Source organism: Ursus arctos, unplaced genomic scaffold (assembly GCF_023065955.2).
Source record: "Ursus arctos isolate Adak ecotype North America unplaced genomic scaffold, UrsArc2.0 scaffold_24, whole genome shotgun sequence".
NCBI classification, from domain to species: Eukaryota; Metazoa; Chordata; class Mammalia; order Carnivora; family Ursidae; genus Ursus; species Ursus arctos.
The window spans coordinates 41,190,955-42,224,896 of NW_026622919.1; the positions used below are offsets into that span (position 1 = coordinate 41,190,955).

General features: G+C 41.2%; 15 protein-coding genes, 3 long non-coding RNA genes, 3 other non-coding genes and 10 pseudogenes across 44 annotated transcripts; 11 read left to right on the plus strand and 20 right to left on the minus strand.

Annotated features, from left to right (window-relative positions):
• The first annotated feature begins 30,001 nt into the window (after positions 1-30,001).
• Positions 30,002-35,881, plus strand: CRYBA1 (crystallin beta A1). The gene is made up of 6 exons (XM_026517754.2): positions 30,002-30,032; positions 31,369-31,433; positions 32,746-32,864; positions 34,042-34,183; positions 34,927-35,069; positions 35,734-35,881. Exons 1-6 carry the CDS (start codon positions 30,002-30,004, stop codon positions 35,879-35,881), a joined length of 648 nt encoding a protein of 215 aa, XP_026373539.1.
• Positions 35,882-36,916: 1,035 nt separating this feature from the next.
• On the minus strand, positions 36,917-68,103 carry NUFIP2 (nuclear FMR1 interacting protein 2). Its single transcript, XM_026517753.4, has 4 exons — positions 67,715-68,103; positions 60,878-62,602; positions 48,117-48,149; positions 36,917-45,477 (listed from the first exon to the last, which is right to left on the minus strand). Exons 1-4 carry the CDS (start codon positions 68,004-68,006, stop codon positions 45,425-45,427), a joined length of 2,103 nt encoding a protein of 700 aa, XP_026373538.1. The 5' UTR covers positions 68,007-68,103; the 3' UTR covers positions 36,917-45,424.
• A 5,792-nt stretch (positions 68,104-73,895) lies between these two features.
• LOC113268832 (40S ribosomal protein S3a-like) lies at positions 73,896-75,040 on the plus strand (annotated as a pseudogene).
• Positions 75,041-95,801: 20,761 nt separating this feature from the next.
• Positions 95,802-146,763, minus strand: LOC130544738 (uncharacterized). 3 transcript variants are annotated; one of them, XR_008961279.1, is made up of 4 exons: positions 146,492-146,763; positions 106,819-107,008; positions 102,093-102,364; positions 95,802-96,368 (listed from the first exon to the last, which is right to left on the minus strand). It is a non-coding gene; the product is annotated as an uncharacterized LOC130544738 (long non-coding RNA). The 3 variants fall into 3 exon arrangements; XR_008961277.1 differs by having other exon boundaries at positions 102,093-103,339; positions 146,492-146,742; XR_008961278.1 differs by lacking the exon at positions 95,802-96,368 and adding an exon at positions 101,633-102,009 and having other exon boundaries at positions 102,093-103,339; positions 146,492-146,742.
• Positions 146,764-146,888: 125 nt separating this feature from the next.
• On the plus strand, positions 146,889-297,127 carry TAOK1 (TAO kinase 1). Of its 2 annotated transcripts, XM_044390773.3 has the most exons (21): positions 146,889-147,565; positions 196,659-196,806; positions 203,699-203,920; positions 231,764-231,835; positions 234,946-235,047; positions 236,312-236,357; positions 236,894-236,990; positions 238,666-238,779; positions 241,675-241,766; positions 249,487-249,580; positions 251,645-251,726; positions 255,092-255,259; positions 257,118-257,321; positions 259,012-259,146; positions 266,144-266,380; positions 268,340-268,468; positions 271,062-271,265; positions 274,115-274,354; positions 277,908-278,120; positions 279,380-279,562; positions 287,828-297,127. In XM_044390773.3, exons 3-21 carry the CDS (start codon positions 203,789-203,791, stop codon positions 288,287-288,289), a joined length of 3,006 nt encoding a protein of 1,001 aa, XP_044246708.1. In that variant the 5' UTR covers positions 146,889-147,565; positions 196,659-196,806; positions 203,699-203,788; the 3' UTR covers positions 288,290-297,127. The 2 variants fall into 2 exon arrangements, with proteins under 2 accessions (XP_044246708.1, XP_026373540.1); XM_026517755.4 differs by lacking the exon at positions 196,659-196,806.
• On the minus strand, positions 165,527-166,378 carry LOC113269068 (40S ribosomal protein SA-like; annotated as a pseudogene).
• Positions 168,063-169,010, minus strand: LOC113269069 (L-lactate dehydrogenase A chain-like; annotated as a pseudogene).
• On the minus strand, positions 174,173-174,279 carry LOC113269206 (U6 spliceosomal RNA). The gene has a single exon (XR_003321369.1). It is a non-coding gene; the product is annotated as a U6 spliceosomal RNA (small nuclear RNA).
• LOC113269214 (U6 spliceosomal RNA) lies at positions 251,519-251,609 on the minus strand (annotated as a pseudogene).
• On the plus strand, positions 253,495-254,032 carry LOC113269070 (60S ribosomal protein L34-like; annotated as a pseudogene).
• A 2,442-nt stretch (positions 297,128-299,569) lies between the features above and the next one.
• Positions 299,570-307,427, minus strand: ABHD15 (abhydrolase domain containing 15). The gene is made up of 2 exons (XM_026517763.4): positions 306,432-307,427; positions 299,570-304,205 (listed from the first exon to the last, which is right to left on the minus strand). The coding sequence occupies exons 1-2, from the start codon at positions 307,298-307,300 to the stop codon at positions 303,680-303,682; spliced, it is 1,395 nt and encodes a 464-aa protein (XP_026373548.1). The 5' UTR covers positions 307,301-307,427; the 3' UTR covers positions 299,570-303,679.
• On the plus strand, positions 307,206-313,389 carry TP53I13 (tumor protein p53 inducible protein 13). 4 transcript variants are annotated; one of them, XM_026517760.4, is made up of 8 exons: positions 307,206-307,306; positions 308,898-309,175; positions 309,687-309,755; positions 309,988-310,029; positions 311,851-311,979; positions 312,105-312,299; positions 312,383-312,941; positions 313,030-313,389. In XM_026517760.4, exons 6-8 carry the CDS (start codon positions 312,141-312,143, stop codon positions 313,140-313,142), a joined length of 831 nt encoding a protein of 276 aa, XP_026373545.2. In that variant the 5' UTR covers positions 307,206-307,306; positions 308,898-309,175; positions 309,687-309,755; positions 309,988-310,029; positions 311,851-311,979; positions 312,105-312,140; the 3' UTR covers positions 313,143-313,389. The 4 variants fall into 4 exon arrangements, with proteins under 4 accessions (XP_026373545.2, XP_044246663.1, XP_044246662.1 ...); XM_044390728.3 differs by lacking the exons at positions 307,206-307,306; positions 308,898-309,175 and adding an exon at positions 309,283-309,498 and having other exon boundaries at positions 312,105-312,215; XM_026517762.4 differs by lacking the exons at positions 307,206-307,306; positions 308,898-309,175 and adding an exon at positions 309,284-309,498.
• Positions 313,390-313,742: 353 nt separating this feature from the next.
• On the minus strand, positions 313,743-329,049 carry GIT1 (GIT ArfGAP 1). Its single transcript, XM_026517757.4, has 20 exons — positions 328,861-329,049; positions 323,125-323,258; positions 322,576-322,688; positions 322,360-322,465; positions 321,625-321,842; positions 321,445-321,539; positions 321,066-321,108; positions 319,036-319,084; positions 318,525-318,597; positions 317,817-317,914; positions 317,328-317,439; positions 317,062-317,195; positions 316,756-316,908; positions 316,399-316,629; positions 316,255-316,308; positions 316,000-316,086; positions 315,805-315,878; positions 315,518-315,700; positions 315,330-315,393; positions 313,743-315,174 (listed from the first exon to the last, which is right to left on the minus strand). The coding sequence occupies exons 1-20, from the start codon at positions 328,910-328,912 to the stop codon at positions 314,962-314,964; spliced, it is 2,286 nt and encodes a 761-aa protein (XP_026373542.1). The 5' UTR covers positions 328,913-329,049; the 3' UTR covers positions 313,743-314,961.
• Positions 329,050-333,025: 3,976 nt separating this feature from the next.
• On the plus strand, positions 333,026-351,313 carry ANKRD13B (ankyrin repeat domain 13B). 2 transcript variants are annotated; one of them, XM_026517765.4, is made up of 15 exons: positions 333,026-333,218; positions 344,460-344,595; positions 344,716-344,840; positions 344,916-344,961; positions 345,548-345,691; positions 345,782-345,971; positions 346,048-346,114; positions 347,135-347,216; positions 347,978-348,042; positions 348,270-348,400; positions 348,521-348,678; positions 348,845-348,997; positions 349,126-349,289; positions 349,372-349,448; positions 349,921-351,313. In XM_026517765.4, the coding sequence occupies exons 1-15, from the start codon at positions 333,105-333,107 to the stop codon at positions 350,156-350,158; spliced, it is 1,890 nt and encodes a 629-aa protein (XP_026373550.1). In that variant the 5' UTR covers positions 333,026-333,104; the 3' UTR covers positions 350,159-351,313. The 2 variants fall into 2 exon arrangements, with proteins under 2 accessions (XP_026373550.1, XP_026373549.2); XM_026517764.4 differs by lacking the exon at positions 349,921-351,313 and having other exon boundaries at positions 349,372-349,893.
• Positions 351,314-351,320: 7 nt separating this feature from the next.
• CORO6 (coronin 6) lies at positions 351,321-359,344 on the minus strand. Of its 4 annotated transcripts, none has more exons than XM_026517766.4 (11): positions 359,127-359,344; positions 357,758-358,018; positions 356,243-356,365; positions 355,653-355,782; positions 355,378-355,559; positions 354,079-354,198; positions 353,531-353,635; positions 353,296-353,441; positions 352,871-352,928; positions 352,531-352,761; positions 351,321-352,436 (listed from the first exon to the last, which is right to left on the minus strand). In XM_026517766.4, exons 2-11 carry the CDS (start codon positions 357,953-357,955, stop codon positions 352,314-352,316), a joined length of 1,416 nt encoding a protein of 471 aa, XP_026373551.1. In that variant the 5' UTR covers positions 357,956-358,018; positions 359,127-359,344; the 3' UTR covers positions 351,321-352,313. The 4 variants fall into 4 exon arrangements, with proteins under 4 accessions (XP_026373551.1, XP_044246668.1, XP_044246667.1 ...); XM_044390733.3 differs by having other exon boundaries at positions 357,758-357,957; positions 359,127-359,341; XM_044390732.3 differs by lacking the exon at positions 359,127-359,344 and adding an exon at positions 358,797-358,868.
• Positions 359,345-362,600: 3,256 nt separating this feature from the next.
• SSH2 (slingshot protein phosphatase 2) lies at positions 362,601-603,797 on the minus strand. 6 transcript variants are annotated; one of them, XM_026517768.4, is made up of 16 exons: positions 603,484-603,797; positions 548,959-549,039; positions 507,740-507,783; positions 427,619-427,722; positions 425,039-425,103; positions 416,731-416,852; positions 411,724-411,792; positions 410,874-410,939; positions 406,902-407,096; positions 403,214-403,307; positions 402,949-403,077; positions 393,671-393,717; positions 389,426-389,572; positions 381,817-382,017; positions 372,183-373,017; positions 362,601-369,602 (listed from the first exon to the last, which is right to left on the minus strand). In XM_026517768.4, exons 1-16 carry the CDS (start codon positions 603,544-603,546, stop codon positions 367,539-367,541), a joined length of 4,326 nt encoding a protein of 1,441 aa, XP_026373553.1. In that variant the 5' UTR covers positions 603,547-603,797; the 3' UTR covers positions 362,601-367,538. The 6 variants fall into 6 exon arrangements, with proteins under 6 accessions (XP_026373553.1, XP_026373557.1, XP_026373556.1 ...); XM_026517772.4 differs by lacking the exon at positions 548,959-549,039; XM_026517771.4 differs by lacking the exons at positions 507,740-507,783; positions 548,959-549,039; positions 603,484-603,797 and adding an exon at positions 467,418-467,756.
• Positions 374,933-381,537, plus strand: LOC123002024 (uncharacterized). The gene is made up of 3 exons (XR_006411503.3): positions 374,933-375,142; positions 375,787-375,875; positions 379,433-381,537. It is a non-coding gene; the product is annotated as an uncharacterized LOC123002024 (long non-coding RNA).
• On the minus strand, positions 420,828-420,894 carry LOC113269222 (small nucleolar RNA U2-30). The gene has a single exon (XR_003321380.1). It is a non-coding gene; the product is annotated as a small nucleolar RNA U2-30 (small nucleolar RNA).
• On the minus strand, positions 421,257-421,333 carry LOC113269224 (small nucleolar RNA U2-19). The gene has a single exon (XR_003321382.1). It is a non-coding gene; the product is annotated as a small nucleolar RNA U2-19 (small nucleolar RNA).
• On the plus strand, positions 602,687-789,441 carry EFCAB5 (EF-hand calcium binding domain 5). Its single transcript, XM_044390696.2, has 24 exons — positions 602,687-602,781; positions 620,767-620,816; positions 621,358-621,420; positions 622,396-622,480; positions 656,528-657,104; positions 679,209-679,365; positions 688,373-688,421; positions 693,714-693,784; positions 719,557-719,712; positions 733,699-733,798; positions 735,181-736,062; positions 737,756-737,830; positions 737,930-738,022; positions 741,422-741,636; positions 743,176-743,332; positions 761,573-761,862; positions 763,382-763,551; positions 764,045-764,273; positions 766,700-766,852; positions 772,175-772,278; positions 775,381-775,634; positions 776,807-777,093; positions 777,514-777,610; positions 789,101-789,441. The coding sequence occupies exons 1-24, from the start codon at positions 602,775-602,777 to the stop codon at positions 789,292-789,294; spliced, it is 4,515 nt and encodes a 1,504-aa protein (XP_044246631.1). The 5' UTR covers positions 602,687-602,774; the 3' UTR covers positions 789,295-789,441.
• LOC113269080 (tubulin alpha-1B chain-like) lies at positions 630,453-631,999 on the plus strand (annotated as a pseudogene).
• LOC113269081 (40S ribosomal protein S20-like) lies at positions 652,571-652,935 on the minus strand (annotated as a pseudogene).
• LOC113269082 (60S ribosomal protein L39-like) lies at positions 662,374-662,527 on the minus strand (annotated as a pseudogene).
• Positions 789,442-789,913: 472 nt separating the features above from the next.
• Positions 789,914-797,498, minus strand: LOC130544739 (uncharacterized). The gene is made up of 2 exons (XR_008961280.1): positions 797,194-797,498; positions 789,914-792,539 (listed from the first exon to the last, which is right to left on the minus strand). It is a non-coding gene; the product is annotated as an uncharacterized LOC130544739 (long non-coding RNA).
• Positions 797,499-797,530: 32 nt separating this feature from the next.
• On the plus strand, positions 797,531-849,701 carry NSRP1 (nuclear speckle splicing regulatory protein 1). 3 transcript variants are annotated; one of them, XM_026517778.4, is made up of 7 exons: positions 797,531-797,586; positions 798,792-798,885; positions 838,445-838,501; positions 843,774-843,902; positions 845,265-845,472; positions 846,415-846,523; positions 848,135-849,701. In XM_026517778.4, exons 1-7 carry the CDS (start codon positions 797,567-797,569, stop codon positions 849,174-849,176), a joined length of 1,659 nt encoding a protein of 552 aa, XP_026373563.2. In that variant the 5' UTR covers positions 797,531-797,566; the 3' UTR covers positions 849,177-849,701. The 3 variants fall into 3 exon arrangements, with proteins under 3 accessions (XP_026373563.2, XP_048082977.1, XP_026373561.2); XM_026517776.4 differs by having other exon boundaries at positions 797,543-798,046; XM_048227020.2 differs by lacking the exon at positions 798,792-798,885.
• Positions 830,297-830,376, minus strand: LOC113269216 (small nucleolar RNA SNORD116; annotated as a pseudogene).
• Positions 849,702-862,616: 12,915 nt separating the features above from the next.
• Positions 862,617-897,588, minus strand: SLC6A4 (solute carrier family 6 member 4). 5 transcript variants are annotated; one of them, XM_044390760.3, is made up of 14 exons: positions 897,316-897,583; positions 885,057-885,511; positions 882,812-882,946; positions 881,482-881,711; positions 880,543-880,681; positions 879,853-879,987; positions 879,435-879,538; positions 878,239-878,366; positions 877,151-877,263; positions 876,410-876,541; positions 875,300-875,399; positions 873,668-873,768; positions 869,484-869,651; positions 862,617-864,898 (listed from the first exon to the last, which is right to left on the minus strand). In XM_044390760.3, exons 2-14 carry the CDS (start codon positions 885,327-885,329, stop codon positions 864,824-864,826), a joined length of 1,833 nt encoding a protein of 610 aa, XP_044246695.2. In that variant the 5' UTR covers positions 885,330-885,511; positions 897,316-897,583; the 3' UTR covers positions 862,617-864,823. The 5 variants fall into 5 exon arrangements, with proteins under 5 accessions (XP_044246695.2, XP_026373564.2, XP_048082967.1 ...); XM_026517779.4 differs by having other exon boundaries at positions 881,492-881,711; positions 897,316-897,582; XM_048227010.2 differs by lacking the exon at positions 897,316-897,583 and adding an exon at positions 886,226-886,955 and having other exon boundaries at positions 881,492-881,711.
• Positions 896,967-902,826, plus strand: LOC130544705 (serine/arginine repetitive matrix protein 1-like). The gene is made up of 3 exons (XM_057317767.1): positions 896,967-897,568; positions 899,909-900,085; positions 900,984-902,826. The coding sequence occupies exons 1-3, from the start codon at positions 896,967-896,969 to the stop codon at positions 901,465-901,467; spliced, it is 1,263 nt and encodes a 420-aa protein (XP_057173750.1). The 3' UTR covers positions 901,468-902,826.
• Positions 902,827-908,673: 5,847 nt separating this feature from the next.
• BLMH (bleomycin hydrolase) lies at positions 908,674-962,053 on the minus strand. 2 transcript variants are annotated; one of them, XM_026517784.4, is made up of 12 exons: positions 961,809-962,053; positions 961,293-961,490; positions 957,614-957,723; positions 956,649-956,790; positions 955,531-955,619; positions 953,948-954,040; positions 931,085-931,240; positions 930,023-930,181; positions 929,796-929,863; positions 928,247-928,364; positions 925,565-925,634; positions 908,674-909,616 (listed from the first exon to the last, which is right to left on the minus strand). In XM_026517784.4, the coding sequence occupies exons 1-12, from the start codon at positions 961,819-961,821 to the stop codon at positions 909,465-909,467; spliced, it is 1,368 nt and encodes a 455-aa protein (XP_026373569.1). In that variant the 5' UTR covers positions 961,822-962,053; the 3' UTR covers positions 908,674-909,464. The 2 variants fall into 2 exon arrangements, with proteins under 2 accessions (XP_026373569.1, XP_057174119.1); XM_057318136.1 differs by lacking the exon at positions 908,674-909,616 and adding an exon at positions 914,903-915,387 and having other exon boundaries at positions 961,809-962,034.
• A 23,048-nt stretch (positions 962,054-985,101) lies between these two features.
• Positions 985,102-1,000,380, minus strand: TMIGD1 (transmembrane and immunoglobulin domain containing 1). Of its 2 annotated transcripts, none has more exons than XM_026517785.3 (7): positions 1,000,325-1,000,380; positions 998,481-998,584; positions 996,137-996,415; positions 992,661-992,936; positions 987,093-987,196; positions 985,991-986,031; positions 985,102-985,218 (listed from the first exon to the last, which is right to left on the minus strand). In XM_026517785.3, exons 1-7 carry the CDS (start codon positions 1,000,369-1,000,371, stop codon positions 985,215-985,217), a joined length of 855 nt encoding a protein of 284 aa, XP_026373570.2. In that variant the 5' UTR covers positions 1,000,372-1,000,380; the 3' UTR covers positions 985,102-985,214. The 2 variants fall into 2 exon arrangements, with proteins under 2 accessions (XP_026373570.2, XP_057174120.1); XM_057318137.1 differs by having other exon boundaries at positions 998,481-998,587; positions 1,000,325-1,000,379.
• A 17,455-nt stretch (positions 1,000,381-1,017,835) lies between these two features.
• Positions 1,017,836-1,018,298, minus strand: LOC113269183 (uncharacterized; annotated as a pseudogene).
• Positions 1,018,299-1,033,942: the final 15,644 nt, after the last annotated feature.

Here is a 1,033,942-nt window from a genome sequence, read left to right on the forward strand (position 1 = left end):
GCAGAGCTGTGTGGGCTTGGCCAAGTTGCTCAACCTCTACTTCCGTTTCCTCCTCTGCTTAAAGGAGATAATAATGGTATTTACCTAATAGAGTTGTATGGCTTATCTGAATTAATATATGCAAAGGACTAAGAAAAGCGTTTGGTGCATACTAAGTGTTTCACAAATATTTGGTGGGTTTTTTTTTTAAGATTTTATTTTCCAGAAATCTCTACACCCAATGTGGGGCTTGAACTCACAACCCCAAGATCAAGAGTCACATGCTCTACTGACTGAGTCCAGGCACCCTCACCCTGGATATTAGGTATTTCTATCTTTCCTCCAAACCTACTCTTCTTCCCTTCTTGGTGAATAGCACCGCGAACCAAGTCAGTATCCTGGTCGTTACCCATAATTCCTCCCTTTCGCTTCTTATCTGCTTCTAACTGCTGACGGAGTCCCCTAAATGCTGCCTCCTTAATATCTCCCACGTGCATTGCCTTCTCATCAGTCCCTGGAATAGCCTTAGTCCAGACTTTATCTTCTCTCCCCAGGATCGCAATAGTCCTAGTAAGCCTCTCTGCCTCCAGTCTTGTGCCTCTGGTCTACCTCCTCAATGGTTACATTTCTTTTTTTTTTTTTTTAAAGATTTTATTTATTTATTTGACAGAGATAGAGACAGCCAGCGAGAGAGGGAACACAAGCAGGGGGAGTAGGAGAGGAAGAAGCAGGCTCCTAGTGGAGGAGCCTGATGTGGGGCTCGATCCCATAACGCCGGGAGCACGCCCTGAGCCGAAGGCAGGCGCTTATCCGCTGTGCCACCCAGGCGCCCCTCAATGGTTACATTTCTGAATGCTCATTTCATTTCCCTGATTAAAACCCTGCAATGGCCCTCAGGATAAACCCAGCTCCCCAGGATGGCATCGCGACCCTCCCCGATATGGCCTTTGCCTCCACCTCCAACCCCGTCTGGGCCCTTCCTACCCCCCAGCACTTAGAATTCCTGGAAGTCCACACATCCAGGTAGCTTCATGCTCTGAGCAGTTACTTGAACTATTCTTTCTGCCTCTCCAGCCCCACTGTCCTTCCAGCTAATTCTTATCTTATCCTCCAACACTCAATTCAAGCAGTACCTTCACTAAAAAATTTACCTAACCTCATCCCAGAAAGGACCACACTCTGAGCTCCCGCTTAGCAACTGTCGGCTGTACGTAATGTCTGTCGTTTTCATTTATTTACATAAAATCATATTTATTTACATAAAAACTTAACTCAATGCCTCGAGGTGAATCACTGGATGACAGGGACCAGATCTTATTTGTCACTGCTCCTATGCTTAATGTGACTTTGGTGCTTGATGTATGTTTATTGGATGATTGAGAGAGAGGCCTGGGTTCAAATCCTGTCTCTGTCAGTTGCTAGTCCTGTGATTGTGGTGCTGATTACTCAAATTCCGGGGCTGTCCTCTTATCTGCGAAGTAGAGATTTTAATACGGAATTGCGGAGACATCGTGAGGCTTATAGATTATGTATTTAAAAAGCTGCATGGGGCGCCCGGCTGGCTCAGTCTGGGGAGCATGCAACACTTTTTTTTTTTTTTAAGATTTTATTTATTTATTTGACAGAGATAGAGACAGCCAGCGAGAGAGGGAACACAAGCAGGGGGAGTGGGAGAGGAAGAAGCAGGCTCCTAGCGGAGGGGCTCGATCCCATAACGCCAGGATCACGCCCTGAGCTGAAGGCAGACGCTTAACCGCTGTGCCACCCAGGTGCCCCTACACTTTTTTTTTTTTTTTTTTTTTTTTTTTTTTAGAGAGAGAGAGCCAGAGAGCTCAAGCGGGGAGGGGCAGAGGGAGAGGGAAAGAGAATCCCAAGCAGGCTCCACGCTCAACACAGAGCCTGATGCGGGGCTCGATCTCATGACCCTGAGATCATGACCTGAGCAGAAAACAAGAGTTGGATGCTTAACCAACTGAGCCACCCAGGTGCTCCTGGAGCATGCAACTCTTGATCTCGGGGTTGTGAGTTGGAGCCCCACTGCAGGTGTAGAGATTGCTTACAATTTTTTTTTGAAAGTGTTAAAAAAAAAAAGCTGCTTGTCCAAAATTCATAAAGGCAGAAATTAGAATGGAGCCCCAGAGGCTGGGAGAAGGACAAATGGGGAATTATTGTTTAATGGGTGCAGAGTTTCTGTTTGGGACCAAGAAAATGTTCTAGCCTGGGGCACCTGGGTGGCTCCCTTGGTTCAGCAGTCGGTTAAGCGTCTGACTCTTGATCTCAGCTCAGGTGTTGATCTCAGGGTCTTGAGTTCAAGCCCCTCATTGGGCCCTACCCTGGGTATAGAGCCTACTTACAAAAAAAAAAAAATCCTGGAAATGGACAGTGGTCCTTGTTGCACAACATTGTGAATATACTTGATGCCACTGAATCGTAAACTTTAAAATGGTTAAAATGGGGGTGCCTGAGTGGCTCCGTCAGTGAAGCGTCTGCCTTCAGCTCAGGTCATGATCTCTGAGCCCTGCGATTGAGCCCCGTGTCAGGCTCCCTGCGCAGCAGGGAACGTGCTTCTCCCTCTCTGCTCATGCTCTCTCCCCCTCTCTCTCTCAAATAAATGAATAAAATCTTTTAAAAAATTAAATAAAAATAAAATGGTTAAAATGGTAAAGTGTATATTTTACCCCAAAAATATTTAGATCACCCAAGGGAGTTAAAGAAAACCCTTACTTAGTGGGGCGCCTGGGTGGCTCCCTTGGTTCAGCAGCCGACTCTTGATTTTGGCTCAGGTCATGGTCTTGGGGTCCTGGAATTGATCCCCACGTCGGGCTCAGTGCTCAACAGGGAATCTCCTTGAGATCCTCTCTCTCCCTCTGTCCCTCCCCCACTTGCACATGTGCTCTCTCTGTCTCTCAAATAAATACATAAATCTTTAAAAAACCCAAAAAACAAAAAACCAGGGTGCCTGGGTGGCTCAGCCAGTTAAGCGTCTGCCTTTGGTTTAGGTCACAATCCTGGAGTCCCGAGATCAAGCCCCGCATCGAGTCTGCTTCTTCCTCTGCCCCTCACTCCACTCACTCTCTCTGTCTCTCTCTCAAATAAATAAATAAATAAATAAAATCTTAAAAAAAAAAACCACCCTTACTTAGTACCTGTCACCAGTAGGTGCTCATTATAAATAGAAAAAGATACTGGAAACTCCCAGTGAAGCTATTCAAATGTCCCCCAGGAAGCAGGTACTGGAATGCAGCTGGCAAATGTCTGCCTCCTCAGGCAGGGAGGAGGCACTTGGGGATGGAAGCTTCTGGAAACTTTCTTCTCCTCTTGACAGGACAGCCAGGAGTTGGTAGCAAGAGGAAACTACCTGTCCCCCACCCTCAAATGCAAGAAACCAGAACTGAGCCCCATCCCTTTTGATTTGAACACTGGCAGGAGAAGGAGTGGAAGAGAAAGAAATCAATGAGGCATAGAAATAATTAGGGGGAAATGCCAGCTAGCCCAAGAGGAGATGGGGACTGAGAAACTTATTTTCTATCTTGATAGCTAAAGGGGGGAAAAGTTCTCAAATAACAGTATGAGGGAATGGAGGTAGACATTTCTGGTTGTCAGGGCTTTAAGGCAGTGGATGAGAACATAGTCCCCCAGGAGAGCTTTGAAAATGGGGCAGAGATCTCTCTGTGCAGGCCAGAGTTTTTCAACCTTGGCACTGACATTTTTTTTTTAAAGATTTTATTTATTTATTCAACAGAGATAGAGACAGCTAGCGAGAGAGGGAACACAAGCAGGGGGAGTGGGCGAGGAAGAAGCAGGCTCATAGCGGAAGAGCCTGATGTGGGGCTCGATTCCATAACACCAGGATCACGCCCTGAGCTGAAGGCAGACGCTTAACCGCTGTGCCACCCAGGCGCCCCTGGCACTGACATTTTAAAAGAATATTTTATTTATTTGAAAGAGAGAGAGAGAGAGAGAGAGAGAGCACAAACGGGGGAGCCGAAGGCAGACGCTTAACCTCCTGAGCCACCCAGGTGCCCCAGCCCTGACATTTTGGACAGGAAAAATTTACACTGTAAGGGACCATCCTGTGCATTGTAGGGGGTTTAGCAAACTCTTTGACCTCTATTCACTAGCTACCAGGGGTGGCCACCCCCCAGTCATGACAATCAAAGATGTCTCCATTACCAAATGTCCTCTGGGGAACAAAACTGCTCCCCATTGAGAACCACTGGTCTAAGCTAAGCCAAGTATTTTCCTACTTTGAGGCAGAGGATGAAGGAGTTGACGTTCAGATTCTAGGATCCAAAAGGGAAAACTCCAGAAGGGATAAACAAGAGGCTGTGACCAGCATCTTCAGGGAGAAGAGCATAAGCCCTGTATCATAGGAAATGGAGATGCTGCAGCCAGGGGCATCAGCCACCGAGGTCACGGAGCAGAGTCAGGGGTGAGTCCTCAGGCTGGGGCAGCTACAGCCTTCTACAAATCAGCACCCAGGGTGGGTCCTGCTCCTTCTCTGAACTCAGATCTTCCGGGGTTGAGGTAGACAGCTGGGCAGGCTCCCCTCTCGAAGCCACACAAATCACAGAAACCTGCAAGAAGAGCCAAGGCATGAATATTTTTAGCTCCAAATCTCAGAGTGTCCCCTCCCTCCCCAGTGCCCTAGAACACAGGCCCGGACAGTGGCCCCGATGGAAGGTTCCTGAAGTTCCTCTAGTCCCAAATCAATATTAGGGACTTTTCCCTTAGTCTCGGGCTCCCACGTGGCCGGGCACAATACTGTTACTGACCCTGTTTTTATAGGAAACGTTATTATTTTGCTCAACATAGATTTTTTTGGCATTCGTTTTAATTTTTAAAATATTGTGGTGAAATATTCTTCATCTAGATTATCGAGTGTTTCGGCATCCCTTAAATTTTGTGCACTCCCCTCGCTCTCTCTTCCTGGCCCGCTCACTGGGTCCCCAACAGGATAGCCCACGAGGCCCATTGTGAAGGCACAGGTCCCCAGCGGAAGCCCATAGGCCAAATTCTGCAGATAAACGTGCTTTGTTTGGCTCGCTCTGGGTTTTGAAAAATGTCTTGATTTGTTGCCAATTTTTTTAAGTCGAGAGAATCCCATAAAAACCCACATTTCTGCTTTCTTTTGAAAAATTGGGCGATCTGGCAATACCTCATACCACGCACAACAGCTGTCGGGACCTGATGAGGGGCTTCCCATTTAGGGGAGGGGTGCTGTCCCTCCGCCACAGCCAGCCCGCTTCTCCCTCCTACAAGGACCACCCGATCTCCTGTGCAGCAGCGCGCCCGAGAGGGCTCGTTCCAGCTCCCAAGAACCGACTATCAGATCCTCGGGGTGAGCTATTGAGCACAGCCGCCACAAAAACCCAAATTCTGTAAGCTTGTGGCGCTGGGGTGGCTCAGCCGGCTAAGCGTCTGCCTTCAGCTCAGGTCGTGATCCATGATCCCGGGATCCAGTCCCGCATCGGGCTCCCTGCTCAGCGGGGAGCCTGCTTCTCCCTCTGCCTGCCGCTCCCCCTGCTTGTGCTCTCTCTCTCTTAAATGTAGATGAAATATTTAAATAAACAAACAAACAAAACAAAAATATAAGGCTTCTGGACTAAAAAGGCAATAACTTTCTCTTCTGCTTCTCCCCAAGTTCCTGTGCCACGTGGTCCCAGGACAGACACCCAAGAATCCCTCAACCTACAGAAAGTCTCTCCGAATCTACCTTTCTTCCAGGGAAGGAGGGGCAGCGACTACCTCCCATGCCAGGCTCCTCACGTCCCTTCTTATTGGGGTCCTTCCCAACAGCTCACTGAGGGGGACGTGATTATCCCCATTTTGCAGATGAGAAAACTGAATGGCGGAGCCAGGATGTCAGTCGAGGTCTGCTGCCCCCACAGCTCGTGCTCTTTGCGCGGTGCAGCCTCTCTAGGAGACATGAGCGTGGTTTAGAGGTGGGAGGGAACAGGAGAAAGACCTGTACATCTCTGATCCCAGAGGAGAAAGTACCATTGACCTGGTCCTATAAAGAAGGCCTGCTCTGGAGCGTTATACTTCTTCCCATCAGCAAGGCATTCCTTCCGTCTATTTGAAATCCCTCCTATCATGACTCTGGATTCTGGAGACCCCCAGAGCCAGGCCCACCACTCTTTAGCCTGAAGGGGAGTAGTTGTCACTGAGAACTGGAGGCAAAAAAAATCTGCCTCTTGCTCAGGGATGCTGCAGACCAGGAAAGATGCAGACAGGGCTGTTGATCCCCAGCGGTGGGGGCCCTGCAGGAGGAAAACTCAGAAAATGCTGGAAGACACAGTGGGCATCCCTTGTGCTCAGAATCCTGCCTGCTCAGCTCAACAGAAGCTGCGAGAATACCCCCACCTTCCAGCACTCAGGACCTAGCGGTGAGCACTGCCTTCCAGATTCAGGAAATTGCCTCCCCAGTTGTGGATGCCCTGAGGGTCCTACCGAGTCCCCCATATGGAGGGAAGGGTGAGATCTGGCCTGGAAACCACCTGGCCCCCAGGACAGCTTGGCGGACATTGGCAGGAAGGAATCAGGATCAGGGGCGATTCCACCCCCAAAGCAGAAGTTCCTTCCAGTGCAACCCTTTTCTCCCAGCTTGGTGGAGGGGTCTGGGGAAGCATGGGGATGAAGTTTAGGAGTGCCTCGCCAGGATAAAGCCCCCTTCTCCAGGAAGCCTTCCCAGTTTGTCTGGCGCTCCTGACTTCTCTCAGCATCGGAGGCTGCAATCAAGGGCCTCAGGCTCCCACTTCTTGGGTGACTTTGGGCGACTCACTCTACCTCTCTGGTCCTCATTTGTGTAACAGACCAACAAATGCTGGCCGGCTTCCCACTGCCAGACTCATAGGAACTTTGCTTTCCTCGCCGCACTTACATCTTCCCTCCAGCCTCGTAAGGCTGGCATTAGGATCTCCACACTGCAGCAGAGAAAGCTGCGGGGCTGAGAGGTTAGGTAACTCAGCTGGGGTCACTCAGCTGGAATTCAGACCCAGGTCTAGGTGACTCCAACTGTGCGGCTCCCATCATAAACTGTCAAGTGCTTGACACAGGACAGCAGGAGCCCCTCTCTCTACAGCAGGGTACAGGACGCAGACGTGAATTTTATATCTGCATTAAACTGCATAATTCAGTTTGATTCCAATCCGTTTTAGGTTCCCCCTTCCGCTGCACCAGAACTTTGTCAAGGTGTCCCGGGGCCGGGGTGCAAACACTCAGCCCTCTACGTCACCTGGCCCTGACGGGTGTCGCTGGGCCATCTACTATCCGTCCGGACACTGATGGCATATGGGTAACTGCTGAGATGCCCTTTATTTCTTCTCTGGTGGTTCTCTTTGCTACATCTATGCCAGGCCTGTGGGCCCAGGGTGCCTGGGGGCGAAATTTCTGTCTGCCCCACCTCCCCGTCCCTCCACTCCCTCTCTGCTTCCCCGGGCTCTAGCCCCAGGACACCACAGGGTCCCCTTGCTGGGTCTCTGCTACCTGCTTAGCCATCCCTTACCCTCTGTCTCTTCTCCCCTCAGCCTGGAGGAAGCTTCTGTGGTTTCTGGAGGAAGCCCCACGCCCCTCAAACTTACCTCACCCAGCTACCACTTATGGTGTTTTCCTCGATTTCCCAGTCTCTGATCAGAGGCCTTTGTACTCCCCTGAAGCCCAGGTTTCTCGAGAGTTAGGCCGGAAAGCGACTTTATTCCTGAGGCATCATCCCCTGAAGCAATGAGCACAGGACACTCAGCTCCTTGAAAGAGGGCAGTGGTGGGGATGAGGTGTTAAAATACCAGTTAAAAAAATGAGTAAGAGCCCCCCAAATTTACATCAATAATCATGTACAAACTTATTACTATTCTTTTCCCAATTCCTCTTTCCTTGGGGGCAGAGATGTTACAGACTTGCAGGGCTTGGTCGTGGTAACAGTAAGCAAAAATGCAGAAGAAACAAAAACAATAATAATAATTGTTGAGTGCTTATTATGGGTCAGGCACCACGATAAGTGCTATCCCCTATTTCACTTTAATTTCATCATAGACATCCTATGAGGCAGTTCTTTTTTCAAAATATTTTACTTATTTATGTGAAAGAGAGAGAGAGCATGTGAGAGAGAGAGAGAGCATGAGCAGGGGGGAGGGGTAGAGGGAGAAGCAGGCTCCCCGCTGAGCAGGGAGCCCAATGCGGGGCTCGATCCCAGGACCCTGAGATCAGGACCTGAGCTGAAGGCAGATGCTTAACCTACTGAGCCACCCAGGCGCCCCTATGAGGCCGTTCTTATCATCCCCATTTACACGCGAGGAAACTGACCCTTTGAGAGCCTTGTCCCCAAGCACACACATCCTGTAGGTGTAGACCCTGGTTCTCACCCAGGTTTCTGATTTCAAAGCCAGGGAAGAAACCACCGAGACACAGGGTTCAGAAGCACTGTAGAGACTCTGGCGGCAGCCGGCCAGGGTCGCGCTGGGAAGCACGGCCTGTGCACGGGTCTGACAGGTGAGGACGCGATGGGGCGGTGGTGTGAGCTGCTTTCATCACACAGGAGCAGGAGCATGGCGAGTAAGGAGCTTCCTCCCAAGGACCAGAAGACCAGACTGTAGGTCCTTGGTCCACCTGGCAGGGGCTCCTCAGGCCCCGTGTTCCAGGCTGACGCCACCTCGGGCCTGTCTTCTCTCTTGTCTGGAGGACGCTGGGAAATCACTGTCCTGTCGGGGGTCCCCTCATCTACCCAGAAATGAAGGCAGGTACCAGGAAATAGCTGTTAAGGGAAGCGGGTGCCCGCAGTCTGGCTCTGGGAGGCAACGGGCCAGGTGTGACCAAAACTGAACATTGCAAGTCCAGCTGCTTCCTGGACATGGGCGCGCGTGCGGCACGCGTAGGGACAGAGACTGCTAACCTTCTCCTAACGTGACGTTGCTTTTCTTCTATAGTGTTAGAACTTTTTATTTACAGCTGGGCAACTTCCACCCAGAATAAAGACCTCTTGGGGCGCCTTGGTGGCTCAGTTGGTTAAGCGTCTGCCTTTGGTCAGGTCATGATCTCAGGGTCCTGGGATCGAGCCCCACGTCAGGCTCTTTGCTCAGAGGGGAGCCTGCTTCTCCCTCTGCCTCTGCCTGCCACTCCCCCTGCTTGTGCGCTTTCTGTCAAATATGTAAAATCTGAGAAAAAAAGTAAAAAGACCTCTTTCCCAGCCTTCTTTTCGGGAGAGGTGACTACATTCTGGTCAATGGATGTATGTGAAACAACTTCCAAGCTGGGCTCAACTGGACAATTTTCCCCCCTTGTGCCATTGACGGAGGTCCCCCAGCAGTGTTCAGCCGGCGCATGGCTTGGCTCGGAGGGTCCGAGACAGCTTTACTCACGTGTCTGGCACCTTGGTGGGAGCAGCTGAAAGGCTCAGCGGGTACCGTCACCTGGAGCACCCATGTGGCCGACCATGTGGACTCCCCAGCAGGGTGGCCTCAGGACAGTGGGATTTCTTATGTGGCAGCTCAGGGCTCCAAGGGCAAGTGTTCGACGATCAAGACAGACACTCCATGGCCTTTGGCAACTGAGGCTCAGAAGTCACTTGGCAGCGCTTCCACCCACTCTGTTGGTCACAGCCATCACGAGCCCACCCAGGTTGAAGGAGAACTTCTCAATGGAAGGTGTATCAAAGAATCTGCAGTCTTGGGGCGCCTGGGGGGCTCAGTGGGTTAAGCATCTGCCTTCAGCCTAGGTCATGATCCCAGGGTCCTGGGATCGCGCCCCGTGTTGGGCTCCCTGCTCAGTGGGGGAGTCTGCTTCTCCCTCTTCCTCTGCCCCTGCTCCTGTGCTCTCTCTCCCTCACTCTGTCTCTCAAATAAATAAATAAAATCTTAAAAAAAAAAAAAAAAGCATCTGTAGCCTTGTTTTAAAAACACAGCACCAGCCCTGGGCCACTGAGGTCTGGGCTTAAAGTCAGAGAAAAAAAAGAAGCTTCTATCTTGTTTAAACCCCTGTTCTTCTGGTTATCTGTCACTCGCAGCTGAATCCAATCCTAACAGACACACACATGTACACAGACACGTTCCTGACACGCAGGGTCCACGTAGCCCACAAGGCACAGGAGGGCTGAGACTCAAATCTCACAGGATTAGGAATATGCATTCCGATTCACTCCGTCGGCGCACCAAGTTCACAGCTGTCTTTCCCCGAAGCTCTTACCTCATTCCTTCCTTCCGCATCATAGCGCTTCCCGTGATCTATTATAATTACCCATTTGCCTGTCCATCTCACTCTGGCTCTGTTTGCCTCCGGGACCATGTCTGCCTTGTTCATCGCACTCACTTAGAACCATGCACAGGACCTCAGTGAATACCTGACCAGCTTGCATCTTGCAGCCTGCAGGTGATGCCTTGGACTGCTGCGCACTGGAGACTGAAGAGCAGTAAGACTGGTTAGGAGTCTGTAATGCGCCTGGACATGTGATTCCCTGGACCGAGGCGCCAGGGGTGGGGACAGGGATGGAATGGAGAGAGAGCAGGAGATGGGATTGACGGGCTTTGGTGATGACAAGTGAGAGAGAGGCCAGAGTCGTGATTAGCACCCAGATTTCCAATCTGAGTAATGGAATAATATTTGTGCCTCCCCCAATAAAAAATAGATAGATAGATAGATAGATAGATAGATAGACAGACAGACAGTGGCACCATTTGCTGAAAGAGAAATCACAAAAGGAAACTAGATGACCGGGAAGAAGGTAATGAGCTCAGTGTTGGCACTCTGTGTTCCCAAGCCTGGGAGACATCCAGGTGAAGTCATGCAGGAGGTAGCTGGACACACAGAGCTGGACAGACCGAAAGACGGGTAAAGACACGAGTTTCCATTCAGAAACATTCCCACCTGTGTACATTCATCGTTCATTTACAGGTGTTGGAAGAAGAGCCTAAGGCAGGGCCCTGGGGTGGAGGTTGGTGGACCACATTCCCATCTCCACTACAACCCGAATGTCATCTTGAGCAAGAGACTCTGCCTTTCCGGCTCATAATTTTCAGCTTTGTTGTAAAGATGAGAGGAGTGCCTCGGACCTGTTTCCTTCCAGCTCTCCCATGCCATGATCCTTGGTTAAATATTTGAAATATTTGAAGGTCTACCCTGTGCAGGTTACTGGACACTGACCCCATTCCTGCTTCACCCAAAAACCGAACCAACAAGGATAAATAGAAGGTCAGGGGCGCCTGGCTGGCGCAGGCGGTACAGCAGGCAACTCTTAATCTTGGGGCTGTGAGTTCAAGCCCCATGTTGGGTGCAGAGATTACTTAAATAAGTAAACTTAAAAAAGAAGAAGAAAGTCAACTGCAGGAGGAGCCTGGTAGGTAAAGCTTCTTGTAAGCCCCCCACCCCTGACTTCTGCCTGTTCTTCCTGTTCCTCATTCCTTGAACGCACGTCTCTATCCACCCAATAGGCCAGCAGGCCCACCTTTGATCTCCAGGTTCCTCCAGCCATTCCTCGCCTGACCCTCTTCTCTACCCCCAACAGCCATTTTCTCGAAGACCACCTGGGAGTAAAAGTGATTTGAATCCCTTACATGTGTGTGGCACGTTACATTTCTCCTTTCTCCAGTACAAATGACGTGTGCAGCACGGGAACCACGTGGTAGGCAGCGGGCCAGGCTCCGAGGCCGTGGGACAAAGAAGCCATGGGCCCTGCCCTGCTCTCAGAAAGCCGGGAAGAGAATTAGCAATGCAGGCCCATAGGATACAATCACGCAGGGGCTGTAGGAGCCTCACAGGACTCCCACCCGAGCTGGAGAAGCGGAGCGTGTGAGTGTCTCTGTGGCCATGTGTCTGCGTGTTCAGGAGGGTCCCCCAACACCGGGAAGTCTTCCTGAACCATCCGGCTGGAAAGGGTCTCACAAACCAGTTAGCTCCACTCCCTCATTATGTGTAAGTAGAAACCAAGGCCCAGGGAAGTGAAGTGACTTACTTGCCCACCGACACACAGCTGGTGAGAGTAGCAAAACCTCGCCTGCGATCATATCCCAAACTTCTTCTGGTTTTCATCCACCATGCTTTTGCCACCTCACCACACTCCCTCCTGATTATTCAGTAATCATATTTTCAGCTTCACAAGTGCCAAGATACAGCCAGGCACCATGCTCAGCTCTCTACGAGGGCTGCCTCATTTGTGACTCACAGCAATTCTAAGAGCGAAGTGTGCTTTTATGATCTATCATATGATAACATTGAGTCTTGGGTTAATTGACTTGCTCAAGGTCACCCAGATAACATGTGAAAACGTCAATATTTGAACACAGGTAGTCTGAATAGAGAACCTTGTGCATGGAAAGCAAGAAAGCAAGAATGAGAGAGAGAGGGAGGGAGGGAGGAAAGAAGAAAGAAAGAAAGAAAGAAAGAAAGAAAGAAAGAGAAAGAAGAAAGAAAGAAAGAAAGAAAGAAAGAAAGAAAGAAAGAGAAAGAAAGAAAGAAAGAAATCACCAGGCAGCCTTGTTTAACATAAAATTCCCAGACCCTACCCCGAGCAAGTCTGATTCGGTCGTGCGCGGTAAGTAAGCTGGAGCCAACGTTTTAATCGCGCACGCTAGGTGATTATGATTTGGTGGTCCTCGGCTCACACCCTGAAAAACCCAATTCTCTTGTATCTTTTTCCTAAATTCAGAGTTTTCTGGCAGAGCCCCTCCCTCCCCTGGGGCCCTAGGAAGTGTCCCCCCCTCCCCCCAGGAACTGGCTTTGGGAGACCAGGAGTGAGGGTGCTCTAGGGACAGGCGTGTGCCCCCTGGTGGTCAGAGATTAGAAGCCCGGCGGGGCAGCCCAGAGGCCCCTGGTCAACAGCACAGACGTGAATTTTCCCGCAATTCCGTTCAGCCCATGTTACGGAGGAGCCACTATGTTCCAGCACTGAGCCGGCGGAACACAGGGCGCCCGCGAAAGAGACAAGACTTGCAAGCAAGGCGACCGGTACGAACGCATTCAGTGCAAGCTACAGCTGGGCAAATCTCATCTGCTCCGAGTAGTCCTGTCTGACGACACAGGGCTCTGTGGTTTCGGTCTTTAGGAAGGCTGCGAACGAGTTTCTTGAAAAAGACTGAGCCCACGCTCTGGAATGAGAACACAGGCACGTATCTGCGGGGCAAAGAGCCCAGGCTTTGTGCTCGGGCTGCTACAGCTCTGCCCTCCAGGCTCCGGGACCCTGGGATGGTTTGTGCGTCCCTCCTGAGCTCCAGCTCAGCGGGGAGCCCGCTTCTCCCTCTGCCTCTCCCCTGCTCATGCTCTCTCCCTCTCAAATAAATAAATAAATAAATAAAATCGTAAAAAAACAAAACAAAACAAAAAAAAAAACAACAACCAGCCAGAAGCTGAGGAATACATACGGTATGATTCTGTGTATATAGAGTACAAAACGGTCAAAACGAACCTAATGCTGTTAGAAATTGGAATCGTACTTACCTTGCAGAGCACAGTAGTGTCATGCCCAGAGGCAGCACGAAGAGGCTTTGGGGGGGACTGCCAGCAGGCTTTTTATCTTGATCTGTGTGCCAGTTATACAAGTGTGCACACTTCATAAAAACCATCAGTTTACTCCATGCACTTTTTTTTTTTTAAAGATTTTATCTATTTATTCGACAGAGATAGAGACAGCCAGTGAGAGAGGGAACACAAGCAGGGGGAGTGGGAGAGGGAGAAGCAGGCTCCCAGCAGAGGAGCCTGACGTGGGGCTCGATCCCAGAACGCCGGGATCACGCCCTGAGCCGAAGGCAGACGCTTAACCGCTGTGTCACCCAGGCGCCCCTCCATGCACTTTTCTATGAGTATGTTAGATGTCAATAAAAACTTTACCTAAGAAACTCCTGATGGGCCTCATGACCAGTCACACAATACACTCCGGTCTCTCGTATCACAAGCCAAAGCCATTCTGTAAGGTATTATTTCTTTTTCTGTTTTTTAAAGATTTTATTTATTTTTTTAATAATAATTTTTTATTATGTTATATTAGTCACCATACAGTACATCCCTAGTTTTTGATGTAAAGTTCCATGATTCATTACTTGCGTATAACACCCAGTGCACCATGCAATACGTGCCCTCCTTAGTACCCATCACCGGCCTATCCCAATCCCCCACCCCCCTCCCCTCTCTGTAAGATATTAGAATCAGAAACAGAATGTCCCTCTGAGGACGGAAGATGCGGCCCCAGGCCCATGAGATGGAACCAGTTTTCCTGCTTGGAGCCAAGAACGAAAGAGGTCTTGTAGATAAAATGGTTTCTAGGAACACTGCACCAGTGGGCCATGGAACACAGCAAGAGAGCTCATCGTGGGTGGAAAAATCAGAACTCTAACACCACCCATCCCAAAGCTAGCACCCGAGCACGCGCTACATGCTTGCTGTTTGAGAGCCCCAGGCCAAGAGATTAGCAAAAATTGGCCTGGAAGTAGTGAAACTCATAGAGTACTAGCCTAGAGAAACATAAAATAACCTCATGGGAATCCTCCAAAGCCTGAAGAATGAACAAGACCCCGCCCTCTGAAGAAACACGTAGATAAAGAAGTCAATGTCATGATAGAGAGATGGCAGATGCAATGAATGAGAAAATTTGTAACCCAGGATTTGCAGGTAAAAGGACAATCTGAAAAAAATGTTTCAGTTCATAAAACATGAAAGAAAGTTAATTTTAAATAACTATGTTTAGGGGCACCTGGGTGGCTCAGTCAGTTAAGCATCTGCCTTCGGCTCAGGCCATGATCCCAGGGTCCTGGGATCCAGCCCTGCATCGGGCTCCCTGCTCAGCTGGGACTCTGCTTCTCCTTCTCCCTCTGCCGCTCCCTCTACTTGTCCTCTCTCACTCTGTCTGTCAAATAAATAAATAAAATTCTAAAAGAAAAAGAAAAAAATAGAAAATCTTAAAAGGGAACAGACTACTTACAGAGGAACAGTATTCAGATGGATGGTGGATTTCTCATCATTGCTACTGTTTCCAAAAGAAAATGACATAAAATTATCAAAATACTGAAGGAAATAACTGTCAATCAAGAATTTTATTCCCAGCTATCCTTACATTCAAACGTAAGGATAATGGGGCGCCTGGCTGGCTCAGTTGGTGGAGCATGTGACTCTTGATCTTGGGGTTGTGAGTTCGAGCCCCACTTTGGGGACAGTGATTACTTAAAAATAAATTCTAAAAAAAAAGGTAAGGGTCTAATAAGTTGTTTTTAGACATACAAAGATTTTTATTTTTAAAAAGATTTTATTTATTTATTTGAGAGAGAGCATGCACGCAAGTGAACACCAGTGGGGGGAGAGGCAGAGGGAGAGGGAGAAGCAGACTCCACACTGAACAGGTAGCCTGATGAGGGGCTCGATCCCAGGACCCCAGGACTGTGACGTGATCCAAAGACAGATGTTTAACTGACCAATCCACCCAGGTGCCCCGACATACAAAGATTTTTAAAACTTATTACTTATAGAAATTTGCTGACGGCACCTGGGTGTCTCAGCTGGTTAAGTTTCTGCCTTTGGCTCAGGTCATGATCCCGGATTCCTGGGATCGGGTCCCCCATTGGGCTCCCTGCTCAGTGGGGAGTTGGCTTCTCTCTCTGACCCCACTTCTCTCATGCTCTCTCTCACTCTCTCAAAATAAATAAAATCTTAAAAAAAAAAAGAAATTTGCTGAAAGAACTATTAAAGAATTACTTCACTAACAAGGAAGAAAAATCCAGAAGGAAGGAGTAAAATGCAAGTAGGAATGGTAGTAAAGAAATTGGTGAATCTAAATATGTGTCGATTACTAAGAAAGCAAAATAAAATAAGGAACGGAACAGTAACATAGAAGATGGGAATGGAAAGTTTAGAATTAAGATCTCTATCTTATTCAGAAGGATAGAGAAGCTGGACACTTCTAGGATGAAAGCATAATTATAAAAACATCAGAAATAGAATGCATGACTTTCTTTCTTTTTTTAAAAGATTTTATTTATTTATTTGACAGAGATAGAGACAGCCAGCGAGAGAGGGAACACAAGCAGGGGGAGTGGGAGAGGAAGAAGCAGGCTCCTAGCAGAGGAGCCTGACGTGGGGCTCGATCCCATAACGCCGGGATCACACCCTGAGCCGAAGGCAGACGCTTAACTGCTGTGCCACCCAGGCGCCCCAGAATGCATAACTTTCAAACCAGATTCTCACCAACCAGATTCAAACCAGTTCTCAAACCAGAGAATTTAAAAACTCAGTTAGAAAGTAGGAGTGGTGGGGAGAGGCACAGAAGATCGTGATAACTAGAAGACACAGAGACACAAAGTAAGACTGCAAATTGTTGTACATTTGTACTATGGATATCATATGGTCCATAGAATGAGTGAACGTGATTTGCATGTATCAACACGGACAGATTTCAAAAAGATAATGTTGAAAGAAGAAAGTGATTTTCAGAATTGATGTCATGTACGTTTACATGTATGTGATTTACATGTACATTTTTAATGTATTTTTTTACAAAACACACACAAGAACTAGACCTATGTTTCGTAAGTATGTAGTAAAAATATACAAACACAGATGGAAGGCATACACACCAACTTCAGGATAGTGGTTGCCTCTGAAGAGGAGAAGGGAGAATAAGACCAGGGAGAAGGACAAAGAAATCTTCCATTTTATCTGTAGGATTTATTTCAAAAATTAACTCTTGTTAATTATGGCTAGTAAGTCATGAGGTCTGGCTATTGGAGGCTGCTGGAAAAGTTCTTCCTTGCTTTTTAGAGAGCCACAGGAAGCTACTCTCTCTCCCTTTCTCTCTCCTGATGGATGTGAACAATGCAGCACATAGCCCCAGTTGCTACTGGAAAACATCCAACAGTCATGAAAGCAACCAGGCTTAGAATGAAGCCAACACTAAAATCAGTAGAACAGAGATGGAAAAAACCCAGGCCATTGAAACATCAGTGGATCAACCAAGCCTGAAGATGACCTTACTGCATTATTGTCTGTTAAGTAAACTAAATAATTTTCTTATTGTCCCAGCGTAGAAGACCCAAGGGTTTTCTATTACTTGCAGATGAACTTACAGTTACTGATACAGTAGGGATGCAGAAGCAGGGATTTATAGAACTACCGGAGAGGTAGAATTAACAAGATTCAGCCAAAGGCTGGTTATGAGGGTGAGAAAGAGAGAGAAGTCAAGATTGATTCCCAAATTTTTGCTGTGGGTAACCGTGGATGGTGGCTCCATCTCCGAGATGGCGAAAATCAGAGGACGATCAGGTTGAGGTGGGGGTGATGGTAGAGATAATCTGAACAGCTTGGTTACATTGGGTTTGAGGAATTGACTGAAAACCAGCTCATCAGAGACGTCCAGGAGGTAGCCAGCTACTCACACTGGAGTTAAATAATGAAGAGTGTCTCCCCAAAATTCATGTCCACCTGCAATCTCAGGATGTGACCTTATTTGGAAATAGGGTCATTGCAGATGATTAAGATGAGATCATATTGGATTAGAATGGACCCTAAAACCAGTGATTGGTGTCCCTCTCAAAAGGCCATGTGAAGACACAGAAAGACACATGGAGGAGAACACTGTGTGAAGACAGAAGCAGGGCCTGGGGTGATGGCATCTACACACCAAAGAATGCCAAGAACGTCTGGCAACTACCAGAAGCCATGAGAGAGACATGGGACAGTTTCTGCTTCAGAGGCTCCAGCAGGAACCAACCCTACTGACACTTTAAGACTTCTAGCCTCCAGAACTCAGAGAAAGTAAGTGTCGGTTGTTTTAAGCCGAGGTCATGGGGACTTGTACAATAGTCCTAGGAAACTGTTACCAAGAGAGATGTCTGAATCTGAAATATGGATTTGGGAGTCATCAGCATAAAGTGGTTGTTGAAGTTTTGGGAATAGGTGCGATTACCCAAGGAGCATGTAGAATGGGAAAGGAGGGTCAGGAATGGACCGTAAGGAAGACTGCCATGGAAGGAGGAGCGGGAAGGGACAACGAAATGGACCAAGAAGATTGAGGAGGAGCAGCAGAGAGTGGTGACTCGGAAGGCAAGGGAAAAGAGTGTTTCTAAAGAAGGACATGCTCAGAGGGACGGATATTGCAGAGAAAAAAGGGGTCCATTGAGTGTGGCAATATGGAAGTCCCTGGTCTCCCTAGCCAAAGAAGTTTTGGAAGAGTGGCGAGGACAGAACTAAGTTTGCTGTTATTGAAAGTGAAAGGGGGTGAAGATGTTGGAACAGTCACTACTTCTTTAAGACCTCTGGCCATGAAGGGGGGAGGGAGTAATGTCCAGAAGGGGAAGCAGAGTCGTGGGTGGGTTTGGGGTTTTGTTTGAGATGAAGCTTTAAGCCCATTTATAGGCTGAGGGAAAAGAATCAGTAAGAGAAACGTCAAAAATGATAGGAACAGAACATGGAGACTGGAAAACAGAAACACAAACTTCATCATTTTTTAAAAAATATTTTACTAATTTATTTGACACAGAGAGAAAGAGAGAGAACATGAGCAGGGGGAGGGGCAGAGGGAGAGGCAGAAACAAACTCTCCGCAATTTGGAGCCAATCCCAGGATGCTGAGATCATGACCTGAGCCAAGAACAAGAGTCAGATGCTTAACCAGCTGAGCCACCCAGGTGCCCCAAACTCCATCACTGATGAAACTAGAAGACATATATAATTTCTAATTGGACCTTTAAAAGTTTTTAAATTTAAATTCAATTTGATTAACATACAGTGTATTGTTAGTTTCAGAGGTAGAATTTAGAGATTCATCAGTTGCATGTAACACCCAGTGCTCATTCCATCACGTGCCCTCCTTAACACCCATCCACCCAGTTACCCCTCCCCCCTACCTCCCCTCCAGCAACTCTCAGTTTGTTAGAGTTAAGAGTCTCTTATGGGTTGTCTCCCTCTCTGTTTCCATCTTATTTTATTTTCCCTTCCCTTCCCCTACGTTCATCAGTTTTATTTCTTAAATTCCACATATGAGTGAAATCATAAGATATTTGTCTTTCTCTACTAACTTATTTCGCTTAGCATAATACCCTCTAGTTCCATCCATGTCACTGGAAATGGCAAGATTTCATTCTTTTTGATGGCTGAGTAGTATTCCACTGTGTATATACACCACATCTTCTTTATCCATTCTTCTGTCGATGGACATCTGAGCTCTTTCCATAGTTTGGCAATTGTGGACATTGCTGCTATGAACATTGGGGTGCAGGTGCCCCTTCGAATCACTGTGTTTGTATCCTTTGGATAAATACCTGGTAGTGCAATTGCTGGGTTGTAGGGTTACCTCTAATTTTAACCTTTTGAGGAACCTCCGTACTGTTTTCCAGAGTGGCTGCCCCAGCGAGAGAGCACAAGCAGGGGGAGCAGCAGGCAGAGCGAGAGGGAGAAGCAGGCTCCCCACTGAGCAGGGACCCCCATGCAGGGCTCACTCCCAGGACCTGGGATGGTGACCTGAGCCGAAGGCAGATGCTTAACCCACTGAGCCACCCAGGCGCCCCACATCAGACAAATCTTCATTGAGGGTCATTCTATAAAGATACCTGACCTGTACTCCTCAAAACGGTCAAGGTCATCAAAAACAAAGAGTGTCTGAGGAACCGTCACAAACAAAAGGAGCCTAAGGAGACATATGGTATCCATGCTGGAATCTCGGACAGAAGAAAGACATTAGGGAAAAACTGAGGAAATCTATATAAGTATAGACTTCATTAATAATAATGTACTATTATTGGTTCATTAATTGTGACACATGTACTATACTGATGTAAAATGTTAATAATAGGGAAAACTGGGTGTGGAGCATGTGAGAATTCTCTGTACTGTCCTCATAGTAATTCCACAAATCTAAAACTATTCTGACATTTTAAAAAGTTTACTTTATAAAAAAAAAAGGGAAGGGGCGCTTGGGTGGCTCAGTCAGTTAAGTGTCTGGCTCTTGATCTCGGCCCAGGTCTTGATCTCAGGGTTGTGAGTTTAAGCCCTGCATTAAGGCCTGCATTAAGCCCTTAACGAACGAACGAACGAACAACTAACTACCTAAAGGGAATGGGGGCCCCTGGCTGGCTCAGTCGGTAGGGCACACCACTCTTGATCTCAGGGTTTTGAGTTCAAGCCAATGTTAGGCAAGGAGCCTACTTAAAAAAAAAAGTGAATGGGGACTGGTAAATACCCCAACAAAAAGGACAGTCGAGTCTAAGAGAGGGCAGCAAGGCACATCCATTGGCATTTGGAAAAGGGCCTGGAATCGGAGGCACCGACTACCCACGGGCGGCTGGGTTACACAAGGGGGCTCAAAGCAGGACTTTGTGAAGATCTGTAGAAAGAGTCGCTAGCTTTCAGTTCCCCCACCTTCCCACCCACTGCATGGTTGAAACCCTCCGGGAGATAAGACCGTGTGGACTTTGAATCAGAGGGGCTGCTGGCGACAGCACACCGGGCACAGAGGAGGAGGGAGGCGAGCTGCTGAGCTGAGACCGGGAAGAGGAAGTGAGAGTCTATGCTACACCTGTCCCCTTCCACCCAGCTCCAGAAAACTAACAGCCAGAGAGATAATCATTGTCCCCAGAAACTGAACCAACCCAAGGAAAACACCTACAGATACCAATCCCAACAAAAAACCGGGTGACCACCTCTTGTCCTATAATGAAACCTTCCCATCGACCATCTGCACGCGGGCGTCCAGTGCTTCTAATCGGGTTTTCCCGATCAGCTTCCAGGCAGATTTTTCTTGAATAATAAAGGACACCCACAGATCATAACACATTTGAGAAAAGCCTCCAACATAAAAAAAAAAAAATCAAAACAAGCAAACAGAAGTAAAGGAACCCAAAGGGAAGAGAGAGAATGTCAGACGAAGAAGAAAACATCAAAGAAGGAACAATATCCTCAGAGAGAGAAACGAAAATACTACAGCTATGAAACAAGAAGAGAATGCTTTTAAAATGGAACAGAGAGAACGAAATTGGCTCTTGGCCATTAAAAGCGTGATAGTTAAAACAATAGCTTTGGTAAAAGAGTGTGTGGTAGACAAAATAACAGACCTCCCAAAAGGTTCACTCTAGCCCCCAGAACATAGCGGTATGATCCGACAGGGCCAAGGGGCTTTGCAGACATGGTAAAGGCACTTGAGGTGGGGAGAGGAGGCTGGATTATTTGGGTGTGTAATCCCCGTGTCCTCGTGAGAGAGGCAGGCAGGGAGATCAGAGTCAGAGAGAGAGAAAGAGAGAGAGCTCAAAAGGGGACACTGCTGGTTCTGAAGCGAGAGGGAGGAACCCCGAGCCAAGAACTGCAGGCGGGCTCCGGGAGCTGGCAAACCAGAGCAGCAGCTGGCGTCTCCCCCAGAGTCTCGACCAGCAGCGCAGCCCTGCCTGCGGCGCTGGGAGATCCGACACCTGCGGCATTGCGAGCCCCGGGGTTGGGGTGGTTTGCTGCGGCAGCGAGGGGACGCTAATACCGGAGCAAAAGATAACATCAAGGGAATCTCTTCGACGTCGGAACAGGAAGATTAGAGACAGAAAACTAAAACAGAGCTATAAGGAGGAAGCCAGAGTACCGGTTCGGGAGGTCCAACGTCCGACCAAGACAAGTTGCAGACAGAGACATTTCAAACCGAGGTCAGAAAGCGATCAGAGGAATGATGCAGGAACGTTTCCCGTCGTGGAAAGAGATACATTTCCTGAAGGTGGAGTCAACCAAATGCCCAGAAAAGTAAAGGGAAAAGATTTTCACCAAGGCAAAGCCTCAGGAAATTCATCTCATCGGGGATTTAACAAAATAAATAAGTAGAAAGACTCCCAAAGCTGCTAGAAAGAATATAAGAAGTCTCACGCAAAGGATCAGGAATGAAAATGGCACCACACATAAAAGACAAAGGGGAAATGCCCTCCTAATTTGTAGAGAATTTGTCAATACTCAGCCAAAATTCAATCACATGTGATCATACAAAAATACATTTTTGCACATTTTAATCGTAAAACATTCATCTCCAGGCACCATTTCTCAGGATGCTATTACAGAATGTGCTTTACCAAGTCAGACAGGTGAGCTATGAGGGGTGCCTGGCTGGCTCAGTCAGGAGAGCGTGTGACTTCTTGATCTCAGGGTCGTGAGTTCAAGCCCGACGTTGGGTGTAGGGCTTACTTTAAAAAAAAATTTAAATAAGAAAATAAAGACAAAAAAGTAAACTATGAAAGAAAGATATGCAATTCAATCCTGGAGCATAGCACAGGGGATTCCCAAGGTGTTGGCCAAGAAAAGTCCCTGGCCAGTACCTGGGCAGTGGCATAGAAAGCAATTTCTTCCGGGGCCCCTGGGGGGTGCAGTCAGTGAAGCCTTAGCTCTTGGTTTCGGCTCAGGTCGTGATCTCAGGGTTGTGAGATCCAGCCCGGTGTTGGGCTAAGCACTTGAGATTCTCTCTCTCCCTCTGTCCCCCTCGCCCCTGGCTCTCAAATAAATAAATCTTTAAAAAAAAAAAAGAAAAGAAAGAAAGAAATTTCTTCAGACTGCAGCACCACGACAGAGGTTTCTGGGGGGAAAATATGGAGCCAACAGGGATCTGACAAGGTCAAGCATGCAGAATATTTTATTAGAGGTATTTAATGAAAATGCTGGAACACTGAACCTATGAAAAAATGAGTTAATTTTTAACTCCAGGAAAAGCAAAATATGGTTCAAAACAGGAAATGTGGGGCACCTGGGTGGCTTAGTTGGTTAAGCGACCAACTCTTGATCTCAGCTCAGGTCTTGATCTCAGGGTCGTGAGTTCAAGTCCCACGTTGGGCTCCGTGCTGGGTGTGGAGCCTACTTAAAAAAAAAAAAGAGAGAAATGTTATCGTGCATTACTTGGTCCAGTAATAAACAATATTTACAAAGTCACAGAAAGAGATTCAATAAATAATAAATACAATAAATTTGTAATATATCTATAGAAGGACAGGGAGGGAAAAGAGCTAAAATCCTATCTGCCAAGATAGGAAATAAATATATAACACCTAAAATCAATGAATACCAAAAGAAACGCTAAAAGAGTTGACAGTGGGAGCCTCTAGGGAGCAGGGCTGCTGGGTTTGTGAAAAACACTTATTATACAACTTTTATTAATATATGATTTAAGTTACCTATACTTGGTAATAAAATATAGGGATTACTTTTTAAAAAAAGATTTTATTTATTTGAGAGAGAAACAGAGAGCACAAGTCGAGGGAGGGGCAGAGGCAGAGGGAGAAGCAGGCTTCCCGCTGAGCAGGGAGCCCAACTAGGGGCTCCATCCCAGCACCCCGGGATCATGACCTGAGCTGAAGGCAGATGCTTAACCCACCACAGATGCCACCCAGGCACCCCTTAAATGAAATTCTTAAGAAGGTGGAAAGGGTGTTACCCAGGACCGGAAGCGGTAAGCATCTGGGGCAGGCGGTGAAGAGGTGAGCGGAGCTGTAGAAACGGTGTTGGGGTTGCAGGTACTGTAGGCTCCAGGGGCAGGCAGCGGAGGAAGGCCGTGGCTGACGGAAACAGGATGTAAGATCTCCGGCTGGGAGAAAGGGGAGTATAGGTGGGTGAACGGGGGAGCACGAGGAAAGCACAGAGCAAGAAGCAACCATGGACATTACGGCTGAGACATTACAGCAATAGATACTAGAAACCCCGCTATGGGTTTCTGGTATGTGACACTTAGGGGCCAGACCACTCTGCAGAAATCTCAAAGGAGGTGTTTGAGATCTGATTTGATGGCTTTTAACCCTCCCTTCTTACCCCCAGGATATATAGACTCGGAGACATGAGAGGCAGAACTTCGAGACAGTTTTTGGACAAAGCTTGTGCTGTGAACCCCACCGCCCCTCAGGGGAAGGAGGGGAAAGAGTTTCACCTCAAGGAAAGAAGGCTCCAAGGCCCCTGGGGAAAGCTTGCTATTGCCCTTCCAGCTAGAAATCCAAAGGTTAGACGTTGAGCTGGACAACTGCTGAGGGACGAGGGAAAGAATTTGCCCTGGCAAAGGACACGCGAGGGTTTTCCATAAATTGAAGGAGGGTCGTGCCTCAGAAGGAACTGGGATGGGTCTGGAGTAGGTTTAGTCCAACAGACGTCCCGGAGGATTGATGGGTCCTCGTCAGAGTGGGTCTAGGGCCCTAGTGGAGATGACTAGACCAAGGTCAAGGCTACTGCAGGTGGGAGCTCTCCCAAGAACCCCTCAGCGCCCATAAAACATGCAGCTTGGAAGAGTTACCAGGTACGGAGTGTGAAGCATCTTACCACAGGACCATCAAGGGAGAAAGGTTCTGCTCTCCTTCCTCTCCCATTCCCTCCAGCCCTGGGAGGATCAGAAACCAGTGAGTAAGGGGAAGAAGGAAAAAAGCATGTGTGTTCCCTGGTTGCAGGCTTTCTGTCTAAAGCAGGTCCTAGCTAGGGCGGCAGGGGGAAGACACACCTTTGAAAGGAGATTGAAGTTTGGGTTACGACGGTGGACTGAATGCTCTAATTGAGAATCGTGGCTGTCTTTTGTGATTGGAAGTCAACCTCCAAGTTTTTATGACCCAAAAGTGACCAGAAAACTCAGGACACTGCCCAAGTTTCCATCCGACACAAGGGAGAGAAACTAGAGCCACTGAGTACAGGAGCAGAGCAGGTGAAAATAAAGTTGCTTCTATGGCTATTCCCCGGAGCCACGCTTGTTCAAGCGACTGAAAGGCAAGGGACTCCGAAAGCAACATGGTAAAGAATATAGATTTTGGCGCCAAAGAGAACCGAGTTTGAAATTTGGCTCTGCCACTTCCTAGCTACGTGACCTTGGGTAAGGAACATGACCTCTCTGAGTCTTGTTTTTCCTGCTGTAAGAAGAGTTCGTTAAGCGTATCTCACATAGTTATTTGGGAAGATTATATAAGATAGCATTTGGGAAAACACTTAAAAACATATTCTCGGGGCGCCTGGGTGGCTCAGTCGGTTAAGCATCTGCCTTGGCCCAGGTCATGATCCCAGGATCCTGGGATCCAGCCCCATGTTGGGCTCTCTGCTCAGTAGGGAGTCTGCTTCTCCTCTACCCCTCCCCCTGCTTGTGCTCTCTCTCTCTGCCAAATAAATAAAATCTTTAAAAATTTTTTAAAAAGAAAACATATTCTCTTCCATTCTCCTCTTTGTTATGGGACGTGGGCCCGGGTATGCGAGGGAAGGCTTCCTGAAGACGGTATCTTTTTGCACTGACTTCTCCAGAGGATGGAGGAGAAGCAGAGAGGCAGAGGGGTATCACAGAATGTTCCAGACAAAGACGGAGGGAGACTAGGATTGGCAGAGAAAGGGCAGGACATCGGGTTAAATTTGAATTTCAGGGGCACCTGGGTGGCTCAGTCGTTAAGCGTCTGCCTTCGGCTCAGGGCATGATCCCAGGGTTCTGGGATCGAGCCCCACATCAGGCTCGTCCGCTGGGAGCCTGCTTCTTCCTCTCCCACTCCCCCTGCCTGTGTTCCCTCTCTCGCTGGCTGTCTCTCTCTCTGTGTCAAATAAATAAATAAAATCTAAAAAATAAATAAATACTGTTTATCTGGAATTCATATTTAAATGGGTGTCCTCTATTTTGATTTGCTAACTCTGGCCTCTCTTATGAGCCCGGGTTGGGCTGCTGGGCCGTGGGGAACAGGGTGGGCTGGGCGCCCCCCGTGAGGATAAGACCCGTCCTTGTACCTGTTTTCTAAGTTTTGTGGGGTTTCAGCTGAGAGGACAGGACTTCAGCCACAGCAACACGAAATTCGGCGAGACCGAACTGAAATGCCCTCGAGCCAGCTACGCAGCGAGGGACGCTGGCCCTCAGGACAACGGCTTCCCCAGCAGGTGGGGGTCCTTTGCTCCTGGGCGCGGAGGAATGGATGCCCAGAGCAAGTGCTCAGAAAGAATGGGAGGCTCTGGATGCCCCCCACATTCTCTCCCAGCGCTTGCGCCTTCTCGGGCCCAGCCAGGCCCTGGCTCTCCCACTAGGGCTAGGGCAGAACGGGTCCCCCAGAAGCAGCCCCTTGTGGGGGAGGTAGGTGCTGGCTGAACGCTGACTGAGCCCTTTGCTTTGTACCCATCCTGCTTATTCCCGAACAACAGAAGTGCTGCTCAGCCGCCTGGTCAGCCCCATTATGCTCTTGCCACAAAGTGCTGAGTCCAGGGGCGGCCCTGGCCCCATGACCTCACCCCTCCTGCACTGGGCCTCATCCTGTGAGGCTCCCTGGACCCAGAGGCAAGGCCAGCGGTCAGAGCCGTCTGTAAGATTCTACTGCGCTTCTTCCATGCATGGCCTGCGGCCCTAATCTTGAGGGGCCCGAAGCTTAAAGGGACCAGGTGGCACTTGGAGGGCTGTCTCGTTCCCCTGAAGGGCCTTCATCGCCTCCCAATCAACGGCCCATCCCGCTGGACAGCCAGTTGTCCCCCGCTGCGTCCTGCAATGAGTAGGTAGGCTGAGAACACGGTTCACAGCCCACGTCGCCAGTAGATCAGGACCGGCAGAGAATGTGACAGAATGTACTGCTGAAACCACGTAAACCCACACAACAACAACAACAACAACAAAACCCATATAAACAAAAACATGGGGGAAAAAACCTGAATGAACGTGGTCTTTTCCAAATTCAAAGAAAACATTCTTCTTTTTTTTTTTTTTTAAGATTTTATTTATTTATTCGACAGAAATAGAGACAGCCAGAGAGAGAGGGAACACAAGCAGGGGGAGTGGGAGAGGAAGAAGCAGGCTCATAGCGGAGGAGCCTGATGTGGGGCTCGATCCCGGAACACCGGGATCACGCCCTGAGCCGAAGGCAGACGCTTAACCGCTGTGCCACCCAGGCGCCCCAAAAGAAAACATTCTTCTGATCCGTTTTTCTAAGATCTTTGCGGCCTGCTCGCACTTGTCTCCGAGAGAATCTGGCAGCAGACGGCATCTGATTTGGGACAATCGATAGCACAGCTGCCGTTTGCTGAGCTCCGAGTACCTGGCGCTGCCCTCAAGCCGTCCTGTCCCTCCGTCCGACGGCAGCGAGTCGGGCAGGCGCTGTCACCCTACCCGACGCCAGAGACGCAGGGCTGCCCAGAGAAGGACAATGGTGTTTCGAGTCAGACAGACGTGTGTCCAAGTCGCGGCTGGGTTCCCTGGGCCGGGACGTGGCCCCTCAGAAGCTCAGCCAACTCGTAGGTAAAGTGCGTATATAATGATCAACTCCGTGCGGCTGCTGGGAGGGTAGACGAGGTCCTGTCATGACCACAGTAAAGGCTCCGGGCGCTGTCGGCGTTGCTATTAAGAGTGAACAGGAGAGACCCACACCCCGCTTGGGAGAAGGAATTGCAAGCTGGTTGCTCCCCTCATTTCCACTCCCGGAGCGGCTCTGCCCGACTTTCCTGGAACGAGACGGTGGAGGGGGCTGAAGCCCCCAGGCTGTAACCACCGCAGGGCAGAGGAAGCAACAGTTCCAGACAACGTCAGAGGGAGAATCCTCTAGAACTTGGTTACAAATCATATGGAGGTGATATTCGGAAAGCATAACGGTTAGTTGGAGATCTGGTAATCCTTCTCCAGCCTCCTCAGGCCTCAGGTCACTGAGGAAAGCAGCAGGAGGACAGGCTGGGCTGCTCTTGACTCCAGCAACATTGGACGGATATTTGTGAATTGTTCGCACAATAACCCTGACTCCCGCCCCACCCCCTACACACACAAAGTGTGTGTGTGCTGGGGCTTTTTGATCAAACATAAGAGCCACTTTTCTGTAAAAAGTATAAACTGGCTCGATCAGGGCGCCTGGGTGGCTCAGTCAGTTGGGCGTCTGCCTTCAGCTCAGGTCATGATCCCGGGGTCCTGGGATCAAGTCCCACGTCAGGCTCCCTGCTCAGTGGCGAGTCTGCTTCTCCTTCTGCCCTTCCTTGTGCTCTCTCTCTCTGTCTCAAATAAATAAATAAAATCTTAAATAATTAATTAATTAATTGGCGTGATCAGTCTTGGTTGTACTAACACTTAAATGGGGTGTAAAGCTCCCAAAGGAAGATGCTGAGAGTGTACAAAGCAGAAACACAACCCAAGCAGGTCAGCTGTCACCAGGGTAAAGGACTATCTCACGGTTACCTCTGTGCCCCCGGAGGTACTAAACGTCATCAGAGGGTGTCATTCATGTATCCGTCCATTCACTCAAAACATATCTACCGAGCTAGGAGTCATGCCCAGAACGGAAGATGTAATGACAAACGAGACAGGCAGTCCCTGCCTTCCCGGAGCGTGAGGTCTAGTAGAAGAGGCTGATAATTCAGCAATTCGGCTTTTTTCTTTTCAAAAATAGCTTGAGTGATTTTGATAGCAATTGTGTTCACGTTGTTCAAAACTCAAAAAGTACAGACAAACACACCGTGAAACATTTTGTCCTCTACCTGAGCCCCCGGTGCCTCAGTGGCCCTCCTTGGAGCCCAGTATTTCTAGTTTCTGAAGTATTCTCTGCAGTGTCACCAATGCGATCGTGGGAGAAGTGCAGGGTGCCACGAGAGCACATTGCCAGTCCAGGGGGCAGGGAACGAACGAGTAACGAACGACGAGGTAGGTGTTTTCCTAAGACCCCAATTCTGTGCGGGAAGAGAAGGAAAGGTGAGGAAGAACCAACAGCCACGACAGCTGGTCCCTTAAGCCCTTGCTCGGCCACCAGCCGGCCAGAGCCTGCCATGATCCCCAAGGCAACTCTGTCCCTTGCCGGCCATTGATCCAGACGTCACCAATTAATAAGCAGCAGAAACATGCAGGGTGGCACGTTGTGCTCAGCATCAGACCTATATGTTTGGAATGTTCGGCCCAAATCTGCAAATAATTGTATCTATATCAGAACTCGCCCCCCGGGTTTTGGTTCTACAAAAAGGGGGCTCCGACAAATCTTGAGTCACAGGCTGGACCCGAATGGCAGAGAGGGATTGGGAGAACTCTACTGGGAGAAGTTTCTTCCTCTCTCCAAGCTGCTATGGAATTTTCTATAGTATCTGTCACCAGAAAGAGAGGAGGGTAATAAGCAATAATGAACCTGTAATGTGTCAGGTAGATATGATCTCCTTTTGCAGGGTTGAGAGAGGCTGAGTGACTTGCCCAGAATCACCCAGCCAGGAGAGCTGGGATCTGAACCCATGTTTGCCCACCTCAGGGCCCTCCTCACCCCTGCTTCTCATAGCAGCTGTGATGACTGAGCAGCACGTCCTCCCCCCAGGACTCCTGGGGAAGCCCATGATTCCCCTACACTCCTGTCCCCAGATGCGCTGAACCTCCAGGGAGAAATCATCGTAGCCTTTAGGGTGCTAGAGGCAGAATACCTTGGGCCTGTGAGATTTCCAAGTTCCTGAAACCGTACAGTTAACCCCCAAAGATTCACTGGCCCGCAAATTTTAAAATAAAACTGCAGAATTAATTAGAACATTTACTACAATAGCTACAGAGAGATTCGTGTCCACTTGTCAAGCACCATTGAATTAAACTCTTACAGATTTTTTAAAATTTAAATTCAATTAATTAACATATCATGTATTATTTGTTTCAGGGGCACAGGTCTGCGATTCATCAGATTTCTATATAAATATAGTATAATAAAGATTCCTGAGAACACAGTGAACCTTTTCTTTTTGGGGGGGGGCTAATAAAGTTCAGGATGTCTATAGTCCTTTCACATTTTTTCACAAAAAAAAATGTATAACGTGGGTGGGAATTGAGGTGCATTTTGATGTGTTGGCCAGGACGTGGGGTCCGAGGAAGGTCCCAGGGCAGCGCAAGGAACTTGGAGAAGGGCAGGGGACCCGCACTCACACGGGGACCCGTCCTCACCTTGCGGCTGAGATCAAGACCACAGCCTCCGAGGTCTGCAGCCGCCAGCCTTGCCCACAGCAGCCGCGCCTCTTTGGATTTCTGTTTCCCCAGTTTAAACAAAAGCCTGAGGGGTGCCTGCCCAGCAGGCTGAGCCACCAAAGCTCTGGGGATCAGGGGAGACAAAAGCCGAGGGAAGGCAGAGTGCTGACAGGGCCAGAGGCCCTCCGCCGCAGGGCTATAAAGAGCAGGGCCGCGGAGGAAGTGGCAGCAGATGGAGACCCAGACCGTGCAGCAGGAGCTGGGTGAGTAAGGCCCTGCAGGGCGCCCTGGCCATTCCACTCCTTCCCCTACACACACACACACACACACACACACACACACATGCACACACGCACCCCCCCCCCCCCCCCCAGGATGGGGCCCGGGCTTCTGCCTTGTGCTCCGAGCCTCCTGGCCTGGCTGGAGAAGAGTAGGGAACTCTGGGGGGGAGGCAGCCTTCTCTCGCCACCCCAAGAGGAGTCATTTACATGGCACTGAGCCCGGCGTCGCCATCAGGGCTGGGAGGGTACGTGGGGCTCCAAGAAATGAGCAGGCTCCCGGGCATAGGGAGAAGGTCCGGGGGGCAGGAGCTGGGAAACGCTCAGTCAGAGGGGCAGAACAGAAGGCTATATCACAGTTTCCATGTGCATCAGCCCCTGGGCCGGGTACGAGCCAGGAAGAAGGGCGACCGATGGCTGTGTTGAGCCACGAAAACTGCCTGTCTTCTTCCCTCCTTCCCTCCCTCCTATCCTTGCTTCCTTTACTCTTGCTACCTTCTTTTCTGTCTACCCAACCTCTGTGAGCCTCAGTATTCTCACCTGTAAAATGGAGAGAATGACAGCACTTCCCTCATAGGCTTGGTGCAAAGATTCGATGTATTAACGCACACCAAGCATCTGGAACGGGGTCTGGCATAGAGTGAGCCATTGCTAGCTATGATCCCCCCCCTTGTCTTGCTCACTCTCCTTCAGTAAGACTTTTTCAATGCCACCCCTCCTCCCCCTCGGCCCCGAACGGCCAGGACTTGGGCCCAGCACGGCTCCGAATCCGTAAGTTAGGAGACCTAGGCCACGCCACTGACGGGTTCACCCAGGACACCTTCGACAGAGAGACAGACGAGTGCTCTGACGAGCGCTGGGGACAGGGAACGTGAACGAGAAGCAGCCCGGCTCTCTGGGAGCGCGTGGCCGTGAGCTCACGGCGGCGGGGGTGTCAGGCTGTGACTGAGCAGGGTGGGAGGGGACCCCCGCTGCGCAGGGACGGGGTGGTCGCCCAGGGCTTGATACTGGGGTAGGCCAGACGGAGGCAGTGCTGCCACCCAGAGGGGGTACCTGGAGGCCGGCAAGAGGGCAAGGGCCGCACAAATCAAGAGGTCACGCGGCCTGGGCGGCAGCTTACCTGCATTGCTGCTTCAATGCCCCCAAACGCCACGCGTGGAAGGTGCCAGCAGGAAACACGGAGGCTCAGCTAGTGAGAGGCGCAGCCGGGACCCTAGGCAAAGTCTACCTCCTGGACTTCAAGTCCCCTATCCTCCCGCCTGTGCTGTCACCTCATCCTTCACGCAGAGGCCGTGTCACTGATGGGTGTCTTGTCTTCCAGAAACCCTTCCACCCACCAAGATGGCTCAACCCAGCCCCATGCCGGGGTCCGTGGGGCCATGGAAGGTAAGCTCACCCCCATCACAAGGACTACTGAGCGGTCCCACGGCGCAGGGTGTGAGATGCCACCCCAGAGCGGCCCCGGGGCTGTGCTCTTCCATGGGACAGTGGCCGACCGACAATATACCGGTTTGAGGGGAAGGGGCGACCCAACATCCAGATGCTGTCTCAGGAAGGATCTTGCAGAATGCCCCATTCCGACGGAAGGAGGACCCTGGAAGCCCACGATGGGTGGAAGATGACACCTAGTTTTCTAGGTCACCTCTCCTCCGCACTGCTAAATTCATCTTTTTTTAAAAAAAGATTTTATTTGTTTGAGAGAGAGAGAGAGAACACAAGCACGGGGAGAGGCAGAGGGAGCAGCAGACTCCCCGCTGAGCAGGGAGCCCGATGCAGGACTTGATCCAGGACCCTGGGATCATGACTTGAGCCAAAGGCAGCCGCTTAACCGACTGAGCCACCCAGGTGCCCCTGAAAATCATCTTGAAACAGAGCAGCCCCGGGGCACCTGGCCGGCTCAGTCGGTAGAACATGCAGCCCTTGATCTCGGGGTTGTGGGTTCGAGCCCCACGCCAGGTGTAGAGATTACTTGAAAATAAAATTTAAAAAAAAAGAATTAAAAAAAATAGAGCAGCCCAGAGTGGAATATGCCGCCGTGGAGAAACTGGGGGCCCGGAAATGAAGACAGATTTGCCACCAGATCCCAAACCAGATCCTGACTCCCGACCTGAGGCCGGAAGCGGCTGATCCTCAGCTTTTCACTGTTTCCAACACCCCTACCGTCTTCACTGCGTCAACTCTGAGGACAGTTCACAGCTTTGGGAGATTGTCCTCTAGCCAGGTTCAAGAGCCAAGTTCTAGTTCAAGGTATGAAAGGGGTTTATCACTATTCTCCCTTTACACCGTGCGTTTCTGTAGTGAGTGTGGCTGGAGAAGGTAAGAAATAATCGACAGGAAGGCCTGGGAGTCCCAGAGTCCTTGCCTCTGGGCCACACTTACGCAGAAAGTATGGTGGAATCGGAGTCCACGAGTCCTTGATCTGTCCACTGGGCCAGGTACTGCTCCAGGCAAACCATTCCTATCATAAACCCATCCCCACACTTCATCCCTAGCCTGGGCATGTAAACACCACCAACCAGTGGTATTAATCCAAGCCCCTTCCTATCCTGTCTATACTGGAAGCCACCCTACCAGACATCCTGGGCTGCAGCTAATGATGGAAAACACAGGGTCAGACAAAAGTTAAGCTCTTGACCTGGGCCTCTTTCTTCCTGATGTACCACGTTCTAACTCTGTTTGCCCATTCAATTCCATTCAGATAACCATCTATGACCAGGAGAATTTCCAGGGCAAGAGGATGGAGTTCACCAGCTCCTGCCCGAATGTCTCTGAGCGCAGTTTCGATAATGTCCGGTCTCTCAAGGTGGAATGTGGCGCGTGAGTACGGACCTCAGCAGAACCTCAGGGCCCTTATCTGTGGTCTCTGTAGACATGGGCCATAAAGGTGGGGATCAGGGAAGGAAGATGTCCCCCCAGAGTCTACTCCGTTCTGGGAGAGAGGCCTCCATATGGATGTAATCTCAGAAGAAATCACTACATGTGTAATTCAGTAACTCAAAGCTAGAAGGAACATGAGATTCCTAGTGGCTTGGTACTGGCTTTGGGCGCCGGGGGGCAGCATTAAAGAAATGTAGACCATGGGGAGGGGCAGTGCCAGTGATCAGATCTGTGCCTCTAGAGCCCGCAGGCCACTACCTAGGGTTCTCTCAGAATAGCCACAGGACCCTTTAGTTTGTGTTGCCTGCAGAAAATAGAGGAAACCATCAAGCTGCAACCTCTTTCCAGCTAACTCCCTCATTTCTCTGTGTAAAAAGAAACTCAACCCCAGGACGTAAGAGCCATATTAGGTCCCAGTTAGTCTTTCTTCGAGGAGTTTCTTGTCGATGATTCATTTCTTTCACAAGTTAGACTCTCGCTTTGTTTTCTGACTCTTTGGCAGGATAGTTGAGGCCTTTATCATCAGCCTGAAAACACAAGGAAAGGACTCTCTTTCGGCCTAAGCAAAACGGGCTTTGCACAGGGAGAGGCTTCCAAAAGTTGCAGGCCACCAAATTGAGCTAACCCTTTAAAGGGAGTAAAATACTTTGAGGTGTCATCGGTAATTGAGACTTGGCTGTGAAAAGTTGATGTGAGGTGTTTTAATAAATAAGGAATCGGTAGGTATGTGACAGTGGGAGCAAGAACCCACAAAGTTAAAAGGAAACGGGAGACTGGCTTCCTTAGGAAGAAGCCAATAGGTTTGGCTGAACCTGGAGCTCCAAGTAGAGAATAAGGTAACTTGGAGAGAAAGGAGATATAATTTTAGACTGACTTTGCTCATACACGTTACTTAGGTCAGTGAAGCAGACCCTTTCAGCGGATAATCCCAAAACAAATATTACATTTACAAACCTATTAATGTAGCTGCCAGCCCACTCCCCACCTCTTGTGACATGGCTCCATTGGAATTGGCTTGATATTTTACCGGACTTTTAACATCTAAAACGAAAGATGCCTTCTCCCTGAGGCCACGGAGGCCCTGAGCGCCACGAACACCACTGCTTGTCTTCGGCAGCTGGATTGGTTATGAGCATACCAGCTTCTGTGGGCAACAGTTTATCCTGGAGAGAGGAGAATACCCTCGCTGGGACGCCTGGAGCGGGAGTAATGCTTACCACATTGAGCGCCTCATGTCCTTCCGCCCCATCTGTTCAGCTGTGAGTCTCTGAATTTTTCACTTCTGTGCATGGGGGGGGATGGGGCAAGAGAGGGTGCATATGGACTGACACTTCTCATCAGTTATGCTGAAATGCAGCAGGAAGGATAAAAGTAAAAAAAGAGAAAAGAACAACACTGGTCCCTCTGTTTCTAAATCTGCCATTTGGTTTTTTCCTACTAAAAGGTATTTTCATTAAGCTAAAAGAGTGGCAGGAAGTGGATACTCAAGAGCCCAGGTCTTCAAAAGTGCAGTAGGGTAACTAGTGAGAGCTAGTTTTTGTACTTCATACAGGTTAGTCTCTGCCTTAATGCTTGTGTAGTATTCATACCCCCTACTGGACTTTAGGTTCTTTCCAACACCGTACACACAACACATACACACACGGGCTTACTTTTTCTATTAATTTCTGTGATCTTTTCTCACATTAGTGAATATTAATCCCTTGGTTGGCTGTGTGTTGCAAGTATTTTTTCCTGCTCTTATATTTTCTTCCTCCATCTTTTGTTGCCCCGTAGTATTACATCAGTTATTTGTACATTTTAAATGTTATGGTACTACGTTGGATTGGACAGGATTAATTCTTCCCTCCGTATTGCCTGAAATATTTTTACAATCAATGATCATGTACCTCCTTCTGTAAACCACAAGTGTCTTGAATTTGAAAAATATGATCATCAAAGAATTAAGACAACAGCCTTTACCACTGGTACCAAACGATTTTTTTAAATTTCTGGATTACAGAATCATAAGGAGTCTAAGATTACCATCTTTGAGAAGGAAAACTTCATCGGACGCCAATGGGAGATCTGTGATGACTACCCCTCCTTGCAAGCCATGGGTTGGCTCAACAACGAAGTTGGTTCCATGAAGATACAATGTGGGGCGTAAGTGCAAAAACAATGTTGGGGCACATTTCAAAGTAACTCTTGCAAATGTAGATCTTGTGAATACTAATCCATCAATGGTTACATCTTACCAGATTTCACACATTAGTATATTGTTTTGGCTGGCACATTCTAGTTATTAATTTTCAAATTTCAAGCTGCTGGTACCAACTATCAGTTTTACCTACTATCAGTTTTACCAGCTTAAGTTGGTACCAACTTAAGGTCAGTTTTTCCCCTCTCAAATATTTTTGTAAGGAATTATGTTGACTACTCTTTCACCTTTTTTTTCGAGAGTGAGCGCACGCATGCGCATAAGCAGGGGGAAGGGCAGAGGGAGAGGGAGAGAAGCAGATTCCCCACTGAGCACATTGCTCCATCTCGCAACCCCGAGATCATGACCTGAGCTAAAATCGAGTCAGACGCTTAACCGACTGAGCCACCCAGGAGCCCTCTTTTACATTTTTTTCATGATCAAGGTTAATTTTCAACTAGCGTAGCCGTATTATGCTCACAAACAGTGCCTGGCACAATTAGGACGGCTGTTATTTCCTAAGCCTAAAGGCATTCTGTACCAATGGTGCTGAGGAAAGAGGCTCGGGTTTTAGGGTAATGACCACGTTCCTAACTAGTTTAATAATCAAATGTGCTTTGGATTTTCTAGCTGGGTCTGCTACCAGTATCCTGGATACCGTGGTTATCAATATATCTTGGAATGTGACCATCATGGAGGAGACTATAAACACTGGAGAGAGTGGGGTTCTCACGCCCAGACTTCCCAGATTCAATCAATTCGCCGTATCCAACAGTAGCGGATTAGAAGCTCCAAGAGAAACCTTGCTAAGCAATCTAGAATGAGTTTTATGTTAGCTGCTGAAATCCACAATAAATGTCATTAAAAAAAAAAACTGTGTAGACTGAATTAGCTACCATACTTTTATTTTTTTTTCAAAGATTTGAGAGTGTGCATTCAGTGGGGGAGGGGCAGAAGGAAAGAGAAACAAGCAGACTCAGTGAGTGCGGAGCATCTCAAAACTGAGATCAGGGCCCTGAGATTACAACCTGAGCAGAAACAGATGCTTAACGGCGCCACTAGTGGAGGCCAACATGGGGCTTGAACTCACGACTGTGAGCAAGACCATGCCCTGAGCCAAGAGTCGAATGCTTAACCAACTGAGCCACCCAAGCATCCCACCATACTCTTCTATAAATCACACCTACGGGGCTGAGAATTTTTAAAGACGAACTTCAATAAAACCCCAAATTCCCTTTTGCATCCTTGCAGGTCACTCACCAGGCCAAGGACAATTATTCCCTAACTCAAAGAACATAAAAGCATATGAAATTTATCAGTCTATATAGTGGCAGACACAGTTTTGGTCAATGTTTTTACATCTCTTCCCCTCATTCCCTACTCTAATATGTTGATATTAGCATTGATTTTTTTCAAATTGTGACAAATCAATGCTACACAAACTTAGGAAGTTTCTCAAATATGCATTGCCATGGATTTCTACATAAAATTACAAATAAATCCAGAATCTTGGCAACTTATTCTAGTTGCTTAATTGCTTAGCTCAGTTTTGGCTTATTTCAATTGGAAAAACATAAAGCTCAACGGGCATGCAAAAAGGTAGGATAGCTATTCTCACAGCTCATTTGCACATAAATATGCCAATTCTAAGCTCTTTGATAACCTGTATGATGTCTTATGACAAATGACCATGGCACATTTAAGACTTAATTTGTACATTTGACCCTTTGAAAAAAATATCATTATCAATGTCACAATCTTAGTTTTCAGATTTTTAAAAAAGGCACACAAAAGATAACACAAACGCCTCAGAAACTTTAAAATTTTTTATTCAACAATGTACACTTATTGTCTCTTAATTTGATCTACAAATTTCTCAAGGTTTTTTTTTCTGATAAAATAAGTAAATCTGGGTATGGATGTAGAGTGTAATTTATATTTTTTAAAACACTGAACATGGAGTAAGACATCAATAAAGGAAGATCATGTAACTGACACTTCCTCAGAATCCATGACATCAGAAACAGCTATGGCAGATACCTAAGCAATTAGCAAAAGGGTAAATTTCTGGCCACTGTTCTTTTATCTAAAAAAGGCCTTTTTGACTGGGCAAAACAAACACTGAAAAAAATTTCTTTTAATTGGGGGAGGGAAGGAGAAACATCGCCCAACATAATTGGCAGTCCACTAATTATCCTTTCCCACAGATCAAGAAGAGGTAACTCGGCTCCTAAGTGCTGATGTACACAAGACAGAGCGTTCTCTGCTCCTTCGACATGTTCTGAGACTGAACACGAGCGAACTCCTGACAGACGCTGCGGGGTAGCCACAGCCGTCTAAGATGATGCGACACTCCTGCATCTCTGCCTCTGAAGGCCAAGCGTGATGGGCTGCCTTTCCCATCTTGACTACTAGACTTAGTGTTTGACTGTCACTTTCAGAAGGAAGGGTTTTGCTGTTTTCTAAGTCAACAACATACATCAAGAGCACACTTGATGATAGGGAAGTAACCCTCTTCTAAACACAGGAAAAAACTTACAAATCAGAAGTATTTCTTTTACATCGAGGAGCATGGGGAAAATACCATTAATATTATCTTCTACTTAAACTTATTTAGCCTCTCTATGAAAGTTCTAAGGAGATTACAAAATAATCTTTTAAAAGATCTGACAAACCTGGCCAGTACATCTACACAACCGTTTAAAGTACACATACATGTGAAGTAAAGCTATTTAGTACATGCAGACTGCAGCAATTTAACCAAATTCGCCCAGTTTCTAAACTTTATTCTAATCGGCTTGGGCAATTTTTAAAAGATACACATTATCTTTAAAACAACCTGTGCTTTGATCTTTAAACAGCTGAATGATTCTAATCACAAGTCATTCATTCAGTAAAACCAAACATATGCTAAAGCAATAAAGGGAAAAATGTTATCCTACCTTTAAATCAGGCTTAAGACACAGAATTGTCACAGAACTCCATGTGGCAAAGGTCCTTCCCTCATATTTGAGTTACCTCCCATTACTATTTGATCAAATAAACCAAAGTTTCCACGAGGAAGTAAGAGCATCCAAAAGTTTGTAAAGCTGATAAAACTGCCCTGTTTCAAGAAAAGCCCTTTAGTAGATACAAGTCCAGCTCTCATTTAAACTGAAGTTTATTAAAATAGGTGCCAGTTCTCCTCTCTTCTAGTTCTACTGATGAGCTAGCCCAGAACTATTACTTTGAGCCATGTTTCTAAAGATGGTAAAGCTAGGAACAGCAAAGTAATAAGGATAGGTCACTTTTGGTAATGACACACAAATTAAACTTTCAAAACATGTGCATAGCTTTATTCATCTACTTAGATCTAACCTTTTCATGGAGCTTCAGCAAAATTCGAGTGTGCAAAATGCATTTCTAAAACGTAATGCAAGCAAAGCTTTTCACATTTACACTGGCAGGAAATACAGAGAAACTAACAAGTCACATTAGGGAGAGTTCAGATCTTTTTTTTTTTTTTTTTTTTTAATGACAAGAATTGCACAGTTCATTATTTTGAGACAATTGTTGCAGACATAAATACTTAAAATTTTCTAAGCCAAGGTGCTTTTAACAATAAAAATGTTTAAGTTGGAAAGAGCCAGTAACTTGGATCATAGCTCACACAGAATCCCAAATTAAAGTGGGCTCCGTTATCTCCCTAGATTTCGCAAACAATGCTTTTTATAACACTTTTTTATAACACTAAAGGAGACAGCAAGCTGAAACTTTTTTCAAAGCACACAAGAAATGGTGTCATCACATTACTTGAAGAAGGTGCTGAGGGGGTAGGGACAGGGAGTGAAAAACCCTTTTACTATTTCCCACTACAGAACAGCCACTAACAGATTAAGAACAAAAAAGAAACAACAAAAAAAGTAAATTAAATCACTTCCCCGGTTTATAAAATAGTTCCAGTTTGTGACAAGATCTATAACTTTAAACAGAGAGCACCAGTTGGGCGATAGAATGAGCATTTCATACTGCATAAAAATTAGTGAGGTGGTAAGAACCATCAACTATCTCAGGCATTACTACATGGCCTTTCCAAACTTTTTAAATATACATGCAAGGCACATTGATATAAAAATAGATCTCTGGCCAACAAACATATTAAATAAGCAAATTAAAATTTTGGCTTGGCAATATTGGCAACATCAAAATATAACCAGATAGCTTTGGACCACATATCTTTCTCATATTCCTCCACCCCATTTGGTGTTTTCTCCTCCATTATTTTGGGTTCAGTCTCCTTCAAGTTTGGGTATGTGCTTGAGAAATGACTTCCTCTCGTCAAGTAGCATTCCTACTAAAGTTTATCTTTGCTAAGTAAAAATATTCTAGAGAAGCAGAATAGTTTTGATTTGATTACACTAAATTGGATTGGCTCTGGATAGCATTATTTCTCCTGTATACAAACGAAACAGTCCCCAGCTTATATAGACGATTGTTTTCTTTCTAAAAGATAAATCAGCAACAAACCAATGATACTTCCTTGAAACCATTCTTCCCAAATCCTCTTTTCGAGGCAGAGAGGGAATAAGAGAAATCTAAGATTTAAAAGATTTTCAGTAGTAGAAGACATTTTTAAGGCCAAAAAACATAATACTAACAATTTTTATTTTCCTAAGGTATTGCCCATCATAGGCCAATACCATAAAGTTTATTTGTACTAATTTCCTCCTGAAGAAAATTTTTTAGTTCATTCACTTTTGTTAGTGGCTGTGCTACAGGAAAGGTATTCAAAGCAACTTATAAAGGTATGGTATATAGTAATGTAAAAAGTGCATCACATTCTTGATTTTCAGTTTCTCATAGCAGCAGCAGGATTAATCCAAGACAGAAAACAGTTGTATTTTCACTCTAAAATGCAACAACTCCTAATGAAATGTATTCAAGATTATGAAAGGATCCTCTATAGAGGATAAATGAAACAGACTAAAAATAGACAAACAGGGGCTAACTGAAGGCATTCATTCATATTTACATAGTAAAACCATTTTTAACACCAAATCTTTACATCTAGCAAAAGAAATAAACTAAGAATAAAAGACATTACTAAAGCAGTATCCATTTTTTGGAGCCTTTGTTTAGCACCTGAGGAAAAAAGGGTATATGGAAAGCTATATAATTTACCTCAAGTTGGATTCTTGGTTTATAGAGTTAAACTTTGATATACAACAAAAGTGAAACTGAACTGGAAAATGTTTGTAGCTATTTTAATAAGGCTGTAGAAAAGGGATACTGCATTGGAGTATGTTTGTAGCTATTTTAGTAAGGCTGTAGAAAAGGGATACTGCAGTATTAGAAAATGGCTTTAGAACTCTGGACATAAGCAAAATTCTATGGATAAATAGGGAAGTCTGAATCAGCAATCCCAACACATGTGAGGATGGCTGTTCCATAGGTTCTTGCCCATAACTGCTATTTGACACTCCCAGAAATGCAAAAGCAACATACCATTCATGCTTCACCGGGTGTTTCTATTACGCAGACAACTTAAAATTCTACTTATTCTTATTGAGTAGCAAAACAGTGTGAAATTTAAAACTCAGTAAAGCAGTGCACTTGAGGGGAGCCAATGATTTATCATTCTTTAAACCAAACCAGGGTGGTTCTGGCTCTCATGCATCTGAAAAGATTTAAGTATATTTAAAAAGAACATTTTAAGATACTCAAAGCATAAGCCCATCTTTCTCACCATAAAATAATCCTGGTGCTCTGTTGATTAATCACAATAAAAATAATATCAGTATTAAGGACTGATGATAACCTATGCATCTGCAAACTTAGAGCAGCTATTACACATACCTCTAGTTTTGTCCTCTGACTCCCCTCTTTAAACAAGTATCAATACTTTGGGGAGGAAGAGGAGCAAATCCTAACCTCTTTCAAAATGCAGCAGTTCAGTTACAGGTAGGATTATCAAAGGACACTGCCCAAACAGAATCTAACTCAACTAGTACATCGTCGTAACAGACCCGATTAGAAAAACTGTCCATAATATGTACCTGTCCTACTACAGCCTATTTTGCAGTTAGCATAGGTATGTAAGGATCATGTGTCGAGGATATGGCCCAGTGGCCTAACTATACTCCTAATCCTTGGAAATGGGACTTTTGTACCTATTTTTCTGAAAAAAGCCTTGACAGAATGACTCCCTCTTTATTTACAATTTAAAATCAAAGTCCTCTTCCAGTTTTCCTTGCCTGTGGCCATTGGGTAGGACATAAAATTTCACACTGAACGGCTTTTTGGGTTTGAAAGTTTTCAGAAGATAAACCATTAGATGCCTCCAACTGGGTTAGCAACAAGACTAAAAACCGAGCACGAAACTACCGCTGCTATGTAATGTTTTGTGAAGAAACACGTTTTGTATTGCGGACAATGCTTGTAACTGAGGTTTGCCATATTTTCCCTAGAAACTGTTATTTGAAAAACCAATGCAGCACTTTTTTTCCTTTATAAAGTTTTTGCAGATTCTCAAGGACTAGCTAAGCAGATAACTAAGGAGAACAGCAAAATTCTAAAATGGAGATACCTTCTCTAGCCATTTATTCCAAGAAAAAACAAACTGGCATCAACAAATTCCTAATTATTGTCTATCTCCTCCCAGAAAGGAGGAGGCAGGGCTAACTACAGATGCTGTAAATATACTTTGTGATAGTTCATTACTAAGAAGTCAGAGGAAAGGCTATGCAATTAACTTCAGTTCAGCAAAGTGGGGGTGAATAAAGAGAAAGATAAATACACCCTGTCTTTTGTGGGGAAGGGGAATTATTCAAGACATCTACAAGAAGAGTGGTATGTGACACAGAAGCCTACAATCAAGACAGATTAAAAAAGAAATCCTCACCCATAATTAGTATCTTCATAGCTATTAAAAAAATAGGTCACGATTTCATTCTTAGTGCCATTTTTCAAATACTACCCTTTTAAGGATTAAAACCACCTGACTTTTATTCTGTGTAATGAAAACAAATGGCACAAAATAAATACAAGTTCATTCTCTGAATACTAATATAATGTCTTACACACATTCATTTACTAATTTTTTACTATCTCCCTCTGTCCCTCACACATACATACACTACACACACATACATATACACACACACACACACACACACACACACACACACACTCCTTTTTCAGTCTTTATAATGGAGGGATGTTAAAAATCCCCTCTAGACTGTATTTGGTTTATGCTACAGTACTAATACTCTGAGTTGAAGGAAAATTCTTTATACCAAACAATAACACATTAATGTTATTTAAATGTGCTAAATTAATCACAGCTGAAGTTTGTTTAGAAGCTTACACAAAAATAATCAGAAAACAGATCAACTCTTAAGATTTTTTTTTAATAAGTGCTCTGTAAGGAATTGTGTGAGGACCTAAGGAGAAAGATTGCGACAAGTAGAGTTAAGTGTTACCAAACAGCACAAAGGAGATTTGTCCCAAAGTCCTGCTTGTACCTAGGCAATTAAGTCCATTAACCCAATGCCCAAAAATACTGACAATTAATATGATGGGGCAGTAGGGTTCCCAGAAAGAGACATTCCTAACTATATACCTCTAACCATATAATCAAGGAAATCTCAGTGGAGAAAATCAAGGTGAAATGTTGCATTGTTTCATTTAGAAGTGAGACTCTCAAAAACCTTTGGACAAACAGGTAAGGGATACATTCTCTTTTTGGCTTCTCTAAACACGGAGGCCTGAGGGCTATGGAAGGGAAGTAGGAAAGCAACAAGAGATTTCTAAAGATATTTTTTAAAGTGTTGCTTCTAAATTAGAAAGCCCAATTCAGATGGGGGCTGTTGTGGGTTTTTTTTCCTTTTTAAATATATATTCATTCAACCTCTATGTCACAAACCCAGAAAGTTTCTTGTGAGTTGTGAGACAGAAGAGCTTTTAAATTCCAGGCAAGCAAAATGGACGTTTAAAAAAAGGGGCGTGCAGGGGGAATCTGGCCCTAAGGCGACAAGTGGTTACACAAGGCAATTGAACACACAGCAGAACTTTAAAACCTATAAAACAAACTGGAGCCTTTTTTGTCCTTTAATCAACCTTATATCTTTTTTTTTAACTTTTTGAAAATTTTTATTTAAAAAAAAAAACACAAAAACACAGACTTCTTTCACTTCAGTATGTGGTATGTTGCATTTTCCAGTTTGTTCAATGCTTTAAAGCTCAAGGATGCCTCTGCTTTCAATTGTACATGGGCCTGAAGCATCCTAGCTTTTGGCAAGCAGGCAGGAGACTCAACAAAAATCAAAATAGGAACAAGGCGGACTAAATGCAGGGCACATCTGTAAACATATTATACATTTGAAAATTACAATATCAGTAAAAGTGATACAGTTTACAGGTGAAATGAAACTATCTGGAACTGGCCTACCACAAGTTTCTGAACCTGGACTGATACAATAAGTTATTATATATATATATATTATGTATAAAAAGTTTTGTTTACATCAAGTGGAATTGGCAATCCATGCTTATACTTTTAAAATCTAAGCAGGGCAGAAATCCAGACTAAAGATATTTTCTCTACTCTATGTTGAGTCCAACAGCTTCTTCCACAAACTACTTGTTAAAAGTCTCAAATAATCAACAAAACAAGAAAACTCATCCATACTACAGTCTCTCAAAACTGGACATTTCTTAAGCAAAGGGTTTGAGCAAAAGTAGGTACCTTCTTCCCCAAACACCCCAGGGGATCCAGTCTACTTTTATTAGAAGACTACACCTCTCTATATAAATGCCCTGCTATCTTAACCTGTATTTGACATACATGGATATACTAATTTCTGCTGTGTGTGTGTGTGTGTGTGTGTGTGTGTGTGAGAGAGAGAGAGATGTGATGCTATGTCAGGCCAGAGAACTTGTTTTTATGCCACTAACATCACCCAATCTTAAATTGGACCCTTAGTTTCTGCACACACACAAAAACTTATTTTAGCATGCTATATACAAGCTGCAGTGCAACAGGATGGCAATGTGATGATAAGACAGGGCTAATGCTCTTCTCTGCCCAAAAGAAAATTTCCAGAATTTCACATTATTTTCCTTAAAAAACCCATTTTGCTCTAGTAATAAAATATATTTATTAAGATATAATTAGAAGCTAATAAGCTCAGAAGTATAGTTTGCATGAAAACACACCTTCTATAGGCAGGGTTTATTACCTCCTCACTGGCTAAAAACATGAAAAGTTTTATAGTTTTCATGGAAATTTTTCTTCCCCTTTTAGATATTTCTGAGAAATTAAAAGAGAATTTACAGAAAGGTACAGAAGTTTCTCTTTAGATGTTCAATGAAAAACAAGGAAAACAGCACATTTAGTGTTAGTGACAGAGAGCAAGTCTGGAGCACCTACAGTTGAAAAGCAGAATATATTTTTGCTCCCACTTATATAATTACATTAAAACATGGGCAAAGGAATATTTTTCCGTATTATATATCTAAAGCCAATTGTTTGTTCTGTAACTTTTCTTTAAATGACACTCATGGATTCTTCACTTGTTGAAGTCCAATATGTAACCAAAGCCAAGTGAACTATGTACCACCAACTATTCCAGAATTATAGAACTTCAATGCCCTCCCCTATTCCCACCCCACAAAAAATAAAAGGAAAAGAAAGAAAATATTTCCCCAACATCCCACAGAGGCTGCTTAACTCCTGGCAAGACATGCAAATCATATTCGCTAAAAAAAATACACCCCTGCAAACTTCAAGGCATTTATCCAGCATTCTCGCAGGGCTCAAAGTATAACCAAAGATTAAGGGAGGAGTGGGGGAAAATGGTGAATCATTCTGGGTTCCCCGTGATTAGTGTATCACTTTAGTCACAGAACAAGATACAGAGATCTTTTAAGTGGATTTGCCTTTCCAGTGGGTCATTTGTTGCCCAAGTTGATGACAGCAGGAACTTTAGAACCACGCTTGTTAATAAGTCTGTATTCATTAATCACTTGCATTCACACTTAAAAACAAAAACTAACAAAAGAAAAAAGAAAAAAAAAACTATTCAGTACCGGAGATTAAATAACCATGTGTAGTCTCTTGAAATAAATTTGATTCCTTAAGAAGTCTAATTACTTTCAGTTGCCTTTTTTTTTTAAATAACTATATATATATATGTATATATATATATTTGTATATATTATCCTGTGATTCTACTTATGGTTCCTCTGCTGCGTTGAAGTTCTAGGAGCATAAAAGCCTTGTGTCCCCCATGAACGGTGGCTCTAATGCTGCAGAAAGGTTACAAATAGGCAGTCTGGTCCTTCATTGATCTGGACTATCCATGGCTTCATTGTAAGTGATTATCCTTTTGGGATCTGGAGAGAAGGTTAAAAAACAAATACATAAATAAAAAATAAGGTCTGGAATGCCAAAAGGCCAACATTCCAATAACAAATCCTAAATAACCATCATCACTTCATCTGCCTTTTTTATGAAAACACAATCTAAAGACCACTTCTTTGGGGCTCCTGGGTTGCTCAGTTAAGCGTCCGACTCAATTTTGGCTCAGGTCATGACTTCAGGGTTAAGAACGAGCCCCGCTTTGGGCTCCCCACTGGGCTCTGTGCTGGGTGTCTGCTTAAGCATTGAGCCTGCTTAAGATTCTCTCTCTCGGGGGCGCCTGGGTGGCACAGTCGTTGGGCGTCTGCCTTCGGCTCAGGGCGTGATCCCAGCGTTCTGGGATCGAGCCCCACATCAGGCTCCTCCGCTAGGAGCCTGCTTCTTCTTCTCCCACTCACCCTGCTTGTGTTCCCTCTCTCGCTGGCTGTCTCTGTCAAATAAATAAAAAAATAAAATCTAAAGATTCTCTCTCTCGGGGCGCCTGGCTGGCTCAGTTGGTTAAAAGTCTGCCTTTCGCTCAGGTCATGATTCCAGGGTCCTGGGATCGAGGCCTGCAACAGGCTCCCTGTTCAGCAGGAGCCTGCTTCTCCCTCTCCCTCTACTCCCAGCTTGTGCTCTCTAATAAATAAATAAAACCTTAAAAAGAAAAAAAAAAAAGATTCTTTCCCTCTGCCCCTTCCCCTCCCCCTCTAAAATACATACATACATAAAGACCACTTCTTCGTATTCACACATATATGATCTACTTTTCCACAACCTAATAGTTTGGCATCTCAAAGGATTTTCAGCAACAGTGTCCTCTAGCCAGCAAGGGCTTCAACTCCTACAGATCAGAGAGGGGCTGAGTTCAGCTAACAAGGGTTTATGTGTTTCTCCCAATTATAAAAGCTTAAATCGGCAATAATCCAATACTAAAATAACATTTGGATTTATTTTTGTTCTCAGTAAAATCAAGGTAAAATTTACTTTAATCTACATGGACTGTCTACTAAGGAACTGTTCAAGGCACATCTAGCACCAAAAACTTTTGGTTAAGTTTGGCAAAACTATCAGTTCAGACCTAATCATGACTTATTTCTTCCTTCCTCCAAATTTCCCATAGCACCACCAGTCTTTATTCTCAGGAATGTGCATAATCTAAGATTCAGGTGGTATTCTAAATTCCAATTATTTAGCTGTATGCTACCCTCTTCTGGAGAGGCAGTAATTTCATTACATGCCATTTCCACCTATCGTTTAAGAACTTTTATTAAAAGTACACATGCTTTTAATAAAAAAGAGAAAACCAATAAAACTTGTCACCTAATGGAAACGTATAAAGGCCTAAAAATAATATTAAAGGTCTCAAGTTCACCTGAGCCTAACAGTCAGCCCAATTTAGTGCAGAGATAATATAATATCCTTTCTAGGACTGTAACAGCCATCCTCTAGCAAACTGCCATGAAGATAATGCTAGTTCTTAATAGTTAAATAGCCATTTTACAGTAAATACAGGAGGTCTACTTTTGCAGAGTATATTTTCTGGTCTACCTTTTTTTTTTGTTTGCCTTTGAATAAGAAGGCACACAGAAAGCAACTCAAAATAATTTAGCTTGCTAGTTATCTTCAGGCCACAGCTGTGTTAGACAAGTAAGACCTGGCCTAAGTACAAGAGAGAGATGGAAGGAAGAGCAATGCGGGGCAATCAGGGAAATCTACATTTTTTAAAAGATATTATTTTTCAAGTAATCTCTACACCCAATGTAGGGCTCTAATTCACAACCCTGAGGTCAAGAGTCCCACGGCCCTTCCAACTGAGCCAGCTAGGCGCCCCCAGGGAAACCTACATTTAATCTTGCCGCTTTCTAGCTTACACAGTGACCTCTCTGACTTACATTAGCTAGCAAAGTGGGTGGGAAATGGGATGCAATTCAGTTACGGGGTTATAAAAGCCCAAATCTATTATGACTAGTTCTCCAGACTGAAATTTACTTTATTTCAGGTATTCCACAGCTACCACATTTTAATATATTTGGAAAAGCACACAATAATTAGGATAACCAATTTAAATTTTTTGAAAATTCCAAACAATCCAGATGCGGACTACTCAGTCCCTTTGCCTTCCTGCTATTCACATCTTATACATGTGGTTTGTGAAGGAAGCTAATCTGCTATTCTTTAGATTTTTAACCATTATTTCAGAGAATATACAGCCCAAATAAGGCTTCTAAACAGCTAATATTTTCCTGAACTATGAATTTCAGTTCTTAGGCTACCACTTGTCTACCACACAAATACAGATAAAGACTGGCTGTAAGTGGAAACACTTATTCATGTTGGTTTCCTAGATTAAAAATACTTATGTTCTGTCTTACTTTCATAATCAGAGGGGGAAAATATTCATGTTCTTCACCTAGCAGGTGAAGAGTATTTTCATATACTCTTTTCATTTACAGTGTTACCCCATGTTCAGCAATCCTGGTACAGCAGCCAATGTCTTTTAACCGCAGTTATTAAATAATTCAATATAAAGCCTGTACACTTGGTGGGTCACTATTTACGTTATTTCACCCGAACATAACATACACGAATTAGTCACTAGCACTAACATTTTAGGTAACCTAACCATTCTTACCTTGCTTCTGCAAATTCCAAACAGATTCCATTTCTGCAAAGAAAAAAAAAAAGATTATTTTATACACTAAGTTTTATAGAGCAAAATTTAAAGCTATGCTTTTCACTTTAAACCTAAAAAACTTAGACTGGTTATTGCTGGGCTGGAGGTAGGGTTGAAATTGAAATAGCACAGTTCTACTGAACCTTAGACAAAAACACTCTTATTTTCTTGGAATTCTCAAGAAGTGTCTTTCAGACTGCCTTAAGTTGATTATAGGAAGTGAATTATTGGGGCGCCTAGGTGCCTCAGTCGGTTAAGTGTCTGCCTTCAGCTCAGGTCATGATCCCAGGGTCCTGGGATCAAGCCCCGCATCGGGCTCTCTGCTCAGCGGGAAGCCTGCTTCTCTCTCTCCCTCTGCCTGTTGCTCCCCCTATTTGTGCTCTCTTTCTGTCAAATAAATAAAATCTTTAAAAAAAAAAAAAAGTGAATTATCATCTGAAATCAAACTACCAAGAGAGCAATTCTATCTATACAAATAGCAAAGATATGCTTAAGCATGCTGTAGATAAAATGGTATTTCTTGTAGAAGCTCATTGTTATTAAAAAAAAAAAAATGAAGTATTTTTTGGCAACCTACCATAAGCCACTGTGGTACTCAAGTCTTCTGAATGAAGCATTCAAATTTGATTAAGCACTATGCTTAAAATGCCTTACTAAAATTTTACTTAACTCAAACCACACCTACGCTTATTTTTAACCCATAAGTCAAAATGCCAATCCATACCCATTTATTAGTAAACACAATCCTCATTTGTCCCAATTCTACTGAAATGTGATCACAATGTGCTTACTTTGATAACTTACGGTGAAGAAAATATGTACATGACGAAACTATAGTGACAGTACAGGGAAAAGGCAAGAAAAATTCTATCTGGAAGCATTCCAGAAAGCTTCACAGAGGGCTTATTTGAAGGTCTGATGAATAAGACAATAGATGACTACTATACCACAAGAACCAAAGAACAGGAAAATAGGAACTACAATACCTTGAAAGGAAATACTCTACTAGGGTTACAATGTAAACACAAAGACCACACAGTAACAGGAATGAACTATAACTATGACTGAGAATAAGTGCTCTTTCCATGGCCATACAACTGCCATTTTGAGAAGACAAAAAGGTCTGTATAATTGGATTTTGTGTAACTGTATTCCACATAATTTATCAGCAGTCAATTATAGTTAAAGAAAAATACAACTGGAGCTCATTAAGATAGGATATATCTGGACATGGGTTATAGTTAAGGTACAACATAATCTCTCCCCAGGCTAAAAGTGTAAAAATCTCAAATTATTACTTTTTCATGTTTATAGTTGGAGGAAGAGAATGGTAGATCATACTCTCCCTGCTCCCCTCTATCCCCCACCAAATTCATTCCTAAAAAACTTCTAAGTTTCGAAAATTTGTCAGAATTGGATATTTGGAACAACAGGTTAATTATTCAAACTAAAGTAATTCTAAGTAAAATTGCATTCAAGGTATCACAATAAATGCCTGATTAAACAAAGACTGGGAAATAATACACTAGCTGTCACTTGGTGCAAGAGCATAGATGGATGCTATGGGCTTTAAATCACTGGACAGTGGCGCCTGGGTGGTTCAGTCAGTTAAGCACCTGTCTTGGGCTCAGGTCATGATCTCAGGGTCCTGGGATCAAGTCCCCCATTGGGCTCCATGCTCAGCGGGGAGTCTGCTTCTCCCTCTCCCTCTGCTTCTCCCTCTCCCTCTCCCTCTCCCCCCCCCCCATGTGCTCTCTCAAATAAATAAAATTTTAAAAAGAAATCACTGGACAGAGAGCCATCCAAAGACTGGCAGGAAAATCCCCATCTCCCAGGTCTAAGAAGGGGAGAGAATTGTGATCAATCTAATCTGGAAAAAAGAAGATATATCAGGAAGGTTATTCCAGTCATGGCACTCATAGCTATCCCTCTAATTTCTACTTCTATTAGTTTCGGACAATTAGAAATAGCTGAAATAGTCATTAGAGCCATTATCCTGCACATTTCTGTATTTCAGAATGGCTTATTTTAAGAAGTCCAAACATAAGCCTTTCTTGGTTGACCTGACTTCAAAAACATTAATCCAACACAAAAATTTTTTCTTTTAGTGAAAGTAAAGAAATCTCACATTTTGCAACAAATAAATTCCTGAGTTCTGTATGTACTGATTACTTGGTGCTCATTATTAAGTCTATTTAATGTAAAGATAAATGTGTACTTGGCTGTATGTTGAGAAAAACACAAACTTTTCATTTTGACCCCCTATCCTCTAACATTTCTTTTTCTCTTCCCTACCACCAACCTCAATCTGCCTCTTCCCCTCCACCCTTTCTTGGTGGGGAAGACCGGGCAGGGGGAACTACACTCAGGAGTCCATAAAAACTAAAGTACTTTAAAGGCAAACATGTAAATTTTAAAGACAAAAATAACTATTTGCAACCACCCAAGGTCTTTAATGGATTGAAGACATTTCCTTTAGCTTAATCCAGAACATTCAGCTTTAGGTTTTAAACACAGATTTTAAATGATTTCTGATAAGAAAGTCTTATTACAATTAAATAAGGGGTAGTGAATTTGATCATGCTTTTTGAGAAGAAAGGGATGTGTGACCTAGCTAAAAAAAATTAGTCATGAGCCAACCTAGCTTCAAACCAACAAATAAATCAACATTATCTGAAGTGCTGAACTGAGAAATGAATGCAATTCCCCTTCCAGTTATTTAATACTAAATACTTCTGTAACTAGTAGCAACTTGATGTCCTTGATTAGAATTTCAAGTCCATGAAACTTAACTGAAGATGAGAAAGAAGAGGAAATAAATCAAATATTGTCTGCATGATTACATGCTATGCTTAAACAACCATACTAAGACTAACAAGAAGCTAGTAATATCTAGGAAAGGAGAAAATTGTATTTTTGCCCTCTTCTAAGTTACAGAAGCCTCCATGCAGATTCTAAATATAAAACAAGTTACTTTGTGTAACTGTTTTTTAACTACCCCACAACAGAAGCTGAACAAAATAAGGCACATTCAACTATACAAAATCATAACACAGCAATTAATCTTTCTACTTTTAATACTGCCCTTGCCCCCCCACTACGAGGTCTTTTACTTCCCAGTTCTTTTTAAAGTTTGAGCCCAGCACCCAATTATGCAAATAGTTATTGAGAAATGGCCACAGGACCAAATTTACTAACATAAGTGAAGGTTTCTGCTTTTAAAATATACCAAAGTAGGCAATTTTGTTAAAATTCTGCTATTTAGACTGCCACCATGCAAATGTTAAATTTTACTATATAAAATTTTTCAAATATTTAGTTATGCCTCATCAGTAAAGACAATTTAACATTCAATTTTCTAAAGCAGACTACTTCTACTTCCTACATAGCTCCCTACCACAATGCTCCCTGTAGATGTCCAATAAACTCCAAGTTCTAAATTCCAAGTGGATTAAAATGTACTACTTAGGGGCTAGAGATATAGATGTGAAACCAGAAAGGCTGTGCCTCTGTAAGCTCAGCAGAAGAGACAGCTTTTCTAGATAGAAGCACCAGCATGAACAAAGCTTGGTGATAGTAAAGTACAAGGTTTGCTAAAGCAGGGGTCAGCAAACTGATTTCTACCCACTGCCTGTTTCTGCAAATCAAGTTTTCTTGGAACAGAGCCACACCCATTTTATATATTACCCATGGCTGTTTTTGCGTACAAGGCAGAACCATGTAACTAGAATTGCAAGGAGACCGACCCCATGGCTCACAAAGCCTAAAATATTTACTATCTGGTCATTCATATAAAAAGTTTACTAACCTATGCTTTGGTGGTCACAATTATTTAATAAGGCTGGATGTCACTAAGACAAAAAGATTCAGACAACAACACTATTCAGGGAACAGAGCTAAAAGTCACTAAGAAGGAAAGATTCACACAAAGATAAATGCTACTTTGCTACTCATGGGATAGCACAAAGGCACATACAAAGGGAAGTTTACTATTTAAATCATCTAGGGAAAGGAAGTCACTGAAAATATGAGATTATTGTTCTAAATATTAGTAATAACTGAGGTAACTGAAGAATATGGATGAAGAGATAATACAGTAGTCCCCCTTATCTGCAGGAGATAAGTTCCAAGACACCCCCCCCCAGGGGATGCCTAAAATTGCAAATAGTACCAAACCCTACATATACTATGTTTTTTTCTATACATATATGCCTATGATAAAGTTTAATTTATGAATTAGGCACAGTAAGAGGTTAACAATAAAAAAGAACCATTATAACAACACACTGTACAAAAAAGGTTATATGAGTGTGGTCTCTCTCAAGTATCTTACTGTACTTACTTACCATTCTTCTTGTGATGATGTGAGATGAAAAAATGCCTACATGATGAGATGAAGTGAGATGAATGACAATAGGCATTGTGATGTAGCATTAGGCTACTACTGACCTTCTGACGATTCAGAAGGATCATCTGCTTCCAGACCGCAGCTGACCGCGGGCAACTGAAACCGCGGAAAGCAAAACCACGGATAAGGTGGGACTACTGTACAGAGAAAGAGCCCAGTAAATGTTACTGCAAAAGTGAAATTAGGACGGTTGTATTAGAGATAGAAAGGAAAAAATGGGTATGTTAGAGACAAGATCCATATAACCTAATAATCAGGGTTTGGAAAAAAATGAATTTAGTTTTATATATAAAGAATTAGAGTGGTTATGTTGAATATATGTGGTCTGAACTCAGAGTAAAAGCAGTTGAAGTTTTGAGCTTTAATACACAGCGACAGAATTGGATGAGATTACTCAGAGTTTGAGTAGCATGAAAAGGAGACTGAAAGAACACCAACATTTGAGAAAAAGAGAATGATACCAGGAAGGTTATGCTGAAGATGTAAAAAGTAGGAAAGTAGATAGAGTTAAGGAAATGCAAATTAGAGAATTTAGGAAGGGAGTGTTCAACTACTGCAATTTTTATTCAAAGTTAAGACACTTTTAACTTTCTAGTCACCCTCTTTTTCTCCAGCCAAATGTCACCGCCTGGTTCAAGCAGTGGTACCTTATGAATATTTCTGCAGTGTAATCTTTTAACAGGCCTCTCTTGCCCTTAATCAAGTCTCACTTTCTATCTTCTACACCATGACTATCATTCTCTTCCTCTAAAAATATAAACCTGAAAGGGACCAAAACATTTCAATGGATTCCCACTGCCTACAGGGAGACTGGATCGGTTTGTCTTGTATAAAATTTTTAGCATCTGAAACAGCTGTACATCAATAAGTAAACTGGATGACTAAATTAAAAGATTTTTTAACTTGCACCACTCACCTTCCTTGAATCACTATGAATGACCAGCATGTTCAAATACTATTCCATTTCCTCCACCTAAAATAATTATGACTTTCCTTGTACAATAAATAAGCCAATTTCCACTTCTCTTTTGAATACTGACTAGCCTTCCCTGACTCTCCCATTCCCCCTTAGGGGTTTCTCTATGTTCCAAACACATTTTATATATTTTTCTAAAGAGCAGTCACACTAGTCACGTACTTCTTTTCCATGTATGCTTCCCTACTACACTGAACTCCTTAAAGACATGAATCCTCTCTTTTCATCTACTTATCACAACTGCTTCACACAGAGCTTAGTGCAATTTATGTAAACATTTGAACAAACACTACTCATAAATCAGTCAGAAAGTAATACTATAACAAAGTAGTATTAGGCCCGTTTGAAACTGATATGCAACCTTTTCTGACCTACAAAAACAGCAACTGCATACGATCCAACCAAAATTTCAGCATTTAATTCTTCAAAGAAAAAGACTAATAGTAGCTAAGACGGTTAAACCCAACTTGAGGCTTAACTTTTTTTTTTTAACTTTTAAAATTGAATGACAGTATTGTCCCAGTTTAACGTAACATTTAAGGGGCACCTGGGTGGCTGCTGGTTCAGCATCTGCATCTTGATTTTGGCTCAGGTCATGATCTCAGGGTCATGAGATCAAGCCCCACACTGGGCTGTGCTGAGTGAGGAGCCTGCTTAAGATTCTCTCTCTCTCTGCCCTTCCCCACCGTCCCCGCCCACACAATCTGTCTCTCTCTCAAAAAAAATATTAGTATCTTAAAAAATCCTTTGAAAACATTTAAACATTTTAAAAAGCACATGTCTCAGGGCAGCTGGGTGGCCCAGTCAGTTGGGCATCCAACTCTTGGTTCTGGCTCAGGTCATGACCTCACATGGGCTTGAGCCCTACATCCAGCTCTGTGCTGGGGGAGTCTCCTTGAGATTCTGTCTCCCTTTCCTTTCGCCCCTATGCATGCACTCTAAGTAAGTTTTTAAAAAGTCTAAATAACAAAAATAAATAAAAAGCATGTCTCCCCACCAAAAAAGGAAATAAATCAAATATAAGGCCAAACAAGGGGACTACCACAATTGAGAACCCCCAGATCAATTTACCACTGATCTTGCCTTCCAATCCCTTATCAGGCCATTACTGGCTATCTCATCACCATGTTTTGCTATTCTGATTTCCTTCCCCAACCAATTCACAGAACCCCCCTATTCCTTTGCAAAGATGACTCAGAATCTTCTCCCCACCCTTTTCATTTCCATTTTGACTATACCAGAGAATTAACAACTTATTTTCTTTTTTTAAAAAAATGTTAGGGACATCTGCCTGGCTCAATCAGTGGAGAATGCGACTCTTGGTCTGGGGTTTGAGTTCCAGCCGCATGTTGGGGGAAGAGATTACTTAAAAATAAAATCTTAGGGGGAAAAATGTTTAAGTAACCTCTGCCCCCAATGTGGGGCTCAAACTCACAAGCCCTAGACTGGCTGAGAGTTGCATGCTCTACTGACTGAGCCAGCCAGGCACTCTGATAACAGCTTATTTTCAAGTAAATTTTACTAAAGTCGTTAGAAGTCATTACCTTTTCAGGAATACCTAAAAACTCTTCATTGCATCAATTCCAATCTTATATTCCCGATTTGGAGCTACACCAAACCAGACTAAATAGAACTGTCTGGACCACCTCTAAATACATACATTAGAAACTTGGAGCTTAAGGTTTTGTTTTTGGTTCATTTCTACTTCTATGCTTATTCTAATCCAGTTTACTTTTAAGGTAAAATATCAAATTCAAGTTGCTTGGAACGGAAGTGCTACTACTAAGATAGCAATAGACCATTTCTGCTTTTATAGCATGGGTGGTTCTTCCCTTACCTTCAGGAGGTAAGCTAATAAAATCTGCAGGTGAAATTTTACCTTCTATAAATTCCTTACAAGTTACCTTTCAGACTAATACCAAAGTAAATTCATTACTATTGCACTCATAAAGTAGACTTAATGAAAAATCAAGCATCCATGCTCAAATGGTAAGTCACTGGGGAAAAAAAGGATCTCACAACCACATTAAATTACTTGTTACAAATATTCCTGTATGTCCCATATTATAGAGGGGGACTAACGGATCCTTCACCAATCTAGGAAATTCAACTAGGGCTGAAACCAAAGTCAAATCTGTAGGCACCTGCTATGTTAATAAATGTTAATAAGATTATGAGAAAGACAGCTGTGATGCCATAAGCAATCACGGAGAATAAAATGCAGTACAGGTGAAAATACTTTTTCAGCGTTCTGTTAAAAGGAGAAAATTTAGTACTCAGATCCTTCTGTAAACAAAAGTCTGAACTGTATACATGGTCCCCCCCCTTCCCTTTGATGGATTAACTATAACTTGCCTCCTGCCTCCTCGTACCCTGTAGATCAGCTTCCTCATTCCCAAACCTAAAATGCTTTTTAAAAATATTTTCAGGGGCGCCTGGGTGGCACAGCGGTTAAGCGTCTGCCTTCGGCTCAGGGCGTGATCCCAGCGTTATGGGATCGAGCCCCACATCAGGCTCTTCCCCTATGGGCCTGCTTCTTCCTCTCCCACTCCCCCTGCTTGTGTTCCCTCTCTCACTGGTTGTCTCTATCTGTCGAATAAATAAATAAAATCTTTAAAAAAAAAAATAAATAAAAATATTTTCAGATAAATAATACATTCATATGACTGCAAATACAAAAGGGAAATCTTGTTAACCCTCTGCCTAGACTATTCCAAGAGTTCATCAGAGAAATGGCTTCCAACCTACCTTACAAATTGGTGCCATACTAATCTACCTGAATGCAAGTCAATTAACAACTCCGTTTTTAAAGCACTTCAGCACAAGAAACACATGCTGATATGCTATTTTATACGTTTAGAAGCCCAGGCTTAAAAATGACAAATGGTTTTTCTCAGGTACACAGGAATTAAGAATACGTCAGTATTCACCCCCGTCTTCTGTGCAGTTTAAGTCACTTCCATTCCACCAGCCCACCTCCCTGATATTCAGTGGCTCCCCACCTACCTCCAGACTGATCTGATGGATCTGGCAGCACTTACCTTCCTTCTCTTTTACGTCCCCTCACCACATCCAAAGCAGAACCCTTTCAATATTTACATTTACTCAGGATTCTCCAACTTAACTCTTCTTTATCTTCCTCTTCTCTGCATTTCCGTAAGTCAAAAAATCTTCCCCATCCATCAAAACTCAGTTCAAATGCTGCTGCCTCCATGAAAACATACCCTGCATTTACTCCTCCCACCTTTACTCCATTAGAAATTCTCCTTCCACTAAAGTCTTCTAGTTATTTATATCTGTATGACACTTAAAATCTTGCCTGATAAAACTTGTGTATTATTTTCGCCTCTACGTAAGCTCTTCAAAGAAAAAGACTCACCCTTTCAAAATAAGTCTTCCATAACTAAGCTAAGTGCTCTGCCTGTAAGTACATCATAAGGGAAAGGAAAACACACACACACACACACACACACACACACACATATATTACTACACAACTGTGACAGAGAAAAGAAAAAAGGATTAAACTGAAGAACGCTCTCTAGACTTAAAGAGTTCCCAACCATAGCTGGCAATGAGAACCACCTAGTGAGTTAAAATACATTTTTAATTCCAGGGTGTAGCCCAGATCTAGTGAATCAAAGCATTTATGCCAATAACCTATGGAAGTAAGAGAAACAAATTCTTAAAGCTTCATACTGTAGACTAGTGTTCCCTCGAGGATATTTTATACTAGATAACCGTCATGTTGACTCACTTCAACCATCAACAACTACACCTTACTTGTTCATCTCCCCTTGCATCTCTACATGCTGGGTAAAATTTACCTTATCAAATTATTTTTTCATGAGTACTCCAAAATATCAGCATTTTGAATGCTTGATAACCTTCAGTGCAGTATTAGGCAAGATAAATCAACCTAGTTTAAATGAACACTGACCAAACACACAACTCACACCAACCTAATTTCAACAGATTTGGCTTCAAATGACTTTTTTGAATCAAATGACTTCAAATGACCATTTCAAAATCAAAGATTCACCACAAAAAGTTAGGGTCCAGTGTTACAAGCCTCTGAAAAGTAAATGCTTTAAAGGAGGCAACAGTTATATGTCCTGCGTATGTGCATTAAAAGCTATCACTCTAACATAACACAAGTATCATCTAGCAAAATGTTAGGATACCTGCAATTTGCTCTTGACACTCCTAGCAAAGAAAGCCTGAAGGCAGATAGGTTAAACAAGAATGACTGTGCTTTTTAAATGTTCAGGCTGGACGATGGTACACTGGGGTTCATTACAGGTTCCACTTTTCCAATTTTTTCATAGTCAATTTAAAAACATATCACTTTAATGGGGCGCCTGGGTGGCACAGCGGTTAAGCGTCTGCCTTCGGCTCAGGGCGTGATCCCGGCGTTCTGGGATCGAGCCCCACATCAGGCTCCTCTGCTGTGAGCCTGCTTCTTCCTCTCCCACTCCCCCTGCTGTGTTCCCTCTCTCGCTGGCTGTCTCTATCTCTGTCGAATAAATAAATAAAACCTTTAAAAAAAAAAAAACAAAACAAAACATATCACTTTAAAGTTCTACCCTTAATAGCCACTTGAGAAAAACAGAAAATAGGACCTATGTCTCACCATAAATATTAATACTGCTATGTAATGATACAATATCCCCCCAGATAATATGAAGATTAACCCTCCTGCTTCTTAAGAAAAGTTAATAACATAGTATGTATCACAAGCTGAAAGAAAAATCCCAAGAACTAGAATTCCCACCAATCCTTTTTATGCCTCACTGTATCTTTATTTCGTATCCTCAAATGTACTGAACATTCAGATTTTTAAAAAATCTGCAGTACTTCTAAGGCTGTAAGTAATTAATGTTTAATCTAAAAAATGCACCATTCCTACTGAACTGACACTAAGCACCCTCTTACCTACTATTTCCAAATAAAGTTGTTGAAGAGCTTATTTTTGAAGTTAGGAGGTATGTATAAGAACTTCTATTCCTGAGCCTAACTTTAACTCAGTAAGTGATTGCCTTTGAATGTTTAAAGAGAAGACTACACTAAAGAACCAAGAAAATACAGGTGCTCTTTTAAAGAACAAGCCCAACTGTGATTATTACCTCTTTTAGAGTTTAAGACAACTTAAAAAAAAAAAAAAAAAAAAGCCAGCCTTCACTTATAAGATCTTCAGATCTTCAAAAGGTTGTAATTCAAAACAAATTCAAAGAAAAGAGATATTAGTGACCTAACGAACCAATCCACATTTGGCAGTAATTCAAAGAACCTGCCACTTTGGAACTAACTGAACTGAATGTTATCCATTGTTGCGGGGGAGGGGAGGAAAACAATCAATACCAATTTAATCTCAATAATATCTAACTACAAAACTCAAATTGATGCACTTTACTAACGCAAATCATTTGGTAATATCAGCAAAATTAAATATTACTGCATCCATGTAAGGGTATTCGGCTCATCTAAATACCGCTGACTTCATATCTACTTAGCCTACACGTAGGAAAAATGCATACAGAATACCTAGAAATAAACAGGAGTTAACACTCCCATTTAAAAAGGCTTACAATTCTCCATAATAAAAATCTATATAAAACCACCAAACAACAACCACTTAATGGAACAACCTGTCCCAGACTTTTTCGCAGGTTGTGGAAGAACATAACGAGATAGCCTCTCAGGTTCACACAACGACCACCAATACAAAATACTCAGTAAAGATTTTCCCAGTAAATGTCTCTGGAGGGCAGATGGCACAGAAAATACCACCAAAAGCACAGAATTTAACTTGTAATTAACCACAAGTCTTAAGAAACTAAGCAAAATTTTTGCCCTAACTTTCCTAAAAACATCCACTTCCTGGTTAATTCATTTACTTCCAAACAGCAGTGCTGGAGAAAAAAGAGAAGACAGGTAATTTTATCTGCTAGGATTACTACTCCTAAACTCCCATAAGGCAATACTACTACTTACTCCCATTTCTTAAAGGAAGAAAAATAGAAAAAGGACATCTGTTCATTTTACTAATGTCTTCCAGTTTGCAGATAAGGAAAGGTATGCAGAGGAAGCAATTTGCTTAAAAGTCACATAAATAGCTTTGTTATTCATCTCTGAGGCAGCGATTCTTCTAGGGAGAATATGGGAATTACCTCATCCCCACTATATGATATGCTGCCCCTTTCCTGCAGTTCCAAGTCACTGCCTAAACGAGCCAACGTTAAAAATGGGAATGTACAGCATATCTTACTTAGGTGTATGCATGCATGAGGTATAGATTTCTGCTAGGGGAGGAGGGGAATATGGAAGACTGAAAACCACTCTTCTCAAAAGCACCAAGGTTGTAAACATCATTCACTAAGCCTCATTTTATTTGCTGTAGTGATTTAAGTAAGTTACCATATACAGCAAATTTTTCTTTAAGACACAAAGAGGGGCACCTGGGTGGCTCAGTCGGTTAAGTATCCGACTTTGGATTTCGGCTCAGGTCATGATCTCAGGGTCCTGGGACTAAGCCCTGTAGTGGACTCTCCACTCAGCAGGGAGTCTGCTTGTCTCCCTCTCCCTCTCCCTCTCCCTCTCCCTCTGCCCCTCCCCACACTTGCTTTCTCTGAAAGAAAAAAAAAAAGACACAAATAAACCATATTCTAAAAAGGTTATGAGAATGGAACTTGAAAGATATTGTATTCCTCCATAGGCTTTGGGGCTATGAAAAGTACAGACTCTAAGAGCCTGGCTCCTATGATGCTAATTGGGCTTGCTGTTGCAGTTATTGAAATTATTTTCCAGTTACCATTCAGCACCCATTATTCCTTCGTATAAGAGAAAAAATAGTTTGACACTCCATCTTTTTGGACTCCTCCTCAAAAACACTGCTCCTACTCATTTTACACAAATTAGAACTATCAAGTGAGCTCACTAATAAGGAAGCATATGATATAAAAAGCAAAGGCGAGGGAACATCTGTTCAAAGAAAAATTTTAAAAAGAACGCAAGAGAAAATATAATGTCATCCCTTTAGGCACAACCTCACCCCTCTTCACTCTCTTCACGAAGTGCAGGAAGTCAAATATACTTATACATATTTTTTTTTTAAAAATGCTTTTATGTTGAAAAAATGAACATTCCTTCTAAATAGTACTATTTCCAAAGACCCTGAATTAGTTTATCAGCTGCTTATTCACTGTTATTCTCAACTTAGTTCCCAAATTCTTGAGAATCTCAAAGTAATTTCCAAAATTCACCCTTAATACACCACCTAATAAATGTATGTTTAATCGACCAATAAGAATCTTTATATAAGAACAAATGAGTTACCTTTAGTGTGATATACAATAGCAGCCCTCAGGTCAAAAGAACCCCAGCTATCATTTCTTTCTAGGCCTCTCTGGTATCTCTGTTCTTTGGCGGAGCCTAACAAAGTGTTCGTAGGAGACGCCAGAGGATTTTGATTTTCTATCTCGTAGTCCTTTGAGAGAAACACTAAAGCACCTTGACTACTGGTGTCTGCTTTTTGCAGGTCACCTATATGACTGGGTTCCAAGGATAAGGCTCCACTCTCACTAGTAGTCCCAGATTTTAGAATGCTACCCAGAACTTGAGGACTAGTCCGTTTTTCCAGCTCATAAGCCTTGGGAAACACAGGATGCTCAGTTCCTGAGGGGATTATTTCAGCACCCTGTGAAACCAAAGTGGCAGGATATTCCCCTTGAAATGTCACCTCCATCACTTTATGATCTGATGACTTCCCAATAACAGTCTCAGGGCCAGCACTGGGCTCATTTATAAATGATAAACCCCACTGATTCTGGAAGATATCCCCCAGGTTTTGCTGATCTGTCTGAGAGGGTAGATCCACTTGTGCTGTGCTCAACAGCACAGTTTGCATATTTGAAGGATAGATAAAAAGGCTAGATTTAATTTGTTCAACAGCTGCTGAAGTCAGACTCATGTCCTGGAGAACTGAATCAGTCCCAGAAGAGATGGGTGTTAGAGTATTAGCAGCAGTAGTTAGCAGTGGCTGACCCCCTGGAGAATACACACTTGCATCAGTCCCTGCTAGAACAGGCCCATTAGAAAAGTTGGCCGAAGTAACAGATTTCAGCGCTGACATAGGGACCTGGGATAACCGACTTGAAGATTGGGTCTGAGTTTCCCCAGTAGATGACGAAGAGGATGAAGATGAAGATGGCGACACAGAAGAATTCTGTACAGTTTTGTTGAGGTTTTCCTTAACTTTGCTTGCATAACTTATTTTAGGAACTATTTTAGCACTGCTATTGTCCACTGGAAAAACTGGGGGTGGTTTAAATAGGGTCCACGAGTCCTCTTTGGAGGTAACAGCAGAAGCATGCTTTCCTTTGGGCCGATCATCAAACTTTTTGCTGCTCACACCAGGTTTAATATCAGAGCTTTTCCGCAGCGTATCACCCACAGCAGGTTTTCCTCGATTTGTTCCTCCAGGCCCAGTTTCGTACTTCCAAATGGGCTTCGAACCATCTACTCGATTTCCCTTTTGTTCACTGTAGTCAGGCTTGAAAGTTTCAAGTCCCTGTTTTAAGGTTGGGACACTGGTCTCTTGTTGCATTATTTTGTCCTGAACTAAATTAAGGTTTTCACAACCCTTGGCACTATTGCGCCTAGCTTTCCTTTTTTTAGGAGTGGTATATCCACTCTCAGATCCACTACCATCATTATCTGCTCCTTTGCCCATATAACCATTAGTAATATAGCCAGAATTATTTGTTACAACACCATTTGGAATGGCTACCGTATCGGTCTTGTCTACAGACTGGTTCTCTCCAGATTTATTTTCATAAGATTTCCCATTCTTTTTGTCCATACTGTTTTTCTGAATGAAATTCCTGGTTTTAATTCCTGCTTTCCCAAAGGTGCTGGCCTTTACAGTCTGCTTCAGATTAGTGTCTACAATTTGTTGGTTGCCATTGAGGACCCTGGAAATAGGGTTGGTAGTTTCATCAGAACCCAGGCTCTTTAGAGATATTTCTCGTTCTCCAGCATTACCATTTAGTTCACCATAGCCTAGAGAGGGGGGAAAAAAAGGTTTTTTTACAATCAAAATATATAAATTACAATAGTACCTAACATTTAAAGACACTGCTATGAGCATAAGCTTGACTATGTTATTATTTCACAACTACGATAAAACAGTTTCTGAGCCCCTTATTACTGATCCGAAGTCTACCAAGCAAGAGACTGAACCAAGCTGGGATTCAAACCAAAGTCTGAGGTCAGAAAGAACAAGATCTCTTAAGCAGTATGCCATAATACCTCTCATCTAACAGAATCAACTTCCCCATTGTTCTCACAAGGCTGTTATAAAATTTCCTTTACAATTAAGAGCGCAGCTACCTTCTGGGCAAAAATCAAGTTATGTCGATACATTAATTGTATGTATTACAGGGAAACTAAAGAATCCCTTTCTAGGGGCGCCTGGGTGGCTCAGTCAGTTAAGCATCTGGCTTAACTTAGGCCCCGATCTCAGGGTCCTCGGATGGAGCCCCCACATCATCAGGCTCCTTGTTCAGCAGGGGGTCTGCTTCTTCTTCACTCTCTGCCCCCTCCCCCCTGCTCGTGCTCTCTCTCAAATAAATAAAATCTCAAAAAAAAAAAAAAATCCGTTTCTATGAAACCGTAAGTGGCTGGTAGTCACCATAAGCAGTTTCTACTGCATTCTACTGAACAAAAATCTAATACTCGTGAACTTTTTCTATAGTGGTCTTGAATTTATTTTGGTATTTCCTAAACAGTAGATCATATTGTTAATGTATGAAACCAAAACACCTATGTACCGATGTTTCTAACTCTTTTAAGATATATTTTCTTCATTTCACATCTGGGTAAGTAGACTCTCAGAGAAATTAACCTGCCCAAGTCACAAAGCAGAGAACTGGAAATCTGAACTCCAGTCTGCCTATAACACAGTTTCCTATCACTATGTAATACTGCCTACAAGTGACGCAGTATTATTTACTAACAAAACTACAATGAAAGGTATCTAATTTTAAAAAGTGTTATTATGTTGTTCAAGTTTAAGACCTTCAACTGCCATAAACAATTCATTACTATATGTTATTCAATTAGGATAACGACAGCTTTTCCCATTTCCTTACCAGTAAAATAGTGATATTAGTTATCCACCGTTCTATGAAATGTTCCCAAAAACATTCTGAAGTAATTAGAAACAGATACATAATAGAAGGATATACACACATTCATTTAAGGCAGCTTTTCAGGGAATTGGGGGAGGGGTGTCCAATAAGAATACCAAATAATCTGCCTTTGTCACTTTCCTTCATTCTTGTAGGCCTTAGCCTGTGAAGTTGGCTAAAAGAATTGTGAGCTGTATATTCTTGTTCTGAAACTGTTTTAATTCCCAATATGGTAAAGATCAATAGATAAAACTAACAGTGAAATCTCTTTGTGAATTTTAAAAGCATAAGGGATCTAAGTTTTTTTTTTTTTTTTTAACAAGTGTGAGAACCATTGTTTTAAAAAGAATTTGCTGTGGAACAGAACATAGTCTGGGAAGATGCACAACAGGATTTACTATAATTTTAAGGCACTCATTCTGTATCAGAGAAAAAGATAAGGACCCTGGGATGAACAAATAAAGGCATTTTCTTCTACTGTATTAACTTTCAGAACATAACTCAAGACTATAATTGTTCCTAAGATTGAGTGCCACAAAACTTGTACCATAAAAAATTTATTTTGTTAAAGCTCTTAACTTCTGTAGTTATATTTTCATTTTTTTGACTTCTGAGTTTTTTGTGTTTTTTTTGGATAGCCAATCAAATCAAACTTTTGGTGGAAAAATTCTTAAGTATGAAACTACCAGTCAAGAAGAGATCACTGCCTAGGATGTTTTCTGAAAGGTTCTTTTTTTCCTTAGGAAAGCAGCAAGTTCCTAAATAGAGGTTCTCAACGTTTTTAACAGATCCAAGTTTACCTGTGTACAACTCTAGACTAAAAACTACATATACCATTTAAACATGCTAACAAGCTAAACAAAGGTTTGTACTCTTGGGCTCATTAGTCACAACTTTCTCAAAGGTAAGCAAGCAGTCTTAAGAAAAAAAAAATTCCAATGTCCAAACTAACTTGGACCAAAGCCAAGACTTCTAAGTGAACCAGAATAATTTTTCCTAAAATTACTAGTATTTAGTGGTTCCAGCATCAGGAATCACCAAACAATTTAATAACAGCTCAAAAGCCACTATACTTCCACTCCCAAGTTTTAGTAACAAAAACCATTTCTCATTTAACTGAAGTTTTTTCCAGGGGCACGTGGGCGGCTCAGTCGGTTAAGCGTCTACCTTATGCTCAGGTCATGATCTCAGGGTCCTGGTCTCTCGGGCAGACTGCTTCTCCCTCTCCCTCAGTGCCACCCCCCACCCCCGTTGTGCTCTCTCTCTTTCCCTCTCAAATAAATAAAGTCTTAAAAAAAATTCTATGGTAACTTTGTTGGTATGCGAAGTGGACCAGAGACATTTTCTTTTAAAAACTTAGGTATTTAAGAAAAATGCAAACACCACAGAATTACTGAGAGAAATCAAAGGACTCTTTGCACTTTTATTACTCAGGTTTGCCACGCTAAAGCACCTAACCCTACTTCAAATGGACTCTGCAAAACTTCAGTCCTGATAAATCTAGCTTTTGGATTAGAAACCGAAATTACTAACACATTTGGCCCTCTCTTGCGCCCTCTTCTGGAAAAAGAAAACAGGTTCCTCTTTATAGGTTTGTGGGTAATGGGTCATAAAAGCCCGCTTCAACATGTTACAGATATATTTCAAAAATGCTTTTAGTTTTCTTAGTAAATTAGTATTATACATTTCGAAACAACAGTACTGTGACCACGCCACACATGGAAAATTGTTCATCCCAAATTGTTTACATTCTCTCAAAACTGCTAAGCCCAGTTTCTCCTCTTTATTCTCTTCCTGGTAAGACCAATTTGAAGAATGCCACCTTGAATGGTTCAGGGGCTGCTTCCATATGTAGAGACGATTCCTGCAGGGGTATGTTAATACCTGACCAACAAAATAAAATTTTCCAATCTGAACAGTAACACTCCTTCATATTCCAAGCAATCATAATAAAGTAAGATTTTCTTCTAAGTTGAAAAAGACCTAAGGTTAAAACATTTAGTGTTGTATATTTTCTAATAGTTTTCGACCTGTTCCAAATCCGTTAAGATTAAATACTCAATACATTTATATGTTCATTTCTACTGCACACCTGATGTCCCCACCCCCCAAAAGTGGAAAATCTGGCATTGCAATTTCAGTCTTCAAATTACATTAAGTCTTCAATAGAACAGCAATTTTTCTCCAGCTCTCAGTAACTGCTTATATCACATTTGATATGCTGGGTTTAACATCCATTTTCCTACCATTCCCTTCATTTCTCTTCAATTTATAAAGAACCTTTAATTTGTAAAAATTTGCCTGGTTACAAAAGTTCATTTCTTCTCAAACGTTTTCTAAAACGACTTTTACCCTCAATTTAACATTTGTCCAAACCAAGAGTATGGGGATCGGCATCAATTCGAAAATAGGAAAACACCTTTCCTTTTAACAGGGAAAAAAGCCTCGTCCGAGGCAAGATGGTAGTGAACCAACCTCATGGATGAGCCACCTCGTTTCTCCTTTAAGGACAAGAAATAGGGGTCAAAAAAAACTCGCCCTCTCCCCCATCCAATTACTCTTCTAATCTCTCTCCTCGGAATCACTACCCAAGCCCAGAAGGTAAATGCTGGGGGGCTTGAGGGAGCTAGAACAAGCTTTTTTTGTAAAAATGAGCTGCTAGAAGGAAAGGGCCCGAGTGAAAGCCTGAGAGGCGGAGTCGTGAGCGAACCTGGCAGGAGACGAGGTTCCTGTGGCAGAGAAACTCGTGACCGGGGAGCCTGGTTCCCGCTGGGTACCCCACCCGGCCTTCAGGCACCGCCTCTACCCAAAATGTACCCCCCCCCCAGCCCTCTTGCCCCAAAGAGCGCCGCGGCCGCCGCCCGCGGCCTCCTGCTCCCGACTCCACTTCGAGGCCGGCTCCCCGCCCGGGCCGCCCGCGCCTCCCGCCGCACCCGGGAGCGGGAAACGCGGCCGCCGGCGCGCGGGGCCCGGTGCAGGCCGCTCCCCTCGTGGCCGCTTCCCTCCCCCACCCCAACCGCCCCCGCCCCTCACCCCAGGGACCCGCCCGGGGCCGCGCGGCCGCCACCGGGTTACACAACCCGGCCGGCGACGGGGGGAGGGGTGGCCACGGGCCGGGGGCGACGGCGCCCCCGCAGTGCCGGGGGCAAGGCGGCCGCGGGTGGGGATCCCGAGCCCCCCAGCTCCGCCGCGCCGAGCCCCCTCGACACCCTCCCCCCTCCGCTCCTCAGTGGGCCAGAGTCGGTGACAGGAATCGGCTTCCAACATGGCGGACAGGAAGCGGCCCCGCGAGGAGGAGAGAACATTCCAGCCGCGCCGGCTCTGGGGGGAGCGGGCCCGGGGCGCCGGCCTCGGGAGGAGCCGCGAGGGTAGACTGCGGGGTCCGGTGTCCAAAAGGGGCGTCTAGAGGTGGAAATGACTCGAGAGACGAGGGGTCCCGGCCGCCCCCCCAGACGGGGAACCCCAAGGCCACAGGTGGGCTTGGGGTGGCGGGTGAGGGAGGACACTTCCTCAACTCTGCCCACCTACCCTCGCCTCGCCGCCTGCAAAAGGGTCTCGCGACACCACCCGAGTCGGGATTCGCTAGGCCTTCTTGAGATACACCCCGAAGGCTTTTGGGGGGGAGTTATGTTCACCCCAACTCAGGGCTGCCAAATTAAGGTTCCTGCGGGGCCTCAGGAAGGTAAACGGGAAAGGAATAATGAGGCTAGACTTCCAAGGCCGACCCTCCGGGTCTCCCTCCAGCCCGGGCGGGGGCCGGGAAGGTCACACTGGCCTGGTTGGGGGAAGGAGAGGGCGCTGCAAACCCCGCGGCCCAGCCCGGGCTTTGGGAGAATGGAAGGGGGCTTCCCCAGAGCCGCAGAACACAGACACACACACACACCACTCCGACCGCGTCCGCGCTTTCCACATCCAGCCCCACCCCCATCTCCTCTACCCCCCACCCCCATTCCCCTTCCCCCACTCGTCCTCCCTCCCAGACCTGTTTTCTTCTTCGGCGTTTCCTGGTGCTGCTGGAGGGCGTGTTTCTGCTCATGTTTCAGCGCCTTAGGCTGGGCCTTGGGGCTGCCCTCGGCTCCATGCTGCAGGTATTGGTGAGGCTGCTGGTGATGGTGGTGGTGATGGTGGTTGTGGCTGTGGTTGTAGAAATAATAATGGTGGTGGTGGTGCGGCGGCTGCTGCTGCTGCTGCTGCTGCTGCTGCTGGGGGTGATGGTGCGGATGGTGGTGGCTGTGATGGTGCTGAGGCTGTGGCTGGCCGGGCTTCTCCTCCATTGAAAGCGGCTGGGACTCCCTGGCTGAGGCTCCGGGCTGCTGCACCGTCAGGATCTGAGACTGCTTCTCAGCGCTCACTCAGTATATCTGAGCGCGTCTAGCCAGCGCACTGGTTAACCGAGCGATTCTGCGAGATTGGCAGCGGCGCTCCAGCAATCAGGAGCCACGCTGCGCCGCAGGCCCCGCCCCTAGCCCAAATCCTCTTTCCTTCCCCTTCGCCACTGCCTCCTGGCCAACGCCACTTACCCTGTGCAACCTCACAGGGCCGGGCCTTCAACGTCAGCACTATGGCTCTCTCTTCTGTCGCTTTCTCTCCCTCACCGCGCAGTCTGCGAACAGCACTTTCTACACTCCTCACCCGCAAGCAAACTCACGTCGAGTGTAGCAGATTCCACTGGCGATTCCACTGGCAGTTCTACTGGCTCTGGGAGCCATCTGTTGGTTTTGCACCTCCTAGATCTGTTGGCTTTTTTTTTTTTTTTAATCCTTTTCCGGGTAACCAGAGGAGAAGCTCAGTTCCCTTAACCCTGAGACCACTAAAGGGGCAATACAAAAAGAGGAAATAAATACATTTTTTAAGAATACAAGAGCTTCACAATCCAGTAGATCATTTTGTATTCTGGATTCATTTTGCTTTGTATTCATATGCTAATCTCTTCCTTTCCACGAAGGGATTATAGGGTTCCACAATGGGGTATCTGTGTAATTTTCTAAAAGGGCACAAAGGGTTTAAATCATTGTTTCTTTGTAGTTGGAGGCAAGGGAGAGCGGGAGGAATGAAAATCTAAAATCTACAGTGAAGTAATTTTGTTGTTGTTGAGTTGTTGTTGTTGTTAACTCCAGGTGAGGTCAACTGTAGAACCAAGATAAGTTGTAGAATACGAAGAGTTTCAAGAGGAAAAGACAGGGGAAAGGGCACTTAAAAGTTATTAAGTTTAAAAAAAAATTGCGTGTATGGAAAATATTGGAATTTAAATACTCTTGCTTTTGTAATGTTGGTTTAATTTATCCTACATGATCACATCACAACCTGATTTTTTTTTTTTAAAGATTTTATTTATTTATTTGACAGAGAGAGACAGCCAGCGAGAGAGGGAACACAAGCAGGGGGAGTGGGAGAAGAAGGAGCAGGCTCTTAGCAGAAGAGCCTGATGTGGGGCTCCATCCCAAATCGCCGGGATCACGCCCTGAGCGGAAGGCAGACACTTAACCGCTGTGCCACCCAGGCGCCCCCACAACCTGATTTTTAAAAGCAAATGTTAGTCAGGAAGGTTGTGAGTGAGAGTGATGACTCAGGAAAGAAGAGAAGTGTTGTGTTGGGGAGGGGCACAGGGGTACCCTTTGATAGTACTTTATTTCTTGATCTAGATGGTGATGATACATGTATTTGCTTTATAATTACTTCTTAAACCGAATATATATATATATATATATATGTATATATGTATAATACACTATTCTCGGTGTGTGTTATATTGGGATTTTTTTTAATTTAGCATAAAACGTGTAATTTTCCACTTTAACCATTTTTAAGTATACAGTTCAGTGGCAGAAGGTACATTCACATTTTTGTGCAACCATCACCACTGTCTATCTCTAGGACTTTTTTTTTTTTTAATAATTTTTTATTATGTTACATTAGTCACCATACAGTACATCCTTAGTTTTTGGTGTAGTGTTCCATGATTCATTGTTTGCGTATAACACCCAGTGCTCCATGCAATACGTGCCCTCCTTAATACCCATCACCGGCCTAGCCCAATCCCCACCCCCCTTCCCTCTGAAGCCCTTAGTTTGTTTCCCAGAGTCCACAGTGTCTCTTGGTTCATTCCCCCTTCTGTTTACCCCCCCTTCATTCTTCCCTTCCTTCTCCTTCCGATCTTCCTGGTATTTCTTATGTTCCATAAATGAGTGAAACCATATGATACTTGTAGTGAAGAGAAGGGCCATATGCACCCCAATGTTCATAGCGGCATTGTCCACAGTAGCTAAACTGTGGAAGGAGCTGAGATGCCCTTCAACAGACGACTGGAATAAGAAGATGTGGTCCGTATATACAACGGAATGTTACTCAGCCATCAGAAAGAACGATTACCCAACATTTGCAGCAAAATGGACAGGACTAGAGGAGATTATGCTAAGTGAAATAAGTCAAGCAGAGAAAGACAATTATCATATCTCTAGGACTTTTTAAACATCCCAAACTGAAACTCTGCACCCATTAAACAATAATTCCCCCATTCTCCTCCCCCACATCCTTTTATTTATTTTTTTAAAGATTTTATTTATTTATTTATTTATTTGATAGAGAGACAGTGAGAGAGAGGACACGAACAGGGGGAGTGGAAGTGGGAGAGGGAGAAGCAGGCTTCCCGATGTGGGGCTCAATCCAAGACCCTGGGGATCATGACCTGAGCCAAAGGAACGACTGAGCCACCCAGGCGCCCCTCCCCCACATCCACTTTTAACCAATATTTTCTTTTCTGTTTCTGTGAAACCTCATACAATTCGAACCATACAGTATTTGTCCTTTTGTTATTTCACGTAACACATCTTTGAGTTCGTAGTATTGTGGTACGTATCAAATGTTCCTTCCGTTTTAATGCTGAATGACATTCCATTGTATGTATATGCCCCATTTTGTTTATCCATTCATTTGGCAATGGACATACGGATTGTTTCTTCAATGTATATTTTACAGTTTTTAAAATGTGGCTTGCGTAGCACCTAGCTGGCTCAGTCAGTGGAACATGTGACTCTTTACCTTGGGGTTGTGAGCTTGAGCCTCAGGTTGGGTGTAAAGATTATTTAAAAATAAAAATCTTAAATAAATAAATAAACAAACAACAAAATGTGGCTTGATTTAATACAGCAGGACAATATTAAAGGAATAAAGAAGCTTTTAGGGAAAAGTTTGTGCTCTGAAATTAGTGAATATCAACACAAATCATAATTAAAAGGTAAAAGCCTTTTTACAACAGCGTATATCACTGAATCCAGACAACCATGACCAGATCTTGACTCGTTCTTTTTTTTTTTTTTTAAAGATTTTATTTATTTATTTGATGGAGAGAGAGACAGCCAGCGAGAGAGGGAACACGAACAGGGGGAGTGGGAAAGGAAGAAGCAGGCTCATAGCGGAGGAGCCCGACAGGGGGCTCGATCCCATAACGCCGGGATCACGCCCTGAGCCGAAGGCAGACGCTAAACGACTGAGCCACCCAGGCGCCCCTGACTTGTTCTTTACAGTGAGGATTTGTGTTGCCTCGCTAAATTTTGAAGAAAGACCCCTTTTAGGGTGTGGTGGGGAGAACATTTACCCAATTTTGAGAGCTAAAACCCCAATAACATTGTGACAAATAAGTCTTTACCATTGAGTAGTATTCCACCACTTTCTCATCTATTAAAGAAGAAATAAAAGTGCATGTACAAGTTAGAATTATGTTGATAGGGCTGTATATTCCTTTCCTGACTTAGACATTTAGTTGGAAGGCAAGAATTCCTGAGTTCTAAGTTTTCTCCATTTTCTCCGCTATAGTTGCAGGCAAACCAAAAGCATTTCCTCTGAGCTGCTGACTTACCACACCTTAGCCTACCTTACTTTCTTCAGATACAGTTGTACGAATTTTAGACAATTAAGACTTGGCTTCAGGCGCTTTGGTTACTATGGATGTTGCCTTGGTAGCATGCAACAGTATGGAGAAAGGCTTGTGATATAATGTAAGAAAAAATGCAGAATATTAAATTCAATGTATGCTAGCATCATAACCTTGTAAAAACATGAATATTTTAAAAATAAGTATGGAAATACAGCAGAATACGTACTTTTTCTCCCATCTGGTTTTTCTAAAAGTTTTATGTAAAATATATTTGAGATCTGCCATGTATTTGAAAACAATGATGCCATAATATTAAACCTCTGTGAAAAGAGAATAATTGGGTATACTTATTTCAAGCATTTTTTAAATAGCATCTGTGCTAAGGAGGAAGACACAGCAAGAAAATATAACAAGTCTGGTAAAATTATGGATGCTTTTTTTTACCTTCTCTCTATTTTCCAAGTGTTCTGTTATGTAGTTATTACTTTCCATAATAACATTTAAAAAAATTAAAGTAATAAAAAATTGAATCTGTTCAATCCTTTGAAAGTCATCTTACAGCTTAATTTACCTACAGTCAAGGTGCGAAGTTACAATGGAGAGAGGAGTTTCCTATATGTGGTAGGTTAATGTTTTAACTATTGCTATAACTATAGTTGTTAATATTTATTGAGCATTTACTATGTGCCAGTAACTGTACCAAGTATTTTCTTTGCTTTCATTTGTAAGTCTTTAGATACTAAGCCCATTCGACAGATAAGGAATCTGAGGCCTGAAGAAGTTAAGAGACTTGCTTATAGTGAAAAGCCACAAAATTTATAACAGGGCCTGAAATAGATTCCAGGTTGGCTGGGTAGAAAGAATTTCTAACATGATCAAAGTGATCATTTCGAAAATTTTAGTAAACTTCTGAAACCATCTGAGCTGCATCATAATCTAATGAAGATGGTGTCTGGTTATTAACAGAGGTGGGTATACTGTGAAGCTAATGAAGATTCGGGGTCCTTCTCTGCACAGGCCCCTTCAAAGCCCTAGAAATGACCTTTTGAAAGAGCTAAATGTGTTTTCATTATTTTGTAAAATTTTTTTAAGTAATATATTTTTGTATTTTATTCCTTAATGAGGGAGGGCTCCCCAGACTGAGGTTCCCCCTGGTTAACAGTCACCCCTTGTTTTGTTTTTTAAAATCCATTTCTCGCATTGATTCAGTTTTGGAACTTGGTTAAATATATTTGCAAGACTGTCTTAAATATCAAATGAAATCACTTTTTACACACCTTTAATCTTACACTTTGGGTACTATGACAACTTAAGAGATACAGAAATATTTAACTCTCTGGACCTCAGTGTTTTCTGCTCTAAAATATGGAGAATGGGCAAAGAGGCCTCCAAATTTCTTCCCATTCTGACATGTCATGATTATATATCTCTGCTCTTTCTTCCCAGATTAGCCCTTTGTGTCATTATAATAAAACTATACAACAGCAGGAAATTTAGCTGATAAAAGTTGAGTTTTTCAACCGTAACAATTGATTATAACTTTACAGAACTTATAATCAGAAACAATAGTATGTAGTTCTATGTAAATGGAAATTGGCTTTCTGATGATAGTTCCAGTTTCAAAATGAGGCAAGTCACTAGTAGCATCCACTGTTTTATTTCAGCAGGGAAAGAATTTTATTCATGTATATTTCCTTTAGATCTTAATATTTTTGCCTAGAGACACTAACTTCAAAAAACTTTCAAAGGAATTGAACGGAGGTATGAGTAAATTAGGTTAGTCTTTTAATAACCGGAATATGACAACTTTTCTAAATACGAAAGTTTTAAAAAATGACATTTTGCTTTTATGAAAAGTATTATGGGGAAAGTTTGAGGGAGAAACTACAGCAGAGTGGTATAAGTTTTGTAGTCAGAAATGAGATGGGATCTCTATTCTGAAAATGCTTAGCTTAATGACCTTGTTTGGGCAAATTATTTAACCTCTCTAAGCCTTAGTTTACTCAGCTGAAAAATGGAAGTAATACTCGTGCCTAAATCACAAGGTGTAGTGAAGTTTAAATAATATAAACAAAGTTGTTGAGTATAATGTTATCATATTAGTAAGTGGTACCAAATATGAAATGTTAGTGATGCTAAATTATTAAATATTAGATATATAAAGGTAAACTCTCCAATACATTTCATTAAAGAAACCGAGTTTCAGAGAAATCAATTAGCAAGTTAAGCAAGAACAGCCCCAGTTTTTGAAGGGATAGGCAAATAGCCTTTTGGCGGGCTGAGCAGCACCATGGCGGGAGGCACCGAGCACTTAATGAAAGGTAGCAAAAAGGTTGCCAAGACGAAAGTGGCTAATCCATTCTCTAGAAATATGGTATGGTGTGAAAGCACCAGCTGTGCTCAATGTAAGAAATAAAAACACTAGTCTAGAGCACTCAAGGAATGAAAATTGCATTTGATGGCCTCAAGGGTAGAGTTTTTGAAGTAAGCCTTGCTAGATCTGCAGAATGATGAAGTTGCATTTAGAAAATCCAAGCTAATTACTGAGGATGTTCAGGACAAAAACTGCCTGACTAACTTCCATGGCATGGATTTTATCAGTGATAAAATGTGCTCCGTGGTCAAAAATAGCAGACCATGGTTGAAGCCCATGTTGATGTCAAGACTACTAACGGTTATTTTCTCTGGCTATTCTGTTGTTGGTTTTACTAAAAATCTCAATAATCAGGGGCGCCTGGGTGGCTCAGTCAGTTAAGCATCAGACTTTTGATCTCAGCTCAGGTCTTGATCTCAGGATCGTGAGTTCGAGCCCCACATTGGGCTCCACGCTGGGCATGGAGCCTACTTAAAAATAAATTCTCGATAATCAGATTTGGAAGACCTCTCCCGCTAAGCACCAACAGGTCTGCCAAATGTGGGAGAAGATGATGGAAATGATGACCTGAGAGGTGCAATGAAATGACTTGAAAGAAGTGGTCAATAAACTTATTTCAGACAGCACTGGAAAAGACATAGAAAGGGCTTGCCAATCCGTTTCTCCACTCCATGATATATATATTTTTAAAGATTTTATTTATTTATCTGACAGAGATAGAGACAGCCAGCGAGAGAGGGAACACAAGCAGGAGGAGTGGGAGAGGAAAAAGCAGGCTCATAGCGGAAGAGCCTGATGTGGGGCTCGATCCCACAACGCCGGGATCACGCCCTGAGCCGAAGGCAGACGCCCAACCGCTGTGCCACCCAGGCGCCTCCACTCCATGATATTTTTGTTTGAAAAGTAAAGATGCTGAAAACCCTGAGTTTGTACTGGGAAAACTCACGGGGCTTCATGATGAAGGTGGTAGTTCTGAAGAAACGACTTAGAATGAGACAGGGGCTCAAGTGGAAGAAGTTGATAGATATGAGCCACCAGTCCAAGAAGCGTTTAAAATTTAGACATTTAATGGTGACCAAACGTGTCATTGGAGACGTTGAAGGAAAAAAGATAAGCAAATGTCAACGAAAAGCAAGTGCATTCAGTCTCAATAGCAGTCCTCTCCGAGTAGCACGTGCAGAGTCGACTCTACTTTCTTTTCTTTTGCTTTTCTGTTTTCTCTAAATGTTGTACATCAAGCATTTATTCCTTTTATAAAAAGAAGAAAGTATTTTTAAAAAATGAATGAATTCAACATCTATCCGGTGAACATTGTTCCAAAAAAAAAAAAAAAAAAAAAGACCGAGAGAATTAATCTGACATTTTGGATTCCTTTTTGAGGCCCTAGTAGATAAAATGAATTTGTTTGAATGAATCAATAAATATTTAGTTGTCAGTATGTATGCTCAGTTTGTTGGAGTCCATAATTAGATGCATCCAGAAGTTGTATAAAAGGTCACTCCCTAAGAATAAAACTGGTAAGACTCCACATAAACTGGATGAAATTAACCACTAATAGGGAATCTAGTCAGTGTGATTAGAATGCCTAAGAAGCTATAAAAAAAAATAGTATAGCCATGAAAACTACAACGTATCAATTTTATCCCCCCCCCATTCTCTTTGGGTGTTTTACTTATGTATTGCTGTGTAACCATTTACCCAAATCCTAGTGCCTTAAAACAACAAACATTTATTATCTCATCATTTCTGAGGGTCAGGAATTTCTGAGGCTCAATTGCTGCTTAGGTGGGTGCCTCTGGCTCTCATGAAATCACTGGGAGCAATCTGTTTCCAGTCTCACTCATGTGGTTGTTGGTAGGATTCAGTTCCTTATGGTGTGTTGGACTGAGGACCTCAGTTCCTCATGGGCTGTTGACTAGAGGCCTCTCCATAGGCAGCACACAACATAGCAATTGTCTTTCCTTAGAGTCAATAATAGAACAAGAGGGAGCACTCGAGGGAGCATTACTCGGTCGCCTGGGTGGCTCAGGTGGTTAAGCGTCTGCTTTTGGCTCAGGTCATGATCTCAGGGTCCTGGGATTGAGCCCTGCATCGGGCTCCTTGTTCAGTGGGGAGTCTGCTTCTCCCTCTGCCTGCTGCTCCTCCTGCTTGTGCGCTCTCTGTCAAATAAATAAAATAAAATCTTTAAAATAAATAAATAAATAAAATCTTAAAAAAAGAAAGGCAAAAGGGAGCACTCAGGATGAAGCCACAGTCTTTTTGTAATTTAATCTCAGAAGTGACATCCCATCACTTCTGCTCCATTCTATTTATTAGAAATGAGTTCAGCCTGGGGTGCCAGGGTGGCTCAGTTGGTTAAATGTCTGCCTTTGGCTCAGGTCATGATTCCAGGGTCCTGGGACGGAGTCCCATGTCCGGCTCTTTGCTCAGCAGGGAGCCTGCTTCTCTCTCTCCCTCTACCTGCCGCTCCCTCTGCTTGTGCTCTCTCTCTCTCTCCCTATCTCTCTCTGTCAAATAAATGAATAAATAATAATAATAAAAGCATATATATATATATTTTTTTAGAAAAGAAAGAAAGAAGTCCAACCTACACAGGAGGGGAGAGATCACAGGAGGGTGTGAACACTACACTCTCATCGACGGTCATCTGGGAGGCTGCCTACTGCAGAGATAAAAACATTCATCAGACTTATTCTGCTTGCTATGATGTCACCACCCAGCTGTATTCTGAATATAATTTCATATTATATATGACTTGCCTGTAAGGTTAGAAAGTAGACTGATAGCATACACAAGTTCCTTATTCTTCATTAAATCAGTAAATATTCTTAAACAGTTGAATTTTGTCATTTACCAGACTTATGAATTTGGTTACTGTGTTTGAGTGTTGCTAACTCTGGTCATTACTGAACCAAAACTTGTGACCAGGCCCAGGACTGTTGTCCCATCTTGAGAGGGCCCATGTGAGCTGCCGGGAGGCCTCCTTGTACAATAGGAATGGAACTATAAAATGCCTACATGGGCCAGGCAGGTAGCTTAAGTTGTGTTAAGTTACTTGGATATAAGCAAACTTAGAAGTAAGAAACATTTCTCCCAACACAGCATCAAATTCTACAGAATACATATCTATTTATCTTAAGAACTGGGTAACCCAATTTCTCAGTCTAATATTTGCATTCAGCTCAACTAAAAGATAATCTGATATACACTTTCAAAATCCTTAATCCTATCTTTTCACATAAGGTAACATTTACTCTTTTACCATATAAGATGCTTGTCATAGGTTCCAGGGATTAAGACACGGACACATCTTTTGGGGGGCAACCATTCATCCCACAACAGGGCCATTGTCTATAAAGAATTTTAAAATAATAATAAAACTGACTAAATGTCAGTCTACTTTTTATTATTACCACATGCAGGCAATTTTAAGCAACGTCAGTGATAAAATTCTCCCCATAAGGGCAGACCACTGCCAATACCTCCCCTACCCTGGGTGTGCCACTATTAAATATTCCAACATGAGCTATTCAGCCTGCCTTAACTTCTCAGGACCAAATACTGCATAAAACAATTTGGTGGATCATCAGTGGCCAGCCACACCCCCTAATCTTGGTATGACTGACTCCTGGTCCTTTAGGAGTCAACTTAAGTAAATGTCACCTACTCAAGGAACATTTCCCTAGACGTCTAGATTGGAAGTGGCACCCCCCACTTATTTCCTGTGTTTGTTTCTTCCACGGCACTTGCCACACTTTGTAGTTATTTTATTTGTAAGTTAATTTTTTTTTCATCTCCTTTATTAGTCTGCAAGCTCCAAGTCCTGTAAATCTTATTCTTTGAGCTATCCCCAAAGCCTAACACAGTGCCTGGAACATGGTAGGGACACACTATATGCGTAGTGTCAGTGCATTCTCCTCAGCTTGCACACAACCAGTAAAGTACACTTACTAAACGTTGAACAAATTATTCTTTCTTCATCTCATGTCCATTAGAAAAAAGAAATGGCCACTTGTCTAAGACTGGTGACATAGAGAACTATTTATCTCCATAATTCAGAAACAGCTGCAGCGTCATGGATCTTAGTGGAGTTTTCTCCTCTTCCAAACTCCAATTCAGCCATGATTAGGAATGTTTTATTCTGAAAATTCGCAGTTATCCTAAGACTGAATTTCAAAATAAAACATAAATAGAGCATTAATGTTACAAAGGGGACCTATACATTTTGTCCTGGCACCACCAGAAATGACAAGAATCCAGCAGTACCCCAAACGTCTCAAGTGCCAAAGATAAAGCATCAATTTACTCTTCAACCCTCTTGCTCCTCTTAATCTCCCTCAGTATTTCTTTTAGTAGCCCAACTCTTCACCTGGCTAGTTCTCCAGACTTAATCTTCAGCTCTCTTTTCTTCTCTCTTTACACTGTCTTCCTAGGAGATCTCACCCATCTCCAAGACTAAAATATTATCCCTACGGTGTTATTCCTTATGTCTGACCCCAGTCCTCTCCTCTGAGCTCAGACTCCCAACTGTTACTTGTTATACTTTCTTCCTTATACCACAGGCATTTCAAATTTATCATGTCTGAAAAGCAAACTCCTATTTTTTCCTGCAAACCCTTTTCTCTCTGACCCTCTCCATCTGTAATGACACTGCCATTCACCAGTGGCTTAATCCTGAAGCCCGGGAGTCTTCTTTGACTCCTCTCTTTCTCTCATCCCCCACAGTTAGTTCATTCACAAGTCCTATCCGCTCGACGTACAAATATATTTGAATTGCATTTACTTCTTTCCATCTCCACTACTTCCTAGTCTAAGCTACTGGTCTCTCTACTTCCATTCTTAGCAAAATAGGCGGGGTTACCTTAAAATATGAATCCCATCAGGTCATTTCACTCCATACTCATGTTATGTCACTCTGCTCAACCATCATGTTAGACCATCCGTTGCGCCTTTCGCTTCTTTGCACAAGTCAAGAACCGTAGCACATTCTGTTTCTTCTGGTGTAATATTTCTCCTCCAGCTTTTCCCATTAGCGGGTTCCTTCTCATTCTAAACATTAATGTCAGTGTCACTTCAAAGACTCCCTTCCTGCCCTATTTAAGCAGATCCTTCCTCTTCTACTTTGATTTGTGTTTACTGTATTCCATACATTTCCTTCATAGCATCTTATCCCAATTAAAATACCTGATTAGGGAGCCTGGGTGGCTCAGTCGGTTGAGCATCTGCCTTTGGCTCAGGTCATGATCCCAGCGTCCTGGGCTCGAGTCCCGTGTTGGGCTCCCTGCTCAGGATGGAGTCTGCTTCTCCCTCTCCCTCGACCCCCCCCCACCTCGTGCTCTCTCTCACGCTCTCTCTCTCAAATAAATAATAATGAAAGTCTTAAAAAAAATAAAATACTTGACTAGTCTTCCCTACTAGATGTGAAGCTATGTGAGGGCAGGAACTATGTCTTGTCCACTGATGTATCTCTAGGTCCTAGTGCAGGGTCTGGTACGTGGCAGGGGATTAATCAATTGTTGAATGAATGAAGGTGCCCTGTTCTATTTTAGCCCATGTTACAAGTGTAATTTGCACAACATTGCACAGAAGGGAGACATTCTCATTTCTCCATTTCATGTCCATTACATGTCCATTTGTCTCAGACAAATGACACAGAGAGCCATTTAGCTCCATAGTGCAGAAACAGCTGCAGTGTCATGGATCTTAGTAAAGACAGTATTTTTTCCCATGATTAGGAAAATTTCATACTGAAATTTACAGGAATTTCATAAAGAAATTGAATCATAAAATATAGAAGGACTTACTAGTTGTGAAGAGGTAGAACCTGGAAAGTTTTCCCCGGCGGCAACAAGATATTTTCTTCAAGCTTCCAAGGTAACTGTACGGATGTTTCTCTTTGCACACTTTCAAATCATCTCACAAAGACAGACATGTGCCGCCTTTGCTGGCCAGAAGTACTAAAGTGGTTTATTAAGGCATGATTCACCCACCCAGAGGCTTTCATTTTCATGAAAAGGAGAGGCAAATTAATTTCAGATAAGCTTTGCATAGTAATTTGACCTAACAGAAAAGCGGGTCCACTTTTACCACTCTTGTGGGTCTTACACCGCACGACAGCGTCCAAAGCAGTGTTCCTTCCCAGCTACACTTCAGAAATGCTTCACGTATCTGGGCTTCGCAGCAAGCGGACCTCTTTTGCTATCCCCCCAGCAGACACTGGGCTAGCTTGAAAGTGCCCAAAGCTATAAGAGCATTCAGACAATAACCAAAAATCCTCAGATTTCTTTAGTGTCTGTCTTTGAACAGTTCAAAGAGCTTCCACATTTGTTTCTTTCTGGTGTTTCCCCTGTAACACTATGACGTAAGAAGATCTGAGATTAGAGAACCTGACGTTCAAATTGTTTGTTTAAAGCCACAAGTGAAATTACCTATCACAATCAGATTCCATTCTCCTGACTCCCACATGGGGTTTGAGACCCTTTATGAAACATTTCAAAACCACATATAATTATGAATCTTGAGCATTTTTTTTATTGCTCTCTTAACATAGAGGGGGAAAATGTTATTTTGTGGGTTTTTAAATAAAATGGCTTTGTGAGGACAGGCTTCTAAGTCACCTCATTCTAAATTTACATAGAAAAGATCAAAGGAGTAAACATAGAGGAGAAGTCTTCCGCATGCCAGGAACTTTGAGGAACTTCTGTTAGTTAGAATGTAAAAGGACTCAATTAGAAGGAAGGGCTAGTTCAAGATTCCACTTCTGTAAAATCTATTATCATCCCAATAGAATTCCATGAGCATTCTCTTATTCAGGATTGAAGGCTAGGTGAGAGCGTGAGAGCAGGTGGAGAGATAGTCAAGGCACACACTCAGACCCATTTCAATCTCTAACAAAACCCACTGTAATTCCTACTTAAATATTAACCAAAGCTGGACACACAGAGACCTCTCTCTGTTAAGATGAGCAAATGGAGAAAAACCATAGGAGCGTTCAAAGATGCCTCATTCAGGGTGCCCGGCTGGCTCAGTCACTAGAGCCTGTGACTCTTGATCTCGGGGTCATGAGATCAAACCCCATGTTGGGGGTACAGTTTACTTAAAAAAAAACAAAACAAAACCACAAAGATGTCACAGCTCAAAGTATGAGGTCCCCTTGAAAAACAGAACAAAAGTGGGTGATACGTAGAGCAGATTCAGGAAATCCAATCAACAAAATGTAAGCATTTAATTCCCCAATGATGTTTCCCCACTACTGAAAACAGTGCCTAGCGCAGAGTAGGTGCTCAATAAATCTTTGTTGAATAAGTTGGCTGAATACATTAGGAATCTCAGAAGGTGGGGGGAGACACCTGGCTGGCTCAGTTGGTGGGGCATCCAACTCTTGATCTTGGGGTCATGAGTTTGAATCCCACATTGGGAGTAGAGATTACATCAAAAAGATGGGGGGAAAAAAGGGATCTCAGAAGGGGGAAACAGGGTAGGAACAGAAGGAATAACTAAATAATTATCCTAAGACATACACCTGCTGGCAAAATGAACGAAAAGAAACCAATGTCTAGACTAACCAAGGTGACGTTTTTAAATATTTCAAAGAGAAAGAAAAAAACCTTCAAGAATCCAGCCAGGGAAAAGACAAAAACAAAAACAAAAATAAAACAGATCATCTCCAAAGGAACTAAACTCAAGCTGGCCTCAGAATTCTGCAACTCTATAGGACAGAAGTCAAAGCACATCGTACAGAATTCTCAGGGTAAATGTTTATAACTTAAGAATTCTAGGGGCACCTGGGTGGCTCAGTCGGTTGAGCGTCTGACTCTTGGTTTCGGCTTGGGTCATGATCTCAGAGTCGTGGGATTGAGCCCTGCATCGGGCTCGGTGGGTGTGGAGTGTGCTTGGGATCCTTCCTCTGCCCTTCCCCCCATCAAAATAAATAAATAAAACCTTTAAAAAAAAAAAAAAGGAATTCTACACTTAGCCGAGTTGTCATGCAGTTGTGAAGACATCAAAAATAAGTGTTCGGGTGTAAAGGCTCAAAAATTAAACCTTCCAGGTTATCTCTTCTGAAAGAAAAATCTGTTCAAACATATACCGCTGAATTAGAGCTCAAGAAGAAAGAAAAAAAGTCATGGCATGAAAGGACTTATGCTTAAAAGATCTTTATTTGAGTGTCTAAAATAACTCTCATAAGAGAAAATACATAATGTAAAAAAAAAAAAAAGAAAGAAAGAAAAGAAATTTCTTTTTCCAAGAAGAATAATCAAGGTGGAAAAGGCCAGATTGTGCGAATTAAAATCAAGCTGGGAGGGGTGGACAGTGGGAGGTAAAGAATGAGGGTAAAGAATGAGGGGAGGGGCACCTGACTGTCCAGTCAGTAGAGTACGCGACTCCTGATCTCAGAGTCATGAGTTCAAACCCTATGTTGAGTGTAGACCTTACTTTAAAAAAAAGTATGTGAGGAAATAAAAGTTGCCACAACTTGCACTGTAGAAATCAAGAGCTATTATTTCATTGTGGTATTGAAAAGAGGATGTTTTTCTTTTTTCTTTTTTTTAAAGATTTTATTTATTTATTTGACAGAGATAGAGACAGCCAGCAAGAGAGGGAACACAAGCAGGGGGAGTGGGAGAGGAAGAAACAGGCTCCCAGCAGAGGAGCCTGATGTGGGGCTCGATCCCATAACGCTGGGATCATGCCCTGAGCCGAAGGCAGACGCTTAACGACTGCGCCACCCAGGCGCCCCGAGAGCATGTTTTTCTTTAATTTAAAAGTAGGCAATTTTATTTTTTAAAAGATTTTATTTACTTAATTGAGAGAAAGAGAGCACACAAGGAAAGTGAGAGGCGGAAGCAGACTCCTGCTGAGCAGAGAGCCCGATGCAGGGCTTGATCCCACGATCCCAAGATCATAACCTGAGCCGAAGGCAGATGCTCAACCGACTGAGCCACCAGGTGCCCCAAGGTAGGCAATTTCAGAATAAAAACAGGATATATGGGGCACCTGGGTGGCTCAGTCGGTTAAGCATCTGCCTTTGGTCCGGGTCATGATCTCGGGGTCCTGGGATCGAGCCCTGCACTGGGCTCTCCACTCATCGAGTAGTCTTTTTCTTCCTCTCACTTACCCTCTGTGCTCTCTCTCTCTCACTATCTCTCTCAAATAAATAAATAAATAAATAAATAAATATCTTAAAAAAAGAGTCTGCTTCTCATTCTACCCCTCCCCCTGCTCAAGATCTCTCACGCACTTTCTCTCAAATAAATAAAAATCTTAAAAATAAATGAAAAAAAAGCAAAGAATACATAGCTCATGTAATAAGAGATAAGAAAAAGAGAAAATTATGCAGAATATGAAAAAAAAAAGATTGAGAAAATAAGATGACAGAAAGAGTCTGAAACATCAGAGCATTTACCCAAGCTGTCCTTTACCAAAGCAGTGTATGATAAATAATATTTCATTCATTCATTTATTATTTCATAATCTTATGGAATATCAAAAAGCCATTAACATTAGGTTAGTAAAGGATATGAAATGTTGTAGAAAATATAATAAAAAGCAGGATCAAAATGATTTCTACAGTAATTCCTAGTTTTGAAGAGGCAGAAAGGGACAGGCAGCCCTGCAGCATAATGGCTGATTACAGACTTTAGAATCGGATCTAGATTTGTGTCTCAGATCTACCGTTTACCGACTAATGACCTCAGGCCAACAAATTAACACTCTCATCCTCAATTTACTCACCTGTAAAGTGAGAATGATAATATCTTCTCAGAGAACCCCTGAGAAGATTATAAGAGACAATATGCATAAAAAGAAAACCAAAGTATCTGGCATACTCAGTAAATGATAACTATTATATATATGTGTGTGTTAAATATAAACAGATTGTAGATTATATAATTATATATATGTATGTACACATATTGTATATATGCGCCCAAATATTATATAATGTATATATATATATGTTATGTATAGTATATTATGTATAATATGAGTGTTTGTGCCTGCACACACATAGACATAAAAACAGGCCCGAGAGAAACTATACCCAAGTGTTAACAATGGTTATCTCTCGGTGTTGGAATTTTGAATGATTTTTGTTTGTTTATACTTTTTGTTTCTCCTTCCTGCTTTTCTGCATTTTCCAAAATTTCTACAGAGAATATGCTTGCTTTTTTGCAATTAGAAAAAAGTTATTAGTTATAATTAAAATATGTAGTAAAATGTTTGTAGGGTATCAATATAAATAGAGAGAATATACTATAACCACCCAAAAGCAATATCCTTTCTTAGATACCTAAAAGGCACCAAATTATTTGTAAACACAGCAGTGTCTTTCATATAGCCTGAGTTCAGTTTTAGCAAAGCAAAACAAATATCTTTTTCTCTGAATGGTGAATGCCTTGGAGTTACTCCAGAATAATATTGAATTATTCACATTGAATGGTGAATGCCTGGAGTTACTCCAGAATAATATGAAATCAAACTTTATTTCAGTACGGACTTTTAAGCCTGAAATCCTACAAATTGAATCAGTCCTGGTACATGTACCCGTTCCAAAAACCAGTCTCTAAATTGACAGAGACCAGGTCTGGCATTAGGAGATTAAGATGTATTAGACAATTACTACTTGATGGTGAGGATAGAGGTTTGGGAGAGAAGGTGAGAGTAGAGGGTGATGAAACCCACCACCAATCATTAAAGTATTACTAGTAACATCCATTTTCACTGCAAGCTATCCTTTTACCAGAATAGTGTGTGAAACATGACATTTCATCCATTCGTTTATTCTTTCAACGAATATTTATTTACGAGCCTGTTGTTACACACACAGCCCTGTACTACACAGTGGCTCTGCAGTGGAGGATGGGTTCCCTGCATGCATGGGGCTGAGAGCCTAGTGGAGAAGACAGACAAATACTTGTACAAATAGACATATAATGGGGCACCTGGATGGCTCAGTCGGTTGAGCTTCTGACTCTAGACTTCAGCTCAGGTCATGATCTCGGGGTGGAGAGATGGCATGCACAGTGAGATCGAGCCCTGCATGGGCTCCATGCTCAGCGGGGAGTCTGCTTCTCTCCCTCTTCCTCTGCCCCTCCCCCTGCTAGTGCTGTCCCCCTGCCCCCCCTCAAAAAATTAAATAAATCTTTTAAAAAAACAAATAGACATATAATTGCAAATTGTGACGAGCCCTATGGAGGAAAATACGGAATGTTATGAAAGAGAATTGGGGGAGGGGACGTTTTAGGGTAGGTGAAGAGAGTGGTTAGACATGACCTCTCTGAGTAAGTGACATTTCACCCAGAACCCAGAAGATGAGTAAGAGTTAGGGGAAGGATGAAGAAGAGTATTCCAGGAAGAGAAAATGGCATATGCAAAGGCCGTACGGTGGAAACAAAGTCTGGAGCCTTGGGGTAATCAGAAGGCCAGGGCAGGCTCCTATGGAAAGGCATGTCCAGGCTCCACGGTTGCTCATGTCGGTAGTCGCAGAGCACGGCGCCGTGGCACAACGCACAGGTCTTACTCAGGTCTGCCACTTAGCTGTTCTACTTTATTGGTGGGCCTTGTTTCAACATCCTTGAAAGGAGAATTAATGGGTTTCCTTCTGGAACCTCCTGTGGAAATGCATTATATTTCATCTGTAAAACACTTGCCCTTTTTATGGCCTTACTTAAGCATATGTGTAACGGAATAATCAACAAAATGTGGCGTTTTTACTCTTAAAATGCCCATTCTGAGGAAAAGAAATTGGAACTCTCCACCAGTTTAGGAGAGTGAAAGAGGGAGCTGTATTTGCTCATTTGCAGTTGTCCTTCAGTTCCAGAAGTCTAATTACGATCGTGAGATAGGTCATCTGTTTTTGTAGAAGTAAACTCTTATGTACAAGGAAATGGTCTAGTTGAAGCTTTGTCAAGGGGAACCCAGTGGCTTAGCCTGAGAGTTTCATTGTGAAGTTTCTAGATCTTCATGGCTTTAACTCAAATATAATCTTGCTTTAAACCATGTGGTGCTTAGGTAAGTGTCAGGATCAAACTGACAAGAATATATCTAAAATCTCTCCCCCCGACCATCCCCTCCTTGCGCTGGGCCTAACCCCCATGTGCCAGGCATAATGTTGAATATGGACACACAATAGTTCAATTAAGCCTTGCTCTGGCAACCCTATGAGATCCAATCAGTTCTCATTATTTACAGTAGCTATTCTATGATGTGACCCTGAACACTTAATTAGTGAATAACAAACCATTGCTCCTAAGGGAAATACCAGATTAGGCTCCCATGAGCCTCTGGTCATAACATTTTTGTTATGTGTGTTTCTGTTTCAAGACACCATATTTAACATATACTGACTCCTAACATTGAGCTCATAGCCAACAGCACTGTAACTCAGGCCGGAATGAAGCTTACCTAACACGCATATTTTCTCCATCTTCATGGCAGCCTTCCTGCACTTAGCACTTCGGCGATACGCTTGGAGGCCATTTTACTTGGTGAAATCACCAACAGAAAGCGTAAAAATACAAAAAACATAACAGCAAATAGACCACTAAAAGGACACTCGTTTAAGGTATGAGAGCTGAAACAAGAAGGCAGAGTGTTGCTTTTTCTCATCCTCAGCCAGGAACTTGCAAGTGGGACACCTCAAAATTTTCACCGCTCTGCCCCCATCTACAAAGAGGCACAAAAGCACCCCAGTATTGATTCGGGAATTACAAAGGAAGTTTAGCAAATAGGTAAATTCACGAACACAGAATTTGTAAATAATGCGGACCTACAGTAGGTTGATGAAGAAATTGAAGATCAGAGAGGTAAAGTCATTCCGCAAGATCATTCTAATAAAAAGTGGTGAGGGGGGGCGCCTGGGTGACACAGTGGTTAAGCGTCTGCCTTCGGCTCAGGGCGTGATCCCAGCGTTCTGGGATCGAGCCCCACATCAGGCTCCTCCACTGGGAGCCTGCTTCTTCCTCTCCCACTCCCCCTGCTTGTGTTCCCTCTCTCGCTGGCTCTCTATCTCTGTCAAATAAATAAATAAAATCTTAAAAAAAAAAAAGTGGTGAGGGGCGCCTGCCTGGCTCAGTCAGTGGAGCATACGACTCTTGATCTCAGGGTTGTGAGTTCAAGCCCCATGCTGAGTGTAGACAGTACTTCAAAATAGAATCTTAGGGGTGCCTGGGTGGCTCAGCTCAGCCAGTTAAGCAGCCAACTCTTGATTTCGGCTCAGGTTGTGATCTCTGGGTGGTGAGATGGAGCCCCGACATCGGGCTCCGCACTCAGTGCCAACTCTGCTTGTTCCTCTCCCAGCCCCTACCCCAGCTCTCTCATTCGCTCTCTCAAATAAATAAAATCTAAAATAAATAAATAAATAGAGGCCCCGAGGTGGCTCAATCGGTTTAGCGGCTGCCTTCAGCTCAGGTCATGATCCCAGGGTCCTAGGATCCAGCCCCTCATGAGGTTCCCTGCTCTGCGGGGTGCCTGCTTCTCTTTCCCTCTGCCTCTCCCCCAGCTTGTGCTGCGTCTCTCTCTCTCTCTCTCTCTCAAATAAATAAATAAAATCTTAAAAATAAATAAATAGGGGCGCCTGGGTGGCTCAGTCATTAAGCGTCTGCCTTCGGCTCACGGCGTGATCCCAGCGTTCTGGGATCGAGCCCCATGTCGGGCTCGTCTGCTGGGAGCCTGCTTCTTCCTCTCCCACTCCCCCTGCCTGTGTTCCCTCTCTCGCTGGCTGTCTCTCTCTGTCAAATAAATAAATAAAATCTTAAAAAAAAAAAAAACTTAAATAAATAAATGAATACATAAAATCTTAAAAAAGAAAAAAAAAATACAGGCGGCCTTTAGAGTCTCCCAGGACCTGCAGGCCCTGAGTGGTGAACCCTCCTGGTGGCGGCCTTGGAGGAGGTGAACCGTGCAGCTCGGAGGACTTCAGACCGGCATGGAGCAGCATGATGGCAAGAGCATCCAAAGATGCTGCAGGCAGGAGCTGGCCCCGACCGACGACCGCGGCAGGTGGAAGCAGTCATAGGAGAGGGGCTGGAGCATATTAGCGTATTAGTGAAGGGTGTGTGTTCATCTACTGCCAAGGAGGAGAAACACCTTATGGAAAGATCCAGATAATGACTTCAGAAAAAACTTGAAAGTAACAGCCGTGCCTACACTCCTTAAATAGGGAACACCTCAAAAACTGGTAGAATCCGAGTGTCTTCAGGCCAGCCTCACGGAGATGATGTTCTCTGAGGATTAAGATTTGGTGATGGCAAGTGTCTCGATTTGCTCCAGTATAAAAGCGACCGTATCCTTGCTATGAATTCACGTTACCAATAAGTAAATAAATGATGATGTTAACAAATAGTTCATGTCTAACTAGAAGGTGTTATTCAAATGCTCATGAACCCTCATAAATAAATAAATAAATAAATAGTGATAAAGATGGGATTCAAACATTTCCGCTCAATTCCAAAGCCAAATGTGCCCAACCACTGTTATCTCCTGAAGTCTATTAATAGAGAACTAGTTAAACACATTATAATAAATAAAATTCTGCAGAAAGTTATGTAAGGTGATGTGTAGGTGATACTTTAGCACTTCATTCCTATTATTTAACGAGTTACCAAATGAAGGCTTAGGTGTTATACAAAGATCTTTCTATTCATTTTCTCACTTCATTCTAACAATCACCCTGTGAAGTAGGTGTTGTCTGAATCCCCATTTGCTGGATTTGAAAATTGAGGCCCCGTGGAGTGACATAACTTGTTTAAGATCATCAAGCAAATAAGAAAAGCCCATCTCGAGCTTTTAAACCATCATATTATTCTAAATCCAAGAATAAACATGTGACCAAATGAGTAACAAAAAGACAGAAATTGAACATTGGGAAAAATCTGATAAAACAAATAAAGATTATTTGAAAAATAAGACAGAAACACAAAGCTTATTCAAGCACTTCTAGTATGTGACTAAGAAGGAAGGGCAAGGGGAGGATGTGCTTGTGCAGTGAGAATCTATTTAGTATGCAGTTAACAGAGATTCTCGCAACATTTTCATTTCTGCCCCTTAAATTAAACTTTGTTACTAGATAAAGGGATGAGAAAGAATAAACAATAGCATATATCATTGGGATTATGCTAAAGAATGGAATGTTCCATATGAATCTTTGAGGAAAATTTATACTCTATCAAGCAGACCGGTCCAGATGGTGGGAAGTGTCAAATCAAAGGCCTATACTCCAGCCCGTGCAACACCACTGGGTTTCCAGAAACATTATGTCAAGCTTCATGAGTGAGCTAAAGGAGCGTTTAGCTCGCTGTCTTCTTCCATGAGCTCAAACTCCATCCAAATTTGTGGAAATGCGGTACACGTTATCTTACCCAGGCAGAGGGCTATTCCTCTTAGGGGAACTAGGCTTATCTTAGAAAATGTGTGGACTAAAAATTTCTCTGGGCTGTCTTTCTCAATTAGGCTGCTTTTGGTTGCAAGTAACAGAAAACTCCAGCTCAAATTATTTTAATAAGGAAAATTTACAAGTGCTGGGCTGGCTCAGTTGGTAAAAAATGCAACTCTTGATCTCAGGGTTGTGAGTTCAAGCCCCTTGTTGGGGCTTAGAGTTTACATAAAAAACATAAAATAATAAAAAAATTAAATAAATAAGGAAAAATTATTATCTCACATAATAGGAGATAGGGTGGTTATTAAATTGGTTAATTTAGCAACAAATGACATTATCATGGATGTAGGAGGTTTGGGGGGTTCTTGCTCCCCCCCCCATCTTTCTCCTCTGTCATCTTTAGCATGTTGGCTTTTATCCTCAGGCTTATCTCCTCATGGTTGTAAGATGGCTGCTGCAGTTCCAGGGTGTCTCATGTAGACGTTAAGCGGAACCGTCTCATTCTGTATGTCTTATTATTAGCAAGGAAAAGTCTTTCCCCAAGGGTCTCCCGCCCATCCCAGCAGACCTGTTTCATGTATCATTAATTAGAATTATATATATATATTTTAAGATTTTATTTATTTATTTGACAGAGAGAGAGACAGCCAGAGAGAGAGGGAACACAAGCAGGGGGAGTGGGAGAGGAAGAAGCAGGCTCCCAGCAGAGGAGCCAGATGTGGGGCTCGATCCCAGAATTCCGGGATCACGCCCTGAGCCGAAGGCAGACGCTTAATGACTAAGCCACCCAAGCGCCCCCTAATTAGAATTATATTACATGCCCATGCCTAAACCATGATTGGCTTAGACCAAATTAAAATTCACCTTCAGGGGATAGGAAGGACTGAGGTATCCATATCTCAATAAAATTGGGGTTCTGTTAGCAATAAAAAATGGGAGAAGGGAGCAGCAGTTGGGAAGGCAACAAACAGGGTCAACCACACTGCTAAATAGCAATTATTTAATGTCATCATGCCCATAGGCTAGAGTCAGAAAATACACTGCTTGGATACTAATATCCTGTACACTTAATAGATGCTATTGATAATGGAGCTTCTTAATGAGTCACTTCTTCAATGTCATAAGTTTACTTTTTTCTTTTTTTTCTTTTTTTTTTTTTTGGCAAGCATAATATGAGTAACCCCTCCCCATCCCAATCCATTTGGGTGAAAGTTGTGAACATGATGTCCCATTATCCACAAATACGTTTGAGTGTAATTCCTACAAACATGGATATTTTTCTATATAGCCACAAATCAATCATCAAAATTGATAGAGAACTTCCATATCATACTCAGAATCTATTCACGTTTCACCCGTTGTCCCAATAACGTTCTTTGTAGCTATGGAGTCCATCTAAGATACGTGTTGCATTTAGTTGTGACCTTCACTCCATAATAGTAGCTCTTTAATCTTTCCATGATTTTCAATACCTTACGTATTTGAAGACTATTAGCCAATTATTTTGTAAACTATCTCTCTTTTTTTTAAAGATTTGTTTATTTGTTTGAGAGAGAGGGTGAGAGAGCATGGGGGGGGGGTGTGCAGAGGGAGAAGCAGAGTCACCCTTGAGCAGGGAGTCGGTCATGAGGCTCAATCCCAGGACCCTGGGATCATGACCTGAGCCGAAGGCAGATGCTTAACCGACTGAGCCACCCAGGGGCCCCTAGACCATCTGTTAAGTTGAGTTTGTCTGATGTTTCCTTTTTTTTTCTTTTTCCTTATTGAGCAGGGGCTGGCAGGCCCTTGTCTGCTATCTCCTAATGATTAGATTCAGGTAATGCATTTTTGGCAGAATTATCACAGAAGCAATGCTGTATTTTTCTCTCACTGCATCCCATCAAATGGTACACAATTTCAACTTGTGCTATTACTGGTGATGGTAACTTTGATCACTTGATTAATGTTGTATTTGCCAGGTTTCGCCGCTCTGAAGTTTCTCTCTTTCACTTTGTAATTAAGTATTTTGTGGGGAAGTATTTTGAGACTATGTAAATATCCTGTTTCTCATCAAATTTTCACCCATTAATCTTAGTATTCACTATGTTTCTTGGCTGAATTAACTATGACTACTATGGTTGCCAAATGATGATTTTCTAATTCTAGTCTTCTTTCTGCAATTATTAGTTACCATTTAAGTGTAAAGAACATCTTTCTAGTTTTACCGTTTGTTTATTCATTCATTTATTTATACCAATACGGACTCATAGATTCCTATGTTGTATAATCTATTACTATCATTATTTGTTTTGAGGCTCTAATTGTCCCAGATTTAGCCCCTCTGAGCTGGCTTCTGTGTCCTTTTGACATAACCCATTCTTTTGAGTACTGCTTTTTTTTTTTTTTTTTTTGGCACAATAAGATATACCAAACTTATTTTGTATTTTCCATATCCCAGCCTTGGAATATGCTGTTTCTCTCAGCATCCCTGATAGCTCTCTCCTATTTTTTTTTTTTTTATGTAGGCTCCACATCCAGCATGGAGCCCAATGTGGGGCTCAAACTCACGACTCTGAGATCAAGAGTCGCACACTCTCCCGACTGAGCCAGCCAGGAACCCCTTAATGAGGATATTTTAACTCAAAGAATTGTGAGTGAAAACTGTTGGACGCTGTGACAGGCCAGTGGAAGTTTTATTTTGGAGGAAGCAGATCCTCATGACGATCTTTAAATAATAAGGTAAGTGTAAATACTTACAGTTTAATGTGGATTTGGTTTTTTTCTTCTACAAATTTATGTTCATCATTTTTACATTAAAAAGAGTCACATCACTAGAGCCTTGCTACTCAGTGTGAACCACAGCCAGCTGCATCAGCTTCTTCTGGTGTCCTGAATCTCAACCCTACCCTAGAGGACTCGGTCAGCATCTGCACTTAACAAGATCCCCCAGGTGATTGGTCTGTACATTAAAGTTTGAAAAGCACAGAGTTTGAACATTCACCAGTTAGGAGCAAAATCCATCCTGGTCTCACCACAAAACGTATGTAATGAAAGTCAGTCTTCACTAGGTCCAGAAGTTAAAGATAAAAATAAATACTCCCTCTATCTCCCTTTCTTTACTATTATTTTTATTCCCACACTCCCTTTTCCCTGCCTAGCTGCCTGTCTGCTCCCTTCCTTCTCTCCTTTTAAATGTCTAGTTCCCCTAAACAGGTGGTAAACACCTTTAGAATAGGAACCATTTGACCCATAAGTCTACAGTTTAGTAGCCTGATACCAAGAAGTCCGGCTAGTGATTCACAAACTAACTTCTAAGGAAACTATATTTAAAGAGTACAGTGGGGGCACCTGGGTGGCTCATTCGGTCCTGGCTCAGGTCATGATCCCAGGGTCCTGGGATCGAGCCCCAGTGTTGGGCTCCCTCCTCAGTGGGAAGTCTGCTTCTCCCTCCCCCTCTGCGTGCCGCTCCCCCCCCCCCCGGCTTGTGCTCTCTCGCTCTCTGTCAAATAAATAAATAAAATCTTTAAAAAAAAATTAAAAAACTAAAGCATATAGTGAAATAAAATCCAGTTCGATGACTCTGCTTTCAGAGTTAGCTTCAAATGAAAGAACGGAATTATTTTCGATTATCTTCCTTATAGTGAAATGTCAGCATTTCAACTGTGGAGTCGACAAACCTGGATTGAGATTATCAATCTGCACCTTGCTGGCTGTGTAAATTTGGGCAAGTCTTCTAAACTCTCCAAAATTCCACTTCTTTTTTTGGAGTGCTTCAGTTCATGGGCTTTGGAATAAGAAAGCCTAGCTTTGAATCATGCTTCTTCCTATACTTTGCTATATAGACTTGGGCAAGCTATTCAACCTCCTTGGTCCTCAGTAAAACCTAGAATCACTTCCGAGGTTCGCCACGGGAAAGTGCATGCCAAGTGCATGCCAACACCTTGGCACATCATCTGTATCCAATAATTAAGCCTATGTTCTTTTCTCAATTTTGAAATAATGATTATCATCTGCAACAGAGGTTGTTGTGATAGTTTAGATGAGATAACACAGGGTCTGAAGAGTGTCTGGCACAAAATAAGTGCTCAGTAAATATTGGCTACAATTGGCTCACAGGGTTACTGGGAGGATCCACTGGAATAAGACGATATGAAACTCATAGCCATTATCATTTCCTCCCAATAAGGGATAATTCCTACTCTGGGTATTCAAGAATTTTGACTAGTCCGTCTGTAACTTGCAAGTTGTTGTTGTTGTTGTTGTTGTTTCCCCAAGCCAGTCTACATTTTACTTAGTCCCTATACTTCTCACTTATTTATTCACTGGGACGCTTCAGAAGGCAGAAGTTGGACATTTCCACTAGGATCTGGCTGGGTAAAGCTCCTCTGTTTCTAAGATCCTGCTCCTGAAATGGTCACACCATCCAGTTCTTTCCAGGTGAGTGGCTGGATTTGGACTATTAAAAGGGAAGAGGCAAAGCAAGTGGAAAGAAATGTTCCAAAATCTTGAAGATAAACGGCAAGGATGACATCTGTCTAGGAAATGATTTCTTTAAAGACCGTGCAAAGGATAAAAGGAGGAACAGTGGAAAGAACAGCATCCAATTGCTATGGCAACTGGAATTTTGCAAACAAATACTTCAGCATAGCTTGTTTCTCAAACAAACTGACCTATTCTTTCCGTTATTTGGTCCCCCTCCTGTTTCCTTATTCTCCCTTCATTATCGTACGCCCATTCCTATCATACCTTGGAATAAAAGGAAAAGTACTCCTTTTTGAGCCTTTTAATCCCCCCCCAAAAAAATTAAATCTGGCAACACGTTGTTTATACACCGAGACAGGAAGTGTCCCTATTATAAATCAGGAGCTCGGTCCCTTCACGTGTGTCATCATACTAAGGTCCTGGGAGGTTTGGTAAGCCGGGAACCTCCCCCAAATCCTGACAGTCAAAACAACAAAAGTCTACTAATGACTTGTGAGTCACCAGATTTCTCCAAGCTTCCCTTTCCCGGTGTGCATGAAGGAAATGCTGCTCTAAATTATAGGAAATGTGGGCAAGATCTGGGTCATTTGTATTCATATTCAACTGACCCAGTTTGGACTCAGACTCCCTTCCCAGCCTAAGCGCTCACTGGTCTCCTGTGCTTTAGCCAAACTCGTCTACTTGTTCCTGGCACACACGCTTTTGTGCCTTGGCCCTTGCCATTCTCTCTGCCTGGAATGCCCTCTCCCCTTCTCCCCTTTTCCTCCTTCTATTTTATCAAACTCTCATCTGTCTTCTTATATGTCTAAAATCAAGCAACACCTCTTCCACAAAGCCTTCTCTGATTTCCCTAGCTGGTGCAGATCTTGCTTTTCCGGTTTGTGTTCTTTTCTAGTGTTTGTACTTGTTTGGTTGCATCTTTGGTCCACACCCCCACCCCTGGAAGAGATTAAGTCTGTTGAGAGCAGAGACCATATAGTCTCCTTAATTCCCCACAGCATACCAAGCTATACATGACCTTTTTACTTCTATGTATCCCTCCTCAATCAACGCTTGACTTCTTTTTTTTTTTTAAGATTTTATTTATGTGACAGAGAGACAGCCAGCGAGAGAGGGAACACAGCAGGGGGAGTGGAGAGGAAGAAGCAGGCTCCTAGTGGAGGAGCCTGATGTGGGGCTTGATCCCAGGACTCCGGGATCACGCCCTGAGCCAAAGGCAGACGCTTAACGACTCAGCCACCCAGGCGCCCCTAAAGCCACTTTAAATAGGGTGTTATAAGTAGGCTTTCTCGACCTCCGTACTTATTGTCATGTTGGCCTGGATAATTCTTTTGTGCAGGGGGCCGTCCTGTCCATACTAGAATGTTTAGTAGCATCCTTAGCCTATACCCGTTAGATGCCAGTAACATACAACCCCTCTAGTTGTGACAATCAAAAATGTCTCTAGACATCGACAAATCTCTGGGGGAGGTATGCAAAATGACCCCCAGTTGAGAACCATTGTAAACACCTCTTTGAGCTTGTGACATGAGTTGAGACCTGAAAGACAAGACAAAAATATGCCTTCAAAACTAGTGAAGTGTATTCCAGTTAGGAAAGTAGACCATCGCACGTGCGCGCACACACACACGCACACACACACACAAATAGTGGTTGAAGATAATGAGTGTGGGGGGAAAGCGATATATGATGTGATTGGAAAGGGAGGCAAGAGCCCAATCATACAGTTGCTTGAAGCCATATTATAAGGAAGCTTAGATTTCATTTTAAAGCAATAGAGGCCATTAAAAATTTTAAACTGGGTGGCTTACTCGGTTAAGCGTCTGCCTTTGGCTCACGTCATGATTTCAGGGTCCTGGGATTGATCGAGTCCGGCATCAGACTCCCCGCTGATCAGGCTTCTCCCTCTCCTTCCGCCTCCCTGCTTCTCCCTCTCCCTCTGCCTGCCACTCCCCCTGCTTTTGTGCTTGTTCTCTCTCTGACAAATAAATAAGTAAAATCTTTTTTAAAAAGAAAAAAAAAGAATTTTAAACAGATGTAACATGACCTACTTTATGTTCTTAAAGCTCACTCTGACTATAACATGGCAAGTGGATTGGACAAGAGTGGAGCAAGGAGACCAATGAACAGACTTTCGGAACAAGGCAGGTTCGAGATGATGAAGCTTTAGTCTGGGGTCGCAGCAGTCATAATGGAGATAAGTTAACAGATTCCTGATACTAAAGACATCTAAGGCAAAGACTACCCCGTGAAGTTAAATGCTACCAGCTCGGAACAAGACAAGCTATGAAGTGGTAACAGAGGTTTCTTGCTCCACGTCTCCTAGCACTGCTTGGTCTATTGTCTCCTTTTTCCCTGCAGTTGAGCTTCTGTGCTTCCCCAAACTTTAGCCTTCACATGGCTTTGGTTTGCTATGGCCTGACCTCTACAGTCCCTTTTTGGTCAAGCACACACCATCCACCAATTACCTCAGTCTCTCAGCATCTCAATTCCAAATTCCTGGGAGAGGGAATCTGATTGGTCCATTTTGCTTCAGGTTACCCCCTCTCCTAGGGAACATGGAAAGGACAAGTTCACTAAAAAATGGGATCTGAGTGAGAAGACAATGATTGAACATCTACTGAACGTGGCAGGGTTTTTTTTCTTCTTTTTAAACGGTGCTAATTTGGGGGCGCCTGGCTGGGTCGGTCAGAAGAGCATGTGACTCTTGATCTCAGGGTTGTAAGTTTGACCCTCACATTGGGTGTAGAGATTACCTAAAAATAAAATATTTAAAAAAAATTTTTAAATGTATTTATTTTTGCGAGGGGGGAGGGGCAGAGGGAGAAGAAGACTCCCTGCTGAGCAGGGAGCCCGACGTGGGACTCGATCCCAGGACCCCAGGATCATGACCCGAGCCGAAAGCAGACGCCTAACTGACTGAACCACTCAGGCGCCCTAAAAATAAAATACTTTAATAAATAAATAAACTGTACTAATTTTTTACACATATTTCTTATTGTGGGGGTGGAATATACCTAACATAAAATCTGCCATTTTATCCATTTTTAGGTGTGAAAGTGAGTGGAATTAAGCACATTTATACTGTTGGGCAATCGTCACCATTGTCTGTTTCCAGACCTTTTTCATCTCTATACCCATTAAACAACAACTCCTCTTTCTCCCCTCCCCCTAGCACTTACTAATCTCTATTATATTTTCTATCTCTATGAATTTGCCTACCTTACTTACCTCATATAAGTGGAATCATAGAGTATTTGTCCTTTTGTGACTGGCTTATTTCATTTAGTATAATGTCCTCAAGTTCATTCTTGTTGCAGCATGTATCAGAACTTCATTCTTTTTTAAGGCTGTATAATACTCCATTGTGTGTGTATACCACATTTTGCTTATCTGTTCCTCTGTTAATGGGTTGCCTCCGCTTTTTTGGCCATGGTGAATGATGCTTCTGTGAATGTGGATGGACAAACAGCTGTTGGAGTTCTTGCTTTCCATACTTTTGGGTATACACCGAAAACTGGAATTGCTGGGTCATATGATAATTCTAAATTTAACTTTTTGAAGAACTGCCAAACTGTTTTTCACAGTGGCTGCGCCATTTGTAATTTTTGCCACCAATGCACCAACACTTGTTTTCTTTTTATATAATAGCCACTCTAAGTATGAAATGGTATATCGTGATCCCCAGATGGTTAATTATGTCAAGTGTCTTTTCATGTGCTTCCTGGCTACTTGTATATCTTCTTTGGAGAAATGTCTATTCAAGACCTTTGCCCAATTTTAGGGGCGCCTGGGTGGCTCAGCGGTTAAGCGTCTGCCTTTGGCTCAGGGCGTGGTCCTGGTGTTAAGGGATCGAGCCCCACATCAGGCTCCTCCGCTAGGAGCCTGCTTCTTCCTCTCCCACTCCCAGTGCTTGTGTTCCCTCTCTCGCTGGCTGTCTCTATCCCTGTCAAATAAATAAATAAAATCTTAAAAAAAAAAAAGACCTTTGCCCAATTTTAAATTGTTTTTTGTTGTTACTGAGTTGTGGGAGTTCTTTACATATTCAGAATATATTTATCAGATATATGATTTGCAAATATCCCATTCTGTGGAAAAGATGGCAGGTTTTTTTCTTAAACCTTTTAAAAAGATTTTAGACCTAGTGTCTGCTTAGGCAACTGCTGTGAAATAAATTCACCCAAACCAGCTCTAGTCTTGTTGCAGCTTGGTCCAGAAGTCGGGGTCACGGTGAGACTGCACAATGGCTTTAAACAAATTCAAATCTAGTCCAGAGAATTCCCCGAGAATCTGGTTGTGTTTCAGATTTACCCCCAAATATTTTCTTTTCTTCCTTTGAGGATCAGAGGATCTGGACACAGGAAGCCATGCACGAGAGCATCAAAGTAAGACTAGAAATGAAAGACTGTCTTATTCTTATCACAGGCTACACTGGATTATTCTGTCTTATTTCCTCAATTTGTCTACAAGTTTCTTGATGGTAGATTTAAAACCAGTACTCTATTCAACACCTAGCACATCAGCCTTTACATAGTAAATGCTCAATAAAATGTTGTTGATTAACTTACTGATTGATTAGCTTCCTATTGTAGCAGATTATTACAAAGTAGTCTAGATTTTCTCATAAAAAGAGTAACAGTTTGAATTCCTGAGTATTTGATATCAAATAAATTTAAAAACATTTGATTGACCACACTATGACAGGAAAGAGAAAATTATGAAATTTAAAATAATTTCTCAAGACATAGTTATGTTATATAGTTTATAAAAATTTCTTAACAGAATCCTAATATGGCCTCCCAAATTCCTAGTTCCTAGTACATTTGCTTTTAGGTAAGAGGGTAGGAAAACCAAGCTGTCATAGGTTTTTCACTAGTAAGGCACTTAGGAGTTTTTTAAAAAATCAGAGGGAGAAAAAAGTCTCAGAAATTTGTATATCTGAACAGCACAAATAATTTAAACTGAGAAAAAAAGGAGGCTAAAGTCATCTTAGAGAGACCAGTGGTTGGTAGGAAGGTAATTTCCAGAAGGATATTAAAGCTAATTAAAACCATATTTTAACTAGAAGTAAGTTTGAACAGAAAAAGGGGTAGAAGTTCTAAGTTCAACCTAGAACATGGGATCAGAAACTATAAAATAGCTTGCAGGAGCCACTAAGTGGAAGGAGTGGATGGCAAATGGGCAAAAAATTCTGACTCCTAATTCGTGAAGATCTTAATTGTATTTCTGAAGTATTATTTTGCCCGCTTTTTTTAAAAAATTGAGATATAATTGACATATATTAATTTCAGGTGTGCAGCATGATTCACTATTCCACATATAAATGAGATCATACAGTATTTGTCTTCTTCTAACTTACGTTACTTAGCATAATACTGTCAAGTATTCCTGAAGTATTAATTTGCCTGCTTGTTTAAAGATTGAGATATAATTGACATATATTAATTTCAGGTGTGCAACATGACTCGCTATTTGTATATATTGCAAAATGATCACCTCAATAAGTCTAGTTACCATCTTACAGTTTTTTTCTCCTGATGAGAGTGTTTAAGATCTACTCTCTTAGCAACTTTCTAATATGCAGTATGGTATTATTAACCACAGTCGCCATGCTGCACGTTACAACCCAGGACTTACTTTATAACTATGTTTGGTTTTATTTGTTTGTTTTGGATTCCGTATATACGTGAGATCATACAGTATTTGTCTTTCTCTGTCTAACTTACTTTACTTAGCATAATCCTGTCAAGGTCCTTCTATGTTATCGCAAATGGCAAGATTTCCTTTTCTGTGGCTGAATAATATCCTATTGTGTGTGCACGCGAGCATACCTGAGCATGTGCACACGTGCGTGCATGCATGTGTGTGTGTGTGTGCCACATTTTCTTTACCTATTAATACATTAACGGACACTTAGGTTGCTTCCATCTCTTGGCTGTTGTAAACAATTCTGCAATGAACATGGGGGTGCAGATATCTTTTTGAAGTAGTATTTTCATTTCTTTTGGATGAATACCCAGAGGTGGAATTGCTGCATCCACACATAGATCTATTTTTAATTTTTTGAGGAACTTCCATTCTGTTTTCCACGGTGGCTGTACCAATTTACATGCCCACCAAGAATGGGTTCCCTTTTCTCCGCATCCTAGCCAACGCTTGTTATTTCTTTTCTTTATGGTAATAGCCATTCTAACAGGTGTAAGGTGATATCTCATTGTGGTTTTGACTTGCAGTCCCAGGTGATTCGTGATGTTGAGCACCTTTTCACGTACCTGTTGGCCATCTCTATATCTTCTTTGGAAAAGTGTCCATTCCGATCCTCTGTTCATTTTGTAATTGGTTTTTTGTTTTGTTTTGTGGCTACTGAGTTTTATGAGCTCTTGATCTATTTTGGATATGCACCCTTTATCAGATATATGGTTTGCAAATATTTTCTTCCATTGCATAGATTCCCTTTTTGTTTTGTTGATGGTTCTCTCTGCTGTGCAAATGCTTTTTATCTTGATGAAGTCCCAATAGTTCATTTTTGCTGTTGTTGTCTTTGCTTTTGGTGTCAAATCCAGAAAATCATCACCAAGACTGATGTCAAAGGGTTTATCATCTACATTTTCTTCTAGGGATTTTATAGTTTCAGGTCTTACTTCCAAGTCTTTAATACATTTTGAGTTGATTTTTGTGTGTGGTGTAAGATAGTGGTCCAGTTTCATTCTTTTGTGTGTGGCCGTCCAGTTTCCCCAGCACCATTTATTGAAGAAACTGTCCTTTCCCCACTTAATATTCTTGGCTCCTCTGTCATAAATTGATTGGCTGCATATGTATGGGTTTATTTCCATGCTCTCTATTCTGATCCATTGAGCTATGTGTTTTTATGCCAATATCTTAGTGTTTTGATTACTATAGTTTTGTAATATAGTTTGAAATCAGGAACTATGATGCCTCCAACTTTATCCTTCTTCCTCAAGATCGCTTTGGCTATTCATGGTCTATTGTAGTTCCATACAAATTTTAGGATTTTTTATTCTATTTCTATGAAAAATGCCATTGGTATTTTGATAGTGATTGCATTGAATCTGCTGATTGCTTTGGGTAATATGGACATTGTGGTTATATAAATTCTTCCTATCTGTGAGCAGGGATTATCTTTCCATTTATTTGTGGCTTTTTCATTTCTTTCATCAGTGTTTTATGGTTTTCAGTGGACAGGTCTTTCACTTTCTTGGTTAAACTTATTCCTAGGTATTTCATTCTCTTTGATACATTTGTTTTTGTTTTGTTTTGTTTTTTAATATTTATTTATTTCAGTGACAGAGAGCACGCAGGGGAGGGGGCAGAGGGAGAAGGAAAGAGAGAATCTCAAGCAGACTCCCCACTCAGTGCGGAGCCCAACATGGGGCTTGATCCTAGTACACTGAGATCAGATCTGAGCCAAAACCAAGAGTCAGAAGCTCAACCAACTGCACCACCCAGGAATCCCTCTTTTTGATACATTTGTAAATGGGATTGTTTTCTTAGTTTCTTTTCTGAGAGTTTGTTATTAGTGTACAGAAATGTAGGGGTGTCTGGGTGGCTCAGTTGGTTAAGTGTCTGCCTTCCTCTCAGGTCATGCTCTCAGGGTCCTGGCATCGAGCCCCACATTGGGCTCCCTGCTCAGCAGTGAGTCCACTTCTCCCTCTCCCTCTGCCTCCCCTCTCTGCTCATGCTCTCTCTCTCTCTCAAATAAATAAATGAAATCTTTAAAAAAAATAAAGACTTAAAAAAAATAAATGCAACTGATTTTCATACATTGATTTTGTATCTTACAACTTTACTGGATTCGGTTTTTAGTTCTGACAGGTTTTGTGTGTGTGAAGTCTTCAGGGTTTTCGATATATAATTTTCATATAATTTGACACAAAATGACTGATGAAAGTGGAAAATCCAGAGACTTGGGGTTTGTAAGTTTTGAGTATTTTTAAAATGCTCAGAAAGCCATTGAAGGAACAAACTGAAAAGTCCTTCATGGAAACCCAGTTTATGTTGGTGCAGCACAGAGCAAAGGAGAGAGAGTCTGAATTAAAGAACAAACCGAAAGTTGCTGGAGGGGAGGGGGGTGGGAAGGATGGGGAGGCTGGGTGACGGACATTGTGGAGGGTGTGTGTTATGGTGAGCGCTGTGTATTGTGTAAGACTGATGAATCACAGACCCGTACCCCTGAAACAAATAATACATTATATGTTAATAATAATAAAAAAAATAAAGCACAAATTTGAGCAAATAAGACAGAGTAAACTCACCAGGTGCAAAGGTGCTAATCTTTATGTGAAAAATGTTGAAGACGATATTGATGATAAATGACTGGGAAGAGGATTCTCCCACTTGGGCACAATCACTCGTGTCAGGCTCATAAAGGAGGCTGGCTGCAGCAAAGGCTTTGGCTTCACTTGCTTTACGTCTCCCGAGGACGCTAACCAGGCCATCATGACAACGAACGGAAGAATTGTGATGGTCAAACCACTGAATAGGGCCATTGCACAAAGCAGGAGCCCCAGGCTCTCCTCACCGAGCACTAAATGGAGACAATGGAGAGTATGAGGACCGGAGGTGATGCTGTAATCCACTCTCATAGGCAGCAGCAACATCATCAGGTAACTTCATGCTAATTCTTCTTCAGCCTCCTCCTGGAAGTGCACAACTTCGCAAGCCTGTGGTCAGGGCCACACCTCATCTGTCTCAATATAAGTAGTGTGATCCCCTCAGACACAGCACCTAAACCACCACTGAGCACCTTCAGACCACTGAGAGACCCAGCTGTCCAGTCAGCCTATGAGATCACCAATATAACAACCCTTGGCTCTTCACATTCTAACTTCTGCCTCAAGACCATGTCTGACTCAAGGAGTCAAAAAAGTTGCAGGTGTTGCAGGTGTTCGCAGCCCTCTACATTTTAAAGTAGAAAGACCAGCATCCATCCAGAAGCCTAACCCTGTTCGTATGCAAGGTCATGACATGTTGAATGTGACTGTGTTGGCATCAGTGGTTACTCAGAAGATCCTGGGTGAAAAGCTGGTTCTCCTGGTTCAATCCAATCACCCAACTCTGGCTGGAGAAATCTCTGGCATACTGTTGGAGAGGGATGATGCTGAAATTCTTTTTTTTTTTGGGGGGGGGGGCGGGGGGGAGATTTTATTTATTTATTTTTACAAGAGACAGCGAGAAAGTGAGCATGAGCCGGGGGGAGGGGCACAGGGAGAAGCAGACTCCCTGCCAAGCAGGGAGCCCAACGCAGGGACTTGATCACAGGACTCTGGGATGACGACCCAAGCCGCAGGCAGATGCCCAATCGACTGAGCCTCCCAGGCATCCCTGATGCTGAAATTCTTTATATGCTCAAATATCCTGAGTGTCTCCATGCCGGAGTTGATGAAGCCATCTTTATTCTACAATCCAACCAAGCTCAAGATGCTGCCCTGAAATCTGCTAACAGCTCTCCCAGTATTCGACCCGGGTAAGATGAAATTCCTGCTTGCACAAATGAAAATTCCTAACAATGAAAAACAGAAATATTGGAGTAAATGATGAGAACAAAATATTTTATAAAGAAAACTAAACTGACACTTTGCCAAGAAATATCAAGACAATTATTGATTGCCTTTTTTTTCTCAATAAATTTCCTGTAGCAAGCAAGCAGAGGCAATAAAAATCAGTCTAATGACCTTCAACCTGTTTCTAAAATTAGAAGCTCCATAAATATTGTGGTTGATGACTATGGCATTTCTCCTATGGAAAGCATTTTTAAAGTAATGGCTGATCCAATATTCTCCTTTTCACTTCCCTCTTTCTGTGCATATGCAACTCTTGGATAACAATTCAAGCCAATGATCACATCTCATCTCCCTTTAACTCCCCTAATACCCGAACTGGTTCAGGAAAGGGCATATGTCCCAAGACAGGATATTCAGGGCTAATAAGACTAAGTTTTGGGACTCTTGTTCCAGCTATCAGGGAAATTTTTTCTACCAGATGGGTATATATACCTCCAGAACTTGTTAGCAGTCAGCTTGGCACCAAGAAAGGAGGGCCTGCCTGAGAAGGGAGTCATTACTAAGGAAGTAGACATCGTTTGAGTTCTGGGTCAAACTCCATCAGAAGTAGGAAACTGTTTCGAGTGGTATGTGAGTCAATAAATTTTTGTTTTGTTTTGTTTTGTATTTTTGTTTGGAAAAAACAAAAATATGGATTTTTCTACAATTTACAACATGGAGTCCTATGTGATACAATTTTTAACCTATGAAATTACAGTAACCATGTTTTTTAATCTAAAAGCCTATATTGCAACTTGGTATAGAAAGATACAAATTTTTAAAAAGATTTTATTTATTTATTTGTGAGAGAGAGAGCACAAGCAGGGGAGTACAGAGGAGGGAGGAGAAGCAGGCTCCCCGCTGAGCAGGGAGCCCAACGCAGGGCTCAATCCCAGGACCCCAGGATCATGACCTGAGCTGAAAGCAGATGCTTAACTGGCTGAACCACCCAGGCTCCCCTAGAAAGATACAATTTTAAACATTAACTCAGAATTCTTGGTACTTTTTTAACATGCCATCACTCCTTACTTTATTAGAAAACCATTAAAAATTTTTCCATATCATAAATAAAGATTTTAAAAATCTATTCAAAATTCTATTCAGAAACAATCTTGCCTTGGGGCACCTGGCTGGCTCAGTCCATGGAGTGTGCGACTCTTGATCTCAAGGTTGGGAGTTTGAGCCCCACATTGAGCGTAGAGCTTACTTAAAAAAAAAACAACAACAGATATTTTAAGTGGTACATTAAATCATTTGCTAAGATTGATATAAAATGGGTTTCTGACTTGCTATATAGTATTGTCCTTCCTTTACATAAAAACTAGAAACAAAGGAGGAAAAAGGTTAAAAAAAAGTGAGATATAGATAAGTCTTAAATAATAATCATCACTAAACTGGGTGGTATAATGTAATAAGTGTCATATAAGGGCTATGTGCAAAGTGCTTTTGGAAGCACAAAGGGTTGAATAATGCTGGCAGAGCCAGAGAAGAAGTGACATTTGAGCCGTGTTTAAAAATGAGATGGAGGGGCGCCTGGGTGGCACAGCGGTTGAGCGTCTGCCTTCAGCTCAGGGCGTGATCCCTGCATTATGGGATCAAGCCCCATGTCAGGCTCCTCCGCTGTGAGCCTGCTTCTTCCTCTCCCACTCCCCCAGCTTGTGTTCCCTCTCTCGCTGGCTGTCTCTATCTGTCAAATAAATAAATAAAAAATCTTTAAAAAAAAATAAATAAAAATGAGATGGAATTTGTCAGGCAAAAAAGAAAAAAAACAGCCATACTATGCATAACTAAAGGCATGGCATTTTGAAAGTCGGTTACAGGGTTAAACCTTCTCCTGTAGGTCCTAGAAGCAAACAGCAGAAAAATTACCTATTACTATTATTAGAGTCTAGGGTTGATAACTATAGCGGCAGTGTGGAAGATGGGTTGGAAGAGGGAAATTCTAAAATCCTGGAAACCTGTGATGATATTGTGGTCATCTAGGCAAGAGGCACAATGAATCTGTTGAGCTACAGAAGAGAACAAAGAGCTACGGAAGAAGTTGCCTATTGGCTGCAGCGTGAGCGATGGGGAGTGGTTGAAGATAACTCTCAAGTTTCTGGCTTCGCAACTGGATAGATGGTACTGCCATTCTCCAAGCTAAAACACATAAGAGGAGCAAGTCTGTGGACAATAAAGAACCTAAATCCATCTCTTTTGTTTTTCAGCTACATCTAGGGAAAAGAGTATTTCCCTGAAAGTATTAACTCTAGTTTAGAAAGTTGACTTTTATCTGTAATATAAAATTTAAATTTTGCTTCTTCTTTTTGAAATTTTTAAATTACTGCATGATATTCCATTGCATGGATGTTCCATAATTTATTTCACAAGTGCCTTATTTATACTGTTTAAAGATAATTTTAAGGGGTGCCTGGCTGGCTCAGTCAGTAGAGCATGCAACTCTTGATCTTGGGGCTGTGAGTTCGAGCACTACACTGAGTGCAGAGATTACTTAAAAAAATAAAATCTTAAGAAAAAAAGATAATTTTAAATTAAAAAAAAAGAGTATCTCTTGTCCATATTTTCTTCGATAGACATGTACCACTAATTTAGTTTTTAAAGATTTTCTTTTTTAAGTAATCTTTCCACCCATCGTGAGCTCGAACTTTTAACCCCAAGATCAAGAGTCGCATGCTCCACAGACTGAGACAGCCAGGTGCCTCTAAATTAGGTTTTAAAAAGTAAAAGAAAAAGCAACCATGTTGGAATTTTGAGTAAGAGTAACTGGAATCATGGTGCTGTCATTTATCAGTAAGAGGGAAGTTGGAAGGATGAACACTTTTATTCTGGACAGGCTTGGAGGTGCTGAATGAGGAACTAATGTCTTCAGTTTGGAACAGGTTAAGTTTTATATATTCAGGAAAATCAAAATGTAAGACTAGAATGCAGGAGAGACACAAAATGAAACATACAGATTTGGTGTCATCCACAAAGGGAGAGTTGAAATCATAGAAAGAAGAGAGTACAGAGGGAAAGAAGAGAAGGTAAAGGAAAAGAGTATACACACACACACACACACACACACACACACACACACACAGAAGAGGGGGGAGAAAACATGAGGGTTGTTAGTTGAGTTCAAATCTAGTTCCATAAATTACCATGTATTCCAAAAATAGCTAGCTAAGAGTCTTTAGACAAATCAGTTAATGTTTTTTTTCTTTTCTTTACTTTTTGTTTGACCTGCTCGATGTGGTCTCCTCTCCACATTCAGCTGTAGAATATGTTCTGCCAGTCTTCGGGGTGTTCTCTGGGTTATTTACACTGATGTGGGTGCCAGCTAGTTGTATCCATGGGACAAGGGGAGCCCAGGATCCCCCCCACTCCGCCACCTTCCCAGGTACTGTTTTTGAACCTCAGTTCTCTCTTTAGCAAAATGGGTATAGATAATACCACTTACCTGAAGTGTTGTAAAAAATAGAGGAATTAGAGGGGTGCCTGGATGGTGCAGTCGTTAAGCGTCTGCCTTCGGTTCAGGGCGTGATCCCCGCGTTCCAGGATCGAGCCCCACATCGGGCTCCTCCGCTGGGAGCCTGCTTCTTCCTCTCCCACTCCCCCTGCTTGTGTTCTCTCTCGCTGGCTGCCTGTCTCTGTCAAATAAATAAATAAAATCTTTAAAAAAAATAGAGGAATTAGGGAAAGTATTATATGAGGTTTTTTTTTTTAATTTTTATTTTGTAGATGGGGGCGGGGCAGAGGGAGAGAGAGAGAATCTCAAGCAGACTCCACACCAGCATGGAGCCGACGTGGGTCTCGATCTCACAACCCTGAGATCATGACCTGGGCGGAAATCAAGAGATGGATGCTTAACCGACTGAGCCACCCAGACGCCCCTAGTTATTTTTTGTTGTGCAACAAATTGCCCTAAAATTTAGCAGTTGAAAACAGCCATCTATTGTTTCACCGATTCTGAGGGTCAGGAATAGGAATGTGAGCTGCTCGCTGGCTCAGAGTGCCTAGTGAAGTTGAGACCAAGAGGTCACTAGGGGCTCCAGTCGCCTGAAGGCTGTAGGAACCGCTTACAAGAGGGCTCATTCATACGGCTGAGAGCGGAAGGCTACAAGTTCCTCATCAGGTAAATTTCTCCACAGGGCTGTTGCGTGTGCCACCTCACACAGATGCTTCCTCCAGAGCGAGCGATCGAGAGAGAGCGAGGAGGAAGCTGTAATGCCTTTTATGACCTAGTCTCTGAAGTCAAACACCGTCACTCCGGCTATAGTCCATTCATTAGAAGTGAGTCACGAAGTCCAGCCCACATTCAAAGGGAATGGGATTGAGCTTGAAGCGAGGAGTATCGAAGATTCTGTGGATATATTTAAAAACCACAACAAATATCTAGCACACTGTTGCTTCTTGAGGCTTCGTCCTGGCCCCTCTTTTATCAGCCTTAATTTCCTTCCAAGCCTGATCTTCCCATAGCTTGCCCCTTCTTTTCTTTTTTTTTTTTTAAGATTTTATTTATTTATTTGAGAGAGTGAGAGAGAGAGTGAGAGAGAGAGAGAGCACGAGTGGTGTGAGGGGCAGAGGGAGAAGCAGACTCCCCGCTGAGCAGGGAGCCCGATGAGGGGCTCGAATCCCCAGACACTGGAATCATGACTGGAGCCACCCAGGCGTCCCCTGGCTTCCCCCTTTTTTTTTTTTTAAGATTTTTTTTTTATTTATTTATTCGACAGAGATAGAGACAGCCAGCGAGAGAGGGAACACAAGCTGGGGGAGTGGGAGAGGAAGAAGCAGGCTCATAGCAGAAGAGCCTGATGTGGGCTCGATCCCAGATCGCCGGGATCACGCCCTGAGCCCAAGGCAGACGCTTAACCGCTGTGCCACCCAAGCGCCCCTGGCTTCCCCCTTCTTAGCAAACAACACTACCATCCACTCGGTTACTGAAAACATTTTTTTATCCTTTTCTTTGAGCTTCCATTCCCTAAGAAATTCATTAGCAAGTATTGTTGGTTCTACTTCTAAGATTATAACTTTCATTATATGAAAGTTGGGCAATTCAGTAGGGCTCTACTTGAGAGGTAGCGAAGCAGAAGTTGGGTATGGTTCTCCTGCCTTCCTAAGGCAGCTTTTCAAGTGTACACATCTCTTTACATGTGAGTATAAAGGACTGGGAGAGGGCGATCAGCGTTGCAGAGCTGGAGATTGCTTGCTAGAAGAAGACCAGCCACCTTTCCCCCCCAGCCTTGAGATATAATTCCCATATAATATTACGCAAGTTTAAGGTGTACAATGTGATGATTTGAGGGGCTCCTTGGTGGCTCAGTTGGTTAAGTCTTGGACTTTTGATTTCAGCTCAGGTCATGATCTCGGGGTCATGAGATTGAGTCCCATGTCCAACTCCATGCTCAGCAGGGAGCCTGCTTCTCCTTCTCCCTCCCACCGTTCATGCTCCCTCTCTCTCTCTTTCTCTCTCAAATAAATAAAATCTTAAAAAATATATTGAAAACATTTTAAAATGTGATGATTTGATACACACATATATTGTGAAATGTTTATCACAGTAAGGTTAGTTAACACCTTTTTCACTCCACATAATTACCACTTTGTTATTGTTGTTATAGTAAGAACAGTTAAGATTTAGTCTCTTAGCAACTTTCAAGTATATATTACAGTATTGTAACCATAGGTACCATACTATACCTTGGATTCCCAAAACTTACTCCTCTTACAACCAAAAGTTTATACCCTATGACCACCTTCACCATTTCCTCCACCCCCCAGCCCCTGGCCACCACCAATCTACTCTCTGTTTTTATGAGTTCAGCTTTTTTAGATTCCACATAAAAGTGGATCATGAAGTATTTGTCTTCTCTAACTTATTTCACATAGCATAATGTTCTCAACTTTCCATGTTGTCACAAATGACAGGAATTCCTTCTCTTTTTATGGCCAAATAATATTCCATTGTATATATATACCCATATTTTCTTTTTTCTTCTTATTTTTTACATTTTAAAAAAGATTTATTTATTTATTTATTTATTTATTTTTGAGGTAAAGAGAGAGAGAGAGAGAGAGGAAGAGGAAGAGAAAGAACAAGCCAGAGGGAGCCGCAGAGGGTGAAGCACACTCCCCATTGAATAGGGAGCCCTCAGGACTCGATCCCAGGACCTGGGATCACAACCCAAGCTGAAGACAGATGCTTAACTGACTGAGCCACCCAGGGGCTCCCCTTTCTTCTTTTTAAAGATTTTATTTATTGGGGTGCTTAGGTGGCTCAGTGGATTAAGCAGCTACCTTTGGCTCGGGTTGTAATCCCAGGACCCTGGGATCGAGCCCTGCAATGGGGGGGGGGGGTCCCTGCTCAGCGGGGAGCCTGCTTCTCCCTCTCTCTCTGCTACTCCCCCTGCTTGTTCTCTCTCTCTGTCAGATAATTAAATAAAGAAAAAATCTTTTAAAAAAGCTTTTATTTATTGTGAAAAAAAGAGAGGGAGAGGGGACATGTGAGTGGGGGAGGGGCAGAGGGAGACAGAGAATCTCAAGCAGACTCCATGCCGAGCACAGAGCCTGACATGGGGCTCAATCTCACAACTGTGGGATCATGACCTGAGCCGAAATCAAGAGTTGGACACTTAACTGACAGAGCCACCCAGATGCCCAGTACCACATTTTCTTTACCCATTTATCCATCAATGGATATTTAGGTGGTTTCCATGTCTTGGCTATTGTAAATACTGCTGAAATGAACATGGTGGTGAAGATAACTCAATGAAATAGCGATTTCATTTCCTTGGGATAAATACCCAGAAGTGGGATTGCTGGATCATATGTTAGTTCTATTTTTCTTTGTAGACCCCCCCATACTGTTTTCTATAGTAGCTGCACCAGTTTACAGTCCCACCAGCAGTCCACAAGGGTTCCTTTTTCCTCACATCCTCCACAGCATTTGTGGTATGTTTTCTTTTAAAGAAGAGCCATTCTAACAAGTGTGAGGTGCTATCTCATTGTGATTTTGATTTACGTTTCCCTGATCATTAGTAAAGTTAAGCATCTTTTTTTTTTAAGATTTTATTTATTTGCTTATTTATTTACTTGGGGGGAGGGGCAGAGGAAGAAGGTGGGGGAGAATCTCAAGCAGACTCTGCACTGCCAGTGGAGCCCACTGTGGGGATCTGTCCCACAACATCAAGATCACGACCTGAGCCTAATCAAGAGCTGGATGCTTAACCGACTGAGCCACCCAGGAGCCCCAACTTAAACATCTTCTGGGGGCTCCTAGCTGGCTCAGTCAGTAGAGCACGTAACTCTTTTTTTTTCTTAATCTTTTTTTATTTTTAAGTTTTATGCATTGAAGTAATCTCTACACCCGATGTGGGGCTCAAACTCCTGACCCTGAGATCAAGAGTCGCACACTCCGACTGAGCCAGCCGGTGCCCCTAGCATGAGACTCTTTTTTTTTTTTTTTTTTTAAGATTTTATTTATTTATGTGACAGAGAGGCAGCCAGCGAGAGAGGGAACACAGCAGGGGAGCGGGAGAGGAAGAAGCAGGCTCCCAGCGAAGGAGCCCGATGTGGGACTCGATGTGGGGGACTCGATCCCGGAATGCCAGGATCATGCCCTGAGCCGAAGGTAGACGCTTAACGACTGCGCCATCCAGGCACCCCCCTAGCATGAGACTCTTGATCTTGGGGTCATGAGTGTAGGGTGTAGGGGTTACTTAAAAATAAAAATTTCTTTTAAAAGCTAAGCGTATTTTCACGTATTTGTTGGCCATTTGTATATCTTCTTCAGTAAAATGTCTATTCATGTTCTCTGATCATTTTTAAGATTTATTTATTTAAGTAAACCCTACACCCAACATGGGGCTCAAACTCATGACTCCAAGATCAAGAGTCACATGTTCTACCACCTGAGCCAGCAGAAGCCCCATTCTCTGCCCATTTCTTAATCAGATTATTTGGAGTTTTTTGCTACTGAGTTTTATGTGGTCCTCTTATATTTTGGATATTAACCCCTTATCTTATATATATGGTTTGCAAATATTTTCTCCCATTCCATAGGTTGCCTCTTCATTTTGTTGATTGTTTCTTTTGCTTTTTTGTTTGATGTAGTTGGTCCTTTTGTTTACTTTTGCTTTCATGGCTTGTGCTTTTAGTGTTGTATACAAAAAATCATTGCCAAGACCAATGTCAAGGAGATTTTTCCCTATGTTTTCTTCTGGGAATTATATGGCGTCAGGTCTCACATTTGAGTCCTTACTCCACTTCAAATTAATTTTTGCAACTGGTATAAGATAAGGGCCCAGTTTTATTCTTTTTTGTGTGAATTTCCAGTTTTCCCAACACACTTATGGAAGTGTGTTCCTCATTTTTTCCTCATTGTGTGTTCTTGGCTCCTTGTCAAATATTAGTGACCGTGTATGCCAGGCACCTTTTGTTAAGCATTTACTTTTTGCCTTGCAGTACACCAAGTAATTCACATGCATTATCTTATTTATTATCACACCTTTCTAAGAAGTAGCTGTTACTATTCCCCATCTAACACCCTTGCTTAAAAACCTATTTTTCGCCATTATAAAGATAATCTATCTTCACATACATACTTCTTTATTCTGTTAAATTGTTTTCTTAGGGTAATTTTCAGAAGCGGAATTACTGGGTCAAGGAATATAAAGATTTTAAAACTGTCAATAACTTTTTTCCTATTCTCCCTTAGAGGACGTGTCTACTCCCTTTCTGTGTATTTAACTTTTCTATTAAAAAAGAAATATAGGGTGCTTACAAGGCAGAAAACCTTGTTTTCTGGGGCAAAAAAAGAAAAGTGTGCTCCTCCACTTCCTGATGACCTGCCCAGCCTAGAGCCTGATAGTAAATGCTTAATAAATATTTATTTCATGACGATTAAATACATTTAGAGTATCTGATTTAAAGGCCCATCTAAGAAAAATGACTAGTTCTGTCTTTAGTGGAAATTCCAGGATGGGGCTTTACAGAATCACCTTATTTTAATTGAATTCATTCATTCATTCATTCATTCATTCATTCATCCATAGTTTGTCTTCTTGCAAAGAAGAACTTAAGGTGGCTTGGAAAGTTGTAAAAATAAATAGCAAGACAAACTATATATAAGAAAGGTGAAGCTAAAGGGAATATAAGGGGAGACAAGTAAAATAGAGCCAGGAATGAGGGAGTCACAGAAAATGCATACCAGGAAGTTCTATATACTTGCTAATAAGGTCAAAAAACAATATTTACTTTAAGCTCCCTGACAACTAACAAAAAGATGAGAATGTGACCAGCGGCAACAGTATTTGCACTGTTCACAGGCAAAAACAGCCTTGTTTTTAGGAAAATCACTACCCTTCTTGAAGATAAGACTTGACATAAATTTCTCTTGTGCTTTCTCTGATTGCAAATCTCGTGAGCAATGTCACCTTCATCAGCACCCTCCTTATGGTAAGCATGGAGATAAATTTTGAAGGGCTGTTTCTTATAGTGCCTATAGTAAAAGCTGAAAACATTACAGCCATCCACAGTTCAGTAAAAGCAAATTTTTATTATTATTATTATTATGCTGCCCAGAAGATAAGCAGCTCTCTCCTGGTTTTATTAGATCTATGCTTCTTTTATTTATTTATTTATTTATTTATTTATTTATTTATTTAAGATTTTATTTATTTATCTGACAGAGATAGAGACAGCCAGCGAGAGAGGGAACACAAGCAGGGGGAGTGGGAGAGGAAGAAGCAGGCTCATAGCAGAAGAGCCTGATGTGGGGTTCGATCCCATAACGCCGGGATCACGCCCTGAGCCGAAGGCAGACGCTTAACCGCTGTGCCACCCAGGCGCCCCTATGCTTCTTTTATTTAAAGGATCTAGTGTAAAAGTTCTTAATCTGGGGTTCATGAGGAAGAGCGAGGGTATTCTAAATTCTCTAAAACTGTATGCAAAATACCGCGTCACTTTGAAGGATTATGATGTGTCGATGTAGATTCATCAGTTGCAACAAATGCACCACTCTGGTGGGGATGTTGGTAATGGGAGAAGCTGTGCATGTGTGGGGGCAGGGAGTATATGGGAAATCTCTTATGTCTTCCTCTCAATTTTGCTGTGAACCTCAAACGGCTCTAAAAAAAGTAGTCTTTTTTAAAAAGGAAAAAAAAATGTGTCCATGAGTAGATGCATCTTCCTGGAGGAAAAGTCTAGAGCAGTAGTTCTCAAGTTTAACTGCACGTTAGAATCACCTGAGGGAGCTTTTAAAAAGAAAATTCCAAGGCCAAGGACTCTAGATATCCTGATTTAGTCAGTCTTGGGGAGCCTGGATCTGGTGTTGTTTCAAAAATTGGCGCCTGGGTGGCTCAGTTATTAAGCATCCGACTTTGGTTTGGGTGGTGATCCTGGGATCCTTGGATCAAGTCCCAAGTTGGGCTCCCTGCTCAGAGGGAAGCCTGCTTCTCCCTCTCCCACTCCCCCTGCTTGTATTCATTCCCTCTCTCTCTGTCTCTCTCTCGGTCAAATAAATAAATAAAATCTTAAAAAAAAAAAAAGTTCATGAGGTGATTCTAATGTGCAAAGTTAATATGAACGCCAAGCACCTAAGGGTTTTGTTTAAATGAAGATTCTGATTCAGTATGTCTGGGGTTAGGCCCGAGAGTGCATTTCTGACAAACTTCCAGGTAACACCACTGCTGATCTTCAGAACATCCTTTGGGTAGAAAGCCTCTGGAGCAGTCATATTCAAAGTGTGATCTGGGAACCCTTGGGGAGGGGGGGAATGCCTTCTATGCATTGTAATGCCAAGATGTTATTTGCCTTTTTCCATTGAGTTGACGTTTGCACTCGGTGCTTAGCAGTGGTGGGTAAACAGGCAAATGCCTTCACACAAGTCAAGTGGTGGCACCAAACCATACTAGAACTCACTGTATTCTTTACTGCCATCTACTTGCAATTTTTTAAATTTTTATTTCTTTTTTTAAGATTTTATCTATTTATTTGTCAGATAGCGAACGCGCAAGCAGGAGGAGAGGGAGAGGGAGAAGCAGGCTCCCCACCCAGCAGAGAGCCCAGTGCGGGACTCGGTCCCAGGACCCTGGGATCATGATCTGAATCCAAGGCAGACGCTTAACCGACTGGGCCACCCAGTCGTCCCTTACTTGCAATTTTTTTAAAAAAAGGATGCTGTTTTACTTAGAATGTCCTTGATGAAGCAGTGAAAATTAGTGATTTTATTAAATCTTGACCCCTCAGTAAACGTGCTTTATTTCTTATGACACCAGTGCCACATGTGGAAGAAAAACCGACGGTTATCTTGAGGAAAAATATTTATGTGATTCATTGAGTTGTGACCTGAGGTAGGTGCTTTTCTCATTGACTGCCATTTTTACTTGAAACAATGACTAACAAACTATGGCTACTCAGACTGGTATATTTGGCTGAAATTTTCTCAAAAATGAACAAAATGAGCCTGCACTTCCAGAAAAATAACTGACAGGATTTGTTGCCAATGATAAAATTTGAATTTTCAAACAAAAGTTGGCATTTTAGAAAACTTATTTCTACCACCATGAGCTTGACAGCTTCCCCATACTTAAAAGACATTTCTGATGATTATAAATGTGATTTTTAACATACTGTATAATGAAATATGTCAGCATTCGGAAGATCTGCATAACTCAGTGAACCAATATTTTCCAATGACCAATGAATACGTAAAAGATCCATTCAAAGAGCAAGAAAGAACAATGGATTTTCATGAAACAAAACAAAAAGCTCATTGATATGGTTTCAGATTCTACATTGCAACTACCCTTTAAGAAATTACCACTTGTTAAAAAAAAAGAAGAAGAAATTACCGTTTGTTGAATTTCCATGTAGTATCAGACAATAACCACAATTTTCTGAGAAGTCTATTAAAATAATTCCCCCTTTTCCAACTGCATATCTATATGAGGCCAGATTTTCTTCATATACTTCAGCTGAAACAACATATTGCAACAGACTGAACGTGGATGCATGTATGAGAATCTAGCTAAAGCGGACATTAAAGAACTTTGTAGGGGCATCGGGCTGGCTTAGTCGGTAGAGTGTGAGACTTGATCTCAGGGTTGTGAGTTCAAGCCCCACGTTAAGTTAGAGATTACTTTAAAAAAAAAAAAGAACTTTGTAAAAATGTAAAACATTGACACTCTTTTTATTACATTTTTTGTTGTTTTGGAACATATAGCTACATTTTGTAAAAATATGTAATTTATGTTAATAGGTAATAAGTTTATTATTTTAAAATAAAATAATTATTTCTTTATTTTAACTACTAAAACAGTAGTTATTGATAGATAACCCACATATACAAAACTCATTGTTTTTTAAGGCTTTTTGGATTGAGAACTGCTACTTTCATTAAATTTCAAAGAGATCCAGGACCTCAAAAATACCTCGAAATGGTTAGGAACCACAGATCTTTAAAAAGAAACCAATGAGGGACCCCTGGCTGGCTCAGCTGGTTAGTGTCTGCCTTCTTCTCAGGTTATGATCCCAGGGTCCTGGGATCTGGCCCCACGTCAGCGCTCCCTGCTCAGCGGGGAGTCTTCTTCTCCCTCTCCCTTTGCTCTTCCCCCACCTCTTACTCTCTCTCTTGCTCTCTCTCTCAAATAAATAAAATCTTTAAAAAATAAAATAAAATAAAAAGAAATTGATGAAAATAAATAAATAAATAGAAAGGGATGAACTTATTTCATATTCTCCACAAAAATTATTTTTCTCAGTTAAGCTTTGGAAAAGTATGGAATGGCAGTGAGTTCTAGACTATATTTCTAACAAGAATGTGGACAACAACAGTTCTGGGCTGCCAATTAACTAGTTAGCCTTAATATAAATGGGTTGAAAACAACCCTTAGAAGCTCAGATCTAATTCCCTAATATCATATACAAAGCAACATTATCAACTGTGCTATATAGGAATTAATCCATTTAACTCATGACAACTCCATACGGTAGGTACTCTTACTATCTCTGGTTTGTACATTTTGTTGAATGAATGAATGAACGAATACGTGTGTGAATAAAATAAAGGGCTTTTAAAAAAAATTTTATTTTTAAGTAATCTCTACATCCAACATGGGGCTCGAATTTATACCCCCAAGATCAAGAGCTGCATGCTCTACCGACTGAGCCAGCCAGATGCCCCTAAAATTAAGTCTTTTTTACCTGTATACAAATCCAATTTAGAAAAGGGTTCTCAATACAGTTATAGTCAGCCAACTAGTGCTCATTTTCTATCTTTTTTACGCAACGTTTGCCTATCTGCAGTTTCCCTCTGCATTTTTATTGCCATCTAGCTCCCACAGTTAATTCCTTTCCTTATTGGGGTTGAGATCTATTCTTCCCTCTAAATCTCCATGTACTTTTTGAAAATAAATACAGGGGGCCTGGGTGGCTCAGTCGGTTCAGCGTCTGCCTTCGGCTCAGGTCATGATCCCAGGGTCCTGGGACGAGCCCTGCTTCAGGCTCCCTGCTCAGCGGAGAGCCTGCTTCTCCCTCTGCCTGCCGCTTCCCCTGCTTGCGCGCTCTCTCTGTCAAATAAATAAATAAAATCTAAAAAAAAAAAAAAAAAAAAAAAGGAAAAGAAAATACAAACACCACAGTGTCTATCAATTAGCCCCACCTCACTCACTGCACCCCAGCCCTTATGCCCCCAATGGGACCATGTGCTCATCCTATCAGGCAGATCCCCTCACCCATCTTCTGGTAACACTAATAATAACAAGAACTAACATTCACTGAGTAACTAGGTGCTACATGCTTTACTTCATGAACTTACTTAGTCTTCATTGGGTAGCGATGGTAATTACTATTTTTATCATCCCTATTTTAGAGATGGGAAAATAAAGATTTATGCAGCTGGAATAACTTATCTAAGTCTCATAGCGAGAAACTAGTATAGCCAGGATTTGATTTAAACCTGTGTCCTTCCCCACACCCCCACCTGTAGTTTTATTGGGGTATAATTCACAAATCATAAGATTAACCTACTGGAAGTGTACAATTCAATGATTTTTACTAAGTATATAGAGTTCTGCAACCACTGCCAAGATCTGCTTTTAGAATATTTCCGTCAGCCCAGAAAGTTACCTTGTAGTCAATTCTTGCTCCCTCTCCCAGCCCCAGACAATGACTAGTCAACCTTCGGTCTCTACAGAGTTGCCTTTTATGAAACATACATTAATGGAATCCTACATTGCATATAAATAGAATCCTTCGTTATCAGGCTTTTTTCACTTAGCATGTTTTTTAAGTTCATCCATGTTGGATAACGTGTCAGTAATTTGTTGCTTCTCACTGCTGAACGGTATCTGTTGTATGGATATACCATGTTTTGCTTATCCATTTACCAGCTGGGGTACATTTGGGTTGTTTCCACTTTGGGGACCTTATGAATAATGCTGCTATGAACATTCATGTGCAAATTTCTGAGTGGGCATGAATACTGTCATTTCCCTTGGGTGGTGCTTAGGAGTAACATTTCTGACTCCTAATTAAGTTTATGTTGAACATTTTAGGAAATTTCAAACTATCTTCCAAAGTAGCAATATCATTTTATCTCCCCATCAACAATGTATGAAGACCCAGTTTCTTCACATCTCATCAATCCTTGGCATTGTCAGTCTTTTTTATCATAACCATCCTAGTAGATGTGAAATGATATCTCATTGTGGTTTTAATTGGCATTTCCCTAATGATTAATGATGTTGGCTATCTTTTCCTGCATTTAATAGCCATTTATATATCTTCTTTGCTTGGAATCCTTGACTACAAAGTTACCACCACCCAGCCAATGCCTCCCAAATACACCACATTCACTCTTGCCTCTTTGCTTTTGATTATGCTCTTCCTATAACTTAAAACGCCCTATTATTTTATAATCCCAAATTTATGATTTTAAAAATTCAGTTCCAGAGGCACCAGGGTGGCTCAGTTGGTTGAGCGTCTGCCTTTGGCTCAGGCCATGATCCCAGGGTCCTGGGATAGAGCCCCATGTCAGACTCCCTGCTCAGCTGGGAGTCTACTTGTCCCTCTCCCTCTGCCCCCCCCCAATTCATGCTGTCTCTCACTCTCTCTCTCAAATAAATAAATAAAATTTTTAAAAAATCCAGTTCCACATTCACATTCACTATAAGACTAATCCTGGCCCAGCCTTTCATACATACTATCTCCCATCATTCTTGCATGTAGTGAGAATCCAATTAACAAAAGAACCTAGGGGGCGCATGGGTGGCTCAGTCAGTCTGTTGAGTGTCTGAGTCTTGATTTCAGCTCAGGCCGTTATCTCAGGGTCCTGGGATGGAGCGCTGCATCAGGCTCTGTGCTCAGCAGGGAGTTTGCTTGAGCATTCTCTCCCTCTCCCTCTCCCTCTGCCTCTCCTCCCACTCTCTCTAAAATGGATAAATAAATCTTAAAAAAAAAAAAAAAAGAATCTAGGGGCGCCTGAATGGCTCAGTTGGTTAAGCGTCTTCCTTCGACTCAGGTCATGATGCCAGGGTCCTGGGATCAAGCCTCGCTTTGGGCTCCCTGCTCAGCAGGAGAGTCTGCTTCTCCCTCTCCATCTGCCTCTTGCCCTGCTCATGCTCTCTTTCTATCTCTCTCTCATATTTTCTCTCTCTCTCAAATAAATAAAATCTTAAAAAACTAAAAATTTTTTTAAAAAAATCTAATAAATGTTAAGTTTATGAATGGACTTTACCCCAGTTAAAACAGACAAAATTTATTCAGTATCTGATCAGAACAGATCCTCAACATATATTTTTTAAAAACTGATGCTGTGGAAGATATAAAGATGAATAGAGCAAACTAAAGATTATCATCTAGTTAATCATGTAGTATGATGCAAAGATACAGTCCCAAATAAAGCAAAAGTATATCCTCTGAAATTATATCTTTACTTCAGGTCTAAATAAAACCTAGTATCCATTTAAGCATCAATTTGTTTAGCTATCATTTCTTGAGTATCTCCAATGTATCAGCCACTTCGTAACTGCTATTGTTAGAGGGAGAATACAGTTAAATAAGTTTTGATCCTTCAATTTGTTTATAGCAAAATAAAGGGAAGCAATAGGTAATCGAAAATTTTAATACAATGGTAAGTGCTATAACAGAGGTAGCTCCAATGTGGGACGACAGAGAAAAATGTTATCATATCACAAAAGAGATGGCTTTGATTTGGTTCTTTATGAAAGAATATTAGCCAAGTGAAATGTAGGGCTTCCTGGTAGGAATCTGGCCCATCTCTGGGTTTTTCTCTCATCTCAAGGAAGTCAGACTGTCAAAAACCTGATCCAATTTTGGACTCAGTAAAATAATTAGGGCACAAAAAAATGTCCTGGACTGACCTGGGTTTCTGGGGATATTAGGATAATATTAACAATAGCACCTCTCCTCACCTTTTCCTTCTTCTGGACCCATTTCTGAGCACTATCCTCTGAGTTTTTAGGAAATGAACAGTCACAGAAATCAACAAGGGTAGAAGGGCATGAGTACTAGGTAAGAAATGAACCTCTAGAAAAAGGCTCTTTAACAATCTGATCTCTTCAAGCCTGGAGGGATAGCCTAAGAGCTGGGGGCTCTGTATAAGGTTAATTGTTAATTGTTACTGGGTGCAGCCATTGGGGTTTTTTTCTTTAACTGAAATATAGTTGAGATACAATATTATATTAGTTTCCAGTATACAACATAATGATTCAGCATTTACATATATTATAAAATGCTCCCATGTAAGTGTAGTTACTGTCACTGTGCAAAGTTATTAAAATACTATTTACTATATTTCCTGTGCTGTACTTTACATCTCTGTGACTTATCAGTTATTTTATAATTCAAAGTTTGTACCTTTTAATCTCCTTCACCTAATTCATCCATCTCCCCTCCCCACCTCCACTCTGGCAATCACCCGTTTGCTCTCTGTATTTATGGGTCTGTCTCTGTTGTTTTGTTTGTTTTGTGTTGTTTTTTAGATTCCACATATAAATGAAATCATATGGTATTTGTCTTTCTCTGTCTGACTTATTTCACTGAGCATAATACCCTCTAGGTCCATCCATGTTGTCACAAATGGCAAGATTTCATTCTTTTTTATGACTGAGTAATATACTGTATTATATATATATATACACACATACCCCCCACATTATCTTCTATTGATGGACACTTAGGTTGCTTTTATATCTTGGCTATTGTAAGTAGTGCTGCAACAAACATAGGGGTGCATATATCTTTTCGAGTTAGTGTTTTTGTTTTCTTTGGGTAAATACCCAGAAGTGGAATTTTAAAACTGTTAGGTATTTAGATTCAAAAATTCTGCCCACCTGTATTTGGTTCTAGACCATACTGACTTTTATATTAGTGTTGGAGGGCTTAATCTGAAAAAAAAAAAAGTGGATAATGGCCAAGGAACCAAGTTAAGCATGAACGGTAATATTCATCTTGGGAACTGTTATTCTAAGTAACTCTAAATAGGAAACTGTTTCTCCTGTCATTTACCTTGTGTAGTTAAAAATATTCAGATTTCAGTCATAATTTCAACCCTGACTCTGAAACCTTGGTCAAACCACTTAACTCCTCTAAATCTTAATTTCTTTATCAGAAAAGTAATGCACTTTTAATTCTTTATTGAAAATTAAAGGAAGTATATAACAACCTGTGGCTATCTACTTAATGATGGTGATGGTAACACTAATATTGCCATAACTACTAATAGCTAACATTTATTGAACATTTTCTATGTGCCAGGCAGTGTTCCAAAATGCTTTGTATGACAATGATTATTTGTTGAAAATCAGTTCAAAGCTACATCCATATGAAAGACCAGTGGATTCTCAATTGTCTTTGTCAGCTCAGGCTATTATAACAAAATATGTAGACTGGGTGTCTTTTTTTTTTTTAAGATTTTATTTATTTATTTGAAGTGGGTGCAGGGGAGGCACAGAGGCAGAGGGAGAAGCAGACTGCCCGTTGAACAGGGAGCGCGATGTGGAGCTCGACCCCAGGACCCTGAGATCATGACCTGAGCTGAAGGCAGACACTTAATGGACTAAGACACCCAGGTGCCCAGACTGGGTGTCTTAAATGGAGACACTGGTTCCTCACAGTTCTGTAGGCTGAGAAGCCCAAGATCAGGGTGCAGTTGGGTTCTTAGTGAGGTCTCTCTTCCTGGCTGTTAGACAGCTGCCTTCCTGCTATGTCCTCACATGGCAGGTAGGGGAAGAACTCTGGTCTCTCCCTCTTCTTATAAGGACGCTAATCTCACCATGGGGCCCCCACCTTCATGATATTTTTAAAGTCTACTTGGCACATGATTTTAGATTAGTTTCAAGTATACAATATAGTGATTTGACAATATGTATATGTATATGACAATATGTATATCTATATGTTATGCTATGCCCACCACAAGAGTAGCTACCATCTGTCACTATACAATCCACTATTACAATACCATTGACTATATTCCCTATGCTGTATCTTTTACCTTCATGACTTACTTATTCTATGAGTGGAAGTTTATACCTCCTACTCTCCTTCACCCATTTTGCTCATCCCCTCTCCCCTCCCCTCCCCTCCCCTCTGGCAACCATCAGTTTGTTCTCTGTATTTACGGGTCTATTTCTGCTTTTGGCTTGCTTATTTATTTATTTATTTTTTTAGAGCCCACATATAAGTGAAATCATATAGTATTTATCTTTCTCTGTCTCACTCATTTCACTTAGTGTAATACCCTCTAGGTCTATCTATAATGTTGCAAATGGCAAGGTCTCATTCTTTTTATGGCTGAGTAATATTCCATTTGTGTATATATTACATCTTCTTTATCCATTCATCTACCAATGGATACTTGAGTTGCTTCCATATCTCGGCTATTGTAAATAATGCTGCAATAAACATAGGGATGCATATACCTTTCAAATTAGTGTTTTTGTTTTCTTGGGGTAAATACTCAGTTAGTGGAATTACTGGATCATATGGTATTTTTAAAAATATTTTCTTTATTTGAAAGAGAGAGTGAGAGCGCGCACACACACAAGTAGGGGAAGGACACAAAGAGAGGGACAAGCAGGCTCCCTGTTCGGCAGGGAGCCTGACGGAGGGCTAGATCCCAAGACCCTGAGATCACGACCTGAGCCAAAGTCAGACGCTTAACAGACTGAGCCACCCAGGTGCTCCAGCATATGGTGTTTCTAGTTTTAATTTTTTGAGCAACCTTCAATCTGTTTTCCACAGTGGTTACACTAATTTGCATTCCCACCGAAAGGGCACAAGTGTTCCTTTTTCTCCACATCCTCACCAACACTTGTTATTTCTTGTCTTTTTGATGCTAACCATTCTGACAGGTGCGAGGTGATATCTCATTGTGGTTTCGATTTGCATTTCCCTGATGATGAGTGATGGTGAGCATCTTTCCATGTGTCTGTCGGCCATTGGGATTCTTCCTCGGAAAGAATGTCTATTCAGTTCCTCTGTCTTCTTTAATTGGATTACTTGGGAGGTTTTGGTGTTGAGCTATCTAAGTTGCTCATATATTTTGGATATTAACCCCTTACTGGATATATCATTTGCACATATTCTCCCATTTAAGAGGTTGCCTTTTTGTTTTGTTGATGGTTTCCTCCATTGTGCCTAAGCTTTTTATTCTCCCACCCTCATGACTTTGTCTAAACCTAATTATCTCCTAAAGGCCCCATTTCTAAATACCATCACATTGTTGGTTAGGGCTTCAAGATACGAATTTTGAGAGGACACAAACATTCAGCCCGTAACACCATCTTAGGAGTTGGTTCCCCCTCCTGGCTGCAAATTAATCATCTAGGGAGCTGTTAAAAATATCAATATCTATATACTACACCAATTAAATCTGAATATCTGGGGGTAGGTATTCATTACAGAATAAAGGAGAATTAGAAAGAAGTAGCATTGGGGTGCCTGGCTGGCTCAGTCAGTAAAGCATGTGACTCTTGATCTTGGGGTTATGGGTTTGAGCCCCACATTGGGTGTAGAGATTACTTAAAAATAAAATCTTTAAAAAAATAAAAAGAAAGAAGTAGCATTCACTTTTTTTTTTTTTTTTTTTAAGTAATGAACTTAGGGATGCTTGGGTGGCTTATCTGGTTAAGCATCTGCCTTCGGCTCAGGTCATGATCCCAGAGTCCTGGGATCGAATCCCACATCAGGCTCCTTGCTCAACAGGGAGCCCGCTTCTCCCTCTGCCTGCCGCTCCCCCTGCTTGTGGTCTCTCTCTCTCTCTAACAAATAAATAAAATCTTTAAAAAAATAAATAAAATAAAGTAATGAACTTAAGTTGTAATGAACTAGGTTTCTTAAAGACCTGGCAGTCAACTCAAGGAGCCCTGATTTCACCCAATTTTCACTTCATTCCTGGATTTCTCTGTTTTTTCATATGGGAAGAAAATCCAAAAAGAGATTTCTTGAGGACTTCTGTGGCTTTTGAAGAAAAGATGTATCTGAGATATGGCTAACATAGCGCCTACCTTTTTTCAGAATCCTATCGGGTGTCTTTTTACTAGTTTCCGGGACAAGCTTTGAATTTCTTTCAGAGATGTTCTGTTCTGGCTTTATTATTTTGATTATTACATATTGACTGTATACCATGCATCAAAAGCTGTGCTAGATGGTGGGGATTTAAGGAAGAATACCGGGGCGCCTGGCTGGCTTAGTCGGTGGAGCATGCGACTCTTGGTCGTGGAGTTGTGAGTTTGAGCCCCACGTCGGCTGTAGAGATTTAAAAAAATTTAAAAATGGGACACCTGGGTGACTTAATCAGCTGAGCGGCTGCCTTCGGCTCAGGTCGTGATCCCGGGGTCCTGGGTTGGAGTTCCCCATTGGCTCCTTGCTCACTGGGCAACCTGCTCCTCTCTCTGCCTGCTGATTCCCGTTGGTACTCTCGCTCTCTCTCTGGCAAATGAATAAATAAAATCTAAAATAAAAAAATACAGAATAAAACAAATCCTTTATCTCTAAGGAATTCACTCTTTAGGATAAGAGACCCACAAAAATAACACAGATAAAACGTGGGAACTTTTATGTAAAAATATTGTGAAAGGCTTTGAGAATGCTTACACGGGAGCAGTTAATTATGGGCTATTAGGAAAAAACGGAAGAGGAAATGTGCCATTTGCACTTGGCTTTAAGAGCAAGATGATAACAAGGGATGGGAAGCGGATAGAGAGTGGGTATTTCTGGCAGAGAAATGGTGTGAATGACGGACTGAAAGTGTGATGGTTGAGTGTTTTAGGGGCACTTGAAAGTAGGGCATTTAAGGAAATCATAGAAAACAAGAATAGGATGACAGGGGCGCCTGGGTGGCTCAGTCAATTAAGCATCTGCCCTCGGTTCAGGTCATGATCCCAGGGTCCTGGGATGGAGCCCCAAGTCAGGTTCCCTGCTCAATGGAGAGCCTGCTTCTCCCTCTCCCTCTGCTGCTCCCCCTGCTTGTGTGCTCTCTCTCCCTCTCTCCCTCTCTCTCTCTTGCTGTCTTTCTCAAATAAATAAAATCTTTAAAAAAGAGAGAGAGAATAGGATGGCAATTTCTGATCAGATGTTAAGGAGGTGGAGATTAGAGAAGGTAGTTTGAAGAGAGTCTGTCATTTTACAGAATGAGAAAGGGAGTTCACTAGAAACAATGATATCAGCTACCATTTATGAGCACTTACTATATGCCACACGATGAACATGGTCCCTGCCTTCCTGGAGCCTCCTCCAACATAGTAGAGAAGCCAGACAACAAATAGGTATATTCCAAAAAGATAAAGCATTATCATTTGGGATAAATGCCAGTGAAGAAACACATGGTACCATGACAAAGAATAATGGTTAGAGATGAAGGCCAGGTTGGAGAAGGGGAACAGCTTCAGACCAAGGCTCAAAGGATAAGAAGTAGACCATACCAAGGGCAGAAGGAAGAGCTTCTGCTAAAGCCTCAAAACAAGAGTTTTGCATTTTCCAGGAATTGAAAAGAGGCCAGTGTGGCTGGTGCATGGCAAGAGAGTGGCATAAGATGAGAGTAGATGTGTGGGTAGAGGCCAGATCACTCAGGGTTTCTTCTAGGTTCCAGTAAGGAAACTGAATTATATTCTTAGAGCAAACAGAAGTTGGGGACTGGTCTTAAGTAGGGGAATAACATGATTGGCTTGGTGTTTAACATTGTTTTAGTTACTAAATGGCTAGTTGGATTGTGTCAGGGCAGTCAGGAGACGTAGGGAAATTTTAGAGAAAGGGTGCTTCTATCAGATGAAGTACTGAAGGAAATTAAGAACACAGTGTGGTTTGGTGAAGAAGGTGATGACATAGGTTTCGGTTTTGTTGGCTTTGGGGTGACAACACTAGTTATTTCTCCCATGACTCCAAGTTGGACTAAGACAAGATTTATAGCTTCAGCAGAGAGAATTCCAGACTGTGGATACCAGTGTAAGGATAAGGAGGGTCCGAGAGGTAATGCCAAGAGTGGGGTATAGAGAAGCCAAGGTACTTTCTCTACCTGGAGCAACTTTTACAGGGGTACCAGATGCCTCACATCATCCTGTCAAATATGTTCCACCAACACCTGGACTGGAATTTAGGAGAGATGTCTGACTGAACCTGTGCAATCCAGGTTGTAGCTTACAGCAAGAAGTTAATTCATGTTTATTGAATGAATAAGATTGATGTGGTAATTATCCATCTGGCAGGGAGAGTTGAAGGTATAGGAGTAGTTTAAATTACTGAGGGAGAAAAGAGAGAATATGAAAAAGAAACAACTAAGAACAACTAATTTCTGATTGAAATTGATCTGGCAGGAACTGAATGGTGTGGCCACAGAAAAATTTGGGTCAGACTCTGAGAGATCCTAAAGCTGGAATTTTTATATTTATGATTTTTAAAAAATTATTTATTTGACACAGACAGAGAGTACAAGCAGGGGGAGTGGCATGCAGAGGGAGAGGGAGAAGTGGACTCCCTGCTGAGCAGGGAGCCTGACATGGGGCTTGATTCCAAGATCCTGGGATCATGACCTGAGCCGAAGGCAGCCACTTATCTGACTGAGGCACCCAGGCATCCCTAAAGCTGGAATTTTTAATAAGAATGGGAGAATATCTATTAAAGAAAAACGTTTAATTTCTGTCTCTTATACCCAAAGAGATTTTAAAAAATAGACAGTTTACCCGATAAGTAGGATCCCAAACATTTTGTGACATGATTTTAGTAGACTGGCATATACATATTTTTATTTATTTTTTTAACTAATTAATTTTTTTAAAAGATTTTATTTATCCATTTGTCAGAGAGAGCACAAGCAGGGGGAGCAGCAGACAGAGTGAGAAGCAGGCTCCTCACGGAGCAGGGAATCCAATGCAGGACACAATCCCAGGACCCCGGGATCATGACCGGAGTCGAAGGCAGACACTCAACCGACTGAGCCACCCCGGCATCCCTATACATATTTTTAAATTAATTAATTAATTGAGTAAACTCTGCACTTAACAGGGAGCTTGAACTCATGACTCCAAGATCAAGAGTCACATGCTCTGCCAACTGAGCCAGCCAGGCGCCCCAGTAGATTTTACATAGGTCTCACCAGGACTAACTAGGAGTTTAGAAACAAGAAGATATTGAATAAAATGGCATTCATTCATTGGGAAATTGTTTCTGTATAAAATGGCTAAGTATGGTCTCTATAAAGAATTGTAATTAAATGGGAGTGAGAACAAATTCTTTGCTTACAGTTTCAGTGGCTTTAATTAAAATATATTTATATGGATGCGCCAGGCCATTTCACATGCAGTATGGATCTAACGTACTTGGGTTTAGAGTTCTAGCAAACACACCCAAAGATGGGAGAGTAGATCCGTTATTCGTCTGCTTTTCTGTAGCAGAGGCAGTATAACCCAATTGTTAAGACTGATAGCATTAGCACTAGACAGACCTGGTTTTGATTCCTGCTCAGCCACTTCCTGGCCCTGCAACCTTATGTAAGTTACTCAACCTCTCTAGGCCTAGTTTTCTCATCAGTGCTACATAGAAAATGAAACAACCTACTTCAAAGGGTTATTGTGAAAATTAGTTGAAAAAACTAAAGCTTTTAAGGGCCATCTCTGACACATTCCATTGTGGAAAGACATAACAGAGACAATATAATATCCAGTCCTTATTATACGGCAGCTACTGTACTTATGTGCTTCTAATACATTCTCTCATTTAATCCTTTGAGATAGATACTATTTCTTATCTGAATTTTACTCATGGGGACACTGAGGTTTAAGGAATTCCATGTAATCACACAGCTATACAAGCCCCTCGTTAGCACAATCACCTACAGGTGTACCCAATTTGATGCAAGACTATGCATGCATACACACATGAGGACATTTACATGCCACTGCTGCCAGTCCCACATTTCCTGGCACTCCTATCTGGAATGGGTGGTGCCGGAACAGTACGGTGGCGAGAGTGGAAATGGCTGACGGAACACCCACTCGACCAACACGAGTGTCTTCATGAAAAGGGTGATGTATTGCGAAGAGCGCAGCTCTGTCTCTAACTTGCCCTTGGACCTTCAATTTAGTCATTTAACCCAAGTCTTCGGGCCTCAGTTTCCTCATCTGCCAAATGAGGGGGCTGGCTCAGTTCTAGAATCCTCTGAATCTAAGCGGTCCTCAAGACTACCACCGTGATAGGCAGTTCTATGCAAACACTCTCGCCCCCATGGCAACGGCCACCCAACTCTCAGAAGCACTGGTATGCGCTCCACTCCAGCCAGCAGTACTATTTCCATCGCAAATTCCTGGGTGAATAGAGGGCTTGAAAGGGGGAGGGAATCTGTCGGTCAAAAATCTTAAAGCCCCTGGCTTTAAAAGAAGTTCTGGAATAAATTGTCTCTGGGTGGTGTGTATCTGCTAAATCAGAAAAACAGCATCAGGGTTTAATTCCCAAAATCACCCTTTTAGCAGGTAGAGGAGCTGTCTTAGCCGAGATGAGATTTAAAGGGTCACTTTGCCAGTAAGTGCTGAGTCAATGAGTGGAGGAGACTGTGGCCCAGGTTCATTAGCACACAGGCAAGGATGCCAAAGGAATGCTGCCAGAGAGTGTTTAAATCAATCTAGGTTTTGAGAAGTGATTCCAGTATTCATTTCCAAAGTACATAGACTAATAAGGCTCTCATTATGACGGACATTATCAGAGCTTCATCTTAGAAGCACAGGGACTCTGGGATAAAGAGACAAGGATAAAGGTATGAGAGAAGGTGAACATATCTTTTCAGGAAAAGCAGGAGATGTCCTTGAAAAGGCTACCCTATATCTGCCCGCTCTCTATTTTCAAGGCTTTGAAAAGTTGTTTTCCGGGTCTGTTGCTGGTAATGGTGAGGATGACAATGCTGAATTCATGGAGAGGAGGAGCTCCTGCCTTTTCCTCCTCCACGTCGCTTCCTTAGATTTGAGCCAGAGAGTAGAAGGGGGTTCTATCCTTTTATAACTTGGTTGTAAATGAAGTGGATGCTCAATTAAATACAAGTTTGAAGAACTCACTTTCTAAGAGGGAGGGGTTCCAGGGGAAATGCAATGTGCACTTCACCAGGTTCCCACCTGAGGGCAGCAGTGCGAGCCTTTGCTGCCTCCTTAGGGATGCTAACTGAGATATGCATTGTAAGGGCATCAAAGAGAGGAAGAGCGCGGAAGTCCACATGGGAGGTGGGGAACGAGGCTGGTGAGAGTTCTCAGAAGAGAAAACAGAGTTGTGTCCATGAAGCTGGGGGGCTTCTGGAATGAATGGAAGGTCTGTGCTGAAGACAGCAACACAGCTTGCTGAGAGATTCGGGAGCTGTGACATTCAGGGCAAATCTGGCTGGCGGCTCCTTCCAAACCTGTGGAGTTGGAACTTGCTGATTTTTCTCTGGCCACTAGAGGGCAGAATGTGAAAAGAAGATTTCAGCTTTCTCACCCTCTCAAATTGGCTTATACAGCCCTGGAGGAATTCTAAATTTCAGAAGGCATAAATCTTGATCTTGCTAACATGTATATTTGGTCAAGCCATTTCCTTGCTTACACATTTTCAATGGCTCCAGAATAGAGTCTGAGCTGATGAGAATGGCACACAAAGCTCTTTCTTAACTGTCTTTGGTCTTCCTTCCTAACTCTAAGAGTTAGTGGCCCACCTCACCCCTGGCCCCTACCCCCGCTCCCCCACCTGAACATACACAATCCTAGTGGAGTAGTGGGGTGGAAAGGGGAAGGGTGTTGGAGCCAACCACAAGCCAGCAAATCATCGCAGACTTTATCATGATTCTCACATTCAACTTCAGGAATTCCTGTCTATTCTCTCTCAGATAAACTCTGAGGGCAGAGACCACATCTACCTTGTATCCTTAGTGCCCAGCACTCTTATAGGAGCTCATTAAACATTTATTGATCAGAGTCACAAATGAATGAGTTCATTTACCTTCCCTAGTCCACCTTACTACCATCTCTCTCGGTCTATAATAGGAAACCAGGTGGTCTCCCTATGACCCCCTTTGCTCCTTGCAATCTGTTTTGTACTCCGCAGCAAGTGATCTTTCTGAAATTCAAATTTGTTTAACATTCTTCATGGTTCCCATTACTCCCATGCTCCCATTGTTCTTAAAGACCAAAATCCTTAACACGACCCATAATATAAGTGTAACTTAGAAGTTTGGGTATGTGTTAGTTAAGGGATCATAAGAAAGTTACTAGATCTCACTGACACTTCGTTTCCTCATCTAAAAAACGTAAATGATAGGGATGCCTGGGTGGCTCAGTCAGTTAAGCGTCTGCTTTTGGCTTGGATCATGATCCCAGGAACCTGGGGTCGAGTCCCACATGGGGTTCCCTGCTCAGCAGGGAGGCTGCTTCTCCCTCTGCCACCTGCTCATGATCTCTCTCTCTCTCTGACAAATAAGTAAAATCTTTTTTAAAAATGTGAGTGATAGGGGCGCCTGGGTGGCACAGCGGTTAAGCGTCTGCCTTCGGCTCAGGGCGTGATCCCGGCGTTATGGGATCGAGCCCCACATCAGGCTCCTCCGCTATGAGCCTGCTTCTTCCTCTCCCACTCCCCCTGCTTGTGTTCCCTCTCTAGCTGGCTGTCTCTATCTCTGTCAAATAAAATAAATAAAATCTTTAAAAAAAAATGTGAGTGATAATCATTCCTGCCTCACTCACTCATAGGGTTGTGGGATTAAATGACCTAATACACATAAAATAGCATAATGTTCAGGTCTATGTTCAGTAAGTGGGAACCACAACTTTTAGGACCTGAATGATGACCTGCCTGCCTCTTACCATCCCCTCTCATTTTTTGGCAGCCTCATTAAGCTACTTTCAGATTCTGGAATGTGTCATGCTCCTTTTAATTTCCACCCATCCTTCTCATCCCAAAATTGACCTTCCTTCCTCCAAGAAAGCTTTCTTTGCACCTCATCGTCTAGTTCAGGTGGCCCTGCAATAGGTCCCCATAGCAGCCTATGTAACATTTATCACAGTATATGTTATCTACTCCTGGCATACTGATTGGCATTTAACGATGCCTCAATAGGGGCGCCTGGGTGGCTCAGTCGGTTAAGCCTTTGGCTCAGGTCATGATCCCAGGGTCCTGGGACCAAGTCCCAAGTCAGGCTCCCTGCTTCTCCCTCTGCCCCTCCCCCTGCTTGTGCTCTCTCTCTCTAATAAATAAAATCTTTTAAAAAAATGCCTCAGTAAATATGTTCAATCGATTCCACTGCATTTCTCTTTTCCATGCTCTTTGTATACATTATTATTTCTTTCTGTTCTAAACCTGACGTCATGGCTGCTACATCCATAGCTCTTTCCTAAGAGAACCCTTCCCACCTGCAGCCTCCGTGGAAGAGGCAGCCCTAGGTAGCCACAGTGCATGTGCGGTTCGTGGAGGTACCTCTGCCTGAGCTGACTGGACCGGAATTGGCATCTGGTGCAACAGTGGACAATCCAGAACCTGGCCAATAACTTAAAACATAACTGGCACCAACAAAGAAGTAGGTTGATCAGATTCTCACTCTCTAAAATTTGAAAGGAAAGAATGAGACTTTTAAGGACAAGAACAAGAGCTAAAAGGATACATAACGAGAGGCCGTGAAATAAATTCCGAGCCCTGAGGGGTCGAGGCAAGCTACAGCTCTGAGGAAACAGGAACTGTGAGGAAGAGAGCATCAATACACAGCAAAGAAGAAGGAACCAGTTGGTATTGGTGAAAGAGGCTCTGCCAGGAGGAGAATAGCTAAGTCGTGCTAAGGATTGAGTGTCACGATGACACTACCTAAAATGCTGTCTCTTGCTCTTTTGGGCTGTTAGTTGACCTGGGTTTCTATGGCAAATACCTTTAAAAGAAAATTATTGAGATAAATGGAATGAGTTGTCCTTTGCAACGCAGAGTGCCTAACTGATAAATCATCTCTCTGATTTAGGAAATCATCCCAGGCATCCTTCAGGGCTGAATTTCTGGCCCCCTTCTCTGTTCTCTTTCTCCAGAGAAGCATGTGTCATGTGATCTATAATGATTGGTTTGTCTGTCTCTACCAGGTGGATATCAGCCCGTGAACTCTTTGAGGACAAGGTAATTTGTCTGTTTCTCTGCAACATACTCATCTAGAGGCACACTTGATATATAAAACCAGGTACTGATTGAAGTACCTTACGTATTTAATCCTCATGAAAACCCTCTGAAGTGGATACTATTATCCTCACCCTTTCATGAAGGGGAAAGTGAAACAGAGACAGCCTCGCCAAAAGGGCAAAGTAGAGGATAAAGAAGGGATTCGAAATAGGAATTTTGACATCAGAATCCATAAGCTTAACTCCTATGCAGTATGGCCTTGAGCTAAAGGGTTTTGTGGACAGGGAATAGCAGTTAGTATGAATATTTGAACATTTCTATACAGAGTATAAAGTACTTTCACACATATTATATATGAGAATATCAGGAGTCTTCTCACCCTTTGTTGGAAACTAGCCAGCAGCGTAGCCCTGAAATACCAAATACCCAGATTCTTTCTACAGGCTTAGAAAAATGAAGTATAGAGGAACATAAGTCGTATTTTGTAAACTCCAGGAACCGTGAGAGATGCTAATACCTGGTAGGCTGGATAGATTACTAGGCTAGTGTGTAAAGAAAGGATTGCATTCAAATAAGAGAACCTTTCATCTGGGGCAAAACAGTCACTTTCTTAGCTGTTCCAAGAACTAAATCTCTTCATAAAACCGACAACTGAAGGTGTGTACCTAGTGTGGTGGGGAGGGTGGAGAGTGGTGATTCCACTTCCTACTATTGTTTTCAAAAGAGTCTGAGTTTAGGGAGCTCTTGCAGATGCCTGTATTGGCAGCTTCAACCGGTGCTCCTGGGTTGCCATGACAACAGGAAGCCAAACTCTTGGGGCTATTTATTGGTGAGTGATAAGGAGCCAACGGAAAGGAAAACTCTTCCAGGAAGCCTGGGGTTGTTTGGAGATGGTGGTAGAGCAAGGTGTTTACGTCCTGGTAGAGGGTAAATCCAGATGCCTCCTGGCGTGATGCACAAGTGGCTTCCTCCCAATCGTGTGTACCTCAGAGATCTGAATGAGTGACCAGGGGAAAGGTCTGAAGGTGACAACTGAGAATGCTCTTAAGTATTAATGGTGCTGTGTAAGGACAGGAAGAGTCTTTGGTTTTTCTCTGAAAGTGAGGGAACAGCAGGAGATGCTTGTACCTGAGTAAAATTCACCAGCGGAGTGAGTGATATTCGTGTTTAGGCTGAATTCCTGGTGACACAGCCCTATGGCTTTTGCTGACTGCCGTACTCCAGAAGGTATATTCCTTTCATGGAGCAGCTAAAGTATGTCAAGGACTGTGTTTTCCTCACTGTCACCTTTAATCCCTCCCCCATCTTTATTTATTTATTTTCTTATTTTTTTAAAAGATTTTATTTATTCGACAGAGATAGAGACAGCCAGCGAGAGGGAACACAAGCAGGGGGAGTGGGAGAGAAAGAAGCAGACTCCCAGCGGAGCAGGGAGCCCGATGCGGGGCTCGATCCCAGGACCCTGGGATCACGCACTAAGTGGAAGGCAGACATTTAACGACTGAGCCACCCAGGCGCCCCCTCCCCCATCTTTAAGCCAGAACGCTTAAAGACTCAGGAGCCCCTACCAATCCTTCCAGCCTGACCTCCTGCCCAAGATCAAGGATCTTGATACTTCTCCACATCTCTGATTTTTGTCCCTAGAGTAGGAGGCTCCAGGGGACCACAGCTGACTCTGCCAGGCACAGAGGGTTGAGTCATCCTGCAGGCGTCAGAGCTGTTAGCAACAGCTCTGCTGATCTGTATGCAGCTCCAACTCCCTCTCCAGTTCAGAGTTTTGGAGCCGTCTTGTTCGAAAGTAAAGAACAGAACACAGATGGCTGGTAACAGGATCCCACGGGGGCCTCCTTTCCCACTGAGCCCATCCTGCTAATCCTTTTATAGAAAAAGAGAAAATAAATGGTGAATGGAGCAAAAAAGGAGTATCAGCTTCTGCACCATTCTTGGGGTGTAGGTAGAAGGCCTCTGAGAACAACCTCCAGCTACCCATTACATTTCCCAGGCATATTCCCTTCCTGGTCCTTATTTCTTCTTCCACTTCTTTTCCCTTCCTTCCTCCCATTTTCCATCCCGGTTCCCTAGTCTCTGTAGCAGCTTTGAATCTGATGGAGTGTTCTGCTGAATGCCTTGTATTTAACCAGGTAATTGGAACCCATACATGTATAAGAAAATCAAATGAACTAGAAGTTCAGAGGGGCTGATTTTATCAGCTTTATCTCTTGGGAATCCCTTTAGTTTCTTCTCTTCTGAGGTTAGGCTAATGCATTACAAAGAATACAGACTTTGGAGCCGGAAAGAAGTGGGTTCCAAGCCCTGTCCTGAAAAAAAAAAAAAATTAAAAAAATTTTAGCCATGCCTGGCTGCCTCAGTCGGAAGAGCATGTGACTCTTGATCTCAGGGTTGTGAGTTTGAGCCCCACCTTGGGTGTAGAGATTATGAAATAAATAAATAAACTGTATTAAAAAAAATTTTTTTTAAATCTCTTCTGCCATTTACTAGCTGTGTCCTCTTGGGCAATTTACCTAACCACTCTGAGTTCCAGGTATGGCATCTGAAGTTGTATATAATAGTATTTAGATTGCCAGTTGCTTTATAGATTAAATTAGCAGCCATAGTATCTAGAACATAACAGATGTGCCCAATACATGTTAACTGTCTTTCCTCCCATCTCTTGCTGCTATAAGTAGTGGGTCCTTATTTTCAAGAATCTGAAAAAAAAATTTCCTGTTGAGAAAGTTAGCATCCTTGCTCAGGTGCTGCTGATACAATTGAAGAAGGAAAGACAAGCGGGAAGTGTGAGTGTTTTGCAAGACTAGAGGACCAAGACTTTATAAAAACTAGCATGTGAATACTCTAATGTTGCTTTCCCCCAGTGTAGGGATTCTTGGTGATGACTGCTGGTTTCCTCACATTGTCTCTGCAGCATGGTTGACACAAATTAATTTTCCTTGGAAGATAAGATGCTGGGTTGCTGATTGACTGTGACTTTAAGTAAGTTATTATCCTTCTCTGGGTTTCACCAGAACAAAGGATCACTGCTCCTCTTCACTCCAGGAAAGGAGGAGGATTGTTTGAAGTCTGTGTAAATTCCAGGAGAGGAGAAAAGTTAAGTATGGCTTGGTATTATACTTGGCACTGAGACTATCGGAAGTGCCTGTACAATCAGATCAAATGCCACTGTTCAATTTATGTGATTAGCAAAGACTCAGCTGACACAGGACTGTGGTCTGACACGGTTCCTTTGTTCCAGATAATAAACATGTGTAATGTCAATTATACTAATGTGCTGTGCTCTAGTTGAAACAAGAAGGAGGTTGATGACGGGGCCAGCACACTGTACCTCATTCTCTCTGACCAGGAGCTCTCCGACAACACGTTTTTCCCGTCTCTCTTTGTAACTGGTAATTAGGTTCTCAGCTGAGCTGTCAAGAGTCTTGACAGGTTTCACAGGCAGTCACCATCTGACAATTTACAACTATGGGCTTTTCACAGCTGGCATGTTCCCTCCCAGGGAACCAAAGTTTCTCAGTCCTAGGCTCCTCCTATCATTCAAAGAGGCTGATCTGAGAGGAAAGCCAGCTTTCTCAGTGCATTATCCAATTCCAAAGCAGAATGTTGTGGCCAGTGGTGGTGACGGGGAAAACCTCTGTATTCATGTTTGTCCTCAGCGGGAAGGCCTGGCTCTATGGTTGGCAGTAGAGTAGGGAAGAGTGGGAGTGACTGGAGCCGGAAGTGGCATGGGGCTATGGTGACTTAACAGAGCCTTTTAATAAAGTTGCTGTTTCTTCTATTCTTCCAAACCGCAACTCCTTTACACCCCCAAAAATGGAAAGCCAGGACTCAAACAGATACACCCATGTTCATGGCAGCTGCATTCACAGTAGCAAAAGGTGGAAACAACCCAAATGTTCATTGGCAGACAAATGGCTAAACAAAATGTGGTATGTACATACAATGGAATATTATTCAGCCTTAAAAAGGAATGAAATTCTGACATGTGCTACAACATGGATGAACCTCAAAGACATTATGCTAAGTGAAATAAGTCAGTCACAAAAGGACAAATGCTGTGTGATTCCTCTTATATGAGGTTCTTCAAGTAGACAAATTCACAGAGACAGAAAGTACAATGGAGACCAGCAGGGACTGGGTGGGTGGAGGCAGGATGGGAAGTTGTTGTTTAACAGGTACAGAGTTTGAGGCGCCTGGGTGGCTCAGTCGGTTGAGCACCCGACTCCTGGTCTCAGCTCAGGTCTTGATCTCACGGTTGTGAGTTCGGGAGCCGTGTTGGGCTCCATGCTGCGGGGGGTTGAGCCTACTTAAAAAACAGAAAATAAAACCCAAAAAACAGGTACAAAGTTTCCATTTTGGAAGATGAAAAAAGTTCTGGAGATGGACAGCAGTGATGGTTACACAACAGTGTGAGTATACTCAATACCACTGAACTGTACACTTTAAAATGGTTCATTGGGGGTTGCCTAGGTGGCTCAGTCGGTTAAGTGTCTGCCTTCAGCTCAGGTCATGATCCTGGGGTCCCGGGATCAAGCCCCACGTCATGCTCCCTGCTCAGCGGGGAGCCTGCTTCTCCCTCTCCTGCTGCAGCTCCCCCTGCCTCTGTGCGTGCATTCTCTCTCTTGCTCTGTCAAATAAAATTATAATAAATAATAATAAAATAATTTTGTTAATTTTGTTATATTTTGCCACAACCCCATTTGGATCAGGGTAGTTGAGGCAACACAGTGGAAGTGCTAAAGATGAAACCAGGGCATTTGTGGGCATGGAACTAACTTTGCTTGAATTCAGACTTCACTCTGGACTTTTTAGTTTGTGTGAGCCAAAATATTCTCATTTTTCTTAAACTACTTTGGGTCTGATTCTCTGCCACTTGCAACCAAACCGTCCTAAATGATTTAGAACTGTTTATGTGTTGGTCTTTCTCACTAGGCTATGATCTCAAGAATAGTAATGGTATCTTATTCATCTGTATATCCATAGAGCCCAGCATAATGCACATAACTGACATCCTGTAAATGTTTGCTACCTATCAATTCACTATCCCATAAACATTTATTGTGAGTCGTCTATATGTCAGAAATTGGCTTAGGTGTAGGAGATGGAAATAAGAACGAGTGACTAGAGGCGCTGGCTGGCTCAGGAGGTAGAAAGACCATGTGACTCCCGATCTCAGGTTTGTGAGTTCAAGCCTCATGCTGAGCATAGAGCTTACTTTAAAAAAAAAAAAGAGTGAGTGAATAAAAACTGTTACCTTGGAGTATTAGGAAGAATAGCAACCACAAAGGCTAGTGTGATGGAGAACTCTCAGAAAAGATGCACACTTACGCTGGCGTTCCCAGGAAGTTGATGTCACCTTGGCACTCTGTGCCTGGCTGATGGGCATCTTCTGGGCTCCTGCACATGCCAGATATTCTCAGGATTGCCTAAGGCTTTGAGAATGTCTGGAAGGCGCCTCCCTCCCAAAATAGTGTACATACCAGATTTATACCTGGTCCTGTCATATGAACTGTTGTCGTTTTTTTTCTGCTGTGCTTCTCTGTGTTGCTTGAGTCTCAAAAACATAACCTGTAAAAGGAGTATGCCCTGCCCATTTCTCTGAGTTATGGTAAAGGTCAAAAGACCTCATCGACCTATGAAAGTTGCACTGTATCCAGGTGACGGTTGCTTTCTTCTACTTGGGCTTAGTAAGTGTTAATACATTCTACTCTAGCTAGCATGCCCACAAAACCGTATCATTTGGCCTCACCAGCAGTTCTATTCTACTTGTAGTGAACATCTGTTGTTTTTGTCTGTCCAGAATCGCTCCCTCTTCTTCTGGCAGAAAGTACCCTACATTCCTTTGGGGAATTTCCTCTCCATCTATTCCACTCCGTCGACATCAATTCTGGGTAGTTCTTGTGGAGCTGTTACTCTGAGCCTTTTGCCACAGGGTGATCACGGAATCCCAGCTAGGCAATCAAAATGTCTCATCCTTCGGTGAAGCTACTAGCCCACAGAAGAGCATATGACACAAGGCCCAAGCTGGGACACCTGCAGCTATTCCTTTGTGTTTTATAAACTCTTATGAGAGAGTGAGAAGCTTTTCTTTGCCTTTGGGGTCAGTAAACTGGGACAATGTAAATCTGAACGTTTGTGGCCATTCCTCCCACTCCATTCTGCCCCCTGCCCTGGTCCAGCATCCCTCTGACGCGTGAAATAAACTAAGATGGAAGTCCACCTTAGTATGATCTATGTGAATTCTGCTTAAGCCTCTCATGGAAACATGTTCATGGTCCATAAGCCCCAAATTCTGATCTGTTCAGCCTCACAAAGTCCCAAATGCCTTCAATTTCTACATTTGCCGTATTTTAATATTTCGGTATTGAGAATATTTATGAGGAGGAGAAAGGACGAGCTTCATGATAACCATTTATATGGTACCATTTGATAACCGGACTAGACCTCTGTCCCCTGCTCAGAGGTTTTGGCAGCAGGTGGGAGAGAGCAGGTTACGCAGGAAACATCACACAGCAGGCAAGTGGAAGTGGAAGTATAAACCTGAACTTTGGGACAGGGGCTCCTATCACAGCGATCACAACACAACATATCAGTAAAGGAAGCATCTGGTTAAAACCAATATCAGAAAACTTGATTTGGGGCGCCTGGTTGGCTCAGTCAGAGCATGTGACTCAATCTCAGGGTTGTGAGTTCAAGCCCCACATTGGGCATGGAGCCTATTTAAACACAAAAACAATTCCTTGATTCATTTCCTATGTGTAGACAGTAGCAATGGCAGCATTCGGTGTTGGGGTATATTAAACTAGGTGGCAGCAGTGGAAAGCACCTGAACCGCCAGTTCATAGACAATCTCATAACACAGACAATCTCATAACAAAATCCAGTCTATAGAGAAAAATAACCAAGCAATTGGGAGCTGGGGATGGTATGTGGAGAGAGAGAAAAAGGGGAGTCAGATACCTAACAAAATTCTTTCAATTCCTGAGGCACTGCACTTTTCAGTTACATAAATTTCCTTCTTCCCCCCTTAAGCTGATTTAAATAGTCACTTTCAACCAAAAGACTTCTTACTAGTATAGTATGACTACCTAGTAAAGATAAGGCTAAGGAGGAGACCCAAAGACAATCCCAGGCCAATAAAATAGCAACTTATTTTATGTTTTGATTGCCAGCTGTTTGTTTCATATCCTATGTGGCACAACTCTGGTGGGAATTAATGTAGTGTCTTTTTTATTTTTTTGTTTTTTTGAATCCTGGCAAATGTCAGCCAAAGAGAACGGCATGACAAAATCACCAATTGGTCCTGAAGATAAATTCCAAAAACCTCTCAGTCCACAAACATGCTGCCCAACCCTTCCCACATTCACAGATGTCTCAGACAATCATGATGCACTGATCATGGGGTGCTTGCCAGAGGGTGGTGCCGGAGCAGTGGGATGAATATTTACATCTTTACACGTACACGGTAAGAGCTAACACTTGAAATAAACAACCTAATGCACACAGCTGAAAATGTATTCTTGTTTGTTACTTCAAAAATCTAACTACATTACCCTTTATTTATTTTTTAAGATTTTATTTATTTGACACAGAGAGACACAGCGAGAGAGAGGGAACACAAGTAGGGGGAGTGGGAGAGGGAGAGGCAGGCTTCCCACTGAGGAGGGAGCCTGATGCGGGGCTCGATCCCAGGATCCTGGGATCCTGACCTGAGCCGAAGGCAGACGCTTGATGACTGAGCCAACCAGGTGCCCCACTATATTACCCTTTAAAGAGAGATCCTAAGCACAGTCACCTAACAGATTGCATTCAACCTTCTAATTCTTTTTTTTTTTTTTTAAGATTTTATTTATTTATTCGACAGGATAGAGACAGCCAGCGAGAGAGGGAACACAAGCAGGGGGAGTGGGAGAGGAAGAAGCAGGCTCATAGTGGAGGAGCCTGATGTGGGGCTCGATCCCAGAACGCCAGGATCACGCCCTGAGCCAAAGGCAGACGCTTAACCGCTGTGCCACCCAGGCACCCCTCAACCTTCTAATTCTTAATTTCCAGAATTCTCCTACTGAACATCTGATTCCCAACCATACCCCTACTTCCCAGGTTCATGAAAATTGTATCTTTGCCTCTTAGGTTTTTTTTTTCTTTTCATCTCTACCTCTAGTCACAGAAATAGGTTTTGTAGTTCCATGTACTACAAAACTGAAAGTAATCAAACAATAAATTCTTAATATATCTCTCACTTAGACATTATATATTTAAATAATTTGCATTTCAACCTCCCTGGGAAGGGCATAAGTACAACACTGATAGCACCTCCTCTAGGAAGCCTTCCCTGACTGACTCCCCCACCTGGGTGCTGGATTAGGAGAGCTTTCGTGTGCTCCCAAAGCATCCTGAGCTCACTCCTCCTGTAGCATTTGCAATGCAATATTTTAATTATCTGCTTCCTCACCTGTTTCTCCCAATTAAATGCGATCTCTTTGAGGAAAAAAAAAACCCACAAAACAGAGCTAATCCTTTAAATGGGGTAGGCACTTCACATATTACATTTAATCCTAAATACCTCTGAGGAAGGTAATGTTTATTTATTCATTTATTTTAAAAGATTTTATTATTTTTAAGCAATCTCTACACCCAAAGTGGGGCTCGAACTCACGACCCTGAGATCAAGAGTCACACACTCTACTAACTAAGCCAGTCAGGTGCCCTTGAGGAAGGTGACGTTCACCCCATTTTGCAGATAAGGAAAGGAACTCTGAGCCTGGTTATGACACTCACGCAAGGAGCATAGTGACGTACACTAGGAAGTGACAGAGGTGGGCCTCCACAGTCAGTGCCCGCTGCTGCACTTAGCCTTCTTTCAGACTCCGGAGCAGCTGCTTTAACTTATTCATGGCTTGCTGCAGATGCTTAGCTGATAGATACCTGAGACCGAAAGGTTTTTAGGTCAGAACTTTATTGAGCTGAATTGTATTCTATTCTCCTTAGGGTACCTTGGCCCAGCATTTTCCTATTCCTGTGGGTTAAAGTGAATGAATCTGGGGCGCCTGGGTGGTTCAGTCGGTTGGGCATTCTGCCTTCGGCTCGGGTCATAGTCCCAGGGTCCTGGGATCGAGCGCCCCATCAGGCTCCCTGCTCTGCAGGGAGTCTGCTTCTCCCTCTACCTCTGCCTGCCACTCTCCCTGCTTGTGCTCTCTCTCTGTCTTTCAAATAAATAAATAAAACCCTTTAAAAAGAAAATAAATAAATAAAGTGGGCGAATCTGTTGCCTCCACATGCAGGGCACTTTTCAAAGATGTTCACAAAATGAACTCGATTACGTGAGAGTGCGGAGCTCAAGAAACAACTTTATACATGATGAGCTTTATTTTCCAGCCTGTGGAAGCCATACTTACGTAAGACAGCCTTATGTAGACATGTCTGAGTGAGGTATGACAACCAGACTTAAACCTGCCTTAGTTGGTTGGTCTTGGAGCCTAAAGACAAAATCTATGGATGAACTGATAGCCCAAGATGCACTGTATGGGCTGCTGGTAACATACTGATTTATTTATTTGTTGATTATCAGTTTCATGGAGTGCCTCACCCCTGGTTTCTACAGTGAAAATTCTAAGACACATCCTTCTCACCAACTACCCTGTCATGCACTCAGCTTCAATGGTTTTTGCCTTCTAGTGTAAGGAGATAGCGGGGTAAAACACCCAAAGAAGCGTTTCTTCTTTGTTTCTAAATGTGCATGCTCGCGCACACACGCACACACACTTTGGAATTCAATTTATCTGTGTATGTTATTTGCATCATTCCTGTAATTATAGATTTTTGAACTAAAGGATTCCTGAGATCATTTTTAGTCTATTACACTTAGATAGGAAATTGAGGCCCAGAAAAGTATAAATTAAGGTCTGGTTCTGTGCATCATTTGCTAATAGGTAGTTCTGCATTGTTATTTAAATTTTTTTAAAAAAGATTTTATTTATTTGAGAGAGAGAGAGAGAGAGAGAGAGACAGAGAGAGTACAAGCAGGGGGAGAGGCAGAGGGAGAGGGAGAAGTAGATTCCTCCCTGATCTGGGAGCTTGACCTGGGGCTCGACATGGGGCTCGACATGGGGCTCGACGTGGGGCTCGATCCCAGGACATGGAGATCATGACCTGAGCCAAAGGCAGATGCTTAATCATCTTAGCCACTCAGGCGCCCCTGTTATTTAAATGTTTTGTGCATGCAGATCTAATCTCTCTAATAGGATTCTCTTTGGGGGGGGGAGTGCAGAGGGAGAGAGCAGGAATCTTAAGCAGGCTCCACACCTAGTGTGGAGTCTGATGTGGGCTTGATCTCAGGACCCTGAGATCATGACTGAGCCGAAATCAAGAGTCAGACGCTTAACGGACTGAGCCACCGAGGCACCCCTCTGATAGGATTTTGAGTTCCTAGTATGGGGAGGGATTTGAGAAAGGGAACCAATAAGCAGTGGAAAAAAAAGCGGCTTAAAGTTCATGCTGAACCTGTACTGTACTTTTAGTTCTCCACGCTGAGTTGCACAAAGTTACTTAATTTTTTTGCACTTTCTTTCTCTCTATTGGGAGTCACTGTCATCGACATCATCCTTTTTCAGGGTGTTGGAAAGATTAAGGGGATCATCAATGTAAAGCCCTTGCTTCATACGTTTCTTGGCACAGAGTAACTCTATAAACATTAGTTCCATTTGCCCCTTCTGTATTTTACTTAAGCCTAACATACAGTAGGAATTCAATAAGTATTTGTTAAATTGAGATGAACATGACTTGGTCTTTTACTAAGTGACAACACTGAAAAGATAGTTTAATCAGACAGATTCCAGATCGGTCAGTGCACCCATCTGCACATTGACAAGCTGCCTTGTCACACATAGATACAGCATGACAACAAATATAGTGACATTACACATGGTCAGGCATCTCCTACACACAAAAAATATGTGCATGACATCAAGCTGTCCCCGGTTGGTCGTGCCAGGAGTAGACATAGTGGAAGGAGAATGTGGTTTAGATTCACTCACCGCCAGGTTCAAATTCTAGCTCACCACTTATTAGTTGTGTGATCTTGGGCAAGTGACATAACTCTCTGAACCCTAGTTTCCTTACCTATAAATTGGAAGTAATAATAATAGAACTTACTGCACAAGTTTGTTGTGAGGGTTAAATAAGTCAGTGTATGGAAAAAGCTTATTCTTGGTTTTGTCACAGCTTAGGTAACTTTTTTATTGAGGCCAAAACATGTTTGGTACCCATTCTTCACCCCACAGCTTGCTTGCTTTCTTTTTTTAAAAAAATTTTATTTCAGGTAATCTCTCCACCCAATATGGGGCTTGAACTGAGGACCCCAAGACCAAGAAAGAGTGGTGTGCTCTACCGACTGAGCCAGCCAGGTGTCTCTCACCCCACAGCTTTCTGACCCCTATTTGTAGGCTCAAGGAATACCTAATTGAGATATGAGAAAGCCTCTCACAGAGGTGATATGTGAGCTAAATCTTGAAGGATATTAGCCAACCAGCAAAGGCCTTTCAGGCAGAGGAATGCAGTGCCACATCCTGAAGACAGCGTATTAGCAGTTAGCAGAAGAGTGAATAATAGTTCAGGATGGTGGGAACATCCTAATTAAAGTTAGAAAGGTATGCAGGGGTTTTATCTGGATTTTATTTGGAGGGTTTCGGGGAGCCATGGAAGAGTTGTTTTTTGTTTGTTTCGTTGGTTGGTTTTTTTTTTTTTTTTTGCCATCGGAGAGTTTTAAGCAGAGAAACGACACATTCAACTTTTAGAAACTGCACTGTAGGAAGATTAAAACCATTCACCTCGGTATAGAGAATGGGGCACCCTCGGGGTAAGGAGAGTAGTTGGAAGGCAATTACAGCACCCGAGGTTAGAAACTGAGTATGAATCACCATAGCAGAAGCAGTGGGGATGAAGAAATGGATGAACTAGAGAAATGTTCAGGAGTTAAATCACAGAAGGTGCAAAATCTGCAATTGTTCTAAGTATTAAGTTATTTTTCTACCATTGACGAGTGTAATTTTCTTGTTTGGATACAATTTTAGAAATTAAATAACATATGTTTTGCGGTAGCAACGAATGATACTTTACTGTTGAACAAATTTGACAGGATAAGTCCATGCGTATGTATGTATGTGTGTGAAATTTGAAGAATTTAAGGAGGGAGGGCTCTTAGTACAAGATCATAGGTAGATATCTGGAATAATAATTTTTTAAGAAGACAGCCAAGGTCTCTTAAGATACACTGTGTGCTGGGGAAACAGAGAGGGGTGGAGCAAAAATTTATGGTAGAGGTGGTGTTAAGAGGGAGAATGAGGCAGTAGCAGACACAATATTATAAAAAGAAACAGTACCTATACAAGAGCAAACCTTTAGATTTAACTATCAGTTTATAAGAAATATGGGCAATGAAGCAAATGTCAAATGACCTTGTGAGGATGCAACTGGCAAGTCCAGAATGTGGAAAATTCTACAGGATCTATAATCTGATTTCTTAGACAAATAACTGCATACAAAAAGGAAAGAAAGAGGGGCTCCTGGGTGGCTCAGTCAGTTGAGAGTCCGAGTCTTGGTTCTGGCTCAGGTTGCGATCTCAGGGTTGTGGATCCAGCCTCGCATCAGGCTCTGTGCTCAGTGTGGAGTCTGCTTCAGATTCTCTCTCCCTCTCCCTTCTACTCTCTCTCAAATGAATAAATAAAATCTTTAAAAAAAAAAAAGGAAAGAAAGAAGGAAGAAAAGGAAGGAAGGAAGAAAAAAGGAAGAGGGAACTGTTATACATGAAAAACAATATAAGAGACATAGCTATTAGTCAAATGCAAAGTGTAGAATTTCAGATCCTGGTTCACACAAATGGACTGTAAAATGACATTCTGGAAACTTTAGGAAAAACTGAACATGGGTTGGGTATTAAATAATAAGAAATTATTGTAAAGGTGTGATAATGATATTGTGGTTATGTTAACAACCAAAGTATTTCTCAGAGACACATATTGAAGTATTTTTGGGTAAAATGCTATGATGGTTTACCAGAGATTTACTTAAAAATATATTGGGGGGGGCGGCACCTGGGTGGCTCAGTCGGTTAAGTCTCTGACTCTTGATTTTGGCTGGGGTCATGATCTCAGGGTCGTGGGATTGAGTGCCGTATGGAGCTCCACACTCAGTGTGGCATCTGCTCCAGATTCTCTCCCTCTCCCCCCAACCTCCGTGCTCACTGTCTCTTTTGCAAATAAATAAATCTTAAAAAAAAATACATGGGGGGGGAATACACTGGGGAAAAAAGGCTGTGGGAGAATAGGTGAAACAAGAATAATAAAATGTTGATAATAGTTGAAGTTAGGTGATGGACACATGGAGGTTTATTACCATATCCCATTCCTTTTGTGTATGTTTGAAATTTTCCATAGAAAATGAAGAATAAATAATATAGGAAAGCCTGAATTTCTTTCCATTCCTAAAGGTATGAAATAACTAGAAGAGAACATTCTTGCTGTAACCGTCAGAAGAAAGAATCAGGATTGGAAGGGCATCATTTGAGGGGTAGATGGAGGAAGAGAGGCTCCAAGGACTAGAAGGTAGAAGGAAAACTTGTTTCGGGTGGTGTTGGAAAGCCAAGGAAGAACACAGTTTCAAGATGGAAGGAGTACCAACCATGTCAAATATTGCAGATGTCAAGAAGGATTAAAATGACTCCGCTAGACACAGCAAGTAAGAGGTCACTCTTGACCTTTGTAAGATCAGTTTCAGTGTAGGTGGGAAGACAGACAACTTTTCCAAGAAGCTTGGCTTTGAAGGGGAAGAGAGATGAAGATCGTAATCTTTTTTTTCCCTCCAAATAAACTAGGGTATGTTTTTATGCTGAGGGGAAGTTGACACCTGACAGTAGTTGACAACATAGGTGAGAAGAGGACTGACTGACAGAGCAAACCCCCTTACTACCAGAAAGCGTATTTAGAACAAATTATATGTATAACACATTGAAGTGGATATTTTGTTTTTCTGGTCATAGCCAGTTTACTTTCCTAGTTTACTGTAACTATCAGTTGTTCTAGAGTACTCATAAATCTCAAACAACAGATCTATTTATCTCACTACTTACCAGATGAGAAATCAAGATTTATGACTGCACTTGAGACACACTTTTTGGTTCCTGAATAAAATTGCTCTCTTTATAGTCCACTGAAGGAGTTCTCCTCTAAAAAATTTTTTTCACCACAAAAAAAATTTGAAGCTCTCTTTCCTGCGTTAGGACGCGTGGGACCCTTTCGCTTGTTTGCTGCTCCTGTTTCCAAAATTTATCGTCACTCAAACTACTAGAGACATATACCAAAACTTCTCAAGAATTTGTCTCTTTCCTATCATTACCAACATACAGGGTGGTTTAATCTGTATTCTCAACTCTTATTACCGTTCCGGAAGTTATTATAAGCTTTTAGAATCTCAAAAACTCAGCTACGTACTGATTGCACTGCCCAGTTTACCTCTGAATTCCACGGAGTAGTTGAACCGAGGTGTGTAAGAACTGCATATCCTACACGCCAGGGCAAGCTTCTCATTCGCACGGGTATGGGGGGCGGATGTTTTTGAAAGTGAGAACAGAGGAGGAGAGCTGATAAACTCTTCTTTCTCAGATTTCTGGGTGAAATGAACGCATCTGACGCCGGCGAGGCAGAAGAATACAGCCAGCTGAGCGCGGCCCGGCTGGACTGAGGCTGGGACTCGGGGTGCCCGGGAGACCCCGCCCAGTGCAAGCACTCGCGCGCTCTCGTGAGGGCGCGCACGCGTACGCAGTCGGGTCTCGCGCAGGGTCGGGCCTGTCAGGCGGGAAATCTCGCGAGATCGGAGACTGGGATGACTCTCGGGAGGAGGGGAGTGGTGTCGGGGAAGGGGGGGGAAACCTGGGCAGCGGCCGGGCTCTGTGGCTTCAGGGCTCGGAGAGAGAGAGAGAGGGAGGGTGGCAAAGATAGTGAGTCGGTGCCGCCGCCTGTCTAAGGAGAGAGGAGGGGTCCCGCTTGTCTGCGCCCTTCGCAGGCCGAGAGCGCGAGGCACCCGCGAACCTCTGAGGCCTCCCGGCCCCTGGGGACCCCGCCCCGCCGCCGGCCGGCCGGCCCGCGGCCTCTCTTCCCTTTGTGAGCGCCCCCTTCCCAGGGGTGGTGGTGGTGGTGGCGGAGGGCTGTGCGTGGGCCCGCCCGTCTAGGGGCCGTGGCGGGGCACAAGAGGGCCTCGGCTGTGTGAGGACGGAAGGTGGCCGAGGCCCGGGCCGGTTCCCCCGAGGCGGCGGCGGCGGCGGCGGCTCCCAGCACTTCCCCGCGCCATCTTAGCTGAGCCCAAGCGCTGAGGGCGCCTCCTCGACCCCGGTCGTCCCCTCGCCCCCTCCCCCCCCCCGCCCCTTGTCGCAGAGCTTGGGCTGGGCGGCTTGCTGGGGCTCGGGGGGGGGGGCGGCGGTCGGTCGCTAGGCCCCCTCCTCCTCACTCCTCGCTCTCCAGTGTAGCGGCTACCCGAGCGCTGCAGGGGGCTGCGCCTGCCTACTCCGCCCCAGACCTGTCGGCGAAAGGGTAAGGGCACCTCTGCTTTGGGAAAGGGAGACATGGAGGGGGCGGGGAAATTCGGCCCACTCTGGCCTCCGAGAAGGGAGGTGGGGGTGGGGTAGGAAGGGAGACTAGGAGGGTCTGTGATTCTGTGGGTGGGGTGAAGAAGCTGGTGAGCTAGGCGCCCTCCCGTTTTGAGGGGCAAGAGCAATTACATTCCTCTTTCCTGAGGGTCACCGGAAGGGGTGGTGGAAGGGGATGTCTCGAGGAAGGTGTGGCTCTCTTGGGGAGACTGGGTTGATGTGCACCCCGATTTAAAGGCGCGAGGTCCCTTTCCCTTCTGATCCCTCTGCTCCTCCCTCTCCTTTGTAGTGTCTGTATTCTTGGGAAGGGTAGCCTGCTGGGGGTCCACCCCTGCTCAGGAAATCTGTACTCCTATAGGGGTGATGGAAGCGTTTCTCTCCCCCTACCCTTCCCCCTTCCCCATCCTTTAGTCTACTGCAATGCTGCAGAAGTCCAAGGCAGTTTCTTCATACACAGGCCCGTGTATACACTGAAGGGAGGGGGAGCTAAAGAGGAAGTAATGGCGCTTCCCTTGGAAAGGTTACCCTTTTCCCTTTGGTTTTAAATCGATAACAGTACCGGTTTAATATTCCTCCCCTGAGATCTGTTCCTGGGAAGTGTAGCTTTCCTGTTGTTATTGTTGGGAGATACGGCCTCTCGAGAGGGACCCTGCCATGTTTGAACAGTTTTGATGTCTCTCTCGCTCTCTTTTAAACACTAGATTGACATTTTTTTTGGTAAGCATATTGGGTTTTCACTAGGATTCAAATAGAACAATTTTGTGCTCTTTCATGTCCCTCCCCTTTTTTTTCTGTGATTTTAGTAGTTCTTTAAGAATTATTAAAGATTAATGCATATAGACAGGCCGTCTGATGGGCATTCTCCCTGACCTGTGAATTTTTAGGGTTCATACTGTTTTGTATAACACTGGAATTGGAGTTTTCTGAAAATGATTAGGTTACAAACCTTTCTGTAGAAATGCTTTTTTTCTTAAGGAAATGAGAAAACAGACACTAATTTGCCTAAGTATGTTGTGATAGGATCTGTGTTACGTGGTCAGTAAATCACTTTTCCACTTCTTTTGCTTCATGTCAAATTTGTTTAAAACAGATCATCTTATCTGCTCTACAGTAGTACTTGTTGGTTTTGTCCTTAGTAGAGTAGAAATAAAAATAAAAAATTTAACATTTTGGAAGTTTGTCGCCGAGTGCTTTTTGTGATCAAAGAGTAGTCTTGAAGTCTGTTCATACTTTTTTAAGTATTTAGATTTACTGACGAAGTGATTTCAAAATGTTTCATATATGAATGTTCTAGGATTATTATTTTTTTACAAAGCAACGAAGAGTAAAATATGTACAGATATGGGTTCTTTTGATATTTTACTAATAAGTTGTATTTGGTGTTTAAGCTTTGCTTAGTGGGTGACTTATTTTAAAATACTTTCGAATGCCGTGTATATTTAATGTTGTTGGTCAGAGCTTTATTGGTGTGTTTGTTGCATTTTGAAACCTGTTTTAAGACAGGGATTTAAAGATGTTTGTAGTGTTAGGCACAAATTTCATTTCTGTCATCTCATTTCATGATTTTGATATAGGGAGGCATATTAATGATATATCAGTTTATTTTTCCTCAGAAAGTAGAATTCTTCTTGCTTTCTTTATTCCCTTTTTATTTTTATCCGAATTCATTTTGACTTAAACAGCACTTCTCATTTGAATCTTTATTTCATGGCACAAAGCTGCATGTTGTGGTCTGTAGTTTCCCCTTACATGGGAAATTCTGCCATAAAGTCTAATTCTGTATGTTATGGTTTGTTGTCGATAATTCATATATACTAGTATGTATAAACTCAAGCATACTGCTCAGCAAGGGATGACTGTTTTTGTCTTGGAAAGATGCAGGCAGAGAAGATTTGTCAGTAAAGGCTACAAAACTTAAGGATGTACACAGAATATAAGTAAACTACTTGCTCTATTTCAAAATGCATGCTGGAACTAAGAGATATTCCTAAGGACAACTAAAAAGAAACCTTGTTTTCCATAGCTTGTAAGAATTCTAAAAGTGGTAAAAGTATGTTCTTTATCAAATAGATAAATTCATTATCGGGGAAAAACTGCCTGAGGGTTATTTCAGCTGACCTCGATGCCACTGTCAGAATACTGAGAGCTGTTAAGTCTGGGTTTGGTTGATTCCAGTTTAGTATGGTACTTATGTTTCTAAATAGTTCATCTACAAAATGGCAGTGTACATCACTTCCTGTTCTTTCACAACTGACTCTTTCTCTGGATTCCCTTTTAATGACTTAACTTTTGGCATTCTGATATCTGATTTGTTAATTTGGTTATAATTCTCATGTTTTTTAGATGGAAGAATTTCTAAGAATCAACTGGGTTTAATAGTCTAAGATTATCTTGACAGTAACTAAACTTCCTTCCAAAACTACAGGATAGTTGCTCAAACATATTTAAACTATGAGAGGTTTTAAAGAAGTATAACAGTGTACAGGACCAAAAATATGAGTGAACTGAATAGAAAATAATTATTGTATTTTCTATAATAGAGATTTGGGAAGAACGATGGATATGGCAATTAATTGAATGTGTGTTAATATTAAACAGACTTTCTCTATATCAAGGCACATACATATTTGGTCCCATGTTATGATGCCATTCCATTAATAAGAAGCTGATTAGTTACAGAACACCAGAAAGACTAGATGTTCTTTTTAAATTTTAAATAAATAAATAAGTAATTATTTTTAAAGTAAGCTCCACACAGAGCCGAAGATGGGGCTTGAACTAACGACCCTGAGATCAAGACCTGAGCCTGAGATCAAGAGTCTGACAGTTAACCAACTGAGCCACCCAGGCACCCCAAGACTAGATGCTCTTATCTGAACATAAAGAGTATAATTTATTTTTTGTAATTTGCTGGTACTTAGTGGATATAAATACTTAGTAAATCCAGAAATTATCGAGGGATGAACTGTTGGCATTGAAATTAGATTTGAGATTAATCTGTTATTCACATTACCTGGAAATAAATTCTGTGTTTTTCATTTGACTGATTTGTGTATTAAAATCAGTTAATTTTTTCTTTGTATCCCTTTGGTTATCAGTAGTGTCTGTTATAATTGCATTCATACTAATTTAACCTTTGATAGGAGTTTTTTGGTATGTATTAGCTGTTGTTCAGTTCAGGATCATACGTGAATGAGTCTTTTCTAAAAAGTGTTGTTTCTGTAGTCAAGTCTTGCATAAAATTGAAATTGTTCTGTTAAACGGATTGCCAATGTTATGTTTGTCTGCCTTTAGGTTTCTGCATTTGTTCATGGCTGGATTATTTTTTTATAATAATAATAAGATTTCAAATTCTAAGGTGTAAGTGAAAAAGATACAAACCTGTATTATTTCATTCCATTACATTCCATTTTTGGATTAAAGTATTTTAAATTTTAGTGGTAAAAATTGATGTTTAATTTCATTAAAGATGTCTCAAACCTTCTAAAAAATCCACAAGAGGGGTGCCTGGGTGACACAGTCGTTAAGTGTCTGCCTTCAGCTCAGGGCATGATCCTGGAGTCCTGGGATCGAGCCCCACATCAGGCTTCTCCGCTGGGAGCCTGCTTTTTCCTCTCCCACTCCCCCTGCTTGTGTTCCCTCTCTCACTGGCTGTCTCTCTCTCTGTCAAATAAATAAATAAAATCTTTAAAAATAAAAAATAAAAAAAATAAAAAATCCACATGAATTGAAAAGTTGTGTGGAGGGACTAGAAACAATTATTTTCAATTGGGATGTATCTGTCAACATTTGGTAACAATTATTTCTGTCGGTCTCTTCCATTTGTGCTAGAAGCAGATTTTTTTGTTCTGAAATACAGTCAAAGGCAGCATCTTTTTACCTAGTGATAAAATTAAGTGGCCTATAAAAGGTGGAAAGGTTTTTCAAAATATAAGTACCTGGCGTGTAAATAAAGTAAATGAAAGTACAGGTATATAGCTTGTTAAAAATGTCAATGTCAGTGATATTTAAACATAACTACCTTTTTAAAAAAAATTTTTTTTTATGTAAGCTTTAGGCCCAAGGAGGGGCTTGAACTCATGACCCCAAGATCAAGAGTTGCATGCCCTACTGATTAAGCCAGCCAGGTGCCTCTAAACATAATTACCTTTTTTTTTTTTTTTTTTAAAAGATTCATTCGTTGGGGCGCCTGGGTGGCTCAGTCGTTAAGCGGCTGCCTTGGGCTCAGGGCGTGATTTTGGCATTCTGGGATCGAGCCCCACATCAGGCTCCTCCACTGGAAGGCTGCTTCTTCCTCTCCCACTCCCCCTTTTTGTGGTCCCTCTCTCGCTGGCTCTCCCTCTGTCAAATAAATAAATAAAATCTTAAAAAAATAAAAAAGATATTTATTTATTTATTTATTTATTTAACAGAGAGCAAGCACAAACATGGGGAGTGGCAGAGGGAACAGGAGAAGCAACTCCCTGTTGAGCTGGAAGCCCTGACTTGTGGCTCCATCTCAGGACCCTGAGACCATGACCCCATCTGAAGGCAGACATTTTTTAACTTTTAACAACTGAACCACCCAGGTGCCCCTAAATATAACTGCTTTTAGTTGACCTCTAACTTTATCTTTAAAGTTGAGAAGGGGCTAATTTTTCCTTTCAATAAACTTATTCAGTGTAATAGTTTTGTTTTTTTTTTTTAAGATTTTATTTATTTATTTAACAGAGATAGAGACAGCCAGCGAGAGAGGGAACACAAGCAGGGGGAGTGGGAGAGGAAGAAGCAGGCTCATAGTGGAGGAGCCTGATGTGGGGCTCGATCCTATAACGCCGGAATCACGCCCTGAGCCGAAGGCAGGCGCTTAACCGCTGTGCCACCCAGGCGCCCCCAGTGTAATAGTTTTATGCAGATTTGGAAATAGATGAATTATTCCATTTAAAAAAATATGCAAAATTTAGTTCTGAGAAAAGCACTGACAAATAATGGAATGGAACAAGATATTCTGATTTGCAGCCACTAATAATAATAAAACTGGCACTTAATATATCTTAATTTCACCATTTATTAGCTGTGTAATTTCTTTATGTAACTTTTTTAAGCCTTACTTTCCTCACCTATAAAATGAAGATAGTACTTACTTTACAAGGTTGTTAGGTATAAATGGGATGACTGTTCTTAAGTACTTAACATGTTGCCTGATACATAGTAAATGCCCAGTAAGTTATTGCCTATATCACACTAGCACTAGCTACTTAGTAAATGTTTACAAATGAATACAGGGATTCTAATATTTAAGACTGAAGTGCATCCCATAATTTTGATTTGGATTAATACATTTGAAGCTCAAAATATGTTTTTGAAAGAAATGATTAGAATTTCTAATCAAGAATAGCTTACAAACTTTTTGTACCTATATAGTAGACTACTATGTAGTTCTGTGAGAGATTTTTCTTTGTGGATAAAGCGTATCCTAAAGAACGAACTTTTCTTTCCCTTTGGTTCTTTATTTTTATGTTTAAGAGTCAGTTGATGTCACTCTTCTACTTCCTGGAGCTCTTTTCACCTTCCTAGCTTTGAAGGCATCCAAAGTACTCATGCTCTCCTAGGCTTATTTTTCTAGGTATCCTTTGTGTGTCCTTACCATGAAGTGCTTTGTATTCCACAGTGTATTAATTAACAAACATTAAGTGATGATCATATTCCAATAATACATGGAGGAATTCTTTTCTCATTTTTTCCACCTCCTGAATATTTTCTTTAAGTAGGTACTTATGAAGGTAAGGAACTTCAATGGTCGTCAGTTCCTCTAAGCCACTGCTTTTCAAACTTTAGGTTATGACTTATTAGTGGCTTGTGAATTCAATTTAGTGGGTCACAAAAACAATTTTTTAAAATGAAAAATAGTAGGAAATGAAGGAATGTGGTATGTAAGTAAGGGTAAGCATTCTAATGAGAAACTTTTTTTTTTTTTTTTTGCTGTATTTTTGTGTGTTCTGGATACACAGTTAAATTTTCTTGAATTTTCTTTTTCAACTCATCCTTTTTACTGTTTGTTTATTAATTATAGTAATCTCTACATCCGACGTGGGGCCCGAAACTCAGAGCCCCAAGATCGAGTCACATGCTTTTCCACTGAGCCAGCGGGGTGCCCCAGCATCCCTTTTACTTCTAATGTCTCTGAAGTATGATATATATATTTTTTAAAGATTTTATTTATTTATTTGACAGAGATAGAGACAGCCAGCGAGAGAGGGAACACAAGCAGGGGGAGTGGGAGAGGAAGAAGCAGGCTCATAGCCATAGTGGAGGAGCCTGATGTGGGGCTCGATCCCATAACGCCGGGATCACGCCCTGAGCCGAAGGCAGACGCTTAACCGCTGTGCCACCCAGGTGCCCCTGAAGTATGATATTCTTGTTCGTTTTTTTCTTTTGGTAAGTCCACTTTCAGTCTCTCCTGATTCTAGTCTCTAGTCTGTTTGGTAATTATGTTATACATATTTACCTTTCTTAGACCTCAGATCTTGTTAGGGTACTGAGGACTTTGTCTAAAAGATCCTGGTTAGGGGGATGCTGGGTGGCTCAGTCAGTTAAGCATCCGCCTGCTGATCAGGTCATGATCCCAGAGTCCTGGGATCAAGTCCTACATCGGGCTCCTTGCTCAGCGGGGAGCCTGCTTCTCCCTCTGCCTGCTGCTCCCCCTACTTGTGCGCACGCTCTCTCTCTCTCTCTGACAAATAAATATATAAAATCTTAAAAAAAAAAAAAAAGATCCTGGTTAGGGTACCAGCAATTTTGGGTATGATGGTAACTTTTGAGTTTTTTATATTGGTTTTTATATTCAGGAACCTGTGTTACCACGTATCTAGAGTCACATCCTATGTTTATGAGTACAGTTTCTTAGGAATTGCAGAATTTATTTTTGGGGCACCTGGGTGGCTCAGTTGGTTAAGTGTTGGACTCTTGATTTCAGCTCAGGTCATGATCTCAGGGTCCTTGGTTGGAGCCCCACTTTGGGCTCCATCAGTGGGGAGTCTGCTTCTCTCCCTCTGCACCTCTCCCCCACTCATGCTTGCTCGCTCTCTCTAAAATAAATCTTAAAAAAAAAGAATTTACTTTTTAAAAAGAAAAACTTTATTTGGAACATATTGAGAAAATGTCTTTTATTTTTATTTGGGCCATACATGGATTTTAAAAATATTGGAACATATATTTTAATAGGATTTATAAGTTGACTGTTTAAATATATTAAATAACTATATTAAGTATATTTTTAAAATTTCTGTGTGCTTCAGTACCTGACATCTAACCATATCCTTATGTTTTGGTTAATGTTTTTAGTCCAGTTGTAGTAGTTATGAGTCTCTAGTTTGTATTTTTATTTTTATTTTTTAAAGATTTTATTTATTTATTTGACAGAGAGAGAGGCAGCGAGAGACGGAACACAAGCAGGGAGGGTGGGAGAGGGAGAAGCAGGCTTCCCGGTGAGCAGGGAGCCCGATGCGGGGCTTGATCCCAGAACGCCGGGATCATGACCTGAGCCAAAGGCAGACGCTTAACAACTGAGCCACACAGGCGCCCCTGTTGTTTGTATTTTTAATTGATTTCTTCAAATTTATTTCCACTGAGACTGAGAAATTTCAGAGAAAGTTGATGAGCAGCATTTACTGAACAAGCTCAAGGTTTTTCCTTTTTTACACTTAGAAATTTAGTTTTACTCAAAATTGGGAAAGCTTTCTCTCTTTGCTAAAAGCATCTATATTTTTGATTGTAAAGACTAAAATTACTTATATATCTGTGAGTGTATTTGATAGGGAAACTTTACTCTTTATTGTTGCATAGAAACTCAGTATAGTATGTGTGATAGTATTTAATATGCAGTGTTTCAGTAATCTCATGCTGTATATATGGTAGATGATGACTGTTGTTGTATGGACCATCACATTATAGGAGTATGGTATTTGGGGTTTATTCTTCTTAGAATTAAAGGGTTCTGAGTCCCAGAGGAGCAGTATAACATGCTCACTTTCAGATTCTTTACCTTTTGGTGGGGAGGGGCTTAGGGAGGGGGAGAAAGAGAATCTTAAGCTGGCTGTGGCCAGATGCAGGGCTCAGTCTCACAACCCTGAGATTGCCTGAGCCGAAATCAAAGAGTCGGATGCTTAACTGACTGAGCCACCCAGGCGTCCCTCCGATTCTTTACTTCGACATATAGTTGTTGGTGCTAATTTTTCTGTTATCTAGAAAAGCAAAAATAATTTGAAAATAGAGTAATGAAAAGATCCTTTTATTTTCAGTTTAGATACTGACAAATATTTTTGTGTATTATGTGTGAATGTTCAATTCTATAAAATAATGTTGTAAAACTTTAGAGTAAAGGGATTTTAAGGAGAAGATGTGAAATTTTTCTATTTAAGAAAGAGATGTCCTGTAATAGACTTGGTTATTAGCAATGGAAAGTATAGAATTTGGATATCTTTTTGTTTACATGACGTTTTGATTGAACTAATTATACATAAACATACAAATGTATAGTAAACTGGTGGGAGAGAACACTGTGTTCATGAATAGCATGGCTTGAAAGAAAATAAAAATACTGATGTACGAATTTTGTTTTTGTAATATGTATTAGATAATTCAGTAAGTTAGAAGAATAAGTTTTATAAGAGTTTATTACTATAGGGAAACATGTTATTCCAAAATCCTAAATAATGGGTTGTTACCAAAAGAATTTTTTTCTTTCTGTGGTTGAATGCATATGAAGTAGATGCTGTTTATTATTTAATAAATAAATAAATAGGGTGGTGGGGATTTTTTGGTTTATATTTTACTTTGATTTTGCATTTAGTAGTTTTAGTATTGGAATTGATTAGATTTTGTGCCTGTAAAGAGGGCCAAATATGATTTTTGATAATCAACAGGAATGGACCTACTTTGAAAGTTGCCTGTTTTGAGAACTTTAAATAGGAATCAAAAAACTTTTGTTTATCAGATTTGGAATGTAGATATTTTAATAATGTATCATTCTTTAAAAAATTTGCCTTCAGTTGGATAATTAGCCTCCTGATATTTTACTCTAAACAACTGAATTTAACAGGCATCTAGTTAATTTGGAAGTCTTGGAAGTACAGATTTTCATTCAACCCTCCAGGTGATGGTGTGGAATATATTAGGGTAGGAATGGTGAAACATACAATAAGCAAACATCTAAAATATCTTTTATGACTGTCTTTGAGGGGGTACATCCAGTCATTAACAACAAAATGTTTCTATTTTTGAGATATGAAATGTTATTAAGTAACAAAAAAACTGTTTTTGACCATTTGTTAAGGTGCACTATTATTATGTTAAATTACACTGGATTAAAGTTAAGTGGAATGGTATCCTAAATTTTAGTGTGCATTATTTTACTCTATTCTGGTCACGCTGTGATATGAGATTAACACATTTTTTTGAAAGCGTTCTTTTTTTAATCCTTTTGAAACATAGTCATTAAGCTGTTCAGTTTACTCATGCTTAACAATATGGAAATCAATTTCAATTTAACACTTTTGAGATATTCAGGTTATAACTTATGTTTTATTGGCGTATACTATGAAAACACCAAATTTATTGCATGGTGCAGTGGGTGTTATATGCAAGTAACGAATCATGGAACATTGCATCAAGAACTGGGGATGTACTGTATGGTGACTAATATAACAAAATAAATATTATTAAAAAAAAGAAAAAACACCAAATCAAAATACTTTAAGTAAATAAATAAATAAATATCTTTGGAAGAAAAAAATAAAGACTACCAGTTTAGCCAGTAAACTGTGTAGCTTTAGCTTTATTTTAATCAAAAGATTTGGTAATAACACATGAATTTATTATAGATCTTTGATTCCTATATTCTAGGTACTGTGCTTATAATGACATCTATTTATTATACATTTTGAGTGCTGTTTGCTAAGTACTGTGTAGGACTTGATCCTTCCTGTTGTTCAGTTTAGTAGGTATACGGACTTGCAGATAAGTACATATGATAATATATTGACATTTTAGGGAGGATAATTAATTGTTATGGGCGTCTGTGCTGTGTATTATAGGATATTTTGGAGCATTTCTGGCCTTACCAATTAGATGCCAGAAGCACCCCCCCCCCCCGTGACAATCAAAAATGTCTCCAGACATTGCCAAATGTCTCCTGGGGAACAAAGTCATTTCTGATTGAGACCCACTGGTATAGTGAATGCTAAGGTTATGGGGAGTGGAATGTACAAAGAGTTGTAGCACAAGTGAAGATAGAGTTAAGTGATATTTAGGTGGAATGATCCCTGAGGGAATGAGATTTTATGTAGGTCTTGAAGTACGAATGAAAAGGATATTAAATACCTGAGAGCGTGAAAGATCAGTATCTAAGAGGGTGATTACTAATGGTTTGTGGCTATAGGTTATTTTTGTGGTTTGGGATGAATATTTGGTAAAATGAAGGTGAAAAGTACTTTGGGGCCATCTAATTTCCTTCTTTTTAACTAATTGAGACATAATACAGCAGGGTGTAAATACTAAGTGTAAGCTTGTTGAGTTTTTGCAGATGTATACAGTCATGTAACCACCATGCAGAATATTTCTAGCACTTCTTACAGTTATTTCTTGAAGGACCATTTTTGCTGTGCTAGTAACTGATGTGAAAATCATATAAAAGCAGGAGTGTGATATGATTATAGTTATGTTTTAAAAAGATTACTCTGGAGATATGGAGAATAAATGGGAAGAGATTATATTTAGGAAGACTGGTTAGAAGCTTATTACAGAAGTCTAAATAAGGAGGAGAGCTGATATGATGGATTTGAGAGAGATTAAAGCAGAAAAATTGATGGGATTGGGGGTTTACTAGAGGTAGGGGAAGGATATATTAAGGATGACTTTGTTTTGTAAGCATATAAGCAAAATACAATGATTTTGGCTTTGGTTGTATATTTGTCGGGAGAGACCAGGTAGTGTTATGGTAATGGACAGTTCAAAAATGTTAGTGGCTTTTAACAGGACATTTTTTGCTTGACATGCTATATGTATCCTATGGGTTGGTGGTGGATTCTGCTTGTTTTTGCTATGCAGGGTCTCAGATTGATGGAGGCTCCATCTCAACACGTGGTTCCATGATCTCCATGGCAATAGGAAGGAGACTGTCGCTAATAACTCACTGGCTCTTAAACTGTCTAGAAGAGGGTCCTGTCATTTTGTCGTATTGTTCATTGGCCAGAGCAAGTCTTACGGTCTTAATAGATTTCACAGAAAGGGTAAGGAAGTGCAGTCTTACTGTGTGTTCTGAAGAGAACTGAGATATTTCAGCCATGGTAAATATTTGCCATATGTTGAGTTATAGGTTATTCAGTCTTTTAAAAAGTGAATTATGTTGAAATTTATGGTAAGAGTTTTAGTAGTAGTAAGAGGTGCCAGTTATTGATAGAGAACTAGTTATACTCTACTTGGGTAAGTAGAATTTATTTGGCAGTAGGGTGGAGGGAGGAAAAAAAACTTTTTGATTGATCAATCACATACTGCTAATTTTTAAAATTTTAAAAAAAAGATTTTGTTTATCTGAGAGAGAGAGAGAAAGCTCGCTTGCGCACTCACAAGCAGGACGAGAAGCAGACTTCCTGCTGAGAAGCCCGACGTGGGGCTCTATTCCATGACCCTGGGATCATGACCTGTGCTGAAGGCAGACGCTTAACTTTGACGGAGCCACCCAGTTGCCCCTGTTTGTTTGTTTGTTTGTTTGTTTGTTTTAAATATTTTATTTATTTATTAGAGAGAGAGTGTGTGTGCAAGCATGGGGAGTGACAGGCAGAGGGAGAGGGAGAAGCAGGCTCCCTGTGGAGCCAGGAGCCCGGTGCCAGGCTCCCTCTGAGGACCCTGAGATCATGACCTGAGCTGAAGGCAGATGCTTAACCGGCTGAACCACCCAGGTGCCCCCCCTCCCCTGTTTTTGTTTTTGTTTTTGAGATTTTATTTTGTTTTTGTTTTTAAGATTTTATTTGTAAGTAATCTCTACACCTATCTGGGGCTCGAGCTTAAAACACTGAGATCAAGAGTTCCATGCTATACAGACTGAGCGATGAGCTCAAACCTGCTGTGTTCATATTCATTCATTCATTTTTTTTAACCATCTTGTTATGTCTGCCTATATCATAATAGAGTTTTTATTAGTGTTTGTGAAAATTTTTCATCGGTTCTTTGTACATGAAATACTAGTAGTGTATGTGATTTATTTCTCTATTACTCTTCCTTAGTGAGAATTTCCTTTCAGGTGTGGGAATTGCTAGTCTTGGGGGTGTTGGTAGTTAGAATAAGAGGAAATCTGGCTGTTGGGAATAGAAAAGTCAAAGAAGACTGAGTCAGGATTTTGTAAGAAAACCTTAGGAAAGATTAAAGGAAACAAATCTGATTTGTAAAACTGTCTTCCTGTCTCTGTTGAGGGAAGGAAAGGGCTTATCTTCGAGGGGCTAACAGTACTTTGACATGAAGTTAATGGGCAGAGCCAAGACTCTCTATAATGGGAAAGGCCTGTGAGAAGTCAGTCAAAGCATTTCTATCATACAAGCTATCCATGCATCTTGGGACTATGGTTGTCTTTGGGAAGTCATTAGCTTTTGCCTTAAAATCAGAAAAATCTTAAATAATGGAAAAAAGTTAAATTATTTAAAATAAATTTATAACTGTACATGATATAAAATTCAAAATATTTATAAAGATATACCATGAAAAGTAAGTTATCCTCCCATGTCTAGCCCCTTCCCATACTGTACCCCTTTGTACGGATAACCACAATTTCTTGTGTATCCTTTCAAAGATAGTTGATATTAAACATTTGAATGGTGGATTAGGCATCAGGAGAAAATGCTCCTACTATGCATGTCTGCAGAAAAGTAGTACACATTTACAAGCACTTCATCAAAAATTCTGAGGAAAGACATGAAAAATTTATAGTTAAGTCGGTAGAGCTGGTGACTGGTTCAGTCGGTAGAGCATGTGACTCTTGAGAAATTACTTAAAAATAAAACAATCTTTAAAAAAAAGAAAAATTAAAGTTAGTAAATTAACTTTGTGGTACACATGGAAAATTTAGGCTATGTGAATGTAATTGGTATTCTCTTAGTAATTTATTAGTGTATGCAAAAACATGCAAAAAAATTTCTAAGAGCATAAATCTGGTGACCTTAGTTGTTCCTGACTCTGTTTTCTTTTTTAATATTTTAAGTGCCTAAAAACGTTAATTTATTAGGTTGATTTTCAGGGAACAGGACTTTGAGTTTAGAGAGATGCTCTTTCCCTGTTTGCAAAATACTGTGTTAAATGCTGGGAGATAAAAGGTGTTCATGAAAGACATTTTAGAATTCACAAGGAAAATAAATATTCATGTGTGGTCCTCAGTTTCTTCCTGGTGATGCTTAACACTATTAATCATCCCCTTCCTTCTTAAAAATTTTATTTTACTGACCCCTTACTCTAGATGTCTCTTAGCACTTGATACTTTTCTTCATTTATATCGCTGGTTCTCTTTCTCTGTCCTCTTTCCACTGCCTCTCCCAACTTCATTACACCCAACTGCCTACCTGAGAGGTCTTACATTTCTTGGATATATCATTTTCAGCACATATAAAATGAACTCATATTTTTCATCTCCCCTTGCAAAAGGTTCCCCTTATTTACCTATTTCAAGGTTCCCTCCTTTTGCCCCTCCCCCTGCTAGTGCATGTGCACATTCTCTCTCAAATAAATAACTAAATCTTACTTTTTTTTTTTTTTTTTTTTTTTTAAACTCGAGAGGCGCCTGTATGGCTCAGTTAGTAGAGCATGAGACTCTGGATCGCAGGGTCAAGAGTTTGAGCACCACATTGGGGGTAGAGTTTATTTTAAAAGTAAGTAGGAGCGCCTGGGCCACTCAGCCCATTAAGCGATCAACTCTTAATTTTGGCTCATGTCATGATCTCAGGGTCCTGAGTTTGAGCCCCACATCCCGCTCTGCACTGTGCAGGGAATCTGCTTGAGATTCTTTCCCTTGCCTCTCCCCTTGCACTCATGTGCTGTCTTTGTCTCTCTAATAAATAAATAAATCTTAAAAAAAAATCTTTAAAAATAAACATTTTAGTCACAGTTTTAAAATTAAACAAGACTAAAAGATGACAAATGTATACCTTCAGCTTGTATTAAGGGAGGAAGCCGCACAATATGTGTATTCAACTTAATTTCCAATATATAACCACCCCTTTTCTGATGATCCAACTATTTTCTCTAAGACTTCTTACGGAATAACTACATTAGTTTTTCACCTATTAAACCTAGTCTGCATTGTGAATCTTATGTGTGACTATTTCTCTCACCTTATTTTGAACAAAAGCAAGGAAGAACAGACAAATTCTCAGTCCCTTTCTTTCACTAGTAAATATGAAAATATGTTAAGAGGATAGCTCTCATGTTAAGTGTTCTGACCAACAAAACAAACACACACACACCACAAAAGAACACAAGTCAATTTTTGGAGGTGGCGGATGTGTTTCGTGCCTTGGTTGCAGTGATGGTATGTAAGCAAGTGTATACTTATGTACAGACTCATCAAAATGTATACGCTAAGTATGGGCAGTTTTTAAAAAAGATTTTATTTTATTTTTAAAGATTTTACTGAGAGCATGAGTGCGGGGGGGGGGGGTTTGCAGGGCAGAGGGAGAGGGAGAGAGAATCTTAAGCGAATACCCACTGAGTGCGGAGCCCCACGCTGCATATCACAACCCTGAGATCATGACCTGAATGAAATCAAGAGTCAGGCACTTAACCCATTGAGCCACACATGCACCCCAAGGCAGGGCTATCTTTCATTCATCTTTTATTATTTAATGAATATTTGTTAAATGACATTGCAGTTGTTCCTTTATTTCCCTTTCCCATCTTATCATTTCTGAATCCCCAGCATCTGGGATGGTGCCTGGTAATTGGTAAAGTCCTAGTAAATATTGAATGAATTATGCTTATTTTGGTTTACTGGTTTGTTTTGATATTGTCCTAGTTAAATCAAATGAAAGTGGTTTAAGCTTAATAGAAGAATGCTTGATCTTCTTGTAGTATCTTTTCCCCCATGAGTTACTGTTTATATTTGGACATTGGAACGTGAAGTGTTATTAAACTTTAATGATTTGCCATGATAATTATTTCTTTGAACAAATGATAAAAACTGATATTCTAAATTTTTACGGATGTTTTGCTTTTTTTTTTTTTTTTGGTGATTGTCCTTTTGCTTAAAGAGCTGTTACAATAATTGCTTAGAATAAAACGCATCTCTCACTTGCTAATATTCTGGCATATAAAAATTCATTAACTGTGAGGGTCACCTGGGTGGCACAGTCAGATAAGCATCTGACTCTTGGTTTCCCCTCAGGTCATGATCTCAGGGTTGTGGGATCGAGCCCGCATTGGCTCTGTGCTCAGTGCAGAGTTGGCTTGAGGGTCTCTGTCTCCCTTTGCCCCTCCCTCTCTGTCAAATAAATCTTTTTTTTTTTTTTTTTTAAGATTTGATTTATTTATTTGACAGAGCACAGCAGGGGGAGCAGCAAAGGGAGAGAAGCAGGCTCTCCCCTGAGCAAGGAGCCCAACTTGGGGCTCGGTCCCAGGATCATGGCATCATGACCTGAGCCAAAGGCAGACGCTTAACTGACTGAGCCACTCAGGCTCCCCAATAAATAAATAAATCTAAAAAAGAAAATTCATCGAACTGTGAAGGAGTAAATATTGTGAAAATTTAATATTTCTTCCATTGGATTAATTATAGAAATCAAAGTAAGTGCTGGGATATCATTTTAATACATAGCTCTCAGTAGTTAAGGGGTTATTATAACTTTGGAGATTTCACTAGAATTGGTCATTCTTTTTCATATTTTTTTCCAGCTTTTTAATTGATACACTATAATGTGTTTTAAAGATTTTGTAATAATACTAGGCTTGCAGAAAAGTTGCAAAGTTAGTAGAATGTTCAGATATGCCTTTCAGCCCTAATCTTATATAACCATAGAATAATTACCAAGACAAGGAAGTCAACATTTTATAATATTATGAAGTTAACCTTAGTCCTTACTTGAATTTTACTACTTTTTTCACTAGTAACTCTTCTCAGTTTCAGGATCTCACACTACAGTTTATTTGTCTTTTGATTCTCTAATCTGTGATGGTACCTTGTCTTTTATGACTCCTTGACACTTTTTTTTTTTAATGTTGATGCTTGGTGAGTACTGGTCAGTTGTTTTTAATATGTCTCTCAGTTTGGGCATGTTTACTGTTTTCTCATGATTAGTTTGAGGATATGTATTTGCTAAGAATACTGCAGAATGATATGGTGCCCTTCTCAGTGCATTATGTTAGGGATATGACACATGATGTTGATAGGTCTTATTACTGTTGATGTTAACCTGGTTCATTTGCTTAAGTGGTATTTTCCACATTTCTCCACTGTAATTACTGTTTTCCCCTTTGTAATTAATTAATAAATATCCTGAGACTGCATTTCATGGTACTTATGTCAAAACCCAAACTGACACGTGTATATTACTTATTAATTAAACTGCAGACTTTATTTGGATTTCTGTTAATATGTTCTCTTTCTGTCACAGTCTCCTCTGAAATGTGGTTTCTCAGTCCCTTCTGTTCTTATTATTTTTCATAGCTTTGATAGTCTTGAGGAGTGTTCTCTGTGTATCTTGAAGAGTATCTCTCATCTAGTTTTGTCTGATATTTTTTTCCTGATTACCCTGAGGTGATGGGTTTTTAGAAAGCATATCATAGGGGTGCCTGGGTGGCTCAGTTGGTTGGTTGATCATCTGCCTTCGGCTCAGGTCATGATCCCGGGGTCCTGGGATCAAGCCCCGTGTCGGGCTCCCTGCTCAGTGGAAGTCAGCATCTCCCTCTGCCTCCCCCCACTTGTGGTCGTACTCCCCCACCCCCCCCCCGCAAAATACAGAAAGAAAGAAAAAACAAAAACAAAGAATACCGTGGATGTCTAGTGTCTTCCCCAGGACATCCTGTCTGGAGGTACGTGATGTCCACGTGACAACACTGATGGTATTAGCCTTCCTCACTTGGTTAATGTAGTGTTTGCCAGCTTTCACTACTGTGAAGTTATTATTTTTCTCTTTCCTTACTCTGTTTCTTTGGAAGTGAGCCACCAAGTTTAGCCCATCCCTTGAATGGGGAGGGGGCTCATGTGATTTTGATTTGCATTTTCTCAGTGTCTTTTCTTGTGCTTATTTGGGATCTGTATTTCTTCTTTAGCTAAGTGTCTGTTCAAATTATTTGACCCTCCCCTCCATTTTAAAATTGGGCTGTTTGTTATTATTTAGTTATGAATTTTTATATATTCAGGATTAAGCCCTTTCTTTATTAGATACGTGTTTTTTTTTTTTAAGATTTTATTTATTTATTTGACAGAGATAGAGACAGCCAGAGAGAGAGGGAACACAAGCAGGGGGATTGGGAGAGGAAGAAACAGGCTTCCAGCGGAGGAGCCTGATGGGGGGCTCGAACCCAGAACACCGGGATCACGCCCTGAGCCGAAGGCAGACGCTTAACGACTGAGCCACTCAGGTGCTAGATACGTGTTTTGCACATCTTTTCTCTCAGGCTCATTTTTTGTTTCTTAATATTATCTTCAAAAAACAGAAGTTTTCAATTTTGATGAAGTTCGGTTTATCAGTTTCTTTTATGGGTTGTGCTTTTGGTTTTATATCTAAGAAATCTTTGCATAAATCAAGGTCACAAAAAATTTTGTTCAGTACTTTCATATAGAAATTTTAAAGTGTGAGGTTTTACATTTGTGTGTGTGTGTGTGTATACACGTAAACTTTATTTTCCATCAACCTTATTTCCATTTTGTTTGCCTTTGTAGTAGAGCAGCTTAAGACCACTCATCGATTGTTCCTACCCATTCAGTGGCCTGAGCAGTGGGAGCTACAAACCAGACTTCAGTGCCAGGCTGGATGTTCCAGTCCTCAGTAGGGAACTGCAGAATAGGCTCAGAGGGCACCTGCCTGCCTTCAGACTGGTCTGCGACTTCAGGTTGAGTAGCAGGGAACTTAGGACCTCGAGCCATCCATTCACCCTGAAATTCCTTCTGGGTCACAGTCTTTTCAGCTGTGGCCTGCTCTTCCTTTTCAATCTCTTCAGAATCTCTGTGGAAATAGAGATCAGGCATGACCTCCCATGGATGTTCGTGGGAAATGGTGCCACATATGTGCAGAACTTCCTGGGCCAGCATCCACCACATCAGACCATCTGAGTGAGCTCCCTTGTTGCAAGGGATAGTAATGTCCACATAGTGCAGAGGAGAGTCTGTGTTACACGGAATGATGGTAGGCAGGTTAACATAAGATGCCTCTGGAACAGTAACCACCAAAAGTCTTGGCTCCCAGAAGGCTGCATGCATCTGGTTAGTGAATTGTTTCTAAAGTGAAGTGGCCAACAGTAGGAGTGGCTGCAGTAGCAGCCGCAAACATCAGTACAGCTTGCTGGCCAGTATTCCTGGATGATATGACACTGACTTCAGCTGGGTTTTCAGTGGTAACAATGGCACAAGCTGCCAGCAGAAGCTTCTCTCAGGTTCTCTTCAGATTTATGGTGTAGATGCCATCATTCTTCCTTTTGTAGATGTACCGTTCCATTTGGAAGTCAACCCACCTAAGTGGGTTCCTGCTGCAGGGAATTTGAGGACAACCCCCTCCTTCATCTGCAAGACAACATGAGTTGTCATTTTGAAGAGCATTGACCCTTTAGCAATATTGAGTCTTCCAGTCTACCACTGGGGTCTCTCTCTCTCCATTTATTTAGTTTATTTTTGCTTTCTGTCATCAATGCTTTGTAGTTATCAGCATACAAATCTTGCACATATTAAATTTATCCCTGAGTATTTGAAGATTTTTGATGTTATTGTAAATGTTACTTTTATTCCTCCAAATTTCAATTTTGCTAATACTGTGTAAAAATATAATAGATTTTTGTGTATTGATTTTGTATTTTGCAACTTTGGTAAATTCACTTATTACTAAGTTCAGGCAGCTATTTTATAGATTATTTGGGATTCTCTAAGTAGACAGTTATATTTATGATTAAAGACAGTTTTATTTCTTCTTTTCCAATATGAATGCATACCCTTCCTTCCTTCCCTTTCTCACCCCCCTTCCTCCTCTCATCTCCCCCTTTCCTCCCCCTCCTCTCCTCCTCCTTTTGCCTTATTGCGCTGGCTAGATCCTTCAGTACAATCTTGAATAGGTGTGGTGAGAGAGTGGATATCCTTGCCTTGTTCCCCATCTTCTGGGGAAAGTGTTTAGTCTTTCATCATTACATATGATATTAACTGTAGGGCTCTTATAGATAATCTTTATCAAGTTAAGGAAGTTCCTTCTATTTTCAGTTTGCTAAGAGTTTTTGTCAGGAATGAATTGAACTTTGTCAAATGCTTTTTTTTTTTTTTGCCTCTACTGAGATCATATGATTATGCTTCTTAAGTCTAATATAGTGAGTTCTATTGATTGATTTTCACTCCAGGGATAAACTTTGTACTTGGTGTGATGATACTTTATTACTTTCATAAGTTGCTGGGTTCTACTTGCTGATATTTTGTTCAGAGTTTTTGAATTCATATCTATGGGAAATACTGGCCTGTAGAATCCTTGTTCATGTCTCTGGTTTTGGTATCATGGTATTGTTGACTTCATAAGTTAAGTTAGTAAGTGTTTATATGCTAGACAAGTTTATGTAGAACTGATGTTCGTTCTTTCTTTCTTTCTTAGTTTCTTTATGAGAAGCAGGGAGGGGCAGAGGGAGAGTGTCTCAAGCATCCCAGGATGTGGTTGGACTAGACATGTTGGGTGAAGGAACCAGGAGTTAAATAACACACAGTAAATACATATCTGGTTTGAAGAGCAACTGCAGTATATGCAGCACTGGTAGTGGTGTCTCTGAGGTGGTGGAACTATTCTACATTAACCAATTCAGGACTACATGAGATTGGTATCATCCAGCATCAGAATATAGCTGCAGGGTTTTGTGAACTGTTCCTATTTGTAACTTTAAGAAACTGATGTTTTTTCTAGGTCATTTTAATATTTCTAGAGTAACAAATAATAAGGACAATAATATATACAACCTCCAACTAAAATTCTGTTGTAGTATAGATAACGGAGTGGTACAACATTAGAAAACTTTATTTATTTTTAAATGCCTTTTTTTTTTTAAGATTTTATTTATTTATTCGACAGAGATAGAGACAGCCAGCGAGAGAGGGAACACAAGCAGGGGGAGTGGGAGAGGAAGAAGCAGGCTCATAGAGGAAGAGCCTGATGTGGGGTTCGATCCCATAACGCCGGGATCACGCCCTGAGCCAAAGGCAGACGCTTAACCGCTGTGCCACCCAGGCGCCCCAACATTAGAAAACTTTAAAACAGCAGCTCTTTTTGGATTCCCCCCAAAGCGTGTCTGTACTCTCCTTCAAATGGGCCTCTGTCTCAGGGGTCGGATTCACCTTCACTAAATCTGAGATTCCATTCTGTCCCAAGATGAAAGGAACACAGAGGAAGACATCATCTTTTATTCCTTAGAGACCCTTAATCATGGTGAAAATTGGATGCACCCACCTAAGATTCTTCATTAGACTTTTGTCAAATCTGCCACAGTTTCGTGGCCCAGGATGTGTAGTCTTTCAGTTTGATCACCTCATAGGCACTGTCGACTACGTGCTTGTGAACCTCTTTCCACTGTTGCTTATCTGTATCAGTGCCAAAGTCAGGGCACAGATTTTTCTGGGAGACACCAGCAACATTTACTCCTTACAGGTACACTAGAGTCTCCATGCTCCCTGAGTACCCACCCATGGCAGTTGATGGGTGAACTACCTACCCCATTAGGTAATGGAATTGGACTGAATCCAGATTGCAACCACTTCCAATAACAAGGTATTTTGGGAAAGCTGCTTATATTTCAAGCCACGTAGGTCAAGATATCTACTGGATTGGAGACAAGCAACTTGTAGTTTAGGCTGTATTTTACAGTATTAGGGATGATGAATTTAAAGGTGTTTCTTTATGCTGGGCCAAATTAAGATGGCTTTCTCTGTCTTGCTGACATGCCCCAACTGTGATAATAACCAGCTTGGAGTTTGCAGTCATGTTATAGTTTTTGCCAGAGACAATTTTTGGTACAAGGAAAAGGCTGCCATGTTGGAGATCCATCATATCTCCCTTCAGTTTGTCTTCCATGACATCAACAAGAGTACGTTCATCTGCCAGGTTCTTCAACAGCACCAGCCCCAACAACTGTAATCTTATTCTGGGGGTATGGTCTTCCTTATAAAGATTCTGAATCAGCTAATCCTTGAGAGTTGCCATATTGGATTTAGAACAATATGGAATCAGGGTACACGTCTGGCAGGCAGGCAGGTGGGCCGGCGGGCAGCGTTGGATTTAGACTTGGCGACAGCAGCTTTGGTACCCTACTATATCTTATTTAGAATTGTTTGGTTTCCAAATATTTAGGAATACTCTTCTAATTTAATTTCTTATTCTCTGTGGTCAGAGAATGCACTGTAATTCTATTTGTTGAGACTTGTTTTATGGCCCAGTATATGGTCTAGTTTGGTTAATGTTCCATAAGCACTTGAAAAGAATGTGTATTTTTTTTTTTTTTTAAAGATTTTATTTATTTATTTGACAGAGATAGAGACAGCCAGCGAGAGAGGGAACACAAGCAGGGGGAGTGGGAGAGGAAGAAGCAGGCTCATAGCGGAGGAGCCCGATGTGGGGCTCGATCCCACAACGTCGGGATCACGCCCTGAGCCGAAGGCAGGCGCTTAACCGCTGTGCCACCCAGGCGCCCCAAGAATGTGTATTCTTTGTTGGATGGAGTGCTTTATAAATGTGAATTAGGTCAAGTTATTTGAGTGTTAAGTTTCTGTATACCTGTTGATTTCCTGAACCTGTTTGCTCAATTATAATATTGAAATATCAACTATAATGATTCATTTGTCTATTTCTTTTCAGTTTTGTCCGTTTTTCTTCATGTATTTTGACGTTTTATTAGGTACATACACATTTAGAATTGTATATTTTTATTTTTTAATTAAAAAAAATTTTAAGGATTTTATTTATTTGAGAGAGAGTGAGAGGGCATGAGCGGGGGTGGGGGGAAGGGGCAGAGGGAGAGAGAGAAGCAGACTCCTTGCTGAGCAGGGAGCCCAACACAGGGCTCGATCCCAGGACCCTGGGATCATGACCTGAGCTGCAGGCAGGCGCTTAACCAGCTGAACCACCCAGGTGCACAGGATTATTGTATATTCTTGAACTGTCCTTTTCTCATTATGAAATAATCCCTTTTCATCTTTGGTAACACTTCATCATTCTTTAAACAATTGTGTTAAAATATACATAACATAAAATGAACCATTTTAACCATTTTAAAGTGTACGGTTCAGTGGCATTACGTGCACTCACAGTGTTGTGTAACCATTGCCATTATTCATCTCTAGAACATTTTTATCATCTAAAACAATGTATTCATTAAAGAACAGCTCCCATCCCAATCCCACATTCCCTGGGCCTGGTAACCTCTGTTCTTTCTGTCTCTGTGAATTTGCATTTTCTAGGTAGCTAATATAGGTGGAGTCATAGAGTATTTGTCCTTTTGTGTCTGGCTTATTTCACTTAGCATAATGTTTTCATGGCTCATTTGTGTAGTTGCATATCTTACAATTTCATTCCTTTTTAAAAGATTGAAAACTACTCCATTGTGTGTGTGTATCTCACATGTTCGTTTGTTTATTCATCTATTTTTTTAAAGATTTATTTACTTATTAGAAAGAGAGACGGGAGAGGGAGAGAGAATCTCAAGCAGACTCTGTGCAGAGTGCAGAGCCCAAGTGGGGCTCAATCCCATGACCCCAAGATCATGACCTGAGCCGAAATCAATAGTCGGATGCTCAACCAGCTGAGCTATCCATGTGCCCCTGTTCATTCATCTATTGATAGACTTCGGATTGTTTCTACCTTTTGGCTATTGTGAATATTGCTGTTATAAATAGTGGTATACAAGTATCTCTTTGAGCCCCTGCTTTCAATTTTGGGTATGTACTCCTGTATTCTTTTTTTTTTTTTTTTTAAAGATTTTATTTATTTATTATTTGAGGAAGAGAGAGATAGCAAGAGGGAGAGCACGAGCGGGGGTCGGGGGGTGGGAAGAGGGAGAAGCAGGATCTCCACTCGGCAGGGAGCCTGATGCAGGGCTCCATCCCAGGACCCCGGGATCATGACCTGAGTCAAAGGCAGACTCTTAGCCTCCTGAGCCACCCAGGTGCCCCTACTTTAGTATTTCTTATAGTGCACATCTGCTGTTAATGAATTCTCACAGATTTTGCTTGGTTAGTATTTCACCTTAATTGAAAGAAACATTTGTTTGATGTAATTGTAGATTGACATGCAATTATGAGAAATAATAGAGATCTTGTCGACTCTTTACCCAGGTTCCGCCAGTGGTAACATCTTGGGTAACTATAGTGTAATAGCACAAGTAGGAAATTGACATTGATACATTGACATTGGCCTTATTCACATTTCACCAGTTTGCCTGTACGCCTTTGTGTGTGAGTTTGTTTGTTGGGTTTTTTTTTTTAAGATTTTATTTATTTATTTGACAGAGAGAGAGACAGACAGCAAGAGAGAGAGTATAAGCAGGGAGAGTGGGAGAGGGAGAAGCAGGCTTCCCGCCGAGCAGGGCTGGATCCCAGGACCCTGTGATCACTACTCGAGCTGAAAGCAGACACTTAACAACTGAGCCACCCAGGCGCCCCTGTTTTTTGTCTGTTTGTTCATTTGTTTTTTTGACAGAGAGCACAAGCAGGGGGAGCGGGAGAAGCAGGCTCCCCGCTGAGCAGAGAGCCCAACGTGGGGCTCAATCCCAGGACCCTGGGATCATGACCTGAGCCGAGGGCAGTCGCTTAATCGACTGAGCCACCCAGACACTCCTGTGTGAGTTTGTATATATATTTAGTTCTCTGCAGTTTTATCTACATGAGTAGATTCCTGTGACAGCTACCACAGTCAATACAGAATAGTTCCATCACAAGAATCACTTGTGCTACCCTTATTGTCACAGCTACCTCTCTCCCTTACACACCCCAACCCCTGGAAGTCATTTGTGTTCTTCATCTCTACAAGTTTGACATTTAGGGAGTGTGTGGAATTATACAGTGTATACTTTTGAAATAAGCTTTTTTTCACTTAGCATGCTTTGCATGAGATTCATCTAAGTTGTTAAATGTACCAGTGGTTTGTTCTTATTGCAGAGTAGTTGTTTGATGTGCATGGACCATGTGTTTAACCATTTACCTACTGAAAGATATTTGGGTATTTCCGTTTTTTGTTATTACAAATGAAGTAGGCATACAAATGGTATAGGTTTTTGTGTGAACCTAAGTTTTGCTTATCTGGGATAAATATCTAAGAGTTTAATTGTTGGGTCATAAACAACACACATGTTTAGTTTTGGAAGAAACTGCCATACTTTCTAGAGTATCTGTAACAATTTACATTTTTGCTAATGAGGGGAGCCTGGGTGGCTCAGTCTGTTGAGGGTTGGACTCTTGATTTCAGCTCAGGTCATGATCTCAGGGTTGTGGGATCAAGCCCTGCATCGGGCTCCATGCTGGACATGGAGTCTGCCTGAGATTCTCTCTCTCTCTCTTCCTCTCCCTTTGCTCCTTCCCCTGCCTCTCATGTGTGCGCTCTCTCTCTCTCAAATAAGTAAATAAATACCTTTACATTTCTACTAATGATATATTAGTAATCCAGTTTCATCATATCTTCACTAGCATTTTTTTTATTGTGGGAAATATACGTAGCATAAAATTTACCATTTTAGCATTTTAGCCATTTTTAAGTGTATAGTTCTGTGTGGGGCGCCTGGGTGGCTCAGTTAATCATCTGCCTTAGGCTCAGATCATGATCCCAGGGTCCTAGGATCGAGCCCCGAGTGGGGCTCCCTGCTCAGCGGGGCGTCTGCTTCTTCCTCTCCCGCTTCTCCTGCTTGTGCTCTCCTTTTCTCTCTCTCTGTGAAATAAATAAAATATTTTTTTTTAAAAGTGTATAGTTCTGTGACATTAAGTACATTCACATTGTTGTGCAACCTTCTCTACCATCCATTTCCAAAACTTTTTATTTTTCTGCAGTTAAAATTCTATATCAATTAAACACTTACTCCTCATTTCCTCCTCTCCCCAGCCCTTGGGAATTATATAATATTTGAAAGGAATCATACAATATTTGGCCTTTTGTGACTAGCTTATTTTATAGCATTTGGTGTTATAATTTTTTTTTTAAAGATTTTATTTATTTATTTGACAGAGAGAGACAGCCAGTGAGAGAAGGAACACAAGCGGGGGGAGTGGAGAGGGAGAAGCAGGCTTCCAGCAGAGGAGCCTGATGTGGGGCTCGATCCCAGAACTCCGGGATCACGCCCTGAGCCAAAGGCAGACGCTTAACGACTGCGCTACCCAGGCACCCCTATAATTGTTTTTTTATCTTAGCCATTCTGATAGGTGTGTAGAATCACCTTCAATTTTAAAGTATATTTTTACCATGTATGATAGTCTAAATCGACAGTGTTTTTAGTACACGAAAGATGTTATGCCATTATGTTTTTGACTTGCACAATTTCAGATGAGAATTCAGCAGGCATTCTTATTTTTGTTTCTCTGTAGGAAATGTCTTTTTTTTCTCTGACTAGTCTTAAGACCTTTTTTATTATTGATTTTTCGGTAAGTTTACTATGATGTACCTTTATCTTGATTTGAAGTTATCCTGGAGGTGTTCATTGAGTTTCTTGAATCTGTGGGATTATAGTTTCCATCAAAATTAATTTTTGGTCATTATTTCTTCTAATAATTTTTTAGTTCACCCACTCATGTGGTACTCCAATTGCATGTATGTTAGACCACTTAGTATTGCCCCACAGTCACTGTGATCCTGTACATTTTTTCTTTTTTTTCGTCTGTGCTGTTATATGGTTAGTTCTTATTTTCATGTCTCCATGTTAAAAGATCTCCATGGATCTTTTAAAAATTTATGTGTTTTCTTCAGTGTCACATATGCTATTAGTCCCATCCAGTACATTTTTAAATTTCTGAATTGTATTTTTCATCCTTTGAAAAGGATCCATCCATTTTGTTCTGTTTTGTTTTTTTTCCTTTCTTTTTCCTCTCCTTATTATGTGTATGTTCTTATTTAAATGCTTATAGATATTTAGAATAACTAATTTAATGCCCTTTTCTGCTAATTTCTCTTTCATTTTGAGGTCTATTTTTGTTGATCAATTTTTCTGCAGGTTATGGATAACATTTCCTGGGGTTTTTGGTATGTCTTTTTTTTTTTTTTAAATGATTTTAATTTTAAGTAATCTTTAAGTAATCCCCAATATGGGACTTCAATTTACAACTCTGAGATTAAGAATTGCATGCTTCACTGACTGAACCAGCCAGGCACCCCTGCTTTTTTTTTTTTTTTTAAATATGGAAGGCTTCATGAATTTGCATGTCATCCTTGCACAGGAGCCATGCTAATCTTCTCTGTATTGTTGTAATTTCAGTATATGTGCTGCTGAAGCCAGCACTTTTTTGGTATGTCTTTTAATTTTTGATTGAGTGTAGTATGTTGTGACTTTTTTTTTAAATGCTGAATTTTTTGTCTATCTTCAAAGAATGTTAAACTTCCTTCTAATGGGCAATAAAGTTACTTGTGGATCAGCTTAATCCCTTCAGGGCTGTTTTCAAGCTTCATTAAGGTAAAGTTAGAGTAGTCTTTCTACTAGGTCTTATTTAGCTTTACTATTAAGTTATGACCCTTTTGGGGGTCTCTACTGAGTGCCGTAAGTCTTCAATAAGGACTCTCCATTGTGGTTGAGTTGGAACTCAGACATCTTCCAGCCTGTGTGACTTCTGGGAGTTTAGCTCCCCAGTAGTTGATCTTTGCCTGGCCTTATTGGAGTTTCACCCTATGTATGTGGAACTTAGTTCAGCAAAATATTGGAAGGCATACCCTAAACAGTTCTGGAATTCTTTCTCTAGAAAGTCCACTTTCTCTATTTCAGTTGGCTTAGCCCTCCTAAACTCTTATCTTTGTCTTCTTAGCTCAGAGAGTGCTATCCTTTACTTGGAATGCCTTTGCCTGTGCTGCATTCTGGGAAGTGTTTCTAGGTGGAAAGCCAGTAACCAAAGAACTTACCTTGTTTCACTTCTCTCAAAGATGTGGTTATCTGTTGCCTCATGTTCAGTGACTAAAAAGGAATTTTATGTTTTTCCAGTTCTTCAGGTCTTATGACAGGAAAATAAATTCTGTCCCAGGTACTTTATCATTGCTCAGAAGCAGAAGTTGATCCCAAATTTGCACACACCAAGTTTCAAAAACAATTTGATTAGTTTAAAATTTTTCATAATATTATAGCCAATATTGTGATATTATCCTTTTTTTTTTTTTTTTAAGTTTTATTTAAGTGATCTCTACACCCAACTTGGGGCTTGAACTTACAACCTTGAGACCAAGAGTTGTGTGCTCCTCTGGCTGAGCCAGCCGGGTGCCCCTGGTGATGCTATTCTTTTTTCTTTTTTTAAAGATTTCATTTATTTGACAGAGAGCACAAGTGGGGGGACTGGCAGGCAGAGGGAAGAGCAGGCTCCCCACTAAGCAGGGTGCCCAGTGTGGGGCTCGATCCCAGGACCCTGGGAAGGCAGATGCTCAACCAACTGAGCCACCCAGGTGCCCTGGAGATACAATTCTTGATTGAATTGTGACAGCATATACTTGACATATTTCTACTCCTCCTTTTGCCTTTTGGAAGAGTTAGTGGGGTCAGTGGAAGAATATAATCCATATAGAAATAAGTGAATGTAATATGTAATAAAATAGCTGCAAAGTGGCATGGAGATTTTTTTTATTTAAACAATATCTTGGTGTGTTAGTGGAATTGATAAGAATTTACACACAAGGGAATAATTGAAGTCGATTTGGAAGGGTGGATAAGATTTATAGGCAGAGATGGTGGGATTAGCATTCCAAGCAGAGAAAATAGCACTAGTACATGTGATGCTGTTGGTGAGAAATAAGTTCAAAAATGTCGGTTGGACCCAAATGGGGAGAACCCTGAAAAGTCCCCCTAGAGAAGATTGTAATAGTGGGAAGTTGTGGGTCATTTAAAATTTTTGAGCAGGAGTATTGAGTTATACTTTCAAGGGTCTTTAGAGATCTTAAATGAGTCAAGAGTGCTGTATCCATTATGGTCTTTGTTTGCCAGCAGAAAAGTGACATTGTCTTTCTTGAGAAGAGAAACTTACTTTAGGCTACTAAATTGCTCATAGACTCAAAAGGAAGGTCAGAGAGTCAGTCTGGCAGTTCCTGGGATGTTGATATCAGGAATGAATTGACAGGTTTTGGGGGTTTTTTTGTTTTTTGTTTTTGAGACAGAGGGAGAGAGCACAAGCACAGGAGTGGGGTGGGGGACAGAGGGACAGGGAGAGAGAATCTTAAGCAGGCTCCACGCCCAGTGTGGATCCCCATGTGGGGCTTGATCTCACAACCCTGACCTGAGCCAAGAGACCAAGAGTTGGGCACTTAACTGACTGAGCCACCCAGGCGCCCCATGAATTGACAGTCTGAACAGGCCACCAGAGTAAATTAGTGCCACCCATTTCCCCCTCAAACTTGTCATTTTGCTCAAGATTTAGGATCCTTGAAAACAGAGAGTGGGGTTGGCTTAGCAGGGTTCATGTCCAATGATCTGTGAGGGCAGAACTAGTGCTATTTATTTATTTATTATTTATAAAATTTAATTTTTAAAAATAATCTCTACACCCACTATGGGGCTCAAACTCACAACCCCAGGATCAAGAGTCTCATACTCCACTAACTGAGCCAGTCAGGTGCCCTAGAACTAGGCATATTTATATGTAGTCCTGTCTAGGCGGAGGAGAGGTTATTTCTCAGAAGGAAAACAGTACCTTTACTAAAAAGTGAGGATAGATTCTGGGAAGCCAGTAAACAGAAACAGCTGTACATCATAATGGATTAAGGGGGAAAGACTAGAAATTAGAATGCTTGTTTTGGGGGCATCTGGATGGCTCAGTCAGCTAAGCGTCTGCCTTTGGCTCAGGATCCTGGGATTGAGCCCTGTGTTGGTCTCCTTGTTTAGCAGGAAATCTGCTTTTTCCTCTCCCTCTGCCCCTCCTCCCTGCTTGTACTTGTGCTCTCTCTCGGATAAGTAAAATCTTGAAAACAATAAGAATGTCTGGGAAGTTTTTTTTTTTCTCTAGAACAGACAAGAGGTGACAGAGACCTAAACAAAAGGTAGTGGCTGTGTGATTGCAGTGAGGGTTTTGATGTGAAAAGCACTGTGAAGATGAAATTCAGTGGCAAATTTTTCTTATTCAAGTGCACATGATTCTAAAGTGCCTAGCTGACTGGAAGAAAGTTGATGATGAGGTATAGTGGAGACCTGGCATTGTTACTTACCCTGTGATAGTAAGCAAATTACTTAACTTTTCTCAACCTCAGGTATAATTTGGGTTGATAATTATTTTAGGACAGTTGTGAGAATTCAATAAAATAAGTAAAATGCCTGGAATATAAAATAAGAATTCAGTGTTAAGCAGAAAAACAGGGAGGATTTCTTTTGATTGTGTTTGGTTAGGAGGTGCTTTTTTTTTTTTGTTATCTCTGGTTAGAATTTAATGCCTTTCTGGTAGGGAATGTTATGCAAACAGGAAGCATTCTGGATTAGAAATTAGTTTTAGATTTAGAGTTTTTAAAGTAAGCCTTTTATTTTTATTTTACAATTTTGATTTACAGAAAAATTAGTACAGAGTTCTCATGTACCTTTCATTCAGCTTCTTCTGATGCTAATGTTTTAAATAAGAATGGATATATTTGTCGAAATTATAAAGTTAATACTGATACAAAACTATTAACTAAATTTATTGACTTTATTCAGATTTATCCAGATTTTTCCACTGATGTCCTTTTTCCTATTCCAGGATAAAATACAGGATATTACCTTGCATTTAGTAAATTTAGATTTTTAATTCCAGTTCTGTTAGTAAATGTGACCTTAGGCAACCACTCAACCTTTCAGGCTCTCATGCATAATGTAAATATTGACTAAAAGGATATCTAAGGTACCTTTTATAATTCTGCCATTCTGAGTTTTATATCTGTCATATAGTATGCTCAATTTTTCTTTCGAAAGAGATTTTAAGATCTAATCAATATGCCAGATCTTGTTGACAATAAAAAAAAATCAATTTTTATCTAGTAATTGTACTTAAGTATTAAAGGAAAACTATATATTCAGATTTGGGAAAACTCACAAGAGCTTTTTCTTCTATTTGAACAAAAAAAAATGACAAAAAGGCAGGGTTTGTTGTGTTTTGACTAATTTTTCTCTGCAAATATTAGTTTACAAATTATCCATTAGTTGTGTAATGATTGAAGGGAAAGTCATAAAATACGTGTATTGTTAAATTGTTTTTTGGGGGGGAATAGTAAGGAGGACACAAAGCTTAAAAATGTAACTTAAAGGTGGATCTTACTATAGTGGAATATATAATGGAGATAATTGAGAGCAGTTATGTCCTAAATAATCCAAGTAGTTTATATTTTGTTGTTTATAGTGCTTCTCAGGTTTGGGCATAATTTGATGTAGGTTAAATTGTTTATATTTTAAATTGTTGCCCCTTTTCACTTCCAAACTAGGTTAAGGAGAATATCCTATTAGAAATAATCTCCAGACAGTTGTATTTTATCCCTCAGATTCTCCTATTTAGAAATGTTGAATACAACCTACTAGTAGTCTTGGCTTAATAATTGACTCTGATTCAATAGTAGGTTCAATTAAATGACTTCATTACTCTTAAGGACCTTGAAGTGTAATGTTTGACCACTGTATTATTCATTTTCATAAATTATATTTAGTGATTGTGTTAATTCATTATTTAATCTAGCAACTTTCAACCTTTGGTTTACAAAAAAAAAAAAAGTTTATGAAAAATTGTAGATCTGTAGGTTTGATGAGGGGCCAGAGGTATGCATTTTAAAAACACACTAGGAGTTTTTACACAGGTGGCTGTAGACCATACTTTGAAAAAAATGTAATTGTACATAAAATCTTTTTATTTGCTGTCACAATTCTTGTATTAAGACCGTATTTTTCATTGTTTACCTGATTTCTATATTCACTCTGATATTTCTTGAATGCCTACTATCAGAGTCATTGTGTTAGGTACATCAGATTCAAAGATTAAGATAGCCTCTGCCTTTAAGGAACTCACCTAGTAGTAGGGTGAGGTAGATTGGTAAACAGTTCAGAACAGTGAGATAAGTGTTGATTGAGTATTAGTAAACCTTATAGAAGCATTACACACACACATAAAATCAGTTAATTGTGCCTGGAAGAAGAATTGGGTTGGGAAAAGTTTCCCAGTGGAGATGATAACCAGAGATTGAAGAAAGTAGAGGAGTTTTAGACAACATCAAAATAAAAAGCTTCTACACAGTAAGGAAACAGTCAACAAAACTACATGGCAACCTACCCAATGGGAGAAGATATTTGCAAATGATATATCTGATAAACAGTTAGTATCCAAAAATATGTAAAGAACTGATACAGCTCAACGCCCAAAAAACAAATAATCCAATTCAAAAACGGGCAGAAGAGAGGTGCCTGGCTGGCTCAGTTGGTAGAGCATGTAACTCTTGATCTCGGGGTCATGAGTTCTAGCCCCACATTGGTATAGAGCTTACAAAAAAACAAAAGAAATAATGGGCAGAAGACATGAACAGACATTTCTCCAAAGAAGACATACAGATAGCCAACAGACACATGAAAAGATGCTTCATCAAGATGACTTATCATCCGGGATATGCAAATCAAAACTATAATGAGATATCACCTCATACCTGTCAGTAAGGCAAAAATAAAAAAGACAAGAAATAATAAGTGTTGTCAAGGGTGTGGATTAAGAGGAACACTTGTGCACTATTGGTGGGAATGCAAACTGGTGCAACCACTGTGAAAAACAGTATGGAGGTTCCTCAAAAAGTTAAAAATAGGGTGCCTGGCTGGCTCAGCCAGAAGAGTACAACTCTTGATCTTGGGGTCATGAGTTCAAGCCCCATGTTGGGTGTATAGATTACTTAAGTAAATAAAACTTAAAAAAAAAAAGTTAAAAATAGGATTACCCTATGATCAAGTAATTGCACTATTGGGTATTTACCCTCAAAATACAAAAACACGAATTCAGTGGGATACATGTATCCCTGTGTTTATTACAGCATTATTTGTAGTAGCTAGATTACGGAAGCAGCCCACGTGTCCATTGATAGATGAATGGATAAAAAAGAGGTGATATAGGGGCTCCTGGATGGCTCAGTCAGTTAAGTGTCTGCCTTTGGCTCAGGTCATGATCTCAGGGTTCTGGGATCTGGGCCCACATCGGGCTCTCGGCTCAGCGGGGAATCTGCTCCTCCCTCTCCCTCTGTGGTTTCTCTCCCTCTTTTGCTCTCTTTCAAGTAAATACTATATTGGAATTAAAATAAAAAACTTTAAAAAATAAAGAGAAATAAACAAGAAAAGATAGAAAGTAGAGGAGTTTGGCATGATGTGCCTACTGGTTATGAGCAATGTGTTCTCTACACATATATTTTTTTAAAGATTTTATTTATTTATTTGACAGAGATAGAGACAGCCAGTGAGATAGGGAACACAAGCAGGGGGAGTGGGAGAGGAAGAAGCAGGCTCATAGTGGAGGAGCCTGATGTGGGGCTCGATCCCATCACACCGGGATCATGCCCTGAGCTGAAGGTAGACGCTTAACGACTGCACCACCCAGGCGCCCCTCTAACATATTTCATTTAACCCTCGCAAAACCCCCATGACATAGATATTATCATTTCCCCTGTTCTAGAGTTGGGAAAGCTGAGGTCAGAGAGATTAAGTTGCTTCAGAGTTAGTATGTTGGCAGATCCAGTTTTGGGACTTAGATAATATAATTCTAGAACCTGTGTTTTTAATTACTGTGTGTTCAAGGCTCTGTGGTAAAAGCATGACAATAAACTGAGAGGCCTGTGTTATCAGAGTGCAGGAAGTTGGAGAGTTAAGGCTAAAGAGGTAGGTAGAGTCAGATCATGCAGTTTCTTAAATGTGATGTTAATGATTTTTGTTTCAAATGAAATATACTGTAAAGGCATTGAACACCTAAAGGGAATGACATAATCAGATTTGCATTTTGAAAGGTCATTCTGGTTGTAGTAGATTGGATTTGAGAAGGGCCAAGAGTGGATGCAATGACACCATTTAGGAAGTTGTTACAGTAAGGTAGCCTGAGTGAGCTATGGTAGTAGCCTGGATGGAATGAGGAGGAGATTGTGGAGATGTAGTAAAGTGGGTCGATTTGAAAAGTTTTAGGAGGACAGATCTACAAGACATGATGGTGGATTGGGTTATGAGTAAAGGAAAGGGAGTTGTCAAAAAATAACTTTAGGTTTCTGAATTGCTGAATTGGATATATTAGGTTGGTTCTCTTTGTTTTATATAGGACACACAAAAGGAAGACTTGTTCATGTTGAGTTAGAAGTGCCTTTGAGATATTCAAGTGGAGATGTCAAATATATAGTTTTATAGTATCTTTGATCTTTCTGTGTAGTAAATAAATGGGCTGTCCATTCTTCTGTATATAATAACATAGCTGATTGGTACTTTTCCAGGGCTTTATCACAGTTGTTATCTCTTGAATTACTGTTACTAAAAAAGAATGTAAATAGAGTTTGGCTTTCAGTTATTAGAGCTAATAAAAGGATGTGAAAAGATTTTGCAATCTAGAAAGCAATTAAGACAAGGCAGAACTAAGAATATACATTGCAAAAAGACTAGGTTAAAAGAGTGCCAAAAAGCCTAATCTAACTCTAAAATAACAATTTAAGAGCTATCTTTATCTGTTTGAGAGAGAGTGCGTGCACGCAAGCAGGGGAAGGGTCGGAGGAGGAGGAAGAGAAAGAATTCAAGCAGACTCTGTGCTGAGCTGGATGTGGGGCTTGATTTCATGACCCTGAGATCATGACCTGAGCTGAAACCAAGAGCTGGATGTTTAACCAGTTGAGCCATCCAGGCGCCCCTAAGAGCAATCTGTTTTGAATATTGAGGTTAAATATTTCCTTTCTTTTGTTAATAAAGGAATTATTCTTGGCTTACCTAAACTACAGTTATCCAAGTTACTGTAGGTGTACAATGGGAATACTTATACCAGAAGCAAATTGTATTTTCTTTATTTCTTCATCATATTTATTTGATGTTGCACTGCTAAATCACCATAACATTACTTTATACATTTGGGTATATTGGGTATTTCAACTATTGTCTTTATATTGTCTTGAAAAACAGAAGATAATTATGACTGATATTTCTTTAAATAATTTAAAAACTATCATAAGATTATTACATTTTGTTTATTGAGCTTTGATCAGTAGTTTCCCTTTATCAGAAAATGTTGCCATTCTTGAAAGTACTGCGATACTGAACTAACAGGACTAAGCTTTTGGGGTGCCTGGGTGGCTCAGCTGGTTAAGCGTCTGCATTTGGCTCAGGTCATGATCCCAGCGTCCTGGGATCAAACCCCTTGTAGGGTTCTCTGCTCAGCGGGGAACCTGCTTCTCCCTCTCCCTCTGCTACTCCCTCCTGCTCGTTCTCTCTCTCTCAAATAAATAAATAAAATCTTTGTCAAACATTGTGGTACCTATTTTAAAAAAAGGACTAAGCTGTTGATGCAGATTTTATATCTTCTAGGTATTAGAATATTGATATTTGTGTTACTGATATTTTTTAAAAGATTTTATGTAAAAAATAGTGATTTTATTTTTAAGTAAGCTCTACACCCAACGTGGGACTTGAACGTACTACTCTGAGATCAAGAGTTGCATGCTCCACCAACTGAGCCAGCTAGCCCCGTGCCCCTGTGTTACTGATATTTTAAAGTTCTCTGGAAAAAATAGTTTTAAAAGTAATTCATATATAAATGTAAAACATTTGAACGATAAAAGCCATCACTGATTTTTCCACCTAGATATATCACTCTTTTGGTGTATTTCCTTAACTATTGCTTCTGTGTATTTTTAATGTATGGGCATTGTATAGCATAATAGTTTAAGAATGGAGATTCTAGGGGTACCTGGGTGGCTTAGTCGGTTAAGCATTTGGCTCAGGTCATGATCCCAGGGTCCAGGGATCAAGCCCCACATCAGGCTCCTTGCTCAGTGGGGAGTCTGCTTCTCCCTCTCCCTCTGCCCTTCCACCTGCTCTCTCTTTAATAAATAAAATCCTTAAAAAAAATAAAAAAGAATGGAGATTCTAGAATTAAATCCCCTAGGTTCAGATTTTTGTTCCACTTATTAGCTATGTGATTTTTAAAAAAGATTTTATTTGTCAGTAAGTGAGAGAGGGAGGGAGAGGGAGAAGCAGACTCCCTGCTGAGCAGGGAGCCTGATGTGGGGCTCAATCCCAGGACCCTGGGATCATGACCTGAGCCGAAGGCAGACGCATAACAGATTGAGCCACCCATGCGCCCCTTAGCTATGTGATTTTAGCAAATCACTTAATTTCTGTGAATCTTGAGTTTCAAAATCTGTAATATGGGGATAGTGAAAGTAAATATTACTGTTTGCTCTGTGCCAGGTACTTTACTAAGTGAAAAATCTGATTCCTCATAACATCTCTACTTAAGAGCTACTTAATAGTGCCTTTAAGAGAATAAATTAAGGGGGTGCGTGGGTGGCTCAGTCGGTTGAGCATTTGGCTCTTGATTTCCACTCAGGTCATGATCTCGGGTCCTGAGATCAAGAGTTGCCTTGGGCTCTGTGGTCAGCACGGAGTCTGCTTGTTCCTCTCTCTCCTCCTCCCTATGCTCGTGCTCTCTCTCAAATTGATAAAATCTTTTAAAAAAATAAATAAGGGGTACCTGGGTGGTACAGTCAGTTGGGCAACAAACTCTTGTTTTTGGCTCAGGTCCTGATTTCAGCGTTGTGAGATTAAGCCCCATATCAGGCTCCTCACTCAGCGAGGAATCTGCTTGAGATTCTCTCTCCCTCTCCTTCTGCCCCTCTCATTCTTGCTCTCTCTCTCTCAAATAAGTCTTAAAAAGAGAATAAATTAGATAGTGGATATAATGTACTTAATATAGTGCTTAGAATATAATAAATGTTATTTATATATATTTTAAAAATTGCATTTGTACGATTTATTGAAGCTTCTATTGTGGCCACATTCCCATGCCATTAATGTTCTTTCAAGCTGGAATTTTTAAAATGGCTTACAGAAATTCATCAAATGGATTTATTTACTCACGTCTGTAGTGATAGACCTTTAGATTGTTTCCAGCCATTTTGCTCTTATAAGTAGTGCTGTTATGAACATATTCATTATGATTATTTATTAGTTCCTAGGGGAAGAGTTGACTCAAAGGACTGGAGGGTTTTTATATTGATGCCTAGTCCTACATTGCTTTCCAGAAATGTGAATCAGTATACATTCTTATTTCTCATACATTCTTTTTTTTAAAAAAGATTTTATTTGTTTGAGAGAGGGAGCACAGGAGAGTGAGTGCAAGCTGGGGGAGGGGGCCACAGGAGAGGGAGAGAATCTCAAGTAGACTCCAGGCTGAGAACAGAGCCCGAGTTGGGACTCCATTCCCACAACCCAGGGATCATGACCTAAGCCGGAACCAAGAGTCAGATGCTCAACTGACTGAGCCACCCGGGCATCCCTGTCATACATTTTTGCATATGTACCTTTGAGAGTCCTAGGTTTGGCTATTAAATCCTTGAAATTTCAATTTCTGAAAAAAAATCATTTGTTTTCATATCTGTTTGTATTGGTATGATTTTATTGGTATAGTGTAACCTTGCTTAAGAATTGCCTATGTTGTTGGTTTTTTTAATTTGCATGAGCTCTTTTTAAATAGACTTTATATTCATATAAACTGTTTGAAAATATTTTTAGCAGTTTGAAGTTTGTATTAATTTTCAGCAGTGTTTTGAGAAAACTTAATGTTTTAAAATTTACATAGGTATTAACTGTTCTTTTTTGTTGGGGTTTATTTTTATCTTTAGTTCTTTTTTTAAAGATTTTATTTATTTTATTTTAGAGAAAGAGTGCATGAGTTGGGGTGGGGGCAGTGGGAGAGGGAGAGGATCTCAAGCAGGCTCTGCACTGAGCCCGTGCGGTGCTCGATCCCACAACCCTGAGATCATGAACCCAGCTGAAACCAAGAGTTGGGTATTAACTGACTGAGCTATCCAGGCGCCCCTTTATCTTTAGTTCTTATGATATAAGGAAAATATTAAAGTCATTTTTTCTAGTTTTTATTTATGATTAAATCATCCGTCTACCTCTGGTTAATTTTGGCATATGATGTATAAGGTATAGGGAATCTAACTTAGCTTTTTTGGAGTAGAAAACTTGGAAATGGGAAATAGGTTTTGCATTCTACTTCAGTTCTAATGAAATGAAGGAATGCTGATAAGGACTGGAACTGTACTTAGACCTTGAAGAATGCTGTGATGGATTAGTAATGTCTTCCCATGAGGAGGGGTACTGAGAGGATAGTGAGGGCATTCCTATCTGCAATCTGAAATTTGTTCCAGTTGTACTCATTGAATATTCTCTTGGAAATACCACCTTGGGGTGCTTGGGTGGCTCAGTTGGTTGGGCAACTGCCTTTGGCTCAGGTCATGATCCTGGAGTCCCTGGATCGAGTCCTCATCGGGCTCCCTGCTCAGTGGGGAGTCTGTTTCTCCCTCTGACTCTACCCTCTCTTGTGCACTCACTCTCTCTCTCTCAAATAAATTAAAAAAAAAAAAAGGAAACACCACCTTTATGTGAATTCAAAGTAAAATTGGTTGGTTCGTTCTTGTTTTGATGTTTTCCCCTAATAAGGGTTTTGCCAGTGTCAAAACAAATTTAAGTTTTCCTACCTTTCTGCTTTAAAGTTTGAAAGTAATCATCAATAAAATTACCACGATTTATTTATTTATTTATTTATTTATTTATTTATTAAAGATTTTATTTCAGAGAGGGAGCGAGCGAGTGCAAGCATGGGCGAGGCGGGGGAGGGCAGAGGGAGAAGTAGACGACACCTTGCTGAGCAGGGAGGCAGACTCAGGGCTAGATCCCAGTACCCTGGGATCATGACCTGAGCCAAAGGCAGATGCTTAACCAACTGAACCACCCAGGTGCCCCAGATTGCTGCGTTTTACATTATAATTGGAAGTAATACTTTCTCATTCTTTCAGTGAGCGTTAGTTATTAAACTGTTGGACTTTTAGGTTGTTTCCAGTTTTCCGCCTTCCCCAACTTTAAATTTTTTAAATTTAATTATTTTTGTCCTTTAAACATTTTAATGGCAGGAAATGATATAGAATAACTGCCAAGTCACATAAATTAACTTTTTTGTTAATGTTTATGATCTCAGAAAGAACACTCTTATTGGTCAGTTTAAATTGTGTGGGAGTTTACGTAACTGTCTGGGTTTGTGACTGAGTGTGGTTGGTAGACCCATCTTTCCGTGGTTCAGAGAAAAGGGCAGCTTCCCTGTTTGGCATGCTTAAGGTCTTCTGTCTCAGGGAGTGGCCTCTGATCTTGGTCTTGAGTGACAGAGATACTCTAGTAAGCGTCGATCTGTTTCCCTTGGTGACCTCTGACAGCTCTCCCAGGTCAGGTTGCACCCAGTCCAGTTTGTCCAACACATTGTCCTCAGATTTTGCCTGCTGTTTGCAACAATGAAGAAATAATCTCAGGCTGGAATAATTAATGCAGGCCCATTATTCCATAAAGGCTCCACATTGGAAGCCTCATCTGTCCAAAGAAGTCCAAAGCACGCTTGTTCACAAGCTTGCCTTTTTTAAAACACCACCACAGATCTCTTTCAGCAGCAGAGCATGAGTTTTTTTTTTTTTTTTTTAAGATTTTAAAGTAATCTCTACACCAAACGTGAGGTTCAAACTTAAACTCTGAGATCCACAGTCATATGTTCCACGGACTGAGCCACTAGGAGCTCCTGGAGCATGAACTCGTTGTTGGGTTTTTCACACTGAGCTCCATAGTGATGGGCTGCAACTTTAAGCACAGAACTTTTACCTCCTGTGCTTTTGGATCCTCCAGAGTGGGCAGCTTTGGCATGATAGTGGTAGCCTTGACCTATAGGAGGCACCCCAGCCTTGTTGCCCTTATCTCCTAACTTTTTATTTTGAGAAATATAAAATTGATTGGAAAGTTGCTCTACTTGTATGATGAATACCCATTGTATTCCTTATGAAGATTCACCAATTGTTAACATATATAACTATTGCTATAATATATAGACACTCACTTGATATCCTCTGAAGTGTTTGAGTTAATTGCCGACATGACTGTAAGTACTGAAGCAAGTATTGCCTGAAGACAAGGACATTGTCTCACTAAACACAATAAAAGTGCCATAGTTAGAAAATTTAACAATACAATACTCTTATCAGATATACAATGTATATTCAGATTATTCCAGTTTTATTGTCACAATAATGTCTTTTTAAAGATTTATTTATTTATTAGAGAGAGAGTGAGAGAGCGATGCAAGCTTGAGTACAGAGGGTGGGGGAGGAGCAGAGGGCGAGAGAATCCCAAGCAGACTCCCTGCTGAGTGTGGAGCGGGACACAGGGCTTGATTTCACAACTGAGATCATGACCTGAGCCAGAATCAAGAGTCAGACGCTCAACTGACTGAGCCACCCAGGTGCCCCAATAATGTCTTTTAAAGATGGATTTTTTTCCCCCCAGTTCAGGACCGCACATGGCATTTAATTGTCATATTAAGGTAGGAAATGTTGGGGTTTGGAGCTGATGGCCAAGAAAGGATTCTTGAGATGTCTTCGTTGCAAAAAGGTGTTTTTATTTTTGTTTTTTTTAAAGATTTTTATTTGAGAGAGAGCATGAGCCAGGGGGAGGGGCAGAGAGAGGGGGAGAAGCAGAATCCCCCCTGAGCAGGGACCCCAAAGCTTGGCTCGATCCTAGGACCCCCAAGATCATGACCTGAGCTGAAGGCAGATGCTTAACTGACTGAGCCACCTAGGTGCCCCTAAAAAGGTGGTTTTATTAAAGCACAAAAACAGGACCTGTGGGCAGAAAGAGCTGAGCTGGGGTCATGAGGACTGGCCGATGATGTGCTTTCAATTTGGGAGGGGGTTAGGAATAGCATAAGTCTCTCAGGAATTTTGGAAGCAGGGTTTCTAGGACCTTGAGATGGCTACCTATTGTTAGGCAAAGGCTGTTTATTACTGTCTAATAAAACCTTAGTCTTGAAACCCTTCAGATGTATGTTGGTGGGCCACATCCTTGGGGAATGATTGCCAACACTTATCTTGGGAGGGGGGTAGAGATAAAGGAAGTTTCCAAAGGAATTTTTATGTTTTAAAGAAGACTTACAGGATTGCCAACATATATCTTGGGGTGGGGGGTAGAGATAAAGGAAGTTTCCAAAGGAATTTTTGTATGTTAAAGAAGACTTACAGGATCTTGGGGGTTGGGCTAAGATTGCCTTTTGCCCTTAGGGAAGTATTAACATTGAGGCAGCTGAACTTCTAGAGGAATGTCACTCTGCCTGGGTCAAGGACTTGTCAGTGGGCTTATAGTAACAAAATTTAATTTTTCTTTTGCCTTTGCTTCCTGCATCAGTATGTCTTTAGTCTTCTTTAACCTCTAGCACATTTCCCTGGTCTTTTTGTCTTTCATGATATTTTGAAGAATTCAGGTTAGTTGTTTTGCAATTTATTTCCATTTTGACAGAAAATAATCTTTATGAGATTTCATGTAAGTTTCATGTAAATGCTATGGCCAGAAAATGAATTTTTCTTATTCTAATAGTTAACATTTGTTTTTAAATGGGAAAAACATTCACCATTCGAAAAATACAAAATAGTGTAAAGTCTCCCTGTCATTTTTGTGTCTCAGGCTCTCGCGTCCCTTCCTCAGATGCTGGCCACCAGTGCTATCAGTTTCCAGTCATCTTCCCAGAGACAGTTTTTATGTGTACAGGAAAATTTGTATATGTCACAAAATACTTTTTAAATGACCTGATTATTTTAGTGTGATTCCCTATAATAATACTAACATTTATTCAGTCATACCTTAGAGATATTGTGGGCTTGGTTCCAGATCCCCACAGTGAAGTGAGTATTGCAATAAAATGAGTCAAATGAAATTTTTGGCTTCCCTGTGCATATGCAAGTTATGTTTACACTATATTGTAGTCTATTAAGTGTGCAATAGTATTATGTCTAAAAATGTACATACCTTAATTTAAAAATACCTTATTGCTAAAAAATGCTAACCATTATTTGAGCTTTCAGTATATCATAATCTTTTTGCTGGTGGAGGGACTTGCCTCGATGTTGATGGCTGCTAACTGATCAGGCTACGGGTTGCTGAAGGTTTGGGGGAGCTATGACATTTTCCTAAAGTAAGACAGCAGTGAAGTTTGCCACATTGATGGACTCTTCCTTTCACAAATGATTTCTCTGTTATATGCAATGCTGTTTGATAGCATTGTACCCAGAGTAGAAATTTTTCAAAATTAGAGTCAGTTTTGCCAAACCTTGCTGCTCCTTTATCAGCTATTTCTGTGTGAAATATTTTAAATCCTTTGTTGTCATTTCAACAGTTCTCTCAGTATCAGTGGGAGTAGATTCCATCTCAAGAAACCACTTTCTTTGTTCAGGCATAAGAAAGCAAATCCTCGGGATGCCTGAGTGGCTCAGTTGGTTAAGCCTCTGCCTTTGGCTCAGGTCATGATCCCAGGGTCCTGGGACTGAGTCCCGCATCAGGCTCCTTGCTCTGCAGGGAGCGTGCTTCTCCCTCTGCCTGCTGCTCCCCCTGCTTGTGCTCTCTTTTTCACTATCTGTCTGTCAAAATAAACAAATAGGGGTGCCTGGGTGGCTTAGTTGGTTGGGTGTCTGCCTTCTGCTTAGGTCATGATCTCAGGGTCCTGGGATCGAGCCCTGCATTGGGCTCCTTGCTTAATGGGGAGTCTGTTCCCTCTCTCTCTGCCCCCCCCCACCTCATGCTCATGCATGCTCTCTCTCTAATGTATGAAATTTAATAAATAAATAAATAAAATCTTAAAAAAAAAAAGCAACTCCTCACCTGTTGAAGTTTTATCATGTGATTATAGCAACTTAATTATATCTTCAGGCTCCATTTCTAATTTTAACTCTCTTGCTATTTTCATAACATCTGCCATTACTTCCTCCACTGAAGTCTTGAACCCCCCAAAGTCGTTCATGAGGATTCAAATCTACATCTTCCAAACTCCTGTTAATGTTGGTATTTTGACCTCTTCCCATGCATCACAGCTGTTCTTAAGGGCATCTACAATGATGAATCCTTTTCAGAAAGTTTTCAGTTTACTTTACCTAGGTCCATCAGACTAATCAGGGTCTATGGCAGTTATAGCTTTAGAAATGTTTTGAATTTTTTTAAAGATTTATTTATTTTAGAGCGAGTGTGTGAGTGGGGGGAGGGGCAGAGGGAGAGAATCTTGAAGCAGACTCCCCGCTGAGTGCAGAGCCTGATGCAGTGCTTGATCCCACAAGACCATGGATCACGACCTGAGCTGAAACCAAGAGTCAAATGTTTAACTGACAGAGCCACCCAGGGGCGCCCCTACAAATTGTATTTTCAAATCATAAGACTCATAAGTTGAAATTACTCTTTGGTCCATGGCTGCAGAATGGATGTTGTATTAGCAGATATGAAAACAACGTTAATCTCATTGTATATCTCCATGTACTTGGGTGACCAGATGCATTGTCAATGAGCAGTAATATTTTGAAAGGAATTTTTTTTCTGAGCCATAGGTCTCAGCAATGGGCTAAAAATACTCAGTAAACCATGTTGTAAGCAGATGTGCTGTCATCCAGGCTTTGTTCCATTTATAGACCACAGGCAGAGTAGATTTAGCATTCTTCTTAAAGGCATTAGGATTTTCAGAACAGTCAGTAAGCATTGGCTTCAGCCTATAGTCACCAGCTGCATTCGCCCCTAGCAAGAGAGTTAGCCTTTCGAAGCTTTGAATCCAGTCATTGACTTCTCCTCTCTAGCTATGAAAGTCCTAGAAGGCATCTTCTTCTGATATAAGGCTGTTTAATCAACATTGAAAATCTGTTGTTTTTATTGTAGCCACCTTCATTAATTATCTTAGCTAGATCTTCTGAATAACTTGCAGCTTCTACATCAGCATTTGCTGCTTCACCTTGCACTTTTATGGTATAGAGACACCTTCCCTTCTTAGACATGAGCCAACTTCTGGTAGCTTCAGACATTTCTTCTGCAGCCTCCCCAACTCTGTCAGACTTCATACAGTTGAAAAGAGTTAGGGCCTTGCTCTGGATTAGGCTTTGCTTAAGGGAATGTTGTGGCTTTTTTGATCTTCTATCCAAACCACTAAAACATTCTCCATATCACGTTAGTATCCAGAATATATAAAGAACTTATATAATTCAACACAAAAAAACCCTCAAATAATCTGATTTAAAAATAGACAGAGAAACTGAATAGACATTTTTCCAAGGAAGACATACAGATGGCCAATAGACATGTGAAAAGATGCTCAACATTACTCATCATCAGGGAAATACATATCAAAACCACAGTGAGATATCACCTCACACTTATCAGAAAGGCTAGCATTAAAAAGACAAGAAATTGGTGTGCCTAGGTGGCTCAGTTGATGGAGCATGTGACTCTTGATCTTGGGGTTATGAGTTTGAGCCCCGATCTTGGGGTTGTGAGTTCGAGCCCCACATTGGGTGTAGAGATTACTTAAAAATATTGAAAAAAAAAAAAAAGAAGAAGAAGAGGACAAGAAATAACATATGTTGGTGAGGATGTGGAGAGAAAGGAACCCTTGTACACTGTCGGTGGGAATGTAAAACTGATGCAGCCACTGTGGAAATTCCTCAAAAAGTTGAAACTAGAAATACCGTATGATCCAGTAATTCCACTACTGGGTATTTAGCCAAAGAAAATGAAAACTTAATTTGAAAAGAGACGTGCATCCCTATGCTTACTGCAGCATTATTTACAATAGCCAAGATTATGGAAGCAATCCAAGTATCCATCGACAGATGAATGGATAAAGATGTGGCAATACATATACAATGGTATATTACTCAGCTATAGAAAAGAACGAGATCTTGTTATTTGCAACATCATAGATGGACCTAGAGGGTATAATGCTAATTGAAATAAGTCAGAGAAAGACAAATAACATGATTTCACTTGTATGTGGCATATAAAGATAAATTAATAAATAAGCTGACAAAAAGCAGAAAGAAACCCATAAATACAGAGTACAAATTGGCAGTTGCCAGAGGGGAGTGGGTGGTGGAATGGGCAAAATGGGTGAACCAGAGTTGGAGACACAGGCTTCCAGTTATGGAATGAATAAGTCATAGGGACAGAGGATACAACATAGGGAATATAGTCAGTGGTATTGTAATAGTTTTCTGTGGTGACAAATGGTAGCTATACTTGTGGTGAGCATAGAATAATGTATAGACTTGTTGAATCACTATGTTGTACACCTGAAACTAAGGTAACATTGTGTGTCAACTATACTTTTAAAAAAAAAGAGGAACAACAAGAACAGTATACCCAAAAACAAAAAACCACAAAACAACCACCACCACCCCAAAACACCTTCATATCAGCAATAAAGTGGTTTTCCTTCCTTACTGCTCATGTGTTCACTGGAGTAACACTGTTAATTTCCTTCAAGAACTTTTGCTTTGCATTCATAACTTGGCTTTTTGGCACAAGAGCTCTCGCTCTTAGCTTTGCTTTCAATGTGCCTTCCTCATTTAGCTTAATCATTTCTAGCTTTTGATTTAAAATGAGAGATGTGTAACTTTCTCACTTGAACACTTGGAGACCGTTGTAGGGTTAATAACCATCACGCACAGGTAATCTGTGCAAGGGTATGTCAGAAATAGGGGTATTTGGGGGACTTATTTTTTTCTTGTGAATCCTTCCTACCTTTCAAAAGTTTTGTTCCCCAAATACGTGTATTACTTTTTTTTTAATTTTTAAAGAGAGATAAGGTAATATTCTTTTCAAGAAAGTCCTTAATTATATAGTCTTATCAGTTACCATTTTATCTATGTATTCTTGTTCCAATTAGACTCTGTAAAGGGACAATTTTTCTTTCTCTAAAGAGATTGAATGTTTGATTGAGTTGGCTGTTTTCTAAGCCTGAGCCCTCTGATTAACAGATGTAGCGAAAAGGGCTTTATGGTATTGAAGCAGTTGCTTAAGACCAACAATGTCCTTTTTGTGAAAATCTGAAGGTTCTTAAAAGATGGAATAGCATGACATCATCACTCTTCATCCAAGGAGCATTCCTCAAATAATACTGAATATGCTGTGATTATCAGTACCCTTCCCCCATCATCTTTCTGTTGCTTTGACTGATGTTATTGTCAGTTATTTGACTGTGTTTTACAAATGTGGAATAGTTACTTTATTCTGAAAATCATAATTTGACCTGAGATTTTAAAATAAATTATATTGGATTTTCATTGGGCTTTCTTAGATAAATGTTTTAGGATTGAACAAAATGGTACCACCCATAAAAATTGTTTATGTCTTTTACATTCAACCCTAAATAACCTAATAAATGATAGGCTTCTTTGGTCTGTTTTTTGTGGAACCAGAAACAAAGAAGATCTCATTTGCTGTTTATAGGATTGTTAATTTCATTTTACTGCTCTCTTTTAGTAAGAAGGATTTAAGTTACTGTAATATTTTTTTCCCTACTAAGAGATGAGATATTTAAACAATGTGACCTAACAGCCTGTTTGTTTTTTTAAAGAAGATTGCATGTATAGTCTCATAATATCTTTAAGAACTTATTATAAATATTTATATCTTTTAAACCTGACTTGTAGTTTATACAGCTGTATTAGTCTTGTGTGTCGGGTATTCATGTACCTAATATTCATTTTTAGCATACTGGAGAAATTATGGCGTTTATGATTAGGGTTGCTGTGAAAGCTCCTCTGTGCTGTTTCTTTTCCTGTATTTATTCATGACAGATTTTTAAAATGGACAAGACTCAAATCCAAGTGCCTTTGTCAGTTTTAACATTGATGACTCTGTTTAGCAATATTCCGAATGGGTGCGGGGCAACCAAGATGGTGCTAAATTTTATAATAAAGTACTTTACTTTTGGGAATTTGAGGATGTACAGAAAAGCAGTTATGCAATAGATACTATAAACTCTAGCCTAACAGTGTAATGGAGTATTTCAGGGATTTCTAACATTGGAGTTCTCTTATTTGTGTTCATTTTATTTTTAATTTTTTTCTGTCTTCTAACAGACCAAAGAATGTGCACACGTGGCGGATATTTTTTCTTTATCTTTTTTTCTTGTTGTGGAAGTTGAGCATGTGATTATTGTTGAAAATTTGGAACATAAGGAAAGTATAGACTTATGAATGTTGTCCATAATACTGGCCATAACTACCTAAATATAATCTATCTATACCACTTTGTTGTATTGCCTTCTTTGTGAAAACTACGGTATATATAATTTTTGTTTTCATTCTTTTTATTGTAAAATCAAACAGATCCAGAAATTTGGCAAACATACAGCTTAATGAATTATAAATAAAATTCCTTTGTAATAATCACTACCTAAGGCAAGAAATGGAACTTTGCTAGCCATTCTAGATGTTCCTCCTTATGTCTCAGCCCAATCACAACCCTTTCTTTTTCCTAAACTAACTACTATCCTGACATTTACTACAGTAAAAACTTCTGGGAGTTTCTTCATTGTTTCATCATCTAAGTGTGCATTACTGTGCCCCAGTATTGGGTTTTGAGAGTTCTTTATGGATTTCAGATACAAATGCTTTTTCAGATACATGATTGGAAAATAATTTTTTAGCAGCCTTTGGTTTGACTTTATTCTTTTAAAAGTGTCATTTGCAAGAGTAAAGGTTTTTAATTTCGGTGAAGTCCACATCATCAATTTTTCCTTTTTTATGGATTACACTTTTGGTGTTACATCTAAGAACTCTTTGACTAACCTAGGGTTACAATGATTTTCTCCTGTGTCGTCTTCTAAATGTTTTATGTAAAGTATTAACTTTTACATTGAGGTAAGTAGACCATTTTGAGTTTATTTTAAGGTATGAGGCAAAGTTCATTTTCATGCATATGGATGTCTAATTACTGTGGTGCCATTTTTCAAAAGAGATCTTTTCTCTATTGTACCTTTGTCAAAAATCAGTTGACCATATTATTCATGAGGGTCTGTTTCTGAACTTCTGTTTTGTTTCATTGGACTATGTGTCTATCCTTTCATCATTACTACACCATCTTGATTATTGTAGCTTGGTATTAAGTCTTGAAATCTGGCAGTGTGTGAGTCCCCCAACTCTATTCTGCTTTTTAAAAATTGTTTTGACTAATTTGGTTCTTTGCCTTTTCATGTACATTTTAGAATCTGTTTGTTGGTATCTACAAAAAAAATTCTGTTGAATTTTGCTTAAGATTGTATTGAATCGATGACTCAATGAATTTTTGGACCAATTTGGGGAGGAATGACCTCATAACAGTATTGAGTAATTTAGTCCATTAACGCGGTACATCTCTCCATTTAATTTTTCTTCCTTTTGTTTTCTTTTTCTTTTTCTTTTTTTTAAAGTAAGCTCTACGCCCAGGGTGGGGCTTTAACTCATGACCCTGAGATCAAAGTTGCATGCTCTGAGCCAGCCAGGCACCCCATTTATTGTTCTTACTATATAAATTCTATCCAGATATTTTTAGACATATCTAAATATTTCTTATTTTACTATTTTGTATATTCCTTGGGATTTTTCATGTACACAGTAATGTCAGCAACGAGAGAGTTTTCTTTCTTTCTTTCTATTACATATTTCTTTTCTTTTTCTTTCCTTTATTGCATGGACTGAACTTCTAGTATGATGTTGAAGAGGAGTGATTAGAATAGATATCCTTACTTAGTATATAATCATTAGGGAAGTCTTTGTCTTTAATCATTATGATGTTAGCTGTAGGTTATTTGTAGATACCCTTAGCCAGGTTAATGATGTTAATGGAGCAACAGGCCGAGGGAGAAGCAGGCTCCCTGCTGACCAAGGAGCCCAGTGTGGGACTTGATCCCAGGACCCTGAGATCAGGACCTGAGCCAAAGACAGACGCTTAACCGACTGAGCCACCCAGGCATCCCAGTGATGTTCCCTTCTAGTCCTAATTTTTAAAAACATTTTTATCATAAATGAATGTTGGATTTGTCAAATCCTTTTCTGCCTCTGTTGATATGATCATATGTTTCTTTTTTTCTTTAGTCTGTTTAGAATGATGAATTAAATCAGGAATTTAGAGCTATTCCTTCTCCTTTCAGTGTTCTAAGAATATGTAGTGATATTTCCCCTTTGATTTCTGTTTTTGCTAATTTGTGTCTGTTCTTGTTTTCCTTGGTTAGTTTGGCAGAGGTCTTTCAGTTTTGTTGAGTTTTTTTATTACCCAAAGGAACCATCTCTTGGTTTTTTTGACATTTCTATGTTGGCTTTTTGTTTTCTAATTTCATTGTTTTCTATTCTGTTTCTTTAATATCTCCTTTCTTATATTTATTTTGGGTTTTTAAAAAGATTTTATTTATTTATTTGAAAGAGAGAAAGAGAGACCACGAGCAGGGCAGAGAGGAGCAGAGGGACAGGAAGGAGCAGAGGGAGAGGGAGAAGCAGGCTCCCCGCTGAGCAAGGAGCCTCATGCGGGGCTCATTTGGGACCCTGGGATTATGATCTGAGCCAAAAGCTGACGCTTAACTGACTGAGCCACCCAGGTGCCCCTATTTTTGTTTTTGCTTTTAAAAATATTTATTCATGTATTTATTTTAGAGAGGTGAGGAGAGGCAGAGGGAGAGAGAATCTCAAGCAGACTCTGGACCGAGCATGAAACTCCACACGGGGCTCATTCTTAACGATCCTGAGATCACTACCTGAGCCGAAACCAAGAGTCTGACACTTAACCAACTGCGCCACCCAGGTGCCCCTGTTTTTGGTGTTATTTGCTTTTCTCTTACTCGATTTTTTTTTTTTTTTAATGTAAGCTCCATGCCCAGCGTGGAGCCAAATGTAGGGCTTGAACTAACAACACTGAGATCAAGACCTGAGCTGAGATCAAGAGAGTTGGACACTTAACTGACTGAGCCATCCAGGGGCCCCTCTCTAGATTCTTAAAATAGAAGTGTAGATTATTTATTTGAAATCTCTCTTTTTTTTTTCCTAATATAGATTTAGTGCCTTAAATTTCTATGTAAGCACTGTATTAGTTGTATCCTACAAATTTTATGTTGCATTTTTATTTTCATTTAATTTGTATTCTTTTTTGTAATTCTAAGTAATCTCTACCCTGAATGTGGGGTCTGAACTCATAATCCCAAAACCAAGAGTTGCATGCTCTTTAGACTGAGCCAGCCAGGTGCCCCAATTTATATTCTTTTCTAATTTCCCTTGAAATTTATTTACTGACCCATGGATTACATAGAAGTGTGTGTTTAATTTCCAAATTTGGTGGTTTTTTTTTAAAAAGTAATATTTTGGGGGATGCCTGGGTGGCTCAGTGGGTTAAGCGTCTACCTTCAGCTCAGGTCATGATCCCAGGGTGCTGGGATCGAGTCCTGCCTCGGGCTCCTTGCTCTGCAGGGAAGCTTGCTTCTCCTCTGCCTGCTGCTACCCCTGCTTGTCCTCTCTCTCTCTCTGACAAATAAATAAATAAAATCTTTTTTTAAAAAAGTCATATTTTTGTTACTGACTTTAAAGGTAATTAATTACACTGTGGTCAGATAACGTATTTTGTATGAATTGAAATTTTTTCATGCTTGTTAAGATTTGTTTTATGGTCCAGAGTGTAATCTGTCTTGGTGTGGATATCATATTCGCTCTTGAAAAGAATGTATATTCTGTTGTCAAGTAGAGTATTCTGGAAATGTCGTTAGGTAAACTTGGTTGATAGTGTTGTTCTGTATATATTCAGACTACTTTTTCTTTGAATTTCTGAGAGAGGAGTGTTGGAGTTTCCCAGTATAATTATAGACTTGTTTTATTTCTGTTCTCTGTTGTATCAATTTTTGCTTCATGAGTTAGAAGCTCTTTTGTTAGGTGAAGACAAATTTGGGATTTGATGAATGGAATCTTATCATTATATAATGTTCTTCTTTATCCCTTGCAATTTTCATAGTTCTGAAGTCTATTTTGTCTGATACTAATGTAGCTACTCTAGCTTTCTTTTGTTTAATATTTTGTTTTTCTTTTAAAGTAGGTCTGTTGGCAACAGGTTCTCTTAATTTTGCATCATATAAGAGCCTCTCCCTCCTTCATTCCTGTAGAAGACTTCTGCTAGATAAAGAATTATGTTCTGGGTTGGTAGTTCTTTCCTTTTATCACCTTAAAGATATTATTCCACTTTCTGTGGACTCTGTTTTTTAGCAAAGTCTCTTGTCATTTAAATTTTAGTTTATCTTTTTCTAACATTTTGATTAGATGTGTCTAGCCTGATTTTCTTTGAATTTGTCCTGTTTGGGGTTTGTTGAGTTTCTTGAATCTCTAAATTTATGTCTTTTGTCAAATCTGTGAAATATTCAGACATTACTAAGAAAATTTTTTTTCTCTACCAATTTATTTTTCCTCTCCTTAATAACACCAGTGGTTTGAAACATAGCCAATTTGATATTGTTCAACAAGTCACTAAGGCTCTGTTCAGTTTTTTCAATCTTTTTTTCCTCTCTGTTCTTTAGTTTCATTAATTTCTGTTGCTGTGTCTTAAAGTTTACGGACTCTTTCCTCTGTCATGTCTTCTCTGTTGTGCAGTTGAGCCCCTGCAATGAGTTTTGGGAGTTTTTTTGTATTTTTTTTTTTTTTAATAAGTAATGTGCCCAACGTGGGGTTTGAACTCACGACCCCAAGATCAAGAGTTGCATGCTCTACAGACTTGTCAGCCAGGTGCTCCTCATTTATGATACTGTATTTTTCAGTTCTAAATTCTTCATGTGATTTTTAAAAAATTTCTTTTTTATTTCTCTACTAAGAACTTATATCTTTTCATTTGTTTCCAGAGTGTTAACCATTACCTCATTTGTTATGGTTATAATAACTGCTTTAAAGTCTTTGTGTGATAATTCCAACATGAATCATCTCAAAACAGGCATCTGTTGGTCCTCTCTTCCCTTGATAATTCGTCACATTTACCAGTTTGTGTGTGTGTGTGTGTGTGTGTGTGTGTGTGTGTGTGGTTTTGTTCTGTTTTGCATGTAGAGTAACTTTGGATTTTATCTTGGACATTGTGAATATTATGTTGTCATTTTTGAGTCCTTTTAATATGCTCTGGAGAATGTTGATTTTTCTTTGTTTCAGTAGACACCAACTGGTTTAAATGGGAAGTTCTGTCTCACTTTCTGTGAGTGGTGGTTCCAGTATCAGTTCTATTTCTAAAACCTTTGCTGTGGTCTTTGGATTTGCCCTGTGCTGTGCCTCTCAGTGATAGAATGAGACCTGGCAGTGGTTTATATTATAGATTAGTTGTCTTTAATGTAGCCTTTGCTACACTTCTTTGAGTCTGCTTTACACAAGTGCAAATCAGTATTTGTTTTGGCTTATACCAAAATAAAAGAATTAGGGATCTCTTTTCCAGCTCTCTCTTCTCCATGATTTTCCTCCATTTACTCTTCAATTTCCACTGGACTTTTCCCTGGTTCTTATCAGAAAGACAGGTTTTTCTCTGAGCATTTACAGTTCTCCATAACTGGGAGTCCCCATAAGTGAAATGGGGAAAGAAGAGAGGAGTTTAAAAAAATAATGGGAATTCCCCTCATACTTTTTGGACCAACAGAGGGCCGTATTTTGCAATTTTTCTCTCCAAAGAGAGGTTTTCTCACAGTTTTTTTCTGTTCCTGGGGCAGTGCAGTTCTGTGGCTGGGGAGAGAAAAGAGAAAATAATGGCTCCCCTCTGCCCAGTCTTTTAGATCACAAGATCTCCTTTTCCTGGTCCTTTGGACGGAAAGAGGGGATTTCTTCATGGGTTTCCTTGCTGTAATTCAGGGCACTTTTAGGTCAAAGCCACCAGGAGTTAAAGGAGGAAAATAGAATCCAAAACTCATGGCCATACCCATCAAGTTTTAACTTCTCTCCCCAGTAATTTATATTACATGTTTATGGAATGCTGACATACATCTTTTGAACCGTTATTTATATGTTGGTGAATTAACTACTTTCTGAGTGATTTGAATGATGTTTATATATTTAAGGAATGTTGATCCTTGATTGTGTTAGCTCTGTAAGTTTCAGTTTTTCTGTTTGACTCAATTTTTTTGACATACAAAATTGTAAAATGCATAAATCTTTTGTGAATTAAAAAAAAAATGTGGATAGCCTTTCGATGTTCTCCCTAGTCAGAGTATGTATTCTTCTAGTTCTAAAATGTTCTATTTTATTTTTCTCAAATTTAAAGTACAATGTAAAGTAAATTTCTTAAAATTATAAAAGCAGTCGCTGTAAAAATTCAGGTAATACAGATGCGTAGGCTAACAAATAATGCTTTTCATGGCTCTACTTTATCACAGAAAGTATTAACATTTCAATACATATCCTTCTATACCTTGTTCATAAATTTGTACTATATAGAGAGTGTGCATGCAAGAGAGCATATATATATGGTACTTAGATTTAAAAAAAAAGATTTTATTTATTTGGCAGTGAGAGAGAGAGAAAGAGAGCGCACGCACGTGCACACACACATGCGCGCACAAGCAGGGGGAGCCCCCGGGAGAGGGAGAAGTAGGCTCCCTGCTGAGCAAGGAGCCTGATGGAGGGCTCTATCCCAGGATCCTGGGATCATGACCTCAGCTGAAGGCAGACGCTTAACCCGACTGACCCACCCCGGCGCCCCTAGTACTTAGATTTTATGTCTGTGTATCTGGCACTTAGATTTAAGCCATTTAACTTTTTAAAGTTAATTTCATTGAAGTATAATTTACATATAGTGAAATGTATCCATTTTAAGTGTTCAGGTGTAGTTTTAGAACCCAGTTGCATAATATAATACATGATACAGGTGTATATATTTACGTAATTCACTACCTCAAGATATAGAACATTCTCTCATCTCCAGAAGCTCCTTTGGCCCTTTTGTCCTTCATACCCATCCCAAGTAACCATGGATCTATTACTTCAGACCAGTTTTGCCTGTTTGAGAATTTATCAGGGGAATCATTAAGTACATACTCTTGTTTCTGTCTTCTTTTACTGAGTGGCATAATGCTTTTGATATTCATTTGTGTTCCTTCATGTATCAGTAGTTTATTTGTTTTTATTGCTGTGAATAGTATTTCATTGTGTGAATATACCACAGTTCTATTATACATTTATTTGTTGATAGACATTTGTATTATTTGCAGTTTTGGACTATTATGAATAAAGCTACTATGTGTGAGTTTTTGTGTGCCTGTGTTTTCTTTTCTTTGAATAAATGACAACTAGTTCAGGAATTGCTCCTTCATACAGTACATGTTTATTTTTCTTGATAAGCATCCGTTAAACAGTTTTCCAAAATGGTTGTATCATTTTACAGTCCATGTATTGATTTCCAGTTCCTGACCTTGTGCATTTATGTTTTCTTATGTTTTCTATAAGTATCTTTGGTATTAATTCCTTAAAGTGGTATTTTTATGTGAAATGATAAGTGCCTGTATGTTTTTGCTAGATTTTTCTCCATAGGGTTTGTACTGTTTTTTCATTACCACTATTAATGGATGAGTGCATACATATTTCCCTTCATCCCACCATCAGCATGTGGTTAATTTTTGTCTTTCTGATAGGTACAAAATGAAATCTTAGTATAGTTTTAATTTGTATTTCTCTTAATTGGTGTGATTTTGAACATATTTTCATGTATTTGATGGTTGGTTAGATTTTAGCAATTTATTTTTTTAAAGATTTTATTTATTTGAGAGAGAGAGAGCACACACAAGCCAAGGGGGGGAGGCAGAGGGAGAAGCAGACTCCCTGCCGAGCAGGGAGCCTGATGTGGGGCTTGATCCCGGGACCCTGAGATCATGACCCCAGGGGAAGGCAGACGCCTACCTGACTGAGCCACCTAGGCACCCCTAAGCAATTTAATTTTTTAAAGTTGTTAATTTAATCAAAGTTAATTTTTTTCCCTGTGAACTACATGTATCTGCTGTATATTTTCTTTGCTGTTTTCAGAAACTTTTCAGGTATTAACGATATCAGATTTTTTGTTTTTTTTTTACTTTTTACATATTAGGGATATGAACCCTTTGTAAAAATTAATTTCAAACTCTTTTTCCAAGTTTATCTTTTATCTTTTTGTTTGGAGTGTTTTTTTCCATGGCCCCTTGTCCCAGGTTTTCTTCTTTAGACTGTTAAATATATATCAGTCTTCGTCATTGTTGTTTTGGATTTGGATCATAGGAAAGTTTCCTCAATCCTTGATTACAGAGGAACTTACTTCTAGTACTTATGTATAGTTTCATTTTTATTAATTTTATTTATTTATTTTAATGAATAATAAGCCCCACTCAGCATGGGGCTCAAACTCATGACCCCAAGATCAGGAATCACATGTTCTTCTTACTGAGCCAGCCAGACACCCCAGTTTCATTTTTTATGATTGTTTTTCTGACCCACATGTAAGTTCTGGTATTCAGTTTGAGGAACAGGTCTCAAATTCATTTTTTCCTCATTTATTCAGGATGTCTCTTAATCCACTTAGTGGTAATATTTACATAAGATATATGATAGGATTACAATTTTTATATATTTTTTTCTGAATGGGTTCTCAGTTTTCTCAACATTTATTTCTTCTCCTTTAGTTGTATGCTAAATTCCAAGATAGACGTACACGGGTTTGTTTCTGGACTGTCTTTTAGATTATTGATTTGCTTGTCCTATTTTTAGTATTCTGAAAGATGCCATAGTTACTTTTTGGTATTTGATAAAGTAAATGGTCAGTACCCTCATTATTTCTTATTTCTCTGATTTTCTGGAGGATGCTATCCCATTCTGTGGAATAGGTTCTATTCAGTGTACAGATTAGGCAAATGAAGCTACCCAAGCTCACAGTTTGTAAATAGTGTTGCCAGGATTCATGTCGAGGCATTGTCATTCCAGAACCCAGGTTCTGAAGCCTCTCAATTATGACAGCTATTTTTAAAATTGAGTAATTAGATATAAAGGAACTGATAACAGAACATCAGGAAATTTACTGCTTAACTGTACTATCTACTTGTCTAATGATGCAGATTTGATAAAGGCCATATTTTAATGTGAATCAGGTTTATGGGGAAACGGTTATCTGTGTGAAATTTATTACTTTCTCCCATTGTAGTTTTCTTTGGAATGTCTGTATTAGAGTTGATTAAATACTAGCAAATGGTATTTGAAAGGAAAAGAAACAGCTTACTGAATTAAATCTTTTGTGTATTTTCTTATATTTGAATATCATTAATAGTTGGGAATCTTCCTGGTGTTAGAGACATAGTATTGGTCCATCTTAAGTTGTTGTGCACGTTTTTCATAGCTTATGTGTTATCTCTTCTGATGGGTGCACTGCATCTGGATTAGACAAATCTTTAAGTACAGATACAGAAAGGCTTCTAAGACATAAGGTTTGTTTAATTTTTCAAAGTGTATATATAATATATAGTTATATACTATGGATATTAAGAATCTGGGTTTTCTTAAAGGACCACAGGTGATTGTGATGATGAGCTAAGTTGAGCTAGTAGACCACATTTCCTTCTCAGTGAAAATCTAGGCCTGAGATAATTTTGTATATGCTGTCAGAAAATGATCTTATACTAATTATTCTTAGCAGCTTTTGCTTTTCCTGACTTTTTTCTTTTCTTATTTCTCTACAATAGTTTATGCCAGCGTGGCTTCATTCATACAGATGAACCAAGGATTGGGATAGCAGTATAAAATTAGAATCAGAGAACTGATTGCCCAGCAGGATGCCATCAACTAACCGAGCGGGCAGCCTGAAGGACCCTGAAATTGCAGAGCTCTTCTTCAAAGAAGATCCAGAGAAGCTCTTCACAGATCTCAGAGAAATTGGCCATGGAAGCTTTGGAGCAGTGTATTTTGTAAGTGTTAAAGGCTTAATGTCAGTGACCAGCATTTACTTAGTATTTAGTCCCAGCAGGGTAAGAAACAATAATATAAAGAAACATAAGCAATAGTCCATTTTATAATCACTTGCATAGATATATGTGTATAATATGAAAGTAGATAGTTTTATTTATTGAGCTTTTTGGATTGTTGAAAAAATGGGAACGAATTTTATTTTGCTTTAACTTACATATGGTTTAGCATTTTAGCACAGTGGGTTGAGAAGTCTTGAATTACTGTAGAATTAAGTATTGCAGAACACTGACTTCTGTAGTCTCATACACAGTCAATGTTAGTGTTGTGGAAATCTAGAATTACTATTTGACAGAAGGCTATGTACCAAAGTCTTTTTTCTTGTGTGTATATGTGTGTGTGTTGTGCTAAAAGAATCATCAAATTTGCCATTTTAACCATTTTTAAGTGTACAATTTGTGGTGTTAATTACGCTCACAATGTTGTACAACCATTACCATTTTTTCCAAAACTTTTTCATCACCCCAAACAGAAGCTCTGTATTAGCAACAACTCCTCCTTCTCCCTCTACTTAACCTCTAATCTACTTTTTTCTATGAATTTGCCTACTCTAGATATTTCATATGAGTGGAATCATACAATATTTGTACTTTTGTGTATAGCTTATAACACTTAGCATAATGTGTAGCATAACACTTTACAGGTCAGCCATGTTGTAGCATGTATCAGTACTTCATTCCTTTTTATAGCTGAATATCCCATTGTATGAATATACCACGGTTTGTTTATCCATTCATTTGTTGATGGACACTAGATCATGTCCGCCTTTTGGTTATTGTGAATAAATGCTATAATGAACATTGGTGTACAGATATCTGCTTGAGTCACTGTTTTCAAATTTGGGTGTGTACCTAGGAGTGAACATACTAGATCACATGGTAATTTGAGAAACTACCAAACTGCACTGTAATGGCTACACTATTTCCATTCCCACCAGCAGTTTACCAGAGGTCCAGTTACCCCACATCCTCGCAAATGCCTGTTATTTTTTGTTGTTTTGATTATAGCTGTCCTACATGGTGTGAAGTAGTATGTTGATGTTTTGATTTGTATTTCCCTATTGACTAATAATGTTGAGCATCTTTTCATGTGCTTATTGGCCATTTGTATATCTTCTTGGGAGAAATGTCTATTCAGATCCTTTGCCCATTTTAAAAATTGGGTTGTTTGTCTCCTTGCTGAGTTGTAAGGGTTCTTTATGTATTCTGAATCTTAAGTCCTTATCAGATACAGGATTTGCAGATATTTTCTCCCATTCTGTAGTTCATCTTTTTCACTTTCTTGATAATGTCCTCTGATGTACAGAAGTTTTAAATTTGGATTAAGTCCAGTTGGTCTGTTTTTTGTCATTGTTACTTATGCTTTTGGTGCCCTAAGAATTCAGTACAAAATCCAAGGTCATGAAGATTCACCCTTATGTTTTCTTCTAAGAGTTTTATGGTCTTAGCTCTTACTTACAGGTCATTGATTCATTTTGAGTTAATTTTTGTATATGTTGTGAGATAAAGGTCTATCCTCATTCTTTTGTATGTGGAAATCCAGTTATTCCAGTGCCCTCTATTAAAGAGACTGTTCTTTCTCTGTTGAATTGTCTTGGCATCTTTATGGAATCAGTTGGTCATATTGTATAGTTTACTTCTGAACTCTCAGTTCTTTTCCATTTGTCTACATAGCCATCTTTATGCTAGTATCATACTGTTCTGATGACTGTAGCTTTGTAGTAAGTTTGAGATCAGGGATAACTTTATTCTTTTTCAAGATAGTTTTGGCTATTTGGGGCCCCTTGCAATTCCATATGAATTTGAGGATTGGCTTTTCCATTTCTGCTGTTGGAATTTGTTAGTAATTGTTTAAATCTGTAGATCATGTTTGGTAGTATTGGTGTCTTACCATTATTAAGTCTTACTACCTTCTAAATGTCCTTCTAAATATTTAGGTCTTCAGTTTTGTTCAGCAATGTTTTATAGTTTTCAGTGTACAGGTGTTATAATTCATTGCTTTAGTGTAGTCATCAGCATGTGACTCTTTTAGATGCTATTGTCAATGGAATTACTTTCTTAATTCCCTCTTCAGATTACTCATTACTGGTATATAGAAACAGTTGATTTATGTGCATCGATTTTTACCCTAAATTTTGGTAAACTTATTAGCTCTAGTATCTTTCATGTGGATACTTTGGAATTCCATATATAAGATCATGTCACTTACAAGTAAAGGTTGTTTTACTTCTTCCTCTCCAATATGGATGCTTTTTATTGTTTTTCTTATCTGTTTGCTCTAATTGGAACTTTGATGGTGGTGATAAAAGTGAGCACCCTTGTTTCTGATTTTAGGGGGAAAGCTTTTTTCAGTTTTCATTATTGAAGATGATACTAGCTGTGGGGTTTTCTTAAGTGCCCGTTATCATATTGAGGAAGTTCCTTCTAGTTCTAATTTTTTGAGTGTTTTTTTCATGAAAGGTTGTTACACTCTGTTATATACCTTTTTGATATCAATTAAGATGATCATATGGTTTTTCTCTTTTGTTCTGTTAATGTAGTATATTACATTATTGATTTTGTTAAATTGAACCACTCTTGCATTTCTGGGATAAATTCCACTTTGTCATGGTTTATGATTTAATATGGTTTGATAGTACTTTGAGGATTTTTACATCTGTATTCATGAGAGACACTGTAATTTTCTTGTGATGTTCTTGGTCTGGTGTTGGTATCAGGCTAATACTGGCCTCATTGAGTTAGGAAGTTTCTCTTTTCTTTTTTTTGAAAGAGTTGGGGAAGAACTGTTAATTCTTTAACTGGTAGAATTCACAGGGAAGGTATCTGGTTATAGACTTTGTTTCTGATTACTTTTTCAGTGTTTACTTGTTAAATGTCTGTTGCTATTTTTCATTTTCTTAAGTTACTTTATTTGTGGGTTCTAGGAATTTGTTTCATCTCGGTTATCTAATTTATTGATGTATAATTGTAAATAGTATTCTCATATAACCCTTTTTATTTCTGTAGGTTGGTTGTAATGTTCCCGCTCATTCCTGGTTTTAGTTATTTGGCTTTTCTCTCGTTACTTTTTTATTGGTATAGCTAAGTCTGTTTTCTGTTGAATTTTAGCTAGAATATAGTTTGAGATTTTACTAAGGGTAAAAGACCCTTAGTAAACTTTGCTTGTTTCATATAAAGATGTATTATATCACCTTTAACTGAAAAATGAAAAGCATACAGAAACCATTTCTTATAATTATTTTCCCTTCAGATAGCCTCTGATAATATTTCATTTACATCTTTTCAGCCTTTCAGTTATGTACATATGTCTAGGATGACTGTTATCTCAATTTAACCAAGACTTCCAGTTTTAGTGGTGAAAGTCCCATGTCCTAGAAACCCCATAGTCCAGGGCAAAATGAGATAATTATTTATCCTATATATATCTGTAACATGTAGTGTTTATATATGTTCATTTGCCATTTAATTTTTTTTAATGATTTTTTATTATATTATGTTAGTCACCATACAGTACATCCCCAGTTTCCGATGTAAGGCTCGATGATTCATTAGTTGCGTATAACACCCAGTGCACCATGCAATATGTGCCCTCCTTACTACCCATCACCGGTCTATCCCATTCCCCCACCCCCCTCCCCTCTGTGGCCCTCAGTTTGTTTCTCATAGTCCATAGTCTCTCATGTTTCATTCCCCCTTCTGATTACCCCCCCTTTCTTTATCCCTTTCTTCCCCTACCCATCATCCTAGTTCTTATGTTCCATAGATGAGAGAAATCATATGATAGTTGTCTTTCTCTGCTTGACTTATTTCACTTAGCATTATCTCCTCCAGTGCCATCCATGTTGCAGCAAATGTTGAGAACTCGTTCTTTCTGATAGCTGAGTAATATTCCATTGTGTATATGGACCACAACTTCTTAATCCAGTCATCTATTGAAGGGCATCTCGGCTCCTTCCACAATTTAGCTATTGTGGACATTGCTGCTATGAACATTGGGGTGCATATGGCCCTTCTCTTTACTACGTCTGTATCTTTGGGGTAAACACCCAGTAGTGCAATGGCTGGGTCATAGGGTAGCTCAATTTTTAACTTTTTAAGGGACCTCCACACTGTTTTCCAGAGTGGCTGTACCAACTTGCATTCCCACCAACAATGTAGGAGGGATCCCCTTTCTCCACATCCTCTCCAACAATTGTTGTTTTTTGCCTTGTCTATTTTTGCCATTCTAACTGGCGTAAGGTGGTATCTCAGTGTGGTTTTGATTTGAATTTCCCTGATGGCTAATGATTTTGAACATTTTTTCATGTGTCTGTTAGCCATTTGTATGTCTTCATTGGAAAAGTGTCTGTTCATATCTTCTGCCCATTTTTTGATTTGTTTATTTGTTTCTCATGTATTGAGTTTGAGAAGTTCTTTGTAGATCTTGGATACCAGTCCTTTATCTGTAGTGTCATTTGCAAATATATTCTCCCATTCCGTGGGCTGCCTCTTAGTTTTTCTAACTGTTTCCTTGGCTGTGCAGAAACTTTTAATCTTGATGAAGTCCCATAAGTTCATTTTATCTTTTGTTTCTCTTTGCCATTTAATTTTTAAAATGAAAATGGTATCATTTGTTTTTAGAAATTTTGCATTGCTGCTTATTTTTCATATTAATAAGTGTACATGATAATAATGTATCAGATTTTATATGTCCATTCAGTATATCATAATTTGCTTAATCATTCCACATGATTATTTAGGTTTTTCAGTCCTGCTTCCTGTTTTTACTGTTAAAAATAATACTCTAGGGGGTGCCTGGGTGGCACAGCGGTTAAGCGTCTGCCTTCGGCTCAGGGTGTGATCCCAGCATTATGGGATCGAGCCCCACATCAGGCTCCTCCGCTATGAGCCTGCTTCTTCCTCTCCCACTCCCCCTGCTTGTGTTCCCTCTCTCGCTGGCTGTCTCTATCTCTGTCGAATAAATAAATAAAATCTTTAAAAATAATAATAATAATACTCTAATGAACATCATTGTATTTCCTCTTAATGGATATGTTTGTTAGTTTGGAGGGAAAAAGAAGAAAAGGAGAATAAAGCAATGTGAATAGCCTAGAAAATAATGAAGAATATTAAATAGACTGTTGAAGGGAGCCCTGGATTATCAATTATTAAAAGACTGTGACACAGTAGAGGCGCCCAGCTGGCTCAGTCAGTAGAGCTTGCAACTCTTGATCTCAGGGTTGTGAGTTTGAGCCCCATGTTGAGTGTAGTATTTATTTAATAAAAAAAATTTTAAAAATACTACAACGCAATAATTAAAGCCATATGACATTAGTGCCCCAGGAGGCAAAGAGAAGAAACAGAATAGAACTAGAGTGATATTAATTTAAAGAGCCTGTTTTGTTTTGGTTTTTTGGGGGTTTGTTTTGTTTTTTTTTTCAAGAGAGAGCAGAGCACAAGTGGGAAGAAGCAGAGGGAGAAGGGGAGTGAGCTCCACGCTCGGCATGGAGCCCGATGCAGGGCTTGATCTCACAACCCTGAGATAGTGACCTAAGCCAAAATCAAGTCGGTTGCTTAACCGACTGAGCCACCCAGGCACCCCTGGGGAAAATATTTTATGGTGTGTATCTATTTGGTAGTTTCTCGTACACATTAAAGAAGACATCTTTTGGCATAAAACTTACTGATGGGAGAAAGTAGTTGTTTTTTTCGTTGTTTAAAAATACACTGCCATAAGCAAGTAAAAGATTTATATATAGGAGTATGTGGCTGGGGGCGCCTGGGTGGCACAGCGGTTAAGCGTCTGCCTTCGGCTCAGGGCGTGATCCTGGCGTTGTGGGATCGAGCCCCACATCAGGCTCCTCCTCTATGAGCCTGCTTCTTCCTCTCTCACTCCCCCTGCTTGTGTTCCCTCTCTCGCTGGCTGTCTCTATCTCTGTCGAATGAATAAATAAAATCTTAAAAAAAAAAAAAAAAAAGGAGTATGTGGCTGGTTCAGTCAGAAGAGCATGCAGCTCTTGATCTGGGGGTCCTGAGTTCAAGCCCCACGTTGGGTGTGGAGATTACTTAAGTAAATAAATAAAAATTTTAAAAATATATTTATATACATATATTTTCTGTTGAGAAGTGAAGTTGCAATACTTCATAAACCTGAACAGTTTTATCTTAAGGAAATTGAGGTGAAGATTTTAAATTAAGTAGAGATATTTATTTTATTTATTTTTTTAGAAGATTTTATTTATTTTTTAGAGAGAGAGAGCTCACGAGAGAGAGCACGAACTGGGGGTAGGAGCAGGAGAGGGAGAAGTGGACTTCCACCTGAGCAGGAGCCCAACACAGGGCTGGATCCCAGGACCCTGAGAGCATGACCTGAGCCAAAGGCAGGTGCTTAACCGACTGAGCCACCTAGACACCTCAAGTAGAGATATTTAAAAACATTTTTTAAAAAGACTTTATTTTTCTAGAGCAGTTTTAGTTAGGATCACAGCAAAATTGAAAGGAAGGTACAGAGATTTCATATAGTCCTTTCCCTCACACATGCATAGCCTCCTCTATTATCAGTATCCTGCACCAGAATACAACTGATGAACTTACATTGACAAAACATAATAACCGTAGTTTACATTAGGGTTCACTCTTGATATTGTACATTCTGTGGGTATAGTCAAATGTATGATAAGTACCCATCATCAAACAGAGTATTTTCACTACCTTGAAAAATACCTCTGTGTGCAGGTTTTTGTGTGGATATGTGTTCACCTCCTTTGAGTAAATACCAAGGAGTGCCATTGCTGGATTGTATGGTGAAGTATGTTTAATTTGATAAGAAACCACCAAACTATCTTACAAAGGAACTGTACCATTTTGCATTCCCACCAGCAGTGAATGAGAGTTCTTGTTGCTCCATATCCTCATCAGTACCAAAGGGTACTGTCAGTGTTCCAGATTTTGGCCATGCTAATTGTGTCTAGTAGTATCTCATTGTTTTAATTTCTATTTCCCTGTAATACATGTTATGAACCATCTTTACATATGCTTATTTCCCATCTGTATATTTTCTTTGGTAAGGTGTCAGGGTGTTAGGCCCATTTTTAAATTGGGTTGTGTGTTTTCTTATTGTTGAATTTTAAGAGCCCATTGAGTCCAGGACTTTGCTTTATTGGAAAATTTTTGATTACTGATTCCGTCTACTTATAATATGTAGTAGTATTCAGATTTTCTGTTTCTTTATCGCTTAGTCTTGGTAGGTTTTGTATTTTTCAGAATTTGCACTTTTTATCTTAATTTGTCGTCATATAGTTGTTCATAATACTCTCTTAAAATCCTTTTTATTTCTGTAGAATCAGTAGTAATGTCCCCTTGTTAATTTCTCATTTTAGTAATCTTTTTTCCTCAGGCCATCTAGCTTAAAGATTTGTCAATTTTGTTGATCTTTTTGAAGAACCAACTTTTGATTTCATTGATTTTCCCTATATTTTTCTGTTCTCTGTTTTGCTTATCTCTGCTTTAGTCTTTATTATTTCCTTCCTTCTGCTAAATTTGGGTTTAGTTTGTTCTTTTTCTAGTTCCTTAAGTTGTAAATTACAGTTAGGTTGCTAATTTGAGAACTTTTTTTTTTTTTTTTTAAATGTAAGTGTTCATAGCTACAGATTTCCTCCTGAGCATTTTTTTTACTTGGCCCATAAGTTTTGATATGTTGTATTTTTGTTTTCATTCAACTCTAGGTATTTCTAATTTCCCTTGTGATTTCTTCTTTGATCCATTGTTTCAGAAGTATGTTGTTTAATTTCCCCAACTTTGTGAATTTTCTAGTTTTCTGTTTTTTGTGTTTTTTGTTGTTGTTTGTTTGAGGGTGGGGAGGGAGAGGCAGAGGGAGGGGAGATGTGGAGCTCGACTTTATAACCCTGAGATCATGACTGGAGCTGAAATCAGTAGTCGGGTACTTAACCGACTGAGCCGCCCAGGCGCCCTTAGTTTTCCTTTTTTGTTACTAATTTCTAACTTTATTGCATTGAAATCAGAGAAGATTCTTCGCTTGATATCTGTCTTTTTAAATTTATCGAGACTTGATTTGTGACCTGACATATGTTAAGAAAGTGTCCTGTGTACCCTTGAGAAGAATGTGTATTGTATTGTTGAGTAGAGTGTTCTGTATATGTATATTAAATCTAGTTGGTTTATTGTGTTAAGTTCTCTGTTTCCTTGCTTCTGTCTGGTTGTTCTCTCCATTATTATGAGTGGGGTATTAAAGTTTCCAACTATTATTGCAGAACTGTTAATATCTCTTTTCAATTCTGTCAGTTTTTACTTCATATATTTTAATGACCTGTTATTAGGTATTGTAAATGTTTATAATTGTTATATCTTCTTGCTGTATTGAACCTTTATTAGTATATAATGTCTTTCTTTGTCTCTTATAACCTTTTTTGACTTAAAAGTCTTTTGATTTATAAATCTTTTTGTGGACTAAATTTTTCATTTCCCTTAAGTATGGATGGAATTGTTGGATCATAGGGCAGGTACATGTTGAGTTTTATGACCAATTGCCAGACTTCTTCATTAAGAAGTAAAAATTTTACACTCCCATCAACAGTATATGAGAATTCTGTTTGCTTTATATTCTCTCCAACATTAGGTGTTGACAGTCATTTTAATTTGAATCATTCTGGTAGATGTGTAATAGTATTTCAGTAGGGTTTTAATGTACATTTCCCTGATGATTGGTGATATTGAGTATTTTTTCATAGACTTAATGGTCATTCACATATCTTTGGGAAGTGTTTGTTGAAATGTTTTGCACATTTTTAAAAAATTGGGTTGTTTTTCTTTTTGAGTTGTATGAGTTCTTTAAATATCCTGGGTACTTATCAATATTATGTGTTTTGTGAATATTTTCTGCCAGAACTGGAAAATTACATATATTCTGCAGTTTGTTGGGTGTAATGATTTTTGCATGTCAAGTAGATAACATACATTGATTATATTCTTCAGATCTTTTGCGTCCTTTCTGATTTCATTTGTTTTTGGTGTGCATGTTCTATCAGCAACTCAGAGATGTATTTTAAAATCTCTTCTGATTGTGTATTTATCTGTTTTTCCTTATAGCTCTCTCTTGTTTAACTTTATGCATTTCTAAGCTGTGTTATGAGGAATATATAAATTTCGGATTATTGTATCTTCTTGTTGAATTGTCCCATTGTCATTACAAAATTTCAGTCTTTATCTTTCATAATATTTCTTGCTTTAAAATCTATTTTGATGTTAATCAGACATCTTTCTTTGGCAAATGCTTGCTTGGTATTTCTTTTTCCATCTTTTTTCATTTACTATTTCTGGATCCTTATATTTAAAGTGTTTCTTGGGGTGCCTGGGTGGCTCAGTCAGCTAAGTGTCCGAACTCTTGATTTTGACTCAGGTCATGATCTCAGGGTTGTGAGATCAAGCCCTGCTTGGGGCTCTGCCCTGGGCGTGGAGCCTGATTAAGATTCTCTCCCCCTCTTTCTTTGCCCCTCCTAAAAAAATTTTGAAAAATATTAAGTGTTTCTCATCTTTGTTGTCTTTTTCCCCCCAGAATTTTTTCCACCTTTATTGTGATGTGATTGATATATAATGTTGTGTAAGTTTAAGTGTACAGTGTGTTGATTTGATACATTTCTATATTGCAGAATGATAACCACTATAATATCATTAGCTAACACCTCCTTCCTGTCACATAATTATCATTTCTTTTTTGTAGAGAACATTTAAGATCTACTCTCTTATAGCAACTTTCAAGTATATAATACAGTATTATTAGCTGTAATCATGTTTTCTTCCATTCCATTGATTGCTTTTTCATTTTGTTGATTGTTTTGCTGTGTGTAGCTTTTTAATTTAATTTAGTCCCATTTACTTATTTTTGCCTTTGTTTCTTGTGCTTTGGGGAAAATTGCTGCCAAGAACAAAGGGGCTTTTTCTCTATTTCATCTTTGTTTTAATTGTTATTTTGCCCATTTATATTTTATGTAATTACTAATTATAGGTGGGCATAAGTCTTATTTTTTCTATTTGATTTCTGTTTATTCTGTCTGTTTTTTTGTTATTCTTTGTTCCTGCCATCTTTTTTTTTTTTAAGTGAGCTCTCTGCCCAGTGTGGGGCTTGAACTCACCACTCTGAGATCAAGTCACATGCTCTACTGACTTAGCCATCCAGGCACCCCTGTTCTTGCCATCTTTTGAATTAATCAAGAGTTTATTACTGTTATTATTATAAATTTAGGTTTCATTCATGTGTGGGGATGCCAACAGATCAGGTAGCAACAGCCGCCGGAAAGATGGTATGTTATACTCAACAGATCCAAGAGAAGGGGGCATGCCACGCCAGAGGGGGCCATCTGGGGAAGCATTGGTATCAGTGAGGAAGCAGAGGAAGCAAGGGAAAAACATGGGTAAGAGCATTTAGTGTGGTTTCTGTAGGAAGAAATAAGTGAGGCAGGGTAGGCAAGTTTAGGATTATCTAAGGTTTTGGTTTTTTAAAGATTATTTATTTATTTATTTATTTGAGAGAGAGAGAGAGCACATGCCAGCAGGGGGAGGGGGCCGAGAGAGAGGGAGAAGCAGACTCCCCACTGAGCAGGGAGCCCGATATAAGGCTCAATCCTAGGACCCTGCGATCATGACCTGAGCCAAAGGCAGATGCTTAACTGACTGAGCCACCCAGGCACCCCTTGTTTTGTTTTGTTTTGTTTTAAAGACTTTATTTTTAAATAATCTCTGCACCCAGTGTGGGGCTCAGTTCACAACCCCGAGATCAAGAGTCAAATGCTTTACCAGCTGAGCCAGCCAGGTGCCCCTAGGATTACTCAGTTCAAGCGCTTTCAGCAGGCTCTAGGATACAGTCATCCATAGTGGTCTAGTATCTGGCCCTGTGGTGATTCAGTCAGAGAATAGAGGCCCTAGACTGTGAGGTTGTTGGAAGTAAGGGCTCTGATTGGTGATTTGTATATGAAAGATATGCTTGTTTGCTCTCTCTAGGAATTAGCTAAGTCTGGAAGTGGCAGTCCCTTCCTGTTAGCAAGGCCCCAGACATCAAAGTGTCATTACAGCAAATAAAAGGCATGATGGGGGCACCTGGGTGGTTTAGTCAGTAGAGCATCAACTCTTGATCTCGGAGTTGTGAGTTTGAGCCCCACATTAGGTGTGGATCCTACTTAAAAAGAAAAGACATGAATAAGATACATTTTCCCACCGTAAAAAAATACATATATTTATACACACGCATGCATACATTTTCCCCTTTATCAACCTTTTGGTTATCCATTCTTTTATTCTTTTAATCGTCACCCCAGAAATTATATATTCTTTTCTTTTTTAAAGATTTTATTTATTTATTTGGGAGAGAGAGTGAGTGTATGCACATGCAGGGGGAGTGGGAGAGGGAGAAGCAGGGTCCCCACTGAGCAGGGAGCCCCATGTAGGGCTCAATCCTAGGACCCTGAGATCATGACCTAAGCCGAAGGCAGACGCTTAACTGACTGAGCCACCCATGAGCCCCAGAAATTACATATTCTTGACTTACTATAGTTAAGTTAGCACTTATACCACTTCTCAAACAGTGTGAAAACCGTACACTATTTCAATTCTGTCTTTCTCCTGTACTTTGTGCAACTTTGTCTTTTTCCTATTCTTTGTGCAGTTTTTCTAAAATATCCATTTGATTCTTTTTTTTTTTTTTTAAAGATTTTATTTATTTGTTTGACAGAGATAGAGACAGCCAGCGAGAGAGGGAACACAAGCAGGGGGAGTGGGAGAGGAAGAAGCAGGCTCCTAGCGGAGAAGCCTGATGTGGGGCTCGATCCCATAATGCCGGGATCACGCCCTGAGCCGAAGGCAGACGCTTAACCGCTGTGCCACCCAGGCGCCCCCCATTTGATTCTTTTTTAACATTTTATTTATTTTTAAATAAATAAAACCATCACAGGGCTCGATCTCATGACCCTGAGATCATGACCTGAGCTGCTGAAATCAAGAGTTGGATGCTTAACCAGCTGAGCCACCCAGGTGCCCCTAATTTACATTTTTTTAAGAAAAGATTTTATTTGAGAGAGGGGCGGGGGGGGGGGGAGCGAGCGTCTGTGAGATCACGGAGGGGCAGAGGGAGAGGGAGAAAGAATCTGAAGCAGACTCCGTACTCAGTGGGGAGCCTGACGCAGAGCTCGATCTCATGACTGAGAGATCATGACCTGAGCCGAAACCAAGAGTGGATGGATGCTCAACCAGTTGAGCCACCCAGGAGCCCCTGCCAATTTTTGAGCTGCTGCTTTTTCGGCTCCCTTTTTTGAGATGATACATTTTAAGTCTCAGACATTTTGGAAGCTCCTGTCTCTGGCCTCTGTCTCCTTACCCTAGCTTTCTTCGTGGATTCTATTTTTCTTTACCATAACCTCAGGGATGAAGCTGGAGTAAATTTACAACTCACCTTGTATATTGTTCTTCTTCTCTCAAGCATTCTGGTCTCTAAAGCCTTCCTGCATTTGTTGCTCTTCAGTAGTTTCATGCAGTCATGCCCTGTTTTTATATATTGCCTGCTTTTATGGTTGTTTTGGGCAAGTATTAGTAGTGAGATTTTCCTAGGTTAATGTTTGATATTATGTGGATTTGCATGGACTTTCCTTTTTTTGTAGACTTTATTTATTTGAGAGATAGAGTGAGAGAGTGAGAGAGCACAAACGGGGAGTGGCAGAGGGAGAAGGAAAGAGAGTAGCAGGCTCCCCACTGAGCAGAGAGCCCCACATGGGCCTCAATCCCAGGAGCCCGAGATCATGACCCATGTCCAAGGCAGGTGCTTAACTGACTGAGCCACCCAGGTGCCCCTTGCATGGACTTTTCATATATTATTATGTAAATATGTGTTTTTGGAGCAATTGGTATTTCATTGTTAATAATGAAAAGTACAGAATTTCTGTAGATTTTTTTCTCTTCTTAAGACCTGCCCACATGATCTGTCTGGTGGAGAGACTAATGTTATGATCCTTTTCGTTGCATTAAGGTACTGAGTTAAATCACATATTAGCAAAATATCAGTGATTTAAAAATTTTAAACCTATAAAATTATATTACCCCAAATCCATAACTTGTCAGTGGTCTTTATTGAAGTGACTGAAGCAGGTAGGTTTTGAATTAAGGTTGTAGTGGGGACTGAGGATGTATCAGAGAAAGGTAAAAAGAAAAGGTAAGCAAGGGCTCTTGAAGACAGCCCCCTACACTATAGTAAGAAATGTAGATTTGATTCTGAAGTCTTTAGGGAACCACTGAAGTGTAAGAGAAATATTGTATTTCTGTTTGTGATATAGAAGTTTATTCTTGCAGCAATGTGGAGGGAAGATTGGTGTTGTCAAAGATCAGAGAAGGGATGCTGATTTTGAAGCTTTTCTAATAATTTAGGGAAGACATACTGAGGGCTTGGGGTGCCTGGGTAGCTCAGTTGGTTTAGTGTCTGATTCTCGATTCTGCCCACGTTGTGATCTCATGGATTGTGGGATGGATCCCCGCGTGGGACTCTGCTGTCAGCGGGGTGTCTGTTTCTTCCTCCCTCTCCCTTTGCTTCTCCGTGCATGCACGCTCTCTCTCTAAAGTAAATAAATAAATAAATCTTTTCTTTAAAAAGAAGAAAGAGATACTGAGAGTTTAAACTAGATATTGGCGGTGAGGGTAGAGAGGTGAATACACATTTTTTTCTTTTTTTATTAAATAAGCTCTGTGCCCAGTGTGAGAATACACATTGAGAATACACATTCTCACCCTTGATTCCAAAGTACTTCTTCATTATTTCTCCTGATAAGAAAAACATTCTTCTCACCCTGAGATCAAGAGTCGCATGCTCTATCAACTGAACCAGCCAGGCACCCCATGAATACACATTTTTGAATTAAAGTTTGAACTGATACAATAAGAGAACTTGTTTTCTGATAAGAGGGTGCACACTGTAGTGCCTTAGCCCATGGAAGAGAATTATTGTGTATGTAGGGGGTGATTCCCTAGTGTGTAGACTTCCTTATATAGTAGTTTCTGGAGTTGTCCTACCCAGGCGGGAATATTTCAGAGATCCTTGGCTGGGAGAGAAATTTCATAGTGTCCGAAGTAAGGATCTCACAGGAGCAACAAAAGCAAATTGGTCTAAGCTAGATATCAGGAGTTGGCTTACAAGAGACTCAGTTAAACACAATGTGTGATCCTAGATTGGAAAAAATTCCTGTAAAGGACACTATTAAGATAATTGGTGGAATTTGAAGATGGACTATATATGCTCTAAATAATAGTATATCAGTGCTAAATTTCCTAAATTTGATAGGGTTCTGTGGTTATTCAAGAGAATGTTTTTCTTATCAGGAGAAATAATGAAGTACTTTGGAATCAAGGGTGAGAATGTGTATTCTCAAATCCTCTTTAATAATAAGTAATGACAATGTGATGATAACATGTATCTTAGAAAGTTTCAGTGCAAATGTGGCAAAATGTTAACCAAAGATTTATCTATAGTAGGGCCTGGGAAATTATGGCCTTTGGGCCAAATCCAGCCTGTGAACTATTTTTGCTTTACTTCCAAATTAAGAATGGTTTTTATAAGGGCACCTGGTTGGTTCAGTCAGGTAAAGCATGCGACTCTTGAGCCCCATGTTGGGTGTAGAGATTACTTAAAAATAAAATCTTTATGGGGCACCTGGGTGGCTCAGTCGTTAAGCGTCTGCCTTTGGCTCAGGTCATGATCCCAGGGTCCTGGGATTGAGCCCCACGTCGGGCTCCGTGCTCCACTGGGAGCCTGCTTCTTCCTCTCCCACTCCCCCTGCTTGTGTTCCCTCTCTGCTGGCTGTCTCTCTCTCTGTGTCAAATAAATAAATAAAATCTTTTAAAAAATAAAATAAAACTTTTAAAAAATGGTTTTTACATTTAGAGAAAAAAGAAGAAAATACAATGGAAAAGAAAGATAGTATGTATTTGGCCCACAAAGCATAAAATTTTTAGTATCTTGCCCTTTATAGAAAAAGTTTGCTGACTTCTGACCTAGTGGAAGGCATAACAAAGGTTTACTGAGCTATACCAACTTTACTGTATGTTTGACATATTTTCATAACAAAATGAGTGAGAGAAACAAGATAAATGCTATTTTAGGAAGTCAGGAAACCTAGGTTCAGGTTAGGACCGCTCATCAGGAACCATTGCATGAAAGCATCAAGGAATCAAGGGGAACTGCTCAAAGCAGGTGTTTTCTGCTAATTGTTTTGATGTCTTGGAGACATGCACCAGGTAGATGAGCAATGAATGTTTGAATGTAGCCCAAAATTGAATATTTTTGCCATAATTCCATTTCTAGGTCACTAACCTTTGTTTTTTGTGGTATTAAATAAACGTGTGTGTGTGTGTGTGTGTGTGTGTGTGTGTGTGTGTGTGTGTGTGTTTGTGTGGTGGTGCATGCATGAATGAATGCTTTGGTTTTTGTTTCCTCTCACCCCTACCCCATGACAGGGCTTAATGTGTGGTGTCTGCCTATAGGGTATACAAAGGAAGGACCCTCTCATCGAATTTTTTTAGTTGACTAAAAGTAGTTTTATAACCTTTCTGAATTTTCATTAATTGACAGTAAGGATGACCTTAAGTTTAAAAATACTCCAGTTGAGCCAGCTATGCTGTCTGTCTCATCAGGCAAGCTAATCAAGCAAGGGCTGGTATTGTAAGTATTTGAAAGCAGACCAAAGACTCAGATGTCCAAAAGAACTACTGTGTCTAGGGGCGCCTGGGTGGCTCAGTTGTTAAGCGTCTGCCTTCAGCTCAGGTCATGATCCCAGCGTTCTGGGATCGAGCCCTGCATCGGGCTCCCTGCTCAACGGGAGGCCTGCTTCTCCCTCTCCCACTCCCCCTGCTTGTGTTCCCTCTCTCGCTGCCTCTCTCTCTCTGTCAAATAAATAAATTAAAAAAAAAAAAAAAAAAGAACTGTCTCTAGATTGCCAGGAGATAAAAATTTCTCTTTTAGTTTCCAGTACCTTAAGTAGAACCAACATGTCAGTAGATGGGTTACAGAGCACAGGCTTGGAGGCCAGGTAGCTTGCTAACAAATATGACAAACTATGATCTGGCAAATTCATTTTCTTAAGTTATTTTTCTTCGTTTGAAAAAATGAGATGTAATATTTACCTCTTTTTTCTACTGTAAGATTTACTAATATGTATTCTTTAAGGGGTTTGGCAAGTTTTATATTTTCAATGGTTACAGCAAATTGTTAAGTGTTAATAAAAGGTATAGGGAGACTGGGTGGCTCAGTCAGTTGGGCATCCAACTCTTGATTTCAGCTCAGGTCATGGTCTCAGTGTTGTGAGATTGAGCTATGCACTGGGCTCCGCATTCAGTGGAGAGTCTGCTTCAGATTCTCTCTCTCCCTCTCCCTCTGCCCCTCCCCTCCGCGCGCTTGCTCTCTCTCCCCTTCTCTCTCTCTAAATAAATAAATCTTAAAAAAGAGAGAGAAAATGTAAATATATGAAAAGATCTAGAAAGACCATTTACATATAATTAATTGATGGTGATTTCAGATCATTCTTATTCGTTCATTAAAATAGCTCCTGAATGGATCTTCACAGTTTCCTGGTTTGAAACAGAATGATTAATTGTATATATTTTCTTTTTCCTTCTCTTTTTTGCTCTCTACAGTATCCAGTTTGTCTTTAGACCTATAGCCAATTTTGACTTTACCTTTACTCTCAAGCAGTGAGAATAGATGACATGTAGTATTGTGCTCTTTAATTACTTACAGCTCAAGTATTTTGTTATGTATATATATAAACACTTGAAAAAAAAGTTTCTGACTATTATCATCTTAATCTCTATGAGAGGAATATCCCATCCTCTTTTCAGTTCATTTGTTAATATTAATCACTTCAAGAAAAATGTAGAAATCATGTACTCCTCTCTATATCATTTATGCTATTCTTGTCTTATGTATTATATCTGCATACATTAGATTTATTAAAAAAAAATTTTTTTATTTTTAAGTAATCTCTACTCCTAGTGTAGGGCTTGAACTCACAGCCCTGAGATCAAGAGTTGTGGGCTCCACCAACTAACTTAAGCCAGCCAGTGCCCCACATCTGCATACATTCTAAATCAAGAATTCAGTGTCATAATTTTTGCTTTAAACAGTCATTTGTATTTTAAAGAATCTAAGAGAAAAAATAGTTTTAAGATTTATCCACATATTTACCTTGTTATATATACAACATGATAGTTTACTTTGGAAATTCCCAGTTTATAAAAGGACTCCCAGGACTAATAGGTGAGGTAGCAAAGTTGCAGGATACAAGAGCAATATACAAAAACCCATTGTATTTCCACATGTCATCAGTGAACAAGTGGAATTTGTTTTATGCTAAAATTACTATTTATAGTACCCACAAAATGAAATACTTGAGTTTAAATCCAACAAAAAATGTGCATGATTTGTATTCTGAAAACTATTAAACATTGAAAAAAATCAAAGGAGACCTAAATAATTGAAGGAGGTATACTGTGTTGATGGATTGGAAGACTAAATAATGTTATCTCCAAATTGATATAGATTCAATGCAATCCCAATCAAAATCCCAAGCAGGCTTCTAAAATAAATATTGACAAACATATTCTAAAAATTTTAGAGAAAGTGAAGGAACTAGAATAGCCAAAGCAATTTTAAAAAGAAAACAAATTCACGAACTCACATCATTTGATTTCAAAAACCTACAGTAATCAATATAGTATGGTATTGTTGAAAAGATAATTACATAATAAACCCACCAAACAGGACAGAGAGTCCAGACACAGACCCATACAGTACAGTCAACAGATTCTTGGCAAAGGTGCAAAGACAAATCAATCAAGAAAGGATAGTCTTTTCAACAAATGGTACTAGAGCAACTAAACATCCATATGCATAAACTTTGAGGGACACCCGGCTGTTCAGTTGGTGGAGCATGCAACTCTTGATTTCGGGGTTGTAAGTTTGAGCCCCATGTTGGGTGCTGAGATTACTTTAAAATATTTTTAAAAAATAAAAAAAAGGAGTGCCTGGGTGGCTCAGCTGGTTAGGCGTCTGCCTTTGGCTTGGGTCATGGTCTGGAGGTCCAGGGATTGAGGCCCAGATCTGGCTTCCCACTCTGCAGGGAGCCTGCTTTTCCCTCTCCCTCTGTCGTGCACACACACACTCTTTCTCTCTCTCAAATGGATGGATAAAATCTTTTAAATAAATAAAGTAAGTAAATAAATAAATAAATAAATAGACTTTGATTCAGACCTTATATAAAAATGAATGCAAAATGGATCATATTGGGGGCGCCTGGGTGGCACAGCGGTTAAGCGTCTGCCTTCGGCTCAGGGCGTGATCCTGGCGTTATGGGATCGAGCCCCACAACTGGGCTCTTCTGCTATGAGCCTGCTTCTTCCTCTCCCACTCCCCCTGCTTGTGTTCCCTCTCTCGCTGGCTGTCTCTATCTCTGTCGAATAAATAAATAAAAAAAAATCTAAAAAAAAAAAAGATCATATTGATAAATTTAAAGCCTACTATAAAGCTTCTAGAATGAAATATAGGAGAAAATCTTTTAACAACAGAAGCATTATCCATAAAAGACAAAATTTATAAATTGAATTGTATTAAAATGAAAAACTTCTGTTTTCTAAAAGCTACTGTAAAGAGATGAAAAGGAAAGCCACAGACTGGCAGAAAATATTTTCAAGTCACATATCTGACAAAGGATTTGTATCCAGAACATATAAAGAACTTTGGGGGCACCTGGGTGTGGCTCAGTTGGTTGAACATCCAACTCTTGATTTTGGCTCAGGTCATGATCTTGGGGTCCTGGGATCAAGCCCTGTGTTGGGTTCCACACTCAGCAGGGAGTCTGAGGATTCTCTCTTGTTCTCTCCCTCTACCCTTCCCCCCACTTACGTGTGCTATCTCTAAAATAAAAATAAATTAGAAAAATGAAGAACTCTCACTGCTCAACAGTAAGAAAATAACCTAATAAAAATTGAGCAAAAGGTCTAAACAGACACATCCCCCCAAAATACAGATGGTTATTAAACATGTAAAAAGATGCTCAACATCATTAGTTTTTAGGGAAATACAAATTAAGACCACAATGAGATACCACTGTATGCCTATTAAAATGACTTAGAAATAAAGATGAGCTGAAAGAAATACAGTGCCAAATACTGATGAGTATGTGGAGCAATTGGAAATTGCATTAATTGCTGGTAGGAATGTAAAATGGTCTTGTCTCTGTGGAAAATGGTTTGGCAGTTTTTAAGTAAAGTTAAACGTACTGTTATCATATGACCCAGCATTCCCACTTCTAAATATTAATCCAAGAGAAATGAAAACTAAGGTTCACACAAAAAACTATACATGAATGTTTAATGGTAGTTTTATTTGTAATTGCCAGAAATTGCAATCTACTTCATTGTACATTCCACAAAGAATGAATTTTACCTGTTTACTAAATGTTCATTAAGTTTTAAAAAAATTTTTTAAAGATTATTTATTCATTTGAGAGAGAGCTAGCAAGAGCATACCACAGAGGAGGGGCAGAGGGAGAAGGAGAAGCAGAATCCCAGCTGAGCAGGGAGCCTGATGTGGGGCTCAGTCCCAGGACCCTGGGATCATGACCTGAGGCGAAGACAGACACTTAACCGACTGAGCCACCCAGGTGCCCCTGTTCATTAATTTTCATCAAACACACGCAAACGCAAACTATGATAGGGAAATACAGACGGACTACCGACTATAACAAATGAGCCTAAGTGTCGTGTAAACGAATAACAAACACAGAAGTGGGTAAGGGAGAAAAGAACTAATCTCAAATGATTTTGGAAACCGTATTTTGGCTGAATAAGGTTAAAGACAAAAGGAACTCCAGTTACTTTGTTATTCACTGGGATATGGTTTGGCAATTCTGAAGCTATATAGTAGATTTGAATAAATAAGTAAGTGTATTGTAGATAATGAGAACCAGTTTTCTTACTGTCCAAGAAAGAAGTTACAAATAAGAAAAGGAGAAGGCTAGGTAATAACCCTGTGGTTTTGGATTAAAATTGTGGAGGTATTAGTAGGAACTTAATTTCTCTCACACACCACAGATACATATAAAGAAAAAAAAAATATATATATATATATAAAGAATACAAATTCCTTTTATTAAATGTAGAACGACTAAGGGAAATAATTGTTGCAACCAAGATCCACTGATAGATGCTAAAATTAGTGGGTTAAAGTCTGAGGAGGAAGAGGATATATGCATAATCTGAAGTATAGCCCCAAAGATATTTATTAATTGAGATGGGAAAATCAGTGGAGACACCTGGCAGACTACCTTAACCAAGTGATCAAGGTTAATATCACCAGTGTCCACATCATGTACCCCCTCTCTGACATAACACTGAGGACACATCATTTTTGTGTTGTTCTTATTTTTAAAATGCTGAATTTAAATCATGAGGAAATAAACTCAAATTGGGTAACATTATACAAAATAACCAGTACTCTTCAGAAGTGTCAAAGTCATAAAAGAAGGGTTGAGGAATTGTCACAAGCTGGAAGAGACTAAGGCAACATGATAACCAAGCAATGTAGGATCCTGGAGCAGAAAAAAAGTTATTAGTGGAAAAATTGGTAACTTCAAATAAAGCCTTAGTTTAGTTAATAGTTTTACCAATGTTAATTTGTTAGTTTTGATAATGCCACTGCATTATGAAAGATACTAACATTAGAGGAAGCTGGGTGAAGGGTATATGGTAACTGTACTAGTTTTGCAACACTTCTGTAACACTTTTTTAACTTTGCAAAGTTAAAAAAAAAAAAAAAGCTCATTAGTAACCAGAAATAGGCTTTTTCCAAAAAAGAAAAAAGGGAAGTAAGTGTCTGTTGACTTTTTTCCCTTTAGAGAAATAAATACTTCATAAATAAAAGGTTCCAGGAGATAAAATTGGTAGTTAAAGAAACATGTTTATTATTTTAAAGATTGTAATTTTAAAATTGAGCCAATGAACTATTTACTCTAAAGCCATAAAACATCTCTAAGAATTCCTTTCTTAATCTGTAGGGAAAAACTCCACTCACTTATTTCTTCTTCCTATTAAAATTGCTCCCCCCCAAGCAACAAATATTACACGATGTTTAATATTTTGGCAGTATTATGGATTTAGGTTTTTTTTTTTTTAAGTGGGCATCTTCAGAATGAAACCACAATTTAAAATATTATTTCCCTAGAGAAAATGTGTTTCAAGTTCTTAACAATTTGAACTTTTGGTTTATAACCCATTTGTAAATTGGATACAAAAAGAATAAAGAATATAGTAAAAACTCCATCTATAATTTCACTACCCAACCACAGCTATTATTAACATTTAGGTATATATCCTTAAAGAATCTTGTTATGTACACATGCTGTATGTGTGCATTTGTTGTTCACATTTGTTTAATTTCCAGATTGGACACAAAATGAGGGAAGAGGGACCTAGAAAACATTTCAAAAATAACCTTTTTTTTGTTATTACAGATTTGTCTGAGTTTATGTTTGTCTCTTCTCCATTTACACTAGTGTGGAGAAATATAGAACAGAGGGAAAATATACATAGAATCTTAGAATTGGGCCCAATAAAAGAACCACACTGAGAAAATCCTGACATGTAGCCCATTCATTGTGCTGGTAGTATTTTTTAAATTGACTGATTTTACTGAATGCAATTTATGTACAGTAAATGTACAGACACTAAATGTATAGTTTAATGAAATCAGATAAATTATGCCCCTATACAATCAACAAATCAAGATACAGAATGATGGTAGTTGTAGTGGGGAATGGAAGGGAAGAGATAGAGGATGGAATGATACTTGTTTGAATTTACCTTTTGGGTAATAGATATTCTATATATTTAAAAATTAAAATTTAATCAGTATATATGGGGGGCATATCAAAGGCAAACAGCAACAGTGACTCCAACAGTATTTCAGATATAACCACATTGGAGGAAAGAATAGAACTAATACAAGTATGTAACTTTTGTACGTAATATTTTAACTGTATGCAGAAAAGTAAACTGCAGACAATTCTTCAACTTTTTTTTTTTTTAAAGATTTTATTTATTTATTTGACAGAGATAGAGACAGCCAGCGAGAGAGGGAACACAAGCAGGGGGAGTGGGAGAGGAAGAAGCAGGCTCATAGCGGAGGAGCCTGATGTGGGGCTCGATCCCATAACGCCGGGATCACGCCCTGAGCCGAAGGCAGACGCTTAACCGCTGTGCCACCCAGGCGCCCCAAGTCTTCAACTCTTAATACATTTGTTTCATATTGGTATGGTGTGACAGTTCTGAAACTATGTGTTAAAGGATTGAGCAATGAATAATATTGATATTATTTAGAGTTAGGATCCTGACTATGAAAGAAGAGAAATATGGATTCAGGGAAAGTAAGGAAGAACCCTGTGGGATTCGATAGGTTATATCTCCCCCCTTGTATATATATATGGTTATATCTGCCCCCCCCCCCAGTATATCTCCTATCTCTGTCTGCCACAAGATTGTCATTGCAATGACACCTCAGTATCAGTGAGCACATAGATTTTGAATTCCTCGCTAAAGGGAACAAGAGCTCCTTGGAGTGATGGCTCATTCTATTTCAGGGACAGGGAACATTAAAAGATAAGCCTTAGAACATCTTGTGCCAGAAAGTTAAAAAGTGCTTTAGGGGAAAAAAAGAAAGAAAGAGAAAAAGAGAGAAAAAACGTTGGGGCCTTTCAAAAGGACACGAGAGCCAGGTTGAGGGGGCTGCCACTGGCCAAATCCTGGAATATAAGCATCAGTATAAAAATGATAATGGATTAATATAGCCTGTTCAATAAAATAGGAATCCGTTATTTGCATGACAGATGATGGATGAATGGATGGATTAAAAGAGAGGGCTTTTCCTCATGATAGAATGCTGACTGTTAAATGTGAAGGAAGGGAATGGTAGAGTTGAAAAAAAAAATCAGCATTTTATTATCATCATAGTGAAGATTGGGGCTAGAACATTCAGTGGTTGCTAAATCTAGAGGGAAAGTTTGATGAGCAGGATGTTTACATGATTTAAAAGTATCTCTTCACAGATTACTTGTTAGATAGAAGGTAGAAAACAGTAACTATAACTATATACATTGGAAAAGAACAGACAATGCCTTGAGTACATGATGAAAATTAGTAACATCAAGGTGGAACAGACAGACATTGTATACCTACAGATATGATACCCTGAAAAAGACAGTATTACTCTTGTAGTATTTTGGCCAAGGATGTATAACCAGAATCTAATCTTGAAGAAGTGCTAGACAAGCACAAATTTAGTAACGTTCCACTGTATATTCTTCAAAAATGCCACTGTCATGAAAGACAAAGAAAGGTTAAGGAATTGTTCTAGATTAGAGGAGACTAACAAGACATGATAATGAAGTACAACATGTGATCCTGAAGGGAGGGGAAAAACATGTTTGTAGACATTATATATGTTTATTTATTCTTTTTAGATGTAGTCCCCAGAGGTATCTCATTTTAATTTTGTCCTTAAATTTTAATGTAACATTACTAATAAGTTTGGATTTTAATAAATTATAATCATTTTCTAGTTTAACTTACTATTTTATTTTATTTATATAAGATTGTATTTATTTGACAAAGAGTAAGAGAACACAAGCAGGAGGGAGTGGCAGGGAGAGGGAGAAGCATGCTTCCTGTTCAGTGGGAGACTGATGCGGAGCTCGATCCCAGGACCCTGGGATCATGACCTGAGCTGAAGGCAGACGTTTAACCCACTGAGCCATCCAGGCACCCCTAATTTACTATTTTAAAATAACATTACAGGGGTAATGCTGCTCAGCAGGAAGCCTGCTTCTCCCTCTCCCTCTGCCTGCCCCTCCCCCTGCTTGTGCTCTCTCTCATTCTCTTTGTCAAATAAATACAATCTTTTAAAAAATAAAATAACATTACAGATTTTGTAGTAATAAAGAGTTTCCTCTGTAATTATCACCTGGTTCCCCTAATGTTAACATGTTACATAACCATGTAACATGGTTTTGTCAACATTTTATTTATCATTACATTTATCAAAACTAAGAAATCAACATTGATCAAATGATACTCTAAACTTACACACTTTGCTCAGATTTTCCGTTTTTCCACTGTTTCTTTTCTGTTCTAGAATCTAATCCAGAAAATTGCATTGCATTTAGCATACCCACTTTTATTTATTTTATTTATTTATTTAATTTGAGAGAGAGAAAAGTGGGGGAGAGCCAGAGGACATAAACTAGGCACCTCCAATATAGCCACTTTTAAATCAGGCTTTGTCTTAGGCTAATTAAAAGTGCGCCTGGTGATGTGCCTGGGTGGCTCAGTTGGTTAGGCGGTCGACTTTTGGTTTCATCTCAGGTCATGATCTTGGGGTTGTGGGATTTAGCTCCAATGTGGAGCTTCACCCTCAGCAGGGCTTCTGCTTGGATTCTCTCTCTTCCTCTCCCTCTGCCCTCTGCCCTGCCTCCCCCCCCCCCCACTCATGTTCTCTCTCTCTCAAAATAAATAAATCTTAAAAAAAAAAAAAAAGAAAGAAAGAAGAGCTGCTTGGGATTCTCTCTCCCTCTCCCTTTGCCCTTCCGCCCCTGCCCCCAACCATGCTCGTATGCTCTCTCTCGGTCAAATAAATAAGTAAATCTTTTTAAAGTGCATCTGTTTAATGCAAAACAATAAAATTGGACCCTTATCTGATACCATATATAAAAATTCAAAATCCAGATCTAAATGTAACTGTCGAATCTATAGAACTTTTAGAAGAATGTTAACATAGGGGTAAATCTGCATAACCTTGGTTTATGGCAAGGATTCTTAGATATGACACCAAAAATATGAACAACAAGAGAAAAAGTAGATAAATTGGACTTCATCAAAATAAAAAACTTCTGTGTTTCAGAACATTGAAAGACAACCTATAGAATAGGAGAAAATATTTTTAAATTACATATCTGATAATGGATTTGTCTAGAATATATAAGGACCTCTTACAACTCAATAAAGAAAAGACAATTTAAAAATGGGCAAAGGATCTGAATTGACATTTCTCCAAAGAAGTACAAATGGCCAGGAAGCACAAGAAAAGATGCTTAACATCATGAGTCATGAATCTTAAAAACATTATGCTAAATGAAAGAAGCAAACACAAGACCACATGTTATGTGGTTCCATTTATATGAAGTGTCCAGAATGGGCAAATCTCTAGAGGGACAGAGAGATAAATTGTTGCTTAGGGCTGAAGTGGTGGGGAAAAGGAATAAGAGGGCGATTGCTAACAGATAAGGTGTTTCTTTTTTTTTTAATAAAGAAAAAATTTTAATGTAAAATACACATAAAATTTAATTTATGTAAATACACATAAAATTAAAAATTTTAACCATTTTTTAAATGAACAATTTGGAGTTTTCTTTTTGAGGTGATGGAAGTTCTAAAATTGTAGTGATGGTTGCATATATCTTTGTACTAAAAGCCATTGAACTGTACACATTCACGTGTGAATTGTATGGAATGTATACTATCTCAATAAAGCTGTTACAAAAGAAAATATTGCTGTTAACACCTGTTGATTAAAATCAAGGGGCTCATCGCAGAGAACATTTTGGAAAAATAAATTTGTTGAAAAATACTCAAGCAGGACTTCTGTGGCTAGATCCACTTTACACATTACAACAAGTGGTACAAGTTTCCATTAACCAGGCCACTACTAATTGAAATAAAATGTCATTAGTTGTTCCCAATCACAGTGTCTTTTTTTAAAAAGTTTTGTTTTGAGAGAGAGAGCTTTGGGGGAGGTGGCGTGGAGGGGAAGAGGGAGAGAGAGAATCCCAAAGAGGCTCCATGCCCAGCACAGTGCCCAACACAGTTTGGCTCAATCTCACCACCCTGAGATCATGACCTGAGCCAAAATCAAGAGTCTGAAGCTTAACCCAGATGCCCTAAAAAAAGTTTTTTTTTAAAGCAACTTTTACAGGTATAACTTATGTATGTACTATGTATTTTTTTAGCAAGTTTATTGAGGTATGAGTTACATGCCATAAGTTCACCAACTTTGTACATTTCAATGATTTTTAGTAAATATGATTTATAGTCATCACCATAATCTAATTTTAGAACATTTTAACTTTGGGAAGTCATTCAAGTCTAAACTGAAGATCATTTCTTCCACAGGTGATTTGAGGTGGTTCTGACCCTTTTACTAACTCATTTTAAGTATTTACAGCTATTCTTGTGTGCATGGGTGCATGCACGTGTGTGTGTGTATAGTAAGAATTTGGCTCTTCTTTTCCAAAGAGTTTTTTTTTTTTTGAGGATTTATTTACTTATTTTAGAGACAGAGACAGCAGCAGGGAGAGAGAGAGAGAGAATCCCAAGCAGACTCCCTGCTGAGTGTGCACGCGGGGCTGGATACCACAACCCTGAGATCATGACCTGAGCCAAAACCAAGAGTTGTTTGCTCAACCAACTGAGCCAGGCAGGTGCCCCTTCCAAAGAGTTAATGATCGTATTTCTGTTAAATTTTTATCACTTTGTTTTCAGAATTTCCACAAGAGTGGTAAATAATTATGATATCATTGTAGCAGTATTAATTCTGATTAACCGTTGTTTACAATAGATATGATTTGTCATGTTGAGAAATTACCTTTCTAATTTAGGTTTTCTAAGAGTTTGACGTTCCGTGTAATTAACATTGGGCCCTTTCTGCATTTTCAGCATTTATTGAGCACTGATACATATTTTTTCCCCTTTGACTATTAATAAAAACATGGTAAATGAGGGGCACCTGGGTGGCTCAGTCTACCAAGCATCTGCCTTGAGCTCAGGTCAGGTTGTGATCCCAGGGTCCTGGGGTCCAACCCTGTTGGGCTTCCCGCTCACCAGGGAGTCTGCTTCTCCCTTTCCCTTTGCCCCTCCCCCTGCTCAGCATGTGAGCTCGCTCGCTGTCTCCCCCTTTCTCCCTCTTAAATAAATAAATAAAATCTTTGTAAAAATGTGGTAAATGGTGAAATGTTTTCCTTCTATCAAAATCTTTTGCATTTCTGTGATTATAGTATATTTTGTCCAAGTGAAAATTTAAAACCCTTTGTAATATTTGGTTTTTAAATTTTATTTAGAATTCTTTTGTCTATATTTTCAAATGAAACTGGTACTGTCTATTTTGTACTGTTTATGAGGTTTTAGTTATTGGGTTATACTGCCTTCGTAAAATTAATGGGATAACTTTTTGTTACAACTTACATCTTGGAAAGTTCCCCTGGTAAAACTATTTTCCACTTAGGATTGTTTTAAAGATAATTAATTGGTATTCTTTTCAATCTGCCACTGTTGTTTTCCTCACATTTTTTCTTTGGATCAGTTTTAGTAATTTTAACTAGAAAAGTGTCCATTTCATTGAGATTTCAAAATTTATTACCAAGACCTATTTATATATACTAGTCTTGTTTTGTCTCTGTTTATAGAACTATTAACATTTCTATATTTTTTCTCTCAACTAAATCACTGAAAGATAAACCTGCTTTAGTTTTCTCTCCAATGTATGAGCTTCTGGATAATTTGATAAGTTTAATTATATATTGATTGTTATTTTTTAAATGTGCTTTAATAGCACTTTTGATGTCCTTTTTGATATGATAGCTTATAAATGCTGTAATTCTCAAAGAAATAATTGCCCAGATTTAATCTGTTCATTTTTACAGTGGTCCTTGCTTTTTTTTTTAGGCACGAGATGTGCGCACCAATGAAGTGGTGGCTATCAAGAAAATGTCTTATAGTGGAAAGCAGTCTACTGAGGTAGGTGAAATATATACATTCTTAGTCGCATATTAGACATGCTGTTTTTAATGGGGGTAGATGGGAATTCTTTCAAAAAGTATTCATACATAAAGAAAAGTATACAAATATTAAGGGTATATCTCAGTGAATTTTCTTTCAGAAACTAAATATACCCATTAAAGTTGTACCTAAAGCCATAAACAGAACGTTAATGGCCTCCCAACTTGTGCCTCTTGCTTTTAATTTTTTAGTATATGTGCTGCTGAAGTGAGCTTACTTTTTAAAACTCTGGTTTAATATATTACTTTATCTGTATTGTAGAGGAATCACCAGTTTTTTAAAAAGTAAATTAGAATCAGATATATTTGACAAATTATATTGTGTATTGTTTTTTAATGGTTTAGAGATTGTTAAGGCTTGTTTTAAACAAACTTTAATAATCAACAGGCAGTTATATCTAGTCTGAAAAATAGGCAGTGTATAATAATTTGAAAAAATTATTGATACTATATTGATACTGCTTTAGTTTGCTAATATTCTGATTAGTTCTCTTCAGATTATATTTATTCTATCTAGTTGTATAAATTTATTTTTTAACATGTATTCTACTTTCTAAATCTAGGATCTTTAGGCTTTAATTTTTAAAGTTAACTATTTTAATTGTAAAATGCACACAACAGAGTTCACCATCTTAGCCATTTTTAAATGTACAGTTGAGTGGCATTGAAGACATTCACATTGTCATGCAGTCGTCACCACCATTCTTCTCCCGAACCCTTTCATCTTGCAGAACTGAAATTCTCTGTTAAACAATTAATTCCCCATTCTCTCCATCCCCCCCACCCCGGAAATCACCGTTCTCATTTCTATTGCTATGAATTTGACTACTTTAGGTGTCTCATGTAAGTGAAATCATGCAGTATTTGACCTTTGTGACTGGCTTATTTTACTTAGCATAATGTCCTCAGAGTTCATCCATATTATGGTATGTGTTAGAATTTCCTTTTTAAGGATGAATAGTGTGTGTGTGTGTGTGTGTGTGTGTGTGTAAACCATCACATTTTGTTTATCCATCCATTTGTCAGTGGACATTTAGGTTGCTTCCACCACTTGGTTATTGTGCTGCTGTGGTCTAGCTATGTAAATATTTCTTTGAATCTCTGCTTTCAGTAATTTCAGGTACATGGCTAGAGGTGGAATTGCTGGGTTAGTCTTTACTTTTTAAAGATTTTGGTTTCCTACTTTTTTGGAATTTCTATTTTATGGTAAACCTTATTTTTGTGAAGATCTTTATTTTTTTAAAACATTCTTTTATTTAAATTCAGTTAACTAACATATAATGTATTTTTGGTTTCAGAGGTACAGGCCTGTGATTCATCAGTCTTATATAAAACCCAGTGCTCATTACATCACATGCCCTCCTTAATGTCTGTCACCCAGTTACCCCATCCCTTCACCCCCCTCCCCTCCAGCAACCCTCAGTTTGTTTCCTGTGATTAAGAGTTTCTTATGCTTTGTCTCCCTCTCTGGTTTCGTCTTGTTTTATTTTTTCCTCTCTTCCCCTGTGATACTCTGTTTTGTTTCTTAAATTCCACATATTGGTGAGATCATATGATAATTACCTTTCTCTGATTGACTTATTTCGCTTAACATAGTATCCTCTAGTTCCATCCGCATCATTGCAAATGGTAAGATTTCTTTTGATGGCTGCATAATATTCCATCGTGTGTGTGTGTGTGTGTGTGTGTGTGTGTGTGTGTGTGTGTATACGTACGTACGTACACACACCACATCTTCTTTAACCATTCATCTGTTGATGGACATCTGGGCTCTTTCCATAGTTTGGCTATTGTGGACATGGCTGCTATAAACATTGGGATGCAGGTGCCCCTTTGGACCACTACATTTGTATCTTTGGGGTAAATACCCAGTAGTGCAATTGCTGGGTCATAGGGTAGCTCTACTTTCCACTCTTTGAGGAACCTCCATACTGTTTTCCAGAGTGGTAGCACCAGCTTGCTTTCCCACCAACAGTGTAGGAGGGTTCCCCTTTCTTCCCATCCTTGCCAACATCTGTCGTTTCCTGACTTGTTAATTTTAGTGATTCTGACTGGTATGAAGTGGTATCGCATTGTGGTTTTGATTTGTATTTCCCTGATGCCAAGTGATGTTGAGCATTTTTTCATGTGTCTGTTGGCCATGTGTATGTCTTCTTTGGAGAAATGTCTGTTCATGTCGTCTCCCCATTTCTTGATTAGATTTTTTATTCTTTGGGTTTTAAGTTTGGTAAATTCTTTATAGATTTTGGATATGAACCCTTTATCTGATAAGACATTTGCAAATATCTTCTCCCATTCTGTAGGTTCTCTTTGTTTTGTCGACTGTTTCCTTTGCTGTGCAAAAGCTTTTTATCTTTATGAAGTCCCAATAGTTCATTTTTACCTTTGTTTCCCTTGCTTTTGGAGACGTATCTAGCCAGAAGTTGCTGGGGCCAAGGTCAGAGAGGTTGCTGCCTGTGTTTGTTCTAGGATTTCGATGGATTCGTGTCTCATGTTTAGGTCTTTCATCCATTTTGAGTAAAATCTTTAAAGAAAAGGAGGGGGGATGCTTGGGTGGCTCAGTCAGTTAACCATCTGCCTTTGGCTCAGGTCATGATCCCAGCATCCTGGGATTGAGCCCCATGTCAGGCTCCCTGCTCAACAACGAGTCTGCTTCTCCCTCCCCCTACTCTTGCTCTCTCTCTCTCTCCCCCTCTCAAATAAGTAAATAAAATCTAAAAAACAGGGGGGGATTTGAACTGATGTAGAAAAATCACTAAATATGGTATATAGTTTTCATCAACGTGCTTGGTGTGTCATTATAAAATTTTAATGAGACTCATTGATGATAAATTTTATCAAACTAAAATTTGTTCTACCTTGAATAAAATAACTTTATAAATTATGAATTGAGTTTAAACTGTATAAATATAATTTCTTTTATGTTTTCTATTTTAATATTACAAATAAAGCAAAGTTCTATGTTCTCATTAACCCTGCTTAAGCTAGTAATTACTTTTTTCTTATATAACTTTCTAAGGAAAAGCAACTGTTCATAATTCTTTCCTTTATTCCTTTTCTTCCCCACAGAAATGGCAGGATATTATTAAGGAAGTCAAGTTTCTACAAAGAATAAAACATCCCAACAGTATAGAATACAAAGGCTGCTATTTACGTGAGCACACAGCATGGGTAGGTGTTTGCCCTCTCCTTGCTATAATTTAGTTGGTATTGGTTTAGAATTAATTAATTCAAGAATGTCTCAAAATGGTTTTGTAAAGCCATGCAAAAACACCTTGAAATGTTAGTTCATACTGAGAGAGGAAGAGCAGCTTTTCTTAGAACTCTTTGGCAATAAGGAATAATAGAACTTTTGCAAGTTTACTGCAAAAAAAATTTGGCTGACCTTTATGTGCGTGGTAAAATGTTCTCTGACATTTTTTAGTGTCATCATTTTTCAAATGGCTTATCAAGCATTGTACAATAATCCTATTATTCGAGTATAAAGTTAGCATATCTTTTTGATGTAAATATATGGTAATCTGTTTAACCACAAAGATTTTGGTAAAGTCTTGGTGAATTTTGGTGAAATATGAACTGATTGTAATTCCTTGGCTGAATAATACTAATGGTAGAAAATTGAGACACTTTCTTCCAAGAAGTGGAGATTAATTTTCTCTTTTTACCATTGAGGTGACAAGGTAGTATTCCAACAGTGGTATAGGCGTAATAACTGTATCTTTAAGGAGTAAATTTTCAGGGTGCCTGGGTGGCTCAGCAGTTAAGCATCTGCCTTCAGCTCAGGTCATGATCCCAGGGTCCTGGGATCGAGCCCCACATCAGGCTCCTTGCTCAGTGGGGAACCTGCTTCTGCCTCCACTCTGCCTCCCTCTGCTCCTCCCTCTAGCTCCCTCTTTGTCCCTCTGTCTCTCTTCTCAAATAAGTAAATAAAATCTTAAAAAAAAAAAAAAAAGTAAATTTTAACAGAATTGATCCCCGAGGATAATAATAGGGCCTACCTTATAAGGTGGTTGTGAGGATTAAATTAGTTAATATATATAAAATATCTGGCACACAGGAGGTGCTCTGTGTTTGCTTTAAGGAAGCATTTAAACTATAACCTAACCTTTGTACAATAGATCCAGAAGACAGCTTTCCATTTCCTAACAGTTGTAATGATGGAACTGTATTCCTTTATAGTTTTAGTTAGTAACTATAGATGAAATAAACGTTTTGTACAAGTAACTACGTGTCAGCATAAAAGATTAAGGTATCATTGGCTTAACTTTGTCATTTAAGAAATTGCTAAATATATAAATATTTGGTTTTTAAGGTAAATGATGACTAGCTTTATTTTACTTCAAACTATCTTCTTGATCTTCTTGGTGAATTTATTTTATCTCACGTAGAACCTTTTTACTAATTCAGTGCTTTTATAATTTTTCTTCCTGTTTAGCTGGTAATGGAATATTGTTTAGGATCTGCTTCAGATTTACTGGAAGGTAGGTTTCCTTTAATTATTCAGGGAAAAAATGTATTAGCAAAAATATAATGAGAATTCTGTATGATTTTCTTAAGTAATGTAAAAACTTTCCAAGAAAGAGTAAAAACCTTCACCTTTTCTAGATTCTCATCATGGTATGTACTGTCCTGTAGTAGCATAAAATAGGTGAATTTTCTTATACTATGACTTACCAAGCATTTTTTTTCATTCTTTGTCATTTAGCTTAACCTATTCCTTCTGTTCAGAATGAAGACGTGTGAGAATAAAGGGAGAACTTCTCTTTTGTTACTTTTGTTTTTATAATCAACTAATTGTTAAATGTTGTTAGCTTAGAGGAAAATTGGCTGTGAGCTATATAACAGCTAGGTACAACTGTAATTCCAGTTATAAAGTTCAGTAGCCTTGTTTTTTGTTTTGGGGAGCAAATCTTTTCACTAAATGTTAGTTTTTTTAAATTGCCTCAAATATTAGATATGTTTATTTATTAAGCAAAAATATTCTGTATAGTAATTATTTTCCAATTCTTATTTTAAGTTCACAAAAAGCCATTACAGGAAGTGGAAATAGCAGCAATTACACATGGTGCTCTCCAGGGATTAGCCTACTTACATTCTCATACCATGATCCATAGGTAAGCACTTTGACAATTATCATGTATAACAGCAAATGGTTTATTGGACTTATCAACTGTGGAACTTATTAATCCTGTAAGTTTTGTTGGTTATAGCCAAATAAAAGCATTTCAGAGTCTTATAAACTCACTTTTTTGGTTGTCCTACAAACATGCCAGTACATTTGATCTCCTTTTAGGATCAGTTTTTTTTGTTTCCCCGTAATGATAAAAGATTTAATTCAAAATTAAAGAATTTTCCTTTTAGGATCAGTTTTATCTTTGTCTACACGTGCTGCTGGGCTTTCTGACATATGTGCACTTTATAGATTTGTGGTAGGAATTTAATTGTAGAATCTTTAAATTTGTAAGATGGAAAAGACATTAGGGATTATGTAGTCTTACTTTTTTCATTTTACAGATCAAGTGATGCCCCAGTTTGTGACTAATTTTTCTGAAGTTTACAAAGCCAGATTAGACTAGAAACAAACTTAGGTCTTTTGTCTTTCTGGTAACTGATGATACCAGATTTGTCCATTGATCCCATGACATGGACTTAACACTCTCTTAATACTCTTTTGAGTATGAATCCTTGATGATCCTTAATAATGGATAGTAATCTTAAGGTTGAACTATTTTATAATGCATTTTTAGCATTGATGTAGGTTTTGACTATTTTAAAAGGAAAGTAGCATTTTTTTAATCATATATGTGGACCAGACAATACATATTCAACTATATAGTAGAGTCATTGTGAGCTAAATGGCTTACCATTTTTTTTGAGATGAGGATAGTAAGATCCAAGAGAAAGCTACATGCTAACAAATAAGTGAATGGAAGAGTTGGAATTAGAACCTAAGGTCTTACCAACCTCAAAATATCTCTCCTCATTTAAAAAGCAAATGGAAGGAAAAAGCTTTATTTAATATTATATCCATTACAAGTACTCTAGTTAGAATTGACAAGTGCTTGGAAATTTGGTTGGGTTTTTTTTTGTTTGTTTGTTTGGTTGGCTTTTTTGTTTTTTTTTAGTTTTGTTTTGTTTTTTGGAAAGGTTAAATGTATATTATGGTGCCAGTTGGACATACAGTCGTATTATATATAAATACCCATAATCTTATTTTGCATGGATAATATGTTTGCTGATTTTAAAAAGTAAGCTTGGAAGTAAATTTGGATCATTAGATACTACATTATCCATGTGTTTCAGTTTTCGTTTCACGTTTAGTTAGGAGAACTATGCTAAGGTTTGGAAATGATAAGAATAACCTTTAAAAAAAAAACAAATTTGGGGTATGAGATCTTTCTTTTTTAACTTTAAGTGGTATACTCAGAAATCTTAAAATTATGAAGGAATAGTCAGCTAATTAAATTCTATTTTAAAAACTATTATTTGTATCAATAAACAGGAACCTCAAATATAGACTATGCTCTAATTACTTGGTTTTCTGTCTTTTGTCTTTACTGCTATTTTGTCTTCTCTTTTAGAGAAGAAAATTATCATTGTATATTTATATCACTTCTGAATTTTTACTTTTGGATCTTAATTCTCATTCTCCTCATTGAGAAATTATCCTAGGACTTAATTATTTTGATTTCTCCTTCCCTATTTTAAAATTTTTTATTTGATTTGTATCATTTTCAACACAATCTAATGACAAAAAGAGAAATAATTTTCTGTGTTCCTTAAACCCAGAGATATCAAAGCAGGAAATATCCTTCTGACAGAACCAGGCCAGGTGAAACTTGCTGACTTTGGATCAGCTTCCATGGCATCTCCTGCCAATTCTTTTGTGGGAACGCCATATTGGTAAGAATAATCCTATTTGCTGTTGATCCTCATGATTAAAATAGGAAATGTGTGATTATACTTTCTCAGATGTCTTTTTCCTGGTAATATAATGCTATTTTGAACATTTTAACTTTTAAGCGTAGTTAGTTTCAAATATAGATTAGGAGTGTTGCCCTTACATCTCCTATTTTTTCATTGTCCCCTTGACATTTTCTTCTGTATTATAACCTGCATCATATTTTGGGTGTGAGAGTAAAAAAATTCAGTGAAAATCCAAGGAAGGAGAAAATAGAAATGCTAAGTGGAAATTTGTGTGTTTTCCTTAGGTTTATATTTACTATATATCAGTATCTTCAGACTGAGAGTACCTGAAGACTGATAGCTGATTTGGAGTTTTTTGGTTTGATTTTTTATTATGGAGAATTTCAAATAAACATAAAAGTAGACAAAAGTATAGTGAAGCCTCACATAATAGTCACCCAGCCCAATAACAATATCCCATGGGCACTCCTGCTGTATGTACTCATTTTTCTCCTCCCCGCCCCTGCCATTATTGTGAAGCAGATTCTAGGCATCCTCTGTTTTATCCATAAATAATGCAGTATTAATGTCAGCAAGTTTGAAGGGAATAATTGTCCAGCTCTTCAACTTCCATGTGTTCTTCCATATGATGAGAGTGGTGTCTTAGGTCCACTGCATCTTCTTTCCCACGTGCCTTTCAAATCTCCCTCTCCTGCTTGATAAAAAATAGGATTCCTTACCCATCCTGAATATTACAATGATGCATTGGTCTAGGATGTAAAAGTCTCAAAGCAACACCAGAAGAACAATTTGAGAATACACAGTGACCATCAGAAATATTGAAGAGTCAGGACACAAACTCTTGGCAAGGCCTTGTGCCTTTTCAGTCACCTCCCTTCCCTTCCTTTTACTCCTTGCTTTTTCTCTCTCCTCAGTTGTTTCCCCCCTTCTTTTTTTCTAGTGTAAAATTCATAACTGAGACGGTTGTCATGGGGACACATTAACATGTTATTTGCATTGAAAATGAAGTCAGACTTTTTTGACAGAAAATGATTCTGATTTGACTGACTGATATGACAGTGAAGACTGGCTTTGCTAATTGGGTTATACAGCAATGTGTTCTTTTTTAGTAAATCAAATGAGCTGACTGTGCAGCTCTGTGTTTTAAATATCTTTAAATCACATATATAGTATACATATATATATACACACATATATGCTATACATTATATCCTTTACAGCTATTAAGTTTATAAAATTTAGGTAACTCAGAAATGTGCAAGGGGATAAATAATTTTCATTAGAGGCAAACAAATTTAAAAACTTGAAGAATTTCTGCTCTTCCACTGCTCTAGATGACCAGAAATTTCTTATGTATGTAGAACCGTACTCTAGTTAGACTCCCTTTCCCTTCTGTTAAAAGGATTCTGTGAACAAGTATTTCTTAATGGTTCTCCTATATAAATTAATGATGAAAATTAGATATTTAAAATGTCCTGAAAAGTTCTGCAATAAAAAATAAAATTACTGTTTAACTCTGCCTAAATTAGTAATTTCCCAAACTTAACTTCAACATCTTAAAGAACCTTGGGGGGCACCTGGGTGGCTTCGTTGGTTAAGTGTCCAACTTTTTTTATTTCGGCTCAGGTATTGAGCCCCACGTCAGGCTCCACGCCTAGCATGGAGCCTTCTTAAGATTCTCTCTGTCCTTCTCCCTCTGCCCCTCCCTCCTCCCCCCCCTCTATTAAAAAAAAAATCTTAGAACCACTCTGGTATTGACAATTGAAAATTTACTTTGTTTACATATTCATTAATTTGTATATAGTTTATTTGGAATGTAGGAGCTAGGTACATAATTTAGATGTCTTTATACTTATGCTTACACACACACACTCTCACACTCACACACACTGGGGTATATGGTGATAATCCTACGTAAGCATCAGCAACTGTTCTAAGTGTCTGTGCTTAAAAACAAATACAAGTGAAGTATACATTAAAGTACCATCAAAAATGTTAGACTGTAATTGAAGACATGAATTAATGTTCCATTTTATAACCAAGACACCTGTAAGGTTAATAATTGTGTAATTGTCTTTGTTGTGAGCTGCTCTAGCCACTTTTATCATGGAACACTGTTACTGTTTAAAAGGTAGAGTGACAAAGTATGGTTATTCAGCATTGGTTATTGTGGCAGATATTTTCTCAAATAAATGGAGTGAGCTTGTCACTTCAAGGAAAACAATTGACAGTATTCAGTGCCAATGATAAAAATTCCATCTTTCAAGCGTAATTCAGACTTTCATAGTAGGATCCTGAGACCAAAATATTTAAGAATCACTAGCCTAAGGGGGAGTGCCTGGGTGCTTCAGTCAGTTAAGTGTCCGACTTTTGATTTCAGTTCAGCTCATGATCTCAGGGTCCTGAGATTGAGCCCCAAGTTGGGCTCCGTGCTGGGCCTGGAGCCTGCTTAGGATTCTCTCTCTCTCCCCCTCTGCTCCTTCCCTACTCTCTCTCTTTCTCTTCAACAACAACAACAACAACAAAAACTATAAAAAAATAACAAAAAACCTCCACTGAGTTAAAAAAAAAAAAAAAAAGAATCATTAGCCTAAGGGTTATACAATATTAGACTATGCAGCCCTGCTCTGGGGCATCCTTTTTTTAGGATGCTGTTACATGATCATGACAGATGGTGAGAATGAGTCTCACAGTATATATGCAATGGTAAATATTTACCTGATGACTTGTAGTGCATTTATTTCTCATTATAAAAATTCTTATCTAGACATGATGTCTAGAATTCACGCAGGTGTTCTCTCTATAGATGGTCATTACATTTTTAAAGAATAGTATACATTTCTTTTACTTAAATGACATTTTATGTTTTAGGATGGCCCCAGAAGTAATTTTAGCCATGGATGAAGGACAGTATGATGGCAAAGTAGATGTATGGTCTCTTGGAATAACATGTATTGAACTAGGTAAGCATTGTTCTTTATTATACAATGTAGTGAGTTGTGATCAGTGTTTTACCTCATTTTCTGTACCAAATCACAGCTTTTTGTTTTTATGTCAGTTACTAAAGGGAGCAATAAATCACTTTGGTTATCTTATAATTTTTATATATATAAGGTGAGGTATATTATATTTGCTGTGTTAAATTAGCTCTAAAATAATTTTCCACTGTGGTATTAATTAAGTTTGAGGTATTTATGTCTAATATTTAATGGCTATTTGTTCAACATCTAAAATATGTCTGTGATTACTAGACTTACCATCTGTAGAAAGTCTTTACGGCATTGATGAATTACTTACCTCTACCTAGGATACTTATTACTTTGAATTAGGTCTGAGAATTAGATGTCAGGCTGCATGCCATATTGTTAACAATTTGATTTTATGCACACATTTTATTCTGTTGCCCATAAAGGGAACTATGCTTAAGTCATTGGACCATCATAACTTTACTAACATTCCCAGTTGTGAGCCAGGTAGGTAATTGAATTGTCACTATAATTGAAGATGATGTCCATCTTCTTGCTCTTGATTCTCCAAGCTTACCCCCTCCAGTCCTATATCCTTTCTTTTTTTTCTTCTTATAAAAATATTCCAGGAGTACCTGGCTGCCTCAGTTGGTAGAGCATGCAACTCTTGATCCAGGGGTTGTAGGTTTGAGCCCCATGATGGGTGTAGAGATTACTTACAAATAAAATCTTAAAAAGAAAAAAAAAGAATATTCCTTTAAACTTTATTTAAAAGTGGGAAATATTGGGAATATTTAATTGAACCATTCTAGAAGTGACCACAGATCAAAAATAACACATTAAAAATAGAATCCATGTGAGGGGCACCTGGGTGGCTCAGTTGGTTGAGCGTCCCACTCTTGATTTTGGCTCAGGTCGTGATCTCAAGGCTGTGGGTTCGAGCCCTACCTCGGGCTCCAAGCTCAGTGTGGAGTCTGCTTGTCCTTCTCCCTCTGCTCCTCCTCCTGCTTGCGCAGGCACACGCTCTCTCTCAAATAAATAAATAAAATCTTTAAAAAAAAAGTAAAATCCATGTTGTAATTTGGTTAAATGATTTTCAAATTGAGTTTATCAGTTTTGTAAAATAAGTAGGTAGGGAAATTGAGGTAAAATAAAATCAAAAGCTTATTATATAGTGGATGAAAATTATTATTTCCATTATAAACCAATTTCTTGCTATCTTACAGTCTAATATTTTTCCAAAGTTATATATTCTTTAGATATTTTTGCTTTTATTTTAATTCCTACATTAACCATTCCTTTCAACCTCTATATTATTTTATTTGTTTTATTTTAAAGTGTGACAGCATCAGCAAACAGATTTGGAGATTACCATAATGTCATTCTCTTCTGGTCACTTGGTCTTCCTTTGAGATTTGCAGAATGTTTTTTCCATCTGAAAGTGTTTTAACCTCAGTTCTTTTAACCTCAGTTCTTCCTGCAGGTAGATCCTAATTAATTTCTTAAGAAACCTGGGTATAAATGTAGAGAAGCTGGTTAGTATACTCTGCCCATGGGGTATTTTTACATACTTGTGCTGGTTGATACATACATATGCCTCTTGGTGATAGTGAAATTGCTTTAATGGTGGTGTTAGATATTATTGATATATGTTAATATTTATTTGATTAGAAAGTATTCATTGACCAGTTGTACTGCCCAGAAAGAAATCTGTCTAAACTCCAGTTTCTGTGAAATGGCTTATTCTTCCAGACTTTCTAGCTTCTTTTTTTTTTTTTTTTTTTTTTTTTTTTTTTTTTTTTTTTAAGATTTACTTATTTAAGAGAGAGAGAGCATGAGAGGGAGGGGCAGAGGGTGAGGCTGAGCATGGAGCCTGACTTGGGGATCAATTTCATGACCCTGAAAGCACAACCTGAGCCAAAACCAAGACTCAGAGGCTTAACCAACTACACCCAGGCACCCCTCTAGCTTCTTTTTATTATAGCTAATAAAATAGAATTCCTTCACAATGAGAGTCTTTACACTTAAAATAAAGCAATATCAGAAGATGAAACTGCCTTTAGATAATTTTAAATGAGTAAGACATTTAAAGAGATTTTTTGAGTTTTAGGCATACTTTTGGCATCTTGAGCTTTTATAATCTTATTTTATAATCACTTTTTAAAATTTTACTTACAAGTATTTTAAATTATGAAGTGCTAACTTAGGAACCACATTTTAAGCCTGCTTCTGGTTCCAGAGAAAAGGTCTACAGTAGCACAGGCCAATAAAATTTTCTGCAGTGAAAGAAGTGTTCTGTATCTGCATGGCTTTTGAGCACTTGAAATGTGGCTGTTGCAATTGAGTAAGTGAATATTGAATTTTGTACCATTTAAATAAATTTACATTTAAATAGTCACATGTGGCTAATGGCCACCCTGCTAGACAGTACAGCTCAAGAGGCATGATTTTCAATGCAAATTAGATCTTTGCAGTCTTCAGAAATAATATCTTTTATATGCTTTTCAACTTTAAAATAGTTAAGGATAAGTAAAATCTTTAAATAAATTAATTAAATAGTTAAGGATAATGAGTTAAAGCAAACTGTTCTTTTTAGTGCAGGTAGGAGAACAAATGTAAGTCAATTATACTGACCCTGGTCTTGATAAATATAGTTACTAATAAATACTTTCATACTTCATTATCATAAAGATTGAAGTAACTTGGTTATTTATGTCTTGTGACCAAGAAATCTTAAAGTACAGGATTTTTCATAGGTGAGTTTATATCTTTGTTTACAATTAATCCTATGAAAAAGTTCCCTAGTTTGTTGTTTTTCAGGCTTTGTGCCTAATTGTACAATTGTGTCTATAAAAGTAAAATTTACTTTTTTTTTTTTAAAGATTTTATTTATTTATTTGGCAGAGAGCAAGAGAACCCAAGCAGGGGGAACTGCAGAGGGAGAGGGAGAAGCAGGCTCCCCACCAAGCAGGGAGCCTAATGCGGGACTCCATCCCAGGACCCTGGGATCATGACCTGAGCCGAAGGCAGATGCCTGAGCCACCCAGGCGCCCTTCCATTTTTTTTCTGATTATAAAGTGTATGTCGAGGACATAAAATTTCAGAAAGTGAAAGCAGCAAAAAGAAAATAAATCAAAATAACAATAACTACAGTGATTTGTTAACAGATATGCAAGATAAAAAAATGTTAGTTGTGGCATTAGAAACATAAAACATGGAGTTTGGAGAGTAAAAATGTAGAACTTCAGAATGTATTCATACTTAAGTTGTTACCAACTTAAAATACACTACCAAAATATAAGTTGTTTTATGTAAGCCTCATGGTAACTACAAAGCAAAAACCTATAGTAGATATAAGATCAAAAGAAAGGAATCTAAGCATACTAATACAAAAAAATCATCAAATCATAAAAGAAAAGATTAAGAGAAGAGGAAGGGAACAGAGGAATTACAAACAATCAGAAAACAATGAACAAAATGACAGTAAGTACATACCTATCAATATTAATTATAAATGGACTAAATTCTCCAAACATAGGGTGGCTGAACAGGACCCATCTATGTAATGCCTACAACAGACTCATTTCAGATGATAAGGACACAAACAGACTAAAGATATTCCATGTAAATGTAAACCAAAAGAAGGTGCAGTAGCTATATTTACATCAGACAAAATAGACTTTAAAATAAAGACTGTACGGACGCCTGGCTGGCTCAGTTGGTAGGTCATGAGTTCAAGCCCCTTTGAGCTGGGCGTGGAGCCTCCTAAAAATTAAAAAAGTAAAGGGGCACCTGGGTGGCACAGTTGGTTAAGCCTCTGACTCTTGGTTTTAGCTCAGGTTGTGATCTCAGGATTGTGAGATCGAGCCCCACATCGGGCTCCATGTTCACCCCAGAGTCTGCTTAAGTGTCTCTCTCCCTCTCCTTCTGCTCCCCTCCTCCCCCCACCGTGTGCTCATGCACAGTCTCTCTCAAATATATAAATAAATCTTTTTTAAAAAGATTTAAAAAAATAAAACAATGACTGTGGTGAGAGACAAAGAAGGGCATTACATAATGGTGTAGAGGTGAATCCAGCAAGAAGAGACAACATTTGTAAATATTTATGCACCCAACACAGGAGCACCTAAATATGTAAACCAGTTTTGACACACCTAAAGGGAGAAATAAACAGCAATACAATAATAGTAGAGGACTGTAATACCCCACTTTTATCAATGGGTAGATCATCCAGACAAAAAAATCAATGTGGAAACATTGGCCTTAACATGTTGAAGCAGATGGACTTAACAGACATACATATACAGAACATTTCATCCAAAAGCGGCACAATACATATTTTTTTTCAAGTACACATGGAGCATTCTCCAAGATAGATCATATGTTAGACCACAAAGTAAGTCTTAATAAAGATTAGAATCATATTAACCTTCTTTTCCGACAAAATGGTATTAAGCTTAAAACCAATTATAAGAATAAAAACCAGAAACTCCACGAATATATGGGGATTAAACAACATGCTACTGAACAACCAATGGGTCAAAGAAATCAAAAGAGAAATAAAGATGTCTGAGATAAATGAAAATGGAAATACAGCATACTGAAATGTATGGGAGGCAGCAAAAGTGGTTCTAAGAGGGCAGTTCATAGGATAAATGCTTACATTGAGAAACAAAGATCTCAAATAACCTAACTTTACACTTCAAGGAACTAGAAAAAGAACAAACTAAGCCTAAAGTTAATAAAAGGAAGGAAATAACAAAGATCAGAGCATAAATAAATGAGACTAAAAAGCCAATAGAAAAGATCAATGAAACTAAGAGCTGGTTTTTGAAAAGATAAACAAAACAGACAAACCTTTGTCTAGATTTACATGAAAAGAAGAGGACTCAAATTCAGAAATGAAAGAGGAGATGTTACAACTGATACCACAGAAATACAAATTACCGCAAGAGACTACTATGAATAATTAGACGCCAACAAATTGGACAACCATAGAAGAAATGGATAAATTCCTAGAAACTTACAACCTACCAAGACTGGATCATGAAGAAATAGAAAATCTAACCAGACTGATTACTAGTAAGGAGATCAAATTAGTAATCAAAAACATTCCAACAAACAGAAGTTCAGAACCAGGTTGTTTCTCTGGTGAGTTCTAACATATCAAGAAGAATTAATACTAATTCTCAAGCTCTTCCAAAAAAATAGAAGTGGGAACACTTCCAAACTCATTTTATGAGGCCAGCATTACCCTGATACCAAAAGGTCTCTTTTTAAAAAGAAAAGGACACTGAAAGAAAAGAAAATTACAGGCCAATATCCTTGATCAACATTGATCCAGAAAACCCTCAACAAAATATTAGCAAACTGAATTCAACAATACAGTCGACCCTTGAACAACATGGGAGTTAGGGGCAATGACCCCCTCATATGCCATGGAGGTGGCTCAGCATGGGGTGTCAGAGTCCAAGTAGGGTAAAGAAGTGACAATAGGGGAAACTTCCTATCCTATAGGGTCAGAGTCTAAGGAGAACATCTATATTTGGGGTGGCCTGATACAGTGTTTGTCCCTGATCAAAAAGAAAAGAGCTTCCCTTATGAAGACTGATGAGGAGGGCCACACTGCAGAGAAGTGACCCAGTTTAGGTTGGGTTTTAGAAACTGAGTGGATGGGGCGCCTGGGTAGCTCAGTTGTTAGGCGTCTGCCTTCGGCTCAGGGCGTGATCCCAGCGTTGCGGGATCGAGTCCCACATTGGGCTCCTCGGCTGGGAGCCTGCTTCTTCCTCTCCCACTCCCCCTGCTGTGTTCCCTCTCTCGCTGGCTGTCTCTCTGTCACATAAATAAATAAAATCTTTAAAAAAAAAAAAAAAAGAAACTGAGTGGATAAAGAAATGTTCACACTGTATGGGGTTGGAATGGGGTTTCAAAACTTGTGCAAGGAAAAACAACAATAACGAACTTATTTATTATAAATAAATAGAGAGGAAAATGAAAGTTTTATGAAAAAAACAGGATGTTTACATAGATTCAAAGTACCCTCTCAAAAAATACTTATTAATTACAAAGGAAACAAACTTACCATGAAGACTGACAGACAGCTTTAATTGGTCCAGTGTGAACACCATCAATAATGGAAGCATTCAAAATCATGCATCATCTCACAGAATACAGTGAGAAAACTAGAACACTTCTGTGATGCTCCTGCCCAAGATGTATAACCCAAATGTAATCATAGGACAAACCCAAATTGAGGGACATTCAGGAGTCTTGCATACTTCAGAATTGTCAAGGTTATGAACTTTAGCGGTTACCTTAAGAGACTAGAAAAAGAGGAGCAAAGTGCAGTTGACTGGCTCAGTCGGTAGGGCACGTGGCTTCAGATCTTGGGGTTGTGAGTTCAAGCCCCACATCAGGCATGGAGTCTACTTAAGAAAAAGAAAGGAAAAGAAAAAAGAGGAGTAAATTCAACCCAAAATAAGTAGAACAAAGAGAATTTGAAAAAATCAAAGCAGGTGGGGTGCCCGGTGGCTCAGTCAGTTAAGCGTCTGCCTTCTGCTCAGGTCATGATCCCAGGGTCCTGGGGTTAAGCCCCGTGTTTGGCTGCTTGCTCATGCTCTTTCTGTCTCTCAAATAAAGAAGTAAAAATTAAAATCAAAGCAGGAATCAAATAAAAAACAGAACAATAGAGAAAACCAGTGAAACAAAAAACTGGTTTTCTGAGGTGCGTCTGGGTGGCTCAGTCGTTAAGCTCGGGACTCTTGATTTCGGCTCAGGTCATGATCTCAGAGTCATGAGATCAAGCCCGGCGCTGGCTCCATACTCAGCGGGTAGTCTGCTTGAGATTCTCTCTCCCAACCCTTCTGCCCCTCCTCCCCTCCCCTATGCTCGTGAGCTCCCTCCCTCTCTCTCACTAAAATAAATAAGTAAATCTTTAAGAAAAACTTGTTCTCTGAGAAAATAAAGTTGATAAACCTCTAGCCAGATTGATCAGGAAAAAAAGAAGACACAAGTGACCAGTATCAGGAATGGGAAGTGACATCACTACACATTTTACAAGTATTAAGAGGATTATAGGGAAATATTATGAACAATTTTATGTTAATTTAGTAATTTAGATAAGATGCACACTTTCTTTGATGCAAATGATCAAGGCTTGCTGTTGCTACAAAGGACATCATTGGAACATTTGATTGAAGTTTGAATGGGAGTTGAGGATTAGATGATAGTTATGTATCAGTATTAATGGCCTGATTTAATTATGGTTCTTTAGTGGAAGGTTCTTATTTATAGGAAATATACACTAAAGTATTTGGGGATGGTAGGGCATTAGGCCAGCAACTTAGTGTAAATTGACTCACTTGAAAAAGATCCTAGCTCTACATGTAATTTTTTTTGCTAAGTTTGAGACTTTACGAAAAGAAAAAACATTGAAATTTTTTTAAATTTAATGTAATTTAATTTTTTTGAGAGAGAGGGGGCGAGGGGCGGAGGGAGAGGGAGCAAAAAAAGTCTTTAGCAGCCTCCACACCAAGCGCAGAGCCCAACTGAGACTCAGTCTCCCGACCCTGAGATCATGACTTGAGCTGAAATCAAGAATTGGGCGCTTAACTGACTGAGCCACCCAGGTGCCCGCCCCCCCAATTTTTTGATCAGTGTTTGCATGCCCTTATATAACAGGCACATATTTTAACAGGAAAGTTTCTTTCTTTTACAGCGGAAAGGAAGCCTCCTTTATTTAATATGAATGCAATGAGTGCCTTATATCACATAGCCCAAAATGAATCCCCTACACTACAGTCTAATGAATGGTGAGTATTGCTGAGATATATATTACTCAACATTGTATAAATTAGATACTTTTTTATAATGTTATGAAAATGATTTTATTTCAATTAGGTGAAGTGTATTACCTGAAGAGATACTAAATTGGTTTATCTTACCCTTACATCATGTTTATCTTCTGTTAACATCTGCTTTTCATAACATATATGTAATTCAGTTCAGAAATAAAGGATAGATGATGCCACATGGAAGCAAAAAGTATTGCTTTTTACAGAAATTTATATTTTATTTTTCTTTGAACTTTAGAAACACATATAGCCCTGATTATATAATAAATAATAGATATAATAGATATAATAGCATAATTTAAAATTAATATTATATAACTAAAATACATAGATTGCTACAACCTATAGTGATATTTTATTGGGGAATGGTTTATAATTTATCAAGTATAAAACATAGGTAAAATGATTTATAAGAATTATCAGGTAATTCATAACTTTGGGATTGTTCTAATTGTTATTATGATATTTATATTCAGAATACTCTGTTACTCCATCTCCTGGTACTTCCTTGATTTGATAAAATTAAATTCATTTATGTAAAGAAGTTAATGGAGAACAGATCGACAGTTTTAGAAAAGTAGGATTTTTATCAGTGATAGAAAATTTTGGTATATGTATCTAAATGTATTCAAGAGTGTCTAACATTTGAAAAATTCTAGGGGGATATCAAGCATGCTAAATAAGTATTTTTAAATTGACAAGTAGATGCATAAATTAGTGAAACTTGATTTTTTTAAAGATTACATATTTAAGGTGCATTCATAGATCTTTGCTACCTGTTTAGAGATACTTAGAAGGAACCTTTTGGCACAGAGTTTAGCGTTATGGTACATATCAATAGTACATATATTAAATACAGACTGTCTTTACACTATCTGATATTTGGGGATTCAAAAAAGAATTCTTGCCTACGTGGAACTTAAAATCTTACGTGAATATGAAAGACAAACACTGATAGAGTAAATATTACTACCTTCCTCACTGAACTCTCATCAATAACACTGTGTAAAATAATATGTTGCAGATTTCTAATGTTTTAAAAGGTATCCTAATTGATTTTGTGGGCTTAATGGAAGATTTATCCATTTGCTTAGAAATACATAGGTACAAAACTGCTCCCTCCAAAGCAAATAGATTGATGTTCTAAAAATGCTGCATAGAAGATGACCCAAGGGGCAGACAGGAAAGAGAGATGGCTTAAAGAAGAGAAAAAAAATTGAATGTTATCTTAAATTTGAATGCAAAGAAGAAAAAATTGGCTTCCTTAATTTTGCCTAAATATAGAACAAGTTACACTATTTAAATATGTGGGAGTGGGATTTTTTTAAAGTTTTTAATTTAAATTCCAGTTAGGTAGTGTACTATTCGTTTCAGGTGTACAATATAGTGATTCGGCACTTTCGTACATCACCCCATGCTCATCATGACAAGTGCACTCCTTAGTCCCCATCTCCTATTTCCACCATCCCCCCACCCACCTCCCTTCTGGTAACCATCAGTTTATTCTCTATAGCTAAGGGTCTGTTTCTTGGTTTACCTCTCTCTTTCTCTCTCTCTCTCTCTCTTTTTTTTTTTTTTTTTACCTTTGCTTGTTTGTTTCTTGAATTGTGGGAGTGGGATTTTTAAATAGTCCAAATTTATTTTTGGAAAATGGTACAGATTCATTGGTTGCTTTAGATGGCTTTTCATAGACGTATATAAAATCTGTAGTATATTGTATTTGCTTTATTTATTATTCCTTTTCTACTCCCCCTCCCACCAATAGGTGCATGCCTTGATTTATGGATTTTTTAAATTAAGTTTTTATTTAAATTCCAGTTAGTTAATATACAGTGTAATATTGGTTTCAGGTATAGAATTTAGTGATTCAACACTTACATACAACACCCTGTGCTCAAAAATGTACACTTCATCAATTTCCATGTCATCCTTGCCCAGGATGCTAATCTTCTCTGTATTTTTTATGAATGTGTTTTAAAAGGAAATAGCAATATGTTCACTTGATACTTTCCTTTACAATAGGTCTGATTATTTTCGCAACTTTGTAGATTCTTGCCTCCAGAAAATCCCTCAAGATCGCCCTACATCAGAGGAACTTTTAAAGGTCAGTTTTACTAAGTCTGTTTTCTACCCCTAAGAAATTATTTTAAAAGATGTATTTTATTCTTCTTTGATTTTGAATCAATATTAAATATGCTCTATTAATTTTTACCAAAATACTAATTTTATATACTGTTCTCTTTTGGAACTTTTCTTAGGTACAAAGTTTTTTCATTTGTGTTTTCAGAATTAATTAAGTGCTTTACCATGTCTGAATAGAATATATAAATATACCAAATAGTACCAATTGGCTGTTTATATGTGTAAGAATGTATTCCTGAGTTATAACTCCACATTTTAATTCATGTGAAACAATGTCATATTTTAAAGTTAGTAAAACATAGTTTAACTTTGGATTTACTTTTTATATCTGCCATATTTTATATATTCATCTGTCCTATATTAAAATAATATGAAAAAGAAATGTATATCTACATAAATATTGTGGGAGAAAAGAGCTTTCAAAAAAATCTTAAATATGGATATCATGTTTCTGTTTCCTTTTTAGAAATGTATTTTTCTAACTTGGCAATGAAAATATTTTAAGAATCATGTAAATTCTGTTCGGTTTTCAGTGGGTTTGGTAGCTTAATTTAAATACGTGATTGGTTCTAAAAAATTTATTATTTCATTTGGAGTTTGACCATCTTATTAATAGCAATAATAATATTGTTGAATGTAATATGGTTCTTAAAACATCTAGATAACACAATAGTAAGTAGGATTTGACTCTTTCTCCTTGTGTCCCTCAGGAACATTGTTGATTTTTCACTATAAGATTTAAGCAGACTATTTTTACATGAATGTTTTAGAACTTCAGAGAGGTTCAGTTTATTTTCACCAACACACATCAGTTAAAGACACAAAGAAATTGAAAAGATCTTATGTGTGTGTGTGTGTGTCTGTATATATATATAGAGAGAGAATTATTTGCCACCACGGTATATATAAGAACAGTAGAGTTTCAGTAATGCTTGTGGGATTCTAGGCAGTAAGCTCACTCATAGTCTCAGAAATGAAAGCCTGAATAAATAGGTACTCACAATAGCTGCAATAGGTACTCACCTAGCTTAGTATAGCTAGGAATTATGTTAGTGATAAATAAGCAAGATCTGTATGTAGAAAACTATCAAACTTAGAAATTTAAGATTTATTATTTTTGGATAAGAAGATTGAGTATCGTAGATAGTGATACATACCAAGCTAAGGCTCAGGAAAAAGAAAAAAATCTGACTGGCTTCTTACACTTGCCTTATATAAGCAAAAGAAGTTGTTTTGGTAATAACCCAACCCACCAGGGCCAGATATTTGGTGATGAGATCCCAAGTCTGCATATAGTATTCATTTTCCTGATTTATAGCAGGAAATTGAAAATGATAGGAAGTATCTATCAAGTACTTCTTTCTCTTTGGCCTAATTATATTTCTGTTGCAGTTTATCATGGAAAGAGTTAATAGAAAAAATTTTCAATGTATGAAGCTATCTCAGAATTAAAAATTGGGGGAGCTTGGGTGGCTCAGTCGTTAAGTGTCTGCCTTCAGCTCAGGTCTTGATCCCAGTGTCCTGGGATCGAGCCCTGCATCAGGCTCCCTGCTCAGCAGGAAGTCAGCTTCTCACTCTTACTTTTTTTTCAAATAAATAAAATCTTAAAAAAAAATTAAAAATTGGAAATAACTGTCTAGAATTAGGGTAATGGTTAAATGATTTTAGCATAAACATTTGATGAAATAATCAATAGGCAATATGTTTATGAACTTGAAGTAACAAAACGACAATGAAAGTAGAATAAAATATCGTATAGTTAAAATTCTTTAGAGAAGCTTTTTCCTCTTCGGGGGATGACATCCATAGGCATTCAGAATGGTCCAGCATTTGACATACTGTTGAATATCAGGCAATACAGTGTCTAACAAAACTAGGCTGTCCTGAACCCCTGGTAATAGAGTCATTTACCTTTATACCAAGAAAGCTGGAAAAGCACCCAAATCCGCATGTGTTGTGCACCCAGGCCAACTTTGAGGAGTTCATGTTATGACATCTGCAGTTCTTACTAGATTGTCTAAAACAAAAACACGTCAGTAGAGCCTGTGGTGGTTCCATGTGTACTGAGTGTGTTCACGACTGGATCAAGTGTGCTTTCCCTATTGAGGAGCAGGAAATTGTTGTGAAAGTGTTGAAGGTACAAGCACAGCGTCGGAAAGCTAAATAAAGAGGTGCCTGGGTGGCTCGGTTGGTTAAGAATCTGGCTCTTTTTTTTTTTTTTTAAAGATTTTATTTATTTATTTGACACAGATAGAGACAGCCAGTGAGAGAGGGAACACAAGCAGGGGGAGTGGGAGAGGAAGAAGCAGGGTCCTAGCGGAGAAGCCTGATGTGGGGCTCGATCCCAGAACGCTGGGATCACGCCCTGAGCCGAAGGCAGACGCTTAACGACTGCGCCACCCAGGCGCCCCAAGAATCTGGCTCTTGATCTCACCTCAGTGTTCGATTTCTGGGTCATGAGTTCAAGCCTTGTACTTAAAAAAAAAAGGCTAAATTAAAAAATGAAGCTTTTTTGAGTAATTAAAAAATCACAAGGCAAAAGAAAAAATTCTTTAGAGAGAAATACATTTGAACTACAAAGGTAAAAGTATTATAAGAATTCAGGTACATTTTATAGAACTCAAGGCAAAAGGTGTCTTTCTGCAATCTATATGCTAACTATGTACCTACAAAACAAGATTTATACATAGAAAATTTCTATAAAGAAATAAATCAATATAACAGGGATAATTCTAATGGTGTAATTGTTTCTGTTTTTCTGTGTTAGTAAGCTTATTAAATGTTAGTAGTAAAAATCACTAATATAATAGCTTTTAAATAACTGCTAGTGTTTTATGGAGTACTGTTCATGCAACATCTAAAGGAACTCATAATATCCAAGTTTATGTTACATAATTCACCATAAATACATTCCTGTTGAAACCTAATATAACTCAGAAGTGAACATACCTTTTCTACGAAATCCGTTCTAAGAATTTGTAAACTTTTATTTAGCCCTTATTTAGGGCTCTAATTGGACTTAATTCTTAGTGTTTAATTAGACTATTTGATTATTTCAGCATTGCATTTTCAGTTGGCCAACAAAAGTATCATGTTTCCATAAGATGTACAGGGGTAGTTATGTATGCCCAGAGTGTATATATGTAGATGACAGTTTTGTAAATACAAAAAGTCAAAAGTGTAATAGAATTAGATAGCTATAGGTTATATGTGTTATCTATCGTGATTACTTAAGACAGTAACTACAGTCTGAGAAAGGAGTACATTCGTACTAATTGAAAAAATATACAGGTTTCAACTTGACTTTTACCTTCTGTTCTTATCCAGCACATGTTTGTTCTTCGTGAGCGCCCTGAAACAGTGTTAATAGATCTCATTCAAAGGACAAAGGATGCAGTAAGAGAGCTGGACAATCTGCAGTATCGAAAGATGAAGAAACTCCTTTTCCAGGAGGCACATAATGGACCAGCAGTAGAAGCACAGGAAGAAGAGGAGGTAATAACTTAGAAACGACTCAGATATTGAGCTCTGTTTCTTTATTGGCTTCTTCCCTTATGCACCTTGTCTTGCCATGAATGTTTTATGTTAGTGCTTCCCAGATTGTGTTTTCTTAACACTGGTCCTGTAAGATCGCAGGTGGGAAAAATGGTTTTGCATTCTTTAAACCCAGCCCCTTTGTGGTGCTCATTGATATAGTAAAGCTCTGCAAAGTATTTTATTAAAGAACCCTATTCAACTTTAATCCAGTCCCCATCAAATTTTTTGGATACTGACCCCTCTTTTGCCTTATTGTCTGATTCCATGGGACATGCTTTTGGAAGTATTTTAAATTACAGACTATGGAAGTTGACAGTACTCATTCAGAAGTCTTTAGAATTACCAAGCATTGTGCTCTAAGGGTACTTGATTCTTTTCAGTTCTGTATGATTTCATTCCATCTGCACAGTTCTAAAATACTCATTTTACAGATGAGTAAAGCAAAGCGCAGAGTAGTTAACTCATCATAGGTTAATATGGGTTCGGATTCATGTATCTCACTCTCAAGGCTAGGTTCTTTCCATGTTGCCATATTGCCTTTTAGAGAGTATGGAAATATAAATTTGTAGTAGAAATGTTACAGAACTTCCTCACAAGAAAATATATATATAGAACTTATTTGTGGAGCTATCTGCACTTAGTGCAGAGTCGGCTTGGGATTCGCTCTCCCTCTGCCTTCCCCTACCCCCACCCCATGTTCTCTCTCTGTTTAAAGTAAATAAATCTTAAAAAAAAAAAAGTTATTTTGAGCTTTTTTTGATATATAAAATATTTCAGGAAAACAAAATTTAAAAAATTCTAATGTAGTTAAATCTATAACAGCATCTCTTTCTTTTAGGCTAGGGATGTAAGAAAAGTCCATTCATATATATAGATATATATATATATGTGTGTATATATATATGTGTGTGTGTGTGTATACACACACACACACACGAACTTTTATGTGTGTGTGTGTGTGTGTATATATATATATGTCTGTATGAAATTCTCCATATCTTATAGAATCTTGGTATGGTAAGACTACTAAAATGTTGGTGCCCAGACACCATGGCTTGCCTGGTTACTTCATAAAAACATTTTTATGAATGTGATTAAATGTACAGCTAATATATATTTTTTAATTTACAAAAAATAGATGGGAATTAATGTTAAATTGATGAAAGAAGTATAGGCTAGACAATATATTCTGAGGAAGGAAAATATACTTAAAAGTCTTCCTTAAAAAATAATGACTAAAGGGCGCCTCGTGGCTCAGTTAAGCCTCAGACTCTTGATTTTGGCTGAGGTCATGAGATTAAGACCCTGCCTCGAGCCCTCGTGTGGAACCTGCTTGAGATTCCCTCTCTCTTGTTCTGCCTCTTCCACCCCACTTGGGTGCACACGCCAGCACTCTCTCTGTAAAAACAACAACTACTAAAAGTGGTTATTTATAGGATTAAAAAAAGGTTGAGGTTTTAACCATGGGAATTATTGAGAAATGACCAGAATCTCTCTATATACCCCATGAGATGTGTGGTAGAAATGGATTTCAAAAACTGTCAAACAATTTAGAGAAAATTCTACACTTTGGAAATACCCGTAACTGATTAACTGAATTTTTTATATGGTTGGGCTTTTTGTTATTTACTTGTTGATTATTTTTGTTTGCTTTTCAGTTGGTAGACTTCCTGGTTTTGGCAAATACGGGAAATTTCTCATGGTAGACCTCTAAGTTTCTTTCTAAAGACTGTGTGCTAAGCAGTGTGATAGGTGATTATAATTAGCAATGTCAAAAGAGATACAGATATTTGAATCTATTGCTCTTTTCCCTTAGGAACAAGATCATGGTGTTGGCCGGACAGGAACAGTGAATAGCGTTGGAAGTAATCAGTCTATTCCCAGCATGTCCATCAGTGCCAGTAGCCAAAGTAGTAGTGTCAACAGTCTTCCAGATGCCTCAGATGACAAGAGTGAGCTAGATATGATGGAGGGAGACCACACAGTGATGTCTAATAGTTCTGTCATCCATTTAAAACCTGTGAGTATCTGGATTACAGTGAAAAAAAATTTCAACTTTGGTAAATAATTTTTTTCAACTTATTAGTTAAATTAGGAGATTGTCTTGGATGTTTCAGAAGTTTGGAACATATTTAGGTAATTTATTTTAAAATGGCAATAGGCTTATTTTCCCAGTGTAATGTCTGTATTTGGGAAACTAATGTTTTAAGAATACAAAAAGAATATTTTTAAAATCTTAGAAGAAAGAAATACAGAAACACTTTGTAATATATAATTTGAAGTTAGTTTCATGAAAAATAAAGTATTTAAAAATAGCAAGTATACACATGAAAGTCATGATAATGGTTCTTTTAAGAGAAAGGGTTAGGATGGGTAATGATCACAAGTGACTTGCACTCTCTGTAATGTTTATATCTTTAAAATAAAACTGAGTGTAATTTGCCAATAATTGTAAATTCTGGGTTTAGAAAATAAGGGTTTTGCTACATTATTCTTTACATTTCTGAGTGCAGACTTTTTGATTTTATTGAAAATATTTTGAAAGTTAGGTAACGTTTTTTAGCAACCAATAGGAATACTTCCTTTTTAACTTCACAGCTTGTAATATTGCCCAAAAACTTACTAGGCACAAGAGCTAAAAGGTAGAACTAACCCAAGTATTCTTCAACAGATGAATAGATAAATAAACTATGGTATATACATACAAGGGAATATTATTCAGCCATGAAAAAATGAAATTCTGGTACATGCTATAACATGAGTGAATCTTGAGATATTATGCTAAAAAAGAAAGAAATGTTATGCTAAGTGATATTAAGCCAGATGCAAAAGGACAAATATTGCATATTTCCACTTATATGAAATATCTAAAATAGGCAATTTATAGAGATGCAAAATCGATTAGTGGTTACCAGGGACTGAGTAGAGGATAAAACGGAGAATTTTTGTTAGCAGATACAATTTCTGTTTTGGCGATGGAAAAGTTTTGGAAATGGTGGTGGTTGTACAACATTGGGAATATAATTAATGCCACAGAATTGTACATTTAAAAATAGTTGAAGTGGCAAATTTTATATTATATATGTTTTACTACACTCACACACACAAAAAGTGTTTAAGAATGATTTAGTTGTGTAGTAGTGTTCTTCCGGGTAAACTCATATTTAATTTTTATATACTTAGGGAATAGATCAGCAGTAAAAAAGATTATTCTCATAATTAGTTGTTTGCTACTTAATTGACTTCCTCTTCAGTTAATAAACTAAGGCATATATAAGGAAAGACATCAATTCTTACAATTTTTCCAGTTATTTTTTGATTACTTATTTGGACGAATGGCAGAAGTATTATAAAGATATTTTTAAGATATATTATTGCTTTGAAAACCCAAGAGCCTTAGAGTAACTAATTTTTTTACTGCTGTTTAAAATTATTAAAGCTTTTCCGTTTTCTATTATAATACATTGTGTATTTAGTACTTTGCCTGATACATTGCCTAATCCTAAATTTGTGTTCTGTTTCATACACTGAGGGAATAATGTTTCCTGATTCTAATTATGTTGAAAATAAAGTGTCAGCATTCACAACTTTTGTTCTTTTTAAAATTATGTCTTTAAGTTAAATTGGTTAAATTATCTTTAAGTTTTCTGGGAAGTTCAAATGAACTGTATTTGTTCACCTGAAATAGTATTGTTTCTTTCTTTGCCTAGGAGGAAGAAAATTACAGAGAAGAAGGAGATCCTAGAACAAGAGCATCAGATCCACAGTCTCCACCACAAGTGTCTCGTCATAAATCACACTATCGTAATCGAGAACACTTTGCTACTATACGGACGGCATCACTGGTATGTTCTTCCCCTGAATTAGAATACGTTTTTCGGGGTGCCTGGGTGGCTCAGTCATTAAGCATCTGCCTTCGGCTCAGGGCATGATCCCAGCATTCTGGGATCGAGCCCCACATCAGGCTCCTCGGCTGGGAGCCTGCTTCTTCCTCTCCCACTCCCCCTGCCTGTGTTCCCTCTCTCGCTGGCTGTCTCTCTTTGCCAAATAAATAAATAAAATCTTTAAAAAAAAAAAAAAAGAAAAGAAATACGTTTTTCATATTGGACTGTGGCACCTGTACTAAAGTATAACTGTATCTTACTTTTTTTTATTTGGGGTTCATTTTGCAAAACACTCATTCAACATTTAAGTGCCTCTTATGAGAATGATATACAGAATATTCTGAGAGATGTTAAACTAGTAATGTCTTCAAGATATACACAAATAACTAATATGTTAGAATATATTAAGTGCTTAAGAGGGCTAGAAGGTACTAAATAGGAATTCAGATTACTTTTGATTTGGGGCATAAAAGAAATATTTATAAAACAAATTGTTTAGGGATGTCTGGATGGCTCAGTCAGTTAATCATCCCACTCTTGGTTTTGGCTCAGGTCATGATCTCAGGGTTGTGAGATCAAGCCTCAAGTGGGGCTCTGCAGTCATCGTGGAGTCTGCCTGAGATTCTTTCCCCTTCCCTCTCCCTCCCTCTGCTCATGCTCATGTTCTCTCTTTCTCTCTCAAATAAATAAAATCTTTTAAAAAATAATAAAAAATAAAACAAATTGAGCTTTTTCAATAGTTTGTTGGTTTTTGGCACAGAGAGGAAGAAAAATGTTATTTCTACATAAGAATTAACAGTAATGAAATACTGAAGCTAACCAAAATGAGGGGAAATGTTTGGGAAATAGCGAGTAATTCAATTTGATGTATTCAAAATGTAGTTCTTTTGATTTCCCAAAAAACAATAAAAATGGATTATAGGGGGTGCCTGACTAGCTCAGTCGGTAGAACATGTGACCCTCTATCGTAGGGTTGTGAGTTTGAGCCCCAATTGGGTATAGAGATTACTTCAGAAAAAATGGATTATGTGTCCATTATAAGGATGTTGTTTTAGCAGGCTACATATTACCCTGATCAGTCAAAAAAGTAGGACCAACACGTGATAAAGGATACTAGGGATAAAAAGAAATTACGATATCATAGGAAAAGTAGGCTGATAGAAAATATGACAGGAAGTATAAAAGATATATCTGAGGAAAAAAGTTATCTGAGTTATCAGCTGCATAAGCATATTTTATAAATCCCATGCAATGGCCCATGAATCTAATATGATTGGGGGTCAAGAATGCCATCCCCCATCCTGAGGAATCAGGTCATTCCTGCTATTCTGCAACATGCAGATAACTTTTTGAACAAAGCAAGTGGCAAAGATTGTTTAATGGTTTTTTTTCATGATTGTTTTAATAAATGCCTAGAGAGGTATTACCTAGAGAGAGGCCAACTCACGTGACTTTGTGACTTGGCATATATTAAATGTTTCCCAAACAAGTTCTGTCCCAGTTTCTGGCTCCTTCAAATAAATTAAGGGCACACTTTTTTTTTTTTAATTGAAGTATAATTGACATACAATGTTTTATTAGTTTCAGGTATACAACATAGTGATTTGACAATTCTGTGCATTATCAGTGCTCCCACAATAAAGGTAGTCACCATGTGTCACCATACAACATTGACTATATTCCCTATGCTGTACTTTTCATCTCCATAATTTATTTCATAACTCCATCACCTATTTCATCCATCCTGCCACCCACCAGTTTGTTTTTTGTGTATTTTAAGAGTATGTTGATTTTTGTTTGTTTTGTTCATTTGTTTTCTGGATTCCATATGTAAGTGAAATCATATGGTATTTGTCTTTCTCTGTCTGACTTATTTCACTTAGCATAATACCCTCCAAGTTTATCTATGTTGTTGCAGATGCCAAGATCTCCTTTTTTATGGCTAATATTCCGTTGTGTGTATATATATACCACATGTGCTTTATCCATTCATTTATTGGTGGACCCTTGGGTTGCTTCCATCTCTTGACTATTGTAAATAATACTTCAGTGAACATAGGGGCGCATATATCTTTTCAAAGTAGTGTTTTCTATTTCTTTTTTCTCTTTCTCACTCCCTTCCTTCCTTCCTCCCTCCCTCCCTTCTTTCCTTCCTTCCTTCCTTTTTTTTTTTTTTTTTTCCTTAGAGATGGAGTGAGGGGAGTGGCAGAGGGAGAGGGGGAGAAAGAATCTTAAGCAGGCTCCTCCACCCAGCACAGAGCCTGATGCAGGGCTTGATCTCACAACCCTGAGATCATGACCTGAGCCAAAATCAAGAGTGGGACACTTACCCAACGGAGCCATTTCGGTGCCCCAGTGTTTTCTGTTTCTTTGGGTAAACACCCAGCAGTGGAATTAATAGATCATATAGTGTTTGTATTTTTAATGTTTTGAAGAACCTCCATACTATTTCCCACAGTGGTTGCACCAGTTTGCATTCTTACCAACAGTACACAGGGGTTCCTTTCTCTTAAGGACACTTCTTAAATTATGGATTTAGAAAGCTTAAGATCCATATTCTTAAACCTAGTAATTCTGTTTATTTCAAATAAAACATTCAGAGTGTGTGTAGATTTATGTACAAGATAACCATAGCTGTATTATTCAATATAACTACCATGTACCATAACTCATTCTTTTGCCTTGGGTTGTTTTCATACAATAAATGGATATTAGATATTCAGTTTGAAGACTTTTTACAATGGTTCATGCCTAAGTTAACCATCACCTAAAAAAACAAGATACATAAAATTTCTGGTCATCGCAATAAGTTCCCTTCATACCCCTCCTTAGTCAGTTTTCCACTCACATGAACACCATTTTCTGTCTTTTCACTATTATTAGTTTAAACTGTTTGGGTTTCATATAAAGAGAATCACAGAATGTACTCTTTTGTATATAGCTTATTTTGCTCAACTTAATGTTTTTGAGATTCATCCGTGTTGTGTTCATTAAAGTTCTTTTTTTTTTTTTTAAGATTTTATGTATTTATTAGAGACTGAGAGAGAGGGAGCAGGAGCTGGGGGAGGAGTGAGGGAGAGAGAGAAGCAGACTACCCACTGAGCAGGGAGCCCGATATGGGGCTTGATCCTGGCCTGAGCCTAAGCCATACACTTAACCAACTAAGCCCCCAGGCACCCCAAAAGTTCATTCTTTTTTATAACTATAAGTAATTTTCCATTGTGTGAATATGTAATTTTTTTACCCATTCTTTATTGATGAACATTTGGTTTGATTACCCTTTGGGCCATTCCATGTAAGATTGCTATAAACTTTCTTATGAAAGTCTTCATGTGAACATGATATTTTAATTTCTTTTGGGTAAATACTTAAGGTAAAATAACTGAGTTGTAGGGTATGTGTATGTTTAACTTCGTAAGAATTTATCAGTTTTCCAAAATGGATGTACCATTTCATATGCCCATTAGCAATGTATAGGTTCTGATTGGTTCACATTCTCTCCAACATTTGGTGTTGTTAAGTTTTTTTTTATTTTAGCCACTCTAGTGGTATGAGATGGAATCTCTTAGTATTTTTGCATTTCCCTGTGACTAAAGAGGTAATCATTATAAGCCCCTTTTCACATGCTTATTGTCTATTCTTGTATCTTCTTTAGTGAAGTGTTTCTTCAAGTCTTTTGCCTTCTTCCCTTTTTTTTTTTTTAGGATTTTATTTATTAGAGAGAGAGAGAGCACGAGCTAGGGGGAGGACTGGGTGGGGGTGGGTGGAGAAGCAGACAGCCTGCTGAGGAGGGAGCCTGATGCGGGACTCTATCCCAGGGCCCTGGGATCAAGACCTGAGCTGAAGGCAGGCGCCCAACTGACTGAGCCACCCAGGCACCCCATCTTTTGCCTTATTTCTTATTCAGATGTTCATCTTTTTAATATTGATTTGTAGGTATTCTTTATAAAGTTTGGTTATAGTATTATATCTCATATATATCTTGCAAATATTTTTTCTTCATCTGTAATTTACCTGTTCTTTTTCCTGCTTGATGAAAAATTAAAATTTTTTAGTTTTAAAATCGAATTATAACAATCCAATTTAAAAAATGGATGGGGGGTGTGCCTGGGTGGTGCAGTTGGTAAGGCAACCAACTCTTGGTTTCAGCTCAAGTTGTGATCTCAGGGTGGTGAGATTGAGCCCTGCCTTGTGCTCCCTACTCAGCGGGATTCTTCCTCTCCCTCTGCCCCTCCCTCCTGCATGCTCGCTTGCTCACTGTCTCTCTCTCTCTCTCTCTGTGTGTGTCTTCCTCTCTCTCTCTCAAAATAAATAAAGCTTTTTTAAAAATGCATAAAGTGGGGGGTTCCTGGGTGGCTCAGTCAGTTAAGTGTCGACTCTTGATTTCAGCTCAGGTCATGATCTCAGGGTTGTGATGTGAGATCAAGCCCGGTGTCAGGCTCGGACTGGGTGTGAGTCCGGCTTAAGATTCTCTCACTGCCCCTCCCCCCCTTAAAAATATGGATAAAGGTCTTGAATAGACATTTCTCCAGAACAGATATACAAATGACCAACAAGCACATGAAAAGATGCTCAATATCATTAGTTATTAGGGAAATGTAAATCAAAACCACAATGAGGAACCACCTCATCCCACTAGGATGGCTTTTAAAAAAAAAGAAAAATAATAATTGTTGGAGAACATGCAGAGAAATTAGAACTCCTGTATGTTTCTGGTAATATGTATGTAATAATATTGTAATTGTGTATATGTTATATGATTGTAATATGATTCAGCTTCTGTGGGAAACAGTTGACAGTTCCTTAGAAAGTTAAACATAGAATTATCATATGAATCAGCAGTTCTGTTCCTATATATATACCCAAAGAATCAAAAACTAGTACTCAAACAAGTACATTTACACACATGTTCATAACAGCACTATTCACAGTAGCCATATCCATCAGCAGATGAATTGATAAATTATGGTATATGCATACAATGGAATATTATTCAGCTGTAAAAAAGAATGAAGTACTGATACATGCTACAACATGGACGAACTGTGAAAACAGGCTAAATTAAGGAAGCCAGGCATAAAAGGTCACGTACTATATAACTGTGTGAAATATCCAAAATAGATGTGAATCCATAGAAATGGAAAATAAATTGGTGGTTACCAGGAGAGAATGGGGAACAGCATTTCTTCTGGGATGATAAAAGTTTTGTAATTAGATAAAGGTGGTAGTTGTATAACATTGTGAATATACTAAATGCTATTGAGTTGTTCACTCTGAAATGATTAATTTGGGATGCCTGCGTGGCTCAGTTGATTAACCATCTGGCTCTTGGTTTCAGCTCAGGTCATGATCCCAGGGTCCTGGGATCCAGCCCCATGTCGGGCTCTGCACTTAGCAGGGAGTCTGCTTGAGGATTCTCTGCTTCTCCCTCTGCCCCTCCCCACACTCACTAACACACTCATGCACTGTCTCTCTAAAATAAATAAATCAATCTTTTAAAAAAATTATTAATTTTAAGGGTGCCTGGCTGGCTCAGTTGGAAGAGCATGTGACTCAATCTTCAGGTTGTGAGTGAATTTCACCTCAATTTAAAAATCCAGTTTATACATTTTTTTCTTCCAAATTTTTATTTAGATTCTAGTTAGTTAACATATAGTGTGATACTGATATCAGGAGTAGAATTTAGTGATTCATCACTTACATATAACACCCAGTGCTCATCATAACAAGTGCCCTTCTTAATCTCCATCATCCACTTAGACTGTCCCCCACCCATGTCCCTCCCATCAAACCTCAGTTTGTTCTCTATTGTTAAGAGTCTCTTATGGTTTGTCTCCCTCTCTGTCTTTCTTTCTCTTCCCATATGTTCATCTGTTTTGTTTCCTAAATTCCATGTATGAGTGAAATCATATGGTATTTGTCTTTCTCTAACTTATTTTGCTTAGCATAATACACTCTAGCTTCATCCACATCGTTGCAAATGGCAAGATTTCATTCATTTTGATGGCTGAATAATATTCCTCTGCGCGCACGCGCGTGTGTGTGTGTGTGAGAGAGAGAGAGAGAGAGAGACATCTTCTTTACCAATTCATCAGTCGATGGACATTTGGGGTCTTTCCATAGTTAGGCTATTACATTTTTTTTCTTTATAGCCAGTGTCTTTTGTGTCCAAGAACTACTTGCTTACACAGTAGTCGATGTCTTCTTTTGCTTTATGATTCTAAGTTTTATGTTTAGGTCAAATGTTTCTTTTCAAATTAATTTTTGAATATACAGTGATATAGGAGTCAGGGTTTATTTATTTGTTACAGGGAGCTAGTTGTTTCAGCAGGATTTATTAAAATACACTTTCCTTGGGGCGCCTGGGTGGCTCAGTCATTTGGCATCTGCCTTCAGCTCAGGTCATGATCCCAGGGTCCTGGGATGAAGCCCTGAGTCAGGCTCCCTGCTCAGCAGGAAGCCTTCTTCTCCCTATTCCACTCCTCCTGGTTGTGTTCCCTCTCTCAGTGTCTCTCTCTGTGTCAAATAAATAAATAAAATATTTTTTTAAAAAAACAGCAACAACAAAAAACACTTTCCTTTTTGAATTAACCTGAATTTTTGGTAGAAAATCCAATTGACTGAGTATGTTTGGGTCTATTTCTAGATTTTATTCTGTTCCTTTGATCTGTCCTAATACCAATACCACATTGTTTTGATTGCTGAAGTGTCCATCTTCCAACTTTTTCTTCCCCCTCAAGATTGTTTTGGATATTCTTGGCCTTTACATTCCCATATAGATTTTAGAATCAACTTGTTTATTTCTTTAAAAGACCTGCTGGAAATTTAATTGAAAACTGCTAGCTGGAATCTCTTAAATTAATTGCCTGCTTAGTTAATAGCAGAGTGATCTAAAATGCCTTTGAAAGAAATGTTTTGCTTTATTTTGTTCTTTTCTGTCCATTGTTTGTATGTCTAGGTTACAAGGCAAATGCAAGAACATGAGCAGGACTCTGAGCTTAGAGAACAGATGTCTGGCTATAAGAGAATGAGGCGGCAACATCAAAAGCAATTGATGACTCTGGAAAATAAGCTAAAGGCTGAGATGGATGAACATCGCCTCAGATTAGACAAAGATCTTGAAACTCAGCGTAACAATTTTGCTGCAGAAATGGAGAAGCTTATCAAGAAACATCAGGCTGCTATGGAAAAAGAGGTGGCTGATTCAGTATTATTAATTTGTTCTAGCTTGTGATCGTCCCAGAATTAGCCAAGATAACATTTCGGTGTTAGAGTATCTCTTCCCCGGAACCAAGCAAATCGATTAGAGAGAGAGACATTTACATAACATGTATAATACCAGGTACTGAGTTTGGGAACCAATAGACATGGGATTATTGCCTGATACTTGATAGATGTGTAGTGTCACAGTGGGTAAGTCATTCATTCATCTGTTCTGGGCCTCAGGTACTCTGGTTATCTGAAGAGTTTGATAAATCACCTATTAGTAACATGGTTCAGGTCTCAAAAAATCATTCATGATTCCCTTTTCTGTGTATTTTTTGGAAACCGCCCTTAAATTTATAGCAGTATTTTTATATCAGAATAATTGAAGATAGAGAGAGAGAATGTTAAAGATTATAAATTAAGAGATTCAGATTAAGGTTTAGCCCATTTGTTTATTTACAAATAAGTCTCATTTTACTATATGATAAAAGCACATTTTTTAGGATTCTTGTTATGTGAAACTTTTTCTTGTAAAGATTTTTGATGTCCCATGGTTTCATCTTATTTTGATAGTCACGTTTGTCAAGTAAAATGTAAGCTTCACAATAAATTCACAGAATATCTTTAGATATGCCTGGCTAGTCCACATTAAGGCATTATTTATCTATAGCTAGCCTGTTCAACCTTCCTCCCCCTGAAAAAAAAGAACCACTCTATTACAATAGTAGAGAATTTAGCAAAATAATTGATGGTTTAAATAAACATTTGATTTTAAAATAATTTGGTGAGAGAATTATCCTGTTGGTCATTGGGTAGTGTTTTTAATAACTTAGGAAGAGGTAGATACTAATAGATTTAGGAAAGCAGTTCATGAAACGGGATGTAGAATATGATTACAAATTTGTTTAAGAAATAGATGTGCATGAGAGACTATGGACTATGAGAAACAAACTGAGGACTTCAGAGGGGAGGGGGTTGGGGGAATGGGATAGACCGGTGATGGGTAGTAAGGAGGGCACGTATTGCATGGTGCACTGGGTGTTATACACAACTAATGAATCATCAAGCCTTACATCGGAAACCGGGGATGTACTGTATGGTGACTAACATAATATAATAAAAAAATCATTAAAAAAAAAAAAAAAAAAAGAAATAGATGTGCATAGGAAAATTAGGAAGGTGATACACCAGCGTGTTTATATTGGTTATCTCTGGGTGCTAAAATCATGTAATATTTTCCTTCTTTGTGTTTTTCTATACTTCCTTAATGTTCTGCAATGATTATGCATTGCATGTATCATCAGAAATAAGGGGTGCCTGGCTCTCAAGAGTCGGTGTAATATGCGACTCTTGATCTCCGGATTGTAAATTTGACCCCCATGTTGGGTATAGAGATTACTGAAAAATAAAATCTTTAAAAAAAAAAGTATGATACATATGTCTAATATTTAATATTTTCATATTATTTAATATATAAATAAAAGGTCAAGTTTTAAAGATAAATGTATTACATTATTTCATATACAAGTCAACTAAGATAAGAAGTCATGATTAAATTATATTTGTAGATAAATGTGTTTGTTTTTTTATGGGGGGAGTACATACTCTTGTTAAAGGAGGAAAAAAAGGTAAAAACATTCTGACTCTGTACAAGATCAACATTTTAAAGAAGAGTTCCATTTTATTGGTTCTCTGACATTGAAATAAAGATGCTGAATACTCCAGAAACAATATTGCACTATATGTTAACTGCCAGAAATTTAAATAAAAATAAAAAAGGATGCCGAGTAACAAGTATTAATAATTTGTTGAGTATTCTCATTTTGGTAATATTTATACTGATTTTTTGTGCATGGGGAAAAAGTGGTATCCTTGGTAGTGTGTATTCAGATGCTGCTTTGAATCTATCAACTTAACTAATTTGATCCATTTTTTAAATTTTCTATAGGCTAAAGTGATGGCCAATGAGGAGAAAAAATTTCAGCAACATATTCAGGCCCAACAAAAGAAAGAGCTGAATAGTTTTTTGGAGTCACAGAAAAGAGAATATAAACTTCGAAAAGAACAGCTTAAGGAGGTACTTATTTTATAAACATTTTCAGGGCAGTTATCTGCTTATTGATTGTATGTAATGTTGATCAATGCATAGAACCATGAAGAGAAGTTTTTCTTTTGTTGTTTGTCACCATGAAATGTCTATCAGTTTGAATGAAGACATTGATGACTGAGATCCTCAATAGAGGAGGCTGTAAAAAGAATTATCTCCTGAAAACATAAGTTATTTTATTTATAATAGCTTTCCTAAGCACTTACTTAAGTAACTGACTGATTAGAAATAAAAATATGTGATGGGGCGCCTGGGTGGCTCAGTCGTTAGGCGTCTGCCTTTGGCTCAGGGCGTGATCCTGGAGTCCTGGGATCGAGCCCCACATCAGGCTCCTCTGCTGGGAGCCCGCTTCTTCCTCTCCCACTCCCCTTGCTTGTGTTCCCTCTCTCACTGGCTGTCTCTCTCTGTGTCAAATAAATAAATAAAATCTTAAAAAAAAGAAAAAGAAAAGAAATAAAAATATGTGAGCTGTGGGGGAAAAAGCCACACATTGCTTTCTTTAAAAGTAAGCCATTTTGGGGCACCTAGGTGGTTCAGTCAGTTGAGCATCTGTCTTTGGCTCAGGTCGTGATCCCGGGGTCCTGGGATAGAGCTCTGGGTCTGACTCTCTTCTCAGCAGGGCACCTGCTTCTCCCTCTCCCTCTGCCTGCTTCTTCCCTTGCTTGTGTTCTCTCTCTCTTCCTCTGTCAGATAAATAAAATAAAATAAAATCTTTAAAAAAATAAATAGAAGCGAACCATTCTTGGGGTGTCTGGGTGGCTCAGTCGGTTGGGTATCTGACTCTTGCTTTCAGGTGGGGTGGTAATCTGGGGTCTTGAGATGGAACCCCGCCCCAGGCTCCATGCACAGCAGGGAGTCTGCTTGAGATTCTCTCCCTCTGCCCCTTCCTCCGTTCATGTGCACATTCTCTCTCTCTCTCTGTAGTAAATAAATCATTAAATAATCCTTTAGTTGTATAACGCATGTATGCATGCGTGTGTGTGTTCATTCAAAATAATGATTCTCAGTATAGAGGAAGGGACATGCTAGACTTTTGGTGGGGAAATTTCCTGGCAGAAGATTTTGAGAAAGATACCAGGCGATTCTCAAGAAACAAAATAAATGATCATACAGGAAGGGAGGGAAAAATAATATAAGATGAACAAAATCAGAGAGGGAGACAAACCATAAAAGACTCTTAATCATAGGAAACAAACTAAGGGTTAGAGTTGTGGAAGGGAGGTGGGTGGGGAATGGAGTAACTGAATGTTGGGGATTAAGGAGGTCATGTGGTATCATGAGCACTGGGTGTTATATGCAACTGATGAATCACTGAACTCCACTTCTGAAACTAATGATACACTATATGTTAACTAATTGAATTTAAATAAAATAAGTAAAAAAAAAAGATACAATGTGACCCTCTGTTTGCGCCTATATTATCCTTGTCTCTTCCTTTAGTGTATGTGCATTGCACCCTCATTTGAGAGCTACTAATTTATGTGCTTTTTATTTTTATGTGTTTTAATATCTTATGACTTAAGTTATAAAGACTTGGTCACTTTCTTTAATAACAGGGGAAGGACCGTAAGGTTAGTAGTCTCTGAAAAATCAACTCAGTAAAGATGGCTGATTTATATTCTCTGCAATATTTATGGCTTTTTAGGTTGAAAATACACTAGTATTGGGGCGCCTGGGTGGCTCAGCCGTTAAGCATCTGCCTTCGGCTCAGGTCATGATCCCAGGGTCCTGGGATCGAGCCCCACATTGGGCTCCCTGCTCTGCAGGAAACCTGCTTCTCCCTCTCCCATCTCCCCTGCTTGTGTTCCCTGTCTCGCTGTCTCTCTCTGTCAAATCAATAAATAAAATATTTTTTAAAAAATGAGAAAGAAAATATACTAGTATTAATTAACATCCTAGGGTTTGCCTCATTGAGTATATAATGAATGTTCTCATCTTGCCCAGTATAAATGCATTTTTCATGTAGGTAGTTTTTGAGATGATATTTAAAATGCTGTAGAAAAGCATTGGTTTTGTTCAGTGGTTATTAATGCTAAATATTAAATACCACTCATAAAAAAGGTCTCCATTCTCCCATGGTTTTGCTGATTTTCCATTTAATTTCCAAGTTTTTTATATTGAGTACATCCATAATCTTGCCAGAAGCTTGATATTTAAATTGTTAAAAACCAAGTGAGACATAACTGTATTTTAGCCCTAATTTTAATTTACATATGATTTTTACCTGAAAGCAATACCTTCTATCTCTATTGGGAAGGATTTAAAGAAAGATATGTTTTATTTCATTTACCAGTCATTCTGTGCTTTTGAATCATCATAAGTGTAGCTGTGCAAAGCCAAACGTTATGCATATTTTTTAATGTACTTCTCTCTTTTTTCACTGGTCACTTAAGAAAAAGGAAAACTATTACCTGCCTCCTTAATGTCATTGCCCTGCCTGAGCACTAGAGAGGGACAGAAGTTAAATACTTTCATTTAAATTTACCAGATACCAAATTTTACATTAACTGTATTCATGTAGTTAATTTTTATGGATTTTGAACTGAGTTTTTTATGTTACCAGGAACTGAATGAAAACCAGAGCACCCCAAAAAAAGAAAAGCAAGAGTGGCTTTCAAAGCAGAAGGAGAATATACAACATTTCCAAGCAGAGGAAGAGGCTAATCTTCTACGACGACAGAGGCAATACCTAGAGCTGGAATGCCGTCGCTTCAAGAGAAGAATGTTACTTGGACGCCATAACTTGGAGCAGGACCTTGTCAGGGAGGTGTGTTTGAATGATGTGATATCAGAAATAAATCTGTCACATCTCAGCTGCAAGGCCTTTGTACTCATAATTCCCTGGCCTAAATCCTTCTTTCCCAGATATTTAATCCACAGGGCTTGCTTTCTCCCTTTAAATGTTCTTCTTTGCACTTCTTTCTCCTTTCTCTTACACATATACACTTTTGGGGGGAAGTCTCTCTCCCCAACTAGAATGGAAATTATATGAAGTCACAGGTTCTGTTCAGGTCTTTATATCCCTAGTGTCTGGCCCATAGTAAGCATACAGTATTAAATATTTATTTAATAAATATTAAATCCATGAATTATGAAGAAAGTATTAATTTTTAAATGAGAAAATTAATTGGATGATTTATGCCTTTTGATCTGAAGTGAGTGCCATGAATTGTGTGTTACCGTTTAATACATTTTTATAATTACATAATTATTAACTGGGCAAATGTGGAAACTCTTATCACAATGAAAACAATTGTTTTTATCATCAGGGACACCTGTGAGCATAGATAAATTTATTTCCAAGGTGGCATAAAATAAGCTTCAAGTATAGCATAACTGTTAAAATTCAGTGATGAAAGTTAAAGAATTTCAAATTAAAACAGTTGAGGGACGCCTGGGTGGCACAGTTGGTTAAGCCCCCAATTCTGTTTTGGCTCAGGTCATGATCTCAGGGTCATGGGATTGAGCCCCACATCAGGCTGTACACCAGGCTCTCTGCTCAGCTGGGCTCAGAGTCTGCTTGAGATTCCCCACCACCACCACCACCCCTCCCACTCTTGCTGTTGCACATGCTCTGTCTCTCTCTCATTCTGTCTCTCTAAAATAAATAAATCTTAAAAAAAACAAAAAAAGTTGTATCAATTAGATAAGAATAATTAAAAAGGCTGTTAACATGGAGAGATGGGCAGTATTATTAAGTACGAAGTATAAACTGATACTGCCTTTTTGGAACATAATTCAGCAATAGCTTTCTTTTTTGTAAGATTTTATTAATTTATTTGAGAGAGAGAGAGAACGAGCACAGAGGGAGAGTGAAAGGCAGAAGCAGACTCCTTGCTGAGCAGAGAGCCTGATGGGGGGCTCGATCCCAAGACCCTGAGATCATGACTTGAGCTGAAGGCAGATGCTTAACTGACTGAGCCACTCAGGTGCCCCCCACAGCAATAGCTTTTTACTTATATTTTTACAGAGAGAGAGAGCGTGAGGGGTGGAGGGGCGGGGAGAGGTAGAGAGAAAATCTCAAGCAGGCTTCACACCCAACCTGGGGCTCGATCTCACGACCCTGAGATCATCACCTCAGCTGAAATCAGAAGTTGGATGCTTAGCTGAGCCACCCAGGTGCCCCAGCAATAGCTTTTCAAATTTAATATACACATATGTTCTTACCCACCAAATCCACTTCTGGAACTATATGTTAAATCATAACATGTGATGCATCATGCATGCATATTTACTTAAAATTTGTTTAAAGCAAAAGAATGGAAAAATTATGGAATCGTAAAGCAGAAGCTTCCTATTGAAACATTAAAAAAAAGATCTTTATGTACTGATCTATTTGGGATCTATGTCTATTATATTTTTAGTTGAAGAAAGCATTTTATATGCCTATAATGTATTTTGGTATTTAATTTAAAACTGTATGTTTTGTATAATAGATGTATCACAGTAAGCATGAGGGGAATTTTGGGAAGCATTTGCACCAGACTGTTCTTGAGCTCTGGAGAAAGGGTTTGCAGAGGCGGGGGGGCAAGTTTGACTTCCACAGTGTGTGTGTGTGTGTGTGTGTGTATTACACTTTTTTTTTAATTGTTTTTAAAGATTTTATTTATTTATTTGACAGAGCCAAGCAGGGAGAGCGGGAAAGGGAGGAGTGGGCTTCCCGCTGAGCAGGGAGCCCAACATGGGGCTCGATCCCAGGACCCTGAGATCATGACCTGAGCTGAAGGCAGATACTCAACTGACTGAGCCACCCAGGCGCCCAACACTTGTTCTTTTTGATCTGCAAAAAAAATTTATCGAGCGTGATGTGCTAGGTATTATTCTGAGACCTTTTCATTCATGATGAACGTATTTCATCCTCACATTGAATCTATGAAATAGCTATATTATCTCCATTTGAGAAGTGATGAAGCTGAAGCAAAGAGTTTAAATAACTAACCCAAGGATTTGCAGGTCATAAATAACAGAGCTAGGATTTAGAATACAGCCATCCAGGGGCACTTCGGTGGTGCAGTTAAGCGTCTGACTCTTGGTTTCAGCTCAGGTCGTGATTACCGGGACGTGAGATCAAGCCCGGAGTAGGGCTCTGTGCTTAGCACTGCTAGGGGCTCTCTCTCCTCCCTCTGTCCCTCCCCACTGCAGGCGTGTTCTCTCTCTCTCTCAAATAAATAAGTATTAAAAAAAAAAAAAGAATACAGGCAGCCTAGCTCTGTAGTTCATGTTCTTAGCCACACATTATACCGCGTATGCTCCTAATAGAATTGAACAGTATACTCCTAAAAAATTCAAAGGATGGCTTAGGAGTCCTCTTCAAATATAAAACTAGGAAACAATAAAGGAAGGAAAGAGGAAAGGACAGTAAACCTCTTGAGACAGATTTGATAACTTTTAAACTTATTGCATAAAGTAGTGTTAGTGAGTAGTAAATGAGCAGTGTAAGAAAATGTGTGCTAATTGTTCATTTACTACAGTAAATATTATTAAACTGCCATACTTACTATGTAGCCATTACTGAGTCAGGATTACATCTATTTCCTGGTTGTTCTGTTTCTTAGGATTTTTTTTCCTGGCATCATACAGCAGTATTATACCTTTGTCTTTTGTGTTACGGATTAGGAGTTAAATAAAAGGCAGACTCAGAAGGACTTAGAGCATGCCATGCTGCTGCGACAGCATGAATCCATGCAAGAACTGGAGTTCCGACACCTCAACACAATTCAGAAGATGCGCTGTGAGTTGATCAGATTGCAGCATCAAACTGAGCTGACAAACCAGCTGGAATATAACAAGCGAAGAGAACGAGAACTAAGGCGAAAGCACGTCATGGAGGTTCGACAACAGCCTAAGAGTCTAAAGGTACCTTTAACTTAAAGCTTCTTGATAAAACGGAAGAGACATAAAAGGCATTTGTGTAAACAGCAAAAGTCTAAGGTCTGGCATAAAGAAATTGAATAAACTTTTTTCTTTTCATTTTAAGAATGTTTGGATAGTTTTAATGTAGCTGTAGACTTTTTGCTTATGTATTTCTCAGCAGTGTACCAAAACTTTTAACTGTAGGACGTGCCATAAATAAGAATCAAAATTCTGATTTTTAATGTACCCAAATGTCCAATGTTGATATTATAGTCGGCATGTGAACATGCTAACCTGTTTTCTTCTCTCTGTTGCTCGAAGTAATGTAATTTTGGAATTGTGTCTACTCTAAATATTATTTGTTTCCAAAAAAGACACTAAGTTCTTAATCAGCACAGAAGCCAATGATAGAAAATGTCTTTTTACTCTCTCTCCCTTCATTGTCTATACTTATCTTAAGAGGAACAAGGGAATCATCACAGTGTTACTTCAGTCTGCTTGCTTGCTTTCTTTGCTTGGTAGTATGGGTAAGACCATGGCATAGCATAGGTAGTTGGGGTATATAAATATATTTTTAATTACCACATCAGAGTTGAGCAAGTTGTTATATAGCCCTCCCCCCCAAAATAAATAAAGACACGTGTTTGTGATATATAATACCAAAGGACTTGAAATTTTGTATTTACTTTGAATACAGGAATTCATTCACATAGTCTGAAATGTGAAGGATACCAAAGTGTATTGTAAAGATTTCCCTCTGTCCCCTTGTCTTTCCAGACGGCTGGTCTAGCCCAGAGTCAACCAGAGTTAACAAATCCAGGACATTTTCAAATTTTATAACTTGTAATAAATATTTGAAGGAATATAATCACATTAATCTTAATGAGCAAAAATAAAACCATCCACTGCATAGGCTGTCGTCTGTAGTAGTACCTCAATTAATTTGGATAGGTCTGCAAATTTTAAACTTTTATTTACGTCCAGTAAGGCCCATATCCCACAGTATTTCCTTTTTAAACTTTTCCCTACCCCTTTTTATTTGAGAATTTAAGTATAAAACTGTTCTTTGTCTTTAACTGTCCTGGAGTGAAGTTAAATTCGTTCACAGAGGTAATCTGTGCTGTATCTAATTGTAACTCTGATTCCCACATAACTCCATTCTAATAGACTGACTCGAATGAAATATAGAAGCAAAATTAAGATGGTTTATGCTTTCCTTGTGAACTGGGATAAAATTTCACTTTTTTGTGTCTTCAAAATAGCTAATTAACATCATTTACAGAGTAGCTTGTGTTGACTACCCATATAACCTTCCTTAGTCATTACTTAGAAAAATTGGAATTCATAATGATTTTTCAGATTTATTTTGTCTTTGTAATGAAGAGGGTATATACTCTTTTGGCTACGGAACAATTTTCCACCAAAAGATTTTTAAAACAATAGGTCTGTAAAATGATTGTTTTAAAGTCAGTAGCACCCAGAAGTAAACCAAACTGAAAGCTCTTTAGCTTTCTCTAGTCATACATAAATCTGATATGATTGCATTTCTCTGAGACTTAGAATTGGTGGTTGTTTGATATTTAAACCTTCCTTTCTGTTTCCTCTTGTTGGAGCCTTTTTAGTTTGAAAGCTTGTAAACACTAAATTTGATTTTTACAGATACTATATAAAAAGTGAGGAGAAAAATAATATTTCACAATCATAGTCAGACTTTGAATGACTTAGAATGCCTCCTTTGATGACCAGTGAGCTCAAGATTTTCCATGAAGGAGATTGTTTTGTTACTGTAGTAGGGAAGAAAATCATGGTGTTCCTCTTAGTTATGTATATCTATCTACTTGCTCCATTTGAACAAAACAGACTATATTTTAACACCAAGTTATCCCATTTTTATATGCCTAAGTCATAATAGTTATTTCTTCCAACTTCCTTCAAGACTTTGATAGGGAGTAGGGGGACTTTAGTTTGAGCACTTGGGGTTCCTGTAGAATGGGTTGAGTAAACACATATTGCCTACTCTGCTCTTTCTTCATCTGCCATACATATAATCGTGTTAAATGAGTATAAATGAGTAGAAACAACTGTAACTTTGTTCTTGTTTTCACTTGGGTTAACTATTAAGGGATATAATTTATTCTTGATTATAAATGTTAACTCTTCTTGTTGAAAAAAAATTGCAAGTTCTTTTTTCTCATTAAGCTAATGATATGGAATGATTACAGTTTTCTTGGTATCCTATTTTAAAAATAATAACTTTTAAAAGATTGAATGTTATACCGAGGCAGGAGAGAATGTCTAAATTTCATTGTTTCATTCCTAGCTAACTTGGAAGAATTTTGTTAACCAAGGACAGTATTTAAGTGTGGTGCTACTGAGCATAATTAGACCAAGAGTTTCTCGTTCTAGTTACATAATTCTTGACCCTTCACAAAATAAAGTATTATGACTATGACCTAGTGCCTCAGTTGGTGTGAAATATGGAAAAGGTCTATTTGATGTTGTAGTATTACAAGAGGTGGTGAATAACTAGTTCCTTGACAGGTGTTTTACTTTGGTAAGATGTGCATTTGTTGCATACTGAATCAACCAATCAATATCTGGCAGTATTTATATTAAGGTAAAATAATTTCAAGTATAGGTTTTGTCTTAGTGTAGTAAATGAATATATTCTCACAGGCTCACTCAATATACTTTATAGAATTATATCTCATCTTATTAAATTTTATTAAAACCTGAGTTCTTAGGAAAACCTGTGATTAACAAAAACCAAAGCTAAAACTCTTCTGTCTCTGAACTCATTTATTTTATCTCAGAAATATTTACGTAGCTCATGTCTCTTATCACTCCCAAGAAAGTTGTCCTCTCCCTTGCCCCATAACTTTTGTTTGACCTTTAAATGATGAGTTAACCTGACTGACTTTCAAGTTTTAGCTTATGGTATTAAAGAGTAAACCATTACTAAGTATGTTTCTATCTAGTCTATTCCCTTAAGGAAAAGATAATTACTTGTAAATAATATTAGTTACTAATACCCTGCTTTTGTGGGGTCTGTTACACAGTATGTAGTTAGAGTTGAAATTGTTTTTAAGAGAAATTGGAGCGAAGTGTCTCAGATAAGGAACAGAGTAAATACGCTTATTTTCTCCCTCAGAGATCTGATAAAATGTTGTCTGGCCAGTAAGATACTTTTATATCTACTGTTTAATGCATGAGAAGAAATTTAATTTTCTGTCATCAGTATACACGGTAGTCAAAGCTAATTTTTATATTTACTCAGGTCACCAAATTTACTAACAAAATAACAAGTACTGCTTGAAGTCCTGTGATAAATGAGGTTCTGGATATTTTAATGTTTTATATTAAAGCTTTTGTTATAAAAATGCATAGAATCCAGTGGTTTGACCCAAGAACCAATTCCAAAAGTACCTGTAGCCTTATGATCTGACCTTTTTGTTTTTCATCTCCCTTTCTCCTGTAGCCTTTATTTTAATGTAAGCCTAAAGTATACCAAATACCATATATTAAAACTTACATGCATCTATTTTTTTCTTCCCAGTCTAAAGAACTCCAAATAAAAAAGCAGTTTCAAGACACCTGCAAAATCCAAACCAGACAGTATAAAGCATTAAGAAATCACCTGTTGGAGACGACACCAAAGAGTGAGCACAAGGCTGTTCTGAAACGGCTCAAGGAGGAGCAGACCCGGAAGTTAGCCATCTTGGCTGAGCAGTATGACCACAGCATTAATGAAATGCTCTCCACACAAGCTGTGAGTTTGTTTTATTTAGGCAAAATAGATTTGATTAGTGCTCCTTTCCTTCCACGCAGCAATTAAAATACTAGTTAGAAATGATAGTTCTCCTGCAGCTTGGGAAATAGTAGTGATGGTCCATATTCTTCCTTCTCTGAGCATTGCTTGGAAGCATGCATGATGTATATAGAATTCTCATTGATATATTTAGACTTGAAGTTTTAAACAGGCTCTCTGCCAGTGCCTCTCAGGTGTTTAGCACATATCCCAATAGCATATCAAGATTGGAGTAGTAGCTCTGTTAGGTAGTGTGCAAAAAGTAGTACTGTATTTGGAATCCAAATGGTCACATTTGAGTACAAATATAAAAGTCTTTCTTTCTTTAAAGATTTATTTTCTTATTTTAGAGAGAGAGTGCGGGGTTTGGGGGGTGGGCAGAGAAAGGGGGAAAGCAGCAAACTCTCCGCTCGATCTCATGACCCTGAGATCATGACCAGAGCCAAAACCAAGAGTCGGACACAACCAACTGAGCCACCCAGGACCTCAAAATATTTTCTATATAAGTTTTGTAAACATTTTCTTAAAGGGCCAGATAGTAAATATTTTAGAGTTTGTAGGCCAGGAGGCAAAATTGAAGATACTATGTGGGTACTTATATAGCTATTTAAAATGTAACTATTTCCAATGTAAAAACCATTCCTGGGGCTTCTGGGTGGTACAGTTGGTTAATCTCCAACTCTTGGTTTCAGCTCAGATTGTGATCTTGGGGTTGGGAGATCGAGTTCCATGTTGGGCTCCGCACTCAATAAGGAGTCAGCTTGGGATTCTCTCTCCCTCTCCCTTTGCCCCTCCCACTCGTGCTCTCTCGCGCTCTCTTTCTAGTATAAATAAATAAATCTTTAAAGAACAAAACAAAACAAAACCCAGGCAGCTGCCCAGATTTGGCCAGTAGGCTGTTTGATCATCCTTATGCTATAGTTATTTCCATTGGAGAGAAAACATTCAAAGTCTTACTTATATCATCTGATCATATTCTTGATTTTTCTTAAGAAAAATGTGGTTATTTAGGCCTCCTCCAAAGAGCTCCTGATAGCTTTATCTTCCTAATGCCATTAATGGTTACTAGGCCTTCCTTTTTCAGAGATGTTTACTCCAAGGCATGAGAGAGAACAATTGTGCATCCTACAAAAGAGTACTCTGTCTTCTCTCATACCTCCTCTTTTCCATAGGTGAGGAATAGATAACTCACAGTAGGATATTTTCTTTTTCTTTTTCAGCTACGTTTGGATGAAGCACAGGAAGCAGAGTGCCAGGTTTTGAAGATGCAGCTGCAGCAGGAACTGGAGCTGTTGAATGCATATCAGAGCAAAATCAAGATGCAGGCCGAGGCACAACATGATCGGGAACTTCGAGAGCTTGAACAGAGGGTCTCCCTCCGCAGGGCACTCTTAGAACAAAAGGTATAAGTAATATGAGGAAGGTAATTGTGCTAGTGTTTGCTTTCAGCAGAAGCATTTTATAAATCTTTCTTCATATTGACAGGTGGCATTGAATTGAATTGTTTTCACAGTATCGTATCACCTTAATTCTGGTTTTGGTAGTGTTTTTCTTTAAAATTATTGATTCGGTAATGAACCTTACAATTATTGAGTACTAATCATCAAGGGAATATAATTAAGTAGTAATTGCTAGAGGAAGGAATATGAGGTTATGTGAAGACAGTTGAATTGGGAGAGAGTAGCTCTGGCTCTGTGTTCCTCACTTCTTTTATGCGCCTAGCTCTACCTAAGGAGATTGGAGAAAAACTTGGATAGTGAAGAAAAAGAATGTTAGTAGTTGTCTGGGAGAAGCAGGGACAAAGGATCAGGAATATCTACTTTACTTGTACATGTGGACCTGCAACTCTACAGACTGATGGAAGATAGAGGACAGAAAATTATTGCCACGCAGGTGAAAAATGAGGCTGAAAATGTTACTTCTAGATGTATCTTTATTTATTTATTTATTTTTTTTTTTTTTAAAGATTTTATTTATTTACTCGACAGAGATAGAGACAGCCAGCGAGAGAGGGAACACAAGCAGGGGGAGTGGGAGAGGAAGAAGCAGGCTCATAGTGGAGGAGCCTGATGTGGGGCTCGATCCCATAACACCGGGATCACGCCCTGAGCCGAAGGCAGACGCTTAACCGCTGTGCCACCCAGGCGCCCCTATTTATTTCTTTTTTATTCTTTGTCAGATATATTAAGGAATAGAACTAGAATCCCCAAATTCATTTCATCCTTTACAGTAGTAAAGCTGTGTGTGTGAGAATGTGTGTGTTTTGGGGGAAAGGATGACGGGCAGATTTTTGAGAGATAAAGAGGAAAGCATTTGTTGTTAGAAAGTGTAGTTGAGGGGCGCCTGGGTGGCACAGCGGTTAAGCGCCTGCCTTCGGCTCAGGGCGTGATCCCGCCGTTGTGGGATCGAGCCCCACGTCAGGCTCCTCTGCTATGAGCCTGCTTCTTCCTCTCCCACTCCCCCTGCTTGTGTTCCCTCTCTCGCTGGCTGTCTCTATCTCTGTCAAATAAATAAATAAAATCTTTAAAAAAAAAAAAAGTGTAGTTGACCCTTGAACAACGTGGGGGTTAGGGGCTGCGACAACCTGTCCAGTTGAAAATTTGCATATAACTTTTCTTACACGTATAAAAGTGACTGGAAGCCTTACCGATAATATAAATAGTCGATTAACACATATTTTGTATGTTACGTGTATTATATACTGTATTCTTAAAGTAAGCTAGAGAAGTGAAAATATATTTACAGCACTATACTGTATTTATTAGAAAAAAATCCACATGTAAGGAGACCCATGTAGTTCAAACTCGTGTTGTTCAATGGTCGACTGTAGTAAAATATCAGTTGTATCCAGGATTCGAAGCTGTGTTTAAGAGTTCCTGAGCCATAAGTTCCCATCAGCTGGTATAGTCTTAGGTCCATTGTAAGTGAATACTTGCCTAATGGTCTTGCTTAATGAAAGTTGTTATTGTTTCTGGATAAAAATACAATGCCTTCTTATATTTAAAAAATAGTCTTAAAAAATCCACTTAACCAAGATGTTACTATTTCTCTGGGACAGCTGTCTTTATTACTAGCTTCTTTGAGAGGTACTTGGCTCTAAAAATTATCTTGGAATGAGAAAACACATACAAATTTTGAGAAAAATCTATAGTTTGTTAGATTTATAAATCTGATTCCAATTTGAACACTTAAAATTCATTCTGAAGTTCTGTCGCTTACACTTCGAAATTATCACTAAAGGGAAAACCTCTTTGGTATTTTAGAAATAGTGTCATGAAAGAAATATTGGTACTATTAAAATATGTTTGTATTTTTAGCTCCACCTAGTGGTTCAGAGTTAAACAGTGCTAATTAGTAACTTTGGTACAGTCTTACTTCAATACATGAACCAAAGTCTACACGTTCTACAAAGCCTGGTTTAAAACTGACAACCAGGGGAGCCTGGATGGCTCAGTCGTTAAGCGTCTGCCTTTGGCTCAGGGCGTGATCCGGGAGCTCTGGGATCGAGTCCCACATCAGGCTCCTCCGCTGGGAGCCTGCTTCTTCCTCTCCCACTCCCCCTGCTTGTGTTCCTCTCTCACTGGCTCTCTCTCTCTCTCTGTCAAATAAATAAATGAAATCTTTAAAAAAATAAATAAATAAAATAAAATTGACACCCATCGGTGAAGGGGCAGTAGTACTCTCATACACTGTAAATGCATTTTGAAAAGCAATTTGGATGTATATATTGAGTTTTGGAATTGCTAAGCATTTGAGACTTTGAGAATTTAGTCTAAGGAAAAGAAATCCAAAATATAGGGGAAATTATGCATATAAATGGTCATTATAACATATTTAAGATTTTATTTATTTATTTGAGAGACAGAAACAGTGACAGAGAACCTGAGTGTGGAGGAGCTGGAGAAGCAGGCTCCCCACTGAGCAGGGAGCCTGATGCGGGGCTCGATCCCAGGACCCTGGGGTCCTGTCCTGAGCCAAACCAACTGAGCCACCCAGACGCCCCCATAATAACATATTTTACAATGATTTGAAAGATCTAACCATCTAGGTTGCTGAAGAGGAGGTGGGCGGGTAGGTGGGTGGGGGGATGGGTTAAATGGGTGATAGGGATTAAGCGCACTTGTTGTGATGGGCACCAGGTGTTGTATATATAAGTGATGAATCACTAAATCCTACACCTAAAACTAATACTAATTACATACTAATGACAATTGTAGTGTAATACTACACTCTGTGGTAACTAACTGAAATTTAAATAAAAACTTGGGGGGCGGGGAAACACCTAATCATCTAAATAGAGATATAATTAAGTAATTGTGGCCAAGCCAGTGAAATCTTAGTCATTTAAATGATGGCTACAAACACAGTATTAATATGGGAAAATGCTTATGATGTGTTGAATGAAAAAAGACAAATTACAGTGAATTAAAAGGATGCTAGTAGTGGCTGTGTTAATACAGTGGATTTGGTCTGTGCATAGTTCTACCTTTTTAAATATTGCTTTGATAATAGAAAATGCTTGCGATTATTTAGTATTAAAAATAATAAAAGAACAACAGGATGATAAATCTTTAGTGCCGTGGGTTGCTGCTTGATTTTTAGGGCTAATGTTTACATTTCAAGTGAAGTGCAGGATTGTAAAGCAGTTTGGGTCAGTTGGCAACTACCAAATCCATGTACCCTCCCTGTAAGAACTTTGAAAATTTTTAACAGCTGTTTTTCTGCATTTTGTACTTACTGGTTGTACAGAAAAGAAACAGTCATCTGAAAATAAATAGAGGTGGAATCCGAGTGAACGTTAGTTGTTTATAGATGAATAATAATTCTGTTTGAGGATTGTTTTCAGCCACCAAATGAACCAAAAACTATTCCTTTAGGTTGAGACACCAACAAAGTAAGCCTCACTTGACTCACATGAGGTTGTAATAAGTACAACTTTTCTCATTTTTCATTTACGGTAAAATTTCAGCAAAATAACATCGATATACTAGAAATGTTAAATCCCATATGAATTTTATACATGCATGAAAAGTGTCAGTATCTCCAAAGTATAAATGGCTTTTTTGTTTGTTTTATTATTTCCTTTAATTTTCTCTCAGTATTTCACAGCATCAACAACATGGTTGGTACTTTTAAAATAAGAATTGACAGTTGGAACATTTTATAGGATTTGTTGAACTAAAAATATTCACACAAAAATACCACATTTGATTTCAAAGGAGATAGGTTGAAAGAGCCTCTCAAGGGGCGCCTGGGTGGCACAGCGGTTAAGCGTCTGCCTTCGGCTCAGGGCGTGATCCCGGTGTTGTGGGATCGAGCCCCACATCAGGCTCCTCCGCTATGAGCCTGCTTCTTCCTCTCCCACTCCCCCTGCTTGTGTTCCCCCTCTCGCTGGCTGTCTCTCTGTCAAATAAATAAATAAAATCTTTAAAAAAAAAAAAAAAAAAAAAAGAAAGAGCCTCTCAAAAGTCTTAACTGTGGTAACTCTTATCTACCCAGTGAAGCCACCTTGCTTGCAAAAATAAGTAACATGTTTTAAAAGAAATGGGAATTAATGTAGCCTATCACAAATCTTAGTTTCATTTTTGTTATGAAAAATGTTCTGAGATTCTTAAATGACAAAACTAATCAGCAAACAAAATTGAAGCAGTGCTTACTAGATTAAAGGTTGATAAGCATTAATGTGTTTAGTATTTTTGTCATGAGTTTCCTTTAAGATAATATGCAAAACATTCACATCAGTTATATACTCAGCATAGTCCCATCGTTTATTAGATCTCTTGAATTAAAATAAATGCTTTTAGTAAATGGGTTTTTGGAAGTTTTACATTAAAAATAGTTCAAAGATAAATTTGAATTTCTTTGAATCCATAGAGATACGTAAATTCTGTATGAATTGGGTGTTTTATATGTAGCTATTAAAAGTGGAAAATTATTTTATAAATACACAGTCATTTTTCTTAAAACTTGACAAGTTTAGGGGCACTTGGCTGACTCAGTCATTAGAGCCTATAACTCTTGATCTCAGGGTTGTGAGTTTGAGCTCCACATTGGGTGTAGAGATTACTGAAAAAATAACAGCAACAACAAAAAAACTTGACAAGGTTAGGAAAACATAAATAGAAATTAAAATGTCTGTAGTCCCACCACTCAGAAATCACCACAGTTAACAATTTGTTGTCTTTCTCTCAGAAGCATTCATGTCTAATCTTCTCCTTCAGCCTTCATATGAAGTGCTCACTCCAGAACTTTGTAACGCTTTAGTATGTAGAACGTTCAATAATTTTCAAACGCTTCTTACTAGAATCCATTCTGGCCCAAAGACTTCTTATTTTATCATTTTCCCATGCCTTTGCACATGTTCCTTTGGCTGAAAATACCTTTTCCTCCCCTTTCTTTTCCTGGGAAACTTGTATTCTTCCTTCACGGTCCAGTCTCTACCACCTCCTCTGGGAATACTTTGCCCCCATCTTTCTCCCTTATAGAATGAATCACTCCATCCCTTTTTATTTCTGCTATACCTTGTAGATCTGTTATTATGCTTTATCACATTCTGTTGTGACTTTTTATTTGCATGTGTCTCCCATGCTAAACTTCATGTTTTTTAAAAAGGACACTCCTGAAAACCTGATGCATAAGAACTAAACATATTTGTTGAGTTAGATTTCTTCAGAAAACAATGAGTATTGGTTTAAATCCTCAAATACCTTGATAACTGATTTAATGCTCCTTTAAAAATTCTCTTTATTTCTTATTTTTAAAAACTTTTTATCATAGAAATTTTTTTCTTTTTTTTTTTTTTTAAAGGTTTTATTTATTTATTTGACAGAGAGCCAGCCAGCAAGAGAGGGAGCACAAGCAGGGGGAGTGGGAGAGGAAGAAGCAGGCTCCCAGCGGAGGAGCCTGATGTGGGGCTCGATCCCAGAGCTCCGGGATCACGCCCTGAGCCTAAGGCAGACACTTAACGACTGAGCCATCCAGGCGTCCCTATCATGGAAATTTTCAAACATACACAGAAGTAGGAGGAATTAGTACAATGAAATCCCCAAGTACTCACCACCCAGCTTCAACAGTTACCAATATTTTGCTAACGTTTTTCTTATCTGTCTCCCTGCTCCCCACACACAACTTTGTGGTGGAGACAGGAGGTGGGGAAGAAATTTCAGCATACCCTTATTTGACTCCAAAATGGAGATAAGGACTTTCTGACTTTAATATAACCATAATTCCATTGTGATATCTAACAAAATCAATAGTGAATTTTTAACATTATCTAATACTCAGTCTATGTTGAAGTTTCCCCTTTTATCTCAAAAATGTCTGAAGTTGGTTTATTTGGATTGGGGCCCAAAGTCCAGACATTGCATTTGGTTAATTATCTTTTAAGTCTTTTAGTTTATAACCACTCCCCCCCTTTTTTTATTGAGAATTGGATCATTTGCTCTGTAGGAATTCTCACATATGGATTTGGCTTATTTCATCCTCGTAGTGTCATTTAATGGATTCCTCTCTTCTTTACTTCATATTTCCTGTAAACTGGTAATTAAGTCTAGAGGCATGATTATATTTAGATTAAGCTTTTTGTTTTCTTTCAAAAAATTTTGCAGGGAATTTTCGTAAGGGTTATAGTGTACTTTTGCATCACATCAAGGGATACATAATGTGTAACTGTCCCACTTTTAAGTGCTATTAATACTGATCAGTGGATTCGGGTTTTGTCAGTCTGATCATTCATAAAGTTCTCCAACTTTTTTTTCATTGTCTATTGACTTTATTATGTATTTTTTTAATATTTAAAAAATTTATATACAGTCAACTATATTTGTTTGTAGTACTTCCAGTTTTCCAGAACTGATTATGATGGCTACCCAACTATGAATTTGTAGCTACACAGAATCTCCTAACTTCAATGAAAACTTTTTTGTTTGTTTGTTTTTACTTAAGGTTTTGTTCAATCTGGAATGTGGTGTAAGATGGGGTTCCATTCCCATTTTCTTCTAGATGTTGGCCAAATGTGCTTGCACTATTTGTTTCTCCCATTAAAATAATTATTGCTTTTGTCTTGCATTAAAAGCCTACAAACTGGGGCTCCTGGCTGGCTCCGTCAGTTGAGTGTCTGCCTTCAGCTCAGGTCATGATCTCAGGGTCCTGGGATAGAGCCCTGTGTTGGGCTCCCTGCTCAGTGGGGAGTCTGCTTCTCCGTGTCCCTCTGCCCCCCCCCCCCGGCTCATGCTCTCTCTGTCAAATAAATAAATAAATTCCTATAAACTGAGATCTCATTCTGTTTCTCTTTTACTAATTGTCTGTTTCACACCAGTACCATAGTTATTTTAAGATTGATTTATTTACTTTTTAGAGAGAGAGAGCACGAGCAGAAGGGACAGAGGGAGAGAGAGAATCCCAAGCAGACTGCACTGAGCGCAGAGCCCACCGTGGGGCTGGATCTCACAACCCTGAGACCATGACCTAAGCCAAAATGAAAGAGTCAAATGCTCAACCGGTTGTGCCACCCAGGCACCCCTCATATTTATTTTATTAGAGTGACATTATGGGATGTCTGATAAGGCTAGTTTCCCCTTACTCATTTTCTTTTTCATTCAACTTTTTACCTAATAGATTTAGTAGCCATTGATCATAATTGCCTGGATTTATTCTTTCAATAGAGATTATATTACCTTTGCCTTTTTTTTTTTTTTAAGTAGACCGTGCACCCAGCATGGGGCTTGAACTCATGACCCTGAGATCAAGAGTCACATGCTCTACCAAGTGAGCCACCCAGGCGCCCCTGCCTTTGCTTTTAGAAACTTGACAGTCGGTACGGCACATGACCCTTAATCTCAGGGTCGTGAATTCAAGCCCCATGTTGGGCTTGGAACCCACTTTTAAAAAAAAAAAAAAAAAAAAAAAAAGAACTTAATTTTTACCTGAAACTAATGTAACATCAGCTATATTCAAATGAAAAATAAATAAATATAAAAACATCCGATTTAATTTTTAAAAAGAACTTGATCTTACACTTTTTTTAAAAAACATTTTGTTTATGTATTTTAAGAGAGAGCGTGAGAGAGAGTATGAGCAGAGGGGAGCGGCGGAGGGAGAAGCAGATGCCCCGCTGAGCAGGGAGCCGGATACGGGGCTATTTCCAAGGACGCTGGGATCATGATCTGAACCAAAGGCAGACATTTAACCAGCTGAGCCACACAGGCACCCCTGATCTTACACATTTTAAAAATATAAATTATGTACAATTCCTACAGTACATCTCTTTAAGTTTTATTATAGAATTTTTTTAAAGTTTTTATTTATTTATTTTTAAGTAAACTCTATACCCAACATGGGGCTAGAACTTCTGATTTCAGTTCAGGTCATAATCTCAGGGTGTGAGATCAAACCCCGTGCTGGGCATAAGAGCCTACTTAAGATTCTCTCTCTGCCCCTCTCTTTCTCTTTCTCTCCCTCTCTTAAAAAAAAAAAAAAAAAAGAGTTGCATGCTCTTCAGACTGAGCCAGCCAGGTGCCCCACTTCAATTTTAAATGTACATCCATAAAGTAGCCAGTGTGAACTTTTTTATGATTCACTTCAAAGCTGTGTAATTATTGCTTCCTTAGTTTATAGATTTTTAAAATAAATCATCTTTCTTTTTGCTTCTTTCCCCCAACCCCGAACAGATTGAAGAAGAGATGTTGGCTTTGCAGAATGAACGCACAGAACGAATACGAAGCCTGCTGGAGCGTCAAGCCAGAGAAATTGAAGCTTTTGACTCTGAAAGCATGAGACTAGGTTTTAGTAACATGGTCCTTTCCAATCTCTCCCCAGAGGCATTTAGCCACAGCTACCCGGGAGCTTCTGGTTGGTCTCACAATCCTACTGGGGGTCCAGGACCTCACTGGGGTCATCCCATGGGTGGCCCACCACAAGCTTGGGGCCATCCAATGCAAGGTGGACCCCAGCCATGGGGTCACCCTTCAGGGCCAATGCAAGGGGTACCCCGAGGTAGCAGTATGGGAGTCCGCAATAGCCCTCAGGCTCTGAGGCGGACAGCTTCTGGGGGACGGACAGAGCAGGGCATGAGCAGAAGCACGAGTGTCACTTCACAAATATCCAATGGGTCACACATGTCTTATACATAACTTAATAATTGAGAGTGGCAATTCCGCTGGAGCTGTCTGCCAAAAGAAACTGCCTACAGACATCATCACAGCAGCCTCCTCACTTGGGTACTACAGTGTGGGAGCTGAGTGCATATGGTATATTTCATTCATTTTTGTAAAGCATTCTGGTTTGTGTTTACTAATTGGGATGTCATAGTATTTGGCTGCCGGGTTTTGTTTTGTTTTTTAACTTTTGGAAAAATTTTGAAAAGGGGAATTGATGTGTGTATATAAAAAGAAACCAGCTAGATTGGGGGTATTTACTGAACGCTGAAAAAATAGAATGCAGCACAGTGGCTTGAGTCATCACTTTGGGGCAACTGTATCCTAAGAAATTTGTGAGAAGATCTAAAGCCTTTCTCCATACCCCAGATTCTCATGAGCCATTCACGGCAGGCAGCATATGCTGAAACAAGTGATTATGGAAACACACCTGTATCCCCTCATCAGTGTATTTTCTTTATTAAATTGGTCTGACTTCTCAGCCTCATTTGGAGTAAAAAAGTGGAAATCCATGAACACTAAAGGGTTGCATTGACTTTTTCAGAGAGTAGAAAACAACTTAGTTCTTTTTCTGAGTGCTGCATAGGTTTGTCAGTTTTTGTTTTTGTTTTTTGTTTTGTCCGTTCAATTGTGCCTTCTTTGTGGCATGGTGAGATGGAGGTGCTTCTGGAGATCACTGAGTTGTGTGGAAATTGTATCAACAAACCTGTGAGCCTTCAAAGGGGAGAGCAGAGGGTGAGAGAGGCCCCTGAAAGTTCATGTGGTGGGTATGTTCAGCAGCAGAGTGAGGAGATGAAGCCTATATATCCTAACGTTTTGTTGCTTATACTGTGATATTCTCATCCTAGCTAAGCTCTGTAACTCCCAAGACCCCAAACAGTACTTTTACTTTGTACAAAAACAAAGACATATAGCCAATACAAGTCAAATGCCAGAGGCATTTGAATGATGCCATATTTGCAAACTGCCATCCATTGGAATTCTCATCACACTACAAAGACATAATTTGATTACCCCCCTTTGGCTTATGGGATTTCCTGTTTACAAGTAGAATAGCCATTTATTTAAATGTGTAGTTGCCATAGTGAACCAGGAGTCACTGAGCCAATGACTTTACCAGCTGCTGACTAAACCTCATCACCACTGTAGATTTTGCTGCATGTGCAGGTCCTTTTTTTTTTTTTTTTTTTTCCTGGCTGTTTTTGTTGCTGCAATACTTCACAAACTTCTAGTTCCTTGAGACTTAGTGACCTTTTGGCATCATGTTAACATCACACAATAGGAAACACCACTTCCAGAAGTCTCTAGCCTCAGTGCTAAAGTACTACTGAAAAGGAGCTAGCAAGTTTGGCAAATTAATTAAAAAAAAAAAAAAAGTAAGTTATAGTGGTCAGGGAATCTATTAACGAAAGCTAACCTTTTTTCCAGAGAGGGGCGTATTTTGTTTTGTTTTGTGTTGTTTTGCAATGAAGGATCAACCCAATGCTAGAAGTCAGATGTTAGTTGGTATTCCACAGCCAGTGTGGAAGTTGAGTTGAAGGTGGGAAAGGAGCTATGAGTAGACTTGAAGGAAAAAAATGTCCTTTCCAGTGAGATTAGAGTTTCTTACAAGTTACTTCTCCTGCCCCCTCCCCAGTTGTCTTGAAGAACCCTTGCTGCTAACTCTGGGTCCTACTTTTCATGTGGTCAAGTTAGAATTCTCTAAGTCCATCTCAGTGATACTCTTCACCTAGACCTGACTAATGACCAAACAGTAATCCATCACTGTTGAAATCTTGGTTTTGTCATCCAAATTTAAGTCTTCCCCAGGTATGTCAGCCCAGTCCCCATGAATCCTCCCCTTTAGGAGTTTCTGGCATTCATTTAAAGGTAACTGGAAGAAAAATTAATATTTTAATGTAAATCTTTTTAAAACCAAGATAACAGTAGAATTCACGCTCAATTTTAGGCAGTGTTTCAGGTAGCACTCAGATACATTGTCCTTTTGGCCATGCTCAAGATTACCAGTTTTTAGGTGAACATAACATGCACTTGTCCTGTCTAATGAAGGGGGCTTTTAATTTTCTCAATAACTTTTTTTGCATTAAAATATATAGTATTTCAAAAAAAAATTGAGAAATGTGTACCTGTTTGGAAGAAAATCATAGGAGAGGTCTTTAGAATTAATTAAATGTCCAAAAATGTAATGGAATTTGATACCTTTTAAAAAACTATTATTCAGTCTGGCCCATCTGTACTACCGGAGGGGTGGAATAGGGGAGCAGATTAGTTTCACATACAAAACTCTTTAAAATCCAAAACACTACCAGTGATACATGTTAAAGTCTACTTGTGGACTTAAATTAGTCAAATTGAGTTACTGAGTTCATATATACTTGTAAAATTGTGATTGAACACTGACTCCAGATGTCTATCCAGTAGGGCTTTGTATCTGATTTAATTGTGTGGCAACCAGTTTTACATGTAGGTCATGACTATACCTGGATTATTCCATTAAGTTAATTTTAATTAAAATATTTATAGTTTGCAAAAATAATTCCAGTTAATTGGTTTGTGTGTGTTTGTAAGATCTAACGTCTGAGGAATCTCATACGTGGTAGGAATCATCAAAGAGTAAAACTTGTAGCAGGGCAATTTGAAAGGTTTTGAGAGATCCTAAAGAAAGAAGCAGGCACTTTCTGAATCGGTGTACAAATGTCAACATTTGCAAATTAATACTACCTCCTCCCCAGTGTTGGTGTTCACTTGGTATATATGTATTTAAGAAAATAAAAAGTATGGGAAATTTGTCCAGCATATCAGAAAGTTGCAATGCTATATCTGGTATCCAGAGCTTGGCAGTAAAAAGTTTCTTGTGTTCACTGTCTCTCCCTTTTTTAAGTTAGCATTTTAAAAATGCAAAACCTCATACCTTGAAATATATTACTCCTAATTGGGTTCCCTTCCTTTTGCACATATGTTTTCTCCTTTATTAAACTTCACTCTAACCCCAAATTATAGTATCTGAAAGTATTTTTGTTGATACAGATAATGTTAGCTGGAAAATGTGTTTATATTATTTTTATTTAGAGCTGCCATTCCCTTTATTCATTTCTATGCCTAGAGATGAATAGTCCTGCCTTTGAACCACCCCCACAGGTATAATATGCTTGGCACCCAAGGCCAAGGATTTATTGGTGAATTGAACTTTTTAGCATAGTCATGATTTTCAGCTGCCTAGACATCAAGTCAAGACCATTGAGTACACTAAAACTGTCCTTGACACTCCCTCCTGTTTTTCTTCACCCTCTATCCAAAAATTGAAAACTCTATGAGTATCTTTTTCAGACCATAAGGCAGACTTTAGTAACTTTCTACTTCTTTAAGTACTAAATGTCTGGCATTTTAAACTTTTATAGAATACATTGTGTTGGACACTGGAATAATACTGTTTATTTTCACCTGTGAAAAATATTGTACTTGAAACACCTCCTTTGCATTTCTCCATGTGTGCCATTCACTAGTGGAAATAAATTGTATTATACCATGATCTACTGGCTTTTTAAAACTGTGTTAAATATGCACATTTTGGTATAGCTATTATCATTTGTATGTATATATTGTATATACATATGAGTGTCTATATGTGTGTATAGGTAGGTGGATGTAACTCATACTGTACATTTCCATCAGGGCGCTTAAGGTTCTGTTATTTTGTTTGTTATTTCAGTCCTCAGTTAGGGCAAGAATGCAAGTGTTTCTTAAGAATGAGTATTCTGGGTTGATATTATGAGAAGGTGGTCATTAGATGCAATCTTTTCTTTTTACTCCCTTCTTAGCACTTATGTGGGTGGAAAGAAAGTTAAGTAAATGTGGAACCATAAGTTGCAATGCAGTAAAATATTGCTGGGGGAGGAGCCAGTCAGTGTTTCTGTGAGTTTGTGTTGTGATGCCATAAAAGATAAGTGATGCAGAGAGAAATGAACCGTGGAAATTCAAAACCCTGGTGGTGATTCCTCTGCAAAGATGATGACAAGAACCAGGAAGTCACAGTCTCCTTGTGCGCAATCTAAACGTGCATCTCAGGAGTGATTCCATTGATCCTCTTACTCTTTTTTACTCCATTAATACTAATACTTACAAATTTTGCTGGGCTGAAACAGCCACCAAGAAAGGAATTACTGCTAAAGCATCTAAGGTTCTCCTAAACTATGAGATCAACGGGAAATGGCCACTGGGAGAGAAGGATATGGTATTGGTGTGGGGCTTTCTCCCTTGAGCTGCCTCTTCTTGCTTGCTGTTAGTAAGTTCTTCGTGCACCTTCCAGCCCTTCTGAGCCACTACTATTCAAGCACAGATTTGGCCCAACACAGCAACCCTTTCCTGGGAGGTTTATATGGTCCTGCATTCTGTCCCATGCTCACAATGTGAAGTGTTTAGTGTGTATTCAAGTCAGAAAATAATATATCAAGGTGTATAAGTGTGAATCTCCTATAATGATGGAAGAAGAGATTCTTGTTTCTTAGATAGAAAACTACCTTCTCTAAGGAACAAAGACAAAACGTGGGCTGTCATCTTTGAGCTGCTTACCAAAATACAGATCATTATTAAAGAGAAATGAATTCTATTTTGTTTTTCCCTCATCAACGTGATAGTGCCCCCAACCAGGTTGTAGCATTGCCTTTGAGAAGGCACTCCCTCACTCCTAGTTAAGAACTGGAAATCTCCCATCCTCAGATTCCTTAAAGGATGAAGTGTGTGCTGTACACTTAGCAGACTTGCCTCTTGTATGCAAGGACTACTGATTGAAGTCTATTTTGCTGTGTGTGTGGTCATGTTGTCTGCACTTTTATGAAATCACCACAATAGGTCTACATTGGAAATGACTATTAATTTGTAAGGACGTAAGTTTTATTTAAACACTGTAGAGCAAGAAAGTGAAGCTGAGAACTCTTCCGTTAATGTACATTTATATTTTCTACTGAATTCTGGTAGCCCCCTTTCAAGTCACGTTGACTAATTTTCCCTCGTTTATATTCAAATTTCCAAAATTTCACTCACGCAAGGGAAGAGAGCCCATTTGGCCTAATGATAGTTTTCAGATTATAAGAAATAGAAATTAGTATGCACCTTATCTGCCTGTTGTGGGTTTCTTAAATTTGCACTTCCCTCCCACCCACCCAAAAATAGATATCCTTTAAAGAAAATAAAGGCAGAGAATTAAAACTGGGGAGCCACTTACTATGTCACCATCACTGTTAACTGTTTCCCAGCAAATCCTTTTTGAAGTTTCGGAGATTTTTTTTTGCATGTATGTATGTGTCTGTTTGATTATGTCGGGTTTATTTTTTTATTTTTTAAATATACAAGAGATTCTTCTTTAATAGAGAAAAAAGTTAATCCTCTCTGAAACAGGATGCCCACTGGATATACCAACCTGGACATCTGTAGGTAGTTTGCCATGAAAAAGTGGAGAGAAGATGAGACTTCTGAATGAATGAAAAGGGTATCTTGACGCCCAAGGATTCCCCCCAAAGTACGGGTAATTCAGCCTGCACAGTTTCCTTTTCGCTCATAGTTTTTAGCAATTATGAGTGAAAAATCATGTAATTATCTGTAAATATGTAGCTAACAAATTGACCTAGTTTCTGTATTTTTTTGTTTTTGTACTAAAGTTTATAAGTCTGTGTGCCAGCTAGAGAGGAGTTGCTGTCATTGCCAGTTGTGGTCCTAGCATCTAATCCTGAAACCATCCTAGGTAACATTTTTAGAATTAATGCTTAAATGTTGTTAAACAGGGGAAAATGAAGCTTAATCATTGGTCAGGTTTTACATCTTTTGAAGCAAAGTCATTTTATTTAATATAATGATTACATGTTTTCAATCATGAATGAGGTAGGGAGCCTCCCTCCCCCAGTGGCCATGTTTACAGAAGTGTGTTTTGTCTATAAAGTGCAAGAGTTTTAATGTTTATGTAAATTATGCAGGTGATAACATTATGGCTTGGAACTGTTTATTGGGCTCTGTAGCTGAATTTTCAAATGAAATGAACTATGCTAACTGCTGGCACATTGATCCCATTTCTGGAGCATTTTTCCTATTTCCAGAATTACATATGTTGCTTTGTCATTATCCCCACTAAACCTTTCTCTGAAATGCCTTGTAGCCTAAAGTATGAAAGGCTGGTAAACACAGACGAGGGAAATGCATTTTTAAAAATCCATGAGCCCTTATTTGTGTGCTTTCAGTACTCCTATGTTTCAGTGGCGACTCTGAGGTCAGTAGAGTTTAGAAATGAGATACCACTGTTAATGAAAAGTGTGTACTCTCTGCTTTTGCATGGCGTGGCTTAGCTTCAAAGATGTATTAGGGCCACTTGAAAGCATGAAGACCAGTCATGTGGGAACAGGTTTCTCTCAGTGGCACATTTTGCTTCTTCTGAGCCCTCAAATACATTGCCTCAGCATGAACATTATTATTATACATTGCACATGGTCATGGAGTGAATTATGTGATTTAAAGATGTAACTGCTTAATGTTTTCAGATTCTGGCTGGTCCGTGTGACTATTTGGCACATATCAAACAGTGAGAGGTTGGGGGTCCTGGAACCCTTCTAACCCTCTTTTTGTCATAGACAACTGTGTTTAGTTTATTAAGATGTTGGCTGCCCCTGGTGTGTTGCCAGATAGCTCTTTTTTGGTGCCCATTCCAAATGTGCTTCCTTGCATTTTGTAATATCAAAGAAACCACCACCCCTTCTCCCCAACATTTTACGTGTTACACCTTTTATTCCACATTAAATGGGAATCGTGCCTACTTAGAGTGCCCCATCAATTAGTTACGTACAGGTGTTCTAAAGTAACCCAAGCCAGAGACAAAAGGTGGAAAAATTAAAAAAAAAAATAATAATAAAGTTCCTCTTGAGGCCAGTAATTTATCTGACAAGATATTTTACCACATTATCTTGACACTTGATATATGGAAGTTGCAGGTAGTTTTATAGGGCAAAATCCAAGTGGAGAGGATATGTGGGGTTTCTATTAGAAGACAGTTTTGTTCTTATTTTACCTTTCCTTTTACGATTCTTCTCTGCTAGTTTAGAATAGGTTAATCCTCCAAATTTATTTAGTTTTGTTTTTTATCTCTTAGAGAAATTTTTACAAAAGCAATGGTCTGATGTAAATAACATTTTAAAGTAATAGTGCACATAACTTTCCCAGACTATTCCAACCAGATAATTTGTAAATGCTTTAGAGTTTTTTAAATTAACACTTGTGTTGCTAAATCCTATTTATGTAAGTCTGCTAAAATTTTTAACCCATTTAAAACTTAAGACAGACATTTAAATAATGGATGGGTTACTCGGAGCAATCTAGCTTTCAGAACCCCCTTGTTTTAGTATATGAAAAAGATAGCCTAATGCGCATTAATGAGGTTGGAGAGACTTTGAGAAATATGTATAGTGTATATTTTAAAACAGCTTTGCTTGTATTGTGAAGATTTAAAAACAAACTTGAGATTTTTAATGTAACTATTAACACAGTTTTAACATAAGTTATCCCACTGGGTTTAAGAGCATCTTGAATGTATAATCCTTTTTGTAACCCAGGTTGGTTTCTGCTTTCACCAGTCATCCAAACATATTATTTATGTTTTTAGTTTTATATACTCATTTCCCTTTGTTTTCCTCAACCAGCATGATTTTTTTGCACATGTATTGTAGAAATTTTTAAAAAGAAAAGTTAATACATCGTTTTCTCTGAATTTTCTTCACTTCTCTCTTCCTTTCTACTAACTCCTTACCTTGAAGGCCATATCGCTCCATTTGCATTATTTGTGCAAATGCCAGGGTTGGTTTTTATTTTTATTTTTGCTATTTACCTAAAAAAAAAAAAAGAAAAATGCTTCAGTCAATTGCTTTTTTATTTAAAAAAGAAAAAAGAAAAGAAAAAAAGCTGTAACCTTATCATTTCTGAGTAGACCATTGAGAGATGAATGCACACCTGCAGTAGCCAGGACCAGCTTTGGTGGCTAAAGGGAATATTTTAACTAAGCAAGAAGTTCTTTTCTAAAAGTGGTATGTATTATTCACAATCTCTTTCAGTTATTCCCACAAGTCAGGGGTCCAGATAAAATGAGGGTTATCAGCTAACTGATACGTTATCATTGAGGTTCATCAATGAATTTGTACATTTCTAGTTCCCTTTGGTGAAGGGAAAAATGATGATTTTGCAAGACCTAGATTTTGGCTTGGTTTCTTGCCTCCTTTTTTGGCAGCCTTCATCTTCTCATCTCCCAAAGCCCTTGAGCCTGTAGGGTTTTCGTGGTAGACAAAGGACTTGTGGTCTTTTAAAACTAGGACTGATATTTTGGTGAGAGATTATTGTGTTGACTAAGTGATGTTCTGCCACTTTACCAATGACTAATTTTAAATATACACAGTCCTCTCAATTTTCGGACCAAACAGACGCCCACAGTGGAGGCTTATTATCAAGGGTTGCAATGGGGAGGAAGCCTCTCCCTCACTGTCAGCACCAGCTGGTAAAGGTGACTGTACAGATGTGCATTTTCCTTTTGGTAGAAATGGTCCGCAGCACTAACTGGTAAGGCTTATTGTACAGTATATTGTCAGTATTCTTCTGGTTCAACATACCTTATAGTTCATATATAACCTGTATTAATTGTATAGATTGTGCATTTAAAGCTGTTACCAAGTTGTCAGAACATAAGAGCGAAAACAAGGTCATATGTAATATTTTGTTTGTAAGTATCCTTTGTATCATAGCAAAGGAAATGTTTAAAAAAATCAACTGTAATAAAGTAATTTTAGTACACAGAGTGTCTGCTTAGCTTTTTTAAGTAATTTTATTTCCAAAGATAAAGTATATTTCAATTAAGTGACTATTGGATAATCTCAGACACTGTGCTGGATGTTGGTGTTATTACAAAAATGTGGAGGAGGTGGGTAGGAGTGAACTCCCTGATGTGGACGTAAACCCTCTGGTCTAACTGCCTCCGATTCTCTTGGCCCAGAGAATGAAGTGGCCTGTTGTGCTGTGGGTGTGGGGTGACTCTACTTTAGGTTCTGATGGTCTGATGCAGGTTCTTCCGTTTTGTGCCGACCCGTGTTCCAGTCTGTAGGATTCCACTGCCTCCCACACACATGGACACGTGAGAGCATGCAGTTCTTGAACCTTGTAAAAACTTCAAAAGGTGGTCTCACCTTTTGATGATTTGAAAATCATATTTTTTGCCCCTGTATGGGACAAATATCTAATCTAGGCCCGTTGCTTAAAACATTGTTAAAGTGACCATTTTTGTAAGAAGGCTAATTTGGGGAGAAAGAGTTTCATGTTTTTTAATTAGGAAAGTTGTAAGTGTCGTTTTTAAAAGTATTGCCTATTTTATTGAATAGAATATTGTCTGGAAAAGCACTTCCAACTTTTAACACAGCTTTTTAACTCCTAGTATGTTGATACTGAGCTATTTTGAGATTAACGTTTTATGTGGTGTAATTTGCCTGGGTTAAGCAACTAGGTGGGAGAGCCAAGATTAGATCCCAGATCCCCTATCGCCAGCATTTCCAACATCCTACCTTGAATTTGGAGGAACTCAAAAAAGGGTTAAGAAACAAGATTTCTTTCTGCTTTGTCCCCACATTTGGGCTCTTTGGGCTATCATGGAAGGAGAGTATTGTAAAACTTGTAGCCTGTATCCCCTATCAACAACTCAAAACGTCTAATTTGTCATTGTCTAAATGCATCAAAGATGCTCCGAGTTAGGAGTCAAAGCCCGTCCTACCTGACAGTAAAAGAAATTTGAACATAAATAAAAATTTACCACAGCATTTGGCTAGCTCCACAGCCCCAGTGGTGATAAGCCAGCGCTGTCACTTCCATCTCAGAGATGCCAGCAGCAGAACAAGGGCTTTCCTGTATGTGTTGTGGTCAATTAGTGACTTTAATTGCTACTATGTCTGCAGATACTTGTTCTTAATGGTAGAGGGAGAGAGAGTTGCGGACGGTGTTGAGGCTATGCAATAAACAACTTTAAGGGTGCCATTTATAGATGAATGTGCATGGCTTCCCCACAGAGTTGCGTATTGGGGAGCTGCTCTGAGGATGAATTCTTTCCCCTTTTGTTACCATCCTTTACATTATGAAGTCTGAAATGAGCATTATTGATACTGTCATCTCAGCCAGTGATGGACTAGGAGAAGGCAAAGTATTGATAAACAGCGCTGATTTGGGCTCTGGTGTTTAGCTCCATCACTAAAATGGTGAGATCTTAAAGGCACAAGGTCTTCTCTGACCAGCATTTTTAAGAACTAGGAACACAGATGGATTTTGGTCAGTGGAACAAATGAACCAGCGTGAAACCAATTAGCTATAACAAGGTTATCAAATTGTGTATGTGCACACGTGCTTGGGAAGGAGGTGGGGAGAGTTTGGCCTCAACTGGGCAACCCAGGACCCAGCTCATGTAGGCCCTTCCCAACTTTGCAGTGGAATAACTGGAACTTCTTGGCCTTATAAGAATTGGAGAATACATTCAGATCTGAAAGCAGATGCCACCTCATCATAGAGGTCTTTGAGCTCCAGTTGATGGACTGTCCTAAATTAAGGCCTATTGGGGGCGCCTGGGTGGCTCAGTCAGTCAAGCGTCGTCCTCTTGATTACAGCTCGCCTCATGATCTCAAGGCCCTGAGATTGAGTCCTGCTTTCGGCTCTCCACTCAGCAGGGAGTCTGCTTCTCTCCTCCCTCTGCACCTCCCCCTGCTCATACTCCCACTCTCTAAAGTAAATCTTTAAAAAAAAAAAAAAAAATTAGGGCTTATTTACAGTCTCAGTCTTTTCATATGGAACTTGTCAAATAACTTTCCCAAAGTCACACAAGTCACAGATAAAGTAGGAACTAGAACCCACATCTCCAAGCTGCTTCAGTACTCTGTATTCAATGCCCAAATCACTAACTGCTCAGTGGGAAATATCTCTATGTAGGTACCATTGATGATCAGGGAATTTTGAGCTTGCTGGGAAATTATTAGCCCAGAGCAGGAGGCCTGGTTGTTGATTAAACAGAGCTGCCACTGGTGAGTGTCAGGAGACACAAAGCTAGATGTAGCCAAGTGAAGCAACAGCCAGTGAACAGAGAATGTGCAGGGAGGCTCTGTTAACTGCAGGTAGGTAAGCATGTATGGCTCAGTACACATAGGACTTCAGAAGACAAACAGTGCCTTTGTTTCCGGAGATTTAAAAAATAATGACATTCCATTGTTGCAGGGAGACTGCAATTTATTATTCAGAAGCAAACAAGTTGGAGAAGTTTTTGTTCAGCCACACTAGTGATAAGTACTAGGGTATTACCTCATTACACAGGAAGGCTGGAGGCAGAGGGGCTAGAGACATTTATTTTTGATGTGTTAGTGTCTTTTGTTTGTTTTAATGAAATTCCACTTTTCCTCAAACTCTTAGTTCTTCCTGGACACTTTAAAACATCCTCTGGTCACTTTGGCAAGGTTATTTTCATTAAAATCTTTATGTCTCTCCCAACTCCCGGAATCTGGATCAGGTCTGTGATCTCCTTGATTCTCAAGCCAACCAAAAGTCTTTACGACCCACCGAGCTCATTCACATTATTTCGGTTCACGGACTCCCAGATGAGAAGAGACCTTCTACCTAATCTAGGCCACCCTGGGGGCGCCTGGCTGGCTCAGTCGGTAGAGCATGCGACTCTTGATCTTGGGGCTGTGAGTTCAAGCCCCATGTTGGGCATAGAGCTTACTTTAAAAAAAAAGAAAAGAAAGAAAGCTCATTGAGGACACTTATTTCTTGGCATATGTCCCACCATGATGTGTGCCGAACAGCAGTCTAGCTTGCATGTCCCACCAGTGATGTGGGAATTCCTGCTTCCTGAGGCATTCATTCTGTCTCCGGGCACTCCCTGTGTATGACTTCTCAATCTTGTCTCTGCCAGTGGTGATAACTAGGGAAGATTTCTTCATCCTTTGTGGCTTAGAGAATCACAAATACTCATTGGCGTTGTTACCAAATTCTACCCAAGTGGCCAATTGTATCTGCTTGTTTAAGCAGGGAGAGGAATTCATGCTCAAGTTCATTTCTGAAGGAAGACACCTTGGCATTACCAAGCGTGGCTGACTGACGAAAGATCTGTGGTCTGGATGGGAGATAAGTAGAGAGGAGCTTCTGACTCTGGGGTAATTTTGAGGTTGTCTATAAAGTCAAGCTGATACTTCCTGTGTCAAGGCCTCTTTAACAGTACTCAGGTCTTAGAAAGGATACCTTCACTCAAAACAGAGATGATATCTCCTCAAGAAAGGATTTGGTGCTTCGTTCGGCATACTGTCATCTCTGGCCAAGTCACCCTGGAAACCTACGTATAAAGAACATAAAATACTAACTCTCTCAAGAGAATTAAGTTATAGCAAGCACAGTCTTAGGTCTCAGAGATCCGAAGCCTTCAGAGGCAGTCCTTTGCTTCCTGCATTCTGAACCAATGAGAGGAGACAGAGGACTCCATCTACATCTGAGACCATACCTCCTCTAAGCCATTGTGTTTTGGGGGGTGTTGTTGTTTTCTCTTACCACTTGAAGGTGGTTATAAATAATGAGACCAAAAGGAAGGCAAGCAAGTGAATGAAGCCCGCAAGGATCACTTAAGACTCGAGACCTGGAAAACCAATTCAGTGGTACTGCTTTGGGTTGTCTTAGTTTTATTTTGTTGTTTCTTGTTTCCTCAAACTCATAACGGGATTTTGTTCAAGGGTCACATATTGTCTTAGAATCGTGTGCCCGGGCTGGGGCGCCTGGGTGGCATAGCGGTTAAGCGTCTGCCTTCGGCTCAGGGCGTGATCCTGGTGTTATGGGATCGAGCCCCACATCAGGCTTCTCCGCTGGGAGCCTGCTTCTTCCTCTCCCACTCCCACTGCTTGTGTTCCCTCTCTCTCTGGCTGTCTCTCTCTCTGTCAAATAAATAGATAAAAATCTTTAAAAAAATCGTGTGCCTGGGGTTCTTCCAGCTGGTTTCATATGATTAGCTGTTCACCAAAGCAGAGCCAATATGGGCGATCCCTTCAGTGTTAGACTGAAGGTCAGGGTCACCCAAACCTGCTTGAACAAGAACTGCACATTCTTGGCAAAATTTGCTGAAAAAGCGCTAATGGGATGATGAGAGAGAAGCAGGTTCCTAAGATAGGTTATAAGCACACGTGGCACAGGGGACACAGAGGAGAAATACCTTAGGGTCTAGGTATTAGGGCCATGGGTCCAAGGGAATGAATGAAGCCTGGGCTGTAACCAAAAGAAAAATGTTCTATGTATATACCGATGCGCCACCCCTGCAAGCTTACTTTCTTATAAAAAAGGGAAAGAAAACCAACCACAATTTCTCCAAAAGCTATTACCTTAAAGAACCAGAGTCCCATAGTATCTGGCCTAGAGAAACAATCCAGAGCTCAGCCCTTGGGGCCCCGTAAGCCCCACAGGTTAAAACCCACTGGGCTGCTTCCCATTTTGCAGTCACTTCTGAATGATCCTGGGGTCCTGCATGGGGGTGGGGACTGCAGCACCCTAATTAACTGAAATCCCTACGGTACCAGATGCTGGGGAAATGGAGGTGGCCAGACATCAGTAATTCCTCCTCAGCAAGCCCTATATGGGGGCTATAAACCAGCAGTAGAACGGCTTCTTTAGATTTCAGTTCCTTGTTATTTCCCCTGCTCAGAAAGGGTGAAAGAATGTCAGATGATGAATGTGGAGGAGGGGGAGCAAGAAATGAGGAAGGAGGGAAGTGATTTTTTTCATGACAGGATAATGTGCCTTAGATATAATAGAGTGTTGTCTGCATTCTGGGATAGTTCAGAGTTTCTTCCTATTTGATCTAGAACATGGCTAGACTAAGATTATCCAAACCTGAAATTCTGGCCCCGGGAATTCCTCATACCGAGCCATAGGACGTGGCTTTTGATAAACGTCTCTCCTTTTTAAAATTGGTTTGCTGTTTGTGAGGGCAGGAGGGACCTTCCTGTCAAAACAGGTGTCTTCTTTCTTGATGACAAATTAAAACAAAACTTTAGGGAAAAGCTCGTAGCAACACATAGAACTAGATGTCCTACGATATCGTTTAATGGCCTCGTTCAAACCAGGATGTGGGATCATTCTGTACCATGCTTTGTTTTACTCTGATCTTCAGCATTATTCCTCATAAAACCAAACACCATAAAACCAGCCAGTGAGTGGCCAGATCCAGGAAGAAGCTTTTTCTACATCAACACGGATGGCCTTTTGAATAAATTGAGCAGAAAAAGCGTGGTAATGTGAAATATTCATAAATCACTGAGCAAGCACTGGCCAACCTCTTGGAACTTTTGTTTTCTCTGGTCCCAGATGTCTCTCCAGGCTCTGGAAAGGAAGAGGCCAGTAGTAGTGTCGGAAAAAAGGGCAACGAACCAGAAAACACCGAGGATAGCAGATTTATACTCTTTACCACTTAGAAGAAGCCCGCTTGGCAGAAGAAAAACAGCTCTGGGTAGGACTTTCTGGATTAATCTCAGGAATGGTACTGGAGGGAGCAGCCAGAGTGCCTGAGAGGCCAGCAGACCCTGTGTGCGAGGACTCCCTCTTCCTAAAAATCATCCTGAAGTTCTTTCTAGGCTTGAAGTCCTAGCCTGAAGCCCCAGATTAGCCCAACTGAGACCTGCAGGACCTCAGCCTTCCGGAAGACCGACACACACTCTTTATACCTTGTTGTCCTCACCAACCCAGTCTCAGCACAGCACTTATGCCTCGGCCGCCTTTCCCACACTCACGCAAGACTGACGCAGCCCCGCGGCTCTAGGAGGCTGATTCCACAGCGGCCGCGGCATGAAGTCAGCAGAGTGCCACAACCACAGAACCGAGTGAGGGAAGTGGGACTGAGACACAAACATCCTGTCCTCACGACATTGAGTGGCTCCAGCTCGAGAATCAGGGTCAGAGAGCTGATTATTTATGTGGGACAGAGCTTCCCAATGACGCACATACACCCATTTTCTCTATAGTCCTTGCTAGTGACAGAGCATTTTCTCCTGAGTCCATAGACTGTAAGGGTGCTATTCTTTGGCTTATGAGCTCAGTGACAGGAGAGCGTGACAGTGACAGCCCAGCTGCTGACCAGGAAGAGCTGGAATGTGTTGAGCAAAGCCTAGGGCAGGAGTGTTCTCAGGGTAAAGTGAGCACCAGCTTGCTGGAAGTTCCATCTCTTTCCACAGACCAGTCTAAGAGAGAAGGGGCTGAATGAGCAGCAAAGGGCTCGGACTGCAGGCCCACTTCTGTCCTCACGGCCGTTTCAGGACTCTGGCCTGCTCAGCTCTGCTCTTGGGCCAGGCCTCACCTCGTATACGATCGCTTCCAGCTAAAGATCTCCTCCAGATTGGAAGAGGGAGAGACCTCCCTCTTCTGCAGGGTTCCCCAGCGACGCCGACCCCCTAGGAACGAGGCCCGGTGCCTGCTCAGCCCTTTCATCCTCTCTTCCGTTCGGAAGAACTCAGTCAAGGCCCGGAAGTACTCCAAGATGACCTCATGGCTCCAGGCTGGCAAGGGCTCCTGGCGCAGGAAGCCGCAATGGCCTCCATGGTGACTGAGCAGGAGGAAGAAGTAGGGGTTGCTGTGAAAGAGTTCCGTGGGCAGAAAGTGGTCCGGGGGCCCACACACGGGGTCGTCGGCGCTACAGATACACAACACAGGCACAGCGGCCTCGTCCACATCCCGGAGGGGGTCGTTGTGGTCCCAGTAGGTGTCCCAGCTGATGGGGAAACTCTTGGTGTGGCAGAAGAGGGTCTCCTCAAACTCTCGCAGGGAGCGGCTCCTGAACAGTTTGTGGGTGTCCACTGTGTCCTGCAGGGCTGAGGCGTACCTGGCAGCATGAAGCAGAACAGGGAAGGTAGGAAAGAGAGGGAAGAATGAGAAAACGAATTGACTGCAGGAGTTCCAGAGGGGCAGGCTGCAGGCCAGATTCTGCCCACAGAAGCATCCTTTGGCCATAAATATTTTTTTAACTTCCATTTCATTGTCATCATTTAAAGATTTTTTTTAAGTGAACTCTGTGCCCGAAGGAAGGCTCGAACTCACAACCCCGAGATCAAGAGTCACATGCTCTACCAACAGAGCAGGCCAGGGTGTCTCATCGTCATCATTTAAAACCAGGAGATTTCACATAAAATGCAGGTATTTGGGTTCTCTAGGGAAATGGAAAGGTCTGGCAACATGGGCTGGCATTCAGGGCATCCCCCCCTGCCCCGCCCCATTCCTGTGTCACAGCTCTTAGCAGGCCTGCATTCATGGCTAACCTGCCTAGCCCTGGGGCAGCAAATGACTTCACAGCTGCTGAGCCACAGTGACAGCTCTCCTGACCTCAACTCCCGACCCTCTGTAGGCAACCTGCTTTGACCTGCCACCTCCTGAACCCCTCCTAGAACCCCCTGGCTCAGACTATCCAAACCAGCAGGTGACATTCCCCCCCCCCACCACCATTATTAACATTTTACTTCAGGTTATAATAATCCATTTTTTTATTAAAGATTTTATGTATTTATTTGACAGAGAGCCAGCGAGACAGGGAACACAAGCAGGGGGAGTGGGAGAGGGAGAAGCAGGCTCTCCACAGAGCAGGGAGCCCAATGTGGAGCTCGATCCCAGGACCCTGGGATAATGACCTGAGCCGAAGGCAAACGCTTAATGACAGAGCCACGCAGGTGCCCCATTAGTCTATTTTTTAAAAGCTAACGTGCTGTCCAGATAATGGCAAACCTTGAGCAGTGGTACAGGTATTCCTAGAGAGGGCTGAGCAGCAGAGGAAGTGTCCAGGAGTATAATTACTTTACAGGGTAATTTCCCACAGGGAAGCCTGAGAGCCAGTGCTCTGGGGAAGAGGGACATTTTTGCTGTTTCCACCTCCACGGAGAGAGCCTGGCACCCTGACACAGAGGCCGGGATGGGCAGCTCAGTGCTTTGGGTGGATCAGTCAAGACTTAGCCAGCTGAATTTGGATGTGTGTCTCTGGGAAACATTCAAAGAGGCTTGCCCCGAGTTTTCCGTCCCGAACTTCCATGGGCAGGGCAGACCCTAAAGGCCCAGATTTCCTTTCCACTTCCCTCACCTTATCCTCCAGCTGGTGCCTCGAGTCAGCACTGAGGGGGAGGGATCACTTGGGGATGGAAACTGGCAATTAAACCATATGAGAACACCCTGCCTTGGACGGCTCAGATGCCTGGGCTGCCATGACAGCACTTTGGGCCATTGTTGAGCTCAGGGTTTGGCCTTCTCAGAACAAAATGGGCCAAGGAAAGAAAGAGAAATCACAATTGCTACCACTTTTTGAGCACCTATCCAGTGCTAGGATTTGAGCCGAAGTGGGTCTGACTGCATGTTCCAGGTCTTTCTGCCACACCACACTTTCTGCTTGAATGTCTTGGACCTCATTTTGCCACCTCCTAGGAAGCCAACAGTGCAAGCTGAGGCCTAGTCATTTGCTGTGGGAATGTCACTCAGGCCTCTTCAGTGCCAAAGCCTCACCTGTCACCCTAGTGGTGGATTGCTCTCCTTTTGGAAATTTTTTTTAAAGTATGTTGACATATTCTTTACATTTTTTGGATCAATATGGAGGAATATGCAAAACCTTTGTCAGATCCAGAGAATGTTGGTAAACTACATACCACCAAATTTCTGATTCCTGTCACCTCCAAGCTCAGACACTAATAAGGAAACATTCTGCACAGATATTCAGTTGTAATTGCTTCCAGAACCCTCTTTGCTGATTTGACAAGCTGTGGGTTAAGTGGTAAACGTCTGTCGCTGCCTCTGCTGCAGGTGGGGCAGGTGCTCAGGTTGCTAGGACACCCTGGGGCTGACCTGAGGCCATGGGGCCCCAGGGCAGGAGTCCCTGTTCTAGCATAATGATGCTGAGTCCGTCCATGGCTTTTAAACCTGTTTCCCTGTTTCTGTCTAGACTAGAGGGTTTGGACAGCTTTGGAAAGTGGGCGAGGAGAACTTTGCCCAAATTGCCCTAAGCCTATGTGATTGGATACAGGCAGGGCCGTTTCTTCGTCCGCCCAAGACCCCCTTGCTGGCCTCCGTTACCCACCTGCTGAGGGCCATCTTCTGCTGCAGCAGAAAGCCCCGCTCATAGGGCCAGGGCAGGCCGGCCTCAAACCACTCGCGGCAGCGCAGCACGGGCGAGATGCAGGCGGCGCCGGTCACATAGCTGGAGGAGCCACACTCACCCAGGTAGGACAGCAGAAGCGCTGAGCCCGAGCCCTCGCTCACCGCGAACAGAGGGGCCGCCGGGTGTCGGAAGCGGATATAAGTGACCGCCTCCTTGAGGTCGGACGGGTCCCCGAAAGCCTGCAGCCGGGGGCTGACCAGCGGGCAGCCGTGGTGGCCACGGCGGTGGAAGATGACCGGGTAGTAGCCGCGCTCCAGGGCGAGCAGGCAGAGGCCGAGCACGTTGCGAGTCAGGCGCCCCCACGCATTGGGGATCACCAGCAGCACCGCGGGAAGGCCCCCGGCGTTGGTGACCCGCCGGCCCCGGGGACAAGGTCCCACGACCCAATCCAGGGCCACCAGCCCGTCGTCCGCTAACTGCAGGTACTCCCGGGCCAGCTCAGGCCCCGGCCCCACCGGCAGCACGAAGTGGCAGAGGGTCTGCAGGTGGGGCCCGGAGAGCCAGGAGCGCGGGCGCGGCTCTAGGGCGGCCGAGCGTCGCAAGGCGCTCAGCAGGCACTGGGCCAGCGCCGACGGTTTACAGATGAGCCTGCACCCGCCGGGCAGCGCCTCCCGCCGGTCGCTGAACTGGTCCGCGGCGCCTTCGCCGTCCGCCTCCTCCTCGTGGTCCTGGCCGCGGGCCCCCGGCAGAGTCCTCGCTCCGACGGCGCGCAGGACCCGCGGGGCCAGTAGGCCGAACAGGGCGAGTGCGGCCAGGAACAGGGCGAGGGCGGCGCCCCACGGCGGCATGGCGAGGTAGGAGAGCCCCCGGCGGGTGGAGGGTGGCAGGCGGCAGGCGGCAGGCGGCGGGGCCGTCCCCTCGGCGAGCTCCCGGCTCTGCCGGCGGCTCCGCCCGGCCGCGGGCGGCTGCCCAGGGCTCTTCTGCGCGGGGGTGGGGGGGTGGGAGTGGGCGGTGGGCGCTCCGGATTGGCCGTGGCCCGGCAGAGGCAGCCAGTTCGGGCCCGGCTCCCCTCGCCGCCCCCCCCCCCCCAATCCCGCCCCAGGCCCTTTGTACAGCGATTGCGACAAGCTGGAGCAGAAGGTGAAAGGCGCCTAGGCCACAAAAAGGGAGCGAGGACGCGCCAGCGAGCCGGAAGGGAGTGGGGAGGGCAGCAAGCCGAGTGGGGTGTTGGCGGCAGAGAGTGGGGAGACTAGGAGACCGAGGAACTGGGCACGGGGATAAGCATCAGAGTCCCCGCCGACCCCTCCCCTCAGCCCCGCTTGACGTGTAGCTGCGGGGAGAGACCCCGAGTCGCTGCGCCGTCAGGGGCCGCAGCTGAGAAGCAGCAAAAGGAAGAAGTGAATAAACCCCAGCTCCGGGCGCGGGCTCCCGGGCTCCCGCGGGGCCGCTGCAGCTGCAGCGGGAGCTACCAGCCGCTCCTCCCTCCCCAGGCTCGGCCGCGCTCTCTGACCTCGGTGTTTGTCTCGGCCCTGCGGGCACCCTCAACTGCGCTAGAGCCCCGCCAGGCGGGGGGTCCGGCTCCGGGCCAGCGGGGGCTGGGCCGGCGTCCCGCCCGACAGCGGGTTTGCTGCCGAGGGCTGCTCGTTCCCTGGCCTGCATCAGCGCGCCGTCCGGATCCCCCCGGGAGCATGGGGCTCCCAGGAGCCTGGCTTCAGCTAATGGAAATCCTCAACACCGCTCCCTGAGAAAGACTTCCCCAGAAGCAACAGCCCCAAACTGGGGGAAAAGATGCACTCAGGCGCCCTGCCGGGGGGGGGGGGGTGCCTGTCACCCTGCGATGGGGCCGTGGCAGGGAGTAGGTTGCAGTCGCTTCATCACTTCAGTAGTCGACAATTACAGGGGAACGAGGGAGGGATGAGTAAGTAACCCCCTTGTAAGTCACGTTCTTGCTCTATTTCGAAATAACCCGTTTTCGCTCTATTTAGAAGTTTGAGGTTGGGCACCTCAACCTTCGCCCTCCACCCACGTTCCCGTCTTTCCTCAAAATCCTGAGCCGGGCCAAGGAGAAGGACACTGGAAAGGGGGCCCGGAGCCGGCGCCCCCCCTGCAGGGGAGGTCTGGCCAGCGCTCCCTGCTGGGGGCGAAGCCTGTGATTCCTCCACCTCACGGTGACAAACGTCTCCCTGGGCACACTCCGGCCATCGTTGAACAAACGAGGACAAGAGCGGAGGCGCGCGTGGGGGAGCCAAAAGCACCTCCAGGCCCGGCTTCGGCCTCCTCCGACTTCTGGGCCTGGGGAGGGTGGAAGCCTGAGACCCTCCGAAGCTCCTCTGGGTTCCGGCACTATTTGCGAGGGCACGGGTGGGACGGACTGAAGGAAAAGCTCTAGAGCGGAGACCCTCTTTCTTCCGCAGCTCGGACCTCTTGATTCTGCCCCTCTTCTAGTTGCAGGTCACACTGACGTGTCTGAAGCGGGTTGCCGGAGGAGCGTACCGGTCTCCCCTCCGGGGCCACTCGGTCCACTGGGATCCCATTTCCCGCCCTTCGCCCCGCTTCATGATCCCACCCAGGCACTGCAGCTGCGCTCTGCAGGCCGCGGAGACGCGCTGGGACGAAAGCGCGGGCGAAGGAAGGGTCCCCTCCGGTCTCGCAGCGCGGTGCACTGGGGCCGGGATCCTGCGCAAAACTTTTCCGGCTTCGACTTTAGGACGCGTGCGCGCAAGGTCCGCGGTTGTGGGCGGGCATTAGGGCGGGGCGGAGGCGGGGCGAGAGTAGCACGCAGCTGCGGGGGCGGGGCGAGGCGGGGGGCGCGCGATCCTGGGGCGACGGGGCGCGCGGTCTGGGGGTCGGGGAGGAACGGCACGCGCGCGCGCGCCCGGGGTCTACGTGGGCACACGGACTGCTCGGGGGGCGACGCGGGGGCGCGCGCTCCCTGGCTTGCCGCGCGGCGGGCAGATTCCCCGCGAGGGCCGGGATGGCGCCTCCTCCGCCTTCGCCCCAGCTGCTTCTCCTGGCAGCCCTTGCGGGGCTCCTAGGTCCCAGTGAGGTAAGGCGACCCGCTCCCAAGCAGGCTTAGGCCTGAGATCTCAAAGCGCTTTGCCGAAAGTTCGTCCTGGAAGGAGTGGCTCGTGGAGAGAGGACTAGGAGTCCTCCCCTGGCGGGCTGGGCCTGGGAGGGAGAGGGCAGGGCCCACGCCGAGCCGGGTGCCCCAGCTCCTGTGCCTTGTACCCACAGGTGGTGGCTGAGCCGGAGGAGGAAGCGGGAGCCCGTTGTCCCGAAGGCCTGTGGCCTCTGCCCCCCCAGGTAGGAGCCTGGCGGGGGGTGGGAGAGAGGGGTGTGAAGTTGCAGCCCAGCTCCGCTCTGGCCTCGCTGCGCCCTCCGCAGTCACCCTCTGAGGACCTCTGCCGGTTCCTCTGGCCGTCACTCGTCGGCGTCTCCCTCCCAGCCGGCGGTGTGGGGCCTGCTGTCCCCTCCCCTCCCCCGCACGGAGGCCCCCAGCTCTCTAAGCGCTCTCCTCCCCCCCCCCCATGCATAGGTGTCACCGAGAGTGACTTACGCGCGGAGGAGCCGATGGCAGGTAAGTACAAGGCGGGAGCCATCCTCGGGAAACGCGAGCTCCTTGCAGGCTTTCCCCTCGTTCTCTGCTCTCCAGCTCCATTCCCCACCACTTCCCTCCGGAAGAGACGGTGTGCTCAGCCCCAGCACAGGGAGCCGCGGGCCTCCGCGCCGTGCGGCCGTGTCAGGAACGCTGTCGAGTCGCTCTCTGCCCGTGGGCAGGAGGCTGCAAGGGGAACTCTGACCAAAAGGAACAACCCATGCCCCAGCGCTGCTGTGTGACTGTGGGAAGTCTCCTGACTTCTCTGGGCCCCGGTTTTCTTGAGAGATACTAGTAACTCCCTACTCCCGAGGACTAAAGGAATTGTGTGTGTTAGTTCTGGGGGGAAGTCGGAAGCTGTATGAGGTAAAGAGTGTGTCCGAGGTTAACAGGCACCAAACCGTGGGTTCACCTTGCATGGCCGCCTCTGTTTTCATTCCCTGTCCCTTTGGTTTTTCCTTTTGAAACATCTAACTTTTTTTTTTAAGATTTTATTTATTTATTTGAGGGGGGAGGGTGGGAGCAGGAGCGTGGGGCGGGGGGAGAGGGAGAGGGAGAAGCAGGCTCCCCTCGGAGCAGGGAGCACGGGTGTGGGGCTCTATCCCAGGACCTTAGGATTGTGACCTGAGCTGATGACCTGAGCTGAAGGCAGACGCTTAACCAACTGAGCCACCCAGGCGCCACGAAACATCTAACTTTTTTTTGAACCTTGTTAATAGCTCCAGGCCAAGAAACCTCATGCCACCTACTTGATTCCTTCCCTCAAACACCCTTTCATTAAATCATTCCACTGTTCAGAAACCTCCAATGGCTCTTTATTTCTCATCTTATCATGGCCTCTCCCCACCCCCACTCCCAGGTTTTCAGGTCCTGCTTAAATAAACCTCATCTGACCTCCCCAAATCTTTGGTTCCTCTCCACTTGTGTTGGTCTGCTCACCATACATGTGAGTTCCAGCCTCATTCCCACTGCTGTAACGTTGCTGCTGCTGACTCTCCACACCCGGCCTATCCTGACCTGAAGCTGAAGTGGGCGGCTCCCCGCCCTCCTGCGTCCAGCCCATCCACCTCCACAGCCCAGTGCAAGAGTCAGCTTTCTTGAGAACTTGCCTAATCATGCCAGCCCTTGCTCATCACCTGCTCCAAATTCATGTGATGCTTACAACTTAGCTCTTATAATTGAGCAACTAATCACTTTGAGTTTTATTAGTTTGCTCTTTCATTTGCATTAGTTCTGTGGCCCTGAGTTTCCTTTACATTCCCTGCAAGCAGAGTCCAGGAGTTGTCTCTTGGCATCTCCTGTAGCATCCGGCACAGTGCTGAGCGTCAGGTCAGCTCAATCAAAGAATAATTAATAATTGATGACGTGTTTCCATCATGGGATTGTGCACCTGCTGCCTGAGTGCCCTGTATTTGGATGTTTGGGAGAGACTGAATATATAGATAGAGTCAATAAATAGAAGACCTGGTCTCCATGTGGGGGATGCGTACAGTCTAGACTGGGGACCTGTGGAGCCATTGTTGCAGGTGCAGAGAAATATAGCTGCAGAGTGGGGTCTGACAGCAATAACCAGGCCTGCAGTCATGGAAACTGAGCTTTGAGGGGTGGCACCTGGTGGAGAGGAGGGGTGAGAGGAACACTCGGAGGCAGGCGGGAATGCTCTTTGTCCTTTCCTGAGCCCTGAAGGTGGGTCATCTGGGCCACCCCGGGAATCCCTTGAAGCTGGCCCCCAGGATGGGAGACCTTGGGATTCTCCGAGAGTGCCCTGGGCCTGGTGTGATGTCTCCATGCTTTTTTCTCTAGGCTGAGGATGTCGGCTTCCTCTACCACCCCTGCGCGCACCCTTGGCTGAAGCTCCAGCTTGCCCTCCTGGCCCATGTTTGTGTGGCCCAACCCTCACTGGCCCCTGACTCTAGCCTTACTCGGGAGCGGGTAAGTGGTTGATGAAAGGTGGTTGTCTGGCTCTGGCAGAGGCTATAGCCCCATGTGCAGGGGAAGGAAAATTCAGGGACTTCCTCTTGCTTGTCCCCACCTTCATCTCAGCTCTCCTTTCCTAGCCCCTGGCGCTGGCAGCGTGGGGGGTGGCGCTGGAGATGGCGTGGGTAGAGCCGGCCCGGGCTGCCCACCTGCTGAAGAGGAGGAGACGGCGGAGACAGAGGAAGGAGAAGGCATGGCTCTGCTCTGATGGGCTTTCTGGGTCCTTGGTGCCAAGGCCAGGTAGAGGGAGGCTGTGCTGGAGAGGGTGTGTGCAGGTGAGGGGTGCTGGGCTTGGTTGGGGGTGGGGTCATTGGTTTTGGGGGCAGGAAAAGGGTGACTGCTGTCTCTCTCCCCAAAGGCTCCAGCTTTGGCCTTTCCTCTTCGGAGCTGGCGGCCCCCTGGTGCAGAGGAGGCAACTAGAGGGCCCAGGCACCTCTCTCCTGGCGGTGCCAAGAGGCGTGGGCTGCGGGCTGCCCTCGGTCTCCAGCCCACCCCCTCAGGCCTGAGGTTCCCCTCTGCTTCCCCCAGGAGCCTGGAGGCCAAGCAGCCCATGTTGGCAGCCCGGGGTGAGAGGGGTGATGCGCCGTCTGTTCCCACTCTCCCCTTGCTGCCTGAGGGGCTCGGAGGCAACGCCAGCTCCAGGATAGGGGCTCAAGTGCCCAAAGGGCAAAGCAGCCCAGGGGGCTGCACCTGTCCCGGGGAGGCTTCCCCAGCCCCTCGGGCAGCGGCACCTCCTCCACGGGTGGCCCGGGGCCCCACCCCGCGCACGGAGGAGGCCGCTTGGGCTGCCATGGCCCTGACCTTCCTGTTGGTGCTGCTTGCTCTGGCCACGCTCTGCACTCGGCTGCACCGGAACTTCCGGCGCGGGGAGAGCATCTACTGGGAGCCCACAGCGGACAGTCAGGACACGGTGGCTGGTGAGCAGTTACCCTCCTTACACCCAACCCGGCCCTGGACCTCCCTGGCATCGCTGCCATTCTCTGACCGGTCCCACCGTGCCCGTAGCTGTGCTGAAGCGGAGGCTGCTGATGCCCCCGCGCCGGGTCAAGCGGTCCCGCCGGAGACCCCTGCTTCCGCCCACGCCGGACAGCGGCCCGGATGGGGACAGCTCGGACTGACCTGCCCCAGCCCTGCCGGGGTGGCCGGCTTGCTTTGTCTGCTGGGAGGCCGCGACCTCTGCCACGTGGACCATGTGCAGGGCCGCCCCCTGGTGGCCAGACGGAGCAGTCCGCCTAACCATTGCGAGGGGCCCTGCCCCTGTGGTGTGGTTTGCTTCTAGCCGTGGGGAAAGGGGCCCTTTCAGCCTCCCTTGCCTGTATTTCTAATTAAATTATTTTGGTAGAGTCTGGGGTTGAACCTGCGCATCGACCACACAGACACTTCCACCCAGGACACCGTCCTAGGCCATTTAGGTTTTGTTTGAAGTGGACCTTTACAAAATCAAGTTAGGCACCCACCCGCCCACCTGGCCTTAGCGGGAAGCTTTAGGAGCGTGATAGAACCCTGCCTGCTACCATGGTGGGGAGAGGGGGAGGCGGTGGTAGCTACAGAAACCTTCTTTCCCAGCTCCTTTTCTAGAACACAAGGGCTTTCATTCTGAGTTCCAGGTCCGGAGCAGTTGGAGACTTCATTTGCTTCATGTTCTTGCCAGGTTGGTCTCTCTGCCACGTCCCCAGTGCCCCCCAACCCCCTAAATTCTCTAAACATCAGCAACAGCACATGGTCACTTATTTATTTTTGATACAAATGTACATGACACACGTCTTGACAGCCCACCCACCACCACACAGGTAGAGCCTGGCCCCTGGGACAGAGGCAGGACAGGGAGGAGAGCTGGTAGGCACTGCCATCTGCCTCTCCAGCCTTCCCAGGCTGCAGCCCAGATTCCAGATACCCAGATACCGCAGGGCAGGTGCTGGCCTCTCAGAGGTTATGGGGAGGGGGCTCTCAGCTGAGTCAGGGACCCCGGGGAGCCAGCCCCAGGCTCAGGTGCTCAGTTCTCTGCCCCAGCCAGCATATCCCCCTCCACAAGGGAGGGGGAGGAGAGATGCAGGGAAGTGGTTTTTGTTGTTAAGTTCCTAGAGAAAGGGGTATGAGTGGGGGGACAGATGAGAGGAGGCAACAGGTTGGACCCCAGCTGGTTACCAGCAGTCCCTGGCCCCAAGAATGGGGAAGGAGGGCTGACCCCCAACACTGGTCCTGCTGCTCTGGTCCCCTCACCCTTCACAAAACTCCAGATGGGCCAGGCCTCCGGAACGGCACTGCCGCCCCGCACACTCACACGCAGGCACGCAGGGACACTCAGTTACCACAATGTTAAAATTAAGGAGTGGAAGAGAAGAGAGAGAAGAAAAAAAAAAAAAAAAGACATATTCCAGTGTTTGCTGCTAGGGACCCTGGGAACACAGGTTGGGGCCTGTGCTCTAGGCAAGGGCCGTTTGGCATTAAAGGAGAGCAGCAGGGGGGCTGGTGGCTACAGGGCAGGGACATCCAGAGATTATGTACAAAGGAGGGGATGCCCCCGCTCAGCCCCCAATAGGGCTGAACTGGCTCATGGGGGTGGGGTGCCTGTAGGGGAAATGGCCCCACTTGGAGTGTCCCCACCCGACCCTTTGTCAAGGGTGCCCCAGAGGGCAAGGGGCTGGGAGTGATGCCTTACAGGCCCCTGCACGCTAGAAGGAGGGTTGGGGGAGGGGAATGCTATGTACAGGGGGAGGTGCATGGAATGTGGGGGACAGAAGCTCCTGCCACCCCACCTCCCCATCCTTGGGGGCTTGAGGGGGGCGGGCACCAGGGCGCCTGGCTGCCAGGGGAGTGTGGCAGCACTAAGGGCACTTGCGCCAGGGGATCTGTTGGGGTGGGGATTAGTGTCTGGAGTGGCCCAGCTCCCGTGGCCAGTGAGGTCCCAGGGTGCAGGTCAGGGTGCAGGGAGAGTGGTCACTGCTTCTTTTCTCGGGTGGTGATGGTGACCAGCTGCTTGGCAGCCTTGGCGATGTCATAGGCGCACTGGATCACCTGCTGAGTCAGCAGCTGGAAGTCCACAGGGGCACCCGGCTCCGGGGGCACGGTCTTCCGGCATTCACTCTGCAGCCGGTAGGCGCTGGCATTGAGCAGCCGCAGTGAGCTGCGCACAGGCTCCAGGGCTGGCCTCTGGAAGGGGGGAGGGAGTTGGGCCTTGGACTTCAAACCATGAGCCACGAACATGGCTCAGTGTGTCCTCCTCTCCACCCAGGTAGTGGTCACGTTCCCTGTACCTGCCCCACCCGGAGACCCTCCCAGTCCTGCTCTTCTTTCCAGCCCTGTACCTTTGGGAATAGAGAGGCCATCTCAGTCACAGCCAAATGGATCTTCTCTGAGCAGGGCACAAAGCTTTGGGGGGAAGGGAGGGTAAAAATTAGGAGGGTTTGCAGGGACAGTGGAACACTGCCCCCTCCCCCGCTTCCCCTCCGCAACACCCAGGGGCTGCTATGAGCCTCGTGTCCCACCCCCATACCTGTCATGCTTGAATTCTTGGGCAGCCCGCAACAATTCCTGAATGTTCTTGGTGACCTGTTCCGTCTTCAGGATGACATCCTCCGTGCTGGGAAGCCCAGGGTCGAGGTCTCCATCCAGGCTTTCCAACTCTGGGTGGAAGTCTTCTTCCTTGCCCAGCTCAAGAAACCTCTTCCCTTCCAGTCTGGGGTGGGGGTTAGAAAGAGACATTCCAGTGGTGAGACCGCTTGCCTGCACCCTCACAGACACTCCAGAGCCCACTCTGCCTTTTTCCCTGGGGTGCCTCACCCAAGCAGTGGGTCCCCACTTTGCGTGTTCTCATAGTCACTGTCGGCACCGCTACCGTGGCGGGAAAGCTTGCTCTGGAGGAACAGGGAAGGGGCAGTAGGTGACGTGCACGTCCACAGACCCACACAGCCCATCGCTTTCCACGCACACATCTCGTTCGGCATGTCCCTTGGACACTGGGGATGGGAACGTTACCGTGTGGCGGCTTCCTTCCTGGGAGCAGGACAGGAGTGGGGAGGAGGGAGTGAAGGGCACGGCGGAGGCCGACACCCCCTTCCGGATCTGAAACCCAGGAGGGCTGGAGTCAGTTTTTCCTCCCTGCCACCCGCCTTCCAGCTTCCCGGCAGCGAGGGTCATCTCCGTGCCCAGCAGCCAGCACAAAAGCTGGCACCCACTGGGGCTCAGAACCGATGTACAGACATGGGCCCACTTTCCCCAGGCCCTGCTTACCCGGTAAAGGCCAGCAGGGACATGTACGGAATAGATGGCGTCGTCCTCCAGCTCCTGGGGGATGGCACAGCAGGCATCAGGGAGGGCCCACAGCAGCTCCAACCCTTGGTCTCCCCCAGTCCTTGACACCCACGGGCAACTCACAGTGCTGTGGAAAGGCTGGAGCCGGGTGGTGAGCTCGTCCCCAGGTGGGCCCCCAAAGGGCTTCAGGGCGGAGCCTGGCTCATACATGGAGAAGGCCTGGCGGTCCCTGCGGTGGGCACTCCCGCCGGGCCCCATCGACGTAGGCTCCGCCCGCTCGCTGGGCGGCGGGGCTGTGGGCACTGGCCCCGGAGGCTGCCGGATCTGCAAGTTCTCTGCCTGCAGCTTGTGGATCTGAGAGCGCACGGAGGTCTCAGAACCTCCAGAGGCTCCGGGCAGCACCCCCACCTCCGGGAGCAGGGGACCCTCCCCGGCCCGGATGCTGGAAGCCCCCGCTCGCGCCAGCGCTGCCGCCCTTACCTCCCTCTGCAGCCTCCGGAGCTCGTCGCTCAGGCTGCTGTTGACCTTCAGGAGCTGCTGCACCTTTGCCTCGGAGGCGGCCAGAGCCTTCTTCAGTTCCAGGTACTCCTGCAGGGTCACGGCCCCGTCGGACAGGTCTGAGGAGTCCATGCTCTGCAGAGTGAGGCAGAGGCCAGTCAGCCATCAGGGGCAGGGGGGAACGCCCACAGAAGGCTCTTCCCAAGACCGTAACCAGCCCACTTGTCCCCGGAGCCCCGGGCTATGAGGGGATAGAGCCGGAGGCCCGGGCTGGGGCAGTGCTCAGACCCGGGCACGGTTGTTCCTAGTGGCACCAGCGCTGCGCAGGGGTTCCTGGTCCGTGTCCTCGTCCGAGGCCACACTGTCGTAGTCGTGTTGGTCGTCGAGGTCACTCTGGCTCCGCGCAGAGAGCTCGAGGTTGTCTGAGGACACAGTCCTGCCACTTAGGATTCAGCCACACAACCCTTCTATCATGCCACCCCAGAAAGGAGCCATGAAAGAGAATATTCCAGAGAAGTGCCCACTGCCCGCAGCCCTCTCCACGCCCTTCCCACCTGTGGGGCTGCTCAGGCTCTTGCCCTGCTGCCTCCGCTTGGCCTCGCTGAGAATGTCTATGATCAGGGTGGCAAACTCTCGGGCATTAAAGCGGGCCAACTTCTGCCGCCCCTACAAGGCAGAAAGAACCGGGCTGGCATGATGGGCCCCGTTACAGCTGAGAGACGGGTGGTGGGAACAAAGCTGCGAGGGACGCCCATGTTACCCGGCTCATGGCCAGAGCAGGGGGTCAGGGGTGACAGATTCTGGGTGCCTAGGGGAGCTCTCGAGAAGAGGCTGGGATCCCCCAGACGCTGCTCAGCAAGTCCTCAAAAAACCCAGCCTCTTCCCCAGTCCCACATCCCAGCGCCAGCACAGCCCTGGGGGAGGCCGGGGCCGGGGGAGAAGAGCAGGCCAGACGGCAGCCGTGGAGGAAGGGCAGCGCTCACAGAGCTGGCGACCCCTGGAGGGCAGGAGACCGCCCCAGGCCCCCCATCCAGCCCCCTCACCTGATTCCGTGTGGCTGAGTACTCGGGGTTCACAGGCAGGAAGGGCACAGCACTGCGCTCCGTAACCAGGGTGCTGTGGTTCTGGGTAGCCAGCCACACTGTGGGGGAGGGGAAGGGAGCAATCGTCCCGGTGGCCGGGGCCCACCGGGCGGAGGTGGGGAGGTGCTGAGCGCAGCCTTCCTCGCTCCTCCCCACGCCCACCAAGGGCTGGTGTTCCAAACAGGGGTGGTCTTCAGACAACGGAAGCAAGGCTGGGGCAGGGCAGGGCAGGGCTGGGCGAGCCCGGCTAGGCCGTCTAGGCCGATGACGAACAGAACGAGGCGACTCCTTGCCAGGCCCAGCCCAGAGTTTGGGCTGGAATCTGGCTGTGGCCAGGAAGGAGTGATGTAGGGGGGCGGAGTGGGACTGGGGAGTGAGCCAAAGTGGGAGGCAGCCAGAGCAGAGATGAGCACCAGCGCAGGGGTGGGGCGGAGGAACAGGCTGGCTGCCTCCAGCTCAGCACGCTCCGCCTTGCCGGGGACACTGCCCAGGCCGCTCACAGCCAGCAGGGGCTGGTCCGCAGACCTGCTGAGCGGACCAACCCCAGGCACCCCCTCTCGGTCCCCGCCAAAGGACCGGAGAGCCACAGCAGGTCCCAGACCTTCCCCGGCAGGTGGGCAGGTACCCTCATCGCATCCGCCCATGACCTCAGATGCCCTCCGGGCTCACCGGCGTCATTCTCTCTTCTATCCACCTCGTCATACACATCCATGGCAAGTTCCTCAAAAAGCCGGTTGCTGAGCTAGAGGCAAAGAGGGGGAGCCAGGCTTTGTCAGATCCATTGGTCCCCAGTGCTGACAAGGCCAGCTCAAGCAGGAAGCCATAAGAGGTGGGAAATGGCTTGTGTCCCGTGCGCTGCCCAGCCCCCAGTCTCAGCCCTGGAAACTGGGGCAGAGGTCTCTCTGTCCAGCGCCACAGTGGGAGAGGACAGAGGGAGGCCAGAGCAGACAGTTAGTGCCCTGGTAGGTCAGAGGCGGAGCTAGGGCTCCGGGGCCTGCAGAGTCAGAGTCAGAGACAAAAGGCAGGGAAGTGGGGGAAGGGAGCCAGGAAGGCTACAGTGAGGGGCAGGTCCAAGACTTAGAAAAGGGTACCAGGTCAGAGGAAGGGGGAGCGATGGCAGGGGTTGAGGGTCAGAGATGGGGACAGCTCCAAGTATTAGAGCCTGTCCAAGCGGACTCACCGCCTGCAGCTTCTTCTTGGCGGCTTTGGCCAACTCGGACAGGTCTAGGCTGTGGACGGAGGAGGGAGACGGGAATGGGCAGACATGAGAGGTGGCCAGGCCCCCGCCTGTGATCCCGAACATGCAGGGATCCCGGGAAGACAACATCCCAGATGCCGCACACCAAGCCTTCCCCCGGCCCCCTGCCCCAACCTCCAGAGCCTGCTCCCAGGGCAGGCACCATATACCTCTGAGACATGCACTTTTGCCGAGATCTAAGTCCAGAGAGAGGCAGCAGAGGAAAGAACAGGACAGAGGCAGCGATTACCCAGGAGCAGGGCAGCGCACGTCTGCCCATGGCAAGCCCACACCCGGCTCCGCGCACACGACGGAACTCATCTCCCTCCCACCCTGCTCCTACACCAGCTTGCTCTCTCCCTCTGAGCCCCACTCACCCAGCACCAGCGTCTGCTCTCGGGGGTCCCCAGAAATGCCCTCACCCTCAAGCCCCGGGGGAGCTTTCCCCAGGTTCTGCCATCAGTCCCTCTTCCCCGGGGCCTTTGCATCAGTTTCTTCGTCCATCTTCCCGCTTCTGGGCTCGCCCCTACAATCCCTGTTCCCAGCGAACGGCCCAGGCGATCTTTCCGACACATCGGGCCACACCACCCCCGGCCTCAAAACCAACTCAGTGACAAAAGAGACGTATGGCATACTTCAGCTGTACTCCAACAACAAGCTCACTTAAAAAATACGCTACGTGCTTGGCATGCGTTATCTTACTTAATCCTCTCAACAGCCCAGAAAAGGTAGGCACTGTTGCCCTCGTTTCCACGAGGTAACTCAGACTCAGAGCGGTTAAGCAGCCTGCAGGAACTCAAACAGCCAGTAAGTGGCACGGCTGACTCCACACATCAGTGCTTGGAACCCCTCTACCCTTGCGGGGCTCACAGGATTGGCCATTCTCTCGCCTGTTTCTATTCCGGTCCTGCTCCTGGGACTCCCTGCTCTTTTCTCTGTGCTCCGGCTGCAAAGGCTGCCTGCAGCTCCCGCATGGCACTGCTCCTTTCTACCCCTTTCTACCATCTCTCGCGCAGCGCCCCCTCCCCACACCGAACTACAGCTGTCTGACTAGGCTGCGTCCCTCTCTAGACTGCAGGCTCCTTCAGGGCAGAGATCGTGTCTGAGTCACCTGTGCCTCAGTCACCTGTGCCTCGGGGCCGAGAACAGTCGCTGGCGCAGGGAAGGTGCTCAGTTACCATCTCACTGAGTACACGCCCAGACGTGTTTGGAACACACACACCAGCCATGCACGCAGGTACACACGCCAGGCAGAATAAGACCAGAGAAGTAGGAGGGAGTCTCGGCGTCTCAGAACAGAGTAGGTCTGGGTTCAAGGATCCAAGGGGCCATCCCTGTCTGCCCACACTGGCCACTGGAGAGGGAGGGAGCCTCCTCTCTCGGAGATCCAGGCCAGCAGGCAAAGCTTGGCAAGGCTTGGCCATCCAAGGCGGCCGCCAGGTGGCGCCAGCATCCATCTTGTGAGCTGAGCGAGTGCCAGCCACAGCCTAGGCGCCCGAGGCTTTTCAGATCAGAGGCGGAACCGCCTCCATTGTGCTGTGCCCTGCCCCCCCGCCACGGCACAACTTCTGAGCACACCACAGAGGCCTGGTCAGTAGGCCCGAAGTTAGCCAAATCCCTGGAGCCCACCATCTTTTCACGGAAGAGCGGAGGTTTGTCTAAAGATTTTACAGTGGGGTGAGTGCCACTGGAAACAGAAGCCAGCAACCCACACTCCCAGGGCAGGTGCTTCTGGTACTCAAGCCTGCGTGGGGGAGCCATGGGGCTCAGGCCACGTGCTGAGCTGACATTCTCACCCGCCCTGGGGCCCGGCATCGGGGAGTGAGGACGGGACAGAAATGCTTGTACTGCCAGCCCCCCCGAGGGTGAGGGACCCTAAAAGCCTGGGGAGAGGGACGGGTGGAGGCTCTGGGGCTCAGGCACCCACATGACATCCGACAGCCTCTGGGAAGGGGCATCAGGTGGGCACTCACCTGTCAGCCATCTGTGGGATGATGTAATGCCCATTCTTGTGATCTGAACAAAAATAAAAATGCCAAGTCACTGGTGCGGGGTGGCCTTAGCAGCTGGGAGCCCACCTCACTGCCATGAGCAGGGCTTGGCACCCAGAAGTGTCAGGGGACAGGGAGGAGGGCAGGCCACCCCCAAGAGCCCTGGTCGCTGACTGAAGTTAGGCCCACCCCCACTCCCTATCCCAGTGTGCTGTAGCCAAGAGCCTGCATCAATTTCACAGGAGCCAGTTGCCTAGCAACACTGTTCCCCAGCCGGCTTTGTCACCATGGCACCTGCTGCTGGGGTGTGTCTGGGTCCCACCTGCCTGGCCCAGCCAGACCTGCCCCGAGCTCCGCTCACCCGGCTTGCGTCCACAGAGATAGAAGGCCAACCGGTCAGTGAGCTCATACTGGCACTCGACTAGCCTTTCCGCCAGCTCATGGTGCCCCGCCTGCCTGTGGGGAGGGGGCATGCCTCAGCCCTGCAGCAGCAGTCTACCACCCCCACCCGTCCAAGCCTCACCCATCATCCGACCCTCACCTGGCGTAGTCAATGGGTGTGCGGCCATTGACATCAGGGGAGCCAGGGTCAGCCCCATACACTACAAGCAGCTCAGCCTGCAGTGTCTGCCCCGCCTTGGCAGCCACATGCAGAGGTGTGGTGCCCTTCTCTGGATGGAAGAAGTTGGCCTGGGCACCCAGGGACAGCAGGCGCAGACACGTCTCCAAGTTGCCCGTCCGCACGCTCGAGTGCAATTGCTGCAAGGAGCAGAGTGGGCGACAACTGTGTGTGTGAGCCCCCCCCCCTCAAGCTGCACCGAGTTAGGCAGCTGCTGGGGCCCCTACCAGCTCCAGGGGCCCAGCTGGAGTAGGGCTGTCAGGAAGGACAGAGGACTTCCTGCTATCAGTCACCATCCACCTGTGCCGTGACCTCTGCTTGAGACAGAGGTTGTCTATGAGGGAGATGCTGTTATTTCTTTCCCATTTTACAGAGCAGGAAACTGAGGCTCTGAGTGGCTAAGAAACAGCCCCAAGTTCTCCCAGCTTTTGAATGGCAGCTGGGGGATTTTAGCCCCGCGGTGTCCACGGAGGAGCTGAGGGGCCGTGGCCACGTGCTGCCTGACCACGCAATCTCGTTCCCCTGCTGTGCCCACTACTCTTGCCTGACCTGAACGCCTCTGGCGCCTAGGGCTCGGTGGTGACGAAGGAGAGGCCCTCAGGGTGTCGTGGGTGACAAGAGAGGAGGCCCACCCATCCCCCACGGGGCCCCTCCAACCTTGCTGAGGTCTTTGGCAGTGACCCCGTCATCGTCCCGGCAAGGAAGCTTGTGCACAAACGCCAGCATCTGGTACTTGGCCCTGATGAACTCTGACTTGATGGGGCTGGGTAGGGCAGTGGGGAGGAGAGTGGGAGAGGCCGGTCACCCGGCCACCTCTCGGATCCGCGTCCCAGGCCATGCCGTCCCTGCCACCACCCCTCCAGCCCAACTCACTGGACTTTGTCTTGGGGGCTGGCCTTGCGCCGGCCGCTCTGCACTTGCGCGGGGTCCAGCAGGGAGTGCTCCCAGATGGAGTTGGCCCCGTTGCTGGCGAGTGTGTGCACCATCTGCAGGAAGAGGTGCCAAGTCCGAGGGCCCGCTGCGCACTGGCTATGGGGGGAACACCTCCACGCGCTGGCCACAGCCGGCGTGGCTGGAAACAGGACCGTGGGGCCTGCCGTGTCCCTGCCGCCATCACACCGCCACCCAGTCGGGCCGCCCGAGCACACGGGTCCCGTGTGGTACTTCAGGCCGCACGGCAAGTGTGCCAAGGCTCAGAGAAGTTAAGCGGCCTGCTTGATGCTATGTGGCCAAGCTAGTAAGTGGCCAAGCTGGGGAGAGGGCCCAGGTCTGGAAGACCCCAGTCTTAGAAGCCTCCTGTCTGCACGGCAAGCAGAACGGGTGGAAAGGGTCAGGGCGGGGTGCTGCCCCTGGAAGCTGCCAGATCCAGAGCGGTATGCGTGCGGGGGAGGGGGCAGTGTGCAGGACCCGCGCCGGCCGTACCTGCAGCAGCGTGGGAGGCCAGGCGCTGTGGCGCAGGTGCTTGACGATGGAGATGTGGCGGCCCAGGCTCCGGTGCACGCTGCAGCACTCGTCACACACCAGCACGCCCCTGCTGATGGAGGCCCAGCCGGGGTCTGCCGGGAGGGAGCGAGGGTCGGCCGAGGCCAGAGCAGGGGCAGAGTCTCCCGGGCACCTGCTCTGGGCCCGCGCTATGCTGCCCCCTTCCCTCCCTCAGCCGCCCGAAGCCCCAGGAGCTGGGAAGAGACACACAGGTACCGATGAGGAAGCTGAGCCACGGGGTAGGAGGGATTTCCCCAAAGGCACACAGCAGGTGACTGACAGCTGTGCCTCTTCCTACGCATCTCTGCCTGTCTGGGGGGTGGGAGGGTGGTCCCCAGGGCCGACTCAGTGGGCACATCTTCCTGTCCTGCAGCCTTTCCCAGGGAACAAGACAGCCAGCCCAGCCCTTCCCCAAGGAGGCAGGAGTCCCCACGGGGATATGACACTGCTGTTACCTGCCAGACAGCCCTCGCACTCTTCCTGCATCGGGGCAGTGCCACATCCCTCCTGCTCCCAGGCTTCTGTGGGACCCAAGGGCCCACCGGCCTGACCCATCGCACCCTTCCACGGGGTCCTGCCTCTGCCCTCATCTTGGCAGGGAAGAGGCCTTTTCATGCTGAGCCTCCTGCCATCATCACTGATGGGCTGAGCTGAAGCCCCTCTTAAATAGGGCTGGAGAGGGCAAAGGAACTAACGCTGGATACCCGCTGTGTACAAGCTGGACCCGCACGCACGACGTCTCTCGCACGTGTCAGGCAAGGCAGGAAACGCTCTCCTTGCTTTACCAATGAGCAACAGTGGCTCAGATGGGTTAGAGGGCTTGCTCAAGGTCGCACAGCTAAGGAGCGGGAATGCTGGGACGCACACCCAGGCAATGAGATGCCGGACACAGGCCATGTTCATACCCACTGCTCTCCCTCTGCTCTTGCCCCTAAGGGGGAAGCCCCACGTGGGCAAGGGCCCTGGAAGCCACTCTCCACCCCTGGGGAGAAGCAAACTTTGGAGACAAGAAGGAGGGGCCGGGACAGGGTGGGAGCTCCTGGGATCCTTCTCAAGGGCAGGGGAGATTCACCCATCCAGGGCCCCTTGGGAGAGGGGGAGGAGACAGCTGTATACAGCTCAGGCTCTGGAAAGGTCATGGGGGAGAAAGCAGCCATTGTGTGCCTCCAGAGAGTGGGGGCAGGGAGCCTCTCTCCCAGGACACTGTGCTCTTCCCAGGCCCCCCGCCCCAGTCTCAGGAAGCCCTGTCTTGGGGGAGGGGAGTGATGAGTGGGGGACTGGCTCTCTGCCTTGCCTGGCAGTGCTCAGGGAGTCCAGAAGTGGGCCCCCCAAGGGAGGGACAGGCTTGGGGTAATGAGAGCCTCTCCAACCAGAAGGCGATTCTCAGACTCTTTCCTTCAAGGACTTCCATAGAAGTTCCCAGAATTGTAAGGAGACTGAGTCAGGGTGCAGCCTGAGTTCTGCCTACAGCAAGTATCCCCTCTGTGGGAACAGGAAGAAACAAGAAGCGAAGGAGGGGGTTCAGTTCTTTGGGTCTGGGCTTCTTTAGGCATTCCCCCCCCAAAAAACAGGGCAATGAGCTGCCTGCCATACACCTTGCTGGGACTTGATTCCAGGGGCCCATGAGGAAGAGACCCACTGCCTGTGCCAAGAGGGGGAGCCCTAGGACATTCTATTGGCTTTACTCAAACAGGGAGGGACCCCAGTGAGGCACATGGAAAGCTCCCTCCCCCCACTCCCAAGCACCACTGGTTGAGGGGTCTGCCCGCACCACCTCTGGCAGCTCAAGCAGGAAGCTGGAAATGACGCAGCCTAAATTCCTCTTGTTGAAACGGTGGGGTTTCCTGTAAGTGGGGAGCCGCCCAGGCCGGGATCATAAATGGGCCGCTCTGAGGCCTCCACCCCAGGCCCACGGTCCTACCGGAGAAGCCAGGCCTGAGAGGACTGCACAGATATCCAGAGCGGGCCAGACATGGTGAGCCTCTGAATATGGCAGTGACCAAGAGATCAGGATTTGGGGATTAGGGTCCCAGGCTTTGCTCGGTATTCTCCCAGCCTGGGGGAGGGGTCCTACCTCGCCTCAACGGTGACCTGAAATAGGAAGGTTGAGCAGGAGACACTGTCCTGGCCTGGGGCACACCGTGCCAGCTTGGTTCTTGATTACACAGATGAAAAGTCCACCCTAACCCCGCTACCTACTTCTTATACACCCAGGGGCCTTGGGCCCACCCAGGACGGAGGCCCTAAGCCCCACTGAGGCCAGTTCCTCAGGCCGGAAGGGTTTCTGTAAGTCAAATGACTACTGTAGTTTAAGGTTAAGGGACCCTTGCCCCCAAGAGCTCCCTAGATCAAAGCTGGGATAGAGAGGACAGGGACATAAGGTGTTTTGTTTTGTTTTGAGTACACTTCATGCCCAACGGCCCAGTGTGGGGCTTGAACTCTCGACAGCAAGTGTCGTAAGTTCTACGGATGGAGCTAGCCAGGCGCCCCTGGAGAACAGAAGGTTTAGGAGATGTGCTGACCTTCTCTGCACCCTGCCAACCTTGCCCCTGGGCTTCTGCCTCGGGCTGGGGGTCTGGTATACGTGGGCAAGTGGTAGAAGGGATCCTGGGGTAACGTCAACCATGGAGGCCTCGCCTAAAGTGAATTCATGTCACCATCCAAAGCCATTACCGGCCTCTAGGGGCAGTAAGCCTGCTATAAAGGCCGGGGTCTCCTGAGCAGAGCCTCACTAGAGAAGAGGGAGAAGCCCACCATCTTGAAAGCAGGCAAGAATAATCCATGGGGATAAAGGTCAGGATGGTGGTTACCTTTGGGGGCTGTTGACTGGGAGGGAGAAGAAAGGCCCACAGAGCGATAGAAACGCTCTACCTCTTGACTGGAGTGGTGGTTACACGGGTATACAGACCGTCAAACTCATCAGGCTAAACAGTGAGGTGCAGGAACTTTGCGGTATGTAAGTTAAACCCAATAAAAGAGGAAGAAAGCCCCCCATTCACCCCACCCCACAATCTGCATTACAAAGAGACAAAAGGGCCTGCAGGTTTCCAAATGTTCCTAGCCAGCAGCCATCCTTGCTCACTATAGGAGAGGCACCCTGAGGTCTTCACTCCCAGGACCTGCGCTGCAGTGCAAAGGTTGAGATGGAGACCCACGGGAGCAGGCCCTTGGGCTGAGCCAGGACTGTGCGGCAGAGCGAGTGGAGGGGGAAGGACGGGGGGAGAACACATTCTCCAGGGTTCCTTGACTCCTGCCCCTCCCTTGGACTCCGTGTACGGCGCCTGACGAGGAGGCCCTGCTGCCACTGCAGCCACGGCACGTCCAGCCACCTAACGAAACACACCTGTCACCTGTATGCCCAGGCCTGGAAACAGAGGGAGGACGAGGACCTCCGGCATCAGCCTGTACCTCGACTTTCACCTTTATGGCCTCCCCAACTTAACCAACCACAAACCGCCACTCCTAGGGCTGGAAGCCCCTTCAGAGAGAGAAGCCTATGACTGCATAGGAGGCATATGCCCATGCGGTCCCAACTGTTGACAATCCTCAGGCCTCGTCCCTGGGCTGCTCCAGTTCCCACGCCGAGAATGCCACTTCTCGCATCACACGGTGGGGGAATGGGGTAGCCCCAAGTAGCCAGCTGGGGTCCTGACAAGCATCCAAACACTCAGGGAGTGCCTGCCACGTGCCAGACACCATGCCAGATGCTGGGGCAGGGTGACGTGTAAGACTCTGTCAGCACCCTGCCTACCTCACCACCCTCACCCCTGCCTCTTCCTGACCCGTGTCCTGGATCAGGGGCAAAGCAGGTACCCGGCGCACAAATGCCTCCACGGGACAATGACTGCAGACAGGAACCGAGCAGTCCAGACATCAGATATACACCACTCCTCCCTGAACCCATTCAGCATCCAGAGGCTTCAAATAGTCCAATGCAGTGGAGAGCGCGCAACTGCCTTGCTGATTCTGCTCCATGCCCCTTTAGCTGAGAATCAGAAGCACAGACTTGAAGACGGGATGGTCTTCAAAAACCATTTCTACTCCAACTTCTTTGCCTCACAATCGAGGAAACTGAGGCCCAAAGTAAGGAAAGTCTTGCCATGGGTCAGACTGAGTGGATAGCATGAGTGTCTGCTAAGCACCCTTCTTCCCAGTCCTTCCGGACCCTCCCCCTCCCCCCCATGCTACGCCTGCCCCAGAGGTACAGAACAGCCTGGGACAGACAGAGAAGGCAAGCTCTTAGCCCTTCCACCCCCAGACCTGCATGTGGGGGGGGGATCATAATTTCTGGCTCATTAGGGTAAGGATACATCAGCCCTGATATCTTCTTCAGGGCCCTTCCAGACCATGACACGCCCTGAGAGGAGTCCCAGGGTCACAACCACTCACAGAGTACCCTGCCTGTGCCAGGCATCCACAGTTACCCAACACTAGCTTGGAGCCATCAGAACCACCAGAGTATCTGTGGTTCTCAAACTGTTGGGGTCTTGGGCCCGTCCAAAGGGTGGCTGGAAGTTATGGGCCCACGGAACAGCACTTCACACTCTCACACTTAATTGAGCCTTCAGTCCCCCTGGAGTTCACAGACACCCTGAGCCTGCCCAGAGGTCTCCCAGGGAGATAGCTCCTTTTTAAAAAAGAGAACGGACAAGAGCCAGGGCTTCCTTCCCTAGGCCAGCTGCTGAGCCCCTCACTGGCAGTGTCCTCCCACATCAGAAGGTAGCAGCCTCCCAGGTCACTGCTCCTCACTTCCTCAGCAGTTCAGGGGGGTTCACATCAGCCTGGACCTGACTGTGCTGGGAAGAAGGCAAACACCACAGTAAATACAGCCAGGAGGCAGGCCGGGAAGCCAGCCCGATCCTGGGAATCTAGGCACCCCAGGGTACTGCTCCCTACCCATTTCTGGCCAGGCTGGGCTATGGGGCTAGGAGGGGTCTGTGCCCAAGCTGGGACAAAGCTCAGCCCAGCTTCCCAAACAGGCCTTCCTGGGGCACAGCAATAACTGAGTCTAGTTGCTCCCAATCACCAGGCAGCCTGGGGATGCCTCAGAGGAAGATGCCCAAGCTGAACTGGCCCTCAACACTAGGCCCCGCAAGGAGCCCCGGCCTTGGGAACCAGGGGTAGCGAGACGTAGGAGCAGCTACCCCTTCATCTGCTCACAAGAAAACGCTATCCAGGCCTCCCCTGGCCCATCTGCCCAGCTCTCTGCCCCTTGACCTCCGCCACCTCAGCGGGCGCGCAGACCATGCGAGCAGCAGGTGCAAGACGCGGGGGTGGCACTGAGATGACACAAAACCACATTCGCCCCCACCTCCTAAACCTTGCTGGCCTCCGCCACAGCCCTGCTGCCACCCCAGGCTGGCGCTTCCGCTGGGATACAGAGATAGAAAGAAGGGGGGGGGCAGCTAGCTGCCTGCCTCCCTCAGACTGAGGGGTGGGAGGTGGCGCCGGGAATGTCCTTCCTCGCTCGTCCACGGACGCGAGGGAACCGGGGCCCCCCAGCCGGCCCTCCCGCCAAGGACGCGGCTCCGCAGTGGCCCGGGCGGGGGCCGAGGCCGGAGGCCGCAGCCCCCAGCCCCGCCCCGCCCTCCGGCCCCGCACGGCGCTCCCGCCAGGCCCCGGCGCCCGCCCGGCGGCCTCGCTGCGCGGTCCCGCCCCCGGCCAGGCCCCGCTTACCCGGGGCGCTGCAGTCCGCACACACCTCCGCCCGCGGCCCCTTCCGGGACATCCTCAGCGGCGACGCGGCCGCAGCCCTCTGGGCCAGCGTGGGGGGCGCGGGCGGCGGGCCCGGGCGGCGGCGGCCCCTGCTGCCCGGCCCGGCTCCGGCAAGGCCCCGGCTAGGCTCCGCGCGCCCGGCCAACCGTCCGCCCCCGGGGCTGGCCCGGAACCTGCCGTGCCCGCCTGCCCGCTCGCCCTCCGGCGCCCTCCGCCCCGCGCCGCCCCGCGCCGCCCCGCCGCCGCTCGCCGCTCGCTCTCTCCGCCCCCTGCGCGGCTCCGGGCCGCTCCTGCAGGAAGCGGCGCAGGCCCTGCCCACCGGGGGAGGGGCAGCCTGCACACCCGCCCAGCCGCCCGGCCCTGCGGGCCGCGCCTCCCGGAGAAAGGAAGCCGGGAGCGCGGGCGGGAGGGGGCGGGGACGCTTAAAGGGGCCGCGGCCGCAGCTAGGCAGGCCCGAGAGGGCGGCGTCGCCTGCGGCCCTGGCCTCCGCTCCCGCACTCCCCGGCCCCGCGGCAGTGTGAGTTACCCTCACAGCTCCATCCCCTTCGCTTTCCAGGTGGAGGGTAGCCCAGGGGCCTCAGGTCTGGGGACAGTGACCCTTGGGGAACAGGGAAGAGAGTAAGGAGCTGGAAGCCCAGGCCCCCTTCCTCGTCAAAGGGCTGTGGTTTGGGGTACCCGGCTATGTCTGGCTGAGGTGAGGTGTGCGACCTGGTCCCCAGTGTATCCACATCTGTGTGTCCAGGTGTGCGTGCGGTCACACCCTTGCTGATCCCGCACAACGCCAACAATATGGACGCCCAGGTGTTCCCCTGCCTCCCAGCTAAAAATACATCTATACCTCATCCGTGCTTCCATCCCGAGGGGAAGGAATCTGGGCAGTTTTTAAAGACCTCCCGAGGAGTGACCACTGCGCCTGTGTGCAGTAACACCCACTCTGCACTCGTCTTGTACACTTCCACGGGGTTTCTGGGCCACCGCAGGGTTGTGTGTCCATAGAGCATACAGGGACCTTTTCTTGTGGTGGCCTTTCTTCCTAGACTTCACACGGAGACGGCGTAGGTGGGGGGACAGGAAGCGGAGGCGCAGGCCGCACGTGGGTGCACCCCTGCACTGAGCATGCTCCCACATACACGTGTGCCCCGCGTGCACCCAGCCCCCATCCCTGCAGCAGCAAAATGCCAGAGCACTTTGCTTGTGGGGAGAGGGCAGGGGTGGCCAGGACCAGGCCTGGGGGCCAGGTCATTGGTGACAGAATTAAGGAAAGATTCCCAAGGGGCAGGGAGTCCTCAGTAGCAAGGGGGGCGGAGGGGACTCCTTGGGCAGGGGTTTGGGAGTTGGTCGATTTTATCCCAGCGGTGCCAGAGCAGCAGTGACTTGTGGGTGGGCAGGCTGCTTCCCTGGGGGAGACAAGTAGTGCTCATGAGTCACACCGCCCGAAATACAAGCAAAGCTGCCTCCATCGCCTTTTGCTGCAGCCCAGATTGACAAGTTTGTTTGAAATCGCGATCCACGGGGTATATTTATAATCGCACCTTTAAGAAAAATCTTTTTGCAGGCCTCCCCTCCCCCCACAGCCAGCCTCTCGGCTGGCGGGGCTTCTGCGAGCAAAGATACCTCGCGATGGGGGTGGGGGGCGGCGGCGGCGGGGGGAGCACCACCTGCCGCACCGTGCTGCACCCGCACCAAGGAGTTACTCTGTGGGCTTGGTGGCCCCAGGCTGGGCAACGAAAAGGAGCGGCCTGGCCGCTCTTCCGGGGGCACAGCCCACCAGCGGGGGCCGCCCGTTCACCCCCGATCGACCCCCAGCTATGGAATTTCATTTATTAAATGTCGAGGCGGCTACTGGCAGCCCCATCGCTTGGCTGTCTTTGTTTCTCGGCTGTGTGGGCGCGTCTCGAGCACGTGGCAGCTGGAGCGCGCAGACCGGAGGAAAAGCGACCTGGGTTTGGTCTAGGGCCGGCTGGCAAAGAGGCCCGGCTGCTAAGGGCACAGGTCCCCCCATCCAGGCTGAGCTCCCCCCCTCCCAGAGCTCCAACACTTCAGCAGGATGATTCACCCCGTTGCCCCCTCCCGCCCGCCAGCTCCACCTCCTGGCTGGCCTGGGGACTACCTGGGAGTGGCCCAGGAAAAGAGCCACACTCCCCAAACTTTGTTCCGGAAGCCCCCAGCCCCGCCACTGCAGTTTCTGGGCCTGGGACTAGGGATAAAAGGGCTTCGGGATTTCCCTTTGGAGATGTCGCCACCTCAGGAAGCGGGACAGTAAAAGAGAAATCTCAGACAAGGTTCTAAAAACAATTTAATGAGGAAATGTACAGGCATTCTCCCGGCCACTCCTAGCCGTCCCTCCCCCGGTTCCAGCCCCCTCCCCAACTCCGGCTGCAGCCACAACACTCTGCTGACCCCTCGTGGTAGAGGTGGGCAGCGGTCCCCGGTTGCCGAAGACGCCAGCTGGCTCCTCCCAGGCTGGAGAAAGGGGCGAGGCAGTCCACTCCTCCCTTATCCTTTCCCGCCTGGGCCTGGCACCGCAGGGTGTGGAGGAGGAAGGAGAGAAGACCACACAAAGAAACCTGAGAGAGGCGCAGAGAGTTTGCAAGCTTTTGCTAGCACCTCCCACACAAACACTTCTTGGATTGTTCGAAGTAGGGCTGGTATGGAATCCCTAATTCCTGTCCTGTTCTAAGGTGGACTCAAGAAGGCACTGTGCCCGGTCCCGCCACCTGTCTCTACCCGCCCGGTTGCGGGCTGGATGCGCCGTTTCCCAGGGCAGTTACTATCCTTAGCTCACCCCAGTAGGTAGTATTTAGAGTCTCATTTAGAGGTGAGTTGTCTGAGAAAGAAAATTTAAGCAATTTGCTTACGGTCAGGCGGTTAGTGAGGAGGAATTCGAACTCTGGTTTAAGATCCCAATCCCTCCTCCCTCCAGGGACTGGGCCACGCCTCTAGGTCCTTCCAGCCCCTGCAGTAGGCAGCCCCAGAGGTCAATTACACTTTTACCACGGCGTCTGCCGGGCCCCTTCTGGAAGGACCTCTCTGTCCCGGGGTTATTCAGGAAGGAGGCAGTCTCTGGAATCAGCCACTTCCTCTCCTGAGGGGAACCACACTGAGTGGAGGTGGGAAGCTGCCACCTGCTGCTTTCTCTGCCCAGCCCCACTCTGGTCCTTGCAGAGGACAGCAAATGGGGGGAGGGGACTGCCCTTCCAGCCTTAGTGGTCATTCCCCTTCGAATGTCAAGTGTGAAAGATGGAATTTAATTTTCTAAGAGGGCAGGGAAGACCCCTACGTAATATTTCACGCGCCAGATCCCTGGTTTTGGAGCAACCTTTGGTACTAATGTCCCGCATCTTTCTCAGGAGTCCCCCCATCACTCTCCTTGGAATCTGGATCCCTCAGGTTCCACTGGGACCCAAACTCCATCCTGAAGGCCACACCTTGCCGCGCCCTCTAAGGCTTGAGCAAGGCCTGTAGCCCCTTCCCTCTCCCTAAAAAGGAAAATGGCCCGTGGGTGGGGGTGCGCCCCGGCCCACCCGGCGTCAAGACACTGTCTCCGTTCCCGCCAGGCCTGACTCCCTCCCCACACGCTCATGGGAGCAGGGGGTCAGTGCGGGACCCTCTCCCGCCACCGGCCACCCGCCACCCGCAGTTCCACGAGGCGAACTACATGCCCCATGATGCCACGGGGCCGAGCTACAACAAGCTCTGCCCCGGGCACCCGGGTCTCCCTCCTCTCTCCCCCGCATCCCCGCATCTCTCGCCGGCCGCTCGGGCTGAGGGCCCGGCAATGCAGCTGCGGGGAGCCGGGGGCGGCGGGCGCGCGTCCCTGCGGCGGCGTCCCCGGGGTTCGCGCCCCGTGCGCCCCCGCGCCCGCTGCGGGCGCCTGCTCCCTCCGCCGAGCGGCGTCTTTGTGTGCGGGGGTGTGGGAGGTGAGGCGCGAGTCCGCGCCGCGCTGCCGAGCGCCCGCTCCCTCCCCGGGCGGGTGGGGGCCTCTCCGCGCCGCCCGCCACCGCCTCGCGAGGACGCCCGCGGCCCGCGCCGCCCGCACAGCGCCGGGCGCGCCGCCCCCGCCCGCCGGCGCCGCTCGCACATGCCCGAGCCGCAGCCCTGCGAGCAGGCAGCGCCGGCCCCCCGCCCCGCGGCCCCGGGCCCCGGCTCCGGCGCCGTCCCCCCTCCCCGGCCGGGCGCCGCGGCCCTGGCATGAGGAGCGGGCGATGATCCCGGCCAACGCCTCCGCCAGGAAGGGGCCCGAGGGCAAGTACCCGCTGCACTACCTCGTGTGGCACAACCGCCACCGCGAGCTGGAGAAAGAGGTCCGCGCCGGCCAGGTACGAGCGCCGTCGGGGCGCCGCGGGGACCCCCCACGGCCGGGCACGCCCGCCGGGTGTGGGGAGGGGGCGCGGCACGGGCTGTCCCGCCTCCCCGGCGAGTTTGCAGCGCTTCTTTGTTCGCAGCCGCGGCTTTTGTGCTTGTTGACCGGGAGAGGGTGATGGGAGCGGCCCCCGCCCGCTCCCCTCCGGCTCGGACGGACGGCCCACTCGTGCGCCGGACCCTCCCAGGTTGGGGGTCGGGGACACTGTGCCCCTCCTCGGCCGAGGCCGAGGGCTGCGGGGAGGGGCTGCCGGCTCGGGTCTGTGCCCCATGTGGTGGCAGAGTCCGCGGAGCAGCCGAGTGGCGACACATCCCGCGTGAGTGTGCGGAGGTGGGCAAGGCCTGCGTCGGGAGGGGGTCACAGGTCAAGGATCAGAGAATAGGCTGTGACACTCCCAGGCATCCCAGCCCCACCCAGTGCCCTCTACCCCCAGGGGCGAGCGCTACATCTGTTTGCTCAGATTGGGCAGAGCCCCTGGATCCCTCAGAGCCCAGCGCCGGCTCTGGAATGGGGAGTGGAGAAAGAGAGACACCCCCCCCCCCCCCCGCGCGCTTCTTGGGGAAGCCCTGAAGGGCCTTGTCCAGGTGCTGAAAGGAGCTCGCCTGCCGTCTGGTGCTGGGGCCTGGCGCTGAGGAAGCTAGGGGCCACTGGCCACAGGAAGGCTTTGAGGTTCTGTGCACAGGGCGGGCTCCTTGGTTCCTGCCAGTCAGTGAGAACGGGTGGGTCAGCCAGCTTTGGCTGGGCAGTGGCTTCCCAGAGGACCGGGTAAGGGATGGGGTCTCCTGGTCACTCTTCAGGACCAAGGCAGGCACGGTTCACAGGTAGCTCCCGACTTTGCCTTTGGTTCTCCAGGCCACAGATGGGCATTTGGGGTGTGGACAACTCACCCTCCAGGGTGGGGGAGCTGGAGCTGGAGCTGGGCCCAGCCTGCCCTGGTTTGCCTCAGGCCAGCAGACTTGCTCCAGATCTGAGACCCTGGGGGCATGGGAGTGGTTCATTCAGCAGTTGTCCCCTTGGGGAATATGCCTTTTGAGGGCCACTTCCTGAGTCACAGGAAGTTCAGTTTGAGGAGCTGTCTGCTTCCCAAAGGAGGAGTGAGGTGGAGAGCAAGGTGAGGGTCAGAGAGTGTCTGAAGTCCACCGCCGAGCCCTCAGAGCGGGAAAGCGTCCGCTTCTGCAGAGCAGTCCTGGGAAGTGCTGGGGTGACCTGAGCCTGCAAGCCTCTGGGCTGGTTGGGGTGTCCACTTACATTCTACCTCTGCTTAAACAAGGGCACTCCACATTGCTCCTCGGACCATGCCTCTGTTTATCCATCATAAAGGAAGTGGTTTGCAACCATAGAGCCCTAATGAAGGAAGCGAGGCCTGAGTGGTAGGTCCTGGGGGACGAAGATGAACAAACCAGACACATCCCCTGCTCTCAAGGAGACCCTGTTCTGGTGATGTGAGCGTGAACAGGGATACATAGTAGGATGTGCGGGGCGCTAAGACAATCCGGTCTCTTCTGACTCTTTCCTGTTTTCCTTCCCTGAGGGCAAAAGACAGGCTATGGATACAGGTTACAGCTGGAGGGATTTAAATCTGGTTACAGCTGGAGGGATTTAAATCTGATCGGAGAGGAACTTCCTGATGGGGTGATTGATGATTGGTCCAAGGACTGTTAGGCAGAAGGCGAGTGGCTGAATCTCCAGAAGGTCTCAGTTACACTGCCTTGTCTGAGGGCTGGGTGGTTCTTTTCTTGCTGAGATTGGAGGGAGGCAAAATGCCCTAGAAGAAAAGACTCTCACCTCGGCCTCTCTGGTAGTACTCAAGTCAGCCATCTTGCTGGAGTGAGACTGGGGTGGGGAGCCCGGGAACCCGCTGTATGTGGGGGTGCTTTGGGCTGCTAAGTGTGTTCCTCTCTCCCCTCCAGCTACCACAGAAACTAGGCACTAGGTTCAGCCCTATCTTCACCCTCCCATCCCTCCCAGTTCCCTGGTGTGTTAATGTTTCCTTGAAACTGAGGGACAAGGAGGGACACCGCCTTCCCTGATCCAGGATAGGGGGGGGGGGGTGTAATATAGGGCACTGGTTGAAGTTAACCCTTGTTCAGCCACAAAGGAGTCAGGCCAGTCCTCTCCTTTGCTCCAGGGGTGCCAAGAAGGGGAATGCCAATCAGTCTGGGTGAGAGAGGCTTCTGGATGTATCTCTACTCTAGGACTGACCCAGAGGGGCCCTTGCATCCAAAGTGTGCACTATTCAGTCCTCAGGGTATCAGGGCCCCAGGGAGAGCTGAGGGTGCCCCACCCAGCCCTTTCGTTGCCCCAGGGATGGGCCTGGGGGCAGCCACCTATCATCATAGTGAAACCCCATAGACCCTAGGCATCCCAGCAGGGGTTCCCTGACCTCTGGTCCCCCTAGCACTCACTGTGCCAGAAAACATCCAGGCTTTCCTCAAGCACACAGCAGCTGGGTTTCCCTGGTCTTCACCTGGCATAGCTGCCTCTTCTGCGCTCCAAGAAAGCCCCGCAGAGGCCCTCCCATGGGCAGGCTCGGCAACACTGGCAGGCTGGGGAGGGGGGTGGCATGGCAGGCTTCAGAGCGGGTTGGGTGGCTTTGCTCAGCGCCCCCACCCCCATAGCTCTTCTTCGGGGCTGGAAGCCGGGAGTGGTGGGGAGATGGGAGGTGCTCATCAGGTGTTTTGGTGAAGGGAAGGGTCCATGACCACCCCTGGCTGGCACCCAGCAGGATGATGGTTGCTGGGTACCCTGCTTCCTGTCATAACGCGCCCTGCCAGGTCGGGAAGGGGCAGGGGCTGTAGGCCAGTGCATGTGCCAGTTTCCCCTTGGCTGGCGAGGCCTTGAGGTTGGCTCAGCTGGCTGTGTTCTTGAGTCACAAGCCCCTGGTGTTCCCTGGGGGGCGGGAGGTGGAGGTTAGGCTCTAAAGCTCCCGGTGGGAGGGCCGAGGGGAGCAGGGTTCTTCCCCTGGCAACAGGCACTCTGGAGGGGGCCAGACTGTGTTCCCAAGGAAACATTTTCTTTCTTCCTGGGGCTGCCTCCATCATGGTCCTCCTCCCTGGTTTCCTCAGTTCATCCTCCTGACCTAGAGGCAGGTGAGATGGGATTGTGGGGGCCCTAGATGCTCAGACAGAGGCTACCGCACCGGGGGTACCTGCTATGTCCCAGAGCACCTGGGACCCCCTCTCCCCCTAAAGTAGGCATTCCCGCAGCTGACGAGCTGGGAAGCTCAGAGAGGGACCCGGAAGCCCCGAAACCCAACATCAGTGCGTCTGGGAAGCAGGGGAGGGGCTGCGTGGGAGGAGAGGCAGCAGGGGCCACCCTCGGCCACCCAGCTCAGCTCAAGGAGGCATCCCGCCTCCCTGACCCTGAGTGAGCCAGGGAAGGCTGGGAAGCAGTGACCAGCCCAGCCTCCGGTGTTCCTCCTTGGGGCTGGGGGAGGCAAAGGGGCAGGGAGAGGAGACCAAGGCTGAGCATGCAAGGCTCTGTGCTCTGGCCCTTCACCTTTCCTTTCCAGCTGTATACATTTGGTGTGTCCTTGTAAGATTTCATTTAACAAAAGGGTTCTGCTAATGCTAAACAAGTTTGCAATATACCTTGCTAGTGCCCGTGGGCTCAAGGGTACGCGGAGCGCAGATACGCTGGCCATGACCGTGCGTGTTCCTGGGCAGGAGATGCCTGCGGATCCGGAGGGCGGCTGAGCACGCAGGTGCTGGTACACCTGGGGGGCGCATGGACCCTGAGCCTGGCGGCAAAAGGAGTAGCACTGGGTATTCCTATGGCACCTGTTCACGGGTGTGCCTGTCCAGGTGTGTGCCCGAGCGGAAGCAGGGAGTCCCTCTGCCTAGGGGGCCCCAGCCCCTAAGCTCAGTAGAACCCCGCTTTTGTCCAGCGGAGGCCTGCTACGGTGCAGAGTTTCATTCTCTTGCTGGGGAGGCCTGGGTGTGAGGTTTCATGGGAAACCTTTTCATTCCAGCAATGACAGAGCTGCAGGCCTTTGCTGAGGAAATTAATGAATTCTCCCACCTGGGCCCGGCGGCAAGGTGCCATTTCCACCGCAGGCCCTGCTCTGGGCGGGTTGGAGGAGCTTCTTTGGGGGTTGGCTGGGTGTATTCGGGGCCCACGTCGGCCCTGGCAAACAGCAGGGCCCTGGAGACCCTGGGCAGGGCCCCTGAGGGGTGGGGGGAGGGAGGGGCAGCCGTGCCCAGCTAGCAGTGCCAGCCTCTCTCCAGGGCCTCGAGGTGAGGCACCGGAGGGGGACGGTGGCAGGCAGCATCTGGAACTCCGGGGCTGGGCGGGGTGCCCTGTCCGCTCCCTGGGGCCTTGTTAGCAGCGGCGGCAGCGTCTGGGGCAGGGCTGGGGGGACGCCTCAGTGGCTCAGCTGCAGCCCCATGGGAAGACTCCTCCTGACTTTCCCAGCTCAGGAGCTGTGGATCCTCTACTCCCACCCCAGGACTCAGGGCCCCCCCAGTTCGGACGCCCAGGGGCTCAGCCCATCCCGTAACAGGTGAAGAGTAAACGGTGCTCTCCCTCCTCTGTGGGGAGCTGGTGTAGAGGAGCGTGGGGTGGGGGGTGCTCAGATCTCTAAGCCACAGCTCACAGGGCCACGTGGGCCAGGCACACTTTTTTTTTTTTTGAGGTTCCCAATATCTTTAAAAAGGAAGAAATGAGGGCGTCTGGCTGGCTCAATCAGTAGAACTTGTGACGCTTCATCTTAAGGTCATGTGTTCAAGCCTCACATTGGGCGTGGAGCCTCCTTAAGAAATTAAAAATAAACAATGAAGAAATGCCAACACGGGGTTATAAAAATTATATAAATTACTTAAATTATTTAAAAAAATTTTTAAGATTTTATTTTTTTATTTGAGAGAGAGAGAGCATGAGAGAGAGAGATAGAGAGCACGAGAGGGGGGAAGGTCAGAGGGAGAAGCAGACTCCAGGATCATGACCTGAGCCGAAGGCAGTTGCTTAACCAACTCAGCTACCCAAGTGCCCTAAAATGTTTTGTTTTTGACAAAGGAGTTCATTTTCAAGTTTTAAAACATATTTAGCTGCTGTTAGAGGCTTGTCATTAAAAAGCAGCAGTCCTCACTCCAGCCCTCCCCACCTCTCTCATTCCCTGGAAGCGACCACTTGGAACTCTAGGCTGTTCTGTTTTTTACCTCCATAGTTATACACAATATACGTCTACGACTATTTGTCGTAGTTTGTCAGTTTTACATGTTATTGCCTTCCCGTCCCCATGTCCCTTAAATATAATCATTTGTGCATTTGTTGAACAGATATTTATTAAGTACCAGTTGTGTGCCAGGCACTGTCTAGGGACTGGGGATGTAGCGTTGAACAGAACACACAGGGACCCTCCCTCTGTGGGGCTTACAGTCTAGGTGAGGGAGACGACGAAAAAATGAACAAGCAATCTCACGTGGGAAGAGGACTAAATCAGGATCAGTGGCGACAGATAGATACACAGCAAGTGTCATTTAAGACGGTTGTTAAGGGCAGGCCTGAGGAGGTGACATTTGAGGGGCTACCTGAATGAAGTGAGGGAGGCAACGCTGAGGCCTCCTAGGGTATGGAGCAGAGTGGAGTTTGGAGGAGGGGTGGGAGAGCACATGGGTTTAAAGAGACGTCCGGGGCTGTTGGATTCTATTCCAAACAGATGGGAAGCCTCGGCAAGGTTTTGAGCTGAAGGGTGTCAGGACCCGAGGTACATTTCACAGGATGATGGGGACTGTGATGGGTCATGTGGAGAACGGACCTCAGAGGCCAAAACAGGAGTGAAGAGACCAGTGAGGAGGCTACCAGGCCACCAAGTGAGAGACAGGGTGGCTGCCACCAGGATGGTAGGCTCAAGGTGATGAAAGCTGAGAAGAGTCTGGATCTGTTTTGAAGGTAGAGCCCATAGGTCAGGTCTATGCTGATGGATTAGACGTGGAAGGTGAGAGAAAAGGAAGAGAGGAAGACCGTTACAAAGGTTTTGTTTGTTTGTTTTTGCCAAAAAAGGGAGTGAACTGAGGTAATGTATCCTAGACGGGAGAATTGGGGCAGGTACAGCTGTCCAGGAATGACTGGAGCGAAGAGGGCAAGGGAAAGATGAGAAGTCGCGGGAAGTCGGGGTGTCCCATTTTGTCTCATGAGTTCTCTTATCTTTTCATGTATTTCTGAGGACGTCAATTACTGTTTTCCCTCCAGAAAGTTTTCTGTCTCCTGCATTGACAGTGTTTTCTTTGGGTTTTTAGCATCTATTTGCATGTTTTGATATCTCTCATGTTGGTGGCTTTCCTCAAATGTCCAACCACCTTTGACTGTTGGGGCGTACTTAAGAATGGGGGTGTGGAGGGGCGCCTGGGTGGCACAGCGTCTGACCGGTTTCAGCTCAGGTCACGATCTTGGGGTCGTGAGATCGAGCCCTGTGTTAGGCTCTGCGCTCAGTGCAGAGCCTGCCTGGGATTCTCTCCCCTGCTCCCTCTGACCCTCCCACTCATGCGCATGCTCGCTCTCTCTCTCTCAAATAAATAAATCCTAAAAAAAAAAAAAAAAAAGAATGGGGGTGTGGAATTTGTTGATGTCACTACTATGTAATGATTGGTTGGCAAGCTGGCCTGCTTATTGTAGGGTCCTCACATGTCTGTACCCAGAGGTCTTTGGTGCCTCTGACGTCTCCAGAGAAGAATCCTCCAGTCTCCTGCCAGGGGTGGGATGGGGCCGTGGTGTGTACTGTCGGGCTGTCAGTAGTTCAGGACCTGAGGCAGGGAAAAACCGTTCACTACTTTTTAGCCCTGTGACCTCATCCTCAGGCCAGTGTCCCCACATCCAGTGCATCTCAGGCTGAGTTTCGACTGAGAATAAATAATAAATTCCTGGCATCCTGTGGAGGGGAAGGGGGGGCATCTCCCAGCTTTACAAGGTTCTGAATTTTAACCAGCTCCCCTGTATTTAGCTCTGAGCCTCACCCACACCTCTGCCATCCCCGCGGTCTGCATGCTCTAGACATTTTAAGGGTGATCTGGCCTGACACTCACTGGGGGCTCCCCTATGTGGATGCTTGGGTTCTAGTACCCTCGGCTCGCCTAAGTCAGTTGTAATGCCCCGGCCACTTGCCACGTCCTAAGATGTATTAACATTTCTCATCTGCTAACATCTCTTCTCTTTACTCTTGTGGGTTTTAAATATTTTATTGACATTCTTATAGTTACTCACAAATTTTCCTTTTGGGGCACTCTTCATTCCTTTGTACGGATCTAAGTTTCCATCTGTTAACATTTTCCTTCCACTTGAATAACTTCCTTTAACGTTTCTTGCGTGTCTTCTGGAGATAAATTCTCTTAGCTTTTTTTGTTTGTCCACAAAAGTCTTCATTTCCCCTTCATTTTTGAAGGGTATTTTTCACAGGATATAGAATTCTAGGCCAACATTGTTCCCCCAGCACTTTAAACATTTCGTTCTATTGTTTTCTAGCTTGCATGGTTTCCCTTGAGAAGTGTTCGGTATAGTGTGTGTCTTATTTCTCAAAACGATTTTAAGATGTTCTTTTTATCATTAGTTTTCAGCACTTGATTGTGATGGGCTTGGTGTTGTTTTCTCGGTGTTTACCTTGCTTGGGATTCGTTGAGTTTCTTGGTTCTGTGAGTTTATCATTATGTTAGTTTGTGCAAAAAATTACCACAGACTGGGTTAAAACAACAAAATTTTATTCTCTCATTGTTTTGGTGGTTGAAAGTCCAAACTCAAGGAGTCAGCAGGGCCCCACTGCTTCCAGAGGTCCAGGGGAGAATCCTTCCTTGCCTCTTCCAGCTTCTGGTGTCTCCAAGCATTCCTTGGCTTGTGGCTGCATGACTTCATTCTCTGCCTCCTCTTTACATGGAACTTCTCCTCTCTTCATGGATCTCTCTTTTGTAGGTCTTATAAAGACATCTCATTGGATTTAGGGCCCACCTGGATAATCCGGGCTGCTCTTGGGGTGCCTGGGTGGCTCAGCCGGTTAATCATCTGCCTTCGTCCAGGTCATGATCCCAGAGTTCTGGGATCGAGTCCCACATCGCTTCTCCCTCTCCCTCTGTCCCTCCCCCCATTTGTGTTCTCTATCTCTCTGTCTCTCAAATAAATAAATAAAATCTTAAAAAAAAAATCCAGGCTAATCTCGTCTTGAGATCCTTAACTTAATTTCACCTGCAAAAACCCAAGTTCCAGGGCGCCTGGGTTGCTCAGTCAGTTAAGCATCCGGCTCTTGGTTTCTGCGCAAGTCATGATTTCAGGGTCATGAGATTGAGCCCTCCATCAGGCTCCACACCCAGTGGAGAGTCTGCTTGTCCCTCTCCCTCCCCCTCTGCCCTTCCACCCCACCCCACACGCACATGTGCTCACAGGCTCTCTCACTCTCAAATAAATAAATAAAATCTTAAAAAAACAAACAAACCCATGTTCCAAAGAAGATCACATTCACAGGTTCTGGGGGCTAAGGTATAGACATATATTTCAGGGGGACACCACCATTCAACCCTTTATAGTAATTTTTAAAAAACTTTTGGAAAAATGTTTACTGTTACCTCTTTAAATTTAAATTTCTCTTTAAATTTATCTCTTTAAATTTTAAAAAGATAACATCCCTTTAAATTTAAATTTTATTTATTTTTTTTAAGATTTTATTGATTTGAGAGAGTGTGTGAGCAGGGGGAAGGGGCAGAGGGAAAAGCAGACTCCCCAGTGATCAGGGAGCCTGCAGGGCTCGATCCCAGGACCCCGGGATCATGACCTGAACTGAAGGCAGACGCTTAACTGACTAAGCCACCCAGGCACTGCTAAATTTAAGTTTTAAAGAGATAATGTTATCTCTTTAAATTTCTTATTTCTCCTACTTCCTTATCCTATCCTTTGGGGACTCCAATTACACGTATGTTAGGACGCTTTACAATGTCTCACAGATTGTTGAGGCTTTCTGAATGTTTTTCAGTACTTTTGTCCTCCTCTGTGCTCCATTTCTATTCTATGTGCTATAGTTCTGTTGTTGTGTCTTCAAGTTAACTGATTTTTTTTAAATTCTATAGTATCTAATCGAATGTTAGTTCCATCCAATGAATTTTTCATTTCAGCTGTTATACATACCTCTTATTCTCTCCCCATGAACATTGTGTTCATGTGTTTCTGTAAATTCACAAGCACATTGAGCCATTCATCATCTTTATCGTGTCTTTTTTTAAAGATCTATTTATTTATTTGAGAGAGAGAGCGCACGGGTGGGAGGGGCAGAGGGAGAGGGAGTGAGAGTCTCAGGCAGACTCCACGCTGAGCAGGGAGCTCACGACCCTGAGATCATGACCACAGCCAAAACCAAGAGTCTGACACTTAACTGTGCCACTAAGGTGCCCCGTCTTTATCAGTTCTGAATATCTCCCGATTATGGGTCATATTTTCCTACTTCCTGGCATGCCTAGTAGTTTTTCTCTAGTAGTTTTGTAACCGGGTATTAGATATTGCGAACGTTGTCATGTTAAGCGTCTGGATTTTACGGTCTTCCTTTATTTATTTATTTATTTTTAAGATTTTATTTATTTATTTATTCGACAGAGATAGAGACAGCCAGCGAGAGAGGGAACACAAGCAGGGGGAGTGGGAGAGGAAGAAGCAGGCTCATAGCGGAGGAGCCTGATGTGGGGCTCGATCCCATAACGCCGGGGTCACGCCCTGAGCCGAAGGCAGACGCTTAACTGCTGTGCCACCCAGGCGCCCCCTACGGTCTTCCTTTAAAGAGCGTCAGGCTTTGTTCTGACCAGCGAGGCTGAGTTACTTGCACATCAGTTTGACCCTTGTGAGATTACTTTTCATCTTGGTTACACTGGATTTAGATGGGCCTCTTCTCTCCGGCTGGTGCAGCCCTACTGCTAAGCCATCCCCATTCCTGGGTCTGTGTGGAATACCCTGGGCAAACAGCGAGGACTCTCCACTCTAGCAGGTGGGGGTGTGAATGTCTCCTTGCCCTGAGACAGGAGAACTGCTGAGAATTTGCCGGCTTATTGCTCCTTTTCCGTCTAGTGTTGCTGAGTTCCCCTCCACACAGGCCAAGTTTAATGTTCAGCAAAGACTCGGACGAACCCCGTGCAGATTCCTGGGGCTCTTTGTTTGCACAGCTCACTCCTCCCTAGAACTCTGTCCTGCAACTTCTTGCTACTTCAGCCTCCCTGAACTCCTGTCTCTGTCTCCTCAACTCCTCAGCAAGACTACCGTGCTCTGCTAGAGATTCCCCTCCCCGAATTGCTGTCCAGAATGTTCCTCCAGGTAGACATCTAAGCAGTCATAAGGCCTACGTTGTTAGTTTCTCTTGCTTCAGGGATCACAGTCCTGGACTACTTGTTGCCTACTGTCTGGAAAGAATTATTTCATGTATTTTAAAGCAGTGGTTTTCTCTGTTTATGGGAGGATGATTTCAGCTTATCTCATCATGGCTGCAGTAGAAGTCTTTTGACTGGCATTTTAGTTCAGTTTGGGGAAGGAGAGGAGTAGCGTGCATGCGGTCAATTCACTGTATTTAGCTAGAGGCTTTAGACTCCCGAAATATATTTAAATATGTATGTTTAACAAACATGTCTTTATCACCCAACAAAAATCTCATTCAATTAATCATGCTATTCACAAAACAGTAATAGGATTTGTAAAACAAAAACAAAAAACAAAACAAAAAAACAGTTAATACATGGTGTCGCACAGGCAAAGGACGTGGGTTTGAAGTGGTGCCATGAACATAGTCGTTCACTGCTGTCAATGTGTTACAGCAGCTGTTTGTTAAACCTCACTCATAGTGAGAGTAGAATGTCAATGACCTCAATCGATAGCCCTTCCTGAAGGTGTGATCTTGGACCTGCAGGCTCGTCCTGCCGCAGGTGCCCTCCTTGGCCAACAGCCTTTCTAGAGCGCCTTCAACCCTAGGCTTACTCTTTACGGGCAGCCCGCTTTGGAGCCTCGGAGGAGTGAACCCAGTCAGGGGACCTAGGCGGACGGGAAAGGAGGAAGGTCCTTCCTCTCTCAGAGCTGCTTCCTGCCCTGTCCTGCAGGCCTCTTTGCACCCCGGCCCCTGCGCATCGTGTCTGTCTGTCTGCGGGGTGGGCAAGGCAGGGCAGCCGCGCGGTTGCTGGCAGCCTAGAGGCGGTTGGGTTCGGACGGGCTGCCTCCGAAGTGACCGGGGATACATCTTCACCTCCTTCTCCAGGTGGACATCGAGCAGCTGGATCCCCGCGGGCGGACTCCCCTGCACCTGGCCACCACACTGGGACACCTCGAGTGTGCCCGCGTGCTCCTAGCGCACGGCGCCGACGTGGGCAGGGAGAATCGCAGCGGCTGGACAGGTGGGCGCCCCTGCTCACCCCAGCCCCTCAGCCAGGGTCTCCCAACTTCATAGCCTGCCCCTCGGTTCACAGAGGGGGGCCCGGGCAGGGTTGTGCCCTGTGACGGTGCTCCCCCCCCAGTCCTTCAGGAGGCTGTGAGTACCCGGGACCTGGAGCTGGTGCAGCTGGTGCTGCGGTACCGGGACTACCAGCGGGTGGTGAAGCGCCTGGCGGGCATCCCCGTGCTGCTGGAGAAGCTGCGCAAGGTGAGGGCCGCCTCCCCGCCGAGCCCTCGGACCCTGTCGAGCACGGGCTTAGGCGCTCTCCTTCTCCCTCTCCAGGCCCAGGACTTCTACGTGGAGATGAAATGGGAGTTCACTAGCTGGGGTAAGGGGGCCGAGGGGGCCTCTCCGGGCTTTCTCCCCGCTCAGGGCTTTTGTACCTGCGGCTCTGCCGGCGTGGAGCTCTGTGGCCATAGCTCCTCCCGGGGCTCCTTCTCATCGTTTAGTTCCCAGCTCTGTGCCACCTCCTTAGCGAGGCTTTTCCACGCTGCCTCAGACGCCGTCTGGGTTCCATCATTATTACTTCCTTCGCTTTGTAATGAGTCGCTCATTTGTTTGTTATTGTCACTCCTTGCTGGAAGGTAAGCTCCCAGAGGGTCCTGTGTTGTTCAGTGTTGTATCCTCAGTGACTAGAACAGTGCCTGGTACACAGTAGGTGTTTAATAAATATTTGTTGGAAGATGGGATGAAAGACTGAGTGAGTGAATTAACACGTGGCGGCCCCTAGGGACTTGCTAGCGGCTGGGACGCACCCGTCCCCGGCTTCAGGTCTGCTTTCACGTGGGGGGAGCTGGGGAGTTCTCCTGTCCTTTCCGAGCCACACCGCTGACGCTGACCCCCGTGGCCTGAGGTGGCCCAGGTTGGGTGGGCCAGGCAAACTGAAGCCACCTCTGACCTTCCCTTCCACTCAGTGCCCTTGGTGTCCAAGATCTGCCCTAGCGACACCTACAAAGTATGGAAGAGTGGGCAAAACCTACGGGTAGATACCACGCTCTTGGGCTTTGACCACATGACGTGGCAGCGAGGGAACCGCAGCTTCGTCTTCAGGGGCCAAGGTCAGGCAGGCAGGCGGTGGGGCAAGGTGGGAAGGCTGGGGACACCCCCCTGCCACCTCTGACACCCCTGTGCTGTTCTGCGGCCGGCAGACACGAGCGCCGTGGTCATGGAGATCGACCACGACCGCCGGGTGGTGCACACGGAGACTCTGGCGCTGGCCGGGCAGGACCGCGAGCTGCTGCTGGCCGCCGCCCAGCCCACCGAGGAGCAGGTGCTAAGTCGGCTCACCGCTCCCGTCGTCACCACACAGCTCGACACCAAGAACATCTCCTTTGAGAGGTGAGTGGGCACAGCCTCCGTAGCCTCAAGCCAGCCTGCTGGGGCGCCCCTCACCTGGACCCCTCTGCTTCCCCAGGAACAAGACCGGCATCCTGGGCTGGCGCAGCGAGAAGACCGAGATGGTGAACGGCTATGAAGCCAAGGTGAGGCTTGGTCCCGGAGAGGCCAAGCTCTGGCCTGCCGCCAGCTGGGCGGGCCTTCCTGCCCCCCGCCCAGGTGCAGAGGCGATGCAGCGTGTGGGGGGAAGGGCGCTAGACTATAGGCAACCGATGCGGACGGCCAGAGTTTATTGAGCACTTACTGTAGTCGTGCTCAAGGCACTGTCCCCGCTTTTTATTTGTATGTATGTATGACTATGTGGCAGGCGCATGCGCACACTCACACACGCACACACACACCGTTGAATCCCAACAACGCTTATTCCTGTTATGCAGATGTTTACTGAGCCTTTCCCACAGTATCCCACTGACTCTTCGCCAGGGCTCCGTGGAGGAGGGTGCTGGCCCGTCGTCCGATGAGGAAACAGGCTTGGAGCGGTCACATGACCTGTACAGGGTCGCATAGCTATCAGGGGCAGAGCTGAGGCTCCGACCTGGGCTGTCTGAGTCCAAAGCCAGGCCTTTACCCCTGAGGATACTGTGTTGGTCTCTCTGGGACCCCTGGCACCCCCATGGGGCCTCGGGGTGGTGCCAGTGAAGGCAGGAGCTAATGCCAGCGGCGTGGCTCTGCGGGGTTTCCTCCTGGAAGGCTTCCCTGGCCTGCTAGATGGGCTAAGGCCTCTGCTTTTGGTTCCCACAGCCCTGTGCTCCCCCCACCAGAGTGGGTGTCACACTGTGTTATAACTGTCCCTTTTCTTGTCTCTTCAACTTGTGTGTGAACCTCAAATGGGTGGGGGGATTCTAGGCATGCTCCTTCACCACTGTACCCCTGATGCCTGCCTCAGTGCCCGGCACATAAAGGCTCCTCACAAAATGTTTGTTGAATGAATAAGAGAATGGATGAATGACTTCATATATTTACTTGGCCAGAGGCTGGGAGATTGGAGCAGACAGCTCCCCCATCCCCCAGTGGACCCTCCCTTGCAGCAAGTGTTCATGATGCCCTTGGTGGCAGGGGGTGGGGTACCAGAATTGTCTTTGAGCCCTTTCCTCATCTGTCCCCAGGTATATGGGGCATCCAATGTGGAGCTCATCACCCGGACACGGACAGAGCATCTGTCAGAACAGCACAAGGGCAAGGTCAAAGGTAATGAAGCAGGGGTGGATGGGGGGAGGTGTGAGGGAGCAGCGCCCACTCCAGTCCTTCCATCCATGTTCCCTGCGACATCCCAGCAAAAGCCAGGATAGTTTATTCACGCAAACATGTTTCAGTTCAAGTGCCAAGTGCTAATAATTGAGAGTGCCTGGAATGCAGCTAGGAAGATTCTAGGCAACATTTGGGCTCACTGGGAGGGAACGCTACAACTGGTAACTGATGTCTGCGTTGGATTTGGGGTCGACGTGTCACGTGTTTATTGGCTGGCCCAGTCTGGTGGGACGTATCCTAAGCAGTAAGTCAGGGGGCCTGCCACTGACCCTCTGTGCCTCTTGCCGCCACACCAGACTCTTGGGCGTCAGGGAGTCTGTCTAGAGTAGAGAGACGGGTCCTACCTCACAGGGGAACAACATGAGGGAATTAAGACGGAAGTGCCTGAAGGAAAACACACACTGACAAGTGCGTACCCAGCACTGTTCTCCAAGGGCAGGTATTTCTTGTCCAGTGTCACCAACCTGGACATTTTTGGAAGTTTCTCCAGAGCCCCAGGCCTAATTTTATTCCTGCTGTGCTTGTTGCCGTCCTGGTCCCTGTCCCTTGGAGTCCTCAGTCCCCTTCAGATGCAGGTGCCCGAGTGTTTGGTGTGGGTGAGCGGTCCTCCCCGCCTGCCAGGAACCAGCCTCCTCCCTAGGTCTCGGGGGCTGGCACTTCTGAGGGTGGCAGTGTCCTCTGAGATGCCACATTTCTTGTAGGCTGCAAGACACCTCTGCAGTCCTTCCTGGGAATTGCTGAGCAGCATGGGGGCCCCCAAAATGGGGTGAGTGCATGCCAGGGGTGCCCTTGTGTGGAAGGGTATGGATGTGGCTCAGGAGGAGGCCTGGGAGGCATCCTACCTGGCACGGCCCGTGTGGAACCACTTTCCACACTGCCCAGGGCCATGTCAGCTCCACGGTGCCCCGGGGGATAGCGCCGGGGCCGTGATACCAAATGGTTGGCCTGGCAGCAGAGACTGAGAGGGGCTCATGGGCACCTCCTCATGTACAGACCCTGATCACTCAGACTCTGAGCCAAGCCAACCCCACTGCCATCACCGCAGAAGAGTACTTCAACCCCAACTTCGAGCTTGGCAACCGGGACATGGGCCGCCCCATGGAACTGACCACCAAGACACAGAAGTGAGGCCCCCTGAGGGTGCTGGGGGGGTGGGCTGGGCAGGGCTGGGCGGGGTCTTCAGAAGGTACTGGGAGGCCATGGCTTCTACTCTGCCCCTCACCCCTTGGGATTTGGGGGGGCAGGTTCAAGGCCAAGCTGTGGCTGTGTGAGGAGCATCCCCTGTCCCTGTGTGAGCAGGTGGCCCCCATCATTGACCTCATGGCTGTCAGCAATGCGCTTTTCGCCAAGCTCCGGGATTTCATAACCCTTCGTCTGCCACCTGGTTTCCCGGTCAAGATTGGTGAGAGCCCACCCCCATTTCCTGTCAGCCGTGTGTGTGTGTGTGTGTGTGTGTGTGTGTGTGTGTGTGTGTGTTCGGGGCGGGTGGGGCTTAGATCGGGTAAGGATCGGGGTGCCTAAGGTGTGAGAAGGTGGGTGGTGGCCCCCGGCTGTTTCTTCATCCTCAGAAATCCCCATCTTCCACATCCTCAACGCCCGCATCACCTTCGGGAACCTCAACGGCTGCGATGAGCCGGTGCCGTCGGTGCGAGGCAGCCCCAGCAGTGAGACCCCTTCCCCGGGCAGCGACTCCTCCAGCGTCAGCAGCTCCAGTTCCACCAGTGAGCCCCTCCCCATCTGCGCGTCCGCCCTCACGGCCCTGCCCGCCGAGCCCTGGCCGGCTCCCTGCCCGGGGGTAGGCCGGAGGGTGGGTGCGGCCGCGCTCTGACCCCCAGCCTGGCGCCCTCAGCCTCGTGCCGCGGCTGCGAGATCTCCCCGGCGTTGTTCGAGGCCCCGCGCGGCTACAGTGTGCTGGGCGGCCAGCGCGAGGCGGCGACCCGCGATGACGACGATGACCTGCTGCAGTTCGCCATCCAGCAGAGCCTGCTTGAGGCGGGCAGTGAGTATGACCAGGTGCGTCCCGCCGCCGCGCCGCGCTGCTGCACCGGGAGCTGCGGTGCCACCCTAGCCAACCGGTCCACGTCCCTCCCTCCAGGTCACCATCTGGGAGGCGCTAACCAACAGCAAGCCGGGCACTCACCCCATGTCCTACGAGGCTCGCCGACAGGACAGGTCAGTGCCTGCCAGTCCTGACCTAGCATCCCTTCCCCGAAATAACGCACGCACGGAGCCCCTGGGGACCCTGTCGCCGTGGGTGAGGATACCCATGGCTGGGCGGCCCCTCGTGGCCCCGAGAAACCCTGGTACCCTCTGTAGGGCCCCCACTGGTTTGCTGAAGGCTTCTGCCCCCACCCTTTCCTCACCCTGGGCAGTACTCCAAAAGCAGCCTCAAGGCCTTCAGATGTTAGGGCTGGGGTTCTAGAAGATGCCCACGTGTGCCGGTCCACCGTCAACTGCGAGGATAGGCTCTGTAGGGGCTGAGATCTGTCACAACGGGGTGGGAGCCAGGGAGGTGATGCAGGGCTCTTCGCCTCCGCCGGAGGGTGGCGAGGCCTCCTCTGTCCTGGGGCCTCCACGCTGTCTCCCGGCCCCGCTTATGGGCAGGTGCGCCCCGGAACCCTCGACGTATCTTACCCGCCCCCAGGAGCGCCCCGCCCACGCCGCAGCGCCAGCCCGCGCCCCCCGCCGCCCTGGCGTCGGTGCCCAGCCCGCGGCCGAGCCCGCGCCCGGGCTCCGGCGGCCACGTGTTCCGGAGCTACGACGAGCAGCTGCGCCTGGCCATGGAGCTGTCGGCGCGGGAGCAGGAGGAGCGGCGGCGGCGCGCGCGCCAGGAGGAGGAGGAGCTGGAGCGCATCCTGCGGCTCTCGCTGACCGAGCAGTAGCGCCCGCCCCGCGTGACCCGCCCCGGAGCGACACTCGCTCGGGCCCGCGTGCCCGCCGGGCTGCGGCCGGAGACTGGAGCCGCAGCCTCGGGGGCGAAGAGGCGCCCCTGGCGCCGGACGGGGAGGGGTTCGGCGCGGCCGCGGGGTACCTGTCCCGGCCAGGGCCCTGGAGGCAGCTCGCACGGCCCGGTCCCCCTGCTTTGCCGTGTCCGGACGCCCAGCACTCTATCCTGGGCTCAGACTTGTCCGAGAGGGCCAGGCCGTCCTGAGGGGGAGCCGGGTCCTTAGAGGAGCAGTGTCCCCCATCCCTCGCTCCTTCCGGCCGGTCCTCCTTTTCTGCTCACAGAACCCACTGTAGGACACTGTCCGTGAAGCCTTTGCATCTCCGCTCTTCACCCCAGGGGGGCAGCTGAGCTCCCCACGTGCTGTGTTGCTGCTTTGTCCCGGACACAAACCAGCACGTCAAGGGCCCAACTCCTCCTTCACCCCGGCATTTCAGCGTCAAGTGCACTTAGCGGGGTGCCCGGCTTCCCCAGCCCCCCCACACCCCTCCCGGGTCTCAGGGTGGTCCCAGTTTCTCCTTGGGCGGCCAGAGGTTGGAGTCCCCATCCCCAGGGCACGCTTTTGTGATCAGGGAGGGTGCCCAAGGTGGCCCCCTGGCCTGGGCAAGGCCTGGTTCCTTCATGATGTCTTGGCAAATGGGGGACAATATTTGGGCTGGGGGTGAGCACTAGACCCTGTCCCCTGGCCCCGCTTATGGGCAGGTGCACCCTGGAGCCCTCTCACCGGCTTAGGGCCCTGGCACCACCACCCACCCCTTCCCACCAGCTGCTGCTAGCCCTCTGTGGTCGTGTGTCCCACCTGCCCCCAGCCAGGGGCTGACTCTAAAACCCTTCATCCAATGGTGCTAACCCCCGGCTCTCCCCTGCCCCACCCCACCCACCCAGAGAAGCACAGACCCCGCTAGGGGCAGGGGCCCAGCGCACACCCTTGTCCGCCTTCTCTCAGGCTGGCCTTCCTGGCTTAGCCGGTGAGGCTCAGTAGGGACACAAAGGGATGGAAGAAAAGAACAAAGAGAAACTGTTCCTCTCACCTCCTTCCCTGATGCCAGGGGCACCAGACTGACTCTGAGGCACAAATAAAAGAGGCTTCGAACCCGACGCTTTTCCTAGCCGGCTTTACTGGGGGAAGAACGCCCACCTGAGGGTTTGGGGGCTCCTTGTGAACCTCATTGTGGGGAGGGCTCTGAGGTAAAAGAATGCCTGGTGGGTCCTGAGCATTTGTCAGCACCCCTGCAAGCCTAGGGGTACAGCATTTGCAGAGGCGGGGGTCTTGGCCCCTCACCCCCACGCATGCAGGAGGCACAGAATGAGCATTAGTAAAATATTTCATTCGGTAAGTCTTGTTTTCTGCCTAGAGTCAAGGCCACAGCAGAGGGCTGGGGGCAGTTGCGGGGGGGAGAGGGGTGTGAACCTGCTTCCATGCCAGTTTTCTGATTAGTTCTCCGGCGGGGGTGCAGTGAGGAAGCCGCCCTCTCCCCTGCGGGTGAAAAGAAGGAAGACAGCCCTCTGCCATAGACTGCTGGGTGTAACCGGTGGGTTCGGCTCTACGGCCAACGGGTTGTGTATGTCTGTAGAATTGGGGTGACGCCCATCCGTTTTACCACTTAGGGTAGTGGAATCAAGTGAGCCGATTAGAGGGAGAAGCGTTGCAACTTTCCCCAATCGGTCTGGCGAGCCCCGTCGAATCGCCACCCCTTTGAGGTCAAAGCCCAAGCTCCCCGCTATCCCCAAGAATAGCGCTAATACTAAGCACTTCCCCTGCCCTGGGCGGGAGACAGAAGGGACGCCGCCTCGCCGTGCAGCACCATTGCTGAGGTCCCCGTCACCCCGGGCCTCCCAAGGCCAGCTCCTGCTGAGTCCCTGACGAGGCACGTAGCCAGGCGGGTGCCAGACAGACGCGAGTCTCCGCGACGCTCCGTTTGTCCAGGACTCGCGCGAGGGGATGGAGTTCCCTTCCCAGTCCCGCCCCTGGCCCCAGCCCCAGCCCGGAGAGGCGGGGTCCGGAGTTCCGGACCAAAAGCCGGGGCGGGGCCGAGTCCTGCTCCCCGCCCGGCTTCGCCCCCCAGGCTCGGAGCTGCCCCCCGCGCGCCGCACTAGTCCGTGCCGTCCACCAGCTCGCACAGCATGTTCTCCAGAGCCGTGATGCGCTGCTCCTGGGCCTGCACCTGCTCGCGGAGGGCCTTGATCTCCTCCAGCAGCGTCTCCAGAGTGCGCTGCTGCGGGGGCGCGGAGGACAGACGAGGCTGTGTCAGGAAGGGGCGGGAGGGGAATGGGTAGACTGGGCCGGGGTGGAGCGGAGCCGGATCTTACCGATAAGGGGGCGTCGCTGGCCGACTGGCTGCGGCGGGGGCCGGCTGGAGGGCGCACGTCCAGAATATTGCGCTTGGTGACCCGGAGCTCGCGGTGCTTGGGAGGCACGTAACCGTCCCTCAGCGAGATGAGCACGGGTTCGGCGTCCTGGCCAGATAGCCATTCGTCCGCTTCTAGGGCCGGCTCGGGGCCGGGAGTATCTGGGTATAGGTCGTCCTGGAACAGGTCTGACTGCGGGGGTGGGGGGACAGGAGGACTAGTGTTAGCAGAGGGCCGGGCCTGCTCCGTTCCCTTCCGCCTCGGAGCCCTCTCTGCCCAACCCCTCTCCGCGCCCCCTCACCTTGCGGGGCACAGTCATGACGATCGGCTCACATTTTCTTTCGTGCAACTTGTAGAACCTGTAAGGGAGCGGGGGTCAGCACCCCGGCCGGCTCCCGCCCCCTTTTCTGCCAGGGACCAATGGGTTGGAGACCAACACTTGCTGACCGCCTACCATGCACTGCACTTCAAAACACATTATTGGTCCAGCTGATAAAACATCTCTGATGGGGTGTCTGTCATCATTTTACACATAAGGAAACTGAAGTTTAGAGAATGTTAACGCTGGGGCTGTCACCGAAACAAGCCTGTTTGACACCCTCCACCCCCCCCCCGGCAAAATACCCCCCCTCTTTCCCAAAGATGACACTATTGGAGAAGCCCCTGCGTCTTTCCCGATGGCAAGTGGGGACAGACGTGCAAGCGAGAAGGGTGAAGGCTGCTGACCGGGCGATCTCACACTTGCTGACGTCCAGCCCCCGCTTGGGCATGAAACCCATGCCCCTCTGTGGCTCCTTGCTGCTGAACGTGTTCAGGTAATGCACGAAAGGTGGTTCGTCGGTAATCTCAAAGTACCGAATGCTGCTGTCGCCCTGCAAAACCAATCGGTTCAGAGACGCTCCCAGGCAGGGCCCTCAACATCTCTCTCCAGCGCCTGTACTCCCCTGCCGGCCCCAGGCACCTTGCCGCATAGGTAGACGATGCTGGAGTCGCGATCGTAGAAGGGCAGAAGGACCCCGTTGCTTGTGTCCATCTCCTGCAGTGCCACTGGCTCCTCGAAGTTGTTCTGCCCGAGCACAGGAGGCGTGACCAGCCCTGTCCTGGCCACCGTGCCACTGCTGGATCCCCTGAAGCCCCTTTACACTTCCTACCCGCTCCAAACCCCGTGCTTCCCAAGGCAACTCTGGGGAACCGAGCTGCGGGTCCCGCCCGTGGACACATCACTCACTCCCAGTGCCCCGCACGTATAGCCCCTGCGCCGCCGCATGCAGTCACCGCAAACCACCCCCAGGGACTCGGCATCACCAGGCGGGGGTGCCCGCGTGGGCTCCTTCAGGCGACGCAGCAAAACTGGGCAGAGGGGTGGGTGTGGGGATGGCAGGCGCTGCAAAGGGGGCAGCAGCCTCCAGCCCAGTCCAGGTGGGCATGCCCTGCGGGTGGGGGGCGTCTGGCCCCTCTCCCGTGATGCCAGTCCCCGGGGCACACACCCCAAGCTTCCAGCTGCGTTACCGGGTCCCACAGGCCCAGCTCTCGCTGGCTCATGCGGGTGAAGCCCGTGGTGAAGATATGACCCTGGCGCGTGAAGACCGCCCGCATGGGCCTCATTCCCTCGTGGGCCGCAAACCTCTCCTGGGGGGAGGGGGAGACAGGGAAAGGCGTCACCCGGCTGCCTGCCCTAGGGAGCCTGGAGGGACGAGCAACCAGCTTGCTGACTGGCGGGGGAGAGGCGGGGAGAGGGGCGGGGGGTCGGAGACAAAAGAGGGCCTAACTACTCAGCTTCCTGGGGGGCCCCGGCTGGCCCCCGGCCTGGAGAGCGTCTGGGCCCGGAGAGAGCGGGAGGCGCGCGCCTCTCGGCGGGTCCCGGGCCCTTAAGCGCCCTCAGAGGCTGATCCCCAGAGCAGGCGAAGTCGGCCGGCTGCCCGGGGTCGCAGCGAGGCTTCTCCCAGCCAGGAGCTCCCCGCTCCGCTTCCGCCTTCTCGGGCGCCGGCCACGGCCTAGGAGGGCGCTCTGGGCGGGCCCAGCGAACGAGCGAGCGCGCGCACCCCGCGCGGCCTGGCCTACCGGGTCCCAGAGCGCGAGTTGCCGCTCACTCATCCTGCTGAAGCCGGTGCTGAGCAGCTTCCCGTCCGCAGTGAAGACGGCCCGCAGCGGGCGGGCGCCCTCGTGAGGCCGGGCTCGCTCCTGCTCGCGGGGTTAGTGGGTTAGAGCGCCCGCCGGCCCCCCCCCGCCCGGGCCGCGCCCGCCGCGCGCACTCGGCGCCTACATGCACGTGCCCGCGCCTCCGCGCCCCGCGTCAGAGGGAGGCTGCTGAGGCCGGTGCCGCCGCCCTCCCAGCGCACCGAGCTAGGGCTAACGAGGCGCGAGGCGCGAGGCTTGCCGCCTGTCCCCCTCGCCCAGCGGGTCGACTCGGGCAGAAAGGGGCCTGCCGGAGAGCCCGGGTCGGGCCCCAGACCCTGGAAGATGGCGTTGGGTGCCGGCCGAGAGGAGAGGGGTCCGGGAGGTGTCATGCAGGTTCTGGTGGAAGGACAGAGCTTGCAGCGTCTCCCCTGCTCAATTACAACTCGAAGAGCACGGCTCTGAGCTTCTGAGATGCGGGGAACGGACGGAACAGGAGCGGGGCAGAAGACTGTGGGTTGTGGCCTTAATTCGGGCTGGGAGCCGTGGTTGCAGACACTGGGAGGGGGGATTGCCTCGGGTGGGGGTGGAGGAGCGAGAGCTGGGGCTAGGGACTCGGAGGATTAAGGGTACAGGGGCCTGACGGTTGGTCCCTGGGGTAGGGGCTGGGGAATGGCCAAGCCAAGCACTCACCGCCACCACCTGGCCCTTGCGGGGGTCGATAATGCGCAGGGTCTTGTCCTTGCAGGTGGTGGCTAGCAGGCTGCCGTTGCTGTTCCAGCACACGCTGTGGATGACGTCTGGGTGCACGTCGTCTAGACTCAGGAGCACCTCCCCAGTGCCCACGTTCCAGATGATGATCACATTGTCACCACCTGCCCAGAGCAGCCAGTCACCGTCACTTGGGTCCTGCCTTTGCCAGCCCCCCACCCCATCTACAGTAGGGACCCCTCCCTAGGCCCCCAGACCTGCACTGAGCAGGACATTCCGGGCAGTGGGGTGCCAGGAGAGGATGCCCACACGTTTGGAGTGGCCCTCAAGTGTAATGATGGGTTCCGTAATGTTGCGCATAGGGGTATAGTCTGGAATCTGCCATACCTGGGAGGGAGGCAAAGGCATAGGGTGATTGGGATGAGGAGTCGGCTTCCTCCCTCTACTCCTCCCCAACTTTGCCCTCCCCCCACCCCCCACCTCCACCCCTACTGGCTCTCTTGAGTGGTAAGGGTCAAATGCAGGGCAAGATGTAATGATGCCTGCCCAGGACAGAAGCAGCTGGGAGCCAGGAGGGGGCACTGTCAGCTCTCCAGGGACCTCTCTATACACCCCAGCCCGGAGACTTCAGAGCACTGCCCCTTGCTCTTCAGGCCTCAAGTTGGCCATGGCTATAATTAGTCCTAAGAAGTGCATCCTGGGAGGGGGTGGGCATGTGGCTAAATATAGCCGGGGAGCTGGGCTGGGCAGGGCAGGGCCCTCTTTTACCACCTTCCCTAGCGCAGGTGAGGCAGCCCCCCCCAACTTCCCCTGCCCCGCTGCCCCACAGCATCCACCTGGTTCCTACCATGACCGTGGTGTCGTCTGAGGCACTGGCAATGACGTTGTCATTGTGTGGGCACCAGTCGATGTCCAGCACAGGAGCAGTGTGCCCAGTGACCAGTGGGTAGTTCTTATCCACTCGTCCTGTCTGGAGGGGTCAGAGAGGGAGCTCTGGGGTCACTTTCCTGTGTGCTTTTTGGGGGTGGGCCGTGGACCCGTTTACATCTCAATACTCTATCACCTGTTTTCTCTTTTTAAACCCCTTTCTGCACCTCCAACCCCATCCAACTATTCCTGTACTCCACTGGAGGCGGACGGAGGTGAAGCCATTTCATATCAGGGAATCAGACACAGAGAGGTAGTGACATAGCCAAGGACACACAGCAAGATAGCGGTGGAGCCAAGACCTGGACTCTCAGCCCAGCGCTCTTGCAAAAACACCTGCTTGGAGGGGTTGTTGTTGGTCCTGTCCCCCCAGCTAGAATGTCTGTAGGAAGCCGCTGGTAGAAGAGGTCAAGGTGAGATGACATGCAATGCAGAGGCCAACAGCCCTTTCCTAGCCACCCTTGGTAGATCACCCCCCTTGTCACTGGCTTGACCTTGGAGCCACCAGCGGCAGACTCTCCTGGTGCCTGCTGTCCCCCAACCTGAGCTGGGCCTCATCTACTTTTGGTCTTTATGGGCTTTTTATGGGGGCTCTGAGACCTTTGCAGGGGCTGGCATCAGCCTAGACTGGGCAGTAGGGGAGAGGGGTGGCCGTGTGGCACTGGAATGGCAGTACTGGGTGAAGGAGGTGGCTCCGGCTGAAATCTGAGCCCCGGGGATGGTGTCCTTGGATGATGTCTGCATTGTCCCGGAATGAGTCACTGGCTATTGTCAGGCCTCTTCCTGACCCTGCCACCTGTGGGGTCTCCCTTAACAAGGTGTAGGGGCCAGATCAAGGTCATGACTTGGGGTGGCCATCCTGGGGGTGGAGATTTCCAAGGGGCTTGAGGTTACTCAGCAAAGGGGGTGGTAATTGCCTGCCCCCATCCCTGGGGTAGGGAGGGCTCTGGCCTTATGTGTGATGTCCCCCTGCCCTTTGTTCTCATTCTAGCTCCTGTAAGAACCATAGTGGGGAGGTGACCAGGACTCTGGAAAGAGCTTGACTCTGTCCTCAGTGTGCTGCTCTGGGGTGTGATTTAATCAAATGGTCACTGTGCACTGGGGGAGAAAGATCATGAGGGGTGTGGCATTAAGAGAGCTAGGAACAGAATCTGAGTCAGGCCCTGGCTCCACTGCTTCCCAACTATCTCCATAACATCCTTCTGGTCCCTGCTGGAGACAGGGTGCTGCTTGGAGGAGGGGACGGGCTATGTGTGGGTGCAGATCTCTGTGCTGCTGCTGTTCTGGACAGGGTGAGGGAGCCTCGAGTTGGTCCCCAAGGGCTTGGGGAACAGGGAGCAGCCAGTGAACAGAAACTGCCCTCCTGACTGAAGGAGGGGACCCCAGGGGCCACAGCCAGTGTCTTCCCACCTGCTTTCTTCCCCTCATCCCTCACCTTGGCCAGAGGCAGGACAATGAAGGCACCTCCACCTCCAGCCTCCACGATAATGGCCAGGAATTTGGGGTTGACGGCACAGAAGGAGCTGTCCCATGTGACCTTGGACACACGGATGTCCTCGTAGGACTGGTCAGCCTTTGCCGCCTGCCCAAACACATGGCGGAACTTGCTCTGCCGGACCACACGCCGGCTCATGGCTGTGGGTAGAAATGGAGGATCTCAGGGCCAGGGAACGCCTTTGGTCCTTAGTCCTGTGAGCTGTGGGAGGGAGGAAGAGCAGGGAGGGGGCGGCAAGTGAGATGGGTTATCTGGCTACGAGTCAGGTCCTAGAACATGGAGCTTTCTTCCAGGTCTTTGCCACCTATAAAGTGCTGCTTAATTCAAGGGGTTAGGATTTGGGGCCTGATTTCTCCTTTGAGACCCAGGCAGGGGACAGTGGACTTTGGGCCTGAAAGCTTCCTGGAAGTTGAAGTGGTTCTGGGAGGAGCCTCCATGCCAGACAGCCCTCCTGCTGCCAGCCTTGGATGAGCATCTCTTCAGGAAACGGTTTATCTCCCGGCGGCACCTTGTCCAGAATCAGAGGCCTCCTGGGATCTTGGCTCAAGGCCGGCTATGGGGCTAAGACTGCAGCCCCCCAAGATCCTGAACTCTGCATCTCTAACATAGTTCGGACAGATGGACTTTTGTCTTTTTTCTAAAATTTTGCCAAGGGGGAATTCTTCCTGACAGCTAACCCCAGTCTTTCCTGCTACTGTTTTCATCAATTTCCTCCCATCCTGTTGGGGGACACAGTGTAAGGTGGATCTCTCCTTTTTCCACTCCTCTCTTCGCTGGCTTCTCCAAGAGGTCCTAACCGTGGTCTGGCTTTTGCCTACCATACTTCCGCCCCGCTTCTCCTTTGGGTCCTCTCTCTTGCTGAACTCTCCTCGGGTGGAGTCCTCAACCTCCGTGCCAGTGCCAGATTTGCAGGAGTGGGGAGGGTGAAGTGCCTTTTCTTAGCCAGGGTCTGTGCTATGCTCTTCCCCAAGGGACTCACCGAGCTTTTCCAAAGCCCCATCCGCTGACTCCTGCCCCTCCCCAGCTCCGGGCATCCCTGTGCCCTTCACGCCGCTTCTGCGGCCCCAGGCCTGAGGCCCGGGCCTCCCCGCACCCTCCTCCGGCCTCCTGCCCCGACTCTGCGTTCGTAGGAGGCGAGGTGTCGGTGCCGTGCAGGCGCGCTGGCCGCTGTCCGGCCAAATATAGACACCAAGCCAGCCCCGCCCGGGACCGAATTTGGCGGCGCGGGGGAGGGGGTGCAGATCTCTGCCCCCTCTAGTGACCCCGCCCGCTGCGGTGGCTGCGGTGGCGGCGTGGGATGGGGGGGTACCTGGTCCTGAGTGGGCCGAGGGGCGCTCACGCTGCGACTCCTCTGCAGAGGGGGCTAGGGGTGCGCTGGGGGCCGAGGGAGTCAGGGTGCCGGAACTGCCTCTCCGGGTGTCCGCGGCGTCTGGGGCCCGGGTGTTCCTCTGCGCGTCGGGCCGCTGCTTGCGGCTCTCCGGGGCCCGGCGTCGCTGCAGTCCCAGCTGCCGCTGCCATCAACCTGCGGAGGCGGGGCCTATGGCGGGGGCGGGGCCGCAACTGCCCCGCCCCTCCAGCGGCGGGAAAGTCGAGCGCCGCGGACTCCGCGTCGCCAGCCTGCAGGGCTCAGAGAACTGTCAAAAGTAATTGAGTGTGTACCCGCCCTCCGTGCCTCCCGGGTGGGCTGGGCAGACCCAGGTTCCCAGACGGGGCTGGGCGCGGGCCGGGAGAGCCGGCAGCCGCGCAAGATCAGGTGCCTTCGCGCCACATTCCTGCTGCAATCGCACTCCCAATTTAGCCTGTCCCGGCTGGCGGGCCCCGGCTGTGGCTGTGGGACTGCACGTCCAGACCCTCCTGGGGAGAGGTCCCTGAAGATGCTTTGAGGGAGTCTTCCCAGCCCTTGGATGAGGGCCTGGGCTCGCCCAACGCAGCTCGAGGGTACCCGACAAGGGCTGTGAATGTCACTGTTATTGTTATTAATAGCTCTACGACCACTTGAGAACCTAAAACGGCACTTGTAACTAGGCGTTTCACCCGGTAGAGCGGATTCCATGGAGCAGGGCAGAAAGTAGCCTAAAGACTCGGTGGGGAAGTGAATCCACCCTGACCCCGTGGGAACACGAGGTTCAAGGAGAAGCTGCCGCCACAGGCCTTTGGCAATCAAATTTTATTTTTTAAATTTATTTTTAAAAAAGTATTTATTTGAGAGAGAACGCAAGCATGGGGCAGGAAGAGACAGAGAGGGAGAGGGACAAGCCGACTCCCCGTCGAGAGCGGTTGCAGGGCTCCATCCCAGGACCCGGAGATCATGACCTGAGCTGAAGTCAGATGCTTAACCAACTGAGCCATCCAGGTGCCCCAGCAATCAAATTTTAGATGCCCAGCCTAACTCCTAATTCTTCTGGGACTTGCTTAATGGTGCTCAACTGTGTTCCAGGGAAGTTCCAGCACCTCCCCCCCCCCCAAACACGGATCTGAGTATTGATCAAGGTTAAGGAGGAAATAAAAACAAACGCGATCAAAATACAGCCCGTGAAGAACAACTAGTCCCTGAAGCTGTTGGACATCCAGCTCCCACCCACTGCCTGGATTTCTTGCTTTGGATCATAAGGCCCTGGAGGCAGCATGAAGCCAGCTATTACCTCCTATTCTTCAGGGAACACCTGGGAATCGATGGAACAGCCTTCCGGAGGGCAGAGATTAGCACTGGGAGTACAGAGGAGGGAAGGTGGTGGGGAACCCCAAAGGCCCACCCAAGGCTCCTTCTCAGGAAGAGTCCAAGTATCCATTGGCTTGTGGGAGAACAGAATCAGAAACTTGTAGGTGCTCCGGAAATACTTCATGGCAAGGAGAGCCATAAGGGTAGATGAGTCTTCCTTTTACCTAAAGATTCCAGGCACATGATTAGGAGGGAAAGACCTGGGTGACTCAGTTGCTCCTTAATAACAATAGGTCACAGTTATTGTGTGCCAGACACCGTTCTAAGGGCTTTAGATATTAATTCCATGCTGAAACAGCCTTCTGTGATAGCTACTCTTATTATTCCTATTTTATAGGTGAGGAGACTAAGGTACAAAGAGATTAAGTAGCTTACCCATCACTCAACTGGTAGTTGGTGGAGCTGAGACTTTTATCCAGTGGTCTGACATCTGGGTCCATGCTTTTCGGGACCATGCATTTCTGCTTCCTCTTGAAGGATAGTGCCACCTTATCTCATAAATGCTGATACTAGAGTTACTTCTTGCGGCACAAAGAAAAGGATGCTTGGATTAATTAGAAAATTGGAGTTCCAGCCCTGGCTCAATCACCCCAGTTTTGCAGTTCTCAGAGCTGTACAATGAAGAAGGCTGGGTCAGGTTCTTTCCAACCCTGCACCACCAGGCCACCTCCTACCTTGAAATGACCTTTTCTTTCCCCTTTCCTTTCCTCCTCTTTAAAGAGCACTCCGTTCTAGAGGCAAGATTCTGAGACTAGGAAGTGGAATCCTCTAATCCACCCCGCCTTCAGTTCTATCACCTGAAAAGAGGGGTGCTCTCCAGGTACAGGAGCAGGGACTCGCAGGTATCACTTGGACCAGGCGTGCCTCAGCCCTGCCCTCTGGGCTTTCTTCTGGCTGCCAAAGCTTGGCAGAGAGTGGGCGGGCAGAGGCAAGGCATAAAGAACTAATCAGGGGAAGAAGCCACTTGGGCTTGGTGCTTTCCTCTGTGGTTAACCATTTGAACTATTAGCTGGGCTCTAAACTACAATCTGTAGAAGACAGGCATGGATTTCATCTTTCATAAAGTCATTTTCTGGAAGAGGTGGTCTGGCAACTTAGACATGATTTGCTTTGGCTATAAAGACTGAGCTTATCTAGACAGGTCAGTGACTCCAGGCACCCCTAGAAAACTTTGTGGAATGACCTTGCTTTCACCGTCACGCACTCTGGCACTCTGGCTAGAGACCAGTGATGTGCCCCTCCTACTTGGTTTGGACAATTCAGAATGCCGACTTTAGTTCAAGGCAGTATTATTTTCTCTAGTAACGTCAGTACGTTTGTCAGCTCTTGGAAACTGAGGTTTCCCTAGATAATAGTGATGCCTTGTATGAATGGTACCGCTACATAGCTCGTGATGTGTCTGTGGAGGAGTGGGAGAAGTGGAGAACCGCTCCCTCCCACACCCGGCCTGTTTTGGAGAACTGCCTGTTGACCCATCTCCCTTCTTCCATCATTATCCAGTTCTTCTCTTCTAATGGCAGGAGAGGGTGAAAAGCTTTTACTTCTTTAGAAAGTCATGCCCCATTTCTAGAAATCACTCTGTGAGCTGAGGTGGCTTGTGCTGAAAGTCTGTGAGCTCTATCTCACTAATGTCCAGAGAGGTCAGCCACCCAAGAAATCTAGTCCCTGCCGGGGCGGGTCACAGCAGCTGTCCCAGAGCAGTCACTGTGTACTGCAAGTGGCAGAGGAATTTTGGTCCCTTTGCTTATTCATTCTCCTAACATTCAGGTGGTGGCTTTGGCAAGAGCCTCTTTGACCAGGCAAGTTCCCAGCTTGGTCACTTGATTGGAGCCACAAAGTCTGAAATAATCTTTGGTGATTCTATTTCCCATCCAGTCTTTATTTTTTGGGAGGTAGAAAGCTATATCTCCCCCCCCCACCCAGCTCAGCTCTTAAGGATGTGCGTGATGGAGATCAAGGAGAACTGCTCCATGTTCCCCGCTGCTCACCAGTGATCTCTTCCAATCCCTCCACCTTCTCTAGCACCGCCTCCCCCCCCCCTTTTTGGACTTGATCAAATACACGTTTCATCTTCAAAATAAAAATTTATTTAATCTGTAACAAGAACATTGAATCTGCACATTTTCGCACAAGTTCACATTTAAAAACAGCAGAGCACATCAGTAATAAAAAAAATCTATGATACAAGTGGAACATCCCAACCACCAGGAAGATTAAGGAAGGAGATGAGACCACTCTTTATATTCTGCTTCAAATGCCTCAAAAAGGTCCCAGAGATTCCAGGGAGCACCTGCTTTATTTAATAAAATGTGAGCATAAAAGTTTGGACTGGCCTGGGGCAAAGGTAACAGTCAGTGGGAGAGTCTTTTGGACTTGTTTTCTACATTTAGAACAAGTCCTACAAAATAAAGTAGAAAGAAAAAAAAGGCACCTTAAGCTATGCCAGGCAACCCCCCCTAAAAAAAAAATCCCCCCCAAAACCAAACAATTCCCTGTGGGCCTGTTGACTGAGAATCATTTCAGGGCCAGTTACCCAGTTTCCAGATTGGGTCATCAGCTTGAATTAAGCCCTGGGTATTAGTTCTGCATGTGCACAGAGGATACTACCACCAGTGTCGCTGTGAGGACCCAGATGGCAGCACTAGTCATATACCCTTTGAGGCATCTTCAAGCCAATGAGGGATGATTCCAGTTTAGAAGTCCTGTCCTAGATCTCCGGGGCACTGAGAAAATGAGGCTGGTTTTCTCTTCATAGCAGGAGCCAGGCCCAGTCAGCCTCCACTTCCAGGCTGGAAAAGTACACAAGCACCTTGCAATAGCTCTCCATGGCAGCAAGGGACCCCAAAGCCCTGGGACAGGGGTTAGGAGTGTGCAGCTTCCCGCTTTGGTGGCAGGTTTTTTCCTAACATGGGTGTCAGATGAGTTGAGGCAGCAAATACATTTATGCCTAATACATGCCTTGATCTTTTAGTTTGGAAGGGAAAACAAAGTCCAAGATACCTTCAAGTTGGATTGGTGCTGAAAGAGCTAACATTTCATCTACCATCAAAAAGCAAAACAAACTTAGACAAAAATGACACTAGCCATTCACCATTATAACCATCACTGTAAGACACACCATCACTGACTGAGGAAAGGGCTATTTCCACACAGAGTGTTGAGCGGGAGTGCAGCGCACAGGTGGAAGTCAGCTCCGGTCCTCCCCAGTTCCCCGTGAGTAAGGCCTGACCACCATGGCCTTGCTCTGCGTGAGGACTCACAGGACAGCCGGGGCTGGGCGCCTGGAGGAGGGGACTGAGTGGCTGTCAAGAGGATGCATATTTTAATTATCACAATGTAAACAAAGTATCCACAAGTAGTTGTCAAAGAGAGCCAAAGAATGGCTTTAAAAATTTTTAAATGCCCTTAAAAGTGACCCTCTTTGCATGATGCTTTCTTTCTTAAAAGAAAACTCCCACAAAAACATCTCTACCAAACATGCCTAGATCACTTTAGAACTGAAATCCTCAGATGGAACAGGTGAAGATTTTTGTGAGCTGCGATGTTTGAGAAACTTCAGGTCTATCCAAAAGTATCTGTCTGGGGCCCTTGAGCAAGACGGCTGTCCTTGGGGCTCTAGTGGTTCCCCAAATGAGGACGAGTTGGGATAAACATACAGAACCAGGAAAATGCTAGATAAAGAGCCGGGGGTGCTAAGAATGATCCCAAACATTAAGACTCTAAAAGGCAACCAAAATGAGGAGAGATGACTGTTATAACCGCACAGTACTACGGGTCTACTATCGTATATGCCCCCCTAAGTGTTTCTAAAATCAAGGAAAGGTTGAAGTTTCTCTCCTTCCTACTGACCAGGTAACCCTCCAGATTACAGCTCAAAAGGTGCGTGCTCCTGGGGCTTCTACCCCATGCACCAAAATGTTACTTTTCAAAATATTTTTGCACATGCGCACACACGCGCACACACACACACACACACACACACACTCGCTCTTTCTCTCTCTCTCTCTCTCTCTCTCCCCTCCAGAGTAACTGAGAGTCAGACTATGGTGATTTTCAAAATAAAGAGAGGCACTGAGCAAGATGTTAAGACTTTTCCTACTCATCTCTGCCAACGTACCAGACCTGCTGTTCCGGGTCTGAGTTTTCCATGAACAGAAAAGGGAAACAGGCCATCCGAGATTATCAAAAAGTCTGAGGACAACAAAGTCTGAGGAGTTCTTGATGGCTCATCATGTACTTCCCCTGGACATCGCTCAGCTATGCAAATAACACAAGAACACTCAGTTGTGGGGGTCTGAGAGGGCTGGCACAACCCCGTGGCAGGAATTACAAGACCCCGAACGGAGGATGTTCACTGAGGCAGGTAAATTAAATGATAACCAAGAATGTAATTTAAAAAAGGGAAGGCAGAGCAAGACTATTTCTTTTTCCTTTAAAAAAAAAGTTTTCTTCACAGCATTAGAGGAATCTCCTCCCCATCTCCGTTGCTACTTAATGCAGGGATAGTGAGCATTAGCCACAGCTGCAGGGAGAAGAGAGAACAGTGCCATACTGTCGATGCTGCTTGTCCTTCTTAATGTGAGGGATGCCACCATTTCAAAGGGTTAATGAGGGGACACCATTCTCTTCACCTCCTGCAAATCCTTCTCTCCCCACCCTGCCACAACTTCCTGTCCTTTCCCTATCATATGGGTGGTGGCGGAACGACCTCGGCAAGACAGGGCGGCTGAGATGGACGAGCCCTGGAAATTCTTAACCCTGTCCTGCAAGCCTCCTCACGCTGGTACACACCACCTAACAAAAACACTTGACAACACGTTCAACACCCGGGAGCCACAGAGCCGTGTGGAGGACACATCTGAACATTTAAAGAAACTGTTCCAGGACAGCACAGGGACATATAATTACTACATCACAGAGCCACTTAGAGCAGGAGGTTTCTGTCCAGTCCACCTCCTGGCAGCGATCTGAGACCCAATCACAGCGGCCACACAGCAACTGGACTCACAGCTCCCCTGGAGCACCTATGAATGGCCTCGGTCCACCTTTTCTCTCTCCTGGGGTCACCCCACCATCTGCCCCCACCCAACGCTGGCCTCTGACATCCCCTCGACAGTCTGGGCTTCTGTCTTTTCCTCTCAGTGCTGTGATGAGCCAAAAAGCAAAGCCCAGGTCTGCACTTGGTCAATGTCTCAGCAATGTGGGCATCAACCAAAGCAAACAGGAAGCGCATCTGCAAACCTCTTCAGTTTTGATGAGCCGCAGAAGGTGTTTCATTCCAGGCTAAATGTTTTCTGTAAGCAGCCAAATAGGCTTGTTTATGGCAAATGCTCCCGGGTTAAGGATCTCCACAATAGCAGCAAAGCAGCAGCACCCTAAATGGAGTCATAGTGGGTGCCCCCTTGGCCGGGGCCTCCCCACACCCTTTCAGCCCAATCCATTAGAAGCTTGCACCCTGGGCGGCAGTAAAGCTCACATACACTCCCTGGCGGTGGCTCAGCTCCTGGCAAACAACACGCTCTGGGATTTCAGTCTCAAAGAGAAATCGGCTTTCAGTCAAACTGGGATCTAATGGGAGCCTTCAGGGGTTTCTCTGAGGAGGAAGTTACTAACACATAATTTGGCAGGAGCTGGCAATCAGAAGTCTCCATTTAAACAATTAAAACCACCATCAATATACTCCACAGATTCCTACCAACACCCATCAGTTTTGTTTCTGTGGCGTCTGTGTGTTTTCTCCAGTTGCAGCTTTACTCCTTCTTAAAAAGATTAAATAAAAAAGATCCTACGACATCAACAAAACACTGTAAGAAAGTGACATTATGTACATAAATACTGTGTATAAACTAGAGAAGTGACAAATCTTCCAGGAAAAGAAAAAAAAAACATGTCAAGTGTTAACAGTGATAACATCGATAAGAAAACTCTGCGTTCAATGGAGGTTATACGTAGGTCATGTAACAATTCAAATATCACCTATGAAATTTTAATAAAAGGGCAGCACTGGGAGAAACAGCATGAGGGAGGAAAGTAAATTGGAAAAAAATATGGCCATTAAACTCAGAAGGCCCACAGAATTATTCAAGTAATGGAAGTGTTAAAACCCTACGTACGGCTTCATTTTACAAGAACACACTGACTTTCAATTGCTGTTTTTCAAACGTGTCCCTACTCTGCTTAGTTGAAAGGATGCTGCGGAGCACACTGCCCGGCAGGCAGGGCCAGGCGACCGCCTATGCGGAGCCCGCTGACCCGGAAGAGACCGGGTCATTGCAGCCGCCGCCGCCTCCGATGCGTTCCTCTACACAGGATCCCTCAGATTCCATTTGGGGTCCACTTTTAATTGAAAAATTATGTGCCTGGGGGGAAAAATATTTGCTTGGTAAGTTTACAAAGCCAGCCATTATCATGCCTTTCGGTAATGATATATTCAGGAATCCAGAAGAAGTGGCTTCTGGAAGACCCCCCCCCCCTTGAAAGCAAAGCAGAACTGCCCACTTGGGGAACTCGCAGTGGGCTGGGGCCCGAGGCTGAGAACACGCAATCCCATGCATCAGGTCTGAAGCCCAAACCATCATCACACAGGCCCAGGGGAGCGCTTCCGATCTCTAGCTTCACCCCCACCCTCCCCATCTGCTTCCTTCCTCAAGCAAGCACGCTTTTTCTCAGAGGGCAAAACGAGGAGCAGGTGGGAGCTGATTGAAAAACAGCAATTTGCCTTTGATAAAGGTGCTCTTTGAAAATGATTATTTTTTGAGGTTTGAATTTTCTAAAAATAAAAAATGCTAAAATGGTCTTGCTGGCCAAGTCAATCCCTCTCTCTCTCACACACATACACAGAGAAAAACAAAACAAAACAAAACCCAAACCCTGCATGCGCCAGGAACAGTAAAATGACCAAAATATTATAAAATTAACCCATAAAGTGCATGTTCCTTACATATTACACCCGCCCCCTTTTACAAACATTTCTTTTAGAAAGTCACATGTGTGGGCTCAGAATCACATGGTATTATAGAAGGGGTTGGTTGTCCGTTTTTTATCATTTGCTTTTTTCAGTCTCCTAAGGGGGTGAGTTCTGCCGTGCTGCTGACGGGGCGCCACAGCCAGCCCTGGAGCTGGGCCTGCACACTGCGCTCCCTGGGGTTGTAGCAAAGGAAGGCCTCCTTCAGAACTAGTCAATTCGGGTCCTGCCCTGGGGAGCAAACACTGCGGACTGTGACCAAATTCTTTGGCATACTGTACGATGGGCTTCTCCACTGGCTTGCTCTGCGCGATACACTCTGTTGTTTTCAGTTGCTCTATAAAATACTTGGTGGGCTCTAGGTTCTGGGGGGCATCTGGGTTTTCTGAGGGCTCCTGGGCCTCCATGGCATGCATGCCTGAGTCCGTTCTGATGAAGGGCTGAAGCAGTTTGAGATGAGGGGGATCAGAGGAGACAGGCTCTCTCTCCGATAAACAGTCTTTACAGAGGTCCAAGTAACCTAACTTGGCGAGGGAAGCTGAATGCCTCATTTGGGATGGTTTGGTGAGCCCTCCCTGGCAAATCGCTCGGGACTCGATTTCTTTAGTGCGCTCCTTCACCACACTGGGGCTATGGCTGAGACCCTTTATACTGTCACTACCAGAGCTATGTGGAAGTTGACATGCTACAGGTAATGGGTCCAGTTTTTCTTGTAACTCCCCAATATTGTCACCGAGTTGGCTTAGGTCTTCACTAGTTAACTGGGAGTCCTTGTATGGCACTTCATTGCCGCTGGAAAGGGGGCCCTCACGACCTCCTTCCCAGCTGCCCTGCTCTGAGGACGGCTTGTTGTCTGCGGTGCTGCTTTGCTCTGTGACGCCTTCCAGGTGAACTACGGTCTGGGGATGTGCGCAATCCAAGTTGGCAGATGGTACATGGGTTGTGTGACTGACAAAAGGCGCTCCTGTCTCCAGGGCTGTCGACAGGCTGTCGTCCCAGGCTTCAGGGCTGCTCAGGGTGGAGGTCAGGTCGGTGGGACTGTCGTGCTCAGGCGGGGAAGAACGAGGCAGAGGTAGCACGTTGGGGTGCAGAGGAGCCTGGGTGGGGCCCAGAGTCCTGTTCAGATTTTCATCCAGTGCACAGAGGACAGTGATGGAGTCCTCCACTTTCACTTTTCTTAGTCCTTGCTCCCCAATCTTTTTGCTGGTGGCTCTTTCACCCCCTGGCCCAGGGTGATCAGGGGTTGTAACTGTGTGGGTATACTCAATGATTTCTACCTTCTTCGGAAGGGAAAGAGCGACTGCCTGTGTCTCAGATCCCTGGCATGAAACCACAGTCCTCTGCTCCTTCAGAACTCCTTCCTGCTTTGTTCTAGTATCTGACCCTGGGTGCTCTTGAGACTCCAGCAGCTCACGTGCTGGAACAATGGCATCTTGCTCAGAATGGAGTAGTGAGCCAGCTTCAGACCCACTGCACTTCCCTTTGCTCTTATTAATCTCTGGTTCCTTGGGGACAAAAGAATGTTCAAGGGTAGCTTCATCACTCTTCCCTTTTGGTGCTAGGTCTGCCACAGAAGAATCATTCTTGGAATTCTTACGAACGGACAATGAGGTACAACCAGGGGCAGCACCATGGTGCTCTTGCTCCTGTCGCAAGCGCTCTTCAAACTCCAAGGTGGCTCGCCTCACGGACCCAGGGCACCACTTGGCACCTGGGTGCATTCCTGGGCCCCAGAGCTCTTGTTCCTCCTCAGCTGGTTCCTCTTCTTCCAACTCTGTGGTGGATGAGTGTGTAGTTAGGCAGCCTTCTAGGTCCCACTTCCCTGAGTCTTTGGCTAGTTCAGGCTGGGCTGTGTAGGAACCCTCGTTCTGCTCCAGATTTCCAGGTTTGTTCTCCAGGGCCTGGGCCCTCTCAAGGGGTAGCTCATGGATGGTGTGCTTCTTTGGTGTATGGCATGGGTTCGATAGGACGTCTCCTTTCAGTTGAATCTGTCCGACTCCTTGACTGATGGATTCAATCTCAGTAACGATTTCTTTGACTGAAACTGCATTTTCTGAGTGAGACTGCACGAAGATGTCTGGGCTGACCAGTTCTGAGATTGCCTAGGGAGAAAATAGTGAGATGGTTATGGCAAACCACAGTCTAATTAAAAATGCCAGATGTTTTGCTTACTAATCTTCTAATCCGGGAGAACCTTTCGGCAATGAGGACACAAATCATGGAGTGCCTGGGACTGTCCTCTGCATGGGACTGTCCTTTGGCCATCTGTTTTGTCATACAAGGAGAAAAAAAAAAACAGATTCATCAAAGGAAGAGATACAAAATTTGTTACAGCTTATATCATTGTCTACTAAACTTTTGTTGTGTTTACTCAAACAGAATTCTAACCCAGTATCTTGCTCCAAAAATGAATAGCGGATAGCCTTGGAGGAGGTGCCTATAATCCTTTCATTTTTTTTGAAGATTTTATTTGAGAGAGAGAGCACGAGCGAGCACAGGAGCAGGGGGAGGGGGAGGGGCAAAGGGAGAAGCAGACTTCTAGCTGAGCAGGGAGCCTGATGCGGGGCTTGATCCCAGGACCCTGAGGTCATGCCCTGAGCCAAAGGCAGACACTTAACCGACTGACCCACCCAGGTGCCCCAATCCTTACTTTCCTAAGACCACCAGCCTTCAGGATTTAGGCCATACTGGGGTAGATGAGATTTTTCTTCTCTGGCCTATCAACTTCCAGTTTGATTCTAACCTAGTTCAAGGGGAAGAGTTCCATTCAAGGCTCCGTGGCCACCTTATCTATGCCCAGTGTTAGGGCAAGATGAATGAGGTTATCATCTGATGTCTGATTTGGAGACTCACTACTCTCTTCTCTCCTCTGTCTGCCAACTTTCATCCTTACCCTCCCACTCTTGGCATCTCTTGGCAGTAGCATTCCAGCATGTGAGGGCACTCTGTACCTGATCACACAATTTCCAAGTTTCACATGGCTCCTTCTGGGAAAGGTTTACTTGGCTTACGGAGCCACATGCCTAAGCAAACTTAGAAACTGCGACTTTCTGACATATTACTGTTCTACCAGTTACAAATTCCTAGATGGATTTACAACGAGGCAAAAGAAAATTAGCCAATATAAAATCAAGTCCTATTGTTAAAAAAAAAAAGATAAGGATTTCAAAATCTGAAAATGGCTGTTGCACATCTCTTAAAGTGGCATTGTGATAACCATCAATCTACTTTAATATTTTATTTTTTATTTATATTTTATTTATTTTGAGAGAGAGAGAGAGCACGAGCAGAGGGGAGGGGCAGAGGAAGACGGAGAAGCAAAATCCCCGATGAGCAGGGAGCCCGATGAGGGACTTGATCCCAGGACCCTGGGATTATGACCTGAGTGGAAGGCAGACACTTAATGCACTGAGTCACCCAGGTTTCCCTACTTTAACATTTTTGTAAGCCTTCAAAATATAATATCTCCCTAGGAATTGTTCTGGTCTTTCTCCTTCAAAAGAAAGTCAGAGGTAGTACAAGCCAACAAGGTCAGTTACACCTTTGGGAGAAATCTGCTGGGACATCAGGCAGAGGTAAACGAGCCAAGACTGGGAGAGAAGCCACAGCAGGCCCAGTGTGTGCACAGGCTGTGGAGAGAATGCTCATATGACAAGGGACTTTGCAGAAAAGCTATTTCTGTCAGAGCTGCTATACCCACTGGTCCAAAGGTGAGCTCAAGCACTCTGATTTCCCAGTAAAAATGAAGCAGAGGCATAACCTTTGGGGAGAGAAGACAGAAGCAGAGGCAATGACTGCCCTGGGGTAAAGAGAGAGACAAGGTAAGTCATGGACAAGGTGGTATGTTTAAGCAGACAGATATCACGAAATGTCAAAAATGTTGTCACCGCCACTGAAATCATTAAGTGAAGTTTGGTATCCATTTACTGTCACCATTTACTTCCCAACTACTGTATTACACTGATATAAGATACCATTGTTTTTAAGATGCATCCCAATTTCAGAAGTGTCAAAATGAGAATAAGAGTGAGTCTTAGAATTGATGATACACAGTAGTTCCTTCCCTGGTCTGAAATGGCTCATACGCCACAGAGAAGAATCTTCAGAGTCTGTCTGTTCTCAATCATTTCCCAAAACTATCCCTCAAGTCTTGGATACCACAGGGTCTGAAATGAGGACCAAACCAGAAGCATTATTAATAGCAAGAACTCAGCATGGGTTGCTACTCTAACAAGTATTTACACCTGTCTAGTCTGAACTTTCTGAGACAGAATTTCCCGAACAAAGCCACCTCCTCAGAGAGACTCAGGACTTCCTCAGGCAGCATGTCAGTCCCAGGCACTTCATATTGGTGAGATCCGATTTGAACCACAGAGGGCCAGGGAGGGGACCTCTCCTTGTTCAGGCAGGACATTTGTTTTGGCTAATCCCCCTCTCCCCTCCACCCAAGCATGCCCTCTCAGAAGTTCTTCCAAAGACACCAAAAGCTTGGAAAGATAAATTCCTCAAAAGGCAGTGGATTTAAAAAATGTTTAAACCTTAAGTTTTCAAGGAAAGTGTCAGCCACACTGTCTCTCCCATACTGCCTTCCTAAATCTTTAGCAACATCAAAAATAAAACACAGCAGAGTCCCAAATATTTTGCCTTCCAAAAGAACTTCATTAGGTAGAGACAGTTTTTACCTTTGACTGTTCCTCATCTATTGAAGATTCTTCCGATGCATGGGGAGTATTACTCAAAGAGCTGCTTCTCTGGTCATCAGCTGTCCCTTCGGAAGGGGCTACTTCTACCACTGAGAGTCGACCGCTCTCACTCCTTCCTCCACCCAGTTCTTCCATCCTTGAGTGGGAAAAAGACCGGGCCCGGGTTTCTTGGGAAAGCTCTACAAACTTTTCTAGGGCGCTAAAAAAATCAATGCGATCTGTACTGAAATCTGAGACTTCAGCCTGGCAACTGGGTTGGGGGCTTGGTGATTCAGGATCAGGGGACATGGGGAGGTCTTTCAGGCGAGATGTTAATTCTTCCAGAGGCAGTAAGTGGACGTTCACATCTGCTTTCAGGGCATCTGTCTCCAAATCTTCCACTGTTAAGTCTGGGAACTTGCTGGCAATTTCTGGGGCCTGTCCAGGTTGGATTAAGGCTTTGGATGCATGGCAGTTGTCAAGAGGGAATTTTGATTCATTGAGACAACACCCTGATGAGCATCCATTGATGTCATTTAGGTTTAATTCATCTTCAATCTGTCCAGCATGAAATTCCCTAGAAGTAAACTCCAAGCAGATCATTCTTTCTTTGGTACGCAGGCCCTTCTGATTTTCATCTTGTGGGACGACATGTTCCACAAAGACAGGAGGTATGGGTGGGTGGTTCTCCAGGGTCTTCACCTCGGCAATCTGGTCTGCTGAGGTGGTGATCTCCTTCTTGTTGAGCTCTAGCCCTGGTTTGCAGATGGGTTCGTGGTGGTCTGAGAGGTCGCTGTCTGAATGAGATCTCCAGAGCTTGTTATGGCGCTGTTTGCTGTGGAGGACACACAAAGGAAATGCCTTACTCTGGTCTATGAAATCAGTCAACACCGTCCCAGAAAACCGCTCCCAGATAAATGTAAATCTTAACCTGCAAAATGCTTTGTTAATACCCAATGGAAGAAGTAGGTAATAAACATTTGTAAAGATGCTCAATTTAACTAATAGCAAAAAAACAAAAACAAAGCAAAATGACAACAATAAAAACAAATATGAGATCTGATTTTTCTACCTATCAGACTGACAAGAGCTTAAAATGGTTGCTAGCGGCTAGTATTGATGATGGCATGGCCAAACATGTCCTCTCATATGTAGTTGGCAGGAATGTGAATTGTAGAAATTTTTTCTTTTTTAATTATTTTATTCATTTATTTGAGAGAGAGATAGTGAGAGATAGAGCACAAGGAGGGGAGAGAGGGAGAAGCAGGCTCCCCACTGAGCAGTGAGCCCAACCTGGGGCTGGATCCCAGGACCCTGGGATCATGACCTGAGCCGAAGGCAAACGCTTAACTGACTGAGCCACCCAGGCGCCCCTGTAGTGGTAGAAATTATCAGAGTGAAATCTGACAACAGCTCTCGAAATTTAACACTTTAACAAACAATTCTAGAGAAATACTATAAGTACACAAAGATATAGATATAAGGATGTTTACTATGTAATACAGTGGTACTAAAGGATCAGACACCAAAAAAAAAAAAAAAAGGATCTATTTAAATTACAGGCCATATACTACATGCCATGCATGAAGCTATTAAAAACAAGCATTTTAGTGGAGTGTTGTCCAAGGTATACTATTAAGTGAAAAAGCATGATGACCACATCTGGAATGGTCAGTTTCCATGTTACAATAATAACTACAGGAAAACACCTGGAGGAACATCATCAAACAGGTAACAGGGGTCCCTTCAAGAAAGGCAGAATACTTTCGGGGAGGGCGTTACTTCCTATACTCTATATTTCTATAAGTTTTAAAATTTAAAAATAATGAGCATATTTAACATTAATAACCGGGGGGGGGGGGAAACTAAAACAAAACAGCATCTAGGCAATACAAAGAGAAATACTCTATTGGAGCCCATTACCAGTTCTTACACTTGGGATAAAGAGCTGATACAGGATTAATCACTGAAGTAGAAATGTGAGAAGGGTGGTAATCTTTCTTGAATTAGAAAGCAAAGATGAGGCTGGTAAATCCACAGAAAAAGGTTGGTATGGAATGGAGGAGGATATGCCTAAAGCATAGGGTCATTTCATAAGGATCTCTGGATAAAGACCATCAAGCTAAGGGGACACCTGGAAAAGCAGGGGGCCCAAAGAAGATCACACACACATAACCATCCTTTGGCTTATTTAATGCACGGAAGTTCTTCTTCTTCTTTTTTTAAATTTTATTTATTTATTTGAGAGAGAGAGACAGTGAGCAAGAGAGAGAGTACATGAGCAGAGGCAAAGGAAGAGAGGAATCAGACTCCTCCGCTGAGCAGGGAGCCTGATGTGGGGCTTGATCCCAGGACCCAAGAATCATGACCTGAGCCGAAGGCAGACACTCAACCAACTGAGCCACCCAGGCACCCCTGGAGAGAAGTTCTGATGGGATGAAATTTCATTTCAAACCATACTAACAAGGGAGCACAGTTGCCAAAGCCCTAGCCGAAAAGAAAAAGGTGGCCCTGTGGCTGGTCAGGATCACCTGCCCAGGAAACAGGTCCCTAGATGTGGCATGTAGGGGTGTGGTTTCCATGACTTACAAGTTGATGAAGAGTTACCTAACTGCAGAGTGTAATGGGAAATAGCCCCAAACAATTTACCGCGGGCTCAGGGCCACGCCTGCCTGTGAATCTCTGCCGAGTCATGCGCCTGCACTAATGTGAACCCCTGTTTGTTCTCAACTCTGCACCTGCTCTCAGCTCCCCCCATCTGTCTGCTGCTTGGGTGGGGCTCTCTCTGACTCAGGCCTGCACAGCAGAAGGGTGCTTTTCCTGGTAGGGAACAGGTCATTCTGTTTATGAAGACAAGCTATAATCAATAGCTGGGAGGAAGGTAGGGTTTTTACCCTTTCCAAGCTGCATGACCTCCAGCCACCCCTAGGAGGAGACAACATATCACACATCCCAAACAAGTGAGTGGCTGTGGGGAGGGGCAAACTTAATGGTTGGAGAGGTGGGGCCTGAACTGTACACAGTGATCCATCCATGAATGCCCTGTGCTTCCCTTTAAAGTTTCTTTCATATCTAGATACTCTTGTTTCCTGACCTACATATGGCTGTGTTCTCCAGTTTCTATCCCTCAGCTATCACGAGGATGTTCAAACCTGTACCAATTCCTCTTAGCCACCATGGCAGGACAATTCCTGTTGATACAAATGACTGGGAAGACATCTATCTCAGGGAGTAGCTGTTCTCACCTTTCTAAGAATATAAAAGAACAGCTTATCTTACCAGTCAACAGGCAAATGGGATTTTTCACGATCCCAAGAACCTTCCAAAGTATGATTTTTTAAAACTGCCTGCAAATCACTAATCAATCAGGAGGGAATGAGACTGAAATTATGCCAATAGGTACCAACAATGTATGTTTCAGAGGAAGTGGCTGACATTACAGCTGCTTTGCCCAGCAGGGATTTCCTTCTCTTCCTGGGGGAGATAATCATCAGAAAATATTAGGTCAGGGGTCTGGAATTAAACTGACACCTACTTGTAAAGGAGAAAGAAAAATCCCAATCCAAAGATAGGTCTGATTCTGCTGGCTTTTTCATTTTTGCAGTAGGACCTGCAGTGGTTGAGAGTGGTAGACAGCTCTTTGATAGAATCAAGATACTCATCAGCATGGCCTTTGAAGCACTACTATGCCAGGTACCCCTTGCTGCTCCCTCCCTTCCTCCTCCCACCTCAGAGGTTTTAGTAAACTCTGTCCTGAATTTTGTGCTTATCATCCTCTTTCTTTATAATGTCATCATGCTTTGTTCTCAATATACTGCTTCGTTTTACATGTTGTGAACTTATATAAATGAAGTCATACTCTTTGTATATATTCTTCCACAGCTGCCTTTTGCCTACACTGTTTTTAAGATTCATCAACGTGTGCAGCTGTAATTTCAGAGAGTGTGATGAATATACCACAGTTTATTTACCCGTCCTGTTGATGGACAGGTTGGCTACTCTGAACAGCACTGCCATGGACACTCTTGCACTCGGTGCATACTTTGGTTTCTAAAAGACGTTCTATACAGGAGCGGAAGCGGGGGTCACAGGGTATACGTACACCGTCAGTTTTACTCAGTGACACCAAACTGTCTTCCAGTGCAGCTTTTTCCCAAGTCAGTTTATTCTGATGCTCTATCACTAGTAGGGACAGATGTAAGACACTGGATCATACTTATTATTTTAAACTGTTAATGTTTAAATTCAACTGACTTCCTCCACCTATTTCAGGTAGGCATCAAGTAAACAAGTTGCCAAAGAGAATTTCAGAGTTGGTTTATGGCCTGGATGACGCAAAGAAGTCTCAGGTTCTTTTCTCCCTCGAGTGATCTCAGACCTATATTTGGCCTTTTACTTCATAAATGAACAATAAGGAAATCTAAGTGACAGGATACACATGATATCCCATTCTCTTGCCTCCAATTTGCTTTCTTTCTTCTTGTTACATGTTTGGTAAAGCACCAACTTTGAGAAAGTTACTGGGAGGAAAGTACTGGTAAAAATGGAGTATCATTTATAGTAAAATTAGACTGTCTGTGGTTACCTCTTAGGACATTAGGCAGCCTGTAGAAAGGAGAAGAAAGAAAAAGCAACAATTGAGCATATTCTATGTGTTGTCCGTGGTCCCTAAATGCTTTAAAATTATTTCACTGAAAAGCTATTAAGAAAATCCTTTAAATCTCAATTCGGATGTGGGTTCATTCTCAGGTTCCCTCCTGCTGGCTGACCACTGTGCACCAGCTAACTAGACTTCAATGTCTCCCCACCAGCAAAGCAGGGGAGTGTGACAGACACCTCGGCCTCCTCTGGCCCTGGTGACAGGGGTGTTCAAAGAATCAAAACTGACATCTATGAAGACATGTGGCACGAACTCTCCCTGGCTACCACCCAATGTTTCTTCTCTGCCCCTTTACACTGGAACTTAATATCACAGACACATGGTCCAGCCTGCAAATGCCTGAAATATGAACTTGTCTAATGGAACAAAAATCTGCCAGATACCTACATGATCAGAGTACAGAATAACAAACACGCCTGTTGGCAGTTTAATGGAGGGTTTCAACACACACACACACACACACACACACACACACACACACACACCCTCTTCCTGTCTTACTCCCATCCCCCAGCTATAAAAACATAAAAAATAAAATTAGATATGAACAGTATCAATGGCTTTATGATATCCTCCCTTTTAGGTCCAAAGGATTATATTAAATATTAGCCCTCCCCGGGCTCTTAAAGAAATACTGAACTATGCAAAAAGTCCCTTGCATTTCAGATAGGTGGTCACTGTTTGGCCCATAAGAGACTGTAACCAGGGGTGCCTGGGTGGCTCAGTTGGTTGGGCGTCTGCCTCCGGCTCAGGCCATGATCCTGGGATCCTGGGATCGAGTCCCACATCTGGCTCCTTGCTAAGCAGGGAGCCTGCTTCTCCCTCTGCCTGTCGCTCCCCCTGCTGTGCTCTCTCTCTCTCTGACAAATAAATAAAATCTTAAAAAAAAAAAGGGACTGTAACCAATTCATAAATCACTTACAGAGTCCTGGTCTCACTTTGGTAAACTCCTCTTCTACCAAGACATCAAAGCACCAATCTAATACCCTCAAACAGAGGGATGACACCTCAAGTTAAGTACCCAGTGCCACTCTAGACAACCATGGGGGCTAAAGAATGCTAGGATCAGGGCTCTATCTTTTTGGGAAAACCACCACATGCTTCCTGGAAGAAGATGTGGAATACAAGCTTTAAGTACTTTCACAGGAAATGGATTTCTCTGCAAACAGAGTGAGTGGGATTTTTCTAAGGACTTTCTTCTCCTGGTTACCTAAGCTGTAGAGCTTCAGACAGTTCCTGGAGTCTGGGGCTTCTGTTTTTGCTCTTCTAAGCAGGCAGACCTTGGTGTAGCACTCTAGGGCTGGGCAAGAATCTGCTGGGCCCAATTCACTTGGCAACTAGCTTGGCAATAGCCTACAAGTGCTGTTTCTTAAAAAAAAAAATCAGAGATTGCAGACCCTAATGATTGTATACCCAGCAGGCACTCCTACTCTTTTTCCTAACTGGCAGAGGCTTGATTTGGTTTGGGTTTTCAGTGTTTCATTAGAGCCCTGGCAGGAGATAGTCTGGAGGGAGGAGCGTAAAGGCAGGCCACTTACTCCCCTAGCTTTCTCCCCATAGGGTCACTTCGGGCTCGCTGTGTCCCTTGACTGAAGGTTATTTCTCCTATCTGAAGGTGTCTCTTTATCCAGGAGTCTCCTTCCAGGTTCTAGTAACTGCTCCCTCCCCTCTTTGGGCCTCACAGCTATAACCGAACAGCTCTGCTGATGTAAGTCCCTTGATTCTACTACAATCCCATATCTTCGTAAAAAGTCGCTTTATAAAACTCTCCTCAAATAATCCTAATCCGAGTATGCTGTTTCTTGTTGAGATGCCGACTGATGGAGGTATTCTATTACTTGCAGGTGAAAGCAGCCTAAGTGATACCCCAAGCACTAGAGTCTAGTTCTTAAAATCCAGGAAACATCACAGTACAGGAAATTCCAGGAACACTTTCTATTCTAGTTTCTAATGGAGTTAGTGTGCCTGTGGGTGGTGGAAGGCAGTGGCTGGAGGAAGGAGGAGGGATAAAAATGGTACACGCATGTATGTGTTTCTGGCTAGCCTTGGAGAAACAAGATGATGAGAACCACATCAGAATAACCCTTACCAGTATATAGTGTGCATTGTTTTTCAAGGTTTTATTTTTAAGTAATCTCTACCCCCATCGTGGGGCTTGAACTCACAACCCTGAGGATCAAGAGGCACATACAGGCTCCTCTGACTGAGCCAGCCAGGCGCCCTTGTAGTATACATTTTATACACCTTTTTATTTACAATAACCTTACGACATATGGTTCTTTAAAAATTTTCTTTTATTTAGGGGCGCCTGGGTGGCTCAGTCGTTAAGCGTCTGCCTTCGGCTCAGGTCATGATCCCTGAGTCCTAGGATCGAGCCCCGCATCAGGCTCCCTGCTCAGCGGGAAGCCTGCTAGCCTGCTTCTCGAACCTCTCCCACTCCCCCTCCTTGTGTTGCCTCTCTCGCTGTGTCTCTGTCAAATAAATAAAAATCTAAAAAAAAAATTTTTTTTAAACTTAAATTCAACTTAGTTAACATATAGTGTACTATTAGTTTCAGTGTGACATAGAGCTCTTAACTTTCATATTACAGATGGGGTCAGGTGAGGATTGGAACTGTGAAGTAACTCCTCAAAGTTGCAGCAAGAGGATGAACCAAAGATGGAAACCAGATCTACTGACTCAAATTCCGTGGTTTTCTCATTCCCCAGGCTTGCTCCTCCCTCCACGAATCGAGCCCAGGAAGGCAGGATAGAACCGAAAGGGAAAGGAAAAGGCAGTGTGATTTGTGGGTTATGCTGCCCTTCTTATCCACATCTAAGATTTTTCTTAAGTTCCTTTAACATCTAAGAAAAACCACATACTCTAAAAAAACCCAACCCAACAGCTTGCAGTAGCCTGAGATTCCAGAATAAATACTGAAATTGGCAGGACACATAGTATCCTTGCTCTCAACAGGTCACGTGAGGACACTGCCTAACATCCGTCATGTGTGTGTCTGGGAACATACAATATTTATGTCTCATCCAACCCTCAGATGCCTCTTTCTTGCGCCAAAAAGAACCGCTGTGTCCTACCTTCTGATCTAATCTAAAAATGTCATCAAAATCTGGCCCCAAAGACCTCTAAACTCCTTTTAAGTGGAGGAGACTTGAGTATCCTCCCTGCCTCCTAAAAGAATGGCTCAGATGAAGTCATGCCAAATACTGAGTAAACGGGAGGGGTTTTTTTTTTACTGGAAACCATAATGCTATGCTGTGGCTGCATTTTCACAAGACTTCAGGGGTGGGAGGGTGGTCCCTCTGCATGGATAGGCTGGAAGGCTATTTAACATTTTGTTCAGGGGAAACACAGCCCAGATTCAAGAGTCAAGACCAAGTCATGAGACTCACTGGAGTCAGACTCTGGCACCAGCCCCAGCTGCTTCTAGGCAGCTGTGCCTTCATCTGAACAAAACCACCTAGAACATGCACACATGAAAAAATCAAAGCAAAATCCAGCATTCCACAGAACTTCAGCATGTGGCATCCCAGGAAACTGACCCTTAAACCCAGTTTAACATGCGCATCTCTTTCCTTGAGAGCAGCTGAAAGTGGCTTTCACCACTAATGAGGTAAAATAATAAATAGTTATTTTATAACCAATTACCAAATTATTGCTGAAAAGAGTAGGTCTCATTGATACAGGAAGATGTTCAAGATCTAGTACTGGGTAGGCAGAGAGACAAATACTGAACGGTATCACTTACATGTGTTATCTAAAAAAGCCGAAATAGAGAATAAAGTGGTAGTTACTAGGGGATGGAGGATGGGGGAAATGGGGAGATGTTGGTCAAAGGCTATAAACTTCTAGTTAGAAGATTAATAAGTTCTGGGGATCTAATGTAAGATGGAGATTATAGTTCATAATACTGTATCATATACTTCTGAATGTTGCTAAGAGAGATACTAAATATTTCCACCACGAAAAACAAACAGTATGTGAAGGAATGGAGGGGTTAGCTAATGCTGTGGTGATAATCAGTTTGCAATATATAAATGCATCAAATCAACACACTGGACACCTTAAATTTACACAATGTTATACATCAATTCTATTTTGATAAAGCTGGGGGGGAGGATGGTTAAGTGAGGGCTAACTGCACTGTAACTGTTCAATATACATTGCTACCGTTTAACAAAGAAAAAGAAAGGAAGACCAGTTATTGGGTGAAGACGTAGGCTGAAGAATAGCTTTTCTGAGAAAATATCCATCAATATATGTGGTAAAAGTCACACCTGGAGAAACATGCAAGATAAGTCAATTGCTGTCTGTGGGTACTGTATTTATAAATGCTTTTTCTGTGTTTTCTACATCTCTGCAAAGCATACACACACACACACACACACACACACACACACACATACATATATACACACACACATACAGATTAAAAGATTTTTAAAAGGAAAAGAAGAGAATTATTTCTGGGAAGTGCCTTCATACCCCAAATCTGATTTGTCACATGACCAAAATTTTCGAGAAGGCTCAATGAAACCAAGCACTGATAAACAATGATGCCGAAAACAGCACCACATACTTTAAAAAATTTTTTGTTCTTTTAAAGAATGGGCCAAAAAAATTTCTAAGAACTTCATCAATGCTTAGCATTACTTTGGGAGCAATAAGTATCCATTTTGATAAGGCAGCTGTATCTGGCCTTAGAATATGTTGAGAAATGTTTATGATAATCAGGACCTCCTTGAGAATTAAATTAAGAGAACAGTATTTCCACCTTTTAGTTTAAACGCCTGATCTTCCATACTATTCTTAAATGCTCGTACTTATTTTTTAAAAACTAGATTGACAGAGGTTTCAATTTTCAAAATGTATCACACATCCAAATTAGGCTGAGAACTAACTGCAGGGAAGGACATTTTATCTTGCCCCGGGGAGCATAACAGAGGGAAAATCTGAGAAAGTCACTGAAGGACTCACCTTGCCAGCAAGATCCCCTGGTACTCTTCCAGTTGTCTCATGAAGCTGGGGTTGGGCTTGGTCACTGTTCTCCTTTCCTTCACGTAGTCATAGGCCCGGTCCAGATTCCAGCCATACTCCTTCATTGCATAGGCAATCACAGTGGAGGCTGAGCGACTCACCCCCATTTTGCAGTGCACAAGGCACTTAGATCCATGTTTCCTACGTTGGGGGATTGAGGTAAAGAGAAAAACACAATAGTGAGTACATTTTATTTTATTTTTTTTTATTTTTTATTTTTTTTTAATAATGATTTTTTATTATATTATGTTAGTCACCATACAGTACATCCCCGGTTTTCGATGTAAGGCTCGATGATTCATTAGTTGCGTATAACACCCAGTGCACCATGAAATACGTGCCCTCCTTACTACCCATCACCGGTCTATCCCATTCCCCCACCCCCTCCGCTCTGAGGCCCTCAGTTTGTTTCTCATAGTCCATAGTCTCTCATGTTTCATTCCCCCTTCTGATTACCCCCCCTTTCTTTATCCCTTTCTTCCCCTACTGATCATTCTAGTTCTTATGTTCCATAGATGAGAGAAATCATATGATAGTTGTCTTTCTCTGCTTGACTTATTTCACTTAGCATTATCTCCTCCAGTGCCGTCCATGTTGTAGCAAATGTTGAGAACTCGTTCTTTCTGATTGCTGAGTAATATTCCATTGTATATATGGACCACAACTTCTTAATCCAGTCATCTGTTGAAGGGCATCCCGGCTCCTTCCACGATTTAGCTATTGTGGACATTGCTGCTATGAACATTGGGGTGCATATGGCCCTTCTCTTCACTACGTCTGTATCTTTGGGGTAAACACCCAGTAGTACAATGGCTGGATCATAGGGTAGCTCAATTTTTAACTTTTTAAGGGACCTCCACACTGTTTTCCAGAGTGGCTGTACCAACTTGCATTCCCACCAACAATGTAGGAGGGATCCCCTTTCTCCACATCCTCTCCAACAATTGTTGTTTCTTGCCTTGTCTATTTTTGCCATTCTAACTGGCGTAAGGTGGTATCTCAGTGTGGTTTTGATTTGAATTTCCTTGATGGCTAATGATTTTGAACATTTTTTCATGTGTCTGTTAGCCATTTGTATGTCTTCATTGGAAAAATGTCTGTTCATATCTTCTGCCCATTTTTTGATTTGTTTATTTGTTTCTCGTGTATTGAGTTTGAGAAGTTCTTTGTAGATCTTGGATACCAGTCCTTTATCTGTAGTGTCATTTGCAAATATATTCTCCCATTCCGTGGGCTGCCTCTTAGTTTTTCTGACTGTTTCCTTGGCTGTGCAGAAACTTTTAATCTTGATGAAGTCCCATAAATTCATTTTATCTTTTGTTTCTCTTGCCTTTGGGGATGTAATTAGTGAGTACATTTTAAAAGCTAGGTTCGAAATGTTTCCAAGTCTCCTGTCACCCTTCCATTTTCTTTCAATCCATCCCACTTCAGTGTACTTGTATACATCTATAGTCAAATGTGGAGGGAGGTAGGCAATTCTAGTGTACTCAAACAATATTCAGTGTTAATATTAATCCTTTTAAATTCATTCAGCGAATATTTACCAGGCAATCACTGTATGTAAGACAACGTGCAAACTACTGGGAGGCAAAGAAAAGTAAATCTTCCCTAAATGGTAGGGTTCAATGGGGGAAAGAGATAATTAAAACGCAAAATGGAAATTACAATGAGTGTGAAGGGAGAATTTTCAATTTAGAGACTGGGCCCATTTTGCCTGTCTGGAGGCCAGTACCCTCGCAGTCCCAGGGGCATGTTTCAAGGCTGGCACACTCTTGAGTCACAAGTGTGACAGTGATTCATCTAACTTATCCAAATGTTCTGAGTTGCTTCCAGTTCAAGTTCCAGTAAGGGTTCTGTCCCTGGAGGAAAGTACCAACCAAATGAAACTAACCCTCCTCTTTACTCAGATGTAGCCCTAGATATCACTTTTCACAACACCACCACCATGTTCTGTCTAGGGACTGGCTAGACAATCCGTGGAGCTGGATGGGACCATGTGATGCACCACATGGCTTTCTCAGTGTGGAGGGTGGAATGAAAAACTACCTGTTGTTGTTTTAATGGGGTGGAAAAAAGAGAAAGCAAAGTTACCATAAAGTGACTGTAAGAAACAAACAAAACCCTGTGGTCTCAAGATGCCAGAGCTCATTACTTCAGATACGAAGAGTACTCCACTATGCTATGCTAATTCTGCTAGTAACACAGTGTCTGGCACAGAGGAAGCCTGAAAATACTTACTAAATGTATGAACGAACTTATGGATCTGCTGTTACATCTGTCAGCTCTAAGTAGAAATATTTTAAAATCTGGAAAAAAGAATGGTTACTCTTTTCACTAGTGTACATGGGCTAAAAATATTTCCTATGTGGCTATTCCAATAAGTAAAAAAAAAATGTACATCAGCCTAGTAGGGGGAATCTACTCATTTACTCACTCACTGTATTACAGTAAACAAGCTTCCTTCCAGGGGCTTATAACTCTTCTGCTGGAGATAGACACGCATGAAAGAGTTAAGTACAATGCAAGGAAGGCATAAGGTTATGTGCCGGAATGATAGGGATTCAGAGAATGATCCGCCATAATCAAAACAGTCTCAAAAGGAAGGTAAGATTAACCTCCTACCCATCACTTAGATGCAAAATTCTGGAGTCCTTAGGTTGGTGCAGGCGTGTGTCTCCGTGAGCTTAGATGATCCCCAATGACTAGGACATTTTCATCTTGTTTACGGCACCACAGGCTTTCATTTAGATTACGTGCACAGTGACTCAGATGTGAGTTCAGACGTGTGCTCTGTATTTTCCCTTCAAGCTCTGACATCAAATTTCAGGGCTATACCCGCAGGCATGGAAGGTGCTCAAAGTCGGACAATTTTAAGAAAAATACAATCATGAAATCCACCCCCACGAAAGCATTTCTTCATTTTGAATGGGGCTTTTTCCCAGTGGATGGCTTCTAACTCACAAATTGAAGGATCTGAGGTCAGTTCAGAAAATCCAATTTCATTTTTCAGTTTCAGCCACACACCGCCCCCCACCACTTCTCCCCTCCCTGTGCTGGGTTGTCTAGACTAAGCCTGGTATTACTTTAGGAATCCCAAACCCACCCATCTGTAGGTCGAGTCTGGAATTCAGGGCTCCGATCAGGATGAAGCACGTGAGGTGCCTGGGGTGCCATTTAAGGAGGCGCTCACTCTCAGATGCTGACCTACACTCGCATGAGCCCCAGCAGGACTGCCTGCTCACGTGTACCCTGCATGCCTCACATATCTCACCTCAAGGCTGAAATTGGCCTTAGCTTTCACTGGGACTGGGGCCTCGCCTGAACTCTAGCCTCTTTGGCTGTGATTCTCACAGCTTGCCTAGTCTTTTCCAGTCTCCCTTCCTTAAGGACCTAGACTACTCCTAAATACTTGATGGACTCTGAAATAAGACATGATCTTAGGTTCAAGTCGTATCCTCAACACTTGTTACTTCTCTGAACCTCATCTCTATAGTCTGTCCCTATCTGTACAAAAGGATGACAGCATATGTCCCTCTGGGTTCTGGAAAATATTACGTGGGAGAATAAAGTGTAAAGTACCTGGCACATAGTAAGCATGCCATGAGTGGTATTATTGAGAACAATTTAATAACAGGCTTCAAGAATATAAAACACTTCCAGGTGCTAGCTAGAGACTGAAAGTATGGGCTCAAAGCTAGTGTAGGAGGATTCAGGGTAACTAAGAGGAAGAACTTCTTGACTATGGAGGTCCTGAAGAAAGATGTGGAATCATTGCTGAAGGGGGACTTTAAAAATGAAAACTGGTTCTCATCTGCCAGGGATGATTTGAATGTGGTCCCATCAAAGGGGAAGCGTGGCCAACATGATCATTTATGGTTCCTTCTATTGAAGGAATATATAGAATTGGCAAGGAAATCCCCAGGGACTTAAAAAAAGCAGTGCTGACATATTAATACTAATTAACACTAAACACTAAATTAATACTATTAGTTTCACTAAAAGGACCAATTAATTTAAAGATGACATCAACAGAATGGCCAGAGGAAAATTTCACTGTTTAGAGTATCATAAGAGTAAAGTAAAAGAATGAGAAAAGATTTCCAAAGCTCACTAAGTTTCCTTTCTGGTCTTTTCAGAAAGAAGGACTCAGTATCCCACACACCCGGAGTAATTCCTATTCTCTAACTTTCACAGGTCCCCTTTGGCGGCTTAGCGCCTTCTTCACAACGCCTTCCTTCTCTCACTCTTACTGCACTTGCAGCAGCTTCCGTTTGTGTTACCTCATCTTGTGCTCGATGGAAACAGTCAACATACTCTATATGGAAAACCCAAAAGAATCCACTCCCAAACTATTAAAAGTTATAGAGCAATTCAGTAACGTGGCGGGATACAAAATCAATGCTCAGAAATCAGTTGCATTTCTATACACGAATAACGAGACCGAAGAAAGAGAAATTAGGGAATCCATCCCATTTACAATAGCACCAAAAACCATACGTTACCTTGGAATTAACTTAACCAGAGACGTAAAGGATCTATATTCTAGAAACTATAAATCACTCTTGAAAGGCATTGAGGAAGACACAAAAAGATGGAAAAATATTCCATCCTCATGGATCAGAAGAATTAACATAGTTAAAATGTCCATGCTACCCAGAGCAATCTACACTTTCAATGCTATCCCGATCAAAATACCGAGGACATTTTTCAAAGAACTGGAACAAATAGTCCTTAAATTTGTATGGAACCAGAAAAGGCCCCGAATCACCAAGGAACTGTTGAAAAGGAAAAACAAAGCTGGGGGCATCACAATGCCGGATTTCGAGCTGTACTACAAAGCTGTGATCACAAAGACAGCATGGTACTGGCACAAAAACAGACACATAGACCAATGGAACAGAATAGAGAGCCCAGAAAAGGACCCTCAGCTCTTTGGGCAACTAATATTTGATAAAGCAGGAAAAAACATCCGGTGGGAAAAAGACAGTCTCTTCAGAGCCCACGGAATGGGAGAATATATTTGCAAATGACACTACAGATAAAGGACTGGTATCCAAGATCTACAAAGAACTTCTCAAACTCAATACACGAGAAACAAATAAGCAAATCAAAAAATGGGCAGAAGATATGAACAGACACTTTTCCAATGAAGACATACAAATGGCTAACAGACACATGAAAAAATGTTCAAAATCATTAGCCACCAGGGAAATTCAAATAAAAACCACACTGAGATACCACCTTACGCCAGTTAGAATGGCAAAAATAGACAAGGCAAGAAACAACAATTGTTGGAGAGGATGTGGAGAAAGGGGATCCCTCCTACATTGTTGGTGGGAATGCAAGTTGGTACAGCCACTCTGGAAAACAGTGTGGAGGTCCCTTAAAAAGTTAAAAATTGAGCTACCCTATGATCCAGCCATTGCACTACTGGGTATTTACCCCAAAGATACAGACGTGGTGAAGAGAAGGGCCATATGCACCCCAATGTTCATAGCAGCAATGTCCACAATAGCTAAATTGTGGAAGGAGCCGAGATGCCCTTCAACAGATGACTGGATTAAGAAGTTGTGGTCCATATATACGATGGAATATTACTCAGCAATCAGAAAGAACGAGTTCTCAACATTTGCTACAACATGGACAGCACTGGAGGAGATAATGCTAAGTGAAATAAGTCAAGCAGAGAAAGACAACTATCATATGATTTCTCTCATCTATGGAACATAAGAACTAGGATGATCGGTAGGGGAAGAAAGGGATAAAGAAAGGGGGGGTAATCAGAAGGGGGAATGAAACATGAGAGACTATGGACTATGAGAAACAAACTGAGGGCCTCAGAGGGGAGGGGGGTGGGGGAATGGGATAGACCGGTGATGGGTAGTAAAGAGGGCACGTATTGCATGGTGCACTGGGTGTTATACACAACTAATGAATCATCGAGTCTTACATCGGAAACCGGGATGTACTGTATGGTGACTAACATAATATAATAAAAAAAATCATTAAAAAAAAAAAAAGGTCTCTTCAATAAATGGTGCTGGGAAAATTGGACAGCTACATGCAAAAGAATGAAACTTGACCACTATCTCACACCATACACAAAAATAAACTCCAAATGGATGAAAGACCTCGATGTGAGACAGGAATCCATCAAAATCCTAGAGGAGAACATAGGCAGCAACCTATACGACATCGGCCAAAGCATCTCCAAAGGCAAGAGAAACAAAAGATAAAATGAACTTATGGGACTTCATCAAGATAAAAAGCTTCTGCACAGCCAAGGAAACAGTCAAAAAAACTAAGAGGCAGCCCACGGAATGGGAGAATATATTTGCAAATGACACTACAGATAAAGGACTGGTATCCAAGATCTACAAAGAACTTCTCAAACTCAATACACGAGAAACAAATAAACAAATCAAAAAATGGGCAGAAGATATGAACAGACACTTTTCCAATGAAGACATACAAATGGCTAACAGACACATGAAAAAATGTTCAAAATCATTAGCCACCAGGGAAATTCAAATAAAAACCACACTGAGATACCACCTTACGCCAGTTAGAATGGCAAAAATAGACAAGGCAAGAAACAACAATTGTTGGAGAGGATGTGGAGAAAGGGGATCCCTCCTACATTGTTGGTGGGAATGCAAGTTGGTACAGCCACTCTGGAAAACAGTGTGGAGGTCCCTTAAAAAGTTAAAAATTGAGCTACCCTGTGACCCAGCCATTGTACTACTGGGTGTTAACCCCAAAGATACAGACGTAGTGAAGAGAAGGGCCATATGCACCCCAATGTTCATAGCAGCATTGTCCACAATAGCTAAATTGTGGAAGGAGCTGAGATGCCCTTCAACAGATGACTGGATTAAGAAGTTGCGATCCATATATACAATGGAATATTACTCAGCTATCAGAAAGAACGAATTCTCAACATTTGCTGCAACATGGACGGCAGGCACTGGAGGAGATAATGCTAAGTGAAATAAGTCAAGCAGAGAAAGACAACTATCATATGGTTTCTCTCATCTATGGAACATAAGAACTAGGAAGATCGGTAGGGGAAGAAAGGGATAAAGAAAGGGGGGGTAATCAGAAGGGGGAATGAAACATGAGAGACTATGGACTATGAGAAACAAACCGAGGGCCTCAGAGGGGAGGGGGGTGGGGGAATGGGATAGACCGGTGATGGGTAGTAAGGAGGGCACGTATTGCATGGTGCACTGGGTGTTATACGCAACTAATGAATCATCGAGCCTTACATCGGAAACCGGGGATGTACTGTATGGTGACTAACATAATATAATAAAAAAACATTAAAAAAAAAAAAAGGAGGTTATCTTCTTCCAGGGGATCCATCTACTTTTAGGGAGTATGAGGTCACTAGTCAACTTTTCCCCAGGATTACAAAAATTAGTTTCCTTTTTTTCTTTAATTCCTTCTCCCAGAGTGCAGACAGTAAGCCATCTACAGCTCTCAGGCTCCAGCCGTGTGTGGTGCAGGGGAACATGGACCAGAGCATGTGTGTGGGGCCATTACTCACTTTGCTTTAGAGATGAATTTGTAAGTATCATTCCAGTAAGCCAGGAGATCCGTTGCCTCTTCATCATATACGCGGATGTTATGATACTCAAAGACTCCTGGGAAGAAGTTGTCTATCTCTCGAGTGACGTTCAAGATATACCGCACCCTGCGAGGAAACCAAGGGAGAGTACGTGCTCTACTATTCAGGCTAAGTCCCAGTCCAGCACTGTTTTTCCTACTTAAAATTTGTTTACTCTCTAGGTTGAAATTAAATACTAAATATTGAAGAAAGCTAAAAAACTAAGAGGCTATATATTTAGTACAGAAACTATATAACAGAATCCAGGACATACCTGGGCACCAACGAATTACTGAGAGAAAAGCTGTCTACCAAGTTCAATATCTAAATTCCATTTTCGGTTTATGTACAGTTACACAATCTCATCTTTGATAGTCTTTTGAAAATATGCCTTGTATTTTACTTCAAAGAATCTAAGGTCCGTGATCGACAGTTTCTCCTTAGTCGATAAAATTACCAGAAACAAAATTTATTCTTTGGAAGTCATTTGTATTAAATCAGACTATTGACATCTACCTCGAGAAACAAAAAACAACAAAATAGGAGGGGAAAAATTTCCTCCTATCCTTCTAAATGCTAGATTTTGCTCTGTTACTCTCTTAAAACTATAAGAAAGGTAATAGAGGCGAGGGCTGGGAGGGTCAGAGGAAAGTTGGACCTAAGAGTCTCGCAGCTCTCTCGGCTGCAGGCCTGGCTGCCACAGCAGCGGATGTGTCTGAGAGGTCTTCTGTACCCAGAGGCTTGCAGAGAAGGGTTTCTGGATCAGAAATTTCTTCTGCTGTCTCTCTCACCGTACAATTTCATTAAATGCTTGGGTTTAAGTTGCCAAACGGTTATCTTTTCACAGCGCCATGTGGGCTTGGACATCACTGGGGTTTACCCCAACAACACAACACAGATTCACTTATTTCTCTCTGCAGAAGCTGCTTTCTTCTTGGAACTACACACGAGGATCTTACAAACCCAATCTCTGAAGTCAGAGAAATGACTACAGAGAAGGAGAGCCACAGTTAACCCATTTTGTGGTTGAGGTCAAGAGACCAAAATTTTTCTGAAACATGATGTGAATATGTTTTAACTTCGCATCAAAGTCCATTACTAGAAAGGATTTTTTTTCTTTTTAATTTAAAAAGTAAGCACATGCAATTGTGGAAAACAGTACATGGGGTTACTCTATGACCCAGCATATTCCTCTCCTAGGTATAAACCCAAGAGAAATGAAAAATAAGTCTTCCCCAAAATTTGTACATGAATGGTCACAGCAGTATTCATAATAGCTAGAAAGTGGAAACAACTCAAATGTCCATCAACTGATGAATGAATAAATAAAATGTGGTATTTTCCAAACAATGGAACATTATTTGGCAATAAAGGAATGAAGTCGTAACACATGCTACAACATTGATAAACCTTGAACATATAATGTGAAGTGGAAGAAACCATTCTTAAAAGAGCACGAATTATATGATTCCATTTAAATGAAATGTCTAGAATAGGTAAATCTATAGACACAGGAAGTAGATTAGTGTTTCTAGAAGCTGGGGGGAGAAGGGAAATGGGGGTGACTGTTGAAGGGTACAGAATTGCTTTTTTTTTTTTTAAAGATTGTATTTATTTATTTGAGAGAGAGAGAGCGAGCATGAGGGGGGAGGGTCAGAGGGAGAAGCAGACTCCCTGCTGAGCAGGGAGCCTGATGCGGGACTCGTTCTTGGGACTCCAGGATCACAACCCAAGCTGAAGGCAGATGCTCAACCAACTGAGCCACCCAGGTGCGCTAGGGTACAGAATTTCTTTTTGGGTTGAAAAAATGTTCTAAATTAATTACTGGACAACTCTCTAAAAATAATAAATATCACTGACGTGTACATTTTAAATGGATGAATGGTATGTGAATTGTATCTCAATGAAACTGTCAAAAGGAAAGCACACTTCTCTTATTTAAAATAAAAATGAATAATCTCCCACCTCTAATCCCATACTTTATTAATGGATTATGGTAGGACAAGGCTTCCCAATCCTATTCATTACAGAACCCCTAGGCAGCCGCTACCAATTGAAATTAGCACTCCTTGAAACTTCTTTCACATCTCTATGTGAAGTAGCACTTTACTTGGGGTTCTAAAGTCAGTAGATTAGGTGAAAATTGAAAATCTCTTAAATCATCCACAAGGGGCAGTATACATGTTTTGTAACTAATTCTTAATCTGTAAGAGTTTAAGAACTAGTGAATTAATGAAACAAGATCAAGTAGCTGAGCATCTACCTATACCTTCTTTTAAGACAAATACATCTGTGTTTTATGATTTAGCCTTATAAGTAGTAAATGAGATGAACACGGGGCGCCTGGGTGGCGCAGTCGTTAAGCCTCTGCCTTCAGCTCAGGGAGTGATCCCGAGTCCTGGGATCGAGCCCCGCATCGGGCTCCTCTGCTAGGAGCCTGCTTCTTCCTCTCCCACTCCCCCTGCTCGTGTTCCCTCTCTCACTGGCTGTCTCTCTCTCTGTCAAATAAATAAATAAATAAATAAATAAATAAATAAATAAATAAATAAATAAAAAAAATCTTTTAAAAAAAGAGATGAACAGGTATCATCACCAGCGGGGGGGTTGTAAGTCAAAGTGTATGCGTGCACGATGTAATTTCAATGCATTTGGCAAGCACTGGCTGGATCACATCTCAAACTTCCTATTAAACACTGTATCTGTGTGCTAGTTTCTAGCAAGTCACAGTAAATTTTTCTATTGTCCCTTCGCATTTACTGAGCACCCTCTTGGTATAAAGCTTTGAGCTAGGTAGAGGTATGTTTTACACAAAACTAAGATACAGTCTCTATTTTCAAGAACTCTAGACTCAATCCTAATCAATTTAAAATTTCCAAGTTCTATTTATTTTCATTATCTTAAATTAAGTAACCAGATTCACTCCCCCCTTCTCCACCCTAAGAATTCTTCGTATAATTCTCTGGCTTAAGTCTTGTTTCAAGTTCATTTTAGCAATTATGACATACCTTTCTTTTGAAGGAAAAGTAGGGAGTATGCATCTCATCATGCTAAAGATAACCAGAAGTCTGGCTTACAACTGAGAAAACAGGGAGCCAGCAACTAGCCATCGCTACTTCTGGGTTTCTTACTGCTGTCCACAATTAAGAGTTAGCATGGCCAAGTTCAATGAAAAATTTAGGCATTAGCTAAGAAGTAAAAAGGGAAGAAGAATAGTAGCTTTTTGCTTGCTGAATGTTCATGGTGGTCTCAATAGCTATAGTCAAACTCAATCACCACGCCGCTTAGGGGCACATTTCTTAATACAAAGTAGGTATTCTTGTTCAATTTCAGAAACTTGTCTACTTTACATTTATAATCTTTTACATTTACCTTATACATTTATATGCCTTATTTACCTTATACATTTAAAAACTTAGATTTCAAGCCTTACTAAAAAAGGATAGGGACAGAGTCTTATTTTTCTTTGGATCCCTAGTATCTAGCATTGTACCTGGCCCATAGAAGATGGTTGATAAATGTTGAGTGAATGGCTGTGAACCAACATATGCAGTTCTGTGTACTCTTACATAGGAACCAAAGGCAAAACTACGGAGGCAGTAAAAACACTCTGTGTGATACCATAATGACGGATGTATGATACCATAAGGATGGATGCATACTATACATTTGTCCAAAGCCATAGAATGTACAATACTGACAGTGAACTGTCACATAAATATGGACTTTGCATGATTATGATGTATAAATGTAGGTTCATCAGTTGTACCAGATGCACCACTCTGGTGGGGACAGTGATAATGGGGGAGGCTATGCATGTGTGGGGGCAGAGGTATATGGGAAATCTCTGTATCTTCTGCTCAGTTTTACTGTGCACCTTAAATTCCTCTAAAAACAAACACAAGGAACCAATAACTACATTTGTTTTAAAAAGCAGGAAACACATGCACATTTATTTTGGAAAGCCTTTCCACTGAGCAGTAGCTGTTTCTTGGGAGGTGGGTGTGGGGGAGAATGAGACAGTGGGAGAAGGGCCACTTAACTTTTTATTAGATTACACCTGATTAGAATCAACTGGAAGCAACTCTTAGGCTTAAAGTTACTCACTGACGCCTATTTGACAGGAAAAAGTAAACAAGAACAGTGATTTCTGTCAGGGGGATGAAGGCAATTGCTCTGTGTGCTTACCCTCGGTTCTGTAAATCCTCTAAGTTAGAGGCATTCCATTCGGAGCCCTGTGGAACAAAAAACAAGGTTAGGGAGTATTAGCAAATGAACAAAATACTATACTTGAAAAGGAGTCCTCTGAGGGAGGAAGTAGAGCCAATAACATCTATCGCGGTTCCTTTCTATACGTTAGGTGCTTTATACATGATCACATTGAGTTTTCACAAATGATAGGGTAAAAAAGTTATCTTAATTTTTATAGATCAGAAAACCAGCCCTCATAGAATTCAGATAATTTTTGCTCAAGATCACATGCTGGAAAGGTGTCTTTGATCATCTTTCAATCTAAGTTATATGTCATCTGTTTTCCTTGTTTATAGTATTCTGATTTTTTCCAATACTACGTATCACAAATTTTACTTGTATATTTATTTATGTGCTTATTTACTACCTTTCTCCTCCATTCATATAAGCTTCTTGAGGATAGCAACCAGATCTCTTGTTCCCTAAGGACACCCCTGAACAGTCCTGGCACTTGGCAGGTATTTGGTAATAAACATTTGTTTAATGAACAAAGTGGCATTATTATGAATTAAACCTAGATTTCATTCTAACGCCCATATTCTTTCTAGTGCATTATGTTATATTCACAGAGAGTACAATAGCAGCTTCTGCTAAAAAAATGAGGGAAACAACATACACAAAATTTAAAGAAGGGAGAGTTGTACAGATTATGTGATAGATCTATCAACTGTTAATATTTTACCACATTTGCTTTCTCTCTCTCCTTCCCTTTCAATATGTATCATACTTTCTTCCCCTGAGCCATTTGAAAGTAATCTGAACAATCATGCCACTTGAATACTTGATCATGTATTGCTTATGAACAAGAACATTCTCCTATTTCCATTTTTATAACTAAGAAAGAAAACACTAACACAATGATAGCCTAATACATTATCAATATTTGAATTTCAAAAGCTGTCCTAACTGTCCTTTATATTCATCCAATCAAGAATCATACTTTGCAGGGTGCCTGGGTGGCTCGGGTGGTAAAGTGTCTGCCTTCGACTCAGGTCGCAATCTCGGGGTCCTGGGATCGAGCTCCGCATCGGGCTCCCTGCTCGGTGGGGAACCTGCTTCTCCCTCTCCCCCTGTTACTCCCCCAGCTTGTGCTTGCTCTCTCTCAGTTAAATAAATAAAAATATTTTTAAAAAAAGAACCATACTTTGCATTTAGTTGCTATGTCTCTTTCTCATTTAATTTGGTCTTGGACAGTCCACTCCAACTTTATTTATTTTGGTTTTCATGATATTGACATTTTTGTAGACTACAGGTCTGTAATCTTGGAGAACTCCCCACGATCTGGATTTGTCTGATTTGTCTCCTGATAATTAGATTCAGGTCAAAATTCCGGCAAGAATAGTACGAGGATGGTATTGTGTATTTCTTATTGCATCAAATTTTGAGGCACATACATCCGTTTGTCTCACTGTTTGTCATGCTGACCTTGAATTCTTGTTGGTACCTTTGTATCTGCCACATCCCACTACCGTAGAGGTTTCTTTACAATTAATTAGTAATCTTTAGGTATTAGTGATCTTTGAAGTCAGGTGAATATCCTGTTTCACAATAATCTTTTACCCTACGGTTTTAGTATCAACTGCTGACCTTGTCCAAATAAATTATTTTACAGGACGTTGACGAAATGGTGATTTTCTAATTCTATCATTCCTTCTGCATGGGAGCTGGCATTCTTCTTTGTAAAAGAGAGCTTCACCTAGTCATTCCTTCCACACTCTGAATGCCACTGTGAGTTCTTGAATTCTTTTTGTAATTAGAATGTTATATAATCCATTACCATTTTTTTTTTCTGACACTCAAATTGTCCTGAATTTGATCAGTGGGAATCTCTTCAAGCAGGCATGCTCTTTTTGATATGACCCCCACTAGTTTTTGAATAATTCCTTGCTTTCCGGCATAAGAAGTTGTTTCAGATTCACTTTGTGAGTGGAATCAGTGATTTCCCCAAGGAGCCCTGGTTTCTTTTAGCAAAGAATGATATTTTGCAATCAAAACCTGGACATTAATTAGATATGCTCATAAATAATGGGTGTTACTGCTTCTAAACTTTTCAGTGGACAGATCTAGGAAATACTTTATAAAAAATATTGAATTTACAGGAGAACGTGAATGGCTCAGTCAGTTGAGCAGCGAATTCTTGATCTCAGCTCAGGTCTTGACCTCAGGGTCATGAGTTTGAGCCCCATGTTGGGCTCCACGCTAGGCATGGAGCCTACTTAAAAAAAAAAAATTGAATTTACACTGGTACCTCCAATTCAAAGTTAACACCACAAGGTTCTTCCTTTCTTTCTTGACCCTTTGTCATCATTTTTATCTCCCTATTCCACAGTGATAACCTTGGTTTCCAACAACTCATTAACTCTATTTACAGAATAACTTTGACTTACTATGCCAATATCACAGCCAATTACAAACCTACTAAGTTCAAGTTTTCTGGGGTGCCTGAGTGGCTTAGTTGGTTGAGCGGCTGCCTTCAGCTCAGGTCATGATCCTGGGGTCCTGGGATTGAGCCCCGCATCAGGCTCCCTGCTCAGTGAGGAGACTGCTTCTACCTCTCCCTCTGCCCCTCCCCCGGCTTGTGCTGGCTCGCTCTCTCTCTCCCTCGTCAAATAAATAAAATTAAAAAAAAAAAAGTTCAAATTTTCTTTGCAGTTTTTTTCTCTATTCCCATGAAGAGGTTCAATCAGAATATTATGCTCAAAAGTTATTTGAATTAATTTCCTTCTTTTTAAAATAATTTTTAAAAAGGATTTTATTTATTTACTTGAGAGAGGGTGACAGCGAGAGAGAGTACAGAGGGAGAGGGAGAAGCCGACTCCCCACTGAGCAGGGAGCCCCACAGAGATCATGACCTGAGCTGAACTCAAGACGCTTAACCTACTGAGCCACCCAGGCGCCGCGAATTAATTTCCTTCTGTGAAGTTATCCATTTGCTATCTATTTGGGTTCACTTGTTCCTGTCTGCGTTCAACTTTAGGGTGTGCTTTTTCCATTTGATTTTGAATATGCAAAACTTTCATAAGATTGAAAGTCAAAAGTTTATTAAAAAGCAAACTTGAAGTCTCACTCAGTCCTCTTCAATCTCTTCAATCCCTAAGGGTAACTATTTTCATTAGTTTCTGGCTTATTCCACCTATGTTCTATTTTGAAAAAAACAACAACAACAACAAATACATCCTTATTGCCACTTCTTACATAAAAGTAGTACACTACATATGCTTTTGTTCTTTGCTTGCTTCACTTTAAAATATATCCTCAGAACCACTCCATATCACAGTTCACAGAGATCTTCCTTATTTCTTCTTACACCTATATAGCACTTGACTGGATAGTGATAGAACAGTTTATTCAACTAGTCTCCTATGAATGTGGAGGTGTGGCTGCTGCGTCAAGGGCCAATGCACAATTTTGTTAGACATTGCTAAATTCCCCTTCAGAGAGGCTGAAACAATTCTGCATTCCCACCAACAATGTATGAGAGTGCCACTTTCCCCACAGCTTTGTCAACAAAATGTGTGGTTAAGCTTTTGAATTTTTGCCAGTCTGATAGGTGTGAAATGTATCTCAGTGTAATTTCAATTTGCATTTCTCTTAAGAGTAAAAGTGAACAACTTTTCAATGTTTTAGGTCCATTTTCTATCTTTGGACTATCTGTTCATCTCTTTTGAAAAGGCAAATACTTAAAAGTAGGAATTTACCTATTTTAGAATTATGCATTAAATGGAATTTAGCATTTGAAGACTCAGCTTCAAATCCCAATTCCCACTCTACTGTGGGGCACTGGGCAAACTGCTTAACCTCTCTGTCTTCGCTTTCCTTATCTGTAAAATGGAACACTCCTCCCACTCTAGTCCTATATACCTAATTGGGCACCTTCTCAAATCACAAATAGGAAGTTTTTCCTGATCTCTTCTGCCATGTGAGAATACAAAGAAAAGTCTATGACCCAGAAGATGACCCTCACCTGACCACGCAGGCACTCCAATCTCAGATTTTAGCCTACAGAACTATGAGAAATAAGTTCCTATTATGAGCCCCCATTCCAACCCCTGGCACCTGACAAAAAAAAAAAAAAAAAACAAAAAAAAAACACCCCAGTTTCTCCCATATTAAAGTGGAAAAACCCTCTTTCCATCCTGAATTCTCTTCCAGATACTCCTTTCTCCCCTTCCCTTACTAAGATTCATAGAAATATAATCTAATACTTCCTCTGACTCCTCATTTCCCATAGTCTCAACCTACAGCACTGTGATTTCTGCCCTCATCACTCTTGCTAATGTTACTAATGACCACTTCTAATTGTCTAATCCAGGGGCCTTCCATGGCCTATCCCACCGGCCTTCCATGAATATCTATCTGATATGGTTCATTACTCTCTCCTTATAGAAACAGATCAGATTGCACAAATATCTAGCTTCATGCCGGGCACAAAAAAAAGTGTCAACAAATGTTTATTGAATAAATGATCACATAAGATACAAAAATGAAGCATTCTGAAAACTGTGTTATGTAAGCACTACCATCACAGTAAAGTGATATGTTATTTATTTGGCTGTTGGAACTGAGAGATATAGATCGAGGATGCTGGGAAGGTCCATTTAGGAAGAGGACAGAAACTGATGGACAACTGATCTTTTCTACAGACCAGGGTTCAGCTGATTTGCTTTAAAAAAAATATAGGAGGTTCTGCAGGCTCTGTGCTCAACCTCTGAAAAAAGCTGCCACACCAAAGAAAGAGGTAAGAACTATAAAGAACTTCAAGGAGACCAGAAGCCAAGCAATAAGGGTTGAGAGGCTAAACTGTAGCCAGGGAAATGTGACCAGTTCACTTCTTAATTTAGAAGTCTAAATCCTCTGTGGAACTTTGTCCAGCTAGATGGAAATAACCTTACGTGATGGGAAAAGTCCATGGTTTTCATCTACCTGTCCAGAGAAAATTCAATCTGACAATCTGAAATGGCACATATCCAGAAACAAAATAAATTAAAAGCTTTGGCTACTGACTCAGTGAAGTCCGTATAACATGACTTGGGCTGTGCTTAGGGCTGCTTCAGGTTCAACCTGAAAGGAAGAACTGGAGTCAACGTGGTGTAATTACTTCTCTGCCCTCAATATAAATGTTATGAGTATTAGCCCCCGGGGCCCTCCAAAGACTCAATCTACTTTTCTTCCCCCTCTCCAAGCTTCTCAGGCTTACAATGACACAATTCCACGGGGTTTTTCACTATGTTCTATATAATTATGCAAAGCATATTCTAATTTTACTGAAGTGTAAAATGAAATCTTGGGACTATAATACATTTTTAAGTAAGTTCATTTCCATCTTTCACTCTGTGCCATAGCCCAGAAACCCAAGTGACTAATTTCTTTCCTCCCTTTAAAAAAAAAATTTTTTTAAAGTAGCTTCACACCCAATGTGGGGCTTGAATTCATGACCCTGAGATGAAAAGTCGTGTGCTCTACTGACAGAGCCAGCCAGGCACCCCAAAATGACTAATTTCTTTTCAAATATTATCCTTAGATATAGTCTTGTGAGGGTCCAAATGCTCCAAGCAAAAGAGAAGAGAGCACATTTATAGCAAATAAGAAGGACTGTATTTGGGTTCTGCTAGGATCAATATAACTTGATATAATCTCCAAGGATTGGTACCTTGTCCGTATCTTCTCTTCATCATACCACACCTACAGCCTCAATACTGTGAGTCACTTCATGGAACCAACCAGGCACAAGAGCTCTATTAATTTTTCCTTCTGAGAAAAGTTCATGCTACATATCTCCAGTTGATGGGCAAAGTCATGAATAATTAAAATGCCACATTTGATTTAAGTCTCATCTATTCACATATCCTCCATTTCTCTGCACCTAGAGAGTAACTATCAATTTGAGGCTTAATTTTTCTTCAAAAAGGAAACATTCTATAATGTCAAATATTAAGAAAGATAACCATCAGCAATAAAAATTGACTAGTTTTTTATTCATGAACAAAATTACTGGTTGTGTCCAATATTCTTGTGTTTCCCTTGTTCAACTAAGAAAGCTCCCTGCCTTTCAGCAAAGGGTCTCTGTTCACATTTAGCTTTTTCTCAGCCAAACTGGACAACCTCCAGGAGAACTGCTGATATTGAGACTTGGTTGGGCAAAGGCTTCCAGCTCAGAGAAGTGGTACACTCTTAAGGGTGTGGAAGAACTTTTTCTGGAAATACCCTGGCTTCCAACCAATCAATCCTCCCTTCTTGCTGCAGATTTTCTTTAAACTATGCTTTACATTTTTCTTCTCCATACCAGCTGGACACCTTTTTAAATAAACATCTCTGTGCAGTGCACTGCAGAGCTGAGCATTCTTCCAAAGGGAGGGAAAAAATCCTGCTGCCTCCCTTCACACAATCTGCTTGCACTCCAGGCATGGCAGCTACGCACAAGATGAAATGACTTTGCAGAAAATTAACACCACGGCTTGCAGCTTGGATAAGACCTCTTTTTCCATGTCAGTTGCTAGGAAAGCTAGCAGAGCACAGACTCACTGGAGAAGAGATAGGGGTTTGGATACAGGATATGGTGGTGCGAACAAAGGGAGGAAGCCATTGATGAAGAAGTGTTCGTGCACTCATTTTGTTGGATAAGAGTTAAATTTCAGAATTCTCCAGTTTGAAAGTTTTTCCCAAATAAGGAAAATATTCACAATGGAAAGAACATGTCCATTCTCTAGAAGACAGAATTATATCTGAAGCTGAGTAAGATTTCCCTTTTTCAAAAATATATAGATACATATTAAAAAAGGAAAAAGACTGGAATATTATATAACAAAAGATATCAGTGCTTAGCTCTTTTGCTGACAAATGCTATTGTCTTTTGAAATTATCTAAGCTTTTTACAAGGAACATGAATTACTTTTGTAATAAATAAAAAACTGGAGACAGAAGAACATGCCAATAATCACGCTAAGTGAAATAAGTCTGAGAAAGAAAAATACCATATGATTTCCCTTATATGTGAAATATAAAAAAATCAACAAATAAAACTGACTCTACAGAGAACAAACCAGCAGCTGCCAGAGGAAAGGTGGTTGGGGGTGGGGGTAAGTAGATAAAGGGGATTAAGGTCACAAACTTCCAGTCATACAATTAATGAATTACAGAGATGGAAATGTACAGGATAGGGAATACAATCAATAATATTGTAATAACATTGTATGGGATAGATGGTGACCGCACTTACTGTGGTGAGCACTGAGTAATGTATAGAATTGTTGAATCGATATGTTGCACACCTGAAACTAATATAACATTGTATGTTAACTAAACTTCCATCAAAAAATAAATAGAAAGAAAGGAATGGACTTTGCATAGCTCACTAAAAAAACTGTCTAAGGTTTCTATAATGAACATGAATTACTTCTGTAATAAGCAAAAAAGCCAAGACAGAAGAATATGCCAATAATCATGAAATAATAGGATGGATATACTGGCACAAATACTCAAATACATTTGTAGTTGATTAGGGACTCTAACCTGGGGAGAACTGGATTGTTTTTTCTGCTAAGAGTACTACTAAAATTTCTCAAGATGTCCTAAAATATATCATTTCAGGAGGAAGGAAGGAAGAAGGTACTTCTTGAGGGGGTGGCACCAGAGACACAGGGAAGTATGCCCCAAATTAAACAGGTTGAACAGTCAGATATTAACTGTATTTCATATCTGTCATGTCTACATCCATTTTGGTATTAAAATACAAGCTAATGCAAAAGTGACTTCCGAGTTTACAGCTCTGGTCATTTTCTAACATGAGCTATTTTTGGCTACAGGCACTTGCCCTTCATAAAAATTAGTCATGTTACACAGACATGGTTGGGGGCAGGGTCCATTTGAATGAGTGACTCATAAGTTTTCTATAGATAACACAAAAATTCTTTCCAACAATACACCAGCAGGGAATACTTGAACCCTTGTGAAGGTATACACACAAGACCACGAAGCCAAGTGCTTTACAAACGGAAAGGTCAGCGATAGTTTTGCAGTATGATCTACGTCCAGAAATGGCAACACACATTGGTCAAGTTAAAGTAATGGAAAAAAAGTTCCCTTTCCAGCTCACAGCTTTTCATGAGTAATTTCATAGCTATACAGCACTATGAATCACTCTACAAGCACACATACTGTAGACTGTCAAAAAGTTAATTCAGGGCACAAGCCTTCAATGGCATAAAATCTGACTGCTTGGTGATATAAACTCTTGAATATTCAGGGGTGAGATGATCCAATTTAGTCAGTTCCTGTGCATTTATTCCTCTTGTCTCCTGTTTCTCAGCTTCTAATCATTTCACAAATGTCCTCACCAGAGAAAGGAAGTGAAATTCAAACCAATCAATTTATTTCCTTTTTGGTCAAAGTGTGTGGGAAGTGGAAACAAAACGAAGTTTTGACATTTCCCACTGATTTTAATTATCCTTTTTAACCTTATTCCCACTACCATGTACAGATGGAAACTAAAACTCTTTAATATTTGGGAGGAAAATGGTTTTAGGATTTTAGAAGCTTTCCTAATCCATTGGTTAGAAAGGTATCCTTGGGCTAATTGCAGGTCACTGAATGTTCAGAAACCATGAAGAACAATTTCAAGTCACCGAAATTTTAGCAAACACAAAAATATTCAGGGGACTCAAAGTGTAGCTATAAAGTTCCAAACGTTTAAAAGTCCAATGTCTCTCAGTCATAAGTAGTTCCCACCTTCTCTGCTCAGATATAACAGACCTTAGGCAAATGTGGCAAATCTGAAAGAGTGACCTCAAAGTATCATTCTATTTGTATACACTGTATAAAACTATTGTGGATGGGTCTGTTTTTGACTTTTGACTGTCATGAAGAACAGAGGAGATATTTAACAATCCGGGGGGGGGGGGAGGGCCTGACTTGTGGCATTTACTCACTTCCTTGGTGTAAATTTTCGACCAGTCAATTTTAATCCACCAGCTTGATGTCATTGAATGAGGACTTGGGAAGAGATGAGCAGAAGCACACCATTATTTAACATTTCCATCATATAACAGAGCACAGATAACAGTAAAATGTAGTAGAAAATTAGGAAGTGATGAGGTTTGAGTATTTACTACCTTGGTTTTAAGTTACATTTTATTTAAATATAGTAAAATTTAAGTTGCTCCTCCAGAGCTGGCATGGACTAGATTCAGCACATCACTTACAGTGGCCCTGAGACTTACCAAGAATACGTGCTCAAATATCTGTGTAGGGCTATCCATTTGACCAAGGATCACTATCATTTCATTATCTATAAATTCCTTGAATTCTCGTAAGTTGCACACCATTTGCATTTCCAACTCAGTTCGTATCTGAAACAAAGAGGACATATTTTACTAATCTCTGAAAAGTATCTCTGTACTTTCAATCTCTCATGATTTCTAACCCCACAACTACTGTTATCCCACACTCCTAGCCTTGGAACAAGGAGAACTCAAGGTCTCTTACCTCTTTGGATGTGATATTCTCCAAATCCTTCTGCATCATTATCTCCCTTAATTTGGTTTTAATTAATCTCTCTGTTCGCTCACGTTCAGTTGGTCTGAGAAGAGAGAAATGGTGATTTTTCTTAGGCAGGAATTTGACTAGGTTAATGAACGTGCCATTTGATTATGTTTCCAAATTGGCAGACCTTCCCTCTATTACCCTCAAACATTTATATTCTGGGGGCATGGCAAAAAAAAAAAAAAAAAAAAAAAAAAAGGATTTAAAAAAAAGTTTCTTTCCACAATGTACAGAATGCAAACGTGTAGAAATTATTACTTGAAGAGGCTGTACATGTCTAAAAGCCCTTAAACATACCCACATACATCTACGAAGGAATAAAGACAACAAGCTATACTGTAGATACTACTTTAATGAAGAATCATAGCCATGCTGTTTCACCAAGTACCCCGACGACCACTTGCTGAGCTAGAATATCAAGCTGGGTAGAACAGTGGTGTGATCCACTACGGAACTGGGTCTTCCGTAGCTTACAATGCCACCTGATACTGACCATTCATTGCTATATTCTAGAAAATAGGAAAGATGAAAGAATGATTTCTGTTTCTTCATTGAGGCAAATTCACTCCAAAAGGGGTTTTCAAGGATTAACTACCCAGAGTACTTTCATCCAAAATGTATTTCTTCTCATTAAAGCTCTCACAACATCTCTGTGAAATTGTTATCCCCGTTTTACAGATCAAGGAAATAAATAGCTGAAAGGTTAAATGACATGCCAAAGATCACACACACTGGCAGGAGAACCAGCACTCTCAGCCCAGCCTAACACTCTGCCTGCAGGATTAGGTTGCTTCCCTTAATCTTCTGACTCTTAAAAATAAAATTACCCTTGGAACTTTAATAGGAAATTAAACTAGGAAGTTGACTCTCCAATTACTCTAGAAAGGTATTTGTTCAACGTAACTGGATGCTTCTCTCTAAAAGCATTATTTCATATTATGCAGAATTGAGTGAGGATGACAAAGAGCACTTTCTGTCTCATCTTTCCTCTTACCTACTCAAGAAAGGTATCTGCTCTGTACCTCCTTATTTGGAGATGGAAATGGACTAAGCCTTCAGGCATCCTGCCTGCCCTTGCTGCCTACCGCCTTATCACTGGCTGCAAAAATAGCTTCAGTAATCTCCAAAGATGGCTGCTCTGACCGCACAACCTTGGGGCTCCCCACCACTTGGGCTCACAGTTTCTCATGAACACTGCAGAATACAGATAATGTCTGTGCCTTTTCCCTATCCGCCAAGGCATCCCTGTCTTGACCAGGATTAAAGATCTTAATCATGCTCCTCACCATTTTTCCTAGACATAGCTAATGGTAGAAAGTTATACATTTCAGTCTTCCATTTAAAAAATATTGATAAAAACAAATTTTACCACCTACGTGCATGAGTTAGATTCCCTAGTTAGCAATCTTTCTCCTAATCCTTCACAATACTTCTTTGAGGCAGAGTGGTTTGGGAGCAGACACACCTGAGTTTTATTTATTTTTTATTTTTTTAAAGATTTTATTTATTTGACAGAGACACAGCAAGAGAGGGAACACAAGGAGGGGAAGCAGGCTTCCTGCTGAGCAGGGAGCCCGATGCGGAACTCGATTCCAGGATCCTGGGATCATGACCCGAGTTGAAGGTAGATGCTTAATGACTGAGCCTCCCAGGAGCCCCACACCTGAGTTTTAATCCCAGCCCTGCTACTTCCCAGTGGTACGACCTTGAACAAATTCCTTCCCTTCTCTGAGTGGGTTTCCTTTTCTACAAAATGAGGATAATAATCATATCTGCCTCATGTGGTTCTTATGAGGATTAAATCAGGTACCACGTATGAAGTGCTTGGTATAATATTTGACGTACACTGGAGGCGCTATACACGTATGTTCCCTTTTCTCCCTTCCTTGTATTGCAAAATATAAACTTTATTTGCAGTACAGCACCTAAATCCATTTTGGCACACATTCTCCCTATATGCTCAGCATTCTTTTTTAGGCTTTTCTAGTCAATTTAGGGAGGAGGAGGGAATGGAAAAAACATTACAACACAAGTACACTTTCTTGCTCGATTTCACTAGAGAAAAACTCAGAAAATACATAAAAACACAAAGAAAAAATCACTGAAAATCCCTGCATCAGAGATAATCATTATCAATATTATGACCTACAGCTTTTCAGTCTCTCCTTCTGTGACAAACAGACATTTGGTTAGTAAATAGATCTTAAAATTGGGGTTATATGGTACATACTAAGAGCTAACATTTAATGAACTTCTATCACGTGCCAGGGACTACACTTTACATTATTCTTTTTGCTTAGGGATAGAGATAGATTATGGCCAATTTCCTTTCCTTTTTTTTCTTTCTGATGTAATATCCAAATTTTCTCTAATAAAATCATGAGAAATGAAGAATTTTCTCTCTCTCATGTAAGTCTGGTTTACATTTTTGAGCCAGATGAGACATCCATCCTTTGATACCCATCAACCAGCTATAAAGCATGAAATCAGTAACATTTTCCAAGATTCTGAAAGCCAGACTAATCCTTATCTCTTCAGTTACTGTGGGATCTTCAAAGGACTAGAGCTAATGAAAAGGAGGTCCTAGTATCAGTAACATCCTATGCAAAAAAGCTTCCACCACTTTTTCGCCTGCTCTGTTCACACAATTCTTGGAAATTTCACCTTTTCCAGTAAAAATAAGTTTACACTATTATCTAAATTAAGCATTTTCTTAAAACAAAACAAAAAAACCACGAACTGTTTTGGTATCAATTTAGGAATCTGAAGGTGAATGTTTGTATGGTCAGATAGTAAGTAGCTACTCTTCTTTTCCAGCTGCAGAATATCTTGGAAGCGCAGGAAGATCAATTCAGAGCAGAATAAACAACCTGATTAACTTCCAAAGTAGTCACATAAGTTTCAACACATAGACCTAAAAAGGAAATAAACATCAACTCCACCTCAGGCCTTCATCCAACTTACAGTACACCAGGAGGATTTAATACAACCTCACTGACAAAAAAGGCAGTGATGGTGCTGAGTCAAACACCTGAATTATAAATTATTTTTTAAAATATGTGAATAGAAATCAATTTAAAATTAGCATAGCAACCTAGGCAGTCCATCTTGTTTTCTTAAGTATTGGAAACATCCCTTTAAAAGCTTCTCTATATGTCGGGGCACTTGGCTGGCTCAGTAGAACACGTGACTCTTGATCTAGGAGTTGTAAGTTCGAGACCCACACTGGGTGTAGAGATTACTTAAAAATAGAATCTTAAAACAAAAAAAAAGCTTCTCTGTGTCATTAATTTGCTTACCAAATGCTTCCTTCACAGGTAATGTAAAGGCAGACTTCAGCCTAACTCCCTTCAAACTCAAACGTCAAATTAGTGGAATCTGAATGGGATTTTATGGTATTGCAATTCTGTACTGTGGAGATTCCACTGTGCCCAGGAGTGAAACTCCTTAGGCCTTTGCAGACAACAGAAGGAACAGGGTTCTTTGTGTGGCAGATATGTAGTGTAGACATGGACTAATATCACTGGATAAGATTAATTCCCAAGAGGAGAGATTAGGGAGGAACATGTTGCTTACGACCTCCTAGGACACAACAGAGAACACTTCTGTGATCCTGGGTAAGCCCACTTACATGTCTGTGAAGAGAGCTGGAGAGTCAGGCCGGTGGGACTGCACATCCTGCATAGCATTCCATTCATTGACTGACGATTGATCTGAGTTGATGTGGCTCTCGTAATAACTCACCCAGGTGAGAAACAGGCTGCCTGGGTAGTAGTTATGCATTCTGGCCACTTCACAAGCCTTGTGTAAACTCTGTAGTGCAGACCTGAAAGATAGGCTGGGAAATGAGCACTGCAGAACTGTGGGGACACCGAAAAGCCAATAATCCATGTGTACCCAAAACTCTTTCAATTTTTAAATCCTATAGAATTTGGCCTCTGGAGAATCTATCCCCTGGAATTTAAGAGTCTCTGATTCTGATTATACTATATTATCTATTCATAGCAATCGGCTAGACACTTCTGGCCGATGCATTATTAAGGTTGGGGGTAGAGATGGGCAGGAGAACTGACAACCCACCAGTGAAAATAGGTTTGGGTACCTATGGAGCTCATGCTCCTGTAGCTGGAACCATGCTGTGGGTATATCACTATAGAAGATCTCAACCATCTACTACATAAATATTTGTTTCCCTTGGTACAGAATCATCTCACAGCATACATTTCCTATGATTCTTAGAGGGTCCACAAAGATCACATAGATAGATGTCCCTCAGCCTTGAGGACATGTCCTTTCATGTCCAGGAAGTACTAATCTAATGGCATTTATCATTCTTGCTGCTTTAGTCTCCCAGTCTCTTTAAACCATTTATTCATACACTTGAGCCACTTTCTAAGAATAGTTCGGGTTTATACTAATTAAATCTCTGACCATGAACTCAGGAACCCAAGAAGGGTAAACAAAACTGAAAGTACCTTTTTTTTTTTAACTTTTATTTTTTTGAGAAGAACCTTTTTAGTCATAGGGAAAAGCTAAAGCCAGAAATGCTAGGAAATTAGATAACAGCAAGGATCTTTCTACATTTTGTTTACTGATATATCTCAAGTGCCTATAAGAATGCCTAGTTCATAGTTGGAGAACAGTTAGTATTTGTTAAATGAAATGTCTTATTAGCTAAAGCTAATGTCCCTCTCCTACAGGAAGAGGACATGAGAGAATTCTATATACAATCCACTTACATCTTTCTTTTAAAAATGACGTTTAATTTCTTCCCCCCATAACAAAAGTGATCCATGCTAACTTTAGAAAATTTAGGGACCTTAAGTAAAAGGCAGAAATATCCTGTAGTCTGACCACTGAGAAATAACCACTGTTAAAGTTTTAGTATGGATCTTTCCAGTCTTTTTGTCTACGCCTAGATCTATAATAAAGATATGACCACATTCTACATACATTTTATTTTTATTTATTTTTAAAAAAGATTTATTTATTTATTTTAGAGAGAGAGAGAGAGAGAGAGAGAGAGAGAGCAGGGGGAGTGGCAGAGGGAGAGAGAGACTCTCAAGCAGACTCCCCACTGAGTGCATCTCACGACCCTGAGATCATGACCTGCGCTGAAATCAAGAGTCGGACGCCCAAACAACTAGGCTACCCAGGTGCCCCTCTCCATACATTTTAAACTTGATTTTAGTTTACACCGTCTTGTCAACATCCATGTCAATATTCTTCAACTAGATTATTTTAAAGGTTGTATTATATTTAATAACATGGATGCACCACAATTTAACTAATTCTTATTTTTCAGACATTTAAATTGTTTTCCACTTTTTGCTATTATTACAACACTGACAAACATTCTTATAGTTTTTTCACGTACCCACAAGTATTACCTTAAGATAAATTCTTAGAAGTAGAATTACTGGGTCAAAAGGGCATGCAAAATGGTAAAGCATATTGGCAAATCATTCTCAAGGAAGGTTGTTCCAGTTTAGTCTCCCATCAACAGTAAAAGACAATGTCTGTTCCCTGAGTCCTTGTCAAGCCCGTATAATGTAAATTAAAAAATAAGATAATTACAAATTTGATAAGGGAAAAACATTTCCATCCATTTTTATCAGGGAAACATTATTCCTTAAAAAACAAAGTTGCAGAATCTTTTAAGATGCCTTCTATTACTCAAAGTAAGCCAAATTCTCAGAGAAGTTTATCAAATTCTCGGAGAATTCTCTGTGAATTTCAGTTTCATTACATAGATTTAAAAGTAAGGGCCAGCTAAGTGCAACATGCAGGATATTCAATGCATGTTGTCCTCATCGGGGAAACTCGTGCTTCAAAAGCATATGCCACATGTGTCTGGGGCAAGTGCCCTAAAATACACTCAAGGCTTAGCCACTTCAGATATTTCAGTTGCATACAGGAGCGGGAGGCTACAGTAACTACCTTCCTGTGAAGGAAACACCTGGTCTAAATGCCGCTTTGATCCACAGATCATCTTTTTCTTTTTTCCTGTGACTTTCAGTTCACTACTCCCCTGATGGTACACCAAAAAGTTTATTCTGCAATAAGCTAACAGAAGTAGGACTAGCTAGTTTGCTTTAGAACATTACAGAGTGAACTAGGTTATTACTTGAATCTTCCTTCATTGTCTTAAGAATTAAGACTGCTTTGTACTCCCTCTCAAAATATAACTGAAAACACTGTCATTTATAGGACTTGGGCTGTTTGGTTTTACTTGGTACCTAGGAATAGACAGGTCAGTTGCCTTTAAAGACGCCTTAGTCAAAGAAGGTAAAAGTTTTCCATGAGAAATTTATCTGTGAAATCTGCGCTAAATCTAAAAATCTGGTTTAATTAATTTATTTATTTTTAAAGATTTTATTTATTTATTCGACAGAGATAGAGACAGCCAGCGAGAGAGGGAACACAAGCAGGGGGAGTGGGAGAGGAAGAAGCAGGCTCACAGCGGAAGAGCCTGATGTGGGGCTCGATCCCATAACGCCGGGATCACGCCCTGAGCCGAAGGTAGACGCTTAACCGCTGTGTCACCCAGGCGCCCCTAAAAATCTGGTTTAAACACATGACCTGTAACTCTGTCCCACATCAATTACTGCATGAAATGATAAGACTCTTAAGTTCAGTTGACTCTGTTTTATGACTGCACCCACCTCAAGCCTATCAATCCTGTTACTCAAGGGCCAATGAGTTCCCTGGAATCTTTTTTCAGGCTCCTTTATTTTCTGTTTGGCTTTTGTTCTGTCCATTCTACTCATGAGGACTTCTACTACAGAACAGGCAACTGAATGAGAAACTGAAATTCAAATCCCTAACTCGGGGATAGGCTCTCAATCTTAGAGTCACACCATTCCCTGGTCACATTAGATCATTTTTCTAGATAATCTAGAATAAGAGAGTAAGAGTCTATTCTGCCTAAAAGGAAAAGATGCTCTCAGGCCAGTTATGTAACCTTGCCAAAACTTCAGCTTTCTCATCAATAATAAGGAGCTAATAATATTATTTTGGGGGAGTTGGTGTGATGATTAGATATAATCCATGTAAAGCACAATGTCTGACACAGTTAAGTAGCCCCGAAGTGTTAGCACACAAGCTGATGATTATTAACATCTATAATGTTTAGGCTTTATTTGCATTATGCAGTCTTGCAAACAGTCATTAGCAATTTTAATGGAAATTTATCTACCAATAATATCCCTGATTACCCTAAGCAACTGAACACTAATGCACTGTAGCAGTGTGATGTTCTAGATTTGGCTCTAGACTGCTGCTAACTTAGTCAGTGTGTCCCTATACAACCGTTCCAACCAGCAATCTGATTCATTAAGTATCTTCCAGAGTCTAAGAACACCTCTTAGCTTCACTTGTTCACCAATGCTTAAGGCCTTCCACTATGATAATTTGAAAACTGAACTTCTAGATCATCTTTCACTATGAGGGCCACGCAAACAGATCATACAGCATTTTCAGAGAGAACTGTACTATTCCAAATACCACCACTCACAAAATATTGCCCCAATAATATATTTAAAAACTTTCAGAGAGAAAAAAAAAAAACAACCTTTCATAGAGACATTAAAAGTCCTCTTACCACATTGCCTGTACAGATACAGGTTTGAATATGTGCACTCTGTTATCCGTTGATACACTGAACCCACTAAGGAAACAAAAAAGAATGAGATGAAAATCCACAAGTGAGAGTAGGTTATTTCAGTTGTGCGTTTTCAAGGTTATTTCTCAGGCTAGCAACTGTTGGCTCAATAGAAGAAATCATCAGGCACTTCATGTAGAAGTTAAGAGTATAGAACTTGACTGAAAAGCTTCAACAAATTGTCTGATTTTATCTACTAAGCAAAATGAATGGACTCCCACACCGGAGTTAGGGAATTACAGTTTCCCAGCCGTAGCTACAGACAGACTGTTCTGCTATATATTTCTATGTGGAAGTCTTGTGGGTCCTTAGCAAACCTGACCCTGGTTTTATAAACTGAAGCAAACATCTTGGTCTCTTGGGGACACATTCTAAAAACACCAGGAGGTGGGGGTGGAGGGTCACTGGAAGGAATTGGCACAGGAAAGGGGTTATACTGTAGGCTGACAGCTGGCAGAGGCAGCAAGACGTTATTTGAAACAGAACATATCATCCTCTGGGAGAGCATTGCAACAGTCCCACATGCTCAGATTAAAGAGTGAGCCAACAAACTAGTTTTTCTTTGTTTGGATTCTTACCGTAGTCAGCCTAGAAGAACAGAAGTGAGAGGCCATGGCAAGTTGTATTTTTACTCCACTTTACAAAACGGGAGTTTAAAAGGACTCACTGAGTTGCTGACATGACAGTTCACTTGGGCACACTGGGCCTCCCATTCAGCTTAATGAATGGGCACCAAGATGGAACCCACCCCTTGGCTTTCTATAGGATAATAAAAAGGGAAAACTCTTACCCATCACCATCCAAATGAATTAGGGTATCACTCCAGAGGGGCAGAACTAAGCCCATGGTACAAGTGCTACTGCAAGACAAGAAACAGTCCATAGGTTAATTCCTGTTATTCTAGGAAGCAGTTCTTTATTAACTCTTTCAACACAAAGGATATAGCCCCCAAACTCTAAATTCTGGCATGTTAGAATGGAGGAATTTCTATCATATAACTATCAATCTAATGCATGTGCTCTGGCTGTATCAAACAGGTGGTTAGTCAGGTCCTTATATATTTAACAAAGAAAACTTACTGACTGAGTGCCTTGTATTGCTATCTCAAAAGTGGCCACTGTCTAAAAAATCCAGGTGATTGCTGCTGACTTGTGACTGGCAGGTTTCACCCCAAGGTCACAGCATCCAATTCAACTCCAAACATACTTTCTAATGCCAAGAACTATTGCTGGTTGCTGAAGACCTCTGAATACATGATCTGCTCAAATTTAATTCTGAGGTTTATGTAGATTTATTGAACACCAGAACACGTTCAATAGTCTAAAAGGGAAAGGGAATTAAACTATATAAAAAAGTAATTGTTAATGGTTTGTGATCAAGTTAGAGAGACAAAATACACACAATACAACTTAAATAAATAAAGCAGTGCTTGGTGACTGCACTGAACTAGTCCAGCACTGCTGAAATGCAGAGTGAATAGGAATGTCAACAACCAACAAAAGGGGAACCCTAGTATGGTACATGAAAATCCTACTTAAATTACACATGAGCCCAAGGAGGAAACCAGCTTTAAGTTACTGCAACAGGTTGGACAGGAAGCCATGAACTCCCAACTGTGTCTCTATCACATCACCCCTCTGGACAACTGTAATCTACCCCAGACCTCTGCCACTTTCTCTCGGTAAGGCTGCCGTAAACCATTTTCCCCTTCCATCCAGTCCCCCAAAGGCTCTGACACCTTCTCCCTGCCAATGTATCTAGCAAAGCAGCATCGTGTAGTAGAAGGAACCTCAGACATGGGAGGTAGAAGAGCAAAGTACGATTGACAGCACAGGCTCTGGCATCAGATGGGTTCTGGAACCTGGGTTCTGGCACTAACGGTATAATTTTAGGCAAATTATTTAATAGCTTTGTGCTCCAGTTTCCTCATCTATCAGACTGAATAAAAATACCCTTTGATTGGGCTGTTTTTGAAGGTTAAATTAGATAACACACTAAAAAATGTGTGTAACGGCACCAAACATAATAATAATTACCGCTTATTGGGCAGTTATACTTTGTCAAAATATCTGGATTTGATCTTCTTCAGTATTTCAATTCCTTTTGACAAGTTATTTACCCTCTCTCAGGCTTAATCATCTTAAAATGCAGGTAACAAAACCTACTCTCATAGGGTTATCATAAATATTTTAAAGTGAAACAATGCATATGAATGAACTGTCACTTAAGACAAATGTTGAATATGAATTTTTAGTGAGTGCTCTAAGACAACTGAAAATGACCGGGGTGCGGGGAGGGGGAAGAACATCATGAAAATGCATTGAGAACAACGTGAGGAATACCAAGCTTTTGCTACCGGAGTCCCTGCAGGGCCAATGAAGGCCGGTCCCTAGTGGGCTGTCTAATGCTTTGCACCGTATTTGCCCGCCTGCGTTACTCACTGCCGAGCACTGTGTGCTCTACTAATGATTCCAGAATTCAGGAGAATCAAATCAAGATTGCAACGGCTTATCCACATTGGAAGGCTGGGCCTGAGCTATATCATGCAAGAATCCAAGAGGGAGGAAGACAGCTCCGCCACTATTTTTGTTGAGTAGATGAGGTGAGCACAAGGAAAACTTGTTTCGAGATGGCTTCCCAAGATGGAGTGGGGTTATTTTCAGAATGGTTCCTTTTTCTTTTTCTTTCTTTCTTTGTTTTTTTTAAAGTGAGTGCTTAGCCAGGTTCCTAGCAACAAGTATAGTTTGGGTATAAATATGAAGGGTTTATAGCCTGGTAACAAATCTTGAAATTAAGTAACTACAGAAGAAGATACAGGAGATCCAAAGAGTGTGATCTGTGAGCTTGTGAGCACACACCAGTTAAACTTCAGACAAGCGACAGTGATATACAGAAACCAAACATCACAAGTTCAGCTTAAACTCAGGTCAGGCTGCTTCTTTACATTAAGTAGCTTTTTCACACAATAGGAAAGGGAGGCCTGAATTAGGCACACCTAGTATTTTTATCTAATCTACCTTGACTTTCTTCAGATATTTGTCCTTTAAAGTATAGGTACTTATTTCAGTAGATACTCATCCCATTCAACAAATATTTATTGAGTGCCTGTATGTACCAGACATTTCAAGGTGTTGGGGGTACAAAGAAAAATTATAAAACACCACCATAAAACTCTATTATTTAATTAATTCATTCATTTTTAAAAGATTTTATTTATTTATTTGTGAGAGAGAGAGAGACCATGAGTGCAAAAGTGGGGGGAGCAGCAGGCAGAGGGAGAAGCAGGCTCCCCACTGAGCATGGAGCCCGATGTGGGACTCGATCCCAGGACCCTGGGATCATGACCCAAGTCGAAGGCAGACGTTTAACCGACTGAGCCACCCAGGCATCCCAAAACTCTATTATTTCATTTTATTTATTTATTTATTTATTTTTTAAAAAAGATTATTTATTTATTTATTTGACAGAGATAGACAGCCAGCGACAGAGGGAACACAAGCAGGGGGAGTGGGAGAGGAAGAAGCAGGCTCCCAGCAGAGGAGCCTGATGTGGGACTCGATCCCAGAATGCCGGGATCACACCCTGAGCCGAAGGCAGACTCCTAACGACTGCGCCACCCAGGCGTCCCCCAAAACTCTATTATTTAAGAATTAGAAATATATTCAGTGCAATTTGGATACCAAGGTTACATTGTATATTAAAAAATTTATTACTTAAAATATAACACAATATTTAAAAATACTATAAAAAGGCTAAATGAGTTGGTATATCATATCTTGAGAACTACTTGGGAAGATAGGTCTGTCATAAACAATCTGGATTCACTTTGGCTTGGTAGTGTTTTGAAACATTAACTTTTTGTATTCTCAGATAAAAAATGATACAAATTCCTTCAAAAGCAATTGAGCTAGAAATGATACTAGATTACCTGAGTCCCAGTATTCTGAAGTGGGCAGCACTTTTCTTGCTGTCCAAGGAGCTCATTCACAGACGATGGATGAGAATTCATAATACCAAATTTACCAAACAGAATGAAAACTAGTTTCTATAGCTTTTCACATCACATTTTTGTCTTCCATAAAATAAAATTTTCATTTGTTAGATATGATTCAGGCAGGACCATTACTGAAGATAGACACAGTTCATTGAGGATAAATTATTGGGCACCCATATTAACAAACATTCTTTATGATTTCTGGCAATATTTAGAACAAAGTGAAAGAGATAAGATTACACCTCTGATTTCTCACACTCTGGGTCAGGGAATCTGAAGTTGTTGCCTTGTGTCTTTAGGGGAAGGCTCAAGTGAAGTTTCCAAGCAGTCTCAGTTCCTGTTTTATGGGGTTTCTAAGAGAGGAGTCAGGAAGAACCAAAGGAAATAGGATATACGATAGCACTGTCCAACTGAACTTTCTACAATGATGGAAATGTTCTATATATGTACTGTCCAATAGGGAAGCCACGAGTCACATGTTGCTGGAGTACTTGAAATGTGGCTAGTTGTGATTGAGGAACTGAAAATTTAATTTTGTTTAATTTTAACTTATTTAAATAGTCACCATGTGGTAGTGGCTACTGTATGGGACATCACAGATCTAGAGAGATAAAAATCTAAATCAGAGGTCTTAAAATACTAATGAATGTAGGCAAGGTAGTGTTCTTCAAAGGATAAACGCTTACTGAAAGGCCTGTTGCTTAGCTAACACCAGAGGTTATATCCACTCCGGAGAAAAACTAAATGTGGTTTACAAGTCTGTGCAATTTCAGAGCATACAATTAAAGGCTGTAAGAGTTATACAAGGTAACAACCCAGGCCTTGTGATCCTTGTGAAACCACAAATAATTTTCAGGTTGACTGTACAAGCTTAGGTAAACACTTGTTTGAGAAACCTAATGACAATGTGATTCTTTTCCTCCCAACATAATTAGAATCACTCCCAGTCTCTTCTTTGTGGCTAAATTCTCCCAGGCCTGGGTCACACTGCTAGCTACTCCACAGTTCCATTCTAGTCTCAAACCAGGAAATCAATGCTTTGAGACATCTGGCAGGATTTCCTGAGGCTTATTATCTAGAGTGCAAAGATCTGCTTAGCCACATTCCACAGTCTTCCCAAGGTTTCTCCAGAAGAAGTGAGAAAATAAAAAAGGAAAGCAATAAACTTTAGGGACACAAAAGAGCCAGGTTCTGAATATGACACCTTTAATTACAGGACGCAAAGTGCTGCTAAAGCCAAAGATGCATGATTATAAAAGGTTCGGTTCTGAGTTAAAAAAAGTCAATTCCCTCCCACCCTGCCCTTTTAACTCAGAAGAAGGAAAAAGGAAGAAAAACATTTGGTAAAAGCAGGGTGTAAGGCCATGAATAAATATAAGAGATTAGAGTTAAAGTGGGCTCTCTTTGAACCCAAGATCTACTGGTGCACTGTCACAAAGGGTGCGTGCCCTAGGATCAGCAAAGTGAATCATTACTGCTTAAAATAAAGTTAACTACAAAGGCAGCTTTTTATTCCTAGAGATATAAGTTTAAATCATTTGTATTTAAATCATTTATATTCATTACCATCTAAGGATGAGAGGAAGGTAAGGAATAGTGATATATTAGGAACACAACCAAAGACATTCATTACTCATTTTCATCTCTCAAGACTGTATGGCTAAGACTCTTTGGTGCTCCCTAGTTTTAGGCATCGAACTTTAAGAGTAGAATAGCATAAGATGTTTTTGTAGTAACTCAAAAGGCAACTGGAATAGTTATTTCAAAAGGAGTTTTCTCATCCTTCCTTCTATGGTACCATACCTGTCATTAGAAGAGAAATCCATTCCTAGGACGATGCTTTCTTCAGTGTCTTGTCTACCATTGGTTGAGACCACTACCATATAGCGTGTTCTATTCTGGTAAGTACTTTCTAGTCTTACAGCCTGGAAGTTAACAGACAACAGATATATTATTAAATTTAGAAGGTCAGTCTTAGATCATTCAACCTTTTTTTACATCAGCATCTTAAAGCATGCTCAGGAAGACTTAAATTCAAATTCCAACTCAGGTATTAACTATGAAACCTTTAGTAAGTTAATAAATTAACTGGAGGTAGATCTAATAATACCTGTCCCATTGGATTATAAGAATCATATGAAATACTGCATGTTTATAAAGCACAGTGCTTGTCATATAGTAAAAGCTCAACAAATACTGGCTACTAGCATAATTTATAATAATAACTACCAGGCCATGTTCTAAAGATTGAAGAGGGAGATGTGAGGTATATGAATGTGAGCACTGGACTCAAAAGATGCAAGTCCCACAAATAATTATGATCAAAGCAAGCTATTAATATAAAAGAGGAGTATACGCCATTGAAATCTTACAGATTACATACTGCAAGATTTCCTTCTTTAATTTCAGTGATAAAGAACTTGCTTTTTCAGAGACTTATATTATTTTTTCGTCAAAAAACTTTTTATTTATTGCTTGTTTATAATATTTTAAAATGGCCTTCTGAAAATTTGAATATGGCCAGGGTCTTAAAAGATATTAAGGATTTACTGTTAGTGTTATAATGGCATTGTAGTTATGCCTTTTTCTGAAGTATCTGGAATAAAATGACATGGTGTCCAAGCTTTACTTTAAAATATTCCAACAAGGGGAAGCAACCAAGATGTCCTTCAGTAGGTGAATGGATGAACTAAATACATCCAGAAAATGGAACATTATTCAGCACTAAAAACAAATGAGCTATATGAAAACACATGAAGAAATCTTAAGTGCATATTACTATGTGAGAGGAGGCTACATATTATATTATATTACATATATAATATACATATTACATGATTCCAACTATATGACATTCTGGAAAAGGCAATATGAAGTCATTAAAAAGATCAGTAGTTGCCAGGGTGTAGGGGAGTATAGAAGTTTTTAGAGCAGTGAAACTACTCTGTATGATACCAAAGTGATAGGTACATGTCATTATATGTTTGTCAAAATCCATAGAATGTACAACACCAAAACTGAACCCTAATGTAAACTATGGACTTTGAGTAATAATGATGTGTCAAGGTAGGTCCATCAATTGTAACAAATGTACAACTCTGGGTGGGGGATGGTGATAATGGGGAAGGGATAGTAGTAAACACACATAAGGAGGTAACATAGTAAAGGCACATAACACAGTAAAGGCACATAAGTAAACCCACTGGAAGGCAGCATGGACTCTCTGATTCTAGGAACACATACCACAAAATATTAAACTAACCAGAAACCCAGCGCAGGTGAGCTAACTGTTCAGTTAGAGGCTCTTTCATTCTCTGTCAAGGCTCAAATACAAACGGAATGGGAACAAGTGAACCGTGCTCCTGATAATTTCTACACAGCTTCTACACCAACCAGTGGCAACTGATTGGCTAAGCTAAAACTGATAAAAGGAAAAAAGAAATAACCTCCACAAATATTACCCATCGTACAAGTTATCAGGCTAAGTTAGCGGGTGGGCAGCAAGCATTTCTTTGGGATATTTAGGGTAAATATTAGTCGTCTCTTTTTAAAAAGTGAGGTGTTGGGGTGCCTGGGTAGCACAGCGGTTAAGCGTCTGCCTTCGGCTCAGGGCGTGATCCCGGCGTTGTGGGATCGAGCCCCACATCAGGCTCCTCTGCTATGAGCCTGCTTCTTCCTCTCCCACTCCCCCTGCTTGTATTCCCTCTCTCGCTGGCTGTCTCTGTCTCTGTCAAATAAATAAAATCTTAAAAAAAAAAAGTGAGGTGTTGATTTACTCGTAATATCAATGGCATGTCAAACGTTAGGTCTTCCCTTATTAATATAATCATAACATCAGGCCCCAAACCTAATGGGAAAGACCCCAGTCATTTATACTGATTTAGGATCGAGTAATAGGTGCATCTCACACTTCTTCAATTCCAAGTTTCTTTTTTTTTTTTTTTTTTAATTTTATTTATTTGACACAGAGAGAGACAGCCAGTGAGAGAGGGAACACAGGCAGGAGGAGTGGGAGAAGAAGAAGCAGGCTCCCAGCAGAGGAGCCTGATGTGGGGCTCAATCCCAGGGCCCCGGGATCATGCCCTGAGCCAAAGGCAGACGCTTAACGACTGCGCCACCCAGGCACCCCCAAATTTCTTATTTTGAAGAAAGGCACTTAGAGGCCCTGGGATTTGATCACAGACCTCTAAAGAGTAACTACATAATTGCTAATTCTTTTTTTTTCTTTTTAGGATTTTATTTTTAAGTAATCTTTATATTCAAAATACGGCTCGAATTTACAAATCTGAGATCAAGAGTTGCATGCTCTACTGACTGAGCCAGCTAGGTACCCCAATTAATTCTTACTAAAAGAAGTGGAGCTTTAATCAGGGGGTCAAAAGTCATGATAGTAATTCTTGACACCTATATCCTAAAGAAGGCTGAGATAAAATTTCTTACAGAAAAATCTCTGCAGGGGCACCTGGGTGGCGCAGTTGATTAAGTGTCTGCCTTCGGCTCATATCACAATCCTGGACTCCCAGGACAGAGCCCTGCATCAGGCTCCATGCTCAGTGGGGAGTCTGCTTCTTCCTCTGCCCCTCCCCCTGCTCATGCTCTCTTCTCAAAAAAATAAGTAAAATCTTTAAGAAAGAAAGAAAGAACAAACTCTGCAATGCTGAGGATGGGCCTGAGGTTTCAAATTTCTGTTTAGGCTTCAAGATTCAAGGTTAAGAAATTAATATTTTAAGAGCCACAGCATAAAGAAAAACCCAATACCCACCTGGGTTAGAGATTTATCTCACATTCCTCTGCTAGGAAGAAGATTGATACAATCTAATAATCTAATTTAATTCATGAAGTTAATCAGAGAAATGCAATTTAAAAAACGGCAATCTGTACATAATACCCTAATATTAGAATTGGCAGCAATTCCAGTGTTTCCTCAGTCTCCAAAATTTACACGGACTAGATGACCGAAGTAAGACAATAATTCAGGTGCATTTGATTAACTTCAGTTCTCACTGAAAAGGATACCACTGAAGTCTATTCTAATTATCCAGCCAAAACAATATTTTGAATTCTAAAACTTCACAACAATAGCAACTGAGAACATTATTCCAAGAAAGTCCACTTATAGCCTAAATTTGGATCCTATTCCAAGTGTCAAGTGACCTCCACTCAGCAATCTGAGGACTGAGGTAGGTCTGAGAAGTCATCTGCCTCTGCTTTATTTCTGATAAGAACCCAACCTATTTGCCGGGCTCATCTACAAGAGAATGATGTTAAAAATTCTCTCAGTAACTAATTTAAATGCTTATAATCTAATTATAAGCAGTTCACAAACACCACCTGATAAAATAACTTCTGTCCTCAGCAACATCCAACATCAAGAAATACTATTCCTTAAGCTTACACTGCACCTTTGCCTTTGATTTCTTTTCACCAAGAGGCTTACATCACGCCACTGCACGCAGTGTTTATCCTCAAGGAAGCCACATTACAAAGTCCCAACGGCTAGACAGGCAGCTCACCCAATCCATCAGAGAGAAAGGTTTCAAAAATATGTAAATATTAAATTCTAGCCAAAAGAACAAAGCTAAGTCATTATCTAAAATTAAAACAGACTTCAGATGTAGCACTAATAAACTAAAGAACACGGTTTTCAAAAGAAATAGAGCTGGAGGGAGTCTCAGGATTTTATTTTTTTAGTTTTTATCTCTATGAAATTCTTCAGTTAAAAAAAATCTATGTATTATATTCTGTGTAGCCATTAAAAACAGATTCATTTTTTGACAAGGAAAGATATCCAAAATAAAGTGTGAAGAAAGCAGGTTATAAGTCAGCATTTATATCTCATTTTTGTTTAAAAAAAAAAAAAAAAAAGAAAGTACTGACATATACTCTTTTCCCTGTTCAATTCTCAAATCAATTGTAGAAACCTTCATAGTTATAAAGATCAGTAGTAAAACCTTTTCATTGTTGCTCAAAACTGATCAGCCTTTCAAATATAGTCATTTCCCCCAATTTCATTCATCCACGAGCAAGTCCTCAGTTATCCACTTTTTAAACACACACAAACACCCCTCCTCGCCCTCAGACATAAGTCTTATTGTTTTAATGATTTTATTTATTTATTTATTTATTTGAGAGAGCGAGAGAGCACGAGTGGGGGGAGAAGCAGAGGGAGAAGGACAAGCAGACTCCACGCTGAGTGTGAAGCCTGATGCGGGGCTCGATCCTATAACCTGGAGATCACCACCTGAGCCGAAATCAAGAGTCAGAGGCTTAACACTGAACCACCCAGGCTCCCCAAGTCTTATTGTTTTAAATTACTTTATACTTTTGCTTCTCAGAACTACGGAGATCAACTGGGGAGACTAGTAGGTCTTCTGATACTCAGATTTGACTATTTTCATCACTGATTCACTTCAGTAAGAGCAGAAGTCAGAGAATCTGACATACTCACACACACACACACACACACACACACACACACACACACAGAGACTGGAAGGATGCTTATCCAAATTGCTAAGAATGGTTTTCTCAGAATATAGGATGCAAAGTGATTTTTACTTTCTTCCTTATACCTTCCTGCACTGTGTGATTTTTAAACATTTTATATTTAGAAAAAATAAACCCATTTACATGTTGGGAAACTATCAATGTACTATAAAAAACAAAGTCAAAAAAGTCCTTATTTGTTAAACTTTCCTGCAAAGTACTCAAAAAACACCTCCTTGTACTTTATCAGCACCTTAACTCTAGTTAAGAATATTAAAGTTACTTCTGGGGCGCCTGGGTGGTACAGCGGTTAAGCGTCTGCCTTCAGCTCAGGGCGTGATCCCGGCGTTATGGGATCGAGCCCCACATCAGGCTCCTCTGCTATGAGCCTGCTTCTTCCTCTCCCACTCCCTCTGCTTGTGTTCCCTCTCTCGCCGGCTGTCTCTATCTCTGTCAAATAAATAAATAAAATCTTTAAAAAAAATATTAAAGTTACTTCAAATGTTAGGAAAGTTTTTCATTTCCAAGTCTATTTTTTTTTTATTAAATGGGTCTTTGGTAATGTGCAAGAGTACTAAAAAACCACGGTCTTCATTTTACCAGCTACAGTTTTTGTAAGTACTGACGTTAATGCTTGGGACTGTATTTGGAATGCAGAGCTTCCCTGGAGGAAAAAATGGTTTAGTCTTATTTTCACTGCTAAAGCAAAATGTGGGATTTGGTGCCACTATCTGTTGTTGGGTTATTAAAAAAATAAAGGCAGGACTTTCAGTTGACTATCAAACTTTTAACCTTATGTACAAGCCCCAGGATGAGAATTTTAGCATTCCAAATTTAACTCAAAACAAAAGGCCTTGCTTTGAGTCTACAAATGCTCCTTTCAGTTAGAAAAGTGCTAATTTGTCCAAAGTCACACAATGTATTCACTCATTTTCTTGAAGATGACTCACTCAATAATCTGAAACATAATGACTCTGTGTTTGTAACAATTCAAAACAACTGTAAAATGGCTTGTCATTTAAAATGAATTTATATTTTATAAACGTAAAGCAGTTGAAGCTGCATAGTCTAGCAGGGCAAGAAAGAAAGTTAATTGCCAACTCTGCCTTCCCTGCTTCCTTAATGCTCTCCTGTGGTTAAAGTTATTTTAATGTTCAGAAGCGCAATCTAAATTCCAGAAGGTTATCAAGGAGAAAAAGATAGAGTGATGACAGACCTCAACTTTAACTCTACCAAACCACACAATTTTTGGAAACTATAAACATGTATCTGCCACACATCAAGTATGTGCAAGGCACTGGGATTACGTGTTTTAGACGAGGTGTTCTCAAAGCGTGACTCCTGGATCAGCAGCATCAACATCACTGGAAAACCTGTTAAAAATGCAAATTATTACTGTCCCCCCCCTCCCCAAATCAAACATTGTGGGTGGAATCCAGCAAAGAGGGGGCAGTTCAACAAAGCTCTGCTGGTGATTCTGCTGTACTCTAAGGTTTGAGTACCACTGCTTTAGAATATTAATGCTGTAAGAACTGTACAGCTCCTTTCCTCACTTGGAAATAAGTGTTTAAGACAGAAGTATATAAAAATAGAGACAAGATATACATAAATGTATGATGTGATTTTTCAAATTAGGATATGAAATAATTATGTAAGGATTTCTTACTTCATATTCTTTAAATTTCAAAGGAAGTTTCTCACTCAACAAAAATTTGTGGCCATTTTAAGAAGGTGATAGAGGCAGCAGTTGAGAGGAAAAAAATGACAGAATTTGAACACAGAATGATTAAGTGAATGAAAAATCAGTTAATTACAACAGAGTTCAGAGACCTGATCATCAATCTTTTACAGACATTCTTGTATTCTACTCATTATTTCTCTTCCCATTCAGAAAACAGATCAACCATTTGAATTTAACATGCCGACAGAAACCCAATTTCCAAGTTACCACCCCAACCTAGAAGGGCCGATCACCACGTGCTTAGAGCACTGCAATAACTACCTGGTGGACCTCCATGACTTAAGATGGCTTCCTCCTCCCCAATATTCTGTAGTAGCTTCTGAGGAATCTCTCTCTCTTTTTTTAGTAATCTCTACACCCAATGTGGGGCTCAAATTCACAATGCAGAGATCAATAGTTGGATACTCTGACTGAGCAAGCCAGGTGCCCCTCTCTTAAATACTGTAGCTGTTCCATGTAATTCCTTGCTCCAAACCTTGTAACGTTTCACACTACTGCTTACTGAAGAAGCAGAGGTACTACCTCCAAGTATCAATCTAGAGGGTCAGATAGGGAATATAAATGAGTGAAGTAGGCCATATCAATATTAAATGGGTAGAAATGCTCTTCACTTTTCATAAAGAAACATATTCATCCCATTTTTGTTTTCCTATTTTAATTAAATCTTCTGCTATAAGAGAACTTACAGCGAAGAAATGATGACAAATGGAGATACTTGGTTTTAGAGTCTAGGAGACAATAGGATATGTGGGGATTATGGTAAATTAAGAGCCCAGGTCATACCCATGCCTGCCCCTTGGGGTCTAGCAAGTTTTATCATGTGAGAATAAGGTCCCAGTGTTGCCAGAATTTTAGATTTTTGAGGACAAGCTCCAAATATGGATTTTTATGTGAAATCATTCAACTTTAAAATTCTGGCTTGGTGGGGCGCCTGGGTGGTGTAGTCATTAAGCGTCTGCCTTCGGCTCAGGGCGTGATCCTGGCGTCCTGGGATCGGGACCCACATCAGGCTCCTCTACTAGGAGCCTGCTTCTTCCTTTCCCACTCCCCCTGCTGTGTTCCCTCTCTCGCTGGCTGTCTCTGTCAAATAAATAAATAAAATCCTTAAAAAAAAAAAAAAATTCTGGCTCGGAGGGAAAAACACGACCACTGTGGTCCAAACAAAACATCTGCCACTTTGAGTCCTCTAGTTTGGAGCATTAAATCCCTGCTTGCCTGCCTTGTTTCCCAGTACCTTAGCTTCCTTATAGTAATAATAATCCCCAGATTTGGGCAGCATTTTACACTCTTCAATATGCTTTCATGTCCATTTGATCCTCTCAACTGTGAGAGGTAGAAAGGAGATGAGGATGCAGGCTCAGACAAGCTAAGTAACTTGCCCAACATCACAGGATTAGTAAAAGGCAAAGCCCAGGTCTCCTTACTCTGAGACCAACACAAATCCCTGGCCCTTTTACTCTTTCCTTGTCCCTTACGTGTGCTTTTGCCTCAGTCAGGCCCTGATCTAGAAGGATGGTCTTCTTCCTTTCTGACAATGTAAATTCATCATCTTTTAAGATCCAGCTCAAGCTCTACTGTATACATAAAACCTTTCTAACTAGGGCAAGTCTCACAGTAGTCACTCTTCTGAACTTCAGTTGCTGTTATGGTCAGTAACTTACAAACTGGTGCTTATCGACAGCCTCGAGTCATCAAATTATTTCACATCATTTCACATTAGCTTATATCCCCAATGATATTCTAAGCTCTTTGATGTAAGGACATGCTATTCTTTTTTGTTCCACATAGCTCCTAGCACTCTGTTGGGGCATAAAAATGACGGCTTAATGTTTGCCATCTTAGACAGTCTTTTGAGTAAGAGTTATAATGATAACACTAACTTACCAGCCTGATGTTATCTTCTGGGCGGAGTAATATGAACATTGCTTGGAGATGCTGTTGGAGATCACCTGGTGAAATTTACGAAACAAAAAGTAATTATTCTCCATTGTAATGTCAATAGAGAGGATTCCTTCTACCTTAATAACCTGTATAAAAGAAAGTTCTGGGTCACTGAAGGACTATAATTAGACACAGAAATTAAGTGTCTTAATATAATTATTAACTTTAAGTGGAAAGACAGAATGGTAGACTGCATCTCTATTCATTCACTTTTAGGCTATACTACATTAAAATTTGCTTTATGCTTGTCCAACGGAATGGGTACTTGAAACCAATCTCAGTTTTGTACTATCATGGACGTTGATAAAAGCAATGGTGAGATATGTTGGGCTGTGCTTTCAGGCCCACTAAAGGTAGCAAGGAGGGAATCCTGAAAATGGGGTGTGTGATGAATGGGTTTAGAATGACCTCTAACTTTACAAAAAGCTAACTATTTTGCCATTCTTATTTCTGTAAATCTTCAGTTGCACTTAACCTAAGAAGATTTTTAGATCCCCCTTAGAATAATGTCAATGGCTTAAAATGATTTCCATATTAGTGGCTGATATTCAAGTAAGAGTACTCATTAAATATAGTGGGTCCCAATAAATAAATATTCCACTGAACCTAATGTTAGGTCCTTTAACACGGCCAACCATTATTTGAATACACACTTATTTCTACACATTCCCCAAAACTAAGTTGAATTTTTTTGTATTAAAGTATTATAGATTTCCTCATACTCCTTACTCTATACTAGAAAACCTGGGGCTTTGGCTAGTAGGAGATAATTAGATAACGTACTGTTATAAATGATGACAATCAGAGAACAAAAAACTTCATTCATGCCCACCCAGGTCCAGCTCTCTGAGTCTAAAGTGACTGACATAGCCACCTGATCATAGATGCCAGTGGAACCTGTTCCCACATTCGTCTTGAAATCTACATACAAAATCTTCCTCCAGGTAACTTCAACTGTTAACTGTGAGATGAAATACTGATATGTGCAAGAAGTGGTGAGGGGCAGGAAGAAAGAAAAGTAGGTTAGCAAACAGATATTTAAAAGGCCAGCAAGTCTGAAAGCTTCTCCTTTTATCCCCTCCCCCCCCCACCGGTTTCCTTCTCTTAAAGAAGAGTTTTCTTGCCCCCCCCCCCCCATTTCAGTGATGGCTTCTGGCCAATTCCATCACTGTGGAATCTTTCAACTTTCAAAATTAAAAAGGAGAATCATTATGTTTGGCCAGGTCTGTTCTACCACATTTCAAACCCAAAGACACAATCTTAAGTCTCATGTGTAAGAACCAGTATGGGCTCATAGATATAAAACCAAGAGAAATGAAAACATATGTCCACACAAGAACTTATACATAAAGATTCACAGCAGCATTATTCATAACAGCGAAAAATGGGGAACAACTCAAATGTCTATCAACTGGTGAATGGAAAAATAAAACATGGTATATCCATACACTAGAATATTATTTGGTCATAAAAAGGAATGAAGTATTGACACAGACTATAATTTAAATGACCCCTGAAAACATGCTAAATGAAAGGAGCCTGTCTCAAAAGATCATTTATATCATTCCACTTATATGGAATGCCCAGAACGGGCAAATCTATAGACAGAGAAAGTAGACTAGTGGTTGTTTAGGATTGGCAGGGAGGGTGGAGGATATAGGGGATGACTGCTAATGGGAAACTGGGGTTCTCCTGTGGGGTGATGAAAATGTTCTAGAATTATAGTGATGGCTGTACAACTCTGTATATATTAAAAAAAAGAAAAACAAAACAAAACAAAACCCAACACTGAATGTATACTTTAAACGCGTAAACTAGGTGAATTACATGGTATGTGAATTATATTTCACTAAAACTGTTAAAAAAAAAGAATCCGTGTGGGGAGACAAAATGTTAGGTATAAACAATGAAGAGTGACTTAAGTTACATGTTATAATTGAGTTAAGCAGCTGAGGCTTTTTAAAAATTAAGATTCCTTCTGTTCTATTACTACAAATGACGTGAGGGAAGGATTTTTAGGATGCAGAACTTGTAGAGGACAACCATTTCTGGGTAAGTAGTGGCCCTAAGTCCCTGCTCCAAGTGCTATTGGGACAAAAATGCAGCTGCCTTCTTGGAAGGTTAGGCAAAAGTCAGGAAGCCCCATCTGTACTGAAAGGCTTCTTATGTGAGCTGGCTATGTGGAAACTCAGGTTTGTTAGTGATGAAAAGTACTGCCGGTAAGCAAACCAGGTATTTGCTACTGGAAAACCTTAATTGATAAGTCACAGAAGAATTCATTAGAGTACTTTTGTACTTTATTATTTTTCCAATAAAATTTATTGAACACTTACTACATACATAACGCATTCTGCTAAGTGCCAGAAAAACAGTGACAGTGAAAGAAAAGTGGTTATAGCACAGTACAATGCTTTCTCTCACTATTACAAGACTGTTGGAGAAATGGGGATGACGTTGTCAGCCTTCTAGAACAAAACAAAAGGCAAAGAAACCAAGAAAGGAATGGTATATGCGGAACTTTACCTGCATGCTTGTTGCGTCTGTGGCTAATTCTTGGTGTGGATGAGCCATTTCCCCGTGGTAGAAAAAGGGCAGCACCTTTGACAGTTAGAAAGCTCTCGCTGATGCTATAAGGGAAAAAGTAAAAAGGAAATGGATTATTTAAGGAAGGAAATCAGAATATGATGGAGATCCATTTTGGGATTTTTCTCTTTCCCATCTTCCAAAGTCTCAATTTCATGGGATAAAGTAAAAAGAAAATCAAGAGAGACCCTTTTATTTACAGAGTTCTATCTACCCTAGACAGTTTTTCTGGAACAAAACCTACAATATTCTATATATATTACATGGTAGCCGTTAAGAATGAAGGCTCTGGAAACGAAAAAAGAGGGGAAAAGGCTCTGGAGCCAGATTGCCTGGGTCTGAAACCTGGCTCTGCTACTTCTTACCTGAGTGAATTTTAGGGGGCCTAAATTTCCTTATCAGTAAAACAAAGGTAATAAAATGAAGCTGTTGTGAGGAGTCAACAAGAATACAGTTTCTTAGAGTGGTGCCCTTGTGCAGAGGGATTTTTGAATTAAAAATGCAACTAAGGTATAAAATTCTCAGTTTTGCTTTACAAGTATCTCTAGAAATGAAGCTGGCAGACACATCTGAGAACACTTTAGTTGCTTTTAAAATTCCCAAAGCTCTACCATAAATTTAATTCTTAGTGTTTTAAATGATTGCATTTTAAGGCACACAAACATGGGTTACACAAATATCAATGCTATAGAAATATCTTTAGACAAGCATAAAGGTATAAATGCCTAAACTGAAGGAAACTTGAAACCCTCATCTTAATTCTTTTTTTTTTTTTTTTCCTTTTTAAAGATCTATTTATTTGGGAGAGAAAGAGCACATGAGTGTATGTGTGGGAGGTGGGTAAGGGAGGGAATCCCATGACCCTGAGAACATGACCTGAGCCAAAATCAAGAGTCGGGCACTCAACCAACTAAGCCACCCAGGTGCCCCTCTTATCTTCTTCTTTTTCTTCTTTTTTAAAGATTTATATATCTGAGAAAGAGAGAGGGAGAGCGAGCATAGTGGGGAGGGGCAGAGGGAGAGGGAGAGAGAATCTCTAAGCAGACTCCATGCTGAGCGTAGAGCCCGATATGGGGCTGGATCCCATGATCCTGAGATCATGACCCAAGCTGAAAACAAGAGTCTGATGTGCCACTCAGGTGCCCCTCATCTTAATTCTTAAATGTAGTATTTTTAACTTGTGACAGATTGATAGGCAGCCATTTTTGTGTGTTTTAAAATAACTGGAAGTGTAGTTAAAATTTTATACATCAAATGACTGCTATTGAATGTTGCAGGGGAGATGTGGTTATCTTTAGTTTATTTGAAATGGGGAAGCAAATACTTGAAATTTGGAAAACACTAAACTTTTTGGTAAGAAATTGTAATTTTCATTTACATTTTCTTTAAGGATATAAAAGGTTGATAATTTATGTAGTTAAATTGAACCATAACCATCAGTGATCATGGGGCAGGTAATTGCGGCCCGCAGAAAAAGTTATGATCAAGGAATTAAAAAAAAAGATCCTGAAGTTTTTCGTTTAATTGCATCAATTTCTGTATTTATGTGAATTTATAACTGCAGTAAGTTTTGAATGAGATTAATCTTGTCTAATGTAGGGGCGCCTGGGTAGCGCAGTGGTTAAGCATCTGCCTTCGGCTCAGGGTGTGATCCCAGCGTTCTGGGTTCGAGCCCCACATCAGGCTCCTCCACTATGAGCCTGCTTCTTCCTCTCCCACTCCCCCTGCTTGTGTTCCCTCTCTCGCTGGCTGTCTCTCTCTGTCAAATAAATAAATAAAATCTTTTAAAAAAAAAAAATCTTGTCTAATGTAAGTAAATGTGTCTGTAGACTGTAATCTCTCCAAAAGTACAGTACTTGGAGTTGTGTTCTTTATGGCTATAGTGTTGGTACAGCACTAACAGGCGGGAAATAAAGGAATTACACAGTGCACTTAATAAATATTAGTTATTGTTATTGGGTCTATGATTATCAATAACAGTGTTTGATTAGTGTTCTAATCAGATGTAAATTATGTTACAATACTTAGTTACTAATAACAGACCCAAAGTTTGCCAAAATTTTTGTTTAAAATATACACACACCATGCTGAAGTGTTACTCAAAATTTTAATTTCACTGACTTGCATTCCCACGTGCAGTGAAAGGAGGACACAGGAAATGTGTTTAACCTATGATAGAGTTTGCTATGTTAACAGCATCCTTCATGTAAATGACAGCTCAACAGAGGTGGAGATTTACTGTGGACAGCAGTAATATAATTACCAGTGAATATCCACAGACAACAGAAAATATATCCAAACTATTTCATATCAACAGACTAAGCCTTTTAAATGTTACCCACAAACTCTAGAAAGGATAGAACTTCTAAAACACTACTGGCAAAATTTAGAAACATATAATGGAGGGTTCCAAGTTTGCTTGTGACTATGTTATGCAGAGTTGGCTAATGTATTGTAAATTACACTGCCTACTCAACATTCCACTTGGAAATCCAATTGGCATCTCAAATTTACATTGCCAAAACAAAGCTCTTGAGCCCCTGCAAACCTGATCCCTAGTCTCATCTACCCAAATTGTTTGGGCCAAATACTTGACAGTCATCCTTGGTTTCTCTTTTTCCCTGTAACAACATGTATCCTGATCCATCAGCAAGACCTGGGGGCTTTACTTCCAAATGTATCTTGAATCTGCCCACTTAGTTCCATTACCACTCTGACAATGTCCATGGCACCATCAATTTTCAAAACTTAGACCACTGTTAAAAAAGGTTTTTCTTTTTTCTTTTTTTAAGCTTTTTATTGTATAAAATTACAAACATAAACAGAAATAGAGGGGATAGGGGCGCCTGGGTGGCGCAGCGGTTAAGCGTCTGCCTTCGGCTCAGGGCGTGATCCCGGCGTTACGGGATTGAGCCCCACATCAGGCTCCTCCACTATGAGCCTGCTTCTTCCTCTCCCACTCCCCCTGCTTGTGTTCCCTCTCTCACTGGCTGTCTCTATCTCTGTCAAATAAATAAATAAAATCTTTAAAAAAAAAAAAAAAGAAGTAGAGGGGATAATATAATGAACCCCCATGTTCTCACACATTTCAGCTTTAATTCAAGGCCAATCTTAGTTTCTTCTTCATCCTTACTCTCTTCACCTTGTCCCTGAAGTGAAACTAATCCCAGACATTCTTTTTTTTTTTTTTTTAAAGATTTTATTTATTTATTCGATAGAGATAGAGACAGCCAGCGAGAGGGAACACAAGCAGGGGGAGTGGGAGAGGAAGAAGCAGGCTCATAGCGGAAGAGCCTGATGTGGGGCTCGATCCCATAATGCCGGGATCACGCCCTGAGCCGAAGGCAGACGCTTAACCACTGCGCCACCCAGGCGCCCCAATCCCAGACATTCTATCAGCAAAAAGTCTCTTAACTGGTCCGCAACCACTTCTGCTATCCACTTATCAAAGAGCAACCAAAGGGATTTTATATATATAATACACATATATATCATGTGCTTCCCTTTGTACTTACAAAGAAAAGCTGAAGTCTTTAGCTTAGACTTCAAGGCCCTATTATACCCAATAACACATTATTTCTCTGATTTTGTACTATCTCCCCTTTTGTTCACTTGCTATAGTTGCACTGGTCTCTTTTGTTTCTTCTATATTTCAGGTCCCTTCTCAGGGCCTTTGTGCTTTTTCTTTTCTTCTCTCTTTTTTAAAAAAGATTTTATTTATTTATTTGAGAGAGAGACAGACAGAGCATATGCGGGGGAGGGGCAGAGGGAGAGGGAGAAGCAGACTCCCCACTGAGCAGGGAGCCTGATTCTGGGACTTGATCCCAGGACCTGGGATCATGACCTGAGCCGAAGACAGCCGCTCAACCACCTGAGCTACCCAGGCGCCCCATGCTTTTTATTTTCTACTTGGGATACTTTTCTCCTGGCCTGTCACTATTTAGGTCACAGCTCCAGTATCATCACCTCTTCCACATCCCAATCAAACTCTATCCTGCTATTCTGTTTTGTTTCCTTCAGGATCTATATCATACACTAAACTTACATTTATTTACTTGTATACTTTATTTACTTGTGTACTTGATTGTGGTTATTTCCTTATGATAGAATATAAGCTCAGTGAAGAGCAAGGATCCTCAACACTGGAAATAGTGCCAACCCACATATTAGGTGCTCAGTAGCTATTTAAGGAACGAATCAATTCATCCCAGGGTTCTTCCCACACAGTTATATCTGTCCTGTCATTGCAGCAGGAACTGTAATTTAGGACAAGAAAACAGAAATTCTGTAATTTCACATATAAAACAGAACAACAGAACTCAATATATGCGGCAGATTAATGGACTGTAAATACAAATGTCTGATAAATTAACTGGCAAATAAAATTAAATCACCTCTATATTGTTACCAGTTGTTGACTCAATTTTATCTTTCAATTAAGTGGCATGAAGCTGATAAACTTTTGAGCTAACTTGCCAAATAGACTGGAACATGTCTTCTAAAAACAAACATAAGAATCCACAGATGCCACTTTAAAAATCTGAATGCTGGCTGGGAGGGGCGGCCTTTATTTTGTTTTGTTTTCTTTTTTTTTTTGTTTTCATCTTTAAATAAAGCATTGCGCTCTTGTGGTCTGTTGCACAAGTCTTGTCTCTTGTTACATTCGTGGTATGCACATGTCGCCCTGCTGTGGGTCACTCTGTTTCACTCACATTACGGGAACAACCTAAAACAAAATGTCTTGAGTGACAGGATGAGTGGGGTACACCACAGACAGGAAATGAAATTCACACTTCTGCCAACACAGCAACTGTCTGCTTTACCAAATGAAAATATTTTAAAAATACAGACTAATATTCTACCTATCACCAGACAAAGTTACAGCCGTGGGCACTTTCGTTTCCGGTAAGCAAAGTGGCCTCAACATCTACAAAAGAAGTACATTTGTAGAGAGCTTACAACAAACAAGCATACGCCAGTCACTCCTTTTGTGAGACAGAGGTAGTTTCTTTTAGACAAACACTAGTTTAAGAACAAACTTCCTGGTTTGATACACTTATTGTTGCTCACGCTTTAAAGCAAATCTAAGTGTGTTCTTTAAAATATATGTATGTAGTGCTTTCACATGGGGAGGGGTAGGGTGGGGCCAAGGACCCTCAGTTAATTCAAAGCTACCTGGAAAATTCCTGATGGTAAAAGAAAGACCAGGACTTAAACTCACATATAATATAAGAGAAAAGATGCTTTTCTATTTGAATCATTTACACACATCTCAATGAACTTTTCTGATAGAACAAAACGCACAGCAGATACAGCTGGGTCAGGAGACTGCCCTACTAGAAGCAGTACAAGCTCCCAGAGAGTCACGGTAGACACACTCTGGATGGTACGGTCAATCCCCTTTATTCTATGGTCCCAGATTGTGACTCTCCAGTTATCATGAAAGTGTCATATACTATTGGTTACAGAGGATCAGGAATACAAGTATTGCTGATTCCAAAAATCCCTTATCATCAATGAACAAAAGCCAAAGCTCCATAAATGCTATCAAATTGGGATAGCAGTATGATGGCATGGAAGTGAAAAAATAAAATTCACAGCCAACAGGGTTAGGTGGTTCAAATTCAACTTGAAAATTAAATGCTCTATTTGTATATGAATAAAATTATATGTAAACTTAATCACATGTACTTCAGTGTAAACTAAAAGCTTAGTAGATTTTGCTAGAACAGCAAGAGACTCACTTATGTAAATATTGGTCTTTCTGAAAAAGCTTCCTGAAGAGTCAATCAACATAGAGTTGGTCTCTACTTAAAAATTTAGAGAGCAAGTGAAAACTTTTACACATTTTCTGAGTTGACCAATTCTGGACCAGAAACAGGACTTCTCCAGTAAATTTTACGGAGCCATCCATAGGTGATTACAGATGCCTAAATTAGACACAAACCCTAAAGCTTTCTTGTTCTAATGATGGAGAGTATTTAGCTGCTTGATAAGAAAATGACACAGGATCATCTTGATAAGAAAATGACACAGTGACAAATGAAGTTCTCCAGTCTTTATCAGAATACAATTGAAGATCCTCTGTTCCTCTCTTGCCATAAGATCACTTGGCTCAACTGAGAGAAAATCATTCCTAGTTAGACATTTGAATAGCTAAGAATAACTAACTTGACTGGATGCCTAGAGTATGCTGGGCACTAAGCTGAGCACTTGACATTATTTCATTTAATCTTCACAGCAATCCTATGAAGCAGGTACTATTTTTTACCCCCAATTTACACATAGGAGACTGAGGGACTCAAGAGATTCTAAGTTATTGGCCCAAGATCACACAGCTGGTAATCCTCAGAGCAAGAATTCAAACCGAGATTTGACTTGAAAGTTCATGCTCTGAATCACCCTCTACTATGCTTTTTAAATTTTATGATATAGTTTACATAAAATAAAATACAATGTTTTCCCACAGAGCTTTCAACAGAATAGAATTTAGAAGTAGACTACAGGAGTGAAAGAAAAGGAATGAAATAAATTCAGATCTCAACTCTTCTCATGCCTTTTTTGTTTCCCTTATCAAGGCCATGAACAGAAAGACTATACTGAGTGGAATCAAGAACATCTGGCTGAGAGATGACTCCAGATGTGCTGGATAGTAAAGAACTGTAACTTCTGCTGGGAATGACAGTAGTATTTCAGTCTTGAAAATGGAGGAAAGATTACTCTGCTTTAAATAGATTTGGGGAAGCACTCTGTGCCAATGTCTTCCGATCAAAATCACTTCCTAAGGCATGAAATTTGTTAACTGGCAGTTTATTCTCAGGCACAGTGTAGAGGAAAAGGTCAACTAATGGAAGAACATACTTAACTGTTCTGAGGTTGGTATAATTTTTTTTAAAGATTTTATTTATTGAGAGAGAGCATGAGAGAACCCAAGAGAGCACAAGCAGGGGGGAGGGTCAGAGGGAGAGGAAGAGGGAGAAGCAGGCTCCCTGCTGAACAGGGAGCCAGACACGGGGCTCAACCCCAGGACCCCGAGATCATGACCTGAGCTGAAGGCAGATGCTTAACCAACTGAGCCACCCAGGCGCCCCGAGGCGGAATAATTTTTGAAGAATGTGGCCAGCATGATCGTCCATGACCAGCAGAAAGGCCAAGGAAGCAAAAGAAAGCAACAACACACTAGGCCAAATTGTGGAATATCAGTTGGATACATTGTCTTCTGTTTTACACGCAACGTACATGAAGAGATGGATCATTTACTATGGGAATTGGGTTTCAGAAAGTGGATTAACACTTTTATTTCAATATTAAAATGAAGGAAGTAGATTTTCATGTTTATAGTGTTTGGTATTTCTGTTGAAGCCAAAATTTATAGGTAAATTATATTTTACCTATAAATTGCACAAAGTGAGATGGCTGCCATTTATATAAAACTAAAATACACATAATCTGAACTGTTTGTTTTATTGTCTTGAGGAATATACATCTAGGTGAAAGTTTCAAATATGTTCTACCCTAACATTCTCCCTTTCTTGATAAGTGTTCTCTGCTTATTTAGTTGTTTAATTTTCAGATTCAGGGGACTAGGGCAGCTTCTTCAATTCCTTAGGTGGAGAGGAATTCATGTCCCTACTTAGTGTGACTATATCATATAGAAAGGAAATTTCACAATAAAAAGCTTCAAATATCAGACCAGAGGCCAAAAGACTACAGAGCTATCAATACCAAAAACAGGAAGGAAACATGGCAGCAAAGTCAAAAGCATATTTTCAAGTAATGAGAAAAAGTTTGATTCTGTAATCCTAAAGGAACTTAGGGACTAGACTAAATCCTAATATCATACATACTCTTCTCTGTAATTAAACACTCCCCAATCCCATCTCTACCCCCCCCATATATGGCCGTATGTTCAAATGACAGTATTAGAACAGCAATCAATAACTGAACCCTCTCCCCCAAGGTATAAACTCCAGACACATGCCTATGAATGCAGGCAGTAGGATTATTTCTCTCCTTATAGGCAGACAAGCAGAAGTTGGGGTACATTAGTAGACCAATTATTGGCAAAGTAGAGAACAACTTCGGACTCCAGTTCTTACTCATTAACTACAACCATCAGACCATTTTCGTTCCAGCTAATCTTCCACTTAAACTTTCTTGCACAATGTCCAGGACAACTGTCCTCAGATGCAGCTATTTGTTTCCCCCCTTTCCTACTTTTCTACAATCTAAGAAGAAAAGCAAAGGTCTATTTGTTTAAGGCCGAGGGACAAACCCTCCTTCAGGACTACCCTGGTCTTTTCCCTATAAACCGTAAATGGAAGAAGAAACAAACCCAGGAAATCCCTTTTGTTTTGTTCATTTTGGATGCTCATTTACTTGGTAAGATCTTGTAATGATTCCATTTTGCCTCAAACATGTGCATCTTAGAAATGGTCAGATAGAAACATAATGTAGGGTCAATAATTTTACCACTGGCTATACAACTCAACCCTCCACTTTCTACAGATTGGGGTACATCTGAATTGACGTTTGTTATTTTTGGCTGTCCAGTAATAGATGTCTCCTTCCTAATCTCCTTCTGGTCTCCATTTGGGGAATCCCCTGAAATGTGCACGGGCTTGGGGGCCTTCAACTCTGGAACTGTAAGGGGCCTTGCAGGAACCTGGCGTGTGGTTTAGGCCTGGTCAGTTGGAAATTCTCCCTGAATCTTAAGACAAGTGACCCAAAGGAGTAGAGAGTGGTGGACAGTCACATTCACTGGAGAGAAAGGCAAGGTATAGACCAGTCTGTTCCTACTCCATGGGCTTCCCTGACTGCCCTTGGCTCCTGCCTGTTCTCTAAGCCTCCTGTCCATTAGGTGAGCTCTGACTTCCTTCTAACAAATATTCTAGTAAGATAGTTAAAATTCATTTCTGAGCTTGCAACAGAGAATCTATCAATTGAGGTTCAAAGAATTTAATGACTTGTCGCAAGTCACACAGCTAGTTAGTTAGAACTTTAACTAAGCCCCATGTCATCTGATACCCAGGGCAGCACTTTAACCCTTTATCCTGAGTTAGAGGTTCCCACAACAGGACATACTGTGGGCCTAATAATTTGAAGCAACCAGCAGTTAAAAAACATCTGGTCAGTTCATCTAAAAAGAACAAAGGCAGGATTTTACTGCAAAGCCTGGTGTGATATTTGTTCTATTTTTCACGGTATCCTGAAGACAAAGTTCAGGTTCGAGTGGGGAAAAGTTTAGACATTTCCCCATGAGGCAAATACTTTCACCCTGTTTCTTAAAGTTGCTTTCCCCCCTTTTTCCTTTAATAAGTTTGTTGACTATTAAACATTGCTTCAAACAAGTATCAAAAACTAGATGCCAAAAACAAAAAGTTAGGAAGACCGTGGGGCTTAGGAAGGAGGGCAAGAAAGCCTACATGAGAAAAGAAGTGGATGCAAAAGAAAAGGAGGGAGGACTCAATAAATAAAATCAGAAATGAAAGAGAAGTAATCGACACCACAGAAATACAAAGGATTATAAGAGACTAGTCTGAAAAATTGTGTGCCAACAAACTGGACAACCTAGAAGTACCTAGAATATGCAATCTAAATACCTAGAAATACCTAGAAACATGTGATCTTCCAAAATTGAACCAGGAAAAAATAGAAAACCTGAACAGACCAATTACTAGCAATAAAACTGAACTGGCAATCAAAAAACCCAACAAACACAAGTCCAGGACCAAACGGCTTCACAGGTGAATTCTACCAAACATTTAAAGAGTTAGTACCTGTTCTTCTCAAACTATTCCAAACACAGAAGAGGAAGGAAAACTTCCAAATTTATTCCATGAGGCCAGCACCACCCAGATACCAAAACCAGACAAAGACACTACAAAATAAGATAACTAAAGGCCAATTTTCCTGATGAACATGGATGCAAAAATCCTCAACAAAATACTGGCAAACCAAATTCAACAACATATTCAAAGGATCATTCACCATGATCAAGTGGCCTTATTCCAGGATGGTTCAACATCTGAAAATCAATCAATGTAATATATCCCATTAACAAAATGATGGATAAAAACCATATTATCATCTCAGTAGATGCAGAAAAAAGCATATGACAAAGTTCAACACCTGTTCGTGATAAAAACTCTCAACAAAGTGGGTTTAGAGAGAGCATACCTCAATATAATAAAGGCCATATATGAGTGAGAATCTTGTTCTCAAGAAGGTCCTCCTCCAAGGAGAGGAGAAACTGCCTCAGCTTAAAGGAGCCCATTTCCTTTACAGGCTGAATTAACAAAGCTTCTCAGTCCTATGGCGCTAAACTCTGGACTTAAATATTTCTCTTTCAAAAAGGTAAAGCTCAAAAGCTGTTTGGACCAAAAAGTAAATGACCTGAACAGTTCTTTCTCAGTATTTAAATTGCTAGATGTATTGGTTACCAAGACATGACCAATATTACTTGAGGCCAAATTTAAAATAGTTGGTGGGAATAAACAAAACAAGACCAATCAAAAGGATATTAACTCAAAAACTGTTCAGCATTTGAAAAATCATTTCATTTGCATGATTCAACAAATGCCTTTCCAGGTATTTAAAACACACCTGCAGAAGGAATGCAAGCTGGGCTTTTAAGCACTAGGCCAAAACGTCAAACCCAATTTCAGATTTCTCTTTCACCCTAATGCAAAGCTGCTTTTTTTTTTTTAAGATGTTATTTATTTATTTTTGAGAGAGAGACACACACACAGAGAGAGAATATGAGCAGTGGGGGCGGGGGGAGGAGCAGATGGAGAAGCAGACTCCATGCTGAGCAGGGAGCCTGACAAGGGGCTCGATTCCAGGACCTTGGGATCATGACCTGAGCTGAAGGCTGATGCTTAACTGACTGAGCCACCCAGGCACCCTAACGCAAAGCTTCTTATGAGGCTCCTGTCACCTATTCTTCGCTGCTGTCACCTTCTGCCATCCTTGTCACTATTTTTGATTTAATACCCCTCATCTAGCTCAATCTTCTCCCTTTCACTCTGATTTCTACTATAATCTTAAGAGATTCCATTGTTCGTACAGATGAACATACAACAGTTTTGTCCCCAAATTTCTCATCCTTCTAAGGTTCAAAGACCGTCACCTGGACTCCATTCAGATTTCTAAATCCCAGAGTCCCTTTGGAAGGCATCAGATCTTAACGAACTTGATTTCAGAAACCAAACTCCCAGTTTCTGACTATAATCCCCTCTTCGTGACTCTCCTTGTTCACTCTCTTCATCATCCTCACGGCCACTTCATCCTATATAGAGATGACTTCTGATTAGTTATCTATTGCTGAATAACAACTTACTTTAAAATGTAGACGCTTAAAACAATAAAGATCCTTCATTACCTCACACAGTTTCTGTGGATGAGGAATTCAGGAGCAGCTTCGCTAGTGGTTCTGGCTCAGGGTCTCTTATCAGGACGCAGCAGGGCATCTGAAGCCCTGAAAAGTCTGAAAGATCTGCTTCTAAAATGGCTCCACTGATGGCTACTGATAGGAGACCTCAGTTCTTTGCTATGGAAACTTCTGTACTGTTCTACTTGAGTACTCCGCTGACATGGCAGCTGTCTTTCCCCAGAGTCAGTGATCCAGAGACAACAAGGCAGAAGTGCAGTTTTATGATTTAACCTTGGAAGCGACACACCATAATTTCTTTCTTTCTTTCTTTCTTTCTTTCTTTCTTTCTTTCTTTCTTTCTTTCTTTCTTTCTTTCTCTTTCTTTCTTTTCTTTCTTTCTTTCTTTCTTCTTTCTTTCTTCCTTCCTTCTTTCCTTCTTTCCTTCCTTCCTTCCTTCCTTCCTTCTTTTCTTTCTTTCTTTCTTTCTTTCTTTCTTTCTTTCTTTCTTTCTTTCTTTTTTTCCCTCTCTCTCTCTTTTTGTTTTTTTTGAGAGCTAGAGAGCGAGTGTGTGTGCAAGCAGGGGGAAGGGCAGGGGGAGAGGGAGAGAAATCCTCAGACTCCCCACTGAGTGCAGAGCCCCACACAGGGCTCAATCTCATGACCCCCAGACCATGACCTGAGCTGAAATCGAGAGTCTCACACTCAACTGACTGGCCCACCCAGGCACCGCTGCATACCATAATTTCTGCAACACGCTATTAGTTATACAGGTCAACCATATTTAATGTAGGAGGGAGACCACATAGGGATGTAAATACTGCAAGTCAAGAATCAATGCGAACCATCATGAAAGCTGGTTGCTGCAACTTCCACACTAGTTCTGTAGCTCAGATCTATCACCAGAACCGTAGACCTATACAATCAACTGTCTACTAGATAGCTTTTTGTTGATAATGATGACAACAACTTTACCATTATTTCACAAACTTTTATTTGTGAAAAATTGCAATCTGGTACAATGGCATATCCACCAAAACGTTCTCTTTGCAAGCTGTGTCACAGTGGTGGAAGTGGTTAGGTGTTCGTTCTGAGCATGATAAAATAAACTTAAAGAAAATGTTGTAATTATCACTTATTGAATACCCACCCTGTGTCAGGCATGATTTTACATCACTGTCTCACAACAACTCTATGAAAGGAAGTCATTTTTCCCATTCCATAGATGAAGAAACATAGATGAGAGTAACTTGCCTAAGCTTACCAATTACACAACTAGTAGAACAGAGCAGGATAAAAATTTAGGCCTATTTCCAAGGGTTTTGTTTTGTTTTTAATTCCATTCCATGGCTTCCTTAGCAGTTTGAGTTCTTTGCCTGTTCTGTACAATGCAGGCCCATTGTAGCCTACCCATCAGGGTAGCAATTGGGTTCTAAACGAGAATTCTCAAACATCAGAAAACCAAGGGTTTATTTGTTTGTTTCTTTCTTTTTAAATTGAGTCAGTTCAGTGTTCAGTGCTATTTTATTGCAGTCTTACAAGTAATTCTCAAAATTCACTGGCCATAAACATTTAATATAGTCTGTAAAACACTAGTCTGTCAATTTTCCTTATCAAACCATTTCTTTTAGAGTTGTTCTCTACCTTATTAGGCTAAGAAAATGAAATAATTTGCTAACAGACCCTCTTAAACATCCCTCAAAAAATATATTTTTATTTTATTTTTTTTTAAGTAATCTCTACACCCAATATGGGGCTCGAACTCACAATGCTGAGATCAAGAGTCTCGTGGTCTTCCAACTGAGCCAGCTAGGTGCTCCAAAAATAATAATTCTTAAATATCAAACAAAGGGGAATAGAGAAAGGCATGGCAAAGTCTGAATGTCTTTTAAATCTATTGCCTGGTTTTCTTTACTATCACCGCACTAACTTTAAAGTCCTTGGGCAAATCCTTATTCTCATAACTATTTTAATGCATATTACAGATTGTCTTGGCCCTGTACTAACACAAAATGAAATCCAGGAGGAACACTGTTGCCAGTGTTTAGGTTCTTACTCTTAAAAAACAGTAAACTGTTGTAAAATAGTGACGATTATGATGATGATGGAGGAAGAGGAGAAGGAAGAGGATGAGAAGGAAGAGAAAACAACAAATAGCAAAAGGCAAAGTTCAAAGGACAATTTAAGGAGTTGTTAAAGAAAAGGAAAAAGAGAAAGCAAGCAGCAGTCTCGGGCCTTAATTAGCTCACAGTTTTTAACCAATCCAATGTTTCTTGCTTCCTACTTTCTTCCTCCTTCATAGAATTGCACCACCAGTTGAGATGAAAAGTTTATCACACTGGTTCCTTGCAAATTTAATTTGTTGAGCTTTTTTTTTTTTTTTAAGACCTTATTTATTTGACAGAGATAGTGAGAGAGCACATACAAGGGGAGCAGCAGGCAGAGGGAGAGGGAGAAGCAGGCTCCTTGCTGATGTGGGGCTTGATCCCAGGACCCTGAGATCTTGACCTGAGCTGAAGGCAGATGCTCAACTGACTGAGCCACCCAGGCGCCCCTTGTTGAGCTTTCTTGATGCCTGATCTAATGTTTAATAAATAATTTTTCAAATTTACTAAATGCACATTTTAGATCAATTTATGAAGAAGCAATGACCCAAAGCACTTTCTTCCCTATTTTCCAAATACTATTCATAAGAAATCAGAGAGCTAAAGACAAAGAGATCACACAGTAGTATTTTGCAATGCTCTAGAGTGCATGTGAAGCAATAAGAATTCCAAACATTTTAGTAGGATTTGGAAAAAAAGAAAAATATTCCAATCAAAATGATCCAAGTGTAAATTTCAATTTCATATGTGTTTTAAAGAAAAAAAGTTAAAACATCACATATTTTCGGGGTGCCTGGCTGGCTCAGTCAGTGAAGCATGCGACTCTTGATCTTGGGGTTGTGAGTTTGGGCCCCATGTTGGGTGTAGAGATTAGCTAAAAATAAAATCTTAGAAAAAAAAGTCACCTATTTGCTCCAGTGTAGCAACAGATACTGCAGTACAATCTCATACCTAGATCGCTTTTAGGTGCTGGTTGAGCTATGCCCTATAAACTCCCAAATGGTAACTCAAGACACAGGAAAACATAAGGAACAAAAGGAAATGATTTAACTGCCAAAGGCAAAATTTTTGTACAATGACTGGAAGGAGAGCTGCAACCCTAACCCTACCATTTTCTCACATGGTAGCAGACAGCTAGCGAGGCTGTGTGTGAGTCTCATAGACTTGCTTAGTCACCAGAGAACCCTACACACCCCAGAGATTCATCCTTTAAACATCTAAGCACAGGGACCACGGTTTCTAAAAGGAAGGTGGCTGAAAATATTCCATTCTAGCAAAACAAGAAGATATGCTCCATTTCATTCTTTTTTGTAAAACAAGAAAGGAAGAATAATGAGAGACTTGGATATGGCCTTATCATTAGAGAACAAAAGGTGAGATGTACAGACAGCTCGATAAGGTAAACAACCAGTTACCAGTGAAGCACTGCTACCAAGGAGATTAGTCAGGTGTTGGGAGAGTTGAGGCTTGTAGACACAAAGGGCAAAAGTTGGACACATTTTTTTCTTTTCTCTTTTGGTTGTATGAATTGGTAAGTTTATTTATATTTACTGTGAATGCTGACATGTGGACTAATTTGTGTTTTCTATTTACGTTGCTTTTATTTTTCTGTTTTCTGTCATCTGTTAGGGCAAAAATACTACATTCTATTTCTATCTTTACGTGCATATCTTAAAACTTAATAAGTATATTTAATGCAGTAAATCAATAGTTTTACATTGTAGACATTTTTTTTTTCTAAATAAGGCTGTCCTGGAGTAGGCCCAGTAATGTGCCTTAAGAATCAATGTAATTTAAAACACCAGTTTTTAAGTGTTAAGGAAATTAAAAATCCTACACATACATATGTCTTACTTTTAAAAATAAAGGCTGGGTGTCAGCCATACTCTAAAAACTAGAATACTTGGGTGCAGGAAAGGAAAATAAAAACTAGAACTTACTGACAAAATGCTGATAAAGTTGCAATACCCTTTCGGTAACTCAAGACCCAAAACCAAATTATGCTAGAGTCAGGAAAAAAAAAATAGGGAAGTGGCTGTATAACAAATTACCTGAACTTCTGCTTAAGAAAAAGGCCATAACCAGGCAAAAAAGTCATGCACGTGAAGAATGGGAAGGTAAATAAGGCAGGAGTGGAAATGGCTATTAGCAAAGGAAGGTGACATTGTGGGTGACCGTTTTCTCTTTTTGCAAATTTCTCTTTAATGATGTTGTTATACTGTGTTTTCGATTTTTAAAAAGGACCCCCCCCCTCCCAAATAAAGTGCAGTACAGGAAAACACACCGTGGGAACGGAGTCAAGCACACAGATGTTTTGCGTAAGCTGCTTTTCAAGAGACATCTGCCTTTGTGCAAGACTTGAAAAAGTAAAGCTGTTGTCAACAAGTTCTCTAAAGTAAGGAGGGGTGGGGCCTGAGAGAAAGTGAGCTGTGAAGAAACCAACAATTAGAAGCCTAAGGGCTGAGAAACACATAGCTTCTTAGATAAAGTTCCTCATTTATGAGCCGCCTCTCTGCCCCAAATGCTTTGCCTTCAGCAATGTCTGCTACTCAAACGAGGAGGACTCAAGCTGCCCGTATGTCTCTGCTCCAGTGATCGAGGCTCTGTCAGCAGCGCCACTCAGCTCTTCGCAGTGGTTGCCTATCTCTGGTAAGAGAGATAGGGCACAATCTCCTATGGAAAAATCGGAGTGGGAAGCAAGATGACCTACTCCTCCCTTCTTGTTCCAACTCCAAATAAAAATGCTTATTATGTACAAAAGAATTCATGTAACAGCAAAGATAATAAGTACGTTTATCTGTTCTATTGTCTTGCATCTGTTTATTAAACCTTCCTTTGTTTAGCAAGATGAATACTACTAGGTCTATATTGTTCGCTTTCTTGTGTAAGGCCATGGAGGGCGAGTGCCCTTGCCCTGCTTTACATAGTGCCCAGTCTAACGCCAGGTACAGAGTGTTTAGTAAATGTGATCTGCAAATGACAACAGGGATGGTGCTGAAGATTTAAGTGCACTTTGGGGGACAATACAGTGTGAAAGTCACTGTGTAAAACCTCTTTTCTGGTGCTCACGTGGCAAGTGCCTAAGCCCACATGTCTGCAACACAGACTACAGGAAAAGGCTGCCTACTTGTTGTTGTTCGCAGCTTTCAATCATGCCTGATGCGAGTGGGGAACTTCTACTCACAAAAGAACTTGCTTGCATCTTGCTTGCAAAGTTCTCACAAAGTTCTATTTAGCGATCTGCTTTGAACTTCCCTTTTCTGAGAAGTTGGGTGTGTTATGTGGGTTACTGTCCTACATTTGCCTTCTGGGCAAGTTAACTGCAAAAGATTTTACACACCCCTTGTTCGGGCACAGGAGCCTCTTCTCCGTCCTATAAAAGCTCCACTTACTGCTAACATGACAATGGAGCTGATAATTTGTAAGTTTATATAAATTTGTTAGGATAAAGCTATCTAAACTGCTAATACAATCTCACTATATCGTGCAAAAGTAGAGGAAGGGCCGCAATAAAGACGGGGGAGAGGTAAGCAGGGCACAGATCTGAACGGTCTTACACAACTTGCCAAAGAATTTGGACTTTATTCTGAGGATAACAGAGATCCAAAGTTTGCATTTCCAGATGGACTTCTCCAACTACGGCGTGGAGAATGGATTGGAAAGCCTTAAAACTTAGAAAAAGGAAGATAGATGTTACTTTCGTATTCCAGGTGAGAAAGAAGGGTGGTTTGATCTGAGCTAATGGGAATGAAGAGAAGATGTGTATCTTGGGGATATTTGTCTAGCTTATCTTGGACAGATGGAAAATTTGTTCTATAAAGAAATTCAAATTGTCAGAAAAACCTGAGAGAGAAAAGCTTTGATATGCGCAAATTCCTCGCACTCAAAGAATGTCTTTTTCTTTGTACCTCTTGACTCTTCTGACAGATCATTTTTTTCCCTTTAACAAATTCCAGTGCTTTAAGACTCTCACCCAGGAGGGTCAAAGAAAGAAGTATATTTATATGGCTATTAGCTTTCATACCACTGCTCTGTCCAAACTTTTCTCAAACTAGGTTTTTCCTAAATTATACTTTGTTAATCCTCAGATTTTGAGATAAAATCTGCCTTACCCTATCTGCCAGCTGACAGCCAATCATCCTGGACAAGTCTGAGAACCTTACAGGCAATCCTTCCTCGTGTCACTTTGTTATCACACATGTCTGTATCATTTCCTGCCAGGCACCAAACTTCCAGCATCAAGGAAGAACAGCTGAGGAGAATGTTTTTACACAAAGGACTTCCCTCCTTCCTTCTCCCCCATTCAACGGATATGACAATATGCTGATGATACAGTGAGGGCTCAAGTTGAATGAAAGATAATGCAGTTAAGTTCTGAACCACCATTTTAAACCATTCATAAAAGACAGCAAACTTACTCAGTTGTGTGAACATAGTAACAAGCAAAAGATAATCAGAAACCTGAAGCTAGCTTCCATCAAAGGCAGGCAAGTAAATTTTATAAATTCATTTGTATTACATCAGAATAGGACATTAGTGAAGAACTCCTAAGCGAGTAGTGCTAAAACTCCTTGGTTCTCAGCTAAATTACAATACCTGTTATTAAAAACCATCTATTAAAAGACAGTTCCCTCAGATAATTTCCCCACCTCTAAAATCAGTGCTTGTGTAAACACAGCTGTTGGAGAATTTTAAAAGAATTTGTATTACAGATGACCCACACACAGACTACCCAGAAGAAAGGACTGGATAAGTCTGGGGAGTAAGATTTGGTTCAATATATATCTAAATTACAGTGCAGTTGCCATGTTATAATAGGCAACTATCTTTGCTTCTTATTTCTCTTCTACAAATGAGATCATAACAGTAAACAAGACGTTTGAGTGAAATAGGATGGAAAATACGATAAGGTGGCTATATCAAACCTTTCCACAAATAGACTTCCAGTTTTCAGATCATGTTTTCATTGACTTGGGGGAAGTAGTAAACAGTAGGTGCACACGGTGAGGACTCAACTGTCCAGAGTTTTCTAATCTCATTTTACCTATGGCTGAATGCCTTTGAGTCCGCTTTAGCACTTTAGGCAGATTCTCTATTTACAAAAGAGGTTAGTATCTCACCTTTTGCAGGGAAACATGTAAAGGTAGAGAGAAAAGCATGGAACTAACAGGTGGCCTGGAATTCTTGTTCTGTCACTAATGAATCATATCAATATGACTGAGGTGACACAACTGGATCTCAATTTCCTGATCTAACATTATAAACTCCCCAAGTTTATGATTTTTTTTAAAGATTTTATTTATTTATTTGACAGAGATAGAGATAGCCAGTGAGAGAGGGAACACAAGCAGGGGGAGTGGGAGAGGAAGAAGCAGACTCCCAGCGGAGGAGCCTGATGTGGGGCTCGATCCCACAACGCCAGGATCACGCCCTGAGCCGAAGACAGACGCTTAACCGCTGTGCCACCCAGGCGCCCCCAAGTTTATGATTTTTAAGAGATTATCACTACGAACCTTAAAAGCACTCCATTAGTTCAAGAGGAAATAATCACCATATTTCAAGAGTTACTGAACAATTAAAAAAAATACAACTAGGTTTTCACAGCAGAAGAGATAACTCTCAAAGAATGCTCTAAAAAGAGATGTACGATTCTGCAAATGTGACTTAAATCCTATTGGTTCCTGTTCAGTGACCAAACAATTAATTTGTTTACTGAATTCAAGCTTCCACTGGAAAATCTTTCTGCAAGTGGAATCCTATCCCTCCCCTACCCCAGTGATGGCTAATTAAGAAAAAAAAAAAAAAAAAAAAGGGACAGAAAGACTGCCTGGCTTGTTTTACAGTCATAAAAGAGGGTAATGGATGGCTGCTTGAGCTAAAGGGTGGTATCCTGGAATCACCTACACCGGCCATATTTTACTGATTCATTTAGCCCTCTAGAAAATCATTGTACTTCTCTTTATCTGAATTTCTTCATCTGTAAAACAGGATTAGATATATCTACCCTGTCTCACATACTTAGGGATAAAATATCCTTTATTCTTAGTACACAAAAGTTTGTGTAAGATTTCTAGAAAGTAGCAAGTATTGGGGATATATAAATGCAAGTTATTATTCTAAAGTACATAAACCTTAGGCTTTACCTTTTACATCCTGAATAAATGTTAACTTTAGGTCAATTAAATAGAAAAAGAAATCACTCTTTAGGCATGTTTTCATATGGTATGAACTTCTGGCTTCTTTCTGAAGTGACTCACATTAGTTTTTAAAACAATTTATTGGTTAAGTGCAGACAACTTTTTACCTAAGGAAGCTGAGCAGCTGGAAAGAGCATCTCAGCCTATTAGCAGAACTAGATCAATGTCCCTATTTCTTTAAATTTAATTGTAACACTAGTATTGAAGACCAGCTAAGGTCATTCTACTGTCTTTCTGCATACTGGCCAAGTCTACACCTCACTATATTTAGACAAGGTATGCCTACCCCATTGAAGATAGACTCAGACCTAGGTGTAGGAACACAGCAGTGGGGTTTTATTTCAGCTGAGGGGGGGGGAAAGACACTAACAAAAAAACTGTAATGATGCATTCCTTGGCAACCAATAGAACAATCGATGCTCAATTTTATTTCATTCTGAGCAGACGTATAATGTCTAGTATGCACAAAGAAATCTCTACCACAAACTCTGGCATAGTCATGACTAAAACAAAACCGTGAATATCTTTTAGGTTAACTCACTTGCCAGGACTGCCTGCCATGTCTTAGCCAGAGACAAAGAGCTGCCCAGGTCAACAGGGTAAAACATTTCAACAGTTTGGTCTTCTGGGAACTGGAACAAACAGGTTTTTAACCCAGGAATCACCACTGTATCAAAATACCAGGGTCTGGCTGGGTAGAACCCTTCAGCAGTGTCCAGCTGACAGCCTCCAAGACCCAGCATCCAACAAAAGAAGAACCAAATGGAGGCAAAGCTGACTTACGTATTTACAAAAAAAAAAAAAAAAAAAAAAAAAAAAAGGAAAGGAAGGAAGAAAAGAAAGAAAGAAGAGGAAAGAAAAAAAAGAAAGAAAGAAAGAAGGAAAGAAAAAAGAGAAAAAAGAGAAAAAGGAAGGGTTATAGAACATGGATCTTGTAATAAAGAACGTGTTGAACTGAGTCAGAGACATGGTAGTGCAGGTAATGGGGGAACCTGCTTGGCTAAACATATTTCCTTAAGTGGCCCCTGAATCTGGAATCAAAAAAGTCTGAGGAAAATATCTTAAAGAAAAACACAATTGCCCTTAAGAGAAAGCTAAGAAAACCCCAATAACAATCAGATGTTTTGGTATCTCCCCAACTGTCAGGGGAAAAAATTAAATACATTTAAAGAATGCAGTAAATATACTTCTAAAACATAAGTATAACAAACAGAAATCTGTTTATCTTCATTCAGAGGAAACTACACATCGCAATTATGAACATTTCCACTGTAGGAAAGATAAGCAGATGTTGGATGTTTTCCCAAAGTTTCTTTCTGTCACTGAAGAGGTTTATGAAATCTGCTTTACATTTTTTCAGTTAACAGTTAACGCTAAGAAGGCAACATTCTGAATGTTGTTTTTCCCTTCATAATATATTTTAACATTCCTACAGTGACATATTTAAACAATAGTTACCAAAAAGATAACTAAACATACAGTTTATATGTTATACTTGTGTCTTCATTTTCCAATATTTACTTCTAAACTGAAAGCTACATAAATAGTTCAGTATTTCAAAAAGAGTGAATTTTGAAAAACCCTATTTTCTGTTTCCTCTGCATCGAACCCTCCTTAAAGAAAAATATGTATATCTAAGTATTCTCAACTGACACTGAAAACTGAAATAATCCTCTTCTTAGAGGAAAAAATTCTGAGATAGATCAAGTTTTTTTTATTTTTAATAGAATGTTTAATTTCTGAGAGTTAAGCTAGTCTGCGTTTCCTCAAGGTTTTATATGCAAAGCCCAATTTTTTTGCCAGAGCAAACAGGCATTGGATTAAGGCCTAAATAAATAAATAATAAATAAAGTGAGATGGCAAGAAGGAAAAAATGGTACATAAACCTTGATTTGCCACACTTCTGAAAATTTATACATGGTAGGCTGCAGAAACTGGTCTTAACAGCAAAGAACGTTTTAACGGCTTGGAGAATCCTCAACCTTCAGTGTACAACTGAGTTCAACAGCACATTCATTACACTGAATGTCTATGCCCAGGGCAGTGGTCTCCCAAATCTAACAAGCTCTTTATAATTACTTTAATAAATATCTGGATTAAATGCAATTAGAAATTTTAATTTCTCTCACAACTTTTTCTTCAAAGTAACAACTTTAAGTCATTTTTGCCTTCTTGGATATAGTTCAAAGCACCAGAAATGCTTTACCCAATACTGCTTCTTTTTACACTCACCACATAGGTTGTGACTATTTGTTGAGGAACACAAATATTCAGGCTTTACAGTAATATTCCGAGTTTTCCTTAAGCAAATTCCACTCCTGGAGTATCTACTCCAAGATTATTATAAGAGAGAGAGAGAGAGAGAGAGAGAGAGAATTCAAAAGGCTGTAAAATCCTTCTCAATAGAAAATGTTAGTTCAGAATCTTTCAGTGTTGGGAAATTATGAGTGATTGTTTAAAAATGGAAAAATGAATCTTGCTGGTGAGTTCAAAGAGCTTAAAAAGAGTTTACTTAATTTCTAAATCAAATGTCTGAAACAGTCTATTCTAGGTTCTTAATTTGGGACATGAGAAAGGGTTGGGAGGGAAGGTCACTAGACTCCTTTGAGAATTTGATGAAAGCTATGGCCTCTCCTCCAATAAAATGAATGTACTAATCATACACAAACCCACTTCTGCATATGATTTCACCGTGTCCATGAATTTCTAGTCTAAAACTCTGGATTAAAAAAAACCTGGTAATTGACCTAAAGAAACATGGGCAGCTGGGAATTAACAGCCTCCCCACTACCACCCCTCATCTTTTAGCAGATAACAACTCAGCTTTAACAAGAGGCAAACACTGAATGATTGATGCTTGGATTTAACTTTGAAACCAAAGGAAACACATGAATAGATAAAGTTTGGGACTTTCAAAGGGGCTTTTTAATTAATACTTTGGACTCTGCCATGCTAAAGCACACAACAGGCAAATCCTATGAGAAGATCCTCTACCTGTCCCATTATGCCACCCCCATCTCGCCCCATTTCTGAAAATCCCTCTACAGCAAACATGTTTATATTACAAAGATCCCCAAGCAGTAGGTGATTCACTCACTGAAGTGCTATAGTACTAGATATAACAGAATTTCAGTACAATAAAGAATTTTGGACAAGATTTTGAAATTCATTACAATTAAATCAGACCAGCAAAAGAGATTTTACATTTCCTAAACCTGATGGATCCTCCAGAAATTTTAACAGCTGTCCAGAGCATGCCATGTCGTGTACATGCCATTACAGTACTTATTTTCCAGGAGTATGAGCAGCCTAAGATCACTAACACATTAAACCTTGCTTTATATGGTAAGTGATTCATCACGAAGGAAATGACTAGGTTTAGAGCTTTACTGATCTTATGATTTTATAATCCATGCTACATGGGAAAGGAGATTAAAGGCAAAGTGTAACTGTTACTACAAAGGTTAATGTTTATTACAGTTAACCATCGTCACCTATTACCCTTATGTCTGTAAATGCTGTGGCCTCATATTGTTTAGGTGATTTTTTTTGTACCTAGAAATTGATTTATACATTTCCACCAAATATCTACGCTTCAGTTAGTGGCTCAAACAATGATTTATTGGGTTCCTGACCATTTTTTCTAAAATAGCACTGCCTACTCCAGTTTATTTTCCATCTTTTTGTCCTGCTTTATATTCTCTTTACAGCCATATCATCAGCTGATTACTTATAATACTTATTTACATAATGGAATATAAATTCTAAGAGCTGAGACTTGGTCTTTTTGGATCACTGATGCATTCCCAGTGCCTAAAACATTGTAGGTGATCAATAAATGAATGAATAGATATTTACTACGTAGAGATTTAAAATTAATTAGAACCAAACAGCACAGTACAAAAGCATGGGATATAAAGTAACAGGACTTGGATTTCAATTACTGCTCTTGCACTTATTATTTATAGAATCTTGAACAAGTCATTTAATCTCTTTGAACCTCAATCTCTTTCCTTTAAAATGATGCTAAAATATTACTACACAGGGTTATTGCAAGGATTACAGAAAATAACAGAAGTAAAAACTTGTTGCAAGTATTCATGATTACATCCCAGGAGTTTTTCTTGGGAAATTGGCAGAAAAGTCTATAAAACAGATCAATCCTGAGAAAGCAAGTTATCTCAAGTCTCCTTATCCTTGGTCTTGCAGAACTGTAGAGGCAGAAGGAAGTAATGAGAAAGCACAGCGTTAGAAGAGATGGGCTTGAACTTCCCTTACTAGTTGGCTGACCTTGAGAAAATCTCTTAACCTCTCTGAGGCTTAATTTTCTTACCTATAAAATGAGCGGGCAAATACTGCCTCAAAAGTGTAGTTGTTTGATTCAAATGTTACATTAATTGCGAAAGCACTCTAAAAATAAAATGTACTATATGTCTTTATTGAAATCAATTAATTGCCATTCCCTAAAGAAAATCCTAATCTTGTTTGTTCCAGCAGTCAAATGGAAGGTAATATTATTCAAGAATGTGCTCACATAGACTACAGGCAGAAGTATACATGCTCCCAATTCTTGCTGCAGGTTGTCCAACTTTGGTGAGAGGACAGAACACAACAGAAAATGATAGAATGGGAAGATATGGAATGGGAAAAGAAAACAGAGGTTCAGGAAGACATACTGAATAAGCAGAAAGCTCTCATCAACTTCGGGTCTATTTAATTTCATATCTGACAGGCAGGGCCAGCTTCATGGACGTGTGTGATCTGTGCAGCTGCACAGGGTGAGTGCTTGGAAGGGCCCTATACTTGGTTTAATGCTCTGTTGTTGCTGTCTTCAAATTCTTAATTCTTTCTGAACAAGGGGTCCCACATTTTTGTTCTGCACTAGGCCCTGCAAATTATGTAGCTGGTCCTGCTCACTATCTTTCCACTAGAACTAGAGGACAAGGACAATAGTTTATAGTCTCAATGACTCTGTATACAGGAGCCACTGTTAACTTAAAGGACAGTCACTAAAAAGGAGACCCTTAAATAGGTTGGTGGATCACACATTTGTAATACTTGAATTCTGAAGTGAGCAAAACACTTCTTAAAAGCCAATTTAATTAAAAAGCATTAGCCCTGGGGTGGCCAGGTGGTTCACCTGGTTGAGTGCCTGGACTCTTGATTTCAGCTCAGGTCATGATGTCAGGGTTGAGGGATGGAGCCCTGCCATGGGCTTGGTGCTCATGGGGGAGTCTGCTTGAGATTCTCTCTCTCCATCGCCCTCTGCCCCTCCCCGCCCCAGGCTCTTGCATGTGAGCAGGCATGCGCACGGCACTCTCTCCCTCTCTCTCAAATAAATAAAGAAAATCTTAAAAAAAAAAAAAAAAGCATTAGCCCCAATTAGAAATGCTATGGCATATGCCTTTCCTATCTTTGTGATCCTAATAATGGGCCAAAAGGTGATGTTAGTAAATGAAATACCGGAATCTAATTTAATTGACTTTCCATTCTGAAACCCAACAAAAGATCTTATGATGGTGGATTATCTTTGGTTTTGATTTGACATCTGCTATCTCACAGTAAGTGACATTGCCTCAGAAATCATCTCTGGAGTGAAATCCCTAACACAACCCAATTCAATTAAATCACACCCTTTAAATAATGTTCTGTTTATTTCTGCTCCTGCTGACTGCAAAGACAGTTGGTGGTTTTTCCTTGACTGAAGTGGAAAGGCTGAAGCTGATGACCAGAGCATTTCCCAGGCCGCAATTCAGGTTTTGATGTCTGCTGGCCAAAAACATGCCTTTTCCCCTGAAATCTGGACTGAGTCTATACTAGTTCATTTTGACCTTTGGACTCCTTATCAGTCACCTTGGGTCTCTGACAGTAGTTGGACAGGCCAACCCACAGAGGTCCACTCTCCAAGAACAAAAGCTGGCTATGTAAAAGAGATGAGTTGCGGGCAGATACGATCTGAAGAGAAGGTGCTGAGCTCACCCTCTGTGTTCCAGCAGCATGTCCAGGACTGCTGCCACTACAAAAAGTGAAACTTCACCTAAAAACGTTTTCTCTTTTTTTTTTTAATTTAAGATTTTTTATTTATTTATTTGACAGAGATAGAGACAGCCAGCGAGAGAGGGAACACAAGCAGGGGGAGTGGGAAAGAAAGAAGCAGGCTTCCAGCGGAGGAGCCCGATGTGGGACTCGATCCCATAACGCCGGGATCACGCCCTGAGCCGAAGGCAGACGCTTTAACGACTGAGCCACCCAGGCGCCCCTAAAAACGTTTTCTCTCCCGGTGATTAAAACATACACCTTCACTAAGGAAGCAGCTGGATTTCAGATAGAGACAGGCAACCACTACTACTGAAACCAGTGTGCAACTGTGATCTGCACTCTAACACTCCTTTCTCCTTCCCATCTTTCCTTCTTTTTTTTCTTTAAGTCTGCCAGAGGACCACTCTGGTTACTGTTTAGACCTGCCAGTGACATTTCAAGGTATGATGCTTTAAGAGCTTTAGGAAATACACACACCCTTCTCCTTTCTCCAATACTCGATAATCACATAATCTCAAAGATGAAAACTTTTGTTTCAAGAATAGCTTGCTCCCTAAAAAAGTTAACTTCCTCTATTTTGAGAAACTCCTTCCTATAGTTAGGATCAGGAAATTCTAACTTCATAAGTACAGTTAGAGCCGTTAACAAACTAATGTATTTGATCATCTTTTTAAATTTCACTATCCTTAGTTAAGATGGTACTATGGGAAATCTCAATGCTGCCTAACATTTCCTAAACAGAAAACAACGAAATGTTGCTCAAAATCTGAATTAATTTGCTGCAGGACCCTAGGTAAGTCTGTTTATCTTTTGGGTCTAAAATTCTCTAAGTCAAAAAATGGTGATGATTTTAAAATAAAATGGAAAAGTGGAAACAAACTTAAATTCATAAACACTACATATATATTCAACAACATCTCAGGAAAATTAGTTTATCTTACCAGCACACGATTATTTCATCTATTAGTTTTACTCAAATAGCTCACAAATTAAAGAATTTTCCATTAGTGCTTAGGTATGAAATAGCTGCCTGATAGGAAAAGGCAAATGAGGATCAATTTTTCTCGGTCTCCAAGCAGTTCAGATGAATTAAAGAACAAAATTCTATTTACCTTGATTTCACTTTTTATCATTTCAGGAGTGCTATGAAAATGAATTTCTAAAATTGCTGGTGGGAGTGAGACAGATACATTTCTGGTGAACAAACTAGCAATCTATCAAAAGCTCTAGAATTAGGTATACCCTTTGGCCTAGCAATCCCAGAATTGAGCTTTAGGTTATTTCTTTAACAGACATGTGCAAAGATTTAGGCACAAGGATATTCATTCAGTGAGGTTTTGTTTATAACTGCAAAAAACTGGACATAGTCAAAATGTGCAACAATAGGACAGAATTTGAATCAGTTCTATGGAAAACAAACAACTCTTAAAAAGGATATGAAAGAAATGCGTTTGAGGACAATGGCAGGATGTTCGCAATATGCTAAGTGAAAAAAATTAGATTACAAAGCAGTAGATAGAGTACAGTCCCATTTTTAAAAGTATATACATACACAGGAAAAGCCTGGATGATGTTAGTAGTAAATATCTTTGGAAAATAAGAATGAGAATAATGCTTTTTGTGGAGAAAAGGAGTGCCTTAGTGTTTTCTGTTTTTTTTCTATAATAAATGTGCATCATCTGCAAATATTGAAAAATAACCAATACTTTTTGCTTGGTTCTTAAGGATCAGTAAGACCAGTGATATTAAAAAAAAAATCACTCACCTAGGACAAGTTAGCTTTAAAGCTGAGTGGGTGGTAAAGAATGAGATATTACCAACTTTACTGTATAAGTTAGATAAGTTTTTAAAGCAAAAGGGATTTTCCACTTGAAAATTTCCCCCAAAGTGATTTGTAAGAGTGCCATAAAGAATAGCACTGGTATTCAATATTTGTTAATTTTGATTTTAATTGAGGAAGAGACTAGATTTTTTTTTTTTTTAAAGCACAATAAACATCTCAGGTCACTAACATTTTCTGACAAACAGGGCATATGGCCTTGCTGAGAAGTTCTTCAAGCATCAAAATGGGAACAAAACAAAGAGAGAATTCCAGTAGTGTGGGAATAGTTACTTGAGACTGACCGCAGAAGAGCCACAGAAGTGAACAAGCCCCAACTCACTGATAGTTAAAAGAACTGAAGTGGGTTCTCAACAGATATACTCAAGTACTTCCAAGGAGGTAATAAAAAAGTATGATTAAAACAACAATGGCTTTTCATCTCTAAGTTAAAGAGATGATAACTAGCCAGTCTACAATCTTCAGTTTTTCTTTAATTTTGAAAAAAAAATTACTCTGGGTTTCAATTTATTTACTTGGAATCACTAAGTGGAAATAAACGTGCAGTTTCTCTTACGTGCTCACAGTCTGCCCTTTTCTCTCAGTGCAGTAGAGTGTAAGGAACAATCTGCAAAAGTTTTAGTACTTTGTTGCAGCTACTCTTCTTTGAATCAGTATCATTAAACTATCATTTGGGTTTAGTGTAACATGGCATTTATATAGTTTTGATCTTTATTAATTGATATATAATTGTAGCCTTACTATGTGTGTAAAAGAACCAGGTCCACTTGGATGGTTTCCATGTGTATTTGACTTAGAAACTAAGGAGCTATATACATTGCTTATAGAACGCTAAATAAGTTGAGCCATTAATAGGCAACCAGGCCATTAAACTGGTAACCAAGCCAATAAGAATGAGGACAAATAGTAATCAGCACACTCCGCCCCTTATAGCTCACCCTACTGTAAATATTACAAGCCCTCTGTGCCATGGGAACCATGTTACCTAGCACATGATGCTGATGTAATAATATCTAGAGCTAAGCACCTGGAGGAAGCAGAGAAGGAGGTTTTGCTTTGAATTACTTGAATGTGCTTTTTTCTTTTTCTTTTCTCTCTCTTTTTAACCATAAAGCCACTAACAGATAGTTTAATTTCTGTTCTTATGTTGCCTTTGGGGATTTCACATTGTGCTCCCAGCCACTGGTACTGATTCATTAACAACCCTGTAAAATTGGCAGCCTTCCTAAATAAGCTGTGTAAAGTCTGCAAATGTTAGTTACTGTGCTGTGTACTCAGTGGGTACTTGCTAAAACTTGATAAATTCTGCCCATGATATATCCAAAATATGCTCATAGCAATATCCTAAAGAATATAATCAGTCTACACAAAAGCCTTTCTGGATTCTCCCTTTTACTGCAAATAATTAATAGCAGTCCTTCATTGAAAATTAACTATTTGTAATGTGGCCATAACATCTGCCACGTCAGTCTTCCTTTTCTCTCACCACTCAAGTACCCCTTATTTCTGTTTATACAAATCAAGACATTTAAGACAGGGAGAAATAAAGGTCAGAGTCCCAGCTCAAATCCTACTTCTGTAATGCCTTTACTAATTGGCTCATTTACAATACCTTTCTGTCCTCTGAATACTTAAAGCACTGTTTGCACCAGTCATCTGGCACTTGGCATGTACTGAATTGTTTTCTTATTTATCCTTTTAATGACCTGTCTTATATCTTCAACAGACTGAGCATCCTGACTACAAGAACCATGTCTTGTGTTTCTTTGAATCTCCCACCCTTTGCCCAGAATAGGTGCAATTATGACAATCATGCAAATGACAGAATTTTACCATCATGCTGCTTACACCACTTTGTATTCTAATTCTTTCCCCTATATTTTAGCTTATGTCAAAAGAGCAAAAATATTAGTTACCAGTTACTGAATGCTATTAGCAGTACTTAACAAATATCACATTTAATCCAAATAGGTATTCTAAGTTCCATTTTATTAATGAGGAAATTAAAGCTTACAGTGGTTATATAATATATTCAAGGTCACATAGTTCATAGGTGGCGAAACTCTGAATGGGACTAAAGTCTGTCTGTTTCTTTTCTTTCTGTTTTTTAAAAAAATATTTTATTTGTTTATTTGACAGACAGAGAGAGCAAGAGAGAGCACAAGCAGGCGGAGTGTCAGGCAGAGGGAGAAGGAGAAGCAGGCTCCCCACTGAGCAGGGAGCCCAATGCAGGACTCGATCCCAGGACCCTAGGACCATGACCTGAGTCCAGGCAGACACTTAACCGACTGAGCCACCCAGGCGCCCCAGGTCTGTTTCATTCCAAACACCAAACTATCACTGTTAGCAACAAGAACAAATAGCAAGTAAGATTCTGAATATGGGACCCATGAGACCTTTCAAATATTTTTAAAGAAGAATATTTAAGGAATGGGATACTTTAAGAATGGAATGTGAAATTTTACTGGGGATGGATGAGCATCACAGAGGTGGGAATGACAGAATGATCTACTCCAAATTTGGTCAAAGGGATGTCAAAGACGTTCAGCTTCACATACTGTTTGACCTATTCATTCATCTCCTGGGAACAGAAATATACATTGAGAATTTACATCCTCCACAGATGCTGCAATCTTTCAAACTAAAGCTACCCACAAAAATAATAGAAAATTAAAAATTAATAATAATAGAAAATGAAAATATTTTGGTGCTTATGGGAATAGGATATATTAACCTTAGGAGAAATATAGTACAGGTGACCATTCCTTGAACAATATGGGTTTGAACTGCATGAATCCACTTCTATGCAGATTCTTTTCATGAAATACATTGGAAAACATTTTGGAAATCTGCAACAATTTGAAAAAATTCACAGATGAACCATGTGCATAGAAAAAGTCAGAAATCATTATAAGAATATAGTATAGGGATGCCTGGATGGCTCAGACGGTTAAGCGTCTGCTTTCAGCTCAAGTCATGATTTCAGGGTCCTGGGATAGAGCCCCACGTCGGGCTCCCTGCTCAGTGGGGAGTCTGCTTCTCCCTCTCCGCTCCGCTTGTGCTGTCTCTCAAGTGAATAAATAAAATCTTAAAAAAAAAAAAGAATACAGTATATAATACATATAACATACAAAATATATGTTAATCGGCTGTTTATGTTATTAATAAGGCTTATGGTCAATTGTAGACTATCAGTAGTTAAATTTTGAGGAAGTTACACAGATAGCCTATGCACAGGGGGGTGAAGGCTCCTAACCCCTGCCTCATCAGGGGTCAACTGTAATTCCAAGTCTTCCACATCTAAAAACTGTTACAACTTAAAAAAAACACAACACTCTAAAATAGGCTACCAATGAAGTTTCTCTTTATTTGAGAGTAATTCAAGCTTCTGGACTCTGTTGCTTTAACAGACATAACTAATGCCAAAACCCTCAGGTTACTAAAAGAAGCATCACACCCCTCTAAAAACAGATTAATGCAGAAAACAAGAGTTGCTCAATTCACACAAACCTGCAAAAAAGGAAGTGAGCCCAAATTTGCCCTTTGGTGTGCAACACAGGCAATTTATTTATAAATCATTTGCTACATCCTTTCCAAATCACAGGAACACCTAAAAGGCCTTGATGTTCTTAGCACATTTCTTCAGGTTAAACCTAATTATATTAGTGGCAGCAACATCCTGCATCATTCAACAATGCAAAGCTAACTTTAACCCTATCTTAAAGTAGTTAGGATATGAATTTTTTTCTTTCACCTTAGAAATTCAGAAACATTATGTGATAGCATCTACACCACTGTTCTTTAGCCCCAAGGCAGTTTAACATATGGTAATTAAGAGGACTCACATTTACTGGAGACACCCAAGAAGAGTGTGAGCAACATGATATGTAGAAGTTCGGAACCCTCTATTACTCCAAGGTCCAACAGCTCTTGGAAACAGAGAATGACAACATCCTTAATTATTTAGCTTTGGGCAGTGGTTTCTCAGTACTAGTCTAAAGAAATTGCTCAATTTTAGGAGTGATTACACATAAGCACACAAGCAAAAAGCAGTAATTTAGGGGGAAAAATCCACTCTAGATTAATCAAAACCAAATTCTGACTTGAACATATCAAAACTTCACCTTTCCTGTTCATCTTCATTGTGCAGATTTACTCTTCAGTTAACTTGGTTAAGCATGGTTCCAGTAAGGCCAAAGTTGAGAGCTCTCCTTTTTTTTTTTTCTCCCTGGCTCCAAGCCAGGTACTGCTCTGACTCCAAACACACACAAGTGTGGATAAAACCACATTAAGTTATCACCACTAATGAAAACATAAATGCACCTTTATACTCTGCCAACAGATCACTAACCTTTTCTTCATATTTGCAGGCCATAACACCTAGAAGGTTCACTAGTAAACTTTTTGATCATCTTTTAAAAGACACTCCACTTTTTAAGGCTATTCTCTCTGTGTAAGAATCAGATAACTACAAAAAATATTAATTTAAAATCAAAGAAAAAGAAACACCTCATGACTCTTTTAAATATTAGTATTAATCTCCTTACCCACCAAAGAGAGAGGGAAAAAAAAAGACCTTAAATCATAAATAAATGCCTGGTTTCAATCCATTATCAATTATCTATCAATTATTCTAATTATGTTTGCCCATTTCTGTAAAGGATAAGATCTAGATTTAAAAAGTACCATGGTGATAATTACACTTATTCAATGAGAACAAAGACATTTAAAAATTTGAAAGGCAAAGAAAAAAATGCATAAAATTATAACACAGGGAGGAGGACTTCTTGGTTCCAGGCTTTTAAAATACAATTTCTGCCAAAGAAATGTTTCAGATCTAGAAAAAGATGGAAGGCTACACCTAAATTATTCTATAAATCAGACATAAGTTGGAAAAAGAGAGTCCCAAATATTCGACAAATACTCAAAAGCAAAAATCTTAAATAATAGTAAACCAAATCTAGCAACCTGTTAACAAATAATGCAAACAGCATGTCAGGATGGTTTAATTTTAGCACCTCAATATAAGTCACTGCATTACTAGCAAAGGGGGAAAATATTATCATTCCAATAGATGCCCAAAAAGCATTTAATGAAATTCAGTAACTATGCATAAAAATGTTTGTGGGGTGTCAGGGGAACTGAGTGCCCACAAAGTAAAAAATCTGCAAATAACTTTTGACTCTCCAAAAACTTAATAGTCTGTTGACCAGAATTCTGCCCTACCAATAATACAATCGATAATACACATATTTTTTAAAGATTTTATTTATTTATTTGAGAGAGTGAGAGTATACACACACAAGTGGGGGGAGGGGCAGAGGGAGAAGCAGACTCCCCATTGAGCAGGGAGCCCCACATGGGGCTCGATCCCAGGACCCCAGGATCATGACCTGAGCTGAAGGCTGACACTTAACTGACTGAGCCACCCAGATACCCCAATACATATTTTATATATGTATTGTACTGTATTCTTACAATAAAGAAATCTAGAGAAAAGAATATATTATTAAGAAAAATCGTAAGGAAGAGAAAATACATTTAAAGTACTGACTGTAAAAAAAAACAGCCATTTATAAGTGGACCCGCATAGATAAAACCCATGTTGTTCAAGGGTCAACTATAGTAGGAAATGTCACCAACTTGATAAATGGTCTATTCCAGAACCTATAGCACACAATATAACTATTTACAAAACATAAGAAACATTCCTTGTACAATGGAAAACAAGGTAAGACCATAAGCATCTCTACTATTCAACATTACATTAGACCCCAGCTAAAGCAATGAATTTATAAACATTCAGGCAAAACTCATTTACGGGGGAATATAATCATCCTCCCAGAAAAGTGAAGAAAATCAATTTAAAAATCTACTGGATATTAGGACCAAACAAGAGTTCAGCAAGGTGGTCTGATATAAAGGCAAACATAAAAAGTAATAGGGGCACCTGGGTGGCTCAGGGTCCTGGGATTTTATTACACAAAAATTAAAAATTTTTATAACGATGAAAAGTTAAAAGACACACAATAAGCTGGCAGAAAGTATTTTTGCCATTTACTAAGGACATATGGAGCACATAAAAAAGAAACAAACACCAATAGAAAAAATGGTCATAAGTACATTCAAATAAGAAAAATGAGAAAGACTAATAAAAAGTATAAAGGGATACGTAGACCTCTATAGTAATGAGGGAACTGCAAATAGAAAAATATTTAGGGGCGCTTGGGTGGCACAGCGGTTAAGCGTCTGCCTTCGGCTCAGGGCGTGATCCCGGCGTTATGGGATCGAGCCCCACGTCAGGCTCCTCTGCTATGAGCCTGCTTCTTCCTCTCCCACTCCCCCTGCTTGTGTTCCCTCTCTCGCTGGCTGTCTCTATCTCTGTCAAATAAATAAATAAAATCTTTAAAAAAAAAAATATTTAAGCAGAGGCCCTGGAGTAAGACTGCCTGTGCTTCCACCCTGGTTGTAAAATCTTAGACAAGTTACTCAACATCTCTGTGCCTCTCATCTGTAACTGAGTATATCTAACTCATAAGAAGAAAGAATTAGATAATATGAACAGTATTCAAAATAATGCCTGGTACATAGTAAGAGTTTAATAAAAAATTAATTGCTATTTGATGTTATTATTAACATTACCAGAGTCGGTGAAGGTATACTCTTACAGCTGGTAAGAGCACATTGGCAAAGCCCTTTTAGAAGGCAGTTTGGCAGTATGTATGAAATTTTTAACATCTACATACCATTAGACCCAGAAATTCCACTGCTAGAAATTTATCTAAAGAAATGTTCCCACATGTCTACAAAGATATCAGTCCAGAGCAGCACTGCAGAAGCTCTGTATTTGGAGACAGGAAATGCTGGTTCTAGTTTCAGTTCCACCAATAACAAATCATGTAACTACTATGCAAAAAATCACTTCACCATTTCAATTTTGTTAGTTTATTACTCCACAAAATGTAGATGATGGCTTGCCCAATCTGCCTCAGAGGAATACTTTAAGGATGTGGTTCTTGAAGTTTAGTTAGCTCCTGGACCAGCATCATCTAGGAACTTGTTAGAAATGCAAATTATCCATCCCCAGCCCAGACCTACAGAATCAGAAACTGTGCGGGTGTGGGCAGCAATTTGTGGTTTTTTTTGTTTTTGTTTTTTTTAGAGAGGGAGAGAGAGAGAAGGTGGGGGGGGGCAGAGTGAGAGCAAGAGAGAGAATCTTAAGCAGGCCCACACAGGGCTTGATCTCACTACCCTGAGATCATGACCTTAGGGGAAATCAAGAATCAGACGGCTGGGGCGCCTGGGTGGCACAGCGGTTAAGCATCTGCCTTCGGCTCAGGGCGTGATCCCGGCATTCTGGGATCGAGCCCCACATCAGGCTCCTCCGCTATGAGCCTGCTTCTTCCTCTCCCACTCCCCTTGCTTGTGTTCCTTCTCTCGCTGGCTGTCTCTATCTCTAATAAATAAATAAAATCTTAAAAAAAAAAAAAAATCAGACGGCTAACCGACTGAGCTACCCAGGCGCCCAGGCAGCAATCTGTGTTTTAGTAAGTTGTCTAGGTGACTCTGATGCAAGCTGAAGTTCAGAAATGAGCACCTGTGAAGTCACTTGGATAACTACAGAGCAGACCTGAAAGAGTACTAGTACTGTTACTAATTAACACAAAAATTAAAACTATTTCCACCTTTCAGTTTCATAAAAAGTTATACTTTGGATAATCATCTGGATATGCTCCTGGTGCTAAGCTTGAGCTTTAGAAAGCCTTGATGTGAAGCTAGAAAATCAAACTCATATATGAAATCAAGTAATGAATACAAGTATTTTGGTCAAGGATAAAAAGTTCAAGGTAACCTGTTTAACAAATCAAGCAATGTCCCAAGCACTTAAATTCCAAGATTTCTGATCAGAGGTTTTCATAATGGGAACACTATTTTAATGGTAGCTTTTGCCAGCATTTTATCTAATAATTCTTGATCTTTCTCTGAACTTTGTAGGACACAAAAATAGCCACCTATTTGATAAGCTGCTGGGCATATACCAAATACACTAGAAGGCCCCTTGCTTAGTGGCCATTTCTCAGGGATTGAATGTTGGCTCTCTAAAAACAACACAGCCTCCCATATTTTTCAGAAATTCTGATTTCTATTTTATTGAAAAGTATGTATAGACTCTTAAAGGGTATGGAACTTTTCATGGTTATTTGAGCAGTCTGATCTAAGACCCCTGAAATTTGATCACATGATGTTCTGGGCCGCTCACATATTTTTTTCTAGTAGAACTTAAATTTATGACAGTAACTATTCTTAGTTTCTGGAGTGACTTTAATCACTTCTTAATGTTCTTCATTGATACTTCAAAATTAACCCCATATTTGGTGAGTTTTATGTGATGACAAAGGGAGACCATACTCTAATAATGATGATATAATCTCCAATAAAATACAGTAATGCCCCAGCTATTCTCTAATTCCATCTATATATAACAGTTGAAAGTCCAGAAATTAGAATGAGCCTATGAAATCACCTAATAGATATCTAACCACTATACTCTAAAGGTCATGAACTTTCTCCACAGGAGAGCCCCCTAGGATCTCAGTCTACTACTCCAGACTTTTTACTCTAACATAGATCTCATAGGATTTGTTACTTGGTTTCTAAACCCACAGCAAATCTGAGGCCCCAAATGAGAATAAAATAAAAGTTCTTATGAGTGGGTTCTCAGCAGTGACAAGAGAACCATCCGGCTAAGAATAGTCAGGTGCCAAGGTTACCCCCTTCCCCAAATATACACTTAAATTTTTTTTTTGAGTCATTCTTCACTTAGGATCCTAAATCTTAATCTTTTAGTTGCTCCCACCAGTTGCTGCTATTTATATATCTGGCATGACAGGGATATGCTCACACCAGTTGAGCTTTACAGTATCAAGCCTTAGAAATAATACTTCCTTTTAGGAAAGAGATTAACTTTTTATAAGATCACATTACTTTGAGGATCTGATTTTAAAAATACATTTATCTGCACATTTTCATACGATCTCAAGGTGTTTACTGACTTTCTAAAGCCAATCCATAAAACTATGGGTGACCATGGACCTCAAATTAAGAACTTTTGCATTATGTACCCAAAATGCATGTTTTAACAAAATTTTTGGTTTTATTTTTATCAGAATGATCCCTAAATATTTTAAAATGATGATGAACTTGGTGACACTATACATGCAAAATAAAAATTATGGCTAACGTAATACTAATGAATACTTATAGAAGAAGTGAAATTTGGATATTAAGTCTCTTATAGAAAACATAAGTGACAAAAGACAAAAATAAAAGAGAAATATTCTGCAAATTCTTTAAAAGATTGTCAACCTTAGCAAATCTTAGTGCAGCAAATATGGTTTTCACTGCTAAGTTGAAGACGTCAGCAGTTAAGGGCATTTCCTAAGATTAAGTCTCAAAAGTGACCTTGCAACTACTAAGAATATAATTTTTACAGTGGTTGAGAGCACCAGTGTAGGAAATAGATCTGGATTCTAAGGACAGTTTTGTCATTTATGGCCATAAGTAATTTCTTAACTTCTCTAAGTCTCAGTTTCATTGCCTGTAAATAAAAGAAATTGGTTCATGAAGTTGCTGTTATGATTAAATGAGACAATATACATTAAACTCCTAGCACAGTGACAAGCAGTCAACAAATGGAGCTATTAGTTTTTGTTTAATTTCAATTAACTCATTTTTTGTGCAGGGATTTACAGTTTGCAAAGTGTTACTAGCACATATGATATCTTATGATCCCCCTGGGGTAGGAACCTCATTTTACAGTGGAAGAAACTGAAGTCAAATGATTTACCCAAAAACAGTAATTAGTAGGAAAAGACATTTGGGCTTCATTTGATTATACTAGGAACTAAAATGCAAAATCCCTTCTCCCCCCAAAAGCTTAGAAGCTCTGACTTTTAAATTTTGTTTAATCTTTTTTAAAATTGCAGTTAAATATAATAACATAGGGCTCCTGGGTGGCACAGCGGTTAAGCAGCTGCCTTCGGCTCAGGGCGTGATCCCGGCGTTATGGGATCGAGTCCCACATCAGGCTCCTCCGCTATGAGCCTGCTTCTTCCTCTCCCACTCCCCCTGCTTGTGTTCCCTCTCTCGCTGGCTGTCTCTATCTCTGTCGAATAAATAAATAAAATCTTAAAAAAATATATAATAACATAAACTTGCCATTTCAACCATTTTAAAGTAGCATTAAATATAGTCACATCATTGTGCTACCTTCACCATCATCCGTTCCCAGAACTTTTTCTTCTTTCTGAAATGAAAATCTATTAAACACAAACTTCTCATTCCCACTCCCCCAACTCCTGGGGATTACTTGAGGTACCTCATATAAGTGGAATCACACAATATTTGTCCTTTGTCACTGGCTTATTTCACTTAGAATAATGTCTTCAAAATTCACCCATGTTGTAGCATGTGTCAGAATCTCCTTCCTTTTTAAGGCCAAATAATACTCAGCTGTATTACAGACCACATTTTGTTGTATCTATTTATCTACTGATGGACAGGTGGGTTGCTCCCACTATGTTTTTTTTTTTAATTTTTAAAGTATTATTAACAAAATTATTTTGAGATTGGTTATCTAGTTTCAGATTATTCCCTCCTTTCCTTCTCTTTTACTCCATTATTTTTATTTTTATTTAATTAATTGATTTTTAAAAGATTTTATTTATTTATTCGACAGAGATAGAGACAGCCAGCGAGAGAGGGAACACAAGCAGGGGGAGTGGGAGAGGAAGAAGCAGGCTCATAGCGGAGGAACCCGATGTGGGACTCGATCCCATAACGCCAGGATCACGCCCTGGGCCGAAGGCAGACGCCTAACCATTGTGCCATCCAGGCGCCCCCCATTTTTTTTTTTTTTTAAAGAAAAAATTCAAGTAAGTGATTGATTTAATTCTGTAGAGTTCACATTCACAGCAGGAAAACCACTTTTTTGTGTGTGGCTATTTTTTTTGTAGGCGCTCCACCACGAATCAACACAAAGGAAAAAAACTGAAACTCTAATGAATTTAATTTGATTTGGTGGGAGAGTAAACCATTAATTATAATAAATTAGATGTAAGGTTATTTATAAATCACTTAACATGCTGATCTCGGGACCTTTAATAAGAGATAATGGAAAGTTTCTGTTGCTGGACATCAAAAAACATTTTTTAGGATTGACCCGGGAAGGAGACAGAAGCATTGCTTAAGTACCGGTAATCTGGGAAAACCTCAGTAACTGACTCTCCTGGAGCCACTCGGCAGTGAGTGCTAATACACTACAAAGACCAAACTGCTGCTACCTAAAGTAACCCTAAACCACTCCACTGGTTTAAGGATGCAGCTTGAGTAGATGCAGTTCCTCTACTTTGCTCTTTATAACCGTGAGGCGAGATTAACCACAAGCTTCAGCACACAGTTCTCAGAAATAGCTAAACCACAATGGAAGGGAAGGACAACTATAGAGACTTCAAAAACAGCTAAGATTTAAGGATGCGTTGAATCTTGCACTTTCGTGAATGAAGGTGTGCAAGCCGACTTGTACTACTACAGGGGAAGACTAAAAGTAAAACAGCCAAACGACCGAAATCCAATTTTCTGAAATAATTCCAGACTACAACCAGCGGGAACGAAGAATGGACAGCCTTCCTTTGTGTTAACGGCGTGCAACAGAAACGTACAGTCACACGCAAACTTATCTCGAACAACGACAAAAACCCCCCAAACAACAAACACAGGAGCTTGATCAACAGCAGGACCCGCAAGGGAGTCCAAGCGTTTCCGGGTGGCGCTTCAGGAGCTACAGACCGCCCTCCACCCCTAGAGTCTCCCGCTTGGCTGTCACTGGGTCACCAGAGACAACTTCCCAGGGACGACTGCACTTTCATAGTCCCTCAAAGTTTACCAGAAATCCTCACAAATGGTTCTTCAATCCGCCCAACCCCCGGGGACACGGTCCGCCTCCAAGAATTACCCCACACCTCCACCCCGCTATACGCCCGGACACCTCGAAACCTCCAAGCCCGCAGGATGCGATTTCGCCCTTGCTTGCTTGCTTGCTTGCTCCCAGGGCTCTGGGGAAGGCGGAGGCTGAAAAGCAAACTTTCCCAGCTTTCGCGGAGGGCGGGAGGGCGCGCGGCGCACTCACAGCTGGTTGATGGCGTTCTGCGAGATGACCGCGTTGGCGGAGAAGTAAGGGATCATGTCGGGGCCACCGAGGCTGCAGGTGCAGGCGGGGGACGCCTTCCTCTCGCGGGCCAAAGTGCTCAGGGTCATGGGGCCAGCTCAAGGCGCACAGCTCCGCATCCTGGCCCCCTCCCGGCTCGGGCACGAGGCGTTCGCGTTGGGCTCCGTCGGGCCAGAGGCGCGGGCAGCCCGGGCTCCCCGCGTCCAAACTGGGCCCTCCGGGTCGCGCGGAGGCAGTCGCCGCAGCCCTAGGGCTCGGCTGTGGAGTCCCGGCGGCTGGGCGCCGCCAGCTGCCTGCCCCAACCCGCGTCCGGGGCGGGGCGCTGCGGTAGGGCCGGCCCAGAGGGCGGGGAGAGTCGGAAGAGCCGAAAGGGTCTACCCGTTGGGCGCTCCGCCCCTGAGCTCGTGGCACCCACCGGATACCGCCGCGTACATACATCTTCGTCTGTGGGGAAGGATCGGCACCAAGGCGTCGCGGCTCGCGTTAAGGAGTGAAGCGAGCCTGGGGTGGGCAAGGAAGGCTAGCGTTTCTTTGGGAATGTTTCCATAGAAAGGTCCTGCTTCTTGAACGACTCTACACATTGAACCCGAAACCCCATTTTTTCAAATGCTCTTAAAACTTTGAAGGCCGTTCATTCACAAATGCAATGAATACTTATCAACGATTTTCTATGTACTAAGGGCTAGAGTTTCTGTTTTATTTTGTGTTTTAAGAGAGACGGAGGAGAGAGAGAGGTGTTAAGGGAAGAGGGAAAGAGAGAGAGTCCCAAGCAGGCTCCAACCGAAGTGGGGAGCCGGATGCAGGGCTCATTTCACGACCCTGAGATCATGACCTGATCCGAAATCAAGAGTGGGAGGCTTAACCCAATGAGCTACCGAGGGGCCCTTGGATTTTGGGTTTTGTTTTTTTTTTTTTTTTTGAAGCAAAACAGCTTAAGTTATGATGGGGAAAAACCCTATTTGCATTGTCCATAATATCTGCTAACCTTTGTAAATAAATTTATAGAGGGTTTTCCTAACGATTCTCCAAACCAAGGATTCACAGCCTTAGCTGCACATATGAATCACCTGTGGGTATTTTAAACACCCCAATGCCTGGCTGCACCCTAGACCAATCAAATCAGAATCTCTTGAGGTTGAGATCTTAGACACCAATATTTTTCAAGTCTCCCTGGGTGATTGCAAGGTACAGCCATGGTTGATAACTATTGTGCCAAATGATCTAAGAGAGGGAGACAAGTTAGAGAGTATATCCTCACTTTACAGGTGTAGAAATAAATATTCAGGGTCTAGCCAGATGACCTCTTTTGTAAGTGACATCACTTAGATATGAACCCCAGTTTTATGACTTCTGTTTTAGGTGGGGCTTTTCCTACCAAACCCTAAACCCTGATGCCTTCATGAGTGTAAGCTTCATCATGTTCCTAACAACTCACTGAGTAATGCCTTCACCTGACCAGGAACTAGCTCTTCATAAAATGAAAATATCTTCTCTCTCTCTCCTGCATGCTATATAGTGGTTTACAAAAGGGGCTGGGCTGGTGCAGGCACTCAGTAAAAGTTAGTTTCCTCATCTCTTGCCCTTCCAGTCTCATCAGAAGAAATATTTTCAGGCATGTGCATGTTATGCTTTTCTGAATACCTGACTAAATTATATATCAATAAAACTATCTTTGGACTTAGAGCCAGAATTAGTAATAATTTTTAAAAATGACTTCACTATCAGGGCGCCTCAGTGGCTCAGTCTTTAAGCGTCTGCCTTCCGCCCAAGGTGTGATCCCAGGTTCCCTCTCTCGCTGGCTGTCTCTCTCTGTCAAATAAATAAATAAGCAAATAAAATCTTTTAAAAAAATGACTTTACTATCCTATTATAAGACAAAAGAGACTAAAATTAGAAACAAGTCACTTAAAGACTCAACATATGCTAGAATCAAGAAGAAACAAGTCTTTGTTTTATATAATTTTTCAGATCTCTTTTGCTATTAGGAAATTTGGCAATTTTCTAAATACTAGTAATGAAATAATCAATCTAAATTATACATTTTTATGCCTAAACCAGAAACTCTTGTTAGTTTATCCTTCCATAAAACTTAAAGTTGTTGCCAAGGCACTGAGGGATTTGAAATATTGCAAACTCATGCTGGAAATAGGGATCTAAGTTTCCTACAGATCTGGTAATAGGAAAGAACCAGTTGGCAAGTGAAGAGTTAATGAAAGGTCTGGAGTCCAGTGCATCATCATCTTCATCCATCTCTAGTAAGGAAAATGTTTGAAAGATTTATTCAGGCTGTGTCAGCAGGCACCCAAATGGCAGTGTAAGAAAAAATCTGCTGATACACCCCAAAATAAATTGCTTTAAATATCTGGCAAACTTGCCAGTTTGAAACTTCTTCCAGGCTGTAATTTATTACAGCCTCCTGGCAGTGATCAAAAAAAGGCAGCAGGCTGTTTAGAAGAGCACTGTTAAGGTGAGTCCAGTTCCTTTCATGACAGCAGAGATGGGATTTTACTGAAGTCAGTACTCAATGATGACGTTTACAAAAAAGATGGAATGGTAATCATCTGTATCTGTCTGAAAAAGAAGTCAGTAGGAAATGTATCTTACTCAATTCACACTTAATATCTCTGGCATTTAAAAAACACTAAAAATAAGGATTTCATAAATATGTATATTTGTCTTGTATAGATAGGTTCCTATAGTGACACCCCAGAAGTGCATAGTCCTTTGTTTGCCCTTAAAAGACCTCTGCCAGTGCCTCTTCAGCGGAGTCTATTTTAACACCCCCATCCAGGCCTTTTCAAAAGCTTTCAAAGTTAAATTCTTGCTTTGAACTGTAAGATAGGAAATTGGGAAAGTGCTAGAACGTGCCTCACAATTTTTTTTTAAGAAAAAACCTAAATCGTCTTTGCAAACTGGGGTACCTTTAAGGGAATAGTTCTTTCTGCTACTGTCTTAAAAAGTTGAACAAATTCCCTTTCTTTTCACAATCTGCAGTGTCAAAATGTCAATCAATTTAGTTTCAGCTCAATTTAATCCTTTACTCTCCACTGTCAGGAAACAAGGCTCTAGGGAGCAAGCTTTCTGTACCCAAGCATCTAGGAATTCAAAAATGATTCCAAATTAGACTGAGCAACATGAAATAAACTAAGCTACTTTTCTACTCCACATGAAGTCAGAATGGGCTTTAAAAAATCTGCACAAAGGCCCCGAAGAAAAATTGCTGCATTTCTTCATACTCTTGCTTGAATTAGAAAATTTAAAATATATTTTGTCATGTCATTTGCTGACCACTTCAAGACTCAGAAATATGAATATTTTAAAATGTTATTTTGGCTCTTGACAGCATTAGCTATGACCAAATTAAGTTTTTATAGAATTATATGTTAAAAGCATTAGATGCTTTTAATAGATGTCCCTTGTATCCATAAGGTGCTTGCTTCTGTTACTATGTCTTCATGTGTCTCTCCTTAAGGTGTAAACACTGTAAAACTAGAGACTTACTTGCTGACCAATTGGTATTCTAGGATAGACAGGAAAGTGCCCTTAAATGTGAATGAAGGATGTGGGCATGTTTTTGGTGCTGTAACAAAATTTCAACTGGGGTGGATCACTTGAATGGAAGGTAGCTAATGAGCTAAAAAGTGATAGTGTTAAAGTGCCAAAAGCAGTAGACTAGAAACCAGAGGACCTAAGCTCTAGTTCTAACATGGCCATTTAATAAACCAAGATTTTGGCTAAGTCATTGATTTTCATCTGTAAAATGGGATAATAAAACACCACGGAAAGGTCCCCAAATCTATTTTTGTTAGAGCTGGGAACCTTAGGAAAGGAATTTCATTCAACCTAGAAATCCTGAAAAATGCATTTAATCTACTTAATATAAATAGTCATCTAGTTCAAAACAGTAGAGCCCAGCAGTTAAAAATCCTAACCTTGGTTTATATAGAAAATAGAATATTACTCAGCCATAAAAAAGAATGAACGCTTGCCATTTGCAACAACATGGATGGACCGAGAGGGTATAATGTGGAGTGAAATCAGTCAGAGAGAGACAAATATCAATGGTTTCACCCACCTGTGGAAGTTACAAACAAAACAAATGAACAAAGAAAAAAAAGAGACAAACAAAAAACTGGACTCTTAAATACAGAGAACTGGTGGTTGCCAGAAGGGAGGTGGGGGTGGGTGGGTGAAATAGATAAAGAAGATTAACAGTACACTTATCTTAATGAACACTGAGAAATGTATAGAATTGTTGAAATATTATACTGTATACCTGAAACTAATATAGAGCTGTATGTTAATTATACTTGAAAAAAAATCCTATCCTTGGAATTGTTAGGCTGGGTTTGAATCCTAGTGTCACCATTAGCTATGAACTTTGGATAGTTACTTAATCTGTGGCTCAGTATTAGTACCTAATTTATGAAGTTACTGTGAGGATTAAGTTAATAAACGTAAAGTACTTGAAAGAGTGTATGGCACAAAAATCTACACTTGGGACTTAATGGCTCTGTAAGTTTAAAAGAGTTAAGAGAAAGGTTGGGGAGATTGCCCTTCAGAAATAAAATCAGAGAGTTGGAGTCTCCAAAGAAGCATCTTAGATAAGAGTGCATGGCTCTAATCTATCTATCTATCTATCTATCTATCTATCTATCTATCTATCTACCTACCTACCTACCTATAAGATTTTGGTATTTTAAGTAATCTCTACACCCAATGTGGGGCTTGAACTCACAATCCCAAGATCAAGAGTCATATGCTCTTACCAACTGAGCCAGCCAGGTGCCCCTAAATCTTTTAATTTTATTTGTTTTTCTAACTCCTTTGTTCATCTTGTCTTTTGACTGTTTCTCTGAGATAAAAACTCTTAATAGGGAAAAAAAAACTAAGTGCCTTTCTTCAGGTCATTAAGAAAGCTGAGTGTATGTTTGTGTGTATGCTGGGGGTGGGCAGGGGCCTCTAAAGTCTGTCTGGCAACCTTGAGGTAAAGTTGACTACACATTTTAATTCATTCATTGAAGAAGTTAAGATGTTGACTAGAAATAATCCTCTATGCCCTTTCTACCGGTCTGAAGAATAGCTAAAGCAGGCAACATTAAAATGTCAATGAGTCTGATATCAGAAGTTCTAGATTCTGGTTACTTTATCCACGAGCAAACTTGAATCTGTTCCAGCCTCAGTTTCTTTAACCTTAAAGTGGGGATGGTAATGTCTACCTCACAGTTTTACATAAATGCTTTATGAACAAGACAGCATGAAATTCTCATTATTACCATTCATAAATTGGCCAATCAGCTTCCAGTAACAGAAAGCTAGATGTATTTGTTTGTATTTGGGGTGAGAAGTTGATGAACGGAAATTAAAATACATACAAACTTCCCCAATACTACCCCATTTCATCCAGGAAGTGTTCACCATTATTGTTTGCCATGTGGTTAATTACACTAACTTAATACTGCATTTTGTAGTAATGTGAGATCTGCAGTATTTACTGAATTTTTGTACTTACAAGCTTTTATTTATGATTATTATTATTTAAAGATTTTATTTATTTATTTGAGAGAGAGAAGACAGCAAGAGAGCACAAGCAGGGGGAGCGGCAGAGGGAGAGGGAGAAGCAGGCTCCCTGATGAGCAGGGAGCCTGACACAGGGCTCGATCCAAGGACCCTGGGATCATGACCTAAGCCAAGGCAGATGCTTAACCAACTGAGCCACCCAGGAGCCCCTGTATTCACAAGGTTTTAAATAACAGTATTAACTTATATAATATTTTAGGGGCGCCTGGGTGGCTCAGCCGTTAAGCGGCTGCCTTCAGCTCAGGTCATGATCCCGGAGTCCTGGAACAGAGCCCCAAATCGGACTCCCTGCTCGGCGGGAAGCCTGCTTCTTCCTCTCACACTCCCCTTGCTTGTGTTCCTTCTCTCGCTGTCTCTCTCTGTCAAATAAATAAATAAAATCTTAAAAAAAAAATACCTAGTCATAAGAAAATATGATTATATCTGTCAGAAGGCCTATTTGTATTTTTATGTTTTCTCCAAGGGCATGATCTACAGAAATAAATAGTAAATTAATCCCCTGAGTGTCAAAAGAGAGAAAACCAACACTTTAAAGAGTTACAAAACAAAAAGCCTGTTACCTGGAGTAGCACAACATTCTGTCTGCTGTTAATCTGTAAAAGGTTAGGATAAAACTCTCAAGATAATACATCCAAGTTCCTAACTTGTTGCCCAGACAGCACCAAGAGGGTGTCTCACTACACTCGGTCAAAGGCACTCTTCATATAATACAATATACCAAACTCTGTAAACAAAGGCTCTTAAGAGCAATCATTTTGCAATCACCATGTGGCTAATAGTTTTACTTAAAAGAGTATCAGACAATAGTTTTAAACACTGGATAGGACAATGTCACTGAACCCTTCTAGTCCTTTCCTTGGAACTTTCCACCGTAAGAGCAATGGGGAATACTGAAAAGATTTGCATTATCAACTCCATGAGAGGCAATCTCTAAGGCATTCATCCCCCATGGTCTTAACCACCATATGCTCCAATGGGAAGAGATGCTGAAATGCTGCTTTCTTCAGGTTACAAAAGCCCCACATGCTATTGTTTAGTAAAAATAATAGGCATTTATAGATCACTTTTCACATCCAACACACCTTATAAAACATTTAACCATTTAATAATCCCCATTCTATCTCTTTAAACATTTCATTTATTTATTTTAAAATTATTTTAACATTTTATTTTTTAAAACTAGTTCAAAAAAAATAAAAGTAACACATGCTGAATGATTAAAACTTTTTTCCCCAGTTTTTAAAAATTTTTATTTATTTTTACTCTTTGAAAAAGTAATATGTGATTATGGTATTTTTTTCCCCCAGTATTCAGAAAGGTAAAAAGTCAGTCTTCTCATCCCCATCATCCTACTCCCAGGGATGATTGTTAATGTTTCCAGAAATTTTCCTTGTGTATGTAAACATTAATATATTGTAGCTGTCTCTTAAAAACACACACACACATAAGCATAGAATTATATTATATACATTATATATATTATTCTGCTTCTTGCTTTTCCCTCCACTTATCACTATATCTTAGACATTTTCCTATGGTTATATAGATTTGCCTCACTCTTTTAAAGGAGTGCATAGTTCTATTTTACAATTATATGTAATTTATTTAAACAGTCCTCTACTGTTGGACATTTAAGATGTTTACAGTCTTAACCATTACATACAATGTCATTATGAACATACTTTCATGAAATCTTTATGCATACATGTGAATATATTTCTTGGATTTATACCTAGAGGTGGAATTGGCAGTTAGTTAAAATATTTTAAACATCTTAGGAATTGTTAGGTATGATTAAATTGCCCTCCTAAAAGGTTTAGTTTTTTATTTTCCCATGGAATTTTAGTGCCTCCTATCCTGTGATCTATTAAATTAATGCAGGGCCCAAGATCCTCTTCTACATCTCATCTCTTACATACTACATAAAAAAAAAATGTATGTATGTATATATATATCTGACACATGCTTATAGAAACTAGAAAAATAGACTTAAAGAAAAGTGAAAAACTATATTACATACACTGATTTCAAAGAATTACTTAGACTAACAAAATACCTGTAATACTTAAACTACCTTGAAGATGATATAATTTTACATTCAGAAGATGTTTTAGGATCCTGTTTGATGCTAATGCTCTAGAACATACTATAGGTAAACGAGCCAAATGTGGCTTTCAGTGTCCTGGAATGGGGAGAGACAAGAGATAGAAAAATAGAAAGTTAATTTGGGAGTAACAAAAAAATGGAGGCTAGAGGAATTGAGAAGGTCTTGAACATAAAAACAATAACTGACATTTGTTGAGCTGACATTCGTGGTGCACCAGATCCTCTATGAAGAGTTTACATTCAGTATCTCACTTAATTCTTACAAACAACTCTATGATTCTATTTTTATCTTTATGAGGCTCAGAGAGGTGGAAAAATTTGTTTAAGGTTATGTCGCAGTATTTCAGCCCCAGCCAGTTATTCTGGCTCCAGAACTGTTTCCTTAACCAGTACTCTACACTGTCTCTGTGATGACGGAGGCTCAGTATGGAACAGGTTAAGTCTGAAAAGTTCTATTGCCAACAGGAAGAACTCCCGAAGACCTTACTTACCTTACTGCACTTGGTATTTTCTCCTCTATTTGATCCTACCTATGCCTAGCAGGTCCTGACAGTAAGAAGGACCTAACCCAGTACTAAATATAGCAGTTAAGATCTTCTGGCTGTTGTATACCATCCTCTTGCTACCAAATCCTTTAGAACTCTGCATTTCAAGCTAATGTTCATCACATTTTCCAAGGCATTTATATCTATAGGTTTTTGTTTGTTTCCCTAGTTTCTTTACACAGCAGCCTATGTGAAGGAAGCATTTTTTTTTTTTTTTAAGATTTTATTTATTTATTTGACAGAGAGACAGCCAGCGAGAGAGGGAACACAAGCAGGGGGAGTGGGAGAGGAAGAAGCAGGCTCCCAGCAGAGCAAGGAGCCCGATGCGGGGCTCGATCCCAGGACTCTGGGATCACGCCCTGAGCCGAAGGCAGACGCTTAACGACTGAGCCACCCAGGCGCCCCATAAAGGAAGCATTTAATGTATTTGTGGATAATGATGGCATCATCACCTTATTTGATGTTTGAAATAAACCTACTAGCTAGGCAGGTAAAGAAAAAGATGAATCAGACTAATAATCTAGGTGATAAGAAGCTTAGACTCTAGGTGCCGATGTGTCTAATTCATCCTATATATTGTTGATAGACTGACTGAATTCATTGGACTAATTTTGAATACCTGTATGCCAGGCACTTTTTACGATACTATCAAAATGACTAAGAGTTAAATACTTTTATAATAATTCCTTACTCAGAATCCCCAAATAGTTCCTTATACCCTTTCAGAACAAGTCCAAACTTTCACTTCTAGCCTTCAGATCCTCTGTAATTTAAATCCTGCCATAATCCAGTCCTTATGGTATATTACCCTCAATTCCATTCCTTCTCCAACACAATCAGTGTAACTATTTTTTTACCCATTCTCCCAAAACAGATCTTTGCTATAATTATGGGGTTTTTATACTGTCCTCCTGTATCCGAGTCACATTCTCCTCTCTGTTCAAGTTGTTCCCTCTCTGAGACTGCTTTTTTTTTTAAAAGATTTTATTTATTTATTGGACAGAGAGAGACGCAGCTCGAGAGGGAACACCAGCAGGGGTAGTGGGAGAAGCACGCTTCCCGCTGAGCAGGGAGCCCGATGCGGGGCTCGATCCCAGGACCCTGGGATCATGACCTGAGCCGAAGGCAGACACTTAATGACTGAGCCACCCAGGCACCCCTCTGAGACCACTTTTATCTAGCCTTTCAAGTTATCCATGTAGAACACATTTCTCAAGGCCTTGTTTCAATTCTCAGGTCTTTCAATAATTAGAAACTCTACAGTGTTTTCACACTCATCCTCACTTGATTCTCATCACAATCTTGTGTATAGGTAAGCAGAGCTAGCTGGGATTATCAGCTTCATTTTACAAATGAGGAACCTGAGGCTCAGAAATTAAGGGACCTGCCCAAGTTTATACAGCAAACGTCAGAGCTAGGATATGGACTTAGGTCTTCTGATTAAGTCCAATGATCAATTCTTTGTTTATAGTATGCTATGACACTTTCCTGATTCCTTTAGAGTTTATAATCTATATTATTATTCAAGGTTTTACTCTCTATTTTATGCTGTATAATTTATCTTTTGGTAGGAGCAAATCAGACACAGTAACTCTCTTTTGTGGACTTCATAGAGCCTAGCACAGTGCTAGGCAAGTCTTAAGCATTAAATATATTTGGTTGATCCCTTACACTGCACCCCAATACACTTTTCTTAGGACTCTAGATAAATATTTACTGAAGGAATCAATACATTGGTGATCTCTCTCACAGCTGGCATAAGGAGTGGCCCCAAAGACTCTTTTTCACTGCCTCGTTTTTCTCCTGCTCTCTCTTTCTTGATAGATAGAGGCCTCCTTCACACAGAGAATCCAGCAGAGGGCCTGGAATACAACCCTGTTAGGTAAGGGCTTTATTTTTATTTTCAAGCCTGTCCTAGACTTTCGGGAGCCAAAAGTTCAGATCGCAGCAGGACTGATTGAGCCCTTTCACAAGCAATGTAGTACTATGCAGTTTGTTTAGCCTGGTCAAGTTTCTCGGCCCTGGCTGGGCAGCATCATTATCTCTTCGAGCTTCCAGGTATCGGCTTCCCTGGCCATATTTCACTTTCCATATCTTTCTTTTCTAAAATCAGAGGAACATGCAAAATCACATACTTACACAATTATACACATTTCAACAAGCATGTCAAATACCTTCAAGGAATTTAAGTACAATACAGGAAGTTCTTCTCTCTGGGTTAGGCAAAACCAAGAAGTATGCAAAAGTTATACTCATTAATACTTAGGAGAAAGTGGGTATTTTGTATCATTCTTTAGCTAGTGCATTAACTGAGCAAAGATATGGTGTTGTCAGATTCTATTTAACCCACCTCAGCTGGAAGGCCAACTAGACAATGGATCCTAAGTGAAGTGAAAAATTCTTTTGCCAAGAGAAAAGAAAATTAAGTAGCAAATATTTTAATTTTTAATTGTGAAATATTTCAAACATACAGCAAAGAACAGAGAGGATAACAAACAGCCAGATACTCAATCGACAGTACTATCACATTCTAACATTTTACTCTTCAGATTTTAAGAAATAAAACATCACAACTGAAGCCTTCTGTGAACTTCTCTATGAGCCCTTTCACCCCTGTCTGTACCCGTAGCTACTCTTCCTAAATTTGGTGTTCATCTTTCCATTCATGTTTTTATATTATGCATATGGCATATTTTTAATGTAAAATTCATTCAGAAGTTGTAGCTTGTAAAGCCTTGAACTTTTAAAATATTTTTTACATATTCTACATAAAATAGATATAAAATAAATAAAACATTTTTCCTGCTTAAAACTTCTAGTCCAAAAAAAAAAAAAAAAAAAAAAACTTCTAGTCCAGGGTGGATAGGTGAGTAGATATGTGATAAAGTCAAGAGAGCAAAATGTTAATTGTGAATCCAGGAAGGGTGTGTATTTGGGTGTTTACTGTACAGTTCTTTCAACTGTCTGCATGTTTACTTTTTTAAATAATAAAATGTTGGAAAAATAAAACAGGGGCGCCTAGGTGATAAAGTGGGTAAAGCCTCTGACTCTTGGTTTCAGCCCAGGTCTTGATCTCAGGGTCGTGAGATTGAGCCCGGCGTGGGGCTCCACTCAGTGGCATCTGCTTGAGATTATCTCTCTCTCTCCCTCTGCCCCAACCCCAGTTTAAGCACGACGCGTGCACGCTCTCTCTCAAATAAATAAATAAACAAATCTTAAAAAAAAAAAACAAATAAAACAAAAACCTCTAGTTCCTATTTTGTCTAAAAATCTCAGAGAGGAATAATATCAACTGGTTTCAGATACTTAAGAACCTGGTATACTTATAGAAAACAATAATTAGGCTTGATAGTCTAATTACTGTTTAAGCTCTTGCTTCATGGTATCTAACAAATAAAAAGAGAAAAGACCAGTGCCTTTAAGATTTATCTTCAAATAGTCACTTCCTGTAAAGTAGTTATTTCAGCTTTGACTTTTCCGTCCTTTTCTGGGGGGTTCATGAAATGATTTGAAATGATTTTATAATCCCCTTCTCATCAGGGTTTAAGCCCAGAGCTGGTTGATAAGCATCCCTAATAAAATGAGTATATTAAATAATGAGAAGAGGAATACTTTCAAAAGTTTGTTTTAAAGATTTTATTTGAGAGAGAGAGAGGGAATATCAGCATGGGGAGAGGCAGAGGGAGAGGGAGAAGCAGAATCTCTGCTGAGCACAACCCCTTTGCAATGCATGACTGGATCCCAGGACCTTGAGATCGTGAGCTGAGCTGAAGTCAGCTGCTTAACCGACTGAGCTCCCCAGGTGCCCCTAAAAGTTTTTAAAAGGTTTTTGTAGTTCCCCTTATAAACCTTCTAAATGAACTCTTATTTTAGGAAAATGCTCTGTTACAAACTGACCATGAGAAGAAATACAAGAGATTCACTAATGCTAAAAATACCTCTGTGATAAAATATTTATGTAGCAGTACTTTGCCTACTTGAGGTATTTTCATACTTCTATATTATTTATGCCTCATAATAAGCATGCTATTTTTTTTAAGTGAGAGAAAACTGCATCTCAAAGAATGAATCTAAGGTCATGCAACCAATACAAACATACATCTTCTAACTCCCATACCAGTGCTCTTTCCACATAATTGAGAAAACAATGGAATATACATCTTTTGGTTTTAGTTTTTTAAAATGACTACATTACCAGAAATTACATTATTTTTATTTGTTTGTAAGGTACTTCACTTTAAGTGGTCTAACTTAAAATAGTAATTACTCCTTGAGGCTGTTGTTTTCATAATTTTATAGGTAAAATAATAGAAACAGAGAAAAATAAACTTGAATGTGGACTGTTCCAATTGCAGAATACTGCCTTTCAAAAGGAAGGTCTTCAAGGAAAAGGGTTATGTTGAGTTAAAAGTAGCAATTCAATTTTGAGAAATGAGAGATACTACTGCCTTAACCCAACTTCTAACAAAAAATGTTAAAGAAAAATTACTTATTAAAATTAATCATTTAGGTTAAAATTAAATTTAAAAATATGTTCAAGCTGATTTTTTAAAATTGAGCAAACAGGAAGATATAATAAGTGGCTGTTAAAAATAAAGTCCTTAGTGAAATTTATTGATTGCTGAAAACCACTTACAATTATAGTCCTTTTTATGTCATAGAAAATAAATTCGGGCCTTTGAGTGAGAGGCTGGTGACAGATTTAGCTAACACTGAATGAATTACAATTAAAGAAAGTTATTTTCTTCTTATATTATTACCAGGAGTAATTTATTCTAGATATTACTGGAACAGAGGTGGATGATTAAACAGTCAGTTAAACTATAACAAAAAACACTGCTCCCCAACTCTCCATTCAGAAACTCTTTATAGTTGAATGGAATCGAAAGTGGCACCTAAATCCACATTTAAAACATAATTCCTGTAAGAAGAAATCCCATCACTAAAAAAAGAACAAAAGCACACAAACACCCACCTTTGTGGGCTGTTAAGCTTCATCTGCTTTGTAAAATGCAATCTCTGCTTAAAGGCAACTTAATTCTCCACAGCCACCCAATCCCCAAAGCCCCATACTGATATTGGGACTATATTGGGTGATATTGCCTGAATGATGGATGTGTCCTACCAAACATTAAGTTCACGTTTTGTTCTGCACCCCCAAAACATAAAACATGAGACATGTTTTGCCCCAGGGACCCTTTCTTAAAAAATCTCAGAAGAAAGATAGCTTGAATCAGTCAAACTAAAGCATTAACTACAGAAGAATGGCTTGCTTACATTTTCACATGGACATAGTGGTAAGTACTGAAATGGTAAGTGCTAATACTCTAGAGAAAAACCCTGCAATAATAAAAACAGAACACTAGGAGACAGAATAGTAAAGTTCTATACTGAATCTCTACAACAGGGCTTTCAAAGTCCCTTCAAATATTAGTTCATATTTCGACATATACTATAATTACTGTTCATATTTTACCAAAGGATAAACAGAGCCATACCAAAATATGAATACCAACTCTGCCAGACACCATATTAATGCTTGGTATTCAAAGAAGTATGAGAATATATAATTATATGGTAAAGAGTTCACTGTAAAGCAGAGGAGACAGATGAGATATATGAAAAACTGGCCCTCAATTCACCGAAGTACCCAATCTTCTCCCTGAATGGTGTGCTCTTTACTGGTCTGTATTTGAAAAGTTTATTCCTCCCCTCCTTTCATCACCACCCAAAGCTGTCGGTCAATGCTTTATTTAAGACCCCTTCTATAAAGGTTATAATGGTTCTTAGTAACAGTGAATAACATTTATTGAACATTCACTATGTGCTAAGCATTATGCCAAACTATTTAAATGAATTATATCTCATTTCATCATCACAGCAATCTGTGAGAATTGCTAATCAGCTTCTACTTTTAAAGGACTTGAGGGATTGACAGTCTCCATTGTCTCTGAAAAGCACGCTGTCATAGTAGCAGATATGCTCCTGCCTAACAAGCTACTCCTCTCTAGTGATGCCCATTCATGTCTACTTTCACCAGTTAAGTTGCATGCTTATCAAGAATCTCTGTGCTTGTGGGGCGCCTGGGTGGCGTGGTCGGTTAAGTGTCCAGCTCCTGGTTTCGGCTCAGGTCATGATCTCATGGGTTGTGAGACTGAGACCCATGTTGGGCTCTGTGCTTAGCAGGGAGTTTGTTTGAGATTATCTTCCTCTGCCCCTCCCCCCACCACTTTCTCTCTCTCTCTCAAATAAATAAAACTTAAAAAAAAAGAATAATAAAAAAATATTATTATAAAAAAATTAAAAAATAAAAAAAATAAAAAAAAAACAGGAAAAAAAATAAAAAAAGAATCTGTGTGTTTGTTTTAAAAGCTTTGGTGCCCATTGCATTTCTTATCATAATTGTATAATGTAATTAAGTATTATATAAACCAATTACATATGAGTACAAAAGTAAAAAGTTGTTATTTCTAGAAATATGAACTCAAATGTTTTTGAAAAACCTAAATAAAGGCTAGTTACTGTAAAAACTGCTGTTTAATTAGGTATGGCTAAGAGGGCTGTAAAAGACTGAAGGAAAATTCTAAATTTCTAGTAAGATTCTGTACTCAACTCTCTTCACAATTATCATATAAGTTCTCACTCTAAAGAAATCAAAACAGGAAACTAAAGACAATGCTTTCATGATAGGTTGGATTATACAAGAAAAACTAGAGATCAGAGTATCAGAAAACCAGGACAATCCACATCTCATCTAATTCTAAAATCCAGATTCTTAACCAATACTCAAAAAGTGTTCAAAGTTTACAGGATAGGAGCACCTGGGTGAGTCAGTCAGTTAAGCGTCCAACTCTTGATCTCAGCTCAGGTCTTGATCTGAGGGTCATGAGTTCAAGCCCTACACTGGGCTCCATGCCCACGGCGGGGGGGCGGGGGGCGGGAAGTTTACAGGATAAATGAATGAACAGAGAAAACTCTCCATGGGAGGTGATATGACATAAGACTTTAAAGGATGAATGGAATGTTACTAGACAGAAGAATGATGGGAAAGGGCATTCTAGAATGGGGGTAGGAAAGGCATTAGTTAGAGTGAAAATATATTAAGTTTGAATGAGTTCAGTGCTGTATGATTTCAGCAAGTCACTAATCTCTTTGGGTCTCAGCTTCCTCATCTGAAAAATGGACAATAATTCCCTGGGACTGTTAGTAAGATTAAATGAGATAATAAATATAAAGCATTAATTTGGTGCTTGAAGGCAAATATAAGTTAGCTTTGAGAGGATAAAAGGCATGTTTAGGGAAAAGCGCATAGTTCCTTAAGGCCTGAATAAAGGGTATAAGGTTGAGTGGCAGTAGGTAAAGCTGGAAGGTTGAACTGGGGTCAGTTTTTAAAAAATGCCATACCAAAGTCTAGACCATTCTATAGGCAATGGAGAATAATGGGAGACTTTAAGTTGGAAAGTGACATGAATAAGTCTGAGTCATGCCTGAAGGTAGGTGAAGGATGTATCAGCATGAGGAACAGTTAGAGGCAAAGATCATGTTAGGAAGCAATAATTCAAGCAAGAAAAGGGCCTAGACTAAGGCTGTGGCAGAACCTATTAGCAAAAAAGGAAAAGTCTGAGATAAAAACATATATGTATATTTTATGTAACCCCTTCTGCCCTTGATTCTATAAATGCAGAATTAAAGTCCTTTATAAAGCTATTAACACAAATCCTGCCACTAAAAGAAACTCTGTATTATCTTATGCAAGCTTTTAAAATTTGATTAAAATAAGTTTTGCCAAATGGTAGTGAATACCCAGATAATAAAGCCTGTAGTATCATCACAGAATAAAAGGATCAGTCTGTCCAAATCCACCTTAAACCTGATGCTTACTGTTCTTACTTGGATATTTGTTCAACAAGTTATTTTCATGGTGAGTGGGGGGGGGGGTGAAATAGATGAAGGGGATTAAGAGTGCACTTATTGTGATGAACACCAAGTAATATACAGAATTGTTGAATCATTATATTGTATACCTGAAACTAATAGAACACTGTACATTAATTATACTGGAGTTAAAAAAATTATTTTCACTAATTTAAAATGGTTTTGTCTGTACTAAGTCCTTGTTTTAGTCTATAACCTTGTCATATTTGTTCTCTCATCAGTAAGAGGTTAGGAGGTAGAAGTGATAGACTTAGGGATTTATTGAATATGCAGGCATAGGGTGGAGTCAGGGATAAATATGAAGTTTCTGGCTTAAACTAGTAAGTGGATTGTGGGTCCTTAAGAAGAAGAGGAAAAAACTTCGTAAGAGAAATAAATTTCATAAATATAATAAAGACAATCAGAAGACATACAAGAGATTGGAGGCAGTTAGAAATAAGCATTTAAAGCTCAAAAAAGAGATCTGAGGTGAATACATAAATTCGAAAGTTCTTGGCACATGGCCATGAAGAATGGGGTGGATGAGCTCACCAAAGAACAACATACAGAGCAGAGAATGGGAAGCCATCGGGATTCTTGAAATTTTATGCAAAATTAAGTTGTATGTACACATTTTTCTTTTGAAAAGGTCTAGTGTTTTAACTGTCTTTTCAAATGATTCCATGTTCCCCGAAAGGTTGAAAATGTTGCTCTAAAGTAAAAGAGAGGTAAGGATGATTTCTAGGGAAAAATTAACTTTTAAGAGATAAACAGGGGAAGACTTGCTGGTGAAACCAATTGGGAGGCTATGGGCAGAGTCCACAAGGGGAACCAGCAAAGAATGATAAGAAAGCCAAAGGAGGTGAAAACTGCAGAGGAGAAAGGTCTATAGTGCCATTTAAGATGGCAACCAAAAAGTATTCACTGGCGATCTTAACAAGAGCAGCAGTTTGAGTGGTAAAAGGGGTAAAAGCTAGATTTCATGGGTTGAAGAGTGAATGCGAGTGGACAAAGGATGCAGTAAATACAGACTATCCTTTCAAGAAATCAAAATAAAATTGCAGTTTGAGATGAAAGCAAGGTTATGGAATGATACTTTAAAATTATATTTCAATTTCTTTTAGTTTGATAAAGACCCAACCACACTGATAAGGTGAGAGAAACAAGTCAGTTGAGAGAGAGGTAAAATATATATTTAACCCAATGACAAAGGAGGACATTGTCACAATAATTGATCTTGTTATGCAAACATTTTTAGCTTAAAGGATGTAATATTTATAGAGTCTAAACTCTAAGAAACTATTAGAATGTTTTAAGACTATTAGAATATTTTGCTGATTCACACTTTCCAAGTATTCACACACTTGAACCTCAAGGATCCATATCAAGTTGGCTTGTCATTTTCCAGAAATTTCTTGAGTGACAGAGAAATGTAATTGTGTGTGTGTGTGTGTGAGTGAATCTCAACCAATCTCTTAGTTTACATTATTATTGCAATGCTGCTAAGTAATCCCGACCTTCTCAATTCCAGGTCAGTTCCTAAACTCCACAGGACAACCCTATCTGCACGCTATATGGCATTTAGAGTTCAATACATCCCCAAATAAACCACAGTACATATAAAAAACCAAACAGTATGTGTAGGGGAGGGAGAATTCAGTTAATAAGCTTTGCATGGCAGAATCTGGCACTCTAAAAATTGAGCTTTTGCATGGTTACTTTACCTCAATTAAGGGACTTGGAATTTCATATGTAACTTCTAGCCAACAGGTTATTTAAAACAACAACAACAATGACGATGACCATTTTCTCTTCTCAAACACAGATAAAATCTCCAACTTAAAAAAAAAGTAACATAGATGAACTTCCTATTGGCATAATAGTTTTACATGTAATTATTTGCAATCTTCCCAAACTGCCTTTCTTATCTTCTACATGGCCTATATTTTCCTGTTCCAGAGGAGATAAATATTTTATGTGGCTAAAGATGTAGCAGCAATATATATGTAAGTGTAATGTGTGTGTAATGTATATATGCTAGAGCATTCTTTTTATAGAAAGCCCACAGTTTGGTTTACTTACAATTAAGACATTTGGCATTCTATACAATTCATATACCAACCTATCTAAGACAATCACCATTTAACTCAGTTGGACATTAAAAGTGATTTCATTGATTATATGTTCCAGCTGTTAAGAGGGATAGTTAAGCAAAACAAAACAAAACGATAAAACTTTTCCTGCAGGGTATATTTTATTTGAAAAAGGCTTTAACCTTAAAATCAACTGCTTTTATTCCCCAAACCCCAAGGAACTAGGCTGTAATGATTTTGAAGGTTTCTGAAATATGTACTGTGAAGATTTATTCATTATGGACAAAAAATTATGATCCTAGTTTTAGAATCAGTTTATAATGATAAAAAGGAAAAACAGTAAAAATAATACTAATAGTTACTACTCTTTGCGTGCTTATTACTGTGATAGGCACTTAACCTTCATGTTCTATGAAAATTCTTAAGAAAAACCGTAAAATATTTTGTTTCTATTACAGAGTTGAGGAAATGGGCTCAAAGAGCCTAAATATCTTTGCCAAAGCCTGAAAATGGATGAAAAGTATGGTTTTTTATTCATTACTTTTATAGAAAGTTACTGAGTACTTTCTATGTGCCAGAATTCAAAGATACGATCATGAACAAGATAGAAATTCTTTCTGTCTTTAATCAGTGGTAAGTGGTAAGAAGAGACAACTAGTAATATGTAACAACAGTGGAGGAAGTGTTGTAAAAGGGAAGCAGACAGTTCTGTCAGCATGAAGTGAGAATTTTTCTACTGAAGAGTATGGATTGTTGTAAGCAAAGATGGCTCATAACCAATCATGTGTTTTAAACAGTTTCTAAATTTCCTGACCTTTTGTTTGGCGTTTCAGCAGAACAGCTGTTTTAGGGCTGGGCTAGGTAATCAATAACAGATCCTTTCTTCTCTCTCCAAATGACTGCTTGGCTTGGGGAAATTCCCAGTGAATAATTAACACCAGAATACTCTGCCAGTTATGTTTATTAATATATTTTTTCTGCATCAGGATAGTGGAATAGTAGTCAGAGAAGCAAGGAGATGAGTCTCTGCTTAATATTCATTGAAAGAATAAAACAATCCCTTTGAATAGGGATTTCCAAATAGCATCCAATAGCTGTGACTTTAAGTTATCATACGGGCTGAATCAGATTTCAACTACTAACCCAGAGATGGGAAGCTCCCGTTTCTAATTCAATACTAGATCTGTACTAAGTAAGAATTTTATTGGTCTGTCAGCTTTTCTTCTTGTTTTTCCTCTGTAAATTATCTTAACACTATATGACATAAAGGATGTCAGTCAAAACACAGAGTTAGAGAAATTAGGCTGTGAGTTTGTGAAACTAAAATGGAAAAAAATTTAGACAAGTACTAGTGAAAGTAGCACCAACTTACATCTTGCTGTAATATTGGGTGCTTTAATATTTGGTAAGGCTTTCCTATACGCTATTTTGCTTTTTCAACAGACCTAGGCAGATGTTAATCCTCATTTTACAGGTAAGGAAACTGAGGCTTAGCATAGTAAGAGGTGAGACAGAACTAAAATTAGGTCTTCCTACTCTTAGTTCACTGCTCTTTCCCTCTATTACACTGCTGGATACCCATACTTTCTTTGATGACCCTTTTGTATATCTAAAAAGAAAATCAAATAACTGTAGACTTAGAGTCTTATCTAACTTGACAAAATGGCTTAAACAAACTAATTATTATAGAAATAATATTACAGGGGCGCCTGGGTGGCACAGCGGTTAAGCGTCTGCCTTCGGCTCAGGGCGTGATCCCGGTGTTCTGGGTTCGAGCCCCACATCAGGCTCCTCCACTATGAACCTGCTTCTTCCTCTCCCACTCCCCCTGCTTGTGTTCCCTCTCTCGCTGGCTGTCTCTATCTCTGTCGAATAAATAAATAAAATCTTTAAAAAAAAAAAAAAAGAAAGAAATAATATTACAATGAGGATAGAAAAACAATAACGTAGTCCAATTCCCTGCCATTACATAGGTATGATAGAAATTGTATGCCTGTAATTTATATACATTTATATATGTTTCTGCTTCAATCCAATTTAAAGAACAGATGCTGCTCTGGGATAAATTTTTACTTTTACCTGGGAAATTTTTGTTTTTCAGAAATCTTGTTCTGAAGATAAAAATATGGCAAACATTTTGAAGTGTCTTTTCAGAAGACTAATATTCTGTAAATACTAATATTCAACATACTAGTTCTAGTAAATGCTCTTTAATTTCACTTTTTAAAAATTGTCCATCAGAGAGTTTACGGCATCTTCTAAGATAATTAAATATGCATGCTGAAGTGACATGTAATTTGATAATGACGGCAATCTGAGTTCATTTGGGTTATCATAGGAAATCTTTCTGTAGGATCTATTTCCTTTAAAATATATTTAAAACTAAACATACACATAGGTGACATATATATATGTCACCTGTGTGGGAGTGTGTGTATATATATATATATATAGTTTCCTTACCCTGAAATATATACCTATGTGTGTATGTATGCATGTGTACACACACACACACACACACACACACACACACGCAAGCACACATGTATATATGTTTCAGGGTAAAAAAAATCATGTATATCAGGAGTTCCCACAGTTTATACTGTTTAAATCCATAAGCACAAGAATATCAGAAGATAAAAAAAGCTTGATCTTATACTGAACTCAGCAGTTCTGAATTAAGTATTCAGAATAAGACTTTCCTAATAGCCTCTTATCCTTTCATCCAAAACAAATAACTTGTAGTGAACAAGAAGGAAAGTATATTAACTTTATTAATTTTTTAAAGTTCCCTGAATATTTCCTGAAGGAAGATGAGATTCTAATTTTGGGGGTTGGAAGAGGAGGGTAGAGAAGTGGGGAAGAAGGAAAAGGCAAATCTTTGGTTCTTATTTGTAAGCTGTTTTTCAAGTGAAGTTAATTACACCTTTCATTCATTGGGAAAATCATTTTGGGAGAAGGTAATAGTGCTATAAAAAGTTAATCATCCAGTCATGAATTACTTTTAAAGCTACAAGATGCTTATTGCTGTACAAGCTTCCCTAGTTTCAATTCATACATTTATCATTAATTTATTCATAATTTAACAATTAGGTAATGCATGTCAGGGGTTGGCCTGGATCTTGGGAATGCAAAAACAAGGAATGCATGGGGACTGAGAGCCTAAAGGGGAAACAAACAAGAGTGTGAAAACTGAAGTCCTTTCCTAGAGAAAGATCTGTGAATTATTATGAACTCACATTGCTAATTTCATTCATCAAATTAATATAGAACAGAATTACAAAATTCAACATAGTTTTAAAAGCAGGACTAACAACAAATTCACTAAAAATTTTTTTCATGAGTGAGTGGAACTATCCTGTGAATATGTCTTTAAAAAATATATGTATATATATAGTTCTCTTTTATTTGTATGTTCTGCTTTTTTTGTTGTTGTTGATGGGAAGAAAAGAAAGTCCTTAATATAGTGGCTCTCCTATCCTGGATTTATGCCTTCAAACTCATTCCCTGAGTTTCCTTGGCCATATTTTTTGTCTGTAGGATAGGGCTTCATCCGAGAGAGAGAGAGAGAGAGAGAGAGAGAGAGAGAATGTGCAAGCGCACGTGTGGGCGAGGGGGGAGGGGCATAGGGAGAGGGAGGGAAAGTCCCAAGCCAATTCATCACTGAGAGTGGAGCCTGAGTGCTCCACATGTGGGTACAATACTTGGAAAGCTTTCATTGCTTGGTTCTTAATGAGCATAGCCCTCTATAGAAACAGTTTGAAATTGATGGTGAATCCTTTGTTATTAAGGACTGTGCTTTAGGGCATGCCTCCTAGAAGTATTTTCCTAGTCTCCTGTAAGGAAGGTCTTGAGACCTATTCATCTCACAGGTCCTAGGTAAATTAAAAGTATCAGAGGAGGGACACCTGGGTGGTACAGTCGGTTGGGCGTGGGACTCTTGGTTTCAGCTGGGGTCTTGGTCTCGGCATCATGGAATTGAGCCCCACCAAACAATGAAAGCTTTCCAGGTAATAGCTACTATTGTGAAAGACACTCCGGTTGTGTTCTATAGACCCACCATAGAAACGCCTAGTTGATAATAAAAGATCACTCTAATTTGGTTCATTTCCAATTTGAGAACCAATAATTCTTTTGCCTACCAGCCTTATGACCTTGGCTTTAAAATCTCTAAGGCCTGGTTTGTGGTCTTTTCCCCGCACCTTTTGGACCTTGATGGGATGGACAGACCCTGACACAAGAAGTTGCAGCCCACTTAGCTGAAGAGGCACATGCGGATTGTCATGTGGTTGCCATGGAGGTATTGTACCCACATGTGGAGCACTGCAGATAATAACAGTGGCTGTGGCTTCAACTCTCTCTTACAGCTCCTTGACAATGCCGTTTTAAAAGGATTAACTTTAAAAAGAATATTTGTATAGCACTTTGCTATTACTGAAAGACTTTTTTTAATTCAAAAAAGTACAGAAACCTCATACTGGATAGTGGAATGAGGATGTGGAGAAAGGGGAACCCTCTTACACTGTTGGTGGGAATGCAAGTTGGTACAGCCACTCTGGAAAACAGTATGGAGGTTCCTCAAGATGTTAAAAATAGAGCTACCCTACAACCCAGCAATGGCACTACTAGGTATCTACCCCAAAGATACAGATGTAGTGAAAAGAAGGGGCACATGCACCCCAATGTTCATAGCAGCGATGTCCACAATAGCCAAACTGTGGAAGGAGCCGAGATGCCCTTCAACAGACGAATGGATAAAGAAGATGTGGTATATATATATATAATGGAATATTATTCAGCTATCAGAAAGGATGAATACCCACCATTTGCAAACACATGGATGGAACTGGAGGGGATTATGCTAAGTGAAGTAAGTCAAGCAGAGAAAGACAATTATCATATGGTTTCACTCATATGTGGAACATAAGCAATAGCACAGAGGACCATAAGGGAAGGGAGGGAAATCTGAAGGGCATGAAATCAGAGAGGGAGATGAACTAAGAGAGACTATGGACCCCGGTAAACAAACTGAGGGTTTCAGAGGACAGGGGGGTGGGTATTAAGGAGGGCACATGTTGTGACGTGCACTGGCTGTTATACGTAACACCCAGTGAATCATTGAACACTACATCAAAAACTAATGATGTACTGTATGGTGACTAACATGACATAATTTTAAAAAAATAATAAATAAATAAGTAAATAAAAGAAAAAAAGAAAAAAGTACAGAAACCTCATATTGGATGGAGATGAAAATTAAAAATTCATTGCTATAATCATTGTTTAATTATTTTATTAATTATGATAATTATTTAATCATTAGATCTTTTAACTTTACAGCATCTACCTAGTTCTTATAGGGAGATGCCCCTTGGTTTTAGTAGTTAGCACATATATACTTGTTAGGTATTGAGAATTATTTATTTTGCTAGAGGCATAATCATACATTTTTAACTGCTAGACCTTCCTGATTAAAGCCTCAAAATTTACCTATAAAATATAATTCTATATTTGTCAATTATTTCTCAATAAAACTAAAAAAGAATATGACTCAAGGACAATCTAATAACGTATAGTAGAGTGGAATGCTGAAAAAGCACAATTCCCTGGCACCTGTGTTCATTTTAACAAAGAGTAAGAATGGGGGGGCGCCTGGGTGGCACAGCGGTTAAGCGTCGGCGTGATCCCGGCGTTATGGGATCGGGACCCACATCAGGCTCCTCCGCTGGGAGCCTGCTTCTTCCTCTCCCACTCCCCCTGCTTGTGTTCCCTCTCTCGCTGGCTGTCTCTATCTCTGTCCAATAAATAAATAAAATCTTAAAAAAAAAAGTAAGAATGGAAAAAGAATCTTGCACTCACTAATCCTTGTCTTTAGAAAATTTGAATCTCATTATGAACACTTCGTTCTACAGTTACTGGTTGATCTGAAGGGTCTGTATGTTAGAGGCCATGTTGCCACACCATTCTCTGTCTTGTAGTCTGTCCAGCTTGCCAGGGAGAAGGGACGGCAAGTAGGAAATATATTCTTTCAACTGCTCCTCAAGAGTTTTTTTTTTTTTAATTTTTTTTAAAGGTTCAATTTATTTATTTGAGAGAGAGGGAGAGAGAGAGAGCACAAGCAGGGGGAGGGGCAGAGGGAGAGAGAGAAGCAGGTTCCTTGCTGAGCAGGGAGCCCGATGCGGGGCTCGATCCCAGGAGCCTGAGATCATGACCTGAGCTGAAGGCAGATGCTTCCTTTCACCTCCTGAGCCACCCAGGCGCTCCTCCTCAAGAGTTCTTGACTGTCAGCTCTTTCCTCTACCTGTGAAAGAGTCTCTTTCCTCTTCTGATATGATTATACTGTTGTTCTTCCCCATTTGCCCTTTCCTCAGGAGGAAAAAAAAATACTGCATCGATGAAGAGATTATTTGTTCTAATGCTTTACAGTTTTTTTTGATGAGAACTGAATTATGGAATGTATAATGCTTTGAATGGTAGGGAAACTGCAGAGGCCACTCGCACAGCTGCCTACATCTACGTCTTATCTCCCCTCTAGTGGAGGAATTCTGCCTCAGAATTTTTCACTCTGGAATAGAGAATTTCTGCCAAATATTGGCACTGGTAATGGGAGAAAAAGTCCAGTTGAAAAGAAAATCTCTTATTCACTCGTTTCCAGGATGTAGTCCACAGGAATCTACAGTCAAAAGTCATGTAGCTAAAAAGATTTTGTTACAATAAATAATTATGAGTGATAGGTATTTTTTCTTTTTTATTGTGGTAAAATACACAAAAATTATGATCTTAACCATTTTTTAAAAAGATTTGAGAGAGCGCGTAAACATGAGAGAGGGAGAGCAGGAGCGTGGGGGGGGGAGGGGAGGGGTACAGGGATTCTCCCTTCAATTCTTTTAGTTTTTGCTTCATACATTTTGATGGTTTTTCTTTTCTTTTTTTTTTAAGATTTTATTTATTTATTTGACAGAGATAGAGACAGCCAGCGAGAGAGGGAACACAAGCAGGGGGAGTGGGAGAGGAAGAAGCAGGCTCATAGCGGAGGAGCCTGATGTGGGGCTTGATCCCGGAATGCCGGGATCACACCCTGAGCCGAAGGCAGACGCTTAACCGCTGTGCCACCCAGGCGCCCCTTGATGGTTTTTCATTAGGTACATAGAGGTTTATAACTGTTACATCTTCTTGCTGTATGGAATCTTTTTTAAAAATTGAAATGTAATTAACATGTGTTATATTAGTTCCTGTACAATATAATAATTCAATAATTCTATATATTTACATAAGAAAACAACTTTTTTTTTTATTTTAATAATGATTTTTTATTATATTATGTTAGTCACCATACAGTACATCCCCGGTTTTCGATGTAAGGCTCGATGATTCATTAGTTGTGTATAACACCCAGTGCACCATGCAATATGTGCCCTCCTTACTACCCATCACCGGTCTATCCCATTCCCCCACCCCCCTCCCCTCTGCAGCCCCCAGTTTGTTTCTCATAGTCCATAGTCTCTCATGTTTCATTTCCCCTTCTGATTACCCCCCCTTTCTTTATCCCAGAAAACAACTTTTCTAAAACTTAGTTTGGAAGAATCAAGAATTGAGGGGAAATTTACATTTTTGTTGCTTTTGTTGTTAATGCCATGAAGAATAACATCTGGAAAAAAAGTAAAATTATTTACCTAGCTTTAAAAGATACACCTAATTTCATCATAGCTGCAATAATTAGATTTGCTTTTTAAACCAGATTAAAAAAAAAATGTCTTTCATAGCTACCAGAAGCAGAACATGCCAGATAAATGTAAAATATCTGTGAATACATTCTTCAGAAACAAAGAATACTTCAGTGAAATGAGAATTCTCACTCTTCTCAAGAAACTAGGAAAAGAGCCAATGTGAATGTACTTAATGCCAGAGAATTATATGCTTAAAAATGGTTAACAGGGCAAATGTTATGTTATATATATTTTTTCACAATTAAAATAAATACATTCTTTAAAAAAAAAGTGTTCACTTAACAATTTAAAGGAGCAACTCCACACAGTGGCGGAACTCAACAGAATGAGAGGACAGCTCACTACACCCTCTGCTGGCGATACCCAAATGTTTACAAACAGTTGATAGTTCTCTGGATTACAAGAATAACCTGCATGATGGGAGGCAGAGATTCAAACTTCAGAAGGGTCAATAGCAAAAGATGTATGGCTTCAATGTGATCAGATAGAACCAATTTTTAATGTATGGAAAGTTCTATGTTTGTAAGCAAACAAATCACACACACACATACTGTTACAAGTTCAATAAATATTCAATTACTCTGTGAAATGTAAATATCATCATTCTATTTCTTAAAACAGAAAAGCAAGGTGATAGAGCATTTTACAATCAAATGGCTCAGGAAAAAAATTCCTTGTATTTGCAGCTTTCTGTAAATATGAGATTTCAAAATTTTAAAGATGATAAAAATGAGAATTAAATCATCAGCTCAGATTTCCTACCTTGTTTCTTTTTTTATTTAAGTACAATACTCTTATTCTCTAGGATAATATATTCTTTAACTAGAACATATCCTGAGGTGGAAGTATATCTGTCCTTTTCTCATGGGTAATGTAGTATATTTATTGTTATTATGAATTTAAATCCATACTAAAATTATTTCACCAAATAAACTGAAATTAAATGAAGACATATCCCAAAAGCACAAATAATAGAGCAAATACAAGATTAAAAAACCCTAATGAGGTACCAAAGACTAAGATTTGGAGAAAAGATCTGGCCACCAATTCAATGAATTAGTTAACACAGTGCCATTGTGAAACTATACACAAAGAGATGCCCTGATTCTGTTTTCTTTCAACTGTCCTCAAGAGGTCTCCACTTGACTACTGCACCGTTATTTTACATGTTCAAAGGTAAACTCAAACAAGTTCTTTTTGTTTTTAACCACATCATTTTTAGTAGAGATATCAACACTTTTATTTTCATTTATTCATTCAACATTCACTCAAGCACTTACTAAGTGCCAACTACATGCTAATTGCTGTAGATACTGAGATAAAAGGCATAGCCCCTATCTTCATGCTGTTGTCAGATGGGGAGGAGATTGCCCACCTCTAGCCATTTGCCTGCAACAGCTTCCTGGATAGTTTTCTTGCCTCCTTTCACACTGTTTAACACTGCCATACTCTTCTGGCAATCATGTCATTCTTCTAGACAAAGATCAATCAAATAAAAACTCTGCTTTTAAGATACAGACAATTATCTTCTTATTGTCCCTAAAACACATTAGCACCTACTTCCAGACTTCTTAGATATCTTTCCACTCTCTCCATCCTCCTACATTTGGAATGCTCTCTTTCTGTTCTACCTAAATCCCATTCATTCAAGATCCAGCTCTTCCGAGAGATTTCCCAAGATTCCTTTGGCCCACAATGCTCTCTATCCCATCTGCTGCACACTTTGTTTTCATTGCTAGGTCTGAAGTACCTTGGGGGAAGTAACATGTTTTCAAAGGTGAAGAACTTTCTCAGTAGATGGTGAGTAATTTTTTATGTCTATCAATGACTAAAAAAGAAGATACCAGGCTTAAAAACATGAGAGGCTTTGGGTTGAACATGAAAAATATGAAAAATAACTTCCCAGGGGCACTTGGCTGGCTCAGTCAGTGGAGCATGTAACTCTTGATCTCAGGGTCGTGAGTTCAAGCACCACGCTGGGCACAGAGCTTGCTTAAAAAAAAAAAAAAGAAAAGAAAAAAGAAAAAGAAAAATAACTTCACATTGATTAATTTAAAAGAAAAGGGTCAGTACTTCCAGCTCCCGTTATTTTGGATTCCTCCACAGGGCAAGAGATTCCTACTGGTCATATTTTGGATATAACTGGCTCCCCACTAATAGGTATGAAACCTTAGAAGTCACCTTCTGGAGGTGGGATCAAGATGGTAAAGCAAGAAGATAGTGAGCTCACCTCCTCCCACACATGAAGGAGATCCACTGACTAACTTTATGGTGCGTGCTGGAGAAGCAGTGACCTGTTGTAATGTTCTCTGGAGACAGAATCACTGGCGGGCACTTATTTTTTACTTCCCTTCTACCTGGTTTTCCTGGCCATAGCAGGTGCCATTTCTGACACTCTCCATGGGCACCGCCAGCCCCATCCAACCTGCCCATCTAGCCCCTCCCACGTGGATCCCTGATCCACCACATCCCACAGGCACAGGCACACTCAGTCAGCACCACAGCCATTCCTAAGTGCTCCTGCCTTGAAGGGCCAGCCCTGCACCTAGAAGGCTTGCAACAGTCACAGCCAAACACAGCAGTCAGCTGTGCCAGAGAGCTGCCCAGCCTACCAGCATGCTTATGGCTATTGTGGCTACCCCACAACAGGAAGGTGTATACAGCCCACACAAGAAACACCCCTGAGGGACCTGCCTCAGGTGATCAGGGGTGTTTGTGCTACTGGGCCCCACAGGGTGACTTCTGCATAAAGCCAGTCTTTCAAAGCTGGTACATGTAACTGATCTAATACATAAAAACAAATAGAGAGTTAGGTAAAATAAAAAGACAGGAATATGTTCCAAAAGAAAGAATATGATAAAATCTCAGAAAAAGAACTAAACACGATGGAAATAAACAATCTACCAGATAAAGTTCAAAGTAATGGTCATAAAAAAGCTCAAGGAACACAGGAGAAGAATGCATGAACACAGCAAGAATTTCAACAAAGAAACAGAAAATATAAAAAGAACCAATTACAGCTGAAGAGTTCAATTACTAAAATGAAAAATACACTAGAGGGAATCAACAGCAGATCAGAATGTAGAAGAATGGATCAGTGATCTGGAAGACAGGGTAATGGAAATCACCCGATCAGAAGAGCAAAAAGAAAAAAGAATTAAAAAAAAAAAAAGATTTTGTTTATTTGACAGAGAAAGACACAGTGAGAGAGGGAACACAAGCAGGGGGAGTGGGAGAGGGAGAAGCAGGCTTCCTGCTGAGCAGGGAGCCCGATCCGGGGCTCGATCCCAGGACCCTGGGATCATGACCTGAGCCAAAGGCAGACGCTTAACGACTGAGCCACCCAGGTGCCCTGAAAAAAGAATTTTTAAAAATGAGGCTAGTTTAAGGGACAACATCAAGCATACAAACATTTGCATCATAGGGCTCCCAAAAGGAGAAAAGAGGGAGAGAAAGGGACAGAAAAACTATCTGAAGAAATAATTGCTGAAAACTTCCCTAACCTGGTGAAGGAAACAGACATCCAAGTCCAGGAAGCAAAAAGAGTCCCCAGTAAGATGAACCCAAAGAGACCCACACCAACACACATTATCATCCAAGCGTCATCAGTTAAAGATAAAGAGAGAATCTTAAAAGCAGCAAGAGAAAAAACAACTACCAATGTACAAAGGAACTCCCATAAGACTATCAGTTGATTTGTTAGCAGAAACTTAACAGGCTAGAAGAGAGTAGCATAATATATTCAAGATGCTAAAAGGAAAAAACTTCCAACCAAGAATACTCCACCCAACAAGGTTATCACTCAGACTTAAAGGAGAGATAAGGAATTTCCCAGAAAAGCAGAAGACAAAGGAGTTCATCAACACCAAACTGGCCCTATAATAAATATTAAAGAGACTTCTTTAAATGGAAAAGAAAAGTACATAGCTAGAGCTAAGAAAATTATGAAAGAAAAAAAATCTCATTGGTAAAAGTAAACATATAGGAAAGGTGGTGGATCAACCACCTAAATAGCTAGTATGAAGGTTAAAATACAAAATTAGCAAAATCATCCATATCTACAATTAGTCAAAGAATACACAAAATAATAAGATGTAAAATATGACATCAAAAACATAAAACATGGGGAGGGAGGAAGTAACGATGTAGTGCTTTTAGAATGTGTTTGAACTGAAGCAATAATTGACTTAAAATAGGTGGCTATATAGGTAGGATGTTATATATGAACCTCATGGTAACCACAAACCAAATACCTATAATAGATACCAAAATAAATAAATAAATAAACAAACAAACAAACAAATAAATAAATAAATAGAAAGGAAAACGTAACACTAAGGAGGGTCACCAAATCCCAAGGGAAAAGAACACCCAACATAGCAGCACCTAAATAAATAAAGCAAATATTAACAGACATAAAAGAAGAAACTGACAGTAATACAATAAAGTAGGGAACTTTAACACCCCACTTTCATCAATGGATAGATCATTCAGACAGAAAATCAACGAGAAAACATTGGCCTTAAATCACTCATTAGCCCAGATGAACTTCATAAATATCTGTAGAACATTCCATCTAAAATAGCAGAATAGATTTTTTTTTTCAAGTACACGTGGAATATTCTCCAGCATAAATCACGTTAGGTCACAAAACAAGTCTCAATGAATTTAAGAAGACTGAAATCATATCACACATCTTTTCCAACCACAACACAATGAAACTAGAAATCAATTACAAGAAGAAAACTGGGAAAAACATAAACACGTGGAGGCTGAAAAACATGCTATTAAACAACCAATGGATCAATGAAGAAATTGAGAGGAAATAAAAAAGTACTTAGAGACAAATGAAAATAAAAACACAACAGTCCAAAATCTGTGGAACAAACCAAAGGTAGTTCTCAAAGGGAAGTTGATAGCAATATAGGTCCACCTCAAGAGACAAGAAAAATCTCAAGACAACAATGTAACATCACACCCAAAGGACTAGAGAAAGAACAAAGCCCAAAGTTAGTTCAAGGAAGGAAATAATCAGAGTGAAAATAAATGACATAGAGACTAAAGTAAAAAAAAGAAAACATCAACATAAGTAGGAGGCAGTTCTTTGAAAAAAGAAACAAAATTGATGAGCTTTTAGTCAGACTCATCAAGAAAAAGAGAGGAACCAAATAAATAAAATCAGAAATCAAAGAGAAGTTACAACTGATACTACAGAAATACAAAGAATCATAAGAAACTAGTACAAACAATTATATGACAACAAATGGGACACCTAGAAAAAGAGATAAATTCCTAGACACAATCTTTCAAGACTGAATCGAAAAGAAATAGAAAATCTGAGTAGACTGATGACTAGTAATGAAATTGAACCTGTAATCAAAGAATTCCCAATAAACAAAAGTCCAGGACCAGATAACTTCACGGGTGAATTCTACCAAAAATTTATGGAAGAGTTAATCCCTATCCTTCTCAAACTATTCCAGAAAACTAAAGAGGAAGGAATGCTTCCAAAATCATTCTATAAGACCAGCATTACCCTAATACCAAAACCCAAAGACATCACAAAAAAAGAAAATTACAAGCCATTATCCCTGATGAATATAGATGCAAAAATCCTCAACAAAATATTAGCAAATTCAATTCAATGATACATTAAAAAAATCATACACCATAACCAAGTGGGATTTATTCTGAGGATGCAAGGATGGTTCAATATCCACAAATCAACCAATATGATACACCACATTAACAAAAAGAAGGATATAAATCAGATAACCATGTCAATAAATGCTGAAAAAGCATTTGATAAATTTCAATATCATTTATGAAAAAACTTTTAACAAAATGGGTATAGAGGGCACATACTTCAACACAATAAAGGCCACATATGACAAACCCACAGCTACCACCATATCTGATGGTGAAAAGCTGAAAGCTTTTCCTCTAAGATCAGGAATAAGATAATGCCCACTCTTGCCACTATTATTCAACATAGTATTAGACACAGTGATCAGACAAGAAAAAGAAACAAAAGACATCCGAATTGGAAAGGAAGAGGTAAAACTGTCACTATTCGCAGTTTGAATGGTACTATGTATAGAAAACCCTAAAGACTCCACCAAAAAATTATTAGAATAAATTAATTCAGTAAAGTTGCCAGATATGAACTCCGTATACATAAATCTGTTCCATTTTTATACACTAATAATGAACTGTCAGAGAGTGAAATTAAGAGAACAATTTCATTTACAATTGTATTAATAAGAATAACATACCTAGGGATAAATTTAACCAAGGAGGTGAAAGACCTATACTCTGAAAAATATAAGACACTGATGAAAGAAATTAAAGTTGACAAAAACTAAGTGGAAAGATAAACTATGCTCATGGATTGGAAGAATTAAGATTGTTAAAAGGTCCATACCACTCAAAGCAATCTACAGATTCACCACAATCTCTATCAAAATACGAATAGAAAATTTTCACAGAACTAGAACAAGTAATCCTAAAATTTGTATGGAACCACAAAAGGCTCTGATAGCCAAATCAATCTTGAGAAAGAACAAAGCTGAGGTATAACACTCCCTGATGTCAAACTATACTACAAAGCTATAGTAATCCAAACAGTAATGACACTGGCATAAAAACAGGCACATAGTTCAATGGAACAGAGTAGAGTCTAGAAATAAACTCACCATTATACAATTAATCTTTGACAAAGGAGGCAAGAATATATATTAGAAAAAAGACAGTCTCTTTAATAAATAGTACCAGGAAAACTGGACAGCTTACATAACAAAACTGGACAAATTTTTACACCACATACAAAAATAAACTCAAAACAGATTGAACACCTAAATGTGAGACCTGATAACTTAAAACTCCTGGAAGAAAACATAGGCAGTAAGCTCTTGGACACTGGTGTCAGCAATATTTTTTTGGATCTGTCTCCTCAGACAGGGCAATAAAAGCAAAAATAAACAAATGGGGCTGTATCAAGCTGAAACGTTTTTGCATAGGGAAGGAAAACATCAACAAAATGAAAGGCAACTTACTGAATGGGAAAAGATATTTGCAAATGACATAATTAATAAAGGGCTAATATCCAATATATATAAAAACCAAACAATTCAATTTGAAAATGGACAAAGGACCTGAATTTACATTTTTCCAAGAAGATACATAGATGGACAACAAACATATGAAAAGATACTCAATATCACTCATCATCAGGGAAATGCAAATCAAAACCACGAAATATCAGCTCACACCTGTCAGAATGGCTAGTATCCAAAACACAAGAAATAACAAGTATTGGTAAAGATGTGCAGGAAAGGGACTTGTGCAGTGTTGGTGGGAATGCAAAACAGTGTAGCCACTATGGAAAATAGTACGGAGGTTCCTCAGAAAATTAAAAATAGAACTACCATATGATCCAGCAATTCCACTTCTGGGCATTTATCTGAAAAACACAGTAACACGAATTCGAAAAGATATATACATCCCTATGTTCACTGCAGCATTATTTAAAATAGCCAAGATATGGAAGGAAACTAGGTGTCCATTAATAGATGACTGGGTAAAGAAGATGTGGTAAGTATATATATACACGTATGTATGTATATATGTACACACACACACACACACACGACAGAATATGTCAACTATTACTGAGCCATAAAAAAGAATGAAATCTTGCTTTTTGTGACATGGATGAAACGAGGGAGTATTATGTTAAGTGAAATAAGTTAGAGAAAGATAAATACTGTATGATTTCACTTATATGTGAAATCTAAAAAACAAAATGAGTGAACAACAAAACAGAAACAGACTCATAGATACAGGGAACAATCTGTTGGTTGCCAGAGTGGAAGGATTGTGGGGATGGGTGAAATAGGGGAAACAGACTTCCAGTTATAAAATAAATAAGACACGGGATGCAATGTATAAACAGTACAGGGGACAGAGATAATACTGCAACAACTTGTGTGGTGACAGGTAGTACATAGATTTATCACGGTGATTACTTTGTAATGTACATAAATGTTGAATCACTATGTTGTACAACTGAAAGTAATATAATATTGTATGTTGACTACAATAAAATTTAAAAAGTCACCTTCTTTACAGACCACCATTCTATTCCATTAAAATCTCCCTGTAAAAATGAAAAAAAAAAAAAAAAATCTCCCTGTAGAATTCACTCACGGTGTTTGCACTTCTAAAGTCAATAAAACACAATGGGGAAAAAAAGACAAAAAAAAATTTGAAACAAACAAAAATTGGTAACAAATATTATATGTATTGCTTGAATTGACTGGGGACAATATAAAAACTGTCCTGTGTGGTTTAAATATTCATTTGCCTTTTTAAAAAAAATAGCACAATTTCTGGATCTTTGAAGCCATATTATTGTACAATACTATAAATTTCTGACCTTACAAACAATTTCCTAAAGGTCATTCCTTTTCTCTTTACTTTATACAATTCTTAGCTTAGAGTTGGTACACACAGGAATAAAAGAACTCTACTATAATTAAAATGCTTATTTTCTAAATTTAGATCTAAAGTACTTTGTTTCCTATCACCACTATTCACCTTAAAAAAGATGTCTTGGGATTTCAGAGATTTCAGTATATTTCTTTTGTTCATTTTTATTTATTGTCTTATAATTTTATTAGTTAACTCATATGAGAGAGCCATTTATAGGTCAAATCGTTGAATATTGAATGCTGTATGGTTTAGTCTTATACTCACCTTCCTGGTTGTTCCCAATTAAGCAAAGTGGGTTACAACACAATCAGCAATGCAATGAGTTCACAAACATGCACAAGGAAGACTGGCATTAAGTGTCATCCATTTAGCTTTTTTACCAAAAAAAAATATACAACCGGATTTTTAGCTCTGTGATCATGTTATCTTTTTATGCTTATCTTTTGAGAAAGACAAAGTATTGGCAGAATTGTCATAAAAAGGGGCCAATGTAGCATGAATACATTGTTTTTTAACTACAGTAAAATGTATATAACATAAAATTTGCCATCTTAACTATTTGTAAGTGTGTATTAAGTACATTCCCACTGTTGAGCAACTATTACCACCATTCCCCTCTAGAACTTTTTTCTCTTCCAAAACTTTAACTCTATACCCATTAAACAATAACTCCATTCTCTTCTTCCCCCAGCCCCTGGCAATCAACATTCTATTTTCTATCTCTGAGAATCTGACTACTGTAGGTACCTTGTGTAAGTGGAAACATACAATATGTATTATTTGGTGACTGGCTTATTTCACTTAGCATAATGTCCTCAAGGTTTATCCATGTTGTAACATGTGTCAGAATTTCCATCCTTTTTAAGGCTGAGTAATATTCCATTATATGTATATACCATAATTTGTTCATCCATTTATCTGCCAGTGGACACTTGGGTTGCTTCCATCTTTTGGCTATTGTGAATAATGTTGCTATGAACATGGGTGTACAAATTTCTCAAGACTCTGCTTTTGATTGTTTTGGGTATATAACCAGAAGTGGAATTGCTAGATCATATGGAATTATATTTTCAGTTTTTTGAGGACCTGCTATACTGTGCCATTTTACATTCTCACCAACAGTGCACAAGGGTTTCAATTTCTTCATATCCTCACTAATACTTGTTATCTTCTGTTTTTTGGATAGTGGCCATCCTGATGAGTGTGGTGATATATCTCACTGTAGTTTTGATTTGCATTTCCCTAATGATTAGTGACACTGAACATCTTTTCATGTACTTATTGGTCATTTGCATATCTTCTTTGGAGAAATGTTCTTTACCCATTTTTTAATTGAGTTATTCAAAGGTTAATTTTATGTGTCAACTTGGCTGGGCCACAAATTCCTGCGCCCAGAAATTTGGTTAAACATTATTCTGGGGGTGCCTTTGAAGGTGTTTCTGGATGAGATTAACAGTTCAATAAGTAGACTGAGTAAAACAGATGGCCCTTCCCAATGTAGGTAGGCTACACCATTCCATTGAAAGCCACTGAAGGCCTGAATAGAACAAAAGGCTGAGCAAGGAAGAATTTGCTCCCTCTGCCTGTCTTTGAGCTATGACATCAGTCTTTTCCTGATCAGGCTCAGGCTCAGACTGGAAGTTAGACCATCAGCTCTCCAGGGTCTCCAACTTGCAGATCTTGGGGACTTCCCAGCTTCCATAATTGGGTGAACCAATTCCTTATACTAAATCTATCCACATATTTCCTACTTTCTCTGGAAAACTCAAATACAGATTTTGGTACTGAGAAGTGGGGTGCTGCTATACTGAATACCTAAAAATGTGGAAGTGGCTTTGGAATTGGGTAATGCCTAGAGGCTAGAAGAATTCTGAGGTGCCTGCTTGAAAAAGGTAAGATTGTCATGAAGGGAGTGTCAATGGCAATTCTGGTGAGAGTGCAGAAAGAAAAGAGGAGGGCTGGCAAAAAAGCCTTCCATCTTCTTAAAGAATACATCATAATCATAAACAAAATGTTGATAGAAATACGGGCAGTAACGTCCATTCTGATGAGGTCTCAGATGGAAATAAGGAACATGTTATTGGATAACAGAGAAAAAGCAATACTTGTTATAAAGTACAAAAGAACTTCGCTGAATTATGTTCATGTTCTAGTGTTCTGTGAAACGTATAACTTGTGAGTGACGGAATCAGATATCTAAGCTCAGGAGATTTTTAATCAAAGCACTGAAGGAACAGCTTCTTTTCCTTCCAACTGTAAATAGTAAAATATGAGAAGAGAGAAATGAATTGAAGAAGAAGTTGTTAAGCAAAATGAAACAGAACTTAGAGATGTGGAAAATTCCCTATGTTGTAGAAAAATGAGAAAGCATGTTCAGAAGAAAGGGTGTGGTGATTAAAGTGGGTGTGAACCATGGACCTCTCCACAGCCATCTCCACAGAAGCCAGGAATAGAGATGGGATTTATACTAGCAGAAACACTGCCAGCTGGGACTGAAGGAAGCAAAGAAAACAAGATGGAATGAAGGAAAGCTGTGAATATACATTATCCGTCAAGAAAAGGGAATAAAGATCCCAAAGGCGATTCAGAGATCATCAGGACTGCTACTCCAAACACAGACCTAGAGTGCAAGGGCTGAGGGGCAAAACTGCCTTTATGCTGGTTCTGCTGCCCAGCACAGTGTCAGATAGATGGGTCCTTGCAGAATGACAGATGGGTGGCACTTCAAGGGAGCCAAAGGTGCAGGGCTGCCCTGCTGAACCGTGGAGATGACACCACCACTCCAGTGGGTCTTGAAGGCAGGACAACTGCCCCAGTGGGTCCCCAGTGCAAAGTATCAAACCAAAGAGTGTTATTATTGAGCCTTAAGATCTAATGGAATTTGCCTTGCTAACTTTTGGATTAACTTAGGGCCTGTCACCTCTTCTTTCTCTCATATTTTCCTTTTTGGAATGGGAACGTTTTTCTAAGCTTATCTTACCACTGTGTCTTGAAGCACATAACTTACCTGGTTTCAGAGGTTCATAGCTGGAGAGAAATTCTGCCTCTAATCTCACCTGATACAGATATTTTTTAAAAAAGATTTTACTAATTTGAGAGAGAGAGAGCATGAGAGACCACAAGCAGGGGGAGGGGCAAAGGGAGAGGGAGAAACAGACTCTCCACTGAGCAGGAAGCCTGATATGGGGCTCCATCCCAGGACCGTGGGACCATGACCTGAGCCGAAGGCAGATGCTTAACTAACTGAGCCACCCGGCGGCCCATGATTTAGATGAGATATTTAGATGAGACTTTGGACTTCAGACTTCGGAGTTGATGCCAAAATGAGTTAAGACTTCTGGGGTTACTGGGATGGAATGAAAATATTTTTTATGTGAGAAGGGTATGAATTGGGGGGCCAGGGTGGAATGTTATGAATTGAATATTTGTGTGCCCCCCCCCCCCATCCATATGTTGAAGCCCTAACCCCTAATGTGATGGTATTTAGAGATGGGAGCCTTTGGGAGGAAATTAGGGTTGGATGATGTCATGATGATATCACGGGGCTCCCATGACAGGATTCATGTCTACATATGAAGAAGAGACCACGGCATCCTCTCTCACACAACCGTATGAGGACACAGCAAGAACACAGCTGTCTGAAAGCCAGGAAGAAAGCTCTCACCAGGAACCAAATCTGCCAGCACATTGATTTTGGATTTCCTTGCCCACAGAATTGTAAGAAATAAATTCCTGTTGTTTAAGCCACTCAGTCTATCGTATTTTATTATAGGACCCTGAGCTGAATAAGACAGGCTGTTCTTCTTCTATTGTGTTTGAGTTGTAAGAGTTCTTTATATATTCTGGACATTGACCCCTTATCAGCTATATGATTTGTAAAAGTTTTGATGTAGACTAATTTATCTATTTTTGTTGTTGCCTGTGAACATCGGTTTTTAAAGACTTCATAGTTTGGGCTAATTATATTAAATGATTACTTTTAACCTAAGGCTTTCCCAATAAATGGCATTTGGTTAAAATAAGAGATAATTAGTGCAACATCTTTTTTATTATGTGGAATTGGCATTAGTTTTAAATATAATGCTGTTTACTATTCAATTCTCTACAACGCACCACAATTGAGCCCGCGAACTGAAAAGATGAGTTCAGGGAGGCTCAGTGAAATGGTGCTAACTCACTGCTGGTTTATTCTGTGGTAAGTGATGGGGATGCAGAATAATCTGTAGTAGTCAGGCACACACAAAAAATCAATCTCTTACAGACCATCTAGCTGTAGATGCTGCATTATATATAAGGTGCATTACTGGCACTTAAAAGAAGTTTCTTTGCTTTGACTCAGACTAAAGCAATTAGATTTAGAAGGAGCCTGGGAAACATACTAAATGTAAGAAATTACAACAGGCAAGTAAATTTTAAAAAACGGGTGCTACCAGGTTTTTCTTCATTCCTTCTTGGTATAAATGATCCTTTTCTTTTAAACAGAAGATGCCTACAAAAACACTCTGCTAGTCCTATTAATGATTTATTGCCAACAACTTTAAAAACAGTGGTCTTTATGGTTCTTAATGGCTTGACAATTCAGGACTGTGAATGAGAGTAAACTTGCATTGCCTCATCATTATGTAATTTTTGGAACAACAATTATCCCAGTAGATGCCAAGTCAATATGTAAAGCTTGAAGTTAACCCAACGATCTTTACATCTGGCCTAGTAGAAAATTCAGAATCTTTTGGAATCCTCTTTTCACTCTAATGGGAATAAGGTTATGGTGCCTCTGGTGATCATTCAGCTAAATTTTTTTTCTGGGTTTCTATCTCTAAGCGCTATGCAAAAGAATGACGCTTCACTGTCAGATGTTCCCCAAGAGAGAGTGAGAAATTAAGCTTCAAGCCAAATTTTTCATGTTAACCAAGACAGGAAAAATACTGTCAATAAACCTCAGTTATTGATGAAAAGGAACTATTTTTATATAAACTTGTAGTTTACAAGAGTGGTATACAGCAACAAACACTTCATAATTCATTATTAAGGAAGCATTCTCTTTAGCCAGGTTCTCCACACTGAGCATGCTTCTTGTATACTTCCTCTGTATCATACGGAACGGTTCATGCGATTGTGTTCAGAGGATACAAGTTTGGTAGCATTTAAATGGCCATCCTGAACTTACCAGAACTGTATCTTGAGGAAAAAAGTTGATTTATAAACCATTTAAAGGAGATAACAAAAATATTTATATACTTCCTAAATATCTCACAGAATCTTTTTCTTTTTTCTTTTAATGACAGCAGATATTGGTACCCTTTTAACAATACGCCCACTACTCTGTGAGTATTCATTGTATTTGAAGGACTGGGTAAGTTACTCAGTATATCCTTTGTATTTAGGAAGTGAAATATTGACCAATCTATAAGAATTTAAATATCTATCAAAATGAATGATAAACCTAAGTACAAAACTGAAGGCTGAAATGTTCAGTTGATATTTTCCTAAAAGGTAATGAAAATTTACTTTTTTATTATTCAAGATAGTTCTCTAGACTTGGGTAAAAGTTGGGCCAATATTGGCATACCTGCACTTTCTTAAAGCAATCTACCATTTTATGTATGTATGTATGTATGTATAATTGACATACAACATTATATGAGTTTCATGTGTACAACATAATGCAATCTACCATTTTAAATCTCTGAGTCAGTAACTGGATTCTTAAGAGACCAATTAAGCTTCTTGGGAAACCAGGATAAGCTAATCTGAAAAGACTAAGAAAGAATTAGAGAAAAAACATTAACTACAGAAATGCTATAGAATATAATGAACAAACATACCTCCGGGGCTGTGACCGGCATTCCTCCTCCCCACTGTCTGCCTCCTGCATAGACAGGAAAATGATAAAAAAAATAAATTTAAAATCTGAGGTCTCATATCATAGTATCAACGATAAAATTTTACTAAGCTTTACATGTAGGAATATTTCACTCATCTGTGCACTTGAACAAATTCTCTCCATAAATAGCAACTTAAACCAACATGGAAGGCTGATATGTATCAGAATTTATTTCTGGAGGAAACTTCAACAATAGCCGACAAATTTCATTGATAACAAAATGCCAAAAGTTAAAAGAATTACCTCTGAAAACCAACGAAAGATGTTATGCCACTGTTATGCTACTTCAGATTCAAAATGAGTGGGCATTCTGATTGCCACCAACAAATCTCATTGAGATGATCTATTAATAATTCTGATCCCCAAAGAACAACCTAAACAATGAGCCACTTCACAAAGTGCACACGATCAAATCACGAATAGAATCACCCTCAACACAAAGGCTACTAGTTACTGAATATTTATAATGTGCCAGGCTCCTTGCTCTACACTTCAAGTACACTGTCCTACTTATTACTCATAAATTTAGAAGGCTGAGGGGTGCCTGGGGGGGCTCAGCTGGTTAAGTATCTGACTCTTGGTTTCTGCTTGGGTGACGATTTGGGGGTTTTGAGATCGAGCCCAGCACTGGGCTGCACGTCCAGCGCAGAGTCTGCTTGGGATTCTCTTTCCCTCACCCTTGCCCCTGCCCTTGCTTGTGCATGCTTTCTCTCTAAAATAAACAAACAAACAAACAAACAAACAAACAAATAAAACCTTAAAAAATAATTCAGAAGGCTGATGGTACTATATTTCTCACTGATTCACACACACACACAGAGCTTAGGATAAATATAGTCAGTCAATGATAGCTCAATCAATGAAAAAGCACTGAATCATAGTTTAATTGCAATATTTATTTTTTCTTAGTGGCACATAATTGAGGGTGTTATAACATGGCAATTTAGATTCAATGAAGTATGGATTTTACAGATGAAGAAACTGAAATTCACAAAGAGGAACTAAGTAAGTTGCCCAAGGAAACTCATATGGTGAAGCTAGAATTAAAACTGATAAAATACTGCCTCCTAACACATTGAAAAAGCATATCATTTACTCCTCCCTGGCCTAGGTGAGGTCGTATAAGTTATTACACAGATTTTCACGTACACAAGAATATTGACATAAAGGAAAAGTGAGAAAAGATGTGAGAATTAATAATACTAAGGTGCTAAGATTTTCCTTAAGTTTGTTCCCTGACATTTTATATTTGTTTTTTGGTCACTTTTGCTCTATTTGGTGAATATCAAAACTGGAAGACAAAAATAATTTCAAACAGTGTGTACTGTCTGCCACTGAGCCACCTACATTTTCGAGTTTATGGAACCAAACCCATTCACCTCTACATCATTCTGTCTCCATTCCTGGTCAGCTACTATTACTTAAAACTCTACACTTTAATTCCCATTTTATTTTTGTTATTGATTTCAGGCATGCTTATTATTTTCCACAAAGGGAAGAAGGCAGCAAAGATTCTACCCACAGAGAGAAGACAGGTTAAATGTCATAGTGTGCTAAACTATTTGCCTGTAGGGGAGGTTTTAGGTTCAGAAGTATTCCTTTTAGGGATTGAAAAGAAAGGTGTTAAAAGGAAAAGAACTGATTGCCTCCAGAGTCAACAGAACCCAGAAAGTTTGCAAGAAAGAAAATGAAAAGATTCAGATAAGCAAATGTAAATGTTAGATTTTGAGGCCCAAGGGAACTATAATATACAGAAATGATTTCCTGGAATGTCATTTAACAAAAATGCTTCATTATTGTTATTACTGGTTAACAGAGCTCAACTTCGTAATGTATTCTTGCCATATTTTTTAATTGTATGAAAACTATATAAAGGGTACATTTAAGAAAAATGTAAGTTATGAGGTGCAATAATACAATGAATATCTGTGAACACTTAAGAGCTAGACTAGTACGGGGGCACCTGGGTGGCTCAGATGGTTGAGCATCTAACTCTTGGCTTCGGCTCAGGTCATGATCTCAGGGTTGTGAGATCGAGCCCCATGGTGGGCTCTGCGCTCAGCATAGAGTCTGCTTGAGATTCTTTCCCCCTCCTACTCCTTCCCCCTTAGCGCCTCACCCTGTTCACATTCTCTCTCTAAAATAAATAAAATCTTAAAAAAAATAACCCTTAAAATAAAAAGAGCTAGACTAGTACTGATACCTTTGCATCTGTGTGCTTATTACCTATCTCCATTCTTATCCTTCTCCCAAGATGTGACTACTATCTTGAATTCTAAGTTTATAATTTTCTTGTTCTCACTCTACCATAAAAAATTTCAAACATAAAAAAAGGTTGAAAGACTGTATAGTGAATCTGTATATTCACCACATGTATTCTACCATTAATATTTTATATACTTACTTTATCACATATTAATTTGTCTGCCTTTCCATCAATCCATCTTGTTTTTGATGCATTTCAAAGTAGGTTACAGACATCAGTACATTTACCATTAAATGTGTATAATTAATTAGAATTCAGTATTACAGTTTTTGCCTTTTACAGTAAAATTTATATACAATGAAATGCACAAATCTTTAGTGCACCATTCAATGAGTTTTGAAAATGTATATATTTGTGTAACTAAAACTTGTATCAGGAAGCAAAACATTTCTATCACTTCAGAAATTTTTCCTGTACCTCTTCTCAGTCAACACCTGGCACCACCCACCCCTAGAGGTAACCACTGTTCTGATTTTCCTATCACAACTTCCCCACCCCCAAATTAGCACATAGCATATAATTCCATTTATATGATTCCACTGTTCATATAAATGGAAACATATAGTATGTACTCTTTTGTGCGAGGCTTCTTTTACTCAGCATTGTTTTGAGATTCATCCATGTTGTTGCATTTAACAGGAGCTCATTCTTTTTTACTCCTGAGGATTCCATTGTATGAATATACCACAGTTTGTTTATCTCCTACTGATATATGTGCTTGGGGTGTTTGAATTTTTGTCTGTTATGAATAAAGCTGTTATATGAACATTCCTTTGGTTTTTTTTTTTAAGATTTATTTATTTTAAAGGGAGAGAGAGCACACGAGCAGGGGGCGGGTAGAGGAAGAGGGAGAGAGAATCTCAAGCAGACTCCCTGCTGAGTGTGGAGCCTGATGCAGGGCTTGATACCAGTACCCTGAGATCATGACCTGAGCTGAAACCAAGAGCTGGAGGCTTAACTGACTAAGCCACCCAGGAGCCCTCTTCTGTGTTTTTTTTTTTTTGTGGAAATATGTTTTTGTTTCTCTTGGGTAATGGGATAGATGCATGCATAGTTTTATAGGAAATTGCCAAGCCTTTTCCCAGAGTGCTTGTAACACTTTACACTTATCAACAATGTCTGAAAGCTGCAATTACAGTTTGTTTAGTAATTTTCTTCTCCAATGGTTATTGTTTTCCATGTCCTCAGAAACTTTTGCTTACCCTTTAGTCACAAAAATACTCTACCATATTTTTTTAAATGTTGCACAAGGTATTTTCTTCCTCCTCCTCTTTTTCTTTTTTTGAAGATTTTACTTATTTATCTGAGACAGAGAGAGAAAGAGAGCGAGAGAGTGTGCATGAATGGGGGCAGGAGCAGAGAGAGAGAGGGATAGACTTGGGGCTCGATCCCACAACCCTGAGATCATAACCTGAGCTAAAACCAAGAGTTATGCACTCAACTGACTGAGCCACCCAGGCGCCCCTACTCTACCATACTTTTTAGCAAAAGCTTTATGGTTTTATATGTAAGGTCTATGACCCATCCTGAAAAAATATTTGTATATGGTGTGAGCAGGAAGTTCATTTTTTTCCACACGGATATCTAGTTTCAAGTACCATTTGTTGAAGACTTTCCTTTCCCCATTGAATTACTTGGCTCCTTTGAAAAAAAAAAAATCAAATGATTGTATAGGTGAAGTCTACTTCAGGGTTCTTTATTCGGTTGCATTGATCTATTTGTCAGTCTTTATGCCAGGACCACATTATCTTGACTACTGTACTTTATTAAGTTTTGAGGGAAATATAAATCCTCTAATTTGATTCTTGTTTTTCAAGATTGCTTTATCTTCTAGTAAGACTTTCTGTCTTGAAATCTACTTTATCTGATATTAATATAGCCACTACAGACTTATTTATGCTCACTGTTTGCAAGACATATTTTCCAATCTCTTTATATTTTAAAGACTGTCTCTTATAAACAAAATATAGTTGCATCTTGGGGAGCCTGGCTGGTGCATTTGGTTGAGTGCCCAACTCTTGGTTTCAGCTCAGGTCACAGTCTTGGGGTTGTGGGATTCAGCTCCGCATTGGGTTCTGTACTCAGTGTGGAGTCTGCTTGAGACTCTCTCTCTCTCCATCTACCCCTCTCTACCCCCCTCCCAACACTCTCTCTCTCTGAAATAAATAAATCTTTAAAAAAATAAAGTCACATCTTCCTTTATCTATTGTGACAATCTTTGCCTTTTAATTGTAGTGTTTAGTTCAATGACGTTTAATGTAATTTGATACAGTCAGATTTGGGTCTATACTGTTACTATTTACTTTCAGTTTGTCACCTACAGTTTTATTACTCTATTCTTCCTTTTCTGTCTTCTTTCGCATTATTTGAATATCTTTTTAGAATTTCATTTTTATTTACTTTATTGGTTCTACCTCACTTCATTATTTTTTAATTCCATTGCCTTTTTAATTACATCTATATTCTTAAGCAATATATCATTTAGTTTTGATTATTTAAGAGCTTTAAAAATTGTACTATATGTATGTAGTCTTCCCAATATGCTTTTTAAATAGTAAGTATTATGCAAACAAGATCATTCACTTATTACATATAACTATATTTCATTTTACTGGGGTAAAAGACTATATTACATGCACATATCAAAGTTTATCCATTCTACTTATATTGATTGTTCCCAATTTTTGGTGACATCAACTATGCCACTATAAACATTCTTGTACATGTCTTTTGGTCTACATGCATAAGAGTGTCAACACAGGATATCTACCAAGCAGTGGAATTGCAGGGTCACAGAGTAAATAAAGGTTAACATTCACAAGATAGTGCCAAATTATTTTCCAAGGTGGTTGTGCTGATTTATACTCCCACCAGGAAGAATTGTTTCGGTTGATCTAAATTCTAGCCAACACTTGGAATCATCATTTTTATTTTTTGCCAATGGTCTCAATGTGCTTTGCCTTGATTACTAATAAGGTTGAGCAACCTTTTATGTTTATGGCCTATTACTAACTTCATGCCCTTCCCTTTATACCTAAAAGGAACAGACCAAAAAGGGGATATTCAAATTATTTTCAGCTCTTTGGTGGATTTTTTTTTTTAAGATTTATTATTTTAGAGAGAGAGAAAGAGGGAGAGAGAGAGAAAGTGCACATGAGTGGGGGAGAAGGGGCAAAGGGAGAGGGACAGAGAGAATCTCAAGCAGATTCTCTGATGAGCACAGAGCCTGACATGAGGCTCAATCCCACGATCCTGAAATCATGATCTGAGCCAAATCAAGAGTCTGACGCTTAACCAACTGAGCCACCCAGGTGCCCTGGATTTTTTTACCTGTGAGAATTGTGATGAGAGTATATGGAGAAATAAAAAGCAAAAACACCCTTGATGCTTCCTTAGTGGCCACACACGGACAAAATTAGTTATATCTACAGAGGCATATTTTATTTAATAGGCACCATAATTAGACTTATTTAAGGATACAATGCTAATAAGTGGTCTAGATAGGATTTGAACTCAGGTCTATCTTTCTGTTATAACTAACTTCCTCCAAACTAAAAATCTGGCTTTGTACCTATATACAAAGATAGCGGGTAGGGAGGGAGCCACAAAGGAAAGCATTTCTTTTTTCATGGCTTATAATAAAATAATATCCTTTGTCATTTTTCTTCTATGAGTTCTATACTTTAAAATAGTGCCAAAGGAGTGGAAAATTCCTTGGGCGCACACCAAAAGGCAAGTCAGAGTAGTGCTTCTACTACAAGATCCTCAAGTTTGTCTTTCTTTTTTTATTTTTTGTTATTATTTTTGATTATGTTATGTTAGTCACCATAGAGTACATCATTAGTTTTTGATGTACTGTTCTATGATTCATTGTTTGTGTATAATACCCAGTGCTCCATGCAATACATGCCCTCCTTATATACAATGGATTATTACTCAACTTTGTCTTTCTTTCTTAGATTAATATTACACTAGTCAGGGCAATGAATGATTTTCTTCCCATTGCTATTTCTTAGAAAAAGAAAAAAACAACTTAGTATATATCAAGGTATTGTAGGCCTTAGAGTAAAATGGATTTAAAAGAAATGAAGAAAATGCCCAATTATGTTTCTTTCAGTAGGATTCATTGCCACAAAAGCAAAAATAAAACACGGCTTATTCAATAAGAATAAGTCATGCAGTTATCGTGAATAGTGGCATTTAAATGGTAGCTAAAGGTACAATGCCTACTATTCTATTCTAACAAGTTCATATGACAGATATAACCAACTACCTTGTCAAATAACTTCACACACTGTCAGGAAAAAGAAAAAAAGCCAAATAGTCAACCTGCTCAGAAGCCAAATAGTCAACCTGCTCAGAGCATTAGAAATTACCAGGAGAAAAGTATAGAGGTAGCTCTTAGTTTCTTCTTAGTGAACGGAATCATTTCTAATGTGTAAGGAAGAGATCTAATTAATTAAATGACTGAATTACATGTTTGTTGCTCTTTTTATATCACACAGTCCTCCTATTGTTAAATAATTAGCTTTTGATGCTCTTAAGAAAAATTCAACCTATAAACAATATGGTATGAGATTCTAAATGTGCATTTAATTTTAGGGTATTCAGGAACCATTAACTGTGAACTGAAAGATTAATGCATTCTTATGAATCTATTACCTGAGCATAAAAGTAGGTTGCTAAGTAAAAGATGTTTGGAAAAATGTAAGCATCCAAGTGGTATTTGCTGATGAGTAGGCTGGGGAGAGAGATGTGCTGCTAGCCTTGAAAAACACTGCACTAGATAGGTGTTAAGTACCTTCCCAAACCTTATTGTTTAAGATTATTTACACTTTCCATATTCTCCAATCCAAGTGGACTCATTCATTATACTTCAAAGGTACCTATTAACTTCCTTTGTCCACACTGTTTCAACAAAGTGGAAGGCCCCTCTCCCCTCCTACATCCCTCCCCAGCTTTGAAAGATGGTTTCAAAGCCTTAAGTTCATGACATTTTAAAAAAATCACCTGAGAGGCTGTCGGTCTCCCTCCAAACTTGACAGTTACTATGCATCTTTCTTGTGGCAACACCCAGTTCTGTTTCTGGGTTACCATTGGGAGCTGTTGCTGGGTGTCTTTTGTCTACAATCCTTTATTAATTTTTTTTAAAGATTTTATTTGTCAGAGAGAGAGAGAGAGAGAGAGAGAGACAGAGAGGGACAGCATAGCAGGGGGAGCGTGCCTGATGCAGGACTTGATCCTAGGACCCTGGGATCATGACTGGAGATGAAGACAGACACTTAATCGACAGAGCCACTCAGACATCTCCAAAATTTATTTAATATGTGCAACTTAACTCACCCACTTGTGAAAATTTCAGAATTGCTACACTGTCTTTTCTATCATCAGAGATTCAACTCTTTGAGGCTACTTGGTTTTAAAAAGCAACAAGTCTTCCTGTGTTGTGAACCTGTTATATCTGACAAGCATGCAATATGAAAACTTTACAAGGTTCCTAACTCTGGCTCCCTTTACAACTTTTTTAATAACAAAAATCTCCAGGTCTCATGCTTACCAATTTTTGTTCCTTAGCTTTGAGGTGGGGCCAATGGTGTGCTGGGGCTGGTTAGTAGGCTCATGAGAGCCAATTGTTAGATTTTTTAGGAATCTTGTGACATTCACAAGATTCACAAGACATTCACATTGGTAGCTTGAAAGTGGCCAAGGTGGGAGTATTTATCAGAAAAATGCTACAAACAGCCCCCACCCAGAACAGGTTTTTAAACACTTACCAGTACACCATGAGGTATGCGGCCCAAGAATGTGTACATTTAAAAAGCTTCATAGATAACTAACAAGCAGTTAAAGATTGAAAACCTTTCTCTTAAACATTTGGAAAAACATTAAAAAGCCTGGGGTACACATAGCTACTACTCCCTCAAGGTAAGTGTGCTAGGTACCAGGGAGATCTGTGATGATGGGAACTTAGCTCTCCAAAAGCATCTATTGTCCCGCTCCCCAGACTGTAAGGTCTGTAAGGGCAGGACTATGTTTGCATAGTGACAGTCATGCTCAGTAGATATTGATGAATTAATAAATATTGCCCAAGGTACCATAACCTTGGTATCAGAATTAGGTATCACAACCTAGTACATGGCAGAATGGACTAAACCTTAGGCTAATTTCAATATATCATGTGCCTCATCTCCATTAAATTATTGGTCATATCCTTGGTCTGTCAATCCAAGATGAGTGCTTAAAATGGGGGTAGAGAACAAGCAGCATCCACCATAAGGTAATAAGACTATGCCTCTGTGCCATCTTTTGGTTCTCCATAATTTAAAGTGTTTTCATAACTATTATTCATTTGAGCCACCCTGGGATGAATGCTATGCAAGTATGATTAGAGACTTACTTTTCAACTAAAGAAACTTCCTCATGAAAGTGTGATAATTTGCTCAAAGTAACCTAAGAGTAAGCAGCAGAGTCAAGATTCTGTCTGACAAGGTCAAATATATATTCTGCCAGAACAAGCTGCTTCTCTTGTATCAAAAGAATACCTTGGGGGCAGCGGTAGGTGCCTGATCCTAAGACCTTGTCTTTGCGTTCTCTCCCTGTCCAAATTCTGTTCCCTCCTACTCAAGTGAAATACCATATCTCACTCTCTGACGACTCCACCATTGGTCCATTTCCCTCTTTGTAGCCTGAGCCCTCAATATGGACATACGGTCTAATGTTCAGCCAGGACACAGTGGTACAACTATACTAATTGTTTAAACATTGAAATACTTCTGTACCAGATGGTAAATAGTAGCTGTCTACCACCTCTCAGAATGTTTCAAGATCCAATAACAAACAGAATGATGCCTGGCACAGCAGAGGATTTCCATGTCTTGCTCCTGCCTATTGTGACTGGTTTATAGGCGTGCCATACTAGTTGCTAAATGTTTTGAATATCATCTCTACCTACTGCAAATCTTTTCTGTGCTCTAAATTTTGATTTTAAAATTTTGATCTTAGTTCTGTTTAAGCTTCACCCTGGAGATAATGCCTGCATGCCCCTTTCACCTGTATCACCTGTTCTGTTTTTTGTGTGTCCTGTTAGCCACATTTCAATTGCTTAGACTGCCTTTTGGTTTTAGTACCAGCCCTCTGCGACACATGATTACCATGCCTCCCCAAGGAATTTAAAAATATAAAAGGCATTGATAACATTGGAGGAGGCTAAGTAAAATCTGATTATTAAAATCTCTTAATATCAAACATTTTTTAAAGATTTTATTTATTTATTCGACAGAGATAGAGACAGCCAGCGAGAGAGGGAACACAAGCAGGGGGAGTGGGAGAGGAAGAAGCAGGCTCATAGCGGAGGAGCCTGATGTGGGGCTCGATCCCATAACGCCGGGATCACACCCTGAGCCGAAGGCAGATGCTTAACCACTGTGCCACCCAGGCGCCCCAATATTAAACATTTTAATTGTTAATGGATATAAAGAATTAGAATACAATTAAACAAAGTTACAACTTGAAACATTATTCAGAAATAAGGCCACAAAAGACTCTGAAAAGCCAAAGAAATCTTGAGAAAAAAGAACAAAGCTGAAGGTATCACAATCCCAGATTTCAAACTATACTACAAAGCTATAGTAATCCAAGCAGTAAGGTAATGGCATAAAAACAGATACATAGGTCACTGGACTAGAACTGAGAGCCCAGAAATAAACCCACTCTTAAACTGTCAATGTGCTCCTGCAACAAAGGAAGCAACAATATACAATGGGGAAAAGACAGTTTCTTCAATAAATGGTTTCAATAAAAATTGAACGACTACATGTGAAAGAATGAAACTAGACCTTTCCCGTACTATACACAAAAATAAATTCAAAATGGACTGAAGACCTAAATGTAAGACATGAAGCCATAAAACTCTTAAAAGAAAACAGGCAGTAGAGAAGTCTTTTGGACATCAACCTTAGCAATATTTTTCTGGATATGTCACCCAAGGGAAGGGAAACAAGAAAAATACACAATTGGGACTACATAAAACAAAAAGCTTTTGCACAGCAAAGGAAATCATCAACAAAACGAAAAGGCAACCTACTGAATGGAAGAAGATATTTGCAAATGACATTACTGATAAGGGATTAATATTCAAGATATATAAATAACTCACAGAATTCAACACCCCAAAACAATACGATTAAAAACTGGGCAGAGGACCTGAATAGACATTTTTTCAAAGAAGACTTACGATGGCCAACAGATACATGAAAAGATGTTCAACATCACTGATCATCAGGGAAATGCAAATCAAAGCCACAACGAGATCATAACCTCAGTCAGAATGGCTAACCAGTCAGAATGGCTAGTATCAAAAACATAAGAAATAAATGTTAGCAAGGATGTGTAGAAAAGGGAACTCTCCTCATGCACCGTTGGTAGGAATGTCAAGTGATACAACCACTCTGAAAATACAGTTCCTCAAAAAACTACAAATAGAAATCCTTGATGTGAGTTGCAAAGTTGCAAAGGGCAGAGATCTAGGCCTGATCCCATGGGGAAGCTAGGGAAGGTATTTATCAGCGTCTTAGAAAATGGAACAAAATTATAAATATGTTCTTTGGTGGTAATAAAAATTCTTTAAGGAAGCACAGGCTAAGATTTGGAAAGCCAATCAAGAGAAATGAGGTATACTCTTCCTAAAGCCAGAGGACATTGCTCACTATAATCACAGATCTCCACTAGAGGGCAGACAAGTCAAGGCTTATTCTGTGGTTGACCCAGAGAAACTGCAACCACAGAAAATACTGAGAAAATATCATGTGTTGTTTAAAGACATGTTTCAGTGCTTTCAACCTTGGACAGAGCCTTTAGCTAGTATATAAATCTTTCACAGAATAACTTTCTGTGGTATAAGATGCTTCTTAATTGCAAAATGGACCACTAGAAAAGTTATACATTAGAAACCTGGCTTAGCTGACAGGGACATGTGCTTGCTTATACGTCACAAACATACCCCGAATGCCAACAGCAGCACTCGTCACTGGCTACCTTACCTCAAGCTTCCCCTCCCATCTCAGGCACACCCTAATCATCACTCAAGCCAATGACTAACAATGTGTATACTAGCTGGACCATGATTTCAATCTAGGTTCTCCTTTTGGTCAACTTAAGATGTGCTTGGTCTTAAAGGACTCATTCCTTTAAAGTCCGAGGGAGGTGAGGTCACCAGAGAGAGGTTCTTATATATACACTTGACTTAGTAGGCTGAGGAGCTGTCATATGGGGTGTTGGTGGGAATCCTCAGGTCTCACTAACATAGCATGAATATTAACTTCCAAATAAGAGGGTTGTGAATGCCATCGAACTTTTTAGATGCTAAGGCTAGATTTTATAAAGTACCTAAACACTTTGCTGTTGCTGTTTTGATCTCTTGCAAAATGTCTGTCATTAAAGGTGCAAGGGCAGTAGTAGGTTGACTTTCTGCCATTAGCTGGAAGTAGTTTTCTTCTACTCTTGACCAATGCTAGTGTCACAAGTATTTTCTTTCTCCTTGGAAAATGACAACAGTTAGTTTCTTGAAAATGATAACATTTGGTTTCAGATATTAGGTATCTAATATCTGCAGGTAAATTTTGCTATCCTGAAATTCTGGTAGTATCTTCAACAAGACAGGCCATTGTGTATCTTGGACTTTGCTATACTGTTCGCTCTGCCTATAACACACCTCATTCCTTTCTTTCCTTGCCTACTTCTACTCAAGTATAGTGGAACAGATCCCTCAGCCAAGGTGTCCCATTTTACATGTTGCAGATTCAGTCTTCAAACATTATTTACTATATATAATTTAAATACAAAAATGTAGGAAAAATTCCTAGCACAAGAATATTCATAGCCATACCTGTTGCATATTTTCTCATGGTCAATCATTTTAGAGGCCTGCATAACAGAATTCTGATAGAACTAAAGATGAATGGGGCAATGTTCTCAATAACAGGAATTAGTGACCTAATCATCATTCTCTTCTTTTAGGAATGCATTCTATTTATTTTATTTTCTGGGACTGGTGATAGTTACCTCTAACCCTCGTAGAAAATAAAACAATAGAAAGACCCATTAAACTGTGAGCTTTTTGAAGACAGAGACCATGTTTTGTCTTCATATCTAAGTACCTGGCACATAGTATTTGTCTTGTTTTTTGTTGTTGTTGTAAACATCTTTATTGAGATATAATTCATATACCATACAATTCTCCTATTTATTTTTTAGTATCTTCACATGGTTGAATATGTTAAGTATGTGGTCACACATTTTAAAAACATGCCATATATTCAAATATAAAAGGATATACACAGAGAGGAAAATAGCAAAATAAATAAAGTAAAATAAAGTCTAATGACAAACTGAGAAAAATAGTTTCACCATATATAAAACAATGGATTAATAGTTTCAATAAACAAAGAATTCCAATGAATCCAATAAAAAGAGGCAAATACCCCCAAAGAAAACTGGACAAAGATAATTCATAGGGTCTGAAAAGGAAGTAAAAATGGGCTGAAAGGGAAGTAAAAATATGGTTAGCTTGAAATAAAAAGAACACAAAAATTCAAGTAAAGATGCTGTACCATATTTTTTCTATTAAATTATTTAAGATAAAACAGATAATAATGTGCAATACTGTCAAGAGATCATGAAAATGGGCAATGTTTTTGGCACTCTCTATCAAGAGCTTTAAAATTGGCCCTATTTTTGACCTTATAGTTTCACGTCTAGAAATGTATTCTAGAAAAGAACAAAAACAAAACAGAAATACCCCCAAAGATTTATATACAAGGATACCAAATGCAGACTATTCATAATAGCAAACAAGCTGTAAGCCACCTTAATGTACAAAGACAAGAGAAGTTGAGTAAATTAAGAAACTGCTAAACAATAGAATTTTATTAAGTCCTAAGTTTATACTGTTTATTTAAAATGAGAACATGATCAGAATGTGAGGATTACTGAAAAAAGGGCAGGTTTCTTATGGGATGTGGGTGATAAGTGGTTTCTTCTATATCATCATTTATATTCTCTAAACTTTCTACAATGATCATGTATTATAATCAGAAAAAAAACTTTAAAAATATGGAGTAAGGACATGGGAGAATATACAGATTCCTATTCTTTTTCTTTTCTTAATTAGATGTCTTCTGATATATTAGGTAAAAGATTACACATATAATCAAATCAATGTTTTAAAAGAGACATAATTAGTAAGTTGGAAGATCAACCAATAAAAGCCTCTATTGGCAGGAGGCTACCTGAGTAAATGACACGCTCTTTTCTTCCTCTTTGAACAGCAGCTTCTCGTTATAGCCATGTGAACTCAACTTGAGTTCACAACTTTTCCTATTCAATGTTCTTTTTCTCTAGGGATACAAGTCCTTCAGGGTCATGCCCCAGTGTGGTGGGAATTACCGAAATCAAAGGATGAATATAAATCATATTCCCAGGGCATCAGTTTTACTTGATTAGAAGTAATATTTTTAAATCTTTTTTTTTAAAGAGAGGGTAAGGGAGAGGGGGAGAGAGAGAATCTCAAGCAGGCTCCACACCCAGAGCGGAATCCGTGGGGGGGGGGGGGGGCTCAATCTCACAACTCTGAGATCATGACCTGAGCCAAAATCAAGAGTCTGACACTTAACCAACTGAGCCACCCAGGCACCCCAATGGGAAGTAATATTTTTATAGCAACAAAGACACAGATATATAAACATGAAACTTGAAATAGACCATGAAAATTCAAATAAATCTCAGGCTTATAATAGACTTCTTTAAACTCTATAAACCCAGACTGAGAGAGGTTTCCTACTCACTCTCTTCTGCTGTTAGAGAAACTTTTGGTGGAAAGATTTGAGAATTACTGCAGAGGGCTGCTGTGTGTAACTTTATTTACTTATATATTTATGTATGTATGTATGTATGTATGTATGTATTTTTATGTAGGCCCTACACCCAATGTGAGGCTTGAACTCACAGCCTTGAGATCAAGAGTCACATGTTCTACCAACTGAGCCAGCCAGGCACCCGTTGCTGTGTGTAACTTTAAAATAAAGCTTGCGCGGGATGCCTGGGTGGCTCAGTCAGTTAAGCCTCGGCCTTTAGCTCAGGTCATGATCCCAGAATGCTGGGAAGGTGCCCCACGATGCTCCTTGCTCAGCAGAGAGCCTGCTTCTTCCTCTACCTGCCGCTCTCCATGCCTGTGCGCGCTCTCTCTCTCCAATAAATAAATAAATAAAATCTTTAAAAAATAAAATAAAATAAAGCTTGTGCCTAATATTGAGCAATTAACATATAAATTAAATTCTGGGGAGTATGATCAGTTAATACATATGAAGAGAAGATTAGATGCTTTTGACTCCTTATTCTAATTCCTTGATCTACTCTAAGACTACAGGGCAGCCCACTTAACTTTATTTGGTTTCCATATATAAAACACTAAAAAATGAAAGCAGCGAAAAAGTTGATTGAGTACTTAAACAAACCCAGAGCCTCCAAGCCTACTTGAAATGAAACAGAGGTACTGAAGTGAAGAAAAAAACATGAAGTTATAAATCAGAATGTGATCTAATTCATAATATAAGTTAGGCCTCGCTAGTGATCCTTGCTAACACACTGAACATCATAAGGAATCCAATTATTAATAGTCTTCCACAGTTAAAACACCCCTGGCTTTATTTTATTAATGGAAATAAATGACAGGGGAAAAAAATTGGCAACTTATTGCAGGAAGATTTAATTACACTACAATCCCCATTAACCTTGACAACCCAGCAACTCAACTATAACAAGAGCACCTCCCCTACTAATGTAAGTCTAACTAGAACTGCATGATTACAAAATGCTGTTTAAGAGAAAGGTAAAATCTTATGAGAGAGAACTATTCAGTCATCTGAATTTCCCCTCTAATTTATTAAAAATAAGAATTATGCATTGTCAATTTTAGATTATCTAACCCACCTCAGAAGCTTCTTGGTTATTCATTCTTATGTGTCTATTGTTTTTCATTAAATACTTCCGCAGTGTCTCCCCATTTTCTCCTCCAGCCTCATTTTTACTTCCCTAAGGCTCCTATCTACCTTTCCCTTACATTTTGCACAAACCTCAAGAAGTTCTCTCCTTGGTCTTTGAATTTTATACCTTGAGATAACTTTAGAAAATATTTATATTCTAAACTCTGGGAAAATATTATTGATGCATCTTTCCCACCATCCCCTCACCAGTTAACAGTCTAAGACAGAAGAAACTGTTATAACCAACTTTTCAATCTAATCCTTGTCTTCTTGTTCGGGATATACCTCATCAGTGATGCTCTGGGTCATTAAAATTCTGACAATCAAGACAAGTAACTACAGGAAGCCTGTGATGATATAGTCAGATTAGTTTGCTAATTATCCTGCTATCTATTAGTAATGTATTCTTTGATCTAGATTTTTCCCTCAAAACTGAATAGAACTGGGGAGGAAACAGGAGATAAAAAAGGCAAACAATTGAAGGCAAGATGGCCATACCTGATAGGAAGCCCATTCACCTATTTACAAATTCTAGTACAGAAAAGCTTAATTGAAAACATCTATCCTCATTGTCACTAGTTAGATATTTCCTCTTGAGAAACTAGTACATCCCCAACAGGGATTTAGTGATATGTGAAAATTAAAAAAAAACAAAAACAAAAACAACAAACAATAAAAAGAACCAGCAATGCCGTAAGAATGCAATTCCTGGAAGCAAAAGCAGTTTTTTCTTTCTTTTTTAAATTTTTAATTAATTAATTAATTAATTAATTTTTTATGTAAAGTTCGATGATTCATTAGTTGCGTATAACACCCAGTGCACCTTGCAATACGTGCCCTCCTTACTACCCATCACCAGCCTATCCCATTCCCCCACCCCCTCCCCTCTGAAGCCTTCAGTTTGTTTCTCAGAGTCCATAGTCTCTCATGCTTCATTCCCCCTTCTGATTACCCCCCTTTCTTTATCCCTTTCTTCTCCTACCGATCTTCCTAGTTCTTATGTTCCATAGATGAGAGAAACCAAATGATAATTGTCTTTCTCTGCTTGACTTATTTCACTTAGCATTATCTCCTCCAATGCTGTCCGTGTTGCAGCAAATGTTGAGAAATCGTTCTTTTTGATAGCTGAGTAATATTCCATTATATATATGGACCGCAGCTTCTTAATCCAGTCATCTGTTGAAGGGTATCTCGGCTCCAAGATCTACAAAGAACTTCTCAAACTCAATACACGAGAAACAAATAAACAAATCATAAAATGGGCAGAAGATATGAACAGACACTTTTCCAATGAAGACATACAAATGGCTAACAGACACATGAAAAAATGTTCAAAATCATTAGCCACCAGGGAAATTCAAATCAAAACCACACTAAGATACCACCTTACGCCAGTTAGAATGGCAAAAATAGACAAGGCAAGAAACAACAATTGTTGGAGAGGATGTGGAGAAAGGGGATCCCTCCTACATTGTTGGTGGGAATGCAAGTTGGTACAGCCACTCTGGAAAACAGTGTGGAGGTCCCTTAAAAAGTTAAAAATTGAGCTACCCTATGACCCAGCCATTGCACTACTGGGTATTTACCCCAAAGATACAGACGTAGTGAAGAGAAGGGCCATATGCACCCCAATGTTCATAGCAGCATTGTCCACAATAGCTAAATCGTGGAAGGAGCCGAGATGCCCTTCAACAGATGACTGGATTAAGAAGCTGTGGTCCATATATACAATGGAATATTACTCAGCTATCAAAAAGAACGATTTCTCAACATTTGCTGCAACATGGACAGCATTGGAGGAGATAATGCTAAGTGAAATAAGTCAAGCAGAGAAAGACAATTATCATATGGTTTCTAAAAAGACATTCCCTAGACAGTATCCTGGTCAGTAAACACTTTGAAGCAACCACCAAGAAATATTTATTACTTCCCTAATTTCCTGGAAACATAACTTTCCTGATAAACAAAGCCTTGAACATCCTATGAAAAAAGTACCCAAGACTACTAAATAAGGGTTGGTAAAATGAAATATTACATGCTACTGTTTCATAAAACTTAGAGTCAACCGAAACTATGGAACAAAATATGGAATAAAATAATAGCTATAAAGTATACTACAGATTAAAAAAACCCTCTTAAACTATCAAAGTAAATTGAGATGGCAAAAAAAAAATGTGTTCATGCTGGGGTGCCTGCGTGGCTCTAAAAGTTGAGCATCAGACTCTTGGTTTCAGCTCAGGTCATGATCTCATGGGTCATGAGATGAGTCCTGAGTCAGGCTCCAAATTCAGCAGGAAGTCTGTTTGAAGATTCTTTCCCTTGTCCACCTCCTTGCCCCCCACTCACACGTGCACACTCTTTCTCTCTCTTGAATAAATAAATAAATCATTTAAAAAAGTGTTCATGCTATATTTTCTGCAAGATCTAAAAGACCAACAATAAGAAAAACTAGGCCTTGAAGAAAATCAATAGTGGTTTACAGTTTTATCTATGCATATAATATGAACACATGTACACAGTCATCATCAATCTCAAATAAATGCTTCCACAGACTGCACCACGGAACTGAATTTTTATAAAGTGATCATTTCCAATTTTCGCAGCTTTGAGGAGTCACATAATTAAATACTCAGTATGCACAATCCAATGGCAAATAAGCAGTTATTAATAGCTACCTGTGACAATTATGAAAGCTATGTAACATATTCACATCTGATCCTCAGCCTTTAGAGCAACTGCATTGCACAGATAACTTAATAATTAATCAATACTAGGTTCATAAATACTTGTTTCTTGGCTTGAATAAGAGTTTAAAACAATTTCACCTAAGTAAAATATAGGAAATATTAAAAATATTTCCACTTTTTAAACTATTCTATTTTATATGAACTAGTCTCATGACATTTTCAGAGCGTTAGGCAAACTAACTCAAAAGTTATGGTTCTTCTTATATTGATTAAAATAAACACCAATGCCAATAATAGTTATGCTTGTAATGGAGAGAGACAAAATAAATGTAAATTAAACGGTATACCACAGGTTGTAAATATTCAACTTTTTCCCCATACTTCACTTCAAAAAGCTTGTGTGAGAAAAGCAAAATCTGTTTCTACATGACTCTTGACAATCTTAGATTCTTCTAAATGAATCTACCACAGATATATGGGACATGACACTTCAGACCTACATGCCCATTTATTTAGGAATTGTCTCATAAGTCACTCCAGTCTCCAAGCATAGTGCTAGGTGTTGGGGATAAAACAGATACAGTCCGGGCTTCAGTCTGATAAAGGAAGCAATCCAATAATCAATCATAAGCAAATAAGCAAAAATAAATTGTAACTACAAGTAGTTGGGAAATAAAATATTACTGGTGTTTATCACACATACATACTGACTGCACACCCCAGGTCCCAGCTTTTATGCTGTCTGCAGTAAAAATCCTAACTCCCTTCTAAAAGTTATTCCTCAAGACTTCCTTCATTCCTCATCATTCATTTACAGAATAAAACAAATTTAAATAAAACGCTTTCACCAAATTTCTGATATGAGAGCTGCCATGGAGACTACCTCACAGGCTATTAATGTAGATTTGGATTTTAAATCATAAAGAAGCCTACTGGAAAACTAGAAAAATAAAAAAATTATGATATGAAATTCAGATTAGATTGAATTCAGCCCATTGCCACCTCTCTCTTCCAATTGGTCCCTTGGACTGTGCAGCAATTTCTGCCTCTGCTATTTGAGGGAACCATCAACCGTAAGAACTCTAGGCACTGTCATATTTCTCTTCTCCTATACCATCAACAAGCATCTGAAAGAGTCTATTCGGAATTCAAACCACTTCAGTTATCCTAGGGAAATGCTTCAGTCAAAAACATATTTTGCTCTGACCTTCTTACATCAAGGATTGGTTCCTGCTTTTAGGAAAATCATGCAAAATCCTGAAGTCTCTGATCTCCCTTGATTGGGTATGAGCTCTCCTTTCCTAAACTCCTATTCTTTCTTCCTGCATTTTTCTTCTTCCTTCAATTATAATTACATGTATTTACAACTTATCCTTACTTATTAAGAGTAAAGAACCTAATACATACACTGTAAAGAGAGTGAAATATGAAATATGAAAGCAAATTATGAAAAAAAAGTTTCTAGGTAAGGAAAGGGAAAATGAGTAAAATGGACTTCACAAAAATGAAAAAACCATGGAGGGGTAACATTCTGGTCTATTACATAGCAATAAGGACATAAAGCAAATAATCAGCCAACCAAGGCAATAATAACCAAAGAATATCTAAATATGTTATACCTAATAAGCTTTGGAATTCATGGTGGTAAGAAATTGGAAACAAGAGCTAAATAATAACCTGGGTCAAATTTGTAGCTAAGTAAAGGCAAAGGCCACATTTATTAAGATCCCAGATAGACCCAGTCATGAGTGCCCTCTCGTTCAATGCGTCTTGTCCTCTGAATTCAAAGATGCTGTACCTCCTTATACACTAACCTACCCCTTCAGCATCTCCAGCGATATGCAACCTACCAGCTCAGCTACCTGAGACTGGCAATTAGTTAAGAAGTGTTCCACTTCCTCCATCTCATTAAACTAAGCACATTTTAGTTGGTATGTATTTCTAGTTATGGAAAGCTTTTGTTAAAATGAGATCATACAAATACTGAAGAAAAACTTCTTTTGAGCCAGGTACTCTTTTACTTTCCTTTCTTCTGGCCCCAATTTTCTCCATTCTTCATTTCCACAAAGCACATTTAATAGACAATTAATAGCCCCTTGGCTTTGGGAAAATCAACCTAGCTCTAGTTTTTCCTGAAGATCACAGGGGGACTTAGGTTGGTCATTATTTATCACTAATAAAATGGGGCTAATCTTGACTACCTAATCACATTTTCAAAGAGACTGCAACCATACCGTGCTGTTGTGTTGATAATAATGGTGAGCTGAAACTTTTGCTTACATAAATCAAAGAGTTTGGGACATCAGTAAGCCTGATATTTATTCTTTAAAAGATAATTTCTATAAAGTTTCCTTTGAAACTTTTTTAAAGTGCCAAAGTACAATTATAAATAATTATAAATTATAAATTATAAATAAAATATTTTACTCCACTGAAAACTAAAATGAAAAATAATTTCTATGCAGATGAAGTGCAGATTATAATTAATGAAATTTATGCATTATAGAAAATAAGCTGACTCGCTGGGAAGGCAAAGTTGCTTTAATCAAATAGACAGGGTTTTGAGGAATTTTGGAATTTTTAGTGATATATTAAGTGATATATTAAAATAAACAATAGTTTCATATTTTAAAAGGGCATTAGAAATGTTAACTTTGTGACATTTTCATTAAAAAATGATACAGAGGTGCATTTGGGGCACATATGATCACAAAATTACAGTAAAGTTTCCAGAACAGTATAAGCAAATATTTTCTTCACCCCACTTGGGATCTGACACCTTACATTGGGCCAATGTCCCTCTGGGTAGAAGCCTTCTTCATGTTCCTTAGGCTCTAACATCCCCTGTCTTAGGACCTGCAATCCTTGCTTCCCACAGAGACCCCTCATCACCCTACTCAGGTTCTAATAATCCACTTCAGGGTGCCAAAATCCCACTCACATTGAGCCTCGGTGCCTGAAGACACCTACCATGCTTAGTCCCATCTAATGGCTTTTGTACTGAACTGTTAGAGGAAGAAGAAAAGTGTTTTATTCTTTTAGTGCTTTTAACTATAAACACAAATAAAGACAACCACATTCCTCTAACAAAAATTTACTGGACTTCAACTCTGTATAAGGCATATACTAGGTCCAATGGAACTATGTAGCGCTCCAAGAACTTCTTTTCTGAGGAACCCATGATATCTCTACTTATTACTCAGGATGTTTTTCGGTGCTAAGTAATTAAAAAAAGCCACACCAAAATGGCTTAAACAATAAAGAAAAGTTTCACCTTAATTCTGTAGCTGAAATTTTTCAACATTGCAGTTTTTCCTGTCTTTTGGCTCTGCCATCCTGATTGTGTCAGCATTTCTCTCAGGCTAATATGGTCCCAAGATGACTGCCACATTCAAAGTCCATCACATATATACCCAACAACAGTCAGCTGAAGAAAACAGCTCTTTCCCTGTGTCTCTTAAGTACAAGGAAAATCGTCCCAGAAGCCTCTTGCACCCCCACCTCCTCCAACTTCCCCTCTCATCTCACTGCTTTGAACTGGATCACAGGCTCATGTTTAATCCGACCACTGGCAAAGGGATGGCATCCTCTGACTGGCTGCTAATGAAACAACAAATAATTTTATTTTCAACAATAAGTAACCTTTATTTTCCTACTTAAGCCAGTTTCTATTTACTCTCAACAAAGAATCCTGACAAATACATTACTTTTTAAAAAGATTTTTATTTATTTGTCAGAGAGAGAGAGAGAGAGCACAAGCAGGGGGAGCAGCAGGCAGAGGGAGAAGCAGGCTCCCCACTGAGCAAGGAACCCTGATGCGGGACTCAATCCCAGGACCTTGGGATCATGACCTGAGTCAAAGGCAGATGCTTAATCGATGAGCCACCCAGGCATCCCCTGACAAATACAATAAAATTATTTACCCCCTTTTCCCATGTGCACAATCAAGGAGAGGTAAGAAAAGGAAAAAATTACTATTACTATTATTATTATTATTATTATTATTATTATCTTGGAGGGGAGAGGGGTAGGGTAAGAGGGAGAGAGAGAATCTTAAGCAGGTGCCATGCCTAGCGGGGAGCCACACACAAGGCTTGATCTCACAACTCTGAGATCATGACCTGAGCAGAAATCAAAAGTTGGCCGCTTAACCCACTGAGCCACCCAGACACCCTGAAAGGGAAAAAATTTTTACTTCCATCTTACAGGTAGAAAAATAACCCAGTGTGCTCTGCCTGTGAGAATATGTTGCCTTTCACACAAGCTGGAGAGTCCAACACAGATACTGAAGATTACAATAAATAAATAGATAAATGTGTGTGTGTAATTTTTTCTTACAGTAAAATATTCCCCAATATTTTGGTGAAAAAATTTTATACAACTGCCTTTAAAGTCTAGGACTGGGGCATGTTTTATGTGGCATGAACAAATGGCATTGCCTCAAAAAGGCATGACTCAAAGATGTTCACGTCCACAGAGCTCATTGCTGCCTATATCACACACTCACTTTGTAACTACTGCAGCTTCCTTGATGGTTATCTGCCAAGGCTTCTGTTCCTTTCGAGGCTTCCATACTGAGTCTACATGGTTGCAAATCAGGCTTTTGTTCAATCTGTCCTTAAACCATTTCCTCCTACTTGTCTGGTTTCTCCGTTTTCAGAAAGCAAGGCCTGGTTAAGGGAGATACCCACTGCTCAGGCCACATAAGAGAAGTTGTCATGGGCAAGGCCAGAGTGCTTACATAGTGTCTGAGTTTTAAACATCTGTCATTATAGACTTTGTCCTGCCATATATTATGCAACAAGGCAACTATAATTTGGTCGGAGGTCACAGTCCTAAAAGCAGATTTAATTCCTGTATGGTAAACCAGGAAACACTGCTGTTTACTTCTAGCATGTAGGTTAATATTAAACTAGAATAATTATGTATACTAAATATTTTAATAATCTCATTCTGTGGACATTAGTGTTTTTAGATGTTATACCAAAATATTTCTTCACCTGAAATACTTAGAAAATTTTAACATAGAAAAATGTATTCCATACAAATATCGAATCAGATGGACTGTAATAACATATAGCATCAAAGTCTTAGTGGCTTAAAATAGTAACAGTTTCTCATTTATGCTACATGTCCACCTTAGATTAGTGGAGATTTTACTCCATGTTACCCTCACTCACAGTGACTGGTCACTATGGCAGGGAGAATAGAATATAACGAATCATGCATCAGCTCTCAAGACTTAAAGCCTTCCTCTTAGGAGTGACAAAAGTCACAAATTTCATTTGCCAAAGCAGTCACATGCTTTGTCAATGAGCATTCCCAACTCCAAAGGAAGTATAATCTCACCATTATCTGGAATAAGAAGAACCAGAAATATTAGCAAACACAAATGACTATCAATAATACATAAGGATACTGTATTATACAAGATGCTTTTGGTTACAAGCAATCTGACTTAAGAAAAACAAACGTACAGAAGGGGGAATGAAACATGAGAGACTATGGACTCTGAGAAACAAACTGAGGGCCTCAGAGGGGAGGGGGGTGGGGGAATGGGATAGGCTGCTGATGGGTAGTAAGGAGGGCACGTATTGCATGGTGCACTGGGTGTTATACACAACTAATGAATCATTGAGCCTTACATCGGAAACCGGGGATGTACTGTATGGTGACTAACATAATATAATTAAAAAAAAAAAAAGAGAGAGAAAAAAAAAAGAAAAACAAACGTAGTAGGTAGTGGTGCACATAACCGGTAAATCTAAGGGAGGGGAGATGCAGAAATGCAATGACTTAGGTTTCTATCTTCCCCTGTCTCTCTTTGGACTCTGCTTTCTTCTTAATCTTAGGCAGACTGTCTCCACGTGGTAGTAAGATGACCACCAACCACACCAAGCATATATCATCCTCTTAATCAGAGTCCAGAAAAAAGAACTTAATCATTTTTACCACAAGCATCTGTATCTCTCTTTTTTTAAAGATTTTATTTATTTATTTGACAGAGAGAGAGACAGCGAGAGGGCAAACACAAGCAGGGGTAGTGGGAGAGAGAAGCAGGCTTCCCACTGAGCAGGGAGCAGGAAGCCCACCAGACGCAGGGGGAGTGGGAGAGAGAAGCAGGCTTCCCACTGAGCAGGGAGCAGGGAGCCCACCAGACGCAGGGGGAGTGGGAGAGAGAAGCAGGCTTCCCACTAAGCAGGGAACAGAGAGCCCACCAGGCGCCCCTGTATCTATCTCTTAACATGACCCTGATTGGCCCTGCTTGAGTCATATGCTACTCTAAATCCACCATGGAATCTGGGGAAAATGGGTATTGACCAGCCTGACATGGATCTACGGACAGATGGCTGTCCTTGTGGTAGAAAAGCAGGGCCAAGGGTCAGCACCACCAGAATCGTGCAGAGCAGAACAGACAAGCTCCCAAAAGGAAAGCAGACCATACCAAATAAGCAGCAGCTATCTACCCAGAGAACTCGGTTATTTCATTTCCTTCATCATTCTCCTCAACTGTGATGACATATGTGAGATTAGATTCTATAAACATAAACTCATGTGGTCTTGGCTTTCATACTACAAATTATTGCTGATGTTAAGCCAGATCCATTGCAAAAACATACCAGGGAACGTATACAGGTAAATCCTGGGACAAAATTTCTTTAAGTTATTTTGTGTAAGGCTCCTCTGAGTGTATGTAAATCCAAGCAGTTAACAAGGAAATTTCCTCTTATACAACCAATGCAATGGATGATTTCTGAGATACCCAAATGAATAACACGATTACTAAGCTTACAAGTAAGAGAGTGAAAGAAGGGAAGTGACTTCCTAAGGTGACAGATAACATAGTTGTACTAGGATTTGAACCCAGTGTTTCTCTTGGCAGAGGCAGAAGGTGAAATGGTTAGGCATCAGACGGTAAGCTTTATAGGGCAGTGCTTTTTGGTTTGGTTCACAGATATACCTAGGGCATTCAGAACAGTGTGTGGCACATACTAAGTGGTTGATAAAAAAGTGTAAGGATTAATTTCCTTTCTTATTTTAATTAATAGTCAACAGCAATAAAATAAACGGTTTTCTCATTGTTATTCTTCCAAAATTTGGGTAACCGAATTTCTACAGAAATAAAATGCTTGGCTCCCAGGAAGTGCCAGGTAATACACATTGTGACTTGGTACATTCCTCAGTGTAGCTTCTTGAAGCTGAGCAGGACAAACACAAAACAATGAAAAAGAAAAGCAAAACAGAATGAAAGAGAACACTAAAAAAATCAACATGGTTACAGCATCTGTACATGAACATTTTTCTAGATCAACATAAGCCCACACTACTTTAGGTTTTAGTAGTAATGTTATATAATGCAGTTAATAATTTTAAAGAAGGTAGTTACATATAGTAAATCCTCTGTTTATCTTCCTGCAACAGCGGGTAAGGGCCCTGTTTTTGGCCAACCCTTTCTCACTCAACCCTTTCCTCTGCCAGAACAATTTAGCCGACGCTTTTGGGTCTTTCCTTAGAGCACAGAGCAACAGAAAAAACAGCTATGCAGGTGGAGCCATCATGTTGGACAAGGGAAGGAACAAGACACAAAGCTCACTTTCATTTTTAAAATGGAATTATTCACCATCTGTGAACCATCTCACCACAGGAAGTCTCTGACAAATTCAGTAAGTAAACTTGATTGCAGTGAACTCTCATTGACTACATAAGAAATGTTAAATTTTTTCTTTTGTACCACTTGGCAACAAAACTCCCTTCAAAATCTTGCCCTCTTATGTTCTCAAGCTAGAAGACAAATTTAAACACAAAACAAAGACTTTCTGGGCAGGGTCTGAATTCACTGCAAATTTTTAGAATAGATTCCCATCTACCCCAAACTCCCCAGGACTCTTATGAAAGATGACATGCTTTAGCCCCTCTCCCTGGTTCCACAAAATGGATCATAGGCAGAAATGTATAATTTTAGAGAGCAGGCTAAAGATAGCAAAAGTCAGGCAGTGAGAATTTCTATGAGCATGTGATACGGCAAACTTTAAAGTGAAAAGAAAATGCATTTTCTGTGTACTGATTTCTTATAAAATATTAAACTGGAAGATCCCAGTTTCCAGGCCCTAGAATTACATCTCACTGAATGAAGAAATCAATGGCATTTAATTCTTTTGTGGAGCTGGAACAATCTATTTTGGAAAAGCCGTTTTGGGGGAGACATTATTAACATCTCAAATACTGTCAACAATTAACCTTGATCAACCTGAAGCTTTGCTCAGCAGTCTAATTACACATATTAGTTACCTAGCATTGTGGGAAACAAAGAAATACAGATGTTTCCAAGCAACTAACTACATTCTGTCGAGTTGCCTGTGTCAGACCCTATCACTGTTATTTGTGAAAAGCCAGCTTCAAAGAAAAACCATAGCTAGGGTTAAAGCGAACAACCATTCCTCATCCTCCATTTCCATCATCTTCAAATGACATTTGTAAAAGTAAACCATAAGCATTATGTTTCCTTACCGGTTGACTAGGCCAGATTCCTAAAGTCCAATAGTGATAGCTATAGGCAAGTCCATATGTGACTTTTGGATGGAAAATTACTCCATGGACCACCAAAAGTGGGTGGTGCTCAGAGGAACAGATGAACCTTTTGTGAGACTGTTAAATTGTAACAGTGGCTAACAGTTTATAGGTTTATAATATGCCAGGCCTTAATCTAAGTGTTAGCAGACATTATCTCATTTAATCTTCACAATAACCCCACAAGGCAGGCATACTGTTTATTTTCTCCATTTTTCAGATGAGAAAATTGAGACTTACAGAGATGGAAAGTAACTTATCCAGGGTCATACACTCTTCACCACCACACCATACTGACTTTTTGTCAACTTTCCTCTTATTAAGAGCTCCATTCCCCAACAAATGAGTTAATGAAATCAAATCACAGAAAAACAAAAAGCCATAGACAGCCGGGGCTTTGTTTTTCTGTACATTCTCTAGATTACAGCCAGGCAGATCTTTTAAAAATGTTAACTGGTTCACTCCCCAGCTGAACTCTTCAATGGCTTCTTACTGTCTAGGGAATAAGACTGAGATCCTTAATTTAGCTTACAAGAGTCTTTACTGACTGGCCTTTGCTGACCTCACTAGCATCATCTTGCATTATTTCCTCCCTTATTTTCTATGTTCCAACTTTACTGGCCTTTTTTTGGTTCCTTGAATATGCCATAGGTTTCCTGACATGTAAATATTTCCTTCCCCACCCTCTCCACCCAACTCTCTAGTTGGCTTTGACTCATCTTTCAGGCACAACTCAAAACACTGGTTCTCCAAGGAAACCCTCTTTTGACCACTAACCCTTAAGGAGGTCAGGTTCCCGCCTGTTAGATTCTCATAGTATGGTGTACTTTCCTCTTTTCAGAATCCATCACAATTATAATTTAAAAATTCAGTGCATAATTAGCTGTTTAATGCCACTTTTTCTACTAGAATTTAAGTTTCAAAGGAAGGAACCATATTTGTCTAATGCATCACTATAGCCCTGCAACCAGCACAGTGTCTAGCACACAGGAGGTACTCTATACATATTTGTTGGCTGAAAGAATAATGAGTGAAAGGTAACCATAGACACAAGAAATGGAAACTAAAGTCATGCCCTTAAGGCACAGGGGTCAGGCAAGGAAGTGTGACTATAGTCAGTGAAGGAAGTACCAAGGCCAGTTCTGCTCCACTTTTGGTACTGTGCCTAGTGCTGCTTCACATTAAGCCAATAGTTCAAGGTCCAGCCATACAACCAGACCAGAGGAAATGGAGAAGGAAATGAATGAAGAAGGAAATGAAACAGTAGTGTTTTAAAATATAACTTAATGAGAGATGGAGCTGATCATGAGACCTGGACCTAACTTACATGGTAGAATTTAAATTATTATGACACAGCAACATCATATTTGATTATGTTCCAGTGGCTTTTAATTGGTATTTACTTGTTATATGTAGCTCATAACAGGAAAGGCCATAAATTCTGAGTGCCAGAAGTGCTTAATATAGTCCTGGATGCTCTGTTGCTCACTTTTAAGACATCTAAAAATGGCCCTGGTGAAGGTCTGTTAGTGTTAAAGAAGCTCTTTGAGAAGGGAAAACAACAACAATAACAACAAAAAATGTTATATACCAAACATTGAAAAGACACCCCTGCCCCTCATGAAGATCACTGAGCACTTCCACAGATAAAACCTGTACGCTAATTAGTTCCAAGGCTCTTCACAGTAGCCTGGAGAGATTCGGGATTAAATGGATGAAAAGTAGAGAGGTGATTATGGTTAAGAGTCTTTTTATCCCATATATTAATTTAGGGCAAATACAGTATTTCCTATCCTCTCATCTTTAAGACTACAAGTAAGAGACTCTAGAGACCCTGGCTTACTGGATTACTTGATTTTTAAAAATCTAAAGTAAATTAAAAAAACCCACTGTCTTTAAAATATGACTAAGACAACTGTGATATTCCAAAAGCCCTTCATATCCTCACCATTTGAATTAAACTCTTTATATTTAAGGCCTCTTCTGTGTGATTTAATTCTTCTTTTTGTTATTTATTTATATATTTTTACGTAGTTATAATCAGAGTATACATGTAAATTTTGTTCATTTTTATTTTATTTTAAAAGATTGTTTTATTTTTAAGTAATCTCTACACCCAACATGGGGTTTGAACTTACAACCCTGAGATCAAGAGTCGCATAAATCCACCGACTGAGCCAGCCAGGCACCCCAAATTTTGTTCATTTTTAAACTTGTCATATCAAGCAAGGAAAGGATTATTCTCTTCTTGTGCCACACTGTACCTAGCACACATATCTACTCCATTATTGCACTCACACTATATTTTAATAATCTTATTTAGATATGTCTTTTTCTAGGCTGTGGGCATTTAAGGAAAGGAATTGTCTTCTTTCTTTTATAATAATATTTGTGGAATGAATGAATGGTGACTACGAAATTCCGTTCTACCTCTCTTTTTAATTATTTTAGTATTTTAAATTTATTTTTATTTTTTTATTTTTAAAAGATTTTATTTATTATTTGAGCGAGGGAGAGAATGAGAGAGAGAGACAGAGAGATGAGAAGGGGGAGGGTCAGAAGGAGAAGCAGACTCCCTGCTGAGCAGGAAGCCCAATTCTGGACTTGATCTTGCGACTCCAGGATCATGACCTGAGCCAAAGGCAGTCGCTTAACCAACTGAGCCACCTAGGTGCCCTATTTTAGTATTCTTTAAAAGGAGGTAACAAATGCACATGGTACACAATTTGAAAAAGGACAATACGACAAACATTAAATAAGTCTCCATCTCACATCTGTTCTCTGAGCCAACAAGTTCTTCTCCCTAAAGACCACTGCTCTTTTTAATTTTTATATTTATTACCAGATACAATCTAGGCATATTTAGAGATCTAAATATATTCTTTTTCCTCTATTTTTTTTTCATACAAATGACACACCCATACTGCTTTGCATCTTGGGTTTTTTTTTTTTTTTTTTTTTTTTTTTTTTTTTTTTGAGAGAGAGAAAGAAAGAGGGAAGGGGCAAAGAGAGGGAGAGAGAGAGCGAGGCAATCCTTAAGCAGACTCCCTGCTGAGCGTGGAGCCCAACTCAGAGCTCGATCCCAGGACCCTGAGATCATGACCTGAGCAGAAATCAAGAGTCAGCTGCTTAACCAATTGAGCCACCCAGGCACCCTGTTGGTATTTTAACAATAGGAGATAATTCCGTATTAACTCATGGAAATATCTTGATGGACATCTAGGATATTTTTAATTTTTTACTATTACAAGTGATTTTGTGATGAATATCCTTGAATATATGAAATTTCACATATATAGGAAAATTTCTGGAGGATAAATTCCTAATGAAATTTCTAGAACAAATGCTATGGACATACAGAATTTTGACAGATATTTCCAAAATGTCCTCCATGGAGGTCATTTTAATTTACAGTCCACCAACAAAATATAGCATTGTTGCTTCCCCTCTGTCCCTACCAATACAATATTACATTATTTTGATCTTTGCCAATCTGATGGGTAAATAATGGTATTGGTTATGAGGACTACTGAATGCTTTTTCGTATGGTGAAGAGCCACTTGCATAGCTGTGAAAGTCTGTTAATTTCTTTTGCACATTGTTATGCTTCTGATCTTTAAAAAAATTGTAGAACACATTATGTATTATAGAAATTAACTATCATACGTGTTAAAGATCTTTTTCCAATGTGTTGTCTTGTGACTTTGTTTATAGGATCTTTTAATGTAGAATTTTTGGCTTTATCTATTTGAATTTATCAATGTTTTCTTTTATGGTCTCTGGGTTTTGTGTCTAATTGCTTCAGAGTTAATATTACCATAGTTTACTTAACCATTCCCTTTCTCCTATTATTAAATATATTTGCTAAAATTTTAGTACCATATTTTTCTTTTTACTTATTTTATTTTTTTAAAGCTTTTATTTATTTAAGATAGAGAAACAGAGAGAGCAGGAGCCGGGGAACAGAGGGAGAGGGAGAAGCAGGCTCCCCACTAAGCAGGGAACCTGATGCGGGGCTCGATACCAGGGCCCTGAGATCATGACCGGAGCCGAAGGCAGATGCTCAACTGACTGAGCCTCCCAGGTGCCCCAATATACTTTCCTTTTTAAATAATTTCTTTAGAAGAAGTTTTCAAGAATTAGATTTCTATGTCAAAGAGTTCGGACACTATTATAACTTTTGACCGAACTGTCAGATCACCAGTATTTATATATAATCACCACCAATATAAACACCAAGTTAAGATGTATACATGAAGATCATGCACAGATGTTTTCCAAACATAAATTTATACTATCACTATTCATATCTACAGTTAGGCTCATGATCCAGGGTTTAAAAACTTACATCGCACTTCTACAGAATCTGACCAGTCTAAGAATTGCTGTTATTTCCTGGGAGGAAAAAGAGTAAGTGGACAAATTCTTCTGGAGCAAAGGGGGAATTCAGAGGATTCTGCTGGAAAATCCTGAGAAAGTAACTTGGCAAATTAAGCATTGTAGTAGAGTCAAAAGAAGACAGCAGCATTTAAATTCAAGGCTGTATTTCACCGTTCAGTTCGTTCTTTCCCTTCCCAAGACCAGAGTCCCTTCCTTCTAACATTCTTTCCAAGTATCTTGAGGTTCTAGCCACCACGTAACATTTCTCAGTCAGCTTTTTCCTTTAGATGTCTTCTGCCTGGCTCCTAGATCAGCCCTTCAAGTTCTTTAAGTTCACGTAAGGCCAGGAAATAAGATGTTGATTCAAAGTGGAAAATCCAGTTCCAGCCCATGCATGCCAAGAGAGCACTTCCTCATACAAATGTACCTAATACAGTTATAGCAGAGATTTTCAGATTCTTTGGGGCTATGCCTCTCTCTCATTTGCTGAAATTCATATATTGCTTGTAATACTTTTTGCTACCCCTTTCTCCTTGCTGCCTCCTAGGGCTCTCTTTAAAGAAGCATTTTAGGAGAAAAGAATTATTATTATAATTTCATAATCATAAGTTTTATGACGCTCCTGGAAATTTGGTACAGTGAGTGTCACCATAGGAATGCTTGTCAGACCAGACAGGAGAGTCACAAGCCTAGGGTAGATTCCAAGCACATGTCTGACAGGCAGTATAGTTTGGTGAGCAGAGCCTTGGAAACCAGAGTTGAACTTCACCACTTACCAGATGTGTGACACTAAACAAATCCCTGAATTATTCTGAACTAAAATATCACCATGTTAGAGAGGTCCTTCCTGACCATCCTTTATCTACATGGCTATTCTGCCTTGTTATTATTATTATTTCCCCATTTATAGTTTTCATTGCACTAATACATTTTATAATTGAATACTTATTTGTTTTTTATTACGTGTGTTCCCCTGTAAGTTCCATTAGGGATGGGGTTTGGTTTGCTCACCACTGGATACTCACTGTCTAGTATGGTACCTGCCACAGAGTAGACTCAAATAACTGTAGAATAAATGAGCTCAGTTTAATTATCCCTAAAACATTATTCACATCAGAGATGTAATATGAGATAATACATGTAAAAACATTTACTACAGAACCAGGAACACAGTTAGTGTTCACCAAATGTTAGCCATTATTTTAGTTATAGTTCTCAGCAAGTCATGGCCTTTGTAGCTCAATTTTCCTAACTTCAAAATGAAACGAAAAGTTACTAACCCTTCTCTACTGCCAAAGTACACTGTAAAATTACAAAAAAAAAAAAAAACACCAAGAGGCATTAGGAGGAACTCAGAAGATAGGCTCCATTAAGATTAAGAATTTGTTAAATTTACAACTCTCCCATGACATTTGTCTTAATCAGGGCCACCTCTGCTCTCCCCAGGATTAGCAGTTCTTGCCTAATAGTATGAAACTGCAAATTCACTAGGACTTCACCCTAACCACTGAGTAAGTAAGGGTTTGAGAGGACTGTGCTTGAATACAACAATGACACTCCAGAAATTCAGAGAAAGAACGGAGAATTAATGTGGCTATAAAATATTCCACTGATATATCCAATTTCTGATGATATGTACTATCTTACTTCTTGAAACATGAACTTGATTGTTATTAAGCTATCTCCTCCTCTTTCCCTAAACTTCTGTCAACAGTGTGTCTATCCCAGTTCAGTCTTCAGATGTCCCCAGATCTGTAATCTTATAATTCCTCCCTAGAGAATTTCTAAGAACCACGATTCTCAACTTTGGCTGCATGAAGTACCACCTATGGACGTTGGTAAAGAGTAAAGATGTCCAAGACCCACTGAATGAGAAAGTTGCTAAGGTGAGATTTGAGTCTATGTTTAAAAAGCTCCACAGATTATTCTGGTGCAAACACAGAGCTGAGAACCACTATTCCATTTGCCCCTGACCTCCTAGCACCAGAATAACAATATTCCATTCAAGGGCAAAGGCAATCCAGCATAAGGATAAAAGCTCAAACAGAGTGTCAGGCAGACTCGGCTGTCATTACCAGCGTGGTCACATACCTTAGGCAAGCCTCTGTTTCCTCAGCTTTAAACGGAAAATACTAAAAGTACTTAACCTCAAAGACTTGGATTCAACACTAACTTGAATGAAAATCACCTAGAATATCTGGCAAATAATAAGCGCTAAAAAATTGTCTTGCTCACCTTTCAAAGGGTAAATTATCTCCAAACTACAATCTTAAAAAAGTCTGTATAATTTTATTAATGAAAAAACCTACAAGTCATGCCATCTTCTGATTTTCTTGCTTTCCTAAACCAAAACAAGGGATAAGTACACCTGAACAGGCCCTGCCTCAGATGATGAAAGCAGGATAATTCAGCTAGTCGGAGCTTTTATTTGGTTGATCTTATAAATTAGGCCAACCTCTTGGTGTCTGCTTGCAATTGTTTCACTGCTACATTCTGTACCCTTGTGCCAAATATCTCCAAAATATGTCTCTGGTCAAAAGAAGGACCAGAAGCTGAACCAATATAAATCCAGTGCAGGGGAAAGCATGGTGTATCTGAAGCATCATTTTTATTTTATTTTTTTTTTTTAAAGATTTTATTTATTTATGTGACAGAGAGACAGCCAGCGAGAGAGGGAACACAGCAGGGGAGTGGGAGAGGAAGAAGCAGGCTCCCAGCGGAGGAGCCCGATGTGGGACTCGATCCCGCAACGCCGGGATCACGCCCTGGGCCAAAGGCAGGCGCTTAATGACTGCACTACCCAGGCGCCCCTGAAGCATCATTTTTAGATTCCATTACCTGAGGCGTTAAATATGTGCAACTTGCAAATGACTATGGTAGGCACTGTGGAGAATACAAGGATGTATAAGAGAACATTTCTGGCCCTTCAATGATCATTTTACAAATTTAAATAATACATTTTATTTATATTTTAAAGATTTATTTATGAGAGAGAGAGCGTGTGCAGCGGGGAGGGGCAGAGAGAGTCTTAAGTAGATTTCGCACTGAGCATGGAGCCCAATGCAGGGTTCAATCTCACAACACTGCGATGACCTGAGCTGAAACCAAGAGTCAGAGGCTTAACCAAGTGTGCCACCAGGCACCCCTAAATAATATATTTTAGAAGTGGCCACAACTTACTCATGCCACAAGGCAAATAAAGGATGGTGAAGAAAAGGAAAGATGGTCAAGATGTCTATTTTTTCCTCCTCCTCTCCTACAGAGCTGGACCATAAACTTACATTGTACCCATAGACAATAGTGGCACTGTCCTGACGCTATGGAAGAGATGGTGACACCAGGGAATCCTACATCTGCCCCTGCTCCCTACGTAGCATAGAAAATGTGCCAGGCCCTCTAAATACCTTACATAAATCACCTCATTTAATTCTAACAACTCTCTGAGACAGCTATTATTATTATCCCCATTTTATAGATGGGGAAGTGAGGCTTAGAGAAGTAAAGTCACAAAGCCTGGAAGTGGTGGAGCTGGGACTCTGACCCCGGTTGTCTGAACCTTGCACCTGAGCTCTTTATTACATGATGCTGAGCCCTGATTCTGGGGGTCAAAGAGGTCATCTAAAGAGCATAGCCTCACGCTCACATCAAAATCATATGGTCAAGAATTCACGATAGTGGTTACCTTGGGGGTTGAGAGTGATGATGGCTGGGAAGGTGAATAGTGACTAAAAGGGAGAAAAGGGGTGTTAGCAGAAGGGGGAATTGGTGGAGGGGAGTGGTAATATTCCATTTCTTGATCTAGGTATAGGTTACACAGTTTCTTGATGTGTGTGAAAATTCATCAAGATATACATAAAAGTGCAAGATAAGTGCACTTCTCTGTATATATATTTTATTTCAATAAATGTATAATATACAACGTCTAAAAGTGGTCTTTAATACTTTGTCTTTATGCTAGCTCCTAGTGGTACTGACACAGGAAGAATAAGTCTTTATAACTTCATGGAAAACCTGGCCCTTAATTGACACAGGTTCACTGAGGATTTGGATCTTGCTCTTCTTTTAACAGAAGCCTAGCCAAGGAATTTCACTGAATAAAAGTTAAATGCATTGTAACTGAGTTGCAAAGTCAATTCTTAGGATTCTAGCCAGTGTCTTATTTTGTCCATTCTTCAAGGAAACAAATGGTACAGACGTTGCAGATTGGAGCTCTGATTCAGGAGGTGTAAAAATTAGCATAGCTAGAGTTAAAACAGTGGTTCTTAATCCCTCATTCACATTAGAATAATCCTGGGACCACTAAAAAAAAAATACCTATACCTGGGTCCCACTCACTGAGAACCTGATTTAACTGGACTGGGTGATACTCTTATTAAATTATTTTAATAGGTCACCAGGTGATTTTAATGTGCAAATGCAATGAGAACTACTGAGTTAAATGATAAGGGTAATTCTTAAAATAGCCTCTGTATACCCAAGATTACTACAAATCTCATTTTCCCTCAGATAAGTCACTCAAGATGGTAAGATTTTTAAAAAGAAAAGTTGAAAATTATTTCTCATTTGTTATTCTAAGATAAAATAGTTGAGCTATGCTTTCTGATTGTATCTTATTCTGGAACAAAGAAAAATACGTTTGACATCACAGGAGGTAGATCCTCTGTGTCATTTCTTCAGTAATGGTGACCACAATTACAGAAGTCATTCCACATCACTCATTTACTCATAGCAGTGATAATCTTTTGTTAATTCTTGTTCGAATTCCTTCTGCTTATGGTGTGCTCTTCTTTTCCAGAGAAAGCAGTGATTTTTTTTTTTTTTAATGATTAGTTAAGCTATTCACGTGTGGTGGTCGTGGGACATCTGTTTAAATGTGTACATTATTTTAATGTAATTGTTTTGTGGGTGGGTCATCTTTGGAAAATATTTCATTGTATTTTATACTCTATACTTGCAACCTGTTTCATGATAAGTTGATACGTTGTCCTTTGTAATTTCTACATTCTGTGTTTGTACTTTTTTCATTCATTTTAAACCTAGTTCACGTAAAATAGAAATATTTTATACTCCAATGCAATGTTTACCTTCTTTTGGTCAGCTCTGAAATATCTATAATCTACACATTTTTATCTACTCTGTTTTAAATTTTACTTGCAGTTTCATTTGCAAAAACAAAACAAAACAAAACAAAACAGTTTATTCATTTAGATCAGACTTCCTCCAAAGGGAAAAATAGGAATACCGTTCATGGTGAAACTATGTTTTTTGCCACCGGCAACACTTATCCTGTTCTCTGACCAGGTGCCCTAGCCAGTAATTGGTCTACTATGCAGCGGAGGCGATGCAGAAACAATTCAAATAATCCTAAACTCTGGTGGGACAGCTGTTTGCTGTTGGCTAACTGGTCATTTGGAACTCATAATAAAACTCACATCTCCTTAGCAACAAATTTTCATTTTTTTCCTTTTTATATTTGTGTATGTTGTCCAGTGAAATGATATCTCTGCAAATGAGCCTGTAAAAAGGAAAAAATACAGTACTAAGAGCTGGATGAAAGAAGGTAAATACAGATCCTCAGAAACGACCAGATGCACATACTGTCCGCCTACACACCTTCACCACCTTCCAGCCAACTACTTAGGTTATCGCCATATCTGTAGGTTTACCCACAACACACAGTTGTGTGTGTCTGCTCACAATCTCTAGTCTTACAGAAGTAGATTTAACGACAATAGCAGTTTCCCCCCATTTAAATATAGTTTTACTTTCTGAGCTAATAAATCATTCATTGTTTTGATCATCCCATATACCACATTCCAAGACTTAAAATGTACAAGAAAAACAGGATGCTTCAGAAGAATTCTAAAGATTAAAGTCCCTTCTATTTTCAATCCATAGTCTGGCTACTCAATAGCAGGCTTTGAATTAGGGCTTATCATAACACTAAAAACTTCTTATAATTCTTAAATCCTTTATCTTAAACTTAGTGAGGTTAAAACATTCTCTCTCTCCAAAGCCATTCTCCCACTCCACAAAATGACTACACATGAAAACTTCCACGGAAGTTGCCATCTAGAAGGATACTACTATGTTCTGAGACACCTGTCCTGCCCTAGAAAAGAATACAAATATACAGTTTAAAAATGCAAAGAGCACTGGGTTAGTTATACACAACTAATGAATCACTGAACACTACATCAAAAACCAATGCTATACTATATGTTGGCTAATTGAATTTAATTAAAAAACAAAATGAAAATGTAAAGCATGTTAAACCAAATAATTCTTACATTTTAGATTTTCCTTTCTGTCTGCCTTCTCCATATTTGATTCTTTCTTTAATAACAAAAGGCTAACACTACTTCCTCTCACTGGGCTAATCAAACAAAATGCTGTTTTGATTGCATGGAAGGAAAACGCATTCCCTACAAGGATTTAATATCCAAGCAAAGGAATGAAATAGACCACAAAAGTACTATGACCACCTACACGTGTCCCTCCTGTTTGGTAGGGTGGGACTGGGTCAGACAAGCAGGGAAAGGAGAGAAAGAAATTGCTGTATTTTGAAGAAATAAACTAATGTAACAAGCATTTTCCTGACCGTCCAGGCTGGGGAAGATAGAACCCTGCAATAGTAATGAAACTACTTGTCGCTTTCTTTCTTTTCTTTCTCCCTTCCTCCCTTCCTTCCTTTTAAAGATATATTTATTTATTTGACAGAGAGAGAGAGAGAGAGCAAGAGAGGGAACACAAGCAAGGGAAGTGTGAGAGGGAAAAGCAGGCTTTCCGCCGAGCAGGGAGCCCGATGTGGGGCTCCATCCCAGGACCCTGGGATCATACCTGAGCCGAAGGCAGACGCTTAACGGCTGAGCCATCCAGGCGCCCCTGAAACTACTTGTTTCTAGTTGAACCCCCATAAACATGATAATTGGCATTCCACTCACACAGGGCTTTTTCTCCTTTTAGGCAGGACCGCAGCAGGTATGGGCATGGGGAGTGGAGAGGACTCTCAGGAGTCTCAGTGGCTACTGCAGCCACCAGTACCCCAACCTGCTTTAGTCACTGCCTACATTCTTTCTTATCTGAAGCCGAAGTGAAACTCCTGCAGCGAGGGCCAGTATCTTCTTCCTCTGTGACCTTTGCCAGTCACATTATCAACCCTGCTCCGGGGCAGACAGTCCCTTTTCCCATTATGGAGGCGTCCAACAACCCTGTGCATAGCAAAAGGAACGAAAAGCTGCTTCCACCCTTTATCTGGTTCTGCAGAAGCTGACTAGGACCAGAGAAGAGGCAGAGCCTTTCTATACTCCTCCCCTCTCTTCCAAGGAAGCCCAAGGAGATCTAAGGCAGTCAGCCCTCTTCCAGAGAGAGAGCTACCCCTTCTTTGCCTCTAGCCAAGTTTCTTTCTACTCATCCACATATTTATTTTCTTCTCCCCATGTACTGCATATGAATGATTTTCTCCTCTCCTTTTCATGGCTTTCCATGAATATCCATAAAACTAACTTGTTGAAGCATAGAGTATACAATTCTCCTAATGGTAGAATTAAAAATAAACCCTCAGCTTTATTGAGGAATTGTCAAATGAAATTGTAAGATTTTAAAGTGTACATCATGGTGATTCGACATACATATACATTATGAAAACATTCCCCCCCATCTGGTTAGTTTATATAGTCACCACTTCACGTATTTATCCTCTTTGTGTGTGAGAACATTTAAGTTCTGCTTTTTTAGCAATATCAATTATAAAATGCAATGTTGGGGCGCCTGGGTAGCGCAGTCGTTAAAGCGTCTGCCTTCCGCTCAGGGCGTGATCCCGGCGTTCCGGGATCGAGTCCCACATCGGGCTCCTCTGCTGGGAGCCTGCTTCTTCCTCTCTCACTCGCCTGCTCTGTTCCCTCTCTCGCTGGCTGTCTCTCTGTCACATAAATAAATAAAATCTTTAAAAAAAAAAAAATAAAATGCAATGTTATCAACTATAGTCACCATGTTTTATGTTAGATCTTCAGACCTCATTCATCCTATAGCTGAAAAGTTTGCTGTTAGGATAGATTCTATACGTTATACCTAACCTCCATAGCCCTGGGCCCAGTAATTAGTACATGATAGTCAATCAATGCTTGCAGAATGAATGAATGAATACATGTGTAAGTGAATTAATGAATACAGCCAACCAAAGTTCATAATTCTGCTATCCTGAGATTGAAGAGAAAGTTCTTCAGCGATTGACTTTATCTCCTGCTCTTCTTTATAACAGTTAACTTCTTCAGTTATCAAGATCCAATGCCATTTCCTTTGAAGAAATTCAAACTGGGGATTTTAATCAGTTTACTCTCCAAACAATTTTGTTTTCAAGTTTAAGCCTTCACACTGGGAAGGAGCTCTTTAATCTTCTTTAACATGAGGGTGGGGATGGGGAGCTGAGGAAAGGGGGGGGGGGAAGTATGGGAAGTACTCCCTAAGCAAAAAAAAAAAAAAACAGGAGAATCCAATACTTTTTAAAAGCCAGCCAGTACGTTTAACCACTTTTGCCTTATGAAGAGGAAAAGACAACAAACCTGACCTAAATGAATGAAAGCTCTGGCAATAAAATAAAGCAATCCAGAATAATCTGCAAATACATATACTCAACTAATTGTTTCTCAGAGAACCATTAAAACTAGAGTCATCTCTTTTCCCCACATGTGTACAACTTCATAAAAATACCCTTCATATAGATTGCCATGCACTGGTCTCTTGAAGGCAAAATGAGCCAAAAAATAAGCCGGTCCGATCCAGAGGATGCCAATGCAGACTGAGCAAAATCACCCTGAGGAAACTACATGAAGAGCCTTGGTATACATTCCATCAAGGATGATGAGGCCTGTTGACAGTGAGATCATTGATGGGAGGCAGCTGAGATCTCACGTCAGCACTGCTCCTGCTTATCACACAACACTGGGCAAAGAATATAACCTTTCCAACCTCAGTCTGTCATCTGCAAAATGTTGATAATAAATAAGTGTTCTTGTGAATTCCTCAGTTAATGTTTTCAACCACTAGGGAATGAGCATGTCAAAATAACTTCCTGCCATTCCACATTCATCATCAAATGCTGAATGAAGTGCAACCAGGTAAGTCAGTGTAATAGTTGAATGAGGTCCTGAAATAGTGATCACTTTCTTTGTGCAATGATGGAGAAGTAAAGAAGACAGTTTACAAACTGGCAGTACTATGGTGATATACTTAGGAGGCACAGCTCACTTTGAGAGACAGAGTTTCCATTGGTGAAACTTCAACAATATTTATAGACTGCCTACTATGTACAATAAACATTCCGAAATGGACAGAATCCAGATTTTATCATCATGGTTTGTAGAACTTAGTTTTAGCCATGGCTAGCAAAGGCAGTTATCCTGTTGGAAGAGATATTTAAAAATTTTTAAAGTCAATTTAAGGGTATCTGGGTGGCTCAGTCAGTTGAACATCTGCCTTCGTCTCAGGTTATGAGCTGGGATAGAGCCCCACATCAGGCTCCCTGCTCAGTGGGGAGCCTGCTTCTCCCTCTTCCTCTCCCTCGGCCCACCCTCCTCATGCTCTCACGCTCTCCCTTTCGTATAAGTAAATAAAATCATTTAAAAAAAAAAAAAAGTCAGTTTAAGTCCTTTTCTAACTTTAGCCTGATTGCATTGGTAATTTGCAATAATTAAGCAATTATGTTGGGGATCAGGTGAGATAAACAAATTTATAACATCTCATGAAATGTAGTTAGACAGTTCCACATTTGAAATGACCCAGTAATTATAACATTATTTAGCTTAACATTATCAACAGCCAGGATGTGTTAGTTCTGTGTACATGGGGGAGTAAATATCTAGTGACAGCACCAATACCAAGCAGTTGCCATGGGGAAAAGGAAACTACTGACAATTTAAAAAATGTAAAAACCCACAAAACAATCATTCTTTATTGAGGGAGAACTCACTCTAAAGTTCCAGGATACAACATTTCTCTACTTTGTAGATAGATATGCCTTGAGTGGAGATTATTATGCATACATATATACCATTATATAGACACATGTTCCAAGTCACTTATTTGCTTTCAGAGACTATTTGGCTGTGTGACGCCAAATAGATGAAATAATAGGCACTATCTCAGTTGCATTTAAGAGCCAAATTCACCCCAAAAGCTTTCACTTGAAATATCAAAGGCTGTATAAAAACATATACCTACGTACATTGGAACCACTAAAGATATCTGATTCTTCACATTCACAGCAAAGTAACACTGCTGATTCACTGTCTTCCAAATGAGAGCTCTGTAATACAAACAACATCATTTCAGAGATCCAAATGAATGGGGCCATAAGCATGAGGGAAAAGCCAGCAGAAATCACTGAGTCATGTTAGCTCATAGGTGAGAAGTTGCAATTCTGATTAGTGATGGCTATTTTGGAGAGAATAAAGACAACAGGTTGATTGGTTAGGTGACTGGAAAATTGAGGAATGTTTGATTAGCTGAAGCATTTTCTATGGTTTCCAATTTGGGCAATGGGGTGTCCCTTTTCTGTAAAGATGGTGCTACTAACCCTTCATAGTGCATACCCTGTACACTTCTCAGAATGGGGTAGGTTTGTGTTCATTCATCCTCATATCCAAAGGTACATATTTAATATGATTGTTCAGAGTCAGGCTTTAGAATATAACATAGGTCATGACTGGGGTATCTAACCACTAGCCTCATTAGCCCTCTGCTAACAAGTGTTTATAAGAAAAGCCAAAAGATATACCCTACCTAAGTCCCCCTGACAGATGCCAGAAAACAATTTAAAACCTTTCTTCCACTATCCAATCTCTTTTTCAGAATCTGTCTAGAAGACAGGAGACAAAGAAGTGAAACAATTAGCTGGTAACACAAGAGTATTTTTCCCTTATGACTAACAACACCACAAAAGAGAAGAAAAAAAGCTCCAACTCTGACCCATAAAGTTTCATCCAAATGTTTGTTATTTGAGTAACAGCTGCTGGAAACTGAGCTGTCTCTACATAGAGATGTAGAGGTTTATGTCATCAAAACTTCTCACTATCATATTATCTAGCAATCCCACTTCTGGGTATAAATCCAAAAGAACAGAAATCAGAATCTGGAAGAGATGTCTGTACTCTGATGTTTGTTGCAGCATTATTTACAATGGTCAAGATAATGGAATCAACCCAGATGTCCAACAATAGACAAATGGTTAAAGAAAAAGTGATATATACATACAATGGAATATTATTCAGCCTGAAAAAAATAAAAAGCCAGTCACAGAAGGATGAATACTACATGATTCCACTTATTTGAGGTATCCAAAATAATCAAACTCACAGTAGCAAAGAGTAGAATGGTGGTTGCCAGGGGGCTAAGGGAGAGGAATAAATGGAGAATTTTTGTTTAATGGGTATGAAGTTTCAGTATTGTAAGATGAAAAAGTTATAGAGATCTGCTGTGTCACATAGTGCCTACTGTTAACAATACTCTATTGTGCATTTAAAATTTTTGTTAGGAGGGCAGGGCTCATGTTAAATGTTCTTATTGCAAAACAAATAGACAACAACAACAACAAAAAATGCAAAGAGGCACAAGGAAACTTTTGGAGGTGACAGACAGGTTTAGTGATGGTTATAGTGATGGTTTCACAGGTCCAAACTCACCAAATTGTATATATTAACTATATGCAGTTTTTTGTTTATCAATTATATCTCAATAAAGCTCTTAAATAAATGACAAAAAAATTTCTTACTACTACTGGCTGAACTTAATCATATATGACTACTCTGTGGCTATCCTAGTTGACTCCTTTGATTTTTCAAAGCTGAAACTGTGTTTCAACCCACTGAATTCCCACAGAGATAAAGAGTTTTAGAGTGCAAAGAAAGTAAAGCTCAGAGTCGCTATTCCTGGTAATTGCCTTCTTCTGGTTTATTTCCTTCTTACTTTTTCCTACCCTATCCCTACTTTGCCTACTTTGGTCTTCCTTCTTACAACCAAATCTCATCTTCCATTATCCCTCCCTCTTCCTCTTTTAGAAAATAAACAGAAACAACCAAATATTTAAAATCACTTTTTAAATCCTGCAAATTCAAAATCTCTTTATTTCTCACTACCTTGCATTTTGGAGGGGGAAAAATAAGAACTTTTTTTTTTTTTTAAGATTTATTTATTTTGGGGGTGGGGGAATCTCAAGAAGACTCCCTGCTGGTTTCGGAGCCCAACAGGGGATTTCATGACCCTGAGATCAAGACCTGAGCCAAAATCAACCTTAGCCAACTGAGACACCCAGACACCCTGGGAAAAAACATTTACTTTCCATTTGTGTTTTTTAAAAATCAGGTTACAAAATACTTGAAGACTTCTAAAAGTCATATCAGAAAAACTGAAGGCATAATAATAAAAAAAACCCCAAAATATCTGAAGGAATTAATAAGGTAGAGATCAAAACTGCTTTCAATTCTCCCAAATTCTCATATCACAACAGATAACAAGTCACTTGTCACTGCCACAGTGTATACAATTAATCTAAACTACACTAATTAAGATTTTAAAGTTTTCATTCCTGTAAATATTTCCGCATGTTTACATGAGCTCTTTTAAAATAGCTTCTAAAAAGGAGGTCCTGGGGCGCCTGGGTGGCACAGCGGTTAGGCGTCTGCCTTCGGCTCAGGGCGTGATCCCAACGTTATGGGATCGAGCCCCACATCAGGCACCTCTGCTATGAGCCTGCTTCTTCCTCTCCCACTCCCCCTGCTTGTGTTCCCTCTCTTGCTGGCTGTCTCTATCTCTGTCAAATAAATAAATAAAATCTTTAAAAAAAAATAAAAATAAAAAGGAGGTCCTGTAATGACTTGCACTCCTAAAGTTATTTTAAGATTTTACTGTATACTTATTAATTGCAATTTAATTAAGATACAAGGTATCAATTTAAGTGTGCTGGTAGCATTAAAAATAATTGGTTCATGGAACCAGTATTTACTTGCAAACAACATATTTAGTTCCAAATTAAATTCAAATCCTAAAGGAAAACAAAGGATATTTCAAGTTCTTTCCTCTGGTTTCTGGGGTACTTGGTAATTCCAGTGTCTGAATTGTTCCTGGGTTCTGCAGTGTGAACTGTCTTGCTTATAACTATAAAGGACTTATTCAATGAATGCATATTTAGGAATTCTATTAATATAACTTAACACATTAAATCAAATGAGAAAAACTTAAGATTATCTAAATAGATCCTAAAAAGTATTTGATAAAATTAACATTTTTAGTAAACTAGGAATAAAAGATGCTTCCTTTATTCACTCCTTAGGTGGGCTTTTTATACATAGTACTAAGTTGGTAGGCCCTTACCTCAACTGAATTTCATATTGAACAAAACCCTCCAGTATTTCTTTTAGCATGAGGATCCCACTTTGTAATGCAGATACCGATCCTCTTTTCTTTTCCTTCTTTCCCTCCTTCCTCCCTTCTTAAATGTCCCTTTGGCCGTTTCAGTAGGAATTTTGAAGAGGATAATGGCAAACTCATAATTTTGCATTAGAAGTAAGTGCCAAGTCCAAATCTTAACTAAATTAGTTCATATCCTGGTTCTGCCACCTACTAGCCATGTGATGTTGCACATATTACTTAATCTCTCTGAGCTCACTTTCCTCAGCCATAAATACAGGCATAACAATAGCATCTATCTAATAGGGTCAGTGGAAAGATTACATGAGAGATAATAAAGTTAAAGCACTTAGCATGACTTAGCTACTGATGTTACTTACTAGTGAGTGCTGCTGCTGTTGTTGTTAATAGTACGACAGTAATAATAATCTCCCTACTAGATGTAAAAGGCTTATAAATTTGCATTAAATTCTCTTTCAAAGAAACTTTTGCTATCTAGGGAAATTTTGCTTCTATAAAATTGTTAAGTGTTTCACTTCTAGAGACAACTTTGTATGCCCTTTATAACCCTGAAGCACTGAGCTCACAATGAGTCATCTGTTACAATTTATTGCACCCCTACTATGTATTAAGCACTTTTCTGGATGCTGAATTAGCTACAGTAAAACTCTAAACAAAAAGGGAAAGATAACTGAACAGGTTCCAGATGGATGCAAAAGCCACAAAAATAAGGATATGGCTCTGCGGAAATACGCTCCTTTGGCTAAGTATTGTTTGGAGAAAAACAGGGTCTAAGATTGTTGGTAAGGAAACACATCCATATATAACAAGAAGTCTCAATCCAGAACAGCTTCTAAGCAACAATTATAGTAATAAAATGTTGCAATCTTTATACGGAATGTATGATGCAAGGACTCATGTACTAAGAAGGATGTTTTGAAGAGTGTTAAAATCTAACTTGTGCAGTTACCTAACGATTGGCAAGCAGAAGTCTTAAGAAATAATCCCACAAGAGTCATAACCTGTTGCTACTCTTAAGTGTCTTTTATTCTATTCTTGTTATAGTTCATGTGATTTTAAGAAGCAGAAAACACTATTATATTTCTTTTACCTCTTATTTTTTCATTTATAGTTCTTTTTGGGGGGATTCTAAGTGAACACACTGTAGTTGTTCTTAAAAACAAAAAACAAACAAACAAAAACAACACCTAGAGATTTTGACAATACACTAATAGACACCAAACCACAAAATATGTGTGTACCTTAAAGCCTGGTGAACACTTTGGGACTAAGAGCTTTTAGCCCTTTAAGGGCCAAGGCAAGAAGTAGGTCTTATTTATCCTGAAACTTACATGGAGCTGGATTGACAAAGCAATTTCACAGCCTAATGATGACCTAAGTGAGATAACCCTCTCTGTAGTCCCTAACCCTAATTACACATTTAAAAACCTTTCTCCTCGGTCTCTTCTCTCTTCCTCCCACCATCCCTCCCTCCCTCCCTCCCTCCTTCCTTCCATTAGAACTTATTTTTATAACTGGAAGTTTGTGCCTTTTGACTCCCTTTACGGATTTTGCCCACGCTTTCCTCCACCTCTGGCAAGCCACCAATCTGTTCTGTGTGTCTATGAGCTTGGTAAAAACCATGATTTCAATATATAATATGTGGCAAACAAAATTCAGAAGGTGTCAAGGAGTATTTAAGTTTTCCTCCCATCCCTGCCCTCCCACCTCCTAATTCTCCACAAACCCATTCCCAAGAGTAATCACTATGTGAGTTTCTTGGGTATCTTTTCAGAGAGATTGTAGGTACATACAAGGATATATACATATCCTTTCTCTCAAAATATAAAATGAAAGCACACTACACCTATTTTTCTGTCATTGCCTTTTAAACCTAACTTTGTTTCACTATTTTAAAATAATATAACACAAAACTTACCACCTTAACCATTTTCAAGTATAGAGTTCATTAGTATTAAATATATTCACACTGTTGTTCAACCAGTCTCCAGAACTTTTTCAGCTTGCAAAACTAAAACTCCACGTCCATTAAAAAACTCATTTCCCCCCATAGCCTCTGGCAAACCCTATCCTGTTTTCTATTTTTATGCATTTGATTACTCTAAATACTTCATATAAGTGATATTATACAGTATTTGTCTTTTGTGACTGGCTTATTTCACTTAGCATGTCTTCAAGGTTCATACATATTAGGTAGTAAGTGTCAGAATTCTTTCCCTTTTAAGGCTGAATAAATATTCCATTGTATATATACATATACCACATTTTGTTTATCTATTCATTGGTCAATAGATATTTATTTCAGTATTTTTGTCACTGTTATTCCATTGTATAGAAGTACCACAATTCAGCTAATCAGTCTCCTATTAGTAGACTCAGATTACTTGGTTTTTTTTTATTTGTTTTTTTAAGATTTTATTTATTTATCTGACAGACAGAAAGCAGGAGAACACAAGCAGGGGGAGCACTAGAGGGAGAGGGAGAAGCAGGCTCCCCACTGAGCAGGGAGCCTGACACGGGGCTTGATCCCAGGACCCTGGAATCATGACCTGAGCCGAAGGCAGTCACTTAACCAACTGAGCCACCCAGGCGCCCCTCAGATTACTTGGAATCATATTCATTTTCTAATTTGCTGTAACAAAATACTGCAAATTCGACGACTTAACACAAATTTATTATCTTTATAGTCTAGAGGTCAGGAGTCCTAAAATCAAAGTGGTGGCAGACCCATGTTTCTTCTGGAGGATCTAGGGGAGTTTTACAGACCGCCTCCCCCCCCCACCAACTAATCCCTAGGACTTCATACTGACTGTATCTTGAGATATGGTTTTTAGAGAGGTGATTAAATTAAAATAAGGTTTATTAGGGTAGGTCCTAATACCTAATACAATATGACGGGTGTCCTTATAAGAGGAGGAGATCAGGACACAGACACACAGAGAGGAAAGACCATGTGAAGACAGAGATAAGACAGACATCTACCAGCCAAGGAGAGAGATCTCAGGAAAAAAATCAACCTTGCCAACACCTTAAATTCTGACTTCTAGCTTCCAGAATGATGAGAAAATTAATTTCTGTGGTTTAAGCCACTAGTCTATGGTACTTGTTTTGGTAGCCCTGACAAACTAACATAGGGAGAATCTGTTTCCCTGCCTTTTCCAGCAACTAGAGACCACCTGCATTCTTTGGCTTGTGGATCCCTTCCTCCATCTCTAAAGTCAGCAAAGATGGGCTGAGTCGTTCTCATATTTTATCAATCCAACCTCTTCTCTGTCGCCTTCTTCCAATTTCAAAGCCCCTGGTAATTACATTGCCATCCATTTCAACAATGCAGAATAATCTGCCTATTTTAAAGTCATCCAATTGGAAACCTTAATTCCATCTGCAACCGTAATTCTCCCCTTACCATGTAACATACTGTATTTCCTGGTTCATAGCTGATTAAGATGGGGGGGGGGGGCTCTTTGAGGCATGATTTTGCCTGCCATAGAATCTTCTTTTCTGTAAGTTTTACTGGGGAAAACAATTGTTCTATAGATCCCAATATTCATACCAGTAGAGTGGGAAGCACAAACACTACAAGCTGTATACTTTGCACAGAAAGAGGACCCTAAAAACTTGGCAGCAGCAGCAGAATTTTTGAAATTGCTGGGTGAATTTTCTGGATGACGATTTGGATTTGATTCAATTACAGTATCTCACACAGGCCTCTTTGTAATCAATGGTACAGATCTGCAAGATAATTGGCTAGTATTAAGGATATAATCTACGGCCATTGAAGGACAGAAATAATTAGACTGAGTCACTTAGAAAGTTTAAATCAGGACGAATTGGTGGTTCCTACTTCTCAGCATCCACAATTCCTTATACATATATTTTCTAACCCTTATCTCACTCTATCATAATTATTTCTCTATATATTGTTTCCCTCCCTCTAGACTGTGAGTTTCTCAACTTGTATCTCTAGGGCCTGGCACACACTAAGCATTCAATAAATGTTCAGTGAATGAGTGACTTACTACTAGTTGTTGCAAATCTTCCCTGTTGTCAATAACAATCACACAAATTTAAGACGAGTTATAATCTTTGTGTGTAGCTATGGTTAAGAGACCAATAGTCTTCTCCAAACACATGATGTCTGTCCTTTAATTAGTCATAGTAGCAACAGCTCCTACTGAAGGGCCAACTGTTAACATGAGACACTGCCTCCCTCAGACACTGCCTCCAAGTCAGCATGGAGGCTTTAAGCCAAAAGGGCATCTTCATTTCTCAGAGCTACTTAGAAAGTTGGCTTGTCAGTGGCTGACGCAGTCTAGGTATTCATACCTCAGTACTCCCTAACTTTGGCTTGCAATTTAGCCCATCTCACCTGCAGAGGTATTGTTGCTTTTCATTCTTTGCCTGTACCATGTAGCTACTTTATAGTAAGCATCACAGGCATGTTTCCCCACTCACTGCTCCCTTCAGAAGGAACTGGATTTCTCAGTGTAAATCTTATCCATCTTTCAAAGATGACTCAAATCCCAGAATTTCAGGAAGCTTCAAAATGATGACTTTAGCCTCATTCATCTGCCTCTCCTCTGAGCCTTCATGGCCTTGGCAGGGTTGGCAAACTTTAGCCTGTTTTCATATGGCCGGCAAACTTTAGCCTGTTTTCATATGGCCAGCAAACTAAGGATGGTTTTCATATTTTTAAAGGGTTGTTCTTTTCTTTCTTTCTTTCTTTCTTTCTTTCTTTCTTTCTTTCTTTCTTTCTTTCTTTCTTTCAGATTTTATTTATTTATTTGACAGAGAGACAGACAGCGAGAGAGGAACACAAGCAGGGGGAGTGGGAGAGGGAGAAGCAGGCTTCCCGCTGAGCAAGGAGGCTGATGCGATGCAGGGATTGATCCCAGAACCCTGGGATCATGACCTGAGCCGAAGGCAGATACTTAACAACTGAGCACCCAGGTGCCCCTAAAGGGTTGTTCTGAAAAAAAGAAAGAAAAAGCAGGGAAGAAAATGCAACAGAGACCATCTGTGGCCAGGAAAACTTAAAATATTTACTATCGGGCTTTTAACAGAAAAAGGTTGCCAACTCCTGCCCTAGAGCACACAATTCTGCCTAATGAGAAATTGCCTAGAACTATCTCTAATCTTTAAGGATCATAGTCTTAGCTCCCTTTGGTAGACTCTCCCTGTTGTCTACCAACAGTCATCTCTCAACTCTCTCACCTACCTGCTAGTCCCACCACCGAAGCTGAAAAGCCACATATACCTGCCTTTTTAGTCTTCCTGCAGGCCAGCACGCAGTCATATACCCTAATCCTGATTCACAGGACCTAAGGGCAAGTCTGCTCCAGGGAAAGATTGGCCACCCTGATAAAGGAGAATTGAGAAAAACAGTAACAAAAACTCTGCCCTTTCTCTGCCTTTGGCTGTAATGGTGCCTTTAAAGATATAAGGTCTATAGCTATGACAGCCATTTTGTGACCTTGAAAGGAGAGGCTCAAAAACAAAAGGCAACATGCTAAAGATGGCAGAGGAGAAAAGACGGAAAGAATCCAGAACCTTGATAACTGCATTGAGCCACTGCCTTATCTCTGAGCTTTTTATGTTTAAAAGGTCACAGTTTACCCCATATTTAATATAGTGTGGTACTTTCAATGGAAAGGATCCTAACTTTCTAAGCAGATTTCATTTTTTTTTTTTTTAAGATTTTATTTATTTATTCAACAGAGATAGAGACAGCCAGCGAGAGAGGAAACACAGGCAGGGGGAGCGGGAGAGGAAGAAGCAGGCTCATGGCGGAAGAGCCTGACATGGGGCTCGATCCGACAACGCCGGGATCACGCCCTAAGCCGAAGGCAGACGCTTTGCTTAACCGCTGTGCCACCCAGGCGCCCCTCTAAGCAGATTTTAAATAGTTGGAAAACAGGGTCCATATCTTGTCTATATTTCTATAGCATCCATAGGGCTGCAAATGTTGGGATCGTTTTCTTTCTTTTTTTTTAAAGATTTTATTTATTTATTTGACAGAGAGAGACAGCCAGCGAGAGAGGGAACACAAGCAGGGGGAGTGGGAGAGGAAGAAGCAGGCTCCCAGCAGAGGAGCCTGATGTGGGGCTTGATCCCATAACGCCGGGATCACGCCCTGAGCTGAAGGCAGACGCTTAACTACTGCGCCACCCAGGCGCCCCGGGATCTGATTATTTTCTAAGTAATGACTTGGGATAAAATTTATCACCCATGGAGTTTGAAAAGATTCCTGAGTGTACACAGCAACAGAGAGGAGGCCAGCTTCTATGAAAATAACTGAAAGACAGCTACAACAATCAGAGCATTTCACATATGTTATCTCATTTAATACTAAAACAACAATCATTCATTAACTGTAAGTGGCAGAACAAGGTTTTTAACTGAGACCTTCTAGATGCCAACATTCCTATTCTTTCACCTCCCCTCTTCTTCCAAGTCTTTCATCCCAAATAGCAGTGATAAGATTTAGAAGTTCTTCCCATTTTATTGAGATATAATTGATATATAACATTATATTAGTTTAAAGTATACAACATAATGACTTGATATGAGTATTTGTAGATTTGGAGGTTTTACTTTTTATTTTTATTTTATTTTATTTTATTTTAAAGATTTTATTTATTTATTCGACAGAGATAGAGACAGCCAGCGAGAGAGGGAACACAAGCAGGGGGAGTGGGAGAGGAAGAAGCAGGCTCATAGCTGAGGAGCCTGATGTGGGGCTCGATCGCATAACACCGGGATCACGCCCTGAGCCGAAGGCAGACGCTTAACCGCTGTGCCACCCAGGCGCCCCTGGAGGTTTTACTTTTTAATTCTTTGAATGTTCACTTCCGACAGTATCTCAGAGCCTATACAAATGCTACGTTACTTATACTAGCAAATTCATACCCTCACACAGGGATCATTTGAATATTTTTTTTAAAAGCCCACCAAACCCTGTCATCTCCTTGAGGTTTGGGTTTTGGGTGTTTTTTTTTTTTTCTTCTTTTTTTTTGATATAACCATCTGTCCTACAAAGGCATATTTCTGAAATAGGAGAAAAATCCCTAAGCAGTGATTCTTAAAGTGTGGTCCCCATACCACTAGCAACAGCATTATCTGGGAACTTATGAGAAATGCAATGGGGGGGGGGGGTTAGAGCCCAGAAATGTGTTTTTAACAAGCTCTGCAGGTGATTCTGATAAACATTGGGGTTTGAGATACACCAGTCTAAAGTATTTGCATCTATAGATAACACTTAAATCACTGCTTTAGAACCAGAATGGTGCGATCATATCAGCCCTAGACTACTTTCGGTAGCAAAACCAACAAAAGGCAAGTGGTGAATTGCCAGTGCGATGTAAAAGCAGTCATTCATATACAGATTATTCAATTTACATAAAGAGGGATTACCTGTATTTAAATCAATGCCTACATGTAACTAAGGTATCAAAGTGGATTCTGAAAAGTAATCACCCACAGAAGAAAGATTAGTAAACTAGTAACAAGCAAGTTCATAAGCACATGAAAAAGCAAAGAAGCGGGTGGTAGGTGTTCAACCCTCACTGAAATCTCACAAAAAGAAAGAATAAAATATCAGCAGCAACTCAGAACTTCTAGATCTGGAATCTCTAAATACAAAGAAAACTTTTGGATTTCTGTCTCTAGTTGCTAATTAAGTAGCTCAAAATTGAAATATAATCCATAGAGAGATTATCTGTTTGTCTCATTTTAGGCAAACCAAATAATCTATTATTTTCCATTTGGGGTTAGGCTTCTGCTATTAACAAGTTAGCTGCTTACTTCCCTCCTGTTCCGTGTAGGAGTCAAAAAAAAAAAACAACAAAACTGTCTGTCAACTTCATGAGCTGACAGCAGGCTAGTAAAACAAGGAGATTCGGAAAGTTTATGTTTGTTGAAAGCATACAATTCTTGTTGACCCCCATTTATTTGGTAAATCATCTTACATATTATCTTTATGGTCATTAAAACCTTAGACTTCTAATTCTTTATTTCCCTCCTCAGACTAATGTATGAGAGCTATCTGTGGTTTAAACACAGCCACCAATCACCCCACGACCCCTGCTACACAAATACCTTTAAAATTTGTTTGTGTGTAGTTTGGTTTGGAACCTGGGCTCTGAAGTGAACTGGTTTTAGAGATACTAACGTGCATACCATGCAATATGACCACTGTATGCTTCGGTAGTGTGTGCAAAGAAGTGAAGCTCTGTTATTCCTTCAGGGAATGCAGGTTTAAAGAGCAAAGAGAAGGCTATTTCGAGAAACCGGAGGAATTCGGAAAACAAGAATTTGAAGACAAGAAGACACTGAGTAAGAAAGAAGAGAAAAGCCTCCCTTGGACAAATGTCTGGGTATGTGTGCCAGGAAAGAAAGACAAGTGCGGAAAGATTGCTGTTACTGAGATAGAGTCCTGAGACATTACCAAGTCAGGTTTCAGATGATTGTGAAAAGAATAGTTTTTACTTAGAACCAAAGATTAGACCTGTTTCTCAGTAAGTAAAGAGCTTGATTCCTTCTTTAATAAGTAAGAGAACTGAAAAAGACTGAGCTCTACTACCAGAGGAGGAATCCAGGTTGATCAGCAAGGAGGGCTAGAGACACTTAAAATTAAGGACTAACAAGCTGAAATGGGAGTAAAGTGAGTGATGATTTTGTACTTGTAATTAATTTCCTATTTTGACCACAAGATCTCTTCGATACTGCAGAAAGGTCATTTTGCTTTCTAATTAATTGACTGGACTACGATAAGAGAAGGTGCCCAGAAGGAGCTGAAAGGTTGTAAACCTGAGGAATAATCTTTCCAGAAAATTCACTCCCTAGTCTCTGGAGAAATAGTTATACAAACCATTAAAACTATCTGAGGAGAACATCACCTGAACACCTCTCTGGAGCTCTCCTTCCCTGATTCCACTCTCAACATGTACTAAAAATCACAGTCAGTTTGGGTCCGGTAGAGGTAAGCCGTACTCCACAAAATCCTCTAATTCATCAAACTGTTGAAAGTGAGAAAAGCTCAATTACAGAATCTCCCCAAATCTGTCTTCTTTTCTGCAGTCACCCACAATTCAGGGGCTGACATGATGATGAGATTGCTAAACTCCTCGGGGAAACTCTCATGCTGGTAGGAGACAAGGTGATCACATAAAATTCAGTTTCCACCAGAGAATTTTGAGAAGGTTCCCTATCAAATATTGGTCATGGGCCAGTGGTATTCCCAACTGACAAGAGCAAGGATACTAGAGACCCAAAAGAGGAGAGCATTAAGGAGGATGCAGAATCATGGAACTTGCAAGGCAAGAGCCACATTGCTCAGGCCAGGATCAGCAGAGACCCTTGTGAATAAGACCCTCTGATGACTGCCACAGAAAGGAGTTCCTCTGAAAAAAAACTTGCAGAAAATGATAAATTACTTTTGACAGTGGCTTTTTCTCTAGAGCAGAGGTAAAATGCAGGAAGGTCCTCTGCAGAAGTCAAAATCCCTGTCAGCCTCTTCATAGAACGCAGGCGTAGTAGAAATCACAGCTCTTTTCATGAGCAGCAGGGCTAGATACTAAAGCACAGGAGTTTATGGTTGCTATTGTCCTGATCCTAGAGAAAAACCTGGAGTTTACACATGGATTTCTTGCATGGAACCTTAGTTAGCACAAGGAAAAATTCCAGGCCCAGGCAATGCCCCTGAGGAAGCAGTGACAAGTGCCATGTCCTACAGACATCAGGTTCTGAGAGGCAGAGTTGTCTGAGCCTGGACAGAACTGTCAGAAACTGGATGTTCTAGCAGAAAATCCCCTCCTATGAGGATAATTTCTCTGAAAGAAAATATTCATTCCATGTGGAGAAAAATCTTAGATCTTTCTCATGTTAACATATCCTCTGAAGTGGATGGTCTCTGTTTCTCATAACCAAGAAAATTCTTTCCAAATATACTAGTTTCTTCTAACTGGGGTAAAAGAAGAAAACAAAACCTGAAAAGCCGTTGACTTGGGAGTTGTCCTAGCTCATTCTGTTATTCTCACTATTCTCACTGTCTAGATGGAGAACAAATATTGGCATGAGAATGACATTGGTATTCTTCGTTGGTAATTAAGCCACGTGCACCTGAGAAAATTATCATTCAAATTACAATAATGTAGGGTGCCTGGGTGGCTCAGCTGGTTAGGCATCCAACTCTTGATTTTGGCTCATGTCATGATCCCAGGGTCATGAGGTCAAGCCCTGCATGGGGCTTGCACTGGGCATAGAGCCTGCTTGGGATTCTCTCTCTTCCTCTCCCTGTGCCTCCCTCCACCACCGTGCACAAAAAAAAAGAAAAAAAAAAGGATAATTTACTCTCATTCCTTTGCCACAACAAGATAATTCCATTAGGAAGGGGACCAACCCGTCAGGAAATGCAATGGAACCCTACACCCTCCAGACACTTTAAATCTGGAACCTACTGTCTGTGACTTCAGATCACTGTCATTGGCTCATGTGGATTTGTCAAAGGAAGGTGGTTAGAAAGATTCAAAGTAAAAATCACTCTACTGTAATAGTTACACTTCCACTGGGAGTTAGAAAACAAAACCTCCACTACCCAAACCCTAACTTTTAGGCCCAAATTGAGTAGAAATCAGACTATACAGTGCCCCAGAATAAACCTTCCTCTGATGAAAAGTGTCTAGTTTCCAATTGCTAAAGCAATGTCCTTTCAACCCTATTCCTCAACTAACTGCAAACTAAGGTAAATGGGTAGACCCCTCTTGTGTTCTGAAGCTCTAAATTGTCTGCTTGAAGGATAAGAAACAGTTTCATATTTTGACAAAAAGATCCCTTGTGGTTAGAGCTCATAAAAGTCCTCTCTCCAAGGACTGCTCATAATTTACACCTAGTCAAGTAATACCACTAAGTGTGCCCAGTTTCCTCAATTCCAAATAGTCAAACGAGGATGCTTTCTACTCTTCTTACTGAAACAGTTCTTCAGGTTTCTGTGTATGTTTTAGCATTAGTATTTGACAAATTTCCTTAGCTAGCTATTTCCTACTTACTCCTAAATCTGTAACAGGCCCGATAATTTTGAAAATAAAGCAGCATTGTCCTTTTCAGCATTACAGAATCTTACGAAGGAAGTTAGCACTTCCTTTGAAATTTTGCAAGTTTTGGTGTGTTTGGGAGGAATGTATAGTTATATTCCCTGTCCCACTCGGTCAATGGACAGCTGGGAATCTCAAAAAGCAGACACCATATTCACGTTTTCCCAGCAAGACCCTTGGCAACAAACCAGTGTTTCAAAGTCTCCCCTAAATGCAGTAATCAACCAGCATCTACTCACTTCTTCAAACTGCAGGCTGAGACCCATGAACAGCTTGTGAAATCAATTTAGTGGTTTGCAGCTACATAGCTTTTTTTTCTTTTAACTGAATAGAAAAGAAAATATCAGAATACACTGCATAAAGGAAGAGGAAGAACTGTTTCATGAAACTTCGATTTTAGGTATGTATGTGTGTGCACCCAGACAAGCACCTATATCAGCATAACGAGTCATCATGTAAAACATAGTTCTTACATGTGGATCTCTATCACGAGAACTTGAAACCCACTCCTCTAGAGCACAAATTTCAAGAGAAAAAAGATCAAGTGTATCTAATTCACTCATTACTGTATATCCAGCAATTACACACAGTGCCTGACACTTATAATAGGCATTCAAGAAATACTTGTTGGCTGACTATTCAATATGTATTCTTATATTATTAATACTGTGGTCCACAAATAAAAATTTGGATTGAATCCAAGTAATTAGAAAATATCTTTTATGAAGGCACTAAAAAAATAACATTTGATTAGTAAATTTAATTTACTTCCTCTTTCACTTGCCCTCTAATTGATGTGCTAAACAACTGGTAGATCCCAGCAGCAAATAAGAGAAGGCAAGACCCTGGGAAACAACAAACTAAATGATTACCCCCAGGATATATTAGATCAACATGGGTCTATGATCTTGTTATATATGTACACATTCTGACATAATATAGCTGGAAAAGCACTTAATTTGGCATCAGAAACATAGTGACACAAAACACAAAGGCTAACTGGCCTTTCATGAATTGTATCAACCTCACTGAGCCTAATTTCCTCAATTGGGAAGACCAGTTGTGACAACTATAAATGGTTACTTAAAAAAATAGGTGTAACTTGTAGAACACAGGAGAAAATCTTTGTGGCAATGGGTTAGGCAAAGATTTCTTAATGGCATAAAAAGCATGAACCATAAAAGAAAAAAATTGTAAGGCAGATTTCAACAAAATTAAAAACTTGCTCTTTGAGAGACACACTTAAGATTATAAAAAGTAGGGGCACCTGAGTGGCTCAGTCAGTTAAGCATCTGCCTTCAGCTCGGATCATGATCTCAGGGTCCTGGGATCGAGACCCATGTCAGGCTCCCTGCTCATCAGGGAGTCTGCTTCTCTTTCTCCCTCTGTGCTCACTCTCTCTCCCTTGCTCTCACGCTCTCTCAAATAAACAAAATCTTAAAAAAAAAAAGAATATAGAAAGTAGCTACAGACTAGGAAAAACAGTTGTGAAATATGCCTGACAAAGTATTTGTATACAGAATATGTAAAGAATTCTTACAACTAAATAAGAAGAATAAAAAATAGACAAAAGATTTGAACAGACCCTTCACCGGGAAAAGATATAGACAGCAAATAAGCACATGAGAAGATGCAGCCAGGTATACCATTTATTGAAGGAAAAATAGAGAAATAAAGCACAGATCATTATATAACATTAAAAAATGAGAAGAATGCTTTCTGAATTTTTGCCCAGATTGTAAACTACTAATTTAGTCAACTCTTTGAGGGCAAGGACGATGTCTTCATAGAATAGGAACTCAATAAATGTTTAAATCTAGTGCATTGTGAATGAGTTTAAAATCATGATGTTATTTAAAATGCCAAACATTAATGTTTTAAAAAGTTCAGAGAAGTATTTAAGATAGTAGCAAGTTGAATAAATGAACTCCTTAGAATTCTGTAATTGCTTTGAACTATCAATGGCAATAAGGAAATAATTTAAAATGCTGAATTAGAGTTACTGCCCACCACTGAAAAGTAATCATTACTGAAAATAATAATTTAGCATTTTCATTGCCATTTTTACCTATGTAAAGAAAAATATTTTAAAGTCATCTCTGGTCAGCTAACTATATGATCTCTATTTCTTTTCCGGTTTGGTTTTTAAGAGTGAACCCTTGGGTCACATCCAAGCTTTATGTTTACTTAAAATAAAACTATACTTTCCCTTTGGCCCAGCAACTATGTTTCTAGAAGTTTATTGTAATTATGTGAAAAGACAATTTTCTTATGTTATTTATTGCAAGCATTTATTCTAATAACAAAAGCTTAGACACTGGTTAATTAATCATAGTACAGCTATGCAATGAAATCCTATCTAGGAAGAATAAAAACAAGGGAGGTTTTTATATATTAATATGGAATATTTCTAAGTTAGACTAAGTGGAAAAAAGCAAAAATACTATGTATAATGTGGTACCATTACTGTAAAAGAGGGGAAGGGCACACACACACACACACACACACACACACACACTGCTTATCTATGCATAGAGTATGCCTAGAAAGAGTCACAGAAAACTAATAACATTAATAAATTAGTTGTATGTGAAAAGGAGAATTGGATGGCTGGGAAACAGAAGGGGGAAGACGTTTTCACTGTATGCCCTTTACAATTTTTTTAATTTTGAATCTTAGGAATGTACAATTTAAAGAAATTAAAATTTAAAAAACTTAAAAATCAAATAGTAACAATGAAAGAATTTACTTAGCCTTTCAGCATAAGCAAACCCCAGAAGAAAAAGATTTGATTAAACGCCGACACATCTGAGTGAGGATACTGACGTACGTCACAGAGGCATCTATCTGGGCCTGTATGAGCTCCTTTAAAGACACGGACTACTGGCATCATAAACCCGAAATCTGCATGTGGCATCACTCAGACACTGATTTAGCAAATTCCTACTGGAATTACCATTGTCCGTTTGATAAAAATAATAGTTTTCCCTGTAAGTTTCTCTCCATTGACTGTAACTTTTATCTCAACACAAAATGAAGAAATAGGCTTTTTTATAATAGATATAATATAAATGAAGTCTGGGCATCCCCAAAGGTCAAAATAGAATCTTCCATAAGTAAACCCTAATTATATACAGGCTTCTAAATATGACAACAAACTAGGGGGCCAACTAAAGCAGTATTGAGACTTTCTGATGTTGTGAGAGTCCCTTCAGCATTTCTAAAACTTCTCACACAAGAAAGAAGGGAAGCAAAATATGGAATTTTAGGAATGAAACTCTGGCTAACAGGGTTATGGGGCATTTGAGAAGTCACGGGATAGGTCTGACTTTCTCAGAGGGGAGTTGTGTGTGTGTGTTTTTTTTAATATTCCCAACATCTGCTATTAAAATTCGTTCTGCACAAATGTTTGCAGATGCAGAGCAGCTGGCAGTCTTGCCTGCATTTTGCCCATTGGTGGATCATAAGCAAGTCACTAAAGTAGGGCTATTGAATTTTCCATTTGTGTTCCAGTGTTTTCAGAGAACTGGCAAATTCATGTTCTGGAATACTGGATTCAGAATGTTAGTGTTCTACTGAACACTGGTTAGAGCTTGAGATATTCTAACAGAATAGAAAGTTTACATCTATTCTCTCAAGATAATAATATTTGAAAATATACTCTCGTGCAGCCATTTGTAAGTAAATTTTTTTTCACGCCAGTGTGGAATAAAGATATACTATTCTATTTACACTAGTGCATTCTGATTCACTTGATTTTCAAAACAGAAATCACAGAATAAACATGTCCTACTCCATCAGTTAAAAAATGCAAAATAGAAAAGGATACAATTTTCATCCTTCAGACTGGCAAAGATAAGAGATTAGAAATGTTTCCAAAGCTACTAAAGAAAAGAAAAAGAGGAACTTGTACACCAATGGCTGGGAGTGTAAAATGGTAAATTTTTTCTGAAAAGTAATATGACATTGTATCAAACCCTTGAAAACGCTATTGATTCTGAACTCAGTAAATTCCAGAATTCATTGTAAAGAGATAATCAGAGATGTATATAAAGATTTATGTACAAAATATTCCCTACAGAATTATAGATAATGAAACCCAAATGTCCAACAGGTAACTTGCTAAATTATAGCACACTAAAATGAATATCTTAGTAAAACACAGGGAGAGTCTTATTTCAGCCAAATCCTTTAATAAGTCTAAATCACTTTTTTAAAACAGAAAAACAGTGATGGAAAGCAGTGGTCTATTAGATATGCTTGCTTTTGGTTTTTAAAGTTATGGAAGGGTAAGATTATTTCTTCTGAATTATGTAAATGTTGGTTTTAGATTAATTCCAGCTCTGATTCTTGAAAACTGAAAGATACATCTTTAAGTTTGTTTTAACATCTCACAATTAGAACTGGTGACTATTAGTACCCATAAAGTACAGCATAAGTACGAAGTCTTGGCTCCCATCCAATAAACAATACAATAGCAACAATAAAAATCAGTGTGTATTCCTATGCCTATATCCCACATAGAAAAAGAAAGGCCAAATCTTCCTCCCTCCCAAAAACGCTTCATGATATTTACATAATGTTAGGTGGGTACAGGACAACTAACGAAGGGGGGTGGGCTAGTGTTCTCTTAACAGAGTGATATGGAGCACAGGAGGGCTTACAGTGGCATGTGAAAATTCTTGGTGGCCTAACAGGTATTTTTTTTGGCATAGTAAAGTGCAAGTAATGTCTCTGAAATACTTCATGTTTGAAAGAAGAATTTAAATAATTTTGGTGAGTTTCAGAGCTACAGGATTAAAAAAAAACAAGCAAGGAAGCCAACATGTAGGCAAAACAAAATATCCATACCTACTAATGGGGTTACCTAAAAAAAACCCAAGAGAAATGAAATTGAGTAGGATGGCATTTAACATAATTTTTTAAAAAACAGTCTAAAATGTATAACTGGCTCAAAACTTCTAACGAAACATGTGGAACACATACACAGCGATAAGAAATATATTTACACAAAGAAAGAAGAACCACGGTCACATATCCAGAAGAGTTGGGCTTTTTCATCATTACCTACCAAGGCAAACGTCGATCAACTTCTATTAGTGTAAGACATGTGACTTGAATAGAGCAAATTTAAAATAGCTGGAAACTCCAGTTCAAGGGAAGGTTCTCCCCATACCATTCCCATTATGTTCTGGTTTTATAAGAGTTTATTGAAAAGAACAAAAAATGTACTGATTTATAAACAAATTTCTAGGAAAAGTTCTCCAGAGATTTCATATTTGGCCCAGTTTCTTCCACTTTCCACATCTATACTCCCTCTAAAGAGAAGTGTTCAAAATAATGGCTGCTTTCCAGAAAAGTTTATGAATATACTAAAGAAAGATATTTAATTAAAAGGAATTTTCAGATTAACACTTTTAACTAAAAAAAATTCATCATTGGGTTTGTTTTGTTTATTGGCTTTATGATTGTGAAAAGAGAACACAGAGATGCAGAATTCTCATTGTCAGACAACATGTAACTGAGCCAGAAAATTAACTAGAATGTTGCCGACTCTCAAAAGATAAAGGACTTGGTCTTGAGCTTTCTTTTCTTTCTCTATAACTGTCCTCTGCCAAGTGATCTCATTAGTCACAGGACTTGAAATATCAACTGCTCATTGATGATTCCCAAATGTATATTCCTAGCCCCAAACCTCTCCTCTAAGGTCCAGACTCATATATTCAATTATTTGTCATCTCTACTGGGGGGTCTCACCATCATCTGTAGGCTCCCCGATCCAACTCCCACGCCCTCCCCCAAATCCGCCCTGGCCTAGAATTCCTTATCTTGGATAATGGTGTAAACAATACACCTCAGCTGCTATAATCAGAAAGCTGGAGGGACACCTGGGTGGCGCAGTCAGTTAGACCACTCTCGGTTTCGGCTCAGGCCTGTCTCATGATGGTGAGGTCGGGCCCCATGTCTGGCTTCAAGCTTAGCGCAGAGTCTCCTTGAGCTTTTCTCTCCCTCTGCCCCTCCCGCTCATGCACTCGCACTCTCTCTCAAATAAATAAATCAATCTTAAAAAGAAAGAAAGTTGGAGTCATGTTTGACGTATTCCTTTGCCTCAATCCTCAACCTAACCTATTAGGAAGCTCTACAGGTTCTACCTCAAATCTATCCACTTCTTGTCTCACCCGCCATGGCCTCCCTACTGCCGGCCTGCTTCTACCCTCTCTTACAATCTGTTCTCTATACAGGAACCAAAGCCATCTTCTAAAAGCAGAAATATGGTCCCACCCTGTTGAAAACCTTTTCAATGGTTTCTCCATACCTCTTGGGAAAAAAAAAATCCAGACCTCTATATTCTATAAAGCCTTACATAATCTGGCCCTTGCGTACTTCTCTACTTTCCTCATTCTGCCCCACTGTAAGTTGATCCAGCCACACTGGACTTCCTGATTCTCAAACATGTCAAACTTTCTCTACCTCAGAATCTTTGAACCTGCCATTCTCTTTGTTTAGACCACTATCTTCCTTGTTTTCCTATGGCTGACTCCTACTCATTCTTCAACCTAAGTTTGACTTCCTCAGGGAGGCCTTTCCCAACATCCAATTTAAGCACCATGTCCTATTTGTTTCAGTCATAGAATTACCAGTTTGTATACAAATTTGTGTACATGCTTAATTTTATCTTCACTACTATGTAGAGTAAGCTTCATGAGAGAAGGAACTATGTCTGCTTTACTCGTCAATACGTATTTATTGCCCTAGCACAGTATGTGACATATAGTAGATGTTCAATACGTATTTTTAGAACAAACAAGTAAAGATTTTTAAAAAGCAACTGGAGAAATACATGGAAACAAGGAGAAGATCAAAAAAATCAGGGCCTGCAATACATCATACTACCTTATTCAGGATTCAAATTTCTTCCAGATTTCTACCATAGTAGATACTACATATTAAATGAGTTACCAATCATAAGTATCAGAGAAGGCATTTGCAAAAAAAGATGAGACAAAATCTAGCTGTATCCTACTAAGTATATTGCATGATTATAAATAGTATCTACTATGACTGTAACTAGCAAACAAATTAATGGTGAGGATACTCATGATCTCAATGATCTGAGCTACATAAATTATGATTAGGCAGAAAAATAAGCTCAAAGCAGCAAGTGAATAATTGAAAACTTCTGATTGGCTGATTTTCTGATGTCAATCATAGGAAATCTTAAGTACAGCATTTGGTGTTATTTTTCATAATTATACAAATTGTACAAAGTGGTGGCTAAATTACATGAATGTCTCCTAAACTTCATGTCTACACATTTTATTTTTTAAAATGTATGGAGTATCTGTTGTTATTGTTGTTTTCCCAGGAGTATCTAGTTTCAAAATTCCATGGTGAAAAAGTCTAAGAATTAAAATATGATGACTATGCTTTCCAAACAAAAAGAAATCAGAATGCACACTGATGAATATTTAAAACTAAGAGTATTAAAAATCCATAATTATTATCATTTCCATATTACAAATAAGGGTATAGGACTCAAGTAATTTACCCAAGATGAGTATAAGAATTAGAATCAATATTCAAAATAGGTTTTTATTACTGAGAGGTGTATGCTGTTCCCACTTTGTTACAATGCTTTCCACTGTTCATTTATGTCAATATTAATCGAGTATCTACTATGTGCTATTGTGATTAAATAGATATTAGAAAGGAAATTATAACTTGTCTTTAAAGCTAGAAAATACTTCCAGAGTTAAACTAAATCTAATGAGAGAGAGACAGAGAAAGAAAGAGGGAGAGTGAGAGAGACAGACACTACTTGAAACAAAGAGGATCAACTGTCTGTCGTTTTCTTTGTTAGATCTGCTCCAACAGCATGTGACATCCATTTGAGGCCTCTGGCCCATCAGAAATTTATCAAAACAAGATGCGTTGTTTCCAAGGCCCAACTAAGGCCCATGAAAATAAAGCTGGTAAAAGCAATGCCATAAATATAATGTTGGATATTCTAAATTTCGACACCTAAAGATGTTAGGGAATGGAATGTTAGAAAAATGAAGGATGTTTTCAAAGACTTAACGTTACAAAATAATTTGTTCTTGAGAATCAAATAAAAAAATAAAATGCAAACCAAGTGCAAAGCCACAATTAATATACTTACACACATGCTGTTAGGATAAAAAGCCCACTAGTCATCCATCCATCCATCCATCCATCCATCCATCCATCTGTCCAATATCCACCTGACTAGCCAGCCATCACACATCACTGAGTGTCTGTTACAAAGGACACTCTGCTGCACAGTATATAAGGATGAATCAAAGGTGGATTTCACTCTTAAGTAGCCTTCAGTTTAGTATTAGAAGGAAAAAATAACTAGAAGGTACAAAGGAGAGGTTACTTTCTGCTCAAGGATTAGGGAGGGCTTGTGGAGGAGAAGTGTTTGAACCAGGCCTGGACACACAAAAATATATATATGGAAATGTGAGGAGAGTTCACTTGTCCATTCTGTTTGGGTACAGGCAGCAGGCTGACTACTATAGAGGGGCTAAATAGAATCCAGGCTTCATCCTGGAGTCCATCATTCTGCTATTAACTCAGCCCACTTAATTCATAAATGTTGAAATACTTTCCCACTTGCATTGTAAAATGGAGCTAGTATCACCTTCCTTCTTGACTGGCATTTTGTGAGAAGTAATTAATATGTACAAAGGAGTAATATTCTCAGAAGAAGTTTCTTTTCCTGGATTTTAAAAGGCAGAAAATAATTTTACACATTACATTTTCTTTCCTAGTTTCTTTCTCCTTAGTAAGTCTTGCATGAGCCGAAGTTACTCTAGCCAATTTAATGAATAACACTAAGATAATTACACAAAGTACCACAGAATCCTTTGCCTCCTCCGATCTATATCCTAACCTTACTAAGCTAGTGACAGAGGTAAGACACAGCAACTGCCTGGGAGGTGAAATAGTGAGACAGAAAATACACTCAGGTGAATTAGTCAGCTGCCACCAGACTATAAGCTGCTGCTGCTGCTTTTTTTTTTTTTTCCTCCAGACTATAAGCTTCTTAACATAAAAGAAATAATTCTCAGAAACTGGAAGGGTCAGTACAGATGGATTTATTTCAACTTACACAGATGATGGAATTGAGGTTGAAAGAGTTCTAATGACCTGCTCATGGCTGCCCATCTAGTTAATGGCAGACCTAGGACTTTCATTTCTGGGTCCAGCATTCTTTCCTTTACACAAGAGGCTCTCAGAAAGAATCCTGCCTGCAGAACTGTTCAGCATAGCCTTCACAGTATTTTCTTTATTAATCTGAATTTTAAAAATATTTATTTATTTATTTAGAGACTGCAGGTGAGAGGGAGGAGGGGCGGGGGGGGAGAGAGAGAATCTTAAGTGGGCTCCACACTGAGCGTGGAGCTTGACATGGACCTCCTCTCATGACCCTTAGATCATGACCTGAGCCAAAATCAAGAGTGGGACGCCCAACCAACTGAGCCACCCAGGTGGCCCGAAACACTTTTTTTAGTTTAAGAGTAATTTAAATAATTTACTAATTATTAAATGTAATTTAATAATACACTGCCAAAATGTACACATATGTGAAGTGCTAAAGATTTTCCAAACCTTAGTTACAGTAGCTATAAAATAAGCTTATTATCAATCAGCAACCAATGAATAGTAGGATGGTTTTAAAATGAAAAAGAGAAATAAAATCCTTATATTAAATGGAATTAGGAAATCATAAACCATCTACAGCTTTTATTTTCCCAATAGCTTTTTTTTTTTTTTAATTTATTCGACAGAGATAGAGACAGCCAGCGAGAGAGGGAATACAAGCAGGGGGAGTGGGAGAGGAAGAAGCAGGCTCATAGTGGAGGAGCCTGATGTGGGGCTCGATCCCATAACGCCAGGATCACACCCTGAGCCGAAGGCAGACGCTTAACCGCTGTGCCACCCAGGCGCCCCTCCAATAGCTTTTTAATAACAAAACAATTATGAAAAGTATACCAGGGAGATGAAATTAGAACTTGAAATTCCCTAAAAACTGAAAAAGGAACTCAAACTTTTAAAGGCTTCAATGAGAGAAAACATTTAACATCTCCACTTAGAAACAGATTACATAATTGGCTTCTTAAGATATATAGGATGAACTTTGGTTATAGAACTCAATAGCTGGGGGCTTCCAGGACATACGGAGCTTAGACGTAGCTATCAACTTTGCCTGTCACCTGAATAGCTATATAATGCCAATTTTCTTAACTTTTCCTAAAATGAGAATTTAATTTTTAATTTTTGGAAAATGATGTTTGGAGCACACTCACAGCCACTATTGGTAGAAATGTAAACAATATGACCTTCCTAGAAAGCAACTGGGCCCACTTGCCAGAATCTTTTAAAAAGTAAAGTAAATTCATTTTGATATGCCATGTTTCATTCTCCTACTATCATTACCATCAAATGAATATGACAAATTTGAAATAATCAAGGATTTATCAGCTGGCCTTAACAGTCTAAAGAATGAACAAGACTGGACTTTTTTTTTTTTTTCCATTATATACTCAATGTATCTGAGTACATGTAGATTCATCCCATTCTTCTTAAGTACTGTATAGTGTTCCAGAGTTTAATTAAGCATTCCCCTATTAATGGATATTTAGGTTTTTTGGTTTTGTTTTGTGTTGTTTTGCTATTACGAACAACACTACAACGATCATTCTTGTGACAGACACTTGTGTTACATGTAAGGAAGCTTTTCTAGAGTAGATACCAAGAAAGGGGACGCTGAGTCATGCGGTACAGGTATTTTAAATTTCAATAGATACTGCCAAATTGCCTTCCAAAGTACCTGTACCAATTAATATGTCCACAAACAGTTTACGAAAATATCTTTCCCTATTTCCTCATCATATTAGATGTTTTCACATTAAGTATTTTTCCTAACCCAATGAACGAAAATTTTATCTTATTTTTAAATTTCTCTAATTACTTATGAAGTCGAATGTATTTTCTTATTGGTCATTTTTATTCCTTCTATGAGTTTATTTTTCCTATAAGGTATTTTCAAATTATTTGTAGGAATTCTTTATATATCATGAATACAAAGCATCTGCTATATATATATATAAATATTTCACGATTATTGCTTTTTTCTAATGTAATTGTGCTATCTTATATCAAAATTTACATTTTGATATAAATTTATTAATATTTGTTTAGGGTTTGTGTGTTTTGTGACTTAATATCTTTCCTTTCTCAGCATCATAAACATACTTTCCTCTTTCTTCTTTTTTTTTTTTTTTATTATATTTTTTTATTTTTTTTTTTATTTATTTGACAGAGATAGAAACAGCCAGCGAGAGAGGGAACACAAGCAGGGGGAGTGGGAGAGGAAGAAGCAGGCTCATAGCAGAAGAGCCTGATGTGGGGCTCGATCCCAGATCGCCGGGATCACGCCCTGAGCCGAAGGCAGACGCTTAACCGCTGTGCCACCCAGGCGCCCCGTTTCTTCTAATAACTTTATATATCTAAAAAATGTTTAGGCTATCATCCGTCTGGGATTTATTTTTAAGATTGGGATAATGTGGGGCTCTACTTTTTTACCTTTTAGAAAGCTTATTACCGACTCCAGTTGTAGGTCTTCCTATCCCCACTGATTTGAAACATAATTTCTATCTAAATATATACACAGATCTGTATCTGTTCCATTAATCCATACTGCTTTAGTAATGGTTTATAATACATTTTGATATCTGCTAGGGTACATCTTCTCTCACTCTCTTATTTAAAAACATTTTGCTATTCTTGAGCATTTTCTCTTCCACATAAGTTTTAGAATCAGCTTATCAAGTTCCAAGAGAGAGCCTACTGGGATGCCTACTGGGATACTGACTGGGACCACACTGGATATAAATTAGGGGCAGCTGGCTGGCCCAGTAGGTAGAGCATGCAACTCTTGATCTCAGGATCATGAGTTCAAGCCCCATGACAGGCATACAGCATACTTTTAAAAAAATTAAATAATAAAATTACATTTAAAAAAAGACCTAAATTAATGTGGTTAGAAACAGCATCTTTGCAATATTAAGTCTTCTCTTTAAGGAACATGCATAAACCTCTACTTGGGTTTTCTTTTATATCCTTCAATAGGCTTCATATAGGTCTTACAGATTTCTTGTCAATGCTGCCATGCACAATAGGCAAGAGTGGTAGTTACTATTAACGGTTTATTGAAAAATTGAATTTATTGAAAAATTTCAGTATTGAAAAATACTTAAAAATAAACAAGGAAGAGGGGCGCCTGGGTGGCATAGCGGTTAAGCGTCTGCCTTCGGCTCAGGGCGTGATCCTGGCGTTATGGGATCGAGCCCCACATCGGGCTCCTCTGCTATGAGCCTGCTTCTTCCTCTCCCACTCCCCCTGCTTGTACTCCCTCTCTCGCTGGCTGTCTCTATCTCTGTCAAATAAATAAATAAAAAATCTTAAAAAAAAAAATAAACAAGGAAGCATATTCTAGAAGCCACTGTCAGTTTCCCAGGCCAAAACTAATTCGGATCCTAAATTATCCTTTCATCCCAAATCTCTCTTCCTATTCCTACCACTGTACCAAAAGTTCCGTTTTTAAGAATTATTTTAAAATCAAGTTTTAAAACCCTAATTTTAGTCACTAATGTATTAACTCATTAGAGAGTATATTTAGGCCTTTAACAATCTTTGGCCAGATCCTTAATAAAACGCTAAGAGCATCTAAAAATACATTTCTAAGACATAGCATGTAAATCAGACTTCCTGTGCAGGGAAGGGGTTTCTACTCCACGGATCCAGAGGTCAATTAACAGAATTATCTCTCATCCTATTCTGCATGCCTGTCTATAATTACCATAAAATCCAATTATAGTACTCCTTCAACTTCTATTCCATGGGTCTGAAGACACTTCACCAGGAGTGTATAGTATCTCTGAATGCTAAAACTGAACAGGACTTCAGGGAATCATTCAACTTCTATTTCTCAGAGAAGAAAACTAGGGCCAGATAGATGAAGAGACTGGCCAGGGCCACAGAGTTATATGGTAGAAAAGCCAGACGAATGGTTCTCCTATCAGGCCAATGTTATTTCTTCCACATAATGCACTTTGTGTTACTTTGAGGCCACCTGTTTTTACTTGATAATATCCCTATGTGTATTTCAGTAACAACTTAATGTAATACCCAGGATCAGTAATTAATTAATATTATAAAATTAAGCTACAACCATAAAATACATTTACTAACATAAAAAAGTCTTGGAACACAAATGGAGACTTTTGCACATTTGGGATATTATCATTATGGAATTGTTTAACGAGGATTAATGGAGAATAAGCTTGCACTTTAGTAGAAAAACAAACAAATACAAGGCATTTCAGGTGTATTTTCTAGATCCTCTTTCCTAGGCCCACCAAAAATGATATAGAATTCAAGACTGGAGTTTAAGACAAGAAAGATAAGAGAGGCCAATCTTTTGGCATGAGCTGTTAAGGCTCTGAAGTCAGAATGCTTAGATTCTGACTCTGTTCTAACCCTTATGGGTGACTCAATTTCCTCATTTGTAAAATACGGGTGATAATAGTATCTATCCTCAGAAGGTTGTTGTAAGGACAACATACCCATAAAGAGCTCAGTGCCTGGCAAAGAGTAAGTGCTCAGTTAATGTTCATTGTTCTTATTTCTTCCTCTTTGGAGAGAAGAAACTTTCTGGTCATCATAGCACAGGGAATAAGACCTATTTTTAAATGGTCATCTATAAAACCCAGTGCTCATCCCATCACGTGCCCTCCTTAATGCCCATCACCCAGTTACCCCATCACCCTATCCACTCCACAACTGATGAATTATTGAACACTACATCTGAAACTAATGATGTACTATGTTGGCTAATGGAATTTAAATAAAAATAGTAATAATAAAACAAAATAATGGTCATCTATACTGGAGGTTGGCAGATTCTATTACTAAATGGTAATTTTAGGAAAAAAAGAAGTACTCTCAGCTTATGATTTAATGTGAAGAAAACATTTCCTTCCTCATCTTTCATAAAAATTAGGATAATCTTACAAAATGCATAATAGCTTTATAGGCTAGTATATGTGAAGTTAATGAAGGGAACTGTGACTAGAGATTGCACTTGACTCCACCATAGGAACTGAAAGATACCAGCAAGAAAAAGCCTACCTCTATGAAGCTCAAGAGTGGGAAGGCTTCATGGTCCCATGGAATGATTGGAAAGGACTGTGGAGAGAATCAGACATTAAGTGTATTCCTTTCCCTCCAAAACCCAAGAAACAAGAGTTGGAGCTTTATACATGAGATTCAGTTCCATGGCAGAGACAACTTGGAAATTAGGCAACTCTCTGGGGTGGGATCTATATGAAAGCAAAATAAAAATCTAGTAATTTTTACAAACCAAATATTTTGATGGTTTATATTTCTGTAGTCTTAGCAGCAATCTTAAGCACATAAATGGTAGAAAAAGTCACTATAAAGAAAGACAATTGAAATAATTCATATATATTCTTTCATAGGTAATTTCCATTCTTCTAACTTAAAAGAATGAAAAGCACTTGTATATAAAAATTGAGTCTAGTTTTTTTAAAAGAACAAATGGTGCTGAGACAAAAGGATAGCTACATGTAAATGAATGAAGTTGGGTCCCTGCCTCATACCATATATAAAAATTAATTCAAAACGGATCAAAGAACTAAATGTAAGAGAACAACTCTTAGAAAAAAACAGGAGCAAATCCTCATGACACAGGGTTTGGTGAAGGATTCTTAGAAATGGCATTAAAAGCATGAGCAACAAAAGAAAAAACAGAAATTACACACCATCAAAATTAAAAATTTTTGTGCTTCAAAGGATACCCTAAAGAAAGTGAAAAGGCAACCCAGAAAATGGGAGGAAATATTTGCAAATCATGTATCTGACAAGGGATTTGTGTCTAAAATATATAAAGAACTCTTATAACTCAAAAATGAAAAGACAAATAACCCAATCTTAAAATACTGAATAGACATTTCCCCAAAGAAGATATACAAATGGCCAAGAAGCATATGAAAAGATGTTCAATATCATTAGCCATCAGAAAAATGCAAACCAAACCCACTATGAGATAACACTTCATACTCAAAAAGATGGCTAGAATTAAAGAGTCAGATAACAAGTGCTAATGTGGACAAGGAATAATCAGAACTCTTTACACTTAAGTTCCTTTACAGGGAATGTGCAACTGCTTTGGGAAACTGGCAGGTCCTCAATTAAACAGAGCTACCTAGCAATTCCACTCCTTAAGTAAATACCTAAGAGAAATGAAAATATATCTCCAAATTATAAATGTTTATAGCAGCATTATTCATAATAGTTGAACAATGGAAATAACCTAAATGTCCATCAGTGGAACAAAGGATAAATAAAATGTGTTATATCCATACAATGAAATATTATTCTGCTATAAAAGGAACGAAGTACTGATACATGCTACAATATGGATGAACCTTGAAAATACTATGTTAAGTGAAAGAAGCCAGTCACAGAAACCAACATAGTATGTGATTCCATACATTTGAAAATCCAGAATAGGGAAATCTATAGAGACAGAAAGTAGATTAGCAGTTGCTTAGCATTGGGGAGAGGGGAAGGAGAGGGTGGTGACAACTAAAGGTACAAGGTTTCTTTCTGAGGTGTTGAATTGTTCAAAAATTGACTGTGGTGATAAGTGCACATATCTATGAATATGCCAAAAACCACTGAATACTTTAAATTTGTTAACTGTAGACTATGAATTATATTTCAACACAGCTGTTTAAAAATGGTAAGTCTTATCAAAACTTTAAAAGATCATCCTATGAAAAACACCTGGACATGTACTCATCTGATTTAGGTTCTAACCATGGATACTTCTGCCACATTCAATAGAAGAAACAGGCTGGGTCAGTCTTAATCATAAGATGGATCCCCTATACCAGCAGTTTTCATACATTAGTGCCTACCAGAGTCACCCAAGAGCTGTTTAACAACACACAGTCCTAAAACCCATTAAGACAAACATTTCCCTGCACTATGCTGTCTAGATGAAACCCACCAGACCAGATCTAATCTACATTTCTACATAAATTCTAAAATGTCGAACAGGTACCCTTGCTATAGGGCAAAAAAAAAAAAAAAAGCCTCCAAACTTATGACTTGTGAAAAGCAGTCCAAAGGTTAACTACAGATTTTCTAGACTTATCTGAATGAAAGGGATGTCCAGCTGTAGACAAAAGAACTATAAGTAGCCATAAAAGCACAGAAAAGGACTCATTGTTATATAGTGACCCACTTAAATCAAAAGGCTTCAGTATAAACTACAAATACCGGGTAGTATTAACTGAAAAATATTTACTTTTGCACATTTTAATGGCTATAATTCAATACTTTTTGTCCTGTTCATCCCATTACTTTTCTAGATTCTAGTTAAAAAACACCTTCAAACTGAAGATATTTTGTATGAACAATCTATAGCTTGAAGATATCTACCATCAAGAAGCTTCTTAAGATGAGAAAAATGGCTTTTAGAATTCAAAAAATTAGATAGTAGACATTTTCAATAGTAAATATATATTACATTAAAAAACTTTTAGAAGTTCCTTATCTGGTATTTCTGTTTAATTTGACATTTGAAAGCAACTCCGCCCTAACGCTTCCCCTAAAAAAAGGAATTCTAAATACAGGAAAGACATGTCCCCAAACTTATAAACTCCATCCCTTGGGGGTAGAGGGTACATGCTTTTTAGACCTTCAGTTTATTTATTCTTACTTCCTATTCAACTCTGCCAAGCTTGATTTCCTGGTTTTCTTTCTTTCTTTTTCTTTCTTTCTTCCTTTCTTTTTCTTTCTTTCTTTCTTTTCTTTTTTCTTTTTTTGGGATTTTATTTACTTATTCATGAGAGAGAGAGAGAGAGAGAGAGAGGCAGATGGAGAAGCAGGCTCCCCGCAGAGCAGGGAGCCCAACTCGGGACGATCCCAGGACCCCCAGGTCATGCATGGCCTGAGCCGAAGGCAGACGCTTAACCGACTGAGCCACTCAGGCGCCCAATATCCTGGTTTTCTAGTTGGAAGCGGATATAAAGCAGCAAATTAGTGGAAGTAAAAAACGACTATAGAGGAAGGCACAATGACAGTAGGAAGTGACAGCTGACAATAAGAAAGAAGATCCAGTAAAACTATAAAAAGTAGACACAAACAAAAACACCAAGAGCACATTCCTACTTGGAAAAGAAGCCCCTAAGGGCATTACTGTATCAGAACTCAGTTTAATACTTCTGCCCCTCCAAAGCTAATCTCTCCATCTGTCCTCTGGAACCTCTTTCTTCCCATTTCCTCTGGAATCTTGCTTCATGAATCATCTGCTCTTCCCTACCACATCTGGACCCCTTTTCTTGCCGAAGGACTCCTGCCCCTCAGCAGAGACATATTCTCAAATCTCTCCCAAATAACACAAAAGAGCCCTTCTTCTTTCACCGCACACTCTCCTCTAGTTACTTTCTTCTCCCTTCCTTCAGAGCCAAGGTTTTGGAAAGAACAGTCAGCTTGCTTCCGTTTTGGAAAGAACGGTCAGCTTGCTTCCTCCCCTTCCTCATCACTCATTTTTCCTTTAACCTGCTGCATCACAATGGTCTTCTGACCACCCACTCCACCATAGCTGCTCTCACACAGGTCACTAGGGCCCTAAGTGCCAAAGTCGACTGACTGCCTACTCTTTCTATGCTGTTGACCTCTTTAAGACAAATGATCCAACAGTGACCACTTCCTTCCTGAAACTCCCTCTTTGCTTACAGTCTATGATGCCCCACTCACTTGAAATCTTCAGTTTTGGGATGTAAATGGGATGTATGCAAATAAAAGGGGGGGAGGAGGCTCATAATCAAATAGATTTGGAAAATGTGGTATTAAGTCAAACAGATGTCCTTACTACAGGATTTCTCAGATTTCTCATATCGATGCTGGTGTTCATTATAACTCTATAAGATGGAGTCCTGCAGTGTTTCCCAAACTTAGTTGACTCTAGAACGTTTCCCTCCCTTTTAAAGAACCATCTTAAATGACAAATTAATTGAGGAACATAATTTGAGTAACATTATTCTTGATGTTCTTTTCTAGTCTTATCTGCAAGATCTTCTTCCTCCACTGTCCTCCACTTTTAGTGCTTCACTAATTTCAGGCCTTAGTCACCTCTCAGTCCTCCACTTATCTCCACCCTATACATTCATCCTAATCACTCAATCACATCCTCATGGTTTTAACCTGGCCTTAGAGTCAACAAGTGATTCGGCGACTTACTGTGTAAACTTGGATCTTGGTTTCCTAATCTATAAAATGGGAATAATGATAACTAGTCATAAGGACTAAATGACATGATATACATAAAGTATTTACCACAGGTATTTACACATTTGCAAAGTATTTACACATTTAAGCAAAAGTTCAATAAGTGGTCACAATTATTTTCTCGGTCTCCAGCTAGTCTCCTTGCTTATCAGCAAATATATCTATCCAACTTAGGAATTTCCCTTGGTTATTTCATATATACCTCCAACTCAAGCTGTTCATCTCCCATCCTACCATCTAAATGGCCCCGGAATAGCACTAGTCTCCAACCAGCTGCCAAACCTGAAATACTGAGGCAATACTCATTCACATTCATATACATTCTTCCCTCTGCCCACCAATTTACTAATTATATATGACTTCCAATACATTTCCAGATAGCTACCTTTCTAAAGTGCAAAATCTGATCACATTACTCCTTTGCTTAAAATTCTTCAATATTTCCTCACGGTTTTCAGGATAAAATTCAACCTCCTAACGTATCATGTGAGGCTCCTTATGATCTGGTATCTTATATCTCTTCTCCCTCCATGTTCCAACCTGATATATTCTCCACTCTAGTCAAATCAAATCATCTGTATTTCTACAAATGGTCATACTGTCTTGCCTTTGCACATGCTATTCTTCTGTTCATAAAGTCAGTTCAACCACACTCCTATCCACTTTACTGCTGGTTCCAAATGGTCTTTTTCATGAGTTTAATTATATGTTATTTTATTCCCAGCCTTTAAATTTTCCCTATAACAAATGTAAAACACAGCCTATAAATTTAAATATTCATTCTCAACCTATTTAATACTATAAAGTACAAGCAATACATTCAAGCTGGGTAGGTAAAATTATCAGCCCCACAACAGTCTTATTTTAGTAATTAGGAAGTCTATAATTAAATAAGATTAACATTCCTTCACTGTCATATTTTTTTATATTCCAGATACTAAGGGGGGGTCACAAAAATGAACAAGAAAAGCTCCTGACCTCTGAGGGAGGCTGACCCTTAAACAAATAACCCCAATATAATGCTGTGTGTGTGTGTGTAAAATTTCTAAGAGAAAAAACTACTAACTTAGGTGAGGTGGTTTCAAAATAATATAATGGGAACAAATTCCAAATAGACTGTTTTTCCCCTCGGTGAAAACTCACCCAATAATATCAAGATAAATTCCAGTTCTATCACTAGGGTCACCATATGTCCCCATTTGCACATTCTAGTTAACATCTGTTGCACGGTGAAATGATTATTAGCACCCCTTTCATTCCATTATTTCCCTGGTTTGGGTAATAAATTATAAATTCATCTTATCTATCATCCACTTCCTGTTCCCCTAAAAACAACCTCAATAATTTGTTCTTTTCATTCTGAAGGCTGTATCTATCACTTAACATCATTGGGGGGGGGGGAAGTATCTAATTTTAACTACTCTGTCTCTGAGATGGATCAGCTCAAAATATTTTTCAGTTTTACTACCTCATTCTCCCTCCCTCCCCCCTCATATTTGCTGGGAGAGAAGGCTGTCTTCTTTAGCCTAGAAATTAAAAAAAAAAAAAAAATAAGTGGTAGAGGCATCTAGGAGAGGTTGGAAACAATAGACACAAGCTATGTTAATTTACATGGTGAATACTTTTTGAGAATGTCTCTCAAGGTAAAATAAAGAATTCAACATAAACATATAAAATAATAAACTAATGAAAGTCTCTTTTTTAACAAAACAGAATGTATATTTTTAAATGAATGTTCCTTCCAAATAGTCATTTGAGAGGTCCTATGATATCCCACTACTTGAAACATTTGGGAATATGTGCTTGGAAACAATGCTTAAGCCAGTTCCTGATTCACAAAAATTCATCTTACTATCTTGTAGACAAGCCTATTTTCATTTCCTTCTTTTCTTTCTCTTTTTTTTCCTTTTCTTTCTTTTTTTCTTTCTTTCTTTCCTCTTTCTTTCTTTCTTTCTTTCTTTCTTTCTTTCTTTCTTTCTCTAGAGAGGGAGAGAGGGACAGAGGGTGGGGGGGGAAGGGGAGAGAGAGGAGGGGCAGAGAGAGAGAGAGAGAGAGAGAGAGAACCTTAAGCAGGCTCCATGCCCAGTGCAGAGCTGACGAGGGTAGGAGAGCGGGGGGGGGGGGGGGGGGGGGGGGCGGGGGGGGAGTGGCTCGATTTCACAACCCTGACATCAGGACCTGAGCAGAAATCAAGAGTCGGATGCCTAACAGACTGAGCCACCCAGGCACCCCCTTTTCCTTTCTTTTTTTTACTGAAATTACTAATTTTGTGAATTAGGCTCCATGGCTTAGGGTCCCCTTCCCTGTTCTGTATCACTCTGCCAAAACCCTTAGACAAGTCAGACAAGCACAGATGTGCTGTCTGCCCTAAGATTAAGCACCAAACCTTGTCCTACAGCTTTGAAGGCAGGGACAGATTATATTTTAGACATTCTTGTACCCCTGGGGCCTGAAATATAAAAGACACTCAATTAAGATGTTTTGGTTTTGGTTAATTATTAATCATCAGATATGGATAAAAATTTTTCTGGCTATTGCCAAAAATCAAATTTACATTCAAAGGAAGATTTGCTACCCTTGGGGATATTGAAAAGAACTGAGGGCAAAGCCAACAAAAGGAGCTCCAAAGATGCTAAGTAAATATTGTATCACTTGCACAAGTGTGTTGTCTACTTTCTTTAGGGACTAGACCAACAGTGCTTCAAATATATAAGCTCCGTTATGTTTGTCAAAAGAACTAGTCTTATTATCCTATAACCTGGATCTCCTTAACTAATTGAAATCTTCCAAATAAATAAAGAAAAAACTAAGGTCCAAAACCAAATATGCTATTATTCATCAACATCTGCTCTTAAACATTTTCTTACTTTTAAAAACTCTCTAATCTAAGACTGCCAATCAATCACAGTCAAATGCATTAACCCTGCCAAAATCTTAATCAGGTTTCAATCCTTTCCCAAAATTTTTCCATTAAGAGTTTCTCCAAACCTCTCTTAGTTTTAGATTATTAAGAACTATATTCATCTTTACTGTAAAAACAGCTTGAGTTTAAGTTTTAATACAACTTCTCCTACAGGAAATCATAAAAATCTCTAAATCTCTGCAACTATGAAAATAAATGTCTATATATCTTTCCAGTTATCCAAACCTGTTCCCTTTTTATTAGCAAACAGTATTTCTAGATATCATGGCAATATCTGTACCACTACAAAGATAGCAAAATCAAGTTTCCATCAGACCTCATTCCATAACCACAGTAAGATCTTTAAAAAAAAGCCAAACATACAATAAGAATCAATAGCTGAATTTAATTAACCGTAAAATGGATAAATCATCCAATCATGAGACACTGGGTCCCAAAGGACGGTAGGAGAAAAATAATCACAGATAAGAGAGATTGAGAGATATTTCAAATTTTAAAAGTATAAGCTAATTATAACTCATATATTATGAATGCCACACCTTAAATTCCCATGATCACACAGCAGTGATACTTAAACATGCTTACAATCGATAATTTGTGGAACCTGGTCCCTGTATACACAGATTCTAAGAATTCCGAAATATGAATTAAATTCTATGGGAAAGTTGCCAGTATCTGTTATTACTAGTGCTCATATTGAGCAAAGAAACACCACCCTGTTACTAACATACTACATCACTATATGAGTCACCTTAAAACAAGATTTTCCTCCTTTGTTTAAAAACAAGACAACCCTATACCAAGCAGCAAGTGATAAGGTGCAAGTTTAGACAACTTTACATTTAGTAGAAAACACCTGACAGCACTTGAAAAAAAGCATATTATTGCTCTTAGAGTTTTACTGTCTATCACTCTTATTCTTTTTTTTTTTTTTTTTTTAGGTTTATTTATTTCAGAGAGAGAGAGAGCATGAGAGGGGTGGGCAGAGGGAGAGGGAGAGTGAATCTCCAGCAAACTTCAAGCCAAGCACAGAGCCCCACACGGGGCTCCATCCCAGGACCCTGAGATCACCACCTGAGCTGAAGCCAAGAGTCAGATGCCTAACCATTGCACCACCCAGGTGCCCCAACATTCTTATTCTTACTTTATAAGTTTGGATCCTCAAAAAAAAAAAAAACATTCAGAGGTCGCATCCCTGCCTATTTTAACCTGCAAAATAAATACTTCCTCAGAAAAACGGGGATTCTGTTTGTCTTCCTATATTGCAATTTCTTAAACTATATTTATACCTTACCCTATATATGATTCATTATATTTGAGTGCTACAATCTGACCCAAGCAACTTAAGTCCCAAAGTATTTTAAGCAACAAATATAGTACAAAAAAGTACTTTTTGTCAGTGGTATAAGATCTTGTTGGACATATGTGTCAACACTGTGAAACAGATCACCAGTAACTATTTATGGGTCACTACAGCTTTAGTTGAAAATGTTTAACATCCTTAATGTTAACATCCTAACTCCTAGATGAATTTTACCATTAGGGTTTCCTAACATCTTAGATTCCACTTAATATCACTTTGCCTTTGGAAAACCTTTACATCATAAATTTGAAAGGAAGCAAAAAAATTTTGCATTAAAATAAAAATATTCTTTTTTCTTTAAGATTTATTTATCAGAGAGAGAGAGAGAACGCAAGCTGGGAGAGGGGAAGAGGAAGCGGGAGAGGGGAAGTCGACTCCTGGCTGAGTGGGGGCCCAACACGGGCTTGATCTCAGGATCCTGAGATCACAGCCTGAGCCCAAACCAAGAGTCGGATGCTTAACTGACTGAGTCACCCAGGTGCCCCAAAATAAAAATATTCTTTTTTTAAAAAAGATTTATTTATTTGAGAGAGAGAGAGAGAGAGAACACGAGAGTGAGGGGAGGGGCAGAAGGAGAGGGAAAGAATCTCAAGCAGACTCCCTGCTGAGCGCAGAGCCAGATGAGGGGCTCAATCACAGGACCCTGTGATCATGACCTGAGCCAACTAGAGCTGGACACTTAACTGACTGAGCCACCCAAGCGCCCCCACAATCAAAATATTCTTTAAAAACATTCTGTGTAAATGATATACTTCAAAATTTAAACAATAAAAAAAAAAAGAAAAGAAAATTAGCATATATTTTTTAGGTCATGTTAATTTTGGCCTATATTTAGAGACAGTTATGTTAGAGTTTTTCCTTGAAATACAACTAATAATCTTTGTTGTAATTCCTCAACAGTGACATTATTCCTTTATCTGTTTTAAGTTTTTAGCTGGTGTGACAGAAAAAAAAAATCTTCATTGGTCCATGTTGCACATCAGGAGCCTAGATGAGCCCTGGACAAATTCAATTCTTCATCCTCACACATCACATGCTGTACCGATGGTAAATTAACAGCTACCATTTATTGAAGGCTTAAAAGGGCCAGGTTCTATGATGAGTATCCCATAAATAACTCTGGAGTTGCATCAAATGTGCATTTCATTTATGTTAATTTGATTATATGTGCTTAGAAGAGAGTAAATATGAAGGAAAATATAAGTTATGTTATGGTGCACATGATTTTACCTGCAATTACATTCAAGAAGTGCAAGTCACAGAGTGAGCATGAGATGGAAGAAACCGCATCCCCTCAGACAGTCTCAGTTACAAGTTGTATGCCCAAAACCATATATATTATTCTTCATGGGTGATTTAAGAGTTTTTTTCAGAGATAATTTTGACTATAATTTAGTTTTTGCCTTATATGCTAACTTTAGAACTCTACTAAGGTAGGACTAAACTGTGTCTCATTTGGTCTTCATAAAAACTCTGTGAGGTAGGTACAACGATTAACCCTATTTTACAAAAGGATTAACAGGTATAGAGATCATGCAACTTGCTTGACAGAGGTAAGATTCCAACTTGGGTCTTTCTGAATCCAAAGCTTCCACATTCAACTACTATGCTATATTGCAATATGCCCATTTTCCAGATGGGGCATGAGAGTCTCAGAAAGATCAAGCAAACTGGTCCAGTATCACTCTGCTAGTAAGTCTTTATACCAGGACATAAACTCAAGCTTTCTCATTTTAAGTTCGGCACTCTTTCCACATTACAAAAAAAAAGTCTCTTTTCCACCAGGTTATCCTAGAAACCTAATTAAACAACTAACTGATAGAAGCCAGGAGTGCATAGTAAATGGGAAAGAAAAAAAGTACTGTTATAAAGTGTTCACAAACTGGTGGCCCACAAGATAAATCTGGGCCACAGATAAGCTCTGTTCACCCCTCAAGATACATTCCTTTAAATCTTCATCAGTTGTTATGATAGACAAAGGCTGACAATAGCTATTGCAAAGATCCTTCTCCCTTGTTGCCACTCAATGATTAAGATGGAAAGTCATATACTTGCCTTCCTAGGCTCTCTTGCACCAAGGGGCGATCACGTAATTCTAGTTCCGGCCAGAGACTAAAAGAGAAGTCTGCTATGAATGGGGGGTTTGTTTCCAGGAAAACTTATGCTCTCCTAATCAAAGGTATAGCTAATTGCTGGCACCATACCTTTTACTCCTTCCTGCATCAAACATGGATATACTAGCTGGAGCTACAAGAGACATTTTTTTATATGGAGACAAACATAAAAATGGGAATCATTACATTATTAATGGCAGAACACAAAGTTATAAAGGACTTGGATCCTTATGATATTGTCGAGCTACTGAGTTGGTTCTGGAGTACGTATCTTGGACTTGTTAGATAAACCAGAAATATTCTTATGGTTCAAACTTGGTCTTTTGTTACTTGTAGCCAAAATAATTTCCAGCCAATTCAGTTGCCAACATTTAAAAAAATCAGGAGATTTCACATAACAATTTGCATCACTAGTGTTTCTTGAACTAGAAGATTTCACTGAGAACACTGGGTCTACACTCTTATTTGGTTACAATAGGCAGCCCCTGACAACAGAGTTCTCAGTCTCCAAATTACCACAGGCCCCATGTGGCCAGCTTTGCTAATTTTGTTCATCTGCTTAATCCCACTGCCACATTTAAATGTGTGATCTTCTGTATTACTTTTCAATGTATGTCTGGCCTAGAACCCAGGTAGTCACTTGAATGCCTACCATCCCAGAAAACCTCCAATCAACTACTACCAAAGATAGAATACAGGGTTTGTTTTTTTTTTTTAAAGATTTTATTTATTTATTCGACAGAGATAGAGACAGCCATCGAGAGGGAACACAAGCAGGGGGAGTGGGAGAGGAAGAAGCAGGCCCATAGCAGAGGAGCCTGATGTGGGGCTCGATCCCATAACGCCGGGATCACGCCCTGAGCCGAAGGCAGACGCTTAACCGCTGTGCCACCCAGGCGCCCCAGAATACAGGGTTTTTAATACAGCAAAAACTCTCCTGAAACTGCTCAATAAATGAGTTACTCTAAACTTTATCCCTGGAGTCAAATTCTAGAAATTATCTAACAGTAAAATAAGGAGTTAGAGTAGTCAATTTTCCAGTTCTGAAATTCTGTGAAACCCTAGGAAGCAATATTTATGAATAAACCCTAAAATTTTGATAGTAATCAAAAGTCCAAGAAACCTCTTGAAGGAGTAGCAAAGAAATATAAAAACCACTGCATCCAAGATCCCTCAAACAAGAAACTAGGGTTGTGATTTTACAGTCTTAGCAGTAAGGTAAGCTTGCACCATCACTGCACATTACTGGTAAAAGATTTAGGGTTCCAATATCCAAATCAATTAAGCCAGAATCTCACAAAAATCTCAGAAGTCACAGATGGGGGATGATGATGTGGAACATTTCAAGATGGTTGTCATTAGGGAGAGCTAAATAATGTAGATTTTCACTAGAAGCAGTTCCAAGAAATGATACACATCTCAACTGCCAGAAGACTATTTCTTGTCAATTCCTTGGAAGATAATATAAATAAAGGCTGAATTGTTAAATATCACTCATTTGTGTCCACTAAGCATTAAATTTGGACATACCCTCAGCACAAAATTCACTGTATCTTTATCTGAAAAGAATTTTAATAGCTCTCATGGTAATTATAAATAACCACAAACTGCAGTTTTCACGATCTTCAAATGTACTTCGTTACACATTACTTCATTACCATTACAAAGATGGTTGTGTCCATTTCAATCCAGGGTATACAACTTCTCATAAAGTAACACATCTGAGAGTAGTACATACTGGGCACAATACAGTAAAGATGAAAATATGTCACCAAAAATAAATATGCTTTGGAAACCAAACTACCATAATCTTTTTTTTTAGAGAGATTTATTTATTTATTAGAAAGAGAGAGAGAGAGAGAGCAGAGGGAGGGGGAGAGGGAGAGAGAAACTCTCAAGCAGACTCCCAGCTGAGCCTGGAGCTGGATGCAGGGCTCAATCTTACGATCCTGCGATCATGACCTCAGCCGAAATCAGGAGATAGACACTTAACCAACTGACCACCCAGGGGCCCCCATCATAATCTTTTAAAATTAAGTATTTATGTAATACTGTGCAAAAAGCAAAGAATTACTCTACTTAACAACAATAATCACTAGCAGTATGTGAACGGCCACTATGCCATAGTGCGAGACACTGTACTAAGCATTTAGTTATTTCACAAAAGTCAACAATAATTCTGTAAGATAAGGGAACTGAAACTTAGAAAGGTGATTTGCCCAAAGTCTACACTTAGTAAGTGGAAGAGCTGGGATTTTAACTCCAGAATCTGAGTCTAGATCCTAAAGCCAATTTAACCACTTTGCCATAATGCAGCCTACTTCCTTGAGAACAAGTACATAGACAGAGAGGGGAAACTGCCCTTCTGGGTCTGGATTTGGCAGGAAAGAAACATACTGAATGAGGGCCAGTGTATAAAATAGTTTTTCTTCAGAGGAATATAATCAAGAAAGGTTTAGCAGCATTAAAAAAAAAAAAGTCTCATTATTTCATTATCACTGTCACATTACCTAATAATCTTAAAGAAATTCTGCTCTCGACTTCCAAAATGGTATTTCAGAAAGTCAGTAATAAATCAAGTAAAGTAGGCAAAAAGCAAAATGAGGAAAGAGAACTTAGTAATTTTAGGGAGGAGTTAAAAAATAACTATCTTACAAGGCAAAAAAATTTTCTCTACCATTGACCCACACGTTTTCCAAGAACATTTCTGTGTATTCAAATATTTTCCAAAAGCAACTGTCCATTTCAATAATTTCTCCTTCATCTTTGAATTTAGGAGCATATACGATCTAATTCTATATTAGGTTTCACTCTGGAGTCTACACAACTATTGCAGAAAATTATTTCTAATTAGAGAATCACTATTACGGTATTTCAGAAATGTGAGCAACAAATAAAATACAGAATAAAAAAGTACAAAATCAAATGGGATATTTCAGTACATCAGCAGAATGAAGAAAGAATAAAACACAGAACCTCAGTTTTCTAAATCACGTGTTCAAAAAAGAAGGCAACTTGTTTTAAAAAGCGTAAACTGTACTAGTCGCTTAAATGATATAAAGTCTTGTGCACAGTGGGGCTTAATAAATGTTTGCAAATGAGTGCAATCCAATAAAGTGAAAAAAATCTATGAGAAAAAGAATAAGCCTGGGACCTGTTAAAACACAGTCTTCCTCTAAGTGCTTTGAATCACCTGAAAGGACAGCTGGAAACAAAGCAAAGACTAATTTGGTGAGCAACATCTCTATTTCTAACTTTTGGCTGACTGGCATTCTGAACAAGCTCATGCAGCACAGAGGTTCAAATCTTCCTGTGTCTTAAGTATAGTCACTAGAGCCTTCTATAAGACCATTTCAAACACACAAGACTTAATGGTTTTAACAAAATTCTCTCAATCTTTAAAATCTATTGGATTAAAGTTCTATAAAACAGTGCTTAAACGGAAATCTAATATTTTCTTTCTCCTAAAAGCTCTATATTTAATTTTCAAGATCTATATCCTGCAAAAATGTTTTGTAAGCAAGTAGAGGAGTTCCTGGATTTTTCAGCCACATCTTGCCTAACCAGACTTCCTTTACAGTCAGTATAGTTTCCTTTGAAGTTTAATTGAAAACCACAGAATCAGCATAAAAATGCTCAGAGTTGATAAAGTTGCAGCTTGTATAAGACAGATCAAGAAGACGAATCAAAATATTGTGCTCATAGAAAATTTAGGGCAATTTTTTTCAGTACTCTCTCAAGGAAGAAATAGGTTGTTTGTATTTTCTAATGGGGTTCAATAATAAAAACTATAATCAAAATGTAGCCAAGGTCTGAACCAAAGACCTCTTGTTAGATCATATGTGACTTCATTCAGTTGGTTTAGAATTGCATTTTCTAAAAGCTGCATTCAATTTCAACTGCCAACTGTTTGGTATAGCTGAATTAGACAGATCATTCTTCTCACCTATTGTTTCTTAGTACAAAGATATATTTAAACCCATGAATACATTCAATGTCCTCAAATTCTCTATATTTAAAAAAATATCAGTAAATTTCTGTTCTACTTTGCCACATGATTTATAGTCTCAATCATTAAAAACACCAACACATTCAGTCTATTATTTGACTCTACAAACTAAGATGACCACCTGCAATGATCTGTCTTACCATACAGCAGAACATCCAGTAGATTAATATGCTACTAAGCATGGCCTAGTGAATTGATACGCTCCCAAGGGAAGGAGATTTTTAAAGATTACATTTGAATTAATCATTTTGTATGGTGCTCCAGGGTCATTACAAAAACATACACAACATGCTTTGCCATGGAAACTGGGACTCCCTGATTTAAAAAATAAAGCTCTTACTGAGTAAAAAACTTTAAAAAGAAAGAAAAAAGATATAGAGAAACTAAGTTATATTGTCATAAAGCTCCCCATCAAATGTGTGTTCTAATGAAAATTTGCTTAATAAACCGTAAATCATCATCATTATAAAAACAATTACTCCATGAGTGCATGCTTATTTGGTGCCAGACATAATGTAAGGCATTCTCACATTTAATGTTTATTTCTGTGAAAGAAGTACTATTATTACCCCTATTTTACAGATGGGCAAACTGAAGCATAGAACAGTTAAGTGGTCTAAGTCTAGTACATTGTAAAGCCAGGATTCAGATTCAGGCAGATATTTTCCAGACCCCACACTCTTAACCACTATAGTGGACTGCTTCATGTTGCTATAGGTATTTGAAGCCTAAGAAGAGAGAAATGAAAATACCATTACGGCTTCCCCACCATATGGTCTATTAGAATCACATTGTAGATACTATTTTTTTCGAAACCACAATCGCTTTCTCAAACTCCAAAGAATCAATGAACTTCCTTAGGAGATTAAGATACGTTATGAGATGCTAACATGCGGTTCATTTAAATTTTTGCCTGAGATATACTAAGCATCATACTTGTGAAGTGAGGGCTCTCCCAAATTGTTGCTGTTTTTATAAAAATGTCTGCAGCAATAATTGGAGAATCACTGCTCCAATAACTGAGTTGCACAAAGATGTCTTTCCTTAAACTTTAAAAAATATAATTTCATACATTCCCCTATCTGTCTGAAGCAGTAGAAAAGAGGTTGGATTTTTTTTTTTTTTAACTAGGGCAAGGTATGGAGCTGGGAGAGGAAGAATAGGCGAGGGGCAAGGTAACAACCACAAACACACATTTTCCAAAGATAGAAGAATCTTGAGTATCTGGCTACCATGCCTTAGATAGCAATGTCTTACAATAACCACCCTGTAGAAAAAAAACTGTCTTCTAATTATGAATGGAACTGAAAGGGATTAATATTTTGAAGTAAATAACACATCTTTAATTTTTTTAGTGGCGAAGATCTTTTGCTCCTCCGTCTTTCCCTATTACTCTGTTCCACATTCCCTATCCATTATCCCCTTTGGAAATGATATCTTTTTCCCTATACACACTTGATTTTGCCTCTCCTACTGCACTCACTATACCACTTTTATCAGTTATACGTGCTTACTTTATAGCTGCCTTCCTCCGCCAGACCTGTAAATTCTAAGACCAGGATAATGCCTTATATCAACCCACAGTGCTTCAGAAGGTTCTTAGATGATTTATCAATTACTAAGGCATACACAGCAAAATGACACAAATCACAGTGATTCAAACTGAAGCAGGACACATGAAACAAAACGAGAAAAAAAAAAAAAGGAAGAAATCAAACAGCACCCAGACAGACTAACTCTTAACACCCAGAAGATAATTTAGTCTAGTAATTGGTCTTTGAGTAGACAACCAAAGCTTAAATACCAGCTCTGCCACTCCAAGTTAGGGGAGTCTAGACAGCTCTCTGAAAATCAGTTTCTTCATCTGCAAAATAGGAACAATAATAGTACTCCTTCAAGTGGTTGTTGTGTTGCCTGTTTAACACTGAATCTAGTGTCTACAGAACAGCAAACACTTGAAACATGGTAGCTGTTAGGACAGTTATACTTTAAGGTTTCTTGCCCCTAATCATAAATTTTAACAAATTCACTTTAAAGGAAAGCCAACAGAATATACACACTATATGAAAGGTAAAAGTAACAGCATAGATGTTATAATTCAGAAAAATTATGTTTACTTCTCCAGCCCTATTTTCTGCACTTTGCAAGGCATGAGCACTGTACTGCTTGTGGTTCTCAGTGTACATCTGCCATTTCTAAGCCCTGTGCTTTAAATTCATGCTTAAGAATGCTCCCTTTCTGGGCGCCTGGGTGGCTCAGTGGGTTAAGCGTCTACCTTCCGCTCAGGTCATGATCCCAGGATCCTGGGACTGAGTCCCGCATTGGGCTCCCTGCTCTGTGGGGAGTCTGCTTCTCCCTCTGCCCCTCCCCTCTGCTCATGCTCTCTCTCTCTCTCAAGTAAATAAATAAAATCTTAAAAAAAAAAAAAAAGAATGCTTCCCTCCCTCCTGCTACTCACCCCCAAGCCTCTGTTTGCTGGCCAACTCCCACTCACTCTCTAAGGCTCAACTAAGAAATCCTTGCTGGCCTTCTTTGTCTTCCTCAAGGCTTCTGAGATACAAGTAATCACAAGTAATCTGTGACTACTACACTGTACTCTAATTACTTTTTTAATACTGATCTTCCACTTATACTCTAAAAGCTTCCTGAGGCCAGGGACTAACTGGCTGCTGGATCCCCAATCCTGGCATGAATGAGTAAATAAGTAGGTTATCTCCAGAACTGAGTATAGTACAGGATACAAAAAGGTACTAAATTACTTCTTTAAAAAAATTATATCAAACAGATCCATAAAAATTAGGCTGGAACACAGTATACTACCATTTGTTTCTAAGCATATTCTCTCCTACTCAGTCAAGTGAAATATTATCCATTTTCAGGAAATCTTAGGAACCATGGGACCTCTCACTACATTTCAGAGCCAAGACCACCTCACCAGACTTTCTCTTGACAAACAGGAAAATGAAGGACACTGTGAACAGCAGCTATGCCGCTGAGCTGGGCAAGAAAATGCAGGGCAGTCTGTAAAAGTATATGAAAAGGACTCAGTGCTGAGAACCAGAGGAGAAGAATGGATGGGGTTACCTGAACAAAATAGCACTCATTAAATATCTGCTGATTAACAAGAATCTTTGAGTCTCTCCCATGTACACTTGACTTCTAGCAGATTTCAGATTGGTAACAGGTCTTATCAATAATCACACAGAGTTTTTAATATGAGAAATAGTTTCCTTACTATAGTTAAGTTTTTTGAATGAACAAATAAGTGAAAAACATGGACATGTGAATGCCTACAATGGGCCAGGCAATGTGAAGCCAACAAAACACCAGGCATTTAATGGAAAACAGTAAAGCCCTAAGCTGCTGGTACCAGCGACGGTATTTAATGGTGCTATATATATAGGAAGGCAGTATGGGCTCTGCATGGTGCCTTTTTCAGACTGGGCATAATCTAGAATCTGCTCCCTTTCATTTTTTTTTTTAAGATTTATTTATTTATTTGATGGGGGTAGGGGCAGAGGGAGAGGGAGAGAGAGAATCTCAAACAGACTCCCCGCTGAGCTGGATGGGGGGGGGGGCTTCATCTCAAGATCCTGAGATCATGACCTAAGCCGAAATCAAGAGTCAGTAGCTTAACCCACTGAGCCACGTAGGTGCCCCTGTTCCCTCTCACTTAAAGCTTGATAGAAATGAGAAGAGACCTGAATATACCTTTTGATTACCAAAGGACTGCTCTTACTCTTCCCAAGGCACTTGAGTCAAATTTTAAAACCTAAGCTAGTTGAAGCTTACTGTCTGTCCATGCAACTAAATGAATACTAAATAATATGTATTAAACTAAACTAAACTCCTGTGGGAGTTTAGCAATGGAACTTCAGTGGAACACATTTTAGCTTATAACACCAATTTAGTATTTCCCATAGGTGGGATTACACACCATTAGAAAAATAAGCGATTGTTTCATAAAATGAACTGAGACAAGTTGTTAACTGTTTGGAACAAAATAAGTTTAATATTTACCTCATACCATGTAGTAAAATTAATTTCAGATGATTAAAGTTAAATATAAAAATAAACTATTAAAAAACAAGAAAATAAAGGTGAATATATCTCTACTGATGGAAAATTGAACTAAGTAGAAAAACAATGGAAAACATACACACACAGACTTTGGATTGATGGTTTTAAAATTTTTTTGATGGCATTAAAATTTTTTAAATGTTTATATATCCATGAACAAAACAAACCAAATAAAACAAAATGGCAACTGAAAAACCAAAGCAAATGTCCAACATAATAGAAAAAGGTTAATATTCTTAGTGTATAAAAAATATTTACAAGGGGAATCTGGGTGGCTTAGTCAGTTGGGCGCCGGACCCTTGGTTTTGGCTCAGGTCATGATAAATCAGGGGAGCCTCGCTGGGTCAGTCAGTAAAGCATGTGACTCTTGATCTTGGGATCATGAGTTCGGGCCCCACATTGAGTGTAGAGATTACTTCAAAAAATATTTACAAATCAATATGGCAAAAATAACTCCATGGAGAAAGTTGAGTTAATCACATGAATGACTTACAAAACAGGGAATATAAAACATATAGTAGCAAATATTTGAAAAAAAAATGTTTAACCTCTGAAAAAAATGTAAATTAAAATGATAAAATCCTAGTGGTGAAGGGAAAGGCTTCTGGGGTTAGACACCAGGCCTATAATCTTGGGCAACTCATTTTACTTCTCTGAGCCTCAATTTTCTTTTTTTTTTTTTTTTAAGATTTTATTTATTTACTTGGGAGGGGGGAGATTGATCAAGAAGGGGGAGTGGCAGGCAGAGGGAGAATCAGGCTCCCCGCTGAGCAAGAAGCCCAATGTAGGACTCGATCTCAGGACCCTGGGATCATGACCTGAGCCAAATGCAGACGTTTAACCAACTAAGCCACCCAGGTGTCCCTTAGCCTCAATTTTCTTTGTAAAACAGAGATAATAATAATACCTAAACCACAGGAGTGATGTAAAAATTAAATAACATAATGCATGTAAAGTACTCAGCATAATGCCTGGCACATGATAAGTGTTCAATAAACAACAGCTCTTATTATAATAAAGAAAATGGGTGATGATGATGATACTCAGGGCTGATGAGGGTGCAGTGGAGCCAACATCTTTATGCACCTGACCCCTGATATATTTCAGACTTTGTCAACAAAGTTTGAGTCAACCTTTCTGGAGGACAATTTAGCAATATGTACCCAAGTCATATTCTTTAGGCTTCTGAAAACAAAAATGTTTAAAAACAATGGAAGAACTCAAAATGGAAAAGTCTGCTAAATAATACCATATTCATCAATTCATCATCTGTTGATCCACATGTCCAATATTACTGACCCTGCTTAAAGGTTAGGTGGGGAGATAAGCAAACAAACAAGTGCATTAAGGAGATAAGAGCCACTATGGGTAAGTATAGGGTGCTATGGTGCGCAGAGAAGGAGCACCTACCATAGTCTGAGAGTGGAGTCAGGGAAGCTTCCCAGAAGAAGCGACATTTAAGCTGGGACCTGAAGGATGAGTAGGAATTAGTCAGGTAAAGAGATGAAGAAAAAGTGTTCCAGGTAAAGGGAACAGCATGTGCAAAAGCCTAGAGATCAAAGGGAGCGTGGCATGTCAGCTTGACAGAGCAGTGTGCAAGGCAGGAACTTGGGAAGAGACAAGGATGAAGAGGTAAAGCAAGGTTTGGTCATTAAAAGTCTTGCTAGCGAAACTCTGGAGTGTAGACTTTATTCTAAGAGCAATACAAACAATTAAAAAGCAATTAGTGCTAAGAAAGAGTCAATATTCGTAATATATCAAGAGGATACACAGGTTGAAAAGAATGAACAAATAGCTCATAAGATGGAAATACAGGATTGCAGTGAAGGTTGCACAACTCTGTAATACAGTTTTACTAAAAATCACTAATTGTACAATTATAAAACGGGTTTATTTTAGGCTTTGTAGACTATTCCTCAATAAAACTATCTTTTAAAAAGTTAACAGAAATGCCTACTAAACATCTGAAAAATATTCAGCTTGTCTAGTAATAAAATATATAAGACCAATGAGGTATTATTTTTTATCCTTGAAAATTACTGATTATATATGAAATGAGGATATCCAATGTTAATAAGGCTAGGAGAAATGAATGTTATGCTGGTTGAAATAAATGTTAATTGGAACAACCTTTCTAGAAAGTATAAATATGCAACAGGACTCTTAAAATTGTTTATACTCTGTGATCCAGTAATTATATTTCTTGAAATCTTAACAAATGTAATATTTATGCCCAATGATGTTCACTGCAATGTGATTTATAATAGCAAAAAAAAAAAAGTTGGGAAAAAAACAGATGTTCAACAATAATGGAATGGTTAGGATGAGTTATAACTGCCCACTGCAGCCATTTAAGTGATATTGGCACATGGATAGATATGTATCTATGATATTTACCAAACTTTAAAAGAACCAAATATATAAAATTATACAGACAGCAGCATTTCAGCTATGTAAAATATATATACAGTTGTACAGCACATATCTTTCATTCTCTTTTCTGTGCTTTTCTGTATTTTCCAAAATTTCCTACATTGACCATGTATTATTTCTATAGTGTAAGAAAGTTTCTAAAGCTGTCTTCAAAAAATTAAAAAGCATCACTTCTAAGCATTTATACTTCGGACAAATCAATTTCATATTTGCTATGGTTTTATTTTTTATTTTCTCTGTCTGGGAGAAAGATGTGGTCATATTTGAATATATATAAAATATATATATAATTCAATAATATCTCATTTATCCAGCATCATATATGGAAATGAATTTCCCCAACTAAAATGTGCATCATAAGTTTCAAAACTTCAGTGAAACTTGGATGGATATCTATCTCAAAATACAAATCACTCAATCCTGACTGCTTAAATGAAGACAAAACAAGATGAAGCCTTATTATGATTATTCAGGGTCATCATTATGACCACATAATAGTAGCTCTGAGGGACCACCGCGTCTTAGAGAGGGATTTGTCCTTACATTAAATAATCCATACTACTAAATTTTTCTTATGCCAGCTATTTATAAATCATCTTCTTCCTCCCTTGCTATAAAACCATCAGCTATCATTTCCTAGAACTGTAAGCAGCCTGTTTTTTGCAGCACCTGCCACACTTTACATTCCTATTTTGCTGTTGATAATCTACTTAGAGTAAGAAAAACTAAATATCCAAATTTTAAGAATTATGTGTAAACTAAGAGATAATAGGCTTCAAATAAGGGTATCACCTAAAAATGATTTGCACAGACCTAGGTGATTCTGTTCTAGTTAAGGTTACAATATAAATGAGCTGCAAAGAGTATGAGTTCTCGATTGCATCTTAAGTCTTGGTTCCTTTACTATATTGGCAGTCAAGTTCTCAGGATAGGAAACTCATATGCTGTTTCACATCATGGAAAGAGATGTGGATCAGGAGCCAAGGCACTTAGTTCTAGTGCAGTTCTTACACTAACCAGTTTTATAACCTTCAGAAAATCTTTTAACCTTGGTACCTGTTCTGCATAACTTATGAGGCTCTCCTAGATTTAAATTAGATCACAAACACAAAAACACTCTGAGAAGTATAAAGCACTACACAAAAGTAAAATATTTTTATGGTATTTCACTGTGTTTATATGACCATGGATCAACATAGGTACATTCAGAAAATTTCATAACAGAAAGGAAAGAAAGAGATAATTCTTAAATTGCCTATTAATCAGGAAACATCTATTATCTTAGAAGAACAATACATTCCAAAGTTGGCATCTCTGATTCCTCCTCCCCTATATCCAAACAGTTTCCAGGTCCTTTGTGTTTTCTCTGTAATCCCTCACATCTGTCCTTTTCTTTCCATTACCACTTCACATCCCCAGTTTAGGCCTTTATTATCGCACATCTGTAAGAGCCTCTAACTGGCTCCACTCCTGGCCTCCCTCTGCCTCTCTCAAACCCCTCTGGCCAACAGCTGCCAGATCAATTTTCTTAAAACACCACTGTGATCATATCTGCTCAATAACCTCTTTAGACTCTCCATTACTCTCCCTATCAAGTTCAAACTCCTGAACTCAGCAGTCCCTGTGCAGTCTCAGCTTCCTCTTCACCTTTATCTCTTACTACTCTTCCAAAGAAATCCTTCCTCAAACTGGTCTAGTTAAGTCCTTCAGATATGCCTTGTGCTTTTCTGCCTGTAAATTTTGGCAATACAGCTTCTCTCCACCTGGAATACTATTTCCCAGGCCCTACCCCAGCCTATAAATATTTCTCCCTACTTCAAGGCTGACGTTGAATCCACCTACTACATGAACGTCTCTTTGATTACCACAAAGGAAAAGATGGAAGATTCTAAAGTTAAATACATCTTCAACAGCTGAGGGACACACGTCACATTTCTTAATAGCTCTTTACCTCAGTTTCTTCATCTGTAAGACAGGGATAATAGCAATTTCCTTCGGACATAATGTGAGGAATAAATGAGTTAATTCACATAGAGCACTTGGCATGATGCCTAGCATAGACAAAAACTCAAGAACTGTGAGATATTGTTATTAGTGCTCTTACTATTAGTGAATTTATCTTAACGTGAATTCAGACAATACTTATGGCCATTACTAACTAGCTGTTCATGTACATATAGTATCATTTGCTTCACTCTTTTTCTACCCTCTCATCTCATATTTGTTGTTCTTCCTATTCCCCTCCCAAGATTACATGATACTGATACACGGGACCCATGTCTTATACACCTTACTATCTGTAATAATCACTCATACCCAGTAGATGATCAATAGATTTGTTTAATCCCCAGTGAATGAATATTGAAGACAGTATTAAAATGCCATATACCACTATAGTGAAAAAGTAAAATAAAATGCTTAAAATTATTAATTAAAAAAACCTAAATTTCCAGTATCACAAAACTAAATCTCTCCTTTCATGATTCTCTAGATTTTTTTTTTTTTTGCTCTGTTTCACCTTTAAAACAAAGAACTCAACCTGTTCATGCAACAAGAGATATAACAGCAAATATATGTAGGTCAGACAGCAGCCAAATATTGGAACACAAGAGCCATAAGACAACTCAGCTGTACATAGCTCTGGATGAAGTGAAATAGGAAGACAATTTAAGGGGAAAGGTAACTGGCTCATCAGTCATACAAACACACACACCCACACCCATACACACACCAGTCCCAGGATTCCTTTACACCCAGGGCCACATATAAGCAGCTGAAATAACCAGGCTATTATAGCAAGTAGATGTAGAAATATCAATCAGTTAGCTCATCAACTGAGCTTACCACATGATCAATTTAATTACCTATCTCAAGAGTGGCTATTAACATACCTCAATATTCTAATAATTAAGGTTTGGCTAATTAAGTCATATCAAGTAGATATGGCCTTACTGTATACTAATCATTCATCTCAAGAAACTTGGTATGATGACTTGATATATGTATGTTATTATCATAGAATAAACTATTTTTAACAATGCCCAGGAAAATGATGTTACTATAATACTGGTTTCTAGTGCATCTGCATGACTCCACTAACTGCTGCTTTCTCAGGCAAAATCAGTCCTGGTGACCACCATCCTCAAAGGGTTTACCAGTAGAGAGAAGTAAGACAGTTTGATGGAATATTAACTTTCCAAAAACTAGCACAAAATACTACATAAAAATAAGTTTATTAAGTTTCTATCCATAAGATACTTGTTTTCAGAGGACTCTAAAATGTTTTACCAGCTTTGAAGTGCAACTATTGTCAAATCACAAAATCTTAAGAGTTGGAAAAAGCCTTAGAAGTTCCCCACTGAAGGAATTCTTTATACTAACTTCCAGGCAAAAGGTCCTTCTTTGAATACGTTAAGCAATGGACACTCACTATTTTTGAAAGGCAGTCCACTTTACTGTTACAAAATTCTTCCTTACAATCATTGGAAATCTGCCTCCCTGAACTTTTACCCAAAGATCATAGTTCTGCTCTCTGGAACAATACAAGTTAACCTCCGACATATAATCAATTCCAGAATTAGGATATAATTGTCAATTTGGTCACACAAAATGCAAAATAAAGCTCAGGGGGAAAAAAAAAGAAACCACTACGATACAAAACAAAATTTTGAAATTCAGGAAACTATGTTGAAATCACCGTATTTTCAAGCTATCAAAGCCCACGCCTCAGTGAACATACAAATATTAAGAACCACCTGATGTTTTACAGTGGAAGGTAGTACAGTGTTTACTGAATACCTTTTGGCAACGTGAAATTACTAAATCCACCAACACAGTTTTAAAAATTACAATTCTGTAGGAAGTTCAAGACGGTTTTTCCAATTGCTCATATTTTCATTCTATTTCCTTCTAAAACATCTGCATGTTTTTAGAATAACCCACTTCGCCCCACTGGCGCAATATTTCATGTATTTATTTTTAATATTTTATTTTTTTAAATAAATATATGTTCAAGAATAAAACCGAAAAGCATAGGGTGTAAAGGAGTGGGGGTGGGGCTAGCAGGGAAGTCAAAGACGGGCCCAGCAGGAAAAGGCTGGTTACTGGGTATTTTCCTTCTGGAAGCATGCTTCCCTGGCATAGGCATCTGAAGTAAGGAGCCATACAAACACGACCCAAGAACAAGAACGATCATGAGCAGTGAGTGTAAGGCATTAATGTCTGTAAGATGTAAATGAATTGGCACTGGTCAAGCAGCGCCAGATGCTTCAGGACCTCTTAGAGGAAAGGTAAGAGGTCCAGGAAGCAGAGACCACAGCCACCCTCTGCGGGAGGGAAAGAGGGAAGAAACGAAGAGTAACTACGAGCTCAGCAGTCCAATGAAGCCCGAACAGTACCGGAGCACAAGAAATACGGCAAGTGACTAGGGGGAAGGCACACACCCCGGAGAGCCTGAAGAAGGGGTTGCAGTGTGCGAATACAGAACGGGTCCAAGAAACGGGTGTGGGTAAGAGGCTGTGGTGTGTATAAGGGGCAACGCAGGAGTCCCACAGTCCTCTCCCTGCAGCAGAGCAACAGAGGGTACAAGGAAGGGGGAGGGTGAAAAGCAAGAATGACTCATTCCCGAAAGGAAGTGTTCAAGCCATAGGAAAGCATGCCACGGGGGGGTTCAGGGCGAGGACTATGAAAGCCAGGTGCCCCCAGTGATGGGGGCAAACCCCAACGTCCCGTAGTTCCCGTAGCTCGTCTTTAAGATGGGGTGTGTGGGGGGTTCGCGGCAGCCGAGTGCCAAGGCCTGGGAAGCGGCGCGGCGCGTGCGCAGTGGCGCTCGGCGGGACCCGCTGAGGCAAAGCGGAGCCGCAGTGACAGAAGCGAGCGGAGCGGCCGCCGGGTGGGACTCACCGAGGCGCAGGGGCTGGAGGTGGTGCTGGGGGTAGGCGACCGCTGGACCGTGACCAAAGCCATCTAGGCGCTGCTAGGTTGTTCCGGGCAGGGCATTCTTGTCCTGAGTGTGGGGGGCGGGAGGGTGACGGAGCCGGGATGGGGAAAGGGGTGTGGGATGGGGGTGAGGGGAACGGGGAGGAGGAGGAGGCCGCGGGAGCGGCCGCAGGCTCCGTACCCACCACCGGACTCTCGCCTACTGACGCGCCGAACGGGCGGCGGGCGGGCGGGCGGGCGGTTCGGCAGCAGCGGGGCACAATGAGCGCTCCCAGTGCGCAGGCGCCACCTGTCAGCAACCGCCTCTCCCCTCGGCGCGCGCCGCCGCCTCGCCGTAACCCTTGAGTTGCCGGAAGCCGGCTGGGTGTTTGCGTCTCCGGCCGCCGCCCCTTCCCGGGTTTCTTCCTTTGCTCTGGAATCGCGCGGTTTGCCAGCGTGGAGAGGCAGTGAGGTGGGATGGGGGGAGGGGCCCTGGGCCGGGGGGACGCTGGAATCCCCACTCCTGAGAGACGACTATCTTATGAGGTGGGGGCGCACAGCGTAACCGGTCTTAGTGAAAGGAAACTGAGGTGAAATTCCTGAGGCAAACGCGTTGTCTGGTGGGAAAGGGCTCCGCCGGGTTTCAAAGGCTTTCTCTAGGCGGGAGTGAGATTTACTGGACTGGAGACCCTCTTGGCGGGACAAGACACGAGTTTTTCCCCTTTTGCCCCGGTTCTCGGGGGCTTTTTCTGAACTTTACCACCCTCTGCCTCAGAGCCCCTGTTTTATGATGAGACTTTATGAAAGAAAGAAAGGTTTTTAATTTTATACCCTGGCAAGCTTCAGGGTACCCCTCACGCTTCCTCTATTACCCTGGCCTCGGTCTAAGGACTCATTCATTATTCCTAAGGTGGAGAGAGGCTGCATGAGCCCGGGAGGCCGACAAGGCTGGGCTCACGAAGTTATAAGGGTCCAACCTGCTATTTACCTCCCACTTGCTTCCTGCTGGGAAGAAATTCTCTTAAATAGGATTTGCTCCTTGAGATTCTTTTCTCCTTTCGGCTCTAGATTTCATTATTGCATAGACATATGTGAAATGTAGATTATTAAATATTTTAAAGGAAAATACTTTTCTAAAGGATAAACCGTCAGCAGACTATAAGCCAAGAAAGTAATGAAAAATCAAGATTAAGGTGGGGGGGAATCTCATTATGCAAATGCCATTGATTATTTACACAGAGAGAGTTGACAAAGCTATTTCTCAATTTGAGGGATACTCTGGAATATACCACCATACATATCAAAGCTGTAGAAAACACATTAAGCAGTTTGCACTTATTAAAGCCTCCTCCTTCTGTTGTCACTCAAACTCTCTTGGATCTCATTGCTTTCTTTAAACTGACAGGGCTGTCGTGAGCTCTTTCTGGCTGCTGTATGGTTAAGTGCCACTAGAGCCCTCTGTGCTGAGCCTTTGTTCTCTCCCTGGGGCCCTGCGGTTGAAATAATTAGCGGGGAGTTTCCATCAAGAATCAGACACTGAGGGTCCCTGTACTGTACAGTCCTGTATAGAATGAATTGCTGAGAAGCCAGCTGGTAGGCTTTTGCCCCCTGGTGGTGGTGAAGAGTGCCTGCGAGATAAAATTAAACAAAGATGTATGGTTCACCGATTAAACAATCTGTTTTTTTCCCCAGAGCTGCGTAGTAAACAGGAAAAGACAAGACAAAGTTCAGAAATAAGAACTTTGAACCAATGCTTAGAAGACCAAACAGGAAGTTATATGCATAGCTAAGAAATTTACATAGCTGAAAGCTGAATGAACTCAGATAAATGAAACGGGGTTTAGAAATAAAAGTATTCTAGAAAAGGTATTATACAAATCTATAGGTTTTAGTAATATACTTGTATGTTACTTTTCTTAGTGACTCGGGGATAGCAACACTGATTATCTACTTTTGTGTAGCAACATAATATTAAGAAATTCTTTTGGCAGATGACTTAATTCCATTAACCTTAGAGTGGGAAAGATCACTACATAGGAGTCAGAAGACCCGGCTTCTAACTCCAACTCTGTGAAACCTTAGGCAAATGGCTTAAACTTTCTGAGCGTTAGTTTCTACAGTGGATCACAACTCACAGGATTCCTGTGATCAAATGAGATAATGCATGGTAAAGTACGGTATAAACTATAAAGCCCTGTGTGTAGTTAAGATAACTTTATTATTCTCTAAAGTTTGTTCCAAGTTCAGTCAGCTTTTTTTTTTTGAGTGTACCCTATGTGTAAAAAATAGCATCAAGCAAAAAGGGAATAAAAAGGACTTAAAAAGACATGATTCATACCTTTTCTTAATAGTAAGAGAAGTAGTTTAGTTGTGAAGACATGTCTCATCTGTAGGCAAATACAGAAGATCTTTGTTAAACATATCTGAGGTGATAAAATCCTGGTCAAAATTAGGATTATAAAAAAATTGGAATTAGGGTCACCTGAGTGGCTCAGTCAGTTAAGTGACTGCCTTCGGCTCAGGTCATGATCCCAGTGTCCTGGGATTGAGCCCCTCGTGGAGTCTGCTTCTCCCTCTCCCCCTGCTCATGTGCTCTCTCTCACTCACTCTCTCTTTCAAATAAATAAAATCTTTTAAAAAATTGGAATTATAAAGTACCCAGATTCACATAAAGTTTATTTGTATCAGGAAGTTAATTTATTAATTTACAGAGGAAATAGCTCTTCCTGGTACATTTTTAGGAAACGAAGATGTTGAGATTACTGGTGCATGTTCATTAATCACCATTAGTTAAGAAAATATTGAGTATGTATTATATGCTACACACTGTTTTAAGAACAAAATAAAAGTCTATCTTTCAGAGGCTCAAAACCTATTAGGGAAAAACACACTAAATAATGACATAATGGCTTAGTGGTACTGTGGTTTCAGTCACCTTTCCTAGGCCCCCAAGGGGGATACATATACAGGAGAAGCGTAGGTATGTACAAAGTACTTTAGAAACACAGAGGAAGAGGTCGGGCAAATGTACATTTTATGATATTGGCTTTCAGGCTTTGGTTGCAGAGCTAGATTACACGTGAGCATTTGAAATCTATGCTCTCTGCCCCATTTATACCTATTCTTCCCTGGACTCCGCCCTGGTTCCTACTTGGTCTTCTTTTGATCTGAGGGAGGAAGTATCTACTTCTAATAGAGAAAAGACCCTAGAATCCTCTTAGTATGTTAGTTGAATTTGAGAAGAGAGACCAAGAACAGGGTTCCCAAAAGAGGGAGCCAGAGAAGTCCTCCTAGTTCTATTTATAGCACCGTTATTCTTCCCACCTGTGATAATGGAGGCCTACTTGTGCCATTGGAATTCCTTTAACCCTTGTATCATCACTTCTTCAGGGGTGAAATTATAGGGGAACTTTGGAAATTCTTGAGATCAGTTGTTTCTTAAGCTTTGAGAACTTGATGAAAACTATTAACTCTCCAGAAAGATATACTTGCATATTCACTGAATGTGCGCTCACTGAAATCCATTGAGAGACCTCATGTTAAGAATCCTGATCTGGTTTGTAACACCTTAGATGAACTAGAGGGTATAATGCTAAGTGAAATAAGTCAATCAGAGAAAGACAATTATCATATGATCTCACTGATATGTGGAATTTAAGAAACAAAACAGAGAATCATAGGGGAAGAAAGGAAAAAATAAAACAAGATGAAACCAGAGAGGGAGAAAAGCCATAAAAGACTCTTAATCATAGGAAGCAAACTGAAGGTTGCTGGTGGGGAGGAGGACTAGAGGAATGGGGTAAGTGGGTGATGGACATTAAGGAGGGCATGTGATGTAATGAGCACAGGGTATTATGTAAGAGTGATGAATCACAGACCTGTACCCCTGAAACCAATAATACATTATATGTTAATTAATTGATTTAAATTTTAAAAATGTTTTTAAAAAATGAAATGTCAAAAAAAAAAAAAAAGGAATCCTGATCTGGGGCTAAAGCAGTGCTTCTCAACTTTTTTTCATATCATGACATCCATAGAAATGATGATATTTGTATAGCACCTGGGATAAATTAAAGGAGATTTAGAGGCAACTATATGGGGCTTGGTGAAAAAACCTTTTTATATGATATAATGAGAAAAAGAAAATAAATGTATTAAGGATGATATTAAATATTGAATTTGTATAAGCTTCTGAATAGTCATCTCAAAAATTAAATTAAAAACTTGAAATTGCTTTTATAAACATAACATTTTTTATGTAGGTTTTTAAAAGCATTGTTATAATATTATTGGGTATTCTCTGTGCTGTACCTTTCACCTCCATGACTTACTTATTTTATAACTGGGAGTTTCTACCACTTAATCCTCTTCACGTATTTCACCTGAACCCCTACTCCCTCCTTTCTGGCAACCACCAGTTTGTTCTCTGTATTTATGAATCTATTTCTGCTTTTTATTTGTTTATTTGTTTTGTTTTTTGGATTCCACATGTAAGTGAAATCATATGATATTTGTCTTTGTCTGACTTATTTCACTTAACATAATACTCTTCACGTCCATCCATGTTGCAAGTGGCAAGATTTCATTCTTTTTTTATGACACATATATGTATGTGCATATATATACATATATATATATTCATATCTATGTATCTACCACATCTTCTTTATTCATCCACCTATCCATGGATACTTGGTTGTTAACATATCTTGGTTATTATAAATGCTGCAATAAACATAGAGATGCATATATCTTTCCAAATTGGTGTTTTCATTTTCTTTAGGTAAATACCCACTGATAAGATTACTGGATCATATGGTAATTCTATTTTTAATTTTTTGAGTAATCTCCATACTATTTTCCACGTCGATTGCACCAATTTACATTCCCATCAACAGTGCACAAGGGTTCCCTTTTCTCTACATCCTTGCCAACACTTGTTATTTCTTATCTTGATACTAGCCCTTAAGACTAGTGTGGCACAATATTTCATTGTAGTTTTGATTTGTCTTTCCCTGATGATTATTGATGTTGAGCGTCTTTTCATGTATCTGTTGGCCATCTGTATGTCTTTGGAAAAATGTCAGGTCCTCTGCCTATTTTTAATCAGATTATTATTTTTTTTAACGTTGAGTTGTGTAAGTTCTTTGTATAATTTAGATATAACCTTTTTTTGGTCGTATCTTTTGCAAATATCTTCTCCCATTCAGTAGGTTGCCTTTCTGGTTTGTCGTATGTGCTTATTGCCATTTGTTATTTTGTGGTTGTTTTTGTAGTTCTTTGTTCCTTTCTTTTTCTCTTGCTGTCTTCCATTCTGGCTGGATGGCTTTCTCAGATTTATTTCTTTTAATTTTTTATCTATCTGTTTTAAGTTTTTTATTTGTGGCTACGGTGAGGTTCATATATAATATATGTGTATAAGTCTGTATTAAGTTGATGGTCACTTAAGTTCACATGTGTGCTGAAGGACACATTCTAAAGGCATTAAATTTGTACTCCACCTCCATGTTTTATGTATGTGATATTATATTTTACATCTTTATTTTGTGTATCCCTTGACTAATTTTTATAGATATAATTAATTTTACTATTTTTGTGTTTTAACCTCTTTACTGGCTTTATAAGTGATTAATCTCCAAGGCTCAATGTTTATGACAAGCAGCAATACTCACTGCATTTGGCTTTGGAAAGTGATGCCCTGGTAGTAGAATACTCCTTGGCTTTGCTTCTTTATCAAAGAATACTTGCTTTAATAAAGCAAGTTCTTCATTGTGCTTGCCTCCTTGGGGACATGGGGGACAGTAGGGTGGATCACCAGGCTCTGATTACTTTGGGTTACTCTGAGAATCCTTAGAACAAATTGCTTCTGGCCAGGTGTGAACTATGTAGAGGCACCAACCACCCTAGTCATCTCAGGTCACTTAGGGCTGAATAGATAACTATCTTGCGGTACATCTGTAACTCATTTATTACACACTAAATGAAGTGTGTCATTTAAAAGACTATGGTTTATGTAGCTAAACTTGTTTAAATGGGGGGGGAGAAGAAATCATAGTTTCTGTTTTTAATAATCCAATTCCTTACGTTGAAATGACTTGGTACAAAGTGATATAGCTATAAATTAATTAGTACAGATAGAATATATAATAGCTGGAGTATGATTAAGTCATATATTACCTTCACCTGGTTGTAATTTTAATAAAATTTAATAATCATCTTTTATTAACTTTAATAGTGTCCAGATAGGAAATAGAAATCACACCAGTTATTTGAATAGATACTTTAACAAGAACTGTTAATTAGATATAAAGTTAAGTAGATGACTGCAAAGCTAAAAGGAGAAATCTAAGGTATGATAGAGGGAGCAACTGTTACTGCATCTAGAGCTGGAAAAAAAAAGGCAAAGGAAAAAATTTACAAACTTAGAGGAATGAAGAGTTGAAACTCAGATCTCTGAGAAGACACTGCTCAGGTGGTGTTGGTGTCTCTGAGCTTAGAGGAGGGACTCCATGGGACTCAGACTTACAAGGCAGGAACACTGGCTGGCTGGTGTTGGTGTCTTTGAGTCAATGAAATGTGCAGAACTGCAGAAAAACTACAAACTGGATTCAGTTGTTGCTGTAGAAACGACCTGCTGCTACCAGAATAAAGAAGCACTGGAGACGTAGAGCATACAGGAACCAAAAGTTTATAGGAAGCAGTCTTGAGGTAGACAGGAAGGAACAATTCTCTTGTCCTCCTTTAGTCTTGGGGGTCTCCCTCTGGTGCCACCAATTAGCAGAGCTTAACAGAACCAGCTGGCAAGGCAAAGAAATATGGTTTTCAGAGTCCCAGCTCCAGAATCAAAGAAGAATACAAAAGGGTGAGTTTAGAGCTGAGATAATAATGTAGTAACTAGCACTTGACTGATAATGGAAATTGATACCAGAAATGGAGGTTATCTTCCGTCCTCTAGTTTGCATATATTATATGAAGACAGTTAAAGATCTTGCTACTTCCTGCTCCCCAGATTCAAAGACTGTAATGTCATCAATGTGCTGGACCAACTCAATTCTGATTGGAAGGTTAAGATGTTCAATATCTCTGTGGACTACATTATGGTAGAGAGCAGGAGAAATGACACAGCCCTGTAGCAAGGCAGTGAAGTTATATTGCTGGCCTGCCAAGTAAAAACTAATAGCTGCTGGTGTTCCCTTCTAATCTGTATGGAGAAATAAGCATTTGTTAGGTCAATAGCTGCATACCAGGTGGCAGGGATTGTGTTGATTTGCTCCAGTAAAGATATTACATATGGAAGGCAGCTGGAGACATCACCTGATTAAATTTATAATACTCTACAGTCATTCTCCAAAATCCATTCAAACAGGCAAGTTAAATTGGCATGAGATAGGTTTCATCACTTCCTGCTTCTTTCAAATCTTTATTGGAGTTACTAATCTCTGTAATTCCCCATTCTGCCATCCCAGGAAAGCAATAATTATTGTTTACTGTCCTGGTATGTGTGTATGTGGGGAAGGGGGTTCCCAAGTTCCCAACTTGGCATTTCATACTATAAGGCTCCTTATTTCAGGATCAGAGAGCCAATATGGAAATTCTGCCAGTTACCATGTATCTCTTCTAATTATACATCCAGGAACTGATGAAATCACTATAGAGTGGTTCATTGGATTTACTTAATCTACTGTGATTCAAACTTAAGACTCAATTTCTCAGGGGGTGGGAGAGTGGGGAATGAGTTAAATAGGTGATGGGGATTAAAGAGTGCACTTGCTGTGATGAGCATGGGGTGATGTATGGAATTGTTGAATCACTATATTGTACACTGGAAACTAATATCACACTGTATGTTAACTAGTTGGAATTAAAATAAAAACTTTAAAAAAATAAAAGGAAAGTGCAAGGACTAAACTGTGGAAGCACTCTAATATTAAGAACTCTGAGAAAAGAAAAGTGACCAATAAGAAAAACAAAAAACAACTAGGGAAGTGGGAGAAAAACTCAGATATTGTTATCCTGGAAGCCAAGTGAAGAAAGTACAGGTTTCCCCCACTATCTGAAAATACCACATTCCTGTGAGACTGTCTGTAAGCCAGAATGACATAAAGGAAAGGAACAATTACCATTTATTTATATGGAAAATTTTTTGAGTATTCCTAGACCCAAAAAATCAAATCTCTTAGGCTTTTCTGATTTCTTAGGACACGTCTTGCTAACGGATGCACAAAATATATCAAGATAAAGCACAGATGCTCAGGCACAGTTCAAAGCTACAGTTGCTGAATGCTGAGCTACTGAGTGTTCTTCCTGGGGAAGGAGCTTAGGGTGTATGCTGCCTCTATAACAGCTTGCTCTGAAACAAACGCTGAATACTATTTTTACTTTTTGCCTTTTTTTGTAAAAGCAAAAATCCTCTTCAGATTTCTTTCCCTGAGGGAAACCAGATGGTGGTCAATGCATCATCAAGATTAACGCTCAGTTATGACCCAAGACCTACCTCACCAATACCCCAATTCAACTGTGTTCAGGCTTTTCATCACCACTGGCAGAAATGGTGCTCATCTTAAAGGATCCTGCACCCCAAGTCAGGCCTTGGCCATTACAACAATACTTCTTCATGAGACCCTCATGCTGTGCCATGTGCAGTTCAGCAATATTTTGCTTGACATCCCAGCAAACAAAGTCTTCCGTGTCCATGCAGGTTTCAGCATGGAGAAAGATTCATGTGAAGATTCAGGTGTCCTCCAGAAGTTCCTGGGTTCTCACCAGACCATCCTCCTTACCCTCTTTGTGGTACTGTTGTCAACAGACAATTCCAGTTTATGTACCAACTCTAGGAACACCACAGCCGGGTTCTTATACCTCCCAAATCCTTCCCCACCCATTCATGACTCCACAGCCCCACCAGCCTAAAGTCAGCTACGACATTAGCTATGGAGTATAAGACACTAACTTCCACTTGAACAGTTCCTTTTAACTGTGAAAAACGAGATTTCTAGCTCTAGACCTGGAGCCTAGCCCCTAAACAAGGCTTCTGGGAACTGTAAATAAAGGATCTTAAGCTGTTCCATTAAAAAAAAAGAGAGAGAGAGAGACTCAATTTCTCACCTGTCTACCACAAATCCACACTTAAACTGGTGGACTGAAGTGGCACTTAGAGTTCCCAGGAATTAACATCAGTGTAGTGCCAGTGTTTCAAAATCCCTGAACAACCTGAATATTTCTTTTTCCCTGGCACATAGTCATTTTAGGAGATGGCCACAGGGGGTGTGGGGAAGACTTGGAAGAAGATTTTCAGTATATACTAATGGCAGTGCTGCAGTATCCTCCTTTAAGGAGATCCAACCTTGCCTTCAGTTATGGGGCTTAGGCGTAGAAACTGGTGAGAGGTCAGAACTCTCCACCGTGGTGACTAGAGTCATATTTTTGGCCACCATATATGGATTTTTTATACTACATATAGATGACAATTTCAGTAGGCTGGCCATCTATCTTATTCCTAGGGCCACCATAATCATTTAGCCACAAAAATTGCTGAGTGTCAACCTTCTGATTACCACTATATTTCTACTTCTCTTTATGGTAAATGTACTACTTTGGTGGTTAAACACTAATATTTGGCTTCTGTTACCCTGAAATGGGTCATCCCACCTACCTTACCTACAGAAGAAAGCCACTATAGAGCTTTTCGAGGATGTAAGTATTCCCATCACTAATATACTTTTCACCAGAATCCTTTCAGAGAATGTACTGGGAGGGGGGGGAGTGGATGTGCAGGTCAGTATGTGATAAATCTGCTCCAACATTTCTATCTCCCTAAGGCTTTGGATTTTTTCTTACCTTATGCCAGGAAAGTTCCAGTATCTCAACTTAAACACATGCCACTGTGGAGTCCAAGTTTCAGTGAATTTACCAAATAAATGATTAGCGTCACTTCCAGTCCTTAATTTCTGGTAAGTGTACTCATATTAACAAATTCTAACAACTCAGCGTTATATTCTTTGTTCTTTTCTTTAATTCCCCTATAATATACTCTCACACATATTCCCTGGGTTTCTGCCACTATATATGCAAATCGTGAAAATCTTTTGCTGTAAAAACTATTTCTTCCTGGTCAGACTTTATATTTGCCCTGCTAGAGGATTTTAACATCTGATTTTCGTTATGAGTCTCCTAAAAGTAAGAGGTGGTTGTGATGAGTCTTGAGGAAAATGGGCATCTCCTGGTAAGGCAATTGCCCCAGATGAGATTATTGCAAGGTTTTCAATTTAGTGAAGGCTAGTCTCACAAATACAGGAGGACAAACTGCCTCCATTGCCAAGAGACACTCAGAGTGACTCAGAAATTTGAGGTTATTAGTCTCCTAGTCCCACTAAATATTGAAAATTTGGAATGAGGTCCTTCTTCCCAATCAGTGCCCCAATTTTCACATGAGTAACTTGGCTGGGATGTGAATTCAATTAATACTATAATTCCGCAACCCATAATTCTTGATAAGTTGACCCCTTTATCATTGTATAATGACTTTCTTTGTCTCTTGTTGGAGCTTTTGGCTTAGAGTCTATTTTAAAGTCCGATGTTAAGTATAGCTACCTCTGCTCTATTTTGGTTTCACTTGCATGTATTCTCTTTTTCTACCCCTTCACTTTGAGCCTATGTGTGTCCTTAAAGCAGATCTGAGTCTCTTGTTTTGGTGCATATATTTGGGTCTTGTTTTTTCATCCATCCAGCCACTCGATGCATTTGATAGAGAATTTAATCCATATACATTTGGAGTAATTATCAGTAGGGAAAAACTTAATAATATCATCTTGTTAATGGTTTTCTGGTTGTTTCATAGTTCCTTTGTTGCTTTCTTCCTCTCTTACTGCCTTCCTTTGTGAATTGATGATTTTCCGTAGTAGTATGCTTTGATGCCATTCTTTTTATCTTTTGTGCATCTACTGTAGATTTTTGCTTTGTGGTTACCATGAAACATCGATTGTAACAATTATTTTAAGCTGATAACAATTTAATTTCAATTACATATAAAAACTCTACCTTTTTACCCTCCCATTTTGTTTTTGATGCCACCATTTACATCTTTTTATATTGTATATCCATTAGCAAATATTGTAGCTATAGTTATTTTTAATACTTCTGTCCTTTAACCTTTATACTAGAATTAACTGATTAATATACTACCATATCACAGTATGGAAGTATTCTGAATTTGACTATATAGTTATATTTATCAGTATGTTTTATATTTTCATATGTTTTCATGTTACTAATTGTCCCTTTGTGCCGGCTTGAAGAACTCCTTTCACATTTCTTGTAAGGCAGTTCTAGTGGTGGTGAACTCCCTCAGCTTTTGTTTGTCTGGGAAAGACTTTGTCTGTCCTTCATTTCTGAGGAGAATTTTGTCAGATAGAGTATTCTTGATTATTTTAAATATATCACCCCACTTTCTCCTGGCCTGTGAGGTTTCTGATAAGAAATCCACTGATAGTCTTATGGGATTCCCTTGTAATTGACATACTTCTTTTCTATTGCTGCTTTCAAGATTAATCATTGTCTTTGTTTTTTGACAGTTTTATTACAATGTGTCCTGGGGAAGATGTCTTTGGGTTGAATTTGTTTGCGGACCTGTGAACTTCATGAACTTGGATGTGCAAATATCTCCCCAGATTTGGGAAGTTCTCAGACATATTTTTCAAAATAAGCTTTCTGCCCCTTTCTCCCTCTCGTTAGACTCTAGTAATACATAGTTTCTCTTAATGGTGTCCCACCAATCCCATAGGCTTTCTTCATTCTCCTTCATTTTTTTCCCTTTGCTTTTCTCTGACTGGATCATTTCAAATGATCTGTATTCCTACTGTATTTATCTCCCAAAAAAGGAAAATGTTAATTTGAAAAGATATATGCACCCCTATGTTTATTGCAGCGTTACTTACAGTAACCAAGATGTGAAAGCAACCCAAGTGTCCATCAATGGATGAATGGATAAAGAAGATGTCACACGCCCACACAGACACATACACACAGGAATATTACTTAGCCATAAAAATAGAATGAGATCTTGTGGGGCACCTGGCTGGCTCCGCTGTTAATCATCTGCCTTCGGCTCAGGTCATGATCCCAGCGTCCCGGAATCGAGCCCCGCATTGGGCTCCCTGCTTGCTGGGAAGCCTGCTTCTCCTTCTCCTACTCCCCTTGCTTTTGTTCCCTCTCTTGCTGTCTCTCTTTGTCAAATAAATAAATAAAATCTTAAAAAAAAAAAGAATGAGATCTTGTCATTTGTGACAACATGGATGGACCCAAGAGGGTATGCTAAATGAGATAAGTCAAAGAAAGGATACAATATGATTTTACTTATATGTAGAATCTAAAAAAAAACACAAATAAACAAAAAGCAAAATCAAACTCATCGATACAGAGAACAAAGAGATACTTGTCACAGGAGAGATAATTGAGGGATAGGCAAAATAGGTAAAGGGAGTGGGAGACACAGGCTTCCAACTATGGAATGAATAAGTCACAGGGATAAAAAGTACAGCATAGGGAATATAGTCAGTGGTATTATAATAGTATTGTATGGTAACAGATGATAACTACACCTGTGGTGAGCATAACATAGTATATAGACTCATCAAATCACTATGTTGTACAACTGAAACTAATTTAACATTGTGTATCAACTATACTTCAATAATAATAATAATAATAAAATAATAATATCTGTGTTCAGATTCACTGATTCTTTCTTCTGCTTGGTCTAGTCTGCTATTGAAGCTCTTCATTGAATTCTTCATTTCAGTCCTTGTATTCTCCGGCTCTAAAATTTCTGGTGTTCTTTTTATGTTTTTCTCTTTGTGGAACTTATCATTTCATTCTTTTATTATTTTCTTATTTCATCAAATGGTTTATCTCTGTTCTCTTGTAGCATTCTGAGCATCTTTAAAACAATTATTAAAAACAATTATTTTGAATTCTTTGCTAGGTAATTTATGAATCTCTACTTCCTTGGGGTCCATTACTGGAAGTTTACTGTGTTCCTTTAGTGGTGTCATGTTTCCTTGATTCTTTGTGATTCCTATCACTTTTGTAGGTGTTTGTGTGTTTGAAGAAGAGTCATGTCTTCCAGATTTTATGGAATGACTTTGGTAAGGAAAGACCTTCACCTGTGGTTGGGGGTGTGCTGGAACATGCTGTGACCCTTGGTCTAGTGCTGCAGGATGCCAAGTGTGAGGGCATGTAGTGCCTGTAGATGGGGATGGGTGGGAGTGGCATGGTGTCTCATTGACTCAGGAAGCTATGGTCCATGACATCAACAACTGCATGATCCTTGGTGAGAGCTACAGGCAGTACACAATGGCTGCAATTGTTGGATTCTTTTTTTTTTAAGATTTATTTTATTTTAGAGAGAGAGTATGAGTGTGGGGAGGGGCAGAGGGAGAGGGAAAGAATCCTAAAGCAGTCTCCCTGCTGAGCATGGAGCCTGACACAGGGCTCAATCCCAGGACACCGAGATTAGGACCTGAGCCAAAGTCAAGAGTCAGATGCTTAACTGACTGAACCACTGGGGCGCCCCAGGACTGTTGGATTCTTTAACAGAACCTCCAGTCTACTGGCTAGGGACCATGCCAGAGAACGATGGTGGCCATAGCCAGTAGTGTGCACACAGTTGGCTGTGGGGCCAGTTGAGGAGGCTGGCTGCAGTGGCCAGTTGCAGATGGATGTGCAGTGGTGAAGGCTAGGGCCCACAGCAGGGGCTGGGGCCAACTGCAGGCACACAGGCAGCTGCAGTGGCTCTGGCTGTCAATGTGCACATGTGTGACTATAGGGGCTAGCTGTAGGCACATGTTTGACAGGGGAGGCCAGTGATGGAAGTTGGGGCTGGTGTCTTGAGGGCGCACAACTGTAGGGTTAACTGAAAGTGAGTGGAGACGTACAGACCAATGACAGGGGTTAGGGTTCAATCCAGACCCACCAATAGCTGTACAGACCTTGGCCATTCGCATATACTTGTGGGGCTGCAGGAGCTTGCTGTAGCATATGCACAGTGGTTGAGGCTGATAATGGGAGTCAAGCCAGCAGCGTGACGGTAAATAGCTGCAGGAATCTCCTGCCATTCTCAGCAGTTATCTCTCTCTTACCCTGGCTTTTCTTTCCTAGCTTACCTTTAAGTGTTCATCAGCAAGGGTTTATTTTTAGCTTTTTTTTTTTCTTCTACTAGAAGATATTCTTATTGGGTGATCTCTACTAGCATCCTCCTGCAAATGCATCTTTCTGTCAATACCCAGGGGTTTAAGACTCATGGAAATCTAGCTAAATGACATTTCTGATCTTCTATTAGTCTGACAAATCAGAATTGTGTATGATTTCTCTCTTACCTTGGGAAACCCCTTCCTCAAGGATAACTGGCTACCCTTTCATATATGACTGACAATCTTGCCAATCAAGATGCCAAATGCTGCAATTCACCAATTTATAAATCTATTGGGAATGCATGTAAAGGGCCTGTACAAAATTCACAAAAACTCTGTCTCATAGCTGACAATCTAAGTAGAATGAATCTAGAATCTCATGAGTGGGAGTATGAGGTGTGCAGAATGCTCTGCACTTTGAGTAATTAAAATGCAAGTTAGTACTGTTCAGACTGGACAGTGCTTCTACCATTTTCCAATGGGCTTGATTCTGCATAACTTCCTACTAATGCACCATAATATATTTCAGTGTCAGTAAGATTCTTACTGGAAACTTCTATTAGACTACTGAGCAGGTGTCTTAAATGTGTTAACACCTCCAAACTCAAACTCTTATCATTCTCCCAACCTGATTTTCCTCTCTTTTCCTTATTTCACTTAATAGCATCATCATCCATTCAGTCTTGTAAATATGAAAAAAACACTCAGTGAACCTTAACTATTTCTCTTTCACACTTTAGATTCAATTCCCCCCCCCCCAATCCTGATTATCATATCTGTTTTAGTTTAGGTTCCCTCAGAATAGAGCCTGATCCAAAGAGTTGAGTGCAAGTTCATTTATGAGGTGGTTCCAGGAAACAATGGTAAGGGAGTACAGAAGTAATACAGAAAAGTGAAGGAAGCCTGTATTATTGGGCAAGTTTTACTGGTAGGCAACTGAAGTTCTAACCCATTGGGGAACTCTGGAGTTCCCCACTCTGAAACCCACATGGGACTATATGCAGCTTCCTATCCATCACTAGCTGAGGGCTTCTCCTATTAGATATCAAGTCCCAAGCACTTCTTGCCTATCCCCACATTTGGACTGGCGGGAAATGCTCAGACAGAATTCTAGGTGCTTGTGGTTAGAAACCATCTACATGTGCTGAAAAAGTGAAGCTGAAGGGATATGATTAGGGTATTGGCAATATCTGGCAGGACTTGACTAGAGTGAGGGCCATTTTCCGCAGGTGCAACATTTTAGGTACAAAATCTACCTTCATTCTCTCTTCCCCCAGTGTTTCATAATTCTAGTCTTTGCTGGCAGAGGTTACTTTTTAAGATACCAATTTGATCATAGCTATCCTGTGCTTAAAAAGCACAGAGTAAAGTCCAAACTCCTTGATTCAGCATGATTAACCTTTACAGATTGAAAAGTGACCTTTTCAGCTGCCTCTCCTTCCATTTTCTTTTAATATAACTATGCTCTGCTCCATGAATGCTTCACTTTTTGAACTCGCATACCCTAGTGTGTATTGCTCCTTCTGCCTCAAATACTCTTCCCCTCTTCTTTTTTTTTTTTTTAAAGATTTTATTTATTTATTTGACAGAGATAGAGACAGCCAGCAAGAGAGGGAACACAAGCAGGGGGAGTGGGAGAAGAAGAAACAGGCTCATAGCGGAGGAGTCTGATGTGGGGCTCGATCCTGTAACGCCGGGATCACGCCCCGAGCCGAAGGCAGACGCTTTAACCGCTGTGCCACCCAGGCACCCCTCTTCCCCTCTTCTTTACACAAAAATGTCTTATTAGCCCGTTAAAATCCAGTTTAGAAATTTATCTTTTCGTGAAAACTTCTCTGACCTCCCTGGGAAAAGTAATTGCTTACCCCTCTGTGTTCCTTGGCATTTTATATGCACCTCTACTTTTGCACTTTGCAGATTGAATTGCATCTCTTTATCCTTTTTTCCATCCTAAACTAGGAACTCTTCAAAAGAAGTTTTCCTGTCTCCCTGAGCACAGGTCTTACTCATCTTTACAACCCCAATGTCTGCCTGCTTAGAGAAGGCACCCAATAAAGGTTTATTGCATTGGATTTATCTTGGTGCATCCAAACAAAACTGATTTTGAAGGAAATGGAAGGTAGCTTCCTAGCAATTTCAGGAGATGGACACCACAAGCAGAGAAAGCAGTCTGTGAGAATGTACAATTGGGACCTACCAAAGAAATCTATTTATATATCTATTATTTATGAACTGCTTCAAAAAGGCTATGAGGCAGCTATTCTAAAGTGTCGGAATCTGTCATCTCCAAAGGCAGTAATTTTGGTTTATTCAACTAGAACATGTGCTGATAAAAAGAAATGCAAATACTCTAGCACAGTATGAAGATACCATTTCAAATTAAATAGTCCCTAGATTGTAACCGCCCTAGAGGTAGAGGCCACGGATATAAAATTTACTTTTTACATAGTAACAAGACTAAATATACACAAATTCTTAAATGATTTTTGGCACACCAGTGATTTTGATAATTTGTGACTGAATCTGTAGTCATTTGCAGTGACTCTGATAATTATCCACTTTAATTCCTTAATATGAATAAATAAACAAGATAAATCACATTCCTCTCAGAACTCCTCATTCAAAAAAATGCTTTGTAGTAAGATTATTACACTGTCTATATGCCTTTCTCAAATGAGTTGGGTAGCCATCAAAGTTTCACTTCACCTCATCTGAATTGTTATTTCAAAAATTAATGAGGATGATAATGTTTTAAAAAATTCACTTGCATTACTGTTGTGTGTGTCTTTTTTTAATGGTAATGGTGGTGATTACTAATGGTTGAGTTTTCCTGTCTCCCTGGGCACTAGCCTAGTGCTAATCTAGTTTTGGCCAGTAACAACAGCAATAACAGTAGAAGAGTTTGAAAAGTTTAGCAGTTGAGAACTTTCCATTCAATAGAATGGTGGGATGCGTTGGTGGTTGGAGGTGATTTCAGTCTTCTGCAGTACTTTTTGTTGTTTATTAATATTTTCTTTCTCTCTTTTTGTTATTAATATTGGTCTGGTAATACTTTTCCCTACCATTTGATGATACCTTTCAGTGGCCCAGATGAGTGAGTCAGCATCTCAAGAGGACCCTGAACCTCCTCAGGTACCTGGCTTACATAGGTTTCTAACCACTTAACTATGAGAGGATTTGAGAGTCAACATTCTTGAGAAAATTGAGAGGCAATATCATATTTTATCATTTAATTACTTCTCTTTTTAGTTGATGTCTTCTGCTTCAGGTTGTGACAAAAGTGCTGAAAGAAAGAGGGTCAGGGGTCCATGGGTGGCTCAGTTGGTTAAGCATCCGACTCTTGATCTCAGCTCAGTCTTGATCTCAGGGTCATGAGTTCAAGCCCCGAGTTGGGCTCCATGCTGGGTGTGGAGTCTACTAAAAGAAAAAGGGGTTGGAGGGGTCAAATAATAGCTGAGTCATAGTAGTCTGCTTCTAGTTGGTTGGCATTTATAACAAGTCTGCTACTGTTTGAATTTGTTACTACATCTACTTTGTGTGATTTTATTTGGTATGGTGTTTGCCCGTTATGTAAATTTTTTTTACATAAAAAGCTTACTATACTAGAGTATAAGATGTTAGTTTTATCTTTAGCTTCTTTTGGATACCACTACTAGCACTGTTTCCATTTCAGGAAAATGGAAAAGAAGACAAGGAAAGGAAAGAGGAAGCAACTGAAGTGGAAGAGCCTACTGAGGTAGAGTTTTCATGAATAATCAGATGTTAATGTCAGAAAGTAAACTGGACAAATTAATTTTCTTAAGGAGAAAGAAAAGAAAGTATGTGGGTATTCAAAAAGATTAAACAAAATGGCAAAAGAGGCTTAAGCTGACTCAGTTGAGTCAGTTGCAGGAAGCTTCCATGGACACGTAAATTATTTGTGAAAAACTATTATAATTATACGTAAAGGGTGCTTTCTAAAATCAGAACTATTACCCTGAGTACAATAACCACCAGTTTTTAGGGGAACTTCACTATTCATTCTGAAAACATAATTCCCATATTAATAATTTAAGTTACTTTGTGTTTATTTGAATACAAGAGTTCAAGAACATTCTATAGAAAAGGGGAGGCAATGAAAAATATGATTCACCTTTAAGTTCATTAACATAAGTCTTAAAGATATTCTATTTTCATTCTTTTAAAACTATACCAGCATGAAAACAAAACAAACAAGACCACATCAGCATGAGCACAAAAAGCTATTTTGCCATCATTTATTCATAAAACTAATCTTTAATTTCTTCAGTTAAGATGAAATATTTTTCTTTCCATCACAAACATGGAAAGTGATTCTAATAGTAAAACAATAGCATTTTCAAAAGTCCGATTTCACTATGTGGTGGTCTCAAATTATTTTTCTAGAAAGTATTGTGTAACACCATACTTTTGAGGATTAAAGTACATCTGGAATAATATTCTTAGCATATCACTTTGTTAGCCACAGGAAGATGGGATGACATGTTGAGCCAATGCATTTTATCTTGTTGATGCAGTAAGACTGTGATTACGGCTTTGCTTCTAATATACAGCATTAAATTCTCGAAAAATTAAGCAGGTATGTTCGGTAACTCCTACAAGGCATTTATCTGCATTCTTTAACTGGGAGAGTTGATGCAACTTTGAGGAAAAGTAACTCATTTTGAAATTGATGTTTCTTTTCTCCTTTCAGAGTTCACAGAGTGTACCCGGCAGTTCTGCATTAGACACCAGAAGCAATGTGGCAGAAACAGCAGCGGCTGAAATCAAATCCCAAGGTAGAGAACTAGCTTTCCCCTACACTGTGGAATTTAAAACAATTATATTTTCATTGGGGATGCATTCCGTAAGATTTTACCTTTAAAAAAAATATAATCCTGGGGTATTTTAAATACGATTTGGGAAATAGTTAAAAATACATTCCCCTCACCATCTATTAATACTTTTGAGGCAACTTTATTCATCTCATGCTTAAAGAGAAAATTTAGCTGAGAGCTGCCTGACACATACCCATTAATGCAAAAATAAAATGAAGAACACAAGTGATTTGGCGGGCTTTTTATTTGTTTGTTTCTCCTTTTTACTTCTGTACTTGACCACACATTTTTTCTGTTTGACTTCTAACCCCATCCTTAACCCAAATCCCACATAATTATGCACATTGGAAATTTATAGGATCTAAGACAAAAACAAGTGTGAAAGACATTCATCCCTTTCACTACAGTTCTTCTAGCTTCAGATATGTAGTGAAATCCTGTGCAATAAAAATTCTTGACACTATCTGAAATTTAACAATTTTAATCAATTGAAATTTGCTACTATTCGGTTTAAAACATTAAGTGTTTAGTATGTGCTAGGCTGAGATAGATCGAATTACAATAATAATTATTAAAGCATTTTCTAAACTATAAATTGGTATATAGATGCTACTTATAACTTTTAGGTGCTTATTTTTCTCCAAAGGGTTTTCTGTCTCTTAAACCAATTAAAAGCAATTATTTACTATTTTTTCTTATTAACATACATTATAATAAATATACATCAAGAACCAAACTTTCCAATACTTATTGTTTTAATTGTAAAATATAATATTTTCATAGCTTCACTAACTTTTAAAAAGTTTCTTGGGAAGTCCTTCTCCACCTGCCTCTCCCCCCGGCACCAGTTTCTTGATTTTGCTCCCACCCTCTGCCACCATTACCGCTAAATATACTTTACCTTTACCTTAATCATTTCAGCCAGGTTTTTTTTTTTTAAGTTTATTTATTTATTTTTAGTAATCTCTAACATGCAAGGTGGGGCTTGAACTTATGACCCTGAGATCAAGAGTTGCACCCTCTTCTGACTGAGCCAGCCAGGTGCCTTTCAGCCAGGTTTTTAAAAGAACACTTTCATTTTAAACATGCCAAACAGAATTGCTGTAAATTTAATTAGGTTTTTGTTTTAATCAGTTTGTGACCAAATTTGCACATGTAAAACTTCACACATATATTCCCTCTAGAAAACTTATCAGTCAAGAGTTTGTGGTATTTCCTGTCCTTGTACTTTCAATTTCTGTTATTGCTTTTCAACATATGGTAGAGGTAAATGTGTTTTGTTTAAGTCTATTCATCCCAGTATATGATATATACTGAAAACATTGCAGTTGCTTATTGCAATATCAGTTGTAATGCAATGTACTTATTTATTCAGTGACCAGTCACTATTAAACCTAATATTTTAAATCTCTCTTTGTAAACGTGTGTGTGTGTGTGTGTGTGTGTGTGTGTGTGTGTGTCTAAAAAGTGGGGATAGGAACTGTTAATGCAGTTTCAATATACCAAAGAAAATGTCTTTATTCTTGTTATATACTTGTCAAAATTAAAATGATGTCTTGTCAGGCAGCTCTCAGAATGCACTCAAATACGTATCTTTGCAAAGAAAATATTGTGTTTAAGTGTACATATGAACTCCTCATTTCTTTACCCTAGTTATTGTACTTGTCAGGGTATGAGCTTAACTTACATTTTGAGAAGTCGTTTCTTTGAAAATATGTTTGCTCAGGGTGCCTGGCTGGCTCAGTCAGTAGAGCATGCGACTTTTGATCTTGGGGATTTAAGTTTGAGCCCCATGTTGGGTATAGAGATTACTTAAAAATAAAATACTAAAAAAAGAGAGAAAATGTTTGCTCAACTTTGTTCTTATTTCATATCCCTAAGATTAACAAAGTTTTGTAGGAAAAAGCATTTTCTTGCAGCTATTGAATCTTAATTCCAATAGTATTAAATAGTGCTTCTTTTCCTCCTTTTTCATAGTCATTCTACCTTCTGTACAAATGTTAAGAATCAAGCCAGCTGAGTTTCAGACGTGGCTTGTATTTAAGGAGAACATCATACATTTAGTTGAGTAGCCCTGCTGGGTCAATTTGCACCAGTTTAATCAGCAGCCAGTCCCACTAATGTTATAAGCCCTCTTGTGAAGAAAGAATCTGCTCAAGCTTATTATAATGTGGATAATAATTCATTCCTAAATATGTCCTAAAATAGGTTTGTACTGAGGCCATGCCCAGCAGGGAGCCATGAACTAAGTGCAAGAAATGATAAAAGTCACTTTGAAGGATGGACCTTTCAAAATATTAATATGGAATTCTTTTGTGTCCCTACTTATTTAGTTGAAAGCATTTATGCCTGAAGTACCTGAATAAGTCTTTGTATGTTAGGAGGTGGATTAATACAGGGGTGAAGGAGTACATGTTGGGGAAGAATTTGAAAGGCTTTTAATGCTATGAAGAGTTTAGGAAGGTAATCCTGAAAAAGAATTCCAGTGCTTAGCATAGTGCCTGCCACAAAATGAAGCATTATTATTACTGAGTGAATGTATAATGAATCAATCAATCTGTAAAAGATTTAGGAATGTCCAAGCATAGACCTGCTAAAAAACCCAGTACCCGTTTGAAACTATTTTCAGTTGAACCTCAGAATTAATTTGCCCTTGGGCAGTGCTGTAATTTATGATCCTCGAACTCAGAGGTCACTAAATCAGAAGACAGTGCAGATAGGCTTGTTTAGAATTCTGATTTATTAACCCTACTATTGCTGTGCCTCCTTTTTTTTTTTTTTCTTGGTTTTATGGCTCTAAGAGAAGCGTTTGGAGTTGTAACCAAATACACATCTTCTTCCACTCTGCATATCAGTGCAAACACTAGGATTATTGCTTAGCAAACTATCATAGCCAAGCACACTAGAGAAGCACTGCAGCTAGATAGAGAATGTCCTTGTTCATGTGTGAGTGCACATATGAACCATGGCAGATGGGTAGATATTAAGTTGCTATACATCGGTAGCACTACCTTTAAAGCAGGAGAGGATCCTCTTTGGGTTATGCCGGAGAGGTAAAAGCAAAGAGAGTAACATTAGAACCCGCAGACTTTAAAGAATTGCTCTCTTTACACTTATTTAAAACAACAACAAAATCACTGTATATTAGTGAGCATCGTGATGAACCAGAGTGGAAATATCCCCTTCTCCTTAAAAATGTGGCTAACTTGTTGGCAAATACAACTGAGAGGTAAGGAAGAGCATTATACTACCCTCCTTACTGCCCCCATATTGGAATAAGAGAATCAACCAAAGAGGGAATAAAAACTTGGGAGGAGGTTCATAAATACTATTCAGTATTGGACATAAGACATTCTTCAGATGAAATACTGGCTTTTCAAGAGTTTCTTTACACACTACTTAATTTTTTCCTGGGCAGAAAGATGGATACTCTCTAGGTAGGATTTAAAAGTATTCTTCAGAGGGGCGCCTGGGTAGCGCAGTCGTTAAGTGTCTGCCTTCGGCTCAGGGCGTGATCCCGGCAGTCTGGGATCGAGCCCTACATCGGGCTCCTCCGCTGGGAGCCTGCTTCTTCCTCTCCCACTCCCCTGCTATGTTCCCTCTCTCGCTGGCTGTCTCTCTGTCACATAAATAAATAAAATCTTTAAAAAAAAAAAAGTATTCTTCAGAGTATTCGCAATAAGGCCAGGGATAATTTTAAATAAATCAATAAAACAAATTTTAAAATATTTGTGGATAACTCCCCACCAAAAATGAGAAGGAATAAATACATTGCAATACAGTCATATAATGATATACTATGAAGCAGTGAAAAATGAATGAACTAGTTACAACTGCACCAAAAATAATAAGATACCTAGGAATAAACCTAACCAAAGAGGTGCAAGACCTGTATTCTGAAACTATAAAACACTGATGAAAAAATGGAAGACGACACAAAGAAATATAAAGACATTCCATGCTCATGATTGGAAGAACAAATATTGTTAAAATGTCTATACTACCCAAACCAATCTATGGGTTTAATGCAATTCCTATCACAATACCAACAGCATTTTTCGCAGAACTAGAACAAACAACTCTAAAATTATTATGGAACCTTAAAGGACCCTGAATAGCCAAAGCAATTTTGAAAAAGAAAAGCAAAGCTGGAGGCATCACAATTCCAGACTTCAAGTTATATTACAAAGCTGTAGCAATCATAACAGTATGGTACTGACACAAAAATAGACACATAGATCAATGAAGCAGAAAATTCAGAAATAAACCCACAATTATATGGTCAATTAATCTTCAACAAAGCAGGAAAGAATATCCAATGGGAAAAGTATCTTCAACAAATGATGTTGGGAAAACTGGACAGCAACATGAAACTGAATTACGTTCTTATACCATGCACAAAAATAAACTCAAAATGGATGAAAGACCTAAATGAGAGACCTAAAACCATAAAAATCCTAGAAGAGAGCACAGGCAGTAACTTCTCTGATCGGAATATTCTTCAACCATCAAAAAGAATGAAATCTTGCCATTTGCAATGGCATGGATGGAATTAGTGTATAATGCTGAGCGAAGTAAGTCAGTCAGAGAAAGACAAATACCATGTGATTTCACTCATAAGTGGAATTGAAGAAACAAAACAAATGAAGAAAGAATGGGGGAATGGGTGAAATAGGTGATGGGAATTAAGGCATGCACTTGTTATGATGAGCACTGGGTGATGTATAGAATTGTCAAATCACAATATTGTACACCTGAAATTAATATAACACTGTATGTTAACTAAGTGGAATCAAAATAAAAAATTTTTTAAATTATTTTTTAATGGATGAGATAGAGCTGCATTTGTCAATAAAGATGAATTTCCAAACAAAATATTAAGTATCAAAAAGGTCACAGAATACACATGGCATGAAATCATTTTTATAAAATTTAAAAGCAAGAAGAACAATATTATACTGCTTAGATACAAGATAAATGCAGAGAAATGATAAACATGAAATTCAGAATAGAGTTTCTTTTAAAGTAGGGGTGTATGGGAGGCTTTAATTTTTAGGTAATTTTTTTCTTAAACTGAGAGTAGATACATGGCTACCTATTATGTCATCATTATATTTACAGGTCTTAAATATTTACTAATAAATAAGATTTAAAAAAATACTGCTCTATACTATGGAGGTTCTAGTCTTTTGCACTTTCATTGCACTGTTACTATTTAATGAGAGTTATTAATGATTGAGGCATAAATCAATAACTACTTTCTGGTTATCTTAAAAATAATGACTATAAAAATAATTTCCATATCTATTTCTTCTTTTCTTCTGCATCCACAAATAACAAAAGCAAAAGACTTTAATAATACACGGCCCTTATCCTATTGTGATTCAGCTGGGCACTGGTACTTTGTTCAGCACACAGAAGTAAATTGACCAGTGGGTAATATTTGTAAAGGCCTGAAACTACTTCATCTCCATGGCCATGTCAGAAAAAAACTTAATATTCCCATTAAGTTTTTTATTCCAATCACCTCAGCAGACATCGATACATATATATAAAAAATCTGATAGCTTATTGTTCAGAGCCTGAGTTAGCTAGGTCTCGAGAACCCAGAGTTATGCTAGGAAAAAGTCATGCAATTCTATGTGCTAACACCAACAAAAATATATGGTCTTCCATCTCAGACGGACTTTCTGTATTACTTGGAAACCTATCTATGTGTTTGTTGTCTGCTCCTTTCCACCTTCATAACAATTATTTCAAACTTTTTATTATGCACAGTCAAGTCTATGATCCCACCATTCGTTGGTTTTAGCAATATTTATTTTATTCCATAAAAAATAGAGGCCATTAGAGGGAATGCCCTCAGTAAAGTGTAGGAAACACCTCATCCAAGTTTATTATATATTCTTTTTTTTAATGTTTTTTTTATTATATTATGTTAGTCACCATACAGTACATGCCTGGTTTCTGATGTAAAGTTCGATGATTCATTAGTTGCATATAACACCCAGTGCACCATGCAATACGTGCCCTCCTTAGTACCCATCACCAGTCTATCCCATTCCCCCACCCCCCACCCCTCTGAAGCCCTCAGTTTGTTTCTCAGAGTGCATAGTCTCTCATGCTTATTATATATTCTTGATCTCAATCTCTCTTATCTCCTCAGACCCTGAGGACCCTCACCAATCTCTCTCCTGTAGCTTCTGTTTTCCTCTCTACATTGGCTCCTTCCTTCTGTTCTCTAAATGCAGTCAAGACTATCCCACCTTCAAAGAAAAATCCTTCCCTTCAGAATCACATTCCTTGAAATAATTGTCCATTTGTCCAGTCTCCATTTCACCTCCAAGCCCCTCCCCAACCCACTGAAGTCTTGGTTCCTTCCATTCTTATCAAAGAAATCACCGAGGTCAGTGAAGAATAACTGGATGCTAGATCCAATATATGCTTTCTACTTCTTAAATCATTTGATTTCTCTGCAGCATTTGACACTATTGACCACTTCCTCTGTAGTGATAATTTTTTTTTGTCTGTCCAACATCTCTTTGGGAAACCACCCTTCTGTCCTTAATCCATTTGGTTTAGATGTGGCTGACTCCACCCCTTTATTTCCAGGGATAGGTGGTAATCCAAACCTGATCAATCAGATTCACCACCCCTTCAATGCTGTGGATGGTTCAGAAATAGGCATATAATTTAGACCAAGTGAATTAAAACCTTTCCCAGATTTTTTTCCCAGATTTTTTAAACTGGAATTTTAATGGCAGATTTTAAAAATCAATGATTATAAAGATTATGCAAATCTAAAGCTGCTGGTGACCATTTTAATCAACATATGAGGACAACCTGCCTAAAAATTAATTCAACAGAGTAAATTAGAAACTAGAGGTGCATTTCAGTGATGCCTGAAAACAGTTATGGACTTTCCAGCTATATGAACTAATGCTTTTCATTTTTAATTTAAGCTATGTGAGATGGATTCCTATTGCTTGAAATTGAAAGGATCTTTGTTAATACAGCATTCTTGAAACTCTTCTTGTGGTTTCTGTGATTCTAACCTCTCCTATTTTCCTCCCAGCTCTCCCACTCCTGTGTTCTTTTTTTGCCTGTTCTTTAAAAATGTTGCATAAAACTTGTAAGTCCTATAATGACTTTTGAGCAGTAGCAACATCCTGACCTAAACAACAAAAAACTAATTTTATTAAACATGTCTGGTATTTTTTAAATGTTGCATAGGTTTCCTTTCTTGATCCTCTTCTCACTCTAGACATTCTCTCTGTGTGAGCTCATTCAATAATAATAATAACTATAGACGTTTTAGGATATATAATTTCATATATATGCATATAATTATATATGCATATAATTTTTTCATGACTATCCTGCAAAGTATAATTTTGTTTCCATTTTACAGGAATAGAAACTGAGTCTAAACTGAGTAACTTGTTCTAAATCATGGGGCTAGGAAAGGCAAGAGCTGGTATTTGAACCCTGCTATCTGTGATTCCAATGCCCATAATATTTTTTAACACAACATTTATTCATTTATCAAGTAATTGAGTTCTTACTATGTTTCTGACACTGTTCTAACCACTGGGAGACAGAGTTTCTGCATTAACGTGTCTTAATTTCTAAAGGTGTGTTAGAAACAGACTATTCCTCCCGCCAAAATCCTTGGTTTTAGCCAGTGCAATAATGCAAATAAAGGAAATCAAAGTTATAAAAATTATAAAGAATAAAGTAGAAATGTCTTTTTTTTGCAGATGACATAATTGAATAAAGCAATCGATATAAATTTAACAAGGTTTCTGCACACAAAGTCAACATACAAAAAACAATGATAAGTGCATTACTTACCTTGACTTAGCTTGTGAGGGACGGTAATTGTGACCCTGTGTCTTCTCCTGTCACCTGCGCCTGCTAACCTGTAGCCACCATGCATGAGTGCATGTCATCCACACTGGCCAGGCTGGTGTCCAGATTGACAATGAATACCGGTGGCTCTGTTGCCTGGAACACGGCATCCAGCCTGATGGCCAGATGCCAAGTGACAAGACCACTGGGGGAGGAGATGACTCTTTCAACACCTTCTTCAGTGAGATGGGTGCTGGCCAGCATGTGCCCAGGGCAGTGTTTGTAGACCTGGAACCTACAGTCATTGATGAAGTTCACACTGGCACCTACCATCAGCTCTTCCACCCTGAGCACCTCATCCCAGGCAAGGAAGTTGCTTCCTGAGGACACTACATCATTGGCAAGGAGATTATTGGTCTTGTCTTGGACTGAATTTGGAAACTAGGTGACCAGAACACAGGTCTTCAACACTTCTTGGTTTTCCACAGCTTTGGAGGGGCAACTGGCTCTGGGTTCACCTCCATACTGATGGAACATCTCATCCCTCTGTCAATTATGGCAAGAATTCCAAGCTGGAGTTCTCCATTTACCCAGCCCCCCAGGTTTTCACAGCTGTAGTTGAGCCCTACAGCTATCCTCAGTACTGACTCCACCCTAGAGCACTCTGACTGTACCTTCATGTTAGACAAAAAAGCCATCTATGACACTGTTGCAGAAACCTCGATATTGGAGCACCTGGGTGGCTCAGTCGGTTAAACGTCCAACTCTTGATTTTTGGCGCAGGTCATGATCTCATGGGTTGTGGGATCAAGCCCCACACCTGGATTCACACTCACCAGGGAGTCTGCTTGAAAGATTCTCTCCCTCTGCCCCCCCCACTCGCAGGTGCATGAACATGCTCTTTCTCTATTAAAAAAAAAAAAGTAGAAGCCTCAATATCAAATGCTCAAACTACACTAAACTTAACCGCCTTGTTAGCCAGATTGTGTCTTCCATTGCTGCTTCCCTCAGATTTGATGGAGCCCTGAATGTTGATCTGACAGAATTCCAGACCAACCTGGTGCCCTATCCCTGCATCCACTTTCCTCTGGCTACATATGCTCCTGTCATCTCTGCTGAGAAAACCTACCATGAACAGCTTTCTGTAGCAGAGATCACCACTGCATGCTTTGAGTCAGGCAACCAGATCGTGAAATATGACCCTTGGCATGATAAATATGTGGCTTGCTGCCTATGATTCCCCAAGATGTCAATGCTGCCATTGCCACCATCAAGACCAAGTGCAGCATCCAGTTTGTGGACTGGTGCCTCACTGACTTCAAAGTTGGCATTAATTACCAGCCTCCTACTGTGGTACATGGTGGAGACCTGGCCAAAGTACAGTGAACTGTGTGTATGCTGAGCAACACCACAGCCATTGCTGAGGTCTGGGCTCCCCTGGACCATAAGTTTGACCTAATGTATGCCAAGTGTGTCTTTGTTCACTGGTATGTGGGTGAAGGCATGGAGGAAAGAGAGTTTTCTAAGGCCCATGAGGACATAGCTGCCCTTGAGAAGATTTATGTGGAAGTTGGTGTGGATTCTGTTGAAGGAGAGGGTGAAGAAGAAGAAGAAGAAGAGGAATACTAATTACCATTCCTTTCAGCCCTGTGGCTTGTCACACCTAGAACTTTAGTTTAAACATTTGCCGAAAGGCATTAAAGCTTTCTGGTTATATTGTCTTCACTTTTTAGCTGCGATCATGCCTTACTTTTCTATGCATACCAGTAAGATTTTTCCATCATGTCTCAAAGTAAAGGCTTTAAGAAAGAAAAAAAAAATCCACAAAAACTATTATATTTATATATATTAGCAACAAATAATTAGAAAATAAAAAATTAAATACCATTTTAATAGCATCAAAACCATTAAATATCTAGAAATAAATCTAACCAAAAATGAGCAAAACCTCTATACTGAAATTATAAAGCTTTGCCAAAAGAAATTAAAGATGTCCTAAATAAATGAAAAGATATATCTTAGAACCAACAAAGATGGCGGAGGAGTAGGAGATCTTAGTTTTGTCTGGTGCCAGGAATTCATCTAGATAGCTATCAAATCGTTCTGAACACCTGCAAACTCAACCTGAGATCTAAGAAAAGAATAACTACAACTCTATGAATAGAAAAACGACCTCTCTGCAAGGTAGAGGGTGTGGAATGTGAATTCAAGGTGATATATGGAAAGATAAACTGCAGGGGGAGGAGCCTCCGTAAGCCAGCAACAGAGTGATACAGCAGCGGAGTGCAAAATTGGAACTTTTAGAAGTCTGCTTCTATAAGGGACATTTGTGCCTGAAAGGCACTCAGGTGGTGACGTGGGGCAGAATCCTAGGTGGGACAGTGTGGTCTCAGGATCCCCGGGGTCACAGGAAGAGTGGAGGTGCCTGAGTGTGGCAGAGTTCCCAGGCATTGGAGAGGGGAAGCTGCCTGCAATCAGTAAACCCAGGAGTGGGCTTTCACCTTGGTGTTGCCATAAGCCATGAACCCCGGTGTGATCAGGTGACCGCACTGACAGCAGGGGCCCAGCAAGTGGCAGAACTGCAAGAAGACCCTCCCCTTCCTCCCCTGGGAGGAGTGGCACCGGTGCACACCATAGGAGTTGGCTGGGTTTGGAGACTCAAAACGGGGTTGCATGCCTGAGATAGAAACTCTCTGTCCCAGGCTGGGTGAGCACGGAGTGCAGACAGACACCAGGAAGACAGGAGTGACTGACTGCTTTTCCCTGAGGGCACCCTGAGGAGTGAGGCCCTGAGCTTTTGGCTCCAGGGCTGGAGATTGGGAGGCCGCCTTTTTTATTCTCATCTTCTAAAGTGGTGAGGAAACCCTTCAGGGAACAAACCCACGTAGAGCAAACCAGAACAGCTGTGTTAGTCTGGCCTTTTGGCAAGAGGGGTGCAATTCCACCCAGGGCAAAGATATCTAAGAATCAACACAACAGGCCCCACCTCGGATCAGCAAGAACATCCAACTAAGACCAAGTCAAGTTTACCAGTCAGAGAGAACTGCAAAACTCCAGTGCTAAGTCTTTCAATTTTAATTTTTTTCTCTTTCCTCTTTCAACCTACTTCTTATTTTACCAACTCTTTTTTAAAAATCTTTTTTAGTTTTCATTTTTACAGTTACATTCCAGCCTTTCATTGTATTTAATTTTATTTTTGTACATATGTAAGTTTTTCTTTCTTTACAATTCGGGATGCAGTTTCTTCTAACAAACAGACCAAAATACATCCAGAATCTAGTGCATGACTCTCTTCTCTTCACCTGTGTGATCATATTCTCTCTTTCTTTTCCCTCTCTTCTTCTTCCTTTGTTAAAGTCTTTTTTTTATTATTATGTTCAGTTAGCCACCGTATAGTACATCATTAGTTTTTGATGCAGTGTTCAATGATTCATTAGTTATATATAACACCTGGTGTTAAAGTCTTTTTTAATTTTCATCTTTACAGTTACATTCTATCCTTTCATTGTATTTAATTTTATTTGTGTATATATATATATATATATTTCTTCTTTCTTTACAATTTTGGAAAGTATTTTCTTCCAACAAATGGACCAAAATACACTCAGGATATAGTGTATTGCTCTGTTCTGTTCACCTGTCTGTTTATATTCTTTCCTTTTATTATTAATTTTATTTTTGTACATATATAACTTTTTCTTTCTTTACAATTTGGGATCTAGTTTTCTAAAAAAAAAAAAAAAGACCAAAATGCACACAGAATCCAGCGTATTGCTCTATTCTTCTCATATTCTGATTATATTCTCTTTTTTTCTTTTTAATTTTTTTTTCAGTTTTGGATCTCTTTTGATTTTTTTAGTGTATATTTTTCTGGCGTCATTGTTGCCATTTTTGTATTTTGTTCTCTTGTTCATCTATTCTTCTCTGGACAGAATGACAAGATGGGAAAACTCACCTCAAAAAAGAGAACAAGATGCAGTATGACTGCCAGGGACCTAATCAGTATGGAAATAAGTAAGATGTTGAAACTAGGGTTCAGAATAATGATTATAAAGGTACCAGCTGTGCTTGAAAAAAACAGAGAAGACACTAGAGAATCCCCTTCTGGAGAAATAAAAGAACTAAAATCTAACCAAGTTGAAATAAAAAAGGCTATTAATGAGATGCAATAAAAAATGGAGGCTGTAACTGCTAGGATAAATGAGGTAGAAGAGAGAATTAGTGTTATAGAAGATCAATAATGGAGAATAAAGAAACTGAGAAAAAGAGAGATAAACAACTACTGGATCATGAGGGGAGAATTATAGAGATAAGTGATACCATAAGGTGAAACAATATTAGAAAAAGTGGATTCTCAGAAGAAGCAGAAAGAGAGAGGGGGGCAGAAGGTATATTGGAGCAAGTTATAGTGGAGAGCTTCCATAATCTGGGGAAGGAAACAGGCATCAAAATCCAGGAGGCACAAAGAACCCACTCAAAATCAATAAAAATAGCTCAATAACCCAACATATAATAGTGAAACTTATGGATCTCAGAGACAAAGAGAAAATCCTAAAAGCAGCTCAGGACAAGAGGTCTGTAACCTACATGTGTAGAAACATTAGACTGGCAGCAGACCTATCCACAGAGACCTGGCAGGCCAGAAAGGACTGGCATGATGTATTCAGGGTACTAAAAGAGAGAAATATGCAGCCAATACTTTAGCTAGCTAGCTGTCATTCAAAATAGAAAGAGCCATAAAAACTTCCAGGACAAACAGAAACTAAAAGAATTCATGATCACCAAACCAGCCCTACAAGAAATATTAAAAGGGATCCTCTAAGCAAAGCAAGGAACAGAGACAATATACAGTAACAGTCACTTTACAGGTAATACAATGGCACTAAATTCATATCTTTCAATAGTTACTCTGAATGTAAATAGGCTAAATGCCCCAATCAAAAGACACAAGGTATCAGATTGGATAAAAATGCAAGACCCAATGATATGCTGTCTGCAAGAGACTCATTTTAGACCCAAAGACACCTCCAGATTGAAAGTGAGGGGGTGGAAAACAATTTATCATGCTAATGGACATCAAAAGAAAGCTGGGGTGGCACTCTTTATATCAGACAAATTAGATTTTAAACCAAAGACTGTAATAAGAGATGAGGAAGGACACTATATCATAATTAAAGGTCTATCCTACAAGAAAAACCTAACAATTGTAAATATTTATGCCCCTACATGGGAGCAGCCAATTATGTAAACCAATTATTAACAAAACTAAAGAAAGACATCAATAATAATACAATAATAGTAGGGGACTCTAACTTACTGCAATGGACAGATCATCTAAGCCAAAGATCAACAAGGAAACAAGGGCTTTGAATGACACACTGAACCAGATGGACTTCACAGATATATTCAGAGCATTCCATCCCAAAGCAACAGAATACACATTCTTCTCAAATGCACATGGAACATTCCCCAGAATAGATCACATACTGGTCACAAATCAGGTCTCAACCAGAACCAAAAGACTGAGATCATTCCCTGCATACTTTCAGACCGCAATGCTTTGAAACTTTAACTCAATCACAGAAGTAAATTTGGGAAGAACAAAAATACATGGACTAAAGAACATCCTACTAGAGAATGAATGGGTCAACCAGGAAATTAAAGAAGAGTTTTAAAAATTCATGGAAACAAATGAAAACGAAAAGACAACTGTTCAAAACCTTTGGGATGCAGGAAAAGCGGCCCTGAGAGTGAAGTATATAGCAATACAAGCCTTTCTCAAGAAACAAGAAAGGTCTCAAATACACAACCTAGCCTTACACTTACAGGAGCTGGAGTAAGAACAGCAAATAAAGCCTAAACCCAGCAGGAGAAGAGAAATAATAAAGATTAGAGCAGAAATCAATGAAATAGAAACCAAAAGAATAGTAGAACAGATCAACAAAACTAGGAGCTGGTTCTTTGAAAGAAATAATAAGATTGATAAGCCCCTGGCTGGACTTATCAAAAAGAAAAGAGAATGGACCCCAAAAAATAAAATCATGAATGAAAGAGGAGCGATCACAACCAACACTGAAGAAATACAAACAATTATAAGAACATATTATGAGCAACTATATACCAACAAATTAGTCAATCTGGAAGAAATGGATGCATTCCTAGAGACGTATAAACTACCAAAACTGAACCAGGAAGAAATAGATAACCTGAACAGACCCATAACCAGCAAGGAAATTGAAGCAGTAATCAAAAATCTCCCAACAAACAAGAGTCCAGGACCGGTTGGCTTCCCAGGGGAATTCTACCAAACATTTAAAGAAGAATTAATACCTATTTTTCTGAAGCTGTTTCAAAAAAATAGAAATGGAAGGAAAACTTCCAAACTCTTTCTATGAGACCAGCATTACCTGGATCCCAAAATCAGACAAAACCCCACCAAAAAGGAGAATGACAGACGAATATCCCTGATGAACGTGGATGCAAAAATTCTCACTGAAATACTAGCCAATAGGATCCAACAGTACTTTAAAAGAATTATTCACCACAACCAAGTGGGATTTATTCCTGGGCTGCAAGCGTGGTTCGTCACCTGCAAATCAATTGATGTGATACACTACATAAATAAAAGAAAGGACAAGAACCATATGATCCACAGCAGCTCTTTCTGCCCACGCGTCCTGTCCCCGTGCTTTAATAAACCACCAATTTTGCACCAAAGACGCCTCAAGAATTCTTTCTTGGTCGTCGGCTCCAGACCCCACCCCACTGAACCTCGCGAGTATTCCATGTCCTCATCAAGGTTTTTTGACGCAGAGGTATGTTTAAATAGGGCTGGGAGAGAGGAGTTAAGATGGCGGAGGAGTAGGGGACCCCTTTTTCAGCCGGTCCCCTGAGTAGAGCTGGATAGGTACCAGAGCAGCCTAAATAATGACGGAATCAGCCTGAGACGCAGGAAGATACATCTGGATCTCTAAAAATGAACATCTCCAGCGCTGAGTATTGAGGTACGAAGAGGGGAGCCGTGAAACCGCGCACAGATATCGGAAGATAAATGGAAGGGGGAGGGAGCCGCCGCGTTCGGGCACCGGGAAGCGGCAGCCACCTGCACGGGGGAGAGGGCGGACTCCCGGTCGGCACCCGCGAAACAGCAGACTGAGACCCTGAACCGGGTTCGCGCGCCACCAGGCTTCTCACGGAGCTCCGGAATCCTGGTGTGCTCACCGGGCATAGACTGAGACCGGGAGATCCGGGAGCGCACGGGGCGGCTGGCGGCTGGCAGTGTTAGAAACACAAAGGACAGAGATGCGCCGGCCCTGGAAGTGAGGGCAGGGACGCAGGGTGTAGGGCGCACATCCCGGGACGCTGCAGGGTTGAGCAGCACCAACAGTAACAGAGTTAAAGTGGCCAGATCATCAGTGGAGAACGGGCCGCAATCCCTCCGTTCTGTGACAATTCAGCCTCTGCTGCTCTGACTCTCAGAAGAGGCACAGCAAACCGCCAGGGAAAGCCGCCAGAGAACAAAAGCCTGGAAATACCGGCTCACAGTGTGCCCATCCCCATCCCCCCTTGCAGGGGACACGGAGACTCTACCCAAACAGGGTTGCCTGAGTATCGGCGTGGCAGGCCCCTCCCCCAGAACACAGAAGGCAGGCTGAAAAATCAAGAAGCCCACAACCCAGGGTGCCTGGGTGGCGCAGTCATTGAGCGCCTGTCACCGGATTAGGGCGTGATCCCGGTGTTCCGGAAAGGAGTCCCTCATCGGGCCCCTCTGCTGGGAGCCTGCTTCTTCCTCTCCCACCCCCCTGCTTCTGTTCCCGTTCTTGCTGACTGTCTGTCTCTCTCTCTCAGATAAATAAATAAATAAAATCTTTAAAGAAGAAGCCCACATCCCTAAGATCCCTATAAAACAAGGGGCACGGCCTGGGACCCAGTCAATAATTTGGGCTCTGGACAACCCCGCAACCTCTCCTCATCAGAATGACAAGAAGGAGAAGCCCCCCCAGCAAAGAAAAGACAGTGAGTCTGTGGCCTCTGCCACAGAAATAATGGATATGGATGTAACCAAATTATCAGAAATGGAATTCAGAGTAACGATGGTCAAAATGATGAGTAGAATTGAAAAAAGTATTAACGAAAAGGTTACTGAGAATATAGAATCCCTAAAGACAGAAATGAGAGCGAATCTGACAGAAATTAAAAATTCTATGAGCCAAATGCAGGCAAAACTAGAGGCTCTGACGGCCAGGGTCACAGAAGCAGAAGAACGGGTTAGTGAATTGGAGGTTGGGTTAATAGAGGAAAAAACCAAAATAGAAGCTGCTCTTAAAAAAATCCAAGCCCACGAATGTAGGTTACGGGAGATTACTGACTCAATGAAATGATCCAGTGTTAGAATCATCGGCATCCCCGAGGGGGTGGAGAAAAACAGAGGTCTAGAAGAGATATTTGAACAAATTGTAGCTGAAAACTTCCCTAATCTAGCAAGGGAAACAAACATTCGTGTCCAAGAGGCAGAGAGGACCCCTCCCAAGCTCAACCACGACAAATCTACGCCACGTCACGTCATAGTGCATTCACAAATATTAGATCCAAGGATACAGTATTGAAAGCGGCCAGGGCAAAGAAATTTCTCACGTACCAAGGCAAAGGCATCAGAATTACGTCAGACCTGTCTACACAGACCTGGAATGAGAGAAAGGGTTGGGGGAGCATATTTAAAGCTCTTTCAGAGAAAAACATGCAGCCAAGGATCCTTTATCCAGCAAGGCTGTCATTCAGAATTGATGGAGAAATAAAGACATTTCAGAATCGCCAGTCACTAACCAATTTTGTAACCATGAAACCAGCCCTACAGGAGATATTACGGGGGGTTCTATAAAAGTAAAAAGGCCCCAAGAGTGATACAAAACAGAAAGTCACAGCCAATACAAACAAAGACTTTACTGGCAACATGGCATCATTAAAATCATATCTCTCAGTACTCAGTCTTAATGTGAATGGCTTAAATGCTCCCATAAAGTGCCACAGGGTTGCAGATTGGATAAAAAGAAATGACCCATCCATTTGCTGTCTACAAGAGACTCATTTCGAACCCAAAGATGCATTCAGACTGAGAGTAAGGGGATGGAGTACCATCTTTCACGCAAATGGACCTCAAAAGAAAGCTGGGGTAGCAATTCTCATATCAGATAAATTGGATTTTAAACTACAGACTATAATTAGAGACACAGAAGGGCACTATATTATTCTTAAAGAAAGTATTCAACAAGTGGATATGACAATTATAAATATATATGCCCCCAACAGGGGAGCAGCAAGATACACAAGCCAACTCTTAACCAGAATAAAGAGACATATAGATAAAAATACATTAATAGTAGGGGACCTCAACACTCCACTATCAGAAATAGAACACCCTGACAAAAACTAAGCAAGGAATCAAAGGCTTTGAATGCTATACTCGATGAGTTGGACCTCATAGATATATATAGAACACTACACCCCAGAACCAAAGAATACTCATTCTATTCTAATGCCCGTGGAACATTCTCAAGAATAGACCATGTTCTGGGACACAAAACAGGTCTCAACCGATACCAAAAGATTGAAATTATCCCCTGCATATTCTCAGACCACAATGCTCTGAAATTGGAAAACAACCACAAGGAAAAATTTGGAAGAAACTCAAACACTTGGAGACTAAGAACCATCCTGCTCAGGAATGACTCGATAAACCAGGAAATCAAAAATCAAATTAAACAATTTATGGAGACCAATGAGAATGAAAATACAACAGTCCAAAACCTATGGGATACTGCAAAGGCAGTCTTAAGGGGGAAATACATAGCGATCCAAGCCTCACTCAAAAGAATAGAAAAATCTAAAATGCAGTTTTTATATTCTCACCTCAAGAAGATGGAACAGCAACAGAGGGACAGGCCTAATCCACACACGAGGAAGCAGTTGACCAAAATTAGAGCTGAAATCAATCAAGCAGAAACCAGAAGTACAGTAGAGCAGATCAACAGGACTAGAAGCTGGTTTTTGAGAGAATCAATAAAATTGACAGACCACTGGCAACACTTATCCAAAAGAAAAGAGAAAGGACCCAGATTATTAAAATTATGAATGAAAAAGGAGAGGTCACAACGAACACCATTGAAATTGGAAGGATTATTAGAAATTTTTATCAACAGCTATATGCCAATAAACTAAGCAATCTGGAAGAGATGGAATCCTTCCTGGAAACCTATAAACTACCAAGATTGAAACCGGAAGAAATTGATTTCTTAAACAGGCCAATTAATTATGAAGAAATTGAGTCAGTGATAAACAACCTTTCAAATAACAAAACTCCAGGCCCGGAAGGTTTTCCTGGGGAATTCTACCAAACATTCAAAGAAGAAATAATACCTATTCTCCTAAAGCTATTTCAAAAAATAGAAACAGAAGGAAAGCTACCAAACTCATTCTATGAGGCCAATATTACCTTGATCCCCAAACCAGGCAAAGACCCGCCTCAAAAAGGAGAATTACAGACCGATTTCCCTAATGAATATGGACGCCAAAACCTCAACAAGATACTTGCTAATAGAATCCAACAGTACATTAAAAGGATTATCCATCACGATCAAGTGGGATTTATACCTGGGATGCAAGCGTGGTTCAATATTCGCAAATCAATCAGCGTGATACATCATATCAACAAGAAAAGACTCAGGAACCATATGATCCTCTCAATCGATGCCGAAAAAGCATTTGACAAAATACAGCATCCTTTCCTGATTAAAACCCTTCAGAGTGTAGGAATAGAAGGTACATTTCTCAATCTCATAAAAGCCATCTATGAAAAGCCTACTGCAAATATTATTCTCAATGGGGAAAAGCTGGAAGCCTTTCCCTTAAGATCAGGAACTCGACAAGGATGCCCACTCTCGCCACTATTATTCAACATAGTACTAGAAGTCCTTGCAACAGCAATCAGACGACAAAAAGGGATCAAAGGTATTCAAATCGGCAAAGAAGAAGTCAAATGTCTCTCTTCACAGATGACATGATACTCTATATGGAAAACCCAAAAGAAGCCACTCCCAGACTATTAGCAGTTATAGAGCAATTCAGTAACGTGGCGGGATACAAAATCAATGCTCAGAAATCAGTTGCATTTCTATACATGAATAATGAGACTGAAGAAAGAGAAATTAGGGAATCCATCCCATTTACAATAGCACCAAAAACCATACGTTACCTTGGAATTAACTTAACCAGAGACGTAAAGGACCTATATTCTAGAAACTATAAATCACTCTTGAAAGACATTGAGGAAGACATAAAAAGATGGAAAGATATTCCATGCTCATGGATTGGAAGAAATAACATAGTTAAAATGTCCATGCTACCCAGAGCAATCTACACTTTCAATGCTATCCCGATCAAAATACCGAGGACATTTTTCAAAGAACTGGAACAAATAGTCCTTAAATTTGTATGGAAACAGAAAAGGCCCCGAATCTCCAAGGAACTGCTGAAAAGGAAAAACAAAGTTGGGGGCATCACAATGCCAGATTTCGAGCTGTACTACAAAGCTGTGATCACAAAGACAGCATGGTACTGGCACAAAAACAGACACATAGACCAACGGAACAGAGTAGAGAGCCCAGAAATGGATCCTCGGCTCTTTGGGCAACTAATATTTGATAAAGCAGGAAAAAACATCCGGTGAGAAAAAGACAGTCTCTTCAATAAATGGTGTTGGGAAAATTGGACAGCTACATGCAAAAGAATGAAACTTGACCACTATCTCACACCATACACAAAAATAAACTCCAAATGGATGAAAGACCTCGGTGTGATACAGGAATCCATCAAAATTCTAGAGGAGAACATAGGCAGCAACCTCTACGACATCGGCCAAAGCAACCTTTTTCATGACACATCCCCAAAGGCAAGAGAAACAAAAGATAAAATGAATTTATGGGACTTCATCAAGATTAAAAGTTTCTGCACAGCCAAGGAAACAGTCAGAAAAACTAAGAGGCAGCCCACGGAATGGGACAATATATTTGCAAATGACACTACAGATAAAGGACTGGTATCCAAGATCTACAAAGAACTTCTCAAACTCAATACACGAGAAACAAATAAGCAAATCAAAAAATGGGCAGAAGATATGAACAGACACTTTTCCAATGAAGACATACAAATGGCTAACAGACACATGAAAAAATGTTCAAAATCATTAGCCACCAGGGAAATTCAAATAAAAACCACACTGAGATACCACCTTATGCCAGTTAGAATGGCAAAAATAGACAAGGCAAGAAACAACAATTGTTGGAGAGGATGTGGAGAAAGGGGATCCCTCCTACATTGTTGGTGGGAATGCAAGTTGGTACAGCCACTCTGGAAAACAGTGTGGAGGTGCCTTAAAAAGTTAAAAATTGAGCTACCCTATCATCCAGCCATTGCACTACTGGGTGTTTACCCGAAAGATACAGACGTAGTGAAGAGAAGGGTCATATGCACCCCAATGTTCATAGCAGCATTGTCCACAATAGCTAAATCGTGGAAGGAGCTGAGATGCCCTTCAACAGATGACTGGATTAAGAAGTTGTGGTCCATATATACAATGGAATATTACTCAGCTATCAGAAAGAACGAGTTCTCAACATTTGCTGCAACATGGACGGCACTGGAGGAGATAATGCTAAGTGAAATAAGTCAAGCAGAGAAAGACAACTATCATATGATTTCTCTCATCTATGGAACATAAGAACTAGGATGATCGGTAGGGGAAGAAAGGGATAAAGAAAGGGGGGGTAATCAGAAGGGGGAGTGAAACATGAGAGACTATGGACTATGAGAAACAAACTGAGGGCCTCAGAGGGGAGGGGAGTGGGGGAATGGGATAGACCAGTGATGGGTAGTAAGGAGAGCACGTATTGCATGGTGCACTGGGTGTTATACGCAACTAATGAATCATCGAGCCTTACATTGGAAACTGGGGATGTACTAGATGGTGACTAACATAATAAAAAATCATTTAAAAAAAATAAAAAATAAAAAAATAAAAATTAAAAAAAAAGAACCATATGATCCTCTAAATAGATGCAGAAAAAGCATTTGACAACGTACAGCATCCTTTCTTGATTAAAACTCTTCACAGTGTAGGAATAGAGGTAACGTACCTCAATATCATTAAAACCATATACAAAAAGCCCACAGCAAATATTATTCTCAATGGGGAAACCTGAGAGCTTTTCCCCTAAGGTCAGTAACATGGCAGGAATGTTCACTATCGCCACTATTGTTCAACATAGTACTAGAAGTCCTAGCTTCAGCATGAAAAAAACAAAAAGAAATAAAAGGCATCCGAATCAGTAAAGAAGAAGTCAAACTCTCACTCTTTGCAGATGACATGATACTCTATGTGGAAAACCCAAAAGACTCTACCCCAAATGGCTAGACTCACACAGAAATTCAGCAAAGTGGCAGGATATAAAATCAATGCACAGAAATCAGTTGCGTTTTTATAAGCTAACAATGCAACAGAAGAGAGAAAAATTAAGTCGTCAATCCCCTTTGCAATTGCACCAAAAACCATAAGATACCTAGAAATAAACCTAACCAAAGAGGCGAAGGATCTGTACTCTAAAAACTATAGAAAACTCATGAAAGAAATTGAGAAAGATACAAAGAAATGGAAAAACATTCCATGCTCATGGATTGGAAGAACAAATATTGTTAAAATGTCTACACTACCCAAAGCAATTTACACATTCAATCCAATCCCTATCAAGATAATACCAGTATTTTTCACAGAGCTGGAACACACAATCCTAAAATTTGTATGGAACCAGAAAAGACCCTGAATAGCCAAAGGAATGTTGGAAAAGAAAACCAAAGCTGGAGGCATCACAATTCTGGACTTCAAGTTCTGTTACAAAGCTGTAATCAAGACAGTATGGTACTGGCATAAAAAAGACACATAGATCAATGGAACAGAATAGAGAACCCAGAAATGGACCCTCAACTCCGATGGTCAACTCATCTTCGACAAAGCAGGAAAGAATATCCAATGGAAAAAAAGGCAGTCTCTTCAACAAATGGTGTTGGGAAAATTGGACACCCACATGCAGAAGAATGAAACTGGACCACTTCCTTACACCATACACAAAAATAAATTCGAAATGGATGAAAAACCTAAACATGAGAAAGGAATCCATCAAAATCCTGTGGGAGAACACAGGCAGCAACCTCTGTGACCTCGGTCACAGCAACTTCTTACTAGACATTTATCCGGGGACAAGAGAAACAAAAACAAAAATGAACTATTGGGACTTCATCAGTACAAAAAGCTTCTGCACAGCAAAGGGAACAATCAACAAAACTAAAAGGCAACCTTTACATTGGGAGAAGATATTTGCAAATGCCTTATCAGATAAAGGGTTTGTATCCAAAATCTATAAAGAACTTATCAAACTCAACACCCAACAAATAATCGAATTAAGAAATGGGCATAAGACATGAACAGACATTTCGCCGAAGAAGACATACAAATGGCCAACAGACATGAAAAAAATGCTCAATTATCACTTGGCATCAGGGAAATACAAATCAAAGTCACAATGAGATACTGTCTCACACCAGTCAGAATGGCTAAATTTAACAATACAAGAAACAACAGATGTTGGTGAGGATAGAGAGAAAGCGGAACCCTCTTACACTGTTGGTGGCAATGCAAGCTGGTGTAGCCTTTCTGGAAAACAGTATGGAGGTTCCTCAAAAAGTTGAAAATAGAGACACCCTATGACCCAGCAATTGTACTACTGGGTATTTACCACAAATATACAAATGTAGTGATCTGAAAGGGCACCTACACCCCAATATTTATAGCAGCATTGTCCAATAGCCAAACTATGGAAAGAGCCCAGATGTCTATCGGCAAATGAATGGATAAAGAAGATGTGGTATATATCTATACAATGCACTACTACTCAGCCCTCAAAAAAATGAAATCTTGACATTTGCAACAGCATGGATGGAACTAGAGGGTATTATGCTAAGCGAGACAAGTCAATCAGAGAAAGACAATTATCATATGATCTCACCGGTACGTGGAATTTAAGAAACAAAACAGAGGATCACAGGGGAAGAGAGGAAAAAATAAAACAAGATGAAACCAGAGAGGGAGCCAAACCATAAAAGACTCTTAATCATAGGAAACAAACTGAGAGTTGCTGGAGGGAAGGGGGATGGAGGGAATGGGTAACTGGGTGATGGACATTATGGAGGGCATGTGATGTAAGGAGCACTGAGAATTATACAGGACTGATGAATCACTGACCTCTACCTCTGAAACTAATAATACATTACGTGTTAATTAATTGAATTTAAATTTAAAAATTTAAGAAAAAAGAAAAGAATACTTACTCATTAATTACAAGACTTAATACATACTGTTAAGACAGTAGTTCTCCCTCAATTGACCTCTAGATTCAATGTAATTCTAATCAAAATTTCTGCAGGGCTCTCTATATATGTTTCTGTGTGTGTATGTACTGTATGGTGACTAACATAATATAATAAAAAAGATTGACAAGTTGATTCTAAAATGTATGTGGAAATGCAGAGGACCCAGAAAAGCCAAGGAAATCTTGAAGAACAACAAAGTGGAAGGATTTATACCATCAAATATCAAGATTTGTAACAGAGTTACAGAAATCAGGGTGGCATGATAATGGTGTAAAGATAGACAAGGCAATGGAACAGAATAGTCCAGTCGAAAGTCATTCATTCATTCATTCATTCATTCATTCATAAGATTTTATTTATTTGAGAAGGAGAGAGTGAGAGAGAGAGAGAGAGAAGGAGCAGAGGGAGGGGCAGAAGGAGAGAGAGAAGCAGACTCCCCACTGAACAGGGAGCCCGACACGGGGCTCCATCCCAGGACCCCAGGATCAAGACCTGAGCCAAAGGCAGGTGCTTAACTGACTGAGCCACCTAGGTGCCCCAGAAAGTCCTATATTTAAAACAGGAGGTGTTTTCAATAATGATGCCACATGGAAAAAAATGTATTTTGGGTCCTACCTTACCTGACACACAAAAATAAATTCTACATGTATTTTAGGTCTAAATGTGAATGATAATACTATAAATCATTTTAGAAAAATGCATTGGAGAATATTCTCATGATTTGGGAGTAGGCAAATATTTCTTTTTTTTTCTTTTTTTTTTTTAGGCAAATATTTCTTAAGCAAAATGCAAAGAATGCTGTACATAAAAGAAAAACTTGGGAAATAGACATTAAAATTAAGAACTTCTGTTCATGGGTGCCTGGGTGGCTCAGTCGGCTAAGCCTCCGACTCTTGTTTTCAGTTTAAGTCATGATCTCATGAGTTGTGGGATCAAGCCCCACATCTGGTCAGTGCTCACTGGGGAGTCTACTTGAAGGATTCTCTCCCTCATCCCCTCCCCCCCACTTGCTCACTCTCTCTCAAAATAAATAAATCTTAAAAAAAACTTCTGTTCATCAGAAAACACCATTAAGACAGTGAAAAGGCAAGCAAGGTACGAGAAAAAGTATTTACAATACATTTGTTCATCAAAGGTTTTTATCTGACTATGTATAAAACTCCTACAAATCAATAAGACAACTCAACAGAAAAATGGACAATAGATTTGAACAGAAACTTCATCAAAGAGAACATTAAATTGACTATAAATAGAGGAAAATGAGTTCCAGTTCATGAGTCACCAGAGAAATGCAAATTAAAATCACAAGATAAAATTATGTGTTCGGCAAAATAACAAAAAAACAGACAGTGCCAAATGTTGGCAAAGATGGAATACAGAAATTTTCATACAGTCCTTGTGGGAATCTAAATTGGTAGAACTTCAGAAAACTGTTTGGCACTATTTATAAAGCTGAATGTACCCCATTATCAGCATTTATGCTCCTAGAGAAATTAATCTATATGTCTACCAAAAGACATGTAGAGAATGATTATGGCAGTTTCTTTTTGTTCTAGCCAAATTTGGAAACTATTCAAATGTCTATCATCTGCAGAATGAATTTAAAAATTATAGTATATTCATACAAGAGAATACTGTGCAGCAATGAATAGCAACTACTGCCATGCAATGTGGATAAAAGTAGTTAAATTATTGGGAAAAACCAGATACAATAGAGCACGTGCTGTATGATCCATTAATATGAGGTTCAAAAACTGGCAAAATTAATCTATAGTGTTGGAAACTGAGGAAGTGTTACCAAAGAAAGAAAGAATGGAAGGAAAGAAGGGAGAGAGGAAGAGATGGAGAGAGGGAGAGAGAGAGGAGGGAAGGAAGGGAAGAAGGAAGGAATGTTAGTGTTAACTTTGGAGGGAGGTTAAGACTGGAGAAGTAGCATGAGGGAGATTCTGGAATCGTGGTGATGCTTTTTTTTTTTTTTTTTAATGTGGTAAAATATATATTTTTTTCATTTTAACTATTTGTGAGTATACAATTCAGTGACATTAAATATATTCACAATGTTGTAATAATCATTACCACTATCTGTATCCAAGACATTTCCACTATCCCCAACAAAAACTCGGTACCCATTAAAAAATAAATTCCTGTTCTCTACTTCCCCCAATTTGTAGTGATCTCTATTTCACTTTCTATCTCTATGAATTTGCCTACTCTAGCTACAATATTTTTCCTTGGATGTCTGGCTTATTTCAATAAACAAAATATTTTCCAGGTCCATCCATGTTGTAGCATATATAAAATTTTATTCCTTTTTAATGGCTGAATGATATTCCACTGTATGTATATACCATATTTTGTATATACCATTCATCTGTTGATATATGCTTGGGTTGTTTCCACTTTTTGCCTATTGTGAATAATGCTGCTATGAACACTGATGTATAAGTATCTGTTCAAATCTCTGCTCTTAATTTTTGTGGATATATACTTAAGAGTGGAATTGTTTAGTTATATGTAATTCTACGTTTAAACCTTTTGAGAAACTACCAAACTCTTTAACAGTGGCTGCACCATTTTACATTCTCACCAGCAATGCACCAGCGTTCCAATTTCTCCACATTCCCGCCCATACTTATTTTATTTTTATCTTAATTTTTATAACCATCCTAGTAAGAGTGAAGTGATACCTCATTGTGGTTTTGATTTGCATTTCCCTAATGACAAATTATGTTGAGCACTTTTTATATGCTTATTGGCCATTTGTATATCTTCTTTGAAGAAATGTCTCTTAAAGTCCTTTGTCTATTTTTGAATTGGGTTGTTTGTTTTTGTTATTATGGGTGTTAAATGTTCGTTATGTTCTGATAAGGAACACTAATTCCCTATCAGGTATATGACTTGCAAATATTTTCTCTCATTCAGTAGATTGTCTTTTCACTTTCTTGTTCTATCCTGATGTGCAAAAGTTCCTAATTTTGATGAAGTTCAGTTTATTTTTTCTTTTGTTTCCTGTGCTTTTGATGTCATCTCCATGAAGTCATTGCCAAATTCAATGTCATAGGGATTTTCCCCAAATTTTCACCTGAGAGTTTTATAGTTTTAGCTCTTTAATTTAAATCTTTCATTACATTTTTGTTCATTTTTGCATATGGTATAAAGGTCCAGCTTTCCAACTCATTTGCATGGGATATGCTGTTGTCCTAGCATCATTTGTTTAAAAAAATGGTCTTTTGGGGCGCCTGGGTGGCTCAGTCGTTAAGCGTCTACCTTTGGCTCAGGGCGTGATCCCGGGGTTCTGGGATCGAGCCCCGTATCAGGCTCCTTCGCGGGAAGCCTGTTTCTTCCTCTCCCACTCCCCCTGCTTGTGTTCCCTCTCTCGCTGGCTGTCTCTCTCTCTGTCAAATAAATAAATAAATAAAATCTTTTTAAAAAAATGGTCTTTTCCCACTGAATAGATTTGGTACCCTATTGAAAAAAAGATGTATATATACATATTAACATATATACTTACATACATACATACATACATATACTTCATATACATATATATATGTGTGTATATATATATATATATATGTAGATTTATTTCTGGGCTGTCTATTCTATTCAGTTGGTCTATGCCTGTCCTTATGCCTCTACCATACTGTTTTAATTACTTTAGCTTTAGCTTTGTATTAAGTTTCAAAATTGGGTAATGTGACTCTTCCAAGTTTATTCTTTTTCAAGATTGTTTTAGCTATTCAGAGTCCTTTGCAATTCCTTATGAAAGCAAGGATCAGTTTATCCATTTCTGTGAAAGAGACTGTTGGGATTTTGATAAAATTGCTTTGAATCTACAGATCCCTTTGAGTAGTAACTACATCTTTATAATGTTAAGTCTTCTTGTCATGGACATAGGGTTCTTTTCATTTATTTATGTCTTCTTTAATTTTTTTCAGCATAGTTCATAGTTTTCAGCATTTAAGTCGTTCATCTCCTTGGTTAGATTTATTCCTAAGTAATTCTTTTAGGTGCTATTGAAAATGGGATTGCTTTCCTAATTTACTTTTTGGGTTGTTCATTGCTGTTGTACAGAAACACAACTGACTTTGTGTGTTGGTGTTGTATCCTGCAACCTTGCTGAATTCATTTATTAGCTCTAGTAGCTTTCTTGTGAGTTATTCAAGATATTCTATATACAGGATATGTCACTTATAAACATAGGGTTTTTTTTCTGATTTGGATGCCTTTTCTTTTTCTTTTCTAATATCTCTGGCTAGAACTTCTAGTACAATATTGAATAGCAGCTGTGAAAGTGTGTATCTTTGTCTTTTTTCTGATCTTAAGGGGAAAGTTTTCAGTCTTTCACCACTGAGTATAACTATGGGTTTTTAAATAAATACCATTTATCATTCTGAGGAATTTCTCCTCTGTTTCTAGTTTTCTGAGGAGGTTTTTTGTTTGTTTATTTGTTTAAATCATGAAATGGTGTTGGAGTCTGTCAAATACCTTTTCTACATCAATTGAGGTGATTATGTGTTTTTTTTTCCTTCACTGGATTAATGTGATGAATTACCCTGATTGATTGTCTTATGTTGGATCACAATTGCATTTCTGGGATAAATCTCACTTGATCATGGTGAATAATCCTCTTACTGTGCTCTTGGATTTGATTTGCTAATATCTTGTTGAGGATTTTGGCATCTGTATTCAAAAGGAATATTGGTCTGCAATTTTCATTTCTTGTGGTGTCTTTACCTGCTCTTGGTATCAGAATAATATTGGCCTCATAGAATAAGTTAGAAACCATTCCGTCTCCTTCGATTCTTTGGGAAGAGCCTCATAAGGATTGATTTTATTTTATTTTATGTTTATTTTATTTTTTAAAAAGATTTTATTTATTTATTTTTTTTAAGTAATCTCTACACCCAACGTGGTGCTCAAACTCACAACCCAGAGACCAAGAATCGCACACTCCATTGACTGAGCCAGCTAAGGGCCCCTGATTTTAATTCTTTAAATGTTGAAGCCATCCAGTCCAGGACTTTACTTTGCTGGGAGGATTTTGATTACTGATTCAATCTCTTTATTTGTTATAGGTCTGTTGAGATTTTCTATTTCTTTATGAGTCAGTTTAGATAACTTTTGTGTTTCAAGGAATTCGTCCACTTACTCTAGGTTATTCTTTTTATCTCTGTGAGACTGATGGCAATGTTCCCACTTTCATTTCTTATTTTAGTTATTCGTATCTTTTCTTTTTCTTTGCCAGTCTAGCTAAAGGTTTGTTGATTAGTTGACCTTTTTAAAAAACTAACTTTTGGGGCGCCTGGGTGGCACAGTGGTTAAGCGTCTGCCTTCGGCTCAGGGCGTGATTCCAGCGTTATGGGATCGAGCCCCACATCAGGCTCCTCCGCTATGAGCCTGCTTCTTCCTCTCCCGCTCCCCCTGCTTGTGTTCCCTCTCTCGCCGGCTGTCTCTATCTCTGTCGAATAAATAAATAAAATCTTTAAAAAAAAAAAAACTAACTTTTGACTTTATTGATTTTCTCTACTATTTTTCTATGCTCTATTTTTTTTTATTTCCACTCTACTCTTTATCATTTCCTTCCTTCTGCTCCCTTCCTTCTGCTTCAGTTCTGAGTTTATTTTACTCTTCTTTGTTCAGTCCATTAAGATATAAAGTTAGGTTTGCGGGGCTTGGGTGACCCAGTCGGTGGAGCATCTGACTCTTGGGTTCGGCTAAGGTCATGATCTCATGGGTTGTGAGATCAAGACCTGAGTTGGGCTCCAAGCTCAGCCGGGAGTCTGCTTGGGGATTCTCTCCTCTGCCCCTCCCCCAACTCGAGCAGGTGCGTGTGTGCCTTCACGCACACTCTCTCTCTCAAATAAATAAATAAATAAATAAATTTTTTTAAAAAAGATGTTAAAAAGTTAGGTTATTGATTTGAGGTCTTCTTTTTTTTAATGTAGTCATGGCTGTAAGTTTCCCTCTGAGCACTGCTTTCACTGTATCCCATAAGTTTTGGCATGTTGTATTTTCATTTTCATTCATCTCTAAGAATTTTCTCTTTCCCTTGTGATTTCTTCCTTAATTCATCGGTATTTAAGAATGTGTGTTTAAAGTACCACAGATTTGTGAATTTTCCAGTTTTTCTTTTGTTGTTGATTTCTAACTTCATCCTGTTTTGGTCAAAGAAGATACTTTATGTGATATCTATGTTTTAAAATTTATTGAGATTTATTTTGTGGCCTATCTGAAAGATGTCCCATGTGCATTTGAGAAGAATTTGAATTCTGTTATTGTTGGGTAGAGTGTTCTTTATATGTCTGTTAGGGATAGTTAATTTTTGTATATGATGTGAGGTAGAGGTCCAACTTCATTTTTTCCCATGTGGATATACAGTTTTTATAGCACCATTTGCTGAAGAGACAATTTTTTCCCCATTGAATGATCTTGGTACCTATGTCAAAAACTAGTTGGTCATGGACATATGGGTTCAGTTCTGGACTTTCAATTCTATTACATTTACATATGTCTATCATCATGCCAGTACCAAAAGTTTTATGGTTTTTTTCATATTGGTCTTAACACATTTTTGTTTGGTTTATCTCTAGATATTTTCCAGTTTTGTCACTATTACAGAAAGAAACTTTGAAAAATTATATTTTTAATCAGTTATTGCTAATAACTAGGGTATCTCTCTATATATAGTTTTTTTAACAACTGATAATTTATTTAAAAGGTTGATTTAAGCATCTGCAATGGTGACTTCAACCTCAATTTTTGGCTCAATACTGATGAAAGTAATCTGCTTAACAATCTCAGAAGGACTGTGCAAATCAATGAGTCACTTGTGGATCTTTATCTGAAAATGATCCCTAAGTCTTAGAACTTCACCACAAGGAATTTTTCTTATAGTGATTCTCAGAGTCTTGGTAGGCATCCAAACTGGTCTTTTCACTTTGAGATTCTTTACTTTTTTGCCTCTGATCAAGTAAGTCAGCACATAATTTCTCCAAAGATTTTACGTTGTGGTTGGTTGGAGTAATTCTAATTTGGTGAATCACCACTTCTGGTTCCATGGGTGTCTTACCGGTGTGCTTAAAAGCCATGACCAAGGCAAGCTTCCTGATGAACTTGTTCCTCCAAGAAAGTGAACAGCAGTAAGTCAGGAGCCGGGGCTGGGTGTCCAGAGCTCTGCTATAGGTCTGACCTCGTCTTCCTTAAAGAACTATTTTTGTATTTTAATCATGTATCTTGGATTAGTTATTTGGTGCTTTTTTAAAAAATTGTGATAAAATGCACATAATATACAGTTTACCATTTAAATTATGTTGAAGTGTACAATTCAGTGTCATTAAGTAAATTCACAATGTTAGTGCAACCATCACCATCTAGTTCCAGAAGTTTTTCATCATCCCAAACAGAAACTGCCTTTGGTAAGCCTTTTAAAGCTCAGGATTTGTATCTTTCTTCAATACTAAGAGATCTTCTTGCATTATCTCTTTGAATATTTCCTTATCTCTACGCTCTTGGTTCACTCCATTTAACATTTGCATAAGATGAATATTAAAAGTTCTGGATCTATCCTCCATTCTCTTATTCCCTTTGCCCTTTTTATCTGCTTTGGCCTGATCTTCCAGCTTGCTGGTTAGGGTTCAGTATTTTCTGATCTTCAAGGCAATGTATTGATGGTTTTGTTGACAGCAATAATTCTTTTTCATTTCCAAGTGATTTCTCTCTTTTTTTGTTTATTGAGTTTCTTTTTTAAAATAAACTTTTACTTTTAGAATACTTTTAGATTTACAAAAACATTATGAAAATAATATAGAGAGTTCCTGTTTATCCCACAACCAGTAATATCTATTATTAATACCTTGTATCAATGTGGTACATTTGTCACAACTAATGAGCTATATGGGCATAAAGTTCATATTTTATCCTGATTTCTTTAGTGTGTTTTTATTTAATTAATTAACTTATTTGAAAGAACGAGAGAGCTCACGAGTGGTGGGAGGGGCAGAGGGTGGGGATAGGGAGAGGGAGAGAGAATCTCAAGCAGAGTCCACACTGAGAGTGGAGCCCAACATGAGACTCCATCTCATGACCCCAGCCGAAACCATGAGTCAGTCACTTAATCAGCTGAGCCACCCAGGCACCCTAGATTTCCTTAGCTTTTATCTAGTGTACTCTTACTGTTCCAGGACACCATATTATATTTAATTGCCATGTCTGTTTAGAGTTTTCTTTGCTCTGACAGTTTCTAAGATTTCCTTGTTTTTGATGACCTTGACAATGTTAAGGAGTGCTATCAGGTATTTTTGTAGAATGTCCCTAATTGGGGTTTGTCTGATTTTTAAATTATGATTAGATGGTGTTATGGATTTTGGGAAGGAAGACCACAGAGATTAAGTCCTGTTCTTGTCATATCCTATCTAGCGTATTATATATGCTATCAATATGACTTTCCATTGTTGATGGTAATTAATCTTGATCATCTGGCTGAGATAGTTTTTGTAAGGTTTGTCCACTGAAAAGTTATTATCTCCCCCCTTTTTCATATTGTACTTTTTGGAAGAAGTTACTATGCACAGCCTATAATTAAGAGGAAGAGAGTTGGGGCACCTGGGTGGCTCAGTTGGTTAAGCACCTGACTCTTGGTTTTGGCTCAAGTCATGATCTCAGGGTTGTGGGATGAAGTCCCATGTTGGGTTCCATGCTCAACCAAGAGTCTGCTCCAGATTCTCTCTCTCCCTCACCCCTCCTCCCCTTTCTCTCTCTCTCTCTATAAAAAAATAAATAAATCTTAAAAAAAAAAAAAAGAAGAGTGACGCTCTACCTCCTGGAGGTACCTAAATTATTTGGAATATTTCTGCACAGGATATTTATCTGTCCTCCCCCCATTTATTTGCTTATATCAGTATAGACTTATGGATATTTATTTTATACTTGGTTTAGAATCCAATATTATTTTATTACATCACTCGAATTGTTCCACCATTGGCTGTTAAGAGCTCTTTCAGTGGGCTGCTGTGTGTCTTTACCCCAATCACTGTACTGTTTGTCTGTTTGTTTCTGAGCACTTCTTTACTTTGTGGCACTACAAGATGCTCTAGGCTCCTTTAGTATTTCCTTCTCCAGTCCTAGAATCAGTCATTTCTCCAAAAATGAGTCCTGATTCTTAAAAATTGGAGAATGATACTAGAAATCAAGATCTGAGCACTAGATACCCATGCTCTCTTAATTGTATTTTTAAATAACATTCTTTTTATTTCTTCTGATTTCTCTGCTCTGAGGATATTAATTAGAATTCTTTTAGAGACTCCTTGCATTTATTAATGGTATTTCCTTGGGTGTATTAATTATTGTATTTGTTGGATTTAGTCATGGAGGTAGTTTTCTTTAAATATTTAGTGATTCTTTTATGTGTACTTACATTTGTATTTGGGAATCCCTGTTTGCTTTTCTGTAGATGGAGTTTCTGTTTTCTGTACATTGCTGCCAGTGATTATGGAGGAGGCATAAGGTGTGCAGACAAGTGAAGTCTGTCAGCAATTCATTTTCTCTTTGTGTAGCGGCATTATTCTGCCTCTTTAGCACAAACCCCCTTGTCTCAGTGCAGGGGTGAGCATCTCTGATGCCTAATGATTAGCTCAAATGTCCCAAATGATCAATCATTCCCCTGCTACCCACATGTACATCCTTTAAACTTGGGGTGCCTCAAAGTTATTCTCAAATTTCACAGTGATCTGTATTTTTTTTAGTCCTATAGTTTCTTCAATCTAATTCTACCTTCCTTACATTTTTCAGAGACCTTCAAAATTTCTGACTACTGAAGACTCCTTTCATGACTGCCAGTTTTCTTATGTTTATATTAACACACACACACACACACACACACACACCCCCTTTTTTGTCATTTTTAGAGATTTTGACAGGTAGGGGATATAAGTGCCTGTTCTCACTCCACTATCTTGGGCTAATATCTCAATATTGCATTTTTAAAATGAAAACCTGAAAGAGGCTGGAAATATAAGAGTGGGAAGAAATACATGTGTGGTAGAGTCTCTTCGCTGCCCACTCAGCAGACATTTCTTCACCTTTTTGCCTGCCAACTAAGCCTAAATTTTGTAGCAGATAGAAATCACTTGATATCAGGAACTTGTTCTAAACCTTGGCATGAAGGAATAAATTATGATTAGTCAAAACTATTCATAATAATCCCCTTTTCCTTTACCAGTTATTGGTCTAGGGGTAGACATGCAACTTAATAAGGCCAGTGAAATGTAAAGGGAAGTCTTGGAGCGGGGAGTCTGGGATATTCTCTTCTTATATAATAAAGTAGAACCACAAGAAGAGAAAATCTGTTTGTTCTCAATTCTTTTCCTATAAAGAAGTGATGCTGGGAGATGCAATAGCTACCTTGTAATCCTCAGGTACAAGCATAAAAAACGAATAAAGAACAATAGAAACAGGTTAGGTACTTAGTGAAAAACAGTGAGCTGCGGAATGACTTCTGATTAAGTCAACAATTAATGTCCTTATGGTGAAAGTCACTGTTATCTGATTTTCTGTTACTTTCAGCTATGTTTGAATACACCATGTAAATGGATGTAAAAAAAACTTCTTTTAAATAGTTCTAAAGTAACACAGATTAAAAATCTACTTCTGATATTCTTATATTTCACTTTTTTTCCTCCTCAGAAATACATCTGGAAGGCCAGATAAAAACCTCAATTTGTTCAATGAAGGACTCCAACGCTAGAGTCTCAAAGAATTTGGTGGTGAGAAAACCTGCAAAAGTGATTTTCAATTTAGATCCAACTGCACTGAATTCAAATCTAGAACAGCCATGGAAGAAAAATTTTTTCGAAAGATTGGAAGCAAGAGCCCAGGCAATGCAGCAGAAAATAATAGATAAGGATAATCTGAAGAAAGAACTAGAAAAAAAGACTGAAAAAAAACTCCCTAGGGATAATTTGGCCAAAGAGTGGTTTAATGATGAAGACATGACACTGAACACTCGTGCGTATTTGCTTGACAAACTTCTGCCTACCTTAGTTCCTGGGGTGGAAAAAATGTTAATGCAAGTGGAAAAGAAACAGCTTTGGGCAGAAGTTGATAATACAACCAAGTTTAATCCAATTAATCATTTGGGGGAATACTTAATGAGAAACAATCCTTATTATATCAAAGACTCAGGAATGTCTGGTTATCAAAGGGTGATGAGGGATGTCACAGAAGACCTGAAGATACATGTTCCCAACACTACTGGCAACAGGTACAGTTTTTTTATATTTTCAGTTGATGGTCTAGATCCTTACATTGAAAGCAAATAGAACAATAACATAATCATACAAACAGGACTTAAATAATTTTGTAATTATTCAGAAAGTATTTATTGAGCTGCCAGTATGTGCTTCACTATTTACAAGGCACTATGAAGATTAATGAAGCATATTACACAAGTTCCTTGAATTCATGAATTTAGTTATCTCATTATGATCCAAAGTATATATTTATTTGCTTGTCATCTGTCTCCCCGTACTGGAAAGTAAGCTATATAAGAGTAGGGACTTTTCAAAAATTTAACTTTTCGGATAAGCAATACATTCACTTGGTTCAAAAGTCAAAATGTATAAGGAGTTACATAATGAAAAGTTCCTCTCCCATTCTTATCCTCCATCTACCCAGTACTCCAACTCTGCCAAAAATAATGACCGTTCCTCATTTTCAGTAGATTTTTTCAGTTTCTATATACATACAGAAGCAAATGCAAATATAGATTCTAAATTTTCTTCCTTTTATATAAGACCATCTGACCGAGTTACAAATATTTTCTTCTGTTTTTTACTTGCTATTTATATCTTGTTATGCAGAAGATATTTTATTTCTATGTGATTGAATTTACTTACTTTCATTTTGTGACTCCTGGATTTCAAGTCATTGTTATTTTCAAGATAGTGAAAGAATCCTCCCATGTTTTTCTTCTGGAATTTTTATTATTTTAATTCCCATTGTAAGTATTGATCCATTTGGAATTTATCCTAGTGTAAGATGTAAAATAGGAATCCAACTTTTTCCTTTTCTAAATGGCTACATAGTGATCCCAACAACAATTGTCGAATAGTCTGTTTTGCCCCACTGTTTGAAACTTTATTACTAAATTCCTATATATTTTGGAGTGTATTTCTGCATTTTTCTATCCTATCCCATTGACTATCTCCCTGTTCATGCACCACACTGCACTGCTTTAATCACTGAGACTTTTAAGTATACAGTCAGTCCCCGATTTAAAATGGTTCCACTTACTGATATTCTCTGACTTTATGTTGGTGTAAAAGTGGTATGTGTTCAGTAGAAATCATACTTTGAATTTTGAATTTTGAGCTTTTCCTGGGCTAGCAATATGCAGTATGATGCTCTCTTGTGATGCTGGGCAATGGCAATGAGCCACAGCTCCCAGCCAGCCACACAATCACGAAGGTAAACAACCCATACACTTAGAAGGATTCTGTACCCATACAACCATTCTGTTTTTCACTTTCAGTACAGTATTCAATCAGTTACATGAGATAGTCTACACTTTATAAAATAGGAATTTGTTAGATGATTTTGCTCAACTGTAAGCTAATGTAAGTGTTCTGAACACACTTAAAGTGGGCTCTCCTAAGCTAGGACGTTGGGTAGATTAGGTGCATTTAATGCATTTTCTACTTAGGATATTTTCAATTTACGATGGGTTTATTGGGACATACCCCTATCATAAGTCGAGGAAGATCTGTATTTCAATAATTCTGATTGTGCTGGTCCTCGTTATTTACTCTTTTATTCTGGTGGCTTTTTTTTAATGATTTTATTTATTTATTTGAGGGAGAGAGAGGCAGGGAGGGAGGGAGGGAGCAGGAGCATAGGGGGAGGGGCAGAGGGAGAGGGAAAAGCAGGCTCCCCTCTGAGCAGGGAGCCTGATATGGGGCTCAATCTGAGGTCATGATCCAGGATCATGACCTGAGCTGAAGGCAGATGCTTAACCTACTGAGCCCTTCAGGCGCCCTATGTTTTTGCTTTTTAATATGAACTTTAGGATTGATTCATCTACTTGAAAAAAGGAGAACAGCAAAACAAACTTTATAGGAACTTTTATTGAAATCTGTTTATTAACTTAGGGAAAATCAACATCTTTAATGACAAGTGTTTCTATCTGAGAACATATGTCTTTCCATTTGCTCCTCTTATTTTGTATCCGTCATTGTTGTCTTAAAGTTTTTTTTCATTTAAGCTTTCATCTCTTGTTAGATGTATTACTAGTTATTTTATTATGTTTTTATTGCCATTGTAAATGGGACTTTCTTCTTTTCTATAAACAGGGGTGCCTAGGTGGCTCAGTTGGTTAAGCATCCAACTCTTGGTTTTGGCTCAGGTCATGATCAAGTTGTGGGATCAAGTCCCATGTTAGGCACCACACTCAGTGAGGAGTCTGCTTCAGATTCTTTCTCCCTCTCCCTCTGTCCCTCCTCATTTGTATGCATGCTCTCTCTCTTTCTCTCTCAAATAAATATAAATAAATAAATCATTTAATCAAAATAAAAAATAAAATTTTTCTGTTAATGATGGAACTCAGTAAGGTAGCAGATTACAAAAATATACAGAAATTAATAGCTTTCATGTATTCAAGCTCATATGGCACCCCTGTTTATAGAAAAATTTTAGTTGATTATTTGGATTTTCTAGCAAGGAAACCTTATTATCTGCAAATAATAGGAGTTTTCTTTCTTTGTTTTCAATTTTTATGCTTGTAATATCTTCCTTTTACCTAGTTACATTGGCTATTACTTCCAATAGAATGTTAAGTAATAGTGATGATATGGGCATCCTTGTCTTGTTTATGACTTTAGTAGGGATGATTCTTGTATTACTGCCTCATCATGAGCAGTTTTTAAAAACTATATATTAATACCATAACTCTACTTTATTTGGATCTAAAAAGATACATTTTATTACATTAGAAAAAATGTGTGGGGTGCCTGGGTGGCTCAGTCAGTTAAGTGTCTGACTCCTGATCTTGGCTCAAGTCATGATCTCAGGGTCCTGAGATCAAATCTGACCTCAGGCTCCACGCTGGGCTGGAGCCTGCTTAAGATTCTCTCTCTGCCTCTCCCTCTGTCCCTCCCCAAACTAAAAAAAAAAAGAAAGAAAGAAAGAAAGAAAGAAAGAAAGAAAGAAAGAAAGAAAAGAAAAGAAAAATGTGCCTAATTTCTATATTATAGAATGATTTTTTAAGTTTATTTTATTATTTTATTTTATTTTATTTCATCATGGTAAATGTACTTTTAATCCTCATCCCCTAATCTCCCCCACCCCCACACCTACCTCCCTCTGGTAACCATCAGTTTGCTCTCTATAGTTAAGAGTCTGTTTCTTGGTTTGTCTCTCTCTTTTTTTCCTTTGCTCATTTGTTTTGTTTCTTAAATTCCACATATAAGTGAAATCGTATGGTATTTGTCTTTCTCTGACTTATTTCACTTAGCATTATACTCTCTAGCTCTATCCATGTCATTGCAAATGGCAAGATTTCATTCCTATTTATGGCTGAAGAATATTCCATTGTATGTATACCACATCTTTATCCATTCATCTATTGATGGACACTTGAGCTGCTTCCATAGTTTGGCTATTGTACATAATGCTGCAATAAACATTGGGGTACATGTATCCCTTTGAATTAGTGTTTTTATATTCTTTGGGTGAATAACCAGTAGTGTGATTGCTGGATCATAAGGTAGTTCTATTTTTAACTTTTTGAGGAAACTCCATACTGTTTTCCTCAGTGGCTGCACCAGTTTACATTCCCACCAACACTGCACAAAGGTTCCCCTTTCTCCACATCCTCACCAACACCTATTGTTTCTTGTGTTGTTGATTTTAGCCATTCTGACAGGTGTGAGGTGATATCTCACTGTAGTTTTGATTTGCGTTTCCCTGATGATGAGTGATGTTGAGCATCTTTTTATGTGTCTGTTGACCATCTGGATGTCTTCTTTCGAGAAATGTCTGTTCGTGTCTTCTACCCATTTCGTAATTGGAATATTTGGGTTTTGGGTATTGAGTTGTAGCAGCTTTTTATATATTTTGGATACTAACCCTTTGTTGATATGTTATTTGCAAATATCTTCTTCCATTCTGTAAGTTGCCTTTTAATTTTGTTGATTATTTCCTTTGCTGTGCAGAAGCTTTTTACTCTGATGTAGTCCCAAGAGTGTATTTTTTTCCTTTTGTTTTCCTTGCCTCAGGAGACGTATCTAGAAAGAAGCTGCTACAGCCAATGTCAGAGAAGTTACTGCCAGTGCTCTCTTCTACGATTTTTATGGTTTCAGGTCTCACGTTTAGGTCTTTCATCCATTTTGAGTTTATTTTTGTGCATGGTGTAAGAATGTATTTCAGTTTCATTCTTTTGCATGTTGCTGTCCAGTTTTCCCAACACTGTTTGTTGAAGAGATAGTGCTTTTCCAACTGGATATTCTTTAACTCTTCTTTAAATTTAAATCTTTAAATGTTTGATAGAATTTACCCTTGAAGCCATTTGGTCCTGGACTTTTGTGTTTTGGGAATTTTTTTTTAAAGATGTTATGTATTTATCTGACAGAGAGAGAGACAGCCAGCGAGAGAGGGAACACAAGCAGGGGGAGTGGGAGAGGAAGAAGCAGGCTCCCAGAAGAAGAGCCTGAGGTGGGGGAATGGGATAGACCGGTGATGGGTAGTAAGGAGGGCATGTATTGCATGGTGCACTGGGTGTTATACACAACTAATGAATCATCGAGCCTTACATCGGAAACTGGGGATGTACTGTATGGTGACTAACATAATATAATAAAAAATCATTAAAAAAAAAAAAAAAAAAAGAAGAAGAGCCTGATGTGGGGCTCGATCCCAGAACGCTGGGATCACGCCCTGAGCTGAAGGCAGACACTTAATGACTGTGCCACCCAGGCGCCCCTCCCTGGGAGTTTTTTGATTATTGATTAAATTTCATTGCTGGTGATTGGTCTATTCAAATTTTCTATTTCTTCCTGCTTTATTTTCGGTAGGTTATATGGTTCCAGGAGTTCATGCATTTCTTCTAAGTTGTCCAATTTGTTGGGAAATAGGTTTTCATAATATTCTGTTAGAATTGTTTGTATTTCTTTGGTGTTGGTTGTTATTTCTCCTCCTTCATTAGTAATTTTGTTTATTTGTGTCCTCTCTCTCTCTTTTTTAATGAGTCTTGCTAGAGGTTTATCAATTTTGTTGATCTTTTCAAAAAACCAGCTCCTGGTTTCACTGATCTATTCTATTGTTTTTAAAATTTTTTAATTAATTTTTTTCATATAAAAGGACTCATATATTTATTACCAAACCAACCTACTGGTGCAGAAGCACAGTAAGAGAGAAAAATCATTTCCCTTATAAAACATGTCTATTGTCCAGGTAACAGTGATGTTTACAGAGTGACAGGATACAAGCACAGGACCTTCATGCAGCATAAATATGTGTGCCATCTCATGTGCTATCCCTTATAGACCCAGCCTGATTCTTCTCTAATGTCTCCTCTTGGAGTTGTACCTGATATTATTACCAGTTCATCTGAATCCACTGGGGAATGGGACAATTCTGCCTTTGTTTCTTGGCCTGGAATCACTTGATCCTGAAAGTCTTTTGAGAAAACATGATGAGGAACCCTCAACTGCACACACTACAATGGCAGAGAAAAGGGTAACTGTTCTATTGTTTTTTTTTTAAGTTTCTATATTATTTATTTCTGCTCTAATCTTTATTATTTCCTTCCTTTTGCTGGGTTTGGGTTTTGATTTTCTTTTTCTTAGTTCCTTTATAGAGTGATTTTTTAAAAAGATTTTTAAAATTTTTTTGAGAGAGCATAAGTGGGGAGGAGGAGCAAAGGGAAAGGGACAAGCAGACTCCGCGCTGAGTGCAGAGCCCAATGTGGGGCTGAATTTCATGACCCTGAGATCATGACCTGAGCTGAAATCAATAGTCAGACACTTAACCCACGGAACCGATTTTTAAGCTCAAGAATGATTGTTAATTTTGTCAAATACTTGTTCAACATCTGTAGAAATGATCATTTGGTTTTCATCCTAGACCTGTTGGTAATGAATTTTATTAATAGATTTCCTAATTTTGAGCTATTGGAATTCCTGAAATAACTTCCACCTGTTTGCTATGTATTTGGTTACATTGAAATATGCTTCCTACTAATAAGACAAAATAAATGTTTAATTCTTTCCTTTTAATTACAAATTTTCAGAATATTATATATTTTATCTCTATGTCTCCATGTGTCTATGTATCTATCTGTCTGTCAATAGGCACCTGGAGGAGCAACAAATGAAAGATTTTGGGGGCAGTGCCTAGGTGGTTCAGTCGTTAAGCATCTGCCTTCAGCTCAGGTCATGACCCCAGGGTCCTGGAATTGAGCCCTGCATTGGGCTCTCTGCTCAGCGGGGAGCCTGCTTCTCCCTCTCCCTCTGCCTGCTGCTCTGCCTACTTGTGCTCTCTATCTCTGTCAAATAAATGAAAATAAATTCATACATACATACATAAAAATGTTTAAAAAAAAGTTTTTTTCCCTTTTGGGGGAAGGGTTCCTTTTGAGTATCATTGTAGACACATTGATTTTAATATATATTCAATGTATTTTAATCCATTATATTTACTTTTTCTTTTTGATCCTCAGCTTGACCCTACGTTGGCTCCTGTGTTCTTCCAGCCTTACTCCTTTGGTCTTTGAAAGCTTCATGCATTTTTTAAAAGGGATTCCTAGTTCCTTTTAGTGAATATCACTCATCTGGGAGCTGGGAATGCTCATACATATTATCATTGCTTCTAGGCTCTTTCAGGACTAACAAATATAATTTTCAAAAATAATGAGTAAATATTGATAATTTCATATCGAATACAATGTTTCCATTTTTTTCACCTAATTCCTTGATTTTATATTTCTGTCTCTTTTTTTTCTGAAAATCTTGGCTCTTAACAACATTGATGGAATTATTTGTCTTATCCTACAATTTACATAAAATAGCTTCAAAATAATAATACCAACAATCACAATAAAAGAACTACTAGAATTATTTGCAATTATATCTCCTAAGTATGTGTATATGACAAATGAAACCATGTAACAGGTAGAAGAAACCAGGGATTAAGTTCCTTTATTACCAGAGAAAGCCTTTTTAACCATGACTCAAAAATCATGAAAATATTGCTAAATTTGATTACATAAAAATTAAAGGGTTTTTGCCTGGAAAATAGAATTGGAATTACTTGATCTTGCTGTTGTGGTACAAAAGTAGTTATAGTTATACACAATATGTAAATGAATAAGCTTGACTGTGTTCTAATAAAACTTTGTTTATGAATACTAAAATGTGAGGTCATAGATTTTCTGCCGTGCCACAAAGTATTATTCTTATTTTGATTTTTAAAAACTATTTTAAAATGTAACAGCCAATCTTAGCTGTTGGGTGGTACAATACCAGGCAGCAGGCCAGACTTGGGCCCTAAGCCCTGGCCTAGATAACATCTAGGTCTCTTCTAGATCTTAGCGCAAAAAAACAAAAACAAAAAACAGGGGTGCCTGGGTCGCTCAGTCGTTGGGCGTCTGCCTTTGGCTCAGGGCGTGATCCTGGAGTTCTGGGATCGAGCCCCACGTCAGGCTCTTCCACTGGGAGCCTGCTTCTTCCTCTCCCACTCCCCCTGCTTGTGTTCCCTCTCTCGCTGGCTGTCTCTCTCTCTGTCAAATGAATAAATAAAATCTTTAAAACAACAACAACAAAAAACAAAACAAAACAAAACAAAGACACTTTGAATTGATTCTCTTTCTGAATCTTCATACTTTCCTTCTAATATCTTCTGGCATGAATACTTACACTAAAATTTATAAAAGAGCCTAAAATTCTTTGTGATTTCTTTTAGTGTTCTTCCTGTAGGGTAAGCAACTAATCAGAAGCTTTAGAATAACAGTTCTTTTGAAATTAGGTACATACATACCACCAGAATAAAATAAGAGATATATACAGAACTCTTGTTTTATTTTATATGTGGACATGGAATTTTAATTTTCAGTTGAAACAGTCTTTCTCAGGGTGTTGCTGCCTATGAATGACATCAGGATTACCTGGATGCTTGGTTAAAAGTGCAGATTCCTAGCTTCTTCCTCGGTCTTTTGAATCAGAACCTTTAGGCATGCATTGAGAACAAGTTCCACAGGAAGTTATTATGCGCCCTAAAAAAAGTTTCAAAACCAAATTTCTAGAGAAACCAAATTAAGGGAGTTTTAGTACTAGTAAAAAGTTCCAACAGCAGCAGGGAGCAGTGTCATTAAATTTAATAAATAGCTTAAAGAACATTTCTGTTCACCATCTGCTCTTGCAGAGCAGTAAATTAGGTTTGTATTTAGAGCTACTGCCATAAAAATACTTAAAATTTGGGAACTGATGTCAAGGCTGTAAATCAATATATTGACAGATACTTCCTCCTGTCAGGGATATGTAAATCTCAATCAGTACATAAAAGTAGGCATTTATCGATATCTGTAATAAGAATAGTAAAGGGAACTCTAGAACGATGGTCTAGGTCTCATTGCCAACAAATGACATGACACAAGAGAATTCGTTTGTTTCACTAATGCTTCTTGAATTGGGAGTTTGAATATTTAGGATCATCTGAAGCTTGATAAGAGCCCTAGTTTGTTTGTTTCTTTCTTTTTTCAGTTTTTTTTATAATAATATTTTTTATTATATTATGTTAGTCACCATACAGTACATCCCTGGTTTTTGATGTAAAGTTCGATGATTCATTAGTTGCGTATAACACCCAGTGCACCATGCAATACGTGCCCTCCTTACTACCCATCACCAACCTATCCCATTCCCCCACCCCCTCCCCTCTGAAACCCTGTTTGTTTCTCAGAGTCCATAGTCTCTCATGCTTCAAAAAAATTTATTTAAGCAATCTCTACACCCCATGTGGGACTCAAACACACAACCCTGAGATCAAGAGTCACATGCTCTTGTGACTGAGCCAGCCATGTGCCCCAGGGCACTAGTTTCTATTAGAGCAAAACTGTTGTAGGAATTTCATGCAAGAGTTAATCAAAGATGCTTTGTCTGCCTAGACTGTCAGATTAGGGCTTTATCTCTTTCTGGCACAGATTCAAGATCTTATATCAACATATGACTGTCAAGCATCTGCAGAGTATTCAGAAATCCTAGGGATACTTTACAACAGCACAATATCTATTGACTTAAAGCTTGGATATGCATCAGTCTTAGCTAAAACAGTCTTGCTTTTAAATTCTCTGAACTATATCATTGTTTGTGTCATCTTTAATCCATTAGAGAGTTTTGGAGCAGTCCATTTATATTAGGAATGAGAATTTTTCTTATTTATATTCAAGAAAAAAGACGAATAAAATTTTTGTTTGGTTTATCAAGACTTTATCCTCTGGTAATGATGTTACAGTATCCATTTGCCTCAGCCTGATCCAAAAATATTTTCATCTGCCTATTTCCCTGGATAAAAAGGGATTTGATTCTGTTTGGTGTCTAAGAACAGTAGATAGAGAAGACATTCCTTACTGATTTGGGTCAATTTTTATAGTGGTAGCCACTTATTTGAAAAATAAAATATCACTGTTGTTGTAAGTTTTAGGTATGCAGTATACCTTTATTGCTTTTCATCAGAGTTTCTGAATGACAGATTAAGAATTGAAGTGGACTTTAATTCTTACATGTACTTTTGCAAAACTGATAAGGTTATGTTTGTGTCATTTTGCTTTTCTTCATATTTTCTCTTCTTTTAACATCTTTTTTCACTATCTTTTACCTTTGACTCCTGATTCCTTCCATGCTTGGGAATGCATATTTTATAAGTCACAACTGCCTTATTGTGAATTGATAATGAAAAGTATTTGTTGGGGCGCCTGGGTGGCTCAGTTGGTTAAGCGTCTGCCTTCGGCTCAGGTCATAATCTCAGGGTCCTGGGATGCAGCTCCACATCAGGCCCCTGCTCAGTGGGGAGTCTGGTTGTCTCTCTCCCCCAACCCCATGCTCATGTTCTCTCTCACTCTCTCTCTCTCAAATAAATAAATAAATAAAATCTTTAAAGAAAGAAAAGTATTTGTTGTTTTTTTAACTTTTATTTTTAAGATTTTGTTTTTAAGTAATCTCTACACCTAACATGGGGCTTCAATTTATAACCCTGAGATCAAGAGTCTCACTCTAGAAACTAAGCTAGCCAGGTGCCCCTGAAAAGTATTTGCTCTTAAAACAGGATTACAGGGGCGCCTGGGTGTCTCAGTCGGTTGACTGTCTGCTTTTGGCTTAGGTCATGATCCCAGCATCCTGGGATCGAGCTGCAAGTTGGGTTCCTTGCTTAGCGGGGAGACGGTTTCTCTCTCTCTCCTCCCTGCTTGTGCTCTCTGTTGCTATCTCTGTCTCTCTCTCAAATAAATAAATAAAATCTTTAAAAAAAATAGGATTACAAACTTTCAATTAGCCTGATTATGGTGATGATTATACATATTTATACATGTGTTTAAATTTATACAACTATGTCCCAAAAAAACGTCAATTTTACTACATGATATATTAAAAAACAAAAAAATTCAAACAGTAGAAAAATCACACAGATGTAATTAACTAATGAATTAAAATAAAAACTTTAAAAAATGACAGATATTATTATTATTAATGTTAGAACTTCACCCTATTCCAGAGAAGTGGAGCCTATTATACTGTGAATCTCCTCACTTTTCTCCACCAGTCCTGATACACAGTGCTGATCCTAGATGAGAGTTCAAATGAACTAGGAAGTAGATCTGAGACCCAAGGCAAAAACTTGGGTCTTTTCCTGTGTGACAGTTATAGTGATGCATACCAGGTTCTGGCTTGGTGATGATCCCCGATCCCTACATCTGTTGCTTATTTCATAATCACTGTGGAGTCTGTGCTGCACGTTGAGATATCTTCTGGCGTTTCTCCTGTGCCAACACTTTATTACTCTTGTGGACTAATAATGGAACATTTAACCCACAAAGAGAAAAAATAGTGACAAAATTTTGCATAGAGTTACTTTCTCTACCTTAGCTACATAAAGGAGAAAAATAAGTCAGTATAAATGCTCAAGCATTAAGGATACACAAGCCAAGTAAAAACTAAAAGGGAAAGAGACACAGGCCTTTATTTTACTTAATAATTAATTTTTTTATTTGGTAATTCTCTACAAATTAACTCATGCATGGTGTTCAAAAAACTTACGCCGACTATGTGACAACATCCATTGTGTTTCTTGTTGATTTACTTCAAGGTGCTTATTTTTTGTGTTTCCAAAACCAAACCCCATCCCCTTTCCCACTTGCAACTTGCAACAATTTTGGTCAAATTGTACATATAAGTTGAGCATATTGTAAAACCTTCATTGTATATTGCACTCTTTATAAAGTGTCATCTTTATAATTATTTTCCAGAATTTAATCTCATCTGATAATATTGCAACCCTTACTTTCTTTTATATGTATTTTCATAGAATATTTTTGTTCATCCTTTTATTTTCAAATTTTCTGAGTAGTTTTAATTTAGTGCCTTCTCTATGTACAGAATATACAATGTAGAATGCCCCTTGTTTTATAATTCGATTGGAATTTTTTTTTAATAGGTAGGTTTTAGCATATTTACATCTATGGCTATAATAGGTGAGTTTTAGTTTTATCATCTTTTATGACTTTTCTTATTTTTAGCCTTTTTTTTTAAAGATTTTATTTATTCATTTGACAGAGACAGACAGACAGCGAGAAAGAACACAGGCAGGGGGAGTGGGAGAGGAAGAAGCAGGCCTCCAGCAGAGGAGCCTGATGTGGGGCTCGATCCCAGAACACTGGGATCACACCCTGAGCCGAAGGCAGATGCTCAACGACTGCGCCACCCAGGCGCCCCGTATTTTTAGCCTTTTAAATATAATTTTTCGTGATAAAACAAACAAACAAACCCCCAAATGTCTAACTTATGCTTACAATACACCAGCCACTGGGACTTGGCAAGAGTAAGGGAATGTTTCATCCTTGATACAGATCTTCTTCAGTTGCCAGGAGACAGTGACTTCCTAGACAGATGTCTGTCTGCTCATACTCCACACCAGCTGTCACCTCTTTAGTGAGCCAAACCCTAGTGCTTATATTATGCTAGGAAATCCCATAGGTGCTTCTCCCACAGGTGTTATGATTAATATCAATCAATTTGTCAATTTGTATTGAATATCATAGTTTATCAATCCAGTAAAACATGTTATGCCAAAAGTGAGTGGCTAGATAAGGAAAATGATTTTTTAATAGTGTTTGAATGACTATTCTACCCAATGGCGTAGGGTAGGATTTCATCAAATGGGTTCTACTTTTGTTCAACACGAAGCATAATAATAATGTATATACATGGGCTAGTTTCATACCCACCTAAAAACCACACTTTGTTGCATATGTATATATACCATTATTAAGTACTTAGAAATTGAAGTACTTATGGACTGAGAAATAATGTTCTTCTTGGATGTTATCCTGATATCCTACAAATACACACACCCTACAACTTGATGTTGAATGAGTCTGTGGTCCTGCTTCAGTGGCATAGGACATTCCTAATGTTAAAAAGACTGAGGTGAAGGTTCTGAGTCAAATTCAGTGCAGCTGGGGCTGGATATCTGATATAATGCCTGACAAGGTGTGGTGGTCCTGGAGTAAGACTGTCAAAGATGTCCAGAAATTGCTAGGATTTGCCAGATAAAACTATTGATTTATTTTAAACTATCTAGTAACTGTTATCCTCAGAAGAAAATAGGATTTTTTCTGTTTATAGACAAGAACAGACTGAAGACCTTATGGGCTACTACACTGGTTTTTATGTCCTCTGCCCTACCTCAGTCCTATATCATCAAAACAGATGCTTTCCAGGACTCCAGTGGGAAATACCTGGTGGGAAATGCCCTCTGCCTTGCTCATACTCTTCCAGGAAGGTGTTTCAATTGGAATTCAACTACCTCATTTGGAAACAGAAATTTTCACTGTTAAGGTCGGCTTCAAAGCTTGCAGGCACTAGATCTGATGTACCCAGCATGTAGTGATATTGAACTCAGACCATCAAGCCCTGACTTTGCTCATCTGGGCTAGATAGGCTGCATTCTTTATGCACATCAATTTTATTATCTCTTACATATCAACCAATCAAAAGCACTAGCCAGATGCCCTCTCCTCTAATCCAGAGCGCCAGCTTTCTCTGTCTAGAACATCATTCCCCTCCTTTCTTGCTGGACAATTTTTCCTGTGCTTTAAGAATCAGCCCAAGTCAACTAATCTTTGATAAAGCAGGAAAAAACATCCGGTGGAAAAAAGACAGTCTCTTCAATAAATGGTGCTGGGAAAATTGGACAGCTACATGCAAAAGAATGAAACTTGACCACTCTCTCACACCATACACAAAGATAAACTCCAAATGGATGAAAGACCTCGATGTGAGACAGGAATCCATCAAAATCCTAGAGGAGAACATAGGCAGCAACCTCTACGACATCAGCCAAAGCAACCTTTTTCATGACACATCTCCAAAGGCAAGAGAAAGAGAAGATAAAATGAACTTGTGGGACTTCATCAAGATAAAAACCTTCTGCACAGCCAAGGAAACAGTCAAAAAAAACTAAGAGGCAGCCCACGGAATGGGAGAATATATTTGCAAATGATGCTACAGATAAAAGACTGGTATCCAAGATCTACAAAGAACTTCTCAAACTCAGTATGTGAGAAACAAACAAATCAAAAAATGGGCAGAAGATATGAACAGACACTTTTCCAATGATGACATACAGATGGCTAACAGACTCATGAAAATATGTTCAACATCATTAGCCATCAGGGAAATTCAAATCAAAACCACCTCAAGATATCACCTTACACCAGTTAGAATGGCAAAAATTGACAAGGCAAGAAACAACAATTGCAATCCTACATTGTTGGTGGGAATGCAAGTTGGTATAGCCGCTCTGGAAAACAGTGTGGAGGTCCCTTAAAAAGTTAAAAATTGAGCTACCCTATGACCCAGCAATTGCACTACTGGGTATTTACCCCAAAGATACAGATGTAGTGAAGAGAAGGGCCATATGCACCCCAATGTTCATAGCAGCATTGTCCGCAATAGCTAAATCATGGAAGGAGCCGAGATGCCCTTCAACAGATGACTGGATTAAGAAGTTGTGGTCCATATATACAATGGAATATTACTCAGCTATCAGAAAGAACGAGTTCTCAACATTTGCTGCAACATGGATGGCACTGGAGGAGATAATGCTAAATGAAATAAGTCAAGCAGAGAAAGACAATTATCATATGATTTCTCTCATCTATGGAACATAAGAACTAGGAAGATCGGTAGGGGAAGAAAGGGATCAAGAAAGGGGGGGTAATCAGAAGGGGGAATGAAACATGAGAGACTATGGACTCTGAGAAACAAACTGAGGGTTTCAGAGAGGAGGGGGATGGGGGAATGGGATAGACTGGTGGTGGGTAGTAAGGAGGGCACGTATAGCATGGTGCACTGGGTGTTATACGCAACTAATGAATCATCGAACTTCACATCAGAAACCACGGATGTACTGTATGGTGACTAACATAATATAATAAAAAAACATTAAAAAAAAAAAAAGAATCAGCCCAAGTAACTGGGTGCCTGGGTGGTGCAGTCTGTTGAAGGTCAGACTCTTGGTTTTGGCTCAGGTCCTGATCAGGATTGTGAGATCCAGCTAACCACACAGCATGGAGACTGCTTAGGGCTTTCTCTGCCCCACCCCTCCCCCACCCCTGTGCTTGCCCTGCCCCCCCCCAAATAAATACGAAAGAAAGAAAGAAGGAAAGGAAGGAAGGAAGGAAGGAAGGAAGGAAGGAAGGAAGGAAGGAAGGAAGGAAGGAAGGAAGGAAGAGTCAGTCCAAGTATCACTTCCTCTGGGATACCTTCTGTCATATCTGCTTTGGATTGGGTACTCTTTCTCTATATTCCTGAAGGACCTATAGGTTCATGTCAACTTTAGCACGTTATAATGTAATTGTTGATTTACCTCCCCATAATCTCTTTGAAGAGAAGGACTATTTTTCCATCGTATTTATGTTTCCAACACTGAGCACAGTGCTTGGCATGATAATATTTGTTATCTAACAAACATCAACAAATATTTGTTAGATAAATTTACTAATAATTTAGATTTATTGAGTTTTCACTCAGTTAGTATTTGTTGCATAACTACCACGTGCTCAGTGTTGAGCCATACCGTATAGGGAAAAAATACAAAATTTGGTTCTTGTCATGAGGAACTTACACACTCGAGTTGAAGAAATATAAGCAAAACATCTAAATTTATCAAAGCAGGTGTCCATATACATTTTCCCCACTTCCAACACACTTATCATTTTGTTCTATCAGGCTTTCATTCCAGGCTCTCTTCAATAAATGTCACTTATTGAGGTCACAATGTTCTCCATGTTTCTTAGTCTCATTTCTTTTCTTTTTCTTTTTTTAAAAAACATTTTATTTATTTATTTGACAGAGAGAGAGACAGTCAGAGAGAGAGGGAACACAGGCAGGGGGAGTGGGAGAGGAAGAAACAGGCTCCCAGCAGAGGATCCCAATGTGGGGCTCGATCCCAGGACCCCGGGATCACTCCCTGAGCCGAAGGCAGACACTTAATGACTGAGCCACCCAGGCGCCCCTAATCTTTTCATTTCTTAACTGAATTTTTATTTTTTGGGCATTGAGTTTGATGATTTCCTTATAGATTTTGGATACTAGCCCTTTATCTGATAAGGCATTTACAAATATCTTCTCCCAATGTGAAGGTTGCCTTTTAGTTTTGTTGATTGTTCCCTTTGCTATGCAGAAGCTTTTTGTACTGATGAAGTCCCAATAATTCATTTTTGCTTTTGTTTCTCTTGCCCCCGGAGATATATCTAGTAAGAAGTTGCTGTGACTGAGGTTACAGAGGTTGCTGCCTGTGTCCTATAGGATTTTGATGGATTCCTTTCTCACATTTAGGTCTTTCATCCATTTTGAATTTATTTTTGTGTATGGTGTAAGGAAGTAGTCCAGCTTCATTCTTCTGCATGTGGGTGTCCAATTTTCCCAACACCATTTGTTGAAGAGACTGCCTTTTTTTCCATTGGATATTCTTTCCTGCTTTGTCGAAGATGAGTTGACCATAGAGTTGAAGGTCTATTTCTGGGTTCTCTATTCTGCGTGTCTGTTTTTGTGCCAGTAACGTACTGTTTTGTTCATTACAGCTTTGTAATAGAACTTGAAGTCCAATTGTGATGCCTCCAGCTTTGGTTTTCTTTCTTTCTTTCTTTCTTTCTTTCTTTCTTTCTTTCTTTCTTTCTTTCTTTCCTTTCTTCTTTTTTAATTTAAATTTTTTATTATGTTATATTAGTCACCATACAGTATATCATTAGTTTTTGATGTAGTGTTCCATGATTCGTTGTTGGCGTATAACACCCAGTGCTCCATGCAATACGTGCCCTCCTTAATACCCATCACTGGCCTATCCCACTCCCCCCCACCCCCGAAGCCCTCAGTTCATTTCCTAGAGTCCATAGTCTCCAGCTTTGGTTTTCTTTTCCAATATTCCTTTGGCTATTTGGGGTCTTTTCTGGTTCCATACAAATTTTAGGATTGTGTGTTCCAGCTCTGTGAAAAATACTGGTGTTATTTTGATAGAGATTGCATTGAATGTGTAAATTGCTTTGGGTAGTATAGACATTTTAACAATATTTGTTCTTCCAATCCACGAGCATGAAATGTTTTTCCATTTTTTGGTGTGTCTTCTTCAATTTCTTTCATAAGTGTTCTATAGTTCTCAGAGTACAGATCTTTTACCTCTTTGGTTAGGCTTATTATTAGTTATCTTATGGGTTGATGCAACTGTAAATGGGATCAATTCCTTGAGTTTTCTTTCTGCTGCTTCATTACTGGTGTACAGGTATTCAGCAGACTTCTGTGCATTGAAATATCCTGCAACTTTGCTGAATTTCTGTACCAGTTCTAGCAATTATTTGGGCAGGTTTTTTGGGTTTTCTACATAGAGTATTAAAAAAAAAAGTTAATCTTACCATGTTTTTCCCCAATGTGGAACTTTTCAATGGTATCCATTTACTCTTAGGATAAAGACTAAAATCCCTAACTAGGCCTATAAGACTTTCCTTGTATGACCTTCCTCATCCCTAACATACTTTGCTGCTGCCTCTCTTCTTCTCACATTCTATACTCCAGGCACATAGGATTACTTTCAATTCTTCAAACATATTATACTTCTTTCCACATCAAGGTCTTGTCATATGCCATTCCCTCTGTATCATTCTTCTCCTTCCTATTTATTTTATCCCACCAATACTTTCCAGTTTAGCTCACATACCACTTCACTGTAAAATTGTTCCCTTTTATGCTCTCTCGTTGCATCCTGTGTTTCTTTTTTACTGCATTGATCAGAATTTTAATGGTTGTTTCCCTGCTATAATGGAAGCAGGAATTGTCAGTCATATTCATCTTCACATCTCTAGTATCTAATGCTCTGTTGTGTAAGTAATGCTCCATAAATATTTGTTAAATGAATTAACTAACTTATTCTAATCCTGTTTTTGCTTTCATGATGAAAGTTTTCTTGTGCGTGTGTGTGTGTTTTGCTTTTTTGTTTTTGTCTTTAGATACATATGATTATAATAAAATATGTCTTAATTTGGGGTAATTGAGTATTTAATTTTGAAATCTGTGGAATTAATTATCAGTATCTAATGCGGAAGCTATGATAAATATTTTTCATCACTTTTTAAAATTCTAAATAGGCCTAATTATTCATCTGTTCAAATATCATTGATTAATCAGTAACTTAGATTTTTCTTAAGTCATTACACCTTTCATCAAGAAACACCTTTCTTAAATCATTACACCTTTCATTATTCATTGCATAATAAGATATATATGAATATACAAAATATTAGAATTAAGTAAATATAATATTTAAGTAGACACATGTTATATATGGATTTTTATAGGAATACTCATCACAGATAATAATATGGACATCCTCCAAGAATGGCAAGAAGTCCAGTTTAGCTTTCTGAAACTAAGGTCACCAGAACTTAAAAACAAACAAAAACTGAATTTATTAACTTGCCAGGCAAGGCAATATACATCAGTGAAGAATTCACTGGCTAGCTTGCAGAGGGGGAAAATTCAGGAATTTTAAAAAGTGTTAGGAAGGGAGATTTATAATGTTTATACTTATAACAACTGAAAACTACCATACTGTATAGGACAGAATGAATCCATAGGTTTGTACATGATTGATTTAAACAAGTCCTATTGTTCAGCAGTCCAAAAAGAGTCTTCAGTTAGGTCCAGTTAATTGTATACTGGGGTCACTCCAAGTTTATGGTCAGTTCTCCACATAAGCTGGTTAGAACTGGTTTTGATGAAATACAACATTCAGTTTTAATATAATATAGGCAAATGTTGCTATAAGAAGGAGATGTTCCTTGTACTGCTTGAATGAATGGATAGAATTTGGATTGTCATAACTAGGCTAGGGAACATTTTTACTTCTAATTTTTGCGGGGGGAGGGGCAGAAGGAGAGGAAGAGAGAATCTTAAGCTGAGCATGGAGCTCGATCTCACAACCCTGAGATTATGACCTGAGCCAAAATCAGAAGTCGGATGCTTAGACGACTGAGCCACCCAGGTGCACCTACTTCTATTTTTTAATCAGTTAGATTTGTACTGTGCTTTTCTTTAAAACATCTCAAAATGCTTATTAAGATGGGGAAACCTTTCTTATTTAGCTTTTGCTACATAACAAAGTGCCTCGAAACTTGGTGGCTTAAATCAATAATAATTTATTTGCACACAATTTTGTGAGTTGATAACTTTGGGCTGGGCGTATGGTTCATCTCCATTCCACGTGGTATCAATTGGACTCACTAATACGTTGCAGTAATATGTTGGCTGTTTACAAAAGTAATGGAGGTAACTGGATCATCATGCAGCAGACTAGCACAGGCCCATTTCCAAGGTGGTGGTGGAAGGGCTTCTAAGTTCAATAAAAAAGGGCTAGCCCCAATGTTCAAACATTTTCTTTTTTTTCCAGTTTTGTTATGATATAATTGATAACATTTTTCAATTTCGGGTTGCATCATGTTTGCTAATGGCCCATTAGCCAAAGCAAGTCACTTGGCCACAGCCAGACACAAAGGATGCAGAAATAGATTCTGTCTCTTAATGGGAGAAGCTGCAAATCACATTGCCTACAAATGGACATGTGCACAGGAATGGGAAGAATTTGTGACTATTTTTGCGTTTTACCACATTTCAAATGTGAATTCATACTTAGAATCTGCTTGTAGTTTATGTCTACCCTACATTATGCAAAGTTAAGAATTTTGGATGCTATAAAGTTCTGTTGATTGAAGTACATATATAACCTCATGAGATAATGCAGACCACAGAAGTGAAATTTTATTCACTCCCTGAATGAGTTACATAATCAATTTAAAATCCATTTGGATTATATTTGGAGTCTTTTGTACAGTGGCCCTGAAATACAAACTAGGTTTTGTTTCTGTATTAATAAGAGGGAGGAAATGATGTCTGAGCAGAGACCTAAAGTATGTGGAGGATCTAGTGAAACAAAGAGAGGGAAAAAGTAATTTTAGGCAGAAACATGATAGAAACCCAGTTTTGTTCATTTTGTTCATTTTTGTATTTCAGTGATTGGTACACATGAGAATTTGGACATACCCAGTACTTATTATGCAATATTATTTACTTTTCTTTTTCTGCAATGGACCCTAAGCTTTATAATGGCAGCATCCATAGCAGGTGCCCACGAAATGTTTGCACAACAAATGAATAAATGATTGACTTAGTGAGTAAGTGTGTGTTTGAATGAATAATGAGAAAAGGCTAGAAGAAAGATCTAGAAGAAAGATACAAAGAATAGAAAGTCATGCAAGAATGAAGATGGAGGGCACCTGGGTGGCTCAGTTGTTAAGCGTCTGCCTTCAGCTCAGGACGTGATCCCAGGGTCCTGGGATCGAGCCCCACATCAGGCTCCTCCACTGGGAAGCCTGCTCCTTCCTCTCCCACTTCCCCTGTTTGCGTTCCCTCTTTCGCTGGCTGTCTTTCTCTCTGTCAAATAAATGAATAAAATCTTTTTTAAAAAAACTTTTAAAGTTTTTAAGAATGAAGATAGAAATTGGGGAGAATGCTGTATAGAAAGAAGAAAGAGGGGAAAGAAGGAGAGACAGAGAAGGAGAGGAAGAGATAGGTAAAGCGGCAGAGGGAGAAAGAGTGGTGGAAGGACAGGAGAGCCAGCAGAGAAGAGACAGGTGGAACTGAGATCAGTGTAGAGGTTTGGCTCCTTTCATTTGCATCAGAGAAACTTAGCACTTCCTTTAAAACACTAATTAATCTTCCAGCAGCTCAGAAACAGGTCCTTCTGTACTATTAAGCCTGTTTTTATTTTCAAGCTTCAAAGTTTATTTTTGAAGGCCTATTTACCTCGAGAATTTTGAAGGCCTTATACGGGCATAATAAAGAAATGACAGATTTGATGGATTCTTCTGGATTATTAGAGGTATCCAATTTACTAGTCCCTAGTGAAAAGTCTTTTGCATTTCCAAATCTGTCAGATCGCCTTAGTCATTTTACTTTGAAAGATGAAGACCTGCTTCAAACAAACTGTATTTGAAACCAGCAGCTATTTTGATTATTCTGAGTCATTTTGGTGTTTCAATCAAAACCAGTTCAGGGCTTTTGAAGTCGTAATAAGGATGACGAATATGGGAACAATTAAAATCATGATACTTCTCCATTTGCAAACTGGGTGATATAGCTCTATCTGAATATACGGATGACTATTATGTTTAGAGCCTGTCTTTAAGTGTTTGACTCTAGATGTTTAAAGGAAATATATATCCCTAGACAGAAATCAAAAGTTTGGTCTGAGGCATCAGAATTACCTAAGATGCTGGTTATAAATGCAGCTTCTAGGCTTCCACTATGGACTTGGAATTAGAATCTTTCCAGATGATTTCTGCATCCAGAGAAGAGAGAGCCCCACCACTGTAAGGCCTGAGTGCATTCGGCTTTGCTTTTACATATATGTGGCAGCTTCTAGGGCTATTTTTAGTACTTCCCATGTATGGTATTTTGTTGGGTAAAATAAGGCCCACCTCTATAAAAAGTCAAATAATACTAGAACACAGCCTATGATTAAGCCAAATTCATTAAGTGCTGTGGGGAAGAAGGGTCACCTCAGGCCTAAACCAAGGAAGATCTCATGGGGGACGGCCTGGGTGGCTCAGTCGGTTAAGCATCTCCCTTCGGCTCAGGTCATGATCACAGGGTCCTGGGATGGAGACTGGAATCAGGCTCTGTGCTCGGCAAGGAGTCTGCTTGTCCTTCTCCCTCTCCGTCTGTGCTCTCTCTCTCTTTCTGTCTCAAAAAAATAAGTAAATTCTTTTTTTAAAAAAAGGAAGATCTCATGGAGTAAAAACAGGAATAAAATTTATTTTTATTTTTTTATTTATTTTTTATTTTTTAAAGATTTTATTTATTTGACAGAGAGAGAGGCAGTGAGAGAGAGAGAACACAAGCAGGGGGAGTGGGAGAGGGAGAAGCAGGCTTCCCACTGAGCAGGGAGCCCGATGCGGGGCTCGATCCCAGAACTCTGGGATCATGACCCGAGCTGAAGGCAGACGCTTAATGACTGAGCCACCCAGGTGCTCCTATTTTTAAGATTTATTTATTTATTTGAGAGAGAGAGAGCACAAACAGGAGGGGAAGGGGGTGAGGGAGAGAGAATCTCGAGCAGACTCCATACTGATCATGGAACCCCCCGCAGGCCTGATCTCATGACCCTGAGATCACCACCTGAGCTGAAATGAAGAGTCAGGGGCTTAACTGACTGAGCCAACCAGGCTCCTCTATTATTTATTTATTTTTTAAAGATAGGAACAAAGTTTAAATGAGGCTCTGGATTCTTCTTTTCTGTCATTTGAACAATCTGAATGAAATTCAATGAACTTTTTTTTTTTAATTTGACAGAGAGGGAGAACACAAGTAGGGGAAGCAGCAGGCAGAGGGAGAGGGAGAAGCAGGCTCCCCACTGAGCAGCAAGCCCAGCGCAGGGCTCAATCCCAGGACTCTGGGATCATGACCTGGGCTGCAGGTAGCTGCTTAACGACTGAGCCACCCAGGCGCCCCAAATTCAATGGCCTTAACTTAATGTCTTTTATTTCAACATCCTTTAGAATAAGCAAGATGAAGGAGAGTATTAAACAGAAACGAGAACAAAGACAATGCATAAAAGAAGTCAAAGTCCAGGTGGCCAATACACGGAAGCAGGCCCTGCAGGACCAGTTCAGTGAATGGATTCTAGACCCCAAAGGAATGATTCCCCTGGTAGTGGTAAGAAAGGAAGAGATTGTGAAGGGTAGGTGGCGTGGGTGATAAGATGATGATTGCAGCAATATTGAGGGGAGGGCTAGAAATCAACCTCTGAATTTTCAGTCTTGCTGAGGTAAGCTGATTCCTGACCTGTCTGGTCCATGAGAGTCAGTTTCTTCAATTTTCTCTTGAGCATTTAAAAAAAAAATTCTAGCTAGATTTCTAAAATATTGACTCTGGCTGAGGTTCCCAAACTCTTTGTTATGGATAGGCATAGCTTTCATTTGTTTCTTTGTTTGTTTTTTTGTATGTGAGTGACTACTTCTATAGACTAAAAGCATGTGTTTTTTAGCTTCAGAAATGACTGTACTCTAACAGTTAAACATTTTCTCTTAGGTGTATATAGATGTGAGAACATTTATTGGTTAGATACAATGCCAAGCATATTTTCAATTCAAAGTGAATTATTAAAAATGACCAAGGAAGACAAGCCACAGACTGGGAGAAAATATTTGCAAAAAAGATACCTGATAAAGGACTATTATTCAAGGTTCCGATTCCAAGATGGCGGAGGAGCAGGAGACCTAAAATTCGTCTGGTCCCAGGAATTCAGCTAGAGAGCTACCAAACCATTCTGAATACCTATGAACACAACTGGAGAACAAAGAAAAGAGTAGCAGAAACCCTACGAACAGAAAAGTGACCACTTTCTGCAAGGAGGAGAAAAGATGGTGGAGGAGTAGGGGACGCCTTTCTCAGCGGGTCCCCTGAGTCGAGCTGGATAGGTACCAGACCATCCTGAACACCCACGGAATCAGCCTGAGACACAGGAAGATACACCTGGATCTCTACAAATGAACATCTCCAGAGCTGAATATCGAGGTACAAAACAGGAAGCCGTGAATCCGTGCACAGATATTGGAAGATAAACGGAAGGGGGAGGGAGCCACCGTGCTAGGGCACTGGGAAGCAGTAGCCACATGTGTTGGGGAGCGGGCCGGACTCGCAGACTGGCACCCACGAGAGAGCAGACTGAGACCGTGAGCCTGGGAGCGCGCGTGACCAGTCTGAAAACTGGTGCTCCAGAGAGCGTGCGAACCACGCTGAAACAGGGAGCTCAGGAGCACGTACGGGAACCAGGGCGGCTGGCGGTGTTAGAAGCACAAAGGACAGAGACGTGCCAGCCCTGGAAGTGAGGGCTGGGAGAGCAGCTGTGGGACGCACAACCCGGGACGCTACGGGGTTTTTAGCAGCACCAACAGAAACAGAGTTAAAGTGGCTGGGAGAGCTCAGTGGAGAGCGGACTGCGATCTCTCTGTTCTGAGACAGAGGCTAGGATTCGGCCACTGCTGCTCTGACTCTCAAAAGAGTCACAGAAAACTGCCACGGAAAGCTGCCAGAGAACAAAAGCCCGGAAATACTAGTTCATATTGTGCCCATCCCCATCCCCCCTTGCAGGGGACAGGGCGACTCTACCCAAACAGGGTGGCCTGACTATCAGCGTAGCAGGCCCCTCCCCCAGAAGGCAGGCTGAAAAATCAAGAAGCCCACATCCCTAAGGTCCCTATAAACCAAGTGCACACTGCCTGGGTCCTGGTCAATAATTTGGGCTCTGGGTATCCCCACAACCTCTCCTCATCAGAATGACAAGGAGGAGAAATCCCCCCCAGCAAAGAAAAGATAATGAGTCTGTGGCCTCTGCCACAGAACTGATGGATATAGATATAACCAAATTGTCAGAAATGGAGTTCAGAGTAACAATGGTCAAGATGATGTGTAGGCTTGAAAAATATATTAATGAAAATATTAACGAGAATAGAGATTCTCTAAGGGTGGAAATGAGAGTGAATCTGGCAGAAATTAAGAATGCTATGAATCAAATGCAGTCTAAACTGACGCTCTGACAGCCAGGGTAAATGAGGCAGAAGAACGAATTAGTGAATTGGAGGATGGGATGGTAGAAGAGAAAGTTAAAACAGAAACTTGGCTCAAAAAAATCCAATCTCAAGAATGTAGATTACGGGAGATTACTGACTCAATGAAACGTTCCAGTGTCAGAATCATTGGCATCCCCAAGGGGGTGGAGAAAGAGAGAGGTCTAGAAGAGATATTTGAACAAATTGTAGCTGAGAACTTCCCTAATTTGGCAAAGTAAACAAGCATTTGTGTCCAAGAGGCAGAGAGGATCCCTCCCAAGATCAATGAGAGCAGACCTACACCACGTCACGTAATAGTGCAATTCGCAAATATTAGATCCAAGGATACAGTCTTGAAAGCAGCCAGGGGGAAGAAAACTCTCATGTACAGAGGGAGAAATATCAGAATGACGTCAGACCTGTCTACAGAGACCTGGCAGGCCAGGAAGGGTTGGCAAGGTATTTTCAAAGCTCTAACTGAGAAGAACATGCAGCCAAGAATCCTTTATCCAGCAAGGCTGTCATTCAGAATTGATGGAGAGACGAGGACCTTCCAAGACTGGCAGAAACTGAAAGAATATGTGACCACCAAACCAGCCCTACAAGAAATATTAAGGGGGGTTCTATAAAAGTAAAAACCCCAAGAGTGATACAGAACAGAAAGTCACAATCTGTAGAAAAAAAGACTTCACAGGCAACATGACATCATTAAAATCATAATTCTCAATAATCACTCTCAATGTGAATGGCCTAAATACTCCCATAAATGCAATAGAGTTGCAGATTGGATAAAAAGACATGACCCATCCATTTGCTGTCTACAAGAGACTCATTTTGAACCTAAAGATACATCCAGACTGAAAGTGAAGGGTTGGAAAACCATTTTTCATGCCAATGGACCCAAAAGAAAGCTGGGGTAGCAATTTTCATATCAGACAGATTAGATTTTAAACTAAAGACTGTTGTTAGAGATACAGAAGGACACTATATTATTCTTAAAGGTTGTATCCAACAAGTGGATATGACAATTATAAATATCTATGTTCCCAACAGGGGAGCAGCTAGATACACAAGCCAACTCTTAACCAGAATAAAGAGACAAATAGATAATGATACGTTAATAGTGGGGGACCTCAACACTCCGCTCTCAGCAATAGACAGATCACCTAAGCAGAAAATCAACAAAGAAACAAGAGCTTTGAATAATATACTGGACCAGATGGACCTCATAGATATATATAGAACACTACACACCAGAACAACAGAATACTCATTCTTTTCGAATGCCCATGGAACTTTCTCCAGAATAGACCATATATTGTGTCACAAAACAGGTCTCAACTGATACCAAAAGACTGAGATTATTCCCTGCATATTCTCAGACCACAGGGCTTTGAAACTGGGATTCAATCACAAGGAAAAATTTGGAAGAAACTTGAACACTTGGAAACTAAGAACCACCCTGCTCAAGAATGATTGGGTAAACCAGGAAATTAAACATCAGTTTAAACAATTTTTGGAGATGAATGAAAATGAAAACACATCATTCCAAAACCTATGGGACACTGCAAAGGCGGTCCTAAGGGGAAAATACATAGCCATCCAAGCCTCACTCAAAAGAATAGAAAAATCTAAAATGCAGTTTTTATATTCTTACCTCAAGAAGCTGGAGCTGGAACAGAAGAACAGGCCTAACCCATGTATGAGAAGGCAGGTGATCAAGATGAGAGCAGAGATCAATGAATTAGAAACCAGGAGCATAGTAGAGCAGATCAATAGAACTAGAAGCTGGTTCTTTGAAAGAATAAATAAGATCGATAAGCCACTGGCCAGATTTATTCAAAAGGATAGAGAAAGGACCCAAATTAATAAAATTATGAATGAAAGGGAGAGATCACAACCAACACCAAGGAAATAGGAAGGATCATTAGAAACTTTTATCAACAGCTTCATGCCAATAAATTAAACAACCTGGAAGAAATGGAAGCCTTCCTGGAAACCTATAAACTGCCAAGACTGAAACAGGAAGAAATTGATTATTTAAACAGACCAATTAATTATGAAGAGATTGAAGTAGTGAAAAAAACCTCCCCAAAAGCAAGAGTCCAGGGCCTGACGGATTCCCCGGGGAATTCTACCAAACATTCAAAGAAGAAATAATACCTATTCTCCTGAAGCTGTTTCAAAAAATAGATGACACTGGAGGAGATAATGCTAAGTGAAATAAGTCAAGCAGAGAAAGACAATTATAATACGGTTTCTTTCATCTATAGAACATAAGAACTAGGAAGATAGGTAGGAGAAGAAAGGGATAAAGAAAGGGGGGGTAATCAGAAGGGGGAATGAAGCATGAGAGACTATGGACTCTGAGAAACAAACTGAGGACTTCAGAGGGGAGGGGGGTGGGGGAATGGGATAGGCTGGTGATGGGTAGTAAGGAGGGCACGTATTGCATGGTGCACTGGGTGTTATACACAACTAATGAATCATTGAACTTTACATCAAACACCAGGGATGTACTGTATGGTAACTAACATAATATAATAAAAAAATATTATTTAAAAAAAAACAAAACAAAAAACAAAAAATAGAAACAGAAGGAAAACTACCAAACTCATTCTATGAGGCCAGTATTACCTTGATCCCCAAACCAGGCAAAGACCCCATCAAAAAGGAGAATTACAAACCGATATCCCTCATGAATATGGACGCCAAAATTCTCAACAAGATCCTAGCTAATAGGATCCAACAGTACATTAAAAGGACTATCCATCAAGACCAAGTGGGATTCATCCCTGGGATGCAAGGGTGGTTCAACATTTGCAAATCTATCAGTGTCTTAGATTTCATCCAGAAAGAAAAATTCAAAAATCATGTGATTCTCTCAATAGATGCAGAAAACGCATTTGACAAAATACAGCATCCTTTCCTGTTTAAAACCCTTCAGAGTGTAGGGATAAAGGGTACATTCCTCAATCTCATAAAAACCATCTATGAAAAGCCTACAGCAAATATCATTCTCAATGAGGAAAAGCTGGAAGCCTTTCCCTTAAGATCAGGAACACGACAAGGATGCCCATTCTCACCACTATTATTCAACATAGTACTAGAAGTCCTTGCAACAGCAATCAGACAGCAAAAAGGGATAAAAGGTATCCAAATCAGCAAAGAAGTCAAAATGTCTCTCTTCGCAGATGACATGATACTCTGTGTGGAAAACCCAAAAGAATCCACTCCCAAACTATTAGAAGTTATAGAGCAATTCAGTAATGTGGCAGGATACAAAATCAATGCTCAGAAATCAGTTGCATTTCTATACAAGAAATTTGAGACTGAAGAGAGAGAAATTAGGGAATCCATCCCATTTACAATAGCACCAAAAACCATACGTTACCTTGGAATTAACTTAACCAGAGACGTAAAGGACCTATATTCTAGAAACTATAAATCACTCTTGAAAGACATTGAGAAAGACACAAAAAGATGGAAAAATATTTCATGCTCATGGATCAGAAGAATTAACATAGTTAAAATGTCCATGCTACCCAGAGCAATCTACACTTTCAATGCTATCCTGATCAAAATACCGATGACATTTTTCAAAGAACTGGAACAAATAGTCCTTAAATTTGTATGGAACCAGAAAAGGCCCCGAATCACCAAGGAACTGTTGAAAAGGAAAAACAAAGCTGGGGGCATCACAATGCCGGATTTCGAGCTGTACTACAAAGCTGTGATCACAAAGACAGCATGGTACTGGCACAAAAATAGACACATAGACCAATGGAACAGAATAGAGAACCCAGAAATGGACCCTTGGCTCTTTGGGCAACAAATCTTTGATAAAGCAGGAAAAAACATCCGGTGGAAAAAAGACAGTCTCTTCAATAAATGGTGCTGGGAAAATTGGACAGCTACATGCAAAAGAATGAAACTTGACCACTCTCTCACACCATACACAAAGATAAACTCCAAATGGATGAAAGACCTCGATGTGAGACAGGAATCCATCAAAATCCTAGAGGAGAACATAGGCAGCAACCTCTAGACATCGGCCAAAGCAACCTTTTTCATGACACATCTCCAAAGGCAAGAGAAAGAGAAGATAAAATGAAATTGTGGGACTACATCAAGATAAAAATCTTCTGCACAGCCAAGGAAACAGTCGAAAAAACTAAGAGGCAGCCCAAGGAATGGGAGAATATATTTGCAAATGAGGCTACAGATAAAAGACTGGTATCCAAGATCTACAAAGAACTTCTCAAACTCAATACATGAGAAACAAACAAATGATAAAATGGGCAGAAGATATGAACAGACACTTCTCTAATGATGACATACAAATGGCTAACAGACACATGAAAAAATGTTGAACATCATTAGCCATCAGGGAAATTAAAATCAAAACCACCTCGAGATACCACCTTACACTATTTAGAATGGCAAAAATAGACAAGGCAAGAAACAACAATTGCTGGAAAGGATGTGGAGAAAGGGGATCCCTCCTACATTGTTGGTGGGAATGCAAGTTGGTACAGCCACTTTGGAAAACAGTGTGGAGGTCTCTTAAAAAGTTAAAAATTGAGCTACCCTATGATCCAGCCATTGCACTACTGGGTATTTACCCCAAAGATACTGACGTAGTGAAGAGAAGGGCCATATGCACCCCAATGTTCATAGCAGAATTGTCCACAATAGCTAAATTATGGAAGGAGCCGAGATGCCCTTCAACAGATGACTGGATTAAGAAGTTGTGGTCCAGGGGCACCTGGGTAGCGCAGTCGTTAGGCGGCTGCCTTTGGCTCAGGGCGTGATCCTGGCGTTCCGGGATCGAGCCCCATATCAGGCTCCTCCACTATGAGCCTGCTTCTTCCTCTCCCACCCACCCCCGCTGTGTTCCCTCTCTCGCTGGCTGTCTCTCTGTCACATAAATAAATAAAAAAATCTTAAAAAAAAAAAAAAGAAGTTGTGGTCCATATATACAATGGAATATTGCTCAGCCATCAGAAAGAATGATTACCCAACATTTGCAGCAACATGGATGGGACTGGAGGAGATTATGCTAAGTGAAATAAGTCAAGCAGAGAAAGACAATTATCATATGTTTTCACTCATTTATGGAACATAAGAAATAGGAAGATCAGTAGGAGAAGGAAGGGAAGAATGAAGGGGGTGGTAAACAGAAGGGGGAATGAACCACGAGAGACTGTGGACTCTGGGAAACAAACTGAGGGCTTCAGAGGGGAGGGGCATGGGAGATTGGGATAGGCTGGTGATGGGTATTAAGGAGGGCACATATTGCATGGTGCACTGGTGTTATATGCAAATAATGAATCATGGAACATTGCATCAAAAACTGGGAATGTACTGTATGGTGACTAATATAACAAAATAAAAATTAAAAAAAAAACGACTTTCAACCCCCAAGTAAATAATTTTAAAATAAAAAAAGGACTATTATTTGAAATATGCGAAGACTACATCAAAACCTAATGATGTATTGTGTGTGTGTGTGTGTGTGTGTGTGTGTATAAAAGAACTATTAAAACTCAACAATAAGAAAATGTAAAAAGCTGATTTAAAAAATGGGTAAAAGACCTGAACAGACACTTCACCAAAGACATATAGATGGCAAACAAGCATGTGAAAATATGCTCCACACTTGTTATCAAGGAAATGCAAATTAAAACAATGAGATACCACTACACACCTATCACAATGGTCAAAATCTGGAACCTTGACAACAGCAAATGCTGACAAAGAGGCACAGCAACTGGTGGGAATTGTTGGTGATAACACAAAATGGTACAACCACTTTGGAAGACAGTTTGCAGTTTCTTATAAACCAAACACACTGTTATTATATGATCCAGCTATCATGCTTATTGGTATTTACCCAAAGGAGTTGGAAACTTATGTCCACACAAAAACCTGCATGTGGATTTTTATAGCAGCTTTATTCATAATTACCAAAACTTGGAAACAACCAAGATTTCCCTCAGTGGTTGAATGGATAAATAAACTATGGTACATCCAAACAATGGAATATTATTCAGCACTAAAAAGAAAGGAGCTTAAAAAATAATAAAATAAAAATAAAAATAAAAATAAATGAGCTAGCAAGCTGTGAAAAGACATGGAAAAACTTTAAATGTGTATTATTAAGTGAAAGGGGTCAATCTGAAAAGGCTACATACTATATGATTCCACCTTTATGACATTCTGGAAAAGGTAAAACTATGGAGACAGTAAAAAGATCAGTGGTTTCCAGGAGTAAAGGCAGAAGAAGGGATGAATAAGCAGAGCACAGAGGATTTTTAGTGTGATGAAACAATTCTGTATAACACAATAACGAGGGATACACGTCATGATACATTTGCCAAAACCCATAAAATGTACAAGATCAAGAGTGATTCCTATTGTAAACTATAGACTTTGGGTGATTGTTGGTTCATTGATTGTAACAAAGGTACTACTCTGGTAGAAGATGTTGATAGTGGGGAAGCTGTGTATGTGGAGGGGGGCAGGGAGTACACGGAAACTCTGTACTTTCTGCTCGATTTCTCTGTGAACCTAAAACTGCTCTAAAAAGAATCAGGTCTACCTTTTTTAAAGAAAGCTCTATGCCAGTGTGGGGCGTGCACTCACAACTTGGAGATCAAGAGTCATAAACTCTACCAACTGAGCTAGCCAGGAGTTCCTCAAATCTATTTTTTAAAAATGGACCAAGGAGAACCCAGACATTTTGTTTTTAGTATTTGACAAACAAGGAATTGCAGAGGATTCTTTGGATTGCCAAGCTGGTTGCCAAAGATGCCAGTGTCTGAGGGTTGCTAGAAATGTCCTTGGAGGGGGCGAAATAGGATCACTCTCAGCAGCCTACTCCTCACACAGAGCGTTCTCAATGGGAATCATTGAGGATATGTATGAAAAAACATTTGACATGCCTTTAAGTAGTCTATGAACTAAATGTTAATTATTACTAGTTCTGTCCCTGGGTTAGAAGGATTACTCAAAACTTAAATGGAAAGACTCTAGATGGCTTTTAGTCTAAAATACTAAATATATGACAACTGAGAAATAATACATGGTCTATTTTCTTTGATTTGCAGATTCAGAATGCTCTTCATGAATTTTTTCAAAATCCAGATTTCCAGCTTGGTAAACCTGCCTATTTCTGTAGTATTTCTCTTTTTTCCCTCTTTAATAGAGGTGGAGGGGGTTGAGAGGACAGAGGCTGGATTAAGATGAAGAGTCAATATTGAGATATATGTTATTCAAAGTTCTTATACATGTACTTTGGGTCTTTTGCTCTTTCCAGATGGAGAATGTAGGAAAACAGAAAAGCAGTGATTTTTGATCCTTTTAGTCGAGTGCTCCGTTTTATTATAAATACTCTGTATTATCCTTTTATCATCCCATCAAGTTCCTAGAAAATATTACTTACATACACAGAATTTAAAAGAGAGGTATAATGTCCTAACTGTGATATAAAGGAAAAATACAAGGAAAGGGATAAGAAAATTATAGGTACTGTATTTCAGTGTATAAATGTTCGATTATAACTTCACTAGAAGACATAATGTATCAGACATTTGTACTTACTTATAATGAATGTTTAGACAAAAGAAAACTAAAATTATATCAAATTGACAATTTTCTTTGTATTTGACATTTTGAAATAAGGGCAAAATGAATGATTTGTATGTATATATTGGATCCCCATAAACAGGAGAGCTACAAATGCAGACTGACGCAGCTGTGTTGTATTGGAGTTCAGACACAACTTAGGACATTATCTCCCATTACATCATTTTCTGAAATGGTGGACAACTCTTTTTTTTTTTATGTTTTTTTATTATATTATGTTAGTCACCATACAGTACATCCCCGGTTTCCGATGTAAAGTTCGATAATTCATTAGTTGCGAATAACACCCAGTGCACCATGCAATACGTGCCCTCCTTACTACCCATCACCAGTCTATCCCATCCCCCTACCCCCCTCCCCTCTGAGGCCCTCAGTTTGTTTCTCATAGTCCATAGTCTCTCATGTTTGATTCCCCTTTCTTATTACCCCCCCCTTTCTTTATCCCTTTCTTCCCCTACCGATCTTCCTAGTTCTTATGTTCCATAGATGAGAGAAATCATATGATAATTGTATTTCTCTGCTTGACTTATTTCACTTAGCAATATCTCTTCCAGTGCCGTCCATGTTGCAGCAAATGTTGAGAATTCGTTCTTCCTGATAGCTGAGTAATATTCCATTGTATATATGGACCACAACTTCTTAATCCAGTCATCTGTTGAAGGGCATCTTGGCTCCTTCCACGATTTAGCTATTGTGGACAATTCTGCTATGAACATTGGGGTGCATATGGCCCTTCTCTTCACTACGTCTGTATCTTTGGGGTAAATACCCAGTAGTGCAATGGCTGGGTCATAGGGTAGCTCAATTTTTAACTTTTTAAGGGACCTCCACACTGTTTTCCAGAGTGGCTATACCAACTTGCATTCCCACCAACAATGTAGGAGGGATCCCCTTTCTCCACATCCTCTCCAGCAATTGTTGTTTCTTGCCTTGTCAATTTTTGCCATTCTAACTGGCGTAAGGTGGTATCTCAGTGTGGTTTTGATTTGAATTTCCCTGATGGCTAATGATTTTGAACATTTTTTCATGTGTCTGTTAGCCATTTGTATGTCATCATTGTAAAAGTGTCTGTTCATATCTTCTGCCCATTTTTTGATTTGCTTATTTGTTTCTCGTGTATTGAGTTTGAGAAGTTCTTTGTAGATCTTGGATACCAGTCCTTTATCTGTAGTGTCATTTGCAAATATATTCTCCCATTCTGTGGGCAGCCTCTTAGTTTTTCTGACTGTTTCCTTGGCTGTGCAGAAGCTTTTTATCTTGATGAAGTCCCATAAATTCATTTTATCTTTTGTTTCTCTTGCCTTTGGAGATGTGTCATGAAAAAGGTTGCTTTGGCCGATGTCGTAGAGGTTGCTGCCTATGTTCTCCTCTAGGATTTTGATGGATTCCTGTCTCACATTGAGGTCTTTCATCCATTTGGAGTTTATTTTTGTGTATGGTGTGAGAGAGTGAAATGGCGGACAACTCTTGGTAAAGTTTCAGAAGGAAGCAAAGTACAATTCATTCTCAAATTTTCATAGTAGTTAAAGTCTGGGAAATTTTAACAATAAAAAATATTCTCTGCATTTATATGTAAAACAGTTTCTAGACTCAAGTTTATTATAAGCAGATTTTTCCCCTATTTGAATATCTAGCAGGAGGGGAAAAGTCTTTATTGTGCAGGAATTGCAGGATTTCCTTTTTATTTTATTTTATTATTTTATTATTATTTTTAAAGGTTTACCTGTTTATTTGAGAGAGAGAGAGAGCAAGGGCAGGGGGAGGGGCAGAGGAAGAGGGAGAGAATCCTCAAGCAGACTCCCCGCTGAGCGTAGAGCCAAACACAGGGCTCCATCCCAGGACCCCGAGATCACCTGAGCAAAATCAAAAGTCGGATGCTCAACCAACTGAGCCACCCAGGTGCCTCAGGAGTTGCAGGATTTCTGATCCTACCCCTACTCCCTATCATTGTGCCAACAAAAACTCAAGCTATGAATTCCCACCGTGCTCCCTGGGGATAGAGACAGTGCTACACCTATACAGAACCACAGATTTTGATGCTTTTATTTTCAGAATTGTTTCCTCATTGAGATTAAGCAAAAAATTCTGACTCGTAGGGGCATCTGGCTGGCTCAGTTGGAAGAACATGCGACTCTTGATCTTGGCATTGTGAGTTGGAGCTCCACGCTGGGTGTAGAGATTACTAAAAAAAATAAATAAACTTAAAAAAAAATTCTGACTTGTAGAATAAAGCACTAGAGTTTAAGTCCTGAGATCATACATAATTTACATCCAAATGATTTTTTTCAATTGATTTTTTATCACTATTACATTGATAACAATAAATTGTCTAAAATCTATTCTCACTTTTAAAAATAAAATATGCTTCCCATCTTCCTGGTCACTGGTCCCCAAACATGATTTGGGCCTTGCTGACCACCCTTTCTGCCACCTGTTCTTCATGGTTAGCAGAATTCTTCATGGTTAGCACAACCTCAACTCCTCTTTCAGAAAATCTTTGAGATAAGTTCTTTTATTCATTTACTTTTTGATGAAGGTACAGAAGGAGGGAGTGAAGAGAGCTCTATTTGAGACTGTGGTAAAATTAGAGAAATTCCAGACCATTTTCTCTTCTCACCTATACTATCTCAGATGTTCTGTACCATTCATTCATTCATTAAATATTTATTAATAATAATTATTAATCAATAACAATTATTCAATATTTATTAAGCCCCCACCTAGTTCCAGATACTGTGTTGGGGTAGAGGATGTGAAGAGGACTAAGGCATTTTTCCTCTCCTTAAGTTCCTCAAAGTCTGGCCAGGGGACAGACACATACACTTAATAACAGCTGTTACCATTAGAAACTAGTGTGGCTTGCATAATCTTCCAGAGCTTGGGGGGAGGTCTGGGATGAGGATAACAGCATCTAATGCATAAGCCTATGCTAGAATTTATACAGTCTTCTTATGACAGTAACTGATATCTCATAATAAGCAGTTACAAAAATCAAGAGTGACTAAAGAATCTATATGTACCAGCCCATGATAGGCAGAAGGAGTTGGGGTTAGAAGTAGGAGAGGAAGTCAGTGCTTTCATCATGAACTTTTACACAGTTTGTTTGTTTCTTATTAAGGTCAATAAAGATTACATAATTGTCATATCAAAAGGAGGTTTAAAAAATCTTTATTTGAGGGGCGCCTGGGTGGCGCAGTCGTTAAGCGTCTGCCTTCGGCTCAGGGCGTGGTCCCGGAGTCCTGGGATCGAGCCCCACATCGGGCTCCTCCACTAGGAGCCTGCTTCTTCCTCTCCCACTCCCCCTGCTTGTGTTCCCTCTCTCGCTGGCTGTCTCTCTCTATCAAATAAATAAATAAAATCTTTAAAAAAAAACTTTATTCGAACTAACTGCCGCATTTACCATTATTGATCACTCTGTTATTCATGAAACTCTTTTTTTCTTGGCTTTTGTGATATCATCCTTTCTTGATTTTTCATCTATCATTGATCACCTCTTAGCATTTTTGTTTCTTGGTTCTTCTTTTATTTGTACCTTAAATGTTTTCAGAGTTTTCTCTTTGGCGCTATTATCATTTTACACATTATACACACTAGCTGGGTTCTTATTGAAACCCATGACTTGAGCTGATGACTCATCTATCTATCTATAGTCCCATCCCAAACCTTCCCCCTGAGCTCCAGATCCTATCTGTAAAGATCTACAAGATGAGTGATGAAGCGAAAAAAGGAAGTTGCAGATCAATATGATCATATGTATGTGTAGAAAAACAAAAGATGTATATTATATAAAATCATGACCCAGGTCATGATCCAAGGGTCCTGGGATCGAGTCTCGCCTTGGGCTCCAGGCCTGCATTGGGCTCCCTGCTCAGTGGGGAGTCTGCTTCTCCCTCTCCTTCTGCACCCCCCACCCCCGTTTGTGTGCTCTCTTTCCTTCTCTCTCTCTCTCTCCCATGCTCTCTCTCAAATAAATAAATAAAATCCTTAAAAAATTTTCTAGAAAGGTTGCTGGAAGGGTGGCAACAAACTGTTGACAGTGGTTCCTTCTGGGGTGAGAGGGGGAGGTGAGAATGCTGGTGGGGGACAGGGGAAGAGGGCGATATGCAAGTTTTGCTGCTTATGTTTTCGTATTATTTGAATCTTTTACTGAAAGAACAATTTGTATATTATTTATTTAATTTAAGAAACATTAAAGACAAAATATTTAAAAAGAAAGTTTGTAGAAGTATTGTGTTTTAGGGACCTGCTTCTGTAAATGGGAACATAAACCAACACAGGTGTTTTGTAGTCTTTTTTATATTTGCATATTTGTTTTTGCTTTATCTCAGGCTGGTCATTAAAAATGTAGACAAGTTTTTTTTTTTTAAGATTTTATTTATTTATTCGACAGAGATAGAGACAGCCAGCGAGAGAGGAAACACAAGCAGGGGGAGTGGGAGAGGAAGAAGCAGGCTCATAGCGGAGGAGCCTGATGTGGGGCTCGATCCCATAACGCCAGGATCACGCCCTGAGACGAGGCAGACGCTTAACCGTTGTGCCACCCAGGCGCCCCCAAAATGTAGACAAGTTTATTTCAGTGTTTGGGCTGCTTGGTTAAATAAAAACCAGGAAAAATAATAAGTTTGTAGTAATTGGAATGTTACCCAACTATATATAATTTGCTTTATTGTAAATATTAATGGATATTAAGATAGACATTAAGAAATAATTTATGTTCTTCTTTTAAAGTGCTATAAAATGAATTTGAAACATGAACGTATTACAACCAAACTGACTAGCAAATACCTTTTATTCCATAATTAGGAGCATGTTGCAAACAATTGGATATTGCTGACTCAATGGAACCAAGATTGAACAAAGTGGAATTTACAGAAGTAAGAAGTTACTTTATTCATTATTTGAATCAAATTATTTTGCATGGACGTCATGCACACATTAACTTAAAATTTAATTAAGTTAAAGCATACTAACTTATTTCTATTCTAAGATGCAGTATTATTTTATTTTATTCTAACTTCTCTGAAGTTAGGGTACATCTTATAATCAGAGGCATTTTACAGTTTCAGTTAGTGGTATTCATGATGTGAAGTGAGACAAAGTTCCATTCACACCTTCAGTTAAGATCAAGAAAAACCAGCTTCTTTTTCCACTGCATTTTAGATAAAGAAATCTGAAAGTTATAAAACAATTCCTATAGGCCAAGCATGGTCCTAAGCTCCCCATATATTAACTCAGGTAATGCTCTCAGCAATCCTTATTCCTGCTTTTATAGATGAAGACACTTAAGGTTCAAAATGGTTAAGTAACTTGCGCAAGGTCTCATAATTAGTGAAGCTGGGCAAATTTGTACTCAGGCAGTTTGGTTTCAAAGTCTGCATAATATTTCATCTGAGAAATTATGAGATTACTTTTGTCTTGGGATTGTATTAGGATAAGCAAAAGAAGCAATTTAATGGTACCAGTGTCATAAGTCTTTTATAGGCTGCTTTTGTATTTGTTCATGTCTTTCCTCTAACTTCCCTTCTTTTTCTCTGAGTCCCAGAGTCAAGGTAACCTTTTCTTTCTCTCCTACCTCTTTGCTCAGTCATAGGTGATGACAATGTACTGGCAATTTCAAAGTTCTGTGTGAAGGATTCTGGAATCCTTAAAATCATTATCATAGAGATTATGCCAAAAATTTGGCAATCCTGTCTCAGTTATATTCTGTGGTTTCTTAGATTCTGTATTTGTCTACTTGGAGCCAAACTAATGGCCGAAATTGTTTATATCTTCCCTGTGATCCAGAGCCCATACCCTGAACCACCTCCTTGTTTAAATCTCATTCACCAAGCCATTATTTCCCCTGGCCTAAACCCAGGGCCAGGTACCAGACAACTAGAGACAGCGCCTATGCCCCAAAGCCCACCAGAACTTTTCAAGCTAGCCAGTTCTAAGCTGTTTACCCTGTCCTGCCTTGTCTTTCCTGAGGAAACCACAGTAAAGGCTCTAGCCTAGGCTTTCCCCTTCACCCCCTTCTGACCCAAACCTGTGCTTCGCCTGTAGTTTTGTGTGGTGTGGCATGTTCCCTTCTCCTGGAAAATTTGAGTAAGTAAAAATGTTTCAATGGCATTAGCCTCTCCATGTTGCCAGTCAGTCACTGCCATAAATTAAAATACAAATGACACAAGTTACTCAAAGAAAAATATACAAAAGAATGAACTATAGTATTAACGTGGTTCAGAAAAAACTAATACTTTATTGCTTTAGTGTAGTAATAAACATAATTTGTATTTCTTTGCAAGACACTGATTCTAGGTGCTACTTGGCTTTTTGTCTTATACTAGTTTCCCAAAATGTGGGCAATTTAGAAACTTTTATTTTTCTAAATAGAAAAATAATATACACACTTCACTACAGTAAAGCAATAAAGCCTTTTCAGCCTCCAGAACTATGAGAAAATAAATTTCAGTTGTTTCAGCCATCCAGTCTATGGGATTTTGCTGTGGCAACCTTAGCTAAGACACAACTCTAGTAATTGTTTTTAGAATAGATTCCCCGGGGGAATTATTAGGTCAAAGAATGCATTTTGGAAATAGTTGGGTATCTATTGTCAAATTATGCTTTTAATTATCAATGTATGAGAGCTTTCAAAGCACCATATTCTCACCAACAGTGGGCATTATCGAATATAAGAAACCTCTGTGGGGCGCCTGGGTGGCTCAGTTGGTTGAGCTTCTGACTCTTCGTTTCAGCTCAGGTAGTGATCTGGTGGTTGTGGGATCTGGTGACGCTTTGGGCTCTGCACCCAGTGCAGACAGAATCTGCTTCAGATTCTTTCTCCCTCTCCCTCCCCCTCTGCTCCTCTCTGCCCACTCTCTCTCTCTCTCTCAAATGAATAAATAAAATCTTTAAAAAAAAAAAAGAAAGAAACCTCTGCAATTTGAATGCATTCTGTTTTTTAACTTTTATCTTTTTGATTACTAGTGAGGTTAAACATTTTCTTTGTAATGTTAAAATTTCTTAAATCCATAGTCTTACCTTATGATTGGTGGATTTTGATAATTGGAAAAAAGGTGCTATATGCACTTTATAAGCAAAGCACCTAATATAAGGTGACAAAAAAGATGAAATTAAGATAATTGTTAAAAGAATATCAAATAATCAAAATAAGCAATCAAACAAACAGAACAGCATATTTCAATATTAAGAATCATGTAATGGAATCAAGACTATTTTTTATATTTGTAAATGTTAAAATTTTACATTTGCAAAATTTAAAATTAATAAAGATGATAGACTAATCTTAAACTTTATGAATCTATGGACATTATAATAGAATATATAGAAGGAAAAAAAAGAAGGGGTGCCTGATTGACTTGGTTAAGTGTCAGACTCGTGGTTTCACCTCGGGTCATGATCTCAGGGTCGTGGTATCAAGCCCTGCGTTGGGCTCTGCACTCATGGAGTCTGCTTGACATTCCTTCCTCCTCTCTTTTCCCCTCCTTCCCTGCTTTCTCCCTCTTTCTCTAAAAATAAATAAATAAAATCTTAAAAAAAGAAGAAAAAAGAATAGAAAAAGAAAAACACATTAGAAATATAAAGACAAATGAACAATAAATATTAAAACGTTTTTAGGTAACAGTTTTATTGAGATATAATTCAGATACTATATTTATTTCCTATAGCTGCTGCAACAAATTACCAAGAATTTGGTGGCTTAAAAAACAAAAAATTTATTCCCTCACAGTTCTGGAAGTCCAGAAGCCCAAAATCATTATCACTGGCCCAAAGTCAAGGTTGGCTGGGCTGCATTCAGTCTGGAGGGTCTTGTGGAAAATTGCCTCTTGCAGCTTCTAGTGACTCGTGGCTACAATCACCAATTCCTGCCTCTGTGGTCTGAGAAATCTCTCTCTTATAAGGATACATGTGATTGCATAATCCAGGATAACCTCCTCATCTAAAATACCTTAACTTAATCTCAGCTACAAAGACTCTTTCCCATATAAGGTAATATTTACAGGTTCCAGGGATTAGGACCTGTTGTCTTTGAGGGCCATTATGTAACCTCCTATACATACCTTAAAATTCTCCCATTTAAACAATTCATTGTTTTTTAGTATATCTACAGAATTGTGTGACCATTAAAACAATCCATTTTAGAACATTTCCATCATGCCAAGAAGAAACCTCATACCCATTAGCAGTCATTCTTCATTTCCCTCTAAACCTCTAGGTAAACCTAGGCAACCACTAATCTACTTTCTCTGTCTGTCTTACAGCTTTGCCTAGTCTGGAAATTTCATATCAATGGAATAACAAAATATGTGGCCTTTTGTTACTAGGTTCTTTCACTTAGTATAATGTTGTCAAGGTTCACACATGTTGTAGCATGTTCACTCATGTAGCATGTACTTCATTTGTTTTTATTGCTGAATCATATTTCTTTGTATGGACATACCACATTTTATTTATCTATTTATCAGTTGATGGACATTTGGGTTGTTTTCACTTTTTGACTACTGTGAATAATGCTGCTATGAACATTTGTGTATAAGTTTTTGTGTGAACATATGTTTTCAGTTGTCTTGGGGAGATACCAAGGAGTGGAATTCCTGGATCATATGATAACTCTATGTTTAACCTTTTGAGGAACTATCAGACTGTTTTCCATAGTGGCTGCACAAGTTTACATTCCACAACGAATGGGAGCTCTAATTGTTCCACATCCTTGACAACCCTTGTTATTCTGTTTTTTAGTTTAGTTTAGTTTTTTAATTATAGCCATACTTGTGGGGATGACGTGGTAACTCACTGTGGCTTTGAAAGGCATTTCCCTGATGTCTAAAGTGATATTGAGCATTTTTTTAATGTGCTTATTGGCCATTTGTGTATCTCTTTTGGAGAAATGTCTACTTAGATCCTTTGATTATTTTTAATTGGGTTATTTGTCTTTTTATATTTTTGCATTATAGGAGTTCTTTATATACTCTAGATATATGTAATTTGCAAATACTTTCTCCAATTCTGTGAGTTATCTTTCTACTTCCTTTAAAATTAAAAAAAAAATTTTAAGTAATCTCTACACCCAACATGGGGCTTGAACTCACAACCCTGAGATCAACAGTCACACACTCTTATCAATTGGAGCCAGCCAGGCATGCCTATCTTTCCACTTCCTTGATGGTGTCCTTTGGCACACAAAGTTTTTAATTTGAATGAAGTGAAATTTATCTAATTTTTTACTTTTGTTGCTTTTGCTTTTGTTGTCCTATTTAAGAAATCAGTGCTTAATTCAAGGTCAGAAAGATAGACTCCTCAAAGTTTTATAACTTTAACTCTTTGATATACACCTAGTTAAGTCTTTGATCCATTTTGAGTTCATTTTGTGTATGGTGAAGTAGTAAAACTTTTGTTTAAGTATTTGATAAGTTCAGAGAGGTAAAACATAACTAAGGATATAAACAACCTGTAAATTATATATCAGACTTCAATTCTTACAGTGACCCTGTTTCAGTTTTCACAGAATATTGGTCAAAATTTATCATAAATAGGCCACCAAGAAAACCTTATAAATTCCAAAAACTAGGAATCATTATGTAGGGGTTCCTGGGTGGCTCAGTCGGCTAAGGGTCTGTCTTCAGCTCAGGTCATGATCCCAAGGTCCTGGGATCGAGCCCCGAGTTGGGCTCCTTGCTCAGTGGGGAGTTTGCTTCTCCCTCTCCCTCTACCCCTCCCCCAGCTCGTGCTCTCTTGCATGCTCTCTCAAGTAAATAAATAAAAATCTTTAAAAAAAATCATTATCTAATAAAACAGGAAAATAATAAATAAAATTTAAAATGATTGAAGCCCAACCATTTGGAAATTTAAAAAATACTCTTTTAAATAATTACTGAGTCAGAATCTTATATCTAAATATATGGAAAGCTACTAAATGTTTACTAAGATGAGAAATATAGGCTTAAAAGTCTTAAAAATGGGATAGGGTGGGGAATTTTAAAACAATAGATAAATATAAAAATAGAATAATAATATATATATTCCCATAACCTAGAATTAATTTTTGTTAGCACCTTGGCATATGTTTCTAAAGTAAAAGCATTCAATTTTGTAAATGTTATCATTACCAAAAAAGAATTTAAAAATACATAAAAGTACAAAGATGGGGATTTAAAATCACCACAAATTGGGCTACCTGGGTGGCTCAGTAAGTTAAGTGTCCAACTCTTGGTTTCAGCTCAGGTCATGATTTCAGGGTCATGAGATCGAGCCTGGCATTGGGCTACACACTCAATGGGGAGGCTGCTTGAGATTCTCTCTCTCCCTCTGCCCCTCCTCCCTCTCTAAAAATAAATAAATTTTTAAAATATTAAGTGAATAAATAAAATCACCCAAAAATTTCTTACCCAGAAATAACCATTGTCACCCTTAGATGAATATTATGTAAAACAGTTTTAATAAATAAATAAAACCTTTTAATTAAAAAAAAACCAGTTTTATACACTGTCCTAATAGATAGATGGGTATATAGCAATGTAGATGATCATAAATTCTGTTATAAAATTTTACCAATTAAAATAAAAAATATTTGATTGTACTTGATTCCAACAGAAGAAAAAGAATCTGAAATAAAATAAGAGAATTATTGAAATTGAACATAACTTCACAAAAGTCATTCTAAAATCACCCTAAGACCCTATGATGAAGATTCACTATTATTATTATTACGAAGATCCATTCATTATTTTCTTTAGAGAGGGGCATGAGGTAGAGGCAGAGGGAGAGGGAGAGAGAATCTTAAGTAGGCTCCATGCCCAGCGTGAAGCCCACTGTGGGGTTTGATCTCACGACTCTGAGATCATGATGTGAGGTGAAATCAAGAGCCAGACGCTTAACCGACTGAGCCACTCAGGTGCGTCTCCATTCATTATTTTTTAATCACATATTTCAATAATAGAAATAACAATTGACACCCTGTAAAAGATGAAGGTATTTGGTATTTCCTCATCTTATTTTTTTCCTTGTTATATATCCCAATTTTAGTTATTTTATAATTTTTATTTAATGCAGATATTCAGATATTTTATATACTATTCACTTTCTTTTCTGTAATTACAATTCCCGTAGTTGATTAATCTTGGACTAATCTTTAAATGGATTCATAATGCAGTTACTGTTCTTTTTTTAAAATTATTTTTATTTTTGGGGGGATGCATGGGTGGCTCAGTTGGTTAAGCATTTGCCTTCGGCTCAGAGCATGATCCTAGGTCCTGGAATTGAGTCCCGCATGGGGCTCCTTACTCATCAGGGAGCCTGTGTCTTCCTCTGACTGCCTCTTCCCCTGCTTGTGCTCTTTCTCTCTCTCTCTGGCAAATAAATAAATAAAATATTTTAAAACTATTTTTAAAAATAAAATTATTTTTATTTTTTTAAAGATTTTATTTATTTATTTATTTATTTATTTATTTATTTGAGAGAGAGAGCGGGGTGGGGGGGAGGCAGGGAGGAGCAGAAGGAGAGGGACAAGCAGACTCTGCAAACTGAGGGTAGAGCCAGAGGCAGGGCTCCATCCCATGACCCTGAGATCACGCAATCAAGAGTTGGACACTTAACAAACTGAGCCACCCAGGGGTCCCATCCTTTTTTAAAAAAAAATTGAAGTGCAATGATACAATGTTATATTGGTTTCAGGTATATAATAAAATGATTCAATAATTCTATACTTTTCTCAATGCTCATCAAGATAAGTGTATTCTTAATCCCCTTCATCTATTTCACCCATCCCCCTCACCCACCTCCCTTCTGGCAACTACCAGTTTGTATTTAAGAGTCTGTTTTTTTGTTTCCTTTTTTCCTTGTTTATTTGTTTTGTTTCTCAAATTCTACATTTGAGTGAAATCATATGGTATTTTTCTTTAAATGACTTATTTCACTTAGCATTATATTCTCTTGGTCCATTCATGTTATTGCAAATGGCAAGATTTCTTTCTTTTTTTATGGCTGAATAATATTCATATATATATGATTATTATATATTATATGAAATATATAATAATAGTCATATATATATATATCTCACATCTTTATCCATTCATCTATTGATGGACACCTACGTTGCTTCCTTATCTTGGCCATGGTAAATAGTGCTGCAATAAACATAGGGGTGCATTTATCTTTTTAAATTAGTGTTTTCATTTTCTTTGGGTAAATACCCATTAGTGAAATTATTGGATCATATGGTAATTCTATTTTTAATCTTTTAAGGAAACTTCATACTGGTTTCCACAATGCCTGCACCAATTTACATTCTCACCAGCAGTGCACAATGGTTCCTTTTTCTCCATATCTTTGCCAACATTTGTTATTTCTTGTATTTTTTTATTTTACCCATTCTGATAGGTGGGAGGTGACATCTCATTCTGGTTTTAATTTGCATTTCCCTGATGATTAGTGACATAGAGCATCTTTCCATGTGTCTCTTGGCCATCTGTATATTTTCTTTGGACAAATGTCTATTCAGGTGCTCTGCCCATTTTTAGTTGGATTATTTTTTGTTATTGAGTTGTATAAGTTCTTTATATATTTTAGGTATTAACTCCTTATCGGATATATCATTTGCAAATATCTTCTCCCATTCAGTAGGTTGCTTTTTGTTTGGTTGATGGTTTCCTTTACTATGTAAAAGCTAGAGCAAATAATCCAAAAATTTGTGTGGAACCAGAAAAGACCCCGAATAGCCAAAGCAATTTTGAGAAAGAAGAAACAAAGCTGTAGGTATCACAATTCCAGGTTTCAAGGTATACTCAAAGCTGTAGTAATCAAAACAATATGGTATTTGCACAGAAATAGATATATAGATCAGTAGTACAGAATAGAGAGTCTAGAAATAAACCCACAACTGTGTGGTCAATTAATCTTTGACAAGGGAGGCAAGAATATAGAATGGGGAAACGACAGTCTCTTTAACGAATGGTATTGGAAAAACTAGACAGCTACACTTTCTTACACCATACACAAAAATAAACTCAAAATGGATAAAGACCTAAAGGTGGGACCTAAGCCATAAACCTTGTAGAAGAAAACATAAGCAGTAATTTCTCTGACATTGGCTGTAGAAACATTTTTCTAGATACATCTCCTCAAACAAAATTAAACTATTAGGACTACACCAAAATAGAAAGCACTTCCTGTCCTTTTACAGTGGCTTTGCTATTCCTGAATTATTTATTTTGATTCATCTCTTAATCAGCTGAATGTATTATAAAGTAGTTTTTTTCTTCAGGAAGGTCACATGGGTATTATATTTTCTGAGTTCGTGTTGAAAATGTCTGCATGCTGCCTCTAAAATTATACTGTGGATGGGTATAGTGTAATTAGGTCACATTTTCTTTTCTTTTCACCTCAAAACTATATAGACATTGCTTAATTGTTTTCTGGTATTGAATGTTGTGAAGTCTGATGTCAGTTTTGCTTTTCTTCTCCCTTCATTTATTTTAATTAACTCAACAAATATATACACATACACACATACATGTATTCATACACACAAATCTTACACAAATACATATAGATCCATGTATGATATGTGTACATGTGTGTGTGCATGTATATCCACACAATTAAAATGAGGAAATGGGTAAGGGTCATGTATATCCAATGATACTTGATACAAACTCATTAGCATTCTACATAATACCTTTGTGTATGTGTATATATACACACACACAATTTTGTTTTAATGTGTGCTTTGAGCTCTTAGTATTAGTATTCCTGACACTTCCCAACATCTCTTCCTGAAATGTAAACAACCCGTATTCAGGTATTTTCATTATAGAGAAGAGCTGTTACATCAACAGAAACCAAGAAAATATTTCTTACATAGAAATATTTATTGAAAATATTTAATTATCTGATCAACAAATCATTGACCATAATATATGACATAGAAGTAGTGTTTGGAACACTTGTTTTTAAAGAGATTTGCTTTAAGGCTATTTTGTCAGCACTCATTTAATGAAACTAGAAGAAAATAAAATTATAAATGTTGGGCTTAAAAGCAAGATATTACACACATGTGCCATCCAATGGAGATGCTGTGTCATGAAATTACCCCTGTGATCATTTGTAATGAGCAATGTAATTAACATTCAGGATGGAGAAAATGGAATCATTGAGTAATAATTAATATAGAGATAAAGACAAACGGAGAGAATGAATGAATGATCACAGATGCTTCCATTTGCATATCATTTTCCTAGGTGTCTGTTTTCTGATGGATAAATGAACAGGTGACAATCTTTTTGTGGAGTATAACTTCTCTCACTTTTCATCTGTTTTATTCTAGTAAATGAAGACCCAAAATAACTATTTTTAGAAGAATATTTTATATTCTTTATAATATATTTTAGGAGACTATGTCTAGTGTCTTAGTTACTAAGTATATACTGAATACTGAATATTCATTTACTCTCTGGTAGGAGAGATGTCAAAATTAGAAGTTGTATTTCTTACCCTCAAGGACCAAATAATGCATTGTTGTATGGGAGTGTACCTGTGAGTATATGCAGGTGTGTGTGTGTGTGTGTGTGTGTGTGTGCGTGTGTGTGTGTGTGTGTGTGTGTGTGTACGAGCATGCAGGCATACACATGCTGGATGGAACCAGAGTAGAATCCAGGGAATAGAAGCGTCAAAATATAAGCAAGTTAAGGACACACACCACAACAAGACAATTACAAAGCAACAGACAGGCACAAAACATTATTATTATTTATATTCATCACTGCCAGGGGAGGCATAGTAAAAGAAAAATGAGACTTCAGTGGGGCAGGCTTCATGTAGGAAGCTCATCTGGTGGTCATGAGGTTTAAATTTCTTCCACCTGCCATTCCTGTAGCTCCTTACTTTGAAAGGAACCTTTAAACATTTATATAGTGACCAGAACAATTTAAGATGTAGAACGTACTGGTTTATTTGGGATTTTTGTTTTGTAAGTTGAATATTTAGACAGAAAAGAAATATGTTTTGGGAGAGGGTCAAGCTTGTTTTAAATTCTAAGAGCACTCTGGTTTCCAAAAGACAACTCATTCCAGGAGACAAAACTTAGCATTTGTGTCATTTTAACACTGGTGTTGAGTTGTCTAAGTAGATACTGTATGCAAGTTTGAAAAGGAACTGGTCTTAACTCTTAGATTTCACTGGCTTCCCATTATTGTGTTCAGGCCAGAAGTAAGCAGGTGCTGATAGGTGTATCCTTCCCGAAGTTTCCAGATTTCGACCTTACAGAGGATCTACCCTTTCATTTCACTGATTAGTTGATTTGTTTATCAACAGAAGAAAACCACCATTACCGTGGTTATAGAGAAATTAGTTAACTTTTTTAGGTAGGAAGGTTCTTTTTTAATTTTCTAGACTCTTTGAGTTCTACAAATTCCATTTGTTTTCATAAAGAATTTTCTAATAATTTGCTTCCAGAGATGTCTGAGAGATAAGCATGTCTAAATTTTTCTTAGTATATCTCAAAGCAAAAGTTACCTGGAGTTGTTAAAATGCCCATAATTTTTTAAATGACAGTCCCACAAATGGCTGTATGCCTGTCCCAAAAAAAAAATTTTTTTTTCCGTAGGTTGTTTGGAACTTGGAACCCATTTTCCAAATAGAAATATTTTATACAGTGATGGGGGTCTGTGGTTTATTTTATTTTTTTATTATTTTTTAAAGTAAGCTCCACAGCCATCGTGGAGTCCAATGCAGGGCCTGAACTCACAATCCTGAGATCAAAACCTGAGCTGAGATCAAGAGTTAGACACTTAAACAACTGAGCCACCCAGGCATCCCTGGGGTCTGTGGTTTGAATGTGCCTGAAATTCTTAATAAGAGTGACTATTTCTGTGGGGAAAATGCTATCTGAAGAAGGCATCACCATGCACTATCAGGGAAAGGAGTTTTCTTATCTCTAAACCATTAGTGATAACTACATACACTTTTAGTATGGTAAGAGTTCATGGAGTGAAGGGTAAAGATGGCCTCAGGTGGAGGAGAACTTCCAGAGACTCCAGAGTGAAGAACTGAGGGCAGCTGATCTCTCATCACTGCAGATCCTTTTCCCCTACATCTGGGGCCTCCAGAGATTGACATACTTCTGTTTCTATTGATAATATAAACTGGCTCTGGCCTGGGTTATATTCCTCCCCTGGTGTAATTTCAAAGTTAGTTTCCCAAACTCTTGCCTTCAAAGTAATAACAAGGTATAACTTTCTCAAACAAGAGTGAAGTCTTTTAAAGGACTATTCTCTAGGGGAGTGTGACCTGCTTATCAGTTCTACTCACTCTATAGGCACCAGAATCCTGGTTCAAATTGTCATTTGTTTTCATCATCATTCCCAGTTATCTGTAACAGACATATATTCTTTATCGTGTGATTCTATAAATACAATAAGCGGATTGAGAATGGATGAATGCATTCCATAGAATAAGAACTCTGTACCGTTTGTCCCATGTGTGGTTGTCCAATGGGATGGTAATGGAAAGATGCCTCACACACGGTTAGGGGCCGTAAAGTTTCTTTTATGGCAAAGGATTTTGGTATTTACAGAGATGGTCTGCTATACAAAGCAGGATACAACACAGCATGCTTCCAAACAGAGGTTCCCCAAAGTTCTCCACAGGAATTAGACCACCGGCATGGATCAGTGGTTTAGATTTTCAAACCATCCTGGTTTGCCCAGACCTGAGGGGTTTCTTAGAACATGGGACTCTCAGTGCTAAAACTAGGAACGTCCCAGGCAACCTGAGGCAGTTGGCCACCCTCATGGAGGAGTTTGCTTTGGTTTGATCTTATCCCCCACCTGATCACGGTGAAGACTCAGGCCACACATCTACCTGCTCACCAGGGGCAAGTGAAAACAATCTAACACCTTCTCGTTTACTGTGGGACTGGGTAAAATGAGGGTCAGTTTCCCAGGAGCATCCTTCAGCAGGCCTGGGTTTTAAGTGCTCTGAGGTCTGCACGTGACTTAATAATGGGATCAAGAATAATTACATGCAGGGGACTCCTGGGTGGCTCAGTTGATTAAGTGTCTGCCTTTGGCTCAGGTCATCATCCCAGGCTCCTGGGATCGAGTCCCACATCAGGCTTCCTGCCCAGCCAGGAGTCTGCTTCTCCCTCTTCCTCTGCAGCGTGCACGCGCTCTCTCTCTGTCAAAAAAAAAAAAAAAAGAGTAATTATATGCAAAAACTAGAAATACTATTCACTGGGATTCAGATATTAACTTTGGATTCTGTGACACTAAGGAACTGATGAGGGGGTAAATAAGGGCCGTGTCCCTATCTGAGTTCTCTTCTCTGGGACTTAGTCCCTTCTTGCTCCCCAGTGGTCTGCTTTGAGATAGTTACTTCCTCATGCTCAGTTGTTTTATACCAGTCACACAGTCTGAGGCCTTCAAACTGACGTGGCTCAAAGTTTAAATTTTAAATGGAGAGGCTTCGTCAAATTACTCAAAGATTGTGTCTTTGCTGTAATGTATTCTGCTCAACCTAGCTGTCCATTTCCCCCAAAATGGTATGTATCTGAGTGACTCTCTATTCTGTTATTTGTAATTTGAATTTTGTAATTTTTGCTGTTTTGTTCTGCTTATTTTGTTTTTCATGTACTTTGAGTTATGGCAGGGAAGGATAGAAGAAGGAAGAATGATGGCTTCAGTGGAGGTATAGGTGGGAGCAGCAATATGCTGTGAAAACTGCCTGAGGAAACCTTGGGGCAAAATGAGGGAATTTTAAACCAGGAAAATGGGACGGTCTGTGGTAAACTATCCTCCAAGTTGTGTGTCTTCGCAGGTGGTCTTCAACTGTAAGAAATACATAAAGGAGTTTGCGATCAGCAAGTCCTTATTGTCAGTTTGCTAGGGCTACCATGACGAAGTCCTGGGTGACTTAAACATCAGGAACTTAACTTCTCACAGTTCTGGAGACTAGAAGCCCAATACCTGTATAATACAAGGTATCAGCAGGGTTGGTTTCTTCTGAGGGCCTCTCTCCTTGGCTTATAGATGGTCATCTTTTCCCTGTGCCTTCACAGGGTCTTTCCTCTGTACATGTCTGTGTCCAAATTTCCCCTTCTTATTAGGACACTGGTCATTTTTGCTAATGACCCACCTAATGACTTCATTTTAATTTAATTACCTCTTTAAAGATCCTATCTCAGGGGCACCTGGGTGGCTCAGTCAGTTAAGCGTCTGCCTTCAGCTCAAGTCATGATCTCGACTCTTGGTCCTGGGATTGAGCCCCAAGTCAGGCTCCCTGCTCAGCAGGGGAGTCTGTTTCTCCCTCTGCCTCTACCGCTGCCCCCTGCTCATGCAAGCTCTCTTGCTCGCTCTCTTTCTCTCTCTAAAATGAATAAAATCTTTAAAAAATAAAAAACAAAGATCTTATCCCAAAATACAGTCACATTCTGAGGTACTGGGGGTTAGGCTTTCAACATATGAACTTTGTGAGGACACAAGCTAAACCATAACATCACCTAAGCTACCTTTCACCAGTAGGGGAAAAATCGTGTGTTTCAGTCTGTCATTTTTATTATTATTGGATATTGAATAAAGCCTTTGTTCAATTCATTTGTTAAGCAAATTATTCTGATTTTTAAAAATCAAAAGAGTCTCTTGGAGAAACAGTTAAACTAATCCTCAGTTTAATAGGATTACCACAACCAGAGAACTCAATGGCCTTGAGGTCAATTCCCAAAAGCTTAATTTATAATGAAGGATTGAACAACAGGATCTTAGCATTCTGGAATAATTAAGAACAGTTGCCCCACGTCATCTATTTCAATGGTTCTCAACCTTTAGGGAACATAAGAATAACCCGGAGGGCTTATTTATTCATTTATTTAGTGACTCCAGAGTGGACTTTTTATTTCAAGTTACCATGTGTAAATGTTGGAGGAAAAAGACCCAAGTCTGTCTGTTCCCTTGGCTGGGGCCCACTTGAATTTCCATACATGGTTTCCACAACCACATGCCCCCACTGGCTAATGCCACAAGAGTTTGGAGTGTTGGGATATAAGGAAAGAGTAACAGTGGAAACGTGTTGGGGTCTGTTTTTTAAGAGGGAAAAAGAAAGATGATTTCCCTTCCCCAAGAATCCTGGGGCAACTGGTCTGCTCATGTGACATCTACTCATATTTTTTCTGTTTTGACTCTGCACGCTTGTGACTGGAAGGAGCCTGGTTAAGAGCTGGAAGTGTATTCTGCTTCCAGAGGGCTTTTAAAAACACAGATTCTGGGTCCCACTCCAGAGTTTCTGATTCAGTAGGTCTGGAGTAGGGCCCCCAAACTTACATTTCTTTTCTTTCTTTTTTTTTTTTTTTGAAGAAAAAAATGTTTATTTCTTTATACACACTTTGCTTTACTAGCCACCCAAAAGACTGTGTTCTTTCTTTTTTTCTTTCCTTTTTTTTTTTTTTTGTTTGTTTTTATTTTGGGGCCCCAGGGTGGCTCAATCCATTAAGCATTCGACTCTTGATTTCGGCTCAGGTCATGATCTCAGGGTTGTGAGACTGAGCCCCACATCAGGCTCCATGCTGGGTGTGGAACCTGCTTGAGATTTTCTCTCTCCCTCTCCCTCTGCCCCTCCCGGCCCCCTATCTCTCTCTAAAAAAAAAAAAGTTTTTATTTTATTTCCAGTTAGTTAACATGCAGTGTGATATTAGTTTCAGGTATACAGTATAGTAATTCAACACTTCCATACATTACCCTGTTCTCATCACAACAAGTGCCCTCTTTAATCCCAATCACCTATTACAACCACCCCCCCACATCCCCTCTGGTAATCATCAGTTTGTTCTCTATAATTAAGAGTCTGTTTCTTGTTCTGTTTCTCTCTCTTATTTTTTTTCCCTTTGCTTGTTTGTTTTGTTTCCTAAATTCCACATATGAGTGAAATCATATGGTATTTGTCTTTCTCTGGTTTATTTCACTTAGCCTTGTATTCTAGCTCCATCCACATCGTTGTAAATGGCAAGATTTCATTTTTTATGGCTGAATACTATTCCATTTTATATATATATATATATATATATATATATATATATATATATATATATATATATCTCACATCTTCTTTTGATGGGCACTTAGGTTGCTTCCATATCTTGGCTATTGTAAATAATGCTTCTATAAAAGGAATACTTGTGCACTATTGGTGGGAATGCAAACTGGTGCAGCCAGTTTGGAGGTTCCTCAAAAGTTTAAAAATAGAACTACCTTATCCAGCAATTGCACTACTCTACTGGGTATTTACCCAAAGAATACAAGAATACTAATTCAAAGGGATATATGTACCCATATGATTATACCAGATTTACATTTCTAACAAGCTCTCAAGTGATGCTCTCAGAGCTTCCAACAAGCTCTCAGGTGATGTGGTCAAGGGACCACATTTTGAGAATCACTGATCTCATTGGGTTTTTCCTTCTAAATAGGTATGTCAGCCAAAAGGACTTTCATTCTAAAGGGAAAACTTTCTTGGTCAATTTCTTACCTAGCTCAAAAGGAAGCAAGAGCAATGGCTACAGAGAACTTACATGAAATACCTATACTCTGTACATACCAGGATCCTCTCATGACCCACTGAGATAGCTACAGTGATACACATTTCACAAAAGAAGAAACTGGAAAGTTCAGTGACTCAGCCAAGATTACTCAGCCAGTAAATATGGGAACTGGAATTTGAACTCAGATAGGCTCTAAAATGTGAGAGTTGGGTTTTTTGTTTGTTTTGTTATGTTTTGTTTTTGTCTCCACCTTCCAGAAATGTTTAGAATCTGGTATCTTCTCAGTGCCTGTGCTCTGTGCTAAGCCATCACCAGCTCACAACTGCCTTATATCATTAGCTTCCTGACTGATGCCCTTGCTTTCACCCTTGCCTTTTAAAATGAAAGATAGGGGCACCCAGCTGGCTCATTGGGAAGAGCCTCTTGATCTCAGGGTCATGAGTTTGAGCCCCACTTTGGGTGTGGAGATCACTAAAGAAAATAAAGTTAAAAAGAAAGAAAGAAAGAAAGGTATATTAAGCCAGTCTTCTACTCAAAGCCCTCCAGTGGCTTCCCATCTTACTTAAAGTAAAAACCAAAGTCCTTAACATGGCCCCACGGCTCGACATGGTCTGTCTGGTGACCCTTCTGTCCTCACCTCTCTCTGTACACCTCACTCATTCTGCCCCAACCACATTAACTGCCTTGCCATTCCTGGAAAACTCAAGGCATGTTCTCACCTCAGGGCCTTAGCACTTTTCCGGGACAATACTCCCCCCATATTTCCACGTGGTTTACTCCCTCTTCTCCTTCTTGGCTCAAAGATCACTTTCTCCATGATGGCTTCTGTCAGGTTGCAATCTCTGGAAGCAGATGCTGAGACAAATGCTGGTGTGCAGGTTATTAATTAGGGGTCAATAAGGGTGCCTGGGTGGCTCAGTCAGTTAAGTGTCTGCCTTCGGCTCAGGTCATGATTCCAGGGTCCTGGGATCAAGCCCTTCTCCCTCTCCCTCTGCCTGCCGCTCCCCCTGCTTGTCCTCTCTCTCTCTTTCAAATAAATAAATAATACTTTAAAAAAATAATTAGGGATCAATAGCTGTGAAGGGAGAGAAGTGTAACAGAATTAGGCAGGAGAAGTCAGCGGCAATACAGGCCTGATAAAGCCTCATCCAACCCAAAAGAGAGCTCTGAAACAAGTATTGCCCATCAGTGTGCCTTACATCAGGTTGATGTCCAGGTCTCTATATTTCTCTCTCATTTAGTTCCTGAATTCAGGCTGCCCTATGAAAGATATGACCAAAGCATGGTGGCTTTCTGCAGTGAAAGCAGACCCTGACGGAACTGAAAGCTAAAGACTGCTATTGTGAATAATGCTACAATGAGCATATATCTCTTCAAATTGGTTTTTTCATTTTCTTTAGATAAATACCCAGAAGTAGAATTGCTGGATTAATGGTAGTTCTATTTTTAAATTTTTGAGGAATGTCCATACTGTCTTCCACAGTGGCTACAGCAATTTACATTTCCACCAACAGTGCACAAGAGCTCCCTTTTCTCCAATCCTCACCAACACTTGTTTTTTGCTTTTTGATAATAGCCAGTCTGACTGGGGTGATGTGATATCTTATTGTGGTTTTAATGTGCATTTCCCTGATGATTACTGATCTTAAGTTATCTTTTCATGTGTGTGTTGGCCATGCCATCAGTATGCCTTCTTTGGAAAAATTTCTTTTTTTTTTAATTTTTTTTTTTATTATATTATGTTAGTCGCCATACAGTACATCCCTGGTTTCTGATGTAAAGTTCGATGATTCATTAGTTGCGTATAACACCCAGTGCACCATGCAATACGTGCCCTCCTTACTACCCACCACCAGTCTATCCCATTCCCCCACCCCCTCCCCTCTGAAGCCCTCAGTTTGTTTCTCACAGTCCATAGTCTCTCATGCTTCATTCCCCCTTCTGATTACCCCCCCTTTCTTTATCCTTTTCTTCCCCTACCGATCTTCCTAGTTCTTATGTTCCATACATGAGAGAAATCATATAATTGTCTTGCTCTGCTTGACTTATTTCACTTAGCATTATCTCCTCCAGTGCCGTCCATGTTGCAGCAAATGTTGAGAACTCGTTCTTTCTGATACCTGAGTAATATTCCATTGTATATATGGACCACAACTTTTTAATCCAGTCATCTGTTGAAGGGCATCTCGGTTCCTTCCACAATTTAGCTATTGTGGACAATGCTGCTATGAACATTGGGGTGCATATGGCCCTTCTCTTCACTACGTCTGTATCTTTGGGGTAAATACCCAGTAGTGCAATTGCTGGGTCATAGGGTAGCTCAATTTTTAACTTTTTAAGGGACCTCCACACTGTTTTCCAGAGCGGCTGTACCAACTTGCATTCCCACCAACAATGTAGGAGGGATCCCCTTTCTCCACATCCTCTCCAACAATTGTTGTTTCTTGCCTTGTCAATTTTTGCCATTCTAACTGGCATAAGGTGGTATCTTAGTGTGGTTTTGATTTGAATTTCCCTGATGGCTAATGATTTTGAACATGTTTTTCATGTGTCTGTTAGCCATTTGTATGTCTTCATTGGAAAAGTGTCTGTTCATATCTTCTGCCCATTTTATGATTTGTTTATTTGTTTCTCACGTATTGAGTTTGAGAAGTTCTTTGTAGATCTGGATACCAGTCTTTTATCTGTAGTGTCATTTGCAAATATATTCTCCAATTCCGTGGGCTGCCTCTTAGTTTTTTTGACAGTTTCCTTGGCTGTGCAGAAGCTTTTTATCTTGATGAAGTCCCACAAGTTCATTTTATCTTTTCTTTCTCTTGCCTTTGGAGATGTGTCATGAAAAAGGTTGCTTTGGCCAATGTCATAGAGGGTGCTGCCTATGTTCTCCTCTAGGATTTTGATGGAGTCCTGTCTCACATCGAGGTCTTTCATCCATTTGGAGTTTATCTTTGTGTATGGTGTGAGAGAGTGGTCAAGTTTCATTCTTTTGATGTAGCTGTCCAATTTTCCCAGCACCATTTATTGAAGAGACTGTCTTTTTCCCACCGGATGTTTTTTCCTGCTTTATCAAAGATTAGTTGCCCAAAGAGCCGAGGGTCCACTTCTGGGTTCTCTATTCTGTTCCATTGGTCTATGTGTCTGTTTTTGTGCCAGTACCATGCTGTCTTTGTGATCACAGCTTTGTAGTACAGCTCGAAATCCGGCATTGTGATGCCCCCAGCTTTGTTTTTCCTTTTCAACAGTTCCTTGGTGATTCGGGGCCTTTTCTGGTTCCATACAAATTTAAGGACTATTTGTTCCAGTTCTTTGAAAAATGTCCTCGGTATTTTGATCGGGATAGCATTGAAAGTGTAGATTGCTCTGGGTAGCATGGACATTTTAACTATGTTAATTCTTCCGATCCATGAGCATGGAATATTTTTCCATCTTTTTGTGTCTTTCTCAATGTCTTTCAAGAGTGATTTATAATTTCTAGAATATAGGTCCTTTACGTCTCTGGTTAAGTTAATTCCAAGGTAACGTATGGTTTTTGGTGCTACTGTAAATGGGATGGATTCCCTAATTTCTCTTTCTTCAGTCTCATTATTCATGTATAGAAATGCATTTCTGAGCATTGATTTTGTATCCCGCCACATTACTGAATTGCTCTATAACTTCTAATAGTTTGGGAGTGGATTCTTTTGGGTTTTCCATATAGAGTATCTTGTCATCTGTGAGGAGAGACATTTCGACTTCTTCTTTGCTGATTTGGATACCTTTTATCCCTTTTTGTTGTCTGATTGCTGTTGCAAGGACTTCTAGTACTATGTTGAATAATAGTGGCAAGAGTGGGCATCATTGTCGTGTTCCTGATCTTATGGAAAAGGCTTCCAGCTTTTCCCTATTGAGAATGGTATTTGCTGTAGGCTTTTCATAGATGGTTTTTATGAGACTGAGGAATGTACCCTCTATCCCTACACTCTGAAGGGTTTTAATCAGGAAAGGATGCTGTATTTTGTCAAATGCTTTTACTGCATCTATTGAGAGAATCATATGATTTTTGAATTTTTCTTTCTGGATAAAATCTAAGACACTGATAGATTTGCGAATGTTGAACCACCTTTGCATCCCAGGGATGAATCCCACTTGGTCATGATGGATAATCCTTTTAATGTACTGTTAGATTCTATTAGCCAGGATCTTGTTGAGGATCTTGGCATCCATATTCATTAGGGAAATAAGTCTGTAATTCTCCTTTTTTGATGGGGTCTTTGCCTGGTTTGGGGATCAAGGTAATATTGGCCTCATAGAATGAGTTTGGTGGCTTTCCTTCTGTTTCTATTTTTTTAAATAGCTTTAGGAGAATAGGTATTATTTCTTCTTTGAATGCTTGGTAGAATTCCCCAGGAAAACCATCCAGGCCTGGAGTTTTGTTTTTTGGAAGGTTGTTTATCACTGACTCAATGTCTTCATAATTATTTGGCCTGTTTAAAAAATCAATTTCTTCCTGTTTCAGTCTTGGTAGTTTATAGGTCTCCAGGAGGCCTCCATCTCTTCCAGATTTGTTAATTTATTGGCATAAAGCTGTTGATAAAAGTTTCTAATAATCCTTCCAATTTCATTGGTGTTGGTTGTGACCTCTCCTTTTTCATTCATAATTTTATTAATTTGGGTCCTTTCTCTATTCTTTTGGTTAAGTCTTGCCAGTGGTCTGTCAACTTTATGGATTCTCTCAAAGAACCAGCTTCTAGTTCTGTTGATCTGCTCTACTGTACTCCTGGTTTCTAATTCATTCATTTCTGCTCTAATCTTGGTCAACTGCTTCCTCGTGCGTGTATTAGGTCTGTCCCTCTGTTGCTGTTCCAGCTTCTTGAGGTGAGAATATAAAAACTGCATTTTAGATTTTTCTATTCTTTTGAGTGAGGCTTAGATGGCTATGTATTTCCCCATTAGGACTGCCTTTGCAGTATCCCATAGGTTTTGGACCATTGTGTTTTCATTCTCGTTGGTCTCCATAAATTGTTTAAATTGATCTTTGATTTCCTGGCTTATCGAATCATTCCTGAGCAGGATGGTTCTTAGTCTCCAAGTGTTTGAGTTTCTTCCAAATTTTTCCTTGTGGTTGAGTTCCAATTTCAAAGCATTGTGGTCTGAGAATGCAGGGAATAATTTCAGTCTTTTGGTATCGGTTGAAACCTGTTTTGTGTCCCAGAACATGGTCTATTCTTGAGAATGTTCCATGGGCATTAGAATAGAATGAGTGTTCTTTGGTTCGGGGGTGTAGTGTCTGTACATATCTATGAGGTCCAACTCGTCGAGTATGGCATTCAAAGCCCTTGTTTCTTTGTCGATTTTTTGCATGGGTGTTCTGTCTATTTCTGATTGTGGAGTGTTGAGGTCCCCTACTATTGATGTATTTTTACCTATATGTCTCTTTATTCTGGTTAAGAGTTGGCTTGTGCATCTTGCTGCTCCCCTGTTGGGGGCATATATATTTATAATTGTCATATCCACTTGTTGGATACAACCTTTAAGAATAATATAGTGCCCTTCTGTGTCTCTAACTATAGTCTTTAGTTTAAAATCCAATCTGTCTGATATGAGAATTGCTACCCCAGCTTTCTTTTGAGGTCCATTGGTGTGAAAGATGGTATTCCATCCCTTTACTTTCAGTCTGAATGTATCTTTAGGTTCAAAATGAGTCTCTTGTAGACAGCAAATGGATGGGTCATGTCTTTTTATCCAATCTGCAACCCTGTGGCACTTTATGGGAGCTTTTAGGCCATTTACATTGAGACTGAATATTGAGAGATATGATTTTAATGATGCCATGTTGCCAGTAAAGTCTTTGTTTCTATCGATTGTGACTTTCTGTTCTGTATCACTCTTGGGGCCTTTTTACCTTTATAGAACCCCCTTAATATCTCCTGTAGGGCTGGTTTCGTGGTTACGAAATTGGTCAATGACTGGCGATTCTGGAAGGTCTTTATCTCTCCATCAATTCTGAATGACAGCCTTGCTGGATAAAGGATCCTTGGCTGCATGTTTTTCTCTGAAATAGCTTTAAAAATGCCCCCCCCCCAACCCTTTCTCTCATTTCAGGTCTGTGTAGACAGGTCTGACATAATTCTGATACCTTTACCTTGGTACGTGAGAAATTTCTTTGCCCTGGCCGCTTTCAATACTGTATCCTTGGATCTAATATTTGCGAATTGCTCTATGACGTGACGTGGCATAGGTTTGTCATGGTTGAGCTTGGGAGGGGTCCTCTCTGCCTCTTGGACACGAATGTTTGTTTCCCTTGCTAGATTAGGGAAGTTTTCAGCTACAATTTGTTCAAATATCTCTTCTAGATCTCTGTTTTTCTCCACCCCCTCGGGGATGCCGATGATTCTGACATTGGAATGTTTCATTGAGTCAGTAATCTCCCGTAACCTACATTCTTGTGCATGGATTTTTTTAAGTCCAGATTCTATTTTAGCTTTCTCTTCTACTAACCCATCCTCCAATTTGCTGATATGTTCTTCTGCCTCATGCACCCTGGCCATCAGAGCCTCTAGTTTTGACTGCATTTGGCTCATAGAATTTTTAATTTCTGCCAGATTCGCTCTCATTTCCGCCCTTAGAGATTCTATATTCTCATTAACATTTTCGTTAATACTTTTTTCAAGTCTACACATCATCTTGACCATTGTTACTCTGAATTCCATTTCTGATAATTTGGTTATATCCATATCCATTAGTTCTGTGGCAGAGGCCACAGACTCATTGTCTTTTCTTTGCTGGGGGGGATTTCTCCTTCTCATCATTCTGATGAGGAGAGGTTGCGGGGTTGTCCAGAGCCCAAATTATTGACCGGGACCCAGGCCATGCGCCCTTGTTTTATAGGGATCTTAGGGATGAGGGCTTCTTGATTTTTCAGCCTACCTTCTGGGGGAGGGGCCTGGCGCACCGATACTCAGGCAACCCTGTTTGGGTAGAGTCTCCGTGTCCCCTGCGAGGGGGGATGGGGACAGGCACGCTGTGAGCCGGTATTTCCAAGCTTTCGTTCTCTGGCAGCTTTCCCTGGCGGTTTGCTGTGCCTCTTCTGAGTCAGAGCAGCAGTGGCCGAATCTCAGCCTCTGTCTCAGAACAGAGGGATTGCGGACCGTTCTCCACTGATGTTCTGGCCACTTTAACTCCGTTACTGTTGGTGCTGCTCAACCCTGCAGCGTCCCGGGATGTGCGCCCCACACCCGGCGTCCTAGCCCTCACTTCCAGGGCCGGCGCGTCTCTGTCCTTTGTGTTTCTAACACCACCAGCCGCCAGCCGCCCCGCACGCTCCCGGAGCTCCCGGTCTCATTCTGGATCCCGTGAGCGCACCGGGATTCCGTTTCAGTCTGGTGGCGCACGTTCCCCGGCTCACGGTCTCAGTCTGCTCTCTCACGGGTGCCGGACCACGAGCCCGCCCGCTCCAAGTGCAGGTGGCTACCGCTTCCCGGTGCCCAAACGCGGCGGCTCCCTCCCCCTTCCGTTTATCTTCCGATATCTGTGCGCGGGTTCACGGCTCCCCACTTCGTACCTCAATACTCAGCGCTGGAGATGTTCATTTGTAGAGATCCAGATGCATCTTCCTGCATCTCAGGCTGATTCCGTGGATGTTCAGGCTGGTCTGGTACCTATCCAACTCGACTATGGGGACCGGCTGAAAAAGGGGTCCCCTACTCCTCCGCCATCTTAACTCTGGAAAAATTTCTGTTCAAGCTTCTGCCCATTTTTTAAATCAGGTTGTCTTGTTTTTTTTTTAAATATTAAGTTGTGTAAGTTCTTTATATAGTTTGGATATTAACCCCAATTAGATGTATGATTTGCAAATACTTCTCCCATTCAGTAGGTTGCATTTTTGTTTTGTTGATGGTTTCCTTTGCTGTGCAAATTTTAGTTTGATGTAATCACATTTGTTTGTTTTAGCTTTTGTTGCCCGTGCCTCAGGAGAATGGTCAAAAAAATATTATTAAGACAAATGTCAAAGGGTTTACTGGCTATGTCTTCTTCTAGAAGTTTTATGGTTTCAGGTCTTACACTCAAATCTTTAATCCATTTTGAATTTGTTTTTTGTGTATGGTATAAGATAGTGATCCAGTTTCATTCTTTTGCATGTAACTGTCTAGTTTTCCAACACCATTTATTGAAGAGACTGTCTTTTCCTCATTGTATGTTCTTGCCTCCTTTGTCATAGATTAATTGACCATATACGCATAGGTTTATTTCTGGGCTCTCTGTTCTATTCCATTGATCAATGTGTCTGTGTTTATGCCAGTACCATGCTATTTTGCTAACTACAGTCTTTGAGCATAGCTTGAAATCAGGGAGCGTGATATCTCCAGCTTTGTTCTACTTTCTCAAGGTTGTTTTGGTTATTTGAGGTCTTTTGCTATTCTGTACAAATTTCAGGATTCTTTGTTCTAGTCCTGTGAAAAATGCCATTTGTGTTTTGATGAGGCAAAATGTGAGTTCTTAACCATTACACTTTTCTGCATTCCAAGGTAACACATAAAAACTGTATTCATTGATCCATCAAAAATAATGACAATTAAAATGTTTCAGCCACCAAAGAAACTAAATATTTAGAAAAGCTCTCTTTCTCTGCTTTAAAATTTCCTTTTGGTCTCTAAGCCAGTTGAATAATGATTTATGATTCATTAGCATGGATTCAAGCCTAATATATCTCTTACACAATACATTTCTAAATTTGCCTAGATGATATTAATGAGCAAGTGAAATATCTACTATATCCTTCATTTCAAAAATTATGTCAATAAATATGACAACAAAGTGTTCTATTTTAAACAAATTATATTAGTTAGTATCCTTTAATTACAAGAAACAGAAGCCAACCTGAATTAATGTAGCTGAAAATGAAATGTATGGAGTCTAAGGGCAAGAATATGGTCTGACTTCTGAAAGAGATTAGAACAGGGACTTGGAAAAACATCAAGACTCTTCTCTATACTTTGTTTCATCTGTCTCTAGGTACTGACTTTTCCTGCATCCTCAGTTCACCTGGAGGAATCTGGCCACCCAACAATTCTTAAGTTTACATTTACAGGTCCAGTCCCTCTCAGAGGACAGCCGACCATTTCCCAGTCCTAATTCCCAATTCCTAGTGGAGAGAATCTGAATGGCTTTGTTTAGGTTAAGGATCATTCCCCGGTCCAATCACTTATGGCTATGGAAGTAGGGTACTTCAATCCAAGTTGGACTACCAGTACAAATTTGGCTGCCACCGTGCTTGGTTGGAACAGAGGAGGATATCACTGACTTATGAGTTGCACTAACATTTCAAGAGGAGTTCACTCAGAAATTCTTCCAATGCTAGATCCACATATATAACAGAAGATATTATAGTCAGGTATAGATCAAGAATATAATGTTCCTGACCCATCAAATGAGCAAAAATCCAGAAGGTAATATACACTGGTGGTGAGGCTGAGGAGAAACAGCCACTCATTCATTAGTGGTGGAAGCACAAAAGGGCACAAGCCTGATGTCAAAACCTGTCAAAAATACAGATGCATTTACCTTCTAAGCTCCAATCCCACTTCTGGGAATCTATTCAACAGGGATCAAGAGAAATGGCTCACAAGCATAGTTGTTTTCAGACTCTACACTTTCAAAATAATTAAAAAATAGACAAAGGATACCTTATTATAATATCAGAAGACAGAAAAACCACGCACAATCCGCATTCCTTATACTCCAATAATTAAAAGTAGCCAGTCTTAGAAAAAGCATGGTCTTATATGCCATACATCAAAAGAAAAGCTACAGTTTTTAGAACTATTAATTTACAGGCAACGTTTTATAACTGCTGCTATCTCATACTGTGAGGTAAAAAGTCTGCCCTATATAATGCTGATGTGATCTAGAGGGAATTGCTCCAAAAATAGTCTCACTGGTGTGTGGTTTTGGGGACTGTGTTGATCACCTCTCTCTGCAGCACAGTTGTAAAATAGTACTAGCATGAAAATGCTTTATCTATGTGACAAGCAAATCATATGGAAAAAATTGTAGCCAATATTTTCATGTACATTGACTGAATCCTTGAAAAAATCCAAGTAAAGAGCTTGGTTTTAAACCAATCATTTATCCTCTTTTTCTCTGCAGTACATCTCTTCACACATTGCAGACTTTAAAAGTGAAATGTTTGAGAAACTCCTTAAGCACCTTTGTCATTGTGCAGATGAATTCCGGGAGGTCATAAAAACGGACATGCGGAGGCAGATGTTTGTTGCGCTCTTCCTGCACTGTGACCGTGGGAAGGTAGGATAAGACCCTTAAAGCAGTGCTTCTCAAACTATTTTTCTGTGAAGTTTTTAGGTTGTTGTTGATATTGATGTTGATGGTGCTGTTCTTAATTGCTAAGCCATTGCAGACTGACACTCAATGAATATGGGTTACTAAGGGGAAAAATGCACATACAAAATATAATCCACATTTTTTTTTTTACGATTTCATTAATTTATTTGAGAGAGAGACAGAGAGAGAGTGAAGAGGGGGAAGGGCAGAGAGAGAGAGATAAGCAGACTTCCCACTGACTGGGGAGCCCAACATGGGGCTCAATCCCAGGACCCTGAGATCATGACCTGAGCCAAAGTCAGACTCTCAACTGACTGAGACACCCATGTGCCCCCAATCCACATTTTTGATTATCAGATTCAAATCTGATTTAGTATCAGTTACTTCTCAAATTGTTATAAAATTTTCTAGATACTATTCTCAGTTTCTGTACCTTTGTCACAGAGTGGTACCAGCCTGTAGACCACATCTGACATGGCACTGCATTTTGCAATGTACATCTTGTCCCTAAATCTCTTTCCCATTCTTAAGAATGGGTTGCTTAAGACTGTTTTTGCTTACTCTCTTTTCTGGTGGCTTCCTATAGAAAAGAGTTGTTGGGAATAGGAAGCTTACCACATTTTATTATGCTACTTCTTAAAACAAGAAAAGTTGATATCTAAAAGTATTTCTAAGAATGGTATTTGGAAGGATACAAGTATGTCAGGATATACCAAATGGATTTGTAAAAATAGATACAAGCTTTATTGAAACACATTTGTGGGGTGCCTGGGTGGCTCACCAGTTAAGCGTCTGCCTTTGGCTCAGGTCATCATCCCAGGACCCTCAGATTGAGTACCGCATCAGGCTCCTTGCTCAGCGGGGAGACTGCTTCTCCCTCTGCCTCTGCCTGCTGCTCCCCCTGCTTGTGCTCTCTCTCTCTCTCTGACAAAGAAATAAAATCTTCAAAAAAATATGTTTATGAACTTTATATTTGTTTGTATTCCAGAGAAGATTTAAGGAAGCTTACAAAATTAGATAAAATGCAACAAAGGAACATAGATGAAACGTAGGATGAAAGAAGAAAAAATGAAAGGATACTAAATGAAGCTGGGAACAAAGCCCAAACTGCATACGATAATGACCTAAATAAATATTTGTTCTGGGTCATCTACAAATTTGAATCTAAGCTTCCTAGCAGTGAATGTGAAAAGGGAAACATAACTAAATACTCTATTGACAATGTTTGTGAGACAAATACAAACTGGTGTTGAGAAGAAGTACAAATATTGAATCACCCTTGCAGCCCAGGAATAAGTCCCATTTGAGTGGTGAATGATTCTTTAAAGGTACTGTTGGATTCAATTTGCTAGTATTTTATTGAAAATTTTTGTATCCATGCTCATCAGAGATATTGGCCTGTGGTTCTCTTTTTTTTTTAGTGGAATCTTTACCTGGTTTTGTTATCAGGGTAATGTTGGTCTCTGAATGGATTTGGAAGTTTTCCTTCCCTCCCTCCCTTCTGTCTTCCTTCCTTCCTTCCTTTCTTTCTTTGAATAATTTGAAAATAGGTATTAACTCTTCTTTAAATATTTGGTAGAATTCCCCTGGGAAGCCATCTGGCTCTGGACTTTTGTTTTTTGGGAGATTTTTGAGTACTGATTCAATTTCATTGCTGATTATTGGTCTGTTCAAGTTTTCTATTTCTTCCTCTTTCAGTTTTGGTAATGTATATGTTTCTAGGAATTTATTCATTTCTTCCAGATTGTCCAATTCGTTGGCATATAGTTTTTCATAATTTTCTCTTATGATTGCTTGTATTTCTGTGGTGTTAGTTGTTAGTTCTCCTCTTTCATTTATGATTTTATTTATTTGGGTCCTTTCTCTTTTGGTAACTCTGGCTAGGGGTTTATCAATTTTATTAGTTTTTTCAAAGAACCAGGTCCTGGTTTCATTGATCTGTTCTATTGTTTTTTTAGTTTCTATATCAACTATTTCTGCTCTAATCTGTATTATTTCCCTTCTGCTGACTTTAGGCTTCATTTTTTGTTCTTTAAAAGATTTTATTTATTTATTCGACAGAGATAGAGACAGCCAGTGAGAGAGGGAACACAAGCAGGGGGAGTGGGAAAGGAAGAAGCAGGCTCATAGCAGAGGAGCCTGATGTGGGGCTCGATCCCATAACGCCAGGATCACGCCCTGAGCCGAAGGCAGACGCCCAACCGCTATGCCACCCAGGCGCCCCCATTTTTTGTTCTTTATCTAGATTTTTAGGTTTAAGTTTAGGTCATTTGGGATTTTTCTTGCTTCTTGAGGTAGGCCTGATACAGCCACTCTGGAAAACAGTATGGAGGTTCCTCAAACAGATAAAAATAGAACTATCCTATGATCCAGCAATTGCACTACTAAGTATTTACCCAAAGAATACAAAAATACTAATTCAAAGGGATACATGCACTCTGATGTTTATAGCACCACTATCAACAATAGCCAAATTACGGAAAGGGGAGCCCAAATATCCACTAATTGATGAATGGATAAAGAAGATGTGGTGCATACACACATAAACACACACACATACACACACACACACACACACACACACACAGAGAGAGAGAGGGAGAAGGAGAGAGAGAGAGATTTACTATTTAGTATCACTCAGCCATGAAAAAGAATGAAATCTTGCCATTTGCAATGACATGGGTGGAGCTACAGAGTATTATGCTAGGTGAAATAAGTTAGAGAGAGACAAATAACATGATTTCACTCATGTGTGGAATTTAAGAAACAAAACAAATGAACACAGGGCAAACCAAGAAACAGACTCTTTTCCAACAATTTTTATTTAAATTTTAGTTAACATACAGTGCAATATTGGTTTCTGGAGTAGAATTCAGTGATTCTACAACACCCAGGTCCCCCCAGACTCTTAATTATAGAGAACAAACTGATGGTTACCAGAGGGAAGGTGGGGGGGGGGATGGGTTAAATAGGTAATGGGGATTAAGGAGGGCACTTGTTTTGATAAGCATAGGTGTTGTATGTAGGTGTTGAATCATTTAATTCTACAACTGAAAATAATATTGCACTGTATATTAACTAACTGGAAATGAATAAAATCTCAAAAAAATTAAAAAAAAGAAGAAGTACAGGGGCAACTGGGTGGCTCAGTCAGTTAAGTGTCTGACTCTTGATTTTGATTCGGGTCTTGATCTCAAGGTTCTGAGACTGAGCCCCACGTTGGGCTCTGCACCAAGTGTGGAGCCTACTTGAGATTCTCTTTCTCCCTCTCCCTCCCCTTCCTCTCCAAAAAGAAAAAGAAGTACAGAAATTTGGTGACTAATATAATATAATAAAAAAACATTTAAAAAAATGAGTAGAAATGGAAACCAAGCATACAGAAAATGTGTTATCTCCTTCATATTTTCAGTCACTAGTAAGGTAAATATCAGAATGGAATTATTAATAATAACCAAGACTTGTATGGGGCCATACAACTTAAAAAATATTTTAATAGAATTGCATAAAATTCTCACTATGTAAAAAAAAAAAAAAGAAATTTGGGATTCAAAGTATAGTCGAGAGTTTCTCCTGGAAGTACTCATTTAAGGGGCCCTATGCAATGAAGTGAACATCCTTTATGATGGTCTTATGAAAAATGGAATAATGGCTTTCTTAGGGTACTTTCTTATAACCACCTTAAGTGTAGGCAAATGACACCACATAAGACTACAATTCAGGAAAATCAACATTTTTTTTTGAGAGAGAGAGAGAGAGATCGAGAGAGAGAGAATGCAGCAGAGGGAGAGAGAGAATCTCTCTGCACAAAGCTTGATCTCATGACCCTGAGATCATTTGAGCCAAAATCAAGAGTTGGTTGCTTAACTGACTGAGCCATGCAGGCACCCCTGAAAAAGCAATTCTTAAAGGAGCCAGTATATTGTAGTCTAGGTTCTCAGATCTCTGCCAATTTGGTTTAAGTAAGGAATATATGTCATAAAACCTGAAATGTCTATGCATCTTTCAGGCAATCCTCCTTGAATATTGCTTCTTTTAACAGAGCTTATAATAATAAATATTGGGTGACACGGGGGTTGAGATTTTTCTCCATGGTAAATGCCTGGAGAACAATTATTCTTTGTTGGCCAGTATTACCAACTCATGTGCTGTAACAAAGATAGTGGGATAATATTTAGAGGAATTAGCTGTGGTCTGCTAGTGCTCTTTGCTTTTCTTCTCAGCATTCAAACAGTAGTTATGTGCTGATCTCGGAGGGGAAGTTGATACAGTCTAGAATAAAGAAGTTAATTGAGTTTCTGAAAAATTTTAGCCAGTAGCTGACAGAAGAGTTCAAAAAAGAGTTCAACTGAAAATGCTGAGCTCTTCATATGTGGAATTTAAGAAACAAAACAGGATCATAGGGGAAGGGAGGAAAAAATAAAACAAAACAAAATCAGAGAGGGAGACAAACCATAAGAGAGTCTTAATCATAGGAAACAAACAGGGTTGCTGGAGGGGAGAAGGGTGGAGGGATGGGGTAACTGAGTGATGGACATTAAGGAGGGCACGTGATGTAATGAGTACTGGGTATCATATAAGACTGATGATTAGCTGAACTCTACCTCTGAAATGAATAATACACTATATGTTAATTAATTGAATTTAAATTAAAAAATAGAAGCTATACATGGTAGATCTTTTTCAGCCAAATATATAAATGATTCTTCTTGTGGGTATGGAAAATAAAATGCATTGAATATGTAGCATGCCAATATTCATGATATGTATTAAAATGTAAAAAACTAGGAGTTATTTTTACTTTTAGTCTTTAGAGAAAAAATCTTAAATTATATTTGGATGCACTGGAATTCATTTAGATTCCCTACATCTGATAATTGGTAATTTCAGTCTCCAGGAGCTAAATATGTATTTAAAAAAAGAAGAAGAAGAAAAAGAAAAGAAAATGCTGAGCTCTTGAAAAAGAATGGAGAGGTGGCTCAGTTGGTTAAGCTGACCCTTTGTCAGGTCATGATCTCAGGGTCCTGGGATCAAGCCCTGTATCAGACTCCATGCTCAGCGGGGAGTCTGCTTCTCCCGCTCCCTGTGCCCCTACCCCTACTTGTACACTCTCTCTTTCTGTCTCTCAAATAAACAAAATCTTTTTTAAATGTTTCTTAAAAGATTTTATTTATTTATTTGAGAGAGAGAGTGCACCTTTTCTATCACAGAAATTGTGAGCAGCTGATAGGAGGAGGTTGGAGGAGATGTGACTAGGGCTTGGAAGTTGTTTGGGTCCCTAAATTAGTATCTAATCCCCTACCCCTGGGCCCCAATCAGGATTAGAGGTTAAAGGCAACATCATAGACACTCTTAGAAATTCCAGGTAGGTTGAGGAGAAATTTAAGAACATCAAGGTTTATACTTTATGTCATCAGTGTAGCTCAGAGACTGCAAGCTTGGTAGAGAAGACTTGACTTCAACATGGCACTAAAGAAAAATGGTATCCACTGCTGAAGGAAGGTCTTAGTGGGTGGTCCTGAGGGTAGTCCCACTCCTGTGGCTAGAGGAAGGTGGTGAGTGATCTTAAATACATTTGTGAAGGGGTGTGGGTATGCAGAGAAGATGGCAGCAAAAGTTCTGGGAGTATTCCCAGGAAGACACCCAGGGTTGGGACAAGGAGAGCCATGGGCATAAACAGCAAACATCAAAACAAAGCTTCCAAATGTGGGGTGCCTGGGTGGTTCAGTCAGTTAAGCATCTGCCTTCAGCTCAGGTCGTGATCTCAGATTGAACCCTGTGTTGGGCTCCCTGCTCAGTAGGGAGCTTGCTTCTCCCTCTCCCTCTGCCACTCTCCCTGCTTGTGGTCTCTCTTTCTTTCTCTCTGTCTGTCAAATAAATAAATAAAATCTTAAAAATAAATAAATAAAGCTCCCAAATGATTCAGTGTGATGAATGCCACATGGTCAGAGTTAACAAGTACTATGGTGGCACTGAACTGAATTTCTTTATCTATTAGTAGGACACTATATAAAGCCCCAAAGAAAAATGGCCAATGTATATGAACAATTGATAGAATCACTATGTATTCAACAGATAAGCAAAAATATTTTAAAATAATAATATCTATTGCTGGTAGGATAGCAGAAAAGTAATTTTTCAAATATTCCTGGTGGAAATTTAATAGTCACAGTATCTTTGTAAAGCAATCTGGATATATCAGTTTACATAAGAAATGCATCCTTCACCCAAGTGATCCCATTCCTGAAATTTTTATTTCAAAGAAATAAATCACTAGTAAATAAAAAACATATGTACAAGAATGATTTCTGTGGTATTGTTTATACATGAAAAGAGAGAGAGAAAGAAAGAAAGAGATTAAGGGAATGGTTATCTGTGGGGAAATGTTTAAAAAATGATAGTACATCTATATCTTGGAATATCATGCAGCATTTATACAAATTGAATACATCTATACCAGATGACTTGGAGGAGTTTTTATGCATTATTACTGGAAGGAAAAAGTAAAATATGGAGAAACATGTGTAATATAATCCCATTTTTGTAAAGCAAATGACAAAAAAGATATAGGTATATATTTATACAGGTACACATGTTTGTATACCTATAGCTACACGAGCCTAGAGAAATGTTCATAACAAAACATGTGATCAACTGAAGTGAGGCTCAGAATCCACCATTCAGAGTGGTCCTTAAAGATTTCTGAAGGCAGAATGCCTTCTCAGAGATATTTATTCAACTGAAGTTTTTAGAATTAGCTAGATAGCATGAAATGTCAATACTAGTTCTTGGAGCATTCTATTTAAAAAAATCAGCAGGAAACTTTCTTTGTTGAGTGAGGAATAATGATCTTCTAAGTGTTAACCAAAATCAGAAATTCACAGTTCAGGGGCGCCTGGGTGGCTCAGTCATTAAGCGTCTGCCTTTGGCTCAGGGCGTGATCCTGGCATTCTGGGATCAAGCCCCGCATCAGGCTCTTCCGCTGGGAGCCTGTGTCTTCCTCTCCCACTCCCCCTGCTTGTGTTCCCTCTCTCGCTGGCTGTCTGTCTCTCTGTCAAATAAATAAATAAAATTTTTTTTAAAAGGGGGGGAAACTTAAAAAAAAAAAAGAAATTCACAGTTCATGTTTCATCACCCACTAGGTTCATGTTTCAACCAACCATGTTTCAAATAGAACACCTAGAGATTAAAAAAAAAAAAAAGCAATAGGTGAAATTAAAACTACTACATGGGATTAGTATCAGATTAGATACTGCACAAGAAAAATGAGTAAACATGAAGACATAGCAATAGACATTATCCAAACTGAAGGGGGAGGTGGGTATGTGGATAGTTATAAAAGACCTTTCTGTCCATTTAAAATTTTATTTAAATGATAATTTACTCTTTGAAGCAAAACTAATGACGCTTTATTAGTTTATATCATGTAGAAGTGAAATGCATGACAATAGCAAAAATTATGGGTGGGAGAAAATAGAAGTAAGTTTTTTACATTAGGCATGAAGTATATATTATTATTTAAAGGTAGACCGTGGTAATTTAAAGTTGTGTAATGTTAGACCTAGAGCAATTACTAGGAAAAGAAGAGATATAGCTATTAAGCCAATTGCAGAGATAAATGGAATATTAAAATGTAATTGAAAGAAGTCAGGAAAAGAAGCAAAAACAAAGAAAAAATGGAATAGCAAAATTCTATATTTAAAGCTAACTATAATGCTAATTACATTAAATGTATATGGTATAAATAGTCCAGTCAAAAGACAGAGATTGTTGAGCTGGATTAAAAATGCAAGAACCAGGAGAGAGTTTGGGAAGATGGTGGAGTAGGAGGACTGTGAGCTCACCCCATTCCACATTTACAACTAGATATCATCCACATCCAAGTCAATAAACTGTAGAGTGATCTGAAGACTGGCAGAACAAATTCCACAATAAATATAGAGAAGAAGCTGCATCTGAAACGTTAGGAAGGTCAGAAAGGTGGAGGGAGGCTGCATGCATGGAAAGGGCAGAGAAATGGGCCCTTACCCCAGGGAGCTCACAGAGGGAAGACTAATCCCCATAACATTTGACTTTAAAAACCAGAGGGACTGAATTCTGTGAGTTTGTAAAACCAGCGGGACTTGGATCCTGGAGCTTTAATAGTCCTCTGACTCAACACCGGGCAAGCTGGGAGGGTGAGTGATAGCTGGCTTGCCACCCTTAAAGAGACAGTAGCCTGCTCAGAGAGGCGACATAAAAATGGTAGTTTACACAATGCCAGGGTAAAGGGGAGGTAGATCTGTTCATACTGATTTTGGAACATGTTGGGGAGCTTCTTTGAAAATGAGGGAGCTGGCATGCACTATTTTCCTCCTCCACACCCCCCCCCCCAGCATAAACACAGATCCTTGTGGGAGGCAGCACTGCACAGACACTTGTAGCCTAAGCCCAGGGCTCAGGGCAAATCACAATCACGAGGTGCACAGCTGCCGCCAAGTGCCTCCAGCCACTTTTGCCCACTGAGCTCAGCCATCAGCATGAGCTGCTCCCAGCCTCACACTCCCAGCTGCCCCATCATGCAGCCCTCAGCTGCTGCAACACTTTGGGGGATCTGGCATAGGACTAGTGGCCCAACACAAATTTTGCTAACACCACTGCCCTTCTCCCAAGTTCCTCATAGCTGGCATGCCTGGGTCCCACTAACACCACAGAGAGCAAGCACAGCCCACAACAGGCAAAGAGTCAGTGCAGATGACTGCACTAAAAAGAAAAGTGACTCAGACACAACAGTAGGGCACAAGCAACATACATAGGATACTCTCCTAAAGTGCCAAGTTCTGGTGAACAGGGAATACTGCACTGCAGGGCACTCCAGGACCACCTCTTCATAAAGTCACTACTTTCAAGAGCAGAAGACATAGCTGACTTTCTTAACACAGAGAAACAGACACAGAGAGACAGACAAAATGAGAAGACAGAGAAATTTATCCCAAATGAAAGAACAGGACAAAACCATGGCCAGAGATATAAGTGAAACAGATATAAGTAACATGCCTGATAGAGAATTTAAAGCAATGATCATAATGATACTCACTGGATTTGAGAAAAGAGTAGAAGACATGAGTGAGACCCTTAATGCAGAGATAATGAATAACATAGCAGAGATAAAGGGCTCAATAAATGAAATGACAAACATGCTTAATGGAATGAATATCAGGATGGAAAAAGCAGAGGAATGATTTAGTGACTTAGAAGACAGAATAATGTGATGTAATCAAGCTGGACAAAAGAGAAAAAAAGAATTACACAAAATGAGAATAGACTTAGGGAAATCAGTGACCCCATCAAACATAATAACATTCATATTATAAGAGTCTCAGAAGACTTAAGAGAGAGAAAAGGGGGCAGAAAATTTATTTGAAGAAATGATACCTGAAATTTTTCCTGATCTGGGAAGGGAAACAGATATCCAGATCCATGAGGCACAGAGAACTCCCCTCAAAATCAACAAAAGCAGACCCACACCAAGACATATTGTAATTAAATTTGCAAAATATAGTGATAAAGCAAAAATCTTAAAAGCAGCAAGTTAAAAAAAAAGTCAGTAACTTACAAGGGAAAGCCCATAATGCTAGCAGGAGATTTTTCAACAGAAATTTGCAAGCCAGAAGGGAGTGGTATACTTATTCAAAGTGCTGAATGGAAAAATCTGCAGCCAAGAATACTCTATCCAGTGCTGCCTGAGTGGCTCAGTCAGTTAAGCATCTGCCTTTGACTCAGGTCATGATCCTAGGGTCCCGGGATTGAGCCCTGTGTCGAGCTCCCTGCTCAGTGGGAAGCCTGCTTCCTCCTCTTCCTCTGCCCCCCAACTTGTGCTCTCTATAGCTCTCCCTCTCTCTTAAATAAATAAATAAAGTCTAAAAAATAAAATCTAAAAAAAAAAAAAAAGATAATGCTCTATCCAGCAATGCTACCATTCAGAAGAGATCAAGAAAAGCTATATGATCATCTGATAAAATTCAATACTTATTCATCATTTAAAAAACAAAAACAAAAAACCTCTCAGCAACTAGAAATAGAATTCTAGTATAGAAGTCTAATAAAGAGCATCTATGAAAAACCTGCAATTATACTTAACGGTGAAAATTTTAATGATTTCCTCCTTAAAACAGGGACAAAGCAAGGATATCCACTTTTATTTAACATAGTACTGGAAGTAGTAGCCAGTGAAATAAGGCATGAAAAGAAAAAGAAAACTTCCTTTATTCAGGAATTTCATGATCTCCTATGTAAAAAATCCTAAGGAATCTTTTTTTTTTTTTTTAAGATTTTATTTACTTATTTGAAAGAGAGAAAGAGTATGCACAAGAGGGGGAAGGGGCAGAGGGAGTGGGAGAAACAAACTCCCTGCTGAGCGTGGAGCCTGATGCAGGGCTTGATCCCAGGACCCTGAGATCATTACCTGAGCTTAACAGACTGAGCCACCCAGGCTCCCCAATCCTAAGGAATCTTTAAAAATAAAAGTTGAATACACTAGAAAATATATGTGATTTAGTAAGGCTTCAGGATATATAGTCAAAACACAAAGATCAATTGTATTTCTATATATTAGCAACAAAAAATTGGAAGATGATTTTAAAATGCCATTTGCATTTATATCACACACATGAAATACTTAGAGATACAACTGAACAAAATACATGCAATATCTGTAAACTAAAAACTAAAAAGCACTGCTGAGAGAAATAAAAAAAAACCTAAATAAACAGAGAAAGCATTTCTCATTTTTCTCAAAGACCATATTCATGAATCAAAAGACCAAATATTGTTAGTTCCCAAATTGACCTATAAATTTAACACAATTCCAACCCAAATCTCAAGGAGCTTATTTATAGAAATTGACAGAACTATTTTTAAAATCTATGTGGAATTTCAAAGGATGCAGAATAGTCAAAATAATTTTGAAAAATACAAAGTTGAAGTATTTACACTACCTGGTTTAAGGATTTACTATATATCTACAGAAATCAAGACAGCATGGTATTGGTATAAGGATAGACAAAAAGTTTAATGGAACCAAGTAGAGTCAAACATAAAACCACATGTGCACAGGCAATTGCTTTTCAACAAAGCATGGTATCTAGGATAATCTTTTGAAAAGATTGAAAAGATGCTGGAAAAACTCACTACCAACTCTAGGGGGAAATAATTGCACCTCAAGCTTTACTTCACACCACACAAACTTGAAATAAACTTTAGACTTATATGTTTAAGGTAAAATCACAAATTTCCAGAAGAAAACATGAATCTTAAAAGATAATTCGATAAAATGGACCACATCAAATTTTAAAATGCCTTTTTTTGAAAGACACTATTTAAAAAATGAAAAAAGGGCCTAGGCGGTTCAGTTGGTTAAGCATCCAACTCTTCGACTTCAGCTCAGGTCATGATCTCAGGGTTGTAAGATTGAGCCCTGCATTGGGCTCTGGGCTCAGTGTGGAATCTGCTTGAGACTTTCCTTTCCCTCTGCCCCTGCCCCCATTTGTGCTCTCGCTCCTTCTCTCTCTCTCTCTCCCTCTCTCTAAAATAAATAAATAAAATCTTTTTTAAAAATGAAAAGGAAGCAATAGACTGGGAGAAGCAAGAAAAGGATTTGTAGACTTCGTAGGCTGTAGCACAAAAACTCTTCTTTACCTTACACCCTATCACCTAGATGATCCAACAGTATTTGAAATGTATAGGGCAAATTAGAATATTATGGCAAGTTGCAATAGAAGAATTACAGTGTAGATTCCTTGGGTTTTGGAGCAAAATCATGCCCTCTACTAATGTTAACTGTTCTCCTTTGAGAAACAGCTCTTATATGTGATTATACTGTGATAAAATCATTTGCTTATTACCTGTATACTTTTCTGTATGTATGTTGTATTTTTAAAAAAGATTTACTTTTTAAAAACTCTATGGAAATGAAGGTCCAAATATAGCAAAAACAATTATAAAAAGAAGAACAAGTTGGGGAGGATTTCCCTGGTTTGGTTTTTAAAAATAAAGCTATATTAACAGAATGCTGGGCCTGACATCAGATTTATGAGTATGTGAGAATTTAGTGCATAACATAGGTAGCAAATAACTCAGTGAGAAGAGACTAATCAATAAATGTTAAGTTGGGACAATTGGGGAAAAATTAAAATTAGGTTTGAGCTTCAATAATGAGCAAAAATAAGTCCTATCTGATCAAAGACCTGGATGTGGAAAACAAAATGTAAAAGTTTTAGAAGCACATATAGAGTATAGAGCATGCCTTTTGACCTTGGTATAGGTAATATTTCTTAAAGAATACCTCTAATAAGCACAAAGTATACAAGAAATAATCGATACATTTGGCTACCTCAAAATTAAAAACATTGGTATGGCTAAACTCACCAAAACTTAAATTAAAAAATAAGAGATTAAACTGGGAAAGGGTGTTTGCTATATAGATAACAGAATGATCATTATCAAAAATTTACAAATTAATAAGAAATAGACAACTCATCGTAAAAGAAGGTAAAAAGACATTAAAAAAAGCCTTCCATTGATGAGGAAACCCAAATACATAGTAAACATATGAAAATATATTTAATCTCACTAATAATCAGGGAAATGCAAATTAAAATAACTAGATACCATCAGATTGGGAAAAAATCATGAACTCTAACAATATCAAGTATTGGCATGGATATGGAGAAATGATATTCTCATTCAATAATGGTGAGAAGTAAATTGGTATAGATATTTTGTGGAACAATTTGGCAATAACTACTAAAGCTAAAAATGTTCATAGTAGGGATGCCTGCATGGCTCAGTCAGTTGCGTGTCTGCCTTCGGCTCAGATCATGATCCCAGGGTCCTGGGATTGAGTCCCACATTGGGCTCCTTGTTCAGTGGGGAACCTGCTTCTCCCTCTGCCTGCTGCTTTCCCTGCTGGTGCTCTCTCTCTCTCTCTCTCTGACAAATAAATAAATAAATAAAATCTTTTAAAAAATGCTTGGAGTATACAATCCATTAATTGACACTTCTAATTACTTACCCTAGGGAAATGTTTATACATGTATGCAAGGATATGTGCATAAGGATATCCACTGCAAAATTATTTTGGTATCTAAACACTGGAAATAGTCTAAATGCCCATCAATAAAGGGACTTTTAAAAAAATTACAGTGTTTTTGGGGCACCTGGGTGGCTCAGTCGGTTAAATATCTGGTTCTTGATTTCTGCTCAGGTCATGATCTCAGGGTCCTAGGACTATGCTCCATGCTCAGTAGGGAGTCTGCTGGAGGATTCTCTCTCCCTCTCCCTCTGCTCTTCTGCCCCTCTCAAATACATCTAAAAAATTTTTTTAATTACAGTATTTTCATATTATAGAATACCGCTATACAGCAGCTAAAAGGAATATATTTCTTTACATATATGAATTGATCTCAGTGTTGAGTAAATAAAAGCTATTTTAAGAAGTACATATGTACTATGATATCAATTGTATGTTTTTAAAGTACATCCACAGAATATTAACAATCATCATTTCTGGGTGTTGGGAACACAAGTGTTAGTTTTATCATTTTCTCTATTTCTCTGTAGTTAAAATGTATCTCAAAAATGATGCAAAAAAGAACAAGTAGGGAATGGTTAAGTGTTTTAAGTGTCATACTCAGGTCTAATTAGATAAGAACTGAGCATTATACATTGAATTTAGCAATTAAGTCAGTGACTATTGTTAAGCGTCTATTAAGTGCAAGGTATTTTGACCTGTCACAGGATGGGGAAGTAGAGTATAAGCCTAAAGGCAAGATATAGCTTTCCTGATTTTGACTCTGCAGTTTTATTTAAATAATGATAGTGGTAGTGGTGATGATAAAAGCTTCAATAAACCATATTCATTTACATAAAAATCTCAAATCTCCTGTATCACCTAATTGCAAACTTTCTACTTAGGTAGGGTTTTTGGATCGGCAGAGAACATTGGCCTTGCTGGAAACATTCTACGACCACAGTTCAAAAATGCTTAGAAGTTTGCTGCGAAACCCAAGACAATGTAAGTGCCATTCAGAGAGAGTATGTTCAAGCTAGAATGATGTTAGTACACTCATATGGTAAAAGTCATTGTGTTCCCATGGAATCCCTTCACATGCCATCTCCCTTAGATCATGATAGCTGGTCTAACTGTTCATTCCCCACAAAACTCACTCTTCATCCCAAGAGATATTTTTCACTATAGCACAATACAAGAAGTTCTCAAGTTAGAACTCAATTTTAAGTTCATTCAAATAAAGAGGTGCTTGAGTGACAATCTGAATGTTGTGGAAATTAAGTTGGTAATGGTAATTCCAGTTTTAATGTCCAACTTAGAATTCTAAAACTTCTGGGAAAAATGTTTCCTCCTCCCAAGCATTTTTACTTGTCCGCCTTTACTGAAATTATACAGTAAAATATCTTTTTTATATTACTACCAAAACAAGTAGGATTATGGGTTTTGTTATGTTTTATTTTTTTGAGAGAGATAAAGGGAGGAGGGGCAGACGGAGAGGGAGAGGAAGTGAGAGAATCTTAAGCAGGCTCCACACTCAGCACAGAGCCTGATGTGGCTCTTGATCTCACAACCCTGAGATCATGACCTGAGCCGAAATCAGAGCTGGATGTTTCACCAACTGAGCCACCCAGGTGCCCCATTTTTACTTTTCAAAGAGCAAGTCTTTGAATGGATGGGTTTTCCAAAGAACGTCAGTATTTTAGTTCTGTGTGAAAATAGTTGGATACTTAAAAATCTATGGGTGATATAGAGTAGTCCTGGACACCAGGGTCATTTTGTTATTGTTGTTGTCATTGTTTAAATGGGATTCTGGTGAATGCCATCCAATCTTTCCCTAGAATTCTGAACCAGGTGTTCACTTAAGTTGTGGAGGAAAAGAATTGAGGAACAAAGAAGAAAGAAAGGGAGAGAATATGGAAGGGGGAGAAAACGAATATTAGGAAAACATAGCCCAGTGAATGATAGAGACTTGCTTCTATTTTGATACTGTAGATATTGAAAAGGTATTTGATGTGGAAGACATGCGTCCTCTTCCTCATCCCTATGCTATGCTTATTGTTGGAAGACCAAAAGTAGAGGGTAAATTCTATTGTCTTGGCAGTCTAAGCAACTCTCCAAGTAGAAAAGGAAGAATCATGCTCATTTCCAAAACCACACCTTTTAGGAAGGGATAATTTCTAACCTACAGTAGTGAGCATCTTTTATGTTCCTTTGAATAACTTTTTGCTTTTATTGTGTTGTTGGGAAATGTAACTGTTATTTATTTAAAGCAATAGGCCTATGTTACAATTACTATGATCAACACTGTTTTGCATTAATTTACTAGCTCTGATTCTCCATTATAACATGAATTATTTAAGGAAATATTTTTTTTTCCTCTGCATTAGGGCCATTCATTGAATTTGAAGAGATAGACTTGCCTGAGTTCTGGGGAGACATGGATAATCAGAAACATATTTATGAAGACTTTGACAAAGTGCTCTTAGAGATGAATGCATTACTTTCTGAAAAACATGCTAGCAAATTGTTAGAAACCCCAGAAGATCAACATAACCATGATGAACATAGTGAATCAACACTGCCAGAACAGCAGAGAGGGACAACTGCAGAACAAGAACCAAACAGAACTTCAACCGAAGAACCAGAACAAGACAGAGAATCAACTGGAGAAAAAAAACCATACAGAGAATCAGTAACAGAACAAGAAACCCACACAGGGTCAACTCCAGAACAACAATCAAGTAGAGAGTTAATAATAGAACAAAGACCACATGGTGACTCAGTAATAGAACAAGGGCCACCACAAAGAGTGTCATCTTCAGAACAAGGAGTCAACATGGAATCAACTGCAGAACAAGGACTCGACAGAGAATCACTATCAGCACAAGGACAACACAAAGGGTCAACCTCAGAACAAGGATCACGCAGAGAGTCAGTAAGAGAAGGAAGACCACACAAAGAGTCAACTGCAGAACAAGGATCACACAGAGAGTCAGAAGCAGAACAAGGATCACACAAAAGGTCAACTGCAGAACAAGAAACAACCAGAGAGATAATTTCAGAAAAACAACGGGATTCAACTTCACAATCAGGAAGAGGCAGCATCTTCAGAGAAAGTAAAATATCTAGGAAGGCTACTTCTTATGAGTACATTGAAATCTCCCCACAAGAAGAGAGAACTCAGGAGCAAATATATGAAGAGGAACTATTTGTGAGTCCTGAAATGCAAGAGGAAGTCCCGACATCAAGAAGAAAAGATTATCTTTCAGGTAGTAATGCAATTCATCTATGACATGAGCTCCATGTTTTGTGGAGTGATTGTTAAAGTCTTTTCAGAAAATACTCATTCCATTTAGGATCTTTTCTGGCATACCAGATCATTCAGATCTTAGATATTTTGCTATGCAACATGTGTCTAGGCTCTGAACAATCAATTAAATGCAAACCAGAATGTTTCTATGGTCAATTTACCTAGAATTCCTTTTGCAGAGGAAGCCCATTGGTAAGGAAGCAATCTGGTAATGTTACATATAGAAAATTTCACTGGACTCCTGAAAAGGCAGTAGAGGCCCTTTCTTTTCTTTTTTAAGGTTTTATTTATTTATTTGAGAGGGAGAGAAGGAGAAAGCGTGAAGAGGAGCGGAAGAATAGGGATAGCAGACTCCTTGCTAAGCACAGAGCGTGATGCGGGGCCCAATCCCAGGACCCCAAGATCATGACCTGAGCCGAAAACAAGAGTCGGTCGCTTAGCCGACTGAGCCACCCAGGGGCCCCAGAAGCCCTTTCATTTTAAATGTGGTGTCTAATATTAGAAGCCACTTTTTAAGATGTCTTTTATTTCAACTATAAACTGGATCTTGCATTTTTCAATACTATAAGCTATATGTTCTAGAAGAGTTTCTGAAAGTTATATTTAAGGCAGAAAACACCCTGCATTTCAAATATTTATTCTGCAGAAGACTTTTCCTCTGAATTGCCTATGCCAGTGTATACCTTTTTGTTGAAAAATTCTAACTTCTTAGAGAGCTAGTCTCAATATCACTTAAGACCTCAGTTAGGCATAAATATTTTTAAAGTTCTGCTCTTTAATTTTAAAGTCCCACAGTCCCAAAGAAAATCCCTATTCGAAACTCCTAAGACATGAGTAGCCTGTGTTCTAGATTCTATATTATCAGTGACTAATTTGAAATATCTCATTTTTTCAGCATTATGTTTGGTTCTCCATAAAATAGGGCTATTAATTTTTGGCTCTCCTTATGTAGTAAGGATGCAGCTAGAAAAATTGTGAAGTTACTATTCAATCAGATGTTATTAGTAAGGACTTAATTTTGTTAAGTGTGACGGTGATCCAAAATGACAGTGCCTAAAAAAACATAAACGAAACCAAAACAAAACAGCAATGTCTAAACAAAATAGGAGTTTCTTTCCTTCTGACATAAAAGTTAAAACTTATATGACAGTTCAGTGCCGTGAAATCAGCAGTGGCGCAAGTTCTGTCTTATGTCTCCTCTAACCACATAGTCCTGGATGGCTCACTACCATGTCCATATTCTGACCAGAAGGTAAGGAGAAAGGAGAAAGGTTACGCATTACATCACTTGCCTACACATCACATTGGTCAGAATTTAGGCATTTGGTGACATCTAGCTGTGACAGAGGCTAGTAAACATAGCCCTTACATTGAGTGGCCAAATTTGGGTACAACAAATAGTTTTTGTCATAGAGCTGCTCTCAACAACTAAAGTTATTAAATGATATTATTGTGGTTGAATGTGATGTAACATAGATGGGAAATAACCTGATAGAAAGTTTTTGTGTTCTGTATGCAAGACATTTTTCTCATTCATTAATTTAGGAATATATTATGGAATATACAGTGTCCAATTTATAGGCATTTTCTATTTTTTTCATTCAAGTTTTTAATTCCAGTTTGTTACAGCCACTTTCTTTTGTACCTCTTAGAAACTACAAAAAAGGAAAGTCAGAAAGATCCATCCTGTGAAAAGTCCCAAGAAATAGAAGGAAAGTCATGGTCAGGTGACTCCTCATTTAAACTTCCTTTCATTTATACTCTAGAACAAAAACATTATGAAAGTGAAATTAAATTGTCTATGTTATGGAATGTATATTTTGTAGGCGAGCTTTTGACTTGTAACTGGAAGATGAATTATATCAAATGTGAAGATGAGGAACAAGCAAACTCACTCCTCAGTAACTCCAGGTTCACAGGTACATGTTAGCAACCAAATTAGGAAGACTAGATGGCAGTTCAATTGATGAATTTAATTTACTGTGGTACCCCATGATAAAGACTGAACTTAGCCAAGACACAATAGCAGGGTGATCCTTGCATTATTTTGTCCCTGAGTTGATGGATCTAAACATATACAAGATGCATGTTTTTGGTTGTAGTGTACATGTAGGCATGTGCTTTTGATGAATGCTTTTCTGCTTTAAAACATATGCATTAGTGTACAATTTGTTTTTACCATTACATGGCCCTACAGCTGCCCTGAAGCTATGACCCAGGTATACAAAGAGATCAGATATTGGATATTAGAGCTCAACAGAAATCATTCCAGTGACCCCTCTCCCTGGTAGGTCCATAACTCAACGATGAGATAGGTTTGAATCTGTCTTGTTTTTGAAGACTTATAAAGAAAGGTCGACTTAACAGAGAGAACAAAGAGTAGCCTTTAGCTCTCAGATAAACCATGTATTTAACAATGATTGTTCCAACAAGTACTCATATTTTACTGCAATGCTATTTTATCATTTTACCTTTCATCAACAAGTAATAGAACTAATTATATCAAGATTAGTTTCTTCCTATCTGCAAATTTTTTTCTCATTTAAGCCTGGGTCAAATAAAAAACTTTCTATCCTCAAAATATTTCGGTAAAAATGCATGGCATTGGTCAAGCTCCTGTGGACTGCTAGTTTGTGTTCTTCTTCTGGTCTTACTTCTTTATTTCAGTTTTGCTTTACCATTTAAAAAAACTGCATGGGTGATTATTTTTAGGTCATGTAAAATCTCATGTGGAAGGCATGAGGGCATGAATGATTCAATCAATGAATAAATCAAACATAAGTCACTGGCCTGATATTTTATGAAATATGCTTCACATTATAAGATTTAAGTTCAAGATAAATATATTAGTCAAGACTCTGGGGGAGAGGCTGCAGGAGTATTTATGGATTTATTTAACTGTCAAGGCCAGACCACAGCTGGCTTCAGGCACAAATGAATCCAAGGGCTCAATAACAGCAGTGAGACACTGTCTCTGCCTCTCAGCCCTGTTCCTCTCTGTGTAACTTTCAGTTTTAGGTCATCTTCTCCATGTTGTGGCAGAGATGTCCATAAGAGTATTGCTAAGCTTATATTCTACCTTCAGAAATCAGATTACTAAAAGAGTGATTCTTCCCCTCTAGCTCCCCAAAAAGTTCTGGGGCTCATTTTCATTGGCATATAGTGAATTACATTGTTGTCATGTAGGAATTATTGGCCAGACCTATATCACATGCCCTTGTAGCAAAGGTGGGAGATGCTCAGTACCACCCGATTGATCTAAATCTGTAAAGAACTTATCAAACTCAATACCCCCCAAAACAAATAATCCAGTTAAGAAATGGGCAGAAGACATTTTCCCAAAGGAGACGTGCAGATGGCTAACAGATACATGAAAAGACCTCAACATCACTCCTCATCAGGGAAATACAAATCAAAACTACAATGAGATACCACCTCCCACCTGTCAGAATGGCTACAATTGACAACAGGAAACAACAGGTGTTGACAAGGATACAGAGAAAAGGGAACCCTTTTACACTGTTGGTGGGAATGCAAACTGGAGCAGCCACTGTGCAGAACAGTATGGAGGTTCCTCAAAAAGTTAAAAATAGAACTACCCTACCATCCAGTAATTGCACTACTAGGTATTTACCCAAAGGATACAAAAATACTAATTCAAAGGGATACATGCACCCCGATGTTTACAGCCGCATTATCAACAATAGCCAAATTATGGAAAGAGCCCAAACGTCCATCAACTGATAAATGGATAAGGAAGATGTACTTTAGGGGTGCCTGGGTGGCTCAGTCAGTTAAGCATCCTGAGGTAGAGCCCCGCATCTGGCTCCATGCCCAGTGGAGAATCTTCTTGTCTCTCTGCCTCTCCCTCTGCCCCTCCCCCCACTTGACTTCTCTCTCTCTCTCAAATAAATAAATGAGATCTTAAAAAAAAAAGAAAAGAAGATGTAATATATATAACATATAATATATAAAATATACATATCATGGAATATTACTCAGCCATAAAAAAAGAATGAAATCTTGTCATTTGCTATGAAATGGATGAAGCTAGAGTATATTATGCTAAGGGAAATAAGTTGGAGAAAGACAAATACCATATAATTTCACTCAATATGTGGAATTCAAGAAACAAAACAAGCGAAGGAGAAAAAATAAGAGAGAGAGAGAGAGAGAGAGAGAAACAGACTCTTAATTATAGAGAACAAACTGGTGATTGCCAGAGTGGAGATGGGGGAGGGGGGAGGACGGGTGAAATAGGTGATGGGGATTAAAGAAGGCACTTGTGATGAGCACAGGGTGACGTATGGAAGTATTGAATCACTATATTGTACACCTGGAACTAATATCACCTTGTATGTTAACTAACTGGAATTTAAATAAAAACTTGAAACATGAAAAAAACCCAATTACCATAAAAGAATAAGATGATAAATTAGATCTCATCAAATAAAACTTTTGCTTATTAAAACATGTCATTAAAGAAGTGCATATATAAGCCACAGATATGGAAAAATACTTGAAATATTTGCAAAATTTTTATCTGACAAAGGACTGATATCCAGAAAATACTAAGATCTCCACAACTCAAAAATAAAAAGATAAACAACATAGTAATAAATGAGCAAAACATGTTAATAGATGCTTCACAAATTAAACACATAAGATTGGGCAATGAACACATGAAAAAAGTGTGCAATGTCATTAGTTATCATGAAAAACAGACTAACATCACAATGAGAAACCACTACATATGACCCAAATGGCTAAAATGAAAAAGACTGACAACACTGACTCTTGGCAAGATTGTGGAGAAACTGGAACTCTTCAGGGTTGTCGGTGGGAATTTAAAATGCTACCATTACTTCAGAAAATATCTGTGTTTATTGTAAAACCAAATACATATTTTCCCATGATCCAGAAATTCCAATCCCAGTTATTTATCCAATAGAGTTAAAAGCGTGTTTACAACAACAACAGCAGAACATATGTAAGAATATGTAAACCAGGTATATTTATAATAGCCTGAACTTTCTGGAAACACTCCAGGTATCTATCAGTAAGAGAATAAATAAAAAATTGTGATATATTTATAAATCAAATATTACTCAGCAATAAAAATGAACTGTTGGTACATGTGAAATGAAAATAAAAATATAAGCTGACAGTGAGGAAGAGATGTTTTCCTCAAGAAGGGAGGATGGGTTTCTGACAGGAAAAAGGTAGCAGATGTTTACTACAATAAGTACTCGTATATTTTCTCTAAGCTTTAAGAAACTGTTCACCTTACTGTTTGTTGTATGTTTCCTGCTTAATAGACCTATACTCAATTATCAGAAATATTCAGTCTTACAAGCAAGTAGAAGGTAGAAGTGCTTTCAATGGCGTTTCCATCAATCTGCTCCAGTTTGTGCAACTTCTGGAGACATTTGTTGGTGAAGATGCCCCCTTGAGTGTCAGTGAGACCCTCACATCCTTTTTTAAGAGGGGCTATGTTGAAACAAAAGAAGAGAAACTTGGGGGCTTAGAACAGGTGAGTAATATTATTTATTAATAAAACAGGTGGAGTCACTATTACTAATAAATCCCTCAACCTCAGTTGCTCCTAATGTGGCTCTTCAAAAATTTATAACCAAGGGGATGCTGATGGCTCAGTTCGTTGAGCATCTGACTTTTGGTCTCAACTCAGGTCTTGATCTCAGGGTCGTGAGTTCAAGCCCTGCATTGTGCCCCACAAGGGGCGTGAAGTCTACTTAAAAAAGAAATAAAGTTCATTTTTTAAAAAAGTTTTATAACCAAACTTATCACTTTATTTCAATGAGCATAGCCATTAAGTATTTTATTTTATTGTCAAATGTTCCAAGATCACACTCCGGAGAATTCATTCCCCTAATAATAACATGACCGCTGGTAGCAGGAGATGGTTTATTGTACAGCTTTCTTTTTCCTCCTCTGAAGCTTGAAGAGCAGATTCTGAGGAGCAGATCTATGTGTATGTGCAAAAAATGGGTGTGTATGCACACTATCTGCTCTGTGAATGCATTTACTAACGCACATACCTAGGTGTACAATTACAATTTGTATATGTATTTTTATTCATGTGAATCCAGACTCCAGTTCTTTCCTAAGAACTTACATTAGCTGATATGAACAATCTATGTGCCCTTTTATGAAATACATAACTCACATCCACCAGGCATATTCACTAATCTCAGCAGTCTTATGAGTCTTCTCAACCTAATTTCTAGGGTTGGTATCCCTTTTGCCTCCTCAATTGCAATTCCCCCATTTAACCAAATGCTATATATTCACTTTCTTTTAGCAATTAAATCTATCTAGAGAATAATTTAGTTATTATCTGACTGATATGATTAATCTAGTAAAAAACCCAAAAGGTAAATAAAATCAACATCAAGTTAGGTCAACGTTAAATTATAAAAAATAATTTTTTGAACACGGTCATTTTTCATTGTTTGAACATTGCCCTTCATCCTCCTTCAATACACAGCATATTCCACCAAGAAGCCAGGTAGAGCACACCATGTGCTTATCATATTCCTGAACAACCAGTGAGGGAGTGGAAAGGAATGAATCAAAGATTCGTAAGGCGGGTAGCCCCTTCCTAAGTTAATGTGCTTTAGTCCAATGTAGAAAATGCCTGTGTTTTTGTTTTGTTTTTTGTTTTTGGTCTAGGGGTAAAACAGAGAAATGGTATTTAAAGGATTAAAATTAAATGCTTCACGTCTGCCTTTGGCTCAGGTCATGATTTTAGGGTCCTGGGATCGAGCCCCGCATTGGGCTCCCTGTTGGGTGGGGAGTCTACTTCTTCTTCTCCCTCTACCCCTCCCCCCACTCTTGCTCTCTCTCCCACTCACACACTCTCTCTCAAATAAATAAATAAAATCTTTTTAAAAAATTAAATGCTTCATTTTCCCATTAATATCATGCTTAGTCCCAGCTTTTTTTATAAAGCTATTTTTAGAAATAGTGCTGCGCTTTTTGAGGAATAAACATAGGGTGGCAGCTAACACAATGGATAATGTGTCCTGTGCTTTGTTACCCTGTTACCCAGACTAGACAAAATGCTTCCAGAGCCCGACGGGAACTTCTCCTAGAAGCTGTGTTCCAGAAATGGGACAGTGCTGGCTCAGGCTTCCTGGATCTGAAGGAAGTTGACGAACTTTTGTACACATACAAGGAGGGAATGGAAAAAGAATCTATGAAGAAAGGTAAAAAGACAAGAATTTTCTTATTAAAGCTGTGGTAACACCTTGGCTTCAAATTTTCCAGTACTATGACATATAGAGTTAAAACTCTGGTTCTGAAACCACAAGGCACCACTTCACACCTGTTAGTATGGCTATAATTTTTTCAGCTTTATTGCAACATAGAACATGTTGTAAGTTTAAGGTGTACAGTGTGTTGATCTGATACATTTATATACTGCAAAATGATTACCACAGTAGCATTAGTTAACACCTCTATCGCTTCACATAATTATCACTTCTTTTTTGTACTGAGAACATTTAAGACCTACTCTTAGCAATTTTAAGTATATAATACAGTATTGTTAACTATAACCACCATGCTGTACATTAGAGCCACAGAACTTATTCATCTTATAGTCAGAAGTGTATGCCCTTTGGGGCACCTTGGTGGCTCAGTCAGTTAAGCATCCGACTCTTAGTTTCTGCTCAGGTCATGACCTCAGAGTCATAGGAATGAGCCCCGGGTTGGGCTCTGCGCTCAGCATGGAGTCTGCTTGAGATTCTCTCCCTCTCCCTTTGCCTCCTCCCACTGCTTGCATGTGCTCTCTCTCTCTCTCTAAAATAAATCTTAAAAACCTTTAAAAAAAGATGTTTATAACCTTTGGCCAACATTCCCCAATCTCCCCCACCTCCACCCCCTAAGAACCACCATTTTATATTCTCAGTTTGACTTTTTTTAGATTCGACACATTAATGATATCATATACTATTTGTCTTTCTCTGTGTGATTTCACTCAGCATAATGGTTTCAAGATCCATCCACGGCAGCATGCCATCTTTTTCGTGACTAAATGATATTCCAGTGTGTGTGTGTGTGTGTGTGTGTGTGTGTGTGTTTAGGAACCACATTTTCTTTATTCATTCACCCATTCATGGACACTCAGGTGTTTTTCATGTCTTGACTATCATGAATAATTCTGCTATGAATACAGTGGTACAGATATACCTCTTCAAGATAGCGATTTCATTTCTTTCCATTAGATACTCAGAAGTGGCATTGCTCGATAATACGGCAATTCTATTTTTAATGTTTTGAGGAAACTCCATACTGTTTTTCCTAGTGGTTATACCAATTTACATTCCCACCAACAGTGCACAAGTGCTCCCTTTTCTCCACATCCTTGCCAACACTTGTTATCTCTTGTCTTTTTGACACTAGCCATTGTGACAGGTGTGAGATGATATCTCATTGTGGCTTTGGTTTGCATTTCTTTAATTGTTAGTGATGTTGAGCACCTTTTCATGCACCTTTTGGTCATTTGCATGTCTTCGGAAATATGTCTGTTCAGTTTCTTTGCCCATTTTATAATGTCTTATTTTGTTTTTTGCTGTTTAGTTGTGTGAATTCCTTACATCGTTTGGATATTAACCCCTTGTCAGATATGTGATTTGCAAGTATTTTCTCCTAGTCTGTAGGTTTCCTTTTCAGTTTTTGTTTGTCTCTTTTGTTGTGCAGAAACCTTTTTGTTTCAGGTAGTCCCACTTATTTACTTTTGCTTTTGTTGCTTATGTTGTACGGCTATAATTTTAAAAACAGAAAAATAACAAGTGTTGGCAAGGATCTAGAGAAGTTGCAACCCTCATGCCCTGCTGGTGGGAAGTGTAGAAAATGTCAGAGCTATCAGGAGTAGACTATGTTGTAGAGTGCTTTGTCCAAGAACTTAACTCTGCATGGTTAGATTCCTTCTGTGTACCTAGGTACCCTCACTCGTGGGGTTAAGAAAAATTAACAGTCTTCAGGGGCGCCTGGGTGGCTCAGTTGTTAAACGTCTGCATTTGGCTCAGGGCGTGATCCCGGAGTTCTGGGATGGAGCCCCACATCAGGCTCCTCCGCTGGGAGCCTGCTTCTTCCTCTCCCACTCCCCCTGCTTGTGTTCCCTCTCTCGATGGCTGTCTCTGTCTCTGTCGAATAAATAAATAAAATATTTAAAAAAAAGAAAAGAAAAAAAAAAGAAAAATTAACAGTCTTCAGTTCTGCCTATTTTCTCTTCTTGTTGTATCTGCCTCTACAAGGTCTGATTCACCTCTCAAGTGGGGCTGGCTTAAAAGTTTCTCCTGAATTTAATAATTTAACCACTTAATTCTCAAGACTTTTCTTTCTTTCTTTCTTTCTTTTTTCTTTCTTTCTTTCTTTCTTTCTTTCTTTCTTTCTTTCTTTCTTCTCTTTCTTTTTTATTACGTTCAGTTAGCCAACATATAGTACATCATTAGTTTCTGATATAGTGTTTGACAATTCATTAGTTGTGTAGAACACCCAGTGATGACTTTTCTTTACCTATACTACATTTTTCTCTTCTGATCAATACTTCCCAATCAAAAGTCACTAAAATTCTTATTCCAGTATAATAAGTTTCCTCATTCATTTGATTAGATTCCAGTATAAATTATTTTGCTTTCCACTGGGTTTAAAGATTTATCTGGTGACTTTTACATACTAGATTTTTTTTTAATATCTATAATTCTATTTTTACTACATTAGTTGAGTTATTTTCTTAATAGTTGCTCTGAAGTTTATCATACACACCTTAAGATATCAGATCTACCACAGATACTAATTTAATTCTAGTGTGATATAGAAAAATTATTACTATAGGTATTTTTCTTTTTTTTTTTAATAATGATTTTTTATTATATTATGTTAGTCACCATACAGTACATCCCCAGTTTTCGATGTAAGGCTCGATGATTCATTAGTTGTGTATAACACCCAGTGCACCATGCAATATGTGCCCTCCTTACTACCCATCACCGGTCTATCCCATTCCCCCACCCCCCTCCCCTCTGTAGCCCTCAGTTTGTTTCTCATAGTCCATAGTCTCTCATGTTTCATTCCCTCTTCTGATTACCCCCCCTTTCTTTATCCCTTTCTTCCCCTACTGATCATTCTAGTTCTTATGTTCCATAGATGAGAGAAATCATATGATAGTTGTCTTTCTCTGCTTGACTTATTTCACTTAGCATTATCTCCTCCAGTGCCGTCCATGTTGTAGCAAATGTTGAGAACTCATTCTTTCTGATTGCTGAGTAATATTCCATTGTATATATGGACCACAACTTCTTAATCCAGTCATCTGTTGAAGGGCATCTCGGCTCCTTCCATGATTTAGCTATTGTGGACATTGCTGCTATGAACATTGGGGTGCGTATGGCCCTTCTCTTCACTACGTCTGTATCTTTGGGGTAAACACCCAGTAGTGCAATGGCTGGATCATAGGGTAGCTCAATTTTTAACTTTTTAAGGGACCTCCACACGGTTTTCCAGAGTGGCTGTACCAACTTGCACTCCCACCAACAATGTAGGAGGGATCCCCTTTCTCCACATCCTCTCCAACAATTGTTGTTTCTTGCCTTGTCTATTTTTGCCATTCTAACTGGCGTAAGGTGGTATCTCAGTGTGGTTTTGATTTGAATTTCCTTGATGGCTAATGATTTTGAACATTTTTTCATGTGTCTGTTAGCCATTTGTATGTCTTCATTGGAAAAGTGTCTGTTCATATCTTCTGCCCATTTTTTGATTTGCTTATTTGTTTCTCGTGTATTGAGTTTGAGAAGTTCTTTGTAGATCTTGGATACCAGTCCTTTATCTGTAGTGTCATTTGCAAATATCTTCTCCCATTCCGTGGGCTGCCTCTTAGTTTTTCTGACTGTTTCCTTGGCTGTGCAGAAACTTCTAATCTTGATGAAGTCCCATAAATTCATTTTGTCTTTTGTTTCTCTTGCCTTTGGGGATGTATCATGAAAAAGGTTGCTTTGGCTGATGTCGTAGAGGTTGCTGCCTATGTTCTCCTCTAGAATTTTGATGGATTCCTGTCTCACATCGAGGTCTTTCATCCATTTGGAGTTTATTTTTGTGTATGGTGTGAGATAGTGGTCAAGTTTCATTCTTTTGCATGTAGCTGTCCAATTTTCCCAGCACCATTTATTGAAGAGACTGTCTTTTTCCCACCGGATGTTTTTTCCTGCTTTATCAAATATTAGTTGCCCGAAGAGCTGAGGGTCCATTTCTGGGCTCTCTATGCTGTTCCATTGGTCTATGTGTCTGTTTTTGTGCCAGTGCCATGCTGTCTTTGTGATCACAGCTTTGTAGTACAGCTCGAAATCCGGCATTGTGATGCCCCCAGCTTTGTTTTTCCTTTTCAACAGTTCCTTGGAGATTCGGGGCCTTTTCTGGTTCCATACAAATTTAAGGACTATTTGTTCCAGTTCTTTGAAAAATGTCCTCGGTATTTTGATCGGGATAGCATTGAAAGTGTAGATTGCTCTGGGTAGCATGGACATTTTAACTATGTTAATTCTTCCGATCCATGAGCATGGAATATCTTTCCATCTTTTTATGTCTTCCTCAATGTCTTTCAAGAGGGATTTATAGTTTCTAGAATAAAGGTCCTTTACGTCTCTGGTTAAGTTAATTCCAAGGTAACGTATGGTTTTTGGTGCTACTGTAAATGGGATGGATTCCCTGATTTCTCTTTCTTCGTTCTTGTTATTCGTGTACAGAAATGCAACTGATTTCTGAGCATTGATTTTGTATCCCGCCACGTTACTGAATTGCTCTATAACTTCTAATAGTTTGGGAGTGGCTTCTTTTGGGTTTTCCATATAGAGTATCATGTCGTCTGCGAAGAGAGACATTTTGACTTCTTCTTTGCCGATTTGAATACCTTTGATCCCTTTTTGTTGTCTGATTGCTGTTGCAAGGACTTCTAGTACTATGTTGAATAATAGTGGCGAGAGTGGCATCCTTGTCGTGTTCCTGATCTTAAGGGAAAGGCTTCCAGCTTTTCCCCATTGAGAATAATATTTGCAGTAGGCTTTTCATAGATGGCTTTTATGAGATTGAGAAATGTACCTTCTATTCCTACACTCTGAAGGGTTTTAATCAGGAAAGGATGCTGTATTTTGTCAAATGCTTTTTCGGCATCGATTGAGAGGATCATATGGTTCTTGAGTCTTTTCTTGTTGATATGATGTATCACGCTGATTGATTTGCGAATATTGAACCACGCTTGCATCCCAGGTATGAATCCCACTTGATCGTGGTGGATAATCCTTTTAATGAACTGTTGGATTCTATTAGCAAGTATCTTGTTGAGGATTTTGGCGTCCATATTCATTAGGGAAATCGGTCTGTAATTCTCCTTTTTGAGGGGGTCTTTGCCTGGTTTGGGGATCAAGGTAATATTGGCCTCATAGAATGAGTTTGGTAGCTTTCCTTCTGTTTCTATTTTTTGAAATAGCTTTAGGAGAATAGGTATTATTTCTTCTTTGAATGTTTGGTAGAATTCCCCAGGAAAACCTTCCGGGCCTGGAGTTTTGTTATTTGGAAGGTTGTTTATCACTGACTCAATTTCTTCATAATTAATTGGCCTGTTTAAGAAATCAATTTCTTCCAGTTTCAATCTTGGTAGTTTATAGGTTTCCAGGAAGGATTCCATCTCTTCCAGATTGCTTAGTTTATTGGCATATAGCTGTTGATAAAAATTTCTAATAATCCTTCCAATTTCAATGGTGTTCGTCGTGACCTCTCCTTTTTCATTCATAATTTTAATAATCTGGGTCCTTTCTCTTTTCTTTTGGATAAGTGTTGCCAGTGGTCTGTCAATTTTATTGATTCTCTCCAAGAACCAGCTTCTAGTCCTGTTGATCTGCTCTACTGTACTTCTGGTTTCTGCTTGATTGATTTCAGCTTTAATTTTGGTCAACTGCTTCCTTGTGCGTGGATTAGGCCTGTCCCTCTGTTGCTGTTCCAGCTTCTTGAGGTGAGAATATAAAAACTGCATTTTAGATTTTTCTATTCTTTTGAGTGAGGCTTGGATGGCTATGTATTTCCCCCTTAGGACTGCCTTTGCAGTATCCCATAGGTTTTGGACTGTTGTATTTTCATTCTCATTGGTCTCCATAAATTGTTTAATTTGATTTTTGATTTCCTGGTTTATCAAGTCATTCCTGAGCAGGATGGTTCTTAGTCTCCAAGTGTTTGAGTTTCTTCCAAATTTTTCCTTGTGGTTGAGTTCCAATTTCAGAGCGTTGTGGTCTGAGAATATGCAGGGGATAATTTCAATCTTTTGGTATCGGCTGAGACCTGTTTTGTGTCCCAGAACATGGTCTATTCTTGAAAATGTTCCATGGGCATTAGAATAGAATGAGTATTCTTTGGTTCTGGGGTGTAGTGTTCTATATATATCTAAGAGGTCCAACTCGTCGAGTATGGCATTCAAAGCCTTTGATTCTTTGCTTAGTTTTTGCCAGGGTGTTCTGTCTATTTCTGAGAGTGGAGTGTTGAGGTCCCCTACTATTAATGTATTTTTATCTATATGTCTCTTTATTCTGGTTAAGAGTTGGCTTGTGTATCTTGCTGCTCCCCTGTTGGGGGCATATATATTTATAATTGTCATATCCACTTGTTGAATACTTCCTTTAAGAATAATATAGTGCCCTTCTGCATCTCTAACTATAGTCTGTAGTTTAAAATCCAATTTATCTGATATGAGAATTGCTACCCCAGCTTTCTTTTGAGGTCCATTTGCGTGAAAGATGGTACTCCATCCCCTTACTCTCAGTCTGAATGCATCTTTGGGTTCGAAATGAGTCTCTTGTAGACAGCAAATGGATGGGTCATTTCTTTTTATCCAATCTGCAACCCTGTGGCGTTTAAAGCAAGAATTTAAACCATTAATGTTAAGGCTGAGTACTGACAGATATGCTTTTAATTCTGCCATGTTGTCAGTAAAGTCTTTGTTTGTATTGGCTGTGACTTTCTGTTTTGTATCACTCTTGGGGCCTTTTTACTTTTATAGAACCCCCCGTAATACCTCCTGTAGGGCTGGTTTCGTGGTTACGAAATTGGCTAGTGACTGTCGATTCTGAAATGTCTTTATTTCTCCATCAATTCTGAATGACAGCCTTGCTGGATAAAGGATCCTTGGCTGCATGTTTTTCTCTGAAAGAGCTTTAAAAATGCTCCCCCAACCCTTTCTCTCATTCCAGGTCTGTGGAGACAGGTCTGACGTAATTCTGATGCCTTTGCCTTGGTACGTGAGAAATTTCTTTGCCCTGGCCGCTTTCAATACTGTATCCTTGGATCTCATATTTGCGAATTGCACTATGACGTGACGTGATGTAGGTCTGTCATGGTTGAGCTTGGGAGGGGTCCTCTCTGCCTCTTGGACACGAATTTTTGTTTCCCTTGCTAGATTAGGGAAGTTTTCAGCTACAATTTGTTCAAATATCTCTTCTAGACCTCTGTTTTTCTCCACCCCCTCGGGGATGCCGATGATTCTAACATTGGATCGTTTCGTTGAGTCAGTAATCTCCCGTAGCCAACATTCGTGGGCGTGGATTTTTTTAAGACTATCTTCTATTTTTATTTTTTCCTCTATTAACCCATCCTCCAATTCACTAACCCTTTCCTCCGCTTCGGTGACCCTGGCCGTCAGAGCCTCTAGTTTTGCCTGCATTTGGCTCATAGAATTTTTAATTTCTGTCAAATTAGCTCTCATTTCCGCCCTTAGGGATTCTATATTCTCAGTAATATTTTCCTGAATACTTTTTTCAAGTCTACTCATTATCTTGACCATTTTTACTCTGAATTCCATTTCTGATAATTTGGTTACATCCATATCCGTTACTTCTGTGGCAGAGGCCACTGACTCACTGTCTTTTCTTTGCTGGGGGGGGCTTCTCCTTTTTGTCATTTTAATGAGGGGAGGTTGCGGGGTTGTCCAGAGCCCAAAATTATTGACTGGGTCCCAGGCCGTGCCCCTTGTTTTATAGGGATCTTAGAGATGTGGGCTTCTTCTTTAAAGATTTTATTTATTTACTTATCTGAGAGAGGGAGACAGACAGTCAGCAAGAACGGAACAGAAGCAGGGGAGTGAGAGAGGAAGACGCAGGCTCCCAGCGGAGGAGCCCGATGAGGGACTCCTTTCCGGAACGCCGGGATCACGCCCTAAGCCGGAGACAGGCGCTCAATGACTGCGCCACCGAGGCGCCTCGGGTTGTGGGCTTCTTGATTTTTCAGCCTGTCTTCTGGGGGAGGGGCCTGCCGCGCCGATACTCAGGCAACCCTGTTTGGTTAGAGTCTCCGTGTCCCCTGCGATGGGAGGATGGGGATAGGCACTCTCTGAGCCGGTATTTCCAGGCTTTTGTTCTCTGGCGGCTTTCCCTGGCGGCCGGCTATGCCTCTTCTGAGGGTCAGAGCAGCAGAGGCTGCATTATCTCAGAACAGAGGGATTGCGGCCCGTTCTCCACTGATGTTCTGGCCACTTTAACTCTGTTACTGTTGGTGCTGCTCAACCCTGCAGCGTCCCGGGATGTGCGTCCCACACCCGGCGTCCCTGCCCTCACTTCCAGGGCCGGCGTGTCTCTGTCCTTTGTGTTTCTAATGCCGCCAGCCACCGGCCACCCCGCGCGCTCCCGGGTCTCCCGGTCTCAGTCTATGCCCGGTGAGCACACCTCGATTCTGGAGTTTCGTGAGAAGCCTGGTGGCGCCCGCACCTGGTTCAGGGTCTCAGTCTGCTGTTTCGCGGGTGCCGACCGTGAGTCCGCCCGCTCCCCCGTGCAGGTGGCCCTGCAGCCGCCAGCCGCCCCGCGCGCGCTCCGGGAGTTCCCGGTCTCAGTCTGGATCCCGTGAGCACAGCGGGATTCCGGTGTTCCGGGAGATGCCTGGTGGCGCGCGCGTTCACGGCTCACCGGTCTCATACCGCTCTCTCGCGGGTGCCCTCTGTGAGTCCGCCGCTCCCCGGTGCAGGTGGCTGCCGCTTCCCGGCGCCCAAACGCGGCGGCTCCCTCCCCCTTCCGTTTATCTTCCGATATCCGTGCACGGTTTACAGCTCCCCTCTTCGTACCTCAATACTCAGCGCTGGAGATGTTCATTTGTAGAGATCCAGATGCATCATCCTGCGTCTCAGGCTGATTCCGTGGTTATTTAGGCTGGTCTGGTACCTATCCAGCTCGACTCAGGGGACCGGCTGAAAAAGGGGTCCCCTACTTCTCCGCCATCTTAACTCAATCCCTGGAGTTTTGCAGTTCTCATTGGTTGGTAAACTTGATGTTGGCTGGATGTTCTTGCTCTCTATAGGTATTTTTCTATTCCCCTCTTTTTTTGTGCTAGTGTTGTTACACATAATAGAATACACATTATATAAATAATATATACTAACTATATATACATATGTTGGAGATATAAATGCCAATCATTTTAAACAAAAAAATATTATTATTAATTACTATAAAATAGTTCAGGAGGCTAAAAGCAAAAACACAAGAAATAACTAGTATTGGCAAGGATGTGGAGAAAAATAAACCCTCATGTACTACAGGTGGAAATGCAAATTGGTGCATTTTATATATATATATATATATATATATATATATATATATATATATATATAACAGAGTATTACTCAATCATAAAAAAGAACGAAATCTTGCCATTTGTAACAACATGGATAGACCTAGGGGTATAATGCCAAGATGGAATACATAGACGCCAATATCCCTTATTGTCCTCCTTAGTCAAACAACTGCATTCATTTGCACACATCTACAAAAAAATTTAAAATAAAAGAATTTTATAGATTTCCATCACAATACAATATTACAGTCATTTCAGTTTGAAGTTCATGCTTTCCTTTATATATTAAATTCATATATTCCTTTAGCAAAGGTAAAACATACTAGATTTCCAATTCATAAAGTATACCGTGCATGATAAGAAAGAATGATCAGGGTTAGTTATGTTCTTCAACCCTTTCAAAATTATTGTATTCATTGATCTTCAAATGTTACCTAAGTTTATCAGTTGTCATGTGTTTTTCATTCACTATGTCTTCTGCAAACTTTACATTACACTACACTACTTATCTTAGACTGCATCCAAAGAATGAAGCATCAAAGGGCACAATGAGGTGGTTTCCACTTATAAGGTGGACAAATTTCATAATACAGAATCATGTCCTATAGAGGAAAGAACACTACACAATGGTCAAGAGAGCTGGGTTCCAATACTGGATCTTTCACTTAATGGTCACATGGCTAGGGGTGCCTGGGTGGCTCAGTCGGTTAAGCATCTGCCTTCGGCTCAGGTCATGATCCCAGGGTCCTCGGATCGAGCCCCACATCAGTCTCCCTGCTCAGTGGGCAGTCTGCCTTTCCTTCTCCCTCTGCCTCTCCCTCTGCCTCCCCCTCTAATAAATAAGTAAAATCTTTTTTTAAAAATGGTCACATGACCAAAGGCAAATTACTGAAACTCGACAGATCCAGGTGTCTTCATTTGTAAAAGGCAGGAGTTAGACATGATGATTTCTAGAATTTAAGAAACCTGAGGATGATATTACAAGGAAGTTCCAATACATATGACTGAAGTACAGCAATAGGGATAGGTAGAAAGCATAAAACTTAATGGATTAAGCCCAGCAAATGAGAAGGAGGAAAGTAATGAGGAGGCAGAATCTGCTGCCAGAAATAAATTTCGGCAAGCAGAAGAACAAATTATTCTCTCCAAGGGTAGGCTTACACAAAATGACTCTCTGAACACATATTGGTAGCCACCTGGCCTGAGGAGATGATTGCTGAGCTGATGGCCATATGGAAGCAGAAAGGCAGATTTAGCTTCCTTTAAAAAGGGAGAAAAATCTTTTTTTTAATAGATTTTATTTATTTATTTGACAGAGAGAGAGACAGCCAGCGAGAGAGGGAATACGAGCAGGGGGAGTGGGAGAGGAAGAAGCAGGCTTCCAGTGGAGGAGCCTGATGCGGGGCTCGATCCCAGAATGCTGGGATCATGCCCTGAGCCAAAGGCAGACGCTTAACGACTGAGCCACCCAGGTGCCCCAAAAAAGGAGAAAATTCTAAATTCAAGCATCAGCTAATAACTGATCAGCAAATCTTCAAATAGCTCTTTGTTGTTTTGTTTTGCTCTACCCTTCCTATCTATTTCAGTGTCAAAGATTAAAAATTGGATAAAAATTGGAGAAATAGGATAAAGTCACAGTATGAGAAATTTCTGTAAATGTTTCTGCTGGTATCCTCAAGTTGCAAGTTTTTTATATGGAAGGGCAACTTGAAACTTTTAACCAGTAATTTTCCCTTTTTATTCCTGTCTAATACAGCCTAATCTTCTGAGAAGAACTATCACACATAAAAGCTGTAAAACATATGATCTGTCTATACTGTAGAATTATTGGAATAAATCACTCCTTCCCCATTACTTCCCAAGGAATAGCAATTAACATTTATTTGTTGGATATATATGCCCTTTAATTATCTATTAAATAAGATCTGCTTTAATATATGTTTCCTTTTTTTAAGTAGGCTCCACACCCAGCATGGAGCCCAGCATGGGTCTAGAACTCCCAACCCTGAGATCAAGACCTGAGCTGAAATCAAGAGTTAGATGCTTAACCAACTGAGCCACCCAGGCACCCCCATATAAGTTTCTATTTAAGGAGGACATCTAACTTTCTTAAAGTTATAACATTTTGGTGATGCATTTTGTCACCAAATTCCATACATCTTGAACATTTAAGAACCCTGTTTGAAAAACTCACATTGTGTATTTTTAAAGAAACTGAAAACTGGACAAATGGTGTAAAACAACTTCTGTTTCTTCAGTCTGGAACAAGGAATCTCTAAGAAACTCCTCAGCCTTTCCTTAATTGCCATGACTTTGACATTTTTGAAGATTATAGGGCGGTTGTTTTTAGTTTGTCCTCCTTTTAGGTTGGTCTAATGTTTCCTTATGATTAAATTCAGATTATTCACCTTCAGCAGAACTACCATGTAAGTGACACTGTGTTTTGTCATTGAATCTTAGCAGAAGTCCCATGATAATACCATGATATCTGTGGAGGCTTCTCAAAAAATTAAAAACAGAACTACAATTTGCAACAACATGGGTGGAGCTAGAGAGTATTCTGCTAAGTGAAATAGGCCAGTCAGAGAAAGACAAATACCATAAAACTTCATTCATATGTGGAATTTAAGAAGCGAAACAAAGTTGGGGGGGGCAGGGAGACAAACCAAAAAACAGATTCTTGACTCTAGAGAACAAACTGATGGTTAGCAGAGGGGAGGTGGGTGAGGGGATGGGTGAAATAGGTGAAGGGGATTAAAGAGTACGCTTATCTTAATGAGCACTGAGTAATACATGGAATTGTTGAATCACTATACTGTACATCTGAAACTAATATAACACTATGTTAACTACACTGGAATTTTTAAAAAGTGATATTTGTCAGTCCCTTCCATTTAAAAATTACTCTTTTTCCCTTTGTAATAAGTTTTTTTGTGATTGTACTTTGAAACCATAGAAACATTCCCTTTTTTTTTTTTAAGATTTTATTTTTAAGTAATCCCTACACCATATGTGGGGCTCAAACTCACAACCCCAAGATCAAGTCGAATGCTCTACCAACTGAGCCAGCCAGGCCCCCCAGAATCACTCCCTTCCTTGTCAAACTTTTTGTTCATTTATTATAACAATATGTATTCATGGTTTCCTATCTTATTCAATGGGTTGTGATCCAACACTAGCACTATTTATTTTAATGTTCCTATTGTCCCAGATTTGACCAATTGGGAGTCTTTTCAGTCTGGCCATGTCCTCCTCTTCCCTCCAACATTCTTTTTTTTTTTTAAGATTTTATTTATTTATTTGACAGAGAGATAGAGATAGCCAGAGAGCACAAGTGGGGGCAATGGCAGAAGGAGAGGGAGAAGCAGGCTCCCCACTGAGCAGGGAGCCCAGTTTGGCACTTGATTCCAGGACCTTGGGTCATGACCTGAGCCAAGTGCAGATGCGCTTAACTGACTGAGCCACCCAGGTGCCCCTCCCTCCAATATTCTATTATGAAAAATTTCAGGGGCTCCTGGATGGTTCAGTTGTTTAAGCCTCTGACTCTTGTTTTTGGCTCAAGTCATGACCTCGTGGTCGTAAAATCAAGCCCCATGCCCAAGCTGCACAGAGTCTGCTTGAGATTCTCTCCCTCTCCCTCTGCCCCTCCCCTCGCTCATGTGCTCATTCTCTCTCTCTCAAAAATCTTTTTAAAAATTTTCAAGCATACAGCAAAGCTGAAAGTATTTTACAGTGATCACCTATATACCCACCACCTAGATTCAACCATTAACATTTTACTACACTTTTAAAAATTATCTATTAATTCATCTTTTTATCCCTCTATCCTTCCATTTCTCTTGTTTCTGATAAATTTCAAAATAAATTGCAGACATCAATACACTCCTCCCTAAACACTTCAGCATGTATATCTTTAATTAGAGTTTGATATACTTAACAGGTTTTTTTTCCTTTGAGTTAAATTACACACAACAAAGCACACAATTTTTAAGTGTGCATTCACTGAGTTTTGGCAAAGCATAACTTGTGCATCCAAGACCTCTATTTAAGATATAGAACACAAAGTTCCCTCATGCCCCTTTCTTATGCAATCCCCATCACCAAGTCCCCAGGACAACCACTCTTCTGGTTGTTTTCCACTATAGATATGTTTTATCCCTTCTAATCCATATTTATGGAATCGTTTGTATGTAACCTTTTGCATAAGGCTTTTTTCACTCAGCATATTTTTTCTTGAGATTCTTACATGTTGTTACATATACCAACAATTTGCTTCTTTTTCTTCTGAGTAGTATTCCATTATATGAATGTTCTACAGTTTGTTAGTTCATTCTTCAACTGATAGACACTTAGACTGTTGCCAGTTCTTGGCTATTATGAATAAAGATGCTATAAACAATCTTGTACAAATCTTTTATGTGGATCTATGTTTTTATTTCTCTTTAATAAATACCTAGGAGTAGGATTTCTGGGCTATAGGGTAGGTGTATTTTTAGTTATATAAGAAACTGCCAGAATGTCTCCTGTGTCCTTTTAACATGTATCTATCATTCTTTGAGCACCTTCTTGCTTTGCACAATGAGATCTTCTAGATTTGTCTTATAGTTTCTCTGCTCCCACCTGGAATCAACTAAGGAACCCTGGTTTCTTTTAGTGGAGAATGGTATTTAGAGGCCAAGATCTTGGTTCTACACATGCTTATTGCTCCTGGGTCACTACTCCCACGTTTCTCTTGGGGAATGTGTGTGTGTGTGTGTATGTGTGTGTGTGTGTGTGTGTGTGTGTGTGTGTAAACATTTACATTGGTACATATCTCTGTAAATATCCATTAATAGTAAAAACCATAAGTTCACGCCCATACTTCCCAGGCCAAAATAGTAACAAGGTTCATTCTAGTTTTCTCCCTTTTTGTAGCTCCCTTCTCTCTTGCTTGTATTATTTATCTATCATCTATCTATCTATCTATTTATCTATCTATCTATCTATCTATCTATCATTATCTATCTAATCAACCCCCCCTTTATGGAACTAATCTCCCACCACACTGTCTTCTCCCCACACCGATGTCTTTTCCTTCTCACTACGCTTAAGTTCCAACACCCTGTATTAATCTTCCTTCCCACAGTTTCCCTCCTTACTCTGCTCAGACTCTGACATCCCACACCAGATTCCCCCCTCCATGTAAATATCCTTCGCACATCCCTTAGGTTCTGACATTCTGTGACAAGGCATCTTCTCCTGTAGATGCTCTCCTCAATCTACTCGAGCTTCTGATTCCTTATGCTGAGGTGACTCCTACCTGGAAGCCCTCTTCATTTTGCTTGGGCCTTGATTCCCCATGCCGGGCTGTCTCTCCACATGAATACTCTTCTCACTCTGTTTAGGTTATGACTTCCCATGTCAAGCTGTCCCTCCATTTGGATGTCCTTCTCACTCTGCTCAGGCCTAAATACCCCATGTAGATATCCTCTTCTTCCTGCTTAGGTTCTAATACCCCAAGCTAAAAACCTCTGCCAGGACCATGCTCTTCACTCAGATAGGCTGAAGATTGCCTGTCTTCATGGATAACATCTTCACCTGCTCAGGCTCTGACAACCCATGCCAAGTCACTTCCTGAACAATGCCCTCCGTACCCCACTGGATTCAGATACCCCACTCTGGGCCACTGTAGCTTCCTTTGATCAGGAGCAGGTGCTTACCTTTCCTGCCCCACCAATGGCTTAGCACCAAATTGTCCAAGAAGGGAAAGGAATAAAAGGAGAAGGAGAAGAAGAAGAAGATATGGAAGAGGAAGAACTCACAAGTTACTTTTATTTTAATTCAAGACTATATCAGTTAGGACCCTTTGAGTTCAAGTAATAGAAAATGCAGCCCAGGGTGTTAAACAAATAAAGACTTTATTGGTTCACATGATGGAAAAGTCCAGGGCTATTTCAGGATGCAGCTAGATTTGGGAGTTCAAATAATGGCATTACAACAAGTGTCTGCTTCTTTCTTTTTGTCTTTTTCAGCCTGAGCCTGCTCTTTTCTATGTTTTGACTCCATTTTCATACAGCCTTTCCCTTTGTGGAGACTAGGTCCAGTCTCACATCCTCACAGGTTTATTCAAGTCCAGTGGGAATAAAAAGGAAAATGTCCTCTTCCTAATAATTCAAGCAAAGAGTCTGGCATTCATCTAGACTCAACCAACCACTCTGGCTGAGGGGGTAGAGTGTCCTGACTGCTTTAGGCCCACGATGCATGCTGTACCTCTAGGACCACGAGTGGAATCCCATTCAAACACACAAAGTGAAATGAGAGTGGAATAGTTTCCCCAAAGCAAAATTTGGGATACAAGTAACAGGAGAAAGATGAGTGAACGCTAAAGAGCAACAACTATGAAAGTCCAACTATAAAAATGAGCAGCTTTCACTGGTAAGATGTCTAAATGTACCAGGCAGTATTTGTTAATTGTCAAATAGCTGATATAGAATGGCTACTTGTCTTTCAAGGGAAGGAGAAATTGTGGCAGAAGCCTTTTTCAGGAAGGAGAGATTTTGAAATTTAAATGAGAAGGGCACATACCCTATGACTTATTAGTTTATAATAACTGTCAAAGAAACTTGCACATGTGCACCAGGAGACATGTATGAAAATGTTCACAGCACTGTTCATAAGAGCAAAACCCTGGAGACAACCTGCACGTCCACGGACAGGAGAATAAATCCATGGCAGTATGCTCACAAAATGACGTACTATATGTGGTGAAAATGAATGAGTCACAGCCAAAAGAACAACATGGATGGATATGGTAGCATGATGTGGAATAAAAAAGTAAGTCCCAGAAAACTACATATAGTATGATGTCCTTTTTCTGAAGTTTACAAATAGGCAAAACCAAACCACATATTGTTTAGAAATACACACGCACACACACACACACACACACACACACTAACACTATTGGGAAAATAAAAGGAAGGGGAAGATAAGACATAAGCAACATCTCAGGATATTGATGGGGTTGTGGGGAGACAGGGGATGGAACAAGTGCAGGCCATGGAGGAAGATGTGTTATGGGTGATGTTCAGGTTTGACAGCACATTTGTAATTGTACAATTAAAAAAATAAAAGCTATGGATGCAGAAGTGTGCAAAGCATGGTCAGGACCCTAAGTAGAATGGAGATACTGGAGCAAATAATTTCTATATGATATTAGGGCTAGATATTATTGGAAAATGGCCTGGATCTGGATATGGTAGGACTTTTTTCCCTGTCTCTTAATTTTTATTTATTTTTAATTTTTAAATTTCAGTATGGTTGACACACAATGTTACATTAGATTCAGGTGTACAACACAGTGATTCAGCTTCTCTATACTTTATGCTGTGCTCACCTCAAGTGTAGCTGTCATCTGTCCCAGAATATGGTTAAGACTTTTGAACCAGGGAATTGCATAATGCAGGTTGTGTTTATTTTTTTTGTTTTTGTATGTTGATATCTTTTTATTAGATATTGTTTAGAATAATTGGGGCTGTTTATGATTATTTAAGTGCCATGATTAATAAAAGCCATAAATTTGACTTAGTGCCTTTGAGGTTCATTCTGGTTGTGTGATATTTATTTATATATTTATATATATTTAAAATTTTTTAATTTGCATATAGTTGACACACAATGTTACATTAGTTTCAGGAGTACAACATAGTGATTCAACTTCTCTATATGTTATGCTATGCTCACCTCAAGTATAGCTACCATCTGTCCCCATACAACACTATTACAATATCATCGACTATATTCCCTATGCTGTGCCTTTTATTCCTGTGACTTATTCATTCTATAACTAGAAGTCTGTATCTCCCACTCCCCTTCACCCTTTTTTTTTAAGATTTTATTTGTTTATTTGACAGAGAGAGAGACAGCCAGCGAGAGAGGGAACACAAGCAGGGGGAGTGGGAGAGGAAGAAGCAGGCTCGTAGCGGAGGAGCCTGATGCAGGGGTCGATCCCAGAATGCCGGGATCACGCCCTGAGCCAAAGGCAGACACTTAACAACTGAGCCACCCAGGCGCCCCCCCCCTTTACCCTTTCTGTCCATCCCCCTACCTCCCTTCCCTCTGACAACCATAAGTTTGTTCTCTGTATTTGTAGGTCTGATTCTCCTTTTTGTTGCAAGTCGTGTTGTAATTTAATTTTATAAATATGTATTAAGCCTTACTCTTGGTAATCTAATTATGTATAAAATGATGAATACTGGTTTGGGATTATGGAAGTAGGAATGGAGAGGAGTGGCAACAAGATATATTGCCAAAGGCTAACAGGGTAAGATTAAGTGGCCTACCGGATATGGAAGGTAAAAAGTAGGGAGGAGTCAAAGTTGAGTGTGGTAGAGTTAAAAAAACGAAACAGAAGGTGGCCTGGATGGCTCAGTTGTTGAAGCATCCAACTCTTGATTTTGGTTCAGGTTATGATCTCAGGGTTGTGAGATCAAGCCCCACATCCAGCTGGGCGTGGAGCCTGCTTATAAGTCTCTCTCTCCCTCTCCCTCTGCTCCTCATCCCACTCTCATCTCCCTCCCCCCACTCCGCTCTCTCTCAATCCTTCAAAAAAAAATTTTTTTTTAATTAAAAAACATTAAAAAAGAAACAAAACGGAAACAGGGAAGATGACACAGGACATCTTGAGCGCAATACAGGGAGCTGCTGTAAGATGTTCCGCTGGGCTTTGAGGTGCCTTTGATATGCCTGATTTTCCATGGGGGAGCCCTTGTCGGGGGCTTCAGTCGGCTATAAGAGGGGAATGAAATAGTCCGTCATAGATAAATGAATTTTTGATTAGTTCTTGGTTTTATGCTTATGTTTTTTAGCTAAACTACACATCCAATTTCCAAAGCCACACCCTGGCCAAGAAGTGAGGTTGTCTTTAAAACAGTTTCAGAAATACATAGAATCGGTTGTATCTGAACTCAGGGGCAATGAAGATCATGTTCTGGAAAGTGTTGTGGAGTTTCTGATGACTACTTTAGAAAGGAGCCATATTGAGAATCTGAGGAATTGTGCCAGACGGAAGTGGCTGTACCAAATCCAGCATGCTGCAGAGACAAGTGGGGTATCCCTGGAGCCAGTGTACACTGAGACCTTTAATGCCCTCACCCAGGTATGTTTTTCTAAAGTGATATATATGAGGAAAAATTTCCTGATAGTAGGTGATGGTCAATGGTTGCAAGGGGGGATCACACTAAATTTTCCCGAAAAATCACTGGGTACTACTATAGATGTTTTATTCATTCCCAAACATTACAATGACCCAAAGCCTAGGAAAGATGTAACTGGAATGATTGTAGGTTGGGAAGGTAGAAAATAGAGAGGAAAGGTATGAAAGACAGAATCATGTCTTAGGATTTCTAATTTCATTTGTGCTGAGAGTCAAATAAGCTTAGAGCAGAAAATAGAGTAATATTGAAAAATACCAGTAAGGAGATGTGCAGGCACTTCAAGCCACATTTCCTTTGCATGATGTTTTGGGAGTTGGTTTACAAAGGAACTATTTAAATCATAAAGTCATTATAAAGTAGGATCCAACATCACACAATATTTCATCACACTGCCTAGAAACACACTGATACCATTATAGAATCGTGTCACTTAAAACACATGCCTCTGATGGGACCACTGCCCACAGCTTTGCCATCCTCTCCAAGACTCCCAAGCTGGCTGCTCCTCCCAGGCAGAAATAGCACGGCTGTCTTCTATATATGTCACAGATTCCCCGAGTCCAGGGAACCTGGAGTCGCTCATCTCAGTTAAATTGCAACACTTAATTAAAGGACTCATTTACTGAATGGCTGAATTACCCAATGTAGTTTGAAGCGGTGTGACCAGGAACAAAAGACCAATCTAGAAAAAGAGGTATTACTCCAATTTGTTTCAGAGATCCTTGGTAGATTTTTGTTACTCTATAGATCTTTTATGTAGAAAAAGAATGAAAGCAGAAGAAAAAAAACCATGAAAAGCAAACCTAAATATATAGAAAGAGGAGACAAAGATCAAGGAAAGCATCCTTCATGTCCCCAACTTATGGACATGCTCAATATGTGTGTTAACACATAGTATTGTTAATAACATCATAATATTTTAGGTACAGAGAATTTTCAGTTATTTTAATTAGAAAGAGTGGTTGCATAAAGTCTGCAATCTGGGGCCCCAAGAAATTTTTTCGTGACATAAATCAAATGTCATTGCCAAACTATGTTAAGAATTCCTTGAGAGCATTTTTTTTCTACATTCACTTCATAGTAGATGGTGAAAATCTACTCAAGAAATATGAGTGAAATGAAGCCATATTCTTGCCCTAGCCCTCTAAAATAAATATTTTTAAGTGAAGCCCAGACTATATGACTATAGTTTAAAGGGATCCAAGTTTTAAACCTCTACATTTGAGTAAGATGAGAGGTTTTTTTTTTTTAAGTAAACCAGTTTAGTTGACATAAAGTAAATCAATTCCACTCATTAAAACTCAGATTTGGGAGACAGCTGTGGTGTCAGCCTTTTTCCTGCTGCCCATGAATGGTAATTACTGGGGTCAGATGCTCAAAAAGCCTAATGAAGGGAGACATGATTAAAATAATAGCTCTTTGGCCATTGGCAAATATATGGTTGGAAACATTTTGCCATAGGACGCTGAAGCCCATGGAAATAAGAAGATCAGTGCTCACATTTCCCTCTTAGAAGAAAACCAACTACTGCCTGATAGAGGGGAAGCTCTATTGAGGAATGTAGCTTGTACTTTAGATGACGCTCCATTTGTACTGAACAGAGCGCTCTACAGGGACATGAAGGGAATCAGGTAAGAATTTCTTGAGGAGGTTGGTTTTACCCTTCTAAAAAAAATAATTCCCTTTCTGAAGTAAACTAGTATTGAAATCCTAGTTGGCCACCTGAGAGAGAAATGCCTCAGGTCACCAGTGCTTCTGGAGTGGGAGGTGATGGGTTTCTAGTCTTGAATACTTTCACCTGGTTATTTCTAGAGCTCACTCCTAGGCATTGATTTGCCATGTTGGGACTCTGCTTCACATTATCAGCTCAGTTATTTCTGCCTGCTTTAGAAGTTATGTCTCCGGCATCCTGTCTATATATGTTTACCCTGTTATGATCTAAGCTTGTTTTTTTAAATCTTTTTCTCAAGTCAGACTGTCCAAACTGGCAATTTCATGAGTCCACTTCTCTGACATATTATCCCAATAATTATGAATGGAGAATTTATTTAATTTCCTGCAATTTAGTTTCATCTAAAGCCTTCTCCTGGGCCTTTCTACCATCCTCATATTCCTATTCCTCAGCTTTACAGTAGTGGATGAAGGAAAGCCAATACACGTCCCCCAAGTTCAGCACCACGGGAACATCTTTTTCTGGAACCATTCCCTCAAGAAGAGTGATCAAAATGGGTCATTCCTGGCTCTGCCTCTTCAAGATGTATATATGAGGGTCTTTGGGGTCATGGCTGTTGACACCCTAAGAGATGCCAAAAAAATAAACATCTTTGTACCTCATGAGATCAGATTCTATCAGGTAAGTCATGGAGGAATTCTTCAAGAGCAATGGTAGGATTGCCTCTCCTTCTATATTTTTTAAAAAGCAAAACCTAAAACCAGATGAGAGTAAAGCTATATATATTGATAGTGTCATCCTACCTGTTCCTGTTCATTGTGTATATCTAACAGTCTTTGGAGAGGTTCCCCATTACACGTGGAAGGACTCTCAGCCTCAGTTGCACGTCTATGCCTCAGCCTCTGTGGGGAGATTGTCGATATGTGTCCCATTGCACTAATCATAGGAACAGCATTTTATGCTCTAGAACTGAAATCCAACCATTACACTACTAATTAAGACCCGCAAAGTAGGAATGAACCTTTAGAAGGGACACATTTATGTTTTATTAATAGGAGAAACTAGAAATCTTTTACTCTTCCCACAAATGCATTCCCATGGCTCTTGGTTTCAGCGTTACGATTTTTGAGGATGAAGAAGGAAGGAAAAAGCCTAAATCTGTCTTGAGTATGCATGTTTTCAAATTAGATCACAAAAAAGATAGGCACTTTTAAGATGATGACGGGACCATTTCTACAAGCATTTTAATCTGATTTTATGAACAGAAATTTCAAGGAAGGAAGATTGAAAGCCTTTATGGAGATGATGGCCTGAGATGTCGCAGCAATCAGGAACTTGCTATGCTTTTTACCACGTCTTCCTCTCTAAGCCCTTGGCTCTTTATGTTTATTTACCACGATTTAAAATTTTCTCTTCCTGGGGCCCCTGGGCGGCTCAGTCAGTGGAGCGTCCAACTCTTAGTTTCAGTTCAGGTCATGATCTTGGGGTCACGGCATCAAGCACGGAGTCTGCTTGAGATTCTCTCCTTCTCCCTCTGCCCCTCCCCCCACTTGCGCTTTCTCTCTCTCTCTCAAATAAATAAAATCTTTTAAAATAAATTTAAAAATTCCTCTTCCTATTTATTGGATGTATAATTGAGGAAAGTGGTAGAACCTTTTTCCTCTGGGCATCATTTTTTTTTTAAAGATTTTATTTATTTATTCGACAGAGATAGAGACAGCCAGCGAGAGAGGGAACACAAGCAGGGGGAGTGGGAGAGGAAGAAACAGGCTCCCAGCGGAGGAGCCTGATGTGGGGCTCGATCCCAGAATGCTGGGATCGCGCCCTGAGCCGAAGGCAGATGCTTAACCGCTGTGCCACCCAGGCGCCCCTCCTCTGGGCATCTTTTTAATAATATGCTTCACTCTCATCTGACATAATAATGATGTGAAGATATTAGAAAGAAGATGTAGGAGTATAGAGTTATCAGTAGGTGAATTACGTTAGAGAACATGTCAAAATGAATTTTAAATTGACTCTCTAACAGTGCCTGGGCTCACAGTGCCACTTAGCTCCTGGGACACACTGTTGCTGCTCTCCCAAGTGCAGGGTGGGGGTGTTGTATCCCTTAACAACCAATACAGCGCCTGTGACACAGAGTAAGGAGTCAACTCTTGTGCTTTCCATGTAATACCGAGAAATGTTCAGGAGTGACACTGATCTCTAGGTCAATGTAGTTGACCATTTATGTTTGGGACTTTATTTCATTTCATGCCAAGAATGAAGAAGTAACATTGTGAAAATAAAGTATTATTTGCCACACACACACACACACAAAAATTGACTCTAGCCCCTGGCAGTAAAGTCTCCTGGGTTACCCTGTGATACCTTGGGTCCTATTACAAAATTCACATAGATTTGAAGAATTTGTGGTTCCTAGAGTCTCTCTTTTTTAAAAATTATTATAAGTCAAGCAAAGGAAGACAATTATCATATGGTTTCACTCATATGTGGAACATAAGGAATCGCGTGGAGGACCACAGGGGATGGGAGGGAAAACTGAATGAGGAGAAATCCTGGAGTCTCTTAACAAGACAACAGATGGGTTCTAAGGACTTCCTATCCCTTCTCTGTGGAACAGGCTCTCTTTATGTCTATGAGAAGACTGTGTAATCTAGCATGTTGCAGGCCATGGAACAGAGCACAGCCTGTACCACCGATCTGATGACAGAAGCCATGTAAATATCCAGACATTCATATTGCATCATATCAGGGCAGCTCCTACCCATCTGCCCAAGGCTGGCATTCGTTCCTGGCTTTTAAATATTTTCCTCATTTCGAACTTTATCTTATTCTTCTGACTCTGTTCTCTGACAGTACATATCACAGATTTCCCTGGATGATTATCAGGAAACATAATAAGCTATGTGGATCTTATAGTAGATCTCTCCTTACACCTTTGATTTCTTGAGATCTTTTTTGCATAGTAGACTCTGGAACACTGCCTTTGGAGAACTAATGAGTAATTTGTCAGAAGTGGAGTATCATTAATTTTATAAGGTAATCCAACGATGGATTATTTTGTTATTTTAAAAAGAAAAGACAATGAAAATGTTCTGTCTCTACAGGGTGTTGCCAATGTCTTTAGCACTGCCTATCACTACGTGCACAGCAGGGAGCACATCCTGCATGTCGTGATCACGGGCATTGGCTGGCTCTGTGACATCACATCTGACATTACCACCATCACCACGTACTTCATTGAGCCTGGCCCAACACAGGTAGGCAAGGTTGGGCAGTGTTAGACCTCTAACAGAGTTTCTAGATATTATTGTCTTGCTAATGTTTTTTAAAGATTTTATTTATTTATTCGTAAGAGAGAGATTGGGAGAGCATAGAGGGAGAGTGGGAGGGAGGTAGATTATCCCCACTGAGGAGGGAGCCTGATGTGGGGCTCCATCTCAGGACCTGGAGATTATGACCTGAGCCAAAGGCAGATGCTTAACTGACTGGGCCACCCAGACACCCCTGTCTTACTAATATTTTAAAACCATATTTAGTTAGCTATTAGGCCAACTGGAGACATATTTCCCATAATTCCAATTCAAGAGCATTGGTTGTGAGTGGCAAAAGTCCAACTCAAACTGCCTTAGGCAAAAAAGGGAATTGATTGACTCATGTGAACAAAATGAAGGAAGGAGAGGAGTCAGGCTGGCTTCCAGGATGACCAGAACCAGGAATTAAATACCATCAGGCTCTCTCGTGTTCTTTCTCTCTGCAGCCCTCATGTCTGCCTCCCTCTACACTTTGGCTTGGTCCTTCCAGCTTAAGATAGGCTTTCTCGCCAGGGCAAGCCAGATGCTTAGTAACTAAAAAAGAATCTTTCCTTCTTGTTTCAATTTGGAAAACCCAAGAGGGCTCTTTTTAGTCTATCCTGAGATATGCCCCCCAGCTGGGGGCGGGGGTGGAGGAGTTTACAGTAACTGGCAGCCCCCACCAGAATCATATGGGTGAAGTGGGGAGGGATGAGGCATTGCTGTTTGGAGGGACATAATTACATCACACCAGTTAAAAAAGGCCTATCTATAATGTAATGAGTTTTCACCAAATGTTTATTTTGCTTCTTTACACTTTTTTCCCCCAAGGTTTTATTTCAATTCCAGCTAGTTAACATACAGTGCAATATTAGTTTCAGGTGTAGAATTTAGTGACTTATCACTTATATATAAAACACCTGCTGCTCATCACAACATGTGACCTCCTTACTACCCATCACCTGTTTAACCATTCTGCATGCTCCCCCACCCCCCATTGGCCCACCTCCCCTCTGGTAACCATCAGTTTGTTCTCTATAGTTAAGAGTCTATTTCTTGGTTTGCCTCTCCTTTTTTCACACTTAATTTTATTTATTTTTTCAGATTTATTTATTTATTTAAGAGAGAGAGCAGGGGGAGGGACAAAGGGAAAGAGAGCACCCTGTAGCAGAATCCCTGCTGAGTGCAGAGCCCGATGTGGGGCTCGATCCCAGGACCCTGAGATCATGACTGAGCCAAAATCAAGAGTCCACTGCTCAACTGACTGAGCCACCCAGGCACCCCTACACTTAATTTTAATGTTAGGATTTTGCATGTGGTGAGAATGGATGGAAAGTTGTCTTCCTTTTAAGCAGGCAAAACAATCCTGCGTGGTGCCTGACCAGGTGGTGATTGTACCTTGGTTGTCTCTCAGTCCCTTGGCGGGCCCCCCATACGTGCCTCTCCCCTTCTCTCCAGGATTCATTCTTTTCTCAGTGGCTGGACCAAGCTGATGAGGCCTCGGCCAAACAGCAGAATCACAGAGTTCTCCGGTGGAATGAACAGAGTGCAGAGGTGGAGAACTCCTAGTTGTCAATGCTGCTCCTGGGGGTGGGGTAGGAAAGGGGCCCTCCAAATGCCCCCAGTGCATGAGGGTGGGGGCTGAGGACCATTCAGTGTAGGGGGGAGACCACCAGGTCTGATAGGCCACAGTTGTACTGTGGGATCTGGGGAGGATTTGACTTGGCCAGTGTCCACACTTATGAAGACCCCTGTCAGGGCCTGAAGGGAAATGATAGCTAGGGCACCACAAAGAAAGTTAAAATCACCCGCAGCAGTCAACAAAAAGCATGGCTTCCGGGGCATGTAGTTTTCACAGTCACAGTGCTGTGGACAAGATCACTAAGGTCACTATTCTTCTGACTCACTTTCTGGAGGTGAAGAAGATCATCCCCAAAGTGGGGAGGAGGAGGACCACTCAGCAGCCCAGGGTCTGGGGAGGGTCACAACTGACCAGAACAGCCTGTCCAAGGCTGTGGACAGGAGTTTATCCTAAATGGAAGCTAGGTGAGGTTTTGGTGTTAAAAATGGCCGAGGGTGGCTGTAGGGATACCTTTTTCCAAGTACTTAACCCTGGTAACTTCTTAAGCCTCCCTCTTCCTCATCTTCAGCTCCTCCAATCTATCCTGTTCCCTTCTTCAGCCTGCTCTTGACCTCAAAAAGTAGACAGTATCAATAGGCTCCTTAGCTTCTGCTTAGGTCTGTCCAATGAGATGCACCAGTAGGAGATTGCAGGGCAGAAGGATAGTGAGGCTGGGGTATTTTGCTGCTGGCAGTCTCTCTGCCCGGTTGCTGTGGGTTGGCTCTGTTGTTCTACTAAAGGCCACGACACCTTTAGTCAGGTGACCCTCTCCATACCTGTCCTCCCCAGGTTCTGGTACTTGCTTCTTTCCCCTGCCTCTTCAGTCTAAGAGTGTCACTAGGCCTGGGATTCTAACTACTACCCATGCCTTTACAAATAATCCCCTTATTCAACTCTCTTCAAATTACCCAGTTCTGACATGTCATCTGTTTCCTTCTGGGATCCTGACACAAATTAGAAAGTAGATTCTGAAACACCCATCTTACCTCATGCTCATGTTCCTATAAGGTACAGAGCCACGGGGGAAAAAGAATTCTTGCTCTGCTGACCCTCAATGAAGGAGGATAGGAAATTCAGATTATCTTAGGTATAACACTCATGCTATTTATTATCAATAATAAGTATTATTATTTATTTAGTTTATCACCCCAAATCACCTATGCTTTACTATTTCTTTGCAGTACCAAACTTGTTAAATAGGTAACTGTAGTCAACAGAATAAGGGCTACCCCCCAAATATGTCCATATCCTGATTCCTGGAACCTGGGAATGTGTTACTGTAGTGCAAGAGGGACTTTGCAGATGTGATTCGGATGAAAGGCCTTGAGACAGAGAAATTATACTGGATTACCCAGGTGGTCCCAATGTAACCACCTAAGTCCTTAAAAGCACAGAACCTTGTCTGGCTGTGGTCCCTGAGAGATGGGAGGTTGGAAGAAGAACCAGAGAAATGGCTGGGGGGGGGGGGGGGCACCTGTTGCTGGTTCTGAGATGCGCAGGGCTATGTACAAAGACTGAGGTTTCTGGGAGCTAAGGGCAGTCCCCAGCTAACAGCCACCGGGGAAACCAAGACCTCGGGCTCTTATTTCGCTGAGGTCTTGAGAGGGACAAGTGGTTAATGTGTGTGCCTGGTTTGTTAATCTGAAGTCATATCAGTAGGTTTTTGAAAAAGCAAATGCCAGAGATTAGTCAGTGATTGCTGCTTTCTATCTCATCACATTGCTTTTCTAAGACAATACAGACTTCCTGCTTGAATGAGAGGGAAGGGGGAAGAGATCACCAGGAGGAAGAAAAACACAATAGCACAAGTAACGTTTCACCTCTCATCAGGAAAGAAAGCAGTTTTTTTCTACCCCTGTTTCAAAAATGCTGTTACTCTGCCCAGAACTTTCCTTCCACTTCACCCTGTGTCACCTTCAGGCTCTACGTGAAACAAACTACAAACATTGCCAAGGAACCTAAGTTCTTTTAATAAAACAAAATCATATCATGATTTTTTGACAAGAATGCCACTTTTTAAAAATAGAATTTCTTCCAAAAATTACTTATAAATTTAACAAAATTCCAAGAAAAATCCCTGTTATCACAGTTTCCCTTTTAAGCAAAGAATTTTTTAAAGGTGGACACAGAAACCCCTTTTTAGGGGCACCTGGGTCACTCAGTCAGTTAAACGTCTGCCTTTGGCTCAGGTTATGATCCTGGGGTCCTGGGATCAAGCCCCGTGTCAGTCTCGCTGCTCAGTGGGGAGCCTGCTTCTCCAGCTCCCTCTGCTTGTGCATTGTCAAAAAAAAAAAAAACCCACAAAAAAACTTTTTATTTCTTCCAATTGAATGTCTTTTCTTTTTTTTTTCTTTTTTTTTTTTTTAAGATTTTATTTATTTATTTTGACAGAGAGAGACAGCCAGCGAGAGAGGGAACACAAGCAGGGGGAGTGGGAGAGGAAGAAGCAGGCTCCCAGCGGAGGAGCCCAATGTGGGACTCGATCCTGGAACGCCAGGATCACGCCCTGAGCCGAAGGCAGCCGCCTAACGACTGCGCTACCCAGGCGCCCTGAATGTCTTTTCTACAGTTTAGTATATTTTACAGGATAGGTTAATCTTACTTTCTTATAAATAATCTCTACCAAAAAAAAATTGGTCGAGACTCATTCCAAACTCACCAAACTGTATACATCAAATACGTGCAGCTTTTGTATATCAGTGATACTTCAAGAAAGCTGTTTTTAAAAGGCACCAAAATAGGGTGTCTGGGTGACTCAGTCAGTTAAGCATCCAACTCTTGATTTTGAATCAGGTCACAATCTCAGGGTCGTGAGACGGAGCCCTGCGATGGAGGGGGTCTGCTTAAGATTCTCTCTCTCCTGCTCCTTCTGCCCCTCCCTACTTGCACCCATGCTCTCTCTTTTTAAAAAAAAAAAAAAGCATTAAAATATTTTCACACCCATAGTTAGGTTATGACCTATAGTTTGAAAAGCTCCTAGAAGTGAGGAAGATACCTCTCCCACTCCCCCTGCTTGTGTTCCCCATCTTGCTGGCTGTCTCTCTGTCAAAATAAATAAATAAAAATCTTAAAAAAAAAAAAAAAGAAGGGAGGAAGACAAAGAAGCAGCAAGAAATAGAAGAGTGATTCATAGGAGAATTAGGAGTGAGTGGTGTCCCAAAAGCCAAGTGAATCAAGTATGTCCAGAAGGAGATTGTTCACTGAGTCAAATGCTGCCACAGCAGAGGATGTGATGATTAGGGTTTGGTCAGTGGCTTTCACAATAAAAGAGTCACTAGTAACCTTGACCAAAACAGCTTTGACGAGATGGTGAAGACAAAGGCCTCATGCGAGAGTATTTTTATTTTTCTTATTTTCCTTGGACTTTTCTGATTTTCCAAATATTCTATAATGCACTTTTCACATAAAAAATACTATAAACATATGATTTTATCACAATTACAAAAAATAGGTTTGTGCATTTAAAAGAATGTTATAATTTGAAATTTTTCTCCTGTGAACACTTCATTCTTAATGGTACTGAGTAAGTAAAATGTCCCGGTACTTCAAGCTAGAGATCATCTAAACTTTTCTAATTTTTCCCCTCTTTTTTCTGTTCCCAAAATCTTTAATGGGAAAATGAGGTCTAATTATTCCCCTCCGTGTTGAAATCTCTTCCTCTTTTCAAGGATTCAAACTATGTCTTACGCAATATGATGGTTACCGGGCAGCGGGGTCTAACGGAAATCCACAGGAACCCCCCTACAATCTTCAGGAAGACCTGCATCTTCAGGTATGAGATGCACCTTCACGCTTGTTCTGTTTGACTGCCAAAACACATTCCCCTCGTGCGTTAGCAGCTCTGAGAGACACAGCTTTTGCCTATTATTAGTATACACCTGAATCCTATTCTGATTGGGTTTTTTTTTTTTTTTTTTGAAGAAAAATTCCTGTCTGCGTGGGACATGTTAACTCCCTCCCCCTTCAAGTCCTTTTTAAAACAGGTTTTATTGGTTATTTTATATTGCACATTTTTAAGCGTGATCGTGTTTTATTTTCTACAATTTCCTTATAAGCATGGATTTCAACAAAAACCCACCAGGATTGTGAAAAAAATATATCCACGTCACTTATCATCTTAATGTTAACAAGCCTGTGAACGTGTATTTTTTATTTAAAGAAGACAGCCCGGGCAAAGGTGGGGAGGAAGCAGAGGGTATGGTCTTTAATAAATACGCAGTTCAGATTACTTTGAATGCCTGTCACCTGTGGGATGCAAGGAACACTGCGGACGGAGGCAAAACAGATCTTAACGGTGGACACACGGACTGCAAAAGGGACGGGCTGCTTGTGAGAGGTCAGTGCAGCTGAGTAGGCAGTAACCTAGCTCGGTCCAGGAGGCTAATTTGACATTTAAGTACATGTGTTCATTAAATTTTAGTTTGGCCTCATACCTGATGTTCATTCAGGTTTAAGCTCTTTTCCACATAGGTTTTTCCTTGTGCTGGTCAAGAGTTTCATGAGGGTCCTTGGAACACCCAGAATCCCAAGCTTTGATTTCTCTGTGTAATTTAGAACAGGAGCCTTTTGAGGAACTTTGTTGACCAATCAGCTTTATTGTTATGCCTAGAAAGTTAGGATGATGCATCGTTACTGTGGTTGTCATTAAGACACAAAGTGGTGGCTCAGCAGCAGGAAGGGGTGGGAACAGCAAAAATAAAGGGACATCATCCTACCTGGCATTATACGATCGCTATTATGAACCACAAATGTGCTTTCTGAGGCTATGCAAAGCACCAACATTCTTCAAATACCTCAGAAGAATGACATCTTAATATCAATGTTGGGAAGGGGGAGAGGTGCCTGGGTGGCTCAGTGGGTTAAGTGTCTGCCCTCTGCTCAGGGTCTGGGAATCGAGTCCTGCATCAGGCTGTCTGGTCAGCAGGGAGTCTGCTTCTTCCCCCCTCCCCCCGTGCTCTCCCTCTCTCTCAAATAAATAAATAATTTAAAAAAATGAAAAATAAAAAGATTGGGAAGGGGGAAAGGTGGGGGAAAGGGATGTGTCTGTACCTCCCTAGAGAGAGAAGCAGCTATGATATCTCAATGAGAATCTCGGGCGCCTCGAGGAAGCATGCCCTTGATGCCCTACCCAGATCCCTAATGTACCTCTCGCCAGCTGCTACAGATGCCGTGGCTAATGACTCACACTGGAACTTTCTCTGGAGGAGAGCCCTTGAGTGATGGGAGCCCCTCACTAGGTGTGACTCACAGTGACGTAAACACACGCCCAAAGCCATCTTAGAGCCAATGACTGATAAAAGACCTCTCCCTTGCCTCAAGGTGGGGCAGATTCTTTGGCACAATCTGCCTTCCAGAGTTCCCCTTGAGATGAGACTGAGTCTACCTTCACATTCTTTTTTTAAGATTTTACTTTATTTTTTATTTTATTTCATTTCATTTCGTTTATTGAGAGAGAACTTGAGCAGGAGCAGCGGGAGGGGCAGAGAGAATCTCAGACTGACTCCGCCCTGAGCACCCAGCCGGAGGCAGGGCTCCATCTCAAGACCCTGAGATCGTGACCTGAGCTGAAATCAAGAATCGGACGCTTAGGGTTGCCTGGGTGGCTACGGTTAGGCGTCTGCCTTCGGCTCAGGGCGTGAGCCCGGCGTTATGGGATCGAGCCCCGCCACGCTGTGAGCCTGCTTCTTCCTCTCCCACTCCCCCTGCTTGTGTTCCCTCTCTCTCTGGCTGTCTCTATCTCTGTCGAATAAATAAATAAAATCTTAAAAAAAAAAAAAAAGAATCAGACGCTTAGGGATGCCTGGGTGGCTCAGTTGATTAGCGTCTGCCTCTGGCTCAGGTCGTGGTCCTTGAATTGAGCCCCACAGCAGGCTCCTTCAGCCGGGAGCCTCCCCCTCTCCCTCTGCCTGCAGCTTCCCCCTGCTTGTGCTCTCTCTCTCTCTGACAAATAAATAAAATCCTTTAAAAAAAAAAAAAGTTGGACGCTTAACCAACTGAGCCACCCAGGCACCCCTAGCCTTCACATTCTTTTTAAAAAAATAATTTAAATTCAATTAATTAACACAGTGTATTGCTAGTTTCAGAGGTAGAGGTCAGTAATTCATCAGTTGTATGTAACACCCAGCGCTGATTACATCACGGGCCCTCCTTCATGCCCATCATCCTGTTACCCCATCCCTCCACCCCCTCCCCTCCAGCACCCTCAGTTTGTTTCCTGTGGTTAAGAGTCTTATGGTTTGCCTCCCTCTCTGATTTCGTCTTGTTTTGTTTTTCCCTCCCTACCCCTATGATCCTCTTGTTTTGTTTCTTAAATTCCACATATGAGTGAAATCATATGATAATCATCTTTCTCTGACTTACTTCACTCAGCATCATACCCTCTAGTTCCACCCACGTCATTGCAAATTAGCCTTCACGTTCTTAATTAGCCTCTCCTTCCCTGTTTTACTTTCCTCGGACCCTGACAGGTTTCTCCAGAAAGCACTCCCTCCGTCAGTCCTTTGCGCAAGCATTCCCGTCGCAGGCTCGGCTTCTAGGGAACCTGGCCTAACAGATTCCTCGTTCCCTCTGCCATCCCCCCGACGCTTACGGGGCAATACGGAAACAAAACGCACGTACCTTCAGACAAGCGCACGTCTGGCAGAGCCTCGTGCTGGAGAGTGACGTTAGACTGCGGGTCAGAGGGGGCTTCTCGGGCGAGGGGCGAGCCAGGGACAGACTGTGGCACTGGGTGGAGCGGCGCAGGCAGGCCAGACAAGGGCTGCGGTGGCGGGAGCGCGGTTGGCACGAAAGAGAGCCGTTCAGCACGTTTGGGTAGACCTTTATGGGCAGGCTGATGTTTTATGATCTCCGGCTTGTTTGGTTTGGGTTTCAGAGACTTCCTCTTCAAGTGTTCAGACAGTTCAGAAGTTGTTTTGGCCTCCGTCTGTGGAGAAAACCACATCATAATTCCACTCCGTGAGAGAACAGGAAAAGCTCTGGGAGTTCTGGATTTTAACATTGGCAGGAGTAAAATGTTATTGTATCGCGAATTTAAAGATCTACAGAAAATGATGAAGGTGGTCCAAGCTGCCTGCTACGAAATACTGGGCGAGCTATCTGGAGAAATAAAGAAAAACTATGTCCTAGGTATTGTGAATGGGGCAACAACCTGAATTCCTGGGTATAATAAATGTGGGGGGAATCACAGATTGCAATCCATTTCCTAAAAGGAATTGTTACAACACACAGCTCTTTCTACGTGAACGAATTCCCTCATGCAGTCTTGGGCTGATGAGTATGGTCTATAAATGAGAGCAAAGGGTATGAAATCTCATTTTCTTGGCTCGAATCAGATGGTTTCAAACTGGAAGGACTCATAAAAGCAAAGTAAAACTAGCATTTATTAAATGCCCCACCATGTAGCAAGCACTTTAAATACGTCATTTCCATTAGTCTTTACCATAACTCTCAGGTGAACGGTGATAACTCATTTTACAGGTAAGGAAAGTAAAGTTCAGAGAAACAAAACAACTTGCACCAATCACACAGTTAACAAGTGGGGAAGCCTGGACTCATGCCCCACATTGGGTGCTCTGTCCGCTATCTTACACAGTATTAATTCGAAGGAACATTTTGCTTCACAGATAAAGAAGCTAACGTCCATCAAAGTAACGGTTGATTCACAAGCTCCAGCAGAGCCAAGACTAGACCCGAGTGCTTGTGATTCCACACCCACTAGGCTACTCTTAGCACAGAACCAGTTTGGGCATCAGGGAGGAGGGAAACATGGAAACCTTTGGCTACCTAGAATGGAGTAAATAGAATAACGTTATGTGGGGTTAATCTGAGAGGTTTCTTGCCATTAGATAGGGTGGGCGAAGTACAAAAAAGAACATGCATGTCTTTTGGTCTTTTCAGCATCCACTCTGTACTTATCCACTAAGCACTTTTACATTTATCAGCTCATTTAATCCCCACAGGTCACCAGGGAAAGAGGGATCAGCCCTATGCTCACAGAGAGGAAAAGGGGATTCCGAGGGACAAAACTAATAAGGGCTTGGATGGGCATTCAAACTAAGATCCAACCTCCAAACCTGAGTTTTTACCTTTCCTCAAAGCCTCTTCTGGTAGCTTCACCAGGTGTAACTCCATTTCCGTGTTTTGATTTCATGACTAGAGAAACTAAGATTACTTAGAACCATAGCATATGGTCTTCTTTTTCCTGGAAAAAAAGAAGTTTATTGAATTATGCTCAGAATGCTATGAAAAACTCCTGTATGGACTAAACAACAGTGTGGGATGTCGCTCTGTTGTTTCAGAGATTGAAAATGTAGGAGAAGTCCAGCGGGCAGGAGTTCTCTTTTTCCGAATCATGCTGCAAGAGCTGCAAGAAAGCCTCCGACTGCTTACCTCCCTAGACTTTGTATCACTGTTGCTCTATGATTACAATCTTCCACCAGAGTTCACATCTCTGTCAGACAGCAAGTCCCAGGAGCTGGCAGCCAACACAAAGCTGGTCCACGACATCCTGACAGGGGTGATCTTGTTCATTCACCCAGAGTTGGAAGTATCAGGTGACTTCCGAAATTGGGAAAAGTGTAAACTGGTAAGTTACATTTTTTTTTAAGTACTCTTTTTATTGAAGAATAACCCACACAAGTTTAGAATAACCCAATCATGATTGCATAAATCCTAAATGTACAAATGCAAGCATTTGTAAAATAGGAACATTTGTAACCAGCATCTAGATCAAGAAACAACATCAGCGGCATCCCAAAAGCCTTCCTTTCTACCCTCTCCCCTCACCCACCTCTCTCTCTCTCTCTCTCTCTCTCTCTGTCTCTCTCTCACACACACACACACACACACACACTCACCCCAGAGTGAACAGACCAGGATCCTGACTTCTAGCACCATAGATTGGTTTTGCCTCTTTTAAAATTTACATGAAATTCTGAAACTGGTGAATTGGGTGCTCTCTTTCTATTTGCTGGTGCTCCCATAACTTCTGTTTTTTTGTTCACAGTATGTTAAGAGTTACTTAGTCGAGAATATTTGTGACTTTGATCCGACTGCTAAGAATGTGCAAGTTAATTTACAGCTCATCGGTGAACATATCAGAGGTAAATTTACACTTAATTGTGGTCTAAATCGAACAGCAATAGAACATAGTCGCAATTCAGATATTCAGATTTTTTTATTACAATAAAGTAAGTGGCTTATAAACTCAATTTTTAGGAAAAACAGTTCTGATTGTAGTCCTCTTAAAGGGAGGGACACTTGTCTATACTCGACTGCATTCCCCAAAGTGACTGTTCATGCCACACGGTTGCGAATTCCAAATCCCATCCATTTCCCACTTACTGACTACATGTGCATTATTTATTAAAAAAAAAAAAACAAAAGTGAATAAGGGCTGCAGTGAGGATGGGAAACAAGTGCATTAAAGAAAAAGGCTATTACTATCTTTGGGTTTCAATGAAGAACCAAAGAAAAAAACAGATCATGAGTCTTTGTAGACTAGTAACAGACTTTTCGGAGAAGGAGAATCAGCAGGAATCAAGAGTAGGGGGGCTCCCAGGCTGGAGAAGGTGGTGAGCTCTTTGGCCATGGAGAACTGGCCACATATAAGAGTAAATATCCAGGGGCACCTGGGTGGCTCAGTCAGTTAAGCATCTGCCTTTAGTTCAGGTCATGAGCTCAGTGTCCTGGGATCGAGCCCTGCATCGGGCCTCCCACTCAGTGAGGAGTCTGCTTCTTTCTATCCCTCTGTGCTCTCTCACTCTTTCTCAAGTAAATAAATAAATCTTTTTTTAAAAAAAGAGTAAATATCCAGAGTGAAATAGGTGAAAGGATTAAGAGAACACTTATGATGAGCACTGAGTAATATATAGAATTGTGGAATCACTATACTGTGCACCTGAAACTAATATAATACGGTATGGTAACCATACCAGAATTAAAATTTTTTTGAAGAGTAAATATACTTATACAAGCATACATTCCCCCATGGGTGTATGTTATCTCACCAAAGACCTCAGGCCATTTGTGTGAATGGACCTATAAGGAATAAATTTTAAAATTTGTTTCTTTTTTTGTTTTTATGAAAAATGAATCACCAGTTGGGAAAATGGCTCTGTAGAAATTGTTCACTAAACCTGTCCCTTCCCTCCCCTTCCCCTTTTCCTGCTGTCTATGGAGACTCTGGATGAAGTCATAAGGGTTTCTAGACTTCTGGGATACATATATGAAGCCAAAAGGCTTAGAACCAGAGAGACTCCAAGGAGAAGAGGAAGGGAAAGGCAACCCAGAGGAAGACACCACACTCCTTGGGGTGGCTGGGTCGGGGGAAGGAGGTAGCAGTGAGCCAGGGCGGATGGGTATGGGAGACAGATCTTCTGGCCTAGGAAGGCAAGATACTCTCAGAAGTTTAAGAGCGCTAGGGAAGAGGAGAGATGACGTCCAAAGAAAAGTTAACATGAGTTCATGAGGACCATGAGTGACGTGAATAAAGATTAGAAATTCTATTTGGAATGGCTTCTACTGTAGCCTTGTGATTCTGGGCTGATTCACAGGGGCCTCTGAATTCCCGGATGTCACACAGATCACTTCTTTTAAGGGGCTATTCAATGGAAACAGTAATAACTCAACAACAAAAACTAATACTTGCTCCTGGTTATGTGTCTCTACTCATTCCATACTCATTCGCTCACTCTTCACTGAAGATTTAAAATCCAGAAGAAATATTCTCTATGTCAGTGCCTTTAAAGTAGATTCAATCCCCACCATGAGCCCCAGCAAACCCTCCGCCTCCATGTGGACCGTCTGTCTAACTGACTTCCCCCTGAGCCCCTGTTCCACTTTCGTCGTCGTCCCCACCCGCCCCTTGGCCGACAGCCAGACCCTGCTGCCGGGGTCCCTCGTGTCCTCTCAGACTGATGTTTCCCATTCTTGGGCAAGGACGCAGCACTCACCACTGAACAATCTAGTCCTTCTGTCAGATGGGAGCTGGGGATGAGGAGCAAGCCCTTCCACTCTCCCTCTTGCAAGTGTGTTCAGGATTTGGCTCTTGCCCTAATCAGCTCATTCCCAGACAAAGACATATTCTGTGACATTGTCCCAAGGCGCGTTCCATCTCTGATTTGCCTATCAGAAGTACCTCCAATTACTCATTTTAGCTCCTTTGTTTGAGAAAACATGCCAATTTCTGCCTCCTTTGCCTGACCCCACTTTAAATTGTGCAGCAATTTAAATTGAGCAGTCTTGAGCGTCACGCTCCCAGCACTTTCTCTTTTCCAACAGCGTCCTCAGGTGGCAGGAACTCCAATTGCAGTTAACAGAGTTGGATTCAGCCAGAACTCAAGGGCCCCTAGGCTCGCTCCCCTACCACCGCGGCCAAAGCGCAAGCATTATCATAGTCTCTGCCGCAATCAAGAAAGTTCATAGGCCACCCACATACTAACCTGCTCTCCTTCAGATGCAATTGTATCGGGACCTTCTAAGCTCTCCATTTGGGGAAAAGAAGGGGAACTCATTGGGGCACCTCTCTGTGCAGGAAAAGAGGAACCTTCGGGCAGGGCAATTTGTTGCTCAAAATCCATCTGAGCCTTCTAGCAATGTTAATTAAGGCCCCACTCAATAGCTCTACCCAGCATGAAATACCACCAACAATAGCTGTCCCTTCTGCCCATCTGGGGGAGGAACTGTTAACATAGCTCCTAACTCACCAAGCCTTTCAAACTAAATGATTTTGCCGAGAAGATAAAATCAGGGCTGGTGATGTGCCCACACTTTCCTAGGACTTCTGCTGCCAACTTTCACCCTACTTCATCCTAGTTCTAGAAAGGAATATCTATTTTTTAATGTTTAGAAAGCATTATGCCCTTACTCGCTCTTATTTTTTAATTTTTTGTCCTTGCTTTATTGAGATGTAATGACATATAACATGATATTAAAGTGTACAGCATAATGATTTGATATATGTATATAGAGAGAAATGGTTTAGTTAACATCAATCCCCTCAAATAGTTACCAGGCTTGTTTCTTGTGATGAGAACTTTTAAGATCTACTCTCTTAGCAACTTTCAAACATACAGCATAGTATTGTTAACTACAATCGCAAGGCTCTACGTTACATTCCCAGAACTTAGGAAAAGTCTGTACTTTTTGACCACCTTCACACATTTCCCTCAACCCTTAACCCCTGTTTCTGGCAACCACCAATCACTCTCTGTTTCTGGGAGTTCAGTTCTTTTCGATTCCACATACAAGAGAGATCAGATAGCACTTGCGTTTCTCTGACTTATTTCATTTAGCACAATGACTTCAAGGTCCATCCACGTTTTTGCAAATGACAGGATTTCCTTCTTTTTATGGCAGAATAATATCCCATTGTATATACGTACACCATGTTTTTTTCATCCATCCATCGACAGACACTCTGGTTGTTTACATGTCTTGGCTATTGTAAGTAATGCTGCAATAAACATGGGGTGCAGATTCCTTGTGAGACAGTGATTTCATTTTGGATATATACCCAAAAGTGGAATTGCTGGATCCTATGGTGGTTCTATTTTTAATATTTTGAGGAACCTACCTTGTCTTTTATAGTGGCTCTACCAATTTGTATTCCCACCAACAGAGTATAAGGGTTCTATTTTCTCCACATCTTCATCGATACTTGTTCTTTCTTGTCTTTTTGATAATAGCCATTCTAACAGGTGTGATGTGATGTCTCATCGTGGTTTTGATTTGCATTTCTAGAAAGGAATATTTTTTAAAAGATTTTATTTATTTATTTGAGAGAGAGAGCAGAGTGAGAGAGAGAGAGCACGAGAAGTGGGGAGGGGCAGAGGGAGAAGCAGGCCCCTCACTGAGTAGGGAACCCTATGCAGGGCTCGATCCCTGATCCCTGATCTCTGGACTCTGAGATCATGACCTGAGCAGAAGGCAGACACTTAACCCACTGAGCCACCCAGGCATCCCGTGCCTGGTTCTTTTAAAAGAATCAAAGTGAAACGGATAACAAGATACCAAAAACGTTGTTTGTCCTATTAATTTGGACCCTCTGTAGATTATCATTGGTTTGGATTTACAGTTCTCCCATTCAAGTACTCTACTACCTTCTTAAACCTAGTTTCTTGGATGGTGATTCCTTCTGGGATTTGTTGTTTTCCAACCTGTAGGGAGAAAGCTGACATCACAGAAGACCTGGGTTTAACAGGGAGCCTGGAGTGTGCCATTTATTAAGTACTCACAGATGTCAGGTTCTAAACAGAGGAAATATCCATTCAGTTTTGGAATAGATTCCTTTTGTCCTGGAAAAAACCTCTTAAAGGGCCCTGTTAGTGAAGATATTGGACAAGTACTCATTCACACACGGTTTGGGAAACTATTTTAGATTTCAGTAAAGACTTGGGGTCTGGGGGCACCTGGGTGGCTCAGTTGGCTAAGCATCTGTCTTTGGCTCAGGTCATGATCCCAAGGTCCTGGAATTGAACCCCATGCTGGGCTCTCTGCTTTGCAGGGAGCCTGCTTCTCCCTCTCCCTCTGCCTGCCGCTCCCCCATTTCCCATGCATGCAAACCTCTTCCATCTCTAGTGCAAGTCCTCCAGGGGGAAAGAAGAAAGAAAAAAAAAATCAAATAATCAATTCTCTTTCTGCTCCTTACCATTCCTTTTGATTTTAAATTTTGAAGTTTTCCAACAGTAGTTATTGAATTTAGAAATGGTATGGTTTTATTTGTCTAGGTACCATCACTGATGCTTTAATAGCTGATAAAGTCTGCTAAAAATCAGTTTAATGAGAACATTTTTTCTATTTAAGGCAAACGTAATTTTCAAGATTTCTTTGACACATTTTTTTTCATTTTAGTGGATGTTAAATAATCTTTTATTGTGAGGGATTATAAAAATTAAAGTTTTATTAAAGTATTTTAAAGGGTCAAAAAGAACTAAAAGCTAGCCCATCCCTCTTCTCTCTTCTCACTGTCCCCAGTCCCCCATCACCAGAGGCAATTCTTTTTGACTCTTTTAACTGTTTCTTCTGACCTTGGCACGTTTCTGTATTTCTAATATTATACCATATTGCTATCTTTTCATTCATCAGTTTTCAAACTTATCAATTGATTTCCTCTTATTATAGATGAAAGTTTAGTTCTATTGTACCACCATTCTCTTATTCTATCCTCCCAATGTAATTATATTACCATTTGGGGTTAAATCAAAATGCAGTGTTTACATGATTTTGCCCACGCAAATATTATCTATATCTGAACACTGTAACAAAATTTGATCGCTCCTTTTTCACTTTTTGTTTTTCCTGAAGTAAATTATTAGCTTTATTTTTTTTAAATTGCTGAGTTTTCTTTGTATTTCTTGATACTTCCTGCCCCATCCATTTGTCTTTCCATATAATTTCCCAAAAGGGAAATTTGGGGGAAAGTTTTATCAAGTAACTTTTTTAGTTCCATTTTTTTTTCTTCAAGACATCCATTCTAGAGATCTTAATTCTCCTTCTATCTAGGGTCTTCCCCATCCCAGATCTGCTACTCAGTTGTCTTCCCGACATTCATTCTGTTGCTATCATAGGAATTTACTCTGTCTTGTTCTGAGGCAGCAGCTCCCTAGTAGTTTTCTAAGAAAGAGTGGGCAAATGGTAAATTTTTTGAGACCCTTCATGTCTGAAAATGTTTTTATTCAGCTCTTATATTTGATTTGTAGTTTGCCAGGAAACATAATCTTGAAGACAATGCCTCCTTGTCTTTTTTGAGAAATTGAGATTATAATTCACATACCACAAATTTCACCGATTTGTTGTGTACCACTCGGTAGTTATTAGTATATTCACAAGGTTTTGCAAATATCACCACTAATTTTAGAATATTTTCATGGCTCCAAAAAGAAACCCAGCACCCATTAGCAGTTACTGCCCCTGGCTCCTCTCTACCCCAGCCCCTGGCAACCCCTAATCTACTTTCTGTCTCTAAGATTTGCCTTTTCTAGCTAGGCATTGCATATAAATGGAGTCATACAATAGGTTGCCTTTTGTATCTGGATTCTTTCACTTAGCATAATGTTTCAAGGTTCCTCTTTGGTCTATGTATCAGTACTTCATTCCTTTTTCACAGCCGAATAATTTTCTATTATATGGATATACGAGGTTTTATTGATCCTTTTATCAGTTGATGGACATGTGGGTGGTTCCTACTTTTTGGTTATTGTATATAATGCTGCTATGAACATTTGTTTATAGGTTTTTGTAGGGGCATGTGCCTTCAGTTCTCTTGGGCATATGAGGAGGAGCGGAGTTGCTGAGTCTTCTGGAAACTCTGTTTAACTTCCAGAGGAAGTAGCTCCACTGTCTGAAGAAACTTGGAAACTTCCAAAATTGCTGTTGAGACGTCTAGAGCCTTTCTGAAACCTGATTCTGTCCATGTGACGTCTTCATTTTTGTTTTGCTTTGTTTCTTTCCAGAAGCTGGAGAATCACCCCCTTCCCCCCAAGACTGAAATTTCATAATGTTATGCCTTGATATGGGGCTGTTTTTCATCCCTTGATCTGAGCATTCGCTGGGCCTTTTCTCTTGTGACACTCAGGTCCTCGAGTTCTGTGTGATTTCTCCCATGGCATCACTGTTGAGACTGAAGGCTGTGCCCCCTGTGCACAGCACAAAGGTGCCCTGCTGAGGAGGTGGGTGGGGCCGAAATCTAACCAGGATTCCATTCACCCCACTGTGCACCTTAGCTTAAGGCTGCGTCTGCTTAGAGGAGGGACATCCTTTTCTTTCCGCATCTTTTTCTGTTTACCAAGCTGCACTCAGAGTGCATTCATCCGCGCTAGGTGTCTTTTTCTCACTTACATAAAGGTGACCTAGAAGTTGGTGGTGACCCTGCCCTCCCTTTTCTGTGTTCCTTCTCTGGGACTCCTATTATTCAGACATTGGATCTCCTAGATGAAGTCTCTCAAATCTCTATATTTTCTCTCCTCTTTTCCATCTTTTGTCTTTTTTTTTTCTTTTTTCTTTTAGAGATAGAGACAGCCAGCGAGAGAGGGAACACAAGCAGGGGGAGTGGGAGAGGAAGAAGCAGGCTCATAGCAGAGGAGCCTGATGTGGGGCTCGATCCCACAACGCCGGGATCACGCCCTGAGCCGAAGGCAGACGCTTAACCGCTGTGCCACCCAGGCGCCCCTCTTTTTGTCTTTTTGTTTCACTTTCTGAGACATTCTATCAACCTGATCTTCTAATCCTGTTGAATTCCTGTTTCTACATGTTTTAATGTAGAAGAGCCTTGGTTCTCTAAATATTTGCTTTCTGCAACATCTTGTTCACGTTTCATGAATGTGATGTCTTCTCTAACGGTATTAGCAATAATTCTTTTTTGAAGTTTTCTTTTCCCTCTTGTTTCTCCTTTCTTTCTGTTTTAGCGTTTTGGCCTTAAAAAGAGACCATCTCTACATCACACCATCAGACAACTTCCTCTCTCCAACACTAGAAATTTGTTTCTCAAAGAGGGTAGCATAGAAAGTCTCTGGGCTGGGGGACATGAGACACAGTCTAGATGGAGAGGACCAGAGTGAAAACGGGGAGAGCATGAGTGTGTTTACTGAATATAGAGACCTCTGTACACTTTCCCCACAAAGCTCCAGACAAAAAGGAGAAAATGGAAGGAGCAGACAACTGATACCTGTACCTTTGGGGTATAAGAAAAATATCATAGGACTTTTATTTCTAATTATTTTATCCCATCATTGCCTAATATTTTAGATATTTTAAAATGAATAACTTATAAATATAAATATATCAGGGCTCATGCTCAACATTTGTTATGGATGGAAGCACATAATCAAAAGAGTTCAGAGGCCACTGCATCAAACCATGAATTTTTGTGAAGTAAACTGCATCGATTCCACTCTCACATTTGATTTATAGCTATATCATGAAAACAAGCCAATACAATCTGATATATCAGACAGAAATTTTGCTTACAACAAAAATGAAACTATTATACCTTCAAGAACTCAGTGTTCTGCCTGGAACAAAATTCGACCCAGCTTCGGATAACTCAAGAAAACATGTGTTTTCACCTCCCCACTTACCACTGAGTCCTTCCTGATAAGCTGGAAGCAGCACTCTACAGTACATTTCAGACCACTTTAAATTAACAATGACATATTAAATGCCCGACTGCCATGGCAAGTATGAGTTTTCTGACCTACATAAAAACTGAAATATGCACACACATGCTCTTGTAAGTTCACAATGTGAATGTGGCACGGACATTCAGCTCATTGCATGTGGCAGTAATGTTAAGAGGTGGCATAGGGTATATAAAACAATAGAAATAAAGGAACTAAAACTAAGAACTAATGATAAGGAGAGGAACATTCAAGAAATACTGCTGATCTTGGGTTATTAGTTGAAAGGAGCAACTACATTTTAACTTTGGAACTTGATACTTAAGTACGTCATATTTTTGCTTTACTCGTCTTTTTAATCGTCTGTAATTCCCCCAAAGGACTTAACTCATCTAGTGTTAAGGCAGTGATCCATAAAGGGAGTTTGAATTAGAAATATCCTAGATGGGGCGCCTGGGTGGCGCAGTCGTTAAGCGTCTGCCTTCAGCTCAGGTTGTGATCCCAGAGTCCTGGGATCAAGCCCCACACATCAGGCTTCTCTGCTGGGAGCCTGGTTTTTCTTCTCCCACTCCCCCTGCTCGTGTTCCCTCTCTCGCTGGCTGTCTCTCTCTCTGTCAAATAAATAAAATGTTTTAAAAAAAGAAAAAAATTTCCTAGAACATCCCAGTGTCTTCAGCAAAATCAATTCCTTATGTAAGTTTGATTAAACTAGAACCTACAAAAATACCATAAAATGTTTCTGAGTTAATAGGTTCATAAACGGATTCGAAGGTTGACCCAGCAATTCTTTTAGCTCAGATGTCTTCAAATAATTTACTATAACCACCACCAAGGCAAAGCAAAAAAAAATTTTTTTTTTCTTATGTTAGAAAAGAAACAAAAGTAGTGTATCTGCTTGAATGAATTACCACACCTGAACAGTCTGACGCTGTCGTCTGCCAAGCTGCAAAATCTGGCATATCTCCGCCACAAGAGGGCAGTAGCGCTCAGCCATCATTAATGGAAACCCAATAGACCCAAGGAGGCTTCATTAGAGAAATCGTTACAGCCAGTTGTTAACACATCAATCTCCCATTGGAAAACGCAGGCAAACAGGAACCACAGCCCAGATAGGTCCAGAACTTCTGTCCCCGGTAACAAAAAGACAGGAAATAAGCAAAAGGGGCTTGTGAAAGGGAGCAGCCTCCCTCCCCATCCTCACGTCCTTGAATCACCGTGGAGATGGCTGACAAGCTTAATAATGGCTGCAGATAGGGGTCTGTTTCATTTGGATGTTCAGATAAGAGTACTGTGCCAGGCATCAATAGAACACAGCTCTTAATGGGAAGGGCAGAATAAAAACTGTTGGGTGCAGCAGAGCTGATATCTCAGAAAATGAATTAGGATTCGTTTTAGGAATGAAAGCTGGGATAAACTTTAGATTCATGACATTGGAACATTAAGATAATCAAAGTAATCTTTGCAGCCTATAGCATTACCTTGTAAAGGTTCCAGGAAGCTAATTAACACAAAAAGGGATCAATTATACAAATGCACCTCAATATTTTAAGTATGTATGTTGATTGGTCTAGTATTGCCCATAATTTGAGATGAATCAGTATTTTTAATGTGCTCTCATGTCCAGCATCTGTTTTTGTTTTTATTCATAATTGTCATTTATGTTACTGAGCTATTATCTGAAAAGAGTTTCAATATTTGAAAAACCTAACTTAATTATTCCGTAACTTAATGTTGTTTCAACATTTATTGAACAATTACAATTTCGAGAAAAGACAGTGCCTCTGTGTGTGTTAAAAGAATTTTTTGAAAATTGTACCCCCATGTTTTATGTTTTAAAGTCACCCTCACATAAAAATTGAGACTTGTGAATATTCCCCACTTTTGATGTGCCTTTCATATCTCATATTGTACCTCTGTCATAGTCAAAACTTCAAAACCATAGAAAGGTTTCTAATTCAGAGAACCTTGTTCCTTCATAGAAAGAGGGTATAGAATATTGGGAAATAAAATACGTTCTGTCATCCTAATAGATACCCATGAAAGACATAATTGTCATTGTTGTTAATGAGCCATTGAATAGAAGATATTTTAAAACTCTTATTCAAGTATAAGTATCATTTAATGGTTTATTCAACTCAAATTAGTAAACATTTATTGGGTTAGGCACTGTGGTAGACAATAGGAATAACAAAAATGAATAAAACATCGAGCTGAGGGTGAGTCACCTACAAGAAGGAAGGTAATTAATGTTTTTTAGCAACTACTCTGTAACAGATTGTTGCATATCTTTCTCATTAATCCTCATAACAATTCTGAGGTATTATCCCTGTTTCATGGAAGACGAAACAGGCTAAGGGCAATTAAGTGGACTGCTCAGAGTCGCAGAACTGGTTGGTGTAGAGCCAAGATTGGACCCGGGTCTGTTCAACTTTGAAAGCACGTTCTCTTTTCACTGGACTATTCTATCTGAATATTAGTGATTGACTCCTGGGGAAAAGTAACTTTTATAAATGGCAGTTTAATCGTTTATAATTTAAAATGAAACATCGTGGTGTGCAGTCATTACATATTTTTAAATAAATTTTAATTAGGAAATATTTAAACATAGAAGTTAGAGGGGTGGCTGGCTGACTCAGTCTGAAGAGCATGCAATTCTTGAACTCGGGGCTGAGTCTGAGCCCCACGTTGGGTGTAGAGTTTACTTCAAAAAAGAAGAAGAAGTTAGAGACTAACACCTGTATAGCCGTTACAGAGCTATACGCTGTATTCAATCTTAACGTTATGTGTAAGTCAGATACTTTTAAAGAAATAAAACATTATAGAAACGGTTGGGACTTTCTACCTCTCCTTGATCCCATTCTCTTTTCTTCCTCTCTAGAGATAACACTATTATTTGATGTTTATCAGTTTTATGAATGATTTCTTACTTTTACTACATTCTTGTGAATCCATAAACAATATAACATTATTTTGCAGGGTTTTAAACTGTGTTCTAATTGTATTCAAAAGAACTTTTTTAAAAAAGATTTTATTTATTTGAGAGAGAGAGAGAGAATGAGCAGGAAGGAGGGGCAGAGGGAGCGGGAGAGGAAGAAGCAGACTCCCCTGCTGAGCAGGGAGCCCAATGTTGGGGCTCAATCCCAGGACCCTGGGGTCACGAACTGAACCGAAGGCAGACGCTTAACCGACTGAGCCACCCAGGCGTCTCAAGAACACATTATTTCACAACTTACCTTTTGTGATAATATGTTTTTGAGATTTATCCACAACGGTAATGTAGCTGTAGTTCTTTAATCATAAAATGTTACGTAATATTATATGAATATACCAAAACATATTTATCTGTTTACTTATAATTACATAAACAAAATTCTGCTATGGTTTTGACTCAAAGCATATCTGACAAACCTACTGGAACTTATATTTTAATAATAAAAGTACAAAACTATCCACACTAATTTTTTTTTCTTGGTACAGATCATTCTCGGATCGAAGTCTGGAAATTTGGAAATATTGTCATTGAATGCCTCTATCACTGGGCACACATCTGTTTAGCTCTCATGGAGTTAAACAAAACAGCAAATAGTGCCCTTGCACCCCCGTTGCCCTCCAGGACTGACTCCTGTGTGTACGCAAAAATGCCAAAGGGAAACGTGCCAGGGAAATGCTAATGAATCAGTACTGTGTTTAGGATACTTTTGTCATGTTCAGTTTTGTTAACTATAAAATATTTTCAATTGGAAAGGAGGGCTGCAGAGACATATTCTGCTCCTAGACATTGACCTCAGCACTTTCTAAAGTGAAAACGCTACCTAAAGAGAAATTTGATCTAAAAAGTATCCAGTTAAGGTAGCCGTAACCAAATGTATGTTATGGAATATACTTTAAAGTTTCCTTTTAGTTTTGACTTTGTATCTGCTATGGGACTGTTGTGGTTAATTGGGTGGAGTTATTTTAATTCAAATATTTTATTTAATTCAAATATTTAATTCAAATATTTTAATTCAAAGTAAAGACTGAAGATTTAAGGGAAAAAAATGGCAGTTTTTACATTAAAAGAGTACCAAGTAATAAAGATTTTAAGAAATGAACTGGGAATTGGTGTTCTAATTTTTCAGAGACTTAAGTGAGCACCCCTACTTCCCCCTCCCCATCTCCGTCCGACTCCCCCTCCCCACTCACTTTAACAAGTTATTCCAGTGAATAGAAATTCTTGTGGGAAAATGTCCATGACTCATGGAAAAAAGAAAACACCTTTTTTTTTTTAATAACAAAAACCTCTCAAGTTCAAGAACTGCAAAAAGAATTTATATTTATTTAAAGCTTATTATTACAGCAAACTTTACTGCTCTTTTGTGAGATTTCATCTTTGCAATAAGATATCTGATGAGAGTCCATTTTTAATAAAAATTTGGGAAATTAAACTTCATTTTCTTTATTTGGTTGACAAAATGTGATGTGTTCCAAACATCTTATAATTTGAGATTGGAGGTCCCTTCTTAACCTTTTCTGATAAGATGGCAGTGTTATTACCAGTCCTCATCTCCTGGACGCCCAGTTTTAACCTATAAGCCTAGTTCATATTTGGAAGAGGGCTTTTCAGGGCATTTGCAACAACATTTCTAGGAACAGTGTTCTTGAAGATATTAAACTGATAGCCATGTATCCTGATGGCTTCAGAACAAGCTTACAGAGTTCACTGTGCATACAAACGGCATTTTGGGCAGTGAGGACAGGACATTTTTGCAGAAAGCTACTTTCTTTCTTTTTTTTTTTTTAAGATTTTATTTATTTATTCGACAGAGATAGAGACAGCCAGCTAGAGAGGGAACACAAGCAGGGGAGTGGGAGAGGAAGAAGCAGGCTCATAGCGGAGGAGCCTGATGTGGGGCTCGATCCCATAACGCCGGGATCACGCCCTGAGCCGAAGGCAGACACTTAACCGCTGTGCCATCCAGGCGCCCCAGAAAGCTACTTTCTTAACCATTGTCATGGGGATTAAGCTAACTAGAAGGCCTTTAGCTTGAGAACAGATATCGTACATTTGCGTGGATTTTTAACTTCTTTGAAGTATTTTCACACACAAGCTCATTTGATCCTCCTAATAACCTGTAAGGTAGTCAGCCTAATATCATTATCCCCACTTTATAAGTGAGGACACGGGCTCAAAGAGTGAGTTACCTGGGTCAAAGCAGCTAGTAAGAAGCAAGGGGGCCTAGCAGCCATCTTTCCTAATTTTTGCCAGCACCTCAGACATCTAACACTTTTCAAACTTTACCAGGCTAATGACCACGCTATCAGTCTTTCGGAAACTACTTTAAAATTAAGCAACCAACAAGAAAGATTAATTGAATTTGTTTAACCATCATTCAAGTAAAATACTATCCTTTAACACCAGGAGCTTACTTTTTTAGTGAAGAGGATGTTATTTATACTTGACAGAAATTAGATACAGATTTATATTTAAATCTATTTACTGGATAGATTGATTTGAATAATCTGAATAGATTGAATTACCTATAGTGACATATACTTCAGAAGCTTAGACTTGATTAGATTTTTTGATGGCTCTCTTTCCTGTAGCTTATAGGTAACAAGGACACTGTATGGTGTGAACCATCCAGACCATTTTCCTCTTCCTCTTCATCTCCTCTCCTCTTCTTTCAAATTTAAAGGAGATAGAAGTTAATTGAATATACTTTAAGGGAGCAGCGAGCAAGGAGAGAAACTGTCTACCAGGACATGGTGTTGAGAGCTAAAGTTTGGGGGGAAGACAGGGGGTATGAGAACATGTGGAATTTTCTCTCTTTGGTGACCGTGTCCGGTTTAAGTACCCCATTGGTCAGCTAGGGCTTATGGCTATCTTGAGGTGGGTCGCTTAATGAGCCTGTTTGCATTTAGCCCAGTGGTCACTGTGGGCCCTTTTGCTTTTCTCAGGTTTCCACTGCTCAAGCCAGTTGTTACGAGCAGCCTCAACATTCCCCCCGACAGATCAACAGTGACAAATCTTTGGCATTTGAACGGAGAACTCATCTTCAGTAGCTGCTTCATATTGGACGAGGGGAGACACGTTGTCCCTAAACTCGTGGGGCCATCAGGGGTTCTATGCAGTTATAGACCAGAGCATGGTATTAAATTGTGCTGACAGGAGATTTGAGTGACATTCTCTGGTGGCTTAGTCCATGGGATTTAGGGGGAGGGGACCCTGCAATGGCATGGGCTGGAATCCTTGTGGAATCACCATTTGTGTGCATAATTGTTGGACTCACTCAGACATGTAGGAATGTAGTTTGCCTATAGATCAGGACGGCAGTTGGATCCAAGGAGACAAAGGAAAAAGGGGGCGGGGGGGGGAGCAAGGCGGCTGAGTCAGCCAGCATCAGGCAAGGGTCCCAACCCAGGCCATAATGTGTGCGGATTTGCCCTAAACGAGCTTCCACTGCCCAGTGCACTGCGCGCACATTAGGAACAGAGACCTCGGGGTTGGAGTGGGAGGGGAGAGGAAAGGGGTTCTTGGCCCTCACAGGCACACGCAGTCCGACCCGTCTGCCCTCAGACCTTTAGACCACACTGAGGAGCTGTCTTGGCCAGAGATCTTCAGTTGTCTGAGGAGCACTAGGGTTTGACTGCAGAAGGGCCGGAAAGAGAAAGGAGAGGGAGGAAAGGATCCCTCCCAAAGGCCAGAGGGGAAATCCCTCACCCTTTCAGCAAGGACAGTCTGGTGGGTTCCCCCCAGGGCTTCAGATCCTCACTGAGGAGTAACCTCGGCCAAGGTTGTCAGTTCCCCCAAGGAGTACTACAGTCGGTCCACTGAGGGAAAGTCCCGAGAAATTCCAAGAGACTCTGGGAAGACTCGGTCTCGCAGAGGTTCTCCATATAGGCCACAAAATGCAGGGTGTCCAGACTGGGTGGAGGCCTGTGGTGCAGCAAGGCAGGAGAAAGGAAATAGAAATTTATTAAATATACCGCAAGGGAGCAGCAGCCAGGGCAGCAAAGGAGAGACTGTCTGCCCAGACCAGTTTCCTTTTTAATTAGGGCTTTCTATGGTCTAGGAACAACACTTGTTTTCAGGACAATGATACTGGAATCTTAGAAAAGTTCCTGTTGGCTCTTTTAACAGCTTTGTTGAATATAACTTACATACCATTTAATGCAGCCACTTAATGTGTACAATGCAATGGTTTTTAGTATATTCACGGAATTTGCAACCATTTCAAAATCAATTTTAGAACATTTTCATCACACCCATAAGAAACCCCATACCCATTGGTAGTCACTCTCCATTCTCCCCTACCCAAGCCCTAGGCAACGACTCATTTTCCTTTCTCTATGGATTTGCCTACTCTAGACATCTTATATAAACGCAATCATACAATATGTGGTTTCTTATGACTGCCCATTCCCTCTTAATCTAAATATGATTAAGCTCCCAGCTACCCTTAACTTAGACAGACATCCCAATCCACTAACTCAGAAGATCTTTGCACGTAATTTAGGGAATTTTCATTCTTCTCATGTGAGGTTTATGTAATGCCACTCCCACCTAACCCCACTCCGCATCAACTCTGTGTTCTTACTCTCCCCATATGACTTTATTATAAAGACCTCTCTCCATAGATAATATCAATTAATTAAATATTGCCTATTTCTTTGTCCTTAGGCATGGTAATTATCCTCCGAGGGTGTTCCGTCTCCTAGTCACTAACTCTATTTTACCTTTCCTCAATCAACTGCCTGGGCTTAGACTGTCTTGCCCACAGACCACAACTAGTAAGGTACCTCTTGGTGGTCATACTTTGTTCTATGTGACCCTGACTCTCCAGCCACAGCTTTCTGAATTAGGGTTGACCCCTTGCCAAAGGAAGACCAATGTGTGAAATGGCCTGATATTGAAAGTAACCAAAACATGGATAAACCAAACTGGGAAACAGCAATAGGAGCAGTGTCTAGAAGGATAGTAAGTATTGAGAGAGGCCAAAAGTGTCATGCGGCCTTAAACAATTTAAGCAAACTGCCATCCAGACAGTACAAGTTAGCAGAAATTGTTGGCAGAGAAAAAGTTTAGAGAATGGGTAGTTGGTTTGGGACAAGAATGCATAAAAAGGCAGAGAGGGTACAAAAAGCAGAAGAGGCTGAAAGAGTAAGGAAGTAACATAAGGAACATTAATGTCAAAAGATTAAATGGAAGATCCATTAGCTTGGGCGCTGAGGACCCTACAGTTGCCTTGGGTCCAATTCTAGTCAACTGCTCTGTTCCTGGGGTCTTATTTCTGAAAGTCTAAGATAGTCAGAATTCTCTACTGTGCAACAGTCAGGAGTATGGTAGCGATGATACCATCTTTTATTGGCTTACCCTGCTTCTGTCCTTTCAGCATCTTCAATTAAAGTTCCCAAACTTGGGTTCAAAATGTTAGGAGGCTTCTCTGTGTCTCTGATTCACTGCTGCAGATACCACCATTGCTGCAAACTCTGGCAAGTGATTGAAGAACTCGAATTCTCGGAAACACTGCATCTGAGAAATCAGCCTTCTACCTTTCAGAAAATCTCACAACTGCTTCACTATGACATCCCAAAGGCAATGGGAGAATACAGGATTCAATACACCAGTTCAAAAGCTCATGTTATATATAGCATCTTGAGCTGGGTAATTTTGTGTAACTAATTCTGCATTCAGTCTCTTTAAGCAAGAGGCAGACAGTCTTGGCAGGGGGGCTTTATTTTTACCCTTTATTGATTCTTTTTTATTTTAAGAAAATATCATATAGTTTAAAGAGTCATCCTGTTATACAAGGTCTTTTAAGACCAGAGCATTTCTCAGTCCCTCCTCACCCCTATTTTTCTTACTTCTGAGTCAGCTATTTTCAATTCCTTTAGCTCAGGAATTAATACAGAGCCCATGGGCTAAATCTGGCCAGTTGCCTGTTATGATAAAGTTTTATTAGAAAAGCCATGCCCAGGGGTGTTTGGCTGGCTCAGTCGGTGGAGCAAGTGACTCTTGTTCTCAGGGTCCTGAGTTCAAGCCCCACATGTGGCACAGAGTTTACTGAAAGAAAGAAAGAAAGAAAGAAAGAAAGAAAGAAAGAAAGAAAGAAAGAAAGAAAAGAAAAGAAAAGCCATGCCCAATTGTTTATGAATGCTTTCACACTACAAGGGCATAGTTGAGTAGCTGCCACAGCTACTAAGACCCTAAGACCCAGGGGCGCCTGGGTGGCACAGTGGTTAAGCATCTGCCTTCGGCTCAGGGCGTGATCCTGGCGTTCTGGGATCGAGCCCCACATCAGGCTCTTCCGCTATGAGCCTGCTTCTTCCTCTCCCACTGCCCCTGCTTGTGTTCCCTCTCTCGCTGGCTGTCTCTGTCTCTGTCAAATAAATAAATAAAATCTTAAAAAAAAAAAAAAAAAAGACCCTAAGACCCATAAAACCTAAATATTTACTATCTGACCCTTGGCATAAATAGTTTCCCAGCCCCTATTTTGGCTTTCGTTTTGACATGTACCTCCATAGTGTAAAATAACATGCTGTGTGGCTACACTTTTTTCCCTGATTTAACCAGTATTTGTTAGCCTCCCAGTTTGCATTACAAAGATTTAGTTTCTTCCCCAGTACGTGTGTCCGCACACACACAAACACATAAACACCTCCCGTTCCTTCACTCTTTTCAATACATTACATCGTAATTTAAATTAGAATACATTGGTGTTCCGCGTTTGCATTTCCATGATTATGTATGCTACCTAGGGCTTAGCCATGTAGTAAATTACAATTATTTTCTTTTTCTGAACATCTTTTCACTTTTCCTGGAGTTAATGTCAAAAGAGTGCCTGGAGTGACCATAATAATAGCACACAACATAGATTTCAGAGCAAAAAAATATTACCATGATAAAGAAGGTCATTTCATAATGAAAAATAGGTCTCAATTAATTAAGAAGTCATAACAGTCTTAAATACTTATACATCTAATAACAGAGTTTCAAAGTACATGGAGCAAAAATAGATAGAACTACAAGTCCAAAGAGACAGAAGTAGATTACTGGTTACCTAGGGTCAAAGGGTCTGGAGTAAAATGACTGATGGATATATGCTTGCTTTCTTGGGCATTAAAAGTATTCTAAAATTGATTGTGGTGATAGTGGTACAACTCTCTGAATGTATTAAAAACCACTGAATTATACACTTTACATTGGTGGATTGCGTGGTATGTGAGTTATATCCCAATAAAGCTGTTTGAAAAAGAATGGCTGGGGGCACCTGAGTGGCTCAGTCGGTTAAGCATCTGACTCTTGATTTTGGCTCAGGTCACGATCCAGGGTCGTGATATCGAACCCGCAATGGGCTCCACTGCACTGGATGCGGAGCCTACCTAAGATTGTCTCGCTTCCCCTTCCTCTGCTCCCCCCACCTTAAAAAAAAATGGCTGTGCTAGATAGAAATCTAACCCACACAGAAATGGTAAATATGTGGGTAAACATAATATTTTTTTTAAAAAATGTTCTTGAAAATTGCTTAAAGCAAAAATACCAATTTATTATGTGTTTATAACATAGGTAGAAGTAAAATGTGTGACAATAATAACACAAAGTCTAAGAGAGGGAAATGGAAGTATATTTTTGTAAAGTTTTTTAACTAAATATAAAGAGGTATATTCTTACTTGAAGACGGACTGAGATAAATTAAAGGTATATATGAGAAACCCCAAAGCAACACTTTAAAAAAATAAGTATGGCTAATAAGCCAACAAAAAGATTGCATCATAAAAATCTTAAGCTGAATCATAAAAATTTCTTATTAATCCAAAAGAGGGTAGAAAAAGGGAGGGTTAGAGAACACAGAACAGATGGGAAAATAGAAAAACTGCAACATACTCCTAATCACTTTAATGAAAATGTTCTAAATACCCTAATAAAAGAAACTGTCATATTAGACAAAAAAAGCAAGACCTAAATATATACTATCAACATGAGATCCACTTTGAATATAAAGACACAAATAGATTAAAATAGGTTAAAAGTAAAAGGATGGAAAAAGATATCCTATGTTAACTAACAATCGAAGCTGGCTGTATTAATATCAGATGAAGTACATTAAGAGAAGTAAGAGTCATTTCTTACTATTTCTTCTAGAGATCTATGCAAGAGGACCTAACATCCTAAATGTTTATATACCTAATAACAGAACTTCAAAATACGAGAAACAAAACTGACAACTAAAAGGAGAAATAGATCCACAATTACGGTTGGAGATTTTAACATTCTTCTGTCAGTAATTGAAAAGGTATCTTTGGCTGCTGTAAGCCTAGTTTGGAATGGGCCAAGTGCTAGAGAATAAACAGACGGAATGTGACTAGACTTAAAAATATACATAGATCATATGATTTTTATTTCTATACTCAGTATTACCACGATATTAATCATTGCGTCCAACGAGCGTAGGTCCAGTATTAATGTATAGGTTTTCATTTTCTACCAAGTTACCTTGAGCTATGTATATTCACACGGAATACCTCAGCGAGAAAAAAAAATTGATAGCCTTAGGGTAGTGTTTTTCAAACTTGAGTGTTATCAGAGTTACCTGGAGGGTTCGTTAAAATTCAGATTGCTGGGCCCCATCCCGGAGTTTCAGATGCAGTAGGTCTGGGAAAGGACCAGAGAATTTGCATTTTTAACGAATTCCCGGGATGAGCTTCACACTTTGGGAACTAGTGGCCTAGAATTTTGCCATTCTTTTCTTCCCATTAATTTCGAGACAGCCAGTTGGTTTCCAAACAAAGCCGAAAGCCGTAGGACCCGATCCCCTACAACGCCTAAACAACTCAAAAACGGGACTCTCAGCCGCTACAAGTGTTCCAGGCCTCCCAAATCCGCGCGAGAGTTTACGTGACGACGTCGGCGTGTGCGTCAGCGTCACGTCGGCGTCGGCCACGTTCAGCGGAGACGGGAGCAAGATGGCGATTCCGGGCAGGCAGTGAGTGATCCGGGAGTTAGGGTCAGGCTGGGAATGGAAAATCACGGCGACTTTGTCTTTGGCCGAGGAGTAGAAGTGCGCTGGAAGTGAAGGGGCTTGTGTCGTCAGGGATAGAGACGGGGAAAAGCGAGAAATCCTGAGGAACATATTCCCCTCCCCCACACATTTTCCAGGATGGAAGCCCGAAGTTTGAGGGAGAAACTTGTGAGGAAATAAAGGAAGTTAGGCTGAGGGGCAGAGAGCGAGACTTTTCTATTTTCCAAAAGCTCGGTCTGAGGCCCCTCAGTCTTGCTTCCTACCCCGCGCTTGAGTTTCTCCCTGGTTGGATGCTTTCATGGGCAATGAGAAGAGAGAAATTCCTGGCTTCCTTAGAGGGCCTTGTTCTCCTTGCTGCTCAAGTCCTGATTCCCGCCCTCCCTTCTTGTTTTAGGAATGTTGTGCTGAGAAGCCACAGAAAAGGGTAGGCATAATAGGGAACTTTGGTATACATTGCCGCAAGAGAGACAAATGTGTGTTCTTGGAAGTTTTACCCTTAATGTGTAATCCTCATTTCCCGTGATCTCGGCATTTTAAAGACCAAAACGCGAGAATCTAAATGAGTTGGATCTGATGGGATGGTTCTCTGAGATGCTCCAAGACAGAGCAGATGAGCTCAGTTGAGTGTAATGGGCGTTTGCCCCACGGCTACTTGGGTTTCTCAGTTAATGCAATCTTCTAAAAAATTTTCGTGGGTGACATTATCCAATAACTTATTTAAAATTATGTAAGTATCCAGTAGGGGAAAAAAAAAAAACCAAAACAAAAAACTAGCTATTTTCTTGTTGGACCACACGGATAATGCAGTGTTTTCTAATATTTAGTGGGCATAAACTGAGCTTTCCACTAGCATGTTCTTTTTAAAACATTACTATTATTATTTCACCATCTAAAACATTTCTGAAGTCTTCAGTTACTTCTCTTCTTTGATGAAAATGGTATTTGAATTTGGCCCTTGCCTGCAAATAATTGCTTAAAAGTAATACTTATACAATCTTAATGCACATTAGAATTTTGAGATCACCGAAAAGCAGAAAAAATGTTATGTGTTCATAAGCTATATGACATGTTCTGACTTGGTAGCTTCATCTGGAAGAGGTAGTGGATGTATTATTTTTTAACATTTAAATATAATGGTGTAATTTCTATTTCGAAAAAAAAAACCGCAGGTATGGGCTTATTTTGCCAAAGAAAGCACAGCAGTTGCACCCTGTTTTGCAAAAACCATCAGTGTTTGGGAATGATTCTGATGATGATGATGAGGTAAGGGAACCTGTGTTTTTCTGTTGCGTTGTTAGAAATACAATTTTTAAAGTTGAACTTGTGAATTTGATGTCTTTGCTTGCCTTAGTTATTTGTCATTACCGTGTTTCTGGAGTATACTATAATTTATGGAATTATCAAAAGGAATATTTAAAGAACGACTTCTCTGATTTTTTTTTTCTTCGTAAGTGATACATGGGTAATAAGATTTTTTTAAAGTTGTGAATTTCAGTTATTTCTAAGCATTTATACAAAGTTGTTTTAGACAGCTAATACTGATGTGACAAAATTGTTAGTGTAAAGATCCCTGAAAATGAGCTATTAAGATGTCACCAGTTGCCTATGAATTTTTTTTAGTGAAGTAGTTTCTTCTAAGGCTACTTTTGTGGCTATTAATTGCTAAATGTAATTGCTCGGTTATAATTATGGTAGTGCTTTAAGTTACCATTGATAGTACTACAATAATATCTAATATGAATATTTTCTGTTTTAGCAGCCAAAACAGTATTTTCCTGTGAAATACACAGCTTATGGCAGAAACAACCCCAAATGTATGCTTATCTAATACTTGAGTCATTTTCTGTATTTCTGGAAGACCTTTGAATCTGTTAATGTGGTACTTCCTTTGTTCTGGCAGAAAGATAGCTTCTCTTTCAGTTTCTACTAATTTTATAATGGCATAGGTAGGTAACTGAACATATTTGATACTTCTTTGTTTTTTCCTTTCCTTCTGTTGAAGAAATTGGCTAGAGATGCAGTCTGCTTCCCTCCATTCTGCCCCAAACAACTATCACATTACGATTTTGATTTGCATTTCCCTGATGGCCAGTGATGTTGGCCATTTATGTATCATCTTTGGAGAAATGTTTATTCATATCATTTATCTTTTTAAATTGGATTATTTGTCCTTTTACGAATTGTAAAATTTCTTTATATATTCTAGATACAAGTCCCTTGTTAGATATAATTTGTAAATATTTTCTCTCATTCTGTGGGTTCTTTTCACTTTCTTGACAGTATCCTTTGAAGCACAAAAGTTCAGTTTTGAGAAAGTCCAATATATTTTTTTCATAGGTTTCTATGCTTTGGTGTCTTACCTAAGAAAACCACTGCTTAGTCCTGTGGCACAAAGATTGACACCTGTATTGTAGCTTTACCTCTTAAATTAAGGTCTATGATCCATTTTGAGTTAATTTTTGAATAGGGTATGAGGTAGGGGTCCTACTTTATTATTTGCATAGGGATATCCGGTTGTCCCAACATCAGTTGTTGAAGACTATTCTCCATTGAACTGTCAGCACCCTTGTCATTTGTTTTAAAATACAAATATATGTATTTTTTAAATCACCTACCATGGACATGCTTATTCTGTAGTTTCACATCCTGGCATACCATGTAATACAAAGCGAAATATTTGAGAAGAACAGGTGTACACAAGTGATCTAGAAAGTTTATGCACGTTATTGCTCTTTCTTTTCCTTGTGAAGTGAGGCTGGTGGACAGTGAATACACAAGAGCCAGAAAAGCTAGGGCTAGGCCATTTGCTCTTTCTTCCTTCTGTCTCTCCCTCCCTCCTTCCCTCCTTCCCTTCTTCTCCCCTTCTTTTACATAGAGGGACTTTAATGCAGAGAATTGGCTGCATAAGTAAGAGAAGACTTAAGAAGCCAAAAAGAGGATGGTGAAGCAACCCAGAGATCAGCGGTAGTAAGAGCAAGTAATGATAAATGGAGGGATACAGGTAGGGTATAGGTCCTAGAGGCCAAGGGCTGGGGTTACCTGGGAACTAGAGTCTTCCGGAAGAAGCTGAAGCCACTGGGGAGATTAATGTCTTAGGTAGGTAGAGAAAAAGGCAGGGAGGACTACTTTGTTTTTTTCCTTTCTCCCACCTTCCAGTATATCATCTTTGTTTTCCATTGGTAGAACTCAGCCAGAAGCCAACTGACAAGTAAGCTGCTTGGTTCTTAATGAACAAATATAAAACTTTTTTAGTGTAAGATCTTACCAATAAAAAGATCAGTCTGATGAATTACAGCTTATTTTCATACCGAGAAGTAAATTTCTTAGTTAAGTATATTTAAATATTTAAGGTTTGGATACAAAATCTCTTACTTAAAAATTAATCAACAATTTAAGCAACAATAAAATTATTGGTGCTTTGGAAAATATAGAGAAAGATACTTTATGGTTCTCTTCCTAAAGAGGGCATTATATACCTGGAGAAGAGTTGCTGCAAAGCAAATCCATTGTTATTTACAGCAATTCAGAAGCATTTAAGAACCCAAATTTAAGATCAGACTTTCCTTCCAGTGGTCCAGCAGATGGGGCCCTAGCAAATGAATTCAATTTTAATACGTGCTTATATTCAGAGTAAGCTTAAAAGTGGGAAAGTGGTATTTAAATAGTTTCTCTTTTAAAATTTATCAGAACTAATCAGAAATAGTTTGTTCAAAGGTAGAGGAGATGGGAGTTTTTACCCTATAGTATGAGGTTTATATTATATCCAAATGCTGCTGTCTGATCATATTAAGTGTTTGAGTGGGTTTGCTATGATAGTAATGTGTTTATTCCATTTTTTCCAGTGTATCCTCTTCCAGTCTCATTGTCACCACTTTTAGGTTATTTTATTTTCATAGCTTTGTAACTAGTTTTCTTATCACCTGTCTCCTTAAATTAATTTGAAATACTGTTGACAGATTGATATTTTTTTAAAGCATGGTTCTGTTCACTTGTAACTCGCTTGCTTCTGAACCTAATTATATTTAAAATCTAAACTGCTAGTCCTGACATTGAAAGCCTTTACTATGCTTTGGCTTCAGAATGCTTATTAGCATTTTTTTCCCAACTTGCTTTTCTATGCGGAGTGTAGTTTCTTGCAACTCTGCTTTTCATCACACTGGAAGTCTCCCTGTCCTTCGGAACCCATTGCAAAAGCTGCTTCCTTCATGTCCCCCAGTGGAAGCAGTCTCATCCTTTTTCTGTCACTTTCCTTTTCTTAGCGCTTAGCTTTTTACACCTTGTGTTGTAAGTTATTTGCATCCAAGTCTTGTCACTGTACTAGAGTATGCGCGCTGCGAGCTAGGATCTGGATATCTATGTTTATACACGTACTACGAGTACAGTGATTTACTCGGATGTTTTAGCTGTCTGTGTTGTAAAGAGCCACGTAGTAGATGTGTGGACTTTGCAGGCCAACTATGGAACTTTGCTCTTGTGGCGTGAAAGCAGCCATTAGATAATATGTAAATGAATGAGCGTGACTAATTAATGTATTCTAATAAAACTTCATTTACAAAAAGAAGTGGCTGGATTTGGCTGTAACTTGCTGACCCCTGGTCTACACAGTTCTCAGAAAGTACTTGTGATAACCGGTAGTGTTTCACAAATGTTAGAAGATGGTCAGTGACTAAGATAGATGTTGCATGACAGGTTAAACAAAAAACTTCCTTTTAGATAGTTCTCACTACTAAATGCTTGCTCATTTTGCAGAGCACAGTGACTTTTCCTTTTAATCTTGGCAATTGAAATGCTTATTTCTAGACAATATTCTTGGAAGATCCTATTTTGCACAGTATTCATAATGCCATGAAGAAGTACGATCAATACAACCTGAAAGTTGTTGCGGTTTTGTATCTTTATCCAAAAGCAACAATTTTCAGGTTGGATAAAGATACAGAACTCTTTGATCTCTTCACAGAAGTATTGAGTTAAACTAGATAGCAAATGTTTATTAATTTAGTTTTTCATAAATGTATCAAAAATATCAGAAAATGGTGGATGAGAGCAATAAATTGCACTTTGAGTCTCTCAGAAGCCATGGTATAGTCCTCTCATTGGTTAAGCATTCATTTTTATAAGATGTAAAGCATTTATAAAAACACTAATACTCCCGAAAAATGAGGAAAACACATTTATAGAAATATAGAAGAAATAGAAATATGTGATAAACATTAAAGATATTTCATCATAGTTGGGGCGCCTGGGTGGCACAGCGGTTAAGCGTCTGCCTTCGGCTGAGGGCGTGATCCCGGCATTATGGGATCGAGCCCCACATCAGGCTCCTCCGCTATGAGCCTGCTTCTTCCTCTCCCACTCCCCCTGCTTGTGTTCCCTCTCTCGCTGGCTGTTTCTATCTGTCGAATAAATAAATAAAATCTTAAAAAAAAAAAAAAGATATTTCATCATAGTATATTTAAGAAATGTAAATTAGGACAACAGTGAGCTGCCATTTTTTACTATAACAGCAAATACTTTTAGAAAATGATAATGGCAAAGTTGTGATGAAATGGGCGCTCACGCTTGTGTTAGTGTAAATTGATGCCCCTTTTTGGAAAGCAGTTTTGCAATTTGTATCAATCCTTTAAAAGTTACGTGTATCAATCAAAGACAAACTGCCTGTATTTTCCCTTCTAAAATTCTCTCTTGAAGAAATGATCACAAATTTCTATTTAAGATTTATAGGTATTCAAAAATCTTTTGTTTATGATAGCAAAAACTTAGAACCAGTCTAGCTTTCTACAGTAAAAGTATGGCTAAGTGTGGTGCGATGTATATACAAAATTGTTGTAAATAAAATCAAAGGAAAAAAGAAAGTAAAGCATTTCAGAATATTAATGGTAGTTGTCTTTGTGCAGTGTACTGATGAATGGTTGCTTTTTATATTTTTATGTATTTTCCAAAATTTCCACAATAGTTTTATAATTGAAAAAATATTTAAGAAAAATTAATGATGAATATAAGTATTTCCCATAAGATACTTAGATTTTAAGTCATGTTAAAATATAAAAGGAAATAACACATTTCATCTGATAGAAGGCATAATGAGACAGCGAGTATTGGAACTACTTAAAAACATGAAATAAAGTGAAATAAGCAGAATACAAAATTGAATATGTATGGTTGTACAAAGCTATACGTGCATGTCTAAATAGAAAAATAAATGAGGGGCACTTGGGTGGCTCAGTTGGTGAAGGCTCTGCCTTCAGCTCAGTTCATGATCTCCGGGTCCTGGGATAAAGCCCTGCATCATCAGGCTCCCTGCTTGGCAGGGAGTCTCCTTCACCTTCTCCCTCTGCCTCTTCCCCCTCTGCTCGTGCTCTGTCTCTGTCTCTCTCAAATAAATAAATAAAATCCTTTAAAAAAAAAAAGAAAACTGAATGAAACCTGTTATTTTTTTGGATGACGGCATGTGGTTTTTTATTTTTGAAAAAATTATATATGTTAGTATTGTAATTTCAAAGAATAGAAGAAAATGAGTGCTCAAAAAGAGATATCCATGATTGTATATTCTTGAAGTTAGAAACATTAGTAAAAAGTAACTGGGTTACATGATAAACTTTCAGTGTTTTCATTATTTTTTGATCTTTCTCCACTTTAATTCCAGTCTTTTAAAAGCATTTTCTTTTTTTTTTTTTAAAGATTTTATTTATTTATTCGACAGAGATAGAGACAGCCAGCGAGAAAGGGAACACAGGCAGGGGGAGTGGGAGAGGAAGAAGCAGGCTCACAGCGGAGGAGCCTGATGTGGGGCTCGATCCCATAACGCCGGGATCACGCCCTGAGCCGAAGGCAGACGCCCACCCGCTGTGCCACCCAGGCGCCCCTTAAAAGCATTTTCTAGAAAAGTAGTCTTCATAGGTCTGTTTTTCCTAATGAAGAAACTAATCTTATTTTAGTTGAAAGCCGGTTTGGTTTGCTAATGGTAAGCAAGAGTTAAAATATTAATCTATCTCAACATAATAGTACATCTGAACCAATACAAGTTTCACTTGTGGTTTTTCATCAGTTATGTAATTTTGTTTCTCTGGATATAGTCTGTTATGGTTAAAATGACAGTTTTATGTAAACACGACAAAGCATATTATGTATGGAAATGGCAGAAAATTTACATCATTTTAATGATGACTTAAGAATTTTTTACACTTTTCTCAGTCTAAAATGAATTCCTGGTAAATTCATGGTACTGAATATATCCAGCAGCAGTATAGGCAGTGAGGGTTTTAAAGTAATTGTGAAGTTTTGCTAAAAATACACCCCTAGACTTGCTGTCCACGAGTGAAACAGAAACATAAGAAAATGCAAGAGGACGGGGCGCCTGGGTGGCTCAGTCAGTTAAGCATCTGCCTTTGCTTCAGGTCATGAGCCCAGAGTCCTGGGATTGAGCCCCGTGTTGGGAGCCTGCTTCTCCCTCTCCTCCCCACTTGTGCTCTGTCTCGCTATCTCTGTTGCTGTCTCTGTCTCTCTCTCTCTCAAATAAGTAAATAAAATCTTTATAAAAAAATGCAAGAGGAGAGAAGAAGATAGCACTAAATGATCGAATTCTATTAGCAGTGGGAGAGAGGACAAGAGGATTCTATTCTTATTTATTTTTTAAGTCAGCTCTACCCCTAATATGTGCTTTTATCAAGAGTCCCTAGATCGAGTCACATGCTCTACGGACTGAGCCAGCCAGGTGCCCTGAGAATTTTCTGTTCTTATTTAATCTTCCAGTAGGATGGGAACATTAGAGAAGTAGCTGAGAGAATGCAGATGATGAAGATGAGATGAAGTAGGAATTTTTTATCTTTTTTAGGAAGGAAATGATGGTATTAATCATGAGTCCTTGTAGATGTGTAAAATTGATTTGTGGATCTATGTTTAAATCTATGCATTTTTAGCCAAATTTTCTTATGTTGGCACATAGGCAACTTTTTAAAAATCTTCTTTGGTCTGAAATATTAAGCATTATTGTGTCTTCCAACTTCACAGTTTTTTGTTTTGTTTTATAATTTCTGTCTCTTTATTGGTATTCTCTATTTGATGAAACATTGTTCTCATACTTTAGTTCTTTAGATGTGGTTTCCTTCAATTCTTTGAACGCATTCTGTGTATGGATCATACTTTCTTGTTTCTTTGCATGTCTCTTACTTTTTGGTTGGGAACTGAAAGTTTAAAACATTACAGTGTGGCAGCTCTGGAAACCAGAGCCTTTCCTCTTTCCAAGGTTTATTGGTTTGTTGGTTTGTTTGTTTTTTACTGTTTTTTGTTTTTGTTTTCTATGTAGTGACTTTTCTGAACTAATTCTTAAAGTTTATATAACATTTTTTGTTGCGTGTGGCCACTGAAGTCATTGCTTGGTTAGCTTAGTGGTTAGCTAATGATTTGACAGATTTCTTTAAATACTTGTAATTAGTAAGTCTCCAGTCAGCCAAGGGGCTCTGTATGCATGTTGTGTGTATCTACAGTATACCATCAGGTATTTTACAACTTTACCTTAGCCTTCACTTGCTTCTGCAGAGCCTCAGGGTCAGTTGTGAGAGTTTAGGACGTTCTAAGGTCTTTCCTGATCAGGCACAGATGTCTTTGTATGCATGTGGACTTCATGATCCCCCAGAATATGGGGGAGATTTCAATGCGCCCTATAGAACATCTTATTTCTCAACTCTTCTTTTTAAGCTTTTGGTTAGCCTATTGTTTTCCCCAACTGTTAAAACTGTTACGCACTGCCTCAGGCAGCCCTGAAGTTCAGCAGTTGTCTGTGATTGTTTTTGACAGACACCCCCAGGGAAAAGGCTCTTTTACCTTGGCGCTCTGTCAAGTCAAATAAAGGCAGGCCTGTGAGTGGTGTGTCTTCAGGGAACCACCAGACAGGTCCAGTAATAATTCTCTGGGATAGGGGTTTTGAAAGATCTCTAACCCCATTCTGCCTTCTCTAGTGGCTGCTAGACTGCTGGTTTCTGCCATGATTGTGGGCTGTTGTTTTTAGGCTACCATGGCACTAGGGAGGGGATGATGGAAATAGGGAAAGTTAAAATGTCACAGAGTTCTTACTGAGATTCAGCTGTTCTTGAATAAATGCTCCCTAGACTCCTTGAAGCCATTAGTTAATTTCCAGAGTTCTGAAAAAACTGATTGTGACATTTTTTGCCAGTGTTAAAACGAGAAGTTTTCTTGGTCCATACTCTGCCATTTTCAGTGACTTCCCAGGTTATCTTTTAAGCCTCTCCGATACATTTTTGCATGCTTCACACAAAATCATCTTACTGGTTTTAAAATCACTATTGACTTCCCATTGCTCTTAGGATGGAGACCAGAATCCTTATTTATGACCTGCAAAGTCATGCATTGTCTTGCTATTCTCTTCATCCTCTTTTCCACTATCCTGCCCTATTTGATTCTTTAAAATTGCCTTAGGTTGGGGCGCCTGGGTGGCTCAGCTGGTTGAGCATCTGCCTTCAGCTAGGGTTGTGATCTCAGAGTCCTGGGATGAGCCTGGCATGGCATCGGGCTCCCTGCTGAACAGGGAGCCTTCTTCTCCCTCTCCCTCTTCCCCCAGCTCATGCGCACTCTCTCTCTCTCTCTCTCTCTCTCAAATAAAAATAAATAAATAATCGCCTTAGGCCATGTAAGTGAATTTTAGTATTACCTTCAGGTACATGTTGAAAAAGCTGGGAATTTTGATTGGACTTGCATTGGTTTTATAGGTTAGCTTAGAAGAGAATTGATATTTTGATATTTTAGTTTTTTCATTTATAAAGATGGCATATCTATTTGTTCAGGTATTTTATATATCCTGTAGTACAATTAGAAAATTTCTTCGATTAAGGTCACACACATCTTCTATTAGGTTTATCTAGGTACCTTAGAGCCCTTGTTGCTATTGTGTAAGGGAATTTTTTGTGAGTTATTATTACTAGTACCTATGAATGCTTCTGGTTTTTTTGTTGATTTAATTCTAGTTCCTATATAGATCTCATAGCTTGATGATTTCTTTTGAGTTTGTCTCTTTTTAGTTCCTTTCACTGATAATCTCTTATTCTTCTGTGATTATGTGTGTGCATGTTATAGTATTCCATGGAAACTACAGTATAGTGCTAAATAGAAAACGATGATAGAAACATTCTTGTTACACATCTGACTTTAATGGGAGTTGCTTATAAAGTTTTATAATTAAATGTGATATTTGAGCTGTAAGTTTTTGGTACTGTTTCTAGTTTACTAAGAATTTTTATTATAAATGAGTATTAAATTTTAATCATCTTAGCATCTATTAACGTGAATTTATTTTTTATTATTTCTTTAGTTTTTTGAAGTTAAGTATTCCTAGAATATTTGATTTGTTTTTTAATCTGACTTGGTACACTCTGTAGTCTTTTTACCAGTGCTTTCCATTTCTGAGGTCTTTGGCTTGATTTCATTGTTCAGTAGTTTTTCAGCATGTGCTCATAGGGGCATTGTTTCCTAAGTTCTTAATTATTAAGGAATAATTGCTTATTGCTTTTATCACCTAAATATCTATTTGAATGGGTATACTGTTTCTAGAATAACAATTTATTTCAAAACCTTGTAGACATTAGTCATTTTCCCTGATGATGGAATGTTCTTGTGAGGAAGTACAGTACTATTTTTGTTTTTTTAAGTCTTTCTTCTATATGACTTTTCTATTGGCTTGGATGACTAGTGGGTATTTTCTCTTTATTCTTTAAGTTCAGTGTGTTTTGGTGCAAATTATTTTGAATTATTTTTTCCTGGAATGAATTGTTGCTTTTTTTCTAAATATCTGACTTTTTCTTCAGCTCACAGAAGTTTACTGTCATTGGACCGGAATACTTTTTCCGATCCACTTGCTAAGTTCTTTTTGGAGGATCATCTTTGTCTTTCATATCGTTGCGCATTTATTCACTATTTCACTCAACAAATATTTAGTGATTCCTGTTTCGTGCCAGTGAAACAAAACAAAGCCATGGCCCTTGTGGAGCTTCCGTTCTAGTGGGTGGAAGAGAGGTGATAAACAGTTAATCTAACAGATAAATAAATTACATGTTAATTTAGAAGGTGACAAGGATCAAGAAAAAGTAAAGCCAGGTAGGATAAGAGAGTTAAACAGATATTTGGGGAAATTACTCAGTTTTTGTCTTCTTTTCTCTGAATTAACCATTACTATCTTAAACCCTTGTGAGTATTTCAGTTACTTCTTTTCTGTTTTTTGCTGTTTCTAATTTACTGATTATCTCTAGTAATTGTTTCAGTCCTCAGTAGGTTTTCTTAGCTTTGCGTCTCTCTTTCCATCCCTTTTATTGTTTTATTATCTGACCATTAACTCATTTGATTTAATTCGTGGTCTTATTTTGAAGGAATTTGACAGGAAAGAGAGAGAAGAGATGGAGATGATAACTTGAAAGAATAATGGTAGAGTTGGTGGAATTTTCCCTTTTGTTGTTTTCTTAGGATAGAGATGATTTACGCATGTTTAAGCTGGAAGGGAAGAAGCTAAAGGAAAAGAAGAGATTGTACAGCTAAGGTGTTAAGAAGTAAATTGGTCTATATCACACAGAGTACTTAGGTAATAATAAGGTGTTTGAATCCAGAAGATCTGCCTGATTCCAGAGTCCATGCTTTTAAACATTATAATGTACTCCCTTTGAGAGATATGTTGTTTATAATGGAATTTTAAAAGTTTGAGAGAATGGATTTCAGAAGCAACAGAAATAAGGGTTAGTTGGGGGACTGGCAGAGATAAGACAGACTTCAAAGAGTCCATCCTGTTTACTAGTTGGAAAAGAAACACAAGTAGAAGTTATGTTGAGACACGGTTTTTACCATATGAAATTACATAGCTCTGTCTTCCAGTGTCTTAGGAATATTTTGAGTAGATGGGGCTATTAGTTTTCAACAAAGTGGGTATCCATTTGTCCAGAATATTTTTTTTGAAGAGTCTATTCTAAGGGTATTCAGTGGAGGTGTCACTACTTCCAGAAGGGCATTAGGAAATTTTTGGAGTGGCTTTTGCTTTTTGAATCTTTTGAGAGTATTACTGATAACCAGTTTTTGATGTGGGCCAGGGAATGTAGATACTCTGCATGTCATCACCCCGTCCATGTAGGGAAGATCCCTTTGAACATTTATATAGGTGAAACACTATTTATAATTTTATGAGGCTAGACTGAAGTTCTTTTTGCACATAAACACAAAATATGTTTTGTACATTTTATTTTTATTAAATAAATTTTAATAAAATTAAATTTTAAAACTTTTAAAAAGTATTGTTTTTGCATGGCACAGTGTATGCTAAAATTTCCCCTGATTTGACCGTCTTGTAGATCGAGTGAAGGTTATATCTTATTTTGTTTAGAACTTTACTGGGGGTAGGGGAAGGGGAGAACTTCTATGAAGAGTTCACCGTTTGGGAACATCAGGTCACTGTCACCGTTGTCACTTGTGGTATTTGAGTCACCGGTTATGTAGTCGGCATTTGTACCTGTAGCGTTAATGGTGATTACAGTGAGTCTACATGGTAGAATGATACTTTGATACTGTCTCTAATGTGCTTTTGCATTTACATATAGAAATACAGTTTATATTATTCCATTATAAGTTACTTCCCTTTTTTCTTTATGGTTCTTTATGGATGTATATATGTGTGTATCCAAAACTGTACAAAAAGGAAGGAATATGTATATAATTTTTTAAAATTGCCTGTAGAAAGTTTATTATCTGTGTGTTTCATTTCAATATAAAGGGTCCTATAAAAGAAGGGTATTGAGTATAATAGGACTGAGAACTACTGTTCTGCGCCTTTCCCAATGATGTAAAATGGCCCATTTATTGTATATTAAATTCCCATAAATAGGTGGGTCTGTTTTTCTAGACTGTTCTGTTCCATTGATTTCTTTCTCTAATCCTGTTCCAGTACAGTTTTATTTCAGTTACTCTAGCATTATAATCTGGTTTGATAATGAGTAGGACAAAGAATAAGAAAAAATAGTATTTATTGAGCACTTGCTGTTAGCCATTGCTCTAAGTGTTTTTATATGAATTAGTTCATGTAATCATCACAGTTAACACTAAATATTACCATATTTTGTTAAATCTAAGATGCTTTGTTAGTGATGCTTTCTTGATGTTATCAGGAAGTGTCCATGGAAGGTTTTCATTTGGCACATCATTATTGCCTCCTGGGTGACAGCTATTATTTTTAAGATGTCATCAATTTCTAAGACATTAAAATGTGAAAAAATATGTTGTAGAATCATTGAAATAGGATGTTGTCATCTTCATTTTACAGTTGAGGAAATGGGCAGAGAGTTTAACTTGCCTAGGATCACATAGTTAGTTGACTTCATAACCCATATGCTTGGTTGGGATCTTTTAAATTTATTGTTATATTTTTCTCAGTATTTATTGCTGAGATATAGCAATAGTTATGTTTACTCTAGGTTCATGGTAGGTCCCCTTTCTCACATTGGAGAAGTTGCCCTCTTTTGTAGGTGTATCATTTCTAAATCTTCTTGTTTACGGTTATTGGGTGATCCTGTCTACTGGGTCCATCTCTACAGATTTCTCCTATCAGATGCTCCTCCCTGTGAGAGATTATACTTTCTGCCCTTGATATAAGCTTATCCATGAGGCTTGTTTAACCAGTGGAATGTGAATGAAACTGATAAGCTATATCTGAGCAGAAGCTTTCAGAGCTATCTCTTGATTTAGCCATTGCTTTCCGCCCTGCCATATGGACAGCGTGTTGCAGATAGGGACTGCCCTCAGCCCGGAATGTAGATGGTATGGACCTACAAGCCATCCGTAATGGACACGTGGCATGAGCAAGAAATAAAGCTTTATGCTGTAAGCCATGAGATTCTGATGTTTGTTAACACAGGATAAATTAGTAGAAGTTGACCAATAATCTGGAATGCTAAAAATTTTTATTAGGCATTTGGGTTGAATTTTATCTCGTGTTTTTTCAACATTTATTACTATGGTGAATTACATTGATAGATTTTTCTAAAGTGAAACCACTCTTTAAATACTAGAATAAACCCTTTTGGTCTTGGTGTATTTATTCTTTTATATGTGCAGCTGGGTTTTATTTGCTATTTTTTTTCATTGTGGCAAAAACACGTAACATAAAATTTACCATTTAACCATTTATAGGTGTGATGTTAGGTACATCACCACTTTCCAGAACTTTTTTAGTTGTAATATGGAGTCTCCTAGGGATCCCCAAGATGCTTTCATGAGGTCTGCAGAGTCAGATTATTTTCATACTAATAAGACATTATTTGCCCTTTTTTACTGTTGTTTTTCTCACAAGTGTGCAGTGGGGTTTTCCAGAGGCTGCATTACAAATGAATTGCAACAAATTGAGCCCAGCAAGTTTGCGAGTCTAGCAGTCTTCTGTTAAAGAGATGCGCCAAAATCCAAAACACTGCCACTCTTCTTACGAAATGTATTTGTAAAGTACATTTATTTTTCATAAGAATGTTAGCATGAATGGATGTATAGTTATTTTTCAGTGAATTAATAATAAAATTTTCTGTTTTAAGATCTAATATGGTAAATATTGGTAGGATGACCCATGTAAGCAAAAGCTCTCTGGGTCCTCAGTAATTTGTAAAAGTATTTAAAAAGGTCCTGAGACTAAAATATTTAAGAACCTCTGCCTTAGAATAGTTAACAGAGAAAATACGTTTCTTTATTTTTTTTTTTATTTTTTTCTTTAAAATGCAAAGTGATATATGTGCATTTTGTCCTTGATTATTTTCATTTCTTCTTTTTTTTAATCTGTTCAGTTTTCTACTTCTCAGCTAATGTTGGCCATTTATATTTTCCTAAGTAATCACTCATTTTTTTCTAGGGATTCAAATCATATTTGTAGAGAATTTCAATAATAGTTAAAATGTTTTCTGATAATCTATTCTGAATTTATAATTCTGTCTTATTTTTATTCCTAAAGTTTGTTTTCTCTCCTTTTTCTTGGTCAGACCTGGCAAAAGTTTGCGTACCTTTTGGAAGAATCAGCGTTTTGATTACCGATCATCCACTCTTTTAGTTTTCTACTATATTAATTTTTTCTTTGTTATTTTCTTGTAGTCTTTTTTTTTTTTTTTTGAAGTTTTATTTTTAAGTAACCTCTACACCCAGCATGGGGCTCGAACTTAAAATCCTGAGATCAAGAGTCACATGCTCTACTGACTGAGCCAGCCCGGGGTCCCCTTGTAATCTTTCATTATTCTTAGTCTGTTCTCTTTTAAATTCTTTGACTGAAAGTCTTTTTTCTTCCCTAAGAAACTCATTAATGGCTGTAAACGTTTCCACAGTCCTGCTTTGCATGTCACAAGCTTTGTTTTTTTTAGTAACCTCATATTTTTTTAAAAGTCGTTCATAATTTTTGTTTTGATTCTCTTTTTTTAATGCAAAAATCATTTAGAATTTATTGGTTTCTTTGCTGTTGGTTTCTTCATGCTACTTCTTTGTCTTGTACTTGCATAAGTATATTCTCAAGTAATTCTTTTAGAGTATATCTTTGGGTAATAATCTTTGAATCATTGCAGACCTGCATTTGTCTTTATTTTGCCTCATACTTGAAAGATAGTTTGATTACATATAGAATTCCAAGTTCAAAATTATTTTCCTAAAGAACTTTAAATATCATACTTTGTTTTACCTTTGTATCCACTCTTTGCAAATAGAAGAGTGTGGTATCAATCTAATTCTTTGTAAGTAATCTGCACTCCCAACTTCATCAGATGTTTTAGGATTTTTCTCTTTATCCTTGGTATTCTAAAATTTTACCGGGCTTACTCAAGTTCCTGTGTTCACTCTTCCCTACTAAGGGCAGAAATGAAATCTCCGTTATTTGCCTTTTCCAAAAAAGGCAGCATATAGAGATCCACCCATATTGCTGCTTCTAATGCAAAAAAACTGCAGTTAATCTGTCTTGTCTTTTCCTGTTTCCTATCCCTTACCTCACAATTTGTAGCACGCTACGAACCAGTCCCACCTTGTCTAGCATTCAGTCTCTGTGGGCAGTTAGGTTTCTTGCCTTTTATCTTCCTCGTTTCCAGTCCATTAAAAGTACCCCTTCTCGTTTGCTGGCAGGACCGTGGATTTCCTTCCTGTCATCTTGAGGCTTTGGATTAGGAGGCGGCTGCAGCGTGTACTCATTTGCCACCTTAAACCAGAAGCTTTGCATTGTTTTCCTAGCTGAAGCTCCCGAGCACATTGTTTCTCTGTCAGTTTCAGTTCCACATTAAAACAACAACAACAACAACAAACTCCTCTATTTCATAATATGGTCTGCTGAAAGTTTAAGGATTAGAGAGAGTATACCTCAAGTGTATGGCACAGAGTAGAGGCGTCATAAATAGTAGCGGTGTTGCTGTGATAGTAAATGCCTACTGCAGTGCGAGGTGCAGAGTGGAAGTGTCATGAAAGTGCCCAGATTGCTACAGTAAAACTAATACCTTCCGTGTGTGCAGTAAAACTAAGTCATCATTAATTATTAGTCATCTGAAATTTTCTTGTGCTGTCTCCGTCCTGTGTTGTGTTCAACAGCCATAATTTTGGTAGCCTGGCTTTTTAATAGAATCTTGATCTTCATGTTGGGTTGTGGCCACTCTACTAGAAAAAATTCCATAAAGAAGGCAGTAATGACCATAGTTGTATTTTTTAAATGTTTGGTTTGATTGTCTACAATCTTATTGTACCTTTTTTACTCATTTTTTAAAACTGCGTCTAATTAGAAGATAGTAAAAGCTTTACTTCCAGATTTGCTGTTAAATAACAAAATTAGCTTTTTATTTTTCCGAAACCATACACATCTTCCTCATCTGTTGACAGGCTTCGTTATTGTCTATTCCAATTTTACCATAAAAATCATTTAAAAGTTTTTTTCCTTTATTTTCATGTTGTGTTGCAGTATGTATAGTGAGACAAAAAGCAATAATCCCCCATCTCATTCTTGGATTTATCAAAAGCTGAAAATAAAATAGATCAGATCACTTTCTGGAACAAAATTACTTTATTAGTTTAGTAATAATTTGAGGTTACTTTGAAGATAAGAAGCAGCTTTTGGGAGAAGATTCATTTCCTGCCTTTGGGCTTTATCTGCAAGAACTACATCTTCAATGTCAAGAGATGGTGTATTTATAACTGAACTCTAATAAAGTCTGTCCTGGGCATGCTGCACACCTGACTTGGTCATTGTGATTATATATTAGGTGCCAAACTGTTGCTTGTCTTTAAAAAAAAAAATACATTGCCAAGTGTATTTCATTAAAACCTGCCTGTGTGGGGAGGACTACAAGACCTTGACTGTTGATCATAAGTGTGCTAAGTATTACCAACATGTCCCTTTGGAAAATAAGTTTGTGTTTCTAAGTGGAGTAAGATGTAGTTTTCCTTTTATTGGTGAATTAAGCAATAATTGGAAGAGAACATTAACTTAGTAAATATATTTTCACTAATCTTATAATTTGTGTTTTCTACAACTTTTTGATGCAACATAAATATTAAAACCATATTCTGAATTTGTTTTCCTAAATCTATATCTTGCACAGTGTTAAAGAACTGTCTCTTTTTTTATGAGCAGTCCAGAATTACCCTCCTTTAAACACTCTTTTTATGTTTCTCCCACTTTTTTTTTTTTAAGATTTTATTTATTTATTTGACAGAGAGAGACAGCCAGCGAGAGAGGGAACACAAGCAGGGGGAGTGGGAGAGGAAGAAGCAGGCTCTTAGTGGAGGAGCCTGATGTGGGGCTCAAACCCAGAACACTGGGATCACACCCTGAGCTGAAGGCAGATGCTTAACCACTGCGCTACCCAGGCGCCCCAATGTTTCTCCCACTTTTTGCTGTCTTTTCATCATAGAGGAATTATCGTACAAAACAGAGGATAATTTCAGTACTGCATCTTTCATGACATTTTCTTTTTTTTTTTTTTTTAAAGATTTTATTTATTTGACAGAGATAGAGACAGCCAGTGAGAGAGGGAACACAAGCAGGGGGAGTGGGAGAGGAAGAAGCAGGCTCATAGCGGAGGAGCCCGATGTGGGCTCGATCCCAGAACGCCAGGATCTCGCCCTGAGCCGAAGGCAGACGCTTAACCACTGTGCCACCCAGGCGCCCCTCATGACATTTTCATATCTATATGTGTGTTTGTCTTTCTAGAACTGAGACATATCTTTGGCAATGGAAAGAACTGTTACCTATGCAGTAAACTTTTCAAACATACAGAGAATTGTTAGTCATACTCCTCATTTCAAGGTACAAATGCATTATCAGCCTGTCAAGGCTCTTTTCCTGTTTTACTACTTTTCCTCTTCGTCCCTATCCCCTCTCCCGTTCCCTTTTAAACATACCCTGATTTGGTAGATAAGCTTGAATATGTGTCCTTTTATATTGTGGTGTTTTGAGTGTGTATGTTTCATATATGTAAATACAGATCTTTTTCAGTCAGCAGTGCATTGCAATGTGTATACCTAGTTGATTCTAACTACAGAATATATGTCAACTTTATCTGATCGTATTCCCTCTGAAATAAACATTTAAGTTACCCTTCGTTCCTCCTACCACAACAACACTGTAAAAAGAAAAAAAACGTTCTCATACATGTCCCACCAGAGTTCCTTTGGGGGATAGATATATCCAGGAGTGAGATTTCTGAATCAGGGAGTATATAGATAAATTTTTCACTAAGTGCTGGCAAATTGCTTTCTGGAATAACTATACCAGTTTACTTTCAATTTTATTCTGTTGGTGGTCACTGTTTCTCCTTTTTCTCATCAACACCTTATAATTTTTTCAATTCTTAGTTGTTTTATTTTGCACTTCATTGATTATTAATGAAGTTGAGTTACCTCTTCATGTGTTTATTAGGCATTCCTTATTCTGCGACTTTCTCATTCGTATCCACTGACCACTTCTCTATTGTATTTCCTGTCTCTTTTATGATTTGTAAGAGTTCCTTACATATTTTAGTTATTAATCCCTTGTTGGCTTTAGACATTGAAAATCTTTCAGTCTGTTACTTTTTTTGTTGTCCTTATTGTGAATACTGCTAATAATTCACCAAAATCTATTCTTTCCTTTTGTAATAACAGTTTAAAATTAATGAACATTGCCGCTAAATTAGAGATTACATTTTTTAACTTTATCATTAGCTAATTGAGGCCATGTGACTAATTTTGCCAATCACATAGAGGCAAAAGTATTATGTGCACTTCTGCTTCAATAGCTCAAAAGAAAATTTTTTTATGTGGACTTCTGTTTTTCCTTGTTATAAGTTGGAAGATTGATGGGTTTGTTATTTCAGGCCATGAACTAACTTGCTCTATACCCTAGCAAATAGGGGAACAACAAACTAGAAAGAGCTTAGGTTTCTGAAAGTGGTCTAAACAGTCATCTTGCCAAGCTGAATTACCTCGTTGAACAGTTACTTAAGAGATATATAAACTTAAGTCCAATATTCGAAAGCTAATTTGTTATTAAGCTTAGAGTTGACTATAATGTAGTGTCCTTTATGGAGCATAAATTTTCTTTTAAATGTAGTCAAATCAATTTCCCCCTATATGGTTTGTGCTTTAGAGGTCTTGTCTAAGTAGATATTCACTGCTCTGAAGCTACCAAGATAGGTACTATTGGATTTGTAATACCTTTTACATATAGGTCTTTAATCCATGTTGAGTTCATCTTATGAGGTGTAGGGATCCAACATTATTTTTCTTAGAATGGCGCAGGTGTTTCCCAGTACCATCTATAAGTAATGCATGCTTTTCCTACTGATTAATGGGCCATCTTTATCATCCCAAGTTCCCATATATCCATGAATCTGCTGCTAAGCTCTCTTGTTTATTGTTATATGTTGCTATGGCAATTATACAGTTTTTTATTATTATGGCTGAGTAGTAAATCTTACTATCTAGTAGGGTGAGTCCCTTTATACTTGTCTTTAAACTTGATTAAATTATTTTTAGATGTTTATTCTTACATAGACATTTTAGAATAAGTTTGAAATTTCTTGAAACTAAAAACCTTCCTGATTTGTACTGGAACTGTCTTGGATTTATAGATGAATCTTTAAGGAACTACCTATAAATGTGGTATAGTTCTTCATTCATTTAGACTTTTTTATGAGGTGATTTTTCACCCCATTAATGTTCTTTGCCTTATCTTTAAGTTAATTCCTAGATATTTCATACAACTATTTTGAATGGTACTTTATTTTCCATTTGACTATTCTGGTACAGAGCAATGCTATTGATTTTGTAAGTTGATTTCTTGTATCTGGCAGTCTTTCTAAACTCATTTACTATAATAATTTGTCTACACCATCTGCTTCATCTCTTCTAATCTTTATTTCTTGGTCCCACCTCCCACCCCCATTTTATTATAGTAGCCACATCCTCCAGTAATATGTTCAACAAAGCCTCAATGGGCATTTTTTCTTATCTGTATCTTAAATGGAATGATTCTGAAGTTTTCCATTAAGTTTGATGTGTATTAGCTTTTAGTATATAGGCTTTATCAAATTAAGGAATTTTCCTTCTGTTCATTGTTTACTGGCAAGTTTTTAATAAATCGTAAATATATATTAAAACTATCAAATGCCTTTTCTGAATCTATTGAAATAGTCATTTTCTCCCGTAGTCCATAATGTGATTACAATTGATAGATTTTCAAATATTAAACCATTCTTGAATTTCTTATGTAAATTGTTTTTGAGCAGTATGTGCTATTTATAATATACCAACAGATTCAATTCACTAATTTTTCATTTAGGGTTTTCAGACATCTATGTTCATAAATGACATGGGCCTTAGTTACTATCTCAAAATTTGCCTGCAGATTTTAATTTATGGTGGTGACATTGACATGGAGAGGTCAGTGCATTGAATGATTATCACTGTTAACAAGAGCAGGGAGTGTGCCACTCCATACAGGGACATGGGAAGCACCAGGTTTAGTCAGGAGACAAAAGCAAGAACAAGGGGAAAGGCAAGGCAGGGCAGGGGAAACACTTTGGAATTGGCTAGTTTGAATAATGTTGGCAGGCTCTCTGGGCTGTAGAGGTGATCTCCAGTTGCTGATACCTGATCCTTAGTGCTTAGGGCAGAGGAATAGTCCCTCCTGGAGTATAAGAGCCAGGTGAAGGAGATGATGCAGAGTTTGGGCTCTAGGTTGGTTAGTTACATAGAAAAGATACATTCCTGGGCTAATCCTTTGCTATCTTTTAGGAACTGGCGAGCTGTAGGAGAGCGAGTTTCTCCCTAGTCAGCGAGGTCACGAATGCCAGAGCATCAAGAATACAGAAAATAAGAAAATACAGTTAATATAATTGGCCTTGTGGTGGGTGGATGCCGAGTAGACAAATACAGACTCTAAGAAAACACAAACATCTCTCTTCTTTTCTTATTACTGTCTAGTTTGAAATCAAAATGATGTCAGCCTATAAACATGTTAGGTATTTCTCTTTGTATTCTGTTATCTGTAACAAATTGTAGAAAACGGGGATTATTTGCTCTTTGAAAATTTGGGAGAATTCAGCTTGTATAACTATCAGGGTTTACAGCTCTTTGGGAGAGGATGTCTTTGTGGTTATTGGTCTGTTCAGATTTTTTTTTTTTTTTTTAAGATTTTATTTATTTGAGAGAGAACGAGTGATGGGGAGGGGCAAAGGGAGGGAGAGTGAAACAGATTCCCTGCCGAGCAGGGAGATCATGACCTGAGTCAAAGGCAGATTCTTAACTGACTGAGCCACCAGGGGCCCCTGGTCTGTCTGTTCAGATTTTTTAACCAATTTAAGAAAATGTATCCATTCTGTTTAGATTTTCAGATCTATTAACATAAATATTAGGATCTTTTGTAACGTAATATTGTAAAGCTAAATATTACAGTATTATGATAGTACTTTTAAATCTTTCATCTATTATCACTTGTATCTCTTCACTTTTCTTGATTAATCTTGCCAGAAGTTTCTCTGTCTTATTAATCTTTTCAAAGAACTAGCATTTGATTTTATTCATCTATGGATTTTGTGGTTTTCTAACTCTGTTTGATTGATTTCTGCCCAGATCTTTGTTTCCTTTGTTTTTTTGAGTTATTCTTATAGATACTTTTTCAACTTCGGTTGAACTTTAATCTTTCTTATGTAAGCATATGAATCTGTAGACTTTTTAAAGTATTGTTTTAGTTGTCTCACAAATTTTGTTATGTGCTATTTTTGTTGTTGCACTTTTCTAATTATCTTGTAATTTCCTTTATAATGTCTTCTTTAACCTGAGGATTTAGAACTATGGCTTTTGAGTTTCTAGACATACAGGTGGAGGTGGTTGTTTTTTTTTAATATTTTTGTTCCTTTTTTTTTTTTTTTTTTTTTTTTTTTTTTTTTTTTTTTGGTTACAGGTTTCTAGTTTTATTGTTAGAACCAAAGAACGTAGATTATATGATATTTGCTTTGTGGCCAGCACATCGTTTTTGCAAATGCTTCTTGTGTGTTTGAAAAGCATGTATAGGGGCGCCTGGGTGGTACAGCGGTTAAGCGTCTGCCTTCGGCTCAGGGCGTGATCCCGGCGTTCTGGGATCGAGCCCCGCATCAGGCTCCTCTGCTATGAGCCTGCTTCTTCCTCTCCCACTCCCCCTGCTTGTGTTTCCTCTCTCACTGGCTGTCTCTATCTCTGTCAAATAAATAAATAAACTCTTTAAAAAAAAAAAAAAAAGAAAGAAAAGCATGTATACTTTCCACAGTACGTAAGTTCTCTAAATATTTGTTAGTTTGAACTTACTTGTATTTTCTATAATGAATCTTTTCCTGTTGATCTATTAGTTTCAGAATTGTTGATGTTGTTGATGTTGATTGAGAGTTATTGCTTTGTACATGTATGTGTTTGTAACATTATTGCAAAGAAATAAACACGCCATAAAATGCAGTGGCTTTTAATATATTCACAGAGTTGTGCAGTCATTATTATTACCTAATTTTAGAACGTTCTTGTTAGCCCAAAAAGAAACTTTGTGCCCATTACCAGTCACTCCCCTGGAAACTACCAATGGACTTTCTATCTCCTATTCAGTGGGTTTACCTATTCTTGATTTCAGGTAAGTGGAATCATATAATATGTGGCCTTTTGTAGTCACAAAACATGGCTTCTTTCACACAGCACAATGCTTCCAGGGTTTATCTGTGTTGTAGTGTTTATCGGTACTTCATTCCTTCTCGTGGCCAAATGATACTCTGTTGTATGGGTATACGAACACCGTATTTTGTTATCCATTCACCTTGATGGGCGTTTGGATTGTTTCCGCTTTTTGGTTAGTAAGAATAATGCTGCTGTGAACACTCCTGTACAGGTTTTTGTATAGACATGTTCTCCGTTTTCTTGAGTATGTACCTTAGAGTGGAACTGCTCGGTTATATGTGGCTCTCTGTTTACCTTTTGAGGTACTGCCAGACAGTTTTCCAAAGTTGCTGCACCATTTTGCAGTTCCACCAGTAACATTTAAGGATTCCGGTTTCTCCATGACCTCATCAACACTACTCTTTTTTATTTTAGCCGTTCTGGTGGGTGTGAAATGACATCTCATTGTGGTTTTGATTTGTATTTCTTTGATGACTGGTGATACTGAGCGTCTTCTCAAGTGCTTGCTGGCCATTTATCTATCTTCGGAGAAATGTCTATTCAAGTGTTCAAGTCCTCTGTCCATTTTTAAATTGGTTTTAGTCTTTTCATTGTTGAATTGTAAGAATTTCTTATTCTGGATACAAATCCCTTACCATATCTATGATTTGAAAATACTTTCTTCCATTCAGTGGGTTTTCACTTTCTTGATGATGTCCACAACTATTTTTAATTCTGTTGAAATGTAATTTATGTCTTTTTTTTTTCCAATCGTTGCTTGTACTCTTGGTTCAGTATGTCTCACAAATTTTGTCATGTAGTGTGTAGCCCATGGTCACAAAGATTTATTCCTGTGTTTTCTAAGTTTTATAGTCTTAGTGCTTACTTTTAGGTTATGATCCATTTGAGTTTTTTCTCTATGGCGTGAGGTAAGTATCCAACTTCATTCTTTCACATGTGGGTATCTGGTTGTTCCAGCACCATTTATTGAAAAGACTGTTCTTTCCCCTGTTGAATTGTCTTGGTGTTTTATTTATTGTAGACAATAAATGTTTGTGTTTTTTAGTTCAGGATATAATACTGTTTTTCCTTCAGTATATAATCCAGTAGCCTACTTTGTCCTTTGTTTTTGCCTTCGATTCTGTTGTTGTTGTTGTTTAATTTTTTAATTACTGTGAAGGTCTTGGTTCACAATTGTCCTTTGTATTTCCCAGCCATTTATTTTCAGCATTTCTGTACCTTTTTGAATTTAGGCCATCCCTATTGACCTCCTATTCCTACATCTTTTAAAAATCCAATCTTAGGGGGCGCCTGGGTGGCTCAGTCATTAAGCGTCTGCCTTCGGCTCAGGGCATGATCCCGGCCTTATGGGATCGAGCCCCACATCAGGCTCCTCCGCTATGAGCCTGCTTCTTCCTCTCCCACTCCCCCTGCTTGTGTTCCCTCTCTCGCTGGCTGTCTCTATCTCTGTCGAATAAATAAATAAAAAGAAAAAATCCAATCTTAAGACGCTCTCTTTAGATCAGTAAGTTTAACTCAATTACATGTATTGGAATGTTGTATTAGAACTTTTTTGTCACATTTTGTATTTTTTTATTTATCGTATTTCTTGGTTTTTTTCCTTTTCCCATTGAATAGATTAAATTTTCTTTTCAGTTTGAAAGTCACACATTTTGCTCTGTTTTAGTTAGAATTTTGGTCATTGGTCATCACTGTATTCATATCACCTAGCAGGTGAGATGTTGGCAACTATGGCCTTTGAGCCAGCAGCCTTTTTTTAAGTAAAGTTTTTTTGAAACATACTAAGATCTGTGCTGTCGGATACAGTACCCACTAGTTACAGAGAATTTTAACTTTAAACTTAAAATTTAGAAGTTCTTCAGTCACACTAGCCACATTCATGCTGTCCATAGCCACATGTGACTCATGGCTACCATATTGGACAACACAGATATAGGTAGAACACTTTAGTTATTCCACAAAGTTCTGTCATACATAACTTCCCTAGATTTTTGGCTCTGGATTGTTTTGGTTACATGTTTTATTCCTCTTTGAAGATAATACTAAGTTTTACTAAATTATTTGTCCACTTTTTTTTAAGATTTTATTTATTTAAAAAAAAGATTTTATTTATTTATTTGACAGAGCACAAGCAGGGGGAGCAGGGGAGGGAGAGGCAGGCTCCCCACTGAACAGGGAGCCTAGATGCAGGGTTCAGGGGCTCAATCCTAGGACCTTGGGATCATGTCCTGAGCTGAGGGCAGACGCTTAACTGAGTGAGCCACCCAGGCGCCCTGTATTTGTTGAACTTTCATGTATCTCACAACATCATTCTTGTTGGGAATAGTTCCTTTAATTAGTATTTTCAAAGAGGGCCTTTAATATAGGAAATATTCTAAAACTTTGTGTGCTTAAGATATCTTTACTTTTGATTATAGTTTATCTGGATATAAACTTTTTGGTTCAAAATTCTATCAACATTTTAAAATTACTCCATAGAGTAATTTTAAGGATTACTTTTAATCTTGTGTTTCTGATGAGATACCTGATGTCATTTTGGTTTTATTCCTTTATAGGTGAACTACTCTTCCTTGTTAGAAACTTTTAGAATTTTCTTTTGTCTTTGATTCTCTTAAATTCCATTGTATATATCAAGGTGTTGTTTATGTGTATGTGCTTTATTTATCCTCTTCGGTACTCACAAGCTGTTCAATTTGACATTTTTTAATTCTAGAAAATTCTCAGTTATTCATATATTTCTGTGAATCTGTTTAACTTACACATCTTCTGTATCTTCTGTTTTTACGAAGTTAATACTCTATCATGTCTTTGTACCTTTAAAAAATTCTTTTTTATCCCTTTCTCTTATGTTTCAGAAGTGTTTCTTAGCCTAATAATTGTAGCTCACGAAAACATTTTTCAGCTGTACCCATTAATCCATTCACCCATTTCTTAATATTTTCATTTTAACTCTGTTTTCTATATAATTTCAAGTTGTTTCTTTTTAAAATTGAATCTCAAATCACCTTTATTTATTAAGATTTTATTCATTTATTTGACAGAGAGAGAATGAGAGAGCGTAAGCAGGAGGAGCAGCAGGCAGAGGGAGAGGGAGAAGCAGACTCCCCACCGAGCATAGAGCCTACACAGACCTGATCCCAGGACCCCCAAACAGAGAAAAGATTGGGGTTGCCACCCCAGCCAAACTGGAGTGCTGCTCTCACATTACTTCTGAGCAATTGCTTTTTTTGCATGAGGTGACTGGAGAGAGACATTTCTGAAAAGCTCTCCATCGTCCAGCCCCCCAGTTTGTGTGCCATATACTGTTCAGCTCTGGGTTACTACTCTTCCCTTCCTCTGTCCAGACAAGCCAGTGTTTGTTTCCCCAGGGATTTTTCACAGTTTGTTTGTTTGTTTGTTTCTTATATCCAACCTCTCAGTTGTAGAAAAATTTCAAAGGGAGGGAGCATGGCTTAATATCTTACCAAGAATTGTAAGCTGAGTATGACTAATTTTAAAAATTGTGTACATTTGGCTTTTGATTGTATGAGATTTTTTTGCCACAAATTAATTTTTCTAATTATTTCTAATTATTAATATAAGCTTTTACTGGTTGTTTTCCATTTAGGGATCACATATTCTCTTGACAGCGGGAAAGGAACAATGGGAGGTCCTAGGCAATGGAGGGAAACTGGCCTAGGAATATTAAGTGATAATTCAGAAAGCGGATAATGTAGGTTTCAGTGCACATTTTTTTTGATGGTTTTCTTGTTCAGACCTTTAACTATCATTATTTAAGCATCTGATGTATAGAAGACATTATACTGGGTGCTACTGATAGAAGTTTGAATAAGATAAGATCTGTGCTTTCAGGGAGCTCTTTTTAATACTTATGAAAGTGAATTTATATATAATTCAGGTTAAAACTAAAATATCTTCACTTCTGAGAGAAGTTAAAATTTCAGAAGGTACTAAGGGTGTTTTGTTGGGATTAAGGACATTTCTCTTTGAGCAACCAGAGATAAAAGCCAGATGGAACAGCCCACCTTACTTTGAGAAGAATTTTTCTGTGGGCTCCTTTTCTTGTGCACAGCTTTTGTTCATTCCGCAGTCTACTTGACTATGACCTGTTTCTGGCTACACGCTCTCCAGCTTCACCGGATTTGGGCTACCCTGCTTTCTGTTCTTAAAATCAGCCTCATATCTTAGTGTTTTTGTGCATTCCAGGAATGATTTGCTTCGTACACTTGGACCATGCTCTTTAGCTTGTCTCTGTCACTCTGTTCATCTGTTACTTAATAATTTGCCTCTGCTACTACATTCCTGCCTCTGAATTTGCTCTGTACCTGTCCTTATATGTAGTTGGTTTGACATCTTTTGGCTCCTGGCTTTAGTTTCTAAATATGCCCTTTTGTTCTCCCTGAGGTGATTCGTTGAGGCTTTCTTGTAACTGATTCTCTAAAACACTGGGTCATTGGGTCAGATCCTCTCTTCCTCTTCCAAATTTTTCAGTTGTAATAACCACAGCTCATTTTATTTTAAAATTGTTATTATTATATAGTTTTTTATTTAAAATTACCCACCGCAGATAAAAAGAGTCTACAGTTTTTTGTGTATGGCCAGATGTTATTTTACTTTTTAAAACAGCTTTATTGAGGTATAATTGATATATACATGCATCTATTTACAGTATACAGTTTGTTAAATTTTGACATAAGTATATACCATGAACTGTCACTATGATAAAGATAATTAACATACCTATCACACCCCCAAATTTCCTTATGTCCCTTTGTAGTTCCTCCTTGCCCCTTCCCATCCCCCTCTCCAACACTCAGGCAACTGCTGATCTAATTTCTATAACTATAGTTTTCATTTTGAAGAATTTATATAAATGGAATCATGCAGTATATACTTTGGTTGAGGGGTGTGGGTGGCTTCTTTCAGCATAATTACTTTGAGATTAATTCACACTGTGTGTTTCAGTCGTCCACTCTTTTCTTGCTGAGTAGTATTCTATCGTATAAATATACCACAATTGATCTGTTCACCTGTTGATGATTATTTGGATTGTTTCCAGTTTTGGGCTGTTAAAAGTAAAATGGCTGTGAACGTTTGTATACGAGTCTTTGTATGGACCTATACTTTCATTTCTCTTGGATGAATACTTAGGTGTGAAATGGCTGGATTGCATGGTAGGTGTATGTTTAACTCTTCAAGAAACTGCTAAATTCTTTTCCAAAGTTGGTGCACCATTTTACATTTCCACTACTGATATATGAGAGTCCTGGTTGCTCTGAGTCCTTCGTATGGCTATATTGTCATTTTACTTTTTAATAAAACTTAAAGGTTCTGCAACTTGTGTTTACATTTAAATGTTTAATAATGTCTGGAATGTATTTTGGTGTTTGTTAAACAGAATGAGGTAAGGTAAGAAATGAGTTTTAATATTTCTTTCAAAAGGCAGACTGTTGTTTCCACATCATTTTAATAAGTAGCCTATCATATTTCCATGGATTTAAAACTTGCCTTCCTAAGGAACTGTTTCAGATGAATACATTGTTAGGTTCTTTGCCTATTCTTCAAAACCCAAATGTTTAGATATTAGAGAAAAATGTAGAAAAATCAGAAGGTTCTCCACTTAGGATGTGATAAAGTATTTGAAGGAGGTCAAATTATGAGGATCATGTTCTGTATATGAGGTATAATTGAGTTCTCAATGGAGAACTATTGTCATAAGATTTCAAAAACGTACATTTATGTCTTTTGGATAAGGAGTATAATTTTTTTGTTCAGTTTGTAATCATTCTAAAAACACAGCTCTGGATGAAATGATCTATACAGAACATATGTATGATTCTACCTCTAATCACTATTTCTGCAGTCTCCTAGCTTAGAAACTTTAATACCATGTTTGGTCCTGTGTTCTGCATTCCTTCTGTGCCCGTCTCCGTCCGAGTTCTGCTTCTTCCGGAGCATCACCTAGTTTATCCCATGTGCCGTAGTCTTACAACCTCAGTGCCCCTAGTCTAATTCCCTGTTACCCCTATTACATTGATTCCAGATCATTTTTCTAAATGACTTTTCATTCAGTTAGTAAAAAGTTCTTTTTTGTCTTTGCATCACATTTTGGGTTCTATTTTTCATAATGTAGTCTGGGTCCAATTGTAGTTCTTAGCACCCATACAGAAGTCATTTGCTTTAATCATATTGATCTCTTCATCCTTTCTTGCCATGTTTATGTCTTTGTATATCTTTTTTTTTTAAGACTCCATTTATTTAGAGAGCGCAAGTGGGGAAAGGGGAAGAGGGAGAGACAGAATCCCAAGCAGACACCGCGTCAAGCATAAGCCCTATGTGGGGCTCAATCCCATGATCCCGAGACCACCACCCAAGCCAAAATCAGGAGTCCGACGGTGAACCTACTGAGCCACCCAGGCGCCCCTATGTCATTGTATTTCTTTATAGGGTTTCCTTTATATAATACAACTTTTTTTTCCTGTGTTACTTTTCTTTCTAAATTTGGCTTAGATCTCCCCTTCCATAGATATTTCTTTGACTCTCTCAGACCATGATTTCTCTCATACCTGTAGTAAGTTTCTCCGTTCACCCTGATCCATGTCCACTTCCTTGGACATGTTAGCCATGCCCTTGCCTATTCTCTATGCTTGAAAAATTGTTCTCCAGATATTGTGACTTGTTTTCTTAACCGTTGTCAGGTCTTGGTTCAAATGACACCTTCTCATTGAGGCCTTCCTTGAGTGTCTTATTTTAAATTCAGTCTTCTCCTTAGTCTCTGTACCTTTCTTTGTTTTTTTTTGCATAGAGTGGAATACATCTGACATATTTTGCTTCTCTGTTTTTGTTCCCCTGTAAGTTCATTGAGGGCAAGGGTTTTTGTTTATTGTTGTTTGACCGATACCTTGAATAGTGCCTTGCACATGGCATATGCTCAGTAAATACTTAAGTGAATGAATAAATGCCATTAGGTTGGTGTTAATTGCTCTTTAGTTACATAAAGGTATTAGTTTGGTTTGTTCAGTTCTTTGAACGTTGGCTTTGAGTGACTAGCAACATTAAGTACTAACTGACTGAAGGTGTAGAATTAGAAACTTTGACCACACAAAGGCAGGTGGCACTTTATATTTCACAGCTGGTCAGGATTACTAAGCATAATTAACTTTCAGTTCTGAGTAGGATCTTAAAGTTGCTTTTGTTACTTAAATTAGAATAATTTCTGGTTACTTAATAAGTTATAGTGATCTCCTATTATATAAAAAATACATGTTCCTTTAGACCATTTAGAAAATACAGAAAAGGGGTGCCTGGGTGGCTCAGATGGTTGAGTGTCTGCCTTCGGCTCGGGTCGTGATCCCAGGGTCCTGGCATCGAGTCCCTCATCGGGCTCCCTGCTCAGCGGGGAGCCTGCTTCTCCCTCTCCTGCTGCTCCTGCTTATGTTCTCTCGCTCTCTCTGTCAAATAAATAAAACCTTTAAAAAAAAAATACAGAAAAGTATGGACAATATAAAATGTTCACAAGACTAATGGAAAATACTTATACACTGTAGGTGGGAGTGTAAATTGGTTAGACCACTTTGGAGGACAATTTGTCCGTATTTAATGAAGTTAAAGATAGATATCCTACAACGTAGCAGTTCTCCTGTTTGGTTATACATGTGTATCAGGACACACGGACAGTGTTCATAGCTGCTTTCTTTGGGGGAGGGGGGAAGGAAATAACCCAAATAAATGTTCATTAGCGGGAGAATGTATAAAAGTTCAGATCATGCAAAATTAACATCATTTAGAGACATACTATAAGGAAGGTAACTATGCCTCCACCGTCATAGTCTCTGGCTGGGACTGATATCAGACAAATTAACAGGAGAAAGGCAAAGCTCATTTTATATTTACATGGGAGCCCTCACAAAAATGAAGACCCAAAGAAGTGACATAAGTGCTTATAGACTAGGGTGAACAGAGTAGAAATTGTGGGAAAGTAACTAAAATATATGTATAGACTAAGGAAGGTAGTTATTTTAACAAGGTGAGTTTAGATTTCTGTTGGCCTTGGCTCCCCATCTTCAATAATAAGTTTGCTTCTTCCTTCTGGTACAAGGAAGGCACCTTTCACATGGGAATTTTCAAGTGTTTTCAGTTCAGAATAATCAGTATGCCTAAGGAGCATATTTTGGGGTGGCCATGTCCTGAACTCCTTCAATACATATGTAGCAAAACTAACAAAAAGCAAGGAGATTATATAAACAAAATTTAGGGTGGAAAGGGTGGGAGATGAGATTTATGGAAGGATATGTATTGACTTCATCTCTACTGATAATGTTCCATTTCTTAGGCTGAGTGATGAATTCACAAGTACTGTGTTATTTTTTGTACACTTTTTGTACATAATTTTTCATAGTAATGTCGTTAAAGATTTTATCTATTTGTTAGCGCACACAAGCAAGGGAAGCGGCAGGCAGAATGAGAAGCAGGCTCCCCACTGAGCAAGGAACCCGGTGCAGGACTCGATCCCAGGACCCTGAGATCATGACCTGAGCCGAAGGAAGACACCCAACCAACTGAGCCACCCAGGCACCCCAAAGATTCTAATAAAAAATAGAAAAATTAAGGGCTGAAGGCAGATGCCTAACTGACTGAACCATCCAGGTGTCCCTTTCATAATAATTTTTAAAGGTAGTGGTAATGTCACGTATAGGGAAAGTTGACAGGGTGTAGGAGGTTTACAAAGAGAGGAGGCCTGAATATAGTTGGTAGAGAAAAAAGAGAGACTTGGTTAGTAAAAGAGGAGATTTGGTAAATACCATTAGAACCCAGTTACAATTGGAAGCTAAGAAATATTTTCCAGGAGTGCTTAGCTGCCTTACTATAGACAGCAGGTAGTTGCATGGATTCAGGACTCATGTTTATCAAATAGGTGCAAAAGATGGGCAGTGGGAGTTTAGATTATTGGCAAGAGTAGTTGAAGATTCACTACTGTAAAGATTCCATTTTTTATTCATTTATTGGAGAGAGAATGAGCACAAGCAGAGGGAGTGGGAGAGGGAAAAGCAGGCTCCCCGCGGAGCAGGGAGCCCAGTGCAGGGCTCGATTCCTGGACCCTGGGATCACGACCTAAGCCGAAGGCAAACACCCAACCGACTGAGCCATCCAGGTGCCCCTAAGAGTCTTAACAAAAAATAGAAAAATCAAGGGATTAGTGGCATCCATAAGATCAAAGAAAAGATATAGTGGAAATAAATGAGCAAGAGAGCTTACTATGTATTTTATGGAAATCTGAAACATTGTGAAGTTGCACTGTTAGTCTATACATCATTAAGAAAACTAGCAATTAAACTATGGTAGTCTTATGAGTTAGAATTCTAATTATACATTTACAATACAATATTGAAAGAGTTCTTTTAGTCTTAAGATGTAAATTTTTACCTTTGGTTACTCTTATACATATATTAAAAAGCAAAATATGAATAAAAATAATTAGTTAAGGGATCCCTAAAACTTTTCAAATCCACAGTTTTTTGTTTGTTTTTTTTCTTAATCATAGTGAGTTCTCATTTTGTTCAGATTTTCCAAGGAATGCATATGAGGAGTCATCATCAATCAGTCTTTTTTGGACTGACTTCTTCACTCAGACTCATTGATGACAGTGTTTTTCCAGATTTATCATTCTTTCTGACATCGAGCTTAATGGTCATTAAGGAGGGTGTTTGGAGGTAGTGACCTAGGCATGTTAAGTAGTAATCCCAAGTGGGAGTCCAAAGTAAATTATCTCTACATAACTGCACAATTTTAAGAAATGCTATACCACCAACACTTGATGATATTCATTCTGCAGGTTTTGGTGCTAACAGTTTTAGTATTTACATACACGCAGGTAGACCCAGCTATTAAGACTGCCTCTTGGTCAACAGCAGTTAGATGATGCCTGCTGATTATAAAGTGTATCCTGATTTTATCAATATACGGATGTGAAATAATACACATCTTCTATACAGTGAAATTTGGTAGAAAAGTAGTGTTTGTTGTTGCGTTGGTTGTCCAGATTTACAGTTTCAGAGCTGGGGCAGTCACAGATAATGACAAGAGTGACAATGATAGGCTGGCTACGTGGAGAGGAAACCGTAATAACTGGACCTGAGGAAAACAAGGTCAGGTCAGGGTGTTGTATGGATTATCTGTGATGATGATGGCGTGATATAAAGTAGAAAATAAAACTGAGATCAAGGTGCCAGAGATAGTAATAAAGGATTCATAAATTGAAAATAAAAAGGGATAAAGGTAACAGTCATGTGGCATGAACTTCAAAGGTGTAGGGGTTTTACTTTTACCCACAGTGTATGACGCTAGAATCAGGAGGAGACACAATGTCTTCCTAATGTGAAGTATGTAAGCTGTGAGCAGCCTCAAAAGAAAGGGTATCTTTGGAGAAGAACCAGTTTCAGTCAAGGAAATAAAGGTTCATCAAAGAGGATGAGAATGCAGGGGTTATAGAGGACTTCATGGGAAGGTTTTAATCAAGGTAAAAGACACAAGAAGCAGTGTGGCCATAGTATGTGAGGGGATGATTATTAGCAGGGGGCCTACTTCTTGAGTAGTGACCATGGACAGACATGGGTATAGCATTAAAGTTTGCCCATACCATTAAATGTTGTTGAAAACAGATTTTTTAAAGATTTTTATTTATTTATTTATTTGACAGAGACAGCCAGCCAGCGAGAGAGGGAACACAAGCAGGGGGAGTGGGAGAGGAAGAAGCAGGCTCCCAGCAGAGCAAGGAGCCCGATGTGGGGCTTGATCACAGCACTCTGGGATCACGCCCTGAGCCAAAGGCAGACGCTTAACAACCGAGCCACCTAGGCGCCCCTGAAACAGATTTTTAAATGGCTGCAGAGCTTTGTGTTGAAGGGTATACAACTTACTTAACTGATCTTCTAATGTTGAAAGTTAGATTGCTTCAAGTTTTTCACTAATGTGAATGGATATCCCATTATATAATACAGTGACTATAAGAGCACCTAAATCTGTTTGTATATCTTTTTTTATGTCCATACAAATAACTCCTGAAAATGGAATTACTGATTCAAAAGAAATGGATATTTTTTTCAGGCTTTTAATACATTTTGCCAAATTGGAACCATTTCACACTTTCACAATGTAGAAGTATATATTTACTCCTTACCTTGCCAGTGTTGGATGATATAACTTTAAAAATCTGTATCAATTTGATTGATGATAAAAGTTAATATTTTCATTTTCATCACCTTAGTTATTGGTAAGATTGAACGTTTTTTTCATACAGTTAGTGGTCATTTATATTTTCTCTTTTCTAAATTTTCTGCTGATAGCCATGTCCGTTTTTTCTTTCTGAGCTTATATAATAAAAATTTTGTGTGTTTTTTGCAACTCTTAAACGGGCTTTGTACTTACAAAAGAGTCATGTGAATGTGGACAAACAAAGCTCATGGTGGAGATTGCTGAGTTGTAGAAATGATCTGTTGCTAAGTTAGAATAATAAAGAACAGGAAGTTTTCATTTCTAGGTTCTCAGAGCACAACCGAAAATTATAGCCATAAGCTGTTGGAGGAAAGATTGATTCTTGAACTGTTTTTTCTTTAGTTGAGAACTATTTTGGGTAAGTGGATAGGTAAACATCTTATTTCATAAAGAAGGCTATATGTGATTTTTTTAAATTTGTGACTTAGTTATGGAAAAAGATTGATTTCTGCAAAAAATTCAGAACCCTTTTCTGAACTTTTATTTTTTCTTATTTTTAAAAAAATGTTTTGTTTAATTTTATAAAAAATTTTTGTGACTGAAGAAAGGTGATTCAATAATATAAATTAATAGTCCAGTATCTTATTTCTTTACCAGTGTCATTAAACTATATTCTGTGTATTGGTGAAGGAGCTCTAGTAATACATAAAGCTGTTTCTCTTCTGGCAGTTATCACAGCCCACGAGTCAACCCATCTAAACATGCGTGGTGATGTAAGAAATGCACAATCCTGTGGTTTCTCTTGCATTTGTCTGAACTAATTGTGAAGGTTTTAAAAACCATTTCCCTTTTAATTAGATCATATCTGTCTGACTGCATCCCAATGAAACAAACATTAAATTGATTAAATAATTTTTTTAGATTTTATTTATTTATTAGAGAGAGGAGAGAGAGAGAGAACACAAGTAGGGGGAGGGGCAGAGGGAAAGGGAGAAGCAGGCTCCCCGCTGAGTGAGGAGCCTGATGCGGGACTCAGTCCCAGGACCCTGGGATCATTACCTGAGCCAAAGGCAGCCACTTAACTGACTGAGCCACCCAGGCACCCAGTTAAATAATTTTATTATCTACACAGAACAAACTACCAGGGGAAGTAGTAAAGACTAAGAAGATCCAGTCTCGTGTTTTTCTTAATTTTGCAGTTTATAGTGCCTATACTTGATAACCACGTGTGTGTGTGTGTAGCGAGTATTGTTATATATTATTAGTATCTATAAAATGGACCTGGCATTTTATCATCCTTTTTTTCATGTTCATTTCTTATTTGAAAATTAAAGTTAAACCTACCAACTCTTAGATTAGACATAAAAAATTAAGATGTTGATTAAATATGGCTCCTCTCCCACTTTCAGTGCTGTACACATAGTAGGCTCTCAGAACATGTTTGTTGAATCAAGTTGAAATATTTGCAAGGAACTATTACTTCAGGTTTTATAAAAGGTTATTTCCCTGAGATTTTGTTATAAAACCTATTTTGAAAGATTGGTGTGGTACAATGGCAGTTTTTGCACTTTTAGGACGGTTGGAATGTTTACATATGAGCCAATTTATAGCTTGAATTATTTTTTCTTTAAGATAAAGGCCCAGGGTGCCTGGGTGGCTCAGTCAGTTAAGCATTGGTTTTGGCGCAGGTCATGATCTCAGGGTGGTGAGATCAAGTTCCTCGTAGGGCTCCGCACTGGGTGTGGAGCCTACTTGAGATCTTGAGGCTCTTTCTGTCACTCTCCTCCCTCTGCCCTTCCTTGCTTACCTGCGAGAGTGGAGCTCACTCTCTTGCATTCTCTCTAAAAAAAAAGAAAAAGATAAAGGCCCTTACAGGGAGTAATTTTTATCTTCCTACATTTAAAACTGATGATAATTTGTGGTTTTATTAGAAGGCACTATTAATGAATACTCTCTTTTATCATTCTGTGAACTAACTGGTCTTCAAACATAAAATAAGAATAATTGCATGCCTGCTAATTTTGAAACTAATCAGTTAATGACTATTGTATGATTAGGTCACTCACTTTCATCCTTATATTATTTAACAGGCCATTTGTAGGCTAGAATATTTTGTGGCAAGGATTAAAGTGTTTTCGTGATATCTGTACTAAACAAAATACATTCCTTTAAAATGCTGAGTGAAGAAAGCCAATCTCAAAATGATTCCATTTATTTAACATTCATGAAGTAACATAGAGATTGGGAATAGATTAGTGGTGACAGGATTAGGGATGGGGGAAGGAAGGTGAATATGGCTATAAAGGGGTAGCACAAAGGACTGTTGTGGTGATGGTATTAAATTATCTTGATTATGGTGGTAGTTACATGAAGCTATACATATCATAATAGTGTAGAACTGTACACACATTCTCACAAATGTATACATGTATAACTGGTAAAAATCTGAATAAGCTCTGTGGTTTGTACTAATGTCTGTTTCCTGGTGTTGATATTGTATTGTAGTGAACACAAGAGGTTAATATTGGGGGGGGAGGAATGGGTAAACGACCTCCCTGTACATGTCTTTACAGATACCTGTGAATTTATAATTATTTCAAAACAAAGTTTTGGAAAATATACTTTAACAAGAGCTCCACCCTAAACCAGAGCAGTTATTAAAGGCAGATATCCATTCAGTTGGCATCTCCTTGCTATCAAGTCCCACCATCCAGTTATTCCTATAGCAGCACAGTAGAGGACTCCTTCAAAGAAGAGTTCTTTTTAATCTACTCATGCTTTCAGGAGTGTACTTGCATTTATAAGTCGTTCCTGGTAAAGCCACTGTCAGTTCTAGAAAGCCCATTCCTTGGCTATACCATCGTTTCCATGGGTAGTGATGGACTCAAATATATGCATCCTCCATTTTCCTGTTTATTGGTGTTCTGAATATAAGACCTAAGGAATCTTAGCACACAAAACATGTATAGCCTTTTAAATATACAACAGAATAGATTTTTCTGTTTCAGTGGATGTAAATTGAATCATATTGTACAACTCTATATAAATACCAGTCTTATATTTTATTAAGTATGCTGCTAAATATATAGTGAGACATAGTTTGTATGCTTTCGTGGTGAGTGCTTTGGTTTAACTGTAAGACTGTTTTCCCATAACTGATTTATGTAAATATAAGCATTTCTTCAGCATAGTAATAATGTAAATGATAGCCAGTCCTTATTGAGCACTTCTTTGAGCCAGATACTTGCTGAGCAACTATATTTTATATATTATCTCGTTTAATCCTTGTGAGGATTAAAGAACCTTGTGAGGTAGGTACTATTATACAGATGATAACATACCTAACATAACTCAGCTAGTAAGAGAAAGAACAGTTTGAATCTCGGTCAGATTCCTAAGCCTACGCTTGTGACCATTATTCTGTACTTCCTTTTATGCCATGCGATATAGGAACTCTGAAGTTAGAGGCTGATATGTTGGTGGTTATTATATATCTTAGTTTTGTTTTATTCATAAGGCATATATGGAATCTCTTACTGAGTTCAAGAAGACGAAGTCTTCCTTGACTTACGCAGGAAGACTTGTTTTTGTCATTTTAGTCTTCTCCCACATATCCTTCCTTTTTTTTTTTTTTTTTTAAATTAAGTAAGCCCTACCCCAACACAGGGCTTGAACTCACGATACCCCTACCAACTGAGTTAGCCAGGCCCTCCTCCTTCCTTTTTATAGAAACCATGGATGGTCCCCGACCTAGAATAGTTTGACTTAGGATTTTTCAGCTTTATAGTGGTGTAGAAGTTATATGCATTCAGTAGAAATTGTATTTCAGATTTTGAATTCCGATCTTTTCCTGGGCTAGTGATGCGCAGTACTCATGTCATGATGCAGGTGAACCACAGCTCACTCTGTCAGCCATGTGATCACGAGGGTGAACAGTCCATACACTTATAACTATTCTGTACCCATACAACCATTCTGTTACTTTCAGTACAGTAGTCACTAAATTACATTAGATACTCAGCACTGTATTATGAAGTAGGCTTTGCGTTAGATGATTTTGCCCAACTGTAGCTAATGTGAGTGTTCTAAACATGTTTAAGGTAATTTGGGCAAAGCCATGATGTAGGGTAGGTTAGTTTCAACTTACAATATTTTCAGTTTAATTTTTAGAGATTTTATTTATTTGTTTGAGAGAGTGTGTGTGCAAGAGACACAGCAAGCACAAGAGCGGGGGGAGGGGCAGAGGGAGAGCAAGAAACAGGCTCCCCGCTGAGCAGGAAGCCCAGATGGGGCTCTGTCCCAGGACCCTGGGATCATGACCTGAGCCAGAGGCAGACACTTAACCCATTAAGCCACCCAGGTGCCCAAATATTTTCAGTGTGTTGGCATTTTAGTGGAAACCTCAATAGTCATTGTCAGAGTTCCTTTAGTTAGAAGACTGAGAATCAAATGAGCTTCAGAAGGAGATAATCTTCCCTGAATTGTTCAGCTTAGGTTCAGAGCTACCTCTTTTTCCATTGATGCTATTAGAATTCCAGGGATACAAGTCTGTGAATGAAATTTGTAAAATACTGTACTCCCTCTGTTATGTTATCACTCTGTAATAACTGATTTTTTCAAAGGTCAGACAGACAGACATAAACATTAGTATCTATAAAACGGACCTGGCATTAACATAGAAAACAGCTATAGACATGGAAACAAAACCTCTTATGTCCCACAGCATATATACTTTACATTGGAAAGGCCCTTCCCAGTCTGCTTATTCTCTGTTGTATGAGTCTAAAAAGTACTAGCTTTGTGTTTTATTTTCCTAAATTCAGTAGTTTAAGTTGAAGGAACCAGTTTGAACTGTGACCGACTGGAGGAGAGATAGGAAAAAATGATAAAAACAAGTAAAAGAAGTAAAAGTCTAGTATTTGGAGACCCTTCTAGTAAGTCCTTAAGACATTACTCAGTAAGTGATCAAGAGATATTTAATTTTTGCTGATTAGAAAGACTGAAACATTAAAAGTAGATTGGAAAGAATTCATAAGATAGGCTTATTAGAATATTTTATATTTTAATGTTTAAAATTGATATTCTAATGAGTAAAGATGTATCACGTAATGGAAATTTGTATTAAATGAGTAATAAATGTAATATACAAGTAATACACTTAGCATAGCATCTGGCTCGAAAATGTTAGCTATTGTTGTTTTCATTATTAGTATCTTTTCCTCCAGTTGTAGTCAGTTTACTGTCACCAAATGTCCTTAGTTCTTTGCCTGTCCACTTCTTTTAATTTATTAAGTATGTGTTCTGTTACTTGTATGGCCTTTTTGAGTTAACTTTATCTCCGTGGTCATAGGGAATTAGAATTAGGTTTATTTATTTTGTTCTGTTGGTTGCCATGGAAAACAAAGGAAGCACCAACTGATACTGTACAGCTGAAAGCAGCACCTGTCAATAGGCTAGAGAACTATAGTCCTAGGGCTGAGGACTATATTTTTCAATAAAAGATAAATGCATCAGTAGACTTAATTTAAGATAAAATTCACATAACATAAAACTCACCCTTTTAAAATATACAATTCAGTTTTGGTTAGTATATTTACAAAACCTTTTAAGAGAAAACATTTTTTAAGTAGTTTAATTATATATTTTTTTCTTAGCTGTAAATGTTTACTTTTGCCCTTGTAGTTACTACTTCCTAAACACCTCTTGCCTTCTCTTAAATTCTTTTTGATTCAAGTCTAATGTCGTATCTCTTTTAGGAAGGCTTTCTTGATTCTGTGCTCCCACAGCCCCCTTTTTTTTAAATCCCTTTATTATATAGCTTATCACATCTATATTACAGTGATCTCTTTAGTTACTTATCTTCCCTTTCAGACCATTTATCTCCGAGGGATAGGGACTGTCCTTATTTTCCCTACTATCTTCAGGAGCTAGAACAATGCCTTAGTACATATTTATTGAAAGATTATAACCCCAGATAGTTCTGGCTGCCCCTAAGCCTTAAGCATATACTAAGAACTTGATATACCATATATTCAGTAGTAAATATTTTAAAATGTGCTTTTTGTTGCTGGGAATCATGTCATTAAATGTGTTGGAAGGGACCAGTGCTCCCCCACCCATGTATTGTGTATCACACAGTCACATTCACATGTGCACACAAAATAATTGAAATCCGTAGAGACTGAGTGCCTTAGTGCTGAAGTTGGGAATAAAAAGCCATGTTACCTCATTTTTTCTTGTACCATTTCTATTTTCTCCTACACGTACGCTCTTGATCTACAGTAAAATTCATTTGTTTCTTAAGGTTTTGGTAAAAGACCTTGAAAATGTTAATTACAATATTTTTTTCATAATACTTTTCTGTTTTTTAGTATAAGTAAGAAACTAGTTGCCAACCAGAATAATGGAAAAGAAATCTTAAATTGGCAAACAATGACAGCATTTTTGTGTTTTATAGACCTCCGTGAGTGAAAGCCTCCAGAGGGAAGCTGCTAAGAAGCAGGCAATGAAACAGGTAAGGTGGCTGAGTGAATTAAATGTATGTGGTGAAGTATTTCAGTATCAGTTGTAGTATCTAAGTCCTGAGACTGAGCAGAGTAGTTGTGTATAAAGAAATAATTTTATCTTGACACTTCTTTTCTGAAAATGTTTAAGATGTTTCTTGATTTACATATATTTCAGGTTTTTGTGATAAATTTTCAAAGAGAAAGCACAATGAAGAATTAACTCTTCCTTGCTGTGTTGTAGATTAAACCCATTTCTGCTTTCAGATGACTCAGTAGTCTTACAGTGGATTATATGGTTTAATAATTCTTACTAGTGAGCCTACTTGCTTAAAAAAAGTCTTCTTCACACCAAAGTAGTTTCATAATTTTTTAATTACTTGAAATTTGTCTACTAAGAATGGGGAATATCTGATAACTTTCAGTAGATTTGCCTCGCACCTTATATAGTGCCCGGTCATATTTCCAAGCACTTTTTTGTACATACATTATCTTTTTAAAAATCTCACAAACCTGCCCATAGTCTTGATTATGAAATCTGAAACTTAAAAAGGATAAATTACCCCTCATGATCACACAGCTAATTACAGAACTAAGCCTGAAGGTTTACTAATTTTTCTACTACACTGTTGTATCTTAGATTTAGCTGCTGAAGAGCATCATGAAATTAAACAATGGCACAGTACCTTCGTCTTTATTTTAATTTTTTCCCCTCCACGTTTTCTTTAACCTTTGGCATCTCTTTCTCCCTTGTCTACCTGGAATCCTGCATAAGGATAAATTTGTTACACATTTTCTAATGTGCCAGATACTCTGGCAACCACTTTTTTTTAAATGAAGCTGATACTATTTATATAAAGCTGATAACAGCACATCATAGAATACATTACTTAGAGCCATATACATATATGGGGGGGGAAGGAAGAGAAAATAGGCATTAAATTTAGAATATCGTTTACTTCTGTGTGGTAGGCGAAGGGAATCATGGAGGAACACAGATAACTTTGAAGACACTTGTAATATTCTCGTTCTTAAGCTGGGTGACATATTCTTGAGTGTGAGTTCTGTTTTATTGCATGGGGGGGTGTATGTGCTCTTTTTTCTATTTGAAACGCTACATAACAAAACTAATTTTTTAATTTTTTAAAATACTTTCTTTTATTTAAATTCAATTAATTAACATATAACGTAGTATTGGTTTCGGAGGTAGAGGTCAGTGATTCATCAGTCTTATAGAATACCCAGGTGGCAACCACTTTTTAAGAATTAACTTCTTAAAGGGGCGCCTGGGTGGCTCAGTCGTTAAGCGTCTGCCTTCGGCTCAGGGCGTGATCCCAGGGTCCTGGGATCAAGCCCCACATCAGGCTCCTCCACCGGGAGCCTGCTTCTTCCTCTCCCACTCCCCGTGCTTGTGTTCCCTCTCTTGCTGGCTGTCTCTCTCTGTCAAATAAATAAATAAAATCTTAAAAAAAAAAATTCTTTAATTCTATAAGTAGATGCTCTTATAGTCTTCACTTTGTAGTTGAGAACATGAAGGCAAAAGGATTTATGTGACTTTTATGAAGTCTCGTAGTTCAACCCAAGCAATATAGTTGCAGAGTGCATGCTTTTAGCCACTATGTTTACTGCCACCCTGGGGAATGGGCACAGAATTACGTATTTTAGTAATGTTAAGATAATATCTTTGTTTCGTAGTGGAATATAACGTGTAACTCAACAGTCTCAAAATGATTTAATGCAAAAATTTAAACATTGAACATTTAAACAAAAAAATTTAAACAATGATTTTTTTAACAGAAATGCTGAAATGCTTAGAACTTTAGAGCTCAGTAGAATTCTAGAGAGACCATCAAGATTCAACTTCTTTACCATTATCCATGAGAGAATTAGTTACAGAGAATCTGGTGACTTCTCCAAGGTCATGTAATTATCTTGTTTTCTAGTGTTCTTCTGACATTTTTGTGTTGCCTTTTCTTACCTACTTTTTAAAGCATAAATCCCAAATCTAGTTTTAGTCTTAATCCTAGCTGTCCAAAACCACTTTTTCTATTAGTGAGACTTGTTTTCATAGTTTGCTTGAATATTAGGAGTGCTCCTATAGCTATTCTTTTTTTTTAAATAAATATTTATTTATTTGACAGAGAGAGAGCCAGCCAGAGAGAGGGAACACAAGCAGGGGGAGTGGGAGAGGAAGAAGCAGGCTCCCGGTGGAGGAGCCTGATGTGGGGCTCGATCCCAGAGCTCCGGGATCACGCCCTGAGCCGAAGGCAGACGCTGAACGACTGCGCCACCCGGGCGCCCCTCCTATAGCTATTCTTGTACCTCTTACCTGCCTGCTGCCCCTTTGATCTCCCACCTGTACTTCCTGCTTTTCACTCTATTCCCCACTTGAATGATTTAGCTCTTGTCTTCTGCTTTAAAACTAACTTTTATGATGAAGAATACTAACTTGATTGCATTTACTAAATCTAAGATACAATACTCTTAGACATGGGGTATTTTATTTTTTTAAGGTATTTTTTTTTTTTTTACTTAAATTCAGTTAACTAACATATAGTATGTTATTAGTTTCAGAGGTAGAGTTCATTGATTCATCAGTTACATGTAACACCCAGTGCTCATTACATCACGCGCCCTCCTTAATGCCCATCATCCTGTTACCCCTTCCCCCCACTCCCCACGCCTCCAGCAACCCTGTTTGTTTCCTATGACTAAGGGTCTCTTAAGGTTTGTCTTCCTCTGTGATTTCATCTTGTTTTATTTTCGTTCTCTTCCCCTATGCCTCTCTGTTTAGTTTCTTAAATTCCACAATTTTTAAAAAGATTTTATCAGTTGAGAGAGAGAGCACGAGTGGGAGGGGGGCGGATAGAGGGAGAAGCAGACTCCCAGCTGAGCAGGGAGCCCAGCTCGGGGCTCCGTCCCAGTACCCTGGGATCATGACCTGAGCTGAAGGCAGACGCTTAACCAAGTGAGCCACCCAGGTGCCTCTTAAATTCCACATATGAGTGAAATCATATATTGTCTTTCTCTGATTGACTTATTTCACTTAGCATAATACCCTTTAATTCCATCCATGTTGTTGCAAATGGCAAGATTTCATTTTTTTGATGGCTAAGTAATACTCCATTGTATATATATACCCTATCTTTATCCATTCATCTGTCAGTGGACATCTGGGCTCTTTCCATGGTTTGGCTATTGTGGACATTGCTGCTATAAACATTGGGATGCAGGTGCCCCTTTGGATCACTACATTTGTATCTTTGGGGTAAATACCCACTAGTGCAATTGCCTGGTTCTATTTTCAGCTTTTTGAGGAACCCCCGTAATGTTTTCCAGAGTGGCTGCACCAGCTTGCATTCCCACCAACAGGGTCAGAGGCTTCCCCTTTCTCCTCATCCTCACCAACACGTGTCGTTTCCTGACTTGTTAATTTTAGCCATTCTGACCAGTGTGAGGTGGTATCTCGTTGTGATTTGATTTTTATTTCCCTGATGCTGAATGACCTTGAGCGTTTTTTCATGTCTGTTGGCCATTTGTATGTTGTCTCTGGAGAAATGTCTGTTCATGTCTTCTGCCCATTTCTTGATTGGATTATTTGTTATTTGGGTGTTGAGTTTGGTAAGTTCTTTATAGATTTTGGATACTAGCCCTTTATGCGATGTCATTTGCAAATATCTTCTCCCATTCTGTAGGTTGCCTGTTGGTTTTGTTGATTGTTCCCTTTGCTGTGCAAAAGCAAAAAGCTTGATAAAGTCCCAGTAGTTCATTTTTGCCTTTGGAGATGTGGCTAGCAAAAAGTTGCTGTGGCCGAGGTCAGAGAGGTTGCTGCCTGTGTTCTCCTCTAGGATTTTGATGGATTCCTGTCTCACATTTAGGTCTTTCATTTATTTTGTGTCTGTTTTTGTGTGTGGTGTAAGGAAATGGTCCAGCTTCATTCTTCCGCATGTGGCTGTCCGGTTTTCCCAACACCATTTGTTGAAGAGACTGCCTTTTTTTCGATTGGATATTCTTTCCTGCTTTGTCGAAGATGAGTTAACCATAGAGCTGACGGTCCGTTTCTGGGTGCTCTGTTGTGCTCCGTTGATCAGTGCGTCTGGTTTTGTGCCAGTGCCGCACTGTCTTGATGACCTCAGCTTTGTGATAGAGCATCGGGAATTGTGATGCCAGCAGCTTCGGTTTTCTTTTTTCAACATTCCTTTGGCTATTATATGGGGTCTTTTCTGGTTCCATACAAATTCTAGGTGTGTTCCAGCTCTGTGAAAAGTGCTGGTGGTTATTTTGATAGGGGTTGCATTGAATGTGTGGATTGCTTTGGGTGGTGTAGACATTTTAACAGCATTTGTTCTTCCAGTCCATGGGCATGGGACGTTTTTCCATTTCTTTGTGTCTTCCTCATTTTCTTTCATGAGTATTCTATAGTTTTCAGAGTACAGATCATTTGCCTCTTTGGTTAGATTTATTCCTAGGTATCTGATGGTTTTTGGTGCAGTTGTAAATGGGATCAATTCCTTAATTTTTCTTTTTTCTGTCTCATTTTTAGTGAATATAGAAATGCAGCTGATTTCTTTGCATTGAGTTCATATCCTGCCACTTTGCTGAATTCCTGTGTGAGGTCTCACAGTTTTGGGGTGCAGTCTTTTGGGTTTTCCACGTAGAGTATCATGTCATCTGCGAAGAGTGAGTGTGTGACTACTTTGCTGATTCAGATTCCTTTTAAGAAATGGGGTATTTTAATAGATAACATTTTTTTTCTTTCTGTTCTTTTTATCTGGTCTTCAAGTGCACAGAGTTGCTGATGGCAACATTATCTTACTCCCTGTTTCATTGGAAAAGCTGTGAAATGTCATCGTTAGGTATAATATTTGCAGTAGGTTCTTTGGTAGATATCTGGTAAGCTAAGTTCAGAAGTCTACTCTGATCTTGGTTTGAGGTGTGTGTTGTTTATTTTCAAAAGTCGTATGTGAATGAACTATATGAAGTAGATAATACAACTTGGAAGGTAGATACAATTATTATCCTCATTTTTTTAGATGCAAACCGAGGCACAGAAAGATTACACAAAACTTGCCTAGAGTACCTAATAAGTTATAGAGCCAGGATTCAAATCCAGGCAGCCTGGCTCCAGACCGATGTTTATATCTCCAGTCTAAAATGTGACTGATATTTTTTGTAATATATAAACCTGATTCATGATCCTCTCTCAAAAAAGTTAACCAAGACTTTTTATGGTATGTTTTAGCTGGCTCATATTTTTTAGACATGTTTGTTTGTTTATTTCAGACCAAACTAGAAATCCAGAAGGCCCTTGCAGAAGATGCCACTGTATATGAATACGACAGTATTTATGATGAAATGCAGAAAAAAAAGGAGGAAAATAATCCCAAATTGCTGTTGGGAAAAGACCGAAAGGTTTGTAGCTGAAAATTCAAATTTCTCTGACCTCAGCCTGTATTTTAAAGATTTATTTATTTATTTTAGAGTGAGAGCGTGCATGTGCAAGTGGGGGCAGGGTAGAGGGAGAGAATCTCAAGCAGACTCCCCGCTGAGTGCGGAGCCTGACACGGGGCTTGATCCTCACTACCCTGAGATCATAACCCCTAGCCGAAATCAAGAGTTGGACACTTAACTGAATGAGCCACCCAAGTACCCCTTTGAGCTGCATCATGAGGAGTGATCTGAGAAAAAGCTTTTATAAGGGTATTTGGAGTATGAAGAGCCCCTAGTTCCAGGTAATACAGATTTAATTTAGAACTATCTAACAATAAAAACAATAAGTTTTGATTTTTTGTTTTACCACCTTCACAAATAAATTTTTGAAATTTCTTTCTTAGAAAGTCTTTTTATTAGTAACTCCTCCTCCTGTTCATTTTTTTGTGTTTTATCATCCTCTTATTTCTTTATTCTTTTCAAGCTGGTAACTGAATCGTCTGCACATATCATATTTTTAGTTTGAAAAAATAATTGAGAGTGGGGTCTTGATATAAGTTCAGGTTTTCTATCATTCTTTTTCTTTCATAAGCACAGACTGATTTTTAAAGATCTTTACATTTTATAGTATGTACAGGTGTAAAATTACAGCTATTTTTTTTTTTAAGATTTATTTATTTATTCGACAGAGATAGAGACAGCCAGTGAGAGAGGGAGCACAAGCAGGGGGAGTGGGAGAGGAAGAAGCAGGCTCACAGCGGAGGAGCCTGATGTGGGGCCTGATCCCAGAACGCCGGGATCACGCCCTGAGCCGAAGGCAGGCGCTCAACCGCTGTGCCACCCAGGCGCCCCACAGCTATTTTTTTTTTAAATAGGCTCCATGTGGAGCCCAGTGCAGGGCTTGAACTCATGACCCCGAGATCAAGACCTGAGCTGAGATCAAGAGTCGGACACTTAACTGACTGAGCCACTCAGGCACCTCCATCTATTCTTTTAAATAATCGTATTTCAACTAATGTGAAAAACTAGTGAGAACCTTTCTGATTCACTTATCTGTTGATGTATTGAGACAATATCTGTAAAAAGGGCAAAAACACAGTGGAAAAATTACTTAGTTTGAAATTTTTAAAAAGTAGCATTTTGAATAATTTCAATCTTTACACTTAAATTTTTGTTGAAAAGAATTTTAGTTTCAGTCTTGCTAGTAAATTTATATTTAATTTTGAGAGGACGACAATCCCCTATTTGGACTAGCTTTTTTTATCTTAATAAATTCATGATAAAAACAATATTCTTAATTTTTATCTTTGATTCTTCCCTAAATAATCTTATTTTTTCCTCTAGCCGAAATATATTCACAACTTACTAAAAGCAGTTGAGATCAGAAAAAAGGAACAGGAAAAGAGAATGGAAAAGAAAATACAGAGAGAACGAGAAATGGAGAAGGGAGAGTTTGATGATAAGGAGGCATTTGTGACTTCTGCCTATAAGAAAAAACTGCAAGAGAGAGCTGAAGAGGAAGAGAGAGAAAAAAGGGCTGCTGCACTTGAAGGTGAACTGGGAGAGGGAGGAGGGCAGAAGGAAACAGGCGGCAGAATTCTGCCCTGTGGTCTTGCCATTTGCTCTGTCCCTGAACTTCTAGATTATAATGTTGTGGTCCTCATTTATGTATATGCATTCGAGGTGTACATACGATATTCTGTAATATTATAAAACAGAGAAAAGATGATGACTAAAAACATAGCTGTACTTCTGGTAACTATTACTTCTACTGGACTTTTCACATCTCTCATTTTGTTGCTTAAAACTATGGCCATTACAAGTCATTGCCTTAGAAAATAATTTCAAATGTAAAACCTTTATTACAAGTCATAACACCACAATATTTGTCAGAAGCAATTTAAACTAAGATTTAAATCCTTGTTATATTTTCTGGGTTTAGAAAACTAGAGTAACATCACTCAAGGAACTGGATGGGCATTTAGAAAAAGAATGACGTTAATTCAAGAAAGAACAAAGATGCGCGGGAGCCACAGAATGTCTTAGTCTTTACCTCAGTTTCCTACCAGTGGTCATTTCTCAAGATCTAAGTATATTGTATACTTATAAGTAGCTTCATTGGCAAATGCTCGCTCTATAATATTCTAAGCATGTACTGTGTGTTTATATAGAATACCCGTTGGCAAATGTTCTGTGAAGGACCAGGAAAGTAAATATTTTAGGCTTTGTGTACCGTATGTTCTCTGCTGGAGCTACTCAGTTCTGCCTTTCTAATGCAAAAGCAGCCTTAAATAATAAATGAACAAGGCTACGTTCCAGTAAAAATTTATTTACAGAACAGAAGGCCCCATTTGGCTTGCAGGCTGTAGTTGGCCAGCTAGACCTAGAGAGTGGTTTATACACTGTGTATGTGAACGTTCTCTACACCTGTAAAACTGAACTGTGTTGTGCCCTGTTGGATATGTTCCTCTCACTTCTGCTTGCCCTCTCTTAGCACGTTTGGATGTAACCAAGCAGAAAGATCTCAGTGGATTTTATAGACACCTGTTAAATCAAGCAGTTGGTGAAGAGGAAGTACCTACATGCAGCTTTCGTGAAGCCAGGTGAGACGCGACGTATAGAATATTAGAAGAAAGATTCCGTTCGTGATCTGTGGTTGTGGGGTCATTTTAACCCTCTGAAAGATAGAGGTTTGTAGCATTGCATATTGTGTTGTCAGCCAAACCTGACCTAATTGAATTGCTAGGGCTTTACACTTTCTTGATTAAAAACCTACAGGTTACTTATTTCTATTCTGCAGTAAATCCTACATGTGTGTTCAAATAGTATGTAAGAGAAGTGGTTTATTTTCGTAAATAGGACATGGCCTCTATAAAACAGAAGATTCACATGTCAGGGGCTAGAAATGCACTCCCTAATATGTAGCCACATCACAAGTGCTCAGTTGCCACACTTGGCTGGTGGCTACCGTATTAGGTGGCACAGATACAAACGTTACCGTTTCTGTAGGTACGTCCCTTAGCACTGGCACAGAAGGTAAGGATTGGAGGGGTTTTTTGATAAAATTGTAAGGTATTGTAGGAATGGTGAAATGGCTGTCATAAGTATATAGCTGAAGGTAAAAGGGAGAATTTGTCCCAAGCTTGTGTCTGCGTAAATGGTTTTTTGGAACAGGAATATTCAGATGAGAGGATGTAAGTCCGTGTTGCTGGGAAAAGGAGAGAGTAGAATTAAGGCTGAAGAGACAGAATTAGATTTATACTCCACCTTCCCTCCCTCCCAGCAAATGCTGGGTTTGATTACAAAATTGAGGAAAATTATGAGTCTAGGAAAGGATATTTGAAGAGAGATTTTTGAGTGGTAAATTAGAATTTCTGTTAGCATTTCATCTGGAATAGTTGTGAGGCCAGCCATGAGACTCCATAATGTCATTTAGTAGTTGTACTTCTCTCAGAGTCTAATAATAGAATTCCTAGCTATTAGATAATCCGTTAGCCACGACAGTTCTGCCAGCAGTTCCCAGAAAACCACAGTTGTTCTGTTGTTATGATTACTATGAGATCGGTAAGAATGAATGTGTAGCTACTGTAAGTAAATCAGCCACACTTACCAGTCGGGAAAATGTAGGGGATGCAAACAGTTTTCAGTGCTATCGATTGTAACAGATGGATTCACATATTCCTCTCTTGTTGTGACAGGTGCCAGGAGTTATATCAAGACGCTCGTGCCTTTTTAGTCATTGGAGATTATTTAGTGATATTTAGAATTAGATTTTACTACCGTTTTGCTGTGAAAATATCTTCAGCTATTTCCAGAACTATTCTTGAATTAAAAAAAAAAAAGAATAAGAATCCCAACAAAGAGCTGCAACTTGAACTTCTTGTTGTGAAAATAACACTTAGATCCAGAGTGTATCTTACTTCTCCCAATTGTTCTTTGTCATGCTTAACAAAAATGAAGACCTTACACAAGCTTGTGCCTGAAGGTTCTAGTGGCCCAATACAGAAAGGCTAATTTTCTTTATTTCACTTCTACCTTCTTTTTCTGAAAATATTCTGAATGGTTAGAAAATACTAGCTTACAGGTGTTTACAAGGTAAATAGCCGCTTTTTGCATTTAGTAGTTGTATTGGTTTAAGTATTGAGAAAAATGATATGAACACTTCATGTGCTTACTAAGATGATAATGTGGCATTTTGTGTTATATTATTTAAGGTCTGCAATAAAAGAAGAGAAATCAAGGGGTTATTCTGATGAAGTAAGTTCAGAGAACAGAATACCACGTGAGAAATGCAGTCTCCAAACTGTTGTGAAAACAGAGGAAAACCCAGATGCAGACAGTGACTTTGATGCTAACAGTGAGGATGATGAAATGGAAGAAGATCATAAAGTGGACTGCAGAAGGAGAACGGTCCCAGAGACCTCCGAGAGTGACTCCAAGCATCAGAGAAATGAAGCGCACTCACGGTCTTCTAACGAAGAAAGAGAGCATGATACCGAATGCCACACAAAAAGGTCCAAGTCAGGAGTTCATGAGAAAAGGGAAGATCGGCACCAAGAGAGGCAAGCCAGGGATCGGGAGAACAGTTATGCTGACCGTGATTACCGAAAAGAAAAGAAGGATTCCTATAGGCACAGAGAGGCCAGTCACAGGGATTCTCACTGGAAGAGGCATGAACACGAAGATAAACTGAGGGGAAGAGACCAAAGAGAAAGAAATGACAGAGATTGGAAAAGGGAGAAAGACAGGGAAAAATACTCCCCAAGAGAACAAGAAAGAGATAGACAACGAAATGATCATGACCGACACAGTGAGAAAGGAGGAGAGAAGGAAGAGCACATGAAAGCAAGGAAAGAAAGACATGAAAACAGTGGGAAGTACAGAGATAGAGAACAACGAGAAATAAGTGTTCAATCTTCCGAAAGAATCCGAGACAAAAAAGAAAGCAGCCCAAATTCTAGGGCAAAGGATAGGTTTCTTGACCGGGAAAGATCCAGTAAAATGAGAAATATGGGAAAGGACAGAGAAAGAAACCCAGAGAAAGCCTCCAGTTCTGAAACATCCCTGGGAGCAAAACACAGACTCACAGAGGTTCGTCAAGAGATGGGCAAAGAACAAGAGAGTCCGCATGAGGTGGGGAACAAGTTTGCAAAGCGAAGCAATGAAGAGACTGTAATGTCGGCTAGAGACAGGTACCTGGCCAGGCAGATGGCCCGCGTTCATGCAAAGACATACATTGAGAAAGAAGACGATTGATAACTGCCCAAATAGAAAGACCTGTGGGAGCACAAAAACTGTAACCCCTGGACCATGCTGTGTGAAGGCGTACAGGAGTGTGTTAACAGTGGTTGGGAGGGTATTTTTTAATATATTTTCAAAATTCTTTTTTGGGGTAAGTAAAAAATAAGTCCTTTTATTCTGAATGTTTGAGTGAATTGATACATATTTAATTATCAATACCACATTCTTGGTTGTATTCAAGCAACTTAAAGAAATGTTAAATCCCTATAGTTACTTAATGAGGAAAATGGGCTCCACTATGGCCATTAAAAAATAATTCAAACAACTCCCCTAATAATGTTGGTTTTGTTGCAGGAGGTGTTAATTTTATAAATACCATATTCTAGATAAAAATATGTGGACCTGAACAATAGAGACTACTGTTATACTTTACGTTCTGAAATTTGTGTTAATGTATAAAATATGGATCATACATCTTGTCTAACTTTCTAGCTCAGCACATTTGGTTTAAATGCAAATAAAATTAGTGATGTGTTCGTACATTTCCTCTTTTATTTTTTAATTTTTGAAAATCACTTTAATTCTGAAACCCTATCAAGTTAGTAAATTGGTTATATCACTCAGGTTTAGGTAAGAGTGAAAAGATAGAGACATTTAGTCTAAGTGAAGTTAGCTAAAGATTCAGGTAGCCTAGTTCAGAGCCTGTCTTATTTTATATACTTAAGAAACTTAACATTTGGGGGCAGCTAGTTGTGTTAGTCGGTTAAGTGTCTGACTTGATTTCGGCTCAGGTTATGATCTCAGGCTCATGAGATCGAGCCCCGTGTCCGGCTCCTGTGCTGGGCGTGGAGCCTACTTAAGAGTCTCCCTCTCCTCTGCCCCTTGCCCTGTTCTGTCTCTTAAAAAAAAAAAAGAATATTGACTTTTAGAAAAGACATGATATTAAGGATCAAATTTAGCATTCATAAATCATTTTATTATACCTTTAAAGCCAAAAAGGGAAAGTAACAGGAAATCTAATGCCCCTATCTCTTGACTGACACATTAAATACCAGTTGTATTCTAATAATTTAAAATAGATAAGTGATGGGGCACCTGGGTGGCTCAGTCGGTTAAGTATCTGCCTTCAGCTTGGTCATGATCTCAGGGTCCTGGGATTAAGCCCCGTCGTCAGGCTCTGTGCTCAGCGGGGAATCTGCTTCTTTCTCTGCCTCTCTGTGCACGCTCGCTCTCTCTCTCGAATAAATAAATAAAATCTTTAAAAATAAAATAGATCCGTGACAAAGACTTAAAAAGCACTGAATACATGTGCACAGGAGGAGTCATATAACGTAACTATGAAGAAGTTCAGGTGAGATGATGGAAGAGCATGAGTGACAGGCTAAAAATCACCAACCTCTAGGGAATATGGTTCCTTTGTTGGAGTTGTTATACATAGAGCCATATATTAGAAAGATTAACCATAGTGTGTAAGATACAGTCAAGGAGGGAGAGACAGGAGTCAGATCTGATAAGAAACTCGATTTCTGGGGCGCCTGGGTGGCACAGCAGTTAAGCGTCTGCCTTCGGCTCAGGGCGTGATCCCGGCGTTACGGGATCGAGCCCCACGTCAGGCTCCTCCACTATGAGCCTGCTTCTTCCTCTCCCACTCCCCCTGCTTGTGTTCCCTCTCTCGCTGGCTGTCTCTCTGTCAAATAAATAAATAAAATCTTAAAAAAAAAAACTCGATTTCTTTCCGCCCATAGTTCAGAGACTCACAAAGCAGCTTGGATGCTTTGGATAGGAAAAGCTATATATTATTTTTATTAACAAAATTTGACATAACTCAGGGACGAACTCCAAATTAAGGGTTTTCTTTGATCTCCAGATACATAGATGACTTTGCCTCTCTGGCATTCTCTCCCTTTTCTGAGAACAGTCCCTTGGTTTTCCCTTAAGAAAGTACCCCTTCGCTACTTAATCCAGTGGTTCAAATGGGGTTGAAAAGGCTCCAGGAAAGGCATGTGACTTAGGCGAGGCCAAGTCAGACTTAGATGTTTTCCACTACCATTGCCGACTTTAAAGATGAGGTAAGTCCAGGTCCTCTCAGAGAATGAGTGCCTCCCTGCCTGACAGGATACAGCCCGCAAAAAAGAGCAGGTATGAAGGGGGAGAAGGACAAACACCTGAGGATTGCTTTCGACTTTCTGTCTCTAGTGGGCGCACATTTCTTTAGATATTTTAAACCGATACTTTCCCTGTTTTTTCTTAAGCACGTTTCAGTTGGGTTTCTGCCACTATAGCCACAAAGGCCCTATTTTGATACAAGATTCTGCCTGTGATAAGTGGATGCCGGAAATTATTGGAACACTCTTAATAAACTTCTAAAAATTGTAACATAACATGCATTTTTTAAAAAAGTACACAGTATGTGTTTTAAATGGTTTACACGGAATGAACACATCCAGTGCAAAAAGAACATCACCCGACCCACAGAAGCTCTCTTCACACCCCTTCCTGTCCTCCTTATTACCCCTTCCCCTTTCACTTTATTTGAGAGAGCATGAGTCGGGGAGGAGCAAAAGGAGAGGGACAAGCAGACTGCACTGAGCACAGAGGCCGATGTGGGGCTCAATCCCATGATCCATGAGATCATGACCTGAGCCAAAACCAAGAGCTGAACACTTAACCAACTGAGCCACACACACACCTTTGACTTTTAACACCATAGATTAATTTTTCTTGTGCTCTAGATTTTATAGTTCTTAATGCATTCTACTGTAGTCAACATTGAGTTATTTCCTGTTCGGGGTTATGATGAATACACTTTCAGGAGCGTTCTGGTCCTTGTCTTCTTGCATATACATTTATATGTTTTGGTTGGGTGTTTCCTAGGGATGGAATTGCTGAGGCATGTTCAGCTTTAGCAGGTACCGTCAATCAGTTATCCAAAATACACTTCATCAGTGTATTCTCATGTTGCTCCACGTGCTTGCTTACACTTGGTAATTGTTTACCTTTTGTCTCGAGTTTTGTCCTTCTGTTGGGTGTAATGATATCTCATGGTTTTGTGGTTCCCTTATGGCTGCCATATATTTATTAGCATTTGAATATCTCCCTTTTGAAGAGTGTGTTTCTTTTGCCTATCTTAGAGGAACTGGGGCTATTGCCCTCCTTTTTTTCATGACCTACATGATTTTTTTTTTTTTTTAGAGTGGGAGAGAGAGAAGGGGCAGAGGGAGAAAGAATCCCAAGGAGGCTCCACACCCCGTGCAGAGCCTGACACAGGGCTCAATCTCACAACCCCGAGATCATAACCCAAGCCAAAATCAAGAGTATCAGTTAACCAGCTGAGCCACCCAGGCCTCCAGTTCTTTATATATTCTGGGTAGGAGTTGTTTGCAAGAACTTCTCCCCCTTGCTTGCCTTTTCACTCTCATAATGGTATCTATTAATGAACAGAAATCTAATTGTCATAAAGTTCAACTTAATCAAAAGTTAAATAAAATGTAAAGTTCACTTCCTCAGTCGCACTAGACATTTGAAGAGCTCAACAGCCTCCTGTTATCTATTGGCTACCATATAGGAAAGTGCAGAATTACAGAACATTTCTACCATTGCAGAAAGTTCTGGACACACTCTTCTAGAAGCATAACGTCTACAATAATGTCTACTTTTCTAATCAGATTTACCATGCACCTGGAAAGAATTTTTTATGTAGTGTAATATGGGGATTAAGATTTACTTTTTTCCATCTGGGCATCAAATAGACTCATCGGTGAGTGAAAATCTGTTCAAATTAAAACCACAAGGAATACCCCTGAACATCCACTGAGAACGGCAAAAATGTGTAGATATAATACCCAGTGTAGCTGAGCACATGGGGCGGTAGTAGGTCATATATGCTACCAGTGGCAAATGAATTCGTAGAACCTTTTTTGAAAGCAGTGTGGTGATGCACATTTTCTGTAACTTGTGTTTTTTCCACAGTTGTCCCAGGAATTTCCATAATAGTGTTTTTCATCAAACCGGAAACAACCTAGAATGTCTATCAGTAGCAAATGAATCTGGTATCTATAGATACACAATATAGTGAAAACACTAGACTTATACACAGTTGGGATGAATTTCACAGTATCGTAAGAAACAAAAAGTAATTTGCATTGTTATTTTTAAAAGAAGCAAAATGATACCATATAGAGACACGTGGGTAGGTAATGAAACTAAGAAAAAGCAAGGAAATGATTCATGATACAGGAGAGGTACACACAGGACTTCTAGATGCCGGCAATATTCCACTTCTTGGATGGTAGTTACTTGGCTGTTCTTTTCGTTGTAAATATGTTTTATATATTCTGTATGCATAATCTTAAAATTTCTAAATATGAGTCAGAGGAACTGTTGGCCATCCTGGTTAATCTTAGTCATTTCTACAGGAAGAATCTATAGAGATGTTGATTAATAGAATGGCTTATCCGGGGCACCTGGGTGGCACAGCGGTTAAGCGTCTGCCTTTGGCTCAGGGGGTGATCCCGGCGTTATGGGATTGGAGCCCCACATCAGGCTCCTCTGCTAGGAAGCCTGCTTCTTCCTCTCCCACTCCCCCTGCTTGTGTTCCCTCTCTCGCTGGCTGTCTCAATCTCTGTCAAATAAATAAATAAAATCTTTAAAAAAAAATAGAATGGCTTACCCACAGGGTGGCAGTTATTTGATAATGTATGATTTGGGCTAGTATGAATAAGAAATTCATTAACTTTATTGCTAGATGTGTGTTCTTTTTGTTTTAAGATTTTGTTTATTGGGGCCCCTGGGTGGCTCAGTCAGTTAAGCGGCTGCCTTTGGCTCAGGTCATGATCCCGGGGTCCTGGGATCAATACCCACATCTGGCTCCCTGCTCAACAAGGAGTCTGCTTCTCCCTCTGCCTCTGCCCCTCCCCCTGCTTATGCACTCTCTCTCAAATAAATAAATAAAATCTTTAAAAGAAAAGATTTTGTTTACTTGAGAGAGAGAGGGAGAGATAACAGACTCCCCACTGAGCAGGGAGCCTGATGTGGGGCTCGATCCCAGGACCCCGGATCATAACCTGAGCCGAAGGCAGATGCTTGACCCACTGAACCACCCAGGTGCCCCTAGATGTGTGTCTTTTAAATGGATATGAGGTCCATGGGGCACCTGGGTGGCTCAGTCAGTTAAGCGTCCAACTCTTGGTTTCAGCTCAGGTCATGACCTCCTGAGTGGTGGGATTGAGCCCCATCTCAGGCTCCACGCTCAACGGGGAGTCGGCTTGGGGGTTCTCTCCTCTCTCTGTCTCTCCCTCTATCTCTCTCCCTCTCTCTCACAAATAAATATATCTTTTTAAAAATAAGTAAACAAGGTCCAAAATAATGTACTTAAAAGAAATCTTATGAATCGATAAACCGCTCTTCTTCCGACTCAATTTTCAACAATACATAAATAACTCAAAATGTTGTCATTTTCCTTCTCCCTCCCCTTGTTGACTCTCACTGCAGTCATATCAGTACATAGTGCTGTTTCCTGACAACTCTGCCTTCTCACATGGTGGTTGCTTTGCCTACAATGCCACCCATATTTCTACCTAACCTCTTATTTTTAAAACTGAACTAAAGTGGTATTGCCTCCATAAAGCCTCTCTGAATACCCCCTTTTTCAGCAGCACCTCTGTTTCCTTTGCCTTCTGTGCAAAGATCCAATCTCAACTTTATATGCCCAGTGCCTACTATAATGCAAAGTTTTTGTTTCTTTTAATATCCCTTAAGCATTTCTTAAAATCAGAATTTTTAAACTGGAATGACCTTAGAGATTATCTAATGTAACCCCTCCCATTTAAAATGTTTTCAATGCATTATGACATCATGTTTAAAAGCTGAGGCGTGGAGGTCTAGGGTCTACTATTTACTAGCTGCATAACCTTGGACAAATTAAGTTCTCTAGGCTGCAGTCTCATTTGTAAAACGGGGATCATGAAAGTGTGTCTTTTGGGTGCCTGGCTGGCTCAGTCAGCGGAGCATGCGGCTCTTGATCTCAGGGAGGTGAGTTTGAGCCCCGCGTGGGGTATAGAGATTACTTAAAAAAATAAAATCTTAAGAAAAAAAAAAGTGTGTCTTCCATAAGATCGATGTAAGAATTGCTTAAAATAAGGCATGCAATGCTGTGCCTGACATTAGTAAGCACCCCGTGAAGATCAGTATTTGTCTTCAGTTATAGTATTACACCCATGAGGAGAAAGGGCCAGTGAAGCTGAGTGACTTAAGTAAGATTACTTAGTTTGGTAGTTGCTGAGAAAGGACTTGAGGCCTTGTCTTCTCAATCCTGTCTGGTTGTTCTTTGCATTGGTGCAGGGAAGTTTTTTGCTTTTGGAAAATACGTGATCAGTCATACTTATGATGGAAGGAAACTAGGCCAGACGAATGACATGAAATATGATATATTCTCAAGCATTTAGCAAATTGAGGGCTATGTGCCAGATGTGTTAGATTCTTGTTCGTTGTGTTAAGACAAAGCCTAAAAGAAGAAATAAGGAATAGTTAGCAGGAAAGGTTGTGGGTTGGAAAAAGGAGTTTAGAAATATCCTTAAGTTTCTCCCCTGAAAGATGCTTTCTTTGTCCAAGCTCTGCCCACCCCATTATACTACTAACCTCCTTCCTCGTTAATGGTCCCTTAAGAAAATATGATGGCTTTTTAAGGCTATAATTATAACTATGAATGTAAACTGATCCTCTCCCCCTTTTTTTTAATAATATTTTTTACTATATTATGTTAGTTACCATACAGTATATCCCTGGTTTTTGATGTGAAGTTCGATGATTCTCCCCTTTTGATCATCCCAGTCCATTAAGTGGTGCTGTGCAGGGTAAAAGCTGTCATGGCCCAGGGCTGGGTGTCACTAATACACAGTGAAGAAAAGAATTATGTAGGAGCAGCCTACACTCTGTGTCAGCCCAAATGCGGGTGGGGGGTAATCGTGCAGAGAGGAGGCCCATGCAAGAGGTTGAGCCCAGGTATGGTCGAGAAGGACTCCGTAAGTGGTAGTGGCGACTGCCCAACATGGGTCATCAGCCTGAGCAGGTGAGAAGGGCACTCGTTCAGGGGACAATCTCAGCATGAGGGGTCAGAACCTGAGTGGGATAAGGAGAGCAGCAGCCATAGAACATTGCTGACATTCAGGGACACTGATTCAGGATAATGGGAGCCAGGTTTCTCACTGTCCTAGAAGGAGTTATAAAGGGAGAAAACTAGAGAGAACTTTGCAGTGTTGGGTTAGAATTGGAGATAACGGTGTGAACTCAGTTTTCACAGTAGAGATCGACAATTATGGGTGTGTGTGTGTGTGTGTATGTGTGTGCATGAATACACACATGCACACACACACTTTTGTTCTGCCCAATGAGAGGACTTGGGATCAGTGACAGCTCAATAGCAATGATCATACCCCTCAATCTTGGTTTCTAAATACATTCTTCACTAAAAGGAACCAGGGCTTCTTGGAGGAAAGGCTGTGTCAGGGAAAGTACAAGATGATCCTGGAACATTTTAGTCCAGAAAGTAAGGAAGTGTTCTAAATGATGGGGACATGTCAAAGGGACAGCTTACCAGGACTCTCACTGGCTAAATATGGGGTGATTTGAGCATCAGAATTAATGATTACAGTCCACTGAACAAAATAGGAATCCATAAAAAATAAATGAGTAAAAGTTAGAGGAGGAAGGGGATAGTTGCACAATCGCAGAAGAACACTCCCAGGGTGCCTGGGTGGCTCAGTCGTTAAGTGTCTGTCTTCGGCTCAGGTCATGATCCCGGAGTCCTGGGATCAAGCCCCGCATCGGGCTCCCTGCTCAGTGAGGAGACTGCTTCTCCCTCTCCCACTCCCCCTGCCTGTGTTCCCTCACTCACTGTCTCTCTCTCTGTCAAATAAATAAATAAAATCTTAAGAAGAAGGAGGAGGAGGTGGAGGAGGAGAAGAAGGAGAAAAACACTCCCTACAAAATACTAATTAATTACAAAAAAGAAAAACTTGACAGCAGAAAGCCTGGCAGACACCACCTTATTTGGGTGATTGAAGTTAACATCAATATGGGACAAATCAAATTGTGCTCCACCAGACAGAGGAACATGGCATCATTCCCACGATATTTGCCAAGAATCCTTAGCCTGGATCTAATCGTGAGGGATCTATCATCAAACAAATCAAACTGAGGGACATTCCGCCAAATCCCCGACCTGTAACCCTCAAAAGTATCGAGGTCATGAAAGCCAAGGGAAGACTGGGAATCTGTTCTGGCCTGAAGGAGACAAAAGCCACATGAAACTAAATGCAACGTGTGATTCTGGACTGGATCCTTTTGCTAAAAGGACGTCATTGAATGGGGTCTGAGATTAAATGGCAGTGACGTATCAACGTCACTTTCCTGATTTTGACAGTTGATTATGAAGGAGAATGTCCTTATTTGTTGAAAATACAGCCCTCATGATTCTCATTTTTGAATTTAGGATCTGTGTGTGTATTTAGGCTTCTATGGATGGTGATTTTAAAGATAGCACGCAAATAACCTTTGGCCTTGAATCAGAAAACCAAGGCATACGGGGCGCCTGGGTGGCACAGCGGTTAAGCGTCTGCCTTCGGCTCAGGGCGTGATCCTGGCGTTATGGGATCGAGCCCCACATCAGGCTCCTCCGCTATGAGCCTGCTTCTTCCTCTCCCACTCCCCCTGCTTGTGTTCCCTCTCTCGCTGGCTGTCTCTATCTCTGTCGAATAAATAAATAAAATCTTTAAAAAAAAAAAAAAAAGAAAACCAAGGCATAGGGACACCTGGATGGCTCAGTCATTAAGCGTCTGCCTTTGGCTCAGGTCATGATCCCAGGATCCTGGGATCGAGCCCTACATCGGGCTCCCCGCTCAGCGGAGAGCCTGCTTCTCCCTTTCCCACTCCCCCGCTTGTGTTCCCTCTCTCCCTGTCTCTCTCTCTGTCAAATAAATAAAATCTTTAATAAAAAAAGAAAAAAAAAACCCAAGGCACAGGTCCTGTCCTGGAACTTTTCAGCTGTGAACTTGGGCAAATTAATTGGCTTCTTTGAGCCTCAGGCTCCTCATCGGCAACACTAGGGAAATAACTGTTGTCACCCAGAGCTCTGATGATCACATGAGATGATATATGAGAAAACACATTGGAAACTAAAGTTTGGCACAAATTGCAAAGAATTGTAGTAATTTAGCTTTACAGAAATTTAATATTTCTAATTCTACATAGTTTTGATAATAAGTATTTGTAAATGACATGCAGTGTTTGGGAATTGTGTAAATGTTTGGATAATGTACAGTTAAGATTTTTATCTTAACCCTAAGAGTTTGGAAGTTTTGTTTTTATTGTGAGACAGAACAAATCTATATATCATGATTTAAGAGTTATTACAGTCTCTTCAATAAATGGTGCTGGGAAAATTGGACAGCTATATACAAAAGAATGACCACTCTCTCACACCATACACAAAGATAAACTCCAAATGGATGAAAGACCTCGATGGGAGACAGGAATCCATCAAAATCCTAGAGGAGAACATAGGCAGCACCCTCTACGACATCAGCCACAGCAACTTTTTTCATGACACATCTCCAAAGGCAAGAGAAAGAAAAGATAAAATGAACTTGTGGGACTTAATCAAGATAAAAAGCTTCTGCACAGCCAAGGAAACAGTCAAAAAAACTAAGGGGCAGCCCATGGAATGGGAGAAGATATTTGCAAATGACACGACATATAAGACTGGTATCCAAGATCTACAAAGAACTTCTCAAACTCAATACACGAGAAACAAATAATCAAATCAAAAAATGGGCAGAAGATATGAACAGACACTTTTCCAATGAAGAGCTACAAATGGCTAACAGACACATGAAAAAATGTTCAAAGTCATTAGCCGTCAGGGAAATTCAAATCAAAACCGCATTGAGATACCACCTTACGCCAGTTAGAATGGCAAAAATTCATAGCAGCATTGTCCACAATAGCTAAATTGTGGAAGGAGCCGAGATGCCCTTCAACAGATGACTGGATTAAGAAGATGTGGTCCATATATACAATGGAATATTACTCAGCCATCAAAAAGAACGATTTCACAACATTTGCAGCGACATGGACGGGACTGGAGGAGATAATGCTAAGTGAAATAAGTCAAGCAGAGAAAGACAATTATCATATGGTTTCACTCATTTATGGAACATAAGAAATAGGAAGATCGGTAGGAGAAGGACGGGAAGAATGAAGGGGGGGTAAACAGAAGGGGGAATGAACCACTAGAGACTATGGACTCTGGGAAACAAACTGAGGGCTTCAGAGGGGAGGGGGTGAGGGAATGGGATAGACCGGTGATGGGTAGTAAGGAGGGCACGTATTGCATGGAGCACTGGGTGTTATACACAAGCAATGAATCATGGAACACTACATCAAAAACTAAGGATATACTGTATGGTGACTAACATAACAATAAAAAATTATTATAAAATTTAAAAAAGTTATTACAGTTGACAGTTCACAACATAAGGCATTTGCTGAGATCTCTCATCTAACTTGGACCATTTATGACTAAACTGCATAGATGAATACACAGGCATGCTACGCATTTCAAAGAGGGGATTCTACTTTTATACAAATAAAACTTGGTTCTGCCACTAAAGCTTAAAAATAATTGTTTCATGTAAAAAATAACAGTGAGAAATTTCGTTTTACCACTGTTGACAGAGGTAAATACAAGAAGGAATTTACTTAATTTTAGCTGTAGGTAATGTGGAAGAAGGGGAAAAGGAAGGGAAAGAAATACCATTTATGAAATTCAATGAACCATAATCCAGAGCTTGAGCACCTCACTGATATGCCCAACACAATGTACCTGGAAAAATGTTTGTAAATCAAATCCCATTTTATTTTTAAGATTTATTAGAGAGCGGTGTGTGAGTCGGGGAGGGGCAGAGGGAGAGAATCCCAAGCGCACTCCCCGCTGTGCGCGGGACTTGATGCGGGGGCTCCATCTCCCGACCTGGAGATCAGGACCTGAGCCGAAATCAACAGTTGGACACACAACCAACTGAGCCACCCAGGGGCCCCAATCAAATACTATTTTAAATGCCATTGGAGAAATTACTGCAAACTCTTAAAGTCCCTCCCTAATTTTATCTTTTAATATATGCATTTTTCATATATCAAGTTTTCTTGAGGTGCACTTCTAGTATTAGAGTTTGAATAAGAATTATCTTTCAAAATAGCTTTTTTTTCTTTTTAAGATTTTATTCTTTAGTAATCTCTACACCCAGCATGCGGCTTGAACTCAAAACCTACTGAGCCAGCCGGGCGCCCCCAAAATAGCTTTAAGAAAAAAAAATGTTCTTATTTAGTTATAGTATTTTAAGTATTTTAGCGTAAAGATGGGATAAGTCCCTCCTGTTTGGGCTGCCAGTGTTTACAAACTGCTAGAAATAATGACCTAGTATAATTTAGCGGAGCAATTTGGCATGGATATTGCGATGTGTTGGTAAGAGAAATACCAACTGAAATTCCAACTGAAATATATTGTGAATCATTTTTTTTTTTAAAAAGACTTCTTGGGGCGCCTGGGTGGCTCAGTCGTTAAGCGTCTGCCTTCGGCTCAGGGCGTGATCCCGGCGTTATGGGATCGAGCCCCACATCAGGCTCCTCCGCTATGAGCCTGCTTCTTCCTCTCCCACTCCCCCTGCTTGTGTTCCCTCTCTCGCTGGCTGTCTCTATCTCTGTCGAATAAATAAATAAAATCTTTAAAAAAAAAATAAAAATAAAAATAAAAAAAGACTTCTTCTCTTGAAAAGGTGAATTGTTTTGAAGCACCCAATTTGGAAACAATATTAAATAGATCCCGATTATATGAAACCGCAGGGCAGACATATTTAAGATTCCATCCTAAGATGTTTATCTTTTCCGTTGAGGTAAATGCCCACTAAACCAATTGAGAGGAGTATTATATCATTCTAGCAGAGGAAATAACCTCACCTTCATTTAGAAATTTCCAGATCCCAGGAAGAGCAGAGAAATTAGCTAGATCACCAGGTTTGCTCTGCCTGTAATGTAGTTATCTGAACTTTAAAATATTGTTCTATCATTAAAATTTAGAGACAGTTAAGGGAAAATAAGAAAAGAAAAAAATTAGAGATTTGAAATATTCCATCCATGAAGCTAATCACACCGAATTTTTATAAGATAATATACTTATCTCTGATATTGAAAAAGAAATTTCGAAAACCAGAATGTTTCAAGTGGACCAGAACAGCTTTCTACAGTTTAGGGATAATCTCTGCTATAACATTTCTTTTCCCATATTTGGATTTATAAATTTCTCTCTCTAACATCCTTCTCAAATAAGCATTTTTAAACTCAACTTCCTAGGGAAGAGCCTTTTGTGTAACTCACCTTGTGTTTTAAATGATGTGTGATCTCCATGATGGCTTTAAGGTATATAACTCTTCCCACTGAGCAGAGGACTCTTTTGCTTTTATTACATTACTTGATTACTTAGGGGATGACAGGTTGTAACATAGTCTCTCCGAGGAACCTACTGCTTTTCCCCACTACCCCCTGACCAAAAAAAAAAAAAAAAAGGAACAAGGAAAGGGTGGTGAAAAATGTCCTCTGACTGCTGCCGTGTTGAAGGACCACCATTCCGAACCATTCTGGTATCTTAAACACCAGATATATGAGTAGAGACGTGCTAAGAAGGGAACCAGGCTTGGATTGTACAATTCGGTACGTAAGCGCTAAGATGCAGGTAAGAACACCTCAGTTAAGCCATTGCGTTCCATAGTTTTAAGCTTTGCTTGCTTTGACGGTGAGCCCCAAATCAATGATACAACAGGTAGAACATATCAGGTCACTCCTTCCAACTTATCAGAGAGAATACAATTCTAATTCTAGGAGCGTAATCTCCCTTTTCAGGCTTGGGGTGGGGTGGATAGCTTAAATGGAAATTCATATTGAAGCTTACATTTTGAGATTGGTGTCACTAAATTAACAAGCTTAGTAAAAAGAGGACGGCGAGGGAGTGACTCATCTCACCAAATAACTTTTTTTTTCTTTTTTCTTTTTTTTTTTTTTGCCTTCTTGTGAGGTTTCGTTATCGGATTTGATTTTCACCAGTTGATTTTGGAGCTATTCTGTTGACTTCGTGCTTGTCAGGTCTTCATCTCCAGGTGGGGCAGCCAGGGCAATGAATTTAGGTTACGAGTCATATGCATTCTAAACCACAAATGGAATAAATTTTAAATAGGTTGTAAGTTTTCTGGAAGGGAGATGAATTTTTTGGCTCCATTGCTTATCAATATAGGAAACAACTGTAATCAGTTGAATTGCCCTCCGTGCCTTTATCTTGTGTCTTGCCTATTTCTTGGGTATTTCTTACTAATAACATCACAGAAAAAAAATTAACTTCAGTACTTAAATAACTTTACGATTCAATTCCATTTTTATTTTTTACTTTTATGTAAATGGCTACATTAGATGTAAAAGTTCTTTAAAAGATTGTTTCAAAGTCCATCTACCTACTTCTAAGTTTTCCTTTAAAAAAAATCCGTGGTAGTACTGATAAATAGGGACCAAGTAAATGCAAACTGTGCAGAACAGAGATTTTGTTTTGTTTTGTTTTTTTAAGTCCAGTGAAGTCTGAAAACTTTAAAATACCTTTTTAATTCCCTCAACACCTGGCTTGGCAAAACCCTAATTCTGTTTGAAAAAGTGCTTTTTAAAAAATGATGTCTTTGGAGCATGCATCAGTGTGTGGGGTGGAAACAATCCGTATCTCAATATCTTCATAAAGGAGTTCTTAAAATTTGCAAAGCTATTTAGCACTGAATATGCCGCCCCTTAGGCAACCCCTCTCCTTTCAGAACGCTGGCAAGCACAGAGAATGGAAATCAGGTAGCATGAAGGGATGAAAGAGGGAAGGTAATGAAGGCGGGTCAGTGAGGGACATTTTTTAATCCCTCTTCTCTTTTCCTCTAATATTTTGGGAAACTTCTCAGCAGCTCACATCTATAAGGAAACTATCCTGCTGAGAGAAGCAAAGAATCAGAAATAGAAGGATGTAGGGGGAATACAAGAAGATGGCTAGGGCAGAGACTGTTGGGAAAAGAAGCCAAGAGAGGAAGATCTATAATTGGATAAAACCAAGCCTCTGCTATACGGGTCTTCTTTCTACAAGGTAGTTAGAATTAAATGGGGTACATAGAGAGGACTGAAATGATATGGGGCAAGATGATTGAGTCCTTTGATCATTGACTAAGCTTTATTCCCTTGAAGATTTTGGTGAGGAAATCTTACACTACAAGGTAAATTTACCTCTTTACTTATGCATCTGAAAGGCACAAGCCACCAAAGATCATATTTACTTGATCTATATTTAAAGGCTTTATGTGGAATGCAAGGTTATTCATTTCACCGACCCTTTTCCCTTAGCCTTACTTAGTTTAGCCTCAACCCTATTATCTGGGCTCACAATCCTGGTAGTCAACCAGGAAGGGTTGGGGAATTCCATTTAAGGCTAACCCAGAGTCTCCAATTACTCCTGGATTGAGGGTGACCCCGGTTAAGGTCAGGGTGCCAGACCTATCTACCCTACAAGCAAGAATTGGATTTATCCTCTCGTCACAAAGCAAAGTAATCGGAGCCGTCAAACCCGGTCATTTGAAACAGAGCTTAAACCAGATAGTCAAGTGAACACCGAAGATGCACTTGTCAGCATCCATCTTCAAAGCAGTTCGCGGCCAAGCCACAGTCAGTAACGAAATAGGCCAGATTTGGCTGTGGAGCGTTATCCTGCGTGTTTAGCTGGCAGACAGGGACATGGCAATGAACTGCAGCAAACGCCAAACACCGGCCCGTAAAGGAAGGTGTGTGTCATTGGAAAAGGCGAAGGTGGCAGTGATACCCTTATAATAACATACATACACATTTGAGTAGGTGGAATTGTTAATGTAAGAAAAATTAGAGGAAATTCGTATAGTTTGTAATGGGCCCAAAGTATTAGAATAGAGATAAGGATACACTGAAACAACGGCATACACAGACACACATGCTCACACAAATACATTGTTTTTCCATTTAGTTTCTACATCTTCCTCTCCTGACTTCACAAGAGCACACGGGTTATGGGGTTCTAGCAGATTCCAGCTATAGAATTCTATGCTACTCAGAAAATCTATGGCTAGCAAAACAGCATCCCTGTTTTCTCCTGCGTGGTGGAGGCGTTCACAAACAGTGAGACCTTTAGGAGCAAATGTCAGATACCAATGATCATAACAAGAAATGATGCAGGAGACTTGTACAAACTTGATTCTAAACCTAATCCTAACTGGTTAGATGGTGGCTTCCATCACCTCCAGACACCCCTCACACATCCAGAACAGTCCAGTTTAGCTGTGTCATAGAGCTAGCATGGTGATACGTCCGGGAGATCTCCCAGAAACGAGTAGCTGGGGCCGTAAGAGTCTGGGCACCATAGTCTTTTGGGACCGTGTCTCCATGAAGAAGGCCCTTCCATTGTCAGGCGTAGCTGGAAACTCGTTCACTTCGAGGGGAGAAGGCGAGGCATGACTTGTCAGAACCACAGGAAGAAGGCTGTCGGGAAGCCATTTTCCTCTCACGGAAGCGGGTTGTTATATGGCGTTCAAGTGGATGTCCCCATAGGGAATTTCCGTCGCTGTTTCTGGGGTGATACCTTTAATAATACGCTGTTGGGAAGAAAATACGATGTTATAAACATTCTTATAACTTAACAGTATTTTACTGTTTTACTGTTTTAATACTTAACAGTACTAACAGCAAAAAACATTTAAATAGCGTTTTAATGGCATGTACTAGTAAGTGGGCATAGTCTCACTGACGTTCCTTAAGAAAGGAATTTCCAATTTATTCTCAAATGTAGATAAAAGTGATGTGTTCAGGGAGCACCTGGCTGGCTCAGTTGGAAGCTGTGACTCTTGATCTCAGGGTCACAAGTCTGAGCCCCATGTTGGGTGTAGAGAGCACTTAAATAAATAAATAAATAAATAAATAAATAAATAAATAAATGCAACTTTAAAAAATGATGTATTCAGGAACTATAAGCACGTGTTGACTAATTACCAAAATCATTTTAACACTGACGGGAGAAGATGATGAGCTTTCAGTAGAACGTCCACTGGTGTATATGACATGCTTTTGAGGACCTGGGAAAGAGCATCTTTCCCTCTGGACCGAGGAGGCTTCCTGCGGCCACACAGGGCTCAGGGAGCAGAGTGAATGCTCCACTCTGCCCCCCACCCCACCCCCAGCCAGCCTCCCCGCGCCCCGCACACACACCGGAGCGTGGTACCTGGTGCCAGCAGGTTGCTGATCTCATGAGTGTACCTGTGAAGAAGTACTGGTCCCTTCACACAAGGGTACAAATCACCACATAATTTAAAAAGATGTGACCATTTAAATCATCACTCCTAAAGCTAACTCATGTTGACATAGGACTCATCACAGGGAAGAGTTTAGGAATTTCTGGTTTAGAAACCGCTGAGATACCCAGAGGCTTGAAGGCAGATCTGAAATACGCTTGGGCTCGTGTATGAAATATACAGCCCGCCATAGAGAGCTCAGCATCGGGCTGACATGAAGCGGCTCAGGGGTGTGGGGAAGGGAAAACAGCAGCACTTCAGTGGTTTCGAAAAATCTTTAGTAAGTTGCTTAGTAAAATCTTTGATGGCTGAAGATATGTACGGCAAGTGGGCAAAATTGGATCCGAAAGCATTTTTCGATTTATGGATGGCAGGTGAAGTTCTGCCACTTGTCCTTTTTATTTTGAATTGAAAAAGTATGTACGCCCCTTCGATTTTTTTTTTTTTTAGTATAGTTGATACACAATATTACATTAGTTTCGGTCCTTCAATCTTTAATTTACTGATTCTGGGAGTTTGTTTTTCTTTACGGAGCAGGGCCTATGGAATTCCAACAGTTCTATCTGCATAGTTAATGAAATCAACAAAATTGTATATTTTGTGTTCCTGATGACCTTAACATTCAAGAACTGAAACCTCACACCAGAAATCCCCTGAAAAAGGAGTTGCTGCAGCCCTCATCACCTACCTGGACATGTCAAGCCAAAGAAAGCAAAATTTCACAAACCATCCCTCCCCGCAGATGAACATAACTGATTAAGCAGAATTAAGTCTTGCTAATCGGGAACGGGACGCAGATCATTCTAACTAGTCTTGAGTGGAGCTATGCTGTGCAGGAAGAGAAGAAAGCACCAAGGTGTATGGTGCAATGCTATAATGAACAGCACTGCAAAGCCCAGCTTTCGGCTTTGGTGTCCTAGTCCCCCAGCACCCGTTCCACTGCCCTTCTGGTTGCCGATCTTCCAAAATGCCAGGCCTCCTTTTGCTTTCCCTATTTTGACAGCATCCCAGTTGCCAGACCACCATTGCTCTCAAAATTTGCCAGGCCTTGGCCTTTTGCAAGGTGATAGTCTAAGAAACAGATCACTGTTGACCTCTTCATGAATGCTTACTTACTAGGGACCATCTGCCCAGTATCTCTGTGCACTTTACTAGGGTTTTCCACAACAATGACCTAATCCAGTTGATGACTCCAGACTTGAGACTTTCAGGCTACAGGTGCATGTGATATCCTCCAAATTCCAGGTGAGCAAGTGGAAGATCATTCCACAAACTCCAACCTTTTATATGGTGAGGGCCCAAAAGAGTTAAGAAATTTACCTTGGTCTTTTTTTTTTTCTTAATGATACCAAAATTTCATATGAGGCCTCCCTCCCTTATAGATAGAATGTTATAGACCAGCAGGTCTGGTATTCACAAAGAATTACAGTCCCTTTGAATGCTTGGCAAAAAAACCCCAGCATGCATTATCCCTCTCAGAGATTAAGCATGCAAATGAGCATATAAAGGCTTTTGAGAAGTCCTGTAGTAAAGAAACCTATTTAACTTGCATTAATCCAGCATTCTTCAAAGTTATTTGACCACATAATCTTTTCCCCCAGCAGTAACACCTAGTGATATTCCAAGAATACTTTACTCCTTAAAACACTTTGAGAATTGTTAATCCAGTCCAATAAACACATTTTATAGATGAAGAAACTAAGGCCCAGAGAAGATGGGTGACTTGCCAGAGTTGACCAGGTCCTTTCTCTACCAGTCTTCCTCGACTGGCTCTATGATGCTTCCTGGAAACCCACCATTCCCCATACGGTGGCCTAAGGCAAAGATGACCGTGCAATCACGCTTACTTACCTCTGTTGCTAACGGATCTGAGCTGCGTTCATTAATCACCTGTGGGTGACATTTCCCTGTGGCCCACGAGGACTTTGCAAGAGAGATGACCAGGAATAGAGGTGTAGTCTGACCAAAGAAGACTGACATTTACTAACCTAACTAGAGTTCCCACCCCTGACCTTGACCTCTGGATTTTAATCAATAGAACCAAGGGATCAGCACGACAGCAATAAAGGACAATCTGAAGGAACAAATTCAATGATTCTGGATCCGAGTGTGTATTTCAAGCAACACCAGGGTCCAAGGCCTTTGGGGAGGAATGAGGTTGTGATAGGACTGGTTTCAGTGTAGGAAATTAATAACTCCACGCAGAGTTCTGTCCACTTAGAATTCAGTTTTCCTGTTTGGAAAAAGAAACGAACTCAGCTGTCCTTAGAAAGAGGGGATGTTTATTTGCCTTATGTTCTCTTGCTTCATGTTTCTTATGAAATGTTTAAGGAAGATGAGTGCGATGGTCTCATATGTGAGTTTTGCATCGAAGAGCCCGTAGACCAGCCCACCTCTGTTCTCAGGTCACTACAAAGACGGTGCCTTCTATCTTTCCCCAAACACCACTCCTCACCTTTGAGCTCACCCCAACAAAAACACCCACCTACAGACTCCCGCAGCTCTTCCGCCACCGCAACCTTCTTGCTAGGGCAAGACAGACAACCGAACAAGTAACAACCCCAGCATTTTCAATTCTGGAAGTAATTAAGTGCCACATTACCGGGCATCCTGGTGACCTCAGCTACGGACCCTGGTGGCACTGGATGAAAAACGGCAACTCTCTGCTCCCGAACTTCTAGTGCCAATTTCTTTCTTTTTTTTTTTTTAAAGATTTTATTTATTTATTTGAGAGACAGAGAGACAGCTAGCGAGAGAGGGAACACAAGCAGGGGGAGTGGGAGAGGAAGAAGCAGGCTCCCAGCAGAAGAGCCTGACGTGGGGCTCGATCCCAGAACTCCGGGATCACACCCTGAGCCGAAGGCAGACGCTGAGCCACCCAGGCGCCCCAACTAGTGCCAATTTCTACATAAACTATTGACACCCTGAGGACGAAAGCGAAAAGAACTGGACCAGGAATTTGAAAACCTGGAATGTGAGCCTCCCTGTACTTATGTCCTTGGACAAGTCACTGAAATAAGGAAATTTTGAGCAAGCTTATTCCCAGCCTCAATATCTTGTGTCTAATAACCTGCCCATCCACCTCACGAGGGATTCTGAGAGCCAAAGGAGATCAGCTACAGGAAGATGCTTTGAAACACAGACACACTTCTCCAAGTGGTAAGGCTTGATTAAAAAAATGTTATAGCACATTATTCATTACTGTATTAATATTACTATACTGGTACCTTTTTTTTACTCCAATGGTTTGAGCTAAAACTATTATATTACCACAACATCCTGATTTAGTGATGATTTTCAAAATACCACTCGTCACACTGCAGTTAGAAAAATGACCGTGGACATTTTCCACCATAATCTCCACTTAAATCAAAATATGTGTATTGCTTCAGGGGCGCCCCGGGTGGCTCAGTCGGTTAGGCTGCCGACTCTTGATTTTCCACTCAGGTCATGATCTCAGGGTCCTGGGATGGAGCCCCATGCTGGGCTCTCCGCTCAGCAGGGAGTCTGCTTGAGGATTCTCTCTCCCCCACTGCTCACAGCCTCTCTCTCTTAAACAAATAAATAAATCCCTAATAAAATATATGTGCATTGCTTCAGACAGGACAGATCTGATGTCCAACGGCAAGCAGAAGGCAAAGCGGTCATCTGAGAAGGTTAGGACGCCACACACACCTCAGGCTGCGCTGGGCTGCGTGTGCACAGCCAGCCCGCTCTCTGGCCACCTCATCCAGGCTTGCGTGTGCACGCTGGTGCAGGCACACACGTGCGTCAGCCTGAGAGCCGACCGGTGCTCTCCCCGCGGGGACTCCTCTCCTCCAAAGAGAGCACAGCCAGAAAGTCCTTTTCTCCCAAAACGATGACTGGTGTGAACGCACACTCGAGCACCTACCTCCCTAAAGGTCCCCGGAGTGACGATCAGCCGGTAGGCTATGTACGCGGGGATGCAGACGAAGGAGGACGTCCCCACGCAGTAGCCCAGGACGGCGCTCCACGGGGGGTAGTCGTAGTGGAAAAGGCGCAGCTGCGGCGGGCTCGTCAGGAAGCTGCAGATGATGAACTGAAACAGCAACGCCAAGAAACGTGACCCACCTCCCCGCGCGCTTGCAGACGGGGCGGCTCTGCTCCGCCGACGCGCAGGGCTGACGCGGGGACCCTTTCCGGGGACCCCCAAATGGAGAGAGGCGAGCCTGGCCTCTGACACGTACAATTCACTCAGCCTGTGCCCAGCTGCAACGGGAAACCGGCCGGGGGCTTGTACTGCTTGTCCTCTGCCCCCTCCCGACCGGGCAGAGGGGAAGACGGGCAGCCGCGGAAAGCGGTCTGGGCCCCGGGTCGCAGACAGCGGCGGAACCACCGGGACGACCGCTCCACGCGTCCGCCAGTCCTCAGGCCTCAGAGCTCTCTGCGCTCGTTTTCATTTCCTCCTGCGCTTCGCGGCCGTCAGAGGGACGTTCCCTGTGTCCCGGGCAGTACTCAGGTTCTCCAGGCTGGAGGCCCCGGGCTCCTGGGTCTATGTGCCCTCCTCTCCCCGTTCTTGAGCTCTCTGCTTTCTGCACTGAGCACGCCAGCCCGGGTTTCCACCAGCACGGCTCTGCCGCGAGCCACTGCCTGCCCCAGGCCCTTGTCACGAATCACGTTAGGAAAAGCAGCTTCGCGCACTTTTTACTTGAAAATTCGAGTGAAAAACGTCTCCCAAGAAAAATGCCACGGTGTGCTCCCAACACTCAGTTTATAGGTTTTCTTACTTCACTTTGGTTTCCAGAGAGAGCGTAAATACCAGTTTTTGCCTAGTAACCACGGGGCCGAAATCGTTATTGCTCTTGATTTAATTTTATTTTATTACTTCGTACTCATAAAGAAAGCAGTAATGTAAATTATTTGTGTGGTTAAACATCTATTTATATCTTTTCTTCTTTGTCTGCAGGTAATAAAAGGGAAGTTGTTAAACATACATCCATCTCCCCAACAGTGTTACCCTGAGTCTGGGGGAAGCTTTCCAAACAGGAGCCCGGCCAACCGCAGACCCTTCTCCGGACTTACTCTCCTCCCCCTAGACCCCGCTACTAAGGGAGCCAGTTCTGGAACACGGAAAGACGGGATGGACACAGTGAGGAGCCCCCCCTTCTATAACTCCTCTGGCGGTGATGTCAGGTGTGTGGAATCCAACACAGTCCAGAGAGGCCTCGGGCTCCTGCAGCGGCCGGCGTGCATTGCTCCCCGCGAGCCCCATGCTCGGCCCCGCCTCTCCCTGCTCACAGATAATACTTTCTTTTTTTGTAACTTGGCTTCAGTTTCGAGTATTTTTAGTAAGCTACTCATTGTTTATTGAAGGCAGCCTTAAAAAGTGCAGAGCAAGGGATCTGGTGAGTAAACCCAGCCGTGGAAGACGAGAGCCCTTGCCTTTAGAGGGAGGGTGTAAAGCAGACATCACAGGGATTAGGAGAGAGAGGCCTCCACGCAGATCTGTGCGTGACGTTTGCTGGGCACGGGAACTCCCTGACTGCACACCAAGGGCTCACCCAGGCTGCAAGACAGCCGGAGGGTCACAGAGATCAGGGTACTCAAAGCCTGGGGGCCAGGACGAGGGCGGAGCGTGAGAGGCACTCACCTTGGGCACAACAGGTAAGTCAATTTTAGGCATCAAGGAGTAACAGTACAGTACGATATTTATAAAGACAAGATCTGACAGGGCCAGATTAGGGTACAGTGCGTGAGGAGAGACATGCAAGTCCAGGGTCAGATCTTGTGTTTATTTAAAATGTTGAAATCTGTTGACTGGGGACTTTTTGGCATTAATTTTGGTTTTTAAAAAATATTATATTAAAATAGTCTTTATCTTGATTCCTGAGTTTTTTGGCACCCCTCCGCCCCCCCTTAAATTTGACACCTGCGGTGAATGCCTTACTCGCCTCTCCCAAATCCCAGCCCCGGACCGCACGCATTTCTTCGCTGCGTGGGGAAGACTAACATAGACAAGCAAACAGATACAGCTCCTCCCCTCAAGGAGCTAAGGCTGTGTCTCCTCTTCCTTTGAAAACCAAAAGAAAGGATTTAAGTAGATTATCAAGAGGCACTGGTAATAATAAATATGACTAATCCGTGTATGTGAGAACTTCTGCGTCTAGTGATGGCGGGCTAGGCGGTTCACGCCACCCCTCGCCCTGAAAACAACTAGAACGCCTGGATTAAAAAAAAAGACATGCTGGGGCGCCTGGGTGGCGCAGCGGTTGAGCGTCTGCCTTCGGCTCAGGGCGTGATCCCGGCGTTCTGGGATCAGGCCCCACATCAGGCTCCTCCGCTATGAGCCTGCTTCTTCCTCTCCCACTCCCCCTGCTTGTGCTCCCTCTCTCACTGGCTGTCTCTATCTCTGTCGAATAAATAAATAAAAATATTAAAAAAAAAAAGACATGCTTTTAAAACAAATGAACATGGGGAAAGGGAAGAAAGAGAGAGAAAGGGAAGCAAACCGTTAAGAGACTTAACATAGAGAACAAAATGAGGGCTGATGGAGGGAAGGGGTGGGGCTGGGCTAAGTGGGGGAGGGGGACTAAGGAGGGCGCTTGTTGTGATGAGCACTGGGTGTTGTAAGTGACGAATCACTAAATTCTACTCTACTAAATATGACACTGCCAACTAATTAGAACTTAAATAAAAATGTGAAAGAAAAATCTGCGTGTGTATTTAACCTACCCAAAAGCCCCAGTGAGCTGATACAGTAATAGGAACTACCAGCCAAGTGCAGGGGACCCTAGAGCCCAGAGCAACCCCACAGCCACTGGGCACTGAGAATCATCCGCTGCCTGGGGCGGTGCTTGGCTTGGTTTCGGGAACCTCCAGGGCCCAGGGGAATGGAAGGGAAGCAGGGACCCTGGGGTACAGAGAGACCCATGCGGCGTCGCAGGGGCAAGAGCGTACTGTTCCTCTTCCACGTCAGCGTCCAGACGTAGGGCTACAAAAAGTAGCAAGCAAAGGGCCGCCCAGAGAAAGTCAAAACAGAATACATGAAGGGTTTTTCTGGGTGGTGGTGGTGTTTTAAACAAGATGGGGAAGGGACAGCTAGCTCTGTGTCAAGGGCTGAGATGCCCCTAAGACAAAATGTTTGGCCCAGACATTCCTAACAAGCTGGAGCCGGGTGGAAGGACGAGTCCAACAAGCTCTCTGGCTCTCAAAGATAAAAAACTCCCTCCAAGATCAAGTTACGGTTCAATGAAAGAACTGGAGAGTGAGCTCTCCCCCAGGCTACCCCACAGCACGCCCGGGATGTGAGCAGGCAGCTTCGCCACCTCGGGCCAATGTCTCCCGAGGAGGGGACACCGGGGTGAGCAGAGGCACTTGCTGCCGAGGGGGGTGGGGGGGACTGAGCGCGAACACGTCTTGGCAAAGAGGTAACACTTGGAACAAAATGTTCTCACCCAGGCTCTTTGGTGTTAAATGGATTCTACTTTTGTCTCAAGTCCACACTTGAGGACTTCCGCGTGGGGCATCTTGAAGAAAACGACTACGAAATTACGAGCACCCTCCTCCCAGGGCCTTCAATAGCAGCTCAGTAAATCCTTCCCAGCTCTTGATCAGGTCTTATGTGTCGTGTGACCTGGGACCCTCAGGCATCAATCTCCTTACCTGTAAAATGGGGTATTAGGACTACACTCCTCGCAGAATTGTTGGAAGGATTAACAGAGCCACGGGCTAAGTTTAGCACAAAGTCTGGTCTGGCACGTCATGCTCGTAAATGCTATTTGTCATCATCACTGAGCAGGGGAGTGACGGACACATGCAGCAGGACTCCAGCCCAGACCACCCTTCCGTGGCACTGGAAGTCAGAAGGGGGGAGCATGGGGAGCACAGCAACTCGGAGGGGACACCGGAGGGGCTCCTGAAGGGCTGGTCATGTTTTTGTTTCTTAGCATGGTTTCTGCTGCGAAAATGCACTTGAGCTATAAAGTTCCAGTGGGATGTGCACTTAGGGTTTGCACGCTCTCCTGTATCGATGCTGTACTTCACTGTGATTTACACTATATAGTGTTTGGGTGAATCTTTCTCCGGGGCCAGAAGGAGAGGGAAATGACCACTCACCAGGAGAAAGAGAGGGCTGATGGCTACCCAGCAGGTCCTCCAAAACCACCCGGGGCTGAAGCCGAGCATTTCCTTCACGTCACTGCAGAACTGAGTGATGCCTAAAGTCACCCGCAAGAGAAAGAGATTGACTGAGGGAGGACACGGACTGTCTTAGCCCCTGCCGGTCAGAAACGCTACAGGCTCTGGAGTCTGTGCACAGCAGGGGCTCAGGGGCACCAATCGGGTCTGAAAGTGGGACAGCGGACTTGTCACAAAACCGCATTGGACAGCAACCCACGTTCTCTCTACCTAGAGTGGGGGGATAGGTGGACATCTGAGGAGGGACCCAAAGGCCCCTCCCGCTGCCCACACTGTACTGATTTCTGAGATCTCAGCACACATTTTATTTTATTGTTACTTTAGAAAAGAAAGTCGAATTTTGTCTGGGAGCTGTGAACCCACTCGACAGAGACTGACTTGGACCGTAGACTAGAAACTTTCAAGAGAAAATTTTAACCACAGATTGCCCATTCACATGCCAGATCAAGATCAAGGTTCTTCTATAAAAAGTATGTGAACGTGAGAACTGGTGAGAAATCAGGAAGGGGAAGGCGGGGCGTTCTACAGTCGCTTCCCTGAGAGCCCCAGCCGCAGGAGGTCCACAGCCATGCACGTGCCCTGACCGCTGTCCTCTGAATCACTGAGGAGAGAGGGACTCTTTTTTTAAAAAACTGGGCTCATGTGCAACTGGAAATATGGGGCCTCCCCTTTTTCATGGTATGTGTAATGACAAGCATGCTAAACTGTTTTATTACCATGGAAACTAGGAAAATCAATACATTTTCAAAATGAAATAATCAGTGCTTGATTTTAAAGATGAGGGGTATCTCTGAACCTGGTTTTCTTTCTCACTTTTTAAGATTTTATTTATTTATTTAAGTAATCTCTACACCCAGTATGGGACTTGAACTTACAACCCTGCCATCAAGAGTCACATGCTCTACGGACTTGAGCCAGCCAGGAGGCCCTGAAGCTGGTTCTCTTCATTTCAATTGCCTGGGTCATCCCCATCCCCACCCCCGGATTCTTGGGACCCCTGCCAACGGAGCCACGTTGGCCCGCTCTCGGTGCTCCTGCGAGTGTCACTGCTCTCAGATGCCATCCCAGCATCACGGGGGGGTGAAGGGGGGATTCTACCAAGTGCAGATCTTCACACAGGCACCTTCTTGCCTCTTCCCTGGCACATGATCTAAACTCCATCTCGGGGCTCTGGGGGGGCTCTGGTAGTACATCGCACACCCGACACCCGCAGCCACCGCGCACTAGCGCTTTGCCGTCTGTGCTGCTCTCAGAGCCCGGCCGGCGCCTCGGCGACCGCTCCGGATGAGCTCTGTGGAGCTGCCTCGGCCTGCGTCCGCTGGGCCAGCGGTCAAGCTCAGAAGGAAACAGCGCCCTCCCACGAGGCGGGGGACGTGGGGTGCGGAGCGCGGAGGCAACGGTGGCCTGTTTCTGAGAAGGCGCTCGGCTGGGGTGGCTAGGGGACACCTCGTACCCGGGCCTGGCTTTCCTTGATGAAATCAGCCCTCCTCTAGTCTGGGGGCTGCAGGCCGGTGTAGCAGGGCTCCAGACTGGCGGAGGGAAGCATCTTACCGTAAAACCAATACACGGCCACGGCCTCTACGAGGGCCACGGTGAGCACCGCGGGGCCCGTGGCGTACTCCTCCAGCAGCTTCACCACGTAGGCCCCTCCCTGGAAACGAGACCGCAAAGCGCGTTAAGGGCCCTCTGAGGCACTGCCTCGTCTTTACGATGAAGGCCAAGAGCCGCTTCTTAACTTTGGCTCATTCCCGCCTTGGGCCTGATATAAAGGTCCCAGAGCCTGCCTGCTGGACGGGCGCCCGCCGCGTGGGCCGGCTTCCCGCCGTCAGACGTCTTTCCGTCCTGCGGAGCTCTCTCTCCTCGCTTCCTCTTAGGACACAAACTCAGACGAGCCCTTGCATCTGTTTTCAACTTTCTTCCACTTACACCGCGCTTACTGCATACTCCACCCTCAAGGATCCTGGTCCCTGAAGACTGAATCTGGGCGAGTTCGCAATAACAGGCACGCGGAGCACGTGGTCCTGGTTTCGCCTTCCGTCTTAGCTGGCCAATCCCTTGGGTCCTCCTCAGCCCCCCCCCCCCCCACTGGAGCGGCAGAGCCACTGGGGTCAGGGCTTAAAGAGGCAGGTCTTCGAAATCTGCCCCGAGTCAGGAGAACACAAGCCTAGGACGCCTGTAGGTGCTGTCTGATTCTGTTTTACCATATTGGCTTCAGCTACAAAAAAAAAAAAAAAATCATGGGAGAGGGTCTGACTTCTTCACGATTGTGAATTCTCTGGAGGAGACCAAGTGAGATTAACATGAGATGCCAGCCCCCAGATATTCTGCACATCAGGACATCAGGGCAATAATCCCCAAAGCAAATCTTAGTTCTTCTCCAGACCCCCTGCCGACCCGGAACGCTAGTTGGGTCTCCGTACGGCGCGAAGCCCTCCGGCTACCACGCACGGATTCTGCACACAGATGCTGCAGGACAACTGGTCTGACCCCTGGTGACATTTTCACAGCAGCGTCCACCCTCTTCCTTTGGCCCACGGAGCATGGAAGCGAGGGAGCGGGTTCTTGTGGGGTTCTGCTGCCCTAGGACGGGCTCCTCAGAAATAATTCCAAAGTCGTAGAGGCCTTGGGATAAAGACCTCAAAGCTGGGGTGTGGTACTCACAAAAGTCAGGGTGGCCAGGGATCCGAAGAAGCAGGTAATGACCACGGCAAGCACAAACCACTCCCGGCGCTTGGCCCAGACGTGCGGAAACTCGTCCAGCACAGCTGTGATCACGCCCTCCAAGCCTGCAAACTGAGAGGGGCACGCAAGCAGTCACAGGAGAGGCTCGGAACAAGTCTGTTACCTTCGGGGACGGCGAACAGGAGGGACAGTGGCTGGTCATGAGCGGCTCCCCGCATACCTCGGCCCTCGTTGGCAACGTATCACCCCGTTTGGCACAGTCATTTAGAACCTACCCCCAAGGACATCAAGGAAAGAAAATACAGCGCCTGGACAGGACTTCTCTCGGGGAGACTGCGGTTGTGCCAGAAAGGCCAACTCAAAGCTGAGAGTCATCCCACGCTGCTAAGTACGAGGTGCTGGGCCAGATGCGGGGCAGCAGGGCACCGGGACACAGAGCGACCTTGCTCTGGCCTCTAGGTGCTGCCCTCCAGTCCAGGGACAGTGCACAGTAATAGCAGCTGACGTATCGGAGCCCGGCCCGTGCAGACACCTCACCCTCATTAGCCCATGAACGACCCTCTAGCGCCCTAGACGGCCAAGAGCACCAGCAGTGAGGCCTGAACCGGGGGCTTGGGGGCACCGGGAGGGAGCGGCCAGGATGGGAGCCGTAGGGGCACCTTCCTCCCCCTCTTCCCCTGTCTCCTCCAGAAAGCCAGGTTTCCCCCCGCATTCACTCACGGTGCTGTCCAGGCCCAGCGTGATTAGCATTAGGAAGAAGATGATGGCAAAGAAGGTGGATGCCGGCATGTTGGCTATGGCTTCTGCGTACGTGATGAAGAGGAGGCTGGGGCCTGAGACAGAGCGGGAGACACGGGGACGCGGTCACCGACACCTGCCCTGCGAAGACGTCTCGGGGGAAACTCAGCCACACCAACCACTCCAGCTCTGGTCACGAGCCCTTACACGTGAACTAGGCTTTAACACATGCCGACTGCTTGTCACGCCACACCATCCCCCCTGCCCACCCTGACATCACGCGAGGCAGGGAGGGGACAGTAGCCATCTTGAAGAGCGCGAACCCTCGGTCACTGGGGGGGGATGGAAACAAACCCAAGACGCTGAGACTGGCAAAGCTGCACCCGGGGATAAGCTTCCACCGTATAATTCAGGGCCAGGACAGAGAGCTCTAGGGCTTTTAGCTCTCGGATGCGTTAGCGCCGGAACAGTGGGACATGTGAACTGATTCCAGAAGAGTCGTAGAGGCCTTGGGATAAAGACCACCCGCTATTTTAAAGTCCCTTTTGATAGTGTGAGGGACATGTCCTCCACCTCTCACGAGCTAGATTGGGGTGCCTGAGTTTGGGGTATGGGGATGATCAGAGCTGTGCATCGGGCCAAAGACAGAAGCATGTTGACAAGAAAGCCCTGGGATTCCATCCGCAGGATTCCATGGCCACTTTTTCAACATCTGTCACTCCTTTTCCATAAAAACCTCACAATCCAGTAGGGTGATTACATCATCTACATTTTATTTTTCTGCAAGGGGAAATTCTACGGATTAGTAATCAGGTGCTTATTAGACTTGGACCCATCGCCGGACCCAAACCCCCTGGTTTTAAAAGCCCTCATCCAAGCCACGTGTTCAGGGGAGCTGCCCCATCCCCATCATGGCTGAGCTCACAGAAGGCAGTAAGTTTCTCTCAAAACTTGGACTGTGTTTAAAGGAACATTTAGAAATAATTCCGAAGTTAGGTATCTGTAAGGATCTAAAGAGCAGCAAGCAGTCCAGTGAGAGCACGGGACGTAAAGAGAAGCCAAGTCCCCACCTGCGTCTTTGGCCACCTCAGACACATCTTCGTTGCGCATCTCGGCCATGTACCCGAGCACCGTGAAGATGACAAATCCGGAAACGAAGCTTGTCATGCAGTTCACCGCGCTGGTCACCAGGGCGTCTCTGCAGCAGAAAAGCCACGGGGACTGAGACATTTCCAAGGAGAGAGTTTCGAGAGCATGTGTCTCCAGCCAAGGCCCGCAGGCCCCTCAAGCCCGTGCTGGTGACCCCTCCTGTCCTCGCAGGCCCGGCCTCTCACGCGGGCTGGCGGCCCGAAGCGCGGGCTGCCCTTAGCACCACACACGGCGGGGGGAGGCCGCTGGGCAGGACTGGTTATAGTGACGTCCCGTGGCGAACTGGAAGGACACAGTCCTTTTGATTTCAAACAAGAAGTGCTCTGAAGCAGGGTCTGGATGGGAGGCGGGGCCTCAGATTTAGACTTTTGACCTTATGTGCCAATGACATTACGAGCCTGTCACAGGGAATATCGTGACTCTTTTAAAAGAAGACCTCGTCATCCAGCTTCAGGCTGGTGTCCCAGTGCAATGCCACATTGCTTGGGGTCCTTGTAAGGGGTCCTTGGGTTCCTTTGTAAGAAAAAAATGAATTCTGTAATCATCTTATGGACAGCACAATGAGACTGCTGGACACTGCCATCCGTGAGAGGACATTCAACCGAAGTTAACTCTAGAGACGGCGAGCGGTAGTGAAATCGTAATTGGTACAACACTCCCCGTTTTGTCAAAATTTCTGAAATGAGATTTTGCCACAAAAATCACAGTGGCATTTTGCACTGGTCAAAATAGCTCAATCGTTATACTTTTGTGAATATGGACATAAATAATCACATTACAATTTTTGTTAAACACATTAATAAGTGGAATCTAAATATTTAATATACGTTGCAATTTTTGTAAATCTGCTGTGGAATTTCTTAATTAAAAAAATTGTGTGTGTGTGTGTGAGAAGCTGTCACAAAACGGAAGTGGCCGGGGGCCCCTCTCAATCCCTGACTGGCCTGGGGGAGGCTATGGACTGGGTGGGCTCTGGCCATGGGGGAACTGGTCAGGGGCCTGTGAAGTGCCTGAGCCCGGCCAAGTTTGCGGCCATTAGTTCGATCACCTTCCTCTGGGCCAGCTGACTATGCTCCCCCCACTTTTAAGCCTGGCCTGGGGAGCCCCAGATACTCACTGGTAACAGTTGTTGTTGAACTTGTTGTAGCTAGCGAAAGCCAACAGGACCCCAAAGCCAGGACCGAGAGAGAAGAAGATCTGAGCGGCCGCATCCACCCACACCTGGACGGCAGCAGAGGCAAGGGTGAGGTCCGTGCGGCTCCGTGCAAAGTGAAAATCCAGCTCTCAAAGCTCCTCCCGGGGGCGGCCACATACCAAGTACAAAGAAATGTGACTCCTCTTCCTCACACTTTGGCATAAACAAACCCACTGGCCTTGACTATACTTTTCATGCTTGCACTTCTGATTTAAAACATTATCCAAGACTTGCCATTGAGCCTAAATTTCAGTTGTCCCTACTGGGCGGGGGGCGGGGGGGACTAGCTTCAGTTAGTAAAACGACAGACAGGTACCCATCATTTTCCCCATTATCTTACCCCTGTCTCCAGGAGTTTCTGCCAGTTGGGTTTCAAGTAGAAGAGAACACCCCTCCAGGCTCCGGGGAGGGTGGCCCCCCTTACCAGCAGGATGGAAAGGATGATATAAGGGAAGGTGGCTGTCACCCATACCACCTGCGAAGGAGGGGGTGGAAACATGGACTGTCAGCATGTCAATGTTGGTGTCTTTTATGCTTGAAAACCGCCAAGAAAGGAGATGTCCCTCTTCTTTTCTGTAACTGTCGGAGGCAGGGTGATGCGGCAGAAATATCAAGGCCTTTAGAATCAGACGGGGATCTGATTCCCAAGTTGCCAGTGTTACCGCCTCCAAACCCACTTCCCACCTGCAATAGGGGAAAACACCCAGCAAAAGGCAAGACAGTAGCCAGTGTATATAAAGCACTGCTTATGGCCCATCATGGGTTTTCAATAAATTATTGCCATGATTATTAATTGTGACACTACAGGTGGGTTCAAGGAATTTTTTAAAACTCATGTGATGGTTCCTGGGATTGGCTCATTTCTAGAATTCTTGAACAGATTTGGTGAAGAGACATTGAGCGTCACGAATCGTGTTTGCTGTGGAAGGACGCAATGTCCCTCTGCCTCTGGCTGTCCAGGCTACTGAGTTCTGAGTTTGACTCCTCCGTGGCCCCGTGGCCGGCCTGGATCGCAGCCAGCTCCCCTCACCTTGCCAGACATTTTGACGCCTTTCCAGATGCTGAAGTAGATGACCGTGAAGATCAGCATGATGCAGAGGGACAGCTGCCAGCTGATGCCCCCCAGGTCCTGGAGGCCCTTGGACCGGTGGATCTGCAGGACGTGGCGCCTGGAGTGAGTGGCAGAGAAAAGCCCGTGAGATGGCCTGAGCAGCGAGCGGAGCCGGCGGCCTGCCATACCTCCGGCAGGTGCCAAGAGAAGAAACGGGCACCGCGCTGCAAGGACCGAGCGGTCACCAAGCCTCGGAAAGAGCTGGCTCTGCCCCTCCTCAACGACAGAGCGGTGCATTGGGCCCACAGCCCCTGGGAGGAGCACTCAGCCCCTGAGGCCGGCTCCCAGGCATCTCCTTTCCCAGCTGGGGCGGCTTTTGTATGGGTGGGTGGTGGGTCCCTTCCCACCCCACAATCACGCTCTCCGGGGCTGCAGCTGCCCGGAATGCCGGCATTAAAGAGTACTGCGTACTCCAGGCATCTTCTTCCAAAGGGTAGGTGCCGCTTGTGAAGCGAACACATGACACCAGAGACTCTGAATAGCTGCAAACTGCTGCAGCAGGGGGAGGCTTTGATTCCCCGACAACGGGCAGAGCGGGGCCCAGGAGGAAGGGTGGTTTTGACGCCGCCGCAGAGTCTTTTTGGAATGTGAACCGCCTGGGGGCAGCCTGGCCTGGCACATTACAAGGGTGGGGGGACAGCCCAGAGGGCCAGATTAGGGAGCACTCGAGGTCGAGTCTCCCAGCTGCACATGTGCCTGGGGCCGGCCCTGCCGCTCCCTCACCTACATTTACTCCTCTTGCCTTAAGAGCTTCTCGGAAACCAGGAAAGAGGCTTAGAGCCCCTGGCCCCGCCTCCCTCCACAGAAGCCACGCCCCCGGGGGTGTGGCCTGCCTCTAGCTGACCACCCCTCACTTACATGCACTTACGTGTAAAATTCTTCCGCGGGGGACGTCGAGTGCAGCGTCCAGGTGACGTTGTGCCCGGAGAAGTAGTTGGTGCAGTTGCCGGTGTTCCAGGAGTTCGTGCAGCTGGTCCAGGGCAGCTTGTCGGTGAAGGAGGAGATGAGGTAGTAGAGCGCCCAGGCCATGATGGTGTTGTAGTAGGAAGCGATGTAGAAGGCGATGATGCAGATGGCGTAACCGATCCCTGGGGGAGAGGGGGAGGGGCCACGCTTACAGGGCGGGCTGACTGAGCTGGGCCTTGGAGGGCCTGCGGCTCAGGGGAGGGGGAGTGCCGGGGCTGACGTTCCCCAGACTCTGGGAGAGGGCGGACAGGTGGCAACGTGGCAGATTCCTTAGATGTATTTGCAACATCCCACGTTTGGGAAAATGTGTGTGTGTGCCGTTACTGCTTTAAACTTCTTCTATTTCAGTGGCTTTATATTTTTTTAAAGATTTTTATTATTTTTTTATATTATTATTATTTATTTGAGAGAGAGTGAGAGAGAGCACAAGCGGGAGAGGGTTAGAGGGAGAAGCAGACTCCCCGCTGAGCAGGGAGCCTGATGGGATGCGGGGCTCCATTCCAGGAGCCTGGGATCATGACTTGAGCCAAAGACAGCCACTTAACGGACTGAGCCACCCAGGTGCCCTATTCTGGTTGCTTTAAAAAATAGTTGTATTTGGGTATAGTTGACACACAACGTTACATTAGTTTCGGGTGTACAACAGGTGATTTGACAATCTGCGTCATGCTCTGCTCACCACGAGTGTAGCTGCCATCAGTCACCACACAACGCCATTACAGCACATTGGCTATATTCCCGGCGCTGTGCCTTTCATCCCTGGGACCCATTCATTCTGTAACTGGAAGCCTGCACCTCCCAGTCCCCTTTACCCATTTTACCCATCCCCCACCTCTTCCTCATTCGTTTATCCTTTATATTTATAGAACTCTATTAGGTTTACTTTTATTTTTTAAAATGCTTATTTTACTTTATTAAGTTTATTTTTTTTAGTAATCTCTACACCCAACGTGGGGCTTGAACTCATGACTCTGAGATCAAGAGTCACATGCTCTAGCAGCCAGATGCCCCAAGTTTACTTTTAATTGCCATTTATTCTGTTTCCCTTTCACAATCTCATCCCACTTGAGCAGTCAAAAACTGAATTACTCAAGTTATTGTCCAGAGATACATTAAGGCTTAATTGATTCCAGAAGAAGGTCCCCAGCTCCCATGCATGGATGGAAATTCCCTATTCCCTGCGGACCCACTTACCCGCCCCCCACTCCAGCCTTTCAGTTACCTTTGAAAATTGGGCAGATTTTCCTCCATATTGAAATGCATCCGTTTCGGTGGTACTGGCCCAGCGCGAGCTCCATGTAGAACAGTGGGATCCCCCCGAAAATGGCCATGATCGTGTAGGGCAGGAGGAACGCCCCTGAGGCAGACAAAAGACATTTTCACCTCCTGCCCACATCTGCCCCAGGACAGCTCAACTGATCTGGACACCCGGGGTCGCGCCGAGATTCACGGGGCCATCGGATGCCCGAGTCTCATGAAGCCGCTCTGTGCTGAGTGACCTCACACTATGCTCCCCTGGGCTTAGCGCGTTCCCAGAGCTCCACGGTCAAATGGGGTTTCAGAGAGTAAACGGAGGAGGCAGAGAGTATGTGGAAAGAAATCTGGGTTTGGGATCAACAGACCAGGCCGCAATCGGTTGCACTTCTAATCACCCGGAGGACCCTGGGCCACCGCCCCTCCCTGAACGTGTCTCTTCCCTTATGAAATGACAGGGTTGAGGAGGACTGAGCTCCCCAAGGCCAGCCACACGAGGGAATCACAGGGAATCCCCGGCGAGCTCAGGAACGCACATCCACCCAGAGCCCCTGATGCGGAAGTTCCAGGTGTGGGTGTAAGTGGCCCAGGTGATTCTGATGCAACGAGAGTGAGACCCTTGGGACAGATCATCTGTGACAGGCTGCACAACGGCTGCGGTCATCGGCAAGCCCCTAAATTCCTAACTGTGTCCATCGCTATTACCCCTGGCTGCCGACCCTCATCACTGATACAGGGCTCTGTCGCCACAGTTCCACTAAGTCCCTTCTGGACCCCCTTTGCAGATGTGGCTGGAAAGGGTAGTTTGTCACAGAACGAGGAAGCGCGGGGCTGCTGCGTCCCTGGAGATGCCGGCGTCCCCTGGCTCTCGTGGCTGAGGCAGAATTTGGAAACACCAAGGTGGGGGATCGCTCACCTGCCGCTTCAGTCTCAACCCAAGGGGTGGGTCAGCTGTGATTTTCTCCACTAACTTTCCCTCCCATAAGGTGCTGTGAACCTAGAAACCAGAATTCGGGCAACTCAGAAAGGTCCCACCTCACTTACAATCGCTCCGGGTACATCTGGCTGGAGAATAAGAACCACGTTGTGTTCTCATGGTGTTTGCTTGATGGGCTTTAGGGTGGGGAATGAGTGTAGGAAAAAGTTCACCAGTGCCCCAGCCCCTGAGAGAAAGCTCAGGTTAAAGGTGAGCCTGCCCCCCCACCAAGCTGGAGGTAACTTCCGCTCCTCCCAGGCAGGGAGGGCTGGGCTTGGGGGGGGTGGTGTTCCAGAACTGGCTTTGCAGCCGCGAGGACCAAGGTCCTTAAAAAATGCAGCAAACCCAGGCAGCTCTGTGTCAGGCCGTGGAGGAAATGAGGACACTAAGGAGTTCTCCCCAAACTTCACTTTAGCTGCCCTCCCAAGTCATTTGCCAGAGCCTCTGTCAAAATAAATATTGACTGATTTGACTTCCATTTCTCGTCCTTTTCCCATTTTGATAGCAAGTCCAATGTCAACACAGAGGGCCCATACCTACTCACTCCTCTCCACTCCATTCCCTGCGGCTCCCACAGCCATACCTACAGTCAGCCACTCTTTCTGATAATCTACAAGTTAGTTGCTCTGAAGGTGTTGGGGGGGTCAAAGGAGGAATATGAAATAGTCTCGAGCCTCAAAAACCTAGCACTCTTGGAGGAGACAGAAGGCAGATGCATTGTATGGTTCGGCGTCATCACGAAGGCCCTGCCGTGGCTGGGTTCAACTCTGGGTCATGCTCACATTCCAACTCATGGCTCTGGGCCTGAGCAGACGTGCTTCTCTGACCAGGCACAGCTCCAAAGGCCCCCCGAGGGCCTGGGACCCTGGGGCCCCTTCCCAGGTTTCCCTTACACAGATCTGGCCTCTCTGGCCTCTGCCGAGCAGAGCCTGCACAGCGCGGACGGCTATTCTCACATCTCGCTGTGACGGTGGAGCTTGGGTAATGCAGGGATGAGGAGGGGGCTCTCCCACACATGAGGCACTAAGGATGCTGAAAATCTGGCGAGGTCAGGTTTGGGAGAGCTTTTATCCAACTTCATAACCCAGGGAGCCTCAGACATGCTGACTGTGTTTGGGACCAGCTTGAGAGTCTAAGCAATCATGCCCCCAGACTCATCAGTTACCCAAGACAGAGAAGACATGACCTGCAGACCATCCCCGGGTCAGAGCCTCCGCTTGTGGCCCGTGATACTGACCCCCTCCATTCTGGTAACATATGTAGGGAAAGCGCCAGACGTTGCCCAGGTCCACGGCATAGCCAATGACGGAGAGGAGGAAATCCATCTTCTTGCCCCACGTCTCCCGGTCCCCTTCATGAACCTCGGCCACCAGCGCGGTGGTGGCAGCCGGAATGGAGTGCCGAGTGTCATCTCCGGCACCCGGGCTCGGCACCGCTGAGTACCCGTTGGAGATGTGGCCAGACTCCACCTTATCCTCGGGGACAGGGACACCCTTCTGCAGAACTCCATTTTCCTGACAATCTTCTTTATCCTTACACACCGACTGCTCCTTCTGGGAATTTAAGGGCGTGGTCTCCATCCTGTTGGCTAGGAGATGACAGTGACACCCATCTGCTGAGGACCCGAGCCGACTTCTCTGCGCTCAGCTCTGTGGATCTCCTCGGAGCTTTGTATCAATGGGATTGAGAGCTCTGTTGGAAAGGCACACAGCAAAGGGAGAACAGAATTATGCATTCCACTGTCTTTGGTATTAACTCACCGGACATCGTAAATGACATGAATTAATGGGATTACAAATGCATCTGTCAGTCGTGAAACATCCTGTTTGCTATACGGCCGTCAATAAAATCAACTACAGCTTTCAACCTAGACACGGTATCAAGTCACAATCAAGTCATCTCAAAAGGAAAAAAACCAGACCAACAAAACAAACCAGACCAGACAGCAAACCACCAGGTCTTGCATCGGCTCTAAGAACAGAGTACTGACTTCATCTGCGGGACTGGAATTGCATCCTGGAGCTTACCAGTCCCTCAGAAGAAGGTAAGAAGACGGCTTGCTTCGCCAAAGCTCTGCAGAGCTCTTACCTTGTCCTGGATGCTGTGCTGGGAAAAGAAACACAAAGAAAGAAGCAGTCGCTGCCTGCAAATAAACGAGGACAACCCTAAAACCGTTTAAGCTGAGCATGCCGCGTATTTTACAGAAATTATAGGTATAACTTTAAAAGGACAAGAGCAAAGGCACCCCTCGCGCCTTAGCTGTGGACTTTTCCCCTCTTCCTGTGGCCCAGCCCTTCGAGATTCCAGCTGCTTCTGGCTGTGTCCAGTCCATCTGTGCTTCGCCGAGCTGTGTTCGCAGTGTGCCCCTGCAAGACCGCCCGGGCTTGGAAGGGCCCTGCTGCTCACCGTGCGTTCTGCCTGCCTCTCCCAGCAAGTCCTGAGGCAGGGGATCTACCTGTTAGGCGGCTACAGTGGGCCGGCGGGGAAAGCCAGAAGAGCCGGGGAGAAGGGCATGCGGGTTCCAGACGTCAGCATGGCCGGTGTCCCCGTCCCCACGCAGTCTGGTGGGGAGGGCTAGCCGGGGCCTCGGTGTGGGGAAGTCAGCGCAGCAATCTGGACCGAGGCCTCACACGTCAAACGTGGGGCAGAAATCCAAGCCCTCTTGGACTTTAAACCTGTGGCCTGTTATAAAGTAGTAAGGAGCCAAGACCTTCCAGCTAACTTCATTTCATCTGGGCCTGAACTTTTCAAGCTCTTGAAATAGTCTGGGAGTTTCTGCTTAGCTCAGGTCGAGATGTCTAGGGATGACTGCTGTCACTATTCACAATGGCAAAGATCTGATATTACCCCTTCAAATCCCACAGTGGGAGGACGGCTAGAAATGGATAGCTAAAATAATGGCACTGTCTGTCTCCTACCTCTTTGGGGCTTTCATTGATTAGATCTTAACTATCCACACGTCAAGGGTGAAGATAAAAATGCAGCGAAAAATGAGACCACAAATAGGTTCACACCGATGATTATGTACACGAATTTGGGCAAGGATGAGAAATGAACACGAGGGGATGCAAGTTATTAGAGCTCTGTGTTCGTTGGGTTCTTTTTTCTGTGAAGTAGAAAATGAAAATTTAAAAGGGATTGATTGCTGCCGAAAATATTACAGCAACAAGAGAGAGACCAGCTCTTTGGGTCTATGGTGTGTAAGTAAGGGGCCGGGGTGGACGTCCTGGGTTCTACGCTACCCAGCTGCTTGGCCCGACCCCTGACCCTACCCCGGGCTCAAGGATGCAAACACCACTCAGAGAAGAACATGAATTTCTGATGAAGAGTGATCTAGATAAAACCCCACTGTGCTGGTCTCTATGCCGCTCTCCAGTCTCTCCCAGTCCCCGCCCGTGGACTTTTCAGATTAACCCCCCTTTCTCTCATTCACCGTAAGTAACCATGTACCAGGCCGAGGGATTTTTTTAAAGTTCATAATTTTTTCGAGAGATGATGCAGTGTCAGTGTAGGTAAATACACAGCTGAATTAAGCCGGCACTTTGTGGTCTCTGACTGTGTTGTTTGAAGAAGGCCTCTGCCCTTCCCTTTGGCCTCTATCAACGGCGTGTTCTCCACCTTAAACACTGACGAACTTGAAGGCCAGATGACAGAGATAAAGAGCTTTACCACGGGCAGCCCGATGGCACCCAACGGGCAGAGCCTGCCCTTGACCAAGGTTCCTCCTCCCCCACCTTTCTTTCTCCACCTTCAAAATTCTACCCCGAGTTTTCTGCAGGCACTTCTTCCTATCCGGACACCACCTTGTTGCTCTCATTGAAAGTGCAGCTCAGGGGCGTCCTGCCCGCTCAGTGGGTGGAGCGCACGACTCTTGATCTCCGAGACGTGAGTTCGAGTCCCAGGTGAGGTGTAGAGATGACTTAAAAAACAACACGAAACACTGCAGCTCAAAGAGCAGCTGTACCCTCCAGTCTTTCTCTGGCACATCCCCCACGTCCATGGGAGGGGCACGTCACCCACCTCCAAAGAACATCGTGGTTGGGGGAGCAAACACTTAGCCATTCTAGTGACGCTATCACCTTCCTCACGCTGGGGTCTAGTGAGTTGTTCTAGGATTCCTGTACTTTCTCCCTTGGGGCGTCCTGCAGGGAAGCTGGAAAACGTGTGTGTGTGTCGGTGAACTTTTTGGGGCAATGTATGTTCTTCAGTATCTTCAGGGGTTCGTCCCCTAAGGCAACTGATCTTGATCTCTTGGCACCTGTCCCGAGCGGCTCCTGGAAGAATAATGCGCACGTCTCTATTTTTCTTCTGAGCATTACAAAGACCTTGTTTCCTGAAATATCCCCCAGTACTTTTTTTTTTTTTAATTGCATCAACAGGCTGAAATGGCCCACGTCCTAAGAAAGCCTGTTAAGAAGGCTCCTTGGCTGACTCATGACTTCAGGCTGGCCTCTCTCCAGCCAGCTCCGGGCTCTAGCACTCCTGATCACAGACCCTGGGGTACAAACGTAAGTGACAGCCACCCAAAGCCACCAAACGGGCAGGAGGCGCACATCTCCTTTTTTTCTGCCTCTCCCAGTTGGAAGAAAGGTCCTCCTGGTGACTCATCCAGTTGGCCAGGAGACGACGACGGCCTGGCCTGGACCCCCTTCTGCTGGCGGGACGCTGCCCGTGGCTCCCACTCTCCTTTCCTGCTTTTCTGATTTTACAGAGCAACGGCCACCTTTTCTCCTGAGACCAGCAGGTCACAGTTGAGAGCAGGCTGCTCCGGGAATATAGAAGTAAGAGTTAAGAAAATTGGCTTCTAAGAATGTTCTCTTAAAAGCTTTCTTTTTTAAAAAGATATTTTTATCCCGCTGGGTGAAGATTGCAAACGAGGTCAATATTACAGTGTGACCTCCTCCAGGCAGCGTTTGAGTTTCTCCATGGCCAGAGAAAGCCCCAGAAACCTTCCTTTGCACCTTGAACATGGGCTCTTGCACCAGGCTGAGCGGGTGAGAGGCTGGGGGTGGTGCCACATCACCCTGCTGCTCGCTGGGATGACAGCCTGACACGTGGGACCCTCACCCCCGCATCTCCACACATGGGCAGCAGCACGGTGGTGTCTGGCGGGGGGGGGGGGGGGAGGGGCGCTGCCAGCCCGCTTCTGTTCTCGCTCCTGCTTCCTCTCAGCCCAGGGGGTGGGCTAAGTCCCTCCGCTCCCCTCCCCCACCCCAGGAGAAAGGATTGTTTCTATTTAAACTTCTTCTGATCAAATCTCCATTTCTCGTCCCACAAACTCTCTCTGTAGCCAGGGGAACCAGTATCGGAACAAGCATGTAATTACAGCGATTAGTCATGAAACCACCCAGACCTTTGGAAATGTCCGTGACCCGACTTGTCTGTTTGACGTCCGTCAGCACGCTCTAAGCAGAAACACTATAGAAAGTTTGTACTTTGACTTCACTTGTTGAGATCAAAGTGAGTTCATTTCTCAGGACACTCAGTTTTCATTTTCAAAAACCGCAGCAAACCCAGCACGAACAATGGGTGTATCACGGGGAACAGATTAATTATAGGTCCTATGGCCAAGTGGCAGTTCGCCTTCTCTCTTCCGAGAGGGAGTCTGGAGTTCCCAACACCCGCCCCCCCGCGGCCGGGGTGGGGGGCGAGAGCGATGACAAAGCTCTGGTGTCCACTGATGGGGAGCCCTGAGCCCGGCCCCCGCCACGCAGCAATGCCAATTCTGCAAAGACATTCCGTATACCTACTACGTGCCAGGCTCTCGGAGGCAAGTCAGGCGCCGTCCTGCCCGCATGGAGTTCCTGGCGCAAGGCCAAGCTCCGACTGTGGGAACACAGTCCTTATGCTGAAGGAAGGAGGGGCAGGTGGTGCTCGAGATGCCCGTTGCACATCCCATCGTAAACGGAGTTTTCGGCCGGCCTGACGCAGCACGTTTCTGCAGCTCACACTTGTAGCCCCAGGGTGCCTTCAGAGTCGACAAGACTTCCTTTGTCCCTGTTGCTCAGCTTCTCCCGAAGGAGCCGGGATGTGAGTGGTTCTGACTCACCGTGGCCCGCAGCGTAAGACAGTGGTTTGTACGTGGACCCAGAGGGACTCACCTTTCAAACAAAACAGACTTCACCGTGTGAATGGGGAGGGCAGGGGAAATCCGTCTGTTTTTGGACACAAGGGGTAGAAATGAACACCATTTTCCCAACCAAAGGATTCTTTGTGTGAGATGGTCGGACAGTTCAGGTTTTTGGAGAGGGATTAAACAGTTTATAATCCTTAGGGCCGCTGGGGCAGTTATGATGAGAAAGGACAAGGGTCTCTGTCCAGAACTTTCCCTGCCTGGGAGAGGGGATCTTCGAACTTCTCTGCACACAGAGTGTAGAATACAGAGGATGAGCCGTGTGTGGTGTGGTTGACATCGCCCCAGAGGCTGGGCAAATATACAACGGATTATTTATCTTGACGTCAATAAAAAGAAATGGGTTTGGCCTAAGTCGGCCTAGATAGCCCTTCTCTAGTGAACGTGGCCGGCTGAGCCTAGACCAACCACCTTCCGGAGGCATCATGTAGCTGCTGTCGTGCCCACACCTCGTGGCTCACTCATCTGCCCTGGAACCCCTGACCCGCCGCCGACTGGCTATGTGACTTTGGGCAGGTTGCTTAGGCTCTCTGAGCTTTCACTTCCTGGCGTGTAGAACCAGACCATTAACACCCCTGCTTCCTAGAGCTGAGGTGGGCAATGAGGTGTGACGGATGCTTCCCTCAGTGGCTAGCACGTGGAAACCTTCAATAAATGACAGGGAGTCAATGGCCAGTGGGCCACCACACGTGCGCAGCCCATCCCGCCGTCGGGCTTACACGCCAGTCAGGGGGACGGGGCCCAGAAGCAAAGCGACTCCACCCCCTTCCACGGGCCCTCCCTGACTGTGCTGGTTCCTCTCAACCAGCTCCTCTCCTTGGGGTCACTGGGAAAGCTGTAACCGGCAGATTCCTGGGCTGCTGTCCCAGAGATCCATGTGGGTGCTGCATGCTTAACAGGCGCCCCAGGTCATCAGGGGCAGGTGGGCCACCGAGCGCACCCAAGTGTATCCCTACCCCACGCCGTTGCTGCCCCAAATTATCCCGTGTCCTTCGAGGCCTGGCTTAAGTTTCCACCCACCCCCCTCCACGAAGCTTCACTCACCCCAGCCCAAGATGACCTCTCTCTACTCTGTACGATTACTAATATGTCATTCATCACTGATTATTGCGTATTATTAGTTACCCTTTTATGTCTGTTTGCTCTGGATGCCCTGGCAGCAGGGGCCATGGCTCATATATCCCTGGGCTCACATACTTGCACAGCTGCCAGCACGGAGGTCCTATTTCGGGTTCCCTGGGTGCAGGGCCCAGGGAGCCCCAGCCGCTCTCCTGGCAGTTTTGAGCCTCAGGCGAGGCACTACCCTTTCGTCCCCGGGGTCCCATTCTCAGGGGCCCCTCCCCACCCCTCACTCTTTGGGAAGATGTCTGTGCATCTTGGTGGGGGTGGGGGGAAGGGAGAAATGTCACAACATTTTCATGGACTATGGACTAGAAAAGACGGACATGTCTGGGATTAAAGAAGAGTCCGGGTTGTGCTTTTAGACTGAAACAAGTACCAGCAGGCACACCCATCGGCGGTCTGTGCTCCAACGTTCATTTGTGAGTTGCTCGTTTGGAACGTGGAATGTATTTTCTACCTACCGAAATCAATCTTGTAAACGGCAGTCAGCCTCCCACACCAGCTTACAGAATCCTAGTTTGCCTGGAAAATAGGGAAACATCTAAAATGTGGGCTGTGGGACACGGCGTTGTGAGGTATGACGAAAGGGGGTACGGGGACAATGAGGCTGATTGGGAGGCATCTATCGTCCGTCCTTTCTCTAGCCTAACGCTCTTTCTGGTTCTTGAGAAAAACGAAGTTTCAGGAGAGGACAGGAAGTGGGGAGCCTCTCAGGCCCCCGAGAGCCGGAGAAGGTGAGGACACACACTTGTTATTACATTGAACCACAGTGTGATAAACCCACAACTCACAACGTTTTGCTGAAAACGAAACTGCAGCCTCTGTGTTTCTGTGTGGACACGGCCAGGAAAGGACTCGGGAAACTCAAACGGTTGATGCGTTAGGTCAGGCGGGATGAGGAGGGTCACTTACACCTTTGAAACCCTCCTTTATTGTTGTCGTAATGCAATTCATGCCATAAATAGAAATCAAGATCGGAAAACGTGGCAGCATTTCCAAACACAGATGTTCTCTTCTTTAATACGGCGTATATCGTGAAAACTACTTTTGTGTAAAACAGACATGATTAGACCCACAAATGGAGCCAAGAGGGGGAGACGGGGGGGGGGGGGGCGGACACAGGCCCCAGCCCCTCCCCCTCCCCGGGGAGAGGGTGTTAGGAAGTGACAGTGGATTTATCTGTGGCAGCTGAGCAAAACAGAGAGAAGTAGGAAGGGGGAGAAAGGGATTTGAAGTGGAATTAAGTACGATGGGAGTGCTGGAGGCAAGGGGAAAGGGGAAGCTGGGCCTGTTTCTCCGGTGGGGCAGGGAGCTGAGCTGAAGCCTGAGGTCATCAAGCCGCAGAGTGCCTGCGGCCACGGAGGCCACAAGATGCTTATAATTTAGGGACTGTTGCTTGAAGGGACCTCTACTCTTAGGTTGAGAAGTTCTGAAATGTGCTCTACCATGTGTGACACACGCAGTTTGGGGACATTCATGACAATCAGTTCATCGTTACACAGTAATGATGATCCAGGCCTCAGAGGCACAGAGGTGAGGGCAAGAGGTGGTTTCCGGCCCCTGGGCGTCCGCGGTCTCCAGAAGTAACCCTCTATGCTACAGAGGACACCATTGAGAGAGTGGGGGAAATTGAAGTAAAGACTGTGATATTTGTATATTTGATAATAGTTTCTCAAACTGTGTCCCAAATGTGATAATAATGGGGCTCTGCTTATGTAGGTGAATGTCCTCGTTCTTAGGAGAGAAGAGGTGAAGTATTTACATGTCCGCAAACTCTCGGAAGTTCAACAAAAAATTGTATTATATATAGATTGTATCCCTGTTACATGAATTATGTTGCACATATTATACAGAATGGATCAAACTATATATATTACATTTGCAAAAATTAGAGCCAGTGCACACACAAACATGACAACATGGTAATGACTGGTGGCTCTGAGGGAAGGTTCACCGGACCCTTTCTCTGACTTTTCAGTTGAAATGTTTTAAAAGAAAAAACTGGGGGGAGGAAAATCATTCTAGTCTTAGGAGCACTGGGAAACCTCCAGTCAGTCAGACGTCCCTGCGGCCCGGGGCTCGCCCAGAATAGCATATCTCCTTTCTCCTCTCTCCTCTCTCGGGGCAGGGCCTCCCTCCCCTTTCCTCCGGCCCAGCTCCTTTCCTCTGAAACAAGGAAAAGAGCCAGCTAGCTTGATTAGGGTTTAAAAACAACACACCCAGGGAGAGGGAAGAACAGAGGTGCAGGAAATTCAAGTCCCAGGCCTGGCTGAGCCCTCACGGCCACGACCATGGCCACGCATGAATTGCAGTAAACCACAGGGGACTTGGAGCCCTTCCAGCTCTGCCCCTTCCTACTGTCGAGGGAGTCCCTTAGTTACAGAAAAAAAAATGTGTTTATTTTATCTTCATTCAGCAGCTCGGTAGTAATGGAAATAAAGTGTTCTTTTTTCTTTGAATGTGCCCAGAAAAAATGACACAAAAACACAAGAAGGCACAGGCCGGCTGACTCGCTCCCTCTAATCCAGCCCGCCTCCCAGCCTCCAGCTCTGGGCTCTCCCAGATCCGCCACTTGGCCTTGTCGCCACCTCCCCCCCCGCCCCCACCCCACTTCTTCCCTCCCTACCTCAAATAACGGCATAAAGAGCTGGACCTCAGGATCCCAGGATTCCTTCCCCATGCCATCTCCCACTTGTCAGTGCCTGGAGGCCCTGGCCACCGGGCTGGTTCTGGGACATGACCTCCATGTCTCCACACTGCTGGGGTTCATCTCTCGCTCTGCAGTCCAGGGGGATTCGGGGATTGCTGAAGGGATATCCAGTCCCAGCTTTTAAAAAGCCTATGGTTTACGGGCACCTGGCTGGCTCAGTCAGTGGAGCATGTGACTCTTGATCTCAAGGTTGGGAGTTCGAGCCCCACATTGGGTGTAGGGATTACTTAGAAATAAGATCTTAAAAATCAAATCAAATAAATTAATTAAAAGTAAAAAGCCTCGGGGCTCCTGGGTGGCTCAGTTGGTTAAGTGTCTGCCTTTGGCTTGGGTCATGATCCCGGGGTTCTGGGATCGACCCCGCATCTGGTTCCCTGCTCAGTGAGGAGTCTGCTTCTCCCTCTGCCCCTCCCCTGCTTGTGATATCTCTCTCTCTCAAATAAATAAAATCTTTTTTTTTAATAAAGATTTTATTTATTTATTCGACAGAGATAGAGACAGCCAGCGAGAGAGGGAACGCAAGCAGGGGGAGTGGGAGAGGAAGAAGCAGGCTCATAGCAGAGGAGCCTGATGTGGGGCTCGATCCCATAACGCCGGGATCACGCCCTGAGCCGAAGGCAGACGCTTAACCGCTGTGCCACCCAGGAGCCCCTCAAATAAATAAAATCTTTTAAAAAAAAAGCCTTTGGCTTAAATACCCACTAACAAGTACCATTGGTCCAAGGTTGGGTGGGAGCCAGGGAGCTGCTGCCAGCTTCCAGGGGAGCCCAAGGAAAGGAGAAAATCAGGCAAACTGCCTCGTGCTGGCCTCATCTCTACACATTTCGTCACCACATAGACACGGGGCTGGGCGCACACTCCCTTGGTCTAAAAACATGTTATCGACATCCGGTAAATGAGCATTCATCCGCCCATGCCCTGACAGCCAGCCCCGGTCAGGCGGAGGGGTGCCCCTGCACAGAGCCGTTACTCAGAGATCGTTTCCGAAAATGGGCCCAAGTCAGTACGATGAGCGGTGCCTAGAAAGACGGGGGCTGTGTCAGCCTCTGGTGGGTCTTGTGCCCACCCTAGAGAAGCAGGTCACCCTCTGCTCAGGGAAAATCACCTCTGCCAGGTGTCTCCTACAGGCCACTGTCATCTATTTTCCACCTGGGTTCCTCCTAGAAAGATGACCGTTTTCTTTCCTTAGGGTACTAGAAGGTTAAGCCCAGAGACTAATTCCCCCCAGGAGCAGGGTGAGTAAGTCTCACTTGCCCCAGGAATGGAGAAGTGCGGAATTTATCAGATCTTGGACTCCACACCCAAGCCTGTTGCTGTTACGTGGAACACCACAACCTCGGAGGACCACAGCGATTGGCAAAGGCTCGGTGACTGGGAAGAAAAGGGGCACAGCCCAAATCTTACTGCCCGGAGGCCGTTTCCACCGCACCACACCCTGGGCAAGCTGCAAAGAGGATGTGGCGACGGGGGACTCAGGCTCCTGTTGCCTGTGGGTGGTTGAGGCACAGGACGTGACTTGTGCAAACCTCTGCCTTTGAGTGGTGTCTGGGGTCCCCAGAGGACCCTGATTTGATGGCAACATCTGGGTAGAGCCCCAGCACTCAGGCATTTTGCAGCATCATTTCAAGTCGTGTTTGCTTAAAGCAGAGAGATTAGGGGCACAGTCACAGAAGGAGCGGCGGGGACTCAGACATCATGTTACGCAGGGCCCCCCCTTCCCCTCACTTAGAGCTGAGCAGCTGACCTGCGATGGGAAGGACTAAGGCGTGAGGTACCTTCTGACGGAGAAATGACTGCATGATTTTCCCTTTGGTCACACAGGCATCTTTCTTCAAAAAAGTCGAATCATGACCATATCCTATGGATTCATTAAGCCAAATTGAAATTAAACTTCTTCAGGCAGCCCTGCCTTTGTTCTCTCAAATGAAACCATTTGATGACTACGAAGGAGAAGGAAATGCCCCTTACTGGCTTAATTTCTGGAATCATCTGCGTTTCTCTTCGGAAGGGGACATCGGGGATGATTCTGCAAGCCTGCCCTCGGTGACGACCGTCTCCAGCCAAGCACCCCACCCCACGGCCACGTCGCCCATTCGTGAAACCCTTGGACATGCTTCTCCGAGTTTCATCAAAATTCTCGGACAACTCCCAGAATCCCCCAAAGAGACATTTTTGAGGTTTTGCTGATTCCATTAAAACTTCAACATCATTCTGTCCCCACCCTCACCCCTCTGCCCACCCTTAGTATATGTTACTTAAGCAAGAGCCCCGAAGAAATGGGTTTAAGTATCTGTGCTGCTCTTAGATTCCTGAATGGCCCGCACGGATCACTGGCGTGCTGAGGGGCCTTCCGGTTAATCGTGAAGCAGCCTCAGTCTGCTCTTGTTCAAGTTCAGTGAAAAAAAGAGAAGCCTATGCACAAAAATGGCTTGCTCAGTTTGCACCAGCCGCATCAGAACCTGGCTCTCCTCACCCCCACCCCAGTCTGTGGCAGGAAAACCACCTTTGGGCATCAGTGGCACCACGCAAAAGCAAGGAATGGGACAGAGTGAAAGCTGTGTGTTTCCCTCCACTGCTCAAAACCCAAACGCTAATGCCACCCATAGTGCCCGCCCGTGTCATTAAACGTAAATCCCAATGTTGCTTTCTTAGACGTTTTTCCTATGTAACTGAAGGCAAAACACATTAAATATTTGATCTAGTCTTACCATGATGAGAGCTAGCAGGCTCATAAATAATCCACTGACCTGGTTCATTTTTCTGGACAAAACTGATCATAAAAATACACACACACAAGCGTTTGTAATGTCTGACTCTTAGAAATTCCACCCCTCTCAAATTCTTCAGAACCCCAACGGAACAAGACATCCTTCATGCAAAAGACCCAGTGCAGAAGGAAACGTGCTCCTTTGGGTTCTTCAGCTCCGGAGAGTGTTTTCAAAGACATACTTAAATGTACACATTTTCTTTAGCAATTGACGGTTACACAGTTGAACCGTGTCAAACAGCGCGTTGGAGTTGGAGTTTCCCATAAATTCTGAATGGCCCGTGAGAGGGCTGAGCGCGCACCGGCTCTGCCAGCGACAACCACCCAGGCGCACGGAGACTCGTCCCACTTCAGAGTCGGTTCAGAGATTTCTCTAGCTCTCGGGCATTTCTGTCAAGCAGCCCTCCCTGCAGACATGCCTTCGCGCAAAGCCACCTGCGCGCACGGCGGTAAGCGAGGACCGAACCGCAGGCGCGAGTTGAAACTAGAGCAACTTTTCCCCACGCGCAGGGCAGCGCTTAGCCCCAGCCCGTCTTCTCAGGGTCTCGCTCTGGTCCCCAGGCCATCGGAACAGCCTCCGCGAGCCCTAGACAAAGGAGCCCTCCGGCGCCCGCAGTCGCCTCGGCGCTCGCCCCGTCCCCGCCCGTCCTCCCGCCGAGGAGCCCCCCGCGCGGCGCACGCCCGCCCGCGCCCGCGCCCGGAGAGGCCCCGCCGGATGGGGTGCGGGCAGCGGCGCGGATCCGCAGCCCGGCGAGCAGACCCACCTGCCCGGAGTCCGTGGGGAGGCTGGTCCGGGGCTCTCCGAGGCGGGGCGACCCTCGCGCCCTCGAGGCACCGGGGGCGCCGCTGCCTGTGCCGGAGCTGGCGCCCGAGCGGCCGTATTTGTACTCTCGTTCCCTCACATGGTCTGATCGCTAGATATCCGCCGCCAAAGAGCTCTTTAAGGATTTTTGCGTCACTTTGGGCCTCAGAAACTTTACGTTTCCGCGTGGTCGCGTCTCCGCGTTCCCCCCCAGGGTGGGGGTGGCCGCCCGGGCGCTGCCGCGGGGTGGGGGGCTGCGCCGTGCGGGGGGGGGGCGGGGGCGGGGCCCCAGAGGCCGTGAGGGGCGTCCTCCCTCCCTAGAAGGGACAGTGCTCTAGGAAGCTGAGAGCCCAGGGCGGCGGGGGGAGGGGGGGCGCTGGCAGAAGCCTAGCAGAGCCTCGAATCCCAACTCGCTCGTTCTCACCTTTCGAGGGACCGGGCCGCGCCACAACCGACAGCTATATTTCCGCCCCCACCAATTGCTCCCCAAGTCGTGTTTAGTGTTCTGCGCAAAATCACTCGTTCAGAGCGACCTTTCTGGGCCACTGACACCTGCCCATCACTCCCACCCGGAATGCTGCTCTGTTTTTCTTCCTAGGACTTAGCCCCTGGCGTTCCTGGGGTTCATCTGGTTCCGCCGTGGGCTGCGCGCTTGGCCAGAAGGGACCAAGTCTAGTAACTGGCGGTCCCCAAGGCCTCCAGCAGTGCACACCTGGGGGCTCACAGTATATACTTGCAGACAGAATGAATGAACGAAGAACTCTTTCTCATTTTGTCAACAAACCACACTTCAAAGCCGTATCAGAGTAGTGTCGGGGTGGTGAGCTGCCCAAGAGGATATGCCTGTGGCCTTGCTGGAGTCCAGAAGTTCCTACAGTATTTTAATTATCTGAAGAGGTTCAACAGAAGCGCATTGTTTTGAACCAGGTGAAAATATTGCTTTGATAGTGTTTTTAAAAACTTAAGTATAAAAATGAATTTCACGTTATTTGTTGTATTAGCTATTCAGTAGTGGGTTTTGGGTTTTTTTTTTTAACATTTGAAAAGAACAGATGGAGTCCTTGCTTTGGGCTGTCCCTGCCGCAGAGATGAGAGGGTGCAGACTAACCCATCACCCTCCTCCCAAAGGCGGCCAGGGATGGAGCAAAGTAGAAGGAAGAAAGGAATTACAAGCTTTCAGCCCCTTTGTACTTGGAGGAACTGGGCACACACTCAGCTGGGTTCAGAAGGTGTCTGCAGGGCGCCCAAGGGCTCCCCAACCTGGGAGGAATCAGTGTGAGGCTTTGGCGCCACCTAGACGTCAGGGTGGCGATTGCAAGGGAGGGGGGCAGCTCTGGAGAGCCGGCCGGCAGTTGAGGCTGCAAAGCCAGGCTGGTGATTCCTGGGCAAGCTTGGGAATTTCATCTCGGGGCCAAATCCCCAGGCGGCAGGGGCCCTCATGGGTGCCTCCCCTTTGAGATGAATGAGTTGCTGCCCCCAGGTTCTGTTTGGCCTTCTTAAACTCATGTGTAAATGCAGTATGAACAAGGAACTACACAAATGTAGGGTGCAGCTCCACGGAGGGGGCAGGGCAGAACCAAGGGAGGAGGAGACTGGGGGGGGGGCACAGGCTGTGGGAGCAGTGGGGATGACTTTAGCCCTTGGCTAAGGTTTTCCCAAGTCTGTCCTCCACCTTGATTCCAACGTGGCTTTTTAACACCACTCCACAGTCTCACGGACCTGTTGACCCCGCCACTCCTGGCCTTCTTTCTAGATCCTAATACCCGTTTCTGCCCAGCCACTCCTGGGTGGGTTCTGCCTCCTTTGGTGCAGTGCTGGCCTAGAAAGTGGGGGTCCCACAAGCCTGGGTTAAATCTCAGCTCTGACCCTGTACTGTCTGTGTGGGTTTGTTCCCACACAGGGTTAGTTCCCTTAGCTCAACCTGTCCAGACTTTGGGTCCCTTGTGTGTAAAATAGGGATCCTATGAATGGTGGGCACCACACGGCTCGGGGGTGTGCAGAGCCTGACAGGTGCATGGCCCACCTCTCCTCCCGAGGGAGGCTTCCCCATCCTCTCTCTTTGGCCTCGGACCACCCAGGCCAGTCCTCTCTCCTCTTGCTCCCTGGCTAAGGGGGCACTGCTCTCGGAGACTGGAGCCTTCCCTCGCTCCTTACTGCCTCCCTGGCGGAGTCCACACAAAGTTACCCCCAACCGTCCATCTTCTCTCTAAACGTGTGCTTTCTCTTCGTCTTGTCCCCGGGGGTGCCCCCCTACACACACCACTTAGCCTCAGCTGCCCCACCTTCACTTCCACGAATCCAGCCCCTCTCTCCTCCCTAAAGCCAACCCTTCCCCATCGTGCCTCTCTGTCATTGCCACAACTGCCCAGTCATCTCCAGCAGCTGACTCTCTCCCTCTCGAAGATCCCCGGTCTGACTGCCCATCCTCCATCCACATGGGGGGGGGAGTGGACGGATGTCATTGTCTACTGCCAAGCAAGGGCAGCCCTGCACCCTGGCCAGTTGTCCATGTCCATCATAGCTCCTTCATGCCCGGGACACCTGCTCCATGCCAGGCGGAGGAAGACACAAGCCCCGCCCTCCAGAGCCAGGCTGAAGGGCTGTGCTGGACGTGGGCAGCAGCAGGGAGCCCGGAGCTGGAGAGGCGCAGGGAAAGCGGCGGTTCCAGAAGGATCCTGCGGTGCAGCAGGGGAGCAGGGGCGCTGGAGGCACCGGGGTCCTCAGAACGCAAGGTACAGACAGGGAGAAGGTGGAAGTCGGAAACCAGGAGAACCTGTGAGGCCCAGCGACTAGGCTGGTGGGTCAGGAAAGCCATGGGGCTGTCGAAGATGCCCCGAACCTGGCCAAACCTCGGTGACCGTGACCAGGTGAAGAGCCCTGCCGGGTGACCGTGGTTCAGTAATAATTTCTCTCAGTTCCACCAGCTCTAGCCTCTGCAGAGGGAGAGACCTCACCACACATAGGCACCCACGTTCTGGGTGTCTCAAGGCCCAGCAAACCGTTCCCTTGTGGAGCCAGACCAGGAAAAACCCTATAAGGCCAAACCTGTCCCTCCAGAAGTCCTGGGGCCATCCGTCTGTCCTGCCTCCATTCTGTTTAACACAATAATGGAAGACAAGGCCCACCCTTCTTCTGGGCCTTTCCTCAGCATTCCCAGCCCTGGCAGTGTCTGCCTGAGCCATCCCTTCCAAAGCAGCCCGCCCCTCGGTTTGCCAGGGAGGTGACACAGTTTGGGCAACACTCTTCACCACGCTTAGCCACAGGCGGAGTCCGGCACCTCGAGGGCAGGATCTGCCGCCCCTGGGAGGCCGGTGCTCATGCCCTCAGAGGGCCGGGTCCGCGTTCCCCTGCGGCAGCCCGTCCTGGATCCAGAAGAAACGAGGAAAGGGCCTGGAGGGGCAGCCGCACCGGGAGTGCCAGGAGCGGGCACGGGCCAGGGCTGGGGCAGGCATGGGGTTGAGCGGACGCTTTGGCCACCTTTCCTGGCCCCTTCGGTCCCGTTCCTGGGGAGCCCCCTGCCTTGGACAAACCAGCCCTCTTCCTCCAGGTCCGACAGCCACCGTGACGGCCCCGGGCTCTAGCTGTAGTATCTTTGAACCCGGATTTCTGATTTTCCCTTCCTTCCTACAGAATTCCCTCCTCTGCCTGTAAACACCCGGAGCTGGGGCCACGTTTCCGGGGGAGCTGGTTTGTCACCTCCGACCTTGGCAGAGACGTGGAAGCCGGGAGCAGCCCGGAGCCCCTGGAAGGGCCCCACGGGCCTGTGTGTGCGCCCCCGGTCCGCAGAGCCCGCGCACCGCTCCTCCGTGCGCGCCGCCCCTCGCCCCACGGCCCGACACCCGCAGGCCCCGCGCACGTGTGCGTGGCCAGGGACAGCCCCGAAATGCTCTTTGCTCTCGACGGACTCCGAGTGCCATTAAAACCAGGGCCCTGGGTAAACCCCGGCGCATGCGACAACGGTACCGCACCGCTGCTGGGGAGAGGGAGGCCGTTTCTCTGGGCTCCTTTGGGGAGGGTCACAAGATTGCTAAGTGAGGGGCGAAAGCAAAGCACAGAACAGGGGTTACCCGGTTTGCTGGGCAGGGGAAGGCTGATAATGCGTGTCGAAACCTAGGTATAGCCAAGTGAGGAAGAAGCGGGACAAGGAGGAGGAGGAGAAAAGAAAGAAGGAAGAAAAAAGCCGAGGGAAAGGCGGAAGGCAGGAAGACCTCCTGGGAGCCCCAGCCTTCCCACAGCAGAACCTGGGGGCACTCCCAGGGGCGCAGCCCTACCTCCCGTGATTCACACGTTTCCTTCCCACATGGGGCCAAGTTACCCAGCGCCACTGTAATACCGTCTGTTCCCTTAGGAAGGGGGCAAATATTTGCCCCGATTTCCTAGCGAGGATGCTGTGAGTCGAGAGGGCTTCGCTGGGGATGGGCTCAAGAGGGCCAGAATTATTCTTAGAATAATGCCTGTCTTGTGCTTCCAGACCCTGAGGTCCTCCTGCCAGTTTTCCTTTGCCGGCTTAAGATTATAAAACACTCGCCATCTCTTTGGCTTTTCTTCCCTTCTAGGAACCTGAGGATAACTTGTGCCTCTGTGCATAGGGAGGGCTCCCCTGGGTCTCTTCTTGGTGAGCCCGGCGCCCTCATCCACCACCCTCGCTGAGGTCTGTGGTCACTGTGGCTAGCAGCTAGTTTAAAACCAGTCAGCATTTCTTCCCTTCTCCAGTTCCAGCGCTTCTGCAGCTGTCGGGCACTTACTAGAAGACCTCACTCATATAAAGCCACCTTCTTTCCCCACTGGCTCACGTATAGACATCTTACGTTCCCAGCAGAATGATAAACTCCTAGAGAGGAGGGAGTTGTTTGGACCACAGAGGGCCCAGCACAGTACTGGGTGTGTCGGGGAAGCTCTGTGAGACTGGTCACTAATAAAAGCTACCATTTGGGGTGTGGCTCAGTCCGTTAAGTGGCTGCTTTTGGCTCAGGTCATGATCCCGGGGTCCTGGGAGCGAGTCCCCTGCTCAGCGGGGAGCCTGCTTCTCCTTCTCCCTTTGCCTCTGCCCCTCTACCCGCCCCCCCCCCCCGGCTTGTGCTCTCTCTTTCAAATAAATAAATAAATAAGATCTTAAAAAAATAATAAAATAGGGGCGCCTGGGTAGCTCAGTCGTTAAGCGTCTGCCTTCGGCTCAGGGCGTGATCCCGGCGTTCTGGGATCGAGCCCCATGTCAGGCTCTTCCGCTGGGAGCCTGCTTCTTTCTCTCCCACTCCCCCTGCTGTGTTCCCTCTCTCGCTGGCTGTCTCTCTCTCCATCAAATGAATAAATAAAAATTCTTAAAAAAATAATAAAATAAAAGCTACCATTTATGGAGCATCGACCAGACTTGTTCTACACATTGTCTTTTGTCCTTTTTCTACTTTATGGGTAACATGCAGTGTGGGCTCTTTGGCTGTATTTTGCTATAAGTGTTTTTAAAAATAAATGACAGTTTTCCTCCTTCTCAAGCTGTGAGTTTTCATATTTAATACACTTAATAGTGATTTCTCAATAAAAGTGGTATGGAGACTGAGGCTCAAAGAGGTTCAGGAACTTGTCCACGGTTACACAGACCCCAAGTGGCAAAACCAGCCTATCTGGTCCAAATGCCCTGCGCCCCCCCACGGTGCTGGGCTGATTTGAAAGGAGAAAGGTACAAGCAGTGAGAAAAGTGACATAACACTTTGTGGGTTTTCCCTCTTGTTTCTACTCTCCTCCAGTAAGTCACCTTCATGGAGTCTAGACCTTTCTGTGAAGCACTGAAATGAAGATCACGGAGACTTTGTTCTCCTGCTGCTTGTCCTTGTTGAGCAGGTTGGATAGGAAAGCAGACTTCAGATCTATGTATAAGCTTTTAATTGCGTATAGCTGTCAGAATATAGGGCATTTTCAGTCAGTCAGCCAATCAGTATTTACCGTGAGCCCGGCCCGGGAACACAGCAGTGAGCGAGACAAAGCCCCCGTCCTTGGGGAGCTGACAGGGAGTATCGACTTTGGGGGAAACACACAAGCATATAAATAGGAGCATTTCAGAGCGTGGTGAGCGCTGTGAAGAAAGTAGGCCCTGAGCACAGCAGAGAGGGACAGGCGTGGAAGGGAGGCAGCGGGGAAGGGAGGCTGGCTGTGCAGGTAAGGTGCTCAGGGGGGCCTTGACATGGCGCCACGACCGGAGTCCCAAGAAGCCAGCCATGCAAAGACCTGAGGGAAGAGCTTTAGGAAGAGGAATGGCAAGGAGGTGGGAGCGAGTGTGGTGCGTCTGAGGGACAAAATAGGAAGAGAAGAGTTGACAGGAGTGGAGAGAACAAGAAGGGAAGTGAGGAGGTTGCGTCTGCAGAGGTGGGCAGAGGCCACAACGGAGGGGGCTGAGGGCTCCGCTCACTGAATGTTCCAAGTAAAACTCCAAGGATTTCTTTTTTTTTTTTTTTTAAGATTTTATTTATTTATTTGACAGAGAGAGACAGCCAGCGAGAGAGGGAACACAGCAGGGGGAGTGGGAGAGGAAGAAGCAGGCTCCCAGCAGAAGAGCCTGATGTGGGGCTCGATCCCAGAACGCTGGGATCACACCCTGAGCTGAAGGCAGACGCTTAACGACTGAGCCACCCAGGCGCCCCCAAAGATTTCTTAACCGTGTTGGACAAGTTTGGACGAGGTAACCTCTAAGGTCCCCAGCCAGGGGAGACGCAGGGAGGCCAACAACTCTAAGTCAAGCACACTCTGGTACTTTCTACCAGGAGCCCACCTGGCCTCCTTTGCCCTATTCTTCTGAACTGCAGCTGATTTTTAAAACTAAGACCAAAAAAAAAAAAAAAAAACCCACAAAAAACTACAAAACTGTCATGGGGCAGCCTGAGAGATGGTTCCCAAGAGCCCTCCATCCACTTCAAGAGGAGTTATGGAACTCCAGCTTTTCTAGAAGGTAAGCAAAGCGAAAGAGAGAGCAATTAGCATTCAAGCTGTACCAAGAGAGAGGAGTGCGGGGCGTCCCCTGTCTTCACGGTCGGTCCCATTCCCAAGTAACTGCGGCTGGTGTGAACTGAACATTCCCTCCCTCCCTTTCTCCCTTTCCCTTTGCGGTACTGCGGAATTCGAAAAGGGCAACGAGGGGCGCCCAGGTGACTTAGTTGGTTAAGCGTCTGACTCCTGGTTTTGGCTCAGATCATGATCTCAGGGTTGTGAGACGGACCAGATCCGTGCTGGGCATGAAGGGTGCTGAAGATTCTCTCCCTCTCCCTCTGCCCACCCCCCAGCTCCCCTCCCCTCCCCCCTCGACCCCTCTTCCCCACCCCCCTTACTCTCTTTCCCTTTAAAAAAAAAAAGGGAAACAAAACAACTCTGGCTGGTTTATTCCTAGTTTTCAATCAAATTGTATCATAGACCCCGGGGAGGAAGAGTCAGCGTCATGAAGGGCAACAACGGTTCCAACAAGTTGTCCTAAGCACGGGAATGCTTATCTGGAATTACTTAACGAAGTCCAGCTTAATCAGTGACTGTGGCCGTGGTCAGAGCCACGCCGGCCCACACCGCACAACTGAAGGAATTCGTTAGAGCGCAAGGGCCCTGGAGCTGCCAGCAGCAAATTAGAACCAAGCTGCTCTTTAAGGACAAGCTGGAGCAAGCACACGGGGCCGTGACCACATCCGGAAGGCACGTCGCATTATCGGGTCCTGGCTTCTTGGATGCGTGAGATCAGCATGACTCTCCACGTCTCCAGAGTCACCCAGGCCGGCAAGGACTTTCTAGGGGTCAGAGTATCAGTTAGAGGGCTCCCCGCCACACCTTCCTATTCCCGCACTCAGCAGTCCCCCACATATCAGCAAGGCCCCCCGATTCAGGTCTCTGGCTAAACCTTTGACCCATTTCCCTTTATCTTCAGCAGAGAAGACACACGCACGGTGTCTCTCCCCGCTTGACCCTAATTTTATTTGAGAAATAGCTTTTATTCAATATTTGGCTATGAAGATTATTTTTTACATATTGTGGAATTGGTTTATAATTTGTTTTGGGACTTTTGCATCTATGTTTATGGGTATGATTTACATGTAATTTTTTCTCTTACTATCCTCGACAGTTGTGCCAGTCTCATAGAATAATGCTCTATGCCATAAAATAGTTCTTCATGTCTTTCCTTTTGGGCTAATCAAGATTCCCCAGAGATTTCCAATCTCCTGGGCGCTAGAGTTCTTTTCTTTTCTTTTTTTTTAAAGTTTTATTTATTTATGAGAGAGAGAGCGCGCAGGGGAGGGGGGAGGAGCAGAGGGAGAGGGACAAGCAGACTGCACTGAGCGCAGGGCCTGACATGGGGCTCCATCTGAGGACCCGGAGATCACCACCCGAGTTGGAACCATCTCTTGATGGACGCTTACCTGACTGAGCCACCGCGAGCCCCTGCCGGGCATGAGTTCTAGGAGCACAAGATGGCAGAGAACATTCAGAATGCAAATACTCAATCCTCTGATGGTACTTTCATCCTCAGCTCTGTTTCTGACCTCCAGACCACAAACTGTTTTTCTCTCTTGAGAATAAATCTTGATTGGCAGGGGTGGGACAGTCACCCAGCTGCCCAAAGTAGGGAGGGGATCTAACAGACATTCAACCCTCCAGTTACCCTCCTTTCGCTCCCAGTTCCCTTATTGGCTATCTGGAGCTGCCATATTCGGATTATGCAACGTAAATTGGTTTGCTCAGCACTGGCTGTCTCCACCATTGGCTGAGGATTCAATTTTTTCAGCTCTGCTAAATCTCTCAATGCCTCTGTCTGGTTTCTGGCGTGTTGCTTCTCTTCTGTTGCTCTGGACATTGTGGATTTAGGTCTTCTAAGCGCATCATTTAACAAAGTGAAGTGTGTCTTCCAGTTTTCAAATATCCGCAGTACCTATAATAGTATCCTCCTTTTAATTTGTGTATGTTTTAATTAGTCTTGTCGAGATCTGCTAATTTACCTCATTTTTTTAAAGAACCAGCTTATGGCTTTGTTGATCCTATCTTTAATTTCTGCACATGCATTTTATTTCCTTCTTCTTTAGGTTGATTTTGCAGTTCTAATTTCTTGACATCGATGTTAGCTCAATTTTCAGTCTTTCTTCCATTCTAATAAAATCTGAAGGCTATAAAATTTATGTACTGTTTTAGCTGTACCTGTCATTTTGCATATGTAGTATTTTTTTTTTATCATTGTTCAGGTTAAATTTCCTTTGTGATTTCTTCTTGGACCTATGAGTTAATTTCTAAACATATAGGAGCTTTCTAGTTAGCTCTTAATTTTAGTTTCCAACTTAATCGTTTGGAAATTTGTTGAGCTTGACTCTACTCCCCAATATATGGCCAATTTTTGAGAAAGTTCCATGCGTGCTCAGGACGAACATGCAGTTATTAGACACCGTGTCCTACAGATGTCCATTATACCAAACTTACTAAACGCTTCAATCTTTTATATACTCGAGTTTTTGGTTGCTTGATCTATCAACAATCGATAAGTATGTTAAAATCTTCCATTATGATATTGGATTATTTTTCCATATAATTATGTTTTTGTTTTATACACTTTGAAGTTACGAAGTACATACTAATTTATAATTCAGTATCTTTATATTTTTCTGGAGAACCAAGTAAACATATAATTATGCAGTGATTCTATCTCTAGTAATGCTTTTTGTTTTAAAGCCTATTTCCAGGGTCACTGCGTTGCACAGCTCCAGGGAGGCTGTGAATAACATACCCTGGCATCAGTCTCTTTGGTTATTCAGAGTAGCCCTAATTTTGCTAATTATTAGTATAGCCAACACCAGATTTACTTTGGTTAGTATCTGCCTGATATATCTTTGCTATCTTTTTTATATCCCAGGTTGCTGATGTCTCTTGTAATTAGCTATGGCTGAGTTGCTTTTAAAACTCCAGTTTGAAGGTCTCCTGGGTGGTTTAGTCAGTTAAGCGGCTGCCTTCGGCTCAGGCATGATCTTGGGGTCCTGCCTGGGATTGAGTCCTGCTTTGGGTTCCCCGCTCAATGGGGAGTCTGCTTCTCCCTCTCCCTCTGCCCCTCCCCCTGCTCATGCCCTCTCTCAAATAAATAAAATCTTAACAAAAACAAAAACCCCTCCATTTTGACAATTTGTCTTTTTTCAGGAACATTTATACATTGTAATTATTAGACACATTTACATTTATCTGTCTTATTTTGGACACTCTATTTGTCTTGCATTTTTTCTCTCTCACCATCTTGCCTTTTCATGGATTGATTATATTCTTGCTTGGAAACCATATCCTGCTTATTTTTTAGTAGTTCATCCAGAAAATTTTAGGATATATTAACATACCAAGGTCTAAAGTTAATCGATATATTTATCTTCCTCCTGACTAATATGTTTCGTCCAATCACCTCCCTAATTATCGTTACCTACTTTCATGTATTTTAGTTTCACCTTTCTTTGAACCCTATTAGACTTACCTACAGGCTTTTCGTCTAGATGACGCACGTTTTTATCACATTTCAGATCTCCTGTACTGGATCACTTCCCTTCTGTTTGACTGAAAGTGTATTTCACTTCACCCTTGTAAGGCAGTTTCATAGAGTATAGAATTCTAGGCTCCAAGAAGATGTATTTCACCATCTTCTTGCTTACATAGTTGCTGATGAGAAGTAAGCTGTCAATCTCACTCTCTTTTCTTTGGAGGGAATAATCTGTGTTCCTGGATGCTTTTAAGATCTGTTCTAGGGTTTTGCCGTGATGCGCCTAGAAATGCGTTTATTTATCTTGCTTGGAACAGCAAGGGTTTACAACAATATTGTAAACACTTCGATTAAAGCTTGAGCCTTTAACTAATGTTATCTTGGAAAGTGCTATGACAGACAACATCCCCAGCCTGGACTGAGAAGATTCTAGGAGAGCCAGAAAGGTTGGGGGGCTCAGGCACTGATGGAAATGTTGATTAAGAGGCTGTAGTTATTTGCTTTCAGTGAAAGGGAGACCCAGTCTCAGTAAGACACATACTCTCCAGCCAATTCCAAGGCTGGGCCCAACAAAGCTTCATTTCTTACTCTTGTAGAGACCCCGGATCTGGATGAAAACACGGCTAAGTGGCAGGGACACAAGCTCTCTTAGGTATGGTGCTTGGCCATCCTCAGCGGAAGCCAGTGACGGTCAGCACCGGCTGGGAAGGGTCATTTATACCACAGAGAAGGTGAAGCAGGGAAGCCCTGAACAATCTTACTGTTTCTCCATTTTGAGGAATATGAGTCATCTGGTTGCTTTCCTTTGTTGCTAAATAAAGAAACTCTTAGATAGATCAAAAAAGGCACTTACTCTGATTTAGCAAAGTGTTTTATTCAAAAGCTTCTCAGCACCATCTAGTTGTCAGAAAGAATGGTATCACCTTTTCCTGCCCACCCAACTCCCAATTCCAGAGGCAGAAGTTAAACCATTGGGCTGGAGCTCCCCCTAAGGATTATAATTCAGACCATGATAAGGTTTTGGCTGTTCTCACGCTCATCTTTTTCTAAGCCTCTACTTACCCCTGACTCGAGTAGAGCTGTGCTCCCCCCCAGTTCCAAACAACAGGAAGGAATCATGTCAGACGTGATCAACCTCCCATTCCTGGGCTAGTAGACGCACATAAAATGACCTTGAAAAAAACGGAATTCAGTGACTGCCATGTAGGAAGGACAGTGATACTGTCAGGCAGCATGCAGTTTGAAAGCTCAAATCTTAGGATAACCCTCCCCCAACTCTACTCTAGAAACAAGGGGCGTCAGGTCCGTTTTCTCTCCATATTCTTCAATTGCTCATCCTTTCCTGTCTTATTAAAAGACACTAAAGCAGACCTTTTTGACAGAGTTAAGACAAACAATGATATCTGATTAAAATGCTAAGAGATCCTGAGGTGTTGGAGATGAGGAGAGTACATAGTGTGACCTGATCCTTCCCTTTAAGAATACGTTGTTTCATCATAAAGCACACTTCCCCGAAGAGGTTCCTGGAGGAGAAATCCAAGAGTCTGTGTCCTGTGGGGACCCGTGTAACTTTGGCTTCAGTCCTTGGGTCTGTCCTTTGCAGCTACTTCAGGTCCTGGAGGAGGAGGGAAGAGCTGGGGGCAGCATCAGTCGGCCAACGCCCCCATGGGGTCCCAGGCCGGCAGGACAACGGGCTCCTGCCCTAACACAGCTAGCACCTCTTCAGGGACATGCTTCCGGTCCACCACCACTTCGTAGACGTACTCAGAGAACCACTCGTCTGTCATGCACAGGTAACCTGGAGAAAAGAACAGAAGCCTCAGGAACGCAGAGGGCGAGGGGTGAAGAGCAGAAGCCCCCCTGGCACTATAAAGCAGCTTTTCACGGAACCTGCATTTGCACACGCTTTGCAGCTTTCCCATCTAGAACCTCACTTCCCCTAAGTCTTACCAACAGTTCTGTGAAGCAGACGGGACAGGCATGGCTATAATTTCATCAGTCAGAAAACTGGGGCTCAGAGTAACTAAGTGACATGCCCTGGTCACACAGGTGAGGTTCAGACCCGGGCCTCGGACCTAAGACCGCTCGCAGATCCTGTGCTGTTTCACTGCCCAGGCTGGGTGGGCTGAAGCTGAGTGCGGCACCCCAGAAGACAGGTGGAAAGGCTTCTTGTTACTACAGCCCACATCAAGGGCACTGATCTCTGGGATCGGACAGGCAAGCACACTCCCTCCCTACCCTGCCCACCTTCTCAGCATCACTGGCTCCTCTCCGACCTTGCCCTCTACTGTCAAGTCCTGCAGGCAGCTCAGCGGCTAGGGGAAACCCCGTGGGGCCATGTCATCATTCCCAGGTAGCTGCTTATTTGCAGATGATCCTGTGTAAGTCAAACGATACCGCAGTCTTTGCTTTCCTAGTGGGAAATCCGTGCGAACATCAGGCAGAACTGGGAGACTGAGACAGCATCTTGACCTCTTTTCCTCAGTAAGGCCCCAGGGCTTACGGATCTCTCCAGCGGGTAGAACTGTATGAACGCCCCAGGTTGAGAGCTCAGCTGAGAGAAAACGTGGTGTCAGCAATCATCTATCCATCTTAGAAGCCTGCCTTTTCCTATTAGGAAGATTAACCTGTATCTCCACTAGGGCTCCACTAGGACAAAAATTCCCCTTCCGGAACGTACTTCCAACAAACCTAAATAGGGAAAAATGTTTCACTTGAGCCACGGATAATAGAGCAAAATTAAAGTGAGAGACTAAAGTGTGTGTATTTAGAACAAGAATTGGTCAAGGAGAGAGCACAGAGCACAAAAATGTGAGTCTACACGGGGGTACGACGTGCACCCACACATCCAAGGACTCACAGGAACTAGCGACCACCACCACCCCCATCTTACCATATATGGTACCTGTTCTGTACTAGACACCTGAGCCATTTTTCTCTCGAAGTGTTTGTTCAAATTGATTTCTGTGCTGTATCATTTCTCACCACCCGGGACCAAGAGAAAGAAGCTGAAGCTACTTCTCCCGAGGCAGTCCTCTAGTGCAGCAGGTCTCAAACTTCCAGGCCCCAGTATGTTCTTAAAATGATTGAGGATGCCAAAAAGTTGTTTATGTGGGTAACACCTACTGATTCTTACCATATTAGAAATTAAAACAAAGTTAAAAATACTAACTCATAAGAATTAAAAAAAAAGTGAATAGAAATAATATATTTTTAGGAAAAAAAAACATTACATTCTCCAAGATAAAATAAACTTTAGTTAGAAAAATGGCTTTGTTTTACAATTTAATGTCTGGCTTCACAGAAGACAGATGAATTCTTGTATCTGCTCCGTCTTCAATCTGTCGCCATCTGTTGCTCTGGCTGAAGGAGAGGAAGTAAAATCTGGCCTCACACAGATATGTTGTTGAAGGGAAGACCTTGCAACCCCCCTAAAAGGGGCCCCAGGGACCCGCAGGGTTCCTGAGAGCATAATTTGACAACTGCTGCCCCAAAGGCCAGACCGATGTAAGTAATTAAAATGCAACATGATGGCAAGTCTAATTGTGTCAGCTAAATGGTGTCACAGAGGACATTATTTAACATGAAAACACAACTGTTTTGGTGAGGTCTCCTGGGCCCAATTCTCCTCTGCACCTCTGAGAGAAGCCAAGGACAGCTCCCCCGGATGTGGCACAGGATGTCTATCGGATGCGCGAGAAAACGCCCTGGAGAAGTGCTCAAGGGCTCCCTCCAAGTCAGGTAAGGGAACGCATCTCTGTCCACGGATGCCTGCCTCCCGATCCCGCGCTCCTTTTCTCAGCCGCGGGTACAGGCAAGGGGAGCACAGACCAACCAACGCGGTAGCCTGGGCTGCTTCTGGTCCTGCCTTGATTAAATACTCCAAAGTCCCTGGCTCGGTGTCAGTCGAGCACCTGGCCTGCACCGCCACCAAGTTCTCTCAACGGACAGACAGTCCTATCAACTGATACCAACCATCAACTGGGGCAGAGGAAGCGCCAACCAGTACCATTTCTTGCTGCGTCCTAAGTCACTGCTTCCTGAGAAATTCCTTATCTGCCTTCCCCAAGAGGGGCTTTCAGTGGGCAGGAAACCAGACTACTAAACACCATACCATTTGAAACATTAGTCACCCTTCCCCTTCCCATAATGCAAGCTAAATAAATCCCTAGAGTAGCTCTGGACAGTGAGGCAGGTGACGGACAGAGGCCGAGTCACATAATAAAGTTCTGTGTCCTTATGACAATACTATCATCACACAATCAAATGAGTCTCCAGAGGGCACAGAGAAAATGGACAATAAGTACACGTACACTATCTTGTTCTGAAAGCAGATCAGATTAAGTCCGCACAAATTAAAACTCCTATCAATCGCAATCCGCCCTCTCAGTGTCCCTACCCAGAGGACCTGTCTTGATTAGTCTCTCTCTTCAGGATATGAGTTCTTTGGGGGCCCACAAAACCCTCACAGTCTAGGTGGCAGCCAGGTAATTGCACCCTGAGCAGATAAGGAACTTGGGGCTGCTGTAACTGCTGTATCCCGTGTGTCTTGGGAGTTTGAGATGAGGCTCAGCGTGTCTGAAACCGAGTGAGTGCTGTGTGAGGGAGCAGCAAAGTGCCCATTCGGGCAAGTTTATTTTCTTATTTTTTCAGGTAGGTTTAAAGTGGCTGTTCTGATTTGAAGAAAGTTGCGGCTTCTAGCCCTTAAGCACTTTGGCCACTAGGAAGAGGCACTCCCCGGGGAAAAAGGCGAAAGAAAAATCTGCAACAAGGAGCCCAAGGTTATACTTAAGGAAACAGAAAGTCAGATTTAGGAACTAAGGTGAAATCACATTTTGCTTAAGCTTTAAAGTGTTGTTTACATGCAATGAGGAAGAAATAAAATAAGCGAATAGTCCCTCAAAAAAAACCCTGCCAATGTTTCTGTATTTGTTAAGAGAGAGGGTAGTGTTGGTCTGTAAAGGGAAAAACAGTGTCTGTTGATACAACTCGAGACTGATTAGGCCAAATTCACTCAAACCGAATAGTACTGAATAGGTTAGTTTAAGGGGAAGAAGGTCTTTGCCTGAAAACAGTTTTCTGAAATTCTACCAGAGATCTAACATTTCAAGCTTTCAGCCTTGATTAAGGTGATAAATACATTACCATTTAGGAATTAGATATGTTTTCTATTTTTTGCTCTCTGTCTTCTATGGGGTATTTCACCTCACTAACAAATGATTTGTGGTTAACGGGGGGTGTTTTTGGGGGGCTATTTTTGAAAAAGGTGTGACAAAATCGACTTTCTGCTCTGCTCTGACGGATGTGTCTGGCAGCATGGACCTAAAGAGGCTGGACCCTCGAGGCCTCATTAAGTCACTGCCAATCGTTCACCCGATGGTAATAACGCAAGGCTGAAGAAAGCCTCCAAGAAAGGAAAGCAAAAATCTCACTGGCATCTGTCTCATATTTCCAACGTCCTCATAAATACCGAGAAACTATTTCACAGAACGTCAGCCAGTCATTTAAAATGAAGTTGCAAAGACCATGTAGCAACATGGAAAACATTTAAGCGATAAAAGTAAAGCATATAAAAACGATATATATTACATAATTACAATGACGTTATGAATCCAGATATGCAGGTGAAAAAACCTTACCAAAAATAAACAATGATTTTTCTTCAACAGGGCTGATTTTCTCCTCAAAACTTCTGAAGTCTTCTATTGGTTTTTGACTCCCAATCCTAAAGATTACCCAAATAATTAACCCTCGTTTTAACAGATTTTGGAAACATGGGAAGAGGAGGAAGATGAAAGGGAAGAAAACGAGGAGGAAGAGGAAGATGAGACGCGGGAGAACCGCCGACAATCCCACCGTCTGACGTAAGCCCTGGTCAGATTTTACACACAAGCCTTTATAAGTAAGTTTCTGCGTGTAGACTCCATACATTTAATAAAAACAAGACCTCACACACGCTCTTTTATTACAAAGTGCCACACAGGCTGTGTTTGCTGCTTCATCTCTTTCCATGTTAATTTAAGGAATACAACTATCTACATCATAACTTTTAAGTGCTGAATCTGGATGAGTAAGCCAAAGTGAATTTAATCAATCTCCTACTGATGAAGTCTGGCTTGTTTTTCATGCTTAGAAACAACGCCGCTATAAATATTTTTGCAACTAAATCTTTGCACATATCCTTAATTATCTATTTAATTTTCTTTTCTTCAGGATAGCTGGCGCTCTCGCACACGAACCCACGCAGTTTTATCTGGTAAAGCGAATGATTAGAGGTCTTGGGGCCGAAACGATCTCAACCTATTCTCAAACTTTAATTTTCTTTTCTTAAAAGATTTTATTTTTATTTATTTGATAAGAGAGCGTGCACGCAAGCACAAGCAGGGGGAGTGACAGGCAGAGGGAGAAGGACAAGCAGGCTCCCTGCTGAGCAGGAAGCCCAACGCGGGGCTCATCCCAGGACCCTGGGATCATGACCTGAGCCCAAGGCCGATGCTTACCCGACGGAGCCACCCAAGCGCCCCAATACCTTACATTTCTATAGAGTATGTTGCAAACGTACAGAATGACACAATCCCTTTGAAATGGCATTTGGCAGTATCTATAAAACGTGCAAATGCATTTATCCCTTCACTAATGCCATTCCTGGGACTTTATCCTACAGACGTGCAGTACTTGCACGGACACAGTATGTATTTATGCACAGGAACTAATACTCGTTTAGCGCTTGCCATATGCTAGGCACTGCTCTAAGCATCGCGCATATGTTAACTCACTGCAATATTGTTTGTAATAGCAAAGGACTGGAAATACCCCAAGTTCCACTAGTAAGGGAACTGGGTGAATAAACTATGGTACATCCAGACAATGGAAAATAATGAAGCTGTCCCGATACGGAAACACACTGATATGAAGTGCCTCCAAGACATGCTGTTCGGTGAAGTGAAAGCAAGAGGCAGAGCAGGGTGATACGGCGCGCTGCCGCTGATGGACTAAACCACACTGAAAACCGAGAACAGAAACTAACAGCAGTGGCGACCTGAAAGAGGGGAAGGGAGTGGCAGAGACGGAAACAAGATTTCTCTTTATATGCTTTCTTATAATTTGATTTTGGGATATCGTGATTTTATTATTTATTAAAAGAATCATACGTTAGGAAGCAAAACGAAACAAAAGCATACCCATAAATCTGCAGGGAGCCCCATTTCACAATGCAATTTCACATCCGCTCTCCTTGTTTTGATTTTAATCCTGCAACAACACTACAAGGCAGGAAGGGTTGGTACGCATTGTCTAAAGTCATGTAGCCCGTATTCAAACCTAGGTCTTAAATGCGGTCTTTTCCACGGGGCTCCGCTTCCTCCTACAGAGCGCTCAGAGACTTGGCAGCTACGGCCGAGGCAACAAGTCACAGCGCGTAATCTGGTTCAGGCACCCGGTTGGCACCAACTCCACCTGCTCACACATTCCACATGGAAGGTCATGCCAGGTGCCCAGTTTTGTATCTTTAAATCAAAGAGATGTCACGTGTTCCGGGCGCATGTATTTAGAAGACAGAGACAGGCTGGGCTGGATGTTAAAAAAAGAGAAAGGGAACCAAAAGCACCATTTATGAGACAGACATTGGACAGTGATCTGAGAAGAGGCTTCTTTTTCCTCCAGAGTAAACCCCAAAGTCTGGCTGTATGGTGGGGACACATTCATGTTCTTGAACCTTTCGCTGATAAGAGATACTCTTTTTTTTTTTTTTTTAATATTTTATTTATTTATTTGACAGAGAGAGAGACAGCCAGCGAGAGAGGGAACACAAGCAGGGGGAGTGGGAGAGGAAGAAGCAGGCTCATAGCGGAGGAGCCTGATGTGGGGCTCGATCCCATGACGCCGGGACCACGCTTGGAGCTGAAGGCAGACGCTTAACCACTGTGCCACCCAGGCGCCCCTGATAAGAGATACTCTTAAAGCTTGATATTACCTGTGCCTTTTTAACAGAAACAAAAGCTAGAGAACTTACAGAGTGAAAAATACGGTAGGGAAAGAGGGTTGTTTTGGTTTATGGGTTGTATTTTTTTTTAAACCATCAAATCACAACCAAGTTCAGTGAGCAGAAGCATGTGCTTCTGAGGAAGCGTCCTCTGCTAAGGAGCCCAGAAGAAGCCCATCTGCCTCCGTGCTGAGGAGAGAAGGCAACGTGCCAACAGTTGAGATTTCTCCTGTCCCTGGACCAGTAAGCACGAGCCAGACAAGCCTGAGAACACACACAGTTCCGGCCAGGTCTCTAACAATGGACAGGAGAGGAAAGATCCAGATGTCATCCAACGGCCTATTTCCCTGCTGAAACTCAAATGACTTCTCTCTGACCCCCAAACTGTCACTACTCCTGTTTCAGGCAAAGCGTGCTTTCTGATCTCCTCAGAAGCTCGCACTATTTCTTGGCCTCCTTCCTCGGACCTGCCTGAAGCCTGCTGCACGTGCCAAGAGCTACCTTCTTTTCAGCCACCTTTGCTCTGGCTGGCCTCCCACTTCCTTTCCAAAAACGTAATGACCTTTCCTAAAACTCCACTCCCTCTTGAGGACTCACTGAGGCGCCTTCACAGTTCCAATCACTCACCATCTACCTTGCAACTTCACTATTTTGCACTTGTTCTTGTGTTTATGTTTTACTTACTCGTTCTTATAATAAATTGCAAATACTATATACGGAGCAAGATTTACGAGCTCAGCTGTCCCAGCTTCACTCCTCCTGTCTCCTCACTGCACCCAGCACTGGAAGGGTTAGTCCTGCTGCCGGTGGTAGAAGAGCACAGCTGGGCTTCCAATCTCTTTCTAAAACCTGCCCCAAAGCCTTTTCCCTTGACTCATTTTCTGACTACCTGGCTGCAGCACGACTCACCAGGTTCTCCCTGACGCCACGCAGGCCCCTGACTTCTTGCTAACCCCTCCCCGACCTCAGCTTCAGTGTCGTCCTAGCGTCTCCCCATGGAGGCGCCTCTCCAGTTCTTCCTCTTTCTCTGTCATCTGCCTTCTTGGAGAAATCGTCTTTTCTTTTCCCTGGCTGGGTCTACTTACCCTGCATCTTACAGTCTGAGGAGCACACCACGAATGCCACTTCTGTCACATCACAGCCCTCTGCAAGTCCCCTTCCCGGGTCCCTGGTGAGTAAGTATAAATTCCTTGGAGGGTCCGACATTCATTCCACCACGCTCTGTGCACGGTCCCCTGCATCCCATCTATAAATGGGAGGTGATGCTATTGCTAATGGTTTTTCCTCAGCACTGGGTTTATTCACCGCCGCTGCTTTCTCTCCTCAAACGAAGCCCGCATGACGAGCCATCCACCCGGTAAACCGGTGATGCAGCACAATGGTCACCCTACGATCCTGAATTCTTAGAGATCTGAAACTGGAGGTGTGGGCAAGTGACACAGCCCTCCTCTAGAAGAGAACGCTTAAGGGGCCTTCTCGTTCTGCCTTCACTTGTCCACAGGTAACAACAACGGGAACGACGACAGCTGATATTCTCGAGCACTTCTTAGAAATGCCTGGCACGGTTCTCACAACAACCCTACGAGGGACGTACAATTACTACCCCTATTTTATAGATCAGGGACGTACAGGTTTTGCGGTTAAATACCACGACCAAGGTCATACAGCCAACAGGTGGGACTGCCGGGACCCAGGTGGTCTGGCTCCAGATCCCGTGCTTCCCCTTTATCCTTCTCAAACCAGTGCAAATACATCCTGGAGACAGGAGGGTTGCAAACAGTAGATCCTCTCCACAGGAGAAAGCCAATACACGCACAAAACTCTACGCGAACGTGAGGAGATCTGTCCCTGAAACTGAGGCCCGGTTCCAGGTCAAAAGGAGCTACTCTGCCACAGTTTGTCCCCTCTCACAAACGGTAGCCTTTCCTAGTCACACACTTTGGTAAGGAAGCAGCAGTCAACCTGAGAGCTCACGCTTGCGCTGGTCCACTCCTATGCACTATTTTTTAGCCTGAGTCATGCGGGCTCTTTGGTTAATAATGATGGAGGACGAGAAGTCCCTCTGAAAGAACTCTGAAACTCAGAGTTGGTAACAGCAGCACTTTTCCCAAGCTGGTAGAGACATGAAAACCCTGAGGTGACATAACAAATTTGTACCTTGCCCCTTTCCAGGAAGTCAGAAGCCTCTGGTTTTAGCTCATATAATTTTCTCTAATTTCAGTACATTCAGCTCAATATTATCTATAATATGCATTATTTGTGCTAGAATTACAAAACTGAATCTCAGATCTGCAAATACTACATTATCTTTTATAGGTAATATACATTTTTAGGGAAGCTGTCTCTGTCAAATTAAGAAACCTGAATCCTAGGGAGCCTGGGTGGCTCACGGCTCAGGTGGTTAAGTGTCCCACTCTTGGTTTTGGCTCAGGTCATGATCTCATGGGTCGTGGGATCAAGCCTTGCGACAGGCTTGGGGAGTGCGCCTGCGAGTCTCTCCCTTTGCCCCTCCCCCAACTTGCATGTGTGCACTCTCTCTCTCTCTCAAATACTCTTAAAAAAAAAAAAGAAATCTGAATCCCAGTTCTCTCTCTGACACAGTGCAATCCAAGTAAGTCAAAACCTCTCAATAAGTTTTAGTTTTTTCATATACAACACGGGTATAATCACCCATGCTCATATCCGGAGTTACTCTACCTCGATGCCATGAGGAAAAATAAATACAAACACATCAGCAAATTTTGAATTCTTATAAAGATAATATGAACTATACATACTGAGTACGTCTGACAGAAATATGGAATACTCATAAACTCTCCAGAGTTATGTTGCAGCGACAGTTTGAAAAATGCTTTCACACATTATTTCACTGGATGGCTATGCACAAACAGTAGGCCCTCATAGGGAAACAGAAATTATCCACATTACTGATAGAGAGATGTGAAAGTATAAAGAGTTAAATTACTGTCCAGGATCTATAATCAAGAAAGTAGCTGATCTCCTGGTTCCACAATATACATTAGATGAAGGATGTGATGACTTTTTTGCCTAGCTTTGGACATACTGTCTCCAAAATCATATGGGATAGTTTGGCTGGTAAGGCTAGTTTTCAGGAAGCAGCAGAAGTCCAGATATAATCTGAATCAGCCATATAAATTTCTTCCCAGATTAATCTCTAATATGCCAAAGTCTCTTTGATGGAAATCAAGACACTCTCTTTTAGGAAGAAGTCTGGAAACTTCACTAAAATGAAATAAGGAACAGAAAGGCTATTTGTAAGAAAAGATGAAGAATGTGGGTTAAAAACAATTTTAAATGTTCATGTATTTAAAAGGCACAAAAGCAATTTGAAAAATGAAAACTAATTTTGGTTCAAAATAAAAACTAAGAGAGACAAAATTTTTCAAAGAAGTATTTTCTGGGACACCTGGCTGGCTCAGTTGTTATAGCATGCAACTCTTATTCTTGGGGTTGTGAGTTCAAGCCCCACATTGGGTGTAGAGATTACTTAAAAAAATAAAATCTTAAAAAAAAAATTTTTTTCTTTCAGTGACCACTGCAGATTTAGAAAATAATACCCTCCCTACCCTCACTTAAAGGTTATATTATCTAGCATTTAAGAAACTAGACTAAATGAACATGAAGAACTTTGTTATAATTCCATGTTTAGAGTTCTGCTATACCAGACTTTAAAACTAGAATACATCTCATGATTAAGTGAACCAATCATAAGGAAGTAAAGTTCCATAATAAGATTGGTTCATTAGGAAGACCATCCAAGAATTAATTTATTGACTATCAGAAACACTTTGTTATATGCATGCCAGAATTTGATAATTATTGAAGCTGGGTGATGGGCACATGGGAGTTCCTTGATACACTCTGTTTACTTTATATATGCTTGAAATTATCCATGATAGAAAGTTAAGGGAAAAAAAAAACATAAAGCAGCATGGACACAATAATTCTGGGAAAAAATAGGTGGTTAGAGTTTTTTACTTGCCCAACTCACAATGTGCTATATTTGAACGTAAACCTTCACCAGATACTCCCTCCCTCCCTCCTTCTTCAGATTTCTGGCTATAAGTGGTGCTCCACAAGCCCTTCTCCTGGCATGGGACATTTATATGAGGTCTCCAGATCCTTCGTAGTTCTACGTGTTCCCTCCACCACTAGTTTCTGATCACCAAAGAATGCACTAGATGCTACTAGAACAGAGAAGCTGAGAGGAAGCACAGTTTCGTGGTTAAGAAAACAGGCTCTAGTGTCAGACTGTCTGGATTATAATTCTGGTTCCATCACCTATTAGCTAGATGACCTGCCAGTTGTTTTGGCTGAAAGAGTATGCTCTTTTCAAGTGAATTTCTGATGAAGAGAGAGAAGCACCAAAGGTTATTTCCTCTATTTTAAATTCTTAAATGTTTTACAAACTATTTTACTCTAACAAGCCTACCAACTTTTCAAAATCAAAGACAATGTAACAAGTCCCAAGGTCTGTTCCCTCATCCAGTTGTGAAATCCATTTTTTAAAAGATTGTTATTTTTTTTAAAGCAATCTCTGCATCTAATGTGGGGCTTAAACTCACAACCCCGAGATCAAGAGTCAGCTCTTATTGACTGAATCAGCCAGGCGCCCCTCCATTTCTGATATGATCCATAACTGTACAAAATGTACAGCCAAGTATTTTAAGAAGCAGGTGAAAAAAGAAAGCCACGTTGTTCATACAACATGTTAGATATGCATCCAATTTTCAGTCCAGCTGACTAAGAATACTTGAATTCACCAACAGAAAGTAACCCAATGGGCCCAGTAAGACAAGAATTAATTTCTCCTTCTATGTCTCTTGGGGTCAGAAGGTACTTTTGTCCATTTTGGTAAACAGGTTATTCGATTTACTTAGTCATCTCTGTGCAAGAAAGGCCATGAACATGACCAATGGAATGCAGAAGACCAGAGCCAGGACTGGGCAGAGGGCAAGGGCTGCATGCCTAAGTATCTCTGCTGTGTTTATATCTAGCTTGTATTATCAACACAGCGCTCTCAGGAACCATCAATCTTAACAGGCAAAAGTCCCAAAGAGAAGAGTAACAAACCGTTAACAATGTTATCTACAGAAACAAAATCCCAGCAATGCTGCTTGAGATTGTTTTGTCCCCTGAGAGAGCACAAACAGAGGTTCCGCCTCGTGCACGCTGGCCAGTGCCCACCAGGATGACTGACAGGAGGGCCTCGCTGCGGCGAACACACGTCGTTAGCATAATAACATACTACATGTACTCTCCTAAGGTCAGGCCAAGAGTGCTAATTAAGTTAGATCATGTTTTCTTTCCTTCCTTCCTGTTAAGTAAAAAGGAACATTGCTAAGGGGCGCCTGGGTGGCTCAGTCAGTTAAGCGTCAAACTCTTGATTTTGGCTCAAGTCATGATCTCAGGGTCATGAGATCGAGCCCCAAGGCCCACGTTGGGCTCCATGCTGGATGTGAAGCTTGCTTCACATTCTCTCTCCCTCTCCCTTTGCCCCTCCCCACCAAAATATTACTAAGACATACATGAAAATAATTTATTTTGGCTTTGAATGAACTATTCCCTACCCCCACTCGGCTCATAGCCTTCAGTTCTCTACTGAAATGCTTTGCTCAGTTAGTCAAGAACAACGAAAAAGTTAGTTTAATCTTAACCAGATAGCTGAAGATTTCACCAAGAAGGATTACAGGCAGATCACAGGAATCAAGACCTCAGCTCTCTCAACATAAAGGTATTAGTAAATCAGCAAAAACAAAACTTTTATTGAGTAGTAGTAAAGAAGTACAGTTGAATGGGAAAAAAATTAACAAAGTGGTCCAGAATCCTCTTTAAGAGTAGGTATTTAGGGGTGCGCCTTGGTGGCACAGTTGGTTAAGCTTCTGACTCTTGGTTTCAGCTGGGGTCGTGACCTTGGGGTTGCGGGACTGAGCCCCACGTCAGCTCTGCGCTTGGCACAGAATCTGCTTGGGAGTTTCTCTCCCTCTCCCTCTGCCCTTCCTCCCTGCTCTCTTGAGCTCTCGAATTCTCTAATAAATAAATCTAAAACAAAAAAAGAGTAGGTATTTAGGTTCAAAGTAATAAAGACAGTAACTCACACTACACAGAACAGGATCTGCCTGACTTAATATTAATACGCATTTATTCTCTCCTAAATGGATATCACCACATACTGTAAACCCTGAGAGCTGTTTTTCTTTCTTTTTTGTAATGCGAGTGCCTGACTTAAGCTTTGATTGCCAAGGCACCCACTGCAAAGATGGCTATCTCAAAAAACACATTGCCAGCCATATGACTAGATAAAGAGCCAGGCCACCTCCCCGCCACTGAGGCCCCTTTGTTTTAGAGATCCTAGGTGATTTTGATAACTGATCATTTAGGCCACTTGCTTCTTCTCTTCCCACGCTTTAAGCTCCAGCTCTTATGTTTTAAAATCACCAATAAGCAGTGAACCTGTGAAACCCTAATCTTCCACCCTCAACTCCCTTTAAAGCAGAATTCCAGGGACGTGCATGCTGTCTACCTGCAACTTCAATGCGTGGCCCCAGGTGAGCTGTGTAATTTCCAGGTTCAGTAAGCAGTAAATCCTCATTTTTTCTAAGATTCCTGATGGTTATTGCTGAAGGGCATCTTGCAATCAGAATAAAAACCACAAGGGCTGGTCAAGCCACAACACTGGTTACTGACAGGCCAACAAAAACGACAAAAACCACACTATGAATCTATAAACTGAGTGACTGTTAGGGATGTAAAAACATCACAGACGCAAGCCAACAGATCCAGGCTCATCTAAACCGTAACTGTAGTCCTTTTCCTAAACACTAACATTTACAATAACAAACCCAAATTACAGGGACCAAATCAGACCAAAAACGAAACAGAAGCTACAGAGGTTCATCTAAAGCAATCTCTTTATGTTTTAAAATGTTAAAAATTGCAAATCCTTCCAATTCAAGACAAGTTATTCCTTTGGATTCATATCTTAACTACTGCCAATTTGCAGATGTAACTAAATCATGAGTTATCGTAATCTTTCTGTTAGGTTTGTTAAGGTTCCTACCCTTCTCCAATTGATCCCAATGTGTCTTTGTCTTAAAATAAAATTCATCATATAAGGAATCACCAATTAAAAAATATACTGCACTTTAATTCATAACAGTTAACTTAACAAGCACCCCACAACCACAGAACAACTGCAGAAATCACAGAAGGGGCACACCCAACTGAGATGAACAGAAATGCACTAGCAGTGCTTGTATCTGTTTACATAGAAACAGTGAGCGCCCGAGTTTCATGGCAGATCCCAGGGATGGTCAGCCAAAATCCACCAAGGATCACATCATGGGGAGATGGAAAGACTTAGAACAACAAATTAAATGGCTTCCAGGTTTTGGCCTGTGCTGCTGAATCACAGCATACTCAAGTCAAGTTCAAAACTCGGGACTCTGAGGGCTTCCGAGCGGAGGGGGGTGGGGGAATGGGCTGGGCTGGTGATGGGTAGTAAGGAGGGCACGTATTGCATGGTGCACTGGGCGTTATACGCAACTAATGACTCATGGAACTTTACATCAAAAACCAGGGATGTACTGTATGGTGACTAACATGATATAATTAAAAAAAAAGAAACAACAGAGATGATTAAAAAAAAAAAATGGTACTCCAAAAAGCAAACCTCTGGCAAACTGATCTTTTAAAGAAGAAGTGAACGCACCAATTTAAAATGGCACATTGAATTCGGGTTGAAAACTTATAAGAGAATACCACGTAGAGGACTTAGAGTACTGACCAATACATGTGAGACCACAAAGCCGAAAACAAACTCAGGTTAACAGACTCTTGTGAGACCGTAGTTTTCAAATATAAATGACCGATGTCCCATCTGCTCACCTCCAAACCTGCGCGCCCCTCCTCCTCCACCTCTCACCCCTGGAAATCCTAGGGCTCTGACAAACACAGTTGGGAAATCACTATCTAAACAGGCAACAGGCAAAGAGTTGCTAAGATCTCTATTTTCTTTTTCTTCTTTAGTAAGGAAATTTCTGGCTGATTCCTGGTTGGTGGTGGGATGAGTGCTGAAGTCTGGTTCCAAATGTTGGGGTATCTCTCACTGGATTCCCTACCTACTTCTTCTCAGTCTTCTGGCTAGTCTAGGAAGCTGGGGTTATTGCATTTTTCCTAGCCAGAACCCACCGGCTAAACGTCAGGAACACGGACTCTGGTAAAGGGCTGCTACAAAATACCACGACACACGTGCGGGTACCTGCTCGCTCGCCCAATACTCTACGGTGGTTGCCACTCTGGGTTTGAAACCCTAAAAATTAAAGCATAAACACACCTTAGGGGCACCTGGATGGCTCAGTCGGTTAAGTGTCTGCCTTAGGCCCAGGTCATGATCCCGGACTCCTAGGATCCAGCCCCACGTCAGGCTCCCTACTCAGCAGGCTCCCTACTCCCTCTGCCTTTCCCCTGTTCCTTTTCTCTCTCTCTCTCAAATAAATAAATAAATCTTAAAAAAACAAAAAACCCCTTAACAGGCTTTATCTACTATGAAAAGCTGTCTTTAAAAAGTATGGTCTCAAGGGGCGCCTGGGTGGCTCAGTCGTTAAGCATCTGCCGTCAGCTCAGGGCGTGATCCCAGCATTCTGGGATCGAGCCCCACATCAGGCTCCTCCGCTGGGAGCCTGCTTCTTCCTCTCCCACTCCCCCTGTTTGTGTTCCCTCTCTCGCTGGCTGTCTCTATCTCTGTCAAATAAATAAATAAAATCTTTAAAAATAAAATAAAATAAAATAAAATAAAATAAAATAAAATAAAATAAAATAAAATAAATAAAAAGTATGGTCTCAAAAATTTACAAGAATGTGGGGCACCTGGGTGCTCAGTCTGTTAAGCATCTGCCTTTAGCTCAGATCATGATCCCAGGGTCCTGGGATGGAGCTTGGCGTTGGGCTCCCTGCTCAGTGGGGAGCCTGCTTCTCCCTCTCCCTCTGCCCCTCCCCACTGCTCCTGTGCTCGCACAAGCTCTCTCTCAATCTGAAATAAATAAATACGATTTAAAAAAAAATTTGCAAGAATATACCCTATGCTGTTCATCGATGGTGATCTCTGGATGATAGGATTACTTTAAATTTTTATTTTCTTCATTTTGCTTATATATATGTATATATATATTTTACTTTTCTATAACTCATATATTACCTGTTAGCTTTTGGCTCAATTATAATAATTTCCTTATGACTTCTGCCTGGGTTTTGATTTGTCAGAACAGAACAGTTCTAAACGGTAACCAGAGCATTCCTCTGCTATTTGGACTTCACAGCTTCTAAGGAGACTCCAATAAATGCCTAAGGGTTCTTGCCAATGCCCTTCTCCCACTCGGAAGGTTCTGACTTTCTAGAGAGTTAGTGCAGTAGATGAAAATACACCAAATGCTATATAGCAAGCGTCCTGGCAAAGGGAACTCAGCCTTCTCACTGGTCAAGTGGTTCTGGTACAAAGAGGTCTAGTAGGGCCGGCAAGGTTTGGAATGAACGCCAGCACATACTGGTCTCAGAATCAGCTGTGGGTTCAGGCACAACGTGCTGGTCACAGGGATCATGGAGGCAAACTAGATCCTCAGATTTTCTGTAGAACAGTTTAGCTAAGGGACTAATAACTGAAAAACGCTCCACGCTGGGGCAGCTTAGGAGGCAGAGAGTAGCGCAGACTCCAGTCACCCTGAGTTAGTATTAGCAGACTAAGCTCACCTTTGTGGCCGTGATCTTCGCCCCATGAATTCTCCACTCTCCATTTCACAAACGTACCATCCTGATCGTCCTGCAAAAGAGTGGGTAACAATGTACAGTGTGAAACAGGTCCTCCTGCTGAGGCGTTGTATAACCGTAGCTCTTCTTCAGCCACTCAGAAGAAACAGCCATGATACACACCATCAGGGCCATATACTCCCTCCGGTAACTAAAGGGATACTCTAACAGAAGTGAGCTTTAACTCTCTTGGGAGTAAAGGTGCAATATACCTAACAAAACAACAAATACTATTTTCTCCTTTACATTATATTCTATACCAAAAATAAGCATATTAAATTGCTACTTGGCTGACAAAATGAAATATTAAATTACCAAAAGTGGTGAACACCATCTGAAGCCAGGGACCCTTGCTTTAAATCAGTCAGCATTCTCTGTAAAGGCTTCCCACTGTATTCATTTTAGAAATGACTCTAAGACCTGGCCAGAGTTTTAAAAACAAAACAAACACATTCTCATCACACTGCCTGATCTTAGTCTACGTAGTAGCACCGAGTAACGATACTCTCCAAACGTGCACTTTTACTGATTCAGTTACACAAATACTGAACTTAATACAACAGAGACTGAATGGCAAAGCAAAAGTAAAAAGACTATTTTCATAAAACAAAATCCAGACAGTTCTACTGTTCTTCTTGTATCTTCATGAATAAAATAAACTCAATTATAACCTTCTTAAGGGACAATGACACTTACGGTAATCTTCATTTATAACCCCTACTACAGTAACGCAGAGAGGAACAAGAGGAGGCTCCATCTGGGAAGACTTTTTTCTTTTACATTTACCCAGGGCATTTGCTGATGTCAAAACAACTCAAATCTCTGAGAAGAGACTTGGCTCCTAATGATTTCATCTGTCAACTCCCACTTGCATACAACTGCGGGAATCTCATCTACGTGGAATCTGACTAGAACTTCTCTTGGCAGTTTTCCTAGATCTCAGTAATTTCCAGTCTCAGAAACAGCCAACAATCAAACCAACAAGTTTCACACACCCTTATCTGTACTACCTCTTAATCTTGGAACCAGGTACCTTCAAAACCACAAAATTAAACTATACATCCTGGAGCTAGCCTATCAGATGTCTGTTTTGGTTTTCTACTCCCCCCTCATTGTAGTACATTTTTACTTTCCTTTTAAATATCACTGTTAGAATCTATACCACCCTAAGGTCAATTACTAATAATGAGTTTGCAAATGTTTCCTCTCCTTTACCAATGAATTCCTGCATGACCTAGACAGATCTGTTCTCTGTGTCATCTACAAATATGGAATAATACCTCCATCACAGGGATTCCAAGAAATCAGCAACCAAGGAAGAATATCCCAGAATAGAGCTACTAGCATTTATCTTTGCATAATCATTCAAATGCAGTGCAAATTAGTATGGTAGTCAAAAACTCAAACTGGAGGGAAGAGAGAGATTTCAATATAGGATTCCAGTTATGATAATATAAACTCTGCTTTATACTATTAGCATATAAAGTAGCTCCATTTCTCTGAGGAAAAAAAATGGCATGTTAATAACCCACACCAATCAGAGAATGGAAGTTCCAGAGAAAATGACACAGTATGTATTATTTTTATCTCTGAAAATGAGGAATATAACAAAGATGAAAAATGATTAAAAAAAAAAAAAACCAACGGAACCTCTCCTGGAAATTATAGGTTTTTCATTTATTTTTGTTTTTTAATAATTCTCTAAATAATTTAAAAGTTTAACTTAAGGAGCGTTTTTTATAAATCCTGCAATATAGCAGGTCCAAACATATAAATATAAACCACTTAGTATTTTATTCTAAGTATTTTAGTATTTTATTTACTTTAGTATTTTGTTCTTTTTTAAATAGTATTTTATGAAAAGTTCCTTCTAACTTTGCTTCTAATGTCAAGGTAGTTATTCTGTGACTTTCTTTCCAGTAATTAGGCTAGAAAAAGAACTTTTTTTTTTATGGTGGTAAAGAATTAAAGTAGTTTTAAGTCTTTTCTTCTATGATCCCTGAGCACAGGAGTGAAATATACACTCTACAGCCTAGAAATGGGGAAGCTTATTTGTGAAAGGTAAAATTTCAGTTACTGTTTCCAACAATGGGTTCTAGAAATAGTGATACTACGATTCAGAGTATTTCATAGGAAATTCGAAATACTTTATATCCAATTTCCTGAATAGCTCCGTATAAATCCAGTAACGGGCAATGAGTCCACAGATTACTGCTACGTTTTGCTGCCGAAGAATCTGAACGACCAATGAAAAGAAGGTAAGTCTGAAAACATATGTCATCAAGACAGGAACACTTTCAGGGACTATTTAAATTCCTTATACGTAGACGTTATCTTCTCCCCCAGGTTCTCTCGTTGACCTCTCTTCACATGAAGAACTTCCAAAGTCACAGAAAAGCTGTTATTCCTTACTCCCTTCTGACCCAAATTCTGCTCCTCATGGGAAGTTCTTATTTTATTACCTCTGAGCATGCAGCCAAGCCCCAAGTGATGTGAGTACAAAGTCTTGCTTGGAAGCTAACTTTTAACAGAAATCACACAAATGAAGCTCTGTTGGGTAACAGGCTACAGGAGAATGTAGGCCCATCTGTGCAAACACTGCAGTAAGCATGCTGAGGGTCATACCTTCTCTGAGACAGCAGTGAAGGTCATGGCGTGGGTCATAAGGGACTCGCCAAAAGTCAACCTCTCGGCTTTATTCATGTTCTTCAAGGAGACACCAAACACCAACTCATGATCATAGCTGTAGAAAGAAAGGTAGTACAGAATAAGGACAGTGTACTCAAGCGGGAAAACGCTTCTGGTTGTAAAGGAACATAAAAGAAACTGAAGAAGGTCCACAGTTCCAAATAAATGTGGGCTGGAGCTCTTCAGAGATTACGGTACACGTGCAGAATCTGGTGTCTCAATGGCATTCCATTCTCTACGTGCCACAAGCGTACTGAGGAAAATATGAAGTAATTAAACAAATTCCCCATCTCAAAGGCTGACAAGATGAGTTTGTAATGGTCAATTTGGCAAGAAAATCTTTAAAAAAATCTTTTGAAGTAACTTCTTTAAAAAATGGTCTCTTCTGGGGCGCCTGGGTGGCTCAGTCAGTTAAGCATTGACTCTTGATTTCGGCTCAGGTCATGATCTCAGGGCCATGAGATTGAGCCCTGCATGGCGCTGGTGCTCGGTGTGGAGCCTGCTTAAGATTCTCTCTCTCCCTCCGCCCTTCCCTACCCCTCCCTCTCAAAAAAAAAAAGTCTCTTCTGAGCTGAACCACCCAGTTCAGAACCACCCAGTATGTGAACTCATTTAGACCACTACTGATGGTGAAATTTAAATAAATAATGTCAAAAATATTGGAGAATATCAGGGCGCCTGGGTGGCTCAGTCGTTAAGCGTCTGCCTTCGGCTCAGGTCATGATCCCAGGGTCCTCCCTGCTCAGGGGGAAGCCTGCTTCTTCCTCTCCCACTCCCCCTGCTTGTGTTCCCTCTCTCACTGTCTCTCTCTCTCTGTCAAATAAATAAAATCTTAAAAAAAAAAATATTGGAGAACATTGTCAAAGTTAAAAAAAATCATGAATTCTTTTAGCAGATTTCTCTTCTCTGTTCTTAACTATTTACTCCTTATAAGTAACAATAAGAAACCGTAAAATTTAGGGCTTATTTTAATAGTCAAGGAATTTTGTATGATTTAGTTAGCAAATGAACCTTCCCTGCCATAAACAACCAGGAGGCATGCTTTAAAGTACACATGTGAATTAGTCCTAGTAGGCATAAAGACAAAATACATGAGGCGTCAAAGTAAGAGTAGTAGTTAAGAAGGATAAAATAGCAAATAAGAAGTGTGGAAAACCTTTCATTACATCTCAAATGTAATGAGCAGATTTATACAGTAACCAATTCTTTTTTTAAAGTGCTTTTCTTGTATAGGACGGCTTTTTAGGAACACGCAACAATTTCAACTTAAATATGAAGTTTGATCCTGACTTCCCAGGTTAGAGCACAAACGTTATGTGGAGTTTACGCTATGAGTCCTCGAACGCTACAAGATGGAAAGAGAGAGATCCACCCTCAGGTCAGCCTTAATTTTCAGGTGAACCTCAGCTGAGTCATTTCACACCAACAGCGCACTCCAACAGCAACAGCCCACGGGCGATTTTCTATTTTAACTTCTTGTACTCACACATTCATGTCACTGAGGCCTAGCTTGCCACTGAAGTGTTTTCCAACATCACAGCCAAACCACACAGCCTAGAGTTGGAGGAAAGAGGAAAAAAGAAAGTCAACATAAATCCTGTCTTCCTATTACACCAAACAAGTGGGGAGGAGGTTTTAGTATATGTGCTGCCGAAGCGAGCACTGGGGAGGAGGTTTTAACCCCACTGGGGAAGACACGGAAATGATACCAACCTCTCCATCTTTGATGGAGGCAGCGACCATCTTTTTCAAGAAGTCAATGGGCTGGTTGTTATACAGAGTTTTTCTCCCGCCAACCATATTGCTTAAGTAGTCCACTGTGTAAACTCTGTTGTACTTGTGCTGCGGCCGAGGGTCATTCACTAAACAAATCTATTGAGATTAAGAACGTGTTGATTAGAACATAAAACAAGGAACATCAAATAAGGCTTCACCTATCCTCTAAATTTATATGTGGCCATCACACTCATCACACCTCTGCCTGCAAGAAAAAAACATTACAAATACCTTGCTAAATAACAAAGAAACAAAAGGTGGCAAAGTCATGTGAAGAGGGCTTCTTGCATAGTCTACTTAGTGCAAGGGACACCCCATGGGAGTTGCATCTATTTGTTTTTCCTACTGGCAAGAACTGCCCCAAAACTAATTCTGAAGAATTGTATGCACTGCATAAGGAAAGATGGAGATCCCATCACTATCAGACTCCTGCTCTCAAGTTACAAGACAGGCTCAGCTCCTGGCAACACAGCAACCAAGCTGAGATTCCGCTCCTAAAACAAAGCCGCTTGCTTATAAGATGGTCAAAATGCCAAGGAAGTAAGAGGCTCTGGTCATCTTGCTAGACTGGTGGAGAAGACCCGAAGAGAGCAAGAAAAACTAGGATGCGACAGCGCTCCTTTCCATAAGAAAGTCCCCAGTGAGGCCCATGGTAAAGAGATGCTCTGAACTCATGGTGAAAACACCTAATCACCTTTTATTGTCTTGCACCTGAAATTGATTCGGGGCCCAAATCAGGGGAGCGTGTGTGAACTAAACTGACTGCTAGCCTATAGCTGGAAAAGTCCCCGAAGAGGAGCACTGAGGAAAGGTGACAGATCCTCAGACGACCAACTCTATCATTAGGTACATAAAATACCTCAGAGGAAAGGAGAACAAAGTTTGTTCAGTGTCCAGTTTGATGACTATGCACGTTAACCCAAGAATCTTAGACCCTTCCTTGTAGTCAACAGGTATTTGAAAGGAAGTAGCCAGTGGTTGCCAGTGCCAATCGCCAACCTTATTTTCCATATTGAAGAGTGGCTTGACATGTTCCCTGTAAAACTCCAACGGTGTTATGGGGCCAATCTTCTGATAATTTTTATCTTTGTCTCGATACTCCCAGGTGAATGTCTCTGGTGGATTACCCAAACAAATGCACACCACTCGGAATATCTGGAAGAAAGAAGGAGGACAAATGAGCAATGACTAGGGAAAAGTGTTATTTTTTACTTCTTTGTTTTCCTCAAGCTTGACAAACACTAGGAATCAGCAGCTAATTCAGGCCAGAAGTTTCACAGGAAATATAACATTGCTCCAAAAATTTGAAGGCTGATGTCCAGGATTTGATCAGTTGACTTGTGAGTTCATAAACACTCTGAACAATATTCTGAAATGTTAATATTTAGTACTTAATATTTGCCCTGCAAATTAAACTTCTCTAGCCAAGAAACCACTCACCACTGAGACCCAACAAGACCTGGGTTGCTGCTCTGCTGATTATATTTCAAATGACAAATAATGGCGCATATTATAAACGGATTTCCTTCCCTTTAGGCATCTAGGTTTTCCTTTGTGACAGGGGTCTCCACTCATAGAAAAGACAACTTTTCAGTTGGAGCTCGGATGATAATGCCTATTAGAAGTATTATTAGAACAAGAATAACTTCTAGGGGAAGGTATCATTTTTTGGGTTATAAGACCCTACCATAGCTTCTAATGATGTCACACCTTCAAGTTAGCATCGTTACAATTCAAGGATATATATTTTGTATTATTTTCATCTTAAAAAAAAACAAAAATAGAAGCATTGAGAAATACCTTTTATAAGGTCACAAAATGGAAAAACTTCCTCTGCTATATCAAATTTGCTCTATCTTTTAAAAATATAACATAAGCCTCTTCTTTCTCCACTCCACAGTACCCACTCTGACCCAATTTCATCTCTTATTACCTGCATTATTTGTATTACACATTTGTACACTCTGTAACATTCAAGAGAAATGGATCTTGTATTTACTTAGTGTGCCTCTTTCATGCTAGATACTACATATCTGTTGGGTTCTCTTAATTCTCATAACACTCACCCAAGGTATAATTCCCCCTCCCTTTTTTCCCCCCAAGAGATTGAGACAAATTAAGTAAGCTACTTAAGGTCACGTAGCCAATAAGTGCCAGAACCATGATCTGAACTAAGGCCATATGTTGTTTAAAAAAAAAAAAAAAAAGTATTGCTGTATGGGCCCAGGGTTTAAGAAAAGGGAACATTTACTGAATGTCTACTGTGTTGTACCAAAATCTTTGAATACCACCTCTCTGAATCTTCTCAGCAAAAGTAGATGTTATTCCTGTTTTACAGATAAGGAAACCAACATTCAAGTAAATAAATAACTCGACTGAAGTTAGAAAATTAATAAATGATAGAATTAGGATTTGAACTCAGATCTGATTTCAGCGCTGTTTCCATACCACCATGAATCAAGCATTTATCACTGTAACTTTCTGGGTTTCATATAACTTATCTCCTCCAAAAAGACCATAAACTTCTTCAGGCTAAGGACCAGGTCATGGCTACGTTGTCTCTCCCAGAGCACACAGCACTGTATCCGATCTAGATGTAACAGCTGACCTGAACACTGTTCCATTTTCCACATCATCAGAGGATGGATCATTTTAGAAGCACCAGTTTCTTCAAGTCATGTCCCTGGTCAAGATGCCATAATGCTTCCTTATTACCTCCTACAACAAATCTAAACTCCAGAACCTGATTATTCTCACTTTTTTACTAAGACATAACATATATTCAGTAAGTACGTAAAGTGTTTTAATCTGAAATATACATCTCTATTCAACTTTTCACATACATGCATACACACGTAACTACCACTTAGATTAATATACAGAACATTTCCGGGGCTCCAGAGGCTCCGTGGATCCTCTGTAATCAATAACCCACACCTCCCCCAAGGTAACTACCATTTTGATTTATAGAACCATTGATTAATTTTGTCTGTTCTTTAACTTCATGTAAATGGACTCGTACAGCATATTCTCTTTGGCTGTGTAGTATTCCCTGTGTGAAGAGATTACAGTTTATCTACTCTCCTGTTGATGAGCCATATGAGTTGTTTGCAGTTTGGGGTTATTATGAATAAAACTGCTAAGGACATTTTTATCTACATAGTTCTCAAAGGGGTTGAAGGAATTTACATACTCGCCAGTATGAGAAGAAAAAAAGTAAGAAATGAGCCTTTCCCAGTTTTTAAAGGCTCCCTGTAACTTCACCAAACCTTATTTCCCATCACAGACCCCATACTCCAGTCAGGCTTGTCTGTGTCTCTCTTTACTGTCCACTGAATGCATTCAGTTCACTATCACCTTCATAATTTTGCCGTCTCCTCTGTTCCTGAGATCCCAATCCTATTCCCATACTTTACAGCTCAGTGTAGGATACCCCTCCCCCAGAAACTTTTCACCAATTAATTATTCCAGCTCACACTAACTGTTCCCTTCTCTGAACACTTCTGGCATAAAAATTTAACATTTGATTCCATAGAGCCATTTATGTTTCTCTAAGGTCTCCTCCTCCAACAAGATTTAATCAGTAGGGACAGTACCTAGGTCTTAGACATATCCCAACAAGCCCTAGAAGAACCACATTAAAAACAGTTTTCTTAAATTGGAAGTTCTTCTCCAGTGACTGGTGTGAAATTTGAATTTAGGAGTTCAAACCGGGCTTCTGCTCTCTTTAAAAACTTTCTGATGGTTGAGGCTTTACTCACAGGTTTAGGCAATGTTTTCCTACACTCCAACATCCAGAACTTGGTGGTAGTTAAGTCAAACACACCAGCTCCAGTCCATTTCTGACAAACAGACCATGGATTCACACCTGCCACAAGCTGACTATACAAGTAAATCATCATTTATCGATTCCACTTATAACTAAGGACAGTTCTCTCTCTTTTTCCTCTAGTTAAGGGAAGAACAATGGCTCCCAAAGTAACACTGTTATTTTCTCATTTCACAGACTAGAAACGTATACTTCAGAAAATTCTCTATTGGGATGAAGTAAATCTCCAAACTTTGTCCTTCTAAATTTTAAGGTGTACTAAATATGTATAAGATTGGGGTAGCCAAACATACCTATGTTGCAGAGTCATTCTTGGAAGCAGTGGAGCTATTTTATTTTTAAAATAATGTCCTACTAATTCTATGGGCTCTTTCCATCCCTATGGTCTCAACCAAGGAAGAGGACATATCTCAGAGGATGGCCTGTGTCAGATCCCAAAGGTACCCTAAAAGCAGGCAAAAGGGAAAGCTCAGAGGATAAAACAAGCTACAGCCTATAAGAAACACCTCTCTTGGGGCGCCTGGGTGGCACAGCAGTTAAGCGTCTGCCTTCGGCTCAGGGCGTGATCCCGGCGTTATGGGATCGAGCCCCACATCGGGCCCCTATGCTATGGGCCTGCTTCTTCCTCTCCCACTCCCCCTGCTTGTGTTCCCTCTCTCGCTGGCTGTCTCTATCTCTGTCAAATAAATAAATAAAATCTTTAAAAAAAAAAAAAAAAGAAACACCTCTCTTTCCCCTCTTCTCCTTGGACCACCTACTCTGGAGAATTCTATTGTCCCTAAACTGACAGAACCTACATTCTCCCCTCACTTTAGCATCCTTTCCCTTCAGAAATATCTGCTCTTGCCTTTGTTCTAGAGAAATCACCAGATAATCTATGCCTCTCCCATCCCCATCTACCACTTTCACTCCGAAAGACCACTTAAGAAGCTTAGTTCTGGATACTCCTGAGCTATACTTGAGTGGCTGATTTCAGAAGCCAGAACTTTCTCCAGATTGACCTAGAGGGAAATTTATTAGATACCCCAGTCCCTATCTGACTTCCTCATTCATCAGGGAACACACACACAAGATCTCCTAATTCTCAGACTGCATTTGTATTTCATCATCAAAAACTGAAATTACTATGTTTTTACTTCTCTTCATCATCCCCACTGCATTCCAGGCCTCAAAAAGCCTTGGGACAGATTAGAACTTGACACCACAGTTCAAACTTATGCTCTGAACCAAAGCCAGAAAATGAAGAACAGGACTGCCTATGACAGTAGGCCAATAATTAAGGATAAAGAGCTTAATTCACAGGTTATTACAGAAGACAGAGCATGATTCTACTATCTTGACGGAAGCAGATTAACCAACAGAAGAGGTTATGCTTGCCTTTCATTTTGTTATGTTCTGTTTTCCAAGAGAGAATGTTCCTTTACTGGTATATACTACAAGGGCCTGAACAGTTGGCCCTTAAACCACCACTCCCTTAATGCTCTATCATTCTCAGGCTGGTTTCTAACACCAAAGAGGCAGGGCATCATATTAGCAACTGTAATTGGGCTACTCTAACCATGGATTAATTAGCTGTTTGGGACTCACATGGACTAGAGAATCATTTGTATTTGCTCAGCACCAAGGTCACAAATGGCAACCTTAGGAATCTGTCATCACGAGGAGGACACAGTCACTGGTAAGTATGCTCAAGACAATGACAATGAAAGTGTACATTTAGAATACGCTTAGATGAGGAAGGTTTTATAAACTTAAATCATGTGTATTTTTTTAAGTTTTTATCTTAACTCCAGTTAGCATAGTGTTATATTAGTTTCAGGTGTACAATATAGTGATTCAGCACTTCCATACGTTCTTCTGCGCGCATCATGACAAGCGCAGTCCTTAATCCCCGTCACCTGTTTCACCCATCCCCCTCCCCTCTGGTAACCATCACATTGTTAAATGATGTGTACTACCAACTAGTATTTGTCACGTGTGTATGGCCATAGATCAGTGAGACCATTTTGCTCAATTCTCAATCAACCAAGGGTAGTTTATCCAGCTCTGCCAGGCAGTGGCCAAAAAAGGGAAAGGCGAGGGCCAGGCCTAGTGAGGATTAAGACAACTAGGTGAATTTCTGTTTACTTTTAAACACATTTTAAATATAAATATAAATGTTTTACACTATAATTTACATAGTACCTTATTGTCCATTTGGCTCTATCTAAAGAAAAAATGTTAAATCATTTCCTCCTTCTCCCCAAAAATGCATTAGTGGAAATTCATTTTTACTATCTAAATATATTCTATGGTGAATCCTTTTGCAAGACAAATGCTTACTCATGCATGTTTTATAAATATGAATTTTTATTAAAGATGCCTATAAGGCGTGAATGAGGATAAGAATGACATCTCTTTCTCTTGAATTTTAGTAAAACTATAATTTCAGACATGTTCTTTGTTTTATATTGTTTACCATGATTATAAATTATTCAAAGTCATTCACATTTAGGTCAGTGTGTTAACACTCTGGAAAGAATATTTGGTTCCAAGCCAACTAATGATAGTTAAATGAGCTCGAACTTGAAAAAAAATGTCCAAAGTACAATCTCCAGAGTCCCTGACACTATATCTGCTTGATAAGAGGCCCTGCTGTTCTAAAATAGCTGGCCTCTCTCTGCTCTCAAAGGTACAAAGCTGATGAGCTTTGGGCAGCAGCCAAGTCTGCTCTCCGGTGGTCAGCCTGAGAGTGTCACCTGCTTCTCACAAGGTGCACTTGGCGTTCAGGACACAAGGAAGATACCAGACATTGAACACAAGTCATTACACACAACTGAATAAAGTAAGACTATAACCATATTCCTCAGAATATAAGCCCATGTGAAAAACCACAACTGGTCCATTTAGGGAAATATATTTGCGATTTGAATTGAAATTACCCTCTCCCCATCCTGGCACTCCTCTCTCTCCTTTATTTTTCTCCATAGTACTTACCTTCTGGCATATTATACTTTTTATATATTTTATTCATCTCTCTATATTAGAAAGTAACCTATATGCAGGCAGGGAATCCTGTCTGTATTGTTCACTGCTAAATCCCTAATGCCTAGTGAGACAGTACCAGGTACATGTGTTAAAGAAATATTTACTGGATGAGATGACTCATAACTGTGATTTTAGATTAAGCTTAGTATCGGAACCAACCTGATAAAAAGGTGTTAAAACAGGGCCAAGGGAGTGGATTCAGGGAATATGGGCTTTCCAAAATGCTAGAAAGCTGAAGGCAGAGAGATGTGTCGGTGACACCTGGGAACAGATTCTGCTTTTCTCTAACTTCCCAACACAATAATGAGGTGACCCTGCTGATTCTGAATACAGTTTAAAAAACAATGATATCAACAACAAAAAACCCAGGAGAATCCAATGTTTGCAATTATTCCCTTAAATACAGATTGTTAGAGAATGTTGTCTTAAAATTGTGACATGAGCCAAATATAAGAGGGGAGTGGTATGCCAAAAGTTGATCTTGGTGAAGGATTCACTGAGCTCCTTCCTTTGCACGCTTCGGGGAGTAAAGGAAGCTCTGCTGCCTCTTGTGGCCAGCTGGCTTCTATGGTTTCATATCCTTGGCTAATTAAAATTACTGGGAGTTTAAACCAATCTCACAATGCGGATATGTGCAGCTGGGGTCAGAAAGGCCCCAGTCGTATTTGCAGTTTATATCTGTTTTGTATTTATTGCCTATATTATTACCTATTATATGGCCTATAAGTACAGAATGTAAATTATAAAGAAGGGTTATGTCTCTCAAGTCTAATCCTGTGAAAAAAGGTCCATTTGAGTTGGTCTCTAAAAATATTGTATCCAATCAGAGAGATCTGTTCATTTTCAATGATTTGCTGAAGTCTAACATGGTGAATAATAAAATCAATAAATGGAATGAAAAAAGAAAAAAGGACACAGAAAGCGTCAAGCATGGAACATGGAACGTGTGGATCTCAATTTAAAGACAACTGATGTGGCACTGAGTCAATTCCCATACCCCTGGCTCAATGGGAGACAGACATCAAGTGGGAGGAGGAAGGGAGGATGCAATGGTTGAGCGTCAGTCACAAATCCTTACAAGGCTCAGAGCTTAAAGCATTCTACGGGTAGACATGGAATGGGGGAAACCATAGTATTGAGAAAGGTTAGAATGGAAAGGTGGTTCAAAGATAACAACCTAACCACTTGTAATGGAGCAAAACTGGCAGAGCTACAAGATTTCAGTGCTTAGAACCACTACAGAAGTGACAAAATCTTGGAATCTTCATTTGTATTTACAACACTGGGTTGTTGAAAGAGTGTACAATAAAGTCTAAAGCATTATAGAGATATTCGTTGCTTTCATTGTTATAAAAATGCAAAGCTACAGTGCCCTTAAGAAATCATCTGCTCCAACTTACTGATCAAGGAGTTAGGCTCAAAGGTAAAATGACCTATGATCACAGAGTACAAAGGCCACAAGGACACAAAAGTGCTAACAGAAAACAGCTGAACTTTGAAGAAAGTTCAGTGTGGTGGGTAAATAAGCTAGTTACAAGGGAAGGAGTAGGGACCTTGATGACTGCTGATATGCAGAGAGAAGAGAAGACAGCTCTCTACTGCTTCCTAGTGGGGAATGGAAGAAAGGCAACGATCTGTTAAAAAAAAAAAAAAAAAAATTCAAGGGGCGCCTGGGTGGCGAAGTCGGTTAAGTGCCCATCTCTTGGTTTCAGCTCAGGTCCTGATCTCAGGATCCTGGGATCAAGCCCCGCATCGGGCTCTGCCTGCTTGAGACTCTCTCTCCCTCTCCCTCTGCTCCTCCCAGACCCCCTCCCTTTCTCTAAAATAAATAAATTTAAAAAATAATAAAAACCACCTGTGCCTGCAAAAGCAGGCAGAGGAAATACTTTCTGGAGGCATTAAATATATTTTCAGGCAGGGAAAGACATTAAGACATTAAAAAGTATACTTAAAAGGTATGTGCCCTTCTGCGATGTTAAATGAGCTCATAAAGAGAGCTGATAACTGTCAAATGATGATTTCGAGGCTACTTCTAGAGTGGTGTTTGAATCAAAGAAATAGTTAGAAATGCAGACTTTCTAGCTCTACCCGGACCTGAATCAATCTGCATTTTAATAAGCTCTCTAGGGAACTGGTGAGCACATTACAGTTTGAGAGCACTACTTTAAACCACATCTATTCTTTCCCTCCTCCAAAACCTTATTATTTCTCATTTGCATTTGCTAGCCCTTTCCACACACTGGTTCCCTCACACTGCCCTACTGCCAAAAGACCTTCTCTCATACCTGCAAGCCCCCCACCTCAAGGTACCATGACATCACCTGATGTCCCCTCCACCTCGGCCAAGTCCTGAGAGCCTCATTTCGGAAATATATTCCAAAACGGATTTATTTCTCTCCATCCTCACCCTCACCAACCTGGTCCCAATCACTATAACCTCTCATTTTCATGACCAGAAGAGCCTCCTACCTAGTCTCCCTACTTTCTCTCTTTGTTTTACTATCCATTCTCAAAACACTCAGTGGGATTTTTTTTTTTTTTTAACTGCCATGGTTACCTCACTGAGAATAAAATACAAACTCATTACCCTGGCTTGCAGGCTACATGTAAGCCAGTTCTCCTTTCCTCTATGAGACCCATTCCAACCATTCTCACCTTCTTTCCAAGCTCAAGCCACACTGCCTTCCTTTTTTCCTCAAAAATACCAAGCTCTCTCCCATCTTATGGCTTTTGCACTCACGGTCCCCTCTGTCTGGTATGCTCTGTATCCACATCTCTGCATGGCTGGTCTTCCTGTTACTCATGTCTCAGCTCAAATTTGACCTCAGAAAGGCCTTTCATGACCCCCTTATCAATCACTGTATTATTTGTTCGTCAAAGTACACATCACATTAGTTTCTTGTTCATTTACTGTGTATTGTCTGTCTCCCTCCACTAGTATATAAAGCCCATGAGAGCAGGGACCATGTCTGTCTTGGACATCACTGTACTCCTAGCACTTAAAAATGCCTACTATTTAATAGGTACCCCATTAACACTTATGAAATTAATGACTATCAACTTTTTTCCTTCTCTTCACTGCCAAGCTTCTTGAAACTGCCTTGCTTTTCTTGCCATGGTCTGACTCCTCTCCATCTTGCAACTTCCCTTCTCCTTTCTACTGACACTATTCTACACACCCCTATCCAGGAAATCAGCAGCCTTTTCTCCATCCTCATATTCTCTGACCAGTCTGCAACATCTGACACTGATGACCAGTGCCTATGTCACAGCATAGTTCTGGCACTCACTTTTATGGAAATGGATATTTTCCAGAATTCTTTACTCAGATCTGTTCTATCCCCCTGCAGAGAGCAAGATGGAGTCATTCATGTCAAGTAGTGACATAAGCAGCCAAGGGTGTTGCAGCTCAGAACGGATATTGCCCAAACCAGCCCAGGCTGACACACAGAACTGATAGCAGAATCAGAGGAAGCCTGCAAAAGGCCCACGACTGATTAACTCTAAAAATGGAGGATTTTTGCAGCAAACTGTCAGACCCTCCAGACGCTGACCCTTCCACATCTGACCAAATCAAAAAGGCAACTGCCACCAAGTCTCTGCCTCTTTTATCTCTGAACGTAACAGATTCTCCACTGCTTGAACATAAGGTGACCCTGACCAGGCCAAGGCCTCATCTCAACTGTGTGCCCATGGACTGACTTCGCATTTGTTGACTCCTTACGCTTGTTGTATCTTGCTTGCTGTGTTACTCTGCATTGTGCTTTGCCTTGTGTGATGTGTGTGAAGCCAAATTAAACATGCAGTGAAATGTCATTGAATTTGGAATTTTGAACCTGCTTTACAATTATTTTAATCTTGCTTTATGACTGAATAAAGTTGACATTGTGGAAAGACACAACTCGTGTGTTTTCATAACATGCTCACAACACCTTCTATTCTCCCTCAGGGATTTAAATCATCCCAAGGCTTCGGCCATTTGTACTATCATCACTATCAATTTTCTAGATCATTCCCTTTCCTGAGCTCCAGAATTGTTTCCATTGTTTCCAATCCATTTCCAACTAGACGGTGCCTTGGGACTAAGCACTTTGAAGCCAATGTTTCTCCTCTTCACAGCATCTCTGAAAATAGTTTCTCTGACTTGTATGAACCACAGCAGCATTCCCCCAGCTACCAGACTCAAAACCTTAACCTTATTCTTTTTAAAAAAATTAATTTGAAAAAAATTTTTTAATTTGAATATAGTCGACACACAATGTTACATTAGTTTCAGATGTACGACATAGTGATTCAACATCTCTATACGTTAGGCTATTATGCTCATCGCAAGTGTAGCCACCACCTGTCACCACACAACATTGTTATAATACCATTGACTATATTCCCTACGCTGTACTTTTTATTCCCATGACTTATTCACTCCATAACTGGACACCTGTACTTCCCACTCCCCTTCACCCATATTGCCCATCCCCCTCACCCCTCGCTCTGGTGAATATTAGTTTGTTGCCTGTATTTATAGATCTGATTCTCTTTCTTGTTTGTGGTTATTCATTTCCTTAACATTATTTTTAATGATGAATTCTTGGCAGATAAACTGCCAAGTCATACAGAGTTTTCCTCTACGAGCTCTCTCAATTTCTCCCCTCTTCTCCATTTCTATTGTCACTACCCTTGGTCAGGCCTAATCAGTTCCACCTGAACTGCTACAATTTCATAACTGGTCTCCCTAACTCTCCTTCTTCCAGCTTCACCTAATTAAATTAATCTCCTAAAATGCAGCTTTATTTCACATTACTCCTCCAAAATCTTCCTAACTGCTCATTTCCTACTAAATTCAACTCTCGTCCTAATATTCAGAACTCTCACAATGTGATGTCTAACTCTTTTTTTTTTTTAAAAGATTTTATTTATTTATGTGACAGAGAGACAGCCAGCGAGAGAGGGAACACAAGCAGGGGGAGTGGGAGAGGAAGAAGCAGGCTCCCAGCGGAGGAGCCCGATGTGGGACTCGATCCCGGAACGCCGGGATCACGCCCTGAGCCAAAGGCAGACGCTTAACGACTGCGCTACCCAGGCACCCCCTGATGTCTAATTCTTACTTTCCACATTATTCTACCATCAAACTTCAGTGTGCCTCAGGATCACTAATTTAATGCAGCTTACAGGGCCCATCCTCAGGGATTCAGATTCAGTATATCTGCAGTGGACCCAGAAATTTCCATTTTTTTGGACAAGCTTCTGATGATTCTAATGCAGATAGACTTCAGATTACTTTTTGAGAAATATCAGTCTAGCTCCACTCTGACACTCTAGGCAAATCAGCCTACTCACTGCTCACCAAATCTGCCTTGAGCATATCTAGAATGCTTTTCACTCCAAACTCACTTCATTCAAAGAGCATCTCAAATGCAACTTTCTCTAGGAAGCCTTTCTTGATCCCCCAAGTAAGATGTACCAATTCCATCTTTGGAGTTAGATATGCTTGCGTATCTCTGAAGACATTTACTTTACTTCACTTTATATTACTTACTTTATTCCCCTACTAAATGTAAGTTACTTAACATGTATTATCTGCAACTCCTCCCATATAACAGGCTCTGAGGAATATCTGAGTGAATGCTGTGAGGTCCAGAATGTCTCACATACCAGTATGCCTCCCGGGGGCTACCATCAAAATAGAACCTTGGGCTGGCTGGACGCAAGTCTGACTCAGCAAGCAATGTGAACATTCTTTCAAGTCAGCAGTTGGGAGGATAAAAGTTTTTCATCTACTTTAAGAAGAAGAAAACATGTTCCCAGCCTATGATAGAAGAAATGCAGGTTTATTTTCACAAAAATTCTGATCCTCAACGGGCTAAAAAAGAAACATGTGACTTCAGATCCAATGAAGACATTTAGATGATAGTTCACAAAGTTAAGGAATAAAGGTCTTCATTACACTTGGTTTTCATGACAGATGATGTAAAATGTATTTAGCGTTGTAAGCAAACTGATACACAATTTATCTCCATTTTCACTAAGGATTTTATATTGTTTGGAGATGTGAAGTTTTCACTTCTGAAGGAATTCAATCAACTAACTTTCAGCTCCAGAATACTTAAAAGAGACTGCCTGAATTTAAATATTTAGTTCATATTACTTCAGAATTTTAACTATTAAAGAGAGTCTTTGGTTTAAGTACTTATTGAGGGAGGAGTTAAGATGGCGGAGGAGTAGGGGACCCCTTTTTCAGCCGGTCCCCCGAGTCGAGCTGGATAGGTACCAGACCAGCCTAAACAACCACGGAACCAGCCTGAGACGCAGGAAGACGCATCTGGATCTCTACAGATGAACATCTCCAGCGCTGAGTATTGAGGTACGAAGCGGGGAGCCATGAAACTGTGCACGGATATCGGAAGATAAACGGAAGGGGGAGGGAGCCGCCGCATTTGGGCGCCGGGAAGCGGCAGCCACCTGCACGGGGGAGCGGGCGGGCTCGCGGAAGGCACCCGCAAAACAGCAAACTGAGACCGTGAGCCGGGTGCGCGCGCCACCAGGCATCTCGCGGATCACCGGAATCCCGGTGCGCTCACGGGATCCAGACTGAGACCGGGAGATCCGGGAGCGCGCGCGGGGCGGCCGGTGGCTGGCGGCATTAGAAACACAAAGGACAGAGACGCGCCGGCCCTGGAAGTGAGGGCTGGGACGCCGGGTGTGGGGCGCACATCCCGGGACGCTGCAGGGTTGAGCAGCTCCAACAGTAACAGAGTTAAAGTGGCCAGAACATTAGTAGAGAACGGGCCGCAATCCCTCTGTTCTGTGACAGAGGCTGAAATTCGGCCGCTGCTGCTCTGACTCTCAGAAGAGGCACAGCAAACCGCCAGGGAAAGCTGCCAGAGAACAAAAGCCTGGACATACCGGCTCAGGGAGTGCCCATCCCCATCCCCCCTCGCAGGGGACACGGAGAATCTAACCAAACAGGGTTGCCTGAGTATCGGCGCGGCAGGCCCCTCCCCCAGAAAACAGAAGGCAGGCTGAAAAATCAAGAAGCCCACAACCCGGGGCGCCTGCGTGGCGCAGTCATTGAGCGCCTGTCTTCGGCTTAGGGCGTGATCCCGGCATTCGGGAAAGGAGTCCCTCATCGGGCTCCTCCGCTGGGAGCCTGCTTCTTCCTCTCCCACTCCCCTGCTTCTGTTCCCTCTCTCGCTGGTTGGCTGCCACATAAATAAATACATAAAATCTTTAAAGAAGAAGCCTACATCCCTAAGATCCCTATAAAACAAGGGGCACGGCCTGGGACCCAGTCAATAATTTGGGCTCTGGACAACCCCACAACCTCTCCTCATCAGAATGACAAGAAGGAGAAGCCCCCCCCAGCAAAGAAAAGACAGTGAGTCAGTGGCCTCTGCCACAGAAATAATGGATATGGATGTAACCAAATTATCAGAAATGGAATTCAGAGTAACAATGGTCAAAATGATGAGTAGAATTGAAAAAACTATTAACGAAAAGGTTACTGAGAATATAGAATCCCTAAGGACAGAAATGAGAGCGAATCTGACAGAAATTAAAAATTCTATGAGCCAAATGCAGGCAAAACTAGAGGCTCTGACGGCCAGGGTCACAGAAGCAGAGGAACGGGTTAGTGAATTGGAGGATGGGTTAATAGAGGAAAAAACCAAAATAGAAGCTGCTCTTAAAAAAATCCAAGCCCATGAATGTAGGTTATGGGAGATTACTGACTCAATGAAACGATCCAATGTTAGAATCATCGGCATCCCTGAGGGGGTGGAGAAAAACAGAGGTCTAGAAGAGATATTTGAACAAATTGTAGCTCAAAACTTCCCTAATCTAGCGAGGGAAACAAACATTCGTGTCCAAGAGGCAGAAAGGACCCCTCCCAAGCTCAACCACGACAAACCTACGCCACGTCACGTCATAGTGCATTTTGCAAATATTAGATCCAAGGATACAGTATTGAAAGCGGCCAAGGCAAAGAAATTTCTCACGTACCAAGGCAAAGGCATCAGAATTACGTCAGACCTGTCTACACAGACCTGGAATGAGAGAAAAGGTTGGGGGAGCATATTTAAAGCTCTTTCAGAGAAAAACATGCAGCCAAGGATCCTTTATCCAGCAAGGCTGTCATTCAGAATTGATGGAGAAATAAAGACATTTCAGAATCGCCAGTCACTAACCAATTTCGTAACCACGAAACCAGCCCTACAGGAGATATTACAGGGGGTCCTATAAAAGTAAAAAGGCCCCAAGAGTGATACAGAACAGAAAGTCACGGCCAATACAAACAAAGACTTTACTGGCAACATGGCATCATTAAAATCATATCTCTCAGTACTCAGTCTTAATGTGAATGGCTTAAATGCTCCCATAAATGCCACAGGGTTGCAGATTGGATAAAAAGAAATGACCCATCCATTTGCTGTCTACAAGAGACTCATTTCGAACCCAAAGATGCATTCAGACTGAGAGTAAGGGGATGGAGTACCATCTTTCACGCAAATGGACCTCAAAAGAAAGCTGGGGTAGCAATTCTCATATCAGATAGATTGGATTTTAAACTACAGACTATAGTTAGAGATGCAGAAGGGCACTATATTATTCTTAAAGGAAGTATTCAACAAGTGGATATGACAATTATAAATATATATGCCCCCAACAGGGGAGCAGCAAGATACACAAGCCAACTCTTAACCAGAATAAAGAGACATATAAATAAAAATACATTAATAGTAGGGGACCTCAACACTCCACTATCAGAAATAGACAGAACACCCTGGCAAAAACTAAGAAAAGAATCAAAGGCTTTCAATGCCATACTTGACGAGTTGGACCTCATAGATATATATAGAACACTACACCCCAGAACCAAAGAATACTCATTCTATTCTAATGCCCATGGAACATTCTCAAGAATAGACCATGTTCTGGGACACAAAACAGGTCTCAACCGATACCAAAAGATTGAAATTATCCCCTGCATATTCTCAGACCACAACGCTCTGAAACTGGAACTCAACCACAAGGGAAAGTTTGGAAGAAACTCAAACACTTGGAGACTAAGAACCATCCTGCTCAGGAATGACTCGATAAACCAGGAAATCAAAAATCAAATTAAACAATTTATGGAGACCAATGAGAATGAAAATACAACAGTCCAAAACCTATGGGATACTGCAAAGGCAGTCCTAAGGGGGAAATACATAGCCATCCAAGCCTCATTCAAAAGAATAGAAAAATCTAAAATGCAGTTTTTATATTCTCACCTCAAGAAGCTGGAACAGCAACAGAGGGACAGGCCTCATCCACGCACGAGGAAGCAGTTGACCAAGATTAGAGCTGAAATCAATCAAGCAGAAACCAGAAGTACAGTAGAGCAGATCAACAGGACTAGAAGCTGGTTGTTTGAGAGAATCAATAAAATTGACAGACCACTGGCAACACTTATCCAAAAGAAAAGAGAAAGGACCCAGATTATTAAAATTATGAATGAAAAAGGAGAGGTCACGACGAACACCACTGAAATTGGAAGGATTATTAGAAATTTTTATCAACAGCTATATGCCAATAAACTAAGCAATCTGGAAGAGATGGAATCCTTCCTGGAAACCTATAAACTACCAAGATTGAAACCAGAAGAAATTGATTTCTTAAACAGGCCAATTAATTATGAAGAAATTGAGTCAGTGATAAACAACCTTCCAAATAACAAAACTCCAGGCCCGGACGGTTTTCCTGGGGAATTCTACCAAACATTCAAAGAAGAAATAATACCTATTCTCCTAAAGCTATTTCAAAAAATACAAACAGAAGGAAAGCTACCAAACTCATTCTATGAGGCCAATATTACCTTGATCCCCAAACCAGGCAAAGACCCCCTCAAAAAGGAGAATTACAGACCGATCTCCCTAATGAATATGGACGCCAAAATCCTCAACAAGATACTTGCTAATAGAATCCAACAGTACATTAAAAGGATTATCCATCACGATCAAGTGGGATTTATACCTGGGATGCAAGCGTGGTTCAATATTCGCAAATCAATCAGCGTGATACATCATATCAACAAGAAAAGACTCAAGAACCATATGATCCTCTCAATCGATGCCGAAAAAGCATTTGACAAAATACAGCATCCTTTCCTGATTAAAACCCTTCAGAGTGTAGGAATAGAAGGTACATTTCTCAATCTCATAAAAGCCATCTATGAAAAGCCTACTGCAAATATTATTCTCAATGGGGAAAAGCTGGAAGCCTTTCCCTTAAGATCAGGAACTCGACAAGGATGCCCACTCTCGCCACTAATATTCAACATAGTACTAGAAGTCCTTGCAACAGCAATCAGACGACAAAAAGGGATCAAAGGTATTCAAATCGGCAAAGAAGAAGTCAAACTCTCCCTCTTCGCAGATGACATGATACTCTATATGGAAAACCCAAAAGAAGCCACTCCCAAACTATTAGAAGTTATACAGCAATTCAGTAACGTGGCGGGATACAAAATCAATGCTCAAAATCAGTTGCATTTCTATACACGAATAACGAGACCGAAGAAAGAGAAATTAGGGAATCCATCCCATTTACAATAGCACCAAAAACCATACGTTACCTTGGAATTAACTTAACCAGAGACGTAAAGGACCTATATTCTAGAAACTATAAATCACTCTTGAAAGACATTCAGGAAGACATAAAAAGATGGAAAGATATTCCATGCTCATGGATCGGAAGAATTAACATAGTTAAAATGTCCATGCTACCCAGAGCAATCTACACTTTCAATGCTATCCCGATCAAAATACCGAGAACGTTTTTCAAAGAACTGGAAAAAATAGTCCTTAAATTTGTATAGAAACAGAAAAGGCCCCGAATCTCCAAGGAACTGCTGAAAAGGAAAAACAAAGCTGGGGGCATCACAATGCCGGATTTCGAGCTGTACTACAAAGCTGTGATCACAAAGACAGCATGGTACTGGCACAAAAACAGACACATAGACCAATGGAACAGAATAGAGAGCCCAGAAATGGACCCTCGGCTCTCTGGGCAACTAATATTTGATAAAGCAGGAAAAAACATCCGGTGGGAAAAAGACATTCTCTTCAATAAATGGTGCTGGGAAAATTGGACAGCTACATGCAAAAGAATGAAACTTGACCACTATCTCACACCATACACAAAAATAAACTCCAAATGGATGAAAGACCTCGATGTGAGACAGGAATCCATCAAAATCCTAGAGGAGAACATAGGCAGCAACCTCTACGACATCGGCCAAAGCAACCTTTTTCATGACACATCCCCAAAGGCAAGAGAAACAAAAGATAAAATGAATTTATGGGACTTCATCAAGATTAAAAGCTTCTGCACAGCCAAGGAAACAGTCAGAAAAACTAAGAGGCAGCCCACGGAATGGGACAATATATTTGCAAATGACACTACAGATAAAGGACTGGTATCCAAGATCTACAAAGAACTTCTCAAACTCAATACACGAGAAACAAATAAACAAACCAAAAAATGGGCAGAAGATATGAACAGACACTTTTCCAATGAAGACATACAAATGGCTAACAGACACATGAAAAAATGTTCAAAATCATTAGCCATCAAGGAAATTCAAATCAAAACCACACTGAGATACCACCTTACGCCAGTTAGAATGGCAAAAATAGACAAGGCAAGAAACAACAATTGTTGGAGAGGATGTGGAGAAAGGGGATCCCTCCTACATTGTTGGTGGGAATGCAAGTTGGTACAGCCACTCTGGAAAACAGTGTGGAGGTCCCTTAAAAAGTTAAAAATTGAGCTACCCTATGACCCAGCCATTGCACTACTGGGTGTATACCCCAAAGATACAGACGTAGTGAAGAGAAGGGCCATATGCACCCCAATGTTCATAGCAGCAATGTGCACAATAGCTAAATTGTGGAAGGAGCCGAGATGCCCTTCAACAGATGACTGGATTAAGAAGTTGTGGTCCATATATACAATGGAATATTACTCAGCTATCAGAAAGAACGAGTTCTCAACATTTGCTACAACATGGACAGCACTGGAGGAGATAATGCTAAGTGAAATAAGTCAAGCAGAGAAAGACAACTATCATATGATTTCTCTCATCTATGGAACATAAGAACTAGGATGATCGGTAGGGGAAGAAAGGGATAAAGAAAGGGGGGGTAATCAGAAGGGGGAATGAAACATGAGAGACTATGGACTATGAGAAACAAACTGAGGGCCTCAGAGGGGAGGGGGGTGGGGGAATGGGATAGGCTGGTGAAGGGTAGTAAGGAGGGCACGTATTGCATGGTGCACTGGGTGTTATACGCAACTAATGAATCATCGAGCCTTACATCGGAACTGGGGATGTACTGTATGGTGACTAACATAATATAATAAAAAATCATTAAAAAAAATTAAAAAAATAAAATAAAATAGGCTGCAGAAAAAAAAAAGTACTTATTGATTTTCCTGATTATATCTCTTTAGTAAAAGCGGAAATATAATAGGTAAACATTATCTCTTCCCTTTAAGAACTAACCTGAGGTTAGTCCCTTATTCAATCTCAGAGATGTCCTCCAAGGCTATCAAAAGAATAATTCCCTTTCCTCATCCAGAATCCAAAAGAGAAGACCATACTAGAAAATGTTATTTCTTCACAGCATTGGATCTTAACCGGAATCATCTGATAAGCTTTTAAAAGTACAGATGCCTTAATTAGACAGATGCCAAAACAAAATTAGCCAGGAAAACAATAAGAGAAGAATGAGATGGGACTAGCCGCATAATATTTGTGCGGCTAATTTATTATCTAATAATTAGATAATATTATCTAAAATTCTAATTATCTAAATATTATCTAATTTGTGCAGTAAGTAGCTCCAGCAACTAAAATACAGAGTTATTGGCAAATGAATAAACAAACCAACAGAACAGAACTGAAAGCCCTGAGGCTTTAGAGTGATAGAAATGGCATCAAATTAAGGGGTAGGAAGTTAGACCCATACCTCATACTCTACGCCAGGATAAATTCTAAATGGATTAGAGAGTCAAATATAAAAATCAAAACCTTATAAGTATTAGAAGAAACATGGAAGAATGAATTCTTTCATAATTACAGAAAAGCCTTTCTAATTAAAAACTATAAAAGATTTCAAATTTGACTATATATAAGTAAAAAATTCTGCATAACAAAAAAAAGCATATCATACATAGATAAACAGCAGACTAAGGAAAAAAATGCAATTCCTATCAAAAAGGGCTAAGGTAAGGAGTACCTAGAAATTATAAAAGAGAAGAAAAACAAGTTTAAAGATATGAACAGACAGTTCCCAGAGATGATGCTCAGCCCCCCCACTCAAAGAAAATGTAAATTAAAACTACAATGAGATACTTTACCTATCAGAGTGTTTATCTATCAACTGTTTACCTATCAGACTGGTCAGTATCCAGTTGTTTGATAAATATATTGCCTTGATAAAACTAATGGAAAACAGCTTCTATCAGATATTGCTGATGACAGTATAAACTGGTATAATCCCTAAAGAAGGTAATCTGGAATTACATTATTGAAATGACAAATGAATATTTTCTCTGACTCAAAAATTCTACTTCTTTGGGGCACCTGGTTGGCTCAGTCGGTAAAATATGCAACTCTTGATCTCAGGGTCATGAGTTCAAGCCCACACTGGGCGTAGTAAAGCTTACTTTAAAAAAAAATTCTACTTCGGGGAGCCTAGGTGGCTCAGCTGGTTAAGTGTCCAACTCTTGATCTCAGCTCAGGTCTTGATTTCAGGGTTGTGCATTGGGCTCCATGCTGGGTGTGGAGCCTACTTAAAAAAAAAAATTCTAGTTCTAGAAATGTACCTATATGTACACAAGCATATATGCAAAATGATGTAAGTACAAGATTAATTACTATATTTTTAATAGAAACTTGAAAATAATCAGAAATGTCCATTACTAAAGACCAAATAAATCAATTATGGTACATTTATACAACAGAATTCTATGCAAATATTTTTTTAAATGCAGAAATTCTTTATGTATCAATATAGAAAGGTTACCAAGACATTTTAAGTTAAAAAAACAAAACACTGTGCAGAACAATATGAGTAATATACTAACATCTCTGCAAAAAAGGGGGGAGGAAAATAATATAAATTTATATTGGATTATAAAAAAAGTTTCTGGAAAGGTAACTAACAACTAATATAATAACAAACTAATAAAACTGGTTGGGGGATACATGAGAACTAGAAGGATGGAGAACAGGATGGGAAGAAGACTTTTCACTGTATACCTTTCTATACTTTTGATATTTAGAAAATGTTTCTTATTCAAAGATGTCTTTAAAATAAAAAATAAAAATACAGATTATTAGGTTCGTCTCAGGGAGACTAATCTTGCACATCTGGAGCAAGCCTAGGCCTATTTTCCATTTTTAAGAGCAGAGCCACTGCTACAGAATTTAAGCAAATCATAATGGCTTCCTATCTCTTTTCACGGCATAGGTAAATATTGTTTCTAGTTTTTGTTTATTGTTTTGTTTTTAACAGCATGTTGAGAGAATACATTAATAATCCCAAGATCTGGAGGCTAAAAAAAAAAAAAAGAGTAGACCCACTGAGAAAACATTGCAGTAGAGGTGACTATATGTTTCCAAAATGGATCTGTCTGGTCTGTCATCACAACAAGCAACCTGCACTTCTCTAAATAATGCCTTTAGTACAAACACATTTCATTCAAAGCTATCTGAGCTTCATGGCTGTTGATTTAGTCATTATTTTGATGTGCCTACAAGGCTAGGCAAATCATAGGTACTAATTTGTGGCTTTAAAACCATAGCTAGACTCTTCATTACCAAAGAGTCAGGATCAATAAAGAGGGGTTTAGGGGACTGTAAAAATCTAAAGACCTACCACACAGAATTCTGTAGTCAACAGTTTCGGCAGTATCATTAGGTAAATAATCTTATAAAACATCCATACTCAGGACTCAGTAAGGTGGTGTTTTACTATTTTTCTGAGGTAGGAGCAGGGAAGGAAAAATATATGAAATATACCTGCCCTAATTCATATCAGCCAATTCCAGAGTCAGGACATGGATCTTAGAGACAACATTTGAAAAATCATTAAAGCAAACAACAAAAGCCAACAGGATGCTTATGATTTGCAAGAAATATTATCTAGGCTCTTTTCCATAACTGTTTACAGAACTTTCATCCTTACTATACCCTATCACTTTACTATAATCATAAATGAAGGCAGATTATGTAGGAAATATGGCCTCAACAAGAGAGATCATTCCAAGCTGGAAGGAAGAGAACCAACACTTACTGGACAACTGCTATGTGCCAAGCACCATGCCTTGCATTCTTATATTTAATTCCTTATTTGATCCCAACAAAAATCCAACGAGGAATATATTTTAAATCCCAAACTGAATCTCAGATGGGCTAAGCATATTACCCCAAATCAAAGAGCTGTAAGTGATAAAGCCAAAACTGAAATTCATGTCTAACTCCAAAGACTATATTTTTCTACCACATTCAGATACCTCTGTTAAATAGGAATTCTTAGAAAAAAGAGGTAGATAGAAGACAATTTAAATGCATTTGGCAAAATGAAACCCCTGCATTCAATCCACTCAAAGAATATTTAAGAAACAGGGTCGCCTGGGTGGCTCAGTCAGTAAGGTGTCCTCCTCTTGGTTTTAGCTCAGGTCATGTCAGGGTTGTAAGACTGAACTCCATGTCAGGCTCCACGCCCAGCGCTGAGTCTGCTTGAGATTCTCTCTCTCAAATACATCAATAAATCTTAAAAAAAGAAAAAAAAAAAAACAGAAAGAAAAGAAAAGAAACAGCTACCGTGTTAAGCACTGAGCTGGACACGTTATACCTGAACAGACCTGAGAGCTTAAGGAACCTGTCCCAGGTCACACACCTGTTAAATAATGAGAAGACGAGCACTCAGACAGTCTGACTCCAGAGACCATGCTCTCAACTACAGCTTACTGGCTCTCTGAAATTCAAAGGAAAACACGAGTGAAGCATTAAGTTTGTCTATGGCGGTGAAAGGAAGCAGTTAGTTGCCTGGTTCCTAGTAATGGGGCCCACTGGATGAAAAAGGGAAATATTTTTTCTTTTCCCAAAGTAATTCATACTTTCATACATATTCATCTGTATTATGTATACTCTTAAGTAATAAAGATCAACTGCCTTGATAATAAATATCACCACCTAATATTTGCTTAACGCTTAGTTTTCCAAAATGTTTTTACATACATTATGTAAGTGATATAACCATCAATAGCTTCCCATCTTTATTCCTACAAAATAAAGCCAAAAGTTCTGGCCACTACCTAAGATCCCTCACAGCTCTGCCTCCTAGCTTTATTTGCTACCAATCACACACAAGATGTCATGTTTCTCTATTCTCCGAGGATTCTCTGAGGACACTATTCTCTGAGGATTCTACCTCTGTTGATGCCACTACACATGCAATTCCCTTTGTCTGGAATGGTCTTCCCAATTATCCATCTGATAAATTCCTATTGCTTTTTAAGAGCTGGTTCAAATATCTTCCCCACAAAACCTTCAGCTCACTGAATTAGTTACTCCCTCCTCTAGGATCACCAAATCCTTTTTTACACAACTGTGACATAGGATTTACCATAACTACTCATGTGTTTCTTTTTCCAAGAGACCGAACACTTTGTAGAGACTATGTCTTTCTCTTTTTTGTATCCCTAGTGCCGAAGTCCTAGCAGGTCAATATTTATGAAATGAATAAAAGAATGAATTATATAGAACACCAAACTGAGAATTAGAAGACGTTAAGTGCAAGTCCCATACTAAAATACAAAGTTTACACCTCAGTTTTTTCAGCCATAAAGTAATTTTCAGTTCAATTCTACATTTACTGCAATGACTATGGTTCCAGATGGAACTACTCTGAGAGCTCTTTAGAACGATCACAAAAAATCCAAATAATTGATATTACCTCCTCCATCATGACATCTTGTGTGGCTGAGATTTCTCCTTTGGTCGCTCCACTATGTACCATGTTCCGTAGTCGTATACAGAATTCTCTCATCTATGAAAGAAACTTATTCAGTACTACAAATAGATAACCCAACTTCAACTGTAAATGAGCCTAGCAGACCAGTACTAGTTCTTTTGAAGTATAACTAAGCCAAGACCTAGGGCAAAGTTCATAAAAACATGTATGTTTTTCCTCAACCAGTCCACTTAAACACATAGCTAAAAACTTTCCAAAAGGGGAAAAAAAAACATGGCTTATTCCCAAAGAATTCTAGATGGAACTGCTCCCGCTCTGCAACTGATGATACCCTCTGTGACAGTATGTGCCCGGCTATGGGGAAAACATCTGCTTCCATAACGCTTATCACCCCTAGGAAAAGCGGGAGACTTAAGATGATTACGCCACTAAGTCACTCTAGTAGATTTTTATTTAGAATTTTACTGGTTGTTCACTTCTTCTTCTTTGCCAAATTATTATAATATACAATGGCTATGCCAAACCTAGTTTTCATTTTTGTTTTCAATTTTGAAAGTACTAAGATAAAGGTGAGTCTTAAATCTAACCACAGTGCTCTAAAAAGGATCTTGCTCTCCTCTAAAATGAAATCCAATGATATACTATTCAGGATCTTTTAACCTGTGGATAAGAATTCTGTGTTTCCTGGGTGGAAAATAACCTACTTCTAATATTGGGGAAACGCATCTATAGCTTATTTTAAAATGTAATCTTTCTCCCAGGGGTGACAAATCCAATTTCAGCCTTGTAGATCAAGAGAGTAGATTCTGGCAACTCCCAGTTCTCAAAAAAGATGTCTGGCTGGTAGAGCAGCGTCCCTATAAGATTTATAATCCTCCTTGGGGTGCCTGGCTGGCTTAGTCAGTATAGGATGCAACTCTTGATCTGGGGTTTGTGAGTTCAATCTCCACACTGGGTGGCGAGTTTACTCAAAAAAAAAAAAAAGTATATATATATATATATATATATATATATATATATATATATATATATATATATATATCACCTTGGGAAAATGGGTTATGTAGAGAAAGAGAATGATTCACTAAGATAACTGAAGCAATAAAAAGCAGTTCAGTGACTACATCAAATCTTTAGTGGGTGGATAAACGACACTGATGTGGTTTGCGGACGCCTCAGCACTCTGCATACTCTTTAAGAAAGTCTCACAAGTAGTTCTCCCCCTGTTTTACTAGAGCATAAAGCTCTCCCAGCCCACCTGCACTAGAACCCAGTGGGCTTATGGTCCATATTAAGCATGGGACATTCTTTCCTCAGTACCCATGAGAAAATACTTAAATCAAAAGAAATAAAAGTAGAAGGTTTTTAAAAAGAAAAAAAAAACCCTCTAATCTCAATTATTTTTAAAGTTAATATGTAGCTGCATTGCCTTTGATAGACACCGAGTAGCTACCTTGTACATAAGCTGTGTACACTGAAATGCCCTGGAATCCCCCTGGAAAATCAGTTAAGAGTTTTAAGGTAAGTACACTAAATTCACTCCCACCCTGTTCCATATGTTGCACCTTGTGATTCAGAATATCATTCATCCTTCTGGTTGCCTCTGTTGTATAAGATTCAGGGAAGCACTTCTTAGGGACAACACCGTATTTTTCTAAAAGAAAACACATTTTGGTGTTCAATAAGGTAAAAGCATACTCCAGCACTAGAAACTATGGCAAAAATAGCAATTGCTTTAAAGAACAGGCCACAGGGCGCCCGGCTGGCTCAGTCGTTAAGCGTCTGCCTTTGGGTCAGATCATGATCCCAGGATCCTGGGACTGAGCCCTGTGTCAGGCTCCCTGCTCAGCAGGAAGCCTGCTTCTTCCTCTCCCACTCCCCCTGACTATGTTCCCTCTCTCACTGTCTCTGTGTCAAACAAATAAATAACATCTTAAAAAAAAAAAAAAAAAAAAGAACAGGCCATATTTTGCTGGTCTAAATCAGAAAACTTAACAATCTTATGCTTCATATTAATAAACAGGTCATTTAATCTGCATATTTATCAACAGATCTAAGAATGAATTCTGTTCCTTTTATCTATAATACTTTGTAAAGTGCTCAGGATGATGAGATTTTCCCAAAAGACACCACTTTTTTGAACAAGGATATTTTTTTTTTTAAAGATTTTATTTATTTATTCGACAGAGATAGAGACAGCCAGCGAGAGAGGGAATACAAGCAGGGGGAGTGGGAGAGGAAGAAGCAGGCTCACAGCGGAGGAGCCTGATGTGGGGCTTGATCCCATAAAGCCGGGATCACGCCCTGAGCCGAAGGCAGACGCTTAACTGCTGTGCCACCCAGGAGCCCCTGAACAAGGATATTTTTTAAAAGTTGCAGTTTCAATATGTGTCTTGATTACATTGATGGACAAGAGATAAGCTTTCTCGTAGAAAGTTAGTTCTACTTAATACAACCGTTTCTTCTCCAGCCAACTCTTCACAGTATCTATCTCTTTACCTCTCATTTAAGAAAGGTACTTAAAAGGTGAGGGTGTGAGATAAAGGTTCTTAGAGCTAACTGTATACCCTTCTGGGAGACTAATTCTACTCTGTACATAACCACCAAAGAAATGGCCCATGACCAACTACAGAGCCTTGCTCGATCATGCTGAGTTTCTGTTCCATTAGAGAAATGCTCTTACCAACAATATTGACAAGCATATCCCACTGTCCACCATCATTTGCAGGATTCATAAGCAAATACTGCACCAGCCTACCATCCTCAGGCTCCTTTTTCTGGGCTGTGTCCACAAAAGCATTTAAGAAGAAATAACAACGTTCAACCTAGATAAGAGAAGTTAAATAAAATTAAAGGAAAAGAGAGCTAAAATACTTCTATTGGCATTAGCAACACAACAGGAGTCTTGGGCCTACCACAGACCCACCATAGTAGGTATTTTTAAACTGAAGTTGGTAATTCAATATCAGTATCTGGCTTCGTTAGAATATTTAAAGTTTCTTCTTATATTTCTGTAGATACATTCCAATAGTTTACCCAAAACAATGCACTGCTTTATTTTGAAACAAAATCTAGAGTCTTAATCGGTAAGAGTCTTAATCAGTAAACATTTAGAGTCTTAATTTAGAGTCTTAATCTATAAAATTTAGAGTCTTAATCAGTAAACATCTAATGAACACTTAAATGTAACCAGTAAACATCTAATGAACACTTATATGATATACATTTTAAAAATTAAAAAATGAAATAAAATTATTTACTGTTTTTCAAATAAGTACTACCCAGAGATGGGAAATTAGGTCCTAGAAAGACCAAATAACCTAAATAAAGATGATAAAAGGAGAAATTATTAAAAACAAAGTAAAAAACAACTTTTTTTCAAAATAAAAAATTTTAAGTAAGTTAAGAAACAAAGAAGCAGTAGGTGAGTCAGTGAGTAGACTTATTATTTCATTGCAAAAAGTAGCCACCTACCAACCAAAAGCAGTTCTGCCTTTGAAGAGTCAACCTTTGATACTTTGCAAATCAGAATAAGTGGCATCCCATCTATAATGGAAGGCAAACTACAACTGGAAAAGCAAGAAATGAAGAGATAGTCCCTACCAAGGTTGATACTGAAATGAGAATCTTGCAAGATCAGTCCCCTACCTTGTCCCAGAAAAAGAGATAAGATTGACTAAACTCAAATTCTTCAATATTTAATTTTTTCATGAATGGAAGTCTCATAACATTCAGACAAGAAAAGATCCAGCATCGCCCTGAAACAAGAAAGCAAACCAAGAAATTAGGCTGAGTGTTCACATAGATTACATTGTCCTATCCCTGTTTCCCAAAACTAAATGCTTGAACAATTTAAAACTAAATCAGAAAGAACAGAAAGATTTAAACAACAACAAAACAAGAAAGGTAGGAATTAGTATTTGAAATATATATGCAAAGGCTTAACATCCTTAACATATGAAAAAAAATTTTACGTATTACTTAAAGAATCCAATACAAATCACCTAAGAAAATCACATTAGAGAAAGAAATATTGCTAGAAAGACATGAGCAGAGATCACGAATAGATCATTTAATGGCCAAAAAAGACACAAACGGCAAAGAAACATTTTTTTGAAGTTCATCATAAGACACCTGTTAGGTGGGGATACATTATTTTTTTTAACTGATTATGCCCAATATTAGGATGGATTTGGGAAATAGCCTTATTATACAGTCTGGATAGAGATCTAAACAGGTACAAAATATCTGAGAGCAATCTGGCAATATATGACAAAAGCTTTAAAAAGACCCTACCCTTTAATCTGGAACATAGTATATGCTTCAATATAAGATGACCCTAACATAAGTCAATCCCCATTCTCCCAAAGAGAATTAAAAAGAAAAAGTTGTTAGGATGCCTGGCTGGTTCAATCAGTAGAGCATGCGACTCCTCATCTCAAGGTTGTGAGTTCCAGCCCCGCGTTGGGTGCAGAGATTACTTAAGCAAATAAAATCTTTAGGGGTGCCTGGGTGGCTTAGGTGGGTAAGCATCTGACTCTTGATTTTGGCTCAGGTCATGATCTCACTGTGAGACAGAGCCCTGTATTGGGCTCTGCACTGGGTGTGGAGCCTGCTTGGGGTTCTCTCTCTCTCTCTCTCTCTCTCCTGCTGCCCCTGTCCCGTGCCCCCCTTCCCCTGCACAGGTGCACTATCTCTGGCTCAAAAAAAATCAAATCAAATCAAATCAAATCTTTAGGGAAAAAAAGAAAAAGAAAAAGCTGTTCAGTTAACTGGATCATACAGACATTGAAATATATATATGATATAGTAAATGTCCACCTACAACATTTAGTAATTTAAATACATAGATATTGAAAATCATGTTAACATTAATAAATTGATGTAGCATTGTTTTTTCCACTTTCATATATGTCATTTTCACAGTAATTCACTCTTCACTTCCATCTTGGTATCAGTGCTTTTGCCATCATTAGACCCACTCTTACAATCAGAATACATCATCCTTCTTCCATCTAGTATGTTTGAGTCACAGCAATGTTTTGAACCCATGCATGATGCTGTCCCTGAAAACTATGCCAGCGTCAATTATACAATCATATTCTTCACTTGTCTCGTAAACAGATAATCACAAACTCTACAATATCACCATTTCCTGTACGATTTAAGTGATTGTTAGCCTATTTGTAACGATATCCAACACTTCCATGTGAGGTCCTATCCTAGGAATATACTATGTTCAAATTTTTCACCTTTTCAAAAAACTGATTCAATCAAATGATCTCTATAGCATCCAAAACTAGCACAGATTGAAGTCACTTCAGAGTAAAGTGCTTGCCAAATTGTATTTTACTTCAAAATAAATTAACCAAGAGTACTCATTATAAGGATCTTTGTTAAGTCTTCAAACATAGGGTAACTCTCTCTTTCCTAAAGGAAAATTCAGAGGGAAAAACCTTGACTTTTACTTGGGCATAACTTCTTTACTGCCATGAACTTACGTTCTTGCTATATTGGTAAGTGAAAAAGGTATATAGGTTACCTAACAATACGTAAGGTACCCACCTATAGTAAACACACACACACAGAATAAAGATCTGACAGAAAAAATATATACTTGTTGGTATTTTGCAAATATTCTACATTGAAAAACAAAAATTTTGTGGGGCACCTGGGTGGCTCAGTTGGTTAGGTGGCCCAGCTCTTGATTTCGACTCAGGCCATGATCTCAGGTCCTGGGATCGAGCCCATGGCAGGCTCCACACTTAAGAGGGGAGTCTGCTTGAGGATTCTCTTTCCCTCTCCTTCTGCCCTCCCCCTCCTCATGCGTCCCCCCCAAATAAATCTTTAAAAAAAACAATTTTGTAACAAGAAAAAAACAATTAAAAATAAGTAACTATAGTGGTTTTTGAAAGTCACTAATGACTTAGCTCATCTTTACCTTGAGTTTGTCTGGATGCCACCTCTCTCATATATATTATTTCCCAGCAAAGAAAACCTGGATGAACCGTTAATGTGAAAACTGCACGAAAATAAGCTGCACACCTCATGTGCTACTTGTATCTGTTGTACATAAAAGTGATACTACAGAATATATAAGACCTGATCTATTCCAGAGGCACATTCCCAGGCTTTTCCCTAAGACGTCACTGCAATCTGGACTGTGTAGGACCACTGTGACATTACTAACTGGATCATTTGTAGCCTGACAGTCCACACCATCCCAAGCACTTCCTAATACGGCAAAACAGTAATTATGGCAAGGTCATGGCTTTTTTTCCCTTAACATTTAAAAATCAATTTTACTGAGGTATAATTTACACACAATAAAATACATCCATATGAAATGTACACTTTGAGTTCTGACTGGCTCTCAACAAGGACTGATCTGCTTTCCGTCAAAATAGACTGGGAGTAGGGTGCCTGGGTGGCTCAGTTGGTTAAGCCTCTGCCTTTGGCTCAGGTCCTAATCCCAGCGTCCTGGGATCGAGCCCTGCATAGGGCTCCAGCCCGGCATTGGGCTCCTTGCTCAGCGGGGAGCTTGCTTCTCCCTCTCCTGCTCCCCCTGCTTGTGCTCTCTCTCTCTCAAATAAATAAGTAAAATCTTAAAAAATATATATACTGGGAATAATTTTTAAATGAACACACTTTAAAAAGTTCTTTTATTACGATTTTGTTATAAGAATGTCCTCCTTATTTAGATTCCTGGATAACCAATCTTTCACTGTAGCTGTTTTTCTGACAGTGGTGCTAGACAACAAAACAAGAGCTCTTGACCAGTAAGGCACGAGAACTGAGTATTTTTCTGTATTACAAACTGGTCTACCCGTGAGAAGTGAGTCCATTAGCACATCTGCTCAAACTGCAACCAAAAAGCCTATTTAAAAATAACATTTGATGATATTTTGATACAATTACATTGTGTCTTTTCCATTTCATATATTTGTGTATGGCCTTCAGGGTAAGAACGTTATGGGGAGTTTTGCAGAGCAGGAACATTTTTGCATGGTCCACTTTGTACCAAGAAAACATATATACAAGACACCGGGCGACGTCACCTAACTTCAGGACAGAATATAGTGATTTACATCCAAACAGAAGACCATGGACTTGTCACTTCAATGCTCAAAGGAGATACACTACCACAGAGGACCAAAATAAGTTCCAAGGTAATGTGCTTGAACCTGACTTTCCCTGTGCCTGTTCTCTGGAAATTTACTTCAAGTTCTTTCAACACGAACTTCTACTCAAGACCACTCTTAAGACATCAAAATGGGACACTGTCAGGAAGGTCAAGCAAAGCGTGCAAGGAGTTGTAAGACCTCACCTGAGCTCTTCTGGTTGGTGACCGGCTTGCCTTCCTGAGTCACCGCGTGCTGGAACACATGCTGAGCACCCTGGACCGTGGCCCTCTTCAGACAGATGTCCAGCAGGTCGTGGGTGGTCCCGACATTCTGGGCAAGTACGAATTGAGGGTCGGAATTCAGTTTCTGAATCAGAGCAGCTACCTTCTCCGAATTCAGTCCTGTTGGAAGACCAAATGGTATCTGTAACACCAAAAGGAGGCTGAAGAGGGCTGATCCCGGACTCCCGCTGCTCGGCTCTAACTTCGGAAGACAGACCATCCGGAGATGACCCTTGCAGCGGAAAAGCCCTTTACCGGCGACCTCCCCCCAGTGCTGTCTCCCTCCAAGACCGCTCCAGCCCGCCCAGAAAGCTCCATTCCCGCCATGGCCCCCGGTCCCAGGCCCGGTTCTCCCCGCCGCCGGGCCTCCGGGGCCCAGCTGAGCAACCCCCAGAGACGACCCCGCTAGGGCCTCGGCGGGGAAGAGCGGCGTCTCACCCGCGTTGTTCATGGTTGGCCACACAGCCCGGCTGGGGAACGGTAGTTTCGGGGTTCTCAGGGGGAGCACCGGGGTTACACGGCGGCTCGCTGCCTCTGCTGCCGGACCTGCCACTCGCAGCCCGAGCGCCGGAAAGAGGGAACCGGCTCGGTGGCGGCGGAGGGCTGAGGCCCAGAGAAACGGGGTCCGCGGAGGGACAAAACTCCCCCTCGCGTTGCTGAGTCAGCGCCGTCTGGGCTGGCCCCGCCCGGGGGAGGGCCGACCGGGCGGGCTCACGGCGCGCTCCGTCCCGCCCGCGCCCCTGCCCCACCTCCGCGCGGCCCCGGGTGGGCCCACGCGACGCCCGCGCCCCGGCCCCCTGGGCTCCCGCTGCCTAGCTACCGGGGTGGCCGGGCGGTTCCGTGCCGCCCCAGAGCCCGTATTACTCTGGCCTTGGGGACTGGACCCAAGAAGCCTTTCCAGAAGCCTAAAGGGCGCTCGAGGCAATAGGGCGGAGCTGAGGGGCTGCATAATTAAGCGCAGGCTTAGGATGGGTTGACTCGTCTCTCACACACGCACACACACACACACACACACACTAAGCCATTACACGCGCGCGCGCGCACACACACACACACACACACGCACACGCACACACACACACAGTGTTCCCAAAGGCTCTTCCTATAGGCATCCTTTGCTGACCATTCACTGCATTTTCCATGGCAACTTGTTGCTTGAGTTCTAGTTAGAACCAAGTTCTCGTATTTGAGGGAAAATTGGAAGCAAGCTCTTTCCCACCCACTCAGAAGCTACTACCACGGTTCTACAAATACACATCTGCTCGTTTCAAGAAAACTACCCACTCTGGGCTTCACGGAGTCAGTGAGTGTTTCCTGCTTAGGCCAGCATGTACTGTGGGCTTAACTAAGGGGAATGACGGAGGTCAGTCCGACGCATCAGCACTGTGTTGCGAGGCCCTCTACAACACCTGCACGTGAGCGCCCCTGTTCTCTCTGCGGGCTTTTAAGATAACTCATTGGTGTTTGAAGGTTTGAGATTTCGAAGCCCTTCCGTATTGTTTTTCGTGCTCTGAAATCTCAACCTTTAATGAGATGTTGGGATGAGACCCACAGATGATAAAGCAAATACAAATGTATCTGCCTTATTGAAAATCCTTTCTGCTACTCAGAACTGTGAGAGTCTACCGTGGAACCCGGAACCTAGGTCCTAGATTGAAAATCATCGCTGGTTCTAAAGAACCCTATTATCTGGAAAAATCCACACTCAGATACTAGTCATTTGAAACACAATCTCTATGTCCCTACAGAGACCTAGCTAAAGTTTGGGGATATGACGTATCTCCAACAGGGCCCATCTACTGTCCTATTTTGAGATTCTTTTTTTTTTTAAGATTTTATTTATTTATTTATTTATTTATTTGAGAGCGAGACAGAGCACAAGGAGGATGAGGGGCAGAGGGAGAAGCAGGCTCCCAGCTGCCCAGGGAGCCAGATGCAGGACTCCATCCTGGAACTCCAGGATCATGACCTGAGCCGAAGGCAGACGCTTAACCAATTGAGCCACCCCGGTGTCCTCTATTTTGATATTCTTCTCATGTCTGAAGAAAAGGAACAGGCTGAAAACATGCTGAAAAAAGTCATCGGTCCTTCACAAAATGATGTCCAAGCATCCTGCCCAATTCAACCTATAAAATTTTATTCGGTATCTTCCATGTACCAGGCACAGAGCAAAGGCACAGAGAATTAAAGCACATGGCTAAACCATGTTGAAGAAACTGTGCATCATGGTCTGATGTGGTTAAGAGCAAGGAAGGTGTTGAGATCAGGGGCAAGGTATAGAACTGCAAAGGTAGGTCTGGTCAGGATGTGAAGGCTTTTATATGCCATGCCCCGGCATCTGCAGTTTATCCTATGATTAATTAGAAGAATCAGTTTTTAAACAAAGGAGCAATATGGTCAATTCCGTGTAACGAAAGAAACCCAATGACAATGAGGAGGGTGACGTAGAAGGGAGAGATTCTGGAGACAGAGAAACTAGTTAGGAGGCTGTTCCAGTAATGCCTTTGGGAGATGATCCTTAAACTGAGGAAGGGGAAGAGACGCAGATAATCTGGAAAGTTTTCAGTTTGAATAAGAAGCTGGATGGTGGTGTCATTAACCCAGAGAGGGAATACAGAAAAATAGATGTTTGGGAGTATGTGAGCGAGCAGATTATGAATTCAGTTTGGGCCTTGGCAAGTTTGGGGCACGCACAGGACCCCCAAGAACAGAAGTACAGGAAGCGAATGAAAAGCTGTCTAGATATTAAGTAAGACACTCCAGTCTTGGAACCATGAAAGTCAATGAGGTTGCAGAGGGAAAGAGAATAAAGCAAAAAAGGGATGAGGACCAAGGATAGCACCCTGGGTGGCAGCATGCAGCTTTATAGTGTGTTCGAGGCACAAGGGTGCCAGGCTGAGTGGGGTGAATAGACCTGAAGCCCAGTCCAAGCTCTGCTTGCCAAGCCACATCCCTGGCCCAAGGCTGTGCTCAGAGTCCGGTGCATCTTTTACTGTTTATTGCAAGGAAGCCATCCAGGGGCACCATTAACTCTAGAAAGAGCAACATTAAGGAATGAGTGAAGACAGAGGAGCCCACAGGAAAGGACAGAAAGAGCAGACAGAGAGGTAGGAGAAGATATGGAGTGTTATGTCCTGGAATCCAGGAAGGCAAGGAGAAGATGGTGAATGGGACTGAAAGCTTCAGGAAAGTTTGCCAACTGGATCACAGGTGAGCTTAGAGAGGGCAGCTTTAGTGGAAGAGTGCAGTGGGCAGGAGCCCCATTGCAGGAAGTTGAGAAGGAAGAACTATCAGGACAGCTCTTTTGAGAGAAAAGGAAAACTTCTGTCTACTTAGAGGATGAAAGGCAGGAACCAGTAGAAATGCCAGATGCCAGAAGGATAAAATGGCTAGAATAAGAGCCTAGAAAAAGAGGAGGGATGGAATCACTGAGGAGGGTGGAGGGGCCGGTTTTGCAGCCAGTGCCGCCCTTTTCATGCCAATGATTACATTTCCCCACCCCATACCCAGAGATTCCTATCATCACTTTGCCAGGCCTCCTACTCTGCCCTCATTGTCAGGGTGGCACCCTAAGTACCAGCTTTCCACCCAGCAACTCACACCAATGTATCCAGCCCCTGTGTGAGCACAGAGACAAAGTGCAGAAGAAAACTGGTTTCCCAGTGGGTTCACCCTAAATGACCCACCCCGAAAGACATTTCCCCAAGCACAGAATTCTTAGGACCTACCCTTCTAACTCCATTCGGAAGAAATATTGTTGGGCCCAGTGACGCCTCATAGAGCAAAGCAACCAGAAACAATTTCAGTATGAAGTCTCCAATATTGGCAAAGGAAATCTTTATAAATCCTGTGAAGGGGTGTCACCTGCCATTGTAGATGTGCCGACCACCTGTTGCTTCCACGGGTTCCCCCAATTAAAGCAAACAGGACCAGTCTCAAGGCAAATTCTGCATCCTGGCTCACCATTCTGTGCTGCCCACCGGTCTTTGACATGTATTGGTCACCTGCTTCGACTTTGATGGAAACAGATTTTTATGTTGGATGTAAGTCTAGGTTAGGATCTAACACAGGAATTCTGCATTTCGATGTTGCCCTAACTGAACCCTCCTACACTGTTGTTGGGAATGCAAGCTGGTGCAGCCACTCTGGGAAACAGTATTGAGTTTCCTCAAAGAGTTGAAAATAGAGCTACCCTAAGACCCAGCAATCGCACTACTGGATATTTACCCCATAGATACAAATGTAGTGATCCTAAGGGGCACCTGCACCCCAATGTTCATAGCAGCAATGTCCACAATAGCCAAACTATGGAAAGAGCCCAGATGTCCATCAACAGATGAATGGATAAAGAAGATGTGGTATGGGGGCGCCTGGGTGGCACAGCGGTTAGGCGTCTGCCTTCGGCTCAGGGCGTGATCCTGGCGTTACGGGATCGAGCCCCACATCAGGCTCCTCTGCTAGGAGCCTGCTTCTTCCTCTCCCACTCCTCCTGCTTGTGTTCCCTCTCTCACTGGCTGTCTCTATCTCTGTCGAATAAATAAATAAAATCTTTAAAAAAAAATGAAACCTTGCCATTTGCAAAGGCATGGATGGATCTAGAGGGTATTATGCTGAATGAAATAAGTCAATCAGCGAAAGACAATTATCATAGGATCCCACTGATATGTGGAATTTAAGAAATAAAACAGAGGATCATAGGGGAAGAGAGGAAAAAATAAAACAAGACAAAATCAGAGAGGGAGACAAACCATATGAGACTCAGTCATAGGAAACAAACTGAGGGTTGCTAGAAGGGAGGGGGGTTGAGGGATGGGGTAACTGGGTGATCGACATTAAGGAGAGCATGTGATATAATGAGCACTGGGTATTATATAAGACTGATGAATCACTGACTTCAACCTCTGAAACTAATAACACATTTTATGTTAATTAATTGAATTTAAATTTAAAAATAAATAAAAATGAATGAATGAATGAATGAATGAATGAATGAATAAATAAATAAATAAATAAATGTTGCCCTAGTTAATGCTGAGATTTCCCTTGGTCAGGAAGCCCTCTGATAGTTCACCAGACCTGACATTAAGCTTCAGGGGTCACATATCTGTGCTCTGCTGGGCCAAATTCAGCTCCCGGAGGTATTGTTTGGCCTGTGTTTTAAAATTTTTGAGCCAATTGGGGCGCCTGGGTGGCGCAGTCGTTAAGCGTCTGCCTTCGGCTCAGGGCGTGATCCTGGCCTTCTGGGATCGAGCCCCACATCAGGCTCCTCCGCTATGAGCCTGCTTCTTCCTCTCTCACTCCCCCTGCTTGTGTTCCTCTCTCACTGGCTGTCTCTCTCTGTGTCAAATAAATAAAATAAAATCTTTAAAAAACAATTTTTTTTTGAGCCAAGATTTAGAATTGGGAAGTTTCGTATACAAATCTGGGCTGCTGGCTTCTTTTGAAAAGATCGTTTCCCCACGATAGTCATTTCTCCCACAAAAGTGAAAAAAAAGTGAAGGGGGCCGATATAATTTTCTTTATATCAAGTTTGCTTCACTCATTTACATTTATTACATTGATTTATAGTTGAGTTTTTCATCCCCTGATTTCGGGTGACCTAGGTGCAGTTTGGGAGGACTGCTTCTCTCCTACGCTCATTCTTCCTGCCTCCCTGAGATGTGTAAAGTCAGCAGGAGCTGACTCTGACAGGCTTTCAGATACCGGATCTTGGGACTCCTGGGGCCCAAAGGAACCCATATCCCTTCAGTACACTTTTCCTCCAGATGTACCCATCTGAGTACAGGTAACTGACAAACTCAGGACTTCTACCTTCCCTGCCATTCCTAAGCTCCATGTAGGCTTAATTCAACCCCGCTACCGCTCCTTCAGATTCAAAGTGTTAGACAACTTAGCCTCAGTTGTAAATCATGTCCATGGTTTTGTTTTTGTTTTTAAATATTGTCCATGTTCTATAGCAATATTATTATATCAGCGATATTATTTCATCCTCTGGATATGACGTTTCTGCCACTCACTCGCTGTTCACAGAGCATTCCAGGCAGAGGAAACAGCATATGCAAAGGCAAAGAGGCACAAATGGGCTTGAGTGTGATTCGGGAAAAGTGAGAAAGTCCGGTCAGGTTTTGTGAGCATTTTATTTATACGAATTTGAAATAGTTCATTATAAACTATCAATAACACCTTACTGCTTGCACAAAATTTGGAGCAATGTGAAGGCTTCACAATGTTTAACATTTGTTCGAAATGGCATATTTTCAAAGCTGGTGTTGGCTCAATCAGAAAGTGCTTACGAAGAAAGGAAAAAGAAAGAAAGAAAAAAGAAAGAAAGAAAGAAAGAAAGAAAGAAAGGAAGGGAAGAAAGAAAGAAAGAAAGAAAGAAAGAAAGAAAGAAAGAAAGAAAGGGAAGAAAGAAAGAAAGAAAGAAAGAAAGAAAGAAAGAAAGAAAGAAAGGAAAGGAAGGAAAGGGAAGGAAAGGGAAGGAAAGGAAAAGAAAAGAAAAGGAAAAGAAAAGAAAGGAGAAAAGAAACTATTTTTGCTGTTGCCACATGGCGGAGCCATTTTAGCTGGTAAAATAGTATCTTCCCTTCAATGAATTTACATTTATCATGAAACAGTCTAGCTAAATACTACTGCTAAATAGTCTTGAATTATGGATGTTTTTAACTTGGTGTAAAGTTTTCAGGGATGTATCTCTTGTGTAAAATTCAACTGCACTAGAATTTGGTGTGGCGAGAGTAAATGATGGGGGAAAGAAGACATATAAGTGGTAAGAAATAAGGTTGAAAAGATTGTTTATAGTCACATTGTGAAGCACTTTGAAGGTCATGCATCTTCTGTTCATGGGGATAGTACTATATCCTCAAAATTCCCCCATAGATAGCAAGGAGAATGGGAGAAAATTATCCTCAAGGGATATTGCCCATAAAGGCAGTTAGGTTAGTATTCTATTTCTCCCAAATATTTCTTTTCTCTCCCTTTCTTTCTTTCTTTCTTTCTTTCTTTCTTTCTTTCTTTCTTTCTTTCTTTCTTTCTTTCCCTCCTTTTCCCTCTTCCTTCCTTCCTCTCTCTCCGTCTTCCTTCCTCCCTTCCTCCCTTCCTTCCTTCCTTCCTTCCTTCCTTCCTTCCTTCCTTCTTCTCTCTCTCCGCCTTCCTTCCTCTCTCTCCTTCCTTCCTTCCTTCCTTCCTTCCTTCCTTCCTCCCTCCCTCCCTCCCTCCCTTCCTTCCTTCCTTCCTTCCTTCCTCTCTCTCTGCCTTCCTTCCTTCTTTCTTTCCTTCCTTCCTTCCTTCCTTCCTTCCTTCCTTCCTTCCTTCCTTCTTCTCTCTCTCCGCCTTCCTTCCTCTCTCTCCTTCCTTCCTTCCTTCCTTCCTTCCTTCCTTCCTTCCTCCCTCCCTCCCTCCCTCCCTTCCTTCCTTCCTTCCTTCCTTCCTCTCTCTCCGCCTTCCTTCCTTCTTTCCTTCCTTCCTTCCTTCCTTCCTTCCTTCCTTCTTCTCTCTCTCCGCCTTCCTTCCTCTCTCTCCTTCCTTCCTTCCTTCCTTCCTCCCTCCCTCCCTCCCTTCCTTCCTTCCTTCCTTCCTTCCTTCCTTCCTCTCTCTCTCCATTTTCCTTCCTTCCTTCCTTCCTTCCTTCCTTCCTTCTTCCTTCCTTCCTTCTTCCTTCCTTCCTTCCTTCCTTCCTTCCTTCCTTCCTTCCTTCTTCCTTCCTTCCTTCCTTCTTCCTTCCTTCCTTCCTTCCTTCCTTCCTTCTTCCTCCTTCCTTCCTTCCTTCCTTCCTTATTCCTTCTTCCTTCCTTCCTTCCTTCCTTCCTTCTTCCTTCTTCCTTCCTTCCTTCCTTCCTTCCTTCCTTCCTTCCTCTCTCTCTCCATTTTCCTTCCTTCCTTCCTTCCTTCCTTCCTTCCTTCCTTCTTCCTTCCTTCCTTCCTTCCTTCCTTCCTTCCTTCCTTCCTCTCTCTCTCCATTTTCCTTCCTTCCTTCTTCCTTCCTTCCTTCCTTCCTTCCTTCCTTCCTTCCTCTCTCTCTCCATTTTCCTTCCTTCCTTCCTTCCTTCCTTCCTTCCTTCCTTCCTTCCTCTCTCCATTTTCCTTCCTTCCTTCTTCCTTCCTTCCTTCCTTCCTTCCTCTCTCTCTCCATTTTCCTTCCTTCCTTCCTTCCTTCCTTCTTCCTTCCTTCCTTCCTTCCTTCCTTCCTTCCTCTCTCTCTCCATTTTCCTTCCTTCCTTCTTCCTTCCTTCCTTCCTTCCTTCCTTCCTTCCTTCCTCTCTCTCTCCATTTTCCTTCCTTCCTTCCTTCCTTCCTTCCTTCCTTCCTTCCTTCCTTCTTCCTTCCTTCCTTCCTTCCTTCCTTCCTTCCTTCCTTCTTCCTTCCTTCCTTCCTTCCTTCCTTCCTTCCTTCCTTCCTTCCTCTCTCTCTCCATTTTCCTTCCTTCCTTCGTCCTTCCTTCCTTCCTTCCTTCCTTCCTTCCTTCCTCTCATTTATTCAACAGCTTATTGAACTATCTACTATTTGGCAGCAACAACACTAGGCACTTGAAATACAAAAACGATCATGACATTGGTCCCTGACCTTGAGGAACTTCAATCTAGTAGAGAAAATTAAAAATAAATGAATCATTATTTTTTGATTAATGCAAAAAATATTTAGTGAGTACTTACTATGTGTCAGGCACAGTGTTGGATATAGAAATACACAGGAAAGACAGACAAACAAGGTTCCTGCCCTCCTGGTGCTTACATTCTGGTGGGGGAGACATAATAAACAAGTGCAGATAGTTTCAGTAATGATACACAGAAACTAAAACAACATGACGTGATGGTGACTGGTCAGAGATAGTGGTGTCATAAACAGCCCCTCTGAGGAAATGACCATTTGGGCTGAGACTGAATGGCGATCAAGATCTGGCCATGTAAGGATCTCTGGGAAAAAGTGGCAAGAAAAGGGGAAAGCAAGAGCAAGGGCTTCAGTATAGTAACAGCAGTGGCCAACAAGGTCAGAAAGAACCCAGCTTCTTTCCAGCACCAAGATCTGCCATCCACAGTGTTAACACCATTCTTGGCCTTGTTCCCTTCATGCTTCCTTCTTCAAGTCTAGTGGGAGAAAGTGTAGTGTTGTCTCACTTTCTTCTGAGAGTTAAGACCATCTTTCTTAGAAGCTTCCAGCAAATTTCACCCTGAATTGTACTGTCTACAATGAGGTCATGTGCTTCTTCCTGACCAATGTCATCGGCTAAGGGAAGGGGATTAGCCCTGCATCCATCCATCTGGCCTATTCCTAGGCCAACAGTCAATTCCCCAAACTGCATTGCTTCTCCTGAGTGCAGGCTGGGTGGGATGTCTGTGGGATGTCAACCTCAAAGCTCACTACACCAGTAAGATGTTCAGTTTTTATTCTAAGTGCAGTGGAAAGGAGTGAAGGGACATGTTCTGATTTATGTTTTTAAGAATACACTGAAGATATATGTAACATATTTAATTTAAAAATAATATTAAAATATATTTTAATATTCCTAACTATAAATAGGAAAAAGACAAACAACTTAATAGAAAAATAGACAGGGGCGCCCAGGTGGCTTGTTGGTTAAGTGTACCACTCCTTTTTTTTTTTTTAAGATTTTATTTATTTATTTGACAGAGAGAGAGAGAGTGAGAGAGGGAACACAAGCTGGGAGAGTGGGAGCAGGAGAAGCAGGCTTCCTGCTGAGCGGGGAGCCTGATGGGGGCTTGATCCCAGGACCCTGGGATCATGAGCTGAGCTGAAGGCAGACACTTAACGAGTGAGCCACCCAGGCGCCCCAAGTGTACAACTCTTGATTTCAGCACAGGTAATGATCTCAGGGTTGGGCTCAGCACGTTGGGCTCCAATGTGCAGCAAAATCTGGTAACCGTCATTTGAACGTTTTCCCTCTTGTAGTTAATAATACATTATGGAGCTTTTCCCCCTGTAAAATCATAGAGATCAATAGGACTGTTTTTAATTACTGCAGAGTATTTCATTGCACTGGTGTAACGTGATTTGTTGAACCAATCCCCCATTTATGCCATTTAGGTCATTCACTCTAGGTTAATAGTTTCTCCCTGCCCTCCCAGGTTCTGTTTTAACTGTGAATGATAGAACCGAGAACTATATTCTGGACACTGGGCTTGGCTCCCAAGAATCTCTGGAATGTGCTGTTCAAAACCACACCCGAGAGGAAGAGCTGCTCTGGTACCGAGAAGAGGGGACAGTGGATTTGAAAGCTGGCAACAAAATCAACTCGAGCTCTGTCTGTGTCTCTTCCATCAGTGAGAATGACAACGGAGTCACCTTTACCTGCAAGCTGCAGAGGGACCAGTCGGTGTCCGTCTCGGTGGTGCTGAATGTCATTTGTGAGTGAGGGGAAGACGCTGCTAGCCAGTCTGTGTTGTCTGCACTGTATCAAGTGATACTTGAACCGGGACGAAGAGCGTGTGCGTTTTCACATTTGCTTGGTGTTGTCTCATTGCCCTGTTTATGCTCCCCCAACGCATGAGGGTGCCTGTTTCCCCACAGCCTCACGAGCACTGAGTATCCTCAGACTCTGAGAATATGCCAGCCTGATGTGAGATTTTATTTTCATTTTCTAAATGTCCACCCTTTCATAAATGTACTGGCTGTTCATGTTTCTTTTCTGTGAAATGCCTGCTCATGTCCTTTACCCATTTTTCTATTGGGTTATTTGCCTTTTTTTTTTTTTAAGATTTTATTTATTTATTTGACAGAGAGAGAGACAGCCAGCGAGAGAGGGAACACAAGCAGGGGGAGTGGGAGAGGAAGAAGCAGGCTCACAGCGGAGGAGCCTGATGTGGGGCTCGTTCCCAGGACCCTGGGCAGATGCTTAATGACTGAGCCGCCGAGGCGCCCCTGGGTTATTTGTCTTTTTAAAATTGGTTTGGCTAGGGTCACCTGGGTGGCTCAGTTAGTTAAGTGACTGATTGTTGATTTCGGCTCAGGTCATGATCTCAAGGTTGTGAGATTGAGCCCCCCCTCCCCGACAAGGCCTGTGTGGAACCCCGTTTTGAGCCTTGCATGGAGCCCCTTGTGGGGCTCTGCACTGGGTGTGGAGCCTGCTTAAGATTCTCTCTCTCCCTCTCCCTCTGCTCTTCCTCCCACCCTCACCCTTTCTCTCTCTTAAGAAAAAAAAAATAGGCATTTCACAAAAAAAGAAGCATGACTAGCAAATAAACAGTCATAATGGAAATGGAAAATAAAATTGTGGTAAGATGCCACTTAATATGTAGACAGGTAAAAATTTTAAAGGCAGACATTAAAAAATACTGTTGATAATTCTTACATACTGCTTGTGAAAGTATAAATTAATATTGCCACTTTGGAAGACATTTGTCAATATTTATAAAGTTGAGGGGCACCTGGGTGGCTCAGTCGGTTAAGCCTCTGACTCTTGATTTCGGCTCAGGTCATGATCCCATGATCTCAGGTCATGGGATCGAGTCCCGCATCGGGCTCCACAGTGCTGAGCATGGAGCCTGCTTCGAGTTCTCTCTCTCTCCCTCTGCTCCTCCCCTACTCAGTCTCTCTCTCAAAAAAAGAAAAAAAACTATCTCCTCCAGTGAAGTTATTCAACTCTTTCTTTTTCTTTTTAAAGATTTATTTATTGGGGCTCCTGAGTGGCTCAGTGGGTTAAGCGTCTGCCTTCAGCTCAACTCATGATCCCAGGGTCCTGGGATCAAGCCCCACATCGGGCTCCCTGCTTAGCAAAGAGTCTGCTTCTCCCTCTCCCTCTGCCTGCCACTCTCTCTCTCTCTGTCAAATGAATAAATAAAATCTTTAAAAATATATATATATTTATAAAGGTGAAGTCACATGTACTCTATAACCCAGCAACTTTATTTTGGGTGTATATTCTAATGCTACTGCTTTCAGTATGGTAGCCGCTAGCCATTTGTGGCTATTTAATTTTAAATTAATTACAATTAAATAAAATTAAAAATCTACTTTCTCAATTGCGGTAGTCACATTCCGAGTGGTCAATAACTACACATGCAACCATATTGGACAGTGTAGATGCAGGATATTTTCATCATCACAGTAAGCTCTATTGGACAGCCCTGCCCTGGAGAAATTCTTGCATAAGTGCACTAGAAGCCATAGTCAAGACCATTTATCTGAGCATTGTTGGTGATTGCATAGCACCTGGAAGAATTCCAAGAGTTCATCAACAGGAATTTGCATGAATTGTGACACATTTGTAAAATGGAACACTACACAGAAGTGAAAATCAACATGGATGAATTTCAGAAACATAGTGTTGAGAACAAAAAGCACATTGCAAAGCAAATGGCATGCAAATCGAAAGATTCAAAAACAAGCAAATTTAAATCATGTATTGTTTAGAGATGCGCACATGGTAAAAAAAAAAAATTAAAAAACAAAACAAAACAAAGGAAGGGGCGCCTGGCTGGCTCAGTGGTAGAGCATGGGACTCTCGATTCTGCGGTTGGGAGTTCGCTGGGTGTAGAGATTACCTAAAATAAAATCTTTTAAAATTTTTTAAAAAAGGGAAAATTAAACACCGTATTCAGGATAGTGTTTCGGGGAAAGAAACACAGTCTGCTTCAAAAGTATAGGCAATATTTCACTTCTTAAACTGGTGGCTGTTCACTTTATTCGTTATACCTAATTTTATACGTTATCTATATTTTTGTATATATGAAACATTTCTTCTTAAAAAGATTACTCTAGAGGCACCTGGGTGGCTCAGTCCGTTAAGCATCCTACTTTGGCTCAGGTCATGATCTCAGGGTCCTGGTTTCGAGCCCTGAGTTGGGCTCCCCACTCGGCAGGGAATCTGTTCCTCCCTCTCCCTCTGCTCCTCCCCCAGCTCGTGCTCTCTCTCTCAAATAAATAAATAAAATCTTAAAAAAAAAAAGATGACTGAAGCTGTGGTGTAAACGATGGACTGAAGAGAGATGTAAGCAGGAGGTCTACTAGGCGGCAAGAATTTAATCAGGCCAAAGGTGAATGGTGACTTAGACCCAGAAGGCAGCCACGGCGAAGGAAAAGAAGCGGCTATATATGGGATATATTTCAGAGGCTAACACCCTAACCCAAGCCCTACGCCCGATCCTAACCTTTATGCTCTGATAGAGGTTTGCACCACGTAAGGCAGAGCATGCAAGGGGAATATCTGAGTCAGACGGGGAGCTTTAGAAAAAGCTTCTTGGAAGAGAGGACAGATCATCTGAGTTTGGGATAATTAGGAGTTCCTTAATGATGACTGAGGAAAGGCATTCCAGGCGAAAGTAATGACTTATGTAAATATCTTAAGGGAACAAGTTGCTGTTTGGGAACTGAGGACATTGAGCATTGGCTAGAACTAAGAGAAAGGCCAGAGTCAAACATGGAGGACCAACTGTGCCCCCTGAGGGGTCAAGACCTTACTCTGAAAATGCAGGAAAACTGCCTCCATTTTTCTTTCCCTTTGCCAGGGAGAGAGGAAGATCCCTGCAAACAACAAAATAAGGCAGTGATACAATGCTCCGAGAGAATCAAGCTGCAGGGAGGTCTTGCTGGGGCTACTCTGAAAATGCTTCTCTTTGTACTAATCACTTTTTATAAAATGATCACCAAAACCTAAACTTTGTGGAATTACAAAAAGATTGAAATGAAGATGAAAGGAAAAAATAAGCAAATGGAAGAGAAAACGATAGAAAAGAAAAAGAAGGAATTGCATCTGAGAGAACATATTAAAAACCGTTAGAAGAAGAAATAAAGCTGGCTAACAGACACATGGGAAGATGCTCAACATTACTCCTCAGGGAAACACAACTCACAACCACAATGAGATACCGCCTCACTCCTGTCAGACTGGCTAAAATTAACAAGACGGGAAACGACAGGTGTTGGCGAGGATGTGGAGAAAGGGGATCCCTCTTACACTGTTGGTGGGACTGCACACCGGTGCAGTCACTCTGGAAAACAGTACGGAGTTTCCTTTAAAAACTTAAAAATAGGGGCGCCTGGGTGGCACAGCGGTTAAGCGTCTGCCTTCGGCTCAGGGCGTGGTCCCGGCGTTATGGGATCGAGCCCCACATCAGGCTCCTCCGCTGGGAGCCTGCTTCTTCCTCTCCCACTCCCCCTGCTTGTGTTCCCTCTCTCGCTGGCTGTCTCTATCTCTGTCGAATAAATAAATAAAATCGTTATAAAAAAAAAACTTAAAAATAGAGCTACCCTACAACTCAGTAATTGCACTAGGTATTTACCCAAAGGGTAAAAAAATACTGATTCAAAGGGACGCATGCAGCCTGATGTTTATAGCAGCATTATCAACAAATAGCTAAATTATGGAAAGAGCCTAAATGTTCACCAACTGATGAACGGATAAAGAAGTTGTGGTATATATATGTGTGTGTGTATATATATATATATTTGCAATGATGTGGTTGGAGCTAGAGTGTATTATGCTAAGCAAAATAAGTCAGTCAGAGAAAGACAAACACCATATGATTTCTTTTTTTTTTTAAGTGATCTCCACACCCAATGTGGGGCTCGAACTCATGACCCTGAGATCAAGAGTCCCACACGCCACTAACTGAGTCAGCCAGGTGACCCCATATGATTTCACTCATGTGGAATTTAAAAAACAAAACAAGGGTGCTTGGGTGGCTCAGTCAGTTAAGCTCTGACTCTTGATCTTAGGGTTATGCGTTCAAGCCCCGTGTTGGGTGTGGAACCTACTTAAAAAAAAAAAAAGAAAGAAGCAAAACAGATGAACATAAGGGGGAAAAAGAGAGAGAGGGGCAAACTGTAAAACAGACTCTTAACTATAGAGAACACTCTGAGGGTTGCTGGAGGGAGGTGGGCAGGGGCGGGGCGGGGATGGGTTAAATGGGTGACGGGGATTAAGGAGGGCACTTGTGCTGATGAGCAGTGGGTGTTATATGGACACGATGAATCACTAAATTCTACTACTGAGACCAATATTAACACTCTATGTTAACTAACTAGAATTTAAATAAAAACTTGAAACAAACAAAATCGATGTTAAAAAAGTAATAAATACATAAATACCCCTGGAGACCACAGACCCTTGTTTCCTTTTAAGAATGTTGTTAGACTGGTTTCCCTTAAGCCTCTGAAGAACAAAACCAGAGCTTTCTGAAATTCTTCTTTTGTTCGGGAACTGCATTTTTCACTGTCTGAAGCAAATACTGAAGCATAATAATTATGGAGTTTTTGGCCTCTTTTAAGAGGCCCTTCTTGAGATGCATAAAAAACGTCAAATGAAAAGCATAAAAAAATCTCAGAAATCAAGTTAACATGGGGGAGTTGACCCAAAAGCACCCTTTCCAATGTGTATCCTTTATGATCTTTTCTCATTCGATTTTCATTTTTGGAGCTCGCCTTACTTTTCTTTCATTTAATTCTCTCTCTTCCCTAATCCAAGAAGAATAATTCATCAGATAAGAGTAAAACTGAACACATTCACAGGGCAAATGAAAAGCTAAAAAAAGACAACATGCCTCTCACCCTGAAAGTGGGTGAAAAAAATTAGTCTCTCTTTTTAGGACTAAAAAGAAAAAAAGAAAAAGAAAAAGTTTCTTCAAAGCCGTCAAATGGAAAATCTGATTTTTAAACATTAAATAAGAAAGCAGCATGGAGTTAAGAGGCTGAAGTTTGAAGGCCATTGAATCCCAACTACCATTGGTCCCCACTACTTTTTATAGGCACAAACAATCATTTAAACTGAGTGTCCATTTCCTGTTCTGAAAAGTAGGGTACCAGTTATGATAGCCAAAATTTAGTGAGTGCTTACTATGCCACAGTCTTACAGTGTACGAGCCTCTGTTCCTGTATTTCCTCCTTTATAACACGGGGTAGCGATGGACGCTAGCTCCTCACTCAGGGTCACGGTAAGGATTAAACGAGCTGAGACGTTAGGTGACTTGCACACGGTCACATAGCTAGTGAAGTAGTGGAGTTAGGATATATGCGCAGCTAGTCTGGCTCCAGAGGCCAAGAATGGAAGCTCAAAAGATGTAAGGGGAACAAACTGAGGGCCTCAGAGGGGAGGGGGGTGGGGGAATGGGATAGACCGGTGATGGGTAGTAAGGAGGGCACGTATTGCATGGAGCACTGGGTGTTATACGCAACTAATGAATCATCGAACTTTGCATCAGAAACCAGGGATGTACTGTATGGTGACTAACATAATATAATAAAAAAACATTAAAAAAAAAATGTAAGGGGAACCTGGGTGGCCCAGTCGGTTAAGCATCTGCCTTTGGCTCAGGTCATGACCCCAGGGTCCTGGGATTAAGTCCCGAGTCAGGCTGCCTGCTCAGTGGGGAGCCTGCTTCTCCCTGTCCCTCTGTCTTTGCCTCCTGCGTGTGCTCTCGCTCTCTCTCTCAAATAAATAAATAAATCTTTAGAAGAAAGAGATATAAGGTAAGTGAAAGCATTTTGAAACTCAGGCACTTTAGACTTGTCGGCCTAGACAGCAAACCTGCAGATTTATGAATTGTTGTGTGCTGTACGTCATTTTTCAATTTGCAACAAAGCAACCGCTGTGGACATTCCACTTGTGGATGGTTTAGGTTTATGGGTGCTTTTATTCTAGGCTTTGACGAATGAGATATAATCAGGAAGTCTGTCTTAGGCCCTTACATATGCAGCTGTTCTGTTTTCACATTGGCCTCTGATATAGGTCGAAAATCATGAAGACCACACGACAAGACAAAAAGGATCAATGACGGACGGAAGCCTTCGTTAGACGATTAATAGCGTTGTGGAATCATAAAATGGATTGTGCCTGCTTCTAGAATGATCAAAGGAGATCGTACAGAAATCTTTAGCTGAAATATGAACTTGTTAATAAATCAGTAAATATTTTCTTAAAAATAAATATGATACACATTTCGAATTGGGGCAAAGTCCTTTAGACTGGTGATTTCCAAGTGAGCCAAGTGTGTTATTAAACACTTTTATGAGTACCATAACTATAAAATTCAAGAATTCAAGGCTATGCTTCTTTAGCAGAAGCCAAGTTTATATCCTCTTTGGTGGAATGTTTTAAATTATGCCCTTGAGCTGCCTATAAAGCCTACGAATGACAGCTGGAGTGAAAAAGGACGCATTTGGGGCTGAAAATCTGTTGCAAAAGAAACATACAGGTTGCAAAATGCCATACAAGGAGGTAGGAAGGCCTCCAAAGAGGTGTTTCATGATCAGTCATTAAATATGAAGACTCACAGGATCTTAGAGATTATCTTTTGGTCTAGAACCTCCATTTGGAATCTCTGGAAGATTATGGGACATCCTTGAGCTGAGCAGCTCATTAGCGGCCGAGCCAAGAAGGGAGGCCTGTTTTTTGAAGCAACTGTTCATACATCTGGTAGCTCCGTGTACATCTGGTAGCTAAAACTTTTCCATGAGCAACGTTGAATATACACAGCATAGTTGCATTACAAACTCCAGGAATGCAATGACCTCCTTTAGCACCAGTCAGGATGGATGATACAGTGGCTGTGGCTTGAAGACTCAAGGATTAAGTTCCAAAGTCAGGCAAACATTGATTATAATCAATATCCTTGGAAATTCATTGGGAATGTGTCACTTCCGAGATCCAAATAGCTCCTCCTAATAAGCACAGCAGAGCCGGTTTTCATTCCAGAACGGGAAGAGATCGCTGTTTCTTTGGTTGAGAACCAGATTAAGAACTTGGCTTGCATCTAGGAGCCATGTTGTAAGAAAAGTGCACATCCTTGAACACTAGTCTCATCCTCAGCTCATGAGAGGCTCACACGTTAAGAACCAGGAGGGAACTGGCTGATTCTCCTCCTCGTCTTCTGCTCATGTCAGGGCACATGTTCTTTGAGATGAATGGCAGACCTCTCACGGTACTTTCATGTTGCTATCTCTCCCTCCCTCCCATCCTCTCTCCCTCCTTCCTCACCCCTGCCATTTTTTGCCCATTCTCCCCTCCCTCCTTATCTCTCTGCATCTACCTTCAACTTGAATTCAAAGGTTAAGTGTGTCGCTAATAGGGATTAAATCAGTCTACAGATGTTTGCTCCTGCCATGTAGGAAGGACGTGTAAGTCAGTTCTTAAAGCAAAGGGAATTTTTCCTGGTAGTTAGAAACTCAGAAACCATACTGCCTGGGTCTAAATCTGGTTCAGCCCCTGACAAGCCGTGTGACTCAGGACACACATGACTTAAATTCTCTGTGCCCCAGTTTTCCTCTCCTGTAAAATGGGTATGATAAAAATAGGACCCTTGTGTGATTGCTATGAGGATTGAGTGAACTGTAATATATTTCAAGTGCTTAGGACAGAACAAGGTAAGTACTTCTAAGAGTGTAACTATTGTGATGCGACTTCCTTGTCCTTCAGGTTCCTGGGACAACTCAATTTTGACAGTTCCGAATAATTGCTGTGCTAGTTTAATTGCTCTTCTTATGTCTCCCTTCTTCCTGGCATTCAATGATCACCTCTGAGGCAAAAGGGCTGAATTAGCGTCCTGTACAAAACTGTAAGCAATTGTAGTATTTACATAGAGCCCAAAGGCAGGGTGCTAGGAGGAGTGACTCTTCTTACTAGCTGTGTGACCTCGGACAGATCACTTCAGCCTTCTGAACTTTGGTATTTCCGGTTGTAAATCAGACAGGAAGACGGCACTTCCTGTGTCACAGGGTGGCTGTGAGGATCAAACAAAGTACATGTAAAAATGTTTCCTAAACTGTAAGTTAGCTTGAAAGTGTGAGAAATTATTACTAATAACCATGACTTAAACTTAAACTTAAGAGGCTGAAGTTATTGTTGTGTCTATCAAGAGCATCTGAGGAAATAAAGACAGATACTTCCTGAGTTTCCACAGCCGTACTTTACTGTAGGAATCTGTTGGCAAGGATGCCAGATTTCCGATTTCTTTCTTTACACATGCACAATTCTCTGAGAACTCAGGTTTTCGGGAATTTGCAATCGTGTCCTCCATGTTTCAAGTATTTTGTCAGTGAAAAGTACCCATGCTCTAAGTTCCTTGCTCTGGAATAACCTTGGTGTTGCAGAGAGAGGCTTTTGAGGAAAGGTTACCTGAGTGTTAAAAAACTTGTGATTCATTATGGGTTTTGTGTTCCATAGTCACCGGCATGAGATTAAGTATTATTTGGATCTTTTAATGAGACAAGTTACATTTCTTTCTGGCTTGTCCTACCACTGCCCTATTTCTTAAAAGATGTGACTTTATTCAAAGGGGAAAATGTGATTTTATCACAGATTTTTCAGCATTTTAAATGACTCAGGGTCCCTGGTGGGAGGGGATGGGGATTATGATGAATTTGTGCCTGAAATTGAGCATCATTTCATTAAACTAGATTAAACCTTCTCCTGTTTTCTTATTATAATGAAATACCTATATTAGTTAGGATAGACTAAGTTCTGCTGCAGTAGCAAATTAATCCTAAAATCTAGTGGTTTAACCCAAGGGTCTATCTCTCACTTACCTGTGAACAGGTAGTTTGGTTCCACATTGTTACTCAGAATCCCAGGCTGACAGGTGCTCTGATATCTCTCCACAGTGGCCATGTCCGGGGGGTGGGGTGTGGGGGTGGGATAACCTAAAGAACGTGCACCCGTTCTGCTTTGCTTTGCCCAGAAGTGACACTGTTCATTCTCTCCATAGCCCCTTGACTAGGACTAGTCACAGGCACTATCTAATGGCAAAGGGGGCAGGGAGGTGTGAAGAGCACAAGGATATTCAGTTAATGATAAATATCTCTGCCACAAGCCCCAAGCCCCCAGTCAGTAAGCTGCATCTATCACATTCCAGTGTCTTTCCCCCTGTCCTCCCACCCCCACCCCAGGACAGTGAGGTGTAGGAAAGAAGCATGGACTGTGAGGTCACTGTGAGGTCGGTGAATCCCAGCTCCACCCCATGCTAATTGTGCGAGTTGGAGCAAGTTATTCTGTTTCTCTAATCCTCAGTTTCCTCATCTATGAAATGAGGGTTCCAACACCTACCTTTCAGGGTTGCTGCAATGATAAGAAATTATCTAGGTGAACCCTTTGGCAAAGAGTAATACTCCTTGATTATGATCGTCAGAAGGACAAGCAAATATTTAGGGCAGCAATTCTCAGCTCCAGGACTGCAACACTGCAGGACATCTCAAATGATCTCAGGGAGTGTTGTAACATCTTCAAAGATCATTGTAAATTCCCTTGACTTGCTAAAATAAATTATCTATAGGTCACTAGAAGTAGGATTGGACATCATTCTTGGCAATATATGAGAGAAGTGAAGTTTGTCTTTATTATTCAACCTTTGCCCCTTCTATGATATCCTCTCCCCTTCTCTAGGCCCCAGGCTTTGGATCAGCCAGATATGAATCCCAGCTCAGTCGCTCTATAAGTTAGTTAAGCATCCTGAGCCCAAGCGTCTTCATCATCAAAGTGGGGACAGTCATGAGGACTTCGTAACGGTTGTTTACAGGATCAAATAATGCAGGTAAAGTCTTCAGCACAATAGAACTAACTGCTCTCTGACTTACTTCTTCATGATCATGCCTGAGCCTTGGAGGAGAGGAGGACAGAAGAGAAAACTACAACAGCTGTTTCATAAAAATCTCCAGGAGATAATGAAAGCCCAAGAAAATGATGGGTTGTAACATAACTAACAGAGATTAGCATATACTGGGGTGAGAGGATTCTTCTACTCCTAGACATTCAGGATTAAAAAAAATTTTTTTTAAGATTTTATTTATTTATTTGAAAGAGAGAGGGAACAAGAGTGGGGGGAGGAGCAGAGGGAGAGGGACAAGCAGACTCCACACTGAGTGCAGAGCCCGACGTGGGCCTCCATCCCATGATCCCGAGATCATGACCTGAGCCAAAACCACGAATCAGATGCTTAACTGACTGAGTCACTGAGGCACCCCCCCAAAATTTTTTTAATTAAGAAAATTATGCATAAAAATTCAGAGTTCTGACTCCTCTTAAAGAATCAGAAGAACTATCCCCAATGGCAGCTATTCACCCTCTTTTAGACAAAGCTGTGTTCTCCATTTGCTGCTGTCCCCACCGCTCCCTATTGTTTAACAACTTGCCTATTTCACTGATCTGCTTGATCCCTGTAAGAATTTGACTTTATGACCCTTGGCCAGTAGGTTTGGGTGATGGTGGTGATAACAGGGGTAAAATTGGTGAGCAAAGGAGTTCGTAAGCTATTTTCAGTGATTCAGAAAACCTAACGACAGTGATTATTATATTGTCAACCTATAAAAGATTGCCCAGGTTAAGTAAAGTACCAGATTTCTTTGCTTTGAAATGGAATTACATCAAATGGGGAATTGTGTCATCATGAAAGAAGTTCAGATTGGCAAGTAGAGATCACTGATGTTTTATTTATTTATTTATTTATTTTTATATGAGTAAGTAAGCCCAACACAGGGCTTGAACTCACCACCCTGAGATCAAGACCTGAGCTGAGATCAAGAGTTGGATGCTTAACTGACTGAGCCACCCAGGTGCTAGAAATGTGGATTATTATTACTAAATAAATACAGGTTGCTTGATAGACCAGTTTTTTTTTTCAAAAAACAGGGCCCAAGAAGGAAAAAAATGATAATTATAAAAGGTGTCCCCATTGGTAGTAAGGTTGAGAAGACAGCAACTGACTTTGTCACTTCTTCACTGGTATTTGTAGTCCAAAGTGTCAAAAACAGACTATTAATGTTGGAATTTCAAGTATCTCATAGTAGATAGAAAAGACATTTAGGGTAAGGCTATGGGGGCTTCTTTTAATTTCTGGAATTTTGTCCTTTTAAGTCAGGTTCTAGGCTGAACTTCTAATTTTAAATAAGAGACACAGTTTTGGGCCGCTTGGGTGGCTCAGTCAGTTAAGTGTCCGACTCGATTTCAGCTCAGGTCATGATCTCAGCGTCGTAAGATCCAGCCCCACCTTGGGCCCCGTGCTGGGCGTGGAGCCTGCTTAAGATTCTGTCTCTTCCTCTCCCTCTCCCTCTGCCCCTCCCCCCTCAAAAAACAATAATAGTTTTTAATAAAGGCTCTGTTTTTTATTTCAAAACTAAGGCAAAATGAAATGTAGTGACCATTTGTGATATTGCTCTGCTCTGTTGAAACAAGTTAATATTCCTTGTCTGTGCTAACGTACAAGGTCACTGGAGTTTGTGAGGGTGAAGAAATTCCCTACCGATGACCCTTAATAGTCAAGGATTGCTGTATGTCCTAGAACAAAGCTGATTCATAATTCTACTAGGTAGGGCAAAGGTGTTACCTTTTCAGTTTCTCTTGCCAACTCCTTCCAGCATTTAACTAAACTATTTCAGAAGCTGTTGAGAATCACGTGAGCTAACATGAAATTTAACGTGAAGATTAATCTTGCTTTTAATCCAACCTCCTTGTATTCCAAAGACCCAAGAGAGCTTAAGGGTAATATAGTCAAGACTGGAATTCAGGTCTCCCGATTCCTAGTCCAATTAGATAGGTAAGTTTTTCCCATTTCCCCTTCCACTTTAAACTATCCCAACCCACCATTGCCTGAGCTCTGTTTTTTTACATGGCTTCTCCTTCATTGTCTAAACTTCCAGATTTTCACAATCTTCCTACCTTGTCCGTATACCGTTTTCACAGGGCTTCCAAATTCTACTTTGAGAAATCCTGAATGAGGAACAAGATCTGAAGGCTTCCCCACAAAAACCTGTTGGGGCCTCCAAGGAGACAGAGAAATCTGAAAATCACAGTCTCTAACGGTCTCTCTCTCCATTCCATGCGGAAGTTTCCAAGGAAGCAGAGAGAAACCTCATAGGAAGATGTGTCTTGGTTCCTCTTACACACAAGACCGTTGAGATTTCATACAATCTTCTCTTTGCTTCCATGTCAGTAGAAGCTTTTACCCACCTGGCTGATAGCCGATCTCTCTCTCTTGCTGTGGCACGTTCAGCTACTGCAATATGAGGCCAAAAATTGTGTTGCTGTTGTTGTTTATCGAAGTTAGACGATGAATACAGCAGAGACATCAAAGACTCTCAGGAGAAAAGAATGAAGCAAGAATGGAAGTGGGGAAGGTCAATGATAGATCAGAAGAGCCGAAATTTAAAATGCAGGCGTAAGAGAAGAGTGTGGGCTGATTCATCATTCGTGGAGCTGGATCTAGGCAAGCGACTGTGCCAGAAGGGCGAGGGCTGCTTGTGAGCAGAGCCGCTGGCTACCCCGTGGCCCCTGCAGTTTTCGTCTCCGTCTCCACGGAAAGCTCACAAATTCTGCGACTGTGTCACCAAACCAGGATGAGATGAGAAAAATAAGGACATATGCTGACTTTTTCATCATGCTAAATTTATTCTGTTTAAAGGAATGCCTTATATTCTGAGATTATATCCTTCCTTTTTTCAGTCCTAAAACATTTCTTTTATGAGGCGACAGTGAAAAGAGATGATAATTGATACTATTCATGTGCTTCCTTGGCAACTTAGAAATTGCTCCCTCTATGCTCAGCTCTCTTCTCCTTTTGGTTTGGCCCTTACGTCTGTTCATCTCCTACCCAGAAAAATACAGACGCGATGGTAAATGGTGACCAAACTTTTTGGAACAAACCTCTGTTAATTAACGTACCCTTCAAGGAGAAGACTTGACAGAATCTTACTTTTCCTTCTTCGTAGCGTTCTCCATAAAAATGTTCTGCAAGGATATCAAATTAGTCATAACAACTACTGTTCAGTGCTTAATGAAACACTTCTTCATAACCTCTGACAATTTGACAGGAGTGAATTTAATAATAGCAATAAATACAGATGGGACTACATAAATCAAGGAAGTCCTGATGCAAAACTCTTGCTGGGTGAGACGGCCTCTCAGCTTGCTCATCTGAAACGAACCAAGAAATCAATTATAATGACGATCATGGAAATAAGGGGAAAAAATCAAAACAAAATTCATGCTCTCAGACAGAACACCTTCGTTCTTTTTACCCCCTGCTTACTTCTCTAAGGCTGGAGCCGACAGACAGAGGAAAGGAAGCTCCCCAGAGGAGGCAGTGTTCAGAATGAGGGCTGGGCTTCAGACCCGTTGTGAAAGGGGAAGGCAGCGTGGCTCCGCCCCCCCTCCCGTGAGCCCTCTCAGCCGTTTACATTATGTGGCAATACAATGCGGGCGCTTAGCATTTAGCCCAAAACTTCCTAAGTGGAGAGCAGGCTTAAGACCAACTGTAGCGGGACACCTGGGTGGCTCAGTCAGTCAGTCAGTTAAGCATCTGCCTTCAGCTCAGGTCATGATCCCAGGGATCTCGGATCGAGTCCCGCATCGGGCTCCGTGCTCAGCAGGGAGTCTGCTTCTCCCTTTGCCTGCTGCTCCCCCCTGCTTGTGCTCTCTCTCTCTCTCTCTGGCAAATAAATACATAAAATCTTAAAAGAAAAAAAAAAAGACCAATGGTAGTATTCTCAGTTCTAGGCAAACTTCCAACCTAGCCTCACCTGTTTTCCTCTAAAGTGGAGGCAGGTTCTCCTCCCCCCTCCGTTCTTGTCTGAACCTCTTCACCTCCCAGCACCTCCCGTCTCAGGAGGAGTTTGCCCGGGATGACACACACCACTGCTACCGATCTGCTTATGGGAAATCACTGGCCCCAGCCCCGAGTACTTACAAAGCTGTGTCTCTTTGAGGACCCTCATCCTTTATGCACAGCTAAAAGCAAACACAAGGGGGATGAGTTTGCCTGCTTTTCTAAGGCTGTGTATAAACATTGTGAACGCACCAATGTGGCTCAAGGGATAGGAAGCCCAAATGTCTGTTACTCTCCTACCGAGAAAACTACTCATCAGTCCGGAGGTGGCTGGAAACACAGACACCTCTGCACGGTTGCAGGGCTTACGTTTTCGGCCATATTAAGTATTTCTATCGAACCTACAGAAATGTAATTCTTAAATCAAAATGCTTTCCCAGGATTCTTAGGTAGTTGAATATTTCTTATTACTCTCCTTTTCTTTCTTTCTTCCTTTTTCTTTCCCCCAGGAAAAAAGTTGCTTTGGATTGGCACCAGGGGGTGGGTGTATTTCTTCTTGGGAGACATTGTTGCCCTGAATCACGCCCAGTTACCATATGTTTCAGGAAGAATGCATCTCGCTGCATAACTAACAAGCCTAGACCATACTGGCCTTTTCTTAGAGGCTTCCTGTGGCACTGGAATAACTGGTGGAGCCAAATGCAGGGCATTCAGCTATGCACACACACTCTGCACCAAGCTGCACACACACTCTGCACCAAGCTGCACACACACTCTGCACCAAGCTACCCAGCAAGGCGAGCCACTCAACAATGCAAGCTGCAGCCCACGGCCACCAGGGCCTGTGGCTGCTCTCAGAAGGTGAGCAGCAAGTGCCACTGCTTTTCATGCAGCTCTCTGGACCCACAGCAAACGTTTCTCTGTATATTTATTTATTATGCCGAAGGCACCATAGCAACGAGAAGGGGTAATTTAAAAGGAAGAATAATCAGCCCTCAATTCCCTACTGCTAACAGCACAGCTATTTTCATCCAGGTTTTGTTCCAATGCATTTCCATTCTTTGTTAAAGCTGTACTCATAATAACTGTACAATTTTTATTCCCTTGAGCAACTTCCATCTTAGATCTTTAGAGAGACCAGACTGTCCAAGTATGGTTCCCAGCTCCATAGTCACGTTGACAGCCAGTTCTCTGCCTGTATGGACATGGCTTTTTACCTAAATAGCTTAGAATACTTAAATACCTTCATTATTCTTTTTCTTCTAGCAATCAGTCCAAAGCACAACGTCAGAAAGACCACAGTACACGCAGCAATAATGGGTTCTATCGGCATCGTCACAGTTCTATCTGTTGGAGATGCAAACACAAGGAACAAGAGCCAACATTGAGACGAGTCTAGTTTATGTACTTCTGCCACGTCCCAGCCACGGTGCCTTCACTTAACACGGCGCATCCTCTGAATTAAAGCGTCCAAACCACCCAAGAAGGTAGGGGTTACTCCCTCATTTTACAGGCGAGGAACCACTGATCCAGAGTCACAGAACTAGTAACTCGCAGAGATAGGCGTTGGATCCATTCCTTTGTGGAAGGATAATTTACTGCAATATGAATCACTCCCCCAAACAGGAAGTCAGACCATGTTGTGCTTTCTTCATCCAAAATGTCTGCCACACAGAAAGCAGAAATAGGCTGAAATCAATGGTTTTTCCTGCACTTTGAAAAACCCAAAAGATATTAGGAGATATCTCCAAGGGGGGAAATAAAGGAGGGAGAAAGGACTTAAAAGCAAAAAGAGAAAACTTAAGGGGTGTCCGGCTGGCTGGCTCAGTCGGAAGGGCATGCAACTCTCGGTCTCAGGGTTGTGAGTTTGAGCCCCATGTTGGGTGTAGAGACCCCTTAAAAATAAAATCTTAAGAAGAAGAAGAAGGAGGAGGAGGAGGAGGAGGAGGAGGAGAGGAGAGGAGACAAGTGGAAGAGCCTGCTGGACTAAGGGCTCAAGAGGCCTGTGGGCCTGAGGAGCAGTACTGTGCTGGTGCCCCAAGCGGGTGACAAGACATTCCACAGGGCGGCTGTCTGGTGCCCCTAGGGAAGTAGGACTCTAAGCACCAGCCTTCCCCACCTTGGCTAAAGATGTTCTTACCTTTCTAAATGACACGGAAGTGCAGAGTCTACTTCTAACTTGGGCTAGAAGGAGATCGGCAGCAATCATGTCCGCCTAGACATGTTCCCTCATTTTCTGAACACCTGGGAACCCCCGAGCTGTTTTGTTCGTCAGGCACGATGGGCGCCGTGCCTATGCTTGCAAGCTTCCCAAAAGCCTATGAAAATAGTTGAGACCTGGGAAAAAATTGGTTCCGGGATTCCTGGGTGGCTCAGTCAGTTAAGTGTCCAACTCTTGGGTAAGTGTCCAGCTCACTCTCAGGTCATGATCTCGGTACCATGCGATCGAGCCCCCGCATCAGGCTCCCAGCTCCGTGCAGAGCCTGCTTCAGATTCTTTCTCCCTCCCCTGCTGTCCCTCCCTGCTTGCACTCTCTCTCTCTCAAATGAATAAAATCTTAAAAATATACATATATAGATTCCAAAATATGAAAATAAAGTGGCAAAATTAGTCAAAATTAATAAATGTTGAAACATCTATAAAATGTAACTTTGTGTCAACTGTAATCCAACTGTTATATAATAATAATAATATTCAAACCCCAAGAACCAAATTAATAACTTATTTATAATAAAATTTGAAATATATGCAAGTTACAAACATCCTTTCAACATTTTAACAGAAAGTGTACTTAACGTGCTTCATTTTAATGTTTGCGATGATATGGGATGAAACTTTTTTTTTAAAGATTTTATTCACTTATTCATGAGAGACAGAGAGAGTGAGGCAGAGGCAGAAGCAGGCTCCTCAAGGAGCAGGGAGCCTGATGCAGGACTCGATCCCAGGATCCCGGGATCATGACCCGAGCCTAAGGCAGACGCTTAACCATCTGAGCCCCCCAGGATGAAAGCTTCAAAAGTAACAGTGCTTAATTAAGATCAACAAAGACATTTAAATGACCCAGTCTAAGCCCCTGGAGTCACCCTAGGAGGGGGAGGGGCTCCAATCTTGGCCAAGATAATATTTTAGAAATTTATAAGAGATAAAAAGTGTGCTATTTATTGCACAATTGAATTCGTAGATTGAGCGTAATCAAGACATTTTTACTGAACAACTACTGTGTAGTGGTGCTGTGCTCAGTCCTGCAAAGAATCGGCCGCGGAAGGCTCCTGCCTGCAGGGAGCTCACGTGCTGGTCGTGAGACAGACATACAACAGACAGAACCGCAGACCAAAGTCAGTGTTAGAAAGGACACAGGTTCACACGATGGTATCTGACAGGCAAAAGGTGGGGAGGAGGGAAGAGGAGACTTAAATCTCATTTCAAAGCCCAAGGCCTATATTCTTCAAGGTTATAAAATAGGGTTTATCCGGGGTGCCTGGGTGGCACAGCGGTTAAGCGTCTGCCTTCGGCTCAGGGTGTGATCCCGGTGTTATGGGATCGAGCCCCACATCAGGCTCCTCCGCTATGAGCCTGCTTCTTCCTCTCCCACTCCCCCTGCTTGTGTTCCCTCTCTCGCTGGCTGTCTCTATCTCTGTCGAATAAATAAATTAAAAAATCTTTTAAAAAAATAGGGTTTATCCCTTCATAATTGTGGGACGCACTCACCACTTACCTTTTACTTGTTTTCTTCTTTATTATTTGTCTGGTTCCTGCTCAGGATAATTAGGGGGAGTAAGTAGATTGAGCACCCTTTACTCTTGCTCTCTTTCAGCGGTTACTTAAAATTTTTCTCGTGAGGGTGCGAGTTGCTCCAGTACCCTGGAGAACTTCCCGGCGGGCCTTGCCGTAAGCCCTGGCTCTATAACAGCCAGCCCTGAGAGACACCAAAGGGCCCTCACCTTCTTAGGGACCCCTTCCCCTTTCAGTGCCAAGGAAAGATGTCAAAATGGAGGGGAAGCCAAGGAAGGACAATTAGGAGAAGAAATCAGAAATCAGTCACAGCTCTGAATATTTTTACCAAGCTGAATAAAAAGAAGCCACCCATGGCAGCTCTCACTCCATAAACGAGCTGAAATAAACTGCCTGACCCACAGGCTCACTGTGGATTCCAAGTTTCCCATGACAGCGACTTTGGCAAGTTTAAGTCCAAGGCCCCTGGATTCACCCTCGGAGGGGGAGGGGCTCCGATCTTGGCTAACATACGAGTTGAGGAATTTCTAGGAAATAAAAAGGGTGCTGCATCTCTCTTGCTGTCCTGTTCTCCTCTCTTATTTGTAACCAGAGTTGGTATTTTTTCCCCTCCGTATTTATTAGGCAAGATGATCCCAACACACAGGCTACACTCGCGGGCTCAGGCTCCGGGCTTTCACTTGCAGCTTCGCGCGGCCTCCTTTAGCAGCGACCCTGCAGAGCGCCGAGCCGGGAGGGGCTCCCAGCAAACACATTGACCTGAGCGCCGGCGGCCGAGCGCTCAGCGCCGTGAAGGCAGCCCACAGCCAAGGAAATCACAGAGCAGGAAGAAATCAGAAAAACAAGTTGGTTTGGAAGAGCTCCACCCCAAACAGGATCCTGCCCACCAAAAAGCCAAGTTGCCAAGCTAGCATCCTGCTTGCCACACGAGTTGTAGGGGGTTTTGTTTTGTTTTTTGTTTTTGTTTTTTTTTATGGCACAGAGCACTTGTGATTCCTTCTTGACCGAGACGGATGGTGCAGCTCCCTCATCTCTGCACGTAACTTTTACAGCCGGTGAGCATGGCCGGGCCGGAGGTCCCCACCACCCATGCTTTGGAAGGGAGGTGAACAGGCCCGGCTTCAACAAGGTGTCTCCTCCGCCACTTCTGATCCCAAGAGTAGTTGGGTTATTTGTGGGTTTGGTTTTGAAAGCAAGCAGCCCCTGGGCACACCGTCACCGCTCGGCAGGACAAAGTACTGACCGCGCCAGCGATCACAGGAATGGGCATTCAGCTGGGTTGGTGTCCCCGACCTCCCCGTGAGGGCGAGGAAATAAGCCCCGTGGTCACATCGTCCAACATTTCTGGCAGGGGTTCAGCTGGCTTCCCAGGCACTAGCAAGAAAGGCGATGTGTGGGCACAGGGAAGCAAACGACAAAGTGAATAATGTTCTAACAAGAAGTAGGAGCCTCGGCTTGCTTGGCCGCTCTTAGCGCCCTGGCCTCGGAGCAGCAGATGTGTGCACGAGCATTTCTGCACCTGCTGCACCAGGTATCTTGCCTTTCTCTTTCTCATTTTTTTTCAGAAAAATGAAATTTTATTTCAACCAATCCATATTATCCAATTAGAAGAAGAAGGGACTTACTAAAATGTACCCAAACTAAGGCTTTCTAACCAGAAAAAGAGCTTGCCCGAGTTTGCAGATGACATGGTCTGATAGGTCTCTCAACTTCATAATTGCGGTTTTAACATGAAAGCAAACTTCAAAGATTTTTTAGTATGTTTTGGCCTGTGTATTCAGCAACTAAAATTGACAGGTAAGGGTCTTAGTACATGGTTGTTTCAAATTAAAAGAGATGTTATCTAAGAAAACTTAACTATATTAACCAAACTTTCAGAATCTGTATCAAAAAGGAAGTTATTTTTGAACTTGGATTCGTAGCAACAAAGGATGATTGACAGGCTTGACTGCTGCCAATTTCCGTCTCGCGCTGTCCTGCTTCAACGTCCAAAACTTTCCAGGGCTAGGGCAGTGTCTGCAGAAGTCCTCGAGACTCTACATCCTCTCCGGGTCTTTCCTGCTGTGCTTAGACTGTGGCTCCCTTTATCCTGCTACCAAGACGCCCGCTCGTCTTCCAGTTATCACAGCTGTAGTCTGGAAAATCTCTTTTCGTGCTGCTCACCTCAAGGTCGATTTTTGCCACAGTAGCCCGTGGTAAGTGGAGGTATAGGAACTCTGGTCTGCATTCCATTCGCTCTCTGACCTCATTTCTTTCTCCTGTTTTCCTTGCTTTCTCTGCTCAGGTCCCCCTTCTCTTTGTGTATGAATGAAGAACACTTGGAACTTCATTTGTTCCCTGTTACTTATTGCAAGGGTGAAAAATCTGGGTAGGTGTAGCATGAAGCCAAGAGAAAGACCTTTTTTGCACCATCTTCCCCCTTCCTCGCTACTGCTTGGGCTATAGATTACAACTTCAGTGTTGGGAGTGATTTTAGAGACTCACGTTCTTACCTACCTTTCTTTCTCTTTGTGTTTCTTTTTTTTTTTTTAAGATTTTATTTATTTATTTGACAGAGAGAGACAGCCAGCGAGAGTGGGAACACAAGCAGGGGGAGTGGGAGAGGAAGAAGCAGGCTCCTAGCGGAGGAGCCTGATGTGGGGCTCGATCCCATAACGCCGGGATCACGCCCTGAGCCGAAGGCAGCTGCTTAACGACTGAGCCACCCAGGCGCCCCTCTCTTGGTGTTTCTGACATCTCTTTCTGTTTGTCATTAGGCTGTAAACTCAAAAGTCCAGTTCCTACGAACTTTGTTGCCCAGGAGAATTCATGAAAGGTACTCCTCCCCAAAAGCCAACCAGAATTGACTTCCAGCACTTGGTTCTAAAAAGGACCTTTGCTCAAAAAGCAGTGTTTTATATGGAATGAGTACCCTAAATGGAAGAATTGGAATTCTTAGTGGAAATTCCTTGGCTCGGCATGACTCTCCGAAGAAAATCATAGCTACTAATCGTAATTGTCATCATCATTTGTTGCCACAAAAATCTTTATGAACACCTGTTCTGACTTTTGGCTTACTGTTACTTAGAAGGAGAGTTACCTTTGACGATGAGATGGAAGTCCCTGGTCTCCATCTGCAGGGATGAATTTGCAACACAGCTATAGGTTCCATTGTCGGATTTCTCGGCTTTGGTGATGGACAGTTGAAGAGACTCACTCGTCTGAAGGACTTGGTAATTTTTCTCTAAATTCAGGATGCTACCGTTTTTGTACCACATCATTTGAGCCGGGGGGTTGGATTTCACACTGCAGACCAACTTCGCATCACGGCCTTCCTCAACGGTTTGGAAGTCGTCTCCACTTAGAATCGGGGGAACTGCAAGACCCAAGCATTTAGGTTGAATTAGTAGGTAAGCAGTAGTTTACTGTCAACGTTCAAGATCTTCCTTCAGTCTTTCTCACGCAGTCATTCATTCATTTGACAAAAATTTATTGAGTACCTACCCTATGCCTGGACTGCAAACTGGGGATACAATGGTAAAGAACATATATCCAGTTCCAAACCTCATAGAACTTCTATGTGGTAGAGAAGATGAACCACGAAACAAATGTATATAGTAATGAATCTGGGGCGCCTGGGCGGCTCAGTCATTTAAGCGGCCGAATCTTGGTTTCGGCTCAGGTCATGATCTCATCGGTGGTGGGATCAAACCCCATGTCTGGCTCGACACTCGGGGAGGAGACTGCTTGAAGTGTCTCTCCCTCTGTCCCTCCCCCCACTTGCACACATGAACACTCTCTGTCTCTCTCTCTCAAATAAATAAATCTTTAAAAAAAATAATGAAGGGCACCTGGGTGGCTCAGTCAGTTAAGTGCCTGCCTTCCACTCAGGTCATGATCCCAGGGTCCTGGGTTCGAGCCCGGCATCTGGCTCCCTGCTTAGCAGGGAATCTGCTTCTCCTTCTCCCTCTGACTCTCCCCCGGCTTGTGCTCTCTCTGTCTCTCTCAAATAAATAAATTAACAAATAAATAATAAATAAAATCTTTAAAAAACAGAAATCAGAAAGAAATATGTAAAAAAAGAAATATTTAAAAAATTGTAAAAATAATAAATCAGGACGCTTGGGTGGCTCCACCGGTTAAGCGTCTGCCTTCAGTTCAGGGTCCTGGGATCGAGTCCTGCATCAGGCTCCTAGCTCAGCAGGGAGCCAGCTTCTCCCTCCCCGCCTACTGCTCTCCCTGCTTGTGCTCTCTCTTTCTCTCTCTCTCTGACAAATAAATAAATAAAATCTTTTAAAATAAATAAGTAAATCATAAAAACTAATGACTCTGTACCAAATAGACAATGCATAACACTACCTAATAGTATAAGCCTTGAGTCTTTGCTCTCTGAAACCAATCTGCACTAATATGTTGGAGAAAACAGTATAATGTGAAGGAAGCAGGGATGCAGTTGTCCCTAATCCCATCCACGCCATTTACCGTGACCTTGAAAAGTTACTTAACTGCTAAGTAACCACTCAATTTCCTCATATAAAAAGTGGGATAATACCTTCACCTGCTGTAAAGATTAAATGAGATAATGCCTGTAAAGCATTTATCACAGTGCTAGTTACTACCATTGTGGCGGTGGTGGTGGCGGTGGCGGTGGCCACGGTGGTTTTGAGGTGTCCTCACATCCTCTCTTTTTGCATTTTATCGAACCACATTTGCCCCGGCCACATTTGCCTGTGCATGCTTGCTTTTCCTCAGTGATCCTCTAGAAATAATGTCCTCCTCCCAGAAGGTGCTCCACTCATGGCAACGCTACCATCTACGGAAGGTATGAGCTTTCGAGACTCTCTCATCCCTCCGTGTGAGCAAGTCCTTACTCCCTCCATGATAAGGGCAGCCGTAGAGACATAGATGCCTGAACACATTTACCTTCACTAAATAATTCCAACCCTCACCCCCACCGGGGCTTTCCAACATCTAGGAGAAGAAATGGCTGAGGTGACTCTTTTTCTTCTCCATGCCCCTTGCATTTTCTTTTTTTTATTTTTTAAAGATTTTATTTATTTATTCGACAGAGATAGAGACAGCCAGCGAGAGAGGGAACACAAGCAGGGGGAGTGGGAGAGAAAGAAGCAGGCTCATAGTAGAAGAGCCTGATGTGGGGCTCGATCCCACAACGCTGGGATCACGCCCTGAGCCGAAGGCAGACGCTTAACCGCTGTGCCACCCAGGCGCCCCAGCCCCTTGCATTTTCTGGTCAAGGTGCAGAAGAGTAAGAAAGTGCTTGAAAAGTGGGCAAGAGGAAAGAGAGAGAGGTGGAGAAGAGGAAAGAAGGAGTTTGTATAATCTGCACACTGAATAATGAGACCCTGAGTAGGCTGTGCTATTAATAACTCTTTCAGAAGAATGACATTTTGTTGCTCTTTGGAATGAGCTTGAAATTCTGTATCCATATCCAATGAGGATGTTACATGGTATTCAGATATGTAGGAAGCTGCTAGAATAGACAACATAATTACCAAATATACCATAGCGCCTGTGGACATGTCCTATCAGTTGTTCCTTTTTATTTAACTATTTAAAGTTAATTTTGAAGCCTGTCAGCTATATGTGAGTATTCCCTTTTGGAAAAATTGGTACATTTCGGATGAAGTTAAGGTCCTCTTTGACTCCATCTTGTTCACTTCCTGGCTCCCCAAAGATACCCACTGCTATGAGTTTAATGTAAATCCTTGCAGATCTTTTTTTTAAAAACCAGTTTTTTAATACATATAATGTACCAATAGGAAATACATTGTATTGTTTTAGGAGGCTTATATAAAAGACTCTATTCTCTCAATAGCTTGCGTGTTTTTGAGATATATCCCCATTGAACCACAAAGATCCAGCTCATTGGTTTTAGCGTGTTACTATGTAACACAGGATTCTTTAATCATTTTACTTGATGGGCACTGTTTTCTTTTCTTTTTTCTTCTTCTCCTCCTTTTTTTTTTTTTTTTCTTCTTAGAGAGAAAGAGTGCGGCTGCAGGGGCAGAGGGAGAGAGAATCTTAAGCAGGCTCCACACCCAGTGCAGAGCCCCACAAGGGGCTCCAGGCAAGGCTCAACATGGGGTTCCACACAGGGCTTGTCGGGGGGGAGGAGGGCTCAATCTCACACCCTTGAGATCATGACCTGAGCCGAAATCAACAGTCCGTCACTTAACCAACTGAGCCACCCAGGCGCCCCTAAGCCAAACCAATTTTAAAAAGGCAAATAACCCAATAGAAAAATGGGTAAAGGACATGAGCAGGCATTTCACAGAAAAGAAACATGAACAGCCAGTACATTTATGAAAGGGTGGACATTTAGAAAATGAAAATAAAATCTCACATCAGGCTGGCATATTCTCAGAGTTTGAGGATACTCAGTGCTCGTGAGGCTGTGGGGAAACAGGCACCCTCATGCGTTGGGGGAACATAAATGGGGCAATGAGACAACACCAAGCAAATGTGAAAACGCACACGCTCTTCGTCCCAGTTCAAGTATCACTTGATACAGTGCAGACAACACAGACTGGCTAGCAGTGTCTTCCCCTCACTCACAAATGACATTCAGCACCACCGAGACGGACACCGACTGGTCCCTCTGCAGCTTGCAGGTAAAGGTGACTCCGTTGTCATTCTCACTGATGGAAGAGACACAGACAGAGCTCGAGTTGATTTTGTTGCCAGCTTTCAAATCCACTGTCCCCTCTTCTCGGTACCAGAGCAGCTCTTCCTCTTGGGTGTGGTTTTGAACAGCACATTCCAGAGATTCTTGGGAGCCGAGCCCAGTGTCCAGAATATAGTTCTCGGTTCTATCATTCACAGTTAAAACAGAACCTGGGAGGGCAGGGAGAAATTAACCTAGAGTGAATGACCTAAATGGCGTAAACGGAGGATTGGTTCAACAAATCACGTTACACCAGTGCAATGAAATACTCTGCAGTAATTAAAAACAGTCCTATTGATCTCTATGATTTTACAGGGGAAAAGCTCCATAATGTATTATTAACTACAAGAGGGAAAATGTTCAAATGATGGTTACCAGATTTTGCTGCACATTGGAATCACCTGGGGATCTTTAAAAACACTGAGGCCTTGGCTCCCACTCCCAGACATTCTGACTAATTGATATGACTGCAATCTGGGCATTGCATTTGCAAAAAGCCTTCAGGCGATTCTAATGTGCAGTGAAGTTTGAGAACTACTATGCACAGAATTAGCCCACTTACACACACACACACACACACACACACGAATGCATGCATGCATACACACATGCATTTAAGAGGAAAAGTCTTGGGAAAAACCTCAGTGTGTACACTGAATAGGATTGGTAAAAATAGAGAGAAATAGTAGAGATATGCTTTCCAGACTTAAACTGTTTACTTCAAGGGGTTGAAAGTAGCAAAGGAAGGGGATGGGAGTGGGGAAATACAAGTGAAAAAGGACTATAACAAAATTGAAAAATACTTAAGACACAACATTGTGAATAGGCAGAATGTAAATTCCATCTCTAGTAATTACTCTAAGTATATAAACATTGAATATGGGCCAAAGCTGATTTGAAAAGATTTCCGATTAGGTGATAGGATTGTGGAAAACGTGGTCTTGCATTTCCGATGTTTGAATATTGTTTTGGCAGTGTAGTAAAATAATTGATGTTTTAACAGCTGTGGTTTGTAGCATAGAAGAGTTGTTGTAGAATGAATGATCAGGATATATAACCGTTGGTTTCCATCTCTGATTTTCGGAAATCCATTCACTGTAACATACCTGAATTTCCGTTCTTAACTCCCTGGTTCAGAAGCAAGTAACAAAAGCTAAAATTAACTTTAGCTGCCACAGACTTGCCCCCGACATAACATTTGTTACCATGGTCTGTAAACACATGAACTTTTCCTTTAATATGCATGAACTACTGGTGAAAAAGATGTGACTGCTGCCTAGCATTTTTTAAAAATCTGGAAGAATATATATCAAAACATTGTTGAGTGGTTATCTCCAGATGATGGGATTTTGTTTTCTTTTTTTAAAAATAGATTTTATTTATTTATTTGAGAGAGAGTGAAAGCGAGAGAGATCACAGAGCTCTGGAGAGGGAGAAGCAACTCGCCGCCGAGTGGAAAGCCCTATGTGGGGCTCGATCCCAGAACCCTGGGATCATGACCCGAGCGGGAGGCATCGCTTAACCGACTGAGTCACCCAAGCGCCCCGGGATTTAGTTTTCTTTATTCTTTTTTTTTTTTTAATTAAAGATTTTATTTATTTTGGAGAGAGAGAGGGACAGAGGGGGAGAGAGAGAAAGAGAGAACACACACACACGTGCACAGGGTGGGGAAGGGAAGAGAGAGAGAGGGAGAGAGAGAATTGCAAGCAGACTCCCCCCGCTGGGCCTAGCCTGACAGAGGCCGATCCCATGAAATCAAGAGTCAGACACTCAACTGACGGAGCCACACAGGCACACCTTCTTTATCCTTTTATATATTTCCTTTTTTTTTTTACAATGACTATGTATTATTTTTAAAATCTGGGTTTGTTTGGGGGAGGGGATCTACTTCCAGGTTGGAATACAGAACAAATCCAGGAAAGATTTTCCTGGAAGTGGTATGCTCACATAAACAGCAGAGTTCGTTTCGGATGTCGTTAGTAATGAAATGCATTAAAACGTAGAAAAATTGCGCTGTGGCTCTAGAGAGAATAGAATATTTGCTCTGTCTTATCATATCAGACCCATAAAAATATTTTTCCATTTAATGTCTTATCATGTTGTCTGACTCCTCTACTCTGAACCATACCAACTGTGTTTTTGGTGATTTGGGTCTTGGATTTTTCCCAATGCCCGCTGATCATGTTATAATCGGAAGTGTTTATTTACAAAGAGACCAAAGGAATACGAACTTACTTGTCACCTCACATGGCAGAAAGAAAATCACTAAGAGAAGAAATCTGCCCATTCTCATTAGGCCACTGATGTTCCACGCCATCTTTAACAAATTGACGTCTGATCTGCTGGGGGAGAAAGGGTGTAGTTGGTTCTGTACTTTGGTCTATGCTGAGTTTATGAACCTTCCTCTTGTCTGTTAATGCATTTAAAATAAAATCCCAGATGAGTCATCCCAGCTGTAACAGTACTCTTTCTAGTTTTTAATTAAACAATCTTGTTCTGATTACTGAGTTCAAAGTACTTTTAGTATTAAGGATTTCTTTTTTAAGGCAAGAAGAAGAAAACCACAAGGAATAGGCTATAAGATACGGGGCAGCTGTACGGCAGCCCTGGGGAAGGTAGAGCCGGTCTTCCCTGGAGAAATTGATAGAATGTCATTTTAACAGAAAGAGAGAAGAAACTTGCTTCATTCACAGACAGTCTCTACCGAACTGTAGTAATTCTGATTTTGAAAGCCTCTCTTGGGCCATTTTTGTAAAACTTGCTCTCTGCTAAAGAGCGTTTTTGAGACTGCTCCAAATCCCATAGACTCAAATGGCTCATACCTTAGCAAACCCTCAATTGCAACATGGCTTCTAGTCCGAAATCAGGTTAATCTCTGCTTTCCCCCATCCCACCACCATCCTTCCCCTTGGAATACGCGTTCCCCTTAACCCAGTATAGACTAACAATTACAGATAATAAAGTCCTCCCTTTTTTCCTCCTATGCTTTTGCTGCTGCTATCCGTCTCCCTAGATTCTTCGATTTCATTTGTGAAAAGCATAGGTATGTATTACCTCCTTTCAAGAGTACCGCTATAAATACGGTAGAAACACATATTGAACGCTTTCTAGGCAGCTGGCACTGTGCGAACCACTCTACAGACATTATTTCAATCTCGATGAAGTGCCTAACAACCCTCTTGAGGTCATTTCTAAAGGTTTGGAGAGATTATATAATTTGCCCAAGATCCTGAAGACAGGAACTGTCAGGGCTAGGATTCGAACCCTGGACTCCCAAGGCCAGGCTCTTAAGCACCCTACTGGGTCGACTGATATGCTCCTCCTTTAAGAAGCTGCCATTAATCCCTTCTGAGCCCTGGCCTCTCCACAGACATTAGCAACTTGTAATTTTGTCCCTTTAATACCAATCCTAACCTTCAGGAGCTGGAATATAATTCAAATATTCACCTGCCCAGGACTTCTGTAGGCAGGCCCTGCTCCACCCCATCCCAACAGCAGCAAGCTTCGTTCCCGCCAGACTCACCCTTTCTGACTGGCAACCCTAGGTCAATATTTCAAGAAGATACAGTTAGTACTAACATCAATTCTTTTGGCACGCCTGGGTGGCTCCTTGGGTTAAGCGTCTGCCTTCAGCTCAGGTCATGATCTCAGGGTCCTGGGATCGAGCCTCTTGTCGGGCTCCCTGCTCAGGGGGCAGCCTGCTTCTCCCTCTGCTCCCAGCGTGTGCTCTCTCTTCCTATCACTGTCTCTCTCTCTCAAATAAATAAATAAAATCTTTTTTAAAAAAATCAATTCTTTTGTAATTTTAAAACCTTGCCAAAGGTGCTACAGCACTGTAGCAGGGGTGATTTCTGAATCTGGTCATTAATAGAGTTTTCTCAAGCAGTATCCACTGTAGGTGAGAGCGTAGGCTCCTTGGCAGACCCTACCCGACCCTATTAATTAAGGAGGAGAATTAATGTCTCCCCTTCCCTTCCACCATACCAGACCGCATCGTTTCAAAATGAATTTCCCTTACTTGACTTGTTTTTAATTTTCACGACTCTACTTTCTATACAAGGTGAAGTTTTACTGCTTACCTGCTGAGCTCTGAAAAGCTGACTTCCTTGGCCAATTGTTCCTTCATCTGGAACCCTGAATCCTTTCCCTGTTACCATCTTTATACTACTTGAATTTAAACACTTTATGACAGTAGGGTCAAGTCAGCAAAATAAATTGGGTTCAAAGTCTGTTTCTTTTTATGGATTCTTAGAGAAGACACTAACTAGGAAAGACATCTTCAGATCTAAGTTTTCATGTGTCCCTAAATTACTAGGTGGGGCCAGATATTACTAACAGGGATGTAATTATTTCTGGAAAACCTGACCTTGTGCAAAAATGTGTGGCATATTTCACCAAACGTTGCCATGTCCAAATTAGATAATGTACCGGGCTTGCATTACCAGTGACAAGTAATACCTTTCCGGCAGGATTTAAGTTGTGGAATGTTCCAATATCTCGGTTGCTGTGAAAATCAACCCTCCTCAGACTTGTCCCGTTACCATTCTGAGACTGTCAGATTTTCAAAGTTATCTAACTTGAACATGGTGGCCAAAATACTGGAAGATTCCACAACTTAAATCATGCTGGAGAAGTATTACTTGCCACTGGTGACCCATGCCTTGTGCATAAGCTGTACTAAGCCAGGTAGGACAGGGAAACGTTCTTCGGGTTTTTTTTGGGGGGGGGGGTTGTTGGGTTTTTTTGTACTGCACCTAGAAACGATTTATTTTCGGTGACATTAGAGCATGGTTCAGAACACTGCAAGGATAAAAAGAACTAAAAAGACATTTTAAATCTCATTCAGTCATTTTCTTGGTAGTATTATTATTGGTTTTATTATTTGAAATTATTTTCCTTATACTGCAGGATAAACACATTTTTGAATTAATAACATTAAGAATCAAGAATTTCAGGGGTGCCTGGGTGGCTCTGTCGGTTAAGCATCTGTCTTCAGCTCAGGTCATGATCCCAGGGTCCTGGTATCCAGTCCTGCATCGGGTTCCTTGCTCAGCGGGAGCCTGCTTCTCCCTCTCCCCCTCCTTCTGCTTCTCCCCCTGGCTTGTGCTAAATAAATTAATTAATTTAAAAAAAGGAATCAAGAATTTCAGTATAAGAGGGAAAAAAAGACCTAATCAGAAAATCAAAGAACAAAGTAAAACACTGTAATGGTAAACAGAATTGAAAATGATTTTTTTTTCTTTTTTAAAGATTTTATTTATTTATTTGACAGAGAGACGGACAGCCAGTGAGAGAGGGAACACAGGCAGGGGGAGTGGGAGAGGAAGAAGCAGGCTCCCAGCAGAGAAGCCTGATGTGGGGCTCAATGCCAGAACGCAGGGATCACGCCCTGAGCCGAAGGCAGACGCTTAACGACTGCGCCACCCAGGCGCTCCATGAAAATTATTTTTAAAACATACATTTTTTTCTAGGTGTACAGCCTGGAATGGCTAGAAACATTGCCAATCCTGTAGAAAAGAATACTCCTAGTACTCAGAATCTGGGCTTTAATATCATTCTTCACTACAATGAACTAGGACTCCTTGAGGAAACAGCTAATATCAGGACTGGGGCAGGAGAAGTACAAGGGGAACCAGGGAGATCTCAAGCCAGAAAGGAAGGATGTTTTTGAAGATTAATGAGATCCTATATGACAGGGAAAAGTTTTATACCTTTGAGACCCTCACGTGTTTGGGGAATCCTTGTATTACACTCTCAAGAATCAGCAGTTGAAGATAACTCTTTTATTGGTTAAAAAATATGTACATTTATGGGGTGCCTGGGTGGCTCAGTCGTTAAGCATCTGCCTTTCGCTCAGGGCGTGATCCTGGAGTTCTGGGATCGAGCCCCACATCAGGCTCTTCCCCCCGCGAGCCTGCTTCTTCCTCTCCCACTCCTCTTGCTTGTGTTCCCTCTCTCACTGGCTGTCTCTCTCTCTGTCAAATGAATAAATAAAATCTTAAAAAATTTTTCATTTAAAAAAATATGTACATTTATGATATTATTACATTGTGCTATACAGTGTTATCTGGCCAGCACTGTTGTTCTCGTTCATACAAGACTAGAATAAAAGAAGATTTATGGTCATCTGCGCATTTTAACACAGTGGTGAGCCTACCCAGAACTGCCCCTTACTAGCTTGACTTCAACCACTTATTTAACCTCCGTGAGCCTCGAGTTCTTTGCCGATACAACGGGAATAATAATAACACCTTCCCTACAAAGCCACCGTGGGCAGCAGGTGCAGTAAAGGACGTGAAACAGCCACGCGGTAAGCTCTTAATTAGCAGTAGCCATTATTATGACTGATGCAGGCCGGGCAGGACATAAGGAATAAACACAGCGTCCGTACATAGCATCGTTCCAGGAAGAGTCGGAACCAAGAGCGGTTTCTGTGGCTGAGTCGCAAGCACCGTCAGAGCAGGTTTCGAGTTTGCTTCTCTGCGGATCTGGGAGCGGTGCGTTTTACTATCATCATCTGTAAGTGGATTCAGCAGTGAACTGATGTCTCGGTTCTGGGTCCCTCCAGAGCAGACTCTAAGACAGAAGCTTCGGCCGCAAGCTATAGTTTCTTTAAAGGTGACCTCTGGAAGCGCAGCAAGGAAGTGAGGTAGGGAAGGAAGGACAGCCAATAAAGGGTGTGTTGACGGACAGGTCAGCGTTGGGGGTGACCGTCCCTGTAGGCCCTTTGACAAGCTCTGTGGAGCACCCCTCAGAATCAACTCATGAGGGGAAGGGAGCTTGGGTGTTTATCCACTCACTTCTGTCCATCCTTGGTTAAGGAACACTCTTGGGGCATTGACTCCCCAGGATCTCCAGCCCATCCTATAGGGTGGAGTGCACTCTTTTTTTTTTTTTTTTAGATTTTATTTATTTATTTGACAGAGAAAGACAGTGAGAGAGGAAACACAAGCAAAGGGAGTGTGAGAGGGAGAAGCAGGCTTCCTGCCGAGCAGGAAGCCCGATGCAGGGCTCGATCCCAGGACCTTGGGACCATGACCTGAGCCGAAGGCAGACCCTTAACAGCTGAGCCACCCAGGCGCCCCTGGAGTGCGCTCTTTTGATCCAGCCATGAAGGTTCAGGGAGAGACACTCAGGAAGTCATCTGCTTGCTATATGGGAGCCGTTGGCAGGTGACCTCTAGGCAGGCCAAGCGCATGTGGGCAGGGCACCAACACCAACTTCTATTTCTAAGTGATATTAGGAAATAATGGTTAATTATTCTTAGGTGTGATAATAGAATTGCAGTTATGTAGGAGAATGTCCTAATTCTTAGGAGATACCTGCTGAGATATTTATGGGTTAAGTGTCAGGAGGACTACAATTAACTTTCAAATGATTTCAGCAAAAACAAACACACATGCACACACACCACACACAGCAAATAATAGCTAATATTCACACCTACTGAATCTAGAATAAAGAGAGGGTTAAAGAGTTACTCAGTTTCCATTTTTCTGTATATTTGACATTTTCATAACTCATATTTGAGGGTAAGTATTTACAGATAATTACCCCCTAAGTGCTGAGTGCTCTAAACATTGGGAGGGCCAATGCCATTCAAGCCAATATGGTATCTTTATCATGAATAAATAAAAGACCTGGCTTCCCAAGTCACTCTCCTGACATCTGCGGAAAATTGCTTTACTAACTATACAAATCTACGATGTCTACAAGATGAATGGTGCTCCCTGAATCCCACATTAAGTGGGTACCCCGAGAGATACAAAGATATACAAAACAAACTCCTCGTCTTAAAGGGCCTTACATTCTGGAAGGGAAACAATCATGGGTAGGAGCCGGGTAGAGTGCGATCAGTGCTGGAGAGGGAGTTCAGATTTTTCAAAAATGATATCATGGCGCCCCTTCTGGAGAGTCAAAGAAGTGATGAGATTTGTCCAAGGTCATAAAAGTCATTCCTGGAACATTCCTCTTTCCTAAAACTGACAGCAAGGGGAAACAATTTTGCCATAAATAGCGAAGCCTAGTAGTTAACCATTAAGCCTAAGTAGTTTGGCTGGTGGAGTATTAACAGAGTCTAGGACTTCACATCTCCCACAAGGAGCTCAGACCCAGAGGGAGAGGAGACAGGCAGCCCCGAATCTGGAAATTCCTAGGAGTGGAAACCAATCTGCTCCACATGGAGCCCCGTGCACTTCTGGACAGATAAGGGGGTCCAAGAACTGGCAGCCACAGCCTGCGGATTTAGGTGAGCATAAGGAACACCTGGGGAGGGGCACCTGGGTGGCTCAGTCAGTTAAACATCTGCCTTCAGCTCGGGTCATGATCTCGGGGTCCTGGGATCGAGCCCCGTGTTGGGCTCTCTGCTCGGTGGGGAGTCTGCTTCTCCCTCTGCCCCTCCCCCCGCTCGTGGTCTCCCTCTCTCTGTCAGATAAATAAGCAATATTTTTGAAAGAGAGGAAGAGGGAAAGAAAGAAAGAAAGAAAGAAAGAAAGAGGAAAGACAGACACACCTGGGGAGTCTCCAGGCACCCATCATTCATCACATCTGATGAGACTCAGGATTTTCATCTTTAACAACCTACCAGGTGACCTACACAGTGTTCAGGATTCTCATTTTGGGAACCACAGACTATGGAGCGAGGGTTGGTGAGAGTGATGGGGGTGGAAGACCCCCAGCTCAGGGGACGTGCCTAGAGCATGGCAGGTACGCAAGAAACAGCAGCAAAAGGAGAGGAGGGAGGGAGGGGAGGAGGGAGGGAGGGGAGGAGGGAGGAAGGAATGGAAGGAAGAGAAAGGAAGGGAGAAAGAGATGAGGAAGATACCCACTTGGAGATAAATTAAGGGTGCAAGTTGGGGGCTCCCCTGGAAGAGAATGTGTACACAGGGCCGTCTGTGGGAGATGGACTCTGCAGGTGCACGGGGCTCACCGGACCTCCTGTGGCCCGGGAATGAGGAACAGGAGAGGGAACCAAGCGACCAGCATGTAGGAAAGGCCTGAGAGGCACAGGTTTGAAGCCATTCTTAAGCAGTGCCGTTCTGAGCCACGGCCTTCACATCTGCAGTCCCCAAGCTTTATGTGATGGAGGCAGCTGCTTGGCAAAAGGCTGGAGGGTTGCAAGCCAGGAGGGTCATCTAGCTAGTCACTGGGAATGCACTGAGGGTTTTATTTTTTTATTTTTATTTTTTTTAAAGATTTTATTTATTTATGTGACAGACAGCCAGCGAGAGAGGGAACACAGCAGGGGAGAGGGAGAGGGAGAGGAAGAAGCAGGCTCCCCGCCGAGGAGCCCCATGTGGGACTCGATCCCATAACGCCAGGATCACGCCCTGAGCCGAACCCTGAGCCGAAGGCAGACGCTTAACGACTGCGCCACCCAGGCGCCCCACACTGAGGGTTTTAAAGTGACAGAAAAGCTAGAGATCTGGCAGTCACAGCCTAGCAACAATAGAGTGGTCCTTTGAGCAATGCAGGCACCCCATGTGGTGACTTTTCCATCCAGAATCCAACACAGTGTCCACTCAACTGCTTAAACTCAGAGGCGCCTGGCTGGCTCAGTCAGACGAACATGAGACTCTTGATCTTGGGGTCGTGGGTTCAAGTCCCATGTTGGATGTAGAGATTACCTAAAAAAAAAAAAAAAAGTAACAATCTTTTAAAAATTAAAAAAATAATAAACTGCTTACACTCAGTCATGGGACTTCGGAATTTCTAGCTTAAACAGTGATTAATGATCCTCTAACTTCCCAGTTTTCATTAGGATTCCTTCATCACTGAAGATATTAGACGTTAAATTAGACCTCAAAGACCACCTGTCTAGGGTTGCAGATTTAGCAAATAAAAATACAGGACACCCTGTTAAATTTTAAATCCAGGTAAACAATGAATACCTTTTAGTCTAAGTATGTCCTGTGCAACTGTTAATTCATGACAAAGCCAATATTTGGGATAGAGTTATACTAAAACAAAATCTGTATTTATTTAAAATTCAGATTTAACTAAGTATTCTGTCTTTTATCTGGAAATCCTACATCTGTCTACCCTTCCTTTTTTTAATAGATGAGGAAATGAAGTTCAGAGAGGTAGAGACTTGTCCAAAGTGACACAGGGATTGGAATCCACTCGAGATTCCTGGCTGCCCCACTGCGTTCTTAGCCAAATGCCTCATTTCGGAGTTTAACTTGGCTTCGTGAATCACTATGGCCGTGCCTTAGAGTATCCGTGAAATTCCTGAATTTCAGGCAAAAATGCGTGTGCATGTGTGTGTGTGCGTGTGTGTGTGTGTGTGTGTGTGTGTGTGCAAGTGGACTTGGTTATTTTTCTGAGGAGATGGTTTCTGGCTTTTAATTAGCTTTTCAAAAGAGTCATGATTTTAAAAAAGAGATTAAAATCCACTCTTTCACAGTATTCTGCTCCACTTTCAAAATGCAGACCATTTATTACTTTCGGCTGAGGTCCCATTTCTGCTTCCCCTAGATCCCTTCACTCCCTGGCACAGCACTGGACCCAGCCTCCCTCGGAGAGCAGTAGTTTTTGTCTGCAAGTACCCCAGAAAAGATCCACTCCATCGTCTACACGCCACACAGAGATGTCATCCTACCCTCCACAACCCACGTGTATCAAAACCCCGAATTCTTCTGATCTAGTCTAGAGTTTCCTGTTCTAGCTCTTGGAACTGACAAGCCAGGGTTGACAGACCAGAACACCTTTCAGAGACGAGCGAGAAGGTAGCAGGGATGTGACCTTTGAAATTGGCCACTAGAGGTCCCTTCTCCTCCGCTGTGATTTTGAACTTAGCCGGCTGGGGGTTAGAGAAGATGTTTCCCTGGACCCCTGGGGAAGGTCTCAGCCTGTTACAGGCGTGCTGCGGTGTCCGTGCCAAGCCGGGGGAGTAGCCATGGGATTCAGCAAGAGTGCTGCCGCAGAAACTGGCTTCCTTAGGAGTTGGCTAATATCTTCCGGGATCAGGCTCGAAGGCAGAGTTTTCCAGCAGCGCAGGGTTTGGAACTTCCTCCTCCCTCACAAGGAAAAAACCCAGGACATTCCACCGCTCACCGTCACCAGGCAAACCTCCAGCTCTCTTTGGAGCATAGGCTGGCTACAGAGGCGTATTTACTGGAAGCCAATGAAGCTTCCGCTAGAGACCCTCGTTTGCACAGACTCATTCTAAAGGCCCTGACCCTAGAAGCTTTATATTAATAAGGTTGGATTCTTTTCTTTAAAGAAGGGGATCCCCCGAGTATATAAACATCAGGCCCCTGTAGAGCCTGGGTGTAACTTCTCTGGCTCCAGGATACAGGACTTCAGAGAGGAAAGGGGCCGGGGGCAGTTTCAAAGGGAGGCTGCCTAGAGACTAACGAGGGAGAGTTTCCTGTGAGAAAGAGGTTCATACATGTGTCAAACAGCGAGGCAGCCCTTAATTTCCAAAGAACTGTAGCTGTGGGGGCCGCCAGAAGTGAGGGAGCTCTCTCTTGCCTGCTTGGAGCTTTCCCTGGCCAGCGGGAGCTTGCCAAACCTTGAGGGGCAGGGTGCTTCACGGACCGGCCTGCAGCATCCTGTTGGCTGCTTTTGAATAAACAAATGGTCTTGCCAACCATTGTGTGGATTTGGGGTGGGGAGATACGCCAGTCCCAGAGTCCCTATGAGCCGGGATGGGCCATGAACTTTACAAGAGTAAATAAGCAATCAGGGTTGAATGAACAATGCTGTTGGGGAGGTACAGACGGATTCTGGACTCCAAATTAAATCAGGACCCACCACTGTAGAAGCAGATGAGCGTAAGGAGCAGGGAGTTTTTTCTGGAAGAGAACAGTGCTGGAAGCCTGCAGCCAGCAATGTGTTGGGACTGACTGGTACCCGCGGGGAAGAGCTGACTGCGCGTTTCTTCTCCATCATGCATTCAGCTGCTGCCAATGCGGTAGCTTGAAATCGGCCACGCGGGGAGTATTTACACCATGGAAATTGGCAGCTGCTACAACTCAGGGCTCCCCCGCCAGGCCTGGTTGTTCCATCTTTTCCAGCCCATCGCTGCCTGTGCTTTACCCCTAAAACCTCCCCTCACTGCCCCCCCTTCCACTGGCCGATCGCAGACCCTGCAAGCAGGCCGCCCTGTGTGTATAGCCGTGTGGGGGTCCTCTCGCAAAGGATCGGATTTGTGCACTTCCCCTTCGGAGCCGGCGGGGAGGTCAGCAATCTTCCCGGCTCTGGGTTGACGTTTTTTGTTTTTTTCTACCCTTACAACCTGATCCCAGACAGTGATCTCTCTCTCTCTGGAATTTACAGTTGTTCTCTCTCTTACATCATGAGGCCTTCAGTATCTCAGGGATTAAGTAGCCACTTGTGAGAGCTTCGGAGGCAATAATAGAGTCAGGACAGCAAATTACCTTAGCTGTTATCAGCAACTTGAACCTATTGTCCAAATGGAAATCATGTTTATATTTGGTCAGCGTTCTTTCAAGATGCGGGTTCTCTCCGACGTACATCCCGTTCCCCTAGTGCTTGGAGAAATTCGAGATGAGCATCCTTGTGTCAGATGGACAGGACCCAGGAGTGTTATGTCGCTTCTCAGCCTGAAAGTCTTGAACTGCAAAATATTATATGGGAGGGGACGCCTGGGTGGCACAGAGGTTAAGCGTCTGCCTTCGGCTCAGGGCGTGATCTCAGCGTTATGAGATCGAGCCCCACATCAGGCTCCTCCGCTATGAGCCTGCTTCTTCCTCTCCCACTCCCCCTGCTTGTGTTCCCTCTCTCGCTGGCTGTCTCTATCTCTGTCGAATGAATAAATAAATAAAATCTTTTTAAAAAAATGATCTGCATTGGGACGCCTGGGTGGCTCAGTCGGTTAAGTGTCTGCCTTTGGCACAGGGCGTGATCTCAGGGTCCTAGGATTGAGCACTGCATCGGGCTCCCTGCTCCACTGGGAGCCTGCTTCTTCCTCTCCCACTCCCCCTGCTTGTGTTCCCTCTCTCGCTGGCTGTCTCTATCTCTGTCGAATAAATAAATAAAATCTTTAAAAAAAAAATTACATGGGAGACATAGGGAGGGGACTGACATTTTTGTGTCTACTTTAGGCAGATACTCCTGTAACAAATAGTCTTTGAGGAGATCATTATTATCCCCAATTTCCAGACAGAAGAATGGAGGCCCAGGGAATTTGAGTAATGTATTCAAGGATATATAACTGATAGGTAGTAGAATATTGGAGGAGTAACTTAATATATTTAATATATACATAGTATGGCAGAACTTGCAAGAAAATCAATCCCTTGTCCTATTTCTCTCTACCCCCCACCTCTCCTAAATCTGCTCCCCAAGGCAACTCTTTTTTTTCCCAAGATTTTATTTATTTATTTATTTATTTATTTATTTATTTGAGAGAGAGTGAGTGAATGAGAGAGCGAGAACAAAGTGGGGCGGGGCAGAGGGAGAGGGAGAAGCAGACTCCCGACTGAGCAGGGCGCCTGACGTGGGCTCCATCCCAGGACCCCGGGATCATGACCTGAGCTGAAGGCAGACACTTAACCAACTGACTGAGCCACCCAGGCTCCCCCAAGGCAACTCTTTTTAGACTTTTACTATTCCTTCTTAATATCTCTTATCTTTAACCAATAGGCTTATTAGTAGAACGAGTGTAGTGACTTTGTTTAGTTTGTTTTATGTCTGTATCCTCATTGACTTAGGACATCATAAACATTTGTTGAAAAAATACCATCATTTGGGGGCGCCTGGGTGGCTCAGTCATTAAGCGTCTGCCTTCGGCTCGGGGCGTGATCCCAGAGTCCTGGGATCGAGCCCCACATCAGGCTTTTCTGCTGGGAGCCTGCTTCTTCCTCTCCCACTCCCCCTGCCTGTGTTCCCTCTCTCACTGGCTGTCTCTCTCTCTCTCTGTCAAATAAATAAATAAATAAATCTTAAAAAGAAAAAAGAAAAAATACCATCATTTTTGATGTATCAGCTGGCTTCCTGCTGTGTAAGATAAGGATCTGGTGTGCTAAAAACATTTCCTTTTCACCTCCCCCACTGCTTCCCATTAAAGCTTTATTCATATTTTTACTCTTTCAGCTAGTAACCTTTGTAACCCTAAGTCATGCACACACTCCTTTATTTCTTATTCCACAACCACGGACACTCCCTCTGGACTCCAGTGTGCGGGTCTCCGTTTCACTGCAGGTCTGCTTGACTTGAGGACCCACATGTTTCCCATCCCGCTGACCACTTCTGGACCAGTGACTGTCCCTCTGCCTCATTTTGGAAAATATATTTAAAAAATAATAGGTACTGGGTAATGGATTTTGAACTGGAGATATTCTTGGGCCAGCGTCTACCAACAGAGAACGGTCTGAAGATATTGGAGTGAGTTTATCAAGCTAATGTTAAGTGTAGTTCAGAAACATTAACAAATATGCACAGTCCAGAATTCTTATAGCAGGTTGTAATTTGCTGAAATTCTCCTATCGCCTAAGGTGAATTCCTGCCCTTCCTGCAAAACAAGACTTGCATTTTATATTAGGGATGTGATGGGCCCAAGAAACTGGTAGATACTCTGGGTTCTATCATCAGCACAAAGTACCCCAGAAATGCCCCCCCCACCTCCCATGTATGCCTGGAGCCAAGTTATTTCCTTGGCATGCGGTAAAAAGGAGAGTGGGAGCTGAGCACAGCCCTGGCATAAGCCTGGGTGTGGGTTTCATTAGAGAAAGTAATTGACACTGAGGAGCAGAGGCCATGAAAGGAAAACAGACATGGCCTTTGTTTCCCAGGGCCCTCTGGCTGACATTACACACACAACGCAAACACTGTCCACGTTGGTGCTTGATACGGACTTGTTTGTGCCCAGTCCCTGCCTTCTTCCAGAAGACAGCTTCACTTGTCTTTTATCTGTACTTCCTCGTTCCTGGGAAGTCCCACTCCTTGTTCTTAAAGGTACCTGCTGGCTCTACATAGCTGAGTTAGACAAGGGCTTGACCTACACATCTGGAACCTGGGCTTGGGCAACACCCAGGACAGATGGCAGGAGAGCTCAGCTGCAAGCCCCACAGGCACCTGTTGGTCCCTCTATCTAAAGAAAACCCCAAGGACTAGCCCCTGCCCTGACCTAGCCCCATCCCTACAGTTCAGCAGGAACGTCCCCCTCTGTGCAGATTGTAGAGTTGCCAGTGGGAACCTGGCAATGTTTGCTTGAACTCTTTGCCCTGTATTTAGAGACGATACCTGCCTACTAGAAGAATATCGTAGGAGGTAGTGGGGGAGCTCAGGTCATGGCAAGACTAGATTTGAATTGCATATACTTTGGGTCTGGACTTGCACAAAGCCACATCATTTGTTAGTACAGGAATCATTTAGGAGTAACAGAAAAATCTAGAAATGACTAAAATATGCAAATCTATTTTTCTCTCATAGTTAAGAAGTCCAGAGATAGTCATCCCAGGATTGGTAAGGTATGCCGTGGTATCCTTCTTGCATATTGCTTTAGCCTGCATGGCTTCTATTCCCAAGGTTATCTCAACATAGCTGCTAGACTTCTAGTCATTGTGTCCATATTATAGCCAACACAAAGGAAGAAGGGCAAAGCCAGGCTTTGCTTTCTTTTAAGGCTATTCCCTGGAAATAGCTCATATCGACTACTTCTATTGCTCATACCAACTACTGCTTATATGACATTGGCCAGAACCTGGTCACGTGACCACATCTCCCTGGAAGAAGACTGATCATTGTTGTTTTTACTCCGGACAGTCATGTGCCCAGTAAATAATCAGGGATTTTGTTACTAAGTACAAAGGAAAATGGAGACTGAAGGACAACCAGTCGTCTCTAGCCCTGATGGAGCAGATCAATAAGAGACTCCCTGCCTCAATTCAGGCCGCTCTTATTTGGGCTGACCGGCCTAAACAAACATTGCACATGTTTGAGAGCAAACTCCCAAGGGTAAGATGAAGCACCCTCTCAGGCTGCACCCACTCCACTGACCTCTCAGGTCAGGGCAGACCACCTCCATTTGAGGGATTGGGATGATTAGTATCTCAACGTATCCTGGCTAAGAAGACATGCTGTCTAAGATAACCTTTGTCCCGGCCACAGTAGAAGAGAGCAATGGGCTTAGACCTGTCCCACCACACAGCCATGCCAGCTAAAGGAGGCAGGGGGAAATGTCTATAATAGCTGTGTACCCAAGGGCATTGGACTCCAAATTAGGATTTGATTTAGGCTTTGCACCTATCTTCAATGACTGACATGGTTGGTCAAGGTATGCCTCCTGGATCACAGAGCACTGAGAATTCAGGCCATGCCAGATGGAGGAGTAGAGAGAGCTTCACTGACCAGGACCTGGTGAATCATGGGGCATCCCTGATCCAGGTAAAGCCACACCGATGGAAGAACATGGCTACTGTGGCGAGCAGTCCCTGAGAGGACCTCAGGGATCCCTACTTCCTGCTATCCATACCTGTGTGTAATCACTTCTCCTTGTGTGTGGACAGGACTCGTCTCATTTCTAACAAAGAGAATATGGCAGAAATTATGGGATGTCATCAGGTTACAAAAAGACTATGGCTTCTGTCTTGCTCTCCGCCTGAGAACTTACTGAGGGAATCCAGTTGCCGTTGTGGGATGCCCTGGGGGAGGTCCACATGGCAATGAACTGGTGTCTCCAGCCGACCGCCAGGAATGACCAAGGGCTGCCAACACCCACCTGAGTGAGCTTGGAAATAGATCCTTCTCCAGTCAAGCCCTGAGATGACTCAGCCTCCACCAATAGCTTGACCACAATTTCAGGAGGAACCCTGAACCAGTCACCCAGCTAAGCTGCACCCAGATTCTTGCCCTGCAGAAACTGTGAGAGCATGTCTATTGTTGTAAACTGCTGCTTCTTGGGGCAATTATTTATGCAGCAATAAATAACGGATCTAGGTTGTTTACATCTATTATTATTATTATTATTACGTTCAGTTAGCCACTGTGTTTACATCTTCTTAAGAAATTCTGCAAGTTCATTCCCATTCTCAACTTTTAAAACTTGTTTCTATATCTGCCTTGAAGTGCCAGGTTCAGGCCATGCAAGAATGTGAACACAGAGCTGAGATAATCCCCTTGAAATTAGAGAAATATCTCTCCAGGCAGTATGAGTGTCACGAAGAAATACTATAAATCACTTTCTTTATTTAAAAAAACGTGTGGGAGCGCCTTTCCGCAGCAGACGACATGCCTCCGCTTAGAGAAGCAGAGTCTCGTTTCTTCTCGCAACATGCTGAAAAGACGTTCACTCATTAGTTGCATTGCATATTTGCCATCTCCTCTCCTTCCTTCGTCCCTGAGTCAAGGTCAGGGCACCTGCTGTTTGCTTTGTTCTCTGTGAGTGAAGCAGTGCGTGAATTGGCATTCCGGTGCAACCTTTTATTCCTAGAATGGTGCTCTTCTTTGCTAAGCATTTGGCTAGGTTTCCATCAGTACCGATTCCAACATATACTTTTTCACAAGATAATAATTATAGATGAAAACTCTCTTCTCCCATATCATGAATCTGCAGTGATGCAGAGAATAAAATGCCAGGGAGCACTTTCCCTTCTATATGTAGCACACATACGCCAAAGGCTGTTCGGTACACGGAACATCAGCATTTTCCTTCCTATGTGAAGGGAAATATCTTTAGGACGCACTCCCGATAGTAAGTGCTTTGTTACATTGTATGCTATTGAATTTTTTGCAACAGCCTAGAACATCACTAGATAAAGAACTTTTGTTTGCTTTCTCTTCAAGCATAACATGGGTCATTAGCTCGTTAATTGGATTTAGTCATTAATTGGATTTAGACCTTTTTGGCAATAGGATGATTTATAGCCTGGTTTTGCTGCAGACGTGTAGATTTCAATAATGTTGCTATGGCTATGATATTTTCTGTTTGCCTTTAGAAACAAAATTCGTCAATTTGGAAAGTATTATTATGTTCTTATTCTAGAAAAAAATACTTCTTTATTGAGAGGTCACCATGTTTTGTTTGAAAAAGACAATAAAAAGTCATGGGTGGCTTTATGTTTACATCTGGACAAGTTCATAATAAACAATACACTGAGGAATAGAGGTAAAGAAATCGCTAGCCCCGTAATATCCAATTTTCAGATACTCAATATCCCTTTTACTATTTGCACTATTGTTTTTTGCCTACTTGTGCAAAATAATTACATTTTCAGATGTTTATCCTATAACATACAGAGTCATACTCTATATTTTTACTAGAGTCCTATTCACTACTTAACTTTATAATGCTATTTTGATTTGTGGTATTCACGTTACTATATTCATGATTTTTATTTTATTTATTTTATTTTTATTTTTAGAGAGGGAGGGGAAGGAAGAGAGGGTGAGAGAGAATCTTAAGCATTCTCCGCGCCCAGCATGGCGCCCGACGTGGGGCTGGATCTCACAACCCTGAGGTCATGACCTGAGTCGAAATCAAGAGTCGTCACTTAACTGACTGAGCCACTCAGGCACCTTTATTCGTGATTTTTTACAAAATCTTTAATAACAGGTTGATTGAGATATAATTCACATAAAATCTGTCCTTTGAAAGTGTGCAACTCAGTGGTTTTCAGAATATTCGTAGAGTCACCGTAGAGTCAACCGTCACTGTTATCTAATTTTAGAACATTTTCATCACCCCAAAAAGAAACCCTCTCCCTGTTAGTAGTCACTCCCTATTACCCTCTTCCCTCCAGCCCCTGAAAACCACTCATCTGCTTTCTGTTTCCCCAGATTTGCTTATTCTGGACATTTCCAATAAATGTAATCACACAACATGTGGTCCTTTGTGTCTGACTTCTTTCACTTAACATGATGTTTTCAAGATTCATCCATGCTGTGTATGGAGTAATGAATTCATTCCTTTTTATGGCCAAATATTTTTCCATTATGTGGATATGACACGTTTTGCTTATTTCTTCATCAGTTCACAGACAATTAGATTGTTTCCACTTTTTAGCTATCATAATAATACTGCTATGGACATTCATGTACGGGCTTTCGTGTGGATATGTGTTTTTATTTCTCTTGTGTCTATACCTACGAGAGGAGTTGCTGGGTCTTATGGTAACTCTCTGTCTAACATTTTGAGAAGCTTCCAAGCTGGCTGCACCATTTTACAATCCCCCCAGCAATGTATGAGGGTTGCGATTTTTCTGCGTATTCATCACCATTTGTTACTGTCTGTCTTTTCTATTTTAGCCATCTGAGTATGCTTAAAGCGGCATCTCCTTCTGGATTTTTTGGTTAACAGCTTTATTGAGATATAATTCACCTCCATACAATTCACCCATTTAAAGTGTACAACCCAGGGGTGCTGGGCTGGCTCAGTCGGGGGAGCATGTGACTCTTGATCTCGGGGTTATAGGTTAAAACCCCACATTGGATGTAGAGATTACTTAAAAATAAGATTTATTTTTAAAGCGTACAATCCAGTGGTTTTTCATACATTCACAGTTGCGCAATCATCACCACAATCAGCTTTAGAACACTTTCATCATCCTCTGAAGAAACTCCATTCCCTTTAGCAATCTCAGTGTGGTTTTCATTTGCATTTCCCTTCTGAGTAATGATATTGAACATCTTTTCATGTGCTTATTGGCCATTTGTACATCGTCTTTGGAAAAATATCTGCTCAAATCTTCCGCCCATTTTCTTTTTTTTTTTTAAGATTTGTTTATTTATTTGAGAGAGAAGCGCGAGCTTGAGTGAGGGGAGGAACAGAGGGAGAGAATCTTCAAGCAGACTCCCTGCTGAGCTCAGAGCCTGGCGGGTGGGGGACGGGGCTCTATCCCACTACACTGAGATCGTGACCTGAGCCAAAATCAAGAGTCAGACACTCAACTGACCGAATCACCCAGACGTCCCTTGCCCATTTTCAATTGAGTTATTTTTCTTTTTCTTGTTGAGTTGTATGTATATATATATATATATATTACGTATTCTAAATACAAATCCCTTATCAGGAATCTGGTTTGCGCCTAGTTTCTCCCATTCTGTGGGTTGTCTTTCTATTTCCTTGATAGTATCCTTTGAAGCTCAAAGGTTTTTAATTTTGAAGAAGTATGATTTACCTATTTTTTCCCTGTCACTTTGCTTCTGATGTCATATCTAAGACAACATCGTCTAATCCAAGATCACGAAGATTTCCTCCTAGGTTTTCTTTTAAGAGTTTTACAGTTTTAGCTCTAACATTTAGGTCAAAGATCCATTTGGAGTTAATTTTTTACCTACAGTGTGAGATCGCAGTCCACATTCATTCGTTTGTATAGGGATATCTAGTTGCCTGGGCAGCATTTGTGGAAAAGACCAATTTTTCTTCATTGAATGGTCTTGGCATCCTTGCCAAAAATCAATTGACCAACAACGGGAAGGTTTCTTTCTGAACACTCAGTTCCATTTCCTTGATCTATTTGTGTCTATCCTCATGCTATCACCACACTATTTTGATGACTTTTTTTTTTTTTTAAGATTTTATCTGTTGGGACACCTGGGTGGTTCAGTCAGTTAAGTGTCTGCCTTTGGCTCGGGTCATGAGAGCCCCACATCAGACTTCTTGCTCAGTGGGGAGTCTTCTTCTCCTCTGCCTGCTGCTTCCCCTGCTTGTGCTTGCTCGCTCTCTCTCTGTCTGTGACAAATGAATAACTAAAATCTTTAAAAAAAGATTTTATTTATTTGAGATAGAGAGAGTAAGAGAGAGTGAGCACAAGCTGGGGTGGGGGCAGAGGGAGAGGGAGAAGCAGACTCCCCACTGAGCAAGGAGCCTGATGTGGGGCTCGATCCCAGGACCCCGGGGCCACAACCCAAACGGAAGGCAGCCACTCAACCAACTGAGCGACCCAGGCACCCCTCAACAGGTGTATTTGTAATTGTTATAAAGTTGAACTGCTGAAACATGTTCCCGAAACAAATTTTGACTTGCATTAATGCTTTATGTCCCTGCCTTTCTATTAAAAATTCACACACACACACACACACAAATGGAAAAAATGCCAATACCTGATTTCTGCTCCCTATTTTTCCACTTGCAAGCCTATACTTAAGTAACTTTTGACCCCATGGGAAAAAGATATCTAATATTCAGAACTACCAATAACAGGAAGAAGAGATTTTTTTTTAAATAATAAAATGTTTTTCATCATAGTGGATTCCTTTTTTTTTTAATTAATTAATTTATTTGAGAGAGAGAGAGAGCACATGGGGAGGGGCAGAGGGAGGGAAGCTTCAAGCAGACTCCCCAACAAGCAACCAGGGCCTGACTCCAGGCTCTATCCCATGACCCATGAGTTCATGACCCCAGCTGAAACCAAGAGTAGGAAGCTTAATTGACTGAGCCACCAGGCACCCCCATTGTAGTGGATTCTTTTTTTTTTTTTTTAGATTTTATTTATTTGTTTGAGAGAGAGAGAGCACAAGTGGGGTGAGGAGCAGAGGGAGAGTGACAAGCAGACTTCATGCTGAGCACAGAACCCTACGTGGGGCTTGATCCCATGACGCTGAGATCATGATCTGAGTTGAAATCAAGAGTCGGATCCTTAACCAACTGAGCCACCCAGTTGCCCCCCCATCATAGTGGATTCTTAAGCACGTTCTCCACATATGCCAGATGCTAGGTGGATGTCTTTTGGCATAATCGTTATACGTTTGGCATGGATAGTACACAGGTTTGTCTTCAAAGAGGCCCAACAGATAGGCCTCGCTTGCTTCCTGCAAAGCACCAATAGCTACACTCTGGAAAGGCAGATCTGTTTTGAAGTCCTGAGCAATTTCTCACACCAGACTCTGGAAAGGAAGTTTGTGGCTCAGAAGTTCAGGGGACTTCTAACAACATCTAATTTCACAGAGCACCCCAGTCCCAGGCCTGTACCGATGAGGTTTCTTTGCCCGTCCAGTAGAGGGCGCACTCTTGCGAGCGACTTCTGTAGCCAGTTGCTTCCCCAGTGCTTTCCCACAGGTCCATTTGCAGGCGGTCTGCTTTAAGACCTCCTTACTTACCCCCTTCTCCTTGGGCTGGGCTTGGCAAGACAGAAGCGGCCTTGGCATTAGTGAGGGACAGTGGCGAGGAGGCCTGAGCTACTAGTTCTTTTTAAAACTTTTGGGCAATATGGTGCCTGGGGATAGAGGCAATGAAAATGCAAATTTAATCATCGCTCAGTCAGTGTTCTTAGCTGCCAGCAACAGAAACTAACTCTAGGTGATTCAAGCACGAAAGAAAACTTGCTAAAGCAATATTGCTGGGACTGAAGGAGAAACAGGCTCTGAAAATTGTCAGAACAAGGGGTGTGCCAGCAGTGACCAGGACCACAGCCTATATATTACTATCGATCAGTCCGGGAAGAAGCTGTGATTACAACTGCTGGACCACTGAATGCCGCAGGTGGGACCGTGTTCCCCAGAGGCCCTGGACCCTGCCCCAACCGCTAAAACCGTAGCCCCTGCGAATGGATATTGCTGCCACCAGGCACCACAGCCGGTTCCTGATTCTCTGTGTCACTTGCTCGCAGTCCAAAGTTGGAGAAAGGACGGTGCAAGATCACGTCTGTACTTGCCTCTCATACCCAGTGACGCTTCCCGGCCTGCCTTTGGAATAAGACTGGGGCCGGTCAAGGGTGCAGCAATCTGGTTGGAAGGAGGTCTGGTGTTCTATTTGCATTTACAACATTAACAAATTGTGTTTCCTTAGACTGTATTTATTTGGGGTGGCTTTGGGCATATAATGGAAATTATGGAGAGGCTGGTGATGGTAGAACTCTTCCACAAGTCACCCCTTGGCATATGTAATTCAGACGTACCGAGGTTTAAATCCTGGCTGAGCCACTTAATTTAGTTACGGAGCTTAGGAAAATTACTTGAGTTTTCTGAGTCTCGTTTCTTTCTTTTATTTATTTATTTATTTATTTATTTAAGATTTTATCTATTTATTTGACACAGAGAGAGACAGCCAGCGAGAGAGGGAACACAAGCAGGGGGAGTGGGAGAGGAAGAAGCAGGCTCCCAGCGGAGGAGCCTGATGTGGGGCTCCATCCCAGAACTCCGGGATCACGCCCTGAGCCAAAGGCAGACGTTTAACAACTGAGCCACCCAGGCGCCCCCCCTTTTTTTTAATAGATATTTTTTAAAATTATTTATTTATTTGTTTATTTGGGGGGGAGAAGAGGGAGAGAGCACGGAAGGAGAGGGAGCGGGAGAAGCAGACTCCCCGCTGAGCAGGGTGTCCAATGCAGGACTCCATCCCAGGACCCTGGGATCCGGACCTGAGCCAAAGGCAGATGCTTAACCGACTGAGCCACCCAGGCGTCCTGAGCCTCGTTTTCCTTATCCCAAAAATGAAGACATAGTAGTACTTTTTTACGGGTTATTGTGGGAGTTAGAACATAAAGTGAATAAGACAGGTTTGAGTATGGAAACGTTAAGAACTGGGGCCTCTTCATATTCTTGGTTCAGTCTGTTTCTTGGCTTTTCTCTTGGTGTCAGCAACAGCCCGTTTTTCACTCTAGCTTTTGAACCATATCTGGCTCCTAGGCTTTTGTATTCCAGCTCCCAACCAATGCCAGTGTTTCTGAACTTGAGTGTCTGGTCAACTCAGAAGCAGCATTGCCTCCTGTTGAACTTGGTATTGGACTTGTAGTCCTGGCCGTGTTATTGGCTGAAAGCTGTCAGGCTTAGAAATGCCTCTCCATCCCTTCCACAATTAGCCATGGCACATTGGTAGGAGACAGGGCAGAAAAATCAGGTGTTGTAAGCACAGGCTCTGAAGTTAGACTGGGTAAAATCAAACCCACCCAGCTCCATCACTTAATTAGGTATCAACTTTGGAGAGGTCATATAATCTCTCTGTTTCTTCTTCTGTAAAATGGGGATAATGGTATTATTATTTCATAGAGTTATGATGACTAAATAAATATATTTATTAGAACAATACCAGGCCAGAAGCAAGCTCTGTAGTACATATTATTTTATTTTATTTTATTTTATATTTATTTTATTTTATATTTATTTATTTTTTAAGTCTGAGACTCAAACCTAAGCACTGAAGAATGAGGACACAAGGCAGGAAAATTATAACTGGCAACTAAGATGCCAAGGTCAGACTGTGCCCAGCAGAAAGACTGGCTCAGGCCGAACAGTGAGTCGCTGGCGTTGGCCTCCTGGCAGAATGACAGGATCAGAGCGATGCTTTACAACAGCGGTTTCCAGACGGGGATGTGTGCTCATTCCTGGGGGTACATTAGATGCTACCCTGGGATACGGAAAAAATATACTATAATTTCTATTATTTTTCTTTAAAAAAATGAAACTTTTCTGAAATCTAATGTATGGATTGATGCTGGCAGCGACACTTGTCGTACAGGAGTTAAGTGTCATAAATAGTAAGAGAAGTCTCCAGAAAGGAACTTGTGTGCACTAGGGTATCATGGTTAAGGCCATTTGTACAAAAAACAAAACCAAAAACCCCCAAGCCTTTTAAGTAGTAGAATCTGGGTTGTTGTGGTTGTTTAGAAAGTTGCATGCCCAAGGTGGGGCTCAAACTCACAACCCCAAGACTGAGAGTGGCGTGCTCCACAGTGAGCCAGCCGGGCGCCCCTAAGTAGTAGAATCTTTATAACATTGTATAATGAGATAGGGAGACTTCGTCAGACAGGTTCATAGGTCATTTTGGGGTAGAGGACTTAAAAGAATTGCCAGTTTAGAGATGAATTACAGAGGTGCCTGGGTGGCTCGTTAGGTTAAGCATCCGGCTCTTGATTTCACCTCAGGTCATGGTATCGGGGTTGTGAGATGGAGCCCCGCGTCGGGCTCCGTGTTGGGTGTGGAGTCTGCTTAAGATTCTTTCTCTCCCTCTCTCTCTGCCCCTACCCCTACTGGCACATGTGTGTGCACTCTCTCCCTCTCTCTCTAAAAAAAAGATGAATTGCACATTTTGTTCTTTTACAAAAAGACTAGTATTCCAAAATTCCTGACCTTTTCTCTTATGCCAAGTGACTTTCGGTACTATGCTACCTAGCAGATATTAAAATAATAAATACATTTAGACACTATCTTTAAAGAAAAGGTGGTGCAATGTGAATTGAGAGACCATTTTGAAAAGGGATGCTTGCAAATATTTCCATTGTTATTCCTGAAATACTGCCTCATCACCTAGGAAACATTTGAATCTTCATGCTTAAAAAATTTTGGAAACAAAGTCCTCTAATCTATTCATATTCCAGACATAGGTTTATAGTATCTTTAACTGACTTGCAAGAATAACTCTTAGACATCAGTAAATTTATTGGCTGCATTTTGATAAAAAGTTGCATAATTGGTGGATAAAAATGAATATTAGGATTTAGTAATGCATTTTTGGTGCATTTTAATACTACATTACTTTGTGAGTATCTTTTTTTCAGGTATGATGATGAATAAAAGCTTTTTTGAAAATAAACCGAAGTTGAAACATATTTGTGAATCTCTGAGTCACAAATTATTAAACCAACATTCAAACAAAAACAGTGAAATTTATTCCGGTATAGAGAGAACAAAAACGTTTTGTATCTCTGACAAGTCAAATAAAAATATAAATAAAAATATTCATTTCCTCTCTATTTCCTTTTAATTTGTAGTCTTGTGCACATTTTTTTTTAAGATTTTACTTATTTATTCGACAGAGGTAGAGACAGCCAGCGAGAGAGGGAACACAAGCAGTGGGAGTGGGAGAGGAAGAAGCAGGCTCCCAGCGGAGGAGCCTGATGTGGGGCTCGATCCCATAACGGCGGGATCACGCCCTGAGCCGAAGGCAGGCGCTTAACCGCTGTGCCACCCAGGCGCCCCGTCTTGTGCACACTTTACAATGTTCATCTATGTTTAGTCATATGCGTACATTACTTAGAAATACATAAATATACTAGAGATTAATGTGCAAACATTTGTATTGAGAGGGTGTGCTTTCGAAAGAATTTGAAAACCACTGCTTGGAAAGAGAAGTCTGAGCCTGTGTAGGAGACAAAGGAAGAGAGGGGCAAAAAGATTTTAGGACAAGAGACCAGTCACGCACATTGGCCTTGCAACATTCCAGATCAGTGGTAATAAGAGAATGAATTAGGGTGGTGACATTTTGAATGAAAAGGGACAGATTCAAGAAAATGAGGTGATGAGAAAGCAGAGCAAGAAGCTTTGGTGACTAATGGCATTTAGAAAGCAAGGAGAGGGGCACCTGGGTGGCACAGTGGTTAAGCGTCTGCCTTCTGCTCAGGTCATGATCCCAGATCGAGCCCCGCGTCAGGCTCCCTGCTCAGCGGGGAGTCTGCTTCTCCCTCTCCCTCTGCCCCTCCCCCTGCTTGTGCTCTCTCTCTCTCTCTCTCTCTCTGTGTCAAATAAATAAATAAAATCTTTTAAAAAAATCCACCATTTAAAAAAAATAGAAAGCAAGGAGAGGGAGGTATCAATGACTAAACTGAGGAAGAAAAAGTTGTTGGGGTGTAAAACAATGAATTTCATTTTAAACATGTTGAACTTGAGTGCCTTTTGGGACCTTAAGAGAGAAGATCAAAGGAGCAGTTGAAAAAAAGAGAGTGGGTGACAGTGGCTAAAAACGACTTTCCAGTCCATATGTTTTACAGTTCTAACATATTGCTGTACAGATAATATGCATTCACGGGAGCCAACGGATTTGACTTCTTAAAATACGAGTACCTTTAGACGCACACACATCTCTTCTTCTCCTTCAGGACTTCCCACTGTAGCAGAAGATGGGTGAGAGAGGGAATCTGGAGGCTTAAAGTGGAGGCACCGCTCTGGGAAACTCGGATTCCAAACCCTCTCTATCACTGACCAGTAAGGCAACTCTGGGGACTTATTTAGTCTTAAGACTTAGTCCTGCCATTATTAAATGATGGCCTAACAATAATTATTTTATATCATTATTGTGCTAATTGAATGAGCCGCATAAAGTACTTGTGTCCTTGCCTTGTACTGTTTTTAAGCATTATTTAAGCATTAAATGAAAATTGGTTCTAATTATTGTCTGGTCTCTGTAGCTCTTGGAAAACAAATTGGCTGCTGGGTTATCTTTTATCTCAGCCTACTGCATCAGAGACTACACATTCACGTGCTTATAAAGCCTGGGCCTTGTGTTAGATCTGTCCCCAAGCAGGTGTCGTTTTCTCCCCTTCGATATTTCTATAGACAGCAGCACCCATGTAGCACATGTTTGGTTTTTTTCTAATATTTCATATAAAAACTATATATTCACATTCACATGCACACACACACACATGCACACAATTCCCACACACACTAAAGACCATCCACAAAGTTTTTGGTATCTGAGACCTGAACTGAGAAAGAACATTCAAATTCCCATATTTGGATCATACCTATAATTATGATGATTATCCTTATGTTATAGACTGGATGTTTGTGTCTCCCCAAAATTCATATGTTGAAATCCTCACCCCCCAATGTGATGGCATTAGGAGGTGGGGCCTGTGGGAGATGATAAGGTCTTGAGGACAGAGTTCTCATGAATGGGATTAGTGCCTTTATAAAAGAGACCCCCCAGAGTTCTCTTGCCCCTTCCGTCACGTGAGGGCACAGTGAGAAGACATTTATGAATCAGGAAATGGACTTTCACCAGACGCTGAATCTGCCGGCACCTTGATCTTGGACTTCTAGCCTCCAGAACTGAGAGAAATAATTTTCTGTCTGTAAGCCACCCAGTTGATGGTATTTTTGCTACAGCAGCTCAAACTTAGACATTTTACATCTATATAGAATTTTGCAGTCATAGAAATGATACGCATTGAGAAAAGACAACAGAAATCCACCATGTATATACTTGGTGTCCCTGAAGTAGAGAGCTGAGCAAATCGAGAAGAAAAATATTCAAATAGAAAAGTAGTTTCCTGAAATGAAGAACAGAATCTAAAAATTTAAATCCTACACTTGATGCAGAAAACATTAATACGAGAGGCATAAAAACATGACATAGTCACAGGAAATGACTAAATTTCATGAACAAGTGAATAATCCTACATACATCTAGGCAAAAAACACAAGTCATTTGTAATAGGAAGAGGTAAAGCTGGATTCAGACTTATTTGCAGCAACGGTCCATGCCAGAAAATGATAGAGCAATGTTTACAGAGTTTTAAGGAGAAATGAGTGTGACCCAGGAATTTTATACCCAGCCCAATTTCTCCCTGTGTGTGAAGGCAACCAACAAATAGTCTGACACACGGTCGGGGTTAGCTGAGGTAAGGCAATAGAGAAACACGTTTTATAGAAGCTCCTAATGATGAAGTCCAGCCGATTAAGACATTTCAGAATAAGAAGCTAAGGGAATGGGGGAAATGTGAGAAAACAGGACTAGTCATGGATTCCAATCTATGTCAATCTAGAAATAAAGCAAAACAATTACAGATCATTACAATATAGGTCCTCCATGTTTGAACAAAGAAGAAGAGCCAGCATGCCAAGTGAGGAGAACATCCGTGAGCTGGTGTGGCCCATCACAGGGTGTCAGAGCCTGAGTGGAGCAAGGAGGGCATCCCTGCAGAGGAGTAGTCCCACGCAGGGTAGGTGTCAGAGTCTGTGCAGGGTACTGGTGTTGGGGGGCTGCTCGGGTTGAGAAGTTGGAGCCCGTGCAGGGGTATCGACGTGACATGGTAGCGGCAGTGGCTGAGGGCAGGGTGTCAGAGTCTGAGCCAGATGGCAAAGGCGTCCGCGCGTGGAGATGACCTGGCAATGGTGTCAGAGCCCAAGTACGGTGAGGAGGGGAGCACAGACTGGCATGGAGTATGGGAGCTTGAGCATGGTGAAAGGGAATCGCCGTTGGAGGGCATAAAAAAGTGTCTTGTCCTTATTTGTGATTTTTCTGACACTGCGCGACTATTTCTAAAAATGTGCTTTACCATAGACTTTTTTCTGACATTGCAGCTACTTACGTGGGAGGAAACAACATAGAAAATGGTTTTAAGGTCTTATTTGATATGTATGTCTACAAATGCTAGGAGTATTATATTAATCACACGACACAGATTCCTTTCAACGGTGTCCTGCTTTTCTAATACGTAAATCCTTTTGGCTATATCATTAAGGAATTTCGGTATGCTAATTTAAAAAATATTTTAATGCCACTCGAAGAATATGAAGTGGGTAGACTGTAGACACCGAGACTTCCTGGACCACCTCACTTTGCAGTGCCCATTCACTTCTTTCCTTGGCAGGGGCACGAAGCTTAGTCAGTGTTCAGGCTCCCAGGATTTTCTGGGACTCCGCTGCAAAGGCTGAACCTTGAAACCAACTATACATTTCCTTGTGGTTTCACACTCGCTATATTGTTTTTCTCACCTCACCACCACCCAGACAAGCTCAGCCACCCTAGCTGCATCAACTTTGGGTCGTTTCACTTCCCGGCTGCTGGGAAACCGCAGCTGCCGGAGCTTTTGCTGGCTAAGCAGTGCCCCCCTTAAAAGCACGCACATTAGAACATAGGTGCAGGGGAGTCACCAGTGTGGTATCCGGTGGCGTCAGGGGGAGGAGAGCCCTGTTCCCCCGGCTTTCTTCACTGTCATCTTCTGGTGAAGAGGTCTCTCTGGTCGTCTTTCAGTAGCTGTCTCTGGGACATTTTTGCATTACATTCTTCCATAGGAAAGAAAGCATGCTTTCGGGACGCTAGAGATGTCATATTGGATCAGAATAATGGTTTGCTGGGCTCGGGATTTCTGTCACAGGTGGCGCCGTGAAGCGTGCTTTGCAGTATCTACCAGCATCCGAACTCTGATCTCCCGATTGGTGCTAATCTGGGAAGTTTTGTTTGTTTTAATTCATCAGTAATGAAATAAAAAGAGTAAGAGTAATATGGGAGAACACACCCAAATGTCATTTTGGGGAAAGAACTGTTTTTTATCCTGAGGCTATATCCTTCTTACATTTCTTAACTTCAAAAATCTACCTCCTTTTATGAAATGCAGGGGATACTAGATGGCAGGTTAGAGCTCCTCGGTGTGCTTACTTGGCAAAGCAAAAGACAGACAACTTCATGGCAACCCACAGGCAGTCTTTTTTCAATACTCTTTTTTTTTTAATTTTGGTAAAATACATGTAACTTAAAAATTTACCATCTTACCAATTTCGAAGTATACGGTGCAATGACATTAAATACATTCACACTGTCGTGCAGCCTTCGCCACCATACATCTTCAGAACTCTCCGTATTTTGCAAACTGAAATTCTGTCCCCATTTAAGAGTAACTCCCATTCCCTCTCCCCTCCCCCTCGGTAACCATCATTCTACTTCCTGTCTCTATGCATTTGACTCTGGGGACCTCATCTAAGTAGAATCATATAGTGTTTGTCCTTTTGTGACTGGCTTGATTTCAGTCAGCATGATGTCCTCAAGGTTCATCCGTGTTGTAGCATGTGTCAGAATTCCCTTCCCTTATAGGGCTAGAAAATCTTCCATTCTGTGTATATACCATATTTTATTTATCCATTCTTCTTTTTTTTTTTAAAGATTTTATTTATTTATTCGACAGAGATAGAGACAGCCAGCGAGAGAGGGGAGTGGGAGAGGAAGAAGCAGGCTCATAGCAGAGGAGCCTGATGTGGGGCTCGATCCCGTAACGCTGGGATCACGCCCTGAGCCGAAGGCAGACGCTTAACCGCTGTGCCACCCAGGCGCCCCTATCCATTCTTCTGTCAATGGACACTTGGCTTGCTTTCACCTTTTGGCTACTGTGAATAATGCCGCTGTGAACAAGGTCTACAAAGATTCTTTTAAAATATTGAGATATAATTTACATACAGCAAAATGCACAGATTTAAAGTGAACTGTTTGATGATGTTTGAAAAATATATTAATTAATGTAACTGCCACCCTAATCAAAACAGAGACTCTTTCTATTACCTCAGAAAGTTTCCTTGTGTCTCCTTCCACTCTCTCCTCTCCAACAACCACTGTTCTGACCTTTATCACCATAGATTCATCTTGCCTATTCCAGAACTTAAAATAACTGAAATTATACAGTGTGTACTTCTTCGTGTCTGGCTTCTTTTGCTCAGTGTGATGTTTTTGAGATCCAGCTACGCTGTAATTCATTCCCCTCTATTGCTAAGTGCTAGGCCGTTGTATGAATATACACAATTTGTTTATTCATTCTTATTTGGGTTGTTTCCAATTTGGGGCTCTCATAAAACTGCTATGAACAATCTTGCATATCTTTTTTTGTGGACATATATTTTCCAATTCTCTTGGATAAATGCCTAGACGTGGATTTGCTCTCATCAGAAAGGTGTATGTGTAACTTTATTAGAAAATGCCTCAGGGGCGCCTGGGTGGCACAGCGGTTAAGCAGCTGCCTTCGGCTCAGGGCGTGATCCCGGCATTATGGGATCAAGCCCCACATCAGGCTCCTCCGCTGTGAGCCTGCTTCTTCCTCTCCCACTCCCCCTGCTTGTGTTCCCTCTCTCGCTGGCTGTCTCTATCTCTGTCGAATAAATAAATAAAATCTTTAAAAAAAAAAAAAAGAAAATGCCTCACAGCATTCCAAAGTGTTTTACTTTGTTTTATTTTTTACCATTTTACCTTGTACTCCCCGGCAATGTGTGAGAGTCCGAGAGTTTCCACAATTTTGCCTTCGGTATTGCCAGTTTTAGAAATTTTTCACCATCCTAGCTGGTGTGTGAAAGTCTTGTACAACTTTACATCAATCCCCCAGGCAATCAGTTTCAAGGAATATTCCAGTTTAGCTTTGCTAGGCTGGGACTCTTTGGATAAAAGTTAAAGAAATACAGCTTACACTAGTTTAAATGGAAAGCAGTCTTTATTGCCTCCTCAAGCTAACCATGGGGGGAACTCCCAGGAGTGACGGAAACTACACACAGGTCACTCTCTGCCTCTATTCGCATGTTGGCTTCATTCTCAAAATTCATTTGTCCCCGCTAAATTGGAACTTTGTCTTCAGCAAGTCTAGGCTTTCACCCATACAGTATTCTTACTGAAAAGAGAAGAAATCACCTTCCCATTAGTTTCGGTTAGAAACTGATCGTTCTAGCTTGGGGTACACGCCATCCCTGAACCAATCACCATATTTCCGCCAGAGCCCAGCCTGGGTTGTGTGCCAGTCTGGTAGCTGGAGAATGGAAAGACTATGGTTGGACCACCGCACCATACTATGTTTGGAATGGGGAAGCAGTTTCCAAAGCAGCAGAGTACTCTTTGAGGCAGGTGAAACAATACACGTCTATATATTCATCTTGATTTTTAAGAATGTTTATATTTCCACGAGATCCAAAAGTCTTGGAGCCCTTGTTCTTCACTTGACTGAAGTCAAGTCAGAGAGATAGCCCAGACACTTCTAATCTCACTTAACTCGTTGCACATCTTTCGGCTCCGAGTTTATCTCACCATCCATGACTTAAGAACTGGGAGGGGACTGCCACGTGAACAACATTCTGTTGGACCCAGTAGCCAAAATGCCATCTAGGCCCCCTAACAAACAACCTGCCCCACCTTGCTAGCATGTCGACATTCTCTCTTCCTATATTCCCCTTTGGCTATTTCATCTTGCCTTTAGAACACAGCTCTAGTCAGCAAATCGTTGGCTTTTATTTCCTCTCCCATTGTCCAGCTTTTAACTTTGGAAACTTCTTTCTCTGCAGTTCCCAGGCTCCAAACCTAATTATTTTGGCTCTTAGAAGGCATCTCAGGAGCTCGCTTTTCCTTGCTGGCCTTGACCCCGTCCTAGGCTGCCTTCTGCCAGACCTGCTATCCACCAAGTCCTGCCCGGTTTAACATCATCCCCAAGCTTTAGTCTCTGGGTTCCACTGGTACCTGAGTTCGGCTTCGAGAAGTGACGTGGAATTCTGGTGCTCAAGGCTATGGTGAGGAAGGCCACCTCTGCTGAAGCCACATCTTTATCATCGGCATCATTTAACCTCCCAGGTTCTGTATTTCTAGATTGTGGTCAAGGTACGAAATGATTTAGAGGATGGGAGCCATTGGCGTTCTCAAAAACCTTCTCCACACCTTGAGGCACAACTATCAAAAGCTCATTCAGCATCCTGATACAAGAGACCGGTGGTTTTGTGGGATTTTGTCAACCAGCAGGCTGGTTCTTTTTCCAGAATACCGATTCCTCCTTGGTTGCCACCCCATCTTCCTTTCACTCATTAACAACCACGATGACCACCAGAAATTGGGGAAGAGAAGCGTGGTCCTGGAGGCCAGAAAAGCCAGAGTCATCCTTCCGGGAGCTTTTAAAGGGCAGGGAAAATGTCCATAGCTGGGTCACCCCTTCAGACACCAGCAGAGCAAGAACACCAGAATGAAAGCAAGAGAAACATTCATCTTTAATTAATGTAACCAGAAACCTTTCATCCTTAATTCTAGAAGGAAGCTATTTTGATTTGAGCACATATGTAAAGTTTGTGGCATTTTGAAAAATAAAATCTTATTTTGAATTTTCTTCTGGAAAGGGGACACCATACTCGCTTCAATGCTTAAGGCCTCAGGGGGTTTTCTTAATCTGGTCTCCATTGTGGGCTTTTTTTTTTTTTCCACTTCTGTATATTCAGAGCCTTGTCCTGGGTCTGGCCTGGAGACCGTGCTTAGTCAAGGTCTGTTGGATGAACTAATCGATGGATGGAACATCTGCAGAACAGAATACAGTGCTGGGAAGGAGGCAAAGATGAGAGTGAGGGGTGGCATGGTGTTGGGAAGCAGCATTTGGGAACCTGATGGGAACATCTGCTCTGGCACCCTTCGAGATTTGCCATAATTTCCACTCATTCTGTCTTAGCTTTTGTTGCATCGGTTCACCCTATTTTATCTGGCTTCATTATCTGTTTGTCCCTTTCTTTGGGTGCTATGAAAAGTGTTTCCCTTCTCTAGTGAGCCTATGAGCTAGTAATGGCTTCTTACAAGGGTCATTTTGCAAATCCACTGCATTGTTCTGTGTCCCCGGCACTCAGGGTCTCCTGGGAGCATTGGCTCCTGTGTGGGCTTGTGGCATTTCAGTAGCTGCTTTCTCCTTATAGCTCCTTCTATTCCCTTGCACCATTTCCACCCGGACCTATAACAGAAAGATGACTGCAGACTGTTCCCATAAATAGCATCAATCTCTTCACCTTCTGGAGCTTTATCGTGTGCTCTTGAGATGGAGTCCAGCTGGCTGTGTGTGAATGTGCGTTATTTGTGCCAATTCACTCTTGGCATGTATTTTCATCAAAATTAGAGGCTGAAATTGCTGGCTGCCAGAGCATCCCTGGTAACTGAATACTTTTCTGGTTAGGGGGTGTGTGTTGTGCTCTGAGGTCTTTATGCAAGAGTGCACGGTCTCAGTTACTTGCTCTTTTTTTGGAGGATGTCTTTGGATCTGGGCATTTCTAACCACATCTGGGCAAGAGAGCGCTTGGTCCCGTTTGAGTGCGTGGCTAGAATCAAGGGCCAGACTTGGGCAAACCTGTCAAATAGGTACAAGGTATTATTCGAATCAAACGAGGCTCTGTTTAGCCCTGTCTCAGCACAGAATCACATCGAAAAGAAATCCAAATCCAACTCCCATGAAAGCCATGAAAAGTATAGCGTGGCGAACTTTACACCTGCTGTACGATGTACCGTACCGTTACAGAGCGCACTTCCTCCCTCCTAGAGTCTCACTTCTTAAGAGCTTCCTCCAATTTTCCTTTTTTCTCTGAGACTCTCCACCCTCATACATGCCCTTTATTACACTCTCCACTCTTAGGGGATGCAGGGCGCTAGCATCTTTTTAAAATTTTAACTGAGGCACAAGGCACATAACATAAAATTAATTATTTTATTTTATCACTTTTTAAGTAGGCTCCAGGACCAGCATGGAGCCCAGTATGGGGCCTGAACTCATGACCCTGAGATCAAGACCTGAACGGAGATCAAGAGTCGGAGGCTTAACCAACTGAGTCATGCCAGCACCCTTAAAATTAATCATTTTAGGGTGCACAATTCTTCCTTAAAAAAAAAGATCTTATTTATTTATTTGGGAGAGAGAGAGACAGAGACAGAGAGAACACGAGCAGGGGGAGAGGGAGAGGAGGAAGCAGACTCCCTACTGAGTGGGGAGTCCAACATAGGCCGTTCCCAGGACCCCGAGATCATGACCTGAGCCAAAGTCAGACACTTACCCAACTGAGCCACCCAGGTGCCCCTAAAGCACACAGTTCAATGACATTTAGGACATTCACAGTGTTGTGGTACCATCAGTTTTATCTAGTTCCACAATATTTTCATCACCCCTAAAGGAAACCCTATCTCCGTCAGGCAGCCATCCCCCATTCCCCTTACACTTGTGCTTATCACTTGTCCTTATAAGTTCCCTAGGTGATTCTAAAGGGTAGCCAGAGTTGAGAGCCATCAGCTCAAACAATCCTGTCTTTCCTGAGGCTTTCTTTGCTGACTCTTCACCCCGGCAGACTAAGCAGCCAGCCAACCCAAAGATCCTCCGTAGAAATGTGGGGGCAAAGTCTGTTTTTGGCTCCAGTCACATGGCAACCCTATTCTTTTTTTAGGATTTCTCTCCTTCTCCTGTCCCACCCACCTATATCCCACTCTCATGGGCCCAGCTCTCAAGCAGCTGTTAGCCAAGTCCTCTCTAAGGTAAGAATCCCCACCTTCCCTCCCCATCCTTGGTCTCAGCTAAGATTGCAAGACCCCTGCATGCCTATGAATTGAGAGAAAAGCCTTTTGGTCTCTGAGGAACCCCTCTCGAATGGTACATTTCAGGCACTAGACATACGGGGAGCGGGAAGGACTGTTTGGGGATCTAAGTAGAGCCTTTCCCAGTTTCTCCATTACCTATGAACGAGGTGTGTACTGAAAAACTGGCTGGAAGTAGTGTGGTCCTTGGCACCAGTTACTTATCTCTCAGAGCCTGTGTTCTCACCAGAAAAATGAGGAGGATGAAACTGACCCCAGGAGAGCCCGGTGGCTCAGTCAGTTAAGCGTCTGTTTTCGGCTCAGGTCATGATCTCAGGGTCCTGGGATTGAGCTCAACGTCATAGTCCTCCTCGTTGTCATCATTGGCTCCCTGCTCAGCGGGGAGTCTGCCTCTCTCTCTCTCTCTCCCTCTGCCCCCCACCCCCGCTCGTGCTCTCTCTGTCACTCTCTCAAATAAAAATATTCTTAAAAAAAAAAACTGACCTCAAATGGTTGTGTTTCACTAGGTTGCAGCCACAGAAACTGCTTCTGGTTGAAGATGATTTTATTAAAAGGATATTGGTTGGTTCGTGGAATTTCCAGGAGGATTGGAAAATCCGAGATTCTCCCTGGAGAGTACCAATGCCCCAGAGCAAGCAGCAGAACTTGGGGAACTGCTCGTACTGCCACCAAGTACTGTCCACTCAGCTTAACCTGCCACTGCCACTGCTGCTCCGAGTGGGGTGTCCCGTTTGCTCCGGCGCGTGGGAACTAAAGGTTGTTACCATAGTCACTCCACTACAGCCAAAATGAATCTCCCACAGTCTCTGCCTCTGTGTCACAATTCGAAGTTGGTCACAGGTTCATCTGCTTGGGCAAACCCAGGCTGTGTGCCCACGTCCTGGACAGCAAGCACCTGGCACGTTCAGCCTGTAGAGCGGGAGAAGGTCCCGCCTCCCACCAAGACTCATAAGGTGCGATTCCCCAAAAGAAGAGACGGGGTCTGGATGCTGGACAGCCAGAAATGAGGACAAATGTTCCTCTTCAAATTGTGGGGATGAGCAGGAGACGCTATGGAAAGCATGTTGTAAGCTCCAACGCCCACACAGGTGCTAGTTATGAGCACAGTGTACATTTCACGTACGTCTTACTTCTTCCACTGTGTTGCTTAATTCACTGCATTGCAGCACTTCCTCTTCCTCCTTCCTTTCTTCTTCCTTCTGTCTCATACACAGTTACGTGCTCCCCCTCCCCCAGGACAGGGCACAGAGAGATAACTCATAAATGTTGAGTGAATAAAATGTTCTGGTGCTAGTATGGTGACGCAGGTTGGTATAGATTGGTTGTCTTCCCAGCTTCCATTCACCACTTACCTTTTACCGTATTGCCCGATTTCCATTTGGGGATCTGGGCAATTCCTGGGATCAGATTCCATCTGGGGCCCCAGGCATGGAGTTCATATCCCAAGCTAACCCAATCAGTATACTCCATCTCGCCTCTAGTGACTGGTTCAGGGCTGGGGTGTGACCTGAGCTGATCCAGTCTAAATGAAACTCAGCAAAATTAATAGGACAAGGGCATCCTCGGTTTCTTGCTGAGTATGAATGAGAAAGCATGTGGTCTGGGGAGCTTCGGGCAGCCCCCTTGGGACCACAGAGGGAGACAAACTTAGAATAAAGTGAACATTGTAGAATGCAGGTGCGTGGTGACCATTTAGTCACAGGGTAAAGCTATGCCTGAATCCAGATTTCTCCTTCCGACTTCTCAGTTATATGAGCCAATAAATTCCATGTATTATTCAAGTTAGAACGAGTCAGGTTTTCTGATACGTGTAACTGAAAGTGTCTGATACTTGCTTCCCTCCTCTCTGCCTCATGAGAATAGACCTGCGGTCCGGTTGGTGCTGGCCGATAGTGAATTTTTTGGAAATACGGATCAAAATCGCTGCGGAAGCATCATGACTGGGCAGCAGCATATCTATGCCCTAGAAACAGGCCTAACTGAAATGTAAAGCACAGGCCTACCTAACCAAGGT

Bases quoted from the DNA above. Each gene is read 5' to 3' on its own strand.
- CRYBA1 (XM_026517754.2), top strand. From the start codon at position 30,002: ATGGAGACCCAGACCGTGCAGCAGGAGCTGG. The intron at 31,434-32,745 runs GTAAGCTCACCC...AATTCCATTCAG, and splicing joins GGTCCGTGGGGCCATGGAAG to ATAACCATCTATGACCAGGA. The intron at 34,184-34,926 runs GTGAGTCTCTGA...TCTGGATTACAG, and splicing joins TCCGCCCCATCTGTTCAGCT to AATCATAAGGAGTCTAAGAT.
- NUFIP2 (XM_026517753.4), bottom strand. From the start codon at position 68,006: ATGGAGGAGAAGCCCGGCCAGCCACAGCCTCAGCACCATCACAGCCAC. The intron at 48,150-60,877 runs GTAACTCATTTG...TTTTCTTTGCAG, and splicing joins TATTGTATATCACACTAAAG to AAATGGAATCTGTTTGGAAT. The intron at 45,478-48,116 runs GTAAGAATGGTT...CCTTCTCTCCAG, and splicing joins TTGGAATTTGCAGAAGCAAG to ATCCCAAAAGGATAATCACT.
- TAOK1 (XM_044390773.3), top strand. From the start codon at position 203,789: ATGCCATCAACTAACCGAGCGGGCAGCCTGAAGGACCCTGAAATTGCA. The intron at 249,581-251,644 runs GTGAGTATTGCT...CCTTTACAATAG, and splicing joins ACACTACAGTCTAATGAATG to GTCTGATTATTTTCGCAACT. The intron at 279,563-287,827 runs GTATAAGTAATA...AACCCCGAACAG, and splicing joins GGGCACTCTTAGAACAAAAG to ATTGAAGAAGAGATGTTGGC.
- ABHD15 (XM_026517763.4), bottom strand. From the start codon at position 307,300: ATGCCGCCGTGGGGCGCCGCCCTCGCCCTGTTCCTGGCCGCACTCGCC. The intron at 304,206-306,431 runs GTGGGTAACGGA...TCATGCTGCCAG, and splicing joins CAGAAGATGGCCCTCAGCAG to GTACGCCTCAGCCCTGCAGG.
- TP53I13 (XM_026517762.4), top strand. From the start codon at position 309,427: ATGGCGCCTCCTCCGCCTTCGCCCCAGCTGCTTCTCCTGGCAGCCCTT. The intron at 310,030-311,850 runs GTAAGTACAAGG...TTTTTTCTCTAG, and splicing joins CGCGGAGGAGCCGATGGCAG to GCTGAGGATGTCGGCTTCCT. The intron at 312,942-313,029 runs GTGAGCAGTTAC...CCGTGCCCGTAG, and splicing joins CAGTCAGGACACGGTGGCTG to CTGTGCTGAAGCGGAGGCTG.
- GIT1 (XM_026517757.4), bottom strand. From the start codon at position 328,912: ATGTCCCGGAAGGGGCCGCGGGCGGAGGTGTGTGCGGACTGCAGCGCC. The intron at 321,540-321,624 runs GTGAGGGTCGGA...CCCTCCCCACAG, and splicing joins ACACCCATTGACTACGCCAG to GCAGGCGGGGCACCATGAGC. The intron at 316,630-316,755 runs GTAAGGGCGGCA...GTGCGCTCTCAG, and splicing joins TCCGGAGGCTGCAGAGGGAG to ATCCACAAGCTGCAGGCAGA.
- ANKRD13B (XM_026517764.4), top strand. From the start codon at position 333,105: ATGATCCCGGCCAACGCCTCCGCCAGGAAGGGGCCCGAGGGCAAGTAC. The intron at 347,217-347,977 runs GTAATGAAGCAG...CATTTCTTGTAG, and splicing joins GCACAAGGGCAAGGTCAAAG to GCTGCAAGACACCTCTGCAG. The intron at 348,043-348,269 runs GTGAGTGCATGC...CCTCATGTACAG, and splicing joins ATGGGGGCCCCCAAAATGGG to ACCCTGATCACTCAGACTCT.
- CORO6 (XM_026517766.4), bottom strand. From the start codon at position 357,955: ATGAGCCGGCGTGTGGTCCGGCAGAGCAAGTTCCGCCATGTGTTTGGG. The intron at 354,199-355,377 runs GTGAGTGCTTGG...CCCTCCCCCCAG, and splicing joins GCAAGGGCCAGGTGGTGGCG to GAGAGGTTTGCGGCCCACGA. The intron at 352,762-352,870 runs GTGAGGGGGCGC...CCACCCCCGCAG, and splicing joins TCATGACTGTGCCCCGCAAG to TCAGACCTGTTCCAGGACGA.
- EFCAB5 (XM_044390696.2), top strand. The intron at 622,481-656,527 runs GTAGAGAACTAG...TTTCCTCCTCAG, and splicing joins GGCTGAAATCAAATCCCAAG to AAATACATCTGGAAGGCCAG. The intron at 763,552-764,044 runs GTAAGAATTTCT...CCTATTCCTCAG, and splicing joins AGGGACATGAAGGGAATCAG to CTTTACAGTAGTGGATGAAG.
- SSH2 (XM_026517768.4), bottom strand. From the start codon at position 603,546: ATGGCTTTGGTCACGGTCCAGCGGTCGCCTACCCCCAGCACCACCTCC. The intron at 507,784-548,958 runs GTACGTAGGTAT...CTGTCTATGCAG, and splicing joins ATATCTTTAGTGGTTCCAAT to GAGGCAGACAGTGGGGAGGA. The intron at 373,018-381,816 runs GTGAGTCCTTCA...TGTCCTCCACAG, and splicing joins CAGGGGATCTTGCTGGCAAG to CAAACAGCGCCATAACAAGC.
- NSRP1 (XM_026517776.4), top strand. From the start codon at position 797,913: ATGCTTTCATGGGCAATGAGAAGAGAGAAATTCCTGGCTTCCTTAGAG. The intron at 798,886-838,444 runs GTAAGGGAACCT...TGTGTTTTATAG, and splicing joins ATTCTGATGATGATGATGAG to ACCTCCGTGAGTGAAAGCCT. The intron at 843,903-845,264 runs GTTTGTAGCTGA...TTTTTCCTCTAG, and splicing joins TGTTGGGAAAAGACCGAAAG to CCGAAATATATTCACAACTT.
- SLC6A4 (XM_026517779.4), bottom strand. From the start codon at position 885,399: ATGGAGACCACGCCCTTAAATTCCCAGAAGGAGCAGTCGGTGTGTAAG. The intron at 882,947-885,056 runs GTCAGTATCACG...TGTCTGCCTCAG, and splicing joins ATGTTACCAGAATGGAGGGG to GGGCGTTCCTCCTGCCCTAC. The intron at 879,539-879,852 runs GTAAGATAATGG...GCTGCCGTCCAG, and splicing joins AGAAACTCCTGGAGACAGGG to GTGTGGGTGGATGCGGCCGC.
- LOC130544705 (XM_057317767.1), top strand. From the start codon at position 896,967: ATGCCTTCGCGCAAAGCCACCTGCGCGCACGGCGGTAAGCGAGGACCG. The intron at 897,569-899,908 runs GTGGGGGTGGCC...GCTCCATGCCAG, and splicing joins TCTCCGCGTTCCCCCCCAGG to GCGGAGGAAGACACAAGCCC. The intron at 900,086-900,983 runs GTACAGACAGGG...TCCTTCCTACAG, and splicing joins CGGGGTCCTCAGAACGCAAG to AATTCCCTCCTCTGCCTGTA.
- BLMH (XM_026517784.4), bottom strand. The intron at 931,241-953,947 runs GTAATATCAATT...TCTTTCTTCCAG, and splicing joins AAGATGTCATGATGGAGGAG to ATATTCCGAGTGGTGTGCAT. The intron at 930,182-931,084 runs GTTGGCGATTGG...TAATCTCAATAG, and splicing joins TCTTCAATATGGAAAATAAG to ATTTGTTTAGTGAATGACCC.
- TMIGD1 (XM_057318137.1), bottom strand. From the start codon at position 1,000,371: ATGAAGGAACAATTGGCCAAGGAAGTCAGCTTTTCAGAGCTCAGCAG. The intron at 998,588-1,000,324 runs GTAAGCAGTAAA...TTTCTCCCCCAG, and splicing joins AGCTTTTCAGAGCTCAGCAG to CAGATCAGACGTCAATTTGT. The intron at 996,416-998,480 runs GTAAGTTCGTAT...CTGCCCTCCCAG, and splicing joins TCTGCCATGTGAGGTGACAA to GTTCTGTTTTAACTGTGAAT.